This window comes from Drosophila eugracilis, unplaced genomic scaffold (assembly GCF_018153835.1).
Source record: "Drosophila eugracilis isolate 14026-0451.02 unplaced genomic scaffold, ASM1815383v1 contig_47, whole genome shotgun sequence".
NCBI lineage: Eukaryota > Metazoa > Arthropoda > Insecta > Diptera > Drosophilidae > Drosophila > Drosophila eugracilis.
Genome location: NW_024573338.1, coordinates 2,993 through 1,101,876, shown reverse-complemented (window position 1 = coordinate 1,101,876; position 1,098,884 = coordinate 2,993). Strand labels below are relative to the sequence as shown.

General features: G+C 40.1%; 164 protein-coding genes, 3 long non-coding RNA genes and 11 other non-coding genes across 272 annotated transcripts in view; 90 read left to right on the top strand and 88 right to left on the bottom strand.

The window, feature by feature from the left end:
• LOC108112745 (maternal protein pumilio) overlaps positions 1-121,825 on the bottom strand; it is a 188,910-nt gene extending 67,085 nt beyond the window's left edge. The window contains exons 1-8 of one of the 10 annotated variants that reach the window (XM_041819122.1): positions 121,772-121,825; positions 113,940-115,058; positions 112,340-113,143; positions 97,525-97,766; positions 97,216-97,342; positions 97,027-97,145; positions 92,707-93,001; positions 92,522-92,608 (exon numbers count right to left, since the gene is read on the bottom strand). In XM_041819122.1, the coding sequence (XP_041675056.1) occupies positions 92,522-92,608; positions 92,707-93,001; positions 97,027-97,145; positions 97,216-97,342; positions 97,525-97,766; positions 112,340-113,143; positions 113,940-114,269 (2,004 nt within the window). In that variant the 5' untranslated portion in view covers positions 114,270-115,058; positions 121,772-121,825. Of the gene's footprint in view, positions 1-10,153; positions 10,166-27,616; positions 30,568-92,521; positions 92,609-92,706; positions 93,002-97,026; positions 97,146-97,215; positions 97,343-97,524; positions 97,767-106,201; positions 106,884-112,339; positions 113,144-113,939; positions 115,059-117,139; positions 117,327-117,934; positions 118,027-121,771 lie in introns of those variants that run through there. The other 9 variants (XM_041819121.1, XM_041819124.1, XM_041819125.1 and 6 more) reach the window with 9 other exon arrangements.
• On the top strand, positions 51,865-53,286 carry LOC108112800. Its single transcript, XM_017223091.2, has one exon. The coding sequence runs from the start codon at positions 51,865-51,867 to the stop codon at positions 53,047-53,049; it is 1,185 nt and encodes a 394-aa protein (XP_017078580.2). The 3' UTR covers positions 53,050-53,286.
• LOC108112829 lies at positions 115,903-117,321 on the top strand. Its single transcript, XR_001772681.2, has 2 exons — positions 115,903-117,182; positions 117,246-117,321. It is a non-coding gene; the product is annotated as an uncharacterized LOC108112829 (long non-coding RNA).
• Positions 118,219-121,731, bottom strand: LOC108112807. Its single transcript, XM_017223104.2, has 2 exons — positions 121,031-121,731; positions 118,219-118,994 (listed from the first exon to the last, which is right to left on the bottom strand). The coding sequence occupies exons 1-2, from the start codon at positions 121,431-121,433 to the stop codon at positions 118,615-118,617; spliced, it is 783 nt and encodes a 260-aa protein (XP_017078593.2). The 5' UTR covers positions 121,434-121,731; the 3' UTR covers positions 118,219-118,614.
• Positions 119,001-121,021, bottom strand: LOC108112792 (tigger transposable element-derived protein 6-like). The gene is made up of 2 exons (XM_017223078.2): positions 119,667-121,021; positions 119,001-119,616 (listed from the first exon to the last, which is right to left on the bottom strand). Exons 1-2 carry the CDS (start codon positions 120,744-120,746, stop codon positions 119,233-119,235), a joined length of 1,464 nt encoding a protein of 487 aa, XP_017078567.1. The 5' UTR covers positions 120,747-121,021; the 3' UTR covers positions 119,001-119,232.
• A 539-nt stretch (positions 121,826-122,364) lies between the features above and the next one.
• LOC108112912 (chromosomal protein D1) lies at positions 122,365-125,188 on the bottom strand. Its single transcript, XM_017223293.2, has 3 exons — positions 125,061-125,188; positions 124,245-124,926; positions 122,365-123,399 (listed from the first exon to the last, which is right to left on the bottom strand). The coding sequence occupies exons 2-3, from the start codon at positions 124,660-124,662 to the stop codon at positions 122,744-122,746; spliced, it is 1,074 nt and encodes a 357-aa protein (XP_017078782.1). The 5' UTR covers positions 124,663-124,926; positions 125,061-125,188; the 3' UTR covers positions 122,365-122,743.
• A 427-nt stretch (positions 125,189-125,615) lies between these two features.
• On the bottom strand, positions 125,616-130,891 carry LOC108112907 (phosphoinositide 3-kinase regulatory subunit 4). Its single transcript, XM_017223278.2, has 8 exons — positions 130,669-130,891; positions 130,414-130,600; positions 129,107-130,153; positions 128,032-129,042; positions 127,758-127,971; positions 126,699-127,332; positions 126,018-126,632; positions 125,616-125,947 (listed from the first exon to the last, which is right to left on the bottom strand). Exons 1-8 carry the CDS (start codon positions 130,764-130,766, stop codon positions 125,716-125,718), a joined length of 4,038 nt encoding a protein of 1,345 aa, XP_017078767.2. The 5' UTR covers positions 130,767-130,891; the 3' UTR covers positions 125,616-125,715.
• Positions 130,892-132,520: 1,629 nt separating this feature from the next.
• On the top strand, positions 132,521-136,653 carry LOC108112891. Its single transcript, XM_017223251.2, has 5 exons — positions 132,521-133,516; positions 133,949-134,097; positions 135,043-135,322; positions 135,835-136,155; positions 136,426-136,653. The coding sequence occupies exons 1-5, from the start codon at positions 132,752-132,754 to the stop codon at positions 136,504-136,506; spliced, it is 1,596 nt and encodes a 531-aa protein (XP_017078740.1). The 5' UTR covers positions 132,521-132,751; the 3' UTR covers positions 136,507-136,653.
• A 48-nt stretch (positions 136,654-136,701) lies between these two features.
• Positions 136,702-138,290, top strand: LOC108112902 (luciferin sulfotransferase). The gene is made up of 2 exons (XM_017223263.2): positions 136,702-137,509; positions 137,572-138,290. Exons 1-2 carry the CDS (start codon positions 137,175-137,177, stop codon positions 138,185-138,187), a joined length of 951 nt encoding a protein of 316 aa, XP_017078752.1. The 5' UTR covers positions 136,702-137,174; the 3' UTR covers positions 138,188-138,290.
• Positions 138,291-138,430: 140 nt separating this feature from the next.
• On the top strand, positions 138,431-140,846 carry LOC108112878 (phenoloxidase-activating factor 2-like). 2 transcript variants are annotated; one of them, XM_041819112.1, is made up of 3 exons: positions 138,431-138,529; positions 139,063-139,470; positions 139,735-140,846. In XM_041819112.1, exons 2-3 carry the CDS (start codon positions 139,069-139,071, stop codon positions 140,800-140,802), a joined length of 1,470 nt encoding a protein of 489 aa, XP_041675046.1. In that variant the 5' UTR covers positions 138,431-138,529; positions 139,063-139,068; the 3' UTR covers positions 140,803-140,846. The 2 variants fall into 2 exon arrangements, with proteins under 2 accessions (XP_041675046.1, XP_041675045.1); XM_041819111.1 differs by having other exon boundaries at positions 139,063-140,846.
• Positions 140,847-141,104: 258 nt separating this feature from the next.
• Positions 141,105-142,859, top strand: LOC108112916. 2 transcript variants are annotated; one of them, XM_017223315.2, is made up of 6 exons: positions 141,105-141,389; positions 141,442-141,678; positions 141,742-141,882; positions 141,938-142,093; positions 142,237-142,605; positions 142,656-142,859. In XM_017223315.2, the coding sequence occupies exons 1-6, from the start codon at positions 141,174-141,176 to the stop codon at positions 142,779-142,781; spliced, it is 1,245 nt and encodes a 414-aa protein (XP_017078804.1). In that variant the 5' UTR covers positions 141,105-141,173; the 3' UTR covers positions 142,782-142,859. The 2 variants fall into 2 exon arrangements, with proteins under 2 accessions (XP_017078804.1, XP_017078795.1); XM_017223306.2 differs by having other exon boundaries at positions 142,150-142,605.
• On the bottom strand, positions 142,794-143,743 carry LOC108112931 (mitochondrial dicarboxylate carrier). Its single transcript, XM_017223326.2, has 2 exons — positions 143,307-143,743; positions 142,794-143,220 (listed from the first exon to the last, which is right to left on the bottom strand). The coding sequence occupies exons 1-2, from the start codon at positions 143,741-143,743 to the stop codon at positions 142,794-142,796; spliced, it is 864 nt and encodes a 287-aa protein (XP_017078815.1).
• A 14-nt stretch (positions 143,744-143,757) lies between these two features.
• Positions 143,758-144,564, bottom strand: LOC108112939. Its single transcript, XM_017223339.2, has 2 exons — positions 144,316-144,564; positions 143,758-144,235 (listed from the first exon to the last, which is right to left on the bottom strand). The coding sequence occupies exons 1-2, from the start codon at positions 144,501-144,503 to the stop codon at positions 143,818-143,820; spliced, it is 606 nt and encodes a 201-aa protein (XP_017078828.1). The 5' UTR covers positions 144,504-144,564; the 3' UTR covers positions 143,758-143,817.
• Positions 144,565-145,146: 582 nt separating this feature from the next.
• Positions 145,147-146,557, top strand: LOC108112868. Of its 2 annotated transcripts, none has more exons than XM_017223206.2 (5): positions 145,147-145,381; positions 145,464-145,554; positions 145,757-145,831; positions 145,893-146,081; positions 146,147-146,557. In XM_017223206.2, exons 1-5 carry the CDS (start codon positions 145,242-145,244, stop codon positions 146,366-146,368), a joined length of 717 nt encoding a protein of 238 aa, XP_017078695.1. In that variant the 5' UTR covers positions 145,147-145,241; the 3' UTR covers positions 146,369-146,557. The 2 variants fall into 2 exon arrangements, with proteins under 2 accessions (XP_017078695.1, XP_017078687.1); XM_017223198.2 differs by having other exon boundaries at positions 145,148-145,381; positions 146,132-146,557.
• Positions 146,558-146,737: 180 nt separating this feature from the next.
• On the top strand, positions 146,738-148,626 carry LOC108112850 (ATPase H(+)-transporting accessory protein 2). Its single transcript, XM_017223172.2, has 3 exons — positions 146,738-146,861; positions 147,050-147,402; positions 147,664-148,626. Exons 1-3 carry the CDS (start codon positions 146,819-146,821, stop codon positions 148,228-148,230), a joined length of 963 nt encoding a protein of 320 aa, XP_017078661.1. The 5' UTR covers positions 146,738-146,818; the 3' UTR covers positions 148,231-148,626.
• Positions 148,627-148,662: 36 nt separating this feature from the next.
• Positions 148,663-151,030, bottom strand: LOC108112857 (protein Fer3). The gene is made up of 2 exons (XM_017223186.2): positions 149,178-151,030; positions 148,663-149,117 (listed from the first exon to the last, which is right to left on the bottom strand). Exons 1-2 carry the CDS (start codon positions 149,840-149,842, stop codon positions 148,979-148,981), a joined length of 804 nt encoding a protein of 267 aa, XP_017078675.1. The 5' UTR covers positions 149,843-151,030; the 3' UTR covers positions 148,663-148,978.
• Positions 151,031-151,110: 80 nt separating this feature from the next.
• On the bottom strand, positions 151,111-152,892 carry LOC108112843 (tryptophan--tRNA ligase, cytoplasmic). Its single transcript, XM_017223160.2, has 4 exons — positions 152,697-152,892; positions 152,203-152,614; positions 151,565-152,144; positions 151,111-151,505 (listed from the first exon to the last, which is right to left on the bottom strand). Exons 1-4 carry the CDS (start codon positions 152,890-152,892, stop codon positions 151,401-151,403), a joined length of 1,293 nt encoding a protein of 430 aa, XP_017078649.1. The 3' UTR covers positions 151,111-151,400.
• A 314-nt stretch (positions 152,893-153,206) lies between these two features.
• On the top strand, positions 153,207-156,336 carry LOC108112836 (vacuolar protein sorting-associated protein 16 homolog). The gene is made up of 9 exons (XM_017223147.2): positions 153,207-153,326; positions 153,395-153,584; positions 153,639-153,909; positions 153,970-154,658; positions 154,733-154,860; positions 154,920-155,068; positions 155,127-155,410; positions 155,477-156,066; positions 156,134-156,336. Exons 1-9 carry the CDS (start codon positions 153,271-153,273, stop codon positions 156,276-156,278), a joined length of 2,502 nt encoding a protein of 833 aa, XP_017078636.1. The 5' UTR covers positions 153,207-153,270; the 3' UTR covers positions 156,279-156,336.
• A 21,729-nt stretch (positions 156,337-178,065) lies between these two features.
• Positions 178,066-207,440, bottom strand: LOC108109343. 4 transcript variants are annotated; one of them, XM_041819148.1, is made up of 4 exons: positions 207,338-207,440; positions 205,236-205,976; positions 180,129-180,186; positions 178,066-179,955 (listed from the first exon to the last, which is right to left on the bottom strand). In XM_041819148.1, the coding sequence occupies exons 2-4, from the start codon at positions 205,599-205,601 to the stop codon at positions 179,810-179,812; spliced, it is 570 nt and encodes a 189-aa protein (XP_041675082.1). In that variant the 5' UTR covers positions 205,602-205,976; positions 207,338-207,440; the 3' UTR covers positions 178,066-179,809. The 4 variants fall into 4 exon arrangements, with proteins under 4 accessions (XP_041675082.1, XP_041675080.1, XP_041675083.1 ...); XM_041819146.1 differs by having other exon boundaries at positions 205,236-205,934; XM_041819149.1 differs by having other exon boundaries at positions 205,236-205,909.
• An 862-nt stretch (positions 207,441-208,302) lies between these two features.
• On the bottom strand, positions 208,303-209,407 carry LOC121530277 (chymotrypsin-2-like). The gene is made up of 3 exons (XM_041819134.1): positions 209,276-209,407; positions 208,733-209,095; positions 208,303-208,674 (listed from the first exon to the last, which is right to left on the bottom strand). Exons 1-3 carry the CDS (start codon positions 209,405-209,407, stop codon positions 208,372-208,374), a joined length of 798 nt encoding a protein of 265 aa, XP_041675068.1. The 3' UTR covers positions 208,303-208,371.
• Positions 209,408-209,948: 541 nt separating this feature from the next.
• Positions 209,949-210,945, bottom strand: LOC108109331 (chymotrypsin-2). The gene is made up of 3 exons (XM_041819133.1): positions 210,814-210,945; positions 210,371-210,733; positions 209,949-210,309 (listed from the first exon to the last, which is right to left on the bottom strand). Exons 1-3 carry the CDS (start codon positions 210,943-210,945, stop codon positions 210,007-210,009), a joined length of 798 nt encoding a protein of 265 aa, XP_041675067.1. The 3' UTR covers positions 209,949-210,006.
• Positions 210,946-211,128: 183 nt separating this feature from the next.
• Positions 211,129-213,710, bottom strand: LOC108110621 (serine/threonine-protein kinase ULK3). Its single transcript, XM_017219722.2, has 7 exons — positions 213,512-213,710; positions 213,282-213,430; positions 212,803-213,027; positions 212,009-212,745; positions 211,770-211,954; positions 211,628-211,714; positions 211,129-211,233 (listed from the first exon to the last, which is right to left on the bottom strand). The coding sequence occupies exons 1-7, from the start codon at positions 213,596-213,598 to the stop codon at positions 211,135-211,137; spliced, it is 1,569 nt and encodes a 522-aa protein (XP_017075211.1). The 5' UTR covers positions 213,599-213,710; the 3' UTR covers positions 211,129-211,134.
• A 480-nt stretch (positions 213,711-214,190) lies between these two features.
• On the top strand, positions 214,191-216,268 carry LOC108109359. 3 transcript variants are annotated; one of them, XM_017217830.2, is made up of 7 exons: positions 214,191-214,292; positions 214,537-214,675; positions 214,740-214,878; positions 214,939-215,068; positions 215,157-215,251; positions 215,479-215,715; positions 215,775-216,268. In XM_017217830.2, exons 2-7 carry the CDS (start codon positions 214,602-214,604, stop codon positions 215,874-215,876), a joined length of 777 nt encoding a protein of 258 aa, XP_017073319.1. In that variant the 5' UTR covers positions 214,191-214,292; positions 214,537-214,601; the 3' UTR covers positions 215,877-216,268. The 3 variants fall into 3 exon arrangements, with proteins under 3 accessions (XP_017073319.1, XP_017073328.1, XP_017073337.1); XM_017217839.2 differs by having other exon boundaries at positions 214,211-214,292; positions 214,540-214,675; XM_017217848.2 differs by having other exon boundaries at positions 214,215-214,266.
• A 4,614-nt stretch (positions 216,269-220,882) lies between these two features.
• On the top strand, positions 220,883-242,035 carry LOC108109695 (AN1-type zinc finger protein 6). 2 transcript variants are annotated; one of them, XM_017218325.2, is made up of 5 exons: positions 220,883-221,527; positions 234,267-234,725; positions 234,794-234,952; positions 240,169-240,361; positions 240,434-242,035. In XM_017218325.2, exons 2-5 carry the CDS (start codon positions 234,627-234,629, stop codon positions 240,580-240,582), a joined length of 600 nt encoding a protein of 199 aa, XP_017073814.1. In that variant the 5' UTR covers positions 220,883-221,527; positions 234,267-234,626; the 3' UTR covers positions 240,583-242,035. The 2 variants fall into 2 exon arrangements, with proteins under 2 accessions (XP_017073814.1, XP_017073805.1); XM_017218316.2 differs by lacking the exons at positions 220,883-221,527; positions 234,267-234,725; positions 234,794-234,952 and adding an exon at positions 239,331-239,675.
• LOC121530302 lies at positions 234,106-234,185 on the top strand. The gene has a single exon (XR_005993895.1). It is a non-coding gene; the product is annotated as a small nucleolar RNA Me18S-Gm1358 (small nucleolar RNA).
• On the top strand, positions 234,968-239,359 carry LOC108109689. The gene is made up of 3 exons (XM_041819189.1): positions 234,968-237,773; positions 238,096-238,413; positions 238,512-239,359. The coding sequence occupies exons 2-3, from the start codon at positions 238,176-238,178 to the stop codon at positions 239,357-239,359; spliced, it is 1,086 nt and encodes a 361-aa protein (XP_041675123.1). The 5' UTR covers positions 234,968-237,773; positions 238,096-238,175.
• LOC121530300 lies at positions 235,141-235,218 on the top strand. The gene has a single exon (XR_005993893.1). It is a non-coding gene; the product is annotated as a small nucleolar RNA Me18S-Gm1358 (small nucleolar RNA).
• Positions 235,443-235,521, top strand: LOC121530305. Its single transcript, XR_005993898.1, has one exon. It is a non-coding gene; the product is annotated as a small nucleolar RNA Me18S-Gm1358 (small nucleolar RNA).
• Positions 235,708-235,785, top strand: LOC121530307. The gene has a single exon (XR_005993900.1). It is a non-coding gene; the product is annotated as a small nucleolar RNA Me18S-Gm1358 (small nucleolar RNA).
• On the top strand, positions 235,975-236,053 carry LOC121530303. The gene has a single exon (XR_005993896.1). It is a non-coding gene; the product is annotated as a small nucleolar RNA Me18S-Gm1358 (small nucleolar RNA).
• On the top strand, positions 236,240-236,317 carry LOC121530308. Its single transcript, XR_005993901.1, has one exon. It is a non-coding gene; the product is annotated as a small nucleolar RNA Me18S-Gm1358 (small nucleolar RNA).
• LOC121530298 lies at positions 236,532-236,610 on the top strand. The gene has a single exon (XR_005993891.1). It is a non-coding gene; the product is annotated as a small nucleolar RNA Me18S-Gm1358 (small nucleolar RNA).
• Positions 236,797-236,875, top strand: LOC121530299. The gene has a single exon (XR_005993892.1). It is a non-coding gene; the product is annotated as a small nucleolar RNA Me18S-Gm1358 (small nucleolar RNA).
• On the top strand, positions 237,062-237,140 carry LOC121530301. Its single transcript, XR_005993894.1, has one exon. It is a non-coding gene; the product is annotated as a small nucleolar RNA Me18S-Gm1358 (small nucleolar RNA).
• LOC121530306 lies at positions 237,361-237,439 on the top strand. The gene has a single exon (XR_005993899.1). It is a non-coding gene; the product is annotated as a small nucleolar RNA Me18S-Gm1358 (small nucleolar RNA).
• A 3,526-nt stretch (positions 242,036-245,561) lies between the features above and the next one.
• LOC108110253 (phosphotriesterase-related protein) lies at positions 245,562-247,338 on the top strand. The gene is made up of 5 exons (XM_017219244.2): positions 245,562-245,945; positions 246,027-246,539; positions 246,599-246,763; positions 246,822-247,039; positions 247,097-247,338. Exons 1-5 carry the CDS (start codon positions 245,927-245,929, stop codon positions 247,232-247,234), a joined length of 1,053 nt encoding a protein of 350 aa, XP_017074733.2. The 5' UTR covers positions 245,562-245,926; the 3' UTR covers positions 247,235-247,338.
• A 247-nt stretch (positions 247,339-247,585) lies between these two features.
• On the top strand, positions 247,586-250,525 carry LOC108109959 (L-threonine ammonia-lyase). Its single transcript, XM_017218777.2, has 5 exons — positions 247,586-248,263; positions 248,324-248,394; positions 249,142-249,592; positions 249,658-249,950; positions 250,013-250,525. The coding sequence occupies exons 1-5, from the start codon at positions 248,024-248,026 to the stop codon at positions 250,362-250,364; spliced, it is 1,407 nt and encodes a 468-aa protein (XP_017074266.2). The 5' UTR covers positions 247,586-248,023; the 3' UTR covers positions 250,365-250,525.
• LOC108109936 (tyrosine-protein kinase Fer) lies at positions 250,383-279,330 on the bottom strand. 5 transcript variants are annotated; one of them, XM_017218741.2, is made up of 14 exons: positions 279,010-279,330; positions 277,352-277,583; positions 275,100-275,287; positions 256,752-256,848; positions 256,095-256,431; positions 255,756-256,034; positions 255,506-255,683; positions 253,747-255,318; positions 252,118-252,492; positions 251,846-252,059; positions 251,675-251,761; positions 251,483-251,611; positions 251,238-251,420; positions 250,383-251,154 (listed from the first exon to the last, which is right to left on the bottom strand). In XM_017218741.2, exons 2-14 carry the CDS (start codon positions 277,545-277,547, stop codon positions 251,003-251,005), a joined length of 3,987 nt encoding a protein of 1,328 aa, XP_017074230.1. In that variant the 5' UTR covers positions 277,548-277,583; positions 279,010-279,330; the 3' UTR covers positions 250,383-251,002. The 5 variants fall into 5 exon arrangements, with proteins under 5 accessions (XP_017074230.1, XP_017074239.1, XP_017074247.1 ...); XM_017218750.2 differs by having other exon boundaries at positions 255,118-255,321; positions 279,010-279,328; XM_017218758.2 differs by having other exon boundaries at positions 255,118-255,318; positions 279,010-279,328.
• Positions 279,331-283,173: 3,843 nt separating this feature from the next.
• Positions 283,174-284,530, top strand: LOC108109860 (odorant receptor 85f). The gene is made up of 4 exons (XM_017218644.2): positions 283,174-283,940; positions 284,012-284,213; positions 284,266-284,421; positions 284,477-284,530. Exons 1-4 carry the CDS (start codon positions 283,174-283,176, stop codon positions 284,528-284,530), a joined length of 1,179 nt encoding a protein of 392 aa, XP_017074133.2.
• Positions 284,531-284,549: 19 nt separating this feature from the next.
• LOC108109845 (protein FMC1 homolog) lies at positions 284,550-285,058 on the bottom strand. Its single transcript, XM_017218601.1, has 2 exons — positions 284,968-285,058; positions 284,550-284,911 (listed from the first exon to the last, which is right to left on the bottom strand). Exons 1-2 carry the CDS (start codon positions 285,042-285,044, stop codon positions 284,605-284,607), a joined length of 384 nt encoding a protein of 127 aa, XP_017074090.1. The 5' UTR covers positions 285,045-285,058; the 3' UTR covers positions 284,550-284,604.
• A 372-nt stretch (positions 285,059-285,430) lies between these two features.
• LOC108109838 (60S ribosomal protein L34) lies at positions 285,431-286,127 on the bottom strand. The gene is made up of 2 exons (XM_017218589.2): positions 286,005-286,127; positions 285,431-285,938 (listed from the first exon to the last, which is right to left on the bottom strand). The coding sequence occupies exons 1-2, from the start codon at positions 286,067-286,069 to the stop codon at positions 285,497-285,499; spliced, it is 507 nt and encodes a 168-aa protein (XP_017074078.1). The 5' UTR covers positions 286,070-286,127; the 3' UTR covers positions 285,431-285,496.
• A 528-nt stretch (positions 286,128-286,655) lies between these two features.
• Positions 286,656-287,788, top strand: LOC108109831 (omega-amidase NIT2-like). Its single transcript, XM_017218576.2, has 2 exons — positions 286,656-286,784; positions 286,840-287,788. Exons 1-2 carry the CDS (start codon positions 286,766-286,768, stop codon positions 287,670-287,672), a joined length of 852 nt encoding a protein of 283 aa, XP_017074065.2. The 5' UTR covers positions 286,656-286,765; the 3' UTR covers positions 287,673-287,788.
• A 284-nt stretch (positions 287,789-288,072) lies between these two features.
• LOC108109824 (omega-amidase NIT2-like) lies at positions 288,073-288,966 on the top strand. The gene has a single exon (XM_041819193.1). It carries the CDS (start codon positions 288,075-288,077, stop codon positions 288,954-288,956), a length of 882 nt encoding a protein of 293 aa, XP_041675127.1. The 5' UTR covers positions 288,073-288,074; the 3' UTR covers positions 288,957-288,966.
• Positions 288,967-289,002: 36 nt separating this feature from the next.
• Positions 289,003-290,686, bottom strand: LOC108109797 (golgin-45). The gene is made up of 3 exons (XM_017218510.2): positions 290,671-290,686; positions 289,321-290,571; positions 289,003-289,231 (listed from the first exon to the last, which is right to left on the bottom strand). Exons 2-3 carry the CDS (start codon positions 290,512-290,514, stop codon positions 289,085-289,087), a joined length of 1,341 nt encoding a protein of 446 aa, XP_017073999.1. The 5' UTR covers positions 290,515-290,571; positions 290,671-290,686; the 3' UTR covers positions 289,003-289,084.
• Positions 290,687-290,877: 191 nt separating this feature from the next.
• On the top strand, positions 290,878-291,404 carry LOC108109854 (BBSome-interacting protein 1). The gene has a single exon (XM_017218631.2). The coding sequence runs from the start codon at positions 291,070-291,072 to the stop codon at positions 291,298-291,300; it is 231 nt and encodes a 76-aa protein (XP_017074120.1). The 5' UTR covers positions 290,878-291,069; the 3' UTR covers positions 291,301-291,404.
• LOC108109788 (LMBR1 domain-containing protein 2 homolog) lies at positions 291,296-294,336 on the top strand. The gene is made up of 3 exons (XM_017218482.2): positions 291,296-291,579; positions 292,194-293,513; positions 293,578-294,336. Exons 1-3 carry the CDS (start codon positions 291,409-291,411, stop codon positions 294,163-294,165), a joined length of 2,079 nt encoding a protein of 692 aa, XP_017073971.1. The 5' UTR covers positions 291,296-291,408; the 3' UTR covers positions 294,166-294,336.
• LOC108109850 lies at positions 294,327-294,729 on the bottom strand. The gene has a single exon (XM_017218615.2). It carries the CDS (start codon positions 294,618-294,620, stop codon positions 294,327-294,329), a length of 294 nt encoding a protein of 97 aa, XP_017074104.1. The 5' UTR covers positions 294,621-294,729.
• A 106-nt stretch (positions 294,730-294,835) lies between these two features.
• Positions 294,836-296,656, bottom strand: LOC108109792 (tubulin beta-2 chain). Its single transcript, XM_017218497.2, has 2 exons — positions 296,074-296,656; positions 294,836-296,014 (listed from the first exon to the last, which is right to left on the bottom strand). Exons 1-2 carry the CDS (start codon positions 296,464-296,466, stop codon positions 295,067-295,069), a joined length of 1,341 nt encoding a protein of 446 aa, XP_017073986.1. The 5' UTR covers positions 296,467-296,656; the 3' UTR covers positions 294,836-295,066.
• Positions 296,657-296,745: 89 nt separating this feature from the next.
• On the bottom strand, positions 296,746-299,031 carry LOC108109802 (two pore potassium channel protein sup-9). Of its 4 annotated transcripts, none has more exons than XM_017218524.2 (6): positions 298,729-299,031; positions 298,357-298,604; positions 298,143-298,298; positions 298,016-298,077; positions 297,562-297,962; positions 296,746-297,508 (listed from the first exon to the last, which is right to left on the bottom strand). In XM_017218524.2, exons 2-6 carry the CDS (start codon positions 298,481-298,483, stop codon positions 297,235-297,237), a joined length of 1,020 nt encoding a protein of 339 aa, XP_017074013.1. In that variant the 5' UTR covers positions 298,484-298,604; positions 298,729-299,031; the 3' UTR covers positions 296,746-297,234. The 4 variants fall into 4 exon arrangements, with proteins under 4 accessions (XP_017074013.1, XP_017074039.1, XP_017074030.1 ...); XM_017218550.2 differs by having other exon boundaries at positions 298,357-298,595; XM_017218541.2 differs by having other exon boundaries at positions 298,806-299,031.
• A 269-nt stretch (positions 299,032-299,300) lies between these two features.
• On the top strand, positions 299,301-303,867 carry LOC108110400 (alpha-mannosidase 2). The gene is made up of 5 exons (XM_017219467.2): positions 299,301-299,516; positions 299,571-300,097; positions 300,537-302,009; positions 302,069-303,131; positions 303,236-303,867. Exons 1-5 carry the CDS (start codon positions 299,403-299,405, stop codon positions 303,383-303,385), a joined length of 3,327 nt encoding a protein of 1,108 aa, XP_017074956.1. The 5' UTR covers positions 299,301-299,402; the 3' UTR covers positions 303,386-303,867.
• A 696-nt stretch (positions 303,868-304,563) lies between these two features.
• LOC108109454 (RNA-binding protein Nova-1) lies at positions 304,564-338,774 on the top strand. 15 transcript variants are annotated; one of them, XM_017218016.2, is made up of 8 exons: positions 304,564-304,664; positions 306,570-306,824; positions 319,339-320,181; positions 332,024-332,089; positions 333,153-333,296; positions 333,362-334,002; positions 334,066-334,594; positions 335,695-338,774. In XM_017218016.2, exons 3-8 carry the CDS (start codon positions 320,064-320,066, stop codon positions 335,913-335,915), a joined length of 1,719 nt encoding a protein of 572 aa, XP_017073505.1. In that variant the 5' UTR covers positions 304,564-304,664; positions 306,570-306,824; positions 319,339-320,063; the 3' UTR covers positions 335,916-338,774. The 15 variants fall into 15 exon arrangements, with proteins under 15 accessions (XP_017073505.1, XP_017073540.1, XP_017073531.1 ...); XM_017218042.2 differs by having other exon boundaries at positions 304,613-304,664; positions 306,799-306,824; XM_017217956.2 differs by lacking the exons at positions 304,564-304,664; positions 306,570-306,824 and adding exons at positions 326,805-327,215; positions 328,246-329,189 and having other exon boundaries at positions 320,069-320,181.
• A 5,276-nt stretch (positions 338,775-344,050) lies between these two features.
• Positions 344,051-345,072, bottom strand: LOC108110182 (probable maleylacetoacetate isomerase 1). The gene is made up of 3 exons (XM_017219111.2): positions 344,686-345,072; positions 344,304-344,634; positions 344,051-344,248 (listed from the first exon to the last, which is right to left on the bottom strand). The coding sequence occupies exons 1-3, from the start codon at positions 344,969-344,971 to the stop codon at positions 344,119-344,121; spliced, it is 747 nt and encodes a 248-aa protein (XP_017074600.2). The 5' UTR covers positions 344,972-345,072; the 3' UTR covers positions 344,051-344,118.
• A 146-nt stretch (positions 345,073-345,218) lies between these two features.
• On the bottom strand, positions 345,219-346,302 carry LOC108110184 (probable maleylacetoacetate isomerase 1). The gene is made up of 3 exons (XM_017219127.2): positions 345,885-346,302; positions 345,493-345,823; positions 345,219-345,437 (listed from the first exon to the last, which is right to left on the bottom strand). Exons 1-3 carry the CDS (start codon positions 346,162-346,164, stop codon positions 345,308-345,310), a joined length of 741 nt encoding a protein of 246 aa, XP_017074616.2. The 5' UTR covers positions 346,165-346,302; the 3' UTR covers positions 345,219-345,307.
• A 666-nt stretch (positions 346,303-346,968) lies between these two features.
• LOC108109580 (probable maleylacetoacetate isomerase 2) lies at positions 346,969-350,347 on the bottom strand. 3 transcript variants are annotated; one of them, XM_017218166.2, is made up of 4 exons: positions 349,936-350,347; positions 348,336-348,513; positions 347,938-348,268; positions 346,969-347,838 (listed from the first exon to the last, which is right to left on the bottom strand). In XM_017218166.2, exons 1-4 carry the CDS (start codon positions 349,957-349,959, stop codon positions 347,709-347,711), a joined length of 663 nt encoding a protein of 220 aa, XP_017073655.1. In that variant the 5' UTR covers positions 349,960-350,347; the 3' UTR covers positions 346,969-347,708. The 3 variants fall into 3 exon arrangements, with proteins under 3 accessions (XP_017073655.1, XP_017073656.1, XP_017073649.1); XM_017218167.2 differs by lacking the exon at positions 349,936-350,347 and adding an exon at positions 348,871-348,906; XM_017218160.2 differs by lacking the exon at positions 349,936-350,347 and having other exon boundaries at positions 348,336-348,710.
• Positions 350,348-350,853: 506 nt separating this feature from the next.
• On the bottom strand, positions 350,854-387,053 carry LOC108109525 (mucin-5AC). Of its 8 annotated transcripts, none has more exons than XM_017218106.2 (11): positions 386,732-387,053; positions 379,790-380,412; positions 365,379-365,664; positions 364,685-365,316; positions 363,140-363,258; positions 362,276-363,029; positions 361,839-362,210; positions 358,748-361,777; positions 358,526-358,684; positions 357,887-358,338; positions 350,854-356,577 (listed from the first exon to the last, which is right to left on the bottom strand). In XM_017218106.2, the coding sequence occupies exons 3-11, from the start codon at positions 365,605-365,607 to the stop codon at positions 356,436-356,438; spliced, it is 5,889 nt and encodes a 1,962-aa protein (XP_017073595.2). In that variant the 5' UTR covers positions 365,608-365,664; positions 379,790-380,412; positions 386,732-387,053; the 3' UTR covers positions 350,854-356,435. The 8 variants fall into 8 exon arrangements, 7 of the variants coding, with proteins under 7 accessions (XP_017073595.2, XP_017073579.2, XP_017073603.2 ...); XM_017218090.2 differs by having other exon boundaries at positions 386,657-387,052; XM_017218114.2 differs by having other exon boundaries at positions 386,960-386,980.
• An 881-nt stretch (positions 387,054-387,934) lies between these two features.
• Positions 387,935-389,858, top strand: LOC108109354 (alkaline phosphatase). Its single transcript, XM_017217816.2, has 2 exons — positions 387,935-388,054; positions 388,114-389,858. Exons 1-2 carry the CDS (start codon positions 388,000-388,002, stop codon positions 389,694-389,696), a joined length of 1,638 nt encoding a protein of 545 aa, XP_017073305.1. The 5' UTR covers positions 387,935-387,999; the 3' UTR covers positions 389,697-389,858.
• Positions 389,859-390,396: 538 nt separating this feature from the next.
• On the bottom strand, positions 390,397-396,048 carry LOC108110485 (ras-like GTP-binding protein RhoL). Of its 2 annotated transcripts, none has more exons than XM_017219574.2 (4): positions 395,852-396,048; positions 391,286-391,566; positions 390,937-391,107; positions 390,397-390,875 (listed from the first exon to the last, which is right to left on the bottom strand). In XM_017219574.2, the coding sequence occupies exons 2-4, from the start codon at positions 391,529-391,531 to the stop codon at positions 390,720-390,722; spliced, it is 573 nt and encodes a 190-aa protein (XP_017075063.1). In that variant the 5' UTR covers positions 391,532-391,566; positions 395,852-396,048; the 3' UTR covers positions 390,397-390,719. The 2 variants fall into 2 exon arrangements, with proteins under 2 accessions (XP_017075063.1, XP_017075055.1); XM_017219566.2 differs by having other exon boundaries at positions 395,881-396,048.
• Positions 396,049-397,965: 1,917 nt separating this feature from the next.
• LOC108109668 lies at positions 397,966-399,198 on the top strand. Its single transcript, XM_017218251.2, has 2 exons — positions 397,966-398,074; positions 398,130-399,198. The coding sequence occupies exons 1-2, from the start codon at positions 398,045-398,047 to the stop codon at positions 399,042-399,044; spliced, it is 945 nt and encodes a 314-aa protein (XP_017073740.1). The 5' UTR covers positions 397,966-398,044; the 3' UTR covers positions 399,045-399,198.
• A 10-nt stretch (positions 399,199-399,208) lies between these two features.
• Positions 399,209-403,651, bottom strand: LOC108109646 (heterogeneous nuclear ribonucleoprotein M). The gene is made up of 5 exons (XM_017218226.2): positions 403,492-403,651; positions 402,760-403,358; positions 401,633-401,771; positions 399,598-400,726; positions 399,209-399,540 (listed from the first exon to the last, which is right to left on the bottom strand). Exons 2-5 carry the CDS (start codon positions 403,344-403,346, stop codon positions 399,485-399,487), a joined length of 1,911 nt encoding a protein of 636 aa, XP_017073715.1. The 5' UTR covers positions 403,347-403,358; positions 403,492-403,651; the 3' UTR covers positions 399,209-399,484.
• A 263-nt stretch (positions 403,652-403,914) lies between these two features.
• Positions 403,915-406,412, bottom strand: LOC108109681 (ras-like protein 1). Of its 2 annotated transcripts, none has more exons than XM_017218287.2 (4): positions 406,073-406,412; positions 405,480-405,817; positions 405,074-405,330; positions 403,915-405,015 (listed from the first exon to the last, which is right to left on the bottom strand). In XM_017218287.2, the coding sequence occupies exons 2-4, from the start codon at positions 405,616-405,618 to the stop codon at positions 404,842-404,844; spliced, it is 570 nt and encodes a 189-aa protein (XP_017073776.1). In that variant the 5' UTR covers positions 405,619-405,817; positions 406,073-406,412; the 3' UTR covers positions 403,915-404,841. The 2 variants fall into 2 exon arrangements, with proteins under 2 accessions (XP_017073776.1, XP_017073767.1); XM_017218278.2 differs by having other exon boundaries at positions 406,134-406,412.
• Positions 406,413-406,628: 216 nt separating this feature from the next.
• Positions 406,629-408,261, top strand: LOC108109659 (DNA ligase 1). Its single transcript, XM_017218241.2, has 2 exons — positions 406,629-406,822; positions 406,877-408,261. The coding sequence occupies exons 1-2, from the start codon at positions 406,796-406,798 to the stop codon at positions 408,245-408,247; spliced, it is 1,398 nt and encodes a 465-aa protein (XP_017073730.2). The 5' UTR covers positions 406,629-406,795; the 3' UTR covers positions 408,248-408,261.
• On the bottom strand, positions 408,253-409,354 carry LOC108109674 (39S ribosomal protein L47, mitochondrial). The gene is made up of 4 exons (XM_017218264.2): positions 409,195-409,354; positions 408,839-409,115; positions 408,508-408,785; positions 408,253-408,453 (listed from the first exon to the last, which is right to left on the bottom strand). The coding sequence occupies exons 1-4, from the start codon at positions 409,296-409,298 to the stop codon at positions 408,303-408,305; spliced, it is 810 nt and encodes a 269-aa protein (XP_017073753.1). The 5' UTR covers positions 409,299-409,354; the 3' UTR covers positions 408,253-408,302.
• Positions 409,355-409,474: 120 nt separating this feature from the next.
• On the top strand, positions 409,475-420,754 carry LOC108109606 (F-BAR domain only protein 2). Of its 3 annotated transcripts, none has more exons than XM_017218181.2 (13): positions 409,475-409,573; positions 414,439-414,720; positions 414,780-415,340; positions 415,399-415,594; positions 415,705-416,115; positions 417,018-417,278; positions 417,725-417,830; positions 417,896-418,236; positions 418,295-418,467; positions 418,536-419,266; positions 419,329-419,664; positions 419,727-419,956; positions 420,016-420,754. In XM_017218181.2, exons 2-13 carry the CDS (start codon positions 414,691-414,693, stop codon positions 420,111-420,113), a joined length of 3,474 nt encoding a protein of 1,157 aa, XP_017073670.2. In that variant the 5' UTR covers positions 409,475-409,573; positions 414,439-414,690; the 3' UTR covers positions 420,114-420,754. The 3 variants fall into 3 exon arrangements, with proteins under 3 accessions (XP_017073670.2, XP_017073663.2, XP_017073679.2); XM_017218174.2 differs by having other exon boundaries at positions 415,705-416,301; XM_017218190.2 differs by lacking the exon at positions 417,018-417,278 and having other exon boundaries at positions 415,705-416,301.
• LOC108109623 (lysine-specific demethylase 3A-A) lies at positions 409,485-414,302 on the top strand. Its single transcript, XM_017218215.2, is given in 3 exon segments — positions 409,485-409,573; positions 411,639-411,877; positions 411,879-414,302. Coding segments are annotated over 2 exon segments (2,559 nt in total). The 5' UTR covers positions 409,485-409,573; positions 411,639-411,647; the 3' UTR covers positions 414,208-414,302.
• Positions 420,755-421,687: 933 nt separating the features above from the next.
• LOC108110300 (tensin) lies at positions 421,688-426,534 on the bottom strand. The gene is made up of 2 exons (XM_017219312.2): positions 424,233-426,534; positions 421,688-422,427 (listed from the first exon to the last, which is right to left on the bottom strand). The coding sequence occupies exon 1, from the start codon at positions 426,489-426,491 to the stop codon at positions 424,311-424,313; it is 2,181 nt and encodes a 726-aa protein (XP_017074801.1). The 5' UTR covers positions 426,492-426,534; the 3' UTR covers positions 421,688-422,427; positions 424,233-424,310.
• LOC108110309 lies at positions 422,442-422,753 on the top strand. The gene is made up of 2 exons (XR_001772560.1): positions 422,442-422,600; positions 422,662-422,753. It is a non-coding gene; the product is annotated as an uncharacterized LOC108110309 (long non-coding RNA).
• Positions 426,535-432,302: 5,768 nt separating the features above from the next.
• On the bottom strand, positions 432,303-445,915 carry LOC108109728 (transcription factor mef2A). 10 transcript variants are annotated; one of them, XM_017218394.2, is made up of 10 exons: positions 445,867-445,915; positions 443,247-443,812; positions 440,875-441,427; positions 435,592-436,837; positions 435,020-435,362; positions 434,386-434,958; positions 433,860-434,328; positions 433,612-433,796; positions 433,104-433,216; positions 432,303-433,040 (listed from the first exon to the last, which is right to left on the bottom strand). In XM_017218394.2, the coding sequence occupies exons 3-10, from the start codon at positions 441,291-441,293 to the stop codon at positions 432,846-432,848; spliced, it is 3,543 nt and encodes a 1,180-aa protein (XP_017073883.2). In that variant the 5' UTR covers positions 441,294-441,427; positions 443,247-443,812; positions 445,867-445,915; the 3' UTR covers positions 432,303-432,845. The 10 variants fall into 10 exon arrangements, with proteins under 10 accessions (XP_017073883.2, XP_017073901.2, XP_041675144.1 ...); XM_017218412.2 differs by lacking the exon at positions 445,867-445,915 and adding an exon at positions 445,754-445,860; XM_041819210.1 differs by lacking the exon at positions 445,867-445,915 and adding an exon at positions 445,413-445,707 and having other exon boundaries at positions 434,386-434,953; positions 435,018-435,362.
• A 231-nt stretch (positions 445,916-446,146) lies between these two features.
• LOC108110513 (RNA-binding protein with serine-rich domain 1-A) lies at positions 446,147-448,081 on the top strand. Its single transcript, XM_017219596.2, is given in 4 exon segments — positions 446,147-446,301; positions 446,369-446,533; positions 447,043-447,667; positions 447,669-448,081. Coding segments are annotated over 4 exon segments (1,122 nt in total). The 5' UTR covers positions 446,147-446,299; the 3' UTR covers positions 447,999-448,081.
• LOC108110502 (probable tRNA (uracil-O(2)-)-methyltransferase) lies at positions 448,044-449,735 on the bottom strand. The gene is made up of 2 exons (XM_017219585.2): positions 449,471-449,735; positions 448,044-449,413 (listed from the first exon to the last, which is right to left on the bottom strand). The coding sequence occupies exons 1-2, from the start codon at positions 449,733-449,735 to the stop codon at positions 448,113-448,115; spliced, it is 1,566 nt and encodes a 521-aa protein (XP_017075074.1). The 3' UTR covers positions 448,044-448,112.
• Positions 449,736-450,147: 412 nt separating this feature from the next.
• Positions 450,148-452,219, top strand: LOC108110314 (2-oxoisovalerate dehydrogenase subunit alpha, mitochondrial). Of its 2 annotated transcripts, none has more exons than XM_017219341.2 (4): positions 450,148-450,318; positions 450,379-450,913; positions 450,986-451,151; positions 451,327-452,219. In XM_017219341.2, the coding sequence occupies exons 1-4, from the start codon at positions 450,250-450,252 to the stop codon at positions 451,874-451,876; spliced, it is 1,320 nt and encodes a 439-aa protein (XP_017074830.1). In that variant the 5' UTR covers positions 450,148-450,249; the 3' UTR covers positions 451,877-452,219. The 2 variants fall into 2 exon arrangements, with proteins under 2 accessions (XP_017074830.1, XP_017074820.1); XM_017219331.2 differs by having other exon boundaries at positions 450,376-450,913.
• Positions 452,133-453,995, bottom strand: LOC108110324 (AP-1 complex subunit mu-1). Its single transcript, XM_017219353.2, has 2 exons — positions 452,919-453,995; positions 452,133-452,797 (listed from the first exon to the last, which is right to left on the bottom strand). Exons 1-2 carry the CDS (start codon positions 453,738-453,740, stop codon positions 452,339-452,341), a joined length of 1,281 nt encoding a protein of 426 aa, XP_017074842.1. The 5' UTR covers positions 453,741-453,995; the 3' UTR covers positions 452,133-452,338.
• A 237-nt stretch (positions 453,996-454,232) lies between these two features.
• On the top strand, positions 454,233-455,963 carry LOC108110447 (methyl-CpG-binding domain protein 3). Of its 2 annotated transcripts, XM_017219519.2 has the most exons (3): positions 454,233-454,487; positions 454,708-455,037; positions 455,351-455,963. In XM_017219519.2, the coding sequence occupies exons 1-3, from the start codon at positions 454,297-454,299 to the stop codon at positions 455,838-455,840; spliced, it is 1,011 nt and encodes a 336-aa protein (XP_017075008.2). In that variant the 5' UTR covers positions 454,233-454,296; the 3' UTR covers positions 455,841-455,963. The 2 variants fall into 2 exon arrangements, with proteins under 2 accessions (XP_017075008.2, XP_017075014.1); XM_017219525.1 differs by lacking the exon at positions 454,708-455,037.
• A 37-nt stretch (positions 455,964-456,000) lies between these two features.
• Positions 456,001-458,241, bottom strand: LOC108110430 (metaxin-1 homolog). 2 transcript variants are annotated; one of them, XM_017219500.2, is made up of 5 exons: positions 458,018-458,241; positions 457,784-457,930; positions 457,413-457,691; positions 456,655-457,038; positions 456,001-456,482 (listed from the first exon to the last, which is right to left on the bottom strand). In XM_017219500.2, exons 1-5 carry the CDS (start codon positions 458,162-458,164, stop codon positions 456,408-456,410), a joined length of 1,032 nt encoding a protein of 343 aa, XP_017074989.1. In that variant the 5' UTR covers positions 458,165-458,241; the 3' UTR covers positions 456,001-456,407. The 2 variants fall into 2 exon arrangements, with proteins under 2 accessions (XP_017074989.1, XP_017074996.1); XM_017219507.2 differs by lacking the exon at positions 456,001-456,482 and adding an exon at positions 456,535-456,591.
• A 230-nt stretch (positions 458,242-458,471) lies between these two features.
• On the top strand, positions 458,472-460,741 carry LOC108109880 (vacuolar protein sorting-associated protein 45). Its single transcript, XM_017218682.2, has 3 exons — positions 458,472-458,644; positions 458,711-458,909; positions 458,957-460,741. Exons 1-3 carry the CDS (start codon positions 458,552-458,554, stop codon positions 460,387-460,389), a joined length of 1,725 nt encoding a protein of 574 aa, XP_017074171.1. The 5' UTR covers positions 458,472-458,551; the 3' UTR covers positions 460,390-460,741.
• A 61-nt stretch (positions 460,742-460,802) lies between these two features.
• Positions 460,803-463,585, top strand: LOC108109871 (dynein regulatory complex protein 11). Its single transcript, XM_017218669.2, has 5 exons — positions 460,803-461,104; positions 461,167-462,161; positions 462,219-463,127; positions 463,181-463,351; positions 463,411-463,585. Exons 1-5 carry the CDS (start codon positions 460,865-460,867, stop codon positions 463,583-463,585), a joined length of 2,490 nt encoding a protein of 829 aa, XP_017074158.2. The 5' UTR covers positions 460,803-460,864.
• Positions 463,586-463,663: 78 nt separating this feature from the next.
• On the bottom strand, positions 463,664-464,890 carry LOC108109903 (U6 snRNA phosphodiesterase). The gene is made up of 3 exons (XM_017218714.2): positions 464,693-464,890; positions 464,300-464,641; positions 463,664-464,247 (listed from the first exon to the last, which is right to left on the bottom strand). The coding sequence occupies exons 1-3, from the start codon at positions 464,788-464,790 to the stop codon at positions 463,911-463,913; spliced, it is 777 nt and encodes a 258-aa protein (XP_017074203.2). The 5' UTR covers positions 464,791-464,890; the 3' UTR covers positions 463,664-463,910.
• Positions 464,891-465,162: 272 nt separating this feature from the next.
• Positions 465,163-466,367, bottom strand: LOC108109927 (mitochondrial pyruvate carrier 2). The gene is made up of 4 exons (XM_017218730.2): positions 466,201-466,367; positions 465,949-466,112; positions 465,852-465,892; positions 465,163-465,497 (listed from the first exon to the last, which is right to left on the bottom strand). The coding sequence occupies exons 2-4, from the start codon at positions 466,091-466,093 to the stop codon at positions 465,174-465,176; spliced, it is 510 nt and encodes a 169-aa protein (XP_017074219.2). The 5' UTR covers positions 466,094-466,112; positions 466,201-466,367; the 3' UTR covers positions 465,163-465,173.
• Positions 466,368-467,056: 689 nt separating this feature from the next.
• Positions 467,057-469,262, bottom strand: LOC108109914 (mitochondrial pyruvate carrier 2). The gene is made up of 3 exons (XM_017218722.2): positions 468,404-469,262; positions 468,302-468,342; positions 467,057-467,634 (listed from the first exon to the last, which is right to left on the bottom strand). Exons 1-3 carry the CDS (start codon positions 468,567-468,569, stop codon positions 467,383-467,385), a joined length of 459 nt encoding a protein of 152 aa, XP_017074211.2. The 5' UTR covers positions 468,570-469,262; the 3' UTR covers positions 467,057-467,382.
• A 774-nt stretch (positions 469,263-470,036) lies between these two features.
• On the bottom strand, positions 470,037-472,884 carry LOC108109888 (importin subunit alpha-4). 2 transcript variants are annotated; one of them, XM_017218694.2, is made up of 6 exons: positions 472,729-472,884; positions 472,309-472,487; positions 471,863-472,243; positions 470,976-471,806; positions 470,710-470,886; positions 470,037-470,651 (listed from the first exon to the last, which is right to left on the bottom strand). In XM_017218694.2, the coding sequence occupies exons 2-6, from the start codon at positions 472,366-472,368 to the stop codon at positions 470,556-470,558; spliced, it is 1,545 nt and encodes a 514-aa protein (XP_017074183.1). In that variant the 5' UTR covers positions 472,369-472,487; positions 472,729-472,884; the 3' UTR covers positions 470,037-470,555. The 2 variants fall into 2 exon arrangements, with proteins under 2 accessions (XP_017074183.1, XP_017074191.1); XM_017218702.2 differs by having other exon boundaries at positions 472,309-472,432.
• A 150-nt stretch (positions 472,885-473,034) lies between these two features.
• On the top strand, positions 473,035-476,111 carry LOC108109865 (protein Son). The gene is made up of 2 exons (XM_017218657.2): positions 473,035-475,170; positions 475,226-476,111. Exons 1-2 carry the CDS (start codon positions 473,314-473,316, stop codon positions 475,934-475,936), a joined length of 2,568 nt encoding a protein of 855 aa, XP_017074146.2. The 5' UTR covers positions 473,035-473,313; the 3' UTR covers positions 475,937-476,111.
• A 416-nt stretch (positions 476,112-476,527) lies between these two features.
• LOC108110217 (zinc finger protein 883) lies at positions 476,528-481,084 on the top strand. Of its 2 annotated transcripts, XM_017219203.2 has the most exons (6): positions 476,546-477,325; positions 477,860-478,688; positions 478,895-478,981; positions 479,682-480,152; positions 480,211-480,360; positions 480,418-481,084. In XM_017219203.2, the coding sequence occupies exons 1-6, from the start codon at positions 477,173-477,175 to the stop codon at positions 480,498-480,500; spliced, it is 1,773 nt and encodes a 590-aa protein (XP_017074692.2). In that variant the 5' UTR covers positions 476,546-477,172; the 3' UTR covers positions 480,501-481,084. The 2 variants fall into 2 exon arrangements, with proteins under 2 accessions (XP_017074701.2, XP_017074692.2); XM_017219212.2 differs by lacking the exons at positions 479,682-480,152; positions 480,211-480,360; positions 480,418-481,084 and having other exon boundaries at positions 476,528-477,325; positions 477,860-478,802; positions 478,895-478,979.
• Positions 481,085-481,424: 340 nt separating this feature from the next.
• Positions 481,425-484,157, top strand: LOC108110232 (dnaJ homolog subfamily C member 3). The gene is given in 4 exon segments (XM_017219221.2): positions 481,425-481,937; positions 482,001-482,114; positions 482,566-483,504; positions 483,507-484,157. Coding segments are annotated over 4 exon segments (1,494 nt in total). The 5' UTR covers positions 481,425-481,840; the 3' UTR covers positions 483,851-484,157.
• LOC108110242 (LEM domain-containing protein Bocksbeutel) lies at positions 483,891-485,555 on the bottom strand. Its single transcript, XM_017219233.2, has one exon. The coding sequence runs from the start codon at positions 485,482-485,484 to the stop codon at positions 484,303-484,305; it is 1,182 nt and encodes a 393-aa protein (XP_017074722.1). The 5' UTR covers positions 485,485-485,555; the 3' UTR covers positions 483,891-484,302.
• Positions 485,556-485,885: 330 nt separating this feature from the next.
• Positions 485,886-520,845, top strand: LOC108109704. 3 transcript variants are annotated; one of them, XM_017218352.2, is made up of 5 exons: positions 485,886-486,714; positions 502,553-502,613; positions 517,392-518,329; positions 518,393-518,694; positions 519,013-520,845. In XM_017218352.2, exons 3-5 carry the CDS (start codon positions 517,456-517,458, stop codon positions 520,477-520,479), a joined length of 2,643 nt encoding a protein of 880 aa, XP_017073841.2. In that variant the 5' UTR covers positions 485,886-486,714; positions 502,553-502,613; positions 517,392-517,455; the 3' UTR covers positions 520,480-520,845. The 3 variants fall into 3 exon arrangements, with proteins under 3 accessions (XP_017073841.2, XP_017073827.2, XP_017073834.2); XM_017218338.2 differs by having other exon boundaries at positions 518,390-518,694; XM_017218345.2 differs by lacking the exon at positions 502,553-502,613 and having other exon boundaries at positions 518,390-518,694.
• A 162-nt stretch (positions 520,846-521,007) lies between these two features.
• On the bottom strand, positions 521,008-522,325 carry LOC108109722 (GILT-like protein F37H8.5). The gene is made up of 4 exons (XM_017218365.2): positions 522,064-522,325; positions 521,491-521,781; positions 521,263-521,400; positions 521,008-521,189 (listed from the first exon to the last, which is right to left on the bottom strand). Exons 1-4 carry the CDS (start codon positions 522,163-522,165, stop codon positions 521,079-521,081), a joined length of 642 nt encoding a protein of 213 aa, XP_017073854.1. The 5' UTR covers positions 522,166-522,325; the 3' UTR covers positions 521,008-521,078.
• Positions 522,326-523,465: 1,140 nt separating this feature from the next.
• Positions 523,466-524,860, top strand: LOC108109998 (zinc finger protein OZF). The gene is made up of 2 exons (XM_017218837.2): positions 523,466-524,074; positions 524,136-524,860. The coding sequence occupies exons 1-2, from the start codon at positions 523,542-523,544 to the stop codon at positions 524,764-524,766; spliced, it is 1,164 nt and encodes a 387-aa protein (XP_017074326.1). The 5' UTR covers positions 523,466-523,541; the 3' UTR covers positions 524,767-524,860.
• A 228-nt stretch (positions 524,861-525,088) lies between these two features.
• LOC108109988 (calreticulin) lies at positions 525,089-526,928 on the bottom strand. The gene is made up of 4 exons (XM_017218826.2): positions 526,747-526,928; positions 526,544-526,648; positions 525,875-526,347; positions 525,089-525,763 (listed from the first exon to the last, which is right to left on the bottom strand). Exons 1-4 carry the CDS (start codon positions 526,832-526,834, stop codon positions 525,212-525,214), a joined length of 1,218 nt encoding a protein of 405 aa, XP_017074315.1. The 5' UTR covers positions 526,835-526,928; the 3' UTR covers positions 525,089-525,211.
• Positions 526,929-527,601: 673 nt separating this feature from the next.
• On the top strand, positions 527,602-529,406 carry LOC108110007 (spermidine synthase). Of its 2 annotated transcripts, XM_017218853.2 has the most exons (3): positions 527,602-527,816; positions 528,293-529,041; positions 529,098-529,406. In XM_017218853.2, exons 1-2 carry the CDS (start codon positions 527,683-527,685, stop codon positions 529,020-529,022), a joined length of 864 nt encoding a protein of 287 aa, XP_017074342.1. In that variant the 5' UTR covers positions 527,602-527,682; the 3' UTR covers positions 529,023-529,041; positions 529,098-529,406. The 2 variants fall into 2 exon arrangements, with proteins under 2 accessions (XP_017074342.1, XP_017074336.1); XM_017218847.1 differs by lacking the exon at positions 529,098-529,406 and having other exon boundaries at positions 528,293-529,084.
• A 12-nt stretch (positions 529,407-529,418) lies between these two features.
• LOC108109982 (polycomb protein Scm) lies at positions 529,419-533,626 on the bottom strand. The gene is made up of 4 exons (XM_017218813.2): positions 532,616-533,626; positions 531,639-532,556; positions 530,559-531,575; positions 529,419-530,496 (listed from the first exon to the last, which is right to left on the bottom strand). The coding sequence occupies exons 1-4, from the start codon at positions 533,135-533,137 to the stop codon at positions 530,359-530,361; spliced, it is 2,595 nt and encodes an 864-aa protein (XP_017074302.2). The 5' UTR covers positions 533,138-533,626; the 3' UTR covers positions 529,419-530,358.
• A 3,198-nt stretch (positions 533,627-536,824) lies between these two features.
• Positions 536,825-547,343, top strand: LOC108110408. Its single transcript, XM_017219479.2, has 4 exons — positions 536,825-537,114; positions 539,778-539,970; positions 543,318-543,440; positions 545,332-547,343. Exons 2-4 carry the CDS (start codon positions 539,779-539,781, stop codon positions 546,073-546,075), a joined length of 1,059 nt encoding a protein of 352 aa, XP_017074968.2. The 5' UTR covers positions 536,825-537,114; position 539,778; the 3' UTR covers positions 546,076-547,343.
• Positions 541,307-542,400, bottom strand: LOC108110419 (flocculation protein FLO11). The gene has a single exon (XM_017219489.2). It carries the CDS (start codon positions 542,390-542,392, stop codon positions 541,598-541,600), a length of 795 nt encoding a protein of 264 aa, XP_017074978.2. The 5' UTR covers positions 542,393-542,400; the 3' UTR covers positions 541,307-541,597.
• A 331-nt stretch (positions 547,344-547,674) lies between the features above and the next one.
• On the bottom strand, positions 547,675-572,818 carry LOC108110537 (dynein heavy chain 5, axonemal). Of its 2 annotated transcripts, XM_017219622.2 has the most exons (36): positions 572,711-572,818; positions 571,818-571,955; positions 571,599-571,758; positions 571,393-571,543; positions 570,591-571,335; positions 570,002-570,212; positions 569,075-569,943; positions 568,897-569,016; positions 568,678-568,834; positions 568,538-568,592; positions 568,182-568,315; positions 567,938-568,128; positions 567,459-567,755; positions 566,948-567,395; positions 565,918-566,117; positions 563,949-565,820; positions 563,691-563,863; positions 562,024-562,179; positions 561,540-561,750; positions 559,556-559,942; positions 558,910-559,495; positions 558,613-558,846; positions 558,413-558,484; positions 555,291-557,968; positions 554,774-555,022; positions 552,160-553,897; positions 552,048-552,102; positions 551,753-551,850; positions 551,402-551,694; positions 550,820-551,312; positions 550,246-550,439; positions 550,029-550,181; positions 548,964-549,059; positions 548,850-548,906; positions 548,374-548,506; positions 547,675-548,305 (listed from the first exon to the last, which is right to left on the bottom strand). In XM_017219622.2, exons 1-36 carry the CDS (start codon positions 572,816-572,818, stop codon positions 548,052-548,054), a joined length of 14,166 nt encoding a protein of 4,721 aa, XP_017075111.2. In that variant the 3' UTR covers positions 547,675-548,051. The 2 variants fall into 2 exon arrangements, with proteins under 2 accessions (XP_017075111.2, XP_017075121.2); XM_017219632.2 differs by lacking the exon at positions 558,413-558,484.
• Positions 549,107-549,665, bottom strand: LOC108110551. Its single transcript, XM_017219644.1, has one exon. It carries the CDS (start codon positions 549,632-549,634, stop codon positions 549,161-549,163), a length of 474 nt encoding a protein of 157 aa, XP_017075133.1. The 5' UTR covers positions 549,635-549,665; the 3' UTR covers positions 549,107-549,160.
• Positions 572,819-573,472: 654 nt separating the features above from the next.
• Positions 573,473-575,818, top strand: LOC108109384 (neprilysin-1-like). Its single transcript, XM_017217883.2, has 2 exons — positions 573,473-574,656; positions 574,727-575,818. Exons 1-2 carry the CDS (start codon positions 573,550-573,552, stop codon positions 575,720-575,722), a joined length of 2,103 nt encoding a protein of 700 aa, XP_017073372.2. The 5' UTR covers positions 573,473-573,549; the 3' UTR covers positions 575,723-575,818.
• A 463-nt stretch (positions 575,819-576,281) lies between these two features.
• LOC108109425 (neprilysin-1-like) lies at positions 576,282-578,506 on the top strand. Its single transcript, XM_017217927.2, has 2 exons — positions 576,282-577,385; positions 577,456-578,506. The coding sequence occupies exons 1-2, from the start codon at positions 576,330-576,332 to the stop codon at positions 578,449-578,451; spliced, it is 2,052 nt and encodes a 683-aa protein (XP_017073416.2). The 5' UTR covers positions 576,282-576,329; the 3' UTR covers positions 578,452-578,506.
• Positions 578,507-578,718: 212 nt separating this feature from the next.
• Positions 578,719-580,441, top strand: LOC108110630 (uncharacterized protein CG16817). The gene is made up of 4 exons (XM_017219732.2): positions 578,719-578,870; positions 579,357-579,443; positions 579,506-579,762; positions 579,834-580,441. Exons 1-4 carry the CDS (start codon positions 578,857-578,859, stop codon positions 580,016-580,018), a joined length of 543 nt encoding a protein of 180 aa, XP_017075221.1. The 5' UTR covers positions 578,719-578,856; the 3' UTR covers positions 580,019-580,441.
• Positions 580,442-580,661: 220 nt separating this feature from the next.
• LOC108110390 (nucleoside diphosphate kinase 7) lies at positions 580,662-582,199 on the top strand. Its single transcript, XM_017219441.2, has 4 exons — positions 580,662-580,920; positions 580,981-581,147; positions 581,203-581,370; positions 581,421-582,199. Exons 1-4 carry the CDS (start codon positions 580,792-580,794, stop codon positions 582,118-582,120), a joined length of 1,164 nt encoding a protein of 387 aa, XP_017074930.1. The 5' UTR covers positions 580,662-580,791; the 3' UTR covers positions 582,121-582,199.
• LOC108110384 (peptide transporter family 1) lies at positions 582,121-584,796 on the bottom strand. The gene is made up of 7 exons (XM_017219426.2): positions 584,521-584,796; positions 584,220-584,453; positions 583,623-583,851; positions 583,285-583,559; positions 583,021-583,226; positions 582,664-582,969; positions 582,121-582,610 (listed from the first exon to the last, which is right to left on the bottom strand). Exons 1-7 carry the CDS (start codon positions 584,552-584,554, stop codon positions 582,221-582,223), a joined length of 1,674 nt encoding a protein of 557 aa, XP_017074915.2. The 5' UTR covers positions 584,555-584,796; the 3' UTR covers positions 582,121-582,220.
• A 229-nt stretch (positions 584,797-585,025) lies between these two features.
• Positions 585,026-586,043, bottom strand: LOC108110394 (transmembrane emp24 domain-containing protein eca). The gene is made up of 2 exons (XM_017219454.2): positions 585,803-586,043; positions 585,026-585,739 (listed from the first exon to the last, which is right to left on the bottom strand). Exons 1-2 carry the CDS (start codon positions 585,933-585,935, stop codon positions 585,222-585,224), a joined length of 651 nt encoding a protein of 216 aa, XP_017074943.1. The 5' UTR covers positions 585,936-586,043; the 3' UTR covers positions 585,026-585,221.
• Positions 586,044-586,327: 284 nt separating this feature from the next.
• Positions 586,328-587,706, top strand: LOC108110210. The gene is made up of 3 exons (XM_017219189.2): positions 586,328-586,512; positions 586,596-586,751; positions 586,809-587,706. Exons 1-3 carry the CDS (start codon positions 586,390-586,392, stop codon positions 587,274-587,276), a joined length of 747 nt encoding a protein of 248 aa, XP_017074678.1. The 5' UTR covers positions 586,328-586,389; the 3' UTR covers positions 587,277-587,706.
• On the bottom strand, positions 587,624-598,913 carry LOC108110186 (actin-binding LIM protein 2). Of its 5 annotated transcripts, none has more exons than XM_017219150.2 (11): positions 598,430-598,913; positions 592,100-592,410; positions 591,368-592,039; positions 590,969-591,025; positions 590,269-590,822; positions 590,038-590,211; positions 589,794-589,933; positions 589,616-589,701; positions 588,813-588,879; positions 588,513-588,754; positions 587,624-588,445 (listed from the first exon to the last, which is right to left on the bottom strand). In XM_017219150.2, the coding sequence occupies exons 1-11, from the start codon at positions 598,431-598,433 to the stop codon at positions 588,332-588,334; spliced, it is 2,421 nt and encodes an 806-aa protein (XP_017074639.1). In that variant the 5' UTR covers positions 598,434-598,913; the 3' UTR covers positions 587,624-588,331. The 5 variants fall into 5 exon arrangements, with proteins under 5 accessions (XP_017074639.1, XP_017074629.1, XP_017074668.1 ...); XM_017219140.2 differs by lacking the exon at positions 589,616-589,701 and adding an exon at positions 589,051-589,157; XM_017219179.2 differs by lacking the exon at positions 589,616-589,701 and having other exon boundaries at positions 588,813-588,863.
• Positions 598,914-599,318: 405 nt separating this feature from the next.
• LOC108110291 (ubiquitin thioesterase trabid) lies at positions 599,319-604,344 on the bottom strand. 2 transcript variants are annotated; one of them, XM_017219291.2, is made up of 9 exons: positions 603,815-604,344; positions 602,891-603,053; positions 602,241-602,829; positions 601,983-602,184; positions 601,201-601,927; positions 600,873-601,117; positions 600,602-600,813; positions 600,397-600,545; positions 599,319-600,334 (listed from the first exon to the last, which is right to left on the bottom strand). In XM_017219291.2, the coding sequence occupies exons 2-9, from the start codon at positions 603,016-603,018 to the stop codon at positions 600,256-600,258; spliced, it is 2,331 nt and encodes a 776-aa protein (XP_017074780.1). In that variant the 5' UTR covers positions 603,019-603,053; positions 603,815-604,344; the 3' UTR covers positions 599,319-600,255. The 2 variants fall into 2 exon arrangements, with proteins under 2 accessions (XP_017074780.1, XP_017074787.1); XM_017219298.2 differs by having other exon boundaries at positions 603,991-604,344.
• A 133-nt stretch (positions 604,345-604,477) lies between these two features.
• On the top strand, positions 604,478-607,556 carry LOC108109977 (protein dalmatian). Its single transcript, XM_017218802.2, has 3 exons — positions 604,478-604,857; positions 604,915-606,713; positions 607,005-607,556. Exons 1-3 carry the CDS (start codon positions 604,539-604,541, stop codon positions 607,263-607,265), a joined length of 2,379 nt encoding a protein of 792 aa, XP_017074291.1. The 5' UTR covers positions 604,478-604,538; the 3' UTR covers positions 607,266-607,556.
• LOC121530304 lies at positions 606,738-606,897 on the top strand. Its single transcript, XR_005993897.1, has one exon.
• A 109-nt stretch (positions 607,557-607,665) lies between the features above and the next one.
• LOC108109967 (E3 ubiquitin-protein ligase hyd) lies at positions 607,666-618,878 on the bottom strand. The gene is made up of 19 exons (XM_017218789.2): positions 618,708-618,878; positions 617,690-617,887; positions 617,350-617,629; positions 617,071-617,288; positions 616,726-616,961; positions 616,480-616,670; positions 612,882-616,397; positions 612,635-612,779; positions 612,333-612,566; positions 611,785-612,257; positions 611,514-611,724; positions 610,687-611,457; positions 609,664-610,626; positions 609,517-609,593; positions 609,130-609,455; positions 608,859-609,065; positions 608,657-608,804; positions 608,369-608,599; positions 607,666-608,313 (listed from the first exon to the last, which is right to left on the bottom strand). The coding sequence occupies exons 1-19, from the start codon at positions 618,767-618,769 to the stop codon at positions 608,101-608,103; spliced, it is 8,700 nt and encodes a 2,899-aa protein (XP_017074278.1). The 5' UTR covers positions 618,770-618,878; the 3' UTR covers positions 607,666-608,100.
• Positions 618,879-619,422: 544 nt separating this feature from the next.
• LOC108110465 (forkhead box protein P1) lies at positions 619,423-624,401 on the bottom strand. 3 transcript variants are annotated; one of them, XM_017219536.2, is made up of 7 exons: positions 622,283-624,401; positions 622,045-622,222; positions 621,812-621,989; positions 621,710-621,754; positions 621,547-621,623; positions 621,365-621,466; positions 619,423-620,529 (listed from the first exon to the last, which is right to left on the bottom strand). In XM_017219536.2, exons 1-7 carry the CDS (start codon positions 622,816-622,818, stop codon positions 620,086-620,088), a joined length of 1,560 nt encoding a protein of 519 aa, XP_017075025.1. In that variant the 5' UTR covers positions 622,819-624,401; the 3' UTR covers positions 619,423-620,085. The 3 variants fall into 3 exon arrangements, with proteins under 3 accessions (XP_017075025.1, XP_017075042.1, XP_017075033.1); XM_017219553.2 differs by having other exon boundaries at positions 619,423-619,553; XM_017219544.2 differs by having other exon boundaries at positions 620,454-621,061.
• Positions 624,402-624,782: 381 nt separating this feature from the next.
• Positions 624,783-626,828, bottom strand: LOC108110281 (tubulin alpha-2 chain). The gene is made up of 3 exons (XM_017219278.2): positions 626,737-626,828; positions 625,804-626,328; positions 624,783-625,710 (listed from the first exon to the last, which is right to left on the bottom strand). Exons 1-3 carry the CDS (start codon positions 626,737-626,739, stop codon positions 624,889-624,891), a joined length of 1,350 nt encoding a protein of 449 aa, XP_017074767.1. The 5' UTR covers positions 626,740-626,828; the 3' UTR covers positions 624,783-624,888.
• An 820-nt stretch (positions 626,829-627,648) lies between these two features.
• On the bottom strand, positions 627,649-634,129 carry LOC108110599 (hemicentin-1). Its single transcript, XM_017219700.2, has 16 exons — positions 633,015-634,129; positions 632,644-632,773; positions 632,353-632,561; positions 632,115-632,225; positions 631,820-632,026; positions 631,568-631,719; positions 631,352-631,496; positions 631,157-631,287; positions 630,938-631,097; positions 630,505-630,675; positions 630,322-630,444; positions 630,108-630,241; positions 629,870-630,044; positions 629,530-629,807; positions 629,197-629,394; positions 627,649-629,133 (listed from the first exon to the last, which is right to left on the bottom strand). The coding sequence occupies exons 1-16, from the start codon at positions 633,079-633,081 to the stop codon at positions 628,702-628,704; spliced, it is 2,823 nt and encodes a 940-aa protein (XP_017075189.1). The 5' UTR covers positions 633,082-634,129; the 3' UTR covers positions 627,649-628,701.
• Positions 634,130-634,804: 675 nt separating this feature from the next.
• On the top strand, positions 634,805-636,231 carry LOC108110561 (pinin). Its single transcript, XM_017219657.2, has 3 exons — positions 634,805-635,054; positions 635,107-635,873; positions 636,147-636,231. The coding sequence occupies exons 1-3, from the start codon at positions 634,921-634,923 to the stop codon at positions 636,164-636,166; spliced, it is 921 nt and encodes a 306-aa protein (XP_017075146.2). The 5' UTR covers positions 634,805-634,920; the 3' UTR covers positions 636,167-636,231.
• Positions 636,232-636,587: 356 nt separating this feature from the next.
• Positions 636,588-639,495, bottom strand: LOC108110579 (CLIP domain-containing serine protease 14D). Its single transcript, XM_041819175.1, has 6 exons — positions 639,418-639,495; positions 638,361-639,123; positions 637,608-637,703; positions 637,428-637,558; positions 637,251-637,358; positions 636,588-637,118 (listed from the first exon to the last, which is right to left on the bottom strand). Exons 1-6 carry the CDS (start codon positions 639,467-639,469, stop codon positions 636,742-636,744), a joined length of 1,527 nt encoding a protein of 508 aa, XP_041675109.1. The 5' UTR covers positions 639,470-639,495; the 3' UTR covers positions 636,588-636,741.
• Positions 637,226-638,345, top strand: LOC108110568 (myosin heavy chain IB). Its single transcript, XM_017219668.2, has 2 exons — positions 637,226-637,334; positions 637,765-638,345. The coding sequence occupies exon 2, from the start codon at positions 637,784-637,786 to the stop codon at positions 638,225-638,227; it is 444 nt and encodes a 147-aa protein (XP_017075157.1). The 5' UTR covers positions 637,226-637,334; positions 637,765-637,783; the 3' UTR covers positions 638,228-638,345.
• A 337-nt stretch (positions 639,496-639,832) lies between the features above and the next one.
• LOC108109374 lies at positions 639,833-641,205 on the bottom strand. The gene is made up of 2 exons (XM_017217862.2): positions 640,708-641,205; positions 639,833-640,650 (listed from the first exon to the last, which is right to left on the bottom strand). Exons 1-2 carry the CDS (start codon positions 640,927-640,929, stop codon positions 640,108-640,110), a joined length of 765 nt encoding a protein of 254 aa, XP_017073351.2. The 5' UTR covers positions 640,930-641,205; the 3' UTR covers positions 639,833-640,107.
• A 598-nt stretch (positions 641,206-641,803) lies between these two features.
• On the top strand, positions 641,804-644,595 carry LOC108110275 (serine/threonine-protein phosphatase 5). The gene is made up of 8 exons (XM_017219265.1): positions 641,804-642,070; positions 642,288-642,529; positions 642,586-642,736; positions 642,800-642,921; positions 642,975-643,245; positions 643,306-643,756; positions 643,811-643,892; positions 643,949-644,595. The coding sequence occupies exons 1-8, from the start codon at positions 641,887-641,889 to the stop codon at positions 644,006-644,008; spliced, it is 1,563 nt and encodes a 520-aa protein (XP_017074754.1). The 5' UTR covers positions 641,804-641,886; the 3' UTR covers positions 644,009-644,595.
• Positions 644,596-644,741: 146 nt separating this feature from the next.
• On the bottom strand, positions 644,742-648,329 carry LOC108110264 (TELO2-interacting protein 1 homolog). Its single transcript, XM_017219255.2, has 5 exons — positions 648,058-648,329; positions 647,503-648,001; positions 646,336-647,442; positions 645,215-646,284; positions 644,742-645,154 (listed from the first exon to the last, which is right to left on the bottom strand). The coding sequence occupies exons 1-5, from the start codon at positions 648,240-648,242 to the stop codon at positions 644,773-644,775; spliced, it is 3,243 nt and encodes a 1,080-aa protein (XP_017074744.2). The 5' UTR covers positions 648,243-648,329; the 3' UTR covers positions 644,742-644,772.
• Positions 648,330-648,498: 169 nt separating this feature from the next.
• On the bottom strand, positions 648,499-649,983 carry LOC108109415 (26S proteasome regulatory subunit 6B). Its single transcript, XM_017217916.2, has 2 exons — positions 649,314-649,983; positions 648,499-649,261 (listed from the first exon to the last, which is right to left on the bottom strand). The coding sequence occupies exons 1-2, from the start codon at positions 649,864-649,866 to the stop codon at positions 648,588-648,590; spliced, it is 1,227 nt and encodes a 408-aa protein (XP_017073405.1). The 5' UTR covers positions 649,867-649,983; the 3' UTR covers positions 648,499-648,587.
• Positions 649,984-650,211: 228 nt separating this feature from the next.
• Positions 650,212-653,128, top strand: LOC108110589 (probable Dol-P-Man:Man(7)GlcNAc(2)-PP-Dol alpha-1,6-mannosyltransferase). The gene is made up of 6 exons (XM_017219689.2): positions 650,212-650,719; positions 650,780-650,912; positions 650,970-651,143; positions 651,202-651,355; positions 651,408-651,779; positions 651,838-653,128. The coding sequence occupies exons 1-6, from the start codon at positions 650,594-650,596 to the stop codon at positions 652,922-652,924; spliced, it is 2,046 nt and encodes a 681-aa protein (XP_017075178.2). The 5' UTR covers positions 650,212-650,593; the 3' UTR covers positions 652,925-653,128.
• Positions 653,129-653,371: 243 nt separating this feature from the next.
• On the top strand, positions 653,372-654,932 carry LOC108110358 (mannose-6-phosphate isomerase). 2 transcript variants are annotated; one of them, XM_017219402.2, is made up of 3 exons: positions 653,372-653,463; positions 653,587-654,212; positions 654,266-654,932. In XM_017219402.2, exons 2-3 carry the CDS (start codon positions 653,636-653,638, stop codon positions 654,877-654,879), a joined length of 1,191 nt encoding a protein of 396 aa, XP_017074891.2. In that variant the 5' UTR covers positions 653,372-653,463; positions 653,587-653,635; the 3' UTR covers positions 654,880-654,932. The 2 variants fall into 2 exon arrangements, with proteins under 2 accessions (XP_017074891.2, XP_017074902.2); XM_017219413.2 differs by having other exon boundaries at positions 653,434-653,518.
• Positions 654,933-655,510: 578 nt separating this feature from the next.
• Positions 655,511-656,826, bottom strand: LOC108110369 (synaptosomal-associated protein 25). Its single transcript, XM_017219422.2, has one exon. It carries the CDS (start codon positions 656,515-656,517, stop codon positions 655,879-655,881), a length of 639 nt encoding a protein of 212 aa, XP_017074911.1. The 5' UTR covers positions 656,518-656,826; the 3' UTR covers positions 655,511-655,878.
• A 258-nt stretch (positions 656,827-657,084) lies between these two features.
• LOC108110053 lies at positions 657,085-659,348 on the top strand. Its single transcript, XM_017218932.2, has 4 exons — positions 657,085-657,289; positions 657,392-657,980; positions 658,034-658,894; positions 659,033-659,348. Exons 1-4 carry the CDS (start codon positions 657,257-657,259, stop codon positions 659,260-659,262), a joined length of 1,713 nt encoding a protein of 570 aa, XP_017074421.2. The 5' UTR covers positions 657,085-657,256; the 3' UTR covers positions 659,263-659,348.
• On the bottom strand, positions 659,296-660,695 carry LOC108110080 (mediator of RNA polymerase II transcription subunit 6). The gene is made up of 4 exons (XM_017218973.1): positions 660,090-660,695; positions 659,861-660,035; positions 659,701-659,806; positions 659,296-659,632 (listed from the first exon to the last, which is right to left on the bottom strand). Exons 1-4 carry the CDS (start codon positions 660,269-660,271, stop codon positions 659,346-659,348), a joined length of 750 nt encoding a protein of 249 aa, XP_017074462.1. The 5' UTR covers positions 660,272-660,695; the 3' UTR covers positions 659,296-659,345.
• Positions 660,696-660,728: 33 nt separating this feature from the next.
• On the top strand, positions 660,729-662,888 carry LOC108110099 (N-alpha-acetyltransferase 80). Of its 3 annotated transcripts, none has more exons than XM_017218997.1 (3): positions 660,729-661,058; positions 661,616-661,715; positions 661,799-662,888. In XM_017218997.1, exons 2-3 carry the CDS (start codon positions 661,683-661,685, stop codon positions 662,300-662,302), a joined length of 537 nt encoding a protein of 178 aa, XP_017074486.1. In that variant the 5' UTR covers positions 660,729-661,058; positions 661,616-661,682; the 3' UTR covers positions 662,303-662,888. The 3 variants fall into 3 exon arrangements, with proteins under 3 accessions (XP_017074486.1, XP_017074501.1, XP_017074494.1); XM_017219005.1 differs by lacking the exon at positions 660,729-661,058 and adding an exon at positions 661,076-661,352; XM_017219012.1 differs by lacking the exon at positions 661,616-661,715 and having other exon boundaries at positions 660,731-661,058.
• A 495-nt stretch (positions 662,889-663,383) lies between these two features.
• LOC108110089 (flavin reductase (NADPH)) lies at positions 663,384-664,389 on the bottom strand. The gene is made up of 2 exons (XM_017218985.1): positions 664,135-664,389; positions 663,384-664,084 (listed from the first exon to the last, which is right to left on the bottom strand). The coding sequence occupies exons 1-2, from the start codon at positions 664,205-664,207 to the stop codon at positions 663,543-663,545; spliced, it is 615 nt and encodes a 204-aa protein (XP_017074474.1). The 5' UTR covers positions 664,208-664,389; the 3' UTR covers positions 663,384-663,542.
• A 252-nt stretch (positions 664,390-664,641) lies between these two features.
• LOC108110061 (actin cytoskeleton-regulatory complex protein PAN1) lies at positions 664,642-667,271 on the bottom strand. Of its 2 annotated transcripts, XM_017218945.2 has the most exons (5): positions 667,124-667,271; positions 666,562-666,802; positions 666,029-666,463; positions 665,047-665,976; positions 664,642-664,988 (listed from the first exon to the last, which is right to left on the bottom strand). In XM_017218945.2, the coding sequence occupies exons 2-5, from the start codon at positions 666,796-666,798 to the stop codon at positions 664,824-664,826; spliced, it is 1,767 nt and encodes a 588-aa protein (XP_017074434.2). In that variant the 5' UTR covers positions 666,799-666,802; positions 667,124-667,271; the 3' UTR covers positions 664,642-664,823. The 2 variants fall into 2 exon arrangements, with proteins under 2 accessions (XP_017074434.2, XP_017074441.2); XM_017218952.2 differs by lacking the exon at positions 666,562-666,802 and having other exon boundaries at positions 667,124-667,268.
• Positions 667,272-667,871: 600 nt separating this feature from the next.
• LOC108110331 (testis-specific zinc finger protein topi) lies at positions 667,872-670,813 on the top strand. The gene is made up of 4 exons (XM_017219365.2): positions 667,872-668,398; positions 668,452-669,436; positions 669,500-669,759; positions 669,811-670,813. Exons 1-4 carry the CDS (start codon positions 668,032-668,034, stop codon positions 670,635-670,637), a joined length of 2,439 nt encoding a protein of 812 aa, XP_017074854.2. The 5' UTR covers positions 667,872-668,031; the 3' UTR covers positions 670,638-670,813.
• Positions 670,805-671,808, top strand: LOC108110350 (40S ribosomal protein S29). The gene is made up of 3 exons (XM_017219390.1): positions 670,805-670,911; positions 671,327-671,426; positions 671,484-671,808. The coding sequence occupies exons 1-3, from the start codon at positions 670,850-670,852 to the stop codon at positions 671,490-671,492; spliced, it is 171 nt and encodes a 56-aa protein (XP_017074879.1). The 5' UTR covers positions 670,805-670,849; the 3' UTR covers positions 671,493-671,808.
• A 108-nt stretch (positions 671,809-671,916) lies between these two features.
• Positions 671,917-675,996, top strand: LOC108110342. Its single transcript, XM_041819156.1, has 4 exons — positions 671,917-673,330; positions 674,558-675,094; positions 675,157-675,351; positions 675,422-675,996. The coding sequence occupies exons 1-4, from the start codon at positions 673,009-673,011 to the stop codon at positions 675,637-675,639; spliced, it is 1,272 nt and encodes a 423-aa protein (XP_041675090.1). The 5' UTR covers positions 671,917-673,008; the 3' UTR covers positions 675,640-675,996.
• A 731-nt stretch (positions 675,997-676,727) lies between these two features.
• LOC108109443 (metallothionein-1) lies at positions 676,728-677,345 on the bottom strand. The gene is made up of 2 exons (XM_017217946.2): positions 677,199-677,345; positions 676,728-676,961 (listed from the first exon to the last, which is right to left on the bottom strand). The coding sequence occupies exons 1-2, from the start codon at positions 677,218-677,220 to the stop codon at positions 676,858-676,860; spliced, it is 126 nt and encodes a 41-aa protein (XP_017073435.1). The 5' UTR covers positions 677,221-677,345; the 3' UTR covers positions 676,728-676,857.
• Positions 677,346-677,615: 270 nt separating this feature from the next.
• Positions 677,616-681,609, top strand: LOC108110137 (GTP-binding protein Di-Ras2). Its single transcript, XM_041819119.1, has 5 exons — positions 677,616-677,739; positions 678,672-678,972; positions 679,033-679,218; positions 679,277-679,348; positions 679,410-681,609. Exons 2-5 carry the CDS (start codon positions 678,802-678,804, stop codon positions 679,680-679,682), a joined length of 702 nt encoding a protein of 233 aa, XP_041675053.1. The 5' UTR covers positions 677,616-677,739; positions 678,672-678,801; the 3' UTR covers positions 679,683-681,609.
• Positions 681,569-684,167, bottom strand: LOC108110118. Its single transcript, XM_017219026.2, has 6 exons — positions 683,791-684,167; positions 683,495-683,725; positions 683,285-683,425; positions 683,091-683,230; positions 682,906-683,036; positions 681,569-682,625 (listed from the first exon to the last, which is right to left on the bottom strand). Exons 1-6 carry the CDS (start codon positions 684,043-684,045, stop codon positions 682,141-682,143), a joined length of 1,383 nt encoding a protein of 460 aa, XP_017074515.1. The 5' UTR covers positions 684,046-684,167; the 3' UTR covers positions 681,569-682,140.
• A 255-nt stretch (positions 684,168-684,422) lies between these two features.
• On the top strand, positions 684,423-686,037 carry LOC108110128 (alpha-2-macroglobulin receptor-associated protein). Its single transcript, XM_017219037.2, has 5 exons — positions 684,423-684,741; positions 684,803-685,018; positions 685,078-685,288; positions 685,341-685,702; positions 685,759-686,037. The coding sequence occupies exons 1-5, from the start codon at positions 684,520-684,522 to the stop codon at positions 685,885-685,887; spliced, it is 1,140 nt and encodes a 379-aa protein (XP_017074526.1). The 5' UTR covers positions 684,423-684,519; the 3' UTR covers positions 685,888-686,037.
• A 376-nt stretch (positions 686,038-686,413) lies between these two features.
• Positions 686,414-690,971, top strand: LOC108110162. The gene is made up of 8 exons (XM_017219087.2): positions 686,414-686,683; positions 686,877-687,017; positions 687,078-687,208; positions 687,276-687,704; positions 687,759-687,899; positions 688,130-688,737; positions 688,796-689,081; positions 689,459-690,971. The coding sequence occupies exons 1-8, from the start codon at positions 686,541-686,543 to the stop codon at positions 690,208-690,210; spliced, it is 2,631 nt and encodes an 876-aa protein (XP_017074576.1). The 5' UTR covers positions 686,414-686,540; the 3' UTR covers positions 690,211-690,971.
• Positions 690,972-690,980: 9 nt separating this feature from the next.
• On the bottom strand, positions 690,981-694,232 carry LOC108110171 (BTB/POZ domain-containing protein KCTD3). Its single transcript, XM_017219098.2, has 2 exons — positions 693,902-694,232; positions 690,981-693,828 (listed from the first exon to the last, which is right to left on the bottom strand). The coding sequence occupies exons 1-2, from the start codon at positions 693,961-693,963 to the stop codon at positions 691,704-691,706; spliced, it is 2,187 nt and encodes a 728-aa protein (XP_017074587.2). The 5' UTR covers positions 693,964-694,232; the 3' UTR covers positions 690,981-691,703.
• Positions 694,233-694,552: 320 nt separating this feature from the next.
• On the top strand, positions 694,553-696,626 carry LOC108110151 (L-asparaginase 1). The gene is made up of 3 exons (XM_017219076.2): positions 694,553-694,738; positions 694,791-695,014; positions 695,075-696,626. Exons 1-3 carry the CDS (start codon positions 694,642-694,644, stop codon positions 696,569-696,571), a joined length of 1,818 nt encoding a protein of 605 aa, XP_017074565.1. The 5' UTR covers positions 694,553-694,641; the 3' UTR covers positions 696,572-696,626.
• A 702-nt stretch (positions 696,627-697,328) lies between these two features.
• On the bottom strand, positions 697,329-702,516 carry LOC108110144 (F-box only protein 11). Its single transcript, XM_017219062.2, has 4 exons — positions 699,688-702,516; positions 699,380-699,560; positions 698,246-699,320; positions 697,329-698,150 (listed from the first exon to the last, which is right to left on the bottom strand). The coding sequence occupies exons 1-4, from the start codon at positions 701,836-701,838 to the stop codon at positions 698,021-698,023; spliced, it is 3,537 nt and encodes a 1,178-aa protein (XP_017074551.1). The 5' UTR covers positions 701,839-702,516; the 3' UTR covers positions 697,329-698,020.
• A 3,569-nt stretch (positions 702,517-706,085) lies between these two features.
• On the top strand, positions 706,086-707,531 carry LOC108110610 (elongation of very long chain fatty acids protein F). Its single transcript, XM_017219712.2, has 2 exons — positions 706,086-706,695; positions 706,887-707,531. The coding sequence occupies exons 1-2, from the start codon at positions 706,471-706,473 to the stop codon at positions 707,454-707,456; spliced, it is 795 nt and encodes a 264-aa protein (XP_017075201.1). The 5' UTR covers positions 706,086-706,470; the 3' UTR covers positions 707,457-707,531.
• A 718-nt stretch (positions 707,532-708,249) lies between these two features.
• On the top strand, positions 708,250-709,295 carry LOC108109394 (elongation of very long chain fatty acids protein F). The gene is made up of 2 exons (XM_017217894.2): positions 708,250-708,484; positions 708,557-709,295. The coding sequence occupies exons 1-2, from the start codon at positions 708,284-708,286 to the stop codon at positions 709,142-709,144; spliced, it is 789 nt and encodes a 262-aa protein (XP_017073383.1). The 5' UTR covers positions 708,250-708,283; the 3' UTR covers positions 709,145-709,295.
• Positions 709,296-710,057: 762 nt separating this feature from the next.
• On the bottom strand, positions 710,058-711,070 carry LOC108109404 (elongation of very long chain fatty acids protein F). The gene is made up of 2 exons (XM_017217905.2): positions 710,812-711,070; positions 710,058-710,741 (listed from the first exon to the last, which is right to left on the bottom strand). The coding sequence occupies exons 1-2, from the start codon at positions 711,025-711,027 to the stop codon at positions 710,169-710,171; spliced, it is 789 nt and encodes a 262-aa protein (XP_017073394.2). The 5' UTR covers positions 711,028-711,070; the 3' UTR covers positions 710,058-710,168.
• A 240-nt stretch (positions 711,071-711,310) lies between these two features.
• LOC108110036 (elongation of very long chain fatty acids protein F) lies at positions 711,311-712,336 on the bottom strand. The gene is made up of 2 exons (XM_017218891.1): positions 712,056-712,336; positions 711,311-711,991 (listed from the first exon to the last, which is right to left on the bottom strand). The coding sequence occupies exons 1-2, from the start codon at positions 712,281-712,283 to the stop codon at positions 711,422-711,424; spliced, it is 798 nt and encodes a 265-aa protein (XP_017074380.1). The 5' UTR covers positions 712,284-712,336; the 3' UTR covers positions 711,311-711,421.
• Positions 712,337-712,885: 549 nt separating this feature from the next.
• LOC108110028 (elongation of very long chain fatty acids protein F) lies at positions 712,886-713,878 on the bottom strand. The gene is made up of 2 exons (XM_017218878.2): positions 713,628-713,878; positions 712,886-713,560 (listed from the first exon to the last, which is right to left on the bottom strand). Exons 1-2 carry the CDS (start codon positions 713,859-713,861, stop codon positions 712,994-712,996), a joined length of 801 nt encoding a protein of 266 aa, XP_017074367.1. The 5' UTR covers positions 713,862-713,878; the 3' UTR covers positions 712,886-712,993.
• A 182-nt stretch (positions 713,879-714,060) lies between these two features.
• LOC108110045 lies at positions 714,061-715,220 on the bottom strand. The gene is made up of 2 exons (XM_017218921.2): positions 715,110-715,220; positions 714,061-715,055 (listed from the first exon to the last, which is right to left on the bottom strand). Exons 1-2 carry the CDS (start codon positions 715,200-715,202, stop codon positions 714,720-714,722), a joined length of 429 nt encoding a protein of 142 aa, XP_017074410.1. The 5' UTR covers positions 715,203-715,220; the 3' UTR covers positions 714,061-714,719.
• Positions 715,221-716,889: 1,669 nt separating this feature from the next.
• LOC108110042 lies at positions 716,890-717,706 on the bottom strand. Its single transcript, XM_017218905.2, has one exon. It carries the CDS (start codon positions 717,704-717,706, stop codon positions 717,113-717,115), a length of 594 nt encoding a protein of 197 aa, XP_017074394.2. The 3' UTR covers positions 716,890-717,112.
• Positions 717,707-720,056: 2,350 nt separating this feature from the next.
• LOC108110020 (protein tipE) lies at positions 720,057-752,182 on the bottom strand. The gene is made up of 3 exons (XM_017218865.2): positions 751,699-752,182; positions 748,690-750,058; positions 720,057-722,884 (listed from the first exon to the last, which is right to left on the bottom strand). The coding sequence occupies exons 2-3, from the start codon at positions 749,457-749,459 to the stop codon at positions 722,815-722,817; spliced, it is 840 nt and encodes a 279-aa protein (XP_017074354.1). The 5' UTR covers positions 749,460-750,058; positions 751,699-752,182; the 3' UTR covers positions 720,057-722,814.
• Positions 752,183-758,396: 6,214 nt separating this feature from the next.
• On the top strand, positions 758,397-760,527 carry LOC108108371 (tsukushi-like). The gene is made up of 3 exons (XM_017216419.2): positions 758,397-758,563; positions 759,706-760,197; positions 760,252-760,527. The coding sequence occupies exons 1-3, from the start codon at positions 758,549-758,551 to the stop codon at positions 760,441-760,443; spliced, it is 699 nt and encodes a 232-aa protein (XP_017071908.1). The 5' UTR covers positions 758,397-758,548; the 3' UTR covers positions 760,444-760,527.
• Positions 760,528-767,315: 6,788 nt separating this feature from the next.
• On the top strand, positions 767,316-768,074 carry LOC108108364. Its single transcript, XM_017216410.2, has one exon. It carries the CDS (start codon positions 767,796-767,798, stop codon positions 768,003-768,005), a length of 210 nt encoding a protein of 69 aa, XP_017071899.1. The 5' UTR covers positions 767,316-767,795; the 3' UTR covers positions 768,006-768,074.
• Positions 768,075-768,365: 291 nt separating this feature from the next.
• LOC108108361 (zinc finger protein 395) lies at positions 768,366-888,597 on the top strand. Of its 4 annotated transcripts, none has more exons than XM_017216403.2 (8): positions 768,366-768,931; positions 826,657-826,838; positions 840,308-840,414; positions 840,495-840,712; positions 870,213-870,266; positions 880,736-880,827; positions 884,895-885,086; positions 885,152-888,597. In XM_017216403.2, the coding sequence occupies exons 1-8, from the start codon at positions 768,368-768,370 to the stop codon at positions 886,095-886,097; spliced, it is 2,355 nt and encodes a 784-aa protein (XP_017071892.2). In that variant the 5' UTR covers positions 768,366-768,367; the 3' UTR covers positions 886,098-888,597. The 4 variants fall into 4 exon arrangements, with proteins under 4 accessions (XP_017071892.2, XP_017071893.2, XP_017071895.1 ...); XM_017216405.2 differs by lacking the exon at positions 768,366-768,931 and adding an exon at positions 825,130-825,969; XM_017216404.2 differs by lacking the exon at positions 870,213-870,266.
• LOC108108362 (histone-arginine methyltransferase CARMER) lies at positions 881,355-884,866 on the bottom strand. The gene is made up of 4 exons (XM_017216407.2): positions 883,944-884,866; positions 882,981-883,874; positions 882,504-882,914; positions 881,355-882,445 (listed from the first exon to the last, which is right to left on the bottom strand). The coding sequence occupies exons 1-4, from the start codon at positions 884,143-884,145 to the stop codon at positions 882,360-882,362; spliced, it is 1,593 nt and encodes a 530-aa protein (XP_017071896.2). The 5' UTR covers positions 884,146-884,866; the 3' UTR covers positions 881,355-882,359.
• On the bottom strand, positions 887,987-895,147 carry LOC108108363 (putative gustatory receptor 85a). The gene is given in 3 exon segments (XM_017216408.2): positions 887,987-894,101; positions 894,161-894,916; positions 894,918-895,147. Coding segments are annotated over 3 exon segments (1,149 nt in total). The 5' UTR covers positions 895,146-895,147; the 3' UTR covers positions 887,987-893,936.
• A 3,230-nt stretch (positions 895,148-898,377) lies between these two features.
• LOC108108365 lies at positions 898,378-901,433 on the top strand. The gene is made up of 5 exons (XM_017216411.2): positions 898,378-899,102; positions 899,664-900,878; positions 900,955-900,962; positions 901,017-901,144; positions 901,297-901,433. The coding sequence occupies exons 1-5, from the start codon at positions 898,683-898,685 to the stop codon at positions 901,431-901,433; spliced, it is 1,908 nt and encodes a 635-aa protein (XP_017071900.2). The 5' UTR covers positions 898,378-898,682.
• Positions 901,396-902,313, bottom strand: LOC108108366 (dynein light chain Tctex-type protein 2B). 2 transcript variants are annotated; one of them, XM_017216413.2, is made up of 3 exons: positions 901,984-902,313; positions 901,602-901,924; positions 901,396-901,485 (listed from the first exon to the last, which is right to left on the bottom strand). In XM_017216413.2, the coding sequence occupies exons 1-2, from the start codon at positions 902,234-902,236 to the stop codon at positions 901,665-901,667; spliced, it is 513 nt and encodes a 170-aa protein (XP_017071902.2). In that variant the 5' UTR covers positions 902,237-902,313; the 3' UTR covers positions 901,396-901,485; positions 901,602-901,664. The 2 variants fall into 2 exon arrangements, with proteins under 2 accessions (XP_017071902.2, XP_017071901.2); XM_017216412.2 differs by having other exon boundaries at positions 901,397-901,488.
• A 170-nt stretch (positions 902,314-902,483) lies between these two features.
• Positions 902,484-922,451, bottom strand: LOC108108381 (F-actin-monooxygenase Mical). Its single transcript, XM_017216429.2, is given in 22 exon segments — positions 902,484-903,389; positions 903,443-903,639; positions 903,712-903,812; positions 903,873-903,950; positions 904,010-904,214; positions 904,334-904,598; positions 905,353-905,385; positions 905,593-909,576; positions 909,638-909,796; positions 910,284-910,313; positions 910,315-910,353; positions 910,699-915,723; positions 915,888-916,003; positions 916,072-916,474; positions 916,541-916,804; positions 917,184-917,720; positions 918,450-918,716; positions 919,375-919,436; positions 919,809-920,311; positions 920,371-920,503; positions 920,563-922,232; positions 922,338-922,451. Coding segments are annotated over 22 exon segments (14,085 nt in total). The 5' UTR covers positions 922,346-922,451; the 3' UTR covers positions 902,484-903,383.
• A 1,257-nt stretch (positions 922,452-923,708) lies between these two features.
• On the bottom strand, positions 923,709-924,505 carry LOC108108380. Its single transcript, XM_017216427.2, has one exon. It carries the CDS (start codon positions 924,278-924,280, stop codon positions 923,810-923,812), a length of 471 nt encoding a protein of 156 aa, XP_017071916.1. The 5' UTR covers positions 924,281-924,505; the 3' UTR covers positions 923,709-923,809.
• A 20,844-nt stretch (positions 924,506-945,349) lies between these two features.
• LOC108108379 (WD repeat-containing protein 61) lies at positions 945,350-946,983 on the top strand. The gene is made up of 6 exons (XM_017216426.2): positions 945,350-945,430; positions 945,647-945,709; positions 945,765-946,059; positions 946,114-946,352; positions 946,409-946,596; positions 946,672-946,983. The coding sequence occupies exons 2-6, from the start codon at positions 945,707-945,709 to the stop codon at positions 946,943-946,945; spliced, it is 999 nt and encodes a 332-aa protein (XP_017071915.1). The 5' UTR covers positions 945,350-945,430; positions 945,647-945,706; the 3' UTR covers positions 946,946-946,983.
• Positions 946,972-947,882, bottom strand: LOC108108378 (protein NDUFAF4 homolog). The gene is made up of 4 exons (XM_017216425.2): positions 947,646-947,882; positions 947,489-947,580; positions 947,184-947,430; positions 946,972-947,126 (listed from the first exon to the last, which is right to left on the bottom strand). The coding sequence occupies exons 1-4, from the start codon at positions 947,788-947,790 to the stop codon at positions 946,999-947,001; spliced, it is 612 nt and encodes a 203-aa protein (XP_017071914.1). The 5' UTR covers positions 947,791-947,882; the 3' UTR covers positions 946,972-946,998.
• Positions 947,883-947,953: 71 nt separating this feature from the next.
• Positions 947,954-949,653, top strand: LOC108108375 (dimethyladenosine transferase 2, mitochondrial). The gene is made up of 4 exons (XM_017216423.2): positions 947,954-948,511; positions 948,564-948,703; positions 948,766-949,082; positions 949,139-949,653. Exons 1-4 carry the CDS (start codon positions 948,031-948,033, stop codon positions 949,563-949,565), a joined length of 1,365 nt encoding a protein of 454 aa, XP_017071912.2. The 5' UTR covers positions 947,954-948,030; the 3' UTR covers positions 949,566-949,653.
• A 24-nt stretch (positions 949,654-949,677) lies between these two features.
• On the bottom strand, positions 949,678-951,416 carry LOC108108376. The gene is made up of 3 exons (XM_017216424.2): positions 951,111-951,416; positions 950,272-950,374; positions 949,678-950,198 (listed from the first exon to the last, which is right to left on the bottom strand). Exons 1-3 carry the CDS (start codon positions 951,228-951,230, stop codon positions 949,807-949,809), a joined length of 615 nt encoding a protein of 204 aa, XP_017071913.1. The 5' UTR covers positions 951,231-951,416; the 3' UTR covers positions 949,678-949,806.
• A 304-nt stretch (positions 951,417-951,720) lies between these two features.
• On the top strand, positions 951,721-954,296 carry LOC108108382 (protein cereblon). The gene is made up of 5 exons (XM_017216430.2): positions 951,721-951,985; positions 952,052-952,384; positions 952,449-953,106; positions 953,168-953,670; positions 953,733-954,296. The coding sequence occupies exons 1-5, from the start codon at positions 951,964-951,966 to the stop codon at positions 954,038-954,040; spliced, it is 1,824 nt and encodes a 607-aa protein (XP_017071919.1). The 5' UTR covers positions 951,721-951,963; the 3' UTR covers positions 954,041-954,296.
• Positions 954,294-956,655, bottom strand: LOC108108383. 2 transcript variants are annotated; one of them, XM_017216432.2, is made up of 4 exons: positions 956,574-956,655; positions 955,495-955,618; positions 954,433-955,434; positions 954,294-954,376 (listed from the first exon to the last, which is right to left on the bottom strand). In XM_017216432.2, the coding sequence occupies exons 2-4, from the start codon at positions 955,606-955,608 to the stop codon at positions 954,338-954,340; spliced, it is 1,155 nt and encodes a 384-aa protein (XP_017071921.2). In that variant the 5' UTR covers positions 955,609-955,618; positions 956,574-956,655; the 3' UTR covers positions 954,294-954,337. The 2 variants fall into 2 exon arrangements, with proteins under 2 accessions (XP_017071921.2, XP_017071920.2); XM_017216431.2 differs by lacking the exon at positions 956,574-956,655 and having other exon boundaries at positions 955,495-955,776.
• Positions 956,080-957,187, top strand: LOC108108384. Its single transcript, XM_017216433.2, has 3 exons — positions 956,080-956,266; positions 956,592-956,699; positions 956,759-957,187. The coding sequence occupies exons 1-3, from the start codon at positions 956,200-956,202 to the stop codon at positions 957,094-957,096; spliced, it is 513 nt and encodes a 170-aa protein (XP_017071922.1). The 5' UTR covers positions 956,080-956,199; the 3' UTR covers positions 957,097-957,187.
• A 1,128-nt stretch (positions 957,188-958,315) lies between these two features.
• On the bottom strand, positions 958,316-959,036 carry LOC108108370. The gene is made up of 2 exons (XM_017216418.2): positions 958,944-959,036; positions 958,316-958,878 (listed from the first exon to the last, which is right to left on the bottom strand). The coding sequence occupies exons 1-2, from the start codon at positions 959,032-959,034 to the stop codon at positions 958,451-958,453; spliced, it is 519 nt and encodes a 172-aa protein (XP_017071907.1). The 5' UTR covers positions 959,035-959,036; the 3' UTR covers positions 958,316-958,450.
• Positions 959,037-965,086: 6,050 nt separating this feature from the next.
• On the top strand, positions 965,087-965,792 carry LOC108108359. Its single transcript, XM_017216401.1, has 3 exons — positions 965,087-965,206; positions 965,269-965,382; positions 965,494-965,792. Exons 1-3 carry the CDS (start codon positions 965,122-965,124, stop codon positions 965,790-965,792), a joined length of 498 nt encoding a protein of 165 aa, XP_017071890.1. The 5' UTR covers positions 965,087-965,121.
• Positions 965,793-966,879: 1,087 nt separating this feature from the next.
• LOC108108374 lies at positions 966,880-967,571 on the top strand. The gene is made up of 2 exons (XM_017216422.2): positions 966,880-966,990; positions 967,047-967,571. Exons 1-2 carry the CDS (start codon positions 966,880-966,882, stop codon positions 967,569-967,571), a joined length of 636 nt encoding a protein of 211 aa, XP_017071911.2.
• Positions 967,572-967,961: 390 nt separating this feature from the next.
• On the top strand, positions 967,962-968,593 carry LOC108108360. Its single transcript, XM_017216402.1, has 2 exons — positions 967,962-968,063; positions 968,114-968,593. The coding sequence occupies exons 1-2, from the start codon at positions 967,962-967,964 to the stop codon at positions 968,591-968,593; spliced, it is 582 nt and encodes a 193-aa protein (XP_017071891.1).
• A 1,805-nt stretch (positions 968,594-970,398) lies between these two features.
• On the top strand, positions 970,399-971,066 carry LOC108108372. The gene is made up of 3 exons (XM_017216420.2): positions 970,399-970,620; positions 970,675-970,842; positions 970,905-971,066. The coding sequence occupies exons 1-3, from the start codon at positions 970,399-970,401 to the stop codon at positions 971,064-971,066; spliced, it is 552 nt and encodes a 183-aa protein (XP_017071909.1).
• Positions 971,067-971,415: 349 nt separating this feature from the next.
• Positions 971,416-972,087, top strand: LOC108108373. Its single transcript, XM_017216421.2, has 3 exons — positions 971,416-971,637; positions 971,693-971,860; positions 971,926-972,087. Exons 1-3 carry the CDS (start codon positions 971,416-971,418, stop codon positions 972,085-972,087), a joined length of 552 nt encoding a protein of 183 aa, XP_017071910.2.
• Positions 972,088-974,276: 2,189 nt separating this feature from the next.
• On the top strand, positions 974,277-977,507 carry LOC108108367. Its single transcript, XM_017216414.2, has 4 exons — positions 974,277-974,695; positions 974,965-976,593; positions 976,656-976,852; positions 976,976-977,507. The coding sequence occupies exons 2-4, from the start codon at positions 975,115-975,117 to the stop codon at positions 977,400-977,402; spliced, it is 2,103 nt and encodes a 700-aa protein (XP_017071903.2). The 5' UTR covers positions 974,277-974,695; positions 974,965-975,114; the 3' UTR covers positions 977,403-977,507.
• Positions 977,508-977,689: 182 nt separating this feature from the next.
• Positions 977,690-986,395, bottom strand: LOC108108368 (alkaline phosphatase 4). The gene is made up of 3 exons (XM_017216415.2): positions 986,365-986,395; positions 977,917-979,470; positions 977,690-977,861 (listed from the first exon to the last, which is right to left on the bottom strand). Exons 2-3 carry the CDS (start codon positions 979,319-979,321, stop codon positions 977,767-977,769), a joined length of 1,500 nt encoding a protein of 499 aa, XP_017071904.2. The 5' UTR covers positions 979,322-979,470; positions 986,365-986,395; the 3' UTR covers positions 977,690-977,766.
• Positions 986,396-987,439: 1,044 nt separating this feature from the next.
• On the top strand, positions 987,440-1,006,221 carry LOC108108391. Of its 2 annotated transcripts, none has more exons than XR_001772469.2 (2): positions 987,440-988,533; positions 994,255-1,006,221. It is a non-coding gene; the product is annotated as an uncharacterized LOC108108391 (long non-coding RNA). The 2 variants fall into 2 exon arrangements; XR_005993890.1 differs by having other exon boundaries at positions 987,440-989,691.
• A 2,030-nt stretch (positions 1,006,222-1,008,251) lies between these two features.
• Positions 1,008,252-1,016,564, bottom strand: LOC108108392 (synaptic functional regulator FMR1). Of its 3 annotated transcripts, none has more exons than XM_017216444.2 (12): positions 1,016,399-1,016,562; positions 1,015,528-1,015,628; positions 1,015,256-1,015,463; positions 1,013,883-1,013,932; positions 1,012,118-1,012,441; positions 1,011,880-1,012,045; positions 1,011,755-1,011,822; positions 1,011,371-1,011,680; positions 1,011,190-1,011,321; positions 1,010,635-1,011,127; positions 1,009,845-1,009,919; positions 1,008,252-1,009,768 (listed from the first exon to the last, which is right to left on the bottom strand). In XM_017216444.2, the coding sequence occupies exons 3-12, from the start codon at positions 1,015,304-1,015,306 to the stop codon at positions 1,009,368-1,009,370; spliced, it is 2,070 nt and encodes a 689-aa protein (XP_017071933.1). In that variant the 5' UTR covers positions 1,015,307-1,015,463; positions 1,015,528-1,015,628; positions 1,016,399-1,016,562; the 3' UTR covers positions 1,008,252-1,009,367. The 3 variants fall into 3 exon arrangements, with proteins under 3 accessions (XP_017071933.1, XP_017071934.1, XP_017071935.1); XM_017216445.2 differs by having other exon boundaries at positions 1,011,380-1,011,680; positions 1,016,399-1,016,561; XM_017216446.2 differs by lacking the exons at positions 1,008,252-1,009,768; positions 1,009,845-1,009,919 and adding an exon at positions 1,010,390-1,010,564 and having other exon boundaries at positions 1,016,399-1,016,564.
• Positions 1,016,565-1,019,062: 2,498 nt separating this feature from the next.
• Positions 1,019,063-1,026,290, top strand: LOC108108394 (putative carbonic anhydrase 3). The gene is made up of 4 exons (XM_017216448.2): positions 1,019,063-1,019,615; positions 1,024,465-1,024,536; positions 1,025,152-1,025,310; positions 1,025,370-1,026,290. The coding sequence occupies exons 1-4, from the start codon at positions 1,019,588-1,019,590 to the stop codon at positions 1,026,020-1,026,022; spliced, it is 912 nt and encodes a 303-aa protein (XP_017071937.1). The 5' UTR covers positions 1,019,063-1,019,587; the 3' UTR covers positions 1,026,023-1,026,290.
• Positions 1,026,291-1,026,318: 28 nt separating this feature from the next.
• On the bottom strand, positions 1,026,319-1,028,408 carry LOC108108369 (gamma-soluble NSF attachment protein). The gene has a single exon (XM_017216416.2). The coding sequence runs from the start codon at positions 1,028,379-1,028,381 to the stop codon at positions 1,027,572-1,027,574; it is 810 nt and encodes a 269-aa protein (XP_017071905.2). The 5' UTR covers positions 1,028,382-1,028,408; the 3' UTR covers positions 1,026,319-1,027,571.
• Positions 1,028,409-1,028,872: 464 nt separating this feature from the next.
• Positions 1,028,873-1,029,490, top strand: LOC108108390 (protein stunted). Its single transcript, XM_041819219.1, has 2 exons — positions 1,028,873-1,029,094; positions 1,029,174-1,029,490. Exon 2 carries the CDS (start codon positions 1,029,195-1,029,197, stop codon positions 1,029,390-1,029,392), a length of 198 nt encoding a protein of 65 aa, XP_041675153.1. The 5' UTR covers positions 1,028,873-1,029,094; positions 1,029,174-1,029,194; the 3' UTR covers positions 1,029,393-1,029,490.
• A 92-nt stretch (positions 1,029,491-1,029,582) lies between these two features.
• LOC108108386 (protein Skeletor, isoforms B/C) lies at positions 1,029,583-1,033,223 on the bottom strand. The gene is made up of 6 exons (XM_017216435.2): positions 1,032,368-1,033,223; positions 1,031,774-1,031,996; positions 1,031,317-1,031,664; positions 1,030,703-1,031,256; positions 1,030,421-1,030,646; positions 1,029,583-1,030,359 (listed from the first exon to the last, which is right to left on the bottom strand). Exons 1-6 carry the CDS (start codon positions 1,032,471-1,032,473, stop codon positions 1,029,729-1,029,731), a joined length of 2,088 nt encoding a protein of 695 aa, XP_017071924.1. The 5' UTR covers positions 1,032,474-1,033,223; the 3' UTR covers positions 1,029,583-1,029,728.
• Positions 1,033,224-1,034,764: 1,541 nt separating this feature from the next.
• Positions 1,034,765-1,047,961, bottom strand: LOC108108388 (protein phosphatase PP2A 55 kDa regulatory subunit). Of its 5 annotated transcripts, none has more exons than XM_017216436.2 (5): positions 1,047,513-1,047,961; positions 1,042,822-1,043,082; positions 1,036,821-1,036,972; positions 1,035,955-1,036,758; positions 1,034,765-1,035,848 (listed from the first exon to the last, which is right to left on the bottom strand). In XM_017216436.2, exons 2-5 carry the CDS (start codon positions 1,042,994-1,042,996, stop codon positions 1,035,480-1,035,482), a joined length of 1,500 nt encoding a protein of 499 aa, XP_017071925.1. In that variant the 5' UTR covers positions 1,042,997-1,043,082; positions 1,047,513-1,047,961; the 3' UTR covers positions 1,034,765-1,035,479. The 5 variants fall into 5 exon arrangements, with proteins under 5 accessions (XP_017071925.1, XP_017071926.1, XP_017071927.1 ...); XM_017216437.2 differs by lacking the exons at positions 1,042,822-1,043,082; positions 1,047,513-1,047,961 and adding exons at positions 1,041,148-1,041,518; positions 1,042,241-1,042,421; XM_017216438.2 differs by lacking the exons at positions 1,042,822-1,043,082; positions 1,047,513-1,047,961 and adding exons at positions 1,041,148-1,041,518; positions 1,042,256-1,042,421.
• Positions 1,047,962-1,048,497: 536 nt separating this feature from the next.
• LOC108108385 (TATA box-binding protein-associated factor RNA polymerase I subunit B) lies at positions 1,048,498-1,052,546 on the bottom strand. The gene is made up of 4 exons (XM_017216434.2): positions 1,051,987-1,052,546; positions 1,051,763-1,051,880; positions 1,050,860-1,051,300; positions 1,048,498-1,050,799 (listed from the first exon to the last, which is right to left on the bottom strand). Exons 1-4 carry the CDS (start codon positions 1,052,412-1,052,414, stop codon positions 1,049,183-1,049,185), a joined length of 2,604 nt encoding a protein of 867 aa, XP_017071923.2. The 5' UTR covers positions 1,052,415-1,052,546; the 3' UTR covers positions 1,048,498-1,049,182.
• Positions 1,051,308-1,051,780, top strand: LOC108108389. The gene is made up of 2 exons (XM_017216442.1): positions 1,051,308-1,051,556; positions 1,051,613-1,051,780. The coding sequence occupies exons 1-2, from the start codon at positions 1,051,469-1,051,471 to the stop codon at positions 1,051,735-1,051,737; spliced, it is 213 nt and encodes a 70-aa protein (XP_017071931.1). The 5' UTR covers positions 1,051,308-1,051,468; the 3' UTR covers positions 1,051,738-1,051,780.
• Positions 1,052,547-1,052,884: 338 nt separating the features above from the next.
• On the bottom strand, positions 1,052,885-1,080,604 carry LOC108108393 (protein kibra). Its single transcript, XM_041819176.1, has 9 exons — positions 1,079,563-1,080,604; positions 1,058,033-1,058,331; positions 1,056,184-1,057,816; positions 1,055,941-1,056,121; positions 1,055,476-1,055,869; positions 1,055,094-1,055,405; positions 1,054,913-1,055,033; positions 1,054,640-1,054,849; positions 1,052,885-1,054,579 (listed from the first exon to the last, which is right to left on the bottom strand). Exons 1-9 carry the CDS (start codon positions 1,079,820-1,079,822, stop codon positions 1,054,129-1,054,131), a joined length of 3,861 nt encoding a protein of 1,286 aa, XP_041675110.1. The 5' UTR covers positions 1,079,823-1,080,604; the 3' UTR covers positions 1,052,885-1,054,128.
• Positions 1,080,605-1,080,990: 386 nt separating this feature from the next.
• On the bottom strand, positions 1,080,991-1,088,371 carry LOC108109241 (progestin and adipoQ receptor family member 3). 2 transcript variants are annotated; one of them, XM_017217721.1, is made up of 7 exons: positions 1,088,252-1,088,371; positions 1,087,168-1,087,286; positions 1,083,459-1,083,596; positions 1,082,286-1,082,390; positions 1,081,749-1,082,222; positions 1,081,566-1,081,690; positions 1,080,991-1,081,502 (listed from the first exon to the last, which is right to left on the bottom strand). In XM_017217721.1, exons 2-7 carry the CDS (start codon positions 1,087,270-1,087,272, stop codon positions 1,081,397-1,081,399), a joined length of 1,053 nt encoding a protein of 350 aa, XP_017073210.1. In that variant the 5' UTR covers positions 1,087,273-1,087,286; positions 1,088,252-1,088,371; the 3' UTR covers positions 1,080,991-1,081,396. The 2 variants fall into 2 exon arrangements, with proteins under 2 accessions (XP_017073210.1, XP_017073218.1); XM_017217729.1 differs by lacking the exons at positions 1,087,168-1,087,286; positions 1,088,252-1,088,371 and adding an exon at positions 1,085,285-1,085,626.
• Positions 1,088,372-1,089,750: 1,379 nt separating this feature from the next.
• On the bottom strand, positions 1,089,751-1,098,545 carry LOC108109201 (ubiquitin-conjugating enzyme E2-17 kDa). Its single transcript, XM_017217642.1, has 5 exons — positions 1,098,161-1,098,545; positions 1,095,059-1,095,122; positions 1,091,516-1,091,547; positions 1,090,692-1,090,875; positions 1,089,751-1,090,618 (listed from the first exon to the last, which is right to left on the bottom strand). The coding sequence occupies exons 1-5, from the start codon at positions 1,098,182-1,098,184 to the stop codon at positions 1,090,479-1,090,481; spliced, it is 444 nt and encodes a 147-aa protein (XP_017073131.1). The 5' UTR covers positions 1,098,185-1,098,545; the 3' UTR covers positions 1,089,751-1,090,478.
• Between the last annotated feature and the right edge of the window lie 339 nt (positions 1,098,546-1,098,884).

Here is a 1,098,884-nt window from a genome sequence, read left to right as displayed (position 1 = left end):
CAACAACAGCAAAGGGGGGGCGAAGCGTTTCAAAATTTTCGTAAGTTCAAAAATGTAATAAAAATAAGAAATTTATGAAGAATTTAGTAAGTGAGGAGAAGAAAAGTAAGGCAGGGGCAGGTTGAGAGTGCCTCAAAAGAATTTATGGCTGTAAAAATGTTTATTGCTTCTGTATTCTGTTTCTGTTTCCCTCCCACTGCCAGTTTTTATATATTTTGTAAGTGTGTGGGTTACGAGAAGAAGAAGAAGAAGAAGAAGGGATCTAAATTGTTGCACTGGCTGCTGCTTCTGTTGCTGTGCACTTGACAGGTAGTCTCCCAGGAGCGGGTAAGAGAGAGAAAGGAAGCCTGCCTGTCACTTTGAATAATGTTCGGGGACCACATAAATTGGGCACCCCCAGCATGTGAAATGTCCATGTCCGATGTTCTTCCTCATCTAATGAGCTGCCTTACTGAACCATCAAAAAAAAAAAAGAAATTTTCAACACTTTTTTTTTGTTTTTGCCTTCCAATCATGAAAATTTGAAAATTAAAGAAGAAATTTTCCTGCTGATGAAAGAGAGCATTTGATGAAAGTGTCAGAATTAACGCGGCCACGTCACATGCATAAAACATCATAACGAAGGGGATTGGATTTGGGTAGAATTTTCCCCTCAGGAAGAAGAATCATCAGCCCTTAGCAGCGGCTTAATCCTTACAGGGAAGCTGCCTAACCAAAAGGATTGCAAGTCCCGTGGATGGATAGGCAAATGCTAGGCAGAAATTATGCAAAACGAATTTTGAATGTTCTTTAAAGTAAAAAAAAGCTTTTGAAGAAGAATTTTGACTTTAAAGAAGACTCATTTAAGCTTTTTCTTATTTAAAAATTAATAAGAAAAGTCTTTTTTATTAACTTGAAATAAAATTCAGCTTATTTCCCCATTTTGCTCCCTTTAAAAATGTAAAAATAATTTCATTATTTACATGCAAATAAGTTTTTCGAAAAAAAAAAACGCGAAAAATATATTTCCCAAATTTGATTTAAATGTTAATGGAAAACCAAATCGAAGTCTGGACAGCGCACTTTCCAAATTTTGTAGCATGCCCCATGAATAGAAAGAGCAACGACTTTTCCCGTGCCTCGTCGTCTCGCTGGCCATATATATTTTTTAATCAAAATTCTCTTAAATAATTAAAATGCAAATTGTGCGAGCATAAAATAACAAAAACAACAACAGAAGCAACAAATAAACACAACCACACACACACACACAGACAGACAGTGAGAGTTGGTGACAGGACACACGCAAGGACAAAGAAACCAAAGGGACAATAACAACAACAACAACAACAAACAAAACAACAACTGGGCAAAAAATCCACCCACGACAGGGGAATGATATGATGACAATCCTGCTGTGGCAGGCAACGCCGCCGCTGGTGATGATGATGATGCTGCTGATGCCTGTGGAGGAGTTATCGTGGTTTGGGTTTCCAGGGGGGTTGGTTTCCAAGGGGGGAGAAGGATGACGACGACTTTGACAGTTCTTTGTGGTATTTTCAACGCTGACTGACAAGATGAGAAAGCCGGGCGATCCCAGGCAGCACCGTTAAAGTGTTAACGATGATAAAGTTGGGTGAAAACTGTTCTCTATGGCCAACACACGCCCACTCAAGCCCATTCATGCCCAATATTTTTATATACAATTGCTGGCAAAGTAATAGTTATGGCAATTTTAATATTGTTTTTTTTTTAAAATTAATATTTTTTATTTTATTTTTTATTTTTTTATTTAAAATAAAAATTTTTTTTTTAAATATATTTTTAAATTTAAAGATTTGTAATTAAACAAGGTTTTTATACCACTCAAACCATTTCTTTTTAAAGATTTAAAATAAGTTTAAATTTTAAAATTTTTTCAAGGCGTCTAAAAGTAGGCAATACTATTTTGTATATAGACAATTTCAAGGTAAATGAAGCTACAAGAACCTTCCACCTTTCGAACCTACTATCTCATCCACAATGGTATCCTCCCCCTTCCCTTTCTCCACCACATCAATCTCACGCACACGCACACGTGTTAAATTCATGACACAACGTTCGCATACTCAAAAAGGGTTACCCCCAAAAAAAGCGAGGGCCTGCTGTGGATGGGAATTTTGGGTCTCCCAAGTGCACGTGTGTGTATTGCGTGTGTGTTCATTAAGCTGCTTATTATGTTTGCACTTAAAAATTCATATGTGACTATGGCAACCCCACAAACAAATTGGTTGTGTCCTTTAAAGCCCCTTTTGCCCAACCCTTTTATTGGCATACTTAAGGCCGAAGGACGACTACCAGGCTTCATTAAACTGAGCCGAGGATTTCAAATTTTCAGCTGAGACAGAAAGAGGCTATGAAAAGTCTCTCCTTCTCTCTGTCTTTATTTATTGCCACCCAAAAAAAAATGTATGTATGCTTTGCATATTAATTTATTGGCAGTGCCCGGGAAAATTTAACAACTTGTAAAACACAAAATGCAATTAAGTATACGCCATGTGGCAGAATACAGTACAGAATACCGAAAATATATTCTTTCTGTTTTGCCTGCGTTTTTTTGTCGTAATTTTATAAATATTAAATTAGCAGTTTGAACGGGGTCAAGTTGGGTAATACTTGATGAGCACAGCACAGCGCAGCGCGGGGGGGCAGGGCAGGTGAGTGTGGGGCACGTTCTGATGAAATGCCTTTGCGGTGAACATAAATTACTAAAAAATACATGAATTCGCCTTGCAAAAGACCCCTCTCAAAAAAAAAAGAGAGACACGTTGCAGTAACTGTCAGGTTTGGTTAAATAAAACCGCAAGAAACCATTTCATTAACTTGGCAAAATGGGGCCGCAAAAGTGATGAAAAAGGATTGTAATTATAATGAAAGTAAATTGAATGATGTTAGCCTGAGATTAAATATTAAATAGTTTGTCTTAAAATCTATTTAAATTCTTAAAGTTCACGAAAAAACTTCTCTGCGAGATTGAAACCTCAAACCGAAAAGGAAAAATCCCAAAATGAAAAACCTATTTTCAGCCCAAGAAACAGTAAAAAGGAAACTGCGCGGAAAATGATGAACAGAGCTCGAAAATTCCTTGGCAAGGATATGGAATGGAAAAGCAAAAGCCGAGTAAAGACTTGGCAAAAAAACCAAAGAAAGAAGGGTTAACTAGGAGAAGCTCGAAAGTGAGAAAGGGCCAAAGTTCATTTAAGCGAAAATGTAATTTTATGCTTTTTAATTGAGCGAATATGCGTGGCAGCATATGGCGGCGCGTCTGGGAAAACGGGAAGGAAAGCGGAGGCATACGAAGGATAAAATGGAGAGTGGAGAATGAAATGTGGAGCTTGCCCTGGTGGGTCTTTCGCCTTGATGAGTTTCAGCCGCAGTCAAGCGAAATAATCAACGTAACAAAGTGCGATGGTTATAGACAGATAGAGTCCTCGTTCCTTTTGGCCAAAAAGGCAGGTGTTATCCTTGAATATACAGCACATTAAGTGTCAACTTTAATATTTATTTAAACAACTAAAAGGGGGGTGGAGCTGGCCTGATGAAAAGCAATAAAAATGCAGCATTATTAATCATCATCAATCAATGTCATCCATCAAAATGCGTGGCTACCCCTTCTCTCTCTCCCTCTCTCTTCTTCCATAATCTTGCTTTGTTCTCCTTATTTCCTTCTTGTATCTTCAGCCACCCACTAACACCCCCCACCCTCCTTCGTTCTTTATGCTGTCCATTAACATCATCAACGCCCTTTTTTTACCTAAAACACCAGACACACGTCCAGACAGCGCTGAGCAGATATGCAAAAATGTGGGTGGAGAAAATTGATCTCAAGTTGAAGTACTTAAAAGGGAGGTAAAGTTAGTCAAAGATTTAATGTTTAGTTTAAGGATTTTCAGAAAGTAACGCATTTTAGTTAATTATACTAATAAAAAACCATTTCCTTCACTTCCTAAACTTCACTTAAGCCAGTTCAAAGACCCTAATAATAACTATAATTACCGCAGATAACCATTGGCTAACTTTCTACCTTTAATTACGTGTTGCCAAATCAAAAACCCTTCCCATAACGCACTTTTAGAAAGGTCTAAGTGACCCATATATAACTGACACTTAGTTAGTAGTTCAGGGAAAGGTTCCGTTCCCTTGGAAAGTCGGAGCTTGCCCGCTTTTCTCTTGCTTCTTCCTTCCCTTGCCTGATTCCGATTCCGCAAAGTTCAATGAACTTTTCTCGCCAAAACAAGTCAACGACCAAAAGAAAGGCACACCAACTAAGCAAGTAAAACCAGCTGCGAAGAAAGAGCGGGGGGGGGGGGATGTAGCCAGAAGAATGAGAATTATAATAATGATAATGATATCATATGGGCTTCTTTATATCCCACAGCCGACCACAATGAATGGAAAGCAAAGAAAAGAACTGAACTTGAGTCCGCACACTTGCGGTTAAGTAGCATAGGAAATGATATTTCTTTTATTGCTGGCATGTTGTTTTCCCTATTTTCTTTTACTATACATTATATAACACCCTTTGTTCAAGCTCATTTAAATTTATCAAGCATATTTTCTATATATATATCAGCTCCTTTCCCCCCACCTCTTTTCATGTTTCATTCACACTTGCCGTGAATTTAATTAACAAACTCAAGAGGGTCACCCTCTGTGTTTCTTTCTCTTTCGAAAAGTTAACTTCTCGACTCTCCCAAAAAACTTTGCGGCACTTCTTCTCTAGCTACGGCTTCTTCTTCTTACTTTCCTCACTCTTGTTCTTCTTGGAATTTTCGTGAGTAGCTTGAATAGCAATTGACATACAAAATACTTTGGAGTGTCATGCCATGGAGCTACCTTTTCAGTTAAGTTGCCTTCTTTTTCCCCACTTTTACAGTTTTTTTTTTGTGTTTTTTCTTGTTGCACCATTGTTTGGTAGACGTTACTGCATTTGCTTTCTTTTTTTTCGGGTGGTGCAGGCGGCAGGTGAGCTCTATAAACTTTATTAAACTTTAAACCTGCCAGGCAGCCCTGAGGGGAATTACAGAGGAAACTCCTTTGGGAAATAAGAAATTTATCGAAAAAGAATCTAGGCAGAAAACTCTAGAAAAAGATATTTTAAACAAAAATAAAACCTTTTAACGACCTGGCAACTCTTAAATTAAACTGCACCACAAAACCAAATAAATTAGTCAAATTTTTAAGCATTTCAAGATGAACAGAAAACAAGATTATGGAATTCGGAAGTGAAGCAGAAAAACAAAAAAAAATATAAATAAATTTTTAAATGCCTTCCAAATTGGAATTCATTTGCTTATCAAAGAAAAATTTAAATAATTTTTAGAGGTCAAGTTCGTTTTCAGAAGAGAAGCCACCACAAGACTTGATCGAGTTTAAGACATCAAAAAAAAATGAAACCAAAGATGACTTGAATATATAATTAGTTAATGTGCTTAAAAGTAATCAAATATTAGTTTATTTTTATGAATTTTTAGCCCTTTGTAGTCAACTTTCTATGCTCTTGATTCGCATCTTTGAGAATTTGTACTTTCAAATTACGAACTTTAAAAGGGCAACAAACTACTCACAGTTTCCCTTCCCTATTAAAGCCTCATTAGATTCGAAGCATTTGTTTTCCAAAGCTTTCTTTCAATGCCATTTGTAGAGGGAAAAAGTTAACAAAAGAAAAGCCTGACGACGCACATGCCAAAATTCGACACACAACAATGGCAAAACAGTCTTAACCCACTTTTGCTCTTAGCCACAATGTCTAAGCTTCACATGCAGGCAGCAATAACAAAAAAAAAACCAAGAAAAACTATGACTAAGTATTTTCTTTCAGATCATCATCGTTAACTTCATCATCATCATAAGCATTATTATTAATCATCATCATCATCATCTCATATCATTTTCGAAACTCATGACAAAAGTGTCAAATCAGACAGACAGACAAGCAGAATTACGTTGTTGTTTGCTACGCCCACATTGTGACCGCCTTTTTTGTTTTTACCTGGTGAAAATTCCAAAAGGAAAATGTATATGAACATATCTTTTTGGCAAGCTGAAAATGAGCCAGCGCAATGTTTATTTTCGTTTCCAAATTTTTAGTTTTTCTCGCTTTTGTTTTTGCCGTCTCATTTCGATTTTTCACACTTTAGCTGATGACAGATAGTGTTGATATATACTTGCGAGTAGAGGGTTAAAGGAGGGGGCAGGGCAGAAAGTTGTCAAAGTGGATTTTCAAATGTATCTGTATCTCGAGAATGAGTAATGGGAACAAAGATTGATCTTTTAGTTCTGTTTTTTCAGCTACTAAACCATAATTAAGAAAGGGGATTTAAGAAGTCTTTAGTTTAGAGCATCAAAATCCTTGATACTTAAACTATTTCGGTCAATTTTCATTAGCTTTAGCTGCATAGTTTTCCTCTCTTTTCTTGGATAATCCAGGCTGACATTGTCAACTTAAATGCAACTTGGGGTCATTGTAAAGTGAGAGCTGACAGGGCAGAAAGGGGGTTCCTATGCTGGCTTTGCCTTTTGACTGACAGTTTCAATTTGCACTAACTTCGAGAGTCCGAGAAAATGGTAGTGGATATTGGGCTAGAGGAAGGGTACACACTCTATGCCATGAAGGTGACGCCTTTCTTTGGGTATTAAGGTCAAAAAGCGTTAAACCAAAACAACAACAGACAAGGCAGCAGGTAAACTGAACCCAACTGAATTGAAAGAGGAGAAGAAGCTCCACCAAAAAAAAAAAAAAAAGGGCCAAACAGATTTGGTCTTTCTCTCTCCTTGCAACAACCGCAAAAAGCACAAAGCCATGAACAAGAACCAACTAAGAAAAAAAGGAAAATAGTAAGGGAATAGGAGGAGCCCTACAGGAGCTATAGAATCAGGTCAGGCCAACTTGGTGCAAAAATGTGCAATGCCGTAAAGGCCAAGCGAAAATAATTGGCCAAAAAAAGGCAAGGAGAGCTCAGAGGTAAGGGGTAAAAGGTAAAAAAAGAACAAACAAACAAAAAACAAACAAGATTTTGGCTTATGCACTTTTGGCTTTAATGAAAAGAAAGCCAAGTTACGAGACAGAAAGAGAGAGAGGGAGGGAGAGAGAGAGACGAACTCATAAAGAATCTGCAAAAGAGACGGCACTTCAATTCTTCTGCTGTCTTTGGTTCACCGTTATGTTGACCGCGTTACTTAACGGTACCATCGAACACCCCGGTGTGGTTCTCCAAAGGCCAAGTTGGAGGTTCTGGAAAACCGGTTTCATTTCGTCGTCGCCGTTGCCGTTGCCGTTGTCGCTTCTTCAACATTGACACCCATTTGAAGGCAATGTGTAGAAGAAGAAGAAGACAACGACCGGTTCTTCCGACTTCTTTCTTCGTGATGCGAATTCTTAATTGCAAATCTTCTCCTTTGGAGGCGCTCTTTTAGGTTCTTCAAGCTTTCCAAAATGAACGAACAAGCCAAGATTAAGTCTGCCAGATAAGCCAAGTTAATGAGTGGAGGTTTCTTGCTGGCCTGAAGGCAGAATTTGTCAATGTAGAGCAACTGCTGATGGTATCTGGCAGTTCACATGCTGGTTTTTAAGGTCTCAATTAATCAGCAACGAGGCTTGACAAAATAAACTACAAGAAGTACTGATTACCTTAGGGAAAAACTAAGCAGTTTGGAAGATAGAAAAGAAAGATAGACTCTACAAGCACATTTCTTTAGAAAATATCCAAAAGTAAGCATTTCCCAGATAAAAACAAAGAAATCTAATATCTTATTTCCCAAAAAATCATCTTAACTCCATCTATTACTATTTCTAAATCCAATTCTCTTTCCTAAACCAATTCGATTAATTTCGAAATCATCATTAACCGCGATTATCATTCATTATGACAGCTCAACAGTTTCTAAGTGAATGATGATCCATAATTCTTATGCAGATTGCAGACTGAAGCCGCCGCCATTCTAAGCCCATTTACATAATCGTGCTGCTGGCTGGCTGTGTCGGTCAACCGGAAATTGGCCAACAATAAAACATTTCAGATCGCTCGGCCGTTGCTTCCGTTTGATTACTGTTGGCTACTCACTTCTGCCTTTTTGGTTTTGGTTTTCTTTCTCTTTCTAGCGATACCAAACCAAGCTACAGTCCGTTTCATTTTATATAACAAAAACAAAAAAACAACAAAAATCTTTAACAAAAAAATGGAATTGGCTTCGCTGGCAATTAACAAAAAAAAAAAAAAAAATCAAACTGAAACCGAAAACCCAAATTGATTCTAATTAAAAAATAAAAATATTGTGAAATTTATGAAGCAAGGTTTTTAGCGAGGGTTGCTTGGTAAGTAAGCAAGCCGTAACTGTTGATTTCAACAAACCGCAATTATGACTGCAATGGTGTAATTTACTAATTACATCTTTTCCTACCATTAAGTTTAAGTCAACGATTGCCATGATTTGTAATTTGAGTTTAATTCATAAATCAATTTGATTTAGTTTGCTATTAACTCTTGCCAATAATTTGTTTTTAATTTAAACTGAAAACTTCCTGAAAACGTTTCATTAAAAACAAAAAACAAAGACTAAACTTTAGCTTATTTAAACATTTTTAATAGAATAACCATTGACAAAGGCACGTTTCTTGGTTGAGTTTTGGTTTGTTTACGATCTTGACATTTTCCATTCAGGTAAAACTTGCTATGGATTCTAATATCGTTGATATTTTTGTCAAACGCCTTTTCGAAGATGACTGACTAGACAAGACTAGTCTAGTTAATTAGTAAGTTAAATTGGCAGTTGGAATGGCGTATTTGTGTCTATTTTATGACGCGTTGACTGACTTCAAAACAAAGGTTATATAAGATTTTTATGGCTTTTTGATTATTATTTTTGTTGGTTGAGAAAAAAAAGCCAAATCTTGGAATAATACATTTCATTTTTTGATAAGTCCAAGTGACTAACTTTGACTTGATAAAAATGCTACAAATTCCTGCACAGGCCATCAAATCAAAAGCTGTCCAACTTGTTTTCAAAGTCAAGAAGATAAATTGCCAACTTGTTTTAAATAAAAATATAAAATTGAAGCTTTTGTTTTGGTTTCTGTTTATTATTTTTATGTCATCTTTTTTTTTTCTAACCACAACAATCCTTCAAAAAGCCGGTATCAGCCTTCGTGCTAAAACTCTTCTATTTTGCCTTTGCTTTTTATGCAAATTTATTATTCGATTTTAAGGCCTATTTCTATGTGCTGATTGAATTTTATTTTTCACCTATTTTGTAATGCAAATTAAGCTAAAGAAATTCAAACCAAATCAACCGATTTGGTTCAGGTTTAACTATAAATAGTGGCTGCTGCTGCTGCTGCGGCTGACTAAGTTGAATTTTCCAAAGCAAATAAATTTCGGATTTTAATAGGTTTCGAAAATAGGGTTGTGGTTTATAAATAATCCCAGAAAACAGAAAATAAAATATGGAAAAACTAATGCTAACGACAAGGTGTTTCTGTGTTATTTTGAAATATTTTTATATTAATTCCTATCAGCCATATACCCCATATCTGCCAGGGTATCTCTCCTATGACAAGACATTTCTTAGGCAATAATGTCCACCACAGTTGATGACTAACCTTAGGCCACCTCATGCATACCTTCATATATCTTGGCCATATTAATTGCTGATATATATCTGTATATATATATGTCCTTGAAAAATAGCATTTATGTTTAGCTGAGTATAATTTATGGCACTCTCTCGGTTGCAGAAACCATTGGGTATATGTATCTAAATTAGTTCACCTGGTTTTTGAGGATTCGCTGGCCTGTTCTCTGTTTATGGCCAGCCATTAATTGCCCAAACAAAATTCCACTTAGCCTCGTTTTAAGTTAAGTAAATACAATTTAATTGTTTATACTCACAGCCCAACCACACCCACTTTCTTTCTTTTTTTTTTGTTTGCCAATGACGCACAAAATTATATCACCGGCAATTGTTAATAAATAAGCCAATTTGAGTGGTTAATGTTTGGGAAAAGCAATCTGTGAAGAATTTTCAACTAGGAAATATACATCACCCAAGGTGGCAAAGAGGTTACGAGAGAGGGTTTTGGTTTTTGGAAAAGTGCAGAGATAGCCACCAAAGATTTCCCACCAAAGAAGTTACGTACATTGTCACCTACCTGCAACGAGAGAGAGAGAGAGAGAAGGAGAGGGAGTGTGAGAAATGGTTGTGGAAAATGCAATTTCAGATATGTTGACAAATAAATACGGTTAAGGACTTGAGATTTATAACTCTGGGAAACTTCTTCAAGCCAATAAATCTTTAAGCTTAGAAAAAAAAACTATAATAAATTAAGATTAATATTACTATGTGAAAGTTTCTTAATTGGTTGGGAACTCAACTACAGCCTCTTTCTTCCCAATTCATCATTCCCATTTTCCTTGCAATTTCCCTCTTTCTAACCAAAATATTCATCTTAAGCTCTTGAAATATTCATAGAACGCGGTGTAACATCTCAAAAGGCAACTTAAAATTTCCATTCAACTGAAAACAAAGGAAAACTTGTACATTTTCCTTAGCCAAAAAAATCTACAAAAAAACAAGAACAGTTCAAAGACCAAGTCGTCGGGTTTTTGAGCCCTAGCAGGTTGTCAACTTCAATTTCGTGGCTCTTCTCATAAATATTGACGCGAAAATTGTCGCTTGCGTTTTTGGCAACTGAATTGGAAAGAGTGAAGGAGAGAGAGGAGCTGCAGAGAGGGAATCCAGCTGGGTTATTAAAAAATTCATGGCTTGTAAAATGCTGAAAATCCGGGCAATGGAAAATTTAAAATGCCTATAAAGGGAACGCAGCAGCAGCAGCAGAGAGAGAGGGAGAGGAAGTCGAGATGAAAATTGGCCGGCAAAGCGGCTTATAGAACGGAGGAACAGAAACCAATGCCGCTTGCCCTGTGGCCTTTTCCGACCGCAATGTTGGCATAGTGGGTGGTTTCGGGCAAGGGAAAAGCCTTCAGAGAAGGTGGGAGAGGCTGCCCCAGAAGTGGGTTGTGGTCTGTGGGTTGTGCTCGGGAAAACATGGCTGCGTTTGACGTCCACTCGAAAATATCATTTACATATCCGCGGAGGAGTCGCCGTTCGCCGTAGCGCTCAGCGGGAAAATACATGAAAAGCTTTTAAATTTTTGATAGCCACCCGGCCCGGCCCGCTTTTCATCTCCAAAACAAAAAAAAAACCAAACCTTCGTGTGTTTTCCCGCTGATCCCTAGCACCCGTTTATCCTTTATCCTTTGATTTTTGGCATCAGTTTGGTTTGTTACACACTTTTTGCCAAATTAAATTTAATTTCCATGTTTGGAGGTCTTAATCATGTTAATATTTCATTTATAAAACCCTTTTTTGGCTTTCACCGAAAGTTAAATGATTTAATTTTTCATTTTTTTTAAATCATTTCATTTTCTTGTTTTTGAAACTGCAGCTTATGGTTGGATTTTTTTCTTTCTTTACTCTTAATTTAGCTTAATATCTTGTTTATATTTTCTTTTCTTTTTTTTTGCCCCTTTAGGCTAGAGAAGAGATGGGAAAGATAATGGAGGGGAAAAATGTTTGTGCAGGCGCACATCTGTGCACTTTTTGCCTTTGGTTTGTTTTGCTCTTTGGATCTCGCTGTGTTTTCCTTTGTTTTTTTTTGTTTATGTTTTAATTACGTTTTGGTGGTTGATTTATGTTTATGAAAAGGCAGGCGTGGGTGGAAAGAAAAACGATGAGGGGTAATTTTGATGGCCTTGAAAGGAAATTGGGTTATCAGAAGAGATTATAGAATATTATTCAAGGGAAAACTATAAGCAGTTAACAAAATCTATCAATTTACATCAATTTCCCTTTTAATACTTCCCCATAAATCCACCTTTTTAGCTTCTCCCATTGAAAACGCAGCTTTCTCACCTCATCATACCCCCCATCTTCCCCAAACAACAAACAACTTTCCTTTGTTCACCGATTTTTCCGATTCCCGTCAGTCCTGCAATGCGCTTTCCATTTGTTTGCAGATGATAAATGACCCTCATTCCCATGTCCCTTACTCCATACTATCCATCTCCCAAAGAGGACCAGCCATGGACATTCATGCATCTAACTAAGTAATATCTGTGTATCTATCTGGGCTATCTTTTGTCTATTGTTATTGCCTTTGAATATTGCCTCTATATATATATATATATATAGATATATAGTTACTTATATACATATCCATCTATGTATAATATGGCCATCGAACGCTTTTCGTAGTTGCCTGCAACTTGTCAGTTTCTCTACAAGACCATCAATTTATTTAGTTTTATTATCTGCACACGCAGTGCGGCGAGTCCATAGATGGCGTGTTGGTGGTGTTGCCAAAGCAAAGTTCTTTCTATATTGGCTAGGAGGTTCTTCTTTACTCTTTTTTTTTTTGCCTTGCTTTTGTTTACGCTGTGCACGCAATGCATAACATAGAAGAAGAAGAAGTAGAAAAAAAGTGGGAAAATTGTTTGTTGCAAGTGTTGTGGCCCTCTCGCCCCCTACTCCCCCTACCTTCAACCCAAAAAAAAAAATTGGAAGAAAGAAGAGAAAAAAAAAACAATGGAGTGGAAAAAAAAGGAATATCTTGACACTTTATCGTTAGCCAAAAACTAGCGCAGCGTAAACAAAAGACAAGCGATGGGCGAGCAGCTAAAAAAAACAACAACAACAAAGGCAGGAGGCAGGCACAACATGACACGAGGGGCGGTGGACAGAGCGAGGGCGGGTGCTAGGGGCAATGTAAGGTTTTGGCATTTTCGCGCTTGGCGTTAAATTCCCCTGACAGCTATAAAATTGCATTTTAGAGCAGCACAATACAGCAGTACAGTACATAGTACAGCAGCAGAGAAGTCAAAACCAAAAGTGGAAAAGGAAGTGGAAGTGGAAGGGAAAAAGGCACGCAGCAGCAGTAGCAGCAGATACAACAATGTATCTATGTATCTAATAAATAGTTATTGCCGAAATGCAACAACAAGGCGAAAGAAAGAACAAAATTGATATTCCCCCGAAAGCAAAAGTGCGACATCATTATATAAATTGTGCGGTGGCCAAAGTGAGCATCATATGTTTTCTATCTGTATCTATCAGATACACTCTGGATGGTGGGGTGGGTGGTTTGGCTTTCCTCTAAGTTTGAAGTGATTTCACACACATGTTTTCCCCAAAGCAAGTTTTCTGCCAACCCCACACCCCATCTTCCTACTCTGTCAACATGACCACAAAAATGTTTCACACAGCTGTGCTCGAAGGGAAGAAAATATATCCTGAGAGAACGCGGGGGAGTTTCTTCTCTTTTTGGTTATTTGTCATTGATGGAGAATATGGGCATCGAGGGAAATGGGAAATTCTGGTAGAGAGAACCAAACAAACAGAAACTCGTGTGCACGTGACACGGAAATCATATTTATCTGATGATAATGCACCCACCCAACCAACCGCCACTGGGAAAATTTATTCTAGCAACAAGCAAAAAGAGAGATCCGTCTCCAATAATCTTTTAATGTGCGGAAAATGCGTTTTCCATTGATTGAATATTTATAAGGTATTAAATACAGCTATTCGGGAATGTATTTTATATATCAATTTAAATTTATATAAAAGGAAATCCTTTATATAATGAGGTCATCTCGATAAATTAGTATGCATGACGCGCTGTTCTTTGGTTTAATAATTGCTTTTGTATCTCTTTCTTTAATTTTTTATTAAAACTTCATTGCCTTGAAGTCTATACCTCCCCCCCTTAACACTTGATAATGAAATTCCACAACTGTTTTCCAAACCCTCTTCGCTATTTGCTTCATTCCCCTGAGGTTTTCCATTTCAATATGCCTTACAGAAATTGATTCGATTGCAATCTCTGAGTGAGTGAATTTTTATGAGACATCATCAAGCTCTGTTCTGGGTTTCTATATCCTATATATATACTATATACCATATCCATACATTCCCGGTAGGCCTGCACTCCCTGCGATAACACTGCCACATGACACGTGTCCCTGCCACGTGTGTATGTCAGCTGCCTCCTTCTTTTACTCCCCCCTGAAAAAAAAGGGTTAGAAACTGTTGCCCGCCTCATTTTATTTTATTTAACTTCTATTTTTTTTTCTGTGGCAGCTTCTACTGCCTTTGTGGCACTTATGTTGAGATTACACGCTTGTCAGCGAAGGCGTTTTCGTCTGCAAAATCTGCGGGAAAAGGGTTTTTCTCGGCTGGAAAGTGGTTTCTTGGTGGTTGACTGATAAAATGAGCAATATGTTTGTGAGTTGCTGAAGTTAGATAAGTGGTGTACATATGAAAGGGACTACCCTTCGGCAAGTACTTTAGAAAGAATGAGTACTGGAAGATACTTGTCTTAATTGGTTAAAATATGTTTGTTGATTATTTTTCACTTTACGTATTAATATTCTATCTTTCTTTTTATACATTTTATATAAACATATTTTTGGTTCAAATTTATATATTTTTGGCAGCTCATTCAACTTTGCTCATCTTCGAAAAGTGTTAAAGTCCAACTTAGATGAACTCAACTTTTGGATTACACATTTTTCCAGCACAAATTGCCTCGACAAAGTTCTTCTTTTCGTTTTTTGCACATTTTTCTATATATATATTATATATATAGAGTTCCCTCTGAACGATTATGAATGCGAATGAAAATTTAGTCGGACAGTTTGGCAAAGGGAGCTGAGATAGTAGATGGACGCCCTGTTACAAAAGGCTCTCCTTGGGGCTACTAAACGGCTGATGAAGTGGATTCAATAGCAGGAGAAGGAGGAGGTGTAGGAGCAGGATCAGTAGGAGGAGCAGGATGAGGAGGAGGAGCAGCAGCAGCAGCAGGAACATGAGCAGAAAGAGGAGCAGCAGCAGCAGCAGAGGAAGGAGTAGTATCTTCCAGGCAGGCTTATAATTTGCTTAAATAATTTGTAAGTGCAAAGTTATGAATTGCTTGGATGAGCAGCAGCAGCTTTTGCTGAGGATTATAAACCCCACTTCTCCCTTTGATTTTTCACCCTCAAACCACTACTTGCTGGCCAAAAACAGTTTGCCATTTCCTCGGGAAATGCATTTTGCCGCAAATCGTTTTTCGCAATTCCCTCTAAAATTTGTTCGCCCGAACATAAAATGTTAATTGTTTGTTTTCCCCATTTGACAACTAGACCAGCCAACCCAACCACCCCAACCCCATTTTTGTAGGCATTTTCAATGAGGAAATGAAGCTTAGAATTCACAGAAATGAGAACGCAACAAAGCTGGAAAAGTGGGTTAAATGCTTAATGATCTGGTGATCATGCTGGGAATGGAAGCTGCTGTAATTGCAAATGGAAAATTGCAACTGCAACTGCAACTGCAACAGCAACATCATCACGTAGAACTCATTTTCTCTGCCTAGTTTTTCCAACAATAAATAATTGTAAACAGGCGGATGTGTATACACTCAGAGAGATAGAGATACTTTCTGGGTGAAAGTTTCACAAGTTTCACATGTTTAAATGCAATGAAATTGGATTTTCATTACATGACAGTAGTAGCTTATAACAGTGGGTTCCCCGAAAAGAATGTTCTCCAAAAACCATTTATGAATTACGAAAATTTCACCGGGTGAGGTTGCCAGGCTGACGTGTGACACAGTTTGTTTGTGGGAGTTTTCCATAATTGTTCTTACGTGACACATTTTAATGCTTCGGCAAAAGACATGGCCAAGGGATACAAAGAGAACCAGAATAAACTGGAAAATACTTTGACACTTAAAGCGGCACACGTTTGGCAATAGGCTGAAAAGTTGACTCTTTTGACAGTTTGGTAGGCAGGCAGGCAGCACATAGGAATATGTATCTGTCAGATACTTTGGCCAACTCACGTTACACGTAGGTAGGTAAAGGTTCTTCCTAAGAAGAATGAAACGCAATGACTGATCACGTATATATCTATCACAGACATTTCTCTAAAAACTCTATTTAAAACAGATTTATATACATACTCGTATTTAACCCATCTTATCTGTAGAGGATTTCAATCTCTAAAATATAAATAATCAAAGCCAAAGTTATCCTTCTCTTAAACTAACATAATTAATGGCTGTCCCAAAAACCAAACCAATAGATACTTAGATATCCAACGGATCCAGCTGCCTAACAAATCATAGTTATGCCATGACTTATGGGTTAACTACCAATCAATGCAACCAGAACACAAGACCAGCTAAAGAAACACTCAAACACTCACACACACCCACTCACCCACACATGAAGAACAAACCAGATACTATGGTGAAAACCAAAATCAAATCCAAAACGCACTTAACTCAATATGGCTAACTTTGGCCCCCTCTCTCTCTCTCTGAGATACTCCTACCTTATCCCATATCTCCAATAACCTCATGCATTTCCTCCTCCTTCTTCTACACCACCCACTCCGGCACACGCACACACATCGACATCATTCAAATAGTCGTAGCTAACAAATTGCACTGTCGAATGCAATATTTTTGCTTTTAGCCATAATACCTTTTACATATGCTACGACAGATGGCAGAGAAGAGCATTTTAAGCTGCCATCTCTCCTCACCCACAAAACTCTCCAGCTTGGGGGCTACCGCCCCTCATCATCCTTCATTTGGCCCCACCAATCTTGCTCCTCTTACACACTATTGGTGCACTATAAGAAATATTTGGTGTATTCTAGAGATAATATTGTGATAAACCCACTTACTAAGTCGTTTTGGGAAGTATCTTTAACTTCTTTAACATTAAATTTCAGCTGTTTCTAGATTTTGGTAGGTAAATCTTGCTCAGTTCTTCTCTTACCAAACTTAAAACCCCTTTAATTACCCCCCATTTCTCTCACTGCACTGATGCTGCAGCCAAAGGTAAGTAACTGGCATGCACAGCCAGCCACAAGAGTCAGTTAGTGAGCTGGCAGACCGAGAGGTTGGAGGTTGAGAGGGAAGAACTTGTTAGCATGAGATGTGCATGTCTCTCGGACCAAAAGGAGCAGCCAGTGGAGAGAAGATGTTAAAGAGCAGCAGCAGCAGGAGGAGGAGGAGTAAGGGATATACTCCAGGGATGAAGAGAAGGAGGAGGAGCTGGATGCCAAAGTGATAAATCCTTGCGGCTTTTTATTTCCACCGAGGCGGCATCGTCATCGTCTCCAGTATCTCAGTATCTCTCTCTCTGTGTGTGTGTGTGTATGTTTACTAGTGTGGGTGTGATGATGTGCCACGCCCCCTTTACAGCACGCATTGCATTACAGGCACAATAATTCTTACTGACAGCTCTTGGGTTCGCTCTTTTGGCATTTTCCCCTTTCATTTTCTTCTTTTCTCCCACCAACATAAAACGCATTAAATTTCCACACTTAGCGCCCAATTAAAGGCGAAGAGGAATCAAACCAAGGCAACCCGGAACCCTAAAAAAAATCCTTCTTTTGTATCCTCTTTATTTTTTTTTTTAAGGTTTGTATCATATACCAAAAAATTTACGCCTCGTTAATTTCAATTTAAGTGCAGACAATTTAAAATACAACCAACGGGGGCGAAAAGCAAAATCAGCAAAGGGAAAAAAATAAACCAAAACTTGCGCCATTTTCACAAAAGGCAAAGCGCAAATTAACGGCTCCGTTTTCGAGAGGTTTTCCGAAATGGAAACCCTCCCCCCTTCTTTTTCCCAGCACACATTAGCTTTGGCTTTGGCATATATATAAATAAAGAAAAAAAAATGTATTTTATCGTTGGCCAGGAAACAGTTTGGCGGAAGCCGGAAATGTTTCCACTTTTTGTTGTACTTCCCTTCTATTCCCTGCTGCTAAAAAGGGTTTAGCCTGGTGAAAGGGGAAGGAGAAGCAGCAGCAGCAGCAGCAGCAGCTTTTGGAGTGCATTAAATATTTGACTAATTAAAGTAATGGCTGGCTCTAGAAGCTTCAACAATTTATTTGTATAAAAATACGAGTTTATCATTTCACATTTTTAAGCTTAATTGTTATGCATTTTTGTCCCCTAGAAAGAAAAACTGCGAGGACTTTCAAGTTGAACTCTTGAGGTCTGTCGTCGTGATTATTGTGGCCATAATTGGGTCGACAAGTTGTCCCTTTTGGAGTTTTATTGACTTTTTTGAAAAACAAAATAAACAATAGGGATAAAGTGGTGAACTCTTTTGAACTTTGTCAATAAATAAAAAGCAAAATAAAAACAGAAAAAGAAACAATCTTGAAAATAAATCATCAGAGTAATTGTGACTAAGTAAATAATGATTATTAATTGGCAGCTGGCAAGGCAATAAATATTAGTTTGTCAAAAAAGTCTTGCGGTATTTTCGCTAGTTGGTAGAAGTTCTTGTTTTATTCGTCGCATCAGGTCATACTATACCTTTTTGGAAAGCTCATTTCACGCGCTAACACGTGTTTGAGTGATTTTACTTTTCTTTTAAGTCGTTCGTGAGTTAAAGCGTCGCAATCATGGAGCAAAATAAAGAGAAAATACGGCATATTTTACAGTACTACTACGATAAAGGCAAAAATGCATCTCAAGCCGCCAATATGGACCCGATACAGTTTCCATTCCCACCGCACAACGATGGCATCAACGTTTTCGTTCTGGTGTAGAGGTGGTCGAAGATGCGCCACGCTCTGAGGTTTTTGCCAATAGGGAAGCGAGCTTCTATGAGAGGGGCATTATGAAGTTGGCATCTCGTTGGGAACGCGTCAGCGAACAAAACGGCGCATATTTGACTTGAATCGCATTTTTGTAACCAATTTTATACCGCAAGACTTTTTTGACAACCTAATATATAAAATTTAACAAAAAATTAATAAACAATGGAAGTGCTGAAAAAGTATTTATAAAAATTCCCTTGACAAGCAAACAATTTTTTAAAATATTTTTTTTGTAATTTTTTTACTTTCTCAGTACTAGCAAGTTCAGCAAACTCATTTTTAAATTCAAAAATAAATTTTTAACCCCAAAAATGACACCATAACTCATCACAATAATCTCTAATTTATAAACTAATATTTTTCCTTTAAATAAATACAACAAAAACCCAACAAAAGATTATATCTTTTTTAACCCAATTAAAGTAGCCATAATTCAGGCGATTAAATTGGCATTTTTGCGAGAAATTCCACTGACATGTTAACAATTTATTTAACAGCTAAAAACAAGCGCAGGCATTTTTGCATAATTAACTCATAAATTAGAAACCTTTTAAATAATGACTAAGCCATACATACAGCCAAGTCACTTGCCGAAATTCCAAACAATTACAATGAAATCATTATTATTCCCGACCCAAAAAAGTTGACTCAACTTTGTAATGGCCAAATAATCATAACAATCAAATAAAATACAACATCAGAAAACCAGTTACCAAGTTTGTTGCCACAAAAAAAGCAGAGAAGCACACAAAAAACACGGCCAAACGAAATGTGTGCTTCAAGTGTTGACAATTGACTTACTGACTTGTAGCTCTTGGCCATCTCAAGCCATAAACAAGAAACATGGCCAACAAAAATAAAAAAAAAATAAAGAGGAAAACCAAGAAATCAAGTCATAATATATTTTTTCCTACATGATTTTCTAGCCAAAAAAAAGAGAGGAGGAGACGAGACGAGGGTGGCATTCAAATAACATGGGCCAAAGAACTCTAAGCCGCTAGCAGCTGACTTTTGGACACGTTTATAAGCTGGCCAGCACATAGAGAGACACACACACACACACGCACAAGTAAACTACTTTAAGACGGGTCGTTGACTTTCAGTGAGCCGCTTTTTTTTTCTGTTTGCTCAATTTTTTGACATAGAAATTATGAAATGGATTTTTGAGGGATTTATGGAAATATTTAAATGGGCCAAAATGGCAAACATGTGTGAAATAATTATAGAGAATGGCTAAAGGCAAGCTAATTTCAGGGTAGAAAGAAAATATTTTACACTAGCAAAGAAACATGGAAATGTTTTGGGCAAATACAAATATTTAAACATCAAATTTGTGGCCTAATTGGTTGATTGATTTTCTTAAAAAGATTTTTATTTTTACTTAAATTTGATAAGCAGGAAAGTTCTTTTAAAATTTAAGCTAACATTTTTGCTTGATTTATAAATTTAAAATAAATAATTTAACAAGAAATAAAGATGTTTATTTAATAATAAACAATATAGTTCACTTGAAAAAAGAAAACTTTTCAGCATTTAACAAATTTTAAACCAGAAGAGTTTCCCTCCAAAGGGTCGATTAAAAAGCAGAATGAAATGGGAAGAGCTAGGAGAAGGGAAGAGGTACAGGGGGAAGAGGAACAGGAGGATGAGGTTTAGGGGAAAGAGGTAGCAAAATGGAGCTATGGCTACGAAATTTTCCGCACATTTGAGCGGAAAATTATCGATTTATATATGCAGCAGCGGAGAGACCAAAATGCAACAGCGGCTGGCAAATAGACCCACAGACAGAATTGGTTCGGGTAAAATGGGTGGGAAAAATGATGCGCCCAACATTTGATGAAAGAGGGAAAACTCACACACACACATACACACATACAGAGGAGGAGTATCAGCAGACATATGTAACATGCTCGCACATTTGTAGAACCATCACAGATGGATGACACTCTCTGCGGGCAGCAGCAAGTGGGGGGAAAACTCTTTGGGGAAAAGTTTTTTTGCGAAGGGCCAGCAGTAGGGTGTGGAGGGGTGAAATGGGTGGCGGCGGCGGCAACGGCGGCTACTTTTGCTTACTTTTCATTCAAACATTTTTTGCATGTCAGAAAGGAATTCCACTCTGTGTGGTTCAATAAACTGGCGCGTGAATTTTATACTTTACTTTTGAATTTTCTTTTTTATCTTTTTTTCTTCTTTTTCCTATTTTTTAGTGTTTCCAAATAAAGAAAATGAAAGAAAACATATCGTTGAGGTACTGATTTAATAGAAAAGAGTTTGTTGTCTGCTTTTTGTGTGCCAAACATGCAATTGAAGTGGCAACAAAGGGGGGAAACTGAAATTTTTGAAGGGAAAATCTTTGGCAAAGGAAATTTTATTTAGTGGGCAAAGCAGCTAAACGCCAGCCAAAAAGGTGTAAGGAAAAGGGATTTCTATTTTGTCATATTTTTTGTTAGTTTTTAAAACTTTTTAGCTAGGTAAAAAGTTATGGATTTTTAGTTTCAAAGTTAAAGACAAAAACTAGAAAAAATTGTTTAGCCAAAGTAAGTTTAAGGCCTTAAAAGCAAACATCTTTGCAAGCTTTTTCAAGACCATCTCCTTTTTCTAGAACCTCTTTAATATATGCAAATATTTCCCTCAACACCTCTCCCTGAACTAACCCAATTATCCGAGTTATCGAGCCTTGACGTTATCTATCCGCACTCCCTCCTATATGTTTTTCGCACTTCTTTTAACAAGAAAAACCGGGAAGAAAAAGAACCAAAAAGAAGAGCTAGAAAAAAAAAGTAAGAATAAACTTTTCATCTCTGGGCAGCAGTTTTCCTCCCAATTTGGGTGCGACCTTTTTTTTATGCCTCTGCTAATTTGCTGTCATTTTGCTTTCCATGCCTAGAGCTGCTGCTGCTTTCCCCAGCCATGAAAACTCATCCTTCCAGTCTACGGTCTATGCATTATATATCGATCAAAATTCAATTTGTGACGCTTTTTTCTTATTTCTTTTTTTATTTAAGAGCCTTTAAAGCGCAGCTGGAAAAGTGGCAGCAAAAGATGAGCAGGAGGGAAATGAAAAAGTAGAAAAAATGAGAATTAAGTTTAATTGAAAAAGTTTGTCACATCTTTTTAGCAGCATTCAGTTGGCTCTTTTTTCTGGTTTTTATTTTTTGCTCTTAACATTTTTTTTTTTATTTTTTTTTGGCCACGACTTACGTATGACCTCGAGCAGTTTTTAATTAACCCAATTTGCAGTCTGAGCCAAAGACAAAAAAAACCAAACTTTTCCCTCAAGATAGCTTCTCTTTTTCGTTCTCTCTCTTTATCTCTGACTCTCTCTCTCTCTGTTATCTTTTCTGTGTTTCTTGGTGAGTCTTCTCTGTGCTGTCACTTTGAATTCAAATTCATGTGCCAAAAACCCGCTGGCTGGTGGAAAATTGAAGCTGAGCCACCGCTGACTTGCCCAAAACACACATTCACACACACACACACATGCAGTTCTTCTACCTCAAAAACTTCAGTTTCAGTTTTCAGTTTCAGTTCAGGTTCGACGTCAGGAGATATCAATGTGAGTTTGGCAGAAACTGTGGAAGTCAAAGCACAGAGATATCCCAGTGGATTATCCTCTAAATGCACTAAGGGAAAATCTATGTTTTTCAAGAGGAAATTTCATGTTTTTCATTTCACTAAATAACATACATAATTCATCAATCATTAGTCCTTGTAAATATTTTCTTAACTCAACAACTTTTCCTACATTTTAACAACTTTTTTCCACTTCTTAACACCCTAAAAATCACATTTCCACTTTCCTTATTTAACTTCTTGCTTTTCATTTGCCTTTTCCAAAGGTACTAAACTTACTCAACCTTTTGTTTTCCCTGAAATTTCCCTTTAATTCAGCTTTAAGCCTCTCCCAACTTGAAGTCATAAGATCAAGATGTTGTCCGAGTCGCCAATGAAACTCTTCCAGGGTGGAAAATGCGGAAAATATGATGGTATAAATTTGTCGACGACAGACAACACATGTTGTTAATAACTTTATTGTTTGCTCTTCCTCTTATTCTTAACCACTCGACTCGAAATTGCAACACGTGACCCCGAACCTTGGACACAATTATATTAAAAAAAAAAAAAAAGAAAAGTAAGAAAGAGAGATTTTCTTCTCTCCTGCGAGTACTTTTCTGCAATCGTTGACAGAAAATTAATTAAAAAATTCCCTCGGCCACCAAAAAAAAAAACTATTTAATGACTTGCCATCGATTGCAGTGGCTTTGGGATATGGCGATTGCGTTAAGTTCATTACCAAACTCTCAGGAAAAGTGGGTGGTTGGGTAGTTAGAGCAGCCAGTTAGAGAAGCTCTCCTTGGACACAGGTGGAAAGGCAGAGTCCCAATGCAGTTGATAGCTGCATTCGATGGGATTAGTTCACAAAGTCTCAGGAGCTCGTAAAGATGACAATGTTGTTAAGGGGAAAAGTCGGAAAAAAGAACAGAAGCTACAGTTTAATGAAGTTATAGTTGGGGAGGAGGAGGAGGACTGAAAGTAAAGAGAAAATTCTGTGCTTTTTCTTCTTTAATTTGTCTATAATTAAAGATTTTTCTTTTGCACTTTTCATTACACTTCATTTCTTGTTCATCTTTTTTCAAATTTCCCTCGTTTTAAACTTGCTCCAGTTTTCACCTGCATACCTGCAAATGGAAAATACGAAAAGAAAAACCAAACCATACCAAATCTGAACTAAGCCACGTACCAAAACCAAAGCGAAAAAAATAAATACTTAAGTAAACTGAATCAAAACCAAACTTATCCACACAATCTTTCCCCTCTCCCTTCCCCCTCTTTCGTGTTCGCGATTTTCCCACCTCCAACCATTACATTGAGTTTTTCCAAGCTATAGCTTGGCAGACACACACACACATAAAGTCGTTAATGCCGCAGTTTTCCTTCCACACATCGCAAATATCAAGGGAAATGAGTGAGAGGCAGGACGGGGGAAGGGAAAACTCAGTTTTTCACCCTACATCTCAACGAAATGGAGAATCCATGGCACCTAATTTGCTGCAATTTTAACCGCTGTGCTGTTGCTGCTGCTGCTGCCAACAACGAACGGAAAATTCTGCTACTCCTTCGTTCACCAACTTTATTAAAAATGCATAAAAATCTACAACAACCACCCAGCATGGTAAGCAACAAATACAGTTTTCCCCATCATTCTCTCTCTCTGTGTGTGCTTTTCTTTTTCGTTTTTCTTTTTTCCCCAGTAGCTGTAATTTAAAACGCTGCGTACGAGAAACATGAAAATAAATATTAAAAATAAATTAGAGCTACCTGTGAGTTTTTATTAACTTTTAATTTGCGAAGGGTGTAAAATAATGAGAATGGAAAAGTGCAGAAGAGAGAAGAGAAGAGCAAAAGCAGAGCAGAACAGAGAACTTGCAGCTGCAACCGAACACGAATGCACTGGCTAAATAAGAAATGAAAAATTGCAATATAAGCTAAAAGCAATATATATATATACGTTACACAGCCAACACAGGTGTTGCAAGTTAAAGGGGGGTACCAAACACACACACATACGAAAGATAGATACAGTGGCCCTCATACACGATGCCACACACATAATTGAAATTATGTTTGGAAATTGCAATTTGCAAAGGCAAGCAGAGAAAAACGAGCAAATGAAAGAAATACGATCGGAATTTTCAATCTAGATTAATTTTTCCAATAAAGAATAGCAAATGCTCTACGTTTTAGGGAAAGCTTAGAAAGGTTTAGAAACTGTAAAGCTTCTTTAATAATTTCTTAATAAAAATAACCAAAAATCTTCTTAACTTCCATATTTTTAAAGGCTGTTTTCCCTACAACCCACCTTCAACCCACCTTAAAAAAGAATATTTCTAAGTCTCCTTAAAAGACTATAAAATCCCCTTTGCTCTGAAAACCCCAGAAGACTGCAAATTCTGGATTAAGCTAGAAAAACAAAGGGAAAGGGAGATAGAGGAAAAACCACAAAGAAGAAATCCTCAGTCATGATCGCCTTTTCGATTTAGCTGAGAGCTCAGCTCGGCTAATTTCATAGAAAGTTGCGTGATTTAATTGATGATAGAGCCAGCCGCCTGGCCTGAGCCTCTTCACTTCCTACAAATTCCCCTATTAAACAAGTACATATATATCTATATATCTTCTCTTTTTTTTTTTAAGCATAACCCAAATGCACTTGAGCAGAACCGTGAAGAAGTACCCCAGAGAGAGGAGGTTTGAGGAGTCAAAGGGGTAAGCGAAGGCGGCACTGAAATGCTCAACAAAGTTGCACTCTAAAATAAAAAAAGTAAGAAAAACCAAGTTAAAAGAGCGACAGAGACAACAACTGAAGATGTAATGACATTTAGAAAAGGCCAGCAACAACAACAACAACAGCTAGATAAGTTTTTCCTTTTGAAGAAAAGCCTCTCCTGCTCTGTACGCCTCGAGCACTTTTCAGTGTTTAACTTGTGTGAAGTTTTCAAGTTGCAGCAGTCTCTCGGACACGACAAGACAAGACAAGACGGATAGATAGATGCTATATAGCGCAGCTAGTATCATGGCCACTTGTGGAGGTTAACCCACTGACTGCCAACGGGGTTGATGGCGGCAGCGGCAGCGGTATTGCGGCTTAAGGAATGGAATAAATTGGGGTTCGAGGTGGCATGAAAACCCACGACAGCTGTTGCCCCAGGCAGAATGTGGTTATGCGGTTCTGTGGGCCTTTTAAGCAGGTCAACTGGAGACATGAGAGAAGAGTTAACAGCAGAAGCAGCCAGAGCAGATTGCAGTTGTCGAGAAGTTTGGCTGGAAGTTAATCTATTTGAAAAGTTATCCAGGCAGTTGGAAAATTAAAGAACAAGAAGGGCAAGAAAATAGTCAGAGCAAGAGAGAGTGATACTTTAGAACTAAATGGAGGTTATAGTCGTATATAACGTAAACATTCTAAGCTGATCTTAACTCACTTTAAACCTAATTCTTGAGTAGAAGTCCTCATATTTCTTCTCGCCACAGCAACCCAATTAGTTTCCTTGACGAGTGCAAACCAAAATCCAATGGATCCATAAAATCCATTTTCATTTGCATAACGAAATCACACCACTCCTGTGTATGAGTTTGCCAGTGTTCTTTGGCTAAAATTTCCATCTAATTACCGTCAGAGTGTCACAGGCACTTGACAATGACATCTCTCATTTGGAGCAACTCTCTGCCCCTCTGCCTATAGGCCCCCACCACCAAGTAACCAAGTCGAGAGGAGCCCAGTAACATTTGAATATGAACCATATAACACCCCGCCTTTCTACCCACCCCCTCTCCTTGCTATAACCTATAACTGAGTACTTGGTTATGCACTTTGATATGCGTCAGTCAGTCAGTCAGTTTTAGTTGGTTTTGTTGGCCGGGCGGGAGATGATGCCAGAAAGAGAAATGGAAACCTGAGTGCGCCATACACGTCGAATACGTAATATGGGGGATGATGTACAGGCAATGGGAAAAGGGGGGAAGTTAGCCACATTGCTTAACAAATTATAAACATTTATTATTTAGGGGCCAAAATGGAGATAAACATTCGAATGCTGTTGTTTACAGCGAGAGTGCACTGTGATTATGCATCGATGATGATCATGATGTTCTATAAGCCCCAACCCACTCCTCCTCCTTGGTAGTATACTGTTTTAGCCACTTTACAGGGGATTTTCAAAGCGCATAAATCACTCAATTGGAAAATGCACTCTCTCTCTCTCTATCTCTCCTCCACACACTCTGTACTCCTTCCACATTTGTGCTCTGTGGCCCAAAGCATAATTCATATGCTATTTAAGCCTGGGCCATAAATTTACCAGCCAACGCACACACAGAGGCACCCCCAACATTAATTAGAGCCAAGAGTGAACTCTTTGCTTACCTTTCTCGGTCTCTGCGGTTATCTAATAGAAAAATACAACCACAAAAAAGTCTAGAGAATCCATAGACTGGAAGAAAATTACTAACACTAAGCCTCATTAGTCTTGGCCAGCAGAAGATTAGGCCGCAGATTCTTTGGAAATCCCCTTTTTTGCAGAAATCATTATGCAAAAAAAAAAAAAATAGGAAAACTTGCATGCCATTCAAAGTGTAAATAAAGGGATTTCTCGGCTCTGTACTAAAAATAATCAATCAATGTGCCAATCAATCAATCAAGCATTGGAAAAACGAAATCGCCAATAGGAATCCAAACAGTGCGGAAAATTTAGCAAACAACAAATAACAAACAAAGGAAAACAATCAACGGAAACAATTACAAGATTGTGGAAATTACTGGTCTTTTTGGGAGTGTTTATTTACATTTTAGGAAAAACTAATTTGAATTTGTATTTTGGAGATCTAAAGTGGGATTTTAAGACTTTTAGAAAGAGTTTTTGTTTGGTTAATCTGTTTCCTTTATCAGTTTTTCTGATAGTTTCTGATAGTTTCTGTCAGCTGTTTTTCTGCTTTTCTGTTAAGTTTCTTATTTCTTGATTAAATATTTCTTTGTAGTTTTATCTTTACTTTCTAGATGTGTCAGTTTTGGTATTTCTTTTCATTTCTTTATAGTTTTTATCAATTAATAATTCCCATACGGAAACTCCTCTCTAAGCTGCTCTTTTCAGAAAATATTCCTTATTTTCTGTCTTTGTTTTTAGGATCATTCTTTAAGCTTTAAAGATATATCTACTAACCATTTCCTACAGATACAAACTCCTTATCTTCAGGAAATAAAATTCAAGAAGTCAAATCGTAGTAAAATTCTACAAAATTCCTTTACATACAGCCCTCGCTATCTTCTTCCCAAAACATAAGTTTTTCAGTTAGAAAACATTCCGAATCAGTGAATCATTTCCCCTCTTAACAGCTGGTTTTTTTCTTTATGTTTTTAAAGTTACTTAAAAAAAAAACTTACAATATGCTCCTTAAGCTCTTTGGTGCGAATTGGTCCCAGCCACTGATGTAATCCAATGTAGCGTTTCTGCACCATTTTCAAGGCGGGAGCGCCTTGGGCATATGGTCCGCCCAGAATGGCGCTGGTAGTCTCTAAAACCACCATTTTACCAGCGCCCGGTTCTGCGATAGCAGTTATATTTGCAGATGTTTATTATGTTATAGAAATATATATATATTTAGAAAACACTTTTTTCCGGCTTACTTGGCCGGACAAGCCTAATAAAACTTCACTATTGTTAAATTGTTCACCCTTCTTATATTTGGTTTGTATTTTATTTTTAATTTCCCCTTTTTTTTGTCAAGGGGTTTCAATTAATTTTAAGCCGAATCTCTTTGCCAGACGTGACACTGCGGCCACAATAACGATGACAGAGTAGCGAGAAGAAGCAGCAGCAGCAGCCGAGTATGAGGACACCGGATGGAAAGCTCTTCTCCTTCTGCGTGTTATAATCTGCACTTTTAATCCCCGAGCCACGACAACGACGACAGTTTCAATTTACTTTTGCCATTTGGCAATCCTTGAAATCAATTAAACGACACGCACAATCCATCCAGCAATTCTTTTTCCTTTTTTTGTTTTATTTTATTTATGGATGATTTATAAATATTTTTTATATATTTTTTTTTAATATTTTTGTTTTGGGGGGAGGCACAATTGTTGTACAATGTTGGATGCTGTGGTCAGAAAATCACTTATTAGCTAGTTGCTTGAATTTTTGATAATTCAGCGCGTTAAATAAACGACGACGACGACGAAAAACCACGGCGACTACGGCGTATCAATAGTAAAAACGAAAACGAGATGCGCGACGACAAACGCTTGAAGACTTTTCCCGGCCGAGTTGCAAACCCGACTGATTTCGTTTGTAGATTCTCTTGCCTGATTTTCCCAAATAAAACGAACGAAGCCGAAGCCGTAAGCCGAAGGCAAAGCCGAAGCCAATGAGAAACGAACCGAAACGAAGTGGAGAGCCGAAGAATCTTCATATTTAGAAGAGAATTCTATAGAAGAGACCAGCTCGCTCTCTCTCTCTCTCTTTGTGTAGAATTGAGGGAAAAACACTTGTTGTTGACGTTTTTCCACCGCGGCACACCCCAAAATAAAAGAGAGCGCCCACAGAGAGAGAGAGCAAGCGAACTGTTGCTTTTTACCATTGGAGACTTTGGCTCACTCTTATACTCCATGACTGGTCTTATAATTTTAGAGAGATGAGAAATGGCATTGCCAGGCATTGGCGGTAGGAAAAGCGCAGTTATCTTTTGTAGAAAATCACCAAACGAAGGTTAAAGGGCGGGGGTTCGTTTTGTGGGTGGCAATGGTTTTTCTTTACGTGGGCGTGGGTGTGTGTGTGTGTGTTGTACTGCATAGATAAACGACGTATGCATTGTTTTTGTTCCGCCGCTTCCGCTGAGGAAAAGCGAAGAAAATTTCGGAGAAATACAAAACGTTAACAGGTTGCCCAAAGGCGCTTTTACCATAAGGAACATTTTGTGGGGCTTCCAATGGGCGGCTAAGACGTTGAAATTCTTTGGAAAATACAAGATTACAAGTTTCACTGGATTAGCTATTACTTAGAATTTGGCAAGGAAATAAACAGTCATAAGGAAAGATTATATATAGTTAGGGAAACTGTGTTTTATATTTGTGTTTATTTTTTATGTTTTTCTTGTTTAAGAAAAGGTTTTCGGTTTGGTAAGTGCCCTTGAAAATGGTTTGTATCCTTACTTTCTTCTTAGAGTTTAAGGAATTTCTTATATTTCCTTCTCTGCTTAAACATATTCCAGATCCAAGGTTAATGGTCACTTAAAAATACATTTAAATAGTATAAACAAAGCTATTAAGTATGTTTATTATAAATGTATAGTATTCGCTTTCTCCTATTATGAAATCAATGCAAATTAGTGCCTTGAACTTGAATTAATTTAAGCGGTGACATAAACCAATTCAAAAGAAATTTAAATTCAACTTTCAGATAATATTTCATTCAAATTCAAAGGTTAAAAAAAGGCTAAAGAAGATGAACTTCTTCTGATAAAAAACACACATTAATACCTACAACAAAACTCAACTTTCAGCCCCGTCAATATAATTTTCACCCAGCAACAAAAATCACAAAAAAAAAACATTAAAAAGCAAGAAAAAAAGAAGAAAAAAAGTTAAAAGCAAAGGGTAGAAGCCAGCAGCGATTCTAACCAAAATGAGCTTCATTAATTATACACAACTGGATGACAAGTTTCAGACGCCTTGTAAGCATTTTAATGATCATAAACCAAGCAACGAAAAAAAGTTTCGTTGACTGCGTCGAACGCTGGGCTGAGTTGAGTTGAGTTGAGAGTATTATATATTAAGCAAACCCATGCGGAGTTTGTTGACTTCTTCAACAAAGTGTGACTAAACAAATTAAGCCGAGAACCGAGAAATGTTGGTAGGAAAAGCTAAAACACGGAGGGGGGTGCAGGCAGCAGGCAGCAGGCCAACAAATACAAAACAGATCAGCAACAACAACAGCAAAAAAAAGTCCAAAAACCTGGAGCGCACTAAATTACAAATTAAGTAAGGTTCGTATCTCGCAACATCAAAGCTTCAGCTTTTTGAGTGTGAAAAAAAAAGAAAAAAGAAAAAAGAAAAGCACAAAAAACAACAACAACACGTAATACTCTGGCTAACAAGCAAAGCCGATTTCACGCACGAAAAGAACCAGTGAGTAAGGGAGATGGTGTGATGCGGTAGAGATAGGTAGGCCTCTTCTTCCTTTTATGAAAACTGGAAAATTGTTGGCAATAAATGGAATATCCATCAGCAACATCATTATCCTCTTGGCCATTGTCAGGCACATTCACCCAAATGGTCACAAGACAACATTCTTCCTTTTTCCTGTCGTCCCAGCTAGCCAACTAGCTAGCTTAGAAGAATCTAACGGTTCATGAAGAGTTTAGTGCAGTGCAATGAATATCTTATGCTACTTGTACTTGTAACTGTTTCTTGGCTTTTACAGCTATAGAAACTGGTTTTCCTTTTTAATTGAAGTGAAAAAAATTCAAATCAAAAATTGTAAATATAAAATTGATGTTAATTTATTACAAAATGTTGTATTATGTAAGGTTTTTATGGTTTTGAGGAATTATAGTCTAATTTTAAAGACTTATTTGGCTTGAAAAATGAAGATTTAAAAATTTTTTTTTTTATAATTTTTTTATTATAACTTCTTAATAACATTACTCCTAATTTGTTAATAAAAATAGTTTAAATAAATATTTAAGTTATTAACTTACTTTATCAACAATTTTATAGAACAACCTAGTTTATTATTTTTCAGATATTTTTGTCCAAGTGCAAGAACTGCATTTAGCACAAATCTGAACCGACAGCGGCAACAACTTGTTGCCATAAACATGTTGCAGCAACATGGCATCCGCATCGGTAATTAAGCGGTAGTTTCTTGTTGCTCTCACGTGATTGTGTTTGTAATTCTGTTTGTTTGGTTATATTATTTTCCCTGCCATTTCTTGTTGTTGTTGCTTTTTTTTTAACTTTTTTTTCTAGCTCACAAGTTCATTGCACGAAGCACATGAGAAATTAGCACAGAGAAAGAAGAAGACCAAGATCAAAGCTTGTCTCCCAAGAAAATTATGCAGATAAAGAGAGAGAGAGATAGAGGCATTAGTGATCTCTCTGAGTCTTGCGAAACCCCGGCAATGACATTCAAAAAAGCTGCCAGTCAAGCTCTATCTCTCTCTGATTTTTGAGCTGCCCTCTCTTTTGTTTTTTGTATTCCAGTCAAACCACTTTGATTGGGAGTTCGTTAACCGCACGAATTACGTTCGTATGGCAACAAAAACCATATGAGATCATAATGATGATCAAGCATCATCATTATCATCATCATTAGCGTGATCGGGTTCTTGGCCTAAAAATATTTTCAAGTCACTACCACGACCTGCCTAACTGCATTTTGGCCAGCTTCGGGTCTTAGGACCTCTCTTTCTTACTTAATAACCCTGTCTTTTTCTCGTAAACTCTGCAGATTTTATACTTTTTAATGGGCTAGAAAGAAGAAGAAGAGTTAGTAAGAAGAAGAGGTAGCATAATACCCAGATTAGTTTCGTTGAAGTTTTCCGTCTTATGTTTTAGCAATTAGCTACTAAGTCTTAAATTGCATGTTCTCGCAGAGAAGGTAGTTAATTAAAAACGAATACCTTTGGCTAAAAGGATTTTTCTAACACCTTTTTGGGATACTCTTTAAGAGGGTTGGGTATTAATGGGTGGTAAGTTACTTCTGGCTATCTTATAGGAACTTGAATTGATCGATTTAAGTATCAGTAACCTACATATCTTATAAAAGGATTGTTAAGATTTAATAAAAACCCATTTGGAAACATCATTTTTACCTTAAATATTACATTTTATCCTTCTTTATAGGTTGGGTATTATAAATCTAAAGTTACTAACTATTATAGGAAGTTAAACTGGCAATCCTCAATATCAATGAACTTCAGTTAATAAAGAAATGTTTGGGAAAGATAAAAGAATGAAAAATGAATGTAAAAAGTAAATAAATGAATATCCCAAATTCTGATTTTACATGACAGATAACTTTCTATATACTCATAGAGCTATACTCTTCCAGAAAATGCATTGATAGACTCAAACTTTTCCTAGCTCTCATTAAAACTACCTAATAGATAAGGGTTTAATGGTTTCAAAGTTATTTAGAAAGCTATATTAAGAAATTAAGATCATTTATTTTATAAACAATTTTAATTTGGATTTTTGAAATTGGCATAAAACGTAAAAAACCATCTCATCCTTCTACTAAGAAAAATCTCTAAGAAATTTTTGTAAAATACATTTATTGAAGTTTATGGAAACCATTTTCTTTAAATTTTTCACTCTAAATTCCATTTCTCCCTGACATTTTTCATCTTTTACCCTTTTATAAATAAACGATTTTTCATTAAAAATAACTTGACTCAATTTTCGAGTTTTCGATAATCACAAATTTCAATTTAAAGTTTACATAAATCGTACATAAAGTCTGCAAACTAGTTTTCCAAAATCCATAGCAACCATTTCCCAATATCTTTTTGTTCTAAATTCCTCTTTTCACCTGACATATTTCATTTTCCACCTTACTCTATAAATTTCCTTCTGAACTACAAAACGATTTCGACGCGTTTTGTTTTGCAAAATAAATTCGTTTAGCCTGTCAAGGGCCTATCGATAACGTTAAGTCAACGCCTGCATGCGTGTTTCTATATATATATATATATATATATCCATGGATATATACCTTTTGGCCTGCATTGCCCTTCCTCACCCACAATGCATTTCATTTGCAATTCACACTAAAGTGAAGTACCAAACCAGATACGACTGAAAAGGGGGCGGAGGCGTTGTACGTATCAAACGAGGGGCGTGGTGTTGCACATTCAAGTTTCAAGTGTGTCAGTCGATGACGGTGGAGTCGAGTGGTTGCCTCCGGCTGGCAGGGTTGTCAGGTAATTGAATAACATCCTCAAATAAATACGAAATATCCAACGATTTTATTTTTACCCCGAACAGTTGTTGGTTATGACCAAAAAAGTGTTACATAAAAATTGGTTTGTTGGTTGCATTGGCTTTGGCCAGAAGCTTAGATAGGGATTACTCTGTATTTGTGGTTTGTGGGAAAAACAAATATTTTGTTTTAGAATATATATTTTGAAAAGGTGATGTGATAAATAAAAGGTGGAAAATGTGGAAAATATGTTAGGGAAGATTTAGACCAAAAACAGGAAAGTATTTTTCCCATGTTGTAGCTTTTAGAATTTTATAACATTTAATGAGATTTTTAAGAGACTTTTTAATCATGTTTTTCCTTACTAAAAAACGTTTTGATATCTTTCTAAAATGTATTTCCCCTTAAATTGTTTTCAAAATAGCCATAAAAATGTATAAATTCCAGTGCATGAACATTTTTCATTTCATATTTAACTATCATTTTCCAATTTTTATTCCCGCTATTCATCAGCTGGCCCACCCCAGCAGTCAGCATTCTCATTTGTCCTCCCACCCAATGGTCCATCACTGCTGCCCTGGTTGGCATTCATCGAATCGCATATCTAAATTGAATTTATAATAGTTGACAAGACAAGAACCCCGCCACCCAACCACCCACTTGGTCAACCAATTCAGAGCAATTCTCATTCATTTACTTCAATCACTTCTCACATTTTTATTTTTTTTGTTTTCTTTCCCAGCAGCAACAGCCAGACGGGCAAAGGCAAAAAAGAGAGAAAAAATGTGGCGAAAATTAATTAAAAATCAATTTGATTTTGATTGTTGACTGGGCGGGGGGTTGTTTCACCTACCACCCCCCCTTCTCAGTGTTAACCCATCTATTTGTTCTTTGGGGCTCCTCTCCTGGTCGAATGTTTAATTGACATTTGGTACAATGTTTGACATTTTTGCTCCACGAATTGAATGCTATTTGTATTGACGTTTTTTTTTCTCTTCTACCTCCCCCATTTTTCTCCCCTCTTTTTTTATGATTTTTCAATTATGCTATTTTTTGTTTTGCCATTTCTTTGGGCTGCCTGGATGATGGCTGTTTGTTTACTCGGAAAAACAAATCAAATTAAAATAAAAGAACACTTTTAATTGAATTATTTTTGCAAGAAACACAAAATCGACGCCTGCCACGTATTTATCTATAATTAAATTCAATTCAATTTGCAAAAGTCTTCAAAAAAAATAATAATAAAGAATTACGAAAAACATGTTAAATGTATCATGCAAATGGAAATGAAATTAGTCCAAATGAATTAATTTTAAAAAACACATACGAAGTTTTTATTTTTTTTTAGTCATCCATCTAACAGGCAATTTCAATGGCAGAAAATGCAATTTTGATGGCAACGAACACGTCGTAGAAGGCACAAAAAACAGGGCCAACATATATGATAGTAAAAAATCTATATAGTAATATATATATATATATAAAATGCAATGTTTTCATGGATATTTTGGACAGAGCTGGAAGCCAGCCAATGTCGAATTTGTCAGACAATGCAAATAAAATAAAAAAATAAAATAAATGCCAAAGCAAACAGTAAACAATATAAACAAATGTTATAAATAATTTGATGAAAAGAAAAGAAAACTTTAAGTTCTCTAAATACCCTGCATTAACTTAATTAAGACTTCAAATAAATATTTTTATAAAGAAAATGAGACTTTAAAGACCCCAAATTAACTAAAAATTAGAACCTAAGCTAAATAGTTTAATACAGAAAACTTTAAGTAAACTAAATTAAGCCTTAAACTGAATAGTTTAATGAAGAGAAAGAGACTCTAAAGACCCCAAATTAACCAAAAATTAGAACCTAAGCTGAATAGTTTAATACAGAAATCAAACTTAAAGTTTCAAAGATCATAAAACTAAACTAAATTAAACTTTAAACAAAATATTTGAATAAAGAAAATCAAAGCTTTAAGTACCCTAAATGATTAGTTCATTAGGCCTTAAACTGTTTAAGTTTAAGTTAGAATAATTATTTTAATAAACAACCAATTCTAAGCTTTAAAAGCCCAAAATTAACTAATAAAAAACTTTAAAATAAATATTTTAAAAAAGAAATCAAAGCATTAGATAACCTAACTTACCTCAAGAATCTTTGTTAATAAGTTTCTTGGATTTTTAAATATTTAAAATAATTTCTTTAACAAAAACAACATAAAAAGTTGTTTAATTTTCATATCAAGCCATTTAACATCCCCTGATTTCTTGCTATATTTTGTAAATATTTAATTTTAAATAAAATTAAACACATAAAATACATAAAAAGAGTATTCCAGACAAACAATAAACCCTCAAAATATACAACCAGATGACAATGAAAAACATTTTTTTGCTTTAATTAAATTTTAAATTGGCACAGACACAAAACAAAATAACAGCCAAAAAAAGTAAGTAAACAAAAGCAGCTTGAAAAGGTGTCAACAAAAGTATTTAAATAAAGTGTATTTAAATCGCAAAAATGTGAGCTGAATACCAAAAATAAAAACAGATTGAGAATGAGGAGTGATAAACAAAAGCAACGCTTAAGTAAACATTATGATAAAAGGTAATGAAGTCGCACCTTGAAAATGCATTTAGCTGGGCGTTTCTCTTAAATCCGATTTAAGGAATTGGAATTTCGAAGGCTCTTTGTGCTTAATTAGTACACAGATTTCTATAAGTTAAGGCTGAAGTAACAGTCTTCTAGTTATTGTTAAGTATTTTATAGGAAATTAGGTTTTAGATTAACGCTTTCACTCTACTAGTGCAGTGAGACATTGTTTGTTTGACTGTTGAATGGGAAGAGAAAAAGCTGTTTTGTGTTTTTCCCATAAGGCAGAAATATTTACTTTCTAAAAAAACATACGTTTTGTGATTTATTTAAGCATTAAACATTACGATGAATGTTTTTAACACTTTCAAGCTTTTATTTAAGGGAAAATGTTTTGTAAAATATCTAAAAATTCTATAAAATTCAATGTCCCATTTAAGCACTCTCTTTAATCAGTTTAATTTTCAAGATAAAAACTTGCTTAAATTTTTATCAATTTAATTTTCAAGATAAAAACTTGCTTGAATTTTCCTAAATTAAATTTCCAATATAAAAACTTACTTAAATTTATTAAAATTCTGGAAAACCTCTTTCCTCTTCCTAAACCATTAACAAACGTACCTGCAAAGATAAAAAAGAATATAAAAATAATTAGTAACCAATGCACTTTCATATGAAGGCTAAATTTCAAAGTAACCCCAACTTAATTTTTAAAAATTACCCCCCGAAAACATCCCATTTTATATCTCCTAACTTTAGTACCTCCCCATTTTATATCCTTACTCTCAAGTTGATTAAAAATTATAACGCACTTAAAAAATTATTTTTTTCGTGCTCACTTATGCCTCATTTAACCAAATTAAAAGTAAACACGAAACGAGTGCAGGCAACAAAAAAAAAAGAGAGAAAATTAAAAGAAAATTCTTAGAGGTTGTATGAGAGTGTGTTTGCAGATTTAATCAGCAGCAAAGTTACCCAACCGCAAAAAGTATGCAAAGCAAAATTATGAAAAGCCAGGGAGACGAAAAAAAAAAAAACAAAAAGGTAAACAAAGCCAGCAAAGTGAAAGTGACACGCCAATGACGGGAAAAATGAGCCTCATCAACAAATATTGAAGAAGCATACTTAGTGGCAGGAAAATCCACACGCCACACCACCCCCCATATCCACCTTTTTGCAGATGAGCCAACTCATTTGGAATTTTCTCGGGGCATTCTCCTCTCTTTATCCTCCTCCTCCTCCTTTCGAAATCAATGGGAAATGTTGCTGCGCCAAAAGGAAAAGCCGACAAATTTGCACCAGCATTTCATTCTCGGTTTCGCCCCCCTCTCCCCTTTTGTCTCTGCTGATGTCATTGAGAAGGATTCGCCTCAAATAGACCGCAACCAGAGACCAGTTGACACATCACATCCCATCCTCCTCTAGCCGCCCCTCATTACCCATTGCCCATCGAACATAGGCTTGGCATACCGTAGGAGAAGATTCCGTGCTGTCTTCCCACTTTAGTGCTGACGGAGCCAAAGTGAGTCCTGGCCAGAAACTTGTCACTACTTTTTAGGAGTTTTTTCTGGTTGAATATTGTTGGAATTTTTGGTATAAAGTGAGAGGTGGTTTTATACTCTTTTTTTAAAGTAAAAAGTAAGAAATTTTCATCTTAAAAAGGTTTTTTCTCAAGCAATTCTTCAAGAAAGTTATGAGAAATCACAAATAGAGACATCTAAAAACATAAATATCAACTTTTTACCTAACAAAAAGATCTTCTAAAGTCGACTACCCCTTGAAAGAGCATCCCTATTAGCTTTGCCATTCCTGACATCTTCGACGGACAGGAGGCCAGGCCACCATCTCCCTCGTTTTCCTTCGACTTTAATAACTTTAAGCAGCTACGGTCAATTTAATTTTCATGGCAATGGCCAGGCGACTGGCTTGGTCAAAAGGACCCAAACCCAAAAAGAGATGGAGAGAGTCTGGACGACATGTATATCCTTGCATCCTTGCACAAGGCAGGCGACAATTTGAACCAACATATGGAGAGGAAATGCTCACAGGAAAAACACAAGAAAGAAAAGAAGAAAAAAAAAACCAAGCAGCAAGAGAACATTGAAAAGAAGAGGAGAAAAAGTTGAAAGGAAAACTTGATTATAAAGCGATGACTTCACACTTTGCTGGACGGACGGACGGACTACTACGGGATGAAATAGGTTGGGAGGCGCCGGGTGGTTTTAGGACATATAATTTTCCTTTTGGCCTGGACAAGGACATTGTGCAAACAGAGGCGTGTCCTGAAATTGGTAGTGGGGTAGGGGGGAGGATATTCTACTGTAATTTAATACTTTTCTAATATGTAGTTGTCTTTCCCTCTGTGTGTGGCCCTCTCCCTGTCTCTCTCTCTCTCTCTCTTTACCCTTATTTTCTGGTAAAGAATTTTAATAGAATTGGTAAGCTGAGATGGGTATACCCCCACCATATGCTCAGCCCTTCTCTTTCTCCGTGCGTGATTAGATGCCCGAAAAGTAGGCAATGAAATTTGGCAAATATGCTAGCTCTGCTATCCCTCTATCCCTATCTTGCATCTGTTCTGCCTCTCTCTTTCCCTTCACTAGGTCATTCTCAAACTTAAAGTGGGTGGCATGTTGGGTGGTAGGTACTAGCTTACATAAAGTCACTGAAACAGCAGAAAGTAAAGTCAACAAGTCGCCGCCGAATCGACAGACTTTTTTACGATGTCAAAGGATTGGCAAAGGGTTGGTGTTAAGGGATAAGTGATTGGATTGCTTAGGATGGTTATTTAAAAGACTTGAAAACATGTTTTGTGTGTGTAAATTTAATGCATAAATAATAGAGTGTTAGAGTGCCTTTGGGAATAAATTGGTTTTTGTGGGAAATTTTATAGATTTCTATCATGAGTTATGGATAGTTTCGATTTTAAGATGAACTGATTACTATAATAACTTCAAATTATATCATAACTTCCAGTAATGATATCTTATTATGTCCAATTATACTTAACTTTCTATATCTAACAATTATATATCGTTTTCCCCACAAAGCAAAATGAAAAACACTCATTTTCCAAGTGGTTTTCCTTTGCTATGCTCATCTAACCAGCCGTTCGTCTTCTTTCATAGTCTAGTTAATGTCATGTCTCAGGCTACGTGTCACTTTCCGCAACAAAAACCACTATCCCCGATATATATATATTCTCATACAATAGCGACAATTTGCCAAAATAAGAAGCACTAGAAAAACCGTCGAAGCCAAAAATAAAGTCATGTTTAATGGCGCACAAAACACACCGTAAAAAGGCGAGAAGAGACCACTGAAGAGGCACGAAGAAAAAAGAAGTGAATGCAAAGTTATTTGATTAAGTCACTTAAGGCCAGCCAAAGGCGAAAAAAAAGAAGTGGAAAAAAATCGGAAAAACGTCCTCTGGCAAGGCTGGTACAAGCCAAGAGAAAGAACTGCGAGAAAAACTAAAATCAACGAGTTAGAAGAAAAAGAATCTATAATAATTATCAGATTTTTATACTTTAGTTTAAGATAATGCTTTTTTTTCTGATCTAAAATTCGTCTTTTTTTCCAATAAGTTTAGCTTTCTTACATAATATTTCTCTCAGTGCATTAGTAATACCACTCAGACAAAAAACCAGAACACAGAGGTTGAGGGCAGACGTGGGATCTCTACTCTGCATGTAATATTGACATATTGAACAAACGTGCGGCCGGGCCAAAAGTAAAATTGGCGCAGAGAAAAGAAGGAAAACCCCCCATCGAAAACGCAAGTGCAACAAAGAGACTGTGTGGCTTCACCTCCTTTTTCATTCCGATAGACGAAACGAACAGACAGGCGGGACTTAAAGGACTAAATTCATATTAAAAGTACGCGTTCAGCAGACATGACAAGGGCCAAAGAAGATAGATGGCAAGGGGTTTTCTATAGGGGAAAAGTTGGATGTATTAGAAGAGGGACTTGAGTTGATAATGTAAATAAGTTTTTGAAATATTTATTTGTTTCAAATTTTAAAACTGAAAGTTGTTGATAAAGTTACATGGAAATATTTTCAAAAATTCAATTAAAAAGGCATTTTTTGAAAAGATATTTTTGAATATTTTTAACATAGCAGTTTCTTTAGCATTATATATTATATAAAATTTATATTTTCTTCATCTAAAATCACTCAATTGAGATCGTTTATATACTAACTGTATTTTGTTTTCCAACTTTATCACGCCATCAACTCAGCTTGCAGCTCTAACCGCGCATAGTTGGTGGCAAAAAGAAGGAAAAAAAAAGGGGGGAATAATTCTAAAATATATTGCCAGGGACTCGACAGCATAGACGCACGTACACTCCTTTTTCCAGTAGTCCTTCTTCGCTTAAGCCCCCCTCCTTCCTGCACTGTGAGGTACTGTGGGTAGGAAGAGAAAGAACAAGCTGAAGTAACCAGCTTCGAGACACATTTTCTAATAATGCTCCAGCGTCACGTATTAATGCGTTTGTTTGTATCTTCATTTTACCCGCTGGCATTTTAATGTATTTATTTTTTTCTCTCTCGCCAATGCTGCTACTTCACCCTACCTCCCTTATCTGTTTTCCCCCCCTAAGAAAAAAAGGGGGAACATCCAGAGAGGGGTGAAGCTTTCTCTGGTTTGGTTGGTTTTTTTCGGGCATGTTTGAGCATGCGACACACTCGTCTGGATAATAATGAAGTACGTTTACGTGTAAACTCTATCTAATATGTATGCTAAAAGCTTCAGCTACCAAAGTTAGTGGGGAAAAAGTAGTAGGAGAAAAAGCCAGGAGTATATGTGGTGAATTTTTCTATTATAGACGGGTTAAGAGCCGTGGTGACAAAAGGGGTTAACACCATTGGAGTGGAAATTAATTAGAACTTATTGCAATGGGGAATCGAGTGCCAGTTTGCTGCTTTAGCTTTGGGAATTTGTGGCATTCGGTTTATTGGGAAAAATACTCAGCTGATCGAATAAATAATGAGTGAGAAGTGTTGGTGGTAAAACCAAGTGAATAATGAATTAGGTCAAAGTGAGCATACAGTTTGATAGTCAGTGTGGAAATTATTTATTAATTGGAAAATGTTTGGACTTATGTAGATTTAGGACAAAGTCACACGCTTAAACATAAGAAAATCTCTTCAAATTGAAAATTCTTCATTCTTCATCTATTATAGATGCTTTTTTGACCAACTTGCCCACCAAAATATGCTCGTTTAGTGCAGAGTCCTAGTCCTAGTCCTAGTCCTGGACCTTATATACACATTAATTCACTTTTGCATGAAAGCCACTTTACACTATTACCCGCACAACAGCTCGGGGGGTGGCCAAAAACGGGCGTAAGGATGTGCCGTGGTTATTGCAAAACTGCGCAACGTGGAAAAATTCATCAAGCGCAAAATAACATTGCATACTTTATGGCGCATTATGAAAACACACGCGCTAGACTTGAGTGTGTGCGGGGAGAAGGAGGTGGGCGGCTTTCGGTTGGGATGTTTTCGTGACTGGGTTGATGGGTTTGCCATGGCCGGGGTGGCGAAATTTGCGCTACATTTACACAAAAACGTTTTAGAAAATGTGCACAACATGGCAACCCTGTCTCCTCAATGTGGCTCTTCCCTGCACTCGCTTAAAAGTTACAGGAAAGGATGGATAAAAGGTAAAAAAAAAAAGTGATAAATTCTAGTAATTTCTTTTAATTTCATTAAAAATATAATAAAATATTAGTTAAATGAATATCCTAAGACATGAAAACAATAGTTTTAGCACTGAAATGTATGCTATAAAGATCTTGAAACGGACAATTGCAATGTTTTTCTATTACAACTTATAAAAACTGTTTCTATTTCCACCTTTGGACAGTTTACTGTCTTTTAAAACCATGGAAAACGCAAGCTAGCAGTTAACCCCGAAAAGCTTCACGCCCTCTTAACCCCCAACAGCCCCCGATGAGTTATGCAGATAGCACTGATGATGATGATGATGATGATGACGAGAGCCAGACACAGAAAATTCGAGAGGGTAAAAGTGGCGCTGGAGGGGGGCGTGTAAACAGAGCAACAATCATGGCGACGAGGACGATGATGATAATAATGACAACTCTGATAATGATGATGGTGGCGTCTATCTAGCTGACGTCAGCCAGTACCATTCCTACTCTCCCACCCCAGAACCCCACCATTGCTTCAACATTCGTGGGATATTTTCACCATATGGCAGAGTAATGATAATAAACTCCTAGAAACACAGAGGCACGAACACTCACACAGACACAGGCGATGGGAAAACAGAGGAGCAGGTGGAGGCGGTGGAGGCAAAAGCAACAGGAGACGGGAAAAAGTGTCGTCATCGCCTTCAAGGATGTCACTCGCTTCTTATCTGTAAGGGGGGTAACCGAATGCAACTTGGCAACTCTGCAACTTGGACTAACGCCCCAGATAACGTCAGTTATTTTCATTCAATTTCAGGAAAAACCCAACCCCCCACCCCCCACAGAAAAATGCGCATTTTGTTTGATTTCCATCCGTCAAAAGCAAGTTGGAAAATTCAAGCCAGCAGTAAATATCAAACAAAGAGACAGGAAAAATCCAGAAACAAAACGGGTTAAATGATGATCTACAATGTGTGTGGTTAACACAAATTTGTATTTATAACAGAATGCATAGCATACTTTTAAGCAGCTAAATTATTGGTTTCATAAAAGTTACAATTTTCTTTTCATTTACTAAATTTACTAAATAAGCAGGAGCTTATGGGTTTTCCTATGATGCACATCCTGGGATATGCAAGCTTTCTGATAAAGTTGGTAAAGTCTCCATTTCCTGGCCACAAAACGCATTAATATTTTCTCTCAACTACTAACTAACAACTGACAAATGCAATTAAAAATGTGCAGAAACAACTCGGTACCCTCAATGCCAATAACAAGTTGGAAATGAAATGAGTACAGAGAGAGAAAATGGTGGGTAGTTTTGTAAGAGAAATTCTATATAATAGAGATTCCTTATAGAAACTTTTCAAGGGATTTTAGAATTTTATTAAGTTTTCAAAAGGTTTTCCAGTGGAACTTTCTATCATGTTAACATTTTAATTTTAATACAATATTAATCTATTTTTTTGTAGATTTTTTTAATCTCACTTTTCCCCTGTGCAAAACAGATGCACAGCATCATTATCAAAGCGAGGCCAGGGACATGGCCATGAGCGCTTGGCTAACGTTGTTTCATCAACTCTCATCGCCGGCTGGCGGCTCCTTGGCCCTGGAACTGTTACTGGGTTCCTGGTCCTGGTACTGCTACTGCTTCTTCTCCAGCTCCTGCTGGGCTTTCCTGATGCTTTTGCTATTGCTATTACGGTTGGTGGTGGTCCCGCAGGCGTTATATGTAATTGCATTTTTTAGTTTTAATGGAGCGTACACAGCGAGAGGGAGAATAGGAACTGCTGGCTAAAAGGGGAACACTCAACGGTTTCCCTTTGGCTAGAAGCTCTCTCTCTCGCTTTCGCTCCTCTCACTCACCCTCTCTCTCCCTCTCTCTCTTGCTGCGAATGTAATTAATTTGTAACGTTTGATGACAAGCTTAATGGCCAACAGTCCAGCTGGGTGGGATGATCGGTAGTAGACCCCCCTTGTGGGTGGAAAAAAATTGCAAGAAAAAAAGTTGGCCTGGGGATGGCCGCCTGATGCGTGTGACTGACTGGATTGCAGTTCGAGGGTTGGACCTTAATAGTTTTATAATTGATTCTGATATGATTTGGCAAAATGAGAAGAAAAAAAACAAATAGCAATGGCAAAACAAGGAAAAACAAAATTGCAAAACATTAAATTCGATTTACAGTTCATTTGCGAGGGGAAAACTTAATTGGAAATTCGATTTATCCGAGGGGTGAATTTTAAAAGCGTTTTTAGACTTTTAATTTAAAACCCTGACACATTTCTTTAACCAATATCAACTTAATTTAGTCATTCTTTGGCCAACATAGTTTTCTGATTACTTTAATTTAGCACCAAATGCCAGGCAACATTCTCGGGGTTATCCTAATAGACAGCGACATGATTAAAGCCAAGACAAACACTCGCAATGGGGCGCAGAGACACGTGCAAAATGAGTTAACAATTTGCATGCAAATCTGCGCCGACAAGTCGCCTAATGTTAACCCATTAAGGCCGTGAAAAGCTGTCGTCGTCGACGTTGTTGCCGTCGCTGCCCTGAAATCAAATTGTCGCCGTTGCCGTCGACGTTGTCGCCTCGTCATTGCAGATTTTCCAGTTCGTTTCGCAGCAACAAAGTGGGGAGAGGAAAAAGTCACATTAGATGACTTCCCAGCGATATCATAATGGGGCGAAAACTTGAATCATTTTTGCTCTGCCTCTTAATGATGTTTGAAATTAGTGGATTGGTTGGTTGAGGGTTTTTTGATTGAGGGATCTCTGATCAATCAGTTGAGATTGGGAATGGGAATAGGTTTTAAAATGATGGAAAGTTAGGTTGTGATTTATGGGAAGTTTATGATTATGACTTTTTAGTTTAATGAACATGTTTTTAAAAAAATATTTAATATCAAAAAAGGTGATCATTTTAGTGATATAAAACTGTAATAGGAAAGTACATTTTCTTAATGAGTTTTAATACTGCTTATTAATTTAATAAAAACTGTAAAAATATTAAAAATTGAATATTTTTATGATAGTACTAATATAAAAAACATTTAAGTTATGCTTTTATTTATAATTATTTACACCATAAGCAAAGTTATTAACTTATTAAAAGTTTTTAAACAGAATCAAAGAAAAGTTACAACCCAAATTAAGTTAAAATATTTTTTATTTAAAATATTATTAAAAAAGTAGGTCCATAAGACTTTCATAGTTCATAAAAGCATCTCAAAAGTGATGCAAAATATTGAAAATGAGTTAGTTTACTGCCTTTTTCCCAAAACAAAATAAAAATCTAATCCCTTCTAATTTCAAGACCTAAACTTTCCCCAACCTCTGCTAGGCATTTTGAAATATTTTTAATTATTAGAGTTAATATTTTTATTTATATAAACATTTATAATTATCATTTCCATCAATCAAAGTGGCGGCGTGAAAATGCTTGAGACATTAATTGGAATCGCCTCGAGGCGGCAAGACAAACAAACCAGAGTTGTCAACTCCATCTCTGTATATCCAATCTAACCAACCCAGCACCGCCGCCACGCCCCTACCCATCCCTTTTCACACATCAGTGCTATCATCGACTCCTCTTCTTCTTCTTCATCTACAGCCTCGGCTTGTGTTCTGCTTCTTCTACATGTCGGCAAAGTTTTTTGATATCATGAGTGTGGTTAGGTGCGCTGGGCAAAAAAAACCAACTGAAGAGGAGCTGGGTTAGGTGGGGGCACTGAGGTCGGTGAGTGAGTCTACAAAAGTGTCACAGCATAAAAGCACAATCTATCCCCTACCAAACCCTTTTTCCACCGATCTACCATCATCAGGGCTTCTTGCGCTGTGTGTCCACTCTGAAAAGTGTGAGAATAATGTGGACTCGTTGGGTGGAGGAGCCGCCACCCAAACAAACCCAACAAAAAACAGAATATCATTCACACATACATGCTCTGAGCATTCAACCATTGCCGTGTCATTCACACCGAGACAAAGTTTTATCGTTGCGAAGACTACCTTTGCTTGTTACCCTGTAAGGTGGGAAATTTTATGCTTTCACTAGATTGAGAGTAAGATTGATATTAAAATCTTATTAACCATAAATCTTTTATAAATTTTAAGCAACTATAATCATTTTTTAGACAATTTTTTACTTTTATTAATGCTTTTTTAAAGATTTTTTGTAAGATATTTTGGGTTAAATGGGAATCTCCAGAGATGAGTTATGGAAAATCTTTTAGATCTAGTCCTAGCTTTCACAACTTCTTACTTATTTTCAAACATATTTCCAGAACTAATTCCAAAAGAGTATCTACCAAATCCCTCTTTCTCCAATAGACCTTTTCCTTTCCCAGCTTCTGGTATTTTCTCTTCATTTTTTCTCCTGCTCAGCAGATAGAGGACAACTTTTTCGTGCCGAGTTTTTAGCAAACTCATTTATGTAGTTCTCGCTTCATGTTTACTTAAAGTTCAACTCGAGTGTTGTTTTTACAAATTGTTATCCACTGTGTGTCGGTTTGGTTGTGTCAATGTGTCTCTGTGTGTGTGTGTTTGTGGGGGCGTTAGACGAAAATAGTAGCAGACAGTTTGGGAGTCACTGCGTCGCAGTTTCAGTTCAAGAGTCAGACGAAATTCAGTGTCAGTTTTGGGCTTTGGTGTTGACCTTAGTTTTTCTTTTCACCCTTTCTCTTGGTTTTTCAGAGAGTGTGTGGATGTTGGTCCATGATAGTTTCAGTTTAGATTAGTAAACATTTCTAATTAATGTTGAAAAGGCGTGCAATTTGCTCAGCTTGTGGGAAAGACTTGAAAAAAAAGCCAAGCAATTGGATTGTGGTGAAGGGAGAGAAATCACAAAGAAGTAGGGATAAGGTTTAGCTTTTCTTTCTATCTATTTGCTAGTCCCAAACCTAATCAATATTTGATATAAAACTAATTACAACTTGCTTTAACGCCTCTCTAAGCACTCTATTAACCACTTTAATCGCTGACAATCTTCCAACCCCGCTTCTTAACTTCCATTTATGACTTTTATCACAGCGTTTTCCCGAAACTATAACTTTGATTGCCACTGACGTAAGCCAGCCAGTCAAGAAACCCATCAAAAAAATATTAACACTAGACTACAGAGACTCTTAAACGTAATAAATAAAACTAGAAAATAAAGAAACTAAAAAAACATATTCTTAGTGTCAACAGTTTAGCAAACACACAAAGAGACAAAGATGGACAGCAAGTGGACCCCTGAGGAGGACCCTCATCAAATTTATTTATAGATTTATTTATGCGTTGTTTTTCCAACTTTATTGATTCTCGAAGAACTGGCAGATCGAGCAGTTGATTAATTTAATTAATCAAATACACATTAGCGGCACGAACCATCCCGGATCGAATGAAATCAACTCTCGGCCAATAATTATCGCAGAAGAACATAAAGAAGAAAATCAATTCGTTCAATGAACTTGCAATGAACAAAAAAAGAGGAAAAATCAAATCAAATCTTGGCAATTATTAAGCTAATTATCATGCGTCTTAATTGCCTACTTGTTGCACATTCTAGACAGTTTTTAGACCTTGGAAAGTTGGCTTAGAAAGTTGCCAATAAAAAAGATGCTTTGGCCAATGACCCAAAAAACAAAGCCAGGCAAAGAAAACTCCATGCTGGCCAAGAGGAAAAACCAGATTTTCTTACTAACTGACATTTACAGCTTGCAGCATCAGCATCAGCAAAAGAACACTGGGAGGTTGGAAAAGTTGCAGACAGACACATGGAGATAATGTCTTTGCATGTTTTGTGCCATTGCAAATCTCAGCGGAGCCGAAAAAAAAAAAGTGGTAGAAGAAAACCCCCCAACCAGGAAGCCAGCACAGCCAGAAGGCCCAGATGTTCCAGGCAAACAGAGGTGCTTGGTTTCTTGAAGGGAGAGAGGAGGGAACGGAGAAGAAGGTGGAAGGAGAGTTCCCAACCAGTTGAAAGCCGAGACTAGCATTCACGGCGGTATCTTCTGGCCACTCAAGTGTGTGTTTGCATCGTTGTTCTAGGCCAGTTTACATAGCCCAACTTTTGAGATATTGACGATGAACGAAGAAGAACTAAAAAAAAAAACTGCAAATAAAGAGCCTCACGAATAGGAGATACTCCAAGATGATAGTCCAAATAGAGTTTAAAGTATATTACCAAGAATAAATGTGTTAAAAATAAAGTTAAACTAATATTTTATTCAGTCAAAAGTTAGCTTTTCTAAACCGTTTTAAGTTTTTTATTACTCTTACCCATAAACCAATTACCCCTTCTGAAAACCAATCCCACTTAATGGTCAAAAACTCTTGGCAATTTATTCAAGTTAGTGTATCATCAAAGAAATCCCAGCGAATCGCTTCAATTTATTGCCATCGATTGTAATTATTCAAATGGCTGTGGCAGAAAACTTTTTTGTTCCATTTTATTTTCCTGGTTCTAGCTCTTTTCCTCCCCCCCTCTCTCTCACTCTATCTCTTTCTCTCTAAAGCCATTTCCATTTTTCAACTTCTTATTCTTGGTGGCGGCATAGCAAGTTTTTCCAGTTCAGTTGGAAAACTATGCAAATTGTTTTCGGAACTTTTGCGGGTAATGAGATGGATGGCAAATTGCTTGGTGTAATAACCACAGTTACACAAGCACTGTACAGTTAAAGGGGCATTGGTGAGTGGTTGTTGATTTAATTGGGTTTAATAAGATATATTGATAAGGTAAGGTTTGATGGCCGACTTTTAACAACAATATTGTTGAGATTTGATTATCTAACATATGTATTGGATAAGAAAAACTTTTATAGCTAAGTGAAAAGTGGAAAAAAATGCGTTTTAATAGGATTAAATTTTAAAATTTTACATTTTTTAGACTAAAAACTTAAAAAACTTAATTTCTACTAAAATTTGTAGTTCCTTCATTAACTTTCGTTGAGTTCTTTTATTGAATATCATTTGGTTCTTTGTCCAATTGTTCTTTTCGGCAGACTTTCCATATACAATTAACCCATGACGAATATAGCGAGAATTATAGACAAAAACCAAACAAAAAAGAGCACAATGAATAGAACTTGCTATACAAACAAACCGCCGGATATAAAACATGAGGTGAAAAAGAGTGGAGGAGAGAAAAGGGGGGCGTTCCTAGCACCCCAAACGTGACATCATCATTTTATAATTTTAATGATTCCCAAGAATGGTCAACGCCAATCGACGACACTAAAGGTCTACAAATTGCTATTAAATATAAATGGAAAGGTGAGCGGAAAACGGAATGAAAATGTAGAAAGGTAGTAGGCAATAGACATGAAGAAATATAAACTAAAGACAACCGATCAAAAAGGTGGACATTGACCCACGTGGAAAACTGAGACCCCCACTGATGATGGTACTTAAAGTAATGGTAAAGCAAAATGCTCGCCTAAACAACAATTAACAATTAAACTTAAACGCAAAGTGCGTAACAGTCGAGAAAAAGAGAGAAAATAAGCGTTAACAATGGACAAATGCAAGACATTGACCCAGGCCTTACAGCCGAGACACAAACCTCTACGTTGGCTTATTAGCATACAAACTTGTTGCTTTCAAATGGCTGTCAACATGTTTATAAGCTTAGCTCAATGTTAAGGCCAAGGTCAGGTTGGCAACATGTTGCTAATAATAAGATTTATGGAAAATATTTTTGAATTTTGAATTATTTATATAAAAAAACCTATTATAAGGAAAATTTAATTAAAAATATATAAAATTTCATTAAATAAAAATACATTTCTGTATATTTTATTTTAGATTTAACATTTGTGGGCCCTTAAATTTTCTTTATGAAGAAATCCAACAATAGGAAACCTTGGCAATAAAAACCAGTTGCCTTGATCTACATCTGTTTTCTTTCATACCCCATTGGCTGCAACATGTTGCCGCGAGCTACTAGTAAATCTGGTATCCCCCGAGGCGCAAAAAGATACGCTAAGGTCAGGAGTTGCACTTCGTGAAGTTGCTGGTAGTAGCATTAACAACAACAACAACACACACACACACTTACGTGTTAATGGCTTTAGAGCCAACGAATGCCGGAAAACTTTGGCTAAGACCAAAAACCACTTAAAAAAGGTCAGCCAAAAGTCGCAGCATATACAGACACACACTTTTCCACTACTAGAGAAGAATGAGAAGAAGCTGAAAATCATTCCCTACTCCTTCCTTCTATTTCTTGGGTTGTAATAAAGAAACTTCACAGCCCACTTTGTCAGATTCCTTTGCCGCCTCCGATTTCCTATGATTTGGCCAAACTTCCCTCTTTTTTTTATAGCTCTCTTCAAACTAATAATCATGACTTGTTAATCTTTACGCTGTTCTTCAGTGAGCTGCCAAGTTTTTCATCTTCTTTTACACTAACTAAAGTCAATCAGAAGAGATGAAAACTTAGAACATAGTTAATATTTAGCGGAAGTGTAAGAAAACTAAACCATTATTAAAGTTGTTGATACATAAACTAAGAACGTTTTACAAACTTATTATATTCCAAATATTGATGTATTATACTTATTTCTGACTGGCTTAAAGAGCATATAAACTTCTTTATAAGCAACCATAAACCCCTTTCCAAACCCCTCATTTTCACATCATATTTTTGTACATGTTCTAAGCTGCTTGGATTTAACGGTGGATGATTGTGATTTTTGTTGTCGGGTGTTAAGTTCTCCCCTTAACTGACTGACGGATGCCCGTAGTTATTTTTGCCTTATTTGTGGCTGCCTTTTTCACGCATTATCGTCATTATCATCAGTGCTAGAGAGAGAAAGAGAGAGAGGGAGGGAGAGCGAAAGATGATTACCCGAATGCCGGCAACTATTATGGATGATGTAAGTGCAAAAAGCCATTGAACGCTTATTATTTTTTCACCTCTCCTTTTAACCAGATCTTACTTTATATATATACTTTACTTAACCAATAAACGCGGAGCAATAAACTTTGAACAGACTGCGGCTAGACATCACCCTGAAGAACCTTTCACTTTGGCCTGGCTTGCTTTCGATCTTAAATGTTAAATTCAAGCTAAGCAGCTTAAGACCATTTCGTTGAGGAAAAGTTTGTGGTTATCCTTGAACGAAAACACTTTCATTGACTTCGCGTTGTTGTTGTTGTTGCTCCGAAAAAGGGGGGAAAAGCCAACCAGCCAAGCCAAACAGCAGAAAAGGACACATCATTTTCCATCCCCAACCTCTCCCCCCTTCTTCACTTTTCATCTGCAGTTAGTGGCTTGGAAGTTACTTGGCTGCATTTTCTGTTTAGCTGCGTTTAGCTTACCAAGTATTTTTGGCACTTAACCAAGGTTAAGTAAGACTTTCCCACCACCCTTCCCCCAACAGATCATAGAAAACAAAAGCCAAGCTGAATCCGGCCAAAATAAGTGATAAAGAGTGAGTAAGAGAAAGAAAAAAAAGACATAAAGGGGAAGCTTGGGCGTGGGTTGCTTTAGATTCAATTCAAGGACTTCGAGTAAAAGTCGTTAAAGTGGCGGATAACTATCTTGGGAGACTGTAAACTGGAATCTTTAAGCATTTTCACGATATACTTTGGGGGAATTATTCTTTAAGCTTCAAGGATATGAAAGGGAGGGGAAAATAACTTCAAATCTTCATAAAAATATTTTCTTCATTCTACGAAATCTATAAAAAAAACTTGTTAGCTCTTCAAGGTCTTCGTTGGGGATGCTCCTATTTAAGCAGTTTTCCGGCTTCATAAAGAAATACCACAAAAGAAAGAGACCAAAAAAACTCAAGCAGAAAGAGACAACATACAGACAAAGAAAGAGATAGAGAGCACAAAATAAAGTCAGCGAGCAAAGTGCGTAAACAAAAACAAAAAACAGATGCAAATTGAAATTGAAAACGTTACGCATGCGCCGCTTTTCCAAGCAAACTTGACTTGATAGTGCTGGCTTTCCATGGAAATCCGCATGTAGACTGTCGCTTGACTTTCAAACCTATCGAATATCAAAGAGAGAGAGGGAGAGATATTAAAGGAAGACAGAGGGAGTCAGCACTACAAATTGGAAGCTGCCAAAGGAGGGGGGTGCTCACAGCAAATGAAAAACGCAATTGGAAACGTGAGGTTGGGTAGTACGCCTCCTTCTCCTCCTTTATTTACCCACCTATCCACATCTTTCTTTCCGTCCCGTGAACATCTCATCCGAAGCCGATGAAATTGAATCTCCTCCGGCTGCGCAAGGCAATAAAAGTGGGCGACTGACCAGAGAGATGCGTCACAAGTCGGTCGACACAGCCAGCGTAAACATAAGTTATGGAGCCATGGATCTGGATATCCTGAATCAGCAGCACTCGTCAACCTTTCACTGGATAATCACCATCTGGGCCACATGGAGCCTTCTGCTATGGAACTTCAATGTTTGTCAGGCTGTACCAGGCGGAAGCAGTGGCGAGCGGTAGGAAGCAATGGAAATCCTTGCTATTGAAACGATAAAATTTGTAATTTCCAGTGTCCACATCCGTCTTCATATGCCGGAGGTGGTCCGCCAGCATACGCATTTCCACAATGTCTACAAGTTGCCAAGGAAAATCCATCCAGTTCCTGCACCACCACCCACAACGATCGCAACATTGCCACCGATGGGAAAACCTCATGTACAACTTTTGGGCTATACAACGTCAGTGGGAAATTCGGGACCAATGTCCCCTAATATAATGCAGCTAATGGGAACAGCAGCCGCACCCACTCTAATGCCAACGCCTACGAACATGATAATGCCCAACTATGGCCCAGCCTTATTCGATAATTACAACCAAGAATCAGTTTTAAGTGCCACAACCACCACAACGACAATGAGACCTCCGATTTTGAAAGCCTCCAAGCAGCAGCAACAACAATTGTTGCAACAAATTTTCACACCCCAACAGCCCGAAGATGAGGATAACTCTGCGGAGGATAATCAGTTGGAAAGTAACTCTCTGCTTAATAGCAACTTCCTTGAGGCTCTGCAAAGGGAATATCTTTCCAAGTTCGGTGGGCGAAGGAAACGCAAGAAAACCAATTTAAAATTGAGAAATCCAAACAAGGAATATACAAATTACTACCGGAGTAAACCTCATTACTATCAGGATGAGGATTTATCAGAGAACTTTGAGGACTATCAGGATGAACAGCCACAGCATGAGGATTACGAGGAAGTGATGGTCATGAGTAGCCCCCATAAATATGGAGGTTATTACCCAACAGGATCAGAGGAAATGGATCAGGATCATGCCCATGGTTATGACAGTGCTGTGGCTTTTAGTGGACAGGATAATAGCATTTCATCTTCCATACCAACAATGGAGGACTTTCTTGAGGATGCTAATAATCCAGTTTCTGGTTTCAGTGGTGGCGGTGGTGGTGGTAACTTTGATCCCTATGGCAGCTCTAATGACATGTATTCCCAACCCTGGCAACCCTCCTCAACAAGCTCTACAATGGCTAACAGTTGGTCAAGACCCACTACCAATTCGTATGCTAGTTCATCATCAAAAGCACCAAAATCCAGACCTGTTAGATCTAGGGGACGAACTAAGGTACGTTATGTCAAGTTAATCACACGAAAGAAACGCAAAAATCATATTCGTACCAAGAGATATCGACCATAGGGTTATATTTTATATTTTCTAAGGGTTTCCAGTTACTTTTCTGTAGTTTATGTTAAATAAAATGTTAATTATTTATAAAGTAAACCAAATTTGAGGAAGTAAAACCCTTAAAAAATTGTTGATTTAATACAAATATTATAAGATTTTATGATAAAGGAAGTCATCTTAAGATAAAAATCAAATTTATTCAAACTTATGTAAGTCTTACCCCTTATAAATATTCTTAAATATCTTCAAAAAGTTAAACAGCTCTTACCTGTAAAGAAAGAAAAAGTAAAGACATTTAATAAAATATTATAAAATACATAAAACAATTACTTAAACTCTTAATTAAACAAGGAAAAATCTGTAGGAAAAGACTCTCCTAGATAACAAGTTAATTATAATTTTCCAGCACAGAAATAGCCGCCTTTCGCAGGCTTCTTTGATTCCATTTCTGCGGGTTTTCCGACTCAAAACAAACTCTCATTAGATGGGCACACAAGCCGTTATAGGAATGAGCTAGGCGTAGGAGGAAAACTACCCCATAAACAGCAACCAGAAACCGATCCAGCCCCCACATTTTCCACACCATCCAAAGAAGCCAGCAAATAAAGTCTCCAATTAAATGGGCAGTTGAGGGGGGAAGGAGAATGGAAGGAAGGGTATTTGAGCTGAGCAAATAATAAGTACAAATGCTAATAAAATTCAATTAAAGGCCACAAAATTACAATAAAAGTGGGCCCAAAAAGGAAACTAACTCCGTTTTGGGACAAAGTGGAAGGTAGAAAGGGGATAGAAGACCATGAAAAGTCAAAATTAACGACTCATTTGGGCAAATTGAAGACATAAACTAGCAAAGGGGAGGTTTGAGCAAGGGAAGTGCGGGGGGTTTCTTTTCTTAGTCATCATCTAAGAAATCTTAGAAATTATCCAGCAACTTAAACTTACGAATGGTATATACTTAGTACTTAAAATAATCCAAGAAAAACTTCATTTTATAAGAATAAATGGTAATCCAATTTTCTCATGATTTTCAAGACTTTTTGAGATTATCCCAAAATCAACACACCCTTATTTTCCTTTACTAATGGGCATCTTAAAGATATACATCTATTATATAGAACAAAATCCAACTGACTGACAGAATAAACCTCCAAGGAAGGGATGTTGATATGTGGGTGTGATGAAGGTCTCGTCCTTTTACGCCATTTCGCATTCTTAATTTTCTTGCTGGTCATATTTTTATATCATTTGGGCCATAAAAATGCAAGAGAAAACCGTCTAGAATGAGTGAAAGTGTGATGTAAAAACATTTTCTGCATACTTTTGGGGGTGGTAACAGAAGAAAGCAACGAAATTAAAAGCGTGTAAAGATTTTCATTTGCTCAAGGATGTTGGCAGGACATTTTTGGATGCCAGTGAAGCACATAAAGTGTTGATGTCCCAACCATATGACATTTATTGTTTAGCCGAGACGACGGCAAAATGTTCTCTGCCCTTCTCTCTCTTTTTTTTTTTTTTTTAGAGGGTTTGTGGGGAGGAAATTTGTGGGTTAGAAGCCGCTGTACGAGGCGCCATGTTTATTACCCCAACAGATGGCATTGAAAAGGAGATGGGGAGAGAGGGTAGAGAGGCGGCAACAAGTGGGGCAGATTTTTCCAGTTTTCCTCGCTTTTTTCTTCAAGAGATTTATGAGGCGTGGGCAGCACAGGCTGATGTCATAATATATAAATGTATTTGCGATTAAAGTCGGTCGCTTTGAGCCTGCCAAATGATCAATGGCTTTGTTATATGGCCAAGAATAAATCGTTGACAAAGGTCATGGGGGAGAAATTGGCAAGGAAAATTGATGTGGGAGTGGAAAATTTAAAGGGAAAAAAGGGAAGAAAAAGAGTGATAAGTTAAAGTTGTATTAAACTTAAGATGATTGCTGATTTTCTACTAATTTTTGAAAAAATTTTAAATTTTAACACATTTTCCAAAACATTTTCTCATCTCTGTTCGCCTTTATTTTCCCTACAAATTGCCTTTACTTAAATCCCCTACAATAAACAAGCATTTACGATGAATTTGTGTTTTTTTGCAAACACTTTTTTATTCCCCCCATTGGCGTAATTGATTTTCTCGAAATAATGGACAACAGAGAGTCAGGCCGAGCCAGGCCAAGCCGAGCTGAGCCATCAGAATGACCAATATTCTACAATATCCGATCCGTCTGCCCGAAATGACAACTTTATCTCTCACTGCCCACAAAACATACACAGAATGAGGGAAAATTTTCCATTTCCTTTTCGGTTTTTACTGAAAGTGACATAAAAATGGCAGCAGCACAAAAAAAAGAGCCTGCGCTTGATAACGCAGCCAGAAAAACTCGTCAATCTCCTCTCCCTTTCAATCCAATCCAAACACTGAAATCAACATTAACTTTATAAGCCTAATAAAAGTTTTATATTTCCCTTTTGCCATATGTCGGATAATAATAATCGCAAATCGCATATAAGAAAAATTGAATTTTCAGCTGGGAAAATCACTTTACTTAGTGGGAAAAATAAACATCATTAAAAGCATCATCACCAGAGAAGGAAAATTCATGTGTCATTGTTAGTGCAGAAGAGAAAAGTCTTCCAGCTTAGCTAATTTTAAGACAAATGACTGGAAATCTTCTTGGCAAACAATTCATTAATTTAATTAATTTGTGGCAATTAAATATGGTCGAGAGTCCAGAGGGGGAATGGTTGGATTTCTGGCACAGTCATCATCCACTCAATGGGACAGTCATTTGTTAGGTATAAGGAAACCGAAAGACATATATATTCCACTCGCATGTTCATCAATTCCCTAGAGAGAATCTATGGGGCGAACTTTAGCACTTTTCTCCATTTGCTGGGTGTGGTCGAGGGACCACATTTTCCACAGGAAACCATACGCAGGACCCAGCTTAAATGGGTTAAGTGCTGGCGATAAACACGTTTGCAAAGGTTAGGGAGGGAAAATGGTGAAGAAACGAGCAGTCAACACCCACTAAAACGAACCGTATGAGACGCAAAAATATGTGTTGTCATGCCACTCCCCGAGCTCATGCTGGGAAGATGTGGGAGATGAAATAGGGGGAAGTTGTTTGGGGAAGAAGAGGCGGTCTATCCCTGTTAACACCTGTTAAATATTAAAAACTTCCTTTTGGGAAATTAATTAAAATATTTTAATATTATCTATCTTAATTATTAAAGTATTTAAGAGGCTTTCGGCATCTAAGTAGACTTTAGAGATTAACTTATTAAAAAAGAAATTAAATCTTAACTTAAATAATCTCCTCTCATTATCTCCTTAAGCTGTTTTGTTCTTAAAATAACTCAACACTTTAAAGCCTTTAAAATGCATTCGAATGACATCATTCTTACATTTCTCCCGATATATATAGTATATATATCTATCACTCAAACTGACTTAATTTGCATTAAAGTCAAACGACTGCCGACTTTTCCACCAACCAAACAGATGCAATCCATGTAATCATCCGACAAACCGCTGGACAATAAAGCAATTTAATTAAAATGAAAACTTCTACCCAGAGAGTGGGAGGGGGGGCTAAAGAAAGAGAGAGAGGGAAAGAGAGAATGAGAGATAGTGGGGATGGAAAATGAAATACTCTCCGGGGGCATTACGACAAATGTATTACAAAATGCTAATTAAATGGCACAGAAAATTGGGCCAAGCCTCTCTTCTGCTCGTAATGGAAACTAAGCTAATCACACCCCAAAGGGGGCAAAAAGTATAGGGTATATTTTCATGCTGATTCCATTGGGGATTGTGCAACATTGTAAAAAAAAAAAAGAGAAAAATACAAATTACAAATTCCTTTCGCTTATTTGTGACAATTAAGTGCAAATTACACATTCTGTGTCACACTTTCAAGCTCTTTTTGCTATTTCAATATACTATATGCACACCCACACACGCATCAAATACAACACGCAATGTTAGCTTACACTAGTCAACAAAAGATATGTTTTATATTTTCCATTTTAATAGAGATTAAACCTCTCTTTCTTAAGATTTCTTTCTCTAACAAAGTTCTTTATCTTTTTTCACAATTTTTCTACATTTTACTAAACATTTTATCTGCCCCTCTTCACTGACTGCATTTAAGCTGACATTTTGACGATAACAATTAAAAGGAATGAGTGTCGCCGCTGCGGTTTCATCACCAGTAACCTCAAAACATATGGAGAACTGCGGCAGACCCATATGACGATGACGATGACGATGATGATGGGGCAGGCAGGCAACGTCTGCTTGGCCGGAAAAATATAAATAAAATGTGTGTGCGTGTCCGATGCAGTGACAGTTGCAACAACAGTTTGCTGATTATGATTATCGCTTGCAAAACCCTCATATCATAACCCCCCCTCTCTCTCTCTCTCTCTCTCTCTCTACCCATTAAGAGTCATAGATCCCTCATGGTCCATCATAATATCTGGGCATGGTCTTCTCTCTCTCTCTTCGGACAGCTGTGATTACAACTTTTCTGTTCTGTTTATGTTTTGCAATTGTGTCGTTGCTCTATGTATATGTTTGTGGAATGAGTTTCTGTCGGTTTTTGACAGTTATGATGGAGAATTGCGTATGTGTGTGTGTTTGATTGTGTGTCATGCCAGAGGGCAAGGCACTTTAAATGTGACGCAGCAGCAGCAGCAGCAGCAGCAGCACACAAAAACAGTTGCAATCTCTAAAATTGAAATGCAGTCAGGCGAAAACGACAAACACAAAAGATTCGGGCAACAGACATGATATCAAAGTTTCTAAAAGTAGCCAAAATATGTGGCAAGAACATGTTGCATAGACGAAGGTATTACTTAAAGAGCGACTCTCTTAAAGGTTTTTAAATTCACAATTATTAACATAGACACCATATTAAGTAGAGTTTATGATTATTACTTGAGTTTCCCTAACAAATCAATCACTTTCCCAGTCTTTCCCAGACTTTTCCCATATTTAATATAACAAATCATCAAAAATTACATCTCCCTCACATAACCCCTTCTGTCTAGCTTATCACTTTCAATAAAATCAAAACCAAAACCCAAAAAAGAATGTCATTCTTTTATCTTTTATACAACCCACCTTATCCCATAACCTTTTTACATTTTCCTTTATCACAAACATGAGTTACATTGTTCGCCAGCATTGTCAATGCATTTTCAGCATATCATAAAAGTTGACAACGCTTGACCCCCAACATTTCCAATAGCCAAACCCAACTGCAGACCCAACTCAGACCGACCAGACCCATTTTCCAAGAACCTTGAAGTATATTGTTTACGCAGGAAAAACCGAAAGAGAACGCAGCGGTTCGGGGTGGGGGGGCTAAAGTTTTCGTACAAGAAAAATAGTGTAAAAATCAACTGAAAACAACTGCTGGCAAAATAAAAACAGAGAATAAATTGTATTTTATACATATATATTTTACCCCACTCCTTGGCAAAAGGTATATAAAACACAAGCTGCCAACGCCCCAACAATGCAAAAAATTAAAGAAAAGGGAAAAGGGAACCGGAAGAGGTCACCAGGAGAGGCCTGCGTTCATTTCAAGTGCCCTATCCATATATCATTCGGCCCAAGGAAAAATGTATTTTTTATTTCATACATATATATATAGATATATATATTTCAACTCTGGCTTCGGCAACAACTTGTCCTTGAAGCGTTCGGACAGCAGCGTGAAAAACAGTGAAAAACTTTTGTCATATGCAGGGTCGGCGGGAAAACGGAAAATTGAAAAATATGCAAGGGTGTGGAAGGAGGGTAAGGAAAAAGTTTTCCATCATCATACACATACATACTGGCAATGTGCATTGTGGAATTCGTTTGGTGGTTAAGCTAACAGAGCCCCATAAAATAGTTATGAGTATAACTATGTCAAGTGCAGCGCCCAAACTGAAAGTTAAAGGAGGTTTTGTTGAAAAACAGAAAAAGAAAAGATAGTTTTGGAAATTCTTTAAGATAACTAGGACATAACACCTCTTAAACTGATGTAAATCCTGTTAAAAAATTTAAACTTTCCATCATACGAGGTGTGTTCAAAAAGTAAGGTGACTCTTCAAATTTCGCGAATTTCAAATTTTTCGATTATCGAAACCTTTTAGAAGTTATACGAGTTGTGTTCAAAAAGTAAGGTGACTTTTCAAATTTCAAATTTTTCAAATTTTTCGATTATCTTCAGTTTTGGGAACAAGAAAAAGTCACATGGGGCCAAATCCGGTGAATATGGTGGCTGAGGCATTATTGTGGTGTTGTTTTTGGCCAAAAAATCCAAATCCTTTGATCCATATTTTTCGATAGCAAAAAATCGCCGAGCTCGCAAAATAACTTGTAACTTTACGCCTCTCACAACCAAACAAAAGAGGATGTTCCATTGAAACTTGGTACAGATGTTAGGGAAGAGTGTACCAATATAACAAAACAAAAAAATCGATAATCGAAAAATTTGAAATTCGCGAAATTTGAAGAGTCACCTTACTTTTTGAACACACCTCGTATTTGGTATCTTTCTTCTATTAGATCTTCATTTCTATATTCCCAATTAGCTTAACCTTTTTCCACTATGCAACAAATTAGCTTTCCCCCTTTTTCATAACCACAAAATGTAAATGATCTTTGGGGCAATTATCAAAATATGCCACAAAATTATCCCCCAAAGAGATGGCGACATGAAAAGTTTAGCATGCCCTTCAAAGTATGCAACGGCAAATGAAGTTCACGTTCTCTTCCTCCTCCTCTTCTTCTTTTTTTCTTTTTTTGGGCTGATGAGAGGAATGCCGGGAGTTTTCCGGGCGGTAGGTGGCCAGTAGGTGGGTTTATCAACACTTCCGCACGACGGTGCGCATACAAAAGCTGCAAAATTTACGCTGAATAACTGGCATAAGGACATAGATACACACACTAATATATACACACACGCACATGAACATGCACATGCACAGGCCGGCAGGCAGGCATATCCTGCTACTTTGCAGGACATTGTTTGCGCTTTGATAACGCACACATGCACACCAATACAAATTCGCTGTCATTACTACTATGAAAATTGCACATGCCATGGTTTTGTGTGTTTGACTAGGAAGAGAAAGAGAGAGAGAGGTAGAGTTAGAAAAGGGAGATGGAGATAGAGATAGAGAGGAGCAGGCTTTTGCTGACGCTGCAGACAGCAACAGCCACTATGGCCACGCCCCCTACTTCCCTAACCGCCCTTCTTTATCCACTATGTGTGGAACAGCCAACAGTCAAAACTATTTTTCGCTTGGCATTTCAAGCATCTTATGGTTTTATTTCGACAAAAATTGCCCCTTAAATGTGCTCGGAATAGTCCTTGCATGCCAGGAGACACAAATGCTTATGCAGTGAGAGAAATTTATTGGTTTTAATTAGTAAATAAGTATTTTGTTGAAATTCAAGTTTGGTTTTTTTAAGGTTATAATTCTCAACGGCTTTTAGCTGAGAATAAACAGAAAAGGCAAAAATGGCGATAGAAAGCAATGATTAAGGCTGGCTAGTTCTTTGATTTATCTCTGGTGAGATATCCTTTATATATTCCTCATAAATGGAATATTATTTTCTACTCCTTTCTAATTAAAATTTATTAGAAAATAAACACCCACTTTTTCTCTTCTGTAAGCGAGCACTAAGACCCATCGACGGACACAGACATAGTCCAGAGTTTTAGCCACCAACTGGTCATGGTAAAGCCATGATGATGATAGCTTCCGTTTCGTTCTGCTAGTGCTCTTCCCATTTCCGTTTCCCTACCATTTCATTCCGCCCCCGTCCCATCCCATCCCATTCCATTCCGTTTCGATTCGTTTGCCATTTGCCATGGCCATCTGTTGGGTGTTAATTCATTGTCATGTCCTTTTCATTACGCATACATTCGCAGCCGGGTCTCCTGTTCCTTTTTTTTAAGCAACGTTTGCAGAATTTAGTGAAATATTTGCAGAAATTTCTTGGGAAATTAAAACTTAATGGGGTGAAGAATATAGGAAAAACTAGGGCAAACTAAGCTCATTTCTAATTTGCGCGATTAAAATCGTTCGCTTTATGGGGGAATTAGTTTAAATATTTATTTTTGAAAATGAAATTATTTTTTGAAAGGCTCTTTTAAGAGATTTTAAGACCCCTTTAACACCTGTAAAGCAACGTTTTTGTTCCCCTAAAATCCAAACCTATTCATATCTCATTTCTGACACTCACCTAAAGCCTATTAAAAGTGTGTTTCCAGCATAAAGCTGCCCATAATGCAAATAAAAGACCCCTTTGGCAACCCTTTTAGCACCGCCCATGAATCACCAGCCAAGCAAATAGAACGTGAAATGAAATTAAAAGAGCAAATTACGCTTTTCAAAACTTGAACAAATAAATATAAATATCAAAGGGGGGACGACACGGACACAGGACACTACCAGAGAGCGAGAGAGAGGTAGGTAGGTAGGGGGCGGACAGAAGTGGGTGGTTTTGGGTTGGTTCTACAACTTCCGCTGGGAGTGGTCGTGGGATGAAAGATAAGCTGAATGTGTAAGGGCCACCCCCACCGCCTGTCTTCTAAGGTCTCATAGTCCTTGTCCCACTTGAAGCTCTCATCCGGCTCGCCTTTCATTAATATTTCACAGCGAAAACGGCAATGAGAAGAATTCTAAGCCCATAGAAAGAACAAGGATTTAGCAGCTAAACCTCTTTGGTCTTCAGCCATGCTTTTTCCTATTTTTCTCCCACCAAAACCACCACCACCACCACCCCCCAATTAAAATCAGATTAAAGTTGCGCTAATTTATGCGACCGCACGGCGACAAAACAAAGCGAAATTCTCACAGGCAAAAACAGGAACAGAACCACCGGATGTGATGGAAGTTCAGGAGGTTTCGAGGTTGCTGAATGTGAATGCGAAATGCCGAGGTGGATAAGGCCTCTATCTCTCTCTCGCTCTCTCTCTCTCTCTCTCTCTGACATTCTTTTGGCATCAAAAATGGAAATTCCACTGAGTTGAGAGCTGCTTTCCTCTCAGCTGAGCTGTAATTGCATGGCAGCAATAAAGTTTTCCTGGAGTTCCTGGCATTCCATTTCTACTCTCGACTCTGACTTTTCCACATTATTGTTCAAGTCAGTCGTTGCGTATGCCAATTTGTTTTGTGGCTTTTCTAGATTTTCTTGAATTAATTTTCGAGTGCTTAAAAGTTGGAATTAGGTAGGGGTGGAAATATATTTTAATATATTTACTTTTTATTAGCATTTTTCATAGAATCCATGAGTTATTAAGGGAATGTTTGGTGTAATAGATGTCAAATTAGGTTCGAAAATCAAACATTATTGTGGGAAATCAAGGCGGAGTTGTAGTCTAAACTTCATATCGTTGAGCTGAGTTACAAGGAAAATAAGTATAGGTAACCCACAATCAATATCTGCAAATCAAACAACAAAGTTCCACAAAACATGTTATTAAACAAAAACACTTTGGAGTACAGAAACTTAGCCTTAAGGTTTACTGTAGCTATTTTAGAGAAAATTTCAGTGAACAAAGGTGACCTTTTGTAATCAAAACATCCTTATTAAAGGGATCAAGATTTCCCAAACGATTTACCACAATGAAAATGTAGATTTGTGTTTGCTTGCGCATGAAAAAGGTGAAAATCAATCATCAACACTAGTTACTCTGACAAAAATTTACCAAAAATATTAAACTGAGATGATATTTTACTGAGATGCCAATAAATCCCCCAAAAACCTAAAACAACAAACAACAGCTTTTAGCCAGTCAGCAGAAAATTCCAATCTCGTAAACTAAATTCCCACTACACTTGACTAGACGGAAAGTGAAAATACCATCATAATTTGCCGTGGCAAGCCAGCAAAATTCTAGCTGTGGCTGCAGGATTTTTCTTTCCTTTCGTTCTTTCACACAAAAAAAAAAAACTCTCCTGTTGCTCCTCTAGAACGGTGGTTATCCTCTGCTCTGTTGGCCATTGTCTGAGCCGTCTGGACTGGCAAAAACACATGGCAAACAATTCAATTTAATTAAGAGTTGTGAACCCCTCCTGCCCCGCCACCAACTTTTTGATTCAACCATAAACCTAAAAATGTTTCCACCCATTGAAAGTCTGAAACTGAAACTGAGACTGAGACTGAGAGACTGAAAGTAGACAGATTTTTCGCAGTTGGCGCCCAGAGATGAAGAAAAAGCAAAGAAAATTGTCATTGGGCTGGCGGCGGCTGCTGCTGTTGCTGCTGCTGTTGCTGCTTCTCTTGTTGCATCCATCATTCAGCCAAAAAGTTTGTTTGCCAAGTCTGGCTGAAAAATATTTCTTCGATTCGGTTTTGTGTATTTAATTGAGGACATTGTTGTCTGCTTACTATATAGAAGACTATATAGAGATACATACATCCGGCATTTGCAGCAACTTTAGGAATTAATGTGACATTTTTGCTGATTCTTGGTTTAGTTTTTGGCCAGCTTTTTGCCGCTTTTGCATTTTACTTTTACATTTCTGACCCTTTGACAGTCACTAATTCATGGCAATCAGCAATGCAAAGCCACAAAACTGGTCAAATTGCTAATCCAAAGAAAGAAAATTGAAAGCAATTTATTGAATTCAAATGAAAATGTAAATAAATGTCTGGGAAAAGGCGAAGGCGAAAGAGAAATAAATTCAGATGGCAAGAACAGATCTTGGGCAATTATTTACTGTAAATGTGTTTTGTTTATTAAAAGTAAAGCACATCTGGGGAACTGAAAAAGAGGAGGAGAGGGGGAGGATATGCCCAAGTGCTGCTTAAGCAGCAGAGCAAACATAACACTTGCCACTCGGGAGATGCAAACTTGCAACCAGGGGATTTGCTGCCTCCAAAAACACACAAACATAAGCGAACACACATGCTTTGCAAAATATTTATCCAGAAATATATTTCTATTCTTCTTGTTGCTTAAATGATTTTCAAATGCCACTTGAAATTGTCTGGTACTGCCACTGCCACTGCTGCTGCTGCTGCTTCTGTTGCATGCAACAACCGGATTTCATAATAATTAATTGGCTCTATATTTGCACATCTGTAATACAATATTCCACACTCTAGCTCTAGCTCTAGCTTCAGCTCCTTACCCTCCCCTCCCATACATTTATTGCCATTTAAGAATTTTACTTGTTTAGGTTTATTAAGTGCCAATGGCAAAATTGCAAGAGTTTATAGTATGGAAACCCTTTCGACTTAAGGATGCTTGCAACACACACAAACACACATATAAAAGGGAAAAAGCAAAGGGAAGGCATTTTCCAAAATATATTTTTGCAAAAAGTTTATGTGATTGTTTATGATTGAGGATAAATCTCACATGAGATCCTAGACTGGATTAAATGGTGAGGCACGTAGTATAGTGTTGCTGCAGCTGCAGGAGCAGCCTGGATAAAGCCTGGTCCAGAGCCAGACACTTTATGTTGTCGATAAATCAGCTGCAGGTAATAAGGTTTGTGAAAAGTGTGGGAAATATAATCAGAAACATAAATACATTTTTATTGCAATGCAGTTTGCTAATAGGAAACGGAATTTAAAATAATTATCAAAGTGGCTATCGTTATCCTATTAAAATTGTCAGTTTTTTAAACTTAAACTATTTAATTTTCTTAAATTTAAACCACTTTACAAGTAGTAAAAACTCAACTGAGTCGAAATCCTATTTGTCCCTAAGCTTATTGTCCTCTTTTAACCCTTCACTGACTGCCTTAACCGATTGTGTTTGGTTTTCGTTTGAGAGTCTATCTAAATTCCAACCAACTTGAACTTACACATTTCTATACATATATAAAACTGATTCTTTATGGAAACTCCCACTTTCTACCCCCTTTAATTCAATTCATAATTAAATTTTACTAACAGTTTATTGAGCATATTTTTGTGTGCTGACTTCATGCGTAAATTTTATTGCAAAATTTAATTGGCTGGTTTTGGTTTGGTTTTTGGGCCTGGCTAATAGACACCAAGGCATACATACGCAGGCGTTTTAATTGAGTTTTTGAGCAGCAGCAGTAGCAGTAGCAGTAGCAGTGGCAGCTTCTGTTTTCCTCGATTGTCCTCGGATTTTACTGTCCCACCCTCTAACCTTTATCCGACTGGCAGGTGGCAGAAGGCCAAGCTAAAGTCTGGATGAGTGGCTCAATTCTTGGCATCAGAGCTCTCTCTCCCTCTCTCTCTTTCCCTCTTGCAATGTTGATTGTTAGCACAGGCATATCACGCATACGCAGTGTGTGCCAGGTGCCGAAATTGCCTAAATTCAATGGGAATTTCGGAATCGAGAGCTTCAAATTTCAGTTCCAACTTCTAAGGCAATTAAAAACGCAATTGGAGGAGAGGAGCAGAGTTAAGGGTAAAAGATTTTTGCATTTATGAATCTCTTCCATCTTTCTGTTACCCCAAAAAAAAATGTCAATTTAAACTGTCTAAATTTTCATCGAATCCCGTTGAATCGTTAGCCCGTCTCAGGACAATCGATAAAAATAGTTTTGAATGGCAAATAAAGCGACAATTCTGAATGGCTCAGCACACAAGGGCAAACAAAAAGGGCGGTAAAAATACAGAGCGTCCAGCGTATAAAGAAACTGGAATATCCACCTAACAAAAAATGCAGTTAGAAGGGAAACTGATCCATGGAGTTTATGGGAGGAGAGAGAGAGAGTAAGAGAGAGAGAGAAAAAAATAATAGCTAGCGCCTGGCAGACTGACTGACAGTTAAAGCTAGTCCAACAAAACGCTATACACCCGCCGACGATGCCACCAACCGACCACCCACACACACTACACACACCCCATACACATCTCCATTATTTATGCATCAATGGCTGCTATGACGACATGCGCTAAATTGAAACAGTACACACAGAGGGGGAGATATACGGGGGGTGTTGCTCTGTCCAGGGGGTGGTGGCAGAATGATGGCACACAAGGACACAATGGCGCCAAACGACAACGACACACACACACCCTCACACACACATGCAATGCGACGCCACTGACGAAGAGGAGCAGCACCCCAGGTAGGTAAATAAAAACTCTAGAAATATTGGCAAAATTGAAAGAAGTTAAAAAAAGAAATAAAATAGAAGAGGAGCAGAGGGGAAGGAGTGATATTGCAGAATGGAAATGTGTAGTAGGCGGCGACGGCGACGCCGTCAGCGGACAAATAAAAACTGCAGCCCCAATGGGCTTCTCATACCCTGTACTTGATGAGTCTACGAGGTACATTGGAACTTTGAAAATTCTTAAAAATATTTTGAGTTAAACTAAAAATAAAATAAAACATGAAATTTCTAAAATCAGAGAAGTTTCCTTAAGTTTAAGGTTATAAAAATAACTTTAAAAACTTATAAAAATTATAATAAAATCTTCCAAAAACCTGACTAGAACCCAACATGGCCAGCAAAATCAACAGGCTTGCCCTGCTCTGCCGCTTTTCAGCTTTCCCCTCTCACTTTTATTGTTTTCCATGGTGTCCTATGAAACAAGCCACATAACTAAATAGAAGTTACCTCTGCCTCCATTTATTCTCCCCCAACTACCACTTTTCCCTTTGTCTGCCACCAATGCTGCCTCATAAAAACTGCAAACAAAAAGGGAGGAAAAAAAATCAAAAAATAAAAGAGAAAGAAAAACTCCAAAGTCTCGACGAGTCATTGAGCCAATTGAGTAAATTGTTTTATTGAAAGATTTTTCGTTGTTGTCCTTGTTGTTGTGGCCGTCGATGCTGCTACCTCTGTTTGTTGTTGTTGTTGTTGTTTCTGGCTATATATGTTTGTCTATGGCCGTTGGACATTGCCATATATTTTAGCCATTTTTTCTCCTTTTTTTTTGTATTTTCATATGCTACGTTCTTCTTTTGTTAATGGCACGTTGACATTTACGCATTTTTGATGGTTTGAATGGCAAGGAAAAGGAAAACTTAAATATTTTGAGAGCTTTCATTGTTGCTATTTTAAGTTGGTTGGAATTTAAATCTATATTTAAGTGGGCAAGGCAGAGGAATAAGGTAAAGTGTAAAAGATATTAAGATATGGGTTATTTTTATCATATTTTTGTATTATATCATGAATAATATATAAAATTTGATATTTATACCAAAAATTTCTTGTTAAATATTTATAACATTTTCATGTGAGAAGTATTTAAAAAAGATTTTAAGATAACATGTTTAATAAAATATATATTTATCATGAAATATTTAAGCAATTTGAATAAAAACTACGAAATTATGCTATTTGTCTTGGGAAGTAGTATGAATAGTTAAATCTATATAAAATATAAATGTTATGCTTTTAATTAGCTGCTTGCATTCCTAGACAGCTTTTTATTCAATATTTCTTTTATTTTTTCCTTTACTCCCTTTTATGTTTTTCTATTTCGGTAAATCTTTACCATAACTCAGCTTTGTCTGGTCTGGAACCTTTCCAAAAAGGTGGCACAGATGTGCCTAAAAGATTTCCAGACTAAAAAAAAAAACTAAAAAGAAGAAAAAACCAAACAATCACACCCACAAAATTAACTTCCAAAAGTATCTTTGTATCTTTGGCATTTTTGGCCACTCAAAAATAGAAAATTCAAACATAATTCTAACAAATCCCTTAAAACAAAAAAAATTCCATGCAGATTATTTTTGGTTTAAAATTTTTATATGCTTTCCCAATTTAATGCAATTTACCAAGCACTTTGTGCCTCATTAGGGACATTCCACAGCCAGTTGCACATTCCATATTTGAATTCAATATTTTGTGCACATATGGAACATGCATATCCAAAAGTGCACTTCACAAATCAATAAAAACGTCAAAATCAAACATTTCGTCATTAGTTTTTGTATGGTTGCTGCCTCCCTTCCCCCCTCTCACTGCAGTCTATCCCCTCCTCTAACCATAAAACTGAATACGAAAAAGCGACGAGCCAACGATTTGTGCGAAAAATATTTTTGCATTTAGCTATTGTTGGTTGGCATTCCAACGTTTTGTTTTGTTTTTTTTTTTCTGCAGTTCCCCCTCTTTCTCTCCACCCCTTCAACTCTGTACAAAAGCCAATTTCAGCAAGTCGACGCCTATGACAATTTGAAAGGGGTTAGGGGGTGAAGGGAAGGCTTTTTGGCATAGAGTGGGGGTGCGCGCTTCCAAAGGGGCGACTGTCAACGACAGAGAATTTGTGGGGCTTCAGCGGCAGGATGTCACATGTCCTGGCCGCCTGCTTCTGTCAACACACACGCAACCCCTCTCTCTCTCTCACACACATATACAACCCCCTCCCCAAACGCACTACAATTCAAGCACAATGGGATCAATTATTTTCCTAGCCCGTGTATGGGTGTGTGTGTGTGGGTGTTATGCAATCATGATGCGGCCGTGCGTGTGCGTTTGTGTGGGTTTCTAGCAGGAAGAGCTTTTTGGCCCATAAGCAAAATGCCAAAATGCCTAAAACTGTCAAGGGGCCGCTTTTGAGTGGTCAATCAAATGTTGTTTTGAAGGTTTCTGTGGTCTTGCACTTTCGACAACTGCGTCATCGTCGGGGGCGAACAAATGTCAACTTGTTTGGACCTTCGTCGTAGGGTTGCCAAGTTTGTGTTTAATGAAAAAACTTGCTTTGCCTAAAGAAAACTATAAAGTTTGGATGTATACAAATATACCAAATATACCAAATATACAAAAATACCAAAATACTAAATATAAAAAAATACCAAATATAAAAAATACCAAACAAAAATACCAAATATACAAAAATACTAGAAATACTAAAAACTGAAAAAATACCAAAAAATTCTGAAAATAAATAGATAAAAACGTTAACACAAAAAAAGTTGATTGAATCAAGGAAATTAACAATATACCAAAGACAACAAAAATTAGGTCTCAACTTCTTGATTTATAATATTTACCTCTAAGTATATTTTTTTTTTATCATTTTTGTCAATCAAATCACCTGATTTTTTGGTTATTTATATTAAAACAAAATCCAATTAAAGAAATATTTAATTATCCCTCTTGTTTTTTCGCTAATTTTCCAAATGTTCGTTTAATTAGTTTAAAAAAAATACTACTGAAAAAGAGGAAACATTTGCACTCATCTCACTAAAAATCTTTCAAATAAATTCAACACACACACAAAGTACATTTTTAATGAACGAAAATAAAAATGTTTCGCCTTTTGACAAGGTGTTAATCAATGTTGTCACTTGAAGGTCGTCTGGCTTGAAAGAAGGCACAAATATTGAGTGACATGAGAGTGCCGCCTGCTTATTGATGGAATGGGAAATAGGTAAAGAAATTATTTTATAATTAGCCTCAAACTAGGTGAAACAGTTTTCTAAATCATATTTTGTGGGTCAGCTAAATGAAGAATATAATTTCTTTAGAAAAATTCAATCAAAAACAGATTTAAATTCCCAAAAATAATAAATATTTTGTTACACTTCAGCTGGCGGTTATTGAATCATTGATCATTAAGCATAATTACTTAAAATATCATTTGACACACGTTTCACAGTTCCTCCTCCGGGCAATTAAAAATGAAATGAATTGTTTATTCTATGAATAATTTACTATATCAATTTCATTGCCAGACACACCAGACAGATATATATATATATAAATATGTACAGAAAACAGAAGCCCTGGCAAAATTATATTATCATTGAAATTTCATTAAAATAATTTTAACAAAATAATGACAAGGAGAAACCAACGAAGCGCCCACAGCAGACTCTGTCGAAGCTGCCGAAGCGTGCAAAATGTTATGCATAATTGATAGCAAACAGAAATCAATCAATCATAAAATGTCAACCTCATCCAAGCCAACACCCACCCCCCACTCCCCTCAAACAGAGGGTGGAAATGAAGGGAATGTGGCAAATAAATAGACAAGACAAAGGACATTTTGAATGCCTAATCATATAAGATGGAATTTAATTGAAATTCTTGCAACAAAAGCTGTAGCAGACAGTAATTTATCTCCCTTGAGAGAGAGAGAGAGTGGAGAAAAACGCTTTAAAATGTCGTTAAAATGATATAACAAAAATTATTGGTTTTGCATTTTGATTGACAATTCTTAATGAAAGCATCAAAACAATTTGTAATACATCTAATTTAAAGACAATTTTAAGGCAATTACTGAGTAATTTTAATGAATTATTTTGACAATTTTACGCTTACAAAATGAAAGTTGTATGAAAGCAGTTTGTTAAGTTAGTTAAACTTCGAATTTCGGGAATATTTTAATGCAGTTTTTGAGTAAATTTAATATAACATTTCCCTTTTTGAGCTTAATATTTAAACACTTTTCTCTTAATAAAGTCAAATCCGTTTTTAACCTTTTTGTTTTTATAAATTTAAAAAATGTTTCTTTAACAAAACCAAAGCCCATAGCCTGCCAGCTTAAAACGTAATTAACCAATCAATTTTTCACACGAACAACTTATTTAATATCGAATGTTTAAAATGCTCTTATTATTTTCCATACAATTTGTAGCGTTATTTTTTGTGTTCCATTGCAATTTATCATAAAAATATTTCAATGTTAATTAAATCGAATACCCAAATGAGCCACATTAATTCGCAAACGAACTGGCGGTCTCCATCGCTCAGTGAACTTATACGCATATAAATTATTAATTATATTACAGTATTCCTTCTTTTTTTTAATAATAATAAACCCGGCTGCAGTTTATTAAACAAACAGATCATCGTCATCTGGGGAAAGTTTTCTCTGTTTTCTGTGAGCTGGCCCACAAATTGCCTGTCAATGAATTTCAACACGAGGTACCTAAAGTGTATTCATCGCGGTAATTAAAGCGTTAAATGGCAAACAAAAGTTAACCAATCCAAAGTTTTGCCCCGAAAAATCTTTTAGCCAATGGAAAACTTATGCCAAGAACTAAAACTTTTCGGTTTTGGTTTTTCGGTGAGGATGGGATGGAGGGGAAAACCCAACCAACAGGCGTTGCAATAATGAGTTGTAAGCGGCAGTTCACACAAAGGATTAACAACAATAGCTTCACGTATCTGCCTCGGTTCTGCCTCTCATTCAGGCATTCAGTCCGTCTCTCATTCAGTCATTCATTGATGTATATGCCGCTTTCATTACCCAAAGGATGCCAAATGAATGGTTAACAGCTCTCACCAACAATGGGATTAAGATATTGTCGGACAAGCGAGTCGAGTAGAGGAAATACTGCGCTGGGATTACTTTCATTTTGGACAATGAAATTGTTTTCCACAAAATTCAGGCAACTTTCAATCGAAGATTAAGATGGTAAAGTTTGAAGATGAGAATTAAGTGATAGTTAAATAATATATGTAATAAGTATTAGTAGCTATTATATCTCTTAAAAGCTAAACGATTGTTAGTTCGAATGTCTTCTTAGTTACAAGTTATTAATATTAGTCTGAAAATAACAGATTTACATAATATTAACTACAAAATCAACTTAACTGCTCTTACTTTTCATCAATTTCAAGTCTAGCCATTAACACCCTTTCCAAACCACTCAAAACCCCGCCTAATCAGGCAACTAAAATCTATTCCATCAATGGGTTAAATCCTCTATGTTGACATGCTTTATTACACGCACACAAAATAGAGAGAAAAGGAAAGGAAAGACGGCAGAGGTTTCTGAAAGGGTTAAAGAGTAGGTGGAAAGCAAGACATGGCCTAAACTTTGGCCAAACAACTTCATTAAACAAGAAACCCAAACAGACAGACACACCGGATACCGGGGTAAATGGGCTCGAAAATCTCAACGAAAATCCAATGTGAAGTTTTAGGGGAAAACCGCAACACAAAAAGACTTAAATGGTTTTAGCCTGGCTTTTTGTATGTGCAATCCAGCAGAAAAGGTATCACACGCCTCCTCATCCTCCTTCCACCCTGAAGACCTAGACAACCTCTCTGAACTGCGCCACTCATTTTCACATCATCTTTGGTCAGAGGACAAATGTCAAAGGGTTGACGAAGAAGGAGGGCTAGAAATGTTATTCATAACTCTGAGACAAAAGTTTGAGATTTGTTTATCTGCGGTTTCAGTTTATTTCCATTTAGAGAAGACAAAACTTCACCTGCGACCAGAACGATGGCTTATTAAAGTTCCTCAGCATTCGACAAATCCAATTTAGCAATCGAATGAAGCCTCCTCTCTTCTTTTTGTTTATTATTTTATTTTTCTTTTTTTTTACAGAAGGAAAGTTTTTAATAGTGGAACACACACAGCAAAACACTTTGGCTTTGCTTGGCCACCACACAAAAGTTTGTTACGCCATGGAAACATCTTCCTGTGAGCCACTTAAGTGCAGAGCAAACAAACTTATACCCACCCACACACACACACACACCTCCCACTCTCTATAGAAAAGAAAAGAAAGATATTGCTGTGAAAAGTTGGTTTCGGGGAGAGGTTTTTTTCTTTTCGTTTTCAGTTTCAGTTTCCACGCTTTGGGTGTAGTAAAAGTTTTTAATAATAACCGCAATACAAGAATATAAACATTTATATTACTGCTTCATAATGCGGTCGTCCTCAATGGTGGGAATGCCAGCTGGTTGAAGGAGGAAAGCTGGATCCGTTCCTCATGGCGTATGAGCAATGCGCTTCCTTGTAAGTATTATTTTACTTTGAGCTTTGCTTTGCTTTTGCCTCCTCCTCCTCCTCAGCCAGGCATGTCAAAAGATTGAAGGTTAACATGCATGTGGCGAAGAGTGCGGAAAACTGGGCAGGAAGCAGCAGCAGGTGCAGATGCCATAAATGTAAAGTTTCCTTTACTTTTCCAGTGGGTTAAGAAGAGAGAAGGTTATAAGGCGGTTCAGGCGGCTCCACCTGGAGGCAGCTTAAGCTACTTTGAAGTTGGTAAGTTGATAGCGAATTTATATACACATTTCTTGTAAGATAATTCGTGAAGTTTTTCTCATAAGCCAGGACCAACTAAAAGTTTCTATTTACCAAGTTATGCCTGCTAATTGTTAGGAAATATGAATAAAAATTTACAATATTTTAAGGATTTTTAGTTAGGTTTCCTCAGATTTGCCCTTTAAAAGCTATTTTTCAAATCAGAAACCCAATTTCAGCTTCTTTCCCAAAAACCCTCATGGCTATACATCTTCCATGTACCCCAAAATCAAAGCCAGAACCCCCCGTATTTTAAACCTTTCCTGGCAAAAGCAAATAGCTACGTTTAACCAGCCCTTAGAAAAAGCCCCAACAAAATCCAATTGCAGTTAAGTAAGCCAATGCTTCAAGTAAATAGGGAGAATAATTGAGGCATTGCAACTGGGAGAAGGAAGAAATTGCTTGAAAAGAACCTAAAATGGCATTTAAAACGAAAGTTTTTCAGCTAGCTGGCAAGCTGAGGAGGGCGAGTGGAGGGAAATGCCAGCCAGAAACAGAAAGGCAGCACAGCACATTCCCTCAACTTCATTGGCACCTGCTCCCTGTAGCAACATAATGGCAACTCAATTAAGCAAACCGAGGAGTTTCCTCTCTTGTACAATTTCCATTCCATTCAATGCACTTCGATGGCAATGGCGAAAGGCTGCTACTACTCCTCCTGCTCCGCTGCTGCTGCTGGAAAATGTTAGGAAAAGCTGCTGGCTGGGCTGCTCAATGGCTTGGCATTTCCTGTTTCCTACACGCCACACTTACTAAGCGCCACTTCCTCTTAATGCCCTTCAACAAAAGCCAAAGAAAAGAGGGAATAAAAACGGCATTCAACTTAAATTAAAACTGCACAAAATGTCCGGGAATGGAGTTGACAAACACACAGACTGACACACACACACACACAAAAGCCGGAAATGATAGAGAATGATTTAATGTTGCAAGAAGGAAAGAAGGGAAGGGATAGCCAATAAGTCCGACTGATCATCCTCTTCTGTGAAAGACAATTTGATTGATTGTCCGGGCCAAGTCAGCAACAGGCCATAAAGCCGGCAATGCAAATAAAATGATGGCCAAATAAATTTCCTTAGTAAAATGGCATAAGGGAAGTTGACATCGATGGAGGGCAGAAAAGTGTGCGAAAAGAGGGAAGATTCTGATTGATGGTTCAAGTTAAAGTTTTACTTTTCTACTTGAGAAATCTTCATTGATTTTTAAGGGTTTTTGGGTTAGTTTTCTCTTATGAAAATGGCATCTTTAATGAATGTTATTAATGGTAAATCTTTAAAGATTAAACTTTCCTTTTTAATAACTTATTAAAGTACAAAAAAACCTCCACTTCTCATAAATTTAATCTACAATCTTTCCCTTGTCCAACATAAATATTTCATTCCCTTAACAATCTTTTCAAAATACAACACATTTCTCATCTATTTGCTTTTCGTGATGGCTCCTTCTTCTATCATTCAGACATTTGTTGCTTTCTCCTTTCTCCTTCTTCTTTTCCCTTCAAGCTCATCCATCCAAAAACTCAATTTCTCGCTATTAAATAAAAATCAAATATGAAATCAATACGTTTAGACCACACTTCATTTAATGGCAATATGCCACGCCTTACCATTCCTCCAGCAATTCATTCAACCAACCATTCAACCAATAGAAATCATAATGAAAACAAAGGCCAGAAAGAGGGTGAAGAAGGGCGCGGGTTGTAAGGTCATGGAAGTTGTGCTTCTAGGAAAAAACAAAGGAAACCGAGGGAGAGACATAAAGAAAACTGCCGAGAAAAAGGAAAACTCAAGGCTAGGCAACGTTTCGATTACAATTTGTTATTTGATGAATCGACGAGGACGACTTCTTGGCTTGGTTTTTCTTTTTGTTTAACAAGTTTTCAAGTTCAGTTTTTGCAATTTTGTAATATTTCTTTGCATTTTTCGGTTACTTTGGAATTTAAATTTTTTTTTATTATTTTTAAGCTCTTTGAGAGGTTTCCTCTATATTTTTGTCTTTTATTTTCATTATTTTTTCTCTTTTTATAAACATTTTTATTTCCAACCTTTTTTTTCCCCCTCAAACAATTGAGTTTTTAATCGTTTCTTTGCTTTGCAACTTTTCATTTCATGTAGCACATTTCCCTTGTTTCCTTTGGCTTTTCTTACTTCTGGCCAGCTCCTTATCGGTAGCCGGACAGAAGTCCTTTTCCCTCGTCCTTTGCCTCTCTTCTGATCGTCTTCCTTCTCCATTTCCCTCTTGATTCCGGCACTTGACTGTCATTGTTTACATTTACAAATTGTTCGCTTGTCCGCAAATTGCGAAGCGTTTTGTTGGTCCTTTCGCAGGTCCTTTCCTTCCTCCTTCTATTTTTTCTGCCTGGGCATATCTTTCAAAAATCTCTCAGCTTTGGTTTTTTCGGGGCTTCCCCAACTTATTTGTTGAGAGACAGAAGGAGAGGGGGGGATGGTGAGGAAAAACCCCCTCTAACTCACTCAACTTCCTTGTTGCTTGGGGCCTTCGACCAAATGTTGTAGTAACAAAAGCAAATGTCGCTTTTCCTGTTTGCCATTTCTGCCTCCTTTTCTGCCACTTTCCACTGTTTTCCCAATCTTCTCTTCTTTTCTTTTTTTTCAATCATTTAGCTGCTTGCGGTTTCGGTTTTGTTTGTATTTGTTCATCTTCAGAGTTTTCTGTTGATTTATCATGATTTTTATTTGGCCACTGAGAACATTCGGGCAGCCGCCTTCAGCGTTTTCCTATCGCTCTAAAATTGTTTGTCCATTTCGGTGGAGAGCAAGCGGTTAGCCTAGGGCTATTAGCTGAATTTTTTTATTGAAATTGTTGCATTTAATAATGATATTGAGGTTATTGTTATTTAAGTTTAAAATGTGGGTCTGGTAAGAAGTTCGTTAAAGTTTATAAATGAGTAAATCAAGTTTAAAATATGAAAATTTAAAGCTTTTTTCTGTGATTTCTTTAACTCTCCTAATGTTATTTTCTTATTAAAAGTTTTTTAAATGGTTTTGTTTATTAACTTTAAAAATGAATCAAACTGACAAGCTTAATGGCCATAAACATTAAATAAAAAACATTGAAAAAATCTTAAAATCCATAAAGAACCTATATTTTTTGCAACTTTCTTTTTCCTTTTTTCCATTTCATTTCAATTTAATTAAATTATTTCGCTGACCAATTGTCGGAAAATGTCAGCTAAAAAACATGACACATTTCTTCTATATATATGCTTTATTCAGCTTTTCTGTTTTCCATCCTTTTTTTTTTCTTTTTTTTCATATAGTGAAAGCTAGAATTTTCACGCTTACTGACTGACTGAATGACTTATGTGATTGAGTGACAGCCAAGGCTGGGGATAATGCCACACATTTTTTATGACAAAAGCTGAAATCGAAAGCGCAAAAAAATCTATTGCTATGTGGACTATAAAAGGGATAAATTTCTCTTAATTCATTGTGGTTAGACAAAGATAAAGAGAGAAGTCTCCACTTATTTTTATTCTTAAGAATTCTTTGTAGAGTTTAACTGTTGAATCAGAGGGCGAAAAAATGGATATCTCTATGAGAAAAATATTAAAAATAATGTCGAAATTTCTTTAAATTAATATGTTTCTATTATACTTTTAGTTTATTTCTTAAATAAAGTTTAATAAATCAAGTTTCTAGTTTAGATTTTTCCAAAGCATAATATTACGTCATTTTAAACCGGCATTTTCTCTTATAAACTTCTCAGATTTTTCCGACGCATGCGTTATAACCAAAGTAGGGGCAAGTCTACACTCAACGAAAGTGTAGAAATCCTTTTAAAGGAATGTTTTTGCATTTGCAACAAGTTGCCTTCAACTCCATGGAAATAATAATAAACATCGAATGACGTTTGAATACACAAATTTCAAGTAGTTTCCAGCAATTGCAGTTAATTGCACAATTGTGAAGTCAAATGGAAAATTTACCAAAAACACAGTTAATTTGTGGCCAGAGTTTGCAACTCATTCAACCCACAATCAAAGGATATATACAGATATATATCTCTAAGCAGATAAAGGAACAGAAGCCTTGAGTGGCATGAGACTAAATAGAAAATTTAATTCAATTAATTATGTTTTCACTTAGCAGCAAAAATAGCGTGCAAAGGGAAGACAGTAGGGCCTTCATCTTGGTCCTTCTGTTGCACAATGAAAATTAAATTAAGGCAACTTGCAACGCACACACACACAGAGAGAGAGATAGTGCAACAACTGGAAATACAGTGAACTGCCTTTGGGGAGTGAATTTTGCTCCCTGATAATCACATTTGATGTGCTGTAAATCATATTACGCATACGCCTCGTGTGCCCCGAAGCAGGCATGAAAATGCAGCCACCTTCGTCCCAAAGCCCAAACCGGATGCCTGGCTTGATTGTTGTTTAACTTAATTAGCTTCTCTCGCCTTCCATAAATATGGGGAAAAAATATGGATGGTCTTACTCTGTGTGTGAGTGTGTGTGTGTGGGAAGGGGCTGAAATTGGCTTGGTAAAAAGTATAGCATACTTTGTAGCATATGCTGGTCAGTTTCTATAAACTTTTTTTTACTCTATATTTTCTTTATAATAAGTTATTTCAGAGCATTATTTCACCTTAAAATGATATCAACATACCCCAAATCACAAGTTACATCCATCAACATAGCTTTCAACTCACCTGCAAGAAAGAAAATTAAACAAAATTAGTAAAAGATGGGATTATTGTTCTACTATCAACAGCTGCATAATGACGAAGTCAAACCCCCTGACCCAGAGGTCTACTTAGTTAAATCACACAGCTAAGTAGAAAATTGGCAGAGTAGGAGTACAGCCTAGCAAGGGAAGCAGGTTGGGCAAGCAACATGGGGGGGCAAAAACAGAGCAACGAGCCGGAAAGCGAAAATAAAAATGTAAAATAAAATGCAACAGTGGAAACAAGCTGCAGCAGCTTAAAATGTGGCCAGAGGGACATGGGCCAAAAAAAATATAGTAAATATAAGGATGGGAAAAGAGGGAAGAGGGAGAGCGAGAAAAGAGGGGCAGCAAAAGCGAAAAAAGGACATGCAACACAAATTTTCATGTTCGACATGAATTGGGAGGAGCCAAAAGAGGCGAGGGCGAAAGGTAGGAAGGAAGGTAGCCAAGGGTCAGTGGTAAGAGCCAACAACTGAGGCGCTAACAACAAGTAAAGCCCAACAACGAGGTGCAACAGCAGCTGGGAGATACGGCAGCTGGAAAATGGGTAGGTAGATGGTAGGTACTCGGTCCGAAAAGGATGGAGGAAATGATGGCCGGACGGACGGACGGACGGGCGGTTGAGGTTGGTTACTGCCAGAGATATGGTCACGGCTTTGTACTGTTATTTTCCAAATGACTGAGAATTATTAAAGGGGCATTATTGCAGCTTCACGAAGCAAACATACACAGGGGACGGGCTAAATGGGTTGTGAGGGAAGGGAGGGTGTTATGTTGCAAGTTGAGGGTGCAACGGTTGCCTCGGCATAACAAAGTAACCGTTAGTCATTGTCAAAGACAAGTGCATTAAATCCCAACATTGTAGCTCACTAACAAAGTCCACTAGTAGTTGTTACAACAAAAAGGGAAACGGAAAATTCCAGTAAAAGAAAGGAAACTTCCTAAGTAGTGAGGGTAAAAAAAAAATGGAAGAGTAAATACAATAATTAACACAATTAACCACTGAAGGGTGGCATTTTCTTGCCAACCGCCATATTGTGTGTGGTTATTTTTAAGGAAATTCTATACAAAATTTAAGTTCCATCTGTTTTAGCTTTTAGCTTTTTATGTATAGTGAATCATCTTATGCAACTGCAAGACCTTTTGCCCGTATAATTTGTATTTGTCAGGCAGCTGCCTCAGCTACTACTTGCATAATTAGAATAATTTTCTGCTTCCAGCTGCTGCTGCTACTACTCCTACTTCTACTGTGGGCTTCCTTCTAGGAGATGCCAAGGAAAATAGAGAAAAACTCATGACAAACTTTTTCCAAGGCATAAAAAATGCAAGGCACAAATGGAAAACGCAACTGGAGACTAAGAAATGCTCTTTGGGGAGTCAATAAATTTTGGGGAAAATGTTAAACCTGATGCTTACTTTCTAAGGAAATAAATCTTTAAGTAATAATTAATAAAAGTCTGGGTTAAATATTAGTTTTATCTCCCACAAAAATAACCTAAAAAACCAGAAAGAGAATTAGAAAACTTCATAGTAGACTTCTACCTTCCACCAGTACCTAGGAACTTTTGCATTTCATAAATGAAACATGCGCATAATATTAAATAAAATGAACGTGTAAGTAAACAAGAAGCTGCTGGAAGGAAAGTCAGCCAAGGAAAATTGCTTGCCATTGAAATTCATGAAATTGTTTACAGTCAAGTCTTTTTCCATTTCCTCATTCATATATTCATATATTTATTATTTACTAGATCTTAATTTAATTGCAAATTATTGACATTCTAAGAAATAGTTTTATTTCTTTTTTTTACTATTTTCTGACTTGAAATTTCTTTAACATTCCGGAATATCAAGTTCAGATTAACTATCATTTCAATGCCTCACAGAAATCCAAACCCAATGCGCCAAAAGTTGAACAAACTTACTTTTTTCCCCTGGAAAAGTTAAGGAAAATAAAAAACTACAACAAAAAAATGTATAAAAAACAACATCAAAATGAATGACAGAATAAGCTGACATTGGCACTGCGTTTCGCTTTGGAATGCAATAGCCAACTCTGGAGGTAGAACTGTACAGAACTAACTCTCTATAGTCAACTCCAAATGATATGGCACTGAGGAGAAGAGAGGGTAAAGAGGGAAGAGGGGGCCAGTCGAGTGGGAGAACAAAGAATATCCAAAGTTAAATTAAATTGTAGTTTGTAAGTCAAACTTTGTCCTTTGAATGTCTCACCTGCCAGAGGGACACACACACACGCAGAAATCCCACCCCACCAATACTCAAACATTCAATTGCTTTATATCCTTGCCTTACCTTATCATTATTATTATTACTATTAACATTAAATTACAAATTTATGATTTTATTTTTAGGAAATTGCAAGCTCATTAAAAATGTAAATCAAAAATGTAAACAACCGTCGAGCTGCTAGACGGAGGAGGGCGAGCGACACAATGCCAAAAAACTTTTCCTAGCTAAAAGTTGAAAATCGCGCCGAAAACTTGAGAGTTTACCAACCCACTCATCAAGCATCAAGGTGAATTTTAATGAAAAACATAATTATAATTCATGCAGAATTCTACTCAGCCAACCGGAAGAGACCTCACACCCTCACACACTCACCTCATGAGTGCAAACTTTTGGATAAACTTCAAAATTCAGTCTCGTCGTTGCTGTTGTTGTTGTTGTTGTTCTTGGTTAGTTTTTGGGGCATATTATTTGCTATCGTTGTTGTCTTTGGAATTAAAATGTAATTATGTCGTAAGCCAGCAGCAGCAGCAGCAGCAGCTGAGCATGGCATTGCATACAATTTGTTTTGTTGGCCAAAATCCAGACGAAGGTGTTAACAAACAAATTGAGTTTGGGAGTTTGAAGTTTAATGAACTTCCCAAGCAAAGTTAACGCCCCCTCTATAACCATCATTTTGTGGACAACATTGTCATGGATATTTGAATAATTTAGTCAACGACAGGTCAAAGCTCAAAGCTTACTAAGAGGTTTTTGGTTGGCTTTAATGTTAAATCTAAAGGGTTAATCAAGGTATTTAAACATTTAAAGTGTCTTAGTTGGGGAAGCATCTTTTATTTCTTGCCACAAAATGCCAATTAAGGATGATGCATTAGGAAGCCAAACTAAAGTGACAAAAAACCGTAAGGCAAACAATGGTCTGGAGAGAAAGGGGAGATGCTGAAAGCTAGAAAGGGGAAAGAGAGAGAGAGAGGAAAGAAAAGAAAGCCAGCACATAATTTTGATTGACAAACGTCTATCAAAAGAGTGAAAGACTCGGCGTTGGGTGACGATGCTGATGAAGATGTCACACAATGACAGCTGAAATGACAGCTGCTCTTGGTGCCGCTGCCGCTGCCGCTGCTGCACTCAATCCGTCTCCTTTGAGCCAAGTTTTTAAGAGACACTGGCTGCCAGCCATTCAGAATGCCATTTTCCGTAGAAGACGCACTCTCATTATGGCCAAAGAAATGGCAACAAAAGGTCCTGCTGCCAAACCAATAGAAATGTGACGCCGCGAAATGGCATTTTATGCGAAAACAAAGGGGAACATCAAACTGTTTTAGGTTGCCGACCAGTTCTATTCACTGAAATATTTCAGGCGCCCAGCACTGAGGGAAAATAATAGCTAATTTTGAGAGATTTCTGTAAAAATATTCAAGGAAATATGTTTTTAGCTAGAAAACTTAGAAAAAAACTTAAAGAAAGTTGGAAATTTATCCATCTAAATCCTTTCCTTTCAGTGTCCTAATGAGCTCATTGTGTGTCAGAGTGCCCCGAAAAGGATGCAACCACAGCTAAGCAAACACACAAACACACACGAACACACTCTCAAGCGACCACCACCGGCGACATCCTGCTCTTTATCCTTAATGAGATGCACAACAAGAAGCTTCTCTTTCTCCTCCCTGATGATTATGCCGGGGATTACAAGTTGAATGTGTGTAAATTAGCTGGGTCTTTGAAAAGCTTAGCTTAAGCATCACAAACATTCGCAATAATGATTGGCATCATAATGATAATCATAATGATGAACGGGAAAAGGCCACAAAAGATTACCAGTTCCATTCATACTTATGTAACCTTAATTAATTTCAGCGCTAAAAGCCTTGAAAACATCCAAAAACTTAGCCAGGCCGCCTTCCTTTTGCAAGCTCACTTTTAATTATGAGTTTTTTTTGGTTAATAAAAACTAATTGGAAAAACTAACAGAATACGTAATAGCAAAGAAAAAACTGCAATGGAAAAAACTGCATTAAATTGTCTTAAGTAGCCTCTAAATGATTATGTAAGCCAACTTGCAAGTTGCACCAACATTTTACGGCTCAATGGAGCGGAAATGCTGCCACCACTACACCAAAAGCAATGGAAAACTAAATCAATGGATAGAGGAACTCAAACTCTTTGTTTTAAGTTAGTTATTATAGGAAAATCACAACCTGGCCTGGAATCAAGTTCAATGATTTAACGAAATCGTAAAAATCAATCACTGAACGTGACAAAAACTTTGGCCAAACTTATTTGCCTGTCTGCAGTTAGTTAGCTGGCATGTTTTTAGTAGATATAGAAAAGTCATTCGGAATGGCTATAGATTACAATCGTTAATAGCTTAACGCTATAAAATCATCAGAGACTTTCCACTCTTTTCACGCGACATGAAAAGGAGCAGAAAGAAGAGAATGTTGAAAAGAGAAAAACCAATAAAGAAACCATTAAATATCAATTTTTTTTTTTTATGAACATGAAAATGAACTTCCATATTTTACTAGGTTTTTGTTTTTCCGCTCAGCTTGAACATGCGGCAAATTTAGTTGACAAAAGATGGAAAATGAACTGATATGATGAAAAAAAGAGAAGTAATAGGTATTAGAACAAGTTGATACCCTTTAAATGCTTTTAAAAACTAAAAAAAAAAAAAATATATTTTAAGAAACTTCTTATAACCCTTTGGCTTTATCTTCCTAATAACCCTACTAGCTATATATCTCCTATCAATCAGTTACTGACAGCAACCCAACATACTCCCACATCAACTCAGACAAAAGGAAAGAAAACTCAGCAAAACGCATGGAAAATCAGCAACAGACGCGGCAAACTTCCGACTAAATGTAGCGTAAATATAGAGCACGGAGTTATAGACAGCAAAGGATATATACGAGATATATATATATACAGAAAAAATAGATAAAGTTGGCGTGTGACATGCAAGGTTCATATGGTGGGGGAGTAAAGGGTTTTCCTGCCCCCTCAGAAATATAATATCAAGGAGGTTTGTATTTAAATTGCACAGAGCGGCGACAGCAGAGAAACACATTTTTTTTGTTGTTGCCACAAAAGCTGGGAGGAAGGTCTGAACAGAACCATTAAAGTGCACTGAATTGGAATATATATACTCTATATATACTCTCTCTGTACTATATATATAGAAAAGAGGTGCCCCCCTGCTCCATGCTTAATGTGCCTGAACCTACCAAATAGTAAAAGAAAAACAGGTTGATCGAGCAAGCCCTCGTCTCTCTCTCTGGAAAAATCTATGACTCTGGCTGTGTCGTCAGTTCATTTTTGCCACACCATTTTTACCACTATCCTTAACTGCTTACCCGTGAAAAACACATTTTCCCGTGGAGCTACAACAACACGGAACGTTGAGCAGGAAAATGAAGTCACTTGACAACTAACTCCAAACTGATGTTGATTGCACGGCGCAGCGGCATGGCATTAATTATTTAGAATATGTTGCAAGTTGAAAAAAAACACCAAAAAAAACAGCAGAAAAACCAAAAACAAAGCCCGACTCGAAAGTATGCAATTAGTTTTTGCCGTGATTGCTGGCCAAAAGCGTGTCACAATTATTTTCTGATTGCCCCATTTTGATTGCAATTGCATTTTGCTTGTGGCGAAAATGGGGTTAATGGTTGTTTATAAATTACACATTCCCAAATGGCCATCTCCTAATGCCTGTCCAGAGATATAGATATATCTTGCTATATATAACTCAAACGGAAACTTAAAAACAACTTTAATAGCTAACCAAATAGCTTTAAGAATCCATACACTCTATCAATTACAGGTCTCTCCCCCTTTCACAAGTTTGGCCACTCAAAAGGCTTCGACAACTAACCCAAAACTGTCAACATTTTATCAACTCGATGTCTTGTGTGTGTGTGGGTTTTCTCCCCTTACCAACCCTCCCTCCTCCCTTCTTCTAACATATAAAATTCAATGAAAAACTTTTCAACACACACTCACTTAGCAGACAAAGCCATTTCCCATTTGCCCCCATATCCCTATGAATAAAGTGTCTGCTTGCGGTTTTTCCTTTTTCACTCTTCTGTTAGCCAATGCCTTACATGCTTTTAGTTTAGTTAAGCTTTTTGACCAACAAAACTCAAATGAGCTAGACAAAATGGCAGAAAGCAAGAGCAAAGCCAAAGCCAAAAGCCCTCAAAATACTGGAAAATCACGCCAAGAAAGCAGAGCACAAAATTTGGTTAAGGGTTCTCTCAACTCTTTTGGGAAATACTTCGTGGTTAACCCTCTGCTAATGAGCCAATTTAAATTTATGGCTTTGTCCTTTCCCCTTAAAATGAAACTTTAAATATAACATATATGGGGGGCTGTCTTTTTGGTTTATTCATCAGTTGAGAGAAACTTGTTAAAGTTCTGGAAGGAAAATGAATGCAAACTGCAAGGCAATGCAAGGCCAAAAGCAAACAAGTGGCCTGGAAAATGAACAGCGCCTTGGAAAACTGTCTGCAAATGAAAGGTGCGACATGAAAACGCTTTGAGGGCGAATCTTATGACAGCCCACCGACAACGAGACAGCAACAAACAGCAAGTCATTGACAGACTTGCCAAGACAGCTGAAAAGCCAAGTCGTCCACAAATACAACTTTATCAGCACATAATTCCTCAAGAAGGACCAAAGAAAGAAAAAAAACTTGGCCAAGAAAAGCAGCAAAAGCGGCGAATAAAAGAAATGGCCAGGACTTTCGACTGGCTGCTTAATTATGAAGCTTGTTAACTATTAATGAAAAAGTTGTTGTAAACCTTAGCCAGACGAAGTAACTAAGGAAAAGTTGACAAACTGCGGGCAAAGGTTGAGTTTTGTTATGGGAGAAAAGAGGGAAAATTCAAGGAAAAGTGGTCAAGGAAAGTATGAGAAGAGGAAAATAGATATTATAGAACAAGCTAAAATTGTTTAATAAATTAAGTTTGTTTGCTTTTTTGGCAAATAATAACTTAATATAATATTCAGTAGCTAATTTTCTGCATTTTCCTCTAAACTCTTTTAATGAAAATATCCATTAAATTGGCCCACAAATTCATTTGCCTTTTTCATTATGCAAAAACCGCACACATATTTTATGAAAATTATTCATGCATTAAAATTAAACACTGGAAATGCATTTGGAAATGGCATTGGAATTTGCATAATGTGGGAATGGAAATATGTTTTTACTTATTTTTGTTTTTAGTTTGCTTTACGCTTAAAAAAAGAAACGTATAAAAACTTAAAAAATAGTTTAAATATTTCTACCTTAACTTATGAATATCTTCTAAGAATGAAAAAAACATTGCTTCTACTAGTACCCCTTTTTATACCCGTTACATGTAGAGAAAAAGGGTATATTAGATTCGTGGAAAAGTATGTAACAGGTAGAAGGAAGCGTTTTCGAACCTATAAAGTATCTATTGTATATTCTTGATCAGGATCAATAGCGACGACGATTGAGCCATGTCTGTTTGTCTGTCCATCCGTCTGTCCGTATGAACGCTGAGATCTCAGGAACCTTAAGAGATACAAAGTTTAGATTAAGCAGACCAATTCTTAAGGTCCATAAGCAGCGGAAGTTTATTTCAGCATATTGCCATGCCCACTCTAACGCCCACAAATCGCGAACGCGATTCTAACGCGAACTAAAATCGCTGAAATCTCGGGGACTATTAGAGTATTTCAGTATGTATAATCTTTAGATGCCTGCGCATCTTATAGTGGCCACACCCACTCTTACGCCCACCAAGCTCAAAAGACGGGTTTCCAATTTTGTAGGAAAGCTTATGTCTCGGTAACTATAAGTGCTAGAAAGTTCGGATTAAGCATGTAGATTTTTATAATGATCAAGCCACGCCCACCCTAACGCCCACAAAACACAAAAAATCCAAAAATGCAAAAATTTTGGGACCTATAAGAGCTAAAAAGTTAGGCTTTCGAACACGTATTTTAGAGATGCCACTGCAACTTGTCACGAGTTTTCATCCGGCCACGCCCACAAACCGCGGAAAACTGTGGCGTATATGATATTTTTATGAATGCCTTCGTTTGACCTTGTATAAGAACTTTCAAATCGGAACAAATCAAATCAAATCGCTTTTTATGAAGAAATTTAAGTTATAAGGTCTCACATGGCGTCACTATCAGTTACCCAACATGCTTTCTCCGACAATAGGTGGCGCTTTGGGAATTTCCACTGGCAAAATTAATATTTTAAAATTGCATAAAACAGTAACGGGTATCTTATAGTCGCGGCACTCGTCTTCTGCGTTTCTTCTTGTTTTTAACTAAACTTTCCTCAAACCCCTAACAAGGTAAGCCCGCTTTTCCCCCCAATTAATTTCAAATGCAATGCCAACGCGAATGTAATCAGCAAATTAGCATTCTGATATGTACCATTTCCATTCGTAATTCCCATTCCCTATCGAGGTCAATGTCTTTAGCTGCGCACTTATGAGCTAATCAAGCGTTTGTTAGCCAGCGAAGTCTACAGCGAATTGGCCAGCTCAGTCTTGGCTAGGAATAAATAAATAACACAGCGGCCAGGCGGCGGGCAAGTTAATGTGATTAATTGCGTCATGCAGAGAGCAATGTCGTCAAATGATTTCACACCCGCCAGGGGGTTGGGTAGCCAGGGTAGGTTCTCCATTCTCCATTCTCTATTCTCCATTTTTTCCCTCCCCAATCGCTCTCTGTCAGCGTTTCTCCCTCCACCCCCTTGTTTCGCCCCTGGAGTGTGATAAGTGCGCTTTTGGGTTTTATATTACACGACTTCGTACTGAAATTTACGACGTAGTTTTTCTAATTTTTCTATTTAATTAGCACACAGTACATAGACATCGACACACACACACACACAACCTAACATCAAGGCCAAGGAAAGGTGGGTCTGTCAATAGCATTTTCCACCACTCCCCCCCCTTGGGGGTAGATTCAGCAGAGTTACGGATGATATTTCCTGCGGGCGTGAAGACAAATGATTCGACGACTATCTGACAAACTGTTGCCATCTCCTTAATGATGTCAGCATGTTAATTAAAGCAAAATTATTTGCTAAACTCTTCTTATTTTCAGGGGTAGATTTAGCTAAGCTTGTTCTTTTCGCGGACTTTGAAGTTTTCCCCAAAAGTAAAGTTTGAGTGGAAAGTTAAGAGGTGTTAATAGGTAAGCTCTAAACTTTACAAGTTGATTGATTGAATAAGAAATTCCCTTTTGGCATCAAGAGTTTAAAAAATAATCTAAAAATTATAAGAAAATATGTTAGATCTTCCTTTCAAGATGCTTAAATTATTACTTGCCAACTTTCTACACTGCAATTAAAGGGGACATGCTGGCCAAGGACATTCCTGATAAGCGCATACGCTGTGAAGCATGCATCAGGGCGTCGCTTAATTAATGTCTCGGCTACCAAATTTGCAACGCCCCAACTGTCCCACCCCACAACCACCCTACTTCTCTAGCCGATGTCAACTATTTGCCACTTACTAATTAGCATTTGCGTGTCCACACAAACTTCAAGGGAAGACGACGACGAAAGACAGAGTATCCGAAGGCGTGGGGGCAACCGCTAATTGGGCTTTATTGGCGGTAAATGTCAAGTGACGGCATTGGATGACACTTTCCCGCCCAAAACTCACTCCAGTGGGTTTCACTCCTTCGATTGGGTTACTAACCTCGCTCCTCACTCCTTTCAAAAACAACCACTTGATTATGGCTTTTTGCCTGATAACAGGAGCTAGAATTTAACGTTGTTGTCCTTAACAACTGAAGAGACTTTCCGGACTAAAGTTAAGCCAAGAAGATTGCCTTGGTAAGCTAAGTATTTACCTCAAGTATTTTCACACCAGACTTAAGCTAATCAATGTGATTAGGAAACTTAATCAGTTTTTTAAAGTTAGAAAGCTAAATTTAGATAGAAATTTTGAGGTGAAAAAGTTGTTAAGGGAAAACTAAGTAATTAAAACTGTGGAATATTGTTGAAGAAAGTTTAAACTGACTTTTCTATCTGATATAGTCAGATATATAGCTTTATAATCACCTAAATTAATACATATTTTAAGCTTATCACGACTATTAAAGAGAAAAACTTCTTAAAGGCATGCCAAATAGACATCTCTTTGAAATACTTTTAAGGAAAGTTCATTCTGAATGCTATGTCCTATAAAGTCTATCACCTATTCAGCTTCATAGCTTTAAAATCCACTCTCAAATCACCACTTTAAGCAAATATTAACTTAAATTAATGTTAAATACCATCCATTAATCAACACATAAACTTAAGCTAACCTAAAGCTAACTTTTAACTAGACATTATTATCAAATCAATCAGCCATAAACCCCTTTAAACTTTAAATTTAAACCATATTTAGTAAACAAAAAGTTATGAGAGCTGAATTTAAATGAAACACTGCCCATGGACAATTGGAAATTAATTTACTAAGTGCCAGGCACACATGCATAATGAGCTATATATGCTTTTTGTGCCAATTAACGCTTAATTAATTGCTGAATTAATATATGCCAGGGCAGGGAGGTGGCTTGGAAAACCCCAACAGAAGCTTGCCAAACAGTGGCAAAAGGAGCAAAGCAGATGCTGTTGGATTTTCCATTGATTTAAATGCATTTTTATGCTAATTTTCGAGTGTAAATTATGCACAATGAGTTTTCGAATGCATTTGGCATTTGTGCGGAATGAAAATTGTCAAACCTCTCCCCCTTTCCCCCCTTTACCATTCCCCATTAGTTAGGGACATATGTTAAATCTCATTTGCTAAAAACTTTATTTAAAAAAAATATATATTTATAGATAAAGAATTATTGGAATGCATAAATTAAACACTTGAAAAGACACAAAACTATTAGAGGAATTTCCATAATGTGGTCATAATTATTCGCCATTATTTGATTTATTTGTTTGGATTTTTATTCCGATTTTTTTTTAGATATTTCCCTTACCTTCAAAGAGCTCTCTCTCTGTGTCTTTGCCCCAAACTTTCTGATTTACCAAGTACAAAGTGAAAAAACCTAAAATACCCGCAGACAAGGGAAAACAATATAATCCGCAACTTTTCAAAATCAATTAAAGCCACTTTCAGATCAAAGTTGATCTGGGCAGGGAGGGGGTAAAGAGCAGCAGTAAGCGAGCGAAAACACCAATCATCCGATTAAGCCAGCGTTGAAAGACAACAAAAGCCTGGCCAACTGACTGATTAACACACAAAAGCAGTCAATGAAGCATGGCTAAGACAGACAGCAGCAGCCAAAAAAAAAGTTGTTAGTAAATCATAATAAAAGTAAACGCAATAATGGAAAAGCTTTTCTTCCGCATTAAGACCATTTTAGGCCACAAAAATTGTAATTAGTTTTTTAACAAAGAGGAAATGGCAAAGCAAAAAGAATTTGGGTTGGGAAAAGTAAAGGCTGGTTACTAGTTTTGGTTTTAATAGGTTTTTCGAGAAAGTTATGAATAAGATTTTTTAGTCTTAAAAGTAATAAATACTTTCTCTCTAAGAATAGCTTTTAAAACTCAAAGATTATATCTTGTCTTTCTCCTTCTTCTCCTTTACCCTAAGACTAAATTTTGATAAATATTTTTCCTGATTAGCCCCGCAACGAGTTGGCCAAATACGTTTATTGGTCACATGGAAATTTATATTGATGATTCTTTGGCAACAGTTTGCATTAATTTTCAACAATTTGCCAAAGCAATTTTCTCTGTTTTCCTCTTGGATATCCTCCCACTTTGTGGTGACTTTTCTTTCTTGCTCCTGCTGGTTGCTGCATATAAATAATGATTTCTTTCCTATATCAATGGCAATCCATCCATTTGTCTTCCACATTCTGACAGTTTGCAAATGCTTACACCATATGCTAGTTTTTCCTTATTTTTATTTAGTTTTCCACACATATTCATAAGGAAAAATGCAGTTGTTTTAAAGAGCTAGAAAACTTGCTTAACTATTAACTAAAAATAAGCAATAAAACCTCAATATTACTGACTCCTCATAAGTAACTCATAAATTTCCCTCACACATATCATCACATTTTCCTTTACTTCCCTTCAATATGTTCCCATTTTCTTTCATTCTTCATTCAAAATCTCATCACAAACAAAGGCGGCAAGTCGTTCGTCTTCATATTTTGTGCATAACCATTGTCAAAAATCGTTGGCATTGTATGTGGCACCGCAAGCCCTATTCTTCAGGCCAAAAGAAAAGTCCTTTTCATCGTTATTTCGCATGCGATTCGTCAAGATTCTTTTCTTTCTTTTACTTTTCTGTTTTTTTTTTTTGGGTGTTAATATCAACGCCAATTTAATAAGAAATATGTACGAAAGCGGGGGTAGAGAGTGGAAGAGAAAGAGAAGCCTGAGTGCATGCCTTGCATTATCCATTATCCATTATCGGCAACATATTGCACGCCTTTCTCATGAAACCAATAAATGCATATCTGGTCTGTGTCCCCCCCTGCCTGTGGCACCCCCCGTTTTCCTGTTCTTTATTTATGGTCTGAGTGGTGTGGAGAGTTGCTTTATCTTTCAGAGAGAGAGAGAGAAAGAGAATATGAAAACATAATAATAATCAGCATTATTACTCATATATTAACGTTCTTTATGGGCTTTCCACATAACGCTGGGATTATAATTTAATTTTTGTTGCCAGGCATCAAGAGTGCGTGATAAAAGGGCAAAGGCATTTCACTTTTAACTGACCTCTGAAAGGATATTGCGATTTTATTATAGGAAAAGCTTACAGCATCTTTAATAGGTACTAAGGTTGAGAGAAAAATAATCATTTTTCAATATGAAATGCAGTTTATGATAACTTTTAGAAATTATTAATAAGTTTTACTAATAATACAATTAAATAATCTTTATCTAGCTACTTAAAAATATGAAACATGCATCTAATTTCCACTTAGAAAACCAATTGATGAACCAAATCTTGAAATACATAACTGACTGTTCATTTTTCAATCCAACCCAATACTAAAAGATACCTACCTAGCCTTGTAATGATCCAACAAATACCATTACTATATAAAACCCAACTTTTAGTATCACCAACTATTATCTCCCTCTAAACTCCTTTACCGGAAAACTGTATTAAATCTACCTGAAAATGTCCTTATCCTAAAAACTTTCCACAGAACACAGGAAGCGCATTAAACTTTCACCTTTCCCGCGTGCCACAAGCAGCATCAGTTTGGTAATGACATTCCAGCTACTTTGGCCCGATCAGGCTATAGTTTATAACAAGCTTGTTGTTCTTGTTGTTGTTGTTTTTGTTCTTGTTGATGTCGACAACAACAACATTTTCTGCCAGTGTGTTGGCTTTTTCACTTTGATGCAATTTTGCGCAGCATACTTTCAGGCAGCTCACTTAAAACATACACACACACACACATACACTTGCAAACAAAGAGCTACGATAAAGTTTTTCTGCTCCGTTTTCTCCCCTCTCATCACCCTTAGTGGCCGAGAAGAGAAGACAAAAGCGACACAAAAATGCCTGCAGGATGTGTGGAGCGAGCGATAAAAAGCGGAAGTGCAGATTGCCCCAGCCCCAACGACGACTAAAGTGTGGAAATGTCAATTTGCTTTGCGGCCAACAGTTGAAGGCCAAAGGGGCTGGAAGGGGAAGGGATATATATATGTATATACAGGGAAGATATAGCATCGGTAACTGCAACAACGCATATTGATTTTCAATTTGGCAAGCCGAGGGAGAAAGGCAACTGCGTTTCTGTTGCTTGTTTGCTAGATATAAAGCTGAAGTTAACAGAAAGAAATGACATTGACTGTGGGTACAGTGGGTACTGGTAGAGAAAGACAAGGATTATTTTGTATGTAGGAAATAAGTTTATAAAGTACAAACTTTGTAAAGTATTTTAAAATCGTTAAAACTTCCTCATTTAGCCTAAATTTATATCATCATTCTATCCTAGCATACTTTTAGGCACTTTTTAAACTGAATTCAAATTTTATTTGTATAGCGTTTTAGCGTTTTCATTAGCAATCTAATAACTCAAATTAAAAATAATTATCAAATTCGAATATTCATAACTTTCACCCACATCGAATACCCACTGTAACCGCAGGAATGCGACTGGGAGCGAGCCTAACCAAAGGATGGTTTGAAAGCCACTGGTACAAACAGAAGTACCAGCTTAAAAGCAATTTTGTGGCTAATAAATCCGATTTCCGTTTTGTTTCGAAATAAATTGCATGCAACGAGATGGGCATAGCCGCAAAGGGGGTGGTGCTGGGGGTAAATGGTAAATGGAGAAATGGAGAGTAGTGCATTGGGAGTCCGTTTTGTGCAAGGCTAGCGGAAATGGCTACCAGGGGACGGCGCAACAGCAGCATCCGCCGGATGTGCAAAATTAGGCAGCAGCCTCTGTGGCTCGGCGGCTCCAAACATACGAACATGGAGCCTACCACTCACCAACCACCCACTAACAAACCCATTGCATGACCCAAATTTTCTGTTGCAAAACCACAATGAAAATGTCACTCTGGAGGCCATGGAGAAACAACAACAACAAACACTTCAGATAGGATACGATTTCATCTCAACTCACCTGAACATCAAAATTTTGCTGTTGCAAGAGATTTCCGGGAGATTCCATATGATTGGGTCCAGCTGCCTGGTGATTCAGCATGGGTGACTGTAAGAGAGGGAAGTTAAGTTAGTATTTAATTATGTATAGTTTAAAAATTAAAATAATTTAATAAACAATTAGCAAATTAAACTTAAGTATCTTACCTGAGCTGCCATTGGCATTCCGCCGCCAACGCCGTTCATCATCGGCGGCTGTAACTGACTCATTTGGGCGGCCATTTGCTGGTGTGGGGCACATGCTCCGCCTGCCCCGCCTCCGCCACCACCACCGCCAACACCGTTGCCATAACCAACGACACCGCCCAAACCGCCGCCCATGCCCTGACCATGGTCCATAAGCATGTGGTTGAAGGGTGGCGGCAGTGGGGGAAAGAGTAGATTTGGAGGACGTGGCAGGGACTCTTCGGCGGGCGAAGGTTGACGTGAACCAGGGGTGCGACTAGAAAAAAAAAATTAAAATGTTTATATATTAAATATCTAATAAAATTTGGTTTATAGTTATTTAAAAATTATATTAAAAATGGTTAAAAACTAAAATTCTTATAACTATACAGTTTGAGAGCACTGAAGGTCCTTGACAGCATGTAAAATAACATTACAGTTTTCATGTGTAACCACATACAGTTTTTGAGTCATTCAAGTTTGAGATCAACTGTAACCTTAATACTTAGTCTTGGCAAAAACCGTTTTCTCATCTTAGACACAAACCGTACGATATGGACTAAAAAGCAAACATGATTTAGTACTAGTATAGAAATTCAACAAATATCTTTAAAAATGTTTATTTTTAATAACTAAAAGCTCTCAAACTAAGATATATAAAAATATTCATCAATTTAACAAACAATTTTCTATAAAATCTGAACAGTTTTATAGCCACTGCACACAAACCGAGAGACTAAACAAAAGACTTAAGCAGCAAACTTGTTTTATAGCCACTTATGACGTCACTAGAGCAGCTGGAACAAAGTCCATAAATAAAACACACAAAAATCAGCATAAAAACAACGTTGTTTTTAACGAGCGGCGCTTAACATGCAAATAAAAATCGGCAAGCCACCAAAACTTAAGATCTAAAACTGGAAATGTTTGCCACCGCTGCTGTTGTTGTTGTTAAATGCGTTATTAGTTAGTCATGCTGATTTAATTAATGCATTCATCTTGGCACGGCAGCTTCCATTCATTCATTGCTCCTAACCCACTGCACTCAAGTCGATGACTCTGCAACTGCTTTTTTTCTTTCTTTCTTTCTTTATCTTTGCTATTATTTAGTCTTTACATTGTCTGCCTTTTCTTTCTAGCGTTGCATGTGTCTATATAGTCGCAGATATATATATAGTTTGCCAGTTATAATTTCATTGTCAGGTCATTCACATTGCATAAATAATAATACAAAAAAGTGACTGCAAAGATTTAAGCTTGGCAACAGAACAAAAGTTGAGTAAACTTAGTGAATGCAAAAGGGAAACAAAATTAAAAATTAATTACTATTAATCTGGTTTATTTATTATTATATTATTATTATTAGATAATCCCTATATTTAAATCTTGTAAAATCCTCTTAGCTAAACTCAAAAATTAAACCATTTAACAAGCGAGAGATCATTTTCATTTTATATTTTTCATAATTAACATTTTGTTCAGCTTACTTCTTCCTAATCAAAACCCATCTTTGTGGCTAATCAATCTTGTTTGCTAATTTATAAACAGACAACGTCATAGCTCGCCGTCTACCAAGTGTTAGTCATTTAGATTATTTCGACTTTTGGCTGTGATTACTAACCATCTGGCAGTAAATAAACCCAGTCATGAGCTCAGCCAGGCATAAACAGAACGTCTACATTTTTCCTCTCCTTAATTCTGTTTAGCTAATACAAATATTTAACGTTTTTTTAAGAACTATAATTTAGAGCAGGTTTATTCAGTTAGTAAATTCAGTAATATATATATAAAATATATTTTTACGACTTAAAAAACAACCAATAAATCCCCCAAAAACCACAATTTCCCACTCACACTTTTCTAAATTTCTATTTCGCCTCGTTTGACTGAGGTCAGGTTTTCATTGGCAACTTTCCATTGGCCCCCCGAGTTCTAAAAGTCATGTCTGACCTAGCCCAAAAGCTGTATCTTTTTTATATAATAACTTCCCTCCCCACTCCTCTTCTTTCGTTGCCCCTAAAAAAAATTTTCACTTTTTCGAGACAAAAGAAAGTGCGGGGCCCCCCAAGGGAGCGAAGGGCAAAGAGGCAAGCAAGCAAGCAAACAAACCAAAAAAAAAAGAGGCATGGCCAGCCAAAAAGGTCAGAGGGGGTAGGGGCCTGTAATGGGTTATAGCACAGTAAGTCTGGGTCACCTGGCAGGTGGCAGAAGAAGCACTCAGTGAGGCAGTCAGTGAGTCACTGTCCACTTTTGACTGCCTCGAATTATTTTTAGCAGCGCTTTTCGCTTTTCAATGTTTTCGCAACTTCAATTTCAAACAAAACGTACAAAAAAAAAATGAAACCTCCAGTCGCAGCAGCAACAAAAAACAAAAAAAAAACAAAAACTGAAGCCCACGCTGCTGTAATGCAATATCAAACGAAAAGTAATCAGAAAAAAGTTTATGGAAAATCACAAATTATATACAAAACGTTTTGAGTTTTATTTCATAAACTTTTGTTTGTTATTGTCTGTCGTAGTTTTGGGTTTGCTGATTTAAGTTTTTGATCTTTGAGATTGTTTTTAAGTTAAAGAGTAAGTTAACTTGAATATCAATGTTAGATCTTTCAAACTTTATGCTTTAAGATACATCTTCTAGCTCATTTCTTGAATATAAAATTCTAACATTATGTTTCTGATTTCTTATAAAAATCCAATCAGAACTTCCTTAATCTAATAAAAACCATTATCTTCTATAGCAGGTGATTTTTACTACCACTTCTGTAACCTCTTCTTGTGGTTTCTGCTGCCTCTGTCTCTTTGCCACTTACATCATAACAGTTATTACGTTTGGCATTGAAACATGTTTGGGCCAACCGGCAATGAAATTGCAAAACAGCCTCAGCGAACAGAAAAAGAAGAAGAAAAAGAGTCTTAAAAAAAAACAGCCGGCAGCCAAAGGCAAACTAAGAGAGAGAGAGAGAAGAGAAGAGAGGAAAAACCGCAGACTGGTTTCATTTTTTTTTCTTTTGTTTAGGCCTAAAAGCCAGCCACTAACCAGTTGCCAATACATATTATGTCTTATAAATGTCTTTAAACGTGTTAACCTGATAAGAGGAAGTTACGAAGATGACCTTAAAACTTAATTTTTTAAATTATTAAAGTTGAAATGTGTAAAATGTTTATAAAGAAAAATCCATATTAGCCATAGAGATGATTGCTTAAACCAAACTGCAGCATATCAGCTAGCCAACTGGTTTGGGCCAATAAAAATTGTCTTTAAATTAAAGCTTGGCCAGCTGGTTACCGGGTGGCTACACCCCCTACTACATTACTCTTTCAACATAACTACACAAAATTCCAATTTAACTCACTCAAACTGTCGCCGTATTTCGCGTTGCGTCAAAATCAAAAAGCCGACCAAAAAAAAAAACGCAGGTGGGCCAGGCCAATAGGCAAAAGCTTTCCCCATCGCCATAAATAACAATTAAAACTTAATAATAAATAATGTAAAAGATGGTAAGACGAAAACTGTGGGCAGACGCACAACAATCACTTTATGATAGACAAAAAATGACAATTGAAATACCAAAAAATGGGTTACCAAACAAAAAGCAAGTTTAAAAAAAAGTCAAAAAATCGATATGTGTGTTTGTGGGTCAACATTTTGTACTCTAACAACCTAAAATATTCAAGGTTTGACATTAAAAAAAAAAGTTATGATAATAGGAAACCAAAGTTTTCTATTAGTAAATAATAGACAGGCTAAGACAATTATTACCTAAGCTGCTTGTTCCGGTTTAACAAAGTAATTGCTAAACCCTCAAAAATGAAGTTTCAACTCACATGTAATAAACCAAAAACCGAAAGCTTAAGTATTTCCTCATCTAATTACATACAATCATAGGCTTAACAACTTCAAAGATTGGTTATAGTTTTGAATAACTCTATTAGGTAACCTTCGAATGACTAGACATGTCTTTATGGACACAGAACCAGTCATTCTGCCATTCACGATGAAAACTGGAAAAACTCCACTCTCCTGCTTTGCCTTTCTAACACAACACACCTTTTTGCTTAGAAGAGAAAGTTTTATGCAAAAAAAAAAAAAAAAAAGAAAGAAGCAACCTTGAACTGGCAAAGAATTTCAGTTTCAGTAATCATAACATGGAAAACATTCTGCGGTCAAGAGAACAGAGGAGATGAAAGCCACCAACTGGCTGAGCTGGAGGAAACCAGTTTATGGCTAACTCTACCGACTCTAGCTTAGTTTGAAGATTGAAAGTTGTCTTAGTATAGACTAAGTTATAAATATGTACTCACTTGAAGCCCTTGTCATCGTCAATGCCGTTGACAACACCGTTTGTGTTTGTGACCTGATCGTCCTTCTTCAAGCCGTTTGTATCGAACGGAGAGTTTGCCTTCTCCTTATCATCGCGTGACTGTAATTTATGAAATTATAATTATTATTTTTATGTTTTTTGGTTAGTTTTAGAACTCAAGAACACCCACCTTATCGTTGTCATCAAACTTAAGATTGCGCAAACGCGGCTCTAGGCCAGAAAGTGGACTCTCCTTGTTGGTGGGCGAGCCACTGAAAACATATTCTACAACCTTGGCGCAAGTTGAATCGCGGGGACTGTTAAAAGAGATATTAAATGCATTATTAATCCATTATTGATTGACTCAAAACAAACTTAAACCTTGTTAATTTTCAAACACACATTTTGCAATCAGATTTAAACTAATTTCCCCAATCTCAACTTCACACTCCATTGAACCCATTTTCGTAACTTTCAGAGACAGTGTTAATTTTCTCACCTCAGTATGCCCGCATTGCCGCTGTTCGATGTATCGGAATTGCCTCCATGGGCATAGCCACGCGATGGGGGCGGGGCAAGGATATTTTCGCCCTGTGTGGACCAAGTGTGATCTTTCCATACCGATGAAGGATCACCGATACCAGGAATCTGCAAGGGATTCAACGGTCCACCGGGAGTGCTCGAGGAAACGCCTTTGCCATCGGATTTCTCCCACAATTTCTTGGCAGTGGATGTGGTAATCTGTAAGGTAATGAAAAATTGTGGAAATTATTATTTGTAGATTTTGGAGAGTTTCTTAAAGAGATTTCCCTTTAGCCTTCCCCTTCTCTTTACTTCCTTATTTATTATTATTTAGAAAAGGAAAAGGTTTCTCATTCTCTTAAACTTCTTAACTTTACTTAGGAACTTCCCTTAAAACAGCATTTAAACCTATATCCCCTCTTAGTACCCTATAGAATAGCCATCCCCAGCCTTATTCCCAATGGCAATTGATGGCTTCCTGGAAAGCAAATATCAGAGAAATCACATCATCATCATCATCATCTCATTGACAACAATACCAGCGACATAAATGTCAACCGAGCGTGGCAAACAAATTGTTAATTAACTTTTGCAGCCCACTTTTTTATGTAAGTGTATGAGTGTGAGAGTGTGAGTGTGTGAGTGTTTGTTTTAACCATTCCCAACGGCAATTCCTTGCGTCATAATGCGACAGTATTAAGCCCCACCAACCGCCCACACATCTGGCCAACTTCCACGACATCCTGACACACAGTTTAAATATTTAAGAGCTTATCAACTGGGCCTGAAACGAGGGGGGTGGTGTTCAACATGCGGCCAGAAAATGTAAAAGCTCTCCTTGGCTGCGACTTTTGCATTAATAACAGCCCAAGTCACCAGGTTCGAGCCAAAAATTGTAGGTTGCAGTTAAAAATAAGTCAGTCCCCCTTTTTTGGGCCTCAATTATTAACACGGGTTCTTTGTGATTTTCCATGAAAATCAGTTTCAGACCAAATTTAATTGAAAACTCATTTAATAATTAACAAACTCTATAAATAAACCATTTAATTTAAACCAATATTTAACTAGTTTACATATTTGATTAATATTAGCTGAATTTACAGCTAACTCTGACCTAAGACAACAATTTCGCAGACCTCAAAGATTTCAACGATCTCCAAAGATTACCAAACACCGAAATCTTTTAACAAATATTTAGCGTGGCCAAAAGAGAGGCAAAAAAAAAACTAAGAAAAAGCGTGAAAAAAGATATACAAAAAACCGAGACAATGAAAAACTTGACAGTGCAAAAGAAAAGCGGCTTAACGCAGAAAAGTGCGAATTTGGATCTTAAGCCAGACACAAAAGGTACAAAAATAAATGAAAAGAAAAGATAAAGATTACCAAAGTCAGTGATACAATGAAAATGGAAAACAATACAAGAAAAATTCAACAAAATGCTGACGCAATTTTATTATTTTTTTTTATTTTATTAATATGGGTCACAGTCGCCACGCAAATTGCAAGAGAAGTGAATGAAAACGTTTCTGGGAAGGCAAGAAAAATAAATCACATAAATTAATTTAAACGCAATTAATAAATAAGCAGGCAAAAAAAAATGAAGAAAAAACAGGCGGCAAAGAGGTGCCAAAAAATGCGGCGCCGAGCAAAATAAAAATCAGCAACCGGAAAAGTGAGCAACAAAATTAAATTCGTTTTGTTAATGAAGGGAAAAGATTTCAGCTGAGAAAAATGTGCACTGAGAGAAAAAATTATCATTTTTATGAAAATTTTATTTAAAAATAGAAAAAATATAAAGAAAATCGCGGCAGACTAGTATTTGTTATAACCCTTAATTTAACTTTAATTTATATTTAACATCCAACTTTTTTCTTTGTGTAGAATAAAAGCGATTTCAGACCAAAACAAATTCACCACCCACTTACACCTCCCCCCCCTTACTTCACCCAGCAAATAGGAAAATCCGCACAAAAGAGAAAATCGTTCATTAACTTCTCCTTGACTGTGAAGATACAACAAATAAAAAACAACAACAACAAAAACACAGATACAACAAACACACACACACATATATACATACCCATACCCGTACATCGCTCTCACACAGATACATTACACATATAGCTGAGCGAAAAAAAGGGAGCGCGTGAGCCAGAAAAATAAAAGGGAGAGACAGAAAACAAAAACCGGCCTCCTCTTTGTTGCAAAACATGCGTGAGAGAACAAGAGTGAGAGAGAGAAGCTAACGAAAATGCTTGCAAGGCAAACTGAGCGATAGCAAGAAGAAGAAATACACAGAAAAACAACAAAAAAAAGGCAAGAAAATCTTAGAATGGCAAATAGGCGAAGGCAAAAATAAAAAATATGTTTAAGAAAAATACTAAAAGAAGGAAGACAGAGAGAGCGATGGGGAAAGAGAGAGGCGACAAAAGGGGGTGGTGGATATTTTGCCCATAGGCTTGTGCAAAAGAGAACGCAGAGAAACAACAAAACAAAACGTGAATAGCAAAAACCAGTCAGAAAAAGTTGGAGGAAAAAAAAACCAAAATTACATTCTGCGGGAATTCTATTTCTTTTCGTTTCCCCTTTTTAAGATTTTTATACAAATTTATTGTTGTTGTTCTTATGGGGTTAACAAAAAATGTTGGTTGGTGTTGATGAGCGAAATATGTTATGTAAATGATATTCGCCAGATTGATTGAAAGTGGCTTGACAGGTTGATGGTTCCGGAATCTTTTCAAATTAAAAAGAATGCATATAAAGCGTCAGCGGAATATAAATTGAAATTAAATTTTAATATTTATTGGTTTAAGAAGTTTGTACATAAATCAAGGGTTAAGTTTCTTAGCTAAGCTCACATTAAATGTAAAAGAACACTTTTCCTAAACAACCTTACTTGAACTATCTCTTTAAAGACATTAATTAAATGTCATCTCTTTAAACTAATGATATATTTTATATTCATTTCATAAAATTAATGAAGCCATTATCCCAAAACCATCGAAAGCCAAATAAGTTTGCAAACTTAAAAATATTATTTATAGACACTAAATTTAAGCTAGTTCGTTAAACTAATTACCCATAATACGCACAGATAATGAACCAGTTCTCGAAACAAAATTAATGTTCAAAGTAAAATGAATAATCTAATAACAACAAAGAGCTCTTAGACACACACACACACATACACAAGCATTTATAACACACATTTGCCAGTAATCAAAAACCAGTTTTTCATTCAATTAAAAATAATATCTTAACATTCGTATTTTTATTTTAATAGAACAATTATCATTGGCCTTGATATGGTGGCTTCATTCACAAAACCAAAAATTCATTTTAATTTATGTTTAAGGTAAACTTTTTAATATCTTTAACTTGGGATTGATCAAGAACATTCATCGGTTATTAAATATATTATAATATATTCTTTAAATATCAAATTTATTTGTAAAATGTCAAATTTTTTCATAAAATACAAAATTTATTCATAAAATATCAAATTTATTCATAAAATATCAAAATTTTTCATAATATATAATAAAAGTATTCATTTATTTTATAAAATATGTTTTAAAAGTATCAAAAAATTTCATAAACTATAGAAAAGTACAGATAAAATATTAAATATATTTAAATATTTATTTATTAAATATCAAATCGGTTCTTAAAACCGATGACTTTAACGAACTACAAAATTTTCGGAAGAAATATCAATATTTTTATGAAGTGTCAAATATATTCATAAACATATCATATAAAAATTAATATAAAATTATGTTATGACTAATCAAAGTCAGGGCTATACCATTGTTTTCTAATTTAATTTATTTAATATTTTTTTAAAATTGTAAACCTCACAGTGAAATATAATTTACCAAATATTGCCAAAAAATCCTTGAAATTATTATGCCCCCCGTTTAAACCAGGGTATGAAAACATTTACAACATTTAATTTTGAGCACGAAAAGTTGTTGACTTTGAATTTTTGTGTGTAACACACACCGAAAAATAAATAAACGCTGAAACGACGCTTGAAGTGCGAGAGTGAAAAAAGGAAAAATGAAAAAAAAAAAAACGAGTGCTCCAAAGATGTGCAAAAAAAAAAGGTCTTGAGTCAAACATTAAGATTAAAATTGTTTAACGAAATCAAGGCAAAATTTGTATAAATTGTTGAGAAGGTTGGAGAGGAGTTGGCGGCTCCTCCTCTTTTAGGTTTTTCAGTTTCAGTGCCTGCCGCCACCTTTCGATGTTGTTGTCAAGTGCAAAGACCTTTCGCGTGTCATACGAAAAGCCAAACGAAAATAAACTAATAAAAATAAAGCTAAACAACAAAATCACAGAGGCAAACATATAGATAGTACTAGATATATGTAAAGAGTATCTAGAGAAATGCACGAGAAATTGGGTGTGGCTTTGATGATTTTTAGCCAAATAAGGAGGTCTAAAAATACTGATATTAAGTAAGGAAGTATTAGAAAAATGCAGAAATTACAATGTTTTTGTGCTAATTTCTAATAAAGAACTAAAATGCGCTGTCATTATCTTGTTTTTTAAGTTTTTTTTCTATTTTTCTAAAGTAAAAATTGCAATATTTCTAGCATTAACATTTGCAGCATCTTTTATCTGCTTTATACATTTTACCAAACTTTTTGTTTATCTAAACTCAAATTCTAATATTCCTATCATACTTTATGAAAATATTACAAATTTCCAATAGCAATTATCTTCTTTTTATGAAAACTCAAATTGCAATATTCCCCTCATATTTCCTGCAAATATTTTCCATCAAAAACCCTTTTTAGTTGAATTTTTAATCTATATATATATATATATATATACGGAATGTTCTCAGTTATTTTGGGCTCTTGGCGACTATCGATTTTGTTTCTGTTGTTTGGTCTCGCAACGCTTTTTGTTTGCAAAACGAAACAAAACAAAAAGTGCAGTCAGTCGCGGGCTGAGAAATGCGTTTATTGCGCTTTTCAACGACGAAAAAAACAACAACAACAACAACCGACTTTGCTGTCTGCTGTGCATATTTATTTGACTTTGCCTTTCTCACCGAAAGAGACAAAACAAAAAAGCTAAAAACAGAGAGGGGTAGAAGATATTAAAGAGTGCAGCGTTGGTGCAATGCTACTTTGGCAAAATGCAGCCAGCCGCCGAAATGCAGTAAATTCTCGAAGATTAATTGGATTATATGCAAGTTTTCATGAAGCACTAAATCTTGTTACTAGTTCTCTTCAAATTTATGGGTTTACTAGCACTGAGCACTTAATAAGCTTTAGTGACTTATTAAGCTAAGTACGGCTCTTTTATAGTTATCCCTGATTTTCCATTTTAAGCCTCCAGTTTATCTTCAAAATTTTCGATTTATTTTCATTAAAAAAAAGACCCCACTAAGCTAGCCTTTACTATCCCAACTTTTTAAACAAAAATTACCTTAACTAAACACACACCACTAACTAGAATTTTTCTGCAACTTTTGATGATGCCAAAAAAGTTGCTGGAAAAAATAGAAAGAATTTTCCACGCAGCTTGAGGTGAACCCAAAGTTACAAGTTGAACGCCACGAGAAAAATTTTTAATGCTAAACTAAGTCACGTGACTTGCATTTACCTTCCACAAATATATATACTTTTTATATATATATAACCAAGAATTGTTGCATTGCCGTTGGCTTTTCCTATAATTTAGCAACTTTGTTGTCACATCGCAGTTTGTGTTTATTGGATTTGGCACACCCCTCTCTACCAGTAGTTTACCGCCCACCCATAAGTTAAACTGTCCGTGTCTTCCGTCTTGTGTCGGTAAATTGTCATCAACAGTCGCCGCCTCCTTTTCTGCCCCCCTTTGGAGCACCGCTTACTCATCTGCCTCCTTATAGAGCTGGCTTTTCTCCTCTTCACTTCAGTCAGTCACTTGCTGCAAACATTTCCGGCGCCTTGTCCGTTTGTCCGTCCACCAGTCCGTTGGTTTGCCTGTCCGTTAGTTGGGTCCCCCAAGTACAATAAGTCAATCCGTTTTGGCCAAGGTGTCGAGAGTCGGCTGTCGTTGTCTCTGTCTTTACTGACGCTATCTCCATCTCTCTCCAAGTATAAATCTTTATTGCATAATTCAAGTTTGCTTTGGCTTTGGGAGTTTACATTAAATTCATGGCATGGAGTGCCTTAAAGTTAACAGAAATTAAGACTTTTTGAGGTAAAACTGGTAAATTGAATAATTAATTGAACATGGAAAAGGGAAAATCAACACTAAACAAGGAAATTTGAACAATTAGTTACATTAATTGGGGAATAATCACATTAAGATGGAATATCTTGAGAGATTTCTTGTTGTTTTCTTGAGAAAAACAAAACAAAACTTCTGAACTATTCAAAATATTATATTAAATTGTATTTATTAAATTTAAACTACTCTTAAGTACATATATTTTAAGCACATTACACTTTAAAAGAGCTGCAATATGCTATACAACACTCTTCTTTCATTACTGATTTAAATCCCTGTGTTTTGCATTCATTTTCCACAAGCTAATCCCACTGATTAATGGAAACATAAAAAAAAACCTGCTATAGATAACAACAAATTTGCATATAATGAACAAAAAAGTAGAATCATCCAATCGAGAACAGCCCCCCAAGGTGTCAACTCATAATGGTTACATTTTAAACGGATTCAAATTGGATTACCGATTACCATTTAGCATTTGTGAATTGCATAAATTTATATAAGAGCCATGCCCTTATCGGGCCGCGCCGACTGTCATCTGCCGTTTGACTTGGCCACGCCCCCCTTTTGGCTATAAGCCAATTCGTGGGCCACAACATATACATATAAATATCGTATAAAGCCTAATCAGTCAGCGGGCGAGTTCAGTCAGACGCAATGCAATCAAGCGTGAAATAGATCGGGGGCAGAGAATAAAAAACAAATAGGGGAAGAAAGCCCACCCAAAGGTGGGGGTGCTGCTGCTCTCTATGTTCGGTCAAAGGCAAAAAAAAACAAAACACACACAGCATATATAATTGAAACCGGAAAATATTTATTTTCATGTAAAATTCCCTCTTAAAAAAGGAAAGGAGATAGGTGGTAGAATGTAGAACCGGTAGGGGAAAACACAGCATAAAGTTCCATAAACCCCTTTTCTACCTTCACGTTTTTCGATACAAAAATCATCAACCCCTCTCGGAATCTGCTCACTTTACAGTGTTTTACAGTGATGTGGGGTTAAACTACGTGAAATGCATATAAAAAACAATTGTCAGAGTGGAAAAACAAACCCAATGAATGAATGAAATGAAAGAAAAAGCTAAAAATCAACTGCAGTCAGCAGAGACACACACAGAGGGAGAAAGAGAGACGATGACGACGAGGGCCGAAGGTAACCGCAAAAACGTTTTTTATCTACAAAGCTCAGGCCCCTCCTCACTTTATTCCTAAAAAAAATAGCTACAGAGACAAAACCAAAACTACGTTGCGGGATTTATTTATATTCTTTTGCTCTGTAATCAGAAATATATCACTTCCTAGTTTCTATTCTCTTATAAATATAAGAAATAAATCATATATATTTTAACAAATCACCATTCAAATCCCTTTCTCTCAGTGTAGATTTAGTGCTATGCCATTATCTAATAGCAGCAGTAACAAGAAGAGCATGAATGAAACGTGTGTCTCTCTTATCTCATGTGTGCCCAGAAAAAGGGAACTTAAATGGGTCTATTTAAATTATTTTAAATAAACATCATATCTTTTATGGCCCAGCTTTATTAGTACAATATCTACCATATGTAATCTATTTATTCAGCCACTCAATTAACTAATAGGTTGTTAACGAAGTTGCCAGAGGGATTTCAACCGTAATGAATATAATTAAAAGTGACTTAAGTGAGAACACAGAATATCGATGGCATGGATTGTCATTTAACACTGCAATTATTTCACATTTAATATATTCAAATTACCAATAAACATTCATTTAAATTGAATATTCTTTCAGATACATAGGTAGATATGCGTTATCGATATTTCAAAAAACAGCTTAAACTTGATTGATTTGCTGTGTGTTGTCTATCGCTTTTTATCGCTGAAACCTCGTTTATCAAATCAGATATGTTTCCATGTTACTTGGCAAGCACTTGCTTTAAACCTACTACAGTTTCCAAACAGGTAGAATTGCTTTGATTGAAAGCAATTAGCAAATATCAAGAGCAAGTGCAATTAGAGGTAAAGTCAATCATTAAACTGGTTGGCTCTGAAGACAGTCTAAACGGAATGAACTTCAAGCTGTCTCTATGCCATTACCACCAAGCAATCAATCATAATTCTTCTTCCATAAAAGATGGCTAAAGCGAGTTGTGTATCTGGTCTTAACACTTCTATTACATTTTGATTTCAATATTTGATTTACAAAGAGGTGTTAAACCTCTAAAGATTACTCATTTTTCAATAAGATACAAAAATTTCCAATCTTTGTATTTCATAAAAACAAAATAAAAACCTAAAATTGAAGACCCTTGGGGGTATCTCTTATGAAAACATGGTTTCTGGTCTTTAGAGGGTTAACCACCTGAAGGGCACCTATACTTCAAAGACAATTTGACCACCACAATGGGTTAAAAGGGATCCAAGCTTTTTGTGTCATTTACCATTTCCTGTGTGAGTGCAACATCCTCGGCGGTGCGAGCGTCCAACATTAAGTCGTGCAGTAATTTCATCATTGGACAGGCTGTGCGAGCGAGAGGGCGTAATGGCAAAGAACACACGGCGATCCAGTGCGCGACAGAGAGGGCAATAGCCGTACGAAAGGGACAGGGCGAGAGTGAAACACGTTACACTGGCTTTTTATTTCTTTTCTTTTTCTTTTTCTTTTTTTTTTTTTTGCCGCCTGGCAATTCTTCTTCTTTATTTTCGATGGGGACACGCCGTGTGTCTAGATATATATATATATATTTGATACATATATTTCCTGTGTATATGGATTTATGATTTATTCACAAATTCAATACTGATTTAGAATTCTCGATTTTCAGACTTTCCACACTCAGCTGTGATTTTCACACGCAAAAACCAATTTACATATATATATATATATATATATATATATACAACTATGTACAATAACAACACCAACACACACACAGAACCGCACTCGTTGCCTTAAAGCATTTTGTTGTTAATTTTCACTTGTCAGTTTCCTTTTTTCAATTATTTTTTATGTTTTTTTTTTTTGACAAAAAACAGAAAAACGTGCTTAACGATCGGCAACAAAGACACACATTTGTTTAATTCCATGCAGACGAGTCAACTGTTGCGGCCAAACTGAAAATTCTACGCTCCTGAGTTCGCAAAAAAAAAGATATCTCACCGTGAGTATGAGAGAGTGAGGGCGAGCGATGGAGAGCAAGTGAACAATTATCGCTGAAAGAGCGAAAGAGAGACAGAGAGAACGAGCAGCTGTTGTCTGACAATAACATAATCAGCAACAATTTATGCTGTTCAAAGAGCGAAAGAATCGCTAATGAAAGGGGTGAGGGGGCGGGTAAGTCGCCCCTTTTCCTCTTCACCTACCCATGTTATCCACCCCTCTGTCGCTCTCCCATTAACCGTACACGTGCAAGCTTAGTATTCTATCTGTCTGTCTCTGTTTGTGTTTGTGTTCGCTAAGCCGAATTTGGCATAGTTTTTTTTACGTAATGCAAAGAGAGCAAAGAGATCCGAGCTTACGAGTGGGCAGCCAAGCTTACTCTCAGTTCAGCTCTTGGGGCTCTTTGTGCGTATATCGCTGTGTGTGTGTGTGTGTGTATTTGTGTGTATCTCAGAGGTGAGCGAATGAGCGAGCGGAGTAAGTGATCATGATTTGCAAACACAAGCTTAAGCAGCTGTTTGATTACAGCACGAAGAGTAGGGGAAGCAAATGAATAGACTGATAGGAAACTTGTATACCCTACGCTTTAAAATAGTAATAACTAGAAGAACCATTATTACTAAACTCTCGAGAATATCTAACTTTCTTAAATATAAAATATACAAAATAAAAAACTGATATAATCCTGTTCTGCTTAAGAAAGAAATTTTCATTTTATGCATCAAATCTAGCAAAACATTTCTTAGTATTTATTGCTTAAGTTTACAAGTCTTTCAACAAAATCTATAAGCTCTCATTTTCCATTTTTCCATTGTCCGTCTTAACCTCTAAGTAATCAAATAGCTCGCGACAGTTGCCAGCAATTAAAATCGTTTGGATAGCGAAGTCAAACAGTAAAACGAAATTAAATTGTCAAACAATTTGCCGCTGCATTTGAAATGCTTTATTTAATTAATGCAAATGAGTGTGAGCATGGTAGTAAGCCTGGCGAGGGAGTGACGCATAGACCAGCTGCCATCTCAGCTGACCACCCGGTTTGGATAGTCGAGAAAAAACGTGCCAGAAGACAGATAAATGTGGCAACAATGGAAAGCAATAACCTCACAAGTGAGAAGTGTAGAGCAGAGAACCAAATAGAGAGCAACTAAAACCAGGTCTAGCCGGCAATGCAAATCAATCAAATCCGATGAAGTTAACGTTGACGCCGCAGTTGGCGTCGCTGCATTTGCCACAGTCAGTAACAGCTAAGACAGTGGAACTTCTATAGGTAAAAAAAATAAATTAACAAAAAATCAACACCGATACTGCAAAATTATATGTGTCTACCCATTTTCAAGCAACTTGCTACTTCTTATCTAAAGAATTCGCGAGTTTAACTTCATAATTTATACATTTTTTTACTTTATTAGTACCCCCTATTATCCATCTAATACAATGTTAGGCTTGTAAACATGATTGCAGATAAGCTTATAATAGAAGTTCCACTGTAGCCTAGTAGAATAACAATCCCATACATTTTCCTTCATTATCATCAAAGCAGAGCGTCTTGGATGTTGGAAAATTGCAAACATTTCAGCTAATTGGCAAGAGAAGGAGAGTCAGAAAATAAAGAGAGAGATGGAGAAGCCGACTAAGCGGCATTTGTTCAATTAGAACGTAAACGTTTATGAGAATGGGCGGCGGGTTGGTGGGCAGTAAGTGGTAGAAGTGTAGTCTAGAGCAGGGCCAAAAAAGAGGCTAAAAGGGAAGTTGGCGTGAAATAAAAGTCAGAATACTAGCAAACTGGGAAAATGCACAGAAAGACAAATAAACATGGAAAGAAAATGGGAAAATATATGTACCTTTGAAATCTTTTATAATCAGGCTAAGAAAATTTGTACATTTAGCCTCCGAAATTCCTAAAAACTCTTACATTAACAACCTAAAAATTAGGATCGTTAAGATCTCTGATCTAATTATTAATTTACAAAGGAAGTAACAAATTTCTTGACCTTTTTTAAACTTTTCCCCAACAAATTGAAAAATGAAAAACATCAACAACAACAGCATAAAGAAAAGGAGGACAACAAAAACAATCAACAATGCTCGAAAAGCTTCTTAACAGAGATGTTCCAATTAGGAAACCCATTATCCAACCAGAAAACGCAAACGAAACGAGGGAAAAAAGCTGCGCTCAAAATCAGATGCCGCACACTGAGACAAATTCCATGCACACACAGACACACACATAAATCATTACGCGCTGAAAAAGCGAAAAAAAAAACACGTAAAACCGAGTAAGGGGTGGGGAAAACTGTGTAGAAAAAATGGGGGAACTAGATGGGGATGAGAATTCGCCGAGGATGAGTAAGCGGCAAAGACAACATAAAAGAATCACAAGTAATAAGAACACCGCATACACTCAACCAAATTTAATAATACGTTTAAACTTAATACATTTTCAAAAAGCTTTTTTAATATAATTACAATAATTTATGAAATTAATTAGTCACAGTCGTTGAATAATTGATATCCTGAAAAATCTCTGAATTGATCATCATATCACATCAAATTTTCTTACAGTGCATATAACGAATGCGAAGAAGGGGCAGAAGAAACCGAAGAGGAAGCAGAATGCGCCACATGCAGGGCAACAACAAAAAGCAATGCAAGTGAAACAATGAGCAAACTTAATGCAACAAAAACAACGCAGAAGAATCATTCTCGCCCTTGCTCCCTCCTCCCTTCCCCTCTCCCTTTCTGACAATCTCCTGCTCCCCTTTTTTTATTCCATTCCATTCCGTTCCGCCCGGCTGTTAAGCGCAAATCAATGACCTACGACATCAACAAGAGCGCGTCAAACACACACGCAAAGCCATAAGTGGGAGCAAGAGAGCGGAGAGATAGTTCTGGAAGAGAGGAGCGAGAGGAAGAGAGATAGCCAAGCATTGCAGGTGGGGTGGAGACCTATGGGTGAAAGAGAGGCAGCGAGGGATGGAAGGAGTTTGGCGAAATGCGGTAGTTGCCGTTTGTCTGCGACTCTTCACCCCCCACAAACAAGTAACTACAGTAAAAACTCAAAAATATATTATCCCAAAAATAACCAAAACGAATTCTGAAATACCAAAAACTATGTTAAAAAACTGTTTGCAATAATAATCCATGATTAACCCATAACTTCTTATTATTCCAATAGACATTTAAACATGGCAACCACTGTACCTCCTCAATTATTATTCCATTTGCGAGTGCTTACTGTTATCAAAATGGGACCGAAAGGAGTAAGCTTGAAAAAACTAGAGTAACACAGCCAGACGACAAAAAGGAGGCGAAAAACAAGGGGAAGAAGAAGGACATCAACAAAGGAACAGAAAAAGCAACAACTCTGCTGAAGCTCTCTTTTCCACGACTTTAGTTTTTCATGTTTATTTTTAAGGGAACCCCCTGCCAGGAGGTCCTTATTCTGTTCTTCTTATTCCTGCTGCCCCTCGCTAAAAATGCAATAAATATTTTCTTCCTCTTATTCAGCTTGTTCTCCGCTCAAAGAAAAAGAGAAGAGATTGCACAATGTACGAGTATGCACAAAAGGAAGTTGTTGCAAGGAACAACAAAAAAAAAAGGGTGACACAAGAAGCAAAAAGTCAAGCCACAAAAAGTAAAGTGTGTGGTAAGTTATAAGTGGCGCATTCTCTATCAAGGTTGTATAACTTGTTTAGTTTTAGAATTGATATTATTGTAATATATTTTTAAAACATTTTGATAATTTAAATTTTACAAATACCTTGAACTTATAAAAACTTTTTGATTTTACAATCAATGGCAACGGCCATATACTGAATATTTTGACTAAATACTTTTGAATCCTAAACCCTTCTTCCAAAGGAAAGGGTATCCCAACTTCACCATAACCCAATACCATTTCAAAACGACAATTTGCTTGATAAAAACATAATCGATTGCGGGCCAACCAACACACAGGCATACAGACATAAAAACCTTGCATTGTGTGTGCGAAGGAAGTGAAAAGGAAATTGCAGTGCCAGGTGACAAGGGGAATCACCTGGGCTTTGCGATCAAAAAAGGGACATAGCACGAAGAGAACACCAGAAGAGTGAAATTCTTTAATTAAAATTGCATTTCCTATAAACAATTGTGACATAACGAGGAACTTCTGCACTGTACAGAGGAGCCACCACAGCATCGCACAACTCATTAGTTCCCAGTATTAAATTCTTTCGTTTATAAATTGCACACAGGTAGGTAGTTGTTTCTGGCTAAAATACCAAGCCGTAGTAGTCGAGTTCTCAAGTCATCAGATTTACCGACGGACAGGTGAGTAGCAGGCAGGTGTGTGTGTGTCTGTATGAGTGTGGCATGTGCAATGTTCTGGCTTTATAAGGTTGAAAAATTGCAACCGGAATGGGATCTATGTATCTCAGCCCCGCCTCTTTCTTCACTTCCCCTATATTTCTACATTTATCTCCATTAGTAGTGCAGCAAAGACACGAATAAAGAATTGCACACAAAGATAAGAGCAGAAGTGAAGAGCCAAGCAAGAAGAACCAGCAGAGAATTAAGAATAAATGATTACAAAGTATCTACAAAAATGAATCTTAAAGATCGTATCATCTAGAACCTATAAAATTATTTAAAAATTGCTCTAACTTCCTTAAGTACAATGCCCTTAACAATAATTTGATGAGGCCCAAACGAGGGAAGAAAAAGAACAATGAAATCCCAAGAAAGTTTGTGAATAAAAACGAAAAGTTTTGGCCAAAAATCTATACTATAGAAAATTGTATAAGGGAAAACCCATAAAAACCCCAAACAAGGCCAAGAAAAATTATTGATTAATCTAACAAGAAAATATCATCAAATAAAATTGAATGGTTAAAGTTTCGCCTAGTTTACTTTTATTCGAGGCTAAACTTTCGATTTAAACATGTAAGAGCTCTTTTAGAGCCACTTAGCCATAACTTTCATTTTCCTATTTAATTGGCAACTATTAAAAGTTATAGAGTTCTTTAAATAAACGCCGAATAAAATGACAGATGAGTATAGATGACAAACGCTTTTGGATGAATGAGTCATCTCGCTTAGTAATATTGTTTAATAGATGGAAAAACAAAGAAAAGGAAAAGCGTTTCAGTAACTCAAATATGGAAAACCTCTGGCTAATAAATCACTATCTATTGGTAACCAAACATGGTTAACTAATTAGCAGTGAGGTCGGGGGACAGCTTATCGATTCCTCACTTATCGAACAAATTGAAGGCCAACGAAAGGACACACTGATTAATAGCTTATTCCCAACCAAATTGATTACAATATTTATCTAAAATAATTTCCCTTTTTCTTCTCATAACCCATAGACTACACCCAAAAACCTAAGTTTATTGAATTAATTGTTGCAAGCCAAGAAAATTAACCTATTACTCACCGCTGCATTCCGGTTGGCAGCTGCAACAGCGGAGCTGTTCATATATTGATTCTGTGGCGGCATCATTGCGGCGCCCATGGGCACGGTGGTCTGGCCACCCATGTAGACATAGTCCTGGGGTCCTCCGGCTCCCGGTGGACCCAATGGCGGTGGCTTGGGCATTCCTCCGTTCATTCCCGGATGCATGGCTCCACCATGATGGTCGTACATACTGCCGCCCGATTGGGCATAAGATGACATATGACCCAAGGCAGCGGCATGGTTGAGCAAATTCGAATTGTATTGCCCGGGATGTTGCTGCTGCTGTTGTTGTTGTTGCTGCTGCTGGCCAGGATGTTGGATGCCCAATCCGTTGCCATTGCCCAGTCCATTGCCACCGCCCATTAGATGATGTGGATGCCCTTGATTTTGAGCCTGCTGCTGCTGTTGTTGCTGCTGCTGCTGCTGTGGATGTTGCTGGTGTTGATGCTGATGTTGCTGCTGCTGTTGTGCTGCAACTGCGGCTGCTGCCTGTGACATCATGTGATTGTGTTTGGCTACCGCCGCTGCCTGTTGCATGGCTGCCATATTTGCAGCTGCTGCGGCCATCGATGGATGATGAAGACCGCCATTCGTTCCAGAGCCACCATTATTTCCGCCACCAGCTCCGCCACCTCCTCCACCACCGCCCATGCTGCCCAATCCGCTGCCCATGCCAATGGTTCCAATGGCACCTGGGCCACCGTTATTACCATTGCCCGGCGGTCCGCCAGGAGCTGCATTTGCTGGATTCATCGGCGGATTGTACTTCCATTTGTCGGGGTTCTGTAATGGGAAAATAAAATAAACCAAAGGTTAAAGCTAAAAACTAACATTTAAATTAACAATTTGCCTCTTGCTTAGTTTTGCATAAATTTATTTAGTTTTTAGTATATTTAAAAGGATTATAAAACTGAAATTTCCGAATCAACAAATAAATGTGCTTTGCAAATAAAGTTTTTAGACAAAAATAAAATCAATTTTCTTAATCTCCTTTCTTAGCCTTTGCCATTCTATTGCCACCATTTCATTGGCTGCTGCCTCAATGCCAAATTGTGATAATCTGTTTATGCAACCATTTTTGGCAGACGCCGACCTTAGCAGCTTATACAATCTACCGAGGTCAATGGAGGCAGAATGAAACCCTACACCACCAACCCCTCAAAATGGAGAAGCCACAAAATCTAATCAAGAAAACAGCAAAGCAAAAAATTATCAAATTTTGCAATAAAAAATATATAAATATTAAATAATGGAAAATAAAGGAGAAAGTAAAAGATTTCAATCTGATGATGGTCGAGAAACATGAAATCGATGCTAATTGCATCAAAGAAAGAAAATGATTTTTAAGCTTTTAAAAAGTTAAATTTATTATTATTTAAAAGCATTTTTTTGGAAATAAAATAAAGTCAAAATCAAATAACATTTCTCGAAATTATATTTTAGAAAAAACCTGAAGACACTCATAAATATATTTAATAAAAAATGGTGCCTCTTTTTTAGTTAAGACTTGACTAACCCCTTAACCTCATCACTATAATATTCCCTAAAGAACAGCTTTTTCTTAATCTTCAATACTTACATCAATCCCATGGCCGTCGTCGCCGCACGCCCATCGCGTCTGCTGTTGCTTCTGGGCAAAATGAGCGGCATACTCGGCGGCAGCAGCCTCATGCAAGGTCGAACCCACTGCACCGACCCCTGGCACACCGCCACCCACTCCGCCCACGCCAACACCACCGGGCGATGGACGTTGCTGGAAGACATAGCCGACGGCGGCGGCTGCAGCGGCACCAGCTGCATCGGCGGCATCCTGGGAAACGCCACCGCGAGATCCTACCACATGGGCATCCGTGCCAACGCCGACGCCACCGCGTCCATTGCGATCATCGTTACCACCCAAAAACTTCATGTGTTGCTGGTGTTGCGGCTGTTGTTGGTGTTGCTGCTGCTGTTGGTGTTGGTGTTGCTGGTGTAGCTGTTGAAAGTAGGGGGGTGGTGGACCGTAATGTTGCTGCTGCTGCTGTTGATGTTGCTGATAAAGTTGCTGCTGCTGCTGCTGGTGTTGCTGCTGCTGTTGATGTTGCTGCTGCGGCGAGGGCGTCGATATGGCAATTGTGGGCGCGGTTAGGAGCTCAATTTTGGAGGCTTTTCCTAGCTATCGCAGCTGACAAATTTGCGCGTATTGCCAACTTTTTTACGTTTACCACACACGCGATTCGTTTCGAAATATTCACTAAATGTTTCTTATATTCTCTTAGCTTTTTTTTTTGTAATTTTCTTTCAAGATTTACACTTGTTTTTTGTTGTAAAAGAAACCACACTTTTTGCTTATTATATTTAACATTTATTTTACAGGCTTTGCTGAGATTTTTCATACACTTTTTGCTCAAAAAAAAATGAATTTTCTTCGTTTGGTTTGGGTTGTCGTGGTTGGTTTGGTTTTTTTTTTACATAAATTTACACAAAATTATGAATAATATTTTACACAGTTGCACAGCTGTTTTATTTTTTTATTTTTGGGACTTAACAAAACTGAACTTTATCTATTTAATTACGTATGAGAATTGGTTAAAACTTGAATTTTTTACAGATTGATCTTTGAGAATTGTGGAATTTCCGTTTATTAATGTAGTTTATTAATTATAATTAGGATGAATTTTAATTTACACGACGTTTTAATGATGAAAATATACACAAACTGTAATGAGAAATAAAAGTGAAGAAGGTGATTAGTAAAGTTGGAAGGCCTTTTACAACAACAATCGAAAAACCTATAGAAAATTTTCATTCTTTTACTAATAGAACCTTTGGTTTAACTTTTAAAAGAATTTACACTTTGATTTACACTCGAACCACTGTACTTTTGTGCGATTAAAAACTTTGAGCTGGTCATGGTAAAGAAAAGATTCCGATAACACACAGACGGCAGACAGGGCGCATAATAATAATCAACAAAATAAAGCGCACAAAAGGGGCGAATAAAAGCAAAACAAATTCTTCTTCTAAAACTGAAAGACGACGAGTAAGACAAATACTAGCCATGATTTCCTCATTACGGAAAACAATAACAAAGTCGATGCCAAGGGGGGGCGTTGAGGAACAGGAGCCCCAAGAACAAGACCAAGAAGAAGACTATCCATAGAAGAACAACGCAAAGCTGAATCATGCGCGAAAAATACGGAAAATGAAATTAGCTTTCTATCAAGACCGAAAGCTAATATACACTTCTAATTAAGTACTCTTGCACTAAGAAATAATAAAAATTATTAAAAGTAAGATTTGGTTTAAGAATTTGAAAATATAGTATATTTTTACTTTAAAATAATATTTAGGTTATAAAGGATAAACTCTTATCTAACTGTAAGTGCTTTTTCAATCCCAACTAAAAGTTGACACACGATAAGAATGGGTTTTATGTTGCAGTTTTAAGAATTTATCGCGTAGAGAACGTAAATTAAACTTTAGTTTTTAACAATAAAGAAATGAATAAACTCATTTTTATAAACGAAAATTGGTTAACCCCATTTAAATTATCTAACTTATTATTTAACTTGGTTAGTAAGTGCTTTCACTATAAGATATTTTCAGAAAAAAGAAAAATAATATTTTCACTATAGTTATGTAGTTAATCATTCGGTTTAAAAACCTGAAAAATATATCTGGCAAACTTCTGGACAGAATTATAGCGCCTCCCGCGAAGGGAAACGAAAAGCGCAAAGACAGGCGAAAAGCGGTAGGGTGGTGGGGCGTGTGACGAGTAGGAGGGGCGGTTGAAAATGGAAAACACATAAAATTAACATACACACAGAGGAGCAAGAACAAGAACAACAGCAACAACAACGATGCCGGCAGACGATGAGCGAATGCGACAGAACGAATGGCGAAGAAAACGAAAAGAAGACGAAGGCGAAAGGCGGCCGCAAACATTTGAGGTTACGTTTTCAGCGAGAAGAATGCGAGTGGGTCGGTTTTTATTATTTTTTTTTTTTTGGTTGTTTACGAGAATCTTCATCTCTCCTTTACTCCCTTTTTTCGCTCCCCACAAAACGCCTCTCTTCGCGGAGAGACAAGTGCAGCATGCGAAAAGGGATAGAGAGACAGAGAGAGAGCGAACGCTGGGCCCCTGGAAACACGCACACACCCACACGCACGCTCGGGAATATAAAAACAAACATAAAGATAAACCATAAAAGAGATGGCTGACAAAACAAAGGAGGCGCGGCCAATAAATAGTTAAAAATTAAACGCATTGAATTGTTTAATATTTTAGTTGGCACTTAGGCATTCTTATTGGGAAAAGCACGTATATACAAATGCAAGGCGTCCCGTGAGAGAAAGAGAGAGCACGCACTCACACACACTCATATATATTGAAGAGGAAGGAAGCGGGGGAGCCGGGGAGAAGGAAGAAGCAGAGCAGCCAAATGGCCGCCGCTCAAAAGGAAGAACACGATGGAATAAGGAAATAATGAAGCACACACACGCACAATCGGAAAAATTTGTTCACCAACAAAAAAATCAGGAATCATCACCATGTCAATTATTCGGCACACACGTTTAATTGATTTTTACCTTTTTCGGTCAAAATACTAAGAAAATTCGCAAACTATTTATACATGTTTTCATATATGTATGTACATACATATATACAAAAAGCGGTCTGGAAATACACACATACACATGCCGCTGTAGTCGAAAAGGAAACCCGCTGATGACAATGTAAAACGAAACAGGAGTACTTTACGGTTTTTTAGTTTTTTTTTTTATCCAAGCACTTACACATGCACTTAAAAAAGCCTTCGCATCTGCATTTCCTCTGATGGTATGTGTGTGTGCTTTCGTAAATACGAAATTTAGATTATTTAAATTACAATTATTTACACAGGATGATGAAGAAGAAATCGGCCAGGAATTTCTTCAACGTCGCCGCCGTCCGTCGCAGAACGATAATAAAAGCGAAATGCAAAGACACACTGGCCAAATACAACTACAACAAGGAGTGTGCGAGAGAGGAGAGAACAAGAACCCCAAAAAGAGAGCAGTGTTGGCAAACGTGCGAAATCAACAGAGAGAACGAGTGAGCATGCTCAAAGAGAACGACAGACGAGAATGAGAGCGGGGGTGTTAGCTCAAAAGACCGACAAATTTATTTTACTTTATTAACATGCGCGCAAAATATTTATATAAATTGATTACACATTTTCTTCTTCTTATTTTTATCACCCCCTTTTTCTGTTCACCCTGGCAAATGAATTACGCTGCGCCAGCCAAATTGTTTATATATTATTTATCAATCGATTTTAGGGGCATGCCAAATTTGATTAGACGCCAGACGCACACAGTCACACATTAGCACGCACACAGCCGAAGACTCGCGCATACATACACACACACCAGAGTGTTTGTTTTGTTTTTGTTTGCGGCTTTTTTTTTATCAATTTCAGATTTTTTGCAGCTGCAAAATGGATTCTTATTTACTGCCGATTAGAAATGTAAGCACAGGATTCAAATTATCACTAAATGACACTGGTATTAGTACACTATGTATGTTATATCGCTTTTTGGCGCACACACCTTAGCTTATTTGAAAAATTTACATATTACAAGCACGCCGTTCTAGGTCTGCTTCTTCTTACGCGCGAACATTTAGTGTGACCGCAAGGCGAGTATTTAAATATACCATTTCAAAAGGTACTAAAACAAACTTTGTAGTTGTACGAAAATACCAAAATATACTATGACTAATAAGAATTCCGTTACAAACTACCCCTTTGAAAAATGTTAATGTATTTTCGAAGGTATCCAAATACTTAGTAAACTTAGTAATTGTAAACAACTATTAAAACATTATCCAAAAATTAACCAATTATAAGGAAATTGTAAAAACAAATATCCAAACAATTTATTTAAATATTCAAATGTGTTGAAAAATTGTTACATATTATCAAGTATGTAGTGTGACCGCATTCACATATAAATTAAAATATTCTATGAAAAAAGTCAAATTTCTTAATACAATCTCGAAAGTCCATTGAGCCCTCTCCTAAGTTTTCCTTTTGTACTTTGTGGTCTTGTGTGTTCTTCTTTTAGAGGCTCAATATTAATTTTTTTGTTTGTTGATTTGTTTGGAAATGTTTACAAATTTTTTAGGCCGTTACCGATTTGGAATCGTTGTAGGCATCCGAAACATAATCGTCATTCCCATCATTATCGTCATCGGAATTCCATTTGAGGCCTTCTCCTTTGGTCGGTGTTCAATCTTGTCGACGTTCTTCATCGTTCGTCTCCCTTTTGAAGTTGTGGTCACCCTGGTCATAGGAATCCCCATCATCTTCGTCATCATTGGTGACCTTTCCTGGGCGACCACGGGGCTTCTTATTGGCCAACTTGCTGGCAAGACAGCGAGGCCCCCGTTTCTTCGGCATAACTGCCGTCTTCTCCGGCAAGCTGTTCACCTCCTCCTTGGGCACTGGGTGGTGCTCATCATCACCAGAGGCCTGTGGCCGCTCCTTCTTCAGTCTTTCATGGCCGTGTTCAGTAAGCGCTATGTTTAGGTTGACAGCTCCAGTTTCCGCCCGTCCTACAGGGCGACGATCTTCGATGCTGCTGCCGTCGTCGTCGTTGTTCTGATCATCTGTGGGGAAAGGGTGAAAGGTAAATTACAGTATAATTTGCTTAGCTGCCTCGAGTACTTTGCACGCAACTTCGATGCAGCTATTTTAATTTTAATTTTTAAACAAAAAAAAAGTTTACCTATAGCTCAAATAAAGTACATATACATTTTGTATCTTTTTTAGCCAAATTATATTTTCATTTCAATGTCTAAACTATTGTTAAGAAAATATTAATTGATTAATTCTTAAAATAGTCTGTTATTTTTCTTTTTTTATGTCTGTTGCGTTGATATTGTGATCAAATAATTTGTTTTCCAAAGAATTCAGTGTTGGCAAAAATTCGTCCCATTTGTGAATCATGCAAATGCTTTTAAGAATCTTCACCGCACAAAAACCTTCCTGGATAGTGGGGCGGCTTATATCACCGCTATCCTCGTCACTTTCGCTTTCACTGCTGCTTGTCTTGTCATCTTCAAGAACAGACCGCACAATTTCATCTTCGGTTAACTGACCGTGGCAAGCAACATCTGCGTCGACATTGGCATATTCTTCCCAATTAATTTGAGCATCAAATACGGTCTCCACGAGTTGCGGTTCATCAGTAACGCTTTTGATGACATCAAAGCATATATTAAATCCCGCCTGAAAAGATACATTTGTAAGTTGAGGTGAATGGGACTTATATGCCTTACCTTCTTGAAGCAGTTCTGAATAGTTGTAGTTTTAACTTTCGCCCATCCTTGAGTTATGAAGTGAACAACATCCAGCATAGATAGTGTTTTTAAAAATTCAATTGTGGTTTTTCCACAATTTACAGCAATCAATTGTTCTTTGACCAAAATACGTCTATACTCCAGTTTGAATGAGTGAATAATGCCTTGTTCAAGCGGTTGCAGTACAGCCGTTGTATTTGCTGGCAAAAAGCAAAACTTAATGTGATCACATCCTTTTACGGCAGAATGACTTGTTGCATTATCGATAAAGAGCAATATCTTTCGATTTTGCATTTTCATTTCTGCATTAACTTGTGTGATTATTTGTCGAAAAGTCTCGCTAGTCATCCATGCTTTTTTATTGGCATAATACGGCAGTGGCAAATTGACATTTTTAAAACATCGAGGGGATTTTGACCTGCCGATTAGAAATGCTTTTTTATAACTTCCAGTCGCATTGCAGATAAACAAAATTGTTATTCTAATTTTTTGCGATTTATTGCCACTTCTCTGGTTTCCACAAGTGTAAAATGTTGCAGTTGGCATTGCTTTATAAAATAGGCCAGTTTCGTCAGCGTTAAAAATGTTCTCCGGATTGTAGCCTTTAATTAATCCAGGTAAAATGTCTTGTTGATATTCATTCGCAGCAATTTCACCATGAATTTTCCCAGATTTTATGTTGTGACGCTTACGCCAGCGCCAAAGCCAGTTGGCATCAGGTTCATAGTCGTCGTTGAACCTTTGACAAAACTCTTTTGCCTTAGCTAAAATTACATGCCGATCAAGAATTACGTTGTTTGTTTCCTGTTGCTCAAACCATTTGTACAACGCCTCTTCCACTAAGTCATGTTCGCCTTTTCGTTGGCGCTTTCGCTTTAGATCAGACCCGGCTGCAGTCTTTTCAATTTCGGCTTGTTGTTTAATGATTCGATTTATTGTAGACCTATCGCATTTGTATTTAGCACTTAGTTTCTTTTTGTCGACTTTGTCTTTAACAGCTGCTATAATTTGCAGCTTTTCTTTGATTGTTAAACCAGTTACGCGTTTTGATTTTAACATCTTCTTAAATTTGTACTTAAGTACAGAAGGCTGCTAAGTTGGGTGCACCAAACGTAATTATTTTCATACTAAAGTGACCGTGATGCAGAAAAATGAAAATATCAGGCAGCTATCTTGACGATGCAGCTAAGTATCGAGGCAGCTAAGCAAATTATAAATTATACTTATACTTATTTTAAAATAAATACATAAATTAGTCCCAGAATTACAATTATTAGTTCTTAATGCATTTGCTGATAAAACTTGGCAACGCATTGGATGGTCATGAACCAACTGAATCTTACATTGCCTTAGACGGAGGTCTTTGGTTAAAATCCGTTGCAGGGAGGTACGCGAAATGTTCAACTCTTGTGCACGGTGCCGAGTAGACGTCGACGGATTGTCAATTAAACTTTCGGCCACCGCAACGATATTTTCGACCGACCGAACTGGACAAGCACGTAAACGTGTTGTTTTATCCATCAACGATCCAGTCTCACGCACACGCTTCACAAAACTATCCACAAACTGCCTGGAAGGCGCTTTATTTTTTCCGAATTTTGACCGCAGTTTTCTTGCAGTTTCGGTTGAAGACTCTCCACTTTGAAAGAACGTTTTCAATATTTCCCATTTTTCTTCGAGCGTAAACTTAACCATTTCGTAAACCGCAAACCTTCTACTAAATATCTGATAAATTGACAATGTCATTCAAAATGTCAAAGTCAAAATTATCGATAGTTCAAAAAGCAAACGCTACATGGGCCACCCTGTAGCGATGTATTTGGCATGCCAAAATTGATTAGACTCCAGACGCTCGCAGTCACACATTCGCACTCACACAGCCGAAGACTCGCGCATACATACACCAGACCAGGGTGTTTGTTTGGTTTTTGTTTGCGGCTTTTGTTTTTTATCAGATTTTTTACAGCTGCAAATTGGAATCTTATTTTTTTCGATTAGCAATGTAAGCACAGGATTCAAATTATCACTAAATGACATTAGTTTTAGGTCGCTATGAATGTTATATCGCTGTTTGGCGCACATACCTTAGCTTATTTGAAAAATTTACATATTACAAGCACGCCATTCTATGTCTGCTTCATCTTACGCGCGAACATTTAGTGTGACCGCAAGGCGAGTATTTAAATATACAATTTTGAAAGGTAAAAATACTTTGTTTAATAAGAATTCCGTTATAAACTACCCCTTTCAAAAATGTAAATGTATTTTCGAAGGTATCCAAATAAGTTGTACACTTAATAATTGTATACAACTATTAAAACACTATCCAAAAAATAAACCAATTACTAAGAAATTGAAAAACAATTTATTTAAATATTGAAATGAGTTGAAAAATTGTTACGTGTTATCAAGTATATAGTGTGACCGCATTCACATATAAATTAAAATATTCTACAGTAAATACTGATTATAAAAATTAAAGTAAAAGTAGTAATTTATTCAAATTAAAATTTTATTGACCTATTCATGAAATCTTTGCAACTGATTGTTATTTAAATTTTCCCTGTAAACAAAGAAAAATCTAAAAAAAAATCAAATTTCTTAATACAATACAATTGAAATCAAAATGAATTAAAATAAGGACTTGGAACCTTTCCCAGTTAGAATCATTTCGAACTTTTCTAATACATATATGTTATTTATTTGAAAGTTTCAAATTAGAAATCTTTTTCCGAGTTACACATCAAATACAGTGGAGTGCAGTAAACGGTTTTCCGTTATCTCAGCAATAAATCGAAATATGTATATAGTTAAATGTTTGTTGTTTTTGTTGTCTGAGGAGGGGAAGTTTCTCGAAAGTCCAGTGGGCCCTCTCCTAAGTTTTCCTTTTGTGTTTTTGTATTTTGTGGTCTTAAATAAAGATAATGAGTTTTCTTTCACGTTTTTTTTTGTATCTTTTTGTGGCTCAATATTAATTTTTTTGTTTGTTGATTTTGAGGGGAGGTGGATGGGGTAGGGTGGTGTGTGATTGTTTGTTTGGAAATGTTTATAAATTTTTAGGCAGCTACCGATTCGGAATCGTTGTAGGCATCCGAAACATAATCGTCATTGCCATCATTATCGCCATCGGAATTCCATTTGAGGCCATCTCCTTTGGTTGGTGTTCCATCCGTACGTCGTCCTTCATCGTTCGTCTCCCTCTTGGAGTTGTGCTCATCCTGGTCATCGGAATCCCCATCATCTTCGTCATCATTGGTGACCTTTCCTGGGCGACCACGGGGCTTCTCATTGGCCGATTTGCCGGCAAGAGAAGGACGTCCCCGTTTCTTCGGCGTAACTGCCGTTTTCTCCGGCGAGCTGGGCACCTCCTCAACGGAGTTATCATCATCATCCTGATCATCTCCATTATCCTCAGCCACCTGCTTCTCGACTGCAGAACCGGAATTAGACTTTGGACGACCGCGCGGACGACCGGTGGGTACATAAGCGGTATTTCCGCCACCCGCCTTGTTCTGTGGCGGACGACCACGTTTCTTGGGCACTGGTGGATCACCATCTCCATTCCACTCGGCAGCCTGTGGCCGGACCTTCTTCGGCCTTCCCTGGCCGCGTCCCGTACGCGATATGTTCAGGTTGACGGCTCCAGTTGCCGGCCGACCAACAGGGCGACGATCTTCGATGCTGCTGGCGTCGTCGTCGTTATTCTGATCATCTGTGGGGAAAGGGCGAAAGGTAAATTATTTTAAAAATATAAACGGATGACTAAATACATAAATTAGTCCCAGAAGTACAATTATTAGTTCTTAATGCATTTGCTGATAAAACTTGGCAACTAATTTTTTTTTATTGCATGTAGTCGAGTTGCTTGCATAACGTCTGATCAAAGTTGAACAGTTTAAGTCGGGATTCGAACAGTGAAAATAGTTATCACAATAAAATACTGACTAATTTTTAATAAAAAAAATAAAGAAATACATGTTAATAACATATTACATATCTAACCTTGAAATTGATTTTATCTTTCCTTTCTATCTCTGAACAATCTTTTCTAATGAAAAGGTCTACGCAAATTCCTTAATACTAACCTTCTAGAAATAGACACTACCTGCCTAAAATCTCCAGGTAGATTCGTTAGGTCTAAGGCAAGAGGATGCATAAATCAAAGAGGGCTAATATTAGGCATTGTTTGACAAGAGCTGGAAATTTTTCCAATAACACATGGGAGGGATGTCCTTTAAAAGAATTTGTTTCGTGCACAAAAATCAAACAAATTTACAAGATTACAAAAGTAAACAAATGTAGAAGCATGTAAATAAAATGTAAATATGAGCATATTTTTACTTATGATGTACATACTGTACATACTTTCTACATTTCATATTTTAGTAAAAATGGCGGAAATGCGTTACTGAAATGCGTTACTGAAGAAAAAAGTATGCCTCCTTTGCTCTTTGCATACTAAAAGCTAATTTTACCTAATGAAGGAACCTTTTCTGTTCTTTAATATGTGTATATCATGAATTTCAATCCTATATATCAAACAAGGGCTTTAGTTACCTTCATCCTCGCTATCGCTGGGCTGGTGCTTTTTGGGCCTGCCTGCCTTTCGCTTTTTGGCGGAACCGGGAGTCTTGACTGCATCACTGCCGCTTCCACCGCCACCGCTGCTACGGGGGCGACCCCTGCCCTTCGTTGGCGAAGATAATGAGTTGTTAACCTGCTCGTCGCCAGAGCCGGCATCACCATCGATCTCCTCCTCCTCATCCTCATCGGCATCTTCATCGTTTTGGATTTTGGACACCTTGGGCGGACGACCACGCTGACCAGTGCCGCCGCCACTGCTAACATTTAAACTCTTATTCTTGGAGGGACGACCGCGCTTTTTGGCACCCGGCGATGCAACCGCTGCTGAGGATCCTCCACCGCCACCTGCCTTTGGCGGTCGGCCGCGTTTCTTTATAGCAACTTCCTCCATTTCTGGCCGGGGTTCAATTTGAAAATCGAAAAAAGAATGAAAATCCTTCTTTCCTTTTCCAAATCTTTTCTTTTCTGCGCCTTTTTTAAGCGGCGTCCCTTCGTACACACACTATTGCAAGAAAATACACAAAGTCGCAAACGCACACAGACGATGCTTACAGAAACGCGCTCTCTTTTGCACGCTCACAAACACATACCCACTCTCACTTATTTTCGCTTGCTTCCTCTCTTCTTCTTGGCTTTTTGTTTGCCGAAAATTGAGCTGTAAAAATATGAAGAAAAACAATTTAAAATGCTTGCTTAAAACGCCGGAAAATGCTAAAGAAAATTTATTAAAAAATTCCAGGAAAATTGTAATTTTTACAGAGCCGAAAATGGTTCACTAGCGTCACTTACTTGCTTGGAAAATTTTTAATTGTAAAATACGCGCAAGGTAGTACAGTTTAGGTGCTAACAGTGTGACCGCGTAAACATCAATAAATGTACAGTCGGGCTCTCGTAAAAATACTAATCATTACATTGACTTTCCAACACTTTTTTTTCCGTTAAAATTTGATTTTTACTGGATTTTATTTCGTAATAAAAACACACAAAAAATTAAGGAAAATAAAAACAACAAGAAACGGCTTGTTAAGGTTTTGAAAATACAAAAGAAATGATTACTTTCTTGAACCAAAATAGTCAATGTTTTGTTTTACGAAAGAATTCAGATTTTACAAGCTGAAATAAGTTAAACTCATGACCTACTATATGAAAACGAAAAATGTAATTGTTTATTCAAGAATTTTTATATTTATCTAATATTTAAGAATAAGTTTAATATTATAGAATATTTCCTGATGATCAAAAAGAACAGAATAGATGCGAAAAAGATACGATGTTGAAAGAAGACCAAAAATTAAAATAATTTGAATGTTAGTTAAATAACTTTTTATGTAAAAAACGATAGCCCACAGTTAACAAGCAACTGTTTATTTAATAGTTACACATATTGCAGTTTATTAGGCTAATCACAGTTGAATATTTAAATACTATATATATATCGGGTGGCTCACTTCCACAGCTTAATGACACCGTCTCGCGATGCCGAGGCTATGTAGATCTGACCCTTGTCCTTACACATCAGCAAATCCGTGATGGCATCATGGTGACTGGCCGTGGGCATGTCCGGTCCAGAGCGTGGATTCTCCTCCGTGGAGGAGCGTAGCTGTGTCGAATCGCCAGTACTGGCCATGGAAATGATTTGCTCCTCGATTACCTGGCTGCCATCGATTAAACGAGTACTAAAAAACAAAATATTTAAATTATGGTTTACCATAATAACATTTTTTATAAATATAAAATAACACTTACCTATAGTTAAAAGCTACATCGGCCAGATTATCATTGGCAGCTGGAACTTTGAGCAAGGAATTTTTGGGATTGGCTATATCCCAATACCGAATCCGTTGATCTGAGCTGCCTGTGAGAATGAAGGGTGAACCATCGACTACGCCACTTAGAATGCCACACGTGGTGGCCGGATCACTGGGACTGGCACTGGATAAGGCCGCGATCGGACTTGCCCACAAGACCGTCTGCCGCTGTCCCGTTTCGATATTCCATACGGACACCTCGTTGTTCGACTGCGAGGCTGAGATCAGATACGAAGGCTCCGTTGGATGACAGGCCACCTTGCGTATCCACGAATCAGCTGGATGCTTGATTTCAGCTATGGGCAGACGGAAGCGTAGATCCCAGCAGATGTGTTTACCACCACTAGTGCCGGTGGCTAACCAAGAACCAGTTGGATCCGCACAAATTGTGGTGATCACTCCATGACGAAGTTCATTCTGCAGTCGCCAGGCACTGTGCTGCATTCGTGTGTCCCAGGCCACGATTCCGCCGTACAGCGTGGCGTATACGATGACACTCTGCGTGGCCTGGTCGTAAGCATGCATGTCCACAACAGGTCCATCCTTATGATCACTACGGTTAAAATGAAAATGGATAATAGAGGGTACTCTTAAAAAGGAATCAGTTTAAGCATCTTACTTCTGATTAAGCGCCTGCTGGAGCGTCATTTTGGCGGAGTTCCGATCGATCCTCATCATCAACATGCTGCCATCCTTTCCACCCACCGCCAGCGATTGTCCACTATCACAAGCGGCCAAGGCATATATCGGTGTATTGGCCGAGTAAGCCTGCCTCGATTTATTAACTCCTTGATTACCATTAAGCTTACTGCAATCCCATAATCGCACTGTGCCGTCTATACTGCCGCTGGCAAAGAGTGATCCGTGTGGCCGCAACGAAGCTAGTTTTATCACGGATTCCGAATGCTCATGCAAATGAGCCACCAGGGTACCATTCATCCGCCAGCCAGGTGGATAGGGCGTCACCAGCTTATCATAACTGCAGCGCTGCGAGATAGCCAGCACATTGAAGCGTCTCTTAATCTTCGTCGTCAGCGATTCGAGATCTTTGCGGCACTCCGAGGAGCGTTCCAGCCAGCAGTTTCTCTCCGGCATCGTGTATTCACCCAGTGATGTAGCTGCACTAACGGTGGCCGTTGGAACACTAAGGACTACTGCTCCAGAGGCAGGACTTCCAGCCAATCCACCACCTCCCAACGGCGTGATCGCTGCATCCGAGGCTGGTGATACCAGTGTGGGACCTTCGCTGGATCCTGAAAAACAAGTGATAGGAAGTTTTAGTTATAAAAATAATTATTTAGTTAGATTCTTATTTTATCTTTTAAGTAAGCATTTTTTTAATTTCAATATAAAATTTAAAATAATCAAAACTCGTAAGCTGAAAACTAAATATTTAATTTTATTATACAGGAAAACTTAATACATGATTTAATAAAAATCGGAACTTCTTAAAAATTAAATAACAAAGCAAAATAGTTAACAGAAAAGCGAAACGCTCAATCCTCATCGTATAAATTCCCAAAGTCCGGAACTAAAAACATCTGAGAAATTTATAAATGCGATTACTTTACAATTAAGAAACCGAGAAATTGAAATGAGTTTTAAGTAATTTAATGAACTTGTAAAAACAGATTTAATACGGTGAACATGAAACCCAGAACATAAATCATAGACTTACGGTTTTCCAATGGAACTTTTGTGGCCTTGTCCGCCAGCGGATATTCATGGCAAGCGACTTGCTTCCGACTGACCACGATGCGTCCATTCCCAGAGGCGGTATCATCTAGATCCTGCAAGGCCTTGTGTTTCATGGAGATCAGAAATGGGTTCATGGCTAGCAGCTGCATTTCAATAAGATCCGTTAATCCCTCAGAGCTTAGGCGCCTGAAAAGCTGTAAGTGAATGGCAAAATTAAACAAAATTCATATTAAAAAACAACCAAATCTACTCACATTCCTCAGAGTTTGTCCCATCTCTTCGTACTGTGGCGTAGCTCCTTGCCTGGTCAGACTTCGAACTCTCGACCTATCCTCCAGCGCTCTAAGAAAATGTTGAATATCCTGGAAGCGCAGCACGCTGTCAAAGATCTGTCGCGGCACAGGCGGATGTACACAGTCCAAAAGAATGTGCGGTTTCTCTACTTGGATAAGCGGGGCCTTGAGAAAAGCGCCAATTGCCGGCATAATCTTACACTGCACATCAATGGCACTGAGGTTACGAGCAGTGGTTGCAATCATGCCGCAGATTTCGTGACGAACCCAAAGATTTGGATGGCACAGGTAACAGGCTGTCTCTTGGACAATTTCCGTCACGGCTGGCTTCTTGATGTGTCCCAGTTCGATGAGAATTGTGACTGCACGTATGGCTTTTGCGATAACGAACTCCTCACGATCGGTGAAGCCTTGTTGCAGAAGTGGAACCAATATGTCCGACGCCTGCCAGCCCACGTAGCCAGCCACTCCGGCAATGTTATCATAGAAAGCTCCCCTCAAATTCTTGTCCTCGTCATTTAGGAAAGTCATTATGTGCGAGAGTATTACATCGTTGGCCTTTTCCTTGCCAAAGAAAGCACACAGATCGCAAATGCCAGACTCCATTAGAGTTTGCTTTACTATTGGTTGGGAATCCGTCAGCAGACTGAGAACCGCCTGTCTTACTATGTCATGAAGAGCATTCAATTCCGCTTCGTAACGTGGAGTGGGCATCTCATTAGGAGCATTCCGTTGTGTTTCCTCAAGGAAGTAGACAGCACTCTTAGCCAGAGCAGCAATATTCCGGGCAAAGGCCACGCGAACAATCACGGCACTCGATTCGCTGGCTAAGTCAGTGATGGAGGGGAGGATGTACTCCGGAAATACGTTGGCATCGCTGCGCGGAATGTCCTTAACCATGCCCAGGCAGGCGGTCAACGTTTCTATGGCCTGAACTTGCACCTTAGCTGGGGATTTTTGGGCCAAGTGGAGCTGAAGAAGATTTTTGACCATGTAAGAATTATATATGCAAATCTCTATAAAAAAGAGTACTTACAATATAGGGCAATATACGATCTAAAATGGTTTCAGAAGTTGTGTACTTCGATAGCTTCTGTAGGAGTTCCAGGGCGGCAATTTTGGTGTTTGACTGCTTAAGACCTCGAATGCAAGATGTAACTACCGTGATGATCAAAATAAGACCATCATGCTCCGGTGGTAGTCGCACACACAACGTCGGGTCCTTTTTTTCCTGTTGATCATCTCTATCATCCTCTTCTGGTGTTAAATCCTGAGCCTGTGTCAGCACCTTGATGCAATGTCCAATGTCCTTGTGCAGACACTGAATCTTATCATCTGGCGACATGATCGGCGTTGAGCTAAACATTTGCAAGTAGGACTGCAGGAAGGAGTAAAAATACTCAGGAAACAGCTGACCACGCTCCTGATCCAAGTAGTCCTCGGCGCTCTTTCGGTTCATCGAATGAATATCAATCATGGATGCCAACAGATTGCGCAACCTTTCGTTTTCGATTCCAGCCAAGTGTTTTTCTACCAAATCCCGCTCACCGCGTCTGTAAGCCAGCAGCTGGGACAGTTCAAAGGGTGCCGTTCCTTCTGTCCATAGTTCCAGCAATGCACAGCCGGCTGAAAATATGTCCATGGCTGGCAGTAAAGTATTTCCAGCATAACTAGGAGCCAGGCGAATAATGGAATCCGTATGGATGACCGACATATTGCCATTTCCGCCATCATCATCTGATGCCAAAGTTTTAACAAATCGCTCGGGCGCAATATAGCAGGTCCTTCTTCTACTAGTATCAAAGAAGTACGTGTAGTCTGCCGGATTGTCTTCCGGTAAATAAGTTGGCTTAAAGGAAGCAAAGTCCGAGAGTAAAATCCAATTCCAGGAAGTGATTAGGATATTCTCCAGCTTGATGTCACCGTGGCAAATCTTCTGTTTGTGGCACTGATTCAGAGCACACAGAATCTGAAATGTAATCCACTTTTTCTCCAAAACTGTGAGAAACGGGCGTGTCGACACGCGATCATAGAGACTGTGTTTCACATACTCCCGCATTATGTAGGCTGCCTTGTCAATGAGCTAAAAATAAGGAATTCTTAATGGATAATTCTTGACTTAAACAGGTAAAAACCTTTGTTAAAAGTTTTTTGAAATGCTTTACTCTATTATGAACATAATTATTATTTGATGACTCAAAACTAATCAAGATAACCCTCTTGACTTCACCAAAGAAGCCAATTATGTGGTCAAATTATGAATAAACTTTGTCTTACTAGATTTTTCCATTGTACTATAGATTTTTAATTACTTAGTTCAACAAAAATGAGTGATAAACAAACCTCCACCCGTTGAAAGGGTAAACAGTTGACGGCATTGGCCAGCGAAAGTGTCTTCTTGATGCCTTCCAGTCGTTCCTTGTGATCCTCCAATGGTAATGTGGGATCGTGCTTGACAAACACCTTGACCACTATTTGACCCTCATCCGTTTTCGCCTTGGCCACTTTAAAGAATCTCGTACTGCCCATACTGCGGAAAATACAAATTCGTGGGTGTCAACAACAATTTTCTTGGCGATTGCTCGATTTTTCACTCACTTGGAACTGAAGGTAATTTCGGATCCAAACTGGCCGGAAAAATAATGCTCCACCGCGTAAATCTGCGAAGGAGCAATGCCCACCAGTTGATTGCCCATCCTGTTCACAATTTCACTTGGTTGTGTCCGCAATTATGCTCAATTTTATTACTTTCTTTAACAATAACAAGAAAACTAAGTCTTCGTCTTTTTCTGCGCAGCCAAACAGCTGGTGGCGATAACCATTCGGTACTATCGATAATTACACTGTTAAATATATTTTAGTTTTTTCCATTTATCAGAAAAATATATTTAATATTTAAAAAAAAATTAACTCTTTTTTATATAGATAATAAAAACAAAGAGTTTTAGATAAGACATTTTTAGAAATATGGCACAATAACGCAAACAGTTATATTTAAACAAGAAACTATCGGCGTCGCGTAAAAATCGATTAGGGTACTTTAAATTAAATCGAGCCGCGCATTTTTGAATGCCGTAGTGAGTATAGATTACATCTTTATAGTTGAAGCGCTTTGATAAGTGAATGGAGTGTTTAAATAGTATGCAAATGCTTTTACATTTCCATAATTCCACTTGATATTCAACCTAAAATGTCAATTATGCTAATAACAGATTTATAGGCAAAGGTCAACTTGTTCTTGGATTTATATGAACGAAAAGAAAGTATAAGACTAGAAATTACTTCAGCTTGGCATGACGATCCCATTAAACTGATTATAAATTTATGTAACGGGCACACTGCAATCCATTTCTTGAATAAATTCGAAATGGGCCATGGCGAGAACCAAATCGAAACCCAGAAACTGTTCAGGTGACAAATGTGCCAAGCATTCAATTGGTTTGCTTAAAGAACTGGAAATGAAAATGGGATTTCTTAAAGGAAGTAAATATACCCTTTAACGAAGTTTCAAAATTATAAAGTTATATAGTAATCATTGAATAATAAATCTATAAATCTATACCGAATTTTAACAACATTAATATAACAAACATATGTATTAAATACTTTTCTAAATTAAGAGTAAGGTTTTAATATATTTTGAAATTTATATTTGTAAAGCATGTTTTATATTTCAGTTGGCCGACGGCTTAACAGGCATACCCAACGAAAGAAACCCATAACCCGTGTTTGATACTCGTATTTACATAAAAAGTCCAAGCAGGCGGCATTAACCAAAACGTTGGCTCCGAATCTGACTTCCAATGTCCACCAACCGCCATTCCAAGAAGAGAACTTTCAAAGCGGACGATCGTGTGTAAAAAGAAAGTAGGTGGGTAGGTAGGAAACATAAACAAAGTGCGAGCCATAGAACGGGGTACATGGGAAAAAAAAATTAAAAACCTTCATATTAACTTCTTTCAAATTGTTTTCGTTAGAAGCTGCTTTCTATAAGAAAAAGTAAGGAAACAGTAGAATTTATGAAATTTTCCAAAAATTATCATCTTCAAATGTGGAATGCAACTATTCTTATTTTAATATTTATTGTCTTAAAAATATAAAGTAACAAGAAGTAAAGTCTATTCATAAGATAGTCATAACGAGATATAATCTAAAAATATATTCAAATTTAGACCAACCTCAAAAACTAGAAATATTTTTTTCCCGTGGAAGGCAAAGCGGTTCCGCTGTCTCTCCTCCATCTCTTTTTGTCTCGTTTATTTCTGGAGACGGCAAACCTGACGTGTACAAAGCGCAGGCGTAAAGAATTCCGCGAGAGAGAGCGCAGCCATAGAAACAGGTGAGAGAGATGTAGCTGAAGAGATTCGAAAGAAAGGAGGATCGAGAGAGCCAACAGCGAACATGTTTGAAGGCCAAAAGAATCGTTGGCTTAAGAAGTGTTACAAACTGGCGAAGAGCCTCAGAAGAAAGAAAGTTTTCGGCTGTGCTGGCTGCTCTGCTCTGCGATCTCCGATCTTAGTTAATATCTCATAGCAGATATATATTTCTATATATATATATTTCAGTAGATATATTACCCATACCGTGTGCTCAGTGGAGCGTCTTCCGCGTTTTGTGGCTGCGTCGCTTAATTGGCCCAAAAGTATCTCAAGTGTGTGATTGTGAAAGTTCCTGAAGAATAATGTACGTGAGACGAGCTTTGCTCTTGGCTTGCTTGCTGTGCCTGCAGCCGCTGAGTCCTTCTTTGGCCAGCGAGGATGAGTCCAATCCGCTACTGGACATGGCCTCCATGTTCTTCCAAGAGGCGCTGTCCAACCAGAATGGTGGTAACAATGGCGGAGGCGGTGGAGGAGCTGGCTTGGCGGGTGTGGCTTCGCTAATTGGTACCTTCATGCAAGCCAGTGGCAAATCCGGCGGTGGAGCAGGCGGCGGCGGTGCTGGTGGTGCCATGCAAATCCTTTCTGGTTTGGGTAGCCTCCTGTCCAAGAGTGGCGGTCAGGGCGGCGGTGGCTTTGATCCCTCCATCATTGGCAATGTCCTGGAGATGTTCACCCAGGGTGATGATGAAGAAGCCACTCCAAATCAAAAACGCAGCAATGGCGGTGGTTCTGAATCTGGTATTGGCCTGGACACCATCCTCCAAGTGGCATCGGCATTCATGAACACCCAGGGCAACGATAAGGGCTCTCATCACCATCAGAAACGTTCTGTTGGTGGCGAAGAACCAGAAACGGAGAACGGACTGATGAACCTTCTGCCATTGGTCATGCAGGCGGTTAGCTCTTTCGCCGGTCCCGAGGGTCAGAGCACTCAGGAGAAGCACAAGAGCCACGCCTGGGTGCTGCCCCCATTCCTGGAGCACATCCATGTGCTGTGGGATCACTTCTCAAACTCCGAGCTGGCCGATGCTTTGTACGAGAAATCTGGTGTCAACAAGATTATGAAGGTGGATTTCTAAATAAGTTTGAAAAAGATATAGGGATATATAGTAATCTGTATGCAGATTTAGCTTAAAATGTCTTGATAAAGATTTTTTTAATATTTTACAATATCTAAAAACAAAAAAAATAAACACAGAATAGAAAAGAAAGAAAAATTCAATAAAAAAAAAACTAAAAACAAAGTCCAGTTCAGAAAAAGTACAACAAAATATTATTTCCTGAAAGTAATAAAACAATCTTTTGATATCATTAAATTCGATTTACAAATCCTCAGAAATATTGATCACTTATCCAAAGAAATAATCAAAGAATAAAACACAAAGATTCTTTATTTAAGTTTGCTAAATTATCTATTCATTATCCTTTTTATTATCCTAAAACTATAAACATTTCCAAAAATTTATAATACTAATTATTCTACCTATCTCCTCCTCCAGGGCTTCAAGGGCAACGATGGCAAACTGGACTACGACAAGCTGTTCGAATCGCTGAACAACCAATCCTTCCGCCGCCGCTGGATCAAGTCCGCAACACTCTACCTGGCCGACTGGGCTAGCTACCTGGCCAATCCCGATGTGTATCTCAAGTGAGTCTCATTCAATGGTCATACGTGGCGCGATCTTAAATGCGTTGGGATGGTTGACCAAAGCGTGTTAATTGCGGATCACGTTCTGCTCTGCAACGGTTCCAATGCATTTAGCACCTGGCTAGGTGATGATTCTTGGTCCAAGACCAAGAACCCAGTCCAAATCTGATTCCCAAGTCCAAAACAGCTGCTGCCAAAGCCTTGTGCTAACCAATTCCCGTTAGCGACAACCCGTTTGCGATCGAGCATGTTCGATGCGGCTACCTTTTGACCCACTTTTATTTGGTGCTGGACAAGAGATGGTGGTGGTATATATGCTTTTAGAACGTGCCTGCTAATCCAACTGGTCAACAGTCGCAAGTTCCAAGTCCAGGCTCTGATACAGTTATAGTTGATATGCAGAAGATACAGAAGTCAACGGCATCGTTAAAACAAACAAATAAACAAAGCGGGCCGAAAACCGGTTGCCACTTTCAGTCGAGGGAAAATTGCTTGAGAAGGCGAGGTACACTTGTCCGAAAAAGTGTTTCATATAAAAAATAATTGGTTATTGTAATGTAATTTGGTTATAGATGTTAACCCAAAGGATTACCTTTTTAAGCTAATCATTCCATACATCAATATACCACAGCTAAGTAGTAAATCGAAAAACGACATGAGCATTATAGGAGAACAAAGATAAACAACATGTCACGATGACCATTAAACCAATTTTTCTTAGTGTACACCTCGAATTCAGACATTTTTGCATGACTTCAAAGTAGGTCAGGCTTCTCAGACTTCTTGGTCTTCTATTTTTTGTTTTTTTTTTTTGTTGCTACATCATTAGACAGCAACAACATCGCACAACTTCCACTTTCTAGAGACCCTTTCACTCAACTCGGTTGCTGCGTCATTCAAACTCATCAATTGTCCGTTGTTTTTCTCGTCTATCTTTCTTTACAGGTACTTCCAGACGGCACAGATCATGTTTAACGGCCTGCTGAAGTCTCAAGGTTATCCCAAGCAAACCCACTTTGATCCCTCGCGTCCGGGAGAGACCATCTCGAATCTCTTGGATCATGTTGCCAAACATCATCTGAATGTTAAGATCGATTCCAGACAGTATGTTAAGCCGGCAGTGGGTTATGCCAAGGAGCTACTAAAACTCGGCCAGGCACGTGGATTATTGCAGTTCAATGCCACCGAGATCAGCGACAAGCTAACGGATACGCTCAACCTGGAGGTAAGCAGATTCTCTGATCTTGGGAACTGGGCTACTTTGGCAGTAATTGATGTTCTTTATCTGTAAATAGGAAATAGCTGAAGTGAAAAGAATAGCACTAATTAAATAGCAGTTATAGTTATGTGAAAGATGTGTAGGGAGAAGAGAGAAGCCATAACTGTTGTTACTTAGAAAAAAACTAGAACTTTAATTTAGTATCCAAAAGGAAAAGCCTATTCAAGATTTAAAAAACTTAATGCTTAGAATTTATTAAAAATTAAACCACAAATGTTTTGATTAATCAAAAACTAACAGTTCTAGTTTGTTTATCATCACTCCGACTTGACTTTACTTACATTAAGTGGTAATTAAAAGTAAACTTAGTTTGATCTTAAAGTTAACAAACTATAGTTCTGCATCCTGTACTAAAGACTTAACTTGAAGCAAATTAAATTAATTACGTTACTATTTTCTTTTCTATTCCATGGCTTACGCACTCGATCGAAACCAACAATGGACCAAATGACAAACAGGTTATTGAACCGGTGCTGAAAGTCCACCGCGCCTACAGATACATCTCGAAGTCGCCGCAATGCGATCGCTATGTGCTCTGCCAGCTGAATGCAGCCGCTCTTGATCAGCAGGAGAAACAGAAGCAACATGACCAATATCAGCAGCACCATCAGCCCAAACAGAATCGTCAGACAGCGACAACGGCGTCCGGCCTAATTGCCGGAGTTAGTCCGAAAATCGTTAAGATCGGCAGCATGGGTGCAGCGATCTTCATTAGCACGGAAACCGGTACGCCGTTCTGGACGCTGTTCGGTGTGATCAATGCGCCATACAATTGCGAGGTGAGTAACGGCCACAATGATGCACAGTAAGAAATTTTGAATTTTGTTAGGAAAATAGAAATAACAGGAAGAGATTTCAAAATGACTTACAAATTACCTAAAAGTATATGGCAACTTTTTGCAAGTTTTTATCACTCTGCCATGATGTCTTCCTATGTTCCTTTTTTTATTATTATTATTTTTATTACAATTTATTAAATTTATTTTTTTCTCTGTACCTCTTCTTGTCGCCGCTTTCTAACTGCTATTTCTGCAAATGCCCGCCAACAGGCCAAATACCCAGTCGATTGCAATGGTTTCCACGAGGGCGAGGCCAAGGTGACCACGGAATATATCCACAACGAGTTGTAGAATTCCAGGTGCAGATCGAGATTAAGAACCAGAGGAAATGGAAATGAAGGAGACGTAAGCTCATTAAGATGATTTAGCTGTAATTGAAATAAAGATTTCGTGTGTATATAGTATTACGGATTGAAATACATTTAAATTTAAACTAAATTGTGTTTAACTTTTCCTAACTTTGAATCTCAAAATTGAACCTCTTTTCAACATTCTAAACTATTGATAATGACATTGTAACAGGCACATAAAAACTATAGTCAATTGTCTAAGTCTGGCTAATGATAGTGCTTATCGTATACATTGCTTGATCTCTTAGGAGTCAACGAACCGCAAAAGAAAAGTCACCCAACTACAGTCGAACTTGCCTAAGTGAAATAATTTGATATATTAAGGTTAACCGACTTCAAATAGGTTAAAACTTGTACTTCTTTTTTTTATTTATTTATTTAATTTTCAAAGAAACTTTAACTTAAAAAATGTTAAATTAAAGAAAAAGGGTTTGAAACTTCACTTTAGTTTACATTTTCAAAGCCTCGACAAACCAGTTAATGTGAGATTGAAAACCTGCTAGCTAAATTTTCACAATTTTCATGTTCAATGGTTAGTTTGAAAGTGCATTTGGCTTGACTTTGACTTCAGTCTGCATCCGTTTGTTGGGCATAACAGTCGAGATAGTCATGCAGCTGATCTATCGCGAATTACAGGCGGATATTGTCCGGCGGACTAATGCCATCTTTCCGGCTCAAAATTGCTTTGTTGAAGTGCTACCCGACCATTTGATCATTCCCAGGAAATACGTAGAGCTTGGTGAATCCATTCGATCGCTAAAGGTTTTTCAAGACGATGTTTGGATGGTGTCCTATCCACGAACTGGTTCTACTTGGGCCCAGGAGATGGTCTGGCTGTTGGGTCATAAGTTGGATTACGTAGCCGCAGAACAGGATTTGCGATTGCGTTCTCCACTCATTGAGCTTTCCGCTTTGTTTAGTACCGATCATCACGAGACGGTGGCGTAAGTACTCGCTGAAATTAATAATTTTCCGAACTTTTACTTTGACTTAACATAATTGATAGTGAAAAGTTTGGAAATACCGTTGATCTGGTTCGCAATCTGCCACGCCCCCGTTTCGCTCGCTCCCATTTGTCGTGGCAACTGTTACCCGAGGAATTTGAGACGGTGAAACCCAGGATCGTTTACACAGCTCGAAATCCCAAGGATCTATGCGTCTCCTATTATCACTACTGCAAATTGCTACATGGAATTAATGGCGATTTTGAGCAGTTTGTGGACCTCTTTCTCGAGGGGCACACTCCGATGGGTTCCTATTGGAAGCACGTCCTGCCCTTTTGGAAACGAAAAGAAGAGGAAAATGTGCTGTTCATCAAGTACGAGGATATGATCAAAGATCTGCCAAGTGTTGTACGCCAATGTGCCGAATTCTTGGGCGTCCAGAGTCTCCTAGATGTGTCCAGTTTGCAGAAACTTTGCGATCATCTTACATTCGACAAAATGAGAGCAAACAAGGCGGTAAATCTGGAGAAGTTACTGCCGGATTCGTCTACCAAGTTTATACGCAATGGCAAAATCGGGGACTGGCGTAATCATATGGGAAATGAGATGTCCGAGCGATTCGATGCTTGGAGCGAGCAACATATTGGGAATTTTGGATTGACTTTTGACTATGAGTGAATGTAATCGGCTCTAAGGTTATAAACGATTACAGTTTAGTTAGTTACTAAAAAATAATGGATCAGCTAACAAAAAAATTGTTAAATATTTTCATAAAAATATATATCCCATAAACAATATATTTTTTTGGGTGATGCGTTCTTTTATTTATTGTCGTTGTCGTGATAAGTGTTCTTATCAACATAAAAAGCTCTTTTGAACTTTAAAACATTGCTTTTTGAGCAAGCTGGTATTTTGAGATTCAATCGTCAGTCGTTTCTAAGCTGGGCTCGTGTTCACTACAAGTTTTTGAAAGCAATTCAGTTTCCTAATATAATTTAAGAAAAAATAACTTACAAAAAGGTATTACCTAATTTGCACAATATCTAATGAAGTGAAAATATTTAACATTATTTCTTATTCTGTTATTTAAAAGTTATTACTTCCTATCAAACTGATTAAATAATCTATTTTTTGTTTTAAAAATGTTTATTTCCATATTTCATTTAATTTTGCTTTCATTTTCAAGATTATTCTCATAGTTTTATGAGTCACGAGACCAACTGTGTCTGGTTTTAAACTTTTTGGAAGATAACCAATTCAATTCAAGTGCTATGTGGTTAAGTGCCTCGACTTTCAGATACCTATTATTTTAATATAGTTAGAAATCAAAAACTTAATTGACAGGACATGGCTATATATAACCGTATAGAGATCCTCTTAAAGAAAATTAATAATAATTTAAAAACTTCTTTCTATCTTTTCAACGAACACAATACAATTTTCTAATCGTCTATTAATGGGTCTAGCAATGATCCCCAGTGAATTCTTCTGGTTTCTTTTTGATTATGTTTAAGCTATTTTCAAAACTAACTCACCCATAATTCATTTTACAGATAACGATGACTAACTACAGCATTTTTTTGCTTCTCTTCTGTGCCATTTCGAGTTCAATTGCCCAAACACCAACTGTAATGAATGAAGCATTTGAAAAACTTGGCATAACTCAGATTAAAGGAACAATAAAAAGACCACCCAATGATTATGTTACTTCTGCGCCCACAGTTAATAGCGAAAATAAATTTAACAATTCATATAACGAAGTTCCAGCTTGCTTATGTGTTCATATGAAGAAATGCGAAACTTCATCAGAGGAGAATTACGGCGATGACCCGAAAAAAATCAAAAGAGGAAATTGTCGTGGAGTATTCGACCTGTGTTGTCCCCCTAGTAGAGTGATCACAAGTGATTCTTCTGAAGATGAGGAATACATTAATAAAGTACCTGAACCAAAAGGATCAAACATTTCAGTTATTTTTGCGCCCAAAGTTGGTAGCGAAAATCAATTTAACAATTCATATAACGAAGTTCCAGCTTGCTTATGTGTTCATATGAAGAAATGCGAAACTTCATCAGATGAGAATTACAGCGATGACCCGAAAAAAATCAAAAGAGGAAATTGTCGTGGAGTATTCGACCTGTGCTGTCCCCCTAGTAGAGTGATCACAAGTGATTCTTCTGAAGATGAGGAATACATTAATAAAGTACCTGAACCAAAAGGATCAAACATTTCAGTTATTATGCCTTTGCCGACAGTTGATAGCAATACAAATCTTAACAAATCATTTGACATTCCTCCAACTTGCGAATGTGTTGAGTATCACAAATGTGAGCCTTCCTCGGACGATAAGAATATCGATGGTTCCTTTAACAAGTTCGGAACATTGAACATTCGAAGGGGATATTGCCCTAATGCTATGCATCTATGTTGTCCTGTAAAACAAGTCCAGAAGGAGACCATAAATCCCAGGCCTAAGGAAAAACTTGGTTGTGGTATTCGGAACATTGGTGGGATAGATTGTACCATTAAGGGTGCCACACAGTTTGAATCCGACATTGCTGAATTTCCCTGGACTGTGGCATTTATGGTAAATGGTAACTATTCCTTTGCTGGATCACTTATTCATCCACAGGTGGTCTTGACTACTCATCGGGCCCAAAATTGGAAAACCTATACGGTTCGTGCTGGTGAATGGAACTTTAAGTCAACTGGTGAGCGACTGAAGTATCAGGAAATAACGGTTAGCAGAATCATCCAGCATCCTGAATACAATTCGATAAACCTGGCCAATGATGTGGCCTTTGTAATACTTGAAAAACCCTTCACATTGGATGATCATATCAACGTGATATGCCTGCCAGAACAAGGAACTACGCAGCCGTCCACTACTCAATGTATTGCCAACGGATGGGGCAAGGATGCCCATGGTGAATCGGGAAAATTTTTGGCCATAATGAAAAAGGTGACCTTGCCGATTGTAGACTCTGGAGATTGTCAGAAACGTTTGCGAAAGACAGAACTTGGATCTTCGTTTACCCTGGATAAATCTCAAATATGTGCGGGTGGGCAGAAAGGAATTGATACCTGCGACGGCGACGGCGGTGGACCTCTTGCCTGCCCACTTGGAAATCTTTCAGATAACCGCTATCAGCTAAATGGCATAGTGTCCTTCGGAGTTGGTTGCAACAATGAATGGCCTGGTGGTTATTCCAATGTGGCATCCTTCCGAGACTGGATTGACCGCCAAATGGATGAGAATAACTTTGATAAATCGTTATATACCCATAAAGCTTAATTTGGCTAAAAGATTTCAGGCAAATCAGTAGCAAAAAAAGAAAAAATTATATCTATATTATATTCTTATATATGTAACTACATTTTATTTTTCTTATATATTGATTTACTTACAATAAATAAATTGTCTTATATTCAAAAAGAAAAAATACTAGTCTTTAACTTTTGTTTTGATTTTCCAATTTACCGTTATTTCAAAATTTGTTTAGTAACGAAGTTTATCATACGTGAATAGTAACATTCTGTTAATCGTTATGGTAATAATTCTGTTAAATCGATAGTTTCTAAATGTGCTATCGAATTTTGCCGGCTTTATTGTTTACGTTTTGCTTCTTGCAATTCTGTTTGTAATTTTATTTACATAAATATAAAATGACGTGCGATGATAAAACTGAGGCGCTTGTTGCCCATATGTGTGACTTGGTGCAGTTCTACATGCTTCCCGAGTTGAAGGAAGATCTGGACAACATTCAACTGGATCCATCGCAGTTCGAGAGCTACCACGCTCTTCTCGTTCAAGATTTGCCCAAACTCTATGATTTGGTTCAGGAATTCCTTCAGAAGGATGGTGATGCAGGGCACGAGGAGGTTAGTTTCCATTAAACTACAATTACACAAATACAACTCAGTTGTCTTTCAGTTAAAAGTCAAACTACTCTTGCTGATTTGCGAATTGACAGCGTCTCCCACAATTTACCAACTTAAGGACGATTCTGGTAATCTCCTAAAGAACGCCAATGAGTTGGCAAGGCAACTATCTTCAAAATGGTGGGAGTCGACGGATGTACAAATGTTAAAATATTACGAGAAAAAACTCCACAGAGATTGCTGGAAGAAACAACTGGGAGCAGTCCATGGTTTTGGCAGGTATATGGAGGTATAGAATAGTATTATATCCGCTTTCATTATTTAATTTGTTGACGAAATCATTACCCCACAGCTTCGTTACGGAGACAAATCCAGAATGCCTACTCAGATGTTGGCCTTCGCCTTATCAGTGGGTCTAAATGTTCGGGAATGCTATGATCCTACCTACAAGCAACTGGGTGTCAAGATCTTCTCGGTGATGTTAAAATTTAGCGTACGTTTTGGCTTCTTCAACATCAAGAATTGAAATTAAAATTTTTGATTCTCAGAATTCCAAAGATATTCAGGAGCTAAATGTGCATAGCGTTATCTATGACCATGCACTGAAAGATGCCTACAATATGGAGTCCATTGAAGCCATTGATTCCGTTTGGAATTGCTTGTACTTATGCTTGGATCACTTTGTAGATCTGGATGCTTTTACAGTGGGTGAATTACAATTTACTCAAGCTATCATAAATAGTTTCTTTTCTATCCTTAGTGGAATCAATGCGACGACATGTTGGATCGCTTGATCCAGAATGTGACCATGGCATCCAACCCGAAAATCTCCACTTGCCTTTTGCAGTTCGTCACAAGATTGGGCTGCTATTTCACCATAAATCGCAGGGATGTGGAAGCGGCTCTGGCCACGGATATTAGTCAACCAGATAAGTTAGAGTTATGTCGAGAAGAGTGTCTATCTCTGAACGCTAGCACTAGCTATCGTTGGGCCAAGGCCATCCTGCAAATGCTCGTCTTGGAGTCGGACAAACTGCTTCAAGGTGTTGAAGTGTGCTATGAACTGCTGGGCCAGATGATGAGATGTTATTTAGTTTGTATCCTGCCCATTCCGCTGCAGGCTCTGCATCCGCATCTGCCAGAATTTTATGCCAAATTTGTGGCTGTGCTAATGGAGTGTTTGGTGGCCCATGAAAGGGATCCTAAAGTTTTAAAGGTATGATAATGTACTGCTTCCAACCTTTTATATAATATTGTATTTTTCAGCTCGTTTTGCGATTCACGGAAATCTTCAGCTTCCAATTGGAAAACGGCTCAACTGCAAAAATGCCCAAAGATTTAGCCGAATTTACCGAGGCTCTCAAAATTATACATCGCAAGATTTTTGAATAAATAACGTTGCCTTTATGTTAATATACTATACACAAATGTTGCCAATATGGTATGTGGAACAAGAGCAATAAGCGCCGGTTTCCATCCAAAAAAGAAACCTTGATAACCATGTTTTCGTATAATCTTTTTGCACAGAAGTTTGTATGGACTGCGGTGGTATTGGGAGGATTCATTCAAAGTTAGGATAGCTAGTCCATCCAGAGGAGTCATAATAAGCGTAATAATACTGCCGGTAAGCGCTGCTATTATGAGATCGCTAAGCCACGGCTCTTTTATTACTTGTGTCCAGGATGTCAGGGCATAGACCTGATCCCTAACGGGATTATAAAGCATTGCCACGGCGGTGCTAGTAAAAGAGTTTATCTTCCAACCATTAAATAAGTATTTCAATCCGCCCTTCATGTACATGCATTTAAGTCCTCGCCAGAAATTCCGATAGCTGATAAGTGTAATATTTAAAAAATTTAAATGTATATAAGTGCATTATTAACTTAAATTTTAGTTTGGGAATTTCCCGTAATTTACTTGCGTCTTTGGAATGATCCACGCGTTAAATCCGCCTGCCTTATGACCGCAAGTTTGGCAAAGGGTGTAGCCAGAAGGCCGCCCCAAAATCCGGTTAGGCCTACGACCGCAGTAGTGTTGTACGGTTTAAACATCAACACATACTTGTTGTCCTTTAGGGTATAGAACATAGTGTATGTGGAGAATGTATGAACAGTACACCTCAAACTGGACGCCACAATCCCGTAGTAAAATCCTGGTAATCCATGCCTGGCCATCAACTGGAACATATTTTTCATACTTATCCGATTAATATGGATTACGTTCGCCTGGATATTCACTCGAATCAGCTCCATCGGATGGGACAGCAGCTGGGCAGTTATTTTAATTAGAAGTCCCACAAAAATGGGCATTTTTGCAAATTGCTCCATTGTAGTCCCAGCGTCGCTATTATTCATTATATGTACATATGTATATACAAATTTATTTATTCAAAAGAAATTTTTACTGTGTCGTACTTTTAAAACTATGACTACTCGCACTCTGCTCGCAGTTTAACGATCTCTAGCTGTGTCTTTTTCGCCTCCAACATAGTGACAGTCCGTTTTAGTTCGGAAATTTCATTCAATTTAACGAAGTATTCAGATTTGGCCACCAGGTATTCTGTCTCCGCCTTAATGAGATCTTTTTGCAGTCGATTGGTATCGGATGGCGTTGCAACTATTTGATCCAGATCTGTCAGGTAGCTCACCAAGGTGGATTCCGGATTCCGCCCACTGCCCTCATCATCATCTAGAATTTTGTCGAGTATATTGGCCGTCGAATACTCAATAGTTGATTGACCCGTTTCGGAGGCGGCTTGGTCTGGCTCCGTCACAGTGGAATCGGACGCTTCTGTCTTTACCCCCAGCTTCTCAGTAAGATCCTCACGGAATTTGGAGCATGATTTCCTACCGTCATTGGAAATACATATGTATGTAATTTTAACAGTCTGTACTTGTAAAAGAGCGGGAATGATTATTATACAAACCTGTGAATAATCAGTCTGTCAATACTGGTGTTCGTCTGGCATTTTCGACAGTGGATGCACAAAGCACGGTACTTTTTTGCCTCCCCATCCTTTGCGTCTTTAAACGCAGGAAGGAAACCCAGCTTTTTCCATGTTGCGTCCTTCATAACGCCACCAACTCGAGTTCGCTTGTTTTTTGCCAAAGACATTTTTTTTTACATTCGCCGTGTGTTAAATTACGTGAATGTACTGTCTTCTGTAGAGTCAACAGATATATCGATAAAACGAAATGCGTTGATATCGATGGTCGCTAATATTTGAATAATAATTATTTCACAACATTTTTATGGTACGCTGAAACGATAAAACATTGAAAATGTATAAGAAAAAAACATTTACCATGGGTAAAAAGTTTTTTCTATTTAATAAAAAAAACAATCTATGTAATAGATTGGATAGGATAATAATATCCTATTCAAGGGAACCCGTGGACAAATACTTTCATACTTGTAAATATATATAATATTTAAAAGAAAATACTTTTTTATAACTCAATATTAATTTATAAACAGAAGGAACTCAGAAACAATAAAATTAAAATTTGGTGTATTATCATTATAAATCGTGATTTAAATTTTTTTATTTTTAAAAAGAAAACAACAATTTGAAGCCCTAAAAGGGCTTAATGAAATATTTAATCATCTATACATGGATATAGTATAAAACTAAATAATATAGTTATCGGAGCTGTAATTATTTTATATTCTATTCCGTTTTTAAATATAATAAATAAAACCAACTGATTTGTTTCAAAATGTGCTCACTATCGATATATCGATAAGTGTCTTCCTGATGCTAGCGTGGATTTTACCTCCATCTGTAGAGAAGCCATTTTTATTTGCGACTTGTATTGTACATTCATATTTATTACTTTTTTTGCATTGAAAATGCCACGAAAAAAATCAGAGAGTTTTTATCGGAAAAATGGGTTTACTGCGAACTACTCGAATGGTAAATACTCGGCCACTTGTCATCATTGCAACAAGGTGCTGCAGAATACGGCGCTATCCCGCCTTTCGTTACATAGGTGAGTGTACAAACATAAATACATATGTACATTACACATTATCTTTACATGCGTCGAGTAATCCATACATATTTAATTGTAGGCAAACTTGTGATTCGAGGCGAAGTAGATGTCCTGTAGTATATCACAAAGTCGAGAAGAAAGATCCGGACGATATTGGCCCAAGGATAAAGGTAAATATATGTTTAACATTTGGATACAACAAATGCATGACGGTAAAAACATCCCACAATAATACGTTTCTATATAAACAATGTATTTTTGTTAAGTTTATTTGAGAGTTTTGATTTCTAATCAAATTTTTCCAAAGATCTTGTAGTAGTTATAAAGAAAAACTGTCTTAAATAATGTTACCTTATATATGTATGTACATAGATACAGAAAATTTCGGGCGCCGACGATGATGGAGGCTTGGACAATCCCAACGAAGGCAAGGAAATCATCGTTAAGGTAGGCAGTTAAGAACGCAATAGCTCTTCAAGAACTAATTAATTATGTCCCCTATAAACAGATACAACAAATTCTAGATGAGGTAAATGGGGGGGAGGCCTCTAAAGAACCGCCAATAATAAAAACGGAGTTTCGCAAATCGAGGAACTCCAAAAACAATGAGGCAGGTGCGCAAAATGTGGAATTTGAGATTTCCAATAGTGAAGAACCAAACGCCGTCTATGTTGAATATTTAGATGAAAGCAAAGAGGTAAATAATATATATTTATTTTATATTTTATCCTAACGCATTTTGAGCAGCATTACATATTGCAGCATAGTGCTGAGGACTCGGGCAATGCGGCGACAATTGTAGAGGCTAGACCGAGAAATAATTTACTTGCCCTAAAAGCTGAGAAGGTTCGAGCTGAGATCAAACAATTCCAAAGCAAGACCACGTTCCTCAAGACTGAAACGGAGAACCTAAAGCTGGAGCGGACGCTGACATTACTTCGAATACAGAAGCTTCGATTGGAAATTGAGGCATTGCGCGCTTAGAATTGATATTAGCTTAAATATTGACAAATTCGAAACTGCTGTATAGCTTTTATACATTTAAAAAGTTCTGTTTTGAATCAATCATCTCTATTTCATTTATAATTTTTGTAAAGTTTACAAAGTGTTCTAGTATCTTTATCATTTAGAAATTTGTAAAGTTTCATACATAATATACTATTTTAAAAATTATTTTACATCTACACTTGGACAAGTATATTTTCTGTGAGTAATTTAAATAAAAACAAAAATGTATTCATTATTAAATTTTCAGAAAGTAATTAGTAAATATACGATAGTTATAACTGCTTGGCAGCCCTATCTATACTCATTCGATAACAATTTAGTACAACCCTGCTCATCACATGATAGCCAGGGAGATATCGGGGAGGAGAAAAGGTTTTTCTTTGCAGTCGTTCGTCATATGATTAAAAGTCCAGCGGAAAACTGAAAATGTTGCGGATTTGCGTGATTTTTTCGCTGTTTATTGCAGCTAGTAAGTAGAACAAACTTATGAAAACAAGAAGAATGCATTTTAAGCAAGCAAAATGCGGATATTCTGTACTCATTGATTCTCGTTTGGGGGTGGTGACAGCTAAAACTCGGGACTTCTAAGTGTACTTCACATGCATGCGCAGGATCTTGGACAATGGAGATTAAAATTTTTTTTTTCTTAATTTACAGTCAACGCCGGTGGCGAATTCACGGTGCTGAATCGCCCCAAGTCAATCAGTTTCAAGGGTAACGATGCACTGGAAAGCCAATACGTGGGTGATGTGCTCTACGCTTCCCTGGGCAATGCCGTCATCGGCGACTCCAACTGGAACGGTCTGACCATCAACGATCCCTTCAACCTGGCCAAGGGCGTCATCGTGGTGCACGTTCAGGGCATCAGTCATGTGACCACCGCCGGCAACGTCAAGTCCTACGAACTGACTGGATCCAGAACGGACGGCTCCCTTAATGCCCTTGCCGCTGAATTGGAGGCTGCCAACGAGCCCGTCTGCGACATCAACTTCGAGGAGTTCGACAATGGCGTAAGTAGTCATCAAGGGGGGAAACCATACGAGAGGTTAAAACATCAAAATCAAAGAATGAAAAAATAGCAAACGCAAGCGTAGTCTATGCATTGTATAACAGAAAGCATTTGTCATCAATTAAAGTATTAATTAGCCCTTATCAATACGAAAACAGGATAAAATATATCATAATCATGTTTATTGGAAGTAATTTTGCTGATATGGTTTCCTTCCCAAAAAAATTTATATGGTGCGTATAATAACCAATACATCCAATAGGTTCAGGCATGGAAATCCTGCTTTGGTGATTTCGACACCCCAGCTGCCAAGCCCACCAAGCACCTGAATCCCTCTCTGCACTCCGCTGACAAGCAGGTGCTGCAAGAAATCGGATTTATTAACGCTGCCGCCGATCATCTGGCTGAGATGGCCAAGCCCTCGAATGTTCTCCTGTTGCGCGTGTCCGTCGATGGAGTAGCCAAGGCTCATGGTGAAAAGTCCGTGGCCGTAGATGAGGCAAATAAGCTGCTGTCCGCCGCCATTAGCCGTCTGCTGGCTGCTTCCCAGAAATCCAGCGACTCGGTTCTGTTTGTCCAGACCACGGAGAAGGATGTTGCAGCGTCGCGAGCTAAGCGTGATGCCATTGGCGCAAGCACCACCAACCCTTTCAACTTGGCCGTCTACTACAACAGCGACTACCCGGTTATCTTTAACATCATTCTCTGGTTCATGGTCGTTTTTGGACTGTCGCTGCTGGCTATCTGCTATGCCATCGCTGCCATGGATCCCGGCAGGGACTCCATCATCTACCGTATGACTTCCACTCGCATCAAGAAGGATAACTAAGCAAACAAGAAGCGAGAGAGGAGTTTGCGTTACGCTTTGTTATTTCGTCCCCTTTTTTTGAGTTTGCAATTGGCCAACTTCTACTTCAATCCTACAGCGGATATTTTGTGTGTGTGTGTGTGCGTACAGCTGTCGCAGTAGTTGGCTTTATTATCTATAAATAAGTATTAACAAACTTATCAGTTTTCGATGCAGTTGCGGCTGAGCAACAATTCCATAGTAATTTGTTACATTTTTCCTGTTTTGTTGTACTTTTTAGGTTTATATATATATATACGAATATGCACAACATACTCGCCCAAGTCAGTCAGTTCTTCAAACGATTCATCATATGTAAATTATCAAAATGTGAAGTGTTAAAAAGTAACGTTAAATATATATAGCCTAAAAAGACAAGCTTGTTGATCTAGTTTTTTTATTGGGGTTTTAAAATATATTTAAAATTGGTATTTCATTTTATTATTGCACTTATAAGAAGTTTAACATGTTAGGCTTATGAAAAATTAAAGCTATAGTTTTTCCAAAATAGTAAAATTGCACAGAAGTGTATTCCTCATAATAAAAATGTTTAACTTTTAAATTTTTTAACGAATTTAAATGCTGAATAAGTTGGTGATTTGGTCCAGCCACCGCCAGTAATTTTTCTTTGGCAAATTTCGCATAGAATTTAACTCGGTGGTTCTTTAAGTGATTACTTATAAAATTCAAAAGATCTAACTTAATTCAGAAACTGGAATATATTTTCAAGCTACGCTCCCCAATGATCTGTGCCATTGTCATAAGGCGAACTACTACCACCACTCCAGGCACAGCATCCACTGCCATTTTGAGTCGCCGAACTCTCCCGCAGCATGGCCTGTAGATGGTTGATGTAGTTAATGGCAATCCTGGAAGACAAAATATAACATTAATATATTCCTCAGAAATATCTAAAACTTTCACCTCACCTCAAGCTCTCGATTTTGGAGTACTTTTTACCATTAGGCTTTGAAATGGGCAGCTTGGAGCGTAGTAAGTCAAAAGCCCGATTCATATCCCGCATTCTGGTTCTTTCTCGATCACAAGCTGTACGTCTGTAGTCCTTCTCCATCTGCAGTGCCTTCTCCCGCCAGGCGGGATTGTGTTCCTTGGATATATCCACCTCCGTGCTGTTGGCGATACTGCCTCCACCATAACTCATATACATGGGAGGTGGCACTAGTTCACTGTGTTTACTGCCATCCAGACCCACTGGAGATCCGGTGGCAACCTGACCACTATGCCACATCGACACTGGCTGTGGAATTACACTGTATGTGGGTGGCAGTAGACCTAAAGTGGTTGGTTCCTTCTCGTAGCCGCCCAACAAGGTTGGTGAATAGGTGTGCGGATGACTTGGCGCATAGGCCAGCAAACCTCCATCGGGTGTTAGGGTATAGTTTAGACTAACTGCCGGACAGTTGGCAGGTTGAGGAGCACCCAGTTCGAGTAGGACGGGCTGTTCGGCAGAATCCGCCTCACCCTCGGATCCAGCGCTTAAATAGGGTCCACCTGTAGAGGCTGGCACGGGTACGAGAACCGGCGGGGGATCCCCGGGAGCGCTGGCCGCGGAGCTCAGCAGTTGATCCGTCATCGCCTAAGCCGCTTTTCGAATGACCGATCGAGAGTTCTGGCTGGACTGTTGCAGGTTTACCTGGACTCGGTAGGTATATTTTCTTGTTTTCTCCTTCTTCTTACTTTTAGTGCATTAGGGACTCTGCCAATTTGTGATGAATGGCTCACCATCGATCCGATTCGAGACGTGACTACTCATCCGGGGTTGATGAGAGCCACATCTCTCACCTAGTTCAAGGGGACAGCACCTCTTTGTACGTGTGTCAACAAGTGATCTATGATGTATAGGAAGGGGGACACAACTTGTCGTCGAGTATCCTTTTGTCACAGGTATCGGTATCGGGGGTCTACAAACAAAGCGGCTTAATTTCTTCGCTATTGTGCGATCGATCCGACTCCGACGGCTGGTGATCGAGGCGCGTGTGGCAGCCTGGAGTTGCGTCCGACTAATGTCGTCTTCCCGCTCTCTCTGGGATCAGCGATCGACAATCGTCGCCACAACTTCAGTTTGAGTTTTTCTTTTTGATCGCTATATACAAACACCCACACTTCAGCCCAGGGCACATAAGAGTGTATTTTCGACGCATGTAAACACAAGTGTTTTGACTTAATTAAAAAAGAAATACATATCCATATTCACCAGTTATGAATATACGTCTATATGGAGGTAATAAGAAAATATAGCCTAGGTAACCCAGCTTAAGGCTTCGCACAATTCTAATTTCAAACTAATTCGTTTTTCTAACTAGCCTTTGCATGAAGTGTGAGCTCTCCTTTGAAAGTTTAAAAGTAGAAAAATAAAATAATTTTAAATTAATAATTTATGTTGATTAAGTCTATTTAATATAGAACTAGACATATGTTGAATGTAAGAGTTACATATATAATTGAGAATATTCTAAACAAAAAGTGAAAAATCTCAAAGTAGACTTTCTAATCGGATTTTTCTGTTATTTTTTAAAAACCTAGAACTCCCCAAACTGAAAACCCTTTATATATAATAAGAATAGAGTGCATCTACTGTGAGCCCAGCCTGCGAAATCCAATTCATGTGCAAGATCTCGGGTTACCTGTAAACACACACAACTCAAAATAGGAAATTACTTACATTTTTGCGAAGCCGAGAGTTATTTTGTTAGCTGGTTTACCAGAGCGGGTCTCTTGCCGGGAATCGGAAATGAATATGCCATATAATTCTCAGTAGAGAAACCTAGAGAGTAGCTAGGTTTTAGGTTGCCTGGGAAATTTACAGACCTTGTTTTATAACTCGCACAAAATGTGGGTCACTCTGGTGGCAATTGCAAATCGAAGCCGTTTATTGTTTTCTGCTTTATAAAAATAAACACGGTGTGTAAAAAATAAAATAAATAGCGAGTACAACGATGCATTAAGTGGGCGCCACTTGGACTCAGAGCCCAGGCAAAGATCATTCCATTATAGCTATTTACATAGGAGTGCCATAGTCGGTTCGGTGCTAAACTAATCTCGCTTAGTTCGATTTAAGCTAATTTCGTATAAACATCTAATAGTATGAATCGATGTCAAGCAAATGCAGGTACTTATGCTCTATTGGACTTCTAACTGCCGAATTTCAGGGGTCGCAGTTCAAAATACTTGTCTAGCACTTCGTCCGTGATAAGTTTTCGGGCTGCCTGATGCTGTTCCACAATAGGTGTGAGGGTCTAAAAAGGAAATACATTAATAATATCGTTGTTTAGATGACATTATCCTTTTATTTTACCTCAACAGCAAGTTTCTTGATCTCGCCCGTAAGCATCTCACCCTTGCTATAAGCCACTCGCACCTCCTCCAACTTGGCATCATCCTCCAAGAAGAATTTAAGAAGCTGATAGGAAACATCCACCTCTGGTACTCCACCCAGCTTACGATGCTCCTCTACAGTTACACGTCCACCGGAGAAGGCGTATTTGTTGATCTTGTTCTTAATCTGCTTGGGCGTATCGGTGAGATAAACAGCCGAGTTTTGATCACTAGCAGACATCTTGGTTTTGGCACCCTGCAGCGCCGGGAAGAAAGTCGAATGGATAAGCGCACACTTCGGGAATCCCAAACGTGGGGCCACATCGCGGGTCATGCGGAAGTATGGATCCTGATCGATGGCGCATGGGATAAGGCAGTGCACCTTCTTGTTGCCGAAGAGGAAGGGAAAGGTGCTGGAGATGGCTGGAGCTGCTTGGGCGGCCGGGAAGCCTATTTTGCCAATGATGTCTGAGTCACCAAATCCAAAGATGCCCTTTACCTGATTGAAGGTGACACATTTTTGGATGCGAATGATGTTCTGGTACATGGCAGGACATTTTCTTTAAAGCAAAATGAATACGTTAAAGCAAGTACTTGATATAATTGTGATCTACACACCCTACAAACTCCAGGTTGTTGAAAATGAATGTCTTATTGACATCGAATCCCATGGCCACAATATCCTTTGCATTCTCACGCGCCAGCTTAATGGCATCTTCCACTTTCAGGTCCTTCCACAAAGTCTTCTCGTCATCAGTCAGTTGGATGACCAGTGGAACATCAAAGGTCTCCTGCAGCCACTTAGTCATAATGAAGGGCACCAAATGGCCAACATGGAGGGATCCAGAGCTAGGTCCTCGACCCGTGTACAAATAGAAGGGTTTACCCTGTTCTCGCAAAGTGAGAATTGTATGGAGATCCCGATGAGAAAAGAACATGCCTCGTTTGATGAAGTGATGTGCGGGCTTTCCCGTGATTTTCTCAAAGCGTGCGATGAGTTCCTCATCGATTTTGCTGGAGCCAAAACGTTCTGCAACGTGTCAAAATTAGGAGATTACATTTTATGTGATTAAGTGACACTTTTGTTAATTTCTGAAAGCTATCTATCTTACTTATCAGCTTGTCGTAATCGACGCCCGCGTCATTACTGCTGGCCACATTCCACGGATCCACGACATCTTCGGCGGGTGGAGTTGCTCCCTCCTGAGCCTGGGCATCTGTACCCGTTTCCACGTGTTCCGCGTCCGGTTTTCCGTTTAGCGTTAGTGCCTCTACGCCTTCCACGACCGTTTCTTTAGTATCCGCCATTTCGTCAGTCTGATTTCTAAGATTTAACAGATAATTTAATACTGGCCAATGAAATTGGGCCCTTCACATGTGAAACGAGGCGCTTGCTAATGGTCCATCGATAGTCCTATCGATTAATATTTATCTCGTGGCCGTTGTTTTAATCTCAAATGGTTGTTTGATTTATTTTAATTAACTATTTAAAGAATACAAATTTAATGTAATTGGCTTAAATTCTTGCTGTTAAAAATACCGATAACACAACTATCGATAGGTTGTGAAATTGGGAAAGTTGAAGAGCTGCTAAAACAGCTGTTTAGTTGCAAATTGTGTGTTAGAAATGCAAGCAGATTAGTTATTGTTTTTCATTGAAAATAAGTGATTTCAAATCCAGATACCATGCCTATTATGTACAATACGGGGGAGTGGTTCAAGGTGCGACCAGACTACTACCGGTGGGTAATCCTAAAATTTCAAGATCCATGTAAACAACTAAGGATACGCCCATTAATCCCATTTGCAGAAAAGTGGAATTGGCTACGCCCGATTGGCCATTGGATCTGGACTTGGAGTACATGTGGGTGGTGGTGGCCCCATATGGAGGGCCATTGGCGGCCACACGCGATCCCACCAAACTGGTGCCGGTTAAGGGAACCGCTAGACCAATGATCCGAATCTTCGACACAACCGGAAGGGAAACGGGTCACATATTGGTAAGTAGTTGGAAAATTTGAGATATATTTTCTAATGAACTTTGTTCCCTTTAGTGGAACCATGGCAAACTGATTTCAATGGGCTGGTCGGACACGGAGGAACTTATCTGTATTCAGGAGAATGCCACCGTCTTTGTCTACGATATGTTCGGCCGGGAAAAAGAGACTTATAGCATTGGCGACGAAGCTAGTGTAACCAAGATAGTGGAGGCCAAGGTGTTTCAGTCCTCCGCTGGCACAGGAGTGGCTGTCATGACCACATCTGGTCGGATATTCCTGAAACAGAACAGCAGCAAGGCTGAACGAAAACTGCCGGATATTCCCAGTAAAACAAATTCCCTAAAATTGAAGTCGTAGCTGAATCTAATACCTCTCTCCTCCACAGATTCCAACATCAACTGTTCCTGCTGGGAAATTGTAACAGAGGGACGAAATAGCTACTGTCTTCTGGGTAGGGAGCGAGAAGTTATCAAGCTGTTTCCAGGAGAAACTGTGGGCACCATTACCTCTAATCTTTTCGAGAGGCCTCACGACCGGATCATTAAGATCTCTGTATCGTACAACCACCAGCATTTGGCTCTATACACCAACACAGGTCTTCTTTGGTTGGGCAGCGTGGATATGCGACAAAAGTATTGCGAATTCGACACTGGACGTAAGGATATGCCCCTTCAAATGGAATGGATCATGAATGCAGATAATAACGAAGCAGATGCAGTAGTCATCTCATATCCATCATACCTTTTAATAGTAAATCGCAATGCTGATCGCAGCGATTTTCCATATGATCCGATCATGTTTCTTGTGGCAGAAATGGATGGTGTACGCATCATTACGCAGAGTTCTCATGAGATTATCCAACGCTTGCCCAAGTGTGTAGAGAATATCTTTGCAGTGAATAGCCAAGAACCAGCTAGTTATCTTTTCGAAGCGCAGAAAAAATTTGAGGAGAAATCGTACAAGTCAGACGAGTACCTCAGCATGTGTCGGAAAAATATCGGACAGGCTGTGACCGAATGCATTGAGGCGGCTTCCTATGAATTTTGTCCAGAGACCCAAAAGAGTTTACTTAGGGTAAGTTACGAATTTTTTTTTTATATTAATACAATCTTCAAAACTTACCTTTGCTAACGTGTTCCTTCTTTTAGACGGCTTACTTTGGCAAAGGCTTTATACGTGGCCACAACCCCGATGAATATATGCGTATTTTACGAATATTGAGGGTTCTTAACACTTTGCGACATGAGAAAATTGCCATACCGATCACCTTTAAACAGTAGGTTTATTTATATTTAAGTCCTTTAATTTATTGGTTTAATCGAAATGTCATTCAAGGTTCTCACATCTAAATACTGAAGTCATACTCAGTCGTTTAGTGTTTCGTAAGCATTATGCCATAGCCATACAAGTAGCAAAGCACTTGAACCTGCCCGAATCTTGGATCTTAGAACACTGGGCATACCACAAAGTCATGAATGATCCCAGTGAGTGTTATTTTCTCTTTATCTTTAAACTAAAGTTTTAACAAATTTGTTCTTTTAGATGATGTTGAAGTGGCTCGTAAAATAACAGAAAAGTTTAAGAATCCCTCAGTGGAGGGCATTTCTTTTTGCAATATTGCTGCAAAGGCCCATCAAGCTGGACGAGATGATCTGGCTATCAAATTGCTCGAGCTGGAGCCGCGTGCTTCTCTTCATGTACCACTGCTGCTCAAGATGCGCAAGTTTGATCGGGCGGTAGGCAGCGCAACGCAGTCCGGAGATACAGAGTTGATCACCCAGGTGCTCTTGGAGATGAAGATGCACATGATGCTGTCTAATTTACATGTAAGATAATTCGGAATGCCTAAAGTTAGTGTATTTGCAAGTTGATTTTATATTTTACTTTTCCAGATGACCATCAGAGATCATCCGCTTGCGCTCAACATGTACAAAAAGATTATGCGGGAATCAAACCGAGCTGGTCTATATGGGATTTATAATACAGAGGACGACCAAAAGGCAATTGCCGAGTATCACTTCGAGAATGCCATCGAAACTGAAGGTCTGGAGTCAAATCTGTCAATGATTGGCAATGCCTATGCCCAGGGACGTTACACTTTAGAAGCGGAGCTGTGCACGGATACCAGTAAATTACTTAAGCTTCAGAAGACGCTTAGCACAAAATACGATGTTAGTCTAAATGGATTATCCATACATGACACTATTCTGGAATTGCTGCAGCTCGGGGAACTAAAAGAGGCAGAGCGGATTAAAAACGATTTCAAAGTGCCCGAGCGGCGATTTTGGTGGCTTCGAATCCTTACTCTTTCCAGTCAACACAAGTGGGATGAGTTGGAGAAGTTTTCCAAGACTAAAAAGAGCCCCATTGGCTACGATCCATTTGTGGAGGTCTGTTTGAAACAGGAAAATGCAAGTGAGGCGAGAAAATACATACCAAAATGTCGGGACAATCGAAGGGCTGTCTGGTATTTGCGGGCAAAGTGAGTATCCTTTTAATAATGATTATTAGTTTTCTCTCTTAATATAGTCTTGTTATCTTTTAAACAGACTATTTAACGAAGCCATTGACTCCGCCTTTGAGCAACGCGATGTCCACAGTCTCTATGAACTGCAAAAGACCCAGGCCATTGTTAACGATGCCAACCTGCTCAGCAAAGTATGTAACTGCATAGCCACACTGGAGGGAAAGTAGTCGTAACATTCCTATATATAAGCTTTAAAAGTGCACATAATAAAAGGGTATTTATTTATGTCTTTTCAACAAACTTTGAGTTTCTTCTAAGCAAAAAGTAAAGTCTTAAAACAATTTAATCGTTATGAATTAAAAAATATGTCAATTTAAGCTTTTAAGAATTCTGTCATTTTTGTAAAAGTTATTTACTCACTTTGATAAATATAGATATATATATTATGATTTACATAATCAACCTGTATTTTTCAGGTTCTATAGAAGTTAGATAAATCTTTTTTGTTGACCTTTCCCTTTACCTTTGTGTTCAGGACATTGCTTTTTCCGAAGTTATTTCCCTAAAGGGACATCCCTCAGCAATCCTGTCACACTGCCCCACTAAAAACCAGCCACTGAGCTGCCGACAGTAACTATAAACCCAGTTAACGCACACACATTTTGGTGTTGTCCTTTGCATAAGTAACTCGGCCTGGCCCCCCGCAATTTGTAGACAATTTCGTTATACGGACCATAAACGCGAATTCCCGATGCTCGACGCCTGTGTAAATAAAATTTATAATCAGTGCCACATCCACCAAGCCAAAAGAAAGCCAAGGAATAAAAAAAAAATGTATTTTTGTGACGACACTTTTCTGCAGGGATCTCCCTTTTTTTTGGGCAGGATAGCCCAACTCTGCAAACACAAAATGGCAAATGTTGACGCCTTTATTGGGTTCAAAATGTGAATTGCGTCATGGTAAATGGAAGGCGGTCCTGGCAGGACTTTTAAGGGCTGCCTGTAAGTAGTTGACATTGCCTCTAAACACGTTTGCCAGCCGCAGAGAGCAGGCAAAATGTGACTTTGCGAGGGAGGAGAACACGGAATTCCAATTAGTCTTCATTTTTAGTAAATTTAACGCATACTTCTCGTTTCTGTTTTATTTTTTTGGTGTAAGCGCAGCCAATTTTCAAAGCCATGACCATATTTTTCCTGGTAAACTTCTATCATTTTGGCCACTATTTATGTCCGATTCGGATGTTCGATTCGCGGGGCTGGTAAGCCGAATTTATTCGCAATTTTCGGCCGTTGTTTAAAAAACGCTTTCGCGTTGACAGTCGGAAACCATTGGTGGTTGGGTTTTTGCCTGCGGTTTTCGGTTGTCCTGCGACATTTCCGTCCTATCCTGGCACCAGATGGCTTTTCGGTTTGCTAAATGTCACTCTCCGACATGACAAACTAAAAGGATATTGCATTTTAAAAAGCCAACATATATATATGCATTTGCCATGAAGGGATTATTCTCAAATTAATATTTCATGGCCGGGGTGATGGGGGAGGCTGACATAATTGAAACACCACTCCAAAGAACATATCAATTTCGCTCCGATAGCCTTCAGCAATGAACAAATATTACTACACTTCCGAATTGAAAGCCAACAAAAGCTATATACTACAAATTGTTTACCAACTACTGTATATATTTGCCAAGTCAGCAGATGACCATTACACCGAAACTGCACCGATATTATAGTCCTTTCCGTGTTATTGATGGCCACATTCCGCGCTTTTTATTTCATTGCATTTTTATATTTTTAATAAACTCGCAAAAGCGACAGAAATTACAAGCGATGTCAGGGCGAATTTCTGGCATCAAGCCAAATTTCGAGACAGAACTAAAAAAAAAACCAAAAAATATAAAAGGGAATAGGAACGAGCGACCAGCAGGAGGATCAAATAAAACCCGGCTGCAAAATATGGCGACTGCAATGGCGGCGGGGCTTTGCCTCAATTTATGTGTCGACTCGCAGGACACTTTAAGAATCCGCTGGCAAGTGGGGAATATTATAAAGGAATAAATCAAGGCATTTTGCCTGCACCGGACACAGGAGGCGGAAAAGGAGGAGTAGGTGGTGGAGTAGGAGGAGGCTATGGTCACGCCTAAGACCTCAGAGACGTTCCTGTCCTGTCCCTGTGCATTATTAATGCCCCGTAAACCCCAAAAACTTTCCCCTCTGTGTGTTGGAAATATCCTGTATAGCTATATATATATATACAGCTCTTCCTTTGACCGTCTCAAGGCCAACACACATTTTGGTAGCTTTTGTTTTCACTGCGTGCTTAAGACCTCTAAAAATATGTCAGCCAGGCGAGAGCAACAATTTATCATACCCAGTGAAATCAAGGCTGAGATTGGTGTCCAGGTTTTGGGTCTTTCACAGATTCAGATTTTCCTTCTGGTCAGTGGCTCATCATCGTCACCATCCACCATCCGTGGTGGCTAAAAAGCCAAACGCCTGGAGCTGTCAAACGCAAATGTGTTGGCCCGATGTTCGGATTAGCATATAACAAGCGAAGGACATATCTGCATGTATCTGATGAATCTGGCCAATCCTCTGGATGTGTTCGTATGTGTCTGTCAGTGCTTGTGTTGTCCACGTGTCCTCTCACAGGACGTCATCTGGGACATCCTTGCCCATTCAATGTTTGTGTTTTCGAAAGAATTTCTTTCATTCAATGTCCTTTCATATACATTTATATATAAAAACAGATGTCGTCGCTCTTATTATGACCGACCATCCTTCGAATGGGATATGATAAAAAAAAGTTATGCCATTTTTTTATTCCAGGTATCGTTCGTATCACACGAAATGATTTGTTTACGTGCGGGACACAAAATAAGAATTTTTATTGCCAGCAATATTGCTGCTGCTATTTGTAGAGATACGTTCACCAGATGTCTTTGGATTATTATTTTTTTAAATTTAAGATCATAAAGAATTGGGTTTAATTTATGGGAAAATACTATTGCTTGATATGGGTTGGTAGTTATAGCAGTTGCTTTTGGAGTAAAAGGGTATTATATAGTATTCCTGTTTTTTGTATGTTACTTAGCCAAAATAGGTCTCTCAGTTGAGAAAAATAGGCTACTTACTTATTGCATGCAGATCTTTTAATATAATATTATAAAACAAATTTGGACCATTATTGTCTTAGTTATGGACATAATACTTTGACTTTGAGGAGAACCAATAACCAATAACCAATTTTCGCATTTTCGATAAGGGGTACCATTATCAAACCTTGCAAAAAATTGTCAATATTTGACATTTTAAACTGTGAATGCAGTTCGACTAGGAATTCAAAAACAAACTCAGCGAGGTATGCCATTCCATATTCGGATCATTATTGGCTAAGTTATGGGAACAATACTGCCGTACTGAGGGAAAATAAGGGTAAACCGAATTTCGCATTTTCGACAAGGGGTACCATCATCAAAATTTGCGAAAAATTGCAAAAATTTGACATTTCAAACTGTGAATGCAGTTCTTCTAGGAATTAGAAAACAAGCCTAACCAGATATGCCATTCCATATTTGGACCATTATTGGCTAAGTAATGCACATACCACTCAGACTTTGAGAAGAAAATCGGGACTAATCAAATTGTGGATTGATGGGCTGACATCATTAAATTTTGTATGTACTTCTTAAGCCTTGAATGAAGATCTAATAAGAAATAGAATAAAATCTCACTGAGGTATAGCTTATTGTCTTTTAAATTCAATAAGAAACAAAACTGTGTTGAAATTGGATAAAAATAATATTGCTTGATTTGAGTCTGTAGCTTCCTAATTATATTATATATTAAGTAAGACTGTAAACTTACAGTCTTAAAATTCTTTTCAAATTCAAAGTTAAACAGCCCAACTTACTAGTAATAAGTTTCAATAAAGTTAAAGCTTTACTTTCAATTCACTATAGATTGAGGTGGCATGAGTGCGACATCTGTTTGTGTGAATATCCTTTCGGCGACATGAAATGCGGGCTGGCTCAAAGGACGAAATCCTGCTGGTGGCCAACTGCAATGAATGCCATAACGTGGCCGTTATCCCTGTTAGCCCTAAGCGCCATAAGCATTTTCTTATGCTCTTATTTATATGCAAAAAAAAAGAGGAATATTTACCCATTGCAACACTTTTGGCCATTTCCGGGCTCCCTCACTTTCTGGGCCAACCCCTCTGGCCTTGACAAGGCCGCAAAACTGAGCCTGCGGCTGAGGCTCTCGCCTCTCACCTTGCCTCTGCTCCTGATCCTGCCCTGTGGTATTGGTTCTGCAGTTGACACAGCTACGACTGGATCTGGTCTGGTTAGTTATTCGCTTTGGACCGCTCTGAGGCTGACCATTTACCGCCCCCACACAGGGCGACACATTTTTTGGCTAATGCAAGTCGGTTTGGCTGAATTTATACGGCATGCTCTGCCAGAATTGTTATTAATAGCCGATGCGATACATCCTGGCTGGTAAACTACCTACCTCCCCTACCATTTTAAAAGCCATGGGGCTTGCGAGGACCTCTCACATTTCTGCATATAAATTTTGATTGCAGCTCATAAAAACAAAGTTATGTTTTGCGGTCGAGATCAGGTGACTCTTTTCAAATATACTAAATTTTAGGAGGTAGTTGGCCGGGTCTAAAAGCGGGGCATATTGAAATGTTAGACATTAAAGCTTGTTTTGCTGGGCAATGCAATGTTTTGGGGAGTTGGGGACCTAAACAGGGCCCACTTGAAGTGGAAAATCTTCCTAATCAGATAATATCTCAGTATAGAAACATGTTTCATGTTTCAGCTTACTACAAATCAAATTAAAATTAAACTAATCCCTGTTAAATCACCTTAAAAGCTTACAAATAAACACAGAAACTACTTAACCCATGAACACCAACTTAGGGCTTTTGCAACTTTTGCGAACGGCTCAATCACCTAACAATTTGAAACAGCAATTGAAAGTTCAAGTGCCGCATTAACCTGAAGTACTGGCAGGTCGCAGGTCACAGCAAATAAATATAGTATATATATGTATATATAAGCACAAGACAAAGGGAATCAATGAAAGGGAAACAAATTGTGTGCAAGGAGGACAAACAAATACGAGTGGCAGCCAAAAGACAACCGGAACATAATGTGCGATAAGGGATGAGGTTGGAGGTTTGGGGAACTGGGGAGTCTGGAATGAGAATGAGAAATCCATAGTCATGGCAAACAGAAAGGCAAATGGCAAAAAGACAAACCCACGTAAACCTCAAGCCACGAAACAAATAAACAGCAACAAAGATTGTTCGCCAATTCCAGACAAAAGGGAAAAAATCCGAATTACCACTTGAATTATTTACGCTGGAATAATTCAAGGAAAATATACATCATTTACCACCAACTCGGGTTCAGGGTTGACTTGACGCCACTTCTTTTTTGTCTTTGCCTAAAAATTTATGTTTGCTTAACAGACTGGGCCAACAAAAAAAAATTTGTAGACAATACTCTCAAGAGACTAGGGCAACGGGAAAGCTTGTAACTTTTTGACATATCTTTTGGGTTTTTGGGAAGATTTCGTTATGAGGAAGTCGATTTGGTTTTACAAATTGTTTCTTAAAAATTTTCATAAATTCTTAGATATAAAACTGGTTGTGAAAAGTTTATTATATAAATATTTTGGATTAGGGAACTGAATTTCCTTTTATTAAATATTAAAAACTTGAAGTATCTTTTCATCCCAAAAGAGAACCAATAAAAAAACTCATAAAACTACAACTTCAAGTACTTAATCCTCTGATTTCTGTCGTATCTTCAGTTTTAATCTTTTGAAGAAGACTTAACTTTCAGCTGCAATATCAAAAAAAAACGAACTCAGTAAATACTGCAGTAGCCAATTTATATTTACTGCCCCGCTGGCCATTTCACAGGATCTTCTTTATTCAGGTAAGGACTATGAAATAATCTTGAAAAGGACAATTTTATACGAAAAATGTGCTGTCGGCCATGTCAAGTTATAGTTTGCTCTGCGGCGCGGAAATGAAACCAATACACACAAACATAATACAGAAGCTCAATGTGCCGAGCGAGAGCGCAAAAAAGTAGGCAATATTTTGTTATTGTTTGCCGCAAAATGCTTTGTTCGCACCGTTCACCGTGTGGCATACCTTTTGTTACCTTGTCGCCAATGTCCTTGCCGCAAAACGTGGACCTTGAGGCTATGGTCCAGCTGTCTGCCATCACCAACACACACATATACCCATCATCATCATCATTATTATCGTCATCATTATCATTTTTTGGTTAGAATACAACAATGAAGGAAAGGCGATTCGGTACTCTTTTGGTGGCTCCATTTAGTTGCTACCTCTAATATGGAATAAACAAAGCACCGGCAGCGTATTATCCTGATCCTGTTCAGAGAGGTGTGAAATTCAATTTCGCCAATTCCAAGCATCCATTGTTCCCCCTTTTCATAGCCACTGTTCCATAGTCACTTTCACTTTTACTATACGTACGTATCCCATTGGCCATTTCCCATTGCCCGAGGCTGTCCGTTTTCATTATTAAGGCCATTTGCTGCTGCTGCTGCTGGTCCTGGTGACTTTTGCCCTGGGCCCGTCTACTAACTGACAGATTGCCGGCAACGGTTTGAACCTCGGACACAAATTAAATTCCAGTCTTCTACTGGCTGCATGAGGCAAAAAAAGAAAAAAAAAAAACCAAAGAAATCAAATAATTGAATTGTGTGCGGCTAGTTGGTAGCTTAAAAATTCATTAGAGACACATGCACGTCGGTCCAAGGGACTCTCAATCACGGCATCGAACTCAATCGCCAATACCAATGCAAATGGAGTGTGGCGATGTCCTCTAGCCCACAGTGGGGCAATAAATTTCAAATGAAATCAGTCGATAACATAAATTATAAAATTAGTTTGCCAATGTGTCTGCTAGAAACTGAAAGAGCGAACTCTGGGAAACTCGTCTTGTAGACAGCAAATAAATTTCCGAACTAAATTTGACAACGACCGAAAATTTGGTCAATTCTCTCATCTTCTTTGGATTTCCTTTTTTGGGTGGGTTGGCCAATGGCAAATTGATTTGCTTTTGCTGGTTTGGCATTCAATAAATTGAGTTTACGCCGATTTTGTGAATTATTGCATGGCACTGTCATTGCCGAGGTTTTGGTGGACAGATTTAAGTCACTTCTTTCGTTGCAATTACTCAGGATTTTTATTCTACTTTTAATATTTTTATACATAAACATGGAAAGCTATATTAAAAGAGGAAAATAATTATATTTTTTAGTGCAAAAGTTATTTTTTTTATTATTATTGCAATAAAAGAGGTCAATCTTAGGAGAGATTTCAAATATACCTCAAACTATAAGACCAAATTGCAATGCCCCCAAAACTGTTCCTTCTAAAATGTCACTCTCAAACAGTGCCTGCAATAGCTTCAAAACCCAACCACCGTAACTCTGCCCTAAAAAAATCAGATTTTTGGCCAACAAACAAAAAAGTTGACAGACACTGCGAATGCCGAGTCACGTTCTCGTCATTTATTATTTTAGTTTTATATTATCCCAGAGGATATACAACAAGGCATGATATGTGCCCAGACTGAACAGTGAGTTGGGTAAATATGAGCCTAGTTACGTGGCTGACATTTCACCCAAGAGTTTTTTAAGTTTAAAGTTTAAAGTTCCAGTTTCACGTCTCAGAATTGTATGGCTCTTTACTCTTTCATCTGGATTAGTTTTAATTGGCTAAAAAACATTTGTAATAACTTCATAAAACACGGTAGTCGTCTAATTTGATTGCATTTTGCAATTAAACTTGCCCCAAAAATGGTGCCACAACCCCATTTCAAGGTTGGGCGAACTCGTACTTGTTCTTTCGCCTGCGCCTAATTAAACGAAATTGTTTCCTCAACTTTCCATGGGCGGGTGTGCCAAATAAATAGATTATGTTTTAATTAAAAAATTACGCAAATACACGACGTCATTTGCAGGCGGAATTAAAGTACTTCTTGCCTGGTTTTTCTCCATTTCTTGCGGTGAATAAAATGCCTTGGAATCCTTAAGCATCTTGGCTAATTATACAAAACAGCCATAAACACACGCGTGGCAGGATTACCCTCTCTCCCTCTCTCTTACTCTCTCTTTAAGCTAATGATGACGACTTTCGACCTCAACGAGTTGGAAAATAGACGTGAATCGAGGTTTGCCAGGCAAAAACGTAGGTAAAGCCAAGCGAAAAATCAAGAAAATATTTGCTTAACCCAGCGGAGACTTGGCCCTGTGGGCTTTACATCTGGCCAACATGTGTGTTTGACGCTACCCACGCACAAAAAAAAAAAGCGAATATGGCACAGCAAAAAAACCAGACTAAGTCGCGACCGCTTTGATGTCGAGCTTGTGGCCTAAAAAACGACTCTCAAATGGCTTGCAAGCAACGGATTTAGCTAAGACTTTAAGTTATATAAATTCCTTGGACATCAGCAGATGGGTTTTAAATAAAGATTTTACTGACTTAATCTTTAAGGAATTTGAATGGAAATTGTTGAAATTTTAGGCTCAGAAACTTAAATAAACTTAAATAAGTTTTCTTCCTTTGACAAACTATTCTTGATATTTAACTTATTTTTACAACTTGATATATCTCTTATGTACCTGTTAATTCCCTTTAATTGCAACTTCAAAATCTATGCGATTAGTTAGCTTATAAAAATGTCAACTAATCAGATGACAGGCTTATCTAATTGAACAAGCCTTAATTCCTTAATCACCTGTCTCTCCATATATATTTTAAGGCAAAAGCTAATCATTGGGTGACTGTTAACCCGAGAAATTAATTGTAAGCCATTTAGACCAGGTCAAAATGATTTTGTTTCACTTTTGTGTGGTCAATGTTGGGTAATTAATTGCTACCAACCAGCTAAGCTAAAGCTACAAGGAGAATGAAGAAGATTTTCAGGCCAAAGCCGAGACTGGAATACCAAAGGCCATTCCTCATATTTCCCATTGTTAAGCCATGTGGCATGTCCTGAAGAAGGGGGAGGAAGATGGGGGGAAGGGAAAACCGTGTGACAGCCATGGACAGATTTCCACTATTCTGTTTGCCTTTTGCGACCAATTTTGAGCAATTTGTCTCCGGGAAAATTCTTGAGGCTCCACAACGTTGGCATTTTCCTGTTGACTTGGATGAGCTAACAATGTCAGTGCCCAGTGGCCGTTGCAAATATTTGGCTAACATTTTTTGGTCCATAATAGCCAGGAATTAACTATGCAAGCAGCGATAAATGGTACAGGCATCATCCTTAAACAAATAAAAGACAGAGGGCAAAATTCAATTTCTTAAATAAAAAAAAGGAAAAAAAACGAAAATATCTACAATATGAAAACAGTGACATGCAAATTGAATTTGTGGATAACAAAGCGGTGTACTAAAACCATTTATTTATGTTTAGTTTGTTGCCTTGGGCTGCCGTTGAATGTTGAATGTTGGCTGTTGTACTGGGGAACCGATAACGTTTGTCTTCCATTAGCAATACAAACAGCGACATGATAAAAAACACGACCCATCTCTTATTTCGCTTCGGTGAGCAGCATAATAAGCTTTTCAATAAACTGTGGCACACACTTTTCCAATTTTTTTTTTTTTTATATTTCGGATTTGCATTTGTCACATGGAAAACCTCGACACGATTTATGCAAAGTGATGGTAGACTGTATATAGCCACCAACAAATATGATAAATTCAAATCGAAAATCGAATGTTATCCTCTCGAACTTGTTTACTGCGGCTCATCGAATATGCTGATTTGTAACATCGATGTTTGCCTGTTTGCCAGTTTAGCCAGTTTCCCAGTTTCACGTAATTTCCATTTTTGTTTTAAAGTTTTTGGTTTCTTGTTGTTGCCTTCTTGTTTGTTCAGGAAAACACACGCCCAGCGGAACAATGGCAAACATTTTGCATTGTTTATTGAATTAGTATCGATGACGTGTCTGAATTTGAACGCCATCTAAAATGCTTCGTTGTGCAAGTTAGCAGACGAATGACTATTGAATAAGTTATGGGAATGAATGTAGGTTGGGAATGAAGGTTTGTGTTTGAATAAAATTTAAGTTTAGTAACTAGAAAGCTAAATCAAAGACTTGATTTATAAAGAAATATTCGTTTTAATAGCTTTTAAGGCAAAGAAACTTTCAATTTAAACCGAAACGGTTTGAGAGCCACTTGTCCTAAGCACAGTTTGATTTTAATTAAAAAACAAAACTTTAAAATCTATTAAAAACTACTAGGAAGGTGTTCTTCAACTTGTTAAGCACTATTTAATGGGTTTGCCAACTATCTTGTGGCATCTTTTAATTATTTATTTGTAATGCCCTACAGCTTGTGGCAAACACTTGGCAACCTGTGTTTGTGCAACTCTTTTTTTGCATGTTCTGTGTGCGTAAAACCAAGGGTTTAAGTGCAATAGCCAGGCTCAAATTACTTCATGCATGGGAAAGCATATGTGCAGGTGAAAGAAATGTCACACAATTATAGCTGGCTTTGAGGCCAACACTTTGGGATGACTCTTTAAGTCCTTACACAGGAAATTCATGATAAAAAAATAAAAAGAAGATGAATTTATTTTATTACGGCTGTTAGAGTTGGGTTGTTATTTTTTATTTCGGCCATCGCTCGGCTGGATGTGTCGTGTTACATGTGTTTACATGTCCTTAAACCTGCTCTCTCTTACAAAATAATGCAGCTCCTGCTGTGTTTACGTCAATGGCAGTAGCAGCAGCCGCAGCACCTTGTTGTCCTTCGTCGACTTTGACTGACTCAGAAAACCTCAGACCCATGGCCCATATATATATATATAAAGACCAGACTGAAATTGAGGGTCTCAAGGCTCTGAAATTGTAAGCTACACTGTGTACTTACAAGTACAAGTAAATGCGGATATGTGTGCAGCTTTCCTTTTGTTACTTTCACGCGCATTTGTAAGCATGAAATGAAAATTGCATGTCGCTGCCATTTTGCATATATTTCACCTTACTTACCTTTGGATTTTACCTTTGACACATAAGCTAACTGAAAACCGAGATTTCTGGCAACTGAATTTGAATTACTTAAGACTATGCTGAGACAGAGGTCACTAGGCTAGCCAAAAAGTCAGACTTTTTACCGTGTTTTTTCGGGCAAATACATTAATTAGTTTCCAAAAATAAACTGTTAAAGGCAACAAGCCGAGCTCTGGCTCTAATTTGTTATGGGAATGTTAATTTGGCTACCCGAAAAACTTGCTCTTGTAGTCCATTTGATTAACAATGGAAAGTTTTGTGAAAAGCAGTAGGCCAAGACCAAGTCAACTTGGCCAATTGTTTGAACTACAAACCGCACTTGAAGCCAAAGGCAGAAACCATTTTCTGGAATTTGTGCAAGAAGTTTGTGCTTTTGTGTGAAATTAATTAAAGTCAAATTATGGAGGGTGAAAAAGGCCAAACGAGTTGCTTGACTAAATTATGTAGTGGAAAAATGTTCTTTACACTTAAACTATTTGTTAATAGAGTACGGAAAATAATTTGGCAATTTATTTCGACAGGATAAAGCGTAAAGCTTTCCCAATTGAAAAATCAGAAAAAAAGTGAAAATCTAAGCCAATAAATTTGCGATCCCAGAGCAATTCAACACTCGTAAGCAGCTCAATTTGGCCTTTAAGTATCAGCAATTTTTTCCCAAAAGGAAAAAGAAAGATATATGCCAGCCATGTGATGCATGATTATGGATGCTGTATTTGCATAGAGCAAGGATGGTGCATTAAAGTGAGACAGACACACGGGGATGCCGTGTATTTACCTGGCTACAAAGAAGTGCAGGTTTTGCCATCACGTGCACGTAAGATTCCTTTAAATCCTGCCTCGAGCGACAAACGGAAAAAAGAAGATGGAACGCTGTTTAAACCGGTAAATAAACAAAAATCTGTGACACGAAATGAGCTCGTTGCTTTTGCTTTTGCTCTCTAAAGGATATCGCAGTGGATGTGTGTGGTTGGGTGTGTGTGTATACATACGTGTGTGAGCCTTTAGTGCGATTGCTTTTCCAGGACATTCCGGCAAGCTTGTGCAGGAAATGCATTAAGAGCGTGTCGCCCCCAAAGAGCAGTTGGCTTAAAAAGTGTGAACGTAAGTATGGTATAGATGTGAGTGCCCCGCTTACTTATCAGCTGGAAGTGTGTGCGTTTAACGAGGAGCAGCAGCGGCAGCAGCGTGAATGACTAACACCGAAATGATATGGTTACCCAAGTGCAAGGATATGTTGCCTTCTTTATGTGATCAGCTAAGAAAGTTGCACTAAATTACGTTCATACTAAAGTTAAGACGTGAATATGGGAAAATTGCTTAAATTCTTAAGTTTTTGGGATATTCTTTAAGTGCTTTAGTGCTTAGAAGCTTTAAGCATTGTGAAAAATACTCGTCTTGAACTTTATAACATGAATCAGTTTAAATATTTCATAATCTGAGGGAAAATTAAAAAATTTGAACCGAATTTACACATTTAATATCTTCCAAACATCAGTCAATCAAAGTCTTAAATCTTCTAAGCTCTCCCTTAGACCTTAAATTTCAAATTATCTTCCACCAAAAGAAACTGCCATATAAAAACAGAACGCCAAAAAATTCGATGGTCATGATTTAACGAGGCGTATACGTATTATTACTGCGCGGGTCACTGAAATCTGAAGGAGTCGCCGATTTAGACGACAGATGCTAATTTTCCACCACTGCAGCTGTTGTTGGCAACAACAGCAGCAACAATAATACATAATGAAAATGAAAACGGCTCGCCGACAACGACAACGGCAACAGAACGACTGTAATTGGACTCTGAGCTGCTCGGAAAATCATAAACATTTCTTGGACTTGTTCCAAAAAACTGGAAAAAAACAAAAACAAAAAAAAAGAAAAAGAAATGACAAAGCAACTGCAGTGCAGGGGAAAATGAAAGCGCTACGGGCCAGGCTTAAATGAAGATTGACGCTAATTCGAGAGCTGGGGCTTTTGCTAATCAAAAAGAGTTGAATGTGTGCAGGGCGCCTTAAAGCAGGCTACAATTATTGCAGCAACTAGGCTGGCATGTTTGCTGCCTTTTGCTTTTTTCGGCAGGTAAATTGCATTAGCATGGAAAAGCAAATTCTCGCACATGAAAAGTGCTTTGACATCGTACACACACACACACATCGCCCTCAAGATTCCCGCCCTTCAGTGACCATTTTGCATTTTGCATTAGCACGGCCATGACGTCACACATTCGCCTTTCCAACAGCAGCAGCAGCAGCAGATGATGATGATGATGATGATGACCTTCAAATGCAACATCTGTGGGTTAGGGGGCGCCACAAAAAAAAACAACTTGTAAATTTTTTTCTCGTTGCCAGCAAAGCTTTTGCCACATTAACGTCGTCAGCTGCATATTTCTAATTTTTTTCCTCCTTTTTTTTGGCATACTCATTTCTTAGTTGCTTTTTTCATAATTTGTTTGCCTTGACTATTTGCCTTGTTGCGCATTTGGCATGGATTTGATGGCATGTGTATCTTTGTGTGCGGGCCAACAACATATGTTTGCCACCGACAAACTCATCAAGGCGAACCGTTGCTCCAGACAGGCCAAAAAAAAGAGCAAAAATGGCCAAAAGCGTTTCATACCCAAAGCCAAATCTTGGGTTTCTTTTGGTTAATATTTTATTTAATTACTACTACTACATCTCGACAAACCAAAAGCCTGCACACAGTGCAATTTTGGTTTTGTGGCTTTACTTTTGACAGCCACATTTCGGTTAGATTGGCATTGGACTAGGTGGCATTGTCAAGGTCGGATTTGGTTAAGACCAGAGAGAAGGTTAGGTGAGCAAAGAGTGGTTGCTTAAGGTTAAGAGTTAAGATGGGTGTTTAACATATCAGCAAGATGATTCTCTGTTTTAAAGTTAAAGAAATATTTTCTTAAAATCAGCCCTGAAAATGTATTCGTTTCCTAAGCATTAATTCCTTCTTAAAGCAGCCTTTTTAAATTTAATTTCTTAATCTTTAAGCTGTTTTTACCATTTCTAAACTCTCTATTAAGCCCTTTTCATATGTTAATGAGGCAAAGTAATTTTCTGATAGCCTAATTGAGGAAATGTACACCCGTTTCCCCCTCTTGATATTAATTGCCAAGGCAGGCCGCACACTTTATCGCCTCGGCAGCTACAAATTCGTACACCTGTGCTGCTGGGCCATTAATATTCTTACCAGCGATTTGTCTGGTTCTTGGCCCGTACTTTGTACAGCGGCTGGGTGCGCTCGGGAAACTCACCTTTTGTCGGTGATTTTTCCGTTCGACTGAGTTTTCAAGGAACTTAAAAATTTATACTTTCATTTGGCACATGCCAAGCCAAGATTCATTTTGCGTGTTTGGTTTCATGTTCCGAATTTGATTTGCATTTCCAAATGCCGAAATGGCATTTAAATTTTTAATCATATTTTTGTTTCCGTAGCGTTGTACGGTTCAGTTGGCGTTTAATAATTACCATACGGCGTAATGTGAGCACGTCGGAGTCATTGAAAGTCGTTGGCGGTGTCACGAGTCGTGAATTATAAATGCCACACGGAAGTAATGTGGTATCAACCAGAAGTCGTGCTCCGGAGGTGCAATTATTAACACTTGCCTGCCTGCCTGCCAAGGGGGAAATATATCAAAAAAATGTATGAAGTTTTCTTGCCTCGGGATTGGTTTATCGGTGGTAACTTTAATGTAAAGTAAATGATTAAATTAATGTGATTAAAATCAGAAAGAAGTGGCTTTAATCTACTCTTATTAATGTTTTTTAATATTTTTAATAATTTTACAACCCTTTAATAAAAGCAACTAAGTTTGAGCCTTGCAATTTATACTCATAAATCATAGCATTCCCAAATTCAATTTAGATCCTGTCTTAAGAAGATATCCTTGGGTTAAACTAACCAAAAGCTGTGGGCAAACAGCAAAGTGTCATTCCTCGAATTGGGGTCTTTGCTTATCTGCTCTTTGGACCATGAAATCTTTGCTTTTCGCCAAACACGCACAGACACACACATTTTGAGGGGCAGAAACGCGCGAAGGCATTAAATTGGCTATTAATTACCCAAGAACTCTTGGAAACCAAAGGATGAATTATAAATGCTTGAGGGTTAAGATAATAACAAAGGAGAGCAACAAAAGGCCTTGAAAGTTAAGCCAGACTAAGGGTTTAACTTTAATTTGTTTACTTTTCAAGCCACCTCAGGCTATGATAGAGCAACTTAATTGCAAATATATTAAATTGATATTTATCGAACTTAATTGAAAGTTAATTTAAGGTATGAGAAAAAGTTATGCTGCAGGCATTAAATTTTCCAACTATTTAATTACTTTTTTTGTATAACTAGTGGACTTTTAATGGGTCTTTATGGCTCTATATATAAATACTCTTTACCGCAGTCAAACTTTTCCCAGTTAACCACTCATCTGTTTTACTACCTCGAAGTGCCGGAATCGTTTGCGGCATGCCACATCCAATCAAAATGAAACATTCTTCCACTGTTTTCACAGCAATCGTTTCGTAATTTAATGGCATTGTAAGTCGGTCCATTTAATTAACACTTGCCATATATATAATATTAAAGGCATTATTTGCCTACAGCCCATTATTGTCTTACTAGCCAACGTGAATTCAATCAATTAATGCATTACCAATTGCTCCAGAGAGTAGAAATTCAATTTCGTGTACCCTGCAGTCAATCGATCAATCAATCAATCAATCGATCAAGATTGAGTTAGTACCGCACCACCAACTACTGCGAGCAGTAGTTTGGCATCAATCAAAGTCACCAAGTTTCGGCGACCGGCTGTAGGTGGACTGACTGCTGCTGACTGGAAGTGGGTGACGGTTTTTGGCCATGGAGCTATGGGTGCAACAGCAGCAGTTACGACCGCAAATTGGTTTAACGCTTAGGTGGCAAAAACCAACCGCCACCGCACATCGTGCATAAATTACAAATTAAATGGTGGACAAACAGTGCCAGAGCCCTGAAAACAAACAAAAACCGCAGCTATTAAGTGGGAGTTAAGGGTTCGAATGGGAAATACCGAGGAGTTATGAATATTGAGAAAATGTTTCATGTTAAAATTCATTTAATATCTTGGCTTGAGGGGGTTTTCCTAGCTGTTTTTCCATTTCAAAGGTTTAAATATTGTTAGCTTAAAGGGGAGATTAACTTGTAGAAACTTATTTAAAAGCAAAGCTTTCATAGAGTAACTTCTAGGATATCAATAGATTCTCATTTACTAACTAACCTCCTCGAAACTTCTGTTAACCCGCCAATAAAACTAAAACTTTTAACACTAATAAGTTCACTGAAACATTAGCTTTCAGCGCCCTTAATGTCCTGGCAATTGCAACCAAATTGGTGGCAAGGTGTAAACACACATGCTGCCAGCAAAAACCCAAAACCAAACAGGAGCTACACAAAATTTGCATTAGACAAATGCACATTACAGTCGCCGGCACTGGTAATGTCGAATGGCGAAGTGCGTTTGTGGTTACCGCATCGACATTAGCGAGTTGCCGCTGTTGTTGTTTTCGACACTGGTGACCTCCACACTTCTTCACCACCCCCTCCCTCCCCCTCTCATGGGAGAGAAAAGTACGATTGCTGATCCAATGCTTTTTCCACATCACAGCCCTTGTCCCGCCCGGTTTTTCCACAGTCACTAGAACCCTCCTCGTTTCTGGTTCTGGTCTGTTGATTTGCTGCCACAAAATGGGGCCGACAGGTGGGAAGGTTTTGTGAAAAAGATTTCAATTCAACACCTTTCCTTCCCCCAGTCCAAACCCACCAAAATCAATGAATTCATGGTTTTGGCAAAGAGAAAACTATGGCCAAAAGTCCGTTTGAAAGTTCTCGCCCGGCTTAATGACGTAGGCTTACCAGGCTGGAAATAAACTTATTGGACATGTTCGCGGTCAAAAGCCTTCGGCTAAGATGTGGTCAGTAATTTCAATCTAAATTCAATGGCTGCAGAAAGCTTTTATTCGTATTTCTTTTTTTTTTTTTTGTTTGGCGCCCTCTTATAATTGAAGAGCGGCATTATTTTTGGGTATCAGCGGCCGTAAAACGAAAGGGAAAAACAAATGAAGCATCCAGCTGAAAAAAAAAACGAAATAAAAAGGAAAAACTAAAAAGTCCAAACAGGCTTAAGCACCTGCAGAAAACACCAGCAACAATGCTGGGCTACATCAGTGAAACGAGGTTAAAACGAGTTAAGCACTTGAGGGCATGGCAGGAAAATGAAAAAGGGAAATCGCGCATTCGCCCCGTTGCCAGTGATGTTAACTGAATGCCAAAGCCTCTGCTGCTGCCTCGCTGTCTCGCTCTTCTTTCTGTATTTGTATTTGTATTTGTATTTGGGCTCGGGGATCTGGGGACCAGAAAAAAAAATTTACGAGTTTAATGAAACCTGAAGAGGTAAACACAGTTAAGGATTCTCTGGGGAGTGGTCAAAGTGTAATTACACACACACACAGACCCACGCACAAACACACACATATACGAACTGTTGACCGCGCGGGTTAATTGCATCAAAATCTGCACAGCTCGCTGAAAGCATTTCCCTGACTCTTCACCGCTTCACCTCATAACCCCCTCCCCCGTACCATCCTTGTGTTCTTTTGGCTTTTGATTTGCCCAGGGCCTTATATAGTGTCCGTAGGATGGAACTTTGGACACGCCGGCCAACAAGCGTTGGCGATGGCATAACAGCGTTAAGTCCAGCATCTCGCTGCTGTCATCATCATCACCATCACCTGCAGGCTGCAGTCGGGCATCAAAGAGCGAAATTGTGGCCTCAAACAGCGGATGATGGCCGGGCTGACCAGGCCGGGAATGCGTCATAGATTAAAGATGATGTGAGATTCAGTGAGATTCTTTTTTTAAAACCTCCTACTTGGTGAAATTCTAATACAGAATGTGACTAGCAGAAAAACTCTTGATTTTAACTCACTAAGGTTTGACAGGCACTTATAAGGCAGTCTAAAAGTATGCAACAATATATTGCAAATGTAGAAATATTCCACTTATTAGTTCCTACAGATAGCGTTATATTTCCTTTCGTTTTCTCTCTATTATCTCTGTCTCTGTTCATACGACTATATTCATCATTTACCTTTGACCTTTACCTCGAATAATGTTCGTTTACTTGAACAGGCAAACAAATATTTCTAGGAATGAAAATGTAATGAGTTAATTACCTTACAGATCTTCAGCCTTTTTCCCTGAATTACAGAATGATGAAGCCCTGAAGTGCCAACTCTTCAACGAAAAACACATACATGTGTGTTTCCCAGCACCGAGAGTTGGCCAGTATTTGATTAATTAACAGTTTCCTAGACGCCTCGGCTTGTTGGGGCATTAATGGGTCTTGTCTAATTGATTTCATCCACACTGACAACGACTCCCTCACTTGCGGCCTGTGAATGCGGACAAATGTTGGTCTGCGGGCACTCAGTGCGTATACGTAACGCGTGTTTGAATAATTAAATGGCTGGCAAACAGAAAAGGTCAGAGGTCTTGGCCTTCACTTGACCACTGTAAATGATACTTTAAAGGATGTCCGAGCATTTATTAAGGCGTCAACTGGTCATGAGATTAATGATGCTGCACGATTTTCAATTAAGAAAAGCCGACGCATGAAACTCCATGGAATTTCCACAAAGAAGTCAAGAAACCGAGCAGAAAGCGGAAAATGCAAATGAATTAAATTAAAATATGAATTGCACAACGAGTATGAAGGCAGATCGAGCGATTAAACACGCGAAGTGTACGTAATTCCGGGTGGACGTCGTTGTCCTTCCGCTGTTAATGACATGAATAAGGATAAAGCCATCTGCCGTCGACTTTTGCTCTGTGTCTTGCAACGTCTGCAACTGAAATTGATAGGGCCCAGTGGAAAGCCAACAAGCAATTAAGCAGGCAACTGCTTAAAGGCCATCTCTCATCTACCATCTCTCATTTCCCATTTCCCATCTCCCAGCTTGTAGGTGAGAATTGGCAGCTGTTTCATCCATTCCAGCTGCATCGTCTGGGTTTTCCAGGCTTCGGGCTCTCGCTCTCTCTCATGCCTCGTCTTGCGGCGCACAAAAGAAACTTAATTGTTTTTCCTTTCAAGCTTCGAGTGCTTGAATTAAGAGCTGTTAATTGCTTAATGGTCGGCTAACTATGGTAATGGCATTTGCTCAAATGTGCCCAACTAATCAATAATTTATCAATTTAAATGAGCTGCTAGATTAAAACAGTGGAATGAATTAAAAGCCATCTATGGAATTGATTGTTACAGTGTTGGGAAGATTTTGTATACTATCAGTATAGAAACTCAAAAACCTTTCATAGAAATGATAAAAATTATAAATAAAAATGAAAAGCTAAGCCTAAACTTGATGTCTTCTAAAAAGAAATAGAAAAAACGATTAAGACGTTACTATTTGTGATAAAATATTTGTTCCATTCCGCCATCTCTGTTTTAACATTGGCTTTAACCTGACCCCCTGACCAGCTCGATCGTCGTTGCATTCAGTTTCCCCTTGGTCAGGAAGTGGAATTGCAAATTGCCTTCGGGTTTTCACGTTATTCACGATATTCCCGGTGTGACGTTCATTAATTAGAAGTTATGCAGTGGTCAGATGCTCGCAGTTTCCCCTTTTTGGCTTGGTTCTCATACTTGCTGACAGTTGGCCTCTTCAATTGTTGCCCCAAATCCAGTATAAAGTCCAAAACCAAATTCAAAGCGAATGTGGCTAACTGACATGGCATTGTTGCATCGTTGTTGGTCAACAACAAGCTCTTGGCAGCAGAAGCATTCATTATGGTTTTGTTTTCTTTGGCAGCAGCAGAGCCAAACTCACCGACTTGCCTCAGATTGGTATAATTCGGTTTCGGCTTGACTGGATCTAAGAGCCGGAGAAGCCTGGCATTTATTATGTTGCCCTCAAGGACACACCGAAAACAGGCAAAGTCTGCAGGCAACACGCCCACAAAAATGCTCTTCTTGTGCTTGTGTTTGTTTGCCCGGCACACACAAAGTGTCATAAATTAATGCTCTATATGTGGATGGGTGGGTGTGTGTGTGTGTGCTTGCTGCCTTTTGTTCTTTCTGCTGATTGTGTTTGCAAAAATTGTCAACATTATTTCATTCTCAGCTGCGTTGAAGTATAAAATGAATTACCAAATATTTACAGCAGCATATTGCTAGCTAAATTTTTAGTTTTTCCTAAAGCTTTTCTTTTAGTTTTCATTTGTGGTAAAACTTTGGTCAAGTAATTTGGGTTTTAAATGTGTGCAAATGGGCTAAAATCAATCTCAGCTGCTAAGGAGAGGAAAATGCAGGAGGAAATGTTTGGTAATTGAGGTTCTAGTTTAGAATTTTACATAAGAATAACAGAGAAATGGCAAGTTTTGTTAGTTTTCATTTTATTTATGAAAGGTTTTAAGGTTTTATCTTTAACACAGAACTTTTTAGGTGCTTCTTATAATGAACAGAAAATAGAAAGTAAAATTTCTAAAATAAATCACTGAACTTTCCTGAAAACTCTCTTTAGGCACCTTTAGAAAATCCATGAAATTCGATATACAGGAAAACGACTTGAGTAGTTATCGAGGAAGCGTATGATGCTCCAATGGACTCTAATGTCGCTGAGAGCGGATCTTATATCCTGACAGCCCGCTGAACCATGGCCAAATGCTTCAGACGGCGGCCAGAAATCCTTGAAATGGTTTTCATTCCTTTGACTTTGGCCCAGCGGAATACCTCAGGGTATACTTGAATAGTCAGTCAGCCAGTGAAATAGTCTTTTAGCCGCGATAAAGGAAATCAACCGCATTGCAATTTGGGTTTCCTTTCACTTTTTTTTTTGGGTGGGGCCGAAGCAGACTGAAGCTCGCAAATTAATCCGTTTGACAGGACCAAGGCTGCATTTATTTTGATATTTATGGCTGGCTCTTTTTTCACTCACTGTGCCGCGTAATTGCGGCAAATCCTTTGCTGACATACAGACACAGTCACACACACACACGAACTGTGTTTTCAATTGTTACATCACGAATTTGTTTGTTAAGCCATGCCCTAAACCCAGCCCCTTGGATGGGCTGGCAAACAAAACGAAAAAAAGAAAAAAAAAAAAAAGTTTGTTTGTCACAACGATATGTAAAATGCGTGGCTTATCCGGATTACCGGATGCTGAAGCGCACAAACATTAGCACAACTCTCGCTTTTTATTTATTTTTTTATCCCTTTAGAAGGGCACCTAAAATAGGAGAGTTAAATTTAAATTTGGCAGATTTTTAGAAAGAGATTTGCTAGCAAAATTCTTAGAAAAAACACAGAAAAAGAAAGTTTTAAGAAATTGTAGCTAAACTTAAGAGAAGATCAACAAGAGATGCCTTACTTTAGAATCTGTAAACCTAAAAAAAGTCTACAAAAATCTGATTAAAGTAGATGCTTTGTTAAGACAGAAAACTAATATTATAAAAACTATTTTCTTCCTTTAAATAATAGCATCATTAGACGCATTCACCACCCTTAAAGTTCTAACAACTAATAAATAAAGGCAATAAATAATTTTTCCTTTTTCTTCTAAGTTTTTTTTTTTTTTTTTGGGATATTTGTTAGAAGTTCCAGTTCGCAGCACAGAGAAGCCCTCAATTCAGGCAATAGACTCTACTTGGGAGACAAATATTTATTGCCCTGTTGAACTCTGGAATATTTCTCAGCCAAGGCTTAACTTGGCCATTACTCTTTTTTGCTCCAGTTTGTCAGAGGGCACTTTGCTCTAGTTTACTACCAACTGGCCCCTGAGCAATGGTGCTCATTAATTTCCGTTGTAAAGAGAAAAACGAAATTGGTTTTGTTTTACTTTTTTGCTTGTTTTATTGAAGTTTATTACTAAAAATTGAAATGAAAATTTTTATTGGAAATACATATATACCCATATACATACAATTATTATTAGTGTTGTTGTAATTGCAATTTGAATTTTTGTTGTCGCTGAGAAGAGAATGTGAAATGAAATGATTGCATTAAATGTGGCCAAAAGCAGGCAGATAGCTGGACATTTTAGTTGGCAAAATGTCAAATGAAATTTGAAATTGAGTGGTGGGTGGTTATAGAAATTTAATTAAATGAAAATCCGATTTACTAATTTCATTAAGTGGCGTGAGAAATTTAATGCAAATTATTCAAAATGTGAACTTTAAATACGAGTACACAAGCTGCTTTGGTTTTCGAGGAACTAACATTTAACATTTTGTATATCTTTTTTTTGGTTTTGTTTTTGCTTTTAATATAGTGAAAGCCCTTAGATCTAAAATCTATGTTTTTAGGTATATATATCATATGAATTGTTCATCATATATATATATATGGTTTATAAGTATTAATCGTTGAAAATATTATTATTTGTAAATTAATAAAAATGTAATCGCGTAAGTGCTCTCTATAAGAAAATCGTTAAGAACTTTGTCATGGCTCACTAAAAACTCTCGATAATTCTAATAATAATTCTATTAATTAGTTTGTTTACCTACGTTTATGCCGAATGTTTACTATCTGAGCTAGACTTTGCTACAACTTTGAATATCAATTGATTTTTATATCATTTGCATTGCGTTTTTTAGTTTTTAATATTTAATTTAGAATCTCATGAACAGTGGAGTGAGAACATCTTCTTCGATTTTCGCTTTGTGTTCGCTTCTATTATCATAATTCGTACAATCTTAAGCTTAGTTTTATAATTTTATTTAACAAACATTAGATTTCTTTTGTTTTTCTTTTTTTTTTAACAGAAAAACAACATTTGTTTAGTAGACTGTATTAGCTTAGGAAAGAACATAGAATAGATAGATCGACCACAAATATTACAGCGCCAAAGTGCAAAATCACAGACCCCAAAATAAACTCACCGTGACTTTGACATTTGCGTAATATCTGTATATCTTTTATATAAGCAAATTATAGTTACTATATCCAAGCTTAACTTGCCTTTGTAGGACTCATCGGGTTCCTAAGTACTACTACTTTCGTTTTAATCTTAGGTTTTACTAGACTTATTTATGTTCATGAAATGCGATATTGATTTATTTTTCGTTTAACTTCTCAATATGATTGCGATTTCTTATGTACTTTTGACAGCTGGCATAATCTTAAATTTAGTTATCTTCTTCTTTACTTTAATAATGTTTTTTGCTATTTTTAACACGATTTCTTTTTTTAGTTAGTAATTTGGCATTGCAATTTTTTATTTGTTTTTTTGTGAATATGAATTAGTTAAGCTTTTGGATGTGGCTACATCCTTTCGTTATCATTTTTGCTTGGGAAGACAGTCAGAAATACAAAGCCTCAAAGTATTAACAGCAAACATGTTGGCAAACTATATGTATATATATATATTACTTTCATATATGTATAATCCGAAATAGAAAAAAAAACAGGCTCAGATGGTTAATTTTCGTTATCGCTTCTTAGTTTGATTAGGTCCCGTTCACAGAATTTTGTTTTTTATCTTGAAAAATCTTTTTTTTTTTTGAACATAAAATAAATGCTAACTTTTGAAATTTTATACATTTCTTCTTTCTTGTTGCAAAATTATAAAAAAAAAAATATAGAAAATAAATCAGGCAAAGGAAAGTTGGCTCCTTCGAAGACCCACTTAACGTCGCGTATTCCAAAAATCAACGAAAGTTGGCCAGGCCATTGAGAGTATTGGCAGGGTCAACAGGATGACGGAGTAGGCCAATTGGTTGCCGGAATTACAGCCATCCTCGGTGCAGCAGTACGTTTGTGTCTCCCAAATTTCTAATATTAAACAAATACAAATTATATTGATTTCATAATTAGCTGAGGTCAACTGAATCAATGCAGATGTTAGAAATCAATTTATTTTGTGGTTTCTAACAATCAAATTTCATTTCCTGGCCAATTACATGTGTTCAATTAGCATTTGGTTAATAACTAAACCTCAGGCTTACCTTTCTCCTGGCACTCGGTGGCACAATCGCGTACAGTCGACAGCTCACTAACATATTTCTGAAAGAAAAAAAAATACAAAAAAAAATATAAATAAAATATTACATTTTGTAATTGTGGCATTTCGGATTCATATTCATGACAGCTTAATTAAATATCAACCGAGTCCCCAACTGCCATATGAACAGTCCATATTATGAAAATCTGTTTGGCCAACAGGGCGTATGAATGCCATTAAGTTGAATGTGTGAATGCCTGTTTACAGCCGTTTCCCTACCAATATGAATAAATATAACCTGGCTGATAAGTCGATTATAGTGCATATATTGATGAACATGGTAGAGGAATTTATGTGGATTTTTAAATATTAAATATTTCGTTTTTATTATGTATTTTATAGCTGCCATAGTAGTAGTAATAAATCGGATATGTATTTAATATCAGACAAATTATCTGTTTGAATGTTAAATTCTGTACATTTTATGAAAGTAAAAAAGATTGATAGTTTACGAGGGCAGTCCGATAAGTACTTAGCCTCGCCGGCAGATGGCGTCACTATCGAAAGAGCGCTCGTATAAGCTAGATTTGTGAAAAAATAAGCGAGAATAAGCTATAATTTAAAAAAAATATGCTAAAAAACAAGCTACATGGCACTATCGATAAGAAATATATTCACGATCATATGAAACGCACATAACCATCGGCAAAAAAAGAACAAGCTCCGATATTTTCATGCAAGCAACGCGTTAATGACGTAAATACATTTAAAGCTAGAATATGCTAGATGAATTTTAAAATAAGCTATATTTCAAGCTATAAGCTAGATCGGGAGTTTTCAAGCTTTTCCAGTTCAAAATATGCTAGAACAGCTTATAATAAGCTAAACTGACAACACTGTCATGTAGTACATTCTCGTAGACGGTCGAAATCTACAGGTTTGGCCCCGTGTGACTTATTTTTGTTTCCAAACTTGAAAAAGTCACTCGCTGGTCTATTTTGCAGACTTCGAGAAAACATATTTTTCTGACGGTTTAAAGAAATTGGAGCATTGTTGGGTCAAGTTTATCGAGCTAAAAGGAGATTATATTGAGAAATAAATCGCCACTTTTTCAAAATTTCGTTTTTCTTTTGGAGGCTAAGTACTTATCGGACCACCCTCGTACAAGGCTGAGCTTTGAAGAATTCAACAACATTGTTTATTACTACCTACGCTGGCCATATTGATGCTTACATTTTCTTTAATATTTCCCAAACTTAATAACTTAATGGCTAGACGAATGAAAAATATCCAGCTGTTCTTGTTTTTAAAACATATATAACCATAAGTCAAGTCTGCCCATAAACTTGAAGTAACCACAAACAAAGCCAACGAAGTTTATAGGTATGAAACATAAACATTTTTACGACGTAATTCGGTTCTTTGGCAAAAAGAGGATTAAAAAACAAGTGGAAACCTTTTGTTTTGCTGGCCAAATGTTTGCCATAAAAGTTGGCCAGTTTACTCGATATGAGTGGCCATCACGTTAAGTAGGTCATAAGTAGGTTATCCTAAAAGTGAGTATCGCTGACCCAAGTAGATTTCAATCGGAACCCTTAAATACTCATTCCACTTTTCATGTCCTAGGTAATTCTATGAGAATGTTGTAAGAGAGAATTATTTATTTCACTCACAGACACGATGTGGTGGTCTTTGCGGTCTAAGCCACTTTTGATGCTCTTTTAACGATGGCTTCGTGAGTTCAACAAGGGGACACCATGGCAGGAATAAATAAACATAAAACACATCGTACAACGACTTCGTAATGTACTTGCAGGCCAAGTAACAAGCTGGTTTTTAGCATATACAGAGTATATAGTATACATATGGCTGGCATTAAAGTTTACGACAACATAAGCAGGGGACACTAAACACACACACACACAGACAAAGCAGGGACATAAACTGCTCCCCCTTTAAAACTCTCGAGTAAATTGAAAAATGAGGCGCCCCTAAGTAGGCATCGCAAGTGCTTTGCGGCCCATTAGGCAAATAATAAACATGTTCAATAATTACCCTGGGGTGTGCACACTGTGTGTGTGTGAGTGAGTGTTATACTTTAGCCGCAGTTAACAACAATGCACCTGCCACCTGCACCTACCAACATGCAACCAACATTTCGCCTGAGGATAGGCAATACAAAACACGTGTTCACACCAGGAGGCCACAAGAAAACAGGAAGCAGTTTCTGAAGAAGAAGGAGGCGGGGGGAAGAGCAGCTAGATGCAGCGGAAGGCAGTCAGCCGAGGCAGCTTATGGGGCACTTAAGCCGCTTAATCGATTGAGCCGAGTGGTGGTGGTGGTGATGTGGCAACCGGTACGGGCGATGTGCAACAATCCGAATCCTGAGTCCTGAACCCCGGCTAAGCCATTCCGCAGCACTTAACGACTTTGCGTGCTTATCGCCCGTTCTGTAGCTGCAATAATGCCAGGACATCTGCAGCTGGCACTGCACATTGGCAGGCCATTGTTTATGTAACAGGTCCGGCGATAGTGACCGCTGTAATGGACCCCCCACTGCACTCTGAACTGCACTTTGCCACACGCAGAAAAAAATTGGTTGATTTACAAACACAGAGGCAATCTGAGAGAGCTACTATTAAAGTATCTACCAAAAATCTTTGCTGAGTTTATCTCCCTCTAATTTCTCTCTGTGTACCTGCCTTATTAATATTATCTTATTAAAATGAGACGACACCTAGCATATTATAGCAGTATACATGTCATCTAAACCCGCTCATCCCCCAAAGTTTTCTTTGTCTGTGCATAATTTGTAACGCTTATGGTGCTCCATGGTGAGTAACCCCCACAACCAAGTCCTTTTGGGATTCCAAAAGGGTAAGCTCATTATGTTATGCGTTGCCACAAAATGCGTTGCTGCAAGGGGTCTGTGGGTTGGTAGGGCTGTGGCAGCCTAAGTAATCTGGCTAATATAGATAATGTGAGGATAATCACTGGGGACACAAACATAATGCTGACATAAGATACATCCACTATGCTGAATGCCGCATATAAATGATAAATAAATTATGCAATCATGCTGATGTACCATCGAAATTTCAGCAACAAACTTAATTTCCTATCAGGTTTTCCTTCTGCCGTGAGTCACTCGCAGAGATTTATGCATCTGGCCTAGTTTAAAAATGAATTGCAAAACTATATATATATACAGAAAAAAAGGCGGTTGGGCGTGGCTATGGTCTGTCGAGCACGTCGAGCCAAATGCAGCACGGCATGTTATTTGGTTGTTAGGGCAAAAGTTGGACCAAAGGAAAACACGAAAAACGTTGAGCAGAGCAATAATCTTGAGACAGCCGAGGAAAAGTTCCTCCACATTGCCTCTGTGTGCTGCTTTCACTTAAGCCAGTTATATCATCTCTACAGCTTAGTTGTGATTTGAACAGCCATATAGTAACCTCCCCCTCTACACAACCCAAAAACCAAGTCAACTCAAGCAGACAGCAACTGATGACGACGTTGATGATTTCAATTTTGCATGCGAGTGACAGCAAAATGAAGAAAAAGACCTCTAAAAAAAGTAAAAGACGCAAGTTGCACAAAAAGAGAGAGAGAGATAGAGAAAAGTGGTAATGACAGGAAAGTACTGCCATTGCAAAAAAATGGGGAGAAAAAATGAAAAACTAAATTGAAGTAATAGTTTAAGGAGATGGAATGGGGAAATACCCTTGGAACTTTTTAACTTAGCTTTTTTTTACCTTAATATGAAATAAATATATATCAAACTTTTGCCATATTATCTATATTTATTTCAATATATAATAAAATATGAATAACTATAAGCTTTCAATGTCCTGATAACTTCTGAGCCTTAATTTTCCATGCCCCCTAAAAGAGTGCAAGAAATATTTTCCTTTGAGAGTTTAAGCAAGACAAGTTCTGAGATAGTTCTATAAAGAAATAGTCTTCTTGACCAAAAACACCAATTTTCGTAGAGGTCATAAATGACTCTCCCCTTAAGCTGTAAGCATTCTAGGCAATACCCACTTCAAGGGTATAAAAATGACGATAGACGAAGGAAAACGACCAACAACGTCATGAGTGGCAATGGCAACTTTGAACTGTAAGGAAGTGTAGGTGCGTTATGTTAGTGTTAGTGTCTCTATATACAGACAGGTTGCAGGCATCGTCCTTTAGCCATTTATGAAAATTTCAAGTGTTCGTTGGCAGGGCAAAGGGCAAGATGTGAGGCTCTTAATCTTGAGAGGGAAGACGATGATTTGCCTCAAATCATGTGTGCTCCTTGCATGTGTGTGTATCCTTAATGGCGGATGGTCCTAGGAGCAAGCTTATCCTTATGCATTCACCAGAATGATGCACAATTTTTCACAATTTCATTTGGAATAACTCAATTTGTTGGCTTCTTGGATAAATGACATAATAATGGCAACTCAAGAAATCACTTAATGGGTTTTTAGCTATGTAAATATGCTTTAAGATTTCATCTGCTGCTTCATGCTGATATCCTATTTAATATTTAACTAGTAAGCTCAATATAAATCCTTTCAACATTCCATCATTAAAATCATCAACGATGCTGGTCACGAACTCAATTGCGAAATTCTCTTCAATATTTTTGCGACATTAATTACAGAGACGTGACTTATCAAACGACAAGCGGCGTTCGCTGTGCATTCAAATGGCTCAGTGGAGGATGTGAATTAAAGTTGCTGGGAAACAAATGAATTATTCAAAGAGTCTTAAATTCAATTTCAAAAATTAAATTTTCCCACCAAACAAAAGGCCAAGTGAGAAGTTCAGTCATGTGAGAGCGGCAAAAGAAAACCAATGAGGCGTACACAAAAAAGAAAAGTGATCAGGGAAAAGTGCAATGTGAGACAGTTTTCTTGTTCTTTTGCGAAAGCGAAATCGGAAAATCGTTCCCGGGTGCAACTTTTCGAATCTCATATGCATTTTCCCAAACATTGCCTTCAATTATTAAGGCAAAAAAGACCGTTCCCCAGGTGTGTTGTGACAGGCCCCCCAACCCCAAAAAACTCAAACCCGTTGCTCTCGCTTTCGCTTCAGTTGCCACATTGAATGAGCACGAAAAGTTACTCTACTATATATAGAGTAGAGAAGCCTTGCTGCCTCTGCTCCATTATCAAAATGCAATTTCATCAATGCTGGCTTTGAGACCTCAAAAAATCCGGCCAGCAACAAAAATGTTAAAATGTCTGAAATTTGATTTTCCCTCCTACTCAAAGCTCAGGAACATACTCTGCACATACTTTGGCATGCAGCAGCCAGCAGGGGCTCACTGCGAAAGCCCACGACCCCGATGGCTGCCTCTTTTTCATCCCAAGTCCTATCCCTCTATTCCGTATCCGAAGCCTTCGTCCAATCCCTGCCAGCAGCCAGCAGGATTCACAAAGCGAGCAGCCAGCGCCAAACACTTTTTGGCAGTGCACTTTTGTTGCAAAATGCCATGAGCCATGGCAACACCATCAGCCTGTTTGGGCCAGGAATTTGATATATATATATGTATAGAGAAAACAGGGCTTCATCCTTCAAAAATTTTGAGCTCTCCATTTGCCATATCGTATGTATATATTTTGGGCATATATTTTTGGGCCGCAGGGCGTATGCCGTAATGCAATAAACTGATTCAGCCAAAGTCCAGTCGACATATCACTTTTGCGCTGTGTGTTCTGTTTTAGCCACACAATCAAGGACAAATTGGTTTAAATATGAAACAAGGCCGAAGGCCTCTGCAATTCTAGCCTTAACTTTTAATTAATCACAGATACTTCATACAAGAAAATGCTTTTATCGGGTAATATAAAAACAAAATTCACCAGTAAAGAGGAAATTATATTAGCCAGAGGGTAGAAAGGTCATTAAATGGAAAATATAATATGTTTTCGTATGGTAATTTCACGGCTCTTTACTTTAATTTTGCCTATTTGCAAAAAGTACAAAGCTCATAAAATCAAAAACCTTACTTAAAGTAAATCTGCGATATGCAGGAAATATTTTTATTACCCATGCTTAGTTAACCAATAATATTAAATTGTTTTCTTGCTAGGAGAACAAAGAAAAGAGCAGGGAAAGCTCTTACTTTCCTGGAAAATGAAGCTTATAAACGAATTTTGGTTTGTGCATTTAATGGCAGGGTTTAAGCTTGACATGTTGAAATTATTTGCAGGCAAAAGTTCAAGCGAGTCCATCTAAATGTCACATCAGCTAAGTTTTCCCATTTCAGAAAACTCAATTGGCTGGTCTAGATTGCCCTCATCATTGTCAGGTTCACCTTATGGCCCGGCTAGAGCAGTTGACCCACATCCTGAGACAAAAGGGGCAAATCCTGATGAGTTGGCATAATGGACGTGCCACAAGCATCTGGTCTGGTTGTTTCTTAAGACCTAAGATTAAAAATCTACCCCACCTATGGCAAACATGCAAATGTTTGATTTCGATTGTGGCAAAACGATTTGTGGCAGGCAATAATTTTTGTAGCTTAAAATGGTCAAAAAAAAAACTCTTGCAAATGTTGGCTAATGCAATGGCAAACAGCAAAAGCAGCTACAATTGCATTTAATGTTTTTTGTTTGCCTCAACACATATACGAGTAAACACAATGGTCAAGTTTGGACCGGCATCCGGAAGCCGGATGTATTGTCATTTATTTACAATGGCAAAGCTGCGCCTGTCCAACACACTTATCGTCCGGCCATTATGTCGATGCTTCACAGCATCCAATGTCCAATGTCCACGTGGCAAACAATGGCATCTGCAGCTGCATTTTGCAACTGCAGTGTCCAAATGCTCACACATCTGCTGCAGGAAGCAAATCCTTGTGGATAATCAACTGCACAAGCGATAAAAACTACAAGAAATAGATAGAATTGCCGGCACATTTCCTTTCCTTTCCTTTCATGTTCACACATTCAGCCTTACGTATATCCCTATAAACTTTTATCGATTGAAAAACTCCTTCAACTGTACTCAGTATTTATTACAACACTTGACCAGATGCTTAGGCCTTGACTGGTTGCCATGTAAGTTTCGTATTTACGGAAAATCCTTAACAGTCAAGCCTAACATTACGCAAGACACATGATATTAGCATTCAAATGGAAAGTAATGATTATGTGCAACAAGGCTCGTTCTATTGAATATTTGTAGAGCAATTGAACTTATTGATTTTGTAGAGTTTGAAGGGTGTTTTATGAGGTCTTTTAAGCTTAACTTTAAGAAATTCCTTAAAGGAAATCAAAAATTGTGGAAAATTTCCATGACTGCACTTATTTTATTCTGAAAAACCTTCTTTCCATCAAAAACACAAACTCTTCTCATGAAAACCCCTTCATATCTTACTTAGAAAAATAAGTTTATTGCTTGTCTTCCAAGACACGTTATGAATCGTCAAACATAGTGCAGTGGTCGTGTTCAACCGGGGTCTGACTGTCATCTCCTCGGAATGGTTACATGGAATCCTCTTGTGCATCGGCAGCTGTTGGCATGTCAACATGTAATTGACACCGAAAACGACAGCTCCGGGGTAGCAGGCAATGTCCTCAATGGACTTATGGGTATCGCCTTGTGGATAGAAGCAAGCCATTAGGTCCTTTTGGCTGCTCTATTCTCTGTTCAGTGTCAAACTGTGCAGTTGAGCTCATGAGTCAGGAAACATGATGATGCATGATGCGTTATTGCAGGCGGTTTCTTCTCATGCCAACCTTTGACAACAAAGTAGTTCGGGTTAAAAGCAACGAAAAGAAAAGAAAAACTTAATAAAAAACCAAAAAAATAAAGCTCTTTTACCCTGTAGGAAAACTTTCTTCGAATTCATTAGTGAAATAGTTTTTCTGGTTTCTTATTAAAAGCAATATTAAATATTCATAGATAGCGATGTAAGAATTCAATAAGCACATTTAGCTCCATAAACCTCAAGTCGCCAAGTTTTGCCGACGTGAGCAAAAACGACCAACTTTGCTTGCATTAATTTGCGTTAATTTCGAGAGCCAGGGAAAAGTTGAAACGAATACTCGAAGAGGCAGGGCACGCGACTTAGGACTTGGCCAAAGTCCCAGCCCCGGCACCTACTGTAATTAAATTTGATAAATGACGGCACTCTGACCTCGACCACCACCACCAGCCTCTAACCACCCACTGAATCTGAATCTGATTGAGAATCGCCCACTGGCAGCCAGCCAGCTGGCGTTCTCATTCTTGGAAATTGCTCAAGTGTAAATGATCTGCGATTGGCTTGCATTCGATTCGATTGTGCCAATTTCATCGTCCCGTTGACAATTATGCGTTACCAGTACAGTTTATGAGGCAGACGTGTGTGTGTATTTCCCGGCCTTTAATTTATGGCGACTAATTTATCAGAGAGCAGAGAGAAGAAACCTTTGGCAAATTAATTTGCAACAAAACTTGATTAATGTCGGTATTTATGCGGCATGTTGCTGTATATAGGTAGTATGGTTGCCTTCATTTTTCCACTTGAACTCCGAAAAAGTAGAAAGAATCGGTAATTAATTACACATGGAGCACCGCAAAGTATGCAGTGAAACCGAGAGCAAGCCCATTGCGTATACACCATGTGACCCAGCTTAAAAGGCTTTGCTCTGTACAGCATATTTTACATAACAAACAGATTTATGGGACTTAATGGTCTTTTAATTGTGACATTAAACACAAGAATTTGTAACCTTAGCCAGCCTGGTTAGCAGGTGATTTCGATTAAATAAGTTCAAAGCCAAATTACAAGGCTATAAATAAATACCAAACAAAAAGGTAGAACAAAGAGAAATCTAATTGGAAATTAGCCAGTAAATTCCGAACTGACACAATGCCATAAATCTCATGTATATTCTATATATTTTATCACAGTCAATATTGAATTTCTCTGTGGACATCATAACAAACCAATATTCGTATATTAGACTCTCTCTCTCTCTCTCTATTTATACGCCCGTTTATCTCAATGTTTATTTTCAATAAAATTTTACTGCAAATGCATATGCTATTATTTATGCATTGTTGTTGTTGTTTTTGCCACGAGTTATATAACAATGAGTTTTGTTTATGCTTTCACATCATTTGGCATTCAAAGTGTAGTCAAAAGAATAACATTTACCATCAAATTTGCATAAGCAAAATACAAATATAGACTTTAAATGGGCATTATCACACCCTTGGGCATCTGACACATATCTAGGTAATCAATCAATTAGACTATCAATCACCCAAAAAGGGTCTTAATATGGGACTAAACTATTCGATTCGTCTAAGCTATATATCCCTTGAATTGAGGGACAGACTGATTGATTGTTGCTGTCTCGTATTAAGTGAAATTAAAGTGTTAATTTGGCAATAGAATCGAATGGTTTGGGGGGTCACAGCAGCTGGCTGTGAAAATTACCAAACAATCGACAACTTTTCCTTGGTCATGGCGGTTGCCCTTTTTAACTTTTCAAGTGGAACAAAATGCTGCCATACAAATATAAGAAATACAAAACCCAAAGCTGTGACCCAAAACCCAGAAACTTTCACGACAATTCTGTTTTAAGAAAATCTTCTAATGAAATTTTCGCGGGTCTACTGCAGGAATTTTGTTATTTATAGTTTCTGCTTGCAAGGAAACCTACATTTTTCATTAGAGGTGGAAAACTTTTCAACTGCATCCCACTCAAAAAGGGCTGAAAGTTGCACTTTTCGCAACAATCTTTTGTCGCTAATTAATTTAGTTTGTTTCTCTGTTTTCTCTGTGCCACATATCGGGATGTATATGCAAAAGGGTTTTAGGCAGGTAAGTTGGAAAAAGGAAATACACAAAAAGAAGGTCTTAAGAGTTTATTTTCTAGAATAAAATGTAAGAAGAAAAATGTTACAATAATTATTAAAAAATTAAAGAAGGCATAGTTAACTTTAGTTTTTGATTTAATATAATAAAAGTTAATAATAGATTTATTAAAAATATATATTTATTTGGCACAAAACATAATCAAACTTTTTCAATCATAATCCTTTTAATTTACTTATTAAAAATATTTTTCAAAATATTTTTTCTTCCTGTTTTCACATTTTTTACGCAAAACAAACGCTTTGTTGTGTTCCAACGGATTTTATTGTCATTTTAATTGGTTCAATTAAAAAAGTTTAAATTGTCATAGATTAGGTCGAGAGGAATGTGTAAAGCGAATCGACGTGATAAATGTGTTACAGCGGGTGGAAAGCTCTGGAAAAACGGGGAAAAAACACAAACACAAAGACAAAATGAAAGCAACATTCGAGCGTTAAAATTAACGATTGTCACAATTTACGTGTGTGATTTACGACATAAAATTTTCAACTCCAGCTGGCGACCATTTTGTCCGCAGAGGGAGAGAAAACTCTCTCCCATTTTTCTCCTCTTTTCCAACCTTTTTTACATATATATTTTTTTTTTTGCCCTCCATTAACCAGTCTGGGCACAAGGTCGCTGGGAACATGGAAAACCACTTGGTAATTACTATATACACAAGCATTTGTTCGCCGCATTTTTATTACTTCATATTGTTGCTGTTATTGCCTGTCGTTTGTCAGCCGAAGCGAAAGTCCTTGCCGCCTTGTCGTGGGGCTCGTTAAAATTAATTAACCTTGCATAAATTTTTTCATTAACCAGAAATATGAAATGCCTATAAAGCATAGCCCTGATCATTAATTATATACTTTAAGGCTGTCATTAGGGGTAGATAAGGTAGCTCCCCCCTTGATCATTAACGAAGAGATTTTTCACAATGGTCTTTAACAATGCCTTCTAGATTCAGCATAATTAGCTGGCTTATGTGTCCAAGTCCAGTTCCAGTGGTTTAATGTTAATGTAAGGAAAACCGCAATTGCATGGCAAGTTTGTGGTTTCCACATCATCAGGACATTTAGGATCTTGTCCTGTCAGTGCCATAAAATGGCTACACTTTATGGCCATATTATTCGCCATGTACTTCAAGCACTTGAATATGCCAATTTATTGTAATTCGTCCAATTTACACAGCATAAGCTTTAGGTGGAAGTGCCTGTGACAATGCCATACGTGCAGGATTCTCCTTGAAGAAACTGGGTTACTAAGGGGGTATTCTCACGTATAATATGTATCTGAAAGAACCGCAAGGCATGAAAAGACAAACGATATCATGCTCAAAATACTGCCACACAGTTGACACTTAAGCGATTCCAAATTCCATATGCAGCATGTCTCTGTTACAGTGGCAATTCGTTAAAGTATACCAGGCAAGTGGCAAGACCGCATTGGTATTTGCCTTAATGAGTTACCACTGCACCACAGAAATGCTGTCAATTATTCTGGTTGCAATTTCGCAGAGCAAAGACTAGGCCATGCCAAAGCCATTGTTTGCCGCAACAGCCATTCAAATAATGCACTTCTAAGCGGCTGTGCCTGCGCGTAAATCATTTTCAAATGAAAATTTCCCACAAATACATTAGCCCATATATCAAACAGTGAAACTTGCCTAGTTCATAATTCATAGTTTTGGGAAAACTCCAACTGCAATTTGGTGGCAATTGTTTATTGAATAAATAACAAGGAAAGTTGAGGAAATTAGTTGGGAGGGCAAATTATGTTTTCTGGGTTTTCCTACATGTAGTTTAGGTTTCTTTAAGTTAATTTTTTAAGAGAATTTCTTTACTAAAGAAGTAGACTTTAACTTAACTTCATGTTAAATAAGAAGTTAGACCTATTAATAAGATTAAGACCCTTTTAAATCCTCTTAAAATTATATTTTTTAGATTGTTTTACTAGTAATTTTTTACTTTAAAGAGCTTTTGGGTAAATTTCTGTATAAAATTAGAAAAAAACCTATATGGGTGGCCCATGTAGCTTTTGCTTTTTGAACTATCGATAATTTAGACTGTGACATTTCGATGCCATTGTCAGATATTTAGTAGAAGGTTTGCGGTTTACGAAATGGTTAAGTTTACGCTCGAAGAAAATTGGAAAATATTAATATTCTTAAAGCGATTTTAAAAAGCAAGTCTTCCGTGTATATAATCGTTTTTATTTTCTCATAACTTAATATTCCCACTAAAATTAGTGACTCAATTTAACCTGCTACTAAATAGAGCCCACCCAATGTGTGCATAACTCACATGCACTCACAGCCAAGTTATTTCTGCTATTTTCCTCTATCTGTACGAAATTTAGTTGCTTGGCTTCTTTTTAGCCAGTCAGTTTTCCCCCTACATTTTTCCATGTGTTTTTCCGCTTTCCCTGCTGTTGCTGCTGCTGCTGCTTTCGTCTGCTGTTTTTCTTTTACATTTTTTTCCAGAGCATTGCATTTCTATTATCTGGTGTATTTCTTTTACAACATTTTTTTTTTAACAACGCTCAGCGTTTTGTTCAAATGCAGCCTCAGCCGCTTAACATTTCTTTCTCGCTTTTTTCGTTTTGGCTGAAATCTTTGAAATATTTTAATGTGCTTTGCCAGGGATTTATGAAGAGCCTAGTCCTAGGCTCTGTGGCCCTCTAACTATTTTTTCGCCTTATTCACTTCCACTTAAAATCCTGCATTAGCCATTACCGCCTGCAAATAATGCTCTGTTTTATATGCTTAAATCTCCTGCTCTTCGCTGCGGTTTGACTTTTGAGCCGACAAGGTTTCTGGGGGGGCAGAAACTGTAGAGAGTTACGGGCTGGGGAAAAAAGGGCGTGTCAGCGAGTGCCATTAAGTGGCTTTGGCTTGCAGCTGATAAATGATGCCAGTTGGCCGGGACCATAAACATTTGCGCCTTCTATTTGGCTCAGAAACAATGATATATGATAATCGCCAGTTCGTTTGAGGTCCATAAATCCCAACGCCTGCATAAATACACTCCTTGAAATGGTTAAATTTAGAAGTTAACTCATATAAGGAAAGTAATGAGCTTTATATGAGGCCGTGTTGTATTATAATATTGCCATAAATGCTGGGAAGAAGTTAGCTGTTCTTTAATTTAAATTGGTTTTGTGGCTATTTAAAGATAGAAATTGGTTATATGAAAACTTCAGTGTAATCCAAAAAAAATCTAAATTTATCACTAAAAAGTGGACATGGAGTTAATTTTCCCATTTGAACTACTAATAATTCTCAGTAAAAATAATTTTAAAAAACTTAATTTAACTTATAAAAACCCAACAACAAAGAAAACTGGAAATATTCCTCACCGCCCTGTTATGATGGATGAAACTGCAGCCAAGTGGCCAGCGAAATGAAATCCTTAACAGAAACAAATGATCCTGGAAGAGCTCCTCCCAAAACCGGAAGTGAGGAAATTTTTCAAGGCATTAACAAATCCGACATGACGACGGACTAAAGTGCTTTCTGGAACCAGGTGAAGAGGAGACTTCTCTGATGCTGCATTGCCACGTAAGCACAAATTCCGCGCCATAAATCACGGGTAAACAATTTTTTTCCTTTCATTTTTTGTTACTTTGGATAAAACAGCGCAAGTGGAAAAACACCCGCACCACAACAACAACAACAGAAAGTGAAAAACGTATAGTGGTAGTTGCGTAACTGGACAGGGCCAAGAACGAGGTCAGGTCCGCAAAAAAAGGGAGAAAAAAAAACTGAAGTAGAAAAACCGAAAAAGGGGCCGCAAAAAAAGAAGGCAAGAGGAGAAATTCCAACGACACAAATCAACAGCGGCTAAATTGAACGTCAACATGACTTTGATTGTTACCTGCAAGTGTGAGTATATATGGGTATATATGGGATGCATATCAGCAAACAAGTCGATGGTAGCCGAGATATATCCACCTAGAGTCATCCAGAGCCACTCATCATCAGCCGGGAAATTCCCAGATGGTTGGGAGAAAGAGATAGAGAAAGAGAGAGAGGGAAAAACACATAGTTGGAATTCTGGCGCAAAACTCAAAAGCTGGCCAACAACCACAACAATCCTATTGCCACTCTCATTTACCATCCCACCCCATACACACACACACATCTCTCAAATTTTGCTCAAAATTCGAATAAAAATGGGGAAATCCAGTTGGCAGCTGTTTTTCCTTAAAGCAAAGACCACGATGGACCCGAAAAACCAGGCTGGGCATACAAAAAGGCGAAAATATGCCAAAATGTCATTCACAACGATGTGCAAAGTATGTCGTCGTCGTCGTCGTAGTCGCTGTCGTCTGTTGAAAGACCCAGAGAAAAACTATGGAGGCACCAAAGGAATCGGCTTGGTATCCGGAGACTTGTGGACAAACAGACAGAAACACCTTGGCAAGCAATAATTCATCAGAGATTCCATCTCTCAGATTTAAAGCGTCTGCTGTGCTTGGCAAGGGGTTTTCCACAGAAATGATACACTTACTTTATGAACGATGAAGATTCGTGGAGGAACATATGTTGGCATTTATTTTCCAAAGAATCTATGGAGGGTGTGCTTAAGCCAGGTGACCCGTTGAAAGTGTGTAAAAATAAGAGAGATATGATTTCTGGCAAATACTTTAAAAGTATTTTTCCAGAGATCTCCGGGGTGGTATCATATCTTCCCCAAAAATGTAACTTAACATGCATTTTCAGCAGTCTAAAAACCAATTTAAACCAAAAAGTTTGCTTTGTTCACATTTTTAGTTTCTGTTAATAAAAAGCCCTAATTTTTCAGCTTATCTAAACATATATTTGCACCTCTTTAAATAGTTTTCAGTGAAAAGTAATTATTTTGAAACGGTTTCGTTTTTATGGAATAGTTTTAAGCACACACACACACACCCCTTCTGCAAATGTTGATTTTGAATGGGTCTGAGTATGTGTGGCAGAGAAGTGCAGCCAGGCGGCAGTAAAACGGTTTGCCTTTTCAAAATTTTCGACATTCACAAATGCGATGCGAGTTGTTACGCATTTCGCGCTCTTGTCATGCTCTGCCGCCTACGGTGAGATGGCTTTTGAAGGGAAGGAAGGGGTTAAGAGAGAGGGTTAAAAGGTGCACCTTTCACTGGCACTTTAAGCGATTTAGTTAAAGGCAGTTGGTAGAGGGAAACGAAAATGTTTAGGTGCCAAATAGAGACTTACATTAGAGATGAAACTTAGATTTAGCAGTTTAGCTTGAACTTAAAATCAAAACTCCTTAAAAAAGTAAACTAAAAACAATTTGCATGTTAAATGGCTTGCACTTTAGCAAATTTGACTTGACCCAACTCACATTTTTGTTAACCCAAGAGTACTAACCCAAGGGAATCCCATTAGAATAATCAGAAACCAACTGAGAAAACGGCCAACCCAAAACTAAGACCCTTTCGAGATGAACAGCCATCATAGTTGGCCGTTCTGGCAATGACTTTTTGAATTACTTAAACAGCTTTAGTATGATTAATATTAATGGCACTTAAGCCATTGGGAGAAGCCATAAAAAAGAGGGGAGGGAGGTGGTAACTTGCACTTCCATTTGGACTAATGAACCGCATTGCCATAGCCCCCAGATGGTAAAGACAATGGCCCAAATTGCAATGCGACAGGCACAGGGGCACTGTGGCACATAAAAACTGCAACAGAATTTCCCATTTCCCATTTGCCAGAGATCCTTTTTATGCGTTTTATTACAAGCAATTCCCATCTACATAGGAGCAGCATCTGCCTCTACCCACCAAGATATGGCATGACAAAGTCGATGGCTTCGTTTATGGCCCAAATGGCCAAACATATAGGCCATAGGACGTTGATCAAGTTGGAATTTTATATCGATGTTGTGAAATTTTGCAACTTCTCACAGTCCACAAGTCAAACAAAATTACATTATACACTTGGGTAAAATACAGGAAAATTGTTAAGAGACCAGAAAACACAAAACACAGTGACTTAAACCGACAAAAAGAAAAACGAGAAGAAAGGTCAGGAAAGGGACAAGTTAGTGCTGAGTGAGGTTTTTGGTTTTTGATAAAACTTTCCACAAGGAATTTCATATTTTCATGTTGCTCTTTCACAAGAGGTTAAACAAGTTATTAGAAGTTTGCTAAGAATATATATTTGAAAGGTGAGGAATTTAAGTTGGTAAATTAGCAAGTTTAAAGTTTGAACTTTAAAAATAAACTTGCATACCTCAAAAAATATGTCTTAAAAATAACACAAAATGTATATTTTTCTGTTTTCTTTTAAATTTAACTTTAATTTCCATACTTTTTCGTTTCTCAGTTTCAAACTATTCTACGAAAGAGTATCAAACTTGGCCCATCTAACACCCCTTTTCCTCATAGTCTTATTTATGGCTGTTTTCCAGTTGCTGTTTCTGTTTATTGATAACTTTCCCAGAAACTGAGTTTGGCAAATATTTTGATTTGCACTCCCCAAAGGGAGGATATGAAGCAACACTATGTGAATATTGTTTAGTTTAGCCCAAAAAGTTGGCAAGTTTTGCCCTGGGGATCCATGAGTTTTCCAACTTGATTGATGCCGTTACAAAATTTTCAATCTGACTTTGCAGTTGATTAATAATAAATGGGGTATGTTTTGGGGGCCTTGACGAAATGCAATCGGACAAGCAATGAGTGCAAACTGTCAATTAATAATCCAAGAGTCGATATCCAATGGCCAATATGCCATCGTTTCCGGCCAAAAGTGGAAAAGCTTTCGACGGAAGCCAGCAATTTGCCAAGGGCAAGTTGAGGCGAGACTACTGCTGCGATCTGAGGCTTTAAGTGACTGCAACGCAATCTAATAAAAAATTTTCCGCTGGGCGAAACTTTTTCACTGTTTCTCCTCGCTCTTTTACTTTTTTCTCCTTTTTTTTTCTGCCAGAGGATGTCGTTGTCATAAGGAAACTAAGGATTTCCGTTTTGGCTTTGCTACGTAAGCTGAGCATCAGCTATATAAAAATTTCAGTGGATGTTGTGACACACACAGGGACACACACACAGAGACACACACAAAAAAGAGAAATGAGTGGAGAAAAATTATGTAAAAAGTTTCTTTCCAGCACGTTTAGCCACGCCCCCGGGTTATTAGTTGGTCACAGCTGCTTGGCCAAAAGAAAAGTAGAATTTTGCGGCGGTAGGGAAAGCCCTAAACACGTTTCAGTCGCACTGCTGAGCAAACCATTTTTCATTAAGTTTTCGCGCCATATTGCCTTTCATAAGTTATATACAAGAAATAAATTTGATTAGTGTCTTGGCAATTGTCTGTCTCAGAAAGAAATGATATAAATTTCAGAGTCATAAATTATCCCAAGACCTCTGAGAGTGCTCGATGAACTGAAGGAAGGAAGGAAAGTGTTTTTGACGTGAGCAAAAGGCAGGCTCACCCAACGCACATTACTTAATCCAGTCTTTGGGGTTTTTCCATGTTCCAACGGCAAAACCTTTATCAACAGCAGCCTTTTCCTCTCCCTGTCTCGTCACTGGCTTGGTTGGTCTCTTCTTTATTTGACAGGCCAAACCAACCAAACGAGATAGTGAAAAATTTTTGTGATTTGCATACGTGGCGTATGCGTAACACGCCTGTAGGTACATCGAAATACGCATACAAGTTGGCCATGTTTTTTGCCGCATCGTCTAGAGAGCTAATAAAACTTATTGTCAGCCACAGTCTGACCCACTTTCAGAGTTCTTTTTTTTTTTTTGTTTTTTTTCGTCTGTTTGTATTTGCGGAGTCCCCATTGTTCGTTGGAATAATTTGAATTTTAGAATAATGAAGTCACAAAATGTCAGTGCGCGTTATCAAAATCATTTATATGCGAAATAACAACAACTTTCTGGCCATGGAGGTCGCCTTTCTGTGTGTGCCCCCGAGTGGCTACCATGTGCCAGCTGCCAGTTGCCATATTTTTGTGGCACTGGATTTTAAATCGCTTACAATGCCTCAAAAACTGAATGCAAAGAACGGGAGATAGTTTTGCCAGTCCAACTGGGGAATGGCACTATATATATATGTATATATATCTATGAATGTACATTTTGGTGTGGCTGAAATAAATGAATTATTGTTCTTGGTGTTGAAAAACTTTATGTGTGCGGCATGAGCTGGTGTGTTAATGGAACTCAGCTGGGTAAAGACCTTAAATACTTAACACTTTAATTAAAGACAATCTGTATGGGAGATAGTAAAAACAAAAATACTTTTTTATAGTTTTTAATTAAAAAATTGTTGCCTTTTGGTCATAAAATTCATATAAGAACGTAATTTTATTGTGGTTTCTTAATTGGCAGATAAATTTTGTTTTACAAACAGTATTTAAACTTAAATTTGGCTTTGTTTAAGCTGTAAACTAACTAAAATAAAAAGAAAAAGAGGAAATCTTAAGTTTCTCCTCCTCATAAAAACCCATTGCCTACTTATAAGCGCGCCAACTTACCTGCCATTATGACTTAGGTTCTTAAATGGCAGATGAATTTTGTTTTGAAAACAGCATTTAAACTTAAATTTAGCTTTGTTTAAACTAAAAAGTAACCAAATTAAAAAGGAAAAGAGGAAACCTTAAGTTACTCCTCATCATCAAAATCCATTGCCTACTTATAAGCGCGAAAACTTGCCTGCCATTATGACCGTAATACTGTCAAAAACAAACATACCATAATTATAATGATGATCAAATAAAACCGGAAATTAGCCCAAAGTGAGTTAAGTCAAGCGGAGAAGGCGAACAAAGGAACTACTGGCAACAATCAAGGCAAAAAGTGACAGTAAAATTGGCTCGAAGACAACGGCTAATGAGCGTGCGATAGGAATGAATGGAAAGAGTGAGTGTGGATTTGGGCTAAGAGTTGGCTGGGACTACTAGTCAAATACGAAAAACCCAAAAACCAACGAGCAGCATTGCAATGGGCTTGTGGCAAGACTAAGCGTCTTAGTGGCCCCTGGCAAAAACGGGGCAGAGATGGGGAGTAAGGAAAAGCCGAAAACAAAACAAAGCAGATGGCAAAAAGAAAAACTCAATTGCCGCACAAACTGAGCCGCTATTGTTTTCTTAATTGAGTGTCTTTTGGAAGAGTGTGTGTGTGTGTGAGTGTGTGAGTGCCAGTATGTTTGCCCAAAGTCTTTGGGATTTCATACATACATATACATACTCCTATATAGAGAGGACACTTTTACTCATTGCCGCTCATCTGCTGGCAGAGTTGCTTATCAATTACATTGAATTTACCCAGGCACACTGACTTTTAGCCAAAAACCCTGTCCCTTCCCACGCACAGCAATCAATGGCTGCCGGAAATGATGGCATAGGCAGTCACATCGACTTTCGTTCTCACTTCCACTTCCGATTTGACGCTGATTTCACAACTCACCGCACGGAAATTGCCAGCCCCCCATTTATGGCTTTAGATTGACCCTCTCTCCTCGTTTTTTTTCCCCCCATTCGAATCTTTACTGTACTGCACTTGACGAAGGCGAACATTTTATGATGTCTTTTCAGTGACTTTTTCAACTCCATTCCTTCTTTTATATAAGCCTCCTGATTTATTCCTGCCACGTAGCCCGCGCTCTACAGTTTGATTGCCGCATTCGCATGTAAATCTTGGCCTCTAAAAAGTCTTTCAACCAAACGGCGCTCAAGCCCAACAAATCTGGCCCACGTCAACACGCATAATCGAGCTGTTAATTTTGGCCAATAAAACTTTACAGATTTAATATCAGGTACGTGGCGGCTAAAACCGACCAAATATAGCAATAAAATCAAGTTTTGTCTTTGAAGGAAAACATAAACTTATGTTTTTGAAAGGTAAAATATTGAGAGAAGGAAGTTTTAAAGGGAAACACTTTTTAATTAGATTAAATTTCTCAAATTGAATAATAAAATTATTTATATATTCCCCAATCGAATGACCAGTGATCCATCAAAGATTTTCCTGGCCTCGAAAATTCAGCTTTAAAAACAAGATTTTGTTCATTAAACATCGTGATACCCAAGACCAAAGACTCAACAAAGTTTCGCTGTATGAGTATCTCAAACTTTTCGCCAAGTTTACGCATAATTTTTTACGATATTTTTCCGCAGTTTTTCCTCTGCCCAACTCACCGCTGTTCTTGTTGTTTGCAAGGACTTTTCCAACATCCAGGAGATCTCTAATAGATTTCCGGGTAAGCAATTTTATTCACTTTCTTCTATTGAATTGGTTTTTATTAATACCATTTTCCCTAAGCTGTAAGCATTAAGTATAAGACAACTTTTTATCTTTTTCTCTACTTCAAGATATTAAATGAGTTCAATGGTAATGTTTATCATATTTTAATTCGTTTTGCAGGAAGGAAAAAACTTGGTTAAAGAAATAAATGAATTTTTGTGATAACTCTAAGAACTACAAAGTTGAGAAAAGGTTGAAGGTGTGACTTTTCTGTCAAGAAACTATAACTGATAAAAGGAATTCTTAATTGAAAAGGTTAAGGAAAAAAGTCTTTAAAACCATAAAAATATTTCCCATTTTATCTAACTAAAAACTTGCCTTAAAAAACTTAAATTCTTGCTCTTCTTAATAGTAAATAATAAAGTGTCACTTTGCTCAGCATTACAAACAATAATGAAGGCAAAATGCCAAGTTTTTAAGTGATTTTGGGGCGTGTTTGCCCGGGAGGCAGCGAGTAAACATTCCTAATTGCAACAACAGTGCCGGCAAACAAGCAACGGCCAGGAATGTACGACAACCAAAATGAAGCGAAAATATTTGCATTCCGTTTTTGCGGCCATTCCCTTGTCTTAGCTTTCCCACTCAGTTGAAGTGGCGTGGCAGGTCGTACTTTGGCCTATATATATTTTGCTTTTGTTTCCTTTTTTCTGGCACTTTTTTTGGACTTTGGGTTATGTACGTCCAGTAGGATGTGGCACGTAGCCGAAATAGCTAAAAAAAAAAGGTTACGTTTTGGCCATCTGCAGTTTTGCAGGGAATTGATACTGCAATATCCGGCAAGAACATGTTCGATTTGAATCTATTAAGTTTTGTTTTTTAGTGCTTAGTTTTAGGTAGATTTATAAAAGCACTTTTGGAAATTATGATTAATTTGAAGAGATTAGGAGGAGCTCAAGTTATTTAATTTTGGCATTTTATTAGATGTTACAAAAAATACTTTGAAATTTAAAAATAAAGTTTAATAAAATTTAAGAAATTTTTAACTTAAACCCTCAAAAGATTGCTCTACCATTCCTTTTTTTGATTTTCTTGACCTGTTTTTTATTATTATTTCGTTTTTTAGTTTTCTTTTAACATCAATTAACCATCTTTTCAATATTTTTTCATAGTACTAATCTTCATTTTTAACCAATCAATGAAACAAAAGCAGCATTTCCCAAGCTCTGATTTTGTACTCTTTGTCTAAAGGTAATCTAACACTTTTGTTTTTGATTTCCACACAAAAATAATTGAAAAAAAAGGAGAACAGGAAAAGAAATTAATTAGGCGTTGGTTCTATCTCTCACACACACATTGTACCCATTGTTTAGTTTGAGGTCAAGGGTTAAACGTATACACTCATTCTGGCCGTATTTGCTTACGTGCCTGAGCCGACGACCCTCAAAAACAATGGACTGGCATTGTTTTTCATTGTTGTATTGCCTCCCGCGCGGGGTCAGCACAAGATGTAGATTATGTGTTTGCAAAATGTGGAGGGAAAGATTTATATTTATGCGCTACCCTGCGCTACTCATTATCGAAATTATGAATTATGCATTCAGCGTTGGCCTTTCAGACCACCCCCACCAAAAAACTAATTTGAATATAAATTTAACTCATAAATATATATAAGATGCTTTCCTGCAGACGGCGCCAATGTAATGCTTGTTTCTTGTAACTAGCATAAAGCAAATAATCAACAAGGAGGCCAACTACTCAGCCGAACAAGTCGACATCAGGTCAAGCAGTCAAGACAACAACCGCAAGAACAGCAACTGTTTTGGGAAAACTTCAAGTTTTATGGCCAAAAACGTAGGGAGGGTAAGGGGCACAGCCTTATGCCGCCGGTTAATATTTAAACAAAAAGTTTTGTTGTCCGTCTTTTCCTTGTTGCAACATTTTTTTTTCCTTTCTTTTGCTACTTTTCCGGAGGAGGCAAGGATACCCTCATAATCATCATCGGCGTCATAAACAGGCATCGGCATCACCATCTTGGCCTTCGGGAAGGTCTTTTCTTTGGCGGCTTTGGCATAAATTATGCCGCTAATTAAGTGTCTGTGAAGCTGTTAATAACAAAATGAAGGGCAATTATCAGGAAAGGCGGCAGAAAAACTGTAAGATAAAAGCTAAGCAGAAATACTTGAGACTTACTGGCAAGTATTGTCTCGGCTTTGGTGTTTTTGCTTCAAAGTTTTTCTTTTGGTTTTCTTTGGTAAGATGTGGGTTCTTTCAACTATTTATTGATGGGTGACATTTAGTCAAGGAATATATACAAAGAGTATTTCTAAAGTATTATTTTTAAGCAAGAAAATATGAAGAAACCTCAACGGTTGCGTTTTTAAATGGGTTATATAGCGATGAAGAGAAGCTTTCTCATAAACTTTATAGTGATGAAGGGAGGCGCCCTCATAAAATATTTAAAATAAATCTTAAAAGGTAACCAAATATACAAATAGGAAAAATCATTTTGCTATCCTTTTTGCAGTTCTGTTTTTTAATCAACACCCGGATGTATGCTTCAAAAAATGTAACATTGCGTTAAACGATTTTAAATATTTATTTACCTTCTCGTTATTTACATTCCATGTTCATATTAATCCCTCTAAAACCTATTAATATTAATTTAAATATAAATAAACAATCAGGCCCATCTATTAGATATCTCAATAATCCTTAATCAGCCCACATTAAGCATTTATAGACATAAATAATGTGCGATTAATAAATAAATATTATAAATGCATATTTAAAATGTGCAACAAAGCTGCACTTTTTCGGGGAGACAATAAAAAAGCCGCACTGTTGCCATAAAATTTGATATCATTTGCTGTTGCGCCAAGCTGCCAATAGCAATTAAACGCAATTTGTCCAGAGCGTGAAAAAAGACACGTTTTTTGCCAGAACCACAAGGACGAGCATCGGGAAAAACAGCCAAAGGAAATCAAATTTAATGGCATGGCAACAGTATATATAAAAAAAAAACAGACAAAAATTATATTCAACTTTTTTTCACAGTGTCCCCACCCGCCGATTATAAAAGTTGCGAAAATGTGTGAAAAATAGTGGCCGATTTTTTTCGGGGTGTGTTTGTGTGTGATTTCCTTAAAATTTCGAAACCACATGGAATGTCGAGTTCAAACAAAGTGCGAGGCGAAAAAAAAAAGTACCATAGGAAGAGCTGGCAAACTAAATTATGCCCCAGGGATGGGCGGTTGTGTGTGGCAAGGGGCGTGGCTCGATGAAATGAGCGGGACGTGTTAACCATCGCAGAAAATAACAATTTATGGGCCACCCTCAAAAAACAAAAAAGGACGACTCCATGGATGCTGATGATCATGGCCAAAAGGATGTGGCTGCAATCGGCAGCCAGTTGGCAGCTGTGCATGGCAAGTAGGTGTTAAATATTTAATGATTGCCAAAGCGCAAACAAGCAGGATTCACAGGATACGCTGGGTCCTGTTTCTGCCTCCATCGCCGTTGCAATTCGTTAAGTGCTCTGCACACACACACACACGCACACAGCAATCCACTCTATGGAGGATTCAAAGTGCATACAATTGCGGCACAAATTTATGCGCACAATTGGTCTGCCACGCCCATAATCAGAGCACTAGCTAACAGCACACGTGCCCGCCTTGCTAGGATCGTCAACCGCTCGACGACCGCAGAAACTAATTGAAATTGCCAGAGCAGTCAGTTGGCATTAGTTTGTTACCTTGTTCTAAGGCTGGCTGTGCTGATGAGCAAGGGGTTGGGTTTTCTTATAAAGAACTCTCGCATTTTGTTTTATGTAAATGGGTACACAGTGCGTATACGTAATGAATTTGCATGCCAGCTGGTTGGAGGGGTCTTAAGTTTGAAGCTTTTACCTATTATTAGTCAGCAGACTAATTGATAGTGATGAGAGGTACTTAAGAGGTTAATTAGTAAGATGTGTGATATGTTTAGTTTATGATTTAGTTTGTAATTTGGCATCAAGGCTTTAACTACTAACAAACATTACCATTTAAGCATCTTGAAATAAGAAGATTGTAAAACAAATCCTGAAAAATTCCTAATCTAAGCCCTCAATAAGCCAATTAAACAAAATTGCAAGCAATTACTTAACAGCAATATTGTTTTTGGAATTAAATATCCCAACCGATTTGATTTAAATTTCGTAATCAAACTTCTGGGAAATAAAACCAAATCGATTTGCTAACCAAGCCCCGTTTTTCCTAGAAATCAATCTATTCCGAAGCAAATGATTCACTTTGTTTTTATAAGCAATTTATCTTTTTTTTTTTGTGTCGTTTTTGGACGAGCACTGAAAACAAAAATGTGACAACAGCAGGACTGCCAGCGATTTAACTTCGGAAAGAATATATATCTATATGGCCAATACGGAGATAAGGCAAAAACACACAGAGAAAGACCAACACACACACACACAGGGACGACAATCAATATGAGTACGGGCGAAAAACAATAAAATGGAAACATCAACTCGAGAAGTCATCAATGGAGGAAGGAAACGGAAAAGGGAGGTGGAGATGTAGATGGAGGTGGCTCCATCGCTGTTTGCCTCTTGGTTTCGTTTGTCTTTTTGCTTGCCCGGACAATGACAACAATGAGTAGCAATGGACCAAAATGAATGAGTCTATAAATAAATGAATGCAACGTTTCAATTTCGGTTCAATAGCTACGCTTAAAGACAAAAATAAATACAGACAAAAAATACGACCAATATTGGTCAATAGCGAGAAAAGCTCATATCAACGGAATTATACAAATTATCAAAATTGCTTTTTCGTTTATGTATTTAAAAGATGTTTATAATGATATTAGCGAATATTATTATTTGTAGAATTTTCAATAAATTTCATTACATTTAATATTCTAGTTATACAAAATACAGATATTTGTAAATTTGTTTAATATTTTTTAGATTTTAATAAAATTTTTGGTTAGAACTCAATTCCACATAGCAGCGCTTTCTTCAGACTCATTGATATATATCTAAAGATCATAACACATAGCTTCCAAACTCACCACACAGAATTTCTCGCTCTTCTTGGTGCACTCCTTCAGATAGAGATGGGCAATGTCCTTTGTATAGTTAGTGCAGGGCGTTATAGAGCCCACGCCCTCGTTGTACTGTCCACACATGTGGCACTTTAGGCCGTCGGCGAAACCCAAACTGCCGCTGCACAAGACGATGGCCACCAGAATGGCCAGGGCTTTTACATGGTAGCTGGCCGAAATCGATCTCGAAGATGCTGATGAGGATGATGATTCTGGATGCATATGCATTGACGAGCCCTTGTCCTCGTCCATGTCCATGCCCATGTCCATGTCCACGGCGTTGACAGCTGCTTTTGTTGACATTGCTTCTTGGTTGCCGCTCGACATTTTCATATGAGTTCTGACCTTTACCACAGAGTTCACACTCACTAGAATATACACACACTCACACACACTGACTGACTCACTGACAAATAGACAGACTGACGAACTGACTGTTTGACAAACTGATGCAATGACAGGCAAGACGGGTGCACTCACTAAAATTGCAAAATTTCACTTTGTTCTCCTAAGAGTGGAATTGTTACGCTTTTCGGCAGCCTTTGTTTCTGCTGCGGTTATTTTATTAAGACTTAATAAGACTTTTCTTTTTTGGTTCTTTTTCCTTTTTTTTTCAGCGGTTATATTTCTTTGAAAAAGTTCTGCCAAAGGTCGACGAAGGTGTTACTGGTTAAATGTTAAAATTGAGAAATGTTATACTGCGGTGTTCTGTTGTTTTTAGAAAGGTAAGAAGATCAATTCAGGTGAACTTTCTTAACGTAAGTTGTAAATATTTTGCAGTTAAATATTAGTTTTGTATGTCTATACTTTAAAATAAAAACTTCTGCTTAGGTAGGGCAAAAATATAGGCTTAACTAGCTAGGAATTCTGATTCCATAGCCAAAAAAGAATGTTAAAATCGTAAAATTCCTGAAAATGGTTAATTTTTTAGCATTAAAAGAGATTCTTTTTTGACACCACAACATTTCAAGATAGACAGTAGCAACTTTCGCACTTTCCACCAATATAATTTGATCTATTTGCTGATTTCGATGCCGAGAAAATCACAAAAGCCTTCGATTCTTTGCTAACTTTTGTTGCATGCACCTTTTGTTTGGAATGTTACAAATTGCCAGCAGCTGCCACGCCCAGTTTTTTCTCATTTTTTTTCTTTCTTTTTTTGGGGCCATAAGCATGTAGGCCACGACCGCACAGGGCCACACGTTTTTCTCGAAACTCGAAAAATTGTTTTCAAATTGCTTTTGTTGTTAGTTAAAATGCGCGAATGCGAGTGTGTGGGGGAGGGTGGTGCGAGGGCCAAAAGGTAAAGGGGTGTTTGAAAGTACTTTTCTATGCGTTCAGCTCTGAGTGTTTCCACGAATTTTTCGGAAAATGCGGCAGGAGGTAGCCAAAATCGTATTACGTTGCTCTTATTGTGTACTTTTGTTGCCTACTTTTGGGCTTTGATTTGATTTGCTGAAATATATATGAGGCTCCCGGGGAAAAATTGAAAAAAAAAAATACAAAAATTGGGGGCTGGATCAATTTGAGGCTTGCAGTTTTTGCTTTTGCTATTTGCTCTTTTATTCTGCTCGCGAAATCAGCAAGCCCTAGTATCACGCATTCGCCATGTGGCCCTCGCAGAAGCAGCCAATTAACGAGTCATTTCAGTTTCTTCCATTTTTTTATGTGCTTCTGTTTTTTTAATTAAACGAATGAATGCAACGAGTTTTGGCCCATCATAATGGGCGACCTTCCGCATTTGGTTCTATAGCAAATGCAATATTTTTTTCACATTTTTTTCCGCCGCTTCAATGGCAAACGTAATAACACAAAAAAAGGCAGAAAAATCGTCGATCTTTGGCTTAGAATATCAAAAAAAAAATATGTTTTTGTTATTTCTTTAAAGAAAGTTTCACTAAAGGTTAATTATGAATTCATAAGGTTTTAATCTTGATTTATATAGTTTATATTCTTAACTCGCAGTTTATAAATTTTCAAGATTTAATATTTATTTTAACTTGTTTTTTTTTAGGTTATTTGTTTTTTTCTCTTTCACAATCTAAATTCAAGCACCAACGGTCACTAACTTTTGAATTATTTGAATCTGAGTCCGCCCAACCGTGCGTTACGTTTGAGTTGAAAATGTTGACTGCAGTGCCAGAAGTTGAAGCCGCGGCCGTAGAACCATCAGCAAGAAGAAGCATCAACATCAGCAGCAGCAGCTGCCGACGGGGCGTATGAGCGATTCGATTCGGGTTTTGTCGGGTGACTTCGTATTGGTCCACTGACCCAGAGCTGCTCAAACTGTTTACTTCTTCATTTCGGTGCTAATGAAGGTCTGCAGCACAAATATTGATAGTCGAGGGAGTTGCAGGCATCATTTTATAGCTTTTTTTCAAATGCCATAATTAGGGTGATGAAATGCATGATGTTCATTAGGCAGTCAAAGTGAAATTATCTTTAACTGAGTTTAAGATACCTAAAGTTGAAAATATTACCAAAAAGATCATTTCATTAGAATAGAAAATTATGAAAATCATTCTTAAGTGGGCTTAAATAGAGTTCTGGTCGTTAAATTTATAAAATAAATCTATTGCTAAGGTATGAAATACTTTATTATTTTATTTTATATAGAAAATAAGTTTTCTCTGTTTTAATTTTTAACTTCATAAATATTTTTATTATCCTTCCCAAAGTGCATCTCTAAGAGATACAAATGTTTTAAAAAATATATAAAATTTTTTATTTTAAATCTACAATTTATCAAATCTACTTTCAGTAACATACAATTTAAATATTGTTTCCTATTATTTCAAATTACAGTTTTAAAAGTACTATAGCCAACAGTTTTATGAATACATGTACTTCCCACTGCTTTGAACTGCTTGAAAAGGCAGTACCAGGTGAACTGCTTACTGCCTTTCTTCGACGCCAGCACCAATATGCTAAATTTATTACTGCGAATATAACTTCCAAGATTTATTGACCGCAAAAGCCTTTATAATAATGATACAGATAATTAGCTTATCGCTACCCCCACGAAGCAAATAAAGGCTAGCTAGCAATCTGATTATTTATTAAGTGGTTTAATTTTCAATTTATTGAGCAATGTACTTTGTGACTAAGCCAATATGATTTGGTTGTGTTTGATCCAGTCAATGTACTGGCTGACCTTACAGTAGACACCCGGATAGGGAGCCACAGTGCAGGGTTTCGTGCTCCAGGACACGATGCCAACCTGCTGACCATTGTAGATGAGTGGACCACCAGAATCTCCGCTGCACTGACCTTTGCCACCCTCATCAACTCCACCACAGATGTGGTACTTTGGATCCGTTTTACCATTATGCCGTTCTGTGCACTCGTCATCGGAGTAAATCTTCAGGGACACCTCCTGCAAGGTGTTCTGGACATTTCCATTGGTCTGCAGAAACATGACTTTTAAATATTTAAAACCAATCCAAATCTTATACAAAACCCACCGCATTCAGTCCCCAACCAATGAGCACACCTTCAACTCCCACATCAGATTGAGGAACAGCAAATGCCAAAGCTGGCAATTCCACGGGAGCCACCGTGACCCCATCAAACTGGAAAGTTTCCTCCACCATCAGCAGCGAAATGTCATTGGCATTTTGACGTGAGGGATCGAAATCCTCGTGCTGGATGATTTTCTTTATGCCAACCACATTCGGACCGTGGACATTAATATCGGTCACTCCATACTGAATCGATAGCGTCTCGGCAGGACGTCCATTGGTGCAATGGGCAGCTGTCATTACGAACTGCTTGGAAATTATGGTGCCGCCACAGGAGTGGGAACCATCGTAACTACGAAGAGATACCTGGGTTTGGATCAAGAAAATCCAAGATTAATATAAATTAGTTTCTTAAAGGAATACTATTTTCAATAATTATCATTATTTTTAACCAAAATCTATCAAAAATTAAATAACACTTCACTTTTTTATATTTTTTCACCTTTTAACTATATCAACTTCTTAATCACTTAACTTCCTCCTTACCATAAATGGAAATTTCTGAACATTAGAATCCGTTCCATTCACAACTCTCGAAGTTGGGGGCGCGGCCCAACCAACTGTAGATGTGGCTAAAAGAACGATTACAGCCAGACTGAGATCCCGATTCGACGACATATTTTGTCTAGAAATGGCCCCCATGGGTTGGCTACCGCTTTTATAAGCTTGCCGACTTAGCCGAACCTTCACGATTGTTATTATTTACGATCCGAGATAGGGATTTTATTAAATCTGTCGTCATTGATATAAAACAGCACTCGTCTGAGTAGCAGTAAAAAAATATTTTAAAAAAAACTATCACAACGCAAGCAAATTGGCTTTCCCCAACATGTTTAAAAAGTGTTTGAAAAGTTTTTTTGATAAGCTACAAGTACTTTAAAGATTTATCAACTTATTACCATAATAGAAAACCATTTAAATTTTAATCAACATTAAATAATAATGTCAAAACTAATCACTTTAAAGACTTAACCATAATAAATTCCCAAAATCTAAAAATATTTCAGATAAGTCTATTTCCGGTTGTCTATCTACTACTTTCATAATTTATAAAATATCCCCTTGACTCATTTTTATGATTTTTTGCCAATCTAAAAATCCGGCAAATCCCAGTCTTGACTTGTCATCGATTTATGGCTCAAATAAATCACAACTTTAATCTTGATAGATCAGTTTTATTTATAACTCTTTCAGTATTGGCAGAGATAATGGGATGTCTATGCCAATATGATTTGGTTCTTCTTAATCCAGTCCACATACTGGCTGACCTTGCAGTAGACACCCGGATAGGGAGCCACAGTGCAGGGCTTGATGCTCCAGGAAACGATGCCCACCTGCTGGTTATTGTAGATGAGTGGACCACCGGAATCTCCACTACACTGACCCTTGCCGCCTTCATCCACGCCGCCACAGATGTGGTATCTGGGATCCGTGCGACCCTCGTGCCTTTCGGTGCACTCTTCATCTGAGTATACCTTCAAGCCCACTTCCTGCAGAGTGGTTTGGATAGTGCCGCCAGTCTGAAGGATATTTTAACTTATGATTAGTTCCCTTTCGTAAATATATAGAAAAAAAACCCACCGCATTAAGTCCCCATCCGACGAGCACTCCCTCACCACCAGCATCTGTTTGAGGAGTGGCATAGGCAAGATCAGGCAATGCCACAGGAGCAACGGTAACGCCATCAAACTCGAACGGTTCCTCCACCATCAGTAGAGAGATATCATTGGCATAGTTGTTGTAGGGATTGTAATCCTCGTGTTGGATGATTTTCTTAACGCGCACAACGTTCGGACCAGCGGAATTAATTGTGGTAACTCCAAACTGGATGGACAGATCCGTGGCCTTTCGGCCAGCCGTACAATGAGCAGCGGTCATCACAAATTGCTTGGAAATAATGGAGCCACCACAGGAATGGGAGCCAGTAGATCCACGCATCGAAACCTAAGAGAGGTAAGTAGGTAATCCATTTGGTATTCCAAGGTAAATTTTGTTTCCTTCCTCTCGAATGATAGTCAACTTACCACGAAAGGATATTTCTCCACGGTGGAATCGGTGCCATTGACCACACGACCCAAGGGAGGAGCGGCATGGCTAACGCCAGCGATTGCCAGAATGGCGATCACCGCCAGACAAAGATCTTCATTTCGCGACATTTTTTGGCTAAACATGCGCGTTCATTGTCCAACAGCCGCTTTTATAAGTTTCCTGACATTGTCGATAGTGAATGATTACGATTATTTACGGCGATTGATAGGACGAGATTATACCTGTTCGAATACACGAGAGCGCCACTATCGCCTTATCACCACTAAGAAATCAAACGACAATGGTTATGGTTATCTTTAAACGATTTTAATCAAATTAAGCACAATGATAATAATGAAATACATAAGCGGCGGACTTGACCAGCCTGGGAATGTGATAGTTCTCATTGAAGTGCGCTTAAATAAAAGAAAAACATAAAAGGTTTAAAACTTAACAACGGATTAAAGCCGCAAAACAAGTGGGTCAGTATACAAGTAGGAAGGCCATCGGTGTTAGGACTTAACAAATACAAATACTAACAACATTAGAACAGTTTTAAGGAGCGGTACAAATAGCGATCATGGTTCTGCTGTACATAGAAAGCGAATCTAGTATAGACATTTGTATATCTGTATATTGTATATATATATTATATATGTATATAAGATCATAGAAGGCTACATGACTAAGCGATGCTCTTGGGACATCGACCTACAAAAATACTCTAACAAATGCGCACCAGGCGCTGGAAATTGCTCATCGAATTCAAATCTAGATTTTATTTGACTACTGTATGCTGCAGCTGCGTACCGTGGATAGCTTCTGCTCCTCTTCATCCATATGCTTGGCGCTCAAAATGCTCTTAATGCTCTCCGCCTCCTTCATCCAGAATTCCAGCTAAAAAAAAGTTGTGATAGGTTAATATGTTTGTAATAAAATGATTTCAGCAAACCTGTTGCAGCAACAGATTCCTCCGCTCGCCTTTTGGTTCATTATTGACGAACGGCACTAGAATGCCCAACGCTGAGGTATACGACTCCAATGCCGCATCTAGCTTACGCTCGTAAAGATATAGCTCGCCTTTCCTTCCGATTTCCAGGCCAGTCTTCAGGGACGGACTTGAGTGCGAAAGGGCAACTAAAATGGAGGATTAATATTAACTTGTTCTTGAAAATACGTTTCAAGTCGTACATAGCTGCTTATAGCGGGAATCTGGTTCCAGCATCTCTGCGACCCGCGAGCTGCTTGGCTGCGCATCCGGGGCCTGGACAGCTGGTGAAGGCTCTGTGGTTTGGTTCGCTGTGGCAGATAAAGCCTCTTGCCTTTGCCGCTCGGCCAGCATCCTGTACTCGTCCTCAATTATGCAATTCTTGATCTCCTCGGCGCGTTTTGTATACGACAAGGCACGATTGCGCAATGCCAGCCTCTTGGTGGCGTCTGCCTCTTCCGTGATTAACGGTACAAAATACTGCAGGGCACTGCAGTAGAGATAGTAAGCCTCCTTATAGTTGCGCTTCTCATCATACGAACACGCCTGAGTAACCAAATCGATGGCCTTTTGTAGGGTGTGTTCCGTGGGAAACGTTTTGAGATCAAGAAAGGGATGCGCAAAGAAATCTGCGAATGAAATGCGCGCCGTGGGCTCATGGGCCAAAAGGCGTCGCAAGAGATCGTGACACTCATTGCTGATACGGGCATTTGGTGGCAGTGTTATGGCCTCAGCCTTCCTGATCCTCAGCAGCAGCTCCTCAATGGTTCGCGAGCTATACGGCGCCTTTCCAAATAGACATTCGTACAGAATCACCCCAATGCTCCAGAGATCCGCCTTAGCATCATACTGATGCTTCCGCACTATTTCCGGTGCCATGTATAGTGGCGAACCTTTCAGCTGCTCATTGATTTCACCCAGCTTCAGGTGCTGAGCAAACCTATAAAATGGATGTTCTTATTAGTCTTAATAAGTAATAAATGATTTCGTAAGTTACCCAAAGTCTGCCACCTTAAGGGACACATTGTTAGCTCCCCGGGTAAGCAGAAGGTTCTGTGGTTTAAGGTCAAAGTGGGAAACATCATTGGCTCGCATGTACTGGACTGCTGCAGCCAACTGTCGCAAAAAGTAACGACAGGTGCTCTCTGGTAAAGCTTTCTTGGTTCGTATAAAAGCGGATAGATTTCCGGCATTGCAGTACTCCAAAACGATGTAAATGTTTCTAAAAGTGGGAAATGAAAGTTACAATTAGTTTTTCAATTAAAAAATAAAAAATGTTTTCGTGGCCTCTACATAGATCATAATTAGGAGCATTTCCCATAAGATTTTGCATAAACTGATCCCTCAATGTAACATAAATCTTGTGTTTCAAGCGATGTATCCACTAACAAGGTTTACCCCCTATACAATATATAACCTATGTATATCCTGCCAAACGGATGATTCATAAGTTGATTAAATGGAACGAAGTTTTACTTGTCGTCCCAGAAGAAATCCTGCAGGGTCACAATGTACTTGTGCTTGAGTTCCCTTAGGAGGCGTATTTCCGTGATTAGGTTTTCCCGCGAGGTTTGCGACAACGTTGACATTTCCACATATTTGATGGCGTGATAAGTGCGCTGTTTCTGCGAATTGATAAAATATAAATTTTAGACTTTTGGTTGCAATGCTTGTGTGGTGTGTATGTGTGTAAACTGGTGCCCCACTTTGTGCCGCGCTTTATAAACGGTGGCATAGCTGCCAGCTCCGAGCTTTTCGAGGATTTCGAAGTCCGTGATCCGCGGCAGTGACATGTTGGGCCGGTCATTTAGTTCTGATACTAAATATTTGAATATTTAAATGTTTATGTTTTCCATTGGTCGATTGTTTTTGCTGCTCCGTTGCTTATCACACACACAGGCGCGCGCAAACCAGGGGCTCACAATCGTTCTAGGTTACAGGGTTGAGTTTTCTAAAATCTATCGAAAGCAAAAATTTAAATAAAATTTAATAATTGCGCCACTTTATGTTCTGCCTTCGAATGTAATAATTTTGTTTAATATTAATTTTAAAAAAATAATAAAATCAATTTTACTTTAAGGTATGAGGATAAGGAGTTCTGCCTTTACAATTTGTAGTTTTTAAGAAAAAGACAAACTTTTCAAGTCTTTATTTTCCTGAACTATATATAATGATAATAAATGATGCTACAAAGATGTAAAGGTTTAAGGCTTATGATATATTCTAGAATCCACCTGATTATTATAAAATGTCTTATGAAGATATCTTAATAATAATACAATCTGTTATCCGATAAATATTTAAAATCTGCGCGCTCTTATAACAGGTGATAGGCCAGTGCTACCCAGCAATTACCTCATCGATAACACTTGTTGCTCTATCGGTATTTACTGTCTTTGGTATGCATCCCTGGAAATTACTAATCCCTGATTCGTGTGTTTTGTTTTTGATGCGTTGCGAGGTGATTAATTTTTCGTTTTTATAGAGGTAAATAAATGCAATGGACCTCAAATCATTGTTTTAGATAAACTATAAAGATACTGGAATAAGCTCGCATAAAGTGATATTCAATTAACTTTTCTTAAAAGTGTTAAAATCTCGATTAAAGTTTTCGAAAATTTCAAGCCTTGCTTGACACACCCAAAATACACAAATTAATTAAACACGCCCTGGTCAATAAGCCAAATATAGAAGTTTGTCCTTACTATCAGTTATATTTAAAATATTTCAGTAGCTGTCTGTGGGATTATTAAAGGATTCCCCTTTTTACATACGTGTGGTGACTTACAAGGCTTCATGATGAATTACGGCAGGAAAACGCCCTCCACATATCGGTCCAATCCGTCGGTTTATTCCCACGCAACGGGGAGGTATGTTTAATATTTCTACCTTAAATATAATTAAACCAAAGTAATTAAAAACATCAATTTTTAGATCCTCGACGAATTTGCACTCCAAGATGTCCCGATCAACGCGATCCGTCAGGATTCCCTGGTACCAGCGACCCCTGCTCAAAAACAATCAGTACATCGACATACAGAAAGGAGCCATGCTCATAGGATTGTTTGCCATTGTAGGATCAGAAAAACATATTAGTTAATCTCCTTATTAATGTCATGATATATCCTTTTAGTTCCTCTCACTGTTCACCATTGGCACGACCATCTTTGATATCTACTGCTATGCAATGGCTGCGCCAGGATCCACACATTATGGCTACTATATCATATCCTACGAGTTCGTCTATGTGGGCAACAAGCATGGTAAGGTTTTGGGTTGAACTAAACCCTTCTTTTAGTACTTTAAAGTTATTTTTAATTCTCTATTGTAATGTATTTCACTTTCTTCCAGTGCGCAACATGCTGATCGTCTTCGCCCTGTTCTCACTCATCATGGCCCTGGTAAACTTTGTCACCAGCATCCTTCTGTGCGTGGCTCTGCGCAAGGTAAGTTTGGTTCTAGGATCAAATATCTATAGCATGCAATTCATTTTCATTTCTCATTGCCTGAAAGCATAAAAAACTGGGAACACAGAAACGCTTACTGAGCAAAAGGGTAACCAAAGCATTCTGCACAATCATAATCAAAAAAATTGGCACTAAAAACCCATCAATTGGCAGAAGTCTTCTTGTGAAAATTTATTCTAATCCCTGTTTTTGTAATCTTATCATAGGAATACGAAAGGAAGGTTCTGCCCTGGCTGTGGACCTTCGCCATATTTACTGTTTGGAGGGCTTTGGCGCTGATTTTCTTTGCCATCGTCAATGATCTGTACTTTGCCTATAATGTAATTATGGTGCTACTGTGGAGCATTTTCTGTTTAGTGTCTATCTATGGATGGGCTGTGGTTTACTCACTGTTCCTGGAACTGGTAGATCTGACCAAACTGGAGGATCTGGCTCATTTACGCGTATGTTTACAGTACAATTACTCTTATAATATGAATAATGATACTATTACCCTTTTCAGATGGGCACAATGGCATCGCTGCACGCCTCCACCGCCAACTCGCTGGCTGGATCGCGGCCAACCACTCCTCATAGCACCGTATCAACGATGCCAGTGGGTTAATTCAAGTATTTTCCATCCATAGGGGCTCACAACGAAATTTCACAATTTAGACCGCCCGAAAAGCAGCACAAGTAAAAACCCCGATGATTCGCACTTAAACATTTATTAACTATAAACTATAGTGTACATTCCATCCACCAGTTCAGTGCCTTACAGATGCGCCTCTCAATTACCACAAATTTTTAACCGCGAATCTGCGTAATATTTTAGTTGTAAGTCGAATTCCGTCCAAACGCATATATGTTTTTGTATACTGTTGAAGAATCTCTGTCTTTATGTATGTCAACATATCGTGTTTTTTTATATATGCATATATAGATGTACAACCCGAATTGTAGCTATGTATCTAAAATATTAAGCGACAAGCAAAATACAAAATACAAAACCCAAAATATGAGTTTAACGACACCTCTCATGGGACCATTTTCCGGGCGTTAACCAAAAACGCCCACAATTCGACAGCATTTCATCTGCGTCAAATGGGAAAATTTATGTTGATAAGAAAATTCAGATGAAGTGCTTAGATCCTCCATCCTTTAAAATTTTTTTTGGAAAACATATTCAAAGTTGTAAAGTTCCCATATGTTTCAATTTATTTGAATTTAATTAAGACATAGAAACTTATATATTCATAAAGAAAACGAATCTCACATGAGAGTTCAATAACTTTTAAAATCTTACCCTTAAATAAAGAGTTTGTTTGCAGGATGATTTGGACTTTTCCCATGACCGAAAATCGAAGATGTTTCCTGCGAAACGTATCTGGAATATCCCGGACCAGTAAGTATTCCCCATCAATCTGTGGGATACAATTGCTGGACTTGTTTGCAGCATTCAAAGTCAATGCTCTTGTCATTAACACCCAAAATTATTAGCCCAACAACGCAAAGTGGGGCATTTCAAGTACACACATTTAAGCACAAACATTCGCCGTGGGATGTGCGGAGGCCAAACAAAGTTCAATCAACTGTTTTTGTTAATCATTCCTTGGATGACGACAACTCCGGCGAGCTAGAGTGGTGAATGGTTTCTATGTATTTGTTGGTGGTGATAAGCCTTCGTCGAGCTTCTTTCCCACCCTTTCCCTCTAAACATTTGAGTATCTTGAATATTTTCTCGTTTTCCAAGAGCATTCTGGTTTCCGCATCCAAGTGGGGTAATTTGAACAATTGCAATTGGAATCCAGCTGGAAAACAAACTACGTCATAGAGTGGCGAGTCTTTGAGGCCTTTGTGCTGTCTCTTTCTCAGGGTTATTTTATCTACTTGATTGGCTATTTTAAAGGTATTGAATATTTAAACACTAAAAATAATATTTTGTTTATGAAATCTTTTTACAATCGATAAACATATTTCTTTTGAATTTAATATTCCTTTTTAATCTTTATATATAAATGTCCACTGTACTTTTATTTAAAATTACTAGCTGTATTCTTTTGTCGCTCATCGTTCAATTTCGTTGTTTCTGTTGTTGGTAGAACGCAATTTGTTGCATGCGCCGTTGCCTTATCCAGTCAACAACAGCAACAAATAAAACAGCTACGCAGCAACAACAACCCCCTATAAGCCAGGCCAACAATAACAAAGTATGCGGAAAATGGGGTGGGGATTGGGTGGTGGAGGGGCAGCAGTTAGCAACGTTTCATTGTTTACTGCAGTTTTCGATTTGCTTTGCTACGCATTAAAGTTCAGCAAATTGCGTTGTCTCCAAGTCCTGTATTGGCTCTCTTTCTCTTTGCTACTTTTACTGAGCCAATGGTTTAATACCTAAATTTGAGTAGGACTATGTTTATGCGTCTGGTATTGTTTCTGAAAGAGGAAGTCTTACCACGCTTAAAACAATAAAGTTTTCGTTTCTCAAAAATAGGACACTTTGATCAAAACATTTTAAAATGATTTTATTTAAAACTTGTCTCGCATAATCCCAGTAACATTAAGTTTTCTCTCTTTCTTCCAATTCCCCATCACTCACACAGCTGTTGATCTCGAGGAACTGTAAATGCACCTGTCTCGCTCCCCAGCAGGTTGAATGCACCAAAGCGAAATGGGATAAGCGAACGGTCGAAAGAGAGGTAGAAACAGGGGGCGATTGTGTGCCAAAAATACACGAGGCTTGGCTGCTCCCTCTTTCTATCGTTTTAGAAGTGTGTGTAAGTTTGTTCTCAACTCGTTGTCCTTTTTCTCCTTTTCTGTTCTTTACGCCTGTTCAATGCACTTCTTCTTCTACCCTAGCCTTGTGCGTGTGCCCACATGTTTACATAAGTGCAACTGTGTGCACGAAACACATTCACCCTCTATTTGTAGCTCCAATTGTAAACGAATAATTATAGGCACTGAGAAAAATGATGTGATATTTGAAAACAGAAACGCCTTAAAAAGGGCAAGCTCATGAATCTTCTGGAAAAAAGAAAAAACAAATAATAAAGAATAAAAATCAACATTTCTCAGCATACTAAATTAGCCTTCCAATTTAACCTTGTCACCAAATTTTGCTACTATGTATGATTTCCCCAAATCAGGGCGCTAAATAAGATAAGCATACAGAGACTTTCGAACAGATTGGAGGTCTAAGCGAATAGCTGTACAGCTCGTCGGAGGGCAGACAGTGAACATTTGTAAGGCGCACCTTGTTATCAATCACCTCTTTTACGCATTGTTTGGTAGCCCCTTTGTATCACCTTCTCGTTTTCTCTCTTACAACTGCGTCGTTTCTTAATTTCAAGGGGTATGAGCTATAGGGGTATGGGTTATGTTAAGCTATAAGGTTTGTGGCTAAAAACCAATGGTAAACAAACTGCAATGGCCAAATGCGTTTCTGTGGCTGTAGATTCGTTGATTCACCACAGTATGTTAGACAACACCCCCGAACTCTGTTATCTTCGCCTGCAGGGCGATATTTTCATTTTTTTTCCACCTCACGCGGTTGTTATTGCTGAAAACAGGAAATAATTTTCGTTTTCTATAGAAAACACTGCTGGCAGTTGCTGTTGCGTGTCTGATATTTTATTTTTAACGCTCAGCGACTTTATACTACGTATAATGTGTATAGTATCGCTCGCATTTAAGTTTGCCTTTTTACGTCTCTCATAATTTTGGAGCTTTTCTGCTTGCAACCTTGTGCCTTAAAGTTTACAAAGTTCGTTAACATTAGCGTATTTTTACTGTCTGCCCATTTCATTTGTTTTAAAACTTTTTTTGTTTCATTTCGGCTTTATTTATCAACGCGACAAGGTTAGTGCAGAATCAATTTCGTAGGCAGCACGACCTTTGATAGCTCAAATATTTATCGTGAAACTTTAGAAACTGGTATCTACGGATCGTAAATGATACTTTATATTATTTATATAAACACGATCACGTTGAAGCCTATGACCTCTAATTAAGCGAATTCTTAGCCTCACTCTGCCTTTTCAAGTTGCTTTTGCATTTGCTTTACGAGTGATCGCAGAAAAATAACATTTAGATCTACTGAATTTCTAGTCGAAGAAATGGTACCCTGTAATATTTTTAAGTTTTTATAGAAATCATAGTATATAAAAATAAATAATTTCATAGTTAGATGTTTTAATCCAGATTACGGTGTTCTAAATAGGAGGTATTCTTTTTAAGTATTGTAAAATTAAAAGCGGCAATACTTTACTCCTGAACGAACTATTCAACACTAAACAATCGCAAAGTGACATATCATATGATTAACTTGTTTCACAAAAAGTACAAACACTAAATTAAACAACAAATGTTTTTGCAAGTATTTATTAAATTTGGCCAAAGTGAACCTCAAAACGGATATTCTCGAGGTAAGGGTGATGGAAAAACCAAATTGCAGGCCTGTTAGACTGCGGGGGAAACTCACCACGAACAGCGGACAGCCATTTCACAATATGGCACTGTTATTAAAAAGATTACAATTGGGGAAGACAAAGCAATTGGCAATCGCTGGTGATTTCAACATTAATACTTTTGTTCGCCCGTTTGGTGAACGCATAGAAATTGATATTAAAAAGATTTTTTAAAAAGTGCGCAGTTTGCATTGATGACGCAGCAGCAGCGCAGTTTGGCTCTCTATCGCTGTTAACTACGCTGTTGCTCTCTTTTTAGGCTGGCGAACAATATGGCGTCGACAAAATTGTGTCGTCGCCCAATTTAAAGTCATACGAAAACCATAAAGATTATTAAAAGCGCATTTGAAGGTTTTTCTGAAATGCTAAGTAAGCATAAATAGTCATGATTTTTGTGGCAGGGACTTTGATTTTAATTGCTCTCTCTGTCGCTGCATTGGTCTTTTGTCTATTCTCCTTTCCATTATCCCCTTCTCCGTCTTATTGTGTGTGCACTTTGCACTGTTTTTTCGTTGTTTTGTTAACGGAGCGCTGTTATGTTAACATGGTCGTGGTGTTTTTTCGTTGGAAATACGCATTTTCGACCATCTTTGCTCAGTTCACATTTAATTTATTTCCTACTTGGCTTCTCTCCGTTGACTGGCGATTTCTTTTTAGCCTGTCATCCTCACCCCTCTTATCCACTTTCTCACCACACCAGCAATCGTCGCTCTCTCTGAGTTAACATAGTTCGATTGGATTAGAGAGGTGTGTGTGAGTATGGGTTTGGTCGTGTCACGATTACGGTTTAATTGTTATCAAGATTACCACAAAATATATGAATAAAAATTAAAAAAAAGGTGTGCACTGCCTAAAATTTTTTAAAGAATATTCAATAATATACTTAAAAATATTTAAACAATAATATAGGAATTATATGCTATAAGAGTTGATATGTAAGTGAAATAAAACTTTGGTTGATCTAGAGTCTAGACCTAGTTATAGAAGTAAATTACAAATTTCAAATGTCTTAAAGCTCCGATTTTTGTATTTTCTGTATTAATAATACAGTAATAATATGTATAAAGCCGTAACATTAAATTCACCTCTCACGCTGCTGCCGCTAGATTCCCACCTACAGCGCGCTGTTCACTCACCACTCGCTAGCTGCTAGCGCTGCGACGTCCGCTCATTTCAGTTCGAGTGCTTGGAGACTTCACTTCGCGTTTGGAGGATCAGATCCACGTTGGTTTTTGGCTTCAATTACCCACAACTGTCATCGTCAGTCAGCTCAGCGACTTGCTAACTAAGCTAAATAACAAAAAATAATCTTAATAAAACCGCGCTCCCCTCCTCTCTCTCGGTCGTGTTTGTGCGCTCCGCGATTAAAATAAAGCAAGAAAAGAAATTGAAAAGCACAAGGAAAACTAGCAGAGTTTTCCTCTCGCAGCTGAGAAAAACCGCAGGACGCAGCTCAGCAGCGTCGTCGTGTGCGTTGTGCCCAAGAAAGAAAAAATCTTGAAAAAAAGAAATCCTGTAATTTCGCAGAAAAACCGTAAAGCGCCACATTAAACGAGATAAAAAAAACAACTGCTTCGTGCACCATTTTGTGATATATTATTTGCCCTCCTCCTACTTCTTCTTCAACGATCCCTGTGCAATTCTCTGTAAAAAGATAAATTTAAAATAATTACTAGCAACCAATTGAATTTCTGCGAGACCAACATATAACACACACACATATAAATTTCCAACAACTGTGATCCGAACAAAGCTCTAAGTTTTTGTTTCAAGCCTGTGTAATTTCCAGCCCGAAAAACGAATTGGAAAAAAAGTAAGTGAATTTAAACGAGAAAGAAAATTATAAATTATTTCGTTTTCCTCTTCGATGGCCTACGTTGCTAACTCACCACTAGTCGATTCCCCACGCTCTCTCTCTCTTCACCACAGTCACCAATACACACGGCTATGCCTACGTCACATGTGCGTGTGTATGTGTGTTTGTGAGTTTAGTCGACTAGCGTTGCCATGTCGCGCGGAATACGAAAAAAGAGGAACAAATAAATAAATAGCAGTTATAAGAAATGGTTAAAAAGTAAATGTAAGAAGGAAAGAATAGTAAAGGAATTAGGGAGTAGCTAGGAAAAATGGAGTTTAAAGTTAAAAACTTTAAAATATAGAATAGAATCAAGGACAAAGAATGAAAAAAATTACTTGGCTAATTATCATTTAAGAATGCAGTTAATTAATATCAGTTTGATAGTGAAGAGAAAGGGAAGAAAAAACAGCTTAATTCTTTGTTCCTTAATCTCAATTTCATTCAGTGCAGCTGTCCAACTTTTTTCTTGGCTTCTTTGCCAACAAAATATTACGTTTTGCCAAAAACCAAAGACCCAAAATCAACCACAAATTGTAGACTTTGAAACGAAGGACGTTTCTGCTGATAAGTGGAAAATAAATGACTGATAGCTCAAGTACAAACACGCACCGAAAAATATGTACTTATACATACATACCCTTAGGCTATCTCCAAATTTAAATAACATTTTCCGCATTATCGCACTGACTGAAGAAATGTCTTTATCTGCACACTCCACTCCTCAAACTTGTATTTAATTTGTCTCTTTTTTTTTTTTCGCCTGCAGTGCGTGACTGGAATTTTTGCTCAGTCACTTATTTTTCTCGTATGACTCATAGACCCGTATAAATATATATATAGCCTATGGCGAATTCGAATTATCTATGGATTAGGGATTACAGATTCTTATCAGCAGCAAAATGCATAGGGGTTTACTTTGGGTGCATTGACAACCCTGATTTTAGGATGGCGGCCCAGCTGACTTTGTCTTTGTTTTTTTTTTTCTATTTGTTTTTTTCAATTTTTCTTGGTGAGTCATTTGCTGTTTTTCTTTGCAAACTCCAGCTCACCTTGTAACAATTATAAAAAGCACATATTTGCCTGTGTGTTTGCTGTATTTATTTTTTTCTTCTGTGTTTGTTTTTCCTTTTGCATCCCACACACGTGTCGCGTCTTTTTACTCTGTGTGTGCTTTGGACTTTACATAAAGACCGATTTTTTTGTTTTTTATTTTTTTCGTTATCACCTAGGGGCACGTTTTCTGGCATATGCACATTTTGATTGCCCACTATCAAGCACTTTTTTAGTGCCTGAATTAAATGACGACTTTCTTGAAATTTCTGCGGACTATTTCGCCATTTTCAGTCGAAATTTTGTGAAGAGAGATAACAGTCGAAAAATGGAAACGTATAAAGCGCTAATTATTTGTGATTGGCTCGGTAAACAAACATGTTTTCGAGTGAATCAGAAAGCCAAAGCCAAATAGTCGATGATATGGAGTAGGAAACACTTGAATACATTTTAGCTGATCTGCTTTCAAGGTGGATTTCTCTAAAATTAAGACAGCCAAAGCTAAATTATACACTTGAAATCAAAAATTAAATCAATTTGTTCATTTTTCTCTGGAAAATATAATAATAAAAACTTATTTTTCTACAAAGCTAGCAAATTTGATAAGAAATAACCAATTTATTTGATATTTCCTGATTAATCGCCTTTTTACTTATCAACATTAATGATTCATGGAACGATATTGTTTGTCACGAATGTTTGAGAACTTTCCCGATCATGATGAGTGACTAATTGTGTTGTTGGCAAAAATGGCTTTAAATTCTTGGCAAGTCGCAAAACAACAACACGTGTCGTTGTCTCGCTAATATCTAAAATTATATAAAAAAAAATTTTATTTTCTAGCGAAAACACACACAAATGCAAAGCGTTCAAACAAGTTTTTGACGTTCAAAAAAAAAAACGAAAAAAAATGTTTTGATGACGGGTGAAAATAAAATTGACTTAATATATACACAAAAACAAACAAATAGCCACACACACGCATTTATCTTGTGTATATGTATATGAAAGCTATCATCTCCCCGCCTCCTGACTTTTATTTTCCCCCCAACTTTGTATTCTTCCTCTACTTTGGCTAAATGCTTTTATATAAACACTAAAAATTGATAAGCGAACGAGACGTCGGACGCGTGAATGGCCGCGGCCTCATTTTTTTTTCGTTCATTTGCTTGTTGTTTATAGGTCGCGTGTAAATGGATGCCGCACACCCGTCCGTCCTCTCCTCCCCCAAAGCCTTAAAAAATTAAACCCGATGCCAACCATCCACCCACCATATGGCCAGACGATCGAGAACATCGGATAGGATCGTACATCGTACATCGTACATTTTCGGGCCTTTTTCATTATCTTTTGTTGCCGTTTTCGAAATGTTTTGAGCAGAGCGCTATTTTTAGTACTCTAATCCCCTATACTTGATCTTCTTTTTGTCGGCTGTCATTGGTTTCTCTCTTGTTTTTTCACTCGTTTTAAGTTATGCAATTTTTTTTGTTGTTGTTTGTCGCTCCATTCTGAAATACAGTTGAGGTCAAAATGGTAGGAAAGTTATGGAAAGAAAAAGTAAAAAACAGGATTTTTCTTCATAAAAATTAAAGGATAACTAAACTAAATAAAGATAACTACTTTTTATTACTAGTATTATTTTGAAATCAACTTAAGCTCCTATTATCTTGAACTCTATTGTGTTTGTGCGTTGGGGATAGACTGTACTGAACGTCGACATCGATCTCAATACAATCCCATTGAAAATGGGTATTAAGTTATGCACATATATCGGTGCTTTTATTTATTTATTTTTTTTTTGGGAACACAATTACTGCGATAAAATGCGGGCATAGAAGGTTTCAATGTAAATTAATTTCGTGTCTGCATAAATTGGCTTTCTTCATCAATCAACCTATACATGTGTGCAGTTTATTCCCAGAATTTTCTTTATCTAATACGAAAGAGATTTTTGGGTATAAATAAATAAATTCGTATATGTTGATTGTTTATTGTCTGGCAGGAAAACAAAACGGAAATAGCTGAAAAAAAAAAATAGAATAGGTAGTATATTTAGGTCAAATAATAAATTGTCTGTATTTTATTTTTTCGCATTTTTATGATTGTGAGAGTGCAAGTCCTTGAGCCAGAAGGTCCTTGTCAACGAAATTGGGCCTTGATTGTTACCAACTGTTCGACTTTAATGCAATTTTAATTTCCTGGCTCTGTTTGTGTGTATACTTATGAGGAAACCACAAAAACGAATAAACATGAAATCATATAATACGTAAAAAATCGAGCCACAAAGCGAAGAGATATAAAAGCCACCAACAAAAGCAACAAAAACAACAACAGCAACTGGCTCACCTTGTGGTCAAGAGCTAAAAATTTTCTTTCTTCCCAACATCGATTTTCCCATCGTCGACGTCGTCGTCTAACCTTTCTTTTTGCCGCCTCCCCACTATTGTTATCTATTCGACGCTAGTTTGTTTTTCCTTTATTTTTCAATTTTCTCCAATTTGTTGTACAGGTTTTTGTAGTTGTTGTTTTTTGTTTGTGGGAATCGATTTAGGCGCTCGATTGGCTTTAGTTTGTGAACCTGCCCACCCTCCTTCCGCCCACAAATTAAAGTTGTTGTGCCTGCAAAAAAAAAAACCAAGAAAATAAGGAGAAAAGCTCTTCGTCGCCAGCGAATTTAAATCGGCATTGCTGCTAGCTTTTGTTGTTGTAGTTGTTGGATTTTCCTTTATTTTCCTTGGGTTTTTCCTTTATTTTCTCAATGCCTGTGGCGCGCATATTCACCACATCTGGCAACCATGACAACCGTTAAACTCACTCCCCCACAAAAAGCAAAAAAGGAAGAAAAAAAACCGTTAGCCAGACAAAATGAAAAGCGAAACTTTTGGCCCAGCCTTTTCTTTTGTGCGCTTCCTTGCAGCTGATGATGGCGATGACGATGGCGATGGCGATGGCTGCCTCGCCCTGTTCGCTGGACTTGTTCTTTGTCTCGCGGCTTGGTGTCTCTTCAGTTCATTGGCTCTTCTTTTACCAGAAGAAAATGAGAAGAAAAGAAGCGAATTTGTAATGCATAAATCAATAAAATCAACGATGCTCGCGCTGGCTGAGCTTGCTGCAGCTGGGTTCAAATGTAAGCGCGCGCCACCGCCCAAATATCAAGTCATCATCTCATCTTGGCTCTGACTCAGCCTCAGCCTTCATCTCATCTGGTCTGGCTGGCGAATAATACCCTCAGTTTCCCTGACAAAGTTCAAGCGCCAACGGCAAAGTTCAATAGCACAAAATGGCAGTTGCAAAAGTATATTTCTCGTATTACAGTCGAACTTCCCTAAAGGCAAACAAAGAGAAATGCTTTATGGAGGTTTTGGATTAGCACAACATTAAGTATAGAAACTTAAATGGATGTTAAATTTCCTTAATTTTATATTCTTATAATAAAACCATTTTAAAGGCACTTTAAAGTTCAAGTTAACGATGGTCGACTGTTTTTTCATCTGGCTTAAATCCATCCCATAACTCAAGGCTTCCGCATCTGTCATTGTTTTCGTTTTCGCATTTTCCGTCAGTCTGTCTGTCTATCAGTCTGTCAGTCAGTCATTTAAATGACCAAAGTCTACTCTACACTCACTCGAGAGTTGATTTTCAAAGCTCAACGAAGATATTATAAAGAGTCTTTGAACGGCCTTCGGTTTTCTACACACATACATATATAGCCAAAGCAACAGCCAAAGCCAGATCTTAGGTTAGAGACATCGACTGAGAAAGAGAGATACTTCTTCTTTGTCTCGAAAATATATATCTTACCTTCCTTTTTCATTTTTCTGTTTGTTTTGTTTGTTTTGCTCCTTTGTGCACTTACTTTTTGTGAATTCTATAAAACTGGTTTCTTTTCGGCGATGTGGTTTTGTTGTTGTTGTTGTTGCTACGTTGTGCGGATTGTTAAATCGCGGCCATAACACCGCAGCTACGAACTTCTCCTCTCCATTCCATACCGCTGGAGCAGTTCGCACACAGTGTTGCCTGCTTCAGTGATTTGATTAGCCCATAAAGGCAGCGACGACGTTGAGGTACAGTGAACAACGCTCTGGGAGTTCAGGTTTTGTTTACTAATTTACTTATTTGTTTCGTCATTTATTCTCACTGCTTGCACAATAGCCGCACTGTTTTACCCCTGAGTTTTTGCTTTTTGCCCACATTTTCCATTTTCCACACTCTAATGTTAAATTGAGTTGACCCGCTTAAGTGTGACAAAAGGATGAACATTATTTTATATTCTATATATTATAGGTTCAGGAAAATCTACAAGAAAAGCCTTTTCTATAAATACTTTTAAAGCCCAACCCACATAATCCACTGTAATTCTTCTGATTTTATTGCAGCAATATCACTTTGCCAATTAGTTCCGCTTCACACGTTGGATAATATTCAGTACTTGGCTGGATTTGTTGCTGTACTACCTCTACTTCTCCTCTTTCGTCTTTCTTTTCACGGTTTCTTCTGGCTCCCCTGCAGCGTTGCCCCATATGATGATCTTCATCATCGTGGTGGTTGGTTGCTTTGCTTTGGGTCGGTCTCTTGGGTTTGTCAACTCTCCTTCTCTACCCATCAACTCCTCCTCCTTTTTTTTTTGTGACTCTACCCTATTCCAGGGAAGGCAATCTCCAGCCAAGAGAGCAGGCTACTCATGTGGACGTGTCGCTCTTCTGAAGCGTTTCATATTTCATTTTCCCATGCGATTTTCATTAATCTTCCAAGTGTGTAAAAAGGCAACTGAAAAAACCACTTTATAACAATTTAGGGATTACTAGGGGGTACAGGGAAAGAAAAATCTATGATCTATTTAAAATTTATTTTTATAACATAAAGAATATGTTTTTTAATCTAACATTTAATATTATAGCCGTGATTTGAATTACATTTATTACTCAATATTTTTCGATCTACGCTTAAGTTGTTTTTCTCTGTGTAGTTGGCCATTGTAACTGCACACCTTGCCATTTGTTTTCCTTTTCCCGTCCTTTATTTGTTGCTTTTGTTGACCTGTAGCAGGCAGCGAAGAAGGAAGACGAGTGAGAAGAAATAGTAGGAGCAGCAGGAAAGAGAGCAAAAGTTGTGGTGACTTTCGCTGCACGAAGAGCGGAGTTTTGCACACTTCAACGACAGGCTCCCCTTTATCACTCTCTCTCCCCTTCTACGCCTTTTATCTTTTCTCCATCCATTCTTCCTTTCCGGCCAACGCCTGCTCCTTTTATTTCTTTTATTTTATGGCCTTTGGCTGCCGCTGCACACTTACTTGCACATAATTCATAAAAAATGGCTCAAGTGAATTATTGGCGCTCGTAAATTCTTATAAATGAATTTTTTTTTTAAATATATGGTCAGCAGTAGGCAGCAGGCAGCATTACGAAAAACGGGTTCGTTCTGGTTAAATGCAATTCTGGTGTATATAGCAAAAAGTACTCATGTTAATTAATTACATTGGCTGAAGTGAAAATTATTTCAATCAATGTCCCCAGCTCAGACGACAATAAAAGATAAATCGATGTCTGGCCAAGGTCAGTTAGTCCAGCTAACAGAGGTTAAATATAAATATTCAAAAGTTAAAGTCATAGTGACTTATCTAAAAAGTATTCTTTCTATCCAGAGGCTTTCATAGTTTTTTGTACTTAGAAAATAAAATAAAACGATAACCTAACCTCTTAATGAGTAATAAAATCGATGTGGTAGACCTTTACTTGAAAACACATGTTTGTTCCCTAGAAAACTAAAATAAGTCGTCACGTACTTGTTATTTGAACGTAAAATGTGCACTTGGAAAATTAATTCGAAATACGTCAATTAATCAATGAGTAATGCATCGAAACTTTTTTGCCCTTCGATTCGTCAAACGGAAAACTAATGACTTTGTCATCGCTTTACTTTCATTGTTGACTTTTTCGGAAGGAGAAGAAGAGCTGCTCGATAGGTAAATACTTGCAGCCTTTTCGATTACGATTACCGCTGCCGCCGCCGCCGCTGTTGGTCTGCATTTAAAATGTGACAATCTGTTTATTGCTGCCATTTGCTTCGTTTCTTGTGTATATTTGTGTGTTTTCTCGTCTCCATCCTGCTTAATGGCCGCCATTGTTGTTGACTTCTGTGGTTCGTTCTCCGGTCCTCTCTGCTTCTTCTTTGTCTGGGTCCAAAAGAACCCGGGTTCAAGGTGAAATCAGTTCAAGTCCGCAGGGCAGCCTGTCGTCTGTTGATGATTGTTTGTATCCTGCCACGCAGGCGATCAGTCTACAGTGAAGCTACCTTAAGGTAAACTTAATAAAATCATAAATTAAAAACTGTAGAACCGACTTATGACCATTCAAGTGATGCTATTAAGTCAAATCTCATTAGTAATAATATTATAACTATTACAATGTGATCAGGTTCTGTTTTTAATCTTCTAGGCCATTTAAGATTCCTATTGTTAGTTCCAGCTGTAGAAGTCAGACTGTATTATATGGATTTACCCAGTTTTAACCCTCCAATGGCTCTCATCCCCTTTTACCTTTGTCTTTTCCCGTCTTTTAAACATACAAATCAATAGAGGTTTCTGCTTCCCAGCAACCCTCAGTTTTTGAACTTGTACTCACTTCCCAGGCATGTGCATGTTGAGTTTTTTGACCTATCGCACAACATCAGGCTGTGGCAACATTTTGTTGTTCCCCGAGCTGTGTAATTTTGAACAGGTGTTTCCCAGCGTTTCATTTTTGTATTTTTTTTATTTTTTTTTTTTTTTCAGTTGTGGTTTTGTTTGCCGAACATATACTATGCTACGTTAATCCTAAGCTGGCCCTGCCCAGCTATGTATGTCTGGGTTTAGCCTTTCGATGCATTTATTTTTCATATATTTTGTAGGGGCGTTTTGTTCGGAGTCTTTAATAATTTTCGCAACAAAATCGCCGGAAACGTGAAATCTTGAAGTGATCATTTATTATGGCAAAAATAACAACACATTCCACTCCTTTTCGGTCTGAAGTCCGAGAGTTCTGGCTGGCAGCCTGAAATGTAGTCGTCATATCGTTTTTTTTCCTCCGTTCATAGATTGTAATTTATTTTGATTAATGATGGGCGGGAACGGCTCACGCTCTCTTCTTGGCCTCCTATTTCTTGCCATCTTCTTTTCTCGGTTCCGTTAGTTTTATATTTTGTTTAATATATTTGCCTTCAACTCTAATTTTAAACCAACTCCATTGACATGCTATATCTTTGTGTATCCATGGAATATCTACAAAATTGATTGATTGTTTTAAACATTTTAAAGTGTTTCGTATAGAAACATCTTAATATAACCTTTTTAAAAATATAGAGAAGTAAAGTAAGGTGATTTTTTTCGCCTTATAAATCGATCTGAGATCTTCGAAAGGCTAGGAAAGTTCAAAGCTTATCAAAAATATCTTAAAAATATCTTAAATCTTAATATATGGAAAAAAAGGCATTTAAAATGCATATTAAATATAGAACGTAGATGTTTAACTCTTATCTAAGATTGCATAACTTAAATATGGAAATATTGAACCTTATAATTAAAGGTTATAAAACTGTTAGTTACAATAATATTTATCAAGAATGTTGCTTTAAGATTTAATACAAGGGTGTGTAAACCGGGTATTATATATAAACCAGATATTAAATAAAGTATAAATAAGTGAAAAAAACAACCAAGCGATGAGGTCTGGTTCAGTTTATGGAGTGAATGTAGAGGGTTAAGACTTTGAGTTCAGATGCCTGACCGGAAGCTCCGCGCATTCTTGCGACTTTTGAGCTTAAGCTTAAGCCCCAGAGCTCAATTCGCTTCTAAATTGAGCCGAGCAGCCATCTTGACTTGGCTCTCTCTCTCTCGCTCATTCTCTCTCTGTCTCTTCTCTTCTCTTTTCCTCTTTCAATTTCTGTGCCTCCTTTTGCGCACATTTTAATAAAGTTTAATAATTCAATGGGTGATGTTGTCTCTTTGTTGCATTTCATCAGCATATGTTTGTTGCTGTTGTTCTTGTTGTTGCTATTGCTCCTTTATCTTTATCGTTGTTGTCTGGTCCGCTTTTACGCGCTCATTAATATGCAAATGTGAGTCAGAAGAGCGCGGCGGGTTGTGTTTGTTGTGGTTGTTCCTGGAGTTTCTCCTCGCCCCACTCTTTCTTTTTACCTTTTATGCTGCCCATCATCATTATCATCATGATGTCCGTTTCTCGAGCCTTTCCTGTTGTAAAATTCAGTATTTGAATGCAGGTCAACAGCACATTAACCTGTGTATGTGTGTTTGTACGAGAGTGTGTTGGTGTGTGTAATTTGTTTACTGCCGTCCGCTTTTTATCACAGTTTTCATATCAGTAAGTAGTGGCGGAAAGTGATTGGTAGTCGACCTATCGATACCCCTCCTCGAAATCAGAAACCGAAAAGCCCGAAATCGATTCGTTTCGTTCACGTTCAAGTCGCATGATAAGTAGGGCAATACACTGAGAGAAATTAAATCAGAAACTTAACGTAAAATAAAACATATGATAATAGTAAACATTAATGACACCATAATTTATAATCTAGTTTGATTATATTCGTTGTATATAAAATGAATCCAATATCATTTTGAACAGTACCAAACCAGATAAGTTTGTTGCTTAATAAATATGCATAATACCGAGGAATTTCATTTTAAGCCGTTTCCCCTCACCTCCCTCGGTTTCTATTCTGTTATCGCCCCAGACTTGCATAATAATGCCTTTTTGCAATGGCAACCACGCGCCAATTTTTGCTTTCTTGCTAATTGTTTTGCACTTAGCACTTGCATTTATTTTCTTAGTTTTTTTTTATACTATTCTTTCTTATTTTTTTTACTTATGCAATTCAGTTGAATGCGCATTTTTCTCTCTTCAGTGAAAAATAAAGGGAAAGAGAGAGAGAGAGAGAAAGAGAGCAACAAACAATGACGTCACGCGCTTGAGTGATGTCGTCATAAAGTTCGTCCGAAAGAATCATATGATTTCCTATTTGCTTTAATGGCCAACACTTTAACACACGAAAACAGAAAAACACACGCTCGCCAGATAACAAAACGAATTCGCTTAAAAATAGCAGAGGTCGTTGGTTGGGCAGGGCGAGGGGTTTGGTAAGTGGGGGGTAGGGGAAGAAGTGGGAAGGCATACAAAACAAAATAAATAAACTCAATACATATGAATAGCTTTTATTCTTGTTAAAAAAAAAAACAAAAATAAAACTTTGGCACAGCAGCCGCGCGTGCTTGTTGACGTATGTACATACCATACATACGTAACCACACTACATACTCAGGTGCACTGAGAAAAAGTACTGTATGTGATTCTCGATTATCAAGATTAATATTTATCAATTATAATAGATTGAAAAGAACGTTAATTGAATAAATACCTAATAGTTATAGTTGGTTGTTTAAACAAATAAATGTAAAGTGGCTTTACTTGTTTTTTTACTCTTATTATATTTTTTCTGTGTAATTTATAGACAGACAGAGAGGAGAGATCATACATCTATCCCCGTTTCGCCTGCCAATTTGTTGTGTGGGGAATTTTTTCTTTTATTGTTGACATTTTCATTAGTCCACCTTCTACATAAGTGCATGTGTGTGTAAGTGTGGGTAAGAGAGAGGATTCGAGACGGACAGCTGTTTTGGCTTTGCAATTAAATGACAACAGCAGGAAATCAAACCAACATTCATACAAATACACTTGAACATTGCACTTTGTTTGCTTTGCGCTCTACACTGCAACAATAAATCAAAGTAAATTTTTTCAAGCACAAGCACAATTTGCGTAGAAATAAAGACGAAGACAACAACAAATTTTATTTATGGCTGCGCCCATCACACAAAAACAACACACCCATACAAATATCCATTCGATTGTATGTACAAAAACCTATGTAAATGCAATGCCAATGTAAACATATGTCACCTTTTTGCTCCCCGTGCTCCATCAAACTAAAACTCACCACGGCAAATGTTGCTCTCTTGAAAATAACAAAAAACTCCCCATGCTACGTTGTAAATGTAAAAGTTGCTTAGGCCATATTTTGTTTGTATGTTATATGCGCACATCTCTAAATACTGCCCATGTATTGGGTAAAAAAGGTTCGTTTGTATTGGCCACAGTTGTGCAATGTTTTTTTGTTGTGTGTGGAGGGAACCCCCCGTAATTTAAGCCATTTATTAGTTTGTAATTTATGGCACAGCAAAGCAAAGCAAAGCCTAGCTTTCTCACCACTAAGGTCAAATTTTGTATAACAGAATCTCGCTCTCTTTATTGCACACAGACTGACAGACACATACATACACATACTCGTTGTTACACTCACGCACTGAGAGCTTCGTGTGCCCATTTTGATTCTTGCCCCAAGCTCCAAACGTCGCATTGAAAATAACAGTAAATGTTATTGTGCTTGTGCTCAATTCTGCTGTCTTCTCTTTCGCCCTTTTCCTTACCCTCTCTCTATGTGTTATTCTTTCTCTTTCCTTCTTTGTTGGCCATGTAACTGATGGTACAATCTCCACCTCTCCTTCTTGCTTTTGTTGTTGGTGGATGGCTTTTACCATTACGTTTTGGTTTTGCTTTTACACAGGGAGAAATAAAGAACATAAAATTTTAATTGGTATGGAGTTTTAGTACTTTAATGTTTTTAAAATGTTAATATATATTTTTTTTAAATCACTACCAAACAAATTAAAATCTAAAACCAGTTATAATAATTTATTCGGCTTGTATTTCACAATATAATATAAAAAGTTTAAGGATCATTCTAAAGCAGACTCTGAACTTTGTTTTGGGAAGATTTATCCTTCAGTGTACGAGTATGTCTCGGATTTCGCCCATAACTCTCTCTCACTCCGTTTGTGATGGATGTGCAGCTCGGCACGTCGACTTTTCGACTTTGAGAAAGTAAACTGATCGCGATAAATCGATACTCGCCAGGTATTTTCTGTTTAATCGATCGACATAAACAATTGGATACTCGGGGAATATATGGCAGCAGTTGAAACCGTTAGGTGTGACTGTTTTATATTCATTAAACATAAAACCAAACTCGTTTAGTTTACTACCTCTTACTACGGCTTGCGTTCTCAGCTTGTTGGCCAAAACGAGTTTAGGCCTGACTTTGTTCCCTCTCTCGCAAATGTATAATATAGTATAGTTTCTATATATCAATGTGTATGTGTGCGATATGCTTGACAGCCTTGAAGAGAGCAAGCGGATAAATAAAAAAAAAAACAACATAGTTTTTACTTGTCATGTTGCTCAACATTTTTTATGCATTCACACACCAGCATATTTTGTAGATGTAATTGTGGGCTTGTTTATTGAACGTGTTGCAATGCAATTTAGTGCAACACAGTTGCAGATAATCAATATCAAACTACATAATCCGTTTTAATTGCCTTTATAATTTGTTTAAAATTGAAAGTAAATTAAATACAAATAGGAAAAATCAGATCAGTTTTCCTATGATGATATTTCCATGCACCACTCTGAAGCTTTAACAAAGCATCGTGCAGATTATGGATTTCTGAACATTGAAAAATAAACATTATTTATTATTTGATTAATTTTTGTACAAGATAAATTTACTAACTCTGACCCTATCTTTCATTTTACAGCTCGTACTCCGAATTATTTGCGGCAGTCACGAAGTAAGACACAAGCGCAGCCTAATAATTGGACGAACTGATTAAACAACAGTTAAAACAAGCACCGCAAAATATATATAAAAAAAAATAAAAACAACGGCGGATCAACAGTTGCGAATCGCAAGTTGCAAGTTGCTAGTAGTTGCACGTTGCCAATTTGAAATTGCACGCTTCCACGACTGAGAGCAGGAAGGAAAGGAGTTGCTGCCGCAGCAGGAAGCAGACGAAACTTCGCTGGGCGAAAGTAAAAGCAGCTAGGCAAATCAAACAAATCAAACAAATAAATAAACCAACCAACCGCACACACACACAAAGGCGCTCTAGCCAGCCATGGAACGTGAATCTAACCCAATGCAACCCATGTGCCGCTCCGGTTGCGGCTTCTATGGTAATCCAGCCACAGATGGTCTCTGCTCCGTATGCTATAAGGTAAGTTCTTTCGGTTATATCTTAATAAAATCATATACTAATTCTTTGTTTTCTGAATTTTCCCACAGGACTCGCTTAGAAAAAAGCAACAGCCACCTGTGAGCAGCACACCTGTCTCCGTTCCAAGCCCACAACCTAGCCCCACATACAGTCCGGCCATCGCAATCACCAACACCGCACAGCCCACAGTCACCAGTTTACAACAGCCACACAGCGATGTCAAAGAGGTGAGCAGAGTTACGGAGATGGATTTAGGATTGCTTTAAGGGTTTACTTTAAAGGAATCATGATTAGATGCTATAAACCGAAATACGGTTTAGTAATCTTTCATAGATTTAAATGTATTAACTACTTATGTATATTTATAAGTATTATTAAGTTGAAACTGAAAAATGAAGAAGATTTATATTTGATATTTTTCAAATGATGATACTTCCATGCACCACTCTGATGCTAGAAATAGCATTGTGCAGATTATGGATTTCTGATACTGGAAAAATATCATACCTTATGAGAGTGATTTCATATATCGCTTTAAAGAAATCTTGTTAGAATGCAAATTTCTTAAACTAATATCTTGTTATTGTTCGTAGAACTTTGATATAGATTTCCACATCCAATTTTATCAACTTTCTTTAAAGTGAAAACTGGAATCGTAGATCATAATCAGGTGTGGTTAGAGTTTTGTATAATTATGATAAAGCAGATTGATGATAATTTTTCAAATGATGATACTTCCATGCACCACTCTTAAGCTAGAAATAGCATAGTGCAGATTATGGATTTCTGAAAAATGAAAAATATCCTTTGAAATAAATGATGTGAATGTCTTTCCAAGCATCACTTTAAAAGAAACTTGTTAGAATGAACATTTTATAAATAAGGATCTAGTTTACTTCCAATTCTATCAACTTTCTTTAAAGTGAGAACTGGAATTTTAAATCATTATCAAATTTGAGGATATTATAAAACTTTTTGATAATTTTTCAAATGATGATACTTCCATGCACCACTCTTAAGCTTTTATTAGCATTGTGCAGATTATGGATTTCTGATATTGGAAAAATAGCATACCTTATGAGAGTGGTTCCATATATCACTTTAAAAGAATCTTGTTAGAATGTGAATTCTTTAAATAAATTTCTTGTTGTTCGTAGAACTTTATCAATTTTAACATCCAATTCTATCAACTTTCTTCAAAGTGAAAACTGGAAACTTAAATCATAGTCAGGTATTAAAATAAAAATTAAAATAAAAATGATGATACTTCCATGCATCACTCTTAAGCTAGAAATAGCATAGTGCAGATTATGGATTTCTGAAAAAAGAAAAATATCCTTTGAAATAAATGATGTGAATGTCTTTCCAAGCATCACTTTAAAAGAAACTTGTTAGAATGAACATTTTATAAATAAGGATCTAGTTTACTTCCAATTCTATCAACTTTCTTTAAAGTGAGAACTGGAATTTTAAATCATTATCAAATTTGAGGATATTATAAAACTTTTTGATAATTTTTCAAATGATGATACTTCCATGCACCACTCTTAAGCTTTTATTAGCATTGTGCAGATTATGGATTTCTGATACTGGAAAAATATCTTACCTTATGAGAGTGGTTCCATATATCACTTTAAATGAATCTTGTTAGAATGTGAATTCTTTAAATAAATTTCTTATTGTTCGCAGAACTTTGATATCAATTTTAACATCCAATTCTATCAACTTTCTTCGAAGTGAAAACTGGAACCTTAGGTCATAGTCAGGTATTGAAATATATGATAAAATTATGAAACTTATTGATAATTTTTCAAATGATGATACTTCCATGCACCACTCTTAAGCTAGAAATAGCATAGTGCAGATTATGGATTTCTGAAAAATGAAAAATATCCTTTGAAATAAATGATGTGAATGTCTTTCCAAGCATCACTTTAATAGAAACTTGTTAGAATGAACATTTTATAAATAAGGATCTAGTTTACTTCCAATTCTATCAACTTTCTTTAAAGTGAGAACTGGAATTATAAATAATTATCAGATTTGAGGATATTATAAAACTTTTTGATAATTTTTCAAATGATGATACTTCCATGCACCACTCTTAAGCTAGAAATAGCACAGTGCAGATTATGGATTTCTGAAATGAAATATATCCTATCCTTTATGGTGATAGTGGTTTCTCGTATGACTTTAAAGGAATCTTGTTTAAATAAACTTTGATTTAGATTTTTACATCCATTTCACTCAACTTCCTTTAAAGTGAAAACAGGAATCGTTAATCATAATCAGGTGTCAGGATACTGCATAGTTATAAGAAAGCATATTAATGAAAATTTTTCAAGTGATGATACTTCCATGCACCACTCTTAAGCTAGAAATGGCATAGTGCAGATTATGGATTTCTGATATATGAAAAATATTCTATCTAATGTGATATGAGAGTGGTTCTAGATATCGCTTTAAAGGAATTTTGATTGAATTCTAAAATATTTTATAATTAAGGATCTTACGGTAGAACTTTGATTTAGATTTTTACATACAATTCTGTCAACTTTCTTTAAAGTGAAAACTGGAATCGTAGATCATAATCAGAGTTTAGGGTAATATATATTTTAAAGCATATTGATATTAACTTTTCAAATGATGATACTTCCATGCACCACTCTGAAGCTTTTATTAGCACTATGCAGATTATGGATTTCTGATAAATGAAAATCAACCAATATTCAATATGTGAATGAACGAAATTAGAAAACAAAAGAAAGCATAGTAGGCCTGTCAGTTTGAGCCTATTTTAGTGAGCGTTTTTGTTCAGTCAGTGATAAATTCTTTTGATTTTCGGTCATAAATTCAGTGTAATCTTAAGTGAAATTGTTGAATCAACTTGTTGTGTGTTCAAAAAAAAGATACGGGGAATCCAAGAAGCTTGTTTACCCATTTCGAATTAGTTTAGTGTGATCTCTGTGTGATTTGTGAGTGGTGTTAATAAGTGTGTGGTACGTTGATGTGTCTGCCACAGACGACGCTGTAGAAGCTGTAAGTAAGGTAAAGTGCCCACAGTCCCTGTTCCCCAGAGACCATCCCAAGGAGCTGGCGCATCTCCGATTCAGAAAGTGCGTGGCACTAAGCCGAAAGGAGTTACAGTTTAAAAGGGGTTCCATAGATTGTTTAGGAAAGATAAAGTTTTTTTTTTTGATTTTAATGCAACTATAAATCTTGAAGCGCTCATTGTTATTGTAAAACTTAAGTTTAGGGGGTCTTCCGAAACTAACCCTCTCTAAACCTCCTATGGAACCCTGAATCCCCTACAACTCTCCTTTCGGTTTAGTGTCACACTCATCTGTCAATTCTGTTCGACTTCTGTTAGATATTTCCTTTTGTTCGGACTCAAAATTCTCAGTGATTTTGGCCCGTACTTCAAAATTATAGTCTTTCCAAACCTTCGAGATGGTCGTTCCCTTTGCTAATTCGCCACAAAAGAAAGCGGGTCGCGTTGCTCCCAAAAGCACTCCAGTGACTGGTCCATTGAATGATGAGCGGAAACGGCCGACATCCCTCAGGCTAAGGCGTGCCACAGCCGGTGCTTTAGCCAGTCTAAGTGCACCGCTTGCTGGTTCAGTGGGTCTTGGCCTGGTTACTGGGACGGACAGGGATGGGTTCCCGCAAAACATTGCGGCATCAAAGGGTACTGATTGCTCATACTGGGTCTACCGGCGTCGTCCTGACGCACTAACATCGTTTCCCACCTACACATCTCTCCTTCACTTTGATGCCATGCTGCAGCACAAGCGACAACAGCCCCCCCGACTCGTCCTTACCGCAGGGCGGGAGCCGCAGCAGCCGCCGCCTCCGCCGCAACCGCTTCTGCCGCCGCTAACTTTGCTGCCAAGGTGCCTGGTGCCCCGGTCGTCGGAGCGGTCTTGCACTTCGGAACCAACAGCAACATAGCCCTTCAGTCGCTGCCCAGGAAAAGCTCGCTGGCTAGCCGGAAAGTCGGAGGAGGCAAGACTGCAGATCCCAGTATCAAACGCCGTGTCAAGTTCTCGGCCAATGTACACACATTTCCATCGGTGACCAGCGCCAAGAAGTCCACCCGGATTGGTGAGCTGCAGCTGAAGAAGAAGGTCAAGAAGCTGAAGCGGAATCGATCTCGTCGGGAGGGCGGAAGTGGTGAAACGGCAAGCGAACTTCTTAACTCAAGTGGTATTGCCACAAGTAGTAACCAGGACATTTACAAACACGGAACCATCGTTGATGTGGAATCCGTTAAATCAGCAGCAGCGGCGCCACGCGTTCTTCGCCTGAACGTTGTGGGGAAATCCTCGCCAGCAACTGGTAAATCAGCCCTAGCAACTGCTCTTCTTCGCAGGGCCAAGAGAACAGCTGCCGAGGAGAAGGCGGCCAAGGAATCTGGATCTGGTGAGAGCAGAAGAAAAGGAAAGGCAAAGACGAAGACGGGCATCAAGACTGGTAGTGCCAGCACAAAGACTCTACCTGGATCAAGCTCACGTTTGGTGGAAAACGGTGCGGGATTAGCAGGACGCAAGAAGCCGGTGTCGACAATCACCGGTATTCAGCGTAGTAGGGTAGGGCAGGCACAGAATGGGCGGCGAGGCAATGGAAAAGTCTGATGGAGGCGATCAGAATGAGAGTCCCAGCGAGAAGAAGCAGACGCATCAGGAAACAAATCATCAGATGCAGTGTGAGAAACGTCGCCGGAGTATGTCACCTGATGGAGGCGATGCAGTAGGCGGGGCAATGGCAATGGAAAAGTCTGATGGTGGCGATCAGAATGAGAGTCCCAGCGAGAAGGAGCAGACGCATCAGGAAACAAATCATCAGATGCAGTGTGAGAAACGTCGCCGGAGTATGTCACCTGATGGAGGCGATGCAGTAGACGGGGCAAAGTCCGCAGAGGGGGCCTCAGAAGGCGGAGCCAAGAAGCGGGTAAACATTCACCACACCCCACACATCATCATCATCATCAGCTTCAGCGCATCGGCAATCTTGTTTGCCCTCACAAAATAGATTCTCACTCAGCCGATTCGATAGGAATTCTTGGCAACAGCATTTGCCCAGATGATGAGGCAGCTCTGAACAGCGGCGAGAAAGACACCACACAGCGGACACTTGAACATTTTGATGAAACAGTCGAAATTGTTTGGTCTAATAAAAAAGGAAATAATATACTTAAGAAAAGATCTTCAAGGCTTTTTGAATGCACTTCGAGGAGGAGGATGAGAATGTATAGCTTTTGGGTTTTAATTAGAAACATAAATATAAAGAAAAACTCTTTAAAAAGAGAATTAGTTAGTGTTATAGACTATAGACCTTAGATTTCTAAAAGCTCAAACTTAACCTTAGCATATCTGTTGATGCTGTCATGTATTTTTGTCATGTGATTGAAATTTCGATTTGTTTTTCTTCCATTTCCTTGTAGAAAATCACCGAAGAAGCCGCCGCTGCTGCCAAAGTCAACAGCGAAGCCATCACATCGGCGACTGGTCCAAACACTTCCACACAAGCAGCCGCCTCTGCCAACGAGGAGGATGACAAGGACAAGGAAGACGATAAGGATGCCAAAAAGAAGAAGAACCGATGTGGCGAGTGCCGCAAGAAGGTTGGACTGACCGGTAAGTAGAGTTTGTAGATATTCATTGTTAAGTTAAAAATTAAAACTAACAACTTTTTTTTATTTTATTTAGGTTTCCAGTGTCGCTGCGGCGGTCTGTACTGCGCCGTGCACCGTTATTCTGATAAACATAACTGCACATTCGATTACAGAGAGCACGGTGCACAGGAAATCCGACGCAACAATCCGGTTGTCGTTGGCGAGAAGATTCAAAAGATTTGAATTTCGATATTGTGCCAGTAACAGTAACAGTAGCCGTAGAATGATAATAACCAACTACACATAATAAGAGTATATATATATATTATATGCTGCTGCGCTATAACAACAAACAAATCAACAACAAAACTGAGCAGAAAGCATAAACACACACCACACACACACCATACACCAATTATACACACACAAAAACACAGAAAGTAATACTATAAAGATCGATATAAACTGTAATTGTAATGTAATTATAATGTAAACAGCGAAAGAAAAGCGAAAGCAACAATAGTACAGAGAAACGATAACCAAATACCCCGCAAAAAATGCAGCAACAACAACAACAACTGGAACAACAATTTCGATGCTCAACAACAAGAAAAGCAACGTTAAGCTACGCCTAGCAACAACGTCCAGCAGCAACCTGTAGCAGCAGCAGCAGCAGCCGCCAACAATACAACATGCAACATGCAACAGCAAGCAGCGTTCAGCAGTTAACACCTTTGATAGTACATCTTGAACCAGACGCGTAACAGCGTTAGTAGCAAGTGCAACAATAACAATCATCGCAGCAGCAGCAGTAGCAGCAGCAACAGCAACAACAACATGAACAACAACAACAATCAGCACTGGTCGCCTGCTGAGCTGGGCCGGAAAAACCGTTTTGAAGAAAAACCAACACTAACGTTGAAATATTTTGTTATTCCAAATACAATTTGCAAATTGTTTGTATTTAGCTAAAAACACATACATACACACACACACACACACATGCCACAACATTTACAACGACAAAAAAAGCACACAACAAACAACAACAAACCCTTGTTTCATGTTATAATCATACAACGCAACAACCTTTAAGTAAGACGATGTGTGTCATTTGTTTTTGTAATTTGTTGGAGTGTATTAAATAATAATAATAAAAAAAAAAAAAGAAAGAAAATGTTAAGTAAATTCAAAATGCAAATAATAAGAGGAAATTTTAAGAAACAAATTTAACAAGCCCAAAATTCACAACAACAACCACAACAAAAGCAAACCAATCAACCAGCTCTTTCTCAATTCTTAATTATCAGCTACTAAATGAAAAGAAACAAAAAACAAAGTATATATTAATTAATTATGTATATGTATTAAAAGAGAAAAAAAGCAAAGAAAAAATATGCAAAATTAAGCGTAAAAAAACAAAGCCCTCACCACAAAAAAAAAATGTAAAAAAAGAACCTGAAGAAAAGAAACCAAGAATAACGCAGTTGTGTAGAAGCTCCTTAAGAAAGAAAAAGTTTGCTAAAAATCGAAATCTTAAAAATCACGACCACGCCAGACATGAGCGATAGAGAGAGAGAGAGTATAGCTGTAGAGAGAGAGAGAAGGAGAGCGAGCGCGTTTAGTGTAAAGCAACTTGGAGCCTAACAACTCCCTATACATAGAAATCTAAATATAATTATAATTAATTAGTGAATCAAAGCAGGCGAATGCAGTGCAAGCGGCGTTTTTTTCTTCGTTTTACTTTTTGCCCCCCCAAACCTGTCCTCCCTGTCAGCCATCCCTCTACCCCCCCACTCTAACATTAAATTGAATTGATTTTAATTTTCTGATTTTCGATGAATTATATATATATATATACTTGCATAATATTAACTATATCTACATCTATATATGGTAGGATATGTAAAATCGTGTGACTCGCTCATACACGTATATAGTTTTTCTTTTGGGTAAATGCACATTAAGGCGACAAAACAAAATGATTAAAACAAAAACCAGCTAACAAAAAAAAACAACATATTCTATCTATATATATATATAGTGGTTACAAAGAAAATTCAGCAAATGGCAAACTAAAAAAAAAAAGAAAAATGCAAAAAATACAATAAATATATATGGTTCGTCTTTAGATTTTTATTGCTTTAAGCGTTATTTAGTTTTTCTTTGTTTATATTAAAAAAAACACACACACACACATGCGTACACAACCTATCTTTTTAATTTTTGCTTTCTTCATTCTGTAGTACATAATTTACAAGAAATTTTTATTCAAATTAATTAATTACACCTATGCAAAATAAATTTAAAGCTAGAAATAAATTGTGTTGTTAACCCTACAAAAAAGCGAAAAAAAAAATACAAAAAATGAACAAAAAAAAATCAAAACAAACATTTTGTAAGTAAAAACTAAAACAAAAACAAAACTTACCAATAACAAAGAGGAAATACTGCAATAAATTTTGATTCTACAATTTAAAAAACAAAAAATTCCCACTTGACCAAAACCAATCCAATATCTCAAATTTTGGCACACAGAACTGATGAAAAGAGGAATCGTTTTCGCAGCAGGAGCAGCTAAGTAAAAGCCAACACCAAACTCGCCTTTAACCAAACGCCTTTCTCAAGCTCAGATCAAGTCCAGCTATTGGTGTTTCCTAGCTATCAGTTAGCTATATATCTATATTGATCTGTGGAATCTCGGGGGTCAAAGAGGGTCTAAAGTTTAAGCCTTAGCTTAAGAGACCCTTTTTGTGCTTAGGAGATTTTGTTTCTGGACAAGATTAGAGAGCTAGCCCATCCAACAGCAATAGAGAAGTGCTTAGTAGTCGTCACAGAACCTTTGAACTGTACAAAATCAGAGATGGAAAATGCAAACCTAGTAACGAACTTCAATATAATTTTAAATGAAAGACGAAAGACCTATAAAAAACAAAATGTACAGAGACAGAGTTAAAGAAAATGGGAAAACCTCGGAGGAATGTGTGTGTGAGAGAAAAGTAAAAACTGCAATTAACAAGAACAGCTAAATGTCATTTTAATTTTAATTTTACTCCCCCGCAAAACCCACAAAAAGTAAAGGCAACACTTTAATGCATACGTATATATCATAATTTAATTCATTAAAAACAAAAAACAAAAAAAAACTATAAAATTAATTAGTAAAATTGTATACATACACGAGAGAACACACAAAAATGGATTTTAAGATTATAAACGAACAAGTTTAAGGAGCAGAGTTTGAAAACATTTTTAAAACTGATGATTTACTAACTTAAAATGAAGGAAAAACGAGAAAAAAAATACAGTTCGAATTGATTTCAAAAACTATATATATATTTTTCTAAATATATATATATATAAATATATTTTTTGCATAGTTGTAGTTTTTATTTACAATAATTTACAATGCTTTAGTGTGCTTTTAGTTGAAATTGTGTTTATTATTATATATTCTATTTAACGAAACGAGTAAAGTGAAAAGGCAAATAATAATTATAATTAAGCGTAATAAAACTTATTATTATTATGATTAACCAACGTTTATTCTAGTAGTTCTTTATTATATTACCATAATTATTATTATTATTATTTTGTTGTGTGCACCTCTTAGTCACTTTTGCGCTTATAAGCTAATCAAACGACACGCAAACAATCACTCCAATATCAAGATCCCCTCCCCCTCAATATGCCCCTTTTGACCCTTCCGCCTCAACTCTAACTCTTTGTGTTTAAAAAAATCTTTTGCAATTGCTAGCCGAATTTGATGTTTGTTTGACTTTTGACTCTTTGATTTTGGATATATATATATATATAGTATATAGTATATATGGAAGTGTTTTTGGAGACGACGACGAGAAACAAAAATTAGTTGACCTAAGCGTATGAATGAGATTTAATGAACTTGAACTATGAATGCATCCAATATCTAAAACCTTAACGCGTATATATATAAATATTGTACTAATGTGTAATTTGTAATTAAAACAAAACAAAAAAAAACAAACAAACAAGCGTCTGCAGCCAGATGGAGGGAGTAAACAGTGAACATATATTTAACACAGAAACGGTAAAGCTAGAAAATCTAAATAGAAATAGATATATATATATACATACGATATATATATATATATGTATACCTAAACATGAGCCTCAGATCCGGGCATATATAAGAGCAACAACTATTTTAATTAAACTTAAAACCATAAACAAATACAATAAAATAGAAGTTAAAAAAAAAAGGAAAAGAGCAACCATAACAAATATTAACTTCAAAATTTATATAGCTAAAAACTGGATAAAACAACAACAAAACAACAAAAAAATGTTCAATAAAAGGCGATAATATAATTTTTAAAAAAACAAATTGCATGTTTTATTTTTTGAGATTTTATTTGGATATAAAAAAAATATATATTTTAAATCATATATTCCTTTGCACATTTTTGAAAAACCATTCGGAACCCAACAGCCAAGCCAAGGTGCTAAGTAGTTTAGGGACAAAGAAAAGGGGCATAAAATATGGGTTACACTGAAAGAAAACAAAGGCCAATTAAGAATAGAAAAAATGCGGCTCTGGGATGTGTTTCATAACAAATGGTTCGTTCGCTCTTCATGCAATAGTTATTAACCTAACTAAAGTCACAGCAAGTGTTCAAAAGTAAAACTCAGTAACTACCTAAACTCAGCAAGTAAATAAATAATACATTTTTTTGTGTGCTTATTTCGTTATGATTATTTTAGGAAAAAAAACAAAAAACAAAATAAAACACAGTTAATCTTATTAAAACAACAAACAAACAAAAAAAAAAAAGGTTTTGATCAAAAAGCTGCTAAAAAAGTAAACTCAAAAACAATTAAAAATATTTGACAAAATCTTTTGCGAATGGTAAAATAATGAATGCTTAGATCTAAGAAAAATCGAAAGAAATATATATATATATATATACGAGATATAACAGTTAAATGAATGAAGCAGCAATGTCGTCTGAATAACAGAAAGAAACATATATCTTAAGTATAAATGAGTATATATATATATAGACATATGTATATCTGATAAATGAGAAAACGCTAAAACTGATAAACTTAAACCTAAGTAAAATTAAAAAGAAAATACAAAAACACGGAAAGAAATGGAACTAATAAAGAGAATTATTCTGAGAAATATAAATCAAATGTGTTTTCTTTTCATAACAAAAAAATCTTATTAATTAAATAAATTCATAAGGTTTTAAATTCTGTTTAGATTGCATTTAAAATCACCTGCTTTTAGTTAGCATTTAGAAATGATTTTTAATGTTTTTTTAATGAGAGCTAAGTGAATGATCAACAACTCCTTCGCCTATTGCAATCTCTGTTTCTGCGCAATAAAATTATTTGTAGATAAGGCAAGGTCCGGGGATCAAGCCAAGCAACGGTAAACATATATCTCTGCCTAGGGAACTCCCTGGAGAAACGACTCTCAAGATCAGTTCTCCACTGGCTTTCGGAGTGATCAGACCTCAGCGAGTCTAAAAATACTTTCAAAATAAAAATAAAAAGAGAAAAAATATTCATAGAGTGACCTACATTGAGAGCTGCGAACATGTCAACCGTACAGACCGGTAAATTGGAGATAAGATCTCTTACTAAGCTTATCTTTTCCCCTTTAATAATGAAAATTTTCCACTGTAATTTACATCTAGTTCTGGGTACTATTACCCCCAACCTTTTGGGGCGAACTTTAACCCACGAGCATGTGGCTTTAGATTTTGAGCACTTCTACCGCCCGCCGCCTCCGGACTTTGAGAGTGAACTTAAGGCTAAGATCAGCATGTCCACCCTGGGTTATGTCAGGCTTTATCCATATTCCAGCATGGAGAATGTTAGATTTTATGATGGCGAAGCCTTGGAGGCTGCCAAGAAAGATGTTCTGCTGTACAAGAAACACGGTGGTGGTAGCATTGTGGAGAATAGTAGTTATGGCCTGAAACGCAATCTGGAGTTCATTGTGGAACTGGCCAAGAGCACTGGTGTGCACTTTATAGTTGGTACAGGTCACTATATCCACGCCATGCAGGATGCTAGTCATGCCAGCTTGACTGTAGAGCAAATGAGTGATCTTTACTCGAAGGATATCATCACTGGCCTGGAGGTCAATGGGAAGATGGTCAAATGCGGATTCATTGGCGAGGTGGCCAGCGTGTTTCCTATTCATGGTAAGTATAGAACTTTTCTTTGATCTTATGTGATATGATATTATCTGGTTTTCTTGCAGATTTTGAAAAGAATTCTATAAAGGCTGCTGGTGAGATCCAGGAAGTCCTGGGTTGCGGTGTCTCCATGCATCCTCACCGTGTGACCAAAGCTCCCTTCGAGATCATGCGTCTTTACCTCGAGGCGGGAGGACGTGCCGACAAGTGTGTGATGTCACATTTAGATCGTAAGTAATATAGGATTTTAAAAGACAAATATATTAACTAACAAACTATATCTTTTAGGCACACTTTTCGATATTGATGACCTTGTTGAGTTCGCCAAGCTAGGCTGCTATATCCAGTACGATCTCTTTGGCACTGAGTGCTCTTTCTACCAGCTAAATACCAGCGTGGACATGATCTCCGATGGTCAACGTATTGACAACCTAATAAAGCTCATCAAAGAGGGTTTGGTGGACAAGCTGCTAATGTCCCACGACATCCACACTAAACATAGATTGGTTGGGTAAAATTAACTTTTTGGTAAATATTTTCTATATAATTGATTTTATTTTTAGACCTCCTATGGCGGTCATGGCTATCATCACATCCACACCAATATCCTGCCGAGAATGTTCGATCGTGGTGTTACCTTAGAGCAAGTTGAGCAAATGACGGTTACCAATCCGGCCAACTGGTTAGCCTTTGACCCCTAAAGTCATGTTGTTATTTTGGTAGCTTCTCTTATCGGTTTAGTGCATGTTGATAAGATAAGCCTGGTTCTTGTGGCAATAATAAATGGGTGTGTCTTTCAGTTTTAGATTAGAAGGAAATTTTCTACTTTGGGGGGCTCGTACGATTTTTGTTTCAGAAAATGCAATTAGAAAATGAAAACTTTTAAGATTTCTTTTAGATTTTTTTCAAGATTTAAATTAAAAGTTTGTAAATTTACTTAATAACTAAAAATTTTATAGATAAATTATGTTTTAAATATATTTAAAATTCTATAAAGAATATAATTGCAAACTCAGATATGATCCCTAAAAAAATTTCCATATATTCAAATATTTCCATTGTGGCTTTCGCGATAACGCTTCGATTTCCTTATCGCCTTTGACCCCCATTCAATACCCAAAAAAACCATACTTCTTATAGACTTGTTTTCCTATCGAGATGGAAATAACAGTTCCGTTGATGTTGCCAAAATATAAAAACGAAAAGAGGAAAAACAAGTACAAACGAGAAACGTTATCGTTGTTATTGTTTCGTTGTTGCGGTTGGCAGAGCATTTTCTTATCAGCTGGTCGTCAGGCCAGGCCCCATAAAGTGTCCAGCCGGCAATTGAAACGCAAAGGTGCCGTATTTACGACCCAATAGAGTCTCCTCATCCACTCGCCCATATATACATATATATATATACCACATCCGAGTTATACCCGCAGTCATCAGTATTCAGCGAGCGGTTAAAGTCAGAGGTCCTAGAGTGTATATTTTGTTCAGGTGCAATGTCGCAGGCTGTGAAAACGGAAACGTCAAAGGAATCTAATGGTTCGACTAACAAACTTAATAGTACAGCTGTTAATGGAAAGTTGGAGGCTTTGAAGAGACCCAGACATGTTTCTGGTGGCGTTGAGGAAATCATCGATCCCTTCTGTAATCCAGAGAAACCACAAAGGATTTCCTTTCATGATGTCACATCGGCTGCCTTTCTCATTCGTGGCGGCGTGGAACGTACTCCTTGTCCGGTAGCTATTTTTATGGTTTGTGATTTTGTTTTTGATTTCTATAAGAAGAGTTTGTTATAGAAATCCACCTCATCGGATCTTTATGGCATGGAGTTGTATTTGAAAAAGGATTTCCTGCAATATACGGGAAGGTGAGTTAAGGGAATAACTTAGGAAGAAAGAAAGCAAGTTATTAACTTGAACTTAAACTCAGTTAGGAAGAGAATAGTTCAGCTTTCCTATTACTTTATCGTGATCTAAGAATATTTGTGATCTGATTTAGGTTTTCCTAATGGGTCTAGGCAAAGAGATTTTCATTTAAAGATATATTTTTGTGATTTTTAAATCTTTGTTATTAATTACGTTTCTATATTGAGTTCCCTTATAAACGATTACTTTTTGATAGGGAAATACGAGTATAAGTCCAAGGTGCATTTTCAATATAGAATATATATATTGTTTATATTAGAATGATCTATATTGTTTAGCACTTAGTAATCATTACTATATACTACGAATACTGTCTGGGATTGTCATTTTCCTTTACTCTGATAAGCAGACTTCTATAAGAGCAACTTTAAGAGCACTTACAAAATTGATTTTTAATCAATATTTACTTAATTATAAAATATTTCTCTTATTAAAGTTTAACTTACGAAAGCTTGACTGTAACTATTTTTGTTTGTTGACACTTCATCGACTAAAACGTAGTTCTTTTATTACCACAAAATGTTGCTGATAAATTTTGGCTAAACATAAAAGCCAGAGATCCGATAAGATAAAACCTTTAATTGACAGATAAGGTTCGATAGGCTGAAATTAATAGCTGTTGCTAATTGATTTTTGATTTTGAGAACATATAACATGTGACTTATAGACCCAATTCATAATTTTGACAGCTTCAAGGAGCGTGGCGCACGCTATGCTCTGTTATCATTGACCGACGAGCAGAAGAGAACCGGAGTGATTAGTGCCTCCTTGGGTAATCATGCCCAGGCATTGTGCTATCATGGCTGGAAACTCAATATCCCAGTCACGGTGGTGATGCCCAAGGCGGCTCCTATTATGAAGATCCAGAAATGCAGGAACTACAAGGCTCGCGTTATTGTGGATGGTAATGATATGGGAGAGGCCAAGTCCCTGGCCATGCGGATGTCCCGTGAGGAGGGTCTACTGTATGTCAATGGCTATGATCATCCACATATTATGGCTGGCCAGGGTACTATTGGTTTGGAAATACTCGAACAGGTTCCGGAACCGGATGCTGTGGTGGTTCCAGTCGGCGGTGGAGGATTGATTGCCGGTATTGCCACGGCTGTAAAGGCTTTGTCCCCCAAAACTAAAATTATTGTAAGTATTTCTTATACAGTTTATTAAGTAAAAACTTTTAATGATTCTTAAACTTTTCCTCTTAGGGTGTGGAGTCGGAGAAATGTGCTAGCTTCACTCGTGCCATGGAAAATAATGGACCCATTCATACTCCCATCAAGAACACCTTGGCTGATGGTCTGGCTGTGCCCAAAGTTGGTTATAATGCTTATGCCACGGCCATGCCTCTCATAGATCGCATGGTGGTGGTCAAGGAGGAGTGGATTGCCGTGGCTATCCTTCGGTTGGTGGAGGAGGAGAAATGCGTCGTCGAGGGAGCTGGTGGAGCAGGTCTGGCGGCTATTTTGGCGGGTCATCTTGATGAGTTGAAGGGGAAGAAGTGAGTACTATTAGTAGGAATATCTTTTAAGATAAGTTCTAAAATTTCCTTTAATTTTCTAGGGTTGTGGTCCTTCTCTGTGGTGGCAATATAGACACCACAGTTTTCGGTCGCTGCTTAGAGCGTGGATTGGCCGCCGTGGGTCGCCTGGTCAAGTTCAATGTAGAGGTAAGCGATCGTCCTGGCGGAATCAATGATCTTTGTGCCCTGCTGGTCCGTGTGGGAGTCTCCATCAAGGATATTATGCACGAGAGAGCTTGGCTGAGGGATATCTACACCGTGGAAGTGAAAGTTATTTGCGAAACTGTTGACTGGACACATAGTTTGGAGCTGAAGAATGAACTGAAGAAGTTCTACTCTAAAGTTCAGTTCTCCGATGTCCCGCTGGCCCTGACCAGTGATTCCGATTCGTAGGAGATCGAGAGTCTTGTATATAGTACACATATGATTTATTCACTTCAGCAGCGCAGCAAGAACTTAAAGCTTTAAACTTAGAGCTTAGTTGTTAAGAGTAAACATAATCGTAGTCGAAGTAGAAATGTAAATTAGGTGTAAATAAATATACATAAAATACACAAGTCTAGAACAAAATTGACGAACGTAGGGATTGCATAATATACAAATTATGATTCTCTCTCTCTCTTTCTCTTTAATAACTAAAACTAAAACACAAACAACTAAAACTCTATATAAATTCATGAGCTTAGATCTAAGAAGCAGACACACAATATCAATTTCTGTTTTTTTTTTTAAATATTTTTTTGTTTTAAGATCTTCTTGCGGTTTTTGGCACATTAAGGATTCATTACATACGCTCAGTCAAACACACAGTATATATCGAAATTTACATTTACATGGCTAGAAAATATATATATATATATATGTCTCTATATAAATATCGTTTATGTGGTAAAATGTATATAGTATATAGCTATCTCATAAATACAGGCAACTCGTTGTTAAGTCCATGGACGTAACGTACTTTAAAAGCGCTGACTAAAACTACATTGAGTATGCTAATGTGTGTTCCGCGTTGCCGGTTGCAGCCGCTCTCAGTGGCTATTGTCCAGGCGCAGGATCAGTGCGTCAACCACATTGTAGATCTCATCGAAATGCGGCCGGGACTCGGCATCGGCTGCCCAGCACTTGAGCATCAGTCGGTACATCTCCGCTGGCGTGTTCTCTGGCGTTGGCATTCGGTATCCTTCGGTATACAAAAGTTATTATTAGTTTAGCAAGAAAACCCAGACATCTCAAATATAAACAAAAATAGTAATAAATATTTACCCGTATCGATACGCTCTCTGGCTCTGGAATTGCTCATGCCCGAGTAGGGTGTGTCCCCCTTGGAGAAGATCTCCCACATCAGTATCCCATAGGACCAAACATCGCAGAGTGAGGTGTATTTTCCAAAGTTGAGAGCCTCAGGAGCGGTCCACTTTACAGGTATTTGTTTCATGCCATCGGAAACTGTTTAAAGAGATTATTTATTAAGGTTAAGGATTGCTTTTAGTTTGTATCTTAAAACTTACCTATATACTCCTCTTCCTCGCGTGACATTCCAAAATCGGAGATCTTAACACTGTGCTCTAGGTCAACGAGGCAATTACGCGCCGCCAGATCGCGATGTATGCAGTTTTTGGACTCCAGATATCGCATGCCTTAAGGTAAGAATGATTTCATATTAGTTTAATATGTATTAATGAGATTTTAAGTCCACTTACCAGCCGCAGCATCCCTGCACATTCCCATTTGCTGGCGATTGGAGAGGCCATTGGAGTTCTTTCGTAAATATGTTAGCAGGGAACCACCTAAAAAAAGAATTAAAATACGTTAGCATTGGTTAAATTAAATAACAAATATTGTGACAGATTTTGGAGACTCCAAAAACTTACCCAGCACCAATTCCATGACAATCATAATGGGCTGCTTCTGGACACAGATACCAATTAGTTTGACGATATTAGGATGATCATATTGCTTAAGGATGCGTCCTTCTTGAAGGAATTTACGCTTCTGTTCGTCGGGCAGGGTCATACGGCAGGTTTTGACGGCCACATCCAGCTTGGTAGACTTCAGTTTGGCCTTGTAGACATCCCCAAAGTTGCCCTATGATTACAGATATTAAATAAGATAGTAAACCTTCTTGATAAAGCTGCTAACTTACCCTGCCAATCCTCTCCAGAAGCACCACATCATCGTTGCTCAGCTCCCAGCGTTCTCGACAAACAGGTCGTCGGAGTATTGCCCCAGATTTCACAGTTACCGGTAACTCCGAGTGATATTGATGCATGATCAGTTCCTGGATGCTGGCAAATGGTGGTCCCTCGAACCGGAAGTTACCCTCTCCGGTGGTCTGGACAATGAAGTGCTTATGGCCATTCCAACAGACACTCAGCACAATCTGGCTCTCCTCATTTCGAATGGTTTCACGGACCAGGAAGTCACCATCGTTATTGAGAAGTCTGACCACCTCCTCACGTGGCAAGACGCCATGGAACCATTCCTCTTCGTAAAGTGGACGATTCGTGGAGAGCGATATCTGCAAGATCCATATAATTAGCTAAATCTATATACTTATTTTTGCTTAGAGATTAGTGAAAGCATGCAGAATACAGTAACAGAAAAAATGAGGGAAAATAAAAAAAGCTGAGAATCGGTTAACACGCCATTTCCACATTTCCACAAACGGGCAACGGAAATGCGTGGGTGCAATTGGCTCTGACGAAATTGCAGTAGCTTTCAGATATACACGTAAATAAATTATAATTAAATACTGTAAGCAAAAGGCATTATAAAATAAGGAATACACATTATTACTAGATACAGGTTTGGAAAATGGATCTCAAGGTTGCCCTGTCGTGGTGTGTGACTCACAAAAACTTTCGATTTTGGTCGCTTTTTTCTGGCCGGCGGTATTGGCCTTCCCGTAAAGACAATTGTCTCGAAAATTCCCCCACTTTCAGCACCGGCATAGTTGCTACTCTGTCCGGAACTACTCATGATGATTGCGTATCTACTAGATACGAACAAAAAACTTCCACAATTATCTCACAATAGAAACTAAAACTGAAATAGTCACGCGTTCTGTCAGATATGTGATAGATCTCCAACTTTTTTTTGTTTCACTGGCCAAACAACAAGACGCCAAACATTTCAATGGACTAGATACATTTTAATGGCGACTACTGCTTGGTTGGTATCCACCAAACCGCTCGCCCGATCGCTGAGAACTAAAAGATATAAATCGCGTAATACTCTCCGCTGAACTTGTCTCTCGGTCACTTTCGCTCTTTCTCATTTTTGGCACGCACGCAGTAATTTTAGCAATTGGGAAAAGGGTGGAGGAAATTGGGAAATTTTGTAGAGATTTTGAATACACTTTCTAAAGATGAGAATTTGAATTACTTTCTAATCGCCACAAAAGGTTATGGTTAAATAATGAACTAGAAGAAATCCAAACCAAATAATAACCCAAACACACTTCCTATCTGCCTTACCCCACTCATCAGTCTAGACTACAGGACACCCTGTATCTGTTTATTTTCAGAACCACTCTATAAAAAGCTCTTTCCCCCGAAACATGCTTTCAATATTGAACGAGAACGAGCGCCGGAACATGCACAATCAATCAAACATGCAAATTGAAGGAGCAAGCAAAGCGATGCGGTTTTTGATTTCGGTAAGAAGGTGGCGTCAGATGGCGCCTCCCGTTGGCTTAGATACGGTCTCGATACGGTTGGGGGTGCAGTTGCTATCTCGGATACTGATACGGATGCGGATACGGGGAACTCACACTGGCCGCCAGGCTGGGCACGCAATAGCAATGATCCTTCATGCTAAGCACATCGTCACTATCCTCATCCTCGTTGTTGTGCTGATCCTCATTCTCCTCAAGATCACCAGAGCTAGACTCGAAAGAACGTTCCTTGTGACTACTGGCTATTTGGACGGATGGCTTGAGAGTTTTCTGGGCAACTGGTGGACAGCTACAGAATTGCTCTTCCTCTGCAGAGCCAGCTGGCTGATCTGCCTGGAATTCGCGAGCAAAGTCAAAGACACTCTTGCTGGGATGGATGCGACGTCTTTTGGTGCACTGTTTACATGGCTTGGAACGTTTCAGTTGGAAATTGAGCAACTTGGTGCGGAATGTATTGCGAATGGCCTTGGATTTCTTCTGAATCTTGGGCACCTTGAATTTCAGTCTTGAGTTTTCCTTGGACGGCGTCGTGGTCGTTGTAGTCGTTATAGTGGTGGTGATCGTGCTCGTTATGATCGTGGACTGTGAGGCACTGTGATTGCTATTGCTATTGGTATTGTTATTATTATTATTGTTATTATTATTATGACTGCTGGAACTGCTACTGTTCGTCTGCGAATCACTGCTGCTGGAATGCTGTTGACTTGGCTGCATCCTTTCCGCATCCTGCTCTTCGTTAAGCGTTTGATTCTTGCCCATCCTTACTAGAGGACTCTTGGAGAACTCTTTGAGATTGCTAAAGATGTTACTTATGGATTTCTGTGTGAAGGATAGTGAACGCTTTTTGGTGTGATTCATATCCTTGGAGGATCGACACTCCGAACTGGAACTGGAACTCCTTTTGGTATGGCTATCTGGATCTTTGGCTAGTTTCCTCTTCTCTATATGTTGGTCCTCTGCACTTTCAATGGCATTCAGATCATCATTGGGCTGGAGAGTGCGTTTGAGGCGATCATCTAGGACTCGATTCAGTTCATCAATCCTGTCCAGGTGGGCATCAATGGAGTTCTGAGGTGCCGGTAACTTATGATTGATTTCTATTTGAATTTGTTCCTTTTTGGCGGGGGTATCAGAGCCATCTTCCCCATCACTTTCTGGAGCTGGTGTTACCTCCACTTTCCTGTCCAACTCCAGATCCGCATAGATATGATTGTTATTGGTGTTAGTAAGGACAGCAGCTGTTAGCTGGGTGAGCGGGGCGGGCGAGTTAAGGACAATGGGTTCCTCATCCTCGCCCAAACACAACATGGAACACTGGGTACGCCGTAAACGTGGCAATTCGGGCGGATTAATGGAACTCGGAGTGATCTCCTCGCCCAAATAATGAACACTGGCCGCTTGGCGCAAACGATGGTTAGTTATGGGCTCATAACGTGCAGGACTTGGCCCATTCCCATCCCTAATTACCGACAAGGATCCCAAACTCTGGGATCGTGGCTGCATCTTGTTGAAACGTCCTTGACGCGATCTCGTCATCGGCGTTGCCGGCTGGGGGGTACTCTTCCTCTTAAAATGACGACCCCTTCCACGCAATAGGGTCAAGACCCCGCCGCGTCGCATCAGCTCGTTCATAATGCCCAGACCTGGTGAACTGGTGGAGTTGGACCTCTGCTAATATGGGTTAAGTTTCGGATGTTTTCATGGGTATATTGTAAGGTATGTGTGGTATGGGTAGAAGGGCAGCATCCAGAGAAAGAGAAATGGTTTCATCATACGTGATTAGTTAGACCATGACCGCCTACGTCTTAAGATTAACCAAAACCTATTTAGTATTAAAGGAAAAGCTAAGACCCACCTGCTGTTCGTTGTTATAGCCATTCTCGATGAAGTTCTGCTCGAGGGTTAAGTGATCATCGCAGCCGGAGGGCAACTCCTCGCATCCCACCTCGTTCAGGGCGCACTTGATCATGTCGACGAGTTTCTGCTTCTGCTTCTCCTGGCAACGCAAGGCATTAAGGTCCTTTGATTGGCGGCTATATAAGGTTAATTATTATTATATAGGTAAGTTAATATCTATATATCTTAAGAATCTCGGATCTCCTTACCATTGACTATCCTTATTGGACTGAATGCCATTGGACGTATTGCTGCCGTTTGATATAATGCTGCCATTGGCCACCGGAGAGCCACCATTAACATGCTCGATCATCTTTAGCTGCTTCTCTTGGCAATCTTTGACGGCTCCCTCCAGTTCCTGGAGGCGATTCCTCAACCAGTCCACCGTCAGGTTGTCCACCGTCAAAGTACTTGACTGTAGCTTGCCAGGAATATCCTCGATGAGCGTCTCATCGAATTGGAAAAGCAATGGGGTTGTGGGGGAGGTTCTACGAATATAGATTATTGATTAGTATATATATTAAATTGATAATATAGATAACTCCTACTTGTGTTTCTCAGTAAACTCGCCATATTCCTCGGTCGGATTGATGCCTCCTATCACAGTGTCGATGCGCTTCTGAATCTCCTTGTACTTGTCTGCCGTGAGATCACCATATTGGGCTGCCTCCTGCAAAATGTTGCGCCACAGCAGAATGAAACTCTCCTGGACGGACTGTTGATGTTCCAGTAATCCTGGCAAAAGTACAGTACGAAAGTCCTTCTCCACTTCAATGGCTTCCGTGATGGAGAGCACGTACTCGTTGTGTGTGAGATGCAATTTGCGGCAGGCCTTCTGGTATTTGTCACGCACATCGTCCAGCTTGCGGCCACTGCGACTGGGTGCTGGATAAGGAGGGGAATTATATTAGCACTTAGAGAAAATTATCATTTTTTAAACTGAGAAATAAGAAAATAATCGATCTTAGCTTGGTCACTAAGAATTTAAAAAGAATTTGATGCGAAAAGGGGAGAAATGTTTAAGAAAATCTTTCCAATTTGTTAACTAACTAAATGGGAAATTATTTATCAGCCAATATGTATAAGTAGATATATAGATAGATAGATAGATAATATACCTTAACGTTTTTTTAAAGATTTAAATTGATTTTTTCTCCAAACTTAATCCCCCATCAGCAACTTGATACCCCTTGTATCTCACTCACCTTTTATGTAGTGCTCCTCGAAGCGCGTGCGCAGCGCCTTGTAGCCCTCCAAATGTTTTTGGTATTCGGTTTTCTTGCGAACCACCTCATCGGTGAGCTGTAATGTTAAGAGGAAGCGGGTTTTGAGGTTTAGTGTTGGGGATTTGAGGCTTTCAATGTGGTCAGCACACGTGTGCGTTGGGCACTTTCCCAAAAAAAAAAAAGGAATAAAGAAAAAACCTGGGTTTGGGCTCATTACATCATTAAATTATCGTCACCGGCTACGTGTTTGACTTTTGTCGCGCACTGTGCTCTACATGCGGGTAATAGTAATCGCATAATGGTACCTACTGCGGTGCCCCTAAGTCGATTCCACCGACACCTATCCGCTCCATTGAGTATCTATCTCTCACACTTTCTTTGCAAAACATTTTCTCACGTTTAACCATTATGCAAGGTACACGTTCAAGCCGCAAAAGCTAACAAAAAAATATAAAAAAAAATGAAGAAAAAAAGAGAAAAAACGACGGCTTAACAAATGACTGATAAGTGACTGGGCAAAAGGATTGCATTATGCAGCTGAGCCAACATCCATCCCAGCATCCGTTAGCAGTGTCAACAAAATCAACAACGACTTTGTTGCCGAGGATTGTGACTGCAAACTCAACTCAACTTAACTCTAAGGCTGAAGCTGAAGCTGAATCTATAGCTTAAGTTAAAGCCAAAGCCTCCAACTAATGGCTGCAAAGTGCAGTTAGTCAAGCAGCTGCAAAGTTGCTGAGTTAAGGTTCCAAAGACATAAATGCAGCTGATGGAGGGCACAGTGGGTGAGATGTACTAACTATAATTGTAAAAATATTAATAATTTAAATGAAAATTTCACCCTAAGTTGGTCTATTTGTATTACCAGATCTTAAAATACAGAACTTACTAAAAACTTAACACCTTACTGGATCTTTAATACAGAACTTACTAACTTGGTAAAAATTTAGATTCTATTTTTTACGATTTTTCTTTCATTAAATCAAGTTAAATTTATTTTACGAACCTTTTTCACCATTCAATTTTTATAAATTTAATTTTTAAACATTTTTTAATGCCTTTTTGTTTCTATTTAAATCCGGAAATCGAATTAAAAATAATAAAAACGATTGAAAAACTTTTAATTAATACAATACATTAACTTTAATATATATCTGCATGTTTATTCAGCAGAAATAATAAAGTGGAACTATAAAAACCATTCAATTTGAATAATTTTGTATAAATTGGCGTTACTTTTTAAGATTTTAAGCTTTTCAACTTACTCATAATAAATCAACTAACATTTTTAACAAAGAAACAAGCTAAAAAAATATAAATTTTGTTTGTTTATGTTAAAATCTTTCAGCTAAATATTATTTTAAAATCTTAACAACTTATTTTTCTTTTGTTTTTGATTATTTATTAATATAATTTATCCATAAATCACATTAATGGCATAATCCACCCATGGTTACCCACTGCCAAGCCTGCAACTTGAGCCGCTTTTTGTTGATGTTGCTCTGTTGCTGTTGTTGCAGTTGACTGTGCATATTAATTGCCGACAGTTTTGCACTTTTGCAGTAAATGCGGAAGACGGCCAAAGAGATGAATTAACTAATTGAATGATTAGGCCTTTGCCTGAGAGAATTCGCCAAAGAAAATAGCTAAGAAAATTGCAAGACTAGGAAAAATCTATTTAATAGCAAAAGATACGCATTACTATATAGTATATAGTAAATAAAAATTGCTGACCCAGTTTAGTGATTTGGCATTGAAAGTGCTGTCGAGAGTGTTCATTCGAGAGTTATCTTGAAATTGGCTAAAATCTAGACAACTTGTTGCTATTGCTGGGCTACGTAATAACCAATTCTATAAGGTTCTGGTTCTGTTTTTTGTTTTTTTTTTTCGGCAAGTGGTTAAGCAACTTTCAATGCCTTTGCAGCTGCTAATTTGCCTAAAAAGTTGTTTAGAAAGAGAGAGCGACAGAGTAGCAGCAGCAGCGGTGGGGGCAAAGGCAGGGGTAGCGTCAGGCAACAAGTAAAAGAAATAAACATGGCTCGAAAGTGGGTCATGCGCGCCGTATTTCTTACCTCCTCTCTCAGTGGCTAAACAGTCAACAGCGTTTTTTTTTTTTGTTAAGCCCCTGGACCTCGCCTCACACATTGTTTACAAATGATTGCCAATTTTTTGGATTTTTTTTTTTGGATTTTATTTCTCAACCAAACAGAACAGAGCAAATCCGAGGAAAGTTGCTAATCTGCCACCTGCAATATTCAGCCAGCCAAAAACTTTCTCGATTTTCTCACGCAATTTCCCCCACGGCGAATTTCATTAGATTTTCGTTTCAGGTCTTTTAAGTGGGGACAACGCATGGTTTAAAAATTCCCCAATACCAAATCTATATATATATATATAAATCGTATATATATGTAAATCTGGCGATGACCTAATGGAATCTGTGACAAGTGGTGCCAGCTGCCACGTTTTGCATTAATCAGCTTGATTCTTTCTGTTTTAGCATTTCGATTCCGATTTTCTGCTTCTGTTTTGAATTTCGGTTTTTGTATACTTTGGCAAAAAATTAAGCGGAAAATTTGGCAATAATATTTTCTTAATTGTGATAAATTAGGCTTCAAGCTGTCTCTTAAAAATGCCATCAGCTAGATGAGGTTCTAGTTTTTATGACAACTCAAACAAAGTTGACATTGACAATGGCAGAAATATGTCCGCTAGGTTGTCTTTTGTTTTTATGATTATGCTAAAAATTTAACGTTTCTTTTGTGTATTAATAAAATGTTTAACCAACAGTTAAGAACATAAATTAAAAATAAGAAAAATCAAGGGAGTTAAGGTTACTCAAAAAAGAAATTTAAGATCAAAACTGCCAGCTTATGAATCACTTTTTCTGATTGGTTTTTTTTCTACTCTTCTATTCTGATAGAAATACATAATAATACCCTATATTCTCTCAGTGCATAACCCAACACATTCCAATAATAACAATAAAAAAGCACAACTCAATCAAGCGAAATTCAATTCATGTCTACACTTCCAAAGAAATTGCCTCTAATCAAAATAAATTTGTCAAATGTATTGCAAAATCGTGATGCAATAAAAAGAAACCGATTGAGGGAAAAATACAAAAAAAAAAACACAAGTCAAAAGCTAAACCCTAGACGAAGTTGCATTTATATATATGTGAGTGTGTGTGTGTGTGCCTTTTTATTTCGATTTTTTGGTTAGCGCGTGAGAGTTTTTCTTGGCCGGCAAATTTGAATATGAAATGCTGCGGCGGCAGCTGTGACAATAAAACGATAGGAAATGCTTGGGATTTTCCTTTGTTGTGGTTGTTAAAAGAGAGAGATATTAACGACCAACCCGTTTTGATGGCTTTAACTGTAATCGTTTTGCCTACTGTTAAAAGAAATGCCTTACTTAAGCAAATTCACAAAACTCAGTCGCATAATTGCCACACGCAATAACTTCACTTTCATTGGCCAATTCATGAATAATATTTGCCAAGTTTTTATTGCTGTCTGGCAAAGATATTTTGCACGAAATTTGCATGCGTGCCAAGTGAAAGAAGCATGACGAAAAGGTTCGAATTTAAATTGTATCTGAAAATGCCATCCGTTGCCAGTTGCCAGCACTTTCTATTTCAGTCCAAACCAAAAACCAAAAAAAAACCAAAAAGACAAAAGAATAGAATGCCAAAAATCAACGAAGATCGCGAAGTGAAAGTGTCTTCGAATTGGCCAATTGCCGCCAGCAAGTTTGTCGCTTCAGTCTTTCGTTTTTTGTTTTTGGTGGGCCTGAAAGTGCCACTTCCATTGGCCAAAACGTAGAGCAGGCCGGGAGGTCTCAATCGCCGCCAGGAGAGGCTGCAGAACGACTTTTCAATATTCAAAGCCACCTACGTGTCGCTTGCAACTTGTTTTGCATACAAACAGATACACACACACCGATGGCTCCCATGCCAAATCCTGCGATCGTTCCACGGAAGAGGCATAAATTTTAAGACCCAAACAGATTAATAAAAAAAGAGATGTAATAACTTGGGTATAGGGTGGGTTTTAAAGAGGTGATCTATGATTATAATAGGGATAATATATTTTAATATCATTTTTAAGGAAATTACTAAGTTATTATCTTAATATTGGTTCTATCTAAGAACAAGGACTTTAATTTATAAAAGAGGGAAAACTTTCAAAGAAGGTTACTTCCAAGCCTTTTAGGAAACCAAAGTATAAAACTGAAATCAACCCAAAATGCAGATAAACCTTCTAAATTTCTAAGATAACTCCTTTAAGTTATCACCCAAGAGGTAGCAGACTTTATACCCTTTCATCTCCCCCTACAAAACTTTATGAGCTTTTCTGCATTTTGACCGAAACGAAAACCAAATCCTGAACTTGATCCAGCTGCGCTTTTGATGTCAAGGGAGCATACACACAAACTGTGTTCGCACGGCTATATAGTACGGCTCTTACTCCTTTCGGACCAAGTTATTACGTCTCATATTGGTCTCAGCTAGACCAGTTGGGGGAAGTGGTGAATGGCTGCTTGGCCTGGCTGGGTTTTTGTTAATTTATTTTTACTGCTCCCCCGAAACATGATGAAGTACTTGCAACGCCGCAGCACTAAGCACAGCCACAGAAGAAATTAAGTTGCAGTTGCAGCGCTGCCAGCGTTGAGACCAAGTGGCAGGTACAAAAGCCCCGACTCTGTCTTCGATCCATAAAGTATTTTCCTCGGCCATTGCACAGGCGCAGGCGCAGCTAACGAGACGAAGTTGAAGTTACCCCATCCAGCTTCAGCTCCCAGCTTCATCTCCCAGTCCAGATTCGGGCCCAATACGTTGTTGTTGTTTTTTTTATTTTAGCCCTCGGGTTGGGTTCTTTATTGTTTTCTCAGCTCCGTCGTCGCTGCTCAGCCAGCCAGCCAGCCTGTAACTCTCTTTTGGCCCTGTATTGGTGTGCATGTTGCAGACTTGTTTCATAACTGGTCCACGATTCTCGGAATTAAAGGAACAAAGGCTGGGGCTGATTTTGATTTTGACCGACAAACGTTGTCTGCGCTTGTTTGCCGTTGACTCTTCCCCCTTTTTCCAGGGGTTTTTGTATATTGTTTTACACTGAGAGAAATCTTTTTGCCAAAAGAAAGAGCTCAAGTTTGAGAAATCTTTTAGAGCTACATTAAAGATTGATTGGAAAGCAGAGACTATCTCAGCACTATCTTATTTACTTTTGAGGTATTATTAACTAAATCTCTCTGAAATTTCTCTCAGTGCCTAGATGCCGCTGCTGGCTGTTTGTTCAACCCAGCTCGAAATCTTCTCGGCCTGCATCTGAGGGCAGAGGGTACTTGAAATTGACTGAAAAGATACGAATGTGCCGCACATGCGCGTAGATTATAATGAGATAAAGGCACAGCCAGTCGGGCAGGCAAAATAAAAAAAAAAAAAAAACTATATATATATAGAAAAAAGGGTTAGCAGACAGTTCGTTGCCTGTTGGCGTGTTAGAAAACCTTTTTAACGCTCTCCAATCGAGCCGGCAACTTAATTTTTATTGCGCCTGGCCAAGCCGCAGCTCCAATTAGAACTTCTGCAATATGAGACGATCAACGGAAGGCCTCGCATTAAGAGGGTTTTAAGCCATGGCTTAAATCAGTTTCTTTGGAATTAAAAAAAAAAACCAAAAAACAATAACAAAAACATAACAGTTGATGTTAACACATGAACGATCCTCGGCAACCGTTCTTGTTTCTCCCACTAAAACGGAGCAAAATAAATTAGTATTCAATAAGCGTAACTTGCGAGCCGGTACCATTAGCCAAATTGGTCTGGACCATATAGGGTTATGGCCATAATGTCTTTGATATATATATATATATATTTATTTAGATATAGAGATGTGGATGTGTGGAAAAGTTCAAACGAAAACAAGCGCCACCTTCACGGTGAGTTTGTCTTTATTTGTTAGGGATAAAAATTCCCCCCGCTCTTTGAAATTCGCGGAAAGAACTTGGCAAAACGAGAATCTGGAAAAGTTGTTAGAAGCAAAATAAAATTCACACACAAGAGATAAAAATCGTAGCAACTATATACATATAGGAGTATATGTACCTGAGTCTGACGTCGTTGCTGCTGTTGTTTTCTAGTATTTATTGTCATACAAAGTCTGTCACTTCTTTTAATTGTTTATGACCTTGTTAGAGCTGTTCTCTTCCTTTTTTCTTTTTCCTCTTGATTTTTGGCCAGCTTTTGTTTTGGCATTTCTCGTACCAACCGGAGCGAGGGCGATCAACTTTGGGTCGATCTTGTGATTACTTTTGAGCGTAAATTAAAATGAATTCTTTTGAATATATACTAAACGGCGAGAACCTTTTCGAGGCAAGTGCGCAGTAACCGGTTTATCGGAAATGTATATTTATATATATCTATCTGTTTAGCGTCATCAAGCTTTCTTACATACTGCTCCACTTCTCGCTGTAATTACCTGATAATCAAAGCCTCATTACGTAAATTGCCAATTACCAGCCGAAGCTCAGACGAAAGCTCTGCATTGATACACTGATTTGTCTTTGCTTTTGCAATTGGTTTCATTTAGATGGCAATTACAAGATTGTTATTGGAATTTAGTGCATAGAGAGAAAAAATGTGCCTTAAATGGTTATTAGTTTTGAAATAAAAGGGTAAGGCAATGTGGCTATAACTTTCCTTTATAGGGATAAACCTGAAAGTTGGGTGAAAATTGCAAGAAAATGAAATTTGGAACATCCCAAACTCACTTTTCCCAACTAGTAACCCTTTAATAACTTAATTAAGTCAACATTTCTACACATATTTTTTCTCTCTGTACAAAAATCTTGTTACTCTGTGGGCGTGTTCCCATTTAGCAAGCAATTTTCCTCTTATTAATGTTAATGCAATGCCAAAATGCACGTCAAATCATAATCATTTGCCGGATCAGACCCAACTTGGTGGCTTTCCAGGCGGCAAATTAGACAAAGTCGACTTTCACGCTCGAAAGTTTTGCGCTTAAGAATTTCTCTTTCGCAATAATTGACTCTAAATCTGGTCAATTAAGTATCTGCGAATGCGAAACGCGACGAGCAAATGCAACTCGAGAACCAGAAATAAACACCGGACTTCTTTTTTGTATTTTCTTTCTTTAATGTTTTTGGTTTTTTCTTGCAGTTTTGGTTTGTTTTTTATGAGACCATATAGCAGGTTATAGCGTGCGTTTTTTTTTAGTTTCAGGTTTTCTGCTCTACTTTCTGCTCGTCCCGACGACACGATGACGCTGGTGACACGGATGCGGATGTGGTGCATGGTAAATCCGCAAACCAAACAAGTTCACCTGACAATCAACATCAGTTTGTGACTACAACAACAACAACAACAACAAAAACTTGCGCATGGAAAATCTACTACCAGATCAGACCAAAAATTCCAAAAAAAAAAAAAATACGTATTTTCTAGTGACCTTAGCAGGCAATTGGACAGTTATTATTGCTTCAGTTTTTGGCACGTTTCCCTGCTTTACTGGTGGCCGTTGTTGGCCATTGACACAGCCCGGTTTTTGTCTCTTCTGGGCCATAAATAATCACTCGTTGTGTGTGGCCCCTTCGGTTTCTAGTGGCACTTTGTCACTATTTTGTAGCTTTTGGTTTTATTTTTTCTCTTTTTTTTTTTGCCACTGCTATTTGAGTTCAAACACTCGCCTTGACCAATTTTAGGTAGGGTGGGTTAAAAAGAGGGCTCATAGTGTTCGAGTACTGAGTACCAGAGTTCAATGTCAGATTGTCGTTGGCCTCCTACTTTTTGGCCATTTTGTTGTACGCCATTAAGACGATTTTAATTAACAAAGTAATCGCAAGACAAACAATTAAGGAGGTGTGGTTAAAGAAGGGGAAGTAATGGGTATTGGGAAACTTCGGGTATTGCTTAAGAGTTTTTATCTTTTTTTTTTGTTTAATTATATGTAAATATTTAAAGAGATATGTAAGAAGTTTTTAAGTTTTTTAAGAGAGTTTTAAGTGTCTTTTTTAATTAAAAATTATAATATTGTTATGATGATTATGCTGATGATAACCATAGGGTTGGTATAAGTTATGATTGGAAAGGTAAATTTGATCCTTGGTTTCCCTTTTTCGTCGATTTAAGGCCAGAAAATATAAAAAATATAAGTATATATTAGGTTGTCAAAAAAATCTTGCGGTATAAAATTGGTTACAATAATGCGATTCAAGTCAAATATGCGCCGTCTTGTTCTATGACGCGTTCCCAACGAGATGTCAACTTCATAATGCCCCTCTCATAGAAGCTCGATTCCCTATTGGCAAAAACCTCCGAGCGGGGCGCATCTTCGACCACCTCTACACCAGAACGAAAACGTTGATACCATCGTTGTGCGGTGGAAATGGAAACTGTATCGGGTCCATAAACTGCACAAATGTTATCGGCGGCTTGAGATACATTTTTGCCTTTATCGTAGTAGTAATATATTCCGTTTTTTATCTTTATTTTGCTCCTTGATTGCGACGCTATAACTCACGAACGAATCAAACACGTGTTAGCGCGTGAAATGAGCTTTCCAAAAAGGTATAGTATGACCTGATGCGACAAGAAACAAGAACTACGCGCTTTCAGCGCCAACTAGCGAAATTACCGCAAGACTTTTTTGACAACCTAATATTAAATCTTAAGACAAATTTTAAACAATTATTATATTTTTATTATAACTAAGGTATATAAACCTTCAAAATTTAGGCTTTTCTTTCATTTTCCTTTCTTTCTTCTTCTCTTTTCCCATACAAGTTATTTTTGCACATTTTCCGTTCCACTTATTTTCGAGCACTTTAAAGTTGACTCATTTGGCATATTTCATCATAACTTGGCCATCACGTAACTTTCGCACTTTCAATTTGTGAATTAGCACATTCATCAATTCACACTTTGTAAAGTGCCAACCAATGACCCCAATTGCATTTCAAAAGAGAATACGAGGTGTGTTCAAAAAGTAAGGTGACTCTTCAAATTTCGCGAATTTCAAATTTTTCGATTATCGATTTTTTTGTTTTGTTATATTGGTACACTCTTCCCTAACATCTGTACCAAGTTTCAATGGAACATCCTCTTTTGTTTGGTTGTGAGAGGCGTAAAGTTACAAGTTGTTTTGCGAGCTCGGCGATTTTTTGCTATCGAAAAATATGGATCAAAGGATTTGGATTTTTTGGCCAAAAACAACACCACAATAATGCCTCAGCCACCATATTCACCGGATTTGGCCCCATGTGACTTTTTCTTGTTCCCAAAACTGAAGATAATCGAAAAATTTGAAAAATTTGAAATTTGAAAAGTCACCTTACTTTTTGAACACACCTCGTATAACTTCTAAAAGGTTTCGATAATCGAAAAATTTGAAATTCGCGAAATTTGAAGAGTCACCTTACTTTTTGAACACACCTCGTATTTGGGCAAAGCCCCGAAATAAGTTACCAACTGATATGCTTTCTATGCAGTTTCAGGTTTTGCACTCTTTAAGCAACCTTCGATCCGTGTGGGGTTTCCAGCCCTATAAAACAGCCACAAACCTAACCCAACCCTTTCTTTACATTTTCAACATGACTGGCTGGCTGTTCAAGTACATCTTAATGAGCACAAACCGAAAACAATTTGGTTGTCCTTTTGTTCACCCAAGCGGGCTTTCAAGGTGCCGTTTTCTGTTTTTTTGCGAAAGGGAATCGATTGATTTGCCAGGGTCTCTTGGCACATGACCTATGCCCACACTTTTGTGGCTTCCAGCCGTGGCGGATGATGAAAGTACCCCACCCAACATAACATGGGTTAAGCTTTCATTCCCACCTTGCACTACCTATTGAGCCATTTGCTGCACTGCGCCATGTTTATTTTTAGGAGGCAGCTATAAAATCTCTTGCCTGTTGCCTGCTGCCTGCTGCCTGCATTTTCACTGAAAAATCAAATACAATTGCTAGCGTATTAATTTTCTAGCTGCAGCTGTCGCATTTCCCATTGCACTTAAATGAAAATTTTGAACAAATTTTTTTGGGCGGCACACGCGGCGGCTACGTAATTTCCTATATCTGATGGCAAACAATATTATTTATTTAGCTGGCAACATTTTGTGTGCAACATAAATTAGCGCCAACTGAGAACATAAATTTCACTTTTGCATGAAGCGAAAACAAGAAAATTTTCCGACTGACAGAAAGTTAAAAGAAAATGGCAAAGGGGGAAGGAAAGCTTTTTATTTTATAGGTGGAAATGTGACTAATCTTTAGAAGATTTCTATATCTTTTGATATAATAACTATTTATGCTTTAAGAAATTCAAAATTTAAATCTTATTTAAGAATTAAAACTCTTTCATTAATCAAAATGAAAGTTTTTTTTATAGAAATGGGAAAAGTTTCCAAGTAGTCAGCTTTTATTTTCCCATTAAATAGTTTACAACGCTCTCCCCCTTGCTATTTATCACCTTTCCACAAACATCACCTGTCGGAAATCCCCATTTCAATTAGCCATATTATCGATTGTTTACTGTATCTGGCCAACGGGGGTATTTTTTGCCCAAGCTTGCAAAGTTTTTATTTTCAATTTGGCGCCATTCCAAATTAGCAAAACCGAATTAACGCAGACACAGTCAACAGAGAACATCATTCAACCCCCCCTCGCTTCACCTTTCCCACCCACCAGACTTTATCTCTCGTTGAATTTCAATTTTCCACTACTTTTCTCAGTATTTTTATTTCGGCATGGCCAACGCTGCGTATGAGCAATGTGCAAGTTGAGAGTAAAAACGCCAAAGGCAAACGTCAACAAGAACATCAACACACCGACACAACATCTTTGGTTCTACGGCATCGTAAAAATCCACAAAATATTACCAAGGCTCGGGAAATTAGCAAAAGGGAGGAGAATTGTTGATTTTTTTTTCTTTTCCTTTCTACCCAAAGGAACGTGAAAAAATCTGAATGCTGAAGGAAAATGCCGTCTTGGGGGCGTGTCACATCCTCAACTGGAGTTTTTGTTGATTGCACGCCGACACAACGTTCCGCAAAATTGCTTTTAGCCAACAGTTTGACAGAAAATTACGAACAATAATGCGTTCTGTTAATGGCAAAGGCGGTGGCGGTGGCGGTGGCGTCGGCTTTCCTATTATCAGACCAAAGTACTCAGAGACAGACTTTCGCAGACAACCCCATTCTCTATCCATTACCAGCCAAAAACTTTAACCATTTGGTATGGAAAGTAGTGGTGTCTGTGCGGCATAAAATGCCCACCATTACGGTCGCGCCAATTTAATTGTTAAATTCTCAGGCTGGGCTCTCCCCCACAGAAAAACATTAAATTTTGATTAAAGTCGCCGACTTTTGGGTTGGTTTTTTTGGTTGGCTCTATGTGTGATTTATGACCACCATTAGTTTAATCAAAAATCGGTTCAGCAACTTGAATCTCTACCAAACGATTTTCAATGGATTTTCACATATCCACACATAGCCAAAAATGAAAATTTTCCCTCTCTTTATTTTGTGCATCGAAGCAAATGTGGCCATAATGTCTACAGAGAGGGGCTACTGTCTGGGTGTCTGGTTCTAACCAAAAATGCCAAACGAGTTAAGGGCCAGGCCAGTAACCATGGACATGGAGCTACGAGGCACACATGACATGAGCAAAATTCGTCGTTGGCTGCGTTTTTTTTGGGGGGGGGGCGGGCGGCTGAAACAACAAATTGCCCGCAGACTGTGGCAGTGGGAGGATGTAACAACTGGCCAGGACACACTAGTCGGGAGAACTATTAAAAATCTATTTAAAAGTTAGTTAGTTTGACTTTAAACGGACGTAAATATGCCAAGAAAGCTAATTTAAAGTAACAAAAAACTCAAACAAATCAAAAATGGATTTTTCTATAATTTTTTTTAATTTTTTTTAGCAGAGAAAAGCTTTAAATTTCAGACAAATTCAAAGGGTAACCCCAAAAAATATCTTTTTCTGCCCTTCAAAACCCAAATGCAAATTTCAATTTTCCCTCCAACCCCACAGACCACTGTAGCTTGTTGACATTTTGGGGTTTTTATTAGAATTTCATCCAGGACTCATCGTGTAGACCCAATGACTTTTATGCTTTGTAGGCGTCCAGAACGGAACGGACCGAAACTCATCCTGACTGGAAGTCCTGCCTGTCAGCCCGCCTGGCTGCCATTCACTTGGCCTGTCTACCCTGATACTTGACATTGCACAATGTGGAAAACCGTTCCATCCCTCTGTCACTCAATCCCCAAGCCCAGGCCCAAAACCCAAACCAGTGACCCTTCTGCCTTCGTTGCACAACTTTCCCTTCATATATATGTATTTATTTTTGGCCATTTTTGCGGTTGTCCAACAGGCTTAACTCAATTTGCCACCACAACGGACTTCCAGATATTAAAAAGGCACGTGCATGGGGCATCAGGGCTTTGGATGAGGGGCAGCAAAAAGGTGTAGTCCCCCTCCCCCCGATGGATGTGTGTATTCATTTCTTTAGAAAATTAGCAGCAATGAAATAGCTATAATTTGTCGTCATTTAGCACACAAGATATATATTTTTTTGTTTATAAATAAACATGTTCTCTGTTTTGTTATTTTTACTCTTTTTTTTTTGGCATTCTTCGTTTATAAGTAAACAATTTTGGCTGCTGCTGTTGGTGCCGTTGGCCAGATGATCAAATGAAGGCGTGGGCGAATGGGCCAGACCCAGGGGCGACCCTGCCTAGGAAAAGTATGGCAAAAAAAAAAGAGTCTCAAATGATACCGCACCTTACGAGTATATCCCATAAACAAGAAACTACAAAAGCCGACAATCCAGGCAGGCTGGCAGAATCAACAAACATAATTGATGATATTTTCGACAACAACAAAGCGAATTAAAAAGGGTAATGAATTACGGCGAAATCCAATAATGAGCCAAATAAATCAGAAAATGAAAAACGAGAAAGTATCTCAGTGCGATTCTACATATAGTTTTCAGATTAAAAACAAACTAATGGCAAACTAAGAAGTCTTTTCTCGTTTTTAAAAAAAAAAGAAACATTTTATTTATTTGGTGGAAAATTTATGGATGTCATAAAAAAAAACCTCAAGGTTATAACCTTTAACGAAATATTTCCGCTGCAGCATTCAGGTTTATTTCCGATGTGTCAAAAGCAAATGGAATATATATTTATTTTTTCGGCAGACAAAGACAGACTTCACAGACAGATTTCTCCAGCCGAATGCCCGATTGCATTAAGCGAGGGAATTGCTTTGCCACGTGGAAAATGTCACTGTTTGGCGGAAGTAATCATCATCATCAGGGCACCGACGGGTCTTGGAGTTTGCCAAACAAGCTTTTCGCACAGACTTAAAGAAAAAAGGGGTAACAGAAAACCTTAAAATAAAATTTGGGTTTTCGAACCACTTTAAGATCAGATTTTCTGAAGTTTTTTTGAGAGGTTGCCCATTGATTTTCTAGAGATTTCTGAATTACAAATAGATGCGAGTTATAGGGGAGTCTTATTCATCTTTCACTGATATTTTCTCCCAGTGCATGCATACAAACATTGCATTTATATCGCCCCGACAATGTCGATGCGACTGGCTGGCTGGTTAATAGTTCCGCAAACAGCAGACTCGCTGGCCAAAAACGAAAGTTGCAACTTGACTGGGCGGCAGATGAGTCAGCGAAGTGCAGCCGGAACTGGCGCCTCAGTCGTGGCCATTATGTGGCAATTATGTTATGCTAGCAACCCCTACATGATTGTTGGGGGGAGCAAAAATACTTCGGTTTTGGGGAGGGGAAAACCAACCCCAGGCGTTTGACGCCAGTCGCACGCCATTACGTCGTCCGGCCACCACAAGTTTGCTTTTTAACAACTCCATGGAATAACCAAAACTTCTCGTTCCCCCATCAAAAACAAATCGTTATTCAATGCTGCCTCCCTCGTAGCGAAACAAACTTTGCCCCATGTTTGTTGTCAACAAATATCAGGTCTAATTTCTATGCTGCGTGCAGTTTGGTCGATTTAAAGAGTTCGCAGCTGCAGAAGTTTGGAAATCACTGAGCTTACATGCCCGGCAACTTATGGCACTGACTAGCAGATAAACAGATACAAAACTATCTACAAGTTGTCCCCGTCAAGAGACAGCTACAAGATGTGTGTGTGTGTTGTCTGCGCCTGCCTGCCTGCAATTTGTGCAGCTTTTGTCGCAATGTCAAGAAACTTTTGTGGCTCAATCCCCCTCTGGAAACCCCCACGCAGAGGACAAACATTTAAGTTGTTTTGGCATTTTATGTGCATAGCATTTAGGGATCAAGACATCCAGAATTTATGCCCAGTTATAGTTGTAAATATTAAAGGCATTTGCGACCCTGTACTTGGCTCACATTTGGGTCTCCATTTATCATGTGGAACGAAGCTGTTTTCCCCCCAAAAACTGCCACATGATAGCCCAACCGTATCGCATTGTTTCAGTTTGCTAGTCGAGATTATCTAAAGTCAGTTTCAAACTTTAGTTTTGCATTTAAGTTGGTAGAGTTAGATTTTGGCTAAGGGAAAGGGATGGGAAATGGGATTGGGACTACAATATATGAAAAGAAATCTAGAAAAATTCGAAAATATAATATATTGATAAGATTACTTTGAATACCTAATGATAATGTAATTTCCTAACTTTAAATAGAATTATAAAAATATTTCTTCAATTTGCTTTGATATTTCTTCTTTTTCCCTGTGTACCTCCCTTGAAGCCTCCCATTTTTCAACCTCCTTCCTCAGAGTGTACGTGCGTGTGGCAATTATGCATTGAGGGAAAACTTTCTAGACACTTGAGAACTCCGGCCACAGGTCAATGCAGCTCAATTAAAAGGCATGTCCAAAGGCTTTTGTGTCGGTGTGTGTAGAGCAGCCAATTGACTTTAAGTGAAAGAACTGCCAGCCTTTGGGGTGAAATGGTAACTATACTCCAAAGGCCAAGGGGGTGGTTAAAAAAGAAAATAATAAAAAAAAAAACAGCAGGAAAATAACTCTGGCGCCGTCTCTCGAATAACATTACCAAAACTACGCACCCTCCCCCCCATTTGCAACAAGTTTAATGGGGAATTTCAATCAAGCGCTGGCTTTTGCATGCCATTCGTTAAGTATCTTCAAGTGCTCCAAGCTCGGGCCATGTGCATTCGCTAGATACATTTGATGTGGCCACTGCACTCGCTTGTTTGCCTGCTTCAGTCTACTCTTCTTCACCCCCTTCAAGTTCCGCCCACTTCAAAGTGATATCTTATCGGCTTATCTGGAATGCCAGAGACGAAAACACAGACGTCCGATTGTTGTTGTTGACGTTCTGTTTGACTGCCATAAAGATACTTGAATTGAACTTATTGTAATTAATACGACTACGAGTACGATTCGCCGCAGTATTTTCAATGCCATCGAATGGGAAATGTATCTACGGCCCCGTCTGCCAGAACAATTCTAGCGATTTTAGCATGCCTTCTGCGGTTTATCAATACAATGGTAAAAGAAAAAGGGGGGAAAAACACATCTGTGTATATGTGAAGCCCCAGCAAAGCTGTCATATGTGAGTATGTGCGGAAAAGCGTTGGGAAACCCACCCGGAAGTTCAGACCTAATGCGTTTTTGTACGGGGCGTGTGCAGTAGATTTGACAGGCTAACAGCAAAGATACAAAGATACATTAAAACCAATTCCATATCCATTAGCTGAAAGTTTAGGGTGGCCGCAGACGCCCTTAAGTGTTTTCAATTAATAACCAAACTCACAGTTGGCCAAAAATGTTTCTACAGAAAACATTTTGATGACAGCCTACTGGACAAAGTGATTGGGTTTACCCCGCCCTTAAGGTCTAACAAATTTGGCATCTCCGCATGACAAACTACAAGCATTCATAAAGTAATAATAAAAAATGGAAAATACTTCTCCAGGAAATGCAAATCTTAAGTACAATAATTAGGTCTTCATTGCTTGGTAGTTTAAAGTGATAAAAATGATAATTGAAAAGATATTTTCCTATAAATGAGTATTTTTCGGGCAAGGCAAACTAAGTAAATATTCAAATTTAAAAGCCTGTTTATAAGTTATTATACTTTTATGGAAATTGCAAAAACAATTAAAAAAAAAACAATAATTAACCATGTGCCAAAATCATTAAAAAGTTTATGATTCAATTTTTAAAAAGGTACAAATTAGACACTTAAAAGCAAAGTTTAAAGTGTTAAGCATATATTTTTACAGTAAACCTAACTAAGCTATCTATCTTTAGTTAACTAACTAGTTAATTGGTTAAGCAGCCATCATCATTGATAGAGAATTTTCCTTATTACCTCCTTATACTAACAGCTTAAGATCTCAACGTCATCGTCTTAATCAATTTTCTTCAATCTTAAACGAGTGAATTGTTTGCCTGCTCCCAATAATAATAATCTAATTTCAATCCATCAACACTATATTGCAATTCCATCCATCAACACCATATAGAATCGATTCCAACTGGAAAGACCAAACGACTGGTCGACTGGTCGACTGGTCGACCCATTTCTAGACACTTATTAAATCAACAACAATCCTCCTTCTCTCGATGAGCTCTTGCCACCATAACTCAGGTTTCTTGCTGCTGTTATTTTCCTGCTGCCGTTCGATACATTGCGCAAATATTACAAAGTCAAAGTCCAATAAAAAATGAGAAATAAAAAAAAGAGTATGAGGAGAGCAAGAACTCGTAGAAGTCCGGGGTCCAAAAGGCGACTCTCATCTTCCACTTGGCTTCGAGTTCTTTTACCCAGAATTTTGCTTTGCTTTTTTGCTGCTGTCTGCATGGTTTGTAATTTTTATTGCCATTTCGCTAAATTGTTGTCAATTGACTTGAGATTGGCGCAAGTTTTGGAGCATGTGTAGTTTGCCAGTTTTTTTTTTTTATCTTTTTTACTAGCTTTTTTTAACTGCTGGCAAAGTTTACTGTTTGATTACAAACTATTGAAGGCGAACTTAAAGGAACTAATAAATCTTTAAACAGTTTGAAAGGCTTTTTAGCAAGCTTAATGGATTTTTTAGTAAATTTAACCCTTGATTTCTCAGTTAATTTATAGAAAATATATAACGTTTCTTTTGTTTCCTAAGAAATCAAATCTTAAATTGCTTAAATGTTAAGCATTGTGAAGAAATCATCGACGATTCGCTGAAATTTTGATTGGCATTCCCGCCGCCCATTAAATTTTGTTTTGCAAGCAGCAAAACTGCGGCGCAAAAAGCTTCTTGTTTGCCACAAAAATAGATGGGTATCTTGATAAATAAATAAATAATACTAAAGTAAGCTAGATAGCTGGCGATGCAATGGGCAACCGAGACTTTTGTTTAGACGTGACAAAGGCCGCAGGAAAACCAAACACTGGCCGAGAATTCTATGCCAAAATCACGAAACAAAACAGCATATTTTTTTTTTGGGTCATCGTTTGTCGTTTTTGGCAGTGACCATCTGTCCATTTGCAACATGTCGCATGTGGCTAAAACATAGAATTTTTTAAACTAACTATTTGTTTAGAATATTAGCTTGGTTTGAAGTTCCGCCGCGTTCTTTTGTGTCTCTCGAAATGCTAATTTGCTGTCAGCACCCGTAAATATTCGCAATTTGTTGACCCTTCTTCAGGCTCGTGTGATAGATATTGTTGTTGTTGTTCTAATATTGTGCCCGCTGGGTTAATAAACTTGTTGCCGCACGACACGGCTCATAAATAAACACTTCTATTGATTTAGTACATCGGCCATTGGACCGGCCATACAAAGCCAATAAGAATCGGTGTTCTCCTTCGTTTTTGGCGAGTGTTTACATGACTCTTAAGCTGCTTAAATGCTGGCTTTTCCACAGAAATGCTTAATATTTATTTTGATTATACAAATACTTAATATTATATACGAGTATGTATATATAGAAGAACATTCGAACAATGGGGCAGTCAACAAAAGACGTCAGTGGGCGGAGCTTCGGGGTCTCCGAGCTCCAAATGATTATTATTGTGGTTGACTCCTCAATGGCAATCATAAATAAATGAATGTATACACCCGAAGAAAAGACTCAATTATCTGGAGAGCTTAAACAGGAAGTTGGGTGAATGTGAAGATACAAAAATCTATATTCTACTTTCTGTACGAGTATATCTAACCTTGTTCTTAATTATACTCCCATTTTCTCCCAGTGCCCTGTCTTTTGTTAATTCATTGGATTTCTGAATTGGGTGCGTCGAGTGTTTCGGATATCTTATGGGTTTTTTTAAGGTGTTGGCCGGGACACTCACATGATTCAGGCGTGCTGCGATCTTGGCATGCTCCTCCTGGTAGGCCTTTCGAGCCTTTCGCTTATCCTGTGAAAGATGGGTCAACTTATCGCAGACGACCTCCAGCTGCTCGGCGTTGAACTTGAACTGTTTGGCCTGCTGGTCCAGTTCATCCAAGTAGGATCGCCAGGATTTGGTGATCAGGCTGCCTGTAATAAGGGAAAAAATGGAAACTTTTTAGTAAAAATGTAATTTACGTTGGTTTAAGTCTAAGATATGCCTTTAAAAGGCCTTAAAACTTTCAAAAAATATGACTTAAGACTTTCATAACCAAATAAGATGAATATTTATTGTACTAATTAAAAGTGTTACAAGGCTAATCTCTTCTAAATCTTAGCCCCATTTTCCTCTAAATCTACGTGCTAAAAACAAGTTATCAAACGCCTAGTCATAGGACAAACTAATTTTAAGATTAGACACAGACTTTAAGCCCATAAAACCGCAGCTAATCCACAATTTACCCAGACTATGACTCACTGGAGTTTTATCCACTGAACAGATGGGTAAAAGTGCAATTGAAAACTGCAGGCAATGAATCATTATTCTTACCTCAAAGTGAGGCAAAGACATTCAACAGATTTTTTGTTAAATTATTTGCTAAGCTAATGAGAAACATAATACCTCTGACTGTCTGTTGTTTTTTTTTTGGCCAAAAACGTTTACGCTTGGCTAAGCTGTGAAGTTTGAAGTTAAGACTACAAATCGAGTGATTCAAGTTCATGGTCAAGGTGAGAGATCGGATATATATATATAGTTGAACTATATCAAATGGCCTGAACTAAATCATTCGGCTACGCTTTTGTGCACTGGCTGTGTGCGTTTGTTTTTCTCGCATCCAGCGGATACGTTTGTTTGGCCATGTAAACAGCAACGAAAACATTTCCCAAGTGAAAAACGAAAAATGAAAAAAATGAAAAACGAGAAAAACACCGACACTGACTGCAAATTATAGCAATTTCGTGTTCTCTGTTCTAGGGGAGCAACCAGAGACAGCTGCACTTTGTCGACACTTTGATGAGCTCCATGGCTTGGCCAGTCCAATTTGCTCGACAGTATCCTGGCTATATTGGCCGCCGCCGGATGAGATGAGATGGTAGATGGGAGATGGGATGCCACCCAGAGCACGGTAGTTGAAAACGATTTGCTTGTCTGGCGATTATCTCAAGTCGTTTAAAATAAAACCTAACGCGTATTATTCACTTGGAAATGCGATCTAGTCACGCGATAGCCACTGGCCAGTTGCCTTTGCGCTCTCAGCAGGCTGCCAAAAAAATGTTTTAGTAAGGACTGTTCACCCTTACAATAAGATATATTTTGATTTATCCCATAAACGCCCTCTTTCTTATACTCGTATATATACCCGTATAGAGACTATTAACACTGTCATCGTACTATCCAACCACCAGCTTATCGACACTTGCCTTATAAATGACGGACATTTACCCTGACTAATGGATGATATGCCTGCGAATGCTGTAACCGCACTGGCCACCCGTCCAAACTGGTGAGTAATGTCCAAGGGGTCAGTGAAGTTCGAACATCTTACTATAATACTCGATCCATTTAGCTGTAATTGTTTTGGTTTTCGAACATATGTTGGATTGTAAGGCATTTTTTGGGAAAGCCAACACGTTTTGGTATTGATTTTGTTAACAGTTTTTGCTAATTTTTGTTTTTTATCTAAGCAAGTTGTTATTTGTAGAAAAATTAACTTATTTTTTTAATTAAAAATACTTTTTAAAAAAGTTACAACTTTAAATAAAAACACTTTAGAAGGTATTTTAAGAATTAAATAAAAATAAAATGAAAATCCAATAACATTCCATTAAATATTTTTATCTTTTAAGGTTTGTAAAAACTGCAAGTTGTTTTTATTTGAGTATTTACACATTTATTAAATAATGATAACTTAATCTTGTTATAGTTAGTTTAGTTTCCAAAGACAATCGCCATGGAAAAAACGTTTAATCAGGCAACTAATTATTATAACCATTTAGCAATTCAAGCACTCTAAACCTAATCAGTTTTCAGATACTTTTGCAACCTAATTTACTTTTAATAACCCTTTATTTTTTTTGATAACCAACTGCTTAATCTCACAGAAACCTAAATAACAAGAATAATAGCACGAGGACGGCGCACTTCCACCGATATCACTAACCAAATATTCTTATCAGATTTTGCAATTGCAATTCTCAAAACGCTTTCCTTACCTTGCATTTCGTCAGCTCGATCGATTTTGAGACCCTGCTGGGCCACAGCTGTCAGGCTGATTGCGTATTCCTTGTCGCATTTGGCCTTCATCTGGATGGATCTCTTCATGGTCTCCATTAGCCGAAGTTCGGCATCCTGGCGTACGATCAACGCCTCATGGGCGGCCCGACTTTGCAGGGCCGATGAGAAGCCCATTTTGCTCTCGATACTCCCTATTTGGGTCCCGGCTCTCTGTGAGATATATACATATATATATATATAGTATATATAGGGAAATGAATCAGAATTGGTGTTATCTTCCAGTCCGGACTTAAAGTAAGTATGGGGGAGAGCGGATTGCAGGGGGGGCGGGGAAAATTACACACAAGAAAAAAAAAACACAGCGGACATGTGGTAAACACTTGTTGCATGGTTATTTGGAAATTTTGCTGGCGTTGCGCTTTATCGCCTCACTGAAATTAATTATTTATGTCACACATACACTCTTTTTTTTTTTCTTCCAAAATAAACTTTCACATGCGTTGACATTTCTTCGTTCATATTTTTTTTCCGCTTTGCCTGCATATGTCACGACATTTTGCTAATTACACACGATCTCGTCCCGGCTTTTGATTAACGACTTAATTCGAGTCACTGGCATATACTTTATTTTCTTTATCCGCTAATTAACGCATTTTCCGCTCTCACCCAACAACACCCGACACTTGCACATAAATGTGTATATTTTATTTTTTATTTTCTTTTTGTTTTTTTGTTGGTATTTTGAATGCAACAGTTGTCTTCACTTGAACTTTTCCCCAAGTATTTTCCGAAAAGCAAAGCGAGCTAAGAGCTGCGGCGCAGTAACTCCGTGCTCCTGCTGCTGCTGTGGTTGTTGTTTTGGTTTTCAAAGAAAAAAACTTGTTTTTCCCGCTTGCTGGGCGAGCAAACAAAAATAAACATTGCCCCAAGGAGTGAGTGGAGGGAGGGGGGCAGGGGGCAGCAGGCAGGGGCGAAGTCAATAAGGAAACACAGCGACAGAAGGTGTGTGCGGCAAGTACGTGTATCTTAAAGGTACACGAGGAAAAAGTGAAGTTTTTTATATGATTTTTGTTTGGTAAATAAGGTTAATGAAAGAAAAGTTTTTGTTTTTTAAAGTTTAAGTATACTTTGTAGTATTTTTAGCTTATATTTAGTGAATGAATTTTAAGTTATGACGAATTTGAAGTCATAATATTTGAATGGGAAAACACTTTCTTGAATATATATATCTTTTTAAAGAAGTTTTTCTTATCAAATTTTAAGGCTTATAAGTCTCTTTTTTCACATTTCTGTATAAAAACCTATGTGATCCTCACTATAGCCTTCATTTTTTTTCTCTGCATTTCTTGGATGCGCCAGAACAACAACTTGATGCATTGTCTGTATGTGCGTGTGCAGTTGGCCAAGTCGAGTAAAACATAAACGGGTTAGGCAGCAACTAGGGGAGCATCCCCAGCCACCAGAACCAGAACACCCGAACAACAACAACAACAACTAAAACAGTAAGAACACTACAAGGAGAGTAGTAGCAAACACAACCGTTAGATAAATTAAAAATGTAAATAACATTTTTATAGGTGATCACGGAATAAATATATTATTCTTCTTTTTTGGTAAGGAGGGGAACCACATTTACCGCTAAATTTCTCTGCCGACGGTTTTCACTTGCAATTTGCGTAATCAGAGCACAGTTCTTGGCACAATCATAATTAAAATTGGATCGTTATCGTGTCAAAGGCTTTATCGGCAACGACGAATTAAAATTTTTTCTAATGCCTATTGAGGATGTTGTCTGCACTTCACATGGCCACAGTTCGAGAATCGCGAAACGAGCAGCACGGCAGCGAATATCGGTTCGAATCGAAAAAATCGGGGAATAATAATCAAATCAGACCCAAAAGAAACACAGCGAACCGTTCGCCTCGAATGTTCAGCGGGAACTGAGCGCCGGCATAAAATCAACTGCTCAGGCCGATGCGGCGAATGAGCAATGCGAGTGCGGTGAGAACAAACAGAGAAACTGAGAAAATGAGAGAGAGTGAGTGAGGGAGAGCAGGCAGACCAGAGAACCGGTTGCAATGCACCCAGCAAACATTTTCGTAAGGTAAAAGTCAGCATAAGGCAGTCGATTTAGTAAAGGATTTTCGTGGGGATTAGGTTTGTTTGCTGACTTTTGCCTTTTGTTAGTTTTATTATTGTTTCCCCTCTTTGAAAGTGCAGGCCATTGTTTGGAAAATCGAATATTCCTATTTTAGCTATTAGAAAATGTAACCCTTATAAACACTTCCTTGATAAATACTTCGTGGGCGGTCTTTTAACTTATTATTATTTTATATTTTACTTTAGAAATGAGAATCCTGTTCCAAAATACAAATATTTTTTAAATATCTTAACAATATATTTTTCTTATATTTACATAAAAATGAATATGATATGTTATCAGATATAGCATAATGACAATATGATAACAAATTACTATTCTGTTTTTTATGTAAATATTAAACAGAAACCAAGTTTTCTGTCTCTTTTAAATTGTTGAAAATGCTTCATCCTGAAACAAAGAAACCAATAAAACAATACCAGACCTAAATATCTTCAAAATTTAACCAATAAACTAAAAAGTTTTTCCTTTTCCCTTAACTTTTAACGTTTTTCCCTAATCCATTACCAGACTTAACCATTGGCTTCACTCTGGCCGACAGGAATGACTGTTGTAATCGGAGAATTACCAAATTTCCGCACTATTAATTACACAGGTTTCGGGTCTTTCGTGCGACAGCTGGCAGGATCTAAAGACAAACACACCCAACCACCCACTTGGTCGCTTTGGAAACGGAAGCAGCTGAAATGTAACCAAAACAAAAGCTATGATAAATGTTATGCGTAGATCTACCCTTGACACGTCCTCCTTCCATACACCCCCTCAACTCAAACTCAATTGCAAATTCTCCATTTAATTTTCTCCCCCCTTTCAGTGACTGTCATTTTCACGATAAATGCGAAAATGCATTTTGCGCATCAAATGCAGAAGGGCCAATAAATTCATTAATAAATGGGAAAGTGAAAAGAGCAGTAGCTCCTGCAGCTCCTGGTCTTTGTTGTCCTTGTGGTCAGAGATGGGTTCTGTTCTGCGCATAATGCATATGGTGTTTGCAAAGTCCAACACTGTCAGGAGGTTTACTTCGATGCACAGGAAGAAAACTTAGTAAATGATTGGGAAAATATGAAAATAAAAGAGATTAAAGTATCACAGAAATCTTTAGAATTTTAAAGGATTCTTTAAAAGCTAATCTGATTAAACTATAAAAACAAAAGAGGTAAGGTATTTATAGACTTATTATCAGATTAAATTAGATTTTTGTAAACCAAGTTGTTTAAAAGTTTCTTCTCTCTCATAAAATAAACATTTAAATTTAATAATATTTATTTTATGTGTGGCCAATCCACTCTATAATCCACCTTCCCCCAACCCCGACTGAATAATGGATATTGAAATCGCATCGGTACGTAAAAGAGTGTGAGATATTATACTTTATGCCGATTAATGCTGCCCGCGTTGGAGGACAAAACCCCTGACCATTGATTTGATTGCCGGGCAAATGGTGTGCCACCTCCTTTACCTCTTGGCCATATTTTTTATTTACACCCAGCCAGACAGACGTCTCTTTGGCCAGCCTGTTGCCCATTTTCAGACTCTCGGCGTGCTCTTTGTTCCGCCAGCCATTCATCTCTCCCTGTTGTTGGTGTGTGTGTTGTTTCTTCTGGGTTTTAGGGTGTTTGCCGTTGTCTATGCACCGGATCTGTTTCCCGGGTTTCCCAGTTTTGCTATGTTTATTTTGGTTTGGAGCCAGACGTCGCAGCAACAACAACGAAAAAAAAAGAACATTTACAAAGGCGCCTCAGCCTCATAAAGTATTTAGTGAGACAGCGATAGGGACACCGGGCACCTTCCGGTGTCCTGGACAGGATATCTTCCATCCTTTATTTGCTTATGTAGCCATATTCCTAGAATCCCCTTCTCATCCCACTTGAATAATTAGACCAACTATAAGTAGAGAGACGGCCTAAATAACGATTTCTAATTTAAGCAGACGCATTCTATTGTGACGCATAGTTGCCTCACATAAATCTCTTTATATGTCCCATTAATGTTTGAGTTGCTTTTGCAAGTGCAATTCTTGGTACGAGTAGATATATAGTATTATATATATATATATATGGGGCATCAGTTTCAGCTGCCTTTGAAGATCGGTGGTAAATGGGAGGCAACAGTTGTTGGCGGCCAATTGAGTCTAATGAATAAATTACATATGCACTGTAAAACAGTAAAATTGATGAGAGAAGTTCAAAATGGGCTTGAACTTATCTATATATGTATGCATCTTTGTATCTATGTATCTTTGGGTTTTTATGGCTTGTTGAGCCAGAATGAAAACTCGACAAACAATAGTTGACCGACTTGGAAATTGTGCAATGGTATGACAGCAATAAATGAATGGTTGATGGGTTAGAATGAAGCAACCAAATCAAAACAAAACCATTAAAGATTCTTTGAACAATGGAGTTTTTTGATGCTTATAATCTTGCATCTGAGAGATACATTTGGCAATGCTTAGGGTAACTTGCTTGAGGTAACTTTAGAGTATTTAAACTATCTGCTTGTTAAACGTATTTTAGTTTAGATACTTAAGTTACTCAGATACTTTATGGCTAAATGGAATGGCTACCTGAGTTACCAACCACCTAAGAGCAACACCTTCGAGCTAAAAGAATGCTGCAATGTCAGAAGGGACATTGAAAGCCAGACACCTCCTTGCTGCTCAGATGTTTAGCATTCCAGTCAGAAGTCGGATAGAACCTATTGAGCGAACGACTCCCATGCCAATTTGTTGCTGTGTGCAAGAATTTCATTTATGTCAACAACAACAACACCAGCTACAACAACAACAAAAGCAAGAACAAAAAAGACAATTGCATCAACAATGGAACGGTAAACACGCCCAAGAAAACTGAGGAGCTCATTTATGGAAATTATTAAGTGCAAGCAAGGCAGTGACCAAAGTGGTTACTTCTCCCCGTCAAACGGCATTATTATGCGTACATATTTTTATGGCCAACTGCGGGAATGGGCACACAGACTGGCAGCGCAAGTGTTAATAACCGAAATCTAATTAATTTTTTGGACCCCCTTAATAAAACTATTAAAAGCAGAAAAGTGGTGAAGGAAAACTAGACAGTCCCAACTTTAGATTCTATTTTTGTCATTTCTGCTTAAAAGTTGAAAACGTGCTAGCAAAGGTGTGAAACCACAAGGAGTTCCCTTTGTTAAAGACCTTGAAATATCAGTTTATACATCTGACTTATGTAGCCCTTACAAGACTATATCAATTCTTATTCATATACAAGTTATAACCCCTTTGGCCTTGGTTATTGCAACTTTGATTCTGCGCTTCTGTCAATTGATCTTAATTAATGTTAATTTTAATACATGTGCTCTCTTTATTGTCTGCTTTTTGCCATATATGTATATAAACTATATGTGCTTATGTGGAAATAATTAAGTTCTAGGAAAAGTATGTACTTCTTGAATGAGCTAAACTTTAAAGGGTATTACTAACATGTCAACTTTTTAGATATTTGTAAGAGTTTATTCAATGAATATTAATTATTAAAACTTTTCACACCTCGGCCTATCGTAATTATTGGAGGTAATAGCCACAAAACCGCAAACCACTCTCACAGGATCTATTCCCTATAAAAGGACTTTCTGGGGCTTAGATAGCCACATAACATCTTCAAAATGGAACCAGTGCAGTACAGCTACGAGGATTTCTCTCGCTTTCCCACGTTTGTGTTGTGGATTATGGGCTACGACATGCTGGGCATTTCAAAGACACGAATCCGAAGGATGCTATTCCGCTTATATCGTTTTCTCTGCCTAAGCAGCCACAGTGTCTGCGTGGGATTAATGATATTTCGAATGATCGAGGCCAAAACTATAGATAATGTGTCGCTAATCATGCGCTATGCCACTCTAGTCACCTATGTCATCAATTCAGATACCAAATACGCCACAGTCCTACAGCGTGTTGCCATCCAAAGCCTCTACTCCAAACTGGCCGATCTGTATCCGAAGACCACGCTGGACAGGATTTATCACCGGGTGAATGATCATTATTGGTCAAAACCGTTTGTCTACTTAGTTATAATTTACATTGGATCCTCAATTATGGTTGTCATTGGACCAATTATCACATCAACTATATCGTACTACACACATCATGGCTTTGCCTACATGCACTGTTATCCTTACTTTTTGTTTGATCCTGAAAAGCATTCATTTTGGATCTACATAGTAATCTATACTCTGGAGTGGCTACACAGCACCCAGATGGTCATCTCGAATATTGGCGCAGATATCTGGCTGCTGTACTTCCAGATACAGATTAATCTTCATTTCAGAGGCATTATACGTTCGCTACAGGATCACAGACCTAGTGTGGAGAATGACGAGGAAGATCGAAAATTTCTGTCAAAAATTGTGGACAAGCAAGTGTATCTTGTCAGGTAAGTTAATTAAGGCATTTGCTTAACTAAGTTCTTACGAGAATTAAGACTATAATGTGTTTCTGTAATAGGTTACAAAAAGATCTGAATGGAATTTTTGGAGGATCATTGCTATTGAGCCTGCTGACCACCGCAGCGGTGATCTGTACAGTGGCGGTTTACACCCTGATTCAAGGACCCACTTTGGAGGGCTTTACTTATGTTATTTTTATTGCCACTTCGGTAATGCAGGTGTACTTAGTATGTTATTATGGACAACAGGTCCTAGATTTGGTAGGTTATGATTAAGTCTTAAAGTTATCGTAATAACTTCAATCTTTTGCAGAGTGCCGAGGTGGCCCATGCCGTGTACAATCATGATTTTCATAATGCCTCTATAGCGTACAAGAAGTACCTGCTGATAATTATCATACGGGCACAGCAGCCCGTGGAATTGAGTGCCATGGGTTACCTGCCCATATCACTGGACACCTTTAAACAGGTAAGATATTGTTATACGGCAATTTTTATGATACACATCCTTCATTTTCCTTTAGCTGATGAGCGTGACTTACCGCGTCATAACCATGCTTAGACAGATGATTCAGTAGACCGAAATAAAAACACGAATTTTGCAACATTAAACGCTTTAATCGCACTACGCACTAGTAACTACATAACTAGATCACTTAGGATCCGAGGGCAGTTTGAAGCCCACCAAATCGGCGGTATCCCTTACGGATCTTTCGCCCCTCCCATGGAATTCCTTGTAGAGTTCCAAGTAGTTCCGCTGGCTGGACAAATAAGTCAAGTAAGTCTGTCCCAGGAAAGTAGCTTCATTGCGGGCTTTGCAGACTTGCTGTTCTGTGGTGGCGAACTTCTTGTATTGCGCCAAAACGTAACGTGCAGCTAGAGAGTCCTTGATGCAGCCATTTGGAGATGCCTGTCGCAGTTCGTGTAGCAGGGAACGAAGCACCTTTGTTCCAGACATTCTGAACAATAAATAACAGTTGTACTTAAAATAAAAACGAAGCAATCAGAAGCTTACGTGATTTTCAAGAAAACTCGAAGCGTTTTGCCGAACAGCTGTATTTTGTAGAGTTGCCACACAGTCGCAGTTGTCATATCTACATATAATTACAGTATGCCCTCTATGAAGTGATTTTTTACAATTTAAGTGTGGTAAATTTCTTTAACATTACAATCAATTTGTAGTATCAATAATGAAAAAATGCTCATTAATAAAAATAACCTTAACAAAATTATTTTGTTTTAAACACATTTTTACCCTCTTCATAACCGTTTCATATTTTACTGTATTAATACAAATTTGACAATATTAATAAATGGTGTACATATTTAAATGGTAGCATGATAAAGAAATTAACCATTTTTCCTTATACATCACACACATTGATAACAAAAGCCAATTAGGAAATAGGTACATCCAATAAGAAATCAATCACAAAAATACAATAAGACTAAACAAATAAAACAAAACGAACATCAAATCCAGTTGGAAAACAATTTATTTTAAAAGTTATTTAGCAGTACACCGAACTCGTAGCGTGGGCTGTTCACTTCCTGGGCTTGCCGGCAGCAGGCTTCTGGCCGGGCTTCTTGCCAGCGGGTCCCTTGCCGCCAGCACCACCCTTGGTGACCTTGCCGGCACCGGCCTTGGTGCCCTTGGCTCCGGCAGCGGGCTTCTTCTTGGGATCGGGCTTGGCCTTGGGCACCTTGACGGGCTTGACGAGGGCTTCGCGCTGGCTCTTCAGGGCCTTGACGATCTTCTGCTCCTCGATGAGGAAGGCGCGCACGATGCGCTCACGCAGGCAGCTGTGGCACAAGACTCCTCCGTAGGTCCTGGACACGGTCTTCAGACGCTTGGACATCCTTGGGCGCTCGCTGGGACGGGAGGGGGTAATACCCTTCAACTTCTCCTTGCACTGGCCGCAACGGGGCACGGTTGGGTTCTTCTTCACATACTGGTACACCAGACGTCCACCAGGCGTGCGAACACTATAAATCGGTTAAATAATTATATATTAATCATATCCATTGAGTATTGTAGTCAGGTGTAGTTACATGCGCCGCTTGTTGGAGCGTGTGTTGTAGGACAGGCGTCTCCGGAGCGTCAGACGTTGGACCATTTTGCTGTTGTTGCTGCTGGTCGTAGCAATTCGTTGGTTGCATATGGAAAAGCGTGGAAAATCATAATTAGTTTGTCGTATCACTAAGGTAGGCGCAGTTTTGGCTGCATTTGGTGTTATATTTCATGAGGTATTTCATAAAATGCGGCGAAATTCGCTGAAATTGTAAATTGAACACGTGCATACCTCAAAGAGACGAAACTAGAAAGAAAGGTGGCAACCCCGTTACCGAGCAACTTGAACTTGGCTGCGCTGCTAGCTGTTGGGTACTTCCCAACACTGCCGGTCTTGCCAGATAGTTTTAAAAACAGTGGCTAAGAGGGGTTTTTAAATATTTTTATTATGATTTATCCAATATTTATTTATATTAAAAGGATCGTCCTTCAACGTAACTTTTTTCCAGTAGTTATTTCAGCTTTATAACATAACTACGCTGTCCCGATATCAAATTTGCAGTTGTTATGCGCATTCTCATGTAATTTAAATTATTTGATATATACATTTTCTAATATTATTTGTTGGAAATATATTTAAATTTTAATTCAATTTGTTTAATAGCAAAAATAAGCAAACTAAGGATTCTTTAGAAGTAGAATTTCAACCCCTTTAGCTACGCCCCTGTACCACCTGTTGTTGTTTTGTTTGCGGTGCAAACTGTTATCAAACCGCAAACAGATAACATTTAATTGCAGCAATATGAGAAAAGCCAGCAACAGTAAGTGTTTCTCTAGTTTAAAAGAAGTTCTAATTAACTATTCCTAAATCCACAGTCATGCGTTTAGTGCTACTGCAATTAAGAGGTTCGAAGGACAAGGTGGCCAATGTCCAAAATGCTGCTAGTAAAATCGAGGCAGCGGTCAAGGAGCACAAGCCCCGATTGATCACCTTGCCGGAGTGCTTCAACGCTCCCTATGGAACCAAGTACTTTAGGGAGTATTCCGAGAGCATCCCCGATGGATATACTTCTCAGCAGCTTTCGAATCTTGCTAAGAAACACCAGGTTTATATAGTGGGCGGAACAATCCCAGAGCTTGGTGAAAACGATGCCATTTATAATACCTGTACGGTTTGGTCTCCCACTGGTGACCTGATAGCTAAGCATCGTAAGATGCATCTGTTTGATATCGACGTTAAGGGTGGCATTCGTTTCAAGGAATCGGAAACCCTCTCCGCAGGTAATGACTTCACAACCATTGATATAGATGGACACAAGATTGGCATCGGCATCTGCTACGACATCCGTTTCGAGGAAATGGCCAGGCTGTATCGAAACGCTGGCTGTGAGATGATCATCTATCCAGCTGCCTTCAACATGACCACAGGACCTCTTCATTGGGAGCTCCTGCAGAGAGCCCGTGCCAACGACAACCAGCTTTTTGTGATAACCACTTCACCAGCCAGAGATACAAGCGCTGAGTATGTGGCTTATGGTCATTCCATGGTTGTGGATCCCTGGGCCAAGGTGCAACAGAGTGCCAGCGATGGAGAGGAGACCGTGGTTTCAGACATAGATTTCTCCCTGGTAGAGCAAGTGCGACAGCAGATTCCTGTTTTTGGTCAACGACGTTTGGATCTGTACGCTACGGAAAAGAAATCAAATTAAAGGATTTCAACAAAAATCTTTAAGCCTGAAGATTATTTGGCTTAAGCCACGAAAAGAAGTTATGTTTGCATTTATGTTTGTTGATTGTATATAAAATTTATGATAACTTTACAAAACTATTGAACCTATTTAGCTAATTGGTCCCGAAAAGTACCATTTAAGTTTTCGTGAGACTAATGCCAATTCTCATTGAATTTGTATGAGATAACAAACATATGTACATCATATACATATGAATGTCCATATTTAGGTTTTAGTTGATTGCGAATCTTTCTTGTGCCAAAAATTGGCAAACCTAAAGTAAAATTTAGAACCCCTTATCTCTGTAAGCCGTTAAATGGCAAATATTTTTTTGCAAGTCAAAATGTTATTAAAGACGAAACAGAAATTCATTTTTCCAACATGAAAAGAAGTAGCAACAGTAAGTGTTCCTCCGGATTTTTCAACTATATTAATATTCCTGATTCCGTAGTCATGCGATTGGCGATATTGCAACTTTGGAGTTTCAAGGACAAGATCGCCAATGTTCAAAATATCGCCAATAAAATCGAGATGGTAGTCAAAGAGCACAACCCTCGATTGATAACCTTGCCTGAGTACTTTGTTCTTCCCAAACGGAAGAACATAGAATGCGTCCCTGATGGATACATCTCCCAGCAGCTCTCGGGTCTGGCCAAGAAGCACCAAGTCTATATAATTGGCGGAACAATACCGGAATTGGGCGAAAACGATGCCATGTACAACACCTGTACGGTTTGGTCACCCACTGGTGACCTCATGGCAAAGTATCGCAAGGTGCACCTCTTTGATGTAGAGGTTAAAGGTGGCATTAGCTTCAACGAATCTGATGACATTTCCGCCGGCAATGATTTATCCATCATTAACGTAGATGGACACAAGATTGGTATCGGCATCTGCTACGACATCCGATTCGAGGAGATGGCCAGGGTATATCGCAACGCTGGCTGTGAGATGATTATCTATCCATCTGCCTTCAATATGACCACTGGCCCTCTTCATTGGGAGCTCCTTCAAAGAGCACGAGCCAACGATAACCAGCTCTTTATTGTCACTGCTTCAACAGCCAGGGATACAAGCGCCAAGTATGTGGCTTATGGTCATTCCATGGTGGTGGATCCCTGGGCCAAAGTGCTGCATAGAGCTAGCGAAAGAGAAGAAACTGTGGTGGCAGATATAGATTTCAACCTAGTGGAGCAAGTGCGACAGCAGATTCCCGTCTTTGACCAACGACGACTTGATATATACGCAACTGAAAAGAAATGAAGTAAAGGTTTAAAAATGCTCTTCAAGTCAATAAGTCGCAGCCATATTTTCGGATTCATATTTGTTGATTTTATATAAAATTTATATCTCCTAAACGCTTGTCACAGTGATTTCTTAAGACTGACGAACTATTGCTTTTTATCCGGTTGTGGATTGTCGGTGGTATCCACCTCCGAGGGAGCTGATTGCACATAGTGAGGCCGCTGGGCTTGGTCGAAAAGAGCTCGTATGGCTTCATCGGTGGCCATCAAGGGCTGACTAATGAATTCAAGGGCCTTTAGGAATATAAACAAGGTGAACAATCAATTAAATTACAATTCAAGTGATTAAATTGCCAAGAAATCAATCGGTATAATATACTTACCCTTACTGCATACTTTTCTGCCTCGCAAAGTGGGCTCGTACTGGCGCTAGACAACTTGAGGGTCTCTTCGGGAATGCCCACGCCAGAGTGCAGGACCATGCGTTGCAGAATATTTAGGTTCTCTGCACTCAGGCTGATCACATCGGTAGCGGGCAGATTTAGGAAACGGATCTTGGCCAGGAACTTCAACTGTTTGAGCATATCCAGCTGAATCTCTCGGATTTGGTGGGTAGCATGTAGCAGCTGCTTGGTGGACTCGTTCAGTAGCTGGTTCTTCTGAGTTAGATCCGCTTTCCAACGGGCTAGCTCCTCGACCATAACGCTACTGGCAAGAAACTTGGATCGCCAAACCTCACATTGCCCGGCCAGAAACTCAATCTGCTCGGTGTGGGTGGTCAGATTGTTGGCAGTGTCCAGAAGCGCTCTAGCTAATTGTAATTTGTCCTCGGTGAGGAGATTGACCCGAGTCTGTAGATCCTCACCTACGGAGGCTACTAGCAGGCTCTTTAGCTCGCTGTTGACCTGCGTTTGGAACTTGTACTGGGCTTGAAAGTAGTTTCGTTCCTCGCGCGTCTTAGCAAGTTCCTCTTGAAGAGAGATCAATTCCTGACTGCTAGCTTCGTTGTTTTGCATAAGATTCTTGGTTTCCGTGTCCAATTCCTGGGTGCGCAACGTGGACACCTGATCCACCAGTACTGCGATGTCCAGGTTGTTCTTATCTCTGTGAATTTTGTGTTTGTTCGTTGGTTCGGAGATCATGGGATTCACAGCACCCGGATAGGGCTCGAAGGGAACGAATTTGGGTGCTTTAGTCTTCTTGTGTTCGGGCAGGGTTTCTAAATTAGTTACCAATCTTGGACGCATCTGGACTAGTTCGCCCTTTGGCATTACGGGTGCTAAACTCCGGGTAACGATCTCGGGGCGTCTGTAGAGTGTATGAAGGCCCGGTAAGGGTAAATTGGAGACATGGCCACTGCTCGTTGAGGTCTTCCTGCCCATAACCGCCTCCTGAACAATAGTGCTATCCTTCCGAGACAATTGGGGCCTCTTAATTTTGGTGTCCACATCAGCATTCGCATGGATTTCACTCTCTGTTTTGGTCTTTCCTTTGTTTTCCGGCTGCTCCATACCATCGCCGCTAGTGCGACAATCTGGGGATTTTTCCACTATTGGAACCGTGCTGTCCGCCTCCATTTCTTGACAATTTTGGCCAGGCCAAACAAATTTATCTAAAATCAAGAATTTTTCTGGCTGTGCCAGCAAAACAAAAACATTGACCAAGGTATGCCAACTTGCTGCAAATCTGGGATGTGCTACATAAATAAGTACTTGGGTACAATTTTAGCTTACTTAGGTACAAGTAGAGTGTTCAAATATATATTTAAATATTTAGTTTAACAACTTTTAACTTTTTTTTTTGTTTTAAAACAAGTTTTAAGGTTTTAGGTTATTAGAGCAGCGTAAGAAAATACATATTTTAAATTTCGCACAGGGCACTTCTAGCCAGTGTGACCAGGGCAAGCAACATCAAAAATCCGCACTGCACTGCCACCTAACAGTGTTACATTGCCCACCCACGCATACGTTCATACTTTTTGATAAAGTCGATTGATTTACCGAATAAAACAAATAAATACGACGAGCGGCGACGGAAGGGTTACCTGGAACCGGCGATACGAAAAAACCGCTATCGCCGCCCTCCAACCAACCCCCGGCCACGCCACTTATCTGCCCGTGGAGCGCCGAAGGATGTCCGCTGTGGAGGCCGAGGTTCTGCAGAAAATCGATCTGATTGAGCCAACAACCGGAAAATTGTTTTTCGAGCACAAAACTGAGCTGCTTTTTTGCCGGCCACATCTGATGCCTCTGAAGACGCAGGCGCTGGAACGTCTAGAGGAAATGCATCGGGATACCGCTCGACAATTGCAGAAGAAACGCCAACAGAAGAAGTCCACCACGGAGCCCACAGGCTCGCTATGAATTAGTCCTGCTTCGAAGTCTCACAAGTCGTCATAAGCACACAATTCACTAAAAAGCACAAGAACCCAGCACTCTAGCACTTGGATTAGGATTACAATTTTTGGTAGAATGGCTTACCTACTGACCTTCGGCATTGTGGCCGCCTTATTTCTGGCCAGCATCTCATTGTATCGTTATGGAAACATTCCACGTCAGCATATCCTTGTCACCTTGTCAGTGTTGACTGCTTGGTGTTTTTCCTTCCTGATTGTATTCACCATTCCGCTGGACGTGACATCAGTGAGTATTGATATGGAGCTTAAAATCGTGAGACAGATTATATCCAAATTAGGTGTCAGCAAAACCGTTAAATCAAAATCCTGGTAAATCGTTTGGTTAGATACATTTTCGACCCATAAATATAGGGTTTGAAAGTTTTACAACAATTACGTTAAAAGATATGTAAGATAAGACTGCACATTTCTGTTATAAATTATTAAAATATCTGACTCAGAGGCTTTTAGAGAAACAGTATGAATGTTTAAAATCACGTTTTAATAATTAAACAGGATAATTTTGTATATATATTTCTGTAAAAGTACAAACAACTAATGAAATCAAAACGGATTCGTTTCTAAAGTGAGAACAGAAATTAATTAATTTTTTATCTAAAGCTTCCTAGACACCAATCAAATTGTCCACACAGTTCTGCATTGATTTTGGTCTGGAATTTCTTATCTTTTAATGATTCACCCCTGCTGAAGCTAGACCATGAAAAACCAGTATTGATTATAGGAATAAAATTTACTATGTTTTCGTGGCTTTGGAAATACTCTTTCTCATATGGCTATCAGTTCCATTATCTAAATTTTTAAGTGCAAACGAACGTAAATAACTAAATTCTATAATTGCAGACTCTTTACCGCCAGTGCGTAGCGGAGCACCGACCGCCAACACCAGCTCCTAATGCTACCAATACATCGGCCGTGACACCGTCTCAGTGCCAGGAGCCGTGGGGCATGGTACCTGCTACTGTGTTTCCCAACTTATGGCGCATTATCTACTGGAGTTCGCAGTTTCTTACCTGGTTGATCATGCCTTTGATGCAGTCATACCTCAAGGCGGGTGATTTCACCGTAAAGGGAAAACTAAAGTCTGCCCTAATCGAGAATGCTATCTACTACGGCTCCTATCTATTCATCTGCGGCATACTTCTTATCTACATAGCCGTGAAAGGAGAGTCTCTGGATTGGCAAAAGCTTAAGGCTATTGCCTCGTCGGCTTCCAACACTTGGGGTCTGTTTCTCCTCATCCTGCTGCTGGGCTATGCTCTGGTGGAGGTGCCTCGATCGCTGTGGAACAATGCCAAGCCGGGATTTGCATTGCAATACGCCTACTTCAAGGCGGCCAAACTAAGTACTGAGAAGGCGGAAGCCGAGGAGCATGTGGATGATATTCTAGAGTCGCTGCAAGGCCTAAGCCGAGTCATACCTAACAATCACGAGCTACGCCCTTGCCTAGAGACCATTCTGCGCAAAGTTCCAATTGAATTGCAGGAGCGAGCGAGCCGCAACTTTGCTCGTACTGGGGGCAGTGGCATGGGAGCCACTAGTTCCACTATCTTGCCTTCGGAGAAGGCGCTAGTTCGCATTCATAAGCAAGTAATCAAATCCCTGCAAACATTGCAGCGCACCGAAGCTCTGTGGAGCGTGCAAGTCCAGACGGTTTTACATTTGGAGGATGTGGCTAAAAACATTCATTCTTCGGAAAGACGCTTTAAGTCGGAGTTTCCACGCCAGCGCTCGCAGTTGGAGAGGATATGCTACAGCGCCACACTACAGTGGTATTGGGAGTGCCTGTTAAAGGCCCCTTTTCTGAAAACTATGTGCGTCGTTACTGCCACCATGTCAGCTATGGTGGTGTGGAGCGAGCTAACCTTTTTCAGCCGCCACCCTGTGCTTTCCATTTTCGCCAAAGTGATTTACGTGGCCAAGGAAAGCTACGACTTCTTTACTATTGAAGTCTTCTCTATGGTTGTTTTATGCTACTTCTTCTACTGTACTTATTCCACTATCTTGAGGATCCGCTTTTTGAATCTGTACTACCTTGCACCACATCACCAGACCAATGAGCACAGTTTGATATTCAGTGGCATGCTACTTTGCCGACTGACGCCACCCATGTGCCTCAACTTCCTGGGTCTAATTCATATGGATACACATATTATTCCCAATGTAAGTAGTAAACTTTCGTTTTAAGTTTTCCTTCAAACTTAACCTAAAATTCTTTTATCTTCAGCGTATTATGGAGACGGTCTATACGCAGATCATGGGCCACATGGACGTTATCGGCATAATCTCGAATGGCTTTAATATCTACTTCCCCATGTGCATGCTTGCTTTCTGCCTGGCCACCTGGTTTAGCCTGGGCAGCCGGGCCCTGAGTGCCCTTGGCTTCCAGCAGTTCCTGCAAAACGAAACAATTGCCACAGAACTAGTGCAGGAAGGAAAGGATCTGATAGCTCGTGAAAAGCGAAGGCGTCAGCGTGCCGAGGAGGCAATGGCCAGGAGGCGCGACTTCAACCGAACTGACCAGGTTCTGGGCAGCGATTACTTAAGCAAATACCGGAGTGGAGGGCCCGGTGGGTTGGCCAGCAGTCGCACGCCTGCGGACGGGCTGCTCCGCGACGGCGATGGAAGCTTTGACTATGCGGCTGTAGCCTCCTCCTCGGCATTGGGTGTACCAAGATCCTTGTCGGAGGAGATCAACGACCGGTTTGGGGTGAGCACTCAGGTGCAAGTAGGATTCAGAGACCCGGACTATGAAGCGGAGCAAGATGGGCGCATTGTGGGCCCCCCACCACGAGGTCTGTTCGACGATGTTTAAGCTCGAAATATGGATATGTCTTTATTTCGATTCATAATCGAGTATCTCAATGTCCACAATGTTCCATAGTATATTTATATCTCGTTCGCTTAAGTATTTTCCGCTGCCACTGCTGCTGCTGTTCCTTCACACTTATGTACACCATTCGATTGAATAAACGACTAGAAAGGATTCTTCTTCACCTTGCGTTGGGGATCGCGATCAGTCTTGCCAATATCCTGGCTGTCGTCAAAGCCACTATCCGAAGCATTTAGCTTGAATTCCGATTCCACCGACGTGTCCTTTGAGTAGTTCGAGAGTTCTGCATCGTTAGCAGCGGAATCATCTAGGTCAGACTTTTGGTTGTTATCGGTCTTCGTCTTCTTACTTAGTAGTGATATGGGATGCACATGGATACGTTTGCGATTGCGCAGATAGCCACATCGCGATGAAACCGGAGTTTTGGGCGAAGGCATTGTTTTGCCTTTTTTTTTTTTTTTTCACCAGTAACAAAGTTAAGGAAGCAATGTCAAAATGACTGTTGAAAATGATTGCCACCAATAAAAATTTTTTATTCGTATTTTAGAAAAGAAGGTATCCCTGTAAATCTTTAAACCTTTTCCCCCAATTGTTTCAATTCCTGTGTTCAAAAAAGAACAGCCCCAAATAATGCTTATTAAAAATAAATGTATTGTAGTTTATATGTAACATATTTATTAGTTAACCAAGAGATGGCGCGGCATTTGCAAGAGATTAACAAAGGATAAGGCTTTTGCGTGTGAATGGGTAAAATGTCAAAATCCAAATCTGAATTATGTACAATCGATTGGGCTCTTCATTGAGAATGGTGCAAACCGAAAAAAAAACAATGTATGGGTTGGCATAAGTGTTAGGTTTTGATCTTGTGGTTAAAGTAATTTTCTTATTCATCGCCGCCACCCTCTTCATCCTCATCGAATTCGCCCTCCTCGTCAGCTGTGGCCTCTTGGTACTGCTGATACTCTGAAACCAGATCGTTCATGTTGCTCTCAGCTTCTGTGAACTCCATCTCGTCCATTCCCTCTCCGGTATACCAATGCAAGAAGGCCTTTCTCCTGAACATGGCAGTGAACTGTTCCGAAACTCGTTTGAAAAGTTCCTGGATGGCTGTCGAGTTTCCAATGAATGTGGCCGACATCTTTAGACCCCGAGGAGGAATATCGCAAACCGCTGTCTTGCAATTGTTCGGGATCCATTCAACAAAGAAGCTGCTGTTCTTGTTCTGGATATTCAGCATCTGCTCATCTACCTCCTTCATGGACATACGGCCACGGAAAATGGCGGCGACTGTTAAATAACGACCATGTCGCGGATCGCAAGCCGCCATCATGTTCTTGGCATCGAACATCTGTTGCGTCAACTCTGGTACGGTCAGAGCCCTGTACTGCTGCGATCCTCGAGAGGTCAATGGTGCAAATCCAGGCATGAAGAAGTGAAGACGGGGGAAGGGTACCATGTTCACAGCCAGCTTGCGAAGATCGGCGTTAAGCTGGCCAGGGAATCGCAGGCAAGTCGTAACCCCAGACATTGTCGCTGAAACCAGATGGTTCAGGTCACCGTATGTCGGTGTGGTCAACTTCAGTGTCCGGAAGCAGATGTCATACAACGCCTCATTATCGATGCAGTACGTCTCATCCGTATTCTCCACCAACTGATGCACACTCAAGGTAGCGTTATAGGGTTCCACCACTGTATCAGACACCTTGGGCGAGGGCACCACCGAGAATGTGTTCATGATGCGGTCGGGGTACTCCTCACGAATCTTTGAGATTAACAGAGTTCCCATACCAGAGCCAGTGCCGCCACCCAGAGAGTGAGTTAACTGAAAGCCCTGAGGTATAAAAAAAAAGTAAGTAAGTAATCAATATCTATAAATCGTAGTAAAATTACCTGGAGGCAATCGCATCCCTCCGACTCCTTCCGCACCACATCCAGGACCGAGTCCACCAGCTCTGCACCTTCTGTGTAATGACCCTTAGCCCAGTTGTTGCCGGCGCCAGATTGGCCAAAGACAAAGTTATCTGGTCGGAAGATCTGTCCAAAAGCACCGGATCGCACAGAGTCCATGGTGCCAGGTTCCAGGTCCACTAGAATGGCGCGGGGCACGTACTTGGCACCAGTGGCCTCATTGTAGTAGACATTAATGCGCTCTAGCTGCAGATCACTGTCGCCATAATATGTACCGGTCGCATCAATACAATGCTCATCAGAGATAACTTCCCAGAATTTGCCGCCAATCTGGTTACCGCATTGACCGGCCTGGATGTGCACTATTTCACGCATCTTGGCAGATTGTCAAGTATTAATGGTAAAACCCGAATGTGGAACAATTTCTTTTTCACAACAAAAATGTTAAAAAAAAAACCCGAGTTGAATATACAGTTTGTGGGGTGCTAGTACCGGCGAAAAACTTAATATTTTAACGTATAATTTTTCAGATTTATATTTTAGACGTGTGCTTGCTAGCTGATACTGAGGTGAACTGAGGCCGTAAAGGGAAAGGTCTAGGAAAGTTGTTTGCAGGGCTACTAAGATCCGAGTTTTTTACTTATGTTTTCCAAAATGACAGATAGTCCAGTTGTTGGGTTTTGAGCAAAAACTTTAATAGTATTTAGTTTAACCAATATACAGCTAAAATTCGAGATGGGATGGATGAGGCGGTACCAAAGATCCAATAGAAGATTCTAAGGCTACCAGCCAGATGATACGATTGATATTGACATGGGTATTTTAGAGTTTCCTCCTTTGTAAATGTGTATATGGGTGTATAATTGAATGGGTCGATTTTTACCGAAAAACTTTTAAAACTGGTCGGAAATTAGTCTTTGAAAATTCAATAAATTTTTCACCAATTAAATGGCTTTTTGTGGAAAATCTGTTTAAATATAATCGACCCATTCTTGTGTAAACTTCTACGTAGGGAAGGTTTGTCTAACAAACAAGTTTTTTGTGTTGGCGGCGGTTGGGTCTCTACAGGATTGTAACTATAATTTGGCGTTTCTTAGGCTCTGGCTCCTACATGGAGGAGTCCCACAGCTGGCTGTACGGATATCAGACGGAGGCACGCTTCAGACAAAGAGTGCTCTCAATAATATCCGTAGGCTGAAAGTCCGGATCCACAAACTGCTCATGATTAAGGCACCTTGTGCCGCCCATACAAGTGCAGGAACATAGCGATGCGGTCTCATCGTTTTCGGTTGTATAGTTATTCTCTAGCAATTTACCATGCATATTGTATGTGGACTCATCATCAAAGGTCACAGGCTTGGCATTTCCGGCCAGGTTCTGTGCATCCTGCTCATCTCTTTTGGCATCCTCCGCTTGCCTGTGGTTAAAAGTCCAGTAAACTCAAACTTTATCCACAAAATAAATACTCACATGGTCATGAAGCGCAGCACCAGAAGATTTATACTGGCGGCCACCACTGCCAAACCGAAAAGGATGAAAACCAAGCTGAGTGCCACATAGCCCGGCTTGTTTGTTAAAGCCTGATCATTCTGCAATGCCACATAATCACCAAAACCAATTGTGGTCAAGGTGACAAAGCAGTAGTAGAAGCTATCAAAGTAGCTCCATCCCTCGTATCGGGAAAAAACGGCAGCTCCTGTGGTAATAATTATCGAGGACAGCATCCCGGTGGCCAACATAAGATTCATCTCGGTGGCATCCGTACAACGGGCTCCACTGGCTCTCTTTGCCCGCCGTATAATAACCGATGCAAATTTATTCAGTCGTTCACCTATGGACTGGAACATAACCAGTCCCAGTGGGATGCCTACCTAAAAAGTCAATTATTTATTAGATAAGAACTAAGGATAATCTATTAATTTACCATTGCATAACCCATACAAAATGCCTTTCCCGGAATGGTGACTGGTGTGGAGTGTCCATATCCTAAAACAATTAATTTTATGAGAGAATTTTTTAGGTAAATTAAGATTTATAATAATAAAAATTACCTATCATGGCCAAAACAACTGTGCTAAAATAAAAAGCTCCAGCAAACTTCCATTGCGGACCTGCCTTGTGTGGTTTGTTTTCAATAATGACAATCTCCATCACCCGGAAATCCTCGTCGCTAACATTGTACTTCTTCACAAAGTTGTTTTTAACGGCTAAAATAAATGGTATATTAAGTTGTAGTAATGATTAAAAATGAGAATGCGTTCTTACCCTGTAAAAACTCCCATCTTTTGGCCTCCGTTGGGGATTCCAGTGAATCGAAGACTGCAGCTCCAATTAAAAGGTACGTAAAAGTGCATACCACTAAAGAAAGTGTTCGCACATTCTGACGCTTCATTGTTAAGATGCCGTTTTATAATAATTCCCAACAATTATTATTTAAGGTTTTAAGTAGAGTATGTCTGGCAGGAGTATGTCGTTATAGTGGCGCCCTTTTTGTTCGAGGGAAGCTGCAAGGCCTGATAAAATCAATAGACAGCAGGAAAACAAATACACAGCATCCACACAAATTTGACAACCCGCTTAAAGCGGCTCAGTAACAAATTCAATGACTTTTTAATAAAGTTTAATTCAGTTTACAACCTTTTTATTTTTTAATAGCAGATTTTAAACGCCAAAAGAACCAAGTCCTTTTAACCAATTTCATTTAATAATATTACCGTTATTGTAGAATAACAGAAGCAACAGAGTTTAATGGGGCTGCCACTCGGTTATCTCTGTTAGATAACAGTAACGTCCTGTAAAGAAACTCAAATTTTCTCGGTTTTTAAGCTATAAATTAGCCAAAACAAGGCCTAGAGTTAAGTCAAAGACTGTTTTGTGCAGCTTTCGATCGAAACATAAACTTGTTTGGCCTAATTAGGATTTTTTTTGCAAATTTTCGAATTGTGTTTAATATTTGCATTAATCTTGTTCAGAGTTTAAATTGAAATTTAGAATATATTTATATGTACATTTATGTGTAAATAATAAATATATATTATGTTTTAATATTTTCAATAATATATAATTTTTAACACAAAATAACTTATATATTAATAAATTTTTATATTTTTTTTTTTTTGTCGTAGAATATTTACAACACGAGGAGTTGGCAGCGCCGATAACTCAAGAAACAATCGATATTAGCAAAGCTGAAACATATCGGCAGCTCCAATTTGTTTATGCGAAAAAACCACGCAAGTACAAGCTATTGGTTATTGCAGTTGGCAGGTGTGTCCGTGCTGTCGGCGATTCCATGATTAATTAACCGGAAAATGTTACGAATACGTCGACGCTTCGCTTTGGTGATTTGCTCCGGGTGCCTGTTAGTTTTCCTCAGCCTGTACGTTATCCTCAACTTTGCGGCGCCGGCAGCCAACCAAAAAAAGGTATATGATTATCCAGCAACTCCAGTGTATAATAAACTCCTCGGATTTTTTTAGCCAAACTATGAAAACATTGAAAACAAGCTGCAGCAGCTGGAAAATGGACTGCAGGAGCACGGCGAGGAGATGCGGAACCTAAGGGCACGGCTAACTAAAACAGCGAACCGTGAGGATCCCATAAAGGCTCCCGCTAAAGTGCCTCGTTCTCCGAAGCCGGAACAATGCCAGGATGTGGTTCAGGATGTGCCCAGTGTGGAGGTACAGATGCTGGAGCTCTACGACCGGATGTCTTTTAAGGACATAGATGGAGGCGTGTGGAAACAGGGCTGGAATATCAAATATGATCCACTCAAGTACAACGCCCATCACAAACTGAAAGTCTTCGTAGTGCCCCATTCGCACAATGATCCTGGATGGATCCAGACTTTCGAGGACTACTACCAGCATGACACCAAGCATATTCTATCAAATGCGCTAAGGCATCTACACGAAAATCCCGAGATGAAGTTCATTTGGGCGGAAATCTCTTATTTTTCCCGATTTTACCACGATCTAGGCGAGAACAAAAAACTTCAGATGAAGTCGTAAGTACCCGTTTCAGATTTAATACAGTAGAATATATTGATACAGAAGCTTAATGTCAACAGTTTACCCATTAACTAAATGCTATTGTTTTGCGTAAACTTTAAACACCTGTTATGTTGAACAATGAAATATTTTACAAGGTGGCTACTTATTTGTTCAGATAATGCGAAAACACGAGTTGCTTGTTTAGTCATTGTTATTTTAAAGGTTGTAATGTATCGTAGTTCAGCTAAAGTTTAGCTCTGACATACGTGATATTGTCTGAGACGGAAAAGAGGCGGTCTTTATGAACCTTTTAATCTCTTAAAAAAACAACTGATAAGCATTTCGAAAAATGTATTGCTTATATTATTTTTGCACATTCGCATAATGTCTTAAGAACACTTAATCTTATTATAGAAATGTACAAATATACTTATAAATCCTTCGTCATTTCAGCATTGTAAAGAATGGACAATTGGAATTTGTATCTGGAGGATGGGTGATGCCGGACGAAGCCAATTCCCACTGGAGAAACGTGTTGCTGCAACTGACCGAGGGCCAGACTTGGCTAAAGCAATACCTAAATGTTACCCCCACAGCATCCTGGGCCATCGATCCTTTTGGTCACAGTCCTACAATGCCTTACATCCTGCAAAAAAGTGGCTTTAAGAATATGCTCATCCAGCGAACACACTATTCGGTAAAGAAGGAGTTGGCCCAACAGCGTCAGCTTGAATTCCATTGGCGCCAGATCTGGGATTCGAAAGGGGACACGGCCCTTTTCACGCACATGATGCCCTTCTACTCATACGATATTCCCCACACTTGTGGTCCAGATCCTAAGGTGTGCTGTCAGTTTGATTTCAAGCGGATGGGAGCTTTTGGATTAAGCTGTCCCTGGAAAGTACCCCCCCGAGCCATCGTGGACGGAAATGTTGCCATGCGTTCAGAATTGCTGGTCGATCAGTGGAAAAAAAAGGCCGAGCTTTATCGTACGAACGTTTTGCTTATTCCCTTGGGCGACGACTTCCGCTTCAAGCAGAATACCGAATGGGATGTACAGCGAGTAAACTACGAAAGGCTGTTCGAGCACATTAACAGCCAGGCCCACTTCAATGTGCAAGCGCAGTTCGGCACTCTGCAAGAATATTTTGATGCTGTGCATCAAGCAGAAAAAGTAGGACAAACCGAGTTCCCAACGCTCAGCGGAGACTTCTTTACATATGCCGATCGGTCGGATAACTATTGGAGTGGCTATTACACTTCCAGGCCCTATCACAAGCGCATGGATCGAGTGCTGATGCACTACGTCCGCTCCGCAGAGATGCTCTCCGCCTGGCACTCCTGGGATGGAATGGCCCGCATCGAGGAACGCCTGGAGCAGGCCCGCAGAGAATTGTCTCTGTTTCAGCATCACGACGGCATCACTGGCACCGCCAAGACGCATGTGGTTCTTGACTACGAGCAACGCATGCTCGAGGCTCTGAAAGCCTGTCAAATGGTGATGCAACAGTCGGTCTACCGTCTGCTAACCAAACCCTCAATCTATAGTCCGGACTTTAGTTTTTCATACTTCACACTGGACGATTCACGTTGGCCAGGATCAGGTGTAGAGGATAGTCGAACTACCATTATATTGGGTGAGGATATACTGCCATCCAAACATGTAGTAATGCATAATACTCTGCCGCACTGGCGAGAGCAGCTCGTTGACTTCTATGTGTCCAGTCCATTCGTGAGTGTTAGTGATTTAGCAAATAATCCAATCGAGGCTCAAGTTTCACCTGTGTGGAGCTGGCATCATGACACGCTTACCAAGACTATCCATCCACAAGGATCCACAACAAAGTATCGCATCATCTTTAAAGCTCGGGTGCCGCCCATGGGCCTGGCCACCTACATATTGACCATTTCTGAGTCTAAACCAGAGTAGGTGTAATTTTTATTGTTTTTTATTCTCAAAACTAATAATCTTCTCTCACCCATAGGCACACTTCGTACGCATCGAATCTCTTACTTAGAACAGTTCCCGTTTCTGTGCCCTTGGGTCAATATCCGGAAGATGTGAAGTTTGGTGAGCCTCGGGAGATCTCATTGCGGGTTGGCAATGGCCCCACACTAGCATTCTCAGAGCAGGGCCTTCTCAAGTCCATCCAGCTCACCCAAGATAGTCCGCACGTGCCTGTGCATTTGAAGTTCCTAAAGTATGGCGTTCGATCACATGGAGATAGATCCGGTGCATATCTGTTCCTGCCCAACGGCCCGGCTACGCCAATCCAAATTAATCATCCAGTGGTCCTGGTGACCAAAGGCAAATTAGAGTCCTCGGTAAGCGTGGGCCTTCCGAGTGTGGTTCATCAGACAATAATGCGAGGCGGTGCACCTGAGATTCGCAATCTGGTTGACATAGGCGTGCTGGATAACACAGAGATTGTCATGCGCTTAGAGTCTCATATCGACAGTGGAGACATTTTCTACACGGATCTCAACGGACTGCAATTCATCAAGCGACGGCGTCTAGAGAAGCTCCCTTTGCAGGCCAACTATTACCCGGTGCCCTCTGGCATGCTCATCGAAGATGCCAATATGCGACTCACTCTCCTCACAGGTCAACCGCTTGGTGGATCTTCCTTGGCTTCTGGTGAGCTGGAGATAATGCAGGATCGCCGCCTGGCCAGCGACGACGAACGCGGCTTGGGACAAGGTGTATTGGACAACAAGCCAGTTCTGCATATATATCGTTTGGTTCTGGAGAAAATTAACAGCTGTACGCGACCATCGGAGGTACATCCTGCTGGCTACTTGACCAGTGCCGCCCACAAAGCCTCACAGTCACTGCTGGACCCACTGGACAAGTTCATATTCGCTGAAAATGAATGGGTTGGTGCCCAGGGGCAGTTTGGCGGCAATCATCCATCAGCCCGTGAGGATCTGGATGTACCCGTGATGCGACGCTTGACCAAGAGTTCGGCCAAGACGCAGCGGGTGGGCTACGTCCTGCACCGCACCAATCTGTTGCAATGCGACACCCCAGAAGAACGGGCACAGAAGGTAAGATATGTACCTGTGTAATTTCATTAATCCTGTAATTTCTTATGCATGGTAACAAAAACTATTACTAAAACACAAATTTCCATTATATCTTTATCTCTCAGTTGGATGTGTGCCACTTACTGCCGAATGTGGCAAGGTGCGAGCGTACGACACTCACCTTCCTGCAAAATCTGGAGCAAATGGAAGGCATGGTGGCGCCGGAAGTGTGCCCCATGGAAACAATGGCTTATGTGAGCAGTCACACTAGCTGATCGCCACGTGTCCTTCCCAAGGATGAAATAGACACGGAGGGAAGGCGCCACATGGACAACCTATGAATCTCGATACTGCAATACAGGCAATCTTCATTTTATGATCAACTAAAGAAACACTGATGACTGCACCGAAAGACGTAATGCGTAATCTCCATACTACGTATCATTTATTTATTCAAGCTTCCTCACGTGGGTTGGAAATTCAATCCTATGACGCAGCGGTGTGTTTTTGCACCCCCTTGTAACACACACACGTTTTAATTTGTTTCCCCTAGTTTTTTACGTTTTTTGTGATATCCCTACAGTCCCACAGCAAGCAATGTCTTCGATATCCCTACAGGGATATTGCCTAAAAACCATGAATCGTAACTATAACGTTTAACTGTAATTTAGGCTTAGTGATAATGACGAAACTGCAATGATATTAATCTCGACATTTGTTTTTTTACGATTTGAATAAATTGAGTCTCATTTTAGAATCGACTTTTAAGTGCTATTCTAAACTAAAAATATAAAAAAAAAACAGTTTTTTATTGGGTATTAAAATCTTGAATTAGTATTTAAAAACGAAAATCTATATCTTAAATATGATTGGCTGGGAAGTTTGGGCTTAATTTTAAAAGAAAACAAAGATTAAAAATGTTTGTTAGTTGGTTTTCCATTTTTAAAATTTTTAATTTAAAGTATTTTTTTAATTAGGCAATTTAGTAATTTACATATCACTTATTGTTTAATTTTTTGTTAATTTTTTATTATGAAACAGATTTTATAGAAAAGTTAATTACAGTCATAATCAAGAGTTATAGCTATAGTTTTAGTGGTTGAAAAACAGAGTGCAATCTTATCAGCGCCAGTGCGGTACTGTTATTGCCAGAATGACCTACAGAGATACTGAGAGTGAAGAGAGGAGAAGAGGCCAGTTGGAAAATGCACAGTGGAAATGGAAATCCAGATTGAATCCGAATTGAGCAAAGTGGTTGTTCGGGAGAGTATCTCTGCGCAGCTTGTTCTCTGCCTCTCTCCCTTGAAAACCGAACGAAAGTAACGAAAGCAAAACCGAATTGTATCTGTGAGATACTCTCGCACGGGCTCTCTTTGTCGGGCGCGCTCTCTCTCTCTAGTTCTCTCTGTCGCTCTTTAACGACCATCGGAATTTTCTGTACAGAAACCGAAAATCTCAGCCAGTTCGCTGTTTTCAAGTTTCGAGTCCGCAGTTCAGTTCAGTTGGATTCAGATACAGAGTCAGAGCGTCAGATTCAGATCTTCGTGGTCGCCAGTGAGTTTGTTTATATGTTTGTTGCTGCCCAGCCTGTGTGTTTGCTAGTCAAGTTCTGCAACAGAAACAGGGCATCTAAACAAAAGTGGTACAAAACAATTAAGAAGATTAAAAACCAACTCAATAAAAATAGAAAATAAACATAGTGTTCGTTTAAATCGCAAAGTAACTGAAGCTCTTGTTGTTGTTGTTGTTGTTGTTTAAGGCGGACTGGAATTTAATTAAATTAAATCAAGTACGAATGTGTGGGTGTGTATGTGTTTGTGTTTTGGTGTGTCTAAGCTGCGTTCTTGAGTTGTTCTTGTTCTAAGTTCTTTTTTCGTGGCGTGTATCTGTGTGCGCGTGTTCGTGTGCTGGTGTGTGCGTGTGCTTTTTGTGAACTACGTTTTGTTTCAATGCCAAAAAGTATCTATGCCCTGGCATGTGCGCTCTCTCCGTCTCCCTCTCTCTTTCGCTCGCTCATGCTGGTTACATAAATACTGGTAGAAGCAGTGGTGTAGGAGGAGGAGGGGCCGAAGGTGGAGGAGGCAACAGAAATTGAAATACAAATTCAATTAACACCTGAAAACGAAAAGCCAACTGGAACACATGCGTCTGATTGGATAAGGAATTGGGGAAACAGGCTAACATGTGTTTGATTTTCCAACTTATCTTCGTATCCTTATGCCTTTAAAATGTTATAAGCAAAGTTCCTTGAAAGAGAAGAGGGAATAAAGGAATGTAGAAGAAGAGCACGAGAACCAGAACGAGAACACACAAAAAAAAACGAAATTAACGACGTCACATAAAAGTGTGTCAAAGCAGCAGCTCACGCACACTACATTCCTTCCAATTTGTATCTGTGTGAAGCTTTGGCTCTCTTTCCCTCTCAATGTTTCTGCCTCTCTTTCGCTGATAAAACGCAACGCACACAGCGCGTATACATAATTTATATATTTATTTAAATGTTTTTCGTTTGCGTGGTTTGAACAACGAGTTTTTCTCGTTATTCTAAGGCTGTCCCCCTTTATGTCTCTCCGTCTTTCTCATACTCGTATTTGTTGCTCTTTTCCAACATATGGCATTGCTCAATTATTATGTCATAAACATTTTGAATGGCAAATATATGTGATAGAAGTTCAATTCGTTCAAGGCAATATTATTTTTCAAGCTTTTTGGCGCAGGAAATGCAAAAGTTGTGTCTGTGTGCAGGAACGTGCAGCAATTTTCCAACGTTTGCATGAAAAACCTAGTGCCCTAATAAGCCAAACGAGAGAGAAAAGCCCAGCGAAAGAGAGAGAGAGAGAGAGAGAGAGGAGTGGGAGCAGAGAGAGCTTCAAACTAAAAGAGAGAAACAGTTTTCCCGCACTCGATTTAAAAATCAATGTAGAAAATGCGCGCAAAGCGGACAAAGAAACACACACGACACGCACACACACACACTCATAATGTTCATATGTTAGATAGAAATGTGATCGGACGGGCACGTGTACGTGGCACACAGATACAAAAGAGCGGGAGAGCGGAGCAATCGGGAAAAGAGAGCTTCGGAGAGCTTCGTCACACTTCCATTTTGTTCAGATGCTCAAAGCAAACTCGATGTTAGAATCAAAAAAAGCACGCTAAGAAGCACGTCTGAACGGAAAAACGGATAAGGCAAAGGCGGATGAAGCAGCGCAAAAGGAAGGCGTAAGCAGGCGCTATAAATTAACAAAAAAATAAAAATAAATTTACATATAAAAAAAACTTTGCGCTTAGCTTCGAAATTCGCGGAAGTAATAATCTAATCAGAGTGTGCCTGTGTGTATTTGTTTAAAAAACCCAAGCAGCAGCAGCAGCAACAACAGCAACAACAACAGCAAAAGCAGCAGAACAACAAAAAGTAAAGAAACCCGTTATAAATAAAAAACCCCTAATCAAATTCAGGATCCACTACAACAACAACAACAAAAACCACTGTCGCGTCTCCAAATGAAACAATAATTGAATAATTGAATTATCCAATAACGAAATTAAAGAAATCAACGACGAGTATAAAAAGTTGAAAAACAAAACAAATAAGTAAGCCAGTCGAGGAGATATATAGCCGCAAAATCAGCGTTTAAAATACCATATATAGTTGTTCTTATCTATACCCACACTCAATTAATTGCAGCTGAATGCACGACTCCTTGCAGAAAGGTGAATATATTTCAAAACTAGTCATAAGACCTTGGATTAAGCATAGTTTAGCATAAGGCAGGGACTGTCCTTGGGTACGACTTGTGGTTCTCTACGTGTTCAAAAACGGACTTTAGAAAAGAAAACTTTGAAATTTTAAACAATTTTCATATTCTACAGTTATAGTCTTTGAAATACAGATGGAATATTCAGTAACTTTAATATTTTTGGTTTTTATAAAAGTTATATAATAATTTTTTCTATTTATTGGACTTCTTTATTTATACTTTAATTTTTATTGCAATTTCTCCTGTTATTTCTTTATTAAGTACTTCTGTTGACTCATTGAAAAATTCCATTTATATAAGTCTTTGTTTTTTTTGAGTCATGATTGCCAGATATTTTTTAATTTACTTGCTTAAATCTACTTCATTTCGTTGAAACAAAATTCGACCTTTTGGAAGTTTTAGTTGCAGAAGTTCGACTGTATTTAAAGTTTTCCCATTTTGCGCAACCAAATGAAATAGCTTTCGAACATATTTACGAGTACTGGTAATGGGAATGCCTATATTCATACATGGTATGAATATGTACTACTGATTGCCCGATCTCTCTCTGTCTCTATCTCTATCTATATCTCTCGTTCGTACTCTCCATCTGGCATGCTAATCAAAGTCGTAGCTCATCTCCACCATCCCGCCCCCCGCCATCCGCCTTCCGCCCTTTGCGTTTATCTGCTCATCAATTTGCTCGTTTCATAGCCTAACCCGACACTTGATTCTAGTTTTTTTCCCCCAGCTGCTGTTAAATGCAAATAGGCATTAAATTGTCCGCTTGTCTGTCGTTTCGTTTCATTTGCATTCACACCGTCGACCTCCCCACAAGCTTTCGTCCCGCCCCCGTTGCGCAATTTGGTGGGGCAGCTCGTATGTGGGTTAAACTGCTGCCGCGGCTGCTGTTGCTGCACCACTGGCAAAATTACAGAAAACAGAAACAGCAAAAAGGAGGTGGAGATGGCAAAGGAGGTGCATAGTGCACAGAGAGAAATAATAGTAGAAAGATAAAATGTCATATTCAACATCTAATTGATCATGATCAGCTGATTTCTGCTGATGGCGCAGAGTGGCCGCTGCTTGCCTGACAATAAGGTCACTCTGAGTAAGCTTTTTCAATAATGAGAATGTAACTTCTTCCTTAACCCTCTTATATTTTGTGACTTCTGATTTTTTAAGAATACAAAACAAAAACCAAAAACACTAGAGATTGTCGTAGTTCTTAGAATCAGAAGAAAGCAAGTTACATTATTGATCTTCCAATATCAGGTCCATTGTGACCCCGTTTTTTTTCGGTGCAAAAGTTGCAGGGGGACAAAATAACTGGGAAAAATTAACCCAAAACGAAACGAGAAAAGGTTTATGTAAACAAGCACACACACTGGCCTACACACACACACACTCAGAGACACACACTTACATATACAGCCGCACAGGGCCGTGTTCATGCAAAAGGCACGAAACTGCTGTTAACCTATTTGCCGTAATGGTTACGGCGGTGATTTCGACCCGGAGACTCTCTCGGCTCGGCTAATAAGCCGAGAGTCCGAGCCCCATTTTCGAGTCGAGTCGATTAAGGGCCCCCACCGAACAAAACCAAAGTGCAAAACTGCAAACTTGGCGGTAAACTAAAGTGCTTGATGTTCTAGGGAAAATTACAATAAAGCCTGCCGAAATTGCTTCGCTGAAAATCACTTGAAGATCAGAAACCGCGACGTAGTAATTTCTAAGGGTTGAAAATCGTTCATGCCACAACTTTTCCATATGGGAAGCTGGAAAACGGGAACTAACTGCGTGTAGAGTTTCTATTACTTCAGGGTGTCCTATTATCATATTCCCCCCATTGTGTCGTACTTGTACAGTCTGCTACATAGCAATAGTTCCGGTTAGACAGCATTTTAAATCGTAAGTAGCTTAAAAATTGCCAATATAAAATTTATTTTTAGACAGCTATTTCCTTTTCTTTTTTGTATCTTTTTTATTCTCGCTAACAAAGAGTAATGATTACCAGTTATTTTAATGACAAAAAATTCCATTTCTTCCGAAACTTGTATTTGCTTTTTTCAACTTGTATTTTTTAATATCTCCTTTTTATAATACTTTTGATTAATTGAGGCTTAATTGACCGTCATACGTGGGTCGAGTTGCAGTTTTTTTTATTTGTTTTTTTTTTAGATTCAAGTTTTTCTTATTAGCAGAATATCTTAAGGGCTCCAATCATTCCCCATATTAATCAGCTAATGGGGTCAGACCTGTTGTTTAGCCTTTTATAATCTCTAATCCATTGGAAAACCCCCTCCTAATTTCTCGACCTTGCCATGCCATGTCCATACATATTCAACGAATTTTTAATTGCCTGGCAGGCTATCGACTAGTCGGTAATTGCCGTCTCAGTTAATTGGCTGCATCAATTGAAAGCTATTGGAGGTAAAGCCTCAGTAGAAACAACTACAAAAACAAACGGCCAACGGCAATTACAATTTACCCATCCATCGACTTTGACGCCGTTCAAGTTCACAGCGCGTCATCGAATGAAATCAAAAAAAAAAAAAAAAAGCAACAATATAAAAAAGAGCTGCCATAACAAATTACTTGCATTTGTAATTATGGAAAAAAATAAACAAGTATTTTTACTCCGGCTTCTTCAATTGAATTACAGTTGTTAATGAAAAGTCTCTGCCCGAGTGACGTAACAACTTCTCAGCAAAGAAAATAAGAAAAGCAAACAAAAAAACAGAAACAAAAAACAGAAGCAAACCATCAGCAATAAGTGAAAACAAAGGAGGGCTAAGCAATAACAATAAGCAATAATCTAGAGAAATTTTATGCCAAAGCAAAATACATAATAGCCATAATAAGAATTCAACGAAAGAGAGGCAAATAGGGCGCAGAAAGAGACGGCAAATGGCCAATGTAGGTCTGGCAATTCATTTTGCAGGTGAGGATACAGCAAAACGATGTGCATTCCGCTGCTAGCGGAACCATGTTGTCGCCAGGGATGCGTAGTATCTAGGCTGTCGTGTTGTAAGTTTATTTATTTAGCTAGAAAATTGTATTATTCTATATAATATTTTACCTCTAAATAAAGAACTTCCTGTCAGTTCTAATAATTTATTAATATGCCAGCTAATAGACTGTAATGTGAAAATCCTTCAAAAATCAGAAAAAGTTGAAGAATTTACTTAACTTCTTTTCTTTTTACTAAATCACTCTTAGATATTAAACATTATACCTTTCCCATCACTGGTTCTCTTGCATTTTGTTGCACTGTTGTAGCTGCAACATATGCACAAATAGGTTTAAAGGGTTGGTAAAGGGCCGGAAAAGCCAAAGGGGAGAAAACTGGGTGGATGGCTTGCGAATGAATTACATTGTCGCCTGCCAGCATCGATTCTGGCTAAATTGGGACGCTGTTTGTCGCCGTCTCTTCTCTCTCTTTCTCTCTCTCTCTCTCTCTCTTTCTCTTTCTATAGCTATCTCTTTCTGGCCATTCTGGCTGCCAAAAGAGCTTCTGGCTTTCTTCTGCCTTAGCTGCAAACTGAAAAAAAAACCGTTGTTGGCCTGGCCAAGTGCAGTGCAGAAGTACAAAAACTGTCGCCTGGCTCGTCGACAACTGGGGCAATTTTTAATTAAAATGCCAAAAATAAAGACCAACAACAAATATTTGTTTCATTGTCAGCTAGGGTTGTCAAGTAATTTGATTTAATATTTCTCTTTGACTGGTGCCATATTGAAAATGAAAAGTAATCACAGATGGTTGTTCTTCTTGTTTGTCGGAAAAACGCTGGCCACAAGTTGACTCGAGGCCAAGAAACAAGATCTTCTATATATAGGTTATGGTACCTAAACTAAAATTGTCATTTTAAAAGCAATTTGTAATTGGAAAGTGATGAAATATAGCCTTCATTAATTTCTTGCAATGTTTTTGTGTTTTTAAAGAAAAATTAGAAAAAAATGAAATTCTTTCATTTTACATCATCCAATCGTATTCCAAACCCTTTCCTAACATTTCTCCCTTTGAGGCATTAATTATTTCAAGATTTTCCGATTTTCCAATTTTACCTAAAGTGGTTTATTAGATGGGGAAAAACCATTGACACGTTTATGGCAGCTATCCAGGCAAGCGTAACACCAGGTCAGAACACTTGAGCATGCCTGAGGAGGGCCTGGTGGGGTGGTGGAATTCCTTTGGATGGAACGGCAAAGGGGATTTGAGAATCCGCCCATCGACCTGCTCACTTGTTTACTTCGACTTGCCATAAGTTCTTTGTGTTTGACTTAGTCTCTTGTTGTCGTTGTTGTTGTTGTTATTGCTGCTCTGCTGTCGTGTTGCCATTTGACTGCCTTCGCCTTTATTTATGGATAATTCATAGACGCACCTTGGCTGAGGCACCTGCAAACACGAATTCGATTTGATTGGAATCGTTGCTGCCAGCCCAGCCCAGCCCCCTTTCGACCGACGAGCGACCGACCTAGCGACATAGTTTCGCAGTTTGGCTTCGCTGCCCCCAAGTAATTTACATATAGACCCACACAGATACCCATACAACAGCTGCATGTCTGTTGTTGCTGCCACTGCTACTGCTACTGCTGCTGTCTCTTGGCCTAATTGTGAGCTTTTGATTTTGTTTTCATGGGAAGCCCCGGCATTCGGCGTCCATGTCGTCTCTCTGCGGATTTCGCTTGGCTCAGCATTGGGGCTCTTTGCCCGTTGCATATTTTCCCTACCTTGGTTGGAAATATGTGTGTGCTCCTCTTTTTTTTTTCTCTCCAATATATATGTCTATGTATTGGTGTAGCATAGGGCCATAGCCGTCCATAGCTGTTGTATTTATATTTGGCCATATTACGTTGCTTAACCTTCACCCATTTATGCCACGAAAACATCACAGAAAACGCGAGAGAAGAGAAAAAAAAGGTGAAAGAAGAAGTCACGGGGGGAAAAGCGCAGCATTTTTGGAGTGTTCGAGTGTGTATGGCCATGCCAGAGGTGTAGAGATAAATGTTTATTTTTAAATATGCAGTTTAAAGATAAATTCATATTTATAGACAGCCAGAGGCTGGCTGCATTTGATGGGTTTGCTGGGAACACGCTGCGTATACGCAACGTGGCTGGTCGACTCCATTATGCAATGCACATATAATCAGCGCTAATGTGAAATTCTAATTTCATTTGCTTTACTCATTAATAATTATAATTTCGCTGGCTGGCTGGCTGGCAGGTTGGTTGGTTGGCTGGCTGGTGGCCGCAAGGAAAAACCAACAAGCGGCTGGCTAAAAAACAAAAACCCACCAGCTGTGGCTTCCTCCGGCTTTAACTCCTGCCTGATTTTCTGTTGACTCGACACAAATAGGCGCTCGTCTGATATTTATAACAAACACACGCAGCATGAACACACACACATCATGAACTCGTACATATCAAATATGGGCTAAACAAAAGAGAGAACTCTGAGCCGAGTCAACGAAATCTAAAGCCAAAATCCAAAAGCAGCTTACTCCACTCGTCTAAAAGTGGGGAACAACTTAGGTGGTCGAATTTTTTATACCCTTACGGTTTTAGGTTTGTAAAATTTAAGATTAAATAATGCTTTTAATCTTATGTTTTCTTAAATGATCTCTTAGAGGACTGATAACTTTAACCCTATGATAATCTAATACAAGTTTTTTATACATATTTTTAGAATATTGAGAAGGATAACTAATTCTTAGTTGTAATAGAATGCAGATTACCCTTACTCAGTTTTCCTTTTTTTTTCTGTTCAAAATGAGTGGCACGCTCGGTGACATCCTAAAGCTACCCTTAGAAAATGTGGCTCGTAAAAAACCCGGCAAATATGGGTTGACTTGATGGTTGCTCTGAGGGTATGATGGGATGTGGGGGATTTGAGGATGAGGGTCTCACTCGCAATGAGCATAAATTATGCGCACAAAGGCAAGACGCTGGTGCCAGGGGTTTTTCGGGGGTTTCCTGGCGGGGTTTCCAGGCGCCAACGGCACACACTCTTTCCAGTCTTCGTTCTGGCACTTCGGGTACTTAGCCAGCTTGCATAGACAACTGTAGGCTCAGTGATGTTTGTTAGTTAACAATGGGGGAAACCCTTTTTTTTGTTGTTGTGGTTAAACCACTTCTTTTACCCACTCCTTTTCGGGCCTTTATTCGATCCGCATCCTGGGGGTCAGTGGGCGGCTTTTTCGTATCGCGTGCCTCGTTATTGATTTTCGCTTTCATTTTTCATGTGGCATGCGAGGCAAGCGGAAGAACAAGCAGAGCAACAACCAATAATTGAACGCCTGCCTTGCTGCTGCCGCTGCTTACATATGCGGCAAAAGTTTTCCTTTTCATCGAGAAGTAACGCACTGAAGAACTACTGGACAGGGGCAAACATAGGGGCGAAAACTCATTTGACAGAAAAGACGACAGACAAGTCGACTCATCCGAAAACGTGCCGCCAAAGTCAATGAGGTCGCACCTCGCCCACTTCCTCCCACTCCAGCTGCGACCTCTTACTATTTTTTATACTGGCCCGAAGCATTCAGCTTTCAGTTTACATCAGCCTCTCATCCGCGGCGTCCTCATTCACATTTGCCAGCTGGTTAAATATGCGCCGTGTTTACCTTTTTGCCAGCAATGTCCTTGCCGGCGGCTTTAAAGTCGTCCTGCTGCTCATAATAAAGTCTGGGCTATAAGGAGTTGTGTGTGTCCTCTTTCTGTGAGTCCTTTATATACATATATACGAGTACATACCCCCTGAAAACATTTCCCCTTCTTTATGGCTTATGACATTTGCGCTTTTGTTGTATTTGCATTCGTGTCGATGTTGCCTTCATTTTGCCTCTTTTGTCAACTTCCGTTAATGTTGAGTCCTACCATCCGTGTGCCACGCCCCCTCTTTATACTTATAGTGGAAATAGTGGGCGTAACAGAAAAGCCCAGTGTCCGGAGTCCGGACAGTTATCAACTGCCAAGCTGACCCACACTCGCCAGTTATCCACACTTAGCCTGCTCCATTGTTCATTTGATTTTATTTTTGTTGCCCCATTTTTCGGTGCTTTCCGGGTGGCTGTTCTCCTGGCCCGTTTTCTATATATATACTCGTATATATATCCGTATATACCTTTTCTCTTGCCCCTGTGTGTGTGTGTTGTTGTCAACCCATTTGGGCTGCCTGCAATTATGAATTTGGGGCAATTGTTTGGTGTGCGCTCGGATGGCTCCACGGCGGCTTTGATTTGAGCAAAGAGTTGGCCTCGTCATGATTAGGGGGCTTACGTTCTAAAGGACTTGTCCGTCCAGTGGGTTAGATTATACCAGGCAGATATGCCCCATGTGAGATTCAGCATTTAAACAGCCGAAATGAGTGGCATATCGTTTTATCTGATGACACCATTACTGATTGATGAACACATAACACTTGGATTTTATCCCTATGACAAGTGTCATTGGGTTTCAGTCATTACGATTGTATATCTATCTACGCTAAGTTGCAGAACCTGAGCTTAGCTTTATGAAATCCAGAATTTAGTCACGATCTGAACAGGTCCGGTTTTCAGAGTGAGTCATCATTTGTTTTTGCATCGCTACTTTGTCTTAGGTGATCCCACCGCTCCCCGTTTTTATTCTCCGCTCGCGAGGCCATTACTCACCTCTACTAATGTGCACATCAATTTTTCAACAAGATTTTCCTTTGCTGTGGCCAAGCGTTTTCCAACCAGTTGCCGCACTCGAAGACACGCTGCTGACAAGCCAAACAAATGAAACATTTTCAGATTAGCAATGTCAATGTTGCTTCGGAAATGTCGGGATAAATTGCCTTTAGCCTTTGTCATCAAAAAATCGAGGATGCCCTTTCTGCCCTTCTCTGGTTTTGGTAGGCAGCCAGGCCAAGATTTATCGCACATGATATTTGTCAAAACGCAGAGATAAAAGATACACAAACACACAGGCACACACACAGTCGCTGATAGATACAAAACTGCTGTCAGCGGATTTGTGCTGAGCCTATGAAAAGACGATAAATGAGCCTGAAATGAGCAAACAAAGACGTTAGAGGGGGGACACTCTTTGGGCCTTTTAAAAGTGGTTATCATTGGCACTTGTGAGTTAGTAACAAAAGTAATCCTTAATGTGGGAAAAATACTAAGATTGATTTGGAAGGATTTAAGTTTAAAGATCGAAAAGGTTAAAATTTTGATTATTATATCCCTAAAACCACGGAATGATTTCCCATTCTTATTAGTTATTATTTTTTAAAAAGTACACTTAAGACCCGAAGATGGCCAAAACTTAAAGTTTTATCAGCGTCAAGGCGTCTGAGACACGGCCGAGTCAACAAAAACAAAACAATTAAGCGAATGCCATGGGGAGTGGGAATAAGTGATAGAGAGAGAGAGGGAGAGGGAGAGACAGTAAGAGTGAGACCGAGCAAAGTGCAGCACATAACGTAAACTATTTACTGATAAGAATATAAAAACACACATACCCATGCAGTCAAAGAAGAGAGAGAGAGAGAGAGGGAGAGGAGCAGCGAAAACGGCTGAGCAAACACTTGCAAACCCAGCGACGAGCACTCGACAGTTTGTAGATAAAGTATCTGCCAGATACTCTCGTTCTCCCACATACTCTCTCTCTCTCCTGTTCCCTCTCCATAACCATATCACTCTATCGGCTAGGCTCTCTCTCCCTCACTCTCTCCAAGGCACTCTCTCACTAGCAAGTGTTTGAATCTCGTAGATACTTTGGCCTGCTGCCCGCCTGCTCGGAACCCATTTCATTTTTAATTGTTTTCAGTTTTTGAATTTAGTTGTATTTGATTTTCACGTACTCGCGCACTGTCGTCGCCGAAGTGTGCGTTATTTCAGAAGTTTCAAAAAAAAAAATTGGAATTACAAAAAAGTCTCAAGTGAGTGTCGTGTTGTTAAGTGCTGGGAATCATCATCACCACTGACAGTTTGTTATTTGAGAGTCTCCACAAAGTGGCTCCCTTCAGGCCGTTCCATTTGACTCCCAAATATCTTCCCCCCCAAAATAAAAGTGTTTCGTTCTGGTTATTACATATATGGCGCTTGAGCTGGGACCCTCTATGCAGATATTTGTATACAATGCATACACTTAAGAGGCGCTCAAGAACTGCTTATCGGGCAGCAAACATTCCAGGCCTTTCAATTAGGCAACAAAACATAAATCTCTCGCTCTGACAATAAGATGCGGGTCGCGTGTCGCCCCCTTTTTTATTTTTTATAGAATAAAAGCAAAACTAAAGTTCGAACTTCTCAAACTTCGTTTCAAAACTTCTGATGTCATGCCTAATAATCTATTCCACATTCTGTCTTTCCTCATTTCACGTTCGCCTGCAAACAAGTAGCTCACGAAAAGTCATAATATCATCATGATACCAGGGGCGTTCAGTTCCCTAGATTGTCCCCCCTTTTGATTGATTTTCAAACGTAAACGTAGAGAAACCCCATTGCTTGGGTTATACTAATATATCTACGTCTCTGACCGGCCGGTTGCCTTATCGACAAACCGAAAAAGTAACGAAAATAAAACCTTATCGCCGTCGTCTCCGCTCGAGTGATAACTGTGAGTCCGACAGGGAGATAAGTTGGCCCTATGTATGTAAGCATACGACTACGAGTGACTGAGTAAATGGAATATTTTTCCATATGCCTTATTTTTTATTGCTTGTTCCGTTCCACATAAGAACTTTGATGATAAACCGGGAAGTGAGAACAGAAAATCAGTTCTTGCAGCCTGCCTTGAGCTCCCGATGGATATCGCAAAGGGTGAATGATTTCTCATGTACATATAGCTTTAGCTTTCTTATATATTGAAAGCTATTTCTATATATATGTACACTATACACATTGCCTAGCAGTTAGATAACACATTTCATACACACAACACACACACAAACACTCACAATCACAGGTTGTATATGCAACCTGTTTCAAGGCACTCCTCCATTTCAGTGTCCGCCCACATTTCGCCATTCGAGCGATTTCGAATGATTATTATTCGGTGGCAGGAATATCCTTGGGCTGATTGGAGAGTGAAATTCGTGCTGCTGCAGCTGCTTCCAATTCATCACCATTAACACATTTTCGGCTTGAGTGCATTCAATGACGTTTTCTCGTTGTTCTTCATGGCTCTCGCTTTTCTTTTTTTTTTTCTAATCAACGCCATGGCGAACGAAAGAAAGAAAAGTATTTTGCTAAAAATTTCCCAATCCCATTTGGCCTGCAGTTGCAGTTTTCAAGGACACACTCATACACACACACCGAGAGAAAAGTGAAAAATGTCGAGCACTTTGCGTGTTTGCCTGCCATGTGGCATGTGGCAAGGGGGCATGTAGGGCACGGGGCATCTCTCTGGGGACTTTCGGCTTTGGCTCAATTCTCGCAGATTTGGGACTAAACCTGCAGCTGAAATTTGATTGCCAAGTTTTGGCATTTATTATGCGACATTTGACGCCATTTTCGAGTCGCTCGCCTCGAATGGGAATTCTTCAACCAGCGTCATTGGCAATAAAACAAATAGTCGATCGAAAAGCATTAAGTGAATTAATTGAAAAACTCAAATGCCAAGCCGAGGCGCAAAAGCAACTGGTTCTGATTCGCATTCAAACCGAAAACCCGTTCTACATCACGCCGCATCTCCTGCCACTGGCTAAATCGATCTTTAGTTTCTTGATATTCGTATTTGTGGCCCCACTAATTTCTTAAGTAAATGCAAATTTGTGCGACCTACCTGTTTTGTTCTCAGTGACAGGTGTATTGATTACACTTAGCAAAAAAATTAGATAGATAATAAAATATTTTGATGTTTGAAAGATGAATTAAACTTATGAGTAGAATATAAAAGGGAAGGGCTTAGCTTTTTGGTACAAAATAAACTCTAATAACTTATCGTACTAAGCCCACTTTTCTCTCAGTGCAGTGCATGCCATACACTTGCAGGCTGAGTATCTAATAGTACGCATTTTCAAGTGTATCTATGTATCTGGTCGCTTGCTTAGCATTGAACGTCGCTGGCTTTTGCCATCTCTTCGATTTATTGCTCATTTTGCTTTGTGGTCGCTGCTAAGCGGCAACAACAACAACAACATCATATAAAAAACTTATTCAATGGTCAAGGTCGTTTGCAGTCAAATCGAATTGCCACCAACACACGACAAACGCACACACTTGAGCCCCACAGCACACTAGCCAGCACAGAAATAAAAAATATAAAAATGTTTTTGTATAATTAAACGCCATTTTAAACAAATAAATGCGCGTCGCCTATCGTCGTTTGCTGCAGATTTAGTTATTGTTGTTGTTGTTACTTCTGGTGACCGCGCTTTTGGTTTTTTGTGTCGGCGCATTTTTAATTAGCAATGAAATCATAATAAAATAAAACATCTCATGCATAATTGAGTTGCAAGTTGGGTTTTCATTGCCATGTTAACGACGAAACTGGCTCGCCGGCCCAGGTATTCATAACTAACTAATACCGCTTCATGGGTTCGGACTTGTTTAGATAGATTTCAGCTGGAACGAATTTGAATTAACAATTTATAAACGTACGCTTTGGGCAGTTATTATTAGGATCGTGATTTAAATATGAATTTCGGGGGTATATATGCAGAGACAAAGGTTTCTCAACTTCTCAACTATATGGCATAGAAAGTTAAAGGGTGCTAAGTTATAGATACTAAGATAGATAGATATAAGATCTTAACTATAAAGTGTACATTTAGATACAGAGTTTTTTCTCAGCCCTTCTAACCAAATTCCCCCTTACATGGGATCCTTTCTTATAGGGGGCCTGCTTTCAAAACTATTTCTATGGATTCCAGTAATTCATGCTGTCGTCTGCTTTCAATCATGCCACATGTTCAACGTTCACAACGCTTGCTACTAAACCAATCTGTCATAAAACCCTCATCTGCCTGCCCCTCTCCCTCTTCTCGAACAGTTTTGATATGTGAATGCCTTACACAATCCACGCTTTTGAACCGAATAGCCCGGTCCACCACTTCCACTCCCCTTAAAATCCCGCCCCCATCAACCCTATTCTTGCAAGATGCCTTGCTAATTTTGTATATAAATAGCTTCTATTAAGTCGAAAGAAATCAAAATCAAAATCAAATGTTTGTACCTACTACCTACTACTATCTAAATGTTAATCACCTTTGTGTGTGTTTTTAATACTCGAGAAATGCATTGCCACTCTGACAACTGTATCTATATCTACAAGTTAAATGCGAAGTACATACCTATATATTGCCTAAATGTTTACTGTATGTATATTTATTATTGCTGCATAATTCACTCATAAATATTTTTTTCTTTTTCTTTTTTCATATAAACGTTTAAAAAAAAAAAAAATATACAAAACTCGCACATTCCACCACAAAACCACCAACAAAAAACCAACTCAAAAAACAAAAACAAAAACAAAAACTATAAAACTAAATCAAATGAAAACTGAAATATAGAAGGATCGTAAATAGAGTTTATTTACCTATATATGTGGATATATACATATATATAGCGACTGTCACTGTCACTGAGAGCGATCGATAGCCTGTAAATTCATGCGTGTGCATGAGTGGCAGCATCAGTAGCGCATCCAAGGACCAAGGACCTCATCCACATAGCCCATCAATCTCTCAGATGCCAGTGGCGGAACCACAACGATAAGGCATCGCATCGCATCGAATTGCATCCATTGGACAAGGGACAAGGGACAAGAACGTGGACTAAGGACTAAGGACAGTGACTGACTGCGCTCGTTTGATCGTTCGTTCTAGCTCACTCGCTCGCTCTATCGCTCTTTCGCTCGCAAAAGAACTAAAAGAAAAACCAAAACAGATCTATATACCAGATAACCAATACCAAGCAAGCCAAAAACCAAATAATACCAAGCTAAACAGACGCCTCATTTACCAAACATCGAACGTTTCGTTGTCGTTTAACCAAAACAGAAAAACAACCAAAAGCGAATCAAATCCAATCGAATCCAAGCCAATCCAAAAACCAATCCAATCCAATCAAATCAAATCAAATCAAATCGCAAATAGAAAAGAAATACTCAAAAACGAGACATAGAAAACAGAACAGTAAACAGTAACAGCAAAACAGTAACAGAAAACCCAAAGCTAAAGCTAAAGCCAATCATCAGTCAAAGTCGATAACCAAAACCAGCAACATTCAGTTAAAAATGGCCGAAGACGCTACCATGGAGACATGTCCAAGTCCTGAAATCGGCGACTCACGCAAAAGGCCACTCGATTCCGATCCGGAAAATGAACAAACTAAACGCTCACATTTCAGTTCCGGTAAGTTGACCAAAATCCAAATCCAAATCCAAAATCCAAAATTCCAATATCAAAAATTCCAAAAAAAAAATTCAAAATTAGAAAAATCAAAAGAATTCAATTTCCAAATTCAAAATCAAAATCGAATCCCAAAAATTCATTCAAAGCCAGCAGAAGGAAATCTCAAATCGCTCTTCCATATCCCCATTATCGTGCTCTCTCCTCCTCTCTCTCTCTATCTCTCTCTCTCTCTCTTTCTCTGTCTATATATCTGTCTTTATCTATCTATCGTTCGTTATCTACCTATCTATCCTATCCACTACTCTTTATCTCCGAAGCGTATAAATAACTCATTGAATTTGTTTGCCTAACTTTTTTGCCGATCGTGCCGTTTCCCTTCTTTGTTATATGGTCATGTTGTTGTAACCCCCCTCGATATATATATATCTGTATATATATATATATACAAACCCAATAGATACTCTATGATTTCGTAGCTTTTTTTGTGTCGTTTGTGTCGCTGTTGTTATTGTTGTTTGTTAAGTTTCAATTAATCAGCACGAGAAATTCATTTGCAGTTTTCCCCCAATACGTTCGATGTCAGTTTTGCAACCAAACGAACAGGCAGGCGGGCAGTCAGTTAGTCAGTCAGTCAGTCAGGCACAGACTTTGATTCGTAATTAAGCCAGATATGGCGTATACGCCCCGAGGGCTGCCTTCTATAGTCCAGCACTTCTAAATATGACAACTGGCATAAGGCATCATGCATCAGGCATGTTAGGCATCTCGTATCTAGTATCTAGAATATCTGGCGGCTGGCTGCTGGCTGCTGGCTGCTGTCCGTTTTGCGCAGGATTTGGCGCCGAGACATTGTGGGCCCAGTTTGACCCAATTTTCGTCAATGACCTCCGCCTCAAAATCTCCTGCAGCTTCTCATCAATGGCCTGCAATTAGATACAAGTGCCATAGCGGCGTCCCTGGGCTCACCACGAATGACATTTGAACAGCAGCTCCCCACTTGACGAACTAACTGCACTTGCCGGGGACAGGCTGCGAGGCTGAGGTTTGGGGTCACACAAATTCATATGAGAAGCATTAGCATTTGAAAGATACTCCACCACCTCTTCCTTCGATCATCTGTCGTTATTCGTAATCCGTAAGCTCCATTGCCAAACCCATACAGCCAGTCTGTCTGTCTGTCTGTCTTTCTGTCTTTCAGTCTGACCACCACGAGCTATTAACTAGTTGCTTTGCATGATTTGTTCGGCTCAAAACCAGCTGCTGGCATGTTCCAAGGTGAGCAGCCAACCAGCCACTACGCAATCGAAGTACCTGTCGTCATAGCCACAAAAATAGCAAAAGGTGTAAAATGTTAGAGTCGGCCTGTCGCCCCCGCTGGCTTTTGATATTTAGATGGCTAGAGCTTTGAGTCAAAAAAATATCTACATAATAAAAAGTAAACAAGTTTTCCAGTATCTTAATTGTTGGGCGAAAAGTGTGCTAGAGCTTCAAAAGAATAATTTTCAATGGGGAAAAGTTTAGTTTAGTTTCAGTTTTTCGTTGAACAGAGCAGGCTATGTGTATTAAGTAAAGTTGTTAAATATATATATAAAAAAATATCTGGAGAAAATTGAGCGAAATTTATGTGTTATCTTAATGTTGCATCAAAATTCTTAAGTTTTTACTTCGTTCATTGGGATGCGGAAGTGCTGTTCGAGTAAGTTGAAGTTCGTTAGATAGGTAAATATGAATAAATTTCCATATTCCATTGACATTATTTTCGTAGACATCATCAATAGTTTATGGGTTAGTTTTTTAGTTGGTTAAGAATTTGTTTGCTCTTCACCAGCTGATACCATTTTATCAGCTGTTTGGCCAATCTCTCGCCATTAGCCATTCAAACGTTGGCATTATGGATGAGTCCCGTCTAGATACATAGATACATTACGTTTGCTTGTACAGCCGGGCATTTGTTATTAATTAGCCACCATTGAGGCTGTCTTCTGGACAGAGAACAGGTCCACGTTCGGCTGTTTACCCACGTCGTTCTATTAGTTTTCTGGCAATTTATTTACTTAGCTGCCTTGACAGTCATTTGTTTTGTCTAATATCTATTTAATTTTTTCAGTTTTTTCTGTGTTATTTATAGCTGTCATGGTTGGATATTTCAATAGTTGGGGAGGAAGAAGAAAACAAAGTCTTTGGGTTGCACAGGGAAAAAGATGTTTATTTGTTAGATTATCCATCAAGTTAAAAGGTTTATTTAACTTCAGAAACGAAGTTTTAAGCTGGTTTTCAAATCTTTCTTATTCCCAAATTACATATATATTCCCAGTTTAAGTTCTTTGATCCATTATTTTGACATTTTTATACCTTTATATAATTTCGTTATTATTTGCCGTGTAGCCTCGACTAGAAATGCGTCAGTTGCTGGGGCTGCTGCAAAGGAAATGCAGTAAAATCGAGGAAAATAGAGGAAAAACGGGGCGGTGGGTCAGCTTGGTGGATCTGGTTGGGTCTGCTACTGCTGCTGCTGCTGCTGCGTCTGGTGCTGGTGGCTTATGTAATCAGTGCTGGCAGGGCAGCTGGAAAACGGTGCAAATAGTAGGGGGTGTATATTGTAGCATAGGCTACGCGGTGAGAGAGCGAAGAGAGCTGCTCTCGGAAAACGTTGACAGCATGGCAAGCGGTTGACCTACTTTGATGACAATGCGGGTGCGTACGTGTATCTGTGAGTGTGCCTGTGGTCGCTCCTCTGCCTCGCTGCTCGGTGTTCGGTGTTTTTTTTTTTCTTTTCTCCTAGGCAAAGGTCCTGCGCAGTAGGACAACTCAAACTCAGACTCGGCGACCAACCATTCAGCTGCACTGCAGCATTTGGCGCCATTGCAGCCGCCACAGCAGCCGCAGCAGCAACGTCCTTGAGTGGTGGGTCCTGTATAACTGGGTTGGTTAGCTGACTGTCTCACTGGCTTGCTGGCTAGTTGCAGCTTTCTAGCAGCTCAAAGTTATATGTGTAGTATAGCATCGGATGGCTGCTGTTGCCTGGCCAAATCTCAAGTGCGTTTACTGCCTAAGGGCTGTTCGCACTCACTCTTTCACTCTCTCTCTTACTGTTTTTGGCCACAATCTGAACTGGTATCTCTGTGGCGTGTTTTTTGGGTTACCTTATTCTTAGGTGCATTCCATTGTTGGGGCTCAAGTGGCCAGGCATTTGGTGTGACTGCACTTGTAGAGCATCTCGAGTGGCCTACTAATAACTCGAGAGGCCAGGCAGTTTTGGTTTTCTTTTTTAGGGCCAGTGATTAGGACAAGCCCGGCATCCTTTGATAATTGGGTCATCACTGGCCCTTAAATTACACATACGCAGTGTGGGTCAGTAGTAGTGATGGCAAAAGTAAATCTAACGATACTTTTTAGTCTCTTTTCGTAAAGAATTTGTGACTTAGCTTTATCTAGAAAGATAAAAAGTTACAAGTAAGCTAACGTTGTAGGTTTTTATGCCACATAGCTATGCCACGATGACAATTTGACAGCTCAATTACTTGGAATCGATTTGAATCGAATTCGATTAAGGTTTTCACTTAATCTTGAAGGATCCACCCATTAATTCCAGTTGTCATTTATGGATCGCTTGGTAAATCGTTTAATTTGCTCATTGAATTTCCATTGTTTGGCGGGTGAAAACGTGACACGTTCGCTCTTTCCGTTGTTGGCTTATCACGTTGGCTCATTCCGTATCACATGTTGCCACAGCAGTTTCTATTTTCGACACACGCCCCCCACTCATGTCTCCGCCCTTGTTTTGTTTCCACTCCCTTTGCCTCTCCTTTTGCTACATTATCTCGCGCTCTCCCTCTTTGGCGTTGATAATGAACCGAGTGACATGGAGTGGAGTGAGGCAATCAGCGGGGCAGCATTAGATCATATACACAGAGACACAGCGATATCATCATCATCATCATCATCATGATCGTACACTCTGACTCATGAACCTCGCTCTCGGTTTGGCCTCTCCGGATCTCTCGCACGTTAGTAAGTAGATTCTCCAATTCTCCGGCTCTCTGGCAAACTCTATGCTTGAGTCGCGGCTCCGTCTTCGCATCGAACGGAATTCTTCAGTGCGGTTTGGTCGTTCGTTTCGTGCGCTCGCTCGCTCGTGCCGATCGTTTTATTTTTCCATTCCGAATTCCCAACTCCCGCGCAGCCATTTTGCCAGTGATTTGATTGGTTATTTTGGCTATTTTGGCCAACAGCATGTTGTTTGCCAGAACCACCTCGTCTACGTCGATCAGTCCGCCGGCCATGATGATGCAGCAGGATCACAACCAACTGGGACATCAACTACATCAATTGCAGCAGCAGCAGCCAGCCTATCAGCTACAGCAAAGCTTCTGTACGTCTCGGTTAAGTGTATATCTGTTCACCTGTTTCGGTTTTCTTGTTGACCTTGATAATTAGCGTTTGCATTGGTAATTATAGGGTTTATCTTATACATTTCGTATTTGCCAGGAGCTTTGCTGCTGCCAACTGTTTGCCATCACCTGAGTGTGCCTAAGGCATTCGTACACACACGCACACACTGCGTATGCGTAATATTCCGATATTTATATTAGCCAACATAAAGCAACGCGGCAATTAACGTCTTGTCAACTGGGTTTATCTATCTTTTCAAGGTCGCCCCTTGGTTTGTTATACTCTCTCGAATATATAGTGTCTTTTGGCCCTGGAAAGACAAACTTTTCCATCAATACTAGCACTGGCTAATCGCTGAAAAGCCCAAACCAAACCAAAACTGAACTAAGCCCACACAGATCATAGCAATGTATTCAGTTCAATGCCAGTCATAATGATTATTCAAAAATAAAAAGAAGAAAAATAACACTATAGAAACGACAACTCGAGGTGAAGTTTGACCTCAACTCAAGCTGGGATCGGATTGAATCGGGCTTTATCAGTTGATTCTCAAAATCAATTTCGAGTTAGCTGTGTTCGTAATTAACTCAAGAGTCACGCTTCCCCTCGACTACTACGAGTACTTGTCGTACTTAGGGCCAACCGAAAAATAAAAAAAAAACATAAAAATCATGAAACATGTTGACTTGAAATGCGGGAAGCAAATGCGGCGGCAAAACTTAACCTTGAAAAGCGATTTGAATGTGGGCAAACATGTCTCACTCTATCTCTCTGATTGTGTGTGTGTGTGTGTGAGTGTGTGTTTTTGTATGTTCATTTGAAAGAGCCAAAAATAAGTCAAGACACTCGTGGCCATGCCCAAAAACTGCTCATGTTGCTCGGTCTCCAGCTCTAACCAAGACGAAGAAAATAAAAAACCAAGAAAATAAATAGAAATAAAAAACACACTCATACATTAATATTCCCCCCAAAAAAAGAAAAAGAAGCCGCTCCAAAAGCGACGTGCGGGCATTTTACTTTTATTTTTCTTGGCAAAGTCTTCTTACTCTTCTGCTTTGGTTGCCCAACTGTCTTGGCTGGCATTTTGGCGAAAATGTCCGAAAAATGTGTTATTTATGCGTGCCACAAATTCACATTTCTACGGGGCTGCTTGCTCACACATCCAGTAGCTTTTTCGGCTCTCCATTGTGTAATAGCCGAAGTTCGACTCTGGCCACAACCAGTTGTTAATTTGGTTGCCATTTGGCAAGACTAGCGGCCAGGCAGGTGTTTTGCCCATTGAGCTGGCATTTCGTCTTCTACAGCCAGGCATGGAGACTTCTCAATGGCGAGAGTAATAAATCAATTTTAAGAGCCGAAAGGGTTTTGTTTTCTTTTCTCTGTGTGTGTTTGGAAAGATGATCTCAGAAAGGTATTCAGAAACGACGCCCACTTGAAGTTTTTTATTTCCGTTTCAGAGTGTGTTCATTTTGTCAGATGACATTTGTATATTTGAAGTTGTTTTTGAATTTAGTCATTAATTTGTACCTTCCAGTGATTAGTTGAAATTGCCGAGGCAGATCATTAAAAATATTGTTTCGCTTGGCTTGTTAATAAACCCCATTTAATGCTCGCTTGGCTACTGTTGGTAATCAGCTTGTTTAAACGGAGTCAAGGTCTTACAGTATTGAAATACAAAAAACAGAAATTTAGAACAGAATATTTAAAGCAATTGGTTATTGTAGAAGATAGGCAGAGATGGTGTTACTCCCTCCTCTCATCACTTTCAGCTTCTGCCCAATCATCATCAGCGGACCTTATCAATGGGCTTCCGCTATTTCATCAATTAAAATGCTTTCAACTCGCTCAATTCCATCTGGCCATGATATTTGTTACAGCTTTTGAATACATCCGAACCATGTATTGCATATTATCGTTTTTGTTTTATTTATTATTATTATTTTTATTTATTTTTTTGTTTTTTGTTTAACCATTATCGTCCATGCATATAAATGTGCTTGTAATTATCGAAAGCCAGCCATAGCGCAAATATAATTATAGATTAAAAATAAATTGATGTGCATGCCACACAGCAGAACGATAAACTTAAAGCCGAAATGTAAAACCACACAAAAAAAAAGAACATTTTCAATAAAATCACGAACAGTTGTTTTTGTTGTTGTCCCCCCACCTAAAGCGTGCGATTAGCCATAATACCAAACTAAAAGTCGCGTATAACTTAAACTATCCAGCAGCAGCAGCAGCAGCATTTCCACACAACCAATGAAAACTCTCAACCGAACTCTCTCAAATCTCAAATGTGATAAAATCCCAAGCAAGCAAAGCGGTTAAGAAAATGTTGTGATAAAAAGCTACGCAAAAGTAATGACTAAAATATTAAATACATAGAAAATCGGAAAGTTATTAAACAAAAAACAAAAACGACTGAAATGAAAAATAAATAAAGAAAAATCAAAAATCAAACACATCGCCAGGCAGCAAGCAGCATCAGAATCATCTCAAAAGATCGCCGTCCTGTCATCGAGCCAAGCTTCTTCAAGTATTATAGAACCGACTGCAACATCAGCTCTCAACTATCAACTATCAACTCTCCAATCTCCAAACTCAACTCTGAACTCTGAACTCAACTCAACAGCTGAATGGTAAAAGCTTTGGCATTGTTTTCTAAATGTCTTCCATAGCATTTCTGGATGTTGTGTAACTATCGTCATTAACAAACCGCCATCTCCTACCATGGACATACTATCTCTATATCTCTAAAAATATATACTATATATCGTCATAGCACCAATTGTCATTCAACTACTCTCTCTCTCTCTCTCAATGCCTATATGTCTATATATCAAGTATTATATATTGTTCCGATGGATAGTAGGGACAAGAACCAACCAAGACAGAGGCTGCCAAATGCAATGTCAAAAAAAAAAAATAATCATCCAAAATCAATCGACAACAATCGATAACTTTTGCTGAAGCTTGCTGCTGCCGCTTTCTCTGTCTCTGTCTGTCTCTCACTCAGCCTCCTTCTATAAAAAATATATATTATATATATATCAATTGCATCGTAATTGTTGTTGTTGTTGTTATCGTACAAAAAAAACTATCTAACCAGAAACCATCAAGAAAAAAGGCCTAAAGGCACGCACCAACAGAACAACACTAAAATCGCCATCAAAGAACACCAAATATATATATCTAATCAATATCGAACGTCATCTATCGAATCAAAAATCGAATTAATTCAAGTCATCCGGATGTCGAGCGACCTACTAAACCACTGCGATGTCACCACTCTATTCAACCCGATCTATATATCTATATCTATATATATATATATGTCAACTTACTTACAACCACCGCATCATCATGAAGAGCATTATCCTTTAAAAAAAGAAATGCACAGTCCAAATGCCTTACAAAACTGCCATTAAACTCGATGTATCAATAATGAATATGCAACTCAGTTAACGATGGAGGGCGAGGGGGAGAGAGACTGAGAATTGAGGTCCTACTTGCAACATGCTCTATCTCTCTCCTGCTCGCCACATGAACCATGCGTGCCTATATATATGTCTATGTGTGTGTGGGATCAAAAACCAATAGAAAACCTATGAAAAGCCAGCTTAATTTAAACAAATTTTCCATTTCTTTTTCTTTCGTTTGTTGAACAAGTTTAATGATTGGAAAACGGCGCGTAGGTTAAATCGAAACAGAGCAACGACCACACGCCCAAAAACTAAAAATAAAAACTACAAAAACAATCTACAATTACAATATTATATATAAAAAAACATCAAAAATTAAACAAAATAAATCGCATAAGTCAGTTGAATATATAAGGGAAAAAACGAGTACAATCGATTCAAGGCAGAATCAATTCCGTCGCAAGCAAAACTGAAGACTGAACGGGAACGGCAACAATTCCAAGGCAATGGAGAGTATTATGAAGTCGGCCATGGACAGGGCGGCCGAGCAGCTGATTCAGCAGTTTGGCTTTGATTACATGCAGCAGCAGCTGCAGCTGCAACATCAGCAGCAGCAACAGCAGCTACAGCAACATCAACTGCAACAGCAGCAGCCAGAACAAGAACCAGAAAACGAACATCTCACATACCGATATCAGCAATCAAAGCCCACACATATGCAGCAATTAGCTTATAACTATCAGCCACGACATTCCACAACCACGTCGTCGCCCTCATCAACACATTCGCTGACCAGCAGCAGCAGCAACAGCAGCAGCGGCAGCAGCAGCAGCAGCAGCAACATCGGCAACATCAGCAACATCAGCAACATCAGCAGACACAGCAATCATAGCAACGCTGCATACTCATTAGCCGTTCATAGCTATAAACAGGATGATTTTTCGGCTAATCTCAGTCATATTCCGCATCATCAGATGGATCAATCGCCGATGAGTGAGAATGGTTCGCCAAATGCAACGCCAGGTGCACTGACGCCACCAGCAACATCGTTAACTGGCAACACGTCAGCAACATTGGCGGCAACAGCAGCATCAGCAGCAGCAGCAGCAACAGCAACATCGGGTGCCAACAACGCGCAACAGCAACAGCAACTGCTGGGCAACTATAAGACTAACTCCTGCTGGTGTTACGGTGAGTCTGATTAAGAACAAAAACGCAATCAACAACATCAGCATAGAACTATCAAAAGTTGCGCACAACTTCCTCTACTACACCATACATAAAATGTACACCACTTCTCTATCTATATAACTATCTCGAGCTCGCTACAAACCAACCAACCAACCAACCAACCAGCCAACAACAGCATCAATCACCACGTCGCCTCATTCTAAATGCCGCCAGCAACTTAAAGAACCAAAAAAAAAAAAAAAAAAAAAAAAAAAAAAAAAAAAAAGAAAAGTACAAGAACAAGATCGCCCAAAATGTCAAACGAACCAGAACGCCAAACAAGATGCCACAAGCTATAAATGAGTTATCCATTAACATTGCGTTGAAAGTTTCGAAAGAAAATAATCCAAACATCACCAACATCCAGCACACATTCCTCCGATACACAAAATAAAACCAACAAAATCAACAACAAACACTCATAGAAAACTCAGCAGCCAAAAAAGAAACAACCAGCCAGCAAAAAAAAAAAAAAGAAACAGCCACAATCGACTATATAAAAATCTCATATGCTAATCGTACGCTTTAATGTGGGCGTCCATTTCAATTTTGAATGTGCCTTCAAATATTATGTCTTACGTATACACGACTTTCCTTCAGCATGTGCCGTGCCCTAGTGATGATTCATGAGTGTTTTATTAAGATTTACACTTGGATTTAGTGGAAGAGTGTGTTTGAAGGGGAATTAGCTAAGAAAATGTCTTAACTAGTCTCAAACTAGGTTTTTATTTCGATTTTTATGAGTGTCAATCAAAGTCCTCTTAAATTTTGTTGATTCAACCACTTTTATTCAGAGTAAAGTAGAAGATACTTACAATTTCTCACTTAAAAGTTAAGTTTTGGATTCCAAAGTTTGGGGTTGTAGAATTTGATATTAGTCTACCTTAAAGATTTTTCCATAAATTCTTTAAAAACTCTTTTCTTTTTCTTTTCTTCTTCTGATTACCATAGCAAGGAGTATTTAAACAAGTTTAGAAAACCAAAAATCAATTTAAGCAATCTTTCATTGTCTTTAAAGACCATTTAAAGCACTTCCTGGTATGCAGAAAAATAAACGAAGTTGTCGCTTTGCAGGAACCAATCATTTAATCGCGTGTCATATGTCCCTGCACTACGCATACGTCGCGTGGTACGCGACAAGCACTTGCTACTCGGGCTTTGCTTTAACAATTTGCGTGTTGCAGATTGCCGCTCCATGGCATTTATTGTGGTTTTTGGGTTCTGGAATGGTATATAGTATATAGTATATAGTATAGTATGGGATGGTAGCTGTGTGCCAGCTTGTCGTTAGCCTAGTTTCCCGTCCAATCCCGTCCATACAATGCATACGAAATTAGTCTCCAGTCTGCCAGCCTGACTGCCTGACTGCCTGCCTGCCTTCTGCAGCCATCCTGCAATAGCCCCCTACCACGCCCACATGCAGCTCAATGGGCGGTCGGTGGTCTTTCTGGCCAATGTGCTGCAAGTGTTATTTATGACAGTCACATAATTTAAGCTGCTGCACAGTGTCAACAACAACGCAGCTTCGCAGCGTTCTTGGCCGGTCCTTGGTGGCCCATAAAACGCTAAGCAAATGGTTTTTGTTTATACCCTCTCTGCATATTATTTACCATGCACATTTTCTAGCTCTCCTTTATTTACGAGTATTTTCTTTTACCATAAAATTTATTGGGTTTTCTTTTGCTTTTACTTTTTTGTTTTGCTGCCGTAAAGGAATTTTACGAAATTCCACTCTATTCATATGGAATAAATGATAGATAACTGACAGATGCGTCCGGCGTACGCGGAGCACTTTCAATTATTTCTGTTTCAGTGGCGGAAATTGGCCAGCATGCTGCTAAATATGTGGGCTCAATTCGCTTTCGTTGCACATTGCGAATTCTTTGCAAATCGCATTTTCACACATGCATGTAAAGCAGGGCAAATGGTCCAAGTTTTCCACCCCCTCCTCGAATACACCGAACAGCAAAACACCAAACCCCAAACCCCAAACCAAAAACCCAAGCCCCGCGGCAATGTCAGTGCATCATGGCGCACATGTGTGTGCGATGTATCTAATTAGAGAAATACTTTTGAAGGACACTCTGCCGCTGAGTGGCAACGAGACCAAGACGACGTCAACGTATGGCACACATTTCACCCATTCCCAAGGGGGCAGGACGGGGGCTTGAAGGAAAAGGAAGGAACTGGGGTGGTGGTCACAAAAGGGGGTACTACGAGGAGGATAGAGGCTAAATTTAAACAAAACGAGTGCCAAGTGGCAGCGACAAAGTCTTGGGCTGTGCCTTGTCTGCCTTGCCTTGCCTGCCTGCCTTGCCAGCCGCCAAGTTGCACGATGGCAGGCAGTCAGGTGCAACGCGCTTAGATCATTCCATTCTGCTCCATGCTCCGTTGTTGTTTTTGTTGTTGTTCTAGCCAATGCTCTTGTGTAATAGAGCGTCTCCGCTTGACACATTTTATTAATTGAAATTTGTTTGTTTACTACTACTGCCGTCGTCGTCGTCGTCGTCGCCGACTGTCGGTTGAGTCGGCGACTTCAGACTTGAGGCTGTGTGACGCAGATGATATCATTCATTCGCAGGGAGGAGGTTCCATTGGATCAGCCATCAGTATCTGCATCAGCCATCAGTATCTGCATCTCCATCTCTATCTGCATTTGCTGCATCATCCATGATTCGCTACATTCACATCATTTAGCCGTGTAATGCATGTGTATTGCTGGCGCTTTAATTTTTGTTTTCGAGAAAATCCCAACTTATAATCATTGTTTGTGTGTTCTTTTCTTTCCATTTCAGGTGAGTCAGTTTGTTCTGGAATTGAGGTTGAAATTGAAAATAATAACAATAATCATATTCATCATGGTAAGCTTTGTCACACTTTCATTAAATACCATTAAATCCATCTTTGTCTAGCCAAACGATCGACTAATTCAAGATTAATACACCGACTAAAGTGTAGCTCTATCCGTTTCTTTTTCTGTATCTCTAAAACTAGATCGCTGTCTGTGTTTTTTTTTGAATATTTCGCTGCCGAAAGCGCGCTTTTTGACTGAAAAAAAAACGAAAACGAAAACAGACTGATTGTGTGACCCAACTGACTACCAACTACTAAGCACATTAACCTTTGACCCTTTGACCGACTTTTGCTTTGACTTACATTATGTTTTTTGGAATTTATTTCGTTTTTTTTTTCGCTTTTGTGGGTTGCCCAAGCGCGGGCAGTGTAGATAGTAAATTTGCGGGGGGCTCTCGTTTTTTGTTTATAAACTTTGTTTCCTTTGGTCAAGCCAATAACCTTGGGCGGAGAAGTAGTCAACGGTCTTTCATGTGTTTCGTGTGTCGCCAGCATTGTCTGTTCCATCTCATCTCGAGCGCATATCTCCCTCATGGCTTGCCCACCAACAACAACCACCAACAACAACCAAAAGAAACTACTACTACAGAAACAGACCACAGTCGACAACCATGCCAGCACCACCATAACCAATCCATGCCCACACAGCAGTTAACCATGCTAAAAACCAATCACTAAAACTAAGTCGAATTAGAAATCGAAATCGAAATCGAAATCGAAATCCATATCTCTATCTGAAAACTATAAACTAAAAACTAACTAAAGTTTACGAACGTCCCTCGTTGCGAGCGTCCAGCTGAACGAACAAACGATCGACGCTGAAATGCTGTTATTATTTTTAATTTGTAACAACCTGCCGAATGAGCTAGAAACTAGATCTAACCAGCAACTAACTAGATTGTATGCAACAGCCAAGGGCACACAGACTAACCTGTACAACAACCCCTAATCTATTGACTTAAAAAAAAAGAATAATAAAATTTAAAATTAAAAAGAAACCAAATCCAAGAGAATCCCCTGAGACTAATCCACTGGTTGCCCTGTGAACTCCTCTTGATCTTATGCTTTCAGGCGAGACAACGTATCACATGAAAATACTGGTGCCCGCGGTGGCCTCCGGGGCCATCATCGGCAAAGGTGGCGAGACTATCGCCTCCCTGCAGAAGGACACGGGTGCTAGGGTCAAGATGTCCAAGTCCCATGACTTCTACCCAGGTGAGTCTTACTAAGCTTTACATTATCTCTGATCTTAACTAATGGTTAAAATCCCTTATTTTTAGGCACCACCGAACGAGTGTGCCTGATCACTGGCTCCACGGAGGCCATCATGGTCGTGCTGGAGTTCATTATGGACAAGATTCGCGAGAAGCCCGATCTGACCAACAAGATTGTCGATGCCGAGTCAAAACAGACCCAGGAGCGCGACAAGCAGGTCAAGATCCTGGTGCCCAACTCGACCGCCGGCATGATTATTGGCAAGGGCGGTGCCTTCATTAAACAGATTAAGGAGGAGAGCGGCTCCTATGTCCAGATCTCGCAGAAGCCCAAGGATGTCTCTCTGCAGGAGCGCTGCATCACCATCATTGGTGACAAGGAGAACAATAAGAATGCCTGCAAGATGATTCTCTCGAAGATCGTCGAGGATCCTCAGTCGGGCACCTGCCTGAATGTCTCATATGCGGACGTCAGTGGACCGGTGGCCAACTTCAATCCAACCGGTTCTCCATATGCCACCAATCAAAATGCCATCAACTCGAGCACCGCCTCGTTGAACTCCACGCTGGGCACCACGATCGGCGGGGCGAACTCGGCGGCCAGCCTGCTAGTCCACGGCACCGGCATCAATTTGTCCATTAATCTGGGCTCACCCAATCCGGCGCCAAATCTAACGGTTGCCACTCAACTGCTCGAGCATATTAAGGTAAGAATGGGATGTTTTCAATGTAAACATGGCGTATACTTAATATTTGTTTTTTTCTTATAGGTTGCCATGCGGGGCTCTGGCTACTCGGAGACCGTCACGAACGAAGTAGTCGCCGCCCTTGGCGTACTGGCCAAGTACGGCGTCCTGGGAATGGGTGTGGGCGTGCCGCATACCAATGGCGCCCACTCAACGCTGGGCAACTTTCTTGGGGTAACGACGCTGGACCAGCAGACTGCGGCCGCCGCATCCGCGGCCACCGCCAGCAATGTGTTCGGTGCCGTCGGCCAGGTTAATCTGGAGCAGTATGCCGCAGCAGCGGCCGCTGCAGCTGCCGCTAGCCGGCCGACGCAGTCGCAACTGGACGCTGCCGCTGTGCAATTCGATCCATTCCGCCATTTGGGCTCGGCCACGGCGCCGGGCGCCACGCCCGTCTCGCTGAATAACAATAGCTTCGGGCTGACGGCAGCCACGGGAACGGCGACCACGGCACAGCTGGGCGGACTCAGCAAGAGCCCAACACCTGGTGATTTGAGCTCCAAGGACTCGAAGAACGTTGAGGTGCCGGAAGTGATTATCGGCGCTATTCTAGGTGCGCGTCCTTACTATTATCCCTACTAAATTGCAAAAAACCAAGCAACAGAGAACCAACAACACCGCAATTTTCTTTACCACTTTCAAATATCCCAGCTCCCAGCTCCCAATACCCAACCTTCTCCTAAATCCCCGTTTGACCCTTAGCACCTGTGAAAATGCCGGAGGATTAACAGTACCCCCATCCCGCTTCCATTTTTGATTAGCCATAAAAACCATTAGACATAGAGCAAAAGCCAACCAGACACAGGCACTTCATTCCAGACTCATTCCAGAGAGAGAGAGAGAGAGAGAGAGAGAGAGTCGATTTATTGAGTTATTTTTCTAATTCCATTCCTTGCACACATTCCGTTAGACATTCTCAGAAGGTTTTTCCAGTTAACAATTTCATTCAAACTTATAGCGAAATTTCTAGTCAAGTTCTTGCCTCTCACCCATCCGTCAGCATATGAACCATGCTACCCTTTCGAAAACCGCTCAATCTTTCCCAGAAAAGCCAACATTACCACCACCACCACCACCACAACCCACTGAAAATTCGCACAGAACAGCAGCATCCGTTAGGATTAAGATGAAGAAGAAGGAGAGTAGGCCGTAGGTTTTAGCAGTTAGATTTTCGTAGGTCGAAAACACACTTCACAGTTCACACTTTTTTCACCATTTCGTTTAAGCCCAACGAATTTTTGTCGATATACTTACAGTTGGCTAGTGCAATACTTGGGTAACCACGCGTGAAATATATAATTTACATTCGCTTGTGGCGCAGTTAATAATGTTTATTTTTTTGTTACCTCAGTGTCAGTTGTGTAAGGTCGTGAGGTCATTAGGTTATAGCCCACTCTGTGACCCCCTTTTGTTTTTTCACCTTTCGTTCTTTGGTTTATCTTTTTTTTCTTGTGTTTACTTTTTTCTTTTACTATTTTTTGGCGTCCTTAACACCTTACCGCTAAAAACACGCCTATATATGAAAAAAAAAATCAAATCTTTAAACTATAATACCCACATATATATATATATAATAATATATTATCCATAATATCATTTTTAATAATTTTACAAAAGAAAATATTTAACATAAATCTGATGCAAATATTCCAGGTCCGAACGGTCGTAGTTTAGTTGAAATTCAACATGTTTCTGGCGCAAATGTGCAAATTTCCAAAAAGGGCATATTCGCACCTGGCACTAGAAATCGCATTGTAACCATAACTGGTCAGCCCGGTGCCATTGCCAAAGCGCAATATCTAATTGAACAGAAAATCAACGACGAGGAGACAAAGAGGGCGCGACAAATTCCATTAACCACTGTTGTGAATTAAAAAAAAAGAAAAACAAACAAAAAAACAAAAACTAAAACAAAAACATACAACATACACATAATAATATCCGAGTAAAGCAACCAACCAGCAATCTTAACAAAACAACAAACAAACAGGCAAAGAAAAGCAAAACAACAACAACCAAACTACCCCTTACTATACCCCCCTTCCTTATAACACACAAAAACAAACACACATACATAGTTTTTCCTCTAAAAAAATTTGTTAATTTCTTAAAGAAAAGAGGAGGAGAAGAACACTTTAAATGATAAAGAAAAAACTAAAAATAAAATGAGAAGGAAAAACACCAATTGTTATGCGTGCAGCTAAGAGTTAAGCAATTAAAAACAAAAAAACAAAGAAAATAATACTATAATTATGTATTTGCAAGAGAAAAACCCCATAAACCTTTTGAGTAATCTGTTCCAAGGCCTTCACCTCAAGAGATTTGCTTTAACTAAAGACGCCCTTTAAGAGAGAACGGGCGGAGAGAGGGAAACTACGAACTAGTGAACTTTTTGTATAGATACTATGTACTACCCTTCTCTACTATTACTACTATTATTGTTGCATTTGTTTGTCACGCTCGAAACGTAAAAAATTGAAAACAAGTTATATTGCCAATTGCCAGTTAGACACAAACTAGTTGCAAAAGTTAAACACACAAAAAAAGAAGCAAAGAAAAATGAAGGAAAATTCAAACAGAAAAAACGTTTGGGTTTTGTTTGTTTTTGTGATGCGTATGTTTGCGTTGCGTGTTTTGTTTTTATATATGTATAATATATATATATATATATTATTTTTTTTTATTCTTTGGTACTCCCGACCAAGCTTTACGATATACAATATACATGGGGCATATATACATATGTATATGTACACAGTTGTTGAGTCTTGTTTATATATATATATTATCTACACACACACACACATATGCCCATACATATATATATATACATATGCCGCCACCCACTTACACACACACACAACCCCAACACACACCTAATTATTAGCATTATGTTGAGCTAAAAAACAAGTTGAAAAAGAAAGAAAATGTATAATGAGCGAGCGTTTTCAGTGAAAACTTCAGGTGATTCTTACCCTCGAAATAAGGTAAATATTTTACTACACCCTCTCACACACACAGAGAAACAACAACAACAAAAATACAAACACTTGCTATATTACAACAACTACAACAACAGGCTAGTGAAATGAAAAACAAAAATACAATTTCAGACATAAGAAAAACCCAAACTTTAAAAAGTGACTCTGTTGACATTTTTTCGTGATTTCGTTAAAGTTTTTTCTGTTTTTTTTATCTGTTCTCTGTTGTTGCCCCTCTCCATATAACTGCTTATCGCTGTTACTATATATATATATCTTATATATACACCTAAGATTCTGCAGCCCGACCTTTGTATATGAACACTTTCGGTACGCTACAGTTGATGTTGATCATGATAATGTTGTTTAGTTATAGATACGATCCGATCTGATCGGATCGAGTGGTGTTAATGTGTTGCGCGCGCACGTGAGTCTCCTTTTGGTTATGATTTTGTGCTCCCGATTTGTTACTCCTTTTGTTTTCTATATATAATACATACATATATATATTTTATTTATGAAAAGAAAAAAATTGATAAACACACATTGCGATTTGTTAGTTGCCAGTCTGAGAACTGCACTCTCTCCCCACTCTTTGACCTTTCCGTCTGTTTTTTCCCCCCCGTCATTTTGCGTTTGTTAACCTCATTTCTTTTGGTAAATTTAGCACATTTGTTTCTTACCATTTCTAATTTTAAGTCTTACATTTTCTCTCACCTAATGCATCACAAAATATCTTAAAAATATATATATGTAAAACTTAGTGAAAAGCAACGTTTCTTTGTAAAATATTCACATTAAAAAAAAGCATTCATTTAGGGGTTTCTTCATACGTCAAAAAACAAAAAAACAAACAATCCACCATATCCAATTTCCCTTGTTAATTTTAAGTATTGTGCAATTATTAAACATTATTTCAAAAAACATTTCACAACGATTATATGTACATATCTATCTAGAAACGCAGTGTAAAGACAGAAGAAGATGTTAACATCACATTTTGATAATTTCCCAAAATTCATATATATACACACACACAAATTACACACACACACACAAGGACTAAAGTACCCATACACCGCTCACCTACAGAGAGAGAAATATTCCTTACTTGTAATGAAGTTTTTCTTATTTACTTTATTCCTTACACATATAATTTAGTTTAACACAATTCTTTTCGATAAATAAAAGCGAAGATGAAACGAAATTTAAATAAAATTTGATTACAAAAACAACAATAAAAACCAACCAATGTGCAATGTTTATTTTCGTGTTTAATTTTATGGAGCGTAATGCGCACCACCACCATCGCCCCCCTCCATTGCCCACCACCCATCCACACACCCACAAGCGCTGCACCCCACCACTAACCAAATCGTATTACCCTTCAAAAAAAAAAAACCAACTCAATCTACAACATTATCATGACCAATCAAAATCAACTCAATCAGACAGTCAGCCCCTCAATCAGTCAACACAATTCTTTGCTCAGTTCGATTTCTGCAACGATTTCGATTTCAATTTCGATTCAATCACTGAAAACGCTCATCAACGTAGTGAAAATGATAAATCAGTTAAATGAAAATGAAAAACCACAGTAATAAACCAATCCTAAGCTAAGTCTATATATATTTAAGTTAAAAGTTGTTCTTATTAATTTTTGCTATTATTGTTAAAACTTACCTACAATTGTTCTTATTTGTGCAATATTTATATGATACGATTAAAAAAAAAGAAAATACAAAAATCAAATGAAAAACAGAACATATAATTAACAAAACAAAAACAAAAACGAAAATGATAAGATAAAACGAAGGAGATCTATAAGCAAACTAAAAGAGAGAAAGTGAAAAAATATGGAAACAAAGATGAGAGTAAATTTGAAAGTACAGTCGTAAATGCTAGTGTGCCTTGAAATATGCATTAACATCCAAAAAGAAAACTAAAAACGAAAACGTAAAGGGGAGAAGGTATAAGGAAAATCGATGTTGGTGTTTTATTTTAAATCAATGATTTTATGTTTATGTCATAAAGCGAAAAACAAAAACAGAATTTTTGAAAATACATACAAATGAACAATAGACCGTCTGAGAACAGCAGAATTCCACAAGTAACAACTTTGAAACGTAGCTTAACAAACAAAAGAAACAACAACAGCCAAAAATCACAACAAGCATAAAGACACAAGCTCCCCCTTCGTCCACCCCACAACAACCAGTCAACCAATCAATCAGTCAATCAGCCAATCAGTCAACCAATCAACCAAACCAACAAACAAACGTACATTTCTTTCGACTTCTTTGGCTTGCGTCAAAAATGGGAAATCAGAATCGAAGCACTATATAGTCCATAACAATATCACAGACATACAGACTACCCTTACACCCCCCTACATATACCACACACACCCACACACACAGACAAAACACACCGCCACCCATACATTCACACATTCGTACTAAATATCAGTATCACTACTTGCGCGTGCTCACTGTGTTATGTTTAAAAATGTATGAGTTTTATATGATATCTAAACATAGTAGAGGAAGGATGAAGAAATAAACACAAATATATATACTTATATTTGTACTGGATCTGTGATATGTATTTAAAAACAAAACAAAAAAAAATGGAAACAAAAAAAAGAAAACAACAAGAAAAAAGTCAACAAAACAAAGCAAAAAATATATTTATTAAAAAGGAAAGGAAGTCAAACGATACTTGAAATTAATTATGAAATAATTAATTTTTTAATGAGACAACTAAGAGAAAAGAAAAGCTTTACTTGAAAAGCAAAAGAAATCTCCCCCGAAAATCAAGTTCTCAATTCATCGATCGATGCATTATGCATTGGACAGTCCGAGAGAATCAGAGTCCAACCACACCCCCCACCCCCTGCCCCGAAAAAACTCTCTCCATATGCATACGTACATTCACTGCAAAAGGTCTTTGCCACAATTCCAAGCTCCGGTTTTTGTCTCTCACAACAAACAAACATTTTGTCCGATTTGTGATCCAAAAATTATGTAATATTACCTCTCTGAGGCTGAGAGGGCATGACGAAGGGTAGTTGAGGGGAAAATAAAAACAAACTGATGAGATACTCGAGGGTTAAGAACCGATCGGATGAGATTTGAGAAATATATCCGATTGGTTCTGTTAGCCCGCGTCCCGCTTTCGACGTGTTTATATGCTTGTTTGGATTTTATTGTTTGAATGCGTTTGTTATTTGCTGTACAAATTGAAGCTTCATGCAACCACGCTGGCCCACATCCGCAGGAATTTGCAGAAAGAAAAAAATGGTATGTGGGTGGCCTTCAGCACACACACACACACACTCAGTCTGCCCACCCCCCAAATCCAAGTTAGAGAGCCGCATGATTGCTTTGTGCTTACCATCGATACAACTGTTACTGCCACTGTGGCATCCACAAACTAAAAGTTAGAAGAAAAAAAACTTACCACTTATCAGGCACATTTGTCATGCAATTCACCCCCTTTCGCCGCCACCCACTGTACACCAACTTTATCCACTGCAATCATACGAAACTAGGAAACTTTGGAAAGACGTGCGCATTATTGAGTTCGGCACACCACTCATACACCCATTTAACAAACACACACACACACACAGGAGTTTAGGAGTTTTATTAAATTACATACACACACACACATATATATATATATATTGAAAGGCATCTATAACAATAACAATGGAGGAAAGGCTAGATGGTAGGGAAAATAAATGAAAAGTAATACAGCTGTTATTTCAACGACGGAGTCTATTAGTGTTAAAGTAGTAAACATAAAAGCAACTTTTATTAACTATATACATACAGTACATTAAATATCTAAACTAATTCAAATTCAAACTTTGAAAATTTAAAGAAACAAATAAAAGCGAAGTGGCAAGCCGAGAGTTTTGCTCTTCGAAAGGAAAATCCGTATGTTGCTAAAAGAAACGAAAAGAAAAGAAAAGAAAAATACAAATATGTAAAGAGGAGTTCAATTTATCAATCAAATCTCGTATAGTGCATACATATATTACATACATACATAACGGCATACTTAAACCGAAAGTTGATCGTAATGAGAGTAACTTTAATTATAATTTGTTATGCTTTGGCGCCACCACCAACCCCCACACTGTTATTAGAACAATTAAACATTATTGATATATAAATGTACACCCTCCCCCCCCCATATGCATATATCTATTGAAAAATCGTCAGAAGAACAGATTTATGGTATATGGTTAGGTCGGAGAACTAACTCAAAATCATTATATAACCTCATATAGCATTGTATGTATAAAAAGAAATCTATCGGATGGGCCGACGACCCAGCGGCGGCGGCGGCTATGGAGAGACGCGTTCATTCAGCAACCACAACAGAAGCATACAACATTAGTAAAATATTAAATACTATATATATATATATATATACATACACTAAAAGTATAAATCGTAGTCGTTAGTGTGATAAATACAATTAATATTAATTAATTCAAGCAAATAAAAGCGGTTTAACGATTCAAACAAAACAAACGAACCCAGTTACTGCAAGAAAGGTTCGTGCCAGGCCTCACTTTTCTCACAAAAAGAGGAAGTGCAGCTGGGCACGGACCCCGAAAAACTATTTATTTATCTGCGTTTCCATTTGGCACACAGTTCATTTAGCACACATGGGTCTACATCAAAAGATATGTAAAGTAGCCGACAAAAGATTTTAAACTCTCTTTCTAAATGATCTGATGAAAATCTAATAATGGAGCAAAAACGTTAAATGATCCTAGCCTAAGTCATAATTCATAATACTGCATGTCACAGTCATAGTGAGATCAGTCGGTCATAAATAAATGAAATCTTATTCAGTGTACAAAATAGTTAACTTTCGGATCGTATAAAAAGCAAATCGAATTTTCGAGTCTTCTTCACTTAAAAAAAAAAAAGAAAACACTTTCGCAACCGAGAAAAAACCTAAAGAAGTTGCATACGTGAGTACCTTAGAAAACCGAAACAAAAAGTTAAATAGAAATTACGGCCTTCACGGTATCTGGCCAATATCGACAGCAGCAGCAGCAGCAGCAGCAGTAACAGGTCCCCGAAAGTCCAACATTTCGCTCAACAACATTTTGTAGAGATTCTCATTTTATACACTTAAAGAAAATATAATTGATTCGATAGGATTACTTTGCGAACCTCTGAAAGTTTCTTAGGAGATCCACTAGCACACACACACACTCACAGTTCACTTCGTTGCACACACACACACACACACTACGAGTACTAGGAACTATGAACAGCAGCAGCGGCTGCCACACTTTTCGATCTCTCAATAGGTTTATAGAATAAATGAATTATTAATTAATAATAATAACAAAGATATATTGACACTGATCGATGGTCATTCGAAAGCGCGGAACATTAGCAGAAAATGCAAAAACATCATGGAAACTCATTCAAAAGTAAAAGTACTAAATCTTTTATGATTTGACTGTGATAATAATAATGACAAAATATGAGAAATGAAGTCGGAGGGTGTAAACAAATTAACGTATATAGAGTATTTAAATGTATGTAAATACAATGCCGCCTATATAGGCTAAGCAAATGTAATATTAACCTAGGTGCGAAATGATGATGAAATTATGGCTCCAAAAAATATGAAAAAAAAAAAACAAATTCAATCCAAGATCCAAGAATTCAGTTTTTGTGGAGAATTTAGCGAATGTTGATTAAATAACAGCAATGAGAAGGAAAATTGCGCAGAGAGAGACAAGTTTTACTTATACATATTAGCAAAATATTTAAATAAAATTTTAGCAAACCAAATCCCTTTCTGAGTGCAAATGAACCGAAAAAAAAAATAAAGGATGTCTTAATATTGAACTAAAGAAAACCAAAATGCAAAATGAAATCAACGATATTTAGTTATGCTCTATTTACAAAGTATAATCAATTGAAGTTTTTTAAAAATCAAGTAGCAAAGCAAACGATTTTATAGATTTATTCAGTTAGCATTTGAAAATCGCAATGGGAAAAAAGGTTCACACATAACCACGGTATATAACGTATGTAGGTTTTCTTTTCCGTTTTTTTTCTCTCAACTTCATTTATACGAGATATAGATTTGAAAATGGAAAAACCAAAAAAGGATAAGACAAGTAACACAAAACAAACAAACAAAATAGTCTAGTGAAATCTTTAAAACAATTAAATCAAAAGGTATCCCTACAAGAAGATTCTTTAAAGTAGCTCATTCAAGTTTTAACAAATCGAGAAAAACCAAAACCAAAACCAAACCAAAACCAACATAATTTTTGCAATTAAACAAACGAAAAGAAAATGAAAATGATGAAAAACTTGTACAATTGCGAACGAAAAGTATGCAAAAACAGTTACTCCTCTCTACGTACATATATATGCATAGCTATATAACCCCCAAAAATGAATCATACTCGAACGAAAAAAAACCAAAAAAAAAACAAAAATGATGATTATAATGATCCAGATTGCGACTAAAACTAAAACTAAAACCTTACGGTAATGGCGCACTAAATGGCCAACAATAATGAAAATGAAAGCTAAGCTAGGTAGGCGAGGTCGATCGGTGACGATGATGTTATACGATACAGTACAGAACATGCATGTATATCGAATGTAATGGTTATGTTATGTAATGCGTCCGCCGCATCTGTATGTATGTAATAGTATTTATAGTAAAAATTTGTTGAATACATATATACACACACACCACAGCAGAAGACACAACCACAGAGATAAAAAACAACCAAAACACACACTCTCCAACCAGGAAAGCCAATAAGTGCATACTACCACATACATACACACAGAAACATTATAAAGATCCGCATCCAGGATGGAAAATTAGAAATGCAAAGTTAGGTCGGTACATAAATGAATTACGTGAATTACACATTACACATTTAAGAACGATTATATAAAAATGACAAAACTAATAAAAATTATATTATAATTCAATATGGTTTTACTTCGATTGTGAAGGAGGGTTTTTAAGGTTGTTTAATATCAAAAAAGTAAGGAATGTCTTTTACATTAGTCTTCTATATTTCTTATTTCTTTAAAAATTCTGCTGGACAGTCTGGCTGAGTGCTGGGATGAGTGCTTTTAAAGGCATCCAGTAGTTGCAGTTCTTGATACAAGCGAACTGTAGTGGGATATGGACTCAAGTCAACTTTGTATCTACAAAAATATTGATAAGTAAGAGGAAAAGAAAGAAGGTCCTAGAGAGCCTTACCTTCTAGCATTGCGAACCTGAGGCACAAGACAAAGATCAGCCATTGTAAGCTCATTTCCCACACTGAATTTTCCTGCTGATTGAGAAAGCACAGTTTCCAGGCCACGAAAGCCATAGGAGATCCAGTGCTGAGCCCATTTCAAGCCCTCATCCTTGCCCAAATGATTCTGAACTGCAATATTTTGCAGAGGCTGAATGCCCGAGCATATAAGCTCTACGATTTCCCGAACCTTAGCTCTCTTCACCGAATCCTGGGGCAGAAGTGGCACCTCAGGACGCGTCTCATCCAGGTAATGCATTATGGCCACAGAGTCGCACAGCGTATGTCCATCTATTGGTTAAGAAATTTTAGATTGGTAATGATTAAGAAACTATTACTTACCAATCTCCAAAGCTGGAACCTTTTGCATGGGGTTCACTTTTCTAAATTCATCTGTGTAGACATGTTTGTTGTCTGTTTTTACCAGAGATGTAGGTTTAACTTCGTAATCTATTCCCTTGATTGCCAATGCTATGCGAACTCTCCAAGAGCATGAGCTTGCCCAGAAAGAATATAGTATAGGCTTTGAGTTGGTTGATATATTCCGGGATAAAGCCGTGGATCCAGAAGAACTGCATAAGTGCGCTAATTGCAATCCTTTATAGGGTAACTGTCTAAGTGCAGCCATTTTTCTTTTTTAAATCAAATAGTATCTCGTTTTTGTTTGAGAACACAATTATTACCACTGATGAACAAATCCGACTGATAATTGATAGCGCATCAATATCATTTCTCAGCTGTTGTTATTGGAGACTTTTTTGGAGAACACTCATTAAAATGGAAGTATATATATGGCTTCTCCCAAAAGTAGGCAATAATGTTTGTACCAAGCATGTATATTACATTTTTCTTTTTGTATATATGCAGTTTTTTAATGTTTTTATAAATTTTAAAATATCGTTTTATAATAAAAAAAATAAATGCAATTTAAACACCTTTAGCAATCCATGCTCTAAAGTTCTTACTATTTCTGAGCGAATTTCGGCGGACAGTCGGGTTGTCTGTTGGGATGAGTTGTTATAAAAACATCTAGTTTTTGTAGTTCTTCGTCCAAGCGAACTATGGTAGGATAAGGACTTAGGTCAGCTTTATATCTGGAAAATAATTAATAAATTAATAAGTAAATAAAGAAATTAACAAGTTTCTTACCTTCTGGCATTGCCAACCTGTGGCACGAGACAAATATCAGCCATGGTTAGTTCATCTCCCACACAGAACTTCCCAGCCGACTGTGAAAGAATTTTCTCCAATCCTTGAAATCCACGATTTATCCAGTGCTGAGCCCATTCTAGACTGTTGTCCTTTCCTACGTGATTCAGGACTGCGCTATTCTGCAGTGGCTGAATGCTAGAGCCAATGAGTTCCACAATTTCTCGGACTTTGGCTCTCTTAACAGGATCTTGAGGGAGGATTGAAGGCTGAGGACGAGTTTCATCCAGATAGTGCATTATGGCCACCGAGTCACAAAGTGTATGACCATCTAATATCGTATGATAGTTAGATTGAAAATAATTTTATATGTCACTTTTTTTATCACTTACCAATTTTCAAGGAAGGAACCTTTTGCATGGGATTTACTGCTCTGTATTCCTCTGTATAGGCATGATCGCTGGCTGTTTTTAACAAAGAAGTGGGCTTAATTTCGTACTCTATCTTCTTGATTGCAAGTGCTATGCGAACTCTCCAGGAACAAGAGCTTGGCCAGTAGGAATACAGAATAGGTAAAGAATGTGTTGACATTTTGCGGACGTAGGAGTCAGAAGTCTTGTTTAACTGCGCCAAAAGGAAGCTTTTATTAACAAACTGTCTAGCTGCTGCCATAAATTTCTTGTCAAATTAAACTGAATCTTTCATCTGTTGAGTAATACAATTTATAAGCCTGCGAAGAAAACTTGTTTACCTATGCTAATTGATAGCGGGTCTAAGCACAGCTGTTCTGATTGGAGACTTTATTGGCGGAACTATCGATAAAATAGCTATATTCGTATGGTGCCCCTAAAAGCAGGCAATGGTTTTTGTGATATGTATGTAGAAAGAGGATTTTATGGATATGCAAATTTTTATAGTAAAAACTAAAAAACAAAATTCTGAAAAATCATAAATATTTCTTTTACCAAACTTAAATATTAATTAAACAAATATTTTTGTAACAAAGTTTTTGTTTAGTTTGAAGTTTATTTATTTATAGTATATGGAACTGTTACAATATTTCGGAAATTATGCATATTAGTTGGTTTTTGTATTCAATTTGGTATTCATTTTGGTATGCGAAAATGCGCAGCTCGTCCTATATAATGTATATTTGTAAGATGTGACTATCGGCGTTCGTCCTTCTCCGACGTGTGCATTGTACTGTCGTGCAGGATAGTAAGTAAGTATGTACTTGGCATCGGCAGGCTTACATCTACTCGTACAGGGGTTTTGTTTGTGAAGATACTCTCTCAAGATCCAATTTACATCAACTTGCTAATAAAATTACTGTGCACTTAATTGGATGGCATTATCATTCGTCTATGTGCATTGAGTTGAGATAAGTTATGCTTTATGCTTTCGTGGTATCAAGGAGTCATAGCGACCGATGGAACCATCAAATATAGGCTATACAGCATCGATCGATGCCTTTGCTTAGATCTTTTAAAATACTTAGGATTTATTCGATTTTAGTGTATAGTTTGTATGTTGGTATTTAGTTTACTTATTGGTTGACTGAAGTTTTGTACTTTGTGAACGATTTGTTTAGCATTTGCCCAACTTTGACATGAAGTACTTATACATACATACATCGTTTATATTTGTATATCTTCGATAGTGTTTCTAAATTTGTATTTTTCTTTCGATTTTTTTATGTTTTTAAATCCCTGAATTTGAATTTTGCTTTTCGTCATGAGAGTTTTCCTTGAATTTGTTATGTTTTGTTAGCCTAAATAAAATGCATAAAAATAAGTTACATTTAAAATATATATGAGTTCATCTTTTAGATCATGTTCACAATGACAAACTAAGGGAATCTGAAGAATTTATTATTATTAGTTTTTGTTCCGTTTTTGTTTTTTTTTCTTTTTTACTTTTTTTGAGAATTATGCATTTGAATTTCGTGTGAGGAATTTCGTTAATTTTTTATATCGATAGTATTTTTATGCATTTATGCATATTTAAATGCTGTTAGCAATTTCTTAAATCACATCCGACTGTTTCTGCTTAAATGGAATCATCGCCATCTGCCCCATCCATCCGCCATCGACATCGCCTTCGCCATCCGTCTGCCCACCGATCAGATTTAAGTTCTTAGTTTGTCCTGTGCCTGCGTTACGAACTGCAATTCACTTTTTCGTCTTCCGGCGCTTTGCAGTTGTCGTCGGAAAATTCTATTTGTTGGGCAGCTCCGGCGGACAGTCCGGTTGATTGGAGGGATGGGCCGCCCGGAAGGCGGGATTGCTCTCCAATTCGCGGTCGATGCGGAGTATTATGGGATAGGGGCGCAAGTCCACGTGGAATCTGTAAGATGGGAATAGTTATCAAATAATATTTCACGAAGAACTTCTTACAGTCTTTGAATTACTTGTTTTGATCGATTTACTAATTTTCAATACTCACCTTCTAGCATTGAACACCTGAGGTACGAGGCAGCAGTCAGCCATGGAAATCTCATCGCCTACGCAGTATTTTCCAGCTGAGGTGGACAGCGCTTTCTCCACCGCCCGGAAGCCACGTGTGATCCAGTGTTGGGCCCACTCTTTCTTCTTCTCCTCGCCCACGTGGATGAGCACGATGAGGTTCTGCAGGGGTTGAATGCCCGAGCAGATGATCTCGACAATTTCGCGGACCTTTGCCCGCTTGTGGACGTCTTGTGGGAGGAGGGGTCGCTGGGGACGGGTCTCTTCCAGGTAGTGCATAATGGCCACCGACTCGATGAGGGTGTGTCCATCTAAAAGCGAATAAATATTGAGAGTAAAGGGAATTTTTAAGGTTAAGGGCACTCAAGCTAGACTCACCGATCTGCAAAGCGGGCACCTGCTCCATGGGATTGACCTCGCGATACTCATTACAATGCTGCTCGCCACCGGATTTGATCAGGCTGATCGGCTTGATGTCGTAGGGTATCTCCTTCAGGTTCATCGCAATGCGCACGCGCCAGGAGCACGAGCTGCGCCAATACGAGTAGAGTATTGGCTGTGCGTCGGAGGAGGAAACATTCGGATTAGTAGACATTTTACGACAACAGCCCAGCGTTAAATGGCATGACAGGCCCACAAATTCTATTACGAAATCTATTTATTCTAATTTCGAAAAACACAAATGGCACAGAACAGGTTGCTGCCGCTGATAACGAGTTGGTTTGGGAGGCACAACTAGCGCCTCGGCTAGTCAAACTGGTTTAATCATTTGCATTTGGTGTTGTTTTTATGTTTACTTCGCGATAAAGTAGATCTCTCAATTACGCACTTATCTATCTATTCTATTCACAGAGATAACAATGATTTTCCCCGAGATTTCTCTTTTTTTTTAAAGAGATATAGATATACCCACATGATTCATAATGTCCAGACAGGAGCAACGCCAGCGATAGACTGACAAAAAAGCACAGCGTCAAGTTCGACTTGCACCAAAAATAGCGCCCGACAACAGCTGCAGAGCAACAGTGGAGAGCTTCGGTCGGTTCGGAGGGGGGCACCAGTAGAACCTATACCATATATACCCATATTCAATGGCCGCCGATGAGGACGAGCCCTAAAATGATATACACACAGCTGGCTGTTCCGGCCTGGCCAATCAACCCAGCAGAGCCTATCGACGGGTCGTCGCTGTCGTAGTCATCCCACCCACACACGCTACCATATTCACGGAAAACATAATGAGTTCCCTAAAAGTTCAATGAACTCATGGGAAAGTAAGGACGATGGGTCCGAAATGTCCCGACAACCGACATCCGAGTTATCCGAGCTGCAAGTTCCGTTTCGGTGATCCCGAGCTCCCGAGTCCCGAACTGTGTCGCACCCCAAGGTCGGCTAGGGGCATTAACCTTATTCAAGTTGTCGTTGTCCTGAGTCCGCAGCGCGAAGGCAGCGCCAAGGACACAGGACCCCTGCTCAAGAGAAAATTGGCTCAGAAGTTTCGCCATTCGGTTCGAGAGGGTGTGCTTTTTTAGGGGTTGCTTGCTGAGTTCGCGAGTTGGAGTTTGAGTCAAAAGCATAGAGCAGGGTTGTCGAGTTGTTCCTAAAACTAAACCCATTATTTTTTGTCTTATGAGATGATAAGATAATGATTTCAAAATTCAACAATCAAACCCAATTAAAGTTTTTTAGTAGCTCATTCTAAAGATTCCATATTCCCTTCCCACTAATTATCCTTTTTCTAAACTTTCGAACGCCTGACAACCCTGTTTTTGCAAACTTTTGCAGTGTGTACGCGAGGGAGGAAAGCTTGCCGTTGTGCGCAAAATCAAATTGCGGACTCGGAGGCCGGGGTATGAGTGAGACCCAGGCTGCGACTGAAGTCAGAGATTTCTGGCCGCGTGGTATGAGTGATATTGCGAGGAATGGGTTTTTGCCAAATGCTGAATACAAGGCGCCAATGACGCTGGGATTCGCTTACCTTGGCTATGGCCGATAAGGACATAGCGTTGTGGTGGTACTTTGAGTAGTTAATTTTGAAGCCGTTTAGTGCAGACGCACAACCCCGATTGAAAGTTAAAAAAGGTTACGATCCGAGCCGGTTTAACGGTAAAGCGGAACTAATTACTTTAAGGATATATATCCTATATCCTTTATCCCGCACAATTCGATATATCGAACACCATTCACTAATTGCCAAATATATATATATATATTATATGGCTTGATCTGACGCACAGTTCTGGCTGTTTTATGCTTGCAGCCGCTTTGTAAATGCACTCAAATCCTCAAACTGAAACCGCTTGGGCAAGCGCTGAGGCAAAGGATAGCGACAGGATATGAAGCCAGGACGCAACTGAACACACTGAACTAAATAAACGAGTGCGAAAGCGAAAGCAAAAGCGAACGCAAAAAGGACAATGACAAAAGCCAACAACAATGTCAGTTGAACGAGCGTGTGTGTGTGAGGGAGGTCCACCGCGAATGGGAGAGAGAAAAACAAAGAGAGAGAGTGAGAGCGCAGTGCAGCGGTAATAAGGGAAAATGGAGGAGAATTGCAAAGCTTTTGGGGTTGCGTCTCAGCTAAACTTTCAAAGGGTTGTATAAGCAGAGGGACTAAAATGTATGTGGTACAGTAGACACCTACGATATGGGATTAAAAAGGATTTCTAATACCAACTTTAAAGTTCTAAATTCAGTAAGTTGGAATAGTTATCCAAATTTTAAAAGTTATATTTTATAGTTTTATTTTATAGTTATATTTTAAGCTTGGGATTCGAGATTAAAGTTAGGATTATTGATAACGTTTTGCTTGGGATTAAGGCTGATGATAAAGTTAACTGTTAAAGCTTCTCTCTCCAGTTGTACTGAAATTCCAACCCATTAAAAACATCTTCCATTTAGTTACGACCACCACTTTATTTTCATTTTGTGTTTTTGTAAGTTTAGTTCATTTTCATTAAATTTGCTCAAATCATGTTCGATTAAATTACAAGTGCTTAAACCTAAAAGTATGTATGTACGTATGTATGGACTAAAATAGTTAACAAAGTTTGGCAATCAGTTACAGTTAGTCAAAACGAGTCCAAAAACGAGTTCATTACGCATGTACAACCAAAACAACAACAGGAAATTGAATAAGTTATATATAATTATTAATTTCTTAGTTTTCAATATTCGTTTTTCCTCATACTCTGACCTACCCTTTCCTTGGCCAGGTTACGATTAGTAGAAATGCAACAATGTGTAAAGCGGCTCAAAAATTAACCGCCACAACCAATAGAATATCACACCAAAAATGGTAGAGTCCAACAGATCCAACAGAGATTCTAAAATCAGTGAGTGAGTGTAGAGTCTTAGTGAGTGTGTGTGTGTGTGTGTGGGAGAGTGTTGAGGAGTGCATAGTGGAGAAAGAGAGAGTGTGTGTTTGTGTTTTTCATTGAGGGACGCGGACCTAACTAGCTTGGTAGGATGCGCGAGGGCAGGATCTCCAAGGATCTTCAGATCACAGGGAGAGCCCATCCTGCCCAGAGGTTTGTGCCTGTACAGTGTGCTCTCGCGGGTGTCCGGGGCGTGGGCTTTTTTTGGGTACAACATTCATAAAGTTTATCTACCTCGGCGCTACCTAAGTTGTCGTTGTCGTTTTGCTAGCTAACAAAAGTAACTGTGTATATATTATGTATAAAATTACCAACAAATTCATAAATTATTGTTGTAATACGTTTAGAAAATAGTGTCCATATATATCATCATGCTGTCTTCACACTTAGCCTAATGTGTTTTTCTTTTTTATGTTTTTTGGTTTTTGAAGAATTGACTACTATTAAATGGCAAATGTGTGCCATAGTTTCTCTTTCCACTTTTCTCGTTTTTTTTTTTGTAGAGTTTTCGTTTTTTTGTAGAGTTTTAGTTTTTAAATTACATACACTTCACATACACATGCAATACACAATAATCATTGTAATTGTAATTACGTTAAATGTAACTGGTAACATCATGCTAAATACAGTATTCCTCCATTATAGACAGTTTGCACATTGCTTCCTAAGAACCATTACCATCCTACTGCCTACTGCCTTTCATTACAGTTATCAGAGATTTGACTTTTAGCAAATACGTAATTTTTTAAAAATTATTTGGAGGGAATATTCATGATTTTTTTCTTTTTGGTTTCTTTTTTTTTTTTTGCAAATATCTCTTACATATTGATCATTTGTGATGTTCAGAAAATATTTCGTTTATCCATTGTAAGATCTGGTAAAAACAATGAATGATGTACGTTAAACGAAGAGACGTATCTATTTTCGTTGAAAGAAATGCATTAGATGTGATGTATTATTAGTTATTAGGTACCAAAAAGTGTAAAGCAATGTTGAAGTTAATTCTGCGTTTAAATAAAAGCATGTAAAATGCATTAAATCTATTTTTGATCATCAGTTTACAACCATGAAAACATTTAAGTTTACATTTACTCTTATTATGTACATATAATAGATGTACCATAAAATATTCGTTCATATCAGAATATTAATATTAGCACTGTATAAACGTACATTTATATGTGTGTGTGTGTGTGTGTGCGAGTTAAATAGGTATTACATGCTACGTACAATTTACGATCAACAAGAGGTTACAGCATCTCAACTAAATGCCATAAAGTAACAGTTTGCTTCTTTTATATAAAAGTGTTCTTCTTTGCATATTACAGTTAAAACTTACATCGTAGATTTGTGTAGTTCTTTGTATATGGTACTTAATCATAGCAGGGCCGATCAGCCCGACCATTTCCTCCATCGCTTTTGCGAAGGTCATTTTCCGGGCATTTCGATAATACTGAGCGGTAAAGTTTGTCTCGCAATTCATCGTGTCTTTAGGTTAGATCACGATCGATCCTTGTTAGGGGCACAAATATGAAGGGTTCATGGAATGCGTTCAGGAGAACATCTCATAATTTCGTATTGTTTTTGTTTTTGCTCGTCAGTCTAAATACTCTGAGATTCCGCATTTGAAAGCAAAGTTCTTGAAAGAGGTGCTTAACAGAAGGTCCTGTAAATACTATGATGACGCTTAAAATGTCCACTTACTTGGCTAAACAGGAATGCAATAATGCACTGGTGTACACGAAGGTGTACGGACTATGTATACATATATATGTATATATATATATATATTATATCTTTGTTTTCTGAATGGATCTCTCGATTCGTTTTAAATAAAATTGATATGTCTAATAGCTATTATCAATCGTTTTCAATTTCAAAAGGTTTTTTGTATTGTATTTCGAAGTAATTCTGTTGCGTTTTCTAATTTTAATATATCGGTTTTTTGGTTTTTTGGTTTTTTGTTTGTTTGGTTTTCAGTTTTCAGTATGACATTTATGATAGTATATATGTATATCTGTACGATTTACAAAATATTGCAAACAGATGCCGAGAAGAAGTAAACCACTCATGCAACTATATAGTTTCTTTTGTCAATTGGAATGCAAATTGTATATATATATATATACTGATGATTTTTGAATGTGATTTCGACATTTGAGCTAGAATTAGTTTGGCTTTTGAGGAATCTGGAGGCGTGTGTATCGCCACTATATACAGTTTACTCTAAAATACGTATCTTGTATTGCATAAATACAGTTTATCTTTACATTCGCTTAATGAACAATCACAACGCAGAGTTTTCGAATAAAAGTGAGTGAGGTGGAACCGCTGACGCTGATGATTCCGGAAATTATCGCTCGGAAATACATATCGGAAGTCATATTCAATGTCACAGATTGTCCTTTACTATTGTTTAACTATTTGGAAAAGCGAAAATAAAAATGCCAGACCAGATCGGGTGAAAAATGAAACAGTTGAAATCATTTAATTGGTAAACGATAAACATTTTGGCACACTAAATGAAACTTAAAATAAAATATAAATAAATTAAGTAATAATATTAATAATAATAATATCTACTGCATTTGACTAGACGTTCGAGCAGATGCCTAACATTATCCATTTATCCATTCTTCTTTGTCTTTAGGAAACTTTTTTGAAAAGCAACAAAGTGCACACACATGTGAACTTAAGCTAACGTTAGCCTAGATTTGAACACTTACTTAAGGATAAACACTCATTTGTGGATACTTTATTTAATAATACTTAAGACTTATATACGCTTGAAGGCATTTGAGCATAGAACAGAATCAAACTCAGGCGGAAACGGAAACATGGGCATGGAAATGGAGATGGAAGCGGAAAACGGAAAACGGAAGACTTGTAGAGAAAATGCACACAACAAAGGATGACCATTTAAGATGGGAACGGGATATAGGTAATTGGTTTTCTTTTCTTTTTCTTTTTTCTTGTATTTGTACGCGAGAAAGTCTTTAAACGGCTGCGAAGGCCCACAACAAACAGTTACCGAAGGTGCTTTATGGTGGGCTGCTTTAGCTGTATTTGCTTTTAACTATATCTGCTTAGGCTTATTGTATATAACACCGAAAAATATCCAAGAATTATGTTGTCCGTCAACTAAATCTATGACTATTTTAATGATTACTAATGCCAAGGAAAAATAGAACAGCAGACTGATAAAAAACTCCTTTATGGGTGATTTGTATATCTCTCTATTTTGTTTTCCCTTTTTTTCCTCCATTTATTTACAGCACCCTATTCGTAGTGTATTTTCTTGCAGTGTTGTACGATAAGAAAAAGTCACGCCATCTAGCGGCGAATACAACCATAAGAATTGCTAATAGTTCCCATCTTCCAAATTTCTATACCGGATCTGCGGTGGTGGTGGTGGTGTTTTGGTGATGAGTGGAAAAGAGGAGCTTGAGAGGGGAAAGGCGGAAGGTATATTAGACTAAACGTGAGTATTTGGTTTTGGTTTTTGTTTTAGCCCTGCATGCATTGGTTTTACATTAAACTAGATTAAGTTACGCCATTGTCAATAACATACCACCCGGCATTGGCCTCAAAAACGTTGTTGAATCAATTGATCAATTTGTTGTAGTACATTAGCTCACTGTCCAAATGGAAAACGTGTGATTCTTGTTGTTGTTGTTGTTCAAATTACTGGCAGATTTACTGTTGTACCATTTAATTTAATATATGCTTGTATATAATAACTATGTATATATCCTAGGCCTATATAAAACTGCACTGTGAGTGTCTCTGTGTTTGGTTTTCATTTTGTGGGGTTTTCTTTTTGGAGTTAAAACCCTCGTTGTTTGTGTTCATTATGTTTTTTTGGGTAGGAAGGAGGGTTGGGCTTGGGGGATTCTAGAATTATAAATAGATTAATGTCTTTTATGCGTTTTGGAGAAATTTGAAAGATATCCTTCCTTATCGGTTAATTTGCTAGACTCATATTTACAGTGTCTCTTACAACCTACAACGTTTGCGTTTTGCGTTAAAAGTAAAAGTTAAAACTTTTCTCAACTTCCGTTTTTTCGTTTCTTTTTTTTTACAATTGGTGTGCATTGAATTTTGTTCACGTTTAGCTAAAATCGTTTTTGATCTCACTCAATATCACTTGATTTCACTAGATTTTCTCTTTTGGGTTTTTCGGTTTTTTGGTTTTTGGTTTCTCTAAGCCATAGTTCATAGTTCAATAGTTTAGGTCTGTAGGTATAGTATGGTAAGTACAATCTAAGTAAAACTTCAACTACTCGGAGTTGCTGACTTGCGTCGTCGTTAAAACTAGAACAACAATCATATATCGCATACATCGTACACCTAGGCATGTAATTATATATCAATTATGTATATATATATAGAGATTCTCTTATTGACTAGACATTTATCGCCCTAGTAAAGTATCAGTGTAGTGTGTTGCAACTATGTACGAGTATTTGAGTAGAAAAACTTGTAGTTAACAGTAATTATGCACTAGTATTTATCATAGATCGGGATTTCGCCTTACCTTTAGCCATAGTTTTAGTATATAGTTTTAGAGTGTGTCTGGGTGTGTGTACATCTACAGTCGAGTCGAGCAGAATAAACGCCTACATATAGTATATATAAAAAACGGTAGGTATACATTTACATAATATTCGTATCGTATTTCGTAGATATTACTAGTACTTCAACATAAATATTGCACTTGTCTACAATAGTCAATAACAATTCAATTTGAACTTTTACCAATCTTTGGCTAGACTTACAATCTACAGCGAGTCGCAGTGTTTTCCTACTTAGTTAGTTAGTTAGAGAAGTGATTGATAGGAGTGAGATAGAGAGGTCTAGGACTAGGGCTAGGGCTAGAGATAGATAGATAGATCTAGTGAAGAAATGCCTTTAACTACTACGTACACGTGACATTGATTTTTAGACTCAAATTCGTCTAAGCATAAATTCTAACAGTGGTAAACAATGCTTGCTGCTTGCTTAATGCGATTGTCAATCGATTTTTGTTTGTTTTTTCTTTTGGTTTTCCTATATAGCTATATATAGCTTATCCATATCATTCCTCTTCGATCCTCGATCCCTACGACGGTGTGGTGATGGTTGATGTAGCTACGGCGGTCAATCCAGTTCCAGCCTGATGATTAAGCTGATGTTTCTGATCCGGCTCCTGGACGCGATGAGTCTTCATATGCGCACTGCGACTCTTCACCTTATTGAAGACCCTACCGATAGAAAAGAGAGCAGAGAACAGGGCACCATGAGAACACATAGGTCTGCAGTCTACATTTCTCTGGACTACGAACTACTAGCAGAATGCAGACTAGGCGGATTAATTGGACATTTAGATATAATATGAAGCACATAGAGTTTATATTCGTAGCACATGCATAGGTATATAGGGTATATAGATATAGCTGGGCAGAAGAAAGTCATGCAAAGATACGAAATAGACGTTTGCTTTTCAATTTTCTGTTCACTTCTTCTTACTTAGCCTGGTGTGGAGTTTAAATTTGCTTTTGGTTGTTTATTTAATAACTATGGAAAATAGAGAGTTTATGTTTAGGAATACAAAAAAAAGAACAAAACACAAAATAGAAAACATTTAAATTAGTGATTAATTACATATATATCTTAAAGGAACGGAAGAATTGAGAGTGTGCGCTTGAATGATACAGCAGCTCTGGGATTGTGATCTCCGTATTATAAAGGAACCAGATACAGATCACGTCGTAAGCCAGCTGTTCCAATATACATATGAAGGGTTTTATATAATATTTTTTTTTTATAATATTTACAAAAGTGGAGAAAGTTTATTCGAAGACAAATTACAATAATACACAAAATTAGAGAACAGAGAGATCAAGTGAATGGAGCGTGAGAACGGAAGAGGGATATCGAAATTAACCGAAAGGTGAGAACGAAAGTCGAATCTCTCCTACTTACCGGGCGTTTGGCCAGCGAGCTGTACGTGTGGACTTGTGGAGCTGATATCAGTTACGGTTACGTCTATTTGCGAGTTGTGATTCTTCGCTTTAAAATTGCAATTTATCGATTTATTCGTATCGTATTCGTTATTTGATTTTTGATTTTGTTTTTGAGGGGATTTCGCATCATGGAACAATACAATACAACAACAATAACAACAGTTAATATATCGCTTGATGAAAACTCTAACTAACTTAAGGCATAGTAGTCGAAAAAACTGTCATACGAAAGGAACTAAAGTTGGTATATCTACTCAAAACTAAAACTTATTGGAAAGTAGTAGAAAGTGGGGGTAGCACATAAGACAACTCAAAACTGAAGAGAACTTAGGAGTTTCTCGAAACGATAAGTACAGTGAACTCAAGATCTATTAATCAAGAAGAACTCGTATACGGCATACGATATACACAAGTTATTTTACGGTACAGCGTGCGTTTACGATCTCAACTCAAGTCAATTACGGGCACTCAAATCGCTTGCGGATTTTCGAATTTTCATACGATTTTCACGTGTTTTTTGGTGGAAATTGCTTTGGGGGAATCTTACTTGCCGCACACCTTGCAGGGGAACTCGCCCTCCTTGGCTATGGGTAAAGTAGTGTTGCCAATTGCCGTGTCCATTTTGGCCGTGGCTGAAAGCGCAGACGATGTTGCTGTCGTTGCATTTAGATTCGAATTGCAGTTGCTGCCGTTTTGACCCATGTTGCTGCCGTGGCTTGCTGCTGCTGTTGTAGCATTGCTAGTTGGGTTATTGCTGTTGCTGCTACCTAGTGTTGCACATGCGTAACTGCTGGTGTTGTTGCTATTGGTGTTGCTATTACTGCTCGAGGAATTGGCACTATTTGCCGTGGCATGTTGCATGTTGCTGTTGCCGCTGTTATTGGCGTTGCTGGTGCTACTGCTGCTGCTGCTGTTGTTGTTGGTGTTGTTGCTGCTGGCACTGCGACCATAAGCGTGTATGCGGACATGGCCGTGCAGCGCCGCTTTCGAACTGAAGCTCTACATTCGGCGCAGGCGAGGGGATTGGCAAGATTTTTGGATTTTTGAGCGTTATGTACAAGAAAGAAAGTAAACAGAAAGAGCCAGTGAGGTAAGGTGGGATGTTGGCCTTCGGCTTGGGGGAACTGCCATTCGTGCTCGGGCTAAGGGGGACATGCTGCAGTGCATCTTAGAGCCTACAACTTACCGCTGAACAGTCGGCGATCTCGCAGACATAGGGCTTCTCCACAGCGGGAGCAATGACGACCACGGGCTCCATCTTCAAATGCGATACCTTGTAGTCCACGCACAGTTTCTTCCAGAAGTAGTACATTTGGACACATTCGCCGGAGGATTTTGTCTGCAGCTATATATTAGAAGAATCTTCAGTTCCATTCTTCAAAAGATAGTAAATTAAAGGGGTTCTCACCTCACTAGCAATCTTGCCAAAGTCCTTGCCGTGCTTCTCCAATCCCCGCAGAAACTGCTCCAGCTCATAGGCCGTCCACTTCATCTGGAAAGCACCGGACTGAGTTTGCAACAGGGTAAGCACAGCCGCCGCAGAGTTTCCTTTGGCCTTAAGCAGCGTTTGGAGCGCCACCTCCTCGGAATGACTGCCCATGGGCACGGCCGATGACTTGCTGAGATCAATGTAGCGCATCAGGATTTTGTCATCCTCCTGCACCTCCGGATTCCACATCATCTCAGCGCACAGTGAGTCCCTTGATGCCTCCTCGAACGGCCGACAGCTGGGTATCTGGGCTTGGTATGTCGAACCCAGATTAACCTTGGATTCATCAGAGAAATCGACCAGGCCCACCGAATCCCCAAAGTCATCGTCGAAGGCATCGAAGAGTCCCTGACCCAGTTGCTTGCGCACGTTGCAGTACAAGCCAGTGCCCTTGCGATCCGGATTCAGGATGGGTGCGGGCGTGTAATGGGTGCGGGATGGTTTGCGCAGTTTGGAACGATGTGGCGACAAAGTGTGGAACTTGGAGAACTTGTGCGTCTCCTGGGGAGCATTGGAGCGCAGGCGACGCTTCAGTATGGAATTGGTTTGGTTGGACAAAGGCTGTAGATTGGCCACGCTTGGGGGGTTGGACAGGAGACCGGGTAGGGGTTTGTTAGCCACGGTTGTCGTATTGCCACAGGCGAACAACAGGCCCGCATCGATTTGGCCTTGATTGGCATTCATTTGGCAATCGGTGGTGAGCAGAGTTTCGTTGCCCCCGGCTGAGGCGTTGCCATTGGAAGTGGTTGCCCCGCCATAAAGCAGCGGTTGCAGCAGGCTGTTCAGTGGCTGCATCCCCATGCCTCCCTGACTGCTATCTATATACTGGGTTTGGCTGGTAACTTGAGCAAATCCATGACCACCCACTAGGGGGAGCATAAAGTCACCCTGCTGCTGACCCACCGCTGGCATGGAATCCGTTTGATTGAGTGGTTGCTGGGGCAACAACAATTGTTGATGCTGTTGCGGTGACTGCTCCTGCTGCGACTGTTGCTGCTGTGGCTCTTGCTGCTGCTGCTCCTGCTGCTGATAGATGCTGTTGCCGTTGCCCTGCAGAGGCTGCTCCAGGGGTTGTTGCATGTTGGTCGCCTGCAGGGACATTTGCTGCCTTTGCTGACCAAATTCTCTTGGAGAGGAGGACAGCAAAGGGTCCTCTGAGTTAGGCATCATCTGGGATTGCAAACCCAGTCCAGGCAGATAGTAGAGATCTATGATATTCTCGCCCTGCTGCTCGCTGCTCAGCTGGAGTTGCATATTCTCATCGGGCAGGACTTCCCTCAAAACCTGCTTTACATCCTCCGCAGAGCCTATGCCGCTGGTAAAGAAGGATTCCGAAAGCGGTGAGGTGGCATTCCTAGAGTCATTGAGAAACTCCTGATCCTCATCCAAGAACGAAAGATTCGTCTCGGCAAACTCCCGCAGATCACACTCGGTGTCATCGTTCGTGCCATTCAGCAGATCCTCCACTTTAATAGACGGATCGAAGCTACTCTCCTCCAGTACCGACTTCAGCTTCAGAATCTTCTCGTTGTCGTGCTCATTTAGCTGCTCAATGGTGGCTTCGCCCTCATCCGTCTTAAAGTAGATGTGCGAGAAGTCCGTCTTGTCCCCAAAGAAGGTGTTACTGGCATCCACAAACTGGGCAGCTGCATCCTCGATAAACGGTGAACTCTGGGCCATGTTCTCGTGACTCGAAGGAGGAGTGGGATAGGCCAATGGCGAGTGAAGTGGCGAGGCTAGGACACCACTTCCACTGCCCCGCATGCTGGCTATCGCCTGGATCTGCGAACTGTTCTGCATGATCAGCTCCTTGGAATGGAATTGCTGGAAGGTGGGCAACGGCGTGGTAATCGCGCCGGATACAGTTCCAGATCCAGCATTGGCTTGTCCACTTTCCGGCTCCAGCTTCACCAGCTGGGTGTGCGCACTATCGCCGGCTTCGCTCAGCAAAGCAAAGTCCTCGGAATGTTCGCTCTTGATCTCCTCGTCGTTGAGGAGCTCCATGGAGTCAACCGTCTGCAGCAGCATCTCGGTATCCGAAACGTTGTACACTTCGGCATCATCAAAAAGATCGGTGCCATCGCTGGTATAGGTCACCGTGTAGACTCCACCTCCTCCACTTGAGATCACACTTCCCGTTCCGCTGGCATTTCCACCTCCTCCCGTGATCTCTTGATTGGGAGCAATTGTCAGGGAAAGTGGCGTGCCATCAGCCAGTGAGAGATTACCCGAGGAACAGTTGCCAGTACTATTGCTCTTTACCAGGCTGCTTAAACTGCTCAGCTTGCTTTTGGTTGACACCACCTGGACATCGGAGGGTATGATCACTGTACGATTATTGTTAGTAATGATCTGCCGTCCAACCGTCTGCATACTGCCACTACCCCCAATGGTGGTCAACTCGGTTACAGCACCCACTGCATTGGTTGTTGCTCCACTGGAAGTCATCATTAAACTGGACCCTATTTGGCCTTGAGATTGAGCCTTCTTAGAGGTGACAGCAATGCGAGTTCCTCGCTTTAGGAGCTCTATGAGTGTGGAATCCTTAGGATCCGTATTGGTGGCCGTGGAAATGCCACTGATCGTGCCTCCAGCCTTCAAAGCTGTCAGAGCACTCATTGTCGTGGTGGTGGGCACATTGTTGGTGGTTATAGTGATTGTGTTGGTGCCACTACCTAGATTGAGAGTTTTTGCCTGCTTCTGACCTCCGCTGAAGATCTCAATGCTCTGCGGGAGACCAATCTGCTGGATACTCAAACCATTGCTGCTCTTGATGGTGGTGGCCGCTGGGAGAACAGCTGTTGTGGTGCCCGTGGTGGTGGTCATCGTCTGCGTGTGACTGCTGGTGCTGGTCTTCGGGTTAAGGAAGCTTTCCAGGTCGCTGATTGATCGACGCAGGGTGGTGGTGGTGCCACTGCTGTGCGGTGGTGCCGGAACCACAAAGGAACCCTAAACGAAATGGGAAATTGTTGTATTTTTTTAGACCTTCAACTTGGTTATATTTCCTCACCTTAGTCATGTCCTTGCGCTTGCTGATGATCTTCTCCTCTATAAGGGCCCTTACTCCTATGCTAGCCGTCTGCAGGGGTGGACCACTGGAGTCCTTCTTCTCGCTGCGCTTGGTTTCCGGATCCTTCTTGTAGTAGCCGCCATGCAGGCGCATGTGCCCATTGAGGGCGGGTATGTTTTTGAACTTACGGTGACAGAGATTGCACTCGACCGGCTTGTCGAGCTTGACGATGTTGAGCAGGTGGGGATTCATGTTGCCCACAATTTGTGGACTTAGCTCCTCCTCCTTGACCTCCACGGGTGAGTTGGAGGAGGGAGCTACAAGCTCAGAGTTGTCCTCAACGGTGACGGTCACATTCTGGGCACTATTTAGCTGTTAATGATAGAAGATGATATGATATTCTGATTTAAGATTGGTTCTACATCTTAACCCCTTACCAATTGCATGTTCCAGGTGCGCGGTCTGTTCTGCGATGGCGACGAGTTGGTGTTGATCTTGTAGGAGCTGACACTCGTTGGCGAGGAGACGGTGACCTGGGCACTTGTCTGCTTCGTTTGCTGCATAATCTTGCTGATGAGATCCAACTGTTCTCGGGTCAGACCCTCGCCCTCGAGGCTCATGCCGTCGCTGAGTGTTATGGTGGGCGAACTGGCGGCTATCATAGTGCCACTTGAGGGTGACGGGGCCATTGAAATTGATCCTGAACCCGAACCTGATCCCGATCCCGCTGACGAAAGCGATGAGCTGGCAGATGAGGCCGTGGAAGAGGCATTCGAGGAAGTCGATGTGGTGGGCGACAGTAAGGTCACGCCCGTCTTGATCGGCAGGTTCATGGCCTTAATCTGTTCCTCCGACAGGGCGATACCAGTGGCCGCATCCACCACCGAACTGCCCGTGGAAATGTAGGTTCGAATGCAGGTGGCTCCGTCCGGGGAACTGGCATCTCCGCTGGCCGTAGCCGGCGATAAACTCAAAGAGCTTGTGGCCACACCAGCACCACTGCTATTGCTGGTACCACTCGAACTGGCGGTGGGCGATAGCGATTGACTGGTGGTGGGTGTGGCTGCTCCACCCGCATGGTGATTCTCCGAGTGACGCCTTAAGGATCTGGCATCACAATAGGATTTGCCACAACCATCCGCCTTACATTCGTAAGGCTTCTTGTTCCGATGAGTCATCATGTGTCCGTTTCTAAGAGAAACAAACAAAGAAGAGTGGGTGGTTCATAGGATCAGTGGATCAGTGGTTTTTGTAACTCAACAGATCAATAGATCACTAGTTAGTGCGCCTCATTTACTTACAAGTGATCTTGCCGCTTGAATGCCTTCGAGCAGAGCGCACAGATGTATTTCCGCTCGTCGCTGTGCGTCAGTTTGTGCTTGGCCAGCGCCGAGGCATTTCCAAAGATCTTGCAACAAATCTATAAAAAGTCCAAGTGAAAAACGTAGGAGAAATGTAATTAGCACTGGCTGTCGGCTGCCCTCTAGATAATTGAAAGCGCTGCGGCCGTCGCTCGCCGTTCGAACATTTTAATGAGCCACATTGCGTATACGTTATGTGTGTAGTTTTGGGTGTTTTTTTTCGTTCTTCTTTTCTGCGGCCACCACACACCGCATGCTAATTACGACCAACGAATTCCGTAACCAAAAGCTGGGCCACATTCATACCCTAAACTATCCGCAGGAACAACTGTGGACGAGCATGTGGACTGGACGAGGTTATGTTTGATTGCCTGCAGCAGGAGTGAAATTTCAATTCCCCGATGCTGCCGCTGACCAAACATTTCCTCTCCACATCCGCAGTATCGTAAAACGCGTCATAAAATGTACTTTATCGTCGTACTCTACAGTAGATGCGCAATAACAACAACAACAACAAAGAGAATGGAGGAGGAGGACTTTAAGCCGCAGCACTTTGAGCGGCTGTCAGTTTTATTGACAGACGTCGAGACGTGTTGAATGCCCCTGGCGAGAGCTGTTCGATATGTCAGCCAGTGAGTTTTGGATGTGGAAATTTTTCACACGGCTAAAAAGGGGTTCTAAAATCAATATTTGGCTTTCGAAATCTATAACTAGATGGGAAGCTGTGTTCTGGAGGCAGGAATTTATGTTAAACGCTATAAGGCAGGTCCGAAAATAAACCAAAGTCAGCGATGTGGAAATTAGCACGGAAAAAGATCTTATTTTGGGTTTATGAATTAATTTTATAAATGAAATTGGCAAGTATGTATAGATAATTAGTTCCTAAGATCTTGTTTTCATTTGGAAATTAAGTTTCCTCTTTGAAGATTAAATTGTCTTTAGTTTCTAATATTTTCTAAGGTAAGCACCTTGTAAAACACTTTTCCTCAGTGCAAGAAATTTGTTCAAAGAATTCTATTGAAACGATTTCTACCCTTTGATGGTCTTTCCAACAATTTCCGAGTTATTAATTCTTGCAACTTCTAAGCCAATGGAACTGCCCTCTTCTTACAGCATCCCAACTAGACGGGCTCTGCGCTCAATTAGCGCCGTGCATAAACACACCAGACTACGGCCATATAATAATATTAGTTCCAAGTGGCTGTCCGGCGGACTTTAACGAGTAGAAGGGGCAACGGATTCAGAGGCGAAGGCACTTGCGAGAACGCGTACGCGTTTCACCTGCCACTCGAACGAGACGACCTTAATGTCTGTTTATAAATATTGCACGACTGTCTGTACGACATGTTGGCATGGCTCAGAATGAGCGGCGATAAATTGGCGATTAGGCCACGGATATATATAATATATATACTACACACACACACACAGGCACACATATATAAAAGATATACCGCAAAAGCCGCAACGGACTTTCATACGCACCTGACACTGCTGCGGTCCGTGACGCGTTGGTGAGGATAATTTGGGTCGATTTTTCACTCGTGGCGCTTCGACGCTTATGATGCCAATACCGTTGGCGGTATTGCTACCGTTTGTAGATGCCGTAGATGAGCTTAATCCACCACTAGTGGGAACATGTCGACCGGTGCCCTTGAAACTTAAACTATGTCCACCGCCGCTGCTGCTGTTGCTGTCGTTGCTATTGCTGTTGCTGCAATTGCTGTTGCTGCTGCTATTGCTGCCGACACTGATGCTGCTGCCCACTGAAGAGGCGGTACTGAAGTTGCTACTATTACTGCAGTTGCTGTTGTTATTATGCTGATTGAGTAAACTGGCCGCGCTGCTGGTGCTGCTGTTGCTCATAATCTGCGCCAATGTCGTGACATTGGTGACTGTGTTGCTGCAGCTGCTGCTGCGGATCAAGCAGTTCTTGATGTAGCTGGTGTTGGTCTTGCTATGGCCACCAACGCTGTTGTTCGTCGAGGTGCTAACGGACTGTACACTACGCCTGGTTATGGTTATCTTATTGGGATTCGTCAGATGATTGCTGCTCGCCGACTTGACGGAGCTATTGCTTGAAGTTGCTGCTGTGATTGAGTTGTTGTTCTTAAGAGCTGTAGGATTAAGGAGGAAAGTGAGACAATAGTTCAATGTCAATAATATATAGTTAACTTACAGGCTGTTTGAATGGTGCCCAAGACATCTGCCAACATTTCCGGATCCGGATAACCGATGGTCAACGCATTCTCTAGCGTCGACGCTGGCGCATTCGCAGCGCCATTTGATGACGTCGTCGATGTGGCTACTACGGCTGATGCTGTTTTCGTTGCAGCTGCCTCCAAGGCATTCGCATCCCGCAGTTGCAGAGTCACGGATCCTTCGGTGCCCACGGATGCGCTGCACATCAACACGCGCGGCGCGCTGCTGAGAGTTGTCAATGGCAGGTGGATGCTTTTTGGTACCTGCGGGCGGTAAGTGCAAAATGCAGAACGCAATCTCAATGGCTGATAATTCATCTGAGACAGTGGGTCTTTGAGTAAATGAGATCGGGATGGGAGCATATATATGGGGAGAGGGCGGCATGGAGACAACCCGAAAACGTTGCCAAAAGGCGAGCAACAACGATGGCTGTCAGGCGAGATTAGTCGAGATTATTGATAATTCGCGGCAACTGTCGCCTAATGGACGACGCGTCGCATAATTAATTGAATTTAAATGCATTTCACTGACTACTGTGCCATGCCCACAACGCCCACGGCCCCCAGCGGCCAGTAAGTACGGAAGCGCATTGAGCATTCGCCATGTAGCCCATACATTGTTTTACTCAAAGAAAAATAAACTATATGTTTCCGTATTGTAACTAAAAATCTTTCTTTTCAATACAAATTCTCATTTAAGGTACCTTTAATTTAGTGAATAAAATTATTCAATTTTTAACTTTTTTTATTTAGGAAATTCTGCGAGTTTTTTTTTTTTGTTATTTTTCCCTATTGTCGCATTTGGCACTCGCAAAACCATTGTGTATTTTAGTCCGTCATTTATTTACCTCATATACTTGGCAGCCCCTCGACATATATTAATTTAAATGCAATAAAATTGCATTCATAAATTGGCTAGAGAGAAAAAGAGAAAAAGCAAAGGGGGTCGCAGGGGAGTCCGTTGTTAGATGAGGCAATTAATGCTTTATAAACCGCAACCGATGCCCAATTAATGTGGCCTGCAATTGCCCATAGCCACAAAAACAAAACGCCAAATGAAAATAAATAAGAGGCCAGGGCATAAATTTCCAAAAGTGCCTGCGACGCTCTGACCACAAATGAAAAACGAAAAACAACACTGGGAGTTGTAGGAAAAACCAAAGCGAAGACACTGGCATAAATTCGTTTCGGATGCATAAAATTTCACGTAAAATAAATAAACAGTAATTTTTATTATTGTTTAAGTTGTGGGCAACAGAACAAAAAAAAACAAGGCTAGCGAAAATGAAAAAGTTCCCTGAATGAACTGAACTGGAATTGGAGCCACAAGTGGCACGCCCCCGCATTAATGTTCCTTGCCAGCACAAATTTGTTTATTTAAAAATGCCAAATGGGGGCTATAAGAAATATATATGGGCAGGGGCCATTAGGAGAAGTAAATTAGATTTATGTTTATCAATTGTTGTGATAACCTTGTCGCTGCTTTGAAATGCTTAGAATAATCAAAGAAGCAAAAAGCTTAAGGAAAACCTTTAACAGGCAAATCTCGTATCTTGTTTACCAATCGCAGGGAATCATAAATTATTTTCACGGTAAATCAATTCAGATATCAAGTAATTATATATGTTTGCTCTCTCTCTCTCTCTCTGGCACAAGCGCAAAGATTTACGAGGCCTCGTCTGTTAGAAAATCCCCAATGTCTGGCAGGCAAAAGGCTGTCACCTTTGAAAGGTGAGAGGTGTGAACGGGGTGTTATGTATCCTGTTACGACACGGCGGCCCACACTCCTATAACACACTCTCCTTGCGATGGGTGGGCATATTTTAACGCCGTGATTCACGTGTCAATCAAATGTCAATGTCACTCCAAAATCCAAAAAAAAAAAAATAAGCTAGCGAAGAATGTTGAATGAATGAGCTGCCGGAGCTGCTGTTGCACGGAAATCTTTTGGCCGGTGCCAAAATCATATTTCCTTTCATTGCAGCCAGACTTGGGAGGGAATTTTTTGATGGTCAAATTTAAGTTTTGGCAAGGTCTGGTTCGTCCATTCTGCCGATTCTGTTAATGAAAATTTCGAGATGATGTCAGCGTAAAAATTGAATATGCTGGCCGGCAATTTGTCATCAGGATTTTCTTTATTTTCTACCCTCCCTCTCTTTTGCTTATTAGTAAAATGAGCTGAAACACATGTTTGGTGCAAGGGCTGAGTATGGGGATGAGAAAAAGAAAAGCCGCAGCCAGCAATGCCGTCGTCATCATCAACAACAGATTCATCATCGGGTAACTCGGTCATATGGCACGAAATCTGTCCGCTTTGCCGTGTTCTTCAATTTTCAATTTTGTTTATGATTGGGCCTTCAAAGACACGGGTATCAGCTGGCGTTCAACATGCCGTATGCGTAATATCACAAATTTAATCATTTAAAGAATGGATTTTTAAACGCTTTACGACATCAACATTATTGTCTAAGCAAGTGTGAAAATTATGGAAATTTATGGATATTTTACAGAGAGAAATGTTTTTTTTTTCATTTTGGATTTTGAGGTTGATGTTTTTTGGTTTTAAAGGTGAAAAAAAGGAAAATAAAGACTAGATTAAACTAAAATATATCTTTTATATCTCTACTTAAAACCCTTAATTATAATCATCAAATTTAATTGCTTTTCTCTTCATTTCTTCGCGACACAACAGACAATAAGTTATGACAAAGTTGGCTAACTAATAATTCCAGCTTGACTCTTTTATGACCGTAAACATTGAAGTAAATCTGTAACTGACTTTGGAACTTTCCAAAAACTTTCCCTTAAAGTAGTTAACTTTATGAATATTCAATGGTTCAGAAATGAAACATTGTCGTAGGGGATATGTCAAGAGCAAATTGCTTGGATATAAATATTAATACGTATCGGCATGAGCTATAAATTATGAATTCCCATGATTGATTGCCCACAATTGTGGCTATATACTTCTTTTTGTTTATGCCCCATAATTGTTATTTCTGTTGGCTTTGATTTACTTTTTATATATATATATTATATATATTTGCAATTTTCTTGTACTTTTTTTGTTGAGAGAACTTTCGATGTCGCGTACTTACCGTATTTATGGCAGCCATCGTCGCAATTGACGCCGTCGATGAGGTTCTTTTTGTTGTTGTAGTTGATGTTGATTTTGTTGTTGTTGTTGTTGTTGTTGGTGCTTGTACTGGTTGTTGTTGTAGTTGTGGTGGTAGTGGTGGTGGTGATGATGGGGATACAAAATCAAAAATCTGAAAAAAGTTTTTGGTATGATTGAACATATTCGAATTGGTAGCCTCTCTTCTTTTCTTTCGTTTCTTTTTTCTTTTTGGGTGACATAAAAATTTGTGAAGAGCAAACCAAAGAGCAAACAAATGTCAAAATTTATGCATAAAAATGTGCGCATAAAAACGAAGTGAAATCAAGAAATCAAATACACATGCACATACAAAAAGGCGACACTTTGGCACATTCACATCGGGAAATTCGCACATGGATGTTGGCAATGCAAAACACAATCAAAAGTATGAGAAAACTCGCATCGATTGGTTAAAAAACTTCTCGAGAATGAAGGGAATTTCGGGCGAGGGGGGCGAAAATGACGGTTAGTTGTTGGCTGAGCGATGTGATGATTGACTGATTGACTGACTGATAGACTGACTGAATGACCGACTGATTGGCTAACTGACTGGCTCACTGACCTGGTAATTAGTCACCAGGGATTAGCCTGTCGGCAGGATTAGCGAACCTTATATATGGCATTGAAAATATGTTTTAAGTGGAAATTTTTCTTGGGATTTTTAGCTTATTTTTAAGCTAAAGATTAAGTGATGGAACGGCAAGAACGGCAGAAATCATATATTTTTTTTCATTTATTTATTAAGAATAAGGGAAATAGTGCTATTAGTCTGGTTAGTGTAACTATTAAAAGTTTTATACGAGAGCCTGTAACTTAACCATTAACTTTTCCTCTTGAAAGATTAAAAAAAAAACTTCTTAAATTACAAAAAAAATGCTATCAGACCTTTGCAATTTTACAAGCTTCTTAAAAATATAAAATTACCATCCATCCCATCCTCCCCATTTTTATATACCTTTAATTTGAGATTTTTGCCAGAAAAAGCCCTACGGGTAAAACATGTTCATCGATACATTTTCCTCTGTTGCATCAAATTGCAGCATTGAAAATTTCAATTATTTTATGCACTCGCTTCTTTTGCATTTCTGGCGAATTTTCCTCCTATCGATACCCTCAGTCCTCAGTCCTCTTTCCAATTTTTCATTTTACACCGATGTCGTTGTCGAAGTCGTTGTCGTTGTCTTCGTGCTGTCGTGCTGTCTCATGAAATTTTATTTTGGTACACAATAGTCTTTGTCTGTCAGCGTGCCTGCTTATTTTTGTTTTTAGTTATTTAATTACAATTTTCTATAGTTTTATTTTTAATTTAATTCATGTTTGGCTTGCGTCCCACCCGTTTCGGCAACGCTTGGCAAAACATGCGCCACAAAATGCCACAAAAAGCTGTGCAAAAAGATTGGCAAAGATGACAAATCTTTGCTGAGAATTTTTACATTTTTACAAATACTCTGCTTTTGGCTTATAAATATTTCCATAAATCTTTAAGTAAATATATTATTAATAGAAAGATTTTGTAAGCCAAATTTATTTCTTAGTCATATTTAGGAATTAAAAATAAAATCTCGAAATTCCCCTGATTAAGTTCCTATCTTTAATTTATTTTGTAGGCCAAAATAACCTGAAAGGGCAAGGTTCCAGTTCTTTTTCCAAATGGTTGACGAAACCCACTCATTCGAGGCAATAAGTAGAGCATTCTGAAAACGATTGCGAAATCAGAAAACGAAAAAGAGACAGAAATATAGACAAAGACAGAGATAGAGACACACGAGCGTCGTCAAAAGGCGCAGTTGGCCAAGGGAACTGAATCTGAATGTGTGTGTGTGTGGGGGGAATCGAAGGGGGCGGGCTGCAGAGTGGCGAGTGCCTTACACATGTTGTTGGGCATCAGACGCACATCGGTACAGTGCGAGACATGATTGAGGGGCTGCTGAGGGTGCAGAGGGACCAGCCAGATTGTACTCAAAACGCAACAGGCAAGGGGCATGCCAAATGCATCAGATGCCTCTTGTATCTGCATTTGGATTTGGTCTGGCTTTTGGATATTTGCAGGCAGCTCGCGTTGCACTTCCTAAGCAACTTCGACAGCAGCTGCACAGAGACAAAATCTAAATGGATTATAGACTAAGTGGGAAAGGACTAAGTCAGTTTAGGGGATGTATATATGTGAAATACTGTTAAGAGCTTAAGCTGCAAAGGGTTCTCAGAAACAAAGGCAAGAAAGGCAACCCTCAGCCTTTCTATTCAATTTCCCTTAGTTTAACTCATAATTCAATATTTTATAAACAAACATAGAGAATCCCTTTGATATTAATATATTTATTTTCTTTAACTGTGCGGTGAGTGTGATGGCCAAGTCAATGTATCTAAGTATCTGTATCATGCCAGAGCGCTTGTTGATTTTAATTAAAAATATGTATGAGCGATGTGTGCAGGTTGCACAGTGGTACTGTGGTACTGGCACAGTGGGTCGCTCCGACGCTTGTCCGTCCTGTCCGTCTTGTCCGCTTGTCCGTCTTGTCCGTCTTGTCCGCTTGTCCGTGTGTATCTGTGCATCTTGTATGGGCCGTAAGCGTGCGGAATGTTGTCGAGCGCGACGACAATTTGTTTCGGAAAATCGTTGGCAAGGCGCCCACTAAAACACACTAATGAAGAAAGCCAAGGCGGGATACAACACCACTACTAGTACCGCCGGCAGAAAAGGCGATAAAAAAAACCACAATAAACATAGGGTGGAAAAATAAAAAAAGAAAATATTTAAAAAAAAACAACGAAATTCCATGGAAAGCCCTCTATAAATTTCTAATATTTTGATCATGAATTTTTATAGTTCCCTAGTGTTTATATTTTGTTTTTCACAAAATATGTTTCCTCAATTTCATATTTCTATTAATTTTTTGTTTTTCTCACACTCTGATTAGCAGTCATATAGCGCATACGCCCCGCTGGCCATGTCAACAGGAGCAAAAGCATCATCATTATCATCGTCATCATCATCACAATCCAAACAAGAAATTCTCATAAAAATAATATTAATAACTATGAACAAAATTAGACGGCAAACATATAAACATTTGCGTTTTCAATGTTAGGCCAAAGCCTAAAAATAATCGTGTGTAAAATGCTAAAGACAGATCGAAAGCGGCAGGCCTCTGCCTCTGCCAAGGTGAGTGGAGATTGTGGAGCGCGCTGTTGGTGGATATTTCATATCAAAATATCAAAATCCAATTAAAATCATTCGCGCACACCGAATATAAACAGACTTAAGTGGGTGGCGGATGAGGGAGGGACTTTCGCACACACTTTTTAGTTAGCCCACATCCGCATCAATATATACCCCTTCCAATCTATAGGTATATATACTATATCTACATATATATCAACTTATACTTAATTTAATGTTGCTGTTTGTTTGCGTATAAGCTAATTTCTGACTGTTTGATTTGCCGCTTAATAAGCATCAACGGTGGACAATGGCCACCAGCCTCCTACGTCTAACATTTCCTCTTCAGTTTTCCGCAAATACTTTTGGCTTCTCCTTTAGTGCCTATAAAACAGCTGCGCGTTGATCGCCCGCTAATTGCCACACGTGCAAGGGGATGAAATATCGAAGGGAGAGAAAAATCGAATGCCTTGATTTACATTTCCATTTAATTATCGAACACTTTGCCTAATGAGTACGAGCCACCCATAAACATTCGCCTCCATTTCGCGTCAAGTGAGCCCTCTGGATGTGTGTTCGCTCGCTTTTATTTATAATTTTTATTGCACATAATGCTTAAATGGCTTTCGAGAGTTGCATTTTCCTTCTTTTTTACTCCCCACCGAATTGGGTTAATAGTCAGTACGGAGTGTGTGTGGTGGAGCATTCCTTTATTTCTCCTCGCTTTAATGGCCCGGAATGAAAAACTTTTAAGTTCCTTAACTTCTGACTTACTTTTTAGTATATTTTAGCATATTTGGAACATGAAAATGAAGTGTCTTTGTGATATGTTTGGTTTTCATAAGAGCTAATATTAATTATTACTTTGTTTTGGGAATCCTTTGCTATTTTTGAGAGTCTAACAAAGTTGAGAAAAGTTAAACTACGTTTTTGCAGGATTTTAGCCAGAATTAGTATTTCTTATCATTCTTTCACCAAATAATATCAACTTATTGTAAGTTTAAAATGATCTAAAAGTCACTATTTTTATTTAAAATTTAATTTTCATAAACACACAGCCCTTGAGATTCTTCACTTAGATTTCCTATTTTCGATCTTTCAACAACCGAAAATATTCGTTGACACCACTAATATTAGAAAAGCCTCAAGAATAGTGCACTCTGTACTCTGTTGCTGGCGAGTTGAAGGCATTAAATTAATCACATTTTGATGACATATCATTCGAGGAATGTTCACGGATACTGGCGATAGTATCCGAGAGATGCACACAGACACCGAGCGTGTTTGATTTGCTATATAAATAACATTAGATGGCTGGCACAGTAAGTGAGCATTAATTTAATGCAGAAAGTCGGCAGTTTTCAGGCGGACAATACAATAAAATGCCTCAAAACGAAAAAGAAAAAATGAACAAAAAAAACAAAACAAGTCAAAAAATCGCGAAATATTCAAATTCTTGGTGAGCTTAATCAAATTAGTCACACGGCCAGTGCCAACAATGGGAGAACCATACAGCCAAAAGGCCCCAAAAACTGACTAATGCAGCCGATTAATTTGGCTAGTAGGGTGTCTCGGAGGTTAGTTGGGGTATGGTATATGGGCACTGAGGGAAATATCTCTTGGACGAAGCTACTTAAAGATGACAATCGCCATGATCTCGACGGTGACTGAAAGGCAGCATAAAGTGCACAAAACGCCAGGCATAAATCACGACGCCCCTGTGGTATGTATATGAGTGTGTATGATCTGTGTGTGTGTGTGTGTCGGGCAAATAAAATATGTTAATTAAATAAAGATGCGCACACCCATTGGCATCCATATCCACATTTCACATCCACATCCATTGGAAAGTGCAGACGCAGACGCGAAAACTGTGACGCCGGCCAGCCAAGCGAAATCTTGGCCACAGCATCTTGGACACGCCTATTGAGAGACGGACGGCCAAGACGGCGGCGACAATGCTGCACTTTTGCCAGAAAAAGAAAAATAGAAGAGCAAAAAGACAGAAAAAAAAGGAAAGGAAAACCTAAAGCCAAAAGCCAAAAAACCAAAACCACAACCAAAACCCAGCCCAAGCAGAGCAACACGAAAGGCGACCAAGGAATCGCATGCATTATTCACGGCGAGAAATGTCGAAATAAAACGCCAAGTTTTGCAATACGAAGCATTACATGTGCTCATCATTAGAAGATACCAAAACATAGGCGCACTATAAATGCACTGAGAGAAAATGTGATAGACTAAGCAAAGATAACTTTGATAGGTAGAAGTATCCATGTTCTAAGGGAAGGCATTGGAAATGCCTGGAGATTTTACCTATTTCTTGACTTTGAAATGGATTTATACATTTTTTCTATTTCTTAAAGATTTTAAAGACCAAATTATTTATTATGTTGTCTTTCATAGAGACTGTGACACATCAAATTAGAAGAGAAAGCACACCTGTTGTTTATATGTTTGGAAGAATCTTATTAGAGATTTTATATCCTTTCCCCCTGTGCACGTAATGCATGTGCCTGAGAAAGGCAGGGACATGCTTGTACTTTGGCACAATCGTCCACGTTTCATCTATTGTTCAACGGCTGCCGCTGGGCGCTTTTGCCATTCTGTTGCTGTTGCTGTTGCTGTTGTACATAAGTTCCACTTCAAAAAACATAAAATACGCGCCAGATATATTTTTAGCAATCCGCTCATTTGATTTACGATTTCATTAAATCAGCTAATGGACATACCTCTCACTCCCGTATGTATGTATGTATGTATGTATGGGCGAATATGAGGCGAAACCTGTGCGATCATCTCATTTCTCATCCTTAGTGGCAAAACACGCATACGCCGTGTAGGCCATGCTGCTACTTGTGGTACTTCTGCCACTGCTGCTGGGCTTTATCGCCACAGTATGTATGTATATTGTATAGATATATATTGGGCCAACAAACCAAACGACCACCTGTCGTTGTCAGTAGTCAAAGACAACGACACAAAAGCAGCCGCTTGCCTTTGTCCCTGTCGGATTTGATGTGGCAACCATATCTTTTTCCGCCAGACGCCTTCCAATTATGCTCGGAAAACAATGTTGCAGCCTATTTGGCCCTTCACAGAACATCCATCCACTGCATAACTCACAAATAACATGCATCGAATTATACTAAAACAGAAACACAATCGAATGCAATTTAATCAGGCAGAGAATTCAATCAGTTAGAGCCCTCAGATATTATGCCCCAACGAATAATTCAAGGCCTTTGCAAATTCGCATTTGCATCAGATTATAATTAATGAATTTGTGGTCTCATTGAAATGTGAGGCATAAATTCGGTGTCCTGTAAATCGGATTACATATATATACATTCTGCATTCTGCAGTTGCATTGAAATGCAACAGAATATTGTGATTTGCTGCTTTTATTCAAATGTCTGATAAATATTCCACAAATATTTTGTATTTCCACATATTTTACTGCTGCAGAACTGTATACGGATTTGTCACTCTTCGTTGAGAATTTATTCAAATTATTTTTTATGCGCCCAGCACGCAACAAACAAGGGCACAGCAGAGAGTTTAGGGCAGCGAAATCGAATTCTGAATCCAAGTTGATGTTCGCGGCACACGTGCCGCTGTTGACGAAAATAAATACTTGCCTCGGCAACCAGAAATTAATAGTTCATCATGCTGAGCCAAACGCTGACAGATAAATGACGCGACGACCATCAACTGCCGGGACGCCAGACGCAAAGGCGAAGCTAAACCAAATACTAAATACTACTAGATATTTTCCAAAAAGACCCTGCCGCCTGCCCCCGGCCCATTGACATTCCGAGCGAGCTAGCATGTTCTTCGAAAAAATTCAAGATTCTTTCGTTTTGTTTGCTGTTTTTTGTTTGTTCGTTTGTCTCGCAAGGCGACATGAATAATTACATTTCTAACATAACTTGACTTTCACTTTATCAGCAATAGATCAACACTACGTCCTCCATAAGTCATTTCGGCGAAGATCGTTCACTTCTCGTTGAATTTTTTTGCCGTTTTTATTTCCCCTTGACGCAACGAGGAAAGTATTACCGCATACGCCATATACTATATTAAGTCATTCACGTAAAAGCCAAATAAAAAAATATAATAAATAAATAAGAAATTCCTATACCTATTTTACGGTGACGTCAATTGTCTATTATTTCGCTTTAGTCATAAATTTTGACTGGCAGCCATTGGTCACTGAAGGGAATCGCCGTGATGGGACGAGAGGTGGGGGTTACTAACAGTGCTGACTGCAGGTAACAAAATGTATATTTTTTTAAAAAGTATTAAAAATAATATTTGGAGGTAATTTAATTAGAAAATTGAAAGTTCTTCCCACACTAATTGCATTTTAATAGCTAATTTACTCACGTCAAACTCTCCTTTTGATAACCACGATAAGTTTTGTCTTAAATTGAAAGACAATCTTAGAAGTTTACACTTAAATATTCTTCCTTACCTTTAGTGACGTGTGATGGATAAATAAATACGTCTTATATTATATTTTTAACGCCAACTAGGTTTAATTTAAATCAAAAAATCGTGTTGATAGCTTTGATCCTTAATCGGATTTACAGCTTTAATCTCATGGTCTCATAGTCTCATGGTCTACTTTTCCAATACATATCAACACACATTCACATTCAGAGTTCTTGCCAAAGCCATTTACTACTCTCAAAACAAAAGGATAGAATATGTAATTGATTATAGATTAAATTTCGAGTTCAGGGTGGTATAACATTCCATGTTTGGGTCATTTTCAGGAGGAAAATACTCCTTTTTTTTACACTAGAAAATCAGAATAACATTTTATACAATATTAGCTGTGTTTTTTTCGGTTTTTAGCCTATAAATTAGTCAAAACAAGACATACAGCTAAAAGGAAGACAGTTTTGAGCAGCTAACGACCCCAACTAACGACCTATTTGACTGTCAGCCTGAAATTGAAAAAACAATTTTTGGCCAATTTTTGCATTTTTTGTAAGGGGTACCATCGTCATTTTTTTTCAAAAATGGCCAAAAATTAAATTTTCAATTTTTGGATGCACATCCATAAAAACTTAAAATAGATTAAATTTCCAGCTCAGGGAGGTATAACATTCCATATTTGGACCATTTTTAAGCTTATCAGGAGGAAACTGCTTATTCTTTAAACTAGAAAAATCAGAAAAAACATTTTTTACAATATTCTCTACATTTTTTTTGGTTTTTAGCCTATAAATTAGACAAAAGAAGACATACAGCTAAAAGGAAAACAGTTTTTAGCAGCTAACGACCCCAACTAACGACCTATTTGACTGTCAACCCGAAATTGGAAAAATAATTTTTGAGAAAATTTTGCATTTTTTATAAGGGGTACCATCGTCTTTTTTTCAAAAAAAGGCTAAAAATTAAATTTTCAATTTTTGGATGCACATTCATTAAAACTTAAAATATTTTAAATTTCGAACTCGGGGATATATAACATTCAACATTTGGTCCATTTTTAAGGTTATCAGGAGGAAAATGCTTTTTTTTAAACTAGAAACATCTGAATAAAATTTTTTACAATATTCGTTATATTTTTTGGGGGTTTTAACCCATAAAATTGTCAAAACAAGTTGTACAGCTAAAAGGAAGACAGTTTTGAGCAGCTAACGAACCCAACTAACGACCTATTTGACTGTCCGCCTGAAATTAGAAAAACAATTTTTGGCCTATTTTTGCATTTTTTGTAAGGGGTACCACCGTCTTTTTTTCCAAAAATGGCCAAAAATTAAATTTTCTTTTTTTAGATGCACATTGATTAAAACTTAAAATAGATTAAATTTCCAGCTCGGGGAAGTATAACATTTCATTTATGGACCATTTTCAGGGTTACTAGAAGGAATATACTGAGTTTTTAAACTAGAAAAATGAGAATACATTTTTTTATAATATAGATGTTTTTTTTTCGGTTTTTAGCCCATAAAATAAACAAATCAAGGCAGACAGCTAAAACAAAGACAGTTTTGCGCAGCTAACGAACCCAACTTTCATCCTATTTAACTTCCCGGCTGATTTTGAGAAGTAAATTTTTAACCAATTTTTGGTTTTTTTGTAAGGGGTACCATCGTCTTTTTTTCCAAAAATGACCAAAAATTAAATTTTCAATTTTTGGATGCACATCCATTAAAACTTAAAATAGATTAAATTTCCAGCTCGGGGAGGTATAACATTCCATATTTGGACCATTTTCAGGCTTGCTAGGAGGAAAATACCGATTTTTTAACTTAAAAAATTAGAATGACATTTTTGTACTGTATATATTTGTCATATTTTTTTAGTTTGAAATATTTTACTAGTTTTGGAATCCAAAAAGTGTTTTTCAATAATGTAAAAACATTGTTTAGTTCAAAAATTTGAATTTCTTTTATATTTTCCATAAGAAATAATATATTTCTGAGTGAGATTCTAAAATTTTTTCAGCTTAAGAAAGCATATTTTTGTCTGAAAAAGTGCCAGCACCGGTTACTGGGCATATAAAGAAATCTATCGTCGGAATATTCTCTGTCATGTTGTGAAAAATAATTGCTTTTTCACATCAATAAGTGAAATAAATTGAAAAGAAAATAATGTGCTTAAAGCAGATCATAAAATAAGTTTATTATTCCCGTTTTATGTCAGTCTTATAATGATGATGAAAGATTTCCTAATGAATGAATGTTTTCCAAATAAACTTACTATTTTTAGAATTAAGTATTAGGCTCTAAAGATTTAAAAATGTGTTAATTTAGCCAATTGCCTGCTACTAAGAAAGATTTCTATAATGATTATGAACAGAATATGAAAATGCATTGTTTGTAGTAAATATTTAGTATAAAAAACAGTTTCGTTTTTAATACTGAAACCACCATCTATTACTTAAAACCTTCCCAATTACTCAAACAATGCAAAGCTTCTTTGACCAACATATTCACCCAAAATAAACTCAAAGTTTCCCAACAAAAAAATGTAATTTCAAGCCTGTTCTTGGAATAAAATTTGTTGGAAATGGAATTCTCATGGAATTCTGCTGAAATTGAAGCCACAAAAAAAGTGAAAAATTTTCCATTAGTTGGAAACACAAATTGCTTGGATGACGGTGCCAACGTCATTGAACTTTGAACACAGAAGAGTGGTTGCTGTTCATGTTCCTGTTCTTGTTGTTATTGTTGATGGTGTCGATGTCGATGGTGATGCTTATGTTTTTCTTGTTATTATTATTATTATTATTATTAGTATGTATTGTTATTGTTGGTGTTGTTGTCAGTGCCAGGGTACACCGAGTTTTGCTTTGTTGGCAGCACGTTTCCGCCGCGTGAATTTGTCGCAAAGCTCAGTGCCAATACCGCTTTTATGTGGGTGTGCTAGGGTGTGCGAGTGTTTTTCGTGTCAGCACATATTTCAGATGCTTGTTAATGCCAGCCATAAATAAATTGGAACATTTATCACGGGAAGAGTAGTCACATCATCATCATTACCAAAGCGATCATCACATAGCACAACATTCAGCTTAGTTAAGGGCTAATCGAAAGTGCTTAATTGGTAATTTACTAATAGCCAAAAAGGCAGTTTATGTTCTCTAAACTGAGTTTTTCACAAAACTCTTTTTATTGCCAACATTCTAGTATACTTTCTTGAAAAAATCAGTGGTTTATATATAAAACCACTAATGTTTAGGCATGTTTTCAAAGATATTCAAAAAGACTTCTGGGAAAATCTATTCAAAATTAGTTCCAGGTGTCAAATTAACTTTAAAGTTTAAAGAAAATATCAAAAATTTACTTTTTGTCACATAAAAAAGGCATTAAATAATAATAACTGGCCAATTACTTTATAATCTTTTTGTATGTACTTTATCTACGTTTTCGTTAGTCATGGTTAGTACAAAAACAAAAGGAAAACACCAATCAAATCAAAGAAAAAGAAAAAGTCCAAAACAAACTTGAAAAAGGTGTGGAGAGAGATAGATATTGAGAGAGAAAGAGAGGGTCCACGAAAGAGTACCTTTTCACGAGGGAATTGGTTTTTGTTTTATTAGCTTTTTGGCTTACCGATCGATCGGGGGCTGCATTTGCGTTTTGCGCCGCGTCCCACGGTGCGTATGATGAATGTTGATTGTCGTCGTCGTTGTCGTCTTCGCTTTTCTTTCGTTCTCGGCCCCTTGAAACTGGCTCACTAATCTGCGGCTATGGCTTTTCTCTACATACGTGAGCGGTATACATATGTGTGGGTATGGGTAGTATATGTATAAGGGCGCCAGTATCTGTATCTGTATCTGTTACTCTGCACATAGATGCTGCTCGCTGACTGTGACATTGAATCGCTATTCCATTGCCGCTGATTGTAGTAGTTGTCGCTTTTTTCCCTTTTTATTTTTCGTTTCTTTTTTTTTTTTTTTTTGTTTTATTTCACACGCACGGACACAAAAAGGTGGGCCAGAGGCAAAAGGGAGGCCATTTTTGCTCCCCAGTTTCACATGCTTTCCGTCTTTATGTACACTCACTCACACACACACACAAAAGTCACGCCTTGTTCTGCTATTCTACCAGCGCGATTCGTTAGTCCTTTTTAAGGTTTATAACTTTAAAAAGTCGTAGTTTACTTTAGTTTAGGGTTGATTCTTTGTAAAGAGGACGGCTTGACACGCTTTTTTCGATTACATCTAAACATCTTACTGTGGAAAATGGGAAAAATGGAATTTAATATGGTTTTAGTATTGCTGTAAATAACTTTTTGGTTTTAATATTTTTGCTTTTGGAGTTTCTCAGAATCTAATTGGCTTTATTATCGCTTTTCAGCATTTCTTTGCTGCACTTCTTCACTTCGGTTTTGGCTTTATGTAATTGCTTCGCTTCATTAAACAGTTTATGAATTTTTGTGTGTGCTTTTCTGTGTTTGCACCCCCGCCTTCTTGTCGAGTTTCAACTTCAGTGCATTCTTCGTTATTACAATATAAAACACATTTTGTTACTTGGCCAACAACTTTGGCCATCTGCAATAACAAGACCGAAGAAGCGAAACAGAAAATAGTAATAAAAAAAAAGAGGCAGAAACGCTTGCTTCGGGCTTCTCGTTTAGAACAAAGCTGAAAAAAAAGCTTTTAAGAACTGTGGGCCGTTCTTGGGAAATTACTTAAGTTTTCAATGCGTTTTACTCAATTTGACTTTGGGTCGTTGCCGACTTGCCTTCCCTCCCGCTCCACCTCCGCCTGACTTCACCCATCACCGCTCGACTGTTGTCAGAATTGCCGCATTAAGCGCAAAAAGTAAAGCGAGAAAAAACAACCAGAAAAAGGAGAAGGGCAGAAGGGAAGAGGGAGGAAAAGGGCAGAAGGGATACCCAACCGCTCAACCCAGAAGCGCCCTAAAGTGGGCTGCCTGCTAACCGAGTTTTCGGAGCCTTATCGCTCGGCTCGTATTAAATAATACGCTTGTAGTAAAGGGACGGAGAAGGGAGTTTTTAAGGGGGATCTGAGATAGCAAGGAATGAGTTAATCAATTTTAGATAGATTTATTTATGGAAGAAAGAAAAGAGGACTTCATTTCGGATCAAAAGAAAGATAAAACTATAGTTAGTTCTCATATAATAAGAAGGTAATATCAAGGCTAAATTTATTCCCTCCTTTAAAAAAAGTGTTGCCTACTTTTAAGCAAACGTAAAAAAACAAAAATTCATTTCTTTTTCTTAGTAAAACTGTTAAAAAATAGATTCCCCTTGGTACGCCCCTGCTTATATGTATTAGGGAAGGCGGAGCACATAAAGAGAAGTCAAAATAAATCGATAAATTCTACATAGATACACAGCATCAGCAGGATAACAACAGCAACAACAAGAAGGCTGGGCAATAAACAGCCTACGAACAACAACACCAGCAGCAGCAGCAGCAGCAGCGGGAAGAGGACGAGGCAAAATGTTTTTCGTTTGCCTCCTTGAATTGTCCTTTCAACGAACGCCGCCCACCGCCCACCGCACACATCCACATCCAGCTTCTCAATGAGAGAACCGAATGCGAATGCGAATACGAATACGAATGCCGAGTCCTGTTCGCTTGTTTCAATGTATGCGTGTATATGTATATGTATGGCCATGGGAGAGTGTGTGCGTTTATTCGCACGCCTGAATGTCTGCCAGTTCGCAATGGCTTGCCAGTGTATTGGTGTTTCCGTGTATCTGTGTCTGTTGTTCTGTGTACTCCACATCTCTGTTTTCACATCTCGCTTCGTTTACTTTGCGCGTAAGCAGGTACACAGATACACACACATATATATATATATATATACATTCACAGACACCCACAATTCGCTGGGAAAAATCAATTAAAATTTAACGCACGTACCCAGGACATCTCCTCATAAAAATACATTTTCCATTTCGAATGGCAATCGGGGCCACCTAGCAGGCAATTTAATTTGTCTAATTTGAATTTTAATTAAAAACTTTTACGGGTTCAATAACTTGCAAAAGTAACCAAAAGAAAAAACTGAAAAGCAAAACAACGTAACAGCAAACAGCGGCATTTCAATGGCTTAAATGAAATTCAAACTCATTTCCATGTAACAGCTGTCTGTCAGCGAAGGAAAAAGGGGAGCCCCCTCTGCTCCGAAGGAGGTGTCACTAAAATTGTTATTCACTTTGTTGCTAAATTACGTTCAACTTTGCTGTGTGTGTGTGTATATATGGGCGGGTACTTTGTGTGTGACTTTTTAATTGCTTTAAATGCCATCGAAACTGAACCAGGTGGCAAACTTTGTTTTGGACCAGCTTACAAGGACTTAAAGGATCTATTGAATGCGTAGATTTTGGCAGCAGTTAGAAGAATTTCTGTGGGCCATTTCCTCATTCCGGGTTTTGTTTATAAATAATAAAATATGGCAAAGGCAGTGAGTGCATTCCCCTCAATGTAAACACACAAATCCTTCATGTTTTTCAAGACTCACAATTCATCCAAGCGACAGGCACTTTCAATCTTTCAATTGATGGCCTCTAATTACAAACGTGATATGAACGATATATATACATATATCTTTTTGGCTTCGCTTTTTCCGTTTGCCTTTCCCAGCGCCATACAATGTAAACAAACAACGTGCAATTTTCATATGGCTCTGGCAATATTTGAATTTTCATGTTTTACTTTAAGGCTGCAACATCTAGGTATGACATCGGGGACTGCCCCAAAAACGGCACGCCTCCCAAAAGCCCACCCCCACTCACACCCACAGCCATAAACACACACACACACCCACTCACATGCATGTTCGCTTGATTCGTTTTCAATCTTTGTAGGATGTTGTAAAATATTTTAACGACAGCAATTTTGCCTGCTCGCGGATGATATTAAATTTGCCATTGGCTATAATATATAAAAACTGAAATGGCATTCCTATTTATTTTTTCCCCGTTTATCGTATATATATACATTTTATGTGATATATTCGTATTTGTTTTGGCGTCCGTTGCTTTTTATAGAAGTTTAATTTGATATGATTTTGATTAATAAATGCAAATCAATCATTCCGAGCGACCACTTGAGCGTAAATCCGGAACCGGACTAAAACTGTACTTTATTGCAGCTCGAAAGGGTCCTGGTTGCAGCTGGCCGTTGTCATGGTTATTCCCGGGAGCCTCACCACTTCCCCTGCATGCAAATCTCCCGTTCTATAATTAAACTGAGCTCAACTGTCCATCCCCTCCACCTGTGCATTGTGTGGTTTTTACTGTTTGTGGAATATGAAGAGCGTTGCTCCAAGGTTAAACTGTAGTAGCGCATCTGGTCATGAAACTGGACTTGTAGTTGGACTTGTTTTCGGCTTTTTAAAACCTTAAATTTAGCTTGATAGCGTACAGGAAAATTTTTTTACTCATTTACTTATAAAGCCGCATTTCGAAAAGCTTTTAACAAACATAAATTTTATATTTAATGTTTAACTAAGATTTACATCTCTCCTTAGTACTACCATCCACATCAGAAACCATATCAAACTAACATTACTGTTAAGACTTGAATTTAGTTTACCCTTAAGAACTGATAAATTATACTTTTCCTTATGTAGCCATCCAAAAATAGCAACGCGATGACATTCAACTTTCGGTCGGCTTGTCGATGGTTAAGTGCCTTTAAATGGGTGAAGGTCAGCAATGCAGTGAGTGCCACTGTTGGATGGCCTCCGTAAGCCTCATCAACGATGCTGGAGGATTTGGTAGACGGGTAGGAATGGTAGGGCAGAAGGCCATTAACAATATGCGGCGGCCTCAAAATCAGTAAATGCAGCGAAGGTAAGCAAACACATACACACAAACAAACACACGACAGATATAGCATACAGACCGAAAAACACACATACGCCGTGTGGGCCATAAGGAAACCAAAACAACCCCCAACCAAACAGTGGTCATGTTTACTCAAACTCACACACAAATGCTTTCATAATTCCCCTCACCCCCCTCCCCCCCTACACATACAGAAACAGACAACAAATACACACAAATACATGCATAAATCTTCAGCTGGCGCCATTTCACTCCTTTGGCGAACTATAAAAGCCAGCCAGCGTCTGCTGGCAACCTCCGCCAGTAACATCAATGTTTTGCTTGTTGTCGTTTGCTCTTCCATTCCGAGCAATCCCCAAAGACGCCCCAAACCAACCCCCCACGAACTACCCCTACCCCACCGCCATCCTATCCCAAACCCACTTTCCAAGCCCCCCCACCCCCTTCCTGCCCAGCATCCCTCCAATTACTCACACATTCAACGAGCACTCATTTAAACGAAGCACCCAACGCTTACAGCATAACGTCAAAGTTAACTCGCTGTTGGAGCGCGTGCTTTTTGGGGGGCAAAGTGGGTGGTGAAAGGTGGCATGAAATGGGGTGGCGCCAGAGAGAAAGCAGTCGTGCCGCACTGCTCTGGTCGTGCGTTCGTTTCATCCGCTCGTGCGTCCCGCATCGCGCATCCTTTGCCACTGAACAACAACAATCGCTCGCTGATGATGTACTATGGGATGGAGTTGGCTTATCAACGAATTAAACTGAGGGAATTCCCAGGAATCGGTATATGAGCTACCCAGGGGAAAACAATATTTTCCTGGATAAATCTAATGGTTTCCGTGAATGGATTGAGAATAATTTCAGTAATGGAGTGTGTTCTTGAAACCCTTAAGGATAGCACTGTCTAGTTTAAGGAAGTAAATTAATCAAATATGGAAAAATATTACTTAAAAATTTTAAAAAGTTTAAACAATTGGATATATTCAAATCCATTTGCCTTTCTAATTAAAGTCAAGTATTATGTTTATATTCTTGAAATAATTTGAAACGAACTAGAACTAGCCAAGCATTAAGAAAACAGCAGTAATGCTATGAGAAACATATTAAATCTGCCCCAAAATTAGATCAAGATGCTAGTTTCTACCCAACGAAAATATTCAACTTAATCTAAAAGTTTAAACATAAATAAAAATCCAATTATTAAATAATCCCAAGTAAGAGCAAAAGTTAAACAAAAAAGCCATTGTTAGGAAATCCACTGTCATCTATCGATATCCATTTTAAAATCCTAAACTCAACCGAAAGGGTCATAAAATATGCACACACATACACGCACACGCAGACCACTGTAAACAGAAACGCACACTCCTGCAGGCAACTCATTACTGGTACATTGTAGTTGTATTGTGAGATACGGGTACATTCCATTCTACATTATAGTATTCCGAATGTTGTTACAGAATTGACACAGTGTGCAATCGTCCTTTGGCATCCACATCCCCTTAAATCCTGTAACAAACCCCCTCCTCCTTTCCTCCCATCTTTCGCTTCGATTCCTTTTCTCTTCTGTTTTTCCTCATTTCTTTTTTCTCTATGTAAGTGTGTGTTCGTGTGTGTGTGTGCGATTTACGGGCGTATGTTTGTATGTGTATGTGGGCTACTATGTTAAAAGTTTGTTTCCCCATAAAGGACGACCACACCCCCCGCCCACCGCCTCTTTTTTGCGTATGTGTGTGTGTGTCTCTTGGCAAAGTTTTTGGCTACTTTTATTTTTCGTTGTTATTTAATTTGTGTTTGTGTTGTTGTTGTTGTTGTCTCGTGTTTGACTTCTGAATTGTTTTTGTTGTTGTTGTAGTTGTCAACGCTACTATGTTGTTGTTGCTGCTGTTGTTGCGTTTGCTGTTATTATCATGGTACAACTTCGCTGGTTGTTCGTGTTTTTGATAACTTTCGTTTTAACTGTCAATGAAGGCAATTGAAAGTTGCCCGATTGTTGTGGGATCACAAAAAGATATGTATATATATAGAAACATCCCCTTTAAATGACTGCTTTTACCCAATTTTTGGATAAAATTTGAAGAGTTTCCTCAGCTTTAAGTTGGCAGAGCGTTTTGAAGGGAAATTAACCCAGAATCCTCGAGCGAAACATTCAAAGGACACACCAGGACATTTGTCAAATGTGAAACTATGTTGGCAGCCAGCTGGGCGTCCAACTTATAGGTATATAAATATATATAGTATATCCCTGCCAACCGACATTGTAGATATATGTATACGCAGAGTCACATAATCCCGACGAACACAAACACACGAACGAATTTGGGGGCCCGAAACACAGTTAGCAATTTACTGTATTGTATTATGTATGAATTTTCCTGTGTGGCATTACATCTTCTATATTTGCTTTTTTAAAACCCTCTTTCCTGCTGATCCCATAAGAAAAAAGTCCTTGCATTCCATACAGTTATACACACGAATGCACAAAAATGTATAACTTTAGAACTTTAGGTAACTGCCAACTATTTTCCAAAAAAAAATCAATGCCATTCACTTCTGGTTTCTTGGTTTATTTGATTTTCACCAGCACTTTTCTTTTCTATGTTTTACTTTTGCTTTTCTTTTTTTCATTTATTTGCACAGAACGATGGTCGAACCTTTTGTTGTTTGAAAATTATTGAAATATCATTTATTATATGTATTCATATATACACGCGCTTATTTATTTATACTTATGTATACGCATCGAATTGTTGAACGTTAAAAGTTTAGTTTAGCTTTGCTCGTTGTTTTCTTTTTTTTGCATTTTGTTTTTTACTTTCTGCCATCTACTTTGTCTATTTTATTTTATATATTTTTTTTTATTATTTGTGTTGTTGTAGTGTAGAAAAAATTAAAAACGCGCCGTTGGTATAAAAATGTCTTTCAGCTAATGCGATTTTAACGTTTTGCATGCGAACCAACAACTATTTTGGCCAAGTGCGCGCTGCCAAAGCAGAAGCTCTCGCTCAGCATCCGAAATACGATGGATGCCGATGAATTCTGAGATACTCGCGCCACTCCGAGATACACTTGCTCAGAGATTTTTGTACTTTCGAGATACATCCGACGGTGGGCGGAAGCGAGATGCAGATACAATCGGCTGGTTCCTGCTCATTGTTTTGATGCTGGCGCTTGCGCCATCTTCTCTCCGAGAATTAACAGATTCAATCCCACGGATTGCCACTCACAGCGGCATTTGGGCGCGTATTTTCAAATGTTTTCTTTTGCTGGACCTTCTGTTAGGGGTAATTAGCCCGCGTTTATGACTTAACTGGAAGACAAAAATAGAAACGAGCACAGCAACAATCATCAACGATCACGTGAAGAACTCGCGTGTTCAAAAAAAGGCAGGCGGATGCGGCAGGCGGATGCGGCAGGCAGACAAATACGAGGCGGGGCGATCTCAAATCGATCGAGACGAGCGGGCGGGCTGGCAGGCAAAAGACGCCGGCAACCTATGATAACGATTCCCGCTGAAAAACATCAGTTTTTAAATAACATCTACAGTGAGAACTCGTAAGCTGAGAAATGGGAAAATTCAGCAACATGCAGCCATCCTAAAGAAACAAATAAAGTGAAGTGCATTTATGTACCGGTAATTACCTTCAAATATTATATTATATCCTGATTTAAAAAGTATGATCAACATTTCCTTACCGTCTACTTTACTCCTTAGCTAGTTTCCTTAGCATGTGCCAAATTGGCTTCTCATCTTTGCCTGAGCAGGTTCTACTGTGAACTGTTGCCTGTGTACAAAACAAAAGCAAAGTACACCCAAGGCAGCGTGCCTTTCCTTTATCACCCGGCGGTCAGGTCGATGGCGGCATAGTGTTATGAAATCTCGGACCTGCCAGCGGAACGCTATAAATATCGCAGGTCTCGTGCTAACGGCTATCAGTGGCTCAAGAAACGTGCAGGCCAACGTACAGCTGGATCAGAAAACCAAAAATACAAAAGGATGAAGCTGCAGTTCTTGTTTTTCCTTAGCCTGAGCGCTCTATTAGCTGGAGGAGGTAAGTACTCATAGTTCGTGGTGATCTGCCTGAAAAATCTAACAAAACTGTACCTGTAGAGACCTCACATGATGCCGAGAGGCGTATGCATCCGGTATTCTCCTTAATGGAATCCGGATCCAATCCATTGGGTGGTCGCTTCAAGCGTGCCATGCCCCAAATCGTTTTCGAAGCCCTCAGGGCAGAGGAGCGTTACGCTGAATACTGGCAGGGATTGGCTGGCCAAACCCTCGATCAGCAATTGGAGAGCAAATTGAAATTGAATACCAAACTGGCCAGAAATGTAATGCTCTTTATCGGAGATGGCATGTCCATACCCACGATCACAGCAGGACGAGTTTACTTGGGCGGCGAGGAGAAGCAGTTTGCCTTCGAGGAATTTCCGTATGTCGGTCTCAGTAAGACCTACTGTGCCAATATGCAGGTGGCTGATTCCGCGTGCACCGCCACCGCCTATTTGGGTGGTGTGAAGGCCAACTACGGAACGATAGGAGTAAGTGCAGCGGTGCAGTTCAAGGATTGCCAGGCACAGGCGCAATCCGCTCATCATGTATCCTCCATTGCGGCCTGGGCGCAAAAACAGGGAATGGCAACGGGCTTGGTCACTACTACATCGGTAACCCATGCCTCACCAGCTGGAGTGTACGCCCACCTTGCCAACAGGAACTGGGAGAATGACGCAGAGGTCGTCAAAGATAATGGTGATCCTGATCTATGCCCAGATGCCGCTGCCCAGCTGATCAATAGCCCTGTAGGTCAGAAACTCAATGTGATTTTGGGGGGCGGTCGAGAGAATTTCCTGCCCAAAAGCGTGACAGATAGCAGTGGAGCACCTGGTCTTCGATTGGATGGACGGAATCTCATCGAGGAGTGGAAGAGTCAGCACACGAATAGTGCTCATTACGTGGAGAATCGCAGAGATTTGCTTAACCTTTCAAATCACACATCTCGGGTCTTAGGGTTATTTGCCCCCTACCACATGGCCTATCATCTGGATGCCGAGCCTACAGAACAACCCACTCTCGAGGAAATGGTTCAGGTGGCCATGGATATCCTGGAACGCCAGAGTGCTGGACGTGGCTACTTTCTGTTTGTGGAAGGCGGTCGAATCGATCATGGACACCATGATACTTTGGCTCTGAGGGCCATCGATGAGACGGCGGAGTTCGACAAAGCGGTAAGATTTGCCAGGAGTCACACGAGCACGGATGATACCCTGATAGTGGTCAGTTCGGATCACTCACATACCATGTCGTTGGCCGGCTATTCCAGCAGAAAGAACGATATCTTCGGGATCAATGACGGGCAGCTGGCGGCGGATGACCTCCCATATGCCACTCTAAGCTATGCCAATGGACCGGGTTATGATAGTAACTATCTGAGAGAAGGCGGTGCCGTGAAGAGAAAGAATCTTAAAGCTATCAATATGAAGAACAAGGACTTTATGTTCCCCAGCACAGTTCCCCTGGCGTCGGAGACCCATGGCGGTGATGATGTGGCAGTCTTCGCCAGTGGACCGTATGCCCAACTTTTTACTGGAGTCTACGAGCAGCACTTCATACCCCACGCCCTCGGTTATGCCTCTTGCCTCAGTGATCGTAACATGTGCGTGGATGGGGGCGTGGCAAGAAGACCACGCTAAGACTTGACCATGGTCAAGGGTTAAGTCGACTATAAGAAGTCTCAGGAATTATTGTATTATTCTCACTAAAGAGAGAAGCTACTAGTTAAGTAATTATTTAAGGGGGTAATAAAATAAATACTAAAAAACTTGAAAAACCTTTCACAAATGATATCGCCTAACATTTTTAAGCGCAAAGAGGCTTTTCCATTTAATAGCATAAACCTTACTTAAACTAATGATATTTGAAGACTACGAAGAATTAAATGGTTGATAATTTGTATTCAAATAAATAATTTGTATACATAATGGTTAAATAAATGAGAAAGTTATGTAAGATAATATAATTATTTAATTATATTAGAAGGTTATACATTTCAACTTTTAAATTTGATAGGTATATTACTTACTTATCGGTAATATCCCGACTGAGTATCGATTGGTCCTGAATCGATAGCTTACGTCCAAGCGCATATGGTTACATTATTACCAAAAGCTTATTTGTGTTACCGATAATCTTTTCAGTGTTGGGTAATAGGCAATATTTATTGGTTTAACTCCATGCTAACTTCACGAAAAACGGTTCGTGCCTGAACTGAATATTTGCTGTTAATAACATATTTAAAATATTTTTTTAAAAGTTAGCATTATAAATTAGAATGCATAGAGAACGAATAAATATAGAGCCATACACAGGTTGTGAAATGAAAAAGAACTGGAATTATTATTGACTAGGGTTTTATTGAAATATACAATGGATTTGCTTGCTTGCCATATAGATTTAAATTCAGTTTCTTATCATTTAATATGTATAATCTTTTCATTTAGTATTATTTTTATTTTTCCTTTTTACAAGTAATGCCCTTTGGTTGAATGTAAAACATACGGTGTTTACACAATTGGCACTTAAAACATAAGCTCTTAACGTTAAATTTTCTACACAGTTTCCTTTTTTGCGAAAAACAAAGCACAAATAATCAGACGAATTAGTAACATAATACATTACGCATAATAACAATATTAAACATTAGGCATAAACTTAATTCACAGTAATGTGCACGATGGCTTGGGCGACGTCTTTGGTTTCCTCTCAACAGCTCGGACTGCCTCCTCAAAGACCTGTTGCAGGTTCTGCTTCTTCTTGGCCGAGCACTCGACCAAGTTGGAGGCGTGAATCTCCTTGCGCAGTCGCTTTCCCTCCTAAAAAATATTTTCAAATATTAGCATACAAATCTTGAAATTACTTCAAATATCAACTAACCTGTGTGGTCACGAACTTCTCCGAGTTGGGGATGCGCAAGTCCAGCTTGGTGCCCACCAGCACCACGGGAACGTGGGCGGAGAAATGACGGATCTCCGGCCACCACTTGCTCTTCACGTTCTCGAACGAGGTGCGACTGCTGATCGAATAGCACAACAGGAAACAGTTTGTCTGGAGGGGGAAAAGCAAACACACAATCGATTAGCAACGGTTAAGTTTAAGATACAAATTAGTTCCACACAGAGAAAAAATACAATCTAACAACCTAATAAATTAGTTTTCATAAGAAATCTAAAGTTTTCCATTGGTTGTTTTGGCGTTTATTGTTATTCCCTGCTGTTATACTCACATTTGGATAGCTCAGAGGTCGTAATCTTTCGTAATCCTCCTGCCCGGCAGTATCCCAGAGGGTCAGATTATAATCCCGATCGTCAACGGCTATGTTGCAGGCGTGATTATCAAACACTGTGGGTATATACTCCTCGGGAAACTCGTTCTGTGTGTAGGTTATCAGCATGCAGGTTTTGCCCACCATACCATCGCCCACGATGGTTATTTTCAGCGGGCGCGGGCTCTTCGATATGTTCGCCGTCATTCCCGATTATTTTGTTGGTCTTTGTTGGTAAAGAACTGCAAAAGAGGGCAACAAAATAGAGGCGTCACTAAGGCTGCTGGCTTGACAGATTGCAACATTTGGTGGCAGATGTTGGTGCCTTGTGTTTATCTTGGCGCACCCACACATTCATCCTGCGACTGAGGCAACCGGAAATCTCCAGGCCTTGCCTGTAGCTTACTTTACTTTCAATATTTGCAGAATAAAGCAGAAATCTGAATATTATAAGAAGCACTCCTATCTATCCAAATAAATTCTTTAAAAGATTGAGTAAGCAGGAAATATTACTGAGTAAAAATAAATAAAGTGACAATGATAGTTCTTAATAAAATTTCAAAATAATTACTAAAAACATATTTAAGCTTAAATTTATTATTGTCACAGAAATATCTATTCTAAGAATTCTATTATTATAAGAATGGTATTTATTTGTTTTGTTTGTTGTTTTCAAGAATTATTAATATTATTTCATAACTTTTCATTCTCCAAAGAAACTAAGTTCTTAAAAATATAAAAGTTATTTTTGTCCACTACTTGAAACAAAAAAAATAGCCACCTGCAATAGTCTCATTGGTCATACAACCCATATCGCTCTTCAAGTTCAAAACTTTTTAATCTAATCGCCAGAACAACAAGAAACAGAGCAATTTGAGCTTTTCGAGTGGCCAACTTTGGAGTGGAGTTCATCAAGCGCAATTGATTCTGCGAAATCTCTAATGGAAATAAATGTGCTTTTATGGCTCTCGGCGCTTATATAACAATTAAATAAAGGCCGGGCTTAAAACTAATAGACTTTCACCATCTGTCTAGCGACAAAAACAAAGTCACAAAACCGCATTTGTTTCATAAATGTTTCTTTTTTAATTAAAACTGGTTTCGTCGGTTGGTTTCCAGTTGACCCAAAACATAAACTAGATTTCCCTACCCAGCCTCCAAAATCCAAAAATCAAAAGACTTTTGCCCGATTTACATTTGTGTATGTGCGAAGAGATGCCGTTAGGTATTCCATATTGTGACTGGAGATTCTTGGGGTCTCCGCTTAAGCAGAAAACTCATACGAATACCAGGAATTATTCACTGTTTGGTGTATGAGTCATCGCGGACACTTGTTGATGTCTCGCAACCACACACAGTTCATTTAATTGCGAATCTCGGTTGTGGCAGCGTTTTATTAGAAGAGCTAGACCACAGGTCTTTGTTTGATGAGTCATCGAAATGGAAATGACACGATCCTACCCACACCAAAATTTTCAACTTTAAGCGCAGCAAGCTGCATCTCAAGATAATGAAAAAATAAAAACAGAAAAACCAAAACCGGTTACATTGTGACATTCATCAGCATTTTACAGTTCAACGGGATTTCAATATCAAACTTGATAAGAGTCGGAACAAAATTTATGTATATTTTGGTGAAATCATTACACATTTTTCCATTGTAAGAATAGAGAAATTATTTTTTTTATATATCTACATACTTCCTACATTGCTATGGAGCAAAATAAATACTGAGAAAATTCATAATCATATGAGACATTTTAAATGGTTGTCAACTTGACATAGAATTTTTATGCTTTACGAAGGGGGCGCATGCGTGAGTAATAAACATAAAATGCTTTATTGGCACGCGATCTACAGATGTTGAACTTTGACTGGAAGCACTTTGATGCTTCGGTCAACGCAATTAAGTCTAATCATTGATGGGAGTGGGGTCTTCTGATGGGGTTAAGTGATATTCTCGGTTTTTTTCTGATTCTGCATAAGTTTTAAATGTGGAATCTTATTTGCAAACACTTCCTGAAGAGCACTAAAAGCTGGGGCAATAAAAATGCATATTTTATGTGTTATACATTTGATTGAAGAATATTAAGGCCAACGATTAAGTTTATAACATATTATATTCCAATTTTGTTAGAATGACGTTACCAAAATTTGTTTCGGATGAGTTCGTGCAAGGCAACAAAAATCCGCAAATAGAAACTGTTTCGTTTCTTTTTTTTTGGCCAAATTAGTAAACAAAACCATCTGAACAATCGACCATTAGGTAGCCACCAGCGCCAAAATTAAAATGAAAAAAAAAACAACAAACTTGGCCAGAGGAGAAACAACGAAACTAAATAAACAGCACACTTTTGTTTTGGCCTCTTTGGACGCATTTTAAATTATTATAAACAAACAGCTTTGGGTGCTGTTTTTAGTGACTACAGAAAAGTGCAAATAATTAAGTCCCAATGCTACCGAATTTTTCTATTTATACAACCAGCTGATTAAGCAATACCGAGGAAAGGAGCTCGTGAATGAGTTGGAAATTCCAAAATGTAAACTTTGTGGATTAAAAAACAGGTGTGTTTGTGGTAGGGGAAAAATCGAATAAATTTCCAGGAAACAGCCAACTGAATGCCAATCAATATACCCCTTGTTACCCTATACATGGTGCATCATAACTTATTCATTTCTATCAGTTCTGGAGAGTAGCGGAAACTCTTTATCAACTGAAATTGTTATATCAGGCTCGGTTTGAAATTAATACACATAATAAATTATTAAAACATAATTGCTTCGCTTTTAATACACTCTTTTGAATTATGAAGTGCACATGGCCTGCAGTCCGTGAACATATTATTCTGGTTCTTTGTTATCGCCATGGCCTCTTGTAAACTTTTCATATCAAGTTACAGACTCGTCGTTCTTCGTCGTCTTGTTCTCGTTCTCGGAAGACTTGCCACATTTCACACTCTCTCTTTCTTTGCATTGTATACCGATGATTTCCCAAGATGAAAAAGGTCTCAAGCTTTTATTTGACTTAATACGACACTTCTGCACTATAGCTGAGATTCATATGCAATTCAGTTGGGTTACTACAGTTCAACCCTCGTCTTTGTGGCCTCTTATCAGCGTCTTCTTCAATAAATGGGTGCATCATTCAATACGAAGACTGTTTCAGTTTTGTCCTCATATATTAAATCATCCATAAATAAATAAGTTACACAAAGGCGGTTTGTCCGTTAGTGAATAAGTGAATTATGTCAATTATGTGATCATTTTCACAAGTGTGGATCATCGGTCTGTCAAGCTATCGCAAGAGTCTCAAACTTTGACGTCTCAAAAGAATTTTAATGACGAATAATTAAAGACGTCAGCAGGATAAGCAAACATTTTTTAGAAGATTTTACTGTCATATCTCTCTCTTTTAAGAAACCAAGAGTTGATTTATAATGGAATATAACATAAAGATATTATATCAGAACAATGCTTAAAATAAGCTTTTATTAAAAAAGAGTCCGTTGTACAAGAGCCATAAACTTAATCTTCCCACCCGAAACCAGAATGAATTGGTACTCTAAATCGTCTATATAGGTACATTTCTATATAGAGAACTAGTCAACCGACATCGGTGCACAGAAAGTTTTATTCAGGTCTGCTTCTTGTTGCGAAAAAATATACGAATCGTATATGTGAGTGTATTTTTATGGTTCCTCGCATGAGTTTTCGTATTTAATAAACTGATTAGATAAGATAGATGTCGGTGTACATAGGGAATTGGACTTGAAAGAGCAACGGCGATAAGTGGAACCATGGCGAAAACCAATGGTTACCTGGACAATAGTAAATGAAGCGAATCCAGAATCTAATGGTGTACCCAGAGCAGATTGCAAGGGCACGCGCTGCCAATTAGTTAAATTAATTGAGGTTAATACGGAGTGTTTATTGTGCCATAGGTCGGAATGAATTGATTAGCGATATTATGGATTGAACATTGGGGGATGAGGCCTGGGACCCGCCATTCACGTACTCTGTTTCCTGTGATGGCCTTTAAATGGCTGTGTAACCATATAATTGTTTGTTAACTAAAAATGGTAACGAACCCATTTTGGTGGATATACCCAATCGAGAATCAAATCGAGTGTGAGATCCCCAAGAGAATGGGAGAACCCCAGAATAGCGAGAGAGCAAGAGAGTAAGTGAGTTAGGATCGTAAGCTGTTTGGCATTCCAGAGCCTACAGATGGAACGTATCGGGGAAGGGTTGGTGGGGGCGGTGACGTGAGCGCCATACAAAGTGACTCAGGTGATAAAGAAAAGATCACGAAGCTAACTCCGCCACCGATCTATGCTAACAGTTTTTACACCAAAGATAAGTATTTGTTGTTTATTATAATCACTGGGGCGAACAAAACCACTGAGCTCCCACACCATCACAAGGTCACTGGGTGTTCATCAACCCATCCTATGTCTAGCTCACTTTTAGGAGGGGATAAACTTAGTGGTTTCTTAGTATCCGTAGTTAATTTTCACAAGCACGTACTTATAGATACTAGGTTTTTGTACCCGTACTTTTTATTCGTATTATTTGCAAATAATCAATCGAACAACACGTCTGGCGATGACGTGCGAACCTGATCGTCGGAGGAGGAGATTACTCGAACTGACGGCGGCGAGAGTATAAAACCGGATAAACAAACAACCACAACCGATCGCTCGCGATGTCGTCAAACAACTGAGCTCACGAACCTGCTACGATTTGTTACTCGCAGTTCGAGTATCCCACAGATACCCGAAAGAGTGTACTGAACGAGGAGAGTAAGTTTCGGAGCAGCTCTCTCAGATTTTAGCTCTTGGTCTCTACTTGGTCTTATCAATCTTAGAAGGGGTTGATACGATGCCTTTTAAGGATTTTGGGTTCGATGGAGCTTAGACTGTAAATACAACCAATGGAAGAGAAGAATCTACAAGTTACTAATGAGTAACCGGAAGAAAACTATTTGATTTCCCCAAGGCACGCCTTACTAATAGTAGCATATTTTTTGTTATAGTTCCGAGTTCACAATTTCAAAATTTACATTTTTTAAAATATAGTTTCCCCTATAAAACTGAGCTTAAGAGTTAAAAAAATCATTTCGTTTCTTATAATAAAAAAAAACCATATTCCTGCATTCTATTTCAATTCATTTGCTTTCTGAAAATAGGTGCTCTTAGTAATGCTCTGAGTAAGTCAATCTTAAACTTACAATTTGTGAGTAACGCGAGCATCTGGAGGAAAAACAATTACAATTATGTTTTCCAAATCCTCTTGCATAATATCCGCACTAGAACACAAATAGTATGAGCAATTAATCAACGACATTCAGCTAGTGCGTGCCGCCAAACTCAGGCTTTATGTTTGGCCGATGTAAGGGTAATTATACGAAAACCGCCTTACGAGTATGGCTACAGCTACTTATAAATGAGTTCAATTAAGCGACACGTTGATGGAGCATTACATTAATTAGAATTACCACTGCACTGGGCATGTCACTCCCTTTTAAAGGGATAAAGGCCAAGTGGCAAAGGTTACGACCTAAAAAGTCAGGCGGTCTCACCAAAGGGAAGACACGGAAAATTATTAATAAATATGAGTATGCAGCAGTGCCAATTAGGTACAGCTTCTTATATCGGCACATGAGCAACATGTGTGCTCCTTTCTTCTAGAAGACTCTTGAAGAAGATTATGTTGCCCAAAAATGTAAGCAGGTGCGGCTCCAAGAGGCACTTATAGAAACAATTCAATCTGGCTGGGAAAATTGCATGGCTCCCAAGGTTGTAGGGTAAGGAGCTCCTTGCTCCTCGCGACAAAGAATCAAATTCGCCGATGGAAAAGGGCGACTAAGAATAGCAAAGGGCGACGCCAGATAATATTGCAATGAGTTTCCATTTCCCGTTTCCGGTCGGGCTTTTCTGCCAGCTGAGCCAAGCGGATTGGTCCGGATCGCGGGGGTTGGAGTGCACGGTTGCTATTTCTGAACAGCACTCATATATTATATCTTATCTCGTGTACGGGGTCTGCAACGGCAATTCATGGGGTGAGAGCTGGAGTGACAGAAACAAATATTACGAGATCCAATAACAATCGTGGAAACCCATAAGTGTTTTTAAATATAATGCGGCTTATAATGTGCACTAGTAGTGGGAATTGTCCATATACGATTGGTACCGCCTCACCTTTAATTTAAACTACCAATAACTTTAACATTTGGCATAGTTAATCAAACTTAAAGGACTGATCTTTAAGGATGCATTCTGAAATTATGTTTCAGATAAACGTCCAACTAAAAATAAAACTAGCAATGAAAATAATACATACTATAAAATTACTAATATACCTTTTTAACTTTAGGAAAAACCCTTTTAATTTATTTTTTTAATTTTTTGAAAAATCCGGTTTTATAATGGAAATCGTTGGTATTGGCCAAATAGATGACAGTATTCAGTTAATTTAAAATACTTTTTTTTAAGGTTTTAAATAGTTTACAATAAGCTGAAAAATAAAAATTGCTGTAATATTTAAAGAAAATTAAACAAAATCGATTTAAAATTAGTCTTACCAAAAATAATATCTTTATGTCAATTATCGTGTCACGACGTGCAAGGCAGTTGAGCAATCGATAACTTTCGTAATTGCTCACCACTAACAATTCGGGGTGTTCACAACAGAGTTAATTTTTTTTCAAAATCTACGAAAATGCCCGAAAGCGACGTGACTAAAATGAAGGTAAGTCTATCGGCACAACAATTCGAATAACTGGAAGTTATTTTGCTCTTTCCAGGTGGCGGATCTGAAGCGCGAGCTAAAGCTTCGGGGCCTCACTGTAAACGGCAATAAGACGGAACTGCAGGACCGCCTGCAGACTGCTCTGTTGGAGGGAGACATTTCTCTGGAGGATTCGGCCATAGCAGATGCCATTGACGACGACGATGTATCCTTAACTGACGAGGATGAACACAAGCTGCTGGGCGACGAGAACGACGATGAGCTGCTGAAGAGCCCGGTTAACACACCAACAACTCTGGCCATACCGGATTTACTGGCAGAGGATAAGACGGCAGTGGACTCAGTGGCAGCTGTACCTGCCAAGAAAATAGTTCTCAAGAGAAACAATTCCCAGCAACCAATAGGCACGGCGGCCAGCACGGGGACAACGCCTTCTAAGGAGAACGAGGCGCCGACAACTACTGCTGGCAATTCCACCGAGGAAACTCCAATCAAGAAGCACAAGCCAATTGTGGTTGGACCGAAAACTGACGGTGAAAAGCCATCTGGCGAAAAGAAACTCACCCAACTTACCGCCCAAGAGCGTTTAGAACTAAGGGCAAAGAAATTTGGCATTACACCAGCAGCAGCCCCAGCTGTCGCCGCCACTGCTGTTACAGTTGCTACAGCCATAAATAAGTCCTCGAGCGCCTCCATTACAGCTAACAAGGGCAACAAGGAGACGGAGGAACAGCAGAAGGAGGCACTCAAAAGACGTGCTGAACGTTTCGGTTGCGTAGTGCCCGAAAAAACACCAAAATCATCGGTAGATGAGCGCCTACAGAAGAGGAAGGAACGTTTTGGAGGAGCATCAGCTTCCGAAGCCACCACGACGACCACCACAACAGTATCGAAGGACGCCTGGTCAGAGAAAGCCCGAGCTCGCTTGGAGAGATTCAAAACATCTTCTGCCGCAGCAGCCACCAAATAATGCCACAAGATCGAATTATTTAAGCAGGCAAATACAATTGTAAATCATTTCCGACGTAGGAAGAAAATATGCATCCACATATAGAACCACAAAGCCACCAATGCTTGTAGTAATTAAGAAAAACTTCAATAAACGTACACTAAAAAACCGAAAACTTTCAGGCGTTTACATAATTTTATGGGTTTTAATCGACTTAAAATTGGGGCTTGTTTTTGGAACGTCAATTATCATAATATTAGTCTGTATAATAATATGCGTAAAATATATATATAAATGTTATACAAATGTGTGGGTGCATTCGCTTAGATGAGCTCTTCGTATCTTCGATTTCCATAAATCCGATAATCTGCAGCGTGAATTACATAAAATCGGGTATTGGTCAATGCTTAAAGTGTTGATTTGCTCCAAGGTCCGACGAATTCGGAAATTATTTGCTTGACTTAAAAGTAAGTTACTTTAATGTTGCGCCCATCCAAACGAGAGCCATCCATAAGCGCTGTAAAGATAGTTTAATTAAGCTATGTAAAGAAATAATTTTTTAAATATAATTTACCTATGGCAAGTTCGGCATCGCGCTCCTTAAAGAATCGCACAACGCCTACATCATTGCCCCGGATTTCGGCAAACTTAACATCCCCAATCTCACGGAACTTGTCGCGCAACGTCTGCCAAGTGCAGCTCATTGGAACGTTCTTAATAATTATGGTATCCGACTTGCGGGACACACCTCCAGCATTATTCGAGCCAACATTGGAGTTGCCCACATTGCCGCCTCCACCGTAGATGTCCAACGGGTTGCCCGAATTGTAATCGTTTCCGTCAACATTGCCTCCTCCGTTGCCGCCGCCAACTCCGCCCGAGCTGCTGTAGGCATTGTATCCAACGTTGCCGGATACTCCACCACCACTATAGTTATTACCGGAGCTGTAGTTATTGCCACCACCGGTGCCGCCGCTGCTATAGTTATTTGAAAGACCCACATTGCTTGGGGGCAGGTTATCATCATTGGCAGAGTTGCCCAAATTAAGACCCAGGTTGCTTAGTGACGAAGTCAGCAAGGGGTTGGACAAGTTTCCTCCCTGGTTACCAAGATTGCCAACCACGGCGGCCAACAGGCTTGGATTAAGATTGTTTAAGTTTAATCCGCCGGTACCAGAATTATTGCCCAGACTGGGCTTCTGCACTGGAGCCACAGGCGATGGCTGAACAGCAGCATGGTTGCCAAACATCACGCCGGTCAAGTTGTTTAAAAGATTGGTGGTGGCGTTGCTCACGGCGTTGTTGTTGGGCTGGCTACCCACCGATCCAAGCTGAGATACTTGCTGCGGGTTGCCAAGCAACTGGCCTTGGCTCTGACCACCGTTGGGCAGGTTGTGAGCCACATCCTTAAGCGGCTCTCCGTTGAGTCCCAGACCAATACCAACACCACCCAAACCCTCGGGCAGCTTCACGCCTTCGTTCTTGTCCGGAATGCGGTCCAGGCGAACAGTCATTCGACGATCAAAAAGCATCTGGCGATCCAACATTGAGATGGCTTGAACAGCCTCTACTGGATGGTCGTATTCGATCACAGCAAAGCCGCGGCTATTGCCTTCCTTGTCCAATGAAAGCTCTACGCTCTGCACCTTGCCGGCCAGCTTGAAGACCTGCTTGAGCTTCTTGTTGTCCACCTTGTAGTCCAGCTGGGGAAATTTAAAAGATAGATTAGCAATGTGTCAATCTGATGGCTTAGCCACTGAAATTAATCCGGAAGATAACCATGTTGATTTAAGCCGCTGTCTTTGACAAAACCATGCTGTAAAACTATGCTGTCGATAGATAAGAATCGTAGGAGAGTCGCTCCATCACAGTTGCACAGAAACCGAATGTAATAGCCCAAGATGACATTGAATTTTCCAATACCTGTAAAACTGCTTCATATTTATAACCCATATACATAAAAGAAGTGGACTTCGCGAAAAACGTGAGGAGCACGAAAAAGGCAAAACCAACAAGTCATAAGGAAGTCGCCATAGTCATTACTGCTGCAAACGTACCAATCCGTATTAAACAAGAAAACCAAAATAAAATTGTATTCCAAATGAAGATTATTTTACCAGCCCAATTTTAATTTGCCACACAAGTCATTAGAAAGGAGTAAAGTTCACCCAATGTTTGCAATGCCATAATGAACCTAACAAAGGGCCACGTACAGGTATTCATTTTTCGAAAATAAAAGGGGTTTTGAACATGAAATTTTTCGAGTCTTTAGTGTTTTTCCCAAGTCTATGGAATTTCACACAGTCAGGTTTTAACACATTAAATAATATAACGTGTGCTCCCACACACGTGTATACATCATCGCAAAAGAAAGGAACTTATGTCGAAAAAGGTAGGACTCTGAGGATTGTTGTACATATTTAACAGTCGGCTTAGATACAATAAAGACAACTAAACAGTTCTCTCCCTGAGGATGTGCCCTTCTTGGGTTATAAATACGAAGCAGAGGCCCCGTAACAAGAACAAAACGCAGCATATTTGTAGTGTCGTCCGGTTCAGTTGTATACTATACATAGGATTATTGGAATTTTATATTACGATATACTCACATTAGCAACAAAAACCTTATTATGCAAAGGTCCACTTATGCCAAGACTCTCCAAAAACGAAGCAGAAAGCCCATATAAATTGTAATTCGACGAATTATTATAATCATTTGACATCATGTTAAAATTATTACGCCCAGATCTAGAAAAAGAGAAGCCAAATTTCCAGAGAAAAATAACAAAAAGCACAAGTGGTAAGCTTCAGCTACGGAAGAGTAGGATGCCAAGAGAGCCGCAGAATCTTCATACACGTTCAATAGCTTATCCAACTTGGTTATAGTTTACTTTGATATCTTTATACTTGAGTCTGATTCATTTCTTTACGTTCTATGCAACTTCAAATGCAAGCAAACACTCTGATGTAATCTCACATTTATAAAAAACGTTGAAAATGTCTCCAAAGTGTACAAAATTTTAATGCTTTGATCAGCCATCAACTATTTACACCCAAAGAGGTATAAAACCCAAACAAGACAGTTCGCTGATAACTAAATGGTCTTCGGTTGAAATCCCATACAGAAATCAAAGTGTTTTTATAGCACCAAATATGTTCTAACTTACTGGAACCTACAACTCCTAACGAATGCATGCTAATAATCCATGTTTTTTACCAATTAAGAAATGTATACCATTTGCAAATAAATAATTTGTAAATAGATTAGATCAGCGACTGGTTAATAAATACAAATGCCGGACTTAGGAATTTCGAAAGAATGAATGAACTTGCCTTTCATACGAAAACCTAAAGGAACCTCAGCAAACTTTGCCTTCGAATGTTATTCATCTCCACTTTAGATGCAATACTAAAAAACATATACCCTACTCGAAAATGCCTTAAATTGAATAAATTTGTTCGTACAAAAAATTGTTTTAAATGCAGGAATAAGATAAAGGAAATCTTTGGTAATAAATACAAAAACGACAACTGTCAAACTGATTAATTCATTTCAATACTGAAACGTTTGCCACATCGTTGATAAATAAATACTTCAAGACATTGCCAGCTGGGAAGTCTGTGAAAATCAGGTAATTTATGAGTGCTACGAACTCTGCTTTCCTGGTCCAGAAAATTGGAACAATGTACATACATACATATGCATATAGGATATTAGCATAGAGGGGGTACTCACAATCTGTCGTCGTCTCTACGAGAGAAACCGCGATCACGGTCATCCATGTGGTCACGGCCACCGCCTCCTCCTCCACCTCCGTTGTTGCCACCATTGCCTCCTCCACCTCCGCCACCGCCACCTCCGGCTCCGTCGCGTACAATGCGGCCATATTGATCGCGCTGCTCGCCGTGATCCTCTTTAACCACGAGTTCGCGACCATTCACCTCGTAGCGGTTCATCTTCTCCATGGCCTTCTGAACATTCTCTGGATCCTTAAACTCTACTATGCCACAACCACGTGCCTTGCCGCTTTCGTCGAAGAATAGCTGGACGTACTCAATAGAGCCAACGATGCGACGGAACAGATCCTTCAGATCCTGCCAGCGGTAGTCGTACGGAATGTTCGAAATATAGACGCGACAATTGCGACGTTCGCGGCTGCGGTCGCGAACACTGTTGTTGCCACTGCCAGCTCCGCCACCGCCTCCCTGGTTTCCACCGGCGTTTCCATTGCCATCAGCGTCCGAGAAACGGGAGCCACGCGGCCCACGTCCACGACGATCGCGTTCCTTCTCACGGTTTTCTACGGAGTTGCCTGCGTCCATTTTTATTTCCGACTGCAATTTAACCCAAAATGTGTTTGCAATATTTGTATGTATAGTACAAGCCGAGTCGGCGTCGACGAAAACAAAATGGCGACCGCAGTTTGGATTTTGCGAATTGATGTTCTTTTCAAGCGTTTTAACTTACCTTTAGATTGATAGTCAAGCTCGGGATTACTTGCTTTTATTCCTATGCTTAAAGTTTTGCTTATTACGCAAAATCAATTTTTATGAATTTAGAATTTTCGATGCGAGCACGACAAATTATTTCTTTTGACAGAGCTCATTCGATAGCCCTAACAATGACTTTTTGATCAAGCTATCGATAGTGCCGAAAGATTTTAGATTTTATCGATGACTATCGAACGTTTTGAAATTTTTTTTGGTATATCGCATATTTGTTTTTACGCGCGCAACATACTCTTTCATATATATTTTAAACTGGATTTATCCCAAATTTTAAAAAATGATTTAAGTAGTTATCTTTATTTCTATTTTTTAATTTTCTTATGTAGTTTTTTGACAAAAAAAAATCCCAAATATGTAGTAAGTGAATGAAAAGCACATTAGATAAATAGTACACACAATCGATTTATTTCGTTCCTTTTTGTATGGCAAAAATTAATACAAAAAATTAAATATTAAATGTATGTATGTATGTATAAAAAGCTTAAAGCAAACTATATAATGTAAATTTAATTGGCTGCTTGTTTTCTCTCCGATTTATCTGTCAGTATGGGTAAGTAGTTAGAAAGGCATATCTCAAAACTTATAGGGATATTAATTTCATCATCGTAGCACCACAAAAATGTGTCTAACTGAACATAAATCTAGTTTTCGGGCTTGCAAATTTAATTATTTTGTGCGAAAATTTCTGTGAGCTTATCGGTTTTTTCTCTAATGATGAATACTAATGGAATTCCGGTCGTGCGTGTGTGCGGAAAAAAGATTGTTTACTTTAGGGTTAAAACCAAATGATAACGGGGACTTACAATTCACAAAATTGGTTTACGTCGCGATTTGGATTTTAGCACGGATTATCTGGTAAAGTACAAACAACATAGAATCAAGTTTAGTGCTGGTTGAAAACAAACGGATATAGCAGCTGAACCAAGGCAGTTACAACAGTATTCATAGTTTTTATGTAGAGGTACATATTCATTTTCATTTTCGATTTGCTTCGTTCGTTTTTGTTTGTTGTTATTGTTAATACTCTTAAAAGGGCGCCTCGCAGCCTTTCAAACGACACAAAACACACACACACTCACAAAATCATTTCGACGTACATAAAACTCTAGTTACTTAAATTAATTACAATTTCTTTCTTTTTATCTGACAATTGCACCGACCAACACGCTCCAACATGTGTGTGTTTTTCGCATTGTGTCCAAAATGGACATTTGAATCCCGAGACGATCAGCAATCCGCCGACGCACATACAGACAAACAGGCGACATTTGAAGAAATAAAAAGTGAATAATAACCGATGCGCGGCCGTTTAGAGCATTTTACATTTAAATCTACGATTCGGCTTATTCATTTTGCGGCCCCTTCGTCCCTTGTTGTCCTTATCCTTGCGGATTTCGCGCACCAGTGTGTAAAATGCATCGTCCACGCCCATGCGCGTCTTGGCGGATGTCTCAATGTATGGAATGCCGTACTGTTTGGCCACCTACGGATCATAATGATGAATAAAAAACCCGTTGGCAATTTTAAATTCCTGTACCCACCTCTCTTGCCTGCTCGTTGTTCACGTTCCACGAGGCTAGATCACATTTGTTACCCACTAGCACCATGGGCACCTCCTCGGCATCCTTCACGCGTTTGATCTGCTCACGGTAAGTGCCGATATCCTCAAAGGATTTCGCACTGTTAACGGCAAAGACCAGCAGGAAGCCCTCACCGGTTCGCATATACTGATCTCGCATTGCCGAATACTCCTCTTGGCCAGCGGTGTCCAGAATGTCCAGAAGGCAGGTCTCTCCATCTGCAAGGGAACAGAAGAGCATTAGAATTGGGGAATCATTTATGACTGTTCTCGATTTCAATATGGTGTGTTTATTCAGTCTTTCTATCTTGATAGAAGGAAAACCCAAACTCTTTCGTATTGTAGGATATAGATTTTGTAGTACTCACCGATAACCACTTGCTTTCGGTAAGAGTCTTCGATTGTGGGATCATATTCGTCAACAAAATGGTTCTGGATAAGCTGGATGGTGAGCGCGGATTTGCCCACGCCTCCGGCACCAACGACGACCAGTTTGTATTCCGTCATTTGTTTTTGGCGTCCGTGTTCGATTGGCCGTAGTCGCAGTCGCAGTTGCAGTTGCAATCGCAGTCACAGTCTCTCTCTCGCGATCGATGCTTTACTCTTTTTTTCGAGCGCCCGCAGCTGCAGTCTCTCTCTCCGTGCGCTTGTTCGTATGTGTCTGTGTGTGGGTGAGTGAGTGTATATGTTTGTCTATGTGTATGGGCTGCAAGTGGAGTAAATTATTAATTAAGATTGATTAAAATAAATTAAACGCATAATTAGACAGGAATTAATGCACGCCACTGAGTCACTGGCTCTCACTCGCACACACGCACTGCATGCACACAGCCAGACGGGCAAAAAGAGAAAAAAAAGTGATCAATGACTCAAACTAAAAATTAAACTCAAGCGCTGCAGGCACTTAATAAAAACCATATGTCTAACTCTCACAGTTAGTAACTAGGCTAGAATTTATTACTTAGTTGGATGTGTTTTCAATGCTTTTCTTTATTTTTCTTTTGCCTGCCGGGGCTTCGGACCTTCTTTGTTGCTGCCTTTTCAGCTAGCTCCTCCTTGTTTTTCCGCTCCTTTCTCCCTCTCTCTCTCGCGCGCGGCGTAGTTGCTGGGTCGCGTTTCACGTCACGTTCGCGGTTAACGGTACGGCAGGCGGTACTTCTCAATTGCACGTCTTTTAATTATTATGCAGTAATTGCAATTAACAACGCAGGAAAACAATAAATTCGTATGTGAAATGTAGATGAAATCTAGGCTGTCAGTGTTGCCAGAAGGCAGAACGGCTTTATAAACCTAATCGTGAATAACCTAAAAAATCCAGTGAAAAAACGATCTGGTAACAGCGAAGTAAACTAATGTGACCAGGTCATAAAAAGTAGACAGCTATAGAATTCGGCTGTTATCAATTTAAAAATTTTCGCATTTACTTAATCTAATCTGCGAATAACACAAGAGCTTAACACTTGTCATAACCCGTGACAGGCATGAGAATTATATGTATGCTTAGTTTAAGTTTTTGCTTGACGGTTAAAAGTGATCAACAAAAAACATTAAATTTCCCGCTAAATATAAATGGTAATGTCTTGAACACATGATAAATCAGGTTGGCATTTCCTTAATTATAAACGTAGTGTAGACTCCCACCTATTATGCTCTTTAGTTCGACCACCACTGTTACGAAAACAGCATGGACAAATTGAAATATAATAATTTGGTAAGTAAACATTTGAAATAAAAGAAAACTTTTTAATGCTTGTTATAATCAAAGGTAATAACCAACAAGAAGGTCATCCAAAAAGCTCGCGCACAGACAATCGCCAAACTAGTCCAAAAGCTACGGAAAACAAAAGATGTTCTGGCCAAAAATCCGGACAGTGAAAAGGAGAAGATTCGCCTGCGAAAAAACAGCGAGGGCCTTGCTCAGCTGAAGTCTCTGAAATGCTTGGACCTTGTGCGTCAATCGCTTTTGCAGGAGGGTACAAATCCCAACGCAGTAATTGCCAGCGAGCGCTCCACTCCGGATGAATTGGGAATCGCCATGCTGCGGTTAAACAAATTGATGCACGGATTGGTGGACAAGTTTGTGGAAACTCTGAAGCTAAGCCCCGATAAGGAAGCCAAGTGGCGGGAGGAGATCTTGGAGACGAGCAAGCGACGGGTTAAAATAGAACGCACTGAAGAGCGGAAAAGAAGAAGAAAGGAACTGAAAGAACAAAAGGCTCAGACCAAAAACAGATTAGAGTGGTTGGAACAAAATAAAGTAGCAGACTCAAAAGATAATGATACAGCAGCAGAGGAAGCGACTACATGTGTTGTCAGCCATGTTGAAAAGAAATATACCTCCGAGCCTTCGACTGGAATAGAGGAACATCCAGTCATCCCTGCAGAGATCAAAGATAAGAAACTTTCCAAAAAGGAAAAGAACGTTAAGAAAGAAAAACCTTTAGTCGTAAAGAATGAGAAAAAAAATTTAGAGAAACCTAAACCGCTTCCCAAAAAGGAATCTATAAAGAAAATTGAGAAAAATAAATCAAATCCACTGAAGAAAAAATGGGAACAAGAAGTTGAACGAAAAGAGTCTAAGGCTTTGGAAAACAAAGAAGCCAAAGAACAGAAGCCTAAACCTAAACCTGAAAGGCAGACAATTATTGAAGAAGAGGAAACACAACCTGACAATAATCGTCCAACACATGTTGTTGATCCCTTTTTTATCACAGAATCCGGGCAGCCTTATTTGTCCACTGCCGTTGTTCTTTCCGGCGACAATGACAGCGAAGCTGAAGAGGAACGGAGGCCGCCACCATCCAAAAAGTTTCGTAATGAAGAGCGACGTACAAATACATACCGGGAAAGACCAAAACAGACCAGGCAGCAAGAGTTTAAAGCGAAAAGGCCAACCGATGATCGTCACCCCTCCTGGCTGGCCAAGCAGCAGCAGAAACCAATTATCGGTGATTTCAAAGGCAAGAAAATTACATTCGGCGAAGATGGACAAGCGTCAAAAATCACTGTCCCTCCGCCGTCTACTGCTGCTCCTTCTTCCACGGAAGGCATGCATCCATCCTGGGTGGCCAAACAGAAGTTTAAACCAAAAATCGCTGCCTTCCAGGGCACCAAGATTAAGTTTGACGAAGATTAAACATGTTGATGGTATTTTGTTGTTTTAATTACTAAATAACTGCAATCCTCTCAGCTTAAACGCCAACTTTGGGCACATAGTGACCTCGAGCCTTATCGTCCGTGAGCAGTTTGTCCACGTTGACGTCGGGGAACTGACGACGCAACGCCACCAGGTCAAAGTTAGGATTGCGTCGCAGGATCATCATGACTTCATTGCGGGAGCGGCTACAAAGAAACAAAATTTGAATATATTCTTGATTTAGACAAAATGCAACCCACTTCTTGGCCTTCCGCTTGGCATTGTAGAGCTTCTCCCTATACTTGAGCAGGAACCTGTTTACAGCACGACCGCCAAAGCCTATATGGCGGGATTTTATCCATTTGAGGTTCATGAAGGGGGGCAGGGCGTGCTCGCAGGATTTGTAGTTGACTTGCAGGCCAAATGCATTCTTAACCGCCTTCTGAGGCCTCTCTCCGGTTTCACCCGTTTCCAAAAGGTGATATGCCTTGTTGCGTTCCCTCACCACAGTCTCTAGGTTTTCCATGGAAATTTTAACCTGCAAGTAGGGGGCTTTATTACTGTGCTCTCTGCCATCAGGTTATAATGTACCTTATCGATACGCTCTGGATTGGGAAAGACTTCCATTTTGTCGTTGCACTCGTGCTCCATTGTCATTAACATGTTGCGTTCCTTGAGTAGAATAAACCACAGCTGATGCAGCTCCTTATTGGACTTGATACGCAGCTCCTCTGTCCGCCAAGCACGGCCCACTTTCACCTCGTTCTCGCTCCAGTTTTTCTTTTCGTCGAAAAACTCCATCAGATCCCGGCGAACTGGGGAAGTGTGCATCTGCATTTGAACATGCGGCGTTTGCAAAGCGACCGCACTACATATTACATAAAAAACAATGGCTCGTTTTATTTAAATTTTGTGTGTGAAAGTCAGTTTTATCTAAGAGAATTCACCTGCATGCTTGCCATGGCTGCTTGGGTGTAGCCAAAAAGCCCTTGACTGTCACATTTCCCACAGTTTTAGCCAAATTAAAACATTTTATTAATGTCGAAGACATTTTCGACCAAACAGCTGTCAGAGTTGGAACAACAATCGATTTACTAGAAGAATATCGGGCGATAGTTTACCTATTGCTCATAATCAGGGCTGCCACAATTTGCAAGTGAAAGTAATCGATAGTGTTGCATCTACATCGACGGATATTCCATCTCCAGTTGCGCTTTGCTCACTAATGAAAAATCGAATTTTTCCTATCAAATCGACTGAAGTTTACACGGGCGAAGTATTACAGAAGTTTAGCTCAAGCGGTTACACAACATGCAATAAGTAAATGTAAGTGAAGTGACCACTCCCCGTGAAAAATGCTCTTCAATGAGTTCTTGAATAGCTGGCTTGTTTGTTCTATCCAAATCCACTTTGTATGCCAAGGAACGCCAAGTTTTTTATGTAGCTGTGTGTGTTTGTGTGAACTTGTGTGCTGGTGTTTGTGGCATTCAGTACACAAATTTAAATTGATAAAACTCGACAAAGGCAGTGGTTCTGAATTGCAACGAGTGCATTCCCTGCAGTGCCAAGTGCTTATTAATTGTGCATTTATCATAGAAAATTTAAGCAATTTGCACCTCCAAATAAGCGAACAAAAACAAATTCATTGAAAAATCAAACAAAAAAAAAACAACAAATCTAGAGCGATGTAGTAATCGGACAGTGTTGCCGAGCTGCTGCAAATTGTTAGTAATGTTAATGTGTAGTGCAGTGTAGCATACATAAATATTTATCTAACAGCGTTATCAGAACAGCATTGTTAATAAAGAAAAGTGTGTATCTGAGCAATACAATTGTTTTTTGGTTGTTATATAAAGTGCAGACCTTCATTGAATTAAAAGGTCAGCGAGTGAATTGATTGATCAATTCGCCAAGGGGAGAAGGCATGGGGAGTAGTTTGTAGGGTTTTCTTTCATCTCTTTTTGTTTTTTTCTCATTTCTCCCATTCTGCTTTTCGTAAAACTTTTCTGCTCGGCGGTGAACGCCCAAAAACACAAACAAGTCTTTCGCTATGTGTGTGTTTTTTCTGTTTTTTGTGACCAGGGGTTAATTTCTCGGTGTCGCCTCAATTATCCGGCCTATGCACATTCCTCTGGTTCGCATTGCTGGACTTTTGATGACACTTGTTGCCCCTGTTAACAGAGCTGTTAGTTCCAAATTCATTTCCCCCATGAAATCTAGTCATATCGTGCGATAACCTTTCGTTTGCCATCATTTCATTATCATGTTCTTAATAGAAGTAACAACAAATAACTGAATTTTGGTTCTCTTAGCACAGTGAGAACGATTCTATAGGGTCTTTATCAAGGAATTCCACCAGTTTTTAATTTGAGACGCCCATATTATGGCGATAAACATGGTTATTTATGAACAGAGTTTATCTTTAACCCTTGAGTCGCCGACTCATAATTGGAAACGTTTATTTTCAGAAAAATTAGCTACAGCTACGGACAGAATAATAAAGTTCATGAAGTACACTTCCATTAGGGATATTTCAACTATAACTATGACAACTCACTGTAATATAATTGGCACCTCATGTCGTATACTTGATTTTTAAATGACGTACATTAATTATATTTTAACTTATTCCGTAATTTATTGATTTCTCGTGATCTATTAGGCAAACAAAAGTACACTGATTAAGAAACTTAGTAATCATTTATTTACAAATATAAATTATACTCACTTCAAGCCCACAGTTTGTATAGACCTTTATTTAAATAATAACTTGATTGATAAAAGTCTACCAGAGGATGGCCATCAATAATCTATCACTAAATATTTGCAGAGGTGTTTATCAACTTAGTTTTTACTTAGCCTCGGCATACATAGATATTTTGATTTAAATTCTTAGTGTTCTCTTTATTATGCTGATAGCTTAGCAGCTATCAATAAGTAAATTTAAAAATATCTCTATCTGCATTACGCAAGTATCTATAACTTTTAGTTGTAAGTTTTTTCTGTGTGCCTGGTAATGTGGAGGCAGTGAGTAGTTGTGCTGTATTCTCTTGAAGCTCTGCTCTATTCATTAAAATGTGCGTGTGCATTGAAGAAGAAAGCCAACGAAAGTTGTTCGCCACATTACCGGCAATGTTGCAACATCGGGCGCGTTGTAATAATCGTGTTCAAGATGCGCGAAATTAAGCGAACGCTAACGAACGGAAGAACGAGATTCGCGTAAAGGCGTAAAGTAAACAAAGTATTATGCAGAAAGAGCATGGAGCACGAAGCAGCAGCCACCTTCTCATGAGAAGCATTACCAGGGCGCCAGTTGTCTACAGTCTACAAAAAAATCCTGAAAACAATCTCGATCTTCCTTTTTTCCCTCTTTCTCGTTTCCGAAGACCAGAGAGTCAAAATGTCGCAAAAAGAATTGGCCGCCCTTGTCGGCAGCACCACAAGAACGAGCCGCAAACGCAACGTGCCCACATCGCCAATGTCTACCCGTTCGGAGCCGAGATCCATTATAGAGATACATATAAACAACGATACCTCTTCCACAAAGAGAGCTTGCAGGGAATCAGAGAATCCAAGTGTAAGGGTTGAGCAGCCGCAGCAGCAGGAAGAAGAGGTCCAGGGTCAAGTGCCCGACCGAAGAGGAGCAGCAGCGGTACAATGAGTTCCGGACCAGTGGCTCGATATTCTTGCAGGATTTGCCCTGCTTCAAGCTGCATCTAGCACAACCCGCAGAAGGGTCCTCACCAATTCCCAAGTGTCGAGAGTGCCGAAGAAGAAATTTGGCCACCAAAGACGGTGAAACCAGTTCCGTCAGCGATGTATACTGCCGGTTCTATGAATTTCGACGACTTCAGTTTAATGCGAAAGGAGAATTGGGAGTGGTTGGATTTCCAAATCCCTATAGTGAGCCCTTACCAGAGGATATCGCCATTTGGCAGCCGGATAAAACTACAGCCCCTACCAGTGGTTACATGGACATACAGGTCTGCAGATACATTTTACTGCATGCCGGAGATCAGTTTTGCTATTTATGGCGTCAGGAGGCGGAGGCTTTAAGATTACATCAAAATCCGGATGGCACCATTGCCTGGAAGAAGGCCGTGAAGGGAACCAGAGAGATTTGCGATGTGTGTGACACCACGCTATTCAACTATCACTGGACCTGTCGGAAATGCGGTTTTGGAGTGTGCCTGGACTGCTTCAAGGATCGCAAGGAGGGACAGCGGCTGCGTCGTGCAGAGAACGCAGCCCAAAAGGGATGCGATGAGTACCATTGGCTGCTTTGCAGCGATCCTAGTGGACCACAGGAGCACTCACTAACTGAGCTGATGTTGACCCAGATCATAGCAGGAGATGCTCTTAACGTCTTGGGCAGGTTGCTACACGAGGTGCGGACTTTGTGGCAGGTGCCACAGGTCTGCGGCTGTCTCCTCAGCAAACAGGCAGTAGAGGACGCTCAGCTAAACGAGTTGATCCAGGATATGATTAAGGAGTCTCAATTGAAGCAGCACACTAGTTATTCATCCCTAGCCTCCGAGCAGAAAGTACACCAACAGCAGCGTCTCGATCAGCTGCACGCCAAGAAACTGGAGTTCGCCAGGGAACGGGGAATAGACTATGTGCCGGGAAGAGTTTGGACCAAGGAAACCTTGGGAAAGGATCCTATAACCACGGCCTTTGACAACTTCAAGCACATTAATTTTCTTAGGAAGGGATTAGCCGGCTTGAGAAGGTTCCTTCCGCCCAGGGCAATGACTTTGGCCCACTCTACTCAGTTGGCACCAGGAGTTCCACACGAGTGGCTCTGCGATGGCAAGCTATTGCGGCTCACGGACGCCATGCATCCTGATAATCGAGTTCTATATCAAGAGGTGTGGAAGTGCGGCCAGCCTGTGATGATTTCCGAGGTGGCTCGATCATTGAACTTGGATCTATGGCATCCGCAGGCTTTTTGTCGGGATTTTGGAGACAAACCTAACGATCTAATTAATTGTTTAAATGGAAATTTAGTTCCTAATCAGCCAATGCGCCACTTTTGGGAGGGATTTCAGTGTATGAACAAGCGTCTACTAGATGCCAATGGCAAACCAATGCTCTTGAAATTAAAGGATTGGCCACCGGGTGATGATTTTGCCGAGATACTGCCGACCAGGTTTGCTGATTTGATGAAGGGACTGCCCATGCCGGAGTACACTCTGCGTACAGGAAACCTTAACATTGCTAGCTGTCTGCCCAAGATGTTTGTCCCACCTGATTTGGGACCAAAAATGTACAATGCCTATGGTTCGGCTCTGCACCCTGATAAGGGCACAACCAATCTCCACTTAGATATCTCGGATGCAGTCAACATAATGGTTTATGTGGGAATACCCCAAGATGGGGACACCAAACCGCAGCTGGCGGCTACTCAGAAAGCCATCGCTCTGGGTGGTTGCGATTATATTACTAGAGCTCGTTGTCAATCGCCGGATGTCTTACCCGGAGCTCTTTGGCATATTTTTCCTGCTCGGGATGCGGACAAAATAAGAGATTTGCTTAACCGCGTGACCCTAGAGAAGGGTTTCCGCCTGGAGCCAGATCACGATCCTATTCACGATCAAAACTGGTATTTGGACGACAAGTTACGCGCTCGATTGTTTAAGGAATATGGCGTGGAGGGTCATCCTATTGTTCAGTGCTTGGGCGATGCTGTATTTATACCGGCTGGTGCTCCTCATCAGGTCCAGAATCTACACAATTGTATCAAGGTGGCCGAGGATTTTGTCTCACCGGAAAACATCACTCACTGCTATCATCTTACTCACGAGTTCAGAAAACTTTCGCACTCCCATACAAATCACGAGGATAAGCTTCAGATCAAGAACATTATCTACCATGCCATAAAGGACTGCTGCACCATCCTAACCAGAGCTTTGGACGAGCGCATCGATGCTGAAATGGCCAAGTTGGCAGCAGAATAGATGTCATCATCGAACTTTTTCTTACAATGAAATAAAATTTACAAATCAGATCTTTTTGTTAAGATTTTAATTTTTCAAACATTCAATAAATAATTACGTAGTAAAAAAATAAAATCCTACATTTATTTATTTGTCATTTGGTACAAGATTGATTCCATTCAAATTTTTTGTAACTACTAACTATTTAATTTCAAAATAAACACTACTGATTAATTTAAATTAAAATTTTAGTAACCACATAAAAACACTAAGTCTGAGGAAGATACTCGCCTTCATCAAATGCCCATGCATGCTGAAGACGGAACTGAAACTGATGATGAGGAGTCCATCCCAGACAGACAGTAGCATCGTAAGGATCGTACTACATAGAGACGTCAAGTCAATTAAAACGCCAGGAAGCCTTTTATGTTAATTGAGAGTGGAGAAGGAAAATAACATTTTGCTAAACTAGCCTAGAGATCGAAATATTTATAATACATCAAAATGACTGTGGATTTCAACGATTATTTTTGGGTAAGCCAAACAGTCTTTACATGAGCCATTAGATAATTAAATTTTCTTTTATATTTTAGGGCGAGAAGAACAATGGTTACGATGTCTTGTACCACAACATGAAGTTTGGCCTGGTGGCCAGCAAGGAGTTGTCTGAGTTTTTGCGAGAAAAATCTAACATTGAAGAGCAAAACTCAAAGATGATGTCCAAGTTGGCCCACAAGGCTGGGACGTTGAATAGTACATTTGCTCCCGTTTGGACTATACTGCGAACCTCGGCGGAAAAGCTCTCCACCCTTCATTTGCAGATGGTACAGAAGCTGACCGAGCTGGTAAAGGATGTGGCCAAGTATGCCGACGAGTTGCACAAGAAGCACAAATCTGTCAAGGAGGAGGAATCGCAGACCCTTGAATGTGTCCAAGCCATACAAACGTCAACAGTGGCAGTGCAAAAGTTGCGCGACCTTTATGTCAGCAAGGTCCAGGAGTTGGAGAAGTTACGCAAAGACAATGGCTCGCACAAGGATGCCGAGAAGCTGGAGGGAAAACTGAAAAAACTTCAGGAGGAATATAAGGCTTTGTTGGACAAGCATAACCCCATTAAGAATGAATTCGAAAGACGTATGACACAAACCTGCAAGGTAAAAATACTGTAATTTAATGTAATTAATTTAATTTAATATTACCTTTTTGTTTCAGCGCTTTCAAGAGATTGAGGAGGTGCATCTTCGCCAGATGAAGGAGTTTCTGTCCACCTATCTAGAAATGCTGCAGAACAATCATGACATGGTAGGTCAAGTACATTCCGACTTTAAGAGGCAGTTCGTCGACATGTCTGTTGATAAACTCCTGGAACAGTTTGTGCTCAACAAGTACACAGGTCTGGAGAAGCCAGGTAAGTCGTTTGAGGAACAAGAACTTTAATTTATTTAGTTGAGTACTTGATGGCTTTTGCTTAAGCATCCTTTTATTATTATATGTCATTAAGCTAACTTCATTTTACAGAAATGCCTGAACTGGAGTATGTAGCCTTGTCGAGTGGGTCTCGACTTCAGCCTCATGTCTCGGCGACTGCATCTAACTCAAATTCGGCTACCAGCATTCAGGCAGCTCTGCGGGCTGGAAATGCAGCAGCAGCAGCGTCAGGCAGCGTGGTGTCCATGGATCAGCGTGGTGATGCCTTGGCAGCCATCTCACTTGGCAGCGGAAGTGCAGCTAGTGGCAGTATTCCCTATACCGAGGATCCAATACTGGGAGCCATGGGTTCGCCTCGTCCCACTTCGCCTGATGTGTTAGCGGGAGGAAACGCAACGGCGGAGCAGCCGGCTGGCGGAGCAACGTCCACGGTGAAGAGCATTCGATCGTGGTTTATGCCAAATGCCAAACCACAGCCATCAACTAGCGCCGGAAATTTCGGTATGAGCGGAAGCGGAAGTGGCAGCACCAACAATACCACCACCACGACAACAACAGCAATCAACAATAGCAACAACTTAAACACCAACAACACAACAGCAACAACTACAACAACAACTGGCACGAATAATCTCACCACCAATATCACCAAAAATTCCCCTAATTCTGAGGATACTAGCAATCAAGGTTCATTCTATTTGATTTTATTTGGTTTTAGTTTTTATTTGATTATTTTTCGGTTATCACCTTTTATGGTTAATGTTTTTCTATGTATTCGTAAGGTCTATCAATTTGCCTTTAAAGTTTACCTCTTTCTATTGTAAAATATTTCTTATATGTTTTTATATACGTTTATGTAGGTGTCTTATATATTGTTTCGAATTTTATTATTTCCATTTGTTGGACAAAAGAATTGAATCTAATGCTCTACGTCAAGTTTTCCAATATACATTTTAGACAGCGAGAATTTTGAATCATTCTTTCCTTAATATTTATAAATGGTGTGTGAATTTCAATATGCCTGTCCCATGTGTAAATAATTTAATTACTTTTGATTTATTTATATTTAAAATTATATTTCTTTAGTTTTTTCCTATCTGAAACTGTACACTCAAACACCAGCCAATCAATCAGACAACTCTCGGGACTTTTATACATCAACTACTGCACACCCACTCGCACACACAAATGCCACAAAGCCATTGAACTAACAGCACTAACAACTGCAATCTTTTTTCTATGCTTTTCTTTGTCGTGTTTCCGTCTTCCATGCATTGCATACGTTCATCATATCCATCCATCGTATCCATCAACCGCCATTGCTCATCCCAATCGTCCATCATCCATCATCCATCATCCACCCATCCATTGCACCGATCGACTAATCGAAATCAAAACTTTAGATCAGGCACCACAGCAACCCGCAGAGACCTTAACTCCAACCGCAAGTGCCACTGCAATTGCAACGGCGAGTGCGCCTGGCAAGAAGCAATTGAATGCAACGACAAGCGAGCAGCAGCTATCGAAATCATTAAATGAGCAAGATCATCTACAACAGACTGCAACAGCTACGGCAGCAACATCTGCAGCAGCACCAACCGCCACAACGACAACGTCCAGACGTGCAACGTCACTTTTAAATATATTCACATCAAACTCTCAGGGTAAATGATTCAAGAATGTAAATGAAAGTGATTGGCCCCCATCCCCATTTCACCTCCCCTCCAACTACTAAAACACCTGTACAGCCCTCCACAATCAAAAAAAAGAAATATGCATGTACCTAGGCTTAATATGTATATTTAAAGGCTTTTCTGTGTGCCCAACTTATTGTTCTTTCATACCCGATTAACATTTAATCATTTTTAAAGCACTTTACGGCGGTGTTTGAGTTCTGAGGATGACATTACATTTAAGTTTCAACTGTGAACTGTTCTATCACAAAGAAGTTTTTCCCATCACTGAAGTCTTAACCAAGATTAATATACCAAAGTATTTCACTTTCTTTTCCTGTGTGATCTATATTAGCCCTTAGCTTGCTTTAATAAGTCAGTTATTTAACTAACCCGATATTTTTTTAATACTAATCTAATTCACCTCTCGCCGGCAGTCTCTGGCATTTTACGAAGTCGGCGCGACAAGACAAAAACCAAAAAGGCTAAGAAAAAGAAAGACAACGAGGCCGCCGAGCACATACAGGAGGAGCGTCTCACCAGGTGGGTCTAAAAAGATGATATTTGCCACCACTCCTCTACAACTTAAATGTTTCACTTTTTTGTAGTTTGGAACGAGCCAATAACACACTGCTGGACTATGACGACCATGGACGCAGCATGAAGACACAAAATTCCAGTGGCAGTAGCGCAGGCGGTGGATTGGCCGCTCTGTCGGTGACTTCGGCTCAAGGAAGCGTCGATTCGGCGGGTGCAAGCAGCATGGGCGGCAGCGGAGGTGCCGCAGGTGCCAGTGGGAGCCTTCCCAATGCAGGTGTCCTAACTAACTTGGCATCGACCACAGCTCCAGGCGCCTCAAGTGGCACTGGAACTGGCTATGAGGTCGACGAGGAGGGATTCAGCATACAACCGGCAAAGGAAATTGCGTGGGAAGAGGGTCAGGATAAATGTAAGCCTTTAAGTTTAAAAATTTTCACATTTATGACTAAAGAGGCAAACTATTCCAGCTGGCAGTTTCTATTCCGACTCGGATACGGACTCCGACAATGACAAACAGGAGCGACGGATTCATGTAAGCATTAAACCCTTGAAGAATGGTCAGGCGCCCATGTCGGCTAGCGTGGACGAGCTTCGTGCCACAGTTGAGAACATTTCGCTTTCCCCAACTGGAGTATTTTCAGTAAGTATAACTTTCTGTCTGTAAGGGATTTTAACAAGGAAAAACTAACAAAATCAATTCACAAACAGCATCACAGCCAACAGTTGCAGGCAGCCAGAGGTGCTCCGGCGTCACGTCAGCAGTCTCCAGAGATATCGAATGCCTCCACTCCCACGGCCAGTGTGCATCCTTATGCACCGCTGCAGAGTCCAACACTTTCCAACAATAATAACGCAAACAACACGATCAACAGTCGATATGCGGACCTGGGCGATATCTTCTCAGAGCTGGGTGACATGAGCATGTCAGCGCCCTCATCGGCGACGCTAGGAAAACCGCCAGGCAGACAAATACCAACACCTACATCAGCATCTACAGGTGGAAGCATAGCCATACCACGTCCACCATCACGACGCTCTGATATGATAGCTATTGGACCGGCGGCAACCGGGACAGCTCCGGGTCGCGGAAGAATGTCTCCGGCTCCGGTGACGGCTATGAATCGAGCCGAGAGCATTGGCAGTCTCGAGTTTCGCACGGCCATAGGGGTGGGTTCTTCGAGAGGACCGTCTCCACTCACAATCGGTATTTCGGACACCATACCGCTGGCGGTAGCATTCCACGAAATCATTCACGCCTATTTCCGGGGCAGCGATGAATCGCGCTGCCAGGTGAAGGTGTCCGGTGATATGATGCTATCATTCCCAGCCGGCATTGCCGGCCTTTTAGCCAATAATCCCAATCCAGCCAAGCTGGGTTTTCGCATTAAGCACGTTCAGAATTTGGAGAACCTGGTGCCAAACGGAAAACTGGTGCAAATGTAAGTTTTTGATTATTACTTACTCTTTTTATTAACGCAATCTAAAAACTGACTTCTTACAGAGATCGTCAGCAGTCGAGCACTGTAAGCACCATGCTGGAGTTTAATATGAGTGCTTTGACGGCCCTCCTTCGAAGGCAGGCTGAGAATAACCCGGCAGCCTCCTACTTCAACGTGGACATACTGAAGTATCAGGTGCGCACCAAGCCGGGTGCTAGCTCATGTCCTTTTCAATTGGTTAGCTACTGGAAGTGCGAGTCCAGCTACACGGCCCTCAAAGTGGACTACAAGTACAATAACCATGCCATGGCCAGTGCTTCACCACTGCTGAACGTGACACTCTCGGTGCCTGTTAACGGATCAGTGCGTAATGTTCAGTCCAAGCCGCATTCCGCCTGGTACGTAAAAGACGATTTTTTGAGTTTTTTTTATATTATTAAATATTTTTTTATATTCTCAGGTTAGGTGAATCGAATCGTTTGGTGTGGAACTTTACAGATATTTCTCAGAATTCACAAGACGGCGGAGTGGGAACACTGCGCGCACGCTTGGAGCTCAACGATGGTCCTTCGACGCCTGCTCTCTTGGCCACCCAGTTCAATTGCGAAGGCACCACACTTTCGGGCATAGAATTCGAACTTCAGGGCAGCGGCTATCGCTTATCACTGGTCAAACGGCGATTCGTTTCCGGTTCGTTTTTTAACTATACAATCAGTATAAACATTATCTAACTTTATTTGGATTTTCAGGAAAATATGTATGTGAGGGCGATGGCATTCGCAGTGGAGCTACACCCACGCCTCCGTCGGTGGGTTCAACAAGTCCTTACTCGGCGAAGTCAAATTAGTTGCTCTACATTCAATAGACGAAATATTGGAACGGAAAATGGCAATATGGCAATAGGCTCGTGAAAAACTAGAGAAATTTTTGTAACTAATCTTAAATATGAGACAAACACATACACACTCAAACCATATTTAATTAGGCACAGGAATAGAGGAGCCGCCTTAGTTTTCTCTGAGCTTTTTATTATCAACCCTTCTCTTGATTCCGATTTTGATAACAATGTGCGGAATGCGGATTGATAAACTTTAAATTTTCCACTGCTTTTAAATGACAAGGTTTTGGAAAAATGAAATCGTTTATATTCGTATTCCGCCAATTGAAATCCAAAAGGAATTTAAAAGTTGTCTTATTATGTATTTTTATACACTTGGAAAACTGTTTTTCACGCGAAATGTTGAATCTGCCTGCTAGGGCTCCAAGATGCGGGTCTGCTAAATCTGGATGTATTATTTGTTATATATACGTATGCGAGTATATATTATTAAAATGTATTTATTATGTTTAACTGAATATGATGTAAACGAACGATATTGTATGTAGCTATGTAGATATCTAAAAAACCACACACCAAACGTTGATTTTATGTTCACTTTTGTACACACAACCAAATCCAAATGTATTAAATGTAAGATACAAAACCTGCATTGCGTCTCGCTTGGAATCTCGATGGATTTTGCTTTCGTCACCGGGCGTCTGGATAAGGCGACGCTACACAGAGCTCATGCAACCGGAGTTTGTCGCTATATTCAGTGACTGCTGTTTCTCCGGCACTCAATTAATTATCGAATTTAGGCAAAGAACATGACAAACTGGTTTCGGTCTCTTTGGGGGCGCTTGACATGGCAAATACATATAGGAAATTAGCAGCCCGTAGAAAATAGAATAAACATAGAATGCTGAAATCAAAATCATTAAAATGTGGGTGCACAGAACGCTGGGGAGCATTAGCCTAAAATTTAATTTGATAAATTTTTGTAAGAATTTTTGTTTTCTTTAAAGCGTGAGGGGCAGCTGTAGTTGTGTTGCTATTGAAAGGGGATGACGTCATGCCGCCACAAATTGATCTCAAGGTCGTGTCGACGGACGCGTTTTCATTTCACTTGGCACACTTGACTGTGGGCTGCCTTTGAATAAATTGGATTTTGCCATTAAGCAAGAGACTACTTGTATCTTGCATCTTTTGGAGCTGAGGATAGACGAATCCAATTGATGCAAGGGTGACTGACTGGGTAACTATTTATATTTATAAAAAAAAAAAAAAAGTACTCCACACTTTCCTATGGTTAGCTGACCATAGAGATCTCGTCGCTGGCAAACGATAAGATTAAATTACTAAACAATTGTTGTGTTCATACAAATGCATATTGTATATTGCCATTGCCCGCGGGTACATAAACCATTAATTGTTCAACAAAAGCAACCGCCTTAGCACATGTCTGTTGATATATGACATTTACAGCCCTGAAATGTAGAGCGCAGTGTCTGTGTTTTTAGTTAGATAACAAATTATTAACAGATGCTGGGCGCCGAGCTTTTAGCAAGTCAGATTCAGTATAATAATAAAATGAATTTTAATCTGTTTAACAACATTGCACTTTATTTATATTGACTGCATTAGTAGAGCTTAAGGATATACATATATTTATATAGATATTACTGGTATAAATTAGGGGAACAAGCTCTCTAAAATAGCTTGCAGTTTTAGGTTTTATTCAACAACTTTCTAAATTAACATTAATCGATTTAAAGTTATGTGGTAGATTAGTTTAATTCCGTTTGTCTGACAAGCGCACCCTATATAAAAACACACAACTCAAAGATATAAAAAAAAAAACACATCCGAAGTGTTTTTGTTTTTGCTAATAAACCGTCAACTTTCAGGGATCAATTTCACTTCACCCTCAGCACAGTGGTACGAGATTCCTTAAAACGGCTCAATTAGAAGTTTAAAATGTATTTAATATGCATGGCTTTGTTTATACAGTGGGCATATAAGCAATCATGAATGGGTGTTTCCAATAGATGTTATCAAACTCGAGAATCCACTTGTCCCACTGTGCATTTAGTCAATTCAAGTTGATAATACACATGTGTACATATGTTTTAGCTTTGCCATAAATATCGCCGACTTCTGAGTGTGTGCGTGTCTAAATAAACTACGGCTGACATCATTTCTGTTAACATATTCGTAGTTAAGCTCATTATATCGCAAGACACAATTTCGTAAAGTGATTAGTTAGTAGTACATCTTACAGCACTGGGCCTCCTACATCTCCTTCTACTCCTCCTTCGCATAACCGACTAATTCCATTTGCCTGGAAGAGATGAAAGAATAAATTTTTGGTTTAAATCGCAGCAACAAGGTCATAAATTCCAATGTACTATATGTATTGTACATATATGCATGTATAATTGCTTAATTGCGGATCAAATAGATCATTCGATTGAACAAACAATGGGGGCCCGAGGCGCAGAGACTGGGGCTAAGGTGCGGGGCCCTCTTTGAAACAAATACATATATATATATATTAATATTATTTTATTTTTAGAGCTCCCCGGTTTTTATTTACAGTAACTTTTATCCGAACCTCGTCGAGGAGAGTGGAATAAATAGAAAAAATAAACGCAAACGTGCCTGGAATTAAGTTTTGTGTGTTCGATGTGCGGTTTTTCTAAAATGCGCAATTGACGCCCGCCGGTTCGTATGAATTTATTTCAACTTTTGCGCTATATAGTAGACGTAAAATCGATTTCTATGAACGCCTGTTTATTTGCATATTCCGCTTTTATGGCTCAAGTGAAAAATTCCGAAAAAACTTCAAGGTGGATCGGGGAGCGATTATTTGAGAATGTTCTCAGCAAGATCAACACAACAAGTCTCTTATTCTTATCAAATCATTCCAAAATATGTATCTTTAAGGCTAAATAAACAACACGGCAATAACTATAAACTCGTCTGTGGGCAGATCTTTTTTTAGTCGTCACAATTTTTGTAGCCAAATGTTCGGCTCTATTATTATAGTATAGTATAGTATAGTGGATCACCTGGCGTCTTGATAGCGAATATACACTGGCACCTAATGAAAACTTGCCTCTGTAGCATGGCAATGCACAGTTAAGCGCTTTTGGCCTTATCGGGCGACCTCAGCACATGACCGTGAACAGGGGAAATTAATCATTGCTTGAAAGAAATACCTAATAGGGCTACCGAATAGGTGTGGTCCTCCAGAATTTCGGGGCCGGGGAAGGCTCTTCGATTCTGAATTCGAATCTCAATCATTTATAGACAACTGACTCATGACAGAAACTTCCGTTGCGAAAAAAACGTGTAGCTAGAAATGTTAGCCAAATGCTTCTAGATGGTGCTCGTGAGTACGTATGTACATATATATATATATATATATATATATATATATCTGGATGTGTGCTCGGCAGTATATGGAAACCGTTAAACAAACAAACAGCCAGGGCGTTATGTAAAATAAACAAAATGAAGACGAACCCAAGCGAACGGAAGGGCCCCAGAAACTGAAGCGTTTTTAATAGTTTTCCCATTTGTAGCGCAGAATGATGATGAATTTACAGTGACAGCTTGGTAAAGCAAATATTTGAAGTGACTTCAATTTTTTTTGTACAATGAAAGTTTCTCTGTTCGTAGCTTTAGACCAACAAAAAATATTTTAAATTCGAAGAAAAGCGGTAAAAGATAGCCAAAATTACAGTTCCGCAAGCACAACTAATGTCTATTTTAAAATAAACAACAAGGGAAAGTCTCTAAAAATAAAAGTGTCTCAACCGAACCTCTGACATATTTTGTTTTAGACAGAATACATATAAGATATTTAAAACAAATTATTGTTGAAAACAAATTGTTTCTAAAAAGTGATTTTCGAAATATGTTTTTTGAACTGCTGACCTTTGAGAAAACTAAAAGAAAATATGGTTAGGCATATTTTTAGTACATCTAAGGAGCCTAATCATTTGAAATAAAGTTGGCAAAATAAGTTCATCCAATCGAAGGACCACTGTAATCGGCAATTACGCCTCCCAAGGCCGGACCACACCCAAAAACTGCTCTTTTATGACCCATCGCAAAACTGCACCCCGTCATGCTTCTCACCTGCTTGTGCGTCGCTCCACTCCGGATGGCAGTGGAATCCTGCTCACTGACCTGTTGACCTCGAGCCACGCCTCCTTTCTACAGGACGTAGTTGCTTAGCTTTTCGGTGGGCAGCGTTCGATTGGCAAACGAGACAATCGCCGCTGCCGGTTGACTGACTGAAAGGTCGCAGAACACGTGACACTGGTTGTCCGTGGAGCTGTGCGATCTCCTGGCCACGAAAGCAAAGATGGTCTTCTTGTCGGCCTCACCCTCACTGGTCCACATCCTGTTCTCCGGATCGATGGCACAGTGTGAGATAACATCTGCCGTATAGTGCTTGCGGAAGAACTTCTTGCGCGTATTATCCGTAAGCGTAATGCCCTGCGAGGAGACCTTGAAGTGCACCTCGGTGGGCTGTGGCGCGGGTCGTTGAGCGTACATCTGACGAATGGCCTTGCGTATGGCCTCATTGCCGGTCAGCGATTCAGTGTCGCAGGAGAAGAGCCACAGGACATTGGTGGCTGCCCCATGGGCAATAAGATGCTGCTGTGCTGGTGTAGTGGCCCTTACTGGTGGCACGATATCCCGATCAGGCAGCCGGAGCAGACACGGTAATGCCAATTGGCTGATGGAATGCTCGAAGACCAGTGCGGATAATGAAGTGAACACCGGCTCGTCATCGCAGCCCTTCAGATGTACTCCCTGCGGTGTTGGCTCGATAAGGAAGTGTCGCACCAACTCCTGGGAACCGGCTGGCGGTTGGGCAACCCTCACCACCAGACCATAGGAGTTCTTATATGTGGTGGAATCCCTGACCAGGAAAGTACCCGGCTGGGCAGAGGCCAGCAAAGCTATGGCGTCTTCGCGCGTGAGATTGGGTTTGTACCAGAATTTGGCTGAACTCCGAGCAAATCTCACGGAGTCGGCGGATACCTCGAATGGCTGCAGAGCTGGCGGTACACCCCGACGTGGCCCTGTTTGATAGATTGACTCCGGCGGCAACTGGGTCGTCGTCGACAAAGACGAAGACGATGATGATGCCCCAAAAGGCGTGCGCGGCGTGACCGGAAAGGCGGGCGTTTCTGGCCTACTGGTGGGACTAGGCGTCATCTGCTGATGGCCATTGGTATTTGGGTTGCTCACTCTCTTCGTACTGGTGGCATAGATGGGCGATGCTGGAGCTGGTCCCAGTGCCAGTGCTGGCAATGGTGAGGTTGACTTGGATGTGGATGTCGATGCGGAGAGATCGCGGCGAGTGCGCGTGAGTGTCTCCTCCATGTGGTTCTGGCCATAAACGGCGCCCAGTTGCTCCAACGGCTCCAACTGCTGGCGTTTGTGGGTCGAAGTTTCCAAGCTGTTAATTGTGTGATAATTGCGTTCCATGGTCCGCCGATTGACCGCGCCATCTGGCACATCCTGATCCAATCGCAGATCCTCGAATTGAATATTTCTCGTTGTATAGGGAGTAAATTCGGGTTTCGATTCGGGTTTAACGTCATCCAGATTAAGATTGAACTCGAAATCATAGTTATATTTAGAGGATTGCCCATTTGAGGGACTTTTGCGGTATAGAGTTCCGTTGTTCAAACCATTTCCCGAGCTATTGCCGTTCTTCAAGCCATTGCCATAGGAATCACTGGGATAATATTGCCTTTGTGGCGGAGCGGGCGCTACTCGTCCCCGCTCCCCCGACGACTCCCTGTCTATATTCCTATATTCGTTATAGACCTTTTCGCGTCGCTCCCGCAGCAGCTGCTCGAAATTATCTCTCAGCGGCGTCGGTGTAGCACTGCTCGACCTATAGTGGTATGTATTGGCTATGGTATTGGTGTTCGTCGAACTGGTGGGTCTAACACCATTGCCCAGCGTTTTGCGCACCAGCAAAGGGCTCGTCAGCCGGGTTGGTGGCTTTATCATATCGTTAGAACTTCCAATACTACCATTACCCGAACTTCCATTATTGGTAGCATTCGTTGTATTGGTCCCGAAATCAAAGTCTAGAAAACTATCCACACGCGTCGGGGTCGGAGTTTTGCGCAGCGGCGTGGAAGTTTTGGCTATGCCATAGCTAAATGGCAACGAATTCTCGCGCGCGTGATAAGGTATACCATTTCCATTGCCATTTCCACTTCCACTTAGATTCCCATTTCCATTCGCCTGCCCATTGCCATTCACATTATAGTTTTTATAGTAATTATTGTTATTATTGGCCGCGGTGTATTGGTATTGGTATTTGTGGTCGGCCGCAGCAGCGCTTTCTTCGTACGGCGACCGCATTGTTTCGCGAATTCCAAAAGACTGATTGAAAAAATCGAGAAGATACAACTCAAACCGTAGAGTCGTCGTCACTTTTCGGCGTTGGCGTTCCGCTCTCTCGCGTGGCTGGGCTCTCTATCCACTCTATCCGCGTATCTCGCTCACGGCGCTTGTTGGCCAACAAACAACAAGTCAACCTCCTCGAGTCTGTTTCTGGTTCGCTATGAGTGGGCATAGTGGGCTAAACAGTATGAAATCCATCTCATAGATATATTTCTAATTCATTTTTATTTTAATTGCATTTAAGGTGTAAACAACCTTGCGTATGAGTAATATTTATTGACTATTTTATGGCCACCGTGCGTATTAGTAATTTTTGTTCTTGATTTTTTAAAGCCTCAAAAAATATTTAATTGGTAAGTGCACTATATATAGGAATACAAAAATGTAATGATCATTATAAATTTTCTAAAATATTATTATTAATATAAATTAAGTTTAAATAAGGAACCGTTTTAGTAAAAATCCAAAATATTTTCTAAAAAAAATTGTTTCCCTTTTCAGTCTTATGACTAAAAGTCATAAAATCTATTTGAATTTCAAAATTGTTTGTCATATTTAATATATATTATAATATTTAAAGCTTAAAAATTATAGTTTAAACATACGAAAGAATAGTCCAGAAGTTGCGAAAGTGAAAGAACTTTATAAATAGAATTTCTACAAAGTATTTAATGACCCCACGCCCACTGTGGCTCCACAAATGCACACGAGCACACGGCTAAAAGGTTTTGGATGCCAAGAGAGATCGCTCCATGAGAGAGTAAACTAGGAAGAGAGTCTCTCTCTATTTCGGCGAAGTGGAGAGTGGAGCGTCGGTGATGTCATCCCCACTTATTTACGAATACACACGAAGGAGCCGCAGCCAAACGAACGAACTAATCAAAACAAGCAATCGAAGCCTATAGAGATTAGGGGACCCGTAAAGTTCGATCCACGCACGTTGGACGCGAATTTCGATCAAAGAACCCGCATATTGCACTTCCAATAGGAGACCAACGTGTGCAGTGATCTTATTGGTGTACAATTGATAACAGCAGTGCAGTATCATTCTCTTTCTTGTTCGCTTCTCTCTCATAACCATCACGTTCAATAAGGGGGGATCGTTTATAAATGGTAATTTGCCGATGGCAACCACTGTACCTAAAAGGCACGTTCTTCCATAGCATTCTTAGTGTTTTCATCAATTAAATTGCCTCTGTTTCCATAAAATGGATTGCACTCGCTGTCGGGGGAGTAAAACAAACGATCGTTTATGCCATTTAAATGGGGTTTTCTTTATCAATCAATTGCGGCCTTATTTCCCAGCAGGTTCAGGTTGCACTTTCCCAATGAACTTTTGCGGCTATTACACATACACAATCCAATAAGAGGCCAACAAACATGCACTTGCAGAAAATGTACTTATTTTATGTTCAAATATCTTTTAATTATGATCTCACTAAGTTATATTTTATAATCATAAAAACTAGTTGGAAGTATTACAAATGATAATAACTAAAATAGTCATTACCAAAATGAACTACCTTTGTTTTCAGTGCTTCCCATAGAGAAGAAGCTGTCGCATCTTTTTTGATTTCTCAACATTTTCTTGTAGAAAGTGTCGTGGTGGGCAAAAGAAACAACAACGAAAATAACAACAATGGCCAAAGGCACTCTGAAGCTCACTGAAACCTCAACCGTCAAGTGACGTCAGTGAAGCAACAGCAAATACCATAACGAAAACAAATCAAAATCAAATACAGCAAAAATATGCGCTTAAAAAAACAAAGTATGAAAAATAACTGCAAAAATACTCTGCCAATGCCAGCAGAGGTGATCTTCCTCTTCTTCGCCTTCTTCTTCTTCTTCCTCTCGTTCCAGCAGCCAGTTGTGGGTGGCAAATAAACAAGTTGCTCTCTCACTCTCTTGCTTTGCTCTCAGTTAAGTTGACCTGTCGCCGCTCTCTTTCTCCCACACTCGCGCCGTCTCTTTCGTTGGCCTTAGTCCCTAGTTGGCAACTCGTTTACCTTTTTTTTCGCTTTTCGCTTCGAACATCTGTTGTTGTTAACTCTTTGTGCCGCAAATCTGTTGAAACAAAGTCATGTGGAATTTTGGTAATGCCAATCAGAGCCATATGCTGTGACAACCGGGAATTGCAGGCCCAAGCGACCATCTAATGTTGGCCAAAACGCTGAAAAGCCATCGTAAAATCGGTTAAAGACACACTGAGTGCGGTTTTCGGGCGTGAAAGATACACATTCGATTTAATTGATTCAAATCTAAAAATCATGTGTTATTTTCGATTGCCACTCGAAAGTTGCCACATTTAATCAGGTTTTCGAGATTGCATCTCAAGGGGATCCTTTTCCATGACTCAGAAAGTAGCTTAACTATGTTTTTAGCTAAAGAAAACTGTTTCCTTTTAACTTTAAGATTGTGATCTCATTATTTTCCTCATAATAAATCTGAATCAGTCTAATAATAGAATTAATTAACTTTTTTTTATAAACATAGACGACATATTTATAGGTATGTAGGTTGGCTCATTTCCTGTTAGAATTTTGCGTTTTATATTTAGATATGTTTTGTTCTATAACTTGTTTGGTAATCAACTGGCTAAAGTTGCTTTAGATTAGCAGACTTTAATTAAGATAATTTCTAAAACATTTTATTTACCCAATGCCACAAAATATATATAGGAAAACACATCATATTTTTTATTGACGTTCATTGAATTTTATTGAAATTTTGCGAGTTAATACAAAACCGAAAATTAAAATAATTGCAATTAACATTAAAAACGCCCGCTCACCGTTACAATGCCACTGAAAAACGTTTGTTTAATACTATGGTTAACTGATTTACAATTACTAGAAGAGTGTCTCGGTTCTTGCCTACAAAAATGTAAAATAATAGTCACATTTAAAATTGCATAAATTCTAGACAAGTGTAGATGTTATAGTATGTCGTACATATTGTTTTTGAATTCATTTTTGTTTTTTGTTTTGTTTTTTTGTGTTTTGGAGAAATTCTCATGCATAAAATGTTTTTTGTTTTTGTATTTCATAATCATTCTTCATTTTTTGTTTCATATTTTGTTTTGTTGTAATAATTTGGAATTATGCATTATATGTTTTAAATTTTTATTGCATTTTATGTAATTAAATATATATAACGTACATCACAGCAAAACTTTATAATTTTTTTTGTTTGTGTTTTTTTTTTTCTTGGTTTTTTCTTCGTTTTGTTTACTATAAATATATTTTTATGATAAGCTTTTGATTTTTGTTAATTGTCTGGAAAATAAAAAACCCGAAGATAGTTGTTGGAAAAGAAAACTATTCGATGGAAACACCTAGTATTAGTGCGTTAGTTCAGGATAGACGGAGAGATATAGAACAAACTGAACAGCGTAAAAGTATCGAAACCGGATTAGAAAGTAAAATATATTGATTAAAGTTCATTTTCTGCTTAGCTTGGTTGATTGAATTTACTTTACATATACTCGTAAGTAATTATGTCAGTGCACGTATAAAAGGTATTCAATTCATGTATATAATATATTCTATATATAGTTACTTGCTTTTATCATAACGTTCTGTTATTGTGACAAAAAATAAACTTTATTTTTGGGTTTTTCGTTTATCATTCAGTTTGATGTTCCTACTAATAAAATTCTAGAAAAGCACAACACCTTTACAATGGTCTTTTGGAAATACCATTCATATAGATTAAAAACAAGAAAGAACGCTATGATCGAACGGTCCGATCAGTAGATACCCGGTATTCATTATCCTGTTGATAAATTATTTGCATACCTTAAGGCGTTTTGCTTGGCTGGCATCAAAAATATCCAAAGCATTCTAGAAACTGGTCAGTTTTTGGTAGTTTTTTTTTTGTAGTTTTAAATAACATTTATCTATCAGCAGAATTTGAGATGTTTTTTTACGATTAACAATGGCGAAAGAGGCCTTGGGAAACGTATTCCAACTATCGGACAAAACTATATTAGCTGGACTGTTGATACTTAATAAGAATATATGTAAGACTGCAATATATATCCTTGACTTCTTCAAATACCGGGCATAATAAATACACACACGTTTTACACATATACTAGGTATCAAGATTTCAGTAATGCATAGATTTATTAAGGACTTCGAGAACGAGGGAGCTGGGACAGAAAGGGGGAATTCAGGATAGGAAAAAAGTGCTGCTAACTCTCGCTATAAGCAACGGATGACCCAATAGATACGGCTTATGGCCTACCCGAAGTGGCTAAACTAATGTTATGTATATCCATTCTCACAAAAAATCAATGCTATCCATAGTATATATATGCTATAAAAAGTTGTTGAGTTAGTTTCAATGGTTTTGTTTTTTGTTTTTTAATACGAATGGAGGGCAGGAATCATTTCAATTTACTTGTTCTTCTTCTTCTTCATCTTCATATTTCTCGTTTGGTTTAGTTCCACGTTTAATTGGTTATGTTTATACCGATCGATAGATAGATATAGATAATTATTGTATGGTACTCGTACTTGTACATGTATATTGGTAAAAATTGTTTGCTGTCGTCCTTCGGCTTTTAAAGGCTAGTGCACGTAGTTCGCTTGAATCGCTCTTATATCAGAAGGAAACTCTCTATATATCTGGGTGTGTGTATGTGTGTGTATGTATATATATATATGATAATCGTAATACTCGCATCTGATGCAAATTTTAATAGACAAGTCACATTGAAGGAGGTTAAGGTGTGTATGTAGAGTAAGTATTTTAATGCTTGTGTTTAGAGCTACAGACGTTACAGTTCAAAAGGCAAAAATACTACGGAAGTGGATGGACTGGTCAATGGGCGGTCAAGGTCAACCTACCCACGCACGCTGGCCCTGGAAAAGTCTGGTTACGATTTATACGATATTTGTGTTCTCATAGCGATTGCATTTAGTTTAATTACGCACACATCTACTACAAATACATTAATAAGCCCACCAATATACATATGTTTCTATGCCTGTATGCTAAATTCTTATATGGTTGCTGCTTTCCCTCCTGTTTAGTGTATATGGTTCTGTGTATGCATCTATATATATATATATATAGTATATTTGCTGAAACGCTTATCGTCCTCCTCCTGCTCATCCGGTTTAGTCGATTTCAAAGATTGCTTATATGTTTCAAGGTTAGTTGCTTCCGTTTATAGTTACTAGATTTTCGAACAGTAGAAACGAAAAAAATATATATATACGATCTTTTTTCCTCTTCTAAAGATATAATTTTCTTTGTTTTAATGTTTTTTTTTTGTTTGCTAGTGCAAGAAGAAGAACTTCTTCAGTGGGTTCAGTTCGTACAATTAGTATAAAATGCAATGCACTATATTTATGCTGGTTTTGTTTTGTTTTTTTTTTTTTTTTTTTGTATGTATGTCGTATAAGGATAAATATAGTACGTTGTTAAAAAAAAACTAAAATTAATGGTAGTAAATACAAAATACGTAGAGGAAGCAGCAAATATGCAAGCCTAACTCAAAAGCAGAAAACACAAATCTAAATATTCAAAAATTCCGCTTTCCTTAAATATTTATATACTTTATAATATAGAGTTATTTCATAGGTATGCGTGTGGACAGCAACAATTCAAGATAAACCATTTTGATTTGGCAAACGGTAAGCCTCAAAGTCCTATCAACATCTACCTTGGGGATTAATAATTCCTGAATATCCCAAATTTATCAGAACTTTAAGTTACCGCTGCCAGGCATTTGAATACACTTATGTTTGTTCGTATATAGTTGTTTTTTTTTTTATGGATTATAGGGTATCCTCGAGTGTGAAAGGCAAAGAAAATCTATTATGAATTTTTGTGCAAATCTTGGCTTATATACAGACACTTGTTTTACGGCTTTATCTTTCTCTATACACACAAATATATATTTATATATATATATATTCTATATACGCTGTTTAACTATAGTTGAATTCTTGGTGGTATGCATATATGGGTTACTCCTAATTACGGTTACCATTACTCACATACAAACTAATGTCTAAGACAAGCTATTGAAGAGGCGTCAAGTTGCGCGAGGGCGTGGTTGAGGGAAGGAGCGGGTTGGTTCTATCATATTTTTGGCCAGGTGGGCGGGGGCTTACAGCTGAGGAGGAAGCGTCGACGGTTTGGCAGTTGGATTCGTTGCGCGTTACATCAAGTGATGGCGGTGGTGGGAGGGTCCCCCGCCTCTGGCCAACTTTCCATCCCGATGAACTCCTTCACCTTGTCCACTCATCGCCCGGAAAAGCCAAAGCTGGAGAGGTGTTGTGGAATATGATTAGGGGTCTAGGCCGCCTGGCTTTGCTGAGGATTGGCGGTGGCAGTCGTTGCCGCAGATGATCCCGACACTCCAGCATTTCCCCCGGATGTGCTGCTTAGTGCAGCCGCAGCTCCGGCTGTTGCCTGCGCCTGTTGCTGCTGATCGGCGCCATCGAAATAGTCGGAGGCATTGCCACGACAAATTGGGCAAGTGCGATTCGACTGGTGGAGAATCATAATTTTTAGACTTCTAATTGCATTTTGGTATATTTTTTAGGTACTCACCCGCAGCCATTTGTCCACACACTTGGCATGGAATTCGTGGGAGCAGGGAAGGACGCGCAGAAGCTGACGCAGCTCAAAGTCACACATGCAAACAACGCAGGATGATTGATCGCCTAGACGAAAGATGATTGGGTCAGTAAGTAGAAGATTACACGGTTAAATTATTAAGATTAAAAGGATTTCTTGTTTAAAATACGAATGGAAATAAATAATCTAATATTTTGGTAAATATAGCTAAAATAGCATACTTTTTGGGGCATAATTTCAATTTTATCACGTATACGTTACGTACACCTCCCCAAATGATTGTAAAAAAATCAAAGAAATGTAAGTTATATTGCTATGAGAAACTTGCATTTGCAAAGAAGCATCCCAGTCTCGATTAAAAGCAATATAATAAATTTACATATTTGGACCCACTAGTCGAATGAGTAATATTTATACAAATTGAATGCCTTTAGTATGGTTCTATAAGTTTCTCCGAAATGTACTCTTTGTGACCACTTACCGTTGTGCACCTCCGGGTTGAATTTGTAACTGGGCAATTGGTCAATCTCATTGCGGGTGAGCCCCCTTGGCTTGGCTTCGCCCAATCGCTCGGCCAAACTGAGCAATGCCTCATAGTTCTCCGTTTCATTGGTGTCGCCGGAGCTTAGATCATGTTGGTTGTAAGGCGATAGCGGGAACATAGCCCTGTAAAACGATGAGAGGTGGATTAACTTATGGTCAAGGTACAATATGATTAAATATTCTTACAGGAAGTTGAGCAAGAAGCCCGGGTTGATAATGCCCGAGGTGGCCTGGATCTGCACCGGAGCCTGGTGGGCGGCGAGCGACTGGGGCGGCAGGACATGACGATGACCATGGTTAGCCGGCCAGAAGCGCGGTATGCGGCGGTGGGGCGGGAATGTGCGGCGATCCGACGAAATGATGATCTGCTGCGGCCCGGCAGACATCTGGGCGCTGGCCTGAGCGGCAACGGCCGCTGCAGCTGCCGCCGTGGAATGTAGGTGGTGTGTGGCAGCCGCTGCCGCAGCTCCACTCAGAGGGGTGATGTGGATGCCCGGCGGCAGTTGATGAGGATGCGGATGAGCATGTGGATGAGCGTGAGGATGGCCATGGGCACCGGGAGCGTCAATGGGTCCCAGATTGGTCGTCGTAATGGCCACCACCTCACGCTGCTGCTGCTGGGCGGTCAACGTGGCCTGGGCTATCATTTGCTGGGCTAAAGGAGTAGAAGAGACATTAGTTGATGGTATTATCTCACCGTATAGTTACTCACCTTGTATAAGTGGCTGATGTTGTTGTTGGAGCGGCGGAGCAGCCAATCCGGGTGGCGGGGCGGTGGGGAAGGGCTGCGTGTAGACACCATGCAGGTGGCATGGAGCCAACCTAGCCTGCGCCGGAATTGGATACGTGCAGAAAGAGGCCCAGAAGGGTTCCGACGGACGCAACTGGAGACTCACAGGCACCTGATTCAAATTAAGGTCCACCATAAGGGAGGCAGGCTGTGGTGGTGCCGGTGGATAGCCCACCGTTTGCTGGTGACTCGGTGGCTGCGGAGGCGCCTGCACCTGCTGCAGAATGGGACCCACCGAGCTGCTGGAGGTTGCTCCACTGGTGCTTCCTCCACTGCTGCCTAAATCCCACGGCGAACGTTGGACATGAGGCGGTGGCACCTGCTGCTGAGGGACGTAGTGGGTTTGGGGTTGATGGTGGTGCATCGGGTGGTAGTTAGAAGGCTGCTGCTGAGGATGGTGAACCTGCTGGCCGTACGGCTGTTGCTGCTGCGTGGAGGTGGCCACATCGCGCAATCGTGGACGTCGAAGTGGAGGACTTCCCTGCTGCATCTGGTAAGGATTGTATATTAAGTAAGAACTCTTCCAGAGGAGACACACTCGACAAAACACTTACGTGGGCCATAAGACAGCGGTGCTGTGGCTGCGGTCCGTTCTGGGGCCTTCCGGATATGCGGCGACGCTTTCGTGACGGACTGTCCGAGTTGAGGCCGCCGGGTCCGTTGTTCAGCGATAGCGAAGAACCCGATAGACCTGATCCTGAAGGCAATTCTCCCATTAGCCCTTGCCCACCGGAGGATGTGGAGGCACCATTATTGTTTCCATAAGACATGTGCTGGTAATGCGATCCATTGCGCCCGTACCCTCCTCCGCTACCACCTCCATTGCGGATAAAGTTGTACGACGAGCCCTCAGCTCTGTCCCGATGGTCCGGTCCACCCTGATCAGAGTTTCCAAAGTGCTGGTGGGACGTGAAAGGAAGTGGATTAACATCCGGGTTTGTGAAAAATATGAGATCCATTTAAAAAAGTGTTTCCTGACTAAGCTAACAACAAATACGAATGATTTAGTCGAATGATCTGACAGGTTTACCCTAAGTGTGTATAAATGATTGCATACTTTCGGTAAATCTCTACAAATATTTCTCTTACACCAATTTGAAGATCCAATAAAAGTTTCAGTCCGCTTACGTTATTCAAGTTCCTATCGTTGTAGTTGCGCTGATGGTGTCCGTTATTGATGAGGCCGTTGGATGAGGAGGCGTTATTGAGATGATCGGACATATAGCGACGTCCATTGTGGCCGTGTCCGTTGCCATTGCCAGAGTAGTCCCGTGATAGGGCAGGACATAGGCCACGACGGTAGTTCATATATTCGGGTGGTCCGTTGGTATTACCATTACCGAGTCCATTCCCGATACCACGGGTGTTGATATTGATGTTGTTGTTGTTGTAGCCACGCTGATGGTTGTGGCCAAGATTGGGTGAGTTTCCTGGTCCCTGTCCCTGGCTGTGGCTATTGATGGGTGCGGATGCGTTATTAATTTGTTGTTGTTGTTGTGGTTGTTGGGGCAGCATCGACGACGCAGACGAAGACGAAGACCCATGAGGAATTATATCGGTACAAGAATTTACATTCACAACATCAGTAGGATTACTATTTGTTGTTGGATTGGTTGAATTGAAAGTTGTTGCGTTGGTTGAATTTGAATTCGTTCGTGTTAGCGGGAGGGATTGGCGATTAGTCTGTTGCTGTGGGTTATGCAATGGATGGTACTGTTGTTGCGGATGGTACTGGTATTGGTACTGATGTGGATTGGGATGATGGTACTGACTACGTGGCGGTGGGCTATAATGATTCTGATCACTGGAATTGGAACTGGAACTGGAGTTGGAACTGGAATTGGAATTGGATCTATGGCTGAAGGATACTACGCGCTGGGATGGTGGCGTGGCAGGTCCTAGCGTTAGGCACAAACGGGCGGGATTCAGTCTCACCAGGGAAACGGACATGGATCCATAGGTGTGGGTCTGTGATCCACTACTTCCCGGACACATCTCGTAGTAACTGGGATAGGAGGAATTCTGGTTTTGATTGCCATGGACAGTACTACCATAAGGCTGTTGAGGAGGACGCTGACTACTTGGATTGTTGCTAGTGTTGTTGCTGTTAGTATGACCGTTGCTGTGTGGGGAGTTCGGGGAATGCGGTGGATATTGGCGGTAACTGTTATACTGCTGAGGTGGACTTGAATGCGGGTGGTGGGTGTGCATTTGAGGGTGGGGTTGGTGAATGGTGGGGGTGTGTGGAGAATGGGGGTGATTAGTGTGACTGTGGCTCTGAGTGTGACCATTGTTGTTGCTGTTGTTGTGATGATGATGCGCTTTGCTATTGTTATAAATACAAGTTCCGCTAGAATTACTTGTTTGTACATCGCTGGATTTTCGATTTTGAGGATTGCAGTTGCAGTTTGTTTTAGATAATATGTAATACATATATACGTATATATAGAGAGTATAATATTCGGTTGTACGAGATACAGTTGAAAATTGTTCAATCAAATCAATGCAGTAGCAGTGTGTGGTAGTATTAAACACAACCCATATATAGTTATTTGTATGCATATTACATGTACAGGTAGTAGGTAGTAGTAGTAGTAGTGGTGTATATATGCAGAGTGGTAGCCACACACATACGTTATTTATATAGTTTTTTTTTATTTTGCAGTAGTTTTCGATTTTTTTTTTTTTGGTTTTATATGAAGAAGAAAGAAAAACGAAAAAGATAAAAATAATATATATGTAAATGGCAAAATGCAATAATTAGATATTAGTTTAATATAGATATATATATATATAATATCGATATGTACACACATTTAGTATAAAACAAATACGTACGTACTAATTAGTTTCACATCGTTTGCAGATTTTTCTATTTCCTTTTTTTTTTAGCTCTGCTCTTTTGTTTTGAATGCATTTTAGGTGGAAATTTGGTTAGTTTGCTATTTTATTTATTTATTTGTTGCTCGCTTTGTTTTTATGCACACTACGCTTACCAAAAATTGAAATGGAAACGGAAATCAAAACAACGAAACGCCAATCGCACACACTGTTCTTCACACTATTCAAATTTAACGTAACGGCAAAAAGGCAACTGTAACGTAATAGGCCGTTCTCACTAGCTAAACACGAGAGAAATACATTGGATACGTATATATATATTTGAGAGAGATAGAGAGAGAGAGTGCTGGTCATGCTCCAAAACTATACAAAAGAGAACGTAAACCGAAAACGTAAATAAACTGTTACAAAAACAACTCGTATGTACGTAAGTTACGGTAAGTAAGCTTGAGCTTTTCTTCAGCCTGTGAAAAAGCTATTACGAATTACTGTTTTTTTTATATATATATCTTAGCGGGGTGAAAACGGAAACGGAAATGGAACAGAACGGAGATCCAAAAGATCGTGATCGAGCTGGGCACACACCATATACATATGTAGTAGTTCTTATGCCTATGTATAGTTACTTATGTACACGCACAGCAAGAGAGTGGGGGGAAAAGGGGCGTGTCTAAGCGCCGAACGTTATAATTTAATCGTAACGTAAGCCGGTGTCAGCGTAAAACGTAACGTAGTAGGTAGTATGCAACTCTTACTGACTAGATGCAAAAGCTGCGATTGCAACTGGCTAGAAATCAAATAACAACTATTTATGTACGTACAGCCGTATTTAAAAAAATTGCAGCATATCAAAAAATTTTAAAGTTTCAGTAAAAAATCTCTTAGGTAATTTATGCATTAGGAATGCATTAAAAAACATTTCTTTTTCGAAAATTGTTATTTTGTTGATAATTTTTTAAATCTCTGCTATTTATTTAAACACAGCTGTATTTTAGGTAGACGACAAATCAAAGAAGAGTACTTGATAAACAGAGTGTGACAATGACCATACAATGCTGTACTTGTTGTTATTGTTATTATTGTGGCTCACTTAAAGTTACACACACACACAAACAGTCAGTAGTAGAAGAGTAGAGTAGAAAGAGAGAGATAGAGAGCGAGGAGTAAATCAAAAGGAGAAGGATATGCTCGAGCTATTTAAAAATAGTTGATTTAACTGTTATATTTCGATAATTGGTCGGTTTTCATTGTTTAATAGAATTATAATTTTTGGTTGTTTTTTTTTTTTTTGGAATTTCTATGAGGTTGGTTTGTCAAACATTCTAAGCCGCAGTGTGCAAAATGCAAATAAATAAGTAAAACATTAAGCTGAGTTTGTTGATCATTTGCAAAACTCGACTCGGTTCGCCTCGACCTACGCAAAGTTAAGCAAAATACATGATCAATCAATAGTCGTCAATATACTTAGCTATCAATCAAGAAACTCAACTAAAATGCATCATTCATAAAATGTCGAAATTGAAAAAAATTACAACTAGTTACGGTACGGTTTGGATAAAGAGGAAATTTTGTAACTAAATTCATACTTTGCTTGCACTTTTCACGATTGCATTTCACATATTTATCATCGCATTTATGTTTGTTCTTGGTTTTTGCTTTTTGTTTTTAATATAAATTTAACGTATAGCGTAAAACGTGAAGCGACACTATGCGCAGAACGAAAGAAAGTTAAATCAAATAATAAAATAACGGTAGTTTAAATCAAAATATTTGTGGAGTGTGGGGGTTAGGTCTTGAAATTGGGAGCATGTGGCAACCCTAACTGATGGATAGATTTAAAAAATTTAAGTTTGAAGTTAAGTTAAGACTGGTAAATTCTGATTTTAACAAACAGTTGTCGTTCGTAAATTTACAAATTTTAAACTTACATTTTATTATAATATTATATAATATGTTTTTGCCAAAAACTATGGTTTTCTTTGATAACGAACTATTTTAAAGAGTGAATAGGAATATATTATATAATCATGCAGGAATTTTAATAATATAACTTTTTTAAGCAAAATAATGGCAATAAGTTTTTAATTTTGTTATTTTCATCTTTAATTTGAAACTTACGAGCGACAACCGACTATAATTTTAATTTGTACTTCAAATTAAGATTGAAATACCCCCTTTTCGATGCTGCATGAAAAGCACTTACCCACCCAAATCGCTTTGTAATTGTTAATTGCTGTAATCGATTGTCGATGACTCCGTCGTAGATGCTGTTTCCTTGGCCAATCAATTAGAATTTACTTAAGTTAACGACTGATTCATGGCTCTAAAGAGTCTAAAAGCCCTTAAAGGTAAAAGTAGTAATTGCCAACTACCCACACAATATAAAGTCAGTGGTAAAGAGAAGGAGGATAGCGATTATGGTAGGTCCTTGGGGATGTTCTTGATGGGCCACAGAGAGAAGGAGAGAGAGAGATAAAGAGCAAGAGAGGGGTTGGGAAAGAGATAGCATGCTGTTAAGTTGTTAAGTACTTAAGTCCGTTAGGCGCGCTTTACTCAAAATGAAGAAGAAGCGTTTTGGGACAAAGAAACGACTACGAAACGAAAGAGAAAATACTACGTAATAAGTTTGGTTCGCCATTTTCAAGTGCTCTTCATGCATTTTTCTTAGGGAACTGTATTGTTTGATCTTAAGTTTATGAAACATTGAACGTTCTTTAAGTTATTACAATTGGGAATCAAGAGTTTCTGATTCGGTTAATACGGTATCTTTTCTACAATAACTTCACACTGCTCAAATTTTGGGGTATGGTAATAAAAGCGGTTAGAAAATGTACATATACGTTAAAAACATTAATCAAAATCATAACTCAATTCTTGCTGGATAGTATAATGTGGGGTTGTGTATGTACGAGTATGTTGTATGTAGTAGTATTTGATGTAAATGCTGGGATAGTTACAACGGTAATTAGTATTATGCATGTTTATGTTTGGTAATGGTAACTGAATGGGGGTTAAGAAGTGCCAATTTCGACGAGGAACAAAACACAAAATGTACAGTACGCAAGAGAACGCAAGATAGTTACAAATGATCGAGAAGTATATAAACGGTATAATACTATATATCCATTATGTGTCGCCATCAAAGTTGGCGATGCAAGCTTTTATTTTTTGGTTTTGTTTAGTGCTTCGAAAATTCAACGGTTAGGACCAATTAAAATGTTTTTGGTTGCACTACTGAACGCGACATTAATTACAAAATTCTCCCTTTAGCCTAAAAGCGATTTTCGGTTTGTTTTTTTTTCAGTTCAGGTGTAATAGAGATAGAGATAGAAAGTAGATAAACTGTTCTAGTCGTGGGGGAAGTTACAAGGATATGTCTTGTTAATCATGGATGGATTTTCTTTTTTGGGTGGATTTTGGGAGCGGTTCGGATTGGAGGGGGTTACGTTTCAAATTCGCTTTTTTTCAATGTCACTTAAGGCTAACATAAAACTCGATTCGATATAACTCGATCTCGAGTGAGAATATGTGGAAAATGGTTCTAAAACACAAGCGGCTCTCGGCTCTTACCAATTTGGGTTTGCATCTTTGTTATTGACATTGTTGCTGTTGTTGTTGTTGTTGCTGTTGTTATTGTTGTTGTTGCCACCGTTGTTGTTGCCGTTGCTGCCGTTCAAATTGACGTTGCACCAGGGACTGTGTCCAGGTAAAAGAGTGATGTTGTTGCTGCTGGATCGCTGCTGCCCTTGTTGTTGCTGCTGCTGTTGTTGTTGTTGTTGCTGCTGCTGCGAGTGGGCATGCTGATGTGGGTGTGGCGAGTAGAGCATACGACTACCCAATCCGCCCCCACCGCCGCGATGCGAGCGGACCGATGAGGAATTACGGGAAAAGGGTCGACGGCTGCTGCCCCCATGATTGTTGTTGGTGGTTATGATGCTGATGTTGTTGCCGTTGCCCAAGTTGCCGCTGCTGGCATTTGAGTTGAGCATGCTGCTGCTGCTGCTGCGTGTGTTGCAATTGCAGTGGCTGTTGTTGTTGCTGCTGCGGCTGCCGCTGATGTTGCTATTCGACTTTCGTTTGGACGAGAGCTTTCTTTTGGGCTTTTTCTTTTTTATTCACTCAGCTGTGGGGCGGGAACAAAAACGAGAAGGAAACGAGACGATTTGCTTATAAAGTGACCGCTTGTACACTTAACTAGGCAGCCCGGTTCCGTTTGCAATCTGCACGAATTTGGGGCACTACAAAATTGATAACAACTTACACTTTTTGAAAAAGATACAGTAGCTCTGAACTTTAAAAGAATGATTTCCATTATTATAATAGCTGTGTATTATTTTGAGTCCCTAATGAAATTAAAATTAACAATTGTTAATACCTCTTTAAAACTTGTAATTGTAAATAAAACAAAATATTAAAAAATTTCTTTTGAGAATTCTTCAAAATAGAAAAGCAAATTGAAACCCCAAGATACAAGATATTCTATTCTTTGTCTTGTTAATAAAAATCATCTAAGAACCTTTTAGTTTTGTATATTTTTCAAAAAGTAAAACTCGTTCAATTCGTATGCCACCAACACAGATTATAATCGAAAACGGAATTAGGTTTGTAAGCTCTAGATTTTTATGGTATTTCTCATTACGTTTTTGTGTTTTTATTTTGATTATTATTATTTTTTAAGAAGGAGTATTCTAAGCCGGACCCGCGCTCCAGAACAGAAAGCAAACAACCAACAAGCCAACATGCTCAATAACAAAACATTTATGGTTTCTCTAGTAGGCAAAATACTTACTTAGGCAAATATAATAAAATATGTATATATGTGTATATATTGATATGTATATATACGGGTGTGTGTGTGTGTGTGTTTGTTTGTTTGTTTATGTGTGAATATATGTAAATATTTGTTTTGTAATCGTAATAAATAAAACAGCAACAATTTTTCAGTTTGTTTTTAACAGTGTAGCTTTAATAGGTTGTCAATTATATGGAATTGAGATGAGATACGTGCGTGGTTAGTTTTTCAACTATTGGTATAAGTACGATATAAATGTATATAAATTCATGTATTTGGGGTATGTGGAAAAGCTGCCGATACAGATACGGATACGATATATATATATATAGTATGTATATAAGTATTTATATAAAGTTAACAGTTACGGGTACATAGGTAGTATATATGCATGTGTATATGTGAGCTAACTCCGCCGACTCCGTCCGCCAATGATAAGTGGTAACGATAAATTTTACACTTCCAGCGTTTCCAGTTTCAGTTGTTAAACACGATAACCCATCGTTAAGCCGCCCCTCGCATATATACATACATATTTATCTCTAAATGTTTGTGTGTGTTGTGTTTGTATTTGTATTTGTGTCTGTGTTTACATGAAAGTGTCAACTGAACAAAAACAATATTAGTGGTTCTGTTTATTGGGTACGGGTTTAAGTTTTAAGTTTCGTTTTCGGTTTTGGTTTCTGGGAGGATGTTTATGGATGGATCGAGGTTTAGGGTCGAATGACTGATTACAAACTTATCAAATATCGCCCGACGGGCAGTTAGTACAATCGAAAGATTCCAGATCAAGAGAGCGACAGATAAAGGGGGTTACACTTAACGTACATGGGCCGTGTTTTGGATGTGTGTGTGTGTGTGTGCTCTATAAGTAGGTAATATAAATACTAGGCGTAAAATAGAAAACGAACATGTGCAAAGTAAGAACAAACAGTGTGACAAAGTCGTGTTGTCGTATATAGTATATAGCATAAATGGATGGGTTAGATCGATTGTATTGGAACCATTAGGAGAACAAAGGACAGATACAAATAGTTACAAGATATCTAATCGTACTTATTACTTTCTTTTCACTTTTCAGTCTTTTCAGATAAGGATTATCGTTTTTAACAGGTTTACAAAAAAAAAAAAAGAGAAAAACAAAGCTTACAAACTAAAGCCGTTTGGTTTGCCAGTTGCGGTAGACCGTTGATAGGTTGGTTTGTTGATTGGTTCTGGTTGGCTGATAGGTTGGTTGGTTTTGTAGGCAGTTCGAGGATTAAACGTTTAAAAGTTGAGCTGAGCTGAGATTCAGGTGTGTGCAGTTTGCAGTTTGCAGATTACATTTGCATTTGCAGTTGCGCTTGCAGTAGTTGGTCAGTGAGTTTGAGATACAGATACGAATACAGCCAGATACAAAAGTGTCAACGGCACGGCAACGCAAAGGGCAGATGGCAGTCTTATGTGGTACATACGGGCTTGTATTTAGTATACACTTTCGTTTTAGTTGCTTTCGGTATCAGTATCGCTATTTGTTGATTTCTTTTTTATTATTATTTTTATTTTGTTTTTTTTTTTTTACATTTGGCTATATACGAGAGTCAATATAGGGGAAAACACTTGATGATCGGTATTCATTTGAGAGACGTGTGTGTTAAAGAAGCGGGGCACGTCTGGCCGCGGCCGTTAACAATGCAAATTTACCACCAAAACCAGCAATAAAATATTGTATGTATGCTAAAACAAAGAAAATAAAAGTAAAAGAAAACATTGCTATTACATTCAGTTGAGAAACTAATTACTTGGGTTGGTTAAGTTTTGTTAGCAATAAATGTATGTATATGTGGGATATTGAAATATAGGTCTATATCTATATATAAATATATATATAAAGCCCGGTTTTAATTGCGGCCAATGGGTATTAATGCCAATGTAATGCAAATTAGACGTAAAAAATTAGCAGGCAGTACAATATACAAATGCTTGGCTATCCTCTAACGATAATGGTTGTAATTGTGGTTCAATATACAGTTGCAGTTAAAATAATAGTGCTGTAAACGATTTTTTGGCTTGTAGATATTGCCAAATGTTGGTTACTTATATTTGAGAAGAATAAAGTTAGTGGTACTTAGGAAAGGCATTTTAGTTAACATTTTTAAAAAGTAAAGTATGAAAATATGTCTCATTTCTTATTAAAAGAACAGAATTCTCATGAAAAAAATAGAGCAACATAAATTATTTCTACTATTTTTCCCCTGGGTGTTGTCAAGGCTTAAAATTACTTCTGAAGGGCTGTGAAGTATGCTATAATATATTCTCTATACCGGAAGTTAACCTTCCTTTTTGTATAGCATACATTTCATCGCCTTTTAAAGTAGTTTCAAATGTCCACCATGTGTGACACCACTCACTATTTATATTCCAAACAGCACAAAAACACCCTGTTTGATTACGGTATTTGTGGTAAATGTTATTATACAGATAAGATAAGTGCATTTCTAAACATAGATTAAAAGGCTAAATGGAGCGATAACACATGTACGTATCTATAAAAAGAGGCCTCTAAGGGGCTCCCCTTTAACATGGTTCACAACAAAAAAAAAAGACCACATTTCCGTAATTTAGCTATTATTTTGACCACAACTGTGTGTGTGTATTGCCCAGGGAGGAGCAACTCCAAACTCCGATCGAAAGCTATATAGCAACGGCTAGTATATTTCATACTTGGGCAGGGTCGGTGTTCGTTTCTCAAGTTGGGGTCACACTCCGCCCCTTAGAAATTAAAACAATAAATTATAAAAAATATACGCATATACACACAAGCAAGCAGACATCAAAATATTCGCTTTTCCTATGGAGTCTCCGAGCACATACACTAAGATACCGAAAGAGAGCAAAGAGCGGCACTGAGAGGCGAAGAGAGCGAGCGAGAGGACCCACCTAGCTATAGGTATGCGCGTGTGTGTGTGGGTGCCCCTCTTGTTGTTGCTATTGCGTAGTCATGGCAGTCAACTTCATCGAATGCTCTTTTTTCTTTTTTTTCCCTTCGTTTCGTTTTCTTTACACACATTGATTATATGAATATGTATACTAACGAAACGTTTGTTGGCTGGCTGGTTTTTGGCAATTACGCTGATCTTTGGCGTTTTAAAACACAATGATGGGGATAAAAATGTAGATTTTGCGGTATAGACATTCGTTGTCTCAAACATAACTGCACTTTATACCCGGACACACACATATATGACATTAATTCATAATAATATAGGGGCGGGGTATTGATATATTGAATTATATGCACAATAAACTGAATAATCAGAATAATATTACTACACACCAGACGCGGAGATCCCGACTCGACGGCAGACAAAGACGCAGTGTGGTAAAATGTACCCAGACCAGACGGGGCGCTCCTCTCTCTCACATTAGCTCACTCTCTTTTTCCGCTGCGAGTGTAGATATATGGATGGAAAATCGAAACTCTGTGGCTGAAGACCCCCACCGCTGCCCCCTTTCTAGCTGTCTCGCTCCCCCGCACGGACAAAATCAACACAAGTTCACACACATACAGGCACACGGACGTGAACTCACAATGACAACCACTTCGTCACCAGCATATAAAAAAAATTTGCTGGCCTTAAAACAATTGCGTTTTATGTAATTCCACTACATACGTACGTTACGAAAACAAGCACTAATCATATTACACTGTGGCTAGAAGTACTTGGTATCGAGTACTGATAGCTTGGCAAGAAAATTATCTTTAGTTTTTATACTTTATGGGAGTTTACCTTGGATTCGACCTGATAAAGAGTGTGGCCGCGGCGAGACTGGCCGAAATTACCCCAGCCTTTCTTCAGATAATACCAAAATATACATTCCCTAAATATTCCAAACATATTCCAGAAAATATACTTTCCATAAATATACAAAATTTTAATATAAGTTTTAAATTTGTTAATTAAAATTATCACTTATATACAGTTGTTATTGACAATTAAATTAAATTACATTTAAATTAGTTTTATAATACCACACTCATTTACAGTTTTGTGGTATTTTTTCAGGCTAGTATTTTGGCCACACCAACCATCACTGAAAACGCTACCTGGATTTGGCTTCTGTTAAAAAAAACGGGGATTATTAATAAAAACATATAGGCTAGCTCTTAAAAGAGTGTTGTGTGCTGTTAAACTAATCGTTAATTAAATCAGCAATACGAATATGTAAGTACATAAATGGATTTAACCCCCATAAGACCTAAAACATATCACTTTTCGTGGTCGAAAATAGGGCGCGTGCCCAGAGTCCCGCCGGCGAGGGTGAGAAGGAAAAGGACAACAAGGAGAAGGATACCAAAGAGAAGGACGGTAAGGCGGCAACTAGCAGCTCCTCGCGTAGGGAGCGAGAACGCAAGCGACGCGGATCGGCGTCATCTAGCAGCGACTCCAGAAGCAGGTAAATAATCAACCGGCAAAGGTGTTCCCCACATATATCCCCCCATCCGCCCATTCCAAATAAGGGTTAATTTCAAAAAGGCGTCGTGTTTTGTTAGGAAAAGCATTCATAAGAACATAAAGCATTCATAAGAGCTTCAACATCAGCCTAAACCGATAAACTTTTATTGTTGTAAAAGATTAGTAGACCGTTTTAAGCGAAAATAAATTACATATCTTTAATTTTGTTAAAGCAGCATCGTAAAGTAATTTTTTCATTTACCTACTTATGCATATCTTAATTATAGAATAGTTTTACAATCGCATACATGAACGCTAAACTATTATTCCACTCTCGAATAGAGTAGTGCCAAACAAAAAATCTCCAAGTAAAGTCTCATGAGCACTATTTAATCCTAAAAGGATGTTTTTCAGCAATAAATATTTGCTATAATTTTTATAAAGTGAATAGCTTAGCATGCATCATTTCCCCCATGCAAAAGGAAGTATACAAAATGTTAACTTTCCCAGCTCATCCGACAGCAGCTCATCGCGCAGCAGTTCCGGCTCAGACTCACGATCCAGTTCAAGCAGCTCCAGCGACTCCTCGAGCTCCTCATCATCATCGTCCAGTGACTCAGATCGCAGCGAAAAGAACCGAAGACGTGGAGGGGGAGCTGCCGGCAAGGATAAAGACAAGGAGAAGCCCAGCGCTCGATCCCGCTCTCGCACTCGTTCGCCCAGACGGGTTTCCAAATCTCCCAGACCGGGCAGCAAGGCGCGAAAGGAACCAGAACGAGATCGCGAACGTCGTAGTCGTTCTCGGGATCGTGCCCGTCGTGCTGTATCCAATGACAGGCCGGCAGTCGAAGGCAATAATGTAAAGCGCGAGCGTTCTCGTTCGGCCAGCCGCTCACGATCACCACGCCGTCGTGGTCGTGGCTCTGTGGAGAGGACGCCGCCACCGAAGCGGAGGGAGCGCTCCCGGTCGCGAACACGTTCGCCGACGCCGAAGCCGGTGCGTATTCATGTTGGCCGGCTTACCCGCAACGTGACCAAGGACCATGTATTCGAGATCTTCAGCAGTTTTGGAGACGTGAAGAATGTAGAGTTTCCTGTAGATCGATATCATCCGAATTTTGGACGCGGCGTGGCCTTTTGTGGAATACGCTACTTCCGAGGACTGTGAATCGGCCATGAAGCATATGGATGGCGGGCAAATCGATGGCCAAGAAATCACTGTGTCGCCAGTTATCATACCTAAGCAACGGCCGCCAATGCGTCGCCCCTCTCCTCCGATGCGCCGTCCGCAGAACAACCGCTGGCGATCCCCACCCCAGTTCAATCGGTTCAATAATCGCGGTGGAGGTGGCGGTGGCGGCGGTCGTCGTCAGTCGCCCATGAGGAACAGGCGTTCACCTCGCCGCCGGTCCCGCTCACCCATTCGCCGCCGGCGTCGCAGCAACAGCAGTGACAGCTCTCGCTAGAGGACACTGCTTGACTCCTAGTTTCTACAATTGACACACGATAAATGCACTTTCTTTTATATTATAATCTATAATAATAAACGTGAGTAAGAACCACACACAAAATAAGTTGCGTTAGTGTATGAAAGAGCACTCGTCATCCTTGAGAGGACATCCTAGTGGGTGATGTAGCTTGAAAAAACAGCTACGTTTTTTGGTGGTAAGGCGGGATTGGATTGCAGGAGCTGTTGGCTTAGGAGTTCGTATTCCTATGATATCACCACCACAAAACTCGAACACCTCGTGTTTATTTCTTAATAAAGTTTTGATGCCGCCACACTCGGTTTTGATGCCACTTAGTTCTTCCTTCGTAAGACTTTGGGCAATCTCTCTCATAGGCAGTCGACCTGACCATTTGTCTTCATGGGAATCCAATAGCTGTTGAAAGATCTTTATCACCAGAGCATCAATGATAGACTTGTCCACCTGCGTGCAGTTGCGAACAATTTCTTCCTTCTCACGTAACTTAATTTCGGACTCTCCTGATTTATACTTCGCTAACTCCTCGTGGACGAAGTACTCCAAGTCTTTAATAGTTTTTGTGTTATTTCTCTTGATTCCTAAAAGAGCCAAACGCTTGGTGCTTGGAATTTTGAGTCGGTCATGTAGGACCTCAAAACCACATTCCTGAGAGACCTGAGACACATATAGAAAGAAATCCTGGTAGGCACTTATCTTCGTATTTCGCCTATGAAACTTGGCACCCGAAAGTTCATAAGGACAACATGGCAGTAGGAAGTATTTGATGTTTAAACGGCCAGCCAAAACCGGAAGCCATGGGGATAGCTCGTCCGAATGATTGCCAATTAACCAATCAACATCTGGAAAATCTAAGCGAAAGCTGTTGGGCTCCACTGGTTTTTCGATGAGGCTCTGTTGGGTGTCTGCTGGATAAAGGGACCACAACTTTCGCTTTCTTATATCGTAGCCATAGCCCTTGTAGCCTTCGGCATTGAGAACATGTACTAGAAGACCGTTCCCGCAACCCAAGTCTGCAAAAGCCTTGGGTTCAGATTGGGTTTGACTCCAAAGAACAATAAGATATGCGGCAATGGCCAAATCTTCATAGATAAACTTCAAAGGATCCGTGGACTCTTGAGCAGTTTTCCAGTACTCAAGAAGACGCTGGGAATGCTTCTGTTTCAACTCCTTGTAAAGATCATTGTACTTTTCCACGTTTACCAAGCCCAATGACTTTACCTTCGATTCGTCCTGTTTGGATTGGGACCAGCTGAAAAGCTTCGGTTTGAGAACAAACTCTAACCAGTTCGGGTTCTGTTTGGACTTCAGTTGAAACTGTCCCTCAAACAAGTGCACCGAGAAGTCTTCAATATCATCACTAGCAAATTGGCAGTCGTACCGGCGCTCCACAAAGTCTGTAAATAAACATATTATTAACTTTTTATGAACTATCTAACAGAGCACTCACCCACCCACAGTTCCAGTGCCCAATATGTTATTCAGAAGTTTTTTTGGCAGTAGCTTAAATCCAATCTTAATGCTAGTGCACGTGCGATTGTTTGGATCTTCTTTCAGGGCCTTGGATAGTTCGTCTTCGGTTGATTCACTCGGTCGTCCATCCTCCAGCTTCTCCACTCGGGTAATGACCACTTCGAATATCTTTTTATTCAAGGCATGATAGTTTTTAATCAGTATTCCTATGGCCTGCCAGAATTGCGCTTCCTCTACCATTGCCATGGTGTAAAACAAGTAAGGTAGCATTTTAAAGTTACGATTATAAAATACACGTTTGGGGGATTCTCTCCATTTCGATATTAAATAAGCGGTTATTTGAAACGCAATTTTCAAATTGCTTTGGTTTGACTTAATCTTTGTAAAAACTTTGAAAACCCCTGGTTGTGATCAGATTTTAATGAGGAGATATAAGTGAAAAGTTAGGTGACTCCTTACCCTCACGAAAACTCAACTCAGTAAATCTTTTTATGATTTTTTTTAGATGTACAGACAATAATACCATTACATGTTTGGCAAATTAAAATTTTCAATATCTTATGCAAAATAAGTCTGAATATAAAATTTTTTTAACGATCTCGATGACAAAAAAAGGTAAACATCGATTGCTAGTGGCTTATCGATACGGGTACCAACATCCATTCTATCTATTGCGTAATCAGCTGGGAAACACGCAGCTGAATCTGAATCCTCAAATATTACCTGTTGCATTTAATAGTTTAGATACATATTATATATCATGTCTTTCCTGCGAAAGTCGGCAAGCTTTTTCGGTGCGGTGGCAAGGCGACAACGACATCTTAAAGTGGTAAGTACTTGCCAATATCATTTTAGCTTGTTATTATTTGTTTACATTAACTACTAGCAGATTGGAGGTTCGGTACCTATGGCTGCGCGGGATTTCAGCTCGGAGCTTTCGAACGATTATGCCAATTTTCCCGGTGCCAAGGCTCCGTTTGTCAACGAGTTAAAGCTCATTTTCCCAGAAGACTATTCTCCAATTCCCATTTATCGGGTGATGGATCGGAACGGCTATATTGCGGATGAAAGTCAGGATCCCCAGCTAAGCCGTGAGGTGGTGGAGAAAATGTTCCGTGACATGCTGCTGCTCAATACCATGGACAAGATCCTTTACGAATCCCAGCGGCAGGGCAGAATCTCCTTTTACATGACCAATTTTGGAGAAGAGGCGTCCCATATTGGCAGTGCCGCTGCTTTAGAGATGCGGGATCTTATATACGGCCAATATCGCGAAGCTGGAGTTTTGGTATGGCGTGGCTTCCGCATAGACCAATTCATCGATCAGTGTTTCGGCAACTCGGACGACTTGGGTCGCGGAAAGCAGATGCCCGTCCACTACGGGTCCAGGGAGCTGAACTTTGTCACCATATCTAGTCCACTGTGTAAGTTAATACCCATAATAATATAGGTAAGAGAATGCTTATTATACTCATTGTTCTATGTTGGATTTGCAGCCACTCAAATGCCCCAAGCTGTGGGTGCCGCTTATGCCATGAAAATGAAGCCAAATAATGATGCCTGTGTGGTTTGTTACTTCGGCGAGGGAGCTGCTTCCGAGGGAGATGCCCATGCCGCCTTTAACTTTGCAGCAACGCTCGGTTGTCCAGTTATCCTCTTCTGGTAAGCACTGAATTTTTACGTATGTCTAGTACCACGAAAAAAAGTAACTTTGAGATTCACAAAACACTACTTTGATAAGATAAAATGTTTCACAGTATTCTTTTATCTTATCAAAAATGTTGAAGGCTATTTACTTTATTCAAATGTGTTTCCTATTAATACTCTCTCCATTTAGTCGCAACAACGGCTTCGCCATTTCCACTCCGTCTCATGAACAATACAAGGGCGATGGCATTGCAGGACGTGGTCCGATGGGATACGGAATTGCCACAATTCGTGTGGATGGTACTGATGTCTTTGCAGTGTATAATGCCATGAAGAAAGCCAGAGAATATGTGCTCAAAGAGAATAAACCTGTGGTGTTCGAGGCTCTAGCTTATCGAGTGAGTCACCACTCCACCTCCGACGACAGTACAGCCTACAGATCAGCAGATGAGGTCGAGGTGTGGAATTCAGTGGAGCATCCAATCTCCAAGCTGAAGCGCTATATGGTGCACAAAGGCTGGTTTGACGAGACTGAGGAAGCTCAATTCATCAAGGATGTTAGAAAGAAAATCCTCAAGCAGATTGCCGTATCGGAAAAGAAACTTAAGCCCAACTGGCGTGAGATGTTCGAGGGTGTCTACGCTGAAATGCCAGAGCATCTGGTGGAGCAGCGAAAGGAACTGGAGAAACACATCGAAGCGCACAAGGAACACTATAACCTAAAGAACTTCGAGCCATAGAATCCTCCTACCGCAAAAGAAGCTAACAACTCAGAAATCAAAGTGAACCGAGAGACTCGATCGAAAGTGCATTTATTATGATTAAGCAATAGGCAAACAATTTTGTGTGGGTCCAACCCGTTTGTTATGACTCATCTGTGTCAGTTGGGTGTGTCGATTATGTGGATGTAAACACATTTTCAAGCTTTATTCGGGAAATGTTGAGGATCAACTAGATCTTCATTTGTACATTCAAATTTACCCACTCTGGTGCAGGTGTTATGAAAAGGTGTTAAAATTTATTAGATTTGATTTTCATACAATATACATATACTGAAACAATACAAATACAAATACAAATATATACTTTTGACTTAACGCAACGCATCGCAGACAAAAACGCGGGTGGAGATGAAGCTACCTGTTGCAGGGATGACTCGCTGAAGCTTGGCTGGAATGATGCTGGGTTGGGAGTTGCTCCCCTTAATTGGTGCGTAGCTGATAGTCGCCGTTCTGCGTAATGTACCGCACCCACGGCAGCGCCTGGTAACCACTCTTCTCGATGATCTTCAGATAGCGTACTTGGATGCCAGAGGTGGTAAAGTAGGGAATTTCGAAACGCACTTGAATAGGTGGCTTTCCCTCCGTATTGTCCTCGCTCTCCACACTCGGCAGTCCGAAATGAGCACGCATAAGATACTCCTTGCCACCCGGGAACGACTTGATTGTCCAGATGATGGCATTCTGCTCTGGAGCGTACTTACAACTGCCAATGGTCGTCTTAAACTTGGGCGAGTCCGCGTCAGCGGGCACCGGTATGACGATCTCTACGTTGTTGGCAGTCGATCTCCGCTTAAACTGTGACTTTGCCTTGATCATATACTCCACTCGGGAGTGGGCATGCCGCTCGATCACCGATTCGATCCATATCAGGGGTTTGACCTGGCAAGAAGAGTTCAAATAGTTTTGTTTCACTATTTCCATGGAGTTGCTTTCTTAATAACTTTAGAATTGTAATTTTAACTGTTTACAATTCTCAAAAATACCTTCCTCAAATACTTACATGCGTATTCAGACGATAGGACATTAATTCGAACTCGCCATCTGGAGGAATAAACGAGATTGTGCGGTCATTCTCGAAACGGGACAACCGCACGCACTGGTGGAACTTGACGTCCTCCAACTCGACGGACTTCGATTTTCCGCGACCGGTGCTCTCGAAAAGTACCTTGTCGTTGAGACCCAGACGTAACTCAGGCATTCCCGATAGGTAGACCCGCATCTTGATGGCGCCCACAATCTCGCTGCGCAACACATTGCCATTGGCGTTGGCCAGCAAGTTGACCGACTCAATCACGTCGAGAAAGACCTCATTCTTGCGGTACTTGATGCCCTCGGAGCGCCAGGAGACAGCATTGGTCACGGCCACGGGTATGCGAGGCTGTAGCTCCAGCTTGTGGCCCTCCTGCGTGATGTACTCCTGAAGGATCTTCGAGTCGGTGGTCTGCGGATACCCAAAGTCCAGGAGCTCATCCAGAAGCTCGTAGATGATCACGAAATTGTCCCGAATGGACTCCTCCTCCAGCTCTTTGAAGTACTCGACAAAGACCTGGGCTATCTTGTGGAGAAAGACGAAGACCAAGGCAATATTTACATTCTTGTTGCGCGGCGTCGTGGACACGATATACAGGTTGTTGGTCTTGATGTACGCGAACGTGGTCTCCGCCGTCTGAAGGATCGGGGTTATCAAGCCTTCCTCCTCGCGTTCCATCAGCAGCGGCATAAATTTGTCAATCACGGCCATGTCGATGTTGTCACCGCGGTAGTTCCGCGATATCAGCACCTTGCCCTTAACGTCCAGCACGAAAATGGCTGACGAAGACATGACTTTTGTGTCCCAACAGCTGCCAGGTGTAAAATTCCCAATTGGATCAAGTGGGAGATTCCCAAGCAAGTTGTACTGCTCGCAGCAGGCGTTGTTCGTAGCGTTTGGCTACTGTGGCGAGGCTTCGGTGAGTTGGGTCGGCGTGTCGTTGGCCTGGCTTACATATTCCGTTCAGTTGCCTGGAAAATGCGAATGAAAACTCCCAAATTTCTTACGTCGCCCTTTCTGTTGCTTCTTCTTCTTTAATTTACCGCCAATGTTACCAGGTTGGATTTGTTTAGTGCTGCTCATGTATCCTTTTTCACCCTAAAGCCATTCTATTATTTGCCTTCATTAGATTTTGTTGATTTAGTTTTTTTGTTGTGAAAATAAAAGTCATATACCCCTCTGCACCAATTAAGTGATTAAAATAATTGAATTGAAATACATTTTTAAATTTAAAGATCAGGTGGCAGCACTATTCTCATTTGGTAATTTTGATCTTTCGAAGAACGGGCACATTGCTGCTAGCCAGACGCTGCTTTTGTGGAATTGTTAATTATTTACTTCGGCGAGCATGCAAATGAACCCGAGCGTTACAATCGAGCGCAAACGCGTCGACTGCAGTGTCCTGCCAAAAGGATGGCAGCGCGAGGAGGTCCGCAAATCGGGCAATAGCTCCAATAGCAACGCCAGCAGCAACAACAACAGCAGCACCACCACAGCCAGCAACAACAACAATAACAAGGTGGATGTTTTCTACTACAGGTAAAGAAGAAGAACACTACTATATAGACAAGGGGGATATACCTAATATCGGAATACTGCACGCTGTTGAATCGGATATACGTTTAATCACTTTCACTACCTTTCTGTTATTACATCCGCATCAACACACACCACACACACACGCACACGCCTATGTATACACACACACGAACCACCTAACCCACCTAAAACTCCACCCACCGCCGCGTCCGTTCAACAGTCCCACAGGAAAAAGGGCGGAGGGAAAGCCGCAGGATATTACAATCCCTGATTTCCAATCCGGAAAGATGCAACAACGGGCCCTGCCCTCGCCATCTATTTCACTGTATCGCTGCAGTGCCATGCCGCTACCCTTGACCAGTGGCGGTGGAAATGGTTCCACTACCGGATCGCAGGCCAATGCTCTCAAGCGCAAGTTTGCCAGGAGCCAAGGAGGCACTGCTACAGCAGGAGGTGCTGCTCCTCCGGCCGTGGTCCCGTTATCAACAGCTGCAGCCTCATCTGCATCACCATCAACGACCAATCGCCAGCAGCAACAGAACGAACTCAGGTAGAGCCAAGTGGAGGAGCACTTGACTCTTGCATGCCAGCGTGTCCTGTCTTGTTTGCCTGTAACCTTTGATCAGAACGCAAAGTATACAGCCTGCGGGATTTAAAAATCACAAAAAAAAATGAAAAGAAACACAATTGGCCAGCAATTCAAATTAGTCACCAAAAAAGCTGTAGCTCTGTGCTCCTGAGAATTTAGTTCCCCCGTCTATGCATGTTTAAGCCCCACTTTACGTTTTGTCTTGCGTGCTTTTTGGTGTATAAGTTAGAATTCAGCAAAATTTTTATGAATTTTCATCTTTAATCCCTTACAGCCGAGCCCTGCGCACAGATGTCTCCCTGGTGCCGCCAATCCGACAGACTGCATCGATCTTCAAGCAACCGGTGACGGCAATTCGCAATCACAGTCAGGATCCTGCCAAAGTGAAGCATGATACCAAGCATGGCACTCGAGAGAAGCCCAAACAGCTCTTCTGGGAGAAGCGGCTGGAAAGACTCCGCGCCTGCCACGACAGCGGGGAGGAGCTTGACGACATCTCACTGCCCAAGACCATACGCACCGTTGGCCCGAATGTCAACGAACAGACCGTCCTCCAGTCGGTGGCTACGGCACTACATATGCTCAATGCCGGCGTCCACGGCCAGAGCTCCACGAAGGCTGACTTGACCAAGAATGCGATGGCATTCATGAATCCCGAACAGCCGCTAATGCACGCGGTAATCATCTCAGAGGACGACATACGCAAGCAGGAGGACCGGGTCGGTGTGGCGCGGCGAAAGCTGCAGGACGCGCTCAAGACATGAGTGCGTTGGATACCCCTCATGCATCTACCAATTCCACTGTAGACTCTAACTTCTCTATCGTATTGACCCCTATTCGAAATTTACATTTAAGACTAGTGAGTAATAAACCAAAACCAACTCCAATCGACGGATTTTGGTATTAATGGAGGTTTCGGTACTCTTTTCTTTAATAGAAGCGCCTCAGCCTTCTATTTTATTACGCTCTGACAATGTTAAAATGCTATTTTTTACAAGACGGTTTAAAAATGAATTCAAACTATAATACATATATCGAATATGCATATTATAGTTGGTCGATTTTTAATGGAATTTTTGGATCGGATAGCGATCTTAAGAGTTATATTAGTTAACAAATGCTGCATCCGCCAAAGCAAGGTCTTTGAGGGATTTTCCTTGTCGTATAATATCATCTTAAGATTTCTTTTCGTGCAAAAGATTTATGTCCAATATAAATCGACCAACTGTTATGTTCTCGCAACTTTTAAAGCTGGACAGATTTTGTGCTTCATCCCATCTTTGTATTTTAAAATATATACTGTACACATAGATATCGTTGCAGAAGCGAGATTAGTCTAGGCCCTCTTCCAGATCGTCATCCTCGTAATCTATGCCATCGTAGTCCGTCGAAGAGCGTGTTGTTAGCTGCAAGGGATGAAGCAATCGGAATTTGCAATTAACTGAGAATTTGGCACCTGCACTGGTTGTGTGTCTACAAGAGTGTCTGGAGCCAAGCAAAGACATTGGCCCAAAACTATTGAATAAGCTCCAGGCAGTTAGAGGTTTAAAACTACTTAATTGATCCACTGGTTCCCACCTGGTTATAAATTCCGCGCCATGCCGCAAATGCTCCCATTGCCAAAACTGCACCGACGCCAGCAACGATTTTGGTATTCATTTCGGACGGCTCCAAGACCGTGAAACTCGCTTCCGTGCCACTAGGAGTCTTTGTGAGCTTAGTGGAACTGTAGCCCTCGTTGCGGAATATGTCCTTTGTGATGCGATTAATGAAGTTCACCAGATTTTGGCACCCTTTTATGTGATTCTGCAGTGGATTGTTGGGCAGTGCGATTTTAAAGATGATGGCTAGGTAGCTGTAGACAATGGCATCGAACTCGCTGTAGGTGTCTCCAAAGAACCATACCTTGCGGCCCAATTTCCTTGAAAGTAAATTTACGACTTTTTTGGCATTAACAACGAGCTGGAAATAAAACATTATTATTAGAAGTTTGAAATAATATATATGTGAAGAATATTAATAGGATTGATAGGTCATCTTAAATTAAATTGGTTTTATGGTGACTTAAAAGTTTGTTCAATGGTGAAATTTGAATTCTTTTAATAGTAGGGTTAATGTTAAAAAAAAAAACATTTCAAACGTCATATAGGCGATTATGATGAAACTTGGTCTGTTTAAAACTGCTATACATGAGAAGTTCTTAAGTACCATCGATTTTTTTAATAATTGTTAATGTAGATTTGAAATAAGGATTCTATGAAAACATGGCTTTGGCATGCTCTATATTAATAAAAATTAATAAACTGATTAAAAAAAGGTCGGCTCTAAGCACTTACATAGTCGCCTTCGTGCTTATTCATCTTATCATTCACATCAAAGCCGGCCATCACCTGAACGACATCACAGGCTTCCCTCTGATATGACGACGGATAGTAAAAGTTAAAGGGAAATGGCGTTCGTTTGGCATAAAGACCCCGGGTCGTCGTATCGAAGTTGTGGGGCTCTCCGTACAGGAAGTAGTGGTAGTAGGCGTGCAGATTGGTAAACACCCAGTTGGCGTAGGCGGTGGACAAATGCTTTTGTTTGGTGCTTAAATGCGCATCTATCGGGTAGCCCTGAAAGAATGATACGTGGAATTAATTCCAAACAAAACAATCCTATAAATAGACCGTTCAGTTTGTTCACCCGGCATTATTTGCGCACTCACCTCTAGATCCAGCACGCGCTTGATTTGCCTATAACCCGCGAACTTCTGGTTCCCGATCTGAAGATATGGCAGTTTTCCGGCTCCTGAGCACAGTGGATTGGAGTTGGTCTGCACGTCCATTGGACAGCGTGTGAATCTCAGGAGGCACTGTCATTGAGAAAGAAGCGGTTTCTTCAGTCACGGTGATAATGGGTAAATCACAAGGCGTGCTAGCCGCCGTGTGATGCAACTTACCAGCGCACGTAAACATTCAAAATCGATGGAAGGAAGTCCATACTCCCCCTTGTACACATGCAGCATCGCTCCTAGTTGCATCTCCATTGTGTCTAAGTCTTTGCTCACTCTTACTCTTATATTTTGCCGGTTTTTAACAGTACACATGCATGGTGGGCATCAAAATTCGAATCCAAAAATATATGTCAGAATTTCTGACTGTGAGTGCTTTCAGACCGATAACTGCTCGGCACTCGATCTACCCGCTTATTATATCGGCGCCTTATCGATTGCTGGGTAGAGATAAGAAGTTAAAATTGGTTGCCAAAAAATTGGTACTTATAAAATATACAACTAGATATATATAAAAACTTTAATATATTGATAATCCTTAAATATTTTTAATATATTTATTAATTAGCTAAATTTACAGCTATCAAGTTTTATTGTCATCACTGCCTTCTTATCTCTCAAATATCGAAATTTAACCGTCACTAATCCATCTGTGTGCGGAAAAAAATTATTTGGGTTTTCTTGGTAAATTAGTTAGCAATAATGAATCTGATAAGCGGCATAAAGTTATACATTGAGAAAATGTGCGCTGAGTCGGGACCCGGCATGAAAATTATCCTGCTCGACAAGGAAACGGTGAGTACTGGAACCAAAACCCCGCCATATGACACCTTCCTTATTGAAAATCCACATCATTTGCAGACCAGTATAATTTCGATGGCCTTTAGTCAGTCGGACATGTTGCAACGGGAGGTTTACCTTTTCGAACGGTTGGACTCTGGAAGATCTAACGAGCGGTTGAAGTACCTAAAGTGCATCGTCTTTATACGCCCCACCAAGCAGAATATCCAGCTCCTGGCCAACGAGCTGCGGAATCCCAAATACAGCGCCTACTACATATGTAAGTAGTATAGAGCATCAATCTTATAATATTAAACCCTTAAATAGATTTCAGCAACATCATACCCCGGACAGACATCAAGTACTTGGCAGAGTGTGACGAATCCGAGTCGGTACGGGAAGTAAAAGAGCTGTATGCGGACTACCTCTGCGTTAATCCCAATTTATTCTCCTTGAGCATACCCAACTGCATGGCCAACCTTAACTGGTTGCCGGATGCACTTACACGTAGCATGCAGGGTATCACAGCAGTGCTACTCTCCTTGAAATTAAACCCAGTAATTCGTTACCGAGCGGGCTCCCAGGCAGCTCAGCTTTTGGCCAAGCTGATTTACGAGCAGATAACCAAAGAGTCCTCCCTGTTCGACTTTCGATCAAACATGGATGGTGCTGCACCCCCGCTACTGCTCGTGCTGGACCGTAGAGATGACCCAGTGACGCCGCTACTGCATCAGTGGACATACCAAGCCATGGTCCATGAGCTTTTGCATATCAAAAACAATCGATTGGACCTGTCCAATCGCCCTAACGTACCAAAGGACTTCAAGGAGCTGGTTTTGTCCGGTGATCAGGATGAGTTTTATGGAAACAACATGTACGCGAACTATGGCGAGATTGGATCCACCATTAAGCAACTAATGGAGGAATTTCAGCGCAAGGCCAATGACCACAAGAAGGTGGAGAGCATAGCGGACATGAAGAACTTTATTGAGTCGTATCCGCAGTTTAAGAAAATGTCCGGAACCGTGCAGAAGCATTTGTGTGTAATTGGCGAACTTTCGGCGCTAAGTAACAAGCGAAATCTTTTCGAGGTCTCCGAGCTTGAGCAGGAGATTGCCTGCAAGGCGGAACACTCGGCCCAGCTGCAGCGCATTAAGAAACTGATTGCAGATGAGCGTATGTCCATCGATGATGCTCTCAAGCTTGTTGCCCTTTATGCGTTGCGGTACGAGCGACATGCCAATTGCGACACATCCGGATTGCTGCAGATTATCAAGTCGCGAGGGGGTCGAGCTGCTGTAGTGCCGTCGCTGATCGAGTATGCTGGAACTCATGTCCGCCAGGGAGATCTCTTTAATATGGTGCGAATCACGGATGCCGTCAAGCTAACCCGAAATCTGATTAAAGGCCTTAAGGGTGTGGAGAATGTCTTTACTCAGCACACGCCACTACTTAAGGAGACACTCGAGGATGTTTTTAAGGGTCGTGAGTTAGATCCTCTCTTCCCGGCCATAAATTCTGAGCTCGTACCATTCCGACGACCACCGCAGGAAGTGGTGGTCTTTATTATTGGTGGAGCCACGTACGAGGAGGCTTTAGCCGTACATCAGTTAAATAATGCTGGCTATAGGGTCATCCTTGGTGGCACCACCATTCATAACTCCCAGAGCTTTATCCAAGAGGTCATCGCCGCCACTAGTGGTATCCAATTTAAGCACACTAAATCCATGATCAAATACTGTTCTACGGATAATATTTAAATAATTTTTCAAATAGCCCCAATTATATTGTTAACTATTTATTAACTACATATGCATGTGCATAATCCCTCTATATACTTCATAGTTGCAAAATTGTTTAAAAGATTTCGAAGATTTAACTTTTATGCTCTTTTAGCTTTACTTTATCTGATTTCCGGTAAGTTTTTAATTTCGGAAAACGATGGGTTTTATTACTAAGCTTATTCCATTAAAATCCATTGAGATACATAATCCTTTAAGCATATTCCATGTAATATATCTGTAAACATATTTATTGATGTTCTCGAGAGAAACTTAAGGCAACGCCTTTGACGAAATGTATTATATTCAACTATATATATGTAAAAAAATACAAAACCGTTTTTTTCCTAATAATTCCACCCTTCTTTCGCAAATAAGCTCCTTAGCAACTCTAAAAAGAGCTTGACGACCGTTTTTCATAGTTTAGTTCTACAGCAAAGAATCTTTAGTTACCATGTCTAGCACATATTTTAACGATATCTGGCATCAGTCCCAGCATGAATGCGAGCTGCTGTCTACAATTGATTACGAAAGGCAGCATCAGGATGTGGAGACAACTGTGGCTACCATGAATGCAACTGTTGGCTCCGTCGCCGCAGACGCGGATGCCAAGGCCTTGCTGCAGTCAAGTCTGTACGAGTTCTATTTGCGCTATATATGCCTCAGCAATCGATTGGAGGATGTTTATGATAATGTGGGTATCAAACTTTAAGGTTTAGTTATCACTCTTCAATTACACTTTTGAATTTTCGGTAGATGATTCAGCCCCAGAAACGGCAGTTGGTGCGTAAGCTGCTGGATGCTTGTCTTGGTCGTGTGGTGGAGCTTAAGCATGATCTGGTAAACATTGATCTAATGGAGTTCAGCTACAACGATGAGGTAGTGGAGCGTCTGCGTCTCACTCCCATGGAGACAGAACTAAGGATTCCACGCTACTTTCTTCGTGAACGTCAGCAGGAGCTGGAATTTCGTAAGAAGACCATGCAAGAAATCCTAGTGAAACTCGGTTGGCTCGAGGAGCATGAGATGGAAGAGACGGTTACCACAGAGATCGAAGCTATACGGATGCTCCAAATGCATGAGCGAGCGCGCCAAGGACGTTTACGTGCCCACTTTATGAAGGAGATCCGTATCCTTAAGGAAAAGGGAAAATCAGAAGAGCGCAGTGAAAAGGAGCGTAGTGACTCTGGTCTTTTGGCTGCCATGAAGATTCAGAAAATGTGGCGAGGCCATACAGCCCGAAGGATAACTCGCCGGCGCAAGATGGAGGAGATGATCCTGATTGGTATGCTTCCACCTCCTCCGGCTGTTGTTAAAGAACGGGCCGAAAAGCTCGAAAAGCTACAGCACAACGAGAAGCGGTATCAAGCGCAGGCTCTTTATGGCAAACAGTTTGAGGAACGGCAGCGCGCACTGCAGGAGGAAATCCGAGCGAAGCACGGCGCCAGCATGAAAGAGGATATCGCCGATGAGATACGTGCTTGGGTCAAGGATTGCTACGACAAAACGGGAAAGCTGCCGGACTTTCCCTCCGAGGATCAAGGTGGGTCCTTGCACATCTTTAGCAGACCTGGAACAGAAAGCGAGCATAGCCGCTCGTCTGCTCGCTCCTCCAAGGAGTCGCGCAAGACCAAGTCTAAGTCACCGGCACGCAGTGGCGACCTGAATGTCAACGAAAACCAGGAGGAGGAGGTAAGCTTTCAGCCGGCGCCCTCCGTCTGCCTTCCAGACATCCGCGCGGAAATAGATCTGTAAGTATTAATAACAGCAAAATCATTATCATTTATTTATGGTGAGCATTTCGCTAGTTTTAACGACACTTGGCGAGACAAAGATGAAACTGGTGTGCTGAGCCAGGCGGCCTACGAGGACATGATATACAGCGACAAGTACCAGGAGGTGGAGCTGGAGTTCCGTCGCGCCGTCGACGATGTGATGAGGCAAGAGATTGAGTTGCTTCAGACGGCTGTCGGTAAGAAGGTAAAGAAAAGCAGCAAGAAGACTCGTCGATCAGGTAAGAAGAGCAAAAAAAAGAAGGAGAAGGACTTGACACCGGATAGAACTACAGAGTCGCTGTACGAAGAACTGGTCACAAATGGTATAATTCGAAAATATCCGGAGCTGAGGATAAAACAATTTTTGGGCGACAAGGCGTTAACAGCAAGGAATGGTACGAACCCCTCACCGGGCGACATTCGTCAGATCCTGACGGAGTACTGCATCCTTCCGCTTGGATCGGATGCGATTCACAACTGCACTCCCCTTATACGCTCCATTTTACTGGCTGGACCCAGAGGATCTGGTAAAAAGGCCCTGCTCCACGCCATTTGCACGGAAGTGGGAGCTGTGCTTTTTGATTTAACTCCGGCTAATATAGTGGGAAAGTATCCCGGCAAATCTGGCCTCATTATGTTAATTCATCTGGTTCTAAAAGTGTCAAGGTTGCTTCAACCTGCCGTGATTTATATGGGCGATGCCGAGAGACCATTTATGAAAAAAATTCCGAAGACTGATCGCACAGATCCTAAGCGGCTCAAGAAGGATCTACCCAAGCTGATCAAGAACATTGCTCCTGAGGATAGAGTGATTTTCGTGGGCACATCAAATTTGCCGTGGGAGGCTGACCAAAAACTAATGCAATCTGTATATAATCGGTTTATCTATATTCCACGTCCTGATTACGGAGCCATGTCTCATGCCTGGAAAACTTTACTGCAGTAGGTTAACCTGGTGATCAATCTTTTGTACATTTACTGATTACTTTTTTTAGCGAATATTCTGGTGGCATTTCCAATCTTGATACCAGCGCCATGGCAAAAATATCTGATGGATATACCATTGGAGCTATCGATGCTTGTCTCAAAGAGGTTATGACCTGCAAGCGGAAACTCCAGTTGCGCACTCAACCACTGACCAATGCCGAGCTTATTAATGTTCTGTGGTGGGTACAAGTGATTTTCATAGAAATATTTAATATCAATTAGCTTTTCTGTTTTAAAGCTCACGTGATCCTGTGTATCGCGAGGAGGAGGAAGCCTTCGAGTCCTGGTGGTCGAAAACACCTCTCGGTCGCCGTCGTCAGCGATTTTTAGAGCTGGAAGAAGAGCGATTGCTGGAGGAGCAAGCTCAGGCAGCCAAACAAGGAAATGGCAACAAAAAGAAAGGTCTCAGCTAAGAGGTAAGGATGGTATAATTTTCGATTATTCGCCTAAAAATTCATTCAACGATGCAGAATAATTCATGATTTTTACTATTCACATTCATTGGTATCCATAAAAGGTTTAATGTTATTTTTCTATATATAAGTACTAAGAAATTACACATGTTTAATCATTTTTTATCCCCAATACAATTAAGTATTAAGTTATTTGTATACAGTCAAATAAAGAACGACATGCATAAATAGCAAGGTATATATACAGATATATGTAACCCTTCAGATAAAATGAAATAGAGGATCCAGAAATATCTTAATCTTAATCAAATTTCAATATTCACCCCTATTTTAAAATATAAGCAAAGTCCTTGTTGCCGCTTTTCAAATGAACTTTATTAACTGCCAGTGGAAGAGTGTCCTGATCTTCAAGGAGTTCCTGTAGTTCTGCTAGCTTGCTGTTCAGTAAAGTCTGCTGATCGCCCACGCACCACAGAAGACTGACATGAAACGAGGCAGGATCATAAAATGGTTGCAACCTGTAATCCAACATCACTTGGTCGATGGGTTGCAAGATCGCAGTCATCTTTTCCACAAAAGCAGCATCCAGAGGGGCGGCAATGAACGTCCTTGTTCGCTCCTCGTTTGTGTAGATCCGCAGGCCTTTCAAAGTAGCAGCGAACCTAAAAGAACTTTGTTATTGTTTTGATAACTTTTTTTACAGTTGAAACTTACCCAGCGGAACTGTTAAGAGCAGCTTGTAAAGATCGCGAAAACTCATCGATCTGATGGTACTGGAGTACTACGGTTCGACTTAGACTTAAGTGGAGTGATTCATTTGGCTGTAGTTCCAAGTCGGAAGACAAATTGCTTATAGCTTCAGTTTGGAACTCCTCCAATTGATCAACACAAGCTGTTGCCGGGACATATACGTAAGTTGCCCAGTTTCCTCGTTCATGCTTGAAGCTACGTATGCGTCCGCCATGTAGTGCAGGATCATCCACCACATCCTCTACGAACTCCTCGGGTTTCGGTTTCTTGGGGCCCAAGAGGGCGGCCGCTGTGGGCAGGGCCGGTCTTAAGCGGTTTAAATGTAGAAATCTACAGGTGAATAGTAAACAACTTTACCTTTTCAAGGCCACCATAGTAGGAGGGTGAGTACTTTCAATCAGCTCTTCATCTTCAGAAGCAGACGAGCTGCTCCCACCATAGTCAACAAGAGCCATTTTATTAGTTATTTATTTATTTTTATTTAATAAAAGAAGGAAATGACCAATAGCAAAGAATGCGCCGGGTCTTGTTAACATTTATCGATTAAATCAAGAGTGATGATAATCTAGCCTTTTTTTACCAAACAACTTTAAATAATTAAAAAATATTCAACGATTTTGAAAACAAATTAATGTACATATTAAAAAGAGGTAGTTAAAAGATATAAAATATTTTGCAAACAAATGAATGCAAATATTGAAAAGAGGTAGTGAAACAATCCTAGAAATAAAATTAGTTTAAAGGTATCTTTCTATAGATATCTTTGTACCAAAATATCGATGTCAAAAATATATTGACCGTTAAACTCAAAACGTGAACATTTTTGATTTAATTTAGACTAGAAAATAATTTTCTTTATTTTAAAGAAATCTAAAAAATGCATACATTGTCTACTACAAACTAGCTTCAATGGATTTTGGTTTTCCGCGCCATTCTTCTCCAGCTTCGATTGCTCCCATCTGTAGTTATAGGCCCTTCCCAACTGGAAGAGCTGCGTCAGACTCACAAAGAGATTCACTGCAAATAAGCTATAGTTCTTTGGTATGATAACCAGGGAGTAGCGAGTCCAAATGAGGTTCGTGGCGCCAAGAGCCAGACATCCGTTGGGTGAAATCATGTCCGCAGGACGCGTCAAATCACTTAGGCCAGCGATAACGAGGCTCTGTGGAAATAATTGAGTAAGTAGCGGAGATTAGAAAGATCAGGCTGATAATACAGGGTAAGTCCCCCCATTGACTGCAAATCTCTATGGCACGTTACCAAAGCTCTCTCCCAACTATTATGAAATATTCCATAAACCACAAAAACCGCACAATCATTTAGTTATCAGAATCTCGCGCGTGGAAATGAAAAAAAAATGTATTCATTTATCGCGAGCTTGAACAGGTTGCTGAGAATTAAACAAATAATAATAAAACACAATATGCTCCCACAGATTTGTTTATCAGCTCGGTGATAATATAAAATTGGCGAAGGACAATTAGGACAAGTTATACAACAAGCTTTCCAAACTTACCCATTTAACGAGAGGTGCCCAAAAGAATATTGTCTTGGGACCTTAAATGGTAAATCCGTCAAAATAAGGATTAACTCTTCCTTAATTCTCATGTTACCTGCTGGGTGCATCCATAGTGGTCGCATTTTGGCAGGCACATATTTATCACAGGCACCAATAAGTCCATTATATGCCCTGGAATGAAGACCCTTTCCGGTCGAAACTGGAGCAGTTGAGGGAGGAGGTGGAGTTGAGGCTGACATTCCGAACAGGAGATTATTCCTTGTTAATGCAACGTCCAACCAATCGAAGTGCCAAAATGAAACTAAAGTATTTTTTGCAAAACGAGAGCAATGTTGTTATAACCTACCTATAATCAAGAGTTTGTTGTATATAGGGTGATTGATTAAATGTGCTAGAATAATAGTCGATTGGGGATGAGATAAAGTTCCTCTCGTTGAAGTTGGGGAGCAGAGTGCCTATTAAAATCTAAGGCACAACAGCTCCAACGAAGCGCCCATCTACAACTGAGCTTTTCGAAAAGTCCACGGTCCATGTTTATGTTTCTAGTATTACGAGCTTAGACCTCCTGTTATCACCTACCACCTATTATCAACAATACCAGCCCCTCTTTTCTCACTTCATATTAGCCATAAAATAACTATAAAAGCAGAACTTGCTTACTACTAAAAGTTATTAGTAATATTGACTAATTTATATTGCCCTAGGGCAGACAATTACGTAACCCTTTTTATTTGTTTATAATTAATTAGTATTTGTACGTTAACGTAGTTGGAACAAAGAAAACACGTACTCACAATTGTGCATACAAGTATATGTACCCTCGTTAGACAGGTTTTAACCTTAAGGTCTTATATCTTAAATTACTGAATGAGAATTTTATTTAAACTAGTCAAATGTATTTTTTATCAATTATATTTTTATTTAGTTTAATGTAGCCGTTCTGGTATACAATTGCTTCTTTGGTTATCCCAAATTAACGCCAATTATCATGTTTATGTATAAAGTTATATTGAGACACATTTAGTTAACGCGCCATTGAATGTTTTAATACCTTTGATAAAAATGTTTTCAGAATAAGTTGACTTAAGCGCTTTCTTAACTTCTTTGTTAATGTGTAATTCCTATTACGTTAATGTTAAGCACTTTATATCTTTTATTGATAGTATTTCTTAACAACCAACCCTTAAATAAAAACAAGTGTATTTAACTACTTTCTACAGTCTTACAATATATTGGTTTATTTGTTGACAATCAAAAACTGTCCAATCGTTCTCGTATCCATAAAACTATACTCAAAGCCTCCACAGTTACAACTTAAACAATACGAATCACGTCGATAAGGCGATAGACCATAAATAATAATGGTTAACATATTGTAAAACGCAGATTCCCGATCTGCGAACACAGCTTCCTCTTCATCATTTCGTTAAGGTTGTGCGTTGTGGGATTGGATTTGTATGTATGTACATAACATTTCGATTAAAGTCTATATATATGGGACAGCACCGGTATTCGATTCGATATGTATCTAATTCTGCACGGCCGGCTGCTCCTGCTTCAGCTTTTCCTGTCCCTGATGGTAGTGGTATGCTCTGGCGAGCTGCACCACCTGCGTGATGCCCACGAAGAGATTCACGGCGAAAAGGCTGTAGTTCTTGGGTATGATCACCAGCGAGTATCGTGACCAAATGATTCCCGTAGCTGCCAGGGCGGCACATCCAGATACGGAGATAGTATCGGCCGGCCGAGCCAAATCACTTAAGCCAGCGGCAACAAGACCCTGAAAGAGAAACAAAGAAGTTTGTTAAAATACAAGTATGCTAAATAAGGGATAGGTTCATTAATCACTTTCTTAAAAAGAATACTTCCAAAATGATATTAGTCAGGCATGAAAATATATCTCAACAATTTACCGGTTAAATTTTCAGAAGCGTAAAAAGCTTAATCGAAAATATATTTTCAAAAAATCACGAAAATGTACGAAAATTAATTTCTGAGAGTTCAAGGACCAACTTTGTTTTCAAAAATATTTAGATATAAATGTTTTTCGTCATCTCTATATACATATATATACATATATGTTGGCGGTCTGGTTCATATCTAAAATACATATCAACTGATATCCAAAAAATATATAAACACGTCGAAATGACTAGCAAATGTTTAAAGATTTAGAGCAGTGTGGTAAAGGTTTCTTCTCCTTTCTTTATAGGGTTCCATAATTGAAGGCAGCAATCACACTCCGCTCACTAACACGAACGCAAACGGTTATCAAGCGCAGGTTGTTCGGAATAATGAAATAATTTCATTTAATAGCACCTGCGCACAGATTTGTCTACCGTCGTTTCGGATTTATAGTGAACGTATGTGTGCGATAATGAAAATCAGCGAAGGTCGTGCGTCGTCCGAGTTATGTAATCCCATCCGTCTGGCACTCGTCAACTTACCCATTTGAAGACGGGTGCCCAAAAGAATATCGTCTTGGGACCTAGAAATTGCAACTACAACTTAGATGCGGTCTACATATGTTTAAGGATTTCGGGACTTACCAGCTGGATGCATCCACAGTGGCCGCAATTTGGCGGGCACAAATTTGTCGGCGGCGCCAATCATCCCATTGTACAACTTGGAGTGCAGACCCTTTCCGGCGGAAGGTGCAGCCGTTGGTGGTGGTGGTGGAACGGGCGGAGGTGGCTGAACTGCAGCGGATGACATTTTCTGGTTTGTGCGAAAAAATTCCACGAGACTATGTGATGATAATTAATGCGTCCAAACTCGTTGCCTGGCAATCACAAAATAAAATCTACTACGAACGCTAAACAACAAAAGCTAGAAAGCTTTGCGAGAGAAAGAGAAAACAGAGAGGGCGCACCTATACACTAACAAAGTTGAACAGCTGAGAGGGTTATTTACTAACGTGTTTATTAAGACACGTTACGGAAATACCTATGTGTTTACATTCACATATGTAAATGCAATTCCGCTCTTAACTTTCTAAAAAGTGCAAAAATCATGCATTTGTCTGGTTTAACTTAATAGGAACAAGTTTTTGCCCGATGGGAAGTTCATTAGCTGCCGCAAAACATCCTTGACCTTGGAGAGAGTGTGCCAATTTCCGCAGCTAAATGTTGACGGAAGCAAAAGTGTCTCAATTAAATGCAGCGTTACAAATACAACTACAGAATATCTATAAATAGCACGTTATTGCAAATGTTTTGGTTTGAAGTCACGCGATACTAGCGATGTGCAATTTATCACGAATTTGGTGATTTTAATTCACAAAAACAATACCAATAATTGTATTACAGGTTTTTGAACTCTTTAAAAAAGGAAATTTCTTTAAAAGTTGTAGTTTTCTAATGAAATTAATTTCCACACATAAAAAAATAGAAAACATACTACAGCTGACGTAAAGATAGTTGACGATTAGGCCGTCTCTATTTTAAGTGTTAGAAAGCGTTGATTTTCCATGTAGCGTAGACAAACTAATTAAACAAAACGAAAGTAAAAATAATATTTTCTCAAAAAACTTAATCCGGTTAGATTAGAATAACATTTTATATGATATTATTCTAATTTACTGTCAAATTATCCATGTAGATGGTATGTAAGCAACATGTAAATAATTTAATTAGTTCCAAAGACGTCCGCCAGGGGAAGTCCTTAGACTTAAAATTAAAAAAAATTGCTACATTTAAATTAATAAAAAATATTTATTCATATATCTACAGAGTATTTTTGTATGATTTAATTGAGCACATATTAACTAAATAAGCTGATTTTAAAATGGTTTGACTATTGACTTTCATTCTCACCTGGTTTTAAGCAAAACGGTCGTTTGGCAGATGAGTCATTATTTAAAAAAAAAACACCAATCGATGGAAACGCCCAGTCCCTTCTCCTATAATACCAATTGTGTGGGTGATCTGATTGTTTATAAATATTTACTTGATCTGTTTCCATGCGAGAACTGTTTTTTTAGCTGCCCTACAAAAGACAGACGGCAATTGCGCATTAATGAGAAACGTGCTCAAGTGACGCACTAGCTTAAATAAATGCTAATTAACAGCAAATCGGCCGACACTTTCAATGCCTGGCGTTGAAACGCGAAACGACTAGACACACTTGTGCTTATAGTTTTCCACTTAACTTATCTGCCTGGAAACAAAACCATGAGTGGCCTTTTGCTTTTATCGTTTTCATGTTAGAAATGTATACATATGTAATTTCAATTACAAATCAGAAGCGTACATATTTAAATAATTCCATATAAATCAAATAGTCCTACATTGTTTTTGAAATTTTTGTTTCATTCCTGTGTGTGTATATATTTTGGGTGATCTATAGCAGTCACTCGAAACGGATTAGTCCTTGCATTGCACAGCCACACACCCACAAGTGTATGTATGTCTGGATTTTGTAATTTTGATAACACAGAATTGAGAGAAGCTAAAACGGCTGCAGCGGTTTTTCCGATGTGTATCCTCCCGAGTTCCTATCCTCGTTCCTAAAAAGAACCCGGCTGCTACTACTTGCTGCTGTGTGGTGAACAAATTATAATGCTATTATTATGTGAATTGGTTGGCGGCTCGTCGGGTTGTTATACACAAGGGTTTGTGTACGGATAAACGCCAAATTATGTTTTTTTCTCGTGTTTGGTTTTCACTTTACTGCTACTGCGGCTGCCTCCGGATTGGATCATTAAAAGTTGAATGAATTCATTGGTAGTTTATCGGCATTCGGGTCGAAGGTATATTGTGTACCGTCTGAACTTGGTGCCATAGTAGCTTGTTCGCCCTGTAAGGATTCAAAGATGTTTCAAAATCGGTTCTGTTAATGATAATATTTAGCTCACCTCATCCGTAAAGTATTGATCGATGATTTCATAAGCTAATTTGTAAATTTCAACGTTTTCGTGGCTCTGCAATCGCTCGATCTTGGCCAGACCCTCGCACTCCTCAATAAAGTTAGCCACCGTCTCAACGTGAGAATCGGCCACTTTGAGCATGTTATTTAGGCCATCAAGAACAACCTGAGAGAAGAAACAATAATTTAGTGTTAAGATCCGACATAAGAAACTTACAATAGGACATTTGTTCGTAAGCCCTAACCCCAACTTACATTGATAACTTGCGTATCCTGGCACGAAAGGAGGTCACAGAATGGCGGAATGACGCCCTCCTTAATTAGGGTGAAGACCTGTTCCCTGTTACCACTGATGGTTAGATTGCTGATGGCCCATGCGGCCTCCTTCTGTGTCTGGAACTCGCCTTTGCTCAGGTTTTCGATGATTTTCGGTAGGAGGCCTACGTTTATAACGGCCTGTACCTGCGACTGATTTCCAGCGGTAATGTTTGAAAGGAACCAGACTGCCTCCTTGCGGATCTTCTCCTTGGGATGAGAGAGGAGGGCCGGGAAGTAGGAGAGCGCATCGTAGTTGAGCACAACCTGTGTTTGCTCATCCGAGCCGGTCACAATATTGCCTACAGCTCGCAGCGCAGCGGTCTGCACCTTGACCTCATTGTTACCGAGCAGCGGTATCAGCTTGGGCACCACTCCGCTCTCGATGACCATTTGGATCTGCTCGTTACCGCCATCAGTCAGATAGCTAATGGCCCAGACCGTGTCTACCAGGATGTTCGTGTCAGTGTGATGGATTAGCACATTGAGTGCAGGCAGGATCTCAAGGATGGTGGCTGCCGGTGGCGGCGGATCCTTGTTGCGGCACAAATTCACAATCACCCAGGTCACATTACGCAAGAATGAGATGGGGATGTCGGGTTTGATGAACGACAGAAGTGGCTGCACCACACCGTGCTTAATGACGAAGTCACGGAGCACAGGACCATCGCCGATGATGTTGCCCAAAGCCCAAACGGCTTGTTCGCAGACATTGGGAGCAGGCGAGTTGAGAAGTTGAAGGAAGAGCGGCACGGCACCGGCGGCAACAACCTAGAAAGGTTTAACGTTAAAACAAAGGGAATGCAAAGATGTTAGATTAAACCAACCTGATTGGTCTGGTCCGGAGTTCCGGACGCAATGTTGGTCAGGGCCCAGGCAGCCTCGAACTGAAGCATTGTGTGATTGTGTTGTTTAAGGCACTCCACCAAAATGGGCAGAATGTCGCTGTGGATTAAGTCGTTGATGGGTGGATTCTTGTCCGATGATAGCAGCTTGCGGGCAGCCTGTACAGCGGCCAGTTGCTGCTCCGGCTTGCTGTCATCAGCGGCTGCCTGGGCCAGCTTCTTTAGGTTGATAGACATGGGCAGCTGCTCGTCCTCGTCTGTGTTCGAGTCCAGATTGGGCACATTCCTCCTCTTGAGGATGGTCTCTTCGCGCTTGTTCTTTCGTAGCTCCACGGTAACTTCATTGCGTCGTCGTCGCATTTCCTACATATTTACAAATTTATTAATAGTAAACCCAAAGTTGTATGCATATCGGTTAACCAACTTACATCCTGATCTTTCCCTTTATTTTTAAAGTTTTGTAAACGATTCTGCTCCAGAGACGTCATTTTCTGTCTGTTTTTCGTATTCTCTTTGCCGCTTCAACAAAGGACCGCTATTGCGTTCGGCTGGCTTAAAATGCGTAAGATAAAAATTAATTATGTGCGGAGATGGCGACGTACGCCTCCTGGGAATTTTGTTGAACAATTAACAATTTGTTTCAATTGCACACCAGCCAAGGGGAAAATTTAATCGCACACACACCAACGCATCGCCAAAGAAAAAATAACGTACAATCGACCAACACAGTTGCAGAGCAGCACGATGGCGCAGACGATGAAAAAATAAATGGCGTAAAAATACACGGAAATTAGCATCGCAATTGCCCAAAATTGTCTTCTTCATAAATCTATGCATATGGTACTTACGTTTGCAGTTGGAAAATTGCGTTTCTCCCACGACACAGACACTTTCTACGCCTTTTAAAAGTGATCAATTTCTACTTTTTTTTTTTTAAAAAATTGAAATTCGGTGACAGCGACGTGAGTGAAGTTGGCTGCGTTTCGGAAATCGGGACTGCCCACTTATAGGCAGGGTCGATTGGTGCGGCTATCGCCAACGACTGGTTTCATTCGATTTGCGCTTGTTATTTTCAATGTAAAAATATATTTTTATTGAAAGTTCAATAACACAAAGGCTGTTGAAGTTGTAGTTGTCATTAGATACACTAAAAGAAAAATATACTTTTTGAGATATGTTTAAAAATATCTTAATCTCTTAATTTGTTTTAGCCAGTTTTATTGTCAGCTTTATTCCTCACCTCTAGTAAAATATCGATTACTTTACTCTTGCGAATTAAAAATACTATCGAAAGTGCCATTACTATTATTGAAACCCTTCTACCAGGCGTGCAAAAAACATTTAAAACATAAAAGTAGTCCTTTTTCTGATGTGTGGCGCTTTTCCAGGATCATGTATGGATACTAGGACGGGCCACATCCATCGAACGAGCTATGACGGAGAACACAGAGAAAGTAGCAAGCGTGGAGCAGCCGCAACTTGCGGACCTTAAGCCGAATCCCCCGGACCAGGAGCAATTTGCCTTAGCCGAAGTGCTGCCATTTAAGGTAAAGAGCGAGCGACCAGACGCAGAAGTTGAGGCTAAACTACGGGCACTAAATGCCAAAATCAAGGCCGAAACGTTAGCTCTGCAGCAGAAGAGCAACAGCAAAGAACAGGGCGATGAAACTGAGGATAGCGAGAGCTCTTCAGAGGAAGACGAAAAGAAAGCCATTGAGCCGGTGAAGTCTTCGAACGAGATCCTAGCCGAGCTATTTGGCGTGTTTAACGCCGCTCCTCCAGAAAAACTGCTAAATGATAAGAATCTCTTAAAAAAAAAGAAGGTCAAAAAGGAAAAAAAGGAAAAGAAGGCCAAAAAAAAGAAGTCGACAAAATCAGATGGAGAATGCAGCGAATCGGAGGGGGAAGCCAAGCACAAGCATAAGCGCAAGAAGCACAAGCACAAACACAAAGATGGTAAAGTAAAAGATAAGGAGAAGGATCGGGACAGGGATAGGGAAAAATCTAAGGAGAAGGCTGGGGTGCAACCTGTTCCCGTAGAGAAAGAGAAAGACAAGTCTGAATGCAGAAAACGACGCTCTGCGGAGGCTGTTAACCAGGCGGAATCCTACCAAGGAAAGCGGGAACGGCTAGAAAAGGATAAGGAGCGTGATCGTGAACGTGAAAGGGAGCGGGAAAAAGAACGTGATAAGGAGCGAGACCGTTCCCACAACAGCTTCTACAACGGACACCGGGAAGCGGATCGCTTAAGAGGATCTGAAGCCGCTAAGACCAAGTCACGACCGGCACACGACCTCTCCGATGTCTCGCTCTCCGACGAGGAGTCATATCTTCGAGAAAAGGCTTCCAATGGTCACCGAAGGCCGCACAATAGCTTTTTCGATGGTAAGGATGAGCACAAAGTGTCACCCAAGCGAAACACACGTGAATCTAACTCCAGAAGGAGTCGAAGGACCAGATCGCGATCTAGAGAGCTCGGAATCGATAAGAAGCGCCTGCTTGAGATTGCGAGAAAGAATGCCATAAACATGTTCAAGCGAGGAAACCTTCCGGGTGTGGCCAACATGACGCCGGAGATAAAGGACAAGGTACTAGTCAAAATGCGCTATGGTGGACGAACTGTTCAGGATCTGACCGACTTTTGCAAGAAGATATCCAACGGTGACGGATTATCTGATTTGAGTTCCGAAGAGGATTCCGATGTAGACAAAAATGGCAATGCAAAGGCCTTTCATCATCCCTTTCAGTTAAAGGAACGGGAGCCTATTGTGATGCACATACGGAATTCGACGGCACTGGTTCCAGCAACACCCCGCCACGACGACCAAACGAAAGCCATAACCATGCAGTTCCCGGTATCCTCAGGACAAACTCATCGTAATAATGAGGTTTGGGTACCGGTGGAACGAAAGGATTCCCTGGTACCGCTGCCCTCCCTGCCGCCCGCTAAACAGGCTACCAATATGTTCAAGGAAATTCCGAAGAACGTCTTCGCCAAGTCGATGCCTTTGCAGGTGCAGCAGGAGCCCGCTTTTAAGTCAGTAGATGGAGTGTCCCTAGTCCCAGCTGCAACAGCATCTCACACTGTTCCTCAATCCGTCCCGCTGTCCGCATTGAAAGACCCCGCTCCTCCGTTGGCTGTCGCTCCTTTCGTTCCCGAGGTGCCCATCCCATCAACATCGCCAATGTCGCCGGCGCAAGGTACTTCCATTTTTCAGAATGTGACGCCGCCCTCCATGGACGTCTCCACCATAATCACGCAGCGTCTTAGTGCCATACGCCGCCTGCAGGTATGTTTACATTTTTATTTTTCGATGATGTGTGAATATATATTTTTTAATATAGGACAATCCGGCTGATTCTGAGGCTTTGTCAATGATGTACAATGCCCAACGCAACATGTCGACGTGGGCCAACTCTAAGCATCTGCCTGGCCAGTTTACAGGAAGCACAGGTGCACAGGTGATGAAAGCCCACGAGCTGAACAGTGGGCCCCAGTTATGGGTGCGCAAAGACCAAATGACCTCCACCAAACCGGTGACTGGTGGAATGGGAATGACATTGCTGCAGAAGATGGGCTGGAAACCGGGCGAGGGATTGGGCAGATGTAAAACCGGATCTCTGCAGCCCCTCCTACTCGACGTGAAACTGGACAAGCGCGGCCTGGTGTCGCGCGAGGACCTGAAGCCGCTGCCATCGCGTCAATCGGCCGCCCAAAGAAGGAACAAGATCGCAACCGGCCCAGTCGGTGGTGGGGGACTTGCTGGCTCAGGTGTGGTACCTGGACCGGGACCAGGTACGGCAATCCCACTGATCACCCAGGATAAGCATCCTGTGTGTGTGCTCAACGAACTGACCTCAAAGAACAAATGGACGCCACCACAGTACAAGCTACGTCAGGACACCGGTCCCGCTCACAACCGCTCCTTCCTTTTCTCTGTTGAGATCAACGGGCAAACCTACACTCCTGATCGAGGATGCAACAACAAAAAGGAGGCTAAGCTAAACGCGGCCACGTTATGTTTGCGATCATTAGGCATCCTTCCTCCCAGTTAGGGACGGTACTAGGTCTAGGCTAATTTATAGTTAGTATATAGAACATTTTTCCCAAACTGTACATACAGGTAGCCCTAGGTCTAAATTTAAATGTGTTGTTCGTTTGCATTGGGAGATAAGTAAATATATTTCTTATTTTTTGTAAAATTTACAAGAATTTGAGGAAAATGGAAAACATATTTATACTTTCGGCAAATTCTATCCTACATATCATTGAATTTTATCGTTGTTATAATTTAATTATAAACATTTAAAGGTTTTAGCAGCAGAAAGAAGGTTTCATAAATAAATTAAAAATATCAAATTTGTTTTTTTTTCTATGTATTCTATATATTTTCATTTTAATTATTGTTAGTATCTCTAATTTAAACTTTTAAACTTTTTCTACCATCTTTTTTTTATGTAATATTTATATTATCAGTTCATTTAGTTTTTTTAATAACTACCGCATTGTAAACAATATCCGTACTTTAAAGTTTTTCGGAGAGAAGCTTTGACGAGCACAGGAGCGGCAGTAGAATTGAGAGTGTGGGAGAGCGAGCTTTTTACAACAGTGGGTTACGTTGAAGTGGGCCATGGGAAGTTTGATAAACAAAGTGATTGGAGCTTAATTTCCCCCACTGTGCTACCATGGGCATGCAGTTTTCGCACGCGAGCTTTGATTATTGCCTGCCATCGGTGCTTTTGCGCAAGTACACAAACAAAGCCAGCTGTTTGACTGGGTTAAACAGTGGGACTGGGACCATCAAAATCTCTCGGTACTGCAAGTTCCAAAAGATTGTTCCTCGGCTAAGGTCAGTTCACGCGGAAGCTCGAACTTCGTCGGATGGCGAACACGGACAATTGGATTGTTGGCTAGGCGCAGAAGGGCGGGCCAAGGGAACGAAAGGAGCAGAGGTCGTCACCCGGATACAGACAAAACTTTTCCGAGTGCCCCAGTCCCCAGTCCTCGAGTCACAGCATCCAATCCTAGAAACGTGTTGTAAAAATACTTGTTGTGAAAATATTCAAAACACACCGTACAGATGCTTTCGAGCCACTGCGTTTTGGGATGTGGATGCAGATTTGGCTGTGGTTTTCGAATCGGCACAACCAAACAGCTAACGTAATTCATAAAGTTGCATAATTACGCCACATGAATGGCTGGCGAACCCAATTTGGGCGTTGCAGTTGCATGTTGCCATTGTTGATGCACTGCCGCATTTTTCGCTGGCCACTTTGTTTGCGGCTACCGCCATGGAAACGTGTCGCACCTGTGCGATTTCCATGTTTGTGTGCGATTTCGAGAATGGCAGCAACAACAGCCACTTCCTGGACCTCCATCATCCCAACTGCTGGCCTAGCGAAATGGCCCAAATTCGCCTGCAATTCGTCAACTGGAATCTAAAGGTGAGTGCACTGAAAAACAAGATCAAGGATTATTATGAGATACCTCAATGTACCTTTAAAAAATGTTTTTAAAGGGCCTTATTAAAATTTTTCATATGTAATTGTTTCTGAAAATATATTTTGTTGATACATATGTACATACATATGTAGGATAACACGTTCCCTAACTTTTTAGTGTGTGTAGAGATTGTTGGCTTGTATTTGTCTTTTTAAAAACTTCAACTTTTCGAAAGTGAAAGTTTGTGTGTGGACATCAAATTGCGCAGAGGTTTCGTAAAATAAAGCTGCACATGCTGGTAATTTTCATGTTATGCCTAAAGCTTTTGGGAAATAGTCAATTTGAAGTTTTCCTAGGAAATCCCTTATTACAAAAGCTAAGCGAATGATATTAAAGTCTCTTTAAAGATACCTGCCAAGGAGATAGCCCTTGATAAATTATAACTTCATTAAGAGCCTAGAATAAGGATACTATTTAATATTTCTAGCTATCTTAAAAATGATATAAATACACCGTGTGAATATAAATAATTTCAGATCTCTCCCAATGATGGGTTGCCTCAGAAGATATGCAGCGACTGCTTCACCAAGTTCTGTTCGATAAATGCATTCCGAGTGGCCTGCCAAGAGGCACAGTTGAAGCTGTCGAACATTTACGATAAGATCGATGCCAGTAGCCTAGACGTCGAGCACCAGGAGGAATTGGACCAAGCAGAGGAGAATCAGGGAACAGAAACATCCAAACCAACAACGACGGTTTCAGTCGAAACACAACAACCAAACACTGCCAGTGAAACCATACAGATTTTTGTGGATGCCGTAGACATCGACGAGGAGAACGGGGAGGAGGAGCAATTACCGGAGGATTTGGCCTCTCAGGACCTAACCATTAGCTATGCCTGCAAGTTTTGCCTGCGACCGCAGGAGAGCTACCAGCTGCAGCAACTTTTACTGGAGCACATCAACACCAGCCACGATCCGGAGCAGCCGTACAATTGTCCGGAGTGTGAGGCATGCTTCCAGGATGCCGCCTCGAGGACAGTGCATCTGAAAAACAGCCATGTGGAAAAGCAACATGCCTGCGAGGTGTGTGGCAAGAAGTATAGCGATCGGCATAATCTGCGCCACCATGTGGAGAAGTACCATTCGGAGACGGATTTCGAGTGCGCATTGTGTGAGAAGCGCTTCTACACCCGCAAGAGTCTGAACTACCACATGAAATGGCACAATCCGGAACGCCAGTTCAAGTGTCGGCACGTTGGATGCGAGCGACTCTTCATCAGCCAACGACACCTTATGTGTCATGAGGCCACCCACTCGGGAACTAGCTCCAGGAAGAGCGAACACTGCGGCTTCTGTGGAAAGAGTAAGAACAACCCAACAGTCACTTCCAAAATTTGTCAACAAGTCATTCCAAATTATTCATCAAAGTTTAAAAGCGTATTGATTTTAATATAGCGCATACGACATGTTACACATAGTAAGCATCTAGATCAGGCTGTGATATCATACTCTAGAATATCATTTTGTAACTAAAACTAATTGTAGATAACCTTTTATTATATCCGCCAGCCTTTATTCACCTGAAAACTCTTCGCTGGCACATTTATAGACAACACGGCGGAGAGAAGCCCTACAAATGTGCCAACTGCTCGGAGGGTAAGTCAAGATGAGCCTGCTGGATGATCCTCTGGCTCGGAGACACCTACACGGGATCTTCTGCACCTCCGAAAGGGGTGTTTTAAGATCCTCCAACTTAAATTATTCACAAACATAAGCATTAATATATCATATATCAATCTGTCGCATCATATATCAACATTCTCACAACCAACATGCGCTTTAAGACCATAGAAACTGAGCCAAGCCCGGCTGCTTCTGCCGCCTCTTATAGTGTGTTAGTCAAGCCAAAAGCAACGGTAATCATAATGGCTAAACCAGCTCTTTTTGAATACCTTTTTAGCCATAGCATGCGATTAACGAAAAGCAAATGTTTTGTACTTTGATTTCCTCTTAGCCACTTGATTAGCGTTTTAACCCATCAAACCAACCAAACAATGCATAACCAAATCCTTCCACCGTACGAAAGCCTGGAGAACAGCATGACAGCAATTACCTAAATGATCGTCCTGAAATTATGAAACAAATTTTTTTATTATTTATCAAACAGTTAATATTTAAAATTGTTAAAGTAAACATCGTCATTAAAAAATATATTTCAATTTTCAACCCAACGTTCCAATTTCAGGACGATAAATTTCCGAGTGCATATCTTTCTACTTCATGACACCCTTCGACTAGCCACCAACTTAAACCCTATATCGACCAAGTGGTAATCCTTGCTTATTTGTTTTCACAGTTTTCGCATCCTATGCGGAGAAGCGGATTCATATGTTGGAGCGGCATAGGGAGAATTTAACTGCAATAGAGCGGAGCGAGTGCATGTTGTGCCGTCAGCCCTTTACCAGTGAATCGGATCTAATACACCACATGTCCGTGGAGCACCTGCAGCGACCTGGAGCTCCGGTGATCGCCAACAATAAACGGGTGTTACAGCAGAAGCGCGAACGTCAGTACTCCGGACTCTTTCAATGTGGCAGCTGCACGCAGAGGTTCAACATGAAGTCGGCTCTGGAGCGACATGCTGCAGTTCACTCGGAGAAGGACCGCCCACATGCCTGTCCGCACTGCTCGAAAAGGTTCAAGCGGGCCCAAGACATGAAGTGGCATATCAAAACGCATGAGAAGGAAAAGCCTAATGTATGCGATGTTTGTGGTAAGGCCTTCGCGCTAAAGTATGTGCTTACCCAGCACCGGTTGAGTCATGAGGGTAAGTGGACTTCATATAAATAATATTTTCTTTGATACTAAACTCACATCATTTTTAGTATTGGAGAAGAACTTCAAGTGTAATGTTTGCGGTCGAGCCTATCTGTTTGAGAAGTCATTGCGGCTGCATCAACGAGTTCACACTGGCAAAACCTACTATAAATGCGATCTCTGTCAAGAAAGATTTGTCACGCACATTAAGCTTAAAAGTATGTATGGCAAATCATTCATAAGGCGCTTTCTATACAGATCAAAATCACTTCTAGCTCACATGCAAAAGACACACGCCTCTCAGCCGCACTCCGCGGACCACCCTCTGGATGATCTGATCAACATTGTGATTTCCTAACCAAGTGGAACAGCAAAGATTTCTGTTATAGCTAAGCACAAACACAGAAACTGTAATGCATTGGGAGCGTAGCTCTCTGAACTCAAGCCTACATAGACCATACATACCCTCCATCCAATTACTAGACCACATGCACACAGCGATCTTAGGATCGTTAATGTGCTTAGAGCTTTATTTAGTAAATACTCTGTAGGCGAAATCTAACTCTATATCCCATATAACTCTGTCCATTTCTTCTATCAGTCCTTAAGGCGCTTGGGCTCCATATCTCTTTCTATCTCTGATTCATATTTATCTCACAGAAAGCCTCAAAAACTAAAAGCACTTATATCCACTTGACCATTTAGCGATAAGCAATAAGCAATGTGAACAAAAAACATGTTATAAGAGCAATTTAAGCTTAATGGCAAACTTTTAATGCTCAAGAAATGCATTTATTTCCAGATGAAACCGAGAAGTATTTACAATAATTACAGAAAATGTATAAAAATATTTAAAATATTAATATACTATAAATTTTAAGATACGTAGTTGCAGATATATTTACCAAATTCATGTTCCAAGTAAACATTCATTTGACCAAAGCTGAATAAGTCGTAATTTTGAATTGGGCGACACTTCAATCACGTTTTTTCTTATAAAAATATCGATTACAAGCCTATCGAATGGACTTGGAAAAATGCTGTGAAGTACCAATTTTTTGGTTCATTAGCCAAGAAATTTAAAATTTTGAAAAATAGGACAATACAATAGCTTTCTATGTTTTGATTTAATATTAAATGTTTTTTTCAGACAGCTTCAATCACATAAGTTTTACAAAAAAATTTCAATTCTAGCTATAAAATAGTCAATAGCTATCACCACCCACATACGATACTTGTGACTCGTGATTGCTTAAAGTATTCGTGACTAGTATCACCTGCGGCTAACAGTCGCCCATCCCTACGGAACGTGAACACGTCAGTTTTTAGTTTATAATATTTATAAGCGAAAAGTTCAGTTCTCAACGGCAGCGATTCCGAATTGGAAGTGGCAGCAATGTCAACAGAGACTGCCTACTTGATTCGTATCATTTAGAAAATCCAAGCAATCAATTCACCAAGCCGGGAATAACCGAATAAAAATCGCAGACGGTTCCGAAAGTTGACCAAAAACGGACGCAAAATCTATAATAGCCGAGAGAAGAAGGCCGCTAGCTGAAGAGGGGGCGGGGTGCAACTGTAGAGATTAGCAGCTGCCACGCCAAGCAGATTTGACGTTCGTGTCGATATTAAAACAACTCCAAATCACGCCCACACAGGTTTTGTGGGCCCATCATCCAAGTACACGTAGCCATCATCATGGCCTTGCCATTGAGCGACCTTCTCATGATTGGCGGCGGGGAGAAGAAACTAACCGCCTGTCTTGTACTCCTTCTTCTGGAGCTGTTCCTGGAGGGTAAGTACTTTCAATCCTTATCTCTAAAGCATACCTAAATACACGTCATTGTTTTTCGTATAGGAGCCGAGTCGTCGGCGAGTCCAGCGGATATTGAGAACCATCTAGAGCTGGGAAAGGAATTCCTTGCCCGGGGACAGCTGTCGGATGCACTAACACACTACCATGCGGCTGTTGGTAATTATAAATGCCTTGTAAACAAGAAAGACTTGGAATACTGTTGTTAAGTTCATTTGTGAATTACCATACCAGCTGTGTGCTATTTTTATTAAATTTATAAATCGTACTTAAAAAGGCTATCAAAAATAGCTATGAATATGAATATATAATTGATGAATTTTGCTTTTTTTTGCGCATATTTAATTTTTTCTCAAACTGTAGTCTAATTTGGTAACTTAACCAACTTTATGTCATTGTCAAGGCCGACAAGATAGTTAATTCGATATATGAAACAAAAATATGATCTAAATTTAACCTATTATCTTAAACGATAGTACAGTGATCTATTTCAAGGATTTAATATCAATTTAAAACGTTTCTGTCTAAATCAGGATGATATATTAGTTGCAATGGTATTCCTATACTTTCTCTACCGTTTTCCTATATTTAACTCAAACATTTTCCACAGAGGGTGATGCCAATAACTATCTGACGCTATTTAAGCGCGGTACTGTATATTTGGCGCTGGGCAAAACGCGTTTTGCCGTCCAGGACTTCAGTAGGGTCCTGGAGTTGAAACCAGATTTTACAGCCGCTCGCATTCAGCGCGGTGTAGTTCACATGAAAAGCGGAGAGTATAAACAAGCAATCGTGGACTTTGAGCAAGTACTTCGAGAAGAACCCAACAACGGTCTGGTGCTGGAGCACTACTCTCGTTTGGCCCCTGCGCAAGAGCAATGGCTTCTTGTGCAGCAGTTAATTCAGAATAGTGACCACCAAAATGCTATATCCATGATCACACAGCTGCTGGAAATCTCGCCGTGGGCGGTGCCTTTCCGACAGGCTCGTTCAGATGCCTACATTGAAGTTAACGATCCACTGTCCGCCATAGCCGATTTACGACAGGTGAACCGTCTCACACAGGACAGTACTGAGGGTCACTACAAAATCGCCCAGCTGCTATACGCCATTGGTCATGCTACGAATGCCTTGAAGGAGATCCGTGAGTGCCTGAAGTTTGATCCTGAGCATAAGCTCTGCTTCCCTTTCTACAAGAAACTCAGAAAGGTTGAAAAGCAGCTGGTAAACGCAGAGCAAGCGCGCGAGGAGAAGCAGTTTGCTGAATGTATTTCCGCCGGAGAGGCGGTGCTTCGTCACGAACCGGAGGAGACGATGATTCGGTATGAGGGTCACAAAGTGCTCTGTAATTGCTACACGGGCGACGAGCAGTTTGGTAAAGCCCTGCAGCAGTGCAAAGACGCCCTGGATATTATGAAGGAAGCCCAAGTTTACTGTGATCGGGCAGAGGCGCTGCTGGGTACCGAGATGTACGACGATGCCATACACTCCTACCAAGCGGCACTCGACCTGGATGAGAACAACTCCCGCGCAAAAGAAGGCATTCAGCGCGCAAAAAGCTGCAAAAGCAGTCAGAGCGTAGGGATTACTATAAGATATTAGGCGTTAAGCGAAGCGCCAACAAACAGGAGATTGTGAAAGCGTACAGAAAGGCAGCGCAAAAGTGGCATCCGGATAACTTCCGGGACGAAGAAAAGAAAGTGGCCGAAAAGAAGTTCATCGACATCGCCGCCGCCAAGGAAGTTCTTACCGATCCCGAGAAACGACGGCAGTTCGACAATGGAGAGGATCCCCTAGATCCCGAGGGCAATCAGCGTGGTGGCTTCCACGGCGAACATCCGTTCGGACACTTCCAGCATGGGTCGCCGTTCCAGTTCAAGTTCCACTTCAATTAGTCAGCCAGTGCCGTCAGCAGCCATTTGCTTTGTGATGTCCTAACCACTATCCCCGATATCCTTCGACGATTTTACACTGTTTGTTTTGTTCATTTAAATGGCGTGTAAATAGTAGCATAAAGCATACAACTCCCTTGGTCCGTTGTCAGAAAGTACCACACACACAAATCGCAACTAACAACACTGAGCACTTACATTTAATTAGTTTATTTAATACCATAATTATAATGTAGTACATTTTTCTAATTATGTATAAAAAGAAATAATGAGAAAACAAGCAATTAAAGACTTGGAAATTTGAACTGAACAGTTAGCTTCGAACATGTTTGAATTTTAAATAGTCTTAAGGTGAAAACTCTTTATTGAACAAAATCTGAAGCCTGGTATTGAAATATGAATAGTAACCAAAACCAAATTTAAAGGCGAACGCATTAGCATGCGATGAAGGCTTCTTAAACGTTGGGCGTCATAATCACATACACCATGGTAGCCAGCGTCACTGTCACTACTAGTATAAAGTAGTACTTGAGATTATATTTCTGGTCAAGCGATGCAAGCAGCGCACGGAACTGCGACATTGGCGACACCTCATCCTGCTCTCTTACCAGAGGTTTCCTGACTTGAGGTCTGGTCAGCGGCGAGGAGCGATTGGTTGTGAAATGACTGCTTCTAATTGGACTCTCATCCACCTCAGACTCACTGTCCGTGTCCATCGGTTCACCTGCGTTGTCGTAAAACTGATTCAACTGTGGATAAAGAGTGTTCACTGCGGTGGTCGGTTGGAGCAGGCGACCACGTGCCAGATTGTGTCCACTGGCTGCCACATTCTGGCGCTGACGTACAGGAGCTGGTGTTGGACCACCAAAGGGTTTTGCCGAGCCGCTGAATGTGTTTCTTGGCGAAACGGGCGAGAGTGGTGGGTTGAATCCAGATGGCGCTTGATAGCTGGTTGAGTTCAGATTGGTTTGGGTTAGCAGTGGGCGTGAGAAACCCAAATCTGTGCGTCTATAGGTCGAGGGTTCGACACGTGGTTCATAGGTGGGAAGTGTATGAAGGGAAGCGGCCGGCACTTGTGGTCTGTTGTAGGTATAGCTGTTAGGTAAGTCATCTTGTTCGTACTGCGGCTCATCCAACTCGCGAGTGTAGGATGTGGTCAGAACCCCGGATTTTGTTAGGGAAACAGAGCGCCTGGGCTGTTGGACCTGGGAGTACCTTACACGCGGTGAATCTACCATGCTATAGTCATCGTCCTCCGACTGGGAACCCACATCTGAGACCGTAGTCGTGGTCTGGACAGATCTCCCGGAGATCGAAGTATTGTCCAGACCATAGGCGATGGTGCGACGACCCTGCTCACTTATCCTGCCTCCATTGCTGCGACCTGGACTTCTTCCTTCCAAACGGCGTACTGGTTCCGCCACCTGGCTGCCGTGAACGGTTTCACGTCTAGGCGTTGGTTTCTTACTTGCAGATTTGCTTTTGTTCAGCGGAACCCCTGAGATTTCAGACTTCAGCCGGCGAATGATGACGCTGCGAGTGCTGTTCGTCACCGGAACTCCGGGCAAGCCTAACTCCAGGCACTTGGCCAGAAGCTTTTTGTTATCCAATGTGTCTAGGTAAGCGAGGTCCGACATTCTTTCCAGCAGTGGTGAAACTCAAAACAAAAATAGCAATGTCGTCACTGTTGTTGCTGTTTTTATTATCGCACGGCTGCGATTGTCGACCGGTAAGTGCCTATCGATAGTTGGGGACTAACCAGTGCAGTCAGTGCTGAACTATTTTACTGGCATCATGAACATTTAAAATACTAACTTATACTGAAAGACTGAAGGTAATATCAAAAGGCTGCAATAATTGAATTCTAAGTACAACTTACAATTGAGTTGGCTGACATTTAAATTGCCATTTGCCAGTGGAGTCCCACTATTAAGTAACTAATTAGTGTTGCAAAAGATTTAAATTAGTGTTCTCGCGCCAGTGCTGCCAGATCAGTCATTGTAACTTATTGAGTGGTATATTTCACCAGTCAACCAACGGTCACACAGTTAGTTTTATGAAAATCGAACGCGCAACAGGTGTTCAATCGCAAACAACACGCTCGAATTAAACGAATCGCCGCGCGGAAAGCGCTCGTCAAGCCAAAGAAAACTCAAGTCGTTAAGCGGAAAAGTAGCAGAGATACAATTCAAAACAAAATAAACAGTGTATTTTTGGGGATGCAACCAAAGATAGTTAGCACCTGTTCGCCAACATTCCTGCGCTTCGTTCTGCGCATGCGTGTGTGTTTTATTTAGTTTTTTTGTTTCGCTTTGTTTACCTAAAACGCGGGTGTTTTAAGGTTTTCGTTTTAATTTCGTATTAAGACAAGTGGCTGCTAGAAACATTCGACAATTTGCTAGTTACAATTGCAGCATATTTTCAGTTTAACCAAGCCAAGAGCAAGGAAAAAACAACAACAACGACAGCACTAGCAGCAGCAGCAGCATAAACATAAACCAAAAAAACCGGTTAAAGCGGACAAGAGTGAGAAAGGCGCCCCAAAAGAGCAAGCGGGACAAACACATAAAACGTAAAAACAAATACAACGAAATAAAAATAGGGAAAAACAAAATAAACGAAATCAAAAAGAGGTCCACGGATTTTCAATGGTTTTGTTTTGAAACGCAAACAGAAAATAAGTGTATTTGTTCTTTGTTTACCCGTGCTAACACCGGAGTTATCCCTTATCGGGCGATCAAATCGAAAGTGAACGACTAATTGCCTTTGGTATTTGGTATTTCGATATTGCCATTGCCCAAACTCTTTCTTATCGCCAGACCAGAAAAACATCTACCTGTTGCAACAACGATCATCAACATCGCCAGGTGAGCAATAAAATAAACCCCATTCAGCCTTTTACTTACAACTCAAACTTTCCCAATACGAATATTCTGAGAATAGTGTTTACCCTGCATTGAGCGATATCTTTATGATTCGATAAGGAACTATTGTATCTTGACTTTTCTAAAGCACAGTTATAAAAATCTTCGATTCCATTTGAGTTTTACAAATCAAATTTAGTTAAAGACTACGTTTTATTTAAACTAAGATCTTTATAGGTCAATCAAAATCAAAACTGAATTACCTTAATTATGAAGAAATATATATCTGTACAAGAAGAACTCGTGTTAGCCATATTAACCTGTATCTAGACGGTCATCGGCTATATTTGGAACACTTTGATAGGCAGGCACGTGAGAGGCCGTATAGATAAGGCAATTGATTGTTAACAACAAGATTAGCCTGGTAATACCTTGACATTAGCCAACCCAAATTAGGGAATTCGTCTACCTTTGGTTCATTGACACAACCTTTGGCTGAATTTGTTTTGAACTCGCTCAACTTTCACTGAATAATGCGGCTGGGCCAAAATCGGCATAAATCAGCACGAAAACAACAAACAAACACATACACACACACACGCGACGAGAAAAATGTTGTAAATGCCAAAATTGAAATGCAGGCGCAGCATAATAAAATCAGAAATTAGTTACCAACTATGGTTTTCTCGTTTTATTTTATTTAATTTTATTAGTATTTATGCAATCCATGGTTAATTTCCAAGCATCATTAGGCCGCAAAGCAAGAGTCTGTTGGTAACAAATTGAAGCACACGAGCAGATGATTATGAGATAATCAGTAAATTGCACAAGACCAAATGAAGTCATGAGAGTTGAGTGGATTTTGTGTTCAGCTTTGTGGTCTGACGGCCGTTGGCCGTTCGCCACTGAGAGAGCTCCAATTTGACACTAAATTGAATGAGATAACAGATTCAAAAATGATTTATCTATTAAAATAAATAGCATGGCGTGTGCAAAACCAAAAATGAAATTGAAAAAGTTGAAATTGTTTTTAGCCATTACATATTTCTGAGAAACCTAGCCATAATGTGAAATTTCCCAATACCACAATTCCCAAATCCAATCCCATATGACTCATACCCAAATGCATTTATTCATTTGTATCTTGCATCTACTTATCGCTAGACAAGCCAACGAAAAATAAAAATAAAAATAAAAAACAAACCGAAAATTCCTCAATCATGAAGAAAACAAAATGCCAAATATTCCCACCAAAAAAAAAATATATGCAGAAAAAAAAGATAAAAAACAAAACAACAAGTTTTATGAACAACAAAACTATGCGCATAAAAAAGTTATATAAAAAACACGTTCAGACTTCAAACCGCTCGCTCGAGAGCGAGATGGCCATATCAAGTGGGTTAGCGGCTGTCCATATGTGTGTGTGTGTGTGTGTTGCTGTGTATCTGTGTGAGCCACGCTTCAATTGCAAATGCGCCCAGTAAGCGAACAAAATACAAAAACAAAGAAAAAAAAACGTTAAAAAGCATTGACGCAGATACGCGCGCTGTGTTTGCCGTTGTTGTAATTGTAAATTCTACAGGTTTCTTACCCGATGTTTGTTTGTATTTGTAGTTGTTTTTGTGTATGTGTGTGTGCCGTTGTTGCCTTAATGGCAGCAAAAACCAAAAACAACAACAACAACAGCAAGATCGCTCTGCAATTTTACGCCAAAGCTAAAAAGGCGAGCGATCGAGCAGAAATCGAAGCGATCGGTACAGAGAAAGAAAAGTTTATGTCAAATAAAGGGGATTTTCTTATCTTTGTCAAAGTTTCTTTAAGTAGAAGTTGGTAAAAAAGGTATCTTTTCTTTCAAAATTCCTTGAATATTCGCATTATCCATTTAAGAGAACTTTTTCTCCAGTGTCTTATTCAATGAAAAGGATGAAAAGGGGGCGGTGACGTCAAAACGGGGATCGGCAGTGGGGTGACAAGGAGAGGCTACTCCATTCGTAGGCAAACCGGGCCACTTGCCAAGCACTGTGGGCTGAAAAGCCTAAAACAATGTAATTATTCTCAAGCCCCTGCAGTTAGCAGTGCATTTAAGGCAATTCAAGAAAAACACTTGGCCAAGTGCTAAGCCTTGAAAGATAATCGATTTGTATTTATGCAAAAGTCAGCAAACCAAAGTTTAAGGCAATGGAAAGTCTGGCAAACTTACAAGCTATTAAGCTCAAATTACTATCAATTCAAAATGCTAAATTTAAGGTAAAATTACTTTAATTTCTATCACTTCTTTACAAAGTTGGCATAAATTTATGCAATATATAGATAAATATATATGGAAAAGTTACCAATTTGTAGATTTATGACAGGGAGTGTATCAATGCATTCCATAAATTCCACTGTGCATTTGCTATGGCCGTGTTTATGCCCCAATAAAAACAACAACTAAACAGCAGCGGCGACGAACGTTGCAATAGGCTGGAGTAGAGTGGCAGACCCCTCAAGTCGCCTTAACTTGGCCAACAGCTTGGCCAACTTGGCGTTCGCCTTAGCTTGTTTTTGGGATCGGATTGGATCGGTTTTTGTTTTGCACTCGTATTCGTAATTGTTTCATGAAAACTGGCCAACTTCCAGTGAGGGTGAGGATGTTGGACCCAAGGGGTGTATACTATATATAGGAGGGGAGGTGTATGAACGGCAAGAAGAAGAAAAAAAAAAATGAAAAACAGGTGCGCAGTGCGCAAACGCGCGCGCATTTTTGGTTTTGCTTACTGGTTTTTTCGGTGGCTTCGATTTGGGGCCAACTGTTTTTCGCTTTTAATTATGGCTTATGTGTCGCTTACGAACACTGATCGCCGATCACCGATCGGCATACACTTATCCAATAAGCGATATATATATAGTTGCTATATATACAAAACAAGCCATGTCCATAGCCATAGCACAAGGTTGCCGCAAGTGACACGAGTGGAGGAGACATGTCGAGCCATTGAGGTTACTGCTAATTGTGAATTGCCTTCTGGGCGGATCGCCATGGAATTGGCTTCGGGCATAACAGAGCCATTGGCCAAAGTTATTGGAGTGGAAAGCCCCGGTTCGCGAAGGTGAAGTCTCTGGCTTTCCCCTTGTGAACAACAAAATCAGGCTAGAAATTCCTGCCACGAGTAGGTGCACACTTCTTTATTTATCTGATAAGAGGGTTTACCTTACTCTACAAACTGGCCTGGAAATTCCAACAAAGATAACTTATATTATTGGCAATTTCTCTATTTTATTGTTTTTATTGTTTTGATGACGTTTTCCAGGGAAACCTCCATAAGGTTTTGCCACACTTCCTTTGAAGTAATATCATTTTAAGCTTTTTGAGATACGTGCAGCGTAATTAGTTTCTTATCTTGGCTTAATGTTTCATATCAACCTATAAATTCCTACTTAACAAGACTCTTTACTTGATAATTCGGTATTCAGATTGGGACAAACAAAAAAAGGCCTTCAAATTCTAATCAAGGGTTCTACTTTAGCTGGCACTTAAAGATACTGCACTTCCTTTTTCTAAATTTACACCCTCTAATCAGCTCAGCTTACTCATCCTAATTGGCCAAGTATTTTTGTGTAATTGATTAAAAGTGGCCGGGTGAATCATGAGGTAAGTCCGTGTAATAAAATAATTTTAATACATTTCCCGCTTATCTGCCCCGCATGGCATTTTACAATGTACGAGCTGCTTGAAAAGGTAAACAAAGTCTGACTGAGATATCTGGGCACTATCTGGTGACCCATTTTGAGTCATCAGATAGGCCTGGCAGTTGCATCCAGCCGAAAGGCTAAAGTCAAGGCATCGCAGTGCATAAGTCACACGATGTCTTAATAAATATTAGATTGCCATTGCGGCAATCGCTTCAGATACACATGTACTCGTATCTGAATCTGAGTTGGAAACGAAAAAAAAAATAAAAAACCCAACTGCGATCATATCTCGAGTCGAGTTACGAGCGCACGCGTGTTTCTTGCGCCTTTGTTTTGTTTACACTCGATTGCAAGTGCAATTTGTATCTGGCGGATACATTCCAAGCCTCCCATGTGCTTTGCATACGAGGTCCGCTCAAATGGCCAAAGTAGTTGCTTTTTGCATTTTAACTGTAACTGGCAGTGATGACATTTCGTATCTGCTAGATACGCAGATTAATCGAAGCGTAAATGCAATTCACGCACACAGCCAACCCTCTGGCCTTATTAATATTTATCAATTTGTTATTTAACTGCCTTCGATCTCTTTGTCCGCCGAGATTGAGGCAACTTTTTAGCTCTCAATTTGCATAAAACTCGATAAAAGATACGTATTTTTCTCGTTTTTTTCTTATTTTTTATAAGCCAACTCGTTTGGGTTTGCTGTTGTTTTGTTGGTGTTTTTGTTGTTCAATTGCCAATTTGACCTTATTAAGTATGATTTGTAAAATACCTTGCGTGCGTCTTAATTAATTGATTTGTTTTAAGCTGAAAATTCCGCCGGTCGACATCGCCGCATTAACCCATAAATATTTAATTGCAGTTTCTAGGTTTCCCCCTTTATTGATTGGTTTTTTTTGTTGCCATTTTTTAGAACCGTGTCAAAGCGTTTAAGGCAATTAAGTTGTGACAAATCTAACATGACATTTACTAGCGGCTCAGCTGAGTTTCTATCCCAAAGCAGCAGCTGCCAGCTGTGCTTAATATTTGAAACCAAAAGAAAACTTTCAGATAAACAGAAAATGTGTTAAAAATATGTTGCATTAAGAAGCGTACGTTGATAGCTTTGGCAATGATAGAGGCTAGTTTTTAGGGGCTAATGTTTAATAACCAAATAGCACGTGCTAGCTGAGGAGCCAATCTATGGTGTTACTGTGTGAAAATATTTGCCAAAGGTCGGGCTGTAACCAAGCCTCTTTATTTGGTTGACTGAATCTCTCGTGGCAACTAATGACAAACAATAATTCATCTGGTCAAACGCATTATCTAGGCGGATGTGCGTGTCTGGAAGCTAATGATAAGCCCAAAACTGCGATAAGTTTGCAGCAAATGAGCCAAATACTAAAACCTGCATTATCATGGCATGTCTAAATGTTGGCAAATACTGGCTAAAAATATAAACAAAAACCTGGGGAATGATTAACTAAAAGTTAGTTAAACAAAAATGTAAGCAATTCTGACATATTTGGATGATAAACTAAACTAAAAAAACAAGGAAAAGTTTTATAAGATGAAACCAAACAAAGTTGGAGTTAGATAACTCTATATAATTATTTTATTAACAAATCTCTCCTTTCTTTTTGTGTCCAGATTTTATATCTTATATTTGAAGTTGAAAAGAGGAAGTGGTTGCCGGCTTTAATACGCACAATTATTCTCTGCATACCCACCATTATGGAAAAGGGGAAAGAAAATGATGGAAAAGCCAAGCCATTCCCAGCAATTTGTCATTGTTTGATTTTCTCTCTCTCTGCACTTGATATTATATTTTTTCGGGCTTTTCACGAAGTCAAGGAGTTTGGAAACTAGAGCTGCTGGCTCCCAAACAATTTGAACATTTGATTGCTTTATTTCACTTTACAACGCAAATTGTTGGCTTGTGATACTTCCTGCCTGCCATGGCTAATTATGAACAATCGGAGATCGCAGAAGACAAGAAGTTGTTGTTGTTGTTGTTGTTGTTGTAGTTGTTGCTGTTGCAGCCTGTAGTGTGTTGCACTTAGTTGCATGATTACATTTAATGGGCAACGCCAAAACATAATCATTTCGATTAAATAATCAGCTACTGAAGCAAGCCAGAGTCAGCGGCCACTCTTCGCACATTTGCGCCAAGCAACAGTCAATACACTAAGAAAAATAGTATAACTTAAGATGGGAAACTGTAAAATAACAAAAAATTAACTTTAAATATTATAAAACTAAAGGCAAGCAGCATTCCTTTAGCTTTCTTTAAACATTTTACTTAGTTTTAATGATTATTTTTTATTTTTTTCTTTGTATAATCTTTATTATAAAACATCTATTACATTTTTCTCAGTGCCTAGCAAGGAGCTTTAGCTTGCCTTGTTTGTAATTATGAAAGTTTTTCTCTTACCATGTTTTCCTCTCCCGAACCGTTGAACGTTATGAACTCATTTGTGGAAAAGTCAGGTCTTAGACTCTGACTCAGACTCGGATTCGGACCCATTTCATTCATAGCCACAAGCTATAGTTGCTACATATATAGACAGCTATGGCTATCGGAAGTGTTGCTGGCTGCCGCTACCGCTGCCGCTGCCACTGAAGCTGCTGCCACAAGTGGTTGTTGCGCGCGGTGAAATGTTGTTGACCACAAAAGTGGCTTGAACCTGAAAACGCCTTGCAATGTGATACAAAAATGTTATTGCCGTGGCTGTGCAACACAGCAACAGCAGCAGCGGCAACATCTGCTGCAACAGCAACAGCAATCTGAGACTAGTTTTACACCAATTTCCGCCGCAGCAAAGGTTAAAGACATTGCTTTATAAAAGGGAATTTCTTTCCATAACTTTAATCGAGCTTTAATGTGGCAATTGCCGTTTGATGTTGCACTAATTGAAAAAGGAAAAGCCGGGAGTTATGGTTAATATCAAGTAGTGCAAAATTATGGTAGCCAGAGGGTAAGGTGTTTTGTGATTTCCATGGCATGAAATTCCTGAAATATTTCTAATCCAAATACAAATCTCAGCCGGTTTAAGCCATATTTTTTCCATCTTTTTTTCTTTCCTAAAAACTGACAGCAAATAAACACACACAAAAAGCCAACAACATTTCAGTTGTTTTGTGCGAGGTTTTTGTTTGGTTTAGATTTTATTATTATTTTTTATTATTTGTTTAGAGGAATGTGGTTTGTTTTTTTTCTCTTTGCGGGTGTTCTGTTTGTTTTTTACTGCATGTTTTTTGTGGGTTAGCAAGGCGAAACCTTGAATATGTCTGTCAATTTGTTCGTGTTTTCTGCGCAGACAAGTATAATATTTAGATTTTATTTATGCCTGGCAATTTGTTTGGTTTTCAGCTAATGTTTGAGAATTTTCATTGCCAGTTAAAATAAATCAAGTTGGCAAATAAATTCCTTTCCATCTTTTTGGCCAAATTAGCTGTTATATTTGAGGGTAAACAAAAAGGAAGGGTAAAAACAGTTTACCTTTGGTCCACATTTTAGCCCATTAACGTTTAGTTGGGCAACTAGCCGAGCTATGAGAAAGTTAACCAGCCTTTCGGCTTAACTCTTGAATATGCATTTATCAATTGGCTCAAGGTCTTAGCTGATGTTTTTCGTTGGTTTCTTTTTTTTTTTTCCTGCTTTAAACGTTTCTGCATCTCGGCAAACATAATTCGATTTGGCCGGCAACCTGTTTTACCTTTGGGTGCGACATTTTGATTGATTTAAGACTCTCTTGGAAAACGAAGAAGCCGCAAAATGTTTTTTAGCCATGATTGCGCTGATTACGTGACTCTGTCAATTGATTTGTGGCTAAAAAAAGCAGCAAAACTTTGGCTCAAAACTCTTGGCCCATATGAATGGAAGGCGGCCCAAAGCATTTTGGTTAGTTCGTGAGGCGGCAACGGTGCGGCTACTCATCGTGGCTAATTTTTCATGAAGGTTTTTCAATTGTTTTTGTTCCCAGTCGGCCAAAGGCCTCAATTTGTTGTTAAGTATGTGCATGGAATTTTTAATTTCACATTTTTTCCATTGGCCATTTTGGATTTGTTTTTGTTTTTGTCTTCTTTTGGTTTCTAAGCTTTTATTTTATTAGCTGAAAAATACAAACAATAAAATAATGGCTGCCATGTTACCAATTTGGTATAATTATAATAAAATACTTTGATCTTCTGACAGTTTGTTTCTGTCTTTAAAACCAAAAACAAAACCTGTCCCAGACGGAAACCTTTCTATTATTGACTAATCCCATCCAGAAACTACGCAAGTAGCAAAAAACTTATAGAAAAACCTGAACTTTTAAGCAAATCCAGCGTAGATGAGCAAAAAATTAGACAAATATATTCAACGATTAGAGAATATTTATCAAAAAAAAAGAGTTAATAATAAATAATGTCCGAATATATTAGAAGGTATTACATCAGAGAGAGAGAGAGAGAGTGAGAGGGGAAGGTGGAGGAACTCTTTTTGGTATTGCGCAATAGCTGAAAAAAAAGCAATTCAAGTGGCAAACTTGACGGGCATTAACTGAAATTGCTTAAACAATTACTGGAAATGTATTTAAGACTTGAAAGTGTAATTACCGAACAAACTATGAAATTGCCCCCTATCTAGAGCCTGATAAACTAACTGCCCGTGTACTAAATTAGCTGAGAACCAAAGTTGTTTACTAAAGAAAAGGGGGCAAAAAAAGGGGGTGAAAATTATAAGACAAATAATGGGTAATATAAGAAATCAGTTCATTGAATAAATAAAGATATGATAGCTGGTTGTTTTATTTGCAGGGTTTTTATATTTATTCTTGAAAACTTTTATATAGACTTGGCCCAGTTAGCCCTGATAGAAAGTGGAAGGAAGGGTTATGGGGTTATTCTCTTCAAACCTTAAAGATCTTTGTTTAAGTCCTTGTAATCCTTATAGAGATCTTCCTGTTACCTTAACTAACTTCTTATTCCTTCACCTATCAATCTATTACCATCATTGCACGCCCCCCCTTAACTACTCCCCTATAACGCGTGAGCCATATCTGATCACGCACTTAACATATGATAGCTGATAAAAATACCCATCGTCGTGGCAGAGGAATCATCTATCGCCGGGAAACGTGTCGTGTCCTAGCATTTAATTGGGTTTCTGCCATATCCATTGTCAGTTGTCCAAGGCAATTAGAGCTTCGGCGATAGTTATCGTTTATTTTTAGCGACATTTTCGCATTAGCCTGACAATTTCAGTCTTCGTGCGAAGTTCAATCACGCTTTAAATGATATCTCTTGGCTATTTTTGGCTTCTAAAGTGGACCATAAAAACCGAAATCTTGAGAGTTATAAAAGAATTTAAGTACAAGTGTCCAGTACAAGGGGCAGAAAAACACACTCATTCGTTGAAGCATAAACTGCGGCAACAATTGATTTCAATTTTAATTAACACCCCCACAATGGCCACGCCCCCCCCTGGGCTTGCCCTGCCCCCCCAAACAGTTTTAATTGGCACTTGCTCTTTGGTGGTCGAGGTTCGCTGAATCTTAACCCCTTGGAAGACAGCGGCGAAGTCAGCCAACGGCACAAATTAATGAATGAAATTACAATAGAGGGGGGAGATTGGTTGATCCCCCTGCAAAGGGGTTTGTTTTTGGGGCCAGGGGGTGGGCCTGGTAATTATATTGATGTGGGTGGAGGATAGGCTTGGCTTGTCTTGGCTTTGCTTGTTTTCCCATTGTTAGGGATATTATTTATAGCTTAAAGTCTTAATATTATTTTGTCATAATTCTTTAGAATTATTTATCTTTCCAGCTGACTTTATTTGTTGAATATTTTTTAAGAAATTCCCAGAAGCCTTCTGATTCATATCGTTTTATGTTTTACCCAAAAAAGCTGTTTCCTATCTTTCTCAAAAATATTCAACACATTTCCTTACCCATTTCCAGTATTTCATAAGATATTCATTCATTCATAGAACGCCTCCGCAGTTTCCCTCTCCCCTTCTTCTTCCACAACTGCCCACCCACTCTATATATTCTCTTTTTTGTTCATTACATCTGCGGATTATGTCGTTTTTTACTGGCTTGGCTGTATGTTTCTGCCTCTCTCGTCATCGCAGTCACTTAAACTTGACCTTTATTTCCATTTATTGCTTATTACTGCATATTGCCTTAGTATTCCCATTGTGCTGTCTTAGTTTGTTGTGTTGTTCTGTTGGCTTTGTTGTTGATCCAGTTGTTTCTGGTTTTTGTCGACCCAAAAGTTCTCTCAATGGGCGCCACCCACTTGCACTTTGCATGGGTTTGATTAGGAATGGGTGATGGATCGTTAGAGTGGGTTATGGAATGACTTATCTTAGAACTACTCACAGCTTTAGTTTCCTTTAGTTAATATTTAACTTTCCACCATAACAAAAACCATTTCAGCTGACTTCCTCTCTCGCATACCTTAATCCAAACATTCAACCTCTGTTCGTTTGATTGATAAAACCCACATGGATCTGTATTTGGAATACAGCTGGCTGGCTACCTATCTATGTATCTTTATTTGTATCTACATATCTGACATATACAGACAGTTCTGTTTTCTGCTCTGTTCTGGCAATTTCCCAGTAATTGTTGTGCAAACACAGAGAGACTAACAGAAAATGTAGGAAAAGTCTGATATTAGTGGGGGCATTAGCATAGGGGAAAGATAATCTTGGCTCGGTGCGGGATGTCTGCTTTCAGTTATTACTCATTAAATATGCAGTGGCATATGAAATTGCGCATAAATCACAGATTTTTGTTTTTTTAGCTTTTCCTTTTCTTCTGATATATGATCACTCCATGATATATGAGCTGGCTATTAGTTTTAGTTCTTTAATGATTCATCTGGGGAGTGTTTGAGTTGGGAAATTGATTGTCTCAATGCTAATAAAAACTTGAAAAAAAAGAAAAAGAAAATAAAATCGAATCGATGAAGTCTCAGTCTTTGTTGAGAAACCAACGAACAGAGGAGGTGTCTTAGAACATGGACAATGGGAAAACATTCCATAAAAATTCCTAAATCCAGCTTAAACTTAACGTTTGTCTTTTGTTTTTCCCCCACCCCCTCTGTTTGTTTCTTAACTAAGCGTTAAAACATTTTAAATACCAGTTTGTTGTTGTTGTTTTTCCGATGCCCAGATGGCGGAGGAGTTCTATAATCTTGGAAACCTGTTTTTGGGCTACCAAAATTAACACCGAACTGAAGGCGATTTGGATTTGGAAACAAAAAAAAAAAAAAAAAAAAACTTGCATTCTTTGATCGAATGGAAAATGGAAAACTCAAAAAGCCGCGAGGGAGAGACGGATGCATGTGTTTAAGACTGGTTTTCCCTCGCGGTCTTTGGCACCTTTGATGTTGGTTTTTAATGCTCTAAAAATGAGAGGAGGAAAACCAAAAGAGGGGGTTGTCCATCCAATAAAGTCTATGAGAATTTTATTTCTTATAATCGAATTCATGGAATTTTTTTTTGAACCAACTTTAGGCGCGGCCTGGCCCCGGCGAATGATCAATCAAGTGCAGCATCAGTGGAGGCAGATGAATACCTAATGAGTAAGGGTACGACTGACAAACTGACAAACACACCCATGAATATATATATATATATATGTAGATATACCCACAGTCGTAGACCCAAACTGGTTTAATTGATTCAAATGAAGACTACGACGACGACGACGACGACGACGACTGCTGCCACGATGATGTTGAATGACGTTTGTCCGGCTTAGGCATTGGCTTTATCTTTTTGTTGCCTTTTATACCGATTTCAGTAATATGTAAATCGAACTCCCCTCGGTAGCAGATCCCCCTACTTCGCCCTACAGATGATCAACAAAACGTCAAAATAGAAAACTTGCAAATCACATGCAACAATTGATGTCGATTGTTTGCCGCTGGCGTGTCATGCAACGTTTTGTGCTCACCCTTTTGTGGCTGCACTCGTGTTGTGTGTTTGTGTTTATAATTGTCTCAGATGCAGCAGTAACAGTCACCCCCACCTCCTGTAATCATAATCCCCTTGCCCTACCCATAGCCCCCCCTTTGTGTTTACCGATCACTTGTCAGTCAGGGGCGTTCGGTGCCCCCTCACATTGAACCCAACCATCACCTCAGGTTGCACTCGAACAAAGGGTATACAGGTGGTGGGTAAATCTTTTAGATCGAAGATTGATTGTAAAGTTGGGTTATAGGGTGGATAGAGATGGGTATAGCTTCTGTATCTTTGACTTGTAAGTCTTAGGTAAAATTGCCTTCAAGAAAGTATTAACTTTGATTAGAAAGAAAGAAGAATAGTTGACTTTTCATAAACACAAACTATCTCTAGTATAGTAAACTATTCTTAAACCTTCTAACTTTATTGCAGTACAACCTAATCTAAAGACACTTTAATACTATCTAACAACCTTGCTCTATTAATGATAATTCCAACCATAAAACTGTTAACCTAAATTATCAATTGACTACTTTAGAAAACCTTTTGATCTACAGACTTTAAGTTGTGATTGTCCTAGGTAGTAAGGTAGTAAGTCAAATGATAATTAAATAATAAACTTTTTATTGCTTTAATTTAAAAGTTAAAACAAGTTTGCATTTTGATTACTTTGAGATCAATAGAGTTCAGTAAATGATCAGTCTACGAATCCACTTTTGTTATATTTTTAGAAATTTCATCTTTCAAGAAGCTAACCAGAAGCCTTTGCTTACGTTTTTATAAGTTCTAAAAAAGGCAGTATTTTGAGTAAGGGCATTAAGGCATCAGCTTATTGCTCTCATTTTCTAGTTTAATTTTGCGGTCAAAGTTGACTGACAGTTGCCGCCATGTGAATGTCAATTGTGGCCGAGCCCCCGACGTCTGCTGCCCTTCTGACTTTCAGTTGTTTTCCATTCAATTATTCAAAATTAGCCCTCCACTGGCTAATTGCTGGAAGATGCAATTAAAGCTGGCCAGACTATAAGTCGGCGACAGATCTACGGATAAAAGTAGTTAAATATCGATAGAGGCAGGCTACCATCATGTCTCACATACAGCTTGGGAAAACGACTTTCTTTTGTTAGAAAAAAGAAAATCAAAGACAGTCAGGTAGCTAAGGATTTGTTTTGTGTGTTGAAATGCATTAAGATATTACCCAAAAAAACACCCTCAACATTTCGGTGGACGGAAGTCGGTGCGGTCATAAATACCTAATCTTTATGGACAGTGGGAATCAAAGAACTTGACTTGTTTATGCCCACTCCTCCTCCTCCTCCTCCTCCAACTCCAACTCCTCAGCTCAGATCCCCTTGCAACGTGTCTTTATCCCACCACTAATTACTTGTCTCGCTCTGCTGGGGCACAACAAGCCAGACTAGACATTCCTTAACTCAAGATCACAGGATAAGATGGTCGGAGAGTTCGGAGAGTGTAAATGCCAGGGAGTGAGTCCTTGTGGAAAAGCCATTCAAATGCAAAAGGTAGAGCAGAACGAAGGAGCCACTAAATAAAATCATTAAAAATAATGAACGCACTTCCGTTGCAATTGTCGGAGTCTTAGAACTTTACACAACATTAAAATGAAGCAGCCAAGGGGAGAAGTTGGCTTAGCGGGTTTACACTGGAAGAAAACTAACTTGAAATTATGATTAAGAAGCTTGAATTTTGAGGGTTTCAAAGGGTTATCAGAGGTGCTTTTTTTAAAGTGTATTCGAAACATACTCGTGGTTTGCCGCACAAATTAAAAGGTAGAAATGTTCCCTCCCCGAAAACCTAGAACCCAACTCGTTGTCGAACTCGTTGTTTGGTGGCTCAGTGGTTCGGTGGTTCAGTGATTCAGTGGTTTGCTTGTTGGGTTGTTGTTTTCTTGTTGTTGTTGTTGTTCGACTGTCGTGAGTCCGGGCCCGGCAATTGCAATTACATATGTAAGATTGTTCTCAGATGCCGCTCACAAGCCGCCCAAAAGGAAAACGTTGTGGGGGCATTGCTGAAACGGAAATAAAAACTCACTCCATACCCGTGGCCGTAAAAACAAAGGCAATGGCAATGCTGGTTACTTGATTGTGGGGGCTGGACGACACATATAAATTATCAACGATGCGGCCCAGACCGAAACTCAAACCCCAGCCCATGCTTAGACCCATGGTCTCTCTACTTATGCATAGATACACAGATACAGATACATTCTGAGAGAGATTCTGAAATCATGAAGGTTGCTGGGATCTACAGGTACAGCCTACGCCAAATGGAGCTCATCGTTTATGCAATTGGTTTATGGGCCAGATATTTTATACTTTATTGGCCAGACTTTATTGGCCGACAAGCTGAGTCGTGAGGAGGAAAGTGTGAAACTGGAACAGCTAGTGGAGCAGAAAGATACTTTTCCAGCATAAAACTATTAGCTACAAAGTCTAAAGATTGGAGGAGAAGCAATATCTGGTTCTATTCAAATGGAATCTGAATAATCTTTCGAAGATTTTAAAGGTTAACCAGTTAAGATTTAATCTTTGTGATAGGCAGAAGTTTTGAACTGAACTAAGTCTGGAAATACCTTTGTTTAAGGGCCCTTAAAACCTGTTAAATAAATTAAATTATTTACTTTAGTTTCACCTTAGCGGAAAATCAGGTGTGACGCTTTCCCAAGGTCAAGCTGTGATCATTACTCAGGGAAGTTCGGGAAGTTATTTGCTTACAAAAATATTATTAAAAACGAAAGGTCGGTCGAACTTTAATCAATCTTTACATAGGCCGGTTAAGCACCATCAGTCATTCAATATTCTTGACCGTAGAAAATGATTGATGACCGTATTGGCAATATTCTAGGTGAACTATTATGTTAATTGATTGTAAAAATTCAAATTTAATGCCCGAATCAAGCTCTTAAACCTGTTGAACATTAACTCAGTGTGCATTCTAGCAGTCGACTCACCGCCGGGGGTACAACATGTCTGGGATTTGGTCGGGTGAGATGTCGGGTGTCCAAATTGATTTACCATTCCGGGGTGCCATCGTTATATCTGACCCAATTGCTGTATCGGGGTAGTGGTGTGGTGTGACACATTTCTGCTGGCAAAGATCAATTTGCTTTGGTGGCCAATGGAAATGGATCACAGCTGAAAGTTAACTGGGAATCGGAATGGGAATCGGAATAGGAGTCGGAATGGGAATGAGTCTGTGGAGTGTGGCGCGGTTTAGGTGGTGGTGGTTCCTCCGTTTGTTTACTCAACTGTTGAAACAGTGGCAAAGTGCGGAATCATGTTGCGGCATTGTTTGGCCGAGCATTTCTAGTTTGTTTTCCTTTTTTCTTCTGCCTTATTAGCCGTAGCTCTCTTCTGGGTTATTTACCCAATGACGACAGTTGTCGACGTCTTCGACTGGCGCTTGGCCAAAAATAAAAAAGAGACAAAAAACAAGGTCAGACAAGAGAACTTTCCAAAAAAAGAAACAACAAGAAGAAATACCAAAACGGCGGGAGAACAAACAATTAGTCAGGGAGGGGCCCTCGCAATTTGTATCTGTAACCGGGAGATATTCGCGCTTTTTCACACTACTCTTCTGGGTTAACGTCAGCGTTAACCCGTTTTGCCAGGCCAATTACCCCGCCCCATAACCCAACATGAATATCGCTTAAAACAGTATAAAAGTGCCTCGACAATTGCTTGATTCATGACTAAAAAAAACAGCTGGAGAAAGAGGAAACTCTGAAACACAACCTACATAAAGTATCTTTGTATCTCGGTATCTTGTATCTCGGTATCTGGTATCTGGAAATGTAGCTATGTGACGCATCTGCGAACCCAGCGGAGAACTGCATCTTGAAGTTGCGCCTCTTGGCTCTTGATTGCTCTTGATTGGCTTTGGTTTTGTGTTTTCCCGATTTTGTTTTTCGTATTTTTCGATTTTATTTTGATTTCCCCCCCATTGTGCAAGTTTTTGATTTCGCTTCGCGTTTTGATTTGATTTCGATTTGTGTGTCTGGGGCGAGTGTTTATTTTCATTTTCAATAAATCGCTCTATAATTGCACTATGGGGGGCATTACTAAACCCCCCCTCTCGATGTGAAAGCCAACGTCAAATTATCTCATTTCATGAGGCGTGTGAAAACAATTTTGATCTTCGCATTTCCAAATTGATATATCTCCTTTGTATTTTCTTAAAATATTTTAATAGTTTTCTTTTGTTTATCTCTTGCAGGCCAGTCCGGCGAAACACAAACACGCCTTAAAAGCTCTTCAAGATTTGTGGATGTTTTCAGGTAACTATAAACATATTTCTTATGCAAAAATACCAGAAAACTCCTAGGAAATGGGGGAAAAGTATCTTGGAAAACAAGTCTAGATCACCCATAAGTTATATGGTTTAGTATATAGCCCAGGCGATAGCAGTTAAGTGGTTCGAACACACACTATTCATAACTCGAATGCCATTAACGCTGCTGGCACGCAAACTTTCGCACGGCTCACTGCTCGCATTGAGAACCTTAAATATGGGTCAATTACTCATAGAGTGTGTGTGTGTGTGTGTGCGAGGAGGAAAACAAATGTCTTACATAACTGTTGACGTTGTACAATTTAGTGGTCGTTAACTAATCTACAAATGCGTTGTAGGGTAGGTGCAAGGTTTATAAAGGTGGTGATGGATCTTAAGAGGATATACCATAGTTTGGGAAATACAAATCTGAGTAAGCAGAAACTTAATACTGTATCACAGATTGAAAAATACTTCAATAAATACTAGAAGTTTCTTAGTATTTTATTAGATTTATGACTTACAGTATTTTTTCTTTGGTATGTTAAAAGAACAAGTTAAAAATGTAAACAATTTCACTCCATTTCCTTGGCATTTCTTTAACAAAACTCATAACTAGACTTATTAAGATACTTTTTCAGTACATACTAAGTAACTCGTAGTCCATACAAAACCCTACCTTCTCACTAGTTCTAGCTTTAGTTCAGTTCTAATTGCCGCTAGTCATACTCGTATACTCACTTCTACCGGCAAGCCTAACTGTTGAGTGGCAGTTAAATGCTAATTTGGCCAGCTGACTGACCGTTGGCAACTGCCGGCTTTTGTTTTACTGCTCTTGTATGATGACTGCCTGTTTCAGCGCAGAATCGCTGATGTTTCTTCGCCTCTTAATTGCACCGGGAGACCCATTTCAGTGTTGGCCCTTTTAGCAGCGATGGCTTTTTGCTTGCTTGCTTGCCTCATCTTAACGTATTTTGTGCCGCCGTATCGATTGCGAATCGACGCACATGAATTGAGGTCGCCAGAGATCAACGATCTGTATCTGTATCTGTATTTGGATCTCTACCTGTTGGCAGTTTTGCTCTTGTTTTTGCTTAACTTTAGTTACAGTTTAGTTAAAGAAAATGTTAGTTTTAAAGTGATATTTACAGGGCACATAATGTTTACTAGGAAGTATAATTCAAACCTATTTAAGGTACTCTTAAAATTCCTAAAAAAGACGAAAAAGATAATGCTTATTACTAGCAAAAACCAAAACTCTAACATTATTAAATCAAACTTTATTCTCGGTTGACTGTCATCGATAAATCCTCAGACTGCATTTGATATATAGTATAGCCAGGGTGATCATTGTTTCGTGATCGGGCCATAACAATGTGAATTTGTCAACGGAAACGATCTGCGACATCGTCAGCCACGAACAATTGCCCACATGCAATTCATATAATTTGTTTAGATCATAAATTTGCGTCATTTTTGGCTTGCCAATGTCCGAGTATCTGATGAAACTTATCCGCTAAAAATACATACAGAAACCACCTCTGCTTACACAATTTCCCTCACTGATCTAAGCCAATTAACTCTGAAAATCGACATTTTCCTCTGCCAGTAAGCTCATTCCTCTAAACGCTTCTAAAGATCCACGCTGATCACCTGAAATCAAATCAAGTTGAAATGAAATCATGTTTACATTACGTAAGCTGGTAAATAAAGTTTAAACTTTGAACTTGAAAGCTTGAATAATAAATAATTCGGATTGCCAATCGGGCAGACAACTTATTGAATATTTTTGTGAGTGAATATCAAATGTAAATTTGAATTGGTAAACAAAGTTAGCAATGAATGACAAAATATGTTGTAATAAATCAAAAAGTTGAATAAAGGCAGTGATTTCTAGTATTATTATTTAATTTTAGGTTAAATAGGTTAAAAAAAGGCTTTTATTTTAGTGTTTAAATAAGAAAAGCAAGGAAAATAAGTTCTACCTTCCTTCTAAAGAACTTTAACAATCATAAATCTTCTAACTTCTGACACTCTTCCGACCACTTTCCACTTTCCTTGCTTATAGATTATCATTCGCTTCACTTTTACTCATCACGAAGTAGAATCTGAAGCTGGAGTAAAAGTTTGGCAGCTCATCTCCACTTAATTTCTGCATTAAATTTTATATAGCCGGACATGGACACATGCCTTGCCTTTCGGACTTTGGCTTGGTTTTCACCTGGCCGCGGCACGTAGCCAGCGCCATTTCGGATAGACATTTGACACATCACCTGACATGTCAGGCTGTGGCTGTGGCTGTCGTTGAGTGAGAGTTTTCCCCCCTCTAAACAAAAATTCTTGCAGTAAAAGTAAATACGATTTAAGAAGAAAACGAGCTCAAGTTCAGACAGCAGGTGGCAAATTGTTTTGGCACATGCCAAAAAGTCCAAAGTGACCAAGAAACTATTGGCGGAACCAGCTTCTGGTTAGAGTTAGGGTAGGGTAGACCTGTCTGGATTGGATTCGCCAAGCAGATAAAAATAAAACCATTATAAATTCATTAACCAGCAAAAGCTTTGATAATTTGGCTAGAGAGTGTTTGGAGGGAGAGGGACGAGGAAAACGTGCAGAGATTCTATAATTTTGTGCGTCAGCAGAAAAAAAAAACATGACTTCTTTATCCCCCCGATCTACGCGATTCGTTTGATCTTGACAACAAACTAGCCAAACCACAAAAATGGCAGAAAAGTAAATATATATAAAAAAGAGAGAGAAAAAAGTGCCCCAGGTGATAAGTTCATTTATTTATCTGTTATTCCTGCGCTGTTTTTCTTTTAATTCTATACGAGACGCGTGCTTCTTGGGTTTTTGTGTTAATTTGTAATAATTAATTTGAGAATGTGCAGAAGCCGCAAATGAAGCGAGGCTAATAAATTATTTATGAATCTCGGACACGACAAGATATTACGGGTATTTCCCAGATACAAAGAATAACTCAAAACTTGGCTAAGATTTCGTGGAATCAAAGGTGCCATTTAAGTGGATTTTTATTGCGGTTTTTTAGTTCTAAAGTTAGTTTTCCCAGGAAAAGTTAATTAAAAACTCCCTAATTTTGTAGTATCTAAAGCTACTTGTATTTATTATTTTATTAAATATTTTTTAATGATAATTTTTTGACTTATAAATAATAATAATAATAAAAACGTAACTAAAAAGTTGAAAAACATTTCGTGGAATCAAAATTGCCATTTAAATGGATATTTATTGCGGTTTTTTTAAGTTCTAGAGTTAGTTTTCCCAGAAAAAATAATTTATTATTTTATTAAATATTTTTTAATGATAACTTTTGGCCTAATAAATCTGTAAGTTTAACTGAAAAGTTGAAAAAGGTTTCGTGGAATAAAAAGTTGCCATATAAATAGATTTTTATTGAGAGTTTTAAGTTCTAAAGTTAGTTTTCCCAGGGAAAAAAGTTAGTTAAAAAATCTTAAATTTTCCAGCATTTCTTTTTTTATTAAATATTTTTTTAATGATAACTTTTGACCCAATAAATCAGTTTTTAATAACATTTGATAAGCTTTTCTTTCAGGTTTGCCATTAAAATTTTTATTATAAATTATTTTACAGACCTTGTAAACCTTTTGTTTGTTTATTTTAACATTATTTGCCTTTCCTCTTCAATATAATTAATTACCATTATATTTCCACTTCGACCGCATTTTGTACATTTTGGCTTTTGATTGGCAGCGTTGCGCTGGCTGCACAATTACTTAGCCAAACGAGTGAGGCAACTTGGGGAATGCCACAAATTGCATTGCAGCCAAACACGGAAGATGTGCCACCACCGGCCCAGCCTACACGCAAAAGTTGCGTGTGCATTTCGGACTGGGTTTGTGTGCCTCAAAATGCCATTTTTGTTGCAATTACATTTACAAAAACAACAATAACAACAACAATGGCAAATCGGTTGTCACGGAGGTCCATTTACCTGGCTTAATCACCGGAACGAGGTCTCTAAACATATCAAATCTTGAATTTAAATTGCAAAAAATTGTAAAAAATAGTAAAAAAATCAACTTGAAAATCTATTTTATTATAGATTATCAATAGCCTTTGTCATGTCATTTGTTTTTATCAAATTACCTAACTCTTACTTTTGTAAGTAGTTATAAAAAGTGGTTTTTCCTTGTTGTTTTTTTTTTCTATAAAGATAAAGCGTGAGTTTAATTTGCCTTTTGGCCTGGTGATTTTCTCTGATTTCCAGGGGAAATTGCGCACTTGTGAAAATGAAAAAAGGGTTCTGACGTGGCTATAAAGTGCTGGGATTTATTACCCTTGACTAGCCTTAGACTCGTTTAAACTGCAAACTCTAATTAGGCGATCGTGTAGAGGTGGCTTAAAAAGGGTTATTAAAAAAGCACAGCTTAAGGGTCAAATGGGTTATGATAGGTTATATATAGGTACTAGTAAAATTCATGATCAGTTTAGCTTGGTACTAAGAATGATTAGTTTTTAACTTAATCTTAAAGAGGGGCAGATTATGTATTCGATTCCTGGAACTGGTTCAATGTTTATGGCAAAAAATCAATCAAAAGGTGTTGACTGAAAAGTAAACAAAGCCCCATCTTGATTTAATTCATTAGAACGGATCACCACTGTGAGATATTCTTCTTACTGTTTTTGGAGAATAGCTCGTAGTATCTCACGGATTAAAGTAATTAATTTACATAGAGCGTTATTAGGGGGCTAGACTAGACAGTCTGAAGTTTTTCCAAAATATTTGCCTAGAACTCTTTGGCTGGTATTTACCTAGTTAGTTAGTTTAATTAAACGGTCTGATTGTGGTTTTAGCGTAGTGCCAAAAGTCGCATTATCCATGCATAAATCAAAAGCAAGTCACTTAATTTCAATTTAATTTCATTCGATTTTTTATATTTTTTTTTCATTTTTTTTAACAAACTTTTTTGTTTGCCTTTCGAAATTTGGCAATTTTTCCTTCGAATTAATTTCATGCGCATTTTTTTGCCTTTACTTTGTATTATTTTTTTTTCCTTTTATTTATTTTTTATTTTTCGTTATTGAAATTGGAATGGCAGGTGGAATTTGTAAGCAATTTTTAAACATTAATTGAAATTCAATTCAGGTTGGAGCGGCAGGCAGGTGAGGTCTTAAGAGAGCATCCGACAATTTTGAGCCAATTACAATGCTAAATATCTGCGTTTTATGTTTGTGAGAGGCATTTGAATTATTTGATTGACTAAAAAAAATACAAAAAATTTTATAAATTTTAACAAAATAAACTGATTTATTCAGATTATATTTGATATTTGACAAGCTTTGGGTATAAAACCCTAAAATATTACCCCAAAATGTACTTTTAAAGTCAAAAAAGAAGATGAAGTTACTGGAAAAAGTTAAAGTTATAAATCATTTATTTAAATTCTGTAAAAATTCATAAATTTAAATGCTGTTTTAGGGTTTTTATAAACATTTTTGAAAACACAATGCTTGAGATTTTTTTGGCTAAACGCCTTTGTTTATCTTGATGAACTTGTTTCTGCCTTAACTTGGCCATCAATCAGCTGCCACAAGCCACCACCACCAAATAAAAGAAAGATATAACCCAGAACAGAGAACCCTTCCCTCCAGTCAAGGTTTACTCTTAGGCCAATGCGGTTGGCCCGAGGAATGCATTTATTAGCGCGGCCCAGCCAGCAACCGCAAACCCAACAAAAAGCCTTAGCCAAATGCTACATTTTTAGGCAGCTGCTTGGCAGGCCAAAAAAATGTCTAAAAAAATATATACAAAATTTAAAATAAAACCCAACAAAATGCAAAAAGTTTTTTCCATAAAAATTTTCTCACGTAACAAGTACACCAAGCCAGACATGGAGCGGGAAAAACTTTTTCACAAAACTGAAAAGTCCGACAAGACCAGGCCAAGTAAATTACTAAGGCACTGAAAAAAATATTAGTTAAAGTTAAAATTTATATAAAAATAAGAACTAAACTAGCTTTTAATTTCTAATATTTTTTATATTTAATTTTAACAAAAGAAAGTTTTACTTTTCCTATGAAAATATCTTGAAAAATCTTTAAAAAGAAGTCTTAACTTTTTTCACAGTGCCAAAAACAACTTGTTGTTGGCCAATTTTTTGGCGTCTGCGCAATCCATAAGAGGGCATTAAAGCCGCTGCTGCTGCTGTTGGCCGATTCTAAATATCAGACACAGGCTTGCGATTGCAAGTAGCCAGCAAACAGAAACTACAGCCTTGGCTAATGGCCAGTCAACGGCAACTGACATGGGCGATATCGGTCCGTCGTCTCTTGGCCAAAAGCTGAGCTTTTAATGGTGGCTCAGTGGCTCAATGGCTCGATGGCTGGATGGCCTTTCCCTGCATGTGTGCCAGCAATTTTGGATAGCAGTAGTAGTATGACTAAGCCCTGCCCGGTTATCTTGGCCAAGAATTTGACTCTTGCTCTTTGAGTCGGGTTGGTGGTCTGGGAAAGGGGGTGTCGGCTCTGGCCGGAATGTTTAGTGGAAAATTTTCACACGAAATTCAACAAATGCTCGTTAATTGCTTGACAAAATAAAACCTTTTTCGTTGGCGAATAAAACGTCGATAAAGAAGCGAGCAAATAACCGACAAGAATTGGCATTGGCCGGCCAAATTATCATTTTGCACAATCACCTCGATCACTTTTCGTGTCAGCCACTTGGGTGTTAAGGGTGTCACCGACAAACACCTATCATCTACCATGTACCATGTACCATCTACCATCTACCATATATTTGTACTTGACTATTTGAAGTTGGTGGAAGTGAGAGAAGTAACAAATTACAATGTTTGGGGAATTTGTTAGGTTTCTTTTTGGCCAAAGCACAAAGCTAGTTCGCAGGTAGATCTCGGTTTTAGATTGTAATAACACATGTTCCGCTTGATTGGCCGCTAAATATTATTTCAACGTCTTTATTATTCGAAACTAGATTGTGGATTTAACCAATTTTTGTTTGCTTAACAATGTTTGGATAAACTTTGGCTAATTGGTTGCTTCTTTTTGTAGAATTTCTGCTTTAAGTTAGTTATTTTACAGTCCTCAAAGGTTATTAAACATTTTTATTACCCAACAAAAACTTTCCATATCTCCCTCTATTATATTTGTTAATTTGTTATCTGATAGCCTACTATTAGTGAGCCCTCTAATTGCCAGATTGTGTGCTAAATCAAACTTTATCTAGATATCAGTTGATTATTTATTACCGAATACATTGTTTTGGTTAACTTTTACTAGGCGGAAATTTTCCAAATCATTGTTTATGGCCAAATAATAAACAAACACCAGAACTTGGTAATAAAATATTAAACAAGGGTTAGTTTGGTAAACACATTCATTCATTGCCATGGCCAAAAGCGTTTAAACAAATTAACAAGAAATGAAAATATTTACACAAAAATTTCATATGCAAGAATTCCGCACCTTAGGTCCTCATTTATTCACAAACATGACGGGCCCATTAACTTGGCTAAAACAAAGGCTGTAATAATAGTAATGATGCCAACCCTTTGGCCAGGCATGAAGTCATCTTTGGGTCGCCAAGCGTCATAACTTTGCCATTCGATCAGCAATTGTAAAGCGATTCCTTGTCTAATTCTGGCAACTAACTTGTTTACTTAACTGACCATCCCTTCTTGCCTTCTTCTCTCTGGCTTATACCATACCCATTGCCTGTAAATATTTGCCATTCAGCGATTAATTTTCACTTTCCGCTTATTGAGGATAACCAGCCCAACCTGTCCCGTGTAATCGTTAACTTTTTAATGGCTTCTGTTAGAATAATAAATTCAATTTAATCAATTTTTTATTTCTCTGCCTGTGGCAGTGGCTGCTTTACCAGTTCGACTTGTTGTTGCGTCGAAATTATTATTAATCGATGATGCGCACCCCCCCAAGAGAAGCTCTCTTTATACTCCTAATAATTACTCCTTAATTTTCGTTAATTTAATTTTGGCAAGAATCAAAGGTTTGTTCGTTTTATATTTTGGCATTTATCTAGTTTAAATTCGTTTTTCGATTTTTGTTTCGTTTTCGTTGTTAGCATTAAGGTGATAAATAAAGCTGAACAAAATCGTGTCCGAGCGTTCTTGAGCCTTTTATTTATGGCATTCATCATTAGACGCCGTCATGATTTGAATGAATAAATAGATGGCCCGATCGGGATGTGGCTCTCTCTGAATAATAAGGAGGAGCTCTGTCTGTCGACCCCTCCTTCTCCTACTAAGCTCATGGTTCATGCCCCATGGAGGAGTTCCGTGTTTGGAAATACTTAAACATTGCTTAACCATCAGGGGGATTAGTTGAGGAAACCTCAAGAGAGAGAGACGCTTTCTCATAAGTCTGACCTAAGCCGATAATTGTAATTCCTTGGCCAACTTTTACCGCCTCGGGGCTTGGGCTACCCTCTATTGGTAGATAAAGTTTGAAAAGTTTAATTAAAAAACAGCAAATGAAGAGAGCCAGAGCCAGGCCACAAAGCCCAGCTTGGAAATCAAATCAAACTACAAAATAAACTCGAAAGTCAATTAATAACCAATCCAATCTGGCCAAATGTCAAGCGGTCAAATGTAATTGGTCTCTAAAAATGTTTGAGGAGATTTTTTGGATTGTAAGTTTGATGTTTTTGTAGATCTATAAGCTTGTTTGATAATTACTAAGCTAGGAAATACTCACCTTTAAGCTTAGATCTCAGTCTTAGCCATAAAAATGTTTGCAAAGAGAATCTTATCTTCTGAGTTTGAGAGGTTGCATTTCCTAAACTCCTTTTACCCAGTTTCCTTTATTAAAAAATGTTTCTAAATAATCTCAAACTGCAATTCCATCTTAGAAATAGTTTACCTAAGCCCCGGTTTATTAGCATTAAAAATCAACACCCGCTGGCAGAGCAATAACTCACAGAATGTTGTATAGTTTTTTTGCTAGGAAACAGGTGGTCTTGTAAGCTGCTGCTGATTGCCAAACTAACTGAATTGTTGCAAGAGGAAACTTTGAAATGTTGAATGTTTGTTGTTGCTGTTGTTGTTGCCGTTGCTGTTGCAGTTGTGTAAACGCATACAAAACACACATTAGGCATCATTTTGCATGTTTTGCATTTTCTTATTGCTCAATTAACCCGCTTAGGTGGCATTTTTTGCTGGCCGCTAATAAATTTACAAGCCTGGAGTGCATTTTAAAGGTTTATTTGGAAGGGTAGAAGACAGTGAGAGAGAGGGGGGGGTGGGGGGTAAATAATGACATGGGTTTTTCATGCCAAGACACCGGGGCACGCCTATTGTATCGTGACTGGCGACAAATCTTTGGCAATAAGTCGACAAATTTATATGGGAACTTCTATGGTTTTCCTCCACTGTTTGCCAGATAAAAAAAACGCACAGAAATATCCATAATAATTAGCAAAAAGATCAGAAGAGCTTAACTTTCTCCTTAGAGAGATAAAGAAAACAAACACTCAGCCACTTTAATTAAATAATTTTTATGCATAAATATTTGCCAGGTCTTAGGCAGATAATTCTCTTTAAGCTCCATTGTTTGTCTCTTTAAAAGGTTTTTGTTTTATGTTTTCCATACTGCTTAGGTAAATATGAATAAATTATAGTTGAGAATTTGTTTTTTTGGAATCTTTAAATATTATTTCCATTGAACAAAAGACCGAAAATAAAATCGAAAATGCAAACAAAACGATGTCAAGGCATTCACTTTCAAAAAACAAGCCAAGAAATTTCAATACGCAAAAAGAAGGAGGAGCATAAAAAAAAAGGAAATATATAATTTGTAAAATGAAAAACCTGCTGCGGCTACTTCAACTCAATTAGCCCAACAAAAAAGTGGCAGTAGCAGTGGCAATGTTGGCTAAACTTTTGAGCCCCCATTAAAGCCGGCGATCCCTCAGCCAGAGACCCCATTAAACCGAGGCATACTCTCGTAAATCTTGTTAACTTCTGATGACCGACACTAAAGACATATATATATTTTTGTATTCCTTCTGCTCACTTTGTCTCTCTTTATGGCATAATTTACTTTACTATCTGTCTATAAACAAAATTAAAGCAAATTGTGGGGGCTTTTACACTATTAATTGTCTTCTAAGATCTTCGAGTTTTAAGACTCTCAATTCGAGGGAATTTTTCTTTATCTTCGTTTCAGCAAAAAACAGAAAGAAAAAAAGTAAACTCAATGTCATTTGTTCTTTTGTTTCACTGTAAGATGAGAACTGAATATTTAATTTGTTTCTAAAACGGAGGAAGGCTGTGGCAGAGTCGTCGGCTACGCGTTTGTAATCCGAATTGATGGGCATGTGTGATTGTTTCTAATGGCTGCCATTATGCGAATCAAGTATTTTTAGAAATTCATTTGACAGCCCCTATCTTTTAGGGTACATTCAAGGCACATAATGTTAATGTCTCTAAAAATTAAATATGAAAAGTTAAGATCATTGGGTTATTAGCTTTGAGTTGTTAAGAAAACTGGCAGTTTTATGAGGTATAAAATGAAATTCTATTCAAGTTACCATTAATAACTTATTAAAATTGCAAAACAAGACTTAGGTATAATGATATTTTCATCTAATTTGAGGATAAACTAGCAGATTTGGCACATTTTCACTCTTGCTTTCTAAGTTATCTTAATTTTTTCAATCTACCTGCAAAAATTTAAGAATTTTACTGTGTTTTCTCACCAAGAACCCGTATCTTTTATGATCAATTCAAGGCTATGTGCCTTGACATTCTTTTCAAGTTACTATTAAAAACTTATTTAAATTTCAAGAAAGAAGACTTAAGAATATCATAATATTCTAATTTTCTCATCTAATTTGTGGCTAAACTAAACATTTTCACCCTTACTTTCTAACATATCTTAATTTTTCAATCTGCCTGTAAGAATGCAAGAATTTTCCTGTGTTTCTCAAGGATATGTGCCTTAAAATGAAATTCTTTTTAAGTTACTATTAAAAACTTATTTAAATTGCAAGAAAGAAGACTTAAGATTATTACACATTTTCACTCTTGCTTTCTAAGCAATCTTAATGTTTTCCAATGTACCTGCAAGAATGCAAGAATTTTCCCCAGTTTCTCACCCAGACTTCCCCTTCATCTAACTGCATAACAACAAATAACGATGCTGGCCCAAACCCGGTTTTCTATCATTCTTAAGGTGTGCGCTGCCAATCAATTAACGAGAATGCAATTCTATACAAATTTATGCCATACATTATAGTTTATTCATTTGCTCAATTAAATGCATTCCAAGGCGTTCGCACGTACCCAGATGACTGACTGAAAGGCTTCCTTTCAGCTTACTCTCTATATGACTCCTCCTCCGGATTTTCCTCCCTTTCCCCGCCCGCCGATCTCCTCCAGCAACCGCTCATGACACACATGCCCAAAAAAAAAAGGAGGTAAAAAGTAAAAAAAAAAAAAAAAAAAAATAACCAACGAATACGAATTGCGAAACTGTTTAATTTTGTTGCGAGTCACTTTTTTCGTATTTATTTTGAGACATTCTTGGGTGCCTTGGAGCCGCAGTCAGAGATCTCAGCAGCAAAGCATTGTAAGCATTGTAAGGGGGGCAAAATCTGTAAAGGGGGTTAGGGGAGAGGAGAAAAACCACACACAGAGACCCAACCATGGCTAAATTGATATTTATGTGCGAGCGGAGCCCACACTGAGCAAACATTAGAATCAACTTTTCAAACTTGCAGTTGACACAGTTTATGCTAGACAAGCCGCCAGCAGCAGCCAAACGTTGCACCTGCAATTAAAGTAGGGCTTCTAGATAAGGAAAATATAATAAAAAAAAAATTAAAATAAATTATAAATAAAACTCAAAGCCAGTTAAAAATATTCCTAAAGTGAATAATAAATGCAAAAATCATTCTTTTCCATAAGAAAACTTAACTTATTTGAAGTTACCTAAAATCTCTTTTAAAGAAGCCTTACTGTAACTCTTCTGTAAGCCCTCGTCGGCCAGCGCTCTTAACCATAATAAATTGCATTTTCGGCTCAACTCAGCGGCTCAGCTTTTGGCCTATTGAGAACTTTCAAGTGTTTGGTTTTTAAACAAATATTTTTGTTTTTGTTGTTTTTGTTGCTTTTGCATCTTAAGCAGCCTGGGAAACACCGAACTTTTGTTTAAGAATATCAAATTTAGCTGTAAAGAGTCAAGAAAAACGAGATTAAGAAATAAATTTAGATAAATGACTGGGCAGTTTTTCCCTCTTAAAAGTTGCCAACTGGACACAAAGAACACACTGCCTGGAAACAGAAATAGAAATATCAAATAAATAAAATGAAAAGCGTTTACCTAATTATATAAAACGATGATCAATCAAAAGCGAACAGATGTTGTTACCAAGGGAAGGAAGAGTGGCAAAAAAAAAAAAATGAAAATGAAGTAAAAGTTTTTTTTATTAATGATGCCAGCAAATTACAGTGTCACTTTCATGTCATTAAATATTTATTGAGCTGGCAAAAAAAAAAAGGGTTCTTCGCCACTAATCACATCACTTATAGAGGAAGTTGTTAAATTTCTCTCTCTCTCTCTGTTTGAGTATCAGCTATGCCTTGAAACGCCCCTGGCATCCGCCAGTGTGTGATATTAAAATTTTGCACACCAAAACTGAAATTGTCCACATGGCAGCACGGCAACACTTCCTCATTACGCTTTTTGTCCGCTCTTTTTTTTCCGTATTTCTTTTAAATGATATTATTTTTTTTTTTGTATTTCATTTAATGTCAGTTGGGTGTTTAAAATGCGCGCTCACGCACAGTGCGAGACTTGCAATTATGGACAAAGGGGAAAGACCATTCAAGTCTCCAAGGCAGAAGCATAAATGATAATGGGCGGAGCAGGGCAGGGCCTCTACAAAACAATTATTAAGTTTTTTTTTTAATATATTTTCTTACTTGTTTACCTTTTCTTACAAATTCAGCCCGCTTTCTTTGGCTTTGGGAGAAAACGAGTGGCAGAGTCATTGGCCCCAAGGGAGCCCATTGAGCTGGTAGGGGGTGGTGGCCAATGGTCAGTCGATGACTACTGGGCTTTCTCACATTCGTTGGGCATCTTCGAATGGCTCTTGGGTTGACATTTGCATTAACATAACTGATGAGCATAAAGGGGGAGGTGGGTTGGAGTTGGAAAAAAGTGAAAGCCAGTGACTTTATCGACTCCCCAAAGACACCTGCAGATAGCCAAGGTCATTGTATAGAAACGGAAAGAAGAAAAAAAAAACGTTTAATGATATGGCCATAGACCTGACCAATTGCCTTTTGTCCGAGACCGAGAGGCTGGGCCACATAGTTTGCTTTGGCTAATATCCATAACGTATCGGTGGTATCGAAGTATCGAAGTATCTAAGTATCTAAGTATCAAGTATCGCGTATTGTTTGTTGACTTATAAACTTCCTATGAATTCGCTACGCCTGGCAATTGCTGGCCACTTGGCCGTAAATTACCATAAATTCCATTCCCCAGAACGAGACTTAATATTTATATTTGAAAATCACGAGCACGACTGTCTGCTGGTTTATAGTTGGTCATAAAAATGAAAATCAGAACCCCAATGCGATTAGATAACCAGGAACGCGCCTGCATTTTGCTAACACAGTTCGTTGCGATTAGACCAACTTGAAAGTGATGGATCTTGGAGGTTGTCGGTTGGCTGGTTAACAGGGCCTTTAATCGTCAATCGACCAGGTAACTGAGTGATTAAAGCATTAGAACATATTCGGACCTTCAGTGCCAAAGAGTTGACTAACGTTATTGTGTTTTAATTACGCTACTCGGCGACTAAATTTAGTCAGGTAACGAAACGGAAAAGTGACTTTGTCGCCCCATAATTGCGACGTTTAAGTGCTTTTCACAGGCATTTAATACTCGTACTTAATGACTCTTGATAGTTGCATCTTTAGCTGGCTTTTTAGCAAACAATTCGCTATCCAAATAATGTGAAAATGTTAAGTGCACAAAGGCTGTGTGGCATTTTCCAGAAAAGCAACTAACATGGAAAACAGAAACAGTGCAGTACAAAAAATAGTAATTATAAAACCGTAAACATTTGCATATTGTAAACTGTGCGAAAGAAAACAAAAAAAAAACGACTTAAAGGTAAAAAAAAAAAATTTTACAGCTGGTGCTGAGTGTTAATCATGAGGTAATTTATTAGCCAGTTGACACTTTTTGGCCGCAGTTGCGGAAAAATACACTCGGAATCGGGTGTGAATTGGCGATAATGTTGGGAATGCGAATTGTGGCTGTGGATGATGGGAGAAAGTGTGGCTCTAATGTCGTCAAATTTAGCCTCTCCTAACACTCATTCATAAATTAGATAGTAAAAGTTGGTTTATTACAAACTTAAAACAAAGGTATGCTAGTAAAAGGGAATGAAAATTAAATTTAAGACTTGAAAATTAATTTTATAGAACAACGTTTGTGATTCCCTTAAAAAACGGAAGCACTGACTTAAAAATAAATATATAAAAAAAGGGAAAAACAACAAATAATTGAATCATTGGAATTATTTTGAGAAAAAGCTTGAAGTTAAACATGAATTATTGAAAATAATTACTCATTATTTTTAAAAAATAATCAGCGGGAGCTTAATTTGAAATGCTAATTCAGATAATTTTCCCAAAAGTGAAACCCAAAAAGAATTATTAAGCCATTAAGCAGTCCAATTTTTCCCTTTTTAGTTTATTTTTTCTATAACTTAATCTAAAGTTATTAACTTACCTCCTTATTTGCCTTTCAGATCTTCTATAACATGCTTTTAACCAACGCTTACTGATTGGTTACATCAGCAACACTACCCAAAAATGGCAGCCAGCAACACCAAATCCTCGATGGAGCACAGTTCGGAGGGTTGTGATGAGGTTGACTTCATAGTGGCCACTCACAACAATAACAACGATTATGAGGATTTGAGCAGCGTGAGTCAAGCGGTGATCAACACCAAAGTAGCAACAGCAGCAGCAACAGCAGCAGCAACAGCAACACCAGCAACATGCACAGCAGCAACACCAAACAACGAACCAAACAGCAACACCCTGAAAAAGGCCAAGGAGCGTCGTACCCTCTTTCATTTTGGCAGCAGTAGCAGCAAGAAGCTGAGTCAGAGCAAGTCACAAGATAACCAGGAAACGGTCAGCAAAGAGAATCCCCCGACGACGACCACGCCTACGTCCCAGGCGCCCCTGCCGCCGGTGCCAATTGGAACGCCGCCGCGACAGCACAAGTTCGTGAAGAGCAACAGCTTGGCCAGATTGCTGGGCAATACCTACAATGCCAAGAAGTTCGAGAAGCAGGAGCAGAAGCGTCTGGCCAGTTCGGAGGGAGGCAAGTTTAACACTTACAGTGGAAGGCGTGGTCGAGCGGGTCCCTATCTAGAGCGTTTCAAGCGGGTGTCCAAAGAGGACGGCGATGTAGCCGGCGAAGATGACTCTGTGAGGGTCACAAATGTCATAACCTTGACAACGGACTCCCGAGACTTGCTCTACGGCAGCCGGCAGGAGCACGTAGGTCGAACTGGTGGTCATGACCAGAACGATCAGCTGAGTTCCAAGGCCATTCGCACGCTTACCCGGAGTTTGGGTAAACTCTGGCGACGCACCCACAGCGTTGATATCAGCACTCCGGATCCGGAGTTTAAGGTTTCCTATTTGGGGAATGTCCTGACAGGCTGGGCCAAGGGTGAGTTGGGCTTATTGAACCTCCGAACTTAAGGAATCCATACTAATGTTGTACCTTTAGCAGGTGAGGGTTGTGTGGAGAAGCAGCTGAACACATTGTGGCGGAACTATACCCAGCACTCCAAACCAGACGTGATAATGCGACTGAAGGTTTGTGCCTCGGGATTGAAAGCCACCACCCGGCAGCACGGCCTGACGGAGTACTGGGCCCACAGGATCACCTACTGCTGTGCACCGAAGAACTATCCGCGGGTCTTCTGCTGGATCTATCGTCACGAGGGCAGAAAGCTAAAGCACGAGCTACGCTGTCATGCGGTGCTCTGCAGCAAGGAGAAGATCGCCCAGGACATATGCGATACTTTGAGAGTAAGTTCTGGTTTCCCTTTGGAGTCCTGCAAGAGTGGGTTATGACTAAATTTTTAACATTAGCTCCTACATAAATCTTTATATAAATGAAGAGATTAAAGTCAAGTGGTTCTGTATTTCAAGTCAAGAGCGGGAAAAACCATGACAAACATTTTATTTTTATCAAGGGGTTTTTTTTTGCAATTATGTACACTCTTTTGTAAGGCGTGACAAATCCAAAAGCTCAAATTTATCATATTTCATTCCTGCAGATACTATCTCTAAATATTATTTTACCTAAACCCTTTCTAACTTTTAAACTTTTCTCCTATTTTCCAGGAAAACCTAGATAGCGCTTTGCGCGAATTTAAACGTGAGAAAATTCTGAAGCAAAACGCTCGCTTGAGTTTGGCCAATGCCGTCTACGACAATCCGAGCTTGCCGCGCCGCAAGATCATGCTGAGCGTGGGCGGCAACAATTACCGACCGCCACTGGAACGCTCCAAGTCGGCGCCCAAATTAATGGCCATCGAAGAGGCCATTGGCGAGGAGGAGGGCGATGAGATCGAGGACACCAATGAACCAGAGATGATGCCCTGCTGTCAAAAGGATTCCCTTTATCCGGCCATGACACTGGGCAGACGTCGTTGTCGTCGTGGACACTCCATTCGGCGAACGGGCAAGATTCAGGCATTCTCGCCCTGCTGCAGTTCGCATATGGCAAAGGAGCTGCCCCAAGAGGAGTTGCCCAAGAAGATGGTGGCTGCAAGCAGTCCAGCTAACGATGGTTCTGATTCCGATGACTTTGAGAAGCTTCTGAAGTTCGATACAACTCTGAGCAACGAGTTGTTGCCGTACTTCGACATGCAACTCCACAAGAACAGCAGCCAAAGCATGGTGAGCCTCAGCGATCTGAAGGAGGAGGAGGGCGAGCCATTGAGTCTGCTGCCCACCATCAACAGCGATCCCAGCGCTGATCCAGAGGCGGACTACAACTCTGAGGATCATGATGTGCCTGCAACGCGTCGCAATGGCGTCTGCAGTGATGGGGAAGAGGACTTCATGGACGATGCCGATGATCATTACTTCCGGCATGCGGCCATGCTGACCATGCTACACCGCAGTTCGATGAGGAAGATGAGAGCTGGCGATCAGGCCAACCTTAAGTACCGCCACCAGGCTCAGTCATCGATCTCCTCCAATGCGTCCAGCTCGACAACGGCCAGTACTTCGGCAGCAGCGGGCGGAGGATCCGCTCAACAGGGTCTGGCTAGTCCGGACAGCGACGAGGGATCCATATCCAGTGGCTGCGAAACTGCCAGCACAGTCACAAATGCCAATCACGAGGAGTACCACAGCAAGCGGAACAGCGATCCCGGTCAGCTAGAGCAGTCGCCGGACTTGGAGCTAGAGCAGGCACAGGTGCTGGAGCAAATGATGATCTACCAAAGACTGGAGCAGCAGCTGCGGAACAATAGCGGCGATGCCACCAATTACAGCAGCTCCAGCAGCATCACGCTGAAGCGCAGCAATTCCGGCAGCGATGACTTGAACAAACAGGAGAGGAGCGACCATCCGGCTGAAGACTCCGACAGCGATGAGAGTGGCTATGTGGAGTTTCAGGAGAAGGAGAGACACGTGCAACAGCCGCTCATTAGCGAGGCAAGCGTAACTCTGGCCAAGATTGCAACTGTTAAGCCGAAGATTCCACCAAAGCCGGCACCACGTCGTTCGCTTAGCCTCAATGCGGCCACCGTCGCCTCAGCGGACTCATCCGCTGGCAAGGCTCCGGGCACGGCAGTCTGAGGGAAATGCTTTAATCACAACGGAACCCGTCTACAAATTGTTATTTCTGCACACCCGTCAGCGACCATAAATAGCAAAACACAAAAGTGCAAGAAATTGAAATCCTAGTTATAGGTTAGCCATTAGCACTTAGTCGTTAAGTCATTTGTTGTTGGTTCATCGAGAGGAAAACCTAACGATATTTTCCCCATTTCCCATTCCCATTCATCATCTGTGCCCCCCCTGCTATTCCAAAAATAATGAATTTATATTGTACGCATTTGTAAATAAATTAGACGCCCTAAGCACTGCATGTACTATATATATTTACACGATTTGTAATTTGATGAACTGTATCTTACGTACCAATATAAATTATTATCTGAATGATGTTTTGGAGTGTGCAGTAATTGAGTATTAACAAAATTGGTTAGTTGATAATGATTTCCAGACTAATTTTGTGATGGTTTTTCTCTGTGACCTTTTTGTTTCACATGTGAATATATTTAACACCATTCCCCCCCTGGCAAACATGACATTCTTGTTCGGTTGTGGAAACCAGTTTCTGAATTTTAATTTCATTTCAAACTTGAGGCAGTTACATTGAACATTTAGCAGATCTACTGGCAGATTGTGCTGCTGCTGGGCAGCAAGTTTTGTTGACGCAACAAATAGCAAACCGTGCCGCGGAAATCGCGTAGCGAATGGTCCTGCAGCTGCTGATCGAAGACCTGTTGCATGTGGAAACGAAGAAAACCAGTTAAATGCATTCGATTACGGCTGCGATCGATCGCGGGAACTTACGCCATTGTAGACGATGGTGGGAATGAAGCTTGGGCTGTACTTTTTGGTCACCAGCTCCGCCTGCAGCTGCAATTTGGTTCCCGTCTCGCTGGACAGGCAGTGGACCACGTCGGTGAGCAGGCCCGCCTCATTGGCACACTACGGATGGGTAAAATATATATTTTTTGCAAAATACAGTCGTGAATCAGTTGGGCAAACACTAAGACTACGGCTCTGTAGTGAAAGTACCTGATCGATGCGGGAATAATCCGGAGCTAACATTTGGCAAACCACGAATTTCACCTGGGCCGCCTGGTCTCCGGTGCTGTTGATGACGCAACTCTGAAGGCGATTGCCCTTGCACTCAGCAGGTCCATGCTGGCAATGGAAGATAGCTCCATTACGCTCCGACTGGGATTTGCCGAAGGGCACCAGCAGAATATCAATGTAGTCCCCGAACTCTTCGTAAACTGGTCCCAGCTGATGCATGAAGTTCCTGCTGTCCGGGCACAAGGACTCGTAGAGCAGCGTTACGTGCAACTGTTAGAAAATTCAGAAAATGTTAAAGATTCTGTTAAGATAAACTTGGTTGGCATCGAACATCAACGGATTAGAATCAGACTCAAAAATTAATATCTATTTCACCGCTCATTAATATTAATTATTACCTACAGCATAAACTCGAGTTAGGAATCAATATATACATACTGAAAGTTGAAAGTTCAGAAACAAATAATTTAAAAAGTTCAATGACTGACCAACAGGTTGGTTATAACAGTTTTTTCCGAATATAATAATAATTCTTTAAGAACTCAAGCAAACCTTATTCGACTGCCGCTTTTCCCGAGGCTCATCCTCAAGTTCTGCCCAGCCAAAGGAGAGGATCACTAGGAAAAGGCTTAAAGCAGTGGCTAGCTTGAACATCTTTTGGCAAGATCTTTAAGCTTTTTGTGGGTAAATCGATTGGCCTTCGAAACAGGGTGCGAAAATGAAGGTTTGTACGTCCACTGGCTAGCCTTTGTGAATGCCAAGCCTAAGTTCATGCGACCGTCGGATTCGATTTTAGTTCAACAACTGAGCGTTGTTTTGTCACATTCGGGGCTTAATTTCGGACAGCACCGAACTGAAAAAGGGGAGAGCTGTTTTGCCACCTCTCTTCGACGTTCTCGCAGGTGAGCCGGTTTCTTGATTCAGCTTATTCGTCTCACAGAAAAAAAGCTAAGTAAGCGGACAATTTTCGGATCCACATATAGAAAGTCACACCTTAAACTAACTACAAATAGTATGGACTAAGCTCAATGTTTTTCATTAAGCATTCTGAAGGTTAATAAAGGTTATATGTGTTTACATTTAACATCTTCATTTTAACATTTCCCTGAAATGATTCCTGTAGAAACTCCTTTTACCTGTTTCATATTTAACTTCAATTGCTCTTTAATTTTGTGGCATATTTCTTCAAGTGTCCAATAATACATGAAGGTCTGCCATATAAGGAAGAACAACATGATGGTTAAAATAATATTCACACTCAGTCTGCTCATGGTTGCTATCAAGATAACAACAAGTAACTGAATTTTCCGTTAATATTTATATTAAGTTAAAAGGGCATCGACGCGGAACTGTGGAAAATAAAATTAACGCTTTGCTACTCAAGACATTTGAAGTTTCTATAGTTTCTGTAATGTGATTGGATCAGTAAAAATATAAGTAAATAGGGTAAAAGGTATTTTTCACCTCAAAAAAAAAATGCTGAAAATGGTAAAAAATTTAGTTTTTTGAAACGGTTTTGGACACTAGTTAGGTTGTCCGCTTTATAAAAAATATACGTTATGTTGATTTGATTCTGGTCAGTAGTTAAGTGCCAGCAGTATACAAAAGTCGGCTTCTTTTCTGTTTAAACTTTTTATGCAAAGCTATGACAAAAACACTCAAAAAACCACATATATAAAACAAATATATTTGATTAGAGCTAGAACCCGCGCGATTTTCGATAAGCGATTATTCGGACACCTATCGATAGTTAGTATTTTAATATACAATTAAGTTAAAAAAGCAATTCCACGCCTAGATATAAACTTTGTATCTAAAAAAACTATTTAATTTAAATAAATAATTCAATAGAATTCAAATAATTCAATAAAATAATACATTTTCAGATCGAGAATCATTTAACACCCTAAAAAAATGTTAAATATCTGAATGCAGAAGTCACGCTATAAAAGTCCATCACTATTACGTCGTAGAGAAAGGAAAAGACAACAAACAGATTTAATATTATCTTATCTATTTCGGATACCGTTATGGAGAACCTGTGTCGAATTTGCGGTGGCCGCTACAAGTCCTTGGTGGGCATTTTCGACAAGCAGGAGCCGCAGCATTCTGTAGTAGGAGATGAACCAAATATTGCCGAAATGATCCAGACATGTGCCAACGTTGAGTTGGATCGTGAAGATTGCCTGCCCCAAAAAATCTGCATTGCATGTGTCCACGATGCACGAACTGCATACGGGTTCAAGCGAAGATGTGAAGAGAGCCATAGGAAGTTTTACATGGTGATCAGTGGTCAGCAGTTCATCAAAGAAGAACCCAACGATAACTATATGATTCTTGAGGAATTCTTAGATGAGGAAATCAATGCGAAGCTTGAGTTCATAGAGGAAACTTCCCCACAGCCACCTGCAAAAGAAGAATCGTCTAATACAGCCAACAAAAAGAACAACACAAAATTAAAGGTCACTAAAGAACCTAGAAAACAGCGAAAAGTGGAGAAGTTCAAGTGCGAACTCTGTACCAAGGAGTTCAAGCACCAACAAAACCTACTGGAGCACATGAAGTAAGTAGTGTCTTTATTCATAGACTCACGTTTGTATTACAATTTGCTTCTTTTTTTGCAGAATTCATAACAATTCCCACGTATGTCAAAACTGCGGAGAGCGATTTCTTTTCAAAACCGATCTGGATAAGCACCAGTGTTATCAAACCAGCGATTCCACTGTTGAGTGCCCCATTTGCTTGATGGTGTTTTCGAATACCCAGAGCCTTGACAAACACAAGTGTCAGGAGATGAAGAGTCAGCCCTTCCAATGCCCCCACTGCCCACAGACCTTTAGCAAAGACCGATACCTTAAGGCCCACCTGTTGATCCACCAAGAGTCGATTAAAGGCACCGGCCCACACAAGTGCTCGTACTGCAGCTCAACGTTCTTTAATAAGTCGGCTCTCAAGGTGCATATTCTCGCGCACAAGGGTGAGCGGCCACACTCCTGCCCGCTCTGCGATTCCAACTTCCGTTCACAGTACGCTCTTAATTCGCACATCCGCACTCACACGGGCGAGAAGCCTTATACATGTCCACTTTGCCCCAAGAAATTTACGGACAACAATAACCTGGCCAAGCATCGCAGACGCCACACGGACGAACGCCCCTACAAATGTTCCATCTGCCACCTGGCGTTCCGTGAGAAGCACCATTTGAAGAGACACTTTCTAGGCAAGCATAGGGATGGCGACCAAAAAATACCTTAAAAAATATGTTATAATCATCAATTTGATCTAAAACATAAATTAGGTTGAGCCTTAACTTCTCATTAAAGTCTAGATTACATTTGTAGTAACTTCATTCATATATAGAATTCATTATTTTGTTCAATGAAACAAGAAATCACTAAACAGCGTCTAATGGCAGCCCCATTTTGTTTTGAAAAAAAAAAATCGTTGTAGATACGATTGTAGCGTTGCCATCTTGCTGTGATTTGTTTTGTCCACGTGGCACCTCCATTTTTATAAACAAACAACGTAACAACCCTAAAAGTGACCCAAAGAGCAATGAAAAGAAAACAACATGTTGTATGTTTATAAATTATAAGTCTTACAAATTGTAATTGTGGTTTCCGTTTGCTTAGAACATCAAGCAGTTACCAACACACAAAAAATACCGAATATTTTTTGACGTAATTTTTCCTAAACGTCCTTACAATTCGTCGTGTTCGCTTTGATCTTTGTCTTGCTTAGATTCATCCTTCTCCTCATCGTCATCATCCTCATCTTCGTCATCCTTATCGGTTGCCTTTTTCGCCTCCTCCTCGTCCTTCTTGCGCTGCACCTCATCCTGGGCCTCCTTCACCTTCTTCTCACCAGCCTGGGTGGTCTTAACCTCAGCAGCAATCTTGGCGGCCAGCTCCACGTCGTCCGTGATCAGGACGTTGTCGAAGATGGTGCCAGACTTGACCTGCCAGAGGTCGAAGCCCAGGGTGCAGATCTCCTTGCGCAGGTACAGCTTATCGTCGGGCACGTACTCGGGATTGGCGATCTCGGGATGCTCCCAGGCGCCCTTGTAGTTGGGGTTGTCCAGCTGCTTAGGCTGCCATTCACCCTTGAACTCGGGGTTGTCGATCATTGGTGGCTCCCACTCGCCGTCCATCTCATCATCCCAATCCTCGGGTTTGGTGGCATCGGGGTCGGGGATATGCTCTGGCTTGTCCCAGTCCTCGGGTTTCTTGTCATCGGGATCGGGAATGGTGGCCTGCAGGGCGGTATACATCGTTTAATAACAACGACAAAAACCGGTTTTTTAGTGCCAAAGTCTGAATTCGCTTCAACCGGCAATTTCTTTAATTGAGGGAGTGAACCTTACCTTATCATCCCAGTCCTCGGGTTTAGTGGCAGAAGGATCCTTGATTTTCTTGGGGGCCAGGAAGTCCCAGTCATCCTCCAAGTTTCCAGACTCAACCTTCTCGTTGTCAATGAGCACTTCATAGGTATTATCGGGACGCACAATCAGCGTGTAGAAATGAGTGTACACGTCATCTTTGCAGCGGATGTCTTTGCTGATCAAATGGTTCTTGCCCTTGTAGCTGAAGATCACGTGGACCTTCTTGGTGCCGGGACCACAAATATCGGGTCCGAACATGATCTCGTAAGGCGACTCTCCGTGCATGTCGGTTTGGTCCAGGGAGCAGTCGAATAGCTTAACATAACCGCCTCCGCAGTCGATGTTCTGCTCATGCTTTACGGAGAACTGCACCACGAGGGGCTTATCCTCGTTGGAGAAAGCATCAAACTTGCGACTAGCTGCGTAAAAGCGGGCATCCTGAGAGGTCTGAATACCTACATTCAAAACGCGGAGGGGGGGAGAAAAATTGTATGTATACAGTTACTATAGCTACTCGAAAACGTACACGTAGTGGTTTTTTCTTTGCTTCTCTACACACATCCGCATACATATGTATGTATATGTAGATAACACGCCGACGAAAAAGTAAAATGGCAGAACGAAAGATTTGAAAAAGGGAGTGACACATACCTTTGTCGGCCTCAGCATCATTATAGAAGGTACCGGGGGTGAGGACGAATTTTCCGAACTCCTTGCCAGGATGTTTACTGTAGATCCACGTATCCTCCCAGTTTTCTGCGGAAAAAATGGGATTTTTTGTTGGTTTTTTTCATTGAAGACCGCTACATGCCGCCAATAAAAAAATCAGTCGAGTGGCCGCGATTATTACTTACCATTATCGAAGTTTTCCTTCAGATATACCTCGGCACTAATAATGCCGACTGTCGCCAGCAACACAATAACTGATTTGCACCACATCATGTGAACGATCCCGCACCACTTTCTGGAGTGACTCTACCAACTTCGATGTCTGTCCGAACTCGGTTAAAGTTAAATGCTAAATGCCGGCAAGAAAAGTGCTATTTATTTATTGCATCTGAATCGTGTGTGCCAAAGAGAGAAGGCAAATACTACGATTTGTGTTGCTGGAACGTTTTCATTGGCCCAAATCGAACCAATCACAAATGTCTACGTATTCTTTTCCTCCGGTTAGGGCTGATTTCGATACGCAATCGTATGCTGCCCTGCCGTTATCGATAGCTTGAGCTGGAGTTAGAAACACTAAAGTGACCGTTTATTAATTAAAACATCATTTTAAGTTACATTTTGAATTGAACCTTGTGTCCAGAAATTTTAAAAATATTAACAAATAATATTTTTGCATTTGTTTGTTGTTTTCATTTGTTTTTTATTTATTTTCCCTGAAAGTTAAATGCACCTTTAAAGTACTCATATCTGTTAATTACCTAAAAAATCGTTTGTAATCACAAAATAATTAAAAATTATTTTTCAAAACAAAATAGTTAAAGTTTAGTTGCTTGCTAATTTTGTTTTTAAATTATTAAGCATTGAATTACTGATAAACATGAAACACTTTTTATGTAAGTGGAATAACGCAAAACTTGTTTTTGAAAAACAGGTTATAGTTATGAAAAAAGTTAAAGTTAAGAGCAAAGTTAATTCAAATAAAATCAATTTGGTATTTATTCTAAGAACTTTTCTAAGGTATTTTTTAAGACCTAGCTTGGTAAAAGATATGGTAAGTTCGATGGAAGCACACGTGTTGGAGCCAATCTTATCAATTACGGTTTGAATGAAGCATTAAACAAATGGATTCCCTAACTAACGGTTGGTTCAGCGAACTGCAGGCCACTCTTTGGCCTGGGCAGTCCTTCTCCCTGAAAGTCAAGGAGGTTCTTCATACTGAAAAGTCCAAGTACCAGGACATTCAGATTGTTGAAACGTGAGTTTAATAAATAAATAAACAAACGCTTGTAAACATATCCCCATTTGTTTACATCTGAAATTCCTCAGTCAGGTTGAGTCCGAAAGTTGTATCATTACTTAGATAAAAAAATAAGTGGAGAGGTTTTAGATACGAAAACTGCAGTGCTCTAACATGCATTCGTAAATGTTTGAAAAACTGTAGAGATAAGGAATTTAACCCCTACTGAGATCCCTTGAACAAAGATTATAGAAACCAAAAATTTTCCATTGGGTATACCGCTCAAAAATTGCCTTGACAGCATTTTCGACCCTTTTGCATGGTGTTTGTTCTTGATCTGCACCAACAGCCTTATCGATGGAGTCATCTAAGGCCAAATATGAAAAAAAAACTGATAACAAGTCTGGTCATATTTCAGGTTTGAATTCCTCCAGTCGAACATTAAGTACACTTCCGCCATTGAAAAAATCAATAATACGATAATTCTATTTTAGTGAAACCTATGGACGATGCTTGATTTTGGATGGAATTATCCAATGCACGGCCAGGGACGAGTTTTCGTATCAGGAAATGATATCCTTTCTGCCTCTCTGCGCCCATCCCAATCCAAAGAAGGTCCTAATCGTTGGCGGTGGAGATGGCGGCGTAGCTCGCGAAGTAGTAAAGCATCCCTTGGTTGAGGAAGTACATCAGGTGGAAATCGACGACCGAGTTGTGGAACTTTCCAAGAAATATTTACCAGCTATGGCATGTGGATTCGAAAACAAAAAGTTGAAGCTTACCATCGGAGATGGTTTTGACTACATGCAGAAGCATAAAAACGAATTTGATGTCATCATTACAGACAGTTCGGATCCAATTGGTCCGGCGGTGAGCTTGTTCCAAGAAAGCTATTATGAGCTAATGAAGCACGCTCTGAAAGAAGATGGAATTGTGTGCTCTCAAGGCGGCAGTTTCTGGCTGGACTTGGACTACATAAAGAAGACAATGTCCGGCTGCAAAGAGCACTTCGCTAAAGTGGCCTACGCCGTCACCTCCGTTCCATCCTATCCCTGCGGCCACATTGGCTTCGTCATGGGCTCCCTGAACAAAAACCAGGACTTTACTAAGCCTACACTGGGAAAATCAGAAATTGATGCGATAGACCTGAAATACTATTCTTCTGAGGTTCATACTAGTGCTTTTGCCCTCCCTCGTTGGGTGCAAAAACATTTTTACGATTGACCAAATTGTCAAAAGATTTGTATGTATCTGTTTGGTGAAAATAAATATGACAATAACACAAATTGCCCCTTTCAGCTTTAACGTCACGAAACCTCCATTAAACCCGGTTATAAAACCTAACGATTGTACTAAACTAATTACTGATTAATGTGCATCAACGTTTATGTATTCAAACGTTGATGCACATTAATCAGTAATTAGTAATTATAAGTAACAAAAGCTGGTACTCTAAAGAACATGTAACTGAAAAATGCAATTTCATTAAGTACTATATAAAGTGGCTTGTTCACTCATGTACCTTTTCTTGCCATTCAGAGTTATTTCCTTAGGATATTTTATGGTTGAAAATAGAACAAATTGTAATATGTTTATTACGTAATGATATATACAGTTGGCTCTATTTAAATTTTGTATTTGAAAGTGGTTGTTGGGTAAACATAATGAGACTTATTGCAATACTTTACACGACCGAATGTTACTCTATATCGCATATATTGCAAAACTTTAAAAGGAAGCGGTTCTTAGTTTCGAAATGACCTTAACTGATGTTGATTTAACTAAAAATTGATATTCAATTTCAATAACTTAATAGAAATTATACCATCAATTTGTTTAATGACTAATTAAATATTGTTATAGTTAGGAAACGCAATTGATACATAATTACAAAATTATATGTAAAATATGTACATTCACTTTATATGTGTTTGTTTTTTTTCGCCTATTCTAAAGTTAATTATCATTTTTTGTGTCGGATAGATTTTGGTGTCTAATGTGCGTGTTTATGTGTAATAAATATCATGTATGTGCATTGCGTTTTTGGTAGCCGAACTCCAGTCTTCAAGGGAAATAATAAATTTAGTGACAGTTTAGGAATAATTTCGATTACTTTGAAATAGGGGAATCAACTTAATTTTATGTTTGTACGTATACTCCTTTGACTGGGTAAATTTGAATAATCTAATAAAACTAATTCGAGAAAAGAATTCTGTCTACACTTAAAAAAAGATATACGGTAGTGGAATTTGATATACTTTAGGTACCTAATTAGAATTCTTAAGGCATTTTTGAAAAAAATTAAGTTTGGTTTTGAAAACCGAAGCATGGCTGTCTATAATTTGTTATGCGACTGTTTTGTATAGGGAATTTCATGTTTTCGCGATTATATTATCAATATAATAAAATAAGGTTATGGATCTTTTTTCATGAATGGCCAACACATAACACATCTATGAATATCGTTCATGTTTTGCTTCGCTTTACGTTAAAGGGAGGTACTAATTTGTTAACAATTTCTATGTAAGTCCAACTCCTCTTCTTGCAACTAAGTGTTAGTTTAGAGTGCCAGATTATTTCGACGACCATTGACCTTATTTACTAAATTGCAGATTTTTAAGGCTGGTCCTAGCTTTAGGCCCATGTACTTCATCATCATCTCTGAATTTAGCAATAATAAAGCTTTACCATCGATTTCCTAGATAAAATTAATAAATCAATTGATGATTCAACTCAAAAAGTCATGTTGTTGCTACTTACGTGCTTTCGAAAGAGATCGCCATGAACTGCGAGGGAATTGTCATTGCTCTCGATGTACTGAATAACCTCTTCGATCGACCAGTCGATGGGCTGCGACCGCAGATGCGAGTTCGCTGAAGCAGACGTGGGTGTGCTGAGGGGTGAGGTAATCGCGGTATAGCTCGAGGAAGCTGCCGCAGTTGCCGCTGCTCCTGCCGGCGCGGTAGCTGCCTTTGCCGCCGTAACTCCGCCTGCAGCCAGTGCAGTGGACGAGGCTGACTGGCAGCCCGTGAAAGGCGTGGACACGGATGTGGGCAACGAGGCGCTGGATGAGAGCGTCGTCGGACTTTTGTAATAGCTATTCGAGGGCTTTACATTGACCTGCTCAGGATGAACTTCGGCAACCAGAGGTGCCAGATATTTTCCAATGGAACTGGTGTTGGCAGACCCTCCAGCCAAACTTGTGCTGGATGATGTTGAAGAGCTGCTGGAATGGCTAGAGGAAACGGGCGTGGTCGGGGTCGCGTCCTGGTTTCCATTGGCCACAATGCTATTGCTGCTCGCATGGTGCTGGAAGCGTACTTTACGAAGCGCTTGTGTTGTGGAGGACGTCTGGGCAGACACTCCATTGGGCTCCGTTTTTATGACCACCTTGGTACTGGACTTGCTGGGACTGCTGTTGTTGAGACTGTGGCTATTCTGATGATTTGTAGATTCCTTTCCATTGTTCGTAGGTGTTTTCGATTTGGTCTCCGCCGGTGATTTGGCGCCAACCTCTTGTTTGATGTTCTTTTCAGATGGTGAAGTGGTTGCCGAGTTGGACTGACGATTTCGTTTGTCGGCCAGCACTGGCGAGGAAGGCGGTGTGGCTGACTGAGTCAGTTGTCGCTTCCGACTATTTGCGCACTTTTTGCACTCCTCCGTTTCGTGGACCAAGGAAATGAGATTCGCACATGCCCGGCATGTAGTGCATAACGTTTCGATAAATTGGGCCAAGCTTTCGTCATCCTTCATCCGCAAAGGTGATGGTATTTTAACCTATTAGTGGAAAGATAAATATTAAATTGGGACCCTTAAAAATTGAAAAGATCTTGAACTCACTGTAAAATTTTTTCCCGCTGCCGTAACGATGTGAACGTCTCCTTCCAAAGCGAACAGCAACTTGGATAGCTGCTGCGTATCGGTACTGGCTGCCAAAACCTCTTGCAAACACAGCTTTGCCAGCGTTTGGTATGTAGGCCCTGTCACCATGCATGGTAGTTTGGAGTTGTTGATGAACGGACCGCCCTTGCAGTTGGGATGAAAGTGGGCGGTGGCCGGAGATGCGGGAACCATAGCCTCCGATTCGGCTACAACTGTGTAGCGAGGACGCGGGCATCGCTGCTTACTGGAACTAGAGTCCATGCGCGATTTATGGCCCGGCGGTTGCATTGGGTGACAACTCCGGGCGCACCAGCCGGCGGGAAAAATATCACGCGATCGGTAATTGCACCAGTAGTCAAATGCCCCTCGCCAGCCGTCGAAGGTTACATGGATCTGATCATCCTTGATAGCGTCCACAGTGGCACAGCAAATCAGCTGAGGATTCTTCTTGTCAACAGCCTCTAGTTTCTGGCCCACCTTGAAAAGGTTCTCCTCAGGCGAAGGCGGCTCAGGTTGGAAGATCTCCTCAGGCGCCACCATGGCATTGTTGAGAATTTTACACAGATAGCCGGGCCAGCTGGATGCGTTCATACGAAAACCCAGCGGTGGCTGCAACATTCCTCCGTTCTTTTCGCAGTGTCCAATAGCATGTATCTCGGTAGAGTCCACTAGCCGCCAAAAATCGTTCTGAGAGTCACTTCCGTCGAGTCGTAGCCGCAACCTGGAGCCCAGCACTCCAACCACGGTGGCAATGCAGGTAGAGGTGACGTTTCGCGGATCCAAAGCCTCCAGTTTCATGCCGATCTTGAAGTCGTTGTTGGGAGGATTCTGAGCCTGTTTGAAACATTCTGCAGGAGCAGCTTCGCTACCCGTTTCCTAAAAAATGCAAAAAGAAATAAGTTTGAAGTTTGTAGAGAAATTTCAGTGTGACTCACCTCCAGATAGGCATCCCAGTCGAAAACGTGAAAGCTTTCATATTGGAATGGTCCCGTCGGTGCGGGCGCTCCACTGGCCAGCAATTTGCGCTCATTTTCTGCCAAGCCCTTGCTCGATGCTGAACCGCCACTATGCCTAGTGGAGCAGTTTTTCTTTTGGTGCTTGTTCATACACATGATCGAGCAGAACTCCTTGTTGGGCGCTCCATCTCGGATGACGTTATCGCACTGGGTGCACGCCCCCTTGCTGTACGCTTTGCGAAATTCGGCGATGCAGGTTTCTGAGCAAAACTCCTTTTTGCCCGTTTGTGTAGGCAGGACGTACTGTAGAGGCAGTTTGCCCTCGCCGCACCAGGTGCACGTGGCCCGTTTGGCCGGTCTTCCCCGTTGACGCTGCGCTGATGCGGGCGATGTGGCGCTAGCGGAGGATGCTGATGTAGAGGAGGAGGTTGCATTCGAACTTGCTCCGGCCGCAGCAGAGTTGCTTCCGCTGCTGGTGGTGCTGTCCCGTCCCCCTGACATGGCTGCTCACTTGGCTCCCTTGGGGCTGTCCTAGTTTTCGCACTTGCTGTTTCCCGCCGGCAAGCCTCTTGGCATCTCAGGCGATGGCACTGCTGCCGTTTAAGTGAATCTCAGCGCAATTAAACTCATTTACTGTGAACCCGCGGTCAAATCGCATTGCGGCTACTCAGAATCACTTGCCGCCAATAGCAAGTCTGTTTCCTGCTCTTTATTTTTTGATTACTTTCGATTTGGCCTGGCAAATTTTTGCGGCGTTCTTGGGGTCACGTAATAACAAATTGCTGGCCAAATTGCATCGCATCACCCACAAACACAAGCGCGCGGCGCACTATTATTTTCAACTTCTTTGGAGGTTGAAATTTCTATTTCGCGGGATGCGGAGGTTTTATTAGGCGGTTTCAATGCGATTTCATCTCGTTTAGAATCGGTTTAATAGCGAATTTTTACACTTTTTTTACTTTTACGCACGGTTCCGCCATATTTGTTTTTCTAGTGGTGGGCTATCGAATTTGCTGGACTATCGATAGTCGCATTCCGTGACCAGTCACGATTATTGAAAAATATTCAACTACCGGAACTATCGAAATAAGTTATCGATGCAACGGAAGATTTTAAAAAATAACGTTCTACTTACAAATATTTATGTTTTTTTTTTTTTAATTTTTGTTAAGTTTGTAGCATTATAATTGTTTTAAGCTGAAGGGTAAATACTTAAATAAATTAATTTATAATATATGGAATAATATATCCAAGTTCTTAAGAACCCATATTTATTTTTTGACATAGTGAAGCGATTTAACAATCGGCCACAAATAAAAGTAAACCTATTTGCTATAAACTATCTAAAGCGAAGCCAATTAAAGTACAATCTTTGATAATCACTATATTTAAATCAAGAAAGCCAAATTGTTTTTATTTTTAGAAAACAGAGCATGTCATTTATATGATATAATAGTTATGGGTTTATGGAACCCTTTTTTCCTAATATCAGCTCATCTATCCTAGCAGAACTCACAATACACTCGTTAATCAAATTGAGACGGCATCGAGTGGGCGAAAATAGGTAGATAATTTCTAATCCCTGTGAGTGTTTGCGTGTGCGGAGTTTGGCATACTTTACCCTAAAACAAAAAAAGGGTTCGCCCACAAAACTATTATCTAGCTATTTATTTTGTGTTCTGGTACCTAAACTTTTCCATAAAATGGGTGAAATGAGCAATTAAGGGGTTTGGATGTTGGCATATGGGTTGGTAATAGGAAAGTTTCCTCTTTTTATAAAATTATGAATCAAATCGACGTGTTAATTGGCCAATACAATGAGCTTGTTTCACATTAACTGACCTAATTCGTTAATAAGTCTTGCGAAATGCTTATTTGTAGCCCTTCAAATTGAATACTTTTAGTCTGCAGTAAATTCAACATCCCATAACGAAGAAAGTACCTCAAAGATGAAACAAGTTAGGCGAAACTTTTCTGGGATTAGCTGAAATATATATTGCCAGCAAAGTTTTTGACTAACTTCTACTGCTGTTTGATTTTTCTTCTCTTTGCTTAAATGGCCCGTAACTTGATTTAATTGAAAGGCTTCAAAGCGTAATCCGCTCATTTTGACTGCAATGAAAGTCGCGTTTCAAAGAGATCTAACTGGAAGCCAAATATTGTGGTTAAATATGCCAAAGAAATGTCTTAATTAAATGTTGTAGTGTCGCGCCGTGATTTCCTTCTTTAATATTTCAATCAAGTGTCTGTCGTCATTAAGATGTTAGTAATTATTAATGACTTAACTTGACCGACACCAAGTTCCTTGACACTCACACAATCGTCTTAGCATGTATAATTGGATGAAACCATGGGTTGGTTGCCCATAACAAGGATAATTGGATGAAATGAGGCGGCTGCCTTTTCTGCTCTTCATTAAATGCCAGTTTACCGTTTACCGTTTAGTCGCCTGTCAAATCGTCGGTGGGCTATTAGAAAAAGGGGTTTCCAGCAGCAAGATGTTGAGTCATTGACTTATTACGCAAATAGGACAAAAGAGTCCCAGGGTCGGGCGTTTGGTCAAATGCGTTATAATTGTGGCCGCTTGAGTGGGGATTGAACTCTGTACTTAATTTAATAAATATGTTTATGGGGACGAAGATCCTGACAAAGTATTAGCTAGATTTATCATTAAGCTTTAACAATGAACCCACTTATAGATTAATACTTTGTATTCGGTAAGGCTAATGACACCAATTAGTAGGTTAGTTAGAGAATATAAGAATAAGTTAGTTTTATAATGCTAGTTGACAAAGAAACTTATAGAAAATTATAAGTAAATTAGCAACGTACTATATGGCATCTTAAAAATCGCTCACACTCTCAATAGAATTACATCTGCCATAAAAGTGGGTGGCGGGAGTAGCATTTTGACGGAATTCAATCAGCCATAAAGCATCCTGCTGGGCAGGAAATGGAGGCGTTTGCCTACGTGCTTAATTACAAGCCGACGCATGCACATTCAACATACATAAAAACCCAAAGACACATGTTGAAAGCAATTAAAAAGTATGTCAAAGTGGGTGATCAACGTCCCCAAGGACGCAGGACAATTGCGATAGCTGGCAACACTGTTGCTTTTTAATTGTCTCATGGAAAAACTAAACTAGTTAGTACTGTAATTGTTGGCAACTGCCGAAATATCATGACTTTCTAATTTAGATTGCAAAACTTATGCTGTAATAAAATATAAACAATCTTGATTAAATTTCAGTTTGGGTAACTTAGTTTAATCGAAAAAAGGGGCGAGTAAAAAAGTAGAATGGGAATTATAGAACAAATATAACATAAACTCACTAAAGGGTAATGAAAAATGAACATTTGCCTAACTAATCCTGAAAGCATTTAAATTATGACACCTATTATATCCTTGCTAAATGAATTCCAAATCAGAATCAAATCCTCTATCCAACATTCTTCGTGTAACCAATCTCAATAAAAATTGATGTGTTCCGAAATAAGAAAAAAATCCCTTTAGATTCGAGGACCTCATGGGTGGAACCCATCTTCTAAGCAAGACCCCCATGGTCAGCGTTTGACGGATTTATGGCGAGCAATTTTACGCCCCATTGCCGGCCAAGCGGAATGTCGGGCCACGTTAGCACCTCTTGACATGACATTGAGTGCTCCGGGATCCTCGTCAACTGGGAGGCGTCTGGTTTTAAATCGAACAATTAATGTGCAAATAAAACTCATTAAATATTAATTGAGTTCGATAATTACAGCGGTGACGGTGCCCATTCGAACAACATGTTGCTGCAACACCTGTATTTGAAGGCGTTCCGTCCCCGCCCCACAGTTTTGGTTATCCCCGCCATCAATCCGTCAATTCCTTAATGTGTTAGTACACCTAACTGGGTGATTTATTATGGGTGGTGGTGATGGTCTAACCCGCGCGGTCTGACCCGCCTCATCTGATTCGATTTCCATCATCCTGGCAACATGCCGTACCCGCACGTTTTCATTCATAACTCGTCGCGTGGCTTGGGCTTTACTTTTCCTTCGTTTCCTTCGTGTCCTTTGGCATCGGCCTTTCGTCCATATCGGCTCCTCGGATCCGGCACTTCGTGTGGGCGCTTCGTGGCGCCCAATATAAAAACACGCCGTAATCGCTATACTCCGTGAGTCCTCCGCTCGTCGTCAGCCTGTTGCGTTCGAGGTTCGATTTCGATGCTGGGAATAAAACAGCAGGAGCGCCATCAGAAAACCTTAAAAACTCCAGCAACAGTTTCAGATTCCGAATCAGTTTACGATTCCGCGACGCGACGTGTGAATACATAAAATAAATTACCCAAAAAAGAAACACAAATAAGCCACAAAAAGGGGCAGATTCTCAAACAGAAAGGAGCAGTTACACGCGAAATATCTCGATCGTCATAAATCAATCCGTCGAGTGCGTTTCAGATCCACCGAAATTAGAGGCAATTACCACTGATAAGGTGATTTCATTTCGTAAAAGACTCTCATCCGGTGGTTTTTATGTTTTTGAGTTGGTGTTACTTTTACTTGAAATTGCCCTGCCAAGGAAGCATATCAGATTTCAACCTCAACGGAAAAGTTTTGTAAATTGTATCCACAAATGGGACAAGGTTGATTGATTGCTTAAAAAACGTTTAAGCTAATTAGTTTTGGTTTTTATGTGCAAGCTGCTGGTTTCGTGTAACAATATCCGCGTGACTTAATAGACTGCAAACAAGCTTAGTGAAAAGTTTTCACCTGACAGCGTCGGCAAACATTTTCAAAGAAACGTTGGGCTTTTCTTTCTTACGCCTTAGATTCCCGATTGATTGACCTTTTGTTCATGCGTTTTTCTTTTATTTTTTTTTACGGCCTAATCAAATTGGATTTACGGCTTTTAAAGCTGCATAATACAAGAGAGAGAGAGAGGGTAGAGAGGGAAAACTTTAGCTCCCATGTGCTTTGCACATACTCGTATTTGCATGCGTATGTAAATATCTGAAGTTGGAATAGATAACAGGCCAGGATTTCATTTCCTTGTGTTTTTGGGTCCGCCCTTTGAATTGGCGATAAAACAAGAAGGGACGTGCTGGCAAGTAGCCCTGGGCAATCACGATTTCCGTCACCGGAATATGACAATGGCTGTCACAAGGAGCCTCAATCCTCAGTGGGGCAGGGCAGTTTTATTGCCTTGGAATATACTCTATATATTACATTCAGAAAATCAATATTTGTTCAACTTCAAATGTTAGAATTCATTCATTACATCTTCGCTCTGGGTAAACCTTTGAGCAGAAGGAAATTCCTGCGGGGGCAAGGCTTCACTTAGGAGGAGATCCCTAATTCAATTCGATTGCAATTTCCGTTGCAACTTTGGCGGCTGCTTTCGGTTGAACCTTTTACATTTCGCATTTCACAGCGTTTACGCGATCTATTAGGGGAAATCAATAGCCATCAATTGTCGTTGGTAAAGTGCCGCAGACACCCGCCCACAAGTTTCATCCAGGGATTCGTAAATCCTTGTTCATCGAATGGCATCTATATGACATGTGATTGCCGGCAGGGCTAATGCGGCTGCCATTTCGGCAGTTACTTACATCTGATGTCTAATGCTCCTGCTGACAGGTGGGATATGTATGAGAGTTTGTCCTCCGACCGAAAACAAAAGAGCTGCCAACATTTTGAATGGGGTTTCGTTACAGAACTTTTTCGTTTCCTAATAATTTCTGGGATGTTTCCTCTCTCTCTTCTAAAACAATGTCTTAAAGTTTTCAAGAATTTCTTATGCAATTTATGAGTTTTTTAATATAATTTTATTACAAAAAGGTATTTATGTTTAATGTTACTTGAATCTCTCTTGTGATTATAAAATATTTAACGCTTTGGTGCCGAGAAGTTTAAACCTAATTCTGAGTAATAGCGAATTTCGAGTTATGGGAGTTCAAACTTTGAGTTATTCCCACAATATTGCAACAAGTTTTCGCTGTTAAAGGCAATTGTTACTTAATTTAGTTAGTAACACAAAGTTAGTTGGGTTACAGAAGTTTGGTTTTGCAGAACAATGGCTGGCATTACATTGTGCTGGTGTAGGAAAACTAAAGTGAAACTTTCATCTAATTTATACAATTAAAAGTGACCATGAGCTGGGCAAGGCTTTATAAGAAAGATATGCTAAATATATGCAAGGAATTAAGAGTAGAAAAGTGAAAATAAAGGATGAAGAAAGCTTTTTAAAGTTAATTAAAGAGCAGCAGATACTTAAGTTAGTTTTTAACTTAAATGTAGAGAGGTTGCAGGTGGAAACACCTTTCCATAAGAGGAAACTATTTTGAGACTATTCTGTCTACAAATATCTTACGAAAGACTAAGTTGACTATAAATAGGCTCAAGTAACTTAAAGTATATATAAACTCCTGTTTACCAACCTTGCAATAAGGTTCCCCGTTGATGACTTAGTTTAGCAACAGGAAAATAATCTAGTTGTCCTGCTGCTCGGCTACTCGTCGACTTCTTCAATTTAAAACCTAATTTCCTTTCTGAACCTTGTGTAAATTTGCACTCAACTCCCCCGCCTGGGTAACTGATTGAAGAGTCCAAAGGGACATGAGATTGATATGCATATTCGTAGGTATATAGTATGTACATAAAAAACTAGGTTCACAAGTACCACATATTTACGTGACCCATAAATTATGAGAACACTTCTTGTTGTCAGAATATTGCGCATTTTTCACAGCTTACCTGTCAGCATTTTATTTTCTGTCTATTCCAGCGGGAAAACGGCAGAGGTCAAAGTTTGCAGAAGGCAGTGGCTTTGAAATTTTTAAAATAATAGCCACAGATAAGCTTCATTTTCCATAAAAATGAACATGATCCAATTGTATGGGATTTAGTATACCCTGTATTTATTGACAACATAAAAACTTAATGGCTTAAAAGGCTTAAAGGCTGTTTGATTTCATGTAAAAGGCGTGTGGAAAAAAATTCCAAATGAATGTTTACTTTCTTGATTAATTTCGATAAATTACATTTACTTTTTTTTAGTACCAACCAATCTGCATTACATGCAAATCTGTAAATTGTGCACTCAACCATGAAACTCAACCGTTTTTCTATTATTTTTGTGTTTTTTTTCTTGTTGCAGAATGATGAAAGCCACAGCGTGGTTTTGTCCGGTGTTATTAACTTTACTGTGTGCCACAAGGCTTGTCTGCACGGCCCAAAGAGGAGGAGCCGGAGGAGGCGGAGTTGGAGCAGCAGGATCGGGACCTGAGGTCGGCGGAAGCGGCCGCACAAACGGATATCCTCTGGACTACCCAGATGCACGGAACACACAGGTGGGCAGTGCATTCCTTTCTGTCGCTCTTTGTGAGTGGCAGCAGTTTTTGCGTCACTTCTGTCCGAATGTTTTCCCAATGCATATTCAATTATTGGCTCTGCATTTTCCGTACAGGCGTTTTCATTGCTTGCCTTTGACAACCGCCATTGGTTGCTGTTCGTAAATTGACACATTGTCCATTACAATGCATAACCTTTGGCCAAGAACCATGTCCCAAACGGAAGTGACCGCAATGTGTCCATTTCCGAAGGCTCTTGGCTTGTTTGAGTGGAAAAAAGGCGGATTATCATTACAGCCCATAGGTATCGGGGCCAAAGTTGATAAAGATTGTTAAAGCATAAATAACATACCAGCTCTAAGATAAGGAAAATTCAAGCAACTAGTTTGTATAAGTTAGTCGTATGAACTAGTTATGCTGACAGAAATAGAAGATTACTAATGCGTAGATTTCGTTATCAAGTTAATAGTTTAAAGTGGTTTGCTCTAGGAATTTGGTTTTATGTGCAAATCTCTGGACATTTCCTAGAAATCTCTTAAGGCTCAATCGCTTATAGTATCTGGATTCCGGTAAAGTCTTATCTAGGCACTTGAAACGTATTCAATACCCCAACGTAGAACTCATTTGAACGAAAGAAAAAGTATATATACCTTAACACATGGTAACAAAATCGATTCACGTTTTTTCGGGCTTTTGAAAACAAATGGAAATTTTCGTCGAGGATGATTTTGGCCAAGCAGCAAGCATCATTAGAAGAAAACAAAAATAAGAAAAATGAAAACATTCTATTTGTGTTGGACAACTTCTGTTGTCCACAATCAAAAGTTTCACCTCGGCTTTTTAAGAAGTTCGAAGTCAAGTCGATTCTTTATTCAACGCAATTGAAATGTGCGGCAAGTTGGTTGGATGCAACAGGAGATTTAAGCACGTAAATGCGAGAGACACGTAAACAATTTAATTTTATTTGCTGAAAGAAATTGATGTTTTATGATGAGACAGCATTTTAAAAACCACCTCGGGGGCCACGTCAAAGGCCAATTACGAAACTTTCCATTTGTGTTATTACCAAATATGACACATCATTAACCACAAACATATGTACTCGGCTATATGTACATATGTTTCGATAAGGTTCAATTCGCCAACTAATCAGTCAAGTAGCGATCCATTGATTGATGTATGCGTACGTCAATCAGTCAGTTTATCAATAGCAAACAGCCAGAGCAACAGCAATCATGGTCCAGAAAGCAAAATTTCAATTTTATGATAAGCATTTAGTGCGTGTGTACAACCTCTAAACCTTTCAGTACACGCTTCAAATTAAACGATTTCTGTGTTTTAGTTGTTTTTCGGGTGATTTTAATTGTTCAGATTGCCGGAACTATAAATCTATATGACGAATGCGTGACTACATAACACGATGTGGCTTCATGAGGTCCTTATCTTAATCCTATAAACGTTTTCACTGGGCTCCACTCCAGAAACACTTTTAATAATTTAGTAATAACAGTTTAATATTTGCACCTTTGTTCCTTTCAAGATCTGTTTTCTTGATCTTCAGACAACAAATCTTAACTGATTCTTGAGAAAATTCACTATTAACTTTAGGCATTAACGAGCTGGCTTCTCAAACCACTGAAGAATCAGTCGTGGATTCCTCGGGTGCCTCGGTGGTGGAGTCCTCAGGAGCCTCGGTGGTCACATCAGAGGAACCGCTTCCATCCTCGGAATCTGTGGTGGTTTCTTCTGGAGCCTGAGTGGTTTCTTCAGAGGAACCGCTACCGTCTTCGGCATCTGTGGTGATTTCTTCTGGCGCCTCGGTGGTGGATTCCTCAGGAGCTTCTGGGGCAGAAGTAGTCTCTGCCGAAGAACCGCTTCCTTCTTCAGAGTCGGTAGTGGTTTCCTCGGGAGCCTGAGTAGATTCCTCGGGTGCCTTGGTGGATTCCTCTGGAACCTCAGGGGCCAAGGTGGTTTCCTCAGGGGCCTGGGTGGATTCCTCTGGGGCCAAGGTGGTTTCCTCCGCGGGATTAGTCACATCCGTAGTGTCGACGATATCATCTTGAGTGGTCAGCTCGGGCAGATCAGTTGGTGGAGGAGGTGGTGGAGGGCGGTGACCTCCATGACCATGACCGTGTCCATGACCATGGTTGTTTCCATGACCATTACCTTGTCCATGGCCATGGTTATTTCCGTTCCATTGTCCCTGACCATTTCCGGAATTCCACTGACCCTGACCATGACCATTGCCATTCTGATTATGGTTCTGAATCCACTTGACATCCAGCAACTCTTTAGTGTCATCGGAGTCCCAGCCGAATTTCTTTGCCCAGTTAGAGCCAAAACTGCCGAACCACCCACCGTTCGGACGGCCAACGGCCACTGCAACCAAGGCAGTCAACAGGAAGAGTGTTAGAACCTTCATTTCGCTATTGTTTCGAATGTACTACCTGGGTCCACAGATGGCTATAGCTTTTATAGAAGTCTGATAACTGATAACTTCCATAACCTGCCAGACATTGCGACCACACACACACCGCCATAGCCCTATCTTATCGCCAGAATTTCTGATAGTCAGACCAACAATAATCGTAATTATCATATTTATCAGAACATGTATTTGGTTTTTTTGCTTACTGTTTGCCTTGTAAATACTTCTTGGAACCCAAAAAATTAAATAAACTCATTTATTTAAAATTTTCCTAGGAAAGAGTCTGCTAAACTTTCTAGATAAGGTATAAATTTTGTTCTTTTATCTTTATAAACTGGCAAGATCGTTTTATAAGGCTGTTAGTCTGGCAGAGGGAAATTGTATAAAGGCGTTATGAACTGGCAAAATCTTTTTATAATACTGTTGTCTAGGGCAGGGAAATTAAAATCCTCGTTATCAAACCAAATCATAAAATTATATTATCATGAAAGTTGTTTTGCATTTTTTTGTTTTTTTTAATGATTTTTTAGCCATGACTCACGAGGTTGCTTTGAAATTTTCTTTCTTATCAGTGAAGAGCTGCGATATCGCGAAATTTCCGATTGATCATCATGGAAAAAACGTCGAACAATTCCGATAAGATTCCTAGATTTTGTGTAATGATAATTTCCCCCATGTGGGAAAAACAAAAGGTGACACCACGTTTTCGATTACCCTTAAGATTACCCCACCATCGAAGCCAATCATTTGATATAAAAATTTTAATTTCCATCAAAACAAAAAATAAACTTAGAGCGCAGAAACAGGGACTTAAAAACTTTTTGCATTACCTCGTCAGAGGGTTTTATTATGCCATGCGCTAAGAAGTTTCCAGTAAATGTAAATGTGCTTACTATATATATATATATCCCTTGTCTAGGATGACTTTCTAGTGGCCAAGAGGAACAAACCATCGCTGTCCATTGTCAATCCCCTGGATGTGCTGCGTCAGCGACTGCTACTGGAAATCGCACGCAGGCAAATGAAGGAGAACTCCCGCCAGGTGAGTTCTGTACTCTGTCCACTTTGCAAGTTATTTCTTAATAAGCTAAAAATAAGAAGGAAAACTTCGGCCAAGGCAAGAACACAAAGACAAACGGAAAACAATTTCCGCTAAAATGCTGTACTGGAAAGTGGAAAGAGTAATTCGGTGGAAAATGAAAATGAAATGAAAATGTAGACCGGCTAATCAAAACTAGAATGCCTAATGAGAAATACTTTCGAAAAGCGAACAGCGCTGCAAGAAGAAAGTTTTTTAATTTCTGGAGGAGCAAAGAGGGAGCAATAAATATTCCACGGATATCTTGAATAGACCAGAGACTCCCAGTGGGGCCCACATACTTGCTCCGGGAATGTAAACAACAACATCCTGGCCAGATCTGGCAGAGAACAGGGCTTAAGCACTTCGGATGGCCGTGACACCCAAAAATATACCATACACACATGCATAAGGCTCGGTGCCAAAAACAAAGCCATCATGGCATATGTGTAACACAAATATTTTTGCTCGGAAACAAAGCGAGTTTATTTGGTTACCAAACTGTGTTCCTTCCCCTCAGGGCACACACACACACTGACACACACACAAAAAGACAAAAAACAGGCAAAAAAAAATCAAACGTTTTAATGCGAGGAATTCAAACGATTTGCCTTGATAGCCTCACCTTTCCTCCCACGAATTTCTGTTAAAGAGGGTCATGGATGAACATGGTTGGGCCTATCTATGGTTGCCTATCCACCTATTTTCACACACATGCCACAGATAACGTTATTGATTTGTCAAAGGGGTTTTATAAATTAATCCATGCATCCCAAAAGCAATTTGAATCGGTGAAAGATGAGCCGAACAGGTATAATATTCTATGCACACACCTGGGACTCTAAGTATCCGGCAGTGCGAGAGAGATTGACAAATAAAAATCCAAATAAAGTTCAGTTTAAAACGAATGAATTCGTATTTTAGGAAATTTCATCTCAATTTTATATGGCAAGGCTAAAAATAAATTAAAATCTGTGACTTTTATCTCATTTCTGAAAGCAATAAGTATCTTTGAGCTCTCTACGCATACTATACCGACTTTAATTTGAATGCAAACTAAATGAAATCGACATATTTATTCACAGCTTAAAAGAAATAGATCACAGTTGGGTTTCTGCTCTATTTCCAGCAGATGGCAGCAGACTTTTAGCCCAAAATGCCAGCTCACTTGAACTTGAGAGAAAGACATCGAATCCTTGTCCTTGGGTTAAAGCAAACACCTGACTCTTTAAAAATCCAGCAAAAGTGTTTGGCAAACAGAAGGAAATTTTGAATAAATAGCGGAAGCATTAAAAGTGTAAATTTGCCAGGTGTTCGGTTGCCAGTTTGCATTTACACTTTGGCTATAAAATTACAATTAATTTGCCAACCAAACTATGCAGTTTGTGGTAGGAAAAAAAAGATTTATTTTCATAACTACTGGCTGAGTAATATTCATTATCACTCTCTAACGATTAATCATTCTGGTTTTAAATATTCAGCTGACTTTTAAGCCAACACCTGGGACTTTAAGTATCCTACAAAGTGGTTAGTAACTGTAATGGAATGTAGATAGTTACAGCTTTTAGAGATTAGATTTTAGAGATCCATGGGATGCAGGGACATTTCACACTCAATTAAGGGAATAACGAAATGACATTTGATTTGCGAACTGAAACGTTAACAACATTGCCAATGTGGTCATCCATCATGCATGTCAATCTAGTTTAGCTCTGCCCTTTCAGAGTGAAAGGTACACCTACATGGCCATGGGGGAAATGGAGGTTCCTCCTCTACCCTGGCAATTTGTCGAACATTTTACAGCATTTAACAGCATTTTATGTGAACCAAATTACCTTTTCTTGTGCTTGTCCAGGTCGAGCTAAACCGCGCCATCCTAAAGAATGTGGGCAAGCGAGTCCTGTTGCGCGGCGGAGCTGGAGGAGGTGGTCCGAAGGTGAGCAGGCGTTATCGCCAGCAGTGGCCAGTCGAGCGGGAACTGGAACGAGAGACGATTCCCGAGGAGCAGCTGGACCGTCAACAGCTGCTGCCATGGAAGCATTTCCCCAACCAACTGTGGAGCTACGGATGGGCCCAGTCCCCGTACAAGGAATCGTCACAGTTTGTGGACTCCCAGCAATCAACATCAAGTCGACCACAATCCCAGGCACTCCCAGGTCAGAAGGCAGCCTCAGCCGCAGCCGCAGCTGCTCAACAGTTGCTCAGCTATGCGAAGAAATCTCTGGACGTGGCCGGAATGGTGGGTCTAACCAGGCATCGGGTCAACGGAAATGAAGCTAACGAAACAAATCATGAACACGAGATTCAGATTCAGAATGAGAATGAAAATGAAAATGAGAATGACGATGGCAATGGGGGCAGTAAAAACTCGGCGAGATATGTGGATGACGATGAGGAAAACTACAATGACGTGGGACCAGAGGGAGTGGGTGTGGGTGTGGGAATGGGTTTAGGATTGGGCTTGGAGAGATACGATGTGTTCGAGGACAAACCCAACTGGGCCAACGACGAACCCAACGAGGTGGTGGCCAATGCAAATGACCGGCTGCCCTGGTCGTTTCCCTATCGCTTTCACAAAAGTCAGCATAATGTTAATTAAGTAAGTGAAGATTGAGAGATGCAAATACAGATACGGATATACTCGTATACAGATATATAGATACAGATACCGATACAATTATAATACCGATATAGGGATATACGGATACGATAGGGACAGAACAGGACAGAACAGAACAGGACAGGACAGGACAGGGCACCCTACGACTTGGTGCTGCTGGACGGTTATTAATGCAAATCGACGGTTCCTAATGGCTGGCCACAAGGCAGGCATGTTGTGTGTGCACATACTCCCTTGATGACAAAACTTACTCCCCTCAGCCCCCTCGTCCCCCTCCCCACACGTTGCTAGATGTATTCGCATTTGAAATCTATATTTTATCGACAAATAACCAACGGTGTATGTAACGATTTATGCTACCTCTCTCACAGATACTGTTGAAAACTAAAGCCCCCGATTAATGTCAAACATGCTAACTAAATGTACTTAACAAGATCGTGAAACACTTTTGCTAATACACTCGTACAGCGACGAACAAGTCTAAGGATTATAAACGTAAATAGTGATCTTTGTGTGTAATTTGAAATAATTATTTTAACGATTAAAGTTAATTAATCAAACGCATGCAATATTGACCAGTCGAATGTTTTTTCTTTAGCCATGTCTCTCTCTCTCTCCCTCTCTCTTTCTTATTTACCAACTATAATAATATTACCATTTAAAAAAGAAAAAAAAGAAGAATAATTAATTGTGGTTTACATTCTCCGCGGGCGGAAATTGGTTTTTACGTTAGCTCCGTTGTGCTTTAACTTGTGTAAAAAAATGCTCAAATAGAATTAACATAGCGCAGAGACAACTTTCGTTGCATTTGGTCACTATTCGGTTTGCATTGTTAAAAGGTTCAAGTTTTAAGATATTAAGAGACACTAAATGGTTACAAATCATAACGAATAACGATTAACGATTAACGAATAACGATTTTAAACTAGATCTGACCCACTTAACCAAAAGCAAGTACTACGCCACGAGTTGTGTAAATTGACAAGGAATTTACATTTACCGAGCAAATTAACCATTTAAAAGTTACTTTCTGTACATTAATAAATTTAATACGAATTCATTTCCCTACGTGTATGTAAATAAAAACTACTTTTTACAAAAATCCAAGCTAATGAAAAATTCCAAAAAAAAAAAAAAAAAAAAGCGATTATATATTATACAAAATTATATGTATGTACGGATATACTTATTAAAAAAAATGAAAGGAAAATAAAATCATGAGGCATTGACATGACATTCAATTATAAGCCATTTCGTTTAATTAACTTCTTGCCAAGGACCCAGTTACCCGGATAAACATTCATAATTCTATGGGAATTATTTTCACATTTTAAATGGCAAAATGATAAAATAATAGCAAAGGAAGGGCGGGGTGATGGTAAGACAAAGGTTTTTGAACTCACCTTTAATCAATACTCAAGGCAATTGTGTTTACATGGCTGGTTCTCCATCTATATAGAAGTCTGCAACAGGCAGAGCGACGCGTGACGCGTTTCCTTTCCCTTTACAGGGTAGCAGCAGATAATGTATAAGTTTGAGCATACACAACCTTGCCTTTTAATTCCCAAACAAAGTGTCTAACATTTTTATGTATTCCTTTATTAAACACTGCGATTTCGCTACTCACATGCCTAATTCTCTAAGGATTTAGGTGCTCGTTTTTCTGGTCGCCCCACCTATTCGGATTGACCAAAATGGATAACAGCTAATAATTGTGCTGGTTGCTCCCGAGTGCAAACAATTTGCCCTGGCTCACCCGAGGGCTTAATTAATAACGTTGTATTTGCGCCGGATTACACGAAACTTTAACGTCCAGCCAAAGGACACAAAACAAAAAAAAAAGAGATAATTATCACAGGGCCATTAGGAGCCCCACTCACGTACAGCCGTTGACATGATGGCAAACAATGGCCAACGGGATCGGGAACGAAGTTGGGGAACGGGGCATGGTTGGTTCACTTGATGTCACAGAGCAGAGCCACGCCGCGCAATGTCCAGTGTTTGGGATTGAATTCGGTCTCGAAATCAATTGAGCCCACGTACTTTAGGTCAGTGCGTTGGGGCTTGCGGTAAATTGGGCACTCGTACAGCTTGGGATCCTTGCCAGCGGTCGTGTTTATCGCGTATATATAGATGACGGGCATCTGCTCGTAGAGCACCTTCATCTTGGACTCAATCAGCTTGCCACTTCGTCGATCCAGTGAAGCACCTGGAACAGGCAGCACAGTTTTTTCTTTTTCCATTTGAAGTTCAATATCTGAGGTTAAGGCTACTCACCCTCGAGGAACAAGCCGTGGACATATACACCCTCTGTGGGGTACTCGGTGATGTCCTCCCTGTTGTAGCGCGTTATTTGATTCTGCAGCACCACCGAGTCCAAGGCCCATCCTTTGTGGGCTCGCGTCACCTCCTAACATCGATTGTGCCGCAACGAGGGGGATTTTCAAGTATCGCAGCAGATATGATATGCAAAGGTAAAAGGAAAAACCGTGTGAATAACCTTTAAGGTGGGAAATCAGATATGTCAATCAGTACGAAGGAAAAATGTACGTTTTAATGGCAATCGCCTGGGCATAAAGGAAGTGCTCCTCACAATATGTGAATGACAAAGGACCCATTTCCGCAGAACATCGATTTCTGGCCAAAACCGAGTGCGTTTGGTATTCATATCCCGTTTGCTTATTAAGCAACTATGCCATAATACATGATTTCTGTTCACTCAGCTTTTTCGTTTTCTTTTTATTATTACTCACCTGCCGCATGGCTGTTAGGAAACCTTGAGGATTAAAGAAGCCAGTCATCCAGAAAACCTAGTTAAGTTAGTTAATAAGAGATATTAGTTATCCTTAATAGCGACTTCCACTCACCTTGGGCCTGTCCGTGGATATCCAAGTTCGAAATTGCCCATTGCGTTCAAGTAGCTCGGTGTACCAGAATCCCAGAGTAGTCGATTCCCAGGATATCTGTAAGTAGTTTCACTCATAAATTCAAAACAAGAAACGCTTTCAGAGCAAGGAGTAAGAAACATTTTATTTGCAATGAAAGAAATTGAATTCTGGCAAATCTATCGATCAAATTGAATGTTCAGCCGGCGACAGTAGGACTCCATTTCGTCCAAAGAAAACGCACCGGGATCTTTGCGATGAACAGTCGTATGTTGACTAGGATTGATGGGACATAGCATTGTGCTTAACTTAACGCCCTGGGCAATGGTAAACTCGGCGGAATCGAAGAGTTTACGTTTTAGCTCAAAGGGCGACTTTTCCACGGGAACATCGTTAGAGTCCCATAAGTCCGTTGACACCGAACTAGATAGATCATTTTGCTCGGACTCTGTCTGTAAGTCGATACGGTCGTGAACGGAGTGCAATCTTTCTATAAGAGTGCTTGTGTGCAAGGTCTTATGCGACTTCGGTATGGGAGTATCGGTTCGAGATGCCTTCAAAAATCCATAGGTCCGAGTCGAAAGATCTTTTTGCGATTGCGTTGTCCTGATAATGAAGTTGGCATCTTTCTTTTGGTGATAGTTGTGATCCATTTCTAGTCTAGGTCTGACTTGAGTTTTTTGTTGCTGTCTATTTGAAAGGTGTTAGTATTGTGAAGTTTTTCCCTATGAAAACTCTATAGTAACGTTTCAAGTTCATTTCATTTAACAAAAAAAATGAAAACCTTTCCATTATTTTCAACAGGTAACAGGAATGCGATTACTAAGCTTTGAGGCGTCAAACGTTTGCCCGCATAATTTACGAGTCCCGGAACATAAAAGGCCAGCGGAAAAAATACATTTCCCATGGTAGAAATCAAAAATTGTTAAATTTCCATATTTTTAGCCTGGCCTTTAAAATGTATTTAAAGGGGATTTAAGCTAACAGCCAGAGTTTTAGCTGGTAGAAACTACGTTTTTACTTTATAAAAACAATAAAAATACTAACCTTCATCCAGGTCTCTGGAATGCGGGCATCGTACATGGCATCGAGTGACTCCTTTAGCGCCGGACTCATTACAATGGTGCCATCAATGGCCAGCTTGAGGTCACAGAGGCAGGTGTGGACCCGTTTAATGACCCTTTGCATTCGATCGATTTCCTGCCTGCAATTATCAATCTCCCCCCACTCTAATTACAGGACATTTGCCAGTATAAGGGTTAACTTGCCTGAGGAAAATGTTCATGGGCAGAAGGATACCCATCCGCGTTAGATTCTCCCGCACCTCGTAGGCGTTGTACTGGGCGGGCAGTTTACGTAGCATGTCGTCGGCCAGTTGATAGACGATGCTTTCACGGGTCTCGCCGCCACCGCCACCGCCCTCCTTGGGCTGGACGCTCAGGATGGTGTCGAGGATGCCTGGCGGGTGTAGAAATCAGAAATAAACAATCAAGAATTTCGGGGCCATCGAATATGCTAATGCGCTAATGCCCGAGTGGGTTGCCGGCTAAAGGAGCTGCTCCCAAATGGGGCACGCGGCGGCGGAGTACGAAAAGAGACCACGGAATATTCGGTTTATTGATTTCACACATCGAGGTGGGCCTGACCGAATTGATTATGCAACAGGGCTTTACATTAAATTAAACGCATTGATAATTTATGAGCCCACATTGGTGTCCATCAACGGCATTAAAACTAAATATACGATATGGGGATTCTCTTTTGTGGAAGGTCGTTCGGGTTTCGGTGGTCGAATTAAATTCGCATTCGAAATCATCGAATCACATCCCGTCACTTACCTTTGGCCGAGTTTATTTGGTACGTGATGTCGGCATTCGAATGCAGGCCAAACACCTCCGGGGTATCGTAGGCCGGCAAACTGTTGATATAATCGATGAAACCTTGAAGACTCTTCGTGCCCGGCACTTTGTATCCCTTGTAGAACTCAAAGGAGTTGGACAACAGTGGCTCGCAGAACCACACCGATGTGAATGTGGTTAGCAATCGTTTGTCAAAGTCATCGGTCACCCGGCCACCGTACTGAACTTCGCCAATCATATAGACCAGGGTCTGCCAGGAGACCCCCTTCTTGGGATCCATTTCGTCGAGATGGTTCTGGATGAACTGCACGCTGGCGGCGAAGTCGGCCTGGTTGAACTCGTAGGGTATGTTCCAGCCCAGTGGGCCGAACTTGCGTCGCTCCTGGACGATGGTATGCAGGAAGGCCACCGTGTAGAGTAGCGGGGGCCATTGCGAGGCCGATGTGTAGTCGAGGAAGTCCTGGGTGAACGACTGGTGCCCCGGAAAAAAGATTGAAAATTAAATATTAAGCAAGCCCCAGCTCTCAAGTATCCAGCACTGGAAGCAAGTTATTTGCCCACCTGGTAGCTGCGCTTTAGACTGGCACGTATCCCCTGTGGTGGTTCATTAGTGAATTTGAGAGCCATCTGCAGCAATCCGATGGGAAACTCGTTGTGCGGCTCCGTCGTTACCCACATACGGAAGGAGTCATCTATGTGCTCGCTCTCCACCAGCATATCGATAATCTCGGAGCAGAAGGGCAGCGACAGGTGCACGTTCTGAAGGAGCACCCATCCACCGATGGCCATCGATTCGATTATCATCTTACGTGCATGGTACTCCTGCCCCTGACCCATCGACACGCACTTGAGCACTATTCAAGGGGTTATTAAAATCAGTCATGGCTGATGGTTACAATATGCATGGCTTACCTATGCTCTTCTGCTTGGCCAGAGCTCCGATCTGGGTGGTTGGATCTGATCCAATGGACAAAAGGCAAACGAATGGAGTGCGGGGTTCTGACTCAAGCCTGGAAATTAATTCGCGGTATTAGACTTTATAGTTTCTATTCAGGGTATGGAATAAAGAATGACTTCTTAGTCTTTTAATAAATGAGTAAATGCAAGACTTAAGCTTATGTTAAGCTTAAACTTAATTTATTCTAAATAATTTAAGAAGATGTTAGTATAGTAAAGATGTGCCAAAAATCAAGGCTTTAAGTCTTACCACATTTCTTCCAAGTCAAGAATTTGCATTTCGCTATACTCCGCTCCCAGAGATTCTTAAAAAATTATTTAAATAAATAAAATTAAGTTAAAAATCAATGTGACAAACCCACCTTCTATATACTTCTTGGCCTGTGAAATGGTGCGATCGGGGCACCATGACCTAATGAGCAGCAGCTTCCGGAAACCATCCAGGATGGCATTGTAGCCACAAGGGATCTCCTCATTCTCCGGTTTCTCACACTCATACCAACATCTCCAGTCCCGCTCATTAAGCTCGATTACCTGCAGAACAGTGGAGAAGGTTTCCAGCTTGCTGATCTCCACCAGATTCAGCCAGGTGATGTCTAAGATCCAACGAAAGGGTTTCGGGGTGACAGCATTCAAGTCCAACGAGGCACCACCTTTGATGAAGGTCAAGAACTCCTCGTGGCTGATGTTTCCATTATGGTAATCAATCTTGATGGCCAGCATCAAAGTAAACAACTGCTTGTGTCGCTCATACAAGCTGCGATTGGTAAACTTGTAAACTTCATAGGTTAAATATCTCAAAATAATATTTATTCGCTCTTCGGTGACACTGGATTTGGTTGACTTGGTGATGGAGTGGTTGAAGATCACCAGAAACTGTTTGAGCGAGTTCTGGTACATGGCATTCACATTGCTCATTTCCACAATCAAGAAGTAAAGAATCGATCCACGCTTGGCCACTGCTCGGAACTCCTCGCGGGCCTTCATAATCTTACGCTCTGTGACCTCAGAGATCTTTAGTTTTTGGTTGACCTCCTCTGCGGTGGTTTTTGTGACTCGCAGCACTTCAATCAGGGCCTCGTCATCCACCAGGGAACCCTGGGATGAGCTCAAACGGAGCAGTAGGTTGGCCTCCAGCTCCTTCATATTCCTTTGGTTCTGCATGACGGTTTCGAAGAGTGCCACCCGCTCGGCCTCCAGATCAGACTTCTCCATGAGGATCACGCGTCCCAAAAGCTGATCCTCCAATCCCCGCATGGTGACCGTAAAGTCAATGATTGAGGTCTTGGCACTGACCTCTGGGCTGAAGGCTGGATTAGGCAACTTTGTGGTGATGTAGAGCATGAAGCCCGGCATCACATCGCACTCTTTGTCGCCCACCAGCACCTTCTCTATGCTGCCCGACTTGATGAAGTTCTTCTCCAGCACATTGTCGATGACCGGATCCAGGTCAATGCCCACATCCTCAATCAGTAATGGCCTGCCCAGGGAGAGAGAGTCCTCGAGATGGGTGCGGAAGTACTTGTGGTTCAAGGAGGTGATTTGCAGCTCATTACGGTCCTCCTTGCACTTGATCCATATCTTTCCCTGCGTCTGCGGATCCACCAGCAAAGGATAACTGCTGGACTTGGTGGCTATCAAGGCATTCTGCACCGACAACTCATCGTTGGGCAATCCCTGTAAAGTCCATTCCGACACCGTCGATGAGTCCACCAGCATGTTGATTATATTAAGTCCAGTGGTGAAGGGTATATTCTTCTGCTTAAGTATACCCATCCAGGTCTTAATGAGATTCGCCCGGAATTCTTGGTTATAAGGTCCGCAATAGGATAGAAATCCGGTGGCCAAAAGGACATCGCCCACCAGTTTGCCCAACTGTATCTTGAACTCCTTGCTCTGGTTGGTCCATCGGTGTTTCTCATCCGACAAACCGTTTATCAAAGCCGTTGCCGCCGTCATCTTCCGCAGGCATACATTGGCCGCATCTGTTAGTCTTTGCTTCTCGCCCACAGCCTTGTCGTACTGATCCTTCACAGCCTGAAGAGCTTCTTCGCGCTCCCGCAGCTGTTCCTCGGCACCAGCCAAGTCGTCCATGGCAAGCTGAAATTAAGTAAGTAATTAAGACAGTTAAGGGTTATAATTACTTGTGTTTAAAAGTTCTTTTTGATTTTTTTAAAGATTTATTTGGAAAGTAGAGCTATAACTTTGAAAATCTCTTTTCAGGTTTAAAGTCATAATTTTTATTTTTCTCCCAAAAGATACCATTTTTCCATTGAGGAAAAAATGGACCAAATTTAGAGTTTTATACATCAATGAACTCGTAATTAAATTTCCAACAAAGTTGCATTTACAGATAAAATAGTATTTTTTATTTTATTTTACACCAAAAAAAACGTGATGTAACCCCTTACAAAAAATGCGAAAAATTGTCAAAAAAAATAGTTTTTCAAAATCTTCCAAAAAGTGATTGGGGTTACTAGTTTGGTTGTCAGCTTTATAAAAAAGTTTGTTTCCTGCCTCTGAACCATTTTTTTGGCCAAGTTTTAAGAACAAAATGTTCAAAAAATAACATTTTAAGGCAAAAAATCGGTACTCTGGAGTTACGCCCAACAATTTTGTTTGCAAATTTCACCAAAAGTAGTGGCGATTTACAGCTTTGTATATCAGCTGTCTGCCTTGGCTACGAATTCGATTTTTTCCAAGTAGGAGCAACGAAAACTTAAACTTTCTTAGCTCTGTAAACAGAAAATGATTGACGAGGTTAAAGGAGCAGAAGCAGCTTAAACTATTCATCATCAGAAAAACTTAACATAATGTAGCTGTGAATGTACTTTAAAAAAATAAAAAAACTTTACAAATTATATATTTAAGTTTAGAAATAAGTTTTCGTTACAAACTCAGACAATGACTTTATCTATAGTGCCTTAGTATTTGACCTTTACCTTTCTTAAACTCAGTTTTTCTAAGTTCCCTTACCTTAAGTCGGGCTTCTTGCATCGTAAGATTCGCCTTCAAGGGCAGAACTTCCTTGTTAACGCTATGGAAGAAGGACATAGCCTTGGTCCAGGACAGCAGACCAGCAACGTCTCCACACACACGACGTGCCATGTCCATGTTGTAGTCCTCCATACGGAAGTAGGGCTGCAGCAGATCGATCATCTCGTCGTTGATGGTGTCCTTGGGATAGTTTTGCAGCTGCAGCAGGAACGTGGCACTGGCCATCATCTGGGAAAGGAGTGAGGACAAACAAGTAAGACCGCTATAGTCGAGAAACCCGACTATGATTTACATTTAAATTGAATTTAAGTTTCATGAAAATAATATACACTTTTTGTAGCATACTTATGAGGGTTGATAAAGTTGAAGTCAGCAAAGAAAATATATCTTAAATAATCGAATTTATGGAAATAAATAAACAAAAACCAAAGAAATGTTGTGTTTGTTTAATACCTTAACCATTGGCTAGTAAGTCCTGAAAAATAAAGATACCCACCTTTAAGGATTCTTGCCAAGAAGGCTTAGGGCAAGGCGTTCCTGCATCGGGGATGCAGGGATGAAGCTTTCGCTTGAAAAGGATCAAGACACAATCCATAATCCTCATAATCAAGTGCGGCGGACGACCTAACTTGCGTACGGTGGCTATGTGAGCCGGCTTGATCGTATTGAGGGCATTCTCTGCCTCCTCAAGTGCCGGCTTGGCAGCCTCCAGTTTCTCCTCGGCCAGCGCCTTTTCATGGGCAATGCAGGCCACCAAGGCCTCAGCCTTGTCCTTAACGATGAGCACCTGGTTCTTGACGATCTCCGCTTGCATCGCACGCTCTGTCACTTCCACTAGCACTGATTCCGCGTTCTTGGAGGCTTCGACCAGCTCTTCCTCCATAACAACTAGATCCTTCTTGAGGATCTCAACCGAGGCGGAGGCCTCTTTCAGTTTCTCCAAGCCCGTATCCATCTTCTCCACACCATCACGCAGCTCTTGCTGCTTCATTTGATAGATGTTCTTGTAGCCGGCAATGAAGTTCAGATAAGATTTGGGTGTCACGTGCGTTGCGCGACGGAAACGCTGGAAGTATTCCTGCGACGTTTCCGCGACAATGTCCTGTATGGAGCCAAGAGCGTTGACCAGCTCCTCCTTGACGGCCGGGGTGCACTCGATTTCGAAGTGGCTCAGAAAGTGTCGGGCAACCGAGACCAAAGCGTCCTTGGGCCACGGATGCAGCCAGTCAATGGTGCAGCCGGAGACCAAGGCGGGGAAGCGCTGCACACGTGACCGGAACGTCTCGCCCACAGGCGAAAAGCAAAAGGCCACGTGCAGGTTGGTACAGGTGCGCGCCAAAAAAAAGTCCATCACACTTTCCGGGGTCGCTGTTTTGCGTTGATTCTCGCGTTTCATGACCGGCGTCAGCTCCTGCACGATTTCGGCCTGCTCATCGCGCGAGAATAAATTCGATATGACGCCGCTCGAGAGTATGTTGTTTAGATACTCGAGGAAACCTTCCTCCTTGATATCCATGTCGGTGAAGAGAAAGGTTGTGCCCTTGCCCTGAACGCCGCAGGTGCGGTAGAGCAGCTTTAGATCCTCCAGAAAATTGGCCACGTTGTACGAACGCGTCAACGCAATTTGGAATGTCTTGTAGCCGGCTATGAACGATGCCAATTTCGTTAGCGACTGTTTTCCAGAACCGCCGACCCCGACAAGCATAACGGATCCCCTCGGATGCCGAATGATGCGGGATATCTTCACCAGATGCAGCATTGCATCCGGGAAGAACACCAAATCCATTCCCGACCCTCGCACCATTTCGTTAAATTGGGCGAGGAACATGACGAGACGCTCGCGGAGCACTTCATGTGAGTGGACTGGCTCGTAAACCTTGGGTAGCTCCATGTCGGTGTCCTCGCCCTCCTCGCCGGTTGGCTCGGGGGCGTCGCGCATGAAGTCAACGAACACCGGATTGGGCAGGATCATTTGGGAGTGGGCATCGCCCAGTTCCTCGCGCACGAGACATGCCAGCTCTGAGCCGAACCACTCCTTGTCCTGGAACGTGGTAAAGCGATCGGCGAATACTCGCGTGCACTCGTGCTTCCACAATGCCATCAGGACACTTTCGGAAGTGATCACCGTGGATAAGGTGCCAACCATGCCCTGCCAGATGCGCGACAAATCGCGCAAACTAAACACGTAGTGGAACTTGGCCGGAGTGGGCAGTAGCTTCTCGCGCGTGCGCTGCCACAGATGGCGGGTGACGACGATCAGCTTCTTGACCAGACTGCGAATCTCGGGCACAAAACCGCGCTTGGCGTTATAGTGACCCTCACCGATAACGCGGAAGATCTTATCGATGGAGTCGTTGTCTGGGATATTGCAATTGAAAACGCAGAACTGGCGCTTCAGACGCGACGGTATATCGTTGCGTCCACCGCCGGGCAGACCCATGGCCGCCACATATTGCACATCCACAATGGTGGTGAAATCACCGGGCTTCTCCAGGCTATAGAAGCCCTTCATGTCCATCGATTGTCGCACAATTTCGTTGGTTATTTGATCGCCCCACTCATTGATCTCGGGCAAATTGATGTCGTCGATAAAGACAATCAATTTCCGGCCACCGGGTGGCCCGAAGGTAACACCAACGCGCTTCTCCACATAGCTCTCAATTGTGCGCTGAAACTGATACGGACTGGTGGCCGATGAGAAGTTAAAGGATCGTCCCATGTACGTCTCAACGTTCATCTTCTTCATGAAGTTCTTCATGATCACCGTTTTGCCCGTGCCCTGTTCGCCAATCACCATCACGGCGCGCTCCTGATTGGCAATGGTGCCGATCAGGTAGTCGATGCGCACATTATCCACAATGGGCACCAGAATGCTCAGATAGTCTGGTGTGGAAAGCTCCGGATACATATAGGGCGTGACGAGCGTCTTCCACGACTGCCACACGCCCGCTGGAGAAACGAAGAAGTCAAAGATTGTATTCTCGTGGGCACTACCCTTTGGATAGTCCAGCTGCGGGAAGGATTCCTTCACGAAGAGGTTCATTCTGACGCGGTCGCTAGTGGAGAGATAACCGCCCAGGCCCCAGGCGAGCGCAAAGATGTACAAGCGGTGCAAGTGTTCTGGTGTACAGGTGTCCTCCTTCTCCTCGGTCGATGTCTCCGGAGGGAGGTCCTCTGTGGGAAGTTAAACATTGTAGGGGTTAATGCTATTGGTCGTTGGTTTGGTTTTTAGACACATTCAGGAGTGTCATAGAAGTCTCTTTTGGTTTGGCAAGATAACAGAAAGTATTTAGATCTGCTTAATCAAAAAGTACAAGATAGATTACATCAAAAAAGACATCATGACATCTCAACTCTAGTAGTAAAACTAAAACTTTCAGACGAGACACAGAATTAACTAATTTGGTTAATACATAAAGAATCAAACAGGAGGACGAGCACAGAATCATAACTACGGAAGGAAGAGGAGGTCAATCGGTTGGGATTCAAGGATCCCAACAGAAAGCTATAGATGTCATTACACACACAGAAGCATTTTGCGTGTTAGCTAGGCGGTCAGCTCTACGGTTAGTTTTGGTTTTTGGTTAGTTAACACAACGTATTACGGTTATACTTTACCGACAATCTGACTGCCAATCGATTGCCGTCGCGCCTCTTCGATTTGTTTTTGATGATCAAAACGTTTATTGGCTGAAAAGTTGCAATCATTTTTTGGGTTGGGTTTCGGTTTAGGGTTCGTTTGAAATTTCTCATTTTATCGAACCGCTAGCTTTTTTGGGATAGGGAATTGGGTTGGTTAGTAGCTTGGTTTGACTTACCATCGTGGCTCTCTTTGCTGGAGAGGCTCACAGCCTGTTCATCCTCTTTTTTGACGGGTATCAAGCCCTCTAGGATGAACAGCATCTGCTGGACAATGTTGCACTGCAGCACTGGCATCTGCAGCTTCACCATCTGCACTCCCCAGTTGTAGACCTCCACAAAGGTCTGATCGAAAAGATCCGAAAAGGTGGACTTTTCACCTGGAGCTCGGTTTTTAAGCCAGGCCTGAACAACTTTTATAAAAGGGGGTATAATGGCATTAAAAAATCTATTTAAAAATCATAAATTCAACTCACTTGGTCGTGAATCCAGTCCAGATGAGCTCATGTAGACCATACCATTTCGAGAAACCGTGGCTGGCGAGGCATTGTCAATGTTGTGCGGCTCGAATATGATTTTGACGGTTGGGGCCATGGTCAGACGATCGCCATTGGCCAGTGTTAGGGTCTTGTTGTCGTCCAACACCGAGTTCAAGTTCTCTATCCAAATACTGTCCACCGGTCCATCCAAAACTAACCAGACATGCTCGCCGGATTTAAGTTTCAGGGTTTTCCGCCACAGGGCCGAGAAAATACCATCCGTCCAATCATTGGTGGCCACGTCGAGCCGTCCAAACATTTGTGCCGCCGTGATTGCCTTGGGGTTCATACGCATCTCGCGGTGATTGTCACCCATTTGGGTCATGGCCTTCATCAGGGTGTGAATGCAGGTCGTTTTGCCAGCACCACTTGGCCCGAGGGTCATGATTCCGTGTCGTACGTTTTGGGTTTCATACAGTTGAATCAGTTTCAGGACCCACGGTGGATGATACACCAAGCTGGCCTCCTCCGTTTGCTGGAGAATAGCTGCCTCCAGCTCTGGGTAATTGGTTTTTTCAAGGGTCTACAAAAGAGTCCCCAACATTGAAATACATTTGAAAGTATAATACCATTAAAGACTCACCTGATTGGGAAACAAATCCGAGACCAAGGACATGAACAGCGGCTCATCATCATCGATCAGCTTGGAGAGATTCATGTCACGGAGCACCCGCATCACAATGGTGCTCTCGGTATCCTTGGAGTTCCTTCGCTTGGCTGCTCCCAGAGTTCTCAGAACAGAGAGAATATTCCTCAGCCCAAAGTCGTAGTGAACCTGCTTGGTAAGCTGCTCCTCACACAGCTTGTACAAGGTATAGAATTTCCTGGCCAGTGTAATATTTTCCAAGAAGCCACAACTGGCCAGCTTTACTCTGATGATAATCTGCCTGTCGGGCACCATCATGGCCACAGTACGGAATTGTATCTTCAAATTCTCAGGCAATTCCTTACGACCTGCATATCCGGGATTCTATAGAAATGGGCATTAAGTTTAAAGATTTATACAAACAACATAACTAAATATAAACTTTAAATAGTTAAGGCAATTTCTCACAGCTTTACACACGATAAAGCCCTCTTTAAGGCTTTTCCGAAACCTGAAAAGCTCTCTTTATCTTTGCGGAAAATCCAATTATTCCCAATTACAACAGCAAATTAAGTGGGAAGATGAGAAAATTAATCATTTAAGAGCTTAACGAAGTTGGTAGATTAAAATAAATAAGTTTTTCGGTCCAGGCCTAGTTTATTTGAATTTAAGCCACATTGGCAAATATTGACCTGGCCCAAAGATAGAAATGTTACGAGATGAGTAGCCAAATGACAAAACAGCAAAATGGATAACCACAACAAAGGGTTTCCCAGTTCCCAGTTCGCAGTTTGCAGTTGCCCAGCTCCCAGCCAGCGTCCATTTGTCTATGTCCGTAATCGTGTGCGACCCAATTCGGGTAGTGACATAATGGCTCATTAAAATAAAATGCTACGGCTAAAAGTGTTATATAAATGAGCATAATAACTCAATGTGCAAATTAAAATTGAGCCAAAGCCTTCAAAGGATCGCTCTCTGGAATCGGATGTGGAATGTGTACAGTGGAGGTTGGAAGTTGGAGGCGGGAGGGCTGGGTAGCAGGAGGAGGGGCCGTTGATTGACATACGCCATTATGGGCGAGGCGACGCGTCGCCGTGTTAACGCTAATCGCATTACCCGATCATAGTTACCGTCACTTGTAATTAAACTACGCAAAGTTTTAGTCTGCCAGCTACTTTGGCTTTTATTTTTTCACCACGGCAACTTAAAGTTGCTCTTTAACCCGAAGAAGGAGTCGGATTCGGTTTGCCAAGTGGCAGCCACATTAATCGAGTCACCGCCACCGCTAAAATGTAAATACCACCACCAGCCTCGAGTCTGAACTTCACTCGTCTCTTATTTGGCCTTATTTGCCATTTTCCTTCAGCTCGGTTATTGGTTTTGGGCCGCTTTTAGCCGCCATCCGAAAATTTCGCATGTGCACAGGCGTTACAGTAAATTTTATTATGGCTTCAGTTGAGAAAAATTGTACATGACTAATAACGTGGAATTATGTGCGTGAAGCGACAGTCACTTCCATTTTTGCCAAAAATTTAAAAGCCCTCTTTCCATCGATTGGTATGAGGAAATTTTTAAAATTTCAAAGATAAGCTTACAATGCCCTTTACGAGAAATTCCTTTGAACAGTGGAATTTGCTTCCTAAAGACATTTTAGGCCATCATTTTATGGTTAATATTAAAGATTCTTAAAGTGTTTTAAGTTCAAGTAAAATATTTCCCTTACAATCAAGAAAATTACAGACTACTTGCTGAAAGAAGCCTCATCGACTGACATCCCTCATGTTATTAAAATTAAAAGGGTATTCAATTATTTTAGAAAGTACACCAGCTTGAATCTCTCTTCTTTAACGCCAAGTTATTTTCACGTTATGCTCCGGGAAATTGAATTTAAGAAAAAAATACAAACAGATTGTGGATGGGTGAAGCTACATGACACTGTAACTTAAGTTTGGTTTTACTAACTATAAAAGATATACCTTACCATAGTTATGAAAATTCCAAATTCTGGATTCATTTCAATAGTATCACCATCAGTGAATAGGAATGTTTTCCTCTTCTCTTTTTTGGCTGTGAGGACGACAGCCACTTGTTGGGCAGCCACTGACAGGACTGGAAGTTCAATGCGGTTAAACTCATCGAAGCATCCCCAACTACCTGACTGGGCCAATCCCTTATAGATGCGACCCAGACCTCTGCAAAAATAAATTCAGTTAAGTTATTCAAATCAAAATCATGAAGATCTGAAATAGGTTTTAGTTAAGTTAAGTTAAGTGTTTTCATAGCCAATGTTAAACAAACTTTTTGAAAAGATGTTAAAAGTTTTCATTATTAAGATTATTCACTCCAAATATACATTGTCAAAACACTTTTACCATATATTAAAATCTGAAAGACTTTTTTTATACTTCAAAATTAAGTTTTTTTTAATGATTTATTATATAACTTCTTCAAACTACGAGACCCACCTGTAATCCATTTGATCGGAGCAATTGAAGACGACCACATACTTGGCCAGTGTTTTGCCCATATCCTTGACGGTTTCGGTTTTACCCGTTCCAGCCGGACCGCATGGAGCCCCGCCCATGGACAAGGTGAGAGCCTGGGCCAAAGTGATGTAACAACTGTGGGGGAAAGCAAAAAGTTCAAAGGCGCTATAAAAGTAAATTTCGACTGCTGCGTACGCCACAGACTATTAAACGTCATCGCAGACTAAAAAAAGCTGGCTTTTGGAATATCAAAAGCAGTCTTAATGCTCGCTGACGTCAGACGAATGGGAAATCTACGGGACGAGATCAACAAGAAACGAATGCAAAGCAGCTGCCAGAGATGCCTTTGGGAAAATAGCGCCACTTTGCAGATTCCCCCAGTCTGGGCCAACTGGCTGCTGTCAAAACTTTATTTATGCTCGGCTAAGTGAAATTTATCTTTACGGGCATGTCAACGTCGTCCCGGTTCCACTGTTAGTTCGTCTTCCGCTGCCACGAAACAGAATGGGATTCCGCGAAGATGCGGCTGTCTCCACCTCCTCCGCAATCAACTTAAAGCATCTTTAAGTGCCGCCAAAACGCCGCTTGTTGCCAATGGCTGGCGTCTGTTTACAGAGCAGCATTCCAAGGTGGGCTCCACAGCCTCCTTCTCCTACTTTTGCTTCACTCTGCCTCTTCTATGGCCACTGACTTGGCCACGAGGAATGTGCGGAGCACGTGCAGAAGGTTCCCTATTCGAGCATTCAGGGAATGCAAAAGTTTATCATTGAAAGAGCGGACAGCAATGCGAGAATAATGCCGGGAATACCAATTAAATGGAAGCTCTTATAATTATTATTGGTAACGAATTATTGCAGGGCCTACAGCGATGGTAAGTGGGAGGAAAGCAAGAACTTTCAAGGTTGAAGGGAAATACTTTTGAGACCACGTGTCGTATACGTAATAATTATGCATATAATATTCACTATGGATAAAAACAAATCAAACTGATTAAAACAAAGAAAGTTTGTTTGTGTTTGGACAATCAAAGCTTTTTAAAGAAAACATCTTTTACAGAAAGTTAGCCCTACGTGTCGTATACGTAATATATGCAAAATTTGAAAAACCGGTAACAAAGTTTTGATAGATATGCTTATAATAGCAATCTCTATAACTTATTAAAATAATATAAGAACATATCTAACCGACCAACTGATCGGTTAGCAACTTATGAACGGAAACTCTTCTGGGACCACGTGTCGTATACGTAATGCTTAGGCATATAATGGTCACCATCGATAAAACTAATTCAATCAAACTGACTAAAACAAAGGGCAAAAGCTTTTTTGTGTTTTTTAAAGGAAACATATTTTAGAAAAAGTCTGCCCAACGTGTCGTATACGTAATATATGCCAAATTTTGAAAACCGGTAAAAAATGTTCTGATAGACTTGCTTTAGTAATGATATAATGATATAAGAACATATTTAACCGATCAGTTAGTGAAGGGAAATTCTCTTGTGACCATGTGTCGTATACTTAATATTTCTGCAAATCAAACTCATGTGTCGTATACGTAATATAGACAAATTTTGAAAAACGATTCTTAATAATCAACTATCAAAGCTTTTTTGGTAACCTATGATATTTATGTAAAACATATGTTACCGATCAGTTAGTGGTGTGATAACCAAGCGATCTGTACATCCCAGGTATTCATTTTGGTAGGTGAAAGTGACATCAGTCACCGAGATCCAAGTCTTGTCCAGATCCTCTTTGAAGTAGAAACGACATTGCTTCAGCCACTCAAAGTCGTTGGCTGACTTGATGTTCATGCGGCACTAAAGGGAATTTAAATAATAAAATAAATAAATAAACAGAAGTAATAATTGGTAATCTACAGCTTAACCAACTAAATAAACCCACCAAAATATCGAAGATATCGCGTTGATGGACATGTATCGTAATCAGAGTCTCGAAGTTTGTGCGCTCCCTCTTGGTGAGATTCCTAGTTGTCTGATCGATGAGGGTGTTCAGCATCTCCAGGAACTTGTTATTGGTCTCCATCATGACCTTCCTTTCGCGTCCCCGCATCAGAGCCATTTCGGCATCACGGGTCCACACCATCTGGATGCCCAGAAGTCCAATTTGAGCCGGTGCCTTCTCCAGGAAGCTGAGCAGAGTGAAGTTGGGATCATTGATGGTGGCATAGGCGGTGCGGATGATCGAGTGCAGCGAGGCCTGGGCTGTGACCAGCAGTTGAGTTAGCCAAGTCTCCACAGAACCCTCAGCTCGAATGGCCCTATCCAGTTGGATCATCTCACCCTCGCTGCTAATGATAGCCATCATCTTGTTATATTCCACGTCGTGGAACTTCACCGATTTGGTATTATCGAATATGTTGAGGAGGTGGTTTTGTATGGTATGCGAATCGGAAGCCTGACCCAGTATCTCTAGCAGGGCAGGATCTGACACAAAGAAGAAACGTGGAAACATCATGCGCTTGCGCTCCAAGTAACCACTCAAGGATTTCTGGCAAATCTCCAGCTGCTCCTGCAGATGAGGTAGCAGCTGTTTGAGCAGATCGTCACCGACGCAGCAGGCCACAACACCAGGTGTCTCGTGGGCCCGCTGCATGATTTTCTGCCAGGACTTGTCGATCTTCGAAAACCTTTTCGCCTCCTTAGGCAGTTGCTTCGCGATATCGCCACCAACAAACACTGCCTCCAGATACACCCACATGTTCTGCACCAGGAGCCATCGCTCCAAAATCTCATTGGAATTGGATAAATCGTAGACCCACTGTTGGATCTGTTTGCGGAAGGGGGCGTTGTAGCGATTGGAGAGCAAGGAGCCCAGCACCATCAAACTATCCTCCAGCTGGCCAATTGTCTCCGCTGTGGTGTCACCCCGAAGCAAGAGCTCTCCACGATTGTTGAAGCTCATGAACTGCAGCTCGTGCACCGACCACTCGTTGGTCACCTGCTTCAGCTTCGCCTCGATGTCCTTCTCCTTCATCGCACTGATGCAGATGTCCTCGATGTCCTCCTTGTGCTTCAGCAGCGGCGCCTCCAATATGTTCTTGAGCGAGAAACCCTCCGAGTCGAACTCGAAGATGTAGCGAGTAACATCCATGATCCGTTGCCAATGGCGTGGCTTCATGGCTTTATTCGCCATCAACTCCAGTAGCGGACACATGTCGTTGAAGTCGTCGATCGTTTTCTTCAGAGCATGGAAGGCCGGCCACTCCTTGAGGCCCTTGGGCAGTTTGCGGCATCGGTTCTGGAACTCCATCAGCTCGTTGTTGATCTCCTCGATGTCCACCTCGTTCCATGGTATGTCGTAGTAGCTGCTCACCCGGTCGATCACATCGTTATACAGCTTGTATAGCTTCTGCAGCAGATTCAGCTCCTTGCGTATCTGGCCGAGCTCTGGATAGTCCGTCTGGGGCAGACCGAAGAGTTCCTCGCCGCTTTGGTACGTCTGTAGGCGTCGCCACATGCCCTCGAAGCGATTTTGGAACAGTATAAGCCGATCGGAGGCCTCTCGAGGTGTTAACCCGGCCTGCATTGGTCCAGCCGTGCGATATTCCGTCACGTACGAGATCTTGTCCTGCTTAAAGTTATCCAGATTGTTGCGCAAGTCGTCCTGGAAGGCTGGTTGCATATCCAGTAGTTTAACCTGTGCCTGCAAGGCTCCAGCCAAAAGATTCTGAAAAGTGGCCCGCAAATTGTCCACCAAATCGAATTGTTCCCTCTCTACTTGCACCTCGTAGCGGGTGAGGACATTGAATGCTTCCTGGGAGTGGTAAATGGTATTAAGTAATTAAGATTTAAGGGGATTTCCTTGGCCAGCCATTTCTAATTTGGTTTTCTGTTTCTGTAGGTAACCTCACCTCAATGGGATCGATGCGCAGCTCCATGTCCACTTCCTGCTCTCGAATCTTACCCAAGGTCTCCATAATCATTCGCACGTCATCCAGGTCGCGAATGGGCCTGTCCAGCTTGCGATCCATCTCATTGATTACCGCATAGACGTAGTCCATCTCCTTCTTGTACTTCTTCTTCATCGCCTGTCCGATTTTGTGGTTGCAGGCTGGAAATAGAAACGGTGCCAAGTGTTTATCCGCCCAAGTCCAAAGTCCATTTAGCGGAGCTCAATGATATCGATGTCATTAATCAAGGCTGGTAGGCCAGGCCGAGGGCTAATTCGCCTTCACCCGGTCACATCCTGCCGCGTCCTTTGGCCATCCCCGCCCAATCAACAGTGTGCGAGTGTGAGTGTGAGTGTGTGGAGAATTTATTTTTGGGATGCCTGCGCTCAGCTAATTCGGTTAGGCAAATTAGATGGCCTAATTGGAGTCCAATCAATTTGAATAGCTCCCTCTATTCCAGACCAGGACCAAACAAAGAAATTCGCGAGGGTGTCCAAAATTTATGGCTGATTAACTGAAGCGTACGGAGTTGGAAGATTCGGTGCTTTGTTGTCAGTCGATTTAATAAAATGGTAGAAAAACATTAACCACGTTAAGGAGTAGGATGGAAAAGTTTGTCTTAACGTTTGCTTGGCCACTAAATGGCTTTACTTTCTCAGGAATTCCTTTGGTCACTATTTAAGGTCTAATAAATAATCACATATTTAGTCCGACTAAGTCTAGTATTTAGTTAGTGTGTTATTTTAGTTCCCCTCATATTGATACTTGATTTTATCTACTTGAACTTGATACGAAAATCAATCAATCATTCTATGACCTTGGCCCTACTAACTTCATCAGTTCACTTCGCATTCCCCATTGTATCTCTATCTTTAATAATAACTAATATATCTTAAACCTACTGCTGAAATGTAGAGTTACATAAGTTGATATTTGATACCTTAAATGAATGTCTGAATGCTCTTCTAAAACTTAAATGCCAACCACTTACACTTTATCTCAATGGCCAAACCATACTTGAGCCTTTCGTTGTACACAGCCACGCACTGGCCAAAGACTTCCATGTCGGGTTCGATGAGCAGATTGGCATCCAGATCGGAGAGGCAGCGCAGCGTTGTCTCGAACTCCTGCAGGCCGAACTCCATGAGCTGACGTGTAGTGCGATCATTCTTCCAGAGAAAATGATACGGCTTCCAGCGCTTGATGTACGTTTGGATCTCTGGCTTGACGTTCTTGGTGCAGCTGGCCAGCTGGTTGACTGCCTTGGCCACCTCCTTGTTGTCCATAATGGCCGAGTAGAAGCTCTTGAGCATGTGCGGCATCTGTGGACGTTCCTCGGAGGCCAGACAGTAGATCTTGCGACGCCGGCTCTTGCCGCCTCCGGATGCCTCGTTGTGGTTGCGTCCGACGCGCGGCTGCGTCACCGTCATCGAAACTTGCTGCGGTTGGTAAGACAAGATTTTGGAGAACATTGCGAAGCTATTCAGTGGGGCGGTACGCACCGGCGGATCTTTGCCGCTGCTCCACTGCGCCACGCCCTTCGCAATGCCCGTGATGTTCTTGCCCGCCGTCACCAATATGTCCTGCAGCTCGTCCAGATTCGGTTTAATGACCACTTGGGGTATCTGCAGCTGCGCGTGCAGCGCAAAGACCGGCTTCTTGAACACCGTCTCGTTCTCGTCGGCGATGAACCGACGGCGGAGGGTGTCCAAAGCGGCCCGGATCACCTTGATCAGCACATCGATCACCTTGCGGCTGTAGTAGCGTCGCATCTCAACCACGGCATTGCAGACCATGTCCTGCAAGGACATCATACAAATGCATGTTATAAGCCCCAAAAACCTGGGGCTTCTTCATCTCTTTGAAGACTTCACCTCTTCAAAATCGATTGTTTTTTTTAATTTAGAAAATATTTGGCATTTCTCAATATTTTACAACATTTTATAGACTCTTTTTTAAAAGAATTAAAACTCCTCCTAACCTGCATGCCTTTGGGTAGACTTTCTGTGGTGGACAAGAGGGAGAGGGGATTCTCGAAACAGGACCACAAGATACTCCAGTCCTGCTGCTGTCCACTTCCACCACCACTGGTTGCGGGAGCAGCGGCTCCTCCGCCACCATCTTCCGGCTTGCGACCCCCCGATCCGGAATTCTCTCCCTTTGGAGTGGCTGCTGCTCAATGGGTGGCACTCAATTACTCCATCCCAAAGTTTCCCAGAACTTACCATCAAACAAAGTAATCACATCATCGCCGGCTATCTCCTTAAAGGCAGCCGTGGCTTTGTCCACCAGGCTGAGGACCTCCTCCACAGCCTCGGAGACCATTTGACTCTTCCGGTTCAGTTCGATGGCCGCTTTTCTAGAGTAATTATAATAAGTTAACAATATAGGAGAGTAATAATTTACAAGCATTTCTCAGACAAAACACACATTCAAATTGATAAACTCGATAAAAATTAAAAGTGGCCTAAACAAAAGTCTAGGCCAGACAGTTGAAAAGTTCCCCTCGACATGTTAAGGGCCAATTTGGGGAAAGCAGAGCTTAATGAATTTTGTGAGCACATGTCACAGTCAGACTCACCGGCAGGCCTCCTCGCTCCGCTCCAGAAACTCGTCAACTGTCCAGATTTCATCGTCTGCCCAGAAAACAAATGTGAAAAGTTTTAACCGGCATGCAATTACCAGAAATGTGAATTAATTTGAAGACTTAAAGTATCTAACCTGCTGGTAAAATTTGCAAGGATACATCCTGCATCCACATCAGGACATGGAGAATGCGATTCGAGTAGATGTCATGGACACGGGCCACCAGAACTTCAAAATTCTCTATAGCCTGCTTGCAGCGCTCATAGAACTCTGTCCAGTTTTGGTTTGTCCACTGGAAAAGTGTCAAAAATCTAATGAGATTAGGGTACTTAAGACGTCCTTGGGCTGACCCACATTAATGGTGTGTAATCCTGGTTTCAGCATCGCCGTAAGACGCACCAACTGTGGCAGGAACAATGGACGAACCTCCAGCTTCACGGCTCTCACGGTGGACAGGAACATTTTTATCAGACACTGTAAAGCAGGAGAGGATTAGCTATGTATGTTATTTCATACCCTAGTGGTAACCCACATTCAGCGAGTCCTGGATGGTAATGAAGTACTGCTGACGACTCATCAGAGTCGCGGCCACAATGGGCAACTCGATGTCCAGCTTGGCCAGCATCTTAGCCTCCCGGATGAGCAGCGGTATAGTTGGGTGCAGGTTGACGAATAACTTATCCCCCTGGAGACTTAAAAGTGGCTGCAAGAGGCAGGCATCGGCCACACTGACATCCTGATCCAGCCAAATGGACACAATCTCATCCTCGTACTCCTGCAGCACACCCAGCACATTATGATAGCGTACATCCAGATCCTTGGCCATGGGCAAGTTGCTTAGCACCGCATGGTCCATCACCGCATCCATGAGCTCCGTTATGTGCAGACTTAGGGCGCGACACCAGTGAATCCTTCCAGCAATGGGTGGAAAGTTCCTGGCCAGCGGAGGATCATCGCGCTGCTTGCGGAACGTTTTCAGGATGCGATCCACCTCCTTCTCTACGTAGCGCAGAATTCTGGTATACTTCTCGTCCATCTTGGTCAGCGGAATCTTCTCGCTGACCTTCTCGAAACGGACCAGGAAACGAATGCACTGCGGTGTCTCCCAAACTGTGTCAAAATCCTTTTCGATCAGAGTAGCTATGGTATCCTTAAGAGAGTTCGTTTTGTGAATGAATCTCTCGAAATCGATGTTGAAATCAGAGTTCCTGTGGTCCAAGTAGTCGTACTTCCTAGAAGTCACATCCTTCTTGGCCTCCTCAAAGTGGTTGGAGGCATCCTCTAAGGCCTCTCCCAACAGAAGACCTTCCAAACGGCGTTCAAATAAGTGGTTATAGTCATCAATCAGATTGAACATGCTAATAATCTTGGCCAGCCGCTCGCAAAATGTATCAAACTTGCCTAAAAAGAAGTTTAAATTGAGTTTAATTTCGATTTATTATCAGAGTTTTCATCTCACCAAATACAAAGTTCTCGGAAAAGCCAAAGGGCGTCTGGTTTGGGAGAAAAGGCTGTTCTCGAACTGTGTAATAGGTCTCGTGGTAGATGTGATTTAGTTTGATGCAGTTGCTCAGCTTCGTGCGGATTACGTTGCGATCCTGTGACCAAATGGTCTCCTTGCACCGACAGGTGATGTACGATTTGCAGGTCTCAATCATTTGGTTGGTTATCTGAGGAAGTGAGAGGCATCAAGGCGAAATCAACAATAAATATTAATAATTTAAATTTAGAAGCAGAGTTTACCAAACTCGAAACGTTGTTTAACTTTTTGCAAGGTGAACAAAATATCAGAACATAAATAGAAGAAGCTTTTCACTTAAAGCAGCCAAAGGTCAAAGTATGACGCGAAAAGCTCAAACAATTTATATCAATAAGGAGCACTTATAAATAAAGTGGGTGAGTGGGCAAAAAACAAGAGTCCAAGAAGTTTAAACGTTACTCAAAGTGAAGCTGACAGTTAGACTCACAGGATTCATTACATTTAAGTAATTTATTTTGACTTTTAATGAGAGACTAAAGGTTAAATACCAAACAAGCTAAGCACTCACCTTGACCATCAGAGCAGATGTCCTTTCCGAGGTGTTGTAGAACTGTGAGACGCTGTAAATCAGGCGAACTGTTTGGAGCAGGCTCAGGATGGACTCCTTCATGCTGACGGGATCGTCCAGGTATAGTGAGTGGCAACACGTCTCCATGGCCTGGATGAACTTGGAGTTGTCGCGTGCCTCGTTGTAACAGAAGGTGATCTTTCGATCCGTTTCCTTCCATTGTTTTATGATGCGAGAGCCGGCCAAGAAGAGACAGTGAAGCGTGAACTGCACTTCCTTGTCCTGCAAATGGGCCAGGAGCTGTGAGAACTGGGCACCTCGTTTCTTCCAGTACTCCAACTCGTCCTGCGGTCCACTATGGTCGTTCTCCTTACGCAGCTGCTCGCTCTCGCCAAGAATCTTTAGGATGCCCTTTGTCCAGTTGTTCACGCGCTCCTCAAGCTGACCACAAAAGTCCTGATTCTTGGACATGTCCTTGACCTCCTCCACCTCGTCGATCTTCTCGAACATGTCACAGCCATCGGCGAAGACATTGTGATGGTCACACACTTGTTCGCAGACACGAAGGGCACTGCAGAAGGATCGAAGTCCAGGAAGGAGCTGCCCCTTAATGAGTCCGCAGCTCACGTCCTCCTCGTCGCCCTCCAGACTGGGAAAGGCCAGAGCCTGCATAAAAACAAACTCCACAATTCGCTCGATGGAAGTGACTAGACCGATGTTTTTTGCATCTATGACTCCGCAGTATCTGAAAATTATGATAATATTTAGTAACTAATCTTCTACGACACTGATATTGACTCACAAATCCTTCTGGAAACCCTCTTCGGGCAGCTGCTTTGATGTATTCACCCGAAATATGTAAATACAAACTCCTGTGAAGGCACAAGTCCACCCATCGGTTAAGAACAGTTTTTTGTGTTTGGGTGGAGGCATGCCACTAGGAGAGGCACCACCTAAAAAGGGAAGGAAGTTGGGAAAAAGATTCATTAATGAGTTTAAAAATCTTACCCTGCGGGGTCTTAGAGCTACTGGAAGCTACGCCGGATCTGGAGGGTCCCGGCTTATTCGGATCGGGAACTGGCGTGGGTTCGGGTTCATCCGTCTCCTGATAAAACCACAACAGCTTGTTCTTCATATTCGGCAAGAACAGCTGATTGATCTCATCGAGCTAAATACAAGAACTAAGAGCTTTAAGATACCTAGTGAAAATGCTAGTGATACGCCTACCATGTCCCCTTCGAATATGTAGTCCATGAGCTGATGCCTCGGCAGCTGGGTGGCATCGATCAGTAGCTGGAAGGTGAACTCCAGCCGGGGATCCATCTCCCCACGACGCGCCTTGCGTTCGCATTCTTCCCGCCGGCGCTGTGCTTCGTCCGGGTCCATATCGAAAGTTTACGTTGTATTCGCCGGAATTTCAGGGCCAACATGCGTTGGACCGTTTGATTTCCAGAAAATAGTTTAAGGATCAAAATTTTGCAGTGCGGGAGGGGTTATATTTTGGTTTGTACAAAAATCAATTATTGATTTCATGTTGTAAATCAATTTGTTGTTATACAAAATGTTCGTTTAACAAAATTCAAAAATGAAAGAGACCAAAAATTCGTTAGTTTCACAAAAATGGTATAGATAGGTTTAAAAATGCATTCCAACTAGTTGATAGTTGTAGGCCAACGAACTACGTTTCAAAAATCTACCATAATTGCACTTATATAGCATGGCAAGGAATAACAAAAATCAAAAATCAAAAATCAAATTGTGGTGCTCTTCAAATGCTGTACAGTAGAGGTTGAAAGGTGATGACGTAATAAAAATTTACTAGGATTTAGTTTGCAGCAACGGTAGTGAAGTTCTTTTGGGTGGACTAGGGGTTACTCAGCTAAAAAGAAATCAAAACAAGTACACATTACATGGGGGAGTCTCAACTAAGAGCAATTTACACGCGCAGTTAGTAAGTTGCAACTTGGAAGTATTGCGATTACGTAATCAGTCAAAGGGCTTTTTTGGTATCTAGGGCATTACACATTACGGATTAACTTTGGTTTTCTAATGCAACATTCGACAATGGTTATTTAGCATTAAACTTGGCTAGTAATTAATCACTAATCTGTGATTTGCACCTGCAAAATGTCGCCCTGGTCCTCCTCCTCCTCATCATCATCACTACTGCCCCCTTCGGCTCGCATTGCCAGGACATGCTCAACCAACTTTTTCTTTTGCACGAACATCTTGCCAAAATTCTATGCAAAAATCAAATTCACCAAAAAATCCGAAGCACACGGGTCAGTATCTAATCAAAAATCATTATAGATTTACTGCGTTTCTTGTAATTTTTCTCTGCGTTCCACAACTTTTCTTCTCTGTAACTTTGAATAAGCTAAAAATTTGATTGAACAAACAAAGTCAGAATACGTTCCTGGTTACCAGGGCAACTGACTAGGACCGTCGATCGGAGTTATTATTGTGAACTAACTAGTCACCTGTAAGAGTTACAGCTGCTAAAACTTGATACCTTTCAGTTTTGTTTAAGTTTGTAAATAAATATAAGGCTATATTTAAATTTAAAACTATAATTAAAAAGTATATTATACAGTAACTCAAAATTTATGTTCTACGTTTGTTTTATAAATAATGGAAAATTATATTTTTACAGTTCTCAACATGTCTGTTTACTTGCTTAGATTTATGAAGATTATAATCACAAAACCTTACTCAATGCCATATCAATAACCTGCGGTATTGTGTCTATTCCATGTTCTAACAAATGTTCAAACAAATTGATAAGCATTTTTGTTTCTTAATCACTGCTCTCTTTTTAAGTGAAGCTTGTGCAAAAAGTATTTTTTGATTATAAGTTTAGTTCCCAAACGCGATTCAATCCAGGCAGTTGAACTATAATAATCGCCTTCCGTGCTATTTTCTAACTACATATTTCACAGCGTGGAAATTTTCCTCCAATATGTTTTTTAACTTGCCCACGCTGCGTTCCGCGATGTTCTGGGTGTTCTTTATTTTTGTAATCCTAATGGGTTGCGAGGCCAGAAGCCTGGTAGATGGGCCAGATAATTCCGGAAGCAAAGATAAGCCATCAAATAATTCTACGGCTGACTATCTCCGACTCTATGCCAACCAGATGAAATCATACATGAACTTAAGTGTCGCGCCCTGTGAAGATTTCTACGAGTATGCGTGCGGAAATTATCGGGTCGCAAAACCGGATAGATACTCATCAAAAGGCCGGTCTAACTATGGCGATGTAATTTATATCCTGAGCGAAGTTGTAGAGGAATTGGTGGGCAGGACGGATCTGGCGGAGGCACTCAATGTGTCCAGCGAACTGAAGGTGGCCCAACAATTCTACAATGCCTGCCTAGAAGCAGAGCTCTATCCATTTAACGCCGCTGATCCCGCTCACCTAAGTCTTATTCGGTCAATTGGAGGTTTTCCCGCCGTCGATGGAGCCGCCTGGAATGCGTCCAACTTTAGCTGGGTCAACATGAGCTCACATTTGACCAACTACGGAGCAAATGGGCTGATCCGAGAGGAGATCTTACCAGTTTATCCGTTTCCGCCTAACATTAAACTACCCGAGCTTGGATTCGATCACATCGTCCAAGAGGCCAATATCGCCAGTAATTCTTCCCGTGCCTACCGTCTGAACGAAGAGCGAATGCGTGGATACCTGAGGTCCTTTAATTTAACAGATGATAAAATTACTGAAGTTATCGACGGGGTTTTTGCGTTCTGGCGGGATGCCCTTAAAGTGCCTGGCGAGTGCGATATTTATTCGTATTATCCAGCTGAAAGTGAATTCAATCAATCGACGAATTACTATGATATATCCTGGAACGGACTCCACGCCGATGAAAATTTGTTTTGTGACTTTTATTACGTGGAACTAGACAAGGTGTGCAACCGGCATCCTGAGGCTGTGGCCAACTATCTGGCAATGCAGATGCTCTATAAACTTGACCCCAAACTTAAGGCACCCAAAGAACAAAAGGACTATTGCTCAATAACTCTGCTGACTTCCATGTCGGTCCTCTTCAACAAACTCTATATGGAGGTTGGTATTGGTCATATGAACTTCGTGAAAGGGACCCCAAAATTAATCGTTTTCATTTCTCATTTTTCAGTATCATTTTACCGAGGAAAAAAGGTTGGAGGTCTTTGAAATTGTACAAGAACTTCGGAAAAGCATTCGAAAGTCGCTTGAAAACGCCGAGTGGCTGGACACGGCGACTAGAGATGAGGCGCTGCTCAAGGAGTCCGCGATTGAACCGCACATTGGTTCCTTTAAAGATAATGCTCGTTTAGATAGCATAATCCGGGAGATCAACAGCCTTAAAATCGACAATGATAGCTTCGCCTCAACCAACATTAATCTGAAGCGCCTTACTATCGACCTTGAACGCTTCAGCAGTCGCCACTTTGAGGAACTGGGAAATGATACCAAGCCTCAGATGATGCTACAAGGTATGAAAGTGATGGCAGCTTACTACATTTTAGACAATTCCATCAACGTGATGGCCGGCATCCTGGAACCTCCCATGTTCCACCGCTCCTGGCCGCTCGCACTGAAATTCGGAACTTTGGGATTCACTGTGGGCCACGAACTTACTCACGGCTTCGACACAACCAGCGCATTTTATGATGGCAACGGAAAACGTCGCTCCTGGTGGTCGGAAAAGTCCCGACAGAGATTCGAGGAACGAGCCGAATGCTATATGGACCAGTACAGTAAATACCTGATACCAGAGATTAATCGCCATATTAACGGTAAAACGACAATGGACGAAAACATCGCTGACAATGGTGGCTTGGGGCAGGCTCTGGCGGCCTACCGCAGCCACAAAGAACAAATGCTACAGGACTCTGGAGAGGAACAGATTAGCGAGCAGATGCCAGGACTTGACATCACCCCGGAGCAGTTATTCTTTCTCGGTTTCGCACAGATATTTTGTTCCGACAATAAGGAGGAGCACTACTGGAAGGATTTGACCGATGAACACACTGTTGATAAGTACCGGATTTTGGGAACCCTATCCAACAACGAAGACTTCTTTCAGGCCTATAATTGCTCCGTTGGCAGTGGAATGCGAACTGAGGCCAAAACTTGCAGGCTTTGGTAGACTAGTTAAGTAGAACGTCGTTGAAGATGAAAAATAAATTTTGCCATCAATATAAATTATCTGTAAATTGTATTACAGATAAGCAGCAATTTTCTATATCAACTGACAAAGCCTTCTGGAAACTCTCTTCGGGAAGTTGTTTTGATGTATTCCGCATGTGCACCAATCGGTTAGGAGTAACTTCTTGTGCTTGAATGGCAGCATGGCTATAAGGACCGCAAGAAGTTATTCCTAACCGATTAAAAAAAAAGTCCATTAAGTTTGGGTTTTAGAATCTTACCCAGCGGTGTCTTAGAGCTACACCAGATCTTGAGGGAACCGGGCTTATACGAATCGGGAAGTAGGGTGGGCTTCTGGTCATACGTCAGCGGCTGTACATCGATTCCAAACAAGTTGATAAGAATTTTTTGTTTCTCAATCACTGCTCTCTTGTTAAGTGCAGCATGTGCAAAAAGTATCATTTGATTATAAGTTCCAATGGGAAGCTGTCATTTCCCAAACGCGATTCAATCCACGCAGTTGAGCTACAGTAATCGCCATCCGTGCTATTTTCTAACTACAGATTGCGAATTGGAAATTTTCCTTCTTGTCCACGCTGAGTTCCGCGATGTTGTGGCTGTTCTTTATTTTGGTAATCCTAATGGGTTGCGAGGCCAGAAGCCTGGTAGAAAGCAAGGATAAGCCAACAAATAATTCTACGGCTGACTATCTCCGACTCTATGCCAACCAGATGAAATCATACATGAACTTAAGTGTCGCGCCATGTGAAGATTTCTACGAGTATGCTTGCGGAAATTATCGGGTCGCAAAATCGGATCGATACTCATCTAATCGTCGGAGCAACTTTGGCGACGTAATCTACACGCTGAGCGAAGTCGTAGAGCAACTGGTGGGGAGGACGGATCTGGCGGAGACACTCAATGTATCCAGCGAACTGAATGTGGCCCAACGATTCTTTAATGCCTGCCTAGAAGCAGAGCTCTATCCATTTAACGCCGCTGATCCCGCTTACCTAAGTCTAATTCGGTCGATTGGAGGCTTTCCCGCCGTCGATGGAGCCTCCTGGGATGCCACCAACTTTAGCTGGGTCAACATGAGCTCACATTTGACCAATTACGGAGCAAATGGACTGATCCGAGAGGAGATCTTACCAGTTTATCCGTTTTCGCCTCGCACCAAACTACCCGAGCTGGGTTTCGATCACATCGTCCAAGAGGCCAATATCGCCAGTAATACTTCCCGTGCCTACCGTCTGAACGAAGAGCGAATGCGTGGATACCTGAGGTCCTTTAATTTAACAGATGATAAAATTACTGAAGTTATCGACGGGGTTTTTGCGTTCTGGCGGGATGCCCTTGAAGTTCCTGGCGAGTGCGAGATGTATTCGTATTATCCAGCTGAAAGTCAATTCAACCAATCGACGAATTACTATGATATATCCTGGAACGGACTCCACGCCGATGAAAATATGTTTTGCGACTTTTATTACGTGGAACTAGACAAGGTGTGCAACCGGCATCCTGAGGCTGTGGCCAACTATCTGGCAATGCAGATGCTCTATAAACTTGACCCCAAACTTAAGGCACCCAAAGAACAAAAGGACTATTGCTCAATAACTCTGCTGACTTCCATGACGGTCCTCTTTAACAAACTCTATATGGAGGTTGGTATTGGTCATATGAACTTCGTGAAAGGGACCCCAAAATTAATCGTTTTCATTTCTCATTTTTCAGTATCATTTTACCGAGGAAAAAAGGTTGGAGGTCTTTGAAATTGTACAAGAACTTCGGAAAAGCATTCGAAAGTCGCTTGAAAACGCCGAGTGGCTGGACACGGCGACTAGAGATGAGGCGCTGCTCAAGGAGTCCGCGATTGAACCGCACATTGGTTCCCTTAAAGATAATGCTCGTTTAGATCGCATAATCCGGGAGATCAACAGCCTTAAAATCGACAATGATAGCTTCGCCTCAACCAACATTAATCTGAAGCGCCTTACTATCGACCTTGAACGTTTTAGTAGTCGCCACTTTGAGGAACTGGGAAATGATACCAAGCCTCAGATGATGCTACAAGGTATGAAAGCGATGGCAGCTTATTACGTTTTGGACAATTCTATCAACGTGATGGCCGGCCTCCTGGAACCTCCCATGTACCACCGCTCTTATCCGCGTGCACTGAAATTCGGAACTTTGGGATTCATTGTGGGCCACGAACTTACTCACGGCTTCGACACAACCAGCGCATCATATGATGGCAACGGAAAACTTCGATCCTGGTGGTCGGAAAAGTCCCGACAAAGATTCGAGGAAAGAGCCGAATGCTATATGGACCAGTACAGTAAATACCTGATACCGGAGATTAATCGCCATATTAACGGTAAAACGACAATGGACGAAAACATCGCTGACAATGGTGGCTTGGGGCAGGCTCTGGCGGCCTACCGCAGCCACAAAGAACAACTGCTACAGGACTCTGGAGAGGAACAGATTAGCGAGCAGATGCCAGGACTTGACATCACCCCGGAGCAGCTATTCTTTCTCGGTTTCGCTCAGATATTTTGTTCCGACAGTAAGGAGGAGCACTACTGGAAGGATCTGACAAATGAACACACTGTTGATAAGTACCGGATTCTGGGAACCCTATCCAACAACGAAGACTTCTTTCAGGCCTATAATTGCTCCGTTGGCAGTGGAATGCGACCAGAGCACAAAGCTTGCATCCTATGGTAGTCTAGTTTAATAGAACATAGTAGAGGATAGTAAATAAATTTTTGCCATCATTTATAAAAAATTTAAAATGTACAAATTCACTTTAAGGGATGTTTGAATTTTTAGTTTGGAGATCATTAAATATGGGTTTTGATGAATTGTGACTTTTATAAAAACATAATTTTACTCTACATGTACGGTTACATATATCATTCACATTTACCCACGTTTCATACCCCGTCATATTGGTTAGGATTATTTAGGTACATTTCGAAAGTACCAACGGTCACTCTGTTTCTCATGACAATTTTGTGCATGACAATTTTGTTCAACTGAAGTCGCCTTTTTTTGTAACGAAAACAGGCTGTCAGTCAGAAGTGATCCGGCTCCGTATATAATAAACTAGAAATTCGCAACAGCAGTAAAATGGCAGCAACCGGGTAAGTTTCCAGCCGCGACCACCGGCACCCATTTGCTATCCGGTCAATCTTTTTGTGGCTTCTTTGTGCGTCGCGTGCTTTGTTGCGGCAGAGGCGGCGTCCATTTTCGATCGCCTATTTAAGAAAATTGTCCATTTTATGGTGGATGCACCTAATCCTTAGGGACATCTTGCGGACAGGGCGTTGTGCTTGTGGTGGGCGTGTCCCGTGCGCATCTGCATTGCGATTGTGGAACTAATCAGAAGGCCCAGTCTTTGAGGTTATGTTTAGGCTGGCGCTAATACCGTGGATTTTCGGCATGGACTTTCGCCTGGGCATATGGTCTATGCAAATAGACAGCCGAGGAATTTGCATAGTTCATGCACTCGCTTCCAGAAAATACGACTCGAGTTGCCATGACACCGGATACCCGCACACCGCACACCCTGCCCACTCGCCAACCTAAAACCTTTATTTATGTTTACCAAATTTGATTCGCTTTTTCAGTTTAATTCCGCCTCCAGTTTCATGGGCCCAGCGCAATGACTTGGTCTACGTTATCATTGATGTAGAGTGCAAGGACATTGAACACAAGTAGGTGCCACCATATATGTAAACATTCCCACCTGATCCTTATCCTAATGCATTCTAAATAGAGTTACAGAAAACAGCTTCACCTTCAAGGGCGTGAACGTGCTGGATGCGTCGAAGAAGTACGAGGTCACACTGAACTTTCTCCATGAGGTAGATCCCGAGAAAGTGACCAGCAAGAACATCGGCCGCTGCCTTGAATTCACAATACCCAAGAAAACGGCCGGACCATACTGGTCCTCCCTGACCACGGACAAGACCAAGTTGCATTTCCTTAAGGCCAACTTTGCTAAGTGGCGCGATGAGTCCGACGATGAGGAAGGTAAGTCAAAGCGATGCTTTCAGCACTGAAAATTTTGAAATCAATCTTCATAATCTTATCTCACTCCCCAGGTGAGCCAAAGGACAACGGTATGTTTGGTGATTTCCTGAACAGCCCTGGTGGCGACTGGAACAACAAGTTCGACGACTTCAACGTCGACGACGAAGAGGAGGACTCAGATGACAATATCCCGAGTCTATCTCAGAACGATGAGGAAGAGGAGGAGGTCGGTGACAAGAAAAAGCCAGCTGCCTAGACGGCCGCTCAGATGGAGTCTAGCATTTTGGCGTAGTCGTAGCGTTAGACGTGGCGCTTATACCATAAGTCAACACACGATCACAACACTCACTCCTCACACACACCAGAAAACAAAAAAGAAAAGAACACTCAATCACTCATAAAAACATCCACAAACGCATGCGTTCATAATACACTATTCCAATCAAAGAAAACCACATTTAATTTAGCTGAATATTAGCGTATTCAGAGAGATGTTAACAAGAAAGCAACACCAGGAACAAGATGATTTGGCGCCGACAAGGGAAACCATAAGTTTTACGCTAGAATTTAACAACCAGAGGAAAGCTACAACCAATATATTGCAAAATCAGTTTGCAGTTTATTATTTTTGTTTCCTGTAAATAAAGGAAATTACAATAAAACAAAATTGAAAACTTAATCTGCTTTATTAATTAGCGATGGATGGTTCCGAAATCCGTGTAAATACAATTAGAAACTACCAGTTAAAGTTATATATATATTTGAATATAGATGCATTAAAAAGTAAATATTAATTAATTAGTTTATTTTAACAGGCAGTTATTAATTTGCTAACTATTAAGTATTTATATTCAAAACTACGCGCCTTTTTAAGTATTTTTCGATGTGTTGGCAACTCTGTTGCTGTGACAACGCGGGAAAGAGGAAGCACACTTGAAAATGAAAAGCAAACAAACACTTTTTACTCAAAATAACGGATCTACTGTCAAGTAATCAAACAAAAATAACAAATAAACATTAATCCAAGCTATGAAACCCGCTGCTATTCCTGCTAGCGAGCGGCGTCTGGCCTTCGCGGCCGAGTGGTACCACGCGGAGGCAGGGATCATCCGACCCTTTTTGATCACTTATTATGTCTCTGACAAGGCGGTCGAAGTGGTGAGGACTTGGTTCTAAATCCTTAATGTTGATTCGGCTAATCCTACACATTTCCCCCAGTTCGACCAGCGCAACAAACGTACTTTCTTGCGTCGCACGAAGATTCCTGAGCTGACCCAACGAGACTTTTTCGTAGGCTCCAAGATAAATGTGTTTGGCCGGCAGTTTGACATTGTGGATTACGCAGACGATACTACGCGCACCAATCTGGCAAAATACCGCAAGAAGTAAGAAAATTTCCTCCATACTCCCTCTCTAATCCAAAACCGCTGTATGATCCAGGGGCTTCGTTTTGCTAAAAAATAATATGTGGACAAAACACCTGGGCAAGTTCCTTAAAACACTGATCGACAATAAGATCAATATAAACCAGGGAATGATGGTGCAATTCTCCCCCAAGATGGTCACGCAATTTCTGTCTGGCAAGGATAAAAGAGATGTCTCCTCCTCGTAAGTAAAGATGGTGCACCATAGAAGATATCTTAACCTCTTAATCCCAGAGTGCTAATGAACGAGCTGCTCGCGGGTCCGGCTATTAGTCTGGAGCTGATCGGGGACAATGTTGTCGAAACCATAAAGGCCTGCGTTCGATACAAGAGCACCGAGCAGGAGGAGCCTAATGTTAAATTATCGCCCAGCATGGAGGAGCTATTTGAAAGCGAGGAGATCCGCTACGGCTTTTACTACTCCGACAACGACGAAGATGTGGACATAGACCTCAAATTCTTTTTCCAAGCGAGGCACAGCATCATTAAGAATTGTTTGTTTAAAAACACCACACTTGCTATCATTAAGCCCCACAGCATCAAGGATGGTCTCCTAGGCGACATTATTGCCGAAATATTGTCCAACGGTTTTCGGTTGACTGCCATGCGTATGATCCTGATGGCGCGCATTAACTGTGAGGAGTTTTACGAAGTATACCGCGGCGTCCTACCCGAGTATATTCCCATGGTAGCACAGCTGGCCAGTGGAGTGTGCATGTGTATGGAAATCGCTTGCGCAGATCCTGAGAAGAAATCGTATCAGGAATTTCGCGATTTTTGTGGACCGATGGATCCTGAGATCGCCAAACTACTTCGGCCGCATACGCTGCGCGCCAAGTTCGGCAAGTCTAAGGTCCAGAATGCCGTCCACTGTACAGATCTGCCGGATGACACGAAACTTGAGCTGCAGTACATGTTCAAGATAATAGACTGATTTAGTTGCTAAACTTTTATTTATTTTCAGTTAAATGTATGTTTGCCTGTGTACAAATAAATTACAAGTGCAATGAAAATACTAGAGAATAGAACTTCTCCTAGATGCTGCCGCTACGGCTAGTGCTAGGGACATCCCGATTCTCGGGGTCACTGTCTAGCCTTACGTACAGCTCTCCCTTGCGTTCCTGCAACGTGTAATCAAACGCCAACAGGGCATACAGGATAATACAAACCAGCATAATTACAGCATAGAAGAAGTACTCGGCCATCTGGGAGCTCAGCATGCCTAGTTCAGTAACCATAACCACAATGAGATTGCCAAAAGCATTGTTTAAGAACCAGGCAGCCGTGACCACAGATTTCATAGAGGTTGGTGCTTGGGTAAAGGCAAACTGGAGTCCCGGAATGGAAAGCAGAAGTTCACCCATCATGAGTAAAAGGAACTGTGGAAGCTGCCAGGCTATATTCACTGTTTGAAGGGGAGAATTCTACATGACGGATTAATCAACAATCTTGTTCTTTTTTAAATACTCTCACTCACATTTATATGTTCTTGTACAGCTCCTGCACAGAAAAAAGCGCCGGCAGAGAAAATTCCTCCAACAGTCACACTATGGAGCGGCTGCAGCTCCCAATTGAAATATCGTCGCAGCAAAGGCACAGTTACATACTGCCAGAGCGGGATGAGCATAAATAGGAAGATCGGGCCAACGGCTTTGGCCTGATCCGGTTGGATGGTAACGCCCAATACTGTGGTATTCATCTGTGTAGCCTGGAAGGTCCAGCTAGAGTCCTGTTGCGCCAGCAGAGCAAAATAAAAGGGCAGCGGAATAAAAAGTTTGGAGATCTAAAAAAAAAATTTGAAAAATCCAAATAGGCTTCTAAAGAGACCACTTACCCTTAAAACCTTAGAAACATCATTAACGAAGCCCTCGTCATAGGCTCCAACTGCATTGTGTAGCCAATAGGTTGAGCGCTTTCGCGACTTGCGACGTCTCCACTTCTCCACCAGAGCTGTCTTAATGCAGCCACAGAACTTAAAGAGTATATTGTCATCGGACAGCTTTTCAGATTTGTAGAAGCATTTTCCAACCAGAAAGATAACTAATGTCATGTGTATAAAATAAGTCAATGTTATAAATAGAAACTGGTAAATACTTACTCCAAGCCATCAGAAAAGCACTTCCTAGGGTGCCGAATACAGCCGGGTAGCATTCCGTCTTATCAAAGCACTGTGTATTGGCCCTTACAAGCGGTGGAAGGATCTTGCTTAAGAAGATTCCAAAATAATAGACAAAATAGTAGAACGAAAAGTACTCGGCCAGATGGACGCTCTGTTCAGGTAGCCTAAACTGCAGTGCCCCAAGCGATGTGATGCAAGCGCGGATGGATCCATTACCCACGGCAATAAATAATAGAGCAATGGACACCAGCAGCCTAAGAAATAATTCTGGTATTAAATTAAACGAACATCATAGTCATTGGTGTATAAGTACTTACACCATCGAAAGGCCTATTGCGGGCAGGGATGTCAGTGTAAGCAGCAACCATCCAAAGGCGTAGATGAAACAGAAGCCTGAGATAGTGCGAACGTTGCCTATGTAGCTGTCCGCTAGGATGGCTCCAATAATCGGACAGAACTGACCGAAAAAATTAAAAATATGCAGCACCACCGTGGAGAAGCTCTCGGTGAAGTTGAGATCATCGCGCAGATAGAGCGCGAGAACAGCTGGAATCGAACCAATATTATATAGAATAAGGCAATCTCGATTTATTGACCATGAAATCAAGGTCGTCGCATCGAGACTTCGACATTGGTTACCATTTTGAAAGAAAATTTTTCTTAATTTTCAAAAAATACACAATATATCTTGATAATGAAAATCTTCTGCCGAATTCAACCTAAATTTCTTGCACCTTATCAGTGCCCCTGATTTAATGCACCACAGGTCTTTTGACTGTCAATAAGACCTCCCTGTTTGTGTTTCTGCAGCGCTGATAAGCCTGGTTTTTGGAATTTTTCGAAGAGACAAAGCCATATAATTGTACGAACAGCTAAATCATGCCCCATTTCTAAATCCAGCCCCTCGAACTTACTGCGAATTCCGTTGGCAGCAAAAGCCTCAAAAAACTTTGTGGCCAGAACGAAGAAGACGGCTCGGGGGTATCTGTACTCCATGCGGATGGGCGGAGGAGTAAACCCATAATTGGGTAGGGAGCTGCGGTGAGGCCGCTTCAACTGGACCCGTTCTCCTCTCCATCCTCCCCACTCGATGTCCCGTGCCTCCTGTTCGTATCCCACCTGCGTAATCTCCGCCAGAGCTGGCAGGGCTACATGTAATAAAAGGGAGGCAGGGAATTACCTGAAGTGTCTTATCTTATCTGCCTGCAAACTCACTTTCTTCGCTGCCGATTTCCGTAGCGCGAAACATTTTTAACAGCCCGCACGGCTAATCCAACGTGAACGAACTGAACCGGATAGGGAGCAGAGACCTGGACCAGTTGTTGACTTGAAAACGCTTCGGACTGGATCGGGTTACAGAGCTGCGGCTTTTGTGGGTCGTCGATGGTTGCGTTTGGTGTGCCACAACGAACTCTCTTGTTTGGGCGACGGATTTGTGCCGCGATTGACGACCGCTGCTCAGGGCAGTCCAAGAGCTACTAAAAGACTTCTCTCCGTCAGAACAAACAATGAGATAAAGGGCAGTCGGTGCAAGCCGATGCGGTTACGATGCAGCGCGAGTTTAAAACTAGGGAGTTAACGCCAACGCCACAGGTTATCTACCAGAGGCCGCTGATAAGACCAAACCACGCTCGACGAGGCAAACCCAGTCACGGGACCAGGCTCAGCTGACTGGTTGTCTGCCCCAACGAGATAGAATGTGGGGGTGCACAGATTAGTCTCATTTTGTACAATGGATTTTATTAAATTACGCACAAGAAATTATAACTAGACGTGCTTGGAGTCGAGGCCTGCGGATGGTTGGTTGATGGTGATCCATCGGTGAAATTCGCAAATTCCTGCCAAATGAGGGAAAACACACGGAACAATGAGGCTGGTGGCGAGTAGTGCTGATGATGCCCTAGCCTTGAAGCACCTCACACAAGTTTCTTGGCCTCGAAGAAGCTCTTCAGATGTCGCATCTGCCAGAAACCCATGCAGACCAAGACGACAGTCTGGGCCAGCGACCACCAAAGCACGCGGGAGTTTGTGCTCTCGCTGGTGTGGCGGAATCGTTCCTCGCGGTAGCGCTGGTAGTTCTGCTCCTTGGTGATCTGATCGACCTGGTCAAGTAGCTGGCGGATTCGCAGCTGCAGTTCGGTAAGCTTCTCTTTTTGCGCCACATTGGCATAGTCGATGGCGTGCTCACCCACCTGGATGTCAAGGTGGACGCGCAATTGGGCTCCACTAAACCAGGCTGTGCTGTTGGAGTACATACAGATGACGTGTTCGCCAGGTGTGTGCGAGGTGAATGAGATGCGTCCCTGGGAACTGTACACGCGGGACAGAACAATCTTGTCATCGCTGTCGCGAACCTCCACATGCATTCCAATGCCGGGGGATGAGGGCATGAATCCATTGGAGCGCGGATCGTACAGCTCCACCTTGTAGTTAACTACAGGAGAAGAAGAACAACTCATTTATAAAACTTCCAAGTTGGCACTTAGCTGTGGCTCACCAATCACAGTCGTCTCATCCGGAACCTCCTCGATGAAGCACTTGCGCTCCGTCTCCGATATGTGGAAGTACAATCCGCAGGCGCTATGCAGGACGCACAGCAGCATGGCCAGGCTGATGAATTGGTCGCGCATTTTCAGCTATTTCCAATGACTTTTTCGAGTAGTTGTTTAATAAAGTTAAGCTCGCCGACACGTCATGAGAAAAAGTGCCAGATCGAAGTCAAAGTGTTTGGCATAAGAGATGGGGTCGTGACAGGGCAGGGTCACGACAATTCTCAAAAACAGTAAACGATCTTTTATGTGTGTGAATATATTTAATAACAAAATGTTAAGAGATCTACAATTATCCAACCACATACAATTATTAATTCATTAGAATCCCTTAGTATCATAAATATAACAAAAAAATAACCTCGCGTTTTCAGCTTTATCATTTCCTATTCGATATTTTTTACAGTGGCAACGCCATTTTTACAGCTGTGCCGCCTAAGATTTGGTGGTATTTTACATCGCTTTGGGCACACTGATTGGGCAGTGTTTTTATTTTTATTTTGTTTGCCTAATCCAATAGTTTAATAATACTTTAATGCAGCCATTTATTGTTATACGCAACTATACGCAAGATGACGAGCTCAAGTGCCAGGAGCTGGTGCGGGACTACATTATGTCGTTCTCCAACAAGTCCTTTTTTGTCTATTGCTTTCGAGAGGTGAGGATGCGTGACTTATCTTCATGCGATCAGTGGTATTTGTCACCTAGTTAGATGTTATATACTTTTTATTTCTTTTACAGATCACCCTGCAGTTTATAGTTATCACCTGGGCCATATTCTTCATATTTCTGGGAGTGCCCCTTCTTTTCTGCGCCCTTACTGTGCCCGCTTGCATCTTCTGCCTTTTCACCGGCACATATTTCTCATTTTATTCCAAGGCTGTGGAGCTGATGAGGGTGAGTGGTAAAACATTTTTAAAATAGGATTTCTAAATATCTTTACCCACTTTCTAGACCAAACCATCGCAATCCTTGGTGGCCGAGTGTTATGAACCCTTCATTTTTCGCTGCTCTCCCAAAGAAGCTAGCTACCAGATTTTCATCGATAACTGTCCGTATGATGAGGTTTATATACGAAAATTTCGTCGTCGGATTGTGGCCGCAATTAGTGTGAAGAATCATCATGCCGTGTACAATGCAGCTTGGATCTACCGTTTTGCCATCGATCCCAACTATCCCTGCCAGACTATCATGGAGCCAATGGTGAAGTTAGTGGTCAAGAACTGCATAGGCGGTGGCTACGCTTCGCTGGAGTGTACCATCTCCGAGTGGCAGGAAAGTGAGCGCGACTTCTATGATGATTTTGGTTTCGTTACACGGCAGATCTACCACAAAAAAATCATAGGCAGCAGTTTGGCAGTGATGAAGACGCAGCTAACTTACGGTTTGCGTAATGACGAGGCAATGCATAAGCAGAACTAGTGCAATATCCACGGTGCAATATAGATAATCTCGATGTTTTGTGTAATCTAGTTTAATATTTACGTATTTATTCTGTGAACTTTACATTCCAGTCACTTATTGCGTCCCGAACTCAAATCACACCGAATTAAGCCCTATATGGTAGATCTTGGGCGATACGACAAAGTTTAAAGTGAATTTAGCCATAATTTTGCAAGGTAATGCTTATATTTAAGATAACATTCCATAGAAATGCCCAATGTTCTTTAGATTTGACGTTTCGCCGAAGAAAAGAAATACCATCTAGAATAAAGCTAATTTATAATCGCCACTCTCGAAAAGTTCGAATAATTGTAAACACTTCGACATTGCTTTTGTCCTGTTTTATTATCTCTGGTTTATTCTTTGACATATTCTATTTAAATAAATAAATAAAATATTTAGTAATAAATAAAATTTGCATAATGATTTAGCGTAAATTTGATGCCACACATCTGACGTTTCGCTTTTTGCTGTGTGATTCTGCTGTAGGTACATTAATTTCTCATTCTTTGATGTATTTCTCGGTACTTTAGTCCGTAACATGATTCAATTAAAGTGTAATTTAGAAAAAGAGTCCAGTTTATGTTTGCGTTTAATATAATTTTTGCACTGCGTATAAAAAGCGTTCATGCCGTACATGCAATGTTTAACTAATTTAAATCTGTATACACTTCGTTTTTATTGGGATTTTCTGTTCCTTTCATATAGTTTTCAGTTACAATTTTGCGTTAGCGCAACTAATTCTTAAAAAAATAAACAGGAGCGGCCCGCTAGCTACTCCGCACTGTAAATGTAACTATGTATTTAAATTTAGTTTAGTTGGTTTCACTTGCATCAACTATTTAAAGCGTGTTTCAAAACTGGCTGTGAAATTAGCATAGTTTCCCGTTTCGTTTTCAATTTATATTGTTTTTCATCTCCTCCACATGTGTAATAACCATTTGCTGTTAAGGTAAATTGAATTCTTTTGGTTTCGTCGCAAACAGCCTCCACTCGGGCAGCTATCCTTGGATCCTTGGCGGTATTAGGAGCCCTTAGAAGAGCTTCACCCGCCGCTTCAGCTCGTTACGTCGCCACTGGGGAAGCCTGTAGAACTCCGACCTGGCGCACTGCAAGATGTGCTCGAACTCGATGTCCGACAGATGACGCTGATATAAAAAAAATTAAAATAATTAGTTTCTTTTATAATTATACCTAAACTCTCCCAAATCTTACCTCTAAATTACAGCGATCTACGTCCGAGGGCAGACGATAGTTTGTGATTAGCAGTAGGTGATAAGGATAGATCTTGGCCGGCTCGTGCACCAGCATCGAATGGGCCATATTGGGTAGACTGCGCCGGATGAGCCCGGCCTGCGGATAGTGGTATGAGAGAGCTCCTGAGTAAGTGCTCGAGGCGGGCAGATCGCCACCCATCAGAGCACGTCTATCTCCCTCGGTGATCGAGTCCACAGATGCTGCAAAGGTATCTTATTAGCATGATATCTAGGCTAGAAAGGGATTTTATTATCTTACCCTCCGATTTGCCGCAGCTCAAATCTGTGCTGTGGGTTTTGTCGCCCAGTCCTCCATAAGAGAAATCCTAATTAAGAAAGGATAAAAGATTAGTTCCTGATCACCAGAAATGTGATGTACATGCAAAGTATAAAAAACCAAAAACCAGTGCTAAGTTACAGGCGGTACTAACAGGTACCCAAACGAAAGAAGGGATTCAAAGGACTCTACAGCATAACAACAACAAAAGCGGTCTTACAGTGGCACCATGCATCGTGGCCGCAGCGGATGTGGTGGAGCTGAATGTGTGGGAGCGTGGTGCTAGGCCGTATCCTGGTTTGGGCACATGGCGCAGCGCACTCACCACTGAGCAGAGTAGATGTAGATGGTGTACAAGTGATGTTGATGTTCATGATGCAAATGTTCGAGTTTGAGTTTTGGGTTAGTGTGGATGGGTGTTAGTTTGTGGGTATTTATTTTTCATTTTTTTTTTTTTGGAAGGTGTCAGGGCAACAATAGCATACACATAGATTGGTTTTTGGGTTGTAGCATAGGGTAGGGTTGGGATTAAGACACACAATGAAGCAGCAGACCAACCAGTTGAGACATTTGCGAAACAGTTGTTAGTTCATCCAAGTGAGCAACCAGTGGCAGCATTAAAGAGTGAGAGAAAGACAAACAAATACCGTCAGCAACAAACCAGGTTATAACTATTTTGGTATTACATATAGGATCGAGTGGTAGTGGGTAAGCTACAAGACATAACCGACAGCCCGGCACCGAGGAACTGATCTAAACGATCGAAAGCAACAGGCAGCACTTACGGAGCTGTAGCCGTTGCGTATATAGGGCAGAGTCGTCGTTTTGAATCCGTATCCGGGCTTAGGCGGCGATCGGTAGGAATGTATGGCTATAAACGTAATTGGGCTATTTATAATATCGGTAAGGAAACGCTGGATTCGCTGAAAATCGAGACTTAGACTATACTGGCTAGGAGATTACCATTGTAACTGGGCGCGTTTCCCAGAGATTTGCCAAGCGAGCCACGATAGCTTGTGGATCGATCGAACATCTCGTCCTCGTAAAAAGGCTTCTGGTGGTCCAGATTGCGTGAAGGCGAGGCCCCAATGGGCGATTCATATCTGCAATGCATAGATAGTTAAGAATTAGTACATTGAATATGAAATATATATATCCATATTTGACATTGCTTCTTGAGTGAAATTATCAAGTTAGAATAGCTCACCTCAGTTTGTACAATGGCTCCTTGGAAGCAGAAGGCGTCCTGGAGGCGTTGCGCGGATCCAGGTTGTTCTGCTTCCACTTCCTGTACTTGGCGTGCTCCTTAAGGTCCTTGGCAATCGCTGATCCGATGCCCGAGTTAAGCTTCTCCAGCTGCTCGGCCTCCCGTTGAAGGCGTCTAATTTATGGAATATTTGATAGAGTTTGAATATTTTTACATCAGTTCCACACTTACTGCTGCTCCTCGCCATTCTTGGCCTTGCCATTCTGCTTGCCATTTTCCACATTCTCATCCTCGTCGTCCGATGGAGGCACTCCCTTGTAGGTATCACTGTACCGTCGACGACGCTCCGGATCCGTGTAGGGATACGGCGGCGCAGGGAAGTCGTCTCGCTCGATCTTGGGCTGTTCGCCTGGTGGAGGCTTCTTGGCAGCCGGGTAGTGAGACAGCTCAATGGGCTCCTCGTTGTTCATGCCGGGACTTTTGGGCCGGGGCGTCTCCGAGCGGATGGCATCCACCAGGACCTTCATTGCGCTACGAGTCCTTGAATGGGGACGCGACGGTGGACGGCTTCCGGCAACGGATCCTGCATTACTGGCCGTGGTGGCGTAGGAGGAGGGCCGGTGGAAGTGCGGCGACAGCGGGGTCTTATCATACGGATCGATCGGCTTCCTCAGATAGTGTGGCGCATCCGTAAGATAGCTGTAGGTGTAGATGCGCGAAATATCCTCGGCATTTGGTCGCCCGTATTCTCGGAGTATCAGACCCGGACTGACCGTCCGATAGTGCTGTAAGAAATATTTCCTGGTTAGTTAGTTAATTTGCTTGTCAATGGTTTTACATGCAGTGCCGTGTGTTTTTCTTTGGAGTCTTAGTATTTTCAAAACGATGGCAGAAAATGAAGGGAAATCATAAAGTAAATCATTAAACAAACCTTGCGGCTAGAGGAATAAAGTGAACCATTAAAACTCGGAGTTCTGGAGCGGATGTACTGAAAACGAACGGAAAATAAAAACGCAAGCTCAAAACAACTAAAATGCAAACAACTGAAAATATAAAATCATAAATTGCATGTGTTGTAGGTGTGTGTTTATAGGTGCAGGGAGGTGATTCAGACGGGTGATATTTTTAGACCTTTACCTAGCCTTTGGATAAGCTAATGGTCAAGAAATATCTACCATCCTATTATGAAATGAGTTTGTGTGTGCTTTTCGTGAATTTTGCAGCATTCAAATTAGTTGCAAGCTCAGCAGCCTCTTTAAATTCGAGATCGTGTTTGATTCTCGTGAAGTTTTCGTTATCGTCATCGCCTCCTGGAGATCCGACTACCTACCATCTCGCTAAGGGCACTGGAGCTCATCCTATCGCATTCTGTATCTGTGAAATTGCCGTTAGAGGCACCTCCGGCCACCGAGGTACTGCCTCCGCCTCCGTTCAGGATAATACCAGACTCGGAGGGACCGGGACCGCATCGTGGATGCCAGATGGCACTACCCTGCAGGTACATCTCCTCACCGTCGCCAAAGGGATCGCCGCACTTGGTGCAACGGGCACAGGTCGGATGGAAGTGATGGTTGTCGCCAGCCTGGAGCACCTTGCCGCTAATAAAGCGGCTACAGTAGGCGCACTTCACCCCGAATCCCTTCTGGTAGCACTTCTCGCAGTAGGGTACTGCGTCCTTGCCCATGTACTCCCCGTTAAGCACCGCCTGGCAAGCTTTGCACCGGAAGCAAGAGACGTGCCACTGCCTGTCTAGCGCCACTAGGGCCTGGCCCTCCTTAAGCAGCTCCCCACACCCAGCACAGTCGTTGGGATCGTAGTCCTCCTTCAGATGCGCCTTGTGCGAAATAACCCCGCCGTGCTGCTGATGGGCAGTGGCCCTCGTAGGACTCTCCGCCGGGGGAGCTGGCGATGAGACGCCTCCTCCAACTGCCTGGCGACTGGGGGATACCGGAGCCCCCGAGACGCACTGCTCGCAAAGCACCTCCTTTCCGGTATTCGTAACCTGTGAGGAAGCAATGGTTGTTAGTTATTGATTACTAAATCTTGTCAATCCTCAACTCACCTTGCTGCCCGACTTAAAGGGCTGCTTGCACTTGGAGCAGGTGAAGCACTTCTGGTGATACGTCTTGCCCATGGTGCTTACCACCTCACCTTCCACGTACTGCTGGCAATTGGCGCACTTGGTGCCATACAGCCGCTGGTAGTCCGGTATGCAATAGTAGGCGTTGTCCTTTGTGAAGAATCCACCGGTGGCCAGAGACTTCTTGCACTGGCAGCACTGGAAGCAGGCCTTGTGGAAGTGGTTGTCCGCCACGCGGAGCACCTCGCCAGAGCATTTTTTCGTGCATTTCGCACAGTAGATTTTTTGTTTACCTGTCGCGAGAATAAAAAAAAAAGATGGTAAATCACCGGTTAGTGGAGCTTGACAGTCGTTTTCAATCCAATTCATTCAATCAGCGCTATCGCCAGATTACGTATACGCAGTGTTGCGCTGATGTCATATGCATGTGATGCGATAATGCCCCAACCTTGCCCCGTTTTACCGAGCTCAGTTCGAAGCCCCGTTCCGAATGTGCGAGGGTACATCTAGTCTGTTTGTGGATGTTTCGGTATGGATATATATTTATGTATATATCTATATATCTATATATCGTATGTCGTATATCGCGGAGATTCGTTACATGTGTGTCCCCCACACTAGTGTTAGCTTGTATTGACAGTCTCAGCCAGGCAAACTCTTCTACACACCCAGACATACCCGTAAATCGTTCTTAGGTTACTGTGACTCATGTGCCTGGCAAGCAATTAATCTTATCATTGATAAGGCCAAGGGCAGATATTTTCTTTATATAAAGACAGAACACTCAGACAAACACACACACGCACTTGCTGTTCGTTAATGTACACAAGTGTGGAACAGGTTAAATAGATCTGACATGGAACCTCCACATTTGCATGTGTGTATGTCTACACTATATATAATATATATAGTGTGGGAAATATCCCAACAAATTGCAAATAAACAGGTAGAATGGGGTGAAAAACGAATCCCACTCAGCAGCAAAGATAACAAGAGTTGCATTCATAAAAATATACCAAGAATGCGGGTCAAAACTGCAACCTTTTGCGAATCGCTAAAAAATATAAAGTGATTTCTTGGAAGTCACTTCTGTATCGCTATATCCAGTTTGTTTGTGGAAAGACATCAAGATAATTATAAGGCTTATCACCTGTTTGATCAATGGCCTGACAAGACCAAGGTATTTGCTGTCTTATATCTCTTCTGGTTTTTACAATGAATCAAAAAAAGTTCTTCGGTAATGTTTCTTAATTAGCTGGTTCAGTTGAGCAAATACAAATTATAGTTACATTCAGGTTAAGTGGTTTTTGGGTCTTAATGTTTTGATTTACAGAAAAAGAATCAAAGAAGACAGCGTATAATTATGTTCAGTTTCTATGGAACCATATATCTAAAGTTAGCCTACATGCTAGCACATAATTTTTATGTGTTTGAACCAGTCAACCCGTTGTGATACGTTGACTTTCGTGGCAAAGATGTGGCGTGTATGTAGGGGACTCGGAACTCAGAACTGAGAACGCAGAACCATGACGGCAGAACGCATCGAAACTAATTGTTGGCCATGACTGATGTGTTGATCTGTTCTGGCGGCTTTCTTGTCCGCCGGAGGCAGTCGACGGCAGCAGTCTGCGGTTGATTAAATAGACGCCAGAACATTACAACCACATCACATCGGCCAAAAGCAGCCGGTTGCAGCGCATAAAAAGAATTGGATATATAAATACATAAGCCCGACCACATTATAGCGCACTGTCTGAACACTATGTTGAATTTTTTTCAAGCCTTTTGGGATTTTTTGTTTTTTCCAGCAATTTGTTCTGCAGTTGTTGGCTCTTCATATTTGGGTTGCTTCCAAAATAGAAATTATTGATAAGGCTGGAGCTCAGGTTTTATGGTTGCCGTTAACTTGTTTTATAATATAGTGACGTATGCGATATAACGGGTACCAGCCGTTATCTCATATTAAAACGTTCAAATGAGAGGCTAACATTCTATTAATGATTTTTTATTCGTTCCAGTCCGAACTGCAAGTAATACTCAATGATGATTGCCATATGCTTAATCAAAAAGTTCTATTTTTACGACCTATATTATGTAGTTACTTTCTAATCTGAAACTCATAGTCTTCCAATATATTTATTAGCTTCATTCATTAATAAACTCAAAATATTTGAATTGTGTTACAGAAACATAAAGCTCCATTGACTGCTTATTGAATTCATCAAGCTGAATGGGCACAGTGCATTGAACTTTATGCATGTAAGAGGAAAGTATGTGATATATTATTTCAAGGGAGTGCCGCTATCAGTTCTCTCCCCTGTTTATGTTGATACTAAACCCAATACCTTTGCTTGATATATACGATCTCTTTGCAAACTCAATTTGCCAAACTAAATACACAGAGAACTCAGCGATTATATATATATTATATGTATACAAATTCAAAAATGAATATTTATTTGTGCGGTGACGCCACCGAAATTTTTCACAGCCAACGCGGTCCAGTCGGAATGACAGACGACCTGATAGTACAGATACAGATACAGCGATGATCGTTGTATTACAGATACAAATTCAGATAGAGATACATTCGGCAGAAAGCGGGCTTTCGTCACCAACTTGGACTTCCGTCCCCGGTTTTTGTTTAAAGTTCGTTCGTGTACGTGTTTTGTTGGCTTTAATTAATTTCATTTATGTTCCGCTGGCTCTGTGCCTTGTTTATTATGCAATCACACACATTTTTCCACAATTTGCATATTGATTTTGGCGTTTTGTTTATTGGGTTCTCTGCGCTATTTTTCCCAGCATTAGCGACCACCCGATAATTGGCAAACAAATCCAGTGAAAATTACATTTTCATGCAACAGAGAGCCGGCGAAGCGGCGACGTCGTCTCTTTCAACTTACTACAATAAAAGTTTGAGCGCACATTTTCAGTGTTATTTTATTGTAATTGCGCAGAGCGATTTTAGTGACGATGATGTCATCGTCGTGGCTCCGGAGTTGTGCCAGTGCGAGTGCGACTACGAGGCGGGTATTCTCTGCCACAACTTGGACCCGCAAACAAACTGGTTGGGCCGCGCTGGAGCACGCTCGAATTTGAAATACAAACAAACAATATACGAAATTTCGGTCTGAACTTATATATAATATAACAAAAAAAAAAACCCGTCCGGCAGCCAGGGGGCAAGTCCAAGGTTACAGTCGCACTTTTCGAACAGGCCTCAGCGGCCCCATCGATTCGATGTGGCGGGGTCAAGCTGCAGGGCAGCAAAAATATTTTAATTAATTTCAGCCGCGCCCAAAGACCCAGAACGACTCTAACCTTAAAGGCAAAAAAATCAAAACAGAACTTTAAAGTAATAAACATGCACATAACAAAATATTATTATATTTTATTATCTCTTTTTAAAATTATGATCCTAGAAAAGGGAATATTATGATCTTATTCCTTGATCCCATTTTATTAATATTATGATAATATTTATAAATAAAATTTAAAATTAAGGCAGCTGCTTCAGCAACAAATTTTAAGACTCAAAAGTGTCTGAAAACGTTTTGTTAACCATAGAAATAATTTTCTCTGTGCAACTAAAATCGAATAGTAAAAGCGAAAATAAAATAAAGCATGAGAGAAAGAGAAATGACCTTCGTCACTGGCACGACATGCACTCAATGCGCACTGTGCGAGTTCACCCAGAGCAAGTGCGTCAAATCCTTGACTGAATTCGAGCAGGATAATGTCGAGGACAATGCAGGTCAAGGCGACAGGCGGAAACAGGTGAAACGCGCCACTGGTGGGAATGCCACCTCAACCACTTCGACATGACTGGAAATGAGCCTGGCTGGCAGACAATAAATAAAGCCGAAAGCAAACATCGCTCTCTTGTGCATTCCACGCCCACATTTCACCCACGAATGGTTCTGTTTATACGCACAAACATTTCTAGTTTGGAAGAGCAACAACATAATATACACAAATGTATATTTGGCAAAGCAAATCAACAGTTGTGGCCACTTGAATAGCAAACCAACTATTGTATCTTGTTGGTTTAGTATAAAATGTACACACAAATTTTATTTCCATATTAAGTGAGTAAACATCTATATGACTAGAAGTGGAAGATTTTTAAAGAGTGTTATTTATTTTCAAAATATATGTTTTTCTCAACAAATTATTATCTCGTATCTCGTTTCTTAACCGTTGCTATAATTAAATATAAGTTTGTTTCTTCCACGTATTACTCATCAAATTTGAATTGCTTTGCAAGTGTTTTTTATGTTGTGCTACCTGACGCACCATCGCACATACATAAAAGTAAACCTAAAGTTAGTTTTAAGTTTTCGGTGCTTCGGTCGATTTGAAAGTGCTTCCTGTATGCTTATTAGACGAAAAGTGAAAAGAGCACCCCACACAAGTGCAGTTGATGACGCTGCAGCTACGAAAATAGCATTCAATTAGGCAAGTGAACGGGTGGAGGAAGAGGAGGTGGAAAATGGGAAAAATAAGGAAAACGAGGAGGTGGACAGATGGAAGGGGGAGCACGACATAAGAGGAGATGCCACTTTCTATCCAAGTGCTCTGACCTATATAACCCCGTCTGGGAAATGCTATGGAAACGCCATGAAATGCACGACGGAGACGAACAAATCAACGGACAAAATAAATGAGAAAAATCCCACTAAATGAATGAATGAGAGGGAGGTTCGCTGATCGGGGGACTGGGAATCGTTCGCCCCTTTCGTTTTCATTTGAGCACGGGCACAGTTACAGCCATAGCCACATCCACATCTAAACGAAAAAGGAAACCCAGTGGAAGTCAATGCGCTTGTCATGAGTTCATGTCGAGCAGTTGTTGCCGCCTTTGCCGGAGATGGAGATTCGGATGGCTATTGTTAAGCCTTTTGCGGCGAGGAGCGACTGCACGTTATGGGGTCCACATCGAAGACCACTTCCCCATCCTCACAAAGTCCAAGTCAATTAGGCATTTTAGGCACGCATGCAACTACTTGTAGACGGGATACATTCCACTTGGAAAAAATGCACAATCCATTTTAACAATTTGACAACTTTCAAATTTCATAACAAAAATAAATGAAAAACAATTTTTACGAAAATAAATAAAAAGTGTTAAATTGTGGTAGCAAATCTTATCGTTAGGGGATTACACCATCGATAAATCTGAGGAATGTTACAAATCACCACATCTGGCATTTTCAAGGTTTCACCAATTCTCTAAAAGAAATCTGACGATACATGAAATTTTGGGCATTTACTTCTTAAACCATTAATCCGGAACAAAGATTTGTTTGAGTTAAAAAATCATCTAATTTAGAGCTACTTTGAATATTTAAAAAAAAAGTATGCAATACTACTTAATTGTTTTCAGATATGTGAAGGAAAAAAGGTATGTAAAGCAGAACTACCTTTTTCTAATTGGCCGAAATTCTTAAAGTTCTCGCAATAATAACTGTAAATAATTCTTTCCCACAGAAACATAGCAGGCATAACCTCATTTTTTAGGGCAGTGTATGCACATAAACTCAATTAGGGCCAGTAGCGGAGTAGCCGAGTAATTAATCATTGACAATACAAGTACATACAAGTCTCGAATAGCGGTACAAAAGCCCTTTGCAACGGCAACTGTAGAAGAGAAGGCGGAAAATGTAAGAATCTGAATCCAAAAAGCCCATTCACATTCACATCGAACGGTTCGGTTGACGGGTTTACAGGTTATTCGAGAGCGGCTCTCACGGCGGGACGCCCTAACGGTATCGTGTGTAATTGCAGTTGCATGCACAAGCACTTTGAGGTTTATTCGGTCAGGTTTTGAGTCTTCACCTCCCTTACCTCATCACCAATATCACCTCGTTTTGGGGCGCAAAATAAAGAAGTAGAAGTAAAGAAGCAAACAAAAAAAACTTGTTCTTACAACAACACTGACGTCATCCCAGCTGAGAAATTAAAATAGGGAGTGGACGTGGACTACAATATCATATGCGAGTGGGTCAGTGTTGGTGAGAGAGGGCGAGGAGATGGGCGAGGAGATCTAGCTCTCAGCTGGCCAGTATTGATTGATGACCCACCCGGCAGTGGGTGGGAGAAAGGGGGTAGAGTATGTGAGAGAGCACCTGGACACCTTTCCCTCTCCCACTTAACCACTCCCGATACGATAAGGCCGATAATGCCATAATGCTGCTATCGCACCACCCACCGCCACCCCCTTTCGATAACTTTGCGCAGACACACACACACACCTTAATCAAAGAGAGAGAGATGAAGAGAGTATCTGTGTGTCGGCAGATAACTTACCCATGGCGAGATACTATATACTGCTATGCTCTTCGCTTTTTCGCCTGCAAAACGGGGGAGGGAATCACGCACACTAGAACACTAGAGACACACACGGGGAAAGCACAAATACTCGCGCACAGGTCACCACTACTTCCTCTTCACTTCACTAACAAAATTTTTCTTCTGCTTAGATTTTTTCTATTTGTATCTTTCGCCGTATGCATTCGCAATCTGCGTAGCGCGATTATTAGATTGTAAGCGTGTGTGAGTTTTTGGATAGGAGAGTGGAGTGGTTGGTGTGTTCGCAATTGACAAACTAGTGCGTTTTGCGCTCGTGGACTACTCGCAAATTCAATTCGCCGACAAAGATCACAGTGGAAAATGGTGGCCTTTTTGGAAATGCCTGAAAGTCTGATTCTCAAATAGGGAGCTGCGACCAGAAAAAAACACCGGACCGCACCAGCAACGAAACCGACGGCAGCAAAAAAACGACTAAGTATCTGAGAGACACGGCTCGGCCGTTAAAAACATCGTGCTCTGAAGAATGTACTAAATTTAACCCAAAAGATACGGCACGAATAAATAGTAAGATAAGGTTGGGAACTTCGGTGGTATTATGGAGGTGTGAAACTTGGAAATTTGAAAGTGATTTTTAAAGATGACACAGTGACGGTAGCTGTACCGTTATTATACAGTATTTCAGTGTATTTATAGAGCTATTTGTAGCTATCAAAAAATCATATAACGAGGTGAAGTAGCGTGCAACAGATTTAGATTATAACGAATTTTCAAGGCACAAAAACTTATCTTAGTAATTAACAGTACTTTAGTAGGATAGGTTAAAAAGATGAATGTTGGTCGTGTATAAGTTCTTTGCTTAATTTAAAAGGACTGTAAGCATTTTTCGTTTAAATCTTTACTTAAAACTTTTATTTAAATAAGTGATTTCTTTTTTATGCGTTTTGCGTGTACATTTGCACAATAAGCTTTCTTAAAAGGTAGTAATAATTATAATAATAATTGTAATAACATTACTAACAAAAATAATAATGAGATAAAATTCCATTTATAATACAGTTAGAATAAAATTCATTATGTTATTGGCCCTTTGTTCAACTTTCTAGAACCATAGGATTTCTATATATGTTATATAATTATATATATTATATTTATAGGCATGAATGTGTAATGATTCATAATAATTCCAAAAAGTGTTTTAAAAACTATCAATAAACATTTCAATGACGCTTTCGTATTCACCCGCAGTTTAATAATGTTGCGTGTTCGCCACCCATTTAAAATTTAATAGTACATTGAGATTTGTAATAATTTAAGCCCGCATCCAAGGGTTTACACATTAACTAGCGCGTACATAGGTGTACGAATTCCACCGCCTACATTCTCTTTTCTTCTGCCTTTCGGCCAAATATTCATTTAATGGATTGTTTCAGATGTGAGTGTAATTAGATCTACCAGTGTATAGCTTCAATTTCGTTTACTATATGGTCTATTATGCCTCGGCGACCCAAAGTGAATAAATTTGACTAAAATCAACGAACGTTGAATTGGGAACGGATATGATATACATACGTCGATCAATCTATTTTCGTACTTTGCTGCTTAACCTTTAGTTTGCTTTCAATTTAGTTACAACTACAACTTTTCAACTGCTTGCATATGTATTCTCTATAGTTTCCTTTAACTAACTGCCAGTGCAAGTATGTAGGATCTGCACTTGTTCATCTCATCTCAAGATCTGCTTTCTATTGCCAAAAGTAAAAATAAGGATATTGAATTATACGCTCAGATATCTAATTTGAAGCTGTGTGTCCTCTGTGCCGCATCTACTCTTCGTCCGAGTCGCCATCACTGGAGTAATGTGTGATTTGGGGGCGACGAATAAAGGGCGCCGTTATCACTTGTCTGCAAGACAAGTCACAGATTAATCAACAATCTTATTAGGCACAAGATCAAGTCATGCTTACGCAATACGACGGTAATGATTCAGCCACTCTTCCAGCATCTGGGCGACCAACAAGGGACGTTTGCTAAGCTTCTGTTGCGCCACCAGTAATCCGCCATCGGTTACGCACACATCAAGCCACTGGCGCATCATTGATTCCTCGTTGCCTACCTGCAAAGCGATTTTATTTTTATTAATAATAGTAAATCATCTTTAAGATCACTTACCTCAGACTGTGTGAGGAAATGTATGGGTAATAATTTCAGCTCGCAGTCCATCAGCGGCAAATAGGTCACATCTTCCACATCGTCTCTTCGCCCATCAATGCGAGTGAATGGCTCCATGGGTACCAGAGCGCTAAAGTGGCCGCGCGTATAGCCAAGAGCTATAGGTGACTTGGTGCAGAAGTTTTGATCCCAGAACAAAGGCAAGTAGACACCTGATATGCAACGGAGCAATATGAACTCATGGTCAGGCAATACAAATCTTTAAGCTCACCTTCGAAACGCGCATATCCAATGTCCTCGCCCCGAAAACTCTTCACGTACTTCACGCCATACACGATAATAGGTCGTCGAAGAATATGCGCCAGCGCAAATATGTGTAGCTGCTCCAGGGATGATCCCGGTTGGCTGGCCAACGACAGAAGAGTGCTCCAGTCCTCCTCGAACTGCGAGTCCTCGAGCGTGAAGTGCAACATCGAAGCTTGAAGCATCTCATATTCCTTCCAGCGAGTAAAGAACCTACAATAAATGGCCAGAGAATTTAGTTGATGAATAAAAAACTAACCACATTATCCACACCCAAAATAAATCATTTCACTTACACGTGTCCGCACTGGTGCAATGTATCTGCAAGTGCCCGCCTCAGAATATTGTCGCGATCGAAGACGCCCCAGGTGGCCTGCATGGCTGAGTCCAGGAGGCAGTCGCCAGCGCTGCGGTTCCATAGGACGAACATACGGGAGCTGAGGCGCGCCGTGATTTCAAGCGACCAATTCAGAGCCGGCGGTGGTGTCTCCAACTGCTTCTGGGCATCACGATCGAGGAGCTCATCGTAGAGCTGCTCTTGTATGGGGATCGGTAGCTCCTCAATCTCGGCGGGAAGGGCGAAGGTGGCGTGTTTTTGCACATAATGGCAGGGGAGGCCGGACTTGCGCAGGCGCAGGGTGTTGGCAAAGTGGCGCCGAATGTCGGCCGCTAAGTCAGGAGCCACATAGGACGGCACGCGCTTGATGCCAGGCCCCGACCCGGAGATCTGGGCTAGCAACATAGGCAGCATCTCTTCGCGATGGAACCGAATGGCTAGGTGGATCAGCGTGTGACCCACGTCGAAGGCCGAGTTGCGGTTGAGTGCGGCGATCTCGGTGCTGGTCAGTGAGCGGGCAGGATTGCCACCGCAGGAGAGGTACGCCTCCACGGCGCTATAGTTGTTCTCTACGACGCCCAGGCAGGCATTCAGCCATTGCCAGTCCACCTGGCGCCGGATTTGACGTTGACGGCGCTCCTGCCGCTCTTGTAGCGTATCACAGTTGTTGATGGTTTCAGAGGAACCTATAGAAAGTTTATGAATTAGTATTCCCAAGGCAATCATGTTATGAAACCCTACCCAGTTGGTAAATGTGCTTCTTGTTGAATGAGTTGTTGACGCTGACGGTGTCCACGTTTTGCTGCGGCTGTTGTTGCTGATGTTCCTCTTGGCTGTTTATGCTGGAGGAGGCATGTAAGTCATTCTGCGACCCACTGATCTCCCTCGTCTTTCCGCACATAGAACACTTGATGCTCCTCGGCCAGTTTTCGTACGTGCACGACTAAGGAAGATACATGTTTTAAATATGTAAGAATTGGCATTCTGTAGGCAACCTACGTTACACGCCCACTTGGCCACATAGCACTGTTTCTGCTGTTGCGGCGGGACGGCGGCGGAGGAGGAGGATTCCCGTTGCTGTTGTGGCTGCAACTGGAGCTGCATCTGCTGCTGGTGGACAGGCTGCCGGTGTTGGGACTGTGACTGGTTATGGGATGCATTCGCGAGATTGTTCAGGTGCGTTGCATCGTCAATGCCAGGACTAAGGCTCAAGCGATTGGAGGCTGTGGCCCCGATGAGCTGGGCTGGCTTATTTGCTAAGTTTTCCTCCGATCCGCTGATTCGAAGAGCCTGTAGAGCCTCTCCTGCCCGATCAGCATCCGCCTCGTTGGCCTTGTCCTTCTTGCCCCGCTCGGTAGCCTCACCACCACGCTTCGTGCAGCACTGGACGCAACGTAGGCTCCGCGGCCAGTTAAGATAGGTGCACACCTTGCAAGGCCACTTCTCACTATCCGCTACGTTACTCTGCCGCGCCTGGTTCTGCGGCTGGAGCGAATAGCATGTGGACGAGGGTGTGGGAGCCATCACAGCCACTTCAACGGCAGCCGCCTCCTCAGCAACGGAGCTGCTCTCCTGGGCCGGACTCAGACTGCAAGAAGAGACACCAATTAGCTAGATAAGTACCTGAAAGCTAAAAAGGATTCCCTTACCGGAAGATGTCCTCGTTGAGCAGGGGCTTCGACGCCTGGCACATAGTGCATTTCAGCGAGGATGGGTAGTTCTCGTAGGTGCAAATTTCACATTTCCATTTCTGCGCATCGTCTTTGGTATCGCACATCGTTTTGTGCGCGGAGCCAGCCAATTACAGTTTCTCTGAAATGGTATTATACGTTGACTTTGTTGACATAGAAAAGATATTTAAATCAAACAAACTAATTTGCAAATATTTTTATTAGTCAACCTAGACAAATACACCTGTCGACCTGTTTCACTTTAAAATTACCAATTATTTGAACAGCGCTTTGGATTAAATAACTATTTTTGTCTTGCTCGTAGAATATTTAAAAAGTTTGATCAATAGCTTAGTCTTTAAATTTACTTACAAACATGAATTGCTAAATAAAAATATTATACGAAGGATTAGTGCCCACTAAATCCCATTGAAATTTGAGTAAATTCTATCATCTAGTCAATAACCATTCTGAATTAACTTCCTGAAAGGGTTTTTCCATCTTCGGTGCGCGAATCCAATATTCCCAACTTGTTAATAAGGTCAAACAACGGTTAGCGAGGCAGAAACAGTGTCCTTGACCCTGAGACATAATTTGCAGATACATCCACAGATACATCTGCCTTGGCTCCGTTCCCCCAGTGGCGTCACAGTCAGCCTTCGGGGTCTCGGTCTCTGGGATTGGATTGGATTGGGTCTGCTATTGGTACTGGTAATGGTAATGGTACTAGTAGTGGTGATACTACTGCTTGCAATTGTTTGTTGCCATTATACGCTCGTGTATGTACGGTATGTATCGCGTGCAATATATGTATGTTGGTGTGTATGTATGAGGGGGGTTTTCGCGCTAGTTTCTTATTGGGATTCGCCCCGTTCCATCCCAGTCCCCGTAGTCCCACAGTACCTGGCGCAGAAATTCGCAAGGCCTTTTGCAGCAGTCCCAGAAAACGCGACTGCGACTACGACGGCGATTCGATTCGAGTCGATTTAAATATATAACACTGGCGCTGTCACAATCACAATAGGGCCAAGAAATCGGCCCGCGAGCGCTATAATAGCTATAGGTATTGCTATAATCACCGTCAGCCACCCGCGCCCGCAGCAGCTTCGTTATAGCCGTTCGATCCAATATTGCCAGTAATGCGGGCTGGCAGGCAAGAAAATCACAATTACAAAACAAAGACGAGAAAACTTTCACTCGATTTTCAGTTAGGGGCTTTTTCTTTCTTTTTTCTTCTTGTTTTCCAGTTGTAGTTTCTAAGGGGACGAGACACGAATCTGCTCGGACACAATCACAGCGACATATGCACGCACGGCGGATCGTAGCGCAAGAAATTTGGAATTTGGATTATTTGGAAACAGCTAATTATTTATTTTTTACATTATTGCGAGGCCAATCATCTGGTTCTCTGTCCGCCTATCGACAGTTATCGGTGTTTCATCCCTGGCGGTCAGTGTTGGAAAATGTATCGCTCTTGTCGAGTGTGACCATGTGTATGATGATCCTAGCCATGTTTCACACCATTCACTTAAGGTATATTTTAAAGATCAATGCGAGGTCACACTATACACTAAAATGGCGGGAGCTGTACACGAAATTCATCTGGTAAACAAATTGATTTGATAAAATGGTAAAAAGACGGGGAAGGCCGTGTTCTACGGCCTCAAATTTGAAAACAAAAACCAGAAGCAATCAATTACGTGGTAAGAAATTATCGAGCGAAGCTATTTCGGTAATCACTAAGAAGCCTCAGTGCTCTCTTAGAAAATGCGTAGTAAGAATAAAGCGCATAAAGATACAAGATGGTGTCGCATCCGTTGAATCTCAAAGACCTGTGCAAGATGTCAATATTAGCGCTTTTGAGCCGGCTCGCAACTCAACGATGTACGTTCCTCAGAAAGTACAGATCATTAACAAGCCAAAAATTACCAAGAAGAAGTTGGCAGGTAAGTGGACGCCATCAAACAGATGAACGAGTTTTGACCGATCCCGCCTTCTTCCAGATCACGAAAAATCTCCATGTAAGCTTGCCGTGAAGGTTTCACCAAAAAAGCCATCTCGCTTTTTCCATAGAGATCAGCCGCAAACGAGAACACGATCTTCAGAAAAAGATAATGTCTTCGATTTTCTCTCGCAGTCTCAGATAGATGATGACAACAACAAGGATGATCCCGCGGCGGATATAATTAAGCGCTTGATGGATAATGGCAAGGCTTGTGTGATGGTGCGCTCCAATACTGGTAAAATAAGAGCCAAAAGAAGTAAAAATATACGACCTGTAGGCAAGCGAAAAATTTGTTTGCTAAAAGATGTGGATCCTGTGTCATCCAAGATAGTCACCGACGAAAAAGAAACTCGCATTCAGCAACCACCACGAGCTCTTTCTCCTATTTACGAGCCCGAGGATGATTCAAGCAATGACTTAGTTCAAAACTTTGCGGAACCTATTGAGGTGCCCGTCCAGGTGCATGTAGAGCCGAGCACTTCAAAGCAAATGCACGAAGGAGCCTACAGTAGTTTGGCTCGATCCGCAATGTTAAAACAAACTCAGGCTCAGAATCGGCCAAAGTTAACGGACAGACGTCGGGAACTAATTAACATGGCGCGCCAATTGGTTAGCACGCCCCTGAATCGCAAGATTCCTCCGATACCAGAAGCCAATTCCACAGTCACAGCAATATCTCCTATTACCCGCCAGTCCCCCAATGCAGTCAGTCCGGCTGGGCCGGCATCCCCCTGGCGCGTTTCTGACGAGTCACCAATGCCAAATACTTTTCGGTTTGGCTTCAACACCTCCCAGCTGCCTTCGTACTCCAGTGACCACATGCGGCGACCACATGTCTATGTACCGGATGCTCAAGCGGAGCAATCCGAGAAGAGCACTAACGAGGAGCCTGGCCACGAGGAATCCATTTGTCCGCCTTTGCATGAGCAAAGTCGTGACTCAAATGCGAATGACTCGAATGGGGAGAATTGCCCGCCTCCTCCTACTAGTAAAAGTATGGCACTTAATGACCAAGAAAACGCAGAGAACTTTGTGCACCTGCCGAATCCACGTAGGACCCTTCAGAAGCGCGTTCCCTTTAAGGATATTAATATACTAGAAGTAGTGATGTTGCCGCCATGGAAGAAAAATGTGCAAACCACTCCGTCGAAAGAAAAACCGTCAAACATAGTGTCTATTAATCCAGCAGCTACTTCATCGCCCTTGGGGCGCAGTCAAACACGGACCAATCTCTTTGGTTTTGATGAGATTGTTCCTTGTGTAAATATACCCAATAAAACACCGGATTCACGGAATGCTAAGACCCCTCCCTCAAAAAGTACCATTTCCTCCACTGCGGCCACTATTTCAGAATCAGTTGCTTCTCCAGCGCACCGCAGTGAAACGCGGGTGAATCTTTTCGGTTCCGACGAAATATTGCCATGTGATGATATACCGAGGACAAAGGCACGAGCATCTCCCTCTCGAAATCTATTTGGGTTTGATGAGTTCATCAGTGAAAGCGAAGATTTACATCCCGGTACCAGATCGCCAAATCGAAACGTAACCCTTCATGATAAACTTCATCGACTAGCAGAGCTGCGACCAAGCGATAGCGAGCTTCCACAAGTTTCAACTAACCCAATACGTGGCGATTATTTGGAGAAATGGCATCAGAAAGATATCAGAGAAGTGTTCTGCTCCACGATGATTGCTGCGCAAGCAACACCAAAACCATTAGCTGCAGTAACTGCAAGGGAATCCTTCGGATTGTTTAGAGAAGATCAAGCCGAACCGGAAAAAACATTTGATGAAAAGGTAAGACCATGTGATAACAAAAATTATGCGCCTGGAAGACGCCAACATTGTAATATCAATGTAGACACTGACCAAATAGCGCTAAATTAATACTGAACTGAGACATGTTAACGATTTCAGTTGAGCCAACAGGGCCGCAAAGAACTAAGCCTATCTTTGTACGGTAGTAAGAAGCTTGCACATAAAAACCAAAAATCTTAAATGTGTTATGTTTTGTTTTCAGTAAATAAATAAATAAATAATACTATTCAGAATATTCCACTAATCTCTTTTAAAATTTTATTTGTCTAGAAACCAAGGCGAACTTATGTGAAGGAGCGTCCACAGCGCAAGCGAAAGAAGAGAGTTCAGATATTGTACATTGAAAGCGAATCTGAGGACGAGGTCGAGCAGGACTCGCTTGAAAAAAGCTCCGATTCTCCGCAGAAGAAGCAGCCACAGAGCAAACGACCACGTAGGGATATCGATCATGAGGCTAAATTGCAAGAGTATATTACCAGTTTTAACAAGGAGTGTGAGGAAGTGGAAAAATTCCCATTGATCATTGAATAATCACATTACCTGTTTCCTATTTTAATTTTTTTTTTGTATGTCGCTTTTGTTTTTAATTACTTGTGAGTGTACCTTGTTGTTTTATCTACAAAGATGGGAAGATTGCGTTTTCTAAAATTATGTAAACACAAACTGTAAAACTATAGTAACTTATTAAGTGTCAAAGTTTCAAGAGCGTGGTTTGGGTAGAGCTTTTACATTTCTATATTATGCACTATCAGTATATGACATATATGCATTATCATAATTATGTAAATGGTGTAATAAACATAAAATAATTTATATAATCAATTTAATATGTTTTGATCTGAATGGAAATGGTCCAATGGTTCAAACGAGAAGTTGAAGGAAGGTTACTTATACCAAAGCCGCAAATCCAAAGTAATGAAATACTAATATATTTTGTATCATACATAATTTCCGTAAGGTGGACTTATTTTTATTATTTATTTCTTCAAATTTCTATTGAATCGATATCGATAAATATACATGTGCATAAGTCATACTTTAGAAAACATATTTTATTTAAAAGTTTAATAATTAAAACATAGGCTTCCTAATACCTAATTGGCCGTTTTCTTGGTTACATTTGTTGTTTGGAAATTTCATATTTTTACTACAGTGTTCGGTCAAGTCAGACCGTCATGACCCGCGCCAATCTCTTTGAATAATGCGTTACGTAAAAATTGTTCAAATTCGAAAAAAAAAATTTAAACAATAGATAATCCAAAATGGGAATGGTATGGTTAAAAATGACAAGTCGAAACTCAGAAAAACTAAAATTAATTAAGAAATGAATTTGAAGCTTATACACATAGGATAGTTTTCCAACCGCCTATACAAATCCAAAATTTTTGGATTTAATGGCCATCAGCATTTTACTGCGTAAAATTGATTTGCTGGAGTAAAGGGGGATATACAGCCGAGATATACAAGTATTCGCAGTCGGTAGATGAGAGTCATCCGCAGGTCTTATGGTGACAGATGGCAATGGTTGGAATCCCTCCTCCGAAGCTGGAAGCGCAGGTGATCCAGTCCAGAAGTAAACCTAAAAGAATTAATCTTGTTATATCCATTTCAATCTGTTTCAGTATGCATCTTACCAAATCTTGACGCTCCAAAATATTCATTTTCTCAACAATACTCCAAAACCATTTCTTAAATTTTAACAGTTTATCGGGACCCTCGCTAGATTCGTCGTTAAAGGTTGTGTATGAAATTAATGTTGAAACATTTATATCACCGACACCATTCAGCAGAAGACGTAAATCCTCAGCGGTTAAGCTATTCATGCTGCTATCGGGCAAAACGTCGAAAACTCCATCTCTTAGTGCCTGTAAATGATTTCGGATTAACATAACACAATCATTTTACGCAGAATTTGTACATACCTCAAGTGCCTTTTCTTGGGATTTGATTAGTCTATATTCTGTATAGCGTCTGACGTACTCGAATATATTACTCGATGTGACCGCAACTTCGCGTCCTCCTGGGATAAGCTCTCTGTTACCGCAGCCCTCTTCCTTCATCAAATCAATCCTGAAATATGAGTTTAGTTAAGACTGCAAAGTAGTATATAAAAGTAATACGTACACAAAGCATAGCTCCATTCTGTTAATAGTTTCCTCGCCTTCTTTTGTTTGGGCATTTTGAATAATTTGCCTAAAGGATTCGTACAATGCTGGATCGAAAAATGCCAGGTCGTGAAACTTTATTTTGCGACCAAGAATGTATTTCAATACATGTCTCTGTAGAAACAGTGGAAGCAATTCATTTTGCAATAGACAAAGTCCGATAAGTCTGAGAAAAATAAAAGTAAGTATTAAAGCTATTAATCAACCAAAACTTAAATGACGAATTGTACCTTCCAATATTTCTAAATGCATTAATGCGTTCGAATGATGCAAAGCCTTGGCGCGGTGTGTAAAATCCTCTCTTTCCCGGAGAGTAAAATAATGGTTCATTATCATCATCTACGGGTTCGACCAACACTACTGATGGCGTTTTTTTTGGTTGACTACTTTGTGCACTGGCCTCAGATTTTAGTTTGAATGAGATGATTTCCATTGCTTCATTCACTTTTTGACGCAGTGTCTCATCTGAGGAAATTACGGACAGAAGCTGAGGTGTCGGTATCTCTAGCAGCATTCCAGTTATTTTCGCTGCATGCGTTTGGTTTATTGCGTGGATCTGATGGACAAATAGTATTTTAATTAATTAGAACTTCAAGCGGGTTAGTGACTTTTCTTACCTTGGGATAAAGACGTTCTCCAATTTGTTGTAGGTGGACTGACAAATGATCATTCATGCTTTCCGGAATAGCATTATCTAAATAAGACATAGACAAAATGATTTAGTATATATAATTTGTAAAATGAAAAGGTAGTTTATAACATACCTAAATTATTTATTGGGGTGTACGGTCTGGCATCCAAATTCAATACCTTTCGCTCCCGAGCCGATCGCCACAATATTTTGCTGCTGGTTCCACGCCTTTGCAGAGTGGACTGATCACGACTAGACCCAGATACTGTTCTGCTGCGCAGGATGCTAGAGAACGGCACTCCGTATTTGCTATGGCTGGTGCCTACTTGAACGGATTCAAGGTTCGGGATCTTAGCACTGGCCAGCAATGCCTCTGCAATTGATGTGTAGAAGCTGCGAGCCACTCCGGATCCCTCGCCTGGCTCGTCTTTAAATGTAACCTTCACTCGGTTGAATGTGATGGGCGGCTGTGTACGCCGGTTTTGGTTGCCGAATTGGGTATTCAGTTCCTTAAAAGTTTGAACGATCAAACTTTCACGATTTCGCTCTAACTTGCAGAGCACCAAGTCGCGTTGCTGACCGTTACGCAACTTTTCCATATGACGTCGGAAACGCATCTCCTTGACAGGAAATCCGCGTAATTCAGGCAACACAGATCCATGCTCCATTCCTACATCGTCCATAAAGACGCGACCGAACAAGTCCAAGGTTAGCTTCCAGCGACTTAGTAAAAAGTTCCACGACGGTAATTCCGAAAAATTACTTTGATAAAACACAGAACCGCGAACGGGAAAGCTTAGCGGGTGGTGCGGCGTTGACTTTTGATTGTGTGTATCACATTTAGCTTGTTCTGCGGTTGATAAATTTGAGGCCGAGAAATTGTTTAAATCCGAATCAATCGTCTTTAAACAGGAACCACCTGCGAGAACTATAACACTGCGAGCAGCTGTTGCTGGTGATACTGAGGCTTTATTAGGCGCAATAATAACTTCCGGTCTTGTGGCCATTAAAGCTTCAGTCGATTTGCTGGTGCTTGGAAGATTGCTCATATCATCAGTTTCCATTAATACAACTTTATCGTATTTGCTGTGATTGCCTGTTATATAAAATTATAAGTGTAATTTTTAGGTTTGGCCGCAGTTCTATTTCAACTTACCATCAGCCTCTTTGTGGGATTTAAAATCATCCGAGCCCTGTTTTTTCTTTAATTGTACGTAAATATTTGAGTCTGTAGAGCCCTCAGCCTTATAAGTTACATTTCCATCACCCGTCTTGCTAGTATCCATATTGATAACTACCTCCATAGACTGTTTGGCCGGGACTGTTTCATAAACATGTTCGTTCCTTTTTAAGGAATTTGAGAATCCCAGCCTTGTGGGAGTGTAATCAAAAATGCTGCCACCATTGTTATTGGTAGCGCTGTTGCTTGTACTTGGCGTCACGAGAAGCGGTAGGTTGGCGAAAAGTTCCTGTCGCTTTGAATTTGGTTGCAGCAAGTGTGGTTTGTCGGCTAGTGGCATTGCCATATCTAGTGGCAGATCGAAACCTTCTGGCGCCGAACATCCCAGGCTCAGTGTCGATTCCGATCGAGCGAAGAAAGCATGTCGCCGTGTGCCCTGGCTTCCTGATGACATGCTACTCGTCGAAGGCTGAGCATCGGCGTTGAAATCTTCCAGGTTGGTTAACTCGTCGTCTGTATCGTAGCTCTCAACCATGGGGAACAGATTATTTATACGGCCAGAAATGGTATCTTGCTTGTCATAAAAGCCTGTGTCATTGCGCATATAGTAAACAAAAGCGTCGAGCACATAGGCAATGTGACGCAAGGCTGTTATATCCAGTACCGGTAGTGCATCTCTGTGCTCAGAAGTGTGGGCTCGCATCAGGGATAAGCAGTAGGTGAAGAAGTCTCGCCGTGAATTAGATCCTTCAAAAGCACAAATATTTTAATTTAAAATCAAAAACATACAAACTCTAATTTACCCATTATATTCACACCACCAACGGACGAGGATGTGGCAGGAGCTGGCGTGGTACTACTCGAAGCCTGGGCACTAAGGTTAAGGGGATGCAGCGGATGGTTGGGATCGGTGTAGTTAGTCAAATAGGCACCAAACTTTAACTGTGCCTCGGTTCCGTCCATTACCGTAAACATCCAATCCCACGTAGCTTTCAAACGTTTTTCAACAAATGCCTATTAATTAAAAGTATTGATTGAAATTTGAATAAATTTTTAATAATTTTGAGTACTTACTTGGACTGCAATTGCCTCATCGCTTTGAATCTTTAATGATGTTTCGATGTCATTCACTACGTTGTAAGATAGAATGCTTATAAGCTCGGAGATCTGTCTTATTGTGATTCCGAATGCGCGTGCCAAATTGCTGGCCGTTGTCGCCATTGTGTGAGGTTCGATCGAGGGTGTGGTGACTGTAGTACTGGCCGGCACAGTGGAGCGCCGCAGAGCCATAGGGTCGATAAAGACCAAATTAGATCCTGTGGGAACTCTTACGGACGAACGGGCGGTGTCACGGTTTCTTATTGCCCATTGCATGGTTTGAGGAGCCAAATCGCTACGAGCGTTTGAGTTGTTGGTGCGACGTTCAAGTTGCTGGTCATTGAAATTGAACTCGTCAGAGTGGTCGTCGGACTCGCCATCCTCAGAACCATCTTCTTCTTGGGCCGAGGAGTCTCCAGATTCATCCTCTAGGAACAACACACCAATGTCTGAAAGAAAGAACACATTAAATATTTAAATGATGCTTTGACCAAAGAAATCCATATTGAAAAACGATGACTCACCATTTTCGGAGCCAACTGTTGCCCCAGTTTGAACGCTCCTCTGCACCTCTTGATTACTTTGGTTGTCATCGGAGTCAGACTCAGTCTCAGCGTCATTGAAAGTAAAGTCATTATCGCTCTCATCATCTTGCATGCCATCCTCATTTCGTTGATTTTCAATTAACTCGTCGTCTTGATTGTGGGAGTTTGTTTCCCTATTTATAACTTCTTCCGATTCGGAGGCGTCGCGTATAGCTGATATTGTTTTAAAATTAAATTAATATTATTTCATTCATTGTTAGTTGTCTAAGGAAAACACTCACTTTCCATTGCAACTACATCGTAGTTTTGTTGAATATTAAAATTGGCACTCTGATCGTTTCCAGCATCATGTCCCAATATTTGCTCAGAAGGAGACTCCACGTTGGATGGTGCCAAAGGATCCACACTGAACAAATCGTCCGAGTTCTGAATGTAAATGAATGGGTTAGTTAATAAAATAGTTTTTGCAACAACTTAAATTGTAAAGAATAGCATGCAATCAAAGTGGATTAGCATATTTACACGTACATCCAGATTAGACGACGACATTGTAAACGGAGCAGTGGGACGCACAACCCCCAGTCGGACTGGAGCAATAAGAGCCTCGGATACTTCACATAATTCCTCAATAGATATTTTGTGGAGCGTCTGGAATACTTTTACGCAGCTCTGAACGTATTTGTTGCACGAGTTGTGAGTCTTCCGCTTCTCCGGATTCGGCTGCTTTTCTAGATTGAATATGACAAACACTCGAGCAACAGAACGAACGAAGCGGCGTGCCACTTCCTCCGCTTCCTTGCAACGATTGATAACGCTAACGTTTTGCAATTCCCGCACCAGAGTGAGTAGCAAAGTGTCTAAATGGTCGCCAGTGCACTTCACGATCAGGCTATGGGTAAACTTGTCGAGGAGCGTGGAGCCGTGCTGTGTCTGGATGAACATATTGAAGCCTTCCGAGTTTGAGTTCTCGGATGCAGAGCCTGCCGGATTCGGGACGTTCACCTCACTCTTCTCCGCTCCGCTCATGATCATCGAGCGCACCGCGTTCCAGTCGATCAACAGTCGTTCCAAAGCTTTTCGAGCAAACTTCGGTGGCTCCAAATCGTGATCCGGCATATCGCTATCCATGTCGGCGGATGATGTCTTTCGATTAGATATCACTGTATTGCTTCCGTTCGTTCCGCTGGCAGCGGTGCCAACATTGCGAACCCTGACGTTGAAGCGGTACTGTCGTTGCTCTACAATTTGCCGGCCTACCGTTTGAATGAGGAACAGTAGAATCGATTCGCCCTTGGAATTGAACTTCGTGACCAAATCCGTGCAGGAGACCAATTTGCAGAGTAGCGCAAAGCGCTTGGTGAGATTTCCGGCGATTAGCGCCTTGCACTTGCATTTCTCCCAGCAATCGCAGTATGCTGTTGGCGCTGTTCGCTTCAATTTGCAATCGTGTCCCTTGTGGCAGACCCGGGCGCACTCCGTGCAACAGCACAGGGATCCCGTTAAGCCGCACGTCTTGCACTCAAAGATGTTCTGGTTGATGTGATCGGCTCCAGTCCATGTGAAGGAGCAGGTGTCATTGTAGCAGATGACATGCAGAGGCGACTGATCCGCAGGGGAACCAGTCGGGAAAATCATGGCCTCCTTAAGCTGCGGATCCTGCTCGGATAGCACAAGGATGGTGTTTAACAGTATAATGCCTGCCTCATAAGCGCGGCACGAAACGGAGAGCATGAACGGCGTCTGGCCTTGTGCATCCTTTGTGCTTAGCATTTGACAAAGATACGGACGCAGGGCAGGACTGACGCACATTTGCTGCAAGATCAACAATGCATGCTCCCGTCGCTGAGCTAGGTCGAATGTGTAGTTAGGTGATCCCAGCTTTATGTTGGACAGTATGGAACTCTGAGAGGAGGACGGAATTATCTTCGAGATATCATCTTCAATACTGTCCGCGATGTTCTGCGAAGAACTGGCACTCAGATTGCTGGCCGCTGGTGCTTCAGCTGGCCAGGGGATGTAGGCGTGGTCCTCGTTATTGGTAGCCATTGGCTGGCTGCCAGATTGTTCCGCTTGATCGTTGCTTATTAGGCGGTGCATCATATCACGCAGATTGTTTCTATTATCCCTGCTCGTCGTGGAAGCGGATCCGGCGGCGGAGGAACTCATGGTTGCAAAGCTCGAGTTTTCATTGCTAGAGGATGTATTTGCTCCAAAGGCGTTGCTGCTGACATAGGCGCTGGTCGACACCGTTGGTATAGAACGCGCCGCGGAAAGTCCTACTGCTAGAGATTTCTTTTCAACACCACCGCTGGGCGAATCTGGTGGTGAATCCTTGTTTGAGGATGGAGCACACATAATCACACATGCATGGAATATATTTCTGGCTCCATCGCAGCGCTCATCTACGACCAGAGCCGTATCTGCTTGATCCTCCCTCTCCAAGCGGCTAAGAGCGGCAAAGCTGTTCTTCACATCGCAGCGCAAAATGTGCGGCATAAGTTTCTGAGTGTCGAAAAGCAGAGCAGTCATGCACACCTTTGACTTCAAATTCACGCCCGAGAGCATGGCCGGTAGCGATATGGTTGACATTGTGATGGATTTCACTGGAGGAAGATCGAACCACTGGGGATCCTTGATCGAGCCGAGACAATCCTTCGCTAAGGGGTACAGAGCCCCATTGCCATCGCGAAGCACAATGGTGCTGCTGTTTCCACTACAGTCGTTGTTGCAAGCCATTAATATGTTAGCAGGCGAGGAACCAATGAAAGAGGCGCAGTCCGTGGGAAACAGGCAATTTTGCTCCTGCTTGCTGTTATACAGGTTGTACAGGCTGTAGTGTATTTTTCCGAGCACCTTCTTAATCACATGGATACCGCGTGAGTCCACGGCCAGAGTTAGCAGCTGGGCACCAGACGCATCGGCTCCAAGGTTGATCTTCTTTGGCTGCTTTTGGAGCCAGTCGGGTCCACGGGTTGACATAGCAGTGCGGTATATCTGTACATCCTCGCGGCGGAGCAAGCGACACTGTTGCCAGTCGTCCTCCTTGCCCTCTTCCTTGGATGTGGAGGCTGCATTAGAGGATGAACTTGCGGTAGCGACGGCAGCAGCAACAGCAGAGGCCGCTGCATTCATAGCTGGAAACCGAACGGCCACAAAGTCACCGTCGACTTTCAGGACCTTGCCAACGGGACCCACTTTGTCCTCAACAAACACCACGTCCTTCAGTTGCCACAGCTCTTCGTCCTTTCTGCCCTCCTGGGGGGCATTGGAGTCTTCTTTGGTGGTCACTCGCTTCGTGCGCTTGTGTGAGGTGACACTGCCGGTATCGCTGCATGTGCTGGATGCTGGTGACGGCGGTGGTGGCATATCTATGCGGTCTGTCGATTCCTTGCTATTTGAGAATGATTGCCCATTCTTGCTGCTCCCAGCGCTAGGCATGGCCGTGGCCTTTGGTAGATCCTTATCCGGTGCATTTCCATGGGTATTTAAGTTAAGCCCAGCCGCTTGGGATTTATCCACGCCCGAACTTGTGTTGATATTTATGATTTTCATGCGACACACATCGGTGAAGTTCCAAACGGAATTCAAAAGCTGTCCAACTTTTGGTACGCCGTTGGAGCACGTGAACCCGATTGATCCAGATTGATAGATAGGACACTTCTTCATTATCACTTGAGCGCCCACATTGATATCTGTGGCAACCACCTTGAAGGGCTTCTTGGTCTTTGTCCGGAATTTGTCCCACAAATAGCGACGTTGATCAAATGGCAGGACTCCCCACCAGTAAATGTTGTTGCTGTCGGTTTTAACAACAGTATACAGAGAGCAGACGTAGATCTTTGTTATGGGGTCCGATATAAACTCGTTGAAGGAGCAGGAATTGTGCTCTAGCTTGGCGCCAAGGTACCCCAGCTGCTCGTCCATCCAAGTAGCCACGCGATTGGTTTCTGTAACCACGGAACATCTTATAAAGTTGGCCGAAATCAGCTCCACTCTTTCGGTTATATTGAGGGCCACAGTTTTGGGATGATAAACGTTGTCGGTCTGCGAAGTAATACAAATATAAATAAAGTTCATGTGGTTTATGAGTTTTAAGAATTAAAGTAATTATGTTTAATTGACTTACTTCTGACTTGTATGGCTCTGCATCTGACCAACGCCATTGGTATAAATCTCCACTCTCTGACAACGCAATGAATTCTGAGTATAAGGCGCCGATGGTCTTAAACCTTACGGAACTTTTTTCTGGCCACGGCTGAAGTTCTTCCGATATCCAAATGGGAGACAGCATTGGTGATGGCTCCTTTTTCTTAGAATCTATACCGAAATAAGAGTCAGTATGGAAAGGTATTATTGTTTCTTTTAAACTTACCAGCATCCTTTTCCCAGGAGTAGTCATCTTTGCTTATCCAGCGTCGAGGTCCGTAGTATTGACGATCCCGCCAACGGCTAAAGGCTTCGCGGTCAGCGTTAACCGATATTTGAGCTGATAATCCGCTGGTACCAGTTAAAGCTGCTCCCGAAGTTGTGGGGCGGGTCGATTGATTACTGTCTGCGGCATTTGCGTTGGCATTACTGCGCTCGCTACGAATACGATCGAACAGTAGGCTGGAAAATGGTTTAATATGAGTCACAGTTTTGATTTGAGTTCTAGGTTGAACTCGAAGGAATAATGGCTTTGCAAATAAAAATATTTTTTTAAAGTTAAATTACTTACTTCCGAATGCTAGAGTAATTGCTGAATATCTCCTCCGAAAAAAGTCCATCGGAGGGATCAATGATGACGCTGTTATTATCTCCGCTAAAGCCGTTATCCAGCAGTGAGATAAGGTCTTCAGGCACATAATTATCTGCACCTTCCTCGGTATCTTCGGCTTCCTCGTCGTCACGCGAAAGCAAATTGTTCACGGCTAAATTAACATCTAGATTGGTGCGCTACAAGAAAAGTGTTTATTATTTCAGCAGCTCAATAGTTGTTGTGTTTTGGGTGACATACCTGCAATTCTCTGATAATGAGATTTCTGCTCTTGCCCTGTAAAACCACCTCTGCTTGGGATATGAGCTCCTCCGGCACATACGTGGCCGGAACTGTGACCAAGGGTCGGCTCGAGGTGCTACCTCCAATAATCACACCCGTGCTGCGCGATCCGGAGCCCTGTCCGGTTGAACTGGAACGACCTGTTGCGCGAAGGAGTCGGGCTCTGGACCGGGCCATTGGCCGGGACGAGGAGGGGGCTTTTGAGGCACTGGCCGTACTGCCGGAACCACTTGTGGAACTTTAAAAAAAAGTTTCGTATAAGAATCTATGTACCTGAAGAAGTTCCACTTTTACTTACCATTTTGCATCTGATTTTGTCAAATCAAGTTTCTCAGAGTTGATGGAAAAGGACACGCGGAACGCCTTGCCATCTTCCAGCAAAACTCCAATGTGTGACGGTCCAATTACCACTTCTCTCACCGGAATTTTTAACTGCTCAAATATGCGATGCGTGCCATAACCAAATCTGTTGACTTTTTCCGACACTTCCCGAATTCTATAACGAGATTGAAAAGAGATGGTTAGAGTTAATTATATATTTGTGCCAAGCAAGAACATGCATGATCTAAGGCTCATAAAATTAGGGTGCCTCATGTGGATGACTTCTGGCCTTGCCAGATTATTTAGACAACTCTATGATTGACATCTGCGAAATTTGCAACTTCTAGAAATATTTTACAATAGACACTGCAAAACTTACCCGGTGGTTTTTGTTTTTTGGCTAACATTTGACTTTTGGCTTTTTGGGTTATTAAAATTACACTAAGGTTCAATACCATGTGCTGGGAAACTGTGTTTTAGAGAAATCTCATATACAAAATGACAATTTGCAAAAATGTTGTTAAATCTATTTTAGCCGGAAAATGTACTTCTGTATACTTATGCTAACGATTTCAAATTCTAAATATTTGAATAGTTTACTTAGAATTAATAGTTAAAAGTGGACAAATTAATCAGCATGTATGCACATGCACACACACATATGTACGAATATTCACATTTCCGACACAGGCACACATACACATACGAACGTTTTAGAAAATTAGTTGTGGATGAAAAATGGTATTTGCAAAGTGCATTTCGGAAATTCTATGGCTAATGTTTATAGAATAGCGTGGACAATATTAGATACGGCAAATCCGCCAGTGTCTGTGCTCACATTTCGCTTTAACGACCATATACATATCTTCCTGCGTATACATATACCTGCGTACCTACATATTTTCACATAACAAATACATGCAGCCGTACGTACACAATTACATAGATTCCGCGTTCACATGTGCGTAATTACGGAGCCTAAGCTTTATATTTACCTTTCAATGAACTGGTCGTCCGAGCCCGGAAGCGGTTGCAAAACAAATTGCATGGAAACCATTTTAATTTTTCAATTATTCATGTACACAGTATCCTCGTTGAATTTTCATGTCACAAAACGTTGATACTTTCAGAGTGGCCGTCGTTGTTAGAGCTGGGGCAAACCTCGATGCTTGCTCGATACTATCGATGTAATGAGAACTATGCGGCATCGATGTTCTGCATTCACCGATTGTTTTCTCAAATGCTTGCTTTCAAAAGTTCACTTAATTAACGTTCCCTAACAAAATTTAGAAGATCCAGACTAAGAATCCGATAAATTAAACAACATAGAATAATATAACAACAAAAAACGACAGATTTATAAAAGCAACTAATTTTTATCAAAGCATATGCGTATTTTGAATACAACTTGATTCAAACCATTTTTGCAATTTTTAAAAGCTTTTCAAAAATTCTTATATATCTTAAAGAAAATTCTTATCTGATAACATATCCTTAATTAATAAAAAATTACTTCATTTCAGCGTGACCATCCTTGGAAGACAATTATATACCTTCGGATCTTAAATAAGCAAAATGGTAAGTAACTTGGATATAATTTGATAACGCAATCCACAAACAGAGAAACATGATTTTGAAAACGTTGATAATATATATTTTTATTAGAAATTATCTTGAAAACCCCACAAAGGTATTCCTTTCCCCCAAAAATTTCAACTCATTATATTTTATTATTCCGTAAATTTTCGGATACTCATGTGAGAGGTCCCTGAATAAAGGCAAGTTTCTAATTGTTGTTTTTAACAACACATACTATTTGGGTCCTTTAGCAATTTATTATTCTGAAAAAAAAAACGAAAAAAGCGTAGAATATTATAACAGGGGTTAATAAAAGGCGAAATATGTTGCTATCAGTTATCAAATCTGATAGTCCTTACTTACACCAGAGATCCAGGCAGTCAACGGTATTCATTCTTATGAAGGTATAACATAAAGGTTATACTGCTAGTTACCCATAGAAGGATTTAAAACCTTTGTATAATACTTTCTTAATAATTAAAAAACCTTAACTTTTTAAAACTTTATTGAGTTGCTGTAAACTGCAGATCTAAAATATTCATTATTCGTTTTATTATTTGGGTTATTAAAGCATAACTAAACAAATTAATTTTGCTTTAATAATTTACCAAATTATTTATTTATTTTATTGCATTAGTGTTATTTATGTTAAAAGTATTTTTCTTTGTTTCTATTAAGGAAATTACACTTAGAACTAGGTGTATGTACAAGTATAATTTCCGAATCCGAACCTTCTGAACTGAAAAACTCAGATATCCTGACAATGCATCTAAATAATTATTATTAATGATACATTTATCGATTGTGCTCATTGGCACTACTTTCGTACATATTAGTAGCGTACTCATCCATAGCCAAGTGGCTGTTACTTTCGACCATACCCGAATCAATATTGCTATAGTCCTTAGACGTCTTACCTAAACCATCACTTCCGCAAAAAGGAAGGCAACCGATTCGCCCGATATCATTTGGATTGTTCGAATCTAGGGGATTTTCGGCCCCAGGGGGCAAACTCGAGCAATGTTGTGGACAATTGTCGCAGGGATTTTTGTCAGTTGACACACCGTTGCCAGATTGGCATGAATTTGGGGAGGAGGATGGATCATATTTCCGGGGACGCCCTCTCGACAGGTGCCGCCTTTTGACAAACTCATTATCGTCGACCATCCAAAACGAGCCAAAGTCATCTTCATAACGTACAAAGCACTTGTGTAAAGATAGGTTCGTACGTATCGCATTCTTTAAATTTGCATTAATCAAGAGCCCCAAAAATATCGTGAAAGGAAGAAAAAGTTCGTTGAGAAAATAAAGTTAGTAAATTTGGCTTGTTTTAATCTTTTCCGCAACATTTCGATTGACTTCACCTAACCTTTCTTTTTTTTTTAGCTCAATTCACAGACGGACAATATAACTGATAATCAGACGGACGGGATAGGAATCACAGGGGTAAGTGCTGTAAAAGATCGTATAATGTCATCATATTGATATAGGCATGCATTTAATGGCATATATTTACTAACAGAGCAAAATGGAAGTAGTTTGGAGCAAAGTGAGTATTAGACTATTTGAGACCCACATACCCAATGTTCATGGCTACAAAATAGTTAGTGTCCGGCGAATTGGTAGCACCTGTTAGGTTGTTACCAATGCCAGCAGTGCGCTGCGGTCGTCTTTTGTAAAACTCAATCTCATCAACAGTCCAAACTGCTCCTTTCACATTCTCAACACGCATAAAGCACTTATGCAGGGACAGATTATGCCGAACTGCGTTCTAATGATACATATTATATCAGTTAGCAATGGCCAAACTTTACTTTAAATATATATATTGATAGATAATAAAAAGTTTAACTAAATAACTTACCTTTTCAGAGATAAATATCTGCATAGGAAAGGTATTTTTTGCCGGTGGGAAAAGATAACAAAATCTATCGGACAAGCTAGAATTGCCAATCGGACAGAAATACTAAATGCGGACGGACATTAAATATATAATATAACAGCTTAACTATTAAGTTATAGTTTAAAGATAAAGGAATAAAATAGAGAAAGATATAGAAAGGAACGGATTTACCTTCCACGTTGCTGCATTGCGCCGGAAGTAGCAAAATGTGTTTTGGAACCAATTGTAGATTTCGTTCAGGGTTAGCTGCTTGTCAGGGGAGTCGATTATGGACTGTTTATATGTGGAAATAAGTTTAACGTTATAGAAAAAAATATAAAATATGTAGCCAAGTGAAAGCATGTATAGTTTACCTGTCTTATAAGGGAAGCATATGTGAATGGCGGTCGCACATCAGCATTTTTGTAAAATTCTCTGTTTCGATGAATTTCTGGAAAATTGAATTCTTTTTATATGTCTTCCAGAAGTATATGTATAGATTGCAATATTGAAAATCAGACAATAATTGTTACATACCCTGTTGCACATCAAGTCCTGCTCTTTCAAGCATATAAGGTAATCCTAAGTTAAAAAAAATCGTTAACAAAAACATAACATTCGACAAGTTCGAGTACTAACCACCATTAATGGAGAAAGAGTTTTTGTCGTGGTTTCTCTTTTTGATCGAACATAAGTTGGTGGAGTTGACCATTGGAAGATTAAGGGAGCTGGGTGAATTTGTCTGCCGCATGGGTCGACCAATGCTATTTATGGTAAGCGGACTTCGGCAGAACTTTCCATCTCTTCCGGGTACGTCCTAACATTAATAGGTGTTATTGATATATCATTACCAATATATAATATGGACTAACCTTCCTGTCGATCTTGGTGGGTGATAAAAGTTGCTTGGACAAATACAAGTGGTGCATCATGGCCTGCAAGCGATCTCTTTCTTTTTGAAGGTGGGATTCTAGCTGTGAGACTACTTGCATCTGAACTCGGGCCTGAGCGGTAGATCGATCATCCAAACCATGTTCAGTATTCAGATGCCTAAGTAAGAGTCTCATTAACAACTAATAGATTATCATATCTTTTGATAATATCACCTACTTGACAAATGATGTGATATCTTCCAAATCCATTTCGCATCCTGGCCAGCGGCAGATGCCATGGGCAAATAGAGGATGATAGTACTTGCGCATGGCGAATTCATCATGCATATAGCTAAAATCATTACTGCACACTTCATTATCTTTTGACCTCAAAAATCTTTCGGCATCGGAAAACATAAGCTTTTCCTGTTCTGAAATGAACTCGGGAACATTATAGAAGCCAAGATCAGGCACAGGAGCCATCATATGTTGGCCCTGAATATGCATGTGAGGATTGGTTTCGTGCTGAGCCGTCGATGAGGATTCATCTATGCTCGAAGCCGGGGAACTGCACTTAACCACATGTGAGGCAAAAGCAATCGAATTATTCAAAAAGCCCGCCTGGGGAAAACAGTTATTCTTAACGGCTTCTGTGCAAATATCTGGTATTGAAATCTGATGACGTGGTTTAACTGATATTTCCTTTTGAATCGATGCCTTAAAGTCCGATTCCTTTACATCCTCGGAGTATTCATCATCATGTATCCGATGCATGTTTTGGAAACTGAAATTTATATTCGTTACGATTGAACCTTCTTCTAATATATGAAAAAGTTTCCATTCTAAAATGGTTGAACCCTCGAAAAGATGGTTTTGTGCAAGGAGCTGAAAGTTATTTAACGGATAAAACTGCAAGTATACATAAATGATCTCTTTTGGTATTTCAAATGTTCGTGGGAATAGTGTTTCTAATTAATAGTCATTTCTAAGCTGATCATCAGACCGTTCAATGGGTATCTTGACTTTACAACGGTAAAATAAGTTACTCATTAAAATGTCTTCAATGTAAAATGCAAATAAATTACATTTTTATATAAAACTGCGAATCCGAAATATAGAAAGGCTCAAAGATATGTTTAACCTTAGAGTTAGTTTGAACACAAAACCGTATATTTTTCCACCAGCTGCTTTGATATATAAAAGTTCTTACCAACCTTTCGTATAGTAAAAAAAATGCAAATTAGAAATACAGCCGAAAACCAAAAAAAATTGTTAATTAAATGTTTAAAAGTCCACTTGACATATTACAATTTGTATTATTTAAATAACAATAATAATGCTGCATCGATTCCGCTAGGAATCTGAAGTAATCCTGTAACGATAAATGTTATTTATAATTACAATAATAAATATATTATTATCAAAAGTGCAACGTCTCCAGAAATGAACTGCCTTCATAATAGGCTTCAAAAACAAACCGACAGTCTCGTAGACAGACAGACGGATGGTCAAACGGACGGATATAGGATCAATCAGACAAGCGGATTAACAATAAAATGGATGAGGGATATGGGATCTAATAATAAGGTCGTGGCAGCTAAATCAACATTAAAACTTCTTTTATGAAGAGATCCCATTCTGAAATAAAAGAAACTCGTAATATCCATTGAAATATGGTTAAGATATGCAATAAGCGATAATAGTTGTAACATATTAGATTATGAAATGTGATTATTAATAAGCGTTATTAATATTAATCACATTTTGTTGATCCTGAAATGGAAGGTTCATATTTTTAGATATACATAAAGTGTTCGTGTAGAATAGGTAGTAAGTTAGATATATATAATATTTAAATAATTATAGTCCGGGCACTCGACTTTGGTGTTATTTTTATATATTATTAATTAACTAAGATATTGGTTCCATCTTCCAAGCTTCTCCCTTTTGGTTCTGTGTATTGGAAGTACTTTGTACTGTGTGCATTGATTATTTAAAGGGGTAGATAGGTAGATAAAATATGCATATTTCATATCTATACCCTTTAACAAATATATAAGTGAGTATCTTACTTAAGATCTACGTTTTAAGATAGGCATTTCTGCCTAAATTTCTTAACATTATCTTAATTAACTTATCAGACTAGACTCCACTTTTATGAATACATACATGCACCTACAATTTTGCAGACAAAAGAGTGTGCAAATTTGCAAGTGCATTTACAATTAAATAACATTCACTGAGTTTTCCGATTAACAATATATATATATTTAAAAACAAATCTAATTTTATATAGAATTTTACACAATTTTATAATATAAAATCAAATTGAAAACTATCCTAAGTATATTTTTCGCTGCTACTCCTGAAATGGTACTTCTTTGATTACTGAATTTGCGAAAAAATATATGTAGACATTTTTGCGCATGCGATTAGAAAGGCGAATTTAAGGCCTAATCACACGATGCGATTTTAATAAGCTTATTTTCTTTAATTTTTTTATGTTTTAGTTATGTTAAAAAATAATAAAATGAGTAAATCTTAGTCATTACCGCATCATTAGTCACAAAAACAAAACGACGAAAAACTTCTCTTAGTCAAAAATAAACGTTAAGATGATTAAAAAATGGAAAAAAACCTAGATAAATATTTTCTTAATAACTAATATCCTATTAAGAAAATTTTAGTCATTTTATATTAATTAAATTCCCTTTTTTGGCCACAAAAAAACATAGAGATTGTGTTACATTTTTTTATTGCGAGAGTTTATGCTTTTGTGTTTTTGGTAGAAACAATGTGAAGTTTAGAGAGTTTCTAGGATCATCTTTGATATTCCAGGACGGTTTAGTACTCTTCATCCTCTCCCAGCTCGGTGGTGGAATCAATGCCAACCTCTTCGTAGTCCTTCTCAAGAGCTGCAAGATCCTCGCGAGCCTCGCAGAACTCTCCCTCCTCCATGCCCTCTCCCACATACCAGTGGACGAAAGCCCTCTTGGCGTACATCAAATCGAATTTGTGATCCAAACGAGCCCAGGCCTCGGCGATGGCAGTGGTGTTGGACAGCATGCATACGGCGCGCTGCACCCTGGCCAGATCTCCGCCAGGAACAACGGTGGGTGGCTGGTAGTTAATACCAACCTTGAAGCCAGTGGGACACCAGTCCACAAACTGAATGGAACGCTTGGTCTTGATGGTGGCAATCGCAGCATTCACATCCTTGGGCACCACATCACCACGGTAAAGCATGCAGCAGGCCATGTACTTGCCACGACGGGGATCACACTTGACCATCTGGTTGGCGGGCTCGAAGCAGGCATTGGTGATCTCGGCCACGGTCAGTTGCTCATGGCAGGCCTTCTCTCCGGAAATGACGGGAGCATATGTGGCCAGCGGGAAATGGATGCGTGGGTAGGGCACCAAATTGGTCTGGAATTCAGTGAGATCCACATTCAGGGCGCCATCAAAGCGCAACGAGGCCGTGATGGAGGAAACGATCTGGCCAATTAGGCGATTGAGGTTCAAGTAGGTGGGTCGCTCGATATCCAAGTTGCGGCGGCAGATGTCGTAGATTGCCTCGTTGTCAACCATGAACGCGCAGTCCGAGTGCTCCAGCGTTGTGTGGGTGGTTAAGATCGAGTTGTACGGCTCGACTACAGCTGTGGAGACCTAACAGGAAGTTTGGAAGCCATTAATTAACTAATTTCCTATAACTCTAATCAAATTAATCAATTTTAATTCCATTTTTACTATTTCACTTACTTGTGGAGCTGGGTAGATAGAGAACTCCAACTTCGACTTCTTTCCATAATCGACGGAAAGACGCTCCATCAGCAGCGAGGTGAAGCCTGAGCCAGTGCCTCCACCGAACGAGTGGAAGACCAGGAATCCCTGCAGTCCAGTGCACTGATCTGCCAACTTGCGAATCCTGTCCAAAACCACATCAACGATCTCCTTGCCAATGGTGTAGTGACCACGGGCATAGTTGTTGGCCGCATCTTCCTTGCCGGTGATCAGTTGCTCTGGGTGGAACAGCTGACGATAGGTACCAGTACGGACTTCATCTACCACAGTTGGCTCCAAATCAACGAACACGGCACGGGGCACATGCTTGCCAGATCCTGTCTCACTGAAGAAGGTGCTGAAGGAGTCATCGCCACCACCCACAGTCTTATCGGAGGGCATATGGCCATCGGGCTGGATTCCATGCTCCAGGCAGTAAAGTTCCCAGCAGGCATTACCGATCTGGACGCCAGCTTGTCCAATGTGAACAGAAATACATTCCCTCTAGAAGATAAATTAAAACTTTGTGAGTAATCTTTTTGAATTTTGAATAATTTAGTAATCTCATTTGGGATATCCGCCTTTGAATGTGTTTTAGTAGCAAGATTATTTGACCATCTGCTGTAAACATTTTTCAGTGTTTTAACTTTAGAAGTTTAAGAAGTGTTTTTAAGTTTTCATTACTATTTGTTTATCAACATTTATTGCTGGATTTTCATAATAGTTATTTTATTGAATTTTAAGTCTCAAAAACTCTCCACAAATTATGTTCTTTTAAAAAGTTTTTTAGCAACATTGCTTTAAATTCTGTTAATAGGCACTAAGGACTTTCAAGGACCTCAAGTTCTTTAACATTTCACAATTTCAATAAAAATCCCTCTTTGAGCTCTTAGTATCCTTTAGTATCCTTACCATTTTGATAAATAAGCTTAAATCAACCTTAACACAGCAGATGTAACGAACGAAAGTCCTAGCACTTGTCCGTGATGCGACGCAGCTGGGAGTCAACTAACCGAAACTTAGCGATACGCGTTCTTTTATAAGCCCCCAAGATATCAGTGTATAAGGCATGCAACATATATACTTACATATATGTGGATGTTTTATGAACTGTGCTCGTGTTCATCGGCTTAAGTGCCGATCCGGAGACGAACCCAACCCACCCAACCATGCTCAAGATGTGTATTTATGGATGGATAGAATTCCCATTCTGTTCTTCGTATTTTGCAGCTGTAAGTTGTTGACAAAGTTTAAGATTGATTTTACAGCGTAACAATGTTTAGAATTGGAAAATGTTAATCTGATTTATGGTTAAATCATATTTCCATAAACAATATTGCAACTTACCTTTTTGTTTTGTTTTAATATTTTGTTAATTTTTTTAAAAACAACGACGAAGAGTCAGCATAAGTAGAAGAAATAATCGAATTGGGGCCATACCGGCAATTTCTTTGGTGGGCACTCAACCAATTAGCCATGAACATATTGGGAATGTAGACGCAATTTATGATTTCTGCTGAACACACCCAGAAAAAGTAACAAAAGTAAGGCATTTTCTAAAACATATACTCTTTGATAACTAAAAAACACTTAATCTTTCTATGCAAATGTGTCAGATTTGCATGACTAATTCATATTTGAAAGAATGTTATGGTGATAAGAAAAATCAAATGTTTGTTGAAACAAATTAAGTAACTTGGTGAATAATTGTAAAACAATTTTTAAACATAAACAACTATTTAAAAAGAAGATTACATATTTACTAAGCAAATAAAATTTGCCAACAAATCATAATTTCTTTTTAACCTTCAATTTAAACACTGATTTACTTGTATTTTATTTTTATTTATAACTTAGATATTATAATACTGCTCACAGTAGTTTTACGCTAAGTTCCTAATATATATGGTATTTTTAAATATAAGTATTATGTAAGTTCGACCAGTATAAAATGAAATATTTGAAAATAAATGCCGGCCAGCGTTGGAAGAAACAAATTGGGAACACTTCCTTCATTCGTAACACTGGTTTAGTTTCTATTTGAGCAAGTTATATAAAATTTTATTTATCATCACGAACATACACAGACATTATTATGGATCTATAAAAAAATGCTGACTTGGCTTTTCATACAAATGAGCAATTGTTTTATCAAATTTTATTTGACTAAACTTATCTTTCTTGGTGCAGATCTCTAAAACCATACAAAATAGTTGGGTTTTACTTGGCTAAATCATTCGAGCCTAAAGTTGCCTAGGGATGTAGTTTAAACTTATAAGTACTTGGAATCATAAAAGACTGGAACACAAATATTAACAATAATTTGTAATTTGTCTTTTTTAGTTATTTTAACAAAAACATTGGCCGTACATGAGTCACCGCATACATTTTGAATTATCCTTAGAGATACTCCTTCTGAGATACTCAATTCGTTTTTAAAATGCATAAGAAAAACATATTTTTTACATCATTGCTTTTCAAATAAATATAAGATTAACACAATCGTCTGAAATATCAAACCCAGTCTATAAATTCGTTTGATGCCAGTATATAGTTTAGGTATTTTTTAAAAACTGCAGTAAAAGTATTTGCATTGGCCAGACACACACGTAAACCTTCTGTTCTGCATTGAGAATCAAAGTTTTAAAACCTATTAGTTATTTCATTGGATATTGGTTTCGTATAACTTATATTTAACAACGTTTAAAACTAACATTTATTTGGCCGAAAATAATTGAGCTCTCCAGAATATTGTTTTCAATAATAATAATAAAGTGGTATAAAAAGTTTATTCTATTGAGTTTCGAAATGCAGAATACAGAAAATTGTAAATCCTAATCACAGGGGCGTGTCGAATACCCTGTGGAATTTCTATAGTCATACGGTGCTATCGCGCTTTATCATTAATGGAGTTTGGACGGTCACCTCGTCGTCGGAAAGGTTTTGTTCGGCGGAGTGGATACCATCGCTGGCAATTCCGATGCAGACCCTGCCGCACTGTGCCTGGTTCATGTGATGCAGGGCAATGGTTCTGCCATGAGGATGTGGCTGGCTAGGCAATGTATTCGACGATGAGGCCATCGAGCTGGTGGACGCCAGCGATGGCGAGGGCGCGTGTCCATGGAGTGGTTGCGTCGGGTTATGGCCATTCACATTGACCCTTCCCTGGGGAAAGGTCAGCTGGTGGAATGTGGATGTTGGTCTTGCCCCGGTGATGTTGCAATTATAGTTATTCCACATATTCTGCGATGACTGACGAGGCAGAGTGCATTGCGTTATCGAATTCGAGTAGACGTGGGGTGTTACGTTCTGTGAAAGATGAAATCAAGTTGGTATTCCTAATTCTAAGCATATAGCTTATCATTTACTCACAATTGATATTTCTCCCACTGAACTCTGGGCCTGGGCGTGCATTCCACTTCTCAGTGTACAGTAACCAATTCCATGGGAGGCGCGCAAGGATATCTCGGCTGCTGTCAAATGTTGCTGCTCATTCACGAAAATTCCGCGATTTGGACTGCGATTGGTATCAATGGTAGAGATCTGTTGCCTTTTTCTGATACTTTCGGACTGAAATTTAAATTTGCAGTTAAATTTAAGTTAGGAAATAACAGGATACATTCTGTTGCATACTTCAAGGCGCTGGTTACCTAAGATCCACTTATGAACTTCAAAAATATCCCTAAATGTTTTATTCAATCTTACCTGCTCATCAGCTTCAACAGATTCAGGTACCACATCCGGATTCTTTTCATCACAATCGTCTACTTCCTTACTGCCGGAACTTTTGTCACTTGGTCCTGGCGACTCATCTCGCGAAATATTTTCATTGGAGAGTTCCTTTTGTCGCCTTCTCGATGATGCAGTGCAGGGTATTCGAAGTGCTAGGATGATGGCCAGTACTGCGACCAGCACAGCAAGGGTTAAGCCAATTGTCAACGACATCACGGGCGAAAATAAGAGCTCTGCGCGAAGGTTATGGGCTAAAAATTAAACAAATATTTTTTAGAACATTAACTAGGCATATGGGATAAAGAGGACTCACTCTGCTCCGAAGTCAGTTGTTTTTCAGGCATTCGAAGCATTGCCGCATTGACTATAGCCGGATCAGATCGACCTTTAGTGTTAAACGCGTAAATATTTAGCCGATATATGCTTCCCGGACTTAAGCCCGGAACTGTAAACTTTGGTATAGTCGAGGTGATGTTTGCTTTTATTTCCTATAAAAATAAATATTTTTTATATGGAGTTATTATAAATAATATAAAAAGTTTAATAGTTACTTGAGTGTAAGAATCCAGCAGCTCCAAGTTGAAATTTTGTGGCAAGCCGCCGTTGAAACCATCACTACAAGTCACGGTCAAAGATGTCATGGATATATTATTAACTGTACAATTGTGTACTTTTTCCGGTCGACCTTTAAATGGAAAATAAATAAGAATATAAATATTATTAAAATAAAATCATAAAAAAGTTAATATCTTAGGCCAAGCGCACCTGCAGCGATTATATGGAAGACACATGGTATCCGCTGTTTACCAATTTTATTAGATGCCAGACATAAAAGAGTTCCGTAATCTAATTCGGTTATGGGAGTATATGTTACAATGGAGGTGGTGCCTAAAAAGTTAAATTACAAATTAATAAAGCTAATATTAATTAGCAGAGATAAGCACTTACCCGAACGAATAATATGGTTTGTGGCAACATCAATACTTTCGGCAGAATTATTAAATGTCCAACTAAACTCGACCTCGCGAGGATTGGCATCCACGGTGCACATGACCTTTGCATCCTCCTGCTTTGCTATGCCGTACACCTTCTTCTGGTTCTGTGCACAGGTTGGGGCGTCTATAAAACAAGAACATAAAGAACAGGCCATAAAAACATTAATTATCTCTTAAAGCCAAAAGAAAACGTAAACGCCATTATGATGTTCTTTTTATTTATTTTGAAATTTCTCCTTTGATTGGGTTTTTCGGTTTTAGGTCAAATAAAGTCAAAAGGCCAGAAAATGTTGTTCTTTTACAGCATATTGAGCCAATTGAAATTGGTGAACACAGATTTTTAGTACCTTTTCAATGATTAATGGGAATTTGGGCAGTAAACTTACATAGAATATTTAGTGCAAAAGGAGCACTGATTCCTTCGCCTTCGGCATTGAAACCAACACATGAGTAGTTTCCGGCTGTGGCCCTCGTAACACCTTGCAAAACTAAGGAGTGGTTACTTATGATGATGCCTTGTGATATATTGTGTGACAGAGGTTGTTCCTAAATGGATTAAATGAATTTGAAAAAAAAATTCATTTTTTAAGCTTTTCAAAACTCACGTTGTGACGCCATTCGATGCGGAAAACATTTGGATGAGCCATCACCAGGCAGTCAAAGTACACATCTGATCCTTCTCGTAAAGTACTTGGATCTAGAGATGTTCCCAAACGAACGTATGCTTCTGGGACATCTGTAAGTCAGGAATATATATGCTTAAGAAAATCAAAAAACATTCAAAAAACAATTAAACCCACATTGTATATCCAATTTCCAGCCATCTTCCAAGGGCTCGGAGGGAACAGCATGGTTGTAGGCCTTACAGGATAAATACTTCCCCGCATCAGATTTACTGAGACTGATTGAGAGAGTGCTTGTCGTCTGGTTGCCATCACTAGAAGTCTGCAGGATAGTTGAATTAAGGGTATAAACCATTCTATTCTGTTTATTATAGCTGGACACAAAATACTTACAGTTTCTGTGGTCTTTTCCAGCCGTATCCCATTTTGCCACCAAGTAATTACGGCAGGCGGTCTGGAGCCAGCACTTTGGCACAATAGATCGTATCTTCGACCAGCAGACAATGGCTGATGTGCCCCTAGGAGTCGGATATTTAAAGGGGCAACTACAAGGTACAGAGAACGTTTATGTATTGATTTTTGTTTAACTCTTGCTTAATGTATACAGTTTTAATTAAGAAGTTAAAATTTATTTCAAAAACTTACAATTCATATCAATTTGAACCACTGCTTCGACGATGGGTGCTCTGGGATGGCTTAATGCCCGGCAGGTAAGTCGGGAGTTAAGATCTTCTCTGCCCAGCGATGGTAGTGTAATTTCGCATTCGATTATTTTACCTCCTGCTAAATGAGCTAATTCACATGGTATTTCTAGGCCATCGCGATACCAGCTGATAGTGGGAGTAGGATAACCTGAATATATTTACGAATAAAACATAAAAAGGAGTACAGTTGATAAGTGTTAGGATCGAAGTAGGTATTAAACATTTTTTGATTTTACCTCCAATTACTTGACATTTTAGGGATACTATATCGCCTTCGCTATATGGTCCCACAACCGTAGAACGCTCAACATTAGAGCTATCTCGTATGATAACTTGCTTTGGTGGAGCTAGGGAAAATATGGTGATAAGTTATAGTTATCATCTTTAAAATTACCAAGGAGTAAATCAATTTAATCATAGCTTTGATACATAACTAAAATTGTTGCATAAATGGTTACAAAATCCATTACTCACATATGACATTGAGCCTAATGCGGCTATTTATGGTCTGCGCTTTTAGAAAATCTACTCGGCATCTATATGTTCCCGAATCGGATGCTTGCGTATTTTGAATTGACAGCTTTCCCGGTTCCTTGTCAAATATAAAATAAGCCCTATCTCCGAAGACTGAATCGTCTGACCATCTTTTTGGTGCTTTGGACACTCCCGCTCGAATGTCGATGCTAAAGAGTTAAAATTTGTTGTTTAAGAACTAACTCAAGAGGTCACATCTTACACTATTTTTTTACAAATTTGAATATTTACCTATATATGGGGGTACCTTTATCATCTCTGTACCAAAGAACCAACACAGGTTCATCACCATCATAGGTTGTTACATTACAAGGAAGATAAATATTTTCACCAACCAGAGATTCGATTTGGTGAATTGGTACTGCAAAAAAATTAAATACAAATATTTGACTGGTTTTAACTTGTCTTAAACTAAATATTAGTACATTGTTTTAAGAACTTATTATATATGATTAACATTAAAATACTTTTATTTAAGTTTCATTTTAAGTATACATTAATTCAGATTAAGTCCTGCTTTATTTGTTATTTAATCTGCTAGACATGAGGAAATGGCTCACCTTCTCCTACTAGCATTAGGTATAATAATGATTATGACTTACCATCTTTACTTCCGATGCTGGATTCTATAAGTTGAAGTGCTAACATAAATATTAGCAATAACTCCATGTTGTATACTTTTTTTCAAATAACAATGGTTAGTTATCAATAACTTTTATTTGTTTGATATCATTATTAAGTTGAGTTTTCCACTATTTCGGATTGGTATGTTTAATTGAGTAAGAAGTTACATTTTATCATCTGAATTTTCACGGAAGATGAGCGCACCAACACTTATGTATGAACACTCAATTACACATCTACACGGGATATAACATTGTATGTATAACACATAGGTTTATATATTTTGCAGTAGTTGCGTATACCTAAGTTTATGAAGTATTCCTTAAGTATGGTCAATTAAATAATATTTCACTAAGCACTGAAAATTTATAAACTAGATATTGCCGACTTTTTCAATGGTCACGGATTTGATTTTATTTAATGAACGAGTGAGTATGTATGCTCGTATGTCTTTTCCTATGCACTTGTATATGTTTGCCAAAATTCCAAGATACATTTTACTATTTGCTTATTTTCATATGCGCACGTTCGCAGGATTTCGATTGGGGGTACACAAAAATAATATGAACTCTCTGTTTCCAAAATTTAGTGGATTCTTTTTTTGAATAAAAACCCAAGAAGGAAAATAACGAGCACTGGCAAAAAGTTATATTACTTTTCTAGCCGCGATGCGAAACTAACACGTCGAAATTCCATCGCACTACACCTGCAAACCTGGGCTAAAAAGCTTGTCGGCGGGCGCATGCGTTTCGAAAGAAGCTTTTGATGTAAACATTGCAACTATGACCTTTGTACATGTGTATGTACGTGCATCCGCTTGTCTCTTTTAATAAAATCGTCCTTTTTTTTCTAAATATAACTGGGAATTGGTCGGCTTCAAAAAGTTGAATTTCAGTATGAATTATTTAGGAGCGACCACTTATTGTTACGTACACACAATCGTTTATCTGTTCACTTCACATCATAGATAACCTTATATAGCCGAAAGAAATCTATTTTAAAAACAATCTCAAAAGGCACGGAGGCGTGCAGGTCCGACCTTATAATGTACGTGAAAGTACATATACAGTGAAAGCTCTCCGGGCGGACAGCTGCATCGGTTCTCTCGAACCCTCTCGCTCAGATGAACGTCTTATCCTTTTTGCCGGACAAAGAAACTAAAACTGAAGTCCGCCCAATGTATCTAGTTTCATTTCACCTACGAGTACTGATATCTGGCAGTTCTTGGACGGTGAAGTAGTTCAAGAAGGGGGATAAAGTCTAAGCTTATGAGGCTTGAAGGAGTATCTAGATAATAAAACTTTCTTAAATATAAAAAATATAAACGTTCCTTTTATTTATGTTGCTAGCTTAAAAACAACATAAGAATTTATTTGTTTTTAAATATTATTTAATTATCCAATTTTAATCTTCTAAAATTCAATTTTTCATATTACCTATTAGGAAAAAACCGTTATAAAAACTTTGAAAGCATCCGTATTCTCCTTAACGAACGGTTATTTCAAATTTGTTGTATCATAATAACAATGGCAATACCATTAATTAATCAAAATACCATTAACGAAAAATTAATAATAATAAAATTCGAGAAATGTAGTCTAACCCAATTCTTTAATTTCTAATCCATGGTTCTATCGATACCCTAGACAAATATACTTATCGATTAATTATATCGTTTTTATCCTCCCAGTGTGACCTCTTTTTTTATCGTTATACATTTTCTGTTTTCCCTGGAATTTTAAAAATAGTGTCGTACCATTATTTTCGATTTCACCATCTGGTAACATTATTATACCGAAATCTTGTTTTTTACTTCTATGGAAATCGAATTAAACCGAATAAAATAAGATATTTAATTAAATTAAGAAGAAATACGTTGGAACTATGGTGAATGACTCGGGTCTTTCGACTGTCGATGACTTGGAGCAAAAACTGAACTCGGCCAAGCAGTCGCTGTTGATTCTAAATGAAAACATTCGCCGCATTGCTGGTCGCGTCCCCAAAGATTCCCAGCAAAGGTAAGGATCAAAGATAGTGGTCACAAATTTAACTAATTATAATCCTTTTCAGATCGGAAAAGTTTAAGTACACCCAAGATGGCAAGAAGAACGATCACAACGGTGAGCGACCGTTTCCTCGGAATGGCCCAGGTGGGGTCTTCAAAGACAAGCGGCGGGTGTACGAAAGCAAAAACCCCAATCCCCGCTTTCCCATAGAGGAGAACGACAGTCGGCCTCCAAGAATTAACTCCCGTGTTATCAGAGAAATGCCAACCAAAAAGGAGGTTGTTGAGGCGCAAGGAACTGATTCTGAGTCGAGAGCCCGGAATCGCCGTATGTTTGGATCACTGCTGGGAACTCTACAAAAGTTCTGTCAGGAGGAGTCGCGCCTGAAGAGCAAAGAGGATAAGAAGGCAGAGATCGATAGGAAGGTCGAAAAACAAGAACTCCAGGAAAGAGCCCTGCTGAGAAAACAGCGAGAAACTTTATTTCTAGACAGAAAAAAAAAACAGTTCGAGATTCGAAGATTGGAGTACAAAATGGCTAGGATGAGGGATTTCAAAGCCTGGGAAGCGACCATGTCGTTTGCTCAAAATAACATAAGAACCAAAACGAAACCACACCTCTTCTTTAAGCCAAAACATCATTCCACTCGAACGGAAAAGCTGTTGAGTCAAAGCAAAATTGAAGCAGATGTCTTCATAGAATGTAGGCGAGAAGAATTGGAGGTCGAGCTGAAGAACTTGGAGAACATGAACTTTGCGAAAATGGGGGACGACAACGTAATGGACGACAGTTTTTTTGAAGAGCCAGACGACGAAGAACACTTGGATAAGTGTAAGTAAACTAAAGTTTACCGCATGCATGACATTTTCTTTTCTCAAACCGTGAAAAGAGCTCTAATAGAGCATTTTATTACTTTCGTTTCAAGCAAGATTTGTAATCTGTTTAAACGCAAATATAATTGATTGATTTTGTCAGTCTTAGATTAAAATACAAAAATAAATAGCTTAAAATGTTTACTTTTTCAAAAATCTCATCGTGTTCATCCTATAAATAAAATTAGCTATGACAGTTGCTTTAATATAAGACCATCTGTTTCTATTGCAGCTTCATTATATGGTAAATGAAGTTCGTGGAAATAAATGATGCTAATCTAGGAATAAAGGATTAAAATTAATACAAATTTATTAAATGCCAAAAATATTGTTTTTCTTTAGCAAATAGAAGGGAGTTCCAAATTAAATGCAACAGGCTAGTTTCACATTTCACCAACATAATTAAAACGTGCCTAGAATTTTGAATTCGACCCGCAACGAATGTACATAAAAAAAAAATACATTTTACAAAAGTCATTGGAACTTTCATAATACGATTCTGGTAGTAGTAATCAATTTTCTTACCTTGCGTAAATGAAAAATTCAAAAAAAATATATAAATGATTTTTCTAAGCTCGTTGTCGTTTAAAATTGTTAAATTACTTTACAATATGTAAAAGCAACCCGTAAGAATACAAAATCCATGAATTTAAATGCTATGAATGTAAATTTTATTAGCCTTGCGGTGATTTGAATAGGAAGTTGAACTCTTTTCATTGATCCGTGGTGTATGATTCATGGTTTTATTTATTTGGATGTACTGTGAAGACTTTGGCATTGAGAACTTTGGGTGAGCTTTGCTTGGGTTGAATTCCCAACAAAACTGCTCACATGTCCGTCCCTCCGTTAACGCTACGGATGATCCAATCGGAGAAGCTACTCACTAGGGTGTACACTCCCGGTATTGTGGTTACTCCGCACAGCGTAGGTCCAAAGGCCACGATGCCGATAAGAGTGTGGCGTCCACTTATTCCAAACAGACCCGAGGTTCCGTCATCCATAAATGGTCCGCCACTATCTCCGCGGCACACATCGTTCATCGGCATTCCTTGAGCGCACAGGTGATTCGGGGTGATTACAATGGGCTGTTGGAAGTTCTCGCTGAGACTAGCATAGGCGATAGCGCAGCTAGTGGTGTTCACTATGGGTAAGCGGATAAAGCGCACTCCGGCGGAGGAGTTTGAAGGAGACATTGAGGCATTATCTGCAAAAATAAAATATTAGGTTTACAGCTTTATTCCGTAGTAAGCGACGTTTAGGATTCACTTTGATCGATAGTCAGTTGAAAAGTTCAATCGTCCAGATATATACGCTAAAAAATTGTTTCGAGACTTACTTTCTGGATTCCCTGTACTCCAACCGGCAGCAACTCCCGTTTGACCTATCAGCCTGTTTCCGAGGGTGGTTGATCCGTTTAAGGGTAAGCATATGGGTGTAAGGGCTCCTGGAAAATAGAGAGTTCAAAACTGTTATCAAAAACATATAAAGTAAAGGAAGGTCAAGAAACTCTTACCATCCGTGCTATTGATTCTCAAAAGGGCAATGTCGTTTGCATATCTGGGCTGATCGTAGTTAGGGTGGACCAGTACTCGCTCAATGGCATAAGTGTTCAACCCATCTTCATTCCCCAATTGAACATGAGATCTGCGCGAAAGTTCGTCTTAGAATAGAGTAAATTGTGTTTATAACTTACAGTTCCAAATCGCTAACCAGGTTGATCACACAATGAGCGGCAGTGACGATATAGTTGCTGGAGATCAGGGAACCGGAGCAGCGGAAGCTACTGCGGCTGCTGCCTGAAAATAATTTCGTAATAACTCGTAAGGATTAAAAATGTTCTTGCTTTACAGCTACTGTTCCCAATTTAATATGTGCCCGTGTCCCTGTACCGGAGGGAGTCTACCATCTCAGAGCAATGACTCCCCATCTTGTCCAGCTCCAGTTCCAGGTGGTGGGATAGGCGGCGGTGCTGGGAACGGTGCTGGTCCTAAATCTGGTTCTGAGAAACGTGGTACTTGTGGTCCCAAGCCTTGCGGTGGGACAAAGTGCAATAAATGCGGTAAGGGGGGCCCTGGAGGAAAGGGTGGCCCCGGAGGAAAAGATGGGTCAAAAGGCAAAGATGGACCCGGAGGCAAAGGTGGGCCCGGAGGCAAAGGTGGACCCGGAGGCAACGGTGGACCCGGAGGACCTTTGGGCTTAAAAGCGCCACCAAACAATAGAGGTCCAATGGCATTGGGACTAGGTGCTCTGCTTTTTGCCTTCGGTGTCTACCTTACAATAAAAATGGGAATCGTGGCCAGTGAAATTGGATGAACCTACAAAGGACAGGATTGAACCAGGGTAAGATCCCCAAGGCGGAGTTAAGATGATTCAACAGCGTTGCTTTGATTGCGGGAGGGTATATTAAATTCAAAATTGCGTATTTAATATATTTACTAAGATGTACTCACTTCGGTTTCGATAGGCGATCCTGGCCAGCCACGGATACTGTCCAGCAGAGGCTTGCTCTCCTCCCAGCAGACGACTCTCCAGACTTATTCCGCAAACCTGCGTGCTTTGTTGAATGGTTTGAGGTATAGGTGTGGTGGCTTTGGAGATTGAAGCAGTGTTTGTTGCTATTGTTGTGGGTAGAGTTGTGGTAAACGGTGCCAGGGGAGGACCTTGCTGGAAGTTAGATATTAAATCTTCCTCTCCATGCCGCAGGAAGCGTAGGTCACCGGGAAACACAATAGGCTTGTCCTTGGGGATGGGGCGCGGAGATATTTCCTGCTCACCATGATCTATATGATATTGAAAATGGTGTCCTCTATCAAATCGGCCATCGAAGAATTCTGGTTCCAAGGGCTGCGGGCAGTTACGTTGCTCCTCAAAGTTCCAGTAGTCGTGCAGATCAGCCTCCGCAAGCAGATAATCAGAGTGGGAGTGCCGGCTGCCCTTGCTATCGTCCTCATCTTCCCAAATCCAGCGATCACCAGGCGGAGCAAAACGCATCTTACGACTTGGCTTGGGCGTAGATGACTCATCGGGGTTTTGCTTGCGAGATGTCGGGCAGCACACGAGTAGCTCGAGGCCCTGAAAACCACAGCTGGCGTCATGCACTTTGGCGAATATGGCGGACTGCTCCCCAGGGCCATGATGGAGCAGGAGGCGGGCAAAGGTTGTACATTTGGCCAAGCGGATGCAGTGGCAGGCGGAAACTTGACGATCCCCTAAAATAAGAGCGGACTGGCTGGATGACAAGGCAAGAAATCACTTCTCGAAGGTCAATGTCGGCAACACAATCGCAAGCCAGAAAACCAGAAGTGCCCCCGGCAATTACTCACTTACTTTTTTCGGTTCGGCGTTCGCCATCGTTCGCGCGGTTTATTGCCCTTCGCTTTGCCGATGGGAATTTCTAGTCACCGACCTTGACCTACTTAGCGGGTTGTTCTTTAATTACCCCCTACTATTCAACGTTCGTTTCTTCAGTCTTTCGTTACTTGGAGAACCCCCAGGATACTCACCACTCGGCCAAAGGATGTAGAATAACAGGGTGACGATTACCAGGAGACGCATTTCGAACGATAAAATCAGAAGTTGGGTAGCCGCTACCACAACGTCGCCCGTCCAAGTGCGAAATTGAAATAAATTGGTTCAATCTCCGAGCTAGCATGCATATCTTACTTCCACATCCAGCTCTATTCAGATTTCGATTTCAGCGGCGACGAATCAAAACAAAAAGAGAGCTCGAAAAAAACCAATTATCAGGCCGTAAAGTCAGTTTGGGCCAAAGCCAAAGAGCAGCCGCAGCAGACGAAGAGCAACGACATTGCCGGCTAGCTGAGTAACCGACTAGCAGCCAGAACAGCTCAGTGCAAAACATGTTTAAGCTAGTCTGCCACACTAAAGCTAAAGTCGAGAAATAGGAACAGGACACAGTTTAGTATATGAAACTCTCTTTCGTGTATTATTGAGGCTTACTTTACAGATTATGCTCTTAGGTTAGTCGATAGGTGAACGGGATGAAGGGCTAAAAAACGCGAACAAAGTCTTACTTAGTGGCCAAGCCTAGTTATGGGCTCAGAGATTGGCTTACGTAACTAGAAATGCATCGCGTGGAATGTCAAGTTGCCGATGATGTACAACTAAAATACTTAACTACTCATTAGGTCTTTTTATAGTCGATCTGGTTTGTTATTAACGATCGTGCCGAGCTAAGCCACCGGGGGAACCTCTGCAGAGGCCACAGTGACTGTAACGCTATTCTCGACCTGTTCTACAGGTTCGACAATCGGCTGCGGAGTCGGGGATGGTGATGGAGATGTATTCACCGCAATCGTTGTCACTCCAGCCGCTGGATAATGGCCATTTACATCGGCATGGATATTGCTATCTTCGCTGGTTGGCTCTTCCACGTCGTCGTCATCAACGGGGGTCTCTTGGCCTAATACCGCCGCCAAGCGATTGTCATCAACTTCGGGAGCTGGCTCAGCCTCTTCCATTGCCACTGGCACTGCGACCTCTACCACTTCTGCCACCTCTACCAATGCATGCTCTAGTTCGGAGTCCCCGCCCTCTTCGCTCGTCCCATTTGCATTTAAATGCACAGCTACCTCGCCATTGTGCACGGAATGGGGCCCCCGCAGCTCATTGATGATCTTCTCCCCCACCTTTGCGTCGATCTCGCTGATCTTCTCTTGCAGCTTGCATTTGAACTCGATCGGCCACTTGGGGCTCCATTCACGAAACAGCTTAATCTGCGGACAATGAACCATGAGAAGGGGGAATGAGAAACGGAACTTTCTTTTACTTACGCGGCACTGAAACAGGCTCATAGGCTTGTCCTGTACGGCTGAGTTGGCCAGCGAGTTGACCAAGCCATTTACATGGACGTCGCTAGAGCTACCACTGGAGCCCCGAGCCAGGTACTCCACAAAAACGTAGACAAAGTCATCCCGTTGCAGCTCGCTCCACTCATTGAACCACTGAATAATGTAGCGGAACTCGCCGTCAATTGATAAATTGCTCATCGACATCCCGCTGATGTTTGTTTATATTGCTGTTTCCCACGACGGTGACGCCCTCGCAATTCCTCTATCAAGTTTATAGTTAAATTTAGCGATTCGGTGGCACGGATTGTGATTCTGGAATCGGTTTGTTTCGATGCGGCTGCAACTCCAGACTGCCGTCCAAATTGCTGGCGAGCGCTGTGCTCCAAAGTTACCAGTAAAAGTAAAACCCGTTTCCGCTTCTAATTTTTCCCACAGCTCGGCTTTGTATGCTAGAGATGCGCACACAAGTGAATGTTCTTCACGACGAGCACGAATGCTGGATGCAGAGCGCAAGAGTGCCCCCGGTAAAAATTTTAGCTCATATCTACTCCTTGGGTGTAAGACTATAATCTGTTATTTAAAGCCATTTTTATCGGTAAACAATTTGGCTAGTTGTTCTGGGTGATTAGGTATTTAAGAAGGAAGTATTTAAATTCACCGGTTAATGTAATCCGTTTAACTGTCGTGACACGACAAATTGAAATCACAAAAGCATCTCTTGTGTTAACCTACCTCAAAGCAGCTGATTACCGATAACCACCCACACGCTTGTTATCGATAAGCCGCACCTGCTTAAATTTTAAATAATTAATTGCAAGAAAACTCAGTTTAATAACTTATCCTGATTTTTAAAAATTTTGTTTGCCACTTTTTTTTATATTTTGATTATTTGACACCGCGTTTTAAAATCTTAAAAATTCTAAAATACTTTCCATTTTTTTTTTTATATTTTTTGAAGATTGATCCTAGATCCATAACTTAATTATAATACTTTTCTTTTTTAATGCATGCGATTGAATTGAAACGCTATTTTAAATTTTGGAGGTAATCAGGATTTTTTAGAGCGTTTGGGGAAGAGTCATTTCACCACCTGGTAACACTGCCTTGAACATTTTCAGACAGTAAATAACTTTAAGAAAATCATTTATTACAACAAAAAAGATGTCTTCGTCTGAGCTGGAAATACAAAAGGCTGCCGATGGCCAGCAGGAGCAGCATGTGCCGGCGGGTGCAGAGATTGCGGGCACCAAAGAGCCGGATGCGGATTCAGATGCCAGAACGAAGGCGGAACGCGATTTTGCCGCGGCGGAGCAATACAAAAATCAGGGAAATGATATGCTCAAAAGTAAGTACCTTTGCTCGCCACTTAAGTCATTATGACCACAATAAGTAGACTGCGTGTCACACATAACGCATTTAGGGACTGCACTTACCAAGTGCCCTTTTCGACCTAACCTTAAAACAAAGGCAAACTATGGATGTGTGTGATAATTTACAAGTCTCCCGGAACTCATGGGGGTATAATTAGTACTCTTACTCACACTTTGGGTCTCTCTCCACAGCCAAGGAGTTCTCCAAAGCCATCGACATGTACACCAAAGCCATAGAACTGCATCCCAATAGCGCGATATATTACGCTAATCGATCCTTGGCGCATTTACGCCAGGAAAGCTTTGGTTTCGCACTGCAAGATGGCGTTTCGGCAGTGAAGGCAGATCCCGCCTACCTGAAGGGTTACTATCGCCGGGCAGCAGCTCACATGTCACTGGGAAAGTTCAAGCAGGCCCTATGCGACTTTGAATTCGTAAGTAAACCCCGCCAGAATATTGGGACATCCACTAGACGTTGGATTAATTTTAGGTTGCCAAATGCCGACCTAACGACAAAGACGCCAAGCTGAAGTTCACCGAGTGTAACAAGATAGTCAAAATGCGCGCCTTCGAGCGAGCAATTGCCGTGGATAAGCCTGAAAAGACGCTCTCTGAGATGTATAGGGACATGGAGAACATAAGTATGTAGCTTACCGACCTCTCAGAACATGGAGATATAAATCTTGCCTTTTTTAATCTTTCAGCTATTGAGGACGACTACAAGGGACCACAGTTGGAGGATGGCAAGGTGACTCTGAAGTTCATGAAGGACTTGATGGAGCATTACAAGGGGCAAAAACGATTGCACCGGAAATTTGCCTACAAAGTAAGCGTGTAAGCCTCGAACCCAAAACGGTTTAAATAATATACTTTCTCCAGATACTTTGTGAGATCGATACGTACATGCGTGCTCAACCCTCCCTCGTGGACATCACTGTGCCGGATGAAGAGAAGTTCACGATTTGCGGTGATATTCACGGTCAATTCTATGACCTAATGAACATCTTTGAGATTAATGGCCTGCCCTCCGAGAAAAATCCTTATCTGTTTAATGGTGATTTTGTAGACAGGGGCTCCTTTTCCGTCGAGTGTATATTCACATTGTTCGGCTTCAAGTTGCTGTATCCCAATCACTTCTTCTTGTCGCGAGGTAATATTTTTTTTATTAAGATGTTAATTTAATGAAGAGACAAAATCAAATTTTTTCTAGGTAACCACGAAAGCATCAACATGAACCAAATGTACGGTTTTACTGGTGAGGTCACAGCCAAGTACACCAGCGCTATGGCGGACATATTTACTCAGGTGTTCAACTGGCTGCCGCTTTGCCACTGCATCAACCAGAAAATCCTAGTGATGCACGGCGGACTCTTCTCCACGGACAATGTGACCCTAGACAATATACGGCGTATCGAGCGAAATTGCCAGCCGCCCGAGGAAGGTCTTATGTGCGAACTGCTGTGGTCCGATCCCCAGCAATGGATGGGCCGAGGGCCGTCCAAGCGCGGAGTGGGTATTCAATTCGGTCCAGACGTTACTGAGACATTCTGCAAGAACAATAACTTGGACTACATCATAAGAAGCCACGAGGTTAAGGATATGGGCTATGAAGTTGCCCATAACGGTCAATGCATAACAGTCTTCTCAGCTCCGAACTATTGGTAAGAATTCATATTTGAACTGTAAAACACAAGATAAAACGTTATTTTTTGCAGTGATACTATGGGCAACATGGGCGCATTTATTACTATTACGGGTAACAATTTGAAACCAAATTACAAATCATTCGAGGCTGTGGTAAGAACATTAAAAAAAACGGTCCTAAGGCCAAATAGTAATCGCAATCTTTTTAGCCACACCCCGACGTCAAGCCCATGGCATATGCTAACAGTCTAATGAACTGGCTGGCGTAGTCAGTTTCCAATTAACTTCAGTAGCTAAACATACTCCCACACACCACATACAAATTTACAAACAGCTTGAGAACCCACAACCGCAGAGCAGCCCAGCTTGAAACGATCAAAAGAGAGGAATAGGATTTGGAGATGCTCAATAGACTTTATGCACACTGCGAGCTGCTTCACTACTTAAGTACGAGTATTGCGAGTCAATAAGACGTAGGACGAGAAGAGAGCGTTGATAGGATCAGAATCACAAATACAGAACAGCAATCATTTTATAAATTCAGCTATATTTGATACAGAACGAAATGTTATAGTGTATAGTGGCTTTAGAAGTCGGATGCTAAGTTTTATCGGTGCCAAGCATCTGCGGTACCACTTGTAAGTGAAAATTGAAAGAAAATGTTTGTTTATGCATAGCATTTAGTTATGGCTACCAAATCATAATATACGAGTACATATATAAAATTCTACTTCATTTTTGTTTGTTCCAAACGCTTAATTTGTGTATAAAAACAGTTTTGTTCAACCCTTGCCTTGTTTATATTATAAAAAGTCATTTAAATAAAACTATTCAAGTTAGATACCTCAATATTAAACCTTCAATTTTTTCAATCCAAAAACTACTCTTCTGATATAAGTAACCAGTATGTATCTGATCAAAGTATCCGAAAATGCATAAAAAAGACACCTAGCATTAGAGTCTGTAATGTTAATCGAGTGAACAGAAATCAGAATAGAGCAATTGTGAAATAATAAACACGGTCTGTTCTTTATTAATCAAGGTCGAGTCCACTACCTATTTCGAAGCCCATGCAGCCGAAAATCTGGCTAACGTTAGCCTGGTAATCCTTTAGATGTGCACGCTGCAGTAGCGTCACATAGACAAATGGTCCATTATATGGAACCAGCTTAAGGAAAAACTCCCTAGCAGGCGTTTGTAGATCTTGCGGCTGTGCCTGCGACAGGTAAAGCACAACAGTGCTCATCAGCTCGTGCAGATGTTTTCCGTCTATCTGCAAGCCGAGTATAAAGTCCGCCAGGCTCTGAAGGAGCTTTAGCTGTAGTTTGTACTCCTGAGTCTTGACTTGGGAGGTTTCCATACTGCTGTGCACGCTAGCCGCTTTGAGGAACTGCTTCAATTGAGGTATCACATCGCTGGAAATAACAATGATAACGTTATAAGAAGATACAGTCGCTTCTGAAACAGACACTTACCTAAGGCTTCGTTTAAAAATAAAGTCTTTGGCGTGGACGCCCAGCAAGTGCAATAACGTGAAACAACGATTTATTACCAGTGCGTCTTTTTGCCGGAACTTTTCTACGAGCGGTTGCCACACTAGATGCACCAATGGTAAGAGCTCGTCCTCATAGTCTGCCAGCAATGGCAAGCCACTGGAGAAGCATTCAAGAGCTGCGATCTGCTGGCCCTGGTCAGCGGTGGAGATAAATTTAATTACTTGACCTAATATATCCTTAACCATTTCCACGTGGCGTGGTAAAACAGGTTTTGTGGGTTTCGGTTCTGTGTCATCATCATCTTCGGTGTCATCTTTCGCTGGGTCTTCTGTCATTTCTGCGTCGCCATTTAGATCTTCTAAAATCTGCGGTTTATTAAGTACACTCATCCACGTATTCAGCACACTTTGCTCCTCATCCACTTGCATCGGCAGCTCTGCATTAACCTCTACCGCTGCATCTACTTGCCATTTAGTCACATGATTTAGGAATGCTTTAAAGACGCGTAAATAAGAGTGCACATTGGACGACTGATGTGTTTTGGAGCACTCCTCGCGTATGGTTTGGAATAAGCTGTCCAAGTGGGGCACATTACCCCGAGTGCTATACTGCAGGACGACGGTTAGAATGTCCACGGCTGCGGTACTCTCCGGCGACCGTTTTAGCAACGCATTAAGGTGGAAAGAAATGTAGTCCGTCGAGCACTCGATAAAATGTGAAGGTTCCGCGTATCTAAGAGCTAACTGCATGGAAACGAACGCGAAACTGGCCGCCTGATGAACAATAGTGTTACTGCTCGCTACTTTAAGGAGCACTTTATGCAGACTCGAAAATATATGTCTGTCAAAGGTATCCCCAATAAACTTGGCACAGTGCCCCACTGCATCTAATATTAAGCAGGTGTGCAGAACATTAAACTGAGCGTCTGCTATGGTTACCCGATTTGCAACAACCTCCGTCTGCTCATCGTCTGAATCGCAGTCTTGGGTTCGCACTTCCACTGCCGATGAATAAAGACCAGGAGTACGTTCCTCGAACCAATAGGTGGGCTAAATAAGAATAGTGCTGTAGGTTGTTCAAATTCGATGACCCAGACTCACCTTGTGAACCTTCAGGCGCCACGCCGAGTCCGGCTGAAGTGCTAGGTTCCAATGCTCGTCCCGAAGGATCTGGTGCAGCAGTAGATTAGCAAGCACCAACCGACTTTCCCGAGCCGTTTTCTCCTGAGGCGTGACCATCAGAGTAAGAAGTAGTACACACTCGTTCATAGAAGACGACCGTTGCTGGATAAGTTCTTGACAGTAATCGAAAATGAGACGATTTAAAGATGGCTGAGCCCCTAAAAGAGCTGCAATGTCATATAGGATGTCTACGGTGCGCTTTGATGCGAGATGTTTGAACTGTCGCCATGGCAGCTTGGCCAGTTCGGCGGCTAAGCCTTTAGAATCCCCTACTCGAATGCGACGGAGGGAATATTCCTCGTTTAGTAGGTCCCTTGTGGTTCGTTGGTCTAGAGCTGTAAGCAGACAGGTGACGAACATCTCTAGATTTTTGGGAACCAGCAATAACAACTGCAATTTATCAGTATTGATGTTGCGTAGGAAGCCTTTGAAAAAAAGTAGCTCTGCGAACTGTTCATTATCCTCGCATCGGTGCAGGATGCGTGGCCATTTGTTTAGGTGCGCATCCAGCAGCATTTCAGCATTCTCATCGAATATACCCTGGCTGCTGGGCTGTTGCTGCAAAGTAACCAAAGTTTCTCTACACCGCAGGGCTATTTTTTCGTTTTCGTCCTCAGACAGAGCCAGTACGCTTTCCAGTACATGGACAAAGTTTCCTCTCAAATTGTGGGCACAATGCTTAAGTAGTAGGCAGCACATATCGGAGTAGCTTTCTCTAACCCTAAGCGCAGTGTGTGCCCGTAGAATACTGGTCTCTACGAAAATGGGGCGGAGTCGTCGCGACGTGGCCGCCACCCACTGAATCGATCGAAGTTCCGTTTGCATTTGATGCAGCCGCTCTTCATTCTGTTCGGTGGTGGCCTTTTTGCTGCCGAAAAAGGTGAAATCACATTGCTCAGCGAGATTGTCCCTGGAGTTTTTGAATAGTTTTCGAAATGCATCTACATCGTATCGCATTTTCATGAACTCTTCAGTGGTTTCCTCAAACATGATGCAAATGATACGTCCGAGGGCTTTAATGGCCAACTAAATATAAAGGTGTTTAACATTGCATATTATCCGCGACATGACTTAAGATGCACTCACCGATTTAATGGTCTCGCCGACCTTTTCATCTTTTAGTGATGTTTTAAACAGAACAATAAGCACCTTGGGTAAGAAAATGAAAATGGTATTTGCTACCTGGGCGCGCAGCACCACATCGACGTGATCGGAATCGTCGTGAACGTAGAACGCTAGCATAAGACACTCAATGGCTGATTGTACTAGTTTTCGATACTTTTCCTGCTCAATAATCTCTAGGAGCATAATCAGTATCTGACCAACAACCATCGCTGTCTCCTTAACGTAGAAAGACTCTATAACATCGGTGGTTGAACGACGCAGTGCCTCGAATATGCACTGAATTGCAGCCAGTTTGATTTCTTCGGAAAGATTTGGTCGCATGACAGCCGTCTTGGGTTCGCGAACCTGTTGCAGCACCACCACAAGGATGGAACGCAGGCCCTTTTCATCCACCAGGTATGTTTGAGAGATAATGCGGCTTAGACAGTTCATCAAGGTGGTACGCAGTTCCTGGTTTTCCCTGCAGAAAGCATGAGAGTTTGAGAGGGAAATTGCATTTAATATAGAGTCACTTACCCGGTAAGCTCGTCCAGTTTGAGAACCAGTGGTACTACCGTTTGGACCTGGTAAATGCGCATTTCTCCAAAGTTGAATCCCTCGATTTCGCGCTCCACTAACGACAGTGTGTCCTTGCTGGGCTCTTTGATGAATCCCTCCACCGCAGGCTTTATCTTCGTCACATACCGCTCCAGATGCATCATCTTGGCAGCCGGCAATTAATTTTCGAAAGTAAACAAAACAATGCTGAAAAGAAACCCGGCAAAATCTGTAAAGAAATTTTGAACCAACAGCTGATCTGGCAGTCACATGCAAACGCGCGCGAATCTAACCTACCACCCCATCACCACCCCTTCTGTTATCGGAAATTATCGGTTCTTTCGAGCCGCCCGCCAAACTACCCACACCTTCTTTTTATTCAAATATGGAGATTTATAAAAGATAAGTCAAAATGATATATTACGGGATATTCAAGATTATATATTAAATTAAATAATACTTTTGTAATATCAGATCAAATACCAAACATGGCTGACCAAATAAATCATCTAGCTGTAGAACTCATGTTGAGCATCGTCTTTACGGACGCTGGTTTTGTAACCCTTCTCAAAATCTTTGGCATTGACCACGTAACGATTCTCACGAACTGCATGCATTCCAGCCTCCTGACAAATAGCATTGATGTCGGCATTGGAGATCTTATCAGGTCGTGCAATTATGTCCTCCAGGTCAACATCCTCGCCTACATTCATTTTCGAAGTGATTGTGGTAAAAACCAGACGCTTCTGGCGACGATCCGGCAAGGGAAACTCAATTTTACGATCCAAACGCCCAGGACGCAGTAGAGCTGGATCCAAAGTATCGGCACGATTTGTGGCCATAATAACTTTAATGTTAGTGGTCTCATCAAAGCCATCCATCTGATTGAGCAGCTCCAGTAGAATGCGCTGCACCTCACGATCCGCACCAGTCTGAGCATCGAAGCGCTTGGTTGCAATAGCGTCGATTTCATCAATAAAGATGACTGATGGAGCATTTTGCTTGGCCAGGCGAAAGAGATCCCTCACCATACGTGGTCCTTCACCTAAATATTTTTGGACGAACTCGGAGCCCACAACTCGGATGAAAGAGGCAGTAGTATGATGGGCTACTGCTTTAGCCAGCATGGTTTTACCGCATCCAGGTGGTCCAAAAAGAAGCACGCCACGCGGCGGATCAATGCCTAAAAAATGTCTGATAAGAAGGGACAACTAACATACATTGGGCTTACCAACCAATCTGTTTGTATAACTGGGCGTGGGTCAGAGGTAGCTCAACGGCCTCACGAATCTCCTGCTTCTGCATGTCTAATCCCCCAATGTCCGAATAGTTGACATCGGGTCTTTCTTCCGGCGACAGCATCGATATGGTACTATCCGCCTCTGGCGGCACCAAATCCACAAGGCAATTACTCTGCTTGTGAAGAGCCACCGACGATGATGGCTTAAGTTGCTCCCTGTCAATGGTGGAAAGGACGCGAACGTAATAATTCGACCCAGTGGTGGAGGCCACTATACCATTGTTTTCATCCACTGCCTCCAGAAACTGTCCAATGATCAGGGGAACAGCCTTTATGCGCTTTACCTCCTCCTGGGCGTGTATAAACTCTTTTTTAAGGTTTCGCTGCTCCTCCTTAATGTAATCCTCCTGTACCTGAATGAGTTCCAATTCCATCTGTAGCTTTTTGTAAAGCACATACAGATCAAGCGGATTAAGTCCCTCGTATTTCGGCAGTGACTTTTCGTGAAACTGAGCAATTTCCTCTTTCAACAAACGCATTTTAGACATCTTATCCCTTTAAAGGATTGAAAGAAAAGGAGAATGTCTTTGGATTTTCAAAAGTTAAGTCAGAGTAGAGTTGGGGAGCTATCGATAACAGCTAAGCAGAATGTGAAATGGCAAAAGCCTACCCGACTTCAAGGACGTAGCCAGGAAATATTTTTGAAGGAAATTTTGAAATTTATTGTATATGTGACTTATTATTCAAAAAAAATTTGAAATACATTACAAGGTTAACAAGAAAAGGACAAGCTTTTTTCTTATATATATAAAAAAATAGTACATGTATTACGACCCATTCTCCAACGGAATTCGTTGCAATGTGAATAGCAATCAGCTGACACACCGACCTGTTGTTTTTCTTGCTCTTGCTTTTGTTGTGGTGGCTTTTCTGACTCCGACGTGGAACGATCTATTTATATATTTATTTTGGTTTATTTTGGAACCACATATTCAGTTCTGTTCGGCATAGGATATATATATGCTTAAACATTGGCACTTTCTGTGAGACTGTAAAACATTTGCTCAAGGAAAGGTTGATAAATATCAACGTTGTGCAACGCCGGCCGGGATTAAAATTGTCGTTGGATTGCATTGGCTAAACAAAAGATATAGATTTTTCAACGAATAATAATATATGGAAATCGGTGTCAAAACAAATATGGCCATTATGTAACGCTTTGATTCATGCTCCAGTATATATAGAACACCGGTAACACCTAAAGGTCGGATCACGATGGACGTCCTGGTGTTTCTGACGGCGGCGGCCCATCTGGTTTACACGCCCTTTACGAAAGTGGAGGAGAGTTTCAATCTGCAGGCCATGCACGATATTTTGTATCTGCGGAACAACTTTACGCAGGTGCAAAATAAAGCCTCTATAAAGCTCCTGACATTTCACTGATCAATTGCTAATTTCCAGTACGACCATCATGACTATCCAGGAGTGGTACCCCGCACCTTCATCGGCCCTCTAGTGGTTTCAATGATCTCAGCCCCGTTCGTTCTTCTCTTTGAGACTCTGAACATCAACAAGTTCTGGGCCCAATATGTAGGTAAAAGCAGCGTTTCTACAAATAATTCCCGAATATGAAATGATTATGATTCCATAGTGCGTCTTGTCCTGGCTGGAGCCATCTCCGTAGGGTGGAATAATCTGCGACAGGCAGTGACCAAGATCTACGGCGTTGAGGTGCGCCTATGGTTCACAGCAATCACCATTTCGCAGTTCCACTTCATGTTCTATATGACGCGGCCTCTTCCTAACATTTTTGCCCTGCCCTTGGGTAAGTCTATTTCGTAGCCTATGCTTTGTATCCGATTTTATTCGATTGATGTTTGCAGTGCTCTTTGCTATCGCCTACTGGTTGCGCGACCAGCACAGGCCTTTCGTCATTTGCTCTGGCATATCTATCCTTGTATTTCGCTTCGAGTTGGCTTTATTTTTGGGACTTTTGCTGATGGTAAGCCTCCTGCAGCGCAAATTCTCCATTGACGGGTGAGGTGATCAATCTTTACCTACTATTTAATACTAATTTGTTTATTTATAGTCTGCTCAAGATTGCTCTACCAGCGGGTATTTGCATACTGGCAGCCACAGTTCTGGTGGACTCGTTCTTCTGGCGCCGCCTGCTTTGGCCCGAAGGCGAGGTGCTGTGGTACAACACTATACTCAACAAGAGCTCCAACTGGGGCACATCGCCCTTTCTCTGGTACTTCTACTCTGCATTGCCGCGTGCTATGGGTGCATCGCTGCTATTTTTACCCATAGGCATGATTTTGGAGCCACGAATTCGTCCATTGGCCTTCTCCGCTTTACTCTTTGTCTTGCTGTACTCCATTTTGCCCCACAAGGAACTGCGTTTCATTATTTACGTGTTTCCAGTTCTGAACATTGCAGCGGCTTGCGCCTGCCAACGCATGTAAGTTTAATATTATTTAAAAGATTGAAAATTGTTTCCTGATTTGTTCCTTGTTTAGTTGGATAAACAGCGCCAAATCAACGTGGCATAGTCTCCTAGCACTAGCCTGCGGAGCTCATCTTCTGTTAAATGTGCTAATGACGATCTTTTTGCTTGTCATTTCGGGCACAAACTATCCAGGCGGAGCAGCTCTTTCTCGCTTGCATCGCTTGGAGGCTGGATCACCAAATGTTTCCGTGCACATTTCCAACTTGGCCGCTCAGAGTGGTGTATCTCGTTTCATGGAAATACACGATGATTGGACCTACAGCAAGGACGAGTCAATGAATTACACTCAAGCGGATCTAAAGGGGTACACCCATCTCTTGGTGGAGGCGAAAAACAAGCAAAACACGGAACTGTGGGCATCGCTCCAGAATGAGTATGACACTGTAGAGTTCGTAGACTGTTTCAACAGCATCGGCATTCAATATAACTCACTATTGCCGGTGCGAATTAAAACGAAGCCTTGCATTGGAATACTTAAAAAGAAACCAGCGCCACCAAAGGAGAAAAAAAAAACGAAGGAGAAAAAGATAAAAACTAAGGTGCCCACGGTTGAGGAAGTTACTCCCTCGCCACCTGTTAAAGATATTCCAAAGGTCCGCGAAGAGGCAAAGATTAAACCCACTCTACAAGTGGATTTGGAAGATGACGATGGCATTGTGGCAACTGTAGAGGAAATGTCCTTAGAACAGGAAACGAACATCGAACCGGAAGCTGAAGCTGAGGCAGAAGCAATCGAAACGCCTGCTAAAGAGATAAACTTCCAGGAGCTGCGAACCCTTGCATTAGGACAAGCGACAAAAAAATCGAGAGCAGCCACCAAGTTGAAAATACGAAAGATTATCGAGCAGCACTACCTAGCCAAGGGCAAACAAATCGAAAACGACTCCACGGAGCAGACTCAAAAAACCCCAGGACGCCCGGGATTGCGGCAATCTGTTAAATCAATTATAAAGCAGGAGAGGATCAAGGAAATGATCGAGCAGATCGCTACGATGGACCTGACACGCATCTGCGATTTGGAAAAGACATCGACAAAGGACTGTTTGAAACAGGTCATTGACAAAATAGATGACAGTGAGGTCGTGAAAACCAAATGACAAAACTTACCCTATTTTCAAATGTTTATAAGTTTAATGATGTGTTTGTAAAAAAAACTAATAAAAAGAAAAATAATTTTTATAAATTAACATGTAATCTGATATTCAAAAAAGTAAATATTTGATAAAATATTTATTTTTTTTGTATATGAATGACAGACAGACTTATTAAAGATGAACCAACGTTCGAACTTTTATAGAAAACTTTCTACATTTTTTTTTTTCAAAATTGGCGCTAAATGTGCATATAATAAATTGGTTATATTGAAGATTGTGTTCAAATTATTTGAATTTCAGTTAAATACATAAAAAGTGAATATTTCAATATTATTGTTCTGTTAACTTAAATAAACCATCTAAATATTTAATAATTTAAAATGGAAATCAATTTAAAATCCATTCCTGCGTGATTCGTGCCTATGCATTTTTCCCATCTCTAACGTGAAAGCGATATTTAAATTAACAGTAGTGTGGTCCTACTAATTTTTTCGGCAGTTAAACCTAAATTAAAAAATCACAGGAGCCGGTGTCTATTTTAGGTTTGATAACCCGCCAATTGCAGATAGCGCCGCATGCGCAAACAAATGCGTTGCAGTAGTGTTTCAACCACTGGCAAACTCCCACGCAGGCACAACAATCATATGTTTTCTTATCACCTTCAGGTTGACCTCAGTCGAAGTACGGAATTCGGAAGGAAAACACTGTGCTGAAATGGAGCTGACAGGTTGGGTAAAGAACTACGATTGGGGGCGCAAGGGCATCCACTCGGCTGTGGCCCAATTGGCCATGGCCAATGATCCCGACTTCCGGCTAAACGAGGAGGAGACCTACGCGGAAATGTGGATGGGCACCCATGTGTGCGGCGTGTCCGTGGTCAAGGAAACCGGCGAGACATTGGATCGCGTGCTGAAAAAAGATCTTTCCTACCTGTTTAAGGTTTTGAGCATCAACAAGGCACTCAGCATCCAGGTTCATCCAAACAAGTGCGAAGCGGAGCGGCTGCACAAGGAACGACCAGAGATATACAAGGATCCTAACCACAAGCCAGAGCTGGCCATCGCCCTCACGCCCTTTTTGGCCCTAGTGGGTTTCTTGCCGGCCGAAGACATCAAGGACTACATTGATGAGTTCCAACCACTAAGTAAACTGATTGGCGATGAAGCTGTTAATCAGATCCACGAATCACCTGATAGTCAAAGCGTTAAGCTGTGCTACGAGAAGCTGATGAAAACGGATGAGTCATTGATAGCCAAATGCATCAGTGAGATAGCTAAGGATTATCAAAAAGGTGAGCCAATCTGAGTAATCTTCTTAATCTTTCTAAAACATTTTTGTCAACAGAATTGAAGTCCAACGATCTTCTAGAGGTTTTCACCAAGATCAACAAAGACTTTCCCGGAGATGTGGGCGTACTGTCGCTGTTCTTCCTCAATCTAGTCCACTTGCAGCCTGGCCAGGCGATCTACCTGGGAGCCAATGAGATCCACGCCTACTTAGACGGCGACTGCGTGGAGTGTATGGCCTGTTCAGACAATGTGATACGGGCAGGGCTAACTCCCAAGTACAAGGATGTAGACCAGTTGCTGAACTCTGTCATTTTCGAAAGTTCTATCAAAGATCGCAAGGAATTCATTCCATATCGCATAGATGAGCAGGTCAAGGTGTATATTCCTCCAGTATCCGATTTTGCAGTGATTAATGTGAACATTGATCACAGTTTGGAATCGTATAAACTGGAAATTCAAGCCTTCGGTTCCATACTAATAGTTCTAAAGGGATCCCGCACCCTAAAGCTGAAAACTCAGCAGGGAGACAAGGAGATCGTGTTGACCCGCGGCAGCATTGTATACATTCCCGTTGAGGCAGCGCCGGAAATCGAATTCGCCAAGGCCGAAGATTGCGACGAAGACTTCAGCGGCTACATAGCAACCAGCAACTACTTTCGAGTGCCCTAAAATTCTCAGTTTATCTTAATCTTTTGTAAAGTGCAATAAATTCATAAACACGGTTTGCTGGTGAATTAATTTATTTTCAAATAATTGCAAGTTAAGAGCTAAGAATATAAGCTAAAGTGGCAATAGTAGCGATAAATAAGTTATCTAATCAATTGGCTATACTCGTTCGTAATACATATAATAGTTAACGAGAAATATCTTGCGCACAAACAGGTAGTTTCTTAAATATTTGGGATTATTGCAATCAACAATTTTGTACTTAATCTACAGCTACGAAACTCAATCGGTTACATTCACTGGGAGATTAAGTATGAACGTTTATATATATGTATAAGAAGCAAAGAGGTTCGAGTGCAAATCTAGAGTAATTCAATAGAATCTGTGCTTGGACTATTGGGCTTACGAAATGCCCGATTACATGGCCTACTTAAAAAGGGTTAACAATGGAGAACATAAAATTGGCTACGATATGATACCGCTTGTCTTTGTTAAGTTTTCGGCGTCCGGCGGTTGCGGTGGTTCTACGAATTGTAAATACATCAATTCACATTTATCCATCTCAGCAGTTGCTTGGTTTGATTTCACAAAGTTCGGTAAAATGCTCAAAAAGTTTGTACCAAAAACAGAGTACATCATACGGTAAATCTCATAATAAATGGTTTCCGGCAACTGGTTGTTGCCATTTGTACACGAGTGTAGTAATAGTAAGTAGTTAGTATTTTGGATCGCGTATATATATAGTTGTAGAAAGTAGTTAGTTCATCCGGCTAGACGTCAGCTCGTAGTGCTTGTAAGTAAATGGGTCTTATTACGCTTGTGTCTGCCAGGAGCTGTTACTGGTGGCTACTTGTATATGTATATAATATATGGTATAAATAACGCAATGCCACCTGCTACGGTTTGTGCCCACAACATTGGTTCGTTTCCCTAACAAGATAGAAGCGGAGGTGACTGGCTATCGTGTTTACTATTGATTAGGGACGTGTCCTTTGTGCATATTTAACTTTTGAGCAGGTTATTGGCGCGTTTGTTGACGCCGTCCATGCGAATGTTGTTCGCATCGCCCTTAGCATTGATGCGGTCCACTTGTTTATTTTGGTTCTCTAGCTCAGAGCCCATGTCGAGAGCCATGTTGCGCAGATTGCCCAGCATAGAGTTGACTTGTCCCAAGTTCTCGTCCATTTCATCCTCGCGTGCATCATTTGTGATTCTGGCCACATAGCCCGACTGCGCTGGAGCACCCATTCCGCCGCGCTCCCGCTCATCAATAACCCTCTGCGGTTGGCTGGCAACGATCTTGCCATCGTCATTGGCCTTCCAAGCGCTCTCTCCGTCGTCCTTGATGTTTACCTTTTTCCAGGGCAGAACGCAGATGCCACAGCACTTTTCCATGCCACTCAAGTTCTTCTCCGCCTCCCTCATGTCCGCGTTAATTCGGTCCATGCCCTCCTCAATCCGATCCAACTGCTCGCCCTGGTCATCCAAAGCCACTAGTGTCCGGATTCCCGCTTCCTTGCTCTCATCCATAAGACTGAGCATTCGGCGCGTGCTTTCCAGGGATTCATCAGCCACCTGACCTGACTTAAACTGCAGCTCCTGCAGTTCCGTGCGCGGTTCGGCATTCTCTACGGCGGCCATTTCGGGAATATTTGATGAGACGACTTATACGCTTAGCAAGTGGTTGCGAAGCAAGACGGTTGTCTTATTATTTTTTGGGTGGGGAAATCTGAACAGTGACTCACAGTCGCAAAACCTGAATAGACCTTTTGAACTGATTCAATGTGCGACTTCGGTGGATATGTAATTGGGCGGGGTTAAGCTCGATTGTGCTTGTTACGTAGGAACTTATTCACACGATTTTGATAATTTATTTGCAAATATATTAATTTTTCACACACAACAAAATGCCAATTGTATACATATGCGAATTAGAGTGACCGTGATGGACGTGATATTTTGTCAGTGTGGCCAAAACTGAACACATATCTAAGGCACTTACCTTGGTAAGAGTATGTGCTTGGTCATAAGTTTATTAAATTGTAAAAACATAGTTTTGATCTAGTAACTACAGCACCAGTAATCATAAAATTCGATTAAAAAAATATGTATTTTACCATTAAACCCTACTGAATAACATCTCTAGTTATGCTGTAAATAAATATTTCATTTTTGTTATCACTTCGAAGCCAGTAATTTCTTCCGACGCCGTTGCGATCATTATTGCGCGCGCAGTGTTGAAAAGTGTGTTTGAAATATTAACGCTTTGTTTTTTTTCGGTACAGCGTCGGTCTTCAGTTGCTCTAGTTATATTTTTATATTGTGTTTAATCTTTTTCATCATCCGTGTGGCATATTGGTCAAAGATATATTAAGCCATCATGGACAATTCACGCAGATCGATGGGGGGAAAGGCAAGTACATGGTGGTTTTTGTGGGTGCCGCATCCTTGGGATATAATTTTTCGAAAGTGATTTCGGACATACGACATAACATAATCATTTCAACCCCTTCAGATGGATTCCCGTCTTTCATCGATGGCCAACGATGAGAGCACAATGTACCTATCCTTCGATGCGGAAGACACTTTGTCTGGCGCAAAGTGGCAGTCCGCCATGGTCACTCAGAGCAGCCAGTTTCTAGAGGTTTACACTAGCAAAATAGAAGCCAATGGGGAAAGGGCTCCTGATGACAAGGACCTCAGGCGCACCGTCCTGAAAGATCTGCAGCATTTGACCGTCGGTGAACCGGACCAGAACTCGCCACTTCGCCCATTTGACAAGAGCATTTTTAACCGTCATAACGCCTTGAGCTCCACTCCCTCAAAAGACAATGCGTCAACAGACTCGCAACCAGTAATGTGCATGGACTTGACCCACGTCGAAGACAAGGAGAATACCCAGCCAGATGACAATCATACTGGTGGCGATAACTCAACGCTGTCCAGTTCCGTCGACCTAACTGCCAATACTGTTAAAGCAAACACCCTAAAGACTGGGGATGCTACTATGGACAATGTCTCATTGCAGGAGGCTCCAAAGACCCCCGCTCCTAGCCAAGTTTATCCTTTAAGTGCTAACGTGGTGCTGGAAAACATCACTGAAGGTTAGAATACACTATTAAAATGTTACGCCTTCTGTTACCACCTTTATTTGCAGTCTCCAACGAAGGCGTATCCATGCTGGTCTCGCCCCCAGCTGAAAAGGAAATAGCGCAAGTCACCGAGGTGGTAAACGAAGTCACTGAGCTGATTGCTAAGGCTATGAAGATCTCCAGCGACGCTGTGAAGCCATCGAACTCCAAATTAAAAGTGGAGGTAGGCAAAAAGAGGCAGTCCATTGCCTCCACATATTCGGGGAGCCTGCCGCGTCCTCGCCGCTCCTATCTGCCCACCACCAGTGCAGAGACGCGTACCTACTCTTTTAAACAGCGTATGTCTGTTGTGGTTAAGACCACGCTTAATAGTCCCGCTCGCAAGCTAAGTGTAGGTGGGGGTGTGGCAGTTAGTCGCCGTAGCTGCTTACCAGTTTCCAAGCTCTCTAAAGGGACAAATCGCAAATCGATAACTGTAACTAGCATCCGATCACCCCAGAAGAGTATCCCAAAAGTGGCCAAGCCGCCGGCCAAAAGTATTCCAGACACGGTTTTCAATTGCAAAAATTGCGAAGCTACCTTCCGCTTGAAGTCACTACTCGATGTACATATGCGTATGCACGATCTGGCGGATAATGGACCCAAGTCCCTGAAACGCCTTAATACTAATCCGAGCGTCGTGGGCAGCTCGAAGAACCGCTGTAAGTTTTGCGACAAGAACTTTGCCCTAGAGCGCGCCTTGCATATCCATCTGATGCAGAATTGCGACAAAATACCGCCATCCGAAAAGCGCAAACTGCAGTTTACTGAATTAAACCATGAGAAAAAGGCCCAGCTGCCAAAAATTGGTGTTACCAGTGCGATTATTCAACCAGTGCCAATGCCACCGAAGCCACAGCATCGTATGAGCACGGTTCCAAGAATGGGTAATATTTCAAGTAACGCAACAAGCACACTCCTTAATGGAAACGCCGAAATGAAATCTTGCAAAAGCATTTACTAACTCGGATTTCCCTTAAACGGTGCTTTTTCATTCCCATATTTTAATAATTTTTTATTTACAGCTTCCTTGAATTCGACCCCATCTATGGCCCCGCCATCGGTCAAAAAAGTTCCCAAGAACGTGGCACATGCCGGCGTCTACCGCACTCCCACAAAGACTGTGCCCTGTCACATCTGCAAGCAGTCCTTCAAGAGCATACTCGAGTTCACTAATCATAGCCTGACCGTGCATGCAAAGAGCCAACTGAAGGAGTCCGCTGACGGAAAGGACGCACAGAGTGCCAAGGATTAAATCAAATGATTCGTGTGTAGCCTAGTCTAGGTCTAAGTTAAATGTACTTTAATCTCTCCCAGTTTAAATGCACATTAACCAAATCACTTGCTCTTCTTTTCGGGCGGTGGTTTCATGTCTACACCCTCCGTTTTGATGTCCAGTGGTCCCGTAGCATTGTTCATATCTGCGGCGTTTCCAGCAGGGTTTAACTCTTCACCCGATGGCAGCGGCTGCTGGAGATTCTGCAACATTGGTGGTATGGGTGGGGGAAATTTTCGCAGTAGTTCCGCAAGTAGCATGTCCACGCGCTGCTTCTGAAACAATGTGCCGCTGTTCTCATCCTTCGCCGAGTTGGCGTCCTTCTTATCAGACTTGGATTTGTCAGACACTAGAAATACGTTTGGTTAGAGAAAAATACTCATTTTGGCTATTCCCATTCACGTTTTCCATACTTACAAACTTTATTAGAGGAGAAGTCCCAAGTGTATCCCTTGTTGGGATGGTATCGGGCATAGCTGCTGGCTTCTTCAAATGCAGATTGCAGGTTCACCACTGTGTTGAGCTGGAAAAATAGCCATTAACCAGATAGTTTGTTTACCCAAGCGATTATACATACTATGCGGGCGTTGATGACGTTTGCTAGATCGGGTGCCTTGTAGACCGTGCCACCGATGATGTAGTAGTCGGCTATGGGAGTAGCCTCCGAAGGGTTATGCCGGTGTTGCTTACGAATGACATAGAGAATAGGTTCCGCAACATGTAGCAAAATATATTCCAGACCAATCATGTTGCTAGAGGAGGAAGGATAATTAATTTGCCATTTGTCAATATGATATGAAACCTACTGCAGGTGCTCCGGACCAAGACGCTGCATCCGAACAGTCTCGTTATTGCACATATGGTCGTAAAAAGGATTCGATTTGCGACAGAAGTAGTCCATGACGCTCTGCGGGCTTAAGGTGGCCATCATTTGGGTGTCGTGCCAGGAAAGGTGGAGGTGGTCGTTGGTCATTTGTCGACTGGCCATTATGGATGTAGGGGATGCACGTGCTCTTTAGTGGGATGTAAATGTGGGAAGTGGCTGCAATGTATTCTCGCTTGGCAATGACAACGACTAATTTGTAGGTCAATGACGTTGAGCGCTTCTTTTTCCTATTCCTATTCCTAGCGATCGCTTTGTTTACAAGCTATTTTCGGCCGCACGCTGCCAATTGGAAACTGTCGGTGGCACTTTTTTGATTTATTTGTTGTGTAATAATTAATTTAGCAGGCTGTGGCGTACGCTGCTCTCGCTTTACCAACTCCGCGTTAATACTGTAAGTATTTGGCTGTTTAGATGCCCTTTATAGCGTGCTTTTATTGTGTTTTCAACTTGTGTTTTTGCCTTGCGCTCGTTAAAAAAACCATTTTGTTGTTATTTTTGCTTGGCCAAAACGCGCGCACCTTACAACACTATTCCGCTGGCCTAACCAGTGTTGGATAGTTAGACAGCAAAGCCAGGTGGCAGCACTGGGGTTGATGCGGATAAGAAGAAGCAGCAGGGGCAGCGTATGCGAAAAAGTTTAAAAATAAACAAATTTCGTTTTAAATCAAACTGATATTCAATTTTCCGGGCGCGCAGTTGAATCAAAGCAGACAACACGCATACATACCAGAGAGTCAAATTATTAAACGAAATTTGCGCTCTCGCACGGAACTTGGCCCATTTCTTCTGAGACCGTCGCCTCAATATTGGGAACCATATCAGTTCGTTCTGTTCACTTCGTCGTGGCGCACGGGAATCAGACGCCCAGCAGCGAAAAGCTCTTGCGATGGTAACCATCTATTAGTTATCTCACCAGTTAGCAAATCAATAGCGGACTCCATACCTTCTGTACATAGAATCACCCGAAGAACACCACCCACTCATCATTTGTGTACATACTTTTGAGTAGTGCACATATACGCCAGTCAAGGTCGTACGATTCTCGGCCAGGCGCACATACGAAAACGTTCTTTTTTTACGCCTCACCTTGATTTTCAACTATATGTTCGTGCGTGTGTATATGTGCTGTTTCCATGGCTGCCAGTCTTTGTTTATCCCGCCTGGGATACTTTCAATATCCCGTGTAAATAACCGCCCAAGTGTTTTGTGTGCCAGGATCAGTGTTGGTAGGGCTACTAGATTACCTAGTAAAGGTCTCAAATGGATTTATAAAAGAAAATATATAGTTAAAAGTCAAAATAAGTATAAAAAATTTCTGCATTCAATTCTAAATCGATTTCTGATTCAAATAGATTAAAATTTCCTTGGTAAAAATGTCTATATATTCCTCCAACACTGGTCAGGATGATCTCCGTATCGAAACGACTCAACTCTATTCTATTTTAGATCGTCGCACACTTTATAAGCTCAAGAGGATCCCTTCCAGATCCGAGCCACAGTCCGTTTCAGCGATATGCGCTACATAAAACCGGAGCCGTACTATGAAGTAAATGATCAGCAAAAACCAATATATTCCAGGCTCTATGTTGAATTCCTTAAAAAACAATCTGACCCTTATACTATTTACAGGGGCTTCCACCATTTAATGTCAGCGGCAGCCCATTTAACGTGGTGCCAATTCACAACTACCCAGAGCTGATGAAGGACACTTGCGCTCTGATTAACGCCGAGTGGCCGCGATCGGAAACGGCGCGCATGCGCTCCCTGGAGGCCTCCTGCGACAGCCTGCCCTGCAGCCTAGTACTGACCACTGAAGGCATGTGTCGCGTAATTGCTCACCTCAAGCTCAGTCCGATTACCTCTAAGAAAAAGGCGTGCTTCGTGGAGTCCGTGGTAGTGGACAAGAGACACCGCGGCCAGGGGTTTGGCAAGTTAATCATGAAGTTTGCTGAGGACTACTGTCGCGTGGTATTGGACCTCAAGACCATTTACCTGTCTACCATCGACCAGGATGGATTTTACGAGCGAATTGGCTACGAGTACTGTGCGCCCATCACAATGTACGGGCCGCGTCACTGCGAACTGCCCAGTTTGCAAAATGCCAAAAAGAAATACATGAAGAAGGTCTTATAGACTTCAACGCCAGTAGTAGTAGTGGGATTAGCCAAAATGGGTCATGCCGAGCCTGATCAGAGAGTGGCAGTGAACTAGTCAAATTGGCAAACGCTTGAAATTCTTTACGGGTTTTACCTGCCAGCAGCTGCTCCGAGCCATAACCTGTGGACGTCAGGCAGTCTGCCAAAAGCAAGGTTGATTGCCTCATGCCCCAGGCGAATTACGAAGCAGTTAAAGCTTTTAATTCCATTACACCGATAAGCAAACATTCACCAAACGCTTGTGTTGATTTTTAAATATTACTTTCCGCATGTATTTTGTAAACTTTTTGGTTCTTTTTGTATGACAAAGATGACCCCAGGCTGTTCGGTACATGTATAAGGCTAATGTTAACCTAATCCTAACTGTTTAGCTATTATTTTTTGTTATAGTTTTGCTCAAGCGTGTGCATATTTGCTCCTAGAAGAATATCTAATACCTGCCTGCAATGATAATAAGAAGCTCAAGTATCTTCCAACGAAACATAGCATATAGACATATCGAGCCTTAGCATTAAGCACTCAACGAAGGGCAATAACTTCCAATAAAACGTGTAGAAACTTAAGGTTCCATATGTTGTTTCTGGGCGGAAGTGGCGACGACGGAAACGCCTGTCTGGCGGCATGAGCGATGCGATGCATCCAAGCGTCCACCACGGTGCAGATGACAAGTTCAAGTTCACGCTGGCGACGGCTATAAATTGATTTTATTTTTGCGCAGCCAAATTTGACGGGGGCTCGGTGCCTAAATGGTTAATGCCCGCCCAGCGAGCGTCATGTTTGTGTTACAGAAATAACCGGCAGTGATGTAAGGCAAATAGAGATCTCTCTCTCGGCTGCCAAAAATTTCTCTCAACGAGTAGCTACGGCCACGGTGCGGCGTGCGCCTCTCCGATAGCGGAAGCTGTTGATCTTTGATAGCTTGGTCGGTGCTTGGTGATCTTTTATGGTTACACATTTTTTAAATACCTGCCTGGCGTTTGGCGCGACAGGTGCTAATGTGGCGACATTTCTATTGTTTGATGCCAAAGCGATACCGCACGTAATTGCAATTAAATTCGTATCTTCTAAAATGGAAAGTTTATTGTGCGCTCACATTACATACGGGTATGTAGATGTTTGGCGGATTATTAGGGTTACGACAGGAATATCAAATACAATTTGTACGTCTTAAATGATCAGCTGCAATTGGTCACAATCTCAATGGACGATTCTTTGCTCTAGGCACTTTTGGGACTTTTGCCAATGCCGCACACCTTGCCGTAGTGCTCGGGCTGCTCAAGGCTATCGATAATGAACTTTCCCAGGTCGTATTTAGAAACTAGACGGCCGGGAGCCTCGTCGTGTACTACGGTGTATGCGGTTGCCGGCTCATCGGCTATGTGCGGCGGCAGTATGGCAATCCACTCCAGTCCAGAAGCCTTGGTCAGGTCCAACATGCGCTTGTGTTCCTCGTTCAAGCGGTGAAACACTGGAGGCACCTCGTTGAGCGGACGCAGCAGGAACGAGGACATGACGATGGAAAATTTGCTCAACTTTGCCTCCTTCATAGCCTTAATAAGGTTATCAGTGCCGCGGGAAAGCTCCGTGGTAGCCTCTAGCTTGTTGCGAGTACCCAGAATGACGGCCACTGCCTCCACACCCTCTATTAAGCGCTGTACATCCTCGTAGTTGGTCACATCGCCTTTGACCAGTTCAACTTTTGACTTGAATCGTTCTGGAACAGTTTTCTCGCTACGATAAAGCAATTTCACTGTGAGACCTGCAAATGGAATGGCTCAGTATGTGCTTTCTATATAAAGGGATACCTACCCTTCACCAGGGCGTGATCCACAGCACATTCGCCGGTCATGCCGGTTCCTCCAATAATAGCAATGCGTTGCATAATTCGGTTGTTCTTCAATTTCTTCTAACCGAATGCGTTTAATCCAGTTTTGTGTTTGCAAAAGTGCAGTCTCACCTGTGCTCCAGGGGTGTTACTTATCTATCAAAGGTCTAAATCACAAATGATTCCAGCGATTGACTCGCATTCTCACCTAACCGGGTGATTGTACTTGTCTCTCTCACACGAACACAAAAAATAAGTATACAGTGCTCTATCGAAAAAGTGAAAACTCGATTGGGCGAAACTTTTGTTTGGAATAGCACCATCTTCATAAAATGTAAAATGTTTCTGTTAAACTATATCCAAATGCTTTTATATTTTTTTCAGTTTATACTTGTTACAGTTACACCAATATTTGTATTGTTCACGGCTTCAAGTGAGTACTGTATTTAAATTCATATACATATAAGCTATTGACAAAACAGCCGTGAAGATAAGCTATATCATATCTGACGATAACAATTTTATTTACAAACGTTAATGGTTAATTGTCATGGTGATTAATGTTAAAATTAAAGATATTTGCAAAATTTTAAATTAAGGCGGATTTCCTCAGTCTGGCAACATCGCCGCTTGGTTCAGTGTTGTAAAGTACAAAAGCTTAACCGCCAAGCCGTTACGCCTGCGATTCGGATTCTTCGGAATACGGGTTATCTGCTGGATTCTTGACCCGCCTTAAAGTTATACCCAGCTTTAGTTCACTAAGGAAGTCCCCGGTTACTGGTTTTCGTTCCGGTCGCGGCTTAATTCCGCTTATAGTGGCGGCCTTTTGATCCACTTTCTGCAAAACAGAAAGAAAAATTAGATTTACAGGAGAAGTAGTGGTGTATTTAAAATACCTTCAGTGTAACTCCTTGCCGGATGCTCTCCAAGAACGCATCCCTTGAGTCTCCGCCCGATGTAGCAGCTGGAGCAGCCTTTTGCTGGGATTTCTGCATTGGAGGCGGCGGTGGAACTCCAGCCAACCCACCAGGAGGAGGTGGCGGCGGAGGAGGTGGTCCTCCTGAACTTGCAACTGGCATGGGAGGCGGCGGTGGTGGAGGTGCCGCTTGGGGAGGTGGTGGAGGCACTGGTGCTGGACCGGCGGCAGTAAACCTTGTACTATGCGCTGGCAACGGTGTCACATAGGCTGCAGAAATTCTAGAAGTCGGCTTTGCTGGAGGAGCAGGTGGTGTTGGCTTGACAACTGGTTCTGGTTTGGCAACTGGCGCATACTGCACCGGAGACACAGCATACAGCGATCCATTGGAAACTATGGAGTTGGTGTTCGGCACTACCGTTGGCTTTGGAGGTGCTGGTGGGGGGATGCGCATAGATCCGACCTTCCGTTGCGGTGATATGGTTGCATATGTTTCGTTAGAAACCTTTGTTGGAGCCACAGGCCGGACTTGGCGAACGTTAATGGCCGCCGGATAACCATGTGTATTCTTTGCCATTACCGCCGATGGAGGCGGAGGAACCTTTGGTCTGCTCATCTGCTGCGGTTGGACCTGGACGGGAATCACCGTACCCATCTCTGGCTGTCTAAAAGGAGTCGAGGCAGCCTGAATGGGAGCAGGCAAATCAATATCGGATATATCCACAAATCTCGATGTGAGAGAAGCGTAGTTAGAAAACGGAGCTGCTGTTGCCTTCGATACCGTATCCGTGGTAGGCGGCGGGGGCGAGGGCGGAGGAGTAATCTGGTTGTTGGTGGAAATAGTGGCATAGAGCAGAGGTCTGACCGTTTCCTGGACCTTTTGCTGTGCCTGAATATCACCCTTTGATGGCTAAGGAGGAGAAACCTTCATAAACAGAATCAAAAATATTTCAAGCACCTACCATCCACGTAAAGTTGGAATGAACAATCTTTTTGATCACATCCTGGCGTTTCATATGGCTTATGTCCGCATCCGTGATGCCCCGCTCTATCATATACTTCCGGAGCACGTTATCGTTGCAATCGCCATTTAGGTCGAAAGCGTTTCGCGTGCGATCCCGCGTCACATCGCCTGAAACATGCTGGAAGTTGACTGGTCCGCTGATCTCGTACTTGGAACCCTTGTTGCTGACCAAGACACTGGTGGCGAAGCTGGGACCTGCTAGGGCTACAGATGGAGGAGCGCCCACATACCTGTCAAGGCTGTTTGAGGAGGAGGAGCTCTTCATGCCGTCAAGACTAGCGTTTATGCTCACGTTATCGGCGTAGTAAGGAGGTGGACGAACTGCAGGCGGAGGATGGGCGAAGACGTCGGTGCTCACTTGCATAGAAGGTGGCTGGAACAAAAAGAAACGGCTGCGTTCAAGACAAGGCTGTGCATCGTAGACGCAAACCGCTGAAGTAGCTGGTAAGGAGAGACGCTGCGGGACATTACCACCCAGTAACCGGGAGCCTTATTGCTCCTTATTATGTCATAGACATAGGCACGTCGTACGATAGCCGGCAGACGATCGAGGTCGTCGGACAGGTTGGCCTTGCGCAGGTACAACTGGAGCATTTCGTCGCCACCCTGACCCCGAAGATCAAAGGTCTTGCGGAAGTCTATTGACTTGCCCTCCAGCTGTCGAAACTCCACGGGCTCGGAGATGTATGCGTATGTGTAATCCTCCATGGCACTAGAAAAGCGGATACGTAGGTGGGAGCTGCGTTAGTACGGCTGGAAAGGAGGTGCCGCCCACTGGCTTTGTCTTGGATCTCTCCCCGTAACCGCTATGCGTCCACAATGCCCAGCGGCATTATCTAGTAGCCAATTTGCAGATAAGAATGGCTGCCGCAACTTTGGTTCTTATCAATTTTGGATTCGGATCGCGGTGGGCCTTCGCCGAGGTGACTCATTGCCAGTCCTAGTCACCAAGTTACCCGGCTAATACAAAACTCGTGAGAAGGGGAAGGTCTAAAACGGCAGCAGGCAGCAAGGATAATCAATAACCTATTACCGTGTGCACCAAGAGCTGTATCCAGGGATTCTGTAGATCCTGGATCGGATTGGATAGCGTTGGACAGGATCGGCACGCGTTTGAACGGCACAGAGAACCTTGTGGGACTGATTAGCAGTGGCGGTATGTCATGTTAGGCAGTAAGTTTACTCATTTCGCGAAGCGCCTTATCTGGAGCCGAGGTAATGAAAACTGATAACTGTGGGCCAGTAATCACCTGGGCGAACGACGCCGACTCCGACAGCCTGAGCCAAAGGAAAACATAAACAATTGCCGTAAACTACATATCGGCAGAGGTGTACGATATGCGCTTTAGCTGTCAAATGCCTTGCAGGTTGGGTAAGTCCAAAATCAGAGAATTGACTAATGACTAATGTCAGCCAAAAGCGGAAACCACGTTATTAACCATATCTATCGCATTCCGAAAGAAATAATTTTCTGCTAAAGACTAACCTTCTAAAAATACGTAAGAACTATATATACTAACGACCCGCATTTCTTGAATATGGGTTATATGGGTTATGAGTTATATATGAATGAACCTTCTGAAATTTTGAGTAAACGTTTTACGTACATTCAATAATATGCTTGCCATCAACGTTTTCGATAAATACACTTTTAGAGTATTGCCTTTGCTAAAACCCTATAGAGTTATCCGATGTCATAGAGTTTACTGTCACTCCTGTCGCCAACTTTCTTCTACCGACGGAGAAAGCAATTTCATTTCCCTACTTATCAGCAACGGAAACGTATCGTGAAAATTTCTTTACAAGTTTTTCTTCCGGTGGGAAATAAAAATTGTGTAAATTTCTTAAATCTGGCCAACAGCTTCCCAATTTAATACCTTCTCAATCCCTTTTGAGAGTTCGAACAAGTGCTGTGTGTATTTCGATTAACCTATATTAACCATGAAGGTTAATAATGCGGGCGAATATACGCTGGCCGAGATCGAGGTAGAGGTCGACCACCAATTAAACCCCGACGACCTGCAACCTGGAGCCACGGTGCTAGCAACCAACGATAGTGGTGGAGGCTTTCAGCAGATTGTTAGCCATGAGGATCTGTCTAGATTCTTTACCGTTGCGCCAGGGAATGCAATTCCAATGCCCACAGATGTGGTAGTGGAAAGAACCCTGGCGGATCCGGCTCTCAAGCAGATCCTGCAGGAAGCTGACGGGAAGACCGGGTTTGACCCTCAAGCAGAGCAATTGAAGATTCGCGACTTTTTGGCCGGGGTTACTAGCAACAAGATCACGGAGAAATCCGCGCCTCATGGTAATCTTAATGGAGTCATTTAAATAGGTTAGTTTCATATAACTCCTTTTTAGGATCGCGTTTCACTTCGTCTGCGGCCACTATCAACCGGAAACAGTGTCCACAATGTCTAATTTATTACGAGCCCGTAGCCTTTCAAGGCCACACTTGCGAGGGGGAGATCAATCGAAAAAAAGTTGAAGTGCCCGCTCCCCAGCAGGAGAAGCCCCTTCCAGTCCCCACTATCTGTGCTCCTCCCGCTCCGCCCACCAAACCGAGTAGCGAGCGGGTCATTCTTGAGAACCAAGTGCGCCTGCGTCGCTACATGAAGGACGAAATGAAGTACGACCTGACCACTGGCATCGACAGCTCGCGCAGCAGAAAGTCAATAAAGGGTCCCAACGAATGCACGATGTGCGATCGTAAGTTTGTGCACGCTTCTGGATTAGTGCGACACATGGAGAAACATGCTCTTGATTTGATCCCTGCCCAGACCAGCTTGCAACCGCATACGGTTCCGGCTGCTGGCCTCCATGTCGTGGTAAAGTGCAACGCCTGTGGTCGCATCTTCTATGATCCGCAGGTGGCTTTCGAGCACGGCCTAATTCACTATCCGGATCATTCTTTAAGCTGTAAAACTTCAGAGAATACATCCACTGCTCAAAGAGATTTCAAGGAGCTATTGCTGGAAGGGGAGATGTTGCTGGGAGGAGAAGTCACAGTAACAGCGACCATACAAAATGGTAATCGAAGGGAAAATGACCTCTTTACCACTCTGATTTTGGGCAGCGTATTGCAGTGCGAGTTCTGCGAGTACATCTTTGCTGATATAGCAGAACTCCTCGTTCATTCGGCTTCCCATGTGGCTGAGCGGCGCTTTGAGTGCAACGCCTGCGACATCCAGATGAACACGGCAAAGGAGGCCAGCATCCACTTCCAGACAGACTGCATCTTCATGAGGGAGGCAATCAGGTCATTAAATGTCACCCTGAGTCGACATTTTGTGTGCAATGTGTGCGAGCTAAAGTTCGCGAATACAGATTTGCTCCAGGAGCATCGGTAAGGTGTAGAGTCGAAATCTTATAGAATAACCTTTAGTTTTTATATTTATCGCTCTACCAGGTATACCTCCTATCATTATTTTCCGCGACTCAGCGAAAATGGTGAGAAACTGCTGCTTCCCTGTGAATTCTGCGAGGTCAACTTTGAGTTCGCCCATGAGATCTTGGCGCATAACGAGGAGAAGCACCTGAACAAGAAGAAACGCGAAAAAGAGACCCGCAACACGGGCTGTGGTCGCCTGCGTCAATACCTCTGCGACATCTGCGGAAAGTCGTACACCCAGTCAAGCCATCTGTGGCAGCACCTGCGCTTTCACCAGGGTAAGTAATTGCGAAACATAAATCTTCACTACAGGGAGCCTTTTTCAACAGGTGTCAAGCCTTTCGTATGCCAAGAGGAAAATTGCGACAGGAAGTTCACGATCCGTCCAGATCTAAATGACCACATCCGCAAGTGCCATACCGGTGAACGACCATATCTCTGTTTGGTGTGTGGCAAACGCTTTTTGACTGGGTCGGTCTTCTATCAGCACCGTCTAATCCATCGCGGTGAGCGGCGTTACGAGTGCGAGGAGTGCGGCAAGCGATTTTACCGGGCAGATGCCCTCAAAAACCATCAGCGCATACATACCGGAGAAAAGCCGTACAGCTGCCTATTTTGCACTAAGACTTTTCGGCAGCGCGGTGACCGGGACAAGCATATCCGAGCCCGGCACTCCCACCTGGACGCCAACTCGCGCCTCATGATGCAAATGCAGAAGTTCCAGCTAGAGACGGCTGCAGCTCAGAAGGCTCAGAAACATCCCGACCAACAGGAAAGTGGTGCCAGTCCCTGTGACGTGTCATCTGACTCCAGACCCAGAACGGACACTGGTGATCCAGAAATGCAGTATTCAGTCGTGCCATCAGAACAGCAGGAGGGAATGATGTGCTTGCCAATGGACGAGGTGAACAACGGTTTCCTAATGTCGCACTATATGCAGGCTGTTCCCATGGAATCGCATGACTCGGAACAACAGATAATTGTCTTCGAAGAGCCCGTCCAGGATATGGAAATGATGAGGATTTTTGAACCACAACAAAATCAAGAACAAATGCAAGACGGCAGCATGCCATTATTGTCATCTGGCGAAAATGCCAGGGTTGTGGTTGTAAAAAACAATCCATCTCTACCGTTATTTTCGGATACCTATATCTAGTAGTTCACTTAGAATTCAAATAAAGCGCCAGAGGTTAAAGCGTTGCCATACTGTACAATCACATCGTTGCCATTTTGTCGATAGTCAACACGTACAATCGATAAAAGATGATCTGTTTTGCAAAAATATCGCCGAATCGATAGTGCCACCCCCAGCTATGTGTGCCATCCCTAGTTCCTTTTCTTTTCGAATTTCTCGTGGAAAACGCCAACATGGGTTTCGCTACTCTCTGGTACTCGCATCCCCGCAAATACGGCCAAGGCTCCCGAAGCTGGTAAGATTTGTCTGACCCGTAGCATTGCGTATTTTTTGATGTACAATTTGTTTAAATGCTTGTCCCGTAACCCAGTATTTTGCACGATTTTTGCATGTTTGTTGAAAGTGAGGTTATTCACGACCCGCTTTTATTTTCACGCATGGCGTCTGCCAATTTGTGTTGTCAATTGTAATGTTTGATTTATAAATGTCTTTTGCCCCCGGTTGAGTACGGAAATATGTGTTTAAACATCTTGAACAGTTTCCTTAATTGAGGGTGGCCAAAGTAACAGCTACACGAGGCAAAAGGCGTCACTCCTACCAAGAAGTGGTGCTGCCGAGTGGAGCGATAGCTTTGCTGTTTGGCAAATTGTGTCAGCTATTGGAATTACTTAGTAGAACCGGTATGATTATGATATTCGATCTCATTCCAGCCGTGCCTGCTCTAACCGCCACGGTCTGATCCGCAAGTATGGCCTGAACATCTGCCGTCAGTGCTTCAGGGAGTACGCCAACGACATTGGCTTCAAGAAGGTGAGTTACCTAGATATTCAATACTTACTGATTACTAATAAAATTCTTTTCTTTCAGCTGGACTAAATGTCCTCTTCGCCATTTGGAACGCGTGACTCGCGTCTCAAAACAACAATCGGCACATTAATATAAGCATTCGCCGCAACTTGGGGACTCCTTATATTAATATGCCGGCAGCAGCAACAGCAACACAACATAATCATTTGGGGATTTAAGCAAGGACAAAGCACACATGGAACCAATTCCAAAGTAATCTCTAAGCAAGTAACCAGAATGGCCACCACCACAGAATTCCAACAGTTACCACCTTCCGCGAAGGATCTTTGTTAAACCAATAGTTTGTTTAAATCTCCGTCTGATTAAACCCATAACAAGAAACGTATTTAATTTTGTGTCATAATTTGTCCCTATATCTTAGCGGGTATCTACTCTTACCATCATTTATGCTTTAATCTTATTAGGCATCTACATATTTGTGTTGACAGATGCCGGAAAATTGTGTATTTCCTTGTTTTTAGACTGAAGAGCGATCAGTCAGTGAGTCTGTGTCACCTAATAACACATTAAGCCGCTACCAAAACAAAAACAACCGGTTTGCAACGCAAGAGACCGGGTCATCCCCGAATTTCGGCTCTCTTCAAATTCAGATCGTGATTGTGATGAAAAGCAGTGGTGTTTCATGTTAATATGTAACTTGATTAAACATATCATCAAACATTGGTTTAGTAAAAAGTTTAATAGTTTTTAACATATTCTTCTGCAGTAGTATTTACTGAAATATATGCACATTTCTTATTTTGAAACTGAGGGGACTTACACACAATTTCTATATGAATTGTTTAAAAATATGATCAAAAACTATTACTCAGCCAGTTGTGAGTTAGAGATGTTTACGGACTTGTGACTAAGGAAAGTTTAGACAAGCGAAATATTTGTGGATTTTTTGTCTGATAAATTAAAATTTTAATATAAAACATTTTTTCTGTAGCTTCATGGTCACCTTAAAAATTTTCACAAATTTTTGGCTTTGGTGATAAAATGAAAGTAAAACACGAGGAGCATGATTTCGAGGTATACCTGTTTGATTCCCACGCGAATGTGTCAAGAGCGTTTATTTACCCCTTAATTGATGGTGTCCTTTTGGAAAGACGGAAGCAATCTCCTGGCTGTTAGTCTGCACTTCCTCATTTCTACGACAGTGGGTTAGTGGTACCCACTGACTACAGACAACCACCTTCACAACTGCTGTGGAAGCCAGACAAGAGCCCATTATTCCGAGAGTCAGACCAGAGTAAAAACCAGTTTGGGGCGCTAAAGAGCGGGTCAGCCCCCGCTTAAGCTCTCTTAGCTGATTTTGTCTGGTGGCTCCGCTGCCGAAATTCGAAATTTTGCACATTCGCCAATTGGGCTTGGGAGTCTGAAGCAGTCGTTCGGTGTCTAAACAACGAAGTCGCGCTTGTTCAACTAAAATATCACCTAAATTCCCACCAAAGATGAGTGCTTAAGTGAGTGACACAGACTGTAAGTGACTACAACGAAAAGGTCAGCGGCTTAGTGTTGGTTTAAGTGATCCCTTGCCGCAATGAGATTGATCTGGCTGCAACTCCTGGCTGCTGGGGGAGCTCTCTACCTATCCATCGGTTGTGCAACGGCCGCTAAGACGTCCACAAGCCGCGGAGTTGCACAATACAAGCTCCCGCTCCCAGCTCCATTGCTAGCCCAAGAAACTGCAGCGGTTTCAGAAGGGGATCAGACCAGGCGGCGGCCGCTGCAGCAGAGTGCATCCAACCAGCGGAGGCGCACTCAGGTGGTCCGGCGGCGCAGGCCATCCTCCTCCACAACAACCACATCCACTACCACCACCACAACAACAACCACAACTTCAACTACGACAACGACAACAAGTGAGTGCCCAGAAAACTAAAACGATTATAAACCAAATAATGATCAAATGGAAATATATATTCAATCGTAAAATGATAGATAAAGCAGACTAGTCCGGAATATGTATATATACTTTGATCTTAGATCAGTGCAACTGGTCTTAAAAGTCATGCAAACTGGTTGAAGATGCTGGCACTGACCTAGCTTTTCGGTTTCGACCATAAAGATTGAAAGTGGTAATGCGAATATAGCTACAACAAAGCGACAAAGAAGTTGTCTGAGAAAAGGTCGTGGAAGGTTCACCGATAGATTGAATACCCTATTAATTTTGCATGTATTGATCGAATGACTTAAATGTTAATAACATGAAGACCAAAACTTTTCTGAGATGATGTCCCAGGATTGACCAATCTTACTGAATTGAAGTTAATATACCAAACAGTTTAAATCAAAAATTATTTCAAAAAGTGAATTGCCATTTTAAGCCACTTAGATGGCCAAAAATCGATCCATGATTATTTGCAAAAATGCAGATAAATAGTTTTACCTTGGATTAGCAATTTCATTATTCTGACCGCAATTGTGTATTCAAATTGTGGACAAAACCAGATATACCCGTTTGGACTTAAATTTAACGTCCATAGGTGCATAGGTTAGGTGTAAAGCGTCGATAACTGGAGCACCAGAGCTTTCGAATCGGTTTCAGCTGCACCAGGAGACCTTGGCTGAGTCCGAACCAGAGACACAAGGCCGCCAATTATTGGGGCCTAGGCCTTTGATATTTTGCATGATCATGATCACTAGGTTGTAGAATCGTCCCCTCTACTTCAGCAGAACAGGGTCTAATTACACTAAAGGTGCTCTTCCATTAGGTAGTTTTATGAGTTGGCAATTTGAAGTACCAACTTTATGGGGAAGTGTCGTTAATCCGGGGGTAATGATCTGATCATCTCAGTTTTTGTGAGTGATTTACTTGCGTCCTAGCTGTTGCAACCAGCCAAGTACATAATTGCGCTGGGAATCGGTCTGTGGAGTGGGTGGGAAGCGTTGGCCAACAGGCTGCGCTCCACCGGCAATTGTTGATCCATTGTGGGCCTGGCCGAATAATGAAACAAAAACCAAATCAAACGCTCTTTATGAGCGGCGGGAACTGCGCTTTACTTGACGTGTAATGTCTGCTATTTGGAGCAGAAACACTAATGGCCACTGAGCACACAGCTAACCTGCTTTCCACATCCAACCCCCAGCTCCACGTCCCACTTTGGCCAACGGATTTAACTTCTTCAATCCTAACTTCTGGAGTTTCGGCCAGCAGAGTCTGGTGGCAGTACGAACTCCCACCAAGCAGACCCATCCGCCCAAGAAGTTCAGTCCCAAGGAAGATAAGTCCAGCCAAAGAAAGGCGGCTAAGACCACTAGGAAACCTGCAGAGCAGAGAACTAGTACAACGGTTAGAACACCAAGTAGACCATCCACAACGACTACACATAAGCCCACTACGGATGGACCCTTTCGCATTGCCCTGCCCACATTGAACTTTCCCAGCGATAATAATAAGGATAAGGAAAAGGACAAGGAGAAGGGAAAGCGGGCAGCAGCTGAGCTACGATTGCGGTTCGATTGTCCGCGAGAGAACGAGGTGAGGTTCCAGCTCTTCCCCAAGATTTGCAAGGTGGATCGCGATTGTGCCGTCTGGCAGAGGGATGAGCTGTGCTGTGATATCTTCGGAGCCAGCAGCTGTGTCTCCGGGGTTCCAAAGCCCCTGGAGGAGACTCCACATGCACGTAAGCAGAGCAAGTCCTCGTGATTCTGTGCCAATTTAACACCAATATGTTCATTTTATCAGCCATCTTGGGTTTAATACCTCGAAAGTGTCCCAGTAGGCCGCTGGCGGAGCTCTGGTGGGATGTCCAGGAGTGTAGCACAGACATGGATTGCTGGCCGCGGGTCTGTTGTCCAGATGGGCGGAGAAGATATTGTCGCACTTCACAGCCGGAGCTAGAAACAGCCCCAGTGCCAGTGAAGCGCTCCTTCGACTATCGTAAGTTAAAATTTTATCCTAGATATAAATTCTTATCATGAAGAACCTTATTTATTATTATTTATTTCAGTTACGGAATACCTAGAGTGCACAGCACCACCCCCGCCCATTTTTGACCTGCATCCTAAGGCGTGCACCAATACTTTAGACTGCTTTCCAAATGTGTGTTGCCAGGAAGCGGGTCTGCGGCACTGTCGACCGCCCAAGAAGTCCGTGCTGACACTCATGGCCAACTTTCTGAACGTCGACTTTGTAAAGCGACTGGCCCAGAATATCGTTATCAAGTAGGCCGAGAATTTCCCACTATTTTCTACCTTGTGTGCTGAGTGCGTCGAGCACCTTCGACAGAACCGTTTCGAAACTGCCGTGATATCTCGCCCGTATTTGTTTGGCCACGCTGATAACCAAAAAAAGAAGACATGCTCGCACATACATAGATTTCACATACATATACTGCGCACTTAGTGTACCCCAATCGATTCCCCCATAATCCTTCATTAATGTTCACCTAGCCTAGTATTAGACATAAGCTGCATTCGTAGGCTTACAAAGTAAATGCTAACTATAAACTTCGAGTAATGAGGGTTTTTTAACTTGGAGGTCTTAGGGTGTGGCACCATCTGGGTCATTTATGGTTATGGGGTCTATTGTAACCTTACCCCTAGGTCAGCTGGATCGCGCACTTCAGAAAACAAGAGCGAGTGGATTCTTGTTCTTGACTTATTCCGGTGTCATTGTGAAGGTTCTTGCACTTTCATGTTAATTACATCTATAAAAATACGTTCACTTGGGGACTTTCAAGCTATAAAGATTTGAGACGATGCTTAGCGCACAAAACATACTGGAAACTAAACCAGCCTACAATAATTTATATTCGTGAATCATGTTTTTATAATATTCATATCGGTTATGAATATGAAATATTATTTGTCATCAAATAAAATGTAGAAAAAAGAGTGTTTACTGTTTAAATACTTATTCTATTAAGAGAAGAAGTCAAGTCATTTTAAAAAATGACTAATGTGATAATTTCTATGAATAGAGATAATATCTACGACTCAGCAGCTGCTATACTTTTCTTTCCGCGACTGTAGTCATATCTACAAGTCAGAAGTTCAAACAGATGTGCTTTGAAATCCAATCCCCAGTCTCTTCACCTCAGAAAATGGAAGCGAAGCGTCTCAGATTACCATATTGCTTAACTAAGTTAAATAATATATGTATACTCGTTGCATATGTGGAAAACACTTGACCATCCGATTTCCACGACGCATATCGCCAACCACGTACATATGTACATAAAGTACCTCTAATAAAAGAGAATCTAACCTAGAAAGCCCCAGACAAACTGATTGCGCAATCCGAAAAGACGTAGCTTAGGTTTCAATTACTTTAATTGGACATTGTTGTGGAGGGAAAATGAGAAAACATTGTTTGTTTTTTAATGCGAAAATACACAGAAATCAGTTCAGAGATTAGGGGGTCTCCATATCTTCTTGGGGAAGCTCACTTGGAGCAGCCGCAGGCGGACTTCTTGTCTCCGCCGCACTTGCAGTCAGATCCGCAGTTGCAGGATCCCTTAGATCCGGCCTGGGAGGAGCATTTGCATCCTAGAAAAGAAAGAGGTTTACAAATTAATATGAAGTACAACTGGAATAAGTTTAGGGTTGCTAATATACGAGTGCCAACAGTTTTTTGTTTAAATTTTCCGAATAATTACTACAAGAACTTGAAGATACTTTTATTTTTCAGTTTAAGATTAAAATGAAAAATCAATTAGAAAAAATATCACCCTCATCATTTATCGTCCTAAAAATCTTAGGACCAGTTATTAGTTCAAAACTTACCGCTTCCGCATGGGCAAGGCATCTTGATTTTTTGATTTTTTTTGGACTTTTTCACTTCACAAAAGATTAAGATGGGCTATTTAGGCCTTTCACTGCACTTAGATGATTCACTTGTTTTTGCTGCTGACCACAACTGATGCAGTTTGTCCAGATGCTCCCAGGTTTTATACACTTTGGAAACACGGCTTTACACACGGGTCTTTCGATTCCAATTCTTTTGCACACGCCGGCCGGCTTCACAAGATTAGAGACGTGTGCAGAAGCTTTCTTCTCGGTGGAGGTGGGGTTCGAGCCTCCGCTGTTTTTAGGGAAACTTTGAAAAGCTTTTTTGGTTTAGTGGGAAAGCGCAGGCGTTGTAATACCGTTGTGTGGGGGCGGTGGGTGGGCGGGTCTCTTATCGGAACCAGAGGATAGGATAGGACGGCCTGCAGCAGAAAGCTAGTCACATCGGGCATCAGATCCTGTCCTGCAACGAATTTCAGTGCAACGAAATGCAAGTAAATACTGCGACGCAATAGGGAAATACCCAAATTATCCTGTGGTAAATCCCACTTAACGGGAAATTGAATTTACTAGCCAGTTTTATTTTTTCCAAAGTTTCGCGTGTGTAGGTGGCAAGTGCAGCGCAGATAAAATCGATAAATCCAAGCCAAAATAAAGCGAGGAAAATCCAACAGCAAAGAGCGTGAGGTGTACGAGGTGGAAAAACAAAAAAGTTTGTGTGAAAACAGTGCGAGAAAACAAAACGGCGAAAAATCGGGAGGCGGGTCGTTGGTTGGGGGCGTGTCAAAGGTGTAAAAGGTCCACCAGGACAATCAAGCGGAAGTGAACAGTTAAGGCTAGTCTGTGTGTGAGAGTGTGTGTGGGCGGATGGGCAGGAAACCCGCTCGAAACGGGACACTCGCCTTCAAAGCAGGCATATTTATACCCCTCGACCATGGGCAATCATAATCGCAGTGATAATAATGAGGAGAGGCTGATGCCGATCTGCTAGTCGGCCAAAAAATCAATACCCTTCCTTGGCACATGGCTAAAATTAGCGGCACACATTCACACGCATTGTTTCCTCTTTTTAATGCCCTTCCGACGGACGGTTCATTTGTTAGGGAAAAAACACTTGTGAAAACTAATCAGATCGGACAAACCAAATAACAAATAATAATAAATAATTAAAAGTTAAAAGTTACATTTTTTAAAATCATCATTTTAAAAATTTATAATATATTTTGCAAATCAGTCGAACGTATTACATCCCATAGCTAACTGACCGCTTTTTCCATTAAAAAGGGTATATCAACTTCGTCGTTTAGAAGTTAATTTCTTTCCCTTTTTTTTTCTTTTTTCTTATTTCGGGACCCTAAAGCATTGCCACCCACAACCATCCACGCACCCACTCACCACCCACAACAGACCCGGAAAGGTTGTGCGTGCGTGGGCGTTGTAGCCAAGCTGATTTGCTCTTAATCGTTGCAGATAAACGAAAGCATGGCGCCCAAGTAGAACATTCCACTAGCGCCCGACAGCAAGCCAACAAGCTCCAGCTCCTGTTTCTCTCTCAATCTATTTCCACTTCGAATCCGGTAAACTCGACCGCGAATCCAGGATGACGGAGCAGAAGAACCAGGTGACGCGCGCTGCTCCTGAGCAGAGCAATGACTATCGAGTGGTGGTCTTCGGAGCCGGTGGTGTCGGCAAGAGCTCGCTGGTGCTGCGCTTCATAAAGGGCACCTTTCGCGAGAGCTACATCCCGACTATCGAGGACACCTATAGACAGGTAATTACCCTGTCCACAACATTTCAGGGGAGATCTTTTTAATCCACAATCAACCGATAGGTTATCAGCTGCAACAAGAATATCTGCACGCTGCAAATCACGGACACCACTGGATCACATCAGTTCCCGGCTATGCAGAGGTTGTCCATCTCGAAGGGACACGCCTTTATCCTTGTCTACTCGGTGTGCTCTAAGCAGAGTTTAGAGGAGCTTCGACCCATTTGGGCGCTGATCAAGGAGCTAAAGGTTCACCCTGATCTGAAATATATTCCTAATCCGTAGTTTTAATAATTTGTGTCTACAGGGAGCCGACATCCCGAACATCCCCGTCATGCTGGTGGGCAACAAGTGCGACGAGACCGCTGAGTTGCGTGAGGTTTGTATTCTGATCCAGATCTTAATTACATGGATTTTCTGACTCTTCTCTCTTTCTGCAGGTCTCCCAGGCCGAGGGCCAAGCTCAGGCGACAACCTGGAGCATATCCTTCATGGAGACATCAGCCAAGACGAACCACAATGTGACCGAGCTGTTCCAGGAACTGCTGAATATGGAGAAGACGCGCACCGTATCCCTGCAACTGGACACCAAGAAGCAGAAGAAACAGAAGAAGGAGAAAAAGTCCAAGGACACAAACGGCACGATTCCGGAGAACGGAGATGCGGGAGCCAGTGCCAGCGGTGGGGCCAAGGAGAAGTGTCGCGTTATGTAAGCATCGGATTGCAAGATGGCAAATGGCATGTGACCCGGGTCACATTGCGTCGAGCTGAAGTGAAGACGGAGACGGTGACAGACAAATACTCGCCTTGGGGCAGCAGCGTGGGTTGGGTGGTGGTTGGGCTTTCGTTTAGGTATCACAACCCAGCCACCCAACCACTCAACCACCCATCCACCCACACGAGCCACGCACCACACACATCCACTTACCCACATATAGAGTTACATTCCATAACGAGACACTTGTATTTAGGAACTGATGTAAGTCACACAACACGATTGCAACTACGATTACGAGTACATATATATTTTGCATAGGTTATATTCGAGCAGATCAGATCTTTCTAGTCGCACAGAGTACACGATACCAGATACGATACTATACTACTAAACACACCACGAAAGCTAACCCTAAGTTTACACATAATCGCATCTGAAACGTAACGGCATACATATCAAATGTTTACATACATACTTGCATGAGATCCACCAACCCATTCATAAACAGGTATCAAAAGATAGCTATACACTATATCTCTAACGAAAGCCAAAGTACCTACTTAAAGACATAGAATCTGTATCTACTACAATATGATAACAATATTTACATGGATCCATCAACGGAAGACTTCTCCATGGTCGTCATGGAGACCATAGTGGGGCATCAGGGTTCGAACCGGTAATGAGAACCGATGCCTCCCCTGACTATCATTGATGTTTAACTATTTACCACCTAAACAGAATAATACAGATTTGGACGTTGCCCCGATCGCCACAAAAGCTAATGTATAAAATACTCATGGCCAACAACACACAAAAGTCCCAAAAAGGAAAAACATAAACAAATTCGAGATGGCATTGTGTTTTTGTATTATATTAAATGTGTATGTACAATTTTACACTTATTTGCTGAAATTTATTAACGAAAGCAAAAGCATTTTAATATGTAGCAACAAAACCGGAAACTATAAAGATCAGATCATAGAGTTAGCCTAAGTCAGAATCATGTTTAAGTACAATTGCATTCACATTCATTAAGTGAGCCAAGGAACACGTACATCGAAGGATATTTGAAGAGCATTTGGTGCATTTTTGCAGTAGCATAGATGGGATATAAGTTGCCTGTTTTTAAAACACTTATGTATCGTACATATGTATAACCTAACATAAACCGTTCCCAATTGTGGTATTCGTTAATTTTAATAGTTGGTTGGCTTGTGGGTAGGCGTAGGAGTTGAACAAATTGTTTCGCATAGTTTGCTGTTGTTTGATATTAAGAGGATTAGTTTTTTAAATTTTACCAATCAGACTAAGTGAATGATATGCTTTAATAGCTGCTAAACCAATTAGCCAAAAGAGGAGCAAGTAATTACATTAATTATGATGTTGCTCATCAAAACTGGTATCTTTAGCTGCTGGTCCGCGGTCCAGCAGTGCCGGACAAATAAGTAGAACAGCCCAGCCAACATAAATCAAGAAGTGAAAATTACACACTAGATTTAAAATAAATTGTTGAATTCGAGTAGAAAAAATTATTAATCAAGATTATGATAGCGGACCAATTTGCGTATAAGATTTGTGAAATCAATTTAGATAAATTCTCTCGGTTTGCCATAGACATTGGACGATTACGATTACGATACACCAGCCTTAGTTGAGAATCATAGGTAGCCTGCCTATACTTTGGGTTCTGCTTCGTGTTTTTCTAGTTTTAGGTACATTTAATTATAGACAGCAAACTGGGTTATGGCTATTCAGTATGTGCCGTGTAATGGAGATAACATTTTCCATACAGTACATTTCACTATTGCGTAAATTATTTAGTTGCAAAAAATTTATAATAACAATGAATTGTAATTAAAGCATAATACATTTTAGGTGCATGATTTAAAATACAACGAATAAATATATTTACACCGAAATTCTTTTCTAATTTTTCTTACAAAAATATATACACACCATATAGATCTATATACATAGATATATAAATATATTAGTTGTATACATATTGAATTAGATTTTACAAGATTTAAAAACCGAATATTTAATTATCGCTTACATTCAATTAATATGCAACTCACAAAGAGCGCCCACTGCTAATAATATAAAAAATAATCGCCTGAGCGCCAAGTTGTAAATATAAAGGATCAACAAAAGTTACATAAAAATTATATCCGATTTTTTGAAGGGCCGGCAATGTAATAATAAACATGCAAAATATTAACAGTTTGGTGGCCTACTTAAAAGATCTTATTGTTGAAGATTTATCTTAATAACACTTATCGTGCAAATAAAAATAAGAACATGCAAAATAATTTAAATAAAAATTTAACTATGACAAATCAACCAAAATAATAATTGAATTATTTGCCGGAAAATATACGGACTCTAATTAACTGGGTAAAAATCACGGACATTACACTTAAATTACAAATTAAGCTTAAAGCCAAACGCTACAAATTATCGATGTTATCATCTTCATGATCGTCGACCAGCGTGAATCCATCATTCTCAGAAAGGTTGGATTTGTTTCCGCTGCTGAACTCATCATTTTCAGAAAGGTTAAACTTGCTCCCGCTGCTAGAATCGCTCTCATCTATATTCTTTTTCTCTGGTGTGGTAGGAGCTTCCAGAGCTTCTACCAGCTCCTGGACACCCGAAACAGCGGCTACGGCCTGAGTCTTTTGTGGAATACTTGTCGAGCTCATTACATTTAACAGCATCTTTAAGTTATCGCCGGATAAGCAGTCTTCACCGGAGTCTCGTGAACCAATTGATTGCTGGGCCATTGGTGCGGCGATCGGTGCTGAATTGTTGTGGAGTAAGGAGGCCCAAGCTCTGGGGCTGATGATGTATTTAAACGTAAGTTTTATAATGTACGCCACCAAAGCCACCAAAATTATAGGTGCTATAAGGTTATAAGGAAATGACTCTCGAGCTACGGGAATACATTAAAATGTGTTAATTGTATAATAAATACTACAGTAGTTTTTTCCGATGTTTCTCTGAAGCCTTCAGCTACGGCTAAACGACGATCTATAATCATTTCGTATTTACAATATTATCATTGCATTCGAATGCTATAAATATAATTTGTATGTGGAACAATTAATACAAATGTTATCTTCACAATCTTCTTAAAATTGTTTCATCGCGTGACCATAGTATTAGGATTCTTTTGGAAACATTCGAAAACTATCAGAAATATAAAAACTTACAGTTCATCTTCCTTATAACTGCCCACAACTTTTCAATCAATATTTCTAACTGTGTGATAAATATGTCATTCATATACATAAATAACACTTTATCTGGTCTGCAGATTGAAAGGCTGACCTTCGAGGACTTCCTAAAATAAAACGTTTATTATATGTTTTTTGCTTATTTAAAAAAATATTCTTACCTTAACATCTCTATTTGCTTGTCTTGTGGCGATGAAGGAGAAAGAATGCTCGCCAGTCTAGAATACCAGGGCATTTCGGCCGAACTACCTGGATTCTGTTGATGTTTTATGATCTCTATCATAGCTTCAACATCTGCTTCCTATGTATGAACATATAATGAGAATAGTTTCACTTGATTTCCTGAGATACCTACTCTGTTACACTCCATATAGGTGTGAAAATATCCAAACAGAAAAGTACCTGATAGAAAAATCGTAATTAATCGTACATTATAACGTCTATACACAATGGAGCCAAGTATGGCGGCTAGTGTCACAAACAGGATGAATTGCACCTGGAGATGGAGTAAACAAGTAATTCGTCATTAAGCCAAGTTTCCATAAAAGCCATAACATCTACATACATCGGTCGTCTTCATCAGCGCTACAGATTCCTTGAATAAGGAAAATACACTTAGACCGGGAAAGGTCCACCTGGACTGGCCAGAAGTTGAAGTTTCCTTCGCACTTTCCAATATCTTTGTTACCAAAATGTCTAGATCCCGGGCATCCTGTACCTTCTCCAGTTCTTCCAATTGCGTTGGCAGTATCGAGAAAAGCAATGATCGCCTATGGAGCGCCAATTTCGCGTCGTACTATTTTTACAAAGGTTATATCTATGACGTCATGTCTCCAAATATGGTTCAATCAGCGATCTTACCTGCAAACGATTTCGATGGAACAGCAAATTGACGAACTTTTTAAAGTACGTAAGGGCCATGGCGTCATTCACAGCTTCCAAAGACCGTTCTGAAGCCGCCGGACACTCGCAGGATGTATGCGGCTGATTATTTATATCATCACCCAAACCAGCCCATTGGGGATACGGATCAACCCAGTACTCCTCGCTGCCACTTTGGCAGCACACTCTGTTGAATATCAAAAGAAAACAGCTGATTGCTGCTCCGGTCCTCATTTTTCTGGATTCTTTTATTGGGTGCCCGAAAGTAAACAATTTTTGCTTAATATTATTGAGCTCTTGGAATGGCGCGGTAACGCAGAGGAAGGTACCAGTTAATAGTGTGGCCAAGTCGAGGTATCGAACCATCCCACACCGGCGGTCATACATACAAACTTACTTCGAACCCAGCATCTTACTACTAATTGTTATTAGTTAATAAACATTTCTAAGAACATCTTTGAAATCTTTCAAGTACTCTTGAGAATATGGAAAAAAGTTTCGTACTCTTTCTTAATTATTACTAGTTATACATATATATACAATTTTTAATAGCTAGGCTCTGCTGCATTGGCGATCGCCAAATGCCCACACATTTCCGTATTTACCTTGCTTTAAGCTGGTCACATTGTCGTAAAATAACTGTTTGGCCAGGTCAGCACTGCATAAAAATTGCATGTGCATTAAATCCGGATAAAAGACACGAGGACAATGGTTAGGTCAGCAGTCGTACTTGCAGTCATTGCACTTTTTCTGCTGATAGCATCGCAGGGTGTTGATGCTGATAAGAAGCAGAGCAAGAAGTACAGCAAAGAGGCCAACGACCCGCATTTCCAACAAGTTAAGCAGGAGAAGTATGACCCGGACTTCAAGAGCATACAGCGGCCATATCGTATGGCTAAACTTAATCTTGTGTGGGCTAAGGCTCAAAACGTAAGTGGAAGTCTTGGGCATACATACATCTACAGTTTGTTAATATTACACCGGGTTACAGCGATTAACGGAGCCCAAGCTCAAGTCGCTGTACATGGAGCTAAAGATCCACGACAAGGAGGAGATCGCCTGGAAACAGCTCAACTCGCAGCATAAGGACAAAGATGGCCTGAAGGACGATGAGCTGCGCCGCAAGCTCATTGGCATTATGAGTAGCTACGATTTGCTGGAGCACTTTGAGGACACACAGGACACAGAGAAGTTAAAGCCCTATAAAGTATGTAAATAAGTCTTTTCTAAGAGCAACAGTTTCTTTATTTTCCGGAAACTTTTCAGAAATTCCATGATGCGGATGATCGCCACAAAAACAAAAGCCTTTTCAAAGACAAGAAACTGAACCGGCTTTGGGAAAAGGCAGAGATTTCTGGCTTTACGGCGGAGGAATTGAAATCCTTGAAGCAGGAATTTGATCATCACCAGGATAAGGTTGATGTGTACTACAGTTTGTTGGAAAATATAGGCACTGTTGATTCCAACAAGCATGAAAGTGAGTTTCTCAAAAAAAAAAAATTATTTGATTGTTATTTCTTTCTTACTAGATGCCATAAACACTGAAGATCTGGACACCTACAATCTGATTTCCAATGATGTCAATGAAAATGAGATAAAGACGCATGCGCAAAATGTGAAGAGTTTCGAAAACGATCTTAACACGCTTCGTGGTCATCATACGGGAATTAAAGATCATTATGATAGATTGGAACGTTTGGTGTCCTCTGGTCCACATAGTCAAGACTTTATCGAGCCAAAAGTTCAGGGTCTCTGGCGAGTAGTCCAGGCTAGCAATTTCACTGAAAAGGAACTGGAGTCCATCAAAACTGAATTGCATCATTTCGAAAGTCGTCTGTTAAAGCTGCGTCATCTACATGCCGAGCATGCTTTGCACAAGGAGAAATACAAGGTATTCGTTTGAGTATTATATTAATGTTCAAAAGTTACCTTTATTCGCATTTTTAGGGCGAAAAACACAAGGATAAAAGCAACCGCTTTGAAGAAATGGAGGACTTGCTGAAAAAGCAAACTCGGAAGGTTGAGAAGTTGCAAGAGAACATTGAAAATACTATTTTTAAGCACACAGAACTTTAAAAAATGGAGCAATCACTGAACATGCCAAGCGAATAAATTAGAATTAAGCGCAACAGTTTGTGTAAGGCACAAAAACCTTCAAGTGCTATTTAGCATATATAGTTTTGATACCAAATATCATTTAAATGAAATAAAATCTCATGAAGTTTACTTCAGACTTCTTTTTCCCAAAACGCAGGGTGGTTTGAAAAGTTTCCGACATAGCAATGAAAACGATATTTTGTTATTTATTTTTCTACAATACATAGTCTCAACTCTACACACTTCTCCCAGCGATGCTTCCATCTCTGTAACCCGTCCAAATAGTACTCTGTATTTTTTTCTTCAAAATAATTGTTCACAAAGGTGATTGATAACTAAAATCGTTCATTCACCAGCTTTGAAAATATCACGGATTAAATGTTAACAGTCAAATGCCGGTGATATTTTTAGTATGACCATTCTTGACTTGAAACTAAACGTGTTATTTTCACCACCCAGTGGGACCGCACCTAGTACGACCGCACTTTAGTCGCTTTCTTGTTGTTGTCTGTTTCGTTTGTTGGGCCAAAAAAAAATAAAAGTTTTTTTTAAGCAAAAAGTAGGAAATATATATGTGCAGCGGTCAGTGCAAGTGCTAAATGGGTACATAGTGCATATGTACACACAGCGACATGGGCATGGTGGAGGCGACGACGTCAGAGCTGCGCCTGGAGGCCCCAAATTCGTACACGTACCTCCTTGCGACCCTTAGCCTGACGCTCACTTTCATCGTTATGCTGGGCGCTTGTCTCTGTTGCAAGAAACGTATCCCCAAGTGAGTCCCTGTTCCAGATTTCACAGAAGATTAAGAAACCGTTCCACACAATTCAAAATTTTCTCTGGCGGGAACAGGGCGGTGCAGGGAAGCGATATAGTGAAAGTGGGTCTTTACCACAGCTACGCCGCCCAGTTCCAGTTGGATGCACTCATGTCACTTAACACACTCTCTATACTCTTTACCTCCACAGGAATGACATGATGGGCTTGGAGGGCATGGTCAAGCTAAAGAATCCAGACGAGGTAATTGTGGTCAGCAATCTGGTTGGCAACAGCGAGTCTCAGGCGGAGCTTAATGCCTCAACGGTCTCTAATGCTGACTCCGAAAAGCGGTGAGTGTTCACTGTTTACATCATATAGCATTAAGTAACTTATTCCTAAATCATTTCCAGGTCGAGCACTGCAGCCCATCGCAGTTTGCCGGACATTCCCGTGGCCGAGAGCAACGATAATGGGTCCGAACTATATGAAACTGTGGCGGACAAGCAACTGGTAGATGCCCGCAATGCCCGTAGTCAAAGTCGTAAGTTTTATCTCAGTTCTAAAAGGCCACCTAGTATATGTTGTCCTGCTTCTGATCACGACCACAGCCCAGCCAAGTATGAAGAAACAGACCAGCGTGTCGCAGCACAGTTCTATTAGCCAGGCGGATGATGTTAGTTCGCCGTACTCGCGTGTCAAGGGACTGCCGCACGACTACGCCAAGGTGCGGGGAACAGAGCATCCATATGCTCAGCTGAATGCACCATCCACTTCGCATGCCGCCAACCATGGATCTGCAGCAGCTGCAGCGGCGGCGGCAGTTGTGGCCGGGTCTTCCAGTGACGGGATCGATCCCATGCATCGCAGTTCGCAGCACAGTGAGAGCTCCAGAGAGCACAATGATTCGGCGCCTGCACAAGCTGAGATTCCGGCCGCCTCTGCGATAGCAGGCATGATTTCGGCCAGCCAAGATCTACCCTACATGACGCCGCCCATCGCCAACCAGCATTTTAGTGGTGACTCGCAGGATTCATCGAGTAAGTATGTGGAATTCGAGATGATGTCATATCCCTAAATACTTTATTCTGCAGAGGGATACACAAGTATCAGTGTGAGGGAACCGCTTGCCAACATTCTCGCACAACAGCCACCGGGGAAACCGTCGAACAGGAACCCAACGTTATCGCGAGACGTGAACGACTCGCACTACGCCACCGTATCTGACGATTCTGGTGAGTCACGCGAGAAATAACACCACTCCCTAGGGTTATTTCAAAATTGCTCATAAATATATTGGTTTTATAATTTTGCATGCTTGTATTAAAACAAAATTAAAATTCAGAAGTTCCATTTTTATTTTTATTTTCTTAAATTTTAGAGATAATTTTTTGGCACAATTCTGAAAATTTATAATATAAATATCAATAATAATACCCACACTAACATTACTGATTTTTTTTAGATGAAACATATGCGGCAATTGAGGATCCCAATAATCGCCATCAGGCAAACATTGGAGACATTTACACAAGCGGATCGGAGACCTACGCACAAATTCAGCCCATGCAGGCCAATCCAATAGTGGTGGCCGTCGAGATCAATAATAGCAGCAGCCTTCCGAACGCAAGTCCGTCCTCCGTTATGGCTGGTGGCGGTGCAAGTAGCGGAATCCACAGACCCACCAGCAGCAGCGGTACTGATCATGGTATGCCTGTTCCACCGCCGGTGGATAGTTTGCGAGCCCAAATGCACTCGCGTCAAGCTTCATCCTCGTCAAACAATAGTACATCCGTCTGCAATCTTGGCTCACCGAAGCCAGAAAAGCGACAAGCGAATTCCCCACTGCCCCCAACGCCTAAGGCAAGTGTTGGACAGCCTCACCATCTACACGCGGGTAGCATCAGCAACCTGACTTCTGGCCGTAACTCGGTTATATCGGTAATCGAAGCAGGTACCGAAAGTCATGACGCGGAGTCTGGTGAGGGGTCGCCACAGCGCAAACATAGCAAGAGTCTCAGCCCTTCTAAGGAAGGCGAAGGCAATAAAAACATTGAGGGGATGTATGCCAAGGTAAGAAGAACCTTCGCTAGATCAAATAGTAAAGCTAACCTATTTTTAAAACGCGTAGGTTATGAAAAAGCACAAATTCTCGCGAAACTCGCCCTCCTCCCAGAACAGTTCGCCCATCCTGGCCAGAAAGCAGCACCAGGATGCCTTGGGTGTCAGTCCGCTGGACAATGCTGCGGCCTTGCTAATGGATTCTCAGAAAGGACGTGGGCGGAGCAATAGCTATTCTGCGAAAGATCATGGGTACGAAACTATTCCTGCCGATGGTCAGGTGATGCACGAAAACCGAAAGTCGGATTGCTATGCAGCCAATATGTTGCAAAAAGAACGACAGCAAGAAGGAGGAGGTATGTACCAACTTTTTCCTCCTATTCCCTTTTTAACTGACCCCAGCGCTAAGGGTAAAATGAATTGATTCCTCTGATCAGATCAAAGGTTTTACCCTGCTTTGTCGTTAATCCCTGCCTAACGCTTAATCTGCCTGTCTATCTATCTGTCTCTCCTTGTCTCTCCTCTAAAATGCCTTCCCAAACTAAGTTGCTATGCCAAAATGAGAAATTTCGGTGTTTGTTCAACTCAAACAGAAAAAATTTCGTGAGTTTTTGTTTGGAAGTAGCCGTGGTTAGTATCGTCTGCAATAAATCCATGAACTTTTCTCATCAGTCCACTTAATTACTCTGTTTCAATCTGTTTACTAAAAAAGTTTTATTTATAACGATTTCAGCGATTGCCCAGCCCATTACGATAGCAACAGCAATTGCGATCAGCAGCACAAAGCATTACGAGACTATTCTAAACCAGCCACAGCCGCCATTGCCGCCTCCGTCCAGCAACAACGATCCCGGCTACGAGCAACTGCAACTGCAACCTGTTCGAGTAGGCGAGGATGAGGCCAAAAAGTCGGACTACGATCCCAACTACGAGGTGCTCAAAAGTCGTGCCCATTCGGACGACGGTTATGCTAAGGTGCTGGAGAAAAAGCGCCCGCCAGCCACCGCTGACGTCTCCGGGTATAGTACCATTCCAGGGGCGGATGCAAACCATAATTATGCCAGCATCCTGGAGACAAAGGCCGCTGCAGAAACAGATCACTATGCGCGGATAGCGGAAAATGCAGTGGCCGGAACACCGGGTAGCGGCAGCAGTCGTCTGACCCTCACATCGCCCAGCTCCACATCCAATTCTGTATCACTCAACTCATCAACGGTAGCCACTAGCACGCCGTTGTCCTCGCAATATGAATCGCTGACAGGAACGGGCAGTGAAACGGATCCCAACTACGAGTCTGTATGCTATTTGACCACTGCGGCTACCACAGCGACCACCACAACGACGACGACGAGCAGTGGATTGGAGCCTGGTTACGAGCTGTTGCAGGCGGATCAAGAGTCGGACACGCAAGCGAGCAGCCCGTTGAGTGGGGCAGCCTCCACGCCAAGCGAGCAGTTGTTAGTAGATGACTACTTCCACGTGTAGCCAGTGACCAGCGGTCTGTGGCCAGTGAGCTGGATCTCCCCATTATCAGTTTTTGCTAAGCAATTTTTCACGCACATATCATCCATTCGATGCACAGACCCCCATACATTCACGCTTACATCGTAGTTAAGAACGGCGCTCGCCAAGCGACAGTCTAGATTGCATTACAGTGGTTCACTGACCCATCGGCAGATTGGAACAACAGTAATCCCATCCCATTATGGCACAGCTTCATATCGGTTTGCCCTTTAGAATATAGCGTAGCTTTAGGTTAACTTTGTGTACAAACTATTTGTATGACCGGCTCGACAATTGCTTCCGGGCGAGAGTGGGTAATCGCTCCAAGTATCTACTCCATTATTATTATTCTATCTCAGTACCAGTGCGTCTTATTTTAGGTAAATTGAATGCAGGGGTCTCACTTGACGCGCCACTTGTTTAAATTGATAAGCACACCGACCGGTCGACCCTGGTAGTGGGTTGTGTTTAGGCCAATGATATTTAAATGGCGGGCAGGAGAACTTACCTACTATACATATATGTATATTATATATATTTTTATATGTTTTGGCGTTTTTGCTGCTTTTTTACTTTACTGAGGTCCGGTATAGGCGTAGGATATACACACATATTTACACATACCAATACCCACGAGAAGGCAAGCCAAGTATTTGTATTTGATAAATGTTAATGGAACACTTCCAAGTATTCAACCATCAAGAAACTAAGATAAAAAGTTCAATAAATTATTGATGACACAACATGTTGAATATTTTGATATCTGTATGTATATAATTATGTTTATTTATATTGCATATGTATAGCTGTTTACGGGTTGCAACAAGGCGGATCAATTGATGTTAGGGGGTCTTATCAGGACAGATTCCATGTTGTATAGGTCATGCGTACCGAATTAACAAAAATTGCTCGATCGGTTTTAATCACAAATAATAATTTTCAAGGTTGACAAGGTGAAAACAAATAACTATTTTGCTGTTCAATGAACTTTCTTTGTTTTTGGCCAGCCAATCTTATCCACTGCTGATCTACATTTGATAATGTTCCGAATCTGTCCTGATTGAGCACCCTTTAAGAGTTGTGCTAATAATAGATCGGTTGCAGAAGTCTTATACTCTGGTTTACATTGTTTTAACTAATTTTCATAACTTTAACTAGAACAAAGACATTTTAAAAATTACTAACTGTACGATCCAAGTTCGGGGCACAAAAAAGGGGATTAACGGGTATACACATTGCACTTGCAACCATCGAGCACATATAATAGAGATTATCTGATTGGGTAAATGCCTGCTGGCAGTTCATTACGGCCCAGTTGTTGAACCGCGGGTGAGTCGCATCACCCAGACGTAGATGAGGGCGCACACAATGAACTGCAGGAATATAAACTGGTAGTCGAATATCAAGCTACACCTGTGAAATGTGAACAATGAAACGCGCCCGACAAGCGCCGACCAAGCAGCCACTTCCACGTCTCATTCGTTGTTGTCGTCAGCCATCGGGATAGCAGCGGGCGCCATTGCCGCCGGAAGAGCAGGTTGGACCTGAGCAGGTGGCTGCATTTGAGCAGCCATTGAAGGTTCCCGATTAAGCAGAGCTATGTTGCTGGCTTTCATACGGGCTATGGAGGTGGCCATTCCAGAGCCGTTGCCCATAGCTGATAGACACGGTGACATACAAGGTGTTGTGCATGATGAATTGCTGATTTCACACTGGTCAAGTAGGCGGAGAAGCTCGTTGGTGTCGGGTCCGCCATTGGTTTTCTGCTGGGGCTCATCCTTGGAAAGCAGCGCGGTGGTTAGGTCCCACATCTGGATGGCGCCGTTGCAGTGACCGGTGAGTATGAACCGGGATCCCATGCGCGACGATACTTCGCACTCGTGGACACAGAAAGCCGAAATAGTGGAGCTGTCTACGGATCGAATAACGCATACTCGATTCCCGTTGGAAGCCAAACGCACGTATAGCTGATCAGTCTCTGGCACTACCTTTTGGACGAATATCATGTCGTCATAGTCGCCGTACGGTCCGAAATCATTTCCAGCTGCATAGCTGTAACTGGTGTCGGTGGCCTCCAAAGAGACGATCTTGAATGAGGCTTCAGGCGTGGATCCCGGCTGTGTGGAGAGCATTCCCCGGAAGCGGGTAAGACTCCAGGTTCGAACGTGGTGATACTCGCTGCACACAGACACGAGGTACATCTCCGACAGCATCACCTTGGTTACGGGACTCTGGTGTACAAAGAATGTCTCAAAGAGATGTGGCCCATGACCAGCTGTCTCCGGGTGTTGGACGATGATTCGTACGGCCCCCGACTTAGTACCGTAAGCAATCTCTATCCAATTTCCACTGATGCTCGAGGTCTTTGGAGTAAGATATACCGAGATGGCCGTTATAGGGTCCAGTGTGGCATCTTTATAGAGCTCGGTAACCAGCAAGTCGTTGTCCTTCATACGCAATGGGAACTTCTGCATGTCAATGTAATAAATGGAACCATTGTTGCAGCCCAGCAGCAAAAATGAACCGGCTGAGTCGAAAGAGAGAACGGGCACCAGGTCCTGGATCTGCCAGTGCTGGGTCATAGCGTGCCACACACCGATTTTTCCGGACGAAGACAGGGCCACCATTTGGCTGCCAATGAAGAATAGGTACTCCACGCGCACATTTAGGTTAAAAGTACCCACGTCCGTTTTGTGGCCGCCCTCCTGAATGCTCCACAACCTAATCTGACTGCCATAAGAAATGGCCACCATCTTGCTGGGCACAGGCTCTGCCGCTGAAGTAATTACTTTCGAGTTGATGGCGATCCTTTCTATGGTGGAGTCAATGTGAGGAGATGTGAACACCTGCTGCCATCCGTTGGAGTCTTTTACGCGGTAGCAGGTCACAAAGTGAGCGTAAGCCACTGCAATCCAATTCTGGTGTGCCTTTATGATTTGGACTCGCATCGGGTCCACCCAGTTCGAGTTTTGCGTGGGACTGAACACCAGGCCCACTTCGTTCCGAAAGACCTTGTTCAGATCCGCCGAAGAGTTGCGCGAGTGCCGCATAAAGTCCATTGAGGGATTCCGCGAATGTAGCATGGGAGCTGGCGGATTGGAGCCGTTGCCACTGCTCCCCGTGCGACCCAAGCGCAGATCCCATGAGGAGTTTCGTGAGTGTGAGGAACGCGATGGCTCAGGAACCCGCACCATGGATCCAGGACGAGCACTCCCTGCATTTGCCGAGGTAGAGGCCAAAGGCTCGTCTACTACAGCGGCTGGTACGGCTTCATTTGTGGGCATGGGCGGAGCCGCTAGAAAACCGTAAAAGAGGACATCTCCGCAAGAAGAGTGGTTTAGGTCCTCGCAAAGGGCCAACCGCTTGGTCAACGGCGTAATGCCATAATACTCGGCCTCGTGACGCAGGGCGCGGATTTCGCAGTTCTTTATGTCGATGTCCTTGGTCCTCAGGTAGTTGAGGATGATCGAAAAGAGTGTAGGATCGCGGTCAATGAAGATAGCATTGTGCTCGTCTCTCAGACTCGAGATGCGTCCGCTGAGAAGAGCCGTAAAAAAGGTGTCCGGGATCCACGTAAGCGTTTGCCGCGACGTGGAAAAGCTACAGAAGGGGAGATGGAGATTGCGTGCGTCATCAATGCCGTTAGTGGCTAGTTGTGATTCTTTGTTCTTACCGCTGACCACCCACATTAAGGTTGACCAGATCACTGCTGGTAGCATGCGTGAAGTAGGACATGGCAATCCGATGACCCGCGGGCTGCCGCAGCAGCGGACGGATTGGGAGTGCTCTTAATGCGCCTCTATTTGTGTGGCTTCCGTGCTCCCAGCGCTCCAGTCAGCGACTGATACGGCGGACGCAGTGACAGCCGCACTAACGGAGTAGATAAGTCGCGATTTCGATCCCCAACCCACTGGACGCGCTGCGGGGTGCAATTTATTCGTTTAATGCTTTGTGCTGGGTATTTATTTATTTATTATTTGTTGCACAGTGGAAACTAGGGATGGACGAATTGCTCGTGACTGCTCATTATCACGAACATACACAGTTTGGGGGGGGTATATTTATTCATTTGTGTTAAATACAATTATTTTTAACTTAATCTTAAAATTTGTTTATAAAACTTTTTTGTTTGTGCCGATTAAAAAATTTACCACATTAAATTTTTGTAGCTACCATTAAAAATCTCCTCGTATTATTTAATTTTATTGAAAACCCCCGTCTCTACGGTCACACCAATATGTTCTGTAGCAACGGTTTATTTCATCAGGCGGCAATTTTTAAAATTATTCAAAACTTGTTGCTTGGTAAAAAACTCACCGTAGAGCTCATGGAGCTTTGTGCCTCCCCTGAGCCTTAGGGAGTAAGCCTTAAATAAATTTTTGGAAAATCTACAAAATTTAAAAATAGGGTAAAATGCCAGCGGAGAAGTGCACTTGCCTTAAAAAGGAGGCCCGCGTTCATGTTATATACGTTGGCGGAACTATTGGAATGATCCGTGACGAGTCTGGAGGTGGGTGAATCAGTATATCTTATTTGTGTATTAATTTCTTGCTTTCCTTTAGTACTGCGTCCTGAGCATAATGTATTGGCCAAGCGCATCTGCGATTTTCCGAGCTGCCATGATAGGAATTATATCCGCAAGACAGATGATGAAAGTCTAATGGTACTGCCAGCTGTGGCCGGTGCTCCGTATCGAGTCCTCTACGATATCGTTGAGTTTTGTCCGTTGTTGGATTCCTCTTGCATGGGTATCTGCGAATGGCAACGAATGGCCAACGAAGTGGGAGTAAGTTTGGATAGACGTGAATCCATTCTAGAGCTTAATTTGTTTTTTTTCCGTTTCCAGAAAACCTATAAGACCTATGATGGCTTTGTGATCCTCCATGGAACTGATACCTTGGCTTACTCCGCTTCGGCGCTGGCCTTTATGCTTGAGAATTTGAGCAAGCCCGTAGTACTCACTGGGGCTCAAATATCGATATTCGAGGCCCGAAGTGATGGTCGGGAGAATTTATTAAGCTCACTTCTGATCGCAGGAAATTACAACATACCTGAGGTGCTCGTCTTCTTCGGAAACAAGATCCTCCGTGGCTGCCGTTCTACAAAGCTTCACTCGGACTCCTTTCACGCACTGGATTCTCCAAATATGGTTCCACTAGGCCGGGCTGGTGTGAACATTGAGATAAACAGTCGCCAAATCTTTCGACCATGCAATACTAAACCATTTTCCCTTCATTCCGTACTCGATAAAAATGTGGCTCTGCTGCGAATTTACCCGGGAATAAGTCTTAATATAGTACAGGCCTTTTTAAAGGAGCCCATAAAAGGCGTAGTTCTGCAAACTTTTGGATCTGGCAACTTTCCGGTGAATCGTGAGGAATTACTAGACGAACTAAGGGCGGCGATCGCCAGAAACGTAATTATTGTAAACATTACACAGTGCTCATCGGGCATGGTGACCAACACATACGAGACGTCCCAACAGCTGCTCGATGTAGGCGTAATCCCCGGCCACGACATGACTCAAGAGGCTGCCTTCACTAAGTTGGCTTATGTGCTGTCTAAACCTGAGTTGGATGTTATTAATAAGAAGAAAGTAATGCTGCTGAGTCTTCGCGGTGAAATGACCACCAATAAGGTGGCAAAGATCAACGATATTGACCTGATCGAGGGCGTGGCCCGAACCTTGCACATGTCCACGGCGCTGGAAAGAAAGCAGATGTGCTCTACATTTTACCCCGCTTTGGTAGCTGCCGCAGTCACCGAAGGTGATGTCCAGAAGTTGGGCGATCTCAAGCAGTACGGCGCCAATCTGTGCGATACCAACTGCGATGGACGCTCCGCCCTGCATTTAGCCTGCTTCTTGGGCAAGGCAAATGTTGTCTGCTTTCTGATTACCGCGGGTTGTCCGCTTAATGTCCATGATCGATTTAACCGTACGCCATTGCACGAAGCCATCGACACGGACAACCATGATATCATCCAGGCGCTGCTCAGGAACGGTGCCAAGCTAAATGATCAACCACTGGTCCAAGCTGAGCTACTCCGCGCCCTGACGGAGCGGGGTAAGATCAAGCGATTGGAATCCTTTCGGGTGGCTGGCGCAAATCTCACGCTAGCAGATCGGACGGGACGAACGGCTCTGCACTACGCCTGCCAGTTGGGCAACCATGAGGTGGTTGAATATCTCCTACCGCATTACGATAATCCATACATAAAGGATGAACTGGGCATGGCACCCATCGATTATGCCAAGGCAGCAAACCATGCCCATATTCTGACACTGCTGCGATTCCGAGAGAACGAGTTGGTTAACCAAGATCCCTGCACCTGCATCAAATAGAAACTAAAACTTAACCCCAATTCCGAATTTCCAAATTAAAGTATGCTTAACCACATTTTTGTCAAATTTCAAATATTATTAGCTTATACCTTGTGTATATATAAGTATGTATAATTAGTGGTTTGTCCAAGTCAAGGGCGACGACGTTATTAGCTTGCATAGGTAACACATTAAAATCAATCTCTACATAGTATAGTCGCACGTTGAAGACGTGCTAAAACTTTAGTTAGTAAAACAATACGCTCCAATGTTCGTATATTTCATATAGTTGAATATAGAATATAGTATGCAGTATTTATGCGGTTATTTGATCCGTACAGGGAGTAGAGGACTACATAACTGAACCGATGGGGGAAAAAAACACGGGCAAACAATTATAAATAAAATGTTAGGCAATAAAAACAAAATACTTAATTCACACGCAATTATTAGATAATGTCATCATCGATGCAATAGTTATGGGTTTTTGCGTTCACTTAGACCTAGGCTACAGACTTAAAATAAAAATGATTTGCATAATTCGAATACTCGGGGACCGTAGACAAACTAAATACTAAACTGTTCATCAACTTACATAACTAAAATGACACATGGCTTTTGTTTGTTTCTATTTCTGTTTTAAGTTTGAGCTACAAATTTGTTCTACAACATTTAGACATGAAATATTGCTTGGTATTTTACGCTTGGTAAAGGCTTTTGATTTTTGTATCTTGTCCGTGTGCTGTTTCAGTAGAATTCGCATAGATTCGCATGAATATATTTATATAGTGTGCTGTATTTTGTTTAAATGTAGTTTATGTTATGTGTTTACTATACTCGTATATTCATAGGTTAGTTTGCTGAAGCATTGGCTGCCGCTAATCTAGTTTGTTGTTAATACTTAGAATTGCTTTCTTCGAATTGTTGTTAGACCAGGGGCCGAAACGCTCGCCTGCTTATATCTCTTATTAATGTCTATGGCTTACACGTAGTTTATATTAATTGATGTAAATTTAAAATCTCTACTAATCTACATTACAAAATTGTTCTTCACTGGGTTCGAGAGGACTCGTTTTGCTCCTCCTTCGTTTACAACATTTCGACGTACGAACAAATGCATTGTGTATTATAAAGGTTTTGCTCCTTACAGTTTATCATTCGTTGTGACATAAATGGGTTAAATTTCAGTGTTCTTTTGCATTGATTTATCCGTTCCATGCTCAGTTAAAAAGTGAAAACTTTGCGTGTGAGTTCGTGTTAAACTAAATTGCACATTGAGTTAAATTTTGAACGCAAGATCAATTTGTTATTATTTACATACAATTAATTGTATTTTAGTGTGTTTTTGTTGGTTTCTTTCGAATATTTACAGCAACACGTGAGATGTGCGAGAGATTTGAGAGCTTGGCCTTAACAACTTAAGATATAGTTAAGGATAGGGACCGTGGTAGAGCTGCCGAAGTTAGTTCTCTAGTTCACCATCAGCGTATGTGATTCCATAGGCGCCGCCGAGTCGTAGAGCGTATCTGTGTCTTGAGTGGGTTCTCCTTGCAGTTGACACTGGTTGGACAGGGTGCCAGCACCGCAGTCGCAGAAGAAGCTGTTAAATAAACAAATCAGTTTAAAAATATATTTATTTATAATTTAGCTTTATTAAGCAATATTTCTGGTAAGTTTTAAGGACCTAATACTCACCGATCGTGTCGTATAAACTCTACGTCATGACCAGCATGACAATTCTTGATGCAATTGACGCAGATGGCGTTGCGGTCGGTTGTATTGCAGGTCTGGCAGCGGTAGAAGTCGTGCATGGGAAATGAGGTGTAGCTGCTAATTTTGTACAGGCACTGCCCGCTGGATACGGCCTTCTCCACCTCGTCCTCGTTGTTAAATATGTTATTGCCCCGGGTAATAGGCTGAACTCCACTGGCAAGGCACAGCCCGCCGAACTTATTCTTGAATATCTGATTATGCTCTAGCGTCGCCGTCGCATTATTGGTTATCTCTACGCCGGCTGCTTGGCCATCGTAGATGCGATTTCGTCGCAGGATCGGATGAGACTGCGTCGAGATCAGTACTCCGGCCTGCGTGTTGCGAAAAATGTCGTTTTCCTCGAGGATACCTTTGCCGCCGTTGAAGATGCAGATACCACCATCGCGGCCGTCATAAATCTTGTTGCGCTTTAGCGTTGGGTTGGAGTCGGTTTTAATCCAAACGCCGGCCATGGCATTGTCGAAGATTTCGTTCTGCTCTAGCAACCCCAGACCGCCATTATACACAAGTACTCCACCATTCTGTCCACCCCAGATCTTGTTCCCTCGGATCACAGGATTACTGCCCGTACGGATCTGCACCCCGGAGTACAAGTGGTTGAATATGTCGTTGTCTTCCAATTTGCCATGTCCGTTGTCGTAGAAGTAGACTCCAACCTGTTTGCCCGAGTGGATCCGGTTGCGTCTCAAAACTGGAGTGCTTCCAGTGGTAATCCACACACCAGCCAATGTGTTGGAGTATACCTCGTTTTCCTCGATTAGTCCTTGCCCCTTCTCGTGCACATAGATGCCACCGTGCTGGCCATGATGGATCTTATTATGCCGCACTATGGGATCACTATTGGTGCGAATCTGAATACCGGCCAGCGCATTGCCGTATATGTTGTTGTGCTCAATAAGACCGCGTCCCTCGCCAAAGATGTACACTCCCCCTTGATGTCCGTTGTAGATTTCGTTCTTGCGGATTGTAGGATTGCTGTTGGACGTTATCCAAACACCTTTCAATACGAAGATTGGGTTAGTTACCATTACTCAATTAGAATGGGATTAGGCTTACCTGCAAAGTTATTCGAATGAATGCGGTTCTCTATGAACTGACCGAGTCCATTCTCATGCACATAAATGCCACCCGTCTGGCCATGATGGATCTCACACTTGACTACGGTAGGATTTGCTCCGGCCTTAACTTCGAAGCCAGCTATGCGGTTGTTGTGAATATCATTCTTCTCAAAGTAGCCCTTTAAATCGGATTACAATAAATAGAATTGTTAATATATTGAAAGCAGAAAAATTCTTTTTGAATAACAGTTATCTTTCAGTTATCAGTCACAATAAGTTAAAACAAAACATGTAGCTTAAACTTACCATTCCATTTTCGAATGTAAAGATGCCCACATCCCGGCCATGGTGTATGTGGTTCTCCCGCATAATAGGACTGGCAAAGTTCTTGACCCAAATGCCTGCTAGGGCGTTCCGGCTAATCTCGTTGTGCTCGTAGGTTCCCTGGGCGTAGTCGGTGACGTAGAGACCCACATTCTCGCAATCGCTGATATCGCAGTTACGGATGACGGGATTGGCATTAACACCGCCCACACAGACGGCAGCGCCCACAACCGAGGTAGAGCGAATGATGCAGTTGTCCACGGTGGGGGAACAGTTCTCGCCAATGTCCAGACAGTAGTGCTTATGATGCGATACTGTAGAAGTGACTTCCGGCGAAAACTTGAGGGTGAGGTAGCCTACGTAAGCGTACTTGGCACCCTCTACGAACATTACCGTAGATCCGGCCTCTCGCTCCAGGATCACAGATTCGGCCACATTCCCAGGCGCGGCTCCAACAAGGGCCACGTCTGAGTCGATGAACAGATATTCGCCCTTGTAGTGGCCGGCATGCAGGAAAATCAATGGTCCTGGGTGTTCAGTGGGTGCCACCTGCTCCTCATAGATGTTGACCAGCGCATTGACGCTGGCACCACCTGCACCTCCGGCACCAGCCGACGCACTTGTGTTGGACAACCCGGCGGAAACCACATTGCCACCTCCTGCGCCAGCGGGCACAAAGACTCCCGCAGCGGCACGCTCTTCGGGGTAATCCAGAGCCGCCTGAATGGTGTTGAAGAACACAATGCTGCGACCGGAACTGCGACGCTCCTGGTAACCAGGGCGCACATGGACTCCACGGTATAACTGGTGGAAACTCTCCTTCCACGGATTGGCGTACTCCGACTCCTCAGGCTTTTCGAACACGAACTTGCAGAGTTCCGGGTTGAATAGCGGCAGGTCGTACTCAAAGACCGACTGGTAGAGACGCTTCCACAGTTCCGTGTCGTTGGCAATGGTGTTAAAACGCTTACATACAAGCGCCAGGCGGCAGAGGTCTTGTTCCATCAGATACGAGAAGATAGCCAGTAGCACCTCGTCGGGCAGTTCGTACTGAAGGTATTGGGCTGCCGTGGGTGCACAACCTGCTCCACTAGATGCTGATGTTCCTGCTCCGGCTGATTCCCCTGAGGCTCCCGCACTTGGACCCATCTCTCCACCTTGGGTGTAGAGTCGTCGCGATCTTTTTCTCGCCGGAAGCATGTAGTTATTGTCCTCGATAGCCGCTCCTACGGGCAGTGCCCCACAATGCTGTTGCGGCACAGAGCTGTGGACATTGGGTGGCTGCGCCAACGTGGCTCCCGTAGTGGGTGCATTGTTCACTGGGAAGGTGGCACTGGTAGAGGGTGCCTGTACATTGGACGACGAGCTCGAGGATGAGGCGGAGGAAGAAGAGGAGCTAGAGGAGGACGACGACGAGGAGCTAGATGGCGAGGCGCCTGGATTAACCAGCGGCGGGGAGCTGCTCGAGGGTCCTACGAGTATGGCGGCAGCTGCTGCTACGGCGGAAGAGGAGCTGGTCGGCCACTGCTCGTGGCTACTGGCGGAGATCTTGCGGCGCAAGTCATACGGGCTCTGATGACTACCAGCAGAAGCGGTGGCTGCAGCTGCCGCCGCGGCTGATGTGCTTGCCGTACTTGATCCGGCTGTGGCGCAGGTGGACTTTGTGGAAGTGGAAGAGGAGGCTCCTAAAGCCGGTGGCGTTGGTTGGCTTGGACCAGCGCCCGAACTCTCAGTGGTGTCCATCATTTGCAGGGCATTGTAAAAGCTGCCAGAGAAGCCCGAAGAGGCTGCTCCACTGGATCCGCTGGCTCCTTGGCCGCTGTCAAAGTACTCCGCTGAATTGGAGGCTCCAGCTGCAGTTGCTCCGGCGGCGGCTGCTGCTGCGGCTGCTCCAGAAGTGGATGTGGCGCTACTGCTCCCGCCGCTGCTGCTGTTGTTAGCACCGCTACCACCAGCGCCGCTACTATTGGAACCGGATGGACTTGCTCCCGTTCCGGCAGCGGCCACATTCTGCTGGAGCATGGGATCCATAATGTTGCCTGTCGGCCGGTTGGGCATTGCTATCCGGTTGGCTCCTTTCCGGCGAGAGCGTCGCACGTAAGTGCGCGACGAGGTGAACGAAGCGCTCGGCATCTTCTCTTCACCTGCCTAGCGATGAGTTTTCCGCGAGTTAATCAGAGCCAAAGACTTTTGCGTTTTTTGAGTTTTCACAGTTTTCCAACCCCATATGCACACGCACTTACACTGGCATACACACACTCACACTGTCACATGCACATGCACAATTTGGCGACGTCTTTTCTCTTGAGTTCCCTTCACTATTCACTATTTCGCTGAAAGCTATGGATATGGTATCCGATTGGATTGGATTGTTATATCCTTGGACCCTTTGATTACGAATTAATTAAACTCCATTTGTTTTAATTCATCTGTCTGCTGCCTGTTCTTCTTATTGCTAGTGTGTGCTTATGTGTGTGTGTGTGTGCCTTTTTCGGGGTTTCTATCCTTTGTCTCTCCTTTGTTTTGTTTTATTTGGTTAGAGGAGCTCGGCTATAGCGCACACACTGGCCAGTTGCCGTCTCGCTTGCTCATTGTTACTCTGTCTCTCCTTCAATTCGTCTTCGCAGCACACACTGCTTTCTTTTTCCTATTTTTCCAGTCAAATATCACTTTTTCCGTATTAGCATATGGTAGTTCTATTCTATAGCTATTGCACTTTACACAATTGAACACTATTCTTCCGAAAATTCAGCAGCGAAACCACCTATAATCCGAATTTTAATTTTAGCGTTCAGTGTGACCGCCGATCGACCGAATGAATAAACCAACTGGACTTATGGAATTATACCCACACTTTTGTACCTAAGTTTGGTATTTTTCTCTGCGATAAGTTTTATCGATTATTTATGCGCGCGTTAATTTAAAAATTTCATTTTATGGGATTTACATTATGTATATATATATGTCAATTTGCCATCAAATCTTTGAAAAATCTAAGTTATAAAGAAGAAACAATAAAGCTTAAGCCTTGTTATAACCTTTTATTTAAAATTGATTTCCTGTCAAATATAAGAGTAAAATATTTTCGTTTGACAGTGACCTACGGACTTCAAAAAGTGCAGCAAACTGAGTTGTTTGAGGACGCCTGCCAACCGTCAGCATGCAAACAAGGCCTTTTGTTGCTCCCAATCGACAATAAAGGCCGAGCCCCGCCCCTTTGGGGATAAGTTTCGCTGTTCACCTGTTTGTCATTGTCATTTTGCACCATGTTTTGACTGCTTCATTGCATTGCGAATGCCCAACATTGAACTTCGCACACGCGATCGTATCGACCGAGCTTCGATGTTTTCTTGTAACTAAACTTTTGATCCAAATGCATATTCACGTGCCATAAATAAAACTTTTTGTGCCACTTCCTGTCTAGCAGGTTTACACAGTCATTGCCCAGTGGCAGCTGAGCAAACTTAATGATGAATTTTTAGGACGCTCCGGTATGGGTCACTAAGAGAATTTGCACTGAGAATAAAAGTTTATTTTCGAATGAAAAATCATGTTTAAGCGTTCCATAAGGAGTGTTCTGAAATTTGGTTCATATAAAATATAGTATATTGCTTGATTTTCCTTTTCTTTTATTTGCGTTAAGAACCACGTACATTTTTAATGCATACAAATTTTTCTTTAATTTATTATGTTCTTTTTTATTGACAATAAAAAATAATAACAAAATGGCAGAAGACCATTTTGCTTTCGGTGTTTCCCCACTCATAGTTTTCCTTAAATTTTCCGGTTTTCGCCGCCTGAGCCAGTTGCTCTGAGTATTGTTTTGGTGTGCGCTTTGTGCTGCCCATTTAGGGGGCATTACGCCTGGGCCTTCTTCCTTTCCATTCCTTGCCTTTTCCCGGCGTGAATGATAATGGCATACGCATCGCTTTTGGCCTTGACACCCCCTATCACAAATAGATGGTAGACTTAGGGGTGGTGCTATGGCGACTATGGCCATATGTTCTGGGGGGCCTGCTGCCCTGAACTTCCCTCCGGACGACCCCCTCGCCGCTGACCTCAATAATAATTTCGTCTAATTGCTTCGTAATTATGCCGCGCACATGCTTTTCTTGATTCGCCCGTTGTTGGTAATTCACTTGGCCCCCACGGTTACCTTCCTATCTTCGCTGGTGCGTGCTCTCTGTGCTCCGTTCCTCGTCCGCCTTGCTCCCTGCTTGAGGATGTGCGGTGGCCTCAAGTGGGCGGTGGACTCTAGAGTGGACTCCAGTGGGTGGGTAGTTGGCATGTTGCTCTCTTTCGACCAAGGCGGCCATTTTGGCCATGTTATTATTTGTCTCTTTTGTTTTCCGCAATTTTTCGTCATTTGCTTCATTTTCTGTCATTAGAGGCATTTAACTTTTTGCTGTTTTGCCTCTTTCCGATTTGCTTTCATTATTCAGATGGCCGCGAACATTCACATTTCGCATTTCCCATTCAGGCCACGCCGCCAGTCCGCCAGGAAAACGGAGTAAATGGATTTTCCTGCGGTCAGCTGTGAAGGACAGCGAAAAATGGATAAATTAAATTATGATTCTTGTGAAAAATCGTTTTTTATTATACAATAAATAATTATTGGAATTATTTCAGAAACAGATTTCAGCTCTTGGAAAAATATGACTTTTATTAGTATTTCTAAAAACATAAATCGATAAGCTTTTTCCAATTTCTAAAAAAGAGAAAAAATGTTTATTTTTATTAATTTTCTAATAAAACCAAACTTGAGGTCATTAAAATTTCTTTAGCTTGGCTTTCCTTATTAATTACTCTCTTTTTCTTAATTACAACCCTTTTTGAAGATAAATAAGTGCGGAAATCTCTGAGAAATCCACCTCCTTAGCCCACATTTCCAGGCCAGAGATGTATGTTCTCGGATGAGGTTGTGCAGCCAAGGAGCGTATCAATGTGTGTCAATGGGCTGTTGACTCCAATTGAATCCACCTGTCCGCTTGGCGAGTGCAGAACTGCAGTCAGGCTCTATTTTCCCCTTGACATGCAGCATATGGCAAGTCATTTAGATGGATATCGCTCGCATTTTTAATGACAACTAATATACGAGTGTACTTTTGGCCCCTTAATCACATTTTATAGTAGTAGGGTGAGGGGGAGTGTCATGTCTCGCTCTTTTGGCACAAGTATGTCTAATGCGCAGAACTTTTAATTGAGTTTAAAATTGTATGAAGATGGGGCAAACAGAAGGTCCTGTGGCAATGCGAATCGGCAACCGTAATTTTCAACAGGGGAATGCGTGTGTGTGTGTTTTTGAAGTGTGTCGGTTTCAATCTCGGTAAATTGCCCATGAAATATTAACTTTACCATATAATGAGACGCAATTTTTATATACGAGTATCCACGTAATTTGACTAACAAAATTTGGCAGGCGTGCCAAAGCCCCAACCGAAAAGGTTGAACGTTTTGAATTATAAATGTTTGGTTTTATGTCTTCAGCCTTTCGCAGTATAATGTTAATGCACCTGTCCCCGGCATAAACCAATGGAAAAGGAAAAGAGTGGATTGTGTGAAAAAAAAAACGATATAATCCTTCTTAGTCAGCGGTCAAGCCTCGCACACAAAGGATAAATTCTGTGACCCAATTATGGCCATGAAATTGTGACACATTGAGGCCTCGCTGCATTCGCCCTCGCCTTACTTTCCGATGTAATCCAGCGTCGAATGAAAAATGACTCAATTTGCAATAGCCGACACTTTACCTCTTACCAACCATCGTTTCCTCACAACACCTACACATACATACATAACCCATCCTATATAGACACTTAAGGGACAGCACCCTCATTACTTTCACCGTTCGCCACAGCCCTTAATAAGAAGTAATTCCTTGGCCCACGGATAGTTAGTTACTGGAAAATGACTTGGCTTATAAGTTAAATTTCTTGCAATTTCACATCGACAAATGGCTTTTGGTTGCATGGCATGTGCAAAAGCAAAAAAGAGAGAAAAAGAGAAAACAAAAATAAAACACTATAGGAAAAGGAAAACCGGCGAGAACGAATGGATCGAATATTCCGACTGCCAGATATCCGCTATAAAGATTTATTCCATTGTTCGGCATGTCGAAAGTTGTTTAATTGGAATTTTTACAGGCGTGAACTACGTACATGCGTATAAAACAATTACAGCAGTGAGAATCCATATTTTATAGCTATGTTATGCAGTTTCTGAGAGGGCAGTGGGGCTTTCTTAAGTGCAACTTGTGAAAGGCTAAGTCTAGATTGTTACATAGACTGAAGTATAGAGAAACAAACATACAAATCTTTGTTTTTGGTAGAATTTTATTGCCTTATTTGGGTAATATTTTTAAGCAATTTTTAAGTTTGAATATTAAAAGTATAAAAATAAAATTTTCTAGTTTTTTTTTGGCTTTAAAACTTACATAAAGTTAATATCTCATCGGGAAAATAAAGATTACCTAATAATCACTATAGTTTTAAGACTTAAAACACATAATAAAGCTTTCACAAGAGACCAATTCAAAAAGAAACCTATATGCTCTGACTACTGTGTAGCGAGTGTAAACAAATACTAGCGTCAAATTAGAAACAATTTATGTTAATGATGCTCTTCTTTATGCTGCCTGAAGCACTCGAATTTCCAATTCAATCGAAGCTCATTTTGTTGAGCATAAAAGACTGAACTCTGATTAGTTGCCAATAAAACATTAACTCGAGTGGAACCGGGTCGTGGAAACTTTTCATCAACAAAAAAATGGCTGATTTTCTTAATGGAACCTTGACTATTTCGGAAGATCCTGTCCGTCTGCCACTCATTGGCAGTCCATGGCCATCGGTGACCATTATCTCTTTGTATCTGCTTTTCGTACTGAAGGCGGGAAGAAAGTTCATGGAGAACCGGAAACCCTACGATCTTAGAGGTGTCATCAAGGTCTACAATATTGTACAAATCCTGTACAACAGTGTGGTTTTCATAGGCGTAAGTAGTTCATAGTAGACATAGGTCAGTACAGTTTACAAATACTATTTGATATTATAACGAATCTATACTGTAGTTTCAAGTCTTTGTAAAGTCAAGGTTATAATGTTATGTAATCTTCAGTAGATTAAACTTCTCGGATGGATTAAACTAAAACTAAAGCTTTAAACTTTCTAATTTTCTATTTTTAGGGTATTCACTTCTTGTTCGTTCTGAAGGCCTACGACCTAAAGTGCATCATGAGACTGCCACTGGATCACGAGTACAAGGACAGGGAGCGTTGGCTTTCCTATGCTTATTTCTTCAACAAATTCATGGATCTCATGGAGACAGTTTTCTTTGTGCTGCGAAAGAAGGATCGCCAGATATCCTTCCTGCATATCTTCCATCATATTGTTATGTCCTTTGGCGGATATATACACATTACCTACAGCGGCTATGGTGGCACTCTGTTCCCACTTTGTCTCCTGAATGTGGGGGTGCATGTGGCCATGTACTCCTATTACTATTTATCCTCCGTCAGCAAGGCTGTTCAGACAAGTGGGTGGAAGAAGTGCATTACCATTATCCAGCTGGTCCAGTTCATTCTGGTCCTGTCAAACTTCAGTTATACGTTGATGCAACCCAACTGCAATGCCTCACGACCTGTGATCTACTTTGGCATGGCGATTGCTGCAGCTTTCACTGTGATGTTTGCCAACTTCTATCTCCATGCTTACATACTGCCCGGCAAGAAGAAGTCGACGTTGAAAGTCCAATGAGCTTGGTAATCCTTCTAATATGAAAATGTTTCGCGATTCCGAGAATGTAATAAACAAATTTCCATTCGAACAGAGCACAAAATAGTTTCGGTATCGACTCCTCCGCAGCTAGATAAGCACTAGCCTTAGCCGTGGTACGTTTGTTTAGGTTACTCTCTAATATCTTGGCATAACTTAGCATATCTACAAAGTCGAATACAAAGTGTTGCTAGAATGCCTTCTTATTTCTTATTCAAAGCGAAAACTATTTAAATTATCTAGTTATACAGCCATGGGATTTAGTAAGCACTGAAACTTACAGTACATTACTAAACTTGGGGTATTTATTCAAAAAAAGAAAGCAGAAACTAGTAGAAGGGAAATTGTATAACTTTTTTACGTTTTTTAGGAACGACCTATTGTTATATCATCACTCCATATATGATTGTACTGCAGTGCATGTAATGTTTTGTAATGCATTTCCTATATATACACCCTTTGGTAGGTTAGAAGAAGGGTATACTGCATATGTTGGTAAGAAGGTTACAGTTAGTAGTTAGATTGTCTTGATCAGATTAGGAACTTTAGAACTTAAAGAGTTAAGACTTAGCATTCAGAGATGGTATCCTAAGAGATGTTTTCACAAAAACAACTCACATATATTTCAAAAATAGTTTTCCCTTTAGGGGATATCCAATAGTCGAGACTTTCTACTATAACGTAACTTCCAATTTTCATTTAATTCAAATCACATATACTCGTATATATGGTCTAGCTGTAGCATTAGGTATTTCTTTAGTTCTTTCCGGGAATAGATCCGGAGTGGTGCCAGACTTGCTGAAACCACAATGTTCACACCGATAGATCCTGTACCTCTGCCGTTCTTCAGCAATGTATGGGTCACCATGTTTACCCTGGGCGGCTACTTGCTGTTTGTCCTCAAGCTGGGTCCAAAGATCATGCAGAATCGAAAGCCCTTTGAGCTGCGCACCGTAATCAAGGTGTACAACATCATGCAGATCCTGTACAATGGTTTGATAGTCGTATTAGTAAGTACCAGGTGGTTAAAATGTAAGGATTCCCAACAGGACATGGATGATAATGGTTTTGATATGTTTTAGGGATTTAACTTTCTGGCCATATTGCGGGCCTACGATTTGAGATGCATTATCAATCTGCCATTTGATCACGAACATAAGGATAAGGAGCGTTTGATATGCAGCCTGTATATAGTCAACAAGTTCGTTGATCTTGTGGAAACTGTGTTCTTTGTGCTGCGAAAAAAGGATCGTCAGATATCCTTCCTTCATGTCTTTCATCACTTCTCCATGGCATTCAGCGGCTATCTATACTATTTCTTTGTCGGATATGGCGGCATTGCGTTCCCGCAGTGTTACCTAAACGTGATCATGCATGTGATCATGTACACCTACTATTACCTCTCTTCGATCAGTCCGGAAGTTCAGAAGAGTCTCTGGTGGAAGAAGTACATAACACTCACCCAACTGATCCAGTTTGCCATGATCATGACCCACTGTATCTACACGTTGGCGCAGCCCAACTGCAATGTCCCACGACTGGTGACCTATGGATGCGCCCTCCTAGCCGCCTCTTTCACCGTGATGTTTAGCCAATTTTATTTCAACAACTATATTCGATCGGGAAAGAAGACATCGAAACGATCTGGCTCTAAAGATCATAAAAACTAATAAGCTAAGCTGAGTTTTATATAAGATTATTTTTCAGTTTTTAGGTTATATTTTCCAGCATATATCAAAAGTCTGGAATGTACAGCAGAGACGTACTTTTAGTAAATAAAATCCAGAAAAATGCCAAGCATTTCCCATAGAGCGTAGGAAATATTCTTTGTTGAATTTTTTTAAGGAAGGAAAAACTATTTTTATAGCCGCCACAGCAGTCCATGTAAAGGGTAAAAATAAAAAAAGTGAAAAATCGAAGGCAGAGGGGGAAATGGGTGGACTGCTAAGGGAACTACACAATGCACGTTTAATGTCATTTAAAACGGCAATTACTCAGCATGCTCGGGCGGCTAAACCAGTAGTGGAGGAACTATTTGAGAACACGGGTGAACCAACACAGTTGGAGACCCCATTCCAAGGACCAAGAACAACCCAAAATCCAAGCCAAGCCACTGCACTTGACTGTGGCTTCGCTTTAATGTCACTGCATGGCCGCAATTATTCAGCTGGCACTTCGACTCTGATTCGCCGCATGCGATTCCTATGCAAATTCGACCGGTCACGGGTGACCCTTCCGGTGCCATAAATCGCCTGAACTGGCCTAGCCTCCTAGCCTAGCCTGGCCTAGCGTTCTTATATTCTAATTAAAAGGCAAAAGCATGGCAAAAGTCAGAGCATGCAGAACATTCTGATCACGTGCCAGCCACAATGCTTTGCCACTAGAAGCTATGTGCTCCGGAGATGTGGCCCAGGGGACTTATTCCAGGCGGAGGCCAGCTCCTTGACCTCCACGGCTGCATTTCAATTAAGTGTCAATGCATTTGAATTATATCTATTATTCAAACAGTGCCTATGCAAATCATCAAATACACTTGGATAAATATCTTCCGGTTTTTAAGTCAAAACTTCACTAAAAAGTAGATTACTCTTTTACGAATTTGGTTTTTTTTAAGTCAATTAGTAACAATTTTTCACATAAAACTGAATTTAAAAAAAAACTATCTCTCTTTTAATCACAGTGTAGCAGGTGAAATCAGTTGGCCTTGCCCTTGGACTTGACCTCTCTCGGCTGAATGTAGGTCTTTATGTAGAACTTGGAGAACATCACAAACATGAAGGCACTGGCAGAACTTATGACATAGATGACGCCCCTTGAAGCCGTGCAATTGGGCTGGATGTAGGTGTAGGCACAGTGCAGGAACATCAGGAAGAACTGCACCAACTGGGCCAATGTCAGATACTTCTTCCACCACAGGCTCTCCTGGACATTCTGGCTCTGCGATGAGACATAATAGTAGCCATACATCACCATATGGATCAGGACATTGAACATGCAGATGAGAAAGACATGGCCTCCATATCCATAGAATCGGATCAAGGAATGTGATGTTATCACCATGAAGACATGATGGAACACATGGAGGAAGGTAATCTGGCGCGATTTCTTGCGCAGCACAAAGAATATGGTATCCATGAGGTCCAGCACCTTGTTCAGGTGGTAAAGATAGGCCAAAGTCCTTTCTGTGGACTTAAGTTCATGATCCTGCGGCAGGACAGTCATGCAACTCAGGTTATAAGGCCTAGCAACGAAGATCAGATGAAAGCCCTGGGTATAAAATCCATTAAAAAATTGGGAACTATTTAATTTATTTACTAAATTTAATCTATTTACTTACCCAAACAAATATCAGCGTATTATAAAGGACTTGGGCGATATTGTACACCTTAAGAACTCCACGTAGCTGAAGAGCCTCATGCTTGTCCATGAAACTCCTGCCCAGCTTCAGCACAAACAGCAGATATACCGCGATAATGATCACCGAGGTTCGGAGATTTCCCACCAGCGGTAGCTGGACAGGATCGGCAAAGGGCTTATCGAATACTTCGAACATTTTGCAGCACAACTTATCAGGTGACTTGCTGTTTCCCTTCTAGTCCAGCTATCACACCTTCACTACAGTCACTAACTATTTGCTAATTAGAAACTAAACAAGTCTACATTTTCAGTATGGTAATTTCATGTTAAGCTGCTAAATGAATACTTAAGGCGGTGTAAAAAGAAATTCTTTCCTTTCCTTTAATAACAACAAATTAAAATTAGTTTTTCAATTATCGAATATTCTTAGGCAGCTCCTAGTTTATAGTTTTTCAATGACGAATGAAAGATATTCGAACTTTTTCGGTATGAAATTTTTATTAGCTTTACTTAAACAAGGTGAAAATATGTTACATATATATCACATCATAATCCTTAGCTATGAAGGATCTTAACCAACTTTCTTTGGTTTACCTTAAAGTTTTCTTAGCCTTCTTCTGGGGCAGGATATAGGTATTAACATAGAAGTTGCTGAATAAAATTATAAAAATAACCGAAACGATTGAAGCCCAAGTGGCTGAGAAACGGGATGTGATACAGTCAGGTTGCTTAAGTGTATAGACACTGTGAGACAAAATGATTCCAAACTGAATAAGCTGAACAATGGTGATGTACTTCTTCCACCAGAGATCGCCCTGCAAGTCCCGATTGAGAGATGATTGATAGTAATACGTATACATCATAATGTGCACGATCATGTTGAAGGAGATCACGAAGAATCCATGGCCACCATAACCATAATAGTACAGATACATGAAGCCTATGTAGACCATGTTGACATGGTGGAAGACATGCAGGAAGGATATCTGCCGATCCTTCTTACGCAGAACAAAGAAAATCGTCTCCATAAGATCCATGAATTTGTTAAAGAAATACAAGTAGCTGAGCCATCTCTCCAGGTTCTTGTACTCATGATCTAATGGCAGATTGGAGATGCACTTAAAGTTATAGTTTCCAGGTCCAAGCATGAAGTAGACACCCTATTAAGATTAAAATATACATAAGAGTTTCTACTCCAAAAGAGTTCCCAATCTAAATACTTACAACCACTAGCAAGACTGTATTATACACGATTTGTACGATGTTATATGCCTGAATTACTTTATGCAAATCGTAGGCCTTTCGGTTCCGCATAAACATCGGACCCACAACTTTTATAAAGACCATGTAAATGGTCAGTACTGTCAAAACAGGCCAGTGGCTGCTGGTCAATGGCAGGCGTACAGGATCTGTTGGGGATCGGTTGAGAAAGTCCAGTATATTGGCGAACATGGCGGAAGTCAAAGTGGTATCGATGTCGGTGTAAAGGCAACTGATCGATACATAATATAAATTGTTTCGATCGACAAGTGAAATGTTAATTCACGCATATCCAAAGCTCAATTACATAAGTTCGATTGCATTATACGAAGCCCTACGTAAGCTAAATCGATTACGTTCAACGATTAAAAAGACTATTACGGTGGCAAAAAGAAGGTTTTCGTTTCTAAGCAACAAAGCAACTTTAAATTAAATTACAGTATAGAGTCAATGTGAAGGTAAACCGAATTAGTTTAATCGAAATTGTGACGCCAAGCAACTACTTTTACGTCAACATTGGAAATGTAAGTCGTGAAATTTAAGAAACTTATACAATTTCGAAGTTTGATTTTGGAAAAGAATCTAACCTTCTTTTTCCATATGAAACTTATCAGCTTGATTAATGTCTAAAACTCAAGGAAACCTCAAAAGATTCTTAACACAGTTTAAAGAAAGTATAAAGCAAAAAATTGGCTATATAAAATCTAGATCCCAATCCAAGTCTCATATCATTAAGGTATAGGATTCCTTACGTATCTCTCTCCCTTAAAACCATCCACTTTACACTACTCAAATACAATATAAATCCCTATTTTCTTTATTAAAAACTTATTTCATAATCATTTAATGTTAATAGAGAGGTTTAAATGTTAAACAAAATCAGTTTGCTGACTTAATTTTACTCAATCAACCTTCTTCACAGGCTTCTGTGATTTGATATAGGCATGATAGTAAAAGTTGCTAAATAAAATAATGAACACAATGGATATGCCTCCAGCACAAATTGCCGAGAACCGAGCCGATGGACAGTCCGGTTGTTGTAGGGTATATATACTGTGCCCCAAAATAATTCCAAACTGAATCAACTGAACGACAGTGATGTACTTCTTCCACCAGAGATCGCCCTTCACGTCCTTATTGAGAGATGATTGATAGTAATACGTATACATCATGATGTGCACGATCACATTGAAGAAGCACATGAGGAACCCATGGCCACCATATCCATAATAGTACAGATACATGAAGCTGAAGTACAGCATGTACATGTGGTGGAAGACGTGCAGGAAGGATATCTGCCTATCCTTTTTTCGCAGGACAAAGAAAACAGTCTCTAAAAGATCCAAGAGCTTGTTGAAGAAATACGAGTAGGTTAGCCATCTTTCCCAGGTCTTGTAAGAGTGATCCGGTGGTAGGTTTTTGATGCATCTAAAGTTGAAAGCTCCGGGTCCAAGCATAAAGTGGGTGGCCTATAAGTTGAGATTATATATTCCAATCGATACTATTAGTTAATCCCGTTTAATTTCGTTTACTTACAAAAACAAACATCGCAACATTGTACAGGATCTGCATGATGTTATAGACCTTTATAACACCTCTTAAGTCGAAAGGCTTTCGATTCTCCATTAGCTTGGGACCCACTAACTTAACGAAGACCAAGTAGGTGGCCAAAATCATCAGTACTGGCTTATGGCTGCTGAGGAGTGGCAGACGCACAGGATCTGGCGGGGATTTACCCAAGAAATTCACTATATCGACCAACATTGCCATTATGTGTGCTTTCTGTGTGTCGGTGCAAATGCGACTAATCCATATTGTACTTTATAAACTCGAATTGAGGTGTTCGATTGATATGCTAATTTAGGCGTAAGTGCGGTTCACTCAAGTGTGCTGGATACATAGTAGAAAAGAGTGAGAAAGGCTGGGCTTTACTAAATTAGAGGCACGCGACCGAAGCATGATATAGTTAATCAAGGTTTCTAATTTACAAGTTATTTAAATAGTTACAGGTATAGCAATAGCTAACTTATATCTAACTAAGTTCTAAGAGCGTGTCAATCATTCTTTATGACAAAGTATCCAGTTTTTAAAGACTTTACCCATCATCATGTTTATTGTTACCCTTTGATTTTCAATCAATACTTGTAAAACAAAAAAACTTCCCCGTAGTCCTTCGCAACTTTAAACATGATTATGGAAATTCCATTAAAAGTTTAATGGGGCTCCCTGAAAATTTTCGAAAATCACGCACATGCGAAATGGTTGGATGGAATGGTGGGCTAAAATGGGTTTGTGGCTTTTCGAATCGCATCGAGTTACGCAGTGGGCGTGGCAAAGTTGCAACTGCAGCGTTTCTAGTGAAAAAAAAACGGATGCGGAAATGGGACGTAAACAAATACCGCCACATCACGCACATCCGTTGCAATAAAAGTGGCAACAGCCAAACAAATTTAGAACTAAATATCGCCATGCAACCCAACAAAGTTAGTAACCTGAAAAGGGAGGGTGTTTTAAATTAGATTTAAATTAAAAAAAAATATTTTTAAATTCTGTTTTATGGGAAAAAAAGGTAAGGCTTTAATGTTTCTTTGATTTCCATTTAACTAGCAGCTAGTATTTATGACCAAATCATGCGTCATCGGCTGTCTCACTAATGGCCACATATTTTCGATTGTTAATAATCACAATTTGCATGAGAGGAGGTGTGACTTTTTTCACCTTCTCTTCTTTAACAGCCATTGGTAATGTTTTGGCAGGCTCCTTTAATTTTCCATTTTCATTTTGTTCGGTTTTCTTAATTTCCTTACTCTTGGTACTAGAACATTCGTCATTTTTCGTTAAAGCCATAGCTTTTTCTGGGGACTTTTTATGCTCATTCTGGCAGAGTTTTTCATTTCCAGCCTTGTCCAAATTATCTTCCTTAACTGGCTGCACCTTTTTATGTTTGTTGTTCTTAAAGCATTTCTAGGGGGAAAAAGGCTTTAAGAAAGAGAAAAAAAAAGTTAGTGGATTTCCTACCGGACACACGTAGATTTGCTTTAAGGTTATGGGGTCCCTGGCCACCTTACGGGTCCTGATATTGCATATAGAACAAGTGGAAAATGGAGGCATTTTCAAAGAAAATGTAATATGCTCACGTCAGATTGATTTTCTGAATGACAATTAATAAAATTCTTTAGTAGTGATGGCAAAAAGTTGGTTTGCTTTGTTTTTTTGTTTTCGATTTTTCTTGATTTTTTAGAGACGACTTTTCCAGGGCCGTGGAATTAAAACTTTAACTTAAAGCAAAGCCGAATTGTATCCCTGGAATTTTCTCGACTTCCATTAGCATTCGTTGCCAAATTGCTCAACTTTTTAAGTGCTTTGATTTGCATTGCATTGTGAGTGTAGAATTGGTTCTATGTGGGAGTGAGTCCTGACACCCCCCTCCTGCTCCCCCCCATTTAAGCCATTTTGGCTTGGCAACTGGCACCCAATCTCCAACTGCATCTGCATCTGGATTTTTGCATCCAAAAACTGAAACTGAGACCCACAAAAACTGTAGCTTTGTAAACGACCTTTGATGTAGAGATGTTTGTTGGTTGGTTGGTCGTTGGTTTAGTCTCGTAGACTCGTATTCGCATTAACGCCATTAGGCCAATTTGGCACTTTGCCCTGGCCCCGAAAAGGAGCGCACGGAGAACTTTCACAAACAAAGGTAACAAACGGCAATAGCTCTTGCTATGGCTGCCACCCCAAAAGAACACCCTTTATCCTCTCCCTCTCCCTCTCCATGCCACTCACATGCCAATGCCCGTGTAAATAAAAGTCAAGTGAGAAAAACAAATAAATTAGAAGCGCATCCTCCGCTCGTTGGCAGCGGGCATTTCTCTTCGTTATTGCGCGACTGCCTTTAATTACGACACCAGGCGAGGCGGCTAAAAGGAGCAACTGGCTCCCAAGTACCCAAGGGGGGTGATTCCCTCTCTTCTCCTTTCTGCGGTGCAGCACACAGCACAGCATCCTCAATTTATGTTTATTTGAAAGCTGTTGCACTTGACTAATGTCCTCCGCCTGGCCTCTCATCCTGTCTGAGGAAGCTGCGACATTCTGCTGGCCTCTTGGACTCTGGCCATCTGGTATTTAAGCCATCAAATATCCACATCGTTTGGCAGAAATGAAATGATTTATATTTAAATAATAGATTTAATTAAGGAATATTTATCAAGGCTATGGAAAATATGAACTGCTTTTTGGAAAGTAGTAAAAGAAAGCATTAAAAATACCTAAAAAATAGGAAGAAAATATTATATTCTTTTCTAAGAAGTATTTTCTTCTTCCTTTTTTCAAGACTTACTTTGTCTCTAACTTTCCCTCTTAAAACCCATCAACTCTATTCATTATGTAATCGATCTATCGATCCATAAGCCAAGTGGCTGGATCCCTGACCGTTCGATGGCGTTCCAAAATAAATTTGATTGTAATTGACGGGGCATTTGATTTATTAGTTTTCTCATTAAACAAATTTTTGAACAATGCCGGGCAAAGAACAATAACCGTACAGTATACACTCGTTGGCAGATACACACGCACACATTCCTGGCGTTTTTGTACTTACGTTTATTTATGTAGATTGATGGTCATTTGTGTAAACACATCCATTGACGTAAATTTGAATAAACATTTTCATTAGCAAAATGTCCATGAGCCCCCGGAGACAGTCAGAGCTTGATGTCTGATGGCTCCGATGGACGATGGTAATGATGACCTGGTAGCCATCACCATCACATTTGCTCAATTGGTTTTGACTTGGTTGAAATGTTTGAGCCTGGATTTTGGGTAATTTATTACACCGACCAAAAGTGCCAATTACAAAGCATTAGGATTGAATCCTTTACCAAAATTCCCTGGACAGCAATTGGCCTTTGTTTAGTTTGGTAATTGGCTATTATCACTAGCTAATAAGCAAATAAGAGTCCTTGAACTTATTTTGATTTTCCATTTAAAGTTTATAAAAAATATAAAAACAAAAAATTCCAGCTTTATTCTTCTAATTTCCTTATCGCTGATTGTTCTTTAAGAGATTGCTGTTCCATATCACTCAGCAGGTTGATTTCTTTTTGAAAAGCCATAAAATCCCTATCGACGATATGCGGGACATTCCAGTAATCCTCCTTGGTCACAACCTTGGGTCCTTGTCGGTAGTACGGCGAGTTGAGAATGGTAAACTGAAACTGGTTGCGCACCTTCAGGAAGAGATCAAATTGCTTCATTCGCTTCATTCGCGACTCTTCTATGGCACTCCTGAAAACCGGATCCATTTGTCCTAGATCCTCTTCATCCCGGGCCATGCCCACTATGATAGATTTTGATTGATTCACTGTGATTTGGATTCCATCTGCTTGTTTCTTTCCAGACCAAATAGTCAGACAGCGGGCACACAACCCAGAGACGAAGTGATACACCTTCCTGGGACACATCTCGCATTTTGTTACCTCCAAGATGGGATTACGACGTAGTAGGTCCATGATTCTTGTTACTTGCAAAGTTTTTAGGATATAAATTTGCTTTTGACAGGTCAATACTAGCCTATAGTATTGGAAAAGGTTAAATTGGTGTTTAACCTCAAAAAACATGTCATTGGTGAAAACCCTTTCGTAGAGTTTCCACTTTTTCTAAGGTAAGTTTAAGTTGATGAAAGAAGTGTTTTGATGTTTTTTTTATGAAAAATCTCACAATATATAAAGTATTAAGTTAGGTTACTTAGGTCTATATTAGCTATAACTTATAGAAATTCTGTGATTAAACGAAGTTCAGTTAAATTTCTTTGAGAATTATAAAAGTATGACTATGGAAACCCTCTTATAGAAAACCCATTCAGCTAATGAACTTATACAGTTCCTCTAACGAGCATGTAGTCTCTTCAAGTCACTTATAGCTCCCCCATCACCATGTCATGTAGGTAAATCCGCTTGAAATCTGCAATGTATGGTCTACCAATCTCCTTAACTCTTTTTTTCGGCGGTCGGAACTGCTCTCTTTTCAGCCCCAGAACGGAATTCGTTTAATTTCTTAAATTGAAATTATGGTAATTTCCTGCAGTCATGCGAACCTTTTCATACTTGGTTCGTGTCTGGCCGGAACTGATGACGATAGGCGGACGGGGATGAGGGTTCCTGATGGCTGATGGGCTGATGGCTGTTAGCTAACCGAAAGTCAAGTTCATAAATTTGAGTTGCCAAGGACCGAGGAGAGGCACCTGTCCAGGTTTTGGTGGCCGCATTCACCGCTGCAGCAGCACGCCCAATCCTCATGTCCCTCCCACCCCATACCATTTACCTAACTTCTCCAAACCGAAGGTTAGCCTGGCTAATCGATAGCTCGCTTCATGACGATGGCCGGGGTGTTGATTTATGGCATTACCGACGCACCAAAACTCGCTCCGGGATCCGACAAAAGTGACACATTAATGTGTTCAATTGAAGTGCCAACTACCTGCCCTTTTTGCTCCTCCATTTCTGGGCAGAGGAGCAGGCAGACAGACAGAACAGTCGGAAACAAAAAGCGCCCCTGGAGCTCTGGCAGCTTGTTAAGCTCGTTGTTCTCTCAATTGCTCCTTCAAAGTGGAGCCCTTCATTCGACCATCTCTCCATCCATTGCAAAGCTGAACATCGTCAGTGATGGGAAAGGTACTTTTTCTTTGATTTTCCGGTATATATCGAGTCTATATCTTGATATGCTAACTAAATTATCTTAATCAAATGATCTGCTAAAGATTAGGTTATAGCAAATATAGATATTAGGTATGTACCTATACCAATCATTAGGTACACTTTACTTGCCGTCGTATACCTGTTGAAAGATGCGTAGCCCGAGGAGCTGAGTTCTTGTTCCGATTTGTTCTCGCAACTTTGTGGTTGGGTTTTGTGGACGAGCTTCCGGTATGAGCGACTCGCTTCCTGCCCGACTAATCGATGTAGGATCAACCGGGGCTTACGGTTATGACATCGAACTCTTCCCTAAGCCTCTACCATCCCTCCCCAGCTAACTTTCTCGCACCAACTGCCTGGGAATGTGTGTATTCCAGCACAGAGAAAGACCGCAGAGTTGGGCTAACTCAGTTTTTGGATTGTGAAGGGCAAACAAGTTGAATCGAAGGCTGTGGCTCCTTGCCTTCTCCTCGGAAAAACCACGGCAATTTCTTTCTTTCCCTATACGCGAACACAACAAACGCAGCAACGGGAGGAAAATCGGTGGTGTGGCTGGTTTGTTAGGGGGTTGCGGCATGTAGATTGTGTTTGCCAATGCTGCAGCTCAAGTGTAAACATCATATGGTGGCAAGGATGTGCGGACGAGTTTTCACATTAAGAGGGGGGAGAAAGCAGCACAGAGAGAAATTGTTTAGATTTTCGATTAAGAAAAAATGTCACTCTTGTTAAACTTAAAAAAAGATCAAATATGGCGGAGCTTTATTATCATTTTATCATTTTATAGAAAGTCTACTTTATAATTTCCAAGTTCTTTGCATATTTTCCCCCAATATTTTCCCTCAGTGCCTGTCGTTTTCCCATCACCCACTCCCCTGAGCCGCGATGTTGCATGTGTGTGCCCCTATGCGTTGGCTTGTGGTGCCTCCAGCAGCGATGGATGCCTTTGATTTCATTTCACTTCATTTCATTTTGTTGTCGGTGGAGGCAAAACCCGCGACTGCGTCGATACAGAGGCCATCTGCCCGCCACCCATCATCCAATCTCACCTTCAGAATGGAGTCAAGCTCCCTGAACTCATTCTGCAGTTGAGAGGAAAACCAACGGCCTGGAATGATGGACGATGGCTTTAGATAATTTCTGCTGCCTGGTGGTTTTCTGGTTAGGATTTAGTTCATGGAAGATCTCCAGATGAATTATAGTAGTTAATGACCCAAATTTACTTACCTTAAACTATTCTTTCATTTAAAATAAAAACTCAAGTTAGGTTTTTGTTTTGTTATGTTTCTTTTTAATTTCTTTCAATAATATGTATGTCTCATTTATTATTCAATATGCGTTCTAGTTCTATTATTTTCCATTATTTCTCTCGTCATTATATGTGTATAAATTAATGTCCTTTTGTTCAATGCGTGTGTGTGTGTGTGTGTGATGTCCGACTTGAATGCCAGACAATGCTCTCCTCAAGTTGATCGAATTTAAAAAACGAATTTTCCATTTTTTCTTGCACTGACAAAGCCAATTTGCGGTGTATAAAAAATCATTGTGCACTTGTTAAAAATTCAAATTTCCATATATATGTACGTTTATAACAACAATGATAATAAATAACAATAATAATAATAATAATAATATTTAAAAGTAAGAAATATGCGAATGTTTATTGCATTAGTTTACTGTAACAACAAAATCAATTAACGAGACCCCTTTGAGGATGTGTAAAAATGGAATAATTTTCACGGTTTCCACCTCTCAGTTGGTTTTTCAATTTTTCCTATTTTTGGTTTCTCTTAATGTAGTAACGTACCATTTTTTGCCATCACTGCAGTGTCTTAAAAAATGTATTAAAATTAGCTTAACTATCAAAATTATATGCACTTTCTTGTTGTGGTTTTTTTGGTTTTTTGTTTTTTGCAGCTTTCATTGAGTTTCGTTTCTATTACCAATTTGTTCTAGTCAGCTTATATACATTTGTTTATTATTTCTGTGTGTGTGTTGTTGTTGTTGTTGTTTATTAACTAATTGTTTTTATGTTTTTATATATTATTATTTTTCCTGTGGCTTGCCTTGTTGTCTTAACTATGAACAGTTTTGATATTACAAATATAATGCAAATATCCTTGATGCCAGCTTGTTCGTTTTCCCCCTTAAGTTTAGTGAGTGGCATTTACATGTATCTACATGAATATCAAAAAACTATGCAGGTTCCTCTAAATCCAACAATGTTCTGCAGCTTATACAAATAAATGTTAACATTCAATATCCCCTAATTTTCTCCTGCTCTTAATCCTCCTCTAATCCTCCACCAAAAAGCCTCTGTATCTCAATGTGGAACAGAATAAGCGGTTTGTTTTTTTGGTTTTTTTAGTTACAAATTGGGCTCAGCATGATCTCTATGTTCATGTCCTGTGAGTTGGAATGATTTGAAAAACTTCTTTTTTTATTTTTGGGAAATTAAATATTGTCAAGCACGATTGAATGGTTGTGGTGATTGATTGATTGGTAGTGTGATCAGCCTCGAAAGAAAAGAAAAGAGCAAAAAAGTGATCTAACTATACTAAGTGAGGTGAGAACTTGTAAGTGATGATGTGCTGTGGCTTGTGCTAGTTTGATTGATGGCTGATTGATGATTGAATCATGACCGAGAAGTTAATTGCTTTTCGTAATTTTTTGTTGTCAACAACAATACTCAATAATATCATATTTCTCTATATATCATTCAAATGATCACAGTCAAAAAACGTTCATTATTGAATTATATTTTTTAAACATTTTAACCTTTACATTTTTGTTTATGTCCCTCTCTACTACACCACAAAGTTCGGTTCTTTTTTCTTTAAGTGTAACGCAAATATGAGAAATTTCATGATTGAAATTTTGACCAAATTCTTTCAACTTGGGGCACTTTGTGAAGGGCATTTTGGAAAATATCGTCTAAGACGATTTTCAAACCCGATTTCTACAGCAAAACCAAAAGCGATTGATGGTCGTGTGTGTGTGGGCGGTTTCTATATAAATATGAGGCGTGGCATGTCTACTTGTGTTTGTATTTCGATTAACTGAAGCGTAAAATGTGTTTTTCTTTTCGCCGCTGGCCGAATTTCCATTTAAATTTCCAATTTAACATAAGTTTATTTTATTTGGTAGTTGCACTTTATAGTTTTGGTTTGCCATTTTGCTTTCCACGTGATTAGCTGAACATTTTTATTGTATTTAATTACTAATGCATTACAAACTTATTCATTACCTAATGCAAAAATTGTACACTTAATGTTAATTTTCGGTTTTTCCCCTCCCTTTTTTTCGGGTTTCCCTTTTTTTTCTTTAGCAGTACAAAAATTATTCATTGCATTTTCTGTTTTTAGGTGTTACTGGTTTTTAGCCCTCATTTTGTTTTTGTTTTACATCCGTAATGATTCAGTTTTAACTAAATTTACACATTGCCAAATTTGCATATATATTCGAATTCGTAGACAGACAGACATATGTATATATATATATTTTACATATATATTGTATATGGCTAGAGTTACAAATACATATGCCATTGCCACAGCTTAGAACTAGACTTCGTTTTATTTCATTAACCCTTCTGTTGTTTTGGTTTTTTTTCTTCTGCTGGTTTAAAAATCATTTACGCTAAAAAGTAACTAAATTTAATCAATCTTAGGAATTATTCAGTTGGATCAATTATTAATTTATTTCTGTGTCTGCGTCTGTTTCTGTGTGTTTGTGTTTTCTCTTTAATCTGATTCATTTCTGCTCTGCTAGTTGCACTAAAACCTCTGATAGAGTCGGTCTTCGTGTCTCTCTCGAGTCCTTTTTGGCCATCTACCATCTCTCGTCTATCATCTTTCCATTCTTAATCTTCCATATACCATTATCATCCATTCGAAGTTCGTTTGGGGTTGACACTATGTTGGAAGAACAAATAGATTATCCTTAGCTAGTTCCGCAGGGTTAGTTATCAGGTTCTGCTAGAAGTCGCTACTCGTCGAGGGATTCCCTAAATTGCTCTCCACAGTGTCGTCCTTGTGTCAGAGGGGCGGCTTGTAGACTTCAATAGCAGGCGTGAGCATATCCACTCGCGTTGATATCGAAGTATCACTGTAAGTGAAAGAGATGAAAGGGGTTAGGTAAGTTGTATAGAAGAGGTTCTTAAAACTTAATCCCTTATTAGCTTAAGATCTGTTTTAGTGCTTCATTTTGGTTTTAGAAACTAATTAATATTTAGGGTAACTTTTTTAGTGTTAAAAAGTCTTGTAAATAACTGTATTTACAAGTCTTGAAGGTCAATCAGTCCCTGCCATTCATTTTAAGTGACTTTCCACCCCTTAAAACGAACTACTTCCTAAACCCCCCTTGCCATCAAAATTGTCCTTGATCAAAAACCCGTTAAAAGCATTTAAGAACCCAGTGACTTACAGTAGAGACTCAAATAAAGTTCTTTGCTCTTGAGTTTTGTAAACATAAAAAGTTTAGAGACACATCAAAAAGAGTGGGGAAAGCATTAGAAATAGGGACACTACAGTAGTTGGACGGGAGGGGAAAACGTGAAAGTTCAGAAATGGGAAAAGGAAAAGCCGAAAAACTTTATCGCAACGAGTGCAGGCAAACAGCTGCTGCTACTGCTGCTGCTGCTGCTGATACTTGCAACACGTTGAGCCACACAAACAAGGAAAACTAATTCCAGCTTCACCATCAGTCAACAGTGTTTCACTAATTGCATTGCATTGTCCTGGTATTATTTCCAGGCAAGTACACATTTTAAGACGAGTTAAGTAATTTACAAAATTTATAAAATAGAAAGCTTTTCATATACAATCCGATTTAGCTGTTAGACAATAGATAAGTTTTAGTTTGTTAAAAATTACTGACTATTTAGTCAGATAATAAAAGTTTTTTATGAAAATATTTAAGATTTTTGAAGGAATATTTTGTGTTTTTGTTTAATTTTCAAAAATTTGTAAAACTTACATGCATGTCAGTTAAATTATATTTATTTACTTCACTTTTATGATGCCATTCAATGCAGGTATTACATACATTTCCACCTGTAAATGTTTTCCTTTGAATTGCGTATTCATTTGTATGCACCTGACAATTTCGAGGCAAGGCTGCAATGCGTTTTTCTTTCTGGCTAGGAGCTGGGCCTGCTCCTGAGTCCTGATTTCATTTATTCGGTTCAATTGTTACATTTATTTATTACACACACACACACCGACATGTATACTTCCTTTTCATTGCTCGTCTACTCGACCTACGACCCCCAGCGACCAACTACTCAGTTCTCTGCTCTGTTATGCTGCTTCTTTATCTGAATTTTCCTTATTTTTCCGCTTTCCCCTTATTCCTTTTGGCTTTGTTGGTTGTTTTGGCTTCTTTATCATGGGATCACCACCCACTGGATTGAAGCTCCTTTGTTTGCTTGTTGCGGATTCGGTTTCGCATTGTAAATGAAATGGAATTAAATGAAATGTGAAATTTATTGTATTTAGGGGATTTCCATGCGACAAGCTCTGCGCAACCGGATGTGGATGGAGATTGGGTTTTGGTTTCGTTTCAGCTTGGAAAATGCCAGCGAAACAATGCGAAACAATCGCCTTTTCGCTTACTATTTCAAATGTAATTTATACGCGTACTTATGGCCCCCACTGTACACTGACTGTTCGCTTTATTGGCACTCTACTTTAGTTTTATTTGTGTTTACTGTCTATGATCGCCATCGTCCATCCAGTTGACTGCACTTCCTTAACATTTTTATACCAAATTATATATAAAAATCTCATTTCACCAAACGGAAGTCTTTTTCTTTCTTTAATAAATCCCCCTTCTTACATACTTAACTCTATGGATGCTGTATACACCCACACACCACCCACTGCTTTGGCCAGTTCATAGAAAGTTCCAAAAATAGTTGCTGCAAGTTTTGGCCCCAAAAGCTAAAATAAACAAAACAGGCAAAAACTGAAAGATATTATGAAAACTTTCGAGTGTTGGCAACTCCTCGAAATGCGCTTAAGGGTCATAATTAAAACGAGAAGCTTAAAAACATTGAAAAAAAACTATATATATTTTTTAGAGATTAAGAAGCATTTTTGGTAGCTCACACGTAAGAGACTTAAGGCTAAAATAGTTGTTATTCCTGAGAATATGAGAGAAGGTTTCATAAATATGTGAGCAGGCCAAATTAAGATAGATCGGATTAGGTTTTAATTAAAGTTTGGTAGTCGTTTTATTGCAGATGTTATTGGGGGATAAGACAGGTTGAAAAACTTTAATAAGGCAATATTTAGTTTAAAATTTGTTCTAAAAATTTATCTGATTTTACTCTCCATTTTTGCTTGCCTTGATAGACTTCCTTTCAAGTTATGTTTTAAATTGAGTTGCTACATTCCAGTGCCAGAGCTGCTCAACTTGAGGGTGAGTTAAAAGCTAGGAGTCGGACACCATCTGGTGCTAACCATTCATCAGCATCAAAAAAAAAGAGCAGACCACCCATTCCAGTTGCATTTGGGAGGGGAAAAAATGCAAAAAGGGCAAGATAGCAGCAACCGGATAATGGAAAGTGTGCAAATTTGTTGCCAAGCTGTTGTTGAAACTGTGCTCCCAATTAAAAATGCAACAAATTCGAGCTGCAACTGCAATTGAAAATGTATATAAAGGATGCCAATGCAATTAAAAAGCTTTTTCAATTGCATTTAACATGAAATTAGTTTCGAGAGCTATAAAAACCCTGAAAAGCTGGCAAAAGTGCCTGCGGTTATCTGTCGGTTTGCTTTGTGTCACTTTGTGCCACAAACATACGCTTCTGTATGCTGCTTGCAACGACCATGTAAAACTTGAACTTTTCCATTGAATTTATGATTGAAATCGATTGCAAAAACATTGCATATTGCAAAAGGTCTTTTTGAAACGACAGAAACCCCGGGCAATTGATTAAAACTATGAGGTTTCCTTTTCGTTTTCATCACAAAACTTTGACAAACTTCTGGACTTACGGACGAGAGGAACTCATTTCGGAACAATAACCAAAGTTGAAGTAGATTTATGCAGCACAAAAACTTCACAGAGAGCTGACAGGCACAACAACTTTATGCAATTAACTCCGCCACCCAACTGGGCAAGCCTTGGGGCAAGTTTGGTGCAAGCTTATTACCGACGACAACAAGCTATGTAAATGCCAACTGGCATTGAGAAATGGCCGAAAGCGGCGGCTAGTCTTGGCCAAGACCAGCAGCGACCATCATCCGTGATGAGAAGTTCTGCAGGAGCAGAAAGGCATAGCCAAGAGGTAGAAACCAGGTCAAACAGGTGTGTGCAGAGATAGAGATGGGAGTGCCATAGCCCCGAGGCCGCCGGACTGCAAAACTTCCTTCGCAACGTATTTAATTTGAAAATGCGACACTGACACTGCGGCGTGCTGAATGTTTTGGTGTAAATTAAATTACACGCGCCACGCCTGCCGCCTGCCGCCTGCCTGGGCGACTGGGGGATAGGCCGGCCAACCCGAAACACGGTACATTAAATTTTCATTTGGCCAAAAGTCCCACAAACTTTGCTAACAAGTCGCAGGCGTTGCAAGGACACCGGGAGCCTCGGACGCGTGAAAATAACAACAAGCGATACAGGAGATACACATAGAGAAAATTCTATTATTATGGAGGAAAAAAGTGAAAAATATAGAATTTTTCTAGAATTTTTATTCTATATTTTTTGTTATGATAACGAAAACTATCCGCCAGAACAAATTATGTTAAAAATTATATCATATTTTTCTTTCAGTGTAAAAATACAAATACAGAGATACGGATACAACTGCCAGGCAGACAGATTCCAGGGGTGCTAAAGTGAGGGCCAGCTTAGGGGTCAAAATGCTGCGGGCTCGGGACTTTGGTTCCCCTCTACACCGAACCCATCACCTGGATCTGAGCCAGAATCTCGCCTCCTATCCAAATCCGCAGCCTGCAGGCGACAAGTAAACACAAACGCCGACACACACCCACACACACACACACAGAACACAGAGAACTGACAAGTTTCCTGGGCTTTTGGAGATGGAACTGTGTAGAAACTTAAAATCTCATTAGTTACATTTTTGAGAGGACACGGGCTTTGGCTGTCAGCTGAAAACGGCAACAACTTTCCAGTTTTTTGGCGCCTCACTTGACTGGGAAATCTGTGCAGGCAGCTTTGGCAAACCATTTTGGAATTCACTTGGCCAGGCCACGCTGACCGCTTTTCATTCGTCTGTGAAACTTTAAACTGATAAAATCAAATTCTTTCAATGGTCAGGAAAAGTTTTGCCTACACAAACTGAAATTTTCGAATTCAAGGAAGTTTAAAGGAAAAGTAAGTTTAAAAATTTATATTGGCTGCTCAAGTTTTGCGGATTTAAATATTTTAAATTTAACAAAAAGCTTTTAATTTAATATATTTTATATAAAAAATTCTTCAAAATTAAAGTTATAAACCCTAAAAAAAGCGTTTATAAGCTCTTTTTAATATATTCATAAATGTTGCAGGTAGATTGTTGCATTTTTTCTTTTCCATAATGTCAACATAAAAATTTGTCGTATAAAAAACGTTTCTTTGACATTCCCAAAAAACTGTTTATTAACTTTGCAACAATGAAAAACTATCCTTTGGAGTAAATCTCAATAAAAAAACCTGCCAGCGGCGAGAATATTTGTAAACTGAAAAACTGCATTGGAAATCATTTTCCTCTAAACCAAACTGAGTATTTAAATTTCTGAATCTCAGTATGCCTGGGCACGTTTCTCCGTTTCTCAAAAAAGCAGTGGGTGGTGTCGGTAGTAGATAAATACAACCATACTATATACATATATATATATCGGTGTTGTCTTGGCCACTGATATTGCTATATACTCGTTGTGTTGGCCATATGGCAGCACTTTAAATGCAAATGAAAGCGCGCCGAGCGCTTGTCCTCGGCATCTGAGTTGATGGCAAAATGTGGTGCGTCGAGGTCGCTTACGATTTGAGAAGTGCTCGGTAGCCCCTCGCTCTGCACGACTTTCACCCACCCCCTCCCCGTTTCCATTCTATAAAATTTGCATTTGCATAAAGCTCCGAGCTAGAATGAATATTCGGTTAGGCTTTTTCCTTGCGGTGCTGCTGCTGCTGATGATGGCACGTGACTGGCTCATGGACGGCCAAAGTTTTGTGTGTCAAGGCACTGCAACTGCAGATACATTGTGCTTTAGATACTTGTTGAGCCTGTCCTTCATCCTTAGGATGTATGTACTGTATGTTTTGTATCCCCCCAAAAAAACACCTTGAACACTTCCAATGACAGCCAGCCTTTAGCCTGTAGCCTGTAGGTCACCGCTGACTGACATTTCAAATCAATTCCAAAATACCACCCATCTAACAGCCACCCCAAAGTCAAACAGTAGTCGGGTTGCATTTTTCGAAGCCAAAAACAAGTGGGGCGTTGCTAGCTTTTGTTTTGTCATTTGCGCGGGCGTGGCCCAATTCAATTGCCAACTTGCATTTGGAACTTCAACTCAACTCAAACAAGAATTCAAACTCAAATCAAGGGTGTGGTGAGCGGGTGGGAGAGGTGCTGATGGGGCGTAACGCTTGTCTTGGCCAAGTCAACAGGGGCATTGATATTAAGTAGCCCTGGCCGAAAGCACAGACAATTCATCATCTATCCTCTGTGTCCTGAAACTTTTGGTAGTGAAAACTTTCTAGGTTTCTTCTTTTCTTGACCATTTTCTCTGCGGACCAAGATCTGTCCGCCTGTTGGCCATTAATCAAACCAGCTACGTGATGTCTAGCCCGTTGGTCATAAATAAACCCATCCCGCTGTCAAGGGGAATAGAAAAATCCAAAAAGGATTTATGCAAATAAACATTTTTTATGTTCGATGCTGAGTGATGGCTTGGCAATTGCCAGTGTAAATGCAATCAATGTGGCAGGAAACCAGGAAGACAGGAAAGCCCGGTGGAAATTTTTTATATTTAAGTTTGTTAAAATAAAAAAAAAAGATTTTTTAAAGAAGGAAAAGGTACTGAATGTTTTAAGCATAAAAATCTATAAAAAATGGATCACTTCTCAGAGAAAAGTTCCCCTAATGTAGGTTTTTTATTAATTTTTAGTATTTTTAAACTTTTTTTTTACATTTAACATTTCTAGACTTTAATTTTCCCTAGTGTACAGGCACCTGGAAAACCATTGGAAGCCCAGAAAATTTAGTTTCCGTTGATTAATTTCCGCTCACAGCTCAATCATAAGGTTTCGCAATTTTTTCGCATATTTCTTCCCCTTTTTTTAATGTGATTTCCACTTGACGGGTGTATATCGAACCGGATTGAAAGGCATGTTGAGTGGCGGCGGCCTCACGAAGGCTATCATTTCAGGGAATGGGAGGGGGGTAGGGGTGGTGAAGAGAGAGGATAGGGGGTCTTTGAATTTAATTTTGGGCCAGGTTCGTTAAAAGGTCGGTCAAATGATTTATTTGCCGTTCCCGCATTGATTTCCAGTTTTATTTCGATTTCGATTTCGATTTCTGGTTTCTGGTTTTCGGCATTCGGTTTTCTGGCAATGCCTCCCCCTCTACTTGGATAATGAAATCATTCCGTGACACTCGGCACTCCACACTTTACGCCCTCGTGCGACAACCCTCTTAATTGTTAAATCGAATTCGCTGCTTTGCCTGTGCGCGACAACGCGGCGTATGTGTAATGCGATTATTGAAATGTGTTGATTGGAATCAAGTTTGCATTTAAATTGGATTGCCATTGTTTGGGACACACACACGCACAGAACAACAATTGCTTTCAAATGGATTACACATTTTAGTTATGAACTCGAGGCGGTGTCCCAACAAATCAAACTCACAGGATAGTGCTTAAATTTTAAATTCGAATTGGATCAACATGGACTAAACTGTTTGGGGAGTATCTTATATATATAATATGTGTTATATATCCCACACATAAATTATATGCACTTTCTCCATATCCTTTAAGCTTTTTGTTGCTGTCGCTGGGGCTTAATGGCATGTCGTCGTGGGAGTGGGTGCAAAGAGCAAATATGAAATATTTCCCAAACGAATGTGCCATAACAGTTGAGTGAATAAAACATTAACAAATATTTATTTCCATAACCGCTGCCGTTGCCGTTTGCTGTTGCTTCTTTTTTTTTTTTTTTTTTTTGTATTTCGGCCCCGGGGGTGTCCTTTTATTTTATTATATTTATTTGGCCTCCGTTCTGAATTTTTCGGTATTTTTTTTTCTCCGTTTTGCTCTCTGCAATAGAGCATGTCCTTGCTCCAGTGCTGCGATTGAGATTATACCAAGCGGCAAATAAATAAAACAACAAGGGACTCACACACACAATCGCCCTTTGGAGCAACGCACGGGTCAGAGGGCAAACCAGTGTTCCACCGCAGAGCTTGGGTTTGGTTTGGGTTTTTGGATTTTTCGACTGGGGTTTGGTTTGGGTTTCCCCGCGAACGAGTTTCTCCCGAAAGTTGCGGGAAATTTTGCAGCCTGCAGCCTGCAGTGCGGAACAGTCAAAGCGTCAGCATTCCGCCAGTGGAGTTTTCTACTTTTCCGCTTTCCCATTTCCCGTTGCCATCACACCTTAAAACTGGTGGTCTTGCGGACTAGTGCTAATGCAGCGTTTAAGGCAAAACACTCGCCACTCGGGTTTTTTTTTTAATGTTTTTTGACGCGCAAACCACACAACAGAAATGGCAGAAAGCCAAGGCGTACCTCTCGCATCCGGGAATTTGCCATTTCCCCTGGTTTTCCCCCACTTTTCCAGCCCACTTTTCGCTCCGGCTGAGCTCTGGTGGCCACGTAAATTGCGTAAAATCCCCGCAGCTAAAGCTGCGAAGCCAACGCGTATTCCTCACTAATTGCACATTTTTATCTCAATTATTGCGGCTTACTCCTTTGAAGTCCTGGTAAAGACCAACTGGCAAGGGCATAATAGAGCTAGGAAGGAGTGTTAGTTTGGTGGACAAAAGACAGGATTCATTAAGGGATTATGTGTAGGCTATGTCATGCTGCATCTACTGTGCAGTTTTCAGCGGGAAAATGCATTTAAGTTTGCTTTAACTTTAGTCAACTTGAAGAAACTTTAGGAAAACATCAGGAAATGTAGGATGTTTGGTTGTATAAAATATATATTTATTACTAATATATAAAGTTCGTTGAGTTATTTAATAAACATTTTGCTAAAACTCCTCCCCTTGTCGTGAAAATTCTCTACTAAACTCAGGCTATTGTGACGCAGAAGTTTCCCCAAAAAAAAAGAGGAAAATATAAAAAATATTTTTGCAACTTGTTTGGCAACTTTAAAACCAATTTCTATTATCAATGCAGGGCGGGCACTCTCTGTGTGTGTATGTGTGTGCAAACATTGTGGCATGAGGCAAGTGAAGCGCTGCCAATTACGAGTAGGCGAGTCAACAAACTCAGTCAGCAATTTGGGCGCCAAAAAGTATGCAAAGCACGAGCTGAAAGCAGGGAAAGTTGGCTGAGGAGTAGCAGCAACGGAACTCTCTTGTCAATGAGCCCAAGTGAGTTACTTGTAATTACCACAAAATTCAATATATACACTCCCAGCTGCGGTTGCCTTCCCTAGCTCCTCTTTAAAAATGAATGAATGGATGACAGGATGGAGGAGCAGCTGCCGTCATAGTCAAACATCATTTGGTATAGTCGCGCTCGAAACTCGTTTTGCCTAACGACCCGACCATCGACTTGCGTCATATCCCCAGCAACTTGTCGAAGATGCGACGACCGCACGCACCATCCCAGATCCTGGGATCCTGGCATCCCATTCCATCACATCTCTGCCCATTCCATCCCATCTCATTTTTGGAAGTTGGAGGAGCTGCCTCAAAATGGCAGCTGTAAAAAATCACAGCATCAGCATAAAAGTGCTTAAAAGCAGCCGCCGTGTCTTTAGCAAGGGGCATGCTTTTGCTTTTTGCGCTTCACTTTGCACTGAAATTTCCCAGATTTTCCATCCCCAAACACGCCCACTCCCACTCCCACTTCCATTTTCCTTAAAAGTTTCGAACAGTTTTTCTCCTACTGATTTCTATCTTTACTGAGTTTACGTTCCCCAACGTTGCTCTTTTTTTTTTTTTGGAATTGTTTGCCAGCGAAATTCATCTCATCAGACTTTCGGTTTCTGGGCTTTTAATGGAATTATTTGGAATAAAAAAGAAAATAAATTATGAAGCATTTTAATTGCCATAAAAACAGATTCCCAGCCTCCACCCCAAACGGAATCCAGTTTTGCTCCAGTTCTAGCTCGTTAATGCGGTAACTTAATTCAATTTGGCATCTTAATCCAATCAGCAAATTGAAGAATAATTGGTAGTAAGACGGGCACGCAGGGGATAATATTACATTTTGCATTTTAATTGGGATTTACTAATTAAAAAGTTTTCCCGAAGGAAACTGTTTGGTTTTTGGCCTAGGATGGGTTTACATCGTAAGATTAGAAGGACCTTTGTCAACTTCCAGTCCCCCTTTTTTGGCTGGATTATAATAGATAACTGACCCATAAGGCTTTCAATATTAATTAACGGAGATTATTTTGGTAATGAAAAAGTTTTCTTCTTATATTAAAATCGAAATATTTTTGATAAGAAAATATCCCGGCAATACCTGTCAAGCTTCTCAATTTATACATTTAATTCCATTAATTGATAAAAATAAATTACCAAAGTGAGCCTAATGATTTAAAATTATATTCTTCACTTAATAATTTAATTTATGTTTTCAATTTGCTAAACCTTATCAAAACAAGCAATAAATAACTTTTATTTAATAGAATTAAAGCGTGAAATAAACGCTTTAGCGAATAATTACTTATTTATTTATCACCCAATTTTATATTTAAGGAAACAATGCGAAAGGAAACGGAAATCGGTTAGTAGCAAGCGATCCCCAGAGACCTTTCCACAAAGGCACTGAATCGAAGGCAGCTCGAAGTGCACAAAAATTTCCCAGTTTTCCCAGCACGCATCATTAAATTCGTCTATGCAATTTGCTAACGATTGACACAGTAAAACAACCAAAAAAAAAAAAAGAGAACAAAATAAAAGGGAAAATATACGAATAAATCGAGAATATTGCGCATAAATGTATTTAAAATTACGCATTGCTCATACGCAGCGTATGGCAATATTTCCGCTTGACGGCGCCTTTTGTGCCAATGCCTCTCAGTATGTGTGCGTGTGTGTTCCTCCTGTTTGTGTAAGTCCTGCTCAGGAATCGGTCACTTAGTATTCTGCTCATGGACACACAGCTGACACGTCGTTGGCCAGGAAAGGATGGCAAAAGGATGGCAAGTATGGTTCCCATGGTTTTCCATCCCTATCGCATAGCAACCGAAAAGGACATGTTTGGCATCTCCGTGTGAGACGGAGGTCACGGGTATAGCGAACCGATCACATGCCGTGTTTTTCCAAAAGGATAGCACGGCCACAGCTAACAGCTACGCAGGCCAATTTGCAATAATATTGATTTTTCATTCGCCGCCTGGGCTTTGGTTTTATATTTTCGGTTTCATTGCCAGCAAAAACTAAAGTCAAGCGAATGGCCAAAACAAAAAGAAAAAAGTTGACTGGATAGAACACGCTTTTGGCTTGGCCATGCCCAAATGCCGTGCAAAAGCCAGCGATGAGCCAACAATCACACACAACCACACACACGCAGAGCCACACACATACACACAGCGATTATAGAACACCCACCCATTGGCATGTCTCGGGGCCAGTTAAATAGTCAAAGGACAACAACGCTGGCGTCGGCGAAGGCAACTCTCTGTGCCACTGGCAAGCATAAAGTTTAGAGTCCTGCGACTTACGACTTCTAAATACCCCACCTTTTTGGTTTTACTATTTGAATTTCCAAAGAGGGGAAGTGAATGTGAAGTTCATAATTATATATTACAAAAAAGAAGTTAAAAAATTTTGAATACTTTAAACATCCATTTATCCTTCAACCTAATATGCCCATTCTTAAAGGGCATACATTTTTTGTGGGCAACGGGACTTTTGCCGAGTGAGTTGCCAAACAAAGGCAATAGCAAAGTTACAAAGAAAAAAAACAACGAAAAATATTACTTGTGTGTTGCGAGGAAGAGATACCCAGTACTTAAAACTGAATGCTTTTAAAGCTTACGGTTAAGGTTTCTTACAGTTTTTTTTAACTTTTTGAAATCTCTTAATATAATAGAAAGCTTTTCCCAATTTATGTTAATGCTAATAATCAAGAATCTATATAGTCTGCTTATCACAAGCTTATCTAACCATACAGTATACCCCATTTAAATTACCCCCTGTAAAGGGTATCCAAAACAGCAACAAAAACAGAAACCAAAAGTAAAAGCAAAAAGCAAAAGCAAGCAAAACAAAATTAGTTTCATAAGTTTTTTATGAGTTCATCGCTTTTTTGTGTGTATGGCCAGCAAACACACACACACACACACTCTAACACTCACACACTTGTACGAACGCGGAAACAGTAACCAACACATGCACAGTAGAGTCGCCTGGCTGACTAACCAGCTTTTGTGCCAAGGGTCGAGTGTTGGGGCGTTTGTCGCGTGGGTGGACGCCCCTACGCCCCTTCCGCCCATTTGGCCTCCTGACCCCCACGACTGGCCCAACCCCCCTTTTTGTGCCAATGTTCTGGCACTTCCGTCCACCCCTCTCTCCCTAACACTACACAATTTGAGGAACTTTTAGGCAGGCAAATAATTCACAGAAATATATATACAAACATATATACATATGTATATCTGTATATGTTATATATATATGTATATATATACAGAGCAGGAAGCCAAGTAAAATATATTGCGAGTAAATTTCTTTTGTTGCTCGGCTAGACGTTTAGTCGCTGTGTGCGAGGGAGATGGCCAAAAAGCAAAAGCAATGGCGACAATTTGTTAAATTGTTATTGTTATTTCTATGTTAAATGCTCCACTGCCCTTAGAATGGCCACCCCACCCCGAAAAGTAACCCACCCAAGGCAACCCCCTTTTGCCATTTTCCTAGCATTTTCCATCACCCAAAACGGCTGCTGCACGTAACGTCGATCTGCATAAATTATGTGAAATTTATAAGGACAACAGTACACAGCCTCTGGCAGCTAGAAAAACTTATTACGCAAAACAAATATTGTACAACCATTTCCATTTTCCATTTTATTGTTCAGTTTTTGACATTTTTTTCCGTTGTTTTTTTGGCCTGACCTCCAAGGAGGTGAGTTGGATTTTCCCCGTGTAATCGCAGGTCCTGCAGGTGGCTACTTAGGGGGTTTGCTTTAATAGAGAGAAACATAATGCAGTTGCCATGGCGGTGAAAAGGTGCAAAAGTGGGAGTACAATAAAGAAAAGGGCAATTAGAAAGTGGAAAGCTTTTAGCTAGAAGAGTAAAAGTGCAAGAGAAAGTTTAAGGATATTTTTAGGTAGCGGATTTTCACAGACATGGAACTTACGAGAGGTATACATAGGTAGCTGTTAGATCTTTTAAGAAATGAATTAAAAGAAGTTATCAGTTAAACGTAAAACGTAACAAAAATGTAAACATTAAACAGTAATTACCCAAAAAAATCTTAGAAAAATATTTAAAAGGTTACTTACTACCTACCTACCCAGAAAAGTTAACAACTTTCTTAACTTAAAATTGTAAAAAAGCGAGTCATAAAATCAGCACTAAATCAGAAAGAAAATCCACCTGAAAACCAATCCATTTCACATCCACCCTTAACTGTAAAGAAATTGTAAAGTCCACTTTCGAAACGATAACGATTTGTTTACACGCCGAAGGGGGAAAATTGGGGAAAATGTAAGGCAAACAATGGGCAAATAAATTGCATTCACATTCGCGGCGCCCTGCCAATTACAGTAAAGAGCGCATAAATTGGTGGGGATTGAGTTTGGAATTGGGATTCTTGTTGGTTTTGGGTTTGGGATTGTGGGTCATCGCCAGTGGCAGTCATCATTCCACATGTCACATTCTTGCACGGCATATGACTGACCATTTCCGCTCACATGTGCGACCACTGGCCATTTCCACGATTTTCCACGGCTTGTCATTTGGGGGTTATACTAGTAAGTGTATATGGTTTATGCATGTGCTGGGCAGGTTAGGGAAATCGAGTTCAAGTGAACTGCCGGCTATAACAGTGAAAGAGAAGCCTTGGCGTTTTTGCCTTCTTTCCTTCCTTCTTTTTTTCTTCATTAAGCCAACAAAAAGCCATAACAGCAATGGCAACAATGTCCATAAACAGAGCAAAAGGCAATTCCGATTCGTGTGAAGCTTTGCTGAAGTTACGAACTTAAGTAGCCAGCCCTCCATTCAATGCCTCCACCCTGGTAAAGGTGACCAATGTTAGCGGGAACTTAACTTTTCCGGGCCAACCCAGCTGCCACCCATTCATCCGAAAATTGATTTTCTCACACTTTCTTTCCTTTTGCTTACATTTCGATTCATTTCTGATAAAGCTAAAAGCGAAAGTCCAGCAATAAAATAGAATCATCCACCAGTTGAAGTTTATCTTAAGGGTTCTTCGACTTTCACTTTTGGCCATTTGGAAAAATCTGCTTAGCCGGCAGTCACATGTCAATTATCCGATGAGGTTCTCTACGAAGTCAGTTGGTCCGGTAACAAATCAATTAGTCTAGTCCAGTCCTAGGAACATAATACTCCAATGTGTAAGTGGAATATGAAATGAAGTTTCTCTCGTAACATGGATCATGGATTAATGTTGACTTAACCACTGACCATTAATTCCAGCGTTTGACAGCTTCAGATTAATTCAATGAGCTCGCGGAGTTTGCGTTTTGCAGAGGATTAAGTGAGTTAATCTCGTTTTATGAAGAAAACAAAGCAGATAACAAGCAGAAATAGTCACTAAAAACAAGAATAATATTAAAGGTAAGTTGGTTTTTCTAACAATCTTTAGTTAGACTAGACTTTTCCCTAACTTTTCCGTTTTAGTTAAAGTTATGAAGAGTACTATAAGGTATCCAATTCAGATCATAACTGATATAACTACAAGCTCATACCCCACTTCACCTTCAAACAGACATAAAAACCCATCAAAAGCGTAGGCCATACATTTCAATTATAATTTTTATCTGGTAAATTGCTTTTGGCCCCTTGGTCCCTTGGTTAATTATAACAAAATATTGATGTAATAAAGCAAAGGCAATTTTCAACATTCACACGAATGAAAGTCAATCTCCAGCGGAAACATATACGCAACACATACGCAAACATAAGCAAACAAACACAGACAAACAAAGAGCGAGCGGCTGACAAGTTTCGGTTGTCATGAGCAATTTGCTGTGAAAGGTGGAAAATCAATCGATATATATGTATATATGGTGAACTATATGGTTAATTGTTTGGGCAACTGCCCAGGAGGGAGTGGACAATACGCACATTGATCCATTTATATTGACACTTGTTCGTGCTTAAAAATTAATCAGCGATGAGACGCTTGTGTTCGATTCGAGTTCAGTCACTTTCAATCTGCACATTCATCATCACATTTCTGTATTTTCCAGGAATCGCCGCACACTTTGTTCAATTATTTAGGCCCAAAGAGAAGGAAAAACTGCAGAGGAAAAGCTACTTAGCGGCTTAGCCATGGACCACCCCATTGGGGTGACGACAAATGGCCATTGTGAATTCATGTTGGTTTCGACACGTGCCAAAATGTCCGGCAAGGTCAAGAGATTTATGGATGGTCTGTGGCAAAAGGACACTTCAGGCTTGCCGAAACTTACAAGGACTCATTGCATTGGCTAATCTAAACCCAAAGGGTTCTCTCTCTCTCTCTCTCTCTCTTTCTGTTTAATTCATTACCCTCAGCTTTTATCTTTGATTATGGCAATTAAATACTTGGCAATCCCTTGATCTGTGGCCAGTTTCAATTTCAACTTTACTATCAAGAGCTGCATCCGCCTGTATGTCCTCTTTCCGATCCGATCAGCTTCTGGTGATGAGCTCTGGCTCAGTCCGGGTATTCATTGTTTGTTTTATTAAGCCCAATTAGTGCGTCTGCTCGTTCCCAAAAGGATTCTGTCCGTTGCAATCCGATTGGCTTTCAATTAATTGACAAGCCATCATAATTGATGCTCTGTTCGCATGGCTACGCATTTATTAAACAACTCTCAGAGAGGCGGACAGAGACAGAGAGAGAGAGAGTGGGTCAACCGAAATTTACTGATGTTTTCCGGCATTAACTTCATATTCAGTCAATCGATTTTCCATCAGTTTCAACCGCTTAAACTGTGTGTTTTGCAAATTATGTGGGTTTGTTAAATGGAAAATGATTTATTTATCATGGAAAACAGGATTAGTGTTTGCTAATGAAACCAAAAAACTAGTTTAAATTATTGTTTGAGTTTATAAAAAGGTTATCATAGATTTTTATATTATAAAAACCTCTCAAAAGGGATAAAAATATGAAGCATATTCTTAATTTTGTTAACTTTTTGATTATTTTTTTCTATTTTTAAACTGCCTGAACATCAGAATCAAACTCTTTAAAACCCACACTTCTACCTCTCCCTTTCAAAACTCATTTGAAATTCAAAAAAATATCCCCCATTCGTTCGGCATTCATTTTGATGGCTGTCATAATACTTAAAAATAAGCGATAAATTTAAATCAATGACTCAATAAGAATGATTTAATTGCGTTTTCATTTGGCTGGGCACAAGTGTCTGTGGCGAGCTGTTAAAATTCAAATTAAAAGCCCGAACGTGACCAAAAAGTGAAATTGTGCTGAGTCTGAGGCAGCCGTCGTCGTTTCAGCTTTAATAGGCAATTTGCAGTCGTAATCCAAATGCAGGCAGTTGGCAAAAGTCACGCACACACAGAGCACGGCCTAAGGACAACAATGAAATGAAAATGGTCGACGATTCAGCCGCAGGACAGCGAAATTATTTTTTCCTCATTTAAGGAGGCGGCTTAGGGGGAGGGGGTTGTATACTCATACCCAAAAAGCAAATGCAACTGGGGCTGAAATATTAGTGGCAAATGCCAGGGCTTAATGGCCAATAAATCGATTTGCTTTCGGCAGCCAAAGCGACGCACTGCAGCCAAATGGCCGTTGGTTGTTGGGCTACCAATTTTTGGCATCCGATTGGGAAGGAGAAGCAGCAGCAGTAGGGCCAATCCTTATCGGCACGCATGCACGCAGCTGGCGGCAATTTGGATACGAAGATAAAACATTTATTGGCCACATAAAACGGGTAAAATTACCAAGGACCCGGCTCTATAGTGGCCACAACCTCTCCTCCTCTGTTTATTGACTTCAATTCAGATTCAGATCGCCTTTTGTAATTTTCCCTCGTTCCCTTTATTAAACTTTCTTCCACCAAGCAGAAGCAAATCAATTTTGGTCTTTACTTTTTTCCCAGAAAATGTATTTTGGGTTCCACAAATTAGACAAATGATTTGGCACATTTGTCATAATCCTGCAGAAGGGATGGCCTTTGTTGTCCTTCTCGTCAATGGACCTAAATTCTTTGTCCAACAAATGGAGAGCTTAGACTAAATGAAAATATTCTAAATGCTTGAATCTTTATAAAGATTTGCTAAGGATTAACTGTCTGAAGGAGACTGCTGAAATATGTGACATGCAGTTTGAATAGGGTTGGATAGTCCTTAAGGGAGTTATAAATTTTCAATGATGAGCTTGGAAAAGGGGAATTTTCAGGTTTTTAGTTATAGAAATGTTTGTAAAGTAAGTGAGAGTTTTATTCTGAATGTTTTTGTGATGAATTTTTTTAAATTTAAACAACAAAAAAGAACAACAAAAATAGGCTAAGACTTTCATTTTGATAACAAAATTTAAAACATTTAACTTCTAGACCAAAAATCCCCTGCTTGTTCCTTGTTGTTTTTCTTTTATTTTTTGTTAAAAAGAATCCTTAACCTTTGTCATCGTAGGTTCGCTTTGTCAGTTCCCATCCATTCGTTTTGTCCTTTCAAATTTATCATTTCGCGGAAACTTCAAAAGCACGAGGCGGAAACTTTTGTTTCGAGCGGTGCAGGAAGGAGCGAAAAAAAGTTTAATTAAATAAATTACAAAATGCTTTGCCAGCGACAACAATTCATTAAAAAGACCAGAAAGACAAAGGCAAATAAAAAAAAATAAGAGTAAAAAAAAACAAACAAAAAGTTGAGGCATCCTGCCAGACGAAAGTCGGGATGCGTTTTGCAAGGCTTCAGGATTCGTTGGCAAATTAAAAGCCGACTGTGAAGGAGCCCATAAATCTCAGCTAGCAGGTGAGTGGGTGGTGGGTGGCGGTGGCGGTTGGTGCCTGACTAGCAGTTAGACAAAGGCGGCTAAGCAAAAAGCGGGCAGCCACAATAACTTTTAAGAAATTATTATGTTCTTTTTCCCCTTCCTCTCTCTCTCTCTCTACAGATTGCCATTGCCATAGTGAGGAAAAACCTACTATGGACACGAAACGTTGTCGACTTATTTGCATGTTTGTCAGGACTTCTTTTCCTACCCCTTTCTATTTTCTTTTTGGAATTTCTCTTGTTGGATGCTTTTAGTTTCCGGCGCGTTGCACTTGGAGCTAGGTTCTGACAAAGTTGCCGCCACCGCCGCCACAGCCGCCGCCGCTCAGACAAACAATGCGAAATTGCGGGGGTGCGGTGGTGCGGGTGTCCTTTCAAATTGCGTTGAAAGCTCCCGAATGTCCCATTTTGCTGGTTTTGTTGTTGCTGTTGTCGTTGGAGTTGTCGTGGGGAAAAGGCCAGCACTAAAAAAAATAACACAGAAGGCACAAACAAAAAAAATATGTGACACGAACAACGGCAAGCGACAACGTTCCGGAACAGAAACGGAAATTGTGAAATATACAAATGTTCGTCTTGTTTAGGTGAGCTACATGCAAACTGGCCAGGCCACCCACATACACGGAGAGAAAAAAGGAGAAGAAACGGTAGATAGGTTTTCGGAATTACTGACAAAGTGTTGTTAAAGAAGTTGGTTAGGAAAATGTTGTCTTAAATCAAACTTATAAAGAAATATATTTTAATATTGATTTTTGGATTGATTTTATGTGTTTTTTTAATATTATTTTTTACACAATTTTTAGCATAAACAAAGCTGTCCTTTCTTCTGCATCTCTCTTCTCAAAATTCATTACCATCAAATCAGAGTTTTCTTTCCAAATCAATGCAGAATTTCTTTTCCCACAGTGTAAGCCCGAGAGAGTACGCCTCCGGAGTTTAGCGGACAAGGGTATAAGGAACGCTTTGTAATAAAAATATATGGATCTGGCCTGGACAACGGCAACATGTCACATTGTTAAAAAAAAACCAAAAAAGAAGAAAAATGCAGGAAAAAAAACGGAAACGGTGGACAGAAGGGAACAGAATGGAGCAATCCCGACAATTTGTAGCCAGGCGTTAAACGCTGGAATATCCGGTGAAACACGCTTATTAAAACGGCAGCATTTAGGCCGGTTCACACCCCACTTTGTCCGCAGGGATAACAAATTGGAAGGACAACAAATGAAACAGTCAGAACAAACTGATCGTGTAATGAATGTGAAAAGAGACTTCGGGCACTTTGGCCCAAAAAAAAGGACCACCATTGTTCTCAATTGCACAGAGCTTTTGTCATTTTAGGATATGAGAGCAAAAAGACGTTACTTGCATATTTTATTTAAATTTCTGTTTACTTTTTGTATAAGAAATAAAGGGATATTAAAGTCGTTTTGATATTGAAAATGTTTGCAAAGGCAGAAGGCGGAAAAAAAGGGTGAAATGGTTTTCAATTGTTCATATTTTTGTGGATTTTGTGATATGTTTTGCAGGCAAAATGGATTTTAAATTGTAATTGTCAACTATTTCATGCCAAAAAATAGGTTTTTTTAGAAAGTAATTACTTTTTAATTTGAGAAAAAATAGATTTATCCTAACCATGGCAGGTATATACCAATAACTGCATTTTATTAAACTGAAATTGACTTGAAAATGCATTTTTATATTCCAAAAATGAATTTTCATTTTCAATGGAAGCTCCTCTTCTATTTTGGTTATCATTTTCAGGCTAGTAAATAAATTTTTATTGCAAGCCCTAAAATGCCCTAAAAAGTAGGCAACAATCGATAGCCAGGCACTCGTATGCCTTCTAAAACCGAACCACAAGGTCCTAGACTGCCAAAATATGCCTTGCTGCTATAATTGCCTGTCACTGGCAAAACGAAAAGAAGAATTTCGTAATTAGTTTTGAGCTGCTCCCATTTTGTGTTTTTGTGTATTTTAATTAAATCAAATATCCTTAAGGCTTTGATAATTGGCAGGGCCGGCCGCAAGAACTGTCAGAAATCATTGCAAAATATTGGCAAGCCGGATCCTATATATATATATATAGCAAATGCTGGCAAGAAAATGACTTTTGGCATCCGGCCAAAACAAAACAGAGCAAAAGGATTTGTAATTACGAAATTAAAACAGCGACAGCTGGCCCCAAAAATCCATGATGGACTGTCCAAAACTAAATGAATGGATGGTTGGATAGTCGGCTTGGTTGGTTGGATGGATGTTGTGGGTGCTGTATGAGTAGATGAATTGGCAGGCGTACAATGTGTGGGTGGATCAGCCTTGGGGTGTGGCTCGAACAATATCCGTTCGGCTGTGCAAGCTGAGCCGCAGTGCTCAGGCTCCTGCCGGCATGTCCTGCCACACTGACGGATGCGGATGCACCACCAACTGCACCACCATCAGTGTGGCAACATAACCGACAGAAACGAAAAAAAAAAAACACGCCCAACAACAACAAGAAGTAGTGCAACCAACGTGTCGTGACCGAGGCCACACCCTAGGCATTTCATTGGGTTCTCGAGTGGTACGGATTGGGGTGGGGGCATGGCGGCAGGTGGTCTCTCATTGAAATTTGTTGCATTATGCTCAGGATGCTGGCTGAATGTCCTTGCATGCTGCTCTACTACCGTTCACTGCTGCACTTGATTGTCAACAAAAATTGTTTTGCTGCTGCATGTCCTTGTTGCCACAGCACTTTCAAGTGACTGCAATAGCAGGCAAAAGGCCACGCAGCTGTAATTAAATTTTGTAAAAAGAAATGGCCAAGTCCTTAACATCTTCGACTTGGAAATTTAATCTTCTTATGTGGCCAAATTAGTGACAAAACAATGTGACATTGTTGACAATTTAAACCTAAATAAACAGACAACAGACACACACACACGTGGCCTGCTCATTTACTTTTTTGTCCATGTGGCACGTAGGAGACTCGACTACAGACTTGAAGACGGCCATAAAGATAAATGTTTTATATACGTGAATTGCTTTGAATAGGAGCTTTTGTTGTTTGCCCTGTTTCACGGGCCCAGGCAGACAAACAAACTAACAGATGAACAGCCTCCCCCTCCTTCTCAAAATAATAACTCATACGCCCCATGGTGCGCGCGTATCTTCTCGTTTACATTTGAAGCTTAATTGCGATTGTGGAGTGGGTAGAAGGGGCTGGCACAAAACGGAATTCCTTAATGTGCAGTTAAAACTTTAAATGTTGTTAATCCAGAAGTGTTTTTGTGGTAATCTGACGAAATTAAGGGGAGTTTTAAATACAGTTCCCTCAAACTGAAATTTCATGTTACGTTCTGTGGGAAATATTTTGAGAAAAGACAGGGGAATGGGAATTGACACTGATTGTATCCGATTTCATCTTCACCCTGCCTTTTCCCGCCGTTTAATTCGGTCCATATGTCTGAACATACTTATGTCCTTTAATATGATGTCCTAACAGCCGTATTAAACCGAATGTCTGACCATTAAAAATCGCACGCGTTTCCTTGGCCAAGAAGGCTAATAGCTATGGTCAGAGTAATAGGAGTTAAGTAGGTAAAAGAAATAATTTAAAAATTAATGATAGAAACATGTTCAAACCTATAAAAGCTGCTAGGTCTTGCAAACTCTTTTTTTGTATTTTTTAGTACTTAAATTTATGATAAAAACACAAAAAATTAAACATTTCTATCATTTAAGATGGGTTTTTTCAATAACTTTCTAAATTTTAACATCTATTTTTGCGAACTCAGCTGTATACCCATACGAGTGTGTGTGTCCTTCTCAGTAAATGTATGAGTGTTCGCCATTTATTATGAGATGCCTCATCTTAAGAGGTCGTCAAGCAAAAAAAAAAGAGGATATGCTGGCGGGGCCATAAATTCCTTTTAATAACATATTCAAATTTAGATAATATCCGCCTCTAGTGCAATATTAATGCCTGCATCCTTTACAGATTTATAAATATACCTAACTCTTAGGGGTTTTTTATGGACTTTGATTGTGCAACGTTTGAAAAGTTTACTTCAGCATTGAGAAATTCCAGGACTTGAACTTTCCTTTCTCAACTCAAAGAGATTCAATGAGAGCTCGTACTCCCCCCTATCAGCAGCAGTTACATCCCAGATTCATAGTTGGAACATAGAAACTTCTTGGCATTTACGTAAGAACCTTCATGAATATGTATTCCCCGGGGAAACTGTCTATCCAACTGTCTGTGTATGTGTGTCTTCGTGTTATTAATGAAGCATTTGAAGCAACGTCTTCACTAACTTTTGGCGGACTTTTCTGAACGAACTGGGAAATGGCCATGGCGGAGGTGTAGGGATTTGCTGGGGATTTATATGAATTGACTGACGACGACGACTGAATGCGATGGCTGGCATTCACGCCCCCTTTGCTGGCCTCCCTGCCTTTCTGCCAAGGCAAATCTCCAATTGAAACGAACAAGAAATGGAAATTTATTGAACAGCATTCATATGCTGCGCATTATTAATATCGATTAGGGGGCGTTCGGCGGGCGTGGCAAGTCAGGGTGACTGGGCGCATCTTGTATGTATGTGTATGTATGAGAAAGTGTGGATCTGAGATTGAGATAGCTTGCACTTCTCTAGTTCCCTTTCGGCAAAGATAAATAAAAAATAGAGGTCTACAACAATGGTGCTTGGTTATCTTGAGTATGTTCGGGTATATGTATATACGGGGGATCGACCATTTTTTGTTTCCTTTTTTTTGCGAAACCATTGTTTCCCTGGGATACGTGACACTCACCACCCGGAACGCAGAATGGGGCAACATCTGTCTGCTAACTAAACGGCATTTCAGCAATAATCAAGGGTCCTTTGTTGTTGTCATTAGTTTGGGGCAGGCTGCCAACCCAAATCGAACACAAGCCACATGATTATGTGAGCCTATTTCGGGGGCCAACAAAAAGGAAAGCCAGGTGAAGCTTCTTTAAAACGCTGCAGCTACCAAAATTTATTGCAAGCGAATATATATTTTTGGGTAAGAAAAACATCTCTTTCTGACCATAGCCTATCAAATTTTGGCCATGTAGATGACAACAAAAAAAAAGCCGAATTCGTAAAAAAATCATTTAGGAAAATGAAAGACGTGACTTCGTTGCATTCTCAGCTGCTTGGGATGTTCATAAAAGGAGCAAAATTGATTTTTCTATAAAAAATAAAATAAAAGAAAAGGAAAGCAGCACAAAGTGGCACACTCTCGCATAGAGACACACACACACACACACACACATACATATGCACAAAGAAAAACGCTTCTAGGCAGCCGCAAAAGCAGAAAACAGAAGTAGGCCACACTAGAAGCATTTCCCCCATGGCACCCACATCCAACACCCACTATTTTCCCACCACCTCCCCCAGCTGAACCCTTAAACTCTTGTTTGAGCTGCACTTGAGGAAGATGCTGATGGTGGCCATACCCTCGCCAGGGGAACCACAAAACCATGCAGCTAGTTTAGCAAAATCGCACTTTTCAAGTTATCTGATTTAATCATTCCCAGCTGAAAGTTTTTATAACTTGAAGTTCTCTTTTCTCATGCCAAATACCACTAGGGAACTGCATTTAATTAAAGTCGTTCTAATTAAGAGGAATTTTTCGCTGAAATGGCTTAATAATATACATTTTACTATAAATTATGAATAATAAAATGATTTAAAAAAAAAAAAGTCTGTAAACATGATCATTCTATATAGAGTAATGCATATAAAAAGTCCTTAAAAAGGCAAGGAAATCAATTTGAACTGAATGAAAAATTCATAATTTATTGCATACTTATAGGCACTTTAATTAATTATAAGGAAAACCTGGGGATAATTGTAATTATTATTATTATAATATGTCTCCCAGTTCTTAATAACAATATAATAAAAATTCTAGGGTATCTCTAGCTCTACTCTACATAGTCCCCCGCTCAGCCTACTTGGCTTTTAACTTCTGCTGGCTACTTAGTTGCCGAGGCAGAGCCAGTTGGTTGCTTTATTGGCTGTGATTTAGTTGCGTTATGGCCAAATGATTGAGTGCCGGCTAAGAGTGCCGCTAATGCGGATCGTGCTAGAAAGCATGCCACTACAAAAATGGCAACAACGTGCGAAAGTGGCATAATGCTGCCCCATAATCATTAGCAAATGTATAGCAAAGTGTTGGAACTATTTGCATTTTCCCACTCTTTTTTTTCTTATTTTTTTTTTTTTTTGCTTTTGCACTTGCTTTGCATATTGTTCGAATTTCGAAAGAGTTTTCCCGTTTTCAGTGAAGTGACATGTGAATGATATCCTGCAAATCCCACAGCAGCAAAGCGGCAAACTGTGACTGCGAACAAAGTCGGATTCGTTGGCGACAAGGAGAAGCATCAGCGACAGGTAAGCTGATTATGTAACACACACATCCAGCAGTGGGGGTGGCAAAAACTGACGCCATTTTGTTTCGCAACTTTTCAACAGCTCTTTTTCAACTGTTTTTATTAGTGATTTCCGTTGAAAACAAGTTAAAATATGCGCATTAGATACATTTGTACGCCACCTGACGTCGCCTTGCCACCATCAGAGCTTTTGGCCGCCAAAAGGAATTTGCAACTAAAAAGTTTTTATGTGTGTGTGTGTGTGTATGTGGGAGAATATGTTGGACATGCACCTGCAGCAGACTTATTCGCATATCCAATATTGCTTTTCGACTTGCTAATACAGAGATAAAAACTTAGGATCTTAACTGATGGATAATCTAAGATTTTTAATACATGAATAGTTTTTAAGGCATTTAATATATTAAACAGGGCAAAATTAAGAAGATTTCCTTGCAGTTTTTATATCACTTATTGCCTCTTCATAATAACTACATACTCAAGCTGTCAAATAAGTAGATTTAGTCATGTTAGCATTTACTCTTTCCTCATTACAAGCGATCTCTTTGCTAACCCCAATAAGTATGCTACAGAAACCTTTCCTTTCACAGTGAAATCAATTTATGCGTTTTCTCTTTGTGTAAAACCTGATTGAATTGGGGTCACCTTTATAATCGAAGGTCGTTAATGGACAGCAATTATTCGGCGATCTCTCTGTAGCCAAAGAACGATTGCAAGGCAAGGCAAGGCAAGGCAAGGCAAGGCACCTGGCAGTGGCACTCGCACTAGCACTCTTTTCACCTCTTAACCAATAATTGATGGAGCCTCTGGGCCAGTCCAAGCCAAGCATTTGGATGAGTCCGACCAGACAAAGGATTACGGCGGGGAGCACTTGGCGGACTTAAATTGCCCAGCCTGGCTGGATGGCTGGTTGGTTGGTTGGTTGGTTGGTTGCCTGGCTGGTTCGTTGGCTGGCATGTGAGAGCACCCTGGCTGCCATGACATTTGAATAATGCACGTACCAAGTGAATGGGCGGAACAGGAGGAAGAGGAGGAGTAGGAGGAGGAGCAAAGGAACTAAAGGAACTGCCAGCGGGTGAACAGAACAGACCACCAATTCATTATCGATTGAATCGATGTGCAATGAGTACTGAAAACCTGATGGAAATTTCCTCGAAAAAGGAAAATGAATGGCAAAACAATGGCACAGATTCGATAATGCCGCAATTCAAAGGGAATTCAATAGAAAGCAAAAAAAATGAAAACAACAAAAAGAAAACCAGGCATTAAAGACCAGCTGGTCATGAAATTAAAGTACGAATCAATGGCCGTCTATTGTTTTCTATTTACTTGATGGCCGAAATGTAATTGTCAGTGTTTCGGAAAACACCGAAAGCCCCCCGGTATCCATTAGCAGTCGATGGTACAGAGACAACCTCAAACCCCGGCGGCACTGTCAACAGCTCAACATATCAATCATACGCAATGTGGTGCGTGTTTGGTGCGTGCCTCTAATGCCTTCAGTGCGGCGCAGGGTGGCACATACATGCGACGCTTGGTCTTATAAATAATTTAGACCGCATATTACTCCAAAATAACAACACCCTCCCCTGACGTTGACACCCCCCTTCTCCTTCTCCTTCTCCTTCTCCATATCTCAGTACACAAACACTCACACAAACACCAACACCAACACCAACACACACACACACACTAAGAAAAACTGTCATTAGTGAATTATTTAAATTACGGCGACGCCAGGAAAGCAAATATTACAGACAGGAAGGAACTGCCTGCTGTGAGAGTTTTGTTAAATTAACTTACCGACCAAAGACGGCAAAAGTACATAACGAAAAAAAACATCGTTTTAAATTCATGTTTATTTGAATAATATAATTGAAAAGCTGGGTAGTCGGTTTTCTTTGTAAGGAAACGTAGGTTGACTTTCACTTTTGAGAAGTGAAGAAATTTTTAATAACCTCTGAGATAGTAAGTCTTTTTCGTTTAAGAGGTTTGAGAGGCTAGAATGTTGAAGAAGGTTTTGTGGGAGAAAGGTTCTTGTTATTGAATATTTTTAAAGGTTTTCGATTAGTTAGGTTAGTTAAGCTTAAGTCAAGGATTTCCAAAAACTAAAACTTAGAGGCAGTAAGTAGTTTGTTTACTTAAGTTCTAGATTCCTCTCACCATCCTACTCACCTGAGATTCTCGATGCGCGGCCTTCGGCACTGCGGCCGATTGCGGCGATGGCTGCGATCCTTCTTGCAGCGGCAGTCGCAATGCATAATGCATAGGGCAATGGACGAGATGACCGTTATCACAAAGGGCACCGCGAAGAAGTGGATGATCATGGCCACCTGGTCGTCGTGATTATAGGATGTCAGTACCACTGTCTTATTTTTGCGCGAATAGAAACACGGAAAGATGGCGCCCTCGATGCCATAATAACCGTTGAAGTTTTTGCACGTCACCGATGGCGGATAGCCACATCCTTTGATATTAACCAAGAGTGTTGCCTCACCAGATTGCTCCATATCCGATGTAAAGTTACTATAATCGGTCAGATTCTCGGGTATCGTTATATTTTGTTCAATAAACGTCACATAAATATGAACGCAACGATATAAATCGGAGGTGCAGCCCTCGCGACACGAACTCCACGAGCAATTGAATATACCAACGAGATCCTCGCGACGCGTTGTCGTGCACAGCGTTGGCTTCTCGATAAAGTCGTGGCTCAGCGTCGATATGGCCGGATCGACATAGAGCGGTACGAGAAATAGCAGCGAGGCACCGGCGGTCACCGAGAAGAAGGCCAGTGTCGAGGTGCCATAGAAACGCGCACGTTCCCGCCACGAACGAAAGCGCCGATTGCCATTTTTCTTTTTCGGAGCCAGTTCTCGGATTTTACGTAACCGTAGCTCTTGTTGTTGCTGCTCGAGTAGTAATTCCGAACTGCCACTCCTCATATTATTGTCGGTGCACACAGGGCGCTGATGTTGCTGATTGTTGCTGCTGCTTCTGCTGCTGCTGCTGCTGCTTCTGCTGTGAGTGTTTCTGCTGCTGCTGACGTTGCTGCTGATGTTGCTGTTGCTGTTAGTGTTGCTGCTGTCGTTGCTGGCTGCGCAGCAGCAGCTGCAACGGCATCAACGCTGCTCCGTCGCCGCTCCGTCGCTCTGCTGCCGCTCTGCTCCCGATGTTGCACTTGTGTGTGCAACTTGCGACCGCCGTCCGCCTACCGCAACATCCAGAGTGCGGATTTTAGGTTATGTACACACGCTTCGGCGCAGGACAACGAATTCGAGAGAAAGTTTAGTTTTCGTTTTTCGCGGAGAGAAAGAGAACAAGAACAGCTGTTCCGGAGAAAGTCGAAAGTCGGGCGATAGGGAGCGGCAGAGACAGCGACAGCGGCAGAGACAGACAGAGAGAGAGACAGAGAAACAGAGACAGAGAAGGGGAGAGACAGAGAGCGACAGTCAGAGAAAAGCGCGCTCTGGCGTTTTCATTTGTCCTGGCTTATTGTTTACTCCGCTCGTTATTTTCACACGATTTAACAGCAGCTAAAACACTGAAAAATATTTATAATATTTTTATAAATTTTATAATTTATTTTATTTTCGTAATTCAATTTAATATTTTGGTATTTTTTAGGGATTTTTACGGTAGATTTTCTTTATTTTTTGCGACTGGCGTGGGTGGCACTTTTTTGTTAGAAGTCACAGCTGTTGATGTAGGTTAGTTAGAGAGGAACTTTTTCTCGGCAGAGAGAAAAGGAGAGTACATGTGTGTGGGTGAAAGTTCTGCTGTCCAGGCTGACTGCGCTGTTAACGCCAACGGCAACGGCAACGTCAACGTCAACGTCGGCGTTGAAATGTCTACTGGTGTCGCCCTAGTGACTGTGTAACCTTTTTTGTCTCTGTGTGTTGTGGGTGGAATTATTTATGCTACACATTTTGTGCGGCGGCTTTTCGCTTTTCGGTTGCCAGTTTGCCAGTTTGGCAGTGCCTTGGCATTTTGATATTATTATTCTTCAATTTATTTGCATTTCTTTGCCCTACCAGCAAAGCAGCAGTACAACATCCTTGATTTATTACAGATCTCAGTGGGCTTTTTTTGTTTTCTGATCTAACTAGTTCGGCTAAACACCCCTAAACACCCACACCACAAACATCCTTGGTTCACCTTGATTCAGAACATTTGAAAATTGCTGCCACTGTTGTTGTTGCTGTTGTTGTTGTTGTTGCAACTTCGCGTGACTCTGGACTTTGGTCAGGTTGGGACATTAGCTCTCGCGTCCTTTGTTCTTGCCCCGTTTTATTGCTGGCCTGTTTCATTTCATTTCATTTATTTTGCTAGCCATTGTTTTTTGCCATGGCACGCATTTCACAATTTTCATCATAGACACCCACACACACACAAACAAAACACACACACAGAGACAGAAACACACACAGAGTTAGAGGCGGACAGTAGGTGAGCTTAACTGTTATTGCTTCTGTGTAGTTGGTATGATTTCATTTTCATGCTTTGCTCGGCCAACGCGGCGTATGAGTAATGCACTTGGCTGTCACACATAGATTTCTTGTTTAAACTAACCAAATAGCGCTATGTGGACCTTGAAAGACTTGAATTCTGGAAGCTTTTCTAACACTAAGAAAAACGCAAACGCAGCTGGTCAGGAAAATTCTTGGGAAAACTCCTTGAGCGCCTGTCATTGCCATAAGAATTAAGTAGGAAGTACACGGCAAGGATTGATGGTCTTCTTTATTAAGAAGTAATAAGTGCATTAAATTTTTAATCTTAGCTACTGAATCTAAGCTGACGAAGTATGATCAAATTTCTCTAAATTGTACAATTTTTGTGGCCAAAGTTGTACATTTTTATGAAACAAATTTTAAGTTTTTCATATCAAAAATATCAAAAGGGTACTAAAAACTTATGTTAATCATTTTTTAAACTTAAAGTCTTTTGGCATACTAAACAGTAATCTCCCTGTCTTTACTACATTTCCCCCATATTCGTTTCCCACATTTTTGTTTACAGTGCACCGCCCACGCCTTTTATGGAGCTGCAAAGGTCTAGAGGACTAAAGGAGGGAAGAGTCAGGCTTCAGCTAAAGAACTCAAATAGAAATAAAAATGAAAATACAAGAACAAAAAAAAAACTAAATGAAAATAAAACATTAGTCTCCGCTCGAGTCGAACTAACTTTTGACAGCTGAACTGGCAGCTGAAGAGCCCGCAGCTCCGCGTTTCCCGCTCCGCCAGCGGACTTTTGTTGATTTTGTTGCTAACGCGGTGTTGAGCTTAAGGTTTTCCCTTCCCAATTTCTTTTTGTATTATGTTTATTATTTTTATTTCTCCAACACTTTCACTTGATTCTTTTTTTTTTTTTTTGAGACTTGCACTTGAATTTAGCCAGAGAGAGTGAGAGTGAGAAAGGGGAAGAGGGGGTGTTTGGTGTGTGTGTGTTTTAGCCAGACGTATTTTGCACGTATTTTTGCACGATTACGGCACGGTATTTGCCACAGAATTGGAATTGGCTAACACCGACGACGCTGCCATTGGCTCACGCACACACACTGGCACAGGCTCACAGACACACGCTCACGCTCACGCACACGCTGGCGGACGACAGACAGACTGACGGAATTCTCGACACGAGAAGCGCGCGCGCTTGGCCCTAACGTGCCGCTCGGAGTGTTTGTCCAAAACTGACTCAGGACTCAGGACACAGGACTCTGAGGCATGGTCTCACGTCCCGAATTCGCCACCCTTTCGTTTTTTTCCCTCATTTTGTTGTTGTTGTTTTTGGTTTTCGGGGGCGGCGCCGCAGCGATGCGTCAACGCCGGCAGCGCTGCCAACGGGGAACGCAATTTGGCCGAAGTAACGATAACAGCTATACAAGCGTCGAGAATTCGCGTGTGCGCGCTCTCTAAAGAGAGAGAGAGAGAGAGAGAGAGAGAAAAAGGAGCTTCAAAGAGCAAGAGAGCGAAACAGGACTAGGACGCAGGCTTTGTTGGCAAAACAAATCTGCACTGCTTGCGGGATTTCAACAAACAGAGCCGCTCCCATTAAGTATACGCACTGTCAGCCGGCTCACAACAAGTCTAAAGGCTATAAATATAATTTTAAAAAAAATTGAAAATTTAAATATATTTTATATATACTATTATTTTAAAAAACAGAAAGATTTCTTGAAATATAAGAATTGTAATTTAAATTTGTAGAAAAAATAGCTTTTAGCTCGTACACCAACCATAGAAAGGTTCTTGAACAGGAAAATGTAATTTAAGAGATTTTCTACCAGTGTATTTAAGACCATACATTACATGCTATAATTTAGGTATAAACATTTTTATTTATTTTAATTAAACTTAAGCCGTTTTTTAAGTGCCTTTGTGTAAGAATATATATTTTTTTAATTTTTTAAATATAAAATAAAATTAATTTAAAGAATTTATTGTTTAATTATTGTTAGGTTAAGTGGTTAAGTTTAGTTAGTTGTTAAATGTATTTAGTATTTAAGTCGTTAGTACTATTTTACTTCATAATAACACGATCCAACCTAAGTTCGATCATTTTACAACACTGTAAAAAGGTACAAAAATATCGATGTCATCTCAACACAAAGTGTATGTACATTTGCTAACCGGTCGGTGGTACATTCCAAAAAAAAAAGATGTCTGCAAAACTTGTAAGTAACAAATATAATTTAAACATTTAATTAAAAAGTTTTTTATATTACTTAATGTTCAGTTAATATTCAACCGAGCAGTGAAGTGATCGCATAGCCTTACAAGTATTTATGTTGCATTCTCAAAGGTCGTGTCTTTTTATCAATCTGTGTCATTTATCAGGTATATATAATGTATACTTTGTAGCTGGCATAGGAATATAATAAAAGATTTTAGCACTAAGCTAAACATTGTGGGGTAAGAACTTCCGCATAACCCCTTCTGGGGAAAGGTATTCTATATTAAAGCCATTGCTAAATAAGTTTTTATTAGTTTTCAACAGTTTTTTTTACTTATATCCTGATGGCAACCAAAATGGCTTTCTGGTTGTTCGCCACTTACACACTTACACTTCCACTTACACTTATATATAATCTAGCTTATCGGAGTGAGATCATCATAACATCTAAAGTATCTACAAAAAAAGCAAATGTAGTCTTCAAATTCAGGATTCTGCAGGATCGACGATAAGAATAATAGTTTCTGGAAGTTAGTAACTAGTTAGTAGCTTAACTAAATGTCACGCCATTTGTTGTTTGCCTTTGTAAAAAAAGGATTACACACAAGAGGCATTAGTATAGGTATTTAGCAACTTTGTTTAACTAAGTTTAATATTTTAGTTTGAAATTTCCACGATCTACCGTCAGCATAGCAGTAATTAATACGATTCTTCGGATAATATTCGTTTTATTTCACTTATTTCTTACTTTGAGGGTTTAGTTGTTCTACAGATGAAATTAACTGAAAAGAAAAGCATTTGTAAGTTTTGATATTAAGCAATGAAAATATATTTTATACTCACTCACAGTCTTTCCTTTGCATCCCAAATAATTGTTTTACCGAAATATGGCTAGTTTCGAAAATTCTTAGCTCCGAAATTTTCTCGATCGATCACGCAGATCCGGTGGTGGCGGAGAAGTATACGAGGAGAATAATCTTCGATTCGATGATATCGTATTTATTTGCGTTAAACTTTCACTTCTTGGTAGATTTTTATATATATTAAATATGACGTGTTCTTACATCCTCTCCTAGGTCCGAGCCATCTACGTAAGAGTTGCATGTAGCGGCCATACAGTCTGTTTTTACTTTATTTTCAGATTTTGATCAGCTAATGGTTTTGGGTGATTTTAGCATACTACAAACTAACTGGTCGTTTAGCTTTAAAACCCTCTTCACCTCACTATTTTGTTACAGGATTGTTAGACAAATTAACCATGTCAAGAACTCTTTGGGTCAGCTACTCGATCTATGCTTTATCTCAAATTCGGACTGTGGTGCCACGTTTTCCCATATTTGGAAGGAATCTTTCGTCATTCCTTTACAAAAGAAAGGGAAAACTTCGGATGCTGGTAATTATAGAGGTACCTCTAATTATCAGCAATTCCAAAACTCTTTGAGAAAATCATTGTTCTATTTCTCAGCTAATTTTTACATTATTCTTAAAGGACCTTGACTTGACGTCATTTTTTGTAGGCCATTAGGCGATAAGCACGTTATCGGGCGTAAGAGTGTTGTTTGAGTGGTACTAAGTGTTTGGGGATCGTCGGAGCTTTTCCCACCAAACAAGGCCAGTTTTGACTCATCTGTCCACAGAATATGGCGCCATTTCGTCACTGATCAGTTCAAATGGCTTTTTGCAAACTCCAATCGTGCTTGGATATCTTATTTACCAAGTAATTGCATTAATGGCATTTAAATTTGCATTTACTAATCGACGGCGAATGGTAACGTCGCTGATTCGATGATGATGAGAAAAGGATTCGCTTTGATGAAACGCACTATTTTTCGGTCCTCAATACGTGTTTCGGCCTACCACTCACATTTAATGGCATTGTATACCATTTTGGCAGAACATATCTTGGATTTCTTAATAGGGTTTTCCCTGCTTTCTAAGCTAAACTATCAAATTTCTTTCTTCCTCTGAACAGTGGCGTTCTCTAACCAATAAAATTAGAATTTTCTAATGTTTATTGTGTATTTTCATTTAAATTGAATTAATAATCACTTTTTGCGAAATTTTTAATGTTTTCGTGACTTTTTGTGGATAAAAATGGAAAACTAATATTTTTATGAAGAGCCAAAAACTTGTGATTTTCCACAAGAATGTCCAGAAAACGCAAATAAGAAGCAAAACCAACGGAACTCTTTTACTTTTCCTATCTCTATATTCCATTTTATAAAAACAATAATCGAGCGATCAACTAACGAAAAGGAAAATGCAAAAATTACCGTTGTTTTACTACTACTACTGCTACTACTATTGCACTGCTATTTTTATGAATACAGCTGTCCTATTGGATGCAAAGCTTAAATTTTCCAACCACATTTTTCCATGGTTAACAAGGCCAGAGGTTTGCTAGGTTTTTTTAAAAGATCTTCGAAAGAATTTAATGACCCTTATGTTACTAAAACTATATTTGTCTCCCTCGTTTGTCCGATCTTAAAGTATGGATCTTGCGTCTCGAATCCTCAGTACGCGGTCCACCAAGACCGCATAGATTCTGTCCAAAAAGACTTCCTTATATTGGGATGCAAACTTACATCTTCCCTATTATAACAGTAGACTACTATTAATAACCTTGCCGAATCTTGCTAACCGTAGGACAATGCCTTTCGATGTCTTTATTACCAATCTTATTAGCGGAGATATTGATAGATATTAACAGAAATAAGTTATACAAGGTCAAACGAAGTCATTCATTATAATATTATAGACGCCATAGTTTTCCGCGGTTTGTGGGCGTTAGAGTTGGCGTGGCCGGATGCAACTTCGTGACAAGTTGCAGAGGCATCTTTTAAATACATGTTCCTAAGCGTGATTGTAACTCTTATAGTTTTCGAGATTTTTGCATTTTTGGTTTTTCGGGTTTTGTGGGCGTTAGAGTGGGCGTGTCTTGATCTTGAAAAAAAACAATTCCCATTGGGAGCATTATAAAAACCTACATGCTTATTCCGAACTTTCTATCGCTTATAGTTACCGAGATATCAGGTTTTCTAGAAAATCCGAAAACCGTCTTTTGAGCATTGTGTGCGTATGGGTGGGTGTGGCCGGATAGTAGTACCACTATAAGATGCCCTGGCATCTAAAGATTATACTTTCTGAATTTCAACTTTTTAGCTCCAATAGTTCCTGAGATTCCAGCAATTTTAGTTTTTCTTGATTTGTGGGCGTTAGAGTGGGCGTGGCAGAATGCTGAATGCAGAATGCTTACGCTGTCCCGGGACCTCAAGAATCTTCATGCTTAATCTCAACTTTGTATCTGCTATAGTTCCTGAGATCTCAGCGTTCATACGGACGGACGGACGGACAGACGGACGGACAGACGGACGGACAGACGGACTTGGCTCAATCGACTTCGCTATTGATCCTGATCAAGAATATATATACTTTATAGGGTCGGAAACGCTTCCTTCTATCTGTTACATACTTTTCAACGAATCAAGTATACCCTTTTACTCTACGAGTAACGGGTATAAAAAGAAGTCTGATCTGTCAGACAGAACATATATAGACCGTTATAGCCATATACATATGTCTGTCCGATCTTTCAAAACATTTTGACAAGCCAAAAAGATAAGAAATTAAAACTTTCTCAATTGCTTTTAAGTATTTGGTTGCGGAATAAGTTTTTTTTTAATCCCAGGCAAATTTTGGGTTAAACTTAAACAATTTTGCCCACTGTAGAAGGTAGTAATATATGACGATGAATGTCGCTCAGAGCTACATCCTATATATAATGTGTCATATGAGTCTTAAGCGCTCTGAGCAACTTATCTATATATACTCGTATATTTATAATATATATATGAGGTCATTGAAATTGATAATGCTATATACAGCTTCTTTTTCATATTTGAGAATAATTATGGGTTTTAAGAACAGTTTAGATTAATACTCAGACATTGCAACTACACAAGAAAAACACAATTTAGTGTTAAAAACATTTCTCCACTTACGAATTGGCTAAGCGAACCTAACAAGTATTTCCAAATTCCTCTGCAAAATACTGCAAAAAAGTCAAGTTAATATTACTGTTTATTAGTCATTTAAAAAATGTATAGCAAACTTCTAGAATATATATTCTGTAGATACTATTGTTTCTGAATTAAAATATTATGATTCTTCCCGACGAACGTCTGCTCTGGGGTCTTGCTTTTGATTAACTAACTTGCAGTCACACAAGTCACAATCTTTGGAATGAAAAATGTACAATCATGTGGAATATTATATACTTATATTGATAATTATACAATTTTATATACTGCATTCGTTGAACTGTATGTAGAAAAGAAGTGAAAAGTTCATATATTCTGAATAGGGATTAATGGCCCAGTTGATTTAGCCATGTCCGGTTGTCGGCCAGTTTTTCCGTTTGTCTGTATGTCAAAATAGAGAAGATGGAAAACATTTTTTTCCTACCTTATAAAGTATATGTCTTCTGGATCAGAATCTAGTCATTGAGTCGATTTAGCAATGCACTGCAATGTGCGTTCGCCTGTTCTTTTTTCTGTATTAACTCTGAGATTGGAAGGTTGGGACTAAGCACGCAGCGCAAGTTTATTTCAACACCCTGCCATGCCCACTTATGCATCCATAACACCCGACGAATTTAAAAATATTATAATTTTGAAACACAGCAGTAAGCCACTGCCATTAAATCGGTACATAAACCGCTCAAAAAATGTGGCGTACAAAATATTAAGACCAATTTTTGCATTTTCGATACCATCATTAATTTTTGCTACAAATTTTCATGAATTTTTCCGCAAAATTGCCAAATAGTGAACTTTCAAGGCTGGAATATATCCCTACTAGAATTTTATTTAATTTGGAAATGCATTTTACTATATCTGCCGAACTTTAAAATTTTTCCCATGGCTTTGAGGCGTCTTCCAACGGTGCTCTGATCAACATTCAATTACTCTGGTAATCTACCAAAAATTATTCGACCACTATTGTTACCGATTATTCTTATCAGCAATCATGACTAAGCTACTAACTTCTTTGTCTGTAATTCATTGCAATTGTGTCAGTTGGAAAAATAATCTATAAAACAGCGAATTAGATTTACAAGAAAGTAGATTTTTATCAGTGTGCAGTAAAAGATTGCAGATTAGTGATATTTTTGTTTAGGTTGACCTTACTGGCCACTTTTTATTGCAGTTTTGCTCAGTAACTTTCCGAAAGCAAAAGCAGTAAAAGGAATCAACGGAACTTTTTTGGTAATTTACTAATAAGAAATTCATTCAGTTGGTGATCTCATATTAAATAATACCTTTGCCGAGTTCAGTGTCCCGGTTAATTCATTTTACCAGCAATGTATATCAAAAAGGTAAGAAGGCTGAAAATATTTAACGAAGTTAATGAACAAGAAATAGCATTTTTGTTTCTTACAATGCTTTCTGTCGGTATGAAACCACCAAATAACTTTGAGGAGAGTTTTTAAAAACAAAGTCAATTAAGTGGCCATTTTTATTCACAATTTCAATATGATTTCTTTTATCGGAATTTGCCATTAGCCTTGATCTCGTCAATAGATAACTCCACAAAAAAAAAATAAGAAGGAAGAACTAAATCAGGCGATGGCCAGTTAATGTCGCTTCTATTTAACACCAGACGTCTCGGGAATATTCGGTTGTAGAAATACAATTGTTGCCCTTGCATGTGGAAAGATGCACCATCAGTAATCATGTAGATTTTTCACACTATTATATATAAATTTTCATGGAAGAAAATGCACTTCTCAATCGCCATTAACGTGCAACCACTGACTACGCCATTCCAATTTATAAGTCGGTATAAAAGCAACTTGGACTTATCACATCTAGCTGCAATCTAATCTATTTACAATTTTACTTATTTACTAATATAGAGGTGCTATTGTCTATACTCAAAAATTAGATACTTATACTTACTCATAGAGTGAAAGTATGTAACAGGTATAAAGAAGGGTTTCCGACTCTTGATAAGTATCAATAGCGAAGTCGATGGAGCCATGTCCGTCTGTCCGTCCTTCTGTCCATCCGTCTGTCTGTCCGTCCGTCTGTCCGTCTGTCCGTCCGTCTGTCTGTCCGTATGAACGCTGAGATCTCTGGAACTATAATCCTGAGGTCCCTACGCCACGCCCACTCTAACGCCCACAAGCCTCAGAACACTGTGGCATCCATAATATTATAGTGTATATCTTCGTTTGACTTTGTATAACCTTTTTTGTCAATATCTATCGATTTACCAAAGAACTTTCAAATCGAAACATCATTTCGCTATTTATGAAGAAATTTATAAGAAGAAAGTTATAAGACCTCACATGGGCAGTGAAGTCACTTTCAGTTACTCAACATGCTTTCTCCGACAATAGGTGGCGCTTTGTGAATTTCCACTAGCAAAATAAATATTTCAAAATTGTGTAAAACAGTAACGGGTATCTAAAACTCACGGCACTCGACTATACCGTTTCTTCTTGTTTTTTTTAAGGTTTTTTACTGCGCTTTTGCATTGATGGCCTTACCGATAACAAAATTGATCGAATTATGTGGCTGTTTGGTAAAAGGAACAGGGGACGGCTCCCTAGCCGCCGACTGCAGCTACAGGTCGGACTTCAATATGACGTGTTTGGCCATGCTGGAGCTGTCATCCTTCGATCTAAGTGGGAATGGTCTTAGACGAGTTCCAAATATAACTGGATTTGAGACTGTTACAGATTTTAATCTGTCATATAATAATATCACAGAGCTAGCCAGCTGCAATTTATTTTATATGCCTCGTTTGAAAACGTTGAACTTAAGCCATAACTCTATTGAGAAATTATCGAGTGATGTCTGTAGCATACCCAACATCGATTTGAGTTTCAACAACCTAACTGATCTCCATGATTTGGAAAGCAACTGGAAGACAATGGCCAATGTCCAGGGCAATCCGTTTTGGTGCGACTGCAATTCCAGTCCAGTTAAGCTATTGGCAAGAAAGGTTAGTTATTAGTTAAACATTTTATTTACATTTTAATATTATTAATTATTCCAGTCGAGTGAATCTAATATACAGAACATCGAATGCATTCACCGTGGCAACTATTTGTCTAAGCCCTTGGCCCAGCTGTGCTACACGGAGATCAACGCAGATCAAAAAATTTCTAACCATTCCTACTTGATCATCTTTGTATTTTTCTTAATGATCTTCTTCGGTGGCATTTGCTGTCTACATGAAATGAAGTAAAATCTTATAAAATTTTCTAAGGTAAGGAACCTTTGGGGCAGGTTTATTATTAGTAAATTTGGTATATATTTTGTATTATTTTGTATTTTTTTGTATTATTTTGAAAAATAAAATTGGTTTAACAACCAATGACTTTGTTTTATTTTGAATGGTAAATCTATTTATAAGCTATCAGCACTATTATGTTGTTCAAAACTAAAAGCTTTTTTTATTTTACTTATTTGGAGATTAAGTTCTAAGTTAGTTCTTCTAACTTTTTTCCATTTTTGAAAAAAGAACCAATACGTACGTTTAAATAAATCCTTGAACAAAATGCCAAAAAAATCATAATACAAAAATATTTAAAAAAAATTATTTTCTTTAAAAATTTGTTTAATTTCAGCCACTTAATTATTTTGCTTTTTTATTTCAATTAAATGTTAAGCACATTACGTGCAGTTACGTTGTTACTACGTAAGTGAAGACATGAACCTTTTCATAAGGAAGAATCAAAGTGACGATTCATAGCCACTTACAGATGGCGCCAGCACATGGTTTGCGCTACAAACTTTTAAATTAAAACAAAAAATCTTTTAAATATTTTCTCTGCTGCTGAATTTTGTGAAAAAATTTATTTATTTTATAAAGAAAGTTTTTTAAAAAAAACCAATTTAAGAAAATCTTTTTTTTTTTATAATTTTTTGTTAATCAGAAAGTTTGTGTAAAAAGTTTGAAAATATTCGAAAACAAAGTTTAAAAATACTTTCAAAAAAACCTAAAAAAACTAAAAACATCAAAGTGAAATGCATGCCTGAATGCAGGCAAGTAAATTGAATATAAATAAAATTCTTCTCTGGTTAATAATTTTTACAAATAGTAAACTGCAATTATCTTTTTATAATTTTAAAGGTAATTACAGATGTAAAATTTTTTTAAAAAGCTCAAGAATATTAAATATTAAATATTTATAGATATATATATAAAATACTAAAACAATATAGTTTTCCCAGCCAAGGTCTGCGGCACACAGCACATCCCTGACACAGATTGTGCCACCCGAAAAGGCCAAGAAAGTGGGTCAGTAAGTGACGTGGCTGGGTGACCCATTTGCACCCCCTAAAAACACGGCCTAGCTGCAAAGTTGCCAAGGTTGTAGCCGTCTTTGGCCTGATTTTGATTTCATTTTTTTTTTTAGCCAAGGGTTAGTTTGATTCTCTGTTTACTCGATTGAACAGTCTGCCTGGTTGCAAGCAGTCAGCAGTTTTTCCCTCTGACAGCTGGTTGCAGCCTCTCAACTGAACTCTCCCCTCTGTCAGCCCAAAAGCAACCCAATTTCTACTATGAGGCATTAATTTGTCTATTGCTGCGTATCGGTGTTTGCCCAATGCCCATATTTGTGTGTTTTGTCCAAACAAAAAGTCTTGCAGCCAAACAATGAAAACTGTTGTTGTCTGTTTTTCCAGCAATAGAATTTATGACCCAATGTCAACAGCACGCACAGTTTTCCATTTTGGTTGGTGGTTGGCCAAAGGAGCTTCTCTTTTGCTCCTCTGATCTTGGATATTGAATCTTGAATGGTGGATGGTGGATGTTCCATTCCATTCCTGGCTTTTCGATTGAATCGTCGTCCATTGGTGAAATCGGCCACGCCAAGGAAAGTTGCTGTCAGGTGGCCGCTTGACCCCAGACATCGAGTTGGGTTGGCCAAACAGACTACCAGCTCCGAAAACTTCAAAGTGCACAGCGAGAAATTAGTGATTAAAGCAATTTTAATCTGTCATTTAGTATGATCTATGATTTAATATGATCTAAGTTAATATTGTTTAGAATTTAATTTATAGATTATCTTGAAAAAAAGGAGACTTTTTCTCTACGTGTAAAAACCGGTTGTCAAAACTCAATCAGATTGTGGCAATGCTTTTTTGTCATTCACTTGCCTCAGACTGCACATGACATAAATTTGTATCTGCAGCTGATTGTGAGTCGTGTAATAGCAACATGTATCTTGTCTACAATTTATGCTTCCTGCAATTCCACCCGATCAGCAGTCCATCAGCCACATCCCAACTCCTAAACTCCAACTCCAACCACTTGCATGTCCGTGTTGACATGTTCACATCAATCAGACGACCCTGGTAACTTGATTTTCCCTGAGTCCAGCCAAACAAATGAATCTCCCCTCGCCAACCATTGGGATGTCAAAAAAGTTAAAAAAAAAAACGAAGAAGAGAAGTGGAAACTTTGTCAGACAAACAGGTAAACATTCTAATGATCCCCGCACGCAACTTCAAATGTCAAGGCCTTCGAAATCGGAGTGGGAGTTAGCTAGCCAACTATTAGCTATATATATATATGTCTGGTGGTGTATATATATATATATATATAGAAACTCCGAAGTCAAGGGCGATTTCCGCCATCTGCGATTTGCATTTGGAGCTGCCACATAATGTTTGTTTTCTGTTCTATGTTTGCCAGCTGACATCTTTTTGATGGACAACTCGACTCGGCGTCGGTGGCATGTCCACATCAACATTAACATCCATGTCCAAGCTCTCCTCGATGTTCACCTCCGCATCCAAGTCCATGTCCAAGTTACCCCGTCATGACAGCAAATTTGCCTTGGTTTGACATGCTCCTTTCCACTTTTTTGGCTGAAACGAAGCGATTCTAATTAGTGAGGAGTTGCAGATGGGGTTGACTTACATAATGATATGATGAGTGGTGGAAACTCTAAAGATTTTTAATGGTTAATAAAGATTAAAAAGAGTTAATAAGAATCTTTGATGTGTTCTTTGGAAACCATAATGCTTAATCATAAAACTTTAAAGTAAGTTATTTAAGTTTAAATTAAACATATAAGTTTATGAGTTTATCCTTGTCTAATCTATCCTTATCTTACCTTTACCTTATCCATTTAATGATTTCATTTAATCTTTGATTTGCTTACAACTTGCACTTTCCCTGCGTCATCAAACAGTAGCAAGATGCCCTCATCTCCTCATCTCCTCATTCCACCCTTTCGATCAGGGTAATTTCAAGTTGATTTCTTGCCAACAAAGGCCGTCCATTGTGGCACCTTCCTCCATATGAATATGTCTTGTACCTTTGACGATACCTAGGCATCAACCTCAACATCAACATCCACATCCACATCAGCGTAATTGAATGGAACGGTATGGAATGACATACATATTTTCGAAATCCGGTTTCGAAGGCGATCCAATCAAATCCGCACTCATACAGCCAAAAGTGCGCATATCTACGGCTATAAGCATGTGATAAAGGAGGCAATGAAAATACGCTGAGAATATTAATTGAAAATTGAAATTATAAAGGGAAAAGTTTAGGAAATAAAATAAGAAACTTACTAAAAAGAGAGATTTTCTTGTAAGATATTATTTCTTAGCATTAAGTTCCTTATGATAACTATGCATTCCACCTTTTTTCTTCAAGTGTAGTAACTAAAAGCGGCGCCCTACCAAATGCAGAGGCTATAATAACACTGACAAAAAAAGGAAAACAAAAATAATAATTACAACTTCACAAAGAAAACTGAAGAAATCCGGTTTAATTTTCATAAAATTCGAATAAAATCTGAAAATTCGGTAAGTGGTCAAGAGGGCAGTGGCTATAGCAATGACAGGGTGATGAGGCGGGCAAGGGGGGTTCTTTCTCAAGTGCAACAGCTGCTGAGAGCTTTTTGCTGGCTGTCCCTCCAGTTGGAGCGAGTCCAATCAGAACGGCCAGCGAATTGGGGCCGCTGTTAGCTAACAGTTGATTCCCGTTCTAATTGCGCTCTCTTACATTCTGTAATGACTCTACAGCTCTCTATTGACACTCTCTCTCACTCTGTATATATATATATTTACAGCGCACTAGTATGCACTCTCTTTGGCATTAGAGTGAGGCGGCACACTGTTGCCCTCTCAACTGGTTGACCTATTTTCCAGTTTGGGTAATGTGTCAATGCGATTGTATGCGTTCATCTGTGTATCTGAGTGTCGGTGTATATGTTGCTGTATCTGTGTGTGCATGTTTTCATGTTTTCTGTATCTAAATATTGCCATCTCGTTCTGTCTAACGCCTATGCTTTGTTTTGGTTTTGCCTCTTGCCTTTTACGTTTTCCTTCGTTATTCGTTTGCTGGCTTTGCTTTTGGTGTTGTAACCCATGGATTGCATTCACATTCACATTTACATTCACTTTGTTGTTTTCTTTTTCGTAACTGCGTATTTGTTGTAGCTCTGGTAACGCTCTGTTGATTCGCTATTGTTGTTGTTGTATTTGCTGCTTCTGCTGCTGCGGAATTTCCACTGGAGAAATGATTAATTGAATTTACCAGATAGTTCATCTTTGCACTTGGCCGCCACTCCTCTTCATCTCCTTCCTTATTTTTTTTGTATCTTTATTATTATTCCGCCCTCAAAAGTGGGTAAGAAATCCGCAATTTTAGCTTACACATATCGAGTAGCTAAATACCAGATGAACTTTTTCAAATCAAAAGTTATTAATAATGCTTATTTTTAATAGTTAAACTTGTTTAAGCAGCTAGGTAGAGTTTAAAGGCTAGGCAAATAAAGTTTATATTTTTTGCATTTAAAGTTTGTATTAAATGTTATAGATACTCGTATAGAGATAGATACATTCTATAGACTTATAATAAAGAATAATTTGCTGCGATATTCCTACTAAAAATTCAAATATAATTCAAACTGAGTGCTATAATATTAGTCAGAGTTTACAAAATGATTTATTGGAATTTTCCATGGTTGTATGAAGTGTAATGATAGCTTTAAAAGGGTAATAAAAATATAATATATTTTTTACAATAATAATTACTTAAAAATCTCTAAAATAGCTTTTTAAAGACACCTTCTCCCTAATACATAGTTCTACTGATGATGATTAATAGATTATTTTGTACCAGCTAGCGGTCTCAATTGGAAGTCAATTTGAATTATTAAACAAATTTGACCCGCATACATGTTAAAAAAAAACTTACAAGCCAAAATCAAGTAAAACTGTCTCAACTTTTTTCTCCGTGTAGCCAGCCCCTCGCATAGATAAGAAGGCTACATAAGTTTTTCCTTCGACTGTAATCAGTTGAGTTTTTCGGCCAGATAAGAACCGAAAGCATTATTTCCGCACTATCTGACAAGGTCTTCCGTCCGTCCATCCGTTCGTCCATTTTCGACTATTACTTTTGGGTTGACTTAACAATCGCTTGCTGTTCGCTGTTGGAGTGGGAAATACGCAGTGCATTTTCCTTGATTTCCACTCCGTTCGCAAATGACGTCTTCGATAATGCTGGGTAGTGTGAAAATCCCTAGAAAATCCACCCTGAAAGTAAAAACGGGAAAAGGAAAATGTGGAAAACGTAGAAACTCCAGAACAATAACAACGCAAATCTTGAGCCCCGTGGCGTTCTTGGATGGATGTGGATGTGAATGTGATGGTTATTGGAGTTGAAGATTGGAAGTACGCCCATCAACCGCCCCACCTCCCCTTCGATAAAAACGCCCCCGCCCTTCGACACTTGCTGACGTTGCCGGAGAATGCCTACAGAGGTCATTCCAAAGGCAACAACAATTCTCGAACAGCAGAGAGCCCAAAAATACCAGAAAACATCATCGAAATATGTATGTACATATACATACATACATATATATCCACATCCATCCGCGGCAACAGCAACATATTCCACATCAACAGCGGTAGCAGCAACAACAACAACAGCCAACTGATGTAAACAAAATCGAATGAATTTCAAAGCATATAACAGCTGTGACTCGCCAAAAGAGCGAGAGAGTGAGCAGTGCTCTCCCCCGCACACACATACACACACCATCGCACCTGCATGGAAAACAGAAGCATACGGCGCTCTCTTTAACTGTTAAATTCTGTGACGTTATCGTTGCAGACCAGAAAACCGGCCGGCTCTTTTAAGCTGCCCTACGATAACATTTGCAGGGCATAAGCGAAGCTGTAAAAAGAGAGTCGTAATAAATTTGGAATTAAATTGTTTTTCTAGTTTAATAAAAGAAAAACTTAAGCACTGGATGTTTAAAAAACGCATTTGTTTAAAAATATTACAAAAGGTCAATGCAACTCCTTAAAGTATGCAAAGATCTGTTAAGTGATAGAGATCGACAATAGGAAATTACCATGACTTAACCAATATATCATATAAGATCTTAAGCAGTATAACTCACAACCACAAGTGACTAAAGTTTTGAGCTTTTTAAGTACTAAAGCGAATTTGATTATAGAATTGGCCGAACCTTTTCGCCTCTATCTCTCTCACGTTTGTTTTGAGGCTGAGGTTCGCTGCTCAACAGCTGTTTTCGCAACATTGTTGCTCCGCCATCTCTCACAGCTGTTATCGCTCTGTTGTTGTTGATAAACCAGAGCGAGTCACAAACACACGCACACATAGACACTGGAATTATGATGCGGGTATGCGTTGACAAGTGCTCTATGGTTTTTCGTTTTTTTTTTAACTGCGTAGTATGTTATGCTGCTCGTTTTTTCATTTCTATGCTCCCGCTACATGGCATCTAGCGATGGCGTCATAGTTATGTTGATAGTACTGCGCATTTAGCATAATTGGATCTCTTAGATCTTAATTTTCAAATGTTGTCCACTCTGTTAGCCATGGAAATTGCAGTTTTTCTTTTTAACATTTTTATGCTGCGTGGAGGCCACACGCACACACATGTCTCTTATTTTGCTTTTCCAAGCGCAGGTAGATGCCATAGAAACATACAAATGTATGTATGTTGAAATCTAAGAGAGAGAGAGGTTCGGAGCGGGAGAGCGAGTGTATAAGCCACAGTGTGTGTGTTTGTGTGGGTAACTGTAACGGGCCGTTTGCGTTTCGTTTCGTTTTTCGTTCGCTCGCTCGCAGTCTCTGATAGCCAACTCTCGGGAGCAGACCGATAAGCGCTTTTTTCGGGCCTTTTCCGCCAAACCAAAACACCAGTAAAATAGCCAACAATCAAGTGAAAAATAAAACTAACTAAAAAGCCAACACAACAAACAAACAAAACAAAAATAAACCCCAAGACAAACGGGCACAATTTTTGGTGTTTCGTTTCGTTTTTTGTTTTTTCTTTGGCCCACTCAAAGGTCATAAAGAAAATAACTGAAAAATCAAAACAAATCAGTGCAGCAGCCGCCAATTGCATACCATATTGCTCTCCGGGTTCAGTGTGTGTATGAGTGTGCCAGTGTTTGTGTGTGAGAAAACTGAGAGAAAAAGTGAAACAACCGGCAGCAAAAGCGCGAAAAACAAAAAACAAAATACAAAAAAAAACTTTCCCCCGCAGGAAGTTGAAACTGCAAGCTGACGTTACAAGCGGTCAAAATTGGATTATGCTTAGGCACAAACGCAACTGCAACGCCATTCAGACGCCCAGCGACGCCGAGCATGTGAAGTTAAAGCCGCACTTTCCACCGCCCCAGTGGCTTCTGCACCGCGTCACCTTCTCTCTGGAGCTGTATCACAAAAATATCATCAAGAAACTGCCCAGTTTTGGAAAATTCCACGTCTTCAAACTGACCAAGAACGTCTGCCAGACTTAAGTTATCAATCCAAATAAAAAAAAAAAAAAATATCAACAAACTCCCACAAAATAAAAGACAAAGTGCGTTTAAATTTTCCAAAAAATAAAAAAAAAAAGTGTAAGTGTGCAAAAAAAATCAAATACTCAAGTGCAATAAAAAGAAAATATAAGAAAAGCAAAAGTGCTTAAAGTGCAGGAAAATGTGGCCAGCCATTAAGGCCAAGTTCAAGCTCTAAAGTTCAAACAACAACAACAACAAAAAGAAAAAAAAAAAAAAAAACAGACGTAAAAAACTAGAAAACCAGCAGAGGCTGGAAAATCAAATTACAACCAAAACCCCCCACCATCTCTCCCACAATTGGAAAAACCGAACGTAGAAAAATGTCGACCGGTCGCCGTTTAGCCAAACGCTCCATAATCGGCACCAAAGTGTGCGCCAAAGGTCCGGATGGCCTTTGGTATTCCGGTACCATCTCGGACGTGAAAACACCGCCCTCGTACATGGGACCTCTCTCGCCGCCGCCGCCGCCCACATTCTTGGCGCCCGGTGAGGCCCAACTAAACGCCGATACGCGCTATATGGTCCGTTTCGATTTTAAGACCGCCGTCGAGTCCCCAGCCGCGTCCACATCCTCATCGTCATCCACGTCGTCATCTTCCTCATCCTCGTCCTCGTCCACAGATCCGTCGGTCATTGTGGAGACGCGTCGCGCTGCCAATGTCCACATCAGTCCCGCTCAGGCATTACGTCGCAGCGCCATGATCAAGGAGTTCCGCGAATCGGATCTAATTGGTCCTGGCTTCCGTTCTATTATGGACACTGAACTCCAGCCCGGGCAAAGGGTCTACTTTACGTATAATGGACGCGAACAGAGCGGCGATGTGGTGAAACATGATGCCACTAAGGACGAGGTGATTGTCAAGATCACAACAGTGGGAAATGAGGTGAGTTGGCAATCTTATATCTTGAAATATAAGTTATAAAATGTATTTTAAAAGTTATAAACTTCAGAAGGGGTTACATTTTTATTCTTTGTAAAAATCTCAAAAAGTGTTAGAAAGAAAAAAAAGGTAAAAACTATTTAAATATTAAACTTATAAAGGGATTAACTTAAAAGTCTTTCTAGAAATAAAGTTCCATTCTTTGGTTAACATAAATAAAGTAATATTAATCAAAGTTATAGATTTTCGATTCTAAAAACAAGAGAATTTAAATATTTACTTAACGTAATGTTTTTGGAATAATATTTGTCTTTTTCTTTTTGGAAAAAATACAAATTATTATTATTTTTTTATATTTTTTAACATATTTTCTATATATTTGTTTAAGTTCTTTTTCTTAGAGTAAAATATTTATAAACATCTAAAATTTCTGGCAATTCCTTAAACATATTTTCAAAACTAAACCTAATGACTCATTTTTGATATGCACCCGAAAGTTTTATCGAATCTCTTGGAATAAAACTTAAAATAATTCACAAAAAGTTTTAAGAACATATTTTAGTCACTCCAATTATTTTTTTGATAACAAGCTTTTCCTTATTTAAACTAGCAATTTTATGCTGCCTTTAGATACATTTTTTTTTGCTTTTTTGGGGTTGACCGCTGCAGTTGAGAAAGGCTGCTGGCTGTTCTGTCGACGTCTGCGTCGTCATCATCGGCAACATCATCATCATCATCATCATCATGATTGTGGGGCGGTGGAAAGTGTGTCAAGGTTGCCTTGCCACAGCTAGCCCCTCCCCCAATTTTTGGGGCGCAGCATACACATGCACATATGTATCTATGCGCCTATATACTTGCCGTCTATTCAGAGCATATATTTACTAGCACCCCCAGTACAGTACCGTACGCCATATAGTTATATAGTTATATATATCGTGTGTATATGTGCAATCACGTTCTATGTGCAACTATGCAACGAACAAAAAAAAAAGCAACAACAAACAAAATAAAAAGAAAAGAAAAGCACAAAAAATACTTGTCGAGGGTCGCATTCCGCTTTTTGGCACGTAATTGGGTTACGCTCTGGGTTTTGGCCTTCTTGCGTTTTACGCTTCGATATATAGATATCCCCCCCTTTATAGAGACAACCCCCTTTCCCCTTTCCCTAGAGTGGCTTCCCCTCAATGGAGGGTCAACATGAGCCCTTAAGATTAGATTGGCCAAAGCCAAGTTATTTCTAGATTTAATTATCTTTTATGTCAGATGAAATGAAAATCTCTTCTGGAATGATTACAAAATTAAAAATATATCTTTAAAAATGCAAGATATTAATACCAGATAGATCCCCCTAACATGATCTTTAGCTAATCCTCCAGCCACAGCCCCTTTGTCATTACGTCACTCGAATCGTTGAACTGCTCGCTAAACAAACACAAACAAAATTAATAAATAAAAGCAACAAAATGAATAAAAAAACAACAAAATAATTTGAGAGTAAAACATCGGATGGGGAATTTATAGAATCGCCCCAAAACCAAATGCGAACCCAAAAAAAAAAAAAAAAAAAAACACAATCTCAATGACGCTGTTCTGCGGATGAGATGATCGCTATGATGATGATGATGATGATGTCGTAATGAAAATTTGTTTAGAATTCGGTTTTCGTGAAAGAATTCCGCTAGAGCAAGAAGAAGAGAACACCCACCATAAAAAGTACAACAAAAAAAAACGGCAAACTAAAAGCCAATAAAGACAGGGCATTAAGGAAAAACAATTGCAATAAATGCGCTACAATTTCAGGGCTAAATAGAGATACATGGCTTGATGTTTCTACGCTTTACAGCTAATTATATAGATTAATTCCACGGACGGCGACCGCGCCTTAACAACAACAACAACAGAAACAGCAACCGGCTAAAGAAAAGAGAAGGAAATAAACAGATAGAGCGAAAGAGAGAGCAACAAGATCAGATGAACTTTTCGAATTGCGTCATAAGTCAGACATATAGATGGCAAAGATACAAAGATAGTTAGATACATGAGCGGAACACATGCATCTCTGAGATACATGCTCACACAAACACAAACATAGATACATTTACTTATACCAATACTAAAGTGGTTTGCCGGCTGACTGCGCTGCGGCGAGAAAGAGATGCAATTGCCGGCTTCAAGCTGTGCTCTGTCCCTTTCTCTTCCTCTAGCCATCTCTGTCCCGCCACCTTTGGCTTTCCCCATGCAGTTTCCACAGTTTTTTGTTTGTTTTTTTTGCCGGCCTGGGGTATTTTTCTCTCCACTAATAATCGCTTAAAACATTTGTAATTGTTGCATACGAATGCCGAGATACTCGTCACGAGTGTAGATGCACTGTGAGAAATGGAAATTATAAAAGATATATTCATATTGAAGATTGCAGTCAAGTCAGAAAGTAGTTAGATCTGTTCTATAATGATATGAAAATTTATCATAGATATTACTACATTTTTCCCTCTCTGTACCCGTATGTTTCCCAGATAGAGAGATACAGATACAGATACAGATACGTGCTCCTCAATGCCAAGTCAGCTGCGCGTATCTTTTCCGTGTGGCGAGTCGATAAATTTGTCAGCTAGCTAGCTAGCTAGATGCCAGATGTGTGGGCTTGTCCCCCAGTCCGATGTCAGCTCCATTGTATCTGTTATTCCAGTATTCAGTATTCAGTATCTAGTATCTGGTATCCAGTAGATACGCGGGGACTGTGACCCGATCGAGTTTTGATGTCTTGCCCAAAAGGGGGAAAACACTGAAAATGTATCTCACTCTAGCTGGTTTTTTTTTTCGTTCGGCTAAGCTTTTAACGATCGCTGAAAAGTCTCAACATTCGAATTGGAATTGGAATCGGAATCTTTCGGCATAATCAGCTATGGAAATGTGAGTCGTAAACGTGCGGCTTACAAGCTCCAACTTCTATGACCTCATCATTAGCCACAAATTTGAAAATAGCTCGGCTAGTGAAGAGCTCAAGTTCGGTCGCTGCTGTTGTAAGTCAATCAACAATTGGTTTTTTTTTTGTTTGCTGGCTGGTTTTGTAATCGAACAAGAGAGAAAAACAATTTTGGTGGGTGGGGTGGCGATATTTGTTACATCTATCAATAGTTGTGTCCTCGCTGGCATGTGATGGTCACGTGTGTATGCGTATATGTGAGCCGAAATTTGTTCAATTGCCTTTGTTTGCCACAAAACAAGTTTTTTTTTCTCTGCTTTTCGGTTTTTTTTGTTTGCTTCGGGAAACGTGAGGCAATTAATTCTAAGGTTATTTCAAACGAGAGAAACTTGTTGCACGCATTTCCATCGCCACCATCGTCACCGTCACCGTCACCGTCATCTCCATTTTCATTTACATTTCCCCATGTCCAGCCAGCATTACCATTTCCCATACCAGCTGAGAGCATTTCAATTACGATGACGTATAATGGTTGGTGGCTGGAGCCATGAATCAAGTGGTTCTTACAGGAGCAGCCCATATAATTTGCGAAGCTCATTTAATGGGGAGGCCAAGAATTAAGCTCAGCTGCCGTTCCAAATGTCGGGGATAATTTGTCAAGAGAGTTGGTAACCCAAGACTGGTAGCCCAACACCGACTTCCGCCCGAAAGTAATTTGTAGTTTCGCCCTCCCCCCTTTCGGTTTGCTTATCTTACCTGTGTTTTGCATTTAAAATTAAATTCATTTTAATGGCATTGAAATTGACATTGCCTTGTGATTTTTTCTGCTCGTTTTTTTATTGGTTTGCACGCAATTACTGCTCCCATTTCTCCGGCTGGCTTTTTACTTTCATTGCTTGTTCGAGAAAAAAAAGAATATATATTCTGGCCTTTTACTTTTCTGGCTGCGACCCATATTTGAGTTTTTTTTTCGTTTCTTAACCAGCTGATCAGGTGAATGGCAATGTCAGTGGCTGCCCATGGAAGCAGTTCGGTGGTAATTACCGGAATCCATCAGAGGGTTTTCACTCTTTCTGGTTGGAAAAAACTTTCCTCGCATCTGTGTTGTCTTTACAAATCCATTAACTGAGAGATCGTTAATCAAGGCTCTTGATCAGCTGAGGAATCTGAGCATTTATTAGACCTTGTTTGGGATCCTGTCTGTTCTTGCTCTTGCTCTTGCTCCTGCTTACACTTTCCAATATATACATATCTCTGTATACTTTCAGGACTACCCGCTGTTCAGCCCGGTTTCTGGATATCGAAAACGGGCTAACGACCTGCCCAGGGGTATCCTCTAACCTCTCGCTCTCCGTCTAACCATACCTACCCGTCTTTTTTGTCGGTGTTTTCTGTGCATTGCTATGGTTTTACGATACCGGCAAAAACATAAATTCCTTTTTCTTTTTTCCTTTTTTTTTGGTTCTTTGCCTGTATGCCGTTTTTTCGGGTCTCGGAACAGGCCAAAAAATATATATGAGTGGCATGCCACTTGAAGACCCATGTTTTGGATTTTTAGGTTTTCGGAATTCTGGACAAGGCATGGCCGCTGCACTCTAATGACTAATCGACCTTGTCGTAGATCTTGCAGGTAGAAAGTAAACTCTTTTTGGCAATTTATAATCGGCCAACAAATAATGCACTCCAATTGGAGGTAATAAATCCAGAGGAGAGCAAAAAACCAAAAACAAAGACAAAGAAATTTTATTTTTGGCCTTTTGTGTTTTACGTATTTCTTGGGGTCTTTACGGCTTCGATGACCTTTTTGCAGGTTGAACGACTTGTCCTTTGGTGGTTTTAGGTTACAAGTGGTCTCGCTCCTCGTCTTGATCTGCTGGCATAGTTTTAATTTCTTTTATGACTCACGAGCCCAAAAGGGAGCTAAGCTATATCACCCACCATTGCCACAACAATTGATTGCCAATCGAAAAACCAAAAAAACAAAAGAGAAAAATAAGCTGAAGGTGAGATACCAAAAATCGAAACGACTTTCAAAAAAATGCATATAGCTTGTTTCGGTTTCGTTTGAGTTTTTTTTCGATATCAAAGCAAAGCCTTTTTGTTGGCCTTTTTTCTTTTTTAAGCGGCCTTTCAGCACAAGCTTTGACCAGATACACACACACAATCACACACACCATTGAACACCTGATTTTTTTAGGTTTGTCTGGGTGAGTCTGGCGTTTTGGGTACATGCCACCTTGGTATGTGGGTCAATTTGAAATGGGGTTTTGATTAACGCTCAAAGAAAGACGGCAAAAAATAACAAAAATAATCGGCTGCCAAGTGTTTAAGTATAAGATTGCTTTGTGGGAAATCTTTGCCACCAACTGGCAAGAAAAATGGCACAGGCATTCACATAAAATGATATCATTAACATAGTTTTATTAGCATAAAACTTAAATGAAAGACTGCAGTTTTTAAGTTATCTCTTAAACCCGGAAGAGCCATAAAATATTCGCCGAGATAGAGTTCAGTTTGATTGCGGAACTCCGCCAAGGGCTACCATTTTTATATATATATATATCTAAAGTCCAGTTTCAATCAATATGCGAGAGCTTTAATTATTGATCTCCAATCATTTTTTGCGCCGTATCTTATTCACACGAAAGTAGGTTAAGTTATTTTTTTTTATGTGCGTTATAAGGCTTTTTTTGTTTGGCTTTTATTATGACTTAATTTAAAAGTGAAAGCGATGAAGTTGAAGTTTTTTTTTTGGTGATTAAGTAAGGCATAGAGGGTTTTCCCTGAACAACAAAAAATACAACGCAGAAAAAGCTGAAAGGGAGATGATGGGCAAACTGTGAAAATGTATGCCCCAAACAGAATGTAACCCACAGATACACAGATACAGTGAAACGACAAACTTGCAGATACAAAGATACAATGGAGTGGGGGGGAGTGGTCGTGGTCGTGGTCGTGTGCTTGTGCCTGTGCGTGTGCGTGCCACAGAACGTAAACAAAAATACGAATGTAAAGAGGAGGCGGAAAGTGCGAGATAAACAGAAAACAGCTGTACACACCAGCCAGGCAGAGAGAGCGAGATGGGGCGCTAAGAAGACCGAAAACCCGTTTCTTATTAAAAACAGTTACGCACTTTACGCACGCTCAGTTTGCCGGCGTGTGTGTGTGTGTATGAGAGACTCTTTACCAGTGTGGGTACTTTTTTGCTTTGAAGAAAAACCGGCTCTTTTTGGGCTCGGTTTTCCTTCGATTCTGCCAGCGGAAGCAAACGCACACACACAAACACACACACGTACAAACTAAATAAAGAACAAGATGAAGCCACGCATGAAAATTGCTTTTCATGTGGCACGGAAAAGCCGAAAAATTGTATAAAATAGAAGAAGATGTCAACGTCACCAGTTTTGCGTTGAACACAGAAAACATAGACACATACCCCCTCCCCTCCTGAAACCCATTTAGCACACCCCCCTCTGTGTTCACCCTTAACCGCTTTTCCATTCTCCCCCCTTTTTATCACAATTTTGATTTTGTTTTTGCGCCCATTTCGCTTCTCTGCGTTTTCCCTTCCAGTTTTCCTTCATTATTTTTCCCTTCGTAATGCGAGGCCATTGTCACTCTTCCTGGGGGGCAACAGAAGAAAAAAAAAGTGGGTGGGCGATGGGGCCGGTGCTTGGTGGGTGGCGACTTTCGTCTAGGGCACTGAGAATAAACTGTTTCCGGTATTTGGGTCACATGAAATTTAATCAAATTAAAATGTTTCGTCGCTTTTTCTGGCTTTTCTACCACCCGAAAAAAAAAAAAATCAAATAGTGAGTGAAAAACGTATCTCTGAGGGAAAAGTCAGGGAGGGGAGGGGAGTGTGGTGGTGAGGGTTGCATTCCATTGCTGTTGACTTGCAATAGTTGCCTCTGCACCATCGCGTTGCCAACTAAATTGATTGTAATTTGAAACAAAACAAAGGGATCACGGAAAAAAAAGGCGGGTGGGAAAAGAGGCTTAAAGTTAATTTTATTAGAAATAATTTTCAGTTTCTTATTTAATAATTTTATTAATATTTAAACTAAATATGTTATGATCCTATATTTAATATTTAACAAGAATATTTCTTAATAAAAATAAATAATTTTGTCAAATAAAATTTCTAATTATTTCCTCATATTAAATTTTCTCTGTAAAAGTTTCATAGTTAGTGTGTGGCATCAGCAAGCTGTTGACTTGATTTCCACAAATTTGTTGCCACTTCCCCTTCTCTCTTTCAATCCCATCCACACTCTCTTCCCCCATCCTATTCCGCCTAACCCCTTCGGCGCTGATGTGCAATTGACAGGAGCAACTTGCACCCGGGGGGAATCAGTGGCAGCTGCCGAGCTGAAGTCGCAGCTCAAGTGGCAGGCACATTTCAAAGCTGGAAATCCCTGGAAAGCAAGGCGATAGTAAATCTTGCACGCTTATCGTATACGGCTTATCATGGCCGGACGGACGAGTTCTTCGGATGGCCAATTGAACTCCAAGTGTGTGTGTGTGTATGCAGTGTTGAGTGTATGTGTTTGTCTGTGTCTGTATGGTGTGTGGTTGGCAGGCGGAGATCCATTGCAAGCTGATGATGAAAGTTGATTTCGGGGATAATTGTGAGTGTGGCAAACAGAGTGTTGTGTGTGGCAATGGCTGCAAAAGCTGTTTAAAAACGATTTTCAATTCACTTTTCGATTTCTTGTTTGTTGGCCTAAGCTTATATGACTTAATCTGGGAAAGATGATGGGAAGCTCTTAATTATTGATTAAGGTTTTCCTTTTTCAGCTTCCCATTACCTTCTATTACCTAAATCATGGAGAGTAAAATTAAATTCAGCTTTAAGTAGTAAGATTTTTACCATAGCTAAGTTTGACAGGTTTCTTCTTATTAAAATGGTCAAAAATCTTAACTTAAAATAAAGTATCTTTTATTCAAATCTTCCTCCGTTAAAACTCCATTACTTTTAGACTTAATTTTAATCCATTTTTAAATCACAGCTAAATGCCTACATAATACCGGTGGCTGGTAAAAACAAAGTCCAAAAACTTCACACTTTCTACCGCTGAGCTGTTTGCTTGTATGTGTGTGTGTGTGTGTGGCCACTTTCTACCGCATTTCGAATGCAGCAGCGTCTGCCGAGCTGTCCATTTGTCCATTTGGCCAGACTCTCATTCAGTCCGTTCGTCAATTTGTTAGCCACCGGCCGGCTGGACCGCCAAAAAGTTCCAAAAAAAAACAAAAAAAAAAATAAACAAAAAAAATCATTGAAAAACACGAAAATTACGCACCCGTGAGTGCGAAAGAGAGAGAGAGAGAGGTGGGTGTGTGTGGAGGGGGATGGCGCCAAAAACAAAATGGCAGCCTCCCAAGCTCCGAAAAAACTACAACGCAATATGGTCGCCATTTTGTTTTCTCACCGTTATGTTGGCCCTATGCTCCCTCTCCCTTTCCCACTCCCTTTCCATAGCTTTAGCTTTTGTATATGTGTGTGTGTATGTATATATGTATGTATTTCGATTTGTTTTTTGTTGTTTTTGCTGTTGTTTATTTCGAGGCTTCTTCTTTTTTCCATTTTTCCCTTGGACGCGTAGGCGCGATGTCGACGTCATCGCCCAAAAACCCGCCAGCCCCCCCACCACACTCCTCTTCCCTTTTGAAATTCCACCATTCGGGGCTCTATTTTCGTTTATTTACATTTCGAAAGCTACACCGAATGGTGGGAAGGAAGGCGAGACGAAAGAGGAGGGGGAGGAGAAGAAGCTTTTGTCTTCACGCATTTTCGATGCCAATCATGCGTAAATTACGCGATTAAATTAACTTCAATGAGTTTCGTGCAGCATGCAAAATAACCAAAAAATTGAAAGACTTCGATATTTTTACCCCTATTCGATAGCAAATCACACATATAGAGACTGTACTGTACCTAAATAGGTTGTAAAATAGAAAATAAATAATAATTAAGGAAAATTTAAGAGAACTAAGTGGAGAAACAGACGGAAAAAGGTTATAAAGTAAGTTAAAATTAATACTTTTTACTTTTTTTAAGTTACAAAATCTCAAAATTCACCTTAAAAACTAAATAAAAACACTTTATTAATGTACCCAATACCCATCTTAACATTTCCCATCACTAAATCAACTTTTGTAGCTTCTCTCTTGATCAGACTTTAACAGTTTTCACCTCACATAACAATCAAATTCGCTTTTTTGCCTTTGCTTTTTGTCTCTTTGTGCCTTTGGCATACATTCTTTTTATTCTTCTTCTTCTTTTTTTCGGTCATATAAATTCCAAGGGGGCGTCGACAGTGGCGTCCGTCGGCAAAGGGGTTGACCCACTAATGGAGATATTCGCTTGAAGGCGTTGCCAATTGCTGGGTATCGAATACGCCCCTGGTTCAGTGACAATGCTTCCGTTTCATTGGCATCTGCTACGCAATTTCTGTCGTCATCACTGCGTATACGTAATGTCTGTGTGAGTGAGTTTGTTTGGCCGTCTCTTTGCTTGCTGGTTTGTTTGTTCGTTTGTTTGTTTGCTTACGTAGCATTTTTATGCCGGAGTGCCTTATCAGAGAAAAGTCCGGATTCATTTGACCCTGTTTCATTCGCCTTTGTAGTCCTTTTCTGGTTTATTCCTGCAATTTCCATTGCAGTGAGATATTTACGAGACGATTAGTTGCCAAATGTCTGCCTCCTGGCCATCTGAGTGGGTGTTATTAGCTCAAGGGGGGGGTAGCATCTACCCTACTACCCACCCTCCAGCCATTCACTTTCCATTTTCACTTACCCGTGGGCGTAGACGTGGGCGTTCGAGTGAGTGTGGGCGATAAAAACAGCGCCCCGACAGCGACGTCACAGGATAAATATAGAATACTCACTCTGGCATTAGTCACTTTCGGGGTTGCTTGTGAAGGCGATAATGATGACGATGATGATGACGTCGTTCTGATATTAATTGAACCAATGCAGAAATTCCTTAAGCGCTTTTCCCATAACAGTTTCTTCTCTTTTTTTGCTCAGTTTTTGCCCAGTTTTGTCCACAAAAAAGTAGAAAAAAAAGTACGCATAGCAAATGAAAAACAGATAGAGATTCTATTGGAATTTTCTTGACAATTTTTGTGTGTTTCGCTACAGCTCAATGCTGCTGCTGCTGCTACAATGAAGGCTCGTAAAATTTTATCGCCTCGAATAAAATTTAATTGAAACAGGAAACTCTCGCATAAATTCCCAGATCCGTATTGAGACATGAATGCCATAAAGGAGAAATCCTTTGGCTCCCTTTTATTTCTTTCATTGAATGCAATCTCGATAGAAAGGGGGTAGTATACTACATATATGTATATAGGAAATGCAACTGGATATGTTCAATATATGAAGAGCTAAAGGGAGAGAAAGGGAACAGCAAAGTTGCTGCTGAAATGTGAAACGTTGAAAAGTTGATGATGATATTAGGGTAAGCCCCAAGCTGTGATATCATTTATTGTCCCCATTTTTTGGACTTCGGGTGGTTATATTATATATATATATAGAGAGAGAGCTGCGTTTACCGATCGATGTGCTTAGTCACCAAGCCAGGGGTGTTGATCATCTTACAGAGAACTCCATATTACTCATGGCGCCTTCTCAACTCCGTTATGATAATATCTTAGGTTTGTGTTTTTCTTTGACTCATTATGCATAATAAGCCTTAGATTTATTCATATAATAATAAAAATAATAATAGTAATAATTCCCCCCTCCATTCCGATTATATTTCCACTTGGTTCTGAATTTTTATACGACTATTCTTGGTTTCTTCGTTTCATTTTGTTTATACGCCCATTTGGGTTATTCAACTTTCGGGAACGAGAGCCGTTGATCCCGTTCCAGTCTTCCAACTGTTTGGCTCGCTATGTCTGTATTAGTATTTGTATCTGTGTTTCGGCAGGGGAACAAACGCATTTACATATTATTGATTCTCTTTTTGTTTTTTTGTGTTTTTTGCTGCTCTTCGGAGTGCGTTTTAAATCGCCAGTAATTGTATTGAGGACGCTGTTTAAATCGCCTGGAATTTCAGCTGCATTTTTTGACACTTGCCTTTGCTTATTTTCTCTGCTTCTTCGTTTTGTTTTGTTGATTATGATGTTATGTAATAATTTGTGAGCCGAATAATTTTGATTGCAGTGGAGAGTTGAGTGGATTTGTGGCGCAATTTGAGGTCGTTTGTGGTGATTTTTGGGATTTTTACTCCACAGAAAGAAATTTATAATAATAAAAAGGAAAAAATATATAAATATTTAATAAAAAGTGCTGTTAAGAATCTCGGCTTTATAATATTTTAGTTTCTTATAAACAAATTTAGAAGCCACGCAGGAGGGAGTTTCCTAACAATCCCCCCTCTTATGCATTTTGTGTTTCAACCTACCCTCTAAGGGTTATTAATACATCTCCTTCTCTTTCACACTTAGTCTCGCCATCTCTTTCATTGAGCAGCTGCAGCAACAGGTGATCCTTTGCTTTGTTTTATTATTATTATTTTTCTTCTTGCTTTTTTTGAGTCTGCCGCAGTGTTTTGTCTGCCTGTTGCCCTCGCCAGATTTTGATGAAGGTCAACAAACTGTTGAAACGTGAGGCAAACGAACTCGCTCCTTATCGCCCCTCTCCTTCTAACTCAATCATGCTGTCTCTTTTCCACTGTCTGTGGATTTTCGAATTCCTTTTTTCTTCTCTTTTTTGGTTTGACGGCGCCGTCCAGCGAAGCCCAAAAAATCGTAATTTGAATCCAATCTTGTGCCGGGGAATTCTCTCGAAACGCCATTCAAAAGACGAAAATTCCAAAAACCGAGTAGCCGGCTATCAAAACAGAAACCCTACGAGTGTTTAGGCCAAAAGAAAAAAAAGAAGTCCATTAAATGGTAAAACCATCATAAAAAGTCAAACCCAGATGCGTGTCAGATTTAATTTAACTACAAAAATCTACGTAGGCTTAGCTGATTTCGTCATAGGTACAAAAATATGCCGGTTGTTGTCGGTCGGTCAAGAAACTTGGCTAAGAGAAGAAGAAGGAATAAAAAAATAAATAAATAACTATGAGACAATGACTCGTCGCCACTGGGAAGCAATTTGAGTCTTGTTGCTGGGCGGCTTCCCAAGCTGATTGTTTGGCCAAAATCCCACAAATTCAATATGACGAAATAGCGGGTCCGGTTCTTTAGCCAACATTTTTGGGAAGCTATCAGCTAGCTGCTGATGATTGGAACTCCATCATCTATTAGCTGTTTACATTACAAGGGGGTACGATGGGTTAAAGATCAAAGCTCGGGGATTGATTAATCAAAGTTTTGTTAGGGGGTGGCAACCATAGGCCCTCCAGCCCTATTTGACCCCATTTGACCTAGTTCTGCAGTGGCAAAACAAAATATTTCCTTAAGCTTTCCGTTGGCAGGCGAAATGGAAATGGAAAATGGGTCAAACACTCGATTTGCCGGCAGCAGGGTAAACTTGTTGTTGTTGTTGTTGTTAGGGAAGGGAAAAACTGAAAGCAAGCAGGAGGAGCTGCATGCGAAAATTTCCAAAAGTAAACAAGCCAAAACAACTCGGAGAGACCAAAAACCAAAAACCAAGCAAATTATGACATACATTTCGACTTTGGGTTAACGCAGATAACATCAAAACATGGAAACCACCAATTGAGTTCGTGTCTAGAAGGGGGAGTGGCATTCGAGTGCCACCTTTGTATATATCTCTTTTTAGCTCCCAAATGCAGTATCACGAATATTGCGTAGCCGACCGGGTGACCAACTTGAGAGTTAAGTATGTCACTGCCTGCATTTTGTGTTTTTGTACGAAACAGCCTGAAAAGCAAACAACAAAAAAATGAATGTGTGCTACTTTGGCAGCTTCTCCCCTGGTTTTTTATTTTGTTTTTAAGTCGCTTTTGGGAGTCGGTAAACAAATTTAGCGCCTTGCCTTGTCACACTAAAACTAAAACTAAATTAAAGCCAAGACCGAACAAGTAGTTGCAGTTGCTAGTTGGAAACCGTTTGTGTTTGGTGTCAGTGTTACATGTTTTTTTTTTTCTTTTGTAATTCCAACTCGGGGGCAGCTAAAAAAGAAGACGCAAAGCAAACGCCCACAGAAATATTTGATATGCTAATGCGGCAATTGCCAAAGTCATTATGCAATTGTGAGTCGCTCAGTGCGTACCTGGGATGTGTTGTTTACACCATGAATGTGAATATATATATATATATCTATATCTATATACACTCCTATATGCAGTTGGGCAAGTTAGTGTGAACTTTTCGGTTTGTGTGAATAATAACCTGCTTTGCTTTTCCCAGCTGAATGATTTCCAAGTCCCATTGGCTTCATCCATCACCTACATAATTTGAATATAAATATATATGTATATATGTACATGGCTTATATAGCTGGCATTCAATCTTTCAGGCAGAAAATCAAATTCTCATTGCAACCGAAAAAAAAGAGGCAGCAAAAAACAAGAAGCGAGGCGAAAATTGCGCAATTTAATTGCTGCTGGCAGACTTTTTGATTGAAATTTATGGCCCATGTTGTCCTCCGTTTTCCTGCTCATTTCTTATTTTCATTTTCATTTTCATCTGTAGACTTTGTACGAGTTTACATGTTAGCCGTGAAGGCGGCAGAATGTTGGTCAATGGCATACAGAATACAGAGAGAGAGAGAGAGGAAAACTCAGCAAAGTTAGAAAAAAAACATCCAAAATCAATTTCCCATTTCATGTTTCAATTTTCCAAGTGTATAGGAATTTAGCTGGGCCAGAATGTTTTGGATGCCACGAATTGAGAAAATTACAATATCAATTTGTCTTGGAGTGATTTACTGCGAGTCGAGCATAATAGAATTGATTGAGATACTGTATCTGTTAGTATTTTTAGCTGCGTAGTTTGTTTGCACCTCGTACACGCTCAAGGAGAACTATTTCGATTCTCTTCCTATATATATATGTATATATTCATTATTATATGCATTTCAGTGCATTGCATTTTCCCCCTGCTGCTTATCTGTGCCCAAGTGCCGAGTAAATATGCTCTGATACATATTTAGACGGCAGCTAATTGAAAGGCGAACGGAGGAAAACATTTGCATAGAGCTGCAGCTCAGCTTGGCTTGCCAGATAATGCAAGGCAAGCTCAGGCGCACAAAGAGTGGCCTAATTAGTGTCAAGTGTTGCCCCAACAACGACAGCGACGACAGCAGTAAGCTGTAAGCAGCAGCAGATGCAGCAGCAGCAGCAGCAGCAGCAGCAACTTCAATGAAAACGACAACATCGCTGACAATGGCCAGACACAAAGAGGGAAGTCAATTAGAAAGATACAAAGCGAGGCATACAAAACTCTGGTATGGGATTTGGATTGGGATTGGAATTGGAATTGGGGATTTCGATGAGTTGGAATCGCACTGAAGTCTGAGGGTAGAGTGTAGGGGGCAAGTTAAATTACAGCCGGCAAACAGTAGCTGAAAATGTATCCACAAGTTCGCTTTGTTGACAGCCAGTGGGCGCATTCACATTCGCTTGTTCGTTCGCTTGTTGCAAAAGCGAAAAACAAATCGAGGCGATTGTGTTTTGTTGTGTTGCGCGGCTGCTATTGCTTCGAACTGAATCATGACCCAATAACCCAATTTTCCAAGCGCAAGCAGCAACCGCAATGACAACTGCAAGTGGCCATAGCAAAGACAAAAACCAAAAGCAAAATGCAAAAAACAAAAAGCAAAAGCAAAAGCAGAATAAAAAACGGCAGCGGTAGCTGAGCAAAATGTATCGTTCAGATACAAAATAATCACAAAACTCGGATAGGCTTTGAGCCGTTGGCATTGAGTTGGCTTTAAGTGTGGGAGCAGGGGGTAAAGGGGGAGCTTTGCCTCCTCCTGCGGAAGGTGAACGGGGGGGATTCGCCACTGCACTGGCACTCGTTTTCAACGCTGCAACGGAAGACAAAGCAAAAGCAAAGCAGCAATAAATAAGCTTATTTTTAGTTAACTTGCTCAATGCTTTTTGCTTTTTCGGTTTTCTCAAAACAAATTTCGAACGTTGCATATCAAGAATATATATCTATATATTCATACAACTGAAGAAGAAATAATAGTAGTTTTATGTTTGCAAAATATGTTTCTCTATCACAATTAACATTATTTGCCATTCATCTGGCTGTCTTAAGCAAACATTATCATTAAAATGCTTTCTAAATCGCTTTGGGAACTATTTTTGTTTGCCTTTTAGGAATATATAAACACTACTATTAATGTAAACACAGCTGTATATACAAAATTTCGAGTGGTCTCTTCTTTTTTTCGTTGCCATTAATTAGGCCTCAAGTCAGATTTTGGCACTCGCTTTGAACTTCGAGACTGCAACGAATAACAAATTGCAAATGCAAATATGTCAATCAGTTGGTGTGGCAGTTTCTGTCTTGCCGCTCGCTCGGCCAATCAAAATATTTATTAATTAAACTGACAACTGCCTGGAATCAAAATTCCAAGCAATGAAATGGAAAATGCTGACATTTAACAGGCGAAAATGGCAGATAGCATTTTGGTTTATGTTTTCAGTATGAACGAGTATCTATCTCTGATGGCTCAATTCGAAAAGTTGTTAATTCAATTTACATAGAGTTTCGAAGTGCTGCTGCTGCTAATCCGGAGTGTCAGCCGAAATGTGCAATTAAAATGGGTTTAATTTGTTTGACAGTCCAATTAGTTAGCATTTTTGAGAAGGTTTTCCTCTTTCACAGAGCTCAACATAGGCCCAGCATATCGCCCATACGCAACGTTTCCCAATATTTACAATGGCCATGCCTGGTCAGCTTTGCATTAAACATAAATTTTTGTTTATTTTTTTTTTTTGTGAATTTATGACGTAGATAAATTTTAATGAGTGACGGCACGCCTTGAATTTTAATAGTTAGCCTTGGACAATCAACCAAAACTTCAGCTGGCTTATATTTTTTCCATTTTCGGGCTGACAATAGGAAAACATAAAGCCAAAGTTTAAGCGAACTCGAAATCGGTCCAGTCGAAAATACAATACAAAAACAACCAACGAAAACGAAAACGAAAACAGATAAATAAATATATATTTAGCTCACTTTGCATGCCTCCATCACGTGCTGTCGCCTGAGCTTGAGAATTATGTTTGAATTATGTTGATTTTATGTATTCCAACCAAACAACAAAATGGTTTCATTTTTTAACCGAAAAAACAAAAACCAACAACAAAATGGCAGAAAAAAAACTCGATACGAGTGCCGTCTGATTTTACCTGAGTGCCAGGGAAATACTAACAAAAAACTGAGATAGAAAAATCTAACAAGGAAACGAGTTTGTTACGACATCGCTTTTCGAATATATATATATATATCGCTGGGCAAATGTTAATTTAAAAATATATATAACTTTGGTTTGGAAGCTGCCTGTTACCCCGCCTTAACCCCTCCCCTCTTTAACCCTAAGTATCTCGCTATTCTAATAGTCTTTTACATAGTTTCCGTTTCGTTTGGCTTCGTCGAACTTTTTTGTGTGTAGGCGCTTATAAAACGAATTCAAGGTTGATTACCGACATCGGCACTCGTGTGCACCGCCCCCTTCCCCACCTCTTGCTAGCCAGCACTATCACCTTCATGAGCTTGCTGATTTGGTGGACGACATATGAAAAATTCTACTGTAAATAAATAAGGGCCCGAAAAAATGCTACATTCTATGTTCTATTTTATACTTTTTTTTTTTGTGGTTTATTTTATTATTTATTTATGTGGCTGTTTGGCCTGTTTTTTATCACAGTGGCTGTGCGTTTGTTAATTTCATAAATTAAGCAGCCATTGTATGCTGCCCTCCCTCTTTCTCGCTGTGTGTGTATAGTTGATTGGCTTTATAGTAGAAAAAAAAGGACAGGGGTATGTTTTGAGGTGGGGGGGAAAAATGATAATCATAAATAACATGTGAAATATTTTCCCCATTTGCGGTCCATGTAAACACACTGCTGATTGTGTCATTCAGGAATATCTCTATGGTTTCAATTTATTTATCAATCGCAGACCTCAGCAACTCTTTTAATTTCTGTGGTTTGCTTTTTCTTTTTTCATTTTGTTCTGAGTTCTTTATCAGTTTTTTGTTGTAAGTTTCTGTTAGTTTTTTTTTTCATTGCTTTTCAAGGTGAATTATATTTAAAAAAAATAAAGAAGAATTTCGTAGAGTTCTCGTTTCTGTTTAGATAGCTGTAAATGGGCTGTGGAAACTTGGAAGTACAAACAAATGTCGGACCAGAAAAGTCAAAGTTTTTTATCGCCCTTTTTACATGGCAGGCCAGAATTTCGTAAGAGGAAAACATAAATATACAAAAGGAGATAAATTCCATTCGAGATGGTCAATTCAAGTGGCCTTAGTTTAGTATTTACCTTAGACTAGATGGAAATCAAAATAAATTTTAAATTTTTTTTTTCTTCTTTTACTTTCAGGTAAGCAACCTATGAACCATGATGTTAGACTTCTAATGATGTTTATTTGGGCATTGATAAAGTTGATCTTTATGTTTAAGGTAAACCTATTGAATTTCCTTGCTAGTTAAGAGTTGCATAAAGCCACACGCGCGCTTCGGCTGTTCGTATAAAAGTTGTGCAACAAGCGCTGGCTTGTCATGATAACAAAAATAAAACTATTAACTTTCAGCAAGTCAAATTAACAACTATTGCCGGTATTTGTTGTTGTTGTTGTTTTCTGTTTTTCTTTTTTTCGTTTTACGTAAGTGTTAGTGTGTGTAGAAAATACCTGGCCTGGCCGGCAAACCAGAACAACAACGCCGGCCGCAAAAGTTGCATTTTTAATTGTTTGTCGTGTTTTTAGCTTGTTTTTCGGTGATGCAACCCGCTCGCCTGACTCTAGAGATTTGTTTTTAGAAGTCTCTTGATTAGGTTATATATATACTGATATATATATATGTAGATAACTTGCGGTTATCAGTGGCAAACTGAGGCAACATCGCACCCCCATAATATGGTAAATGCAACCTTGGAGGCAACAACAGACGGCAATGCAAAATGAAGGCGAGCCAATGGCATAAATGGAACTGACATTGGCTATGCAAATGCATCTATGCATGCGAGAGGGTTGCCACTGTAGTTTTGAGAGAGCTAAGTTAATCTCTTTTTATAGATTTCTGGGTAATTGGAAAAAACTTTTAATATTTAAATAAAATAATAAATTTTATTGAGCTAAAATCTCTTTTTTTTGGTTATTTGTTTTGCTGGGAAGTAAATTTAGTTTTCAATTTAAAATTTCCATTGTTGTTGCTAATCCGGATTGGCAGTTTAAATATGTAATTAAAACAGCTTAAAGTTCTCTTTTGCATTTCCATTTAGCTGGAGGTTTTTTGCTGAATAAAAGCCAAAACTAATATGGTAATTAGTAAGTTATTTTAATTAAATTTAGATTTGGCAGCATTAGATAGGTTTTCAGGAAAGGAAATACAGAAAAGGGTAATAAAATATATATAAAATATTTTTTACTTTAATAATTGGTACTAAGTACCACACCTCAAACTCCTTAATCACCCCACCTGCCTGATTCCCCATACAGCTCTTGCCATTCAAACCGATTTTGGCACGTTTTTGCCCAAGTTTGCACAAGCCAGTGTTTAGTTTTTGTTTCGTTTTGGCCAAGGATGATGATGAGCTTGCTGACCTCCAGCCCCAAGAAATACACCACCCACTAGAAAACTACAAAGAAAAGAGTGAAAACGCGCGAAAGGCTTGCGGCTTGAGTGCATTTTTTTTTTTATTTTTCGCCCACTCTGCTAATCCCACTGACATTGTCAGCTGAAATTCCCTTTAATGTCATTTCCCAGTTGCCATTTTCCAAATGCAATTCTAATGCCAGCTGCTGCACTTAAATTACAAAAATAGTAAAAGGTGCGTTGGGATTAAAGTACTTTTAATCTCACTTCCCCTAACATAGTTTTTTCGTTTTTTTTTAAACTATTTTTTACAGTTGCATAAAAGCTTCCCGCAATCATCGTTCGTTTAGCTCGATCGCCCCATACACTGGCACATAAACGTGTGCCTAACCTTGCGCAAATATTGCAAATTGACCTTTACATAAATAAAACGCTGAGCGACCGCTGCTGCAGTTGCTGTCGTCATATGTGGAAATTCGTGCGCTTTTATTGCACTGCGTTGGATTGTTGTTGTTGTTGTTGTTGTTGGTGTTGTTTTTTTGTTATTATTGCTGTTGCTGGAGCGTTGGTGCTCTTGGCAATTTAACGCTTTTTAATTTTTTACGTACGTGAATTTGTATTGTTTGTGAGGCTCGGTGAGGGTTTTTGGCATTTTGCGTTGTTAAAAATATTTTAAAAAATATTTTTGCTTAAAGTTTTTGTATAATTTAACATGAATTTTAGAGAATTTATAAAACAAAAGAATATTATATACTTTTTTTATATCAAAAAAGTTAGTTTTATGGTAAAGAAAGTACGAAAAGTAAGTGAATTTATTTATAATTTTTAATTATTAAATCCTAAATATTTTCTAAAACAACCATCATTACCTATAAAGTTAAAAATAAAACAAACTACTTTCATATTTATTTTTAAATTTTTGTAATTATTTAAACTGATAACTGGCTAGCTCATTCAAATTCCATTTCAAGCAATTAGCCTGCTTAGTTCCCAGAAAGTCTTTCAAATGTAAATTGAAGTTAGCTAGAAAAATCCATCAATTTTCTTATCGTTTTTCCACTTAACTGAGAGAAACTAAACCTTAATTGAAGTTATATTTAAAAGTGTTAACTATTTTTGGAACTCTTAACTTTCAAGACATAAATCAATTAAAGAAACATTTCTTAAAAAAAAAGGAAGCTAAAATTAGTTCACTAAAATTAGTTCGCTAAGCTACTTAGCCCTGATGATGGAAATTAGTGTCAGAGTTTGGCCGAGTGCAGGAACAATCAACAGAAGTGACATGAAATTTAATGGCATTTTAATGGGCTCAGCTGGCAAATGGAAGTTACTAGTTACTGCTTACTACCAAATGATGAGCGAAGACGATGAGGCAGCCATAAATGCCAAATATGTAATTTGCATTTAATTTGACAGCTGAATGAGAGAAATAGAGAGAATGTGTGACAAAGTAAGGTAAGGTAACTGCCATTAAAAGGATGCAGGTTGCAAGATCTTAATGTCTTAGAAATTTTCAACCATTCTCAAGGCATTTACTTTACTCCGGCGGCGAGTTCATTTCCCCGTAAGTCTTCATCGGGTTTATTTACCCCGACAATTCTGGTAGTGAGCTGCCCAACTTGGGGCTCGCATTTCGCTTTGCTATTTAACCGCTCTTTATGACAACATCAGGCCCTCTCCTCTTGGCCACTTTCCACTCACTTGGCCACTTGGCACAAAGCTAGAACGAGCGAGTGAGAGAGAGGCGAGAAGGCTTGTCAAGTGCAATGGCAGTGGCAGTGGCAGGATTGCAGTTGCTTCCGTTGTTGTGCCTTTGAAATCGTATTAAATTTCAGCTGAAAAGAAGGCTTTGTTTATCCGTCCTTTGTAGTGCCGTCAATCTCGTTTCTGGCCAACAGCAGGAAAGAAATTTATATTAATTAGCCGAAGCCAAAGTGAGATGTTTGTCGGCGAATGTCGACCCTACACTTTGGGGTCAGTTTAGAAATTCTTTCAACACAAATGTAGTTGCAAGTATAATTCGTAGATTATGTTGCTAGTTAAAAGTTAATTTCGTAAAAGTTTATTATCTCAGCTATTTTCGGGCTGTTTCTTAACTTGTTTTATGCAAAAAGCAAAGAGAAGAAGAAGAGCAATATGAAAAAAGCAAAAAATTCGAAATGAGAAATGTCTTTTAGCGCGTCGTTTACAAGCAATTTCCATTTTAATTTTAACTGCAATCGACAGCATAAAACAGTTGTTAAAACCAGCAGCGGCAGCAACTAAGTTTAAAAAACAGAATTGCGTGTAAAGTCAGTGCAACAACAACAACAACAGCAACTACAACAAAAAACTGGCAACAAAGTCCGCGAAATTTCAGCTTCAAGTTGTTAACCCATTCCAAACTCCAGTTTTTTCTTTTTTTGCATTTGCAGTTGGCCATTTCTCTCCACTGCCCCGGGGGCTTTTCACTTTTTCCACCCAATTCTCCTCTTTTGGCGTAATTATGAAACTTTTTGCATTTTAATTGGATTTTTATTGATCTTACGCACGTGATGGTCAGACATATAGCCACTATCCGTTTGCCGTATGATTAACCGAGCATCGTCCAAAGAAATCATAAAACAATGCAATATGGACCTAAACTAACGGCAAAACGTAGCCGCAGCCACAGTAAATGGCCAAAAGACAATGGCCATTTGGTTGGAAAAATCGAGAAAAAAAAAATGGCCAACTGCAGTAGGTTTTGCAGAAATGCTAATGGGAAAACGTGAGTTTCCCTCTCGCTCATTATTTCAACGGAAATTTGCCTGCGTTTCTTGGTCCAGCAAGGAAAAAAGATTGGTCAGCAAGAAGGGTAGCTTAGACTTAATAGGGGTTTTGGCACTAGGAAGGCTTAGAAATTGGATATTAAAAACTGATTACTTAAGTTTAAGAATACGAATAAGTTTTGGGTTAATAGTTAGTAGTTCGGTAAGTGCTTAAATTTCTTTCTATTTGATTTTTTAAGCAAGAGATGATTAAAAGTGAAAAATTGGTTTACAATCTTAGGAGAAAGACCCTTAAAAAGGCTAAAAAAACTAAAAAAAAAATAAAATCTGAATTAAGAGGTAACATCTAAGCCCCATCATCATCCCCTTTCTTCCTTGTCTTTGTGATGAAAACGCAGCAGATAAATTTCATAGGCCATGATAGCCGTATTTGAGTTCGCACCATAAACGGAAACCCTGGCCAGCTGTGCGTGCTTAGCCCGGCAGCCCTGGCAACCCTGCACCCCTGTCCATTCTTTCCATTGTTGCCACCAACAAGTTGGCGTGCACTTTCCTATATTTATATATATATATATAGAAACATATATATATTTCCCAAGCGATAACTGGCCAGCGATATGTCAATCAATTGACTTAACCCTCTATGGTTATATTGTGAGAGTTATGGGTGTGCAATTAACCCAACACGCGGCCATCAATCACTTGGCAGTTAACAAATTCATGGGCCAATGCGTTCTGTCCCTTTGTTTTATGGCCAATTGTGGTTTTTATTTAGCAACAATTATTAAGGTTAAAGATTTGGGAGTTTGTTAAGCATTTTATAGGTCATTTGATAAAAGAAGATAAATAAGAAGATTTCAAGATCGCTTAAAACATATAGTATATATATAGCTGGCCAATGAAATATTAAACCCAAATTCCTGTTACCTTAATCATTTTGGGGTTTATTGAGCTCTCTGGTCTGAAGGCATTAAATCAATGAACTTCAGTGGAATATAATGGCTTGATATCAGATTTATAACCGGGCCATACACTCCCTGGACTTTAACGGTAAACTCTGACTCAAAAGCAATCCCCGAATTTATAACACCCAACCGGTTTATTTCTCTCGATTCTCAGTTGTTATTTTTTCTTTGTGATGGGAAAAGGGCGGGAGGGAAAAGGGGGAATCAGACAAAAAGGGCATATATTCTGGGGCTACCTTTGAAGGGCAACTGGGCCTGTTGCAGGTTTCGTAATTGAAGTGAAAACGAAGAATGCCGAATGCAATGCCGAAATTCGAAAGTTATTACGCTTAATTTATGGGTCAAATGTGCACTCTCCACTCTCCATTCTCCAGTTTTCCCTTTTTTCTTACGTACTTCTTCTGCGTCACAGATTTGAAAGTGGAGATATGCTGGGTACGTTTTTGGGACTTTTCTTGGGGCCACGACCTTAATTTATGTGATTAGCGACTACGTATGGCGGGCAGATAAGACCCGAATGCCGAAAATGATTCATTCAAGTGCGAAGGCAAGTGGGTCAAAAGGTATGATGTGGTCGAAACGAAAAGCCAACAGCCAACAGCTGAAACCCAACCGAAATGTTAAACAATGCTGTTGCTGTTGCTGTTGTCGTTGTCATTTGGCAGGCGTTTCGAATTACAGCAAACAGCTCCTTTTACAGGCAACACAATGTTGCAGCCACCACAACAGCAAACAAACGAAAAAACGAAAAAAAGAAGGTAAACCAATATGCAATATGCAAAAATCCAAAGGCAAGGCAATGTCTAAATTTCCAAATACGCAAAAATGCTAAAATGGCACACCAACTTTTTCGGTGTCTCTGTGTGTTGAATTTGTAGTTTTCTTTACATTTTCACTGTTTCTGTTTTTCTGTTTTTTTTTTTTTTGGTTTGAATAATTGAAGGTGAGGCGGCAGCGGAACGCACGGAAAATGGATTCGCAATTGGAATTTCAAATTTGGTTTCGCGCGAAAAATGGCAAAATGCATCAGAAGCCGCTGAGACCTTAGAAGTTGGAGAAAAAAAGTGTTTGCTGGGAAACATTTCGTATGCACATGGTTACACCCTCAACGTTTTCTTTTTCTTTTACCCTCCTTGACAACTTGTCTTGTTAAGTGAAAATCCCAAAAAAGAAAAGAAAAAGGTAGTGTAATATATTTGTGGCCACACCAACAACAGCAACACAATCTGTGGTTGGCGTAATTAAGTTACCAATTGGCTGGCTGGACTCTGAATGTTATTTTTAAGGGGGCATTCAGCTTGTATTTATATTCCTCAGTGGCTGTGGTTAATTTAAATGCAATTGTCAGCACCAGAAGATGCAATTTAATTAAGCTGTCAGGGGCTCATTGTTGCGGTCAGCAGGAAGTTGAGTTCAGTCAACAAGGGTCCTTGGATCAGACCTCAATACGACCTCTGAATGAGGAATTTGTACAGCTATTTTGGTAATTATGGGTTAAGGAAGGTGATGTTTCATATAGTATAAGGGGTATGTGATATATCTTTCTTCATTTCATTCTCTCAAATCACAAACAAATTAGTCAAGATGAATACAACGATCTCTGATACAATCTTAACTGTTAAACTTTTTCCTTGTGGCTCATCTGGAAGTGGTTTTTCCTGTCCCACTTTGCTTTATTGCCGCCGTTATTAGCAAATGGGTCCGTTGAACCAAAGTCTGCAAAAAAAAACACAACCCGGGGGCCACCAATTTGAGGTGAGATCGTTGGGTGACTAATGCCTGAACATTTCGATCGGATCTATCAATCGCTGGTGGCCTTATCTGATCCCGCATAAACAAAGCCACAAACACACAACAACAACAAATTGGCCAAAAAAAAAAAAAAAAAAACACCGCTGGCCAGCCCGGTTATGACCATTTAAGCTAAATCTAAGAGAAAATCTCGCAAATCTCGCGAATCGCGCTCCATAAATACTGAGCTCATATTGCGAGAGCTGGAGGATTGATGAGGCAAATTGATTTGCGGCGTTGCATCTCTCAATCTATTGCAAAATTGAGTGCACTGCTGGGTGGCTGGTTGCTTGGTTGGTTGTTGGTTGGCTGAGAATTGATTGAGCCAGTGGTTTGAAGGCATGACATAATTAAGCCAACACCATCCATACATCGAAAACCCCGAGCCCAGAAAGTATTCGTAAGAAGAAGTTTTTGGCCATTGATTTATGGCCGGGCTTTCGAGGCTGGCAGGCTGCTGGCCAGGCGGCTGCTGGCACTCAGGGAGATTGAAACATATTTGCCTTTGCAGCTTCTTTGTTTGGCCATTGCATTGGCACAAAGCGAAACTCCGGGCATAAATCAGTTGGCCAGCTACTGGGCTTTCGGGCTTGATTTCGGGGGCCTTCCATGCCTGCTTCGATCCCGGCAACCGGTCTGCGGTTAACCCATCTACATCCCATGTCCCCAATACCCAATCCCCCAATACCCCCATTCTTAGCCCAGAAATGCCGCACAAAGGGCTGACCGACCGACCAACCAACTGGACAGCATCCAGTTTTGACATCGATGTTGGGCATTGGCAACGGGCGAGCTGCAAGTTGTGAGTTGCGAAAAGCGACAATCGACACACGACAACAAAGGATGGTGGTGGAGGAGGAGCAGGAGGTGGTCTAACCTGGAACGCATTTCTCGGGGGGAGTAGTCGGTGGGTTGGCCGCCACCTTAGGGCCATTAAATTCGGAAAACATAAAGTCTTGCATTTCGCTGAAGACATGTAAGATCAGCGCTTAAATTCAATTAGTTTTTATTATCATATACTTTGTAGATAGCTTTTTTGAAGGAGGTTTAGGTGATTTTATGGGTTTTTATTTTTTAAATTTAGTAATTTTTTGGTCTTAAAAATCTTACTGGGATTCACCTTACTCTAAGAGCTCTTTCAGATTAGCTGACAAAAATATCCTGAGATTAATTAACTGATATTTTTAAGCTGCTTTTCTTGAAAGAGTATCTCAAAAAGCCTTGTTAGAAGCTAACACTTTTTAACATTTTTCCCGTCGTTTTATTATTATTATTCGGACTTTTGAAGTTTATGATAATTCTCAGTGCGAATTCTTTACGAGAACTCGTAAAGCGTCTGTGGGAAAAATGACGCCCTTAAATGACATATTTAACTTCAGAGAGCTGAGTTGGTCTTCTGCTGTTTCAGTTTGTTGCCGATTTCAAGTCCTTTTCTTGTTTTTCTCACTTTTCAGCACTTTTTCAGAGGAAATTGAAAGTTTTGCACGTTTGGCTGTTTGTCGAGAAATTACGTGACTGATAATGGCAGACGAAATGCATTTTATTACCATAAATTTGACACGTTTTGTAAGAGCTAAAAGAAAAAAAACGAAAGTGAATAAGAAATATAAAGACATGAAGTGGGAAATTAAGTCATGGAAAGAGCAGCTTATTAATCAGATCTCAGAGCTGTTTTGCAGATCAAAAAATTAGTAACTGCTGACATTTAAAAGCCAATAGTTAAAGTTGACATTTGCCAGTATTAGTTTTCGCTATTAACTTCGAACAACAATGTTCTCTTTTGTAAAGTGCAAAATTAATTATTACGACCTGCGGAAAGCCGCTCGAACTGGCAGTTGGCTTGCCTGTGCCCCCTCTGTTTTTTTCTTTTTGCCAACTTGTTGCGTCAGGCCTTAACCACCAAGGCAACAAGTCAAATCATGCGGCTGCTGTGTTTTTTAATTAATTGCCATCATAATCATGCAGCGACCACTGTATGTGGGAGTTGCCTGCTATTAGTATGCCACCGCGGTTTTACTTTTTGCCGCCACTGTGCGCGCACTTTTCATTCAATTAACATGCAATTTTCATATGCAGAAAAAGAAGATAATTAAAAAATGTCAAGAGTTTCAAGAGGGGGGAGAGAAAACATAACATAAAAACAAACAAGTCCGAAATCTGTTGCGTGTTTAATCATCAGAACAGCCACAGCTATGTGCAAGTTTGCCGACAGTGGAAAACAAAGTTAAAAACTGAAAGGCAAATGCAAAGTTTGCAGTTGGAAATTTGAATTTAATTGTTGCCGGCAATGGTTTCATGGCCAAACAAGAGTTGGCTGCAGTTTTTGCTGCTTGCCACATTAATTTGCATAATAACAGGCTCTTTTTTTTGGTATTTCAAAATGTTGCAGGTAAGCTGAGATTTTGGATGATTTCCATGGAACTTTTTGTTAGAGACAGAGGAGAAAACCTGGATAACTACTAATACTCAACTTGATCGGTTTGTTATGGGGGAAACCATAAAAGTTAACGAATGCAATTGCATAATTTCATGCGCACAGAGCAAATAATCATAATCATTACGCATACGCCGAGGTGTCACTTTACTGCTCAACATTTCAATTTCTCACATTTTTCTTTCGCTTTACAGCCATAAATTTTATGCGAATTTCGCTGCACACAATTTGCGTGACTTTTGTCAATATCTCGCACTGTCTCATTATGAAAGTGTGTGTGTGTGTGTTAGGGTGCGTGTATGTGTGGCAGAGGGCATTGTGGGTTCAAAGTGTCACACATGGATTTCCGCATATTTCATGTGCTTGCATTCCCATTTTCCGTATTTTTATGTTAATTTATTTGAATTGGGAAAAAGTCGACACAAAAGTTTCCGAAACGGGAATTTTCTTCTTGGTTTTTTTTCTCTCTCTCTCTCTCTCTCTCCTGTTTTTTTATACCACGCAAACCGCAGCTCTGGGCTTAATGACATGACCAAACCCCCTGCCACCTGCCATGGTCTGCCCTGTTTGCCCCTTGAACCCCTCAGTCTGTAAGCGTCACTGCCTCACCGCACGCCTCGGAAAAGGGCTCACCCTTTGGTCCCACTGGCACTCATCCAGAACGAGAACAGCGGCGGCAACAAATATCATAATTCAGTCACATTTATTGTGCTCCCAACTTCCGGTTAACTTGTGCTGGCATTTTTTTTAAATGCATTTCCCTTAGAAGATTGAGAAAAACACCATAATTAGGGAGGAATTTCGGTTGTAGATAAAATGTATGATAAAAGATATTATGAAAAATATGAAGTAAATATAGTTTTGAGAAACATTTATGATCAGAATTATTAGAAAGATTTTTTAGGTTTAGATTGAGAAGAGAAATCTGTAACATTTTAATGAGGTTTTTCAGACTTATCAGGGAGTTATCATAGATCAATGGACTCTTTTTTCTCTTTTTCTGTAAATTTCTGCGATTTCAAGCATTTCCGAGAAAAGCCTCCTCAACCTTTTATACATTTTCATTTACGTATTAAACTCATTTTTCCCGGAAAAGTAACCTCTCTTCGATTTAAATATTTTTTAATATGCAACCAATAAGCGCCTGCAGTTGCGGATAATTGGATGTTGGCCGCCCGGGTCAGCAAATCCAAGCGATTTTTTCACAGCCCGTGGCCAACTGACTGATTGCAGAGAGCGCAAGAGGAAAGGAAAAAGACAAAAAAGGAAAAGCATTTAAAGCATTTTCACAATTTGATACATTCATGTTTATGATTTTTCAGCTTTTTCTCTCCCTCTACCCCCCCACTTGCCTTCGGATCGTAATCAAATCATTTTGGGTGAACCAACTTCCGCATACGAAAAGCGAACGAACTTGAAACATAAAGTTTTTCGACTTTCACTTGAATGGCGGGAGAAATAAAATGATGGAGGTGGAGGAGGAGTAGCGACTGTATCTTAAATGAGGCCCCACTGTACGGGTATATATCTCTCTAGGGCCCTCGACTCCGACAAGCTGTCAGGGTAAATTAAGCCAAACAATTTCTGAGGCGAACACAATTAAGCGGCTTAAAACTATCAGTGGTGGCAGTCAAAAAAAAAAAAAAAAATGAAAGTCGCAAGTTCACTTTCGGTTTTTCATTTGTTGTGCAATTGCCGGCGCCACGAGGCCAACTGCAAAAAAAAAGAAAAAAAAAAAATATGCGGTAATCGCAAACCAAAAAAAAAAAAATTCACTGAAAAAACAAGCTGTGGGGGCGCCAACGTATAATTCAATCAAAAGAGGGGAAAAATGTTGGAAAATTCGCCCGCGGAGAACCTATAATAAACCATTCACTTGAGCGGCCAAAGAAGTTATCGCAAAGTGCATATCAAGCATACGCCGCGTTGTCATTGAGATGGAGTTATTTTTAGATCTTGCCATAACCCACATGCCGAGCTAAAGCCACATATATATATGAATATATTTTCCTGCATAAGTTTATTAATTATTTGAGCCGCCAACTGGTTTGCCTGGCAGATCGGCGGAGAACCAAGAAAACCGTAATTCATTTTAAACGTGCAACGTGTTTGTTTTTCTTTTTGGGGTGGCCGTGTAAGGCCCAAACCCGCTTGGAGTTAAAAAGCAAAAGGCCCAGAGGCCTCGTTTGCCACCACCATAAACCACTCTCAGCCAGCCAAGAGAGATCTACGAGCTGCGATAAAATGTTAAATGCTACACAGATTGATTTCGCCCAGCCGACTTTTTAATATTTTTTTTTAAGTTTTTTTAATTTTTTACTTTGACATTTTGAAATGAATTATGTAGCCGCATTCAAATTGCCTGGAAATGCACAATCAAATTGAGTGGATGGCCGGCATTTGTCTCGTCTTGAGCTCGCCTTCTGATAAATTTCAATTTAAATTACACATTTTTCCAAAACGAACTTGATTAATTTGTCATGTCGTCAACCTTTACAGATAATGCCCCACAAAAAAGGGAGTTTAAAAATACTTAAGCCTTTCAGTTTGTTTAATATAGCTTCTTGTTGTCTTTAATAATAAAGCCTAGCAGGTGTTTATGGAATAAAAAGGCTTAAATATTAATAGCAAAAAGCTTTTTAATAAATTTTAAAAGTAAACAAAAGGTTGAATGACAAGCGGTGACTCTTTAAGGTCTTAGTACTTAGCGTTTCCGTTTAAATTAACTACTTAATCCTTTATGCTTTTGTATCAAAATGAAACATGAGTAGTCTGTATTTGGCAATTAAATCAACGGTCTCTGAGCCATCGGATATTAAATGAAATCATGCGTTAATTTGGCCAACTTAATTACCTGTCCAGCAATACCTGGCCAACGCACACTCATTTCCATACCCGTTTTCGTATGCGTTTACACCTGCAAAGTGTTGATCGCAATTTCATTAACTTCAATGTTTACACGGCGGCATGTTCGTTGAAAAATACAACATTATTGGCCTGTGAACATGTGACAGGCTTAATACAATTTTAGTTTTCATTATTTTATTGCAACAGTCAACCTCCCCCTTCGCCACCGCCCCTCAACCAATATTTACCATTTTCTTGCGGAAATTGAAAATTCAACTTGCATGTAGTGTGGCCTCCTACGCCCCACTTCGATTGCAGGGCAGTAAATTACTTTGTGGTCAGAGGACTAAAGCCCTCAAATTAACTTAAGCCAACGCCAGCCCCAGCCATCGTTACATAATCCCTCAGATTTTGGGCCATCAAAATAATTGAGCTGCCAATGTATGTGTGTGTGTGTTAAAGTTAAATTTAATTCAATTTTATTCAAATTGCTGTCGGAAAATTGCCAGCAACGAAGCAACAGGGCAACATATATGGTCAGTGAAAATCATATTTTTATGCTCGCTGCAGAAGCGGCGGTGGCAGTGGCAGTGGCAGGCGCAATGTAATTTCATTCCATAAATTTCCACTTAATTAGCGGTCAGCCGGGGTTACCTTACCACCTCCCCAACCCCCTCCCTTCCTTACGATCACCTGACCGTCATGGTCAGCAATTTATGCTTAAATTTCCGCTGCACATTTTTCAAGGCGATTGCGTACACGCTTTTCAACTTCCACTTAACCTATCCCGTAATTTATGCTAATTTACGCAATTTTCCTTACATATCCGTAGCCCTGGCTATGCCTCTGACTCAGTCTATATGGGCGTGGCCGGTTATGGCGTGACGTGTCGTATATATATATATTTATATACCTACAATATATCGAGCAGATTATTCGCACTGCAACAGTGTAACCAAAATTGTCATGCAAAAAAGGCGAATTATGTTTGGTGAAGGAAAAGCCAGCGGGTAAAATTATACATTCAGCAGGAAAAGGTGTTATGGTGTTGTGGTATATGATTTATATAGAGTTTTGGGTTTTAAAATACTGAGAAAGTCACATTATTCCTTGAACTTTGTTGGGATTTTCATTTCCATTTTTGTGAAATTCAGAAATCACTTTCTTTTTAAGAGAATTTTTGTAAAGATTAAACAAAATCATAGACTTCAAACTTAGTTTTTTTCTTAGTGTTTAGACCACGTAAAAAATCTACAAAAAAAAAGAAACCGAAAAGGAAAAACGCGACGAGGCCAAAGTGGAATCAAATTAGTTGGACAGTCGGCTCGGAAAATTTATTTCACGCACCTTGGACTACTTAGAGGCGTTGTCATCGGTCAGCGGGCCAAACAAGTTTCCCAGCTAGCAAACAAATACGCACTTGCCAAGTCTCGAGACGCCGCCGCTGCCACCGCCGACACCTACAACAATTTCAAACCAACAACAACAACAAAAAGCAGCCATAAAAACCAATAGCAACCATGTCAACAGCCATCGAAGCCGGCCGGCCAAGATATATATATATATATATATATCAAAGATATATATACATAATATAAAAAATAAAATGCATTAAAAATCGAAAATCTCAGCCCGTTGAAAGTGGCACAAGCAACGGTACCCACACACACACACACACACACGCACACAGGCTGCTTGCAACACGACAACTTTTCTATCACTCGCACTTAATTCATTTTGATTTCAGTGCAAAGTGGAAATTTATTTGCATAAATTAAAATGCAGAGAAAAAAAGAGAGAGAAAAAAATGGGAAAAATATAAAAAATATATATGTATGTGTGTGTGAGTGTGTGTGTCTGTATGTGTTCTCTCCACATGCAACTATGTAAGTTGCCCCCCTCCGAACCCGTTGCCCTCCTCTAGCCATACTATCTATATGCATTCGTATTCATGACAAGTTGCCGGTCGGTCGGTCGCTCTGGGCCCGTTATGCTGCCAGTTGCCTGTTGCTGTTGTTGTTAGGTTATTGCTGCTGTTGCTGTTGCTGTTGCTGCTGCCACACCAGATAGACAGAGAGATGGCATTGCCTAGAGAGAGAGGGAGACAGAGCAACGCTGTCGAGGCTGTTGCATAAATAGAAAATTTATTTATTGATTACGCCGTCTGAATTCCTATATAAACATTTTATAGGTTGCCGAGTGCTTAAAGCACGAAACTCACTCCTGGGCGAGCTTTCATTTTGAGTGCTAGTTTTGTGTTGTTTAACTTTTAAGGTGCCCCATAATGTGGCAATTAAGTGTGATTAAGGTTGGGTCTTTTTGGCATATGTAATTGTTAAAGCGTTTGAAGGAGAGAGAGAGTTTGAGGATTGGGAAAGTTGATTTTGGTAGTTGAAAGATCTAAAAGAGAAGCTCTTTTTAAAGGAGAAGCCTTTCTAGCAAATTATTACCAGAAATCCTTACTTTTTCTTTTTCTTAAACTTAAAGTTAGAAAATATCTCTCTCATATTCATATTTTTAAGACCTACAACCCAACATTAATCAAATGAAAATGATAAATTGTCAAAAACCAATAATCCACCTATACAACCCCTTCGATTTCCTTTGACTTGAGACCCCCTACAGCCCCCTTGTTTGATCAATGACATTGCAATCGCTCACTGCGAATTAGCCACTTTATTTTCGACTTCCTCAAAGCTTCGGCCTTGAGCTATTGGAATAGGAAGCCACAATGCAGTAGTAGCAGTAGGAAAAAAAAAGGAGAATAAAAAATAAAGTTAATAATAAAAAAAAAAAGACGGTGTGAAAACGACAGCATAGAAGCACGGAAAACGAAGAAGAGAAACAGCATTTTGCACATTGTTAGCAAGAAAAAAAGAGAATGAGGCATGCAACTACTAATCATTAGAAGCTTGTTTTCCAATTTGTTGCTAGTGCTGCTATTGTTGCCCGGTTTCAATGTCAATTTGAATTAATTAATAAGAGAAACCGACATGAAAGAGGCAGCAGACAAATGATTGAACGCACACACTCCGCATTCTCAGTATTTATATCTTTTTATCTAAGCAGAGAAAAAAAGATGCAATGCAGCGGAGCATAACAAATCCCCCCAGAGAGACGGGACGGTGTGTGTGTTTTTGCCCCTTTTGAAAACGTAATGGAAATTATCATTCAACAAACGATATCAAACAATAAGAGCCATCATAATAACAACAACATTATCGCCAGCATCAACATCAACAGTTTCAGTTGCATTTTTAATGATTTCCATAGAAGCGAAAATGGCAAAAACTCATATCGTTTGGGCATACATAAAGGCAAAACAGATACAGATACAGATACATTCGAGTTACAAATGCAGATACAACTTGCACATGCTGTCGACCACGCCCACCCTGGACCCCCTGCCCCTTTGCCACCCACGTAATCGGATTGCATGTGAACAATGTGTAAATAGTTTTAGCAAGAAATAAAAAAAAAAAAGGCGAAAGAAAATATCATCATCATGTAAGAGATATCAATTTGTTAGCACCCAACAACGTCCCATCAGCCGTCCGCCTTTCGAGATGCAGTTTTTACTACACTAACTATCGGGCCATGTTCAGCCATTAAGTTTTGATTGTGGCATTTTAATCAGCGGGGGAAACAGAAAAGCTGATGGAATGCAGCGTATAGCCCCCATGCCATTCCAAGGGGAAACTCACAGATTATGGCAATTATCATGTTGTGTTCTTGGCCAGTAATTAGTTTCTAACTGATAGGTTTTCAAAATTGAGTTATTTTTATGAAAATTTATGGTCTTATTATTAGTGTTTTTATGAATTATAATACAATTTTCCCATATTTACAATTTTCCTTTAATTTCCAAATAAATAACTAAAAATTCTCCCCCCATCTTTCTCATTCCAGGTAAGTTTCGCTGTTAATGCAACATGTTGGCAACTTCAAACGGTAAATGAAACAAGAGCAGAGTTTTGTTATTTGGGTGATCTGGCTATCAACTTGGCTTAATTCCAATGCTGGCTAACAATCCCCAGTTCCATCAACATCATCAGGGACGTCGATGCGGTGCCATACTCTCATATTCCAGGTATCTAAGCAACAATAATTGCCAGTTGAGCCGAGCCGAGTGGAGGAGCACTGGCTGTAGCTGTAGCTGTAGCTGTAAGCTTCTTTTCCCCATGAGCAACGTTGCAAGTTGCACGTTGCAAGTTCGGAGTGGCAACAAAATGATTTACAAAAGATAACAGAAATTGCTTGCTGCTGCTCGTATGTTGGCCTACAAAATTCGAGAAAAAGGCAAAAAAAAAAAAATCATGGTTAATGTTGTGGTTCCCCCCCTTTAGTTTTCTTTCTGCTTCTTCTTCTTCTTCAATAGTTGGCAGCTAATGGTTCTGTGTGCATTGTTTTTGTGGTTGCATGCCCCACCTCATTGCCTCAGTGGTGGCTGTGATGCACTTTAAAATGATTTTCCAAAGCTTTGCCACAGCCCCAAGAAAGCAGCTTGGAGAACGAAAAGCGAAGCGTTAAAAATTCAACTTGAAATTACTTGTGCTGATTTTTTGCTTCTTCTTCTTGGCTATTTGTTGCATTTGCCCCAACTGATGAGGCTCGTAAGTCTTGCCACATTACTTAGCCAAAGTCGGAGTGCGGAAAATGGCCATAGAATTTCCCTCAAACGTGAGAATGGTGGCGAAATAATTGAGAACGATTTTTGTGGCATTTGTGTTTGGCCAAAAGGAAATTGATTTCCAATACCAGAAATAAAAGTTTTTCGCCAAGTCCCGAAAACTTGTTGAATGAAGATATATATGTATATCTTTGGCTAGCGATTTTTCTTTTTGTTTTCCATTTTCTTCTTTTTTTTTTTTGTCGACCAATCCCCATTTCTTTTACAAGCCAAGTTGGCAGAGGTTAAACGCTGCGCGTTTGCCGGCAACAACATGATGCCTGATCATCAACATTAAAGCCAAGTGCCTTTGCCCATGGCTCTTTGCTTTTGCTTTTGCTTTGCTTTTGGCCCCCTTTTTAGGCCCCTTAACCACCGCACAGCACCCCTTTGATAAATGCAGCTAACCTATATTTTAGCTCTCTGCATGGCTGAAATGGCGTTGTGAAAAACATTATTAACCGATTTTTATTGCATTCTACTTTGGCTTCAGCTGCTCCAAAGGCATTTGGAGGCGGTTAACTGGCCATTAAGGGGCGTTCCTAATGTATCTCGATGGTAAGATGGAGAGACCTGCCTTCGGCTGGGGTCTTCGGTCTTCAGTCTTCGGTCTTCGGTCTCGCTATTTAGTTAGTTTAGAGTTCTCTTCCTAGGCCTAGGCTAGCCAGGCTTTAACGCATCGAACTCTGTCTTTATTTTGTAAGACCTGTTAAGACCATCGGAGGTAGGAAAACATTTTAGTGGCATTTTCAGCTGCCAGTTTGTGCTGCCGGCTACATGCGAATTTTCCTTGCCTGGCATTTGCCAGCCTGGCTGCGGCCGCTTGTCTTTGGTGGGTTGAGCCCAACTCGTAAAATCATAAAACAAATTAATTGGCACTGCCGTGTGCAGAGTATATGTGTGTTTTCCAGCCAAACAGCCTTTGTCCTTGCCATTTTCAAGCTGTTAGTTTAGTTCTTTGTTTTTCATGTCTTTTTTTTTTTCTGTAGAGGTTTTCCATGGCGCGGTTTCCGCTTAGCTAATTTGCAATGCAGTTTGCTCTTTCAGCTGTGTGTTGAGGTTTTGTCTATTTGTTGTTACTTTTTTTTTTTTTTAGTGTTAGGTTTTCTGTTCTGCTCGGTTTTTTGTTGTTGTTGTATTTTTGAGGCCACTTTTGAATGCAACTCGTCGATTGCTGAATCGGTTTTGTGTGTCGCACTTTTGGTTTCTGGTTTATTTAATGACTTTTTGCAATTGTTTTCGTGAGCGGATTTTCAAAATTGGTTTCACTGAGCTTGGCTCTCGACTGTGGCTTTTGTTTTTTTTTGGTTTTTGTTTTTTCTTTCTGCTTTTTGCCATTTTGCAGCTCAAGGTTAAGTGGCATTCGATTCGTTATTGCAAGAAATAAAAAGCTGCGCCCCTTGCCGCGTATTTATGGTACAATTTCATTGAGCGGCTAATAAGTGCTGCCGCTGATTGTTTATGAGCATTAAATGTGGGCTTTGGCGGCCCCGAAATGTCGAGCGCTAAAAATTTGCCATGGCTTTGGTTCAGACTCGGGCTCACGGGGCGTATGCGCAATATGCTGCTGTTCGATAGTCATTAGAAGTTGGCTTATTGGCTCTATTAGCCAACCGAGCCCTGCATGGCACTTGATCGATGGCTCCAATGCCATAAGGCCATCATTAGCCATGTGGTAATTTATATGCCGGTCTCCCAGATCATGATCGACCAAATACAATCTCATGATCATGATCCGTTGTTTGTCTTGCGAAAAGTTCACAGATTAATCGAGCTCATTGATCAACATTCGAATGGATCGCGATTGCCTTCGATCTTCGGTTGAAGAAAAATGATTTTGTAACAAAGCATCTATCAAGTTTGCTATCTTTCACTCGCTTATCGTGATCTTAGAAGGTGGATAATCGCATCTGCCTTTGTTACTACATTTTCAGTATTTTCCTCATAGCAAGCTTGAAAATGGTCCAAATGTGGAATGTTATACCTCCCTGAGCTCCAAATTCAATCTATTTTAACTTTTAATGGATGTGCAAGCAAAATTCGAAAATTTAATTTTTGGCCATTTTTGGAAAAAAAGACGATGGTACCCCTTACAAAAAATGCAAAATTTGGGCAAAATTAGTTTTTCCAATTTCAGGCTGACAGTCAAATAGGTCGTTAGTTGGGTTCGTTAGCTGCACAAAACTGTCTTTATTTTAGCTGTATGACTTGTTTTGACAATTTTATGGGCTAAAACCAAAAAAAAATATCGCGAATATTGTAAAAAAAAATTTTTTTGATTTTCGTAGTTTTTAAATTCCTATTTTCCTACTGGTAAGCTTGAAAATGGTCCAAATGTGGAATGTTATACCTCCCTGAGCTCAAAATTCCACCTATTTTCACTTTCAATCGAAGTGCAACCAAAAATATGAAATTTAATTTTTGGCCATTTTTCGAAAAAAAGACGATGGTACCCCTTACAAAAAATGCAAAAATAGGCCAAAAATTGTTTTTCCAATTTCAGGCGGACAGTCAAATAGGTCGTTAGTTGGGTTCGTTAGCTGCACAAAACTGTCTTTATTTTGGCTCTATGACTTGTTTTGGCTAATTTATAGGCCAAAAACCGAAAAAAGATTGCGATTATCGGTGAAAATCTTTACTGAGATTTGTATCCTTTAAAAAGCTGTATTTTTCTTAGAATAAGGATAAATATGGTCCAAATACGGAATGTAATACCTCCCAGAATTCGTTATTTATTTCCTAATCCAACCCTTTTGTTAAATACCTGCTAAAAAATATCTCGTAAAAACGATTAATCTACATTTTCCAAGCTGAAAACCCCCCAAAACAATCATATAAGCACATATTTGGTGATTAATGATAGGTAGATAAATGATAATTTATCTTCTAATATGTGAATACATTAAAGCCAATTTAATATTGGCAATCCCTAACATTTGTCTTCTGAGTATTATTTTTCTGAAATATTTTTGATTAATCATCTATCACTTTATCAGGGGTAATAGGTGTCTTAAATGGAATTGAAATCTTTTTGATATTAATTAAAAATGAAATTAATATTACTTTCCTACAAAAACCCTGAGTAGTAGCTGCAACTTCTCTCTGTGTAGCAATTGCATTGCCTTTGCCTTTGCCATTGGCATTGGCTTTATACTTCGACATCCCATCTGAAGCCAAGTCTCGAGCAATTTACGCATTTCATTTGATTTCAGACATTGCAACGTTGTCGTTGAAGTTGTTGTTGTTGGTGTTGTTGTTGTTGTTGTTGGTGTTGCCTTGTTGCCATTGTTGTGTGTGTCGACGGTGATGGCAATGGCGACCTTCCTTGTTACCAATGTGCCATGGCGAAATTAACGGCAATTAACTTGATTCGCTTTTGTTTCCATTTGGCCCTCCCCTGCCATCGCACAGCCAATGCATTTTTCTTGCTGTCTCCTTGTGTTTTCTCTTAACTCTTAACTCTTTTTTTTTTTTTGTATTGTTTTTGCCATGTTTTTACCGCTCAGCAAGGCATGAGGTAATAATTTACGAAATTGACAAGTGAATCATTCAGTCGGCGAGGAGATGGAGCGGGCATGGGGCATGGCATGGCGACTAAGCAGAAAATTAACGAGTAATTAGAAGTTCCTCTGAAAGCGGCATCATCTTTATTGTTTCAGTTAAAGTATGATTTTTTTTCCTCCTTATATTATTTTTTTTGTTTTAGCTGGGGGCGTGAGTTGAGGAAGTGTCGCCACTTAGTGGCATTTTGTTTGCTTTTTTTCCGTTCGCCCGCGTTTGGTTTCTTTGTTTTGCGAGGCATTGATTAATGAGCTGCGTGGCTTCAGCTGCCTGGTGGCATTGACTTTGATGTGGCAACGATATATGGTTATGCATATATATATTTATAGCCCCCACTGAGTGCAGCTCAATATCTCGTATCTAGTTTGCATGTTTTTCGCGATCGACAATCAACTGATTAGCCTCGGAACATGCTGAGGATACCACAAATATGGCAGCTGGCTTGTCGATCATATCACGATGTGGCAACACAATTGCCAATGCAACAAGGAAATATGTCTGTCTATAGTCAGATCGGTTTAGCTGATCTACGTTCTAAAAGTGATCTTCAGGTGAAGTTTACCTGCGGCCTCTGCAATTACCTTGATGATCACTCTAGCTGATCTTGACTCCGTTAGCTAAGTTGGCCATTAGCTTATCTTTTTGGCTAAGAAGAGGTCTTCAAATCTAACAAATCTTTCTCCTTAAAGAGTTTCTTACAGAATATAGTTTTTACTTTCCCACTTAGTAATAATTTTTAACTATTAAATATAAAACGAAAACTTGTCATAGAAATTTCTAAAAATTCGTAGACATAAACTCCAGCTCTATGACTATATAAATTCCTCAAAATTTTATAAAAAATCTGATGACATTTTCCCAAGCCCAGTGAATGTCCACATTGCCTACCGAATCCATCACTTTTAATTCGAGTCACTTAATTCCCACTTAATAAATATTAAACAGAGTTAACCTTATTTGGGCACTGGCGATCACAGCGAAGTGCCACACAGACGCACACAAATTGCTTGTGACTAATTTTTACACAATGAAAGGTCATTGTTTCCACTTCAATTAGCCATTTTACTCGACAGCGGCGGCGGCTAAAACAGAAGCGACATATTTTCGGACCAAATTGGAGTGGTGCGTTAATGCCCGATGTGTCTGGCCAAGTTGATGACTCCAACTTTCGGGTAACTTGAGTTGAGTCAACACTCAACGGAATCAGGGGACTTATGAAAAGACTTGCAGCAGGCAAGTTGCAAGCTGCAAGTTGCATAAAATGCCAAATTGTCTGGCACGGCAAAACAGCGAAAAACGGCTAACAACAAATCCAAATTTGGAGCTGCCAAGTGGAAAATGCAAGCCGAGTTTCAAGACAGCTGGTTTTAGTTTTTTTTTGCTTTTCATTTTGCTTTATGGCCGGTTCAGACTTAGACCGGCCGGCATGCAGGCTTTGGCTATGGTTGACTGACCAAAATTGGCCAACAACTGCAACTCACAACCGCTGCATGTGCAACATAGTGTCTCCTATTCATTTAATTGCCACTAAAATGTCACAGCGGGCAAATGAAATGGTTTTATTATGACGGCAAAGCTAAAGGCGAACAAAATCCAAAATCAAAACAAGTGCAGGCAGCGTCATAAAATTAAATTTAATCCGCTTGAAAGTGGCTTTGCCTGTTGGCTCTTTCACCTTTTTGGCCACACCCACTTTACCTGCCTGTCTTGCCTGTTTGCTTTTGTCTCTTGGCTGTAATCCTCCCTCAGCATTGCAGCCGTGTTTATATATTTGCCAACTCATTTAGGCAAATGACCAGGCCAAGACATCGTCTGTTTCGATCGTGAAAAGTACAGAGATCGTATATATATACGAGTAAGCACTTGGCTGATTCGGAAGATGGCTTTCAGGACTTAACTTAAAATGATGTCCGATTACCATGTGGAGTGGTTGTTCCTGGTCTCTCAGTTGTTTCGCTTTCTGTAGGCTAGTGGGGGGTTTTGGGGAAGAAGTTGAGCTGCATTTTGTCCAATTAGTAGTAGCCTTAAACAATTTTTAAAGGATTTACTAAGTAAACGCTTTGTTTTTGCTATCTCTTACCCCAAAGTCTTCCCAACTTCGGCCCTTAAGAAGCCTTCCTCCTACTTATATTTCCTTTATTTTTTTGGTAGCTGCTTATCGGCTTGTCGCCTGCTTAAAGTGTTAAAAAAGCATTTCCTTTTTTTTTCGTATTTCGACTGCTGCCAAAGTGAAGAAATAAAAATGACTCGAGCGGCAGCTACTTGAGCGGCTTTTGTTTGAGTAAATGCCGCATTTGGGTTAATTTTTGTTTTGTTTTTCGTGTTGGTTTTTTTTCTCTCATTTTTATTTTCAGCGCATAATTAATTTAACATGCACTTTGAATAACCCGAATCGGGCATCTTTCAAGTGGCACTCGAGTGAATCAATCTTCAGATTTCGGAACGCTCTTCACAATCTTGTTGAGACATTTTTGAGCGGCGACTGGCAATCGTTTAGGACAAATTTGTCATCGGCAAGCCTTGAGCAGAGAAGCCTTTTGAGTAATATTATTTAATCATAAGCTGGAAACGCAACTTTATTAAAGCCTTCCTCCATTAGCCTGGGCCCCAAAAACTTGCTAACACAAAGTGCATATCTAGAGGGGGGAGGAGAAATAATCCCGCCTTGCTGGCCATTAACATGGAAAATCGGCTTTGAAAGTTATTAACAAGCGGTATTTGGCTAAGTGATTCATTCGTTGGTCGCAGGCCTTCATGGCTAATTAAATAGCTCAAAGTGATTCAAAAGGAAGGTTAATGTGTGTGGGTGTCGGCATTCGTGGGGCAACATCACAGACACACACATACAGCTGCAGCTGCATATGCGATCGGTTAGTATGTAAATTTTATAACCACTCGCCCACCCACACACAGAGAATGCCAAAAATATGCGACACATTTTAGATACAAAATTTGAGATGTAAGAAAATGGAAAACTCATTCGAAAGTAGTTCAGGGCAACAAAGTCAGCTAATTACTCAATTAGAATTCCATTTTGTCTGCCACAAAAATGATTTGTTGTGTCGCAGGAAAAGCCGTCTCTCAAGATTTCCCCTGCCCCTGCCCCTGCCTCTGCCCCATTTTCCCATTAGTTGTGCCACAATAAAATTGCTCACTTGCTGCTAACAAACACAAAATAATAAAAAAAAACAGAAAACAGAGTGAGGCAATTAAGCAAATTGGAAAATTGCATGCTCCCGACGCTGTTTCGGACACTTTTTGCCCCATTCCGTGTTGGTAAGTGTAAGCTGGTGTTGCTTAATGTTGCAAGATATGCATCGACAAGGGCGCGAACAGAGAGATGCTCGCTGGGGGTAAAATTAAATTGAAAACTGGAAAACTTGTTGCAAATTTTAAGGCCGCCATCCCATATTTAAGGTTTAAATTCAAGACAAAACCTGAACAAAAACCCGAAAGAAAAACTTATATAAATTAATCAGGCGTTGCAAATATGCAAAAAGCTGTCTTTTTCCCTCTTTTTTTTTGGTTTCTTACTTTGCGGCTTGCATACAATTTGGCTGCAAAATTTATGTGGCAAGCGTCAAGCGGGCAAAACGGTAAATGAAAAAGTAAAACTGCCGCGCCTGCGTGGTTTTCGCTTTTTGGTTTTTAGCTGGTTTTTCATTTTCAGTTTTTACCCCCTACTTCGAACTGGATTTTGGAAGTCTCAGAGGTTCTGGGAGTGGCGCCCATTTGGCCCGACTTTGGGTCTCCGGGTGTCGCTGAGGCCAAGCGTATCGTTTTGTAAACAATTTTCGTTGTTTCAGTTGAAACTTTTTTTTGGTTTTTCTATGTTCATTTCATTTTTTGTATTTCTCAGTTTTACATTTTGTGGCTCTGCGGTCTAAAGACCCAAATGCTGACAGCCAAATAGATGGCTAAGGCGAGACCTTGTCCCGCTCACTCGATTCTCGCGATATGCCATATATATATATAGAGACTCGATTTGAACATTACATAATTGCGGCCCTGGGTGCTTGATTGAATTGGATTGGAAGTGGAATTGGAATGGAATGGAGCGCGAAGTCAAGAGTTCAGAAATATCGTTTATTAGTTGCAAGTTGTCCCAATTTGTTACCCAATTTGTAATTTGAACTTCACAGTATCTTGCCCCTTGGCTTTCTTGTCTAATTGAATTCAAAGTTTTTCCATTAACTCATTCTCTATCCCCCGTCTAATGTAAAACAAAACGCCAAAAGCTGACTGACTGACTGACAGCGGAAAAGTGGAAAATTTCTATAGACTCTTTTTGGATGCGTGAGTTGCATAAACAAGGGACGACCGCTGTTATTGTTATTTTGTATTTTTTTTATTATTGTATTATTTTCCTGCTGTGGTTGGCTGACTGATTGCCCCAACTACTTTCAACCTGCCTGGCAGTTAGTTGCTTAACGCTTCGACAGTTTTTCCTCTTGCCTCAGTTGCCAAGTTGACCTCATTCCCAAAAAGAAAAAGAAAAATACATTATTAGGGGGAAGTAAATTAGTGTAGACCTGTGGCTAATGACTTATAAATATGATTTTGGGGTCGTCTTAGATTTCATAAAAAACCAATTAGCAAGGCTTACAAATGTCAAGTTTGCGGGAAAATTTTATCACAAAGTAGGCGTGGCCCCCCAGCCTTCCCCCTTCTCGTTCTGCTATCGAAGTGCAAAGATCAAATAGTAAAGCGACCGCCAGCGAAACAGCAGCCCAAGTTAACTGTCAACCGGTGTAATTAATTGCCGGCTACAGCAAGTTGACTGCGACGGCAACGGCAACGGCAACGGCGACAGCGAGTGCAGCCGGGTCTTAACTCTGGTCTTGCCACCGGTCCAAAAAGTCGGACACTTTATGCGGCAGATGTGCTCGTAAAGATTTCCTCATTGTTGAACGTGTGCATAAAAAGCACTTAAGGAATTTTCACCTAGCAGGGGGGTAGCTCAACGATCCGCCGGTTTTGTTAAAGGAAATAAAATCTTTTGCGAAATTTGTGTCACTCGACATGGACATTTACTTTCAGAAATATTATTTTTTTGGTAGGTTTTTTATTTGTCTGTCTGAAGTTCTTGATTTCGGTCGTGTTCTCATTTGCATTTTGGTAAATGGCAACAGGTTGGTTAGTTTTAGATATAAAAAAGATAATTTTGTCTTAAGTTCTTGATGAAAATCTATAAGGAAATGTTATGTTCGATGTTCTATGTCATGTTCGATAAAGTTGAGAAGAAGATTTGCCTACCTTCTGGCCTTCTAAGAGTTATTTTCTGAGAGATTAACAAAAACATCTCCATTAAGCCTTCAAATTTCTAAGAGTTATTTTTTGAGAGATTAACAAAAACCTCTCCATTAAGCCTACTCCCTTAATAATACTTCTCTTTCAAAGATTTTCCTTATAATAAAATCCCACTTTTCTTTCGAAATCGAAAACAAGAACACTCTCGCTGCCTGGCAAGCCGTTCAAGTTGTCGCAATCCCAATCAAAAGCCACGATTGCGATTCTTAACTGCGCATTTAGATGCGCCGCTGATGCATCTGCAATCGAATGCCAAATGGCGATTAGAGGACCGAGTAACGACAATGAGCAATTAAGTAGCGTATAATGAGCTAATTAGAAAAAAAGCACAAAAGACACGAACAATTGTCTGTGATTCTGCGCAAAAAGAAAAAAAAAACAAAACAAAAAACTATCAACTATAACAATAAAAATAATTTAAAAAAAAAGAAGATTGCCAGCGATTTGCCACTTCAAGTGCACGCAGCTGTGCGAAAAATGCAAAAATTGAGATTAATGTCAGGCTCCAAGATCGGTGGGGCTTTAGCTAAAATGTGGGACGTGCCAAAGTCGCGATTTGTGAATGACACGTGTGCGCTGCGATGATGATATGGTGACAAAAATATATACGCAAACCAACTTGGCCAAATACTCGTACAATGCCACGCAAGTTGAGGCCAAGAAAAAAGGGAATGCGTTACGTTAAACGGCTAAGAGATAGCTAATCGGGTTAAAAGTGAACTGTATATTCAGTGAATTCAATGCAACAAGCACGTGAGGCCTGATAACCAAAACTGCCAGCGGAAGTTGGCCCTGTTCTTCTTTTTGTTTTGTTTGGCCTTTTTGTTTTTGTTGGCTTGCACTCGCTGCTCAGGGGCTTTTAGATAAGAGCGGGCCAAAAATATTACGAAACACTCGAATTGCCTGATAACCAACAACGCTTCAGTTGTTAACTTTTGCTAACAATTGTTGGCCAGCGCACTGCCAATTGAGCAAAAACATTTTCCGCAGGTGCAGAATGATGCAATTTCCCAGTTGCAGTGATAGCAAGTGTCTGTGTGTGTTAGTTTTATTATTTTTTAATATTTATTTTGTTAGTTAAATATGTTTTTAATGTCTTTTGAAAACTATAAGAGGTTATGCATTTTTATTAATATTTTTTAAAATTATTTTAGTTTTTCCCTGTTATGACTTCAAGACCTTCCATTCCCCTTTTTCTAACTTCAAAATCCCTCACATGAGACACCCTTAAATCCCCTAATTAATTTCATATTTTCCCAAAAAAAAAAAACATATTTGAATTTTCCATAAACAAAAGGCATTATAGATATAGCAGCTCTGGTCTCGAATCGAGAGAAACACACACACACGATGTCGGGACCAAAGCGTGAAATTTAAATAAATGCACTTGAGCAGCCTTTCTTCGATGTGCCGCCGGGCAAATGACCCCATTAACATTTCCACGCGTGTAGGAAAACGGGGAAAAGCCAACACACACACACATACACACATGGAAAATACAATAACAACAAGAGGAGGTAAAGAAGAAGAAGAAACTCCGCTAGGGAAACTCTCTTGGGTGCACATTCTACATTCCATATACCACGTGACTATTTTTAGGTGCAACTCGTATCCATTTCCCTCATTTGTGTTTCTTTTTTTTTTTTATATATATTTCGGCGGCTTCAACGAGTTTGAATAAATTAACAGCCTCGATTGTGGTTCTGTGTTCTCAAGTATTCGCCTTTAATTACATGCAGTTGTCTCGAAATTAAGTGCCTTCGCGGAGAGGCTCTCTAATTAGGCCGCTCGAAGCACCTGAAACCCAGTGTTAAGATATTATGCCTCCGCGACGGAGACAAAGATAAAAGGCCACTAAATGAGAGGGATGGGGGAGGAGGGGCAAGAACATATAACCAGAAGAGGATTGTAATCATCGACTGCGGTCAGAGAATGTTTGAGAGAATTCCAGGAGGGGGTGGGGAGAAGAAAAGCGGAGTGTTGAGCGGCCGAAACATGGCCGCAGATATCTTTGTGTATCTATGTGAGTCAAGTGTTTGGTTTAAGGTTCTTTCTCAGGTCAAAGGTCAATGGTAAAGGTCTTAGGTATGACAAGAAATGAGTATTGAAAAAGGAATATCTAAGGAAATATTACAAACAAAGATGGAAAATGCCAATTTAAGTAAGAAAATCTATAAAAATAGAAGGAATAAAGATAGTTTTAAGTACCTGATGTATAGGTAACTAAATATAACTACTCTTTGTATTCCTTTCTGACCATCAATGTCGTTAATCTCCGCCTGCGTCTCGCTCCACTTGCCTGCTATTTATATCTGCAGTTTTTGCCCAATTGTCAAGGCGTATCTGCAAGATAAATAGCGGAAGGCCGGGCTGAGACATGTTCGAACTAGCACTAACAGTTTGAGCAAATAAACAGCCGTAAAGCCACCTCTCTTTTGACCACAAAAACCCACACACGCACACACACATCATTAGATACTTAGATAGATGGCCATGTATCTGTACCTGTACCTGTATTTACTCGCACTGAAAACAAATATATTTCCGCATTCGAAATGCAAACGCAGCCTTCACAGCTCCCTGGATTTTATTGTTGTTGCTGTTGTTTTTTTTTTTAACATTTAACGTTAACAACTTAAGTTTGTTTTTGTTTTTAACCATTTGCAGATTTATTCTGGAATGAAAGTATTTTTTTCTGCCTGCATTCAGATTCATTCACCTGTGGAAACTTATGTTTTCTCTGGCTTGTGGCCTGTTGTTGTTTTGTTTTTAGTTTTGCCACTTGGAGAGTTGTTGGCTTTTGTTGTTTATGGCTTATTGGCTACCGTTTTGGCCATTGTTGCTGTTTGCTGTGGTATGTAACTTTGTTGCATTACTTTCACTTTTTTCGCACGGCAACAAAAGCCGGCGATTTCTTCTCCCACTTCTTCTTGGCTAAGCAAAGGCAGCAGCAAAAAAAAAACCAGCAAAAGTGGGAGCAACTTTTATGCAACAACTTAAACAATCCCAACTGCTTTATGGCGGCAATTGTTGGCAGTTTGTGGGGCCGACTTGTGCGATTTGTGGCTTACAGGTGTTTACCGGCAACCGGCAACAGCTGTTAGGCAAAACAAAAAAAAAAAGAAACAAAACCTAAGGAGTAGATTTACAATCACCAAGACTCCTGCTGTGGCAATTTAAATGCAGCATTTTCTTGCCACGCTTTATTGAACAGTTAAACAGCGTTTTAACCCACTTTTTTCCCTCCTTTCGTTGCAGGTGCGTATTGCCAAAGTCAAACGATGATTGGTTAGAAAGAAAAACCCCCTAAATACTTAGTAAGTTTTTTGGTTATCCAGCTGGCTGTGGTAAGTCAATGAAATCCGAGTAGCATCCACTTCCTTATTGACTCGAACATTCGATTGCCTTTCAATTATATAGTTGGATATAGTTTGGAGTTCGTGGGTCTGTGAGATTCCTTAATTAAACTTTAGTTTCCACCAGCCAGGCTTTAAGTTATTTCCAACAAGTGCCAGTGGACCCCACACCCCATGCCCCATGCCGCATGCCGCATGCCGCACTCATGGGCATATCATGGCAAATGGGCAACAATTTGAAAAGTTTTCAAAGCCGACAGCCGCCTGCCGACGCCTGCCGCCGCCTGCTGCCGCCTCCTTCGCATCTTGGCAATTTTCAAAGAGTGCAAATACTTCGACAAGACTAGAAGAAGAAAAAAAAGATAACAACAAATGCCAATCATTGTTTGCGTAGCTCATCAGCAGCTGTTTGCCGGGCTGCACAGGCGCAGATACCCCGGCATCCATGAGATACTTTTATTTTACTTAACTTGACTTTACTTTACTTTTTGTTTCACTGTTTGCTGGTCAGCAGCTCTATATATATATATATATCCACTTGAAAGTGTTAAAGCTAGTGTGAAGTCCGAGCTTCAGTTGAGATATAGCCAGCCATTGGGAAAGGAAACGGGTTAAGGGGCGGGAATAGAGCCGTTTTGCCGACTCACATATCTGTTTATCTGCCGGCTGTCTCTATTTATTTTCTGATGCAAAAACTTGATTATGATTTCCTGGCCTAGAGTTATTTTTAATCAAGTTATGCAAGCGTGAAACTGCCCAGCAAGTTGCGTTTCTAAAGACTTTGAAAGTTGGAATTTTAGATATTAGCTTTTAGCATAGTTGGGATTGGGGGATGGGAAAATGTATGATTTTTCAAGGATTTTTAAGGAGAAGAAAAAGGATGAAAAGTAGATGATAGAATGAGTATTTTCTTCTACTTTTCTCTTCTATTATTTTCTATATATGTTCTCAAACATTATATTGCAATAAAAATCCAACAAAAAGCAACAATTATGCAGTTTAATGAAGCTGCTTAAAATGTATAAATAGTTTGTTTTTTTATCACTTTGGCACATTTAGCGCATAAAACGGCTGAGACTCTGTTTCCTCGACTTTAGTCTCTAAGGTCTTTTTGATAGTTTTTGCTCATTTTTATATTTTTTTGCATTTGGTTTTGCGTTTTATGCTAATACCGAGACGTGCAAAAATTCGCACTTTCCAACTCGTTTGGCATGCCAAAAATTCCCATTCCCCAAATTCAAAAACCGAAAAGGCAAACTTTATTTTCTTGCATTGTGGCTTTTGGTAGTTTGCGAATTTTATAAGTTTTTTTTTTAGTTTTTTTTTTGCCAATGGAATGGCCCAAATATCAATTAAGGCCATAGACATAGCCATGTTTTCACTTTCCGTTTGGCAAGTGGGTCACAAGACGCACAAGGCATTACCAGCAGCAGCAGTAGCAGCAGTAGAAGAAAGAGAAGAAGAATGCCGGGAAAATCTTCTCAGCATATGTATTCATATGCCTCATGACCCACTTGCCGCTTGGTTGACCAAAATCATATAAACCATAAATTTGCGGCATCTAATCGCATGGCAAACAAGTTAATTTGCAACTCCGCTGCCAGCCAACTGGGACAGGCCACACCTGCAAAAGTGCAACATGGCTATATGGCAATGTGCAACATGAGTCAGTTTCAGTTTTAGTTTTTTTTGTTTTCAGATCCCGCACAGCTGCGTAAGTTTCCGGGTTATATGGCTCTAATGCTAATTCAGTGCCGAGCCCCATTGTTCCCATTGTTCTGGCCAGAGATGCAATTGCCCAGCTGGAGATAGCGGATGCAGGCGAAATGTCAAAAGTGAAGCCACATAATTATTATGTTGCATTCTGTATGCTGGCTTTTCCATCCATCTATCCACCTATCCATCCATCCAGCCATTCATCCATCCATATGAGTTGGCCAAGACTTCGGACCGCCTTGGCACAGTTCTCGTTCTTAGATTTTTTTTCCCCCCTTCGAAACACACATAATTGCACAGCCCCATGAGTTGGCCCAGATTGGGTCTCATTACTCCGCTGTTGCCACTAACTTGTATCTATATACGAGTATCTCTAGGCAGACACGATAATGACACACAAGCTATGAATTTGTCATGTCCCTGCATTACATTTGGCCTTATCAAATAGCCAATTTGGAAATCATTAAGTTTTATGACTCTCATATGCCATATTTCAATGAAAGAAAACCCCGCGAGAAGAGAAAAAAAAACAAATAATCGCGTGCTCTCTGCTACAGAAATGAAATCATAAAAAAAGAGAAATAAAAAATAAGGGGGGAAATTATGGCATTCGCTTGACTAATCGCTGCCGCAGGATAATGCAACTGGATCCCGAAAGCATCGCCAACTTCTAATTCGCCGTTTCCTGCCGCGTAATTGTGCCTTTTTCGAGCTGCGTGTTGGTTGCAAATAAAAAGACTGCAGTTATAGTTAACGGCATCTAATAGATACTTTGCCACCTTGGCTTTACCAGATGCAAACTAACAAACAACGGAGTTAGTATGGGTTTGTCTGTGTGGAAAGTGCGCAGAGCTGTAAAAAGCAGCGGAAAATTGAAAAATCAAGAACTGGCTTCTGTGTAGTGTTGAAAGTGATGGATGAATTGATTTTGAAAAAGGGGAACAAAGTGCTGCTGGCTGACTCTAAATTACTCATACGACCATTGCCCATAGATGACAACGTGGCGTATGAGTTGCAACAAGAAGGAAAAGTTCATTTCCCAGGCCCTTGCTTTTAGTATTTCGTTTCCCCACACCCTCTACACTTTCACCAACGCCCCATTGGGAAATTAATTAACCAAATACATTCTGCCATTAGTCAAAGACACACACACAGAAAATGCAACAAGCCGGGATCTTTCCACCGGTTCTAACCATCGATTCGTGTTGGCCTTTTGCCAATCGCTTAATTAAAATCTTTATTTGCCAAGCTTTCGGCCTAGAAGACGAGATATTTCCAAAGAGCCCGAGGCACAATTTCAATTTCATTGTGAAACTCCATGGCTAACGTGGCTAAGAAAGAAAAAAACTGAAAAAAAAAAAACCGAATCAAATGGAGAGCCACCCGCAAATCTTTCACCTGCTACAACTTCAACGTCTGGCCACGCCCACCTAGCCTCCAAACACAACGCCCCTTCAGCCCGCCGTGGCAAATTACCTGGGCTACAAATTGAGCGCAAACGCATAATTAATTTCCACAGTGCCAGCGCTTGGAAGTGGAGGAAAAAATGGGAAAAAATTAAGTTAATGTTTGGAAATCAGCAGGTAGCCGGCCAAAAAGACATAGACAGTCCCAGCTCAGACATAACGGTAATTGTGCGGAGGTACAACAACAGCAGTAGTGGCAGCAATAACACACAGTAGCAACCGGCATTGTATGGCATGCCCCTCGAGCACCTCCCAGCTACCACATTCGATTTTTAACCGCCCAAACAACTGAAGATCATCAATCTGGCACTTGGAATAGGGGTTGGCTTAAAGACTCAGTAAGAGCCAGGTATTAATTGGTATTAGAGATGGCTAAAGCTTTTTTTACTGATAGTAAATATGGCTAAGAAACTGCCATCTAAATGGTTGCAGGAACTTTAACTACCAAATCGATGTCTTTAAATCTAAGAGATGGTCCATAACTATAACTTTTCATGATCTTTATGATCTATGATCTTAAACTTTTCATCTCCAATTACCAATCCTATAAAGAACCCCATGCCAAGCCTTTTTCTTTGAATGGATTATCCATTAAGGGGTCTTGACAAGTCAATCGCCTAGCCTCGAGTTGCAGTCGAGTGCTCCGTCATCCGACAACGACGACGACCATCCACTTTGGCAATTAACTGTTAATGCGAATGCGTCTATGGCCTCCAGACACGCTCTCCTGGCCGAAAATGTGCGAACAACGCCATCGACTCAACATCAACACGAGTGGAATTTGAATTTTGAATTTGAGTTTGAATTTCAATTCGATTTTAGTTGGTGGATGGCGGATGGCGGAGTAGATGGAGTCGATCGAGTCAATGCCGCTGGCGTTTCTTGCCGCTGAAAGTTTCTCGCACCTGCGCAGCTTACTTGGATGACTTGCCAGCTTGTCGGCTCACCTGCCCCGCCAACCTCCCTCCCCCCGACCAACCTCTTCCTCTTCTATTTGCAACTCCAAATGCTCGACCGACTTGCGTTTCATAATACCCATGAAAGCCGAGACGTTGCTGCCTTGGTTTTTGTTTCACTTTTTTGGTTTTTTTTCTTCTTCTTTTTTGTATACTTTCACTTGCCAGTTGTTGTTGTTGTTGTTGTTGTATTTTTGTGGCCTAAACAAAGTCTATTTGGTCAGATTTGGTGGAGTGCTCGCTCGACGATCAAGAAATCAAATTCAATTTCATTGTTGCAACACCATCGTAGCAGCCACCCCTTTAAAATTACAGAAGGCGGCTTTCTAAAATGAAAAAAAAAAAACACGAGACGAGAAATGATACAAATTCGATTCGCTTTTGATTGAAATTGTGAAGCATTTAAAATTGTTTTGGGTCACAATTATATGAATGCTCTCGAAGATTTCGCTGCACTTTCGTTTTCCGCATCTATCCGCCTGCAATTACTCCGCAATTATCGTCGAGTGTTTATGTTTTCAATTTTTCCGTCTGTCTGTTGGAAAACTCAAATTGCCAGCGAAATTAACCGTTAGCCATGTTACGTACGTGCTACTTAGAAACTTTGAAAAAATAGTGAAGTTTGAAGTGCTGTTTTCCCCCCTCTTTTTTTTTGGGAAAGTCTTTTTGGAAAAACAAATAACTTAATTGAGCTTTTATTACTGCTCCTCACGTTCGAGTCTTAGTCATGTGTCAGTTTCTTCACCGCTTGTTTGCATAATGTTCACGGTGTTCAACTTGAACTAAACCCCAACCAGCGGGCGGTATTTAATATTCCAACAGCCACCCACAGTTTGGAGATCTGGGATTTACGATAGGTGATCAATGCAATGCAGAGAGGAAAATTGGGGGAGTTTATGGGGGAATTGCCGTTTTAAAAGTTAAAAATTTGGCAAAGAATGTTTTATAAATTTGAGAAACAGATGGCCATTTCTATATTTTTCAAATTTAAAACTTATTTTAAGAAAATATCTTAAAGTTCCAACCATTTCTTAGAGTTTTTTCTCGCAGTTCGCCTGCAACTTGCATCATTTTCAAACCTGACCAGGCCAATAGCCATTACGAAAGCGTGGTAAATTGAAAATTTTTGCAGGTATTTGTGGTTTTAAGATTCCGGTGATCACTCTTATATAATGACCCACAAAAAAAAAACCAATGAAAAATACAGTTTCTTTAATGACTTTTTCTGGCCGCGGCTGCGCTGGTTTTTCTATCATATATATATAAGTATTTTCTTCGAACTTCAGTCGCATCTGTGATCTAATAAAGCATAACCGAGTCTCTACCCAGTCTATTCGCCATTAGACAGCTCAAACTGTTTCGCATTATGCTCGAAATGGGTTAAGTGGCTTTCAATTTAGACACAGCGAACACAAAAAATGCGAACAATATTCAATTCCATTTGCCCTGACTTGCTGAATGAGTCAATGAGGTTGTCGGTATTGGCGCTGGAGATGGAGATTGTGGTGTTGCGACCGACCACGCCCTCGTGAACAAAAACGCTTCCGGCATATATATCGAATATTGAATCATATATATATGCTCAAATGCGATGTACGATCCAAAGACAATTTGTCATTCAATTACAATTCCTGCCATTCCGATCCGATTTTCATTTTCACTTTTCGATTTCCATTTCCATTTGCCCATTTCAAGTTGAAGCGCAATTGCAATGTGCAGTCTAAAGTTGCATGATCGGGAGACATGGTGGGTTACGTAAATACTGATATTGCCATCCCAGTGTTTAGCCTTTCCAAAGGTAAATACAAAAAAAAGAATACAAAGCCAGACGGAAGGCGAATGTTCCGTTTTCGAAACGCGTCAAATGACAATGGCAGAATTTATTATCGTTCAGCGCTCCACAGCTGACTCAGCCAGCCGTTCGATGGTCGATGGTCGATGTTCGATTGCTATATACTTTATATATATTCACAAACGATATATATATATATGTATGAGTGTTGCACTAGCATATTGCCTGTTGGAGTGTCAAAAATGCCAGGCGTTAAGCGGCTTTTGGTGCAGCAATGCAACAATGGACGCTGCCTAATCCGCAGACAATTAACCCAAATTGCGTTGCTCAAGTCAACTTGGCACGTGGGCAACTCCAGCGTATTCTTGCGAAAATTGCAGCAGTCGGGATAAACACTGAGAGAAAAGAGCGAGCAGTTTTAAAGTTGTTATCAGATTACAAGAAAGTTAAATCGAAGTAATGAAGAAGGTTTGAGGTTTAAGATGGAAAGATAGATTTGGTAGTCCGAATTTGTTATATAGTTTTCCAGTTTGACCACCTATAGGTGTACTATTTTTAGTTATACCTATCAAGCTATCAACAAATTGCATATTTAAATAGCTTATCAAGTCTTGCATTCAATGAACTTTGATAAGATTAGCTCTCATTTCTGATAATACATATCTAAGCAGCTTTCAATAGCATTTACCCCTTTTTAGTAGTTTTGAGTTTCATATAAATATTTCCAAAAATTCTTCTACTTAAATAATCACACACCTTATTAAAGTGAAAGTAAGAAACCCTTTGAAATACTTTCCAGTGCAGTTGGGATAATTGCACAAGACGACGACGTCGTCATTGGCGGCAGCTGGCAATAGCAGAGAAAAAAAAAAAAAAAAAGACAACGACTCCACTCCGAGTGGCATTTGAAAGTCTTTGACTTGCTGCAGCTAGCAGCAGCTCAAATAAAAACCGAACTCGGCCCAAGGTAATGGGCAATTAGCTGCAGCAACCTTCTGGGCCAACATTGCTATTGGGCTAGTCAAACAAATGAGGCAAGCGGAAAAACAAACTCCGGACTGGACTGCGCCTGTCATGGATACGGCAATTTGTGCTGGCCACTCGCAGATACTCGTTGATACAGATACAGATACAGATAGCCTTTAATTGGGTTTAACTGACTGTCAATGGCGGTAGCCAGCTGGCAGGGGGTGCCCACTGCTAACTGCTCGCTGTTCATTGCTCACCCCCTGGGGATGCACTTGGACATTAAGCCAAGCCAGGGGGGTGCATCATGATCATCGAGGCAATGAGCGATCAAAGTTATGGGTCAGAGATGGTTTTTCCAGCAGGGGTTCTTCAATGGAAGGTCGTAAATTAAGAAGGAAGTCGAACGTATGCGTAATGGTCTTTCATTGTCCTTCCTATGAATGGGTTTTGGAATTCAGAAAATGTGTAGTCTTCCAAGAATATTCCTATTCGAAATCTAAGTGTAATGAACCCAAGGCATTCTTTTTTTTAAGCAAATATTTGTGGAACTCCATCACTATGCAAATATTTTGCTATCCCGCAATCGATACCCCATAATTAGCCCCACTTCCGACACATAAACATTTTTTTTTTTTTTCTTAGCTACCAGACGACCAGACCCCAATACGAAATTCCGATTTGCGGTTCGATCGGTCGTCTGCCAAAAAGTTGAGCTCATTTCGACTCATTTCGCCACCGAAGGCAAAACGGAGAATATTTACGACTATCTGATGAATTCGCATGCGTCTCAGGTTTCCGGCACGCGTTCACGCATTTCAAAGTGATCAGCCAAGTGAGGATCACGAGGGGGAGGAAGTTCGACACGTTTGCCTGATAAAAGACAAAAAAGATATTAAGAGAGAGGCTGGTCGGAACGAGATTGACAAATTTTCGGCGCATGCGCGCAGGCAGACATACAGATATAAATATTCCAAAAAGTATCTGACAGATACACGTACTGCAACGTTGTTTGCCCACCCCTTTTGTGTCCCGCCCTCTGCGGTCTGGTCATCCTTATCTGCCATCCTTATCACTTATGACTCTGTCTGCGGAATTGTAATCATAATAGTCGCCGTTCGTACCCCGTAGCGGTATTCCCAGGCTGCGGGAGCGGTTTTGCCCGCTTTTGTTGTTGTTGCTTCTGCGGCGAGGTAGCAAGGCCAGAGGGTGTCCCAGATAACTGGCTATCAACCATCGGCTATCAGCAACTGTTGGTCAGCATAATCTGCACATTTCACTCTCTGACCAAATATTTTGGTTTCGCTTTAAAATTCGGAATAAAAAAAGCAGAAAAAAAACAACAACAAATTGGGGTCTTGCTCGGTTTCGTCAAGAAACCACTGCTTAATCTCCGTCTTGAAGCGAATGACAAACAAGTTTCCACTTTCACTTGAGCATGGATATGGATGGCATGGAATGGCTGGCTGAAGAAGACCTGATAACCCAGAACTGGTTGGTGGGAATGTTATATTGTTGTTGTTATTATTGTTAGGGTTCCGCGGGCCAGACCGCTGAGCAAACATATTGTTCTGTGGAATATTTGCCAGAGCTTTCCTCTGATAAGGACAGACCTTACTCAATTCAGGGAAACGGGGTCAACCAGCGGAGAGATCTTTTCACCAGAATGATCTTTATTTCTAATAATGAAGTTGGCAGAGTTCTAGATTGGAATTCGCCTGATGTAATTTCTTATGAAATGCATTTTATACATATTTTTTTATCTTTTACTCTCTTAAAAGGAATTTTAACTTTAAAAAGGTTGATTCATTTCATATGAATATCACTTTCTTACTCATTAATATTTGTTCATATTTATTTATTAATGAAAATAAATATTGAATCAAAGCTTTCATTAATGTAATGTTACCTTAATGTTGAAACATATAAATATTTTAGATTCTTAGATGATAATTTATGATTTATGAAAAATATTGCATCCTTAAAAATCCTCTTGATAGTTAACAATATTTTTTCATTTCAAAGTTTGCAATCTTAAAAGTATGTCTTTGGGTTATTAGGTTCCTAAAACTTTGAAAAAACAAAACGATTGGCAGTCAGCAGTGTTTGTTGCCCTCTATAATGATTTCTTTTTATGTGGCAGATAGAGTTTCGAGTTAGACGAGTTGGACTGTAAATTAGCCCCCCTTTCTAGCCCCCTCCCCCATTGAACTACATGTGCAAGTGCTTCATCAAGTTTTAGTATGTCCGCCATAAACACCGCATAAAGATGATGGCATTAAGTCCTAAGCCCGGCGAAAATCCCCGACCAAGTGTAAAAATCCCAGCATGGAGCTGAGCTCAAAAAGCGCAAGCCAGCAAACAGTAAACATTAAAAAGTAAGAAAAAAAAACACAGAAAACACTGACGAACTAGAGGGGAAAAAAAACAAGAAGCGCTTTCGTCATCCCGACGTCATAAACAAAAAGATATTTCTCTTAAGTCAAAGCTAATAGCTCTTAAATCTTAAATCAAAGTGAGATCGGCAAAAGAAAGGCAGGAAAATATCCAGTTTTTCGTTGCCATAAGATACGATATGAGATACCTGCGGAATAGCTCAAAGATACGTTGCGATATCACTTGTATCTTTTTGAGTTACGTTACGTAAATCCGCTCTTTTATGCGGGGGAGAGAGAGAGATAAATTGCGATAGAGAGACCGAGTGCGACGGCCGAGTGCATCTCTCGAGTGAAAGAGAGCGCGGCGGCGCAGTAAAGCAGAGATTAAGATACATAAACAAAAACGGCAAAGCATGCGAAAAGCCAGCACAAAGCAGAGAAACAAAAACAAACGTCCCGAGAAACCGGAAAATGTCCAATGCCAAATGGCAACCAGAGCGGGAGCGACAGAGACCGCAATAGTCATAGAGAGCGGCAATGAGAGCGCGCGCAGTCGCGAAAAGAGCGAGCCGAGTGCAAGAGCCGAACGAAAAGCCGAAGCACAAAGCCCGGCGATTCCGCCGCACACAGAATCATTCTTGAAAACGCGCGCGAACCTTTCGCACCAGCAGACCGCAGATACAAAGATACAAATATAAAAAAAAATTCGCAAAAAACACAGCCAGTAATTCGCAAGACCGAGTGTACGAAAATCGCAAAAGCCGAGTGGAAAACGCTTAACAGAAAAAAGTAAAGAGGAAATCCATGGGCAACCAAAAAGTGCAAGTGAAGTGAGGAACGGAGTTCTTACTTAGCCAAAAGCTTAAAATACAACAAGAAAAGAAAAACAAATTAGGAACGAGGCCTAGTGGCCCAAATTCAGCTAAAGCAAAAGAAAGCAAAGAAGATCAAGCGAAAATTTGAATAATTAAAAATAAACACGCGAAAGTGTGCGAGTGTGTGAGAGTGCGTGCGGCGTATCCGTCAGATACGCAAATCAAACAACAACAACAACAACGTAGAATTATAATAAAAAAAACCGCTGACGTATTTTCACCCGAATACAGTTATATAGCCGGCCGGCTTTTTGTGCCCAATTAACGCACATTCAACAAATTGCCCGAGGCAAAAAAATAAAAAGAGGAAAATCGAAAACAGAAATTATTACATTGTTGGCCATCGAAAATATCGAATTAAACCAAGTTTGTAGGCCGTAATAAATTGTAACAAGAAAAAGAAATATATATATATATATATACTTACCTATTCGTCTGCGGATTCGTTCTGGTGCAATATATAGTGTAATATATATATAGAGAGAAAAGTTTATAAATAAATATACAATAACTGAATGCAGATGTTTGGCATAATAAGTGTCACAATCAATTGCTGAGCGGCGAGATCTTGAAAATACGCTAAAAGGTGATTGCATAAGGATATGGCTATAATGGCAAACTGTTACCAAGTGACCTCATTCAAGGTTGTCCCCTTAATAACCCACAGATACTGCAGTTTACTTGGTTTCTCAATTAGCGCCCACGCGGAAAGTTTTTCTCCTCATTTTTTTTTTTTGTTTTTACTAACTCACCTGCTGAATGTAGAGATACTTAGATACATTTAAAAGAAGGGGCTTAAAGTGGTCTGTAATTAACCCTGAATCACTCATTATAATTTTCGTTTTTTTTTTCTCTCCTGCCCTGTGAACTATAATTTAATTGATGTTTTCACTTCTCGGAAATGAGTTACTGCACCGTTTTCGACTTTCATCGAATCAGATTTCCAGCGAACAGATACTATTATTATTATTTTTTAGAAATATTTTGCCTTGCGTGACCGTTAGGTGCAACAATGTTAGATGCAGAAGATATCCAGCAGGAGAATATGTGTTCCATTTCGCCATTTTCTCAATTAGGAATCGCTCTAAAGTGCCCACACTGGGTCATTAATTTTTTAATGGGATGCTCAATAAAGTTTGCTGTGCGCTTTAATTGTTGTTCAAGCATCGTGTGACTCACAGCTTGGCACTTAGTGACGTGATAACAAGAGACACTGACTCTGACTAAATCGAAGTTTAAAATTTTCCAACTCTCTATCTTTTGTTGCCCACAGGAACCCATTGAGCTGAAGAAGCGTCTGGAGGAAGTGCGTCTGCTGGAATCGCGACGCTCCGCCCGTCTGGCAGATCAGGATCGCGACACGGACTTTGCCAGACTCGCCGACATGAGTGGCGAACGCCGCCGAACCACCACACACAGTATTGAGGTGCCATCGCAGCTGACGGCGCAGCACAAGTGAGTACTAGCTACTATATAATTATTAATATGAAAAGTATCTAGATACATGAAAATGATATGGTAAAGAAGTTGGCTTAACTAGCACAGGAAAAGAGAGAGAGTTTCAAAGACATATCTAGTCAAAATGTATCTTTAACTTGAGTATCTGTTTTGATGTGTACCTACCTATAGGTAGGCTTACCTTACCCCACTATTTTTTTGCCGGTCTTACCCGGTTTTTCTTTCGCATTTTATTCGTTCGTTTTGGTTGTTTGTTTCTTTGACTTTGGCTTGGCTTTTGCATAAATATGCAACGATTGGCGTCTGTGGAGACTGGGCCATATCAATAATTTATAAGTGGCGACAAATTAGCGGAACCGGCCACCAAGTCACGGACATCGACCGATCCATGTATAATATCTATAATAAAATTGTGTCTCCGTCTTGTCGGCCAGCTGCGCCCTCAAACCGGCCACGCCTAGCTATTTAGCATAGACGCCGCCGCCACCGCCGCCGCTTTAACTGCACTTACATAAAGAGTTCTTCCACCACCCCCGCACGTTTTGAACCGTACTTCCCCTCTCCTGCTTTCAGCTTGGCTTTCTACAGTGTTCCTTCCATTCCGGCAAAACGACAGCTGATTGCAAAATAATTCAAATTTTCAATTACTAGCCGCTCAGACGTCGCGACGACTACGTTGAACTTAAAGACGGCGGCGTCGACATAACAAAAAAAAAAAAAAAGAAAAAAACAAAATACGAAATACTAACATTTGATTACGAAGGCAAACAGTCGCGCCGGGTGTCATAGTCTAAGTAAATTCTCTAATCAAGTGCCGGGACTTTTGTTTAGAACAAAAAAACAGTAGTTGGGATATTTCCTTTACCTAACTTAGCTGACTCATCTTTGAGTTTATTTTTCATCATAATCAGAGTGACCATGCTATAGAAAAGAAAGATGTATGGCTTAGTGTTACCTTGCAGCTGGAAATTAGGTCAGAAATAGCTTATTTTTCTTATAAATTATTCAAACTTTTTGAGTTATTCAAAAGAAACAACGAAATCAGTTTGAGGAAACTCTTGGGTATCTGTAAGTGAACTAAATACTTCAGCTTGTCTCTTGGCCCCATTAATATCTGGTATCAACTGCAGAGCATCAAGTTTCCGACTTGCAATGGGAGCGATCGTCACTCGCCACTGATGGTTGCGTATTCCATTTCAATTTCAATTGATAAGCCTCGCGCGCCGCAGTCGAAACTATTAGTCAAGTGTGCAAAAAGCAGCAACATCAGCGCTGAATGCCGGCCACGTTCTCAATTGATAATAAAAATAATAACAATAATAATCAAAATAAAGAAAGCAAAAAGATGGAAAAAAAAGAGGGAACTAAAAACTGAAAACAAAAAGCTCAGGCAGGCGGCGGCAAAATATGGTTCGTCATGTCCATGTCTAGAAGTGTGGGGTTAAGGGAGGGTGGTGGCTTCGGAGGGGGTTAAGCGGCATAGAGGGGCACTTCAATTGCGTCGCAAATGCCAGGCGACCATCCAAAGTCGAAAACAGCTGGAAAAACTAAAACTAAAGCCAGGCGGCAATGTTGCTGCTGGGGTGGCCGATGTTGCTGCTGTTCTTGCAACTGTTGCATGGACGGTTGCTATTGTAGTTTATGTTGCTGCTGCCTAAGTTGCTATTGCTTCTGCTGCAGGCAAACGAGAAACTGCAACAAAAGTCAACAACATTCGTTGCATGCCACTCTGTTGCCTTTAGTGTTTCAGTTTCATTGTGTTCCGTCGTTTTACTGTAATAAAATTCAAATAAAATTCAATTGAGTTCAGCGCGAGTCGCTGGGCCTGTTTAATTTAATTAATTACAATGCCAGAGAGCGCGCGCGTTAGTTGTTGTGGCATGTGGCATGTGGCACAGAGGCACCCTGTAGTTGTTGTGAAACTAAAAACGAAAAAAGAAGAATAATGCCGGTTGCCTTGCCGCAGTTTGAGTTAGTTTATCACAGCGCCCCCGGTTTTATTTTATTTTATTTGATTTTGTTATTGTTTCGAAACTCGCCTGCGAATGCGGAAGTATTTTTTCCCGCTCACACACAGATACGCAAATAAGCTGTAAGCACAAAGCTCTCAGCAGAGTCAAGAGTGTGTGTGTGTGTGTGTGAGTGTCTATCGTCGCCATATTCTTTATGTTTTGATATGCCCCATCTGGAGAGAGAGATAGAGAGAGCAAGGGAGACGGCACTCACACACACGTGTAATGATAACAACTCGCTCACCTTGCACGAAACCGCTCCCCAAGCTCCCCCCAGCCACGCCCCGCTGCCCGCCCACCGAGTGACACGCGCTTCTCGCGTAATGCGACGTAATATCAAAACCCACCAGTCCCCCGACTCCCCACTCCCTGCTTTATAAACCCCCCTCCGCTACGCCCACCCACCGCCACCTCACCACGCTAATCTGAATGTGATTTTCTCGCTTATGCGAGCTTCTTTCCTCATGGAATTTGGTTTTTAATGTGTTTTTTCTTAATGTTCATTAATTTACATAGTTTCGCCGGCGATCTGATAGTTTTCGTAAACAGAGCATTTTCCTTATTTGCTAATTCAGCAGGTACACAATGGTCAAAAAATATTTACCATTTCCAGATGTCTGCCACATAAAACTACTTTTAATTTGATGTAATAGTTAGAAAATGCTTAAGCTGGCTGGAAAAACTGATAGGTTTGCTAGGAAAAATACTTGCAAGGAAATCCCTATCACTTTGGGGAAGTACTCGCTAACGCTGTAATCTCGGAAAACCCCTAGCTAACAAGGAAAATCCTACGACAAATCATCATCTTTGATTCTCGAGTAGCACGTCCACAACCTTTCATTACCAGCCATTATTTTATTGGCATTGCAATTGCAGTTGACAGACAAAGAACGCATAATGATACAGCAGAAAAAAAACAACAACAACAGAGAGCAGAGAGACCATAAAAAATAATCATAAAAAAAAATTGAAACGAAGGAAAAATAAATGGAAGCGAATTAAATGCGGAAAAAAAGTGGTAATAAATATAATAAGCGCGTAATTATCGCGTAAATGTCAATTTACGCGGCGAATGCGTTGCGTCAGTGCTAATTTTTAACGCTCGAGTGGCTGGCAGACTTCATCTATAAGCATGTCTATATACATATATATATATACCTCTATATAGATGTTCAGTAGGAAAAGTGGGCCCCTTTTGAACCCCCCGCTGGGGGTTCGTTTGTCTAATGAAAGCGTGTAAGCGTCAATTGGCCAGGTTACTCAGTTATAGTTAACTCTGTTATTGTTGTTGCTGCTGTGACTGCCGCTGCTGCTGTTGTAATTGCAATGATTAACAACAGCAACCGTAGCCCCTCCCTCTTCATTTTCCAGTTGCATTCGCCTGCTCTGTTGTTTATTGCAAAAACAAACAATATGGGAAAACTGGCAGCGAGCAAAGAAAAGCAAAAGAACAGCACAAAAGCACACACACACACACAGCCCCCATCGGAGCAACAATAATAATAAAAAAAATAATTTACAAACAAGTTTACCGTTGCAAAACAAAATCAAAACAAAAACAACAAAATTAAAAACGAAAAAAAAAAAAAAAAAAAAATTGGGAACAACAATAACAAGCTGTAAATAATTATTCAACAAGTTCTACATAGATAAACGGCTAGGAATATGTCTTAAAGACAATTAACCAAATTGACTTGGGCTTTAAGTAATGTATTAGTCATGGCTAGTATTGATTTGATGGCCATTTCCAATGCAAATTGGCTGAGAAGCATTTAAGCTACCCTTTGCCACAGAATTCCAATGACGAAGGCTGCATAAACAACGTTTTCTGAGGTGACGTCAAGAAATTAGCAATAACAACGGGGGAAAGCGCACGACAAAAATCAGAAAATCAGAAAACAACAACAAGGTGAATGGGGTGAGGAAATTCAAGGGGTGGTGGGGCTAAAACAGAATTCAAATCCAAGTTGGTTGGCAGCGGCAATTAGCCGAGACTTGAAAAATATTTACCAATTTAGTTTTTTTGTTGTTGTATTTTAACTTTAGCTTTGTTTTCCACTGCTGCTGCTGGCAAGACTATGTACAAATATTATTATGAGCGACTGTTTGTCTTGCCCTCAAAAATCCGCCGAGAGCCGAGCAGAAACGCTCGCAAAAAACAGAAGAAGAAGAAGAAGAAGAAAAACGAAAAAAAAAAAATATAATACTTAATTTCAGTACAATAAAAAGTCAAGTCGAGCGCAAAAGTGGGTCAAAATTATTATTGAAGCAGAACAAAAACAAAGCCAGCAGCAAGGCAACGATAATGGCAATGCAGCAACAACAACAAAAGTACGGCGGGAAGGGTGGTTAAGGGGGGACTTCGGCGGGCGAAAGAGAACAAAATTTATAATAATTTTCTAAGCGACGGCCCCTCGACGGCAAATTATTGAAATGCATTCGCATTTCGCATTCACCCGGCCAGGAGAGACACTCCAATACCAGGGACCATATAACCTATATATATACACCATATACCTACCCCCCACTCTCCTTCCCCTTCTTTCCCTAGAATTTTCCCCGCCTAAAAACCAAGGGGTATCCATTTGCCCATGCACCGTTCCAATGAACGTAAACACAATTTCCCAATGTTCTGCACGAATAGTTTGTTTGATCGTAAAATTTTATTTCTGCATTCAAATCGCAGCGCTAAACAAAATGCAAAAGAGAGCCAAGAACGAAGGAAAAAAACTAAAATGCCATTGCATTTTGTACAGAGAAAGAAAAGAGGATGTACATCTTACAAAAATATTACCAACTTTAAGTTTCTTAAGGGCTTAACTTAACCTCGTGCTGAAGCCGTTAAGTCTCTTGTGAATTTCAATATTTTCATATTTATAAATTTTTATTAATTCTTAACTTTTCTCAGTGCCCTTTGTTTTTTCCGTTTGGGCCTGTCTTTACCCTTTGCTTTCTGCTTATGATTTGGTCAAAAAGAATGAGTTTCGTGCCAGGAAGGAATCTGAATCGATGCGGTTTGTCGAAAGGGTCATGAATTCCCTCGAAATGTGTAGGTTTTACCCTGGCCAAGTGTTGAAGGCACAACGAGGGACTCTCTTGTGGTCAATGGGGGCTATAAAACTCGACCCTATCGTAATTTGTAAACCAAATAATGCGAATTTCATGCAGTTCAACGAGACATATCCCAACTTACCATCTACGTTAGCCTCAAATCTGGCATTCAATTTTTAGTTTTGAGCTCCATTTAAAATCAAATTTTCCGACATTATTTATGCTCAAATGCATTAATAGGCTGTGCCAGAAAAATCTCCCCCACACCTTTTGTTATACAGATACAAGTCCAGAGGAGGAGGCAAAATGTGTTGACGTTGATGGGCGAAACAATCTGTTGAAAAGCACATCAAGTGGCGGATGGGAAAAAAGGGGGCCAATGGGCGCGCATATTCGTACCATTTTCGTCGGCTAGTAAATTTTTAGTTGCTCCTCTCGGCTACTGTGTTGTCCACTTTTCCAAATGGGCACACACACACACAGCTACCTAGCTGGTAAATAAATTTAAAAGGAAAAAAAAGAAAACGCAACTGCAGATCGCGACTGGGGCGCGAAAAAGCGAGCGAAACAGCAAGAACATGATCAACAGTTGCTCATAAATTAAAGTTCGCCATCGTTTGGTGTGCCGATTTTCGAATCGCAGGCAATAAAATTTAACGTGCACACACTTATGACCGAACGACCGAAAAAAAGGAGGTTGTCGGAAGGGGGCGGGCCCAACAGATCGGAGTACCCACTATATATATATATATATATATATATGTGGAGAGTACAGAGTTGAGTTTTTGCTGCACGCAACATTTGCATTGCGGCCAAAACGCAAATTTCGAAGAACAAAAATTAGATTGAATTGTTTCTGTTTTTTTTTGTTGTTGCAAAAATTGCTGGCTAAATCCAAGGAAATTTCCAAGGAGATGGTGACGGGGCAGGCGGGGCAGTGGAGGGGCATAATGACCGACCTGGTCTAGGCAATTTGATTGAGTTGTTTCCAATTGAAATGGCGAAAACGCTGCGGGTGTTGGCACTGATGTCTGACAGCAAATGACTGCGAAACTACTTCGACCGTCGTAGTCCCGAGTCCGAAGACAAAAGTCATTTGGCCAAAGCGAAAGAGCCAGGCCAAAAGCAAAAAGGCAGTCCGCAACCGCAGCGCAGCTCTGTAATTTCCAGTTACAGTTACAGATTTCTAGCCTGCCAGCTAGCCGATTCAGCAGTGATTTGGCTTATTTCGCCTGGGCCTGCGGTGGCCGGAATGGCAATTGCATTGCAGTTCCTTCAACTTCAACTTCAACTTCAACTCTCCTCACCAAGTTGCAGCCACATGCAGCGGTTCTTTGGGCCAGTGTCAATTAGAGTTTTTGGACTTAGTCTCTGGGTTTGGGTTTGGGTTTGGGTTTTGGGTTTCTGGTGTCCTGGAGCCCTGAAGCGCTGTCATTCCATTTCCATTCGGTGACCCACAAGATTCCGTCAAATTGCCGTGTCACGTTGGACTTGGCTAATTTGAATGGCCGCTCTGAGCCACGCCTTCACCTTGACTTGGCCATCAAATCGAAAAAGGTAACCAAGTGCGAGGTTAAACTGTGCTTGCTTTTCCCCCCCAATAGGTTTTTCCCATCGAGCTTTTCCTCTTTGGATAATTAAAGTGCCAGCTTGTTTTGTGTCGCGATTTGTTAATTGAATTAAATGCTGGCCAAGCGATGCGGGTCATCAAAATGCAGGAGACGACTCCACATTGATGGGGGCATTGGGACTGTCTCTTTGTGTCTCTGTCTATGTGCTGGTGCAACCCATTTAGCCAGAGTGCACTGTGCTGCAGTGGTCTCCACTTAACTGTAAAGCCAAACGCACGTACAACATGCGGCTTCGACTGGGCCAAAAACGTATGGCAGATCGATTCGCATGGTGGGGCCAATGACGAGGATTTTAATTGAAATTGACATTTGTTAATTGATTAGCAAGCCGAAAGCATCTCAACAAAAGAAAGCCATTATTCTTGCTAGCATTTAATTTACTAGTCCCACTGGATTTTATATGTTTTATTGCCTCTTAACGTGGCTTTTGTTTGGGAAGTTAACGATTAGAATTTCTAAACAGGTTGCAGGAAATATCTAAGAAATCATTTTTGTGTTAAGTTAAGATAGCAAAAATGTTGAAATTTTATTAATTTATTACAGAATTTTATTTATAGTGATGAATATCTCATTCAAAAATCATAATTTAAAAAATTATGAAGTTGGTAACTTTTTTAGCTGCTTGCTAGTCTCACAGCCCACTGTTCTTTCCTGGCCACAGTGGGCATTTCCCATGGTCTTGCGGCTGGCTGGTCAGTCAAGTACCGCTAAATTGTTGCAGCAGCAAATGCAGCCAATGCAGTCAATGCAGCAACTGCCGCAGCTACGCTTCCTGACGCTTGGCGCTCTGCATGCTAATCAGCTGGAGGCGATGCCGGCGACACTTGAGCGGCAAACAGCAGCAGCAGCGGCCCACATTTAGAGTGCTTTCCCGCCAGTGGCAGGTGTGTGTCAATCCCACTTCATCCCCTTTCCCAACCAGCCATATTCTCTGTCTAGACCAATGTCCATGGCCATGGTGACAACTGGCAGCTTGTTACGCCCTTTCGACTGTCACACGCTTATTGCTCTTGTCACTGAATGTTGGTTGTTGGTTTTCCCGCTGTTGCGTGGGTTGCCTAGCGGAAAGGAAATCCTCTCTTTCTCTCTTCGTCAGAGGCAACTTTTCAAATTGAATTTCGCCGATTTATCAATTTCGCTCAAAAATAACGAAAAAAAAAACACAAACAATAGAAAGTGGAAATGGCAATGGAAATGGCTGGCGACTGCCGACTGCCGGTAGCTACTACAACATTTGGCCATGGCTAATGACATTTTGGGCCAGGTACGATGAGTACAGTAGGTACCCGCAGGCAAGGTGCAGTGCCTGGGGGCAAAAAAAAAAAAAAAGAAATAGGCAGCCCCCAGTTGCTTCGTCGAGCCATGTCGAGCCTTCCGCTTTGTCCCCGCTAGGAAAAGCTGAAGGAAAAGCCGCTCATGTCCGCGCATTTCTAATAAGCCCACGGGGCACACCTCAGCCTGGTTCAGCTCGGTTCGTTTCAGTTCAGCCGCTCAAGTTCAAGTTGAGGCCTCCTGTCGCCGACATCGCAAATAGCCAAGGAAAATGGTAAAAAAAACAAACGCCAAATGGCTGAAACAGAATCGACATTGGCGCGGAATTAATACGATTTTTATTCATGACAAATACACTGAGATAAAATACTATAATGATAGGGGATTAAGTCAAAAAAGTAATCCTTTTCCCTTGCTAAATGATCTTATTTAGGATTTAAAATGACTTTTTATTTGGGAAGTTAGTTAGTAATCTTCTTTTTAGGACTTTCTTTTCAGTGTACAGGACAGAGACTAGAGCCATTAAAGACGAGAAAAAGAAGGGAAGGTAAGGGAAAGGGAACTGGGCCCATGGGGCGATGGCGATAGCCAATCTGCTTCGGCCGCCGGCTGGCTTCCGTTGCCGGAATGTGGTGACAATGTCTTCTTGGGCTTTTCTCCGCCTCTCTACCTTTTGGCTTAGGCTATTGGCTTTGCCTTTGGCTTTCAGCATTGGCTTTTCCTTCTTCTGGTTTGTGTTTTTTTTTTGTTGTTGCTGTTGTTGTTGCCACAGACAATTGCATTGTTGTTGCCTCCTTGGACGTTGTCGCAATGCTAGTAATTTGTGCAAATGAGCCTCTAAAAAGGCGTGGAGCCTTTAGGAAAATCAAGAGAGGTGGAGCGGTGTAACAGCGAGGGCTATCAGGGATACAAAAAAAAACCGAAATAGACAAAAAAATGTTTAAAGCGCCATTCGGCTATGTAAACGATGTGGGTCCCGCCGAAAATGAACAAGAAAGGAAAGCTGTTAAATGTTTTTCCTACCCATTTTCCAGTGCTTCGTTTTCAGATTTTTGTCATAGTTCAAATGGTTTGCCTTCTTTTTTCCATGTTTTCATGCTACTCCAGCAGTAAAATGAAATGACAATACCGTTTTGGCTTTAAATGTTAATTGAGTGGCCAAACCTTAGACTTTTAAAGCCACAGAAATCCGCACATTAAACGGCATCACATAGCCTCCCCATTCAGACTAATCAACGCGAGCACGTGCTCTATAATAGTAAATGCCAACAAAAGGCAACCAAAAACAGATAAATTATAGACGCCCAACGAAACCATAAAAAACTACGCACAAAAAGCGAACAAAACGAACAGAAGAATCAGGCATTTCAGGCTAACTATTTACTATGCCTACTCTGACGTTTTGGCGTCGTTATCTGCGAAAAAATTAGCAGAGGCCCCCGAATCAAAATAAACCGAAAGTAAACATTAGCCAGAGGGAATAAAACACGAAAAAGAAAGAATGGTAAAAAAAAACTCACGCATACGGCCATAAATGGGGTGATAAAGCGGCCGGCTAGATGAGGAGGCCGAAAAACACGCCTGCGCCATTGAGTTAGCAGCCACTTTCCCTCCCTACCTCACTTCTCGTTTGAAAAAACCCCCCAAAAATACGCACACATTTTACTGTTACGCACAGCCGCTTCTCTTTTTTTTGTTGCGATTTAATGCCGCTTATTTCACCTGCAAAAATGTCGGCGTTTTGGCTGTTTGTTTTGTTTACCCCACAAATTTCCGTCTGGTTTCGCTGGCGCTACTTGGCTTTGAGGCCACATCCCCAAAAGTCGGGCTTTTGTTTGCTTAACTCAATTTTATTGTTCGTTTCTTTTTTCGATTTTTTCTTATTTTTGCAAAAAAAAGCGAGCGCGGGAGAAGAGGCAGAAATTATGTGTGTCAGCTGCGGGCAGGGCTGAAACCTCCAAATTAACAGGGACAACAACAATCAAAAAGAGGTCGCCTTGTTTAAATAAAATAAACAAATAAAAAGCCCAACAACAGCAACAAAAGGCGAATTTAAAATGCCAAAACCATGGCATATGGGAAAAACTCCCAGAAGCGGGGGAGCAGCAGCATTGACTCACCTCACGCAATGCTAAAAAACAGAAACTAACAACAATATTGCCACCTTGAAACAACAACAGCTAAAAACAATCCCAGGCACTTGTCTGATTTTCGGCCTGTCCAAAAATAAAATCAAAATAAAAAACAAAAACACAAAATTCGTCTGGCAACGTCATGGGCAAATTATAGTATAAACTAAAAAAAAAAAAACAAATCATAAAAAACGAAACAAAAATATAGGCACAAAAATATTGAATAATAAAAATGTGTAAGCATGTGTGCGGGTATTTGATGATTTGTTTTGATTTTTTTTTTTATTTTTCTTCAGTAAATGGAAAGATTTGCTGAATATATAGCGCATACGCACTGTGGCCGTTTGAAAACTGGTTAAATTTGTGAAACCCAAACGCTTCCTGTCTGAACGTCATAAAAACCAAAGAAAGATAACCTCTAACCATCGATGGGTTTCCATTTTTTTTTCGCCCAAAACACTTGTCATTACACGATTTTCTTTTGTCCAAATTGTATTTACCTTCAGTTTTCGGTTTCTTTGCCTTTCGCTTTGGTTTTCTTTTTGGAACGAACATTTCCGCTTTTGTTGTTGCTGTTGACATTGGCTTGAATAAGCGCAGATATGTGCCATAGAATCTTGGCCCTTATCGTGCAAACTGATAAGGCTAAAAGCTCTTTCGCAGACCTCAATGAAGTTGGGGGTACAAAAACCATACAAAAAAAAAATAGAAAACAAAACCGTCCGCCTCTAATCACAGAAATCAGCCAACGACTTTGGTTCTTTTTGTTCGTTTTTTATGTTTTTTTGGGTGAGGGTGCTTTTGTATTTTGCCTGCGTATAAATTACACTTGAAAATTGTTTAGATTTTGATTGGCGATATCTGAGGGGCCATTTTTTTTTCTGCTTTTGTAAAGTCAGACCATGGAGTCGCTTTGTCTCCGATTAACTTGCGCACTTGCGCTTTCCCTGAGCAATTTTGGTGAAAGTTTCCCGACCCAGGCGGAGTAAAGCACTCAAAATCCCCAGAAAAACAAAAGCGAATCTCGAGCACGTGGCTAATTCAATAAGCTTTAATTGCAAAACAACCGAACAACAAACTGCAAACCGCACCGAAATCAAGTTGAAATGTAGCTGCAGCCAACGAATTTCATGCAATTTTCAACTAATTTCCCCGCCACATGCAAACAACCGACTGACTCTCTGGGCATATCATATCGCATCTCTTACTTCCTGACACTGCAATGTAATTTTGCTTTCAACACCTCTTTTCTTTTCCAACTTGCTGCGACTACGACTACTCGCCTGCTCGACTGTTCGGCTCCACGACTGTTGACTGTTGATTGCGGCCAGCAAACGTGGTCAAATAATGGGCCAACACACAGAGCAAAGAGTGCAGAAAAAGGAGCTAAAAGCCAGCATTTCCCAGGCTCAAAAGCCAAAAGTCTGGCCCCGAAAAATCGGGCGCGAATATATCGCATTTCAATCACGCGCTCTGGGGCAATTTACGTGCGGCCACGCAGCAGCCGCAACAGCGAGTAGGCCGAAAAGAGCTGGTCAAAAGGCAGCATCAACAATGCAACATCAACATTGCAACTGGCAACTTGCAACTTGCAACTGCCGCATGCAGTTTATTAAAGTTTTTCCAGCTCAGCGCAATGGGGCGGAAAGCAAACGGGCTAACGGTACGGATTGTGCGCATTAAATGGCCACATCGTGATGGCCAGGCCAAAAGCCCCCTTGTTTCTTTTCCATCAGGCACGCGCCTTTTGCCGGCCGGCAAGCTTACAAACCAAAAAAAAAAAGAAAACGGAACGGAAAGACTTTGGAAAAACAGCACTGATTCTCCACGGCTCTAGGAAATGCGCGATTTATGCGCGAATTTACTTTTATGCGATTAGCAACGATCTGCGGCAGAAATTTATCGTTGAGTTTAGTAAATTTAATTGGGACGGAAATCCAGGCAAAAGGTGCTAGTGCCAGTGCTAGTGCTAGGCTATTGCCGTAGCTAGTTGGGCATTAGACAAAAGGCTAAAACCAGGTAGCCAGGTAATAAAGTTTTACGACTGAGGAAAGGAGCCTGCATTCGGCTAAGTGCAGTCTTGGCCACGAAATGCCCGAGGCTTTTGCTGTTGCTGCTGATGCTGATGCTGCTGCAGTTGCCGTTGTTGCAGCACAATGGAGATGGCTGAAATGCGCCGGCACGAGTTGTGTTTTGTGTGCATTTGGCCGAAAGCAGATGGCCGGAAGATAACAGAGATGGGCACCAAAGGGAGTTGTGGTTCTTCTTGGGATGCTCTACCAACAAATAAGCCGCTTAACTCTAAGCATCAATAATTGCTCGCTGCACTAGCTGCTCTCCACTCTTCTTCCACACCAACCATTTCGAAGCATAAAACACTCCAAAGAAACCGGCACCTGCCATACCCCGAAAAGCTTAATTCTGGCACGCAGCAAGTGTTGGTTGCAATCCCTTTTTCGGTCTTGGCCATGGTCATGACGACGTCTCAATAGCTGGCATTTGGCTCAATGATTGGAGAAGAGGTGTGGTGGAGTGAGGTTAGCAGCAGCACTCTGGTTGATTATGATGGCGATGGGGTATTATGCCAAATCAGTTTTTCCGTTTCAAATGTTTTGAATTTATGACAGTGTCGCGTCTTTATGGTCATGCCACCACCCGTCCGCCTCCCACTCACCAATCATTGGATGCATTTAAGGACCTAGCCATTGTCGCCGGCTGCCTTTGTTCAGAAATTTATTTGAGCTTCGCTGTTCCTAAGGACTTTTCACTGATTTTAGTTGGCCAGCGAAGGTTGCATCAAGGTTAGCGCTTAAAGCTAAAAGTTGCATGGAAAAGGCCAACGGATCTGGGAAATCTATGTTGACTGGCTGGCTGACTTCAAAAATGTGAGGTCATAGGAAGGAGGCCAATTAATGACGAAACAATAACATACAACGGCGGAATTTCAGTGGCCACAGAAATTAGTTAAATGGAAAAATAGTTTTGCGATGTTTTGCATTGAAATGCCGCTCGAGGCGATTATCGTTGAAAAGACCTCGCGGCATTGTTGTTGTGCAAATTACAACTATGGGCGGTCGCTTTGATGTGTGTGTCTGTCTCAGCTGAAGCTATAGCTAAAGCTGCCGATGCCTGCGTGTCTATATCTTTATCGGCCAGTTTCTAGTCTCTATATGTAGATGAATGCCTGTGGGGGTGGCTGATAAAATCAACAATCAAATCTGGGTCAATGCTAAAAAGCTGGAATTGATTTGCCACTGAAATGTGATACTGGCAAATCTGTTCTATAGGAAACTAGGCAGTCTTGATGCTTAACTCTATTCTACAAACTTTACTAAACAAACTTTCTTTCTTGTATCTTTCATTTTCAGTCCCCGGAAACGTCCGCCCAGCGATCAGCAGGACTACAGCAACTATGAGGAGACATGCCGTGCCGCTGAGATTCTGTCATCGATGAAGCTGCAGAGTCCGCATGGCTGTAGGTCATCTTCCTGCCCCCTGAACCTGCCCCATCCCCCATTTTTAGCCATCGCCTAATTTATTTTACCAATTCCCCAGCAATGGCCGACAAATGCTCGAGTCCCGGTAGCAGCTCGTCGGCATCCTGGAGCTCCGGTTCCGCATCGCCGCCCCTAAGCGACGACGGTCACGCCCACCACAGTCCACACAACATAATGTCGCCACACGATGCGGCCAATGCACGTATACGCACAACATCCGTGTCCACATCGGACGAGGGCATAGTCCTCGACTTCAAGGAAGAGCGCAAGAAAAAGGTAAGCAATTCTATCCACAACTTATAGTACTTAAAATCTATCTAGATCTAGAGCTAGATCTAGAATAAGAATGTAGATATTATGAAATGCGGTCAGAGGAATCGGGGCATGACATTTTGTTGCATTTTAATTGCAACTTTGTGTATAGATTTTAATTGCTATAATTATGTAAATGTCGGCTTGTTCTTGGCACGGCCACACGGCGTATGCTTGATGCATAAAATGCCGCCCAGATCGCCCATTACCCATTACTCATACGCAATACGCAAAGAAATAAATATAAAAATTACAGACAGAAAAAAAAAAGCCAAATAAATGTCGAAAATTTCTCGCCTAGAGGAGAATGCCAGCGCATCAATCACACAAAAGGGCAATGTCAGCAGCTCGTTAGCTTGGCAAACACACACAGTCCATACAGTCGCTCAGTTCGTACAAAATCAATAACCCCACAAACGAAAACCATTCCAGACATACACACTGAGAAGAGCTGGCTCTTTAATTAATTATGTTTGAACTTTAAGGGCCGCAAACCCGAAATCGAAAACCAAAAACTTACGCAACCGAAAAACAGAAATCAACGCCCACCCCTCTCACGCCCCTTGAAAACAGAACAAAAAATATTACAGAAAACTTCTGCCGTAACCAGCGGACAAGTCTGCCGTTTGTTTGCCCAACTAGTTACGCTTTTTCGCCAGCTCGTGTGTTTGGCTATTTCGTTTAGAGCTTTTAAGGGCTCTTAACAGCAAACACACAAAAACCTAAAAACGAGCAGCCGTCAACGACAGCAACAACAACAACAATAAGAACAAATATCGAAGTGAACAGCGGCAGCGGTAGAATATGTTAACCTTGAAAGTCTGATTAGATTTTCATATGGTGGTTATATGTTTTATTTACACGACGTCAAGCCCAAAATACACTGAAAAAGGTTTCTAATGAGAAAAATAATTTGAATAATATTTCGATTACTAGAAAATATATTCATCTTTGTTAACTTTTGATTATTTTTTATATATAAATTAAATATTTGTAAAAAAGTTTGCCACTGACTAAAAAATATGAAAAATCAACAAAAATGATATACAGTTTTTAAGCTAATACTACGTCTGTTTAGAATACCTAATGATCAATCGTTTAACCGAAATGACTCATCGTTAGGATTGAATATATACCTATAAGTGGCTAACTCTCCATAACAACTTGACTTCTCGCCCAAGTCCAATCAATTTTCCATTCATTTCAATTAGTCAAACGTTTTCGAGTCTCTGCTGCTAGCCAGCAGCAATTGCACTTTCACTTTCCATACCTGTTGCACAACCAAGCCGAAAAAGCTGACCAAAAGCGTCAAACTTCCTGCTCCGTCAGTCTGTGTCAGTTTTTCCCCCAAACAAAAAATAAAAAAAAAAAAAAAAACAAAAAAAATTATATGCGAGTATCTATGGCCAATGTGCACACCCCATTTGAATTTATGTCAGAGTCAGGCGACCACGCCTCCCGCCCCACTGCTTTTCGGGGGCTGAGCTGGAAAAACAAACAGAAAAAATGCACAAAATGGAAACACAATGGAAAAGTTTATTTTGCCAAGGCGTGGCTGGTTAATTGAAAAGATATATGCCGCATTTCCGCATCTTGCATCTCGAATCTAGCTGTCCAGCGAAAACACAAGCCAGCTGGATGGCTGGATATACAAAGATATAGATATATAGATAGATAGATGGATAGATGTACGATCTGGCGGGCTGAGAACGAATGCAATTAATGTCTAATTGTGCGCAATTATTGTCAGTTGTCAGGCCGTGTGTGTGTGTGTGTGTGTGTGATGTGCCGCATCAGAATGCACTCGCCCCGAATTGAATTGAAACGAAACGAAACGATTGATGGAGATCTTCAAGGCGGCCACGTGGCGCATACGTAATTCCATCCAGCTGATATTACTCATACGCACTGTTGCGCGTGCGGCTCTTGCTAGATGCATCCAAATGATTAACCTTCATCAAGCTCAAGCCCATAACGTCATGCGAATGAAATGGAATGAATTAAACACCATGAGGGTCGACTCATTTCGAAGTTTCTGCCTTTTGTGGCCTTTGTCTCGTTTCGGATCGTCATCACCGCCATCGTGCGGGTTATTATTTAAAATGCAGATTTATGTGCATTCACCATTTGCCATTTAACATTTACCATTTACTATTTACCGCCACCCGTGACAATCAGGGCCAACGAAGCTTGAGCCGCTCCTCCTTCTCCACCCCACCGCCTGCCTTTTAATCAAGGCCCTTTTGCAATTGCACTCCCATTAAAGGCAACGCTTCAAGGCGATCCCAAGTTGCAACCCCCAACCGCAATGGGTGGTTAAACGTTAGCCCATTAATTTCCAAGCACGTGTGGGTGGCCGGGGAGTAACATGGAGGAGTTCGCGATGGCCGTCAAAAGGAAAGCTCGAGTGGGAAGGCCACAAGTCAATCCTGGAGGGGAAATTAAAACGCAAACTGCAACGATGGCATGTGACAAGCAATCAGAGCCAGCAATTTGCGGTGACAAACTGTTGAAAAAGTGACTGACTAGCTTCGAATCGACAAGATCCACAGCTTCTCATAGAATTTCCCCTGAATTTTCGACTTAATTGGGCCAACCCTTTGAACGCCAGCCGCATCAGCATTCACTTTGTAGATGCGGCTAATTGCACACGCCATATTCTCTATATCCCCTCCCCTTCTCGCTAGCCTAGTATAAGCTTTTCAAATTCCAACTCACAGTATGGCACAGCATAGTTTTTTTCCGACTAATTTGTTTTATAATATCAAAAAGCAACAAAAACGGGCTAAAGCCAAAGCAAACAGGCAAATTATAGTGCACAGAGCAGACAGCGCGGCGGGTGATGGTGATTCAGGGGCGGCATCAAGGGGTCTTTATTCTGGGCGGCTGAAAGGAGGGGGAGGGAACAGGGGACGGATGAGCGGCGTTGCGGTTAGCTGGCATTAAGCTTTCGCAATGCCTGACAGTTGAAACACAAACAAATACAAAAAAAACAATGGCGAGCGGAAAGGGAGCGGGAAAGGGCGGCGGAACTGCATTCGCGGCCAGCCAACATGGCGCTGCACACGTGTCTGTGTGAGCCTTGGCTTAGCTGTTTTGGCCTTTTTTGACAAATGTTCGCGCATTTTGCAGCTGGCAGCGGAAACAGGCACACTCTTCAAAAATGACTAACAATAGTTTTGCCTTTAAAAGTGAATAAATTTTATAAAAATCTATCATTTTTTTAATATTTTCTAAAATAAAAGCTTGGAAACCTCTTTTTTTGTTCTAAAAAATCACTTTTTCTGGTCCATTTCTAATTTTTGGTATTCATTTTTTATGAGTGCAGCAAACGGCAGCGCAGCGAGGTGCATTTCCATTTATTTTTAAACAGCTGCCTCTCTTTAAACAAGCTTAAATTTTGTATTTATGATTTTCGTTTACACCTCACCTGCGCCTCGGCTTTGCCTTATTTCCTTCGCGTGTCTTCGCTTAACTTTCTGCAAATTATTTTTAAACCAAAAGCCAAAAAAAAAAAAAAAAAAAATGAAAACCAAAAGCAGAGCAAGAGCAGCGCAGAAATATGGCAGAATTTAATTAAAATTCGTACAAGTGCCTTTGAGGGGCTCTGCAGCAACCTTGAGTCAACATTCACTCGCCACACCACACATAACACCACACAGACTCGAGCACCTCAGTGCCTCAGTACCTCAGCACCTCAGAAAGCTAAAAACTGAAAAGTGAACACTGAAAACAAGCAGCAATTGCTGCCTTTGGCACTTTGTACATAGACCATAAACCATCGACGTCAGCATCGCAGTCGTGTGTATTAATTTCACTCATATGGCTGTTAACCTTGAATTCTGATTAGGAAGCGATTTAAATTTATCTAAAAGTCGGTTTTTTTCTCTTTTCTTTTTTTTTTTTTTGTACTTTTTGTTGCCCGTTTGCCGCTCGCCTTTATTGAGTTATTATTAAAAGTTAATTGTGCTGCTAAAAGCCATTTGGTTCAGCTTCTCTCCTCTCCCCTTCCCTCCACCAACCACTGACGTTCTAAAGACCCCTTCCCGTAGATGTGTGCAATTTGCGGGGCATTAACAATTGCAAATGACTTGGCCAAAGTGTCGACATCTTGGCTGCGTTGGTAGGATTAGGCAAGCCCGGCGGACGAACAACGACGGGCACGGGGCGTATGAGTAATGACTGAGAAGCAAACCAGCTGGGCCACAAATGTAATTACACCTTAAGCAGAATAAATGACAGAGCAACTGGCTGACAGCCGGGCAGCCTACACCTCGAACCTCAAGAAACTGCAATCAATCGAAAGGCAAGCGGAAAAAACCAAAAGGGTTACAGTGTGAAAAATTGCCTCAAAATCTTGCTCAATCTTATCTTAACTCTTGTAAAATAGTAAAACGATTAGCTATTGGTCATTAATGCTGACTCATAAGTTATATATCAAAACTTGGACAAAGACAATATCGTGATATATATGAGAAGAAAAAACTGAAAGCTGACAAAGAGCCAAGGAATGTGCACCTTTTAGTTTGTCGTTAAAATATACTTTGAAAATTGTGCAATATTTTTAAACTAAAACGGCATTTAAACTTATCGCTAAAGCTGACAAATGGCACACGTCTTTTGCATTCAACAAGCCAAAGGAAATGGCTGCCGCAATCCGTCAAAAGTCAGCAAAAGTCAGTTGCAGGAGTGCCCAGAAATGCAAAAGTACAAACACATACCCATATGAATATAGCGAATCACCCGTGCGTGTGGGAGAAACGAACTCATAAATTTGTCATAATTGCTGAAAAATGTGACTAAGGCAAATGGAAAATGCAATAAAAATACAAATACGCAGTTAGCCTGGGCCGAGCTATTGGAAAAATGAATATATATATAGGATTTTACATATATAGTAGTTGGCTTTTCCACGGGGCTAGATCTGTGCCAAGTGCAAATGCAAACGGCAAACGGCAAACGGAAAAGCGGAAAACGGTCAGAGCAACAAATGCAGCGCCAATTTTCATGTTCAAGGTGACAAAACGAAACGAAACAAAACGAAGCGAACACTCGAGCCAAAAGCTTCAGCTCATCGTTTGGCCTCGTTTCCGTTTGGCTTTTGTAGGTGTGTGTGTATAGCTGTGTGCTTGCCTCACTGTTTCTGGCTTGCTGCAGTTTTAACCTGGCCATTTCATGCTATATTTGTCATCACTTTCCGTACACCATGGGTGGTGGGAAAAAGAAAACGCAGAGGGGAGGGGAGGGAGCTAAATCAGGGAAAGACTACCGCAAAGTTAAGTTTTCTTTGGCGTGTGGAAATGCAGTAGCATTTTGGCCCACTGTACAGTACTTGTCATCCGCATTGGCAAAGCCCGAAAACAAAAAAAAAACAGAAGAAATACAAAAAGAAAACGCTTCGCCGAATGCGGAATTTGGCATTGGGCTTGGGGCCCGCGCCTCTGACACACTTAGCCAGCCTTCTGCTTATGGCCAGATTCAATATGTGCACTTGCACGATACAATATAAATATCAACAGGGGCTAAATGCAGTGTAATCCGCCAACAAATCGGGGCAGCAAGCAAAACAGAGGCACTGATTGATCTAGATCTTAGATTCAGTTCAAGATTAAACCGTGTCCTTATTAAAATTTAAATATTTTCTTAATTTAAAAGGCTTTTATGGCAAGGTGAAAACTTGTTTTCAAAAGAGATCCCCTTTTAACATCTTATTTTTCTACTCTTGAATTGGGGTTATGATTTCTAAATTAAAACATTAAAGCATTTGCCATGTCCCCATTTCCCATTTTCATTCAGCCACAAGAACATATTGTTCTGAGGGACTTACATTGTGGTCAGAGGCATGCAATCGAAATGTTTGCGAAACATCTCTTGGCAAATCTTTCTGCCACGAGCCCCAAAAGACACACAAACAAACACTGCACTTTCATTTCGATTTCATTTTCTGCCAGAAGCGAGCAACTTTTACCTACTACTTCCCCCCCTAGTTTTCCTTAGTACATACAAAAAGACTTTTCCGAGGGGTCACAATTAGATCAGCAAAATAATAGAAGTGCAAAGAGCCGAAAGAGGGCAGCCCGGCGAATTGGCCTAGTTTCGGGGCATGGTACACAACAAAATGGCGGCCCTTGCAACTGTTGTCGTGGCTGTACTTTTTCACCAATACTCTGTGAGTGTGTGTGTGTGTGTGTTTGCAGTTTTCTAGGTTAACGCATACAGAGGCACGAATGCGGATGTGGATGCGGATGCCACACTGTTGCAGCAAATACATTGCGCCGGCCGGCAAAAAGCGAGTGTTGCGCAACAACCGCTAGCCATGAAAATGCATTTCTCGCGCCCTCACTCTTTCTCTTCCTCTCCCTCTCCCTCTCTCTCTCTCTTGTTTTCGCCATGCGCACTTGCTCACTTCACTCACTTCCGCTCAAATCGCCGCACTCACACACGCACACGGAGATAAGTGAGGATGATGCAGAAACCGAAAGGGGTTGAGGGATGGAAGGTGCAACGGCACGTGTTCGCACACCAATGCAGTTTGCTTTTGCTGTGCTTTTCTTCTGCTTTTGCTTTGCTCTGACGTCGTCGATAGCGAAAAATGGAAAATGAGGGAAAATTTTGCAAATGCTAAATGGTAAATGGCAGTGCTGGGCCACAAATTATATTGGTCAACACAACAACAGCTATTTATATTGAGTTTCCGGCTCAAGGAGCAAGCCTTCTCGGCTGATGTCATTGGTGGTTATCATGCCCAATTAAGGCCCACTTCCCGAGCCGTCAGTTTGGTATCTCAAAGCCATTGATATCACGAAAACCACTTAATTTCAAATGCCTTAATATATTCGAGTCTCGAAATACGCGCTCATAATGAGCTGCATTCAGATAGAGCAAACAAAATAATATTTATGAGATTTATACGGTGGCTAAATCATTGGCTAATGACAACACATGTATTTTCGCTCATACTTAAATTTCCATTTATTTCGCCCGAGACATGACATATTCACAAGCCAACTCGAAAGATATATCAACTCATAAATCGAAATGTTTCACTTTTGGAAAAAAGAAAACGAAGCAGAAGTGAAGATCTGAGACTGTGGGTATTTTCTTCTGTTAATTGTATAATAAACAATTTGGAAATGTGAATGCATCGCCGGTGGAATTGTTTTGCGGTCGATTCACTTTTCATGGCTAATTAATTTTCGCATTGCGCAAAATGAATTAATAACGCCAAATGCCATGAATATGCAAACGTGCGAGTGTGCTCCTGAAATGCCCCTTCCTCACCCTCGCCCCTCTTCTCTTAAACATACATATCTTGCTTATACATATATATATATATCTTTATATATATATATATCGAAAATTTATTGTTGGCGTCGTCGCCGCAGTCGCCATAATTAAAAGCCAAACAAGCGGCAGCAGCAACTTCAGAGACCGCCAGGTGATTTCATTTGCAAGTCGCTCTCGGGCGCAGTTTTGTTGCTTTCTGTTTTGGTTTTTGATATGGCAATCTTCGTTAATTATACGCTTAGTTGACTGATCGGGGCGGGGTGTAATAATAACACTACCGCTGCTTTTCAGCCGGGTGTTTGTCGAGTGGGAAAACAAATGCACCCCGGCAAACAATGGGGCACCAAGTGCTCTGCTTACATCACTTTATAGTGAAATAGCTAATGGCTAATGGCGAGTGGGGGTTTGCCAAACAAGCGATCTCTGTACTCATACATACACCTGTCTTTCATTTATTCTGTGAACTAGTACCCGAGGTTTTACCAGCTAATAGATTATAGAAGGAAAACCAGGGCACGTGGCAGTTCATTTATCTTTTCCTAGAAAAAACCCATTTTAAAAACCCATTTTAGCTACTCTCTGGTAATTTTCCTGCAAGACAACCCAATACAAGTTATTTTCCGAGATAATAAAATTATAAAACCAAATTAAAATTCAAAACAGAGTGCAAATTTGATATGTCATTTTGATTTGTGATGGATCTCGTCTTTTCTTTTTTCTTCGCTTTGTTTGTGTTCGCGCAACAAGCGCTAGGCGTGGGCGGAAGGGGCAGCAACAGCTCGTTGACATTTGCATTTGGGGGCGGTTCGAAAGGGGGCGTGGAAGTGGGAGGCCGGCTTAATTAAAGCAGAGCAACGACGCTGGCACGCCTCAGAGCTCAGAGCTTCAAATTCTCTGCGTCGTTACATGCGCTGCGTATATATATAGTGGATATATATATATAGATAGATGGGTAACCCCTAGAAGCCTCCTCACCCGGTTTGGCCACCCCCATGACAGTCGCTGAAGCAAGGCAATTGTGGGCGGGAAGCAGCAAAACTGCATTAAAATTCAAATGCCGGCAATGTCAGGGCAGAAACTGCAGAGCAGCCTTAGGGTAATGGCCACAAGGGGGGTAAGAGAAAAAGTTAAGCTCAACGAAAAAAAAAACACTCAACGGGATGTGACGAAGAAAAATAATAAGAAATATTTCACGCTCACCATAAATCACGACTGCATAAGGCAGAGTCATATATAGGTATATCAACTATATATATAGCCAACGCAATGTGATCATAATTTATATTTTTAAAGCTCATTCACCACGCAAATCAACACATTTTTCGGTGTTTCTTGCCAAACAAATTGTTCTCCACAATGTTTGCAACAAGTCAGAGCCAATTCATTTCCACCTAAGCAGCAGCAGCAAACATGACAGAATATTTCAGCCTTTCCTCTTTTTTGTTTGCTTATTTTTTGCATACCAAATTTGTCATGACAACAACAAATACTCAGCTGCCGAAGAAAGCCCCCATCAATGGGGTTCTGACCAAAGGCAAAATAGCTGAAATCAAGGTGAGGAGGGGTAAGAGGGTTGGGAAAACAGAAAAGTTGGGCAAAGTCAGCGGCAAAGGCAAAATGCCGACAAACAGAAACACACACACACACAGAGAGAGAGGGACGTACATTAGTTGGCAGCGCATGAAGGAATTGCAAATGTATTCAAGGTCAGGGCAGACATGAAAAACGAACGAAAAGCCGACAGAGGCAGCGGCAGTGGGTGGCCCCCACTCTCACAAACACACAAACACTCGCTAAGGAAAATCAATATGGGCAACACTTTTAAGGGTTGCGGCGAAAAACCCACGCAGCCCTTTCCATTCCTTTTCCATGAATTTCCACCAGCGCAAAAAGTGGAAAAGAGGAGCAGTAACGTCATCAGAGTGGTTCAGTGGGTCGTCATAAATAACGCTTCGGGTTTCCCGCGCATTTTCCACTCTCTTGCAGAGCGAAAATGGCGCCCAATGCAGGAGACAAAACACTGCGCAGGCTTCATTCTCTCTTATCCTCTCCCTCTCTCTCTTCTTCTCTCTCTCTCTGTATTTTTACATCTTCTTTTCCCTTACCTTTTTGGAAAAACCTTAGGCGAATTTTAAATCGGGAATGCTTTTAATTATAGCCCGGCCCACGCTCTCCAACTCTCCAGACTTTCGCATGTAATTAAATCCGACCAATTACACGCAGCAACAACAGCAGCAGCAGCGAATTGCAAATTGAGTTTGCCAGCAAATCGATAAGGTTTCAAGGTTAGCTTGCGTGACATTTTCCCAAGCAACAATTCTTGTTTTTTCGGGTTGCCTTTGGCTGGTAATTGGAAAAGTTGTTGGTGCCGGCGGATGCAACCCGAAAGTAACGCGCTAAGTAAACCCAAGAAAAATGAGAAAAAAATGAAGAACGAGCAAAGCAAAGAAAAACCTGTGCGTTGCGTGCGCCATCATCATTATGGTGATTGTTTGTATAAAAATGGCGACTGGCTGCCGGTGGCGTATGAGCAATATTTGATTTATATATTGATTTTTGCCCGCGCAAAGCACAAAGGCCGGGCCTTGCAAACCAGTTATTATCATAATTATTGAAAGGCAACATTTCCAATGCAAAATGCAAATAGATTTCTTATTCAAATTGCCGCATTACCATCTCAAATCTCCTTTTCGCTCTTCTAATTGCAGGTGAGTAATTTGTCGCTTTCGACAGGCTAATGTCTTTAATTGACTTCTGTGAGTAAAAAAAAAAACAACAACAAAATGCCACTTATCTGCATTTATCAACTTTATTATTAAACATATCCGTGTGGGCAGCATAGCCTTGGCATGTCAGTGTCGAGTGAATTGCAAAATGAATGGTGTCTCAATCCATTCGACCGGATTGGAAAGTTGCCCCCTGCCATCATCTATTAAGCCGCGGGTTCATGCTCCCAAAAGTATGCTTGATCCTTCAGCCAACCCGCCTCGATTGTTTTAATTAGCATAATGACACTTCGCTGTGTCTAGACACACAGAGTCCGCCAGATCCGAGTTTATTTCTTGGCTTAACCACTTCTTGTCCCGCACTAACTGAATCATGAATTACGCTTTCAGTCGCTACTTAATACCCAAAATGAAAAGTACATATACGAGGTGTGTTCAAAAAGTAAGGTGACTCTTCAAATTTCGCGAATTTCAAATTTTTCGATTATCGAAACCTTTTAGAAGTTATACGAGGTGTGTTCAAAAAGTAAGGTGACTTTTCAAATTTCAAATTTTTCAAATTTTTCGATTATCTTCAGTTTTGGGAACAAGAAAAAGTCACATGGGGCCAAATCCGGTGAATATGGTGGCTGAGGCATTATTGTGGTGTTGTTTTTGGCCAAAAAATCCAAATCCTTTGATCCATATTTTTCGATAGCAAAAAATCGCCGAGCTCGCAAAACAACTTGTAACTTTACGCCTCTCACAACCAAACAAAAGAGGATGTTCCATTGAAACTTGGTACAGATGTTAGGGAAGAGTGTACCAATATAACAAAACAAAAAAATCGATAATCGAAAAATTTGAAATTCGCGAAATTTGAAGAGTCACCTTACTTTTTGAACACACCTCGTAGATGTGCATAAATCAGGACAATATCCGCGTGTTTTTCTTTTTGGTTGATTTCTGCCTTTTGCTGCTGCTTTCCAATTAAGCCAAAGGCATAAATCAGAAAATGTTTGGCCACCAATTTTTGTGCAAACAATGCAATAAAAACAGTTTGCTTAGCCAGCAGAAAATTCAGATACCTAATGGGTTAAAAATAAAGTAAAGTAAAAGAAGAAATCCCCGCAATTATTTTTACCGCCTGGCAACGGAATTACGAATGCAGTTCCAGGAATCGTCGTTAATCAATGTTCAAAATAATTAGTCATGTGGAGGAGGAAGAAGCAGCCATAGTGAGCGAAAATTTGTTTTCAGCGGTGTGAAATTCGCCAATATATCTCACAGATACTCTCACTTATACACTCAAGCACCTACGGGGCCTAATAATAATCATAATAATAAAATAAAAACCGCTGGCCACTTGGCCTTGGACTAGGTTGATTGCATTCTAGCGGTCAATGCCGCCGCCGGCGTCGTGAAAACGATCGCTGAGCGGCTATCTCTTTCCCGTTGCGTTTTAATTTCGCACCGCTCGGCTTCTCATTTTTGTTTTTTCCACTTTTTTTTCCCTGCTGCTACTGTATTCTGTATATTGTATTTAAAAAAAATTTGTTTTTATTTGTATTTTTGTATTTTGCAATGACAAAAGAAAAATATCGGAGAAGCCAACAAACAACTTGTTGTTGCTCATACATTTCAAAATCAACATCAGCAGCAGCAGCAGCAGCAGCAACTATTTATAAAATGCGCTTGCCTGGCCAGCGTATCTGTGAGTAGTATCTGTATCTGAACCAATACCTCTATCTATATCTGTATCTGTAGGTGTTGATGTAGTTGTAGTTGTAGTTATAGCTGTAGCTGTAGCTTTTGCTGCCCGTGCGCGACTTGCAATGCCGGAAAGCAATAGCAAACGTCGTCAGAGCGGCGTTGTGACGCCAACCAAGCAATCCGCCTGCCAATGACGACAGCCGTTCGTTCGCTCGCTGAGTATCTTTTGGATACATTTCAAAACAAAAATAACGCACGAGATCCGCTCTTCGCCGGTTTACCTTTGAATGGCATTTGCATAACAAGTGTCAGGCTAAACCGCGAACTACCAACAAACCCAAACTCAAACTCAAACACAAACCCAGAGCCCAAGATCCCCAGATCCTTCGGCTGTCGCCCCGCCAGACATAAATAATTCAGATTTCGACTGCTGTTTCCAGGCCACAGTGCATTCAACCGATGCCAAATGCTAAATGCTAAATGCGAATGCGAAATGCGAGAAGTTCATTCGCTTTTTGGCCAATACTTACCTGAACCATAACTACAGTTCACTCATTCTTATTAACTGTATTCTGTGGTAGCAAGTGTTAGTCTTACCAATTTATTTAGAGCCCCCTTTCACCTGTTTATGTTTCCTGTTTTACTTTTTTTTCATAGCATCGAATGATAAATTACCACTTAGTGTGTTTGGCCGTACCTAATCGGTTTTGGATACGCTCAAGATCACGTCATCTTGGGAACAGGTTGCAATTGATGGGTCGGTAGCTGGAGGAATAAAGTATTTTATGGCCCGTAGAACCGCTTTCTCCGAAAGATAAGCGAACAACCTTGACGCCGTTTGCAATCGGTCAGGCCAAAAATAATAACAAAATTTCCAACCATACATATTCGCTGTTTTGTTTTGGCCTTGCAATATGATTTGGCTTAGAGTGCTTATGGCTTATGGCTAATGGTTGATGGCTTTTGGCCAGAGGTGTTCAAGGCCCACTTCCTGTTTCAAGTTACCCTGCATGTGGGCGCAGTTAGCTGGCAAGGTGCTTAGCTAGGCAGTATCTCAGTTTCGCAGTATCTCAGTTTCTCAGGTGTTCAAATGCTCAGGTGCTCCGGTGTTGGTCCGGCAGGGGCATAATGATGAATGACTGCAGCATTTATAAATATACAGAGCAGCCATCATCATAATGAAATAAGCTAAGCATAACAAATGCGTCGAAATATTTGCGACAGGTTGCAATAGCCGACAAACAAAACAGAGAACAAACGCAAAAAAAGGGGGAAAAAATTATTTAAAAAAAAATTATATAAAATCGCCAAGCGAAAACACATCAACGGGCAAAAACTCGAGTCACTCAATGTGCATGGCCTTGAAGATTTGGCTGCAAAATAAGACAAAAAAAATCATCAACCACACAGTGAATATCATAAAAATATTCACACAAAACAAAACTGGCAAAAAAAAAAAAAAAACGATTATAATGAAAGCCACTAATTTGCCAGAAAAATAAAATAATATAAAATAAAATAAATGCATAAAACAGTGGAGAGTGGCTGGGATTAACTGGCAATTTGCATCGGCCTGATGAACATATAGAGTTTCATAAGCTGATTGATTTGTCATTAGCCGGCTCGGCCAATTAAGCCCTAAAATTTATTATTAAAGTATTATAATAATTAACTCAGCAAAATTGCATATAACCCTCGATGTATAATCATTTTCGACTCGCCTCTGAATTTTCAATTATGGTTTTTTAATCGTGTTTTGGCCGGTCAAGTGGCTTTGGCCAAAATATTGATTAATTGCAGTCAAGGGGTTAATAGGATTACAAATTGTTGTTGTTGCTGTTGTTGCTGATTTACTGATGTTGCTGTGGCCGCACGCTAGATGGCGTGTTGGCGCGACTCGTCAACGTTTTTGACAAGTCAACAACAACAAGGTTTGACTGCGGCGGAGATTGATGGCGAATGAGTTGGCACCTGCCATTGGCCTTTAAGCCGCTAACCGTTTGCAAATCTCGTAAGCCGCTTGCCAAAATGTTTGTCAGCCAGTTGGCTTTTATGTGGATGTGGTTTCAGCCAAGGCAGCCATCCAGTCAGTCAGCCAGCTAGCCAGTAACCAGAAACATGAAATCTCTTTGATCTGCGGTTACTTAGTCATTGTCATTTGCATTTCCATTGCCATTTCCCTTGGCATTACCATTCCTATTTCCTTGGCTAAGCCAATGATTTTATTACACGCGCGCCCGGCCCGCTCAGCTTTAGATGTGTGTATAATTTTGTGAAATTCAACCGCATCAATTTTGTGCCCCTTTTGTTTAAACTTTTGCCCAGACAAAACAACAAACGGGAATTTCCATTGCACTCTATAATTGCCATTGTAAAAGCGGCAAACAACAATTGCAAAAAGCTTCATCATCATTACACGGGCGCTTTTTTTTTTGTTCTGCAGCTTTTGCCATTTGGCGTCAAGCTGTCTGAGTCGAATGGCTTTTCCAGCCATTCACTATTCACTCGCATGCATTTCCACTTAACAACAAAAGCTACAGCAACAATAATAACACTAATAATAACAACTAGGTATTAGCCATGGCTGTATCTATTTATTTACAACATGTGCCATAATTAAACAGAGCCCAACAGCCATATTTTTTTGTTTTTTTTTTTGTGTATCTTGCCAATATGGCAAAAGTTTCTTTTTCTAGCGGTTATCTAGCTTACCAGTAAGCCAGCTAATTATTGCTTTATGACTCGGAACCCTGCACTCATAAATCCCACCCAAACTAGCGCACTAAATAATTACACAAAACTAAAGCCAAAGTCGTTGGGGGGGGAGGAGGTAGCATTGCGTGCCATTTCCACCTGAAAAGCGTAAATTATAGCGCTATTTATTTATGCTGTAAATGCTGCTGCTACCTACTACTGCTACTAACTACTGCTGCTGCTGGCTTTTATTGCCCTGTGCCAGTTGCATTTGTTTAAAATACCATTTGACAAACATCAAAGCCGTTAAATGTTACTTTGACATGTCGCACACGAGACTCTCCAGGGGCAGCGGCAAAAAGGCAAGGAGAGTGGGTGGGCTTATGGCCAATTAGATGAGTGAAATGTGCCAAGCGGCAACGGTGGCAGCGAGGGATCATTATAACTACATATAACCAGTTAGATCGGTGGGGGAAATAACTATATATATTTATATACAAAGTGAGTAAGCCCCCCGCCACTTACAATGCAATTTCCCAACTCTGAGCAATGCACAAACGTCGGTTGCTGGGGGAGGGAAGAAAGAAATGAGCTCTTGACCAAGTTTTTCGATTGGAGTGACTGCAGGGAATAGGAATATTTCGTTTCACAAATAGATTTGCAATTACATTAAAGTGTGCCCCGTCGTTTATTTTTCTCCTTTCGCTCAACGGATAAACAAAATGACGCTCAGAGCACCGGATACGGAAATAAAGCGTCAAAGCTCTGGCAGGGCCACAAATAAATGGCTCTGTATAGCGAATCTAGTTTGCTGACACGGCACAAAGGAAGCTCCCTCTCTCTATATCCCATTCTTTTTCTGCGGAAAAGGGATTTCCCCCCTGTACCCTGTCATCGGATATAGACATCGCATATATAGACAGTTTTCTCCACAAGTCCAGCAGCCCTGCAGGTCATACGGCATAGAGATATATATATATATGTCGAAAAGCCAAAGCTAAATCCTGACCAACTCCCCATTTTCAGCCTTCTTTTTCGTTCTTCTTATTCACGTTTTCCCAGGCCAGCCCCTTTTTAGGGGGGCGTTGCCATGGAAAAGCGTTTTGTCAAAGCGACAGGTGCTTAAATATTTAAAAAGCCAATGCCCAGTTGCTGCTGCTGCTGCTGTTAGGTGTTGGCCAAAAGGTAAAAATAAATGATGCTCCGGGATAATGGAAGGCACAGGATAGCAGGCCTGAAAATAGAAACTGGCCCGTGACCAAAAGCCAAATGGCCTGGAAAGTCCACGACTTTAAGCTGGAAATTCTATTAGTTTCTACTACAAGCGGCATGAAAATGCAAACACAAACACAAATCGATTCTGACAGGGGCGAGCTTCTGATTCCGATTGTGCACTTCGAGCTGCTAATGAGCCGTGACATTGATGATGACTCGGGCATGCTGGAATCGGCGGATCATTTGTAATGTGTCATGATTATGCAATATTCGTGCAACAATTACCGCGAGGCATTTGCATAAAAAAGCGGACGCCCGTCAGCCAGTTCGAGTGGCAATTTTCCACTCAGAAGCGGGCCATAGCTCGGGCTATATAGCTCTCTAGCTGGTCGTTTTGGTCAACAGGAAGCTGCTGAGTTGGCTAAGACAAGGCAAAAAGGCATATAGCCAAGCCAAGTCAAGACAAGACTCTTTTTCCCAGATTCACTGGGGAGCTGCTGCGCATGCGCCGCGCCGAGTGACAGCCCAGTTTGGACTGGCAGACTGCAGACAGAAGACAGATCCCGGGACAGAAACGGAGACATAGCGAACCGGCCGGCTGCCGGCGGCTGTGACAGCTGTTGATTGATGAATCCTACAGCCTGCCCCCGAGGCTGCCCCACGGGTGTCTCAAGAGTCAACCAACCATCTCCCCTGTCTCCTCCCGTATTATCCACCAGCCAGTTTCCAGTCTTGCCGATGTCCAGTCTTCGACGATCTGCCACGGCCGGCCTCTCGAAACTCTCTCCGCCAAAAGATTGATGATGACGCAAGCCTCTTGGTCGAGCTTCTCCCCGTTTTATAGTCGCGCTTGTGCAATAAACACTTCTAATTGTAATTAATGAGGCGATTGTTTAGTTTTTATGTGTTGATTTTTCTGATTTACCGCCCAGCGATGCAGTGCGTCCCAGCAAACTGTCCACCGACTAAATGGAGCAGTGAACCTGAGACGATAATCAGCAGAACCTTTAAACTTGGTTAAAACTTTAAATACCCTTTTTAAAAACCCTATTTCTGCTGCACTTCTAGCCGGTTTTATACCCTCTTGAAGGGTATAAAATAAAAGCAGAAGGCATTGCCCATGACTTGGCCAAGTTCTTGTTCCCGTTCTGGTTCTCGTGTGCCGCTGACTTGTTTTTTGTTTTTGTATCTGTTGGTCGTTACATTGAACTTGATGGCCATTTTGCTTGGGTCTAGGCCCTTAGTTCCTCCACCGTTTACTACATTTTACTCCTTGAGCCAACTTCTTGGGGTCTTCAGCTATCGACGCGGATTTATCTTAAATGCTGCGTTTACCGGGCCTGTCTTTACAGCTCCTGCTCCTCTCCCTCCCTCTCTTCAATACTCCTTTAACTTACCATTCTGGCCTTTTTAGCTTCGTGTTTTCGTATATTGGCAAACACTTTTCGGCCTGGCTCAAATTAATGGCTCCGAGGTGCGCCTAATGATCCCCACAAACGGCAAGCGGCAAGCGGCCAGGAGTTCGCTCCAATGAAAATGTCAGCCCGGGCGCTTTTTATTTGCTCTAGCCATGCCATTTTGGAGTTGGCTTGTCTGTGGCAGGAGTACTGCGAAATATGTTTAACAAAAATCAAAATAATTGCATTACTGACGCGTCACGCCAGGGGGGCGGCTATTGGCCAAAGGGGGCGTGGCATGTGAGTGTGAGTGAGTGTATGGGAGAGAGTGTGTTGGCAGAATGTTTTGTTGACATGGCGCTTTGCATGCGACCCGCATATAAATCGGCATCTGGGGAGGGCAACTAAAAGGGGTCAAGCGGCTAAACAAGTTCCAAGAAAAGTAATAGAAACGTTTCAACCGGGGCAGTTGCAGTTGCAGTTGCAGTTGCAGTTGCATATCCACATACATACATACAGATATCGAAACGATATGGGCAATCTACACTGCACTGCACTTTCCCCCACGAATTGATGGGGCCATTGTGTTGCTCTTGTCTTGACTCTTTTGTCAGCATTAACATACGTAAGTGTCAGCTGCATGTTGCTACTGTACAAGCAGCAACAAGCTGGATGTTGCTGCTGGGCTACCAGCCGATGTTGCTGCTGCTCTTGCTTTTGCTGCTGCAGTTGCTGTTGCAAGGGGGCAAAGAGGCCAATTGATTTATCGTGACAATGAGTGCAGCTCCCGAGCTTCGCTATCGATGTGTAAATTTGAATTTCGTGGCTCATAAAGCGGACAATGGAGGCGGCGGTGAAAGACAAATGTGGCAGCCACAGATTGTTGTCGGCAACATGTTGATGTTGTTGCTGTTGTTGCTGCTGCTGCTGCTGCAGCTAGCTGTTGCAAAAGTGAATGCCCTCTTAGTGACGTCACGAGTGCAATCCAGTTCCAGTTTTCCCCATTTCTCATTGCTCATTTCTCGTTTCTCGCCTGGCTGCAATTATCGGCGGGTCCCAAGTTGCAGCGCGAACGATGAGCAAAATACAAAATCCCGGAGAAATATGAAAAGCAAAACAAACTGCACGAAATCAAAACAAAAGCCCGGGCAAGAGGGGCACTATCGAGTGGAACGAACTCTGTTGCACTCTACGGCTTTCAACGGCCACTGTGGGAAAGGCAGTGTGCCGGGTCGACGGGTGTTGAAGTGGAACGTAGCGAATGAGCAGACCGATCGGATGGTTTGGTGTGTGGAGGGGGTGTGCAGTAACCGGGGGATACTATAGTATACTACGATGACTAAATGCAACAAGCGGCGACTTTCGTATTCGTATGTGTTGGTTAGCTAAAGTTGATGAGCAACTTCAATGGCAAGTGGCAGCGGCAGCAGCAGCAGCAACAGCAACAACTTATCTGCAGCAGCAACATGGCAGTGTATGTGGCACACAGGCAGCAGCAGCTGGCTACACAAAGAAATATATCAATTTTAGTGGATTTATTTAACTTTAATCCTAATTGTTCAACTTTTAGTACAAACTTTTAAGTTTTCTTTTTCTGTAACAATAAAGTCGAAGTTTAAAGCACTATAAATGCTGATTTCATTTCGATTTTACCTATTTACCCATATGTATATATATTATATATGCAAGGTAAAAGCTTTTAAGAGCACCTTTATTTTCCGTGTAAAGGCTGGATGTTGCTGCTGTGCCGAGTGCCGAAGCACTCGCAAGTTGCACAAACATGTTGCTCACTGGCTCCGCGACATGATTCTGAGACGCAGATATAAAACCGAAAAACAACAGCAGGAGCAGCAGCAGCAGCAGCAGCAGCAGCAACGACCTGAAAAGCAGAAACATCGCGGATTGGGGAAGCGAGAACAAAAACAATGTTGGGCTAGGTTCCTCCAATGGGCTCCCCAGTGCTCCTTAGTACTCCTCACTGGTCCACACTCCACTCCGCTCCATCGTCATTATTATCATCTGGTTTTGGTCTGGACAATTCTCCTGCCTTCAATCCGGCGAACAACTATTGTCCATAGCTGCTTATTTCAGTTGTTGCCTTTTGGTTAAGGCTCTTGTCATTGTGGTTGTTGTTGCTTTAATTTAGATGCATCTCGAACAGTTTTTGTTTTTGTTACTTGCTGCTGTCTGCTGTCTGCTGGGCAAACATGGCCAAAGCCATGAAAAGAAACTTTCATAAGATAAACAAAAGTTATATATGCATATATATGCATGGACACATATGAGAGAGTTTGCTAGGCTTAAAGGGTTTTCCACAATCGGGGCGAATGTCCCCCAGTACATATCTTCCCCTGTCTTATTTTCCCAACTAATTGATTGTATTTTTCTTTTCATTTCAGGTGAGTTTCCCCTTTGCTGATGCTTGAAAATCTGGTTAACAGTAAGTCGTAAATTATATGATTGCCCACTCCTCCATATTTCTGAGTTTCTGGGTGCGGCCACATTTCTTTTTTTCCTTTTTTTTTTATTTTTTGCTTGTGAAAATCACAATTCTCAATGAGACAGGAAACAAGGAGCGTAAAAATGGTTGAACCAGGTACTTTATTCATTTATTGCCTTTTTTTTTAGCGAAAATTGCACTGGCAATCAACTCATTAGGTTAGGTCGCAGGGGAAAACAAAAACAGCGAGAACAAAGGCGGCTTGGGAGAAACCGCGTTACGCATTTTTAATTGCCAACTTGGAGCTGCCAGACAAAAACAAAAGCGAATAAATAAAGAACAAAACACCGCTGGGGCAATTAAAAAATTAAACAAAATTTCTGCATCAGCTGATGGGTGTGTTTTCGCTGCGGGAATAAGTAAAAAAAAAAAAGTGCTCAGGGCAATGTCAACGAGGCAGCAGAAGAAGCCGCAGCATTTCCTGCCCAAGAATTTCCCTCCTTCAACTTGTGATTCGAAAAACAGGGGCGTGTTTAGGAAGTGCTATTCAAGGGGGTTCCATGAGTTTAAGTTGAGTGTTTACATAGGGGTTTAAGGTACTAAAACTGGCAGCTTAAAAAGAAGTTCAGCTGTCTTTCTATCACCATCTAAACAAACAATATAACTATATATCTAGAGATATATAAATCAATTTGTAATAAAGAATTAAAAAATATTTTTTTAGGAAGTTGCGCTCTTCGATAACATATAAATTATAATTTTTCCTAGATTAAATTTAATGCACTTTGCTTGTTTGGTTTTCCATCCCCGGAAATACAGCCACTGCTTTCCAGGTTCGATGTGAACGTGGCTGTGTTGCCGTAATTTATGCGCCTCTTCGACGCGCTTGCCAATTGCTTCCTCGCGCTGCGTTTTCCTTCTTACTTTTTGTTTTTGTTTTTTGCATTTTTTTTTTTCCAAGAAGCAGCCGGCATCCAGCCATCAAGCCATCCAACCGCCCCCGCGCCACATTGCAAAGATTTCTTTATTACTTGGGCACGTTCGTTGCTTTTTTTTCGTGCCGCTCTTCTTTTTTTTTCTGTTATTATTATTGTTGTTGTTTGGGGTCGAGGCCGGTCATTAATATCCACGCATGGAGTTCACTTCAGTTCGGTGGAGCACGTCCCCCGTTGTTCCACCCACTCCATCCATGCCATCTTATTCCATCACATCACATCCCATCCCATCCCAGATTCGTTCCAATCTGAATCAGCTGTATGCATAATATTTGTTGTTTGCTGATTCTGTCAGCGTCTTGAGGATCGGATCCGCTTCGTCACTCCATCGTCGTCGTTGTCGTCGTAGTCTTCTTCAGCGATTCTTGTCCAGGTCAGTTACTACAAAATATGGGGAGATGTTGCTGCTGTTGATGTTGCTATTGCTGTTGCTGTTGTGATGTTGCTGCTGTGGCTGGCATACGTGAGTGGCTTGGCCAGGCGATATCTTTGGAGTTCACAACTCCAGAGGCTGCACGACTTATCAACTTGGTTTCTGTTTCTATAGCTTCTTGCTATAGGTTCTTTTCCTTCCCTCAGTCGATGCGACAACAATCACGAATGCAGCTCGATAATGACAATGGTAATGATGACGATGGTGCCACTGTGACTGTGTCCTAAATGCTGATAATGATGTTTGTTTGCCGGCGATGACAATGGATCTATATACATATGGTGTCTTGTCTGTGTTATATACTACATACTGCCTTGAAAATCTGATAATTGTAAATAATAATACGATTAATAAGAATTGTTAGTGGTTACTCACTTTATGGTTTACCAGCAAGATTATGCCTTCACATGTGAAACCCATTTAAAAGAAGATAATCTCTCTCTTTTCCTAGCAAACTTAACCCTTTCCTTTGGTGGTTTTTTGGGTTCGCTGTCCTTTGGTCAGGTGGCAGTGGCTTTTAGGAGTTACTAGCTAGCCATTTTCCCTGCTGCCCTGCTAACTCTCGGTCTTAATCTTGGCCAGGTTGTTGTTTCTCCATCGCTGTTGCTGCGGCTGCTGCTGCCACTATTGTTGCTGTCTTTTTTGACCGGCCGGCCGGCATTATATCTCATTACAGAGATCAGCATAAATAAGCAGTGAGCACGCCGCACCACCAGCTCTGCTCCTCCAGCTCTACCATCAACTCCAGGTCCAACTCCGACATCATCAACAACAACGGCTGAGGCTGAGGCTGAGGCTAAGGCAGATTCAGACAACAACAGCCCACAGCCGGAGGAACGAACGAGCGATTAAGCGATACATTCAGCCATGTTCGTGTATTCCCCACAGAGAGTAAGAGACAGAGAGAGAGAGATGGGGGAACAGAATGGGGCATGGGATTGGGATGGGATTCGGAATGGGTACGGGTATGGGTATGGGTATGGTGCAGGGTGAGAGATGGGGACACAGATGGAGAAAGGGCACAACGCTTGCGTACTCGCCGAGGCAATTGAACGAACTCGATTGCAGCGCGTGAAGGTGGACATGACGATCCCGTTCTCCACTTGCCTCCTCCCCAACTCCCCTTGCCCCGTTGTATATATACAACATACATATACCCATTCCCGATCTTCTGGGGCCGTCGTTTTCAAGCGAGCAAAATAGAATTTGTTATTGTTGTTGAGGCAGGGCAGTTCCTTGACCACATGCGTCATCATCATCGCGTTTGCCGTGTGCAAAAAACATGATCATTACGCGATTCCCCCGATTCCCGACTGACTGGACATGGAGCGGCTGCTGATTCAGATTCAGCATCATCAGCTCTATGGCTCCGGCCTCATAATTCCCCCCGCCAACCTCCTTTCAGTCTCGTTCAGGCGTTTTTAATGATGCGTCAGAATATTGTTTACGCATCATTTTACATGTCGGCAAATGGGAATGGGTTGCATTTGCAGTTGCAACCTCATAGATACTCTGCTTCTCTACCGAAGAGTCTATATGTGTGTGTTTGTTTGTTGCCCGGGGGCAAGTGCTGAATAGATGCTGCTTTTATTCTTCAGCAGAGAGCTTGGCCATAAAATTATGAAACCCCTCTGCAAAGAGGTTTGCCAAATTCCATCGTGATGTGTGCATTAAAGCACGAATTAGCCGCCGGTTATGGCTACAAAGTTGCCTGCCCAGGTACGTTTATCTGGCAGATGCATTGCCATCCTTATTAGCCGGCAATTTGTGCCATGAAAAAGAAAATATCGAAAAGGTCTCAAAGCAAATGCTGTAATCCTATGCCCTGCCCAGCCCTGCCCTGCCCAGTCCAGCCCTGACCTGCCTCTCGCTTCACAGATGAAACAACCTCAAAAGTGCAAGTTTAGTAGTTATGATTGAGCTCTCTGTTTTTGGGCCAAAAGTAATAATTCCAATAAAGTTTTCCTCTAGCCCAGGGTTGTCCAGAGTGTGTGCTGAAGAAAAAGTGTTGCCATGACGCCGGGTGCAAACAATATCGAGGTGAATGTGCAACAACTGCACTTTGTTTACATTTCTCCTGCTGTGTTACTTTTCCCCACTTTGGCATTTATGCTTAAGCTTCTGCTTATGCTACAGCTCCGGCTCCTGTTTTCCTAGCTGCTGCTGCTGTTGTTGTTGTTGTTGTCCTGGCTGTGGAAATTAAGCGAAAAACTTGTCAAAGGCATGTCCTGCCCTGCACCAGCGATCCCCCAAACCACCCGCTTGCACCTCGCATAAAGTCAAGTGCGGCGGGCGGGGGAAAAGCAACTTTTCTATCCAGCCCTTCGGTGCCAGCACAGAGAGAAATTCAAAGGGTTAAAATGTTAGGTAATGTCTACAGATAAGGAAGTGATAGATGGATGACAAAGGATGCCTCTTACTATTTTCTTATGTCTTTAGTCATAATGAAATGAAATCATGGAAAACCTTCTCTTGCATTTTAGATGCCTGTAGCTGACTCTTGATTACTTTTGTATCGTTTTCGACTTTTTTCTCAGTGAGCTTACTGCTTACTTCCCCTGTTTTATTTTTGCCTAGGTTGACATGCAATCCCAGGTACATGTGGAGAGTTCCCTGCCGATTCTTAACTGGGTTCAATGACATACAGGATAAGCAACAGCAACATCGGGCAGCCTACAATCCACCACCACTCTAGCATATAGTACTACTATGTATGTATAAAGTATATATAGAACAACAACAACAACCGGCATTAACTTCGCTGGGGCAAGAGCACAAAACGTAAACGTTGCAAAAAGGCGGCAAGCAAAGGCAAACCCGAAAACAAAGCCATGGCTAAAACGTCCAGAAGCAGGAGCAGGCCAGAAATGGGTAGGATGATGATGATGGCTAGAATGGGATGGGCAATGGCAGCGGCAGGGGTAGGGAACGGAGCAAAGTGGCAGTAGATCCATGCTGCACTTGAGGTTAAAGGCAGCCAGAAACCGAACGAAAACCAAACCAAGTTGAGTTGAGCTGGGGCAAACCTGTGTACAAATACTCGACATGCACGCCGCCCATTTGCCACTCCACTCGGTATCCTGTTTGCCTAGGCACCCATCTCCATCTCCATCTCCATCTGCAACTCCCATTCCCATCCACCGAATCCTTATCCATATACCCATCCCTTTTGGCCATCCGTAACCCCCATATGTTCGAGTTGAATGGATTCCTTTTGCTTCGGTAGACCGGCTTTTCTTTTTCGCTTTATTTTTTTTTTTTTCGGCGCTGGCGAATTTGCGGCAGGACCTTTTGGCTCCTGAACCCTACTGCTATTTCTCCAACAGTTTTCATTTGCCTTGGCCAAGATTATTAAAATTCCTACGATATGAATCGAGAAGTTCAATAAGGTCTTGAATTCCTGATCTCAGATGTATGAAGAAAAGTCGGCGAGTGGAAACGCAAAGCATACACCAGGGGGCCGTATGAAAAGTTTGCTTTTGGAATACCATTGTTTACCTAGGCCGGCTCTTCTTCTGCTTCAATCTCAACGCCTTGACTTATTGCATTTCTCAATTTTGGTTGCCAGGACAACGCTTAACGGGTCCTGATCCCCCAACTTCTCCTCATACTGTGGGTGGCAAGCTAAAAAGTCAAAAAAAAAAAAAAAGGAAACCTGTGGAGGGAGCTTAAATAAAACATGACCATTACCGCTGCATATTAAATAATATATTGAGCCGGCCATTAGCTGAGATCGACGCTCGCTGCATTTTCATAACAAAACAATTTACAAAAGGCCACGGCACAAAACCGGAAATCCTTTCCAACTCGCATATGGCACGCAAAACGAAGGCAACTTTTCCACTCGCCAATGTTGCCGTTGTTGTTGTTGTTGTTGTTGTTGTTGTTGTTGGGTTTTAGGTGCCCCGAAGCAATTGTTACTGTTGCTGTGTTGCCGCGGAAAATTGCCGCTTTTAATATTACCTTTTATTTGCAATTTCTGTTTTTTGTTGGAGCCTTTTGTAATAATGCAGTGCGCATGTAATAGGAGCCAGGTGCCAGGGTGCCGAGTCGCCTCCATGCATTTATATTTGTTGCCGTAGTCGTAGTCGTAGTCGTCGTATTCCCCGTTGCAGCAATCATTTCCACCTAACCGCCCGCCTGCTGTTGTCATCTGCCACAATTTGTACGCTGTTATTAACTGACATGCTTGCCAGGAGGAGGATTATTTTTTGTTTGTTAGTTTTCCCTGATTTTTCTTTCACTTTTTTGTAGTTAGTTTGTATTTTCCCGTTTCAATATTAATGGCATGATATACGTTTACAGGGCAATGTAATAATTTACAGAGCCTGGCAATCCATTCTTATTTGGTTTTCACCCCATCGATTTATTTTAATAATATACTTCGAGTACCTGCAATCGGGCAAGTCCCCTCTCTATATCTTTTTCTATATCTGCCAAGAGTTTGAAGTTTTCTAATCAGACATTGAACTGCCAAAATAGGCATGTATATACCTGCTGCTGATTGGCAACGATACGGTTGAAGTTTACTGTACCCTTATCTGATGTTGACCTTCAGCTGGGAAAAACTGCGCTTTTGCACCGACTTTGTGCCTTTGTGCTTAGATATAGATATGCCAGAATTGAAAGTAAGCCAACAAATCCCCGTGCATCACAAATATAAAATTGACAAAAGCAGAGCCAATCAAACAAAGAAACTTATCGCAAACCCGATAATATATAGGGGGGAGTTGGGTATTATAGGGGGGTTTTTCTATGATTTCGCAGGGGCGGAAGACCTTTGGCAGACTTCTTGGCAGCCCGGCAAACAAGTCGGTAAACAATCGAAATAGTTATATTTGCTTTTCGCTTTACGATGCAAATTGTTTTGGGGGACCGAGTGACTGCCTTATCAGTGGCATGCCATAAAGTAGATGTTTTTATATGCACTGAAAAACTCGCACCCAATCGTATGACAGAATGTTTATATTTATACCTTGTTGTTGAATGGAAATGCGAAATGAAAATGGCTAAAGAGGCAATGGCAATGGGGTGGGGAGAGTTCATTGTCATCAAGGTCGTTTGGGCACTTTTCGCCAGTCGACTGTGTAAAACGCTGCTTAGACTTAGGAGTCTCCTCTCTCTCTCTCTCGCCAGACGAACTTTTTTTTGATAAGCTCATCTAATGAAAATAATAAACTGCTGTCAGACGCTAAAAAAAAAAACACAAATCGAATCAGGTTCAATGCACTAGACATGTGCAGCTTACACTACAATTAACTGCGTTAACATGCAAATTAAATTTAGTTTAATTAAATTATAAACATTCAAATCACAAAGCGAAGAGTCAATGCACTTGCCGGCCAAAGAAATTTCATTTAAAACAAAACAAACAGCGGGAAAAATAAAACAAAAAGCGATTCGCTACGAATTGAGATTGAAACGAGTGTCGATCGAGGCGCTTGTCTCTTTCTTTTACCCTCCCGCTGACTCTTTCTCTTAGTCTCTCTTACTCTCTCTCTCTGAACTCTGTCTAACCTCTCAGTACCCCCAAAAAATCCCCATTTAAGTGGGTTTAATCTGTTGTCAAAGTTTCATTGACTCGCTTAGGCAAAAACTGCAATTAAAATGCGAAATTTTTGCAAATGCTGGACAGCGAGCGAGAGAGATGGCGCGACTGTGTACGAAAGAGAGGGACGATCGGCGGCAAGCGGTTAAAGATTATTTACGAGCCGCTTGTTAGTCACGTTTTTGCAGCAGACGTTGCCCAGAGTTCACTTGATTCGACTGACCGGCAAACACGGCTTCGAATGCAAAACCAACAACCCAATAAAAAAACATATAGTATAAGGTATAGTAGAGTATACTATAACAAAATCGAAATAAAAAAACTGAATTGAGGCAAACGAATTGGGACAAAAACAAATCAAATCAAATGACACAAAAATGGCAATTTGCAAGGCAAATGGCATAGAATGGAATGAAATCGGAATCCGAAGAATTTCCTTATAGAGGTCATTGCTGATACGTGCTTCTTCTTCTATTTTTGATACAATACTAAAATACCCAAACCGTTAGCTGCAAATGACCTTCGAAGTCTAGACGTATTTGACAAAAAAACACAAAATACAGGCGCACACTCGAAAAAATGAACACAAACACACTCACCCAGATACTCAGACACAAATAATGCGTGATTCTGTTGAAAACTCATCGAGTTTATTCAACTCGCCACCACCCGCCCCCCAGTGGATGACAGAGTGGGCGTTGAGCGCTGGGTGGGCGAATTTACGAGCGTGGCAAGGACACGACCCCGCCAGTTTCACTTTTATCGGTGGCAGCAATTAGTGGCAGTCAGATAAGGGAATTACTCGGCCGCAGCCATGAAATGTTTGATGTTTATAACGACTATGTTTATAACGCTGCCAGCCAAAAACTAAGCCCTGCAAATTCTAAACCCAAACTTAAACTTCCCCTCTAAAAAACAAAACAATAAACAGCCGCCAAATCCTTTTTTCAGTCATCCCAACCCTCTTCTGGGTTAATGTTGGCCTAGAATGCCTGGCCTAGCCTGCCTGCCTGCTGGGCTTTTTATGATTTAAGATTTAACTTTTTGCCCTCGATGCGTGCCAATGACACAATAAAAGTTGCCACAGGCAACTCAGCCGGAGGAATCCTTAAAACGAGCTAGTAGCACGCAGGTCCCGAATCGCAGACATTTACGCACCTTGCCATCCTTCGTCTGCCTTTGGGCCATGAAAGTTGGCTGGGTAGAGGCGAATGGAATGGGTTTAGGGATAACGCACGGCTAACAATCGAGAGAGCAGGCAAGAAGTTTTTCAAGAAAAGAAAAACAAAAGGAAATTGAGCTTAACAGACTCCAAATTGGAGACCCGACTTGCAGATACCTTTTAATAATTTTAACTTTATGTATTTTCAAAATCTTTTTTATAGATATATATGTATCATATTTTCAATATTATTTATTAAGTATATATCCTTTTTATCCTTTCAGCTTAAATATTAATCTTTAATCAATTTTCCCTTAGAAGACCTCCAATTTCTTAAGCTTAGTACACATTTCTTAAGACTTTTCTTAGCCAAATAAACACAGCCGACGACTACAGCTTCTTAGCTAACTGAAAAGTGCGTGAGCCGGACTCGTTCAATGACTTTGGCCTGGTCTCTTGTGTGTATCTCTTGTTATTTTTGTTTTGGCCGACTGGCCCAGCAGGCCATCTGAGGTCTGGGGGTTCGGGGCTTTCTGGCTTCAGGCCTCAGCCTCCTTGGCCCAGTGTCAATGGCATTAGCGGAATCGAGGTTGTTGGACTTGGCAAACGCCAACGCAGAGTCCTCGTACTTGCTCTCATTCGCGTCCTTTTCTTTTTTGGCGGCCCCTTACTGTGCCATATTTTTAGCCTACTTTGCGGCGCTGACCCCGCACGGTCGCCCAAGTATATTTAGAGGTCAATTATCTCAGGCGTGGCCAAATGGCAATCCATCATTGGCCAACGCCCGTGCGTATGCAATGCTTTTCAGCTTTCAACTGCCCACTCACCTCCACGACTAATGATGAGTAATTTCAGTTCATTTTCAGTCGGGCCACGAGCATCTTTAATAACAATTACGATGGGCTAAAGTAGCGAGCGAGATTTTATCGCAAGCCTTTTTTATTTTTCGGCTCGCCAAGGTGGATTAAGGGGGAATTGGTAGAAGGTAGAAGGGTTGCGGGTTATTCAACTTTTGATTAATTGCGGCGCATGCATGACAAATGGCTGACGCGCAGTGCACTTGTAATTGTTTTTGCCCGCCAGTCCATTCAATTAACTAAATTTATAACTCCGAACGGGCATCTTAGTCATGCATTCGACTTTTGTTTTAGGCGCTCTCCATTCTCAATTAAAACCCGTCCGATTTCCCAGAAAAGCAACTGACTTCCCATGCAATCGCCAAGGCAACTCCTGCATAAGGCCAGTAATTAGCCGCAGTTAACACGGGCAATTAGGGCCTGCCGCCAGTATTCGGCAGTTCGTGAAATCATGTCAATGCCTCGCATTTATCGTTAATCAACGGCCGGCAAACATGAAAATGGCAAAAAGGAAAACCCATGGCGATACGAATCAGAAAGAAAGAAAATTCACTGCATATTCGTTTGGCCACCATATCCGCAGTGGTAGTCTCAATTTGTTTGCTCACGAAAGTCGGCTAACAATTTGACCCCGACATGGTAAACTTGGAAATGGGAACACGAGGCTATCTCTCGGTGCCTCTACTGTCCTTGCCACATGCGAATGGCTGGATGGGTTGAGGACTGGGGGGTTGTAGTTGGGTTTTAGCATGGTTTGTGCCAGTTTTTGACATTTTTCCCTGGCCTCCTGCTGCGACCAGTGTTCAATGCCAGCGACTATACCATGAAAAACCGAAAAACAGCAGGGAGTGGAAATCCCCTTGTTTGAATACCTGGAACTTGCAACAGTCATAGGAATTCAACTGGGTTTTTCCCCCCAAAGCAAATAATATGAAAAATATATTTATTTGATTTCACATCGGAGTGAAAAGTTTTGGCACAAATTTTAATTAATTTTGTACCTCTCGTATCTTTTTAGTTGAGTGACATGAAGTCTATTATCCCGCATAGTTCCAGTGCCCCGACCAAAACTGTAAGTTAACTTTTTAAACCGCTTTCGAGCAGCCAAACATTTAATGCTCAAAGCTACAATAACAGAAACAAAAACGAGAAGCACTTACAGTAGAGCTAAAAAATACAAAAAATATAGGTATATATAGAGAGGTTTACAAAGTTTTGCCATAAAAAAAAAAAACCATTGAACGGTTAACGAACGAAAATCGACCCATTGAGTGAAGCCAAAAAGGCAATTTAAGCGCCTTTTGTGCACATCGCGCATACGCCGCGTCTGCCGGGCTACCCAACTGCAGGGCCAGACTTTTCGAGTCCAGCCAGACGGAGCTGGATGTGGAGCTGTAGCTGTAGGTTGAAGTACAGGTTGCCATTCGGCTATTCAGTCTGTCCCCGGTCATTACGAAAGTTATTCATGCGAACTGTTTGCCCTGGCCATTACATCAACCGAACTGGACTTTTTCGACTGGCTGGAAAAATGCGGAAATTTCGGCACTGCCTTTCGGGCAAAAAGGAAAATTTATGAAAATTGCCATGTGCTGCTGCCTGCGATACCCCGAATAGATCGGCATACCCCATACCCCTATTTTGTTTTTTATTCACTTTCCCTGTCAATTGTTTCGAATGGGGCAGCTGCCGGCCGTTTATTTTGGCCTGGCCATTTGCATTCCACTGGTTTCCATGTCCAGCAGTTGTCAGCTTGTCAATGCAAATGTTTCGCCACGTCCAATCGACGGATATTCTATCTATCAGCGTTGAATTTCAATTAAATTTTCGCTGTTCGATGGCGAGGTCTATAAATTGCATTTGACCGATAGATATACCCAAGTATCGTATCGAATTGGGGTCGCTCTTCGGGTTTCCAACCAACCCCAACATCTGGTTACTATTTAGGAGAACTTGATCCCCACACAAAAACGCATTTAGCCACCCCTGCTTTCGGCCAAATTATGACAACTCCAGTTGACTCCTCCGAGTCACGAACCGCCCGTTGGCATATCAAATTACAATTGCTCAACATTGGAAAGCCGCAAAGCAACCAAAATAAAGCCCAGCTATATCTATATATATGTATATATTTAGATGTAGTAGAGGGCCAACCGCAAGCAAATTGAATTAATTAAGAAGCGTGTATTATATTACCAAAGACAAGGAGGCGGGGTGGCAGATGATAAAGCAAAATTAATCAGGAACCAGGAAGAAGAGGGAAAAGGCTAAGCTCAGGTCACAATTAAAGCTCCGCTAAGCTATGCAGAATTATTAAAATGATTTAAGCTGCCAAATTGCTTAAGCAGTGTTTTCTTTTCCTCATTCTTTTTTTTATTTTTTTTTTTGGGTCTGCCAGAGTAAAGTTTCGCCCACTTTTGGCTTTTAGTTTGAGGTTATTGTTCGAGTCAATAGCAAAGGATAAAAGGGGAAGCGATTCAAGAGGTAAAAGAGAGGAGAGAATTCTAATTAAAAATCTTCCGGCATTTGGCATTATTTTATCTAAACAGGAAGCTGGAAGCTTCCTCCGCAGACGGAGTGCGGAGTTTCGTTCAAGCCAAGCGAAAAGAAAGTCCCAGAGAAAAGGGGGAAGGGGGGTCTATGGAAAAGAGGCGACACTTTCGCCAGAGTCCTTGCTGCATAATGAAAAGTCTTACGAATTGGGTCAGGCAAGAAATTAAAAAGCCACCCCGGATTCTGGGGGAAAAAAAGAAGACAAAAGGAAAAGTTAAGAGGGAAAACTTAACTCAACTTAAAGCTGCTGCCGTTATCATTCGCAATTAGACGCGTTGACACTTGGCTCGACTTGGCCAACTTTTTCCAGCAGGCCAGTCGAAAAGTGGCAAGTTAAGAGCGAAAAGTTCACAGGGCTATCCGGAATCTGGAGTTGTTGCCTGGCAAATTGGATGCTTAAACGGGAGCATCTGCCCTTGTTGAATGCGTGTGTGTGTATGTGATTGTGCAACAAATTGAATATTTAAATCCCGCACTCAAATCCTTGCATTGCTGAAATTGAAAAGGGTTCCCCTTCTCTGCCCCAAATACATGCCGCATAAAATATGCAAAGAAAATAGAATGGAAACAAAATTATGTTTAATGCAGCGTTTTTCAATGATTTTTTCGTTTCCTTTTTTTTCGGGGGGAGAGGAAATAGAAATTGCTTTCAAATTTGCTTAAATTTTTTCTTTATTTTCCCAGCTCCACTGGTTGTTTTCCCCGTTTTATTTCCTTGGCCTGCGTGCGTGTTCAATTTGCAAGTGCAATGGAAGTGAAATTGAAATTCACCCTGCCTGCGGGTGTTTCTGTCTCTGTTTCTATATCTGTCTCCCTCTCCGTCCCTGTCTCTGTCTCTGTCTCTTTCCACTCCGTCTGGGTCTGAAGTTGAGTTTTTGGTTTCTACTTTGTTGCGGCTGTTGTCGCTGTTTATGCAATGCAGCCAACCTGCAATTGGCAATTGGATTTGCGAGTCTTGCACAATTTCCAGTCTGAATCAAAACTTTGGAACACAGCAGTTGCCGGCGGGCACATACTGTTGGGATACACTCTATCCCATACATATATGTCCATATATATCCCGTACATATATACATAAATAATCATCCGGGTCCAAAGTTTATCCTTCGATTTGATTGCAAAAGCCTTCGAGTTGGGCAAACATCTGGAGCAGGCCGAAAGTATGCCAAGTCCACAATTCAATTCGAAGGACTTTTGCGAGCACTTTGTTAGGAAGTTGTGCCACAGCTTTCAGCATTTGCCTAAGTCCGTATTAACCCATTTCCTTTTCTTTCTGTTTTTTGGGCTGAATTCATAAGTTGTTGCTGCCTTACCTCTGCGGGGATTAGGACTTCAACATGTTGCACATTGTTACTCCACACTCTATCCATATATGAATCTGCCAACGCTTTCGGCGACACTCGAAGGCCGATTGCCGCCATGTCTAATTTGCTGGCCATAAGCAGCTTACCAACTTTTCCCGCCCCCGCCCCTCTTTCCGGCCATATTAAAACGGCATTTTAAACGCACACACAAGGCCTTCCCTTCGCTTGCCTACCTTCTTTGCTGCCACATTTAGAGCGATATTATTTTGGTTCTGCTTAAACGACAGCGACAACTTTTGAGTGGCGCATAATACCTGAAAAGTAATGTGATGACCCCCTCTGCCAGCCGATATCTGCCGCCCTTGGGGAAATGATAGACTCCGGCCAACAGCCATCAGCCATCAGCAACCCGAAAAGCCTGACAAAAACTGCTTTTGGTCCCGGCAAGTTGATTATACTCGTATTTGTTTTTTTTTCATCATTTTTTTTTTGGTCATTTCGAGTGTTCTTCAGTCGTTTTGCGCAGTTTTTTACCCTCCTTCTGCTGGAAAATTATTAGATGGACATTTTTCCGGCACGTGCCCCTCCAGACCCGAAAGGCATCAAGTTTTCGCTTTTTCGTTTGTCAGGGCCAGTTTACGAGGCGATTGCCTTTGGGGGCCAAATTGAAATGTGCCTCGGGAGACCGAAATGGTCTTCAAGTGGTCGAAGGGCCTGAAATATGAGCCAGCTATTGGAAGAAAAAACGCTCTATGCTCGGTTTAAATTGGGATATTTACCAATTTACATCTTTGAGACATTGAGTCATTGAAGCAGTGCAGCATAAATTCCAGATACAGTGCGACATCGCTAGGGGCACATGCTCGTACATACCAACATGCTGCAGCATGCAGCCGAGTGCTCTATATAAGCGTGTGCATCTCGAGTGGGGTATATAAAGTCGAATACGCTTGACCTGGTTTAGTTCTGCATCCCCAACTCAAATGCCAAATGGCAGGGACAATCCAGCGCCTCGGTTTTCCTCGTTTTCCATCTATTTTCCTCCTGCCTGCCAGCCTGCCAGCCTGCCTGCAGCATACATAAATTTCGCCAAGTACAGTTACTGCCATATGTATGCTTACAGGCCTTGATGCCATTGTTGTTGGCGTTTTCTTTTTTGTTCTTGTTGTTTCGGCAGCCTGGCAATTGCAATTTTGCAAGGTCACCCAGGCGCAAGTGAATCTCCCCTCCCTTCCTTTTTATATATATATATATATACATTTATATATATGTTCTTGTGTATATATATCTGATGCTGTGTGACCCAGTTACTGAGACCCCTGGCTTACTGGGCATGCATTGCGGGCCACTGTTTCTGGGTCAGCCATCGCAGTACAGTTTAAGCCGGAGACAAACGCAGCTTCCACTCGGCCAAATGGCAAAATAGTTGGGCTGAAATGAAAATAGATGAGCTGCCCCTGTCCAACACCATAAATATTATCCCTTTACACGGCGGGGAAATGGGTGTCTTTAATAAATTTTGTAAATTGTTATTTATGAGGTTTTTAAATTATAAATATAGTTATGTGTTAGTGCTTGTTTATTAAAATTTGTGGTAGATTTTATTTTCTTTTTTTAATATATGTTATGAAAAAAGTTAGAACTCAAATACTATAACAATATATTATTTTCAAGGCTATAAAAATGGAATTTAAAAACTTCTCATCGATATTTTTCACATTGTTTGATGTATTCCTCTCACTGTACATTATAACCCATATTAAGGTATACTTGATGAAGGTACAGTCGAATCGTGGTATGGTATGCCTTCGTCTGTCACAAAGTTTGACATTTCCCCCATAAGCCAATTACTTTTTAGGGCTGACGTCCAGTCTTTTAGGCCACACACTCCCACCACCTTCATATGGCTACCACACATCTTGTTAAAGTCCGTGTTGATTAGGACCGTTCCAGTAAGAATAAAAGGAGCTAGGGGCAGGATGGGAGAATGGGTGGGACGATGGCAACAACCCATTCAAGCTCCATTTGGCAATTACCGCAGCAATAAAAGTCAACGGCAAATGCAGCCAGCCACACATTTTATTAGCAGCAGTAAGAGTAGTAGTAGGAGCAGCAGCCCTTGTACAATTTACGTGTGTCAAATAATAATTTCGTTGTCCTGGCCGCTTATCTTCCGGAACAAGTGAAAATCCCTTTTTCGGCTGGAGCGAAAATTTACATTTTACAATTTACGAAAATTTTTATGTCATAATTGGATTCTGTGGGCCATTGTTGCCTTCCTTCTGCCGGAGAGATGTGACAATGAACAGTGATAACGGGTGGTGAAAGTCGAAAGGGGGGAGTAGATCGGGGGGATTTAAGTTTTTGGGGTTGAACGAAATCGCCTGCGGTGGCCATTAACTTGGCCCGAGGAAACCAGCCTTGTAACTCGAGCGTTTCCACTGATAAGGACTTTAATGCCCCAGGAGGGTGTCCTGCGCTATGTTGTGGTAAATTGAGCGTGGCCGGATATTGTCGTCGCTGGCATACAAATACATATAAGTAGTGAAACAAGTTGGTCTCCATAAAAAAAAAAAGTCAGCACTAAACTCATTTTCACTTCCTGTTGCCTCTTTCAGCAACTAAATCAATTGTAAAACGGGTATAGTAAATGGACTACAAATGTATATGGCTTCCAAGGACTCAGTGTTGCATACTTTCAGGCTGTCCTGCAATTTCCCAAAGCTATTTCCTTTTTTAGTGCACTTGATCTAATGCAGGCCATTTCGTTTGATCTAATTTGGTGAACATAAAAATTGAAGCCAACATGAGTTACACATTCAAGTTGGTTGGTGTTTTGGCAACATGTTTCCCCTCAAGTGAACACAAAGTCGCCTTCAGTGTTCACGAACTTTTCGCATAAATTTTATACACGAAACGTGTCAGCATCGGCACTGAGAGAAAATGTTAACAATTTGTAGGACAAAATTTAAACACTTATTTTTATACACACACAAGTATATATAATAATAAATTTAAAATAAGAAAAAGATTATGATTTCTTTCTGTGCATTTGTGGGATGTGCACAACCCTTAAGCCACGATATCTAGCCGTTTGGGCCATGTCAAGAACGAGTTGGTTATTGTGCTTCTGTCTGCCCGCTCAAAATATCAAAATCAACGCCATTGTCATATTTGCTGAATGAGTGAACACTCAACCTCAATTTCAGCTTCCATCGTTGTCGTTGTCAGCCTTTTTTTTTCTACCATTTTCCCGGCTTTTCCCTGGCATTCCTCTCCCTGCGCCTTTTCCCAACGGCAATGACAATTTCGCGTGTGTTTGTCACATCAGTTATGCATGTGTGTTTGAGTTTTCATATATTTATGACACTCCACTCTGTCACTGTCTATGAATCCGAATGCCAGTGCGTGTATGCGTGTTTTTTATTTAAACGCAATCAAATTAAGGGCCCAGCAAATTGGCAAGGCCATCAGCAGTATATAATCAAGTTTTCAAATTCCCTCTGAAAGGTTAAAATCAAATGCGATATACGAATTACAAAACACAACTATGTATTCAACCCCTGATAGAAAAAAAAGCACCCAATTTGCTCTGCAACTCGTTACAAAAATAGCATTTCCCCAGTAAATTTACTGTGTGTATGTGTATGTGTGTGGGTGGTCTGAGCTGTGCTGATGAGGTTGATAAAGTCAACGAAAAGTTTGTTGAAAGCTTCACCCTTATCCGATGTGACCCAATTTTCCTTGCTGCCTGTAGACACAGCGATAAGACTTTAAAATCAACTGCTTACATGCAAAGTGCTACGAATTCGATTTGCGGCAAGTCGTATACTTATAATATATACACCTATATATATATATATATGAGATATATGTACGCCCAATGCAAATTACAGAAATTGCCATGACGAACTTAGGCGGCTTTAATGGTGTGCAAAGGATCATGGTAGAAAAGAAAGAATGGGAAAAGCGTCTTGGGCCCTCAGGCAGAAACATAATTTTCGTTGCCTACTTTGCAGGGCGTTGAAATGTAAACGCCGCCGTGAGTGCAATTCGAGTTTGCCGGGTATTAAGACCTATTAGGGAGCGAACCTTTCATGTCTGTTATTAGCCAAGAGGCGAAAAGACGCCAGATGCCTCTAATGCCTTGGCACACATTTTTCTGGGCCATAATGGGCCACAGGCACCCACATTCCCACATCGATATAGGCAAATTGTTCCATATATATTTTCGTATATAGATATATATATATATTTGGTCGCCAGTGTGGAGTCAATAATTTATGCTTCCGCTCCATTTCTATGACGGGGGGATTATGTTGGCCTTCCATTGACCCAATTTTGTTAACAGTGCTCCCCCCATCCATGCGCATTCTCTTCGAGCCAGCTCTTTAATGCTCTTTTCCCTTGATTTTTCTCTCTTTCACTGTTAGCATTTGGCCGCTCATTTTGGCCTAGTTTCTTGGGGAAGTTAACAGTGTTGCCTCTCAGCGAGTGACGTTTCATGTTGCACGGACAGGGACAAATTCAGGCAGAGAGAGATTATTACGAGAGAGAGAGAGAGAGCGCGAAAAATACAGGGGCATGGCCACCCACCCCCTTTTGCCGGAAAAAGGAAAACTCGGTGGAAGGAGACCTTGTATATACTCCACTATATACTGTTGACCCAATTTCGCGACTGTCCTTCCACAGCTGTTCTGATTTCGGTTTCGATTTCGGTTCGCATTTCCGCTTTGTGTATTTTCGGCCCGACTCTCTGGGGTTTGGGGTTGTTTATGCTTGCCGCCAAACGGGAATGGGAATGGGAACGGGAAAATGGAGAAATGGGAAAGTGGGAAAACTCCAAGATGAACCATGGAGCAGAGAGAGAGCGCATGAAAACAGGAAAAACTTTTATTTACCCCACGCACGTAGCCTGCGTGGGTGGGTGGCTTTTCCTTTTTCTTTTCTCCTAAGATGTGTGCTGTCAAGTAAATTTTCATTGAATGCGAATACGAAGTCAAATAGGAAATTGCATGGCAACGCAGGACTTCCACTGATAACGTCAAATAAATCGATTGCAGGCGGGGGAGTTATTAAGTCGGCAAATTAATAAGGATGTGCCTGGCAAAGCTGATCAGTTCCATTCGAAATCAGGAAATATCTGTTGTTCTTCGTTCCGGTTATAGTCTTAAGTAAATACGCACAGGGATTAGCATGAAGTACGCCCCCGAGTAAATATAAATATACGCACTTATACTAAAGTATATATATATATATAAATATGTGTATATATAATGACAGCTGGGAACTGAGACTGGAACTGGCGCCAGACAGGGGATATACCCCCGCATACATTCCTTGCCATTTTCCCTGAAAAGGAGCTGCCTTAAAGAAGATTCATGTTGGGCCGCCCACTTACGTTGGCTATTTACGTTTTCCCGGACCCGGCTTTATGCCCGCTGTTTTCCCTGCCAAATCAGGACACAGTGCGGTAGTCATTCCCGTCCGTAATACGCACTCCTCGTCCGGGGGTGGATTTTTATTTACCCATCCATCGATGTTCTCTGGCCCGAAAGTTTTGCCAGCTGGAGTTCTTTGCCGGCGAATGGTTTTCTTTCATTAGCAAACAAACGTTTACCCCCAATGATGGGAGTCCCTCATTAGAGCCGGATAATTAACACGCACCACTACACGTTGAATGCCAAAAAGGGACATAACTCAAGCTGCTTTAATTTACTTTTGGACTTGAATGACTTGGCAGGTGGCAATAGTAAATTCAGGGAGGGGATGCTCTGAATTGATAGGCTCAAATGATTTCAAACTCCTTTCGGCCTTAATTGAATATAATTGCAAATGGCAATTGACGGCGGGTCGTCAGCTGGGAATTGAAAATTACGCATACGCAGCGTTTGACAAACGAGCTGGCGTGCTTATCTGCCAACGAACAAAATCGAGGCATTAATAAACCCCTTTGGCAGACATTCAGCATATTAAGATGCCAGTCACGCAGCTGACGACCAACTCCGAAAAACTGCAAACGGCCAAAATGGCAGGAAAACACTTCTTTGGTTCTCGCTAAACACACACTCACACAACACACAGCTGGCAACAATGGCGTGTGTGTTTGCAGGCCCTTATTTATGGGCCAGGATATAAGGCATATCCTGGTATATCCCGGCCCCAGAAGTCTCGCCGCAAACGAATTACGGCCGCCCACTAATTGCAGCAAGTTAAAACGAAAATTGTGTAGAACTTTCCGCTTTTCCCATTCAGGCAGTTACGGCTACACCGGAAATAAATGTGATTAGACATGATAAAGGATCAATTCAATGCTAGCATATATTACTATGACCCTTATCTTGTTGTACAAACTTAATCGCATATCATTTAGACTTCGGGATATCAGGTTAATGTAATACTTTATTAAAAATTAGAATATATTTTTGCCATATTTGATCACTGTGTACCCATTTGTGTAGATGCGTGCCAACCACGTGCGTTAACAATTTACGTCGCTTAAGTAGCGGAGGATATTTATGTTTATGATTACGTTGCGGTTCGCAGACTCCGCCCTTAAAAGGCATTCAGCTTTTGCTCGCATTTCCTTTGCTTTTCCTGCTAACATCTCAAATAACACATACGCCGTGTGTGCGCCCTCCGTGAATTTAGCTTAAGTGGGCCAAAATGGCGTAGCGCACAACTGCAATCCATAACAAATAAAGCTCGCCCTGGCAATCTCAAACCACAAAGTTGTAAACAAATCGTTAATCACTTGGCGCACAAGGCCAAAAACGTAGAGAAACCGAAAACTCAGTTTTCAATTTGTTCAGCAGTCGCACAAGGACAACAATTGCCAGCACAAGGACGCAATCAGTTGTTTGCAGTGCCCCCAAAACTGTGCAATGTATGTATATACATGTATATATGGGGTATATATAGGGAGCCAGCATATATAAACTGGGTCAATTGCCGGCGTCGCTGCTGCAGCGCTACCCTAACCTTCAGCATAAAAACGCAGCATAAATGCAGGCGCATAAAAAGCAAAGAGCTGGGCGGCCAAAAGCGTGTCAAGGCGAGCGACAAACGAAGCAAAGCGACCGCAAGGTGACCCAGTAAATAAGGGGGGTTGTTGGGTGGCCGATTGTGGAGCTGGCAAGGACGCGGACCGGACCCGGACCCTGTTATCAGTGCAGGCGGCATCGAGCATAGCCAGCTCGTTCGGGCGGCATCGTTTGCCGCTCGGGCGACAGTCCAAGGACTCTGAATCTGACTTTCGAGGCAGCCAGCCAGTTGCATTGTCCGCACCCACACAGTCGCACTTGGCACCGGGCCGGCACCGGTTCGAATCGCTCCTGTTCCTTGCTCCTGCAACCGCTAAATAACCGCCATTACTAGTACAACTGCTCCTGCAGAGCCGCGTCGCGTTTTTATTGCCACTATGAATACCATGGCACTGAATTACTACGTGGAGCGCAGTGACTACGAGAGTTATGGCGGTCATAGTCCCACGGCGGACAGCTCCTCACGGTCGTCCTCCTCGTCTTCCGAAGATTCCCTGATGCAGCCGTATTCCCGTCAAGTACGAAAGAGATTATAAACTTTTCAGGCTTTATACTAATAATTTATAAGTTACTAATTAGCTTATTCAGTTCGATAATTCTATGTTTAACCAATCTAATTGCCTTTTTTTGTCTTTTCATTACAGTCCAAAAAGTTCCGTTGCGTTTATCCGGGCTGTCATTATGTGGAACCCGATCAGAACAAAATCGTTCGTCACATTAGAAAAACACATTTGGGGTAAGTGAACAAGAAATTGCACTACTATCAGAGGATTAAGTGGCGAGCAGCAAGTGGATGGGGCCTTGACTTAGCCACAGACCTTCTCCGACAGCAAATGAAAGGTGGGGGGCGGGCAGTTCGAAAGTAGAGCACTCGAGCACAGTAAGCAGGTCACACGAGCATGCCAGAGCAGAGCCCCTCTCCATCACGCAGATTACTTTGCTTTGCGCACCTGCATGCCAGCTAGTGGGTGGTGCAGTGCGGTGTGGTGCAATGGTGCGCTTTTGAGGCCAAGGTCCAATTCCAATCGCCCACACACGATCCGCGCTGAGCTTTGACACTTGCCAATCTCGTTTCCTATCTAAATCAAAGGGGTTCGAAGGGGGTACACAAATAAAAGACGCTTTGGGGCATTGTTTTTTGTTGCTTTTGCTTTGACATTGTTCTCTCTTCTGCATATATGCGGTATATCTATTCGTATATATATATATATAATTGTATATGTTTTGCTTTATATTTATGTTTTGTAGTGTATTGTGTGTAGGTGGAGTGTGTTCTTTTTTTTATTTTTTCTGCTTTATAAAGTACAGTCCGCATACAGGATGCGAGTCTATCGAACGCGAGAATGACGGGATTTCTATGTGTGTGTGTTTGGGTTTGCATATGCTACGTCTATATCTAGGTGTATATGCTTATATAGCGCTCGGCTTGCTGGCAGCGATATAGTAAGATCTATGACAGGATCTGGGCTAGATGCGAAACTTAGAACCAAACGAGGCGTTCCTCCAGAACTGAATTAATTGTAATCGTATGCGGGTATATGTATAATCTCTCGACTCGGGTCGGCCTTTAGTATTGTATTGTAACTTAGCACTAAATCCTATGAGCAATTTCTTACATTTTGAAACGAACTAAATATAAACACGGCCGACAAGTACACAAATTGAAACTAACTGGAGGTACACACAATATATAATAATATAATAACACACGTTATAGATACAGTACAATCTGAATTTGTTGGTTTGTTCAAAGCTTTCGGCAAAAACTACAATTGGCAATCGGCATATTAACTAAGAAACTTCCTGAAGCGCAGTCCCGCATGGGTTAAATATCGGTATTACAATTCACATACGTTAAAAACACTAATTACTATGGGCTAAAATTAGCTTAGGCTTATTAATATGCTGCGTGTTCTAAACAACTACATTAGTCTGCCTTGATTTGTTGATTGTTTGTTGGTTGCTTGCTGGGATGCTGGGTTTTCTGCGATCCGTCCGATCAAACATAAAAGGGTTAATTAAAAAAGATTGGAAGTTTTAAAATTAGGAAAGATAAATAGGACTGCCGGTAAAAAGGTGTGCAGAACATAAAACGAAACTAATTTTCGAGAATAGACGAAATAATTTACACTGTTCAATAAATAACCTAAAATATAAACTGTAACAAAACAAAAACTGATAAAAATAGAACCAATTGTTGAAGCTGAGCAGACTTAGAGCAAAGAGAATTCCCAGACAAATGTATTGTTATTCGATTCAGCAGCCGCTCTAATGCGGATGCATGAGTCCGTGGGTGATGTCCATGCCATCGCCAATCCCATTCACGCTGAGTCCGCCATTTAGCATACTAGAAGCTGTAGGGAAAAGTTATGTAAGTTAGAAATTCTTGTTAAGTTTCTGAAATGATCTTACAATTGCGTGATCCTTGCGAGTCCACTTGCGTCCAGTATTGTTCAGATGGACTCTGGGTACTAGTCCCCGGCGGCGCCTGGACCGGCGCCCCCGTGTACCGAAAATACGGATTCTTCAGGTCCAAGGTGTTGCTTGACGAGATCAGAGTGCCCTCGATGTGCAGATCGATAGTCACGTCGTACGACTGCCGCCTGTTGGCCTCTAGCAGGACCCGGCCGGTCAACGTCTGGCCCTGCTTGATAAAGATTGGCATGGGCAGCAGGCAGCGCACCTGATACCAATGCGTAAGCGGTGCGGTGGGAGACGTGGAAAGCCACACGTTTTGACTACTACCACTGAACTCCACGTCAAACCAAAAGGCAAGACCGTGGCAGATACCAGTCTGCAGGATGTGGAACTCCAGAGGGATGTCTGCAGCAAATGGCAGCAGTTAGTCTTTGTCTGAAATTATCTCTTACAATTCCGTCGATTACTCACCAATTAAGTGCAGGTCGTCTTCCTTGTCGTTGAGAAAGTCGCACACGTGCCGTACTGATTTAGCCATGCAGATGCGTATGTCGAAGGTGTCCACAATGGGCTGGCGGAAGTATTCCTTCATTCCCTCCTTGTGCAACGTTGTTAAGTCGACGCCGTGGAACGCAGATTGATACCAGAAATTGGCTTTATTGTATTGTTCCGAATAAAGCGATTCATCTGAAAAGGGTGCGATGTGCAGGTCGCCGTGCGTAGGATACATTTTGCCGTGCGGCTTCAGCCATTTCCTTGCGTGCAGATATGTCTCCAGCATGCGTTCGTTGTACAACATATAGCCCATGGGCTCCGATATGATCACGTCAACCTTTTCGGGCAACTCGATCTCTTCGATCTTGCCCGGTATCACAGAGATCTTGTGCTGCACATTGTTAGACTCAACCAGCTGTTGGGCATACTGAGCCATGTTGGAAGCCTCAATGGCGTACACCTTAGCTGCTCCCGCCTGAACGGCAAAGAAGGATAAAATACCTGAACCAGCGCCAACATCCAGGACTATCTTGTCTTGGAAATCCACAGCATTGCCCAGAATTGCCCGCTGGTAGGTGCTTGTTCTTACGTAGTCCTGCATCATGTTTTGCTGCTGGCTGAGGTAGCCATAAAACTGGAAGTACTGCGAGGCGGATGACTCCTCAGTGCGCTGCGAGAACACAGACTTGGGCCGTAAGTGCTTAACGTTTTCTACCACCTTGCGGAAGAGCTGCTGATCCTGGTCGCTGGCGAACCTCAGCACAAGGTTATCCGCGTCCAGGGAGACGGCATAGCTGCGACGTCCCATTTGGGCCGCATCCGTATCGGCGGCTATCATATACTCCTTGAGCACGTGGCTTCGGTCTTCATCTATGTAAGAGATTTAGGGTCGTGATAAGGAAACTGTTTAAAAGTGGGGTTTTTCTAAGCAAGCCCTACCTGCCACAACACGGAGCACCACTCCCTGGGAATCGTAACTGCAGAGCAGAGTACAGCTGCCCTTGTATTTATTGGCAAACTCCAGCTTCTGCTCGTCAGCAATTGCGCTGATTACCACGCCACTGAATTGGCAATTGCTTAGCGGAGATACTGAGGCGGCGGTAGCCAGTTTTCGGGGCTCCTCGGGTCGCAGGCTAGACATTTTGGCTGGTTTTTAGGAGGACAAAGAAGCAAAGCAGGAGCACTAGCGTCTTTTTTCTTCCCCAGTTAATTGACAATGTAGGCTGTGCTATACACACACACACAGACACACACGCACGCTAAGAGATGCAGACAGACAGACGCGCAAAATTTTCTATCTGCGAAATTTTCCACCTCACAAAAATGGCTTGTGAATTGGGCAGCTGGTTTAATTGGCGCGCTGGAGTTTAATGCGCGCTGCTCTCTGAATAGGACGGCTGCTCAAAATCGATGGCTCTTGTTGATTTCGTATTGATTTCACACGGAACGTGCGTATTTTTTTTTTTGCAAAAAGTGCTAGTGATGATACAAATAGCTGAGGCTAGAGCTGGAACTTAATGCGATATTTATAAAGTACTATCGAAGCTGTCAAATATAGGTTATCGGCCGGACGATTAAATATAGCAAAGTTTCAAACCATGTTGCCGAAATGGTTGGCAGCGCGAGTAAAAAACTAAAACAAAAAAACGGTCGTTTGAAAGGGATGTTAGGTACATAAAGGTACCTAAATTAATTAATGATAATATTCTGTAACTATACGACAAACAAAACAATTTACGTAGTATATTAACATTTCTTATGGGTCTTCAAATCAGTGTTTTAATGATTCTACCTTCATATGTAGGTACATGTAGTACATGCAATAATCTGAGCATCTCTACCTTGAGACATCCTTCTAATCAAGTCGGCAACTTTTCGGTCATTTTGCAGGAAGAAGACTCGACGCTACGCGGATGATAACTGCGAGAACGAGGAGGATTTCTACTACACGGATGTCGATGATGATGACGAGCTGCAGGTGAAGCCCAGTTTGGCCTCTGAGCCGACGCTGAGTCACCGGGACATGGCCCGTCCTCCGCACGAGGATCCCGAGTACCAGAAGCAGATTGTGGGCAACTTCAAGTGGGTTTTTATACAGTCCATGCTAAAGATTTCCTTGCTAACTTTTTATCCTTTCGATTGTACAGGCAAGGACGAGCCGGGAACCACTACAACCACCTAACACAGTCGCACGGACGCACCGTTGGCAGCAATATCCCGAGCACCCACCAGCAGCAGCTCCAGAACAACAACACTAGCTGCATTCCCACTTCACACCTGGCCCACCACAACTACAACTGGCCGGCGGCGACGGCGACGGTGGCAAGCATCGCCTCCACGGGGACGGGGATCGTGACAGCCAGTACATCAGCCTCTCCGCTCGGCAAGCACGCTCGCTCGTCCGCCACCCGTCCGTCCCACTCGGTAGCGCCATATCCATCGCCGACTTACGTCCAACAGCAGCAGCAGCACCACCACAGCAACAGTAGCAGCAACGGTCACCATAACAACGCCCACACGCACCATCACAACTACGCCGGCAGCAGTGGCAATAGCAGCAGCAACAGCAGCAGCAGCAGTCCGGTGATTCACAGCAATAGCAGTGCCAACAATATGCTGCAACAGTTGTCGCAACAGAATGTCACGGTGACGGCACACCACAGCCAGCAACAGCAGCAGCAACAACAGCAGTTGCAACAGCAGCACCACAGCCACCACCAGCAGCAGCAACAGCAGCAGCAACATCTCCTGTCCAGTGTGACGATCACGGCAAATTACCATCCGACGCAGCAGACACAGCAGCCACACCACCAGCCGATGCGCGGACACCAACAGCAACATCAACAGACAACTGCCGGCAACATAGTTGCCCACAACAACAGCAACAATAATAACAACCACAGCAATGGTAGCAATCAGCTGCAGCAACAACACATGGCGCAGCAGGTGGTCATCAAGCATACGCCCCATTCGCCCGGCAAGAGGACGCGCGGTGAGAACAAGAAGTGCCGCAAGGTTTATGGCATGGAGAAGCGCGACCAGTGGTGCACCCAGTGCAGGTGGAAGAAGGCGTGCAGTCGCTTCGGCGACTGAAAGCGACAGAAGTCGTCGACGGAGGCGGCAAACCAGGCGTCGGCGCACCAGTCTAAGGCAGCAACATCAGCAGCAACATCCAATCCAGCAACAACTCCCAATCCGGCAGCAGCACCGGCCACCAAGATGACCACCACGGTGGTTCGATTGGCGGCCGAAGTGGCTGCCGGCAAGCAACTGCCCTCTTCGCTCACCATCAAAACTAACAAGCGGTACGGTGGGCAAGTGCAGCAGCAGCAGCAGCAACCACATCCCTACGCAGTGACGGCCAACAGCAACACAATCAGCAATCGGCCGGTACGTATACGCAGTGTGGCCACCTCGGTAATTGTGGCGCCCATTGCCTGTACGGCCACAACGACGACCACGCCCACCCAAATGGAGGAAGCTGAGGAGGAAATGGAAATGGAGATGGAGCAGGAGGAGGAGGATCAAGATGTTGCAGAGGATCAGGATCTGGAGACGTTCGAGGAGGATCAGGAGGAGGCGCAGGTGGCTGCTGCGAACGGTTTGCTGGCCTGGAGCCGAGCAGCCGCCAGTCAGCAGCAGGCGCAGGCCGTCCTGATGCAGGGTTAAGCCCAGACGAACCACCGCTCCTTGACCGCTGACCTCTGACCTCTGACCTCTCTGTTGTCAGCTGTTGTTGCCACCCGACGACGCGAAACGCAAAACGCAAAAATGCAAATGAAAAATGGTCTCTTCTTATTTACTCTGCATTGAATGTGCACCTTAAACACGTAACGGTATCTCTTTTGTTGTTGTGCAGGTGTTTGCCAACTGCCGTGCAAATGTTGCTGACATTTGCGCCCGGGCAACATTTGCAATCTACAATAATCTAATTATTATTATTATTATTATTATTATTCTTATTATTACTATTATTACAGTGCGTAAATATACATATACATATTTATTTCTAAAATGACTTTGTTAATTCTTATGTTAAAAAAGCAGCAAAACAGCAGTTGGCCGATTTTTATATACACACAAAACGAAAAAAGCAAAACAGATAAAATACGTATGCCAGCTGTTTTACATAAAACATAACAAAAAAAAGCAAAAGTAAAAAACAGTAAAAAAAAAACAATTCAAACATAAACAAACAAACAACAACAAACAAACAAATGAAAACAAACAATATTTAAAGCAAATATACATTTGATTTTTTTTAGTTTTAAGAACTCTAGTAAATTTTTTTCTAGTATTAAGTGCAATTTCTGTTCTACTTCTCGCTCTAAACAAAGAAAACAAAAAACGAAAATGAAATGAAATGAAATGTAAGAAAACGAAGCAAACCAACTCAAAACAAACAAATCAAAATGAAACTATAAAGCAGAATATTCAAAACAAAAAACCTTAAGATATGCATATTAAATATTCAAGGCGTTGCATCTACACATTAAAATAGGCATAAACGAAACAAAATGAAACATAAACAAAAAATAGTTAAATTACTTGCATAATCATGTGTAATTCAAATCCAAGAACCGTTTAAACAATTTGTAAATGTGTGTTAAGCGCTAAGAGTTAAGTATTAATCGACTTCACGCATACGAGCGGCAATAGATGGACACACAGCTAAATAATCTAGTTAATTAAGCACCCAGCCACCAAACACCCAACCACCCAACCACCCAGCCACCCACCACCAAGATTCCCAAACACCCAAAACTCTCAAACATCTATAGAACAATTACCCCGAACCCGAACCCAAAAACAAAAACAACAACAACAACGCTAATGTAACATATAGACATACGAGCAACTTAAACTTAAACGTAGTGAATTTTAAAAACAAACAAACCAAGCAAGCAAACAAACAAACAAACAAACAAACAGACAGACAGGCCGACGACAGACAAACAGACAGATGGATTGTGAGGTAGATCTTAAATCCTTAACGAGAAAAAGGGAACCGTCAAAATTTCTATTGGAGCCAGAAGGAAAAACACTTTCAAACATGTTCAAATTTTTAATACATTGTTAAGTTGATATTTTCTAAAAACAAACACACAAAAAACGAAACATGAGCTAAATTCGTCTATTGATTAATTTTTAATAAAACTTATGACTAAAAACTAAGATTTAAAACAACAAAAAAGAAAAACAAACAAAAACCATGAACTTTTTGCGTTGTGCAACTGTTGTGAATTGTTCAAATTACGGTATACATATACAAAACAATGACGTCACAAAGGACCTAGCGAGGTTTGCGAGGATATATAAGAAGAAGATAGAAAATAGAAATAAAGTCTATCGAAGGATAGCCAGAGATTGAGATTGAAGAGCAGGAGAATTTACGGAAGAAGAAATAAAAATACACAAGGAATTCTTAACCAAATTGGAAGTACAAACTAAAGTCTAGAATATGTAAATATAGAACCCCCTAAACACACACTTAAACAAACGAAAGGACGAAAGGACGAGGGAGAGAAGTGCAATGGGATAGAAAATCCAAGTTAAAACCGAAACGCGATCGGAAAACAATTAATTGGATAGAGAAAACTGGGAAAAATGGAGAAAAATTGAGCTTAAGCGGCAGCAGCTTTAAAAAGTTTTTGAAAATGAAAATGGGGAAAAGTTACGGAAAAGCGGGGAAAATGATTAGATGAGGGATAAGAGGAAGTATGCAAAAAGAAAAGGAAAATAAGCAAACAAAAAACCGTAAGGAGTAAAACACGCAAACGAAAATTTCATTGAAATTGTTTGCCGTGATTTGAATGAAATTCATAATGGTGGCCATTTTTTGTGTAATGCGAAAAAGTTTAACAACATTTTTTACACTTGTATTTCGTTTTTATTAACTATAAGTTTAATTAAACCAACAACAAAAGCAAACACTAAGAACGATTTGTAAACAAACGGAGTAAAATGCAACTGAAAAAAGGAGAAAATGCAATACATTTTACTTATTTTTTGTCTGTCGCCCGTCGGGGCGTCTATTCTTTATTACGATTATGATTACGAGTATGATTATTGTCATCATTATTATTGTTTTTCTTGCTAATTTTCGTGCACCACACACAAACACACCTACACCCACACACACACACAAAAGCGTAGTTAAGTACGTACACTCGATCTATTTCGTTGCGTTCTGGAAATTATTTAAACTTAAGTGATATTTTTAAACAAACAAAAAAAATCAAGAAAGAAAGAAAGAAAACTATCCATTATTATAGAATTATCGCTAATATTTCTTACTATTTTATGTGTACGATTACCATAATCACGAAAAGAGCAAGAAATGCAAGGCAAGCTAAGTCGCTCGATCAGGATATCCTCAAATTTCCGATCTGCGAACTAACTTGGCCTGAAAATGAAACATCAGAGAGTTGACAAAACACAGACGAAGCAACCAACTAATGCTTAATGAAGAAGGGATAAAGATTAATGAAGGAAAATATATATATGAGAAATATATATATCAGTAAAGGTCAAAAAGCTCTAATCCATCGAACATGAATGCTAGATTCATTCAATAGCGAGAAATAATATTTCTTTTTAATTTTTTTCTTGAAAAGAATACAACACAACAACAACAAGAACACCCATTTTATTAAAAAATATACAATTGTTATTTATAATTAAACAAAACAAAAACCAACCACTTTGTTTTTATTATGATTTCACTTTTCAGTTGCAACTTTGGTTTTCCATTTTCAATTATTCCTTGTTTCGGATAGAACGGTTTCCGGATTCACGGAGACTTCATCCTGTTTCCCCCCCTCTATAAGAAGACGATGAGTGCATTTCTCGAACAGACACGGTTTCTCCCAGGGTCTCAGACGTAGAACAGATCGTATCGTATCGTATCGAAACATATTGTACAACTTTCTACTGCATCTATTGATAGAATTAGAACGTGCTAGTTCATTTTCAGTTCAGTTTACTTTCCGCTGATCTAAGTCGATCCTAAGACAGATGTACAGACAAAGAAGTGCTAACACTTGACACAGCAGCAGAACAGAACGATGTGTTTATCTCTAAAGCGAAGAAAACTAGCTATACATATAATATTATCGGGCATATTTGCCCCCCGTGTACGTGTAAGCAGAATATTGCATGTAGATGGAAACACTTATGATATTTCTTCTGATATTTATCGTCGTTATTGATGTGTAAACATAACATTAACTCTAAGATTAAGATGGATTCGGTGTAGTCCCTTAAGGAGGAACGAGTTCGGTTTAAAATTAGATATCTCACGGCAGCTGGCAGCCGGACTTGCGTCCGGCGCAGCGATTGCTGGTTCAGCGCGGTATGTTGCATCCACTAAACGATAACTAAGTAATTAATACTTGATACATTATATACATATACAGTACATTTAGGTGTGTAGCTAGGGGCAAAAGTGTCTGAGAGCTGATTTTTTGGGATTTATGCTGATATTCTATGTGATTCCCGGCTAAAATCGGAGCTCTGCGACCGTGGCTGCGGCCTGGGCGTCTTTGTGTGTGTGTTGGTGTTCATTTTTTGGATAATTGGAAAGCGAAATTAGTTTTAAAACAAAATTGCATTCAATATAAGGCTGATTTATTTGACTTGTTCATTTTGATATATACACACCAAGAGCACACACACACACATGCATACACGGCACACACGCACACTCACGCATATCAGCCAGGCAGCTAACGGTGCTAGACATTGAATTCCATTTAAGATTAAGTGCATTAAGTCGGTTAGTTTAGTGAGTATCCAGCAAAAGACTTGCGCATCGTTTATTTGGCTGCGTTTTCACCAAAAACCCATTGATTCTACATCACAGTCGCATCAAGCCATTTTTTCATCGATGAGAATCGAACAGAACAGAAGCGGGTTAAGCAGGAGCTATATCCTGGGGGCTGCCATTTTCATAGCATACCCCCCGGCGTTGATGTAAAAAGTTGTTGGACGAAAATCGAAACAAGTGCTCTACACTGCCAGCAACGAAAAACAAACACACAACCGCATTCGAATCATTACATTCTGCTTCAAAAAAATAAAACATACACTTAAATTCGAGGAAAGCAATAAGCTGTTTATACAATCAAATACCCTTTGTAATCATGCATCATGCACACATTAGAGCATTCTTGTGAACTGACTGATACTTCAAACCAAAACCAAAAACAAAAAAAAAAAACAAAAATACGAAGCGAGATTATGTATAGTGAATATCACGACTATCAGACGTGAAATCATCTAACATAGGCCTCAGCCACCAGTGAGATGGCAGAGCTTAAGTTAAGCGAAAGCATAATTTCAATAATAGGTTTTAAATAAGTTTTTCTACCCAAGAGTTGTTGTAACTTTTTTACAATTTAAATTTATGATAATTGGCAAAAGACAATTGTTTTGATAACTGAAAACTGAAAGGACGCGAGCGTTAATGATGATGAGAACTTCGGCCGAAATCGTATTCAATTATTTTGCATTGATTGGCTGGCAACTGAAACCACTAGATGTCTTCAAAATTGGCTAAATGCATCCTTAATTTCAAAAAGACTTTTTGTTATGGGTTAACTCAATGGTGCCCATTTAAAAAAAAAAAAACAGAAAAAGGAAAACGAGAAACGGAAAGAAGTGGGCGTCAAAGTTAATCCTAAAAATTAAAATTTAATAACTTAACAATTAACAATTAATATGTAACATTAACAATAATCGGTTTAGGTTTGGGCTAACTGAGAACTTTATTAGGATCTAGGGCGATATGAGAGATACTTTGAATGACTTGACTCGACTTGATTAAATTTAGACGCTCCCACTACCCCCTCTTACCCACCACATTTGTATTTGTATTTGTATGTCTAGCATTAGGGGCATCCCCCAGCACACACAAAAGCCACTCCTCATCAATCACCTTGAACTTTTCGTGTTTTTATGTGTAGTACGTAAGCGATGAATAACGAGATGAATCTATGATATAATATATACTTGTTGTTGTGTCTACATCTATATAGAAGTAACGTACCCAAAAATCAGATCGATTCATCCTTGTTTTTGTTTAACCTTGTTGACTTGTTTGCTGTTACAAAATATTCTATTACCCCCAACTGTGTACTTATCTCGGTTCTGCTTGGACTAGCCAACTAGTTGAACTGGTTGTCGGCGAAGTTAGGCTAGAGCATTACATTAATGGCAGGCGGCGATCAACAGGATCGCTGCCACTGATCACCACATAACAAGGTACAAAAGAGGCGCAATTTGGCGGGGTGAGGGCAGCATTCGTGCCATTACCCAGCCACGCCCATTAGCCAGAGGCGAAATTAGGCCTGGAGCAGGTGAAAGATGAGCAGAGAAGCACACAGACGACACAGATACAGAAAAAGATACAGATAATACTATAATTACGAGCTAGCGTAATACGGAGTTTTGCATTTCCAAACGAAAACCATATGAAACCAAGTAAATAACCAGCAACTAAGTGTCGTGTATATTCCATGTTAAAACCAAGAAAAAACAAAAACAAAAACAAAAACAGCCACTGTGCGGCATCAGCAGCAGCAGCAGGTGCTATATAAGCATATAAATTATACATGTATACAGTATATATTTAAATACAGATAATATATAAATATAAACCATATGCATACATATATCTAACCGAAATTATGAATAGCTAACGAAAGAGCAAGAACTCCCTTCTGACGGCAAATGATTGTTCATATACCCTAGATACATAGATGTGCATTAATCATACGTACAGTTGTCTCAATTTGAAAAGCTTAAGTCCACACCGAAACTAATGTAATAGCAGCTAAAACTCGAGGACCCAACAAAATCTTTTCCCCCGAAAAACGAAAACCACTGGTTAACCCTAACCCAAACATAAAGTAAACATAAATACATAACGAATATCCGTAATACAGAGCAGCAGAGATGTTTAACACTTCAATTAAACATTGGTGAGAATCGAGTACCTACAAAACTGAAAAAGATAGAGAGCGCTCACACACCCATGCACACACACACATCCTGCACATCCTGCTGCGGGCCTGTGTGCGTGTGGTGTGTGACTATATTTTTTGCAAAGCAAATTGTGCAGCAAATGCAACCGAAACTAAACGGAGAACATTTTTAGACATACAAAAATAGAGAAAGGAGAAAGTGAAAGGCGAGAGAAAGACACATAACTCACACACAAAACTACAGATCATAAATAGATATATTTTGCGTCTTTATATACGAGTATACAGGCAAACAAAAAAGAATGGCATATTTGTATATTTACACTCAATGTACAGATCGAAGCTACAAATCACAGCAGCTAGGGATATAGGGATACTTTAGTACTTGTTGCTCGGTTGGCTTTTTATGCTTCATGTTAACTCCGACTTCAGATCGACACACCATATACCATTTTAAACATTAGGAGCAGTGTGTCCGATAGGATGTGCACATTTTGTACTAGGTGTCTGTCCACGGAACACCTCTCTGCATATGTACGTAAACCTAAGGATCCATCATTCACTCACCCTCATCACACTGAAGCATTAAGTCTAACACCATTCACACGCTATATGAAATCCCACAAAGCAAAATCATTTTCAAGAAACTATTTTAAGCGAATGAAAATATACAAGAAACAAAGAATGCAAAAGAAACTCTAAAATCATTTAAATGGACGTGTTTATGAATGTTGATTTTAAACAATAAATCGAAATCAGAATGAATAAAATCGTAAACAACTAATTGTACGAAATAAGCTAAACAAAATAAAAATTCTATAATAAAATAAAAACAGAAAAGACAAGAGCAAAATGATACTTTCAAAACTAACTAAAAGCGTTTTTTATGGAAAGGTTTAAATGGGTTGTTTTTTATTCGAAAAACTTGAAGATATATTGTGGCTTATTAAATTTTTTTAGTCATTAAAATGTAGTCACTTTGCACCATATAGACCACTTGCAACAGGATGACCGATGTACACTGGAAAGCCAACGACCGATTAATTCGAAATGTGCCAAAAATAGAGATGTAAGTGTGCTGCCAAGCTAATTGCAGCATAAACCATTCGATCTGTAAGAAACTCCGAACTTAAAGACTTTTTATTTCAAAGTAGTTTATTAAATACTTACACTTCGCTCCACCTGAGCCCCTTGCTTGTGCGGCGTTCTCAAAATGTCCTTGACTGATTCGATTAGAAAACCAGCTGTGTGGGCGATGTTACTCACAACAAGCGAGAGCATAAGAGGTTGGATGCAGATGATGAAGGCTAACACCAAATATGTAAACTCAATGTCTGAATGTCCATTACCAAGAATAAAGCGCACCACAAGGTATCCTGCCACAATTCCACTCCAAAGAAGGCGAATCATGTAGCTGAGAAGTGCAAACTTGAATATGGAACACACTTCTGTAGTTAAATCGATGAGGCCCTGTAACATTCTGTGAATCCTTTGTATCTGGTACAATTGGTTGTTAATAGATGTCCGTTTTGGATTTCGCATTATCATCTTGAGGGAGGACTCCAATCGCCACCAGCATTGGCTTATCTCTACCAGGATGGCAAAAATTATATAATTCATTGCAAATATCATGCACTCTGGGAAGAAGCAGTTGCAGGGGTGATTTAACCCCAGTTTACCGCTAAATACAAACGTTGTAACATGAATGGTGATGCGAAGTAACAAAAGAAAGGTCAGTAGAAACATCAAGGAATCCACAAATAGCTGATTGCCCTTCGGTACTTCATATCCCATTTGCCTGCTTAGCTTTTTTTGATGTTTCAACTTCTGGATAACCATGAAGATTCTATTTTTGCAACGGTAGCAGCAAAACATGCTACTGACTATCGCGATAAACACCAATAAAAAATACGTAAGATAGTTTAAAGGTCATCAGCAATGATTTTTCTATATCTGCCTCATGATCTTCCCAGAAATCTAGTAGGAATTTTGTTGTTAGGCAGAAGACCACAAAGTTGTGCACTATACGATAGATGGCTAGGCTATAAGCCCATCGCACTCTTTCTGATCCAATGTCCACATAAAAATCCAGAATACCATTTAGAGCACAAAACGATCCCAGAAAAAGTTGTATAAGTTTTTTAAGAGACAGCATGACCTCCTCCTTTACCTCGCTGCGAAGCGACTGAATAAAAATCAATATACTCATCCAGTATATGTTCAAGGACCTGTCATTTTAATTATCAGAGATACAATCACTTGTTGCATGAAATTCAATTCATTCATGCCTATCCTGATCGATATTGGTAAACCCTACTTTATTTAAACAAAACACCTAAAAACAAAGAATCGAATGTTTAGCTGAATGTTAGGAAAAAACTTAGTTTTATATCAACGCTAACAATCAAATGAAAGTACCCTCAGTATTTCCCTAGTAAGCCTTAAAATAGTCCAAATATGGAATGTATTACCTCCCTGAGCTCGAAATTTAATATACTTTAACTTTTATTCGATGTGCATCCAAAAATCGAAAATTTAATTTTTGGCCATTTTTGGAAAAAAGGACGATGGTACCCCTTACAAAAAATGCAAAAATAGGTCTAAAATTGTTTTTCCAATTTCAGGCGGACAGTCAAATGGGTCGTTAGTTGGGTTCGTTAGCTGCACAAAACTGTCTTTATTTTAGCTGTATGACTTGTTTTGACTAATTTATGGGCTAAAAACCCAAAAAAATATAACGAATATTGTAAAAAAATTTTATTTTGATTTTTCTTGTTTAAAAAATCCGTATTTTCCTCCTAGTAAGCCTTAAAATGGTCCAAATATGGAATGTTATACCTCCCTGAGCTCCAAATTCAATCTATTTTAACTTTTATTCGATGTGCATCCAAAAATAGAAAATTTAATTTTTGGCCATTTTTGGAAAAAAAGGCGATGGTACCCCTTACAAAAAATGCAAAATTTGGTCAAAATTTGTTTTTCCAATTTCAGGCGGACAGTCAAATAGGTCGTTAGTTGGGTTCGTTAGCTGCACAAAACTGTCTTTATTTTAGCTGTATGACTTGTTTTGACAATTTTATGGGCTAAAAACCCAAAAAAATATAACGAATATTGTAAAAGACTTTATTCTGAATTTTCTAGTTTAAAAAAATCCGTATTTTCCTCCTAATAAGCCTTAAAATGGTCCAAATATGGAATGTTATACCTCCCTAAGCTCCAAATTCAATCTATTTTAACTTTTATTCGATGTGCATCCAAAAATCGAAAATTTAATTTTTGGCTATTTTTGGAAAAAAAGACGATGGTACCCCTTACAAAAAATGCCAAAATAAGCCAAAAATTGTTTTTCCAATTTCAGGCGGACAGTCAAATAGGTCGTTAGTTGGGTTCGTTAGCTGCACAAAACTGTCTTTATTTTAGCTGTATGACTTGTTTTGACTAATTTATGGGCTAAAAACCCAAAAAAATATAACGAATATTGTAAAAAAATTTTATTTTGATTTTTCTTGTTTAAAAAATCCGTATTTTCCTCCTAGTAAGCCTTAAAATGGTCCAAATATGGAATGTTATACCTCCCTGAGCTCCAAATTCAATCTATTTTAACTTTTATTCGATGTGCATCCAAAAATAGAAAATTTAATTTTTGGCCATTTTTGGAAAAAAAGGCGATGGTACCCCTTACAAAAAATGCAAAATTTGGTCAAAATTTGTTTTTCCAATTTCAGGCGGACAGTCAAATAGGTCGTTAGTTGGGTTCGTTAGCTGCACAAAACTGTCTTTATTTTAGCTGTATGACTTGTTTTGACAATTTTATGGGCTAAAAACCTAAAAAAATATAACGAATATTGTAAAAGACTTTATTCTGATTTTTCTAGTTAAAAAAAAACAGTATTTTCCTCTTAGTAAGCCTTAAAATGGTCCAAATATGGAATGTTATACCTTCCTGAGTTCCAAATTCAATATATTTTAACTTTTAATCGATGTGCATCCAAAAATCGAAAATTTAATTTTTGGCCATTTTTGGAAAAAAAGACGATGGTACCCCTTACAAAAAATGCAAAAATAGGCCAAAAATTGTTTTTCCAATTTCAGGCGGACAGTCAAATAGGTCGTTAGTTGGGTTCGTTAGCTGCACAAAACTGTCTTTATTTTAGCTGTATGACTTGTTTTGACTAATTTATGGGCTAAAAACCCAAAAAAATATAACGAATATTGTAAAAAAATTTTATTTTGATTTTTCTTGTTTAAAAAATCCGTATTTTCCTCCTAGTAAGCCTTAAAATGGTCCAAATATGGAATGTTATACCTCCCTGAGCTCCAAATTCAATCTATTTTAACTTTTATTCGATGTGCATCCAAAAATAGAAAATTTAATTTTTGGCCATTTTTGGAAAAAAAGGCGATGGTACCCCTTACAAAAAATGCAAAATTTGGTCAAAATTTGTTTTTCCAATTTCAGGCGGACAGTCAAATAGGTCGTTAGTTGGGTTCGTTAGCTGCACAAAACTGTCTTTATTTTAGCTGTATGACTTGTTTTGACAATTTTATGGGCTAAAAACCTAAAAAAATATAACGAATATTGTAAAAGACTTTATTCTGATTTTTCTAGTTAAAAAAAAACAGTATTTTCCTCTTAGTAAGCCTTAAAATGGTCCAAATATGGAATGTTATACCTTCCTGAGTTCCAAATTCAATATATTTTAACTTTTAATCGATGTGCATCCAAAAATCGAAAATTTAATTTTTGGCCATTTTTGGAAAAAAAGACGATGGTACCCCTTACAAAAAATGCAAAAATAGGCCAAAAATTGTTTTTCCAATTTCAGGCGGACAGTCAAATAGGTCGTTAGTTGGGTTCGTTAGCTGCACAAAACTGTCTTTACTTTAGATGTGCGCTTTGTTTTTGAAACCGAAAAAATATATAGCGAATTTGTAAAAAATAAATTATACCCTAAGCTCGAAATTTAATCCATTTCAACTTTAAATCGATGTGCATACAATAATGGAAAATTTAATTTTTGGCCATTTTTTAAAAAAAAGATGATGGTACACCTTATAAAAAACCCAAAAATTGGTCAAAAGTTTATTTCACAAATTCAGCCGGCAAGTTAAACAGGATACAAGTTGGGTTTGTTAGCTGCACAACACTGTCTTTATTTTAGCTGCTTGTCTTGTTTTAACTATTTTATGGACTAAAAACCGAAAAACCTTTTTTTGAAACACTCTTTCAACTTCTGTATGACAAACAATAACGACGTAACACCGACATTCACGAAGCAGAGCTCGATTAGCCGATCCGATTCAAAGTCGAATCGATCGGCTGCCGTATTTTAGCATACAGCCCAACCAGACCCAACTTCAGTTTGGCAGCAGCAATCACGCGAATCAGTTCGAACCAGAAGCGAAACGAGCCCCATAGTCAGTACTATCCGACCCACTGCATCTGAAACTATGTGGAAAACGCTTGTCGCTTGACGGTTGACAAATTTCAGAATAGTCATCACCTTGAGTGCAGAGAATCAGTTGGGCTAATTGAATCGGGATCGGCAAAAAAAGTGGAAAATAATGAACGGACTGCAATTTGGTATAGCGGATAGAGCTTGCCAATTTTTTTGCTAAAAAGCCGCAAACGCGACAATCAGAGTGCTAAGTGCGCCATTAATCAGTTCAGTGCGAGGTTGGCTGCAATATCATGGCTGGATTGCTGGTACTGATCATCTGGATGGTGTTTAATCTCCTCCAGGCTGAGGCTCACTACATACAGATAGACCACGAAGAGTTTCGAGCCAGTGGCTTTCCACATCCGCATTTCCCACCACCTCCATTGACGCCACTGGATCACCTTCCTCAAGTGCTGGCCGCCAAGGAACTAACTCCTGCCGAGGTCATGGTTGATCTGACCAATGACTTGACTCACCGCCTCCTCCACTACCACTCCATTCTCAATCGCAACAACTTTGCCTTCTCGCCCACGGCACTGGTCAGTGTCCTGGTGGCTTTATTTGAGGGATCGGCTGGAAATAGTGCCGAGGAACTCCGCCATGTTCTGCAGCTGCCCAACAATCGGGATGTGACCCGTGTGGGTTACCGTGACATCCATCGCAGACTACGGGTGAGACTGGGCTAAATCCATATGTAGGCCAATGTGGTTGCTTTGAACTTAACCCACTGCCATCGGGAGGTTACCCACTCGAGAACCCCTCTCCAAATTAAATGCCAACACAAATTTACACGCCTGGCTAAGCACCCATCGACAAATGAGGTGGGCGGAGTGGCAGAATGCCAAGTGGTCATTGATAAAGATCAGAATCAGAATCAAATATGCGTACTGCCAAACAAATTGCCCCAGGCCCATGACTATTGATCAATTGATCTCCAATCTGGTTTCAATAGTTCGTCGACCCCATTGAGTCGGTTAATCTCCCAAAAGTGGCCAACGATTGTTCAAGTGAATAGATTTTTTAATTGGCAATAATTGCGTACCTACTACTGATCACGTTCTGTCCAGTAAAGTAGATCAATAGTGACATAGAAGGGTTACCCTAATTTTCGACTACATTTGAAGGATTTCGATATAAAATTCTTGATAATAGTAAAGAGTATATGGTTGTGGATTTAAGAGGGATGAATGGGACTTTTTAAAGTGATTTTAATCTACTGATAATATTTTCAGACCTATTTCTTCGGCTCCGATAACCCCCTAAAGGGACTCAGCTTGAACAAGGGCAACGTCACAATTCTAAAAGACTTTGAGACAGTGCTCATGTTTTATGGTTACGATTTAGGTGTGGACATGATATCCTCAACGCCAGCCAATCTTACGTCAGATGCTGAGCTGGTCAACACCACAATGGCCAGCAATACCACGACCGGTGAAATGGAAGCAGAGACTACCACTTTAAAGGATGCGGAAGCTACAACAGAAGAACCAGCTACAACGACCACAGAGACTCCGGCAACCACAACGACAGAGCCTCCAGCCACAACAACAGAAGCGCCTGCAGAGGCGGAAGCCACAACTGAAGCACCTGCTGCCACATCTGGTGAAGAGGCTGCCGAGCCCGCAGCTGAAGATGAAGCAGCTGAGTTGGTGTCTGCCTTTGTTGCCGAGGAAGATTCCGAGCCGCTACTGCGCATCCAGAAGGCCCGGGTTTCCCGGCTACCCACCAGCAAACTGCAGGCACCTCTTAAACACTCGAACCCAATTACGCCGAAGCCCATTTATCTGCCCAGTGCCAGGACAGCCTCCATGCCGATGATGGCTCGCCAAGTGGTGGAGCGGAAGCCATCACCAACACGGCAGGTAATTTCCATCATAGCCCCACAGGCAACGAACATCTCCCTGACACGGAAGACGAAAATGGCGCGGTACAGGCGACATGCGCTACCTGGCTACAAGGATCTGGATGCTAATCTCTTCCTAACGCTCTTCAATCCGCACACTCATGTCCCCCATCATCCGCTGCACATTCCACCACCAGTACCAGCTGCATTTGCGCCCATCACCAATGACTTTGAACCGCACTACATAGGAGATGCGGCCGAGGGCAAGTCCAACTATAATACGGATGTGATCAGCCATGTGTTCTACCTTGGCAATCAGCAGGTGGTGCATACCACCTTTAAGGTGTACAATGCAGTGCTGTACTACAAGTATTTCGATCACTTGAAGATGAGCGTACTGGAGTTGGAACTGGACACACCGGAATATAACCTAATGATTCTGCTGCCTGACTACCACACGGACATTGTGGCAGCGGCCGCCTCATTAAAACTGGGACCAACTCTTCGACTGATGCGCAAGCAACTAAAGCCGCGCTGGGTTCAGGCCATCATTCCGGACTTCAAGCTACATGGAACAATGTTCTTGACCAACGATCTTCAAAATGTAAGTGTCAATTCGTGAAGTGCAAATTTGAATATTTTTATTGAGCTGTATCTTTGGTTTTGTGCTTTTTTTGCAGATGGGAATGTAAGCATAGGCGTGATCGCGGTAGTTCCATGTTCACTATTACTTTCGTTGCAGTTGTGATGTCTTTGAGCCGAATCGCGCTGACTTTAGGCCCATGACAGAGGAGAAGGGCATCTACGTGCGGCACATTGAGCAATCCATAGACGTCACCATCCGTACGCATCCCATCAATCAGCTTAAGCGTAAGTGTCTCGCATTGCAGCACACCTGAATGGAGTGGAGCGGAGGCATTGAGCCGCAACGCAATGCGATTGCCCCACCTAATGGTGTTGCAACAGTTGCAGCCTCTGCAATACGAGACAAAGTGCAATAAACACTTCCTTTCGCTCTCTAGGCAACTATGGCGCTCAAACGAAGCCCATTCAGATCTCCGTGAATCATCCATTTATGTTTTTCATCGTGGATCGCGACCTGGACGTGGCTGTGATGTCGGGCCGTATACTGAATCCGCTGAATGTGCGCATCCAATGAAGCTCGACGAAGGTCAAGTATCGAAAGTGATGAACCCTTTGTTTCCCGGTGCCTACTAATACAGAAAGTTAGATATGGTTAGACTAAAATGTAAATACCCATGGATGTCACGGGAGTTGACTATGAAAACCAACATTCTCCGAGTCGCCCTTGTTAAATTAAGCTTACCCCTTTGAAAATAAATATAGTGAGGTGTTCCTTAGCCTAATCAGTTCCCTGAGTTATCCACTTCTAGTACTGGTAGGTGCCGAACACGGTGCACACGCAAAACAGGCTGGTGTTACTGAAGACCTCGGATACGGAAGTGTCGCAGTCGCAGTCCCAGCAACAACGGGAATTATAGGTGGCACCTGCACCCAGTTCCTGGCCGAGCATCACCTGGACTACGTGCTTGTATCGTTTCACCCGAGAGCTGCTGGCTATCTGCTGGTTCACTTCATCGGCAATCTCACTTGTCCACGTCCTGGCAACGTCCTTGTCGTAGGTTTTGTCTTTGGAATAGAGAGGTTGCTTAGCAACTTGCAGTGAGTTTATGGATTTTAACTTTTACCCTTTAATTTCTCGGCCATCACGTTATTCATTATGTTTTTGATGGTGGGCAAGGGAAACATCTCTCCAAACGCTGGTCGCATGCTGTAGGCGGTAGGCTGGGCAGCCGGCTTTTCCGAATTTTCCGCGCCATCAGCTGAACCCGTGCTAAGAGTTCCTGGTGTGGACTTTTTCTGCAGTTTATCCGCCAAATTGGGAACTGCTGATGTTTGGACGGACTTGGTTGCTTCACCAGTGGATTGTTTGTCAGCCATTGTATTTTAAATTCACCCTAAATTTCTTTTAATTTGCACTTAAGGAATACGACAAGAAATCGCGGTTTGTTATTTGACATTCACCACGAATCACTAATTTCTCGCAGAGTTACCACCTGGTTCAAAAAAGTGGCATCTTTATAATACAAACTATTTCAAATATAAAAATCCCGCCATTTTCCTAAACCGTTAAAACTTGTTAAAAAGAAAATAAACGTCAAATAATTTATGAAATAACAGGTTTGGCTTTAGGTTTCATAAAATCTTTATTCAATTCAAAATAAATCGAAAAATTACATAATAAATTCGATAAATATGTTTTTATATATGCAGGTTATAAATAAAATTACACAATAATTTAAATCATTTCATTAGTATACAGATAATGGTTGCTCTGCTCCTTTACATTAATATATGTATGTAGGCTCTCGCATATAGAAAATGTTTGTGTGCATCTCTTTGTGTTCACTTTGATTTTGGTTGGGCAGCAAATAACATATTACATACATGGGTCTGCTGTTTTGGGAGGATGTGCGGGAACTTTGAAAAATAAATAATAATACATACATTGAAACGGTATACACAGAAATGACAAACAATTGCTAAGTGAAAATATAACCTAAGAAAACTCAAATAGACGATTTACAGACTCAAAATCACATACCCTTTGCACATGTTCAAGTTTCACAATCAAATTAACGAATTACATTAAATAAAACACAACATATTGCATAGGACGTACACAGATCAGACAAATTTCAGTGGCGAAGACTAACTAAACATACAATTAGGTTGAATACGAAACTAAAGATATTCTCGATAATAATCGTACTCCTTACTTTCAAATTGCGAAATTAGTTTTTGGTTTTGATTTCTACTCTGCCAGTTTTTACATTATTAATCTTGCGCGCTTCTCAAAAATTAGTTAGGCTCACTACTTAAATATATTGAAATTGTTCTCTGCCAGCTTAATCACTTTGAATAGTTAGTTGCTCGTTTCGGTTACAGCTCATGGGATTTAGTATTGTTAATTTTGTATATTCAGCTGCCTTTTTGGTACATTCTCCCCTGTATCATCTTAAGTATTTAGGCTCAAAAGTCCGTGCAAAACTTCGTAGACCAGCAGACTCCAGGAAAAGTTTGCTATTCAAATCTGAAAAATGAAGCTATTAACTATGGATCCTTATTTCTATAAAACCTAGTTACATTCGATTCTTCGTGGTCATGCGGTTGTCCAGTCAGCTTTATGCCCGTTGCCTCTGCGGAGGTCGATGCCGACCCCGCTGCCGTGAGGTCGAGCTGTGAGGCTGTGGGTCGCAGGGCTGCTCGCTTAGCGACAATTTCCAACATCTCATTGAGTATTGCGCCCTCGGCGGCCACATCGGCGGAGCTCTTGTCCAGTTCTAAAGATAATTATTTTTGTTGAATATATTTTTGTTGCTGATATAACTTTAAAGCTGAATCCCAATACTTACTGTTGCAGGACAAGCGCAGATTGAGCTCTTCCTTGAGCTGGGCATGCCGATACTCCAATTGCAGTTCCTGTTGCCTTATAGTCAGTTCCTCATCGCGTTTCCTAAAAGCAAGGTCAATCACATAAGTTTCTTCATAAGCAAAGCTCTTTAGATGGACCTACTTGAGTGCTGTGATGTTTCGCCAAATCTCCAAAAGTTCCTTAAGTAACTTCTCGTCGTTGTCCTTAGTCGCGTCCAGGCTGCAATATAGACTTTAGTTAGCTGAGACTCCAAATTAATATTACGACCTTAGACTTACTTTTCAATGTTCTGCGCCTCGCCCCGCAGGGCCTTCTCAATGAGTACGCCGCGTGCCTCCAGGTCCTTTAACTGCACCTCAATCTCCTCCTGTTCCCGCTGAATCTCTTGAGCGATTCGCAATCGCTTGAGCTCAGCTTGTCGTGAAGCCTTCGATATGGCACGTTGCTTCTTATGCTCCCGTGTCTCGTTAGCGTAGCTCTCATCTGAAAGGGTAAAGGAATTATAAACTCATGCCAAAAGTCTTCCACTTGGATGAATCAGTGGGTCGAGACAGGACAGTTGGGAGGGGATAATATGCAGACATAAAATGAGAAGAACAAACCATCGGATCTCTGATAATTCAGTGGCAAAGGCGGTATGGGCGGTGGTGTCTGGTCGTCCAAGGCCTTTGGATGAGCTGCGGCCAGATGGTGGGGCTTGTGTATGTAGAGCTGCGGGCTAGATGATGAGAACGATTCGGGTTTCGGTTTCGCAGTGTTCGTTTGCTTTCGATAGCGACTGTTGTTCGTGGTGTTCAAATACTCTTGCGAGTGATTTGCCTGTGATGTGGCTCCTGCTGCAGCATTGCAGACCAGCATATCCTTGTCCTGGTGTGGCATTGTGTTTGAAGGTATCAGAATATATATCGGGTTAAATGTGTGTTTTCGAGAGGTATCAAAAGATGGTGAAAGAAATTTCGGAAAAGAAAACAGCTTTCAGCTTTCTGATTATAATCAAAATGTTATTTACTAAAAAAAATAGTATATACATTTAACGTGCATAAGTCCAAAGGTAAGAAACTTAATAAATAGATCTTATAGATTACCAAAACCAGGAGTCCAGGGAAACCAATCATGCAAAAGAGTCCAGAACATTGAGCTTAAATCATAAATAACACGTCTTAAAGCAATTCCCAATAAACAATAATGTGTCCATTACTTAACCAATAAAAACTTAACACTAAAAACACATAATATAGGTCCGTAAATCTTCCCTTGAAACCTTGCACAAAGATACCTTCTGGTACACATAATATTAAGTTAACATAAATGTTATTTAAGGGAGGCATAGGGGAAAATAAAAAGTAATACAGCAGGCAAACTTAAAACTTAAGACTTAAATAACTTTTGCTGGAATTGGGTAAAAGAAAATGAAAATAAAATAAATGAAAACAAATTAAAAAATAATAGTTGCATTTTGGTTAGATTATTAGGACAGCAAACAGACAGAAAGCCCATCCAGATGAAGAAATGTGCGTTTAGAAACCAGTTAAAATAATATATGGAATGCCAAATAATAAGACTAAGCTTTTGTGAGTGAGGAAAATTTGAAAAAGGGTTTAGAATAGTTAAAAGTCCTTACACCAAAACCGAAACTCCTCAGATCAAAGCAAGACTGTAAGATGATTAAAAGAAGTTTAGATGTTATAACACTTATTTTACCAGACACCGAACTCTTTTCAGCTAATGTTACTTAATGCTAAATGATGTCGGGTGAATCGATAGCTTGGACTAGCCAAGCTCCATGAGGCAGACAACATTTGGTTACATCAACACCGACCAAAACCACATTATATATACATTTATTGTAACAAAAACTGACCTTCGACTTCTCCTTGGACTTGGGCGAGATGCGGAATCGGCTAAAGACTCCACCTCCTCCGCCTCCTCCTGCCGTATCCGAGATTGTGGGCGTGCCGCTGCTGCTGGTGCCGGGTCGCTCTGAATGCTCAGAGTGGCCGGCAGCCACAGGACCGCCCTGCTCCTTGGGACTGGTGGCCGCGGATGAAGAACCCTTTTGGAAGAAGCTGGACAACGACTGTATGAGGCTCTTGCGCCGCTCCGGATCCTTGGGCCTGCGTCCTGACTTCGTTTTGGCTGCCTTCTCCTGGCCACCGGACGCCAAATTAGGATCAGATGTGAAGTCGGCCGCCTTGGCCTGAAGCGCTGCATCCTTTTCCAGCTGCTGTTGCTGCTGCTGGCCCACTATGTAGGCCAGATCGTTAACACTCTTTGAGGCACTCATTTTGCGGGCACGTGCTGCCAGGTCGCCGGATGGCATATCCTCAAGCTGCTTTGGCTTGAGGGATCTGTTTTGGTCGTAATGCAATCGTGCGCGAATTAGCTGCATCTTCTCCTCGGGACTTAGACCCAGCTCTGTGTTGGATTTCAGGCGAGCCCTAGCCCTGGCTTCACTTCTCAAGTTCTCTGTTGAAGCGGAAATGTTGGCCACTTCCTGAGCCACAGCTGCTTCTCCTCCACGATTACCTCTCGACGGAGCAATGGGAGTTACGAAGTCGCCCAATTTTCCTCCATTAAATGAAGCCGTCTTGCCCAACTTATATCCTACCAAAGCATTCGTATCGATATGCTCGCTGAAGGGACGCGGCTTGTAGAGATCACTACTGCGTGTGGGCGCTTGGACAGTTCGATAGGGCGACACATACGTGGAAGTGGCGGACTTCTGTAAAGGCCTCTCCGTTGGCGGCTTTGGTCGCTCCTCAGCCGTGGAGGCATGGTAGTGCGCCTGACTGGAGCAATTGGAATCCTGTGGACTGCAGGCAGCCGCCAGCTTGGGTGTCGGACTAAGACTGGCACCACTAGCATAGCCGCTGGTCAGCAGACTGCGCTGACGACTACGATGCAGACGTTTCTCGGCATTCAACTGCTTCTTCGACTGCAGCTTATCCATAACCAGATCGTGAATGAGATCCTTCTGCTTAGTGCGCTCTTTGGTAATCTCCTCCAGTTTGCTACTGAGCGTTGGTATCTCAGAAACCTTACCGGAGATGCTGGTGCTCCGCGGTCGCATCGCCACCGGCTCCTCCGCGGACTTGGGCGGATCTTCGGCTGATTCTATCACAGATGCATTGGCATTTACTTGCAAGTTGGGCGCCTCTCCCTTTGAGCTCTTGCGTCGCTGAGTGCTGATCTGGGAGATGCGCTGCTGCAGTGCTCGGACATACTCGAACTGGATCTGTAGATCCTCCTCTTGAGGAGCTGCCTCCTTAGAGGCGTTTCCTGGTGTCGAGGAATTGGGACCAGTGCTGCTGCTGGTCACCGTTGAGGTCTTTGGTTGCTGCTCTGAGCTGCTTGGTGTTGAATCACCTTTGCCCGCAGCCAACATAGAGGCAAATTGGTCGAGCACACGTGGCGAGGAGGTGTCCAGTGGACTGGTGACCACGGTCAACGCCTCACTTTCCTCCGTTGTAGTTTGCTGGGTCTGGGATAAGCCCAACCCACCCATACTATCATCATCTAGTTCATTGAGGGTGCTAGAATCGGTCAAGGATTGGGTCATGGCTGGAGCAACCTCATTTACTGGCGTCTTCGCATCATCATGCATTATGTACGCTCCCTGTTCAATGTAATCTATGCCCAATTTCTCATCCCGCTTTGCCACTAGCGGAGGTAAGTTTCCAGAATAACTGGATGGAGGAACCGCTTTGCGGGTCGTCTTCTTGGGTTCTGCCTCAATGTACTCCATATAACCCCTATTCTGAATAAGAGCCGTATTCGTTGCTGAATAAGCCTCTGCACAGGAACCCTCCGAGCCCGTGTCCATAAACTCAATATCATCTATGTCGATGGCACTTAAGATTCCGTCCATCTGCACCACTGGCGCCTGCCTGGCCAGCTCATGGATAACCTCGTTTCCACTAGGTAGCTTGGTGCCTCCCCGTCGTCGATCTTTACGCCGCTTTATCGTTCCCTTATTCGAGTTAAGCACAAACTCCATGTCTACAAAGTTCTCTGAAATGCAGTCATCTGCTGTCCAGTCGGAGAGTTCTGTTTCCGTCAACACCTGTCCGGTGCCAGTATGCTCGGTTTCAGAGTCAGATCCTCGAGAAAGCACTTCCCCTGTGGGCGTCTTATCGCTATCGTGCGCCGTGGGCGTAGTTGGAGTATCAGGGGTCCTCGCCAAACTGCTTAAATTAAGCGTAATGGGCTTTACCGCCTGACTGTGCTCCACATTACTCTCTACGATCAACGGAAGGTTCTTAAGGCTCTCAATCTTATTCTCGTTTTTGCTGTCGAACTTCAGTTTGGGTGGTCCCATTTCGGGTAGTGGGGGCGGTGCAGTGACGCGACGATCTGCTTCGATGACTGTACACTCTGCAGGCTCTGGAGTAGCTGTCACTGGTTCTGTCTCATGGTCATCCTCCATTTCCACCTCGTTTGTTTTCAACGCTGGAGCAGATGGAACAATAACGTTGGCGGGCATATCCAAGAACTTGACATCTTCGGGATCCCCGATATACTTTCCGTTCACAATCATCAGGCTGTCTACCTGCATCAAGGCGCCACTCGTATCGTGCACTTCCAAACGTGGTACATTGCGCTTTCCACCCGTTGTTTGGGTATCGGGACTAGTAGTAGACTCAAGAATATAATGCTGAATATCTTCTATGCTGGACGATTCTGAACTTGAACAGATGGACCCACTACTGCCCGTGGTAGACATGACCTCCGGCTTTGCCTTGTCCCATGGGATGTTGGGAACCTGTATCTGCACACTATCCGGCTCATAAAGCTCATGCTCGGCCACATCCTTCTCTGGAGAGTCGCGCTTCTCCTCATCAGAATGCTCCAACAGACTCTGCTGCTCCTCGCCACCCTGCTCCTTCGTTCCTGTTCCCTCCTTAATATGTCCCAGTATATCGGGAATGCATTCCTTTACATCACGAGAGACATCCGGCTTTGGTTCCTCTTTTATCTCCTGCTGTAGCTCGCTTATCTTGTTACTATCAGGTGTAAGACGATCATCAACATCCATGGCGCCACCATCCACCGACTGCTTCTTGGGCGTGTCCAGCGCTGTGAGATCGATAATGGCCACCGGCTTCTCCGGAGTCACTAGGTCAATAACCTCGATCACCGTTTTGTTGTTCGTTGGCGTGGTTGGAGAACTTTTTCTAGCCAGCTGGTCCAGCAGCGTGGCGTTAACCGCATCCGTGTACTCCATTCCCTTGTTAAGTTCGTTCTTGCAGTTCACAAACACATTCTCCTTCTCATTGTCAGTGGAGTGACTGGATGGAGCTTTCTGTATCCTGAGCTCAACGCGCAGATCGTTTATCACATTACTGGTGGCTGAGCGGATGAGCTCGTTGGTCTGTCCAACTGCCTGGCTGCCCTCACCTAACTTTGTGCGATCGAGGAAGGTGCGCATGCCGGCACTGATATCACTGCTGGGATTCAACAGCTTCTGGCACTCCGAGATGTTTGACTGGAAGCTGCGGATGCGTGAGTCCAGTACCGAGGTCGAACCCGACTTCTGGATCTTGTTGCCATTGGCCTGTTCACCCAACAAGTAGCGCTTCTTTAGCTCCAAGCTCTTCTTGGACGCGATGCCCTCGGTACTGGCTGTCTTGTTAAGCAAGTAATCTCCTGGCCGGGGATTTTGGAGAGGAGCGCGCTGGCTACCAATAAAAAGAGTGGGATCCACCTGAACCAGTGGCTTGAACTGTGGCAGTGGCGGTTGTGGTTGGTACTTTTGGAGGTAGCTGCCACCCTTCTCCCGCGCAGCCAACTGTTTCTGGTGAAGTCCAGCAGCAGCTGCATTGGGTCCGATCATGGTGGACTTAATCTGTAAAATTGACCATAATTTATAATAAGTTTATATATTATAAGTAAACTCTCTCATTCACCTGGACCTTTGTGGGCTTCCTTAGATGGGTGTCATCGATGAAGATTTTGGGCGCCTGGCGTATAATCTCATCGTTGTCAAACTCGGAGTCGGTGGATATCTCCGTGGCAGAGTTGAGCTCCACTTCGTCGGGTGAAGTGCTCTCGGACTCGGTTTGAACCTGCAAATGGAGTCGTGGATATACAAATGAATTAGTGGACGTGAAGACAGAACGACAGGCAAAGAAACGAACGTAAAACAAAAGCAAAGGGAGCCGGGATCAGTAGAGATCGGTCAGATTCTACTGCCCAAACCCGCTGGCGGCGTTTTATGTACAGCAAACACCTTCGGTTCGCACATGCTAATTAGTCGGAGTAGTGGGTTAATCAGCAACAACAGCGGCGTCATGCCTTTAGGTACGATCCAGAAGGGAAACGAAAGGAACGCTGGAGTACAGAACGAACGCTGGCCGGGATTAGCTAGATCGGCTTAGGGGTTAGGCCATTTATTTTTTGGACGGCAACAGAACGACACAACACATTTGGTTTTCAGTTTTCAGTATTTTCTAGGCTTTACAGGTTTAGAGACTACAAACTTTCGGCTTTATTTCGGGCTGCTTGAGTTCAGGGTTAGCGCAACATTTCGGGGACGGCTGTGCTTGAATTTACCTTCGTAGATCGTACCCAGGTGCATTTACTTTTCAATCAAGTGGCTAACTCGATCAGAGGCTAGCCCGATCTTGTCTTTGGCTGGTTGGAGGACTTGGACTGGACTTGAACTTGAAGGCGTGGCACATCGAGAGCAGACAGGCGGGCGGGCAGTCTAGCATGGTTGGTTGGTTGGTTCTTTGGTTTAAGGTATTCTTGGGCTGCTGATCAGGGACCTATATATTGTTTTGTATGGAGGGGCCAGGGGTCAGGGGTTGGGGGTCTGTTTCTTGGGTTGGTTTCGCTGACGTTGGGTTGGCTCTCAGTAGAGATAGTAGTTGAGGCGTCGTCTGTGGCCACAACAGGGTTAAATATAAATATAAAAAGAGAAGGCTGCTTTGGTCAATGGTTTCAGGGCTAACAACTAGGAGATAACGCACGACTCTTTGTTGCCATAGCCGGAAAGTGCAGATCCAGTTCCGGATCCGCTGGCGGGGCTCCGTCGTCGGAACAAGTCGCTCAGGTGGGAGCTGCGCGTGGTCGATGGATAATAGCTGCTGGTTGCACTGCTGCTCGGTATGTTGTAGGTTCTGGTCCTGGTCAGGTAATCACTACTGGGACTGAGGTAGTCGTAGGTGTTGCTCTTTCGGGTTGAAGTATTTGGAAAACGGTTTAGCGTGGAGCTGGCATAATGCCTTGGCCTGTAACTGGTCAGATCATCATCCACATCGTCGTAGTCCCTGCGATCTGTACTGCGCAGTACTTCCCTCATATAGGGATTACGCTCCACTACTCTTTCGTTAACGAAATCTCTTTTGCGGTTATGCAACCTTTTGCTGCGATCCAGCAAGGCTTGGGTACTGGCGTCCATGGGATCATCGTAGTTGACGTGGCTCACAGGACGAGCAGTGGCCACTGTTGTGGTGGTGGAGATAGTGTCCGTGTCCTGGCTGGATTGCGCCGACAGAGATTGCATGGAGGGTCCTTTTTTGAGGTCGCTATAAGATTTTGAGCTTTGTCGGGAGCTGTTGGCTAGCGGTTTAAAGGGCTGTGGCGATTGAGATCGCGGCTTATCCTTGAATTTTCGAGAACCTCTTTTGTTTGGGGACAATAATCCTTCAAAAATATCTTCCTCCTCAAGGGATTCGGCACGTTTATCGAAAACGGTTTTCCCATCTGGCCACTTGCGGTTCTTAAAAGCAGCCGATGGCGGGGAATCTGAGCGAGCGTATTCAGGCAGCTGTTTCCTTATCTTCTCTGCCTGTTCCTCTTCATCCAAATCCTCAAGGTCTACCTCGCCTTCCAACTGCGCCTTGGGCCACGAACGACCTTGGAATACCTCGGGCACCGGCTCATCAATGGCAACTGGTTCGGGTACAAACCTGGGCTGCTCCGGCTTGGGTATCTTTAGTTTCTTGGGCATGGGAACAATCACCGGTTTGTTGTCCTGTAACTCTATAAATGCAAACGAGCTGCGCCGCGTGGAGCAGGCGGTGGATTCTATGGAGGGGGCTGCGCTACCATCGACATCCAGCTTCTTGAACATGGGAGGCGTGCCCTCGCGCCGCGTTGTCGTATCCTGGGTGCGATTTGTGTCTTGAGTGGTGCCGCGTCGTGAGTGAGCATTCATGGGCGGTGTGGGTGGCGGCAAACTCCGCTTGCTGCTCGAGTTGCTGCTGCTCTGCAGGGAGTCGCGTCTACGTTGCTCCGCCGCGATGGCTTCGAAGCTCTCGTCCCTCTTGATCAGAGCCTGACGTCTCTCCTGCTCAAAGTCTTCGATAAGACGTTTTTGAGCCGCATCGGCTCTTCTTGGAAGCATGGGACTGTTGGGTAGCTTCTCCATGTCCCACTCCAAAGAGCTCTCCTTACTAGCCACGCTTTGGGCTTTAGAGGGCGGTTGGTTTTGGAGCAGCCTTCGACGTGGCATGGGCGATGCGGGAAGCTTTTCCATGTCCCAATCCGAAGAGTTCTCCTTGCTACTGGACTTGGGTGGGGTAATTATCTTCGGTATCTCCACTAAGCTGCTTCCAGAAGAGTTTTCGCTCTTGAGGGAATTACTGTGACTTATTGGGGGTTTGGGGATAATGGGTATAGCCTGTGGAATCTCTTCAGGTTGTGTAATAGTTTCCTCCTTGACCTGCTCTGGAACGGAACCATTTTCTTTGATTACCTCTTTAGGATGATCCACTTCGTCGAGATTTTCTTCTACCAACATGCTGGGGAATCTCAAAGTTTGCCTGCTTTCAACTGGAATTACTTCCACAGCGTCAGGTTGAACATTTTTAATGTAAACCTGATGTAGAAGATCCTGTACAGAAGGAGCCATATCCTCCGGATCTAGTTTGGAAAGCTTTTTCTTCAGCCTTTGTGGAGCCACGGGAAGTGATGGTTCACTAGAGGAAGAGCTACTTTTGGGTCTACGTTGTGGGCGTGATGGAAAGTGCATGCCATCCACTTCATCCTGAACATTATTCTGTTTGAATTTCTCCCCAGCAGACGGTTGGAAGGACTCCTCATCACGTTCCAAAGACTCAAGCTTATCCAGATAATCCCGATCCGCTGTGTTCCTTGAAACGAGTGTGGCCCTTGGAGTAATGCCCACCAGTTCGTCGTTCGAATCGAATTCCACATTCACCAGCATCTCGTCGGAAAAGTGGCCAAAAAGCTTCTCAATGCTCTGATCCTCAGAACTGCCTCGTTTTACCACTGTGACTGGTTGGGCGCTGGGACTCTTGCTGATCGTGGTACACAGCGAATCAGCATCAAAGTCATCTTCTAGTGGCTCTGCAATAGTTGTAGGCTGCGGTTCCTGCTCCATTTCTTCCACCATACTTTGGAACAGTTCGTCCACTTGCTCTGCCTCCCTCTCCTTTTCCAAGTTATCCAAGGCAACAAGCGCCTCCTGGTTGAGCTTCTCGTTAAGGGAAATCTCCGACTGTCGCCGAGACATTACCAAACTGGATTGGGAGCCACGACGTGAGCTATTCGTGGACTTATCACACCCGGTTTTGGGTAGATTTTTAATATCTTCAACTGGTAGGGGAATTTCTATTTTAGCTTCTATGGGCACTTCTTTAATGGGTTCTACCGCTGGACTCTTCGTCTTTGATCGCTCCAGCTCTTTAGCCTCCGTTGCCTTTTCCAGCAGGTCAAGAATCTCAAAATCATCTGGAACAGGACTGGCTGGTTTTAAAAGTTTTATCTCCACGGACTTTGGCGCCTTCTTTTGGGCCTGTTTGGCCTGGCGAACATTACTGATCTTGACCAGTTCCTCCAGGGAATTGTTTGCCTTGCTGACCTTTGGCGTTTTAGAGGGGGATTTTTTCTTTTTAATAGGAGACTTTCGTTTCTCGGGGGACTTACGAGCGTTTAGGCCAAAGAACTTGGCCAGCTTTGAATCGCGATACTGCACGGGGAGATCGTTTATAGGATCAGGTTTGGCTTTAATCTGTGCCTCTTTTTGCTTTTCCTCCTTTTGGGCATAGAATTTGTCACGCTTCTTTTGCAGAAAGTTGGTGGCCTCGTTGCGCCATTCGTTACGCAGGTAATCCATGGTCTTCTCTAAATCACTCATTGAATCGCTGGCGGAGACCAGTGATTCCCTGGAGCGGGTTAAGCTGCTCAAGTTGCTGGTGGTTGACTCCATGCGGCGCAATTTGAAGGCTGCTTGTTCGTCACTATTCTGCGAATTCTGGGAGGTTACCGAACTCATAGACTCGAATCGCTTGAGGATGTTCTGTACTCCAGTCAGTCTTTCTTTCGATGGTTTCAAATCGAACTCACCCTCGCCTAGGGATTTGGTTTTTACTAGCTTCTTGCTACTGCGTTTAGGAAGCCCTAGTTCCAGATCCAATCCGGTCTCCTCGAGTATGCGATCAATATTGTCAGATAAATCGCTGGGTGACTTTTCATCTTGAAACAAGCGCTGATACTCGGAGCTCGGTGAACGTACTTCTCCATCTCCGAGGATTTCATCCAATATCCGTTCAGCTTCATCCTTTGGTGGCTCCTTTTCTGGAACAACCTCCACTGCAGCGGCGGCTTCTAGAGCTGCCGCCTTTTTGGCTTTGGTACCTTTCGGTACGATTTTCTTGACAATTTTAATGGTCTTTCCCTTGGACGTGGCTGTGGCTTTCGTTAAGGTTGTGGTACTTCCTAACTTTGCTGGCTTCTTGACTGCCGATGTAGCTTTTGCGGGAGCCTTCTTTTTGGTCAGGTCAAGAGCTCCATCCATCTGATGATCCCTCAAACTGAAGGTGTCCAATGAAGCTTGTCGTTTAGGTGGCACTGGTTTGGAATCTGCCACCTTTCCTGGGTTCTTTTTAGCCTGCCCAACATTCTCCTCCTGGTTCTTAGTCTTCTCCTCTTGGAGCTTAGACTTGGCTAATGAAGCCTCAGTCTGGGACTTCTTTAATCGATCTGCCACCGTTTCTACGGTTCTTCGTTGTGGAGCTGGACTGCTGGGGAAGTACTTGGCAAGATTCACATCTTTGAGGGTGACCTGGTTCTTGTTTGTGCTGCTTGCAGAGCTCTTCTCTGGCTTCTGGTTGGGAAAGTACTTCGAGAGGTCCATTGAGGGTGGTGCCTGGGCACTTACCGTTGGCATCGTCAACTGTGACTTTATGTGATCCATGGTGCCTGCAAAGCTGCTGGCTTGGATCTCCTTTAACTTGGTGTTGAGCTCTTTATTGGGTTGTCTTTCCACATCCACATCCGCATCTACGTCCATATCCTCATCCTTATCACTGCTGTTCTGGCGTTGGATCTTCTTTAAAGTACCAAGGATCCCTTCAAGCTGCATCTTGCTGTTATTAGGAATGGGAGCCTTCTTCACCTTTGGGCTACCGTTGCTCGCGTTGCTCTTTAAGCTGTTGGAACGGCTTATGTTGGTGCTGCCCCCTTTTGGTTTTGGGTGGGGAAGTTTCTTTAAAGACTCAGGCTTTGGCAGCTGCTCCTTGGGACGCTCCTCAAAGTTGGGCTTGCGTGGCTTTAGCTCGTCCAGATTGAAATCTATGACAGGCTTCGGTTTCACTTCGGCCACCGGTTGGGGTGGACTCACTAACTTCTCGAACTTTTCATCGAACTTGGACTTCGGTTGAAGTGCTGGAGCAGCAGGAGTAACTTTTTGGCCAGCTGCTATGGCCGCATTCTCCGCTAGCCACTTCTCCTTTAAGGTTAGCTTGCGTAGGATGTCGCTCTTGACCAGATTCTCCTTGGCCAGCACCTCGAGATCCTTGTTCATCTTAACCATATTGTTCATATGATAAAGTTTCTCACTGATTGCCTCTATCTCGCTACTAAACTTACGAGGAGCGTTTCGCTCCAGTTGCTCCATCTCAACACGAGTGGGTGTGGAAAGAGGTGTCGATGGTTGACTCCGAGCGGACTCAAAGGAGTTAGCCGATTTCAGAGAGCTACCATCGGCCACATTCTCTTTATTGTCTACGTTTACCTTAAGCTTCTAATTATTGGAATATTTGTGAATTTTTAAGGACAGAAATGAAACCAACACCATGAGAAGGAGATTAAATGAATATCGTAAGAGAGTCAAGGAAAATAAATGAGAATAATGAGAAGGTTAGTCTCCCCATCACCAAAGTCACAAGATAAGAAAATGTCACCCACCTCAGTCTCCGTATCCGTGGGCAGATTAGCGGGCAAGGGCTGAAGACGAACCTCCTGGCGACGCAACTCGCGGGCCTTCTTGAATTCCTCGCCCTCAGTGTCGTCCTTACCATCATCTAAAATAACAAATTTCACAAAGTATTAGATTAACGGAATTTAGATCTCCCCCTTAGTGCCCACTCACCCGCAATACCTTCACTAGAGTCGTAGAAATCATCAGAATCATCGCTGTCCTCACAGTACTGCTTCCCAATCCAGTCCGAAGCCAGTTGGAGAGTCTGGGCACCAAAAGGTGAATCATCTGCCTCCTCGAACATCTCCGAATCCGACTCTGTGCCAGATTCATCCGAACTGGATAGCTCTGACTGGGAATCATTGTTGGATTCGGGCAGGAAGTTGCGACCCGACCACTCGTGCTCATCAATGACATTGGCCTCGTCATCGGACATGGCATCAGCTGAGGCTGTAGCTCGCGACGTTTCCAGGAGATCCACTTGATCCCTGGGTGGAGTGGTGTCCATGGGCTCAGTTGTGGCAGCTGCACTGGGTGGAACGGCAGGCGAGGCGGGTTGAGCGGCAGCAGATTTCTGAAAAAATTAGTTAATTTAAGTTTAAGAAATCGAAATCGGAATAGATTTCAGATTAATACTCACCCTGCCCTTGTTGGTGCGCTGAGGCAGCGGCTTGGGCGGCAGCCGGAAGTGCTGGGTGCAGTAGAAACGGCCCTGTGGATCGTCTCGATCGAAGGCATAGCCTCCCAGACGCAAATTGGTGTGGCAGTGGTGGCACTTAAGGCAATTACGATGCAGAACCAATCCCTCAACGGTGGTCTTCTCCATCAGGTAGACAGTTTGCTTGCAGAAGCGGCACTTTTCGGAGGCAGCCTGCTTTTTAAAGGCCAGCGCCACCTTGGAACTCTAAATTATGGCAATAGATTAGTATTAGGTAAAGTATAACTTTGAAAATAATTAACAATTAACGATAACGCTTAAACTTTTGCTATACATTCGATGGGTGTCATGTACAAATGAGTGAAAGATGTGGTTTGATGACAATGAGTGTGTGTGGAAAATTGCCTAGACTTTTGCCTAAAGCACGCTAACAACATCATCGACAGCAGCACAAATAGCAACCACAGGAAGCAACCACGAAGGATATATAAAGGCAAAATATAAGGAAAAGCAGGAAAGCAAATATATATATATAATAGCACAGGGGAAACAAAATAACAATGGAAACCCAAACTAAACAATAGATACATACAAGGAGGTGGTGGGTGAACGCAAGATTACTCACAGATTTGGGTATGACTGTGTTGTTGGTGTTGGTGGTGGCATTGCTGCTGCCCGCATTCTTCTCATCCGAATTCGTTTCATCCTTTTTGCCAAACTGCCCGGCAATGGAGGCCACCTTGTTGCGACCCCGCTCGCCCACATCCAGATTGTGGCCCTCCTTCAGTTGCTTGTCCAGGTTGCGAATGGTCTGGTCGATGTCCTTGAACTTCTCCGCCTCGCGCGAATCCTGACGCTGTGGCTTGGACATCTTGTGCTGGCGAGCTTGAAACTGCTCTTTGCTCCACTTGGGCACTTTCTCCCGCCCCTTGGGCCCATGGATCTCCGTCTTCTTGGACAGCTCAATCTTCTTCTCGATCTCGCGCACATTCCAATCGTTTGAGTCGATCTTGCCGATGGCCCGCATCAGATCCTTGGGTTTCTTGTCGCCACCAAGACCACCGCGTCCCGTCATTCGCTGCTCCATGTTTTTGATGCGATCGCTGAACTGCTCGTCCGCCGTGCGCGGTAATGCTGAGGGTATGTCCCCGCGTTCCCGATCCTTTGGTGGTGTGTGTTTGTGATTGTGTTTTGGATTTTTTGTGTTTTTTGGGCATTTAAATAATTAAAGTTCGGAGGCGGAGTAGAAAGGGGTGAAGAAATCAAAATTTATAGATATGCATAAATATTTTAAGTCTGATTACTGATCGTCTAACAACGAATTAACAAAAAACAATCAAATCAAAAGGCAAACAACGAAACGTAAGCTTAACAAAATATCCAATTTTGAATAGTTAGATGAACGAGCTTAGCTTAGCGAATAGTAGAATTAGTAACTGGCAGACTGGCCTAGCCGAATCTAACGTCTTATAGAACTAGAAGTTATTTCACAGCAGATATTACAGCCAAGTTGGGAAGTTTTTAAAACAGTTTTTAAACATTTACATAGCAAACAAGAACCTATCCTGAAGTTTATCACATTTTGGTATGCAACTTTATTCTGAGAAAAAGGGAGTATTCAAGGTAAACTTATTTCAGTAATGTTATTTTAAAACTTGTTAATTGGATCCAAAAGATAAATAAATCTTTCATCAGAGCATTTGTTTTTAACACAAGGCGCTTGTTAGTGGCTTTCATTTTCCTTTCTTGATAGATTTTAAGGAACAGAACTGCAGCATTAGTCAGAGATTAGGATCAACAATGGTCCGCGCAGGACCAAAACGGGTCAAGACAACAACATAGAAGAAGTCTCAGCGTGCAAGAGCGAGATCCTAAGGATCTCGTCGCTTACGGGAAACAGAAGCTTCCGCTCGAGGTCCTTGACACGATCATTGAAGACTGGCGCCTGCTGGCGGTACAGGAATATAGAGTAATCCTCAAAGGGGGTACCATCTTCTGCCACCCCTGGCTCGCCACCCTCCCGCAAAAGTTTGCCAGCCTGCAGAAGCTGGAGGCTCTTGTAGAAGTTCTGCGTCTGATGGTAGCGCTGCTGGCGCCGCTTGCTCATCCGCTCCTGCCGATTCTCCTCGATCTCTTGCAAGCGCTGCTGGCGCTCCTCCTGCGCGGCAGAGGTGAGAGTCAACACATTGGACAGATTCGGAAAGGATTCGGATTCTTTTGGGGGGCACGGGGTTCTTTGTTTTCGATCGAATGTGATTTCGGGAAGCTATGGGATGTTCTTGGGTGCTTTTGCATTGGGACAGACACAGAACGGATAACTACTTGGCTACTTTTGACTATGACTGTGGAATAATGCTAGGTTAGTACTCTGTGAGGGAGATTGAGGGTTACGCATCACAAGATGGAATATGTGGACGACACTGGGACACTTGGACACTGAGCGAACTGACCTCATTTATGGTTTCGAATGCGCTAATGGCGTTACTGATTTCATGACAGAGAGCTGTTCTCAGCAGGAGCTGAACCTTGGGAACAGATTTTCGATTGTTTTGATTTTATGAATTTTGGTTTTTCTTTCGATAAACAAATGTGATTAACAATTAATTTCGTTGAATGTACATGAGAGAAAGAGAGTTGAGTTTAAACAATTTTTAACGAAAATGGTAATGAAAAAAAATATACACATAATGTATGTGTAATTTATATAACAAAATGCTCAAACGTCTGATTAAGTGGGGCGAATGCACTCCTCAGACCTTCTGGACATTCCCGTATGAACCAATCCATAACTTAATATAATGCCAGCATTTACTCACAATATTGGCGGTTTTGTCAACCTGGCGGCGCTTCTTCGACCGACGTGGCGTATCGTTTTGACCTGTTCCAAAAAGTAAATCAGAAGTTAGTCAAAAATCAAAAAAAAAATTTGATATACAAAAATGATTCTCTGGAGTGGCTGCATGTCTACTCAACAAGTCTTATAGTATCTTGATTATCTTTCAATATATAACTATATATTACTATATCCGACAATTGAAAAACATAAAGTTAAAAAACTTAAAAACAAACTAAAGCCAAGCTAGGTAAATTATAATTTCTGCCAAATCGACCAATTCTAGTCTACTCTAAAAACAATTGTTATATATATTTTATTTCTACTTTTAAATTTGACATAAATGCGCTTTTAGCGGCCACTCCGAGATTCATTTTCTTGCCAGACTTTTGTGTAATATAGTAATCTTCAACAGACCCAGCGGTGGTATGACTCCCGTTCCGCTTCCGCCAGCAGCAGCACCGGCTGCGTTTCCACCAGCTCCTCCCCCAATATTGAGAAGCTGCTCGTGGCGACGCTGCCGCTTGGCCCGCTCCTCCTCCAAAACAGAGCGGCGTTGCACCGTCGTCGGTATGTCCACCGCATCCTGCATCGGCGATTTGGCCTTGGGCTTCGTCGCCAGCAGCTTAGAGAAGTCAGGCTGAGCGTGCGTATGGTTGATGCGATACTTTTGGCGCAAATCGCTGAAGTCCATCTTGGGGTGCTTGATGTGCGGAATTTCGCCGCGGAACAGCTCACAGATCTGATCCAAATAGTTGAGCCAAATGCGCGACTCCACGTCGGTCAAGTCCAGCGATTGCTTGGCGGTCATGATGCGATCGATGCGCAGTTCACGCTCCAGGACGGCGAAGGCCAGCTCATTGCACTCCACAGGACTCATGTCCTTGGTGGCAGCAAAGTCGATGAGATCAGGACGATAGCTGAGAGGAGGAAATTTTTTATTAATTACCGTTTTGTAATAGTTTTAAGGACTACCTACCGATTAATAAGCGCACAGAGGACGCGGCCATTACGGAACACATCCGAAGCCTCCTTGAGCTCGGGAATAAACTGGTGGGCATTCAGCTGAGCACTTATCCATCTCAGCAAAGAGGCACCCTGGGGCAGTATGTCTAGGAAATGAAAAATAATTAATTTATATTTCCAGATATATTAATGGTCATTGACTAACCTCCACTACGACGCTTCCTCCTACCAGGCGTATCAACAAGCGGCGCCTGCAGGGCATGCGTGTCCATGAAGGTCTGCTCCAGAACGGACGGATCATCCGTATCGACCAGATGCTTTACCTGCCAGCTGTTAACCGATTCCCTGTTCAGATTCGGATAACGCGTGGCCGGATCCACGGTGTAGGCACTAATGTCCCGCTGCAGAGTGTCCGGCGTGGTCTGGTTGAGCAGCCGGTAGATGCTCTCACGCTGGGCTAGTACGCCAAGGGTGCTGTTCTGTGGATTGGACCACAGCTTGATGGCATAGGCTGCGTCCATGCTGGACAAGAAGCCGCGGGCACAGCCCGATCCTGTGGGCCAAAAGGGCTCCAGCAGGCTATCACCCACGAGGCACTGCATCAGGCGAGCGCCCTTACGCACGATGACGCGACAGGACATCTCAGCGGCGAACATCGAAGTGAAGTCAAACATGGCCACATCGGGCTTGCCGTAGTGATTAACCGCAAACTCAAGGTTTGGCATTTGGTACTGGGTAGAGAACTCTGCAGCCTCACGGGCGTAGTCATGCAGTTTCTGTGTATCCACATTGGCAGGGGCCAGAAGCTCACCGGGATCGGCCATATCCTCAATGATAACACCCTTGTCAATCAAACTGTGCTTCTTGGCCGTCATCACAAAATAGTGCGTCTCGTCTTTATAGTAGACGATGTTTTCCAGATCAATACCCGTCTTGCCGTAAAGCTCCTTGAAGAAGGCCTGGTTAAAGATAAAGGCCACTCCGCTGATCTCCTCCACCTTGGCCTCCGCCTCCGTCTTCTTGTTTATGAAGTTCGCCGTGATGGCAATAGCCAACTTGCCACGAAACTCCTTTCGCCTGAAGTCCAGCATATTCCGCTTGCCATCCGCCCCGATCAGCACATCGAACTCATAATGAGAGACGGCGTGATCGGATGGGGAAACTGCTGCCCTCCAACCCCCTCCATCGCCCGAGGGCTCCAGAGCATGCTCGAAGCTGACGCCCTCGTGGATCTCCACACCGAGGAGTAGTGCCACCTTGAGTAGCATACACTGCAGCTGCCGGATGGAAATGTGATCGATGGACCCGGCACAGAACTTGCCGTAGAACTTCTTGGCTCCAAGGTTACGCAGATCCGTGATGACGAAGGGCCACAGATGGAGTACATTGTTGCGGGTGATGCGGTCACGTTTCTCCAGCACCACCACCTTGGCACCAAGCAACTGAGCCTCGATGGCAGTGCGCAAGCCACAAGGACCGGCTCCGATGACCAGGACACGGGTGCCAGTACAGGCTGCTCCCTTCCCGTAGACACGATGGGCAGCACGGGCGTCGAATTTCTTCCACAGAGCCTGCGCCTTCCACGATCGCACCTTGGCCTTGAGTCGTGGGTAGAAGTCGTTTAAGGGGGAGGGCCGCAGACCCACAGCCTCACACATGGCCCGATGGAGGGCCAGGATCTGGCGCATTGTCGTTGCCACGCAGAGCAGATCAAAAAGCTCCGCCGCTTCCGCGGCCGCCGCATGTTCTGCCATTAGAAGCTGATGTTGCTGCTGCTGCTGCGGCGTCAACTGTTGCTGCTGCTGTGGCATCTGCTGCTGCTGTTGCTGATGCGGCGGCAGGTGGTGATGGTGCCGCTGGTGTTGGCGGCTCATTCTGCAAGGACAAAGAACATAAAAGACATACAGTTAGTAGCGAGTTTAGATATGACGACTACGATTACTAGGCAATGAAACTTGTTGGGGGGGAAAAAATACGTACAAAAACATGATTATTTTCTTATTTTTGTTGCTGAATTTCAATTAATTTCTGACAGATTTTTCATTCACATTTTCCCTCGTTTATAATATGCACATATCTCTGTTTATATGCGCTGTCTTGGCTGTCAAATTAATTTAAATTAATTAAGCGCATTAAGAAATGTCTTGTAGGTTGGTCGCTGTTTTTATACCCTATATTACTTGAAAATAATTAAATTACAATTTTCCAAATTTAATGGGTTTAAAAATATGATTACAAGCATTAAAAAATATGAAAAAATAAGTAGCAAGCCTTTATTTTCAAAGAATAAGCTGCGACCTCCTTTAAAGTCAACGAACCATTTCATGTTTACTCATAAAGGACTGCCTTGCATGTAAATGTAAACAAAATACAAGTTTTACTTTTTAAATATTCTGAGAAAGCCAAAAGAAAGAAAGACTTCCCTTTTTCATCCTCCCAGCCTGAGAACTAACAAAGAGCTTTTAAACTGAACTTGTCATCATGTTGCTTGTTTGCTCTCGTTTTTGTTTTCCTTACGGATTCAAATGACAACTCAAATCTTGCCGCGGCATTATACTTCAATTAATTTAATCAGAAAAATCAGAAAGAATTACTCATGTTGAGGTCCAGCGATAATAATAAAATCGCTTGAACAAAGCAGAAAAAAGCAGGAAATCATCGACGAAAACCTCAACTTTTAAATACCCTTAAAACTGTTTTCAGCTTAAACCTTTTAAAAATATTGAAAATTCCAATAGCCAATTAAACGCATTTGAACTCAAGTAGAGCGTTTAGTGGAAACCCATTTTAACCAACTTGAGGCTATAATTGGAATAGCCTTTGAGAGCTGACAAGTGAGCCAGACAAAAGCCAAAGGCAAATGAGCCGGTAAAAGCTGCCACTCGAGTTTGAACTTCTGTTTGGATTCGCCTAGACAGGCAACAACCTGACAATGGACAGTCGGGAATGGAAAACTGAGAACCGACAACTGAGAGCTGAGAACTGGGAGCTGCCAAGTGGGAGCTCCAAGGTGGGAACCCTGAAGTGGAGTGCCATTTGTGACGGGGCAAATGCAAAAACAGAAAAAAAAAAGTAAGCCACAAGACCGCAGCTGTTTGTTCTTTGTGCGAGTGTTTTCTGGATGTGAATGTCCCGCATTCACTCAGTCGCACAAAGGACAATAGCCCCTGGGAAGAAGCAAACAAACGAGGACGAGTCATTGCCCTATTTTCGGGGACATCATTAAGATTAGTGGATTTTATCCGAAATAACCTCGATTTTGGGGAAATTTCAACTTTTAAGCTGTGGTCTAGCCTAAAAGCTGAACTAATTAGTTTCACCTCATTCTGTTTAAAAATCGCCTAACATTAGTTCTTGGTCCAAGATCGCAGCCTAGCTCCGAATTTATTGGACTCCAGAAGTGTTGTTTTGCACATTTCACTGATCTGTACAATTTGTAAGATGGAGAATTTTCATAGTGTAGAGACGGGCACCATGAGAAGACGAGCATCCACAGGCACATCACCGGAGGGCACGAGTTCGCGCTGCTCCCCCGAAGTCATCTGGCGATGACCATTTCCGTTTACCATGGGCGGTGTTCCGTCCAGTTGCTGAAGCTTGAGCATCAAAGGGGACATCTGGGGCAAGGGTCCTTCGGCACTGCATCCAGCTAAGATCTCAGCAGCATACTGATCGATGTCTTGACCGAGTTGATCTACCACTGACTGCACAACGGAAAAGCGGCCATTTTGGCACCTAAAGAAACCCTGACGTTTGCCGGCCTTCAAGACATCGTTGACCACTGGACTGATGCGCTGCAAAGGCAGCCTGTAGACATCGGCGACCCGTTCAGCTACCTCGTAACTGGTGGCCGGACGACCCAGCACCTTCAACACCTCCAGCACTAGAGCCCCATTTTGTCTGCCCAAATTGGTGGGATTCATTCTGAACGATTTGACACGCCTTGATTGCACCACTGTGCCTTCCTTAACTTCGATCTTTGTCTTGGCCTTTGGTATTGCTAAAAACTAACAATGAATTTTCACTTTTTACTTTTGCGGCTTTAGCGAAATAGAAAAAAATAAATATTTTTGATGGATAAATACTTAGGGAAATGTGGCTTGTGCCGAGAACTGTAATACACTGAAACGGGTGACAGATCTGATTAAATTTGTAGATGGAGATAAGGGAAATGGCTTGCTGGGATCTACTTTTTGGGATAAAGCGAAGGAATTTCCTTAGAATTAGAATGCCTAAGGTAAAATAATGAACCATAAAGATGATATGGGTATGCTATAGCCTCTTCTTCTAGTCTACTTGTCAAATTGAACAATAAGATGAGCAGAACTCCTCCTTTATTATACTGAACTTCTCAATAGAAAGAAGGAAATCCTTTCTTTGGAGCTCTTTCTCGTTTTGTAATACAAACGAAATAGCTTTTGCATTGAAAAAGGTTCCCTTTTTTGCATAGATATTATCCATGACAAATTATTATCCAGCAACCTTCAGTCAAGAAATCTCTTACCCAATGCCAAGAGTCAGCTCCAATTTTTTGTTGTCTCATCGTCTATTAAAGTTTGGGGCCAAAAATTCGATTGGCGCCAAGAAAGTCATAAAAAAAAGAGCTCACCCAACCACGCCCACTGTTCGAACAGGAAAGAGGCGGTGGGTGGGTCACGCAATTGGCGACAGCTCGTCGGTCTCCCTTGCCCACTCTCTACACAGCGAAAAAGAATCAAGTACTTTGCAAAGGAAACAATAAAGCTTTTAGTCTAACATTCTGATATCTGATTAAAGATAACAACTGCTATATTAATCAACTTTCTATTAAGCTAGTCAGAGATGTTATTCATCTTTTGTCTATACGAACTCATCATGTGACATTCAAAACCCGACTATATCTTTCGTTTCATGTAGCTGTCGGACTCTTTTGCTCCCTCGCAAGCCCCCTTTGTTTGTCTGAATTAAACAAAAGCCTTGTGGGTCACATTGGGCACACACCACATTATGTCACTGTGCGCAGACGAAAGGGAGAAATGCCCAGAGAAATGGGGGTGTATGAGATGAAACACGAAAATTAAAGTCGAAAGAAAATGAAAAGTTTAGCGTTTATCGATTTTTGTTTGTTGTTTTATCAACGAAAAATGTCGCCTCAACGCAATGTTTGTTGAGGCAGGGAGGGAAATTAAAATTAAATGAAAATTTCTGGGAGTGGAAAGGGTATCAAAACAAGCGACGAAGCTTTCCCTTTCGATATTTCAAGGGTTAGATGAGTGGATGAGTCATCTTTTATACTAGTCGAGGGTGGCCCAAAAATAAACCCAACATTTTAGACAGCTCAATTACTCATAAATTCAGAAATAAAACCAAAAATTGTGGACTTTGAATAAACGGAAGATTTCAAAGTTTATAAAGCGTTGCACATGGCTGCCGGACAAGATCAAGGTTTTTGGGAACAAATTAACCATTTCAGTTTGAAAAGCTGAAATTTCTCTTTCTATTTCCTCAGTTGAAAATTGGCCAATGGCCAAGAAATTTGTATTAAATATTAGAAACACAAACATCTTGTTGGTATTCTCATTCATAAACAATAATTATTTCTTCTTGTTTTTAACCAATTTTGGTTTGTATCACAAAATAATCTGCTCACCTAAACCAATTGACTCGTTCACAATATTTTTTCGATTATATCACAATAATTTGTTTATTTATTTATTTAATTTCTTATTTGTTACGTTTGGCTGCGATTCGAAGAGCCACTTGATCGGTAATGAAGCTACGCTACGCCCAGGGATCATTTTTAAGGCATTTTCAGGAACAACACTCTACAAAGGGGACAAATGACAAAGATACAATGAGTCTCCCCCGGGTCAGGTGAACAAAAGCCAGGAACATCCCTAACCATCCAGCCACAACGTGAGAAGTTCGTCACAAACTGTTGATCACAAAGGCAGCTCTAATTATAGATTTATAGATATTGTATCTATACTACAAAAGCAGCCATCAAACAAGTAGATACTTTTATCACACATCGATAAGAAAGCTCTTTCTGGTGCACTTTCTAATAACAACAAGCCCACAGAAGAAGAAACACTTTCAGACATGAAAGTCACGTAATTTGAATATTTTCTCGTTATTTTATTCTTCACTCTTTATGTGACAATTGTTGATAGAAATATGTCACTGAAACGTGAAGAGTTTTCAGAAGTAAATGGAAAATTTTCAATCTTCTACATCTTATTTTAAACTAATAAACATCTTAATTCCAATCAAGTTTCCTAGCACCTCTATGCCTCAGAAGTTTTTAGCAAATGCCCACAGCTGGTTCATAAAGAAATATGCAAATAGCTAGGCGCTTGATTGATTTGCGTTCGTTGATTTCTAATTTTGGTTCCTATGCCAATTGATCGACAGCCGTCTTAGCAGGCAAACAAAAATTGTTGAAATTGCAACAAATTGATTTATGAACACCAAGTAGCAGACATCCGAGCAACAACGAATGCGGAAGCGCCATCGAATTTGTATGGCATGGTATTAGGGCTACTCACTGCTGCTGGTGTGGGAAATTTACCAAATAGAAATCATTCGACAAACTGTGACTATTAAAAGGCACGCCTCTGGCGCTTTTCTTTACCTTCCGCTGGGTTTCACAATTACAGCAACAGCTTGACAAGTGCAAAAAATGTAATGAAAATAGATTTGATTGAATAAATCTTGTCGCCAACTTTTTGGTTGGCAGCCAACTTAAACTCTGGCCATTGTTATAAATTTGTTAGCGTATTTTCTGTGGCACTAACAGACTGGCTAAATAAATTACGTTTAATTAGTGGGATATGGTCAAAGCGCTGACAGTACAGCTTAACTCAAAAATATAGTAAATAATATTATATTATATTGACACACCCTGGGCATATTTCACTTTCGCAATTTGAACTTTCAGAACTTTTTAGGCTTTTCACAAGTCCGTTTTCCCTTGTCACTCGGCACTTGCTACGAAGAGTTAAGCATATATAGTGCTGCATACAACATCAAGTGTAATCCGAGGAAGAGAGATATTCGAAGAGACAGCAGCATAGCGTACGTTTGCTTAAACATTTTTCGCTATTCTTAGCCAAACGAAATTGGGTCAGCAAACGATGCGGTTGGCCAACTCGCAGCCACGAGCCAAACATTTTCCCATCGAGAAAATCAGCAAAAGAGGGATGAGGGGCGAATCTGCGAGGCGCCTTCAACTTTTTTTTCCTTCTTTTTGCACTACCAAATACATATACTCGTATGTTTATATATAAATAGCAAATTAATTGATTCTCAGTGTTTACTCCCCGTGTTGAGCTGACTTTTTATGCCTAACGCAAGCGAAATTTTCTTGTTAAACGAATTTTAATGCAAAATCAATTTCGTGACTGCCGGCGACTTCAAATGACATCATCGATGAAAGAAGGAAGGGAGGAGATGGTGGGTCGGCATTGGGATTCAATTTCCTTGCGGCACAGCAGCATCCTTTGTGGGATAATCCTTTTTGAAACATCCCGTTGACATCATTTCGAGTAGAGATGGCATCACCATCGATACTAAGTGATAGTTAAAAGTATATTTAAACTTAACTACACTGATAATCTCTTTGTAAAGCACTTTATTAATTACAAAAATTAATGAAAATTAAAGTTTAACCTCACTCCCAACTCCAGCTTTTAAAGTCACAGCCCTGATTGAATGTAAAACTGGGCCATTTTCCTCTGTGGGACTTACTTCCTGCACACTTCAGCGAATATTAAAATAAATAAAAAAAATATATATATGCCGCCTGCACAGGAAAAAAGAAACTAAACTGGGCGTGGCAAAGCCTACACCCCCTCATTTCTCCCCCCCACTTGCATTACAACTCAGAGATTGGGGTCAGGCCCGGACAAAGTTCTCCTCTCTCGGAGAAACAAATTTAATAAACAACGAAATGTGTAAAAAATTTACATAAATATTCTATTTTGCGGGGTTTAATTGCACACTCAACTTACGTGTCTCAGTCGCTGTCGATGTCGTGTGGGCCTGTCATATATGCAGCATTAACTGTAAGTAAAAGGAAATTTGATATATAGATTTAGATCGAGTTGGGTATGAAAATGAATAGAAAACAAACTAAATGCTCAATTTATTGCCTCTAATTATGCCTACCAACTGGTGTGACATTTCAATGTTGAGGCCAATTAAAGAGATATCGGGGCCTTCATTATAATCATGTGGGCTGTGTGCGAATATCTCGGAGAATAGCTCGGAGAACGGCAACAATATCTGAAAACCAATTTATAAATGTCTTTGGGCTTTTGATGGATTTCAGATTGTCTGTGAGTCGCGTGGGCCAACAAGACAAAGAATCATGCAAAAAGATATACAATCGTTTAAAAATATGTCAGGCTGTCGAGTAGAAGTGTTAAATACACTTTTGGGATATTTTATTAACTTAATAGAGCTTTTAAATTAGTTTAATGCTCTAAATATTGCAATTTCATGTTATTTAACAAGCTTATTTCCATGATTTCTATTAATATTTATAAAGAACAATCACCATTTCATTTCATTATCCATAAAAATGCCAAGAAAATTCAGTGAGCTGCATTCTTGCCCATTTTGGCCGCATATTAAATGCGAAATATGGGCAAGGTCTGCACCGAAAGCAGATTGAATGCGACAGATTGCAAGAACTATTTATTGCATGTTCAATTGCAATAGCAGACAAGGTAAACAAACAAAATCGCAGACGTAAACACCTGCTTAGGTAACGTTGGCTACCACATGGCAATTACCACATCCTTTTACCTGTCGCGGTTCCCCCACCACAGCCCATTCATTCCTCGCAAATTTCGCACTGGACGACTCCAAAGACCCTCGCTAGTGCAGTTAAAACTGCAACTGAAAAAAATACAAGCGAAAAACAAAAAACTTGGAAAAACTACGTACGACTTGGGCATTTATTCAAAGCAACAGCCCGGGCACGAAAATGGCATTAAACTCAGTGGAAACGAAGACGATGACGCTAGACGACTGACGATGAATAAAACACTTCGAGTCTCCACCGGTCCCCAGCGGAAAATGCTGAAAATCCCCAACCAAAACAGGCCCACAGACAAGACGAAAAGGAAATGGCCAAACGAAAAAAGAAAATAAAACCCAAACACAAAATCACGTGGCTAACCGCACAGACGTAAAATTGGAGAAAATTGCATTGGCAAGAGAGTGAAATAAAAATGCTCTAACCTAAAGGGTTAAGGAAAATTTAGGGTGACATAAAGCCCAAAAGGTTTCATTAAGGTTAATAAAAAGATATAGATCATGGTAGATATATTTTCCATTCACTATCAAAGAAACAGAAATTCTCGTAAGCATATTTTCATAACTAATAAAGTTACTTCTTTTCAACTTTCTTAAACTTAACACTAAAGTTATTACAACTCCTTTGGAAGACATCAAAAAAATAACCACAGCAGCAAAAGATTGGCGTCTCCCTTTTGGCAGTTTTGGCCATTTTGGCGGCTGCCGTTTTGCCTTTGCCTGCAATGAATGAAATTAAATGTTGCCAATGGGGATAGACTCAAAAAATGCAACAAGAAAAAAAAAACATTGGAAAAATAGGAAAAAATGCTAGCATGCAAACAACAACAACGGCCTAAACTCACAACTCGTTTTTTTTCGTTAGCTGGTTTGGTTTGCTGCTTGCCGCAGCAGCCGTCAAAAGTTGCCAAACTTGGCCAAGTGTGCAATGGCAAGTGTTCAGTTATTTTTATAGCCACCGCAGCAGCAGCAACAATAACAATAACAACAACAACTACTACAACCACGACTACGACAAGTGCAGCCAACTCTTGGCCAGGCTAAGGTAAAATATGATTGCAGGCTGGTTGGCCCCAAGTCTTAGAGCCTTAAGGAAAACATCGAAGCCAAGTTGTTGGTGTTGTTAATGCCGCTTTCACTAGTTGCGCCGTCGACTTTTCCCGCATTTTTAAATTCGTGGCTCTTACAGTTGGCCTATAACTCGAAGCTTTGGCAATCACAAAATTTTGGCCCAATAAATGAATATTTTGCTGGCGGCTAAACAAAAATTCTTTACAATATGTTTGGCCACACCCAAAAATGTTTAACAAATTTTGCACATTAATATGTAAACTTTTTAGGGTGATGTTCATTAGTTTGACAGACATTTGACAAATATGAAAAGCTGTTTGCATAATCGAGGCGCTTACAGTGAGAGGTAGAACTTTTCCCTTCTAAATTCCTATTCTATTCTAAAAGAGGATTATGGTATATATTGGGAAAGATTATAGGCCATAGAAACTTCAATACCATGAATAAAAACCATCTTAAAGTTGCCAGAAATCAATGTTTTTGCTTCAGTAGATAAAGACAAAGAAAAAATACACGTTAAAAGTAATCACAGAAAAAATTAACCTTCTTTTATACTTTGCAAATATGTAAAATTTACTTTAAAAAGTAACCATATACAGTAGCTAGTAGTAGATTTGCTCTACTTTCAGTTTCATTCTATACTTATCTCTATTTGCATTTTTCACCTGGCTGTGTGAGTAATGCTACTACCATTGGCTTTACTATTCCGCCAGTTTTATAAGCTAGTTTAACCCGTTCAAAAAACGGCAGCTGCAAGCTGGGCATAGTCTATGGCATGCTATAAACAAAACAAGCGAAGAACAAACAAAAAGCAAAGACAAATACAGCAGACGGTGAGATAAAGTATCTGAAGATGACCAATCTGAGATATGGCATCGCCCTAAGCCTGAGCTGTGAAGATAGATAGCTGACCTGACCTTTAGCAGCACTGCAATGCCACACAGAGAGAGACTGCCTGGGCCATACAATGCCGGGCACTTAATCATCGGTTATATCATTGACCTCCAGAGAGTTCGAGGCGGGGCTTTTCCTTCTACTGCATCATAATCACCAGACACAGACAGACATCATCCCCATTTCCACCTCCCCACCATAATTAACATCTGAGCGATAAATGTAATTAGCGATTGCCTGCACTTAATTGCACTTTCATTGAGCAGAGTTCATTGCCGCATCTCGGGTGCTTTTGTGTCAAATGTTGGGCCGTGTCAAACACAATATTCAATTTTCTTTTCCACCGCCGATCAAACTCTACTTTACCCCGTCGGCCATTGAGTATCTGTAAGATATACACAAAGAGTCGGAGCCAACAAACAAATGCGCCATAGAAAATAAACAAGCTAACTCAGATCACGATGTATGGATGCACTGCCAACGCAGAGAGTTTGGTTCGGTCGTGTACTTTGTTTAAAAATATAACAAGAAAATCAGAAAATGTATCTGCCAGCGGTGCAGTTCTGCAATCCATAAGATACGGGCCCACTCGATGCACAAGCACACACACAGCTGCCGACGGGCTGGGCCTCCGATCTTAGTGTAAACACTCCGTCTAAATAAACCCCATTCAAGGATGGGGCACAGCAGCATCTTCAAAGCGCTTCTGACCTCAAACAAATTCTAGCAACTCACAGCTTTTAGTAGGGGGAGGAGAAAAATGCGTTCTATTTTGAGAATGAAAAGTCTAAACATGCATTGATGGAAAAAAAGATAAACTATAAGTTGTAGACAAGTTATGAATATGTTAAAAACTCTGTATCTCATGTATAAGTTTTATTAATTTACACTTTCCATAAGTCAGCCTAACATGTCAGCTTTCACGCATAAAAGTTTTGTGTAGATGAAAACTTACTAAGCTATGTTAGGGAAAACTCTTTAATTTATAAAGCCGTCTTATAAACTGACTAAAACTAATCCTATTTTCATGGCTTAACTAAGTGCAGTAGCACTGTAAATTCAGATATGGCTGGATCACTTACACAAGAGGCTCTTGGGGCGATATTTTAAGACCACTCATGCAGAAAGTCGGCAAAGAAAAGGCGACGCCACAAGTCCCAAGGCCCGAGGTGGGAAATTGCGATTTTCACGCACCGCTCCCAGTCCGATTTACTCCTGGCCTGGACCTCAACGTCACCTGTCCCTGACTTTTTTATGTTTTTGTTTTTTTGTTATTCGCTTTTTGGTGTCTCTTTGAGAGTGCGTGAAGTGTGGCTATTAGGAAAATGTGTCTCTAGCAAAGGCAATGCGCCTATTTTTAGTGCATTGGCTCCGCCAGCATCGGTTTGGCCATGAAAATGTATCTGCATCAGCATCTGAATCTGCTGCGGCGGTTGCAGGTGTATGTACTCGTTGGCGCACAGGTGAAAGTATTTAATTATGCGTCTGCCGCATGACAAATCTGTTGGTGTTGATGAATTGCCATTGCAATGCAAAACATCCTTGGCTAAAATGTCGGGCCTGCCAAAGCTGTAAAAGCTGAGTTTCCCAGCACATATGGACAGCGGATGCGAAAATGTTCGGACAGGAAAGTGAGTGCCCAAAATTGGAATCGTCGGATTCACGTTTTCATTGGAAAATCGCGAGGCGATGTCGCCATGTGTGGCGTTTGCAGGGGCGCTGATCGCAGCTCGCAGCTCGATAACAATGGGCAAACATTTATTGGTAATGAAAACACAAACAAAGTGTCAATTGGTTGGGATTTCGAGTTCGCCTTGCCAAATGCTCTCGTATTTAAGCCAGCTGTGTGTTTGTTTGTTTGCTAAACTTGTTTGTTTGTCTGCTGCCACCCCCAAACTGACATTTTGTTATTAATTTGCTCAGCAATTGGCACTTGAGTGTCAGAAATACACGGAGTGTGAGGAAAATAGTAAGCAGGCCCATCTGCTTGTATTGAATTTCACTTTCCACATTTCCTCGAAGAATTGGAGTAGCATATGTTATAGCAAGGCAAACGTAGTTTCCCCATTCCCATATTGATATGCCAACATTTTCCCCAAGGTTACAAAATGATTTATATTAATTAGAGAGATTCCCAGAATTGCGACTTATATAGCTTATCTAATCGCCTCTTATTGCCATGTTTTCCTTGGAATTGTCTTTAAATCTCAACCGCACACCAGGCGTATGAGTAATGTCTCATATTCATATTAAACATTGCTGCGAGATCTGCGATGACAGCAGAATTTCATGAGCCAATTAATGCCAGCTATTAAGTGTCTAATTTGCCAAACGATTAGTGAGTGATTAACCAGGTACACTTCAAATACAAATCTCCTTGAAGTTAATAGACAAACGGAACGTACAACGGGGCGCATGAGCAATTGGCATTCTGAAAAGATGAGCCGATGAAATACAATCTAAATCGAAAGCCAATGCAACCGAGCAAAGCCAACAGTTTTAAAGTGCAACTGCAACTATTTTTACATTCAATTTTATTTATATTTTAGGTTTTCAGTTTGGTTGCTTTTGCAGTTATTTTGATTCGATTTCTTTATCCGTTGGCATTTTCATTGCAACAGCAATAGGAATAGCAAGTGCAACAGCAACTGCGAATTCAACCTCACCCGCAGCAGAAGCCGGCCAGCAATTGTTGAACGTTTCGAACATATTCGAGGCCTGTTGTTAGACAATTTCATTTGCAGTTTGTTTTAACGCGCAAATATTTGCACAATCCTCGGGCCGCTGCAATAGTTTCTGCTGCTGCTTTTGCTATAGTTTCAGTTGATGTTTCGGTCCTCTGAGCGCTAATTGAGTGAGCACACGACAGCCAGCCAGCTAGCCAGGCAGGCAGACAGGCAGCCATTCAGCCAGTCAGACAGTCGGATGGACAGATGGACTGTCAAGCAGCTCTAGAGGAGAAATGAAAAACGCAGCGAGGTCTGGCAAGAGATCTGGCCGAGCCACATAATGTGGGGCATATAACGCAAGAAAAGTGCTTCCCTCCCAGTGGCTCCACCATGCACACACACTTTTTGTTCATGCCTCGGGAAGTTCGAGGCATGCAACACGCCATAAACTTCAAGGAAGTTGCCCAAACGATCGGGGCAGCATGCGTTCCGTAAGGAATTTTGATTGCCCCACTGTAACTGATTTAACCCACAACACGCCCCTCTGTCCAGCCACACTCACTCACTCGACTACTGTCCATAAAATTGTCATAAATTTAATCCGATAAAGTTTCATTTCATTTGGCGGGTCTGCCCGTCTAATCAGCAGCCTCTCATAATCCCCAGGCATCATTACGGCTATCGGTACACAAGGAGAAAACACGGCTTGTTAGGAGATCATAAAGCATAAGGTTTAATCGAGATGAGATTATGTCTGCTTTATGTTTAAATATTAAATTGTAAAGCTTAAAAGTTGAGAAAAATGCTAGTCAAGTAGTTGATATAAAATCGAGAAATCGTTCAACATATCATATCTATTTATCTTTTTGTGTAGCATTATGTTTAGTGTGCTTATTGTTACTATAGTAGCTATATATATAGATATAGATATATATTCCGTTGACAGGCAGCGTCACTTCCACTGCGCATCAACGCACATTTTCCGAGTTTCTTTTTTTGGGTCAAACATTCTTTTTTTTATATATATTTTCGTTGAACAAGCAAAGTCAGTGAACTTTCGCTTAGATGAAATATTTATTGAGGAAAGTTCTGTGTCTTGACAGAGTGATGGAGCGACAGACTGACGGATTGATGAGCGTTTTTCCACTTATCAAATTGCCTGCCATGAAAATGTTTTCATTTAAATATAATCGCTTGAGAGTAAAATTGCGTAATTGATTTGCGAGGAGCGAGAGCAACAAGTTTTGCCTGAAACCGAAATCGATAAATACATTCGCCAACTCTTTCTAGCTGATATATCTATCTCACTCGCTCACTCTTTTCTGGTGAGTCTGTGCGTAAAGAATCTTGTTAGATGCTGCAACTCTCACTTAGCATTTGCAATTTGCTCAGGAATGCTGCTCTTTGTAGTGGCGAAGTTTCGCTTTCTAAATGCCTCGAATTACTCATACGACGCGTTGTACAATGTTGCATGATGTGCGGCGAAGGAAGGTTAAGAAAAAGTGGTGTAAAATTGTTGCAAAAATAGTTGACAAAGGTATTACTAACTAAATTCTTTGTGCTACAACTTTAAGCTAAGAATTTGTCAACATTACTCATTCGACATGATGTACTTAATACTTATTTTTTAAGGGTTTTCAAATGTTTAAAATAAAATTGGGTTATATTTTTAACTGATTACTATTTAAACACATTTTAAGTTTGTTTTTCATTTTGCGAACTCATTTTTTAACCCACTTTTGGTGGCAGCACGTGCTTCGGCTTAGCTTGATGATCTCTTTGCTTTTTATTTGCCTTGGCCACTTGAGTTGTTTTTAATAAACTGTTAATAATGGTTAACTTTTGGCGCTTACCAGCCACCCACACATTCAGGCACTCAGACAACACCGACTGAGCCAAGACACCTGCCCACATTGGTTCATGGGACTGTGCTGGTTTTTGGCCGCTTTTATTCGTTCGTCTGTCTTGCTGCTACTTTGTGGTCAATAAATTTGGCCATTATAAGCCTTGTTCGGGCGTGGGCGTGGCATTTATAGTATTCCATACAAGATTTGCCATCGCGTGTATAGACTTCTTGGTTAACGTGGAGTGTGTGTTGGCGTGCTCTAGGTAATTTTGGCCTGTTTTTTTTTCTTCTTGTATATTTTTCTCGTTTTCGTGGAGCACATTTCAGTGCGATTCATTGACCAGATTCCATGACTCTGCACAATGTAAATGAAACAGTTGTTTGCAGTGGTTACTTGTGTTTTTTGTTGCTTTGTTTTTTGTGCTTTTTTTTTGCCTTTGTTGGCGTAATTATGCGCCTGAAAATCGTTGGCTGTCATTAGGCGCACGAGTTGACCGTGAACCACTGACGGCTTCACATTTTCAATTCAACTCTCTTTCGCTTTTGATTATTGAATTTTATAAAAACACTTTTGCCAAGCCATTAAAAAGTAAAACAAATTATAGTAAAGTAGAGTTGTTTGGTTAGCTTTTAGTTAAAGTGGTTTTAAGAATGTTTGGTTCTAAACTAATTACATGAAAAATCCATATTTAACTATATTTTCAGATTGCGTTTAAGTCAATAAGTTGGCATTCCTATAAGCCAAAAATATATAATTCAAATTGCAGTAATTGAAATGAAAAACCAATCGATTGCTTGTGGAATCAAGTATGTAAACTTTTGTAAAAAGTTCATTTCCATAAAGTGCAAATTGTTCTGGCCATATAGAACTTTATGGAAATTGAATTAAGGATTACCCAGAACAATCCACAATCCTCTAGAGAGGCGCAAGAGGAATTTTGTGGTTTCGGGCTGTGCTTTTCGGTTCTCCCAGTTGCATTGCCAATATCCGCTGGCAATGCAATCAAGCAGCAAATAAAATTGAGAATAAAATTCCATTGACTAACTGACTGACTGACTGACAGACTGACTGGGCGAACGAATGAATGAATTAGTGACGAATGCCGGGCAAAAGCTGCGTGGATCGATTCACGCTCGACCGACAAACTTCCGCTGCTGGGCTGGAAAGCTAACGAATGATAACTGTGCCATGTTTTCCACTGGGGGTTAAGTGCAAACGTCATAAACTCAATTTCACTCCCGACTCTCGTCCCGCCCCCCTTTGTAGCCCACAGTAAGAGCCCTTTAACTGTACCTCGCTGTGTGTACATAGTTTAGTTACCTTTCGAAAAGACAAAGCACGGAGCAAAGCAGATTCAAACCAAAACAAAAAGTGATTCATGCGCAACCAGCAAGCAGCGAAAGAGACGGCTTGATTCCCAAAGAGAGAGAGAGAGATAGGTAAAAACTTGTTTCATAGGCCCAATGCAAGGCAACGAAGCATCCAAAGATGGGAAATGCCAGCTATAAGAAGAACTCTCCCAGAGAACTACTTTTAGAACTGATAAAAAGATCTTTAACTTAACAATTTAAAGATAATATTAGATACAAAGATACATTCAGAAACCGATATATTAGACAATATATAGTTTCTGATTGTACTCACAAATCCAGTTCTTTTCCCTTAGAAACTATACCCCCTGTACCCATTGATCTTTGACTTTCGTTCGGTGCATTCAGCTGCGAGCTTTACTTTCCTTAACGGAACCGACCAAATCGATCCGCCCTTTTGCCATCCTTAATTGCATTGACACGCCCCGTTTATTGGACTGCGGTTGCTTTGGCCCCGGACTTTCCAATTGATCCGATTGATAATTGGATTTACGTTTGCCGATTGGAAAAGCGAAACAGCAACCTCGGCGGCATCAGCAAAAGAAAATACCTTTCGAAACCGACTCCACCATTGCCTTATTTGGACTCTCAATTGGAGAATCGCGTTTCGTGATCAATCAGCTGATTCATTAGCCCCAATTTAGTTGGTCAAGGTTTGGCCGCTCTAAATGCGAACGTGCTTATCACATCAACACCTTCCGCAGGTCGATTTGCAATCGCAAAATGTTATCAGCTTCGTTCGATTTCAATAAGCGTCTAATGAGAATGGGTAGGCAGGCCTTATAAGGCTAAGGAACCCCCAATATACGAACAGCATTCGTTTGTAATAGGCGCCGATCGTTAAATTAAACTACATATGTTATAGATAAGGAAATGGTATTCGCTGAATTGCGTTTGCCTTGTTAGGGGTTTTGTTTTTTTTTTGTTTTTCTAGCAGGTGATAATAGATTTGTTTGCTTACATTGTTTAGAAATTGTAATTGAGGTGATATTTACAGGGGAACTTTAAGAGGGTACAGCATAAGGTTTATAGAAGATGCTGATCTGTTAAGACCCCGCACATGTCCCTAATCATAACAATTTACAATCAAAAAATGATTTTAAATTGCGCTGGCCACAAACCCAAAGCCAGCACATTAAACAGCAATAATCGCCGACTTGTGGGAGTTATTAGATCAGCAAACCAGTTCGCCTCAAGCTATACTACATCAGAGGAATGGAAAGTAGATACCTTAGAACCATAGAATTTCCACCATATGGCAATGAACTGGGCATGTCTATGGAAACATCAATATTTTTTCTCTGTGGCCGGGACCTTTGGCCGTAAATAGCCCGAAACGCATAAACATGTCCGATGTGTGCCGCAATTTGTGTTTTTCGTGTGTTAGTTTTTTTTTTCTCTATTTTGTTTGTTGTTTGAGAGCTCAGCGTACAGTTCAATAAACCCACCGCAAAGCTAATTACAATCCCCCAGCGGCGGCAGCAACTAAAATTAAAATTTAACTACAAAATAATATGTGAAAACACAGAAACAGTTTTTAGTTGCTGTTTCTTTCTTGTTTTTGTGACAAATTGTAAAATTAATTGCACATAAAAAAGCCACAAAAGCCAGGCCATACAAAAAGAGAGAGCGGGCGAGGGTGAGGGCGAGGGAGAACTCTCTCTCTCTCTAGATTGCTCTGCGTAATTAAAAATATAAATGAAATGGCAATTGAAGAGCCGAAATACAAATGCCCCATGCAATCAGCTTTCTTCACGCTAAAATTAGCAGTCGCCGCTGAAAAAAAACTACTAGAAAAAAAACCTCAAAAAAACGAAAGAAGAAAGGGGCAGAGGCTGCGAGTAGAATAAATTTTACACAAATTTTCCACCGATGAAAGTTTTCCTCTTTCATTATTTTTTCGGCTCGTGTTTATCGAATCTGTTTTGAGATGTTTAGATTTTCATTTCTTGTTAGCAATTGTTTCTTTTTTTCTGAAAATCCCAAAACTGAAAACCCATGAAAAGTGGGTGGTATGTGGGTGTTGCTTCAATCAATTTGAATAAATTGAAAAACTGCAGCTAGAAATTGAAACTGAAACTGTCAAAGCCAAATGCTGTGCGATAATTAAAAATAGTTCTTGTTGGTTTTCGATTTCGAATCTCGTTTCTTGCCGATTGTCAGCGATTCCCACCACAGTTCGATTGTATTATTGTCCCAATAAACTTTGCCCTTTTTCAAGTTGGCCAATGGCCAATAAAAGACGACTTTTCATTGGGTGTCGAGCAGCGTTTGCCAATTAAAAATGCATGAGGCAGGGTTATGAGGCAGTCGAGCTGGCTGGCTGGTCAAGATTGAGAGCCCAATACAGGTGGATACAACCGAATCCAGGTGTACAATGACGTTGGCCAATTATGGCATTCATCAATGAATAATATTGACCAAAGGAAACGGATACTATCAAGGTTTTTTTTTTTACTAATTTCAACTGCATATCTGATGGTTTAAACAAGCTGCATTGTTATCTAATATAACTCTATGCCCCACTATCTAATCTGGTCAAAATAAATCGCACTGCCATGGCTGTGGCCAAAATAAGAAGGCAACCAAAAGCAATTATCAGTCATTAAATGTGGCACTCTCTTAGTCACTGACACATGCCAATCTACACTAATACGCATATGAATTTAATATATAATTATACATTTTAAACAACTCACCTTAACAAGCAATTTTGCTGGCCGAAAACATTTGTGGTGGGAAGGTGATATATGTGATTTGTTAGCTTATGATTTTAGTTCACTGAAAACAGAAACAGGAAATACATTGATTAGATTTGACTTAATTAACACTTGTATTTAAAAAACTAATAAGAATAAGATTGATTATGAATATTTTAGTTATTTCCTAAAAGAAAACTAAACTACAAAGTATTTTTTTCAATCTTAAAAACTGAATTTTTCTAAGTGCATGGGTTTATTCTTGATCTTCTGATTTACTCTCTCAGTCATGGCTAAAGTACGTCATCTTCCGATACCTGACTGTTGTGCTTAATAAAGGAAAGTGAATCATGTGGTTTAGGCCAATATATTACTTTGAAAGTGCACAGATATATAGAGATAGAAATGTATCTGTAAACAACGAGAGTTTCCTAGAACATTCCAACATCCGGCGACTGTCGATTTTCAGAATTTTCCAATGACATGAGCTCCATTTAGAAATATTTGTTTGTATTCACTGGCCAATTCCCCCGACAATCGCTGCGATCAAACATTGTCGCCTGTCAGCACTTTGAATTTGCATTGAAGAGCCAATGTTTTTTGTTCACTGCCATTAATTGGCCTTCGCTTTGACTCCGGGGAGGAATCGAGCATGCAAATGCAATTTGTTTGGATGATTTCAATTGGAAAATTGCAAGCCATTCGGATGGGGTGTTTGCATGGAGATTCAAATCAATAAATCGCGAAAATGTTTAGTCAATAAAGCACTTATAGTAGTGACAACAAACAAAAGGGCAAGGGTAAAGAGTGCACTTTATCAAGAACTTGAACTTTACTATGAGTATTTTCTTTCTACAAATAATAACTTAATTTAGACGCTTGTAACTATAAGTTTTCATATGTGATAACCTGATATCATTAAATTAGGCCAAGAAATTCAAGGAACCTTCCCTTAAAACACCCTCACAGAGTCATATAGCTTCGGGATAATCCTCTATGCCCCTCCCATTTCAAGGAAAACTTCTTGGGAAATTGAAAAACTTCTAGCTGGAAATGTAGAACAGCTTTTCCACAGCACATATATGTGCCTTCAAAACAAACCCCTAGAAATGGCAGTATAAATATGTCGAGGAGGTGAGTGAGCCGTGCTAGAAGCTGTCGAAGCGTAAAAACTTAATCATATTAAGAGCTCGCAAACCGGCTCCTAAACATGGTCTAGAAGCAAAGGCAAAGGCAAAGGCAAAGGGCTGATTAAACGATAGATGGATGGATAGATGAATGAATAAAACGAACGGGTGAGTGGCTGAGTGAATAAACCGAGTGGCTAAATGAGCAAAGTTAATGCCTGACTTGGCTGGAAAACTGGAAAATCGAGGCTCAAATTAAAAACCCAAACACCGGCACAAAGGCGGGCGTAACAAAAGTAGCATGTTGTATGTACATGTGTATAAACCACTTTTGTACATATGTAGTTTTCTCAACTGAATTATAGACAAGAGAGCAAATTCTTATTCACCGGAGCAGCGAACTTTTGCTATGTGAAAATGCATGAAAATGAATAAAAAATTAAAAAAACAAGGCACAAAGCAGTAAAACACATCACAACAAAGGAGCTCAGGTCATGGTCATCGTGATGACAGCGATGTCTGTCAGGTTTTTAATTAATAATGAAACTCCTCCTATCCCAAATGAAAAAGAATGAAAAGCTCAGACAAGAAAAAGTATGAAATTGAAAACGAACAGTGGACACTTTGATGATGTATTTTTGATAAATTGTGAAAGTGCCCAGCCCAGACGACAGCTAATTGACGCCCAAAAACTCCTCCCCCCATCTCCCAGCGACCAAGCCCATTTTCCTAACCAGGCGGCATATGTTATTAAAGTGGCGATAAAAATGCGATTAATAACACACAAAAGCCTATCATGTGAAAGGCCAACAAACAACAAAAAAAAAACACACAAATGGCCAATGCGAATGCGAAAAAAAGAAAAGAAATCGCATTGACTAGGAAAAACTGAATGCTGTCTAGCTGAACTCTGCCTTCCGCCTCTTCCACAAAAGATAAACAATTTTATGCTCTCTCTATTCGACTTCAAAAGAGTTTCTAAGATAAATTTTATATCTAAAATAGAAGTAAAAGTAAGTGTAAATGAAACTTGTCCTTGGCCCCGCAACTTTATCTAATGTAGCTGATATTTTATCAATGTCACAACACACATCGAATGATATCAATTTCCCATTTATGGGTTAATGGGGAAGAAAGCCCGATAGAGGGAAGCTCCTCGGGTTTCGTGTCCAGAGGGAGTAATGTTTAATGGTTTTTCAAGTGCTTCTCAAATGAAGAAGACCCTGGATATTCCTTGCCTCCTTTTTAACTTGCAATTGTTAACACATTGTGGTCATAAAATGTGCACTTTATGGCATTCCAACAAGAAAGGTCAACTGCGTTGCAGTGGGTTTTATTACTGCGTGGGGGTTTTGAAAAAAACGGGAGTGTTTTACAGGAAAGACAACAGCTTTAACGCTTATTCTAGACTTTATTGTTAAAGCTTTAGTTTAATTAGTATAACACAGCAAACTCCAATGTCATATTCAGGCCACAAATATAATTTATATCTTCCTGATCCCACATATTTTTAAAAGAAGGGGAATAACCAGTCACACTTACACACTATAACCAACATATGCTAATGACCATTGCTATTACCATCAGACCAAATGCGATTAACGCCTCTAGAGAACCAACGTTCATAAATAGGGCCCCTAAGCGAAATGGCTAATGAAAATATTTCACACAAAAGCATACACACTCTTAACAAATGTCGCACTTTACATGTTGTGCCCCCCAAAAAACGAGGCCTCAATTAGAGCTTAAATTAGGTGTTTCTCGAGGCTGAGAGGCTTAAAATAACATTGCAGCCCTCGAAAAACGACAAAAGAACGCAACTTTGATTATAAATATTTGCTTATAAATAGCAATGGACTTAGGTATTATCTTATCTCTTGATTTAAATACTCTTTCGACCATGCGATCGGGCCAGAAATATTTATGCAGTCAAGCAAAAACAGTTTGGGGCGGCATTTGCTTTCTTCTACTGGAAATGCCCCAAAGAGTGCTTTTCCATTGTTCTTGTGCTTTTACCAGTGCAATGTCATGACTTGACGCCATCGCATTTTCTTGGCTGCCTTGATTGGTGTAAAGAAAATTGTCTCGACAGCAGAACGCGATCTTGGAAGTCAATGCTCTTATATGCTCTCGGGGTTCAACGAATGGCGATTATTCAAGAGATATTCTTATCAGAGGATGTTCGTGATTGCGACTCTCTTGGTTATTTCCATTCCATTATTATTAGGGATCTTTACCCTTTTAATGACTATATAACCCGCACAATGGGTTTCAAGAGGTTATATTTGTTCTATCAATTGATAGCTATCTTAGTATTTCTATAGACTTATTACTCAAGACTTATTGTTTCCCAATACAAACCCAACAGTTTCTTGTATTGCCCAACATATAAATCAAACATTTACACATTTAATCGCTTTTCAAATTGATTTTCCATGTAATTGGTTGCATTTCTCTGAAATAATGTCAAGGCTAATGTTTCAAATCTTTTTCTGACCGCTTTCCGCTGGCTCGACAATAATTCCCCTTACCCGTTGCTTTCTTGTTTGGCTCTCTTTATTGTTTTTGGGGAAACTTCAACACTTGTCATTGTCTGGTGGCTGCCACGCCCCTTGAGACGCCCCTTACAATGATGTCATATCAAATACAGACTCAAATTGCTCCAATTTCGTCTCTTGCTTTTGACTTTGTCACGCTTTTCCCAGCGAGCGCACTTTTCCACACTTGACTTCGCATTTCCCCCGATCTCGGCACCGTTTTTTCCCACCTCAACTAATAACTTTGTTTGTTTTTCATCCATTTTCCGAGTGCATTTCGCTTGGGCTTTGGCTTTTTCCGCAGTTTGCCACTGTTTCATTTTCTTTTCTTTGTTATTTTTTTGTGCCTGCCCTGGATTTCCATTTTGTCATTCTTAGTTTTTGCGCTGGTTTTTCTAGCCGATTGTGAAAAGTTGTGCACTAATGGCAGCTGTGAAATGCATTTATGTTTATGGTCTAGTTTTTCCACTCTTTTTTTTTTGTTTGCCGCTTCTGTAGCACCTCTTAAGGGCAAACATTTATTCTTATCCTCCAGTCACATTAGTGCGAAGGCTAAGAGCAACCGTGATGGGTTTGGCTGAGAAATTATGAATGGAAATGGAACAGAGCAGAGGGATTTAAGAATATTTAACTCTACATATTTATAGCGAAGATTTCTTATGAGATCCAAAAAGTTTTTGAACTGTATGACCTGCATTTGGCTTATAACTCTAACAATCTTTTTAAGGAGTCATATTAATTTAGGGGGTTCCTCTTACAGACGCTAAGTATGGAAAAATAAAGTAAGGTTTTCTTTAAGGTTTTTTAGCTTTCTATACGAAGTATTTTTTCTTTTATATAAAGATTCCAGCAACCAATTTAATTCTACTTATCAAAAAGCAAAATAGACTAACCATTTCTAACCGATTGAATAAAAACTCTAGAAATATTAATCCTAGCATGTGTGAGATAATTAACATAAAACTTAATAAATACGATTACATAAAAATGCAAATCTTGTGGGCATTATAATACACCATTATCGATCAACCGGCTTTTGGCTTACCTTGATAATTTACAGATACAACTGGAACTGTTTGATTTATTCGAAGAGGGGTTTGCATATATCATTTTGGAAACGGCAAATTGCGATTATAATCGAGGCAGAAAAGAGACAAGAGGAAGAGAAGAGAATAATAAGAGGAAAGGCGATATATTAGAGAGATAAAGTTGCACGCAAAAACCGGTTGCCGTTATTGTTTACACCAAAATCGGAAACGAAGTTGTGGGGGCAGGCGCGAATATATGTGTTATATGGCAGGGAGAGAAGTTGTCGAAACTGTGTAGTAAGGGGGGAGGAACGATAGAAATGGGAATCAATAAAACAAACACACCACGAGAAAAACACATGGAAAGTGCAGCATATATTTATATTTTATTTCGGTTTAGTGCACAAATAGGCGAGTCCTGCTGCCATAAAATATGATTCATTCGCTTTTGATTTTCACGAAAGATTTGATATGGGAGATAAATAATATGCTGCTGCAGAATCACACTACCGCCCCCACGCACACACAAACACAGTCAGAAACACACGCACGAACGAGGCTTCACTGTGAATGTTTATTAATATATTCCAGACACGCGGATCCATAGAGGAAAATAATACATATTCGATTCACGGCGGCGGCAAATGGGGGAAAAATATTAAAGAGAGAACTTAAACTGAAAAGCAGAACGCACGCGTTGGTCCGTTTCTTTGTTTTTGGTAAGGTATCGTAATGTATCGGCGGCGGCGACGGGGTCCTAATGCACTCTATATCCACATTATATAACCGCACTAATAAATCCGGGCATCGTTGCACTGTTGGCCAACTTAAGTGCACCCGTAACGTCACTTACACTTTTTCGCTAGTCGCTTAGATCTCGCGTCCGAGTCGTTTGGTGATTTGTTTTTTAAAACGCGACGTTCGTGTTCCTCGGTTTTCGACGGGTAAAAACAGTGTGACCGCCCAGGGAGTGCAGCCATATACTGTCATGTGACCGTAGACGGAGCACGGAAATATACCAGGTGTCAGGTGGAATATACCAAATAATTGAAGAATTTATAATTTTATATTTTAATATAATCTAGTTAATTTGTATTGTTCGTTTAAAAAATCTTATGTTTGTTTTAACTTCTACTGCGACCTTTGGTTGATTTGTTACAAAATTATGTATTGAAATTTAATTTGCGAATGACTTATGATGCCCACTGTAAAGTCACTTTGACAGTATGTTTATGTTATCGATAGCCTCTTTATTTCAATATCACTTGCGAACGTCGGCATAAAATATTTTTCCGGCTTTTCAAAATGGTAAGGAGATAATGAAACAATTTTAGCTTATTTACAACTTCTATACCTCCAATAGTTTTCACTTTTGCACAAAGAGGAAAACGCGCACGATAATGCGCTGTGGGCCTGCACCTGGGGCCGTGATACAGCCGATCCGGATCCGGATGACGCTGGCCTGGACACCGAGGAGGACAACCCCTTCGACTTCGACAAAAAAGAGGCACGTCCTAAGGATTTTATAGTTACGGGTGGCCTTGACGACTTGGTCAAGGTATGGGACTTGCGCGAGGACAACACCTTAAAGCTGCGTCACAAATTGAAGGGACATGCCCTAGGAGTCGTCTCCGTGGCTGTTAGTTCAGATGGACAAAGTAAGATTGAAGATTCCATAACTTAAATCCACTCCTAATATTCCCTTCTTATAGACATAGCCAGTAGTTCCTTGGATTCCACTATGTGCTTGTGGGATGCCCGGTCAGGCGAAAAGAAACATCTGCTCACTTTCGGTCCCGTTGATCTGTGGACTGTGGAATTCTCGCCCTGCAACAAGTATGTGATCTCCGGGCTAAATGATGGCAAAATCTCTATGTACAGTGTGGAAACGGGAAAGGCAGAGCAAACATTAGATGCCCAAAATGGCAAATATACCCTTAGTATTGCCTATGTAAGTTCAACTTAGGAAGCACAAATTAGGTTGAACTTAAAAGTAATTCATTACAGAGCCCTGATGGAAAGTACATAGCCAGTGGAGCTATAGATGGTATTATTACCATTTTTGATGTAGCAGCTGGCAAAGTGGTTCAAACTTTGGAGGGTCATGCGCTGCCCGTTCGCAGCCTCTGCTTTTCGCCCAACTCCCAGATGCTGCTTACTGGATCCGATGATGGTCACATGAAGCTTTATGATGTGTAAGTTTCTTAGCATTTCTAAATATACTAATGCTACTCTCCAAAATATACTAAATCGAAAAAAATCTTTTGCAGGACTCATTCGGATGTCGTGGGCACACTATCCGGCCACGCTTCCTGGGTACTGTGCGTATCCTTCTCCGAAGATGGGAAGCATTTTGCAAGTTCATCAAGCGATCGTAGTGTCAAGGTGTGGGACACCTCTGAACGCAAGTGCCTTCACACATTCGCCGAACACTCCGATCAAGTGTGGGGTGTTCGCTATAGCCCGGGCAACGACAAGGTTGCTTCGGCCTCCGAAGACAAATCCCTTAACGTTTACTATTGCCCGCCTAATGCGATTGTGTAATTCCCATTCGTACATTAAAGCGTAGGTTTAAACAATAAGCAAGCGTGATTTATTTACGAACTGCCCTCAGAGCTTGATTTAACACGCAGAAGGGGCTGCGTGGCTTGAGTTAACATCGTGTCCTTGTACTTCTGGTCGGGAATATACATATTAAAGGTTTTAAAATAATGTAGGATGTTTTCTGAAAAAATAAAGATTAATCTGAAATACTCTTTATGGTATATTTAAGAAATCTCACCAACTAATGGTTCCTTAAGCTTGTAATCATTGGCTATCTTTTTGGCTGGCCAGGACTCGGGATCCAACTGGTGGTCACTGATAAACTGTAGCGCCTGGCGCAGTGTACAACGGCCGGGGGTGATACGCGTTGGCTCCAGATAGCCATATTCGAAGTCATCTGGAGTTTTGCGCTCCAGGGGAAGAGGTCGCTTCTCTGTTTTGTCAGCCGCCGCCTCTGCTGCCTGGCGCTCCTGGACCCGCTTTATCTAGAGAACATATACAGATCAAAATTGGCCGAAATAGCTTCCTTTATCTTTAACCCACAAATCGATCCTGCGAGGTTACATAAACGTCTTTTAACCGTCCATCCAAAGTAGTGTCCTTCGTGTTCAGCTTGTCCACGAACTTTGGATCCACTATACCGGTGAAATCAATCATTAAATACTTCTAAAAAATTGCGTAAAATACTTCTATAACTTACATTCCAAGGTACGCTCCATATCTCTCAAATTGGAATCGAATTTGGGTGCCGGTGTGGGTTTTTCGCGCTCCAGGACGCGATGGGCTCGATTTTCGACATTGAAGCGATTGACCCGTCGGGCCACCATAGAAGCCACCTGACCCATACCAAAATTATCTTGAGTTTAATTCACGTTGCAGGAAATTAACGTGAAATCGAGAAAACCGAAAAAATTATAAAAGCACTGACAGCTGTTTTTTGTTTTTCAATCGGGTGATTCGAACTTATCGATTGATGATTTCAGCTGGTTGGCTATCGATTAATTTATAGTTATGCACAATCGCAGCTGTTGATTGTAAACAAACGAAAGTTTGATTTGGATTTGGTTTATTAAAAATCTTAAGAAATGTTGCCCCTGCGATGCAGTTGGTCTTTGGCCAGGGCCAAATATGGCACCAAAGCCAGAAAGGAGCTTGTTGCCCGTTATGGGGGCGAATTTCCAGAGAAACTACTCAACCGCAAGCAAAAGGTGCCGACTCACATGTATTTAGCGAATGCCGATGCTGCCGAAAGGATTAGCCAGTACTTGGACCCCCATTTCCAGAATACCAGTTGCGATACTATAATGGAATTGAATTCAGGTGCCGGACACCTAACCCGCCATTTGTTAGACAAGGAATCAAAGTTCCGTAGGATAATCCTGCTCGAGAGTATGGATCACTTTATGCCAAGAGCTCAAGAATTACATACACTCTACCCGGAACGTGTGAAAGTACGCCAGGGAGATTTCGTAAATCTGTGGAAACTGGTGTACATGGATAAAATGGACGGAGGTTCTAGGGTGGCGGATCTTCTCAATGATGTGCCCCAGAAAGCTTTTACAGACGGTAAGCCGCTTTGATATTGAACACATCTTGAGCTTAACATTTTTTTCGGCAGATATCAACATGTTGGTCTTTGGCGCCGTCGGATCATACACATTTTTCAAGCACTTAATTAACTCGCTCATCTTCCAGACGAGCCTGTTTAATCTGGGACGTTGTGAGATGATCCTCGCTATGCCACCTCCCATTTACATAGTAAATATACTTTTATAGTTTTCACTTGGAAAATGCTTTAATCACACATTTCCTTTTGGCAGCATCTAACCTGCAACAATGAGATTGGTTACCTTATATACCGCTCAACCAGCGTACTGTTCCAGATCCTCTTCGAACACAAGTTCATAGCCAAGGTTCCGCGCGAGGATTTCCTGCCTCAGCAGGCAGTCTACAATCCCACCAAGGGAAGCAAGTTGGGCAAAGTTCGATCCATCAATCCAGAATATCTTTACCTAGTGAAATTTTCACCACGCCGCAATCTTCACGAGCTATGTCAGTCCCAGGATCTCCCCGCTCTCTGGTTTTTTATAAAGCAAAATTTTGTGAGCCGCCGCAATAGGATAATACCTAATTTGGAGTATGTAACACAAGCTATTTTCTAGAGTCATTATTTAAATCCTGTAATTTGTGCAGAAAATGGGTACCAGGCTGTGGACCTCGACTGATTATCAATCCGCACGTCTCCGAGCCCGTGACTCCAACCTATCCGGATGAATTGCCTAAGAAGTTGCCACAGTACTCATGCCAGAGCACAACAATGAGTACCAGGGACTACTACCCAGGCATCAATATCTATACTCAGTTCGGTGATCTTCGACCCAGTCAGATGCTGACGCTGTTTAGTCAGTTCCGTCAGTGGCCGGAGTATGGAGAGAGTTCCTTCCTTGCCTCGCTCGAAAACGCGTTACTCAAGCTGGAGACAGCCAATGATGAACAAAACCTTGAGGATGGCGTTACGTTGCCAGAGGAGGATGACGCCGAAGGAGATGAAATGCTGGAAGAAGATACTCCCGAGCCCGCCCGTACTCCCGCTAAGAGCCGCAGAAAAGCCAGTTCCTAGTTTTAAATAGTAAACTATAACTTTCGTTGAATTTTAGTTATTAGTTTTTGCTGGAATCATAAATTTGGATACATAAAACCCACCTTAATTTGAAAATTTTTCTTCATAGGAATGTAATCCAAAAATTATATTTTACCTGTATTAAACATTGAACAAATTCAAAATATTTCACTGGGATCTACAGCACCAAACGAAACACATACATCAAGCACTTAATTGGTAACCATCAATACATAATTCTTTAGGAACACTGCCCATTGGCCAAAAGACGACTCCCACGGGCGCACTTCTCGGCCAGTTCAATATAGTATTCCGGCGGAGCCTGCTCCGTCGCGTCCGAAATGCGTGTATCCAGTTGAACGGACAACTTTACACAGTCCACCATTAAGTTAGTGGGATTCACACCGAGCACATATGTGGCTTCTTTGTAAGGACACGGATTCTCCTCGTGTTTGGTGTTGCCGAACTCGTAACAGGTGTCGCGGATCATAAAATGTCCATCTTTGCTACACGGATTACGGACGCACTCCGGTATAACCCGTTCCTTGTAGAGCACCAGCATTTGGCCCGCCTCACAGGGTCCCTGACGATATGCCGGATAGCAGCCATCTGTCTCAGGGTAATATAATGTGGCTGTCGAAGGGGGAAGTACCCAGTACCCAGATTATTATGTCATCGCCGAGGTAGCTTCATTATAGCTGCTCACCTGGCGCGCAGTCGCAGACCCAATCGTTTTGCTTCTGCTGGTCCCCCGGATAAAGAAGCTGATACTTGGGGCATCGAGCTGGGGAATATAGCGGCTTGCGACCCTGGAGAAGAGAAGAATTCGTAGACGGGTGAGGTAAGGCATCTGATTGATTATTGCCAATGCGTCTTCCATACTCTACCAAAAAGTCTCAATGTTATGTATAAGGTCTTGGAAGCAATTTAAATTATTAGATTTTAAATACATTGTTAGTCTTAAATATACAATTCGTCTAAAAAATAGTTTGTGAATTTGATGAAATGAGTTTATAAATTTAATAAATAAGTTATTCTCTTTTAATGCAACCATTGTTAATCAAGGGAAAAGTATCTGTAATTAAAATTCCCTCAAGATCTCGATACTTATAAAGAAGTTCAAGCCTGATTATAAAAACAACATTCCATTTCTAGTAATTTTAAAACTTGAAACAAAAAATTCCCTGTAAGTACGTGTTCCGCATTAATATTTTAAGCGTGGAAAATCAAAGTACGATTTGGAAAATTTTGCATGCAAATTGAAATAATATTTGTTAACATTGAAGGTAAAACATTTAGTTGATTTCTGAATATTCTTTATAAATATTAATTAAAAATATTTTAGGGATATGTTAGAAAAGAAAGGGCATTAATAATCATTGACTTGTACTTAAAATTTTCAATTTGACTTTAAAAAACTTATGAAGTCTGATTGGGAAGGGTATTCTTCGCTTAGTTCTCTCCAGTTTCATCTGGCTTTTCTCTCCCATTTTGGGTTTTCTTATCACGAATCGACGGATTGGTTTGGCTGTGCTTGCAGCTTACCGCAAGGTTGGCCTTCTTCTTATCAATGTCTTGGTCCTCGACAAAAGCGATTTGGGCGCGTGCCACTTTTCCAATAAGCGCAAAGAGCACGGCGATCAGCAAAAGTCGCGGATTGATCATCGTTCGATCTTTCGTTCTCTCTCACTCGCTCGCTTTGTTTTGATTAACGGGTATGGGGATGCGAAATCGACGATGCCGTAGGCTTTACGAGATAACACAGCGCGACTTTCTTCGGTTTCACTTTCTACATCCGCTTGCTACCAACTGCGGCGAAGATCGGCTCTAGACTATTCAGTTCGCTCTTATAAGCTTCTGATTGGATTCAAAATAATACAAATCCGCTCCGGCTAGTGGTGCTCAAAGATCGATGTTTAATTGATGCTTATCGATGATTGCGTTGTAAATAAGATTTAATCATTTAGGTAAGCTTAACCTTAATGTGAAGGAATACAAAATATAGATTATGTATACATATAATAATTGTATCAATTTGGAACTTTGTCAGCTAAGCTAAAGATATATTTACTTTGACCATATTTATTCAGTTTCTCAGAGATATACTTCCATTTTAAATATGTCATATCCTTATGATTATTCCAAGAAAAAAACCCGAAAACTTATGTAAAACTAATATTTTTCGGAAAAAATTTCTTAAAACGTTTGATACAATTTTGCCCGCGCTAGGCTCACCACAAATTTAAAAATTTTCGCAGTTTTCAGTACTAGTTGTCCAGTTGAACAATCGTTGCCTATCGAAAAACGCTCGTCACTTATATTTTATCAAAAAAAAGTAAATAAATAAAAAATAAAATTCACCTGCAAAACGGAGCAACACACACTCGAAACTGCTCAAATGGACGACGAGGAGACCTCAGGTGGGTGTTGGAGCATCAAATCAATAAAATTATTTATTAACATGTTCAACATCTTAAACTGCGCAGAAATCAATTCTGTTCACGGGGGGAATGAAGGTGAACGTACAGAGGAACACCAGGAGCGCACACAGGGTCTCCAGGATCAGCAGGAGGTACACCTGGATCAGGCTTGGCACAATGCAATAGTCGAAGAGCAGGCACCTAGAGCTGATGATTTCGAGGATCCACTAGCCATCGAGGGGAATGGAGATGTACGGGCAATCATAACGGATGGCGGATTGCATGCATGGGCTGGGGAAGGTCCGGAGGTCATGGCAGATGACGTTTTGCAGGATGACACCGCCAGTGAGGGTAGTCATCCCAGCAGCGACATGTCCCTGGAGAGTCCAGGGAGTGAGGGTTAGTTGACTTGTTGGTATCCACTTAATTTCCAATAAATACTAATACTAATTTTCCAAAACAGATGATTCCGACTTAGATCGCCTGCCTGGCTGGATGATTCCCCAGAATCGCCTGCGCTCCGCCGTGGATATGATGGTCTCGCAAGCACGTAACCGAGAAGGCGGAATCGCAGCTCTGCTCAACCGTGACAACTTCCTACAGCGTGTACGCAGCATGGTCTTTAGACAGGAGCGTCGACGCAGTCGCACCAGTGAGGATACCAGTCAGGAGGCAACCGAGCAACCAAATGATACCCCACCACCGCAACCATCTCGACCACCAATCGACATTGAACTGGAGGAGGGAGTGCGCTTTGACACCAATCTGCCAGCAGAGCATTCGTATTTTGGCAACCATTTGAGCCGCGTGCCTGGCGTCGACTATTTGGAAGTGGGCAGCCACCATCATATGCTCATCTTCCTCCACCAGCACATTCTGTTTCCCGGTGAGGTTTTGCCGTTTATGATCGACGGCAGAATGTTCGACGACGATATGCCCGGCCTGGATGGCTTAATCTTCGGAGTGGGTTTTCCATTGATGGAGCCACCGGAAGACAACCCTCACAAATTGTATGGGGTCACTTGCCAGATCTATGAGAGGGGCGAAAGCGGTCGTGGTTTGGTGTTCTACAAATCCAGAGCTCTACAGCGTATCGTCATTAACTGTAATGACATACAAGGGTAAGTGGTAAACCCGCAGAACAGTTTAAAATGCTCTGTTAATACTCCAAAGTCCTTGCAGACCACCGCAGTATATAGCCCGAAATCCTACTAGCAAATGTTTTAGCAAAGTCAAAATATTGCCGGAGTACTTCCTGCCCGAACCTCTCCAATCCGTTGATATGGGATCGATGGCCAGATTTCGGGATATTCCCTCGATGCGTGACAAGTACCGCAGGTTTCAGCTTACCAGTACCCCTTGGCCGGCTGATGCCTGTCAAGAGTATTCATTCGCTGCCATCTTGGAATGTGCACGCCAGAGGCTAGAGAGCCAAAAAATAGACACCATGCCAAAATGCCCCATTCAGTTGTCTTTCTGGCTGGTGCGAAACCTTCACCTGACCGAAAAGATGATGCGGTTGACCTTCCTCACCGACTCCGTAAACACTCGCCTCCAACTGATTAAAAGCACGTTCAAGGAGGAGTCACTATTTTTCTGCCGTTATTGCAATAGCAGCCTGGCCCACTGTGCGGATCTCTTTGCCATGTCCAAGCACGGTGTCCAAACACAATACTGCAATCCAGGTGAGCATCTTGACATATTCCATGCGTGTTAATTAAGGTATTAACTGAAAATGTCTTTATAGAGGGTTACATCCACGAAACAAACACCGTGTACCGGGTAATGTCGCACGCCATTGGCTATAGCGGCGAGCCGTCCACAAAGTTTAGCTGGTTCCCCGGCTACCAATGGCACATCATCCTGTGTAAGTTTTGTGCCCAGCACGTTGGATGGGAATTTAAGGCGGTTCAGCCGAATCTAACGCCTAGGATGTTCTTTGGGTTGGCCGGCTCAAGCGTTCGAATTGGAAAGGCAAGCGAGAACACGCCGGTTAATGGCAGCACCTTCGTGGTGCGAAACATGCTGCGCCATATTTCCAACGAAATGGAATGAGGCTGGCGTTTCGTAAAGCGATTGCTCAGCCGCAAACTCTGCTGCTGGTGTCGTCCGAGGAATAATACGGTCCATCAGGTGGGACCTGTTTGATTCGTTTCACAACCATTTAGCAAAACCCACTGCGGTTGATGGCGTGGATGTAAACCGAAAGATTGATCTACATATGAATGCATATATGTTCTTTAGTTCAAGTAAATTATACCTAATTGATATTTAAGATTCATTGAAACTAAAACTTCTCTGTAATAAGTTACTCTTAAAATAGTTGCTTTTATTGTTTATAAGGAATCGTTTTCATTCATCTAAAAGTGCAGCAAAGGAGGTAGACAGCTTCTGCAAAGAGTAAAGCATTTGTAATTTGGCGGAGCAAACACGATTGAAAGACTTACAGCCTTGCAAAACGGGCACAAGCCAAAGGAGACCTCTAGGAAAGTCTTGCCCTCCATCTGCGTTTGGAACCACTCCTTCAGGCAACCAGCATGACACCTTAGCACACATTTCGGATTGTCACACGAGACGAGGGGCACTTCACCACTATCCAAGCGATATGAGAAACAAATATTGCAGCGCAGCTCTTCGTTGTCCTCCTCATCCTGCTTGGGGCCATCACACCAGTCCGGCATTGGAAAGAAACATAAATCGAACATTCGCAGTAAGTTCTTGTGAATATCCACCTCGGAGTCCCAGTTGCCAAGGCCTTCGCTGAGCACCTGACGCAGCTGGGCAACCTCATCAGTTGGACCAATGATCTGCAGAGCCATGGAGGCGATGCATGCAAAGGGATCTCCAATTGTCAACTTTAAGTAGACGCGATCTTTAAGAGGAAACACCCGGGACTTGTGTTTGGTAGTGGCGGGCGACGGTTGCAGCACATGACACAGTTCATCGATGTCCATGAAGTTGTCGTAAAACGGACGCAGGTCCTCCAAAAGCTTGCGAAAGAGGTTGATGACCTCTTCTAAGGTTCTAGCACTTTTGGTTAGCATCTCACCCAGTGATACGCATTCTGGAAGACTGTGATCTCGTACGCGTAGAGAGGGAATCTCCAGTTCCAAATAGTGACGTTCGTGTTCGTTGAATTCGCTTAATCGAAGCACGGAACAGTCGTCATCAATTTGCATGCGATACTCCTTAGATTTGCGCAAATCCAGAATGTCGGAGTATATGTTCCCTTGATAAGTTGTCTTTGGTTTCTTAGAAATTGATTCGGTTTCTTTGGCAGGAAGAATCTTTTCTAGATTATCAAGTAAGTCCTCCAGCATCCAGTCATCCTGTAACTTCAGATTATCCGGAGAAAAGATCTTGTACTCCACTCCAAACTGCACATATAGCACGAAACCATGCAGAACTGGGTAATGGGGTAAGTAGAGTTTTAGACTTCGCCAAATACCCTGGATGTAGAATTATCATTAATTTGGCGGGAATACATATGTTATTTGATGTTAACTCACCTTATTGCAAATAACTCCACTGATGCTGCAGGATCCACTCGGCTTAAGCTCCACAGTAAGTCCAGGATACTTTCGCACCAGTGCTCGCTCCACATCGCTGTTCCCAGTATCCATTATCAGATTTCTGGCGAAATAAAAGTAAATATCATTTGTTTACATTTATTTGAATGATTATCGCTAGAGATGGAAGACTCCCGATGACATCGATTGCTCAAATCGTGATCGATTCCGAACTAATCGCCGGTTAATTTAAATGTATGTCCTGATTCAAATGATGTCTAAAAATAGATGTTGATTAAGCCATTTTATTGGGATTTTCCCATCTTTTTTTATATATTTATCTTATAACTGCATTGTTTACCGGCATTAAGGCGTAACATTGTAGTTTAGCCTCTCCCGACTTATCAGCCAAATTTACGTTATTTACTGATTCGCTTTGGCGGTGTTTGCTCTTCGTCAGAGCTCAACACCTGCAGGCCACACTGTTTTCTTTTGTAACACCTGCGTGGCGGCCCCGTATCAATAGCCGCCGATTTTGATAAACCGCTCTCTCGAATCGTTGGTCATCGTTCGGACGCTTTGGCTATTTAAGGTTCCCCAACTGCCCCATCGAATCCATTCACAGTTATCATCTGCGTGCGCGAGTACCCGAGAAATTCTTGTATTCTTCATTCTCAGAGATTAAAGGAGTTTCCCCGGACAAAAATGTTGCGAATCGTTGTAACTTTGGCTTTAATTCTGGCCACAGTCAGTGCCACCAATGTCCAGCAGTGTAAGTAGCTCAAAAATTTCAGTTTAATCTGTTTAAAATCGTAAGCTTTGACTTCGACTTTAAATTGCTTTGTCTGTTAAAGTTAATTTATTTATAGTTTTATTATAATTCCATGATGATTCATTTCACAGACTTTGCCATAAGCATAATCTCTTTGAAATACCATAAACTATTGCCAAATATACTTTCGAGTGAAATTAAAAAGCCCTCAAGTGTATCTCTTGGCTACAGTTGATATGGCTTATCAGTCGCGACTGTTAATCTGGTCAAAGAAAATAAAAAAACAATAGCCTACTTCTCAGCTCACCTGCAAATTTTCTTTCAGGCAAAAACAAACCATTCCCACTGGATGTAAAAATTCAAGATTGCGACGAACCACCGTGCGTTGTGTACAAGGGTGGTTATGCCATAATGGAGGTGCACTTCCTGGGCAGTAAGTTGAGCGATCCATATCCAAATCCAATATTTATCTCAACTCCGAATTTTTTCCAGATCAGAATAATATTAAGAGCATCACCGCCACCACAACGGCCAAGGTCTTGGGCATGAACCTGCCATATGCTCTGCCCGAAGAGGTGTCCAATGTCTGCATAAATCTCTTATACGGCGCCATTTGTCCCATTGATAAGGACGAGGATGTAACCTATCAGTTCAACTTCTATGTGGATCCATCGTTCCCGCTAATCACGGCGGACGTGACGGTCACGTTGAACGACGCCCAGAATGAACCGATCACCTGCTTTGTCGTATCATGCAAAATCCGTAACGGAGCCACTGCATCGCAGGGCAAAGAAATGCTATTGGACTGGACGAATCCCAATTCCGATTAAACCGACGATGTACGCAACTCCAGCGATTTGGGCCGACTGAATATTTCCATTTATTTTCCGAACAATAAACTTAAAACTCATGCAACGATAAGCGCATTTGTTTACCTTGACTACGTCACAGATTCCAATGTACCCGTTTAATCAGTCTACGGATTAACACATTTCTTGGCCCACCGATTAGATTTCCCCACCATATTTATTTATATATAGAGTCATCTGTGACGTTCCGTGTTTGCACCGAAAGACCAGTAATTTATTTCCACTGATTCAGTGGCAGAATTGTTCATAAAATCGTCTTGATAATCATTTATTGACCGCCCCTAGATCGTCTTGACCATATGGTCAAAAGTTGGCTCTCCTTCGTGATAGACGCGATAACCGTCTTGCCAAGTGCAATTCTACACCTGACGGAAATCTGTATAAATTTTAATGGGAATTTCTGGGAAGTACAATGTTAAAATAGTTTATGAATGTGAATTTGACAAAATCATAATCATGTTGTCAGAGGAACTTATCGTTTATTCTTTTGATTTATTTGTTTTTTCCTGATGCTCATAATCTGTTTTACATCTGAAAGAAGAAAATTGGTAACTAATTTTAAACATTTTCTGAAAGTTAAGTATCATGATTAAAAATACGCTTGCATAACAAATATATTAATAAATAAACGTTCTTTTTCTACTTAATTGGTGAATTTTATTAAGTAAGGAATATGTTTAAAACTTATTTTAGTTCTTTCTTTAACAGTTCTTTAATTTTCATCAGAACTAATCCTAAGATTTAGCTATTTCTAACCATTCAGTTAATGGATCTTTCCAAAGCTATCCCCAATTTCTTACAGTGCCACCTACTTTGAAAATAAATCTGATACCGCTGAGTTGTAGGGGCTCAGGAAAAAAGCCATTGATAGCCCAGTACATTTCTCTTCTTCTTCTTCGCAACCGGCCTGACCAGGTGTGTTAAACTAATCAGACTTGAGATTTGCGAATTATTATTTGATTCGATTATAGCTTTTCGACCACTCGAATATAAACCTTAATGGCTGCGTGTGCAGATAGCGACGATGGCCAATAGAATGCATTGTAATACGAGTCGTAAAAATGAATGCCAGACAACAATGTTTCTTTTTTAAGTTTTCCTCTCACTTAAGCCAAACCCATGAGAAAATGCATAAGATGTACTTGGGAAAAACCACCCTCATATAGAAATTCCGGGGTAATGCTTTTAAAATTTTATTAAATATTCATGAGACATCGTTGGTGAGCTCAGCGATGGATTTTTGTTTTGGAATAAAAAACGTATGGTATATCACAGAAAATTTAAGCCAATTGATGAAGAATTTCGGTCACAAACTTTAGTTTAGATAGTCCAGTTCGTAGACCGTATTGCCGCCATTGCCCTTAACGACCTTGATGTCGCACACGAAGCACGTGGCAATCTCATTATCCTGATCCACCAGATAGATCTCGATCTTCACACCGATCTCGGGATATTCACCGATGGGAAAGGTGAACAGATAGGAGACATCCTCAGTGGCATAGAGTGGGCAATAGGCTCCGTACTGCAGATTCGGGCAAACGGCAGCCACATCCTCTGGCAGTTCATAAGGCACTGTGATAATTCCAAGGGTGGTGGCCTTTACCAGGGTCGTCAGCTTGGTGATGTACTTATCCACAGCAAAGTCAATCTCGAATTTCTGTACAGATCCCTTGACAATCTGGCACGGCGGAGTTACACAGTTATGAACACGCACTTCCAGCGGAAAGGGTTTGTTTCCAGAGCCTAAAATCAAGTTTTAATTGGTTACCTAGTTAGGAACTATAGTTTAGATTAGTATTTATAATTACATTTCTTTACTTCCGTTGCCGGATACTCCTGCTGGGCTCCAACCAGCGACAATAATCCCAGGGAGATCAGAATCAACGCCTTGACTTGCATGTTTCTCGATTCGAATTGCTTTCGGCCAACGGTGCCCTCATCGTTTTTATAGCCAGATCCGAGTGATTTTTCGGCTAATACGATTGGATTTGGCCTATCTAATCTCATAACTTCGGAAATAAATGGTTAACTGGCAATCGAATAGCAGTCTTTGGATTTTCCTGGGATTGAAAGGTTGCTGCTACAAAACTTTTTCAGATCTCATACTCAAAATGGTATTTATCAAGGTTAATAAGATATTAATTTCAAACCAAACTACCCTTAATCTTAATAGTTATAAAAATATCTATTAAACCAAATACTCCTTATCACTTTACTTAAATAAAGAATTTCCCAATACAAATCTTTACATCAATTCACATCATTAGAGACATATAGAAAAATTATGAAATCGGGCAGTAGAATTTTATCACTTCATCGCCAAGTTCATGGGACCCGGTGACAAAGGCAGTGCCAAAATAAATCCCAGAGCACTCTGCCGGCAGGCCACTAAGCCTCTGATGGCAATGGAAAAACCCACAGACATTTGTCCCTCGGCCAAAGCCACTGACAATGGAACTTTTGCGGGGCAGGAAAATGTGCGAGTATAAAGGAAACGGACGGGGAGTAAGCTGGAAAATATATAATTCCCCCGCCAAAAAACCCCACCCCATCCAGCACTCAACGTTTGGCGAATTTGCCAAAGGTAAGAAAAGCGAGGGGCAATCGAAGGTTTCTGTGATTTTGGTGTTTAAATATAATTTCTATGTTTGGAACTTTAAAACAAATTAAATTCTCTTTCAAATACTGTTTCTTTTTTTTCTTTGATATTTAATGGCTTTGATATATTGTATAGATTTGTATTTTGTTTATTAGAGTTTTCTATGCCCAAAAACTCAATATTTTGATCAGAACAAAGCCAAAAATGGTCCAAATACGGAATGTTATACCTACCTGAGCTCCAAATTCAATCTATTTTAACTTTTAATCGATGTGCATCCAAAAATCAAAGTTTTAATTTTTGGAAAAAAAGACGATGGTACCCCTTATAAAAAATGCAAAAATAGGCCAAAAATTGTTTTTTCAATTTCAGGCGGACAATCAAATAGGTCGACAGTTGCGTTCGTTAGCTGCAAAAACTGTCTTTATTTTTAGCTGTATAACTTGTTTTGACAGTTTTATGGGCTAAAAACCCAAAAAAAATATATCGAATATAGTAAAAAATTGTATTCCGATTTTTCTAATTAAAAAAATTAGTATTTTCCTCCTAGTAAGCCCTAAAATGGTCCAAATGTGGAATGTTATACCTCCCTGCGCTTCAAATTTAATCTATTTTAACTTTTAATCGATGTGCACCCAAAAATGGAAAATTAAATTTTTAGCCATTTTTGGAAAAAAAGACGAAGACAAAAAATGCAAAAATTGCTCAAAAATTATTTTTCCAATTTCGGGTTGACAGTCAAATAGGTCGTTAATGGGGTTCGTTAGCTGCAGAAAACTGTCTTTACTTCAGCTGTATGACTTGATTTGACTATTTTATGGAGTAAAAACCAAAAAAAATATAGCGAATTCTCTAAAAAATTGTTTTCTTATTTTTCCAGTTTAAAAAAATCAGTATTTCCCTCCTAGTAAGCCTGAAAATGGTCCAAATTTGGAATGTTATACCTCCCTGAACTCCAAATTCAATCTATTTTAACTTTTATTTGATGTGCATCCAAAAATATGAAATTTAATTTTTGGCCATTTTTGGAAAAAAAGACGATGGTACCCCTTATAAAATATCCAAAAATTGCTCAAAAATTATTTTTCCAATTTCGGGTTGACAGTCAAATAGGCCGATAGTTGGGTTCGTTAGCTGCACAAAACTGTCTTTATTTTAGCTGTATGACTTGTTTTGAGAATTTTATGGGCTAAAAACCCAAAAAAATATAACGAATATTGTAAAAGACTTTATTCTGATTTTTCTAGTTTAAAAAAATCAGTATTTTCCTCCTAGTAAGCCTTAAAATGGTCCAAATATGGGATGTTATACCTCCCTGAGCTCCAAATTCAATCTATTTTAACTTTTATTCGATGTGCATCCAAAAATCGAAAATTTAATTTTTGGCCATTTTTGGAAAAAAAGACGATGGTACCCCTTACAAAAAATGCAAAAATAGGCCAAAAATTGTTTTTCCAATTTCAGGCGGACAGTCAAATGGGTCGTTAGTTGGGTTCGTTAGCTGCACAAAACTGTCTTTATTTTAGCTGTATGACTTGTTTTGAGAATTTTATGGGCTAAAAACCCAAAAAAATATAACGAAAATTTAAAAAAAATTTATTATGATTTTTCTAGTTAAAAAAAAACAGTATTTTCCTCCTAGTAAGCCTTAAAATGGTCCAAATATGGAATGTTATACCTCCCTGAGCTCCAAATTCAATCTATTTTAACTTTTATTCGATGTGCATCCAAAAATGGAAAATTAAATTTTTAGCCATTTTTGGAAAAAAAGACGATGGTACGCCTTACAAAAAATGCAAAAATAGGCCAAAAATTGTTTTTCCAATTTCAGGCGGACAGTCAAATAGGTCGTTAGTTGGGTTCGTTAGCTGCACAAAACTGTCTTTATTTTGACTGTCCGCCTTGTTTTGACTGTTTTATGAACTAAAAACCAAAAAAAATAGAGCGAATATTGTAAAAAACTTTATTCTGATATTTACCCTTAAAAACAGTAAACAGGCTTACAAATGTTCCAAATGTGAAAAGTATATATTTTCATGATGACTGTTCAAATTTTGCAACATACTTTCCTCGCCACCCTCGCGAATATTTTGCAACATTTCGGATGGTTGGTGGTGACTTGCCATGTGGACAGCCGCAACGCAGCATGAGATTTTCTCGAAATGCTTTTGAACTTGCCACCAACCCCCTCTCTATATTTTCCCATTTTTTTTTTGGTTCAGGAACTGTCGTCGCTCCTCACATGTAATTGTTGTGACATTATTTAATATGTCAAAGCAATGGAAAATCCTGCACGACAAAAAAAGAATCCCCGAAATGGATCTTAGGGAACCGCAATATTTGATTAGCATCAGCCGGAGACCTAATACATTGATTCCGGGGATTTCTATTTCCAGTGTCATCTAATGCAATTATCTTGGCCGGAAAATCTGATACTCAAATACTTTCGCAGGCAAAACATTTCCACTTGGCTCGGCTTCCGTTTGCACTTTTGGGTGTTCTTTCTTTTTTGCATATTCCCAAATGTATTTTACGGATGTTTAGCTTATCTTTGATGTGCCTTTTTTATATACGATACGAGGAATCAATAATGTGTGGCGGGGGAACTAAGACTTTGATTATTGATTATTTTTTGGGGGGACAGAAAAGTAGGCAACACTTTTTGAGGTGGGTCTTACAGAGCTTTCTATTTGAATAGAAAGACTTGCCTGTATCAGTAACCCGCCCCTCTGGCAAAGCTAACTCAATTAATTTGTCAAATCAAGTCAGACATTAAATGCCAGCGCCAAAGCCAAACAATTTGTCACGCCAATCCTGTGGCCTTTCGCCCTGACAATCCCCAACCCACCATCCAGCCAGATGTCTGTTCTATTTCAATTTGATATTTGTTTGCACGTAATTCAATGCCGAACGACAAAACTGACAAACTGGCGCGTCCATTGTGTCTCAATTAGGCGGCAATTTGATTTTCGTGTTGTTAATTTTTCATTACATTTTTCGAGCTGCCGTGTGCTGTCAATTAATAAAGGAATTTTCGAAAGGGCACGCCCAAATGCCCAATTGCCCATGAACCCTTGTCCTTTTGCCCCTCAACAGGTGCTGACAAAGAGGTCAAAAAACAATGCTGTCTATTTACTTATTCTATATTCTGCTATATAATGATAAATTTCCAACTTTTAATGCTTAAATATTTAATTTAAAGTCATTTTTGAATAAAATTAAAAGGAAAACCTATCCGAAAATCATACAAACTATCAGCAGTGGTCAAAACAATTCCTTTAACAAAAAAGGGATAACTATCCCAGTTCATTGAGCTGTTTCCATTTTAACAAGGAACAAAATACGAGTATATGATTGCTTGTGGTCAACCAGCCAGGTGACCAACTGCCCTTGAGACAAATTTTCCGCACTTTTCACCTGGAAATTTGGCGTTACGGGGAGGGTTCGTATATTTCTCGCCTTGCTGCACCCTTTGATATAGCCGGCACACTGGAGTCTCATTTGGCAATAGCAATTTGCATATGCCGTCATGCAAAAATGTTTTTTATTAAATTTTTCCAGCATGTCATGGGCCCAACCAGGGATGCTAATTAATTGCCCAGGAACCTGCCTTGGAACAGAACTGCTCTGCTTTTGGGCACTGTAATTAAGTGAATGCGAAATTCATGTTTTTTTTTTTTGTCGAAATCAGAAGGAACATGCGTTGCAACAAGTTCGGCTGTTGAGTAATTTTAACCCCCTGAAGTGTTGGCATTTTAGGACCATGTCCTTTGGCCTTTGTACCTTCTTCCTCTCACCTGGCAACGCTAGCTAAGAAATGTGCCCACTTTCTAGCGAAAAGAAGTTTTGCTTAATTTGCATAAATATGTGGCACTCGTCGCTCTCAATTTCTACCTGCCTTCATATAATTAAAATGTTAACTAGAAGCCTTGGGAGTTACATAATTTTAGAGTTAGGCTTTACCTTTGGCATTGATGGATACCAAGTACAAGATGGAATTCCAAGGAAAATGCCTAGTGGTTTCCCTGGAACTGTGAATGAGTTTGCCTTGAAGGTAGATTGCTGTGAAATGATTGCAAAATGTGGAAATATGTTATTACGAAAAGTACAGAAACTTTTTGATAAAACTAGTAAATATTTTAAGCTTTACCCTGTAGAAAATTCCACTAAAATCCCATTAAAACTTAATTACCGCGCAAATTAATTATAAAAAATGTAAAATTAAATAAATGTTTCGGCCAATTGAATGCTCAAGTCTCTTCCCCCTCCCTTAAAACACCGAAATCCCTTCAATCATTTACTCATTTACTCAGAACGTAAACATTTTAAAATCAATTTATGGCAGGGGTCGAAATCGCTTAGCTAATTTGCATATAAAACAGTTGAATTTGCGAAACAAAATCAGGAAATATTGATGAAATTTGGGCAACCCTTGACGGCTGCTGCTGTTTTCGCTCTCCTCTCCTCTCGACAAGTCAAGTGGCTGTAAGAAATTGTGTAAAACTTCCTACAAATTGGCTATGCATATAAATTGATGTTAATGTCGATCGGCGGAGGGTTGCTTTAGCCAAATGGCCTGAAAGTATGCAAGGCGAGGATAATGTCGCAATCTAGTCAGTTATCTCGGTTGCCAGGGTTTGTTCTACTAAATCATTGCTAATCTCCAATTGCTAATTTTAATGAACTGCGTACAAATGTACCCGAAAGAGTTAAGAACTCAACAGGTGTGCGTTCTTATTGACCAGTTTATCTGGGTCGAAACTGACGGACTTCTCTGCACTTGCTAGGTTCAGGTGTACGTGGCTTTGCTATTATGACTGCTAATTATGGTTTATTAAACTATATGAGTCACAGAGGTGTTTGGGGAACCAGATCTGCTATATAGATTGCTCATGGGTGATTAACCAGCTTTACTATCTTAACAAGTCAAAACAATTCATTAGAATATGTTAATCTACTATATTGATAACCCGAAATATGCTCAAGGCTTTCCCAAGTATTGATACAAATCTTAGCCATAAAGATTTTCGGGAATATTTTGAGTACAATATTTCACCAGTTTTGTACCCCAAAATATGCTCACGTTTTTGCGAGCATTTTTCTAATCGAACTAATAATGATTACCATTTAATTCCAAACTGGAAATGTTCTGAGGATCCATCTAAGTGCGATTAAGACGTAATAATCGCTACGAAGTCAACAAAAGCAAACGTAATTTTAGTGCAAACGTCCAAAGCCCAAAAAATCGATTAGATTATTGGACAAGTGCAGTAGTACTAATCGAACCATTTTGGGTATAAATACCCAGCGATTAGTGAGTCTGGAAACCAAATTCTATTGTTCTTTCAAAGTTAATACAAGCTATTAAAAAAAAAAACTCCAGGAAAATGTCCAACTTCAAGAAGTTCTCCCTGTTCCTTGTGCTTTCCCTGATGTGGACTTTTATCGCAGCCAACACGCCTATTAGACAATGTAAGTTTGACTTCAGGAAATATTTTAAATCATTAACTAATTGGTTATAATTTATACTAAAGGTGCCGACACCAGTTATCCTCAACCTCTGATGGTGCAAATCGATGAGTGCGATGAATTGCCCTGCGATTTGTGGAAGGGAAGTGAGGCCAAGATCGACATACAGTTTGTTGCAAGTAAGTAACCTTAAAACGATCTTTTAGAAGATCAAAAATCCCACAAGGATGAACTTCTTTATCCCATTTTTATCCTGATATTAACCCAATATCTTTTCCTTCTTCCAATAGCTCGCAATACGATGCAAAAGTTGTCGGCGGAAGTGCGTTTGACCTCTTTGGGAGTGACTATACCCTATGACCTGGAGGCTTCACGTGGCAATGTTTGCAGCAATCTCCTTCATGGTGCCTACTGTCCCCTAGATGCTGGCGAGGATGTGACCTATCAACTGCTCCTGCCAGTGACTACCAACCAACCAGAGGTTCCCACTCGCCTAGAGGTGCGTCTCCTGGACTCCGATAATGATAATCAGGTGGTGTCCTGCTTTCTGGCGGATACACGTGTCAAGAAGCCAAGTTCGAGGGCTTAGAAGGACCCACTAAGATGGGGCTTTAATGATTTCTAGACTAATGCCAAGACATTGTATCAATGTTTTGCAACTGGGCATCGAGCGATGCCAATTAATAGCGCGTAAGCTGTTGGCACTTAAGCCCGACAAACACTATTAGCAGTTATGAATAAATAATTAGGGGAAAATATTATAAATAATCGACATGAACGGCTGAGTTAATTACCAGGGCGGCATATGTGGGCTTGGGTGGGCGTGTGTGTGTGTGTGTGGGCCAGACTACGTTGGCTTAGCCGGACCAATGGCTCACCACCCTCGAAGGGCGCCATGAATCGGCTTAATTAAATGACGCAGAAAATTACGCAGCTATGGAGTGGGGAAAACTCTGAGAGAGAGGGAAAGAGTGGGTGGATGACAGGTGGGTGGTTAAACTTTCAGGTGAATGCGGTTTTTCCCAGCTCCATTCACAAAGACTTTAAACTTTCCAACGCTCTGTTAGCCCCCATTTACACGCACAGCTCCTATGGCTTCCTTCCGGCGCTCAAAGCTAATTGGCTTTTCAACACTTTGAAGCTTCCTGCTGCTGATGGGCTCTAATGAACAAGCCCTGATGGGAGCACATATCCGACGGTTAGCTAATTGAGTCGTTGACTAGGTGGTGACATACCAAGTATATCAGGAGAACTACACATTGGACTTAGGTCAGTCTAAATTCGGGACTTTGGTTAACAAAAATGGTGTAAGATATTCTAGAATCTAGTTGAAAAGTTAACAGCATTCTAAGTAGCAACAATTTTGTTTGGTTTATATGTTATAGCTTAGTTTAAGTTACTCACTTTTATATGCATATAAATATGAAGTTTAAATTGTATAAATAATATTTCAAATTTATAAACAGAAACCCCAAAATTAAAGGCCAAACAATGGCAAATGTTAGGCTAAACACGTGCCTTAGCTCAGGTATACTGGGATTAAACCACCCGAACCGATCTCATATAAAGATAACAATTAGACAAATTAATAAACATTAAATAAATGCTAAAAAAAATATTATTGGTTAGTCATGCTGTGAACGAGTTATGGGGAAGGATTCAAAGTCTATTGCGAAATGAGAGTCAGCCAGTTCGGTTTAGTTTTGGCTTTAGCTTTGCTTCGACTGGCCATCGAGGTGGTAGGGCAAGGAGAATCATATATCACGGAATATAACACAAGTCCAAAGGTTAGTAAAAGATTAAAAAAAGATTTCACAAACTAATTATATTGACAACTTCCCAGAAAGCTGTGGCTATTATCAAGCATATCCATGTCTTCGGCGAGTCCAACTATATGAAGGCTAAGATATACATACACGATGATAGATCCCACTTTGATCTCTATGTCCAGATGGTCCATGAGCTGGGCAGCAATCATCTCATTATGAACATAAAGGTGCGCGTGAAACCGGAAGGAGGAAGTTCCTTTGTGCAATTATTCGAATTGCGAAGGATTAACTTTTGTGGTTTTCTCAGCGAATATAACACGAATCCGGTGTTGCAATATATGTTTAAGAAAAACATCAAACTGAACGACATCATTATATGTCCCATTCGTGTTGGAAACTATTCGATGATAGACTCTGATGTGGCAGGAAATATACAAACGGATGGAGTCCAGAATGGAACGTACAAGTTTTTTGCGGAAATCGTCGAGGAAATCGGAGAGATAGCCAAAGTTTTTGCCATTCAAGTTACCTCCTCGGTGTATATTGTTGACAAGGAACTGGAGTGCAGAAATCTAAGAAATTCTATTCAATGTGTTTAGATTTTATCAGCAATATTTGACAATTTATGAAATATTATTCCTTAATCTAATAAATATGATGTGTTTCTGGTCAAATTAAGAACTTTTTCTTATAAATTAAAGTCTATACGGGGATATATAAGCATTAAATATAAAAAAAATATATTGTTAAGTACTACTGGGTGTGTTCAAACCTTTTTTGAGAACTAAATTTAGTAGCCGAACTACGGTTAAGTTCATACTGCGAACAACACTGAAAACTCTCTTGGTCGCTCAAGGGTTAAGCCCATCATCATTTCTTTAAATGATCTAATTTAATAAATAGCCAACATTAAGCTTCAATGGATGATCCATGACCACCTGATGATCTCCACCTGATGATTTTCACCTGCTGATAGTTCTCATTGCGAAATGAACTTCGTTCGACTAGCGTTGATTTTTCCTCTGTTTCACATAATAAATGGCAATGGAACGAGTTCAAAATCCCTGTGGGATGATGACGAGGAGGATCAGGTATTCAACATGTTCCTTAAGGAATCAACTATAGTTTTATTATCCTATAGAAACCCATACTCCGCATCCATCACATCAATATCTTCGGAGACTCTCGCTATATGAAGGCTTTGGCCCACATCGACGACAATCGCACCCAGTTCAGTCTCACGGTTTGCCTTCGCCAGGAGATGGGCAGCAATTTCCTGACCTTCAACGTAAAGGTTCGAGTTAGACCATCGGGCAGGATGATATTCGTAAACCTACTCCAGATGCGAGACCTGGATCTGTGTGGTTTCTTTTTCGAACTCTCCGGAAATCCTATGATGAAGTATTTCCTGCAGTCGGATATACAACTAAGTGACGTCATTGCATGTCCTATACGCGTTGGAAATTATTCGTTAAGCAACTTAAGAGTCAAGGACATTTATCCCCAGGTCCTGCAGAATGGTACCTACAAGTTCTTCGTGGAGGTGATTGAGGCAACGGCCGAGAAAGTCTTTGCCCTGCAAGTGACCACCGAGATCCGAGTTCCAAATGCACCCGAATAAACATTTTGTCAGCCAACAAAGGATGTGTAATTACAGGATGTGTATGTGTATGTGTTCACCCCCCGTCTGCATTGTAAGCGGATTGCTGTCCTTTCGCCCTCATTTTTCTCTCCATCTCTTACCACCTCTACTTTCCATTGTGCGTCATCCGCTTCTCGAACAGGGAAAACATATTGAAAATCGTTTAAAGCACCGTCCAAGTGCATGACCGATTATGGTGATTATCCTCGGAACTATAGAGAGTTGCGTGTGTGTATGTGTGCTTTTCCACGGAGGGGGTCTCTTTGGATTTCCCGCGGGATCCTTGCGGTTTTCCACGGAAGCCATATGCGCAATTTGGCTGTAATTAATAGGAAAACAATATGTTCAATGGCCAATCTATATAACTATCTTTGTATCTTTGTATCTTTCTCTTAACTTTGCTTAGAACATTCAAGCCTTAAGTCACTAAAACCCTTTCCAGTATAAAAGTGGTAAAAAACATTTGGTAATATGATATTTTAATGGAGCTTGAAATATTCTTGCCCTCTGTTAATTAAAATCCGTAATGCGGTTTTCAGCGAGTATTATTTTTCACAGCATTTTGATATCACAAAAATGAAGGAAAAGGGGTTGCCCTGCCAAGGGTCACACCCTCTCTGATAGGTAATGCCTTTCTTAACGCACAATCAAATCACTTTGCGAATTCAATTTGGCAAAAATAATGTGAATATATATATATCAATCTCCAGTGAAAGCAAATGGAAATCAAAATTTCAATCTCGAGAGGCGGAAAATTCCTGCAAGTAGGGAAAATTGTGAAGTGCCAATGCCTGGCATCGAGTGTCGCACTTATGTGTGACCTTTGCAAATTCAATTTGTCGCCTTTTTATCTATCACAATTTTCTATTAGCCCCTGTTGACGGGGGGAGGAAGGTTTTCCAATTTCGATTTTTGGCAACACAGAAAGGTCACTAACACACATGCAGTTTTTCCAAAGAAAATTGGTATACTTGAGCTAATCCAAGGGGACAGCTCATCGAAACTAGAACTACTTAGTTTGTGCCTAAGAAAATGTCAAATATAGAAATTGAATCAATCGAAATCGATTTTTAAGGAAACCCAAGCCAAGCTGCCTTCAGGGAAACTTTAAACTGCAACGTGAGGCCATTTTTGTGGCAATTAAAAAGGCGTTGAGTTGGGCAATTAAACACACGAACCTGCCTCAAAATAATTCACTTAAATAACGCAATGTTGCGTAATTCAGTTTCACAGTTTTGTAATTAAAAGCATTTGCATATGAATCGCATCGACCAAAGGGGCCTCGGGCATACTTTCATGCCACTCTAATTAAAGGCTGCCCAAGGAGCAGAACTTCAGGTCTGGGGTCGTCTTCCCCTAAAGGTCATCAACGTCACCGACAAGGCGACTCAAAAAAATCCCCTCCTCTGTTTTCGATAGCGTTTTGTCCTTTGCGTGGCCCACAGGAAGTCTTTAATGTTCCTCCAGAGTGCCTTTCAATAGGTCTGCTCTTTTAACAGAATTAAGTTGTTCGGATCGGGTTTTTAGAACTTTGAAAGTAGAAAATATTCTCTTCTTAAAACTTTAAATAGAACTAAATTGAAATATTTTAGTTATTACCGTTGTCTAGCTATAAAAATCGGTTTGGTGTTGCCTAAAATTACTGAATAATTATTTATAAATATCTATTTCCTCTACCCATCAGTTAAGCAACAGTAATTATTGATCACAAAAATAGAAAATAAATAAACAATAAATATCAGGTTAATTTCCTCAAACAATAAACGGTGAACTGCTGGCCAACTATGACGCTGAAAAACCATCCGTTCAAAGTGTTTTCCTATGTGATCGTCATTTTCCTTCTCTGCCATTCAGAAGCTCTTTTTAAATTGAAAAACATCAAGTGTACTTGCTATGAGAAGTCATACTGCGAGTTTAAGCGTTGTGAATTAAAGGTCTTAGGTCGCGGTTTGGTAGGGCTTTTCGTACATGCCCAAGCCAATCAAGTGCCAATTAATTCAGTAACAGTATGTAATAACTTAAACTTAGACTTTTTTCTAACTTAAACTTAACTTTTACAGTGCCATCTAACATTGTTTAAGAGGTTTAATGGCTATAAGCCTTTCCTTTTCAATATGACCGTTGACGTTTGCTACTTCTTTAAAAACAAAAAAAGGTATCCATTCTTCGACATAGTTTACGATGGCATTAAGAACTTCAGCAATGTAAATCACACCTGCCCTTTCAATGTTTGTATATCTTAAAGTAATTTATATTTCTAACATTAATTTAATATTCTTTCCATTTCCAGCATGACATAATAGTTGAAAGAATGGTTTTGAATGATAAAATGATAGCCAAAGTGCCAGTGCCAAGTGGTTTCTATAGACTCAACTTTTACGTGAGAGCAGATGGCGCTTGGAGAGGCGAACTTGAAGTTTATGCGGAAGTTAATTTGGGATATGATCGCTGAAAAATCTAAGTTAATTCAAACCCCAGTCGTCAGTGTGGTGCCTCTTCTCCTGACTCTCGTTCTGGGCTATGCTTGGCTGAGGGCAATGATTCCAAGTTTCCCAGCTAAGCTTTCAGTATGACTATTGAGCCTTGTAATGTAATTAAAAATAAATTAAACAACAATAGATACAAGGCTTACCGACTAGTAAACACTCTCCATTTCGTTACTTGTCTCTATGAATTAACTAATTCAACATGTTATCTCTATAATAAATATACTCCCTTCGTTCTGTTATTAAAGGGTATCAAATAGAATCCAATATCAGCTTAATTCAGCCAAGCAATAAACGCTGAACTGTTGGCCTACGATGAAGCTAAAAAGCCATCCATTCGAGGTGTTCTCATTTGTAGTCATCGTTGTGTTACTCTGCAATTCAGATGCTTTATTTAAGTTTAAGAACATCAAGTGTACTTGCTATGAAAAATCATTCTGTGAAGTTAAGCGTTGTGAATTGAAGGTTTTAGGTCGCGGAATTATAGGACTTTTCCTATATGCCCAAGCCAATCAGCTACCAATTTCTACAGCAACGGTAGGTAATAACTTCCATATTAACTTTATTTCTAAATCAATTCTTACATTTACAGTGTGTTTTAACCTTGTATAGAAGGTTCAATGGCTATAGACCTTTCCTGTATAATATCACAGTAGATGTTTGTTACTTTCTGAAAAACCAAAACCGTTATCCATTCTTTGGTTTGGTTTACGAGGGAATAAATAACTTCAGCAACATAAATCACACGTGTCCCTACAATGTTAGAATCTCGTTTATTAACTTTTATTACCTAAATATATTTACAAATATTTTCTTCATTTCCAGCATGACATAATAGTTGATCGAATGGTTTTGGATGACAAAATGATTGCCAAAGTTCCAGTGCCAAGTGGGTTCTACAAACTCAAGTTTTACCTGAGAACAGATGGAGTTTCGCGGGGCGAGGTTGAAGTTCAAGTAGAAGTTAATTTGGGATATGATCGATGAAGAACTACTTACGTCAGAAAAAACATTTTTTTATATATAATTGTGAATCGCATTTTAATATAAGCTTCGGTCCAATGAAGCACATAGATCAGATAATAACCTACACTTGCAAAAATAAAACATCAAAGTGAATCAATCATTATTTAATTTCAATAATAATTATCAATTATAAAATCATCTAAAATTCTATAAAATATTATATTTTAAAGTTTTTCCGCTTACATATTTATTTAAGCCATTTAAATACCAATTTCCTGGACAAACAAATCGCAAATCCCTGATCAGGAATCATATGAGCCTAATTAAGAGCCCATTACCCAACCCTCGCTGTGTAAACAGACACCGCCGACCGCAAGTCAACCAAGCCAACTCGTAAACCAACCCTCTTAATAAACCAAATTTTCCAGGGGTTTGGTGGGGTAGGAGGTTTTTGGTGTTTTTTACACAACATGTTGCTGGCGGGGTGCTGGGAATCGTTACGTGTGTAATCCGACACTTGGACGAAAGAGGCGACAGCCACCTGGGCAATTAGCCCATGAAATCTTCATGCAAATGAGTGAAAACTGTTTTACGCTCTCTCGTTAAGAAAATTTCCTTAGACAAGTGTCAGGAGCAGGCAGATTCGAGGATAAAAAAGGTGAACAAAGGCCGAAGCTATGCTAATGAGCCACTGACAAGCTGACAATTAGCCAAGGGTCCAAAAGGCAAAGCCACAAACCGAAACTTGTTGACCTCGTTGCCACAACAGATCTTGGCCAGGCTTAAAACTTAATAAGCCATGTTTTTTTTGTCTATATTTTTATTTTTGATATTTTCTCCCCCCTTAATTGAGCTGGCAGGCTAGCCTGTTCGTTTGCCTGAGCCACGGAGTATGAAAGTTCGTAATTTAATTTCAGTTTATTAGTCGGAATTGTTTTTGACGCCGCTGCCGAGGAGGCCGCTTCTGCCACTGATGGCGTCGCGACGCAACAATTTAATTAAGTTTTTGTAGACCGTTTCTCTAATTAATTGCATTCAGTTGCAATTTAAGACAGGGATGGGATAAGCAAAAAAACAGAAGAAGAAACAGGAAACAGGAAGTTATGATGAGTCCAAGTTAAGTTAAATAATAAATATTAATAAGAAAAGTATTTTGTAGACTTAAGATCTTCCTTCTAGATTTTACGATTTATCTTCTAACTTTAAACAAAATTTAGTCACTAAGAATTAAAATATAAAAAATTTGTACAAAATCTTAAGCCATAAGGATTTATAATTAAGGATTATATCCATAAGTTAGGTCAGAAAAATGTTAAAAAATATGACTTAAAAAATAAACCTCAATATTATGCACTAAAAAAACCAAAAAGTATTCTAAAGAACCATCCTTTTATAACCTTTTTCTTACATTAAAATTATTAAATATTTAAAATAACAATTAAAAATATTTAAATATTTAAAAAAAACCCCTTAATTTTACTCCTTCGGATCCCTGGTTTAATTCCACCAACTTGCTTAATTTTTTGTTGGCCAAAAGCTGACGCCATTTTGGAAACTCACTCGCATCGCAAGAGGGGAGCGGCATTAAATTTTCAAAACCACAAAAAGAATCCTTTGGTTCTTAAAATGTCTGAACAACGCTGACCATGATGATGCTGGAAACGGGGGGAGAAGGGGAACGGAATGAATACAGGACACAGAGTAACGGTACCTGGGGCTGGCAACAAAAGGCGCACTCACCTGTCAACGCCCCAAGGCAACAACCTGCCCCCCCTTCCTCTTATCAAATAGCAGGAGTGGGAGTGGGTGGGGTGGTGTAAAAACTCCAACGCAGTGCAATGAAATTCTTCATCTGCAATTCAATGACATTCCATTCCGGACTTTGGATGGGGCGTGGCATGGCGTTGTATGCTGCCAATGAGCGTGCCCCCAGTGGAGCAACAGATGATACCTTCATGCAGCGCCCCCTGTCGGGCCTGCATCAGGGGGCGTGGCTGCGCATGCGCATCTTTCGTTGCGTGGGTGTTCGGGGGTGAGATTGTCAAGCTATGTCATCCAACCCAACGAATCCCAGAGCTAGAAGCTCAGGATTCCGCCGCAAGGTGCGAGCGAGAGCCGCAGATCCCGTTCAATAATGTGGGTGCACAGTGGGTGGTGGTGGGTGGCTGGGTGGTGGTTGCTGCCTTTCATTGGCTTCGCATTCAAACCTAATTTTGAGTTTCACAAGCATTGCGACAGGTGACCGTAAGCAGTTCAGTTCGCTTTGAAGCCTGCCGCGGGTCAGTTGCGTGTCACGGAAAATCCTTAAGTTAACGGGGAAAATCCTTAAGCTAGTGGCAAAGTTTTTGGTTTATTGGAGAGCTGAAAAAGTGTTTTAAAAATGAATGAATTGGAATTAAGAAAAGTTTGAAACGTGCAACTACAAAAAACATATTCTGAAAGAAATATTTAAAAATCTTTTTAGCTAACAGGAAAAGCAAGCGAAGTGATTAACAAAAAATATTTAGAAAAAAAATAAATACTGATATTTAATCATAAATTCTAGAAATTTAATTTATGTGAAATTATATCAAAGTGATATTGAAATCAAAATATATTTGAGTTTAGTGTTAATTTTAAGTAACTAAAGGTAAATATTTCATTTTTTTAGCATAATTTTGAAGAAAAAGAAGATTAAATCTTAAACTTCTCTTAAAACTTAAAATATAACCTTAGAATATTGTCTAAAACTAAAATTGTCTTAAATTGAAAATATAAATTTATTAGAAATAACATTCTTTTTTTTTATTTTTCTTAGAATTCTAACAAATATTTTAATTTTATTTTATGAATGTTTCGAAATCTTTTAGTTCTTATTTTGAACTAAATTTTAAGTCATTTTAAATACTTTAATTCCAGTTAATACCAATCCTAAACCCAATACGCACTTCCTTGTCTAAGGACAACACTGAATATAAGACACTTAACTCCAAGGATACTACCAAATATAATCCATCAAATGAAATACCAAGAAGTCCAAGCCAGAACGCAGTAGAAAAGGGCAGAAAAATGATGAACATGAATCCGCCAACGCACCAGCACCCTCACGTTCCCCATCCGCATTCCCATCTCCAGCCACTGCCGCATCTTGGCCAGCATCAGCAATTGCCCGCCCTGCTTCAAGGCCACCCGACCACCACCCACTTCGTCGAGTGTCGGGCATTACCAGCAATCAACGAGACATTTCCGCAATTTGGCCAACATCGTCCGGCTATATCGTTGCTCTCCCCCTTGGATCTTTCACTGCGTGCTGCGGCCAGTGTAGTGCCAATTACTCCACCGTCGACACCCTCGCCGCCCCGCAAGCGCCAGAGATTAATGTCCGAGGAGAATTACCTGTGGCGCCCGCACATGGCGAGTCCTGCAGCTCCAGTTGTTTCTTCGGCAGCTCCTTCGAGTCTGGCAATTCAGCCAGGCAGCAGCTACTTTCATAATCAGCAGCAGCAACATCATCAGCAACAACAGCCGCAACACCAACAGCAGCAGCAACATCAACCACACCAGCAACATCATCAGCCATACGCTATACGCGGCAGCTTTGAGGGAGCTTCCTTTAATAAAAGTCATTTTCACGGGACAAAAAATAACTTTGAGCAAATTCCGGCGGGTCAATCGAGCGTTAGCTCGCCCATCTACGTGGAGGATGAGACCATTGTGTTGACCGAGGACGAGGATGAAACAGTTGTCAGTTCCCATGACTACAATGAGTACGCCACGGACACGGAGGAAGTCAACGAGGGCGACGATGAGACACAGCAGGTTCAAGTCAGCGATAATGGAGACGATGATGAGGAAGAGGTCTTCGTGGATGTCCTGGGCAGTGATGATGATGAGGATGAGGCAGTGGATCCGGCCACAAGATTGCTGGCCCAACTAATGGAGACCACGGCCCTGAAACGAAATGAACTGCTGTATGAGGATGAGGAGCTGCATAATCAGGCTGTTGATGGTCTGGCCAGACTTTTTGACCGGGATTTTCCAGAGCCAGAAGTGGAGGTTACTGAACTGACGGATGTCCAGAGCAACAGCGGCAAGACCTACACGGACTTAAGTGGCGTGGCAACGGTACAGATTAGAGATACTAGTTCTAACAATCTCCCACCACCACGACCGCCACCGCCTCCTCCTCCTGGTCCAGCGCCACCCTTACCACCGCCCACTCGACCCCACAAGGCCGAACGTAAGAGGTCAAAGCTAAGGAAACACATGGCCATCGATGAGGAAACCATAAGTCCAGTCTCGGGCACCATCATCCGCAAATTGCGCGACGACGAGGAGCTGGTGGTCCGCAAAGGCGACATTGATCCGGCTTTCAATGTAGTTGAAATCACCGAGGAGGCCAAGGCCATCCTGGCCAGCATCGACAACAAGATTGGCGACTACCTATGCCAGCTTTGTCGCACCGTCTACGACGATGCCTTCATGTTGGCCCAGCACCGCTGTCCCCGCATCGTCCACATCGAGTACAAGTGCTCCGAATGCGAGAAGGTTTGTGGCCAGTCGGAGGAGAGCTGTTCTTCTGGAAGTTAAGAAATTTTCCTTATTTGCAGGTCTTTAATTGCCCGGCCAACTTGGCCTCACATCGCAGATGGCATAAACCCAAAGCGGATGCATCTGGGGGTCAAGGTAATCCCTCTAAGAAGAGGCTAGTGGAGCCCAGTGATCTTATCCAGGAGACGGGAAGAGGTGTTGATGATGTCAGCGATGGGATTTATCCTTGCCACATTTGTGGAAAGACTTTCCGACGGTGAGTAATTTTTAGAAGAAGAATTTTTTATGGATTTTTGGAAAGCTTTTCTAGCTTGGAAATTCCTTTTAAAAACAATTTCTAATACTTTAAAATTCTTCAATTTTTCCCCTCTAATAACAGTCAAGCTTACCTAAAGAAACACCAGGCCTCCCATCAGATGTTGGATAATCTAAAAAATTTGGATTTCTTTAAGGCCCAGCAGCAGCAATTGGCCATTAATGGCCACCAATTGCCCGATCATGTCCAGCTGCAGCAGACACAAGGACAGTCAGTTGCATCTGCCACACCCTATGCCTCTCTGCCACGACCACCGCAGGGAATGCCCATTTATCCGCCGCCACCAAATGGTAAGAACTATGCGGGAGGACAACGCTTTCCCGGATTTCCATTTCAGTCCTTCGACCAGCGACGTTTCTACTCCCTCGGAGAGTTCTATCTATCCCAGCACTTGGAGCGCTCTTCAGCTTTCCAATATGTGCAGGCCAATCACCTGAGGCAGCTGTCGAACGTGGCACAAACTTTGATGCCTCCAATGCCCGTTAAATGACCCAATCCCAATACGAATATCCTAAGGCCTGTGCCGCGCATTGCTAACACAACAACTGCAACAGGACCTCCGGCGGCAACGACAACAGCCAGACAGGTGGCAACTGCCACTGCGGTGTCCTCCGGCGGACATGCCTTCAATTGGGTGGCTCCGTCGACTGCAACGGGAAGTGCAACTGCCACGGCAACGGCTGACCAGTCCGGCGGCAATGTTATCATGTGACTTACCAACTTTTAGAAGCATTGAATCAACGATCAACGATCCCTAGTTAAAGTTTAATAAATCAATTAAAAGATGAGGAAGTTTTTTACTTGGGGGGTTTAACTTTGTGCTTTTCTTTATGAACTAAGTCTGGCAAAGTGTGTTAAGGACTAGGCCTACTTTTGCTAAGGACATGTGATACAGCATGTGCCAGGAAGGTTTCCTTTCGAATGCCATGAAAAATGGAAGACTTTGGCCCTGAGGGATATAAAAATATAAACCTTTTTAATAAATACCTAAAAAAATAACTTACCATGTGCAAAAAGTAAGCTTTCTGATGGCATTTCATATAATCTTTGTTGGATTTCTAATTCCGATTCCTTGAAAGTTTCTGGCAGATTGCTGATTAACTCCGTTTCCTCGCTCACATCCAGTCTTGCTTTTGGATAGATAGCATTGGTCATAAGCACTAGAGTTAGGGTATCCTGATCTTTGTGTAGATTAAACAAAGTCTCATTCAACATCTGAAGTTCCTTAAGCTTATCCATTCCCGATTGAACAAACTGCTCCACTATAAGTAGATAGCCTTGCCCTTGTTTTTCCATGACCTGAAGAGATTTTTCCACCATTAATTTCAAACTTGGAGCCTTCAAATTTCCACTTAGATCACCATTGGCCATCACACCCAGGAGATGATCATAACTGCTGGCATTTAGGGACTCCAACTCATCGGTTCTCTGAACCAATTCGAATCTTATTGGGTTAACCTTGCTCTCCTTTAGTTTTTGATTCCTCCACTCTTTGAGCAAGTTGCGTCCATCGTTGGACTCGCACAACAGCTCATCCACAGGATCCCATTTGGTTTTGGGGACCAAACTACTCAGCATTTGCCGTCCTCCACCAATGATTACGTTGAGAGATTTACCAGTTTCTCCAGATATCAGCTGACGAGCTATATCCTGGCAACCTGTTGTTGAGGAACCCAAAGGCATCCTTTCATCGCATTCATAGTTGCTGTTGGTATTTCCCAAAGCAGCCGCTGTATATCCTGTAATCCTTTGATTGGTCACAAAACCAGTTCGCAGTCCAACTAATTGAGCCTGGCGAAGGATACTTAGGGGATTTTTTGTCTCGTTGGTCATTTTTCCACAATCTGGCTGACTTTCGGGGACTTTATCCAAAGGTATTCCAGACCAGAGAGCTCTGGAAACTCTGTCCACCTGGCAGGGAAACTGTTGACTGCAGCTGTTCTTCAAGCGAACCAAGTGGGGAAACTGATCCCAGATATAGTTGGTATTACCCTGGCTAAGATCTTTAGCAGGAAATCGATAAGCAGCCAAATCTCTTCCATCGATTCCTTGGACCACAAATATTCTTACATTTTTGGGATACATTGGACCCTTTGGCGATCTCAGTGCTTCGTTGAGCTCTTCTATGCCCTTGTCATACCAGATTTTCTGTGATGACGCCACCCTATCCTTCCAATAGTCCACATCCGCCACGTTGGCCACTTCATTCTCCACCTCGTATCTGGTCATAAAGCCAATGCAGAATAATGTTACCATGACCGTTACCAAACATGTTCCGGCCACAAAAAACACTTGCGTTGACTTCAGCCGAACTATTTGGCAAATCTCTTTGGTCCGCTGTGTGGTTACCATTGCCAAGCTGTGGCCAAAACTGATTCCCAGTCGCTCTCTTATTCGAGATTTCATCATAAACAACTTTATCTACTATCTGTTGTTAGTGATAAGGTTTGGCTTTGTCTTGGAGACCTTATAGCCCCCAATCGTTGGCCGTTTAGTTGGGTTTAAGTGTAGCAATTAACCCACGTCATGAATTATAAATGCACTAATTGGCGTGTCAACTAATGCAAAAATGCAGAGAGAGAAATTACTAGCAAGTCTCAACTTTAATTAAGTCTAATAATGAATTTTCTTAAATAAATTTTTTATATTTTGTGCGATGTTAGAAGACGTCAAAAAACAGGGTGTTAGATAACAATTTTTAAGATATTTTTATAGTTTAAGATTTCTAAATTATATCAAAGACAACAAGTAATTTTCGTTTAAGATCCAATCCCAATCCTAACAAACCTTTCCCAGTGCACAAGCATTGCAAATTCCGAGTTCAATTGCTGTTTTGAGGGGTCAAATATGTCTCAGCATTGGCCATTAACTATTTCTCACGTGTGTAGACCACAAAGGCTATGTGAATTGGTTTAAAGCAGCCCAACGCTGTCAGCAGGATGGGATGGCTTTTGACCATCCTGACAAAACGACAAACACTAATTGTCATTTGGCATTCGAATGACGTTTTCAATTTCCACCCCATTTCGGCCAACTATTTCTCGCTTATGAATTCTCGCCCAATTAAATTGGCTCACACATGGGGCCAGCAAAGGTTTGTTCATTTGCCAGTTATGCGAATGCGAATGCGAATACGAAATTGTTGCCTCAATTACCTGCCATTAACCGGCATTTATGGCCCCTAACCCACAACCCCGCCCACTTGATTTGCCACCCGCGTGTCCGTCATTTCGTCGCTTTGAAGTTACTTTGCATTGACATGTGGTCAGTTTTCCCCCAACAGAAACTGTCACAATTTCAATTTGAATCCCACTCAACTGAAATGACAATGGCACTCAGTCCGGGGTCTCGTGTATCACTTTGATTATCGGTTTGTCTATTTATCTATTTGTTTTAGTTACTTGCGGACTTGACTTTGCGGAAATCGCTTAGCAATTTCAATGGGCAATTTTTCAATCATGCTGTGATTTTGCCTGTCAAACAGCAGCCCACGATGCGTATGCGTAATCGGAGGGAGGGGTGTGGGTAAACTTAGCTCCTTTCTTGGCCTAAATAAATGCGTAGAGGTGGGAAACGATAACATTGCTAGTTACAAGAAGTTTATTTTATACTTTGGGGTAAGTTTCTGTTGCAAGGGAAATAAGAAAAGCTCTCTTTTCACCCCTCTTTCAAAAAGGTTCGTTTATTGAGTAAGCTTGTGGGTAAGCTTTCAACAGCGCCACCTGTTGTAGAAACCCTTAAGTTTATTATTTACTTAAAACTCTGAAAATCCAGAGATAGAGCCTATATCTTTGGGAGTATTAATCAGATCAATTTGAAAATTGTTCAGTATGTTTAAGATATATTCCACTTATTAAATATAATCAAAAAACTAAAATTTATTGACAGCTTACATGTTTTTTTAATATTGATTGCTGACTAGCAAAAAGATAAAAATATTTTCAGTTTTTACTCTTATCTTATTTTTATATATTTTCATGTAATGTAAGCTCCTACAGTGCTCTAAAGATAAATTCTTAATCCCTTTAAAAACTACTTTTCTTACCCTATTAAATATATATATTAAATTCTTCTTAAAAATCGTATTTTTTTAGATAACTTCTTCCCTTGTCAATAAACAAATTATATTTAATGACTCATTATTTTCCTGACTTTTAGCCATCACTCAATCTGCAGAATCACAAATAGAAATCTATTTAAAATGCATAAAATATGCCAACAGCTGGTGAAATCTGGTGCGGCTTACGAAGGATTATATAACCCCCTCCCTTTTCGTTCCTGACCAAATCATATTCAGTGCAAATGGCATTTGGTATGCAACCGACAAGCGCCGCAGGATGCAATTAGCGGCGAGTGGCCATCAAGTTAGTGGAGCCATCGAGGCAGGACAGGAAGACGAGAAGATGAGAAGCCGAGAACCCGAGAACATGGCCAAGAACAGTGCTTTTGACTGGCAGCAGCAGCGCCCAGGAAATCGTCGGGCGTGACGCCTATGGGTCACTTGGTTTTGGCCCACGTCAATGGCTTTGGTTTTGCCTTTTGCAGGATGGCAAAGCTAGCTGCTGCATCATGCCCACACCCATGCCCCTGGCCACGCCCACGCCCAGCCCAAAGCCCAAAAGGTGGGTGTTTTCACCCCATGGATTGCATATATAAGAGAGTGAAAGAGAACAGCCACAGCCATGACCTTGCCCCCCAAATAGAAATTCTCATCATCAAGTGTGCTGTTTGCATTCCAACGGCGCCTGCCTAAAACATTTTCCCTGTTCGCTTTCCATATGGCAAGGAGCGCGGAATTTCCTTGACACATTTTCAGTGGAAAATACATGATTACATTAAGCTAAATTCCTAATTAAACTTTCTTTTGATATGGCTAATGAGTAGTAAGAGAGTATCTGCAGGTAAATTCACTTTATTTGCAATTACGAACAAATAATATATATATCCACCCATATCAAACTATATATATCATTAATTTGTAAAATATAGGATATATACTCTAAGACTGTTGAAATTGAATTGCTTAAATGAAACCAGGAACTAAAAGAAACGATGATTGTTCATTAACTTATTAAAATTAGATTTATTAACGATATAAATATTATCTCTGATTGTTTATTTCTTATAATTTCTTGCATTTTGTCATTATTGAGAATCTTTTTTGCACATCTGCAGCCTAAATTACTATCATTTCCCTTAAAATAATTCAGTCCATATTTAAAAACTAACCCAATGGCTTTGCTTATGATTTAGTTTGATTAACTCATACACAAAAACCTTCTTTAAACGAATCCCAAAACAAAAATCAATCAAAACCAAAACTTTTATGAATAGCAATAAACATGGAAGGGAATTTAAGGCCATTAAATATTGCAACAAATAAAATATATTGAATAATATATAATAGTAAAAAATATTAAACGAATGTAATTAATGTATCTTTTCTATGACTTATGGTATAGTAATATATCTACTATATATAGTAATATATTAAATCAAACTATATATATGACAAATAGCTTAATGATGTTTAATATTTAAATACCTAAGGTCAGTTGCGGTATGATGATGATGATAAGAAAACTTGCACTTAACCCACACGTCCTAACATCTTCCATAATTGGTATTTCTCCATAGTTTACGCTTGATTGCATGCCATTCTCATTGCCATTTGACAGCAATTTATATAATACAAGGGGCTAGAAAATACAAGGGGATGAGCAATGTGACACGTCTGCTCCTCCCTTGTGGGTGCAATAAATGATGCAGTGGGTTGGAAAATTGTGCATTTAAGACAGGGATTTTAGGAGTCGCCACAATGATCTTATTCTATAAATTCGAAATAAAACTAAATTTAGTAACTACCCCATAGGTTTATAGAGTATATATCTATCTATACTATGAAATCGAAAATGATTATCTAAATTGTGAAATTTTGTATATTTTTATTAGGAAATGCGCTTCAGTGAAATTCTTTCCGTTTCCCCTTTGCTTTCCCCCTTTTTTCTTAGATTATTTTCTTTAATGTTTGCCAAACACGAAGTGGCAAGACAAAGGCAAAAAGTATAAGAAAGAACAAATAAAGAGCGGAAGTGAGATAAAACTGAGAAGTTGCAATTTATTGATTGTGTGCACTAGCACTTGTATGCGTGTGTATCTGTGTTTGCCATTTGCAGCTGTATCTGTGTGGCTGTACTGAAAAAATAGTTGACAACTGACGATACACACAAAAAAATATATATGTCTATACATAAAGATATATATATATATATATATATATATATAGATGTGTGGCATGGCCTTGAACGTGAATTGCATTTGCGCTCGAAAAGCGAAAAAGTAAAGGGAAAAAACAAACACCAAGCGAAAAACAAACAACAAAAACAAGATGCTAGGCAAGTGGGATAGCAAATGTGCAAGCGAGATGGCCAGATGTCGCAAAGAAATGTGCCAAAGCGAAAAGTTTGAACGCACACACACGAGCGCATTTCGCAAACTGCATTTCCCCCACTCTCTGGCGCGTTCTCTCTCTAGCTCTTTCTCTTTCTATAGCTAGCCGTCTCTATCCAGCGGGCAACTAACAATCTCAAGGTTACCGCATACACATACATAAACGCTCATGTGATGTGCACTCTTTCTCTCCTGCTCTCTCTCTCTCTTTCCTTTGCTCTTTTTGGCAGATATGGAAAACTACCGAAAATAATTGAATTTTCAAATGCAATTTCATGTTCTTAGCCTCGCTTGCCCTCGAATTAATCCACCTGACAAACTACATAGGTGCCTGAACAGAAACATTTCCATTTGATAATACACGTGGCGAAAAGGTTGTCAAATTTGAAAGATATGGATATTTCAAATTATATTTATTGTAATTTTATTAGAGTTTTTGGTTTTCATTAAAACAAGCTCTTCTTTTCAAACTTAAAAAGTTAGACTGAATTGAATGTTAATCTTCTGGTATTAGGATTATGATCATTACTGATCATCGGTTATCGATCTAGATTATCGTTAAAAGCGATTACCTATACCTTTTCGATACCTTTTTTGTGAGATTTTTAGCATTAGCATTGACTAAAACGTTACTTAATAAACATATCAATTCTTCAAAACTTCCCATCTTTGCTCTTCAAATAACACACCTAACTTTTTCTCAGTGTATTCACAACTTGTATCGCATGTTTTCTGCCTACGTTTGCATCTTTCTATCTGCGCTTGCCTACGTATTCATTATCGCACAGATACAATTTTCAGTTTCGCCGCTTTTTTCCGTTTGCTATTTTATAATTTTAGCAACAGTTTCCAACAGCATTTTCCTGTGTGTTTATTTAGGTTTTTGAGGTGTGTGTATGTCAGCGCGGTTGTGGTTGAGTGTTTGTGTTCGTGTTAATTGGTTTTGAAAATAACATTTTACATGCTTGAAATGCAGTTTGATTAATTGACGTTGCAATTTCCAAAGCTAATGGAAATCGCTTGCCATTTTTGGATTAACCCGGTTATGATCGGGAAAAAGTAATTAGCTGTGATATTAAATTGAAATTGGGTCACAATCTTTTGAGCTTAACCATCTGCTTTTATGGGAAAACTCAATTTGAGAAAATGCCACAATATTGCCCATACGCCATGTTGCCAGGCCGTAAATATTTTTAAGCCAGCTTCCTGGAAATGTGCAAGGCTTTCGTCAGGGGAAATGATTGAGGGTTCTGTTGGCCAGGGCATACATACATAAAATACACCCCCTCATAAAAGCCCCCCCAAAATGTCAAAGTTGAATGCACAATATCAAAGTCGATGCAGTAGGCAGTAGGCTAAGCGGAATGCCAGAAAATAGCAAATGAAATCGAAATCGAAATAGGAATGGGTTTGGGAATGAGAATGTAAATGTGAGTCATTTGGCACACTTGTCCATATAATGCAATAGCCAACATATGCTCGCCATTAGCTTTACCGTTGCATAAAGCTACCCTCTCGCTCTCTCTTTTCTTTCCTTTTTCGCCCTGCTGTTTCAGTTTTTCCCCTGCAAAATGCAAAACATGAAAGCGAAATTTCTGGCACATATTTCACACAAAACGTCGACTGCAGACAACACGTCGCAAGTAGCGATGATTCATATGGCTGCTATATACTGGTATACAATCAATTCACCACCCTCACACAGCTGCACTATTGCAAAAGCTCTCTCTCTCTCTGGGTCTCTTCGTTTCTCGTTCTTCGTTCCATTCCATAGCGTTTCACATACACATTCACATAGCGAATCCTTGTGGCATGTATTTCAAGTTCACTGTCAAGGTCACCTACTACAGTCATGCGCTGCAAACAGGCGAGAAGGGAAAGGGTAAGGGCGACTGTTGCAGCACCAGCAAAATCAGCAGAATCAGCAGCTACCTACACAGTGCTAGCCAAATGTCGCCCTCCCACTCGGCCATAGCCACAGTTTTCCCCCAAAGTACATACACATTCTATAATAGATGCGCTATAAGCTCGGCCCGCACAGCAAGTACTATACAGATATATATTTTGATATATATACCCGATGGGTTATAAATACGTTAGTTAGAACTTAAATCTGGTTTATAGCAACGGATTTTGAACGCTATTGAGCTGAACTTTGGTTATTTTTAGTGACAATCGGGCTGTTCAATGATATATGTTTTACTTGATATTCGGCTTATAAAGGATTTATTGCCTCTGAGTTTTTAAAACTTATTCTTCTTATTATATTTAATCAAAAAGGTTTTACTTCTTTACTTTCCTAACTTAAAATAATATATAAAACCAGACCATCAACCAAAAGGAAACGGCTTTATTGTTATTTCTTAAAAATCTTATACAATTTTTGGCATATAGTAGATATTCTATTATATAAAAGGAAAGCATTTTCTTTACCATACCAATAGGGAATATCAATCTATCAATACCTTTATCAATTTTATAAGAAATTTTCAGTTTTCGTTTAGAAAATTGCAATCTATAATGAAATTCACTCGTTAGCTGGTAATGCAATTTTTCCCATTTCCCCACAGTGCTAACGAGAGAAAAGTTTCCTTTCGCAGCTGGCAGAACATGTGGGCATATACAGCTAGCGGAGACTGTGCGCCTGTGGAAGTGCAAGCCAGGGCTTTGTGTGTGTGTGTATCAGCCGAGCAGTTATACATATACATATATATATAAATGGTTCTATATATTTGCCACTATATAAGCTTCGGTTAGTTGTGCGCCAGTGCATCCGGGTGTGTATCTGTATCTGTATGTGTATCTGCATCTGTGAATGTATCTGAGTACCCTTTAAAGCGGCGCGGTGCGCATGACATAAGAAATAAGAAAACGGCGCACGAGTTGGTAAGTTATGAAAGTCCCCAGCCCGACATGCACTAACATCTGTTGCATATACCCCATGATAAATAGCTATGTATGTACATATATACTTAGTTAGGTTTATATAGATATATAGTTACCTGAAAAATATGGCACCTATTAGCGTATATCTTCCGAATGCTACCGTTACAAAGTGCCGAGGTATGCAAGAGTTGCAGTCAAGGCATTTAATTTAATTAAACAATTAAACAAACATGGCCGACACCGTTCTCTTTCTTGTTCTCTCACAAACACACGTGCATTCCTACATACTTGGGCCCCAAACAAATTCAATTAAGAAATTAAAATCGAAATGCCAGCAATGTTTATACTACAAAAGCTAATAGAGAGAGAGAGAGAGAGAGAGAGAGTAAAAGAGACAGCTGCGGAAGACAAGAAAGAGATGCCAATAGACCTTATAGGGTGTAAGTGTGGGTTGGAGATTTTTGGGGGCTGGCTTAGCCCGTTGGAAAATTGCAGCACACGCACATTTGTCAATCGAAATCGCCTGACCACATGCATCATAGACATAGGTATTAGCAGGTCCCACCTACATCGGCTATATATCTAAACATATGATAGCAAATATCGGTATATATGGGATAGCTATTGGAGGGGACAGTAAGCCAAGTAATTATTGTTTTTTCCTACTATCAATACTCTGTTGCTACGAACATTTTGTGTTGCAAGCGGCAGTTAGTCAATAAATGCGCTAATTATATACAATTCGCTGCCCAGGCCCGGAACACGAACCGAAAAGCCCAGAACCAGCAGATACACAGCGAACTAAGTGCACATACAGTGGGCATACAATACAATGTTCTGGTTGAGGAATAGAAAACAAGATGAATTTACGATTTCCTTAAATTTATTCCCTCGAATCCAAAAGAGAAAGTTAACCTTTTATTTTTACTATTGACTTTGCTTTTCATTTTTATCAGTAACTGAATGTTAGCCAAAGAGGCGAACTGGTTGGGAATTTTAAGGAATAAACTTAACTGATGAGTAAAAAAACAAATAAACTTATAAACCAAACATTTTTCAAACATCAAAGACCTTATTTTAAGGAAGTTTGTAAGTTAAGTACAGTAATCCTTCTCTTGATGACCTTCTTCATCGAGTGCCCACTGTTCAGGGGCAGTAAACAAGACGCGTCAGGGCAGACTGCACAACTTAAACTGCAAGTACATGCCAAGGAAGGGAATACAGGGGGTGTGGAAGGGAAGAACGGGTCAGAGGGAGACGTCGATAGAGAAGGCGAGTGAGAAAGCGAAAGGGGATCAGAGATGAGGTACACCTAAGTATGTGTGTGTTACTGCGAGAGAGCTGCTTACTTGCACTTACACCACCGCAACTGCATACTGCGCTCTCTGCTCGCTTTATTACATAACATCCTTGAACTTGAGCTGAGCTTGCCAGAGTTTCCTTTTTTTTTTCCAAATGATATACACATACATATGTATATTTGTGCATATTCTATGTTCTGGCAGTGGGACGCTACTCAGCTCCTTTCACCACATATGTACGAAGATATATGTATATGTAGCTTTCTTCTGCCTGTGGGCCCCACATTCTTCCCTTTTCTCTGTACTGGCTCGTTTCTTCTCTCTTCGCATCGGAAGCTTTCGGGCTTTTTAGCAGCGACAACGACGGCTCTGCCATTTTCTGCTGGGCTGCACGTTGGCATTGAAAGTGCGGCAGGCGAGCTGCCAACAACGCTCCATTCCCAGCAAATTCCCAAATCGCAACCAGAAGAATTCTAAAAAAAAAAACAACAACAACAAAAATACCTTTAAAAAAAAGCCAGCAAACAATTCCTCTATTATTCGTTACAAATTAGACACGCAAATGACATCAACAGCCAAATTGAGTTTGTCAAAACCAACCCACTCGCCATACCAAAGCAAATAACAATGCAAAATAATTGCAAACTAATTGTGTTCAATTCTACGAGAAGTGCTTGTCAAAAAAAATAATAAAAACAAACACAAAAATGTTAATTATGACCAAAAATAATTGAAATCATTCTAAAGTGCATTCTACAATGAGCTATGAAAATCAAGGAAATGAAAAACGAGAGATAGAGATTTCAGAGAGTGCAAATGCATTTCACAACTATTTTAAATACGCGCTTAGAAACAAGTGAGTTCTTATATAAAGAAACTAAAATTTATAAACAAAATATTAAGAATTAAGTGAAAATTTAAAAGAAAAACTGAATATCTAAGAGAGAGGGAGAGAATTGGAAATCCAATGGGATCTCATTAAAGGTGAGTCCACAATATTTGTTATCTACTTAAAAATACTTGCAAGATTTCGTCATCTAAACTTTGGGGAAATTGGCAATTTGCAATACTATTTCTAGGTTGTTAGATACAATTATTAATTAATAAAAACTTTAAAAATTTGTCTTCCTTAATTTCGTGAATAACTACCTAAGAAACATACTTGAGTTCTAATTCTTAAAACCTTCTTTAAAATATTGATTCATTTCCTTTGTCCCATCAAATCAAAAAACCTAATTAAAAATGTCAATGTATGCATTTTCGTATCCTTAGCTTAAGCTTTCAAAGCTCCTTGAAGCTTTTTTGTTTGCTAGGATCAAGGGATGAGGATCTCGTTAACCCCTGAAATTGTTTTTCAACGCTTTTGTTTTGTTTTGCTTTGGCTAGAAAAAGGCGTCGTAATAAAAACAGGAATCCGCAAAAAGCAAAAGTGAGTTGCAAACACACAGATAAAAGTGCGCAGATACATGGATACATTTTAGGGATGAGAAAGGGGAGGAGAATAATGAATGAAAGAATGGTAAAGAGAGAGAGAGAGAGCAAGCTAGCGAGAGTGAGCCAGTTTGAAGGCCATTGCGGAGAGAGTCACATGTGCTTTTCGGGTTTTCGAGAGGTGTGTGGGGCAGTAGGGCAAAAGTGGAAGAGAAGACTGCCCGAAAAGCAGGCCCAAGAAACAGGAACAGGAAGAATCGACAAAACTTGACGAAAGATAGAGAGCACCAACAAGAGCGAGAGAAAGAGAGAGCGAGAGATTAGAAGTATTCACCAGTAGATAGAAACTCTGCCAGAGTCAACGCCAGCAGAGGCAGCGCTGCGGCAGAGGCGAGAACTTTCCATGGCAGACAAAAAAGCGGCGACATTGAACAGCGGCACCTTCAACCGATCGCATTTGTTGCCTTTCGAGTCAAGCTAATAAATAATTCATAATATAATAAATACAATACAAAATCCTTAAAAATTATTCCAAAAAAATGTTATTAAGTTCGTCAAAGGATTAAAACTTATTTTCGCCTTAAAAAGCCTTACTAAAAACCGTTTTTCTCCGTGCGGAAAATCAAACAAAGTGCATGTTAGAAAACGTATCGAAAAAGTATCGGCAAACACAAGCAAAGAAAAAAGAAATGTGGCAGAAAGCAGCAGAATGTGAGTAAACTGAATTGCGTCGTAGTTAACATTTTTTTGACGGCGTCATCAAAGGCAAAATGCCACCCCCGCCGCCGCCCTTTGCAACCCGCCGTTGTTGTGATTGCGGAAAATACAGTCAACAATTGCTAAAAGCTAAGTTTTACAACCAGGGGCGCGCCAAGAAGGGAAGGTTTTTTCTTTGGAATTTTGATTTCTTAGAACTCATCTGGATTCTAGCTTGGGTGACTAATAATTTAAGGTTTCATTAAAATGAGATCGATAGAAATAATACTATAGGTCAATATCTAGTAATATAATTTTCCAAGAAAAACTCTACTTTAACAATGTCTTCATAGAAGAAGCTGCAAAGTTCAAAGATTCATCAAAATATTCAAAAAATTAATAATAAGCTCTTAAGCTCTCACCTCCCCTCTTTGCTAGAAATCTAACATACGCCCCTGTTTGCAAAAACCCGCTCTCTCTCTTTCAAACGCACACAACAACACTCACAATGTTTTTGGCCATCTCTCCCAATCATTTGTTATTCCTTGCCCGGAATTTGCAGAAATATCAAAATTTATTTATAACATAAACAACACGAATTAAACCAAGCAAATGAAAAATACATAATCGCGAAAAAAGAGCCACAACAGCAGCGAAAATAAACAAAACAAATGCGAAAAAGCTTATAAACAGTTCCGTTTATATAAAAGTTAAACAAAAATAAGAAGAAAACGAAAAGCCATTCGGAATTTGGCCAAAGGGTATTATGATGATTCTCAGGAACTTTGCGCGAAATGATGATGGCTCTATTTGTGTCTGTGTGTGTGTATGTGTGTTGCCATTTTTTTGTTTGTCAGCTTCCCAACTTGTTTATGACTTCACTCGGCACCAACAATTAGAAACTAATTTGCTGGCAATTGTCGCTAATGGAGAGTACGCGAATCGCCACGATTTGCTTTTGATCTAAACAAATGAGCAAATGGAACGGTGTTTTAAAGGAAAATACTATTAATGGGTTACAAAAATGTTCTCAAGTTTTTAGTTTTTCTTTCATAACAACTTTAGGACTTTGCAACTTGATACAGAAAGGTAATAAGAGCCTAGAAACATTGTACATTACAAAGCTACAGTATAAAAGATATTAATGACGCAAACTATAGATCATATTTGTTTGAGTAATAAACTTAGAAAACAACCCCTTTGTCCTAACCAATACTTCAAAAGATCATCAATCGATCCCTCTATTTAACTCTAGATTGCATATATCAATTTAATGGATCATAAAAGCTGTGTTTATTACTAAAAACCGTTTACAAAACCGAGCTGGGCATTCGGATAACTCTTTAATCTGTAGTTTTATGAGCATCCAGTTAGCCTGTTGATTTCCGATTGCATCACGTGTTATTCTACATTCTATATTCCCAAACGATGTACAGATGTTGTACGTATATTTGTGACTCAGATTATCTACTGACACACGATCGGCCGAGTGCGGTAAACAATTCTGTGAAATTGTAAACTGCAGTTCGCCCAGAAAGGCAGCACTCAAATAAAAATGATGCAGTCAATCAAGATCCAAGTGCAATTTCCCAACCGTATTCCCAACCCCTTGCCTTTTTGTGAAAAACCACAGCGAAAACCCACACAATGGCGATATTTTTGTTGTATCTGAACTTGACTCGAGTTTAGCTTTGCGTGCCGCTTTTGTTTGCACAAGATACAAACCCATCGATGTGTGCATCTGCATACGTATGGGTAAATGGGATTTCGAAATTCGTTTACGTAACTCTCGCCGCCCCATCTCCGCACGGCCCACACTCATTATGGCATTACGGAAGCGAGGATGGGGATGAGTATGGCGTTTTGGGGCTGGGCAGGAAAAGTCATCTTTACGGGGTACACAGAAAATAAATAGATTTCAAATTGGTTAAGAATTAAAAGTGAGGTCAGACGTGGATGTCTAGAATGTGGATTGGGAATATGGAAGGGGTAGAATCTATTTAAACATCTACCAACTTCTGATTCGAACTACTTTCTGTTTATAAACTATTTCGTGTGATTATTCTCATAAAAAGGAACTACAATATTAAATGTAATGAATGTAATGGAATGATAAATATGGTGATCATGGCGTATACGTAATTTAGGCAAAATATGTTTAATACAACTTTTTAATGATAATTCTTAACTTTTGTTGTCTTGTCTTGTCAACAGAAGAATTTATTATACTAAAGATATTAATAAAAAAGTAACTATTCCTAAATAATACGATTAAAATCAAAATAAAACCCAATTCCGGCAGTGCATTTAGCCAGGAAATAACCATAATTTAAGGTCTTTTTCCCTGTGCACCCTTTTGAAAGCCCAGTGGCGTCATTCGTAACTGTGTTTTTGGAAGTTTATGACTGGGATTTGGGGATGTTGATGGAAGAGGTGAGTTTTTTTTTGGGGGGCGGTACTAAAATAGACAGTCTAGATATGGTAAAAGGAAGATGATGACTCGGCCCAGGTGTTCGCCATATTACGTATGCATCGCGTAAGCTGCAGTTCGAAATGGGCAACAGGGAGAGCGTTAGAGAGAGAGCAAAGAGAGAGTTCGACACACAAAAACAGATAAAAGCTCTGTCGACGTCGGCAGAGGCGTCAGCATCGCGTGCTTACCGTTCGTTCAGTGTGTCGCTCTCTCTCTCTCTCTTCTCTGCCCCTGTGTATGTGCGTTTGTGTGTTTCAAGTTCAAGGTTAAGATACTAGTTGTACATACAGCACTTAGAGCCCAAAGAGCGAGCGAGCTGGCAACACGTAGTTGCCATAGTGCTGTGCTGTACCCGAATGCAATTGTGTGTGTGTGAGTATGTATGGCAAACCAGTTTGGCACGTTTCAGTGCGAGAAAGAGACGCCTACACGTGCGGCGGCAAACAAAGAGGAAGCAAAGGCAGCACAAAAAGCAAAAAGCAGAAGCACCAAACACAACGAAAGTAAAGGCGAAAAGTGCGAACAGAAAAAACAAAAAGTGACGGCGGCAAACATTCGATGGCAAAAGAATGGAAAGCGAGCAAACATCAGTCGCTCTCTTTCAGTCGCAAAAAGTAGCCTGTTCTACAGAGAAAGAAAGAAAGTATGTTATGGAAATATTTAAAAAATGTTAAACTCATATAGTTCAAAAACTACACAACTCATGATTTAGTTTCTTAAAAGTTTTTAAAATTTCTTTCAGTTTTTTAAATTGTTTATATTCTTTCATAAATTCATAAGAAGGTATTTCTTTTTGTGTAGCTGATTTTCGTCGCTCGCTTTGCGACACTTATTCGCACTTATTATTGCTCTATGCGTTTTGCCTTTCAGTTTTATTATCTTTCACTAACACACACACACACGCCATGGAATACACCCGTGAAGCTTTAATTGAATTGAAGTTGATGATTACGCTGAGTGGCGACTGCAATCACCCCTCCAAACCCTACCACCCCCTTTCAACCTGTCTGACTACCTGCCAAAGCAAAACAAGAATTTCTGTTGGCCATTTAATTAATCGCCAGCGTGTTCTTACTTAATGGACTCGTAGCTCAACAGAGTAAACACAGCAAAAAGCTGGAACATCGATCCCTTAAATACTTCGAAATTGATTCCATGCACCGCAAGAAAACTTATAATTTTTAAGGTGACTAAGTTAACTGGACTTAAACCATTTAAAACGGCTTAGATGTATATATTTCTTCCTAATTTATCACTAAAAACAAACACCAATTATTATCAAGTTTTTAATGATACAAAAAAACACCAACTAAGACTCATTTTCCAAGTGAAAGAACTTAATTTAGGAAATCCAATGTATTCCTAATTTTTTCCTTTAAAAATCAACTTTGTAACCACCTCAGACCTAATTTTTGCTACACTTATGGCACATAAATAGCACATAAAACTAAATTCCATTTTGCATAGCGGCGAGTTCGTTGCACCAGCAGTGCAATATGCAATATGCGTTGTGCGATGTACAATGCACTCGACGGGACCTTGAATCGGTCATTAAGGCGGGGTAGCGGCATAAAGCGAACTTAGAATATAGAATTCTATTTTGCCCACTGATTTATGCACACCAGCAGGGTGAATCACACTCTATGAGGCAGGGGAAACGAATGCTTTAGGTTTGGAAATTAGTCAAGTTACACCCTGAAAAAGGCATTTAAAAGGGTTGAGTTTAAGATCATTATTCATTGAAAACTAAAGTTAAAAAGTACTTTCATTTTATGTTCTTACGAATCAGAAGTCATATATAGTTTTGATATGCATTATGTTATATACAATCTTACTTACTGCCTTACTTTATTAAGAGTTAAAAGTTAAAAAATGAACTTAACAAACTCCAAATATTATTAGGCATTCCAATTAAAGAAATATGTAGATTGTTTTGTGTGCAAATTCCATCGAAAATTGCGCCCTCATAAAATGTGCAAACGAATGGCAAAACGAAATGTTTGTTTATAGACCAGCGCTTTTCATATGCTGGGGAATCGATAATGTTAGCCTGCATTTTATCGATGGTCTTCTAAACAAAAATCTCTTTGTTTGTTTATTTTTAGGGTGGTGAGCTGCGTCAGCATGGAAATTTAATTAGCGACAGTTCAGTTCAGCTGAGCAGCGTTTGGTTGAAGAAGATTGGACTGCCCATTGTCCTCACCCCCTTGCAAAATACCACCCACCAAAGGAGAAGAAGAAAAGTGGGTTGAGGAGATTTCGTTGATTTTTGCATGACGACAGCAAAAAGCGAAAAGGCGGAAACAACAATCGAAATGCAACTGCACAAGTGTGTGGGTGTGTGGGAGCAGGACAGACTATATAATACAGACATGCGCTCCCTCTCTCTCAGCGACTTGAACTTGAAAACTTTTTACTGCCGGCAAATTGAAAGAGAGAGAAAGCAGAGGAGAAGGAGGAAGAGCGAGCAGCAGCAGAGAGAGCGCTCAGCAGGTATGTGTATGTGAATGTTATCCATTGATTAAGTTAAACAAAAACAAAATCAGAACAGAGCGCAAGCTTTGCTCTCGCAGCTTTTGTTTTATTTATCGCGCCATAGAGAGCGAAAGCGAGAGCGTAGCTTTTGCGTGGGCGGCTTAAAGCAGCGCCGTCGACGTCGCTGCCGACGTCTGCCAACTGTTTGCTGTTTTGTTGTAGGCACATACTGTTGCATACTTAAGGGGATAGGAGGATACGTGGGGCGAAAATCGAATGAAAACGTCAGGCTGGAAAGTGAAGTGAAAAGCGGGAAAAGTGGAACCAAGGAGTGGGAAAGAGTGGGGGTGGCGTGACCTCCACCTGTGCGAGCCCAGCTGCAGCTTCCCTGCTGGCCAAGTGTTTATTCGGTGACTGGCGGGCGACCGATGAGGTCAGCATCACGCATACGCCTAGTTATCCCCCATATCCTGTTCAGTGTGTTAGTATTAGTGTGTTTTTGTGCTTGCGATTCGTTCCAAGTTCATTTTAAAGGCGCGTCACCCAAATAGCAAAATCAGGTGTGGAGAATTGATTAGTACGGCAAAAAAAATGAAAAACAAAATGGTAGAAAAATACAAACAATATGGTTGGTATTTTGCGTATGTGTGTGTGTGTTGTACTTACATAAAACTCAACTGAAGTGACGCACGCCAGCATATGGCAATTAAATTTGAATAATTAAGCAGCTGAGAACGACACGAACCGAACTCTCTTCCACACACACACACACGCGCACGCACCCATATACCTTTTTGCCATATGCAACACTCGTTGTTGTTATCTTGCACCTTGACCTTTCCACACCCATGCAGCAGTACGCGTGGGCAGCAGTTGGATACTTAGATACACACGCCCCTTTCAGGGGATCGGAGAGATATATATACTCGTTTATATAGAGCAACCCACAAGTCGGCTGGCAGCTGTTTGGAGCCGAATCAAAGGAGACGAGATGCACGCCAAAAACACTTCGGTCATTCTATAGAAAAGTGGTCCATTTGGACCAGCGCAGAGTTTCACAGATGACACACGGGCCATATATAAAGCATGCAGACAAGTGCAGGAAATAACATAGTTCAAATAGTGCTGGATATATTTATGAGTTCCCGTAAAGTTTATTGAGTTTATTATTGCGATTAGAGTATGGAATATCAAGGAGATGAGATACAAATAATAGGAAAAAGTAACTTATTTATAAGACAATTTTTATCTTTTTCTATATCATCACCAGAGAAGATAAAGTTAAAAAAGGGATAGAGAAAAATAAATTTAACTTTAATAAAAATAATGATAATAACGATAAGGGCTAGGAAGCAAAGAATATTTACGAGATTTCTATATTAAATTAGATTTTAAATTCTCAATGCACTTAGAGTGCCTTTGCATCGGATTGCGAAATTAAAATAGAACTTACTCACAAAGCGAATTAGTTAAGGCAGTTTAAAAGATACTTACAAAAACGACATAAACGGTAAATCGTGCTTAACTTTAAACTAAAAGTCTCTTTAATTGCATAAACCAACATTTTGCAAATTTTAAGAAAAAGTCAGTTTAAATTTTTGACGGGAACAGTGAAAAAAGTGACCAAAAATTAAACCAAAAAATGTAAAAATTAAAATAAAAAGTATACTTAAAAATAAATCAACTTTAAAAACGTATATTATACAAGTGCAGCTAAAGAAAACTCTTGTGAAAACTTCATCTTGGCAACTTAGCAAGAAAAGCAAGAAAAGTGGTTTGTGTCTCTGCTGAGCTTTTGACGAAAAGCAAAATTTTCATATGCATCTGCCATTGGGATACACCCTGTGCTCGCTTTGAATGAATTGCAAGCAAGTGAACACAGCTGGTGGTATCCATTGGCCGTTCTTGCATCCTTGCAGCTCCATTAACTCCAAGGATAAACCATAGAGAACTTTCAGCTTAAAGGTAAGTTCATGTTCAGATCTACCAAGTTTCCTACTCAGGATAATACCATTTGTTTTGCAAGTCCAATTTATCAATAATTTTCATTTCGTTTAATTGTTTCTTACATTCCGTTACAAACCTAATTTTGCCATACTAAAAAAAAAATGGGAGATTTTCTCTTAGCCATAAGCTTCAGTTCGATTCAACAAACTATTCATTTTCTACCCAAAAAGAAAAAAGAAAACAATGAAAAGAAAGATAAATTGGAATTTGAATAAAATAATCTTAAGACTTAAGAATCGTTTAAGAAAATAATCAGTGAGAAGACAAAAATTGCATATTAGATTATATTCAGCATTTTCTTGTTACACACACATTCAGAATGTTTATAATTTGGCTTTTCGGTTTCGGCTTCTCTTTAAGTTTTCCGCTTTGCTCCGAATTAACTTTTTTCTTTTTCAAATTCAAAATGCATTTGTATTTCTCCCAACGCCAGACGCACATTTCGAGGGGCCTTTGAGGTGCGATAATGGGCGCATCAAATGCAACGCTCTGAAAACTCTGCAAATCATTAATTATGGCCCGCACGAAAAGCAAACCGTCCGTAGTAATGAGTGAAATTTTGATCAGCTTTAGAAATCGCTGGCATAAACAATTAAAAACATCTTCATGCTGTAAATTGATTTTGTTTCTCTGTGATTTTTATCTACCTACTATATATATATATATATATATATATATTGTGTATATGTTTAGTTTTTCGCCTGATTTTTCAGTTTTCACCCAGTCGCGTGCATTTTGGTAGCAAAACGAAAGCAAAGCCATTTGGCATTTTCTATTTTCGTTTCGGTTCGGCTTTTTGGCTCAAAAAAAAAAAAACGGCACTCGACCAACTGCCAATGCATGGCGATTCGAATTGGCCAAGAGTTCTTGGTCCGAACTGCAGCTGTGCGAAAAGGCAACTTGGTGACATTATTTCGACATTTGCCTGCTCGCGGCTGCAGCCACTTTTGTCACTTTTGCATTTCAAATGACCGTCAATTATCCTTTGTCGACACTCCCCTTTGTCTTTGTCTCTTTCGATTTTCTATTTTCCTTTCTTTTTTTCTCTCCTCCCCTGAGGTCAAGGAAAACGAAATTGATTTTCTGCCCGAGCGGGTTTTTCTTTCCTTTACCACCCCACCTATATAGTATATGGGAACGTGTGCATTTAAGAGTCTTTCTCTTCGTGTTTCTTATGCAATCTCGTTGTTCTGTCACTGTCATGATTTTCTGTTCTTATTTTTCGCAGTTTGAATTTTCAAATTGCAGTGTAGAAATCAATTTTGCTCTCGGGGCTAACCGAAACAATTAACTGGTGGGTAATTAAAGATATCACCAGACTGTGCATTAAGCTTGCCCGACGCAGTCTCGCCTTTCGGTGACCTCATGACAAGTTTTATGATGAAATTAACTGCGATTGAAGTGCTCGCATATAAAACGCCATCAAATTCAATAAAAACTCGCACTCAAATAATAGACAATGGCTAAGCGCTGGGGCTTACGCAATCGAGGGATATAGAAATCAAGTTTAGGTTGTTTTAACGTCGGAAATAACAAGTTGATGGCCAACAAATTAAATCATTAATCGTTAGAGGGGACTATTATAGTTAAATACACTTTTTTATTAAGTCATCATATCGATCTATTCAAATTGATCTGTGGATGAGGTGAATACAAAAATTTTAGAAGGGTTTAATTTGATTAACTAAAAGTTGAGTTAGCAAAAGGTTAACTTAATATTTGGGGATTCATATTTGGGACTTTATGGAAATAATTTAATTTTCCAACTCATGAAAATCATTGATTCTGTTTAATCTAATCGAAGTTTATCGATATATTATTAGGAACCTTATTATTAAATTAACTTTTAAAGTTATCGATAGGATATAATCATTATCTATTAGGTAGAAAAATGAACTAGACAATTTCTTCAGATGTTAAAAGCAAATATTTTGACATCTTCAAAGAAACTCTTTTCCCAGGCATCAAACTGCTTAAGTTTTCCCCAAGTTTGTCATGACTTCGAATAGCCCATAAACTATTTCATTGACTTAAAACATCTGTCAGCGCACTTGCCATCATTTAACGCCCAAGATCGTGTGCTAGTAGCACTCGTTTTATCGAAATAATATTATAATGACAGTAAGGAGCAATAATCACACGAAATGCATCAGGTCGTGCATGACGAGATTAACAATACCGATACCAGCTGTTGGCCTCAAGCGGAACAATCGCGTTGGGAAAGCGGAATTTTCAATTTAAGGTTGACCTTAGAACAAAATTTGATCGATAATTTCGCATAATTGTGGAATCTCTCTCTCTCGCAAAAAAAAAGAAAAACACAAGAAAAAAAAAAAAACTGTGACACATGCACACACACACAAATACAAAACGCACACAGCGAAACATCACCTTGAACATTAAACTGCAACTGAGGGAGGGAGAACGAGATAGTGACAGCCAGTGACAGAGGGAGAAGAATAGATAAAGAGAGCTAGAGATAGGTTTTTGTTTGCGTCATGTGTGCAACTGCATGAAGCTTTTGGTTTCCGCTGTGCCTTTGTGTGCGAGTGTGGGATGAGAGAGCTTTTAACTGAAAGCTTACTCTCTTTGTTTCTCTCTCTCTCTCTCTCTTTTTAATTTTTTATCGTCTTAGCTTTTTTTGAACGAGCCGAGCAGCTGACAGTTGCGCTTCAGCATTAGACCAAAGTAGTTTGACTTTTAAGTTTTTAGCCGCGAAATCAAAAGTGTCTGTGTGTGCTCGCTGGTGTGTTCGTACGACTGTGTGTGTGTGTGTGTGTTGTGGCAGCTGCATTTGCAGCGAGAGACAGAAATACATTTCGTACAAAAATTCCGCCCTGCATTTAGTATATTTCACCTTAGAGCGTCTTTGCCACACAACCAAACACTCACACACACGCACATACACACACACACAAAGTAGCAAAACTAGCGACAGACACACACGTGGCCATCAAAACGGTATCGGTTCGCGTCGCGTTTGGCCTAAAATTGTAACAGTTTTCCTTTTTACAACAACGAACATAACGAACAAGAAGAAGTAAAGCCAAAAGAAACGCAGCTGCAGTCGACGTCGCTGCCAGCTGCTCGCTGCAATCGCCGACATTCGTTTCTGTTTGGCCAATTGCCGTTGGCCAGCTTCAGTGTTCATTTCCCCATCGAAACGGCAACAACGAGCGGAAGTCGCAAAAAACAGAATAACAAAAGGCAGAGCCAACGGAGCAGTCGATCGATCCACACAAGAACAGCTGATTAATACTGCACTTAACATCGTTTCATAGTGTGATTTCCCAAAAGCCCTGGATTGCATAAACATAAATTCCTATACCCATAAAATCCCAAATATTTTTTCGGTGGCGTATACGTAATATCAGTTGAATAGCTGTGCACATCTGCCATTGCAATTGCAATTCGCTGGGCATTATGCAATGGCACAAACAAAGAGACACCCTGTAATTGGCATGGCGAATAGGCAACAACAAAACAATGCATGTGCATTTACACACACACACACACACGCACACGGGTGTAGTTTTTGTGTGTCTAGTCGGGCAATTTGTTTAAAACAATCAGCGGTCTCTCCTCTCATTCGCACTCATTGCAGTCACTGATTTAAATTTAGTATCGCTGCAATGGCTTGTAACCCAAATTTGATGCATCCTTCTCTTTCTCTCTCTTTTCCTCTCCCTCTCTCTGTTGGTTTTTCTCTTATATAAGAGATGCTCAAACAAAAGCATTAATTGTGGAAAATGTTTAACTACTACTGCTAGGCAATCCCCATCTTAATTTCAATCTCAATTAAAGCCTGACTTTCGGCGACTTCAAAGGAGGTAGATAAAATTCAGGCGAGGGCAATTAAATCGGAGGCACTTGCAATCCGAGAGCAACAACTCACACTCGGCCACTTGACCTTGCACGGTTTCGCCATGCGAATATCACACACACTCACCATACAGTACGTATACGTACTGTGGGCCAGAATGTGTTCGTGTATAGAGAGGTAACACAGAAAATTGCAATATTTTGTGTAAAAATAACGAACCGACTTTTACATAAGGCCATCGGTACATAGAGAAAAACACATAGACACACGCTAACACTCATCACAAATCGCCATTCACCTGTCATGGTGTGTGAGTGTAGTGTGGGTGGGTGTTATGAGGTCGATTTTTGTTGTTTTTGCCCCTACTCATAGTCATGTGTGTGTGTGTGTGGGTGGATGACTGAAAAATGCATTTGACACAGAAAACAGGCGTGCAAACACAAACAGATATCGCAAGGCAGATATTTCCAAAGCCAAAGAAAATTCACAAACGACAAGAAAACGAAACAACAGCTTATCTTGGAAAAATTTCAATGATTCATGGCAAAAATCCCCTTTTGATTGATTTCATGTCAAGATGTTAGAGAAAAACCAGTTTAAAGCCATGACTAAAACTGTCTACAAAAATTCACAAAAACTTGTTAAAGATTTTATGCAAAATTAACTTAAAATTATTTTCAAATAATTTATAAATTTCATGTCTGAACTTTGCAGTCTGCTATATGTTATAAACACAGCAAATTAAATTTATAAATATACCTTGCATATAGCTTGTTTTTTTTTTATAAACAATTCCCTCTTGTTAGATTTGCATTTGGATTTTGGACCTTAACTGATATCAGCAGCCGGTGGCAGACAGAAGTTGTCATCGCTAAAACAACCTCTATAAACAGATATCGTTATGACATCATTGTTGGCGGCACTCTGTGATGGATCATTGACTTTATACACTCATACCTATATAGTCAGTCAGCCTCACTTATATCGATTTAGAGTCCTAATTTGTCAGTTCACCAGACTAAAATGATTAGCACTTGCTGATAAGCTAGCTTAGTCTAGCAGTTAGTATTTGTTTGGCATTTTAAAAGACAAAAATGAATCACGTGTTATAGGCATTTCAAAATTTCGAAATATATATTTTTTTTTGAATTAAATATATATATATTTATACTCATATATTGCGAAATGTTTGGCTAACAGAAGCGACCTTCAGCCCGGACCACAAGGTCGTTCGTTCATGGGGAGATGGCAATGCAGCAGCAGCCTGCAAAACTACTCCGCATGGAGGTCGATCTGCCACCCCCCATCGTTCGCTCTACAGCAGTTATGTAAAAAGGGAAATTGGGTCAGTGTTATGACCTAGTTTTCTTTCAACCCCCTACCCCTTTGAAGGCTAGAAGGGGTAGGGGGAAGTCAAACAAACCCCCTAGCAAGTTGCAGTTTGATTAGTTTGAAATGGGCTTTTTGGCACCTCCGATAATTACAATTGGATGGGCTTCGTGACGCCGCTTATTGATTTTTAGTCAAGCCGTCAGGCTTATACATATATATATATATATATATATATAGTATAGCCAACCTAGATAACTTTGGGCTGGCCCAAGAGTATGGGTATATCTATCGGATACACGGCACCATCCATGGCCTGGCCGCCTGCAGTCGTGAGCTTAGCCAAGGAGCCAAAAATAAAAATTCTCTTTGGCTACGAGCCAAATGCAGTGCACATTGGATTGCTTTGGATACGGGCAAGGGTGTGGATTGGAGGGCGGTGTTCATTTGCAGGCGAAAATGAAAAGTGAAATGTTGCCATGCCACAAAGTCTGCAATAAAGAGAAAAAGTAAAAGCAGGGAAATTTATCTATATTTATTTGCCAGAATGCTGACATTTATTAGTTTTGGCCCATCCATTGAATTAAGCCAAATAGTGCTCTATAAATATGGCTAAACTGCAGTTGGATGACAAATTTATGGCCGACTGCATAACTCATCTATTACCCACTTTTGGACACCCGCCCCGCTTTGCCGTTAACCCTTTTTTGTGTTGCAAATTCAATGCACACTTGTATGTGTCACTCTACTTGCCACTTATTACACCACCCAGAAGGCTAAAGACACGCCACACGAGACAGTGCTTGAGTAGGCCTAAAGTCTATAGTCTATAGCCTGAAACGATTTGGGTCAACCTGAGCCTGAGCCAACAACGACAACAACAAGCGTTTTTATTGATGTCTTTTCAACCAGAAGTCGCAGTTCGTTTGTTGTTCCTTGCAAAACAGTTTAAACTTTGATGAACTCAGTCGTCAGTTATTCAAAGAAAGTTTTCCTAAGTATCTGAATTATTTAACTGTGTTGAAAGGAGTTTCCCAGAAAGCAAACAAGCTGAAGAAAGTGTTTCCTAAAGACTTAAGCTTAGGAAACATTCCAAGAAACTTGCGTATTTGGTAGTTTTTTTCACATATATATTTCCTTTTAGTAAATCTTTTTAGAAATGACGCCCATCTGTGTATTATTGTTTTGGTCGGACCTTCCCCTATTTCTCCATATACTTTCTAGTTCCTCTTTCATACGCACAAAGCTCTGATCTTTATGATCTTTCATTTTTAGGTATCACGCCTCTAACGCATGACTCAGTTCGTTTTCTTCAATTCTTTAATTTTAGACGAATACGAATATTTGCCATAAAGCCAAAGCCAAAAAAAAAGAAGAGAAAGAAACGTGTTCGTCATTAGTTAGCTGCGTCAATTGCGGGCTCTGTTATTTATAAATGCCGCTGGGGCAGCCACGTAAATGGTGACGGAAAACGATAGAGCCTGTTGGAATTTCTTACTTCCAGCTAAATGCTAATCGTGGATACAACAAAATTCTTATCGCTATGTTGCCAGGCAAACTACGCAAACAGACTAAAAAATCTGACGAAAAACAGCGAAAAAAAAACGGAAATCATTCACAAAAATTTGTATAAAATTTCGACAGTCAGACAGTTAGGGCTCTGTTTTGCCTTTTAGAATTGTCTGGCTGAGTTTTTGTTGTTGTTTCCCGTCTGCAGATAAAGAATCGAATAGCAAACATTCCGAGTCTGTGATTACGTATACGCAGCGTTCGCCGAGCGATAGGTTTTTCCTCCTTTTGCGGGTGCGCGTGTGATTTTCAGCCTACGAAATTTCATGAATTCGTATCTGTTTCTGAGTCAGTCGAGTGTGTATTTAGCAGATAATAAGTGCCAGAGTTAGTGTGCGTGTTTTTCTGTTGGTGCGGCTGATCATGCGACCCACGGAATAAAAAGAGGAAGGGGAAGGTTCTCTCTCTTTCTGATACTCTACGTGGGGGTACTCCGATTTTGATAGTTCGTTTGTTACTTAAAAGAAATATGAATTATCCGCTTGCTGAGAGACCCTCTTGGAATGTAATTATTACCAGATACCAGAAACAAAGTTGGAAACCCTATTATTTTTCCCACCTCAGCTTGCTAGCTTCATATTTCACAGTATTCTTCTAGCTCTTGCAATTCTTTTTTGGCCAAGCCAAACAGTAATTTATTTAAGTAACGTTATGGCCCTCCACTTCGGTTTGGTAACACTTCGGGTCACTTCCGGTGACGACAACTTCTTTGAAACTCTCTGTTGGCTGGCAGTGGCAGCTTTTATGACCCAGATAAAAGTAAACGTGTTGGTCAACGCAATGTTATGGAAAAGAGAGGGGCAACCCGGAGGAGGCACTGAAAAACTGGGTATCCAAGGGGCCATCGGTTCATGAAGTGCTAATGAAAAATGCTCAGCATTTGCCTAATGAAATTATAACTGAGCCACTAAGTGGGCCATAAAGAGGAGCAAAGAGAGACCCAGTAGAATTAGGGGGTGAGAAGAAGGTGTTTTCGGGGCATTTTAGAAATTTTTCATTCAGCTAGCAGGTCGACCATCGACCATGTAACCCATTTAACGCACATGGAAACGAACAGCGGTTTGACAGGCGGCGGCACCAGCAGCACATGGAAGCACAATTTTGTTTCTTTATTCAGTTAACGCTTTTTAAGCTCATGAGCTAGCTTTTCATTTATCAATACACACATTTGCTCGCACATAGCGACACAAATGAACAATAATTTATTTAATTGCCCGAGCTCTTGTTCTTTCGAAATTAGAACACACAGCCACTAATACACTCACTGTTTACTGGCACGCGATTAAAAACTAAATGGTTACACACATATTATGAATTTTACAAGCTAAAACAGTTTATTATCTGCCAGATATTCTATATGTTTATGTGTCTATGTGTGTGTGAGTGCATATAGATGACACATAGCGTATACGCAGTGTGTTTTTTCTCTTTTTCTTAATTGCGAAAATGTTGTTTTTCGTGCTTTGTTGCCCCACTCAAGATTCGTTGGTTATGGATTTGATTCTACAATTATTGTTAGCATTGGTCTTGTTCCTCCACTTCTTGCCGTTTGTTTGTTGGCTTACTGATTCGGTCCCAATGGCCAATACCCAATGCTCAATGTTTTGGCCTCGTTTTTGGATTTATTTTCCGTTTATGCGCCACACCTCGAGAGTCAAGTAAAGAGGCAGCCAAGCAAGTCGAAATTGAAGGCTGCCTGCATTGGCCAAACTGCGCCCCTTTTTGCCAGAATTGAAATGAATCTCTGCTCCAGAAAACATTGGGAACTTGCCTTTTCGATTTGATATTTTAGTTTAGGCCGTTTTTGAGTACATATTACACAAATTCAGCAATGGATTACTTTTCTTGAGCAATCATTTTATAATCGCCCTGCTTATCTTATCGCCCCCAAACTATTCGAATGTGGACTGCCAAAGGGCATACCATTCAGTTTCCGCCCAGCTTTAACCAGCTTACAATCCACTGACTGATGGGCCAGAACCATATATAAGTTGAAAGGAAAATAAGACTCAGGTCGAATGACATTTGGTGACACACAAACGACTTGTATAACCGATCGGCGATCGGCAATCAGCGATCCACATCGACCCACTTTGTATAGGCACATACACACCCCTCGAGACCCACCTAAATATATATACATATATATCGCTTCGATCCGCTGGTTATACTATACATAATCACTATCAGCTGCGCACCTTGGCACCTGCGACTGCTTATCACCTGTTCAGTGAGCATTGGGGGATCGGGTCCCCAGCTCATGGTTCATTGTACCCGGTTTTCCAGTCTCATTCCCATTTCCACTTCACTTTTGTTCTGCATGCTTTTGAGCTATGTTTTTGGAGTTTCCTTTTTTGGTTCAGTTCTCTTTTTCCAATTAACCAATAAAAGCCACCAGAAGATCGATTGACTGCCCCACCAAAAACAAAAATAAAAAGAAACGCGACGCCGCGCCGTGCTGAACATAATTTTGTTTGTTTTGTTTCAGTTTTAAATATGTATATATATATATATGATGTATAAACGATAATAATAATGGGCATAAATGCATCCTTAAAAAAGTTTTGGGCTGCGTGTCAGGAGTGCATTTGCACTGAAACATTCTGAAGCATGTAAATGCACTATCTGGTACGACATTCCAGAACGTACAATCTTCCCGAATGCAAGAAAATGCGAATAATAATGAAAATATGCAATTTTTGTGATAGTGTGTTAAAACATAATTCTCAAAACTGATTATCTTAACTAAATAGTTATAAATAAGTTTACTTTTTAATCTTAAATATATGTAAGAAACTGTTTTTAAATAAAGAAAAATATAATAAAAAAAAATATATGATTATCTTCTATGAAGAATTTTGTAAAAGTATATGTATGTGGTTTTATTTTGTTTTTGCCAAGGGAACTTTGCATGTTGAGGGCAGCCAGCAGTGAACTATTGAAATTCCACGGAGATAAAACCTTCGGTGGCAAGGTTTCCTAGCCACGACATCGCTGAGCTCGCGACGACCTTGGCCACTCCGACTCTAATTGGCTCAATTAAAATGATTACAGTTGTGACACGGAGCTCTGCGATTTCATACTTAACTTGGCCATAAATTATTTATACAAGAAATCTAGGTTGTTTTGGTTCTCAGAGACGAACTAAACTAAAGTAGATCTTTCATATCCAAGAATAACTTTCAGAACTCCAAAACTTTCCCTTTTTTGATTTGAAAACTAAAAGCCTAACATTGCATATTTTACAGCGCTATGATTCTGCCCGCACATACCAAGCCCCCACTGCCCCCCAAAGAGCTTTTGACGACACGCAGCGTAGCATAAAAAGCAGCATATCGGGAAATCCCCCTGCCCAACCCAACATTGGCCAAAAGGTGGCGCTCATTGCGCCAGAATGAAAAGCTCAGCAAACTGAAGTTTGGTTGAAAAAAACATCCGCAAGATGGTGAGAGGTTTAGCCGACTCTATGTGGTTTATGTACTTAATATTTAAAAATAACCGTTTACCATGTATGTTTTGTTCTATTCATCTGTCATTAAGATCCCGTATTAACCAAATTAGTGACAACACTAAATCAAGTAACCTCAATTGGCTATGCGCTTTGGCAGTGTGGTTAGCTGGTTGTGTAGCCAATTTTGCCGTTGAAAATTCACAGCCACTATCTTCACTGCCGCCGCGACAAGCTAAAGCAACGATAATGATAGTTTATAGGAGGAGATGGAAGAAGTCACCCTGAACCAGAAGGGGAAGAATGGGCATTAAGAAGACCCTTCAGTTTACCTACTCCATGGAGAGATGCAGCTTCAGCCTGTCCAGACATCCAACTACAAATCAATCCTTAACTTTTCCAGAAACACTATCATGTATTAGTAACCCATCATCACTATTTCTAAGCCATTCAAATAGTATTAAAATTAATAATATTAAAAACTTCTCGGCATATGTAAAACCTCAACTAATTTTATATAGCAAAATAAAATATAGATCCACCCCTTTTACTGCTCTAAACCAATTCAAAAACCATTTTGAAAATATATAGAAAAATCAACTTTAAATTTAGCAAGACAAAATTGAAATAAATTCGAAGTTCTTTAGTTTTGATGGTTTGTTTTGTTTTATATATATAAATTTTAAATTAATAAAATTTACTTGCTATATTTCTATTCTTTATAAGTTCATCTTTATATAAATAATAAATTTAAATCGCACATTTTTTCTCATTATATTTATATTTTTACGTTTATGTTTTTATGCAGTTTTTTGTTTGGATTTCTTTTTGTTTTTTTTTTTTTTTTTTTTATTTAATTTGAATTACACAACATTATTTAGATTTATCTTTATTCGGTACCGTTATCGTTATCATTATCTCCTTTTTCTTTAATGTATGTTAAAATGTGTTTGTTGTTGTTTGCTTTTCTTACATATTATTGACACTGCGTTCTTCCAAATAAGACAGAAGAATTGTTGTTTTCTTTAGCTGTTTTTGTCCTTAGATGGTTTATGGTGGCTTTACATCGTATTTATATTCCTTATGTTTGTTTGGGGGCTTCTATTATGGTTTTCCTTTCATTCAAATGTTTTTTTTTTCATTTTTTGCATTTCTCGTTGATTGTGTTTTCAATGCACTCTGCACGTTACTTGCTTTAAATAATTTAAGAGTATTTAATAGAGGACTAAGTTAGTATACGCTTTGTAGGTTTGGCGAAGTAAATTATATATTTATAAAACAAAATCAAATTCATTGCGTTTTCCTTCCCATCTCTTGTATGAGCGAGCGCGTGTATTTTGTATGTTAGATTTTGATGTTTGAATGGTGTAATATGTGGGTATGAGTGTAGTATGTAGGATGTGGGGTTGGATGTGTGTTAATAATAGTAAATAAATACAACATTATACAAATAAGAGAGGAGGATTTCCATGTTGTAACGAACAAAATAAACAATGAAACGCTGCAAAAGGCTCCAAGACGAACAGGGAGCTTGCCTTGCGTTTGTTTATTTTGTTGAAATTTTTATATTAGCAACTTCTAAACGCGCTCTGGCATTTACAATGGTTAAACTAAACAATAATAATACAAAAAATAATGGTAAAATTGAAATTGATAATCAGCTAGGCGAATAAACTTGTTGCTTGCACGACGAATTATACACAAAAAAACACATCATGACAGACGCAAAATTTAAAATTAATTTAACCAAAAACAAAAAAATGCAATTATATTATTCTCGTTTTATTATAATATGCATATAACTAGAAACTTTTCAAGTCGACGCCAAAATAAAGAGGCCCTTTAGAAGTGCCTCTCTCAGTCGTCAGGTTTTCTTTAGATTTTCCTTTCGAAAAACTACGCTAATTTCCGGGATTAGAGTTTAAGTTTTAGTTTACATATTCAATGTTTCCCTTTCGATTCGTTCGTTTTGCTTGTTAATAATTGCCTTGAATTTGTTTTATACATAAATATAATTCATTTTGATTGTTATTGAAGCTTTCTCTTGTTTAGTTTTTTAGTTTCAATTCAAATTATAAGCCTAGGCATGAATTTTCTTTTATTTCTTTTTTTTTTTGCTTTCTTTTTGTGTATAATTCGAACTGTGTTTGGGTGTGTATGTATATGTGTAAGTGAGTGTATTCTTGTGTGTTAGTATATGCTTTTACATTTGTTACATATTTCATGTACTTTAATTTTTTCGTTTCATTTTTTTTAGTTACTCATAATAGTTTCTCAAACAATTTGTTAGTGTTGTTTTCTAATGTTGTTGTTGTTGTTGCTGCTGTTGTTCTAGTGTCTGCTGTTGCTTGGATGTGTTGTTGTTGGTTTTTTGTTGTTCTTGGTTGTGTTATGTGGCGGCTATATTCAGAGACACCAACATGAATATTAAACTGCCCCCGCTGCGCATACAATATAGTTACTCCGCTATACGATGTGCAATTTGTGTTCATGTTGTTCCTTCCAATCCGTTAGTTGCTGCTGTCGCTGCTGCTGTTGTTACCGCTTTTTGGCCACTTGGCGGCGGCTTAGGACGTGCCATTGACCAGACCTTCTTTTTTGACATTCTCCGTCAGCTGCTGCTGTCCGGCTGGCTGGTCCGTGTGGTTGTTGCTGCGATTCTTGTTGTTGCGTCGCGGTTTCGGCTGCTGTTGCTGCTGCTGTGGCGCCTGCTGTTGCTGTACCTGCGACGGCTGTTGCTGCTGTGTGCCCGCCTGCTGCTTGTCCCCGTTGCGTGAGGCATCCTTTGACTTGCTCGCACCGCCAGCGGCGTTCGCATTACCGCTGTTCTGTTTGCTGGCATCTCCGGCGTTCAGTGCCGCCTTGTTAGCAGGCGCCGTCGGCTGTTGCTGTAGTTGCTGCTGCTGCTGTTGTTGCGGCTGCTGCGCCGACTGGGGTTTGTTGTTGTTATTGGCCACCGCTCCATTTGCTGGAAAATGTTAAAGAGGACATTTTAGCAGGCAAGTTGGGGGTAAGTAAGCTAGCACTAATTGCATTATACTCACTGTTACTGGGTCCATTGTTGTTCTTCTGCCTTCTACGCCTCCGCGAGCTGCCCTCGTACGACGAGTTACTGTCCGCTGTGAAGAGGAGGATAAAGGTTTAAACATCATTTGCATCCAGGTTAGAGTTAAGGATGTCGGTAGATAAAGTAACAGCACACAGTATCAAGTTAAAGTTAGTTTATATATCTTCCGAAATAAAATATAAAAACATCTTTTAGCCTTTTTTTTTTTAGAGATATTAAACGGCGATTTATGAAAGTTTTCTAGCGTTTTACTGATAAATAGGAAGAAGACAACAACTATGTTAAAATATAAACTAGCAAGCAAGCTGGACCCTTATGATTTCATGTTTGTTTTTATTTTTGCTTTTATTTATAATCTACACAAACCCAGTTCTGCATTTCGATTGAAATTACCCTTCGATTGATAGCGATGACGAAAATAAAAGCACTTTTAATTAAAATTAAAATTAAAAAATATTTTTAGAATTATTCAATCTCTTAATAAGTTTATTATGATAGTTTACACACAAAAAACTAAAATGATATCGTTTAATTTATTTTTATTGAGAGCCTAAAAGTATAGGAAATGAGAAACAGTCCTTAACGTAATACTCTTTAATAACTAATAAACTTGCTGTACAGATTTTCTCGTTTTCTTGACCCCACACACACATGATGTCCATTTGATGGGAGAGGGGATCGAGTATTCACTTTGTATCTTGTTTGAGCGCGCGAAATAAATTGATTCAACTAATTGGTTAATTGGCAGAATGATTCACGGAACTCACCTCTCTCCACGCTGCTCACTTCACGGGTCTCTCGCACCTCCTCGGCGGTGTGGTTGTGGTGCTGATAGTCCCTGCCGTTCTGCTGTTCGTTGCGTGGCGGCCGACGGTTGATTCCACCGCGCCTGTTGTTGCCGGCGCCACCGCCACGATAGTTACCGCTGTTGTCGCCACTACCGCGATCGTTGTAGCCGCGCTGCTGGTCGCGCTGATGATCACCCCGTGAATTGTAGTCATCCTCATCGCGGCGATTGTTGTGATAGCGTTGATTCAGACCATTACCGCCACCAGGACCGCCACCACCACGTCCACGACCACGACTACGTTGACCGCCGCCACCACCGCGCATGGAGCGCACAGACTCGATGTCGCTGCTGTAGCCGCGCTCAGAGCGCCGCGTTGCTGGGAAGCTCTGTGTGGAGCCCGTGGAGGACTCTTGGATGGCGCGAAGTTGCTGATCGATCTCCAGCTTCTCCTGGCGCAACTGTTCCACTTCCTTAGGAGTTATACAAAACGGATTAGCTTGAGTGAACCTCAGCTTAATCTGACCAGACTCACCTTCAGATGCGACAGATGATACTCCAACAGCACTTTGGCATTCGCAATGCTCTCCACGGTACCAATGAACACAAAGGGTACGTGCGCCAGCTCACGTGGGATGTTCTGGTCCTGTTCGTCGTCGCCAGCGATCTGACCGATAAAGATTAGAACGAGCCCGCATTTAGAGCACAATACTCACAGCACTCACCTTGATTCGAAACACGCCACTTTTGTCCACAATTTCCTGGATGATGCGTCCATTCTTGCCGATCACCTTACCCACCAGCTCCCTCGGCACCTGGAAGAACTCCTCGGCATACTCGAGCATAGCACGAGCACGCTGCACAGACTCCTCGGTCTCTCCGCTGATCTTGAATGTGCAAGACTTCTCCTCCAGCTCGATGTTGGTGACGCCGACCAGCGTGCGTGCCGCTTGTATATTCGAGCCATGCGAGCCTATGGCCAAGCCCATGAGATCGTCACGCACACGGAACTCCTCAACGTAGTTTCTGCAGAAATAAATTTCAATTGATTGAGTGTTTAATTTAGTTTAATTTATAGTATATTAAGTTATTGTACTTACCCACGGCTCATCAGTTTAGTCGTTTCGAGCTGACGAGCAGCTTCTTCAGTCCTTTTCAACAGCATAACCTGCAAGTCAATAAAGTTTAGTTAACTGATTTAAGCCTTATTAAACGGACTTCATACCTTTTGTGAGAGATTACGAAAATGCATATCCTTGAGCATGCTGGCACGCTTCTGAGTGTGCTCCCACTTGGAGATGACGATCAGGGCGTCCAGATCGCGACTGTAGTTGCAGACGCCAGCATCAATTCTGCGCTGAAACTCCTTGTGTATGCCATCCTTCTGGGCTCTGTTATTAAATAAAAATAATAAAGAAGATAAAATTATAGATTCTAAAGCAATATATCAAAGATATACTCACTCTTCGCGCAACTCTTCGGGAACGGGTAGCGTGAACTGGTAGAAGGACTTGGCTGTAATTGGCGGATTCGAGTTTTTGGCGCGCAGACGGCCCAGTTCGCAGATTTCGGTGTAGGGCGTCTCGAAACCGATGTACGCTACCGCACAGATATCTGCTTTGAGCATTTTGATGATGGCCACCCACCAACCGCAGGTCTCGCGCTCGTTCGTGCGCGTGAACACCTCCACCTCCATGCCCTCCTCAAAGATCGGGGCGGCCACCTCAACGGTTTCCTCGGGCGGCAGGCGGACGTTCACAAATGGATATTTCATCACCTCGGGCACGCTGCAACAATGCGTGTGCGGAGAAAACAGAATTAATTAATTAAGGTGCACTTGTTATTATTTTTATTTTTATTTTTTTTTTTTTTTGCATAAAAGTCTGCGGACAGGTGTTTGCAGATTCCTCTGCTACTACTTGCAGCTGCTCTGCTGGCAGAGGCCCAAGTAACAGCAACAACAACCATTGTGGGGGTGACACAGCAGACCCATGTCCATTCCCATTTTCATTCCCTCTGCTACCAAGCTCATCCCAAATCCCTTCAAGAAACACAAATCGGAAATGCCACACAGTCCGACAGGATAGTTTGGTGCAACTAAATTTAGATCCAGCTGCTCAGCTCTAGAATATATCGGTGTGTGAGAGATGGAAGACAAGAAAAACCAAATCTAAATCAAAAAACAAAAAGAAACTTTCGTTCCAAAAGTGTCACAAGAAATGCAGCCAAAGCGGCAGCAATTAAAAGTCATTAAACGGCGATTTAATACACTTTGGACTCAATATAAATATATATTAGATCATATATAATAAACTAGATCAAGAATCTTTCAGTGCCACCTTTCCGTTTTTCAAAAATAGCCATTGACTACAACATTTCAACTTCAAGCAACCATAAGTCATAGCAAGTTGTTAGGCCATAACAATAAATCAAAAATCTCATGATGTGAGAAGGTAAATCATTATAAAAGTAGTCTGCAATAAGATTTAAGATACATACTTTAAGATTTAGAGCAACAAGAGGTAATTAAGTAAAATTTTAACATGAGCATACCCATATAAATTTTAGTAACAAGACGTTTAGTCAGATCATCATAACCGAATTGGAAATAAATAAATAAATATAAATGGTTTCTTTCCGCGGTTAAAAATAGTCGCGCCTTTGACGCTGGTCGCCGTGTCAGCGCCGCTGCTTAGTGGCATTTGTCGCTCGCACTTGACAGCTTTGGCAGAGATGGAAGCCATCCCCTCCCCTACTCCCTTCTCAGCTCTATAGAAAGATTGCCTCTGGGACACGGATTCGGGAACTTCCCAAGTCAGTGGGGCGGACAGTCTTGGTCAGTCAGTCCGTCAGTCAGCAGTTTTTTTTTTGTATTTATTTATCTTTTTTGTTCTGCTTGCGAAGAAACTACTATTTTTGCTGCTGTTGCAGCGGAGGAAGGCACTGGCGTTTAACAAATTGCGCCAAATTAGAGAATCCGCAGAAGGGGTTCTCGGTGGGAAGTGGCTAAGGCGGATGGCGGACGGACGACATAAATGATGCGTGCCCAGAATCTCTAATTTCTAATTTGGATGCCAAGAAGTCGCGTCAGTGGTTGCTGCTGCTGCTGCTGCTGCTGCTCTCTCTGCTCCTCTGATTGTATTAATCGTTGCAAATTAGTTAGAAAATATACGCTCTAAGAGTTGTTGTTTGCCCTGTTCGCAGATTTGTTTGTTTGAATAAACTTACCCGTCCACATCCACAAAGATGCCATCATCGCCGACAGCTGTCACCTGGCCCTGTGGTGGTTGTTATTGTTGTTGTCGCAGTTTTTAGTTTGCATTTGTGTCAGTTGTAGTTTTTTGTTGGCGGCAAGCGGCAAACGGATGAAATACAAGAGCATTGACAGGGCCAGCATCGGGAGGCAGCATAGAAGTAGAGAGAAAAATGTGTGTCATTAATGTGGCTATTGCCTATGATATTCTTTCATTCGACTTATATATATATAAATATAAATCTATTTATTATATTTTTATGATGGCCCCACTCCGAAATGCCCGACAAAACAATGTGGAATCAGGGAATGCAAAAGCAGCAGAGAGAAAGGAACCCTATATCTCCGATAAGAGAGTATAGTCGTAGAACCTTATCCGAAATGCAAACAGCCGACTGCTGAATCATCACCATCATCAGGGAAGTCTCTCTATCGAGTGTGTTTATATGCACTTAACTTGGTTTGTTTACGAGCACTGTAATCAAAGGCAATGCTATGCGAAATATTCTTCACTAATTCAACAGTTTTCCGAAAGATTCCAGGAATGAAATGTGATAATGGAACATTGAAATGGATTTGCAAAAGAATCTTTAAACTCTTAAAAGCAAACCAAAGTTAAGCATGAATAAAATGGCATTTAAGGTTCAAACTAATCTAGTTATCTATGATAATGATTCATAAAGTAAAGTGGCGTTAGATTTTAGTCCATGTCATTCAAATTCTTTCATTCCTCCTCATGTTATTCTGAACAATTCAAAACTAACTAACAAAATAATACTAAGAGATAAAAATTTTCACCAATTTCTGAAATAAAATGACAAAACACACCTGATAAAGCTCATTTGACAAATGATCTAAATCCTATTTCGTTTGAAAACCAAACATTTGAATCCAATCAGCCAAATCACTTAATCGCGAAATAGGAAATAGTTAAAACGGCTCTTATCTTAATAAATTGCAACGTTTTGAAAGGGAAATCACCAAAACAACGAATGCCCGACGACGTCAGTGGGCAGAGCAGTAAGCGGCGCAGTAAGCGACGCAGCCAACGTCAACGTCGATGCCGACGTCGGCACCCCCACAACGCGGTGTGCGTGAGTGCGTTGGTGTATGCACGGCTAGTATTGGTATAGTAGTAGTGGTGATGGTGATGGTGGTGGTGGCGATGATGTCGAGACTCCACTCAAAATGTTGCTGTTTATTTATAGAAATAAAGCTAAAATCCACGAAATTAGAAACTGAGGCAGCTGCTGCCCCAACTCCTTGATTGTTTTTTTTTGGCTCTCTTTTTTTTCCACCCTCTCTTGGAAAACCCTTTTATTTTCTTCTTTTAGTTTCATCTACTCACCTTGTAGTAGGCGCCATTGTCGAGCCGAACTTCCACGAGAAGATCTTCCATGTTGCCGGACGCAGTGCCTCCTGGTTTATCTGCTTTGTTTTGGTTTTGGTTCTGGTGGTTCTTCGCCGTCCGTCCCTGTCCCTCCTGCTGCTGCTGCCCAGCCTTCAACTCCCGACTATTCCCCGTCGACTGCAGTTTGCCGTGTTATCTGGGATTCCTGTGGGCACAATCATAGGGGTATTATTTAGATATCTATATGATTAATTAACCAATATACTTACAATTCAGTGTGCAGTGGCAGAATCGTCGCGTTCCTGCTCTTAGTTCCTTGTAATCAAATCAGTCTTTTGCTTTGCGGCTGCTTTAAATCTTTAAATGTTGCCTGCAAAGCAATAAAAATGGAATGGAATGGTTTTGTTTTCTGGATTTTTTTTATAGGTTTGAGGGGGAAACTGAATTTTGACGCACTGGCAGTCAAAAAAAAATATAAATGAAAATTTTGAAGTTATTTTGGGGGCCAGAAAATTCCTGGCTAAGCACACAAAATGCAGCCAGCTGCGTCGCCGGCAGTGACGTCGACTGTGGCAGCAATTTTGCCGGCAGCGCAGCAGCGTAGTGCTTCCTCTTCTTCTTTGTCTTTCCTTTGGTTTGTGTGTGTGTCCGCCGCCGCCGCCGCCACACACACACAGATGTATACAACCAAGCGTGTGCGCGCTCTCTCGCTCTCTTCCTCACTCACTCTCTCGCCGCCGAAATGTTTCGCTCGTTCGTTCACACCGATGAGCACGCTTTTCCAATAAGAATTTCACTCACACTAAGAAACGGCACATGCCGAATTTACATATCGAATTTACACATAATTTCCACACTTGCTTCCGTTTTTCGTTTTTCTTTCAGAGAAAATCCATCAGCGTTGCGTAGCCGCTTGACGGTTTTTATAATTCTCGTTTTTCCTCTTTCAGCTGCTCCCTTTTGCTGCTGCTGCTGCGTTACCGCTGCTGCCGGCAGAGATGCTGCGTCGCTGCCACCGTCAACGTCGCCGCCACCGACGATGTGCAAAATTTTTTCGTTTTTTTTCGGGTTCTTGCAAAATTTTCCCAGCGCTTTTTGCGGCTGTAATACACAAATGACTGCAATAATTACAAAACTTACGGCTGGCCGGCACGTTTGCACTTCGTATGCGCTTGTCGGATGCCTTTGAATGCGGCTTTAACCTTTGAAAATACAAAATATATCGCGTGCAGTGCTGCTTCAATTTTTTTCGGCTGCGCTGCGTTCTCTTCGTTTTGCTTTTGCACACTTTCGCAGCTCGGCAACGTTCTGCCGAAGTTGCCACCTAGATATAAACGGCGCGCGTTGCTGGCCACTTCTGGTCGATTAGGTTATTTTGGGTGGTGTTGCCTCAGGCAATAAACTTATAAAAATGAAAAAGCAATTTTTTGATAAATCATTTGTGCTAGCTAACACAGACTTTGCTTACAAACCGGTACGAAATAATGTCTGACAGTAGGACCAACGATGTGGCAAGTTTGCTAAGTGACAGCCCGTAGGGCGTTGCCAGAGCCTACTTAAGTGGCTGGGTCACAATGGACAGGGTTGCAATAAGTGCGCGCACAGCGGTTACTTTTTCAAATATCTTCTTTGCTGATAAGTTGATTAAAAGTGGAAATTTAAATTGATGAATTTTTATTGCTTGTCCGGATTGACTGCTCACTTGGTTTGCTGACTTCCAACAATCTAATTGAATTGCTCGTTCACCAGCAGATTGAATCACACGCTTGGCGCTGATCAATTGATTTGATTCGATTTTAATTTGCAGAATTGCTTTTTTCGTAGCTTTTCCTGTTAATGTAATTTGGTTTGTAATTGCAATGAAAATTGGGGTCAACAGTGCGCCCAATTTGTCACATGCGGTGTTTTATTTGCCATTTCTTTGCCCCCTTTGATTGCCCGCAATCGCGTGACGTTGCAAGCGCCTTTTGTCAACACGCTTGTTGAATTTGTTGGCATTTGATGGTGAGTGGTAGATAAAGGTGCAGTGCAGTCTATTTATAAACCAATTTTCATTAATTTTATACGCAGATCAGTCAGCGGAAATCTTGAGAGTGGTGGAGTTTCTTTAAAGTACTGGTTTAGTATCTACAATAATGATTTTTAAATATTTCTTTTTAAATAAATTTATCATATTAAAAACATATTTTATTACCTATCAAAACATAAGTTAAAATAATCACTTTATTTATAATTACATGACTTTTATAACATTCTATAAACATTCCATTAAACTGGTTCTAAAAGAAATATTGACAAGTCCAGAAGTACGACTGTAAATTAATCGCATGCCATTTTGGTATTTGTGGGGCGAAAATGTGTCAACAAATTGCAACAATTCATGGTCAGTAACTAAATGAAAGTCATTAAAATCCTTCATATGGCTGGAAAATCATATGTCTGTAGCGCACCAATACCCAGCACCCCTGTTATTTTATTTACCACAGATAAATCCAATCTATTCATACACATCCCTGCTACAGGGTATAAAGATTCGCAATATGATAGTCACAAATTACCACTCGTGTTGGCAGTAATTACTGTCAAGCGAGCGATTTGTTGCGGAAATGCATTTTGATTTTCCCGCGCCCAAAACGCACTAGCCCCTCTCTCTCTCTTTCTCATTATTATAGCAACCCTATTGTAACCGTTTTCGACTAAAGAGAGAAATGAGAGCAGCTGCCGTTTGACATTGACTTTTGTTCTGCCTTTTGGCACATTAACTGCACTTTAATGACGTCGACATGGTAAACAAAAGGCCAAAAACATCAGCGACGACAGCCTCTGGCATGCTTTCTCGCTCGCACCATTGAATTTGTCCCACTCAATTAGCATTTGTCTCTATTGCACGGGTGCAATGTAACAATTGGTCACTTCGGGGCAGCCACTAAATTAATTTAAATTCTAATTTTAACCGAGCGACGGATCAACTGAAATTTATTTGCCAAAATGTGACAATCTCGATCTTGATAGGTACGTCACTTCCTCTCGACGTGCTCTCTACGAAAATGCACTCAGAGGAATATTTATATTATTACCTATATATCAAATTAAATTGAAATTTAAGAAAATATTTATATAATTATTATTTTTATAATATGTGGAATATTTTTAGTTAATATTTAAACAAATTGATTGTACTTACAGAGAACACTAAAGAGATTTTGATTTCCCAAAGAAACTTATAAAGTACAATATAATTTACTCATCCCACTAATTCTCAAGAAGTGTGAATAATTCCCAAATATCATCGAAATATGTTTTGCAATTTTATTTAATGGGTACTATCCCTCAATACCAGCTGCTCTGATAAGTAATCAGTCCTCCACAGCTAGTACCACTTCTTTCCAATCCTTGCCTAATCCAGTCATATAAATAATCCAAAAACCATCAAACCATGTGCAAAATATTAGGTACTAATAATTTTAAAGAAAATGTTAATATTATTTTTGAAAATAATATTATCTGTAATATTAGTATACTTCTGTTGATTAAAAAATTAAGTTTTTGCTTTCCCATTGATAGAACATAAATGTTTACTCAAAATTTAATATTTTATATTTTCTTTTTCATTTAAAACTCTCTTCCTATATCCCTCAGTGTATCTTTTTGCTAGGGTAGAGGAGAATTATGCTCTCCCTCTCTCGCCCAGCTGGCAATTACCGTTCGTTTAGCATTTCTCTGCCTGCTTATCAATTAATCAGCTTTTAAGCTGCGACGTCGACAGCGCAGCTCGGCAAATGCAATTTTCACCTTCGGCTCGGTTTGGCGGTTTTATTGCTCAATCAACTAAAATTCGGTTGATGATTTCCTTCGTGACGGGAAAAGCGCAAAATTGAAAACCAAAAACCCACCGAAAAACCGAAAAAGAGCACATAAAAACCTCCGAATAACGTTGATATAATTCCGTTTTCAATTGTGTGAGTGCAGCGACGTTCGTGTATACGGTGTGGGTGTGTGCCTTGTGTGCGATTGTGTGCGTGTGCACATTGCCGATGCTCGTACCGCTTTTCATTCTGTGCCTGACCGCCGCTGGGTTCCGTTCTTGGCCCGCCGTACGGAGGTTCCGTTATAAAAGACGCGTGCCGCTCCACAACCAATGGAGTTCGATTCGAGACCGCAAAGGTTCTGTGTCCTGCCTGGCAGCCTCTAAAAAATAAAAACAATTTAAACATTAATAATTGTAAATTTGAAAGTGCTGTGCACTGACCCTAAGTGATATAACCAAAAAAACAATAATATTTTGTGATTTTTAAAGAATAACTTTTTGACGAAAGTAAACCGTGTAAAATGCATTTCATCGCCCTCTCTTTAATAGGTAATTTATTATCAATATTTAAATAAATATCACCCTTGTGACTCATTTAAAGTCAATCAAAGTTATTTAACTACTCGTGAGTGAATCATCTATGAGGCCCCCCAAAAAAATAAACTGACTCAAATCGGAGGCGCTATTAATTGGATTCTTGTACTTATCGCCATAAAGTTATTATCCACATATTCTACGATTTTACGGCATATATACTCGTATATAGTCGATATCACTGGGAAGGCACGTCTTTATAGCTGATCCCACATTCTATTCTATTTGCTATTTACTATTGCAATTACTCGGATCGTTTTGGGGGATAAGAAGATGGAAAAGACAATAGTACTAATGATAATACTCTGGGATCGTAAATTACAAGGCGCCCTTAGGCATTTATGATTTACAATGGATACGTAGATGTTCTCAGGCCAGGGGAAGTGCTGGACATAGATGGACTTGAGTATTTTTCGAGATAAATGTTGATCGGGTTTTAAATTTGAATGCGAGGCACGAGCAGTCAAAGTTGTCAATTGGCTTCATCCTGTCAAAGATTCTCATATAGCTAATCATGAAAATAAATCTGTGGAATATTCTTTTATAGTTAAGAACCCTTTACAATAGCTCTATGTGAATCACCCTTACAAAGAAGCTATAAAATTAGTGTTAAGTTTCTAATGTAACATCATAAAAGTTGGGGGATTTTCGGCAATATCCAATTAAGAAACCCCAACACATATTTCGCAGGCCTATCTGAAATCTAAGCCAATGCCGTCACATCCAGTACTCGACTCCAAAAAAAAAAAAAAACACTTCACAGAACTTTGGACATAGATCACGCGCCCCAATAGATATATCTGAACAAAAGACAACCCATAACAGTCTTGTTTGACTTTGTGCGGGCATTCGGAAAATACCCATTTAATTCGTCTAATACAGATACAGATAGAGATACAGATACATCTATAGGCGACTACTCATCATTTGCTAGCCGACAGAGTGATAAGGTCAGCAGAAGCTAAATATTTGGTCACGCTGGAGAGCCGACTTATGGCTGGGAAAACTGCTGACCTAATCAAGATTATAATCGAAATGAATTTATACGACCAAGATGGTACTTTAGCAAATCACCAATAACCGATAAGGGAAATGCCTGTTCTGGCATGAGAGGGGAAAATGCATATTAAACGATTAATTGGCAATTAACTCCACTGGGTTTATGATTTCTTCTTCAAGATTCGATTAGGCTTAATCGATCCAATAATCTTTCAATTATATGGCGCCATTTCTTATCAATTTCAGGTAGCTACCCCCCCTGATTAGCTGCGATTTCTAACTGATACATATTGTGTATATAAAGAGGTTTAAAGTTGTATATAAGTTAAGCCAATGCCTTTATTTAATATTTTTAGTACAATCAGCTGAGTGATACAAATATTTGTGTCCAAGATAAGACACGTTGCCAATATATAGATATTTTTAGTTTTATTTTTCGCTAAATGCTGTGCTTGTAGAAATCAGTTATCAAGATCAGATTATTCTGTCATTAATAAACTATTTTTGGTTTCCTTTTTTTGTTAAATATATATTAAATATAATATATAACACACTCTTCCTCGTAATGAGAAATTCTTATTACTTTAATGACGCACTTTGGGTATTTGGGAAACATTTTTTACTGTGTTTTTAATTCAAGCAGAATCAAAATGAAATTCTGAGTCAAATATCAATCTACGTAGTTTATTTCGTTATTAGAAACTTCAGGGTATTGACCATGTATCATCATTTTTTTACGGATGAACCCTTTCCGGATTATTCACTAAATAAGCGGGAAATATGAAGTAGCCTGGCTATGACACTTATCTTATTTATTATTTGTAAACTAAATTATATTTCTAAAAGTTTAGCTTTTTTTTAGAATGAATGAGTAAAAAATATTTGTTATGAAGTTGCACTGGAAAAACCTATAAAGTATTATTGCTTTTCTCTCACTGAACTCTTAGTTGTTTTAACTAAATGTTACTAGCTCCCTTTAGTGGCTTTGAAACAAAGACTAGTTCCATTCGATTGGTTATTGTCCAAAAGCTGTGTAACAAGTAATTGATGGCAACTACACACCCACTTCATAGAGCCATTCAAAGTGGATGCAGTAGAGCGTTGACATTGCTGCATATATTTGTATTTACTTTGGACTCCCTTTGTCGCTGCTGCTGCTGGCGAGCGAAAGTGAAATTGCATTTTGCAGTTCACTTTCCAGATAGCAAATACTGGCAAATACTTCCTATTTATATACGAAGTCATCTGTGCAGAGTTGACTGCTGTTTACAAAGACCTTCTGGATATCTGTCCTGCTTACAACTATCTCCTCGTTAATGTTTTCCACTTGGTTTATCTCCATTCATTCCAGAGTCTTCCGCTGGCATTGCCAATCCAAAGTCCATTAAGTCGATTAAGTAATGATGGAAAGTTTTAAGACCCAATCGATTAGCAATGCAACAAGAGAGACCCTAAAGTAATCCAAAATCAAAAGTTTATGGCAATCATAGCAGACAAATGTCTAGGCAATCCAGAAAAAAGTCTGGGTATTTCTCTGATTATGACAGTTTTGAAAATTATATTCCTTTTCCACAGATTAGATTAATGCCAGGGGTGGTGGTGCGGCTCAGACACGTTTTTCGCATATACAAATCAAATTTACGATCCCTCTTTGTAATATCAATCTTTATCTATATATTTTTTTTGTAAGTAATTAACTCTAAACGGAAGTTTGTTTAATCATAAACTTTTCTTCTTGTTTATTTTCATTGCCTTTCACCCATATTAATTCGTCTTTATCTTGAAATTTGATTTATTGCACATTTATTTAGACAAATGATAACGTCAATCAAGTTAATGGTTTGCATTCACATGACCTGCGGTGTATTTATTGGACAACGCAGGTTATCAGCAAACTTAAGACAATACCATATTAAATCGCGTGCACTCCCGAAAATCGTTTATCGGCCGGAGATATCTTTGATTATGATGGACACTAAAATGTAAATAAAAATTCATTTGGCCTGGAAAATCACTGAGTGCTCTATTTATTTGAAGAGGATCTCGATACCGCAGTGATTTGACAAAAATTCTTTCGGTCTTTATCGCTTTTTCTTTTTTTTTGCTGAGCCAGCAAAATCATTTCTCGATTCTTTTCTGTTGACAAGGCTAAAAAGTGATTTAATAAACAGCAGACGAGACAAGTTGTTTCCAATGCCAGCAGTAAAGAATTTGCATTTTCCATTTTCTCAAGAGCAGGAGATGTGAAATAAAAATATTTTCATTTGACGCCTTCACGAGCGGAATGCATTTTCCACTTCCAATTGCAGCTGTTTGTTTTTCGCGATTTTTCACATGATTATCCACCCATTTTGCAATGACCGTTTGCAATTACCGTTTTGTTAAATTTTACACCCCGCCGGCTCTGGAAGGGGGGGCTTTTAAATTAGAGAACATTTCCCATTATCAGCTATCAAAGCTTTAGACACTCTAAAATTTAATTGCCCGAGCTTTGCATGTGCAAATTTAATTGCATTTTAAATGGCTGCTCGACATTTGTGGCATGTACAAATAACTTTGAAAAATAATATTTAGTGGCAAGGCTTTGCGAGATCAAGTGATTCCTTTTGGGTTTTGGCATCTGACGGAAATCTCATTACCCAATCGCAATCCACTCACGTTAAAGCCATTAAATCTTGTGATCGTTTCTTAATTAAAAGGAATATCTTTATGACTCTTGATGCGTCTCTAATTCAATACAATTCAATACAATTTAATTACAAAATACAAATGGAATACGCTGAATACTTACTCCCTGCTTGTCTGGAAATTTAAAAAAAAAATATCATTCAACGAAATATAATTTATAATCAAGAAATGCCATAACTCATAGATCTTTCCCTCCAAATAATTGCGTCACAGGGCCAGCGAAGATTATACTATGGAAACCTCAGCTGATGAGCACGTTGCCCGGCAAATATTAAAGCGATTATATACAAGACACATACTATATAGTATTTATACTTGTTTTATATTTAGTACTTAACTTTCACAGCTGCGCTCGTCATTTGTCTTTTTGCAGGCCAACTTGCAAAAAATAAGAAATGAATATCAGGCGACAAGCATAAAATACTCGAAAGATTAAAGACAAAGCATAAATTTTCCGGACTTGTTAGATGAACTTTTTATTAACCCATTAATGTTGAATATGGCTTAATAAACACGCTCGTTTGATCACCGATCATCCCAGTGGCGAGTTATGTTGATGGCTCAGTGGTTTTTAAATGCCAAAATGGATCGTAAAAATCTAAGCAGAAAAAAAAAGAAAAGAAAATTCGTTGATATCTTGATGTGCAGATGTCAGAATGCTTTTAGTACATACAGCTGGTAGGCGGAGAAAGTCACAATATTTTTTACCAATTTACAGGTTAATGAAACATTTATGTGCGACCGCAGATTTGCCAGCCAAAATATATATTCGGGGATATATGTATATGTGGTTCAAAATCATAAATTTCATGGGTATTTTTAGCCGTGCGAAGTCAAGTGCAAGGTGCCGTGTTTTCTGTTTTCAGCTGAGGCTGCTGCTGCCAAACATGTGTGTAGATTGACCCTCCGTCAAGCCAACACAGTACACATTATCCCATTGCTTTTATGGGCCCATCATTGAGGTGCAGTTTTTAATGGGGCTCGTTTTATTTGTTTTTTTTTTTGTGCTGCCCCTGAAACGTTCTGTTGGTCAAGTTGAAGTTTATTTCGCTTATTACACTGTCCCACACGGCGCATACTTGATACTTATCTATGTCACCCATTCTTTTTTTTGCAGTTTGCTGTTCTATGGCCCTCAGCTGGGCCAACGAATGGGGCTACCCGGACTTGGAGAGCAACCAGGATGAGCGTAAGTAAAGCCAATCGAGTTTATTTGCTAAAATTAGTTAATCAACGCCACGGCAAATGGGTCATTTTGACTCTCATTCATTGTCAAGTGTTTTGCATACCAGAACGATACAAAATGTGCCCGACTAATATCTATCTGTGTGCACGCTTTCGGCTCGAGCTTGGGTCAATTGGCCCAAATTGTTCTGTATGCAAATTGAACATGAATAATGATAAATTCCGACTGCGACTTGGGCATTTCTGCGGAAACTCAACTTCTGCCTAAAGTTTTTTAATTGACAAAATGGCGTTCAATTAGCTAAAGTTTGATTTATGACCATTTAATATCAAATAAACATTTTGCTTGTGCAGAAAATTTGCAATCAATTTGGAATAGAAAGTGCTATGATAAAGAATATTTGAATATTAATTGACGAAACAAGTTTTCAATTGTATAAAGTTTGATTGATAGGTTTTTAATTTCACATTAAAGTCTGCCTCATGCAGAAGTTTTAAATAATTAATAAATTTGCCCAACGAAGAGGATTTTCAATCGATAAAAAAGATATTTAAATACCCATAAAAATGTTCCTTGAGTAAGGGAAAGACTTTGATGAATGATCTTTCTACTCCACAGCCTTTCCCAAATGGGGCGGTCTTTGCGATAGTGGCAAGAAGCAAAGCCCCATCAATCTGCATGTCAAGGGTGCTCTGAAGGGCCAGTTTGATCCTCTGAAGTTCGAGAACTATGATGAGCATCAGAAGAATCTGCAAATGGTCAACAATGGACATTCAAGTGAGTTTTCAAATAAACCAGATACTAAGAATATTTTCTTAATACGATATTTTTCACAGTTCAACTTTCTGGCTTTGATCACGAACTGACCCTGAGTGGTGGTGGTCTGGGTAGTGATTACGTGGTGGAGCAGATCCATATGCATTGGTGGTCAGAGCACACGATCAACGACATCCGGTATCCGTTGGAAGTGCATATTGTCCACCGAAACACCATTTACCCCAACACGACCATGGCAGCAAACTTCAAAGATGGCATTGTGGTCATTGGAGTGCTGTACCATGTGTCCAATACACCCAACGAGGCCATTGGCAGCATCATCAAGAGTTTGGGAGCTGTTAAGAGCTACGATAGCATGAACAAGCCTGTCGCGGTGGCAGATTCCTTAGCTGTGGATGATTTGGTGCCCAGTGTGGAGAGCTACTTCACCTATGCTGGCTCTCTGACTACACCAACTTGTGCCGAGGCTGTTACCTGGATTGTACTGACCGAAACCTTCCCCGTCACCCTGGATCAGGTTACTGAGTTCAAGGAAATCGAGTATGAAGAGGGCAAGCAGCTGCACAACAACTACAGGGAGCTGCAGAGTGAGAACAATCGTGCTGTGGTTCTGGTTGAGCAGCCCGAGGATCGCTCGGGGGCAACAGGACTCACTGCATCCGTATCGCTGACCCTAATGCTTATCCTGGCGGGCCAGAAGTTCCTGCTGTAGACTTAAGATGGATATCCACGAAGTGAGAGAGCAGCCAATGACATACTCGTACCAAAGAATCGTTCGATACAACGAATTTGTTTACCAAGTAATAATATATTAACAATCCAAAAAAGAAAAAACCGGCGAAACAGGAGAGCAACGTCAGACCAGACAATTTATACTCATTAATTGTAATGCAGAACAGAACAAGAATTCAGCTAGTCAGTTTGTGTAAAGTTCATTAAGTGCAAGGATCACAGATAATAAATGAAACATTTTACAAGCATTCCAAATTCGCAATTCTGGTTAAACGGGGCGTATGCGCAACTTATATAGTAACAGCTTATTTCCGTTTAAAGTTCAAATTGACCAATATCGTTAAGTTTATGGTTTAGTTCTAAAAATAGATGGTGATGGTTCTTCTGCATATTTTATCACGAGACCCCAGGTTCGTGGTAAACATTTATACGACTCTTGGTCAGTGTGATTCCTTTCAACGGGGGGGAACTCATTGCCCGTTATTAGCGGGAATAAAGAATTTATCACCGAATAGTATTCAGAAATCACTGATAACTGTCCAGCGTCAACTGACCAATTGCCCGGCCTGATAAAGTTAATTGATATTGGATGGTCTCTAAATAAATCAACTTCAATAACAGCGGGCCATGCAATTTGATTTCGCTTATTACTGGCCACGCTTAATCATCTTTGTTCGTTGCGAAATGACACTTGGCCGCACTTGAAGCGTGTGTCCAGTGGTTTATTTTATTGATGGCACAGCTAATTATATACACAAGCTGAACTGGTCAATAATCTTATCACAAGGAGATACTTGCACGGACTAGAGTCCTAAAATAATCTAAAGTCCAATAAGCTGATTGTTAACTTAAAATACAATTAAAGCTTACCGTTAAGCTATGGTCGGACAATCGAAATTCCTGTATAAAGTGGCCATTATTATTCTTACCCATAGTATTTCAAGTTGCTTTAGCTTACCAATCTTGTAGACCATGTTCAAAGTTCTAGAAAGTTCCTGAACTTATGTGTAAGTTGTATTTGAAAGAATGCCACCAGGACTGCAGGTCTTAAAACACATTTTTAAAATTAATTGTTGAACTTGTAATTTTATTTCATGATTGGAATTAAAAAAAAAAAATTTATGAAATTTCAAAATTGTGAAATGTATAAGATAAAAAAAATTGCCTACTTTTAAGCTGAAATAATTTTGCAAGTAATTGGTTCTACCGAATATAATAGTCTAGTTTTAGGGATATGTAGAAATTGTCTATAAATTCGTATAAAAATTGTAAGGTTTTAGTAACAAATTTTAGTTTTTTAGGTTTAACAACAGTAATATATAGAAAAGGGGTATAAAAACTATTATAATAAAGGCACCTAAATGTGTCCCTGAATAAATTTTTTAACTAACACTTTATATTTTTGTATATAGTTAACAGTGTACCTACAGTAATAAAGCTTTTTCATTTAAAAATCAGTAGTCAACTGACTACAAACAACCGTAAACAAGCATTATAATATTCTTGAGATAATTGACTCCTGACACCATCTATTTGAATTCCCATGTCATGTTTTTGGCTAAGAGTGCATACTCCACATCCATATGTGTGATAAAAGGAGAAGCCAGCATCTTAACAGCTTGTTCCTGGTCATTATCATCTAAAGCTTGTAGAAGTGTTTCCAATGTCTTGACCTCCTGGGGATCACAACGGTTTCCCCACTTTTTAAAGGACTTTTTGGCATCAACGGAGTCCCCGAGGGTAAGTTGCACCAGTACCAAGGCAACGACTAAACGTCCAACTTGTGCGTACGATTTCGTTTGTAGATTAAGACTTATTTCCTTTTTGAGAGCTTTGCTAGCTTCTTCGTATTTCTTGAGTTTTACCAATATTCTAGAGACCTTAGAAGCGAACTCCGAAGCTTGATGGGTGGAGTCGCCAATTATGACCACACCCAGAGCTCGCTTATAGAACCCCAACGCCAGTTCAGGATGTTTCGATTCCGTCATCTTGGCGGCTTTATCCATAGCTGCAGCTGCTGCTTCCAGTGAACCATGTTGTTGATAGAGATTACAAGCTTTATTGGCATAGTCCTCTACTTCGGATAATGTATCATTCTCCTTGGCCAGCAAAATAATCTGCTCGTATGACTTGGCTGCATGGAACCACGACTTGTTCTTCTCATAACATTCGATGGCGTCCAAGAAACAATCCTTGCTCATATTCCAACTTTTGGCCATTCGATATGCCGTTGCAGCCTTGAAGTACATACCAGCTTTAGCATACTCATCGGAGGCAGTTTTGGCTTGTTCTAAGAAATCCTCAGCTTCGGCAATCTTTTTGGCCTCAAGAGCACTCATTTTTCAAGAACTTTTGGCTTTGCGTGTTCAAAAAAATCAATTGTGTGGAATTTAGTGTGCCCGAATGCGCAAGTGCAGGGAAAACTTAATTGGCCGCTCCTTTGCTTATGCAGTTATGACACTACATAAGGGCAAGAATGGTACTATTAAATATCGAATAGTTTGAATTTATTTTCAAAAAAATTGTTTTCCTAGGGCGATTTGTAAAACTGTTAACTCTGTGCAGCAAAAATTAAGTGCTATATCCTTTCAATGATATTACTGAGCTTAAGACAAAGTCAGTAATGGAAATTAAAGGAAAGTCTTAAAAATCATTTTAAAGGTAAGCAATTAGTAATAATCTTCTCTGCACCTATTAAAAACTATCCATCTATTTAATGTTATTTTTAATTAAGCTTAAGATTTTTTAACTTGAACATGTTTTTAGATAGTTATATAGATCAAATGAATTTTATCGATTTTGCTTTAGAATGAACTTTTGACACTTTCGTAGCCCTGGGATTCAAAAGAAAGACAACGATAAAGAGAAGCGTGCTTTGCCATTCTAAAAACTTACTTCAAGGAATACGTTCGAACATTAAAGAAGTTAACTTTGTTGAAGTATTACTAAAAAATAGGAATTAAAGAAAACCTATTTACATCTCGTTCTATATCTGTAATAGGAAACCCCTTTGGGTTTTATTTCAAGTTCTTGGTGCCCGTTTTCAAAGCAGGTAAAGCCCTCTAACTGCAATTAGAAAGTCTTTTCCCCTGTTAGTCAATATATTGAATTTCTTTCTATTAACTTCCAAGGCAATTGTTAAGTTCATCAAGATGACATTCTGGCGAGATGCAGGACTTACCTATATCCATTACTCCAACATTGCTGCCCATGTGGTGCGTCAGGCCCTCCGAGCGGAGCTCCGTGCTAGTGCAGCCAAGCGGGACATAAGCCATGTCCAATTCACTCCCTGGGAGAATGGAAGGCCTGTGCCTCGCAAGAAGAAAGTTCGTGGTGATTCCAGTTCTTAGATGGGTTTGGGAGACTTTGGATAATTTGCCACCAATGTTCAGTTAAAATTTGCCAAAACCAAACTAAAATAATTCAAATAAATTTGAATCACAAAAGAGTTCTGTTGGGTTTAAAATTTAGGGATTGGCATCAAAATTTAGCAGGGGAATAACTACCTTCTAATGAGTAAATGATTAACAATCTTAATAATTTTAAAGTACAACACAGTTCTGTATTTAAATACCTTTTAAATAATAATATACACAACATTGCACACGCGTATTTAATACATAGATTGTGACTGCTTAATTTAGACTAAGACACTAATTAGGACAATCTAAGAATGAGAAAAACAGTCAGTTCTGATAAAGCACCAGCCAAGGCAGCAGGAGGAAGCATACCGACCATGATATGGCCTTCGCCCCACTCCTCAGATTGGTGTAGCTATCCACGATGTGAATCTTCCAGCCCATATTACCATGGGTAAAGGAGTTATAGTAAACGGTATCCGGCCAAGTGATATTCGGTGTAATCTCCAACAGAGCCGGTGCCTCATCCACACATTCGGTGATCAAAGATCGATTGAACTTCTTGAAGGATGGGAAGTTATCATCCAGACGACGATCATACCTCGGAGGATATCTTGACAAGCACAAGGGACCAGCAGCCGTGGGCTTGGGTCTGCCTCTTCTGGTGAATTCCACTCCAGCCAATACACGAATCTCACTCTGTTTGGCGTCTGACAAACGATCATAGCCTCCCTGAGGATCATCGGTGATGACCAACGGGTGATAGTGCTCTGGGGAGTGTGGATTGTTACCTCCCCTAACCTTAAATGTGTAGGTCAGACCACGCTTCAGGTAAAGTTCTGGGATCATATAGCCGTTGATGTACCAAGCCAGGCCGCTGGACACATGACCTGTCAATCCCTGATAGCCACGAAGCCCGCCAGAGGGTCCCAAGTAGGCATTGAAGGTGCGTACAGTTCTTTAAAGTAAATCATTAATTAGATTACACTTTTCTTTTTATAGAGAGATCCAATACTTACGCATCTGTAATCCTGGTTCGCTCCCATAATTGAGGAGTAGGTGTCTCCATTTTTTTGGTGAAGGCAAAACAATCATTGACCGGTTCTGTGGTATTAAAATCAATTACTATATCACTCTTGGGGTAGTAAGTGTGAAAAGCGGGCTCATTGTTAGAATCCAATTGGCCAAATGCCCAAACCACATAGTTACTGCGGTCTAAGAAGATTTCCTTATCTCCATCATCGGCTAGAATGGGGAAAACCATTATTAGTAGGTATGTATAAAACAAATAATAAACTCACATGACTTTAGAGTCCTCCTGAAACTGATGGTATTAATTCCATCCTTCCGGCTATATGTGTTCAACTGGAAGCTGTCCAATCCACCAACCACATCATCCCGGCAAACTCCTTTGTTCTGGCCCAAAACCTGGACGCAAGGTGCCAGCGAAGTGATATTGTAATCTACGGTGTAGCCTCGGATCTCGTCTATATAGGCCACCACAACATCGGAACCAATCATCTGACTGGATACATCAGAACCAGAAATGCCGAAGGACATATAATCGTTGGCTTCAACTTGACCAGATAGTTGGAATGTGATCTGTGGTCCGAATACCTCCCAGGAAACCTGCATATCCTTATGCAACTGCCGGCAGTTGGGCAGCGAGAATTCGAAAGGAGTTACTTTCACCAAGGATGGTGGAACATTCAGTCCATCGTTGATCAGCACATGACCGTAGTTCTCATTATCGGCCACATCGTAAACACTGATCCAATCAATGTCAAAGATGGTCTTATCTCCCGGCAGCTCCAATTCAATGGTCTCCTTGTTGTACCTTCTTATAGGATCCAGGCTAAATAATCAAAGTAAACCAATTAGTAAGTTGAATACTAAAATTCTGTAATATACTTACTATCCCTGCTCATCGGGCAGTTTGCTTCCTCGACTAGAAGGCTGTGCACCCACTCCTGTCCAGAAAAAGGTGCGCTTGCCACGGCCATCGTAGGTAAAGTCTTTGATGCGAATGGTCTTAGAGTCCAGGATCTCGATGCTGCTGCTGCTTACATTGTGACTCCGCTTGGAGAAAGTTCCGCCTAGCTGGGCTCTTGGTGGTTCAAATTCCTCCGGAATGTAGACGTCACCGAAGTTGTTCTGACTGCTTAGGTCGTAAACCGCCAGCCATTTTATTTCCGTTATCTTTTTGCGGTCCGGCAGTGTCAGCGTGAAGTCCTTGTTGTGGTAGCGATCCAGGATGTTGGTTCTAGGGTTAAAATTTTGATTTTGATTATGAGCTGACCTTTTAAGTTTAGGTTCAAACATATTTTGATGTCTTTAAGACTTTCCCCATTTATAATAAGTAACACTTTAACTTGCCATACTCATCGGGCACAATAAATCCCTGAGGTCCTGGGCGATTACTAGCACCCGACCAGAAGAATGTATCCGCCCCGTTGCCATCATAGTTAAAGCCCACAATCAGAAAAGTGAACTCATTTACAGCGTAAACATCCCCAGACACCTGATGATGGTATGAGTTGAGTTTTCCCAGGTATTTCCCGCGATATGGGCCATCCTCCTCTTCGCCCTCGGCCACTGATTAGATAAGAATTTAAGTAAGAAAACTGAAAGCCGGTAAAATGAAAAAGACAAAAACAAATTGCAAAACGAAAGACTGTGACAACAAACTCGTTTTTCGGATTTTCGGTCTGACTAATAGGCCAGCAATTTGGCTTCTGATTTACTGCCACTGGGCCAGGTGGCTCCACCTGGCGGGCGCTCTGCAAGACTAGCCAAGACAGTTCCAAGACTAGACCAGTTTCTCTAGTTTTACACGAAAGTGAATTTGTTTTCTTTGCTCCGTCTCGAGCGTAACGCTAATAAAAATTTCTCTTTCATTTGCAGTTTGCTTTGTTTTTTGCTTGATAATATTAGGTTTTTGCGATCTAACTAAAAAAAAAACTCACGGGAGGTATGGAAAAGCAGGAAAAGTGTTACAACAAGCAGCAGTAATTGTTGCTGCAATCGCAGACAAAGAACATTGCTGCCGCCTTTGTTGCTGTTCAATGTCATTTTTATTTCTTTCTCTTGTGTGCTGGCCCGGTCTTGTTTTATCCACTCCCACTTCCTAAGCCACGTTTATGCTTTTTGTTCAATTTTCGAATTGATTAAATCTTGGACGCTTATTCATGCCGCATCATTTTGCATTTTGGGTTTTTTTTTCCTGGGCCCGCTGCGTCACTTCGAAGATCTTCGATTTCCCAATAAATATATATACTGTGAGTATGTGTAAAATATGTTTAATTGAGAGCCAAGTAAATTGTTTTTAATTTTTTCTTCCTTTTGCTTAAGGTCGTTTCGTCACTTGCATGCGTTTTCGCTGCTATTGTTGTTGTATTCACTTGGCCAAAACTGGTTTAGGCAGCAGTTCCGGCGTTTTTTATATGTATATTTTTTTTCAACTTTTTCCTTAGCTCTCGCTGCGAAGCCGAAATCAAAAAACGAACCGCACTGTCCAACCGATCTGAGTAAACTGAGTGAGACTTTGGGCCGCCGTTATCGCGGTTTGGGTTTCTTTCGGAGCTCCAACGTCCATGTTGGGCGATCGCTGCTCTTTCTCTGCCTCTCTCTTAAGCTGCGCGCATGCGTGATTGGCATTGAAATGGCCAAGAGTGCCCATAACGGTACTTACTGCATGCAAAACTATGCGAGGTGTGCTTGAAAGATTCACTGAACTTGTATGGTTTTTAAAAATATATCAAAACTAAGTCAATTTTTGGGAATATAAAGTATGAAAGCTAATTAATGCAATTTCCAATTCATAAACCAAAAATATTTAATTAAAAAATATCCCATTTCTTCCCTATTAAAACACCTTTTAATTATTTTTCTCAATTTTCTTGCTTGCAAAACTAAACTTTATCCTTAAGTTTGCTTTTATTAGATCTTTATTTTGAATAGCAATTCAATTAATGTTTTTAAAACTAATCAATTGCAATTTGTTGTTTTTCTGTTTTGCGATCTCATTACGAACAGCAATTGCAACACAGTTTTCCTCTACTCGACTGCTTTGGATTTTATTTCATTTAATGAATAATGTTTACGTTTTAAGTTCTCTCTTTTGTGTGTGGTTGCGATTTTATTTACAAAAAGGCATGTCAAAGGTTAATGAATAAAGATGTGCGTTGCAAAAGAAAATTGAATAAGAGGACTAAACGAAAAAAAAACTATTAAATTTGCAACTAAAAAAGTTGTATCGTATATAAGACTGGAAAATGTATATGATTTCCACTCAGGGTCTAAACTAAATTTCTCACTGAATTTTCTTATTTTCTAAACAATTTAGGTTCTCTTCTATATCTGCTTTCCCGCTGCACACACTTTTCGTTTATAACTAGTTTATTGAAAATACAATATTATTAATATATCATTATTCTCATAAGAAGCACAATTTATGTTGTTTTAGTTTTTATTTCATCATTTTATGCGTTTACATTTCAGTGTTTTGAACTTGCTGCCATACATTTTTTTAGAGTTTTTCTTTTAACATTTTCAGAGCATAGTTTATTTATTTACTTTTACTTTCATTTATGGTTTTTGTTTATATACTTTTATTTCCTTCTTCTTCTTTTTGTTTTTGTTAACACTAGACACTAGATAACCTATAAAAATGGTTCCGTTTTGTTTTTGTTTTTTTTTTTAGTTCTTTATGGAAAACATGACAATGGTTAAAAAAGAAACTTTACAAAACAATAAAAAGGCTGGAAAAGTCGTTGACCGATGAAAATAGAGGGGGCGGGGCCATAGGGGGGCAGGCAGACTATATGTGTGAGAATTGGTCTTGGACGCACGCACGCATAGTTGAACTAAAAGTAGCAATACTTAGCTTAAATGTAGCGTATAAAAATAGTGTTGTTTTCTTTTTGTTTGTTTGTTGTTTTTCTTTTTTCTTTCACATTTTAGATAGATATATTAAATTAAACGAATTGAGAACACTAAATTGTATTTTAAACTTAGGCTGCGTTTTTTTTTATTTATGTATGTATATGTGTATGTCATATCATTTTAACTGCGATGCATACACGTGTTATCAATGCAATTTATTTTATTTCATACTTTCTCCACGTTTGCCTCTGGTTTGACTTCTGCCTTCTGATCTAGCATTGGATTCTTAGTGAATTACAGTGTTTAAATGAGCATTTTGAATTGTTTTGACTGAGACAACATCCGGCTGTTCGATTGCTGACGTTGTTGATGAGATTTAAAATGAGACTTAGTCGATCGATAAGCTCTGCAGCAGGTTATCGTCTCTTTTTTTTTTTTAGCATGGAATGAACTTTGTCAAACGAATAAACAATCGGAAATTCGTGTTAAGTCTATATATTTATAAAGAAGAGCAAACAGGGCGCTTATATAGTTTTCTTGACTTTTCATTGTAAACTTAACAAGCGAAACAGAAAAAATATTACAATATGTATTTAATGATTTTTCTTGTTTTTGTTTTTGTTTTCTTTTTTTTAATGTTATATATTATTATCTTTTATTACAAATACTTCGGCGCTGGCGCTAATTATACAAAAATTTTCGGGAAAATCAATAGCTATCATTAAACATTACTCTTATTGTGGTTTCTTTTTTGTTTAAATTGCGCTACAAGAAATCAAATTTACGCTTCACTATTTATAAATGTTATGTATAAAAATTTGTTTCCTTCTCTTAAGTTTCTGGTTTTTGTTTCTCGTTATACGCATTTAGCGCAAAAATACATTACAAAGCTTTTGCTATGGCATTATGTATGATGTAAGGTTGTTGTTGGTTGAATCTGGGTTTTTTTTTTTGGGGAGGCGGTAAGGGAGGGAGAAAGGATGGCGGCGAGGATGATGAAAAAGTGGCCTGAGGTAATGATGTTTAGGCAAACAATTTGATTATGAATGAAATTTGAAGAAACCCCTTCTGAAACAAACCAATTGCTTTAACATTAAAATGAGGCGTGTTCGTAGTTGGTGTTGGTGTTTCTGTAGTTATAGTTGCTGGTGTGATTGTGGCGTATGTTGTGGTGTTTCTTGTGAAGAGTGTTGGCTAAAATTTATCCTGAAATATGAATAGGTTATTGGTCGCAGCCACGGCGATGATATTTTCTTCCGGATGCCAGGCGGTGTGCAGGATCTTCTTGTTAAAATCGAGACAGTCCACGCTGATCTCATCCTTCTTCCGTTTGCCACCAGTGCAAACTTTCCGTGGCTTAAGCACCGTTTTCGGCTTGATGATGTCCCTGGACGCCTCAAGCGTTACATCCTTTTTCGAATTGCGATCGAATACGCGGAAAAAGTTGTTGTAGCTTCCGGTCATTATCGAGCTATCCTTGCCGTTCCAACAGCACTCGAACTTATCAAAGATGCAGTCGTTCTCGTACAGCGAGCACAGCTTGGCGCGCAGGTATTCATGGACCTATAAATTTAAATAAATTAGTATATTTCGTAAAGAACCATTAAAATATATTGTGCTTCAGAAACCTATGGTCAAGAAACACTCCATTATGTATATAAAAACTAACCGGATAAGTCTCAATGGGCTTTGTTTCCATGTGCAGATCCCACACTTTGATACTCAAGTAATCCCTAGAGATCATGTAGCGACCCGAGTTGCTTAGCTTCACATCGCTGATGGAGCTAATTATTTCGCTAAAGAAGCTGCGATTCGTTGGATTCTCGGGCTCCTCAAACTGTTTGCTGTGCCGGTCGCATAGCGCCGCCGATCGCATATCACATAAACGTATTGTGCCCTTGGAGCTCGAGTACACGAACACATTGCACTCGGTCGGATGGAATTCGGCCGCCGTGATCACCTCCGTTAGCTCCTCCATATTGGTTGGCTTAATGTCGACGATGTTATAGCTCTGGTTGACCACCTCCAAGTGCCAGAGATTGATGCGCAGGTCGTCGGCCGACAAGAAGGTCTCCTGATCCGAATTAACGCTAATTGAATTGATGTGATAGGTGTGTGCATTGGCAAAGGTGCGCCGTGGCGAGGCCTCCACCAGCAGAGGTATCTGCTTCACGGATGGCACTCGGAGGGCCGTCACATTCTGTGGATCACGGATCAGGCCGTTCTCCTCCTTCGTGTTGTAGCCCTCGAATGACTTGTCGCGCTCACTGACCTTCCACAACTTGACTGTCTTGTCGTTGGTCGAGAGCAGAAAGTGCACGGGATTCTTCTGTTGCAGCCACCGAATCTTATTGATCTTCTCCTCAATCTCCAGGGACTTGAGGTAATCGAATTCGGGCTCGTGCGATTGGAATGTCGAATAGACATTGTATTCGCCGCGTCGCGGATTGGCGGCTTTTGAGGCAGGATCACGCTGCAATAGTTTAAGTTATCATTAATACATATTCAAAGTTGAATACTAAGGCAAGTACTTACCTGAAAGATGACGACGCGACCGCCCTTGTCACCAGTGGCCAGCAGTTCGCCATCGTGATTGAATTCCACGCAGGATATGATGTCCGCATCCGTGACATCATCGTCTAGGGCGCCTTTAATCTGTGAGAAGCACCAGGACGCCTCTCCATTACCTGAAAAGACAGAGCAGGACCAAATGATGAGTATGCGAGTTGACACCTTCGTCTAGCTTGAGTTCGATCAGCTGAATGCCACTTTTCGTTTGGAAAACTAACTGAAAAGGCAGCCAGCAGCAGCAGCAGGCGTCAAAGGAAAGTAAATGTAACATTTGATTTACTTCAAACCCCGCCTATACATGCCCACAATCAATAGATGGTAAGAAAAAGAAAGGACAACTATGACGACGATATCCTGGGCCTGCCCAAATATTTGCTAATGACGCCATACTCGGCCTTCCACACTGGTCGACATCGTCGTCGTTGTCGTTGTCGTATGGGCCATCATGAGGAACACTTTAAAGCCCTTTAAGCTCTTGGCCAAATATTCTTTCCGTTTCCTTGTCTCGCTGCTTTTAGCCCACCCCCGTTTGTTTGCCAATTCTATCTGCACAGCCACTTTTAGCGATTGCGGTACGTTGTGTAAACGATGACGTTGCTACTGCCGCTCGCTGTCCTCCTTATACGAAACCCCACTTTATACACTGCTATTCCATAATGGGGGCATTTCATTTGGAAAATGTATTTCCCTTTTTACATTTACAGTGGAATAATGAGCCAAAGGGCCTTCAATATAGTTTAATTTTAATTAATAAAATATTTAAAAGCAAGCCATTAGGACCTTGAATTAAGCTTTCATGACAGCACTAAGTATTTTGTACTTTTCTTATTTGTTAATTAATTTTTCAAACTTTTGACAATGTTGCCAATATAATAAATATATTTTTAGCTTACATTAAAAATCTCAGCTATGCCCATTGTATTAGCTTTCGTGCTATATCTATCTACCATAGGCATTTTGTTTTTGGGTGCCATGCCTGACACTGTTGTGTGCGAATTTTGGCAATTTTTTCATCATTCCCAAATATTCATTGGTCTTTGTTTGTTTGATTTGTTTTTGGCACAGCCCTTGCCCAGCCCAGTCCCATGTGCTGTGACCTCATTATCCGCTGGCTGTTGCCAGTCTGTTGGCATTTTCCTGCTGCCATTGACGACGTCATGATGTGATTGACGAGGCGCAGCAATTGTATTTATTCCGGCTAGTTACTCCGCCCCTTACAGCTACCGATAGATCCCCTCCCCCTTTCACACAGTAATAGGATCAAAGGCAGTTGCCCAATTAGTCAATCATAACTCAGCCGTTTTTTTGCTGATATTTTCTCAGCTCCAACGACTGTTTTTAGTTCCTGGGATATGTCAGTTTCGCACCCGCCCACGCAAATGCAGCACACAGCAATTTAAAGTTATTGAGTCGTTGAACTCAGGCAAATGCGCAAGTGAAAAGAAAAGTATTCTAATATAAAGATAAATTTATAGTTTAAAATACTGCTTAATTACAGAAAAATGTTAATTAAAATAAACAGATTTTTGTTAAAATTCCCAAAATATAATTAAGAAGACATTGTTTTCAGTAAAACCAAAACTATAATTTCAGAAATCTGCTTAATATAACAAAATTCTCATAACATTTTCATTATACAACCGAGCACCAATTAAATAAAAACCCACATAAATCTCAAATAATTGAGAAAATTCCGCTAGAAAATAGATGGGGAAATAAAAAACAATCTGAAATTGTTCTCGCTCGGTTGCTTTGGTCGCTTATTTATTTGTTAGATCGTATATAAACGTACATAAAGAGATAAGTAGATTTTCATGAACGCCCGCAAAATGGAACAAAATAATGAAACTCAAATATTGACACAATTATTTAACACAACCACGCGATGTCGCCGCTAAGCCAAAGCTCCTAGTGTTACCTCAAACCCCACCAAACTACAACACTATCTATCTATCTAACTATCTAGAATATCACGGTTTCAGTCTATATACGCTATATAGAGAGGGACAACTGAACGACCTAGAGAATGGCGGAACGGACTGATTGACTGACAAATACAGAAGGCAAGGTGAACAAATGGGTAAATGAAGAAAGGGGCAAGGAAAAGCTGGCAGGGAAATCCTTTTTTGGCAGCCCAGTTGAATAAGTTTCCTCAAAGGAAAAGCGTTAGAGAAATAATTCATATGCATGACTGAACCACTGAGCAATTAAGAATATTGGTTAGGGATTATTAATGAGGACAAAATAGTTTGGGCAAGGGAAACTGAGGTATTCAAGGAAAGTTTTTGGCTTGGTAACTAGTGCATTAGGAATTAGTCTTCAAGAACTTAGAATAATAAATTGTTAGACATAAAAACATGAATTTGTACCCGTTTAATCATAAACTTCCACTTTTCGCACATTCATATTGTTTATATTGTAAAATCTACATTGAAAACTGAATAGTAAAGACCCCACCTAATCGATAATTGATTGGTTGTTTAGTTATGATCTCAGCTTGTTTGGCTTCTTGGGCAATTTAAGTTTGCATTGCAAATTGAGCACAAAAGAGCCTTAGCGTACGTTCCTATAGCACCTCTATAACCGTTCCCCCGTCAATTACCATATCCAATCTAATCTAAGACACACATCAATCTGCCCCTCTCTTTACTTAACCCTCTACGAAAATCTCAACTTTTCATATGACAAGGCTAGCAGCAGCAGCTAGTGTACCCGGCAAAGTACATCAAACACTTATGTAATGTCTGTTTGGCGACATTGTTTTTTGTTTTATATGTACATGTGCAGTCCATTAGAAGATGTTCATGTCCACTTGTGCGTATCTTGCAGATACACTATACTATTCGAGGAAAATCACCCAGACATTGCATATATAAAATTGCCAAAATAATTTTGCATACATCACATGAATCGACCATCTAGAAACCTGAGCGACGTCACGTTGTCTGGGAATATACTGGAAAATTGGAATAAAAATAGAGAAGGGGCTGTGGGTGTGTGGAAGGGGTTTCCTTTGGTCCATTGCGACTTTAACTCAATTTGCACATGGCAAAAAACACGATCCAGTTTCTGAGGGTTCTACATATATCTATTGACCGAACCAATTTGTACGCCGCATTCTCAGCACTTGTGCAATTGTTTATTATTTAATTATGGCAATTGTGTCTCTGTATCGAGAGCATGTGTGCACGAAATCAATTTTATACTCTTGCAGAATGTTCTATATTTGGCATTTGAATATTGGAAGTTCCAAACATTTTGGGTCAACACAAAAAACATAAATAAATAAATTAGATTGCCAAAGATTTTCATTGACGCCGAACATACTTTTTATAATCCTATTTTAATGCTTTGGATTAGTCTTTAAATACATTTTTGTTATATTTATCTGTCAACAAAAACATTGTTAAAAAAAATATTATTTTTAAATTTTTGAAAGAAAAATGAAATATTTTATGCTAGTTTAAAGTACTCTTCCTAAGTTATTATCTTTCCCAAGATGCTTGAATGAGCAAACGAATTTTTATCAAATTTAAGTTTAGCCCGCTCTCTGTTTGGTTAGATCATCTTATCGGATGTACACTGTTTTCGTAACGAATCGTGCTTTACCTTTACGACTTGCTTTAGTTCCATTTGGCTTTTTCGAGTAGATAATGCAATTGAAGGGCGGGGGCGGGCATTTGTTTAAAAAGAAAAATGTATCAGGGGCGGCGGGGGCCTGTCAATTTTGTTGTTTTTTTTTTGCATGCCGCTCACGTCGCCAGCGGCATTTCGTTCAAGTGCAAAGATCAATGCTAGTTGATAGGGAAAAGTTGTTTTTCGATTAACGCATTCAAGACTTTTGACTAGTTTGTTTACTTCTCACTGAATTTGTTTATCGGCTGTTTGGGCGAATTTAATGCCAAAATCAAAATGATCAGAAAGGCGAAAATAGAACAAGGAAATGCCAAATCAATGTGTAATGTACCCCAGCAGTTTTCTCAAATCATGTTGATTAAAAATAAGTTTTTTGAAACCAAAGCATCTGATCTTAACATTAAATTTGTTTTTACTGATCATGATTAATAATACCAAAAAAAAAATATTACATAACAAAATCATTAAAAAGAAAATCCAAAATCTTACAAACTTTTGATCTAACTGATAATACCCAATAACAGGGTATAAGCATAAAGTTGGCAGTTCCCACACAAAAGCGAGTGACGAACGCGTTGAGGAGAAGAGCAAAAGGAGGATAGAAGGAGAGCAACAGCAAGAAGACAGGGAGAGGAGGAGAGAGACTTAAACTTACCGGCCATGACAGTTGAACAGTTTGCGTCGATTTTTAAGCAGCCGCAGCAAAAACAACAACAACAACTACGACACTAGAAGCAACGAAAAACGGAGCGACAACAAAAATAACAAGAACAAAAGGAGAAGGCCAAAGGAGCTGCGCTCGCGCTCTCTAGCTCCGTCTCTTTCTCACGGGGGTGGTGGTAGTGTTGTTGCTGTTGTTGTAGCTGCCGATTTGAAGTTTCAAAGTTGAGCGCGATTTTTATTCTTTTCTCTTCACTTATTCCTTTAATTACACTTTGGTTGTTTTTGTTGTTTATGCATTTGATTCCTTTGTTAATTATGTATTTTTTGTTAGCACGACTTAAGCACGTAGAGGGGAAGAAAGAACTGCAAAAGTAGGGGAAATTATAATTTTTTTTCTGCGACGACGATGTCAGCGAAGGCAGCGCAGCGGCAGAATTTTGGCGTGCGTTTTATACATGCATCTTTGCGTGCGTTTGTGTGTGTGTGCGAATGTGTGAGCGAAAGAGAGAGAGCGAGTGCAGCCGGTGGTTGTGAGCGAATACAAAAAATTACTTCACACCGATAAAACGAGATATTTGCCAGTTAATCCACAATTATTATTATTTATTGCATTTTGCCAAACAAATACGAAATACACAAACACTCACACACTCACACACATTTACAGAGGCAGACACACGTTTGCGCCGCTTGCTTTGTCTCTTTGTTTTATCGCGAATTCCGAGCAAAAAAATATTTGCGAAATCTAACCTTCAAAATGCGACCACTAAATAGTTTGCGATGCCTTATTATTTTACGCCTGCGAATCATAAAAACCGCGTGATCACAAAGGGCTAAATATGCAACTCATTATTTTTACTAACAAATATATGCAATAAAAAATTTTAATTTGCCAAAAAAAAATAAAAGCTTCTGTTTTCTGATTCTGTTTCCGATTCACATTCTGCGCGCTGCCTCTTCTTCCCGTTTTTGCCGCCTCTTTTGCTGCACTGCTTCGTCGTTGCGTCGTAATATTAATATGAATGCGAGTGAGTGTGGCTTTTGCACAAGCGGCATTCCGCTTTGTTTTTCGCTTTCGCACGCACTTTTGGACTATTTACACGGCTGTCGAACAACTCCCGCACGCTCCGCTTGCTGTATTTACTGTTTTAACTTAGTTAGTGACTAACGGATTGTGATAAATCCAACGCAAAATGGAAGTACAAATTTTGTTGCAAATTTCGCACTTTACAATAAGAGTTCCAAGCTACCGAATTGCCGCTCTGCGAACGGCGTTGCATTTAACCAGTGTTAGTAATTCTTTTTAGGTAGTGTTGAAAAATGTTTGAGGGTAACAGAACAGATTGCAGAGCTGTTGATGACAATGTTAATGTTAACATGCATTTTGGCGCGAAATTTAAAAACAAATTTGAAATTTGAAAAAAAATTAGGCCAATAAGATTTCTTATAATGTAAAGTTAAATATAGAAACAATGATTTTGGGATGGATAATCCTGACCAATTAAAAACCGAATCTTTAATTCTCCCTTGACTTTCATGTCAAAAAACATATTTTTGGATATATTTTGCTCAATAATTGTAAACTTAACCACCTGACCTTGAGCCCTATTTTTTCCCCGACCTATATTTAATTCTCGGAAATAACTATAAAACATTCATTACTCACTTGTTGGCTTTTTGGCTCCGTTGATGTTGATGGCCGTGTTTAGCATGTTGCCGATTTTCGTGATGCTCGACTGCCGCATGAAGGTGCGAGGCGGCAATGTGGGCGGTGTGGGCGTGTTCTGCATCTGCGGGTCCGGCGGCTCTAGCACCGGACTCTGCCGGCCCCAGCGACCCATTGTAGAATATAAGATTTCAGCTGGCTTCAGATGTGAATAAAAATGGCTTTTTCGATTTGAGTTTAGGCTGTCGTGATCCGGGCGATCTGCAAGTAAATTAAACGGTCGAATCTTTTAGCATCTCGGAGTGCACACACCGGTTGTATAATGCATGTTTGCATTAGTCTGAGCTTGAGTTTTGAGTCTCAGACTAAGCCAGCGCATGAGCGGGCTGCGTGTTTTTGAATTTGTCGGGCAATTAACACCTGTCGCACGCCCCCCTCCCTTTTTGGGCAGTCACCTCTCACCCTTTGCCAAACGGAATGGCTTGAGCAACGTCTCCTGTCATTTGTTTACTTTTCAAATTACGCCTGCGTTCAAATGAGAACAAAACATCTGCCTTCAGTTTGAATTCAATTCCGACGCCTTCGTGTTTCATAAATTTTCGCGATTTTTATTTTGGCCAGCCAAGAGGTGTGTCTGCTGTTTTTGGTAGCTCTTTTTTTGTATTATTTTCTATCTAAAATTTATTTCTCTCCGTCAGCATTCAAAATAATATTCTCAGTATGTTTTTTTCTATATTTTTTTGCTCTGATAAATAACCGAAATGGAAAGAGGCTGCCTGGCTTGCGTTCCAATTAACATTTACACAAAAAAAAGGCAATTTCGCTAATCTCCAGCTCAAATATTTGATTTCCAGCTCTAAAGGCAGCGCGAAAACGTCAGAGTGGAAAATTTCTGGGCACAAAAAATAAAACCTTGTAAAAGACAAAAACATATTTAATTTGGATTTTTCGTCGACATGTGTAGAGGCAAATCGCTGTGGTCGCCTTAATAGTTTTGCCTCTTTTTTGCAATAAAAAATTAAAGAAAAACAGATAACGTTTGAAGAAAAATATTTACAAAAAGAGAAAGTCAAACAAACAGTTGAAAAATCATTAAATTTAGCAAATAAACAATAATAAAAGTAAGGCCACAGGTATTTTAAATAAGCTAAAGAATGTTGTTCTGTCTGTTGTTTGTTTTTTGTTTGTTATTAACTATTTTATATGGAAATTTTGTTGCATTTTTATTGGGGTTTCGTTTCAAAAATGTTTTTTAAAGAATGATATTGGGCGTGTTTTGTTTACTAATAAAAATGACGATGTATGATAATAAATTGATCAACAAAAATCGTTATTTAAATTTCAAGATAAATTGTATTGTTTTTTATTGGCAAGTTTATTTTGCTCTGATTTGAAAATTTGAAGTTTACATGATTAAATACTAGTTTTGGCTTAAGAAAAAATTTAAAATTAATTTACAACATCCTTAAAAAATTAAAGAATATTTTTACCCAGCTTTCTGTTACATTTAAGCTTTTCTTTCTATTATTTTAAAAGATATTTTTCAGTTTCTAAACATATTTTTCAAAAAGGCCCCCAAACAACCACTCAAATTAACATGACCTCGTCTGTTTACACATATGTCATGTGTTTTTGTGTACGATTTATTTCACACATTTTCGCAATACGGATATACAGTTACAATATGAAGGCGAAATTCCGCCACGTTCATTAAAGGAGATATATAAGTACATATGTAGATATATGTTTTATAGAGAAAAGGAGGTAGAGAGAAGAGAGTGCTGGTGAGGTGTGGCATATGCAAAATCGGGTGTACGCAACAAGTTGAAGAGCCGCAACATATGCATGACTAATGGCCAAGAAGAAAGAAGCAGAGTCAGACAGAAGACGGGCAACGTGCGGTATAACAAATCAAAAGAAAACCACACACGGGGGGAAAATGAGAATGCGGAGAATTGTAATCCAATTAATGGGCTGCGTCTTCAATGTCTCGCGTAGCCGTAGAAACGTGAGTGCGCCAGCCAATCGCGTATTAAAAATCTTTCCATTTCTTCGGAATGGGAAGTACAGTGTGTGTTAGGTAAGGAGAACTATGATAGAGGCTATGATAATGCGTTTTTAGAACCTTATATTTGGTATGAAGAAATATTACGTATACGTTGGACTATAAAATTTTAAAACCATTAAAAGTTTGGATACAGTTTGAATAAACGATATCAACTCCATTCTAAAAAAAACATTGTTTCAAGGTTTTTAAGAAAATATTAAGTATACGCCATGTATAACAACTCTTTTTCCACAGATTACCAAAAAAAAAACAATACTTTTGTTTACTTTAAATTCAATGTTATCACAACTTACAAATGCTTGAAATAATCAAGAATTATATAGAAATAACTATTTATATGATTTTACCTTTAAAAGCAAAGAAAAACATCTGGAATTTTCCGAAACTAAAATGCATTGCAAAAATAAAACCATTCAAACAGCAATAATAATAATTACTATAAGCCATTATCACTGTTCTCTCAGAGGTGTCACTGAAGCTTAAAAATAAACTACCAGAAAACTAGAGATACGAAAATAAACAAAATGAAATGAAAGGTCTATTAAAAGTATGTGGCATGTGAATGGTTGCAGAGACAAGCGCCAGCTTTTCTTTTCCCCCGAATGGCAACAGAAACAGAAACAACAAAGGCAACTGCAACAACAACAAAATCAAAACAATAACAAACAAATAGAGCATTTTTTCAAGAAAATAAAATCATGCCGAGATGTAGAGATGTTCGCTCGGGAAATGACAAAGACAGGCAGCGGAAGCGGGAAAAGGAACTCAAAAATAAAATCAGCCATATAAACGAATTTTTCTTAAATAGTTTAGAATTTTATGCACTAACATTACGCATATCAAAGGAAGGTGAAATGATTTAGGTGGAGGCGGTTCCGTAAATCAAATGTTGAAATCAACAATATGTTTTTGAAAAATAAGTTTTGAAAATGACTAATTTGTTTTTAAAATCATTAAAATTAAGACAGAAAAAATGAAAAGTTTATCTGCCTTAAAGTTGCTCCTTATTCTTCCTCAGAGAACCACAGACTTCCCTAGCCTATAAATAAATGTGGCACACAGTTTGGAAGCCACCTGAACACGTGCCACACGAGACCCATCTGCCATCCCAGCTCCTCCCTGGCGGCACACTCTCACCATCCAAAGTCCAAGCACAGGTAAACGCAATTTGCCTGCCAAATCTTTGACTGCCGTTGATTATTTTTGGATCTGTCAACCTTTCTCGTCTGCATTTTACTAATTTGCCTTTAATGTGGGGGGGTGGAAAATGTGTGTGTGTGGGGGGGGGCGGGGGATACCTGACATTGTTTATATTTAGCATTTCATACGCTCGCGTTTCCCAAACTGTCTATAATATGTCCATCAAAGTGTCTTCTCGGTTTGACAACCACAGGACAGAGGTGTATACTCTTTTTTTCTGTTTGTTTTTGGCAAGGGGGCGTGGAGTGATGAGGGGTAGAGAATGATAAACAATCGGACAGGCATATGTGATTGCTACCATATGTCCAGTTAGATCCATTGGCAAGCAATATTGTGCTTATCAAACTGTTTCGGCTCATCCAATTAATACACTTCACGGCCCCTCGGACGCTCCCCACTCCACTCGTGACTGCCAGATATAATGAAACTAATTAGCATTTGACAAACACCATTCTCATATTCTTATATACCATCATACAGTGGGCGTTTGTACAAAAACAAACACAAGAAAGTCATCGTTTGTCAGGAATTTTGAGTGTAATTTATATGTAATTATATCTTTATTTGATATACCTCTTTTTTATGGGAATAATTAGACATTTTGTTGTTTAAGTAAGACTGAATTGAACCAAAAAATATGTATCATTCTTTCTTTTACAAAAATAAAAGGCCTAAAACATATTTTACTTTAGCTTTTAAAGGTAAAATAAACACTACAGAAAACCAAAACAACATTTTCAATTTGTATTTAGTTGAGGCTCCACTGTAGCTATAAAGAATCAACAAAATTCAGGACCAAATAGAAGCTGACGAACTTCAGTTGGTATAACAAATTATAAGCCCACAAATAATGATATAGTCACATGGATTTGGAATCGGAATTGGAATCGGAATCAAGATAAATGCGATTGTGCTAAATGTGTGTTGTTTTTTTTCGTTTTGGAGCAATTTGTTCGATTTGCTAATGCGAACAGCTTAGGCAAATATTTTGGCATAAAAGTCAGCAAGTGACAAAATAGTAGCTATTAATTGTTTGTAAGTCGACTTGCTAAACATGGCCAGTGCGAGTCAATAGTTGTTTATTGTTTGGCTCAGAGCGAAAAAAAAAAAAAAAAGCGGCCTGAAAATGTTGTTAACCTCAAAAACCGCCAAGAACGTCAACAAGTGAGACTTGGAACTAACCAAAAGGGGTTTTTTTTTACGATTGGAGGGGGGATGATTTTAATCTAGAGAAACTGGAGAATCGAATGGTAGAAAAGATTGACGTAACAGGCAAGCTAAACTCTTATAACATTTTAAACATTATTATTTTTTTGGGAATATTGAAACAGCTGTCTTGCCATATAAGTAGCATTTGAATGGAAACCACACGCGCGCATATTTAATATGTATAAAAAAAAATGTTTGAAAATTCTAAACTCACCAAAAACCAGCAGAGAGATAGCAGAAAAACAAATCACAAACACGAATACTATTTTAATTGACCGTCTTTAGATATCTCATAATTTGTCATGCATTCGGCTATTTCTAAAAATATTCTGTTTCTAATATTTGATCTTTATGTTCTGTTCATTTTCAGCGCTTCGAGATCGGTTCTTCTCACTCAAGTGTTGCAACGGTTAAATTATAATTCCTGTCTCACACAACCGATTTTACTGCACTTCTTTGGCACTTTCTGGTTGGCTTTATTTCTTTTTGTTTGTTTGTTATTATCACACTGGACGGCAAAAAAGGCGTACAAAGGCACAATGTAAAGTAATTTAAATTGAATTCAGTGCTCGCAGCAAGTGGAAAAGTGAAAAACAGAAAAAGCAAGGAAACCGCAATAAGGCATTAAGACGAAACAGTCAACGCGGCGACGTTAAAATTAGCACTGAAACGCGCCGTGCGAATGCGCGCCTATGATTTCTTTGCCCCACTCTCACTGCTCCCCACCAGAGATGACAGCTATTTATGGCCGATTTATAGCTAAGAGAGTTTAATAAATGAAATCGATGAAATTACAAACCAAAATTATAAACATATTTGTATTATTTTTTTGGAGTTTATACATTTATAGAGATCTTGGGGAAGTAAGCTTCAAATAACTTTCCTTATTTTTCTTTTGTTAACTGTTTTTGCTAGCCCTAATAAGCTTGTTTAAAAAAAACTGTAGGAAAAATAGCTAAATAATCTTTACTATTTCCCCAACAGCTCTTACGCTCTTTTGTGCTCTCTCTGGTTGGCGATGTGATGACCGTGGGGCCGGGCGCTCTCTTTTGAAGAAGATTTTTGTAAACAAAACCGCGACACGCATTGTTGCTGCTAATGTGATTGTTGTTGTTTTGATAAACGCTAATTTGCCTATTGATATTGATGTTAATGTGCCTTTACTCACACATTCGCGGCCAAGAAGATAGCAATGCTACTTAACACATCATTGAAATTTCATTCTTATACTATTCAAAAGCTTTTAAAGTATAACAACAAAATATAATATTTAATAAATATTTAAAGAAATAGAAATACCCGTCTTATTTGGTTACAGCTATATAGATTCATATCAAATTTATATTCATCCAAACCGATCGTTTCAAGTCCAAACTCACCAAGTCGAATTAAATTATCTTCCATAGAAGACTTGTCGAAAGGGCTATTGACAGATAGACATTTACATATATGTATCTGAATCGATAAGCTCAATGATTCAGATCAGAAACCAGTATTTATATGATATTCTTAAAGATGTCTTATTTGTTTAAGCTTGTTAAGTGTTCTTAAATTGATTTGCATTACAATTTCTTAAAAAAATAGCACCATTAAGCATTTTAAGTAAATTTGTTTAGTACTATTTCCTGATCTCGAGTTGTGGGCACAGTGGGTGTGTCATCACCATTTTGGAGTGGCTTAATTCGTTTTGCTAACTCGAGGTTTCAGGGTATCAATACCTTTCTTTTCCAAAATAATAATTATTCAGAAACATGCATTTTGGTATTAATTAGGTAATATGTAAACAAAACTGTACATTTCTTTGAGGTATGGCATTTTCTTACAATTAGCACTATATTGTTTAAATAAGACTTATAAGGTATTTTGAAGTGTCTGCTTAATATTCTACCAGAAGTCCTTGTAAGTTCTTGCCAGCATTCGAATGTCCTTGTTCTTGTTATTTTGTTGAACGCATAGAAATTCCCTGTGGTTGCTCCAGTCCCCGATGCTGTGATGAAACATTATCTCCACAACGAGCAGTTGCTCATAAACCTCTCCCCATCCAATGCCGAGGGTATTGGAGCAGGTTTCCAGCAGCCAGCGAAAGGAGCAGGGGAAGTACTGACGCAACTCCCGCTTGTCTTTTTGACGAATCGATTTCATAAAGCCATGCAGAAGCCAACAATCGAAGTTGGAGACTTGCAGCAATAGTTCGTCAGGGCCTGATGGCTCGTTATTTGTATTTTCTGTGCCTTGTTCTGATTCACTTTCTGTTCCTTGTGAATACTCCATTTTTTCTAAATGACGACGAGGTAGTTCGAGAGGGATGTTTAATGGCTCCATGCTATCCTCCCTGAACGTTTGCAGGGAAGTCAAGGTATCGAGTGGTACCTCCTTATCTTTTAGCTTGAGAAGAAAGCTGGGAGTCGGGGTTATCTCCCAAAAAGGATTCGTTATCTCCAGGTTTTCACGCCTTCCAAAACGCTTTATAATCTTGTTCAGATATTGAGCACCATAGGATCCAGTGGGCTGATCGAATCGAAAGTCTGGACGTTTCTCCTTTCTCTTTACCTCGGCGATCCAAGTCTCCGTTTTAATATCAGGATTGGCGCGGAATTCCCGAACATCACAATGTCCAAGCAGAAGTGCACGGAAAATGCCTATTTTTTGTATGTCCTCCTTGCAGTCAAGCTCCTCCACTCGAAGTTTTAGACCTTGCTGTGATAAAAGCTGAGATAGTTCCTTGGTTTCCAGTACAAAGGGATTCAGGTCTCGCAGTGAGTGATCTACATGCAAGCAGTCTGGAATCTTTATGTTCACATGCGCACCGTCAGAGCGCGTGGCCTGGAGTAGGATTCTCTTGAAGTAGGAGTGAGCCGGAGTCAAGCTTGGCTGGAATTCAATTCGATCTTTTTCCACGCTTTCTTGGCTGGTTTCGCCGAAATGTTCCTTTAGCATGGTTTCAATAATGTGGGTCAGATTTTCATGTTGCCGTGATCCCTGCTTATCATTGTCACCAACTGCTTGTTCCTTTTCTTTTCGCTCTTTGGCTAAGATGTCATCGACCTGTCTATCAATTTGGGTGGCTACTCCAAAGCGTCGAGCAAAACTCTGATTGTAATGTGAGACAATCACTTTTCGTAACTCCACGAATTCCATCCACTCTGTGAATACGAAGAGCAAGGGAGCTTCATCTCCTACGGTTTCTAAAAGTTGTTTATTAATATTTGCAGCCGATTCGGATATCTTTCGCTCCTTGACATCGTCCAAGCCAAACAACAATTTCATGGCATAAATGATGTAGGCCATTGTCCTGGCCTCATAGCGCGGATATGTGTGTGGGCCCATTACGTTTACGAACTTTGGCGGATACAAGTCGATCATACTTGTCACATACTTGAGTAGGCGTGGCGGCAGAGCGAGTTCTAAGATATACCGCTCGGCAAGGGAGTGTAGGTTGGGTTTTTGGAAATCGGTGAGGTTTATGAAACGCGACATATAGTTAATGTTAAAACGTAGGAGCTAAAAGAAAATGAGGAGATATGACATAGCCGTCGCTAAGAAAGCATTAAAATTGCTCACCTTATAACTACACTTGTCTTTTGCTTTACCAAGCTCCATGTCCTTCAGCAGGGACTTTCCCTTGGCGGCCACATTTTCTGGCAGATAGTTGAGCATGTATCGCTTGGTTAAATGCTCCTCATCAATGAACCGCAGCAGATCAGTTAGCTGTATATCGTCCTCTACCATGTTAAGGGCAATGCCCAGAACTACGTACAACTTTATAAAGTTCAGGCAATACATATTACGGTCAAAGTGACGTAGTTGCTTGGCCTTGGGCCTAAAGGTATGGCACGACATACTGCCTTTGCTATCCCGACTATGCTTATCCAAATGTTTCAGCGACATACTGCGCTTCAGTGTCTTTCGGGCATTCATGGCCCATTGGACGTGTAGACTGGTTGCCCCTTCGGATTCTGAAGGACCTTCTTGTTTGGTGTAGCGCGAGGCGTCAAGATTGCGCTGAAAAGAATTGGGAGCAAGGTGTTATTAATTCATTTGAGATAAGACCATTGGTAGATATCCACTAATGAGTTAGGTAATTATGTCATTTGCATAGCTTGTGGTGGGACTATATAAGACCAACATTGCCAAATTAGTAACAGTTCAGCATCGTAACTTGTTACAAATATGTCTCTGCGTTTAATTCTTATTTGCTTGGCCATCTTGGCAATGGTCTATGCACAGCCTGCTCCAGGAGCTCCGGAAATCATTGAGGGTAAGTAGAATCAGTTTCTTGACAAAAAGGTAGTTGTCATATAATTTTTTACACAGATTCTGAGCCAGTTCAGGAGACTTCGGAGGAACCACTACCCGATGGATTCAAACGGACCTTAGTCTTGCTGCTGCCAATACTATTCCCCAATTCCTTTTATAGCCCGGTCGCAACCGGTAAATAAACTAATTATTTGAGCATTGAAGTACCTTTGCTCTGTTCCATAATCTAAATTTGGCGCGCGCATCATTTGGTTCGCCTGATATTGTGCTCTTTTTGATTCTTTTGGCCTTAGGCTGCTTATGGTTGTAGATGATTCGGGCATCCCTGCAAGAAAAATAGTCTTATGAATGCAGAATTCGATAGGGTAGATGGCCTAAACTCTTAGTGGTGTATTAAGAGCTTTGATAGGTATAGTGATACAAAAACCCACCTTAGCAACGCCCGCACATTCAGCTTGGGCAATCCCAATTTGTTGCTCTTGTAAAAGGCCACCTCCATGCGTCCCATGTACGCCGCCCACACCTGCAAGGTCATCAGCTTGAGCTCTGGCTTGGCACCCATATTGAGTAGCTCCTCTACGAATCCGCGTAGCACATAGTTGTAGAACTCCCACGAGGTGATGTCGATGTCATCCTTATCTTTCGCATCCTTCGGTTGTCTGATGGTTTTGCTGGCATATTTACCGGCTGTGGTTTCGTCGAAGTTCTGCTCGGCGGTGATATCCACCGCTCGTATCTGATCCTTTTGCGTGCCGCACTCCACGCAGTAGTAGTAACCCTCGCGCTCCTGGAAGGTATGCTCCCCGCACACATCACACTGCATGTCGTTCAGCTGCAACGTCTCAAGTACCTCATCCATTTTGTATTTTTTTTGATAGATTTAAATGCGCTATTAATTATATTAATCAAATACAACCAACTATTATTCGAAATATACGAAATTCGCGTTCTAAATGTTGTTGCATATCGATATCTATAGACTCGCACGCTACTTCGTTAGGGGTGGGTCAAATGAGCAATAGTTATCGATTTTCTGATGACAGTCGCCGCGTTTTTCGAAAGGTAATTTATCGAAGTTTAAATTTAATTTCCTAAAATGTAACAGTTTCTTGTTTTATAAAATTGGGAAATAAGAGATAATAAAATGATTTATTTAAAAAATTATTATTTTTAAGAAAAGCAATCTTTTCGTATTATTGGAAATTAATGAGTATCTTTTTCAAACATTTATAAAAAATAAGTTTTCCAGCTTTTTTATATAAATTCCAAAAAATTAAACTTTTTGAACATTTTTCCACCAAAATAACGTCAATATAAAAACACAATCACTTCAGTTATGTCAGTATTTTTTTGTTTGTTTATTGCACAATTACAATATACAGGTTCACTTTCATATAATTTATTACAAATAAAATTACTACGGCATAGAAAAATATGTGTGTGTGTGGGGATCTCATTCATTTCAGTTTTACTCATACTACTAGCTACATTTTTTGGGGGTATTTGGGGACCTGGGGCTGGGATCGTGTGGGCAATGGTTAGTGAAAAACATAAACAACAGCAAAGTTTGCACAGAGCCTGGAAAACCTAAACTAAACTAGAGCTGTGGGTAATTTCATTTCATTTCATACGAACTCAGTGCGCCACTGCAAAGTTTCAAAGTCAACAGTTTTTAACAGGTTTGCTTCGGAAAGCATAACAAGGTTTTCATTTCATTTCTCAATTTCATTTTGCGCTTTTCAATGATGGTGTGGCATTGTCAGGGGGGGTTAAGGGCGCTCTTATAGTTAACATAGTGACGATTATCTAATATGGTACATTCACTTTTTTTGTGTGTGGTTTGCTTGTTTTTTTTTTTGTATAGGATTTTTTTATAAAAAAAATTACAATATAAGAATTCGTTTTGAGCTTAACAAAAACGCAAGCTAACTAACCTAAACGATTGGATTTCGAGGCGTTACATCGATCGATCTCCATCAATATAATAAATATTTCACGTTTTCTTTATATATATATATATATGGGTATATATGTATGTGTGTGTGGCTTGGGGTAATCAAAGCGGTATAACTATTACTAACTAGATGCGTATAAAAAATATTCATAAACATTCGTATAATTTTGCTCAAGTCTTAAGAATACAGTTGGTTTCAATATGAATTTGAAGGCATTGAACGCACAATGTGCGCGTTATGGTTTGATTTTCCTTGTTTTTTTTTTGGGGGTGGGGAAGAAGGGCGGTTTGGTGGTTTGTATCTCTTAGTTGCTCTTATATGGTCATCAGTGGGGGTCAATTTGTACAACTGACTATCGGTGTAGTTAGGGCTAGGCTGCTTGGCTAATCTAATTACAATTTAGTGCTTAGGTCTAATGCATAGCTATGCGTAGAATTATCATTTCTAGCATGGTTCATCATATTCGTCGTTCTTCGACGCGTTCTCTATAAGGCACAGATATTTGTTACATCAGTTGTTTTTCGTTTTTTTATACACATAAATACTTGTTGCTTAGTGAAAATAAATACTACATTAATTACAAAAATGTACAGCGAAGATGGGGAGTTGTGGAAGGGGCTACACCTCCACGCCGTAGTTGCGATCCACCACGTAGTCGAAGCGCTGCTGCTCGGCATCTTCGGATGCGACTGGAGCTGTGGTGGCTGTTGGTTTAGCCTCAGCATTGGCAGCAGGAGTAACTACAGGGGTAATAGCTGGAGTAGCAGCAGAAGTAGCAGCAGGAGTAGCAGTAGTAGGAGTTGAAGCAGCTGGTGTTGGTGGTACCTTAGGCACTGCCCAGCTGCCGGCTCTATGGAGGTGATCACTGAGATTCTTGTTTCGGTTGCTGCTGGCCACCAGCGCCGTGTTGATGGCAATGGCCGTCTCAGGTGAATTGTAGAACTCATCCTCGTCCTCTTCCTCCTCCTCCTCCTCTTCCTCTTCGATGGGATTGGCTTCCGGCAAGGTAAATTCACTGGGCAGCTCGGGCACCGACAGTCCCTTGCGTGTGAAGAAAGTTATCTTCTCCCTGTAAATATCAACATTTAATCAAGTTTCTTTTTAAATTTAAATCTAAATATAAACTTACTTGAAAGACACCAAATCGGGACAGCCCTTGGGCACCTTGGTCTTCCGCAGCTTGTGGATCTCTTTGGCGGTCTTCATCAGCAGCTTCTGCAGTTGACGCTCCTCGGGGCATTTGGCAGGATCGGCACGAGCCACCAGGCGCTGGAACTCCTCGTTCTCAATGGCCCAGGCGGCCACCAAGGGATCCTTGTTTTCGCAGGCCTTCTGCAAACTGTTACATAAAGAATTAATTAGTATGTTGTACTTTTTTAAGGGTTTCTAACTAATAACTTACACTTCTTTGAGGTTCTGCAGCTTGGCGATTTGATCATTGAGGAAGTACAGCTTGCTGTGCTGGGCCTGTAGATCCAGCTCCAAGTCCAAACTGGTGCGGGGTATGTGAGTATGATGCAGTTCTAAAGATAATAATTATTGATAATTCTATTTAAATTCCTCATTTAATGTTTTTAACTTACTTGTGACTGACTTGGGCGCCTTGGTGTGGAAGCGCAGTGATCGTCGCTCGGCGGCACCTCGTTGGAAGGTGTGAGGCGCAACGCCGCAGTGCATTGCAGAGTCGGAGTCGCTGCGATTTAGTCGGCAGTTATAGCGATTCTTGCTAACAGCCGCCGAAGGCGTGAAGGTCTGGGAACGCTTCACTGGCCTGTCGTCCATCAGCTGGGATTGACCGCGAGATTTCTCCGGCAGAAAGGCGCGATCGGTGTTGGTCTCCTTGTCGGCAAACTCCTGCTTCATTATCTGCAGGTAGGCATCCAACATGCCACTTGCTGTTAGTTAAGATAAAAAGTAAATATTTTAATAAATAAATATTAACATTATAAAAAGTCTTGAACTTACGATTCTTTAGGCCAACATCGCTGATGAGCTGCTTGTCATCCAACTCCTCCTCTTCTTCATCATCATCGTCGTCGCTGCACACCGGCTCATTGAGCGGTCCCAACTCCAGCAACTCGGCAGCGATTTGCTCTTGCAGTTCCATGCATGGAGCCTGATTCCTAGTGAGCGTGGATGTCTGGGAAGATGTAATGGTAGACTCGTCCGAAGACTCCTCTCGATTATTGCCACTGGCTGGTGCATTGTTGGCTGCTACGGCTGCTGCCGCTGCTGCGGCACTGGTCGAGGGAATGTCCAGGGATTCAAAGCTGGGAATGAACTTTGAGCTTAGCACGTTGTACCACTTCAGTGTGGAATCTTCTGGGTTGAACTCAGCCATGCTGATCTGCACAGTGCCCTGGAAAATAGATGATTTATGTTAGTTAGTTATACTAACAGTTAGTTAGTTAGAGTTTATAGTATACTTACAATAATCTCCTCCTTTTGCCCTGTCATCGTAACCACGGTCACCTGCAGGCTCTTGGTCAGCAGCTTGTCCAGCGTGATGGGCACGGCGAATGTATCGTTGAAGACAGGCTTCTGGAAATCGCCCAATGCCTTGGTCCTAATGGAGGTCAGCGAATTCGGCAGCAACGCAGCACGTAGATATCTGCAAGGTAAGAAAACCATTAATATAAAGATCTTAAAGATATATAGCTTTATTATACTTACACCTGTGAGTTGTCCGCCGAGGCAGTCCAAAGGGCCAGCAAGTTATTGGCCCGCTCCAGGGATACAACGAGAACGCCTTCCTGTTTCAGATACTTCAGGCCAATCTGGACTTGTGCAAGCTCCTTGCGCGGCAGATGAGCACGCGATGCCTCAAAGACGCCGGAATCTCCGGCCACAGATTCATTACTGACCGCAGCCGAAACGGATCTCGTGTTAGAGGTGGAGGAGGAACGGCTGAGCATTTCCTGCGGCAGATCCAGCAGCGATGGCTTTTCCGAAATTGGAGAGAGTGGAGCAGCAGCCAGGTTGAGTGGTGTACCCATGTTTAGCTTCTGCAGCTTGGCCTCCAGCATCATGCAGTCGAGCACAGTGGAGTCCAGGTCGTAGGGACGTGGTCTTACACCGGAAATCGGACCTATTGGCGGAGCTGTATAGGCAGGAGGGGCAGGCAGAGCATTGGCATAGGTGGGCTCCTCCTTGAGGCCCTGTGGCGTCTGATCCGCTCCCGGGTTATACTTCATTGGGGAAGCAGGAGGCGTTTCCATGGAAAGGCTGCTTCTAGGCGATAGCGTTACCTCCGAGGATTGCTGCTGCTGCTGCTGCTGTTGCTGAAGGACAGGATGAACAGGATGCAGACGCTGTTGGAACAATTTCTGCGAGCGACGTCTAAGATCCACCACATCAATGGGTGAGTCCACAGCAAAGGGATCATTGTATATGTCGGTGAAGCTCAAGGCACTCTTACTGCTGGCCGTGGACAAGGAGCCCAGACTGCTGCCACTGCTAATGGAGAAGGTGCTCTCCGAGGAGAAGGACTTGAGACGCTCCTCCAGCAATTTGGTGGACTTCAAGGCCTCCTGCAGTTTGTCCAGCAGGAGCTGCTTCTCCTCGTGGAAACGCAATCGATTGGCCACACATGTGTTGTTTGCTTCATAGGCTTCCTTCAAGTCCTCCTCCAATTTGTGGCGTGTTTGGTGAATCACCCGTTTCTCCTCCTCGCTGCGTGACTTCAACGAAATGCTGTTCAGATCGTTCAGCAGCTTCTCCTTCTCCTGGATGAGCAGAATGCGATCCTTGTCCGACTCCAGTTGACCTGGCTCAATGCGCTCCACATGATCGGCCAGCTGTTGCTGCAGCTTCTTGATGTGCTTTCGCCACTCGGCATACTGCAACTTTGTCTTGGCCATTTCCGCAAAACGTGCTCCTCCATTCAGATTGTCACCCGATGATCCGCACAAATCCGTTTGACTGGCCACACACACCCGATCGAAGGGCGAGGCCAAGTCGGAGTTCTCCTCGCTGATCTGCTGGCGGCTTAGCTCGTTCTTGATCTGCACCAGACTGCGCATCAGTTCTTCGCGCACCTTTTCGCCAGACACTAGTGACTTGTGCACCTTGAGCATCTCCTCGCGTATTGCCTGAACCTCGGCAATATCATAGCATCCATTCTCTCGGGCATCGATCTTCTCGCCCACGGAATGCAGGGTGTTCATGCCGCGTTCCGTGTAGGATATATCATCGGTAATGTGGGTCAGCTCCTGTTTTAGCTGGTGGACACGCTTCCGAGCTAGCATGAGTTCGGCCCTTAGAAGTTCCGGATCATGTCGGCTCATTGAGCTGGAGGAAGAGCACACTGGAAGGGGAAACAAGAGGCGTTAGTAATTCCCTCAATAAATAATATTAAACCAAAATTTCCCTAGAACTCTTTCATGGCATAAACATGTTTACCTTTAATTTTATGATTATTTATTGATAAGCGATAAGACCAGTCCAAAATTGGTTAATTGGAAATGAAGATATCTTAAGCTGATTTCGATTTTGAATAAATAAATAAACCAAAGATACTTACGACTGCTTCGACTGGCTGCCAGTATCAGATGGTTATACTCCTCCTGGGCCCAGAGAAGTCGCTGCTTCTTGACATCATACATCTCTCGTTTGTTCTCCAGCTGATCCTCAGCCGCTGATAGATAATCAAGCAGCATCTGCTTCTGGACACTCTTCCACTCCTGGCGGGGATCCTCTAGCTGTGTACTCTGCGCCAGATGATTGATATAGTAGGGTCCAATATTTGGATCATAGGATTCCTCCCAGCCCATAGGCAACTCATCGCCCACACAATCCTCGAAAGTCTGTGGCTTTGTGAAGCTGTAAAAAGATAATTAATAGGGAGATAAGTTAAGGGTTTTAAAGGCTATAGTCTACAATAGTTCCTAACCCATATTGACATACAAATACTGCTGAAAAGATGTATCTCTAAGCGTTCCCACGGCAGTTAGTGCCGTGGAATTCGATAAGATTAGCCGCCAAGCATTTCCTGTGTGCATTTTGGGTAAAAGTGGGCAAATGTCTCCAACGGGCCAAATGGCCAAGAGTGTCGCAGAAATACCAATTTTTTTTGTTTTTTTTTTCTTTTACCGCAGACCCATGCGGCGGAATGTCTGCGCTCTGTTTGTTGTTGCCAAATGCCGCGATCGCTTGAGTCTAATCTTATCGAGGCCATAATATTCGCATAGTGCGGCATGAAAGCAAAACAAAAACTTAAGGCCCAAATACCGAAGACCCCGAACTGATGACGATGACAACGTCGTCTTCCTTCTGTGTGTGTGTTTTTTTTTTTTTGTTATTGTTTGCGAAATTCAATTTCAATATCAGGCAACAACATTTTCGCATTCCAATGATAATTGCTAATCGCCATTGGATTGATTGTTGAAACATTCGCCGCTGTCTGTCCCTCTATATCATCCCATATGTATCGATGTGTCTCCTCAATTCTTAACATAAATATATATATATTGTATATATTTTTGTTTTTCATTAAGACCTCCGACAAACTGTTAATTAATCATTGCTTTGGAATTCGCACAGCCATTAAAGAAGCTCCCGGAGAATATTTATACAGATAATAAAATCTGCGCCATATGCGATAGATAGCAGTGCGTTTCAGCATTGTAAATCGTTTTACGACATGCAGTTCAACGAACGATATACGATGATCAAAGATCATATATATATATATTTGCAATATCAAGTATACGCCATGGATTATAAATATTACGTATACGCCTAGGATATTGATATTTATTTTTGTTTTGGTTTTTATAAACTATTTAATCAAACAAAAACAAGCTGAAAATAACACTCATAGGCTATTGATTAAAAACCAATCGCCTTGTCATTGTTTACCCTCTACTTAAAAATTCTATAAAAATAATATCACGCATACGCACTGGTGGACAATAATATTTATAGTATCAATTTGAGTCAATAGTTCGCATCAGCTATCGAATATAATAAATTGGCATTTTCGAGGGTAATGACTGATATCCTATGATTATGAAACGCACTGTGACTTTATATCCACAGGCATTCTAAAAAAAATATGTTTACAGATATCCGAAAGAAGATTGCAGTTGCCTGTCTGTTGGATTCGGTTGGCATTTTCTTAGAAAATCTGGCCACGAGCCTTCTGGCTGCTGTTTGCCTTCTTAGACACACATATTTTTCTTCTGGCTCTGGTCTGCTATTTTATCTGGAAGCGATTGTTGACGCAGCTATTGGAAATAAAATTAGCGCAGCTGCGACTAACAATCGATTTTGTTTATGATTGACTGGAATACCGCGATATAATACAAACAAAAATAAACTGAAGACGGCCGCTGACTAAGACTCGGCAACTCGACTAGATTTTCTGACTTTGAATTTGAAGTGCAAGGCATTTGGTTTATAAATTAGCCAGCCAGCAGGTTGGATTTGTTAATCTATGAGTTATATTTGGCTTGATTTGTAGAACGAAAATCCCAAAAATTCCCCATTTAATAGATTAATTATATTAAGATTGCCATCAATGACGTCTGAAGAACAGGAAGGAGAAGTAATCGCTCATTGTTAAATGACTTTGGAAATACACTAAAAATAAGTTTTTGTTTGGTACATCATCTTAAAAGAGGTTTATTGTGTACTTTTTATCAAACGTAGACTAGTTCAGCTCTTAAAAAACTTAGTTCTATATCATATAGTTTATAAATTCTTTAGTTCTTCTACTAAAGAAGTCACGTTTCTGTGGAAAAAACTAAAAGAAAGCGTGACATTGTTAAGATACCAATCTAAAATCTAGAAACTAAACTTAAACTTTTCATTTCCTGTTGCTTAACAATTCTGTATTACCATTTTCAAGGGTATAATTTAAAAGTTAAAAACTCTGCTGTGAACGTGCACTTGGACAGGGACTCCCATTAATATTAAAGAGTCATTGGCGATAGCTTAATATTGATATGGTATATACACGCCTCTCACTATATATATATATATTTATTGAAGTTGATTGAATTAAATGCACGCCTTTAATAAACGGAACAAGGTTCATCCACTTTGCACTCGAACCACAAAAGCAAAACAAAAGAAAAGTGACACAAAAACATACTGACTAGTGGGTAGCTTTACATAGAGATACTATATATATGAAACGATACCAAAACATGAATAAATAAACTGATAGACAAATGCAGCCAGAGACATGTGCCAGTCTATAGACTATAGTCTCTCTATGGATCGGGTCCAAAGCTCTACATTTGACACACATGAACCGATCTCACGATCGCCAAAGACAATCGCCAGCGAAAAATACATGACTTTGACTTGGCGACGTTGATTTGATGTTTTGTCGTCGTTGGATTTCTAGCAAAAACAACATTGACTACACACTGGTTTCATAATTTTAAATCAACAAATTTTGTATTTATTTTTTAGCCAACTTTTTGTTTTTCTTGCAGTCGTCTGTAAGCCAAGTTAAGTAAATGGCACAGTTTGCCATCTTGCATTACCTTTTTGTTTGTTTCTATTGAAATTTGTTAGGTAAATAATGTGGAAATACTAAAGTGATTCATTAGGAATAGAAGGTTGTTCTTAAATGGAAACTATGAGGATTCTTATGCACCTTGAATTAAGTAACATTTTATCATGAACTCATTCGAGGTCTTAAAGGTCTTACTACTGAAATGCAAATCCCCATCAGAAGATAAGTTTACTGTCTCCCCAAACGAATCCCCAATGAAAAGAGCATTTCATTCATTGATGAACATAAAATTCCCCCCAACCTTTGAGAACGACTTACTCTGTCATTTTAATCAGAAGCTCTTTTCGTTTTTTAATTTTTTTGATCAAAAGACAGGTGTCAAGTGCGGTTGAGTGAATGGCAATTAAATTCGGTAAACGGCTGCCGCTTGTGTCTCTCTCTCTCTCTGCTTTTTATGGGCCTTTAATTAACTCAATAAGAAAATCGTATGCAAATTTTTTATATGGTTTTTCCATTAGCGCTTGACCTCAGAGAGACATGTCACTCCAGCCAACTAGAACCGCCTGCCTCAAATCGAACGGGTTGAAAAAAAAAATCAATGAAAAGCCCAAAGGGAGGGTAGTGGGGGCGTGGCACACGGTTACCAAGTAATAGGGCTTCATTGGCACTTTTGCAGATGCTGGCAAAGGAAAAAAGAGGAAGGCAGCTGGCACTCAACTAACGAGCCACTAACGACTTGTTGGCCTTTTAGCAGTTAACTCAAAACTGACTTCAGCCCACATTAAACGTTACGTTTGGCTTTCATATGCATGTGTGGCATAAACAAACAGTTTGGGTCAGAAATGAAGTACTAAATTATGGGATTTATTAGGAATTTTGATAGCTGAATGTGGCTAAAATTAATTAATTAACAGAATTAATTAATAAAGATATAATAATCTTTAAAGTTTTTTTTTTGTTTTTGATATTCAAAACAGACAAGCTGTGTCTCATTAACAGGTTAATCAATCATTTTGTATATAAAAAGTTAATATAATACGCGTTTTATAAAGAATCTTATTTCTTTAACATTCAGATATCAAATCATTACTCCTTATTGATAAGAAAAACAAGTATTTTCTCCAGAATAAAAGGAATTTACTAAACTTTATTAAGACACTTACTATCTTGACCGCTCCTGTTGACCAACACAAACGTGTCCGCCGAAAGAGCGGACAAGAAATCTGCATAAATTAAATTATATTGTAAACAAAATATTTATGGCGCGGCGACGCAGCGTCGACCAAGCGCTGTAATAAATTCGCGCTTTAAAAAAATCAAAAAAATAAAAATAAAAATACAATAAAAGGTGGGGAAAAAATGAGGAAAAACAAGTTTCCGACCAAAAATATTTCAGCATGAATTTCGTTGTCACAATATGAGTGAAACATGGGCATGGCAGAGGGCAGTCAAAAGGGGAAAAGATATCTAAAAAAAATGAAATAAAAAACATAAGAACTACTACTATATGAAGACGATGGCGAGTGGCCAGCAAAAGTTGTCATTAGGCAGCACTTAAGTTAACTGCACAAACACAGCCATTGTCATAGCTAAAGCCACAGCCACATCCATATTATTTAACTGTTCACGTCGAGTTTTATGCTAATTCGCGGCCATAACCAGTAAGAGATGGCCTAAAGAGTCGACCATTTGATGACCAATAAGCAGCAAATCAAAAATGGTTTTTAAAGAAGATTTTAAGGCTATTAAAGTGAATAGAAGTTCTAGTACCAGTTTCTCAATTACTTTAATCTATGAAAGTTTTAATGGCACTTAAAAAGATTAAAACTCTTTGCTAAGTTTGATATAAAGGTTTAAACTCTTCCGCTTAAAGACCAGAATATTTAATAGCAATCTACCTTTCTGATCTAATAACTCAAATCCCAATGGGCTTAACCTCGCAAATCTCAGTTCCTTATTGAAATTCTTGAATCTCAAACCTACCTAACCCTAAAAATAGTCATTCCTAAACCACTTTGATCGTATCGGAAAACCCCGTCAATATAAATTCTTTTCCAAATTGATTTCTTTAAAAATACTCTTTAATGAATTCACTTAAGAGGGAGGCAGAATATCTCACAAATTAGCCGGCCATTCATTGCTAGAGCTAGCCTAGCTAGATCATTTAGCAATTCAAATCGAGGCCTGCGTCAATCAAGCCCAAGTCTCGTATATATATGTATATAGATAATCATGTCCGAAATAAGCATAATATTAGGAGGCAGACGAACTGAACAAAAAAAAAACAAAAAACATAGGCCCAATCACTCGACTTTGACCATTTTGCAGGCCAGTCACGTAGCCCCGTAGTCGGATTTACTCTATTTCAATTATTTCGCTTTGGCGGAACTGAGACATCGAACACGCAAGTGGCCGAGCCGGAGACCCGCAAGTGTTCCGGTTTATATTCGAGCTTCGAGAGTGGTTTGGTAAATTAATGTCAAGTTGATGTATGCAAGAATCTCATATATATATATAATCTCCACGTTATAACCTAATTTGATTGGACTGACTGAGCGGCGGGCAAGCAAACATCACCTTGACATACCTATCTCGGAAATACTATACTCTACTTATACGTTTTATAATGGGTTATGCTTTGAGGAATGAGGAACACAACCAGCAGCCACCCCCCGCTGCCTTTTGATATTGTGAAATAGTTTTATGGCTCAGGGGGTAAGAGTGGGGTATAAAATGGGTTCTGATTCAGCGAAAGATAAAACTCATTGAAAGGTTAAACGTAATTTATTAATTTTAAAAATTATTAAACTAATATCAGCTTTAGTTGGTTTCTTATATTATATATTTTGTAAAATCTATTAAGTTAAATATTATAATTTATTGATCAAGTTAAGTAATCAAGTTGATTAATGAATGAAGGCAATTATAAAACTGATTTCCTTAGCAAAGGTCAGTTAGCTAATAAAGGAAATGCCTATATAAGGGCTTAACTTAATGAATTCAAAAGTTATTATAATACCTATTAAAATACCTTAAAGATAATAAACAAATTGTGATATAAGACTTCTAGGCTTTAAATGGGCGTGTCAGCAACTATATCTCTTCTAATCTTATTCTAGATTTCTAGCTTTTTATCAAAGATAAACATAAGATTTAGACTAGTAAGAAGATATTATAAGTTCCCGACCTATTTATAGTATAAAATAAGCTTAGTAAACACCTTAAATCAAAACTCATGATCACTAATCTCAGCAGAGTTTCATTCTGGAAAACAATGTTTAATTTTAATCGCTTATAATTATTTGCCCTGCTTCTGGCTGTTGGCTTTTATTTTTTTTTCGTTTCATTATCTGTCAACTGTGGAGCGTTCACAAATATTTTCGAGCTTAATCAAATTACGCTATAAAGGTCGTACGTTGTGTGTTTTTTATCTTATCTCGCTGTCGTTTTTTTTTTCTTTTCTTTTTCTGCTTTTTGCTGTTGCCGTGCCATTGGCTTTTCATTTAACCAGATTCCAAGAGTTAGTTAGTTAGCTTGATGGCAGTGGAAAAGTGGTGTATATTAGCTGCATTTCCTGTTCGCATCTTGTTGTATATCTCACACTTCCACTTCCTTCCGGCGCGATAAAAAGCGGAAACCACTTTAATGTCAAACCCCTCAACCAGCTCTCTGTCTGTGAAGCTTATCAAATGCATTTTACGAGCCGTCTCTATGAATATTTTAAATATTTTCAGGCCCACCCTAAACCACTCTAAACAAAAAAAAACACTACAAGAGAGAAAAAGTCAATGAACTGCGCATGCGTTGAGCCCAAGATAAGATGAAGGTTTTTCTCTGCCTTCTTTTTTTTTTGGGTTAGCCTATCTAGGAAAGTGTTTTACAATCTGACCAATGGGATGCATGGATTTTGGAGGCTTTTCAAACCCACCCACCCCTCTACCCTCTCACATACATATATATATGTCCCATATATATCTCTCAACCAAGTGGGTGTCAATTACGGACTTTGGAATCCAGAGAACTCACATCTCAGGGCCTGAGCTGCGTGGGCAGATCTCACATTAGTCACATACATAGAAGAGAAAAAGAACAATTTATCCATTTTGAAAAGCTCTCAAAGATACCGAACTTCAGCTCTTCGTCTTTCACATTTCGAAATCACAAAATGTCTGCCATAAATTCCAAAGTGAACAATTGAAATAAATTTTTGCGCCATGAGCACGCCGACTGCATACAAATTAACTATTAAAAAATTCATAGAATTTATACATGGACATAAACAAACAGGCACAGAAACCCAAACTAAATGTATGCAAAGAGCGCCCACTTGGCCGCTTGGCTGCTGTCCGCTCGCTGTTCATGGCAAAAAACAACAAAAAAACAACAACAAAAATTGAAAATCCCAAAACCAAAGCCAAAGCAAAATAAACTTAAATTGAAATTTATGATTTTTAATGACCTGTTGACGGGCATTCGCTATTGCGAGGTTCGCCTTCTATTTGCGGCCACTGTAATTGCCAAAAAAAAATTCGAAAGCTACAAAAATTCAAAGAAATTGTCCTAAATGGAAAATGTATCTAACAGATATTAAGATACAAGTTTCCTATACTTAAGCCATAGGCCGTTCAAAAGTACAGCTCAGTTATCTAAAGAAGTCTCTTATCATTTTCAAATTTCCCTATCAGAAAATGAAATTCTTTCTTTTTAATTACCTAGATTAAACTTTTCCATTAAGGTGTATTTATTGACCTCATACGAATAGATTAAATCACTTATCACAAACTGATTCATCAGTGTCTTTAATGAATGAAATATGTTACTAACAAAATCACGCCATTATTTGCCTTTAATCAGCTAAATTACCCAATAAAAGCTATAAAGTTATGTACTTTACTGTAAAGTGAAAACTATTTTGTAATATTTTCGGCGTGTGAAAGCATTTCAGAATTTTGGTTTTGAGAAATATGCAAAAGGCGGTATTCAATACGTCAACAAAAATTCTTGGTATGCGCATTATAAAAGATTTAAATTGGACACGACAAGTCGGAAACATTTCCCTCCGCCCACATGGAACAACATGCCAAAATGTTTCCAACCGATCTTCTAACTTATATATATATATATATGTATATATAATATATTCATGAAAATTCCTTATAATTTTGAGTTTGTAGTGGAAGAAACCTTGGCAACGTCAAGAACAAATACAAAAGTTTGTTTTTCTTTGGTTTTTGGCTTTTGCATTTGTTTTTCTTTTTCAACTTTTTGAGACTTCAAAGTGTCCACCTGTGCATTTTTCTTGGCCTGACATTAGTCGGTTCCGGGAATCTCTGAAGTAGATGCATGACCAAGAAGTACCTCAAGATGTAGATACTCTTCTCTTACGTTTTGTTTTTGGAAAAAGACGTATGCAAGTTGCAAAGTTAAGTTGAAGTTTGCTTGGCTAATAGCCGTAAGCCATCTCGTGTTTGTTATTGTTTATAGGTATGTGTGTGTGTGTGAGTAGATGTGTTGGCCCCTCGATCGTGGTTGTACTCTGTCATTAACAAAACAACTGTTGCGACCTTCACATACCAGAGCAACCAAGCGACTGTGCGCCAAGCGAGGCGAGATCGCATATGTCTGTATGGCATACGATATACATACTTATAAACATATTACAGACAAGTTCAATATTATAGAACTTGAGAAATGATTTAAAACTGGCCTAGAGATAAATATTATATACCAAAATCTGCTAAATCAAAGTTTACTAAGATACTTGATCTTTCTTTTCTTCTCAACTGCTTTTTCATGTTAAAACTTTTAAGTTTTTGTAACTTTTCCCATAACAAAGTTCATACTATTTTGCCCACAACTGTATCATACAAATCCTATACACATATATACATCTGTATATCGAATATATATATTGATATAATAAGGCGAAAAATCCAACTGCAAAACGTGAATGCGAACGCGAACGCAAAAACGCAAGCTGAACGACGTCAACGTCTCCGCCTCGAAATTATATTCGCCCGATCGTCATATACTCGTGGGTATATCGTATCTGATAGAATTTAGCCCGCAATAATGCAGCTATACACACAGTGCAAGGAGGATGGTAATGGGGGGGAAGTTTTCACCCTACCCCCACCTAACCCCTTCCATACTTCTACCATTTCCCATTCCCCATTCCATTCCGTACGATACCATGCCATTCCATTGTGCTGGGGCACCACCGCATTCCAGACATGATGGGGTCGTGTGTGTGCGAATTGAACCCAGAATACTGGGAATATACTCGTATGCATAAAGCACATGCACTTACACATATATATATATGTATATATATATATCTGGATCTGGAATGGGATTGATGGGAATTTTCGTACAAATTTCCATGCTAAAAATGGTAATGCCTCCGCCCCTTCAGCACAACCCCTTTAATTGTGGGAGCAAAAGTAACAAAGAAAAAAGCTTGTCAAGATCAAGTAAATGGTTTTTCATTTTATGAATATTTCATAATTGCACTCTACTGGGGTTTTCTTTTTATTCCTAAAACATAAAAAATACTATATTAATATTCCGATGAAATGTGTTTCGCTTGAGAGCTTTGTCTGGCGAATTTCCTATTCTTCCTGGGAAAATGTATTTTCCTTACGATAACTTAAAGCGGAAAAGAGCTTCTAGAGATCAACAAACTTTCAGTGAACTTTATGGATTAGCCATAATATTTCATTTTTAAAGATACAAGAAAATATATACAATATATAGAGATACAAATAGGGCAAAAGCCTCGTCTTGGCAGACATTTTGGTAATCCGCAAATACATAATCTCAATGGACATTTTCTTAGCCATTTCTTTATGGGATTCCTAGAAGACTTTCGTGGAAACATGTTAAAAAGAAACAAAACTCTTGCCAAGATCAACAGATTGTGCCTCCTGCAAAGCTATCTTACAGATTAAAAGAAAAAGTATTTTATAATTATAGACAAATGGGTGGAAAGAGATTTTCACCTATGAATTTCGATTTGCTTTTCGCAGACAATTTGGCAATTCTGCGCACGAAAATAAATATTTTTTTTTTTTGGTGTTATAAATACATTTTTGTGGGTTTGTGCAGACAGTTTGGGAATTCACATCATGGCCAAAATTATTTCAAATATTTATTCATTATTATTTTGTTTTTGTTTTCGCCTTACATGCCATTCTACAACAATGGCAACAACATGAAAATACATTTCAACGTTGTCTACAAAATAATAATAACGAGCAGAATGAAAGCTGGCCCGAAAGAAAAAATGCCGCATGTCAAATGGGCCAATTAACATTTCTGTTATTTGCCGTATTTATTTTTGTTGCCTTTTTCTTTATATCTGTCTGTGTTTCGCCTTTTGTTTTATAAATAAATATGCTTTTGTTTAAGATTTTTGGTTTTTTTTTTTTTGCTGTTCGAGTATGCAAAAATGTAGCCAAATTTGTTGTTAGCTGGCATTTTTGACGCCGGGCCATTAAATAAATTATGTATGCAGATATGTACATATGTGTTAGCCTTTTCGTGTCTTCATGTTTCCCCCCTTAATGTGCCATAACAATAATTTCTATATAAATCCGTTCGAAACGAAACGATACCAAAAATTCCAAGATATCTTTTTTCTGGCATTTCGAGGTTTGTTTGTTTATCTCAGTATCTTAGTATCTTAGTATCTCAGAGGCACACACAGATATATGGGTATTCACCGAAAACCCCCCAAAAGAACTTGAAAGATTTCCAATTTTATGGTAAGCGCTCGTGGCATGCCATGGAATTTTAGTCCGTTTGTTGTTCTTATTGTTGTTGCTGTTGGAACGCGGCTGGCCATAACCGATTGGCTTTTATTGATTAAAGAATTTTTTCATATTTTTGTTGTTGCTCGTTTTTTTTTTTGCGGTTTTGCGTTCTAATGTTGCTGTGTACAAAAATATGGCGGTCAGGGTCGGAGACTCATAAAGATAATTGAAACGACAAAAAATTTGTTGGTAGTTCTAAAAATGTTAAATATTTTAAGGATTCAACTTTTTGGTATCTAAATATTGTAGGTAAAATATTAAAAAATGTTTATAAGATGACTTTTTGATACTTTTAGGTTTACCCTTCTTTATTTTTGTAAGAATTTAGAGAGGGAAGTAAGTAGTAGTTAAAAAAAGTTTAAAAATAAAGGTTTTTGTATTATTTTATATATTTTTTGTAAGTTTTAAAAAATCAAATTATTCATTAAAATAATTTAATAAAATCCCTAAAATATGGCTAGTTTTTTCACAGTTTCCCTCCTTACAAACCAGGATATTAACACCGCAAATATAAACACACATTTTACAGCTGCCAACAAGTTTTGGTTATCTTTCAGATACATTTGCATAATGTTATTAAAAGATACTTATCGCATTCTGGCGCGTGTTTCAAGTCCAATAAGGAAAAACACGAAAAATAATGCGATGGTTAAATGTGTGTTTTGATGTACATATGTATGCATAATGTACATATGTATGTATTATTAGCAGTTGGCAGTTGGCATTATATAAGCCAATTTAGATATTCTTGTTGTTCTTGGCAGCGACAAAATACAAATCGTACAAAATATTTATTAGCAGCAGCAGATGCGCACACACACTAACAGCTGCTAATGTCTATATATATGTGTGTGTGTGTGTGTGTATGTGTGTCTATCTAGGAATGCGTGTGTATGTGATCATTTACTGCGAGGCAAACAAATAAACAAACATGCATAAATAACTCGTTGCAGTTGCAATGGCTGTTGTTGTTGTTGTTGCTGCTGTTGCTGCTGCTTTTGCTACGATGTTGCCTCCAGCAAAGATAGAGTAAGAAAGAGATGGAGGGCAAACCAACTAAGTGCGAGCGAGATGGCTGCGGCTCAGGAATGCGGTTTTGACAAGTTCTTCTAAAATTGTACGGGCAACTTTGCTATTTACGCTATGAAACAACAACAATAGCAGCAGCAGCAGCTACAACAACTACAAAAACAACAACAACACAGCAAGAGAGCCACAGCAATGTGTGCGAAGGAGCACGGAAAGCAGAACATGAAAAAAAATACCAACAACACAAGATGGTTGCGATCGCTGTGGGAGCAAAAGAGATGGGGGGACACTAGAGAAAGAGAGCTGCGCTGGGGGCAAGCCCAGCAACAACAACAAGCGCAAGCAATAGCAACATTACACTCAAAAAAAGTGGGTATTTATAAAAAAAAAAAATGTTATTAAGAATATATTTAGAAAGGCTAAAGGTATAGTTTATGCTAATTTAAGCTAGTTCTGGGAAAAAAAATTAAAAAATGATTGATTGCTTTTAATCCCAGCAGAAAGAGATAGCAAAATGAATTTTAGTATTTTTTTGTGGTATTTTTTACTAAGTTCATATTGAAAACTTTTTCTTTCAGTGCAGATACAGTAACAGCAAGAGCAGCAACAAACTATGCAGCAATGTCGTCGTCGTCGCAGTCGCAGTCTCAGTCTCAGTCACCGTTGCAGTTGCAGTCGCTAGTTGAACGAACGATCGAAATGGGCGGGCGGGTGTACGAGGGGGCGTTGGGTTGGCTGTGGGTTGGGATTGTTGGGAATGCCAGAAGAGCGCGGCAAAGTAAATGCATTTTGTGCTTGGAAATAGGCTGACGACAACGACAGCAGCAGCAGCAACAGCAACAACACGAACTGCAGCGATAGTTGTTGCTGTTGGAAAATATTTCAAAGTTGCTGTGAACTCACAACAGCGGCAGCGGCACCAATTGAATGCAATTTGCTTGTGTTTGTGTATGTGTGTGTGTGTGTTTGAGTGTGCATGCATTTATTAAAGCAATGCGCGCATTGCCTTAAATGCCAAAGCTACTACGAATGTATGTATCAAAGCATTACATGTGTGCACTGAGAGAAACTATGAAACATTAGGTGTTTGACTTTAAAATTGATAAGCTATCTATGGCGGCCATTTGATAGGTATTTGCTAAAAGGTATTCAAATTCGTTTCACTTTACTTGTAAATAACAAGATTTTTTGGCAATGTATCTTCAAAAATGTATCTCCAAATCTTAAAGATAGTTCTGTACCCTTTTCTCTTTGTGTACGTATGTATCTATGTAAGCTACGCCCTGCTTTTTGTATTTGGCAAACATTCCAAGCGCTTGGCAACATTTTCTGCTGCTGCGGCCTGGCTGACTGCAACAGCAACATGCAGCCCATAAAAATGTTCTTATTTATGTACATATTTTGCCGGGCCAGGCAATGGGAAGACGCAAGCTGCAAGAGCAGAAGGCAAAGTCAGTTGCTTTGACATGAATGTCAGCTTTGCGCATTTAAGCAGTTTAATCAACATTTATAACCCTCTCGTTCGCTCCGCAGCGACTTAAATCGCACCATCCTGCTTGGTTTGAGCCGGTTTTTGTTGGCCAGGCCATATCCCCATATCCCCATGTGCAATGTGCAATGTGCAATGTTGCATCCTATGTGCCACCAGAGTACTTGCATCAGTAGTATCGCTAAGCTAGAGATGGGCGTATGACTAAAAGATACTCTTTCAATTTGCAAAAATCTCTTTATATGTAGATCTCTTTTTCGTTGACATTCCTTCGAACGGCGTCAGAATGTGATTGCATATCGAAGAACTCTTTTTGCCCTGACCCACAAACCAATAAATTCCAGCTTAAATATCCCAAGAATGCGCCGAGTCGAACAAAAAGAATCGGGCAAACGAGCAAATGAATTATGCGCTGTGGTAAACATTTTGACAGCGCACGCAGCACACACACACACAGCAACAGCAACAACAACCAAAAGATACTTCGCAAAAGATACAGGCAGACATACAGATACAGATACATTTTTAAGTGGCATCCCAGGAATGCCGATATACAGCTAAAGTCCACATATGGCCAACCGCACACTAGCCATCTCTCACTCTCCCCCCCCCTCTCTCTCTCACTCTTTCTCTTTCTCGCCAACACGCTCCCGTTCTGCCTGCCTTATCACTTCATTAGGCCATAAATTCGACAACAAAACGAAATTCCACAGTTGAACGAACAGCAGCAAACAACTTGAACACCTACGAGATACACAGTTACCGATTCAGATACATTCCACAGCCACAGCCACGGCCACAAAACTTCCCCCTCCCCCTACTCACAACCATGTTAATTATGCTCCTCCTGCAGTCGCTGCTGCATCGCATCGCATCCAAAAGATACAATAACAAAAAAAAATGAAAAAAGAAAAGAAATGTAAGGAAAAACGAATCAGAAAGAGCAGAAAAGAGGTAGCCAAGGCAATTTAGTATTAAGAAGTTTAGATACTCTATTTTGACTTTTCAAGTTAAGATTTTGTTTTTATGAAAATTACATTTAAGATCATTACCACATTCTTAAGATTCTCCAAATCTCAATATACTCAGTTAGTACCCGCCATTTCTCTTTTGCTCTAACTTCTTCTGACCAATTCGTGATAATCAATCTTAGATATTTGTACTTGATTTCAATCCTAAACATAATATGTATATAACTTTTATCCAAAATAAATAACCTCAGAGTACCAATACCCCCCTGCAAAGGGTATCCAAAATGCGCGTGCGCCTGCGTCCAGAAGCTATCAGCTTCATCATCGGCCAGCCCCCCGCAGATTCATCTGCATCTCAAACCTTTTGGGGCAAGCAGACTTTAAGAATATGTTATGCGCACTCAAATGGCATTCGGAAAGTGCTACTGAAAAATAATACAAAAGTTTTCGTGCAGCCAACAAAAGGGACAGAGAGTATCTTATGGTTGGAGTTTAAAATCCCCATCTTTAAGACCATTCCATCCTATGGAATGCCTCGTTCTTAAGAGACTATACATGTGTGAGTGAGTGCCTTGAAGATTTCTGGTTAGCCCATAAAGTATTTAGTCATGGCAGCAGCTCTCGGAACAGCTGATTACAGCGAATGCCATTGTCCACACATCGAGCGTGTCCAGTGCCTGATTAGGGCAATTAATTGCCAGCGATTAAATCGAGAAAGAGAGATGAGTCCCCTCTGCTTGCTGGCTTAATAATTCATGGGAAAGTGTTTTCAAATAGCAGATTAAAGATTAAAATCGTATAAAATCATTCTCGTTCTTCTTCGGTTTGAATACCTTTTTTAAGTGCTGGCGAACAGCTGCAATATTCCAGAAGTTAAAGCTAAAAAAAAACACATGCTCTGGGCATGGATGGAATTCCTGGTTTTGCCCTTGGTTTCAGTTTTTAAATGTATCTTTTTGGGTTTTACGAAAACACATGGCTAACCCATATAATAAAAATATCGAAATGGCTGACCCCTTCGTGAGAGATAAGTAAAGGCAAGTTGTTAATGCTTAGATTAACTTAACAGATTTCTTTCAAGCTTCTAACTAGAACCCAAAGTCAGTAAAGGATCTTTCGTATCTTAATCTTCAAACAAGATCAATAATACTGCATAACAATTACTCCAAAAACCCCTTTTCTGCTTCCTGCTAAAACACCATGTGCGAATAAAATAAAAATGTATCTCACAGCAATTTATCTTGAGTGTGCACATTCCTGGGCTTGTATTTTGATTTCGTTTCGTTTCATTTCACTTGCTTTATTATTTTTTTCATAGCCGCATTGCACTGGGCACTCGTACTCGTACTCGTACTCGTACATGGAGGAAAATTGCTACCTTTGCACAGATTTTTCGTATGGACTACGTACTACATATATACACATCACGATCAGTCAAGAGCCAGCTCAGCATATGGCAAAAATCCGACCAGACGACGACGTCCACGGCGATTGGATCGGCATGCAGACGAGTGCAGAAACAAAATTAGCGAATAAAAACAAAAACCAAATGAAAAATACAACAACAACAAAAAAAAAATAAACGAAATGCCTGCGGATCGCGCGTGCAGGCAGCCAGCTCGAAATCCAAAGCCAAAGCCACAGCCAAATCCAAATCGGAATCCCAATTTCGAGCCACAACCTCGACCAGTAATAACCAGACCAAAGAGCCACCAGAATGCCAGCCCTATCCACGTCTCCTCAGCAGCAAAAATAACGAAAAAAAAAACAAAACTGGAAAACTGAAAAATCGCCAACAATCGCCGGGCGTAGAGTAACTTAATTTTCTGCTCACGTCTGCAGTTTCTGTAAGTGAAAAATTGTTCAGCTGCGCGAATGACAGCTGAATTATTATAAATCGATATGCTGGCCACTTGGAGATTCACGAGGAAAAAAAATGGCTAAAAATGGGGGCTAGTCCGAGTCACAATCACAGGGCCTAAAGGTGCGATACACAGTGAGAATAGTCAAGTATTTTAAGCTGTTAGCTTAAGTACTAAGAGTGATAGTTATACTCTTTTAATGGCTTGTATTTGTAGGTTTAAGATCTACTAAAAATAACTATTTATTAGTTTTTATTGCCTTGAAATATTGATGCTTAAACATCAGAATTTAAGTACTTCTTTTAAAGGTTTTTAATTCCATTTTATATTAAAAAATTGTATATACTTTTAAGTACTTTTAAAAACAAAACGACTTTGTATAGTTTCTATACTTTATTTCCCCCATCAAGAGGGCGAAAACCCTTTGGCTTGTTTTTCCCCCGGCAAGGCCCCTCCTTCCTTTGGACCCTCTTAATTAGCACATGTTGAAAAGGAAATCATTATGCTTGATAAAAATCACAAGTGTTGATTGCTGAAGAACGTCGCCGCTGACATGCAACAAGTGCGAGACAGGAAAAGTCGTTGCAGATTCGTCGTTGTTGCTGCTGCTGACTGGAAGTTGTTGTCGTTGGCTGGAAGTTGTTGCCACTTTTTAGATGGCAGTTTAGGTGGCAGCAAGTTGCAGCAGCAAGCAAGCTAGCTAGCTAGCTAGCAGCGGCGAGTCTCGTGGAAAAACAGACGCTTAAATGGGCAAAACATGCGGTGCGAGGAGCGACTAAAGTTCGCTTATGTATCTGTCAGATACATAATGTACCCATGTGACTATCTTTGGCCAGCGAGTGTCGCTGAGTCGCAGAGTTGCTGCTGCTGCAGCTTGCAAGTGCAAAAGAAAATATTTTTTAACGCTTTGGGCCCGCGTACAGCAAACTAGAAAATGTTGCTGCTGGCAAAGCCGCGCGTTGCATTCATGCGCGTAATCAAATTGTAATCACGGCTTCGACTTCGACTTCGACTGCAACAGGGAGCAGCCGCAGCAGCAGCAACAGCAACAGTCGCAACTACAGCAGCAGCCGCAACAACAACAATTTCTTCCCTGTTGTTGCTGTTGTTAAGTGGAAATACTTGTTGCACAAATGCAATGCATGCTGCTGCTGTTGCCGCTGCTGTGTATCTGCATCTGTTGTCCGCGTACAGTGGTTATTGCCTAAGTGAAACAACTTTTTGTTACTATGATATATGCAATATTTCATCAGATATGATCATATTTCCAAAGATTGATTATTGATTGATTTGTTAATTAGATTTACTAATTATAATCTCTTACTAAGCACTGTCTTGCAACATTGCAACATTTTGACATTGTTTCTATGACAACTAACACTGTAGTTGCAACAGCAAACGGCAATGCATCTGCATTCTTTCCACTTTTCTTGCTGCCGCTGTTGTTGCTGCATTGCCTTGTGCAATTTATTAAATGAAAAATGCCGTTTTGCAGCTTTCCAAGTTGCTATACATGTACAGGCCAGCGCATATATGTTTGTACTTTATATATATATATATATACCTATATATATAGATAGTTATATATATGTATCTAAATACATACTCGTACATGTGCTGGCATCTTTCGCTGCAAAAGCCAAATTGAATTTTATGCAAATTTTTAGCTCGTTTTGACTCGGATAGAAATCGCCACATCTAATGCATAATGCCTGCCAGCCAGCACACGCATGCACGCCTCTCCCCTATTTTTTTTTTCATTTTTCATTTTTCAGTTCTTGTTTCGATCGCCTGATTTGCGTTCTTTATGCAATTGGTCGATCCAGCGATCCATCGAACCAACCGCTTGATTGTCCGCTCTCGTATTAAAATGCCACAGGTGGAATTAGAACGCTACAATCTGGTTAAGAGTGGAGTACACAGAAAAAAAGAAGCTGTAACTTATGTGAAGTTGAAGTTAAGCTTATAAACATACCAAAAAGAAGAGAATTATTGACCAGTTTTTAATAGGATTCTTCGAGCAAACCCCATTATCATCTTCATTATCCTTCTTTTGTACATTTCCATGATATTTTCTTCAATATTTATATCCAAATTCCAGAATTTATAAATATACTTTTACCATTTATTCTCAGTGCATCCTATTTCTTTTTTATTATAACTTTTCTGAGCTACCGATCGGATGCAGATAGTCAAGTACAGCCCCCGCCGGTGGCGCCACTCTGTCCGACTTATGACAGCGATCGTTAACCGCTTTCGCTAGGCCTTTTTGGCGGCGATTTGAGTTTTATGTAAAACAAACGAGTTCGAGTCACTATCTCCCCAACTGGTAGCCAACCAATTTTTTTTGCTATTTTATACTTAAGTTTTTTTTTTCTTGTTGATGATTTTTTATTTATTTGTAGCTCCTATGAATAGATCGAAAAACTGTCACCAAACACGTTTTGTGTCTAAAAACGCACACGAAAAATATTCCACTGTGTCGCCGCCTTGTTTGTGGCTAAACAATTGGCCAAAAAAATATGAGAAAATAAAGAAGAAGACAGCAACGGCGGCGGCGATGGCGAAAAAATGCCAAATCGCATGGCCAAGTCAAGTCGTTGTTAACTTTTGTTTATACAAAAAAAAAAAAAAGAGAGCCAAAAAGCAACGAAAATCGCAACGCCCATTCGAATTGCTGTACAAACAAGCGAAACATTCATTAAGTTAAATGGAGGAAATTCCAATGGAATTTGTCATGACTTTTGGAATCCTTCGAAGAAAATGAATAACTCATAGAGATGATCCATGGGTTTTTCACAAGCTTAAACATTATACTTAATATAGTAAGAGTTTTTAAGCTTATCTTAAACCCACAACATGAAACATCAATATTTTTCATTCATTAAAAACAGAATATTATTTAGTCATTTAAATGTCGAAATAAAAACAGAAAAATAATTTTAGAAAACCTTAGCAATTATCGGTTGAATTTCAAGGGTATCGATAATTCGACCTCGCTTACTCGTATTCGAAATAGATATTTATTTTTTCTATGATTTCTGTTGGCTGTGCTCGAAACGTGGCGAGGCCTTTAAAGGCCGCCCGAGGCCTGGCTCGCTTCGCTTTATTGTAGAAATTTATTTATGGTTTATTGGAATTTTTGCGCGCTACCGGCAGCAATTTTTAAAATTCAATAGCAATGAGTATGGGTAGGGGGCGTTACTAATTTTGTTACAAAAAAAAAACTTGCCAAATACCTATAAAAGGGAGTACGACTTTGAAGATTTTTGTTGGCTGAATGCGGATGGTGAAACGCATTTTGGAAATGTGTAACTAAATGGAGAAATATAGTGATTAGATGACACCAAAAATTTTGTAACTTTCTTATGAGCTATCAATATTGTATCTCTTATAGAAATGTATCTAAAGAAACCAAGGCTTTCCTTTTCTACATAATTAAATGAAAAAATGGGTCATCTACACTATAACAACGCAATTAAATCCCTGAAAATCCTTCAGATATTGAAATATCTTTAACCCTGAAATCGGAACGCACATAGATCGCCGCTTTGTTGTGCCTGCCCATTGGCAGACATTCCAACGACATGTGTGCATATATAATCTACTTGATGCATAACCCTAGCAAATGCGCAGATGTTTCGTTTCATTTTCAAAAAGGCGCAGATGAAGGAGTGAATGGGGGGGAAGAGAGAAATATGAGGGGGGAAAATACTGAAATTCCACAACGCTTAATTCAGTGAAACATTTTCAACAATGTCCATGCAATTTGAAACAAACAAAGGGAATGTTTGTGTTAATTGAAAGCGTGAAGCGCACTCACAGTCGCAAACGAACTGAAACAATACACAGATAGAAATGCACAGAAAGAAAATTAGATAAGATATCAGTTTGAGTTATTTTAGATATCATTGGATGAAAGTTTTTGAATTTAAAAGGCCTCAATTTACAGCCTTTTTAGCCTGATATTACATTCACAAAAATCGATTATCATATAAGATCACTTTAATATCTCTCTCTCAATTCTTTCTCTGTAAAAATCGAAAGATTAAACTGAGCAGAGAGGGCGAAGAATTTCAGAAATCAATTATTTCGAAACTGCAAAAATTCCTACGTACATTTTGCAATTGTTTATGGGCAAAGCGACAGAGAGAGATAGCGAAAGAAGCGGCAGCGGAAGACAGAGCGAGAGGGTAGACAAAAAATGTGAGCGAACGGCAAACTAAAATGTATCTATGAGATACATGGCCTGATCGCAGCTCTCTCGCTTGCCTCTCCCTCTCTCTCTCTTGCACTCATTACGTATGAGTTTGTTGGTTTTGTTTTCCTTTTTTTTTTTGCAGATCATTCGCCGAGCTTTATTTAACTTTTGCTCTCTGGGTTTTCTAGTCTTTATTTTCTTTATTTTTTCTGTGTTTTTTTTTGTTTTTTAGTTTTTGCCTTTACAATTCATTTTTTGTTTGTTGCCACTCTCAGTTCAGTTCAGTTATATTTGGAGTCTTAATCATCGAATCGGAATGTTTACTCCAAGTTTTTTCCCCGTTCCGTTTTGTTTTGCCTGTTTTGCCGTTGCCTTGTTTAAAATATGTAATTTATTTCGCTGTCTCTCTTTGTTTTTGTTTCTTTTTTTTGCCTCCACCGATCGCATTCCTTTACAAACACATACATACATACATACACACGCAAACACACAGCTGCAGCACGCACCTTTTCTTTCCGGTTCAAGAGCGCTTCGGTATCGGAATTTATATGGGTTTTTTTTCAGCTTGTTTGGCAAAGCTTCCTGAATCAGCCAACTGCTGATCTCTCACCTGAGTTTAGTGTTTTTTTTTAGGGGATTAATAAGGATTTGATTAAACTGCGTTTTAAGTATTTGTAAACAAAAAGATTGATTCTTTTACGGGGATTATGATATCAATAATGAAACTCTTATTAGCCAAGTCAAGTCTATGTAAATGGGTAAGAAGATTGTCATCTATCACGATTTTATAGTAGTATTTAGGAGTATTTTTTGAAGAATTAAGGTTTATTTTAGACCTTAAAATAGCCAGGATTGTCATTTGAAAATGTTATACTGAACCTCAGAAAATCTTGAATGAATCTCCATTTTTGTAGAAACTAGCCCATATACCAGACATTTCAGACTTATTAACCTAATAAGATTGAGTAAATGGAACTTTCTGATAACTATTTCAACCTAAATATTAGTCTTATAGAGATACAACGTTTAATACAATTGAATTCCAGTGTTAAGCCTATATTGAATTGGAATTATGTTAGAAATTTGACCAATTGGGAACTTCAAGTTTGTAAACTGCCTACAAACCAACTGAATTTGAAATCTGCCAATCTCAATACCATTATTTTTCAATAAAAGTCTAAATTTCTAATTCAAAACTCCGTCTTTAGGTGTACTTACCAATCTCTGGGATCCAACCAGGTGGTCTTCTTGTTGATGTGGTCAATGTAGTATGTCTTGCCATCGAAATCCTTGGCAATATCCCAACCATCGGGAAGTGGAAAATCGCTGTGGTGTTGCTGATGATGATGATGATGATGATGATGGTGTTGCTGTTGTTGTTGCTGCTGATGCTGCTGCTGTTGTTGTTGTTGGGGTCGCAGGTGGTGGGGATGCAAATGATGTTGCGATTGCGAAGCGGTTTGTTGTAAATTCGGCATTTTTACAATATATATTTTTCTCGCTGTGTATTTGCTTTTGGGAGTCTGAGAAACTTTTGTTTTATATTTCACCCGAAGCGCGCTTTTCTTTCTTTTTTTTTTTTGCTATCTACTTCTTGCTTTATTTTTCGTGGGGTTTCTCTTTGCGCTGTTTACATTAGCAAAGACATTTCATTCCGTTTCTTTTACTCCGGCGATAATGGAGACACACACACACACTGGCACACACGGAACAGACACACTCACACACGCGCGCAAGGTGAAGATAGAGAGAGAGCGGGAGAGCGCGGGCGCGCTCTCAATTATTTATTTATTTTTTTCGTAACTGCATTCCATTCCAGCACACAAGCACACACACTGATATATTTATATAGAGAGAGAGAGATGAATACAAGCAAACGATCACTGCTCACAGTTTCTGCCTCTTCTTTCCATTTCTTGTTGCTGTTGTAAACGTTTGGACTCCTTTTTATTTTTTCTTATTTTCGCCTAATTGAAACTAATTAACGTTGGTTTGATCACTGAATAATCCGATTTTTTGGTTCAGAAAAAAATATATGTAGTATTTTGTATTATTAAGTTCGCGCCGTCGCCGAACTGTTCGGTTCCGGAATATCTTGACGAGCAGCAAGAAACACGAGCAGCGCGCTTGATAACCGTCCGACTCGGAATTTGTTTTGTTAATGTTCGCTCGGTTCAGAGATGTGGTATTGGCGTGCCGTTGTGCTGCCAGATCGTTTAGCTTAGAGATGTAAGATCAGCTTTTTTTCCGCCAAAGTTTAGCAGAGTTTGAAACCAATACTAGAGTCTTTGCTTAATGTATTTCTTGGGTTTGAAACTTCGGTTACAGTAGTCTGCAAAGCCTTTCTAATTTTCCGCCAACTGAAATGTTAAAGCTTTGTAAGTATTAGAAAATCATTTTATCTTAAAATTTCTTTAGTTTCGTTTTTGACCATCAATATTGACCACCGATATATGTTTGATATTATGTTAGGGCCTAGTCGATTCCTTTTTTCGCTGAGTGGATGGGTTTTTTTAAGTGGTCACGTTAACACTCTCTGTTAACCGCTAATGTTATTTCACTAACAGAACAGAACAGCCGTTAGCTTTTGAAAACCCCAGAAATCAAAGATTAAGTTCTTTTAAGAAAAATAAAGACTATCATCACTTTTGTTTTGTACTTTTGATATTGTATTTGCATTTAAAGTAATTGTAAAAATCGAGTCAACAAGACTAACACAGCTTCAGCTCAAGACACATGCAATTCCAAGGACATTGTTTATAATAAAATGAAATGAATTAGGAAATAAAGAGAGAAACCGTCCAGCCAACGTGCGATGCCAACTCTCATTTGGATTGACTAACACGAAAAAAACCCTAACTAATTGGTAAATTACACATAAATTAATCATATCGGTCAACAAACTACAACTAAATATTAGTTAGTAGCGGATCAAGAGCGCCCCATAAACTATTTACACTATGCTAGAGTCTACTAGAGTCCCGGTTCCACTTTTGGCTCCTCAGATCTTAAGATCATTTGATCCTTAATCTTAGATTTATGATCTCAAATCTCAGGCTAGAACGGGGGCACTGCAGCCATTATTCAGACGATATTCGGCATAGACCAGTCCAGTGTTGTGCCAGTGATAGAAGGCTGCCACAATGATCAGGTGCCACCTGTTAACGGTGTAATAACATTAGTTAATTTGAAGATTTTAAAATTAAATAGCTATCAATTACCAGTTATGGGAGTGACCCACAAAGTCCACCTTTCCGGTGAACCAGCGCTCCGGGATTTTGGCGGCATAGAAAACGAAGGCGACGAGGCAGAGCAAGTACATGACCACAATGCGGGGCACCATAAGCTATAAAAATTGGTAAATTATTAATAAAAATATTAAATTCAGAGTTAAGAACACCTACCCTGACTAGCTCGTTCTCCAAACCACCCATCGCCACTGCCCAATGACCCAGCGGAATGATTCCATAAGCAGACCACAGCAGCAGAACCGACACCTTGGCATTCATGGACACATTCAGTCTTGGAATCTGCACAGCAATGGCCAGGCCGAACATCCCCAAGGCAATCGTTGAGTACAGGGTACGCAGGAAAGTATGACACCAGAAGGCATAGTACATTCCACTGATATAGATGGCCACCAGGGAGAGGGAGATGCCCAGAAAGTCAACCGATAGGAAGATTTCGTAATGCTCCTCCGATTTACAGGAGAATATATGGTATATGGCGGACATCAGCATGCAAAGACAGAAGCAAACTAGCAGGCAGACCACCAGGATTTGATCACTCAAGGAGGCGTGTAGGCGAAGGAATTGCAGGTCGAAGATCGTCAGGCCAATGAACAGGATGCAACCAGCCAAATGGCTCCAGATGTTGATCTATAGAAATACGATATTAAGTAAGATTTTTCAACTCTTAAATTCTTTTCAGTGCATTCTTACTGTCTCATTGGTCCACCAGAAAATGCTCTGCAGGCACAGCTTGTTGGACAGGAATGTGCGGTATCCGCGACGGATGTAAGGGTTGAACTTCAAGTGGCTGGGGGCCTGCATGGAAACAAAACAAAAAATCGTTGAATAAACATTCCAAATAAATACAAACTTTTCCAAACCGATAAGAACTATGCAAATCGAATGCGTAACATTGAAAACTTAAAACAAAAAAACAAAACAAAACAAAGGAAAAGCCCCAAACACAAATGGAGGAAACCTTTTTGGCTCTGGCAGCAAGCCCAATCTAAAGCGAAAAAGCTTTTCACTTTGTTCAATTAAAAATAAATAAAACCAATTAATACAATTTCTATTCTAGTTAGGAATCTTGTTGAGAAATGTTTTTTTAAATGCTGAGAACTTTTTGTTTAGACATTGTTAAGGTTTTTTGATCTCTATTTCTATCTATCTATCTCTATATCTAAGCTTATAGGTTTTAACTTTACACTAGTTAGCATACATTAACTCACATTTATGCCTTAATTAAAGCCTTTGAATCGGAAGCAATTACCATTCCAAGCCCACTTAAAGTCTGGTTTTAAATTGCTTGGAAACTTGCTAAAAACCGAAACTGATTGTTTTGAAAAATCCCAAAAAAGTTCAATACAAACCAAAGCGTTTCGGGAGTTAGTTACCTTGGGGATTTTCACAGACATGTAAAGCATACGTATTAAATACACTCACAAAAAACTACAGTAGCTTCTTTTTATTTACCACCACTATTTAAATATTTAATGCCCGCCAGCGAAGAGCTTTTTATTTGTTGCTGCTGGCGAGACCTTGATTCAGTTGGCATTTGTTGGGTTTGGTTTGTCTAATTGTATTATTTTGCAATTGCTGCCAACTTGAATGCCGCTGTGGATTTCACATATTTCGGCGTTTTGGCCATTTTACAACCAACCATCGTTCATATAAGAGACGATAACAATAAGCCAAAATCCAAGTTACAAGCCATGTTAATTGATAAAAACAACAATATATCTTTTCTTTGGCCAATTTGTCCCTGATCGTAGTGCTTTTTTTTTTGTCAATTCGCCAAATACAATTTGCGATCAATTAAAATTCTGTGCCCGACAAATTGCCACAACAAATTGACCCCCAAAGTTCGCTAAGGGTTAAACTCACATCATCGAAATTGCAGAGCCATTTGAATTTGGACAATTTCTCGTCGTATTGCGGTCCATGGCCCAGAATATTGGGCTCCTCGTTGGACGGAAACTGATGCGATGCATCCGTTGTATCCGTAACCGGTTGGCCATCAATCTGAAAGATACAGATAGTTAAAGAAAATTAAGAAATCTTATCGATTAGAGCGAGCGGCAGCTTAAAAACTAATTTGAATTGAGGACAAGAACGGCAGCATATACGAGTATATATATGTTTATGTTTTTAAGATTCTTCCGCCTTATAAAACAGACGTTGCCAACTGGCCGTTCATTTCGTTTTTGATATGTATATTTTTAGACCCAAAACTGCAGTCGCACAAAATTGATTTGTTTGCTGATTTTATTATTATCTTTTTTTTCTTCTGCGGTTCCTTGTATTTATTGTTGTTGTTGTTTTTCCCTGGCTGGTTTTTAGTTTCTCGTGTAAACAACAACACTAACAATCGTGGATTGCAAAAATGCCATAATAACAACACCACTAATAACCCTATAAACCCCATAAACAAAAAACAGCAAAAACAACAGCAACTGCGAAAAGGGGGCCTGACTGTAATTTGTTTATCCAGCTTCTAAATCTAAATGCATAATAACAACAACAACAACAATAAGAGCGAGATGTGGGAGGGCAAGTGCAAGTGCATAAGCAAGTATCTTATCCAATTCGATGACGTTTTGTTTACAATTTTTATTGTTTTTCTGTTTTACGTTTTTGGTTAGCAAATGCACTTGATATGCACTTAAAAAAGTAATGAATAAATGCATAAGGGAGAAGCTTAAATAGGTTTATTGCTTCCTAAAATGTATAAATGCCCTTAAAAATGATTCTTAAGTCAAAGGTTTTAAACTAAAATGTGCTATTAAATAGCAAACCCGATTTGTCTTTACTTTTTTAGTATTTCAAAGACCTCATAAATATGACCTACATATTTGTTAAAACTAGTGATTAGTCACTAAAGTAAAATTGTAACTACTTTTCTAAGTACATTCTTAAAACGCCTACAATTCAGTCAAAGAGTCACTAAAGGGTTAAAGCTAATTGCTTTTGCTACCTATTTGCAAATAAAGATTTTGTATTTGCTAAAATCGAAATGGATATGTTTACGTCATGAAGTTTTCTCAAATATCAAATATTTATACAGCTGCTAGGCTTGTGTGGAAATTGTAGAAGTTTTTCCTTGAAAAATTAATAACTTTATGAGAGACTTTGTAATACAATATCATAAATATCATAGAAAAACAAAGCACATGTGTAAAAAGTAAATTTTAAAGCACATTTTAGGGAAGATACTTTTTTGATCTAGTTTTTCTAGGAAATTAAAAACATTTTTATAAGACAAAAATTAGATATTTTATTGGAATTTTTTAGGATGGATAGATTAGATACTTGATAGATTTTAGGAGTTATTAAATACGTTTCTATATTAAAAACTACAAATTTGTTAACCAAATACCTCACCTCTCTCATTACACAACCAATTTTTACCATTAAAAATATCAAAATAAAAGTTTAATAGAAACTTAATACTGTTAAAAACTACACACAAGCTTATTAACGCTGTACTATAAGTTGTTAAATATTTTCGAAACAAACACTCGACAACAAATATTCCAGATTCTAGCTAACAAAGCTGGTAATTGTTGGTAAATAGTAAAATCTAATGGAATGCCATTGATAAACAGGATGTAATAGTCATTAATTAGCCATTGACGTAGTTTAACAATTTCTTTGTTTAACTTTAGTTAAAAAAACACTTAAAATTTTCAGAGTTTGGAATGACAGCTTACATCTTTCTTTTTACTGCCGCGAATAATGCATTTCAGTTCGGTTGTGGTTGTTGTTGTGGTAACAATTGTAGTTTCCATTTTTGTATTGTTTTTTCTTTTTTCTTAAACAGTTTAAAAATTGTTAAATAAGTTTTTATGTCTGCTTTTAGTTTTGAGTTTCCACTATAATTTTCTCATAAAACACAAAAATTTCAACACACTAACAAACATCTAATTGGACATTTCAAAACAATGTTTTCTAACGTTTTGCTACGCGACTCCTTGAGGAGTTTTTCAACTGAGTTGCGGTAATCGAGTAAACCTTTGCGATTGCCAGCTAACTGGCAACTGAAAACCCCCCTTGGTATCCAATGTGGCCAATGATGTGAATCGTCAAAAGCTTGCGGAAAAGCTTTCTATAATTTAACAGCAGCCGAGAGACTGTTTCTGTTTTTATTTTTTTTTGTTTTATTGAGTCAAAAGATTTGCTGAGCAATCTTTTCGTTTTCAAAACCAGCGAGTGGTCTTTTTTCTCAGATCTTTCAGCGGACAGTTATGCTGAAATTATGCGAAATTTCGTGGCTGATGAGCTTTCGCTTCTTGTGCAAGTGGGCTTGTTTTGGTCAAGTCAGGTTGATTAGCGAACGCAGTGAGGGAAATTGGGGGGTTTTATCTATGTTTTATATACTTTTTTAACAATTTAGAATAATATATAAATGTTTATATTTTGGGAAAGTATAGTTTTATGGTTAAGATAAGGTATGGTAAGGTTGTAAACTGAGAAAGTAAAATCAAAACTTTGTGGGATACTAAAAATGTCTTTAAAACGTTAAAATTTACCACTTAAAAGGATATTGTTATTAAAAACGGATACCATGTTTGATTAATATTAAAAAACATAATTTTCAAACATAAAACCACATTTCCTTTACATTTCTTAAGAGCCAAACTTATTACCCATTAACTTTCCTCCGTGTACCATATATGTTTAACGATCAAGACAAGCCCCTTTGTTATATAACCATCCAAGTTGATGATCGGTCGAGCATTGAGAACCCTTTTGTAAACAACAATTGCACAATTTTTTCAAAAAGCTTTAGCTTTTCTCTCGAATTCGCATTAATTGTTTACACGATCTCAATACACACGGATATTTGATGGGTTTTTATCGCTTGCGGGAGACATCCGTAAATGAAAAACAACCAAAAAAAAAAAAACAAAAACTGAAAACTGAGCCCAAAAACCAGTTTCACCTTTCGTCGAAGTTCAGGAATTCCGCGTGGGACTTTCGCAAGGCCCCATGGGCATCATCGCATCATACATACATCTGTGTGTAAACATAATGCATAACAAGATATCGGTGTGGCAAGCTCTAATCGGTTACAAATAATAATACCCGACTTGACCTTGGCTCCATTCGTGGCGATCTAGTGGGCTATAGCCCTCGGGCCATGGCGAAAATCGCTCACTCTGCCAGTTTCGTATAAGGTTATCTCATCAGCTCTTGGTTCAGCTTTTTGTGTGGCCAAATGGCCATTACTTTTGGGAACTTGACAGGTGTGATTGAATGTGATGCGATGCACGTGCCGCTTTGATTCGCTGAGAACAGGAGCGGATCTTGAGATAATGCAGTTTCCGGGTGCATTTGATAAGACAAAATTGATGTGAAAAAAGAGCGAAAAAAAGTTAATATTACTATCTAAGGAGATCATATTAATCTTTCCTGTGCAGTAAATAAATTCCTTAATATTAAAGTCCGATTAACTAAAGTGTGTTAATATATACTTACTTATTCTTAGTACATTCCCTTTAAACATATATAAAAATCCCCGATAACCCGCCTAACCCTCTAAAGTTCATTGCTCAGTGATTTCCTTTTACACAAAACGAACTTTTCCACTTACCCAGGAATTGTCATCAGAATCCTTTCCAGATTTCCGTAAATAGCAGGTGGAAGATTCAGCAGATATATCTTCATCCTCAAGGATCTCTCTGGGACGGGGAGTCATGGCTACTTAAAGTCCTAATGAAATTTACAAAAATTTAACTCAGATCGTGTTTCTTGGCTAATAATTTAAACATTGATGGCCAGTTGCAGACCGGCAAGTTATCCAGAGCCACCACCCCCACCTCCCCATTTCGCAGAAGAGTGCGAAAATCGAGTCGAGCTTCTAAACAAAAGACAACTTGAATGGTGCCAAGTGGAGAGAGCGTGTGTGTTGCCATGTTGGAGACAACAAAGACAGCGAGCTTCGCTCTCTTTTTGTAGTCTTCATCTCTCTGACTCTCCCTCTCTCTTTCTCTCTCTTTTTTTCACTCTTTGTGGCTTGGACTTTCTTCAAAGCTTAATCGATTATAGCTGGAAGAAACCTTTCCCCAAAAAGGTCTCAAAAGTTAACTATTTTCAAAGCAATAATTTAAAGTTTTTTTAACAAGATCATAACATTCAATTTATATAATTTAAGATGAAGTTAATGATTAAGCATCTACAAGCAATATTTGTTTAAGGATCAGCTTAACAGATGATTATCACAAAAAACAGCAATCAAAAAGTTGAATAATCTAAGTAATCTTTAATCTTTATAGTTTGAATATAACAAGCACAATTTGCAGAGATTTTAAACTTTGTTCAGAGAACACTATCAAAAATGTTTTCTTTTCAAAACACAAAACAAAATCCTCATTAAAATAATGATCATTTCCCTTTCAATTATAAAAAATGTTTTCTTTCTGTGTGTTTAGCGAAAAGCATTTTGTTTCCACGACTGCAATTTTGAGTTTGTATTTTGTATTTCTTGTATGGCCCACAAAAACATTTCTCTCACAAAACCGTTTGCATAACCAAAATTTCTAAAACTTTTCCAGGTCAATCGACCAAACGGACAGCTTTCGTCGCAGCACGTGTCTCTCAAACATATTGCACTTGTTAATTGAGATTCCCCCAAGGGTCCCCAAGATCCAGATAACCTTCAATTGATTTTGATTTACTTTAGTTTAACTTGGCCACACACAACACACACGGGGAATTCGAATTGGAATTTTCACTTCGGCACTGAAAAGTTCTCGCGAACACCACTCGCAACGCGGCAAAAATATCAAATGAACATATTCACAGACCTCGAGTGTGTTTGCATTGCCTTGGAAGAAAGAGAAGACATCGCAAATTGCCGTAAAGAGAAGAAAAGACGAGCTCTAAGAGACAGATCTTACAAAAGCTCAAATAAGCTTTTGGCGGCGAGCGAGCATATGATTCTTCTTTTTTTATATTTGATATTTGAATTGATTAAATGCTAATTTAGCATGCTCTGGTCGTTGCCGCCATCGAAGATCTTTACACTGGAACTTTAAAAGCGTTTACTGAATATTTAAAGATCTCTTCTAAATACCCTTTAAAAAGGTAGCTAAGAATATGCAGAAAAGTGATAACTTTGTTGAAATCTTTTAAGATGATTTGCATCTTCAGTTTTGTTTTAAAATTTTAAAATTTTATATACGTGTTTGATTTAATTTAATTTAATCAGCAGTCTGTGGAATATTTTCCTTGCCTTCTTCTTAACCCTTCCCACTATTTCCTTTGCCAACACTTTCTGAATATTTTTATTTTTTCCACGGCCTTTGCGAATAAATTCCAACACTCTCTGAATATTTATACTTATTCCAACCAACCTTAAGCTGTCTCTTGGCAAATGCCCTTCGCATTGACCGAGTTAAGAAATTTCCTTGCCCTTATGCATCATTAAACCCTCGTAAACCAAAAAAAAAGCGTAATAAAAAAGCCATTAAAAAGTGTAATTATTGACCTAAGAAAGCTGTCACTTGGCATTGTAATGGCTATAAGATGATAGCTGTATTCACAACAAAAGCTCTTGAAGCAACCCATTTCAGAGTCCAAACGATGTTGTCCAATTAAAAAGTTGTTGCAAACTGAGAATATAAATCAAAATTAGTCCAACTCGCTAAAGAACGCCAATTAAAATTATGAACAAGCCCGCTCAGATCTTTAAAGCTTGGTAATTATACCAGATAACCGTTAACAACTTAGGAAAGAAAAAAAATATAACTTGGCGGATATAAACTTTGTGAGTTGTAAAATCAAAATCAAGAAATAAATGAAAAACCAATAGGCAGATACATCTATTTAGTAACACATTTTGCAACTTCAAGAGCGGGAAATCAACGTCAATAGTTTACAAATTAAAAAACATTTTACGTAAGACAGTTTCACAGACATTTTAGGACAAACAAATTGGGAATGTAATACAAACATTTGTCTACAACATTCAGAACATCAAAATATTGTTACTAATTTGTCAAAACATGCATGGGAATTAAGATACAAAAAACCTTTTTAGTTACAAACATTTCAGGTGATCGGAAAGGAAAGTGAATATAGCCTACTACCTTCGTTCACCTTTTCGCTTCATATTAAATTGAATTTTTGCAATTTTTATTTTTCCGGTTCTTTAAATATAATATAATAATAATAATAATTTTTCCAGCTGATTTTTATTTGTAGTTTTGTTTTTCTTTGTATTTAAACTTATTATGTTGATGCTGTTGTTGGTAGCTGTCTAGCTTTTAATGTTTAATGCTTACATAATTTTTTCAGTAATTATTATTAAATTATTTCCGTTTATGCTGTTCTGTTTCTGTTCGGGGCAAAACACACTCATTCCCAGTCCACCAATTTGCCAGCTCCTGCTGCTACTGCTGCTGCGGCTGATGTTGTTGCTGCTGCTTCTGCTGCAAGGCCTCCAGTCCACTGGCGCTTACCGCTGCCAATGTTGTTGCTGTTTCTAATGCTAATGCCGATGCGGGGGCGATAGCAGCGGCAGCGTCGACGTAGATGATGGCGGCAGCTGCTGATCTTATTGCTGCTGCAGTTGCTGCTGATGTTGTTGTGGCAATTGTTGGTGTTGTGGTTGTAGCTGCTGCTGTGGCCGCAGGTCCTGCTGATATTGTGGTTATTGTTGTGGTCAACCGCACGGCGGCCATTGCCATTAACAATGCCGCGGCTGCAGCTCCTCTTCTTCATCTGAATCTGACTATTGTAAATTGTTGATGTTATCTTTGTTGCTTTTACTGTTGTTTTTGCTGCTGATGTTGTTGTTATTGCTGCTTCTGCTGTTGCTGTTGCATCTGCATTTGCTTTTACTGCTGCTGTTGTTGATGTTGAATTTGCTGATTCTGTTGGACTGCTGCAATCTGGAACGCATCACATAGCATACTTTCTAGTCCACTCTCGTGCCAGTTCATTGTATTTTTCCCGATCGGTTTTATATATTCTGGCAATCTCTGGAACAAGCGGATCGTCTGGATTGGGATCACAGAGTAGAGAGCAAATTGATAATAAGACTGAAAGAGAAAAACACAAATATTTATATATTAGTTTAATTTGATTTATAAATATTTAAATTACAAAACTCACCTTTTGAAATAGTTAATGCTGGCGACCACTGAGATCTTAATATATCGAGACAAATCGATCCATTGCTGTTAATGTTTGGATGGTATATGCGCGTTGTAAAAGCCACTTTGGGTGGTTTAAAGGGATAGTCTGTTGGAAAATGTATAGTTAAGAAGAATACACCTCCTTGGTAAGGGCTGTCCGGCTGAAATAAACAGATGATAATGTGTATTAGTATGGCTAGACTAGTTGATATTATCTAAACATATTTATTTGCTGTTGATTTACTCGTTTGTAGAAAATGGGAATGCATTCATTTGACAAATATTAGCTGATAAAATGGTTTCATTAAGATTATTACGTTTTAGTTTTAATTCAGAAAAATCTCTTGACAATATATATATATTTCTTTCTATATTTATTTGCATTTCAGAATAACAGATGCCGACAAAATTATTTATTTAAAAGTTTAAATTGATTAATGTCTAAACAAAAATCAATTACATCTGTAGTGGCATTTTATTTAAATAAATGTTTATAAATGTTTACAAATCTACTATATAAGCTTATCTATTCAGACTAATCTTTACATTAATTCATCATTCTTATCAACTGAGGTTTCACTCAGCTTAATAATAAATAAGTACGGCTTAGTTTTTCATTCTAATTATATTTTTAAAAACAATATTAACTGATCCATTGTTATGCTATAATCAACATTGAATGCAAAACCATAATGCACCTGCAATAAATCAACAGAAATTAGTTTAGGTTTAAAATTAAACAGCAAATCAATTTATAAATCCATTTTGTTCTCATCCAGTTCATCTTAAAAATCCTCTTACCGGGCCCATTATTGTAGCTTGCCAGTGAAATACTGTAAGTGAAAAAGGAAAGACATTAATCAAACATTTGTAAGAACGCATTTAGAGATAATAGGATAGAGCCCTAAGAGGGCAAACAAAAAATGCAACTGCAGTATTACGTTTTTTGTTTGCTTTGATTTGCATTAAGTCCTAATCTGCCTTGGAGCTGTATTATTGTGTACATAATGAGCAACTTAATGGATATTTGGAAATAACAATGAGATGCTAGGAAATATTAGAACATACACACTTTTAGCACTTTTTTTTCTGGTTTTCATAATTTATCCCTTTAAGGGCCTAACAGGTAGATAAATTATTCTATCTGTATCAAAAAACAGACTAACTCTTGCCAATTTAGACGGATGTAGTATATTATATTTGACTTAATAAACAAATTTTCAATATCTTAAACTTGTTTATTTTTCCTAGTTCTCCTGAGTCAATCCTTACTGTATATGCGCATTCACACTGCAGCAAAACTCGCTCTCGCCTAACTAAATGCACCACTCTCTCAGCACCTGCCACCCTCCCACCAGCCCACTTCCTTTCTCATGGCCATGCTCTTTAGCGATTCCTCCACAAAAGAACAAACACAAACAATGCCAGCCAAAGAGCCTTGGCACCGACAATTGGCAGCGACGTCAGCAGCAGAAAAAGCACCAAATGACTCTCTCCCATGAAACAAAAACAAAAACGTTAAAATGTGGAGTAGATCTATAAGATGATACCCTGTAATAGAAGTCTTTCAGAAACCAATTACTTTTTAACTTTCTTACTTTCTTATATAGAAGTCTAAAAGATAACTTTGAGCTAAAAAATCAATTTATATTTAACTCTACAAGGAAACCCTCCTTTATATTAACATCCTTAAAGACTGTTTTAATATTTCCTTTAATAAAATTTTCATTTTTAATTTATTTCATTTATACATTTTCTGCCATGCAAGCCTTGAGTTTTATTGACATATATGTATATATATGTCCACGAATTCTATATACCCTTGTACCCTACTACAAACATAGCATACAAATACCCTTGTACTCTGCGAACAAACTGCATGAAGAGAGAGCACGGAACGTGTGGCAGTTGGCTCAGAACCATGGCCAAAACAGAGCCACTGGCTATGCCGTCAATGTCATCCTGGGGAACCAAACGAATACGATTGGGGAAACCCTCTCTGTTTGGGTGAGAACTTGAGTATTGAGAACTGGGAACTGGGCCCTCGGTTACCAGCTGCTGCCGCTGCTGCTGCTGCTGCTGTTGCTGCCTTGACCATAATTACACGAAATGTTCATTTGTCGATTTAGCAGTTTAGAGTTTGGGTCTGGAGAATGCGACGGCATTGTATTTGCCATAGCTCAGACAAAAGTAATCTCATCACTGCAGCCGAGCCATGGTGATTATGCCACTTAAACAATAATCAATAAATTCTGGGCACTGCTAGGCGATAAAAGCCCCGGGGGAGAAAGATAAATAGTAATAAAAGCAATATAATATTTACTTTTATACAAGAAACACATTTAGAAACATATTATTGTTGTTCTTTGAATATCTAGCTGGTGATTGAGTGAAATGGAATGTTGAGCTATGATTAGTCACAACATTTATTGACAAAAAATGATTTTCTTTCTAATAAAGTTAGTCAGAACCTAGAATTTCAGTAATAAAACTCTTTAAGTAGTCTACTTATGATCAATTAACTAACTATCTCAAATCCCTTCATGGTTAACTTAGCTCAGAAGCATTCAATCAATTTCCATTTTAAATACATGATTAAATCATAAGGTTTCTTTTGCCGTAATACGATTTCAATGGATTAATTCCCACTCACACGACTGAAAAGCCAACCCCACACTGAGCAAAAAACATCTATGGAGTTGTCTCTTCCATGGGAGGAAAATTTATACCACCCAACCAGCTACCAACTACAAAATAGGCCCCGCCCTTTATTGCAAATTCCTTTCTTTTACTTCATTTTGTGGAAACTTTTCGGCCAAGGTTTTGAGAGTGCCAAATGGTAATGCAACGCAAAATGATAACAACTGCGGAAACAAGTCAAACGAATTGTTGTACACAAAAAACACTTACGTTTATATATGTACAACCCAAGTTACTATATAGACGATTATAAACTGATAATAGAAATCGAGTGAAATCGCTTCAGTGCCCGCAATTATCAACAAACGATGACAATTAGCATTATTCACTGCCTCACGGGAAACTTGAATGGGTTCAATTTCCTCGCTTTTGTAGAGAAACAGGGAAATGCAACACAAAGAAAAGTGCTTTGGAAAATGCTGTGATATAGAAAATGTAACAACATTTTGGCGGTTCTTGAAATCATTATATTTTATGCGCGATTCCAAAATCTTTTTAACACCTTTCAAGGAAAGTTACTACAAAAGAATGCGGAAAGCCTTAGAATATATAGCCGCTATTTACATTTTTGTAAATCAACATCACAAAATACTTGTTTTATTTATTTAGTTTGAAGTTTAGTTTATAAAAACATTAAAACCGCGAAGAAACCAGTAAATTTTGTGACTTTGTTGACCTCTTTTTTTCTTCTAAAATTTCATTTTAAACAAAGTATAACAGAGCACTTTTTCTTGGCCAGAAATCACCTGCGGCAAGGCTATGTAATTACCCGATTTCACTTTTAAGTGACGTCATTTGCGAATGACCCCCATATGGCTGGTACCTCTTCTTCTTCTCCTACTACCACTACTTTTGGAGGCTTTTCAGTAACGGTTGTCTGTCTTTGGTATCGCTCTACGTGTTATAACGTAACTGAATCTGATCCAAAAGCCAGTGTGAATTTGTTGACTAATTGCATGTTGGCATCGTGAGTTTTTGAATCGAGTTCAAGACAGAGAGAAATAGAAAAACAAAGAACAGAACAAGCCAAGCTATGAAACCAGAACCAAGTCATGGCGATCAGCTGTTTCGAGGCCGTCGCTATCACAATATAAAGAACTCAATCCCCCAAACTCGGTGAAAAATAATCCCAAATTAGCATAGGCTAAGCATTAAAAAAAAACAAAAACTAACAACAAATAGGTGAATAAACAATATATAAACATATTTTGCCCAGTCACGATTGAAATCTGTGACGTGGTAATATACAATCGATAATATTTAAATTTCTCATTAGCTGTTTCGCGCCGGGGTCTTTTCAACTCTCTATGGAGCCTTAAAAGATAATTTTGAATTTTTATTAATCTGACTAAACTTTTCTTTGAATTTCATGAGTGGTTGTTTCTTATTAATTCAAAAAATATCAGAAGTACCAATCATATTTTCTTATTTCCATAATTTAAAAATGACTTTCTACATATTTTGATTTTAATACCTAAAAACTTGACTCAAATTTGGCAACTCAAAAATGTTTCCCCATCTTGTTTTCTGCCTTTCTCAGCTCCCACAAGTTATGGTGAAATCAAAACTGAACTCATAGCTCCACAACATAAAGTTGACTCATTGCAAATCATGGTGATGGTGAATAACATTAACCATACTTACAATCATCTCCAACTGGACCGGCTGAACATTGTGCAGGTGGATCTCTGCCCAGATCTTGCAGTTCCTATTAAACAAAAGGAAATATAGATTAGTGATTAAATTTTAAGTATATATATATATATATAATAAGATCTTATAAGAATCCTATTTCTCTAAGATCCTATTTTCTTTAAGAGAACGAACCGTTTTTCATATTTCTTTTACCGAGTGATCTGAGTTTTAGACATGCTTTATCTATCGTTTTTAGTTTATTTAACTAGCCTGATTCGGTGAAATAAATATAAAATATCTCTAATTATGATCTGAAACCCATTTAGTGGTGACAAAGGTAACAAAAGCCGCCTTTGTAGCACCCAGGAACTACCAAAAGAGTTTCCCAAAGGGAAAATAGTCAAAAATGGAATTTCATTGCAAGTCGTTTATGTTTTCCGGTTGTCGGTTCTTTTGTTTTGGTCTATAATGCAACGATATCTCCTGCACTTTGGAGGGTGTGTGTGCGTGTGTATATATGTAGATGAGTGTGCTTGGCATGCAAATGATGTAAAATTTAAAATGCAGAATTTAAAAACAGAAATATGGGGATACAAAACAAACATTTTTATGCGAGAATTGCGTTCAAAGCGTGAGCGAGCGAGAGGGAGAGACGTGAAAAATCAAGTTCGTTGGCCCGGACCACAAATGGCGCTGTCTCCCTCAGCCCCACCCCCTCGCCCACTCGCTCCATCTCTGTTGCACTCGTACGCACACAGCTGAGCGGCTCCCCTCTCTCTCTGCCGCTTCTTCAGTTATCACAGCTGCCACACACTCACACATACTAGCATAAAAAGGGGAGAGAGAATAAGGTGTAAGGTAAACCGGCAAAAAAAAAAAAAATAAAGGAATATATATATAAAAAAGAATAATGAAGATGAGCTGCGAAAGAAGAGCACAGCTCAGAGGTGAAGGGGAAAGCAAGATGAGAAGAATGGAGAGGAAAAGAAGCTAGAGCTTCAGAGTGTGCGTGTACTTGTAACGGCACCCCAAAATTTGAGTGGAACACAACAAAAATAGCCGTCGCGAAAAGTAGAAAAAACGCAGTGTTTCTTCGCCCCATCTCACTCACTCATCATTCCGGGAATTGTACCTGTTGAGCAAAAATAAATTACAAGAAATTGTAACATTTCTTTTTTCGATTGAAGTCAGAGCAGTTATGACTCATAAAAGACAAAACAAATAAAGCTAAAACCAAAAACAAACACGCACACATGTACACAGAGAGAAATATTGTTTTTATGATCAACCAGGTGAATAAACACAAACTAAACTTTTTTTTTTAAATTTGAAGAACAGATGGATATTTCTTTAAGAGTCACATGTTTTTTTTTCTTTTTTAAATTCTACATGTGTCTTAAAAGATTTGATATATGTTTGAAACTTCATTTCTTTCAGTATTTATTTCAAGAGAGCTTGATCCGCGTTTAAGCCGACTATTCTCTCTCGCTCTTTACCTCTCTTTTTTTGGTAAATGAGGCCAACTTAAAAAAACCTTAAAGAATTTGCCACAAAAAGGGGTGTGCGTGATTTGTTAAATTTTTACTAAAAAAATATACTTTTATTTCCGGTTTGTGCCATTTCGTTTTCGTTCAGGCAGGAATAGTTTACAATAGAAGGAAATCTATGAAAAACGAGGAAAAACTCAATGGCCATGACGCCGACGCCGGCAGTGCTGCCTTTATGGCAACTGCGACGTCGAGACAGTCAGCAGACCCCCCCTCACACATACACACACATAAGGCTTTTAAATTATTCTCACGCTCACACACACGCATAGATAATGTACAAATTCCGCATTCACCGCTCATTTTGTATGTAAATTATGCTTAATTATAATTTATAACTAATTATTTGGGGGCCCCTTTTGGTTTTCGAGTGTTTTGCAACACTAATCACGCACACACTTGCGCTCTCTTTGGCTCTGCCCCATTGCTAAAGCGAGACCGATTGCGGCCTCAGCTGTCGCTGGCAAAGGGAAGGCGCCAAGGTCTGAGCGAGATGGCATGCAATGGCCATAGCCAAGTGATGGCGAGACTTTGTATTTGCTAATGTATTGGTGTGTGGGGTATGACTATGATAACCGGCTGCAAACGAAAAAAAAAGCTCCCAATTCGCCAAGTAAAATTTCCACAACTACAAAATATTACTAATGTTTTTTTTTTTCAAGAAGTTTCAAGGGTTTTACGCCATGAACCTTGAACATACTATATTCTGACACTATTAGGGGTTAAAAAGCATTACTGGACAAGGACAAACGACGCGCAAGCACTTTAAAAATAATTATCGAAGCACGCACACTATAGCCACACCACCTAAATATATATATAAATATTTCAATACATATATATACTTGGGGCAACACTATTTCTGAATTATCAGCGCAAAAAGTAGGGTTAGGTTAATTTTATACGCTTCTTGCTTTTGCTGTTTTATTTTTTGCTGGATCTTTCTGCGGCGATGGCAGTGTGTGCGTCTGTGTATGTGTAAGGTGAGAGTGAGACTGTATGCGAGTGCCGTGTACAGCGTGTATTGGGTAACAGCGCCCGTAGAGCTGTGAAAACTCCGCCGTATAGTTGCATTAATGTAAATGCATCCAGGTGCCCGGCACACACGCACACGCACAAATACACTCGCACACAAACAATGCACATTTGCATTGCACTTTCACGCACACGCATCGCACACACACACTCTCGCAAAAGTAACGGAAACGATGACTGCACCACACGTTGCCTTGCCCACCACACGCACACATCCTTAGCCCTTTTTCACCACCCTCAAAAATTTCTAATCTCCTAATTAGAAACTTATTAATTAAGCTAACGCCGCCACAGCTTATTTTCCCCCTTGCCTCTTTTTTTTGCACGCTTCTTTCTTTTCGTTTTGCCGTTCGTGGATTTTTACTTTTCCGTCGTGTACCTACGTTTCACATTTCTTGCATAAAATTTTTCGCTTCCGTACTAATTTTATGTCTGCTCACATTTGTCTCTACTTTGTGTTTAGTTTAAACCAAAATGTTCTTTTTTTTAAACCCGTTTCGTAGAGTTTTTAGTTTTTTTTTTCACATACCTTATTGATTCTTTTTAACGCCATTTTCTGATTGAAATTTGATTTTCTGGGTTGTGTGTGTGTGTGTTTGGTTGGATGGTTGTTTGCTGGTGTTGGTGTCTCGCGTATTTCTTTTGTTCTTTGCACAGAATTGGGAATTTTTCTTTCAATATATCTCCTGCTCGCTTAGAATTGAACGAAAACGAAACACAAAAGCTGCGTTGCGCCTCAAGAACTTTGATGCTTAAATATGGCTCTCTCGATTGTGTCCCTTGTCTCGAAATAAAGCAGCACCAGCGCACTGCGAGTAAAAACGGCGACCCGACGAAGACTACGGCGATGATTATTTTTTCCCAATCAATGCGGGGCCTTTTGAACGCGCGTGCAAGTGAGATAATAGTACTTTAGCTGACCGCAGTGAATGACTGTCCCTTTGGCAAACCGGGCGTGCAAGCAAGACGAATAGTGTGTGTGTCTGTTGGCGGTGTTGCAAAACGGCGGTCGAAATAGAGCAGTCCAGCTAGACGAACATCACCGGTTCATATAACCTTTTGGTGGGGGGGGGCGGGTTGGTGGGGGGGCTTTGGGTTGGGGGGGGAGGGCAATTAGTGGTTTTTAGTTTTTAATAAAACAAAAAAATTTACTTTTTTTTGGTTTGGTTGTTTGGGGGGTTGAGTTAATGGGCGGCGGGTTGGTGTCTTGGCTATCTATGCTGGTGCGTGCGAATAAAACTGTGCAATTTGCT

Excerpts from the sequence above, each read along its gene's own strand:
- LOC108112800 (XM_017223091.2), top strand. The coding sequence starts at position 51,865 with ATGGAAATCCTTGCTATTGAAACGATAAAATTTGTAATTTCCAGTGTC.
- LOC108112792 (XM_017223078.2), bottom strand. The coding sequence starts at position 120,746 with ATGTTAAAATCAAAACGCGTAACTGGTTTAACAATCAAAGAAAAGCTG. Across the intron at positions 119,617-119,666 it reads TTCAGAACTGCTTCAAGAAG|GCGGGATTTAATATATGCTT; the intron begins GTAAGGCATATA and ends GTATCTTTTCAG.
- LOC108112807 (XM_017223104.2), bottom strand. The coding sequence starts at position 121,433 with ATGACATTGTCAATTTATCAGATATTTAGTAGAAGGTTTGCGGTTTAC. Across the intron at positions 118,995-121,030 it reads AGACCTCCGTCTAAGGCAAT|ATGATCAGAACAACGACGAC; the intron begins GTAAGATTCAGT and ends CTTTCCCCACAG.
- LOC108112912 (XM_017223293.2), bottom strand. The coding sequence starts at position 124,662 with ATGGAGGAAGTTGCTATAAAGAAACGCGGCCGACCGCCAAAGGCAGGT. Across the intron at positions 123,400-124,244 it reads CAGCGATAGCGAGGATGAAG|ATGATCAGAATAACGACGAC; the intron begins GTAACTAAAGCC and ends CTTTCCCCACAG.
- LOC108112907 (XM_017223278.2), bottom strand. The coding sequence starts at position 130,766 with ATGGGCAATCAACTGGTGGGCATTGCTCCTTCGCAGATTTACGCGGTG. Across the intron at positions 130,154-130,413 it reads TACCCTTTCAACGGGTGGAG|CTCATTGACAAGGCAGCCTA; the intron begins GTTTGTTTATCA and ends CCTTATTTTTAG. Across the intron at positions 125,948-126,017 it reads GATGTAGCTTTTAACTATAG|TACTCGTTTAATCGATGGCA; the intron begins GTAAGTGTTATT and ends TTTGTTTTTTAG.
- LOC108112891 (XM_017223251.2), top strand. The coding sequence starts at position 132,752 with ATGTACGTGAGACGAGCTTTGCTCTTGGCTTGCTTGCTGTGCCTGCAG. Across the intron at positions 133,517-133,948 it reads GTGTCAACAAGATTATGAAG|GGCTTCAAGGGCAACGATGG; the intron begins GTGGATTTCTAA and ends CTCCTCCTCCAG. Across the intron at positions 135,323-135,834 it reads CGGATACGCTCAACCTGGAG|GTTATTGAACCGGTGCTGAA; the intron begins GTAAGCAGATTC and ends AATGACAAACAG.
- LOC108112902 (XM_017223263.2), top strand. The coding sequence starts at position 137,175 with ATGCAGCTGATCTATCGCGAATTACAGGCGGATATTGTCCGGCGGACT. Across the intron at positions 137,510-137,571 it reads GATCATCACGAGACGGTGGC|TGAAAAGTTTGGAAATACCG; the intron begins GTAAGTACTCGC and ends CATAATTGATAG.
- LOC108112878 (XM_041819111.1), top strand. The coding sequence starts at position 139,069 with ATGACTAACTACAGCATTTTTTTGCTTCTCTTCTGTGCCATTTCGAGT.
- LOC108112916 (XM_017223306.2), top strand. The coding sequence starts at position 141,174 with ATGACGTGCGATGATAAAACTGAGGCGCTTGTTGCCCATATGTGTGAC. Across the intron at positions 141,390-141,441 it reads GTGATGCAGGGCACGAGGAG|TTAAAAGTCAAACTACTCTT; the intron begins GTTAGTTTCCAT and ends GTTGTCTTTCAG. Across the intron at positions 142,606-142,655 it reads GGGATCCTAAAGTTTTAAAG|CTCGTTTTGCGATTCACGGA; the intron begins GTATGATAATGT and ends TGTATTTTTCAG.
- LOC108112931 (XM_017223326.2), bottom strand. The coding sequence starts at position 143,743 with ATGAATAATAGCGACGCTGGGACTACAATGGAGCAATTTGCAAAAATG. Across the intron at positions 143,221-143,306 it reads GGATCATTCCAAAGACGCAA|CTATCGGAATTTCTGGCGAG; the intron begins GTAAATTACGGG and ends TACACTTATCAG.
- LOC108112939 (XM_017223339.2), bottom strand. The coding sequence starts at position 144,503 with ATGTCTTTGGCAAAAAACAAGCGAACTCGAGTTGGTGGCGTTATGAAG. Across the intron at positions 144,236-144,315 it reads GACAGACTGATTATTCACAG|GAAATCATGCTCCAAATTCC; the intron begins GTTTGTATAATA and ends CAATGACGGTAG.
- LOC108112868 (XM_017223198.2), top strand. The coding sequence starts at position 145,242 with ATGCCACGAAAAAAATCAGAGAGTTTTTATCGGAAAAATGGGTTTACT. Across the intron at positions 145,555-145,756 it reads ATATTGGCCCAAGGATAAAG|ATACAGAAAATTTCGGGCGC; the intron begins GTAAATATATGT and ends GTATGTACATAG. Across the intron at positions 146,082-146,131 it reads ATTTAGATGAAAGCAAAGAG|CATTACATATTGCAGCATAG; the intron begins GTAAATAATATA and ends CATTTTGAGCAG.
- LOC108112850 (XM_017223172.2), top strand. The coding sequence starts at position 146,819 with ATGTTGCGGATTTGCGTGATTTTTTCGCTGTTTATTGCAGCTA. Across the intron at positions 146,862-147,049 it reads TTCGCTGTTTATTGCAGCTA|TCAACGCCGGTGGCGAATTC; the intron begins GTAAGTAGAACA and ends CTTAATTTACAG. Across the intron at positions 147,403-147,663 it reads TCGAGGAGTTCGACAATGGC|GTTCAGGCATGGAAATCCTG; the intron begins GTAAGTAGTCAT and ends TACATCCAATAG.
- LOC108112857 (XM_017223186.2), bottom strand. The coding sequence starts at position 149,842 with ATGACGGATCAACTGCTGAGCTCCGCGGCCAGCGCTCCCGGGGATCCC. Across the intron at positions 149,118-149,177 it reads TCCAAAATCGAGAGCTTGAG|GATTGCCATTAACTACATCA; the intron begins GTGAGGTGAAAG and ends TTTGTCTTCCAG.
- LOC108112843 (XM_017223160.2), bottom strand. The coding sequence starts at position 152,892 with ATGGCGGATACTAAAGAAACGGTCGTGGAAGGCGTAGAGGCACTAACG. Across the intron at positions 152,615-152,696 it reads CGATTACGACAAGCTGATAA|AACGTTTTGGCTCCAGCAAA; the intron begins GTAAGATAGATA and ends GACACGTTGCAG. Across the intron at positions 152,145-152,202 it reads AACAACCTGGAGTTTGTAGG|AAAATGTCCTGCCATGTACC; the intron begins GTGTGTAGATCA and ends TTTGCTTTAAAG.
- LOC108112836 (XM_017223147.2), top strand. The coding sequence starts at position 153,271 with ATGCCTATTATGTACAATACGGGGGAGTGGTTCAAGGTGCGACCAGAC. Across the intron at positions 154,659-154,732 it reads CCCAAAAGAGTTTACTTAGG|ACGGCTTACTTTGGCAAAGG; the intron begins GTAAGTTACGAA and ends TCCTTCTTTTAG. Across the intron at positions 155,411-155,476 it reads TGATGCTGTCTAATTTACAT|ATGACCATCAGAGATCATCC; the intron begins GTAAGATAATTC and ends TTACTTTTCCAG.
- LOC108109343 (XM_041819148.1), bottom strand. The coding sequence starts at position 205,601 with ATGAAAATGTCGAGCGGCAACCAAGAAGCAATGTCAACAAAAGCAGCT. Across the intron at positions 180,187-205,235 it reads AGAGCGAGAAATTCTGTGTG|AAATATGTTAGTGAGCTGTC; the intron begins GTGAGTTTGGAA and ends TTTTTCTTTCAG. Across the intron at positions 179,956-180,128 it reads CACCGAGTGCCAGGAGAAAG|AAATTTGGGAGACACAAACG; the intron begins GTAAGCCTGAGG and ends GTTTAATATTAG.
- LOC121530277 (XM_041819134.1), bottom strand. The coding sequence starts at position 209,407 with ATGTCGTCGAATCGGGATCTCAGTCTGGCTGTAATCGTTCTTTTAGCC. Across the intron at positions 209,096-209,275 it reads TTCAGAAATTTCCATTTATG|GTATCTCTTCGTAGTTACGA; the intron begins GTAAGGAGGAAG and ends ATCCAAACCCAG. Across the intron at positions 208,675-208,732 it reads TTGGTTGGGGACTGAATGCG|ACCAATGGAAATGTCCAGAA; the intron begins GTGGGTTTTGTA and ends ATGTTTCTGCAG.
- LOC108109331 (XM_041819133.1), bottom strand. The coding sequence starts at position 210,945 with ATGTCGCGAAATGAAGATCTTTGTCTGGCGGTGATCGCCATTCTGGCA. Across the intron at positions 210,734-210,813 it reads TGGAGAAATATCCTTTCGTG|GTTTCGATGCGTGGATCTAC; the intron begins GTAAGTTGACTA and ends TACCTCTCTTAG. Across the intron at positions 210,310-210,370 it reads TCGGATGGGGACTTAATGCG|ACTGGCGGCACTATCCAAAC; the intron begins GTGGGTTTTTTT and ends AATATCCTTCAG.
- LOC108110621 (XM_017219722.2), bottom strand. The coding sequence starts at position 213,598 with ATGTCACTGCCGCGGATCACGGACTTCGAAATCCTCGAAAAGCTCGGA. Across the intron at positions 213,028-213,281 it reads GATTTCTTCTGGGACGACAA|AAACATTTACATCGTTTTGG; the intron begins GTAAAACTTCGT and ends TCCCACTTTTAG. Across the intron at positions 211,955-212,008 it reads TTCCCGCTATAAGCAGCTAT|TTGCCCTTTCGCACTCAAGT; the intron begins GTACGACTTGAA and ends CCTCCATTTTAG.
- LOC108109359 (XM_017217830.2), top strand. The coding sequence starts at position 214,602 with ATGATGAATTACGGCAGGAAAACGCCCTCCACATATCGGTCCAATCCG. Across the intron at positions 214,676-214,739 it reads TATTCCCACGCAACGGGGAG|ATCCTCGACGAATTTGCACT; the intron begins GTATGTTTAATA and ends ATCAATTTTTAG. Across the intron at positions 215,069-215,156 it reads CTATGTGGGCAACAAGCATG|TGCGCAACATGCTGATCGTC; the intron begins GTAAGGTTTTGG and ends ACTTTCTTCCAG.
- LOC108109689 (XM_041819189.1), top strand. The coding sequence starts at position 238,176 with ATGGTCGTTCCCTTTGCTAATTCGCCACAAAAGAAAGCGGGTCGCGTT. Across the intron at positions 238,414-238,511 it reads AAACATTGCGGCATCAAAGG|CACAAGCGACAACAGCCCCC; the intron begins GTACTGATTGCT and ends GCCATGCTGCAG.
- LOC108109695 (XM_017218316.2), top strand. The coding sequence starts at position 239,331 with ATGGGCGGCGAGGCAATGGAAAAGTCTGATGGAGGCGATCAGAATGAG. Across the intron at positions 239,676-240,168 it reads AAGGCGGAGCCAAGAAGCGG|AAAATCACCGAAGAAGCCGC; the intron begins GTAAACATTCAC and ends ATTTCCTTGTAG. Across the intron at positions 240,362-240,433 it reads CAAGAAGGTTGGACTGACCG|GTTTCCAGTGTCGCTGCGGC; the intron begins GTAAGTAGAGTT and ends TATTTTATTTAG.
- LOC108110253 (XM_017219244.2), top strand. Across the intron at positions 246,540-246,598 it reads CAGCGTGTTTCCTATTCATG|ATTTTGAAAAGAATTCTATA; the intron begins GTAAGTATAGAA and ends GTTTTCTTGCAG. Across the intron at positions 246,764-246,821 it reads TGTGATGTCACATTTAGATC|GCACACTTTTCGATATTGAT; the intron begins GTAAGTAATATA and ends TATATCTTTTAG.
- LOC108109959 (XM_017218777.2), top strand. The coding sequence starts at position 248,024 with ATGTCGCAGGCTGTGAAAACGGAAACGTCAAAGGAATCTAATGGTTCG. Across the intron at positions 248,264-248,323 it reads TGGAACGTACTCCTTGTCCG|AAATCCACCTCATCGGATCT; the intron begins GTAGCTATTTTT and ends AGTTTGTTATAG. Across the intron at positions 248,395-249,141 it reads TTCCTGCAATATACGGGAAG|CTTCAAGGAGCGTGGCGCAC; the intron begins GTGAGTTAAGGG and ends TAATTTTGACAG.
- LOC108109936 (XM_017218741.2), bottom strand. The coding sequence starts at position 277,547 with ATGGGCTTCTCATCGGCCCTGCAAAGTCGGGCCGCCCATGAGGCGTTG. Across the intron at positions 256,432-256,751 it reads CGAGGAGCACTACATAAAAG|CACCCAGTCGCAGTGGCCGC; the intron begins GTGAGTGAGATA and ends CTCCTTATCCAG. Across the intron at positions 251,421-251,482 it reads CGAGGAAGAGGAGTATATAG|TTTCCGATGGCATGAAACAA; the intron begins GTAAGTTTTAAG and ends CTCTTTAAACAG.
- LOC108109860 (XM_017218644.2), top strand. The coding sequence starts at position 283,174 with ATGGAACCAGTGCAGTACAGCTACGAGGATTTCTCTCGCTTTCCCACG. Across the intron at positions 283,941-284,011 it reads AAGCAAGTGTATCTTGTCAG|GTTACAAAAAGATCTGAATG; the intron begins GTAAGTTAATTA and ends TTTCTGTAATAG. Across the intron at positions 284,214-284,265 it reads GACAACAGGTCCTAGATTTG|AGTGCCGAGGTGGCCCATGC; the intron begins GTAGGTTATGAT and ends AATCTTTTGCAG.
- LOC108109845 (XM_017218601.1), bottom strand. The coding sequence starts at position 285,044 with ATGACAACTGCGACTGTGTGGCAACTCTACAAAATACAGCTGTTCGGC. Across the intron at positions 284,912-284,967 it reads CGAGTTTTCTTGAAAATCAC|AATGTCTGGAACAAAGGTGC; the intron begins GTAAGCTTCTGA and ends TTTATTGTTCAG.
- LOC108109838 (XM_017218589.2), bottom strand. The coding sequence starts at position 286,069 with ATGGTCCAACGTCTGACGCTCCGGAGACGCCTGTCCTACAACACACGC. Across the intron at positions 285,939-286,004 it reads CGCTCCAACAAGCGGCGCAT|TGTTCGCACGCCTGGTGGAC; the intron begins GTAACTACACCT and ends ACCGATTTATAG.
- LOC108109824 (XM_041819193.1), top strand. The coding sequence starts at position 288,075 with ATGAAAAGAAGTAGCAACAGTAAGTGTTCCTCCGGATTTTTCAACTAT.
- LOC108109797 (XM_017218510.2), bottom strand. The coding sequence starts at position 290,514 with ATGGAGGCGGACAGCACGGTTCCAATAGTGGAAAAATCCCCAGATTGT. Across the intron at positions 289,232-289,320 it reads CAGAAAAGTATGCAGTAAGG|GCCCTTGAATTCATTAGTCA; the intron begins GTAAGTATATTA and ends ATATTCCTAAAG.
- LOC108109854 (XM_017218631.2), top strand. The coding sequence starts at position 291,070 with ATGTCCGCTGTGGAGGCCGAGGTTCTGCAGAAAATCGATCTGATTGAG.
- LOC108109788 (XM_017218482.2), top strand. The coding sequence starts at position 291,409 with ATGGCTTACCTACTGACCTTCGGCATTGTGGCCGCCTTATTTCTGGCC. Across the intron at positions 291,580-292,193 it reads TTCCGCTGGACGTGACATCA|ACTCTTTACCGCCAGTGCGT; the intron begins GTGAGTATTGAT and ends CTATAATTGCAG. Across the intron at positions 293,514-293,577 it reads ATACACATATTATTCCCAAT|CGTATTATGGAGACGGTCTA; the intron begins GTAAGTAGTAAA and ends TTTTATCTTCAG.
- LOC108109850 (XM_017218615.2), bottom strand. The coding sequence starts at position 294,620 with ATGCCTTCGCCCAAAACTCCGGTTTCATCGCGATGTGGCTATCTGCGC.
- LOC108109792 (XM_017218497.2), bottom strand. The coding sequence starts at position 296,466 with ATGCGTGAAATAGTGCACATCCAGGCCGGTCAATGCGGTAACCAGATT. Across the intron at positions 296,015-296,073 it reads AGGGATGCGATTGCCTCCAG|GGCTTTCAGTTAACTCACTC; the intron begins GTAATTTTACTA and ends TTTATACCTCAG.
- LOC108109802 (XM_017218524.2), bottom strand. The coding sequence starts at position 298,483 with ATGAAGCGTCAGAATGTGCGAACACTTTCTTTAGTGGTATGCACTTTT. Across the intron at positions 298,078-298,142 it reads AGTTGTTTTGGCCATGATAG|GATATGGACACTCCACACCA; the intron begins GTAATTTTTATT and ends TAATTGTTTTAG. Across the intron at positions 297,509-297,561 it reads GTGCTGCGCTTCATGACCAT|GCAAGCGGAGGATGCCAAAA; the intron begins GTGAGTATTTAT and ends TTTTAACCACAG.
- LOC108110400 (XM_017219467.2), top strand. The coding sequence starts at position 299,403 with ATGTTACGAATACGTCGACGCTTCGCTTTGGTGATTTGCTCCGGGTGC. Across the intron at positions 300,098-300,536 it reads AAAAAACTTCAGATGAAGTC|CATTGTAAAGAATGGACAAT; the intron begins GTAAGTACCCGT and ends TCGTCATTTCAG. Across the intron at positions 303,132-303,235 it reads CAGAAGAACGGGCACAGAAG|TTGGATGTGTGCCACTTACT; the intron begins GTAAGATATGTA and ends TTTATCTCTCAG.
- LOC108109454 (XM_017217973.2), top strand. The coding sequence starts at position 328,505 with ATGGAGAGTATTATGAAGTCGGCCATGGACAGGGCGGCCGAGCAGCTG. Across the intron at positions 329,190-332,023 it reads TAACTCCTGCTGGTGTTACG|GTGAGTCAGTTTGTTCTGGA; the intron begins GTGAGTCTGATT and ends TTTCCATTTCAG. Across the intron at positions 334,003-334,065 it reads AACTGCTCGAGCATATTAAG|GTTGCCATGCGGGGCTCTGG; the intron begins GTAAGAATGGGA and ends TTTTTCTTATAG.
- LOC108110182 (XM_017219111.2), bottom strand. The coding sequence starts at position 344,971 with ATGGCTGCACTTAGACAGTTACCCTATAAAGGATTGCAATTAGCGCAC. Across the intron at positions 344,635-344,685 it reads GGTTCCAGCTTTGGAGATTG|ATGGACATACGCTGTGCGAC; the intron begins GTAAGTAATAGT and ends CTTAACCAATAG. Across the intron at positions 344,249-344,303 it reads CAGGTTCGCAATGCTAGAAG|ATACAAAGTTGACTTGAGTC; the intron begins GTAAGGCTCTCT and ends ATATTTTTGTAG.
- LOC108110184 (XM_017219127.2), bottom strand. The coding sequence starts at position 346,164 with ATGGCAGCAGCTAGACAGTTTGTTAATAAAAGCTTCCTTTTGGCGCAG. Across the intron at positions 345,824-345,884 it reads GGTTCCTTCCTTGAAAATTG|ATGGTCATACACTTTGTGAC; the intron begins GTAAGTGATAAA and ends ATACGATATTAG. Across the intron at positions 345,438-345,492 it reads CAGGTTGGCAATGCCAGAAG|ATATAAAGCTGACCTAAGTC; the intron begins GTAAGAAACTTG and ends ATTATTTTCCAG.
- LOC108109580 (XM_017218160.2), bottom strand. The coding sequence starts at position 348,552 with ATGTCTACTAATCCGAATGTTTCCTCCTCCGACGCACAGCCAATACTC. Across the intron at positions 348,269-348,335 it reads GGTGCCCGCTTTGCAGATCG|ATGGACACACCCTCATCGAG; the intron begins GTGAGTCTAGCT and ends ATTCGCTTTTAG. Across the intron at positions 347,839-347,937 it reads CAGGTGTTCAATGCTAGAAG|ATTCCACGTGGACTTGCGCC; the intron begins GTGAGTATTGAA and ends CCCATCTTACAG.
- LOC108109525 (XM_017218141.2), bottom strand. Across the intron at positions 361,778-361,838 it reads AGCGCAAGGACATGACTAAG|GGTTCCTTTGTGGTTCCGGC; the intron begins GTGAGGAAATAT and ends CATTTCGTTTAG. Across the intron at positions 358,339-358,525 it reads AGATCGCCGACTGTTCAGCG|AGCTTCAGTTCGAAAGCGGC; the intron begins GTAAGTTGTAGG and ends CGCCGAATGTAG.
- LOC108109354 (XM_017217816.2), top strand. The coding sequence starts at position 388,000 with ATGAAGCTGCAGTTCTTGTTTTTCCTTAGCCTGAGCGCTCTATTAGCT. Across the intron at positions 388,055-388,113 it reads CGCTCTATTAGCTGGAGGAG|AGACCTCACATGATGCCGAG; the intron begins GTAAGTACTCAT and ends CTGTACCTGTAG.
- LOC108110485 (XM_017219574.2), bottom strand. The coding sequence starts at position 391,531 with ATGACGGCGAACATATCGAAGAGCCCGCGCCCGCTGAAAATAACCATC. Across the intron at positions 391,108-391,285 it reads GACCTCTGAGCTATCCAAAT|ACAAACTGTTTCCTGTTGTG; the intron begins GTGAGTATAACA and ends TTCCCCCTCCAG. Across the intron at positions 390,876-390,936 it reads AGAAGTTCGTGACCACACAG|GAGGGAAAGCGACTGCGCAA; the intron begins GTTAGTTGATAT and ends AATATTTTTTAG.
- LOC108109668 (XM_017218251.2), top strand. The coding sequence starts at position 398,045 with ATGCCCGAAAGCGACGTGACTAAAATGAAG. Across the intron at positions 398,075-398,129 it reads GCGACGTGACTAAAATGAAG|GTGGCGGATCTGAAGCGCGA; the intron begins GTAAGTCTATCG and ends TGCTCTTTCCAG.
- LOC108109646 (XM_017218226.2), bottom strand. The coding sequence starts at position 403,346 with ATGGACGCAGGCAACTCCGTAGAAAACCGTGAGAAGGAACGCGATCGT. Across the intron at positions 401,772-402,759 it reads CGTAGAGACGACGACAGATT|ATCTGGGCGTAATAATTTTA; the intron begins GTGAGTACCCCC and ends CTCTTTTTCTAG. Across the intron at positions 399,541-399,597 it reads CGATGCCGAACTTGCCATAG|CGCTTATGGATGGCTCTCGT; the intron begins GTAAATTATATT and ends CTATCTTTACAG.
- LOC108109681 (XM_017218287.2), bottom strand. The coding sequence starts at position 405,618 with ATGACGGAATACAAACTGGTCGTCGTTGGTGCCGGAGGCGTGGGCAAA. Across the intron at positions 405,331-405,479 it reads CCGAAAGCAAGTGGTTATCG|ATGGAGAGACCTGCCTTCTG; the intron begins GTGAGTACTACA and ends GTTCCCTTGCAG. Across the intron at positions 405,016-405,073 it reads ACAACGAGCAGGCAAGAGAG|GTGGCCAAACAGTACGGCAT; the intron begins GTGGGTACAGGA and ends TATGATCCGTAG.
- LOC108109659 (XM_017218241.2), top strand. The coding sequence starts at position 406,796 with ATGGACAAATTGAAATATAATAATTTG. Across the intron at positions 406,823-406,876 it reads AATTGAAATATAATAATTTG|GTAATAACCAACAAGAAGGT; the intron begins GTAAGTAAACAT and ends TTATAATCAAAG.
- LOC108109674 (XM_017218264.2), bottom strand. The coding sequence starts at position 409,298 with ATGTCTTCGACATTAATAAAATGTTTTAATTTGGCTAAAACTGTGGGA. Across the intron at positions 409,116-409,194 it reads CAGCCATGGCAAGCATGCAG|TGCGGTCGCTTTGCAAACGC; the intron begins GTGAATTCTCTT and ends TGTAATATGTAG. Across the intron at positions 408,454-408,507 it reads GCCAAGCGGAAGGCCAAGAA|CCGCTCCCGCAATGAAGTCA; the intron begins GTGGGTTGCATT and ends GTTTCTTTGTAG.
- LOC108109606 (XM_017218174.2), top strand. The coding sequence starts at position 414,691 with ATGACTGTGGATTTCAACGATTATTTTTGG. Across the intron at positions 418,468-418,535 it reads CCCCAACTGGAGTATTTTCA|CATCACAGCCAACAGTTGCA; the intron begins GTAAGTATAACT and ends ATTCACAAACAG. Across the intron at positions 419,957-420,015 it reads CAAACGGCGATTCGTTTCCG|GAAAATATGTATGTGAGGGC; the intron begins GTTCGTTTTTTA and ends TTGGATTTTCAG.
- LOC108110300 (XM_017219312.2), bottom strand. The coding sequence starts at position 426,491 with ATGCGGTCGCCGTACGAAGAAAGCGCTGCTGCGGCCGACCACAAATAC.
- LOC108109728 (XM_017218394.2), bottom strand. The coding sequence starts at position 441,293 with ATGCTCAACTCAAATGCCAGCAGCGGCAACTTGGGCAACGGCAACAAC. Across the intron at positions 434,959-435,019 it reads GCACCGCTGTCTTATGGCCC|ACCAGATGCAGCAGGGAAGT; the intron begins ACGTAAGTGTTT and ends TATACAATCCTT. Across the intron at positions 434,329-434,385 it reads ACATCAGCCACTTATACAAG|CCCAGCAAATGATAGCCCAG; the intron begins GTGAGTAACTAT and ends CTACTCCTTTAG.
- LOC108110502 (XM_017219585.2), bottom strand. The coding sequence starts at position 449,735 with ATGGCAATGGTAGAGGAAGCGCAATTCTGGCAGGCCATAGGAATACTG. Across the intron at positions 449,414-449,470 it reads ATTGGGCACTGGAACTGTGG|ACTTTGTGGAGCGCCGGTAC; the intron begins GTGGGTGAGTGC and ends GTTTATTTACAG.
- LOC108110314 (XM_017219331.2), top strand. The coding sequence starts at position 450,250 with ATGTCTTTCCTGCGAAAGTCGGCAAGCTTTTTCGGTGCGGTGGCAAGG. Across the intron at positions 450,319-450,375 it reads GACAACGACATCTTAAAGTG|CAGATTGGAGGTTCGGTACC; the intron begins GTAAGTACTTGC and ends ATTAACTACTAG. Across the intron at positions 451,152-451,326 it reads TGTCCAGTTATCCTCTTCTG|TCGCAACAACGGCTTCGCCA; the intron begins GTAAGCACTGAA and ends CTCTCCATTTAG.
- LOC108110324 (XM_017219353.2), bottom strand. The coding sequence starts at position 453,740 with ATGTCTTCGTCAGCCATTTTCGTGCTGGACGTTAAGGGCAAGGTGCTG. Across the intron at positions 452,798-452,918 it reads CCTATCGTCTGAATACGCAT|GTCAAACCCCTGATATGGAT; the intron begins GTAAGTATTTGA and ends TCTTCTTGCCAG.
- LOC108110447 (XM_017219519.2), top strand. The coding sequence starts at position 454,297 with ATGCAAATGAACCCGAGCGTTACAATCGAGCGCAAACGCGTCGACTGC. Across the intron at positions 454,488-454,707 it reads GTGGATGTTTTCTACTACAG|TCCCACAGGAAAAAGGGCGG; the intron begins GTAAAGAAGAAG and ends TCCGTTCAACAG. Across the intron at positions 455,038-455,350 it reads CAGCAACAGAACGAACTCAG|CCGAGCCCTGCGCACAGATG; the intron begins GTAGAGCCAAGT and ends AATCCCTTACAG.
- LOC108110430 (XM_017219500.2), bottom strand. The coding sequence starts at position 458,164 with ATGTGTACTGTTAAAAACCGGCAAAATATAAGAGTAAGAGTGAGCAAA. Across the intron at positions 457,931-458,017 it reads TTGAATGTTTACGTGCGCTG|TGCCTCCTGAGATTCACACG; the intron begins GTAAGTTGCATC and ends TCTCAATGACAG. Across the intron at positions 457,692-457,783 it reads AGCGCGTGCTGGATCTAGAG|GGCTACCCGATAGATGCGCA; the intron begins GTGAGTGCGCAA and ends TCATTCTTTCAG.
- LOC108109880 (XM_017218682.2), top strand. The coding sequence starts at position 458,552 with ATGAATCTGATAAGCGGCATAAAGTTATACATTGAGAAAATGTGCGCT. Across the intron at positions 458,645-458,710 it reads TCCTGCTCGACAAGGAAACG|ACCAGTATAATTTCGATGGC; the intron begins GTGAGTACTGGA and ends CATCATTTGCAG. Across the intron at positions 458,910-458,956 it reads ATACAGCGCCTACTACATAT|ATTTCAGCAACATCATACCC; the intron begins GTAAGTAGTATA and ends ACCCTTAAATAG.
- LOC108109871 (XM_017218669.2), top strand. The coding sequence starts at position 460,865 with ATGTCTAGCACATATTTTAACGATATCTGGCATCAGTCCCAGCATGAA. Across the intron at positions 461,105-461,166 it reads TGGAGGATGTTTATGATAAT|ATGATTCAGCCCCAGAAACG; the intron begins GTGGGTATCAAA and ends AATTTTCGGTAG. Across the intron at positions 462,162-462,218 it reads ATCCGCGCGGAAATAGATCT|TTTTAACGACACTTGGCGAG; the intron begins GTAAGTATTAAT and ends GCATTTCGCTAG.
- LOC108109903 (XM_017218714.2), bottom strand. The coding sequence starts at position 464,790 with ATGGCTCTTGTTGACTATGGTGGGAGCAGCTCGTCTGCTTCTGAAGAT. Across the intron at positions 464,642-464,692 it reads ACTATGGTGGCCTTGAAAAG|ACCGGCCCTGCCCACAGCGG; the intron begins GTAAAGTTGTTT and ends AAACCGCTTAAG. Across the intron at positions 464,248-464,299 it reads GCTCTTAACAGTTCCGCTGG|GTTCGCTGCTACTTTGAAAG; the intron begins GTAAGTTTCAAC and ends AAGTTCTTTTAG.
- LOC108109927 (XM_017218730.2), bottom strand. The coding sequence starts at position 466,093 with ATGTCAGCCTCAACTCCACCTCCTCCCTCAACTGCTCCAGTTTCGACC. Across the intron at positions 465,893-465,948 it reads ACTATGGATGCACCCAGCAG|GTCCCAAGACAATATTCTTT; the intron begins GTAACATGAGAA and ends TTACCATTTAAG. Across the intron at positions 465,498-465,851 it reads GGGCACCTCTCGTTAAATGG|AGCCTCGTTATCGCTGGCCT; the intron begins GTAAGTTTGGAA and ends TTATTTCCACAG.
- LOC108109914 (XM_017218722.2), bottom strand. The coding sequence starts at position 468,569 with ATGTCATCCGCTGCAGTTCAGCCACCTCCGCCCGTTCCACCACCACCA. Across the intron at positions 468,343-468,403 it reads ACTGTGGATGCATCCAGCTG|GTCCCAAGACGATATTCTTT; the intron begins GTAAGTCCCGAA and ends TGCAATTTCTAG. Across the intron at positions 467,635-468,301 it reads GGGCACCCGTCTTCAAATGG|GGTCTTGTTGCCGCTGGCTT; the intron begins GTAAGTTGACGA and ends TTTCTCTTTCAG.
- LOC108109888 (XM_017218694.2), bottom strand. The coding sequence starts at position 472,368 with ATGACGTCTCTGGAGCAGAATCGTTTACAAAACTTTAAAAATAAAGGG. Across the intron at positions 470,887-470,975 it reads AGGATACGCAAGTTATCAAT|GTTGTTCTTGATGGCCTAAA; the intron begins GTAAGTTGGGGT and ends TTCTTCTCTCAG. Across the intron at positions 470,652-470,709 it reads ATCAATACTTTACGGATGAG|GGCGAACAAGCTACTATGGC; the intron begins GTGAGCTAAATA and ends GAATCCTTACAG.
- LOC108109865 (XM_017218657.2), top strand. The coding sequence starts at position 473,314 with ATGACGGAGAACACAGAGAAAGTAGCAAGCGTGGAGCAGCCGCAACTT. Across the intron at positions 475,171-475,225 it reads GTGCCATACGCCGCCTGCAG|GACAATCCGGCTGATTCTGA; the intron begins GTATGTTTACAT and ends TTTTTAATATAG.
- LOC108110217 (XM_017219203.2), top strand. The coding sequence starts at position 477,173 with ATGGAAACGTGTCGCACCTGTGCGATTTCCATGTTTGTGTGCGATTTC. Across the intron at positions 477,326-477,859 it reads TCGTCAACTGGAATCTAAAG|ATCTCTCCCAATGATGGGTT; the intron begins GTGAGTGCACTG and ends AAATAATTTCAG. Across the intron at positions 480,153-480,210 it reads GCACCGGTTGAGTCATGAGG|TATTGGAGAAGAACTTCAAG; the intron begins GTAAGTGGACTT and ends CATCATTTTTAG.
- LOC108110242 (XM_017219233.2), bottom strand. The coding sequence starts at position 485,484 with ATGTCGGACCTCGCTTACCTAGACACATTGGATAACAAAAAGCTTCTG.
- LOC108109704 (XM_017218345.2), top strand. The coding sequence starts at position 517,456 with ATGGCAGCCAGCAACACCAAATCCTCGATGGAGCACAGTTCGGAGGGT. Across the intron at positions 518,330-518,389 it reads CCTGACAGGCTGGGCCAAGG|CAGGTGAGGGTTGTGTGGAG; the intron begins GTGAGTTGGGCT and ends TTGTACCTTTAG. Across the intron at positions 518,695-519,012 it reads ACATATGCGATACTTTGAGA|GAAAACCTAGATAGCGCTTT; the intron begins GTAAGTTCTGGT and ends CCTATTTTCCAG.
- LOC108109722 (XM_017218365.2), bottom strand. The coding sequence starts at position 522,165 with ATGTTCAAGCTAGCCACTGCTTTAAGCCTTTTCCTAGTGATCCTCTCC. Across the intron at positions 521,782-522,063 it reads AAAAGCGGCAGTCGAATAAG|TTGCACGTAACGCTGCTCTA; the intron begins GTTTGCTTGAGT and ends ATTTTCTAACAG. Across the intron at positions 521,190-521,262 it reads CCACCATCGTCTACAATGGC|GTCTTCGATCAGCAGCTGCA; the intron begins GTAAGTTCCCGC and ends CACATGCAACAG.
- LOC108109998 (XM_017218837.2), top strand. The coding sequence starts at position 523,542 with ATGGAGAACCTGTGTCGAATTTGCGGTGGCCGCTACAAGTCCTTGGTG. Across the intron at positions 524,075-524,135 it reads AACCTACTGGAGCACATGAA|AATTCATAACAATTCCCACG; the intron begins GTAAGTAGTGTC and ends CTTTTTTTGCAG.
- LOC108109988 (XM_017218826.2), bottom strand. The coding sequence starts at position 526,834 with ATGATGTGGTGCAAATCAGTTATTGTGTTGCTGGCGACAGTCGGCATT. Across the intron at positions 526,649-526,746 it reads GAAGGAAAACTTCGATAATG|AAAACTGGGAGGATACGTGG; the intron begins GTAAGTAATAAT and ends TTTTTTCCGCAG. Across the intron at positions 526,348-526,543 it reads TGATGCTGAGGCCGACAAAG|GTATTCAGACCTCTCAGGAT; the intron begins GTATGTGTCACT and ends TTTTGAATGTAG.
- LOC108110007 (XM_017218853.2), top strand. The coding sequence starts at position 527,683 with ATGGATTCCCTAACTAACGGTTGGTTCAGCGAACTGCAGGCCACTCTT. Across the intron at positions 527,817-528,292 it reads GACATTCAGATTGTTGAAAC|TGAAACCTATGGACGATGCT; the intron begins GTGAGTTTAATA and ends ATTCTATTTTAG.
- LOC108109982 (XM_017218813.2), bottom strand. The coding sequence starts at position 533,137 with ATGTCAGGGGGACGGGACAGCACCACCAGCAGCGGAAGCAACTCTGCT. Across the intron at positions 532,557-532,615 it reads ACTGGGATGCCTATCTGGAG|GAAACGGGTAGCGAAGCTGC; the intron begins GTGAGTCACACT and ends TGCATTTTTTAG. Across the intron at positions 531,576-531,638 it reads CAGCGGGAAAAAATTTTACA|GTTAAAATACCATCACCTTT; the intron begins GTGAGTTCAAGA and ends TTCCACTAATAG.
- LOC108110408 (XM_017219479.2), top strand. The coding sequence starts at position 539,779 with ATGATGAAAGCCACAGCGTGGTTTTGTCCGGTGTTATTAACTTTACTG. Across the intron at positions 539,971-543,317 it reads CAGATGCACGGAACACACAG|GATGACTTTCTAGTGGCCAA; the intron begins GTGGGCAGTGCA and ends TCCCTTGTCTAG. Across the intron at positions 543,441-545,331 it reads TGAAGGAGAACTCCCGCCAG|GTCGAGCTAAACCGCGCCAT; the intron begins GTGAGTTCTGTA and ends GTGCTTGTCCAG.
- LOC108110419 (XM_017219489.2), bottom strand. The coding sequence starts at position 542,392 with ATGAAGGTTCTAACACTCTTCCTGTTGACTGCCTTGGTTGCAGTGGCC.
- LOC108110551 (XM_017219644.1), bottom strand. The coding sequence starts at position 549,634 with ATGGATCACAACTATCACCAAAAGAAAGATGCCAACTTCATTATCAGG.
- LOC108110537 (XM_017219622.2), bottom strand. The coding sequence starts at position 572,818 with ATGTTCGTGCAAAAGAAAAAGTTGGTTGAGCATGTCCTGGCAATGCGA. Across the intron at positions 568,593-568,677 it reads CTTGCAAATTTTACCAGCAG|ACGATGAAATCTGGACAGTT; the intron begins GTTAGATACTTT and ends TTTTCTGGGCAG. Across the intron at positions 566,118-566,947 it reads TTTGGCCATTGAGATAAAGT|CCTGCAACCACAAAATCGGA; the intron begins GTAAGTGGTTGG and ends TTCTATTTCCAG.
- LOC108109384 (XM_017217883.2), top strand. The coding sequence starts at position 573,550 with ATGTTTTTTAACTTGCCCACGCTGCGTTCCGCGATGTTCTGGGTGTTC. Across the intron at positions 574,657-574,726 it reads TCAACAAACTCTATATGGAG|TATCATTTTACCGAGGAAAA; the intron begins GTTGGTATTGGT and ends CTCATTTTTCAG.
- LOC108109425 (XM_017217927.2), top strand. The coding sequence starts at position 576,330 with ATGTTGTGGCTGTTCTTTATTTTGGTAATCCTAATGGGTTGCGAGGCC. Across the intron at positions 577,386-577,455 it reads TTAACAAACTCTATATGGAG|TATCATTTTACCGAGGAAAA; the intron begins GTTGGTATTGGT and ends CTCATTTTTCAG.
- LOC108110630 (XM_017219732.2), top strand. Across the intron at positions 579,444-579,505 it reads TGCAAGGACATTGAACACAA|AGTTACAGAAAACAGCTTCA; the intron begins GTAGGTGCCACC and ends CATTCTAAATAG. Across the intron at positions 579,763-579,833 it reads TGAGTCCGACGATGAGGAAG|GTGAGCCAAAGGACAACGGT; the intron begins GTAAGTCAAAGC and ends CTCACTCCCCAG.
- LOC108110390 (XM_017219441.2), top strand. The coding sequence starts at position 580,792 with ATGAAACCCGCTGCTATTCCTGCTAGCGAGCGGCGTCTGGCCTTCGCG. Across the intron at positions 581,148-581,202 it reads CTGGCAAAATACCGCAAGAA|GGGCTTCGTTTTGCTAAAAA; the intron begins GTAAGAAAATTT and ends TGTATGATCCAG. Across the intron at positions 581,371-581,420 it reads AAAAGAGATGTCTCCTCCTC|AGTGCTAATGAACGAGCTGC; the intron begins GTAAGTAAAGAT and ends TCTTAATCCCAG.
- LOC108110384 (XM_017219426.2), bottom strand. The coding sequence starts at position 584,554 with ATGTTTCGCGCTACGGAAATCGGCAGCGAAGAAA. Across the intron at positions 584,454-584,520 it reads GGAAATCGGCAGCGAAGAAA|CCCTGCCAGCTCTGGCGGAG; the intron begins GTGAGTTTGCAG and ends TATTACATGTAG. Across the intron at positions 583,852-584,219 it reads TGCTGCCAACGGAATTCGCA|CTGTTCTCGCGCTCTATCTG; the intron begins GTAAGTTCGAGG and ends GTTCGATTCCAG.
- LOC108110394 (XM_017219454.2), bottom strand. The coding sequence starts at position 585,935 with ATGCGCGACCAATTCATCAGCCTGGCCATGCTGCTGTGCGTCCTGCAT. Across the intron at positions 585,740-585,802 it reads GGATGAGACGACTGTGATTG|TTAACTACAAGGTGGAGCTG; the intron begins GTGAGCCACAGC and ends CTTCTCCTGTAG.
- LOC108110210 (XM_017219189.2), top strand. The coding sequence starts at position 586,390 with ATGCAGCCATTTATTGTTATACGCAACTATACGCAAGATGACGAGCTC. Across the intron at positions 586,513-586,595 it reads TTGTCTATTGCTTTCGAGAG|ATCACCCTGCAGTTTATAGT; the intron begins GTGAGGATGCGT and ends TTTCTTTTACAG. Across the intron at positions 586,752-586,808 it reads AGGCTGTGGAGCTGATGAGG|ACCAAACCATCGCAATCCTT; the intron begins GTGAGTGGTAAA and ends CCCACTTTCTAG.
- LOC108110186 (XM_017219140.2), bottom strand. Across the intron at positions 590,823-590,968 it reads TTTATTCCTCTAGCCGCAAG|CACTATCGGACGGTCAGTCC; the intron begins GTTTGTTTAATG and ends TATTTCTTACAG. Across the intron at positions 588,880-589,050 it reads CCACGATGCATGGTGCCACT|GATTTCTCTTATGGAGGACT; the intron begins GTAAGACCGCTT and ends TTTCTTAATTAG.
- LOC108110291 (XM_017219291.2), bottom strand. The coding sequence starts at position 603,018 with ATGTGCGATACCAAAGACGATGCGCAGAAATGGAAATGTGAAATTTGC. Across the intron at positions 602,185-602,240 it reads TGGCCAAGTGGGCGTGTAAC|TCGTGCACGTACGAAAACTG; the intron begins GTAGGTTGCCTA and ends TATCTTCCTTAG. Across the intron at positions 601,118-601,200 it reads TTGCACCAGTGCGGACACGT|GTTCTTTACTCGCTGGAAGG; the intron begins GTAAGTGAAATG and ends CATTTATTGTAG.
- LOC108109977 (XM_017218802.2), top strand. The coding sequence starts at position 604,539 with ATGGTAAAAAGACGGGGAAGGCCGTGTTCTACGGCCTCAAATTTGAAA. Across the intron at positions 604,858-604,914 it reads TACCAAGAAGAAGTTGGCAG|ATCACGAAAAATCTCCATGT; the intron begins GTAAGTGGACGC and ends GCCTTCTTCCAG. Across the intron at positions 606,714-607,004 it reads AAAAAACATTTGATGAAAAG|AAACCAAGGCGAACTTATGT; the intron begins GTAAGACCATGT and ends TTATTTGTCTAG.
- LOC108109967 (XM_017218789.2), bottom strand. The coding sequence starts at position 618,769 with ATGGTTTCCATGCAATTTGTTTTGCAACCGCTTCCGGGCTCGGACGAC. Across the intron at positions 610,627-610,686 it reads ATCCCACAAAGAGGCTGATG|GCAATCACAGCAAATACGAT; the intron begins GTAAGTTGAAAT and ends TTTATATAACAG. Across the intron at positions 608,600-608,656 it reads CCCAAGAAAAGGCACTTGAG|GCACTAAGAGATGGAGTTTT; the intron begins GTATGTACAAAT and ends AATCATTTACAG.
- LOC108110465 (XM_017219536.2), bottom strand. The coding sequence starts at position 622,818 with ATGCATCGGATACATGATGATGAATACTCCGAGGATGTAAAGGAATCG. Across the intron at positions 621,624-621,709 it reads AGGACTTGATGTGCAACAGG|AAATTCATCGAAACAGAGAA; the intron begins GTATGTAACAAT and ends TCAATTTTCCAG. Across the intron at positions 621,467-621,546 it reads ATGCTTCCCTTATAAGACAG|TCCATAATCGACTCCCCTGA; the intron begins GTAAACTATACA and ends ACATATAAACAG.
- LOC108110281 (XM_017219278.2), bottom strand. Across the intron at positions 625,711-625,803 it reads CTATCTACCCAGCTCCACAA|GTCTCCACAGCTGTAGTCGA; the intron begins GTAAGTGAAATA and ends ACTTCCTGTTAG.
- LOC108110599 (XM_017219700.2), bottom strand. The coding sequence starts at position 633,081 with ATGGAGTTATTGCTAATATTTATGTTAGCACTTCAACTTATAGAATCC. Across the intron at positions 632,226-632,352 it reads CATTAGGCTCAATGTCATAT|CTCCACCAAAGCAAGTTATC; the intron begins GTGAGTAATGGA and ends TATTTTCCCTAG. Across the intron at positions 630,676-630,937 it reads TTTTGCACTAAATATTCTAT|ACGCCCCAACCTGTGCACAG; the intron begins GTAAGTTTACTG and ends CTTGTTTTATAG.
- LOC108110561 (XM_017219657.2), top strand. The coding sequence starts at position 634,921 with ATGGTGAATGACTCGGGTCTTTCGACTGTCGATGACTTGGAGCAAAAA. Across the intron at positions 635,055-635,106 it reads CCCAAAGATTCCCAGCAAAG|ATCGGAAAAGTTTAAGTACA; the intron begins GTAAGGATCAAA and ends AATCCTTTTCAG. Across the intron at positions 635,874-636,146 it reads CGAAGAACACTTGGATAAGT|CTTCATTATATGGTAAATGA; the intron begins GTAAGTAAACTA and ends TTTCTATTGCAG.
- LOC108110568 (XM_017219668.2), top strand. The coding sequence starts at position 637,784 with ATGTGCCCGTGTCCCTGTACCGGAGGGAGTCTACCATCTCAGAGCAAT.
- LOC108110579 (XM_041819175.1), bottom strand. The coding sequence starts at position 639,469 with ATGCGTCTCCTGGTAATCGTCACCCTGTTATTCTACATCCTTTGGCCG. Across the intron at positions 639,124-639,417 it reads CTACATCCTTTGGCCGAGTG|GGGATCGTCAAGTTTCCGCC; the intron begins GTGAGTATCCTG and ends CTCTTATTTTAG. Across the intron at positions 637,359-637,427 it reads GAGAATCAATAGCACGGATG|GAGCCCTTACACCCATATGC; the intron begins GTAAGAGTTTCT and ends TCTATTTTCCAG.
- LOC108109374 (XM_017217862.2), bottom strand. The coding sequence starts at position 640,929 with ATGTCGATGAGCAATTTATCAATTGACGGCGAGTTCCGCTACATTATT. Across the intron at positions 640,651-640,707 it reads TGAGCCTGTTTCAGTGCCGC|ATTAAGCTGTTTCGTGAATG; the intron begins GTAAGTAAAAGA and ends CATTGTCCGCAG.
- LOC108110275 (XM_017219265.1), top strand. The coding sequence starts at position 641,887 with ATGTCTTCGTCTGAGCTGGAAATACAAAAGGCTGCCGATGGCCAGCAG. Across the intron at positions 643,757-643,810 it reads TTCTCAGCTCCGAACTATTG|TGATACTATGGGCAACATGG; the intron begins GTAAGAATTCAT and ends TATTTTTTGCAG. Across the intron at positions 643,893-643,948 it reads ACAAATCATTCGAGGCTGTG|CCACACCCCGACGTCAAGCC; the intron begins GTAAGAACATTA and ends CAATCTTTTTAG.
- LOC108110264 (XM_017219255.2), bottom strand. The coding sequence starts at position 648,242 with ATGATGCATCTGGAGCGGTATGTGACGAAGATAAAGCCTGCGGTGGAG. Across the intron at positions 647,443-647,502 it reads TCGGCGAGACCATTAAATCG|TTGGCCATTAAAGCCCTCGG; the intron begins GTGAGTGCATCT and ends CTTTATATTTAG. Across the intron at positions 646,285-646,335 it reads GGCGCCTGAAGGTTCACAAG|CCCACCTATTGGTTCGAGGA; the intron begins GTGAGTCTGGGT and ends ATTCTTATTTAG.
- LOC108109415 (XM_017217916.2), bottom strand. The coding sequence starts at position 649,866 with ATGTCTAAAATGCGTTTGTTGAAAGAGGAAATTGCTCAGTTTCACGAA. Across the intron at positions 649,262-649,313 it reads CCAGTTATACAAACAGATTG|GCATTGATCCGCCGCGTGGC; the intron begins GTTGGTAAGCCC and ends GACATTTTTTAG.
- LOC108110589 (XM_017219689.2), top strand. The coding sequence starts at position 650,594 with ATGGACGTCCTGGTGTTTCTGACGGCGGCGGCCCATCTGGTTTACACG. Across the intron at positions 651,144-651,201 it reads CATTTTTGCCCTGCCCTTGG|TGCTCTTTGCTATCGCCTAC; the intron begins GTAAGTCTATTT and ends TGATGTTTGCAG. Across the intron at positions 651,780-651,837 it reads GCTTGCGCCTGCCAACGCAT|TTGGATAAACAGCGCCAAAT; the intron begins GTAAGTTTAATA and ends TTCCTTGTTTAG.
- LOC108110358 (XM_017219402.2), top strand. The coding sequence starts at position 653,636 with ATGGAGCTGACAGGTTGGGTAAAGAACTACGATTGGGGGCGCAAGGGC. Across the intron at positions 654,213-654,265 it reads AGCTAAGGATTATCAAAAAG|AATTGAAGTCCAACGATCTT; the intron begins GTGAGCCAATCT and ends TTTTGTCAACAG.
- LOC108110369 (XM_017219422.2), bottom strand. The coding sequence starts at position 656,517 with ATGGCCGCCGTAGAGAATGCCGAACCGCGCACGGAACTGCAGGAGCTG.
- LOC108110053 (XM_017218932.2), top strand. The coding sequence starts at position 657,257 with ATGGACAATTCACGCAGATCGATGGGGGGAAAG. Across the intron at positions 657,290-657,391 it reads GCAGATCGATGGGGGGAAAG|ATGGATTCCCGTCTTTCATC; the intron begins GCAAGTACATGG and ends CAACCCCTTCAG. Across the intron at positions 657,981-658,033 it reads GCTGGAAAACATCACTGAAG|TCTCCAACGAAGGCGTATCC; the intron begins GTTAGAATACAC and ends CTTTATTTGCAG.
- LOC108110080 (XM_017218973.1), bottom strand. The coding sequence starts at position 660,271 with ATGGCCAGTCGACAAATGACCAACGACCACCTCCACCTTTCCTGGCAC. Across the intron at positions 660,036-660,089 it reads CTTGGTCCGGAGCACCTGCA|CAACATGATTGGTCTGGAAT; the intron begins GTAGGTTTCATA and ends TTCCTCCTCTAG. Across the intron at positions 659,807-659,860 it reads ACGTCATCAACGCCCGCATA|CTCAACACAGTGGTGAACCT; the intron begins GTATGTATAATC and ends CTATTTTTCCAG.
- LOC108110099 (XM_017218997.1), top strand. The coding sequence starts at position 661,683 with ATGCGCTACATAAAACCGGAGCCGTACTATGAA. Across the intron at positions 661,716-661,798 it reads AACCGGAGCCGTACTATGAA|GGGCTTCCACCATTTAATGT; the intron begins GTAAATGATCAG and ends TACTATTTACAG.
- LOC108110089 (XM_017218985.1), bottom strand. The coding sequence starts at position 664,207 with ATGCAACGCATTGCTATTATTGGAGGAACCGGCATGACCGGCGAATGT. Across the intron at positions 664,085-664,134 it reads GGATCACGCCCTGGTGAAGG|GTCTCACAGTGAAATTGCTT; the intron begins GTAGGTATCCCT and ends TTCCATTTGCAG.
- LOC108110061 (XM_017218945.2), bottom strand. The coding sequence starts at position 666,798 with ATGGAGGATTACACATACGCATACATCTCCGAGCCCGTGGAGTTTCGA. Across the intron at positions 665,977-666,028 it reads ATTCCAACTTTACGTGGATG|CCATCAAAGGGTGATATTCA; the intron begins GTAGGTGCTTGA and ends TCTCCTCCTTAG. Across the intron at positions 664,989-665,046 it reads GGCAAGGAGTTACACTGAAG|AAAGTGGATCAAAAGGCCGC; the intron begins GTATTTTAAATA and ends TCTGTTTTGCAG.
- LOC108110331 (XM_017219365.2), top strand. The coding sequence starts at position 668,032 with ATGAAGGTTAATAATGCGGGCGAATATACGCTGGCCGAGATCGAGGTA. Across the intron at positions 668,399-668,451 it reads GGAGAAATCCGCGCCTCATG|GATCGCGTTTCACTTCGTCT; the intron begins GTAATCTTAATG and ends ACTCCTTTTTAG. Across the intron at positions 669,437-669,499 it reads GATTTGCTCCAGGAGCATCG|GTATACCTCCTATCATTATT; the intron begins GTAAGGTGTAGA and ends TCGCTCTACCAG.
- LOC108110350 (XM_017219390.1), top strand. The coding sequence starts at position 670,850 with ATGGGTTTCGCTACTCTCTGGTACTCGCATCCCCGCAAATACGGCCAA. Across the intron at positions 670,912-671,326 it reads GGCCAAGGCTCCCGAAGCTG|CCGTGCCTGCTCTAACCGCC; the intron begins GTAAGATTTGTC and ends ATCTCATTCCAG.
- LOC108110342 (XM_041819156.1), top strand. The coding sequence starts at position 673,009 with ATGAGATTGATCTGGCTGCAACTCCTGGCTGCTGGGGGAGCTCTCTAC. Across the intron at positions 673,331-674,557 it reads AACTACGACAACGACAACAA|CTCCACGTCCCACTTTGGCC; the intron begins GTGAGTGCCCAG and ends TCCAACCCCCAG. Across the intron at positions 675,095-675,156 it reads GGAGGAGACTCCACATGCAC|CCATCTTGGGTTTAATACCT; the intron begins GTAAGCAGAGCA and ends TCATTTTATCAG.
- LOC108109443 (XM_017217946.2), bottom strand. The coding sequence starts at position 677,220 with ATGCCTTGCCCATGCGGAAGCG. Across the intron at positions 676,962-677,198 it reads GCCTTGCCCATGCGGAAGCG|GATGCAAATGCTCCTCCCAG; the intron begins GTAAGTTTTGAA and ends TTTCTTTTCTAG.
- LOC108110137 (XM_041819119.1), top strand. The coding sequence starts at position 678,802 with ATGACGGAGCAGAAGAACCAGGTGACGCGCGCTGCTCCTGAGCAGAGC. Across the intron at positions 678,973-679,032 it reads TCGAGGACACCTATAGACAG|GTTATCAGCTGCAACAAGAA; the intron begins GTAATTACCCTG and ends ATCAACCGATAG. Across the intron at positions 679,349-679,409 it reads AGACCGCTGAGTTGCGTGAG|GTCTCCCAGGCCGAGGGCCA; the intron begins GTTTGTATTCTG and ends CTCTTTCTGCAG.
- LOC108110118 (XM_017219026.2), bottom strand. The coding sequence starts at position 684,045 with ATGAGGACCGGAGCAGCAATCAGCTGTTTTCTTTTGATATTCAACAGA. Across the intron at positions 683,726-683,790 it reads TCCATCGAAATCGTTTGCAG|TACGACGCGAAATTGGCGCT; the intron begins GTAAGATCGCTG and ends TTGTAAAAATAG. Across the intron at positions 683,037-683,090 it reads AAGCAAATAGAGATGTTAAG|GAAGTCCTCGAAGGTCAGCC; the intron begins GTAAGAATATTT and ends GTTTTATTTTAG.
- LOC108110128 (XM_017219037.2), top strand. The coding sequence starts at position 684,520 with ATGGTTAGGTCAGCAGTCGTACTTGCAGTCATTGCACTTTTTCTGCTG. Across the intron at positions 685,289-685,340 it reads TGATTCCAACAAGCATGAAA|ATGCCATAAACACTGAAGAT; the intron begins GTGAGTTTCTCA and ends CTTTCTTACTAG. Across the intron at positions 685,703-685,758 it reads TGCACAAGGAGAAATACAAG|GGCGAAAAACACAAGGATAA; the intron begins GTATTCGTTTGA and ends TCGCATTTTTAG.
- LOC108110162 (XM_017219087.2), top strand. The coding sequence starts at position 686,541 with ATGGGCATGGTGGAGGCGACGACGTCAGAGCTGCGCCTGGAGGCCCCA. Across the intron at positions 687,018-687,077 it reads AATGCTGACTCCGAAAAGCG|GTCGAGCACTGCAGCCCATC; the intron begins GTGAGTGTTCAC and ends AATCATTTCCAG. Across the intron at positions 687,900-688,129 it reads CACCGTATCTGACGATTCTG|ATGAAACATATGCGGCAATT; the intron begins GTGAGTCACGCG and ends GATTTTTTTTAG.
- LOC108110171 (XM_017219098.2), bottom strand. The coding sequence starts at position 693,963 with ATGTCCTACTTCACGCATGCTACCAGCAGTGATCTGGTCAACCTTAAT. Across the intron at positions 693,829-693,901 it reads CTTAATGTGGGTGGTCAGCG|CTTTTCCACGTCGCGGCAAA; the intron begins GTAAGAACAAAG and ends CCCCTTCTGTAG.
- LOC108110151 (XM_017219076.2), top strand. The coding sequence starts at position 694,642 with ATGCCAGCGGAGAAGTGCACTTGCCTTAAAAAGGAGGCCCGCGTTCAT. Across the intron at positions 694,739-694,790 it reads GATCCGTGACGAGTCTGGAG|TACTGCGTCCTGAGCATAAT; the intron begins GTGGGTGAATCA and ends GCTTTCCTTTAG. Across the intron at positions 695,015-695,074 it reads GAATGGCCAACGAAGTGGGA|AAAACCTATAAGACCTATGA; the intron begins GTAAGTTTGGAT and ends TTCCGTTTCCAG.
- LOC108110144 (XM_017219062.2), bottom strand. The coding sequence starts at position 701,838 with ATGCCGAGCGCTTCGTTCACCTCGTCGCGCACTTACGTGCGACGCTCT. Across the intron at positions 699,561-699,687 it reads TTACATTCGAAAATGGAATG|GGCTACTTTGAGAAGAATGA; the intron begins GTAAGTTTAAGC and ends TCCGATTTAAAG. Across the intron at positions 698,151-698,245 it reads GAGTTTATACGACACGATCG|CTTCTTCTGCGACTGCGGTG; the intron begins GTGAGTATTAGG and ends TTTATTTAACAG.
- LOC108110610 (XM_017219712.2), top strand. The coding sequence starts at position 706,471 with ATGGCTGATTTTCTTAATGGAACCTTGACTATTTCGGAAGATCCTGTC. Across the intron at positions 706,696-706,886 it reads ACAGTGTGGTTTTCATAGGC|GGTATTCACTTCTTGTTCGT; the intron begins GTAAGTAGTTCA and ends TTCTATTTTTAG.
- LOC108109394 (XM_017217894.2), top strand. The coding sequence starts at position 708,284 with ATGTTCACACCGATAGATCCTGTACCTCTGCCGTTCTTCAGCAATGTA. Across the intron at positions 708,485-708,556 it reads ATGGTTTGATAGTCGTATTA|GGATTTAACTTTCTGGCCAT; the intron begins GTAAGTACCAGG and ends GATATGTTTTAG.
- LOC108109404 (XM_017217905.2), bottom strand. The coding sequence starts at position 711,027 with ATGTTCGAAGTATTCGATAAGCCCTTTGCCGATCCTGTCCAGCTACCG. Across the intron at positions 710,742-710,811 it reads ATACGCTGATATTTGTTTGG|GGCTTTCATCTGATCTTCGT; the intron begins GTAAGTAAATAG and ends TTTTATACCCAG.
- LOC108110036 (XM_017218891.1), bottom strand. The coding sequence starts at position 712,283 with ATGTTCGCCAATATACTGGACTTTCTCAACCGATCCCCAACAGATCCT. Across the intron at positions 711,992-712,055 it reads ATACAGTCTTGCTAGTGGTT|GGTGTCTACTTCATGCTTGG; the intron begins GTAAGTATTTAG and ends TAATCTTAATAG.
- LOC108110028 (XM_017218878.2), bottom strand. The coding sequence starts at position 713,861 with ATGGCAATGTTGGTCGATATAGTGAATTTCTTGGGTAAATCCCCGCCA. Across the intron at positions 713,561-713,627 it reads ATGTTGCGATGTTTGTTTTT|GCCACCCACTTTATGCTTGG; the intron begins GTAAGTAAACGA and ends CTCAACTTATAG.
- LOC108110045 (XM_017218921.2), bottom strand. The coding sequence starts at position 715,202 with ATGCCTCCATTTTCCACTTGTTCTATATGCAATATCAGGACCCGTAAG. Across the intron at positions 715,056-715,109 it reads AGCAAATCTACGTGTGTCCG|AAATGCTTTAAGAACAACAA; the intron begins GTAGGAAATCCA and ends TTTTCCCCCTAG.
- LOC108110042 (XM_017218905.2), bottom strand. The coding sequence starts at position 717,706 with ATGTTTTTTGAGGTTAAACACCAATTTAACCTTTTCCAATACTATAGG.
- LOC108110020 (XM_017218865.2), bottom strand. The coding sequence starts at position 749,459 with ATGAGGAGTGGCAGTTCGGAATTACTACTCGAGCAGCAACAACAAGAG. Across the intron at positions 722,885-748,689 it reads CCGCGCATCGAGAATCTCAG|TGATACTTCGATATCAACGC; the intron begins GTGAGTAGGATG and ends TTTCACTTACAG.
- LOC108108371 (XM_017216419.2), top strand. Across the intron at positions 760,198-760,251 it reads TTAAGCTATTGGCAAGAAAG|TCGAGTGAATCTAATATACA; the intron begins GTTAGTTATTAG and ends TAATTATTCCAG.
- LOC108108364 (XM_017216410.2), top strand. The coding sequence starts at position 767,796 with ATGCTTAGGCACAAACGCAACTGCAACGCCATTCAGACGCCCAGCGAC.
- LOC108108361 (XM_017216403.2), top strand. The coding sequence starts at position 768,368 with ATGTCGACCGGTCGCCGTTTAGCCAAACGCTCCATAATCGGCACCAAA. Across the intron at positions 826,839-840,307 it reads CAGCTGACGGCGCAGCACAA|TCCCCGGAAACGTCCGCCCA; the intron begins GTGAGTACTAGC and ends TTTCATTTTCAG. Across the intron at positions 885,087-885,151 it reads CAGATTGTGGGCAACTTCAA|GCAAGGACGAGCCGGGAACC; the intron begins GTGGGTTTTTAT and ends TCGATTGTACAG.
- LOC108108362 (XM_017216407.2), bottom strand. The coding sequence starts at position 884,145 with ATGTCTAGCCTGCGACCCGAGGAGCCCCGAAAACTGGCTACCGCCGCC. Across the intron at positions 883,875-883,943 it reads GGTGCTCCGTGTTGTGGCAG|ATGAAGACCGAAGCCACGTG; the intron begins GTAGGGCTTGCT and ends TCTCTTACATAG. Across the intron at positions 882,446-882,503 it reads CTCGCAAGGATCACGCAATT|CTTCTAGTATGCTAAATGGC; the intron begins GTAAGATCATTT and ends TTTTCCCTACAG.
- LOC108108365 (XM_017216411.2), top strand. The coding sequence starts at position 898,683 with ATGGCTGGATTGCTGGTACTGATCATCTGGATGGTGTTTAATCTCCTC. Across the intron at positions 899,103-899,663 it reads ACATCCATCGCAGACTACGG|ACCTATTTCTTCGGCTCCGA; the intron begins GTGAGACTGGGC and ends TAATATTTTCAG. Across the intron at positions 901,145-901,296 it reads TCCCATCAATCAGCTTAAGC|GCAACTATGGCGCTCAAACG; the intron begins GTAAGTGTCTCG and ends TTCGCTCTCTAG.
- LOC108108366 (XM_017216413.2), bottom strand. The coding sequence starts at position 902,236 with ATGGCTGACAAACAATCCACTGGTGAAGCAACCAAGTCCGTCCAAACA. Across the intron at positions 901,925-901,983 it reads GATGGCCGAGAAATTAAAGG|ACAAAACCTACGACAAGGAC; the intron begins GTAAAAGTTAAA and ends TCTATTCCAAAG.
- LOC108108380 (XM_017216427.2), bottom strand. The coding sequence starts at position 924,280 with ATGAATCCCACCAATTTGGGCAGACAAAATGGGGCTCTAGTGCTGGAG.
- LOC108108379 (XM_017216426.2), top strand. Across the intron at positions 946,060-946,113 it reads TGTTAGTTCAGATGGACAAA|ACATAGCCAGTAGTTCCTTG; the intron begins GTAAGATTGAAG and ends CCCTTCTTATAG. Across the intron at positions 946,353-946,408 it reads ATACCCTTAGTATTGCCTAT|AGCCCTGATGGAAAGTACAT; the intron begins GTAAGTTCAACT and ends AATTCATTACAG.
- LOC108108378 (XM_017216425.2), bottom strand. The coding sequence starts at position 947,790 with ATGGGTCAGGTGGCTTCTATGGTGGCCCGACGGGTCAATCGCTTCAAT. Across the intron at positions 947,581-947,645 it reads TATGGAGCGTACCTTGGAAT|TGGATCCAAAGTTCGTGGAC; the intron begins GTAAGTTATAGA and ends TCACCGGTATAG. Across the intron at positions 947,431-947,488 it reads TAACCTCGCAGGATCGATTT|ATAAAGCGGGTCCAGGAGCG; the intron begins GTGGGTTAAAGA and ends TATGTTCTCTAG.
- LOC108108375 (XM_017216423.2), top strand. The coding sequence starts at position 948,031 with ATGTTGCCCCTGCGATGCAGTTGGTCTTTGGCCAGGGCCAAATATGGC. Across the intron at positions 948,704-948,765 it reads TGCCACCTCCCATTTACATA|CATCTAACCTGCAACAATGA; the intron begins GTAAATATACTT and ends TCCTTTTGGCAG. Across the intron at positions 949,083-949,138 it reads AGGATAATACCTAATTTGGA|AAAATGGGTACCAGGCTGTG; the intron begins GTATGTAACACA and ends TAATTTGTGCAG.
- LOC108108376 (XM_017216424.2), bottom strand. The coding sequence starts at position 951,230 with ATGATCAATCCGCGACTTTTGCTGATCGCCGTGCTCTTTGCGCTTATT. Across the intron at positions 950,375-951,110 it reads AGAAGAAGGCCAACCTTGCG|GGTCGCAAGCCGCTATATTC; the intron begins GTAAGCTGCAAG and ends TCTCTTCTCCAG. Across the intron at positions 950,199-950,271 it reads GGTCTGCGACTGCGCGCCAG|CCACATTATATTACCCTGAG; the intron begins GTGAGCAGCTAT and ends CCCCTTCGACAG.
- LOC108108382 (XM_017216430.2), top strand. The coding sequence starts at position 951,964 with ATGGACGACGAGGAGACCTCAG. Across the intron at positions 952,385-952,448 it reads GGAGAGTCCAGGGAGTGAGG|ATGATTCCGACTTAGATCGC; the intron begins GTTAGTTGACTT and ends TTTCCAAAACAG. Across the intron at positions 953,671-953,732 it reads AACACAATACTGCAATCCAG|AGGGTTACATCCACGAAACA; the intron begins GTGAGCATCTTG and ends ATGTCTTTATAG.
- LOC108108383 (XM_017216432.2), bottom strand. The coding sequence starts at position 955,608 with ATGGATACTGGGAACAGCGATGTGGAGCGAGCACTGGTGCGAAAGTAT. Across the intron at positions 955,435-955,494 it reads GTGGAGTTATTTGCAATAAG|GGTATTTGGCGAAGTCTAAA; the intron begins GTGAGTTAACAT and ends TTCTACATCCAG. Across the intron at positions 954,377-954,432 it reads TGTGCCCGTTTTGCAAGGCT|AAGCTGTCTACCTCCTTTGC; the intron begins GTAAGTCTTTCA and ends TACTCTTTGCAG.
- LOC108108384 (XM_017216433.2), top strand. The coding sequence starts at position 956,200 with ATGTTGCGAATCGTTGTAACTTTGGCTTTAATTCTGGCCACAGTCAGT. Across the intron at positions 956,267-956,591 it reads TGCCACCAATGTCCAGCAGT|GCAAAAACAAACCATTCCCA; the intron begins GTAAGTAGCTCA and ends ATTTTCTTTCAG. Across the intron at positions 956,700-956,758 it reads GGAGGTGCACTTCCTGGGCA|ATCAGAATAATATTAAGAGC; the intron begins GTAAGTTGAGCG and ends AATTTTTTCCAG.
- LOC108108370 (XM_017216418.2), bottom strand. The coding sequence starts at position 959,034 with ATGCAAGTCAAGGCGTTGATTCTGATCTCCCTGGGATTATTGTCGCTG. Across the intron at positions 958,879-958,943 it reads GGCAACGGAAGTAAAGAAAT|GCTCTGGAAACAAACCCTTT; the intron begins GTAATTATAAAT and ends ACTTGATTTTAG.
- LOC108108359 (XM_017216401.1), top strand. The coding sequence starts at position 965,122 with ATGTCCAACTTCAAGAAGTTCTCCCTGTTCCTTGTGCTTTCCCTGATG. Across the intron at positions 965,207-965,268 it reads CAACACGCCTATTAGACAAT|GTGCCGACACCAGTTATCCT; the intron begins GTAAGTTTGACT and ends TTTATACTAAAG. Across the intron at positions 965,383-965,493 it reads CGACATACAGTTTGTTGCAA|CTCGCAATACGATGCAAAAG; the intron begins GTAAGTAACCTT and ends TTCTTCCAATAG.
- LOC108108374 (XM_017216422.2), top strand. The coding sequence starts at position 966,880 with ATGAGAGTCAGCCAGTTCGGTTTAGTTTTGGCTTTAGCTTTGCTTCGA. Across the intron at positions 966,991-967,046 it reads AATATAACACAAGTCCAAAG|AAAGCTGTGGCTATTATCAA; the intron begins GTTAGTAAAAGA and ends ACAACTTCCCAG.
- LOC108108360 (XM_017216402.1), top strand. The coding sequence starts at position 967,962 with ATGAACTTCGTTCGACTAGCGTTGATTTTTCCTCTGTTTCACATAATA. Across the intron at positions 968,064-968,113 it reads ATGATGACGAGGAGGATCAG|AAACCCATACTCCGCATCCA; the intron begins GTATTCAACATG and ends ATTATCCTATAG.
- LOC108108372 (XM_017216420.2), top strand. The coding sequence starts at position 970,399 with ATGACGCTGAAAAACCATCCGTTCAAAGTGTTTTCCTATGTGATCGTC. Across the intron at positions 970,621-970,674 it reads TGCCAATTAATTCAGTAACA|TGCCATCTAACATTGTTTAA; the intron begins GTATGTAATAAC and ends TAACTTTTACAG. Across the intron at positions 970,843-970,904 it reads ATCACACCTGCCCTTTCAAT|CATGACATAATAGTTGAAAG; the intron begins GTTTGTATATCT and ends TTCCATTTCCAG.
- LOC108108373 (XM_017216421.2), top strand. The coding sequence starts at position 971,416 with ATGAAGCTAAAAAGCCATCCATTCGAGGTGTTCTCATTTGTAGTCATC. Across the intron at positions 971,638-971,692 it reads TACCAATTTCTACAGCAACG|TGTGTTTTAACCTTGTATAG; the intron begins GTAGGTAATAAC and ends TTACATTTACAG. Across the intron at positions 971,861-971,925 it reads ATCACACGTGTCCCTACAAT|CATGACATAATAGTTGATCG; the intron begins GTTAGAATCTCG and ends CTTCATTTCCAG.
- LOC108108367 (XM_017216414.2), top strand. The coding sequence starts at position 975,115 with ATGATGAACATGAATCCGCCAACGCACCAGCACCCTCACGTTCCCCAT. Across the intron at positions 976,594-976,655 it reads AGTGCTCCGAATGCGAGAAG|GTCTTTAATTGCCCGGCCAA; the intron begins GTTTGTGGCCAG and ends CCTTATTTGCAG. Across the intron at positions 976,853-976,975 it reads TGTGGAAAGACTTTCCGACG|TCAAGCTTACCTAAAGAAAC; the intron begins GTGAGTAATTTT and ends CTCTAATAACAG.
- LOC108108368 (XM_017216415.2), bottom strand. The coding sequence starts at position 979,321 with ATGATGAAATCTCGAATAAGAGAGCGACTGGGAATCAGTTTTGGCCAC. Across the intron at positions 977,862-977,916 it reads AAGCTTACTTTTTGCACATG|GGCCAAAGTCTTCCATTTTT; the intron begins GTAAGTTATTTT and ends TATATCCCTCAG.
- LOC108108392 (XM_017216444.2), bottom strand. The coding sequence starts at position 1,015,306 with ATGGAAGATCTTCTCGTGGAAGTTCGGCTCGACAATGGCGCCTACTAC. Across the intron at positions 1,012,046-1,012,117 it reads CCCGAAGAGTTGCGCGAAGA|AGCCCAGAAGGATGGCATAC; the intron begins GTGAGTATATCT and ends ATTTAATAACAG. Across the intron at positions 1,011,128-1,011,189 it reads ATCATCTGTCGCATCTGAAG|GAAGTGGAACAGTTGCGCCA; the intron begins GTGAGTCTGGTC and ends ATAACTCCTAAG.
- LOC108108394 (XM_017216448.2), top strand. The coding sequence starts at position 1,019,588 with ATGCATTTCATCGCCCTCTCTTTAATAG. Across the intron at positions 1,019,616-1,024,464 it reads CATCGCCCTCTCTTTAATAG|TTTGCTGTTCTATGGCCCTC; the intron begins GTAATTTATTAT and ends TTTTTTTTGCAG. Across the intron at positions 1,025,311-1,025,369 it reads GGTCAACAATGGACATTCAA|TTCAACTTTCTGGCTTTGAT; the intron begins GTGAGTTTTCAA and ends TATTTTTCACAG.
- LOC108108369 (XM_017216416.2), bottom strand. The coding sequence starts at position 1,028,381 with ATGAGTGCTCTTGAGGCCAAAAAGATTGCCGAAGCTGAGGATTTCTTA.
- LOC108108390 (XM_041819219.1), top strand. The coding sequence starts at position 1,029,195 with ATGACATTCTGGCGAGATGCAGGACTTACCTATATCCATTACTCCAAC.
- LOC108108386 (XM_017216435.2), bottom strand. The coding sequence starts at position 1,032,473 with ATGACATTGAACAGCAACAAAGGCGGCAGCAATGTTCTTTGTCTGCGA. Across the intron at positions 1,031,665-1,031,773 it reads GTGCCCGATGAGTATGGCAA|AACCAACATCCTGGATCGCT; the intron begins GTTAAAGTGTTA and ends TTTTAACCCTAG. Across the intron at positions 1,030,360-1,030,420 it reads CGAACCAGGATTACAGATGC|AACTGTACGCACCTTCAATG; the intron begins GTAAGTATTGGA and ends TTTACTTTAAAG.
- LOC108108388 (XM_017216436.2), bottom strand. The coding sequence starts at position 1,042,996 with ATGGGTCGCTGGGGCCGGCAGAGTCCGGTGCTAGAGCCGCCGGACCCG. Across the intron at positions 1,036,759-1,036,820 it reads GTCGCGTCGTCATCTTTCAG|CGTGATCCTGCCTCAAAAGC; the intron begins GTAAGTACTTGC and ends AAACTATTGCAG. Across the intron at positions 1,035,849-1,035,954 it reads AGCCCATTGAGACTTATCCG|GTCCATGAATACCTGCGCGC; the intron begins GTTAGTTTTTAT and ends TTAAATTTATAG.
- LOC108108389 (XM_017216442.1), top strand. The coding sequence starts at position 1,051,469 with ATGTCTCTGCGTTTAATTCTTATTTGCTTGGCCATCTTGGCAATGGTC. Across the intron at positions 1,051,557-1,051,612 it reads AGCTCCGGAAATCATTGAGG|ATTCTGAGCCAGTTCAGGAG; the intron begins GTAAGTAGAATC and ends TTTTTTACACAG.
- LOC108108385 (XM_017216434.2), bottom strand. The coding sequence starts at position 1,052,414 with ATGGATGAGGTACTTGAGACGTTGCAGCTGAACGACATGCAGTGTGAT. Across the intron at positions 1,051,881-1,051,986 it reads AATGTGCGGGCGTTGCTAAG|GGATGCCCGAATCATCTACA; the intron begins GTGGGTTTTTGT and ends TTTTTCTTGCAG. Across the intron at positions 1,051,301-1,051,762 it reads GATTATGGAACAGAGCAAAG|CGCAATCTTGACGCCTCGCG; the intron begins GTACTTCAATGC and ends AATTCTTTTCAG.
- LOC108108393 (XM_041819176.1), bottom strand. The coding sequence starts at position 1,079,822 with ATGCCGAATTTACAACAAACCGCTTCGCAATCGCAACATCATTTGCAT. Across the intron at positions 1,058,332-1,079,562 it reads TGGTTGGATCCCAGAGATTG|CTTCACAAAGCCACAGACTT; the intron begins GTAAGTACACCT and ends ATCTTTTTACAG. Across the intron at positions 1,055,034-1,055,093 it reads GGCGCCCAAGTCAGTCACAA|AACTGCATCATACTCACATA; the intron begins GTAAGTTAAAAA and ends TATTATCTTTAG.
- LOC108109241 (XM_017217721.1), bottom strand. The coding sequence starts at position 1,087,272 with ATGACTCCCCGTCCCAGAGAGATCCTTGAGGATGAAGATATATCTGCT. Across the intron at positions 1,083,597-1,087,167 it reads ATTCTGATGACAATTCCTGG|ATTGATGGCCAACCGGTTAC; the intron begins GTAAGTGGAAAA and ends TGTATCTTTCAG. Across the intron at positions 1,082,223-1,082,285 it reads TCTGGTGGACCAATGAGACA|ATCAACATCTGGAGCCATTT; the intron begins GTAAGAATGCAC and ends GTATTTCTATAG.
- LOC108109201 (XM_017217642.1), bottom strand. The coding sequence starts at position 1,098,184 with ATGGCGTTAAAAAGAATCAATAAG. Across the intron at positions 1,091,548-1,095,058 it reads CGGTCCAGTTGGAGATGATT|TATTTCACTGGCAAGCTACA; the intron begins GTAAGTATGGTT and ends TTTCACTTACAG. Across the intron at positions 1,090,619-1,090,691 it reads AGCATTAACTATTTCAAAAG|TCTTATTATCAATTTGCTCT; the intron begins GTGAGTTTTGTA and ends TTTCTCTTTCAG.